Below are 975,400 nucleotides of genomic sequence, written 5' to 3'. Positions count from 1 at the left end.
ATCTCTAATGTTTGTCTGATAAATTCCAATACTCAATGAATTTACTCGGATCTTAAATTCCGATTCTTTAATCAATCCGTTTCCTACTTTATCGACACATAAGTTACGACAAAATTATATACGGTACAATAGTTTTCAAATAATGTAACCAAAATGTTATGACTAGACTGACCCGATCGTTTACACAAATTTATATTTCTGTGAATACAAGTAAAGAAATGGAACCTAAATAGAAATTTGGTTTACACTTTAAATGTTATAATTAGACTGCAGATTTTTATGTATTTATGCATTTATATATCCCTAATTTGTTTATGATAAGAGTACTCTTCCAGATATTTTTACATCTTTGAATATGATGCACACATACATTTTGATACTTTTAAATGTCCTATAATTATGCATAATTTATACATATAAACATCAAAAGTCTAGTTATGGTTTTCAAAGAATCAAGTTATACTTAATTTTCTCATTTGTTGATAAAAGAAAAAATATCTCAAAAAAATAATTAGGAAAATATATTCCCTAATCGAACTACCAAAGTTTACTATGTATCTAATAAAAATATCCAGAACTTGAAAACATTGATTTTCTTTTCATTCTTTTACCCCATGATTAAGAAAAGTAACGTTCAAAAGGAGCAATTAGGTAGAGAAGGTTTGCGCGACACATGCTAAGGGCAGTTTTTCACAAGACGCCTAAGTGGTCGACCGTACTTGGACATTCTCGCGAGTAAGTATATATGTACGTGGACCTTCGATACTTGTCAAAGCAAACAAACGTCCGCTTCATACTTTTTTCCTTTGGTCTCGTATACACATTTGATACGCGTGTTCACGTTGACATACACTTATACAAACATATACCCACGCGTGATTGTTCGGTCGCGATGCTGTTTCGAAAATATTCCCACGTAAGAAAGGCTTTTTCTTTTCTTCTTAGTTCTTTTCGTTACATCTTCATTTGTCAAATCACCAAACAGTGGTAGTAAGAAGTAGAAGGGGAAATGCAAGTAGAGGGGCGAAGATAATGGAAGTGAGGAGAAGGTTAGGTTTTCGTGTTCGGTCGAGTATCAATGGAATTAGCTTGAGAGGAATCGATAACGGAAGTGTTATACATATATAAAATTATTAAAATTCCAATCTTTCATATAATAAATTTCGGTTGCATCTAGTTAATTCGTTTAATGATTACCTCATTATTTCATTTATAGATAAAATCTTTTTATGAGAAACCTATTGTAGATATTCAAATGAATTGATAGAGTGGTTGTAGAATTTACTTATTATTGATTTCCTAATTTCTATATACATCCGGAAATGAAATGCAGTATGAAAAATATAATATATACATAAATCTTCGTCCGACAAAATAACAAAAATAATATTGAAAGAACAATGTAATGTTCCCGGTTGATCTTAATCTCTTTTTATTTCTGACTGATGCGAGAATTGGAAACCTTCCTCTTTCCCCATTTCTCCTATAATTTCTCCATCTCGTGTGCTTTTTCCCTGAGTCATTCGTTTCCTCACTATACATATACATATGTGCACATGTATGTATTAAATTTTTGTATAATATGCAAAAATATACAAAATAACCAAAATCATAGTACCAGTTTAACATTTAGTAGATGAATTAAATTCCTACGTAGGTAACACTCTTTTAATTGTAAATATCCGCAATCTAATAATAATATATACGGATCCGTGCATATGTATACAAGGTCCCTTTCGTACTATACGAATCGTACATGGTCTCAGTAGCACAGCAGGGGCTTCATGGTAAGGTTTTGACAAGGAAGCAACGATCTCTTTGCTGCTACCGAGAATAACCGAGTTCCTTAGGTACTGCGGAGTGTTTATATCGTCGATTCGGGCCGCGGAGGTGTTCTGCGCTTCATCAACCGAAGAGTTTACAAAGCGGTACCGATTCACCTCCTCGTGTTTAACACCTTCTACCGGGAAAGCATGTGCCTCTTTGTTCTCCAAAAAAAGTATCTACTTCTGCCTTTACTTTTTTCATTTTGTTGTTTTTTATTTACACATTGAGTTTCTAGAATATTTTCATTTCATTGCGCTCTGCGATGACCTAGTATGTAGATGTTACAGAACGACAATAAACTCGAAGCTCAATACTGACAGACTGATCGATGATTATTTATTGGAATGAACGTCGAGTGGTGCTATATTATCATAGAGATATGAAGATAGAAGCACACAAGTCGTATGTATGTAAATGAATACAATATGGGGATAGAAAGAGAATGCTCCATAGAAGCCCCTTCTACCCTTGTCTGATTAGGCATGCACACTGCCGCCGCTTGTTGATCAGTGCTACACTTACATATTTATGATATGAATGTGCATGCGTTACTAGACAAGGACACAAAAGATCTCTAACAGCGTAACAGAATAACATAATCCATTGCATGCTATGATTGGTATACGGATGATATCACTCACATATTCGTATCATCGCTCACAGAATGAGGATAATTAGCCATAAAAAAATAAGTCCAGTACCTAGAATAAATTTCATCATTCAACCTAACCTTCACAGTTCTACAAATTGGTTTGGATTTTTAAAAATATTTGATACTGGTTATTCAATTTCTTAATATCATTCAATTTAGGAAACATCCAATATTTTTAGTATAATTTAGTGTTTTCATTTAGATATCAATGTGGAATTCATCCATTAATTGACTTCCTCTTATGCGTGGTTCGATTGATCGAGGACAACAGATTTACAATATACAAAGTCGACAATGTTATCGATGAAGCTAAATACCGTATCGTTGTCAGATAAAAGTGCTGTAAATATTTAGTCTTGATTAATCGCTGCGCATCTACTTGTTTATTTGATACTCAGAAAAATAATCTGCTGTGGAATGGTACTGAATGACAAACATGTCAAGGATGATTAAAGATCATTTATTATAAACCAATGAAAATTAATATACTGTACGCAATTCTCTCAAACTATACTTGCATGATTTTCTCCTAGAAAGGAAGGACAGATGTTGTATGGATGTAGGGGAATCTTCTTTCCTTTCAATAGATGTATCAGCTAGACGCTCAAATTAAGAAGCTGAACGTGGATCAAGTACCGGCGCCAGAAAATCCAAGAAATTTGAAACCGTCGCCGAGGAACAATGCTTTCTCAGCATGTAACTAAGGAAAACATATCTTTCAGACAAGTCAAGACCTCAACACAAGAGCCAGGAGAAGATCTATTTGACTGAGATTGAGAGCTCTTCCTCTATTTACAAGCTAGACTTGGGATTGTTTCCGTTTAATTCTTACTACTTAATATTTACATATTTACTATTATATAATTTTAAAACATATAAAATGTAAAAGTGGGGTGGGGAGAGAGAGAAAGAATACCCGAGAGCTTAAGTTACTAGATACCCTATTTATTACTAGTGACTTTTTACTTTTTATACATTGTTAACGATAATCTATACAAAAGTTTACAAGCATCTTAAATCAATCGACTTGCTTAGATCTAACGAAAGAATGATATCACTTAAATTCTTTAACTGATAAAAACTGTATGTAATTTTGATTTTCGATGAAATATCTGATATCCAAACTTGATATTATGTATGTAAGGTCACCGATTGATTTCGTGAATTGATTTTTCCTTCAATGAAGAATAAGATGTTAAAGGTTAACGTAGAATAAAATGTGAAAGGATAATGAGGTTGACGTAAATTATTATCGACTAAGAAATAAGATACTCCTATTTACAGGCAGACCTATACTCGCAGACGCGTATTTACAAACAATCGCTTGTATTTTACAACAGACTTATCGACGCTTTCTGCGTTCAAATAAAAGTAATGCCCTATTTTTTATTGAGATTTAGCAAGTTCTACTCGTAACAGAAATTTCAGAAATCATCAAAAGTGTGAATCTGTTAAAAAAGTCTTTTAGAAAGAGAAAAGGAAAAGTAAAGAGACTAAAAGAACGATTTCAATTTTTCACCCGCTTATATACACTCATACACATACACAATACTTAGCGTAATTTTTACACTAACCTTATCTCGCAGCTATGTGAATAAATTAATCTTATTTTATACCGCAACATTTCGTCGATGATGTAAAATGAAAGAGTAACAAATATTTTTCTTCTTATTATTTATGTTCCACGAAATACTTGATAGCTGTCTAGGAAAAGTTGAGAATAATCGAAGGTTCCTGGCTAGCCACCAACATTGATCTAACTTTCAATTTGTTCGGTTTCTCGATAATGACGGAAGAACAGAAGCCATAAAGTGTCAGAAATAGATAGATCGGGAATCGATGATTTTATTGCATCTGGTTGGTAGGCGATTCCTGTTTCAATTCGAGGGCCCACATATGCTGCGGCCAACCAGTTCGGCCTTTGCTTTTCGATGATTCCTCAGACCCGAGGCCTGATGCCTGGTGTAAATACGACTCGTTCTGCAATGAAAAATTGAATACATACAAAATACGTCTATTATAAAATATTTATATTCTCTAGATTTAAATATTATTTATATTTTTTATCGTCGCATATACATATTTATGTTTTTATACCTCATATTTTTTATTTAAACTTTAATATATACAGAATATAAATATTTTATAACTATGTTTTATATCGTTGTCTATTATTACATTTAATATTTATTACTTTACAATTGTAATCTTTGCTTACATTTATATTTTTATGTAAATTCTAGTTACCTAAAGTTTGAAATTTATATGGTAGATATGACAGATCAATTGAAGGTTGAAACAAAGAAAGTTCTCTTTGGGTGGCGAGGAATTACAGAAAACAGGAGAAACCACGAAACTACAGGGTGGTCCAATAGTCATTTTCGAAATTTAAGTTACGGAACAATCTAAACTATAATATATAGTCGAAGAACCTTTGATACCTGGTGATCTAACCGCAATCCAGCTTATTCACCACTTCACAAAAATTCTTTTCTTCTCGTTCGTTAAATTTTTAGTCGATTCTGTTGAATTTTAAACGTACCAATCACTTGTTTGTCTAACTGAACATTTTACGTGTGACATATTACAATTCTGTATTGCCAATTCCATTTATCATTAATTAATTAAAAGAATCACTATTAGAATGATATTTGAAATATACAGGAATATAAAATTCGTATGGAATCATACTGGAAGCATTCTGAGCGGAATAAATTTTAATCTCCAACATCCCTGACTAGGATGTTTGACATCTCTAACAGGAATGGTTACTAAACATCCATTTAATCAAAAGAATACTCAGTTCTGTGTACAGCTAAAATTTGTCAAGATTATACTAAATTTCTCATTTTCAAATAAACAGAACAAGTTACATGCATGAAAATTTATTTGTTGTCTGGCATCGATAAACTTATTTTGTCACAATACGGAAGACAAGTATGTTATATGCTGAATCGAGAACATTCGTTTCGATGGCACGTGAACACGATGAGATTTTTCTCCTCTGTCTTTCTTCATCTAAAAGTTTTAGTATGACAAGTTTAAGGTCGAGTTCTCAGGCGTCGACGAATGACGTCCAATTAAAGAGAACGATGTTTATTCGAAGGCAACGCTTACGAAAGTGTTCCAGGAGATTTAAAGGAAAGTAGACGAAGGGCATAAATTCGTAGTTGAAGTGCATACCGCCGATTTTCGCTGTAGAAGTACGCTCGAGGACTCTTTCAGAGTATTTTCAAGTTTAGACATCAGGATATAATTATTTCCTTGATTTTGAAGTTTTCCAAAAGAGATTTAAATTATTGATGATGTGTATTTATTTATCGCTTTCTACAATCTGAGATGTTTAGGTCATAGAACGAGACCTATTTATTATTACAGGATGAAAAAATATTTATATTTCCATACTTCAAATGTAGAAACGGATATTAACAGAAATATCTATGAGCATTTACAGAGCAACATTTTCAACAAAATGGTTACGCTTTCTTATTAACAAATATGTAAATAAGTATGTCGCAGAGATAAACAAATGGATAGTAGACGAAATAGTCTATTGATTATAACATAATAAACCAATATTTTCTCACGTTATTATATCTCACGTTATTATATCGAATATGAAACACGTGAATATAAGCTGTCTCGACTTGTCTGAATCTGCCTATATGGGATATCAAATTCGCTGCTACTTGATAGTACAGTAACTTGCTAAAAAAATAGTCTATCATGCAATATGATACATTCTACGTATGATAATATTTATATTGGAAATTTGTCTTCCGCTATATTGCGTTAAGACAAGTTTCAGCATGTCTAGAGCACATTACTATGTCTAAACAATACTCCTTTACGACAATCAATCAAAATACAAAAACTTCGCAATAAAAATAAAACTGACCTTCATTTTCATGATCGAAGCTTCCAAGTGTGAGTTTTCTAGAGACTCTGACGTTTTGCTAGTAGTACAGTTAATTTTATCAGAATTTGGTTGACACGATTGAACGTATTTTCACCCGGAAGTTTCGATTCTATTAAAGAGGCAGCTACGATATTTATATAAATTATATTTGTTGGGAGAGGAAAAAAGATATAACCTTCACATTCAAAAGTGCAGAAGTTCATTATTACAAATAATAGCTGACAGTGAATTTATAGCATGAATGTATATAATTTGATTTTTGTTGGTTTACTCAAACTGCTAGAAAGTAGAGCTGCTTCCTTATTGTAGCCTTTTAAATTCTAATTGCACCGTGAAAGCTGGAAATTTCTAAAAACTAACCTGATTTGCCTGAGCCGTCTTGTTCCTTCTGCCATTAGACAAAATTTCAGCGCGAAAGGTCTGCGGCTCTTCTCCTTCGTCGCTTTCCAATACCGCCATCAGGTATCCAATATACGAAGCTGCCAACCTCAATGTCTTAATCTTCGACAGTTTCGTATCCGCCGGCACATTGGGTATACAGTCACGAAGATCGGCAAACGCATTGTTAATACTTTGCGTGCGTCTTCTTTCTTTCTTATTCGCTGTATTTCTTCTTTTAGGCCTAACGACAACTCCGCCGTCTCTAGTTCCTTGCCTGAGATGTTGTTGAAGCGATCCATCAACTTGATTCATCGAGGAAACTGTCGAATAATCGCCGTCTCTTCTGTGATTTTGTTGTTGATGATGATGGTGATGATGTAGGTGATGATGAGAAATATCTTGTTGAGGTGGGTAAGGCAAATTGGGATAGTGTTGGCTGATAGAAGGGTGTGGATATTGTTGCAGGGATGAGTAGCTTGGTTCTTGGACGCCGATCTCTTCGATCAGGGGAGGCGTCGAGGCGGTGGGACTTCCGGCGCCAGAACTACCCCCAGAGATCCCGGAATCCGCGCCCCAGTACGTCGATTGGCTATCCGCGTCGGGCACGTTCAGCGGTCCTACAAAAGAGAAATGGAGAATTTTATATATCGAATGGCGAAGTGTGCAACAGTTTTTACGTGTTTAAAAATTACTTTGTTTTTACTATATTTTGTTTTAGATTTTAATTATTATCTCGTTTAAGGAATATCGTTTTATTATTATGCTATAATTGCGAATGCGTCTAGTGGATTTATACAATTTTTTTGTGGCGCTTTTTGTTTCTGCGATTTCTTTTTCTTATTCATTTATTTATCGTGTTATTTTGCTATTATATCAATTATCTTTTGCAACGCCTGTGTTATTCATTAATCTATTCTTTGAAAGTTTCGTAAGATGATATAATATAAATGTGAATAATGAAATAGTTATTGAATGTTAATATGAAAATACTTTCTTAGACTTTAAAGATCTTCCTTGTTATACTATTTTCTTTCTAATAATTAAAACTTCTGAGTTATCAATCCTCTCATAATCTGAAGATTACTTAATATTCTACAAGCAAAATTCTCCATGTTCCACTAAAAAAAATTGAACGATTCGAAATTTTGGAAATTTCCTCTATCTATATTTAGAAGTCATCTCTATTTTCGAAGCAAACACATGCATGCAAGTGGTATTCGAAACTATTTCATTTTGCGTAATGAAATTTGTTTTCTACATTCTTTCAGTTTTAAAAGTACTCTTTAGTCTTTTTGTAGGCAAATCGCATAGCGATGCTATAATATTCTGATAAGATTCTCTTTATGATTCCCAGATAATAAACCATATCAACTAACATATTAATAAAAGCTACAAGTAGATAAAAAAAATGAATATCTATAGAATAGAACTTACCATATGGTAATTGCGTGACATAATTGTAGGGTTGATGCCATTGCGGATAATAATCCGGCTGCGCCTCGTAACCCCCGAGCATCATTGTAACTTCTTTTCCTTCACTTGCTTTCCTCGCACTGTCACAATAACTTCACCAATAAAAATCTCACTTGCGATAAGCGAATCAATCGCGTACAAAGTGAAGTCTGATTTTTTTAAATCTTTTTAACCCTGATTTAATTCTTCCATCAATCGCAATTCTTCTGCAACGGATCGTTCTTGAAATCGACTCCGAACGATTTTCTGAAAACCTCGAAATATTCGTTCGTTGAGAACTTCAATTACACAAAATTTCCAACCCCAATTATCTAAACCAAAATGTCCAAAAGCCAAAAAAGATTATCTCTTGTAATTTCTCTTCCTTAACAACCCGAAACGATTGAGAAATCGGTTAGAATATTTCTTATCCGAAGGAAGGCATGAGGGATGCGACGAATGATGCCGCGTTTCACTGGTCACGAGGTCACTGCGTTTCCGGATGCGGTCCAAGTGCCACTGAGAAAAGAACGCCGAATTCGGAGGTCGCCTCGAGTGGCTGGGTTATTCCGTTTGGTACTCGAGCACGTCGCTGGTGGGTGTACACGCAGACTCCAGAGGGAGAGAGTTGAAGCTTGTGGAGAGGAATCAAAGGGCGGAGCTCGAGCTGGTTTACGCCCATGCAACGCATATCGTTCGATTCAATTAAGAAATTGAACTGAACGGGGAATCAGCCAACACCGGAGTGCATGATTTATATAAATAGTGAACGCAGAGGATCCGATATATACCATGGATCTGAGATATATTGGACACGCTATAGTAATTTTCCTTTTCTTTGTTTTTCCCTGAGTGGATGGTGGTGGTGGTGGAATTTAAAATATAATAAAATATAATTAAATATAATAATAAAATATTTTTGAATTGGTGATTTTTGTTAGAACTTGCTAGAAGATACTTAATAATTGTTAATGATTTTTTCTTCAAATGAATTTAACATTCAGTTCTATTTGTTTATCCCCCTTTCTCTGGTCATGCCATTTCATTTTCTTCTTTCCCATGCAATAAGTAAGTTTCATCTATTCGCAATGCATTGTGGTTTTCTATTATATGTATTATACAGGTTTTATAATATTTATATAAATGTGGATACTGCTTATGTGATAACTTAACTTTCGTTACGATTAGAGTTTCGATCAATTATGACTGCTTCTGTGTCACATTGCTAAATTCAAGAACAAGAGGATCGTGGAACTATTCGTGAACATGCCTTAAATCTATAATTAAACGTCAAAGAAAATTGGGTGCATCCGTCTTCAATAAATACACTTCCACGAATTTCATCCAAGAGCGTCCTATTTTAAAATTCGTTGGCGCACTTTTAATCCGCAGTGTCGGAGCAATACCAGGGTGGGGGATGCTCAAGTGGCTTTCGATAAAGGGTTGTCGTAATTAGCGGCAAAAAGGACTGAAAATAGTAGTGGTCAGCGCACGATCCTCCTCCACAGCTTGGAGCTACTTTAAGTGGCTTTATCTGTCTTTTTCCCAGGGCCGATGCTTCTCCGGATGGCAAAAAGCCCCCTCTGTCAGTGTGCGTTACCGTCAACGCGTCGTCGCTCCACTTTTTTACCGATTCTTGCTCGCGCGACTCAATGTCGAATAAATTAACATACTTATCTATAGTTTGAAGCTACGCCCAATGTTATCTGAGGGATTAAAAGTGGATTTAACTTTATTTCCAGGGCAATGTCTCGATTGATTCGATGGAAGAAAATAAGAGAAGGGTCTTTGACATTTATCTATCTTATTTGTTATTGAGATTCTGATTTATCTTTTTATTCACAATATTATCCTTCATACTTACTTTCTGTGCAGTGAACTAATCATTCTTCTATATTATACATCATCAAACTTCCTTTTTTTCCTTTTCGATTTCTGGCGAAGGCTATATTACATGTTCTGATGATAGATTTCACACGTCTGACAGTTGACTAGTTCAAAGTGAAGTTTACGACGATAAAGATGATTTAAAGGCAATTTTCTGAGAACCAGGTCTTTTTCGGTCACCCTTCATTCCCTGGTCAAAAGGAGAATCTTCGGTCGGTGTTTCTTGAAATGCGACACCGTTCGAATTTTTATTAACCCAGATCAGGGATTGCGTCCCCTTGACAACGAGCTACTGTGAATGTCGGCTTGGAACGAACAAAAAGGGTTTGTTTATTATTTCAACAGCCAAGAGTAACCTTCCCTTCGGCTACCACTCGTTCATTACCAATCAAAGTCTCCGTTGTCTTCATCCTTTCCCTTTGTTGTATAGGATACGTATATTAATATTTAGTCTCCCATTAATTAAATCGAAACAATTTGTAATTAATGAAATAAAAATGTCTATTTCTTCTACGCCTCGTAGAACCATTACTTTCTTCTAAATCCGTTTCAAAATTCATGTTTCCCTAAAAATACAACTCATTAGTATTTTTTATAACACATTACTATCTTAGATATTTATAATTTGAGATATTTTCATTTATCTTTCAATTTTAAGAAATTTGAATAAAAATTGTACGTTTCACAAATTTATTTTTGTTCATTACGATATACAGCATATTTTGATTTTAATATGAACACGGTATGAATGAACTGTGTATTAGAAGGGTCGCTTGTAATATTCGGTACTTTCCTTAAAAAAAAAAGACCATAAAGAAAAAGGAAGGGATATCTTTGGTATGCTTACCGATGGCCCGTTCACGGTTTAAAGGGCTACCGGATTTTCATGAATGAACCCAGCGAGCGGACGTAGCAAGAGGAAAAGGCAACCGGTTTTAAGGATCGTCTACCAGTTTATGATATACAGAGGACACGTGTACGCGATCCCAGTGTTTATGTTTTCAATTTGTGACACCGGAACGGATCCGAAATCTGGCATGATTGTGGATCTCTTTAAACAAGTCATCCTGGCCTAACGATCGTAACTAATTTGTATTCTTTCTTGACCCTCCACCCTTCAGTAGAAGATTTCTCATTTTCTTGGAATTTCTTTCTGTAAAGTTGGTGAAAGTATGTTAAAGATATAATTTCGTCATAATTGTGCAAGATAATTTTGTATATTATTTTTTGTTGTAATATTGCGTTTTTGCAGGTTTTGTGTCAATTATTTTGTGAAATTTTTAAGGAAAAATTTGCAAGATGTAAACTGAACTATCTAATGTTTGAAAGTATGCAAATTCAAAAGCGGAAAATCGAAAATTTAAAAATATGAAAGCAGTAATTATGAAGTTTAAAATTTTGAAAGCGGAAATTTGGAAGTTTAATTTTGAAAATTTTTGAAATGTGATAATTCGAAAACTGAATAAATCTATTTTAAAACTATAGCCACTCCATAAACTGAAATCCAGACTATACAGGAAGCTAAAATGCTGATTGATTTCAATATTCCAACCTTTAGCCTCTTTCTTTATTTCTGTATTTATCACATATTTTGCGAGTTTTTCCTAGAATACTAATTTAAAACATGTATATAGATTAATGGAATACATTCGGCAGTACACAATAGGAGATACAGCAGATACATTAAAAAGTCTGCATAAATCAGACTGAATTAATAAACACGTTGCAGTCTACAAGAATTAACCAAAACGAAGTTACTGAATAATTTTTTCCTATACATTTCACAGAACAATAAAATTCCTCTGCTCTTTTAAAAATGATTTTACCTATATAACTTCTCGATTGAATACAATAATTTCGTGATATAATGATAAGGTAATTAGAATAAGACGCTACATTGTCTGCTATTTCTCATATTAACATCAATTAATCAACGCTTCAATTATCTTGCAATATTCATAAAAAACCGAAATTTTCATACGTATCCGCATAAGTAATACTTAATTACTCAATTACTCAATCAATCAGGATCTATTACCAAGTTTTATTTTCGGTTTTCCGTGGCTGATCCGTAACGCTCGATAGTTTGTCTGTCTTCGTCCTTCCTATAGGAGCTCCATTAATACTCGGTAACGCAATAAACTATATTTAGGGGGCGGCATGGCGTACACGTAGTATGATTTGATATCTCCTGAAACGCCACATGGCCCCTCTGAATTTCTCTCTTCCTCTCCGCAACTGCTGTCTTAACCTTATTCTTTCTCGCTTCCTTTTTTCATCTTCCCTTTCATTCTACCTCTTTCTGTTCGATCTTTCATTTCTTTCCTTTTCTTTCCGTTGGTAGAAGCTCACCATTTATATAGCCGTGTAAGTCGTGCTCCTCTCTGAAAGATTAACTTTTAATGACCATCGATCTCTTTATAAATCTCTCTAAAATTTCTTGCCACTTTTTTGCGGATTGGTCGAAGTTCCTTTTGAGGCGATGATTAGGTTAGGTGAATAAAGATTGGCAAAGTGACATAAGTATATAAATTAAGTGGATGGAACTAGTTTCATTTGTTTACAATTGAGGTTAGGACACTCTCCCTTTTTTTCTTTTTTTTAAATAAAAGCTTGTCATATTGAATATGTCATAGTGAATTTTGTGAATTAATCAAAGATTATTCTTAAGAAGCAATGACGAATCGAGAATTGATGATTGTTTTGGAAAGTTGCACGGGAAGTGCGATCGTCAGGGGAAAAATGAAGAAAGATGGGAAGAGGAACCACGTGTCATCGCGAGAAAAATAAATAAATTTCTGTTGCTGCGTTACCGACAGAGCGCAGAACACCGTGGTTCAACTCTTTGTTTACGTCTGCTGGCGTTTTCCGAAAAAATAGCCTACTTAACGACGGAAATAATAATTAGTAGACCGGGCCGTTCCAGAAACTCGAAGCCACGAGACTGGCACGCGTTTCGCGCGGAAAAAATTGTCCCCTAAATGGGTCACTTCATTATGTCAACATCAGAGTGACGAAATTTTAATGAAATTAGGAAATTATCGTTACTGTTATTGAACAATTACAAGATTAAGCATGTATACTTTGGTTGTTATTGTATTATGTATATTTATCAGACTCTGTTTAAAAATGAATCGATTAGATATTCGTTCATCATTGTCCTGAAATATTAACGTTCGCAGAATGCAATAAAATGCAACAAAACCATACATGGTTTTTCTCATATGTTTACCTCACTCTCAATTTCAAAGATCCAAAACCAGCCACCGTTATCCTAAGCTAACTAACCATGATACTTCTAATCAACATTCTACCTCTCAATTCTCGTTATCGCCGGAAGTCACTTAAACCTTGATACATATATCTATTTAAGTAATAATCGCGACAGCTCCACTCGTGAAGGGTAAAAGAAAAAAAAATTGAAGGAGCGTGCGTCGCATGGTTGAGAAGAAGAAGTGGGGACCAGCAGCTTCCAACCACGGAGTGGAAGGGTCTCGTATCAGTCCCGTGGGTGCGTGGTCGTCCAATTCGGTGTCTGCTACTCGACACAGGGGTGTAAAAGTGGCGAGGGGACACACGCACCGCACCGAAACGACGCGCCGTCGGCTTTTGCGTTGCTGGAACGCAATCCAGAACACCTTCTTCTAATCACCCTCTAATCGCTCCTACCTATATTTGTGGGAAACCGCACCACACACCATTTACATAGGCGCCACCTTGTGATTTGTGAATATACTTGAGTTGTCCCTTCCGATAAGTCATTCCTTTTTTATTGTATTTTTTCTTGGTTTTCGATTCTATGGTCTTGAAAAGAGGTGGGATGGTTTTATTTGAAGATTATAGGGAAAGATATTGTCTTGAGTGTTGTTCCCTTCCAAATCTGAGGAGAACATACATTAGGATGATTAACACACTTTATATGTAAATTTTATAACTAGACTGCGAATGTTTATGTAAATTTACATGCCAGAATATGCCAGAGGAAATTAAACTCGAATGAAAGTTTCACCCCATAAATTGTTTTATGTATTTTTGTACATTATGTGCATCCTTTGTGTTTTTCAGTTTTAAATATTTCATAAATGCATGAACATTCGTAGTTTATGGTTGATCCGCAGATCTGGTTGATTAATGACTTAGTACGTGTGTATCTAGTATAGATTGTCTTATCTTCTATTCCTTGATTAAATTAATATATACTCGTATTTTGCGGTTCCATTACCATACTTGTATTACTTGTATTACTTCCAAGAATAGAAAAGAGTTGATTTGAAGAAATTGTCCCGGAAAAGTGTGGGTCTAAGGAAAGGCGTGGTAATCGGCCGCCTAGCATCAAAGAGAAGAAATTAGTCGTGTTCAGAAGTGGTCGGTCGATCGCGCGGCATTTCCCTTTGACAACATCTCGGGGTCTGTCAAGAAGTTTCTGCGACCAGACTGGCAGCCAGCCACTCGACCAATCACTTTCTCCCCTATCCCCTAGAAGAAGAACCAAAAATAAAAAAATAATATAAGGAAAAAACGAACATAGTAAGCGTTTGGGAAGAATTCCGGAAAAGAACAGAGCTGCGAATAGATATATTTTAATAGTCAATTTGGAAATTAAAAAATTTAAAGTTTTATAAAATTAAAAAATTTGGACACTTGGATGGAGCTTAGAGAATATTTTTTAAGAATTCAAAAATTGATTTGGAAATTTACAAATTTAGAATTTAGATACATTTTTAACTATGTATCACATGGAATTGATAATTAATGTTGGTATTTGAGGCAATAATACTCATAACAATATATGTACCTAATTAGAAATTATGTGCTGTTGATAACTGTAACTAATTATTTAAGCATGGATACCATGTCTGGCAACAATCGAGTATAAAACCAGATGCCTTCTGTTATCACTAATAATTTATTTCAGTTTTTCTCTCCAACTTTTCCGAACTTTGTCGTACATGTATGTATAGGTTTACGAGCCTGACTCATTCGATTAACATTCTTCGATAATGTAGCTTTTGATCCGTGCAGCCACTTAATGACTCATACTTGTGTAATACATCGTTTCATTTAAAAGCATTATACATACTTTTGAAGTTTTTCGAAAAAACAATCACGGAATTGTTGGACGATTGATATATTAAAGATTGATGATTGTTTCTAAAAATATTTTTAGTTATGATTAAATGGGGCCATTAAAGCGATAAAGCAATACATCATCTATAATTTCTTTCTTTCTATCAGTTACTTTATTATGTATTATTTTACTTATCTAATGGTTCTTAATAAATTAAAGTGCTTCGTTTTTGCCATTTGATGTTTTATTTTGTTTTGTTAATTTGTTTTAATTAGGTATTAATTGATGCGACATGTTGGAACAGCACGTGTGACTGTAGAGCAAGGAAACAGGTGCCAACTTATATATTTATGCCACAGGTTATCCCTAGGGATAGCTACCGTTTAGGGTGAATCTCTTTGACGTTAGAGGATATTCTAACCCCTATGGTTGAAACATCGAAAATACTGCAATTAATTCTGTCATGCCGGAAATCGTGGGCATTAAAGTTGAAAAATCTTGGTTTTCACATGTTCCCCGGGTTATTGATTACATGTATACTCCTCCGTAAAAAATTAAAAGTTAAATGATATTTCGCTTATTTCTGCATTTCTTACTGAAAGTAAAATATTACTGATGACAATTGACTTTAATTATTACTAGGGATAAATATTAATGATAGTTACAAAATATATAATGAAATATTATAAATATTAAATAAATAAATATAAATAATAAAATATGTAATGTAATAATGAAATATTTGAAAATTAAAAAGTTATCAAATTAACCCTAACCTACATTCATCTATTCTTCATTTGTATTAAACTGGATAATTCCATTAACAGAAATTCATTTGATTACATTACTCGATTCTTATTACTTGATTTTGTTGATTACATATTTCCGATTAATATTTCACTATTTGTTATCTACAAAACAGAAAAAATAAAGATTAGTAAATGACAAGTCTAAACAACAATATTTCAATTATCTTGTACTCAACAATAAAAAACGGGATTGATCAATGTCGAGCACGCCATTTTGGTACTAATGGGTGAAGAAGAGTCGAAAAGAGCCGCTGAAAAAGACGAAGAAGAAGCTTGTCAAGAAGGGAAAGAAGTCGCTGGTTACGCCCTCGTTTCAAATTACTTAACGATGAGATCGGCAGCGGCAATGGGCGTCGATCGGTAGGATCTTTTACATGAAACTCGATACAGATCTTTTTTCCAACGACTAAATGCTTGGCGAACTTTTTATTCAAAACCTTTTACTGCTTATTCATTTTTCTATTGTTGAGTTGTCGAATTTGAAATATAGCAACGACATGTGTATTGGAGCCAGCTATCTCTTTCACCTATGATTTGACTAATTTGTCAGTTTACTTATATATTCTATTTGATGAAAATTGGGATTATGCAAGAGAATTCAGATCTTGCTTTTATTAATCACTTCCCAAGGAAATTATGGAACAGAAGAAGAAGGGAAATGTTTAGAAAGCTATTAAGGAAATTGGAGCAAAGAATAAGGTTCTCACGTGGTCCTCAAAATGGTATCTACATATATTGGGACATAATAGCTGAAGTTGACCTTGGAATTTCTCTGGCGCCAGTCTCTTACTATGGATTTCGTAGAAAATTTACGAGTTTTCCTCGAGTTTCGTACACCGTAAGAAAAGAAGAGAAAATAATCGTTGACGTAGGTAAAAGTCTCGTCCCTCATGTGCAACCACTTGAGCTTTTTTACGTGCCTCTTCATATTTCACACTCGAACCTCCGATTCGTCTTCCTTCTTACTTTATCTTCTTTCTTCTTCCGCGAACCTTTAAGAACCTGAAGGTCCCTTTGCGAAACTTATTTTTGTTTCATTGAAATATCTCCTTTTCTTTTTTAAGTAGAATATAATAATAATAATTTTTAAAAAATTATTGCATTGCTATAAATAAAACGATAATGAAAGAGGTATGTTATCGGATATAGTTTTTAAGAAAAGTTGTAATTTATTTTTAGTCTGATGAAGGAAGACCATAATTTGGATGATTGCTTTTTAAATGAAACCGGGATATAAAATTTGTGACAGAATGAATATAAATAAGATATAGTTAAATTAATAAGATGAAAAAAACATTTCTTAATACTGAACATTTTTAATCGTTATGCGGTCTTGACTGTTAGAAATAGTCAAATTTTCCTAATTTCTCTAATTTTTAAGAAAATTATTTTTTTCTTTTTTTAAGTCTACCTTCAAATTTATTTCATCAATTAATACATCTAAAAATGTTTACAATAATGCAGATGAATTGTTGCATTCTTACCACGCATCGACATTACTCTTTCTATCCTTCATTTCTTTATTAGTTTTATCATGCATTCATTACTCATTGTTCGCAGATTTTTCCAAAAGAAGGATGTACATAGATGCCAGATATTAAGCCGTTTTTTTTTTTTTTTTTATTTAATTCTTTACATTCACAATTTGTCCAGTTTGGACATTTGGTAGAATTTTGTTAAACCAAGTTATGTTTCCTTTTTGCCCAGGAAGCTCGGTGGTCGATTACAAAGGCAGAACAGATTTATTGTATTCTAACCTAACCTTTAGGGTCACAGATGCGGTCTCAGTGAGCTCAGCATTATGCGCCCTCGAGCTTCGGGTTACCATTTGTTGCGCAGATTGTCTTTCCTTGGTGGCGCGTGACACAGGTTAAGTTGTCTTGAAGAAGACAGTTTTCTTTCATTTCTTTGGTTTCCTTAACTCAACGAAGGAGGTCGGCGCCAGTCTCATCATGGTATCCCGTCGATATCGCAGAAAGAGACACAGTTTCTTTAAATATAGGGATCGGTGTCCAGGAAATTGGAGACTGTCTAACTCACAATGTGAAAAACGTTGGTCTGGAATTCGACTTTATGCCTTTGAAACTTGAAACACCAAACGGAAGTTAGATATACAAAATTTACTTTATACTACGACTTTTTAAACTGAAAAATTTTTTTCTTTTTATTTGGTAGACTATTTACAATCAATTCTCGTTGAGAATTATAGGTAAATTCTTTTGACGTGGTACTGTAACTTGGATTATAAGAGTTTATAGTATGTTTGATTCTAGGAAACTGAAAAATTGAGAAAGAAATTTGCATCTTCTTTTTTCTTTTATTTAGATAACTCGGAAAGAATTTAGGAGATATTTTTTCTTCTTTTCGTTCAATCACTTAATTCACTTCATTCTATCCCCTACACCATAAGGTTGGTAACATAATCTATCATTACGCATTAATAAGGTAATATATAGTTTATCTTGTTGTACATCTTATTCTAGTTACCTTATCATTGTATCATTAATCATCGTATTACTGTAATTCTAGAGACTCTAGACTTTTATTAGCATCTAAACAAAATTCTAATCTGAATTTAATATAGAAGGAAGATAAAAAAATATTTGTAGTAATTTTATTATAAAATCTTGTTAATTTAAAAACTGAAAAACGAATTACATCAAATATCATACATGCAGACAATAAGAATAAAGAAATAGAATACTGTATACATAACAATTCCTAAAACTGTTTCTATATCATCCAAAAATCACAAGTCACTTTCCGTTCCCCAAAAATTCTCGATACTCGTAATTACCGTGTTTCAAAGCTTCTTTCTTATTTTACCAGCTCATTGTGTATGCTAACAAAGCGTGGAAAGAACGGTTGAATGCTGTGTATGGAAACTAGTATGGAAACCAGACTATATTGGCAGGGACATAAATGACGTTTACGAGAAGAATAGAGGGGACAAATGTTTCGCCGTTGCGTTAGTTCATTGCGGAAAAACGATGGGCTCTCGCAGATGTCGACCACACGTGGATGACGGTCCAGCACTGAAATCCGCTCCCTGTATTTCTCACAACGGGGCGTCTACCGTTTCCACCGACTACGAGAACCTAACCCCAATTTACGCAATCACGAATCACGCCTGCCATCCACTCCTCCGCACTCCGTAATAACTAAATGCATTCCATCCTACATAGGGGTTGTGCTGGCGGTTGGATATGATACTATCAATGTAGATGGCTCTATTGTTGATGGACTGTATTAATTAGATTATTGGCGAAGGACTTTAACACATTAACAGCTGGCATGACGAAATTATAATTTCTATAGATTAATGGATTCTTTTATCTCATCTTAAGATAATTGAACTAATATTAATGTATATTTAGTAACGTAAATTTAACCTAGCCTAGTAAATGCATGCGTAAATACTTATGTATAACCTAAAAAGAAAGAAGAACATTTCTTAAGAGCTTTCCTCTCTTCCTTATGGAAGTTGTGAGGCTTCTTCAATTGCCTACCCAAGTTGTTAATCATCTGCAAAGCACGCAGATGCCTTTTTAAATACTTAACCGAAAATATGGGGTTGATTTTCCCACGGAAGGACGAACATCCCAAGGGCGCTTTAAGCACGTGTTGCAAGTGCACTTGCAACCCTTGGAACGTTTTCTGTTAATGATGTCATCAAATTCCCACATATTCATTGTCGCTTAACCAATATATACATATATTTCATAACAATTCCAATAACCTTCTTTTAACTCAATTTTCATTGTATTACTCGATGATGAAAATCGTCTTATCTTTTATTATACAAATCTCTGAAATATACATTCTAAATGCACATTCTATAATAAATTTTATTTTTCTTCGTGAAAATTTAATGTATTTAAGTACAAAGAAGAATAAAAAAAATTGATTTCTTAAAAGGACGGATTTTCTACATTGCAAGTCGTAAGGTATCAATTTCTTCCACGGATAAAACAAACAGTTCATTCTCTTCTCGGCTTACTTGTTACTTCTCGTGGATCGCGTTAGAAGAATGAAAAGAATGTGTTCGTATAGAAAACGTTAAGCGAGGTAAAAGCATCAGTTGAAGACTTAGACCTAAGTAAACAGTGACACGAACTGAGGCTAATGTTGCAGTAACTAGAAATTATTCTGACCTATTTTCCTGTTATTTTATCGCCCTAATATCATAGATTATATTTACGTATTTGTATATCAGAAAATAATTCAAACAATTTAAGAAATATTGAAAAGGAAAAATGAAGAATAATTGTATTATGCATTAAATAATTCATCTTTTTTCTTCATAAACAATATATACCAAGGTATTCAAGATAAGAAGAGTACCTTTGCGATTAGCCTAAATATATATATTATAAAATATCAATATAACAAACATCATTAAAAAATATCATTGGTATTAAAGAATATCGGTAATTAGTTCCTAGTTATTGTATACTTCATGTGTAGGAAAGTTGAGCATAGCAGAAGAAATATTTCGACAAAACGAAAGCGATCTAACAAGTTTATTTCGTTCCTTAATTCCTGGTCATAACATAATCTATAATTAGAGTATTTAATATTAGTTGTAATACTGTACTTTGTACTGTATTGTCTAATTTTACTGATTAAAAGTTAAAAGTTAATAGTATGTATAATATCTGACTTAAGTAGTATTTGTTTTATAAATATTGGATAACAGGTTAACTGAATTTGTTAAAATTGATCTTAATATTCTGAATTAACAACAACCACATAAAAGACCATTGTTCATTATTAAGCAGTATTATTAGTATACTTAACAAAATATTGAGTTAGATAACATTAACGAAATTGGAATACATAATTACGGTATTCACTGATTTTGTTAGATTTCCGAATTTTGAATGTAATACGTACACTTTCGATTTGAACTATAAAGCAGAATGAAAAATAACCTTACTGACTTTTTATTTTTGTAAAAGTTCTATTTCTTTTTATAAACTGACCATCGAGAAAACACCTCTTAACTACACTTAATGATAGTCGATGATTTCTCACAGCTAATTTGTACCTTTATTTCTTAACTAACCTTTACCCGTTCATATTAAATTATTATTTTCACACCGATGGATCAACATCGGATTGTGAAAAGCACTTCGAACTGAATCTATAAGTACACAATGGAGTCAAATAATATATAATTATAAAAAAGATGATCCTCCGTACGATAACAAATTATTTTCTATAATGAATCCACTTATATGAAATTTGGTGCATATATATATGTCGGAGATGTAGGGATGGCGGGCCTTTCTTTTGGAATTTTGGGAAGATTCCCAATACTTTCGGTTAAACTGTTTGTTTAAGCTGTTCAATATAGTATTATAACAGTGGACTTGCGGTTGAGGTGACACTGTCGGTCACCGAACGTAGCCACGGTCTCGGGATGAACGTAGAAGTACAAATGTTGAGGGACACACGTTGTATTAACAAACAAGTCCCGAGGCGGGAGCAATAACGGCTCTACGCGAGCCTAGTAACGGTGCCTGGAATTTTGTTGATAACCCTGATCAATATGCAATTGACAAGTGTGATCGTGTCAGTCTTTTATTTGTATGATCACCTTGGAGAGTTGATACACAACGTCAAACGATTAGTCTAAAAGATACCGAACGTCATAGCAAACGTCATTTCAAGAATAGCTTATAACTAAATGTTCAAAAAGTTGTCCCGTTGACCGTGGATTCGTTAAACCCGAGAACATTGTTTATTTAAGAGTGACTTTACGTTATACAGTTAAACCTTGTTTAATCAACTCCTGTACATATTACTGTAAATATAAACCTTTGAACAACTATAATGGCTAGTCCTAATGAAGAAACACAAGGCGCCCCAAGAACCAGCATCAACCCAATAATCCCGATTAACCCGACATATATATATATACACTGAAATGTTGGAATGAAATAGACAAACTATGTCAAATATGGTCCCAAGTTGTCCATCTAATCCCAACATTCCAGAACAACGTAATATTAAAATGTAATATTATAATGTAATATTAAAATGTGGTGTTAAAATAATGCACTAAATAGTTCTCAAAGATTCACTTGATAGAAACCACTAAACTTATCATTAAACCATACGTACTCTTAATTTATCATCGTACAAAGAATCTTTACTTCTTAAATCACACCACATACCTGGCGATATTCCACAATAACGATTAAGAAATACACAAAATACTTCGCAACAGACAAATATTCAGAGAAAAACTACGATATGGCTATCACTCACTACCTATAAGAGTACCTGAATCAACAAATAGATATCACTACATCAATTATATAATTCCTTAAAGACGTTTCCCAATCTCGCTCTATATCTCTCCCAATCTCTCTATAAACGCTTGACCAGCAAGCTGATTCGATATTACATTGGTAAATTGTCGATCAACTACTGGTGGCCTGATCCGATTCCCTGGATCCTTCTTTCCTTATGAACTCCTCGTTTACGATCGATTCGTAACAACAATCCATTCTTTCCTTTGTTCTAGATTTCGACGGTTGATCCGAGTCTTCGTCAAAACCATTATTTTGATGAACATTTCTCAACTGTGCCCATGAATCGTTGTCTTCAGCTTTAATTACAAAAATGAATGGACACTTGTCATCTTTGTCGTCAGATTTTAAATCCTGATCATACATGCTGTCTTTATTGGACTTTTGGTTAAAGGTGCCTTCACAATCCCGCGTAATTGTAGCAGAAGACTCTTCCGTGGAACGATAGATCTCTTTACTAGAATCGATAGAACCGAATATTTTTCCTTGATTTAGGTTCAAGGATTTTGATTGACTTTGATGGTGAGAAAGAAAGGTATGATCTAACGTCATAAAAGGCATCTCGAAGCACAGTGTCCAAAGCGCAGAAAGCAGTACCGTGAGACAGAGGTTGCTGAAGAAACTGCGAAGCTGCAAGTTTCGACAAATAATTAATTGCTTGCGTATAAAGTGAGCTTAGGAAGATAGTTGCAATAATTTAAAATTTTATTTGGGCTTGAGTTTAATTTTTTTACGATCTTTGAAAATCTTAGTAATCTAGTTCAAACTTAAATTCCACTAAAGTTAAGAACTTGGTAAATAAAAAATTAAGAACAGATCTATTTTAATGCATTTAAAGTTCAGATTACTTACAATTGCCATAGTTGAAATTATGCCCGGAGTTCGAACTGATCCAGCTTCTACTAAGAGAAATACATAATGGCACAGGTAAGCGCTGTAAGTTAACTTACTGAAGGGAACCCAACCTTTCCACGATAGAAATTGACCCACAAAACCTTGCACAAAAGAAAAGTACAATTGATATCTCTATTATCACATGAATATATTTATCCCGTATTTTGTTTTTATAATTACTAATAATTAACAATTAATATTTCAAAATATGTGTAAGAAGTAGGAGCAAATGAAGTTTCATGCATATGTTTTTTCGCATAAATTTTCGCTATCGCACTTGCCATGCATTTATATTATTACTAAATGAGTCATGTTTTGTTTAAATAAAAGATTAATACAAAATTAAATCTTACCACCATAGCCATGAACGCAGCAAAAGATGAGCCAAGAAATAGAAAGAGCAAAAATTTGTCTGTGGAAACCTGCATAAAAACTTGCTTCTAATTCGTTATAAGGGTAGTCGTCGAAGTACATCCACCGAGGACACATGAATATGAATGAACCGCAAACTGCCGCTACCAGCCAACCGAAAATCACGTATATCTGCAGAAAATCATTTAGATTTAATTAAAAAATGTCGATTATGAAAAAAACGTTCAAATATATTTTGCTACTATCTTTGATGAACACACATTTCATATGTCACGATCACTTTCTCTTCATTTCAGCGTAATATTCTTCTTCTTTCATTTCTAAGTGAAGAAAACGAAATTTAAGTTGAGCCAAGTAAATTTATGAAAAGTTTTAACAAAATGCAAAGAATACAAAATAAACTAAGAATAATACGTAAAAAATTTATTAAAGAGTAATAAATTAAATAGATATTTAAATAAATAAAAACACAAGATATTATTTAACTGTACATTCCAAACAACACCCATTCAAGTTTGATAAAGTTTCATGATAAAATTATGCAATTATACTTAATTGCATAATTTTAATTAATTTAATTGCATAATTAAGTAGAAGAACTTGACATACTTACATAACGAATCTTTACAACTCTTGATCGATTCTGATACAACAAGTAACCAAGAGCCAGACCAATAATATAAGATCCGTATCTGTTGTAAACTTTTGTGTAAATTTGTATGAAAACATTGGCCACATCCGTGTTACTAGCAAAAACAAAAAAATATGAAGATTAAATTAATGGTTTACTCGTTTAATTTTAATTTTGGTTTCAGTAAGATGATCTTGAATGGCGTATTATAAATACTTAATATTCCCTGAATCGTTTTATCGATGTTTACAGATCTATCAAAATATATTTTATATAACAAATAATATTTTGTAAATTTAAAAGTATCAATAATATTAAAGTACTGAGAATGAATATCAAACATTCGAAATATGAATATGACAAAGAAAGGACGGAGTGGAATATTTATTTCAAAGTAAAAAGTAGTCGTGTGTGGAATAAATCAGACGGTACAATACGGCGCGGCGTAGTAGCAAGATGAAAAGAAAAGAGAGATACAGGACGTTCCGAAAAGATTCTGTCAAACTTTAAAGGCATGTAATATTCGTTAAAATAAAAGTAAATGATTTTTATACACAAATATTTACTGATTATTTTCTTTATTTTAATAGATAAGATCTATTTTAAAAATTCGGTGCAACTTTTCGTGAACGCCATGTAGAAAACAGAAAGACAGTGAAAAAGGCAAATATCCACACTCACTCCTTGTAATAGAGCATAGTTCCACTAAGCCTGAGACTGAATGTTATTAGGAATGGTATTAGAATGGAGATAATTAGGCCTAACGCGAAAACGAGCCAGAAGAAGATTTTTCGCGTGAACTTGAGCATAGGATACAAGAAGATCGGTGACAGCCAGACGAGTTGCATATCGGTCGCCAGATACCAAGACTGAGACATGCACTAAAAACAGAAGTAAGAAATAAGCAATTATTGGACAAGCTATTTCTAAATTCCTAGCGTGTAACGTTTTTTTTTTTTTTTGTTATAAACAACTCGAAATAAGAATATTTATTAAATGGTAGTACAATAATTGATTAAATAAAATGTAATAATACATTTTGTAACAAAATGCACGAGTGCTTAGTTCAAAGTAATTATCTGTCATGCAACATACTTAGGAAGCTATGCCAGATAACAAGCAAATACATTTCTTCGTAATTGAGATTAAGAACATTGGAGGTTCAAGAAACGAATAAAAGGATTAAAAATTGAATTTAGTAAAAAACGTGAACCGCGTATCTAAATGCGATAGAATTTTCTTTGAAGTTTGTAGGTCAATGGCAACATGTAATAAAAAATTTTAAGTTTTAATCTTCCATTATTAAACAACATACCTCGATAAAAAAAATTGATCAGTTAAATAATTCAAATCAATCTAAAGTACATGGTAGTATGCGCTTCATGCAGAATACAAAAAATTGTTCTATAAATAACTATTCATTATTCCATTAGAAAGTGTACACACAGTAATTGCATCATTACTAAACTTCACTTACAATTCTAGATAGATTGATATAATTATTCAAGTAGAGCAGGTTGATCCACCAGTTTTCTTGACAATAATCTCTATTAGCTCCGACCCATTGATCCCAATAAGGGCCTGAGCCAACTTTGTAAAACAAGGTGGCATAAAATCCGATCATCATAGCGTATGCCGGGGTTAATCTTAAATAACGGTGGAGATAGAGGCCAATTACGTCGAAATAGCCTTGTGAATTTTTCTCGTTTTTTCTTAGGACCGTGTATGCCATTAGAACTCCACTTATAAGGAAAAACGTGTCGGTGATGATATTTGCATTAAGTACTAACATGTTGGCCCAATTTGTATGCATCTTGAAAGATAAGACATTAATTTGTTGAAAATTATAAAATTAGTTCGTGTATTTTAAATTTATTATATATTTGTATATGATTACGTCATATAATTTTTGTTTTTCAATTTAGACATCAATAGAACATTTATAATTTTTTTACCTGTGGAATTTCGCTCAAGTTCATTTTAACACCAACCACCTCTATATAATGAGTGTGACCATAAATAATCCAACAAATACTGATATAGCGCAGTCCATCGAGGCATTTGATCGAATCACGGTGTCTGTCCGTTTTCAACAAATTTTTTCCATTCGTGTAGATGGAGAATGAAGTTAGAAGAACATGTCTTTTATCTAAACATACATAGTGTGCAACATTATTTGTATATAATAAATAAATAAATTTATAATAAATAAATACATACATAAATTTAAAGCTTAATTCAATTATTTCACTGTATCTAGTTCTATTTTTTTCATTTTTCTACAAAGTATGAAGAGATTAAAAGAATATCGGAAATCGACACTTATCAATCAACAAGAGCATCGATAAAGCTCTTATGCAAGACAAATAAAGTGTCCTTAACACTGATCTTTATCGCGCGATCAAGAATCTTTATCGGTCATATGCGATGCAATCTCGCAACCGATCTTTTCCTGAGTTCCTTCTTCTGGAATCGTAATAGCAACGAGATAAAGCGATCAAACGATGAATTTGCAGTGAATTTTCATTTACGTAACAGAACGAACACAACTCACCTTTTCGGTTCAATGTACTCAGATGGCCTTGTTTAGCGATGTCGTAACTCGTGCTAGCAATTATGATTACCACGAATATCGTCAGGATCGATCTGAAATTTGATATGACTTATATTAACATGCAAGTTACGGAACAGGTGGATAGGTATATGTATGTATAAAAACATTATTTGTACAATTTTTAATCTTAATTATGTTAACTTAATAATAATAAAAGAAATTAAAGTTGTTTTTGCAAAATTATGCAAAAAATATAGAATTATGAATTTGTACAATTTGTAAACTATTACGAAACTAAATTTATATTTTAGCAAAGATTATTGAATTTTAATTTAGCACATAATTTTATTTTCTAATTATCTTCACTTTGAACCAAATATTTTTTTTAAATAATTTTATATTAATCACTAAAATTAGATCTTTTATCGTCATTTAGTTATTAATAATCCAAATTTCTAAATATATTATCTTTTTTTTTTTAAGAAACCATGTCCTGGAACAAACAACTTTTTTCTTTGCATGTTACCGCTGGACGCTTTTGGTTTTTCAGATATTCAGAAAGTGAGTCGATACCACTACAGTGAATTCTGCCCACATGTGTGTATCTGTGACACAGCTACATAGTTATAAGTATAGCCGACATATTCGCCTCTTCGTTCGCCGCTTGTCGATCCGTTTACATTATTTTACATTCATCAGCCATTGATCTCTTTATCTTTGTACCATATTTTACGAATCTAAATAATCATTCACAACTGCACATACAAGACTGGAAGAAATGTCTTCAAAAATTTGATCCAACGAAAACACGATTTTGAGAATCGAATAATTAATCCCTTTGATATCATGGCTAAGATGGTTTCCCATTTCAGATAATAACAATAAAATATAAAACTTAGTATGTATTGTAATTATGTTATTATCTATCACCTAACCCAGACCGTTAAAAGTAATTATTTTTAGTAAGCAATTGTGCATGAAGCTGTAATCCGAAGAATCCGTGGGATAGCCAAGCTCATCCAGGCTTCGTTTATATATACTACAAATAAATAAAAGATAAGAATTAGGTTTGGCTTTTGAACTCGGCCGTTACGAGGCAGCCGACGACCAATACTAACGCGTACGTTATTACCGATGCACAATTGTAAGCAGAATTCATCGAGTGTGGTAGTACCAACAGTTTTTTGCGAATATCTCGGAAACTAAGACCGAACGGCGGTTACACGTATAGGAAAAAATTGTTTAGAATCATTCCCGGGACAACACAGTAAAAAATCATCGAAATCCAAGATAGCTGCAGTTTCCTAAATATATTGCAAAAATATTTATGGTTTATAAAAATCATATATTATTTCTCGATTATCCTAATTCAATATTATTCTGAGAAAGATCCGATAAGCATACCTTGAGTCAATACCGTAAACAATAAAAGTTACGGTACTTTTACGTAACAGAGATAAAATTCTAATTGAGAAGTTTGCCGTGCAATGCACGCATTCAGCCTTGCCCTCGAAGCAGCGAGCAAACAACGATGCCACCACGGTCTTACGTTACTGCGAAAACTGCCGCGCCGCGTGTTGGAACACGATAATATGCGCAGATCTACCTACATGTAAACCCAGTCAGTTACGTCGAAGATCGGCCGATCCATTTCTGCGGTGCGACACGATACCTTTATCACCATATCCACGCGTTCCTCCACCTTCAGAGGGTCGAGGCCAAGCTCGAGCGCCTCCTGGATTTCTGTGTGGTTGCAACTCGATGGAACGCACCACATCCACTTGTAGTTCACTGAACGCCCCGATTTCCATTTCGTATATTCCTGAATCAAATAGAACGAATATTTTATTGCAATCGAGTAGGTGAAGGAGAATAAAAATAAGTTCTCATTTATGTTTGACTGCCACTCTTAACTCTTTGAGATATGAGACACGAAACAAAAGTGGTTAGGAGATCTCATGATTAAACGAAAATTTGGATCTGTTTGATAAACTTGAGAAACCCATTAAATATTACTGATAGCAGTACTTCCAACTTGAAGATCGGTAATCTCGATGTGATAGACGCTGAATGGTACGATAACGATAATGAATAATAGGATCGAATAGTGATAATGCTTTTGAGCAATGACCGATAAACTGTTAAATGAATCAGAGTTTGTGTTATCGTGGTGAAGAATAGAGTCTGGTATTATTGTCTTGGTATTATTTTTTAAAGTTCAGTCTAGATTTTGCAAAATTTGTTTGCGACCTGTTAATCATTTAGATTCTACATCATAGATTCCCAAAGTGTGTATAACCTTAAATATTAAAATTACACATTTATTTCTTAAGGAATTCTTCAGTTTTACTCATTGAAAATTATCAGATAAGCAATTCAAAGTCAACTATCTTGTCTAACCAACTAAGTCTAGTTTCTCTCAACTCGCAGATTTATATCAAATCAGTTTTGAATTGCTTATCAATCAATTTTTTTTGACAGCAGTTACACTTCGTTTAATCTTGGAGAAAAATTACCGTTTTCGCAAATGGATCTCGACCCATAAAAATTTGGGAAGCCTTCGTCTAAATAATTATAACATATTCATATACATATGTGACATAAAAACATTAATTTCATTTTAGTTTCAAATTAATCACTCATTATCGCTTCATGTCGTGTCAATGCAAACTACACTCATTATTAATTATACATTAGTAACTCAACTACGAAAAAACTTTTAGACAATGTATAATATCATAATAATTGTACTTGCATGAATAATGTAAATTAATATATTCTGCTAAAAAAGTTTACTGAAGAGGTATTCTATTGTTAAAGATGCTTTTTGATCAATAAATAAATAAATAACCATTTATTTTTCACCAATAAATAAGTACATATATCTTTTTCCACGGGCGAATTTCTTCAAAAGCAGCCTCAATATGGTATGTTTCATGCTATCGAGAATTGCATAACATTTTTTGGAGTAATTTCAGGAACGCGACGTAATTGCGAAATCTTGGTCATAACTTGATTGAGCGTTTGCAATATATCCAGTAATAAATTCCGATTAGTTAATTTTTGATAGAAAAAACATTCCTACTCTTATAACTTTTGTTTAATAATATTTAATTATTATGAAAAAGTCCGTGGTATAATTTTTATAAATTATATGTAATTTTTCATGTTAAAATTTTCCTAACTTCAACTTAAAAAGGAAACTGAAATTAATTATTTTACATATATTTTCTAGACGATCAAAAATTAATTTTTCTCTACAAGAATTAATAGACTAGAACTAGTATTTTACTCACCGAGGCAACGGCTATATTCAGAAGCAGATCACCCATATCAGGCTGGCGTGGTTTACCGTTGTCCTTGGCGATTTCGAAATTCACCGTGGCACTGCACGCCTTTCCGGTGAATCCGTATTTGCTTTTCACTTGTAGACACTCGTCGTAATTGCCTAACTGCTGGTAATTGCCCGTGATTATACCCGGTGGAATTTTCACGGAGGCGTCGTACACTAGAATCCACAGAAAGCTCCTTGTACTTTTCTCTGTAATCTTTTCTTTTTTCAGATTTTCTTTTTCTACATTTTCTTGTATTTTTTATGTGCCATCAGTGAAATAGTTATACCCGTTCATATTTCTATAAATAAGTTTAAAAAAATGGAACTTAGGGAGAAGATTATTTCATCTGCTAAATATAGCACAAAATAAATTTTTGTATTTCACGCTATCTAATTACCATTAATGTTATAATTGTGCATTTCTATATATGTATGAATGCTAATGGTGTATATTTACATCGTCCTCTTCATAACCTCTTTCGTTTCGTTTAATCCTTTAGATAATATCTTCATCACTTATATTTTCATGCTATTTCATAATTTTTAGGAATTTCTACAACCTGATATATTATTTAAGGTTATTAGAATTTTTCGTTTTGAAAGGTTTCGTTGACGTGAGGAATTAGTTAAATGTTTTTCTTTACTGCATAACATTATACGGATAAACAAATCTTAAGTTTTAAATGAATAAAAGTAAATTATCAACTATCTTATTAATATATGTCGTGAAACATGATTCTGTTAGAGGATATACATGCCTGCAACAGGTTTCTTTCTCTAGCAACACTCTTCACTTATTAATCGTTTGTTTGTCTTTCGCATGTACTAATTTAATTATGCTTTTTTTTCATCTGACAATGGCGCTTTATCCAATGTCTATTCATTTTCAAGCGCGTTTCGAAATCAAGGTGTACATCCCACATTTTGCATCGTTTCAATTTTCATGCGTTCATCTACTTAAATGGTTAGTAGATACGTTGTGATTCTCTCGATAAATTACTGTCATACGAGTGCATACTCATCTTCACCGCCAATATTTGTTTTAAAATTGGTAAACAGAATGAAATCTCGTATTCACTACAGATCTTTGAAAAGTAAACATAATTTAACTACCACAAATTAAATGTTCCAATTTGCATTCATTTTATTTTTATCTACGTTCACTGATGTATAAATGGAGAGTCGGTTGATTAATATGTCGAATTATACATTTTAATTGTTGTACCACGTGGTAGACTGTGGAAGAAATAAATGTATATGTAAATTCGGAAGAAAAAAACATACATATGCGTTGGAAATTATGAAACAAAGTACATAAAGTGAATAACCTCAATTATAAAGAAGCACATCGTATTACCGCAGAGATACACCTGGAAGTCTGGAGGTATTTACTATAACCTATCACATGTGTATGTATGATAAAATCGAGACACGTGTGAGATCAAATGCAGTCATGCTTCTTTTGAACTACTCTTGTCCACAATTTGAAACAAGAGCGTTAACGTCTGTTAATTTGTTTTTATTATTAGACAGAATATTCTGTTACAACTTTTATGCGCTTTACCGTTTAATTACACGTTTTGAAATTAGTGATTGATCAGTTGAAAATCAATTTTTTAAGTTAAAAATACATTTTAACATAAAGATTTGCAATTTTTTATATAATTTATATCTACAACAATCATGCTAATCTTAACCTTCAAATTACAATTATTAAAAAAAATCGTGAAAATAGCAATTCCTACACTATTTTCCAAAACGTACCTTTTTATTCTTAACTTTACCTTTCAATTCTATGTAAGAAATTTTTCTTCATTAGCACACGTATCTATCTGTGAGAAAATTAAAACTATTATAATAAACTCAATGCTGACACCTCTCTTACACGGAAGTAAGATAGCCGAGAAACACACGGGAACTGTAATCAATGCGGGTAACGCGTGAATTGCGAAACAGGTCGGCCGATAGGGATAAAAGAAAGAAAAAGTGACCGCGCGATAGAGCGGATTTTTCATTGATGCTCGATAGCGAGGACATGCCGGCTACTCGCAAACAACCGTTATGCGAGTTATACGATTATACAGTGTCATTTATCTAAACGAAGTGCATCGATATACACAACACATGTTCGTAGCATGTAAACATATGTCATGTTACATAAAGTGATCAGCTCAGAGACGTTGCGCAAAGCTGAAGTCGCAAAATTCTCGTTGTTTTTTCTCACGAGAAAAACACACTATTCACAGAAGACTTTTACCTCTACTCATATTCCATATATGCCATTGCAATATATCAATGTAAAAGGATCTATTGTTATACGAGTTGTTCAACTCCAATTTAATTACAGTTAAAGGGCTGATAAAAGCGACCCTTGTCAATGATGAATATTTCGTTACAAAAAATTGAACATAACCATAACCTAACAAACACGAAGATGGTACCCCGCTGGGGATAACCACCCACATGTTATATTATTACAACACCAAGATATAACATTTTACCAAATGTCCTACTGGACAAATTGTAAAATTTAAATAAATAAATAGAAAAAAAAATTGAAATGTACGGAACAGAAATTAAAGATACTAAAGTATTCTTTCGTTTTTCCGAAAAATGCCACATATAAACAAGGGTCGTTTTTATTATGAATGCCTCAATTGTAATATTCTAAGACTCAAGCACCTCCGCTTATTATCTAGTTATATTTCTTTAATCTAAATTATGATGCAAATTAACAGTGACTACATACATATTTTAAAGGATCTTTTGATGAAAATTTTCCGTATCGGCACTACAGTGCCGTCAGAAAACGCGTCAGCTTCAAAGAAATTCACACAGCTATGTCTTTTACCTTTCGCAGAACCTTGAGGATAGTTCATTCAACGAATTTTATGAGTAAACTTTTGTTTCTCTTATTATGAAGAATGTCTTTTGACAAAAAATTCGTGATGTAAGAGAGCAACGTTATGAAAAACAAAAAGATCAAGCAAAGTATAATGGACAAAAAAAGAACGATTATGTTATAGAAATAAGAAACTTTGATTTGAAGTAAAAGAATTTTAAGATATTTCAAAAAAATTATAAGACATTTAAAATTAATATAAAACATTTGAAATATTTAAAATTATTAAACATATAAAACTAGTGAAATATATTTACATGTGACTCTGAAAAGATTTTAACCCAGATTTAAAAAATAGAATATATTAAAAAATTACACTGCAATAAGTACTGAATAACTTAAAAAAATTTTTTTAATTTTTTAAAAAATTTCTAGTTCATTGAACTATACAATAATAAGAAGAACGTTCTTATTTGCAGCTTTAGCAAGAAACTGCAGAAAGAAATTAGAAAAACAATTACATTTTTCTTAGAAGCGACAAGGGTTAATAGCATCTCCGGAATAGGCTGATTGTTTAAGCACGCATTTGCAATGAATTAGCATTCTAAGGTCACGAGTTCATTTGCTTCCCCATCGATACTTCATCGATGACAGCTGAGCCACGTTCTCAGTATCGCTGCGAGAAGTATTCTTTTTCGAGCGATTCTCGAGGAAAATTTCCCAGATAATCGTGAACGCGAGCTACGACTGACATTTGACATGGCAGATCCTTGCAATTTTACGTATTCAATGCGCCACTGTATGCCATATGTATGCGTCGTTATGCGTGCCGGATCTATTGCGTTTCAAACGTACGCACATTTTCCTCTTCTTCGTTGGAAAATAGAAGTTTCTTCGGACAATGGCGTTGTAAAAGCTTAAGAAAAGCTCTAAGGGATATTTTATGATCTCAAACGATAATAACTTTAAAAAGCATGTATACCTAAGTAGTATTGAAGCTATGATTTAAAATTGCAAAGAATTCACTTTGTTCCTTTTGTATCTTTTAGTTAACATACATATCACTAAATTGAAACTTTAGATAAAAAACTCTTTTCCAAGAATCGCTACTTACCTTCGTATCATGATAATTTAACATCTCTGCCATTTTGTCGTACTTAATAGTTCTTTATTTTAGCCAGTGACCATGATGGAGATCCCGTATGATGAAAGATTTTTAATATTGATTTTGATGAAAGATTTTTTTTCGTTTCCTCATTTTTTAACAGGTCAGTCTTTCTTTCTTTGATTCTACGAAATGAATATTACCAGATGCCGATTCAGGAGCCAATCGAAAATGTTTTTCCGAAAGAACTCGCATAAAAAATCGAGAATCAAGTTATATACGTCATCATGGAGTTCACAGCTTGGTCAAATGCAGTATATATATTTTTTATTCCGAAATTCTGAACATTGAGCGATGAATATTTATCAAGGTAACAAAATGATAAATGTCGATGCTGTCAATCTCGAGGTTACAATTCAGAAATCTTCATACTCAAATAATAGATGATATTATTGAAAAAAATTCTCTTTTGAATATTAGGCAAATATTCTCCGTAAAGAGAACACAAGAAATGGTTCATCGGCTATGGCGATGTAATAACATTAGAACGTGCCAGTAGTCGTATCAGAGCTATCGAGACAGTGCTTCGAACCGTTAGCCGTTTGGTGGTAGCGCCACAAACGAATAAGAGTAAAGAAGGTACGCAAGAGATTCATTAAAATTTCACAGACTCTGCATTTGGATAACAATAATCAGTGAAACATGTGTCAAAATGATATGGTATTTTAAACAGATAACCTTAAACTCAATGGAATATGCGCCTTATGTGTTTTTGTTTATGATTATATACAAAATTAGAATGAGAATTTTTTACAACAAATTTTTTCTAAATAAAAAACTATTACATTTAATCTTGAACAATAGTGCGTGTTATTAATGAACATCATAATCAAGAAACAACGTGTCAAAATAAAGATTCTTTTTTACAGTATCATTATCAATGGATAATGATATCGGAATCTTTAAATGGTGCAGCAAAATGACGTTTTCTAGTTGTGATATCACAGATAATGGTATCAGAGTTGGCAAACAATGCAGCTATAATATCACTAATGAACATTAAATTTAAAAAAAGCATGATCAATTATGCTTAGAACGAAGCTTCATATAAAAACAATTTTCAATTTGTTAAGATAAAAATCAGTCTTAGGAAACCGGTCGGTAAGAATAAAATAACAATAACAATAATAAATAAAGCTCAATATTCTCAACAATTCCTATTTATAAGTACATGTGTACTAAGCACTATCGTGTAAGAAAAGTCTAAGAATGGATCGGAAAGAGAAAAGATTGATCGATCATCGGTCAGTGAGCAAAAAGACCAGCTTTGATACACAAGGACGGTCATCGCCACAGACGTTATTCCTTCGTGACCCAGTTTGTGTTCGCCTCATGACGCACATTCCAATTCACCGACGCTCAGAAATACTTCTTTTTCCTCATTCAATTCCCTTTCTTCATCCTCTACATTTCCTTCTATGAGTCCTCGATAGTTCACTAACATTTCGCCAGATGACGTCACTAGTAACTACCATTTCTGCACAAACTTAATCACAGGTTAACACCATTTAACGTCTTAACAGATTCGCCGATAATTATGTGAAATCTTGAAATACAAAATCATAGGATTCTGTGATTAAGACAAAGGTAAGAATTAACAAGAAATTAATACCTTTTATTACCATTATTAATCGAAATAAACATGAGAATTTTATTCACTAGCTTATTTAAAAAAAAACGTAGCAATATAGCAACAGTCGTTGTAGTATGTTGATGACGAAACTTTTAATTTGATTTTTATCAAGACATATGTTTTGAAAAGCATTCAAAGTAGTTTATTGCAGAGATAAATACAAGGTTGTAAGATAGAAAAATGTACAACGTGGCTTAAGCCTATAAACACCACGTGCATTTTCTTTGTTTAGGTCGAAGTCCTGGCTGGGAAAACAGAAATGTACTGTCATCTGTTACGTGAACTAATAATAACTATTATTGTCGATATTGCACAATCGGATCTGATTATTCTTTGTTGCGGTCGTTACTGATAGTTTAATTACATCAATAATTTGAGGGACGATTAATTTGAAGGAGGTAAGCGATTTAGACTGTGTTGGTTTGTAGAAATCTTTTATTTCGAGATTAGTAATAAGAGATTATGAGGATTAGAGGGGGATTAGTGAAGGACTAATTTATCAAAAAATTGCTTCAGGTAAATTGATTAAAATATAACTATCTTTCTCACACGCCTAACAAATCCTTCATTAAAACATGTGTTACGGACATACGAGGTTATCTTAAAGTTCTTCTAGTCGACTTCGACATCGCGAAAATAAAGTGACTTACGAAGATCTGCAAATAAACGTGCAATGTTATGACGTAATTGTAATCGCGATGGATTCATCATCTTTTCTTTGCTCCCACTTCACGTCAATATCAACATTGTATCATCGAATTCAGATTCTGAGCATCCATCATAAATGTTCACATATTGCTCAAGGACAATTTTGTTAATCTCCAAGACGTTGCAGCAACACGATTTTCATGGTCATTTATTTTTGCACCCCATTAGATCTTAACTTTCTTGCACAATTTAACTAATATTACTAATGAAATTTTACAAGCCTTAGGTTAAAAGTTACCAATATCAATAAGTTAGTTTGCGTCATAGCAATTTATTTACAAATTGTTTACAAAATCTACAACCTACAATTCGTGACTTGTCAATTCACTAATATTATTAATTGGTAAATTATCGTACAAGAGTCATATACAAAATGTTGACATAACGGAATAAAATGGAGACGTCCAGAAATCTAGAAAAGTAGGAATGTATTAAGTGGGTTGAAAATTTTTTCGTCATTTAAAAATATTTTACTAAATTTAATTCTATGAATGGAATTTTGTAAACATGGAAATAGAAAGAGAAACTAACAAAAAATAACTTATATAAAGAAATAGTTGTATGGAAATACATTTGTATATGTTATACAACATGAGATATTATACAACATGTAACCAATATCAACACAACGCATTATGTCTGATTATGTAATTAATGCGATCTTTTGAGAACATTATCATCTGCGAAAATTTTTAGCTTATCTTTGTATTAATGGATTTACGGGTCAGCGAAGCGCAGCATAATTAAGTCGACATGAAAATAAGACTAATAAACATTGTTTTTCATTATACAATGTATTGTTTTAATTTCTCGACATAATTTCCTTATGTTATATCGATTTCATTAATTGAATTACAATCAAGGATGTAAACACTGCTACATTAATTTTTCATTTTTCATTTTTCATTTTTCATTACCAGTTGAATTAATAACTGATATATTCTGTACATAAATAGTTTATAGAGACAAATTTTGTGACATTTTCATGAAAGGTACGAAAACCAGAAGTGCAGAAAATGTGGTAACTATCGACGTTGATCGTGACGAACCGGGAGAAATGATTAATTGCTATCTAAAATTAATTGAGTTTCTTTCTTTATGAAAATTATGTGATTCAACAATGATCACATTATGTAACGCCATTTGTTATAATGATGTTGTAGCAATTATGTGCCTGTCCCATGTCTACTCGCAGCAACTTAAGGTCAAGTTCAAATATTGACTAACAATTATCATGAGAACTATTGTCAGATTATTTAGTATTTTAGTGATTCTTTTGGTTCATGGCATACCTGGACTCTTGCACAATAAGTTATTAATTAATAATATTAATAATTTTACAAGTTATAAGTATATATTATATTTCACAATTTCACAATTTTAAATCAAATATAAATATTATTATAGTTCAATTGTACAAAAAAACTTGATTAAATTTTGTTTTAAACAGACTATCGAATGCGCGCTAAATTTGAAAAATTTATTCTTTATCACAAACAAACGTAATTAGCAATATACTCAATTTGAACAAAAGACACATCTGAAATCGTTTGGCTAAATGATTAATATCTGGGTTTCGAAATAACATTTCTAATTCGAGGGAGTTCCCTTAATTCTTCTATCGAAACAACATTGGTCGTCGGCCCAGGCTCCTTTCACTCGGTCTAGACACTCGGTTCCTTTCTTTTCGAATTGTCAGAAAGAATCGTTCATCCTTTGTAGATTAGAGAAAAAGTGACATATGGACAAAATATGTCTAATTCTTAAATTGAAACATATTCGTTGCAGGTGAACGACCTGTTGTACCTCGATTGAAAGGAGAAAGAAAGAGAGTCGTCTCGATCCAGTTTCTCGATCTCCTTTCGAATTCATTCGATACTTTAAGGAGATCAAAAATTAATCATGATACTTGTAAATATATAAATACATACTATGTACCAATCAAAGCTTCGTCCCTATAAGGTCATGTAATTTGAAAATCTCACTACACTTTTTAAATTTTGTTTTATTCGCTTTGCATATTGTATATTGTATATTGCATTGCTGTATCAAACTATATTTAATCCATTTTAACTTATTTCTCATTCCATGTTGTACAAAATTTACGTGTTTTAATCTTTCACATTACATTTGAACTACTACGAAAACTACATGATTTTCTTGCCTGATTATGTAAATTAATGTTCACTCACTCAAATTCATAAACTTGCTACTAGCTTCCGTAATTCTAAAACTTCTAAAACTTCATTTCCGTAATTTAGCTTCTTCCAGAATTAGAAATCGCTCACGTAACCTTAAATTACATGTAATCAGTGATATTTATTTGCGTTTATCGAACAGTGTTATCTACTATCAATTACTGTTGTGATTTTCACGTCGTTTTCACTCAATTTTCACGGAATTAATAAATGAGAAGACACTAGTTATAATCAGTGAAGATTAGTGATATTTAATAATTAGTAAAGTTACCTTTATATTACGTTATAATTAATTCTTCTACAGAATTTTATGTTACTTAACAGTGTCATCTACTACAAGCTATTATTGTTATTGTAATTCAATTAAAAGTAAAATAATTGTTATCCTTTTACCTAAATAAATAATTACTAAACTAATTAAATAAATACTAATGATGAATGGCGATTTCTATCAATTCTTGTCCATTTTGGAGATCTTTATTCATTGAAAAGAAAACTATAGTACGCGCATCCTAAAAACGTTCCCAACATAGTCGCCACCATGCGCGCTTCAGTACCGATTCGGAAGTGATTGAGTCTGTCATTATTTGAAATAAAAAAATGTTAAATTCTATAGGGTTACTGCAAGACGGTGCATCGCTCATCTATGGCAGGTCTTGTGAAATGTGCGGACGTTATACATATTTAGTAGAAAGCATCAAATACATGCGCGCGCAGCACATCCTGCGCACGCATTTTACCCTTACAAAAATCCCGCCTTAATCTCTTACGTAGTCCCTCCCCGAATTTATGGGAACTTTGGAGCTTCGAGATTTACATTAATCGTCATTGATGAACGAAACCGATAATATGCAGTGAATGTAACGATAATGATGTGTACATTTAGCATACGCTTATCAATCTATTATTGATAAATGTCGATAGATACATGAATCGATTCCATTTCCAGTATTATTTTAGGCAATCATTAATTCGTTAATGTCCTGAAGTGTTGATAGAACAGTTAGTAAAACTTCTTCTTACGGCAAAGATCTCTGAATGATGTGTTTGAACGTTCTCTTAAAAGATTGGAATCAAATCTAATACCTTCCCTATATGAGTCACTATTGTTTTTCTATTACTTTCAACGATTAGTCGTCTATTTTTAACTCATAAAAACTAAGCGTACAAAATACATTTTTTTTTAGAGTTATGTTGGAATCAAGCCTGTTATACATATATAAAACTGGAACATTAGAATTAACCCTAACAATGTCAATTAAATCATTAGATTGTTAGACAAAATCATTAGATAAAATGAAACACAAGAAATTGAGAAAAGTAAAAAGCTAACAAATTGGACTTACTCTGAAGAGCCCATGGCATGTATTGACTGAGCTCCTTCAAGTAAACGGCGCTGTCCCGAAGACACTCTTCTGATGCACCATCGGAGGGTGCGAAGGGTTTTGAGAGAAAATCCAGCAACACCGTTTCTGGTTTATCAGCCGCTCCCGTTAACTCACCAAACCCGACCAACAATAACAATAGAAGCCAAAAACCAACGAACGAGGTAGAGGAGCCCGATTTACAACTGAGAATATCGAATTTACAAAGTAGAAAATTACCGATGAACTCCATAATGACGGGTAGTTAGGCGTAAGTTAGCACACGTGTCTTTTCGGCCGAAGCACGTGGCGTACGCGGTCACGTGTCCACTAGTGGCCTAGGTATATACGCGTAAAAGGAGCGTAAGAGACGCTGAAACGTGAACTGTACGTTCTGTCAATCGCTGGTGCATTTATATATTGCTCGAGGCGCTGGCACGATGATGGGGGTAAAAGCATTCGACTCGACGATGGGCACCTCTTATCGATGCGACCGGAGGATTACGCGCACAGTAATCTGTCTCTCTTCCAAGGAATACAACAAGGAAGGAAGAAAGATTGAACGAAGAGTCGTGAAAAGAGATGACTTTGTTTACTCCCGACGAACGAGACTTTTCCTTCCTTTCCCGAACAAGATTTTTTGTTTACTTGTTTATTTACTGGGTTAAATTTAATGGCATAAATACAGTAAGAGTTAAATATAGAATTTCATCAATATAGCTTACTAATCAAATTTAGAAAATTTCATAACAATTATATAGGAACTTGTGATTTAAAAAAACTTTCTGAGGAACTATCATCCAAATCATAATATTTTTATAATATACATTTTCTTTAAGATATAGCATCCCAAAAGTATTTTTAATTTTATAACGTATCTGTACATTAATCATTGTAATTGAATATCTCTAAATTTTATGTAGATCATTGCGATTCCCTGTTGCATTTTCATCTGTGATATAGAAGATAATGTACTTGAAAATAACGTTTATTTTTATTATTTCTAATTGACCTTTAAGAGTATACAGTGCTAATATCGGGATAATAACAACAACTTAGAAACTTGTACACACACATATTCTTCCTAACCTAATATGATCTTGAACATACTCGTGAATATTACACAGATTATTAATTCTTACATCTCTCTCTTTATAGTTTAAGAATTAATTGCATACGGTTCAGTAAGCTCAGTTATTCAGGCTCAGTTACTCAAGGAGGACCAACGGAACCACAAAGTAGCTATAACCCAATGACAAGGATAAGTAGGTCGTACGTTTATGTGAACCTTTTTTATTGTCTCTTTTTAGTATCGAATGCTTTCTTAGAGTGGACCCGAAGTAATAAAAGAATATCCCGTTTATTATATTTTACATACACAAACACGTAGAATTTGATGGTGACGTTTGGTCAACTTTACTGCTACTTTCTGACCATTAGCGAACTAACCTGTATCGAGTCTTTCGAATTCCTTTCGACAACTATACTATAGATATCTTATAACTAAATTGCCAATTTTTATGTATTTGTGGGAAATCCAAAAACTTATGAAATTTGTCTGCACCTTTTTGCAGAATAATTTAACTAATATTATTAATGAATTTCCAAGTTACAGATTATAGATAGGGTAATAATATTAATTCAATTGGCTCTGGTATACTTAATAAAAAAAAGACGACACACCAAACATAAAATCAGAGGATAGACACTATTATAGAAAATTTCGATTGTAGAGAAAAATATCACGACTCGACAAACTCTATCAGCCCAGTCTATTTATGCAGGAAAACTCAACGTTCGAAGATAATTGTGAAGAGAAAAATATAAGAAAATTGTACCATTACATAAACCTGTGGAATTGGCACATGTTTAGAATGTAATTGCCGTATACAACTAGAGGAAAATATCGGAAAAGTTCGCGACAAGTTCACTGACCGAAATCACGTGTACCAGGGAATGTTTCTGGTGGGAAAAAAAGGAAGTCAACGTGCTGACGTTCTAATTGGAAAATGGCGAGTGACGTAGGTATAGCGCCGAAGCGGAAACGTGGTGGAATGGACGCGCGCATATCTAGGGAACTAGAATAGAGAGGGGTGAGATGAATCCCCTTCTTTTCTCAAGTGAATCACTGGGGACAGTATCCTGAAACTTAACTTGACCATAGAGAAAATATGGTTGAATGGGAATCTAGCATGATCGATGTGGTTTTTTGGTACCAGTGACAGGCATAATCTTATTCGAATGACGAATAAGTTTTCATTCGAACAAGAATTTACTACGGAACCTCTGGTACATCTGATATAGAATTTAGGACGACTTTGGCGACTTACGTATGGAAATCGTCTTTTCATAAAGAGTTGGTTATTTTTAGAAATTTAAGAAAGTTAGACGAAGAAACTTCTATTAGTCACTTCAGAAAAATCATAGTAAATGTGAGAAGAAGACAAATATTAGCAATAAATCTGAGGGAACTGGACGGACTTTGTTCATAAATTCGTCGATAGCTTACTCGATTTGTCATCATGTCAATGTATAGTTACCGAATCTCCATCGAATATCTTGAGATATTCGGTTGTAGATCCAATCAGATATTTTTGTAGGAGTCACGTTGTTGATTACGTATATAATTATGATAAAACAACCAAGGCACTTTTGTTACAATTCATAATAGATAACCACATCTATCACACGATTTAAAATTTCACAAAAGTTGTCGCGTTAGACGCGTATGGTATCCCGCAGCAGTAAAAAGAAATGAATTGTGGAAATGAGTTTTGAAACTTAAACATAACTATTAAATCTAAAAAAATCCTATGTGATCTAAAAAAAACTATGTGATTCTTTATAGAATAAAGAATAAAAAATATTTCAGATAGAATATTTCAAAAATATTTCATATTTCTCTTCAAAAAAAAAAAACATTTTTTAAACAATCAACTTTTTGATTTCATTTATTTTTTATTATGCTCTTTCGTGGTTTCAGAAATTGTTCAATACTTAATGAAAAAAGGTATATGAAGGAAATTACAGAGATCATAGAGAGCATGACCGATAAAGATTACCGTGTGGAATAGAAATGCGGTTTATTCCAAGATAATCGATACAGGGAAATTGAGTCGCGGTTATTAAACGCAAAACTGATAACCGAGTGATTTGATACTGAATAAAGATATGAATTGTGGAAAATTTCATGAAATGACTGTCAACGTGCAGGCATTGGCAGCTTTGTTGAGGATTATTTTCACACATCAGGGATTCTGGTTCGTGGTGGCTCATTTACGATATATATTTCGGCTACCTCGATGAGAAAGTTGAAAACGGGTCAATCTTTCGTTGGTGAAGGCCCGTTAAAACAGGAGCGGGGATCAGTTTATAATCGAACAAGGAAAGAAATCAATGCTCTTTCAATGCCGAATTTCAACTTCTACTTTGCCTTTTGTCTCCCATTTTATAAATGATCTTTTCCACATAGAAAACGTTTCTTTGTTTTCAACTTTTAATATATATATATATATTTAATAATATATTTAATATTTAATTTAATAATATATATATATATATATATATATATATATATATAATAAAATATGTATTTAACTATGAAAAATTTTAACAATATATCTAAAACTTAATCAGTCTTTAGATTAAAAGCATAAGAGATTACGTAATGTGAACTTCATAGCTTTAACGGGAGATTATTCTTCATCCAGAAAAAAAATTGAAGACGTCGAATGAAGTTCTTTTGTATGGAAAGTGTTTCGAAATCGAACACACGTGCAGCCGATTCGGGTTCCTGTCCTTAGATTTTAAATTTCATCTGCTCAGTTTCTCTTTCCTTATTCAGAATTCACGATCAAAGATTAACGTAACAAAAATCATTTATCATAAAGAAAAAATTACATAAATAGAAATTCTACTTATTTAAGTAAAACACATGTTATACATTCAGTAAAATTATATAACTTCGATAAGAATTTTTATTGAATTATTATTGAATAACATTTTTATCCTGCTCTATGAAAGCTATAGTTAAAGTGGTGATGAAATGTATTTGATAGAATGTTATTTATGAAAGTTTTATGTTCGAGAATAACTTTTTTTAGAAATATTCCAATAAAGATATTTTTATTCGAATAGATTTTCAATCTATTTTAGGACAAGAAATCATCCTCTTTTCAACAAGAACTGAATTACGAGATGATCTGTGTACACTGTGCTACACAATATCCAATATCTTGAGAGTTCAATGATTCATAGGCTAATACGTGACCTCGGAACGGATACGTCATTGTCAATTAATATTGTTTACATTTTCATTAGTAATATGCTTCATTCTATGAATATTTATTATATATTATGTATGTTTATTATATATTCTAAAAATATTTTGAAAATGGTTGTCGATAAATGCAGGGTTTACAAATAAATTTTTCTCTTCCTACAAAATCTTTTATATCTATATTACAATAATTCAAATAATTGCATTGTGAATTTATTCTTTCTTACTCTTTTTCAATAAAATGCATTCTTTTTAGAGAATTCTAATAATCAGTTAAGTTTTTGTACCTAAATTTTCTAAATATTTGATATTTTATCTAAATAATTATATTTATTTAAGTAAATAATAGTTGTTTTAGATATTTAAAAAATAAAAATACGAAACCATTATCGCCTGTAGTATGGGAAAATTATACTCAAACGTACATTTGGTTGCCTCTCTAAAGGAGCTCAATATTTAAGCTAAATTGTTAAAATTTTAAAAGAATCTTTCGATATGTACGATCACATATCTATCTTATTTTAAAAATGGAATATATAACCATGAAAAGACTGATCATTGATCTTAATGATAACCATCTATGTAATGATATACATATACATATATAAATATCCTCCAAGAGATTACAAATTATAACAAGAATGATTACTGAAAAGTGATGAAAAAGATATCGTACTTTCAAAAAACAATCAATTCAATATCAATTAATTAAACTCTTGATAATATCTTTTTATGAATGCTATATAATATAAAATCAATATTTTCGATTATAATGTTCAATTATGAAAGTGTAATTGAAGCATCAGATTTATAAATAAAGATCTAGTAAAAAACAAGTTACTATTACAGTAAAAATATATTTTATATAGTATAATACATTTCATTCAAATGAGAACAGTACAAGCATTTTAAACAAATGTCAAATTTATTACAAATGCTCTCCCATATAGATAATAACAAAAATCGCAATAAAATATTTATAGATTCTTGTAGAAAATTATTGTAATGTTAAAAAAGTGTGCATATGGATCATTATGCTACCTGTACTAAGAAACTAAAAAATACTAAGGGTATGTATTGAAACCAAAGCAAATTAATATTCCCGACATGTAATTAAAAACAGTATAAATATAATATATTGCACTAGTATTAATTAAATTTTCTTACAATACATATATATATATATATGTACATTTTTTTTTCTTTTATGAAATAACATTAAATGCAAATGTATTATAACTTGATCTCACTGAGATCAATTAACATTCCCTACTAATTCATAACCATCCAATTTTAGATAGAACCTCTTTAGCATCTTCGAATACTTTATCTGGTGATTGCATACTATTAACTTTGTATACAAAGTTTTGCTTCTCAAAATACTCAATTATAGGTAATGTATTTGTGATGTAAGTTTCGTGTCTTTTGACTAAAACTTCCTCATTGTCATCAGTCCTTCCACTTCCTGCTGCACCACGTTTTAAACATCTCTGGGTACATACTTCTTTACTACATTCGCAAAACAATACTCCTTTTATTACACATTTTTCTGACATTGCCTAAATTAAATAAAAGGTATTATAAAAAGAAGGTAAGCATTACACAACTTCGTCCTCGTATAGAATCTTTCATTATTTAAACAAGATATTTATTGTTATCTTTGTACCTCATTCCAACCATCAACATTGTCCTGGTTTCTTGGAAAACCATCAATCAGGAACCTTTTATGCGGACTATTGCTGGTCTGCATAGCATTATCTAGAAGACTGCAAGTAATTGCGACTGGCACAATTTTTCCATCTTTGATATAATTTTCGATAAGTTCTCCGTACTTTGAATTCGGCTTCATACGTTCCTCTCTTAACAGATCTCCAGCTGACAAATGGACATAACCATATTTTTTAGTGATGTACTTGCACAATGTTCCCTTACCCGCACCAGGACCACCCAAAATAAATAAAACTTCGAATTTCTGTTTTGCAGACATTTTAAAAAGTTGCAGTCCTCCTGAAAGTACCTTGAACATAAAATAACACCAGTAATCGTAATCAGTTACACGTTACACGTAGTAAGTACCTATACTCATCTATCGTCCTATGAATATTAACATGTAGATATTATGGGGGTTTTTCAAGAACAATCTTTTTGGTATACAGTTTAACGACTTTTCCCAATTTTGACTATTTCACTACAGTTCTTTTTTTTTCAGGAAGCTTTATTTTACTATTACAAGAAGAACTCAATCGGTGAAGATCGAAAAAATAGTACAGTTATTGTTATTTTTTTTTAAATGCATGAGATTAAAAATCTTTTTTATTTCGTTAAAATAAATAAAAATATAATATTTCTTCAATTTATACCACGGTCCTGTAAGCAGGTCTCAACACCTGCTAGGGAAAACCATCCGAAAATTGAGTCGAGAAAAATCATTGATATGTATACTATATATTAGAATATATGTATATCAATTTAATTATTCTATCATCCTACTAACATAGGATGTAGATGATATAAGATAAATAGATTTGAATCACGATTATATAAACAGGTCTCGACACCCATATACTGAAGCCTAGGGGAAATTGTTCGAGAATTGAGCCGTGACTGGTTGTAAGAAATCAACATAGGAGAAGGTTTTCGTTCTGCGCATGCGTGACATGTTATAAATGTCTCAGATAGAAACAGAGATACTCCACCCATCTCTGTCTATCTCACAAAAACAGACTTTATTCTAGGTTTTCCCTGGTGAGTGTCGAAACCTGTTTATACAATCGTTATTTTGATGAATTAATTGTGACATAGAAATACAGGGTCCTAGTACAAATTTGATTGGCTGGTGTGGGGTGTGATGTCACTTCCGGAGAGCGGGATATTGTAAGTACTTAGATATATGAGCCATAGTGGCTCTATCTGGTAGTACCACTGAAGTGCTGACGTTGTCCTGATCAATTTTTGGATTCACTTCTACTCATGAACATATCCATGCTTGCGGTCACAAATGTCACAAATGTCACAAATGTCACAAATGTTACGCCTCTCTCCCGCTGAAGTCGCTTCACCCCCCTCAGTTATTACTCGGTCACTATATTTCTACGTCTATGAGATTAACGTGTTTATGAAATTAACGTTTACGGGGTAGATATGTTAGGATTTTAAGATAGTTAGATTAGACTAGGTTATATTTTACGAAAGAAAGAGAAATGCAGGGGGAGAGGCAGGATCTCTCCTCCACCCACATATTCGCTAAAGATTTATCTATCTATCATAATCCTATCATTTACAACCAACATCAGAAGCATTTGTGAAATATTAATTGATTAATGTATATATATATATATAATTGATAATATATAATTGATAATATTATTATCGTATATATTAAAAAAATACTATTTTTTTTAATTTATTCATGATCATATGTTATGATATACATGTATGGTGACGTATGCGTATATAAATCTCAATATTTTTATGAAATACATTTTAAAGAAATAGAATTATAGGTATCTTTATCTCTTTGTTATTTCTATATAACACAATATTTAAGTATATTTTTATTTAGTGTATTTCTATATTATCTAATTATTATTTACTTAATTTATACTTACTTAAATTAAGAAAATATTATGTACAATTAAACAGGATCTTCTTGAATATGTCAGCAGATTCGAATCAGAATAATTGAAATGTTACTTTGACATGTATTTATTATATTTGCAGTACAATATCATCTTAAGTATCGACGTATCGAAATATACTACGCGATTGCGTATTGTGCGCATGCGAAGTATGTGTTACGCAAGATTACATCCATGTAGTACAGCTGTAAAGTATGACGATTCAATTTTATAGCACGTTTTATTGCATTTCTTATGTAATGTAAAAAGTACCACAAGGTTTGTTATCAAGATGACTTAAAAGATATACTTAGTAACATTACTAAGCAAAATGTACGATTAGTATTTGCAGTAATTTATATTTAACCACAACATGACGTGAATTAAAGGAAATTGAGGTTATGTCAGATTCCTAAATATTATTTACAACTAATAAAACACGAAACTATGATAATGATGCAATTGTATCAACAATTATTTGGACGCGGGAAATGTTTAAAATTTTACCTGCAATTTAATCAAAGAAAATGTGTTGTAAACTACTTGTACTCTTGCAATACGGTTCATACCATATCTTGCATGTATGATAAACATAATTATGAAAATGATAAAACACTAACACAAGAGAAATTAAAGTCAATTAAGATCTTATCGAATATGGGTGATGAAACAACAGGATTAGCTAAAGCAGTAAATGTTCAGTCAAAACAAAAACTCACATTTGCAAAATTAGTAAATAATTCTCCACCTAAAATAAAACCATACTTGAAACTCATAAGATTGGATAGACCAATAGGTAAGAAAGAAGTTAGTTAAAAATTATTATTATTATTACAATCATAATATAAAATGAATAACTTATACAAATAATTATCAGTAACGTATAAATGTAGGATCTTGGTTATTATTTTGGCCATGTGGTTGGAGTATAGCCATGGCAGCAGCACCAGGTGCCTTACCAGACCTTCAACTCTTATCTCTTTTTGGGATGGGTGCATTCATCATGCGTGGAGCAGGGTGCATCATAAATGATATGTGGGATCAAGATATTGATGGGATGGTAATATTGTCTTGACAAATATTTTAAGATAAGATATTATGAGGACATTTTAATGCTAGGTAGCCAGAACAAAAGATAGACCCTTGGTTACTAGAGAAATTTCACCCCTACAATCATTGATTTTCCTTGGAAGCCAATTAACTTTGGGATTGCTTATATTGTTGCAACTAAATCTTTATAGTATTATATTGGGTGCAAGCTCACTAGGTACTACTTTTGAACAGTTTATATAAAACAGTATTTCTTAATTTTATCAATTAATTAATGCCATATCATTTTCAATTTTCAAAGCATTATCTTTATTATAACTTATTACATATATATAAAAATAAAGAAGCAACTGGAGATCATCTTATTAGTAATAGAGGATATAAAAAAAATTGTGTTTCATGATTACAGTTTACTAGTCTTTCTCAGAAAATTATTAATTAAAATTTAGAAATACTGTTAAAGTAAATATCTTTAAATCACTAAACTTTTTGTTACAGTCTTAGTAATAGTATATCCAGTTATGAAAAGAGTAACATATTGGCCACAATTGATCCTTGGTATGACTTTTAACTGGGGTGCTCTTTTGGGTTGGTCTGCAGTGCATGGTTCGTGTAATTGGTCTGTATGCTTGCCACTTTATACTGCTGGAATTTGTTGGACACTTTTGTATGATACTATATATGCACATCAGGTAAATTTCAACTTTCTAATATATTTGATTTAATATGTTACATAATTTACTGACATAATTTACTTTAATGTGCTTTCATATATTCTCTACTTTTTAATTATAGGATAAAGTGGATGATGTTATAGTAGGCATAAAATCAACAGCTTTAAAGTTCGGAAATAAGACTAAACTTTATTTATCTGGATTCAGCACAATCATGATAACAGGGTTACTTGCATCAGGTATATTAACTGCACAGACTTGGCCATATTACACAGCAGTAGGATTAGTTGGTACACATCTTGTTAATCAGGTATGCATTATATAATTTTGAAACAAGTGTATAAGGAAAAGTTATAATCTAAAGAAATATTCAATGTACATATCTTTTCAGATTTATAGTTTGAATATCAACAATCCTGCAGACTGTGCCAAAAAATTCATCTCTAATCACAGGATAGGAATGATTCTCTTTGCAGGAATTATTTTAGGGAATCTCATAAAAGATACTAAATGTAAAAAAGATGACAATATCGTACAAAAATCAGAAAACGAATTTACTTTTATCAAAGAAAAGCAACAGTAGTTGCATCGCTATTATAAATGATTATTAAATATACGAACTGAGATACTACAGAGACAAATTATGCGTAATAGACAGAAAGCACGAGGTAAATAACTGGCTGGTTCCAGTAAATTAAGGAATTACATAGTTTTAATTATATGTTAGGTGCCATAAAACAATTATTGATTACAATCGTTTCCAAGGTGTCTTTAGTATCATTGATAATTCAACTCGTTGGAGTAATTTAAATAATAATTTTTATTTAATACTATTCCAAATTTATGAACTGAATGGTACACCAAAGATTACAGCAGTGTAGATAGAAAACAGTTACTGGAACTACTGTTCTGAAATATTGATTATAATAGACAAAAATATAAGTAAATATTTTTATGTATATACATATTGAAGGTTTAAATGAAATGATATAATATTATTTAACCAAATGAAATCAATTAGAAATAAGATTACATAATGTAATTTGGTTTTCACTATAGTAAGTAATTAAATTTCCTTATTTATTATTTCTAGGTCATTTTTTAATAAAGTATTTGATGTGCATATTTCTGATATTTCCAAGTGATTTGTAGTGCTTCGTCGCTCTAGCATCTTCAAGTCATATTGTTCTTGAGTTAATAAGGATTCTTTCATTTTGTCTAAAAGTTTTATATTTGGCAGTACTATAGCTAAGTAGCCTGCTCTATGTGGAGGTTCCAACAAGAGCTTAGGATTTTGTATTAGTGCTTCATTTACTTCTATCAATTTGCCAATTATACAACATTTTATAACATACGTTTTTTTGTTTGAACAAGTAATTATGCAAATATTAGAATTCATTTGTAAAGGTTGAGCACCATGTTTACTTTTACCAGAAACTTTATTCTGAACTCTATCTAATTTATTGCTAACTTTGAAGTCTACTTTTATTATATGTTTATCATTTTGAAGAATTGCATGACTCGGAGCAAGAGTAAGCATGCAAATTCGGTTACTATGCATTAAAATACAAATATCATCTGCGGGACTTTGTACATCTAACTTATAATAAGCAGTAAAATATCGATCTGTAATTGTAGGAAATGATCCATGATATTTTACTCCTTCCAACATGTCTGTAACATCATTGTCAGGAGGAAATGGAAATAAACTATCATCATCATCATCATCTTTATTTGATAGCAAAATACTTTCATCTTCATTATCTATTAAATCCGCCATTTTTTGACATTCAGAATGTTTATCTGTGTCACTTTCATCCTCTAAAACACTGAATGAATCATTTTCTATATCATTAGATTTAATTCTTTTTTCTACTGGTTCATTGTTATCTGAGTTAATATTCATCATTAAAATAATAAATTTTGTTATGGATAAATTTTTAATAGTGTGAAGATTTATTTAAAGCTCGTTTAACAAAGTTAAGGTAGATATTGTACATTAAATGTACATTTCAGATTATATAGTTAATCTAATTTGTTGTTTTTAAAAAATATTGCTGCTTAACTTCTTCCAATTTTGTCGCTAGAAACGAAATATTATATTACAAGATTAACGAAACTTAAGGAATTTTGATCATTCAGAAGTAACATTTAAAACTTACGCCTTTATGTTATGCACAAAATCAGTTGTTTCTTAATATAATTACACTTATTACCACAGATAAACACCCCAATAAACAATCATGAAAAAAGTTAGGTTACATCCACATTAAGCTAAAACATATGTAATGCATGTCAATCATTTCTCACTTTGCTAGTTTTATTTGGAACTATTTATCACAAACGATAATTATTAAATGAATTGGCAGTACTGTCTAATATAACGTGTATGATATCTAAGTTCAATTATTAATGAGCATAAGAAGTTGCAAAATAATTAAATAATTTATTGTAGTAACTAAATTTTATTAGTTACGTTAATTACATTCAATCATTTAATATTAATTTATAAAATGAAATGCATAAAATATGCAAAAACATGCAAAAATATTTAAGATGTTATATAGACATATCTAATATCTTTTCTGTATTTATATTTACAAGATGTTCTAATAAATTTTGATCCTAACTAACTCTGATGTCGAATTGACTTTGATCGGAGAAATTTGAACACCTTATACTCTATATTTTATATAACCAGGGAGGAAATTCATATATAACGAACTTGGTTTAAAATGATATCGGTTTAAAAGATAAGATACTACACATGAAAGAAAGAAATTGAACGTTAAAAAATATTTTCTACTAGATTATTAACATTTTTATTGTTTTTTTGTTATTATCTAATCTTCTTTTTGCTAATATCACAAACGAACGAATACTAATATATAATTAAACTTCTTAAAGCACCATCTTCTATATAGACTAGGATAACATTTTTAAAACCATGTATCAAAGAATTCTGAGAGAAAAATAAAAAACTACTTAACTATATGTATAATTAGTGCAAGAAAATTGTTACCCTCTATCGGTAATTAAATTTACAATCTGTTTTTTAAAGGCATGTTCTGAAGTGAAAACTAAAGGCTATTACTCATTATTCCCTAGATTTGCTAAGACTCTATTGGGCAAATGAAACTTGGAAAAAACAGATTGTGAAAGAGATATTAAACCACAGTAAAGTGATATCTATAAAAGGAAAGTCAAAGGAAGTTGAAAGAAAATGCAATAAAACGAACCTTCTATGAATTTATTTTGTACCGTGGTCTGCGTTGATTCTTCTTGAAAACAAATTGAAAATCCCGAATAAAAGTTCCTATTGTCCTATCTGTGGTTATGTTTGTCAAGGGTTCAATTCATTTTAATATATATACTTTTGAACTGTAAACGGTGCCGAATACCGAGGAATTTTGTAAATGACTTGGCAAAACGTGACACTATTTTTATATATCTACCACGTCATCGAGCTGAACGGGAAAAGGCACTTTAACGGTAAAATATGTGTTCATCGAAACTTTTAATATCGTAATCTGAGCAAAACATGTCAGAAAGGAAAGTGGATACAGAAATTGTGCGGCAGCAGTATACAAACGATACGAGCCTTATTGATGAAGCTGAAATCATTGATGTGTCTGTTTTTGATTTTGATGATAGTGATGGCTGGTAAGTAGTTTTAAGATAATTTGTAATTATGTCGAATGTTTACAATAGTTGAATTGTTTTAGCTACTGTTTAAGTTTCAAATGAATTGTCATTTTCTTATAAGATTATCATACTTTGTTATTATCATATATTAAAAATCCTAATTTTTTGAAAATTAATTAAAAAATTTAAGAATTTAAAAAGCATATATTTCATAATGTATGCAAGAATATGTATTTTAGTTTAATGAATCATTTGGTAGATTCTATATTTGTCTATGTAAGCTTCTGTTGAAGCAATAGCTAATGATTATGAATTATATCTCTTGTTAGGTTGTACATACCATCAGAATATAAAATGGAATCCACTGTCCATGATTTGTACACCTGGTTAAAAACTGAACCAGAGTTCACTTTTTCAGGTATTGAAAATGTCAGTCATTATTTTTTTACAATATATTTATTTTATATGTTTAATTTATATATATTTTATTCAGCTAATAAAAAATCTATTGATACAAGAACATTTACGAGATCGAAAAAGCGGTCTAGTAGAACTACTTTTGAATCTATTTTGGAATCTTTATCTTCACCTGTGTCAAATACATGGAAAACTTCAAATTTTTCAAATATAGAGGAAGATGTAAGTTCATTTATATTTATATAATATACATATAGTATATATGCTCAAAGTGTAAATTTAAATTTAAGTATATTTCTTTTTCGTATGTAGTTAAGCAAATATTCAGACATATCTATTACAAACAAAGAAGAAGCTGTGCCTCCTATGTTAAAAATGGCACCTAATACAAATATTAATTTTCTCCCTGATGAGCCTGTAACATCAGGCCAAGAAAGCATGGAAGTATTCTTAAATATGTCTCAATCAAAGGGAATTGACTCATTTATTAATTTAATGGAACCTGGCCTTAGTGATCCACTGATGAATGTTTCACAACCTTCTATTTTTTATTCATCTATCACTTCATTACCTAGAGATGATTCATTACATAATACAGAATGTAACAGAGATGAGGAATCTTTAAATATAACTCAGTTGTGCAGTCAAGAAATTTACAAGTGTGAAGATATTAAAGATTCAAATGTCAATGAAACTTTCTTAAAAAGTAATGAAGCAGACAATAACAAAAGCTACTGCCTGAGCACAACGAATAAGTCGTTTACAAATAAATCTGATGACATTGGAAGAGAATTAAATGAAACTTATAATGCTGATGAAGCTTCTGCAATGGTTGTGTTATCAAGTTCAGATAAAGATAGATTTAGTATAACTAAGTTGTCTTCCACATATGTAAATAAAGATGATACTAATACACAAATATTACAATCAGAAAATAATGAGAGAAAAGAATTATGCAATTTAAACACTACATATCCTTCGGTTTTTCAAAAAGCAGAAAATTCGCATATTTTAGATACTACATATTGTACAGCAGATACTGAAAAAGCAATCAATGGTATAATTTCAACTGGTAAAAATGATATGCAATGTGATAAAGATCAAGTATACGATTTGCAAAAAGGTATAGTTCATGATGTATTGAAAGATAATGAACCTTCCATACCTTCTACAGATTCTTCTTTTACACTTCACGATGATGCTTTCAACCCTATATTCAAGTTGCCTATTCCTCTTTGCAACCAGTCAACTCCCAAAAGTATAGACATGTTAAATTTCACGTATAGAACGATTACGAAGCCTAAGCCTTTAGAATCATCTCGAGTATACAACACAGCTTTAAATTCAAATTTTAAAGCGCCGACATTGAGGAAAGAATTATTATCGGAAATACACAAAAGTGGAGATCATAGACTGGATTGTACCTTCGATCAAGTAATTAAAGAACACCAAATTGGGAAAACTAAGAAGGAAATCAATGAGGCTTTGAGCCAGAATGTCAAGAATGATATTCCTATAGAAAATAGATACAATACATATAAAAAGGAATCACCGATTAACAAAATTAAACCTCATGCCGAAATAGCAGACGAGGCAGGAGCTTGTATTAAAAATTCGCCAGAAAAGAAATATTATACATTCACAAAAAAGAGTAGTAATCATGGTGGCAAAACTGACATGGAAAATGCAGAATCATTTGATAATGCGGACGCTACATTCGTAAAACCAATTTCAAAATTACAGAAGCGGAAGCAATATGTACCGCGGGTGTTTTCAAAATTGCCACAGTTTCTTCAAAAGTCTAATCCGAATCTTGTATCCAATTCGTTGAAAACTGTTAACATAACAGGTACAAATGTGTCTAATTATGGATACATGAAAGGTTCGCAACCAAACATTGTAAGAGATGTTGAAAAAACTCTAACAAACAAATTGTATTCTCTCGGAAAAATGAGAAGTGGTTCTGAACAACGCCTTTTAGAATTGAACACAGGCGTTGGGGAACTTCAAGTATTAGGTGCTGCAGGATCTACAGAAAGTATTGAAAGTACACATAGTGCTCATAGTGCACCTGATTTAGATGATAGACTTAGTACATGTTCGGATAGTAGCCACAATTCATATACAACACAGCCAATGAATATTGAACAACTGCATCAGATAGTACGGATGCAAGAAGAAAGTTAGTAATATTTATATTATGATATTAAAAATATATTATGTTATATAAAAAATATGTTTATATTCCTTACATCTTAGGTTTGAAACAAGATGCAACATCTGGATTAAATAGGCGAGTTTCAGAAAGTGCTTGGGTTGGTGTAAAAAAAGATTTGCCTTCTCCTATACTAAAGAATGGCATTGATAATTGTGACAGTGATTCACCATTAAGTATTGACTTCAATGTTAAAACAAGCTCTCCAATATTAAGTCCTACAAGATCTAGTCAGTCAATAAATACTGATGGTAAGTTGCAATAGTGTATTTAACAATCTTCATATAATTTTGATTGTTTCGACTATATAAAAAGTGCTTACTAATGTGTCTTTTTAAGATCTATCTACAGTAACTGTATTGAAACAACAGAATGAAGTAGACATGGTAAAAAAAGTTGAAGTGAGTTTTTTGTTTGTTTTATGTATATAAACTTTGTTTACGAATAATTTTTAAGATTACTTGTTAAATGTTACACTATCATACAGGCTTTTAATAAACCAGTTATGAAAGTCGAAAATAAAACGAGACTGCGACAACCAACAAATTGGAACACAGGCAATAGACCTTCAAATCTTATGAGCGCTATTCCTAGACCACCATCACGCATACCAGCACCTAGATTTGTCAGGCCAACCACAAAGAATATTCAAGGAGATATAAAACGAGGATATATGTAAAATTATAAGGGGTATCCATGATCAAAGTATGCGTTTTTAAATAATATTCGTAATTTAATCTGTATTCATACTGCAACTTGTATAAAAGATGTTTTAAGTTATGACCTTGGAGGGAAGATGATAAAATTCAGTATTATTAGATTTTCAAGAATAATAAAAAATAGAAGAAATTGAATTTATATCATACTCCTAACCTTTTTGAGACTGTTTATGTTTATAAAGAAAACAACAAATTTAAAAATGAAATATCTTTATGACAATTTGGTGTACAAATATTTTTATCAAATGATCTGTTGAAAGACTATTTAGAATATAATGTTTCATGTTAACCTTCTTTTATCTAAATTGCTTTTTTTAAAATATTGAGATATTTAAAACCAAAAATTACCCCTCCAAATTTTTAGCTTTCCAGTAATTATTTATAGAGTCCTTATATTTTAATTTGAATGATTTTCATATATTGCGAAAATGCAAAAATGTAATGAATATGAACTGCTATATTTGCAGCATGAGATAATCCCTGTTACATGTGTAGATATATAAAAATCATTTTTTATAAAAATGTTGTTAAATATAAAATGGAATTGTATGTCAACAAGAGAGTATATGCACGATGTGTGTATTCCACTTACAGGGTTAATAATATACCAGTAACATGCTGTGTGTAGTTATAAGAGAAATTTTTGGATTTGACATTTTTATAAACTTTATTGTCAGGAAAATCACATGAAACAGTGAGAATGGACTGATATGAAAAGTATTTAAACCTAAGAAAGTATTTAGAAATAAGTTTATTTTATACTATTACAAAAAAAATTACATTCCACGTAAAAAAAACTGAAGAGAATAAAAATTTACAACAAAAATATTCAAGTGATAAAAATAATAATTTCCATAAAGGGGTATATACAGAATATGAATTTTGTATTACATGTAGTTATAGATAGGCCTGAAAAAACATCAAATCGAAATTTTTTAATGCAATTTTTTTCTACAGAACAGTATTAAAAGTTTAGGGTTTAATCATTATTACATAAATTTTTATAACGACATGTAAAGTGTATAAAATCATCTAAAAAGAACTAATGTAGTATCATTTTCAATATATATGGCCTATGATGTGTACTAAAGTAAATAATTAGATTGAATACACAGCAATTTATGGTATATTATCGATTCTATGCGATATATTTGTATATTTTTAATACCCTTGAGCATAATTTCTTGCTGATCTGCAATACTTATATTTTTAACTCTGATTTTTATAATAACTTCTATATTCTGGAAATGAATGCTTTTAAATACATGAGAATTAGTGGAATGCTCTTCTGATTTTATGAACTTTTACATCTTAAATTATAGTTACCAAAAGTTAATTAAAAAATTGTTCGTATATCATAGAAGAGGTTAATGTCAATTTAATTACTAGAAATCTTTAATAATTCTATTTATATATTAAAGTAAAACCAAAAAATATGCTTAGTACGCTGAAAATTGAAAATTTTAATCATTCGTATTAAAAATGTGTATAAAATATTTAAAACTCTTGAAATGTTTTGTAGTACATTCTACAATAGCCTTCCATAAAGTTATGAAAAATATAATTCATTTGAAATTAGAAAATGTAATTAAAAATGGAAAACTAAAATATCTGTGAAATACCGCATTTATCTTTTAGGACAAATAGAGTAAGCTCCTCCTAGAATAAATTAATTACTGTTTCTAATCAAAAAGTATTATTTGTTAAAAAATAATATTCTGTTACTTTAATAAATATTTCTGAATGACATCACTTCTTTCCTATGCTATGGAGCTTACTAAACAATGTGTACAATAAATCATCATTTATTGTATACCTTGTGCATTTCATTTCCGTCCTGAAACGTCATTTTTTATATTAAACCAAGAAATTAAAGATTATAACATATCACAGCGTACAGATGCTTAGGAAAAATGCATTGTCAGTTAATATACAATTATACTATATATTATATTATATATATATATTAAATTCAAGTTCCATTACTATTTTAATTGCTGACAAAATAATATGCTATGGTAAATACATCAAATATCAAAACTCTATATAAATAAATCAGTAAACAAGTAATAATTATAATTAGGATATCCGTGAAAAGTTTTTTAATGATATAAATTTTAAAGCTTTCACAATGGACTTTATAGAATAGTCTTTGGTATTTTCAAAAGACTCATTTGTAAAGAAGGCTTTGCAATATTATAGATTCTTCAAATATGTTTTATGTACATGGAAAAACATTTATATGAAATAATATATTTTACTTCTTTAAATCAAGTTTGCAAACGATTTGTCTTAGTTAGTATTCTGATACTTGACACTCTGTTTAACATTCCTCTTCTGTAATTCTTTGCTTGAAGCAATAACAGCAAGAGGAGCAATAAAGTGCTCATTCATTAATGTGGTTTTTAAGGTTATTATCAGTTTTATACGCATGGTTACAACTTCGATATTGAATTCATTTGACATTGAATTTTAATGCTACATATTTTATGATAAATCGTTGCGCTTGTTGCGTTATGTTTGAATTTGTAATGATATAAGCTTGGATTTATGATTATTTTATAACATATACAATATAGAGTATATTTGATCATATTTTAAAATGTTCTTCGAATACCAATAATTCTATGCAATTAATTTGGCACCCCTCTATAGCAGTAAATTAAGGTATAAGAAGTAAAAAGTAAAATTGGAAGGTCTAGTTTTACAAGATTCTAGTTTGGATATATTTTTAAATAGAAAAGAAAAAAATATTGATGAAAATAAAACAATATTGAAAATAGTAATATATTTAATATGAGAGTGGAAAACACAAGAATAAGATTCTTGAATAGTATTTCTGTATATCATTTCCTCTTTTGATTAAACAAATATTCAATTAAAATTTGAGAACTTGTATTCATGTAAATAATAAACGTAAAAGTGATAGTCACATTATATCCTTTATTTATATCTCTGAATGTTAGACCTTAAGTGCCTTCATTGTATTTCAATACAAAAAATTTTTTTTATACATTTAAACTAAGGGAATTAATTATCTGTTCACTAATCTTATCGTTCAGTATTGGTGTAAAACTTTCATGTGATCTTTTTCTATTAAAGTCTCTATTAATAAATGTTATGGTCATAAATATTCAACCTTTCAACCATTTTCTACTCCTTTTGTACCAAGAATTATAATTCCTTCATATCTTTTAAAGAAAGATTTATTATATACAAAATTAATGTTCATATAAATCTATTTAAGTTATGGATCTGGGAACAAACCATAAAAAGTTGCAATTTGTATTTATTTTCAGATTGACGAAAATATAATACCCATTGAACACTTCAATTCACAACATTAAACATGATAAGCTAATTACAGATTTTACTTTTTAATGTGTACACGCACACTCACACGCAATTAAAGTATTATCAATACATCTTAAATGCTATTCGGTATTAACATTACTGAAGTAGAAAATAAGTCCAATATGAAATATTACACTTATAAAATGTCTAATTGACATTCTAAATAATATTAATACTGTTTACTTGTATAGTATTTAAATTGGTTTTGCTTTATCTTGATAAAAATGATTTTCCTTTAAGTAGCACCTTTCTTTGATAAAATATACATTCATTTTTTATAAATAGCAGTACTTTATCACAAACAAAACTTAAGATGTATAAAATTTATAAAGTTACAAATTTTCTCCAATACTTCTATAATGTCGTTTTTCGCGTTGCAATTTGTTGGAATTTTACATTTGTTTACATCTCACTTTACTTTTTGTTATTTTATCTTATTTTATTATATATATATAAACATTTAATACCATATATATCTAATTCCCAGCTGCATAAAACACACTAATAAATGATCTTACAAAACTTTAAAATAATAATGAACTTTACCTTTTGTAAATTTGATGAAAATAGTACATGATTATTAATATGCTCATAAATGTCGAATTCAATGGATGAAGATTTACATAATGAAATAAAAATTGTCAAGTTTTTCTTTGCAATTCCCTAATGTGCAATTAATGTTATGTAAAGGCACAGCATAAAAATATTTTTATCAATGCTTTAATGAATTCATTCTACATTATACATAAGTATCAACATATCTTTGGTATTTTTATAAATATAAGGGATTTTATGTCAATGATAACATGTTTTTTGAACAATAAGTTGTATATCAAATAAAAATACTTGATATGTATTTTGAATGATACGTTTAGACAATGATTAACAGATCCATTATAATACGTACACTGAAATCGTGATTACACTGCTATAGCAATATCTCTGACCAGTGCACTTAGATATTAAAAAATTTTTCACACAGTGAGATACAATATTATGCACTGGGAGCTATACACAACATATTTTCATGTAAATAAAAACATATTTGTCATTTGTAAGATTATTCCCAATTCTAAGAAAAAGTAATAAATTACATACAAATCCGTTTGCAAATAACTGATCATTTATCTCCTTAATGTCAGTTTTAAAAAACATTGCAGATAAATATTACCTTTAATCTTACTTCTCATATAATTTTTTGTGTTATTTTATTATCATGAGTGTAAAATGTGCTTGATATCTTCAAGCAAAGATATATAGCATAAAAACAACTCGACATATATGTATTCCATATACTTTTGATACAAAGATTCATTATCATCTGTTTAGGCAGTAAATTGTGCAGTGTATCAATATCAATATCATTGTTATAAAATATCATTTGTGTAAAAACCTGATCATGATAATACCAAAATGTGAACCTTGTAAACACCAGACATTTGATTGCACAAACATAGTTTAAAATATTTCAAATATTGAATAAAAGAGCAAACAATTAATAAAATATAAATTAAAAATTGTACAGTTTGTTTTTAAATTATAATTCTTTACCATGTATATTATTCATCACTGAACGTCTATAGGCAATATTATTATTACAAGTATTAACAATAAAACATTGCATGTGCAATACGAGTCGAAATGCACATTATAGCACAATATATTAGGATCAACAACGTTACAATTATAACTGTTGTCTTAATCCTTGGGCACAATGCATCAAATGTGAAATGTATGTTTAGCATTTAAAAACAGTATTCATATATAAGAAAAGTGAACACACGATTTATACCGATTATCCTTACATCAGATATCAATAGAATAGTTATTGTTACGGATATGCTTGTAGAAAAACATCATTACAATCTGTTGATTGTCCATTGCGGATTCTTCTAACCAATGTAGTTTATCGCCCATAGATGAATAATCATTTTTACGTTCAATTATGAATTATATTATTCACAAGCTAACTTACTATCGAAGCTACTTAAAGCGATGGCAAATGCTTGAAGCGTGCACAATGGAAACCTGTAGTCCATTGTAAAAACATCTTCTGCCACACGGCCAAATTGCATAACAACGTAATCAACTAAAACACAAAATCATAAAGTGATTTTCTTTAATCTACAGAAGTGTGACTATTATAAACTTTCCAAGTATCCTTTCATCTAAAATATTTCCTTATGTCAAAGGCATAAAATACAAACCATCACTATCGTGTACCACTTGAAAATTTTTCACAGACGCTTGAGTTACGCGTCCGTGGAAATTAAGTACATATGACTGTGTGTCATCGTTCCATACAGGAGTCTTATTATGTAATTCTATTAAGTTGTCCATATTTTTTGTTTTCCATCGTTCTGAGGAAATAAAAAGTAAAGAGTAAAAATACTGATTCAATAATATCTGCATTAAAATGATAGTTTATATATACCAAGAAGTGTTTCGGATTCATCCCGTGGACAAATCTCAACTCTTTTTTGATCCGATGTCATTCCCGGGATAATGACAGTCATTTTACGTGGCCCTTTAAATCCTAAAACGTTAGTATCGTATATTACCGCCGCTAATTCTTGTCTGGGATTAAAACGATCATCTCTTTTATCATCTTTCATTAATGAATATCCATTATCATATACGGTAAATTGTGTTCCCAGAAGATTTGATCTTAATTTTCCAATATAAGATTCGCCTGCTCTTGAAAGGTCCGTAGGATCGGTAGAAATTAAATAGTTACTTGTTGTACTTTTTTTTCTTTTACGTCCAGCTAGTAAGAAAATCTATAAATAAAAATATATTGTTTGCGTTTTGTAGATGTACTTGTTCTATAGAGATTTTCTAAAGAATCACATACCTTCTTCCCATAATCACGTTCTAAGTGTAAAAAATAAGTTGGGTAGAGGCCACGGTCCATACCCTTTCTATCACGTGTTATCCTACATTTGTAATGCATTTTTTTATTTGCTGGTTGTAATACAAAATGCTCTATATTCCCTTCCACGTTTCCCTCTAATTCTGGACTCTGAATGATAAATCAATGATACATGTTTTAGATGACATATAATTTTTTTTAGTTAAAAGCAAACTTACTGAAGAATTATTCTCCCTACTGATAAATGTGCTAGCACCATCTGATGGAGCTACTCTAAGAGGTGAAGGACATGGTAAAGATTCCGAAGGAGAGTGTATATCTATAGGTGACGATTCTTCATCTGCACAATCTGCAGCTTCCATAGTTTGATAAAAACCTCCTTCTGTGCTTATTTCTATGACAAAAATGTGACATTCATGTATCTGTTATAGTTACAATTAAATTAAATTAAACATCTAATTAATATACCATGAATTCTTGATTCCACATCCTTATTTTCTGCAAAGGTGTTTAAATCTGGGTTTGTTTGTGATATATTAAACTGTAATGGCCCATCATATCCTAAAAAAAACAAAAATTATATATTTCATTATAATTAACTTTCTTACCTCATTAAACTTACCTCGAAGCTCTTTGTTTGGATTCATCCATTTTGTAGAGTGACTTGTAAGCTGAGTGCTTGATATGTTAGATGCCTGTACCATTCCACCAGCACCACTTTGTCGTTTTTGTTTCATTTTTTGTGCAATTAATTGCCTCTGTAATTGATAAAATCATTATAACACCAAATGTTTTAGAAAACTGAAATAATAATTTTTAATTGGAATTTATCAATAAGAAATATATATCAAAAACATGAAAAACATAAAATATATATAATATTTTTTCACAAATTCAATGCAAAATAGAATATTTTTTGTCTTGTCAAATCGAATTTCAATAAAAGGACCATTATATTATAATTGCTCTATATACAAATTTATAAATATTTAAATGACCTACTTTCTGTGCATTTATACGTATGCGTGTACATATATATATATATATATATATAATAGTATAATATAATTTGAGATTCCAGCTAAAGAAATAATTTTATTATTTCTATCTTCCTACAACATGATATGTACTCTAATAACATTCTTTCATCTTTTAAAGTATTACAAATACAAAATACATGATTGTGATTTAAATGAAAATTCAACATTTCAAAATTATCATCAGAAGTATTTAAATCTATTACTCGCGTACCTGCTGTTCGAGTTTCTGTTGTCTTAAATCTAGAGATGTCATATTGCCGACATGTACTAACGAGAACTGTCATATGCGATTGATTTTCACAAAATAATTCAGCTTCTCACGAGAACCAATTTGTTTACGCCAAACATATTTCGTCGTCCGTGGCTACCTAGGCAACCGTACAATGGAAAACCCTAACATATTTTTAGGGAGAAATCTTAGCTCTGTTGGTACTTATGCCGGAGAAAAGTTACAAAAAACTACATGGAAAGGCATCTACAACTATTATAAGTAGTGATAAATCGCGCATTTCCATTCAGCAGAATTAATTCCCGCGCATTTCTTTTTAAAAGCAGTTTAAGAACATTTAAGAAATGAATCTTAAGGAAGCATTTTCGAATTATTTCCTTTATTAACTTTCGAGAATTATTAGATATATTCTTCATTACGAATTCAAATATTAACATTGCGTAGAATGGTGAAACTTAAATTATGCGATACAATTAGGATAGTTGGGTTAATTTAAAGTCGTAACGTAATCAAAATGAATAAAGTCGAGATGATTAATAAGTAGACCGCGGATTTTTATGCATTTATGAGAAATTTAAAAAGGCAAAGATATATAAAATATCTAAATTAGACTGCTCGCACTATTTAGTAGGTGAAATAAATTTCTATTTAGCTTTCTTTTTGCGTTTATAAAAATATGAATTTGCATAAATATCTGTAGTCTATCCAATAATTATACAATTCTCAAGTTAGTCAAGCTATATATAACATTTATTAACACTTACATGCGTTATTGTGTTGTAAACTTCATAGTGTATATTTTACATATTTTTTATATTACTACTCAGTCGAGTGATTAAAGATATATTTTATGTTATGCATAAATTATTTGAAAATAATATTTCTTACTTTTCTTGTAGCAGTTTATAAAATACATTAAATGCTCATACTTCATAAAATAAAGAATTAATTATGATTCCCAATAATTATTAATTTCATAAACTTTTGAAAATTATTTTGTACAAAATCAAAAAGTACATGAAAACAGGCACTATAGTTATTAAAAAGTTGTAGCTATATTGTAAATTAATATTGTGTATACATTTATGAATAATAACTAAAAATGAACTTTCAATCACATTCTTAAAGTTTTCTGAAAATGTATTGGCATATTTATGGAAGAAATTCATAATTATTAATGATTGGGAATCATTGGTCTACTGAGATCACATTTTTACAATTCTGAGATCATATTTGAGAACAATAACAGTTAGATAGTTTGTAGAAAAATATAGAACAGCAATAAAACCTATTCTTTAAGGAAATATTGATTTGTATTTTAAAAAAGATGTCAATTATCCACACATTGTTTCATTCTCTTTTTGCCTGAACTATCCAAAACAAAATATAATTATATGAGTAAAATATAAAAAGGTATTCAAGAAGTTTATAATTAAAGAATTAGGGCTATTTACTTCAGGAAAAATACCTTTCATAAATTGAAAATAGTAAAGTTATCGATTTTACTTATATTATCTTCAGTTTTTTAAATTAATTTCGCTTCTTATTACATGGATAAAGTTTGGCTGGGCAATATTAACACACAGAAATATATGATGAATTAAATTTTAAAACAAAAATACTTATAAGTTATTGTTTAAGTTATTATTAAAAATTTATCTCTAAAATAAAGCCAGACAGTTTCTTCTATTATATTATATATAAAATATCATGTTATTACGTTTTAATATCATATGTTATTGCAATTTCTTTTTCTTATTTCTATAGATAAACTTTTAATTTAATTTTTAAATAAAATATAATATGTAGCGTAAAATAAATAATTAAATTTTCTTCTTGTTTTGGATTAAATCCCTTACATAACATATTTTATGCAAATACTTCTGTAAAACAACATGGAAGCACGTTAATAATTGTTATAAACGGAAATTATTTTAAAATTAATTGAAAGGCTTCAAAGAAAGAGATAGTTAGGGAGTATTTAAATTAGTCATTCAGAACATATGTTCTTAAATTACTGTTTTGAAAACATTCGAGCACATGCAAATTATTAAAATCAATTTACGGATATTAAATGTGTAAAAAATAACAGTCTTTGCTATAACTCCACCAGTTGATAAATTCTTTGGCATTCTCTAAAGGAACTTATTGATTGTAATGTACGATTATAAATAACAATTACAGTTATTTCAATTTTTTTTGATAACGTAAGCAATAAAATTTTTATTTTTTTATACTAATCTAGATTTGTGAAATGTATCATAGCTAATTCTGATATACGCTATATGATAATGACTTTAAGTTTACATTTACTGGACAAGAAATAAAATTTATAATGGCCTATTTCAATTTGATATATAAGAAGTAAGTAAATAAAAATAGACATACATACATATATACGTAGGCGTTGGAAAAAATGAGGAGGGCTTCCTACTATGTGCAACTCTATACATTTCGTCAAGGCGCCTCCTTAATATACATATATATGTAAATGTATATTTTTATAAATTGACTACATAATATGTACGTGAGGACGTGAAAATATTCCAGCTATATAAAATTAATACTGGTAATTTGCTACACTTTCATGGTAAGTTATATTTTCTATAAACTAACCAAGGGGAGACCATACTTTTGCAGCAGACCTTTATCATAAACAAAAAATCATAATTAATATAAGTAGAAAATATAATAAAAGAAATTTAGCAATAAACTATTATTAAATCCAATAATTCATGGATTAGTAATTTAAATTTCTTAGGATATCTAAATTTTGATATAATACATACCTTAGACATGAATATGGCATTGTATCTACTTGATGCCACAACATGATTGCTAAAAAAATACTCCAAGTGCGTAAAGGACACAATATGGTAGCCAATGTCCCATATGCTAGCCAGAAGAAATAAGCCATACACGTTTGCATCATAATTAATAATATTATTGGTAAATATTGTAGGACAAAACAAATCTTAGATAATGGTTTCTCATTTGGTTTAATATTTTGTAACCTGTAAAATCATTAAATTAAATTTTGTTTCATTATGTGTATATTTATTTAGCGATATGCGTAAATATGATGCAGGCTGTGACAAAAAGTGATACATTTTGTCTTACCGTTTATCCACTCTATTAGCTAAGATTAGCATCAATGGTAGATGAAAAGAAAATAATTGGAAAAATCCGTAAGCATAAGTAAAAGCACCAGGTAAGAAAGATTTTCCAATAAATGTTCCCCATGCAAAAATTACACCCGTCTGATTTTCTATTACTTCACCAACAGCCCATGGACCTTAAAAATAAATATTTCGTTTTTGTAAAATTGCATGTTCAACAAATATGATAAATTAATAAATGCTAGTTAATTAAATGCTTACCAACTGTTAAATATAATGTATACAATACTAATGGAAAAAACAGACGATCAACTGTAGATAATATCCATAATTTTCTAACCCATGAGTAAAAAAATTGTATTCTGAATCTTGGTCGATGCATCTGTTTCCCTAATTAGGGAAAAGTTCCAATTTTAATTTTCTACTTAACATTAAGAACTTTCTAGCAATATTTAATGAAAGTTTACTCACTCTCACACAATATATGAAGGAAACGAAGTACACACAATGGGATTACTAATAAAACTAATACTGTTCCAAAGAGGAATTGGAACTAGATAAGAAAAAGATTATATCAATACCTAGATTTGTGCAAACAGGAAATTATTTTGTAATATACCTATTAAGCTACTTACGATATTACTGACGTTAGACATAAGTATAAGTCTAGGTAAAACGCGAAATGATAAACGTGATCCATCAAGAGCAAATGGTTGAACTACTGTTGCTTCTCTTTCATCCATGTCGGAAACCCTTACCTGTGATTACTTTTTTTGTTATTAATTTTCAATACACAAAGTGTTATGTAATATCACTAATATTTAGCGTTATAAAGCAAAAAAATAACAAAAAGTAAATGAATATATTTTACTAAACTCGAATAGTATGTATTCCCTTTCTATAATCTGTGGTGTTCCATCTCAAAACATAGAGTGGTCCTTTAACATGTTCACATTCAGACCAAGGTTCATCATCTAACTGAACCTCGACAGTCTTTATTAACGCTATCGAGAATGCCAATATCCTACAAAAACAAGAACGTGTAACGATAAAAATCAAGAATAATATACAATATTTAAATATAAGAAAAAACATATACTTCATTGTAGAAAAATATTTACCTAATATGAGTAGATTTAATAACAGATATTATATTCTCTTTCCTGGGCATTGTATACAAAGCATGTTTAGGATTAGTTATTAGTACTACAGGCCATTCTTTGTGTTTTACATCAATGAACGAAAATTGACCATGGTCAATCGCTCCTAAACGATACCTGAAAATAAACATAAACAAATATTACAATAATTTATAACTTAATATAACAAATAAGTGAATGTGCTTCTTATTATAATGGATATAAAGTACAAATAGTTTACATTCTGTTATCTTTCCAATCTGCTAACTCTAATTCAAGGAATCCTCCTCGTTGTAGAGTGTACATATTAGGCACTGCTCCGCCAAGCGTATGATAATGTCCACAAAGATATACCATACTTTCTTTATGTTTGCCTGAAAGTATATTTTAGAATTTCTCTAAAAATTATACTTTTAAAATAATATGTATTATCATTGAAAATTTTAGGATCATACATCATTCTGCACAAACAAATTAAAGTAAAATTAGAATTTCAAGATTTTACTTATTGAAACAATAATAAAATAAGTTAATAATCCAATATGTTTAGATGTAAGAGTATATATTTTGTTAATTATTACCTATGATATTTCTAATGCTGGTATTAGTTTGTGATAGTATGCAGGATGTGGGATAATGACCAAACCATATTATAAAATCTGCATTATTATCCTTGGACTTATCTACTAAATTGTATATACTTTTAATTTCATGCTCATCTAACATGCCAACAAAATTGAATGGTCTTCTCGGGCCAGGTTTTAAGCAAGCATCTATTGCAATAAATGTATAATATTTTGAACCAACATTTATGGTATACATATAAGATCTTGGGTGCTTCTGTCCTTGAATGGAATAGTTTGAATAATAATTATTTTTTGATTCAAGACTTAATACATTGAAATTATCTGAAATAAATTTAAATAATATAATGTAAATAATATTATATACTTTAGCATACAATTTTTTTTAACAAAAATTGGTCTTAAAAATGTATACTATGTTATTATCCCTACCATGATTGCCTCTCACATCTAACCACAAAGTCTTTCTGGTAACTTCAGTATCATCTAAAACACGCTTATAATATTTCCATTCTTCCAATATTTGCTTTGATCCCATTTTATCCTTAGCTTTTGCATCTGTGAGATCACCTGTTGAATCATTCATTATTTTATCAATAGTATAAAATTTATTTTATAAAAGAATATTATTATTATCAAATGAAATTTACCTGAAGCAAGAACAACAGTAGGTTTAATACTGCTCACAGTAACGTTACAAAATTCCTTTAGCTCTGTTATTCTAAATGGATCTTGAAATATGCTTATATGTATATCTGATATCTAAAAAGATTTAAGGTATAAATAACATTGATTCAGAAATCAACTAAAGGCAGACACAATTTTCTTATGTATAATTCCTAAGTACACAAATATTTTTATGAAAAATACAAACCTGTAAAAACCACATTAGCTGGTCAAAAGATCCCCCAATATCATAAAATTTTGGCTCTGACCATCCTTTTTTCACATCCTTGTTATGCAAAGTATCATCTAGTATATGATTATCAACATTGATCAGATCAGCAACATTTGCTACAAATATCGATAACATTAGTACAAAGACTAGGAGGATTACGGTGGATTTCGTTATTTTCATTTCTAAAGGGATTCCTTAAATGCTTTACACGACAATTTTCTTATCAAAGCAGACCACGTTCTATGTACTTTCAATGTTTACAAATTCTATATGTTAGGTTATAGTTTGAGATACATATGACATCTGGAATGACACGGTTTACAGAGACCGGAAAATAATTTGGAATTTGAATTTTTCATAGTTTCACAATTTGCCGTGATCGATTGACAATTATATATCACAATATAATCACAATCAAGTATCTGATCATTGTAAAGCATCAAAGAAAAGAATTGACATGTTCTGCGCATGATAGATTTTAGCAGTGATGCTCATGTAACATTTATCATGGCTAGCTTTGTGTTTTTTTTTATTGCGTATCTACCTTGATACGTCACGATTATGATTGCGAATGTTCTAACATTTTAGCGCGAATTTTAAATCTTATAAGATTCTGATGGCTCATGTTATCATAATTTATATTTAATAACACATGTTACATACAAATTGCATTAATATATATGTATATAACTTTTATAGCTACATATATATTGAGGTCTTTTGAAGATTCAACATGTTTATAATAAAGCATGTAATAAAAACATGCTTTATGGATAAAATGTAAAATTAAAGGTGGCGATGAAAACCACTGCAACCATCACCACTAATAATTTTCTTATTCGAGCGAGAACAAATCCGTGAGCGCTGTTCGTGAGTGTATGTGCGGTGTCAATGTGTCCCTGTAGGAAAAATAAGGGTAGTGCTCAACAGTGACATATGTGGCTGATTTTTAATTGAAGCAACGCAACGCTCTCCTTCGTGATGTTCTAATTTTTATTCTCTTGACACTATTTGCAGCTACTTGCAACCGTACGTCTTGTTTTAATTCTTTTTAACGTATATTATTATTACATATTATATGTTCGATTCATTCCATTTTTACGTTTCAGAGAAACGGATTGTACATTTGTATAACCTAATTTTACATAAATGATAGCTTTATTAATATGCCGACTTTATGCAGAAATCTTTGTGGTCGTGCTGATTTCCTTAATTTATATAAATTGACAAGGATATATGTGAATGTCTATATATAGATACGCTCACCTTTAAAAAGATTAGATTTTTTTAATGGCTTGAAAAGGTTGAAATCGATTTTAAATTTAAGCATTCGAGTAGGAAGTAGTTTGGTTAATACGATGTATAATAGTTGTTAATTAACTTATGGTTAATCTTTTATTGATAATAAAATTTATATTTTCTTATAAATTGGTTCCACGCATACAGAGCGGAAGAATATGATAAATGTAAAATATAAATCTTTTTCATATAATAAATTGCGTATGATCAATCGTAATATTTAATTGAAGGATGAGAAATTCGGAAGTGAAGTTCCTTTTGAAGTAGAGCAACGAAACGTGACACGAATATCTACTTTAGTACTTAAAATGCTTGACTTATTACGGTTAATCTATCGAACTTATAGCGTTTGTTATTCGCTTAATTTCTACTTTATACGACCTTAAATTAGTTATATTAATTCCTATGTAAATTTATATGAATGCATATAAATAATTAATTTCTATTTAAAATAAAATATTCAATATTACTTTTCTTATTTTTACTAATTTTATTTGTAAAAAAGGGGAAGTGAGAAATAGTATAGATATTTGAAATATGAAACATGTCAATGTAAATAATTATATCACTTTTAAAAAGCAGATGATTATCAAATGAAAAATGTTTCTATCTATTTTGATTTTTTGAAAAATAATATTTCAGATGGCATCTAGTGCACTCGAAGAAAAGATCAATAAAATTCGGCAACAAAATGAAGAAATTAGGAGGAGATACGAGGTATGTATTATGATATAATAAAAGTTTATATTAAGTTTTATACATGTACAGTTTATGCTTCACTACTGCATTATATATGTAAAGCAAGTCTATTCCTTGACTGTGAGGTCAAAATTAAATAAATATACACTTTATGCTTCACAAATCATTCTTATTGCATTAGGAAGTTGAAGAAGATAAAAAAAATGCAGCCAAACTGAATGCTTTGGTGCAAATGGTACCATCAACAGATTGGCCAGAAAGAAAAGAACCGCCAGAGTTTTCAAATCCTCCTAAAACCAAACCGAAATCAACCAAAGAAAAACATGAATATACATTGCAATCTCATGGTGGGGAAGGGAAAAAAATTCACTCTTTTGCTCAGGTATTAATAGAATTTATTTTCTACTGTGTTCATATGTGTGTATGAATATATTTGTTTATTAATTATGAGAATGAAATATCATTTAGGGAGAAGGACCACCACCGGATCCTAAATATAATTTTTTGGCAGATTCTGAAAGGGAAGAACCTACTATAGAATACACAAAAGAAAATAGTGGGAATAGGTCTCATCATAAAGCAACAAGAGGGAGTTTCAGAAAAAAAATTAGTGGAAGAGAGGGTAATCAGAAAGTATGTAATAATATTTTATTTATAAATTTAATTAATTATATCAAATGTAAGAGACTTCATTTTTATACATAGGATATTAAACCAAACAAAGGAAATTACAGAGATGAATCTCAACCAGGATATGATGCCTGGAGAGCAGAAAGGAATCGTATCGACGAGGATCGTATTAGTAGACAAAGAACTGCAGAGGGAAATTGGCGTCGAGAATGGGATAATGATAAAGTAATAAATAATTATTTTCTTATGGATGAAGCAATATCAGATTGCTAAATTGTTAAAATTACAGGTTCATATCATAGATGATGGAATAAAGAAATCATCAAGGCCTACATTAGGAGACTTTACGAAAAAAGATCATAAAGATTCCGACCGGAAATATCATGCTAATAGTATGTTCAAATGTTATTATTAAAGTTTCATATTTTATGAAGATATTGTTAAAATATTGTTTTTAGATAATGAATATGTCAATTACACTCGCGGTGGTGGTCATCGTGCTCATCGTGGTTCAACAAAGAATTTTTATAGTAACTATGAAAATCGGTCTCATAATACCTATGATCAACATAGGAATAATACAGCAGCATCGGCAAAAACTTCTGTTTCTCCAACTTCTGAAGAAAGAACTGTTATTGCAACTGATAAGAGTATCAAGGTTACAGTAAATCAAAGTAATTTGATAAAAGGACCAGTGATGAGCGTAAAAGGTATCGTAAAAAAAGTTATGTAAATCTAGTTTTTGAACAAGTGTGATAAATATAAATTTCCTAAGATATAAATGTAAATTTTAGTGAATTCACCAAGCATAGCTGGAACGGGAAGAGTCGGGCCACGACAAAGAACTCGTGTAACGTACAGTCATTCAGATGTTGACGTTCCTCCGTCCGAAGGTGAACCTTTCTTTCGCCAAAAGTCATTTGAAGATAAGTCGAAAGGAACTTATTTTAATAATCAAAAGTTCTCTAATTTGAAGAGGTCTCATTCGCAAAAGAAGAAAGAGAACGAGACAAAATATCAGTACCATCAAAGGAAAGATATAAAGAAGGAAGATAGCGATGGAAATTCATACAAGCATTATGATAATGAATTTAAATCTTACACACAGAAGGATCAACAAAGATCTTATTCTAGTAAATCACCAAAGCTTTCGAGAGGAAATATGAAGATAACAAAACACGATTCTTTAAGTGTAAATGCTTCACAGAAACGCGATGCTGAAGAGTGTTCAACTTCTGATCAAGTAAAACTTGAACATAATTTTGAACCGAATATTGAACATAATAGAGAACAAAATCCAGAACAGAATACTGAACATGATATAGCAGAGGATAGTAACACATTACAGGAAACTAAATCTGAAGCAAATGAAAGTTTCAATATGGAAAATGTGCAATCGAATATCGAGAATGACATTACGAAAAAAGTGTCGTCAACGAAAGATGGAGAAACTGAAAAAATTTTTTTTACTTCGATATCAGGTACAGATAATCCTGAATACATCGCTGAAGATGCTATGAATAAAAATAATGTTGAAGATAAAGAAGCGTGCTCAGATTCTCTTGCAAATAACGCAACAGAAGATTTGCAAAAAAATAGTAATACGTCTTCCGAGGTATCGGTTCCAGATAATGTTCAGTCTAATGAGGAACTTATGCCAAACGCAAGTAATGAGGTATTAAACAATATTGTTGCGAAAAATACTACATTTTTACATGAAGATGATCAGCAATCATCGGAACAAATTACAAAGCAGCTTGTAAACGACGACTGTGATAATATTGAAAGCGAAGTTACGGTGCAACGAAGTATAGAGGAAGTAACAGATAATTCTGTTTCTTTGTTCGAAGATAAAACATGTTCTGTGATAGAAAGTAATAATCAGTTGGTATGCAATAATGAGTTAGTACAGGAAGAACAGTTAGTGCAGAAAGAAACATTGAATATCGAAAAACAAACGGATCTTGTTTTAGAAAACAAGACTGAATCACCTAATAAAAATTTAGAGGATGCTCTAAATTTTTGCGAAATAAAATCTGAGAACTCTCTTAGTCCTGCAAATGTGGAAGAAGATTTAGTAGAAGATACTAAAGAGAAAATTGAGAAAATGAAGGACGAGAAAGAGGAAAAAGTGAATGAAGAAAATGAAAAAACATATTGCAATAAAAACAGTACCAGTTCTTAATAACACGTGTACAATAACGTAGTTATACTGGTACTTTTTGATGTTAGAAACATTTCTAATGCTCATTACGACTAAAAATATTATGTTAACATATGATTAGGAACAAATTTTATGAAAATGCTACTACTGAACTACTGAAAATTTCTTTTAGTCATTAGAAATTAGATTATTAATTTTCAGTTTATGATTTTAAAGTATTTTACAGCAATAAAAGTAAGTGCATTTTAATTGGTCGGTTCATCAGCGTTAAAAAATTTGAAACATTTATTTTTAAATTTTTTAATCTTTTTGGCAAAGTATCCGAAAGACATTTTTTAAAATAAAGCATTTTCGAATCATTATAACTAAGTGATAATACTTGCGCACAATCGTTAATGTTATTTAATTAATCCTTTGCGGATTTACATTTGAATACTTTTTGCGGTAACATTACTTCTTTTAACGATCCTCCTGTAATTGTCATAAGGCCTGCCGGATGGGTTATTAATTAGTGAGTTTATTAGTAGGCTCTAGATAAGAAAACACTCTCCTTTGCCTTTTTCTTTATTTCTCTTTTTTTTCTTCGTAATATTACAGCATCACAAGTCACATAAATAATGTTATTTTTGTTAAAGATCCAATTTTAATCTTTGTTTTTTTATTTTTTTTAGAAAAGTAAAAAACCGCAAAGGATTAGCGCACTAAAAGTTAATCACTACAGTTCTTTTACAATACATAGAAATTGACAAGGTCGTGACTCGTATTTCTTGATATTTTATATCAAATTTTACGACAATAGAATACTGACATCGGTTCAGATATTCCGCTCGAATGATATTTTTATAATTGGCTATAGCAATTAATTATATATTGGAGATTGATATATATGTATACAGAGGAAAAGTCGTATACTTCAATATTTCGAGAGCTGTTGATTTAGAAAGGAAGAAAAAAAAAAAAAAAGAAAAAGCAATCATTTATAACATTCTAAATATTATAACATTAAAAGATAGGCTATATTTATTTATCTTTAGTCAAAAGCAATGTTATGTTACTTTATAGTTTATATAATTTATTTGCATCTTTTTACTAAAAGATTATTTATTGCACGTTTCCTTTTTTTTATTATTATATAATATTTTGTTACATGCTTGCTTCATGTTTTATTTTTCATTTATGAGATGAGATATTAACAAATTGGCTGAAAGATGCACCGCTAAATATTAAATAAGAAGAAAAACAAACAATAGAATTGGATTTCTAGTAGTTCAAAGAGGGAAATAATTCATAAAACACACAATTGTTTATTTTTTATATCGTTGATTAAACAAGAAATGTGGTTATATGTTTATTTGTAATTCTTCATTCGATAAAAAGGTAATGAAGTCTAAGATTTATGAAGTATATGTGATAAACTGTAATGACCAAACTTATAAACGATGATAGAATGATTTTAGTTACTTTTTGTTAATTATATTCGTTTTCTTTTTTTGTTATTTTAATTATTTCCACCGATTAAAAATAAGTGCCATTGTAATCCTTCATTTTACGAGTTCGTGTCTTTTTTTAATTTTGTTTAGGTGCCATTAGTTTTCAAATTGTTCCTCAAACCCCTCTGTGCTATGATCCTCCATCATTGGCTTGTTTCAAATTTGGTGGTGCGTAATCCAAAGCTTTCATCAGGTTCGTTATTCTCAGCCACAGTTTTCTATCTTTAAGATTATTCTGATACTTAAAAAAAAAAAGAAAAAAAAACAATAAAAATTGTTAGTAAAATTTTGTTGTTTCTTTTCCCTTAGTCATATAAAAAGTTACCTGTTGACAAATTTGTAAAAATAAAAATGCGTTTGAATTATGAGGTTTTTTTAATAAAAAGTAGAAAATTTAAATTTAGTACTGATTTAGATTATTTAGAGCTTCATTTTTTAATTTCGTTATAAAGAAATTAATTCGACTTTATCGCTGCTAGGCTATAATGTTTTATGGTCTATGGATTGCACAATTTTAAAACTTGTTTATAACTAAAAAACTGGAGAGAACATCTAGACAAAACTAATTTTAATTAATTCTGTGGATTTTAAACATTCATTTGAGCTATCAGAAGTTAAAAAATTGTTTAGTATTGGCTGTGCTATGACAATTCTTAAGGTTCAATGGAATTATCATTGTAAGTATTTACAAATAATTAGGAGATTTCCACTTTATATGATAATATATTGCAACACTTTAGTAAGTTTAAAAAAATATACCAAAATATAAATTTACTTTGATCATTTCCGTATAGCATTGCGCAAACTCGTCGTATCTTTCAAGCGTCATATTTAAAAGGCATAAATAGCCCCACACATCCACATTGTGATTATTAATCCTATTTGCTTCAGACAGAGACATTTCTGCCTCGTGAAACTGGTTCAACTGAAACAAAATATGCCTGTTACAAAAAAGATTTATAAATTTTGGCATATAACGACATTATTCACAATTGATTGATTATAATATAAGATAATATTAAAACAATTATTTCTTACCTCATAACAACTGATACCAACTCCTAGCCAAGTTAAACAAGTTGGTGAGGATTTGCATGCGCTCAAAAAAATCTTTCTTGCGCGATCGAAATTTCCAGTATCGTAATAATAATATCCCAATCTGATATTATTTGAAAAAGATTATATGTATTACTTAAAATGTATTACATTAAAAATACATTGACTTATTTATTATTACTTGAAATTTATAGGATGATTGCTATTATTACCTAACTTCTACTAAATGTAGATCATCAGGTCTATCAAATAACATACGTGCAAATTCGTAGCATTCTATTGCTTTTTCTGTGTTTCCTATTTTGAAGTAACAATGGCCCGTTAAACTACTGACCGAATAATCCTGGATAGACAAATTGAGAGGTATTGAAAAATCTGTCATAAACATTATTGGAATTATATTCCGTTTATAAAATATATCGTTTGTATTTTGCGTTTTGCATTTGATAATTGAAAGATATAGACCATTCCATAATCGCATCGAATTTCTTCTAGATGCGATAATGCATTCTCGTATTTGCCAGACATATAATGTTCTACTGCCATGTAATATAGAACGTGCATTGATCGACCGGAATTTTCCATTTCCTGTGCTAACGCGAGTGCTGCTAGCTGGAACCGTTTAATTTATGTTTTCAAAGATACATTAGTATGTAAAGTACTTTCTATTGCACTTTTTTATTTATTTTATTCAATTATTTTTACCATAGTAAAACAATACGTAGTAAGATTACGAATTTTGTATTAAAAATCGTTTACCTCACAAAAATTCAGTTTTAGTAAAAATGTTGTAACCATCATATACACATTATCATTGGGACAGTGAATCGTGGTCCAAGAAAGTGGTTCTTGATCTAGTATTATTGTACGAGATTTGTCTTGCATACATTTCTTTGCAATACGAAGCGTAAGATCTACTCCTAAATAATATTAGATGTATTTTCAGTTACTTGTATTGTTTTGATTTTTTCATTTCAGTTTCTTCTTTATATTTTTCTTTACCAACAAGAAATAATCGCAGGAAGATAAAGAATTTTCGTACCTGGATAGTATTCTGTTCTTATAAAAAAAAGATGTAAAATAGTCCAGCCTTCAAAAAATCGTGGATATAAATAAGTGATAGCTCTGAGGAAAATCTCAGTTTCTTTGTATTCCTTATTCTCAAAAAGAATCATCGCATACACTAATAATCTGAAACCGTTATAATTCACGATCACGTATCTTTATTTTATGTTTATATTAATAACGAGTTGTAATGGATAATGGTGTTTTACATACGCCATTGCATGTTGATGATTTAAAGTGATTGCTTCTAAGCAACATTCTTTTGCACGTTCGATGTCACCTATTTTCTTAAGAAATATGGCATATTGTGTCCAAGGATGCGGGTCAGTTTTATTCGATGCTATTACCTGATAACAACAATTATATATTTTAGATATTAAAAGCATTTAGAAAGATTTGCCTGTTTCATTGAAATTACTTAATTTTTTATATTACAATTGAAAAAGATGGTTTACTTTTGTATAATAGTCTCTAGCCCCTTCGAAATTTCCAATCTCATAAGCTTCTTCAGCATAGAAATATACCAGCTTCAGGTTTAGGTCGTTTTCCAAATCTTGCGTAAATCGGCATTCGAGCATTTGATTTATGGCAAGATGCATTTGTTCCACTAAATATGTGTATACAGAGCAGATAAAATTCTGTGAAAGTTTTAGATAACGTAATTAATTAAATTCAACAACCCAAAAATTTTTTATATTAAGAAGACAGAAAAATATAGGAGCTGTACATGAGATTCCTTAGAATCGATTAAATTTTTAGGCATTTTGAATTTTTGATCTATCAGGAGGGGAACTTTCATTCTCAATGTATTGCGTACAGATAAGTATACTCCAGTTTTGTAAAGGTATTGAGTGAAACACGTTAACTCGTCCTGAAATTTATCAACTTCCTTTTGATTACTGAAGTATATTTAAAAAATATTTGTATAATACATTACCGATTCTGGATCGAAGCAATATTTTTCTTGTGGTTTCTCCCCTTTACTATTCAATTTTTTATTCTCGTCACAAAAATCCTAGCTTAAAAAACATAAAGAATTCATTAATTATAGAATATATTATATTTTAACAATAAAAATTCATAAATTATATATAGATTATATTGATCATTTTCATACTCGATAACATTCTGTGAGGACCTGCGCCAATTTTTGAATACAATGCATGTACTGTGCTTCCGCTACGTCAGCAGAATATACATAATGTTGTTTCTTTTCCGATTTAGGTATCATTTCATTTATTCTAAAGTAATATTAAACAAGGATAGCTTATTAAATTTCTCTTTTGAAGTGATGGAACTTGTAATCGAATAGGATGAGAATAGGATAACATTACAAATCTTACAAGTTTGTGAAGTCTTCTTCGATTCTACAAGCGACCAGAGGTTCGTAAAGTTCTATTTCAATTACTATGATTGTCGGCTCTCCATTCTCTATAGTAATTGGTTCACTTGCTTTTTGTGCTGTTTCAGTTTCCGATTGAATCGATTGCGTGTTCTAAAATCAAATATTTTTCTATTAATATTATTTTTACTAACATCGAAATATTGAAATATTGAAATATTGTATGTTTTACCTTTGATGTTTTATTTCTTTTATCTTTCTCTTTCACTTCTTTGTGTCGTGTTCCTGTATCAAAAATATTTTGCTCGAGCCCTACTTTTTCAGATATGTCTGACGGATTGAACTTATACAATTGTCCTATGACTCGACAATTTTTTCCTGTGTAACCATCATTTTTAACATATCAAAAATTTAGCAATAAAGTGTTTGCATATTGTAGAATGATAGAATTTACTGCCTGGAAAAAGAAGTTCGGAGACATCGACGTAGCATTGATACAACTGTGTTGTAAATGATGAAGCGTTTTTCGATTTCGTCGGAGAAGTTTTCCCCGTTATTTCAAATTGAAAGGGCCAATATTTGTACCTTCAGAGAAATCATTCGTAATTAATATTTTTATGATAAAATAATTATATAATAATAATTAAACTATTATTGTGTATTTTCATAAAAGATATTTAAATATTTATTACTTTCTAATATGATCCCGCATCGCTTCGATTCCACTCCCCCATAAGATACACCGATTCAAAGAATTCCATTCTATTCGTGGCATATCTTCGCATATTTTTTTCTACAAAATGGATAATGATAATAGTTAATAAACAACACAACTAACATCATGCAAAAGTAAGCCGGTACCGCTAAGTCAATCTGCTTATTAAATTTATTTTTCACTCCCATAAAGTCGCAGTCCAGTTTGTATTTAGATAACTGAGCTCGATTTTCTATATGACGTAAACTGTTCCATCGTTTTGTTCTCTCGATGTCTCGATACTTCATCCAAAGACCATGATCGAAAATTATGTTTTCCGGAACCTGAAACGAAACACAAATGTCACAAAATATTTACATACAATCTTCTTTATTGATTAATTTCTTTAGCGCTCACCGGATATTACAAAATAAGCGAGTATGATAGAGGAATGTCTACAGTTTTTACCATCTTGTTCATTATAAGTACCTCATTATTAATATACGCTATCGTGCCAGCTTTGTATTGAAGACTTTCTGTGAAAATTTCTGGTACATTATACATGCTCTCGATGGTAACGTGAAGAAGGTTCATTGCTTCGTTTGGTTGAAAAATTGGTACATGATCTTGCAAAGCTGTTACCGTAAGACGCGGAAGATTCTGCCACGAAATTAATTCACCATCAAAGGAAAAGGTAGGTGTTTCTAAAATTAGCTTCTCGGTGAAATTGTTTTCCCCTAAAATTTTTAAATTTTCTTACTTTAATTTAGTTCTAATTTTGCAGAGGAAATAATTTTTAATTTGTTGAATTAGTCGATGCTTGAATTTTTTAATTTGAGAAATTTTTAATTTAAGAGCCTCGGAGAAAATTTGAACTTTATAGATTTTTAATTTCTATAATTTTGAAATTATGTTGCTCACCTAATATTATTGGCATCAAATCGAAATTACATATCCCTAATAACTGTGATGTGGGAAGTGCTGCAGATTTTGTACTGAATATTGATTTTTTCTTAACTTCATTTTTTTTAACTTCATCTGATGGAGTTTGTGCTTCCATCGCGTCTTTTATGATTTGGACAGTTTTTACTATGTATAAACGTGCAGTTATTAATATTAAAATGAAGACAGGATTATTATATAATAAATAATTAATTGAGCGATATAAATTAATATTTACTTAGAACAGGAATTGATACAACTGAATTAACCATTTGTTTATCTTTTAAAGTAACTGGCAAATTAACGGAGAAATCGATAACATGAATTGTATTGTCTTTACAATCCGATTTGATTAATGTTGGATTGCTCTCGCCCAAGATAACATCATTATGTTCTACTATGATTGATATGTTCGTGTCTTCCTTTCTTACCTAAATTTTTAAATAATAAATTATTGAGTTATTAATAATATTTACTTACGATCAACGATATAGATACTTAAAAACTATAAAAAAGTTTTTTATATTATAAAAAAATCTTCTCCTTTTGCCACGAAACTTACGATATTTTCGATGGTATGTATAGTTAACTTGATATTTTTTTCGCTCATTGAAATCCACTCCTCCATTCTAGGGAAAAATATTTTTATAAACCTTTAGTATTAATAATCAACGTGAAGATATCACTTCAATTCAGTGTTTCAGTTGTTTTATAAAAAAAGGAATGAAGACTTATGAAAAATTGTAATTAAAAAGATGAATCATAGTATAACGTTTTCAAAATGGTTAATATAAATTTTTATTGATACTTCGAAATTTTTATTATAATCTTTAATATAATGTAATATTTTATATTATAATATAAAATAATATATTCCAATTATTTGACGTAAATAATATTTGTTATCTAAATAAATATCGTTATCTAAATAAACAATAGTGAATTTTGGTCTGTTTGAAATGGAATCATTGCCATCAGCAATGTATTCCTTTCTTCTCTCAATAAAATTTACTTATAATTTTCTTCCTGCAACTTCTTGTAGAAGAGTTGGTGAAGTAAAAAAAAGCGAAACATTATTAAATTCCCATACAATCTTTCCTTCTGTAGATTTATGTGGTTTTAAAAACTTAGTTTTTGGTAGAACTCGATACATAATACTATTTCTCGTATATCACATTTTATTGTATTAACAGTTGTGTATAGAGACGAGTGTTTGTTCGAATGAAAATACATACATAAATATCTGAGAAATTTAAATAAATTGTTTCCTTCATTTTTTATAATCTAATTAGTTTCACGTTATTTCACGTTAAAATTTGCAATACCTACTAAACAATTAAATTTTAAGTTTCGAAACTTCCGATAAATATTTTTACTAAACAATAATGATTATTATAAATCATAATTCGTCTAATTGATAGATTGAGCATTATGATTTTAGTAAATCATTATTACATTACATTAGTGCAAATGTAATTCTCATTAACATAACTTTGTATAAATCTTTTATAATTGTAATAAAAGTTTTTGATTTTTTAAGGCACAATGTTTTAAGTACAAGCGTTACTGAAAATAATTTTCACCTAATTGAAACGAATTGTTGATTACAAAGTGAAATATTATTTGCTAAATAACATGTTATATAACATTAAATTTCTTCATTTTTTAGGTTTAAAAGTAAAAATTATTTTACATATCCTAGTTTTAATATCTTCTTTTCTTTCTTCAGAATGATGCTTATATTTTATAATTGAGCACAGATTATTTACATAATGTGAATTCTATATATTTGAAATTTATCCAGCTATCTATTCACTTAACAAAAGATGCAATAAACATTTTATTAAAAACTGAAGTCTTGAAGATTCTCTTAGGTTTTATCAAAAAGAAAGAGACACACACAAACGTATCATAAAATGACAATGGCTCAGGAAAACAAAATCCTAAAAATCCACATTATGTAAATAAGTTTCTCTCTTGTTTCTAAGTACACTGCTTATACAATGGTATAAAAAAGAAATGTACGGATGTACATCAGAGTATCAAAATGTTTGGAAAGTTAAAGTCAGTCGACTAGAGCAATCATGCTTCCACTTTTCGTCCATAGCTATCGTGCGATTAAACGTCAGGGAAGAAATACGTATTCGTGCATGGAGGAAAAAATACCAACAAGGTGAAAATTTTTTCCATAATCTACGTGAAATCCTATCATTTTTCCCCGTGCACGAAGATCGTATTGAATATATTACTGAAACTCAAATTAATAGTTTCAGTTTCACTTTTCGCAAAAAGCAGTTTTGTTGGATGAATTAAATCTAGATGGCAAAGCGACGTGCGAGATTACACGACCAATTGGTTGACTAAAGGGTTTTCAAGGTCTTGTCGATATGTCTTAAAGTTGTTTCCGGCACGGCATCTGTTAGAGCTTTTCGAAATCCTTCGCAGTGCGAAAGACGTCGGAACATCCTTTTTGCGTGGTTTCTATAAAATCGTTTATAAAAATATTAATAATATGATAGGTACAAAGTTATGAAAATTACGAGTAAACTTATACATGTTATTACCTAGTATCGAGATTTCCATCGATTAATAACTTTGCACCCGTAGAAAGTAGCTTATCCTTCACGTCCCTCGGTAAAATTAGAGTATGTTCTGGTCCTATCCGATCGACTATAGAAGCCAACAATCTAGCCGTGGCTGCTCTTACTATGGCATTTTGATGACTAAGTAAATAATACATAAATGAGAATAAATTATGAATTCTATATATTACTAATTGATAAATAGTTTACCTTGCACCACGTAGTACGATGACAGTAATTGTTTTATGAGGTGGAAGATGTTCTATCATTCGGTCCAAGGCTGCGTTACTGTCTGCCCGAAGAAATCGATTGGTATCTGCTGTCCTGTGCAGCAATGACCCGGCTATATCATCGAAATCCTACCAAAAATAAAAATTCTCATTAGAAGAATGAAGAGATTAATGTATGTAAAAAATGCTATGATAATTTACTTGATCTATGCCACGAATCTGCGAGCTAAAAATATCGCCAGCGGTCAAGCATGCGGTTCTCGCCACTTGCGATCGGAGACTTTTTATTTGGCGACCTAAAAGCCGGCTTATCGTTGGGGCAGCGCATACGTCCAGGTATTCTGGTTGTTGTTTTGCAATCTGGGACAAAGTTTTTAACCCTTTCATAGTAATTTCCCTGAAAGTAGAATAAAAATCTAATTATAGCAGTTGATCCCATCTATTCAGATTTTTGTAGCTGTTCCATTAAAGGTTAGAAGTTGAATATGCTGTTAAATATTGTAGAAGGATATTAACAATACTAATCATTAATCAATTAAATTAAGATTATAGTAATTTTATATAATGTAAAATTTTTTTTCTAATTTAACTTCATTTAATTATCTTGGTGATATTTACCAGTCTTTATTCTCAAGTTGAGCAAAACACTGTTGTACTGTCGGCTTTATCTTTTCCGTTTTCTCCGAGTTTCCTTTGCTTCGACCTCTTACTGCAACCCGAGGAACCCTGGAGGGCTTTCGTTTAGTCGTAACAATTGGTTCCACAGATTGACTCTAAATACAAAAATTATTTAATATATATAGATCTATTTTTCGTAATAAAAGTTCTTAAGATTTAAAGAAATGTTTTTGGAAAATTATATTACTTCGATCTTTAAAATTCCTGGTTCCGTATTCGTTTCACTGGAACTATCTCTACTTTGTCCATCTTCCAAATTATTATTCTCATTAGATTCATTAACAAACTGAAAGGAAGTATTTTTATTATCAATGAAAATACAAAAATCCTTAAATCAAAATATTTATTTGTATTCTAGTGGCTTACCCTGAGGGCATTATCATTTTCTTCTATTTGGATAGCACTATTTAAATGACTTTCAACATAATTGGAAACCTCAGTGGATGAATGAGGTCTGGAGGCAATGATGATGGCTGGGGAGTCTTCTGATTGCGATCCCCTGCGTGACTGGGTTGGTTCTTCCGACTGAATAGAATCGCACTGCACCGTAGAAGAAACTGTTTTGTCTTCACCCGAGTCTGCCGAATCTTTATCTTCCAATTCAAAACTCTGCGAAAAAAACATAATACAAACACTCTTAGAATTTTTAAGATCCTAATTGCTTTTTAGTAGGTTTAATCAAAATATATTGTTTAGTTCAAAAAAGACAATTCTCTCATTTATAGATTACAATTGATGCTATGAAATTTAAACAAATTTTTCTGTATGATCTCTAAATGAAAACCACGACAAATATCATTACATAATATATATTTCTATAACATTTTATATAATGCATGCATTCTGTATATTTTTGTACATTTAAGTTTCTCGTAGTTGCATAAATGTCTGCAATCTAATTATGGTTTTATATTTATTAACCAACCAATTTACGCGGACTGCCTCGAGAATTACGCCTTGGTGACTTCGATGTCTCAAAATCGACGGAATTTCTACTTGGTGATCGACTGGATTTTTTAGGACTGGTGGACATTCTCGAAAGCGATGGCTCTTCGTTTTGGAAGTCCGAATGCAGAATATCACTGGATGTTTGTAAGCTTTCATTTGTTAACGCTCGTTCAGCCGTCAAAATGGATACAATAGATCTTTCTTGGAGGCTCGACACTTCATCTGTTCTTGCATTTTCATCTGACGTGCTGAATTCGCTCTCGTTTTGATTATCTTCAAGATATTTAACGCGCTCCGAGTTTCTGGATATCACACGGCTTTGACTTCCAAATTTTAGCTCTTCTTCGCTGCTCCAGTCTTTGGATCCATCGTCGTCGATCGACGTAATCGTTGCTTCGGTTCCAGTTCCAATTTTTTGGTCCAATGTAATCTAAAATAGGATTTTTATAATTATGTTATAATTCATTCGAAATACATTTAAATAAATAAATATATTTTAAAAAAGATAATGGTTATTATGAAATACTTTTAGGGTTAATATTTACAATAAAATCGACAGTGTCTCGACCCGAAGGACTCGATTGACCGGTGATAATATCAAATGCAGCGTCCACATTTTGTCTATCGGGAGTAGACGATCTGGAATCACTGTCATCTTGAGTATCTTGTACGTCCTGTTCAGTATCTTGGTGGTAGTTATTTTCTAAGGCGTCTGATGATGAAAGTTCTTGGTCATCCACTGAAAAGTAGACCAAGCTATTCAATAATAGATAGTAATAACATATTTCAGAATTTAAGTGTTAATATAATTCAATATTTTGAATAAAATAAAGAAAACGAATTTATAAATTCATTAAGTTTATAATATAGAATTATAATAATGAGCTAATGCGCAAATGTTTAGACCGCAGACTCATTTATCTGACTTCCGATCTAAATACCAAAATCGATATGCTGAATATTCATATTTATGCGAATTAAACCACGATATAGACTGAAAGAAAGAAAACAACATACAAATATTGTGCCACGCAATGAAATGAAAAATGCTGAAATTTATTATGCACGCAAGAATCAGTCTGGATATTTCCATACATGATGGCGTATCTTATGCTAATCTCGATCTAAATTACGTCTCAAACCATTTTGTACATATGTTTATCTTCGATTCATTTATATCTCGAAACGAAGTAGTTCATTACTTAAAAATAAAAATGAGAAAGAAAGAGACCAGATATTATTCCATGGTTAATAATGGTATTTTAAGTGGCATTGTAAGTTTAAAACTGTAGAGAAACTTAGTCTCCCTTTTTTTCTTTTTTTTATTTTAGCCTATTTACGATTATTTCAAACTTTACGTCAGAAAAATATTGATTGCTCTTTATAAGGAGAGAAGATTTTTCCTACTTCTTTTTTTTTTTAGTAAAAAATTGCTCGTTTAGGCAATTTAAACGTTACGAGCAAAATATTGATTACATCCTAGCTAAGCTTTACACATTCGTCCGAGGTTAAGAACCTCGCGTTCCAGTTCGTGGACTTTCGATCGTTCCAGCAGGTCCCACAGGTTATTATGTATCGCTTTTAATGCTTAAAAGTTTACTTGAACGCTTCAATGATTTTTATAATCCATTTTTCAAGCTCTAATCTATTTGTTTGGCTATAGATGATGTAAGAAAATGATAAATTCAACTTTTTCACGAATAAGAAATTTCTTGATCAATAATTTTATAATATAGTTTAAACTTAAGAATTTATTCATATAATTTATTTTATAATTTCGATTGAAAAATTGTTATTTAATTATCTAATCAAAATTTATTATAAACTATTTAATTATTTAATTATTTAGTATCTAATATTATTACACCTTATAAATACCTTCATATTGTGTTTCAATTTCATCTACTGTTTTCACACCGAAATGGTCGTCTGGTAGAAAATGATGTTTATTTTTTTCATTATATTCTTCTTCGTTCACTGCTTTATCTCTGAAACAAAATTTTCGACGACGAAAGTTGATTATTTTTTCTTTATTCATAAAAAGAACAATATACAAAAATTTGTACCGATTCATCGTATACTATTATAATCTACGTTATACACTATAGATTTTTCTATACGTATCAACACGGCTATCTTTTCTGCATAAAACATTATTTTGATGAATATCGAAGAGTCACAAACTATACAGCTATAATGTACTACATAGTTATAATATTTTATTTATTTGTTTTGAAAACATACACCGTGTCATTACTCGAATTTAACCTCAAAGGAATTACAGGAGTGGTATTAACAGTGGTAACAATTGTCGAAATAGAATCTTCCTCTTCCTTTCCAATATCCACTGGTTGCCTACATCTAAAGGCGCACGGGCAATAACGAAGAATAGTGTTCGCGATTTTATATTCCTTTCTCCTTGGATTACCAGGTTCTTCATTGAAATTCTCATCTTTCTCGATCGAATTCGACTCTCTGCATTTCAACACTGTCGCCTTGTCGGCTTCTTCAGGCCAAGCACAGTACTTAAAGATCATTTTGATTGATAATAGTTCATCGATCACGATCGAAAGTCCTTGTCATGACACTAGCGCTGTTTACGTAGTTTATCGAAGTTATTTTTGCACTATTAACTTGTCTCATTCTTTACCTTTCACGATTCACTCGTATTTCTTCTACACTTGGCGCGATTAATCAAATATATCTGATGTCTTTAGTTTATTTGTGTTTAATAGTTGTAATGATTCAAGTTATCCTTATAATTTTAGAAAATTGCGTATTATTTAATGTATAGAAAATTTTTTATAGGATATTTAGTATTATATTAATTGTTTACTATTTGATGATGGTAAAAAGGGCTGTATTACATTAACTAATTACTATGCTATCACATTATCATGTAATGTAATAATTATAGTACTTTATATATTCCTTCATTTATTAATTAAAAAATACATCAAATCCTGAAAAGATATCATTTTTAAGCAATCCTTTCGAACGTAATTTATTTACCAACGCAGAGATATTTACAAACTGATTATTGATCTACCATGAAAATAGTATTACAAGTGAATTATAAATTATATCGAATCTATACAGTACAATCGATAAATAATCTTTGTTCGGCTATACATCTGATGAGAGACCTTAGGAATAATAGTCAGTAGTCTTTTGAAAATTATGATAATATAATACAATATTTTTTCAATATAAATTAAGTATACTCTGTTTATAGTAATATCTTTTGTAATTGCGGAAGTTAGGAGATATTTTGAAGCAGTAGATTTCACATGTCTAGACAATATGCAATTCAAATTTCATATGCTATTCTGGAGCTTCTGCTACATTTCATGTTTATCTTCCTAAGGTTAACGAATGATCGATTAACAACCTGTTATGGAACGCTCTTTATCTGACGGCATACGCAAATATGTATAATTATATAGCGGAAAATTTTGAGCTCATTAACAATTAACAAAATATACTAAATAGAAAAAATTAAATAATATTAAACAACATATTAAATAAAATAACGAATTAAATAGAAGTAAAGAATATTATTAAACTATAGTATCCTATTTCTCTAGCAATAGAAGCTTTATTTCCAAATAGAAACTTAAGTTTCAAATTATACGTACACTCTAAGGGGGCGAAAATTATAAAAAAAAAAATATACAGAAGAATTGAGATAATTAAAAAATCAACAGATTTCTATAACAAAACACTACTTTTCTAATACAAATTAATACCAGATAAGATAAATATCGAATTTAACTTTCTTTAACTTTTACCATCACCAAATTCCTTATGAAATTTAAAAAGCAAAGCTACGAAGAAAACTATCTGGATCTATGGCGCACGCACCGATCGATCGTTGTAGTTTCGCGGCAATTAAACTGAACTGTTAAACTGAAATTACACCACACTCGAGCACATAATCGCGAACTATTAATCTTCGGATCACTTTGAAATCACTTTAACAAATTTCACCAAAGTGAAAATTCTTCAATGGATTTTTCTTTTCTGGTTTTTAAGAATGAAAACGAACAAAATAGAGAGAGGGCAAAAAGGAAATTCTAACGACGCGACAAATAACGCCACACGCACGACTGTGCCCATGTTAAACGTCGGCTGTCTCGACGCTGACCGCTGCCACTTCCCTTCACTCCTACCTCCCCTTCTGGTTCTCGTTTCACTTGTAACCACGCGATACCATATTGAATGGCTATACACTGACCGCAAGAACCCCCCTTAGACATAGGGGTGGAAACGTATACGAGGGTATAGGCGTCAAAAGTGAAAATGAACAAGTGTTATATTATGACATTTCAGACTGTTCTTTTTGTGTTATAAGTTGTGTTATATTTCTTTTAATGCATTTCCAATTTTTATTTTTTTTTGTTTTTACTATTTTACTATTGTGACCGTACCAATGGTTGCATATGTTATGAGAGAAGTAGGGAAATATTACATGAATTTATGACCTAATAATTATGTAATTTAACCTTTTCCAATTGCGAACCTTTCCCGTATGAATATGTTATCAGCACCTATTGTAGAATATTTTTGGTTTAAGTGCTTTTCATATATAATTTTCTCCATTCAAATATTTTATTACGAATACAATTGTATTGATTATATTTGATCCCTGGAAGCCGTAAAAATTGATCTGTTTACAGACATTTTAAGGAAGCGTAACTAAGCCCAAGATCATGCCAAGGTTATCACATCATGAATTATTGAATTTGTTTTTTGCTTTAATTATTAACCTTTCCGGTAAATCAATTATTACTTTTTCATTTTATTTTTAATTTTTCCAATTAAATTTTCACTTCTTCCAATTTTTTAAATTAAAATATTGGTATTATTATTTTGATATTAAATATATTATATACATATAACATTGTATACAGGGCTTTTATTTTAATAAATAAATCCTTGATAATTATGCCGAAGTTAGTAAGTTAATAATAGTATTAAAAGGTTATCTGCGATAATACATATTTGCATAATGTTGAAACATAAAATTCTTTCGTAATTTAAATCATGAATGTTTTTGAATTCCAACACGGCACATTAATCTACCAATGTGATCTACCTTATGATCTAGCAATATATGTAACACTCTATGTGTACATATATTTCCAACTTCTCGGGTATCCATGTCCTAAATTGCAACACAATATTCGCAGAGATTTCTTCTTAACGAGTTGAAATTGTTATGTAAATAGCACTTAGTAGCGTGGTTATTCAAACCGAAATACAATCGCAATTTTCCTCTCACGCGACGTTCGTAAATCAGGGAAACAGAAACGAGAACGAGGATGCATTCCTCAATGCATTATTGCTCATTTTCTATAACATAAAACTGCTTTTCTTAAAATTAAACACTGTACCTGCTAAAATTTACCAAAATTATATCAAAGCAAGTATTATCATTTTATAAAATAATATCTTTTTAACTATATTTATAAAAATATGAATTTGCATAAATATCCGTAGTCTAATAATAAATAATTTGAGCTTACTACACTTTGAAATACTATAATCATTCATTTTCAGTGAAATTTAGCTGACCTAAAAATCTGGAAAGGCTAGATATACAACGTCACAAGAATGGAAGCGCCGCCATTTAAGGACGATTCAAAGGATAAAACTGTGAGTCACCTTCAATTCAACACCCTGCCATGAAATCGATCGTGTAAATAGAGTAGATTTGTGCTGATATCACCGATTCAATGATCCTTGTAAAGTCTGCTCTTAAAAAGTGAATTGTCGTGTTCTTAGAAATGCCATTAAGAAATTTTCCCGCAGCTACTATATGTATATATATACAATGCGGTTATGATAGTAAAACTACGGAAACTCTGCATTTGTCGCCTTCCCAGAAGCATAGTTAAGGAGTTATAAAAGTTTGCACGATACGCCTAGCATTATTATAGCCAGTAATTTGTCATGCATGTGAGTATGGAAATAATCATTTGCTAAGGTCTAAGGGGCCGAAGGCAACAGATAGTAACTAGAAAAAACGACAGCAATACGGGACTATCGATAGCACCACCATAAAATTGCACCGTTAATTGTAAACTAAAGATATTGTGCCACCCGCGGTGACATTTTAGTCACAATTATCGAATCGTAATCATATTCCAGGAATTTTCTACGTTATTGATCGCATTAATTTGAAAAAGAAAAGAATTAATAAAAATATTACTTACATATCAAACATGGACAATGCATGGACTTCATGAGAAGCTGTTCTAACAAAGTGTTGATGATGATACAATTGGGATGGAGACAGAGAACGTAATCTTCTTCTGTAAGGGGTTTCGGGACATATTGCAGGAAGATATTCACTAGTCTGGGCATCTGATGATGTTACTTCGACATCCGTAATTTTTTGAGCAGCTACATCTTTCGTTTTACGATAAAACCTCATCTGTAATGTAAACATATCATTTAATAGTACTTTATCGCCACTTCATATGTTAAATATATTGATAAAAATGAATAAGTACCCGTGATATATTTTTATCATTATTTTCTTCAATTTTATTATACCCATATGTTAATGCAGGAGCTGTTTGTAATGGTCGAAAGGAATTTTCATCCACAAACCGTCCCTCTCGATGTGAAGATGTGTTATAGCTGAAAAATAAAAAAAAGAGTTTAAATTTTTACTAAAATAAATTACATATATATTTATTATTGTTTATTATTCTCGTGAAATAAATTATACTTACATATTATGCATAACAAATGTTTGTTGATGAATATTTCTCGATAGTGAAGGCTGATTGCTTTCAATAGAACTCGACCGAGGATATTTAGACTTGACATCGGATTTTCTTGAATATCGATCTCTTCCCATAAACTTTTGATACATTCTAGAGTTACCGTCCGAAAATGTTTGATTCGTACGTTCATCCATATTCTGAAATATTCATCACGTTCCTAATTGTTGTACATATAATTTTAAATGGCATCACCAATACTAGTAATTGAGAAAAATACTTACATTACTATCTATATTCGCATTATTTAAATTTTTTACTGATCGATAATTGTCATGATGCATACTTGTACTTTTTTCTTGTTGATTTCTTCTTCTTTGATGATACATAGTCCCACAGCTCCTATTTATATTTCATTAATTGTGTTCAATCTTTTTCTTTATTCAAAGTTTCTCATTCAAGAGATGTTAAATTTTTATGCATTTTTCTATTTCTTCGAATAAATTAAAAAAACACAATAATTAAAATACACTACCTGACATTTTCTTCTTGAGAATTTGCGCAGTCGCTAGAATTTTCTGTGCTGTCCTTTAATCTCCTCTTTAAATTAACATTCATTAATTCTGAATTAGACGATTTATCCATTAGGAGGCCACTAGACTTTGGTACACATTCTCGAGTATAGAGTACAGGAATTCTAGATTCCGTTTTATTGTTGTTTTCCTGAAACATATATATTCAATTGATATAAATCATTATAATTACTATTACTACAGTGCATCGATATATTTTATGAAATTTACCTTTCTCTCAAAATTATTTTCGATGATATTACGATAATTCGCAGATTCTTTAGTAGTTCCTGAAATTTTCGTTTGATTTCGAGATTTTACGTCTGCATTGAAAGCTTCACCTAAAAATATCAAAACCATTAGCATGTATAATTAATATTAAAAGATTGGAGTTATAATACATGCCATTTCGTATACTTGTGCTTATATTTCGATTTGCTTGCAAAATCAGTTCATCTTCACACTGTATGTTCTGGAAAAAAGATACATACACTTATATGAAATTATAGCATTTAATAAATTATTACAATTGTTATAAGCTTATATATGTCATAACTATTATTATAATAGTCCACATATTTTTGATTAACAGCAACCTAAACTACTAACCTGAAATATCTCTAATAAATCAGTAAGATTCAAATGGGACATAATGCCAATCGATCATCACCGGAATTATTTTTCATCGATCTTCTACACGGAATTAAAAATAACCCAACACTACGAATAAATTTTCTCATATCTACTTACTCGATAAACGAATAAAAAAACAGAAAAATGTGTATTTTCAACACAATGTCTTGAATTCATTCACAAGTAACGTGAAGCGATTAATCGTTAATATAGATATTGCGAATCATGATCTATACACATATCGTGTAACATATGATAATTCCATTTCTTTATTTGTTAATAGGGCATTTAACATACTGGTAAAAAGTATTTTTAGCTATACATCATACATTTAGCTATACATCATAATTTAAATTCTTGCAAGTGCAGTTCCAGAATAAAGTGAGCGAACGTCAACAACGAGCTTAAAGTCTCTTATTTTAGTTTATGTTTTACTAATAAACCCATTGAAACTGTTAATAATCGCAATTTTTCTCATATATGTGATTAATGAATTATAATACTCGATTTCCTTTTCTCTACTGACCTAATTGCATATGATATATGAATAGATGCATTTAGATGAATTTAAGTATGAAAGAGCAGCAAAAGATTGAGAGAACTGGAATTCAGTTTCTCATTCCTTCTTATTCTATTCTTATGAATTAAATGAGTTAAATCTATATAATCCAAGAATTCTAATAATTACTTGTTAGGTATGGTATTTTATTTGTTATTGTTGAAATTTATATTGAAATTTTACCTGATTTTGTGTTGGAACTATTTGCCATACAACAGGTTGTTCTGGCTTAGAACGCATACCGACTCCAAGTGCAACGAAATTTTGTCTGTCGCTCCATAGGTTTTCACGGTAATTTGCACTTTCGTTTCTAAAGAAAATACAGTTACAATCTTCTATTATTTACTAAATTTTGTATTATTTACTATTTTCTATTAGTTACTAATTTGATTATCATATATATGATGACATTAAAGAGAATGATAAAAAACGTAAATGGAAAATATCGGATACTAGCTTTATATTCGTATCATTTAGGAAATTACCTTGCAAGTTTTTCCTTTTCTGACCTCGTTGCTATAACCTGGCCTTTAGTACGTCCGATACTGGGTGAGATTGAGCCACTTCCGGCCACGATCCAATCGACATCAGGACCTACACGAATGTAATCAAGTTTTGCATATAACTTTCAATATTAATGTATTAAATGTTATACCTATATCGAAAGAATATTCAAAGGAATTTTACATTCTGTTCTTTTAAAATATCAAAATGTCTATATAAATTTTATTTCTGCAGTAACTTTTAATAAAAAGTTATGTCATAAAAGTTTGAAAATTTTTCACTCGAAGGTAATGTTAAATAATTATAATTTACCTGTAGCTATTTGAACGTTGGGTGAAATTTGCAAACCATACATGACAAGACCGTCAGCAGAGACTAAAGGCAAAGATTTTCGTGCTAGACGAGCTCTAATGGCAGACATCATCGCCTCCCCATCATGATGACCCTCTGATGCACGTTTCCCCGCTGCTAATACCTCCTGAATGTAAGATTAATAATTCTGTATTAACGTTTCCTTAATTATATATACAAAGGATATTTTTATATTACACCACTTAAGATACATAAAAAAGGAACTAAATCGAATAACAATAGTTTTTGAATAATTCGTGCGTCCCATCAAAGACAAATTAGTGCGCTATTTGGCGAGAATATTGAATTCTTCAGATATTGTGCATTGTACACGCAGTATAAATAAAGTTTCTCTTATGAACAGTATAAAATACGTACCTCGGACTCATAGATTTGAGCCAATACAGCCAAAGTATCAAGCGCTGCCTGTCGTACCCTGCGTCGTCGATCTCTCACCATCTTAGCCACCTTATTAGCCACTGCATCCACTTTGAATTCTGTACTTGGAAACGTTACCAGCGAGAAAATTAACAACTGTAAGGTATTTTCCCTAGTCTGTAATGAATAAAAAAAAGTTTAATCTCTAATTAAATTTGGTAGAAATTAATTAAATTTGTAAAACTGTATATAATGTTGTTTAATTAGATAATCAATACAAAAAATTCTCACCTTGGCGTTTCTTGCATTCAAACACTGCGGCTGCAGAAACTGTTCTAGAAGAAGAGCAGGTCTGAGCCTAAGCATCGTGATCCTGGCCAATTGAGCCGCGCTTGGACCACCGTGTCTCGCTAAACCCCATGCCAATTGTGGCAAACGTTTTCTCAAAGCCTCATCACTTACTCCAGCTATGACTACCTAATAACAATAAATGATTAAAAATCTTTTCCAATAAAAAAAACTTAGATGGAAGCATCAAAAATTGGAAAAAAATAAACCTCGATTCAACGGTTTTATTTCGTGACACATGTCCATAAAGAGTAGAATTTAGTGGCATATTATTAAAATGTTTAAGCACTGACGTGAAGAAAGCTTGGAGATCCAGTTACTAGTATAGGTACAAGTTTGTAGTTTAATTTAAAGAAAACTTTATATTTCTTTGGAGTAGTTTCAAATTGATTAACGATATTTGTTCTCTGTTAGGTCATACTATATTATAGTAGAACAAATGTGAATTTTATAGTTAGCACAAGTATTGCGTTGTGCTTTACCAATATTAGATTTACAAATGAAATATTAAATGATATAAAGTAACAGGTCTTGTAATGTAACCTGGAAATTTTTTCTTTTTTTTTTCTTATTTCGTATGAATGTCATTTTGCACTCATAAAAAAACAGATTTCATGAAGCAAAAATGATGTATTTTTATCAAATGGCAATGTGCCATTCAATGTTTACGTGACCAGAAGTAGCAAGCAATCTGTAGAATATTTTTTCGTGACCTAGGTGATATTTTAAGTCCTGTAGACTGTAGACTTTAAAGAATGCTTGACAATACAGAATTACACTAAAGTTCATGAGAAAAGTTTCAAACTGTAATTTCGTTATTATTTACTTTTTAGAAACATTGCTATTTTTAAGATATTCTAAATAAGAATAACAATAATTGTAATAATAAATAGTATAATGAAAATAAAATAAGAATGAGTTCTCAAATTTTTCAATACAAACTAAATAGAAGCATAGCATAGTATGAGCGATGTTAAATGAATCTACTGTCATCGAATCGCCCGTATTAGAGCACATAAGTAGTAGATGACGTTCTATATCAGACACAAGCAATTCGTGGCGGTACATTGCTATAATAAATCTACTTAGCCCGTGTATCATCCACACAATTATACTAACCAACATTTTTCTTGAAAAAGATGGTACAAATTAACAATTATTTTTGTACGATATTAATAAGAAATTACAATATATGTATGTATGTATATAAGAATGCATGCTGGTAAATATGGCTTTTGTGCATCGCAAAGCATTTTATAATATGATATCTTTATCGCCATGAGTTTGTAAATCATGAAGTGCAAAATGACACTTATTGTTTATGTATATAATAGAAAAAAACATAATGCAAAAAGAATTTAGCCAGACATGAATATTATATGCGCAGAAGTAAGAATTTTAACTAATGTTCTCTGAATTAGAAATTTAGTTGGTAATAGTACTTCAAACACATGAGGGAAAATATTACTTTCAAAACTAAAACGTGGAATAAATATGTCAGTCACTTGTCTCACAGGAATGTACAAGTAACAGGACGAGGATGTATTGGTGAGCCACAGTACGTTAAATTAGAAAGTAATACATAGGAATGAGTAAAGCAGTTAGATTGATTTAAGGGGGCAAATTTGCGAGTTACCTTCGCCACGGCCAAGCCTGCAGCAGCTACACGACAGCTCCTTTCACAGCCCAGCACTGCATGCAAAAGAGATCCTAATCGCGGTTCTATCGCGATCAGAGCAGAAGACGTTCGCAAGGCGGACGCTACTCGTTCTAAACCTCTGACACGAGCACGCCAGTCGTCCTGTAATCGTTTTCTCATTTTATATAATTCCATTTAACCTTTTCTATTTCTTTAATTATTTCTTTATATTTAATGAATTCTCTGTTTACTATGGATTCTTACAGGATTACCTTAATACGAAGAATATCACTTTAACAATGAATACAAGAAGGAAATGTAAGAACAAAGAATAGGATTTTATATAAATATTCTACTTCAGAAATAATCTAGAAGGCACTACTTCTTCTTTAATATTTATATATTAAACATTTCATATTTTTACATCTACATTTCTATTTATGATGCTATATTTTAAATATAGTGGACATTTATATTTGACATTTACTAGTTGGAAATATTTTACCTATTGATTTTATTCATATATTTCTTAATTTATGACACTATGAGAATCTTTCTGTCATACATTATTTGATCGCCTTGTCTAACTTGATCTTCTAATAAGATAAAAAATTTGATATGTTTGATTATATGTGAAGAATGAATATACTATATATGGTCTATAGTCTGTTATTGACGATATAATTGACTTATTTTTTCCTGAAGAACCGCTCTCTTCTTTGTTATATCATCAATGACAAACTAACTTTTGTGTTGTCAGAATGCTCATATGGAAAATATCATCTATACGCAAATCCGTTGGTCAAGAATCAGCAGTCGTCGAGTGAACATTATCGATCGTTGCAGCAAGTCTGAATGCAATGCACTTGGAACATCTGCATTCACTTTTCGATTCGGCTCTATTTACACGGAAATGATCAATATTATCGACTTTACATAATTCCATTGAACCTGTGGAAAATTGCGGAACTACGTAAAGCTTGACTATTGCATAAATCTACCCATTTGATTTTTATATCTTAATCCCTCTTTCTAAATTATTAAATTAATGATTGAAATTCCTGAAGTTACCAATTTTTAATTTCATACTCTGCCTGAATTTTACTCTATATAATTATGTTCTTTAAATATATTCTCCTTTCTCACACTTTTAAACACATCTTGATTACGCGTACTTAGGTGTATCGAAACGAAGCATAACATCAATTGCATTTTACCGTAACGAATTTCAAGATTCCCCGTAAAATCCGATCCATCGTAGAACTCTGAAATTGCCACCTAGATTTGCATATACACAGAAATGAAACTTTCGACGCGAGGCGACGTGTTGCACGCAACAACGTTCCTGATTATTTTCTTGTTACTCACGAGTCTTGTTTCCCTTGGCGGCGCATAATATTGCGCGCAAGGAAATCTCTCTCGTTTTTCATCCGTAGAATATTCATATTAGCGCCGTCCAGACGCCTAAGGACTATTTCAATGGCGTCCAACCGGTAGAAAACGAAACAGCATGCATAATTCAGCCAGTGTTTCACTGCCACGAGGATGGGAACGTCGTCGATAGGGGAATACTTGGTGGAAGTGCGATTAATTCCAGCTAATCGTGTAGTATGCTACGATTCTTTATGGATGTTAGGGGTGCTGGAGAAATTTTACGAGGAAAAAGGCGATAACGAGCAATAAAATCAACGTATTAGTTGACGTATTTACATACTACTTACAAATCAGAATCGTGATTTGAAACGTAAAAAATACAACGTTTTGTTTTAGGTATTCACAGGATTAGGTTGATTATGGGGCTTTTGTAAATCAGTAGCCGACTGTTTTGAAATGACAATTTGTTGTGTTTATCCCCAAATACGTATCATTTTATATTAAATAAAAGTCGATCATATATACATATAGAAAATGATTTCCTTTATACGAACAAGTTATTATTTAGGATCGAATTATATGAACTTATAACTGAGCTCCTATTATTCTTTATTCGTTAATCCTTTGAATATGGAGACTGAGTCTTTGAAACGTACCATATGGCAGGAATTCAGTCGCAATATACACCGAGAAAAACGAAATTTTTTGTTAAGCGTGCATTTCTGAGAAAGTATATTGAAATAATTAAAACACTGAATTCCACTACGTTAAACCGATGTCATTTATTCATTCGTATTCTCATTTATTCGAAGTCACTTGTTTCCACACAATCAGAATATGAATCATTCGTTGTTTCATATTGCGTGTACTTTTCCTGACCTCTTTATTCTCCCAATTTTTCCTTTTTCAGAGTATAACAAAAAACAACTGTAAAATAAACATATTTAAATAATATACGATTAACGGAATATGTAATTGTTGAATTAACATTCACTTACATCTGGTTTAAATGAAATCTGCTGGAACTTATAGTTGATAAAATTTTCCGACCTTCTATAGGTGCCTACAGTATACCATAAAAGCAACTTTTTCAAGCGCCTTTAGACGCTAACAGTAATCAAAGGGTTAAAGTCGTACACGTGTGATACGCAACTGAAAGTCTGAGTCGAAATTATTGTTCAATCTCAGGACTTAAGTTATCAGAACTTCGGCTTCTATTATGTCGGAACTAATAAAAGCAGCTGGTTGTGATAGTTGGTAAACTCCATTATCGGAACTCGCCGGTTATCCGAATTGCCTTGTCCCCGACATGTTCGGATAAACGAAATTCCACTGTATCATTTTCCATTACATATTTCATTTTGTATTTACTATGCATTGTCCCGTTTCTTGACAGAGCGATTATTAAAAAGATGATGATTGAAAACCGAATAAAGAGTCAAAAGTTAGATAAATAATTAATTCGTGTGTGAAAAGGAATCTCGCTACTTTGCACCGAGTATTAGATATGTGACGTATGAAATCGATATTAAACGATTCTATCTGCTTTTTTACTTCTTATTACATGGTATGTAAGTGCGCGACATTCATGGAAAGGCATAGAGCGACCTTGAACTTCCACTGAATGAAAGAAAGGTACTTTCACGGTCACGAGGAGCGCAACATTTTTTCACGATATCGACAATCGCGTAAAGCTATATTACTTTCTCTTTTGAAAGTGTATCAGTTTTAAATCACTGACATTAATAGATTATTGCACAAAACATACATGTATTACTTAAGATATAAGTAATTAATAATATTGTATTATCGTAAAATTACAAAATTAAATATTCTTAGCTTTCGTATAACATTTTTGAATAAAACTTAGAAGACATCGACCCATAATAAAGAATAAATCAAAGATTATTTATACATATGTTACCTTTAGTTTGCAAATTATGTCCATTTTCAACGTGAAATGTTATTTAGATATTAAACTATTTCTATTTTCTTATCATCAAAAATACAAAAATCTTCAAATAGTGAAAATATAAGAATGTAAAAGACGATTTAAAAAGAAAATTCACAACTTTTGGTTCCTTTTAATCAAGTAATTTTCATAATTAACTCTGTTCTAGTAAAATTCCGTAAAAGATTTAAACGTTACACGATCTAATTTCAGTACGAGAATATATTTTTTTATCTACTCATCGATCTGACCATCGAAATACCTGAACCAAATTAGTATGCAACGGAGTCTCTTTCGTGCTGAAATGCCTTCAACTTAACTCCAGGTACGGCTTTACTTGATAGCACCAGATATCTTTAATCTAGATTATAGTGCAAATAAATGTTTATCAACGTAACCATACATTTTTCTTTATTTACAAACGCTTAAGCAACCTGTGTTGTGATAATAAGAATTTGTTCATAACTCTAGATCTTGAACATACTCATGTTACTGTTAAGACAATATTTTGCTGTACGTTTAAATAAAACACGTAGGAAAATATTTAATTAGCTTGGAGAATTCGAATGTAAAATTTTAAATTTCGACGTAAAGATACTTGGCACGGGTTTAGAGAGTTGCTAGATCCATCAGTGTCAGAACACAACACGAAACCGGTCAGTCAGCGTCTTGCGAGAAGGAAGAACGAATACTTACTTCATTCTTCTCTTAAATATTCTTTCCGTCTGTGAAATAACACGCAATTTTTGCATAATATTTTTAGAAATCTTTTAATCAATATTTAAAAATAATCTTTGATCGTCTTTGTGACAGTGTACAAAAAGCGTTTAGTGTTTAATAATTTTTTTTATCATATAACAATGGGTGAAATAATCTTTAAAGTTTAATAATAATTCTTAGAAGGAATAAACTTCACCATGTTTAGAAATCATAAAAGAATCACTATCCAAATTTTGAAATATGTTATTGGCTGTGGCTTGATCTTTTGTATTATAAAATCGTTACTCGTGGGAGATGAAAATAGAGAAATACCAAAGTTCAATGATCTGGAGAAATTACTGGTAGGTGAATAAATTTAATAATTATAGACAAATTTGCCAAAACGAAATAAAAATGGAAAGAAGAGAGTTTACTACGTTTCTATAATACGTATCAACTTCAAAATTGATCATTTTAGATTACAACAGATGTGGAGAATTCAAAGAGGTTGTTGACCGTAAGAAACACGTGTCAAAAATATAATCTAGGGATGTACAAGAATCCTGATAAGCCTTCTGCATTTAAACATCCACCAGCACCGCAATATAGTGTTTTTTACATTCTCAGGTTTGTAAATACAGTGAATTATTTCAAAAATATTAATTTTAATTTAACATATTACTTACTAAAATATTAAACAATACTTAGAAATACCATTTTCTAACTGCTACTTATTTACCTAAGACATTATATTGAATAATGCTTAAAAGTCTTAATCTTTCAATTACTTCATTTAATAGCAGTAATACATATTCCACGAAATTAAAAAATAAACATCACGATCAATTCAAATGAGTAATGAAGGGGAACGTTTCACGCATTGAAGATAGTAGTGTTTAAATAGAATCGGTCGTTGTGATTATTCTAACAATAACCGATTCAATTAGCAGCACTATCTACATTATTTGCCACGCAGATCACGCGATCTTTCATACTGTCCAATTTACAAAGCCGGCAGTACAACGTGGATTTACAATTTATGTCTCCTAATGAACGTGAGGGAGGAGGAGTTAAGCAGTGGAAAGGAGCAGATATCGACCATCGCCAGAAAGGCGATACCGGAACTCGAGTTTCCAGAAGCGGACGAGGTATACTTCCATCTGTCATCGAAACTCTATTCACGCAATTTTACTAATTGCACGTTTAATATGTGTACAGTATATCTATAATTCCCAATTATATAACTAACGAAATTAAACAGATACAAGATGTAATTATTAAGGTATAAATAGATACAAGACGTAACTATTTATTTATTACAATCGTGTCTCGCTAACTGACCACGGATAAGAACTTTGTCTTGTAAATTATCAAGAGAGATACACCTTAGTAAATTCTTTATATCTTGCTTTTTTATTAAATTCCAGTGAAATATACCAGATATACCTCTTCATATTTTGCTCAAACTTCGTATAATGAATAATTTTCTTAACGTTAAAAAATACAATTCATATCTATTAACGATTGAACGAACGAGGAACGAAGCAGAATTAAATATTCGAACTCCGCAACAGTATTAATTCCAGAAACTTAGTCTTAATCCTGCTCACTCTCTCAGAGCCCAGTGATTTAAATTGTGATCAACGGTGTAAAAGGAGACTAAACCCGTGAAACTTACGCAGGCGCTAAGAGCGACGAAGAAACTACTGGTAGTAAGGCACCCATTTGAAAGATTGCTGAGCGCGTATCGCGATAAGCTGGAAAACTCTGTGGCTGGAAGGGAACACGGGACACTTCACTTTTATCGGAAGTACGGCAGCAAGATTGTTGAAAAGTACCGTGGTAAGTCACGACAAGTTATCGACCGTGATGTACGTTATTCGTTGCTCGAGCACTGGGTTAATGGCGAGACTTGTCACTCTCGTTTTTTAAGAGACGAATTTCATGCCGCCTGGAGAAGATCTGGTAATCAGACGAAACGGTGAACCTCCACCAGCAGGAATCGAGCCAACTTTCCGCGAATTTGTGCAATACTTAATTCACACTGATTTAGCAAATTATGGAGATGATCATTGGATGCCGTATTATTTGTACTGCACACCTTGTGCAATTGATTACGACATTCTTGCGAAGGTAGATCAATTGCATGATGTTATTATTAGATTACAGAAATGTTCAAATATGTCAGAATGTTGTAAAGTATAACGTTTTATAGGTAGAAACATTATGGCAGGATCAGATTTATACGATCCATAAGTTGCATCTTGAAGATGTGATTAAACCAAGATGGCGACATAGTGGTGGTTATCAGAATGCATCGAAAATATATTTTGGTCAGTTGAACAGAGAACTGGTACAAAAGTTTTATGAAAAATTTAAGCTGGATTTCGAGCTTTTCGATTATTCGCCAGATGACTATTACCAATACGCAACAGCTTCTTAAAATTCTATAATAAATTTTTCTATAGAAACAAGATCTTTCGATTGATGGTTTCTACCCTTGATCCATCCATTTTCCATCCTGGTATCATTAATTAAAGCTGAGCTATTATTTCTCATAACCAACTGATTCCGAAAAATATTTCTTCGAGAAATTTGATTAACGTTATAAAATTTGTACAACTGCCTTTTCATACTTTTCAAACTTAAACAGTAAATAATAGTAGTAATGAATTTTAATGAAGGGAATAAATTTTTTAATGAAAAAGATTCGAAATAACTTTGACTCAACGCTGCTTCCAGTTAATAAATAATCTGATAAGTAGGTTATACCTAAAGCAAGCGTCATACAACAGGATTTTCCTGTTATAACAATGAGTCGTCACAGAGCGTGTCAGTTTTTCGTTCCTTAGCTGTTAATTCGTCGAAAAGGGGAACCATCGACTTTAGGACAGATCTTTCTGATACATTACACCGAACTAGGTCAATCGATTTCCACGGCAAAAGTTCGTCGCGTGGTGTAACGTGATTTAAACGCCATCAATTAGAATCGCTTATGCGTGTATCGACTCTTTGTTTCTTTATCCAATTTTTTCCTCGCCTCTTTTTTCCCGAATTTCCGAATAGCTTTCGCGTGCAACTGTGCATATACTCGATGCATCGATCGATAAAAAATTCAGAACGGGCCCATAGGCCATTAACGTAGGCCATTGATTAACTTAAAAGTCACGTAAATGAGCAACTAACGTCGAGTGCTTATATTACGAGTCCGTTCCTGTTGAGCATCGATTCTTCCAAGCTCTTGAAAGATATCCATTCTTATTATCCTTCTTACACGATAGATCGTGGAATAATTTTCATTATAAAAATTTTATTATTTTAATCATGAGCGAAATTTTATTCCTATAAACTATATTTTAGAAATCAGTGTCTTTCTTTACAGAAACAGAGGAAATTCGCACATTCATTGTTTTGATATGTACTTACGTACAAGAGAATTGACTAGATTCGAAGGAATTCAGCTATAATTTCGCGCGTGCATACGTATCTAGTATACAGAAAAATAGAAACCTGATTCGTGATGGAAATAATTAGTTCCATTACAGTTAAGTATCTAGGTAAGTGGAGGAAAGAGAATTCGTGATGTAAATAATTAAAATTATTAGGTTTAAGTAGTACGTCCGCAAATGCTTGATAAAAGTTAATAGTATAAATAAAAGTGAAATTATTTCTCTAAATTTCTACTAGATCTAATGCTCTAAATTAATTATAAAATTATATTTAATCACTACACCATACAGAATAAATAATTCAAGATATGTATACACATGCACGAATAAAATCCTTTATTGTAAAACTTACTTTATTATGCAGATCCTCTAACACTTCCTGGTCGACCAGTCCAAGTTCCTCCCAGCTTGGCTCTCCTGCTATAGATTCCATCTCGTCAACTCCATAAATAGTATTGCCACTTTTCTCGATCACACTCGCACCCCCTTTATCGCGATCACTCCTCGACGTTCGTTCACAATCAACATTTCTCAACGACTCACGATCACCATTATCGTTCCTCGAACTACTCGTTATGCAACCTCTTAACTTCGCAAAATCTTTCTGCACAGTTTCATTCTCGTTCACCTTAATTTGATCTTGATTTATTCTTGAATAATTCTGTTCCATTTCGTTATTCTTCACCACAGAACCAAAGAAAGAATCAACTTCCTGGCAATTTTTTAAAGATTTACTTTCCTCTTCTGTATTCTTCTTCTGAACATTTTCGGATACTTTATTTTCTAAATTACTTTTCCTATTAACATCTAATTTCTTATTTTGGGCTCCAAAATCGTCAGATTCTAATTTTGAGGTTTTAGAAATTACGGGCTCCATTGTCAACGAAACATCTTGCTTTTCATTCTTCCATAAAATCCCATCTTCAGAACTTTCAGAATTATTATTCTTTACATTTGAATCCAAAATGACATTTTGAGCATTCTGGACCAACCTAATCTCTTCCTTCTTAACTTCTTTCACCTTCCCACCCATTTCAATAATCTTCATGCACTTAACGTCTCCATTCTGGTCCATATTATGTTTACCATCTTTATCCTCCGATCTACTCACGGTTTTCTTCTTCTTCAACTGCTCAAGAGCCTTAGCTCCGCTAAGCAATGGACTGTCAGTCCTAGTAAGAATACTCTTCTTAGGACTCAGATCCGCATTATACGTATACATTTCTCTTTTGGGACTACTAGAAACGGACCTAGACGCTCTTCTAGGCTTGCAAGACTCTCTATGAGGACTACAGGGCTGAGAAGAAGGTCTAGGTCGAGTGATGGGCATTTTGGTAACTGGAGAAACCGGAAGTGGAATCTTAGTTTTAGGAGTAGATTCCAGAGACTCTGTATCATCACTATCTGGAGTTCTTAGTTTAACAATTTCGCCCCCAAAATGAACTCTTCTGGGCGTTTTTCTTTTATTAGGATCTTCCTTCCCTTCAGCTTCGTTTTTCACATCAATTCCACCTTCCTCTCCATCCTGCTCCTCTTCACTGTCATCTTTTTCTTCAAGAATAGTCATAGTGATGGCTGTTTCCTCATTAAACTTAATCTCTGTTTCTAATACGATCCTAGCAGCAGGCATAATCGTATTATTGACTTCGTCCTCCTCTTCAGCAATACCGGAAGTGTCACTATCGCTCTCCCATTTACCTTCCAAGTTTTTATTCTCCACTTTCTCCACGTTCTTAACACCTGTATCTTTCTTAGGACTCTTCTTAGCAGATTTTACATTGTAGATCTTGGACAGGATTTCAATATTTCTTTTCAGCTTGTTGTCGTAGTCCTCCAAGTAGCTCTCGAATTCTGCTATACCAACTGCGTCCCGGATCTTCATTAACGATTTTAATACAGCTTCCTGATGTGGTACCTGAGCTAAACGCGAGGCTAGAGCTATCGTCGCGTCCTTCACGAGTCGAGGATCGGGCAATGGGCTGTTGGTCGATGGAAATAGCAACGAAGGCACGCTTAAGATCACACCGGTCGTCACGTTAGTCTGGAAGGAGTCCCGTACCTCCGAACGGTTCAGCCCATCCTGAAGAATCTGCAAGAAAATGGTCGATGCAACTGCATTTAGACATCGATCCATGATAATACAAAGATAGTGGGGAGATTACAAGGTCAAGGATAGCTTGCGCATCACGGACTTGTCCGGCATGTTTGTCGAAAATTTTGAAAGGTGGGATCGGTAAAGATGATTGATGTAGAAGGGGAAAAGAGGATGGAATTAAATTTGATATTAGTATATAGCATCCACATACTGATTATGAACTAAATAAAGATCGTATCCGCATTGGAGCTTGTGGATAGCTTGCAAACAAAATACAATAAATGTTTTGCGAACATATTTTCTTTACTTCAACATAGTACATTAATGTGCTGCCTCTTGAGCGAGTATTGTACGCTGTTCTCTATTTGTGCTACTAATATACATGGTTCCCTTCTAATGAGCATGACAACACAATATGAACGCAGCTTAATGTTTTCGAGTTGTTTACGATAATAAAGAAAATGTAAAAGTTCGTAAAATTTCAAAATAGACAGAAATGAGTATTAGAATTGGAAATTGGAAAATATTCGTACGTTTTTAATAGTGTTATCCCTGTCGTGACTATGAATGAGAAAAACTCGGAAGGCGTCCAAGACGCCTTTACGAACGGCGGGCGCAGAGTGACCCAAATTATTGACCAGCTCGGGTACCACTGGTTGCATGACCTTGTCCACGATGTCAGCATTCAAAGTCGGTAACACGTCTATAAGCACACGAAGAGCGTGCTGGCGCACCTCCCATTCTGGATCACGCAGTCTCTCGGATATCTCCAGGAACGTCGAATGGGTATCCACTTCGCTTGGAAATTTTCGGGTGCGTACCTGTACAAGAATACATATAAGAGACATATAAAAACAAATCATTTCCATTTGAAAACTACATGGAAAAAAGATGACAAGTACAATTTTGTTGATTTTCTAAATCTCTTTAAATTGAAAGATGTGAGCCTTCTATATATAAATGAATCTATGAAATTTATAATGTAGAATATATATATATATATATATATATAATACTACTACAATTTTTGATAAAATTAAATTTTAAATTGCTTATCATGCTTTCCCCTATGGTCTTCATTTGTAAACTAATTCTTCTCTAATTTTCTCCGCAGAAAATATCCTTATTCATTCGTTAATTCTATTTCATCATCACCAATCTCTGTTGCTCATTAGTAATCCATCAAATACAGAAGTCATTAATCAGATAGCACGACTATACAAACCACGTGTTCCCAGAGAGGAGTCAGTTGTATTGGTTGGCCGTTCGGTGAGGTCAATGTCATCTTTCGAGAGTTTCGTTGACGGTGAGCTCGAAGAGTTGGACTCTCAGGTGTCGAATATAGATCGAGGGGAGAGGATCGTGCCGGAAGTGGCGAGGAATCCTTCTGGGGCTGCAGAGGCCCCGAATTCGTCGATCCTGTCATAGATAAAGTAAACTCCAGGCACTTGGACATACCACCGTTACGTCTCGTCTGAAGGAAACCATGGGTCCTTCATCGTCTTCCACGAGGATTGTTTTTCTGATTCTGGATCGTTCATTGAGTCACGCAAGCGGCAGGCCTGATTGACAGATTCGTTAGATATTTACTGTGGGCCAAGTAACGCTGTAACGCTAGTACACCTGTGATGTTCGATATATTCAATGACCTATATGCATAGTGAAATGTTACAACATAATATTCTAAAATTCATTTATCAATTTTAAATTATTTTTAAATAGCATTTTTAAATCAAGTGGAAATCATAATGATAGATGTGAATTAATATTTATCCAGTAATATTATTAATTTATATTAATGACCCATTCCGGTCCAAAATATATAATTCTTGTTTGTAATATAATTTTGTTGAATATTACAATTTTCTGTATACCACGACAATGGAAGCAGTGGAATTGCACATATGTAAGTGAATTATACAACTATAGTAGATGTGTACCACTGAAAACTATCATTTCCCTTCTCGAAATGCATATACAAATCCACTTACATCGTTGACAATAGCTAACAAAAATATTTTTACTGAGTATACTTGGACCTACAAGAACTTTGAATTAGTTAAAAGTATGTAGCACGGAATTGTATACTAATATGTATATGTAAGTACATGTGCGCACGTAGTGGCTAAGCACAAATTACCCACATCTAACATAGACTATGTTAACTCGTCCTTGCTTTCAATCTTTAGTATACTGTATAACATGTTCTTATAAATAATATTCTTCAGATTATAAAAAGTTTGAGAAAATAAATTGTAATTTGAGATTTTTTATCTATAATTTTATCTGTCATTTCTTCATTATTTTATTATTTATCATTGTCTCATTTTTTATAGTTTTCAAATAATTCATCCAGGCTTATTACGAATATTCATTTAATACAAATTAATATTTTAACGATTTTAACGGTAGATCTTGATTTCCATAATAGAAACTAAAAGATATTTCCTTCACTTCTTACATACGGATGTATAAAATGATTGACATTGGTAAAGCTTTAACCGGTTAACCGCTAATACATCCCATTTCCGATCTCAGTTGCAGAATCAATCACCGTAGTCACGAAATCAGTTTTATTATTAATCGATATTCCTTTAATGTGCATTAAAACGCTTGTCTTTTCTTTAATAAGAAAATCAATAATTCATTACGAGATATATCAAACTCTTCTTATTAAAAATTGATTAATTTAACAATGATAATAAAATACAATTAATTTTAAATATTATTTTAATGTTACATGGAATAAATCAGCAGGAATTACTTTCAAATTTAATTTTTTGTCAAATTTACAGTAATGATCTTCTTTAAACAATAAAGATATTATACAGAATTACAATAAAATTACAATTTTTTAATATAAATCTATAATAATCTTATAATTCCACGAATAATTCCGCTTTCTATATTTCGAATATTTCCGCAGTATTTATGAACCATAGAAACGTGACGTTCCTAGTTGTTAAAAATCAGCCGTGTGATTTTCGTTTCGTAACAGTATGCCAACGAGCCACGTTATCCCAGCCCCTGTGGCAAATATTTTTTAAAAAAGAAATAAAGGGACGAAGTCGCAAAGTTTATCATCGGATCTCGCGACACGAACACCGCATAAAACTAGTACACACGAAAGCGATTGCATAATCCAAAGAAAACGTGCGTGCGTCTCGAGGAGTCGCGAAAGAAGAAAGGGGCCGTCCACTTGCAGCAATAAAGGATACATACATACATACTTTTTCAGCGCACTTAACCTCGCGTCAACCGTGATTTTTTCCTTATATATTTATTTTTCTTCTTTCTCAAGTGCACGTTTGCTGAATTAACCTGCGTCATCAGATTACAGTTGAGATTTTTGACTCAAAAATTTTAACAAATGCACTGTTATGGTGGATTAAATCATGTTTAATATATTATAGTAGTATATTTACTAGTTGTTTATATTAGCTGCAATGAATAAATATACAAGTAGCATGAATAGGTATTGCTTATTATTGCATCATGTAATGAAAGAAATGGCATACTGGCAAATATTAATTGTTAAATAATCATTCAATAAATTAATTTAAAAATACACAACTTTTTGATGAAAGGACGAAAAGTTTGGAATCATAGATTAAATACGTTACTTAATCCATTTGCAAAACAATACGTCGTTGGTAAAGTCAATTTTATATATAAGTAATAATTTTTAGCACTGTTTTAAAGAAATATGAATGAACTTATTACACAACCTAATACATATATAAGAATCTTCGTGTAATGTCATTAACCTCTTGGATGTTAGAATGGTGATTTTTAGTATCAGATCAATTTATGTTAGGTATGCACTTCTTCCTGAATAGTTTAATTAATATAAGGTAATTTATGTTGTTGAAGTATTTATTTACAGAAAAAAGATAAAATATTTTATTGTTGACTTGGCGCGATTTTCCAATCGCACCAATCACGTATCACTAAATTGTCACGTGCCCGAAATCGTAATATGTAAGTTGATTTATATAAACAGTATCGCGCATGAAAATACAGTCTTTAACCCCTCATTTACTCATATTTTATTTAATAAAACATCATTCATAACGCTTTTAGAATATCATTTTAACAATTTTCGCCAATCCATAAATAATATCAGACTTTTTCTATATGAACCACCATAATTAAATAATTCAAAAATCCTTGAAAAACAATTATAGAAACTATTTTTTCTACACACAATCTCTATTTTAGACGGAGATAGATAATATATTTTTAAAACAGATACATACAATTTATAATCATTAAATTACAAATAACGATATTACAAAAATTATATTAATATGATCTTACTTACCTTTTACTTTTCTCTTCGTGTATAAGTGAGACAAGAACTTTTTTAACTATAGTAACATATTTCACACTTTTTTAACTGTAATGCTATAATTTATTATATTATGTTTGAAGTTTTCTGTACTGTTTCGAATGCACATTTCATTACAAACGGCGCGACAATCGAAAAAATCCAATACGGACTTCACGTGACGGCAGCCAACATGTGACTACCGCTACTCTATTCCGAAAGTAAGGTGATTTGCAGGTAATATCGACCATCCACTCCCCACTTCTCGAAAAATGGTCTTCTGTAGATGTATACAATAGGTGGAATTGCAAGAATAGCTAATCTTAGAAAAAGTAATTTACATTAGTCGATATTGACTCCGTTGTATCCTTTCGATTATTTTATTAATCTAATCCTGTTTTTATCTTTTTAATGGTTAATGAATTTCTCAAATTCGTGCTTCTGAAAAAATCGTTATTAATATGTATAATTTGCCATCTTCACTGCATGATAAAGATTTTCTTAAAAGCTCAATAATCTTCTGTTTCTTAAAATAAAATTAAGTTTGGGATACAAAACTTTGAGTATCACAGCAGGGTTAATAATGTACAATAAAATTTGTCGATGTTTGATTCCATTCAAATTTCCCGCCAAATAGAATTTCGATAAATCGAAGAATTCTTGGATTGAAATTGTACATAATGCGTACATAAAAATATGTATTGCTTAATAAATTTTATTACTCAAGCACTTTCTATTATAAACAGCTTTTAATAAATTACTTTATTATTATTATTATATATATGTATGAAATATGTAATGCTTTTGAAAAAAGAAACTATTACTGTATTCTTTTAAATACGGTATAAAATTCCAAATATAATTTTATCATTGTTCTTTTTTACAAATAATATATAATAATAATACTTTTATAATAATCTATATATTATTTCCTAATAATACAGTTACCCACTATGTATATAATAACACAATTTTTTAAGTTCCACAATTAAGATTCAACCACTTAATTGAACCACATAATTACACATGAAATATTAAGAATCGTAATATTTTATAAAATTAGAATTAACTATTCATAAATACATGTATAAGATATAAATATTTAACACAAAAGAAACAAATATAATTCATATCTCTATAACAAATCGTTTTCCTTTAATACCTATTAACATAAAAGTTCTTCAAATTAGTTAAATTTATAAATTTATGCATACATAAAACTATACAATGAAGCATAATGGGACAGACACGTAAGTAACAGGTTTGCATCAGGAAAAATCCATGTACAGAATATAATTAAGGAAGGTTTTTAATTGACTTCTACTAAACTATGTTATCAGCCTTTGTTCGTTCTTTGGTCCAGGTATTTTGTACTGGATTTTGCGAATACAATATAACTGCATAACTTACCATAGCGATCGAAAGTACGGTATTTAAATGGATTGGAATACTAAATATCAGCCAACACAAAACCGCTGTGAATATCAGTTCTAACGCACTAGCAAAAGTTTTTAAGATAGAGTTCAAGTTTTTCAAGAAAAAACTTGTGATAATTCCTATTGCTGTATTATTCAGCATTATTATTATTATTTTTGGTTGCATAAGTATACCAAGATCAGCATTGTTCAACATATTAGAGGCATTATTTGCTGACATAAAAAATAGTATAAAAACTATAAGGTTACAAAAGATACTATCAATATACATAAACACATTTTGTACAAAAATATTGATGTTTGCCCCTTGCTCTTTAAGTAAATATTCATTGTAAACTCCAGCTAGGCAGGAGCAAATTGTCTGGAAAAGTTTAAAGATTACGACTTATTAAAATTTTCTGGATCAGAGAATATTTTTTCTTAATGATTCTATACATACCTGTATAAATACTAAAATGATGTTACTACTCAAATTAATTTTAGCATTAAATATATTGACGCTAAAGTCCAATTCTATATGTTTCACCATACATCCAATAGTCAGTAATACTAGCGAAAACCATTGTTTCAATGATAATTTCTTGTTAAAAACGACCTAAAAAAGCTATATTTTAGAAAATACTTTTTTCCACTCCAATGTAAGTTATAACAAAAGTTTCTGATATGTACCTGGAAAATAATTCCAGTCATGACAACACGAAATTGCAACAACACATAGTAAGTTGTTGGATCAAATATGGCCAAATTAATAAATGCCAGATTATTGTATAAACAATACAAAAATGATGGTATCATGTACAGCAATAGCACTAGAATAAGAGCATTTAAATTTACTTTATTTTCTATTATATTAATTTCACAAATTAAATGAATACTTAAAGAATATTTAGATTTTAGTCTACTTATTTAAATCAATTATCATATCATGAAATATTTAGTTTTCAAAAAGTGTATAAAACTGGAATCAATAATTTATCTTATCTTATGTTCTATTTATATAATACCTCAACATGATAACTTTTAGTCCTTAATTACATCAACCAAAGTAAGTCAAAGATTTGCTACAAATAGTTTATCAATTTTAAGAAATAAATATAAATTTTATCTGCATAACTAAATTATTTTAATGTATTGAATTCTCCAAAATAATATACAATATATTTACCTTTCTTATTTTCCGTTACTTCTTGGCACAAACTTCCAAAGCTATTGCTGAAGATAAAATAATAAGTTTTGTACTTATATAGAAATTTCAAAGAATAGTATTTAATTTATTTACTTACTCTTTGCAGTAAAGTATTATAGAAGTGAATAACTTTAATATTTCTGTCATCAATACTACCATAATAATATTATATTCATAGTGACCATCTCTTTGAGACCAAGTTACAATAATACCTAAGATAATAATAATTTTACAAATATTTTATACATTAAAAAAATACAATGTATATTTTTACAAAACAGCAATGGGGAAAATTTACAAAATGTTACATAGAAATTGTTACGAAATTTCCTGAAATTTATGAAATAACCTGTACCATATGCTACTAAACATTATATGCTACAAAACATTTAAATCATATCTAAAACTGATAAAATAATGCAAACGATATTCATAAATAACTATATAGTTTAATGCTAATTTCTTTTTGTATTGTTATTACTAAGTAGTTTCTGGTTGACAAATATTAATAAGTAAAATCATGTGGCAAGAATATAAACAAACAGAGAAACATAACCACATTCATGTACCTTGGTTCACAAACAGGGCCATGTATGAAATAAAAATGACAGGACTCCATCTTCCTGGGAATAATTCACCCCAATTGATGGTTCCCATCATAAACTCTATTATAAGATATTATTACGTTAAAAACATTTGTAAAGTATATATATATATTGCTAACTGCTTCGTTGCCGGGGCGTCTGTTAACAACTGATAACAAGAATCACGATTTACAATACACTTTTATCGCGTCAAACATACATCAAATTGTACAAACATACATCAAATTGTACAAACATATATAAAATTGTTTATTTGAAGTTATATAAAGAGATAATATCTGTTATCTGATAAAAATGTCCTTTTTCTAAAATATGCTTCAGTATTGTTTCATTATTCTCCAACTTTTGCCTTATTTGTTAATTGAATATTAACGTGTACTCCTACGCAAAAGATTATCGTAGGAAGTAAGGAGAAAGTTATTATATTTTTTAACTTTATTAATTCTTATTTAATTAAATCTTATTTTTATAATAAAATTTATGACAGTAATATATTTTATATTTTATATTATTCGGAAAATTTTACAAGGTTAAATGAACGATTAAAGATGATAAAACAAATTGAGATATTTGAAATATAATGAAAATCATTTTTTATAATACATAAGGATAATCATAACTACATATTTTATTTTTACAATCTTTTGAAAACATCTATCGTTTAAACTCATTCTTGATGCGTTACATAAAATTTATTTACATACGTAGAATGGAAAATTTGCATTTAAGAAGTGCTTTACAATATACTATAATTTATTAAACTTCTATAATTTTTTACGTAACAACTATCCCGCCATTCATGCTTTTCATTCGTCGTGGAAGCACATAAATAGAAAAAGTTTTTTTTATACATAGAATTCATTATTATGTATCAAGAAATATGTTACAGATACTATTGTTAAAAATATTAACAATGCTGATATATTATCTACAAGATCAAAAGTTTCAATAGTTTTATTAAGTATACATTAAATTATGTTTTTATAATCTTTAAACATAGAATAGACGCTAATGTACATCATAAATAATCTCTGTAACCTACAATGGTGGAATTAGAACCATACTGAAACGTGTGTTCGTAATTTACACAAAAATGAACGTATGTTGCGAACAATGTTGTCCCGGATTACAGAAAGACAGCGCAACAGTGTGCACGAAAACTCATTATGACGATGATTTCTATTGATATATTATTACCAGTATAATCTTAGCAATAAATTCGGAAAAAATCGTATTAGATACTTAATATTTTAAATACAAATTCCAGAGAAAAAGACAGAAAAATCTCGCTATGAAAGATTTTTGTATGATATATGTTCGAAAGATCGTAAATCGTAAACTTTAAAAATTCTTCGAAATATAATCAGGCAGTGTAATAAGTATGCCTGTAAAAGTGATACAACTGTTTACTTTTCAATATATTTTGTACCTTCTGTAAATATTTTATAAAGACATTTAGTGCAAGACTATATGCTATAAAATGCAAATATTATAACCATTCTGTTAATGTTTCTCGAATCGTATTACATTAGGACCAATTATCAGTTCATTATAACATACAGATACTATGTAGTAATATATGTATGCATGAAATGCCATATTAGCTTGTGATTCGAAGTTTTTAGTGTTCTGTAAGGAAAAGAAATAAATTATTTCGCATTTCTATAAACATTGGTATCACATTACGAATCATATTTATGTAAAGGAATCAATGACATTTTAATTCATGGCACGTTACACTCCATCGTAGATAATCACATCAATGATTTGCAGAGTCCATTACCTCTCCTATTCATTTTTATAGTAAGGCCACTGTTTAGCTATATGTAAAGTAAATACTAAATCAAATATTATTAACATTGATATGATATTATTACAAAAAGCAATAGAAAAAATGCAGTTTTATGAAAGCAAATTATTTTTGAGAACATTAAGAAAAGGCGTGAAGAAAAATGGTAAGCGTAAGTATAACTGATAAAAGTAATGACTTAGTAGAAACCACCAAAATCTTAGAATCCAAGTACAAATCGTGTTAGCCATTTTATCGATAGTACATTATATTAGCTTCATGTACGAAACATTCGATTTATCGTTAAAATCTTTCACATACTATTTTCTTTAATTATACTAATATTACACGTTGTATTTGTAGTACCATTTAATTAAGAAAATTCTAGCCGATCGAACAAATAAAAAATTTCATTTCGGATATTCACTCGATAAAATTTGTTTAAAACGAATAAAATTTCATCACTCGCGTACCAGCGCATACTCAATATCAATCTGATGTTTTCAATTGTTTTAAAATCTGTTGCGTGATCAATTTAGTAGCCTCACTCGCATTAGGAATAAGAAATTTATCCATATCTGAAATAACCGTATCGTTATATTGCGTTGTACCGTATTTAAATGTAATCAAATCCGAGTGTCTCTTTCTAGATGTTATTTTTACGACACTCGTCAACGGACGTTTTACAATTACATGTGCTGCACCTTTCCTTTCTTGTATTTCCCGAAGTACTATAAGGTGAGTATCAGTAACCAAAAGTATACTAAAAAAAAAATGTTTTTTAATGTTAAGTAACAAAATAAATTAACACTTTGATTTAAATATTCACCTATCACAAAGATCTCCATTGACTTTCACTTCTTGACATTTAAAGGAATGTAACAATTTTGGATCCTTCAGCCACTGTTGGATAGATACAACTTCAATAGGTTCTTCACTTTCGTTATTTGTCATTGTCATATCTGCGACATATAATAATTATAGAATATTAATAAAATAAATAAATAAAGATGTATTTGCAATTTATTATAAAACTGCATTATTCCATCAACGCTACAACACTGATATAAAGCATAACTCTCGTATGATTCTCGATTAACACTGACTGCTTCTCAATAATCTCGATTATATCACAACTTTTATAAATCTCACATTGCATCTCTCCACGTGCATTCTACAAATCACTCTTCATTCACAATTGATACTTTAACATAAATATTCGCTCAAACCATGAGTTTCGTATAAAATAACTTGAGATAGTAATCAATCAAGCGTGCAATTTAAGGAATATCTGAATTCAAATAAGAACGTACCCAATTCTTGATCATCGTCTATACTAAATACAGGGCCTGTCTTTTTTTGTCGCTTAACAAAATCCAAGTCTTTGCCGTTCCTATTTTCTATGTTATTATGAACACTTGCTGACGGATTGACGATATAATCGAATAATTTTCCCTTCACTTTTTTAATTTTTCCAAAGAAATCGGAATTATTATTTTTAACTTTGACAGGACTTGTTTCATTCGAATTTGTCTCCGAAATATTAGCACTGCATACTAAACAGTGCTGTGAATTATGATCAACAAGACTAGAAACGACTTCATCACCAAAGTATTCATGTATGGCTGCAATGAAATGCTCTTGCAAAATAATTATTTTGAATGAAATATTTTAAATGAATATGATATAATAACTACCTTGATATCCTGATGTGACCATACTAACATATTGGGTGTGTTTCTGTAAAAAAGATGCAACTACCATATGCGTGTAACGATCTTCCTCTTGTCTACCACTCCCTAAAAAGCAAAGATGTTCACCACCAGCTTGCGATCCAACCGCTAATGCTTGGCGTTGTGCTTGCAACAATCCTTGTACTGCTGTGGCAAAAGCAGCAGGTTCTTGAAGCATCTAAAATGAAATTTATAAATTTAAAAAAAACTTCTATATATAAAAAAGACAAAAAAGAACATACCAAATTACAATCTAGATGAAATGCAGTTGATAAATGTCCTGCATTGTATTGTTCAGCAGGTCTACAGTCTACTAAAAAGAACTTGACCGATTCAACCGAGGTATTAGGTATGGACGGACTCTCGATAGAATTTTCAACTAATTCTTGGGCTGATACGGGTAAACAAAGCGCATGAGATATACATTTTTCATCGAAACCATCGCCAAATATAATAGGATATAAATCTTGTTTAAAAGATGATGGCGTCTTCATTGCATAATACTGTGCCAAAGAGCAAAAGTCTGTCACATCTTCTGCTTCCAATGCACAGGGCATAGCAGCAATCGCGTCTATTATACTTTGTTTATCATTATCTTTCATACTTAAGATTTGCTCCCTATAAAAAGTAATATAGTAAATTTCATAGTAATTTCATTTTGGGAGGAAGTGTTTTGTAATTCTCCTACCTAGCATTTATTACCATGATAAGTGAAAGGAATAACATAAAAAATGGATCAGCTTGCATGAAATATAGATCCCACATTGTACAAACAGCTGGCAATGAACATACACCAGCAAATAGTGTAGTTACCCATCCTTTTGTATATTGATCAGGAGATACTCTTTTCGTATCCAAGAAAGAACATAATTCTGGTTCATGATAGAGTAGTAATAGTCTTAATACAGAACTGTATGTTTCACCTCTGTAAGCATAAAATAATATTACTCATAAGAAAGATAAGGAAAGAGTAATGGTGAAAGAAAGGATAATTAATTGTGAAATATTATACCTAGGTATATAAAAGTCTATTATTGCTTCAAATAAATTATATGTTGCACTTCGTGGAAGTTTTAAAGCTATTAAGGGGCCCAACAGCTCTATCCAGCCATTTCCTCTCTTATATTGTTTCCCTTTACTCTTACAATAAAATGTTAAAATAGACTCTAAATCAGAAACAACAGAAACTTTGTCTTCATCATCGTTTCCTAGTTTTGCTACAACAAAAATATATAATCTATAAAATCTATAATAAGAAAGATGTATATAAATAAATCATATAATGTGTATACAAATAACTTACCAACCAATTGCTGACAATCATCACGTATAATATTTTGTTCTGGTAAATCAAAAACTTCATTAAATTGACTTAATTGATTACCCCGATCGATAACATCTAAACATGCTTGCCATACATCATGTCTTAAATTTGCAGGAACAGCTTGTCCCTTACAAATTGCGTATATGTCGGATGCTGATGGTGCTTCTGTATCAAGTAAAGCTGCTTCTAGCTCCAATACCCTAAATGTTTATCTCATATTTATATTCATTTATTATAATAAACAAAATTTGTTCAACTTCGTGTTATTATTCTTTAGTATCGATAAAGTGTAAGATACATAATACAAATATTACAATATATGACAAATGTTTACATACTTTTTCACAAGGTAGTTAATAAACATTTGCAAACATATGAACAAGCTTAAAGAAAGACATAAATACTTAAGTACCCACCATACTTCTTTTTTAACCAGGAAGGATTAAGAAAAAATTTATTAAACAGAATGATATGTAAAATTTGCATATAATCATACGTAGACTTATTTATTTTTGGTATGCTAGTATTGCTTTTCAATATACGAAGAAAGTAAGAAGATAAAAGTACCGCAAGACGTCAATCGATATTAAGTCGCAAAAAAATAAGTTGGAAAATTTCATTGATGGAACGAACGACTAAAATTCATGTTTATTGAAACAAAGAATTCCTTCTCGTTTGAAAAATATAAAGAAATTTGAAAATTAGCTCACCAGGTGTTTTCATCTTCTTGTAGTGCCATTTTGGTAAACGTCACACTTGTATCGTAGTGTGCAAAATCGTGAATTCGATATAAATTACAATTTTCTACAGGAGAATAAACTTTTTCTATCAGTTAGCATTCTTCGTCGAGTTTTACAATTTTCATCACATTTCTTGTGGTTTACGTCCTGTTTAAAATTCAACGATCTATAGATAGCACAGACGAAAGTTCGCTCTTGTTGACAAATCGTTGCCATCTTTCAGATAAAATTTTTATATGTGTAACAAAACGCGCGAATATTTAATCATCCTGTTTTATACTAGAATGAATTTAATGGTGTAATAAATTATACAATATGGATATATTTATCTATAACATAGGTTTATTTGTAACAAGTAAAATTCCATTTTTAATTAATAATCAATATTGTATAAAATAAACATTATTCCTTTTAATTTTTAATAAAAAATAAAAAAAAACGTTGTTTTAGAAGCTTATATCATTGATTTAATCTAATCTATTGCGGTCGTATTACGAAATGCTTGTATAGTAATAGTATACCAAGGAAAATGATAATCCATTCTTATACGATATATACATTGACTCGGGAAGTATTTAAACATTTACCGTAGAAATCATATATATATATATATACATAATGGATACGTTATATAAAAAATTTACCGTAGAAACCATATATATATATATATATATATATATATATATATATATATAATGGATGCGTTATATAAAACATTTTGAAATTTCATTATCGCTGTAATGAGATCCAACTATCATAATTATACTGTATATTCTATGTATACATTTTAAAATCGGTTTCAAATTTTATTAATATATTCATAATAATAGTCAGGTTTCATTATTACTGTTTATAATGTTAATGAAATTTTTTAATGTTTCGTATAATACATATATATATTATATAATATATAATATATATAATTTATAAAAGGTTTCTACAAGTGTTTGAATACCTTCATGAGCCACTGAAAACAGAACAATAATCGTTTTCAACTATAATTCAATGGTAAAATGAGAAATTGTTAAAATTCAACGTTGTATGTATATCGGCCTTAATACATACAATATTGTCACGGTCGTATACACGGGTACCTTGTGACTGCGACCGTTGATAACATATAACGCTAAATTCACACAGCGGCGAAAATGTGTACTAAACGATTCGTTTCTTCGAGGATTCGTCTGCAAATGCCTATAGTGATCTTTCCGCATGGTCGCTCGACTTTATATTAGTTCTCACTGTTCGTTTTTATATCGGTGAGATTAGAAGAGCAAGGCGAAATCGAAAGAAATCCTTGACACTTGAGGACAGCGAGAAATTCGCGACAAAATGACGGGAGCAAGTGGCGCGAGCGTGGCCGGTAGTCCGCTGCCAAAATGGCAACTCGCTTTGGTTGTTGCAGCGCCGGTAGCGTTGGGCCTTGGTTACATATATTTTAAAAACTCTAAACCGTCATCAAAGCCTAGTCGCGGTAAATCGAAAAACAACTTGAAGAAAAATGGCACGGCATGCGCCGATAAACAAATATCAATCGACACAGAGAATCCACCAAAAAGTACCAATGATGCAGAGGTTAGGAACATTTTGATTATTAAATATTCATTTTTGTTTTATCAATAGATGGTCAATGTTTATGCGTTTATAGGGAATCTAAATGTGCAGAAATGTACATAATACAATGAATCATAAAATATGTAAAGTGCTTGATATTTAATAGGTAATAGGAAACAAATCTCTTTTAACTTCTGTTTCTTTAATTATGAAAATGTTTAGTTTTATAAAAATATGATTTTGCATAAATAGACTATTTACTATAGATTATTCATATTAATTTCTGATTTATTAAATCGCCCATAGTGAGTTAAGATGTTGAATGACTTATAAAGATAAATTATTATTATACGTCTTGTATACTAAATAAAGGTATATCATTGTAGACTCCATTGGAAAAAGCTCAGAAATTAAAAAATCTAGGGAATGAGCAATTCAAAGTAGGAAAATACGACGAGGCAATAAGTTACTACAATAGCGCAATTGAAACTTGTCCACAAGAGAATTCAGAAGCTATAGCTACTTTTTATCAGAATAGAGCAGCTGCCTATGAACAATTGGTAATTTATTATTCACAGATGTTATAATATTGACATCAGTGTTAGTTTAAATTACATATTACTAATGACATGTTACAGAAAAAATATAGTAGCGTGAAAGCAGATTGTACAAAAGCCTTAGAATTAAATCCAAGGTATGCAAAGGCATTACTGCGTCGAGCAAGAGCAATGGAATATTCCAATGAATTAGAATCAGCTCTAGAGGATGTCACTGCTGCTTGTATTTTGGAAAACTTTTCAAATCAAACTGCAATGATGATGGCAGATAGAGTTTTAAAACAATTAGGTAAATTGTGCATGTAATATGAGGTTATGGCATTTAACAGACTTAGGTAAAATATAAATAAAGATATAAATCTGAAATTTCTTTTAGGTAGACAACATGCAACAGAATATTTGGCAAACAAGAAATTAATTATGCCTAGTAAATATTTCATCAAAACATATATTATTACTTTCCACAAGGATCCTGTTTTTTCAATGCTTCAAGATACTGATTATAGTGATATATCACCGTAAATATTCATATTATTTTCAATTTTATCTTGCTAAATTATTAATAATTTATATAATTAAAATTTTATATGTTTGTATTTGGCGATTGTGTGTTGTGCTTTAGGGGTTTTGCTAAAGCTTTACAATGTGTAAAAGAACAAAAATATGAAGATATAATACCAATCTGTACTGAAGAAATCAACAGTTCTGATCCAAATACATTGCCACATAAAATGAAAGTATTACTCTTACGAGCTACATTTTACATGTTATTAGGACAACATGATGCTTCAATTGAAGATTTTGGAACAATTATAAACAATGAAAGTGTTTCAAAAGACATAAAAGTGAATGCCTTAATAAAGAGAGCTACCTTATTTATGCAATTAGAAAATCCAGACAAGAGTTTTTGTGATTTTGAAACTGCTGCTGGACTTGATCCTGAGTGTGGCGATGTTTATCATCATAGAGGACATGTATCAATTTTTATAATTTTCTATGAAATATTTAAAAAATTTGTTAAATATACATAATTAAGTGCAACAAATAAACAAAATTGCAAATATGACAGTACAACTGTTGCATCGTAATATGATAATTAAAAAAGATGTATTATTCGATTGTAGGTAAATTTAATTATGGAAAAGATAGATGAAGCCAGAGAAGATTTCAGAAAGGCTGTTGAATTCAATCCTGACTTTGGAGTAGGATATGTACAAAAATGTTACGCGGATTATCGTTATGGGATAGTAGAGAGAAGTAAAGAAGTAATAGAAGAAGCCATGAAAAATTTTGAAGCTGCCTTTGAGAAATTCCCAAATTGCTCAGAATGTTACACTCTCTATGCACAGGTATAAATAAGTATTCTAAATATTCCAAAATCACTACTAAATAATATACAAATTCACTATATCTTGCTGGATGTCTTATGGTGTAGATGTTAACGGAATTACAAGAATACCAGAAAGCAGACACTTACTTTGCTAAAGCAATTGAAAAAGATCCAATTAATGCTACAGTATATGTACATAGAGGTTTATTACAACTACAATGGCATGGTAATGTTGAGAAAGCTATAGAATATATTAACAAAGCATTGGAGATGGATGATAAGTGTGAATATGGATATGAAACTTTGGGAACGATTGAAGTTCAAAGGTAAATTGAGATTTAGAAATATATATCTCTTCTTTTGATAGATAAATGTAGATAGATAAGTAGCATGTAATAGCAACTTTTATATACTAATCTGAAACATAATTTCAATTTCTTAATAGAGGAAACGTAGAGGAAGCGATAAAACTATTTGACAAGGCCTTAACATTAGGTCGCACGGCTATGGAACTTACACATATATTCAGTTTGAGAAACGCCGCAAAAACACGGCTCACGATAAAAGAAAGATTAGGTTCTGATGTAATGTTGAATTTCCAGAATATTTAATAAGTTTTTATAAAACTATTCTGATTAAATTCGAAATTTCAAATTAGAAATATATGTGGTTACCAAAATTAAAGAATCAAGTTTCATATACGCAATATGAACATAATTTTGTACAGGGTTTTAATAGAAGTTCTGCAATAATAGAATCATTGATTGATTTTGCAACCATACACATGTGTATTCGTTCATTATTCGATTCATAAACCTACCCATTCTATGAAAATTTCAAGTATATAATAAGAATCGATCATGGTTATTTTGTAATTACTTTATTATAATATTTTTTGCCGATAGTTTCTACAAATAAGACTTTTGAAAGTTGCATTTATGAAATATTTAATTTGTTTTCATTATATCTAAGATACTACAAAAGATAAGACGCCTATTATTACTATAATCGCTAATTAAAAATTTTTGTAACAAAAATTTATATACCATTTGCGTTATTCGTGTGTTTCACGAATTTGTCGTAATTAATTGTGTTTAGATTACTTAAGTGTCCTAAAAATTCTTTGCTATATTTAGAAAAGTATATTTTATATATGTAAATGCTACTGCGAGCGCGCGCGCGCGAGAGAGAGAAGATAAAAAGCAATTGAAAACTTGCATAATTTAATAATAATTTATAATAGTTTAACAAATCTCATAATCATGATAAAAAAAAAAACTGTATTTTGTATTATTTTGTGTATAAAGCTTATAAAACATTTTTAATCAAGTCATGTATAATTTATATATAAAAATATTAATATGTTATATTATTTTCCAAATGTTATAAAGGTTATTTTATTCTAACCCAATTCCCAGTGCATTCTGATGTTTATAATTAATGATCATTAAATGTTACAAGAAATAAAGAAACATATTTTATTTCCTGATAATAGTGTAACAAAATAATATTCGCACAATCCAAAGCTGTTAATAAATATACATTAAGTAATAATAATTACGAAGTATGACAGTACATTTATATTGGAAAATTCTTCTATAAAAGAAGTTTAATATAACAGATACACTATTTCAATATGAAAAAACAAAATAACTTTGTACTTTCTAAATATGTACTTTTTCAAACCTCATAGAAAATCGAAGCAAGAGGATATCTTATGAGAAATGCTAATGAACTGCTAACAACCTGAAACATTAATAAATTTTTAACATATTAGAACTCAATGTGTAAATGGTAAATATACAAAGCATTTGCACTTCTGTGCAAATGAATAGATTAAATATGATATTTTCATATTTCCTGTAGAAAACTAAAAATATTTAAGAAACTATCAGAAACTATTTTGTTAAGCTTCAGGCATAAAATATTAATGTCTTACCTGAATTAGCAACAAAATCAATGTAAGTGTAGGTTCATTCATTGGGCCAGTATTAATAAGCACGAAATTGATTAGTGTCAAATTATTACAAGTAACAATACCTTGATCATCTTCTTGCCATTTTATTATATTTAGTTTCCTAAATATCCATGCTATGAATTTACCTATGAAAAAAATTCATTTAAATTTGTTAAATTAAACTCATATTAACATATATATATATATATATATATATATAAAACATATATTTTCATACCCACAGAGCCAATATCCTTTTTATTGAATACTGTAGTACTAATATCTAACTTATCAGTTTTTTTATTGTATCTGCAAATAAATTGTATATGTAATACTTCGTAAAAAATAATACAAAAGAATAGTTGATTTTTTGAGACCTACTTTGGCAATCTATGTCTAGGACATGGTATCAAATGAAATAATTGTGGTACACTATAAAGAAAGTTAATTATTTGTGGAATAAAAAATAATAAAGTTGTTTTACTGAAATGTCCAATTATACCAACAACAGCAAATGTCATTCCAGATAAATAGCAAAAAGTATCGCCCACAAATACTTGTGCTGGGTACCTTGAACAAAAAGATAAAATCTTTAAAAAATTAATTTTATTGTATATTGTCATATTATGTATTACAATTTATTATTAAACTAAAATAAAGATAAAAGATGGTAATCTCTTCTAGCAGACTAAAAGAAAAGAGTAAGAATAGGATTTTAAATAACATATATCTCTTTAAAGAAAGCAAAAAGATTAAAAAATTAAATAAAAAATAAATTCCATAAATAAATTATAGAAATTCTAAAATTATATATTTCCAAAGTACACTGAAATTCCTAAATATAAATTGAATTCAATACAATATATTATTATCATATCAATACAATATTATCATTTATTGTACATAAAATATTTATTTTCAAAAGACACAAAGAAATTAAAGAACTAATATTAAGTATCTAAAAATTATACAAAAAATTCTGCTTAAATATATTTGATCCAATTAATTTCTATATCTGATTTTCGTTCGTTATTCGTATTTCCGCGAATAATAAATCTTTCTGATTAATTAATTGATACTTGGAGACGCGTGCGCCTTGAGTAGAGTTACGACCGCGCTTGATACGTAAGTAAGGTAAAAGAGGTTGAGTAGAAGGAAGCATTCGGGCGTGGTTTTCCAACTGGTTACGCTCCTTTCGGCAGGCGGTCCAGGAATACTTCTTGTGGATGCTAATGGAACGGCGGGATATCTTTCAATAACAAATTCGGTCAGTCGGGGGAGGTGAAAATATGTGGCATTATGATGCGAACGATTGTACGATCAGTAAAATACAAAAAGTTGGCTAGGAAACGTTGTTCTATTTGTTGAAGAAGTTGTCAATGAATGATTGAGGCCATTTAAAATTAAATGGCACGCCGGGGAGCGGTGACATCTCGATTTAAACGTCACGACGCGAAGGCATTCACATCATTTGCGTCAGACTATATTGTGAGTTTCGTATACGAATTATGTATACCTTGTATCAAAAACCTCATTGAACATTATTTAGCGTTGTAATTAATAGCCGAAATTTATTAACATATGACAAAAATTGTGCTTTATATGTAAAAGAAATTTTTAAATAAAATCTGGCATATAAATAAATTTTTTACTCTTTTTATATTTTAAACATGATTTCTAAGTGCTAAATATCACTTGTTAAATATAAAAAAAAAAAGTGAACTATCATTGGTATACAATGTATCATCAAGTTAAAACTTCATTTCATAGACTTATACATACATTGACTGTATACATGCTTATGGATGGGCCTCTTTAGCAACGAAAATGTTATGATTAAAGTAAAATTCCTAGAAGGTGTAAAATGAAAAATTAACAAAATTAAAGCAAAGAATAGTGCCATGCAGCCCCGCCTAGATGGGAAACTGGCTTTACTATATACATTATTAGTTCTCCAAGTACTGATTGTTATGATTTATGTGGCTACAACTCCATCTTCTGAATTAACTATGTCTACAACTCATACCTCTGTTACATTCGTAAAATTCGAAGAACAACAGGTAAGATACAAGTTATTTTATATGTTATTTTTAAGTCTAACAAAAATTTTAAGCATATATTAAATTTCAGGAACCAAAAATTCAACTAACTATTCATAAAAAGTTTCCCATCTACCAGACAATCAATGAAGAAATAGTACTAAATGAGATCAAGACTTTCACTCTGTTTGAAATATACAATCATACAATATGTTGGAAACATGGAGTGGATGATCAAAAAATGAGAAGTAGTGAAGACCTCCAGAAATGTATTTGTATTCATGGGTGGCATGGCTCAGACTGTGGTCAACCAGAAGTTGTCTGGAGAGCAATCATGGCATCAAAGCAAAATGTTAATCTAAAGCATCGTAAAATAGCTAGACGTATTATTCATACATTTTTTCTACATGAACATAACTCAGCAATTGCAGAAGTGATAGTAGAAGAACTATACAATGTAGTGGATCTTTTTGTAATCTGTGATTTCAGTAATGCAGAGGATAATTTTCATCATAAGCTATTTAAAGGTTTATTACAACAGAAACAAAAGAAAATTTTATATATTAATATAGCAACAAAGATGCACAAACCATCGAGAATAGTATCTAAATACATTTGGGACAAGCTGAAGACTGTAGTACGAAATTTAAGGGATGATGATATTTATATAACGACTGAACCAGAACAAATATTAAACTCCAGGGCATTAATGTTCCTCAAAGTATATAATGGATGGCCACAACCTATTGGTTTTAGATTAAGATGGTCTGTTTATGGATTCTTCTGGCAACATCCACTTAAGACAACGATAACAGTTGGTGCGTGTACAATTGGATTAATGCGTGAAGCTTATCAATCAAATTCTATTATGTTAGAACAACTGGAAGGAGATTTGAGTGAAAGAGATAGCCTAGGCCTAGTAATAGGAGATTTAAATCATTATGGAGGATGGTACTGTTACCTATGTCAGGCACCTGCAAATATTATAACTAATTTGCATAATAAAGTTAAATCCAAAGAAATTCAAATAGAAAAAACTATCGATGTACCGTTCATTGAGGACCTAATAGGAAGTGGATTATGGTTAGATGGAAAAACTAATCTCTTAAGAGTCTCTAAATCTCAGGACCTCTATTTTGCGCCTGAAACAATACTTAATAATACATGGAAATACGACTGGCTAGTAGAAAATTTCTATGCTAAATTAGACTATTATTGACATATTGGTCACACCTGACTGTGATATTAACTCATACTCAATACTCAATGTAAACTATATAATATTGTACTGAATTTATATACCAAAATAATATGTTGAATGAATTGTGAATGTTAAATGATTTATATACATATAACTTATAAAGAAAACAGTTGTAATTACTTTTTCTTATTTGAATATCATTTCATATATTACTGAAGAATTTAATTTACACATTATTATTTACCTATTTTATATACAACTTACCAATTAAATTTTAGTAAACCCAGTGATGTTGCTATATATGGAAGCATGAAATACAATGAAAATTGATGTGCTTTCCACAGATCTCCTGATAGCTCTATTATATTAAACAAAAGAATGCTTATTGAAATTACTAAGCTCTGTCCAACTTCTAAACCATTTATACCAGCTAATATGTTTATAGCATTTGTGCAAAACACTGCTAGCATCCCCATATATAAATAATAAAATACCCAAAGATCCACTGAAAGACCAAACCACGGTCTTAAGGGTTTTGGCACAATAATTAATGTAGAATTAAAATTAATATAATACACCATTAAAAGTGGTAAGGAAGCAATAGTAGGTAATAATAATTTGTGCCTCCAACGTAGGTCTAAAACATCATCAGCAAACCCCAAAAGTAACATACAACAAATTGAGAGTAAAGCTGCCAAAAACTCCATAAACTGTAATTGAAATTTGATATATTATCATTTATTTAATTAAAATTAGTACTAAATTTTCCATATAAGACATGGGCATCCAATGAAAATTGTTTGTTGCATACCTCATTATGAGGGAAGTTTATGTCATTAAATATATAGTTTGTAAATGGTACAGGAATAAAAAGAAAGAGCGTTATAAGAAAAAGACATCCAGTGACAACACCTAAAGCTTCGGGCCTGTAAAAAAATTGACATGTGCAAATTACCTGTAGCGAAATTAGTGCCCATTAGAAGAAATGAAGAGGCTACTAAAAATTATACGACTAAGAAAAATTCACTCACACTTTTTCACCACTCTTCTTATTCATATCAATACCGTATAGGTTAGCTTTGACAAACATATCTTTTATCTTCGGTATTAAACGTATAGTTAAAAAGTACACAGTGGTCGACATCGCGAAATTTATTAAAATTGGGAAAATAAATTTCCAACTGTTGTCATCGTATATCACATTCAACATTTTGAAGATCGTACGAAAACAACATAAAACGAATCATATGTTTAAGCGAGTGATTGACGTGGCCTATTACTGATATTACCAATTATGTATTGTTCTTTTGTGTAGATAGTGTAAATACAGTAATACTTCTTTTAAAATAGTACACTAAAACTCGATGTGTTAAGGTATACATTTTTTCTTTTCAAATGTGAACATATCGAACGCTTAATATTCTCAGGAAAATTACATAGGTAGGGGAAAAAATTCGTTACAAAATTTAACTTCGAATCGGGAAATTTTCAATAACAATATACTAACAAGATATTTTTATTTGTTTTACCTATAATTCTGTTACATAATATTATTATATTTTTTTCGATATTTTACAGTAAAAACAGTACTTTCATTTTTGTATGTGACCGAAAATTCTTGCGTATTACATCAAATTTTATTAATGGTTAAGATTTAGCTTAAAAATTACACTTTATTCTTACTGTTTGTTTTTGGTGAAAATTTCCTTTGAATAAATATATATTCATCGTTAGTGCGTGTATTTTTCGCGTAATACGATTGAGGTAATTTTGATGTTGCAATATTGAAGTATTTGTTATACAAATATGACTAATTAATTTACATTCTTCTTTTCTGTTTTTGATTTTGATACAAATTATCAATTTTGATGTTTAATTGTAATTAAAAAGTCAGAAATAACATTTTTTCTTTCTTAAATGACTTTTAATATTACTTAACCTAGAACTGTCAAATATAAAGTATATCTTTCTTTGCAATGAAAAATAACATGAAAATAGCACGTTACAAATTATATATATAGAAATTTATATTATTAGTTGCTTATAAAATTTGTATTTATACTGTACATACACATTTTATACATCTTTTGTTAAGTTTTGTGTTATTTCAGTGCAGATTTAATCTTATATTTTTCTACAATTGATCATCTAATTTATACAGATGGATAGTGAAAAGCAAAAAGATGAGATTGTCGCGTTGGAAAGTATTTACAATTCAGAAGAGTTTTCATATCACAAGGAGAATGATCAATACCAATGTACTTTTACAATATTCATAAATCTTCCTGTAGATTATCAAGCAATATACAAGGATTGTAGGCAAGTGGATGAACCGGAACAAAAGATTAAAATATCTCATTTACCGCCATTAAAGCTTCATGTACTTCTACCAAAAAATTATCCTTCGGAGTTGCCACCTAAATTTACTTTATGCTCATCTTGGTTGCATCTTTCATTGTTAACTAAACTATGTAAAAAATTAGACAAGTTGTGGGAAGAAAGTAAAGAGCAAGAAATATTATTTACGTGGGTAGCCTTTCTGCATGATGAAACTTTGGAATTCTTGAATATACAAGACAATCTTAATATGAGTCCTGCTTATACACGTTATAAAGAAACTTTGGAAATAGCACATATCATTCATAAGAATAAAATAGATAATATAGACAAAGAATGTACAATTGAAGATGCAAAGAATACCATAAAGAAAAAAGTTAATGACAAGCAGTTAAGTAAGTTAGTAAGGAAATATCATGATAAAAGGGCTATATTAGATTGTCCTATTGGAAGAAACCCAATACAAACACTGATCGATTACAATGAGAAACGTAACCAAATTGAATTCAAGAAAAACTTCTATACTTGTAAGATTTGTTTTGTGGACAAATTAGGAGAGCATTGTACACAATTTTTCCCTTGTGGTCATGTATTTTGTAAAGATTGCATAGCTGGTTACCTAGAAATAAGAATCAAAGATGGAAATGTGCAAAATATTTATTGTCCAGAAGAAAAATGTTCCTCTGAAGCAACTCCTGCACAGGTGAATTTTTCTGTTCATTTCAAAGTCTGTTTCTATTCCTTTGATTATATTAATGTTTTCAGATAAAAGACTTAGTAAGTTCAGAATTATTTGCAAAGTATGATTCTATATTATTGAATGCCACATTAGATACTATGGGAGACATAGTATATTGTCCAAGACGTAATTGTCAGTATCCAGTTAGTCGCGAACCAAATGAACAAGTGGCAAATTGCCCAATCTGTCAATATGCATTTTGCGTTTATTGCAAAATGGTGTATCACGGCATAGAACCATGCAAAGTTTATTCAGGTATATTTTTGCAAAAAGTTACTTAATGTTTAAAATCACTAAATGATTGCTCATGATATGTAGTATTAAAAACATTAATATTTCAAATATATTTACTTTATTATATAGCTGAAATACATAAAGTGATAGCTGAATATCAAGAAGCTCCTGATGATAAGAAACAGCAAATGGAGCAACGTTATGGTAAAAAACAACTCCAAACTTTGGTAGAAAATGCTATGTCTGAGAATTGGATTAAAAGTAATAGCCAAAAATGCCCTAAATGTCAAGCTGCTATTGAGGTATTATCTGATAATAAACAATAATGTTATTTAATATACACATATGTAATACAGAATGATCTGCTTGCTATAAAGATGGTATTGCCTTTGAGTTAACTCAATGGGATCACTCTGTATAAAATAAATACATTGTATATATAGTGCAATTATTTCACAGAAATCAGATGGTTGCAACAAAATGGTGTGTTGGCGATGCAATACATATTTTTGTTGGTTATGCAACACTGTTCTCAATCGTAATAAGCCATACGAACATTTTCAAGATATGGATTCTAAGTGCTATAACATGTTATATTATGGAATGCCAATTGAAGATAACGATGACGAAGGAGATGGTGACGACGAAATAGGAGATGACGTATATATGTGGCATAATTTCCAACTGTATCCAAATTATGAATCAGAAGATGAAGATTTTTATGAGGACATTGTAATATAAAATGAAAATAAAACATGAACATACACGTTCAGACAATTAGTAGCCATTATTGCTTCGTAAATTATTAATTCGCGAATGAATGTTTAATTATGAATGTTTAAGCTGTAGACAATACATAAAAAGTTGCAAAATTTTGTTTATATAAATATCACCTGTTTTCCGCATATTGATATATAAACGTGTTTGTACGAAAGAACGTAAATTATGTATATTTTTACCGATTTATTATTTAAATATCAATTAAACAGGGAATTATTATTTCAGAATTTTATAAAAATTTTTGTATAAAATATTAATATGTATATCTAAATTACGTGGGAAAGAAGTTACAAAGATTATAAACAATATTTACGAATGTATAAATAAAAAAAGACAATTATTCAACATAAAAAGGTCTAGGATTTTTTAATATAAGGACACACCGTTGCTGAAGACAATCTGTCTCTTTATTACCAAAAAAAAAAAGATATCAAAACAGTTGTAAATACTCGAGCTATTTAGTATTCTTCGGCACCTTCTCCTTCACCTTCGGCGGAATCCATGCCAACTTCCTCGTAGTCTTTCTCAAGAGCTGCAAGATCTTCACGAGCTTCGGAAAATTCACCTTCTTCCATACCTTCGCCGACATACCAATGAACGAATGCACGTTTAGCGTACATAAGGTCGAATTTATGGTCAAGACGGGCCCAGGCTTCTGCGATAGCAGTCGTGTTTGACAACATGCAAACGGCTCGCTGTACCTTGGCAAGATCACCACCAGGAACCACAGTTGGAGGCTGGTAGTTGATACCAACTTTGAATCCAGTTGGACACCAATCGACAAATTGAATAGTACGTTTTGTTTTAATGGTGGCAATCGCAGCATTTACATCTTTGGGTACGACATCGCCTCTGTATAACATACAGCAGGCCATATATTTTCCGTGGCGAGGATCGCATTTCACCATCTGATTGGCTGGCTCGAAACACGCGTTTGTAATCTCTGATACAGAGAGCTGTTCGTGATATGCCTTCTCTGCGGAGATGACAGGTGCGTACGTTACCAAAGGGAAATGAATCCTGGGATAAGGTACTAAATTTGTTTGAAATTCAGTCAAATCAACGTTCAGTGCACCGTCGAATCGCAGAGAAGCTGTGATGGAGGATACAATTTGGCCGATCAGTCGATTTAAATTAGTGTAAGTAGGTCTTTCAATGTCTAAGTTACGGCGACAAATATCGTAGATGGCTTCATTGTCAACCATAAATGCGCAGTCGGAATGTTCAAGAGTGGTATGCGTGGTCAGAATTGAATTGTATGGCTCAACGACTGCAGTGGAGACTTGTGGAGCGGGATAGATTGCGAATTCCAGCTTCGATTTTTTGCCATAGTCTACAGAAAGTCGTTCCATCAAGAGAGAGGTGAATCCAGAACCAGTGCCACCTCCAAAGGAGTGGAAAATAAGAAATCCTTGAAGACCAGTACATTGATCAGCCAATTTACGAATTCTGTCTAAGACAAGGTCTACAATTTCTTTCCCAATAGTATAGTGACCACGAGCGTAGTTATTGGCTGCATCTTCCTTGCCAGTGATCAGTTGTTCTGGATGAAACAGCTGACGGTAGGTACCAGTACGTACTTCATCTGAAATAAGAAAATCAATTTGGTTACAAATTTATATAAACAACTACATCTTATAATGTAACAGAACTAGGGGATATTAACCAACTACTGTGGGTTCCAAGTCAATGAAGACTGCTCTTGGTACATGTTTCCCTGCACCAGTTTCACTGAAGAAGGTGTTGAAACTGTCATCACCCCCACCAATGGTTTTGTCAGATGGCATTTGGCCATCAGGCTGGATGCCATGCTCCAGACAATACAATTCCCAGCAGGCATTACCAATCTGGACACCAGCTTGTCCAACATGAACTGAGATACATTCACGCTAAAATAAAGATACAAAATACATTTATAAATTACAGAAATAACTAAATATTCCATATTTAACAAGCCCCATACTTAAATTTTTAATAATAATGAATATCAATTTTCTTCAGAATGATAAATTAACATGTCAATGCTCAAAGTTCAATGAACTTAACTGTTAAAATAAAAAAAAAGGATCATTGTAATTCGAATCATTATAAAAATAAATTGTTTAAATAGATATATAAAACATGAAAAAACGAATATATACAATAAAAAGTTAAGATATTAAATAAAGAATAATCGAAATAAAAAGAGATTCCAAAAATACGTTAACTCAGCATAAAGCCGGAAGCCGGCCGGCATTTAACCGTTACAAGATGGCTACTTTCTTTCCAGTAGTGTATCATTATCTTTTCACCTTTCTTTAACATTCTTTAAAATATAAAAAGGAAATTAAAACTTACCATTTTGTAGTGTAAAGTCTTTCAAAATTCTTCAAAGAAAGAAATAGAAATAGACGTAAGACGTCGATAGTTGGCTCAAGCAAGTAATGGAGCTTTCGCTAACAACTACGGCACCTCCGCCCAAAAATCGGAATGCATCACCGGCTCCTAGCACGGGTATTTATACCTTCGGTAGGCAACTTCGTCACTGTATGCTGATTGGTCGTCGGTGGCCTCATTCCCTTTCGTGATTGGTCTTTTTTCGACCGCAGTACCCACGGCAACTGAACACACAGTCCTTATACGGAAAATATAGTCCCTCGTATTAACGATATAATTGCTTGTTTCTCTGATATTAGACAATATGTTTATTTATTACGTTAGATTAAATGAACAATAATAAAAATTAATTTTTAGCCAAAGCATCTGAACAAACTTTAGGAAAATGAGGATAATTTTTATAGAAAAATGTAGTTGCGATGCGCGACAGTTTCTTCCATATTTGGATTTTGCATTTTTATTGGTGACTCATGTAACTCGTGTAACCCTTGTAACAAAATGTAATGCATTTTTATTCCGAAATGTCGCAAATCTAAAAACATTATTTCAGAGATAATAGATTAAAGATTACTAAAAAATTATTGCTTCTCATGATACATAAATAATGTTAAGTAATGTTTCATGTTAAATAATATAACATAAATAAATAAATATACATATATATATACGTATGTGTTATGAATAATTTAAACATTTGTTGATTTTTTTATTATTTCCCATTACATTTAGCATCTGCTTGGGACGGTAATTTAATTTGCATATTAATATAAAATATAAGGATTTTAAAGTGTAAATTATAAAATGAATAATAATTTTTTATTAAACTGTACATTTGTTTATATTTTCTTATCTTTTTCTGTATGAAGTTTATAATTGTGTATATTATAGTAAATATGCAATATATGTACCTTCAAAAGTATATTTAAATATTTTAATTCACAGAAACAATTGATATTTAATATTTCGTTACAATATTATAATACATAATGTCATAAAATATATTGAAATGTAGCATGTGCATTAAAAAGGACATAGAACCTTTCGAGTTGGCGAGGTGTATGGGATCTTATAATATGTATTTGTATTATGTACACCCATATTAGGTATTGATCTTGTCTCCGTATACCGGGTGTTCTACAAATATGAACATAACTGAATTTTCCTAAAAATATATTAAAACTGCTACATTGCACATTCCAGGAAAACAGTTTGTTCTTATAATCGGGAAATAAAAAATAGCACCAAAATTAATATACTGAAATATTAATAACAATAAAAAATAATAAAACTGAGAATAATATAATGTAAAAATATTCAAACATCTGATTTAACGTTGAGTTTTAAACAAAATTTGCGAATGTATACTGTAATTTACTAGCAACTATTTAAATCATTAAGCAGACACGTTAATTTGTTATAAGAAAGATAACATAAGACTAAAGTAAGGAATGCATCCAAGATCGACATGTAAACTTCGGTAGATTGATTATACGATGAATTGTAGTTGATCTACTTCCTGCCCACAAGCATAGACCGTATCCGCTCTCTATTCTTGATTCTGCGATCTCACCTTACTGTGGTTTCTGACCTCTTTACAGTTTTGTATCTCTTTTGGTCTTGTGAAATCTTTCAATCGTAAAATCATACAAGAAACGCAACTCGAATGATAATAAAACAATTCACTCGAATATATTTTCTTTATTTCATTTGATATAGCGAGGTTATCTCTAAAATGGATAGAATCATGTCTATCACTATAATTTTTTGCATATGTATATTATCAATTCTCAATAGAAACAAATAGAATAAATTACAGATTCCGCCTTTATTAGCCAAACTCTTTATTACTAATTTTAGCTCTACTAATTCTTGGCCATATATATCGATGATTAGATTATTGAGAATGAAATCATGAATTTCCTTTCACAGCCTACACATATTTCAGTATTAAAGAATAAGAAGCGGTACAAGTATTTTCCATCTTATGATTGAATACTATGGTAGACAGCTGCTCCTAGGATGCACATTTTAATATAGTGCTTGTTAATTTTAACTTTGTAAAGCAGTACTTGCGTTTATGCCTTTATGTTTCTCTATCATAGATTTCTTTATGTATTTCATACGTAAAATTTTGCAGAGTTGTTATAGAGACTAAATATAATTTCTAAGTTCATCGTTCTAATTTGTAAAGGGTAGAGTAAATTTATTGATATTTTTCTGTCTAAGATCAATATCTTAATTTACGTGATACGAAATTCTATTTGTACTATATACTGTCTATGGTGTAATTTAACTTTAAATATAAAGTCATTAAATTGATAAAGGTCGAATCATTTAATAAGAGGATACTGGTAAAGTTTTGAATTTCTAGATGGCGCTTTCATCACTTACACGTTGCTAGGCAATGTTTTTAAAATAAACATTGAATTGTGATGAAAGGAATATAAATGAATGAAATAATAAAAATATATCAATTATATTGATAGTTTTGCAACAAATTTCTATATATATATATATATATATATATATTTACAGTAATTAATTAAGACATTATTGTTTTAAATATGTTCAAGAAGGATATCGATTTCATTAAGGAATATGCACAACATACAGAAGATAGAAAAGAACAAGATTTAAGTCTTTGTTATGCATATCCTATTATGAATAAAGTTTCAGAAATCAATGTTCTTACTAATGATACTAAAAATCTGCGAAAATTATGTCAAGAAACTACATTAGTTGAGGATGGATTATATTCTTCTAATCATCCATTCGTTTACAGTGATATTAAACTTTCTGAACTTAGTAACATGAAAGTTTTACAATACGAATCAAAACGAAAATTCTCTGGCAAATTGTTAGAAATTGTAATTCGTGAAGTAAACATTAATACCAATCAATCAAATTCTATAGAAATCACATCTGTTTATCTGTTATTCAAAAAGAAAATTATATGTAAGGTAAATAGTCCCTTTAATAGAAAGATGCATAAATTGTTAATAAAGAGTTCAGAATGTAATAATCTTTCTACACAAGTACACACTAAAAGCGGTCAATCTAGCATCTTACCATTGCCATTGCCAAAACGCAACATTGAGAATCATACAGCAGAAATAGATTTTGCAATAAGTGACAATTTTGGTAGAATACACGCTGGAACCGTCACTTGTACAATTACTTTAAGTAGTTATGGTGAAAATGAACAAGAGTCATATGCATCTCATTTTTATAAATTAAGTAATGATCCAAATGATCCACAAAATCATTTGTCTTTACTCAAGCCATCGAAAAGTATTCATAAAAAACAAGTGAAATACTTTTTACTGGAAGACCCAGCATTAACTTTTGGCAGAAATTCAGAATTTATCACACCTAAGAAAAGTCAAACAGAGGAAACAAAATCTCCAGACATAGTCATAACAGAACAACCTGCATTTTCTTTGCTCAATATATCATTCAGGAACTTATTCCAAGTTAAACACCCACTAGAATCATCATCTGGTACCCGTAGACATCATACAATAGGAAAAACAATTTTGTCTGTAACTATTTTGCGAGGAATAGAAATACCAATTAGAGAAGAGTCTGCATTAGTTCAACCATTTGTAGAAGTTGAATGGGGTAACACGGCACACACAACAGCCATAGCAGAAGGTTCAGCACCTATATGGCACCAAACAATGTACTTTGAGTTACCAAGACAAAATGAAGAGAATTGTATAAAGATTCGCCTGTTTGATCAGCATCCTGTTTGGGGTCAACAGTGGATAGGTGAAGCCAGAATTCCTCTTGAACATCACAGAAATTATCAAGAACTTGAGCGATGGATTACATTATCTCCATTATTTAGCCCAAATTTGTTATTTGGATACATACAAGCTAGTCCTGGTCAATCATGTACTCGTATTTACGTTCTGATGAAAATGGATCATTCAAGTACTCCTAAGTCGGTTGAAAGTACTACTATAAATACATTATTGAAAGGAATTCAACGATGTCTCGTTACATCATATAAAATTGACGGCGTCGAAAATCCGAAAGATGCTGCAAGATTAGTGATGCTTATACCATCGTTACCTAATCATTATGGGCCGATCACCCCACGTCAAACATTGAACATACGTAAAGTGGATCACTATGGAAGAGCAATTCTACTTGCAGTATTATTACAAGGTTTCAATCTGCAGACATACGTTTTATTAGGTGTGTAGTAATCGTACTTAGACTATTATGCTTTTAATTGTAAACAAAAAAAATGTATTAATGATTTTTATATTAATATAACAGGTTCTTCTCAAATAAGTAAATGGACGTCATTTGTTTTAAGCATCAATGAAAACGGAATATATACGCTATGGGATGCAGAAGTTGGAAAATGCTATAAATTAGATGATACCCATTGTCCTTTAATGAAGGTGTCTCGATTAATTAATCATTCTGGCGTTAGTATCAGTGTTGTTACACATCAATTTATTTAAAATAATATTAATTTTTTTTAATTATTACGAATAACATATTTTTTAGATATGGGAAAATTTGCAAAAATCTATTTTGGCCCATAATCTCAAGTACGACGTGAAATTAAGCAAAGAATGGCGATTCATTGATATTACGACGTCAACTAAAAATGATCATACTGTGCAAGTATTAGACTTAAGTATTACAGAGGAAGAACTAAGGCAAATTAAGAAGACCGCTATGGATTTAGAGCAGGCCTTAAAAGATAAGTTAGCTCATTGGCGTAGCACAATTGGTCTAACGACGATCTTTAATCGACATGCAATAACTATCTTACGAAATTTTATTTCTAAAATAGAACCTTCTTCAGAAGTACAATTAGATAAAAGGGATTTGAAACAATTATACAGAGCTTACCACGTTCATGGTTTTATTTTAAACAAACGTGAATGCAGCATCGATGATTTGAGCGAGTATTTACATGCGACGAAGATTTATAATATTAATGATCCAGTTGAATTTGCTGTGGTATGTCAGATACAGCCTTACATCGGTAAAATTTCTTCGATTTGGCTGGCTGTTATAATCCTTAAAAGTCGTGATTAGTTGTCTGCACCAATTAATATTAATTTCTATATTAAGTGACATATTAATTAGAATTTAGTATTTAGTATTGATTATATTCGTTTATTGCATATTTTTATATTGCATTAAAATTAATATTACAATGTTCATGAAGTAGGATAGTAATTCTTTTTATCATATTCCGAAATTTTGTATAAGGTTTTGATAAACAAACTAATAGAATATTAAACTTTCGTAAAATAACGTAGCATTTTTTTATTATCGAATTATTTACTTCAATAATATATAATAATTGTATATGAGATTAAAAGTTTATGATACAATAATTTTATAAAAGAATTAAAAATTACAACTATATTGTCTTTTTAATTATGTTAGCTTTTTTGTAAAAACGCAAGCTTTTATAATTCTAATTTTTGTAAATTCAATATACATTTTTATTAAATTTGTGTGTATAATACAGTAGTCCTTGGAAAATTTTTTTAGATTTTGAGAGATTATGAGAGAATCAGTGAATACCCATAATTTATTTACTTATTTTGTTCCAAACAATCATGTAAGGATAAACGGTTTTTTTCATTAATGTTATTCATACCTGTTGCAATAGTACAAAAAAGGTGGGTAGACCAATTTTTCGAAATTTTAATCAAACGAAACCCGGCATCTTTTATTCCGGAACTACAGCATTATATCATCCAGTGAAATTTAATACAAGAAACAAATATCCTTACAGTAACAGATATTTTAGTCTGATTTTAATACGTACATGTTTATGTTATAGTGACAATATACAACATAATACATTTTTATAACCTCTTTTATATCTAAGTTTATCTGTTGGTTTGTGTCATTTTTTTAATATTATTGGAAAGTTATAGTGAACAAATATTATTGGAAATAAACATAATGCATCTTTTAGTTTTTTGCATTGCACAGCAATGCCGTTTTTATAACAGTTGCAACGTTCTTTACATATTACGCCAATAATAAAATGTATTAACAGTGTTTTGTTGACTAATAATGTTTAGAAATAGTTTAAATAAACAAACATGCCTAAACAATTCGAATTCATTTTTACAAACGGTCATGATCATTTATTTTGTAAAAGTTTTGCGATAATCTATGTCTTCACGGACGAGTTATTCGTTTGTGCAATAAAACATCTAAATTTCCAGAAAGTCTTTATGTATAAAAAGTCTTATTGTTTTGATATTTTTGGTTGGAACGTATAAAATTTTTTGCACGCAATTAATTTATTATGTGTATTTATATCTGTATGTAGAATATTAATTGTAGAAAAACGTTTTGTATAAATATTTATCTAACTTATCAATATCTTACCAATTGACATAGTGAATCAGCTTTGTTTCGAACGAAACAAATTAAATTCGAACGAAAGGATGGATTATTACTAGTTTGTTATTAAACAAACAAATCTTCGAGTATAACTAATAAAAGAATATCTTTTGTTACTCCAAAAAGATCATATTCATTAAAAATATCATTAAATAATGTACTAAGATAATCTTAGATGTGTAACAACAAAATTTAAATTCAAATTCTTTACATTTTCATGAATACTAGTTCATGATCGTGTTAGAATATTGTTTTCCATTTATTCAAAGATAGACTGTAACATACTCGAATATCACGATACAGCATTAACTAGACGTCAAATGTGCAAATATTGGTACTTACAACTTTAACGTGACCGTCATATTTGAATTCTAACCTTAGATTTACTGAGAGAAAAATCTAAAGGCAGTTTCCGACACGACGATCTGTTTCATTTCGTTTTTTTTTGTTTTACAAGGCAGATTTGAATCGTCGAACACAAAAGATCGCTTAGTTTAAACTTATATAACGTTATCATAATTGATCACACTGGATCTTATGTACTTCGCCTACTGACGACTAAACTGCTAATACACTCGACTAATTTGTATTTACAATACCTTAGACCAGCGATCCGTCGAACTTTGTGCTGCTGATCCAAGAATTAAAAAATCGCAGGCCGGTAAGTTTATAGTCGCGTTTACCTTAATTCGTCAAAGAAATATCGGTTTCTTTTATTAAACTCGATCTTTCTGCAACGATATATATATAAGTATAGCGTACTGAACATCACTCATCACGAACAAAGTGGCAGTTGCAAGAACTAAAGATTCCGGTTCTAAGTTATCGTTACCGATCGAATTATATTTCAAGAATTTTCGTTCACTTTTATTTTGTAACTAAATATACCGTAGTTCAAGCGATCTTAATATCTTAACGAAGGACTTAGGAGTGTATTATTCATTGAATCTTCTTAGATACACCATTCGCATATCCATTGGCGTGTCCATTCGTAATGTTTCCGTTACACATAGCTACGCCGGTAATTTTTTTCTTCAATTGCGTATCCGCCTTCATTTTTTCTAACTGTCTTTCCGCGTATGCTTGTTTACCCTAAAAAATTATTATTAGAAATGTTAATATTACAGTTAGTATCAATATAGGAAGACTTCCAACAAATTTACCTTGGCAATGTAGGCTTTAGCGTAGAAATTTCCAAATAAAACGATGAAAGAGACCATGTAAATGACAAGAGCATACTGCATCCAGAGTGGGAAATCGCATCCCGACCGAATTCCATTGATGCCGAGGATCAAGGCAGTAGTAAATTGGATTAATTGAAGAATCGTCAGATATTTCTTCCACCAGAGATATTTAGCTACAGAGGGTCCCAATGCGGCTAAGCCATAGTATGAATACATGAGGACATGGATAAAACTGTTCACCATGGCTGGCAGGAAAGCTAAAAAAAAGGATTTTTAATTAAACATTTCATTCTAACAAGTTGAAAAGAAAAAAGGAATACATATTAAATTAAAAAATTTAATACACATGTGATTATATACTCCAAAAAGTATTTTTTATTTCAGTGAAAACGAGACCCTACGATTTTCCTCCTAATTTCGTAATTCATAAATGTCTAGAAATATTATGATATGTTTTGTACATAAACCAAGAGATATTATAATTTCCTATAATTGCGTGAACTTTCTAAATATAAAATCTTGGATTCATCGATTAGCATGACTGGAATTAATGTGTATAATTTAAACAAATTTAGAGAAAATATATTGTTTAATACGGTTCAAGCTTAAGCTTTACTACAATGTAATGAATTACATATTAGTCATAATACGATAACATAATATAATACTATTGCATTTAATGCTATTTAGAAAATGGATATGTTAGTAATTAACGTGGGATACGTTATTGCAGATGTTTATTAGCAGATTTTATACTTTTATCGTATTCTACCAATGATATTCATTTAAACAGTCATTGAACGGTCTAGAAGTAAGAAGGAGAAAGTGGACGAATAGTTGCGTTTCAAAATTTAATGAGAAATATAAACAAGTTTTCACTTCGAATATTAATTTTAAATAAAAAAAAGTTATTGACTGGAATAGCTCATTCTGTAAAGCAGTATAAATTGATATATTTAAGTATTCGAGTTTGAAATTAACAATGATTAAAAAATGAATTTTTTTTACTTTATATTTAATTTCGATGCTATTTTTAATTAAAATGAGTTTTCTTTTCGAATATTCCAATTAAAAAAATAAATATGTAAATAAAAGTGTCTAGAAACTATATCGATCGGTAGGATAGTTTAACTTGAAATAAATTATAATCGGTGACACAAGTGGTAAGTTTATGTATTTACGTAGTCAGTTATCTATATCTCTATAATTGTTTGGAAAGAATTGGACACAGATAAATACTTACTAGATCCGCTTGGAACCCATTTGATACCAATCCACCACAACGAAAACATAGTGGAATGATGGTAAACATGAAGAAAGCTTAATTGATTATCCTTCTTCCGCAAGATAAAGAAAAACGTATCACAGAACTCCAAAAGTTTGCTAAAGTAGTACCACCAGACTGCATGAGCAATCTAACAGAAACAATTGTTATTTTATTTTTCAATCAATTAAATTTAAATTAAAAAATTTATATTAGTATGTACCTGCAATTCGTCTGGACGAGTCACGTGCCTAATCGGCTGACACACATAACTATAACGTAACCTGGTGGAAGCTACGAATAACTGCAAATAATAAATATGACAAATTAAGATACCAGAATCATAAAATGCATAACCAACTCTTAATAGCGAAAACAATGTACCTGTATCGCGATGTACGCGTTAAGACAGGCCATTGCAAGATTATACGGAACGAGTGCCCACGTTAACTTGAAGGCTTTTCGATTTCTCATGATCTTTGGCCCGGCCCATACAATGAGTAAATACAACATAGTGTATATCAATGTAGGTTTTGGCGAATCGACCAGAAGCCATCCTCTCGTTCGTTCATCTGTAAATGCGTAGTTACTAAATTTAATTGTTAAACTATTATTAAATTATAATAATTAGGTACATTAGGGTTCGAAATAATGCATTTTTTATTTAGTATCGAAAGAAAATTGTATTTATAATTTTAATATGGCTGTTTACCAGCAAGGGATAGCGTCCAGAGGTAGTAATTGTAGGCATCATTTATTAAAGTTGCTGTGGAATTAATTAAGCTTGCCATTGCCTGAAACAAGATTAAATCGTATTGCACTTGTGAACGGATAATTCTAGATTCGAGATTGGAGTGTACTTTTAATAAAAAGTAAACTGAATGTAAATTACAATGTATTTCACGACAGTGACTGTAAGCTCATATATAAGCTTATCTCCAATTACAAACGATTATCATGCCTATTTTAATTTACATTTGTATTCTAGAAAACGAATATTTAATTACTGTAATAGTCAGCTATAATTTTATAACTTTTTTGTAATTACAGCAGAATTTTCATGAGACCGGTCAAACGGTACACATACTAAACGAATGATTATAATAAAAATGAATCAACGATTTCCTGTGCGGAACGTGCGCACGATTATGCACGTGCGATTTACCACCATTATCCTACGCTTAATGAGCAGCTTCTATGCGCGTTATCCGGCCGTTCACTTAAAGTTGGAAACGTCATATGTAACTTTCACGTTATACCTGTCAAACCGAACGCTATCTCCCTAATCGTCTGCGGGAAAACACGTTTCGTTGGATCTTTCGAACAGCTCGGGTTTCGAGTTGGGTCGATGCTCCGACAGCAACTTAGGAATGTCTACTTTCATTTGCGGTTTAACTTTGCCGTGAACTTGTAGCAAGTGCAAGTGCATATTCTCCCCCCGGTATGGCAAATTTAGCTTTCATCTTGCATTAATTAAACCACATTATGGAGCGTTGATTGGATCCGCGAAATCTGACGCTGTTTGCATGCTTCTTGTTAATGAAACTTGTTCGACTATTTCTTTAAAGTTTTGTTGATTTTTTGTTAAATATATATATAAGAAAATATGATAGAATTATTGTCACATAGATATTGATATTAAATTTTCTCTTTGTATAAGATTTATTTTCTTTCACGTTCATTATTTTATAGAATTATCAAGGGATGGAAAATTTTGCTTATATTTAAACCGTCCAATATCGGAAAATTAATTATTTATCGACATATAATTAACCCTCCATCTGCATGTTGGGTCATTTTCGATCAATAATTTTAAACACTTTTTCATTATTTCTATATTTTTGTTTAAATTTTTCTTTGCTTAAAAAAATTAAGGTAACATGTAGCAAATAAAAGCTATTGGATGATATTCTAGAGACTTGGGAATGTATTCAAGAATTTCGAGGGATTTTCAAAACAAAAACCTGAGAAAAACTGCGTGGATTTAAACGATCTAATATGTAAACGGTGTCAGTAAACGTAAGGTTGCAGACGGAGGACTAACAGTAATAGCGTCAGTAGAAATTTGTTTATGCGTAGTCATATTTGGAAAATTTTCAAATTCAATTTCTTTGAAAATGAAGCTTTACATTAGAAAGTTTTATTCTATATTTCTGATTCATTCTCATATACATAATCATTTCACTTTCGAATTTATCGTTTTATTGTAAGACACCGCGTATATGGTATGTGGCAATTGGAACTACCATACAGCGCTTCATCCAATTTATACATTCACTCACCGAAAGTATCATTTTTGAGTCTCACTTAAAGAAACAAATACGGCCAATCATCGAGGTAAAATTACCCGAAAAAAGAAGTTACAACTTCTTCTAAAACAGTTTCTCCCCTTATGATTAAACCATTGGAACGAACCGACGTTTTTATGTGATTTTGAAGAAAATAAATTGTGATTTTTATTAATCGTTGGCAGAATATGCAGCTACAATGTCACTGATCTTCAAATGGCTGGTACGAGCAACGAGCGAATGATTTCTCGGGAGAAAGTCTCTCTGATAAATCAATTTGTAATCTCTGGAAGCTGAGTGAAATTACCTACAAGACTAGTTTATTTGCTGTAAGCAATGGAATGTGCCGTGGATATCTCACAATCGACACATGATACAAGCTGTTCATTGTCAAACGATATGTTAATTTCTAGACATCCTCGTTTACGGTGTATCGTTTTTCATTCGTTTCTCTTTCTTTTTTTAAATATATTCTTTCACATAGTAGTTAATTGTGTTCTTATTTAATTGTGGTATTTACATCTTTCTGTTAGTGAAATTTAATTTTTTTTTTAAGTTTTTAAAAAAACTCGGTTTAACCGAAGTTCCGTATTATCTGAGGTCCTCTGAACTTTAGCATAACTTCATCTTTTTCGAAGTTTTAAATGATTTTAACACGAATTTTAACACGAAAAGTACAAAAGTATAAATAGACAGATATTGTGAAAGCATTTAATTAAACTTTCAGTCGATTAAATAATTAATTAAATATATGTATTTTATCAAAACATTATTTAGTTGTATTATCAAAATGTTTTCTATGATTTTATTATACGATTTATGAATACTAATAGCCTTTGCAATATTTATCATTTTTTCTAATATCCGAGTTTTCTATTATCCGAGATAGACTCATGTCACATTACCTCGGATAATCGAGGTTCTACTATATCATAACGTTAGCAGCTACTCTTCTGTTAATCTCTTTGATTTTCTTCCAATCTCTGACGAGGGATATGAAAATAATTACAAACTCTTCAAAGGAAAAGTACACCTCATTGAGAACCTCATCTAGAGTTCTATCCAAAACTCCATTAGGGACACCTGAATCAAAACTATATTTCTCCCAAAAAATTTTTAAATTATATGCTCTATGAGAGTGCAAAAAAAAGATAAGAAATACAATTTTTCTTAATTTTTTTTTTTCTATTTCAGAAAGTTTAGAATTTCAGGAACAGGATCTAAAACTTTCATAGAGACTTACTCTTGTTCAAAAATGCCCAAAAATCACTTATTTTCCAGATAAATTTCCACAGGACCTCCAGTTAAAGTCTTTCTTTAACACTTGCACATAAAGTTGAATTTTCAAAGAGCAGTTGAATAGATTTCAGCACAAGAAGGTCAGGGAGTTTCTTACCTCGTATACTACTGATCGTCAAGAAGCTAACGGCGATACCGTCGTGATCCTTGCCTTCCCCGCACACACCAACGACGAACGTCAAATAAATATTATACAAAAGCGGTCTAATATCGTATATATCGAGAACAAATAGTCACTAGCGCCTCTACGATTACTCTGCGATCTACTCTCCTGCACGCAGTCGCGGTTTTGTCAAAGTGACATGACACGTTTTAATAAATCTACTGTCGGACAGCTGACACCAGCGGAGGTGCCGCTAGGAATCGGTACTTGTACTTGTTCACACGAGGAGAGGACCGTCATACGACGAGGTCGATCGGCAAAGTGGCAGCGCCTTGTAGCCTCTTCTCTGGTCCACTTTATAACTTTGGTGTCGTCCGTCTGCCGATTCTCCTGCTGGTGGTAACCTCACGTTCTCGGAGGTGGTACGATTTCATCGGCACGTGAAACGTTAAATGAGGCCAAAACCCCTCCGCTACTTCGAAGATTATATCGAATCCGTGGGGATAGATCGTTTGGAATCGGTCAAAACGATGAAGGCGCGTGTCCCACCCCGCGCGTTCGTTTGCTTTCCTCTCCCCTCTGCTGTTACAGCGAATGAGGGGGCTATAATCGAGGGGAGTGTTAGTACTTCGAATGTACAGTGCTTTGAGAAGTGGCACTTCGTCGCCAAAATTGTAAATGTCTTTATATATATCTATCTTTTTCCAACACAAATCTGGGCTAAACTTCGTTTTGGAAAACACCGAATTTGTGATTTTTTTTTACAATATGTATGATTGCTTTGATGATTCAAATATCCAAAAATATTAATTTTAAGATGCGGAGATCATTATTTACGTTATACATAAAATTGTGCAGTTTATTTAGACACATACTTATGTATGTTTTATGACTTACATACATCGGCAGGTGATTGATTAGCGGAATGAATTGAATATCGGTTTGGGTTGGATTTGATTAATATTATTAAGAAACACGTTGAAATAAACAAATTTGTGCCCTATAAAAGATTGGATGAGCAAGAGAAATCGTTATTATGAAGACCGATCAAAGTCCAAGTTACGTTTCAAGAACTTGGATTTTGACTATGAAATTACCACTTTGTATACCACTGTGGAACGTTACCGACGATGCTGTGTGTGGCTGACAGATCGAATTACAACCGGATCGGTTTCGAGAGCACTGGTTACACGACTGTTTCGTTCGTGGCCTCGATTTCGAGGTGAAGGTTAGGATGTTCGGCCGGGGTTTTTTCTCTCGTTTTTGGTTGAATGATTTGACAGGCGGAGATGCTTGCTAGTCGAGAGAAAGGGAAAGGAAGAGGTACAAAATGGTACCATTATAGGAGGGTGAGTGCGCGATGGGAAATGGTTCAGTTTAAGGGAGACTGTTGAATAGCTTCAGATAAACATTAGCTTTCTTTGTTGTTAGAAATTAAGAATAAAATGGAGCTGAAATAATTAAGGAAGGTTATGTTTTATAGAAATTATAGCTTTTGGAAATGAAAAATTTTCATATTCATTGACCCATCTATTGATTCAAAATTGGATCAAAGTAGTATCGGATTATAAGCAAATTCGTATGTGGTATAAGCGTCGATAGAAGTATGCACAGAGCTATTTACGAGACTTTTAAGAGATGTCGCGCGGGCAGATGTGAGGATGTAAATATGGATCCAAGAGAAAGCGATACACAACATAAAACTCGTCTTTCGACTGATGAATTAAAACAGGTCAGTGGTCCTCTTTTAACCGTAAAACACGTTTCCGAATATTTAAATACACTAATTCTTAGGTCTTAATCATCTCTTACTTGAAAACATTTTTTAGGCATTTAAAATCAAATATAAATTTATTTATTCCTCAATATAAGCTTCAGACGAAAACTTACGTTTCCTAAACAAATCTATTAAATTTTCGTATCACAAACCTACGTGCCTTATTGCATTATAAATATATTTGAATAGCAAGTTAAGTTGCCTTTCCATTTATCACATAGCAAGCAATTTAAAAAAGATTTATTTTCGCTATTTGCATAAATGTCCAGCTACCAACTACAAAATTTGGGACATCATTTGAATAAACATTTTGCATCCGTCCCAAGATAAATTATAAAATGTAAAAGAGAGGGACAAAACTTAACCCATACCAACTAGCATTTAGATAAAAATTCTGCAGCTGTTCGAAGATAACCTAAAAAACCCAAAAAAAGAGAAATAATTCATGATATTCGCAATTGTCAAAATCTCTTTGACATAAAAATCGTTGAATACATAATCCTACCTTCTATATCCTAATTTGAAGGATATAACATTAATTAATTGTCTAACGTAAATTGGATAAAATATGGATGAATTTGAACAGGAAGCATATGCTTCTTTCGAGGAATCCGTAGACGGAGGTAAGGAAAAACCAATTTCGATTCATCTCATAGACATTTAATGGGGTCAACTAATTGGAATGTTTCTGTCAGTTATGCATTGCAATAATCGATGCATAGATCACATTAAAACTAAAAAGTACAATATAAATTAACACTCCTATGCTAGAAGCAAAGAAGTCTACTGGAACCAAAAGCCAATTTCTTTTTGTTATGATTAATGTCTAATTTTCTGTTTAGTATCTAACACCGTATGATGATGATGAAAGCGATTTATCTTCCTATAATGTAACGTAAGTGTTACAAGTTATATATGCATGTATATATGTATCTATTTTTTTTCAAATCTTATTTTATCTCCTGATTACTACTCTCATTATAACACAATTATTGTATAATGCTTTCATAACAATCATGACCTCTTAAAGAACACAGTATCACTTGTAAATGTTTTATAGTTTGAGTTAGATTTTTAAGCTTAATTGAAAAAGTTAAAAAGAAAGAAAGACGATTAAAGAAATTGGTGGTTATTCATTGTTGTGCTACATAACCTCTTAAGTCACTTGTAGGCATTTCAAAGCTTTACTCGTGAATGTCCATGATGTCCATATCATTGACCCATCCTTTTTTCTCGTGCTCTGACAAAAGTTAGAGGCGGAGGAGGAAATGGAGACAAAAAAGAAACAGTTGAAGGAATCTGACTGCAGAAGGAGAAAGCGCGGCCGGTTACTTTCGTCAGCGTACACGCGTATAGTATACAGCAGTCCGGCCTGTGCTTTTTTCTTCGCGCTTCGGCTTCATTCTTTTTCGCTCGGCCTGGTATTTATCTCGGTCAAGAAAATGCTCGTTCACGCAGAAGTTCCGTTGCATCGTCATTTAATCAATCAATCGACCTTTTGAATTTCGGAATACGGTTAATAAAATAACCCTAGACTTGTCGATCTAAAATTAATAATTTTAAGGATTTAAGAGATCTTGTGCTATACTTGAAATATTTTTAAAAAGATTTAGATAACCTATCAAAAACATACACGCGCAAGATGTTTTCTTATTTTATAGAATTTAAATATTTCAAAACAGAAATTTTTATTCTTATTACGTTATTTATATAATTTAAATGACTACTTTTACAAAGACTCACTTGAATAAGTACATACTTGAATCAAAACAGTTATTTATACAAAACTTTCTTCATTTATATTCATATGAAACTTCGATCGAAACTTTCATTTATAAAATATTCATTTTAAGATTAATAAAATACAAAATACAATTTTTGATGAATTTTGTGTTTTACCAAATTTCCTTAAAAATTAGATAATTTTCTTTATGTGTTATTACAATGGTTCATGACCTTAATTATAATAATTCGCGTGGTTAATGAGAATTGGTAAAAATAAAAAAAGTTGTTTTCACGGACAAAATGAGATCAATGGAACCCAATTGCGCCCGGAGCAAACTTTCATCCGGATTTACTTCTTTCCCTCTTCTGTACGCATAGCCCATGAGCAAATGCCACTACTATTGATAATGAAATACATAGCTATTATAAAGATGTAAGATGTGATAATATAAAACTCAATTACTATACGTGTAGTAGAAACGTCATTGATATCAATTAAAAAATAGTGTACAATCTGGATAAAAATATTTCACTAATCACACTGTTTACTTTTCGAAATAACACTCATTATTAGCAGTGAAAGTATAAGCAAAAGCGTTTGAAATAATTATAATAAACTGAGTAATCCATATAGAGGGATTAATATTTCATAAAAATTATAGTTATAAAAAAAATGATACTTATGGAACGATTAATATAACAAATGTGATGTTGTTTCCTCTTCGATTATTTTCTCTGTTTCTTTAAACTATGTGTTTGCTATATTGTAAATCTGATATCACATTAGAGAAAGTTGCAATTAACAAACTATCACGAGACTTCATTCTAAACATATTTTACAACCGTGAAAATATAATGCTTTGCTTAATTATACATTGTATTTCCTGCATAAAGTACTCTTGTTCATTTTCTACGCCATTTTAATCTTGTACATGATAACTTTTTTGTTGATAAGTTTTGAATTTAAGTTCTTACTTTCATTGCAAACGAATGACGTTAAAGATCTCGTAATTAGAACGCTACAGTACTTGTTTGTGAAATTAATCGATGACGATGCAATAGCACGCGAATTGTACGCGTCTGCATTTTTATAACCTATAAAATTTGCGAATCAAGCGGTATACTTGTCATCAAATCTGCAATTCTCGAAGAAATATTTTACGTGATTTCAAAATTATTACACATTTTACACATTCATCCTTATGCAATGTGTCGTGATCTTTACGCAAAAACGAATGAAAAATATGAAATACATTTCTTTGATATGAAATTTCATTTTAGAGAAAATTAACTTCTGTAAAATTTATCAATATTTATAACCAATATTTTTTTCATCACTTAACACTTTAATACAAAACTGGTAGACATCTTCTACGAGAAGTCTTAACTGTTTAGAATTTGGAGGATGCATAAGTTTAGGAGAGTTAGTATACTGCTCTAGGCATAATATGGCGTGACCAAATTTCCTAGTAAAATATCTTACCAGAAGTAAATATATCTTAGCCTTAACCACTTTTTAATTTAACCTCCAGTTTCCCTATACATATGTATACATATATCTGTATATATGTATATCTAACCTGCAATTTTCCTAATTTTCCTATACATATGTATATGTATGTAGATACATATATGTACGAATCGAGAACTCATGCTTTGAAAAGAACATTTACATAATATCAACGCTTATTCTGCACATCAGGATCCTGTATAAGTCCTAATTGAACATCAGAACATTTAAGAATATAACGTACGTTTATTAGTGCCAGAACACATAAACTACATGATCTCAGATTCCCGCATTTCTCATTAAATTACAAGAGAAAGTTGGACTTAGATTCCACAACACATTCTACGTCAACTACTTTGTATAGAACTCTGATTTATCCTAATTTTTTTATAATAAAAATTTCTCCAATTTATATATTTCTAGAATTCTTCAAGTCCAGGATTTTTTAGCTAGTCCCTCTTTTAAATTGAGGTTATCTTTGTCATATAGTACAACGTATGAATTCTTCCGACGTTCTGAAATTCCCTAAAATTCTTTTATTTGGAGATTTTGGAAAAAGGTTAATTAAACGCTTTATATGTTTCCATTAAAAATTCATATCTTTCTAATTAAAAATGACATGTTTAATTGCTCTAACGATACACTTTGGTTCGTTAAAATTATTTAGTAAACGAGAATTATATATCGAGTCATTCTCGCGATTCCTAATTCATGTAACCCGTAAAATTAACAGTGAACAGACAGCTGGTTAATTGCTGCGAAACGTATGACAAGATTATATCAGGGATAAGCAAGTAATATGCAGATACTACTGTCATATAAACAAGAAGCAGTAATTTTGTATTCTGTATCAGAATAATATATGCACTTGCTTAGGGGCATAAATTAATGTTCCAGAAAAGACAATGAAGTAGAGTAAATATGAACACTTAGTCACTAAACCACAGCAAAAGTATATTTTATCCTGACTACAGTTTTGTATCTTTCTTATGTTTTGTATGACTTAAACATATCATTTTTAACGTCTGATTAATTTCATGTTTATTATCTTTAACATCATAAAAATTTCATGATCTCGTTGTCTTTCTTTTAATAACTATTGAAAAAATTCGGTGATTAATTGGTTATCTTAACTCGAATAATGGAATTAAATCATATAAGCTGATTATTCCCACGATGGCGCGTGCATCGACAAATGGAATATCTATTTCTATAAGTTATACATATATGTCATACGTGCCGCGAGAATATGATTTACTGGCATACTTCGAATTCGTGGATACCTATATCACGGAAATGAATATTGCGAAATGTGTGTGGATTCAAAGAGTTAATATTTAACTATGTTCGTTAAATATTTGTTGACTGTTACTAACGTCCCGAGAACCGATCGTAAATATTTCATTGTTTAAAAATCGTCACCCTCCGTCGTTATCAGAATTACGAAATGCAATCTTTACACATAGCTTATTTAAATGAACGATAGTTTATTTAGATCTTTTTGCAATTTGTTTAAAGGAAAGAACTCGAAATTTTATATTTTAAATGTTATATGAAAATTATATTATATCGTTACGAAAAATGGCAGTGGTCTGACTTACATCATTATGATTCTTAGTCTTCTATATCATACAAATGAAATAACAATTTACGATAAAATAAGTAGAAAATATAAGCATACAGTCAATAAAATATGTATACATATGTGATGAAAAGAATTTTCACAATCTTGATATGTGTAGGATGTGTTATACTGTACTGTACTGTACTTGTATTGTAGAACATACGAACTCTAACCTCACTGCTAGTAGTAAGAAACTACATAACATCAGAAACGCAATCGGCGCAGCGGTGGCGGATAATCTTGATGTATACTACTTATAGAAATGTAAAATCGGTCTTAAAAAATAGTTCTAAATTTTTAAAGGATAGTTTAGTCTACATTTGAAAATCATCCCCGTTAGTACAAAATATGGTATTCAGATTTCAAAAAGCTCGCAATTAGTTGCCTATAGTAATTACATAATTATAATGCAACAAAGAGTACATATTAGTTTTTTTATATTTACATATACGTTACGTTTCTTTTAGATACACATTTTTTTGTTTGTAACTAAACATACGTACATGGTTACTCACCTAAAGTCGAACAAAAATATGTGTATCTAAAAGAAACGTAACGTATATGTAAATATAAAAAAACAAAATTCTAAACAATTTATCTTATTTTAAATATAAAAACACAAAATTTATCCCTGGTTCCTTTTAAAATCAATATTACAAAATGATCAAAGATTATTACGAACAATTAAATTCCGTCATATTTTTCGAGGAATTGTCTACGATTCTATTTATACATTTTTATTTCGAATTGCCTGCAATGGAAAAATGAAAACTTTTACACGAATCGTTATTTATTGGGGAATAATTTGAAATTATTATATCTGCCATATGATCTAAATAGTTGATTCAGTGAAACTGCTTTCCAGAGCCTTGCGATAGTCGATTGCCGGCGAAACGACCGGTCGAAACGAAGGAAAAAGTTGTCAGGTAGAGAGTGGTTACCACACTTCCTTTCTCCCGAGGCTAACCAACTACACGTATAATCAGTCGAAATCATCAGTATTCTTCAGATCGTTATAACCGTGAAATCGTTATTATCGTTCATCATTGAATTCAGAAAATTCAGACCAATGATAAAGAAGGAATCTACACATATCAACCGATAACTAGACCTCCAATGCAATCGAATTTACAAGTTATCGAACAACTATACATGATTAGAAGTACGAAAAAGAAAAGCATAAAAAAAAAACAGAAATATATTATGGAAGAAATAATGAGATAGTATACGTATTTTACATGAATCGAAGCCGATTTGATTCCTCAATTATGAGAGTATTATTTATTGAGTTTCTAAAAATTTCTTCTGTACAATTGCGTTAAGTAGGAATTTATTTTTTCTTTTAGCTATAAATTCTAATGAATAGTTATTACTAACTTCCATAGCATTTAATCCTTTCACTGTTCTGCTATTTCTTTTTGTCACTTCAATTAGTATGTATTAAATGAACCATGATAAATGTCTAGTAAAGGTTTCGTTTTGCAGTTAAGAAGTAAACTGAAAAATCTTCTTTCATTTTACCTCATTCCCACAATATTCGGAAGGTTTCATCTTCTGAGAACACTATGTCTGCTTTAATACGGATTTCTCTACTAACAGAGTTTAATACCCCTGCCCTACACCGAATAAACATTAGATAGTATCAACTGTCATCTTCTATCGATTTCTGCGAATGATACAATATTATAACGTACAAGCCATTGTCATTAATAAAAGCAGATTATAACGAAGGAAATCTGAGAGAATAGGCATGGTGAAAAGCAATCTCCGATAGCATCCAACTCGTGGGTATCTTAAAAGGTGAAAGGTGATTGATCTTGTATACTACGTATGTTTTACAAGTTTCATTTTGAAAGCAGTTCTTGCTTTGCAGTATCTTGTTATTTACATTTGTTATTTATATTTAAGGTTATTAATTAATTTATTTTTCAAGACGATTCAAAACTGATTTGATTGGAACTGTTTAGGAAAATATAGAAAATTTTACATAACGTAACAAATTGAAAATATGAATAGACAAATCAAAACTATATTTAAACAACTTTTCAAAATCTTTTTAAAGGTTTCTAAAGATGCTCTAACGATCATCCATGGATATAACCAAAAAAAAAAAAAAAAAAAAAGAAACATCTACTGTGTATGTCGGAGATATAAATTTTCAATTGATGTAACATGAAACAAATTAACAGATTCGTATAGACAGGAAATTTATAATGAACTACGTTTTCATTGCAACTAATGCCAATGTCAGCGCATGCATATGTCGATAAAGACAATTTGTCAACATTTTCCTGATGCATGATTTGATCGGAGGCTGGCTCGCACTTTCTTCTGTACCGGTTGCTTGAACTCGCTACGATCAACCTCACTTTCAGGTCAATGTTTAGACTCGAGAGAATAGCGAGAAATATACGATGATTAATAACAGCAAGAACTTTCATATCAATATTTATTTATATATGCTATTATATATAGTGCTTAAATTAATGGAACTAAATAACTAAGAAGAAACAATAATATTTGTGTTGATTTAGTTAATATTTATTTAATTCAAATGTTATAGAAAGGATAATTACATTTCTAAGATCTAACTAAAGACTCTAGATAAAATCGTCATTAACTGTCATTAACAATACCTAAATATTTAAATTATTTTTTATAGAAAAGCGATAAGATTTAATTGTTATGTATACACATGCACTTTCAATCACATTGATTAAAAAAAAATGTCTGACAATAGGCAACCTATTTTTCTTTTTACTGTACTTTGACTCTCTCTTGTTTTCTAATCGTACAAATTAATCACATATCACCTTATATCTCGCTGTATCGTGGCTGCATTATTTTGAAAACTTTTTAGTGAAAGTTACTCTAATCACAAGAAATGCTATAACAAATTCAAATCTATTGACAATTCTATTTAAAGATTCGAAATTATCCCGTCATCCAACGATTTGAATCGTCAAAACTGCGTCTCAAATTTTTTTTGTAGAATAAAAGATTTATGTTACAATAAAAAATAATTCAAAATTAATGATGTACTAGAATACATTTATGTATTTGATATAATGTATATATATATATATATATTTTTTTTAAATTCTTTATATAACTCGAAAGGGTATAAATAAAATTTCCATGTGTATTTCCTCGGCTACAATTGATATCGTATCTAACCAGAATGATGAACGCCACCGACATCGCCTAACTTATAATCGATCAGTTATTGCGCTTTATGCCTGTCTTTTCGATCGGGCACTCTTTCTCTATCAGTCGATTTCACCGTGGGCCGATTTGCATTTCCAACCGCGAATTTACCTGTTAAGATTGAAGAAGCAGCGAAAGTGAAATCTCCCCAATGCAACAAGCATGGCGAGATACCACACGCATCTAATCCTAAACGCGATTTGTTTAACTTGTAAATTACAGTGTTATCCGAGCGACCGGACAATGAAAGTTACTTAAAGAAAGAAAAGCAACTATTCGATAACGCAAATGTTTACGATTAATTACTTGTGTATATACTACAAACTGTTGATTTAAAAAACAATGATTTTGAGGTTAGAAAAATAAAAACATTGAGTAAGAATAAATATCATTAGAATAGAACATTTTATATAACGTTTCTGTTACTTAAATTTTATCACGTGAGAAGATACTATTTATTTAGCAAACTTCGAAATTACTCATCAAAACTATTCACGCAATGTCATTTACGTAAAGCAAAATTTTTTCCGAAGGTCACTACAAAAAAAAGGAACAAGCTGTAGTTGTATAAATGTTTAACTTTTACTCTACGTTTGAGCAAATTCACTGTTATTCGGCGAACAATGAATATTTAATTCGATGAATATTTAAATTATCGCGCGTAATTAATATTTGAATATAGTATAGTGAAGAAGATGAGAAATTGTACAAAACATTTTCTTATTAAACCTTGTTAATTTGTGAACAAAAAAAGAAATTTTTAAATATATCGAATATAATACAACATATAAGAATGAAGAGGTATTCTTCGTACAATACGGCACAAAATTTGAAATATTGTAAAGAAAAGTAAAAAAATAGCCACGTGCATTTTATCTAAAATATTTATAAAATAAAATAGTATTTGGTGCAACTCTCTAGAGTCTAGACGTTCGATCGCGACTCTTCGCTAAGTCTACACCAGACTTAAAAATGAATGGGGAATAAAAGTAAAACTAAATAGTTACACCAAAGTTAACCACAGTCAACTTGCCTCTGAGAAAAGTTTGAATTTCTACTTTATTATCTATTGGTTGTAATCTAGGGGAAGATCTAGTGAATAATAATAGGAACATAGACACTTGGACACTTTTATTCATAAAAAATCCTAACAAACACATATATATCATTGAACAAAATAGCTAAATTGGATTTATTTGTATAGTATGGCGATTTAAGCTATAATTCGGTTAATAGGTTAATAAATAAAATTATGTACCAAATGATCTGAAAGGTTATACATCTATGTTAATGAAAAAAATAATCAAAATAGATCTCTAACTGAGGATTAATAATCTTAGTGTGACAGTTACGTGATTCATTCTATATAATCAAATATATACACATAACTTATTATAACTATTTTGATCGCCACGCTGTTCCAGTCCGCACTAACGAACCTCCCAGAACATAACCAAAAACATCTTAAATCTTCTCTTTCGTATTTAACCACCATTTATCCCTTCGAAAAAATTACTCACCGTCTTTTTTTTAAATTATCACGAGACTCATGTCAGGAATTTGAACACCAGTGGTGGTTTCGCGTCAAGGAGCTCGCAGACATACGAACATCATCGTCGTTGTCGAATCTTCGCCGTTTCGTCGGTTGTTCCGCAGTTAATAAGTCCCAAATTTAACAAAGGAACTCACGTAATATGTATGCCATGCACATCTGATTAATCTTTAAATATACAATATAGATAGGAGACACTGTACACGATTCATTAATGTATTTCGAGGAAAACACGACAAAAGCTGTTTTAGGTTTCTCGAGTGTGGACGGTGCAGGCGCCGGTCGGCCGCCATCATAGAAATCAATACAACTGCTAACTAAGGGGAGCTCACGTCGTATTGTATGGGATATTAGGATGAACGTAGGATACCGTTTGGTTACAATGGATTCTGAAAAACCATATTCTGATGAATATGTTAGAACAATCAAACATGTACAATAGAACTTCGATTGTTGTACAAAACAGGATTGAAGAAACATCTAAATATCAAGGTTCATGCAATAAAGGAAGTGACCAATCGGATGGTTCACAGTTACAGTCCACTGTATACTTCTTATTAGTTCTTATGATGTATGCTCTTCATTTGTATATTCGTAATCAATTGTAACCAATATGGATATAATATATTAACCCTTACTATATATTACCACATGGATGCATAGAACGAAATTTACTGTAGATTCTTATGAAAGTAGTTTAGTGTTTTGGATACATTTGATATTTACAATATGCATAGCCGTTTTATTGTTCATGTGCATTTAATGCTATAGGATATTTAATGAAATATATGTGTATGTATGTACAGTTTCGTTTAAATCCAGAATCTGGCGCAGATGAGTTGCGCTCCTCATCGTTCCTCGATTGTGTCATTGGAGTTAAAATAAATTCGTTTAGGATTAGTTTTTGAATGAATTTACGAAGTGATGATGTCAACCGTTTTTGGGTATTCAACAGATAGTAACAATTATTCATTGTGTATCTATTTATTCTTTGGACTTCGGACTCTGGACTGGATTTTGGACCTGTATTTACCGGTACTGTTGTCCTCCTTTGTAAAATTATATTTATGTTATAATAGTAATTTTGAATATGTATTTTACACACTTTCTTAGTTTCTTTATTTATTTCGTATATTATAATGGGCTTTATAAATTTTTCAAACTAATATAATCTTTAATACGTTTCGTGCCACCTATAAGTATACACCACCGATAATATTTTTGTTTTAAATTATATAATACATATTATCATAATGTGTGCAACTAGTGGTACACGCTGAGTAGAAATTCGCGTGAAAGTATTGTACGGAACGTATTTGTAATTGTTTTTAAATTAATTGAATTATAAAAAATTATACGTTAGTAATTACTCTGAATCTATTCTTACATGTATATTATAAACAACTATTATATGTATTTTGTGGACTACGTATAAACAGCTAATCTAATATTAAAATGTCAGTGATAACAATTTACCGATTTGCTATAATAAAAAGATTAAGTAATCAATTAATAGAGAAAGATGGATAACAATATTTTAGACACAGTAATTTATTTATCCATATATCTCTTATGTTTTTTTATACATTGTTACATATTATCATTCATATTTGTAAAGTTTGATGTTAGCTAATTCCTAACCTTTAACCTTATCTAAACAAAAATTTTCTAATTTGAAACTTTAAAATTGATACATTTAAGAGGTAAAATTATGTAATTAGTGAATTCTAAGGAATTACTATTAAATTTAACCTCATTAATAATACTCTTCTTGAATTCGAATTCATATATAATTTATTTAAAGTTCGTGCTGCATAATAAAAATTGTGCCGATTCGATAAATCAGCTCACATGGAAACATAAAGTTATCTACGTTTTTCGTATCACGTAAGCTTGATGGATATAGAAAATACATATTATGACGTCAAAGAACGAAAGTAAAGAAATCACATTTGACAAATAATTGTTCGCAAATATGTATTCACTCGTAAAAATTAATTAACGCATATCCGCTTCCTGATTGGTCGTCCTTTAGACCTCGCTTTTTTCTATTTCGGCTCTGATTGGTTGTTCGAACTCGACACGATTTCTACGATAATTGGCACATTCCAGAGAACACCATGCTTTTTATTCCGCGGGAAACTATGTGGCAAGAAGTTTACTGTATGACAGTTTAAAAATCAGGAAACACAATGGCAGTCATAACATCAGGAAAAAAGCTGATAGGTACTTTTATTTCTTATAGACTTAAATAAAAATTACAGAATTAATTGTTTTTGAATGTAAAGGTTTAAACATTAAGGACATTTTAGATTGCAAGCTTTCGCGATAATAATTTGCACTTGCACTTGTAATTGCACTTTGCGTCGACATTTCATAGACATAACAGTCTACTTCTTCAGGACAGACCTCTTCAGGTGCAAGTGTAAAATAGACACGATTGTTCTCACGAAACCAATAACATGACATGAGGGACATGTTGTTAATTTTCAGTTAACCCATTAACGATCAAACAGTGAAATAATGTATAAAAGTTAGGTAAATACAATATTACTGAAAAATGTAAATGGTTCATGTGTTGTTAATATGTAGAATAATGAATACTCTACAGAAGCCCACTGCATGAATAAAAGACACAAAAAGAAATTCCCATGATTTAAAAAAGAATAGTGCATCATATTATCATAAATATTTAAATAGTATCTCGATGGAAGAAAAAATAGTTATGGAAAAGATACCAAGGAGAGAAAGGATTATAAATGAAATGAGTTAGACGATTACACAAAATAAAATAATTCAAGTATTGAAAGGTTAGAATGTTAAAAAGTGATTCAGATCGATAGAAGTCGGATTTACATGCAACAAGAGGAGCTAGCATCTCACACAAAGAAAAATTAGGGATTATATTACGCTTTCTCGAACTATAAGTACGTAAAAGCTTACCGTATACTGATAGCTATATTGTATACAGTTATATTAGATGTCCCTAATGAGATTCTGTTCTTGTCCGATTGAATTGTATTCCGTTGAGTTTCCGTTCCGATTGAATTGCAACATCTTGCTAACAAAAGGAGTTCCTTTGAAAAGATAGACATATAAATTTAAAAGTTCGAAAATTTACAACATTGAAAACTCAATGAATTATTTTAGCTGACTGCGCTGAATGATGTACCTCATATGTAATTCACCATTTTTCTTAAGTTATAACTAACGGTACTCGCGTAAAAAGAACATAATCTAACTAACTAAATTGTTGTCTTGAAAACCGACCCGTCATTAAAATAAAGTACACATATACAATATATGTACTTTAAATGTGTACAATAAAATGAAAATAAGTTTTATTAAAGATAGTTTTATTAAAGATAGAAAATTTATGTATTATTTTAATTAGTAGATTGTGAGCAATTTATGTTTATAATTAAGGAAGAATATAAATTTTTATTAGAGAGCAACGATAACATTGCATCTGTGGTAGAGAAAGTGCTCGCGAATCTACAGCATGTCCCGCTCCGTGATTTGTGCATATGTCAGAGAAATTACATAGCAACGATGTTGAAAGATATTTCACATTAATATTATTCCAGTAGCACACATTTAACTTTTCTTGATTATTTAAGTTTTCATAAGTTATTATTAGCTTTTTTTACAATATATCAAATAATATGTTAAATTGAACTAAGATTATTTAAAATAAAAGGTTTATAGACTTATGTATGCAAGGTTTCGAATTTTCAAATTTAAAAATTGCTTAACTTTCAAATTTTCAAAGTTCTAAGCCTTATTACTTCTAAATTTACATTGTTTAAGACTACAGAAAGAAAACACGCCTCTCCAACGAAAGTTTCTCAAATACACCTTCTTAACTTTTTCTAGCAATAATCGCGCAAACCTTACATGGCCCTGGAACAGACGCATTTCCTTATACCTGAAACAATATATTCTGTTACATCGACATCTTACAGAATGTTACAAAACGCCGAAGCATTCAAGCATAAAAGAAATGCTGCATTCTCCATAATTAATAGCGACAGCGAGGCGCACGAAAACATTCTTAAATTATCTTTAGAACGGATAGGAAACTATAGTAGCTGTCTTTTTGCGAGCAACGAGATTTCACCACAGGCGCGTTACCGATAAACCAATGCAACTTCTGGCTACGAGCACTAGATATGTATAAAAATATCGACGCCAGCTGACGGCGTTGATATTTCCATGAGAATGAAAAATATAGAAGCGTGTATAGGTGTTTAAACGTGTGACTTTTATGTTTGAGGAGAGAAGCGTAAATGGGACAAGCTCAACGGTCATACAACCGTGACTTTCTAGCTATGTTGCGTCGTTGAGGCTTTTTGTCGTGTACCCAGTCGCTGTTTGTGCTTCCGCCTACACCGTTGCTTGAAATGTGTTTTCTAGGGGAAATTGAGTAAATATATTGTCTGGTGCGAATTTGTTTTATGCAACTATTTAGATTAACGTGATATGTTTGAGGAAACTTGTATATATAATTTTGGAGCGGTTGTTGTCATTCAAATTGGTTGATACTTCTAAGAATTTTATATTCATAAATTTGATTTGAACATAGAAAATTTTTATTTTTACAAATGCTATATTTATATTTGTAGGTTTGTATGGAATTAAATTTTAGATATATAATGTGACGACTATGTAAATGTTCTAAATTGTATCTGAATTATTATATAGATATTTTAAATTGTGTAAATTTATGCAAAAGTGTTAACTCTAAATTTTTAAATTAGTAGATCTCAAAATAAAAGATTATTCTTGCAGTTAACGGAAGAATCGATTCAAGATGGTTCACGCTGACTGTCTCGTTCCACTAACTCACAATCAATTTGATTGGATTTCTTCAACTGAAGTCACTTAACGCTTAAGGTAATAAACTCTTGATTACCTATGTCGTTTGTATGTGGTGGACACGAGAAAGCGCAGTTCCGATGCAAGGTTTATAAATCTTATAGCTAATGTTTATAACTTAAAAAAAGACAAAGATCTCTATTCTTTTTAAATGAATTTCGATGTATTAAATGGTCAAGTTGTTTACAAATTTACTACAAACTTATTCGTTTAAAATTTACCTTCAATACCTTATTCTCAATAATTTGATATAAGTGAGAAAATAATTTATCAGATACTGCACGACAATGATCCGCATACATAGTAAGTAAGTATGAGATAGTTATTAAAAATTTGGATCCGAATCGATACGGATTTATATATATGCGATACAGCTTTATTATTAGATCAATGGCTATTCCAATTGGTTAAAAAACTGGAAAATAATAAAATTTAGTTACTCAAAATCGATAGGAAGGATAATAATTGTGGAGCGAATGACTTAATATTATGCTATCTGTGAAGATTCCAGAGAAAGAGAGCTTTTAACATCAATCAACGTATAGTGTTCTCTAGATGGTGTGCGGAAGTGACCGATGATTTTCGTTTGTCAACGATAGTTGTTCACGTCGCGAAACACGACTTTCAAATAGTTTCTAGGAAATTATATGTATATTATGTTCCTTTTATGTAGGTTATCGACTCCCTTGCTGTTAAGTATAATTTTCTATATAGGCGATGGTTTTTGCTTTGTAATTTTTTATGGCCACGGATTATTTTCTTGTGTGAAATTTAATATAAATCATTTCGCTATTCCAAAAATTTGATTATTCGATTGTCTCGAATCTGCGTTATTTCGAATATTCGAAATATGTAATGCTTCATTATCTAAATTTTTATTAATAACACTATGGGTATAATTTCGGAATTATTTAAGTACATTAAATATTATTAAATAATACTATTTATCTATACATCTTTATACAAAATCATTACAATTACTTCGTGGAATTGTTACTATACTTTTCACAAATTTTTACTATGTTCTTATCTCTACGGGATACTAATATTAAGTTAAATTACAGAGATCATGTAATTGACTGGGATACATCGTTTAAGCTTAGTTTACATCCAAACGGTAGATCAAGTTAAATCGAACCACGGAAAGAAATCAGGGAAAAGTGGACGAGAGGAAGACTCATCGAGGTCGCTGATCGAGGTCAAGTTTTAGACTACTGTAATGTCTAATCGTGGTGCATGTGGATGCTGGTGTCGTTGCCTTCTCGCAAATATCATATCCTGGAGAAGGGGAAATTCCATGGAGAAGTTAGAATATCGGAATCTCGGGCTCTTCTTTGACTCTTTGAATTTTTCAGTCTTTCAAATTTCCAAATTTCCGAATTTTTAAGTTTTTCAATTTCTCAATTTTCAACTTTTCGAATTTTTTAATTTCTGTATTTTATTAATTTTATTTTTTAATTTTCTATATTTTAAATAAAATATGCATTACCCGATTCGTTAACATTAAGTTCCTATAGTCTTCAAAACTTCTAAAACATTCATCTTCAACAAAAATTTCTAGAACTCAGTATTTTTAATTTGATCTAACATTAATATGTGATATCGGTGTGTATGATAATAACGATTATGCAAACTTTACATGTTCCTGCATTACGAAGTCATATTTTACACTACTGTGATGTCTAGTACCGTTGTCTTCTTATAGCAGTCAGTTTCTGGGGAAGTGGGAATTCCAGTGAGAAGTCGAGAGATTGGAATTTCAGGCTCTCTTTTGACGTCTGTTTAGCAGTACCACTCACTCTCTCTTCTTTTTTCTTTTCCTTCTCTTGGCTATGCTGGTATACATGTATTTTACGTCTTATCTGAGCTTAAAAGCAAGTTGTTCGATTTAGAAACCTGTCTGCAACAACATTCTAGATTACCACTGGGAACTCCCCTGATCTAATTTCGTTTAGGCTTATGAACAACTTATTGAGACTTACGGAAATATAGAAAGGTATTTTAATGGGATATGGGCATCTTGAATGATGGATTGAGTTTTTATATTGCCTGAACGGAATTGAAATTATGTGGAGGAGAGTTATTAATCCATATACTAATTAAACAATTTAAAAAAATGAATAAAATTGTTATAAAGAGAACAATATCTTTTTGACAAAATTGGTAAATTTTGATTTATATATCGAAGAGATTTGAATTTTATTTGATTAGGCTTAATGAATTTTGTGGATTAAAAGAATTCTTCTTTATTTGTATAATGTCGAATTTTATTACTTGTTAATATAATCAATTACTTACATTCTCTATCGTTGAAAAGAGAATTACTATAATCTAATCGCAATCAATAAACTAATACGTAAATTTTCATTGTTTGATTTATGCAAACAGTGAAATTATGTAATATTAGATATGGATTTTATCTTTATTTATCAATCAATTTATCGATTTAGAGGTTTATAGATAATAAATAAGAAGTAACTTATATATGTACTAGCATGAATATATTTGACAATAATAAATTAATCGTGATTTCTTCCTGGCTGTATTCTTAATAAATCTTAAATAAATGAAAAAATTTTTTAAATTTCACATTTTTTTGCAGACAATTCTTAATTGCGCCATCACTGCCCTCTATGATTGTGTACTCTAATCAGACACCATTGGCATAGAACCATATGCATATGCGTCGATAAATAGGAATAAAATTGAAAAATCCGTTAATTCAGTTTTCTTCATCTATGCATTTAATTAGAGACGAAGTATATACAATGACACACGAAATAATTTACACATATAGATGCTTTATATAAATATATGTATTATATGTGGCATATGAAATATTATGAAATTTCATTAGCGCTGTAATTGAGATCTTACTATGTTGCTATGTTAAAGACTTGTCATATTTATGATATTATTATATATGTACCATTCATTCTATTATTCTTTTCTAGTTTTAATAGAACTTGTATACAAATCTGTTGAAACACCCTGTGTGTATAAGAAGAAATAACGTGTGACAGCGTTTCTAGTACACGTCACTACAAGATTCACATCACATACATATGTAGAATTGTCACAATATCTCGCTTAAGCATGATCATACAAATCCGTCCTTTGATCTGACCTCCACTGTGTCTAGATCTAGGCACGAACTTATTCGAAAGCCATAGTGATAAATTCACGAAGGTAGATCTCGGATGATTGCAACCTTTCATCTTTCCTCCTTTATCTTTTTCCCTTTTTCTTTTTAACAGCGTTACAAAATAGTTTCGTAAAACAAATTTTCATACCAAAAAGCAGTGGCGCTCAAGTCACTTGATAAATTTGGAAATCCATAAGTATCAATAGCTAAATTAAAATGAGATAAAGGAAAAATGAAGAAAAGATAAGATAAAAGAAAGTTGATACTGTGGTCGCCTATTTTCTTATGGAATTTTTTACTCTTTTGTAAAAATCTTACTTTTATATCAGTACGATGTCTAATCTAATCGTCATTGTATCAATACCTAAAGTCACAAAGAAGCTTTATTCTAAGTTTTTAAGAAGCTCAACAAAAGGTGTTGTGACTATTACAAAATTTCTACTTAGAAAATAATTGACCTAAACTTAACTTAATCTAACAAAGTACATTCTTATACTGCATCTTAAGCATCCATACTTTGTAACCACCCGATCGCTCATCTGGACAAATAGACGTTCCAAAAATCGAGATTTGCGGTAGCCAAAACCTTTTTATTGGATTCCTCCACTCTTAAGCTTTTTACTAATATACCATAACCTTAATGAAAATTGTCCCAAATACATACTATAGTAGTGATCAATGAATTTATTCCCTTATTTCAGAAATTTTGTATAAAATAATGATATAAAAGAATGAAGTAATTATAATCATTAATAAAAATATAATATATAATTACAGTTCTATAATCACAATTCTTTTTAGAATGACTTTCCGAATGAAGAATCTCAAGAGAATTCATATCTTTTTTTTCATAAGAGAAAAGTTTCATTAAATAAAATAGATTATCCTGAAAAAATGGATCATGTTAATTCGATATTTTAGGAAGCAATTATTTAGGAACAATATCACTGCGTTTAACAATATGACGGTGACTGTATAACCTTTTTCGCAGGATCGTTGCGCAACTACAAAAAAAGGTAATAACTACTATATTGTACTGAAGATATTCGACAGCATTTGCAATTGAAATAGATTGCGTGTAACTGCCATTGTAATAGGTTAATTGGAACGCGTCGTAACTGGTAGGATGACTGATCAAAATGCATCGGCAGTTGTCGAAATCTTAGGATGAAGAACACGATCCTAACAATACTTTTTTATTCATGTCTGAAACTTTTCGCGGAAGTGCGTTCTAGTGCGAGGTATTATAGCTAAAAAAGCCCATTGTCTCTCACTAAAATATTAATCAAAAAGTAATAAGTTTGCAACTTTCGAAATGTATTTTGCTTCATCGTACTTGCAATTTAAAAATATTTTGAAAGAAACCTTTCGTCACATACAATATTTCTTTCACGTTTACTAGTTTTCACATTTTATATATTCTTTCGTATAGCTCCTTTTGTATATTTTCCAAAATATTGTAAATATTTGTATAAATTCTTTTATAATTTTACCTTCTATCTTTTATAATTTTTTCATAGCTTCTTGACCGATGACGCGAAAAACTCCACATTAAAGTCGAGGATAGTTCTACCGGAGTATTACGTGAAAGGTTAGTCAACAATTCAATGAAATATCTTTTCTTTGAATAATATATATACAAAAAATGCATTCCACATAAATATATATATATATATTTTTTTTCTTTTTTCGAACGAACTATTAGCTTATGTCACGATTATACGTATACATAGTATTAGAATTGTAAATTTTTTTGAAAGTACCATGTATACGTATAGTGAGTAGTGAAACTAATATTTGTATTCTGTTGCTACTTATTTTGATATTTCCGTACTTATGTAATTGTAACATACACTGATTAAGTAGGCCTAAATATATGTTTCCTACTAACCTAAACGTACTTTTATGCAATTACAAAAATCTGGTGTCGTGGAAATGAAATGCAGACCTGAATCAAAGTACGTTTCATTGAAAGACATGGGTATGTGTGAATACTTTTTAGATATAATAGCCACTATCCAAGGTGTCCCATTTTGATTATTAAAGATCATATTTTTTGAAAAGTTATTTTGGTCACGCTAAATAGGGCACCTTGTATATGCGCGGTTTGTATGATTGTACGTGTAATTGTACGCTAATCAACATGGGTTAAATGCGAAAAAACAACGCAGAGATCAGGCCTCCATCGAAGCAAGGTTTTCCAGTGGTAGTGGACTTCAATATCTTTGTAGCTGATATCAATTCAATAAATGTAGAGGATATGGATTTCCGGTGAGTGGAGATCATGCTACTGATTGATATGCACGTGTTTTGCACGCTAAAGTATATTAAAAAATGTGCAAATAATATTTCACTAGATAGATTCGACCTATTTTAATTGATTTCGTTTTACTAAATATAATTTACTATCACTATAGCACTAATAACTCTATACATATTACTTAGGTAGTAAGCTTTTTTGAGTTGCGGTCCTTTTTTATAATAGCCGAATTAAATAATAAATAGCCATCCTTTACTCCTACATAATAAATATTTTTATGTTGGGAATATAATATTGTATAATACATATATTGAATAACTTCCAGTCGATATATTATCTATTTGTGTTTTACTATTTCAAATAATTACATGTTACGTATTCAACAGTTGCCACAGAAATAACAGAATTACATCAAATAGGGTAGACATGTTCGTTCGTCAGAGTTGGATCGAATCTCGACTTGATATGCCGGACGAGATTTTCGAGGAGGGTGACGATTACGTGACACTGCCTCCTGAATTCTTCGACAGTTTATGGCAGCCAGATCTTTACTTCTTAAACGCGAAAGTTTCTGGTAATTTTTGTCATAAATGCTATATATATGGATCATATAAAGACATGTGCAAATAATGTTAGATTAAAATTTCTAAAACGTTACTAACTGCACGTATAGACAATAACATTGCACTTCCAGTTCTACTACAAATGAAAGTTCACAATATTATAAAATTGAAAGGAGTAACACTGATATTTGATACAATGTAGCACAAGGATGATAAATAAACAACTATTTCCTATCTATATTGACTAAACTTTCTAATACTCTGTTGAAGTCTTTTATTAATCATTTATTATATCTTTCACTACTTATCTAATAATAAATATTCATATTGTATCTGGCATTCGTCGAAAAACCGATGACGATCTACCTGATATGGATATTATACGAGTTAATGATCCGTAAAATTCTGAATAACGTTGAAGTAGCCTTGAAATGATCTTCAAGTAATCTAAATGTACTTTCATAATGACTTTAATATGTTTTTGTCTAAAACATGTTTGATCTTACAGTAGTCTTAAAGTGACCATGAAACTTTGAAGTATCTAATAATGAATTAAAATCATTTTCTTTTTCAGAAATTGCGGCGTTAAATCACAAATTCTCATCTGTTACGTTATATAGAAACAAAACGGTCAAGTATTCAGCACGGATGCATGCCATCATCGCCTGCCAAATGGAATTTCAACTCTACCCAATGGACATTCAAATATGTCCTATCTACATAGAAAGTTGTAAGTTCAATAACGGAACAAGACTTGCTAACAGGATATGTCACATTCCTGCATTTTTATTATTTTTTTCAATTAATCATTCCTCGCTTTAATCATACTTAGTTAGACTGTTCTTTTAATTGTAACGATAAAAATAAAAATTTACATGAATATCCGCGGTTTAATCATATTGGAGAAACATGTAGAAAATTGTTACTGGCAAGTTTCTTCATATCTCTAAAAATAACACAAATGATGTGAATGTAGATGAATAAATTTATTGGTACACCTTGTATGCAGCTCTAGACTGTAGAACGTCACAGAAGTCTTGCAGCAGTTAGCGATAGATCATTGTCGAAACAAATTATTGCAATTTATATTTAAAATTTCAATGGAGAATGGAACGGAATGGAATCATTTAAGATCTATTGCATAGTCATTTAAGATCTAGTGCGTATATACACTGTTGAACTGTTGATGTAGAAACACCTGCTTCTTAATTCAATCTTCTTATTAATATGCCACGCTTCTTTATATTTATATTCATTACCAATTAATCCCTTAAAACTTTGTTTAATTTTATTATTTAAACACGCATTGTTTAATTTCATTAATTTTATTTTATTATTTATTATTTGGTATCAACAAATAGTCAATTGTATAAGTTCATATTTAAATATTATATTATTAAAATGAGAATGTTCAAATATTCAAATCTTAAATATTGAAACGACCTTGTAATCTCATACTGTGGGCTCTTGTAATATTCTAATTCATTTCTATCCGACCACCATCCATTTCTATAATCCCAAAACTCAACATATTCACTACTTTAACTTGGAAAACTGCATTACTCGCGATAGTTTCCTATCACAAACAGAAGTTACGCTTAAGATGGGGATTGGGCGCAGTCACGGTGAATCCAGAACTGAAGCTTTTACAATATGATATCGGGAAGCCGGTGGTTGCTGAAGAAACTGTTGATTATATGCTCGAAAAAAGTGGTACGATTTTTGTTTCGATGTAGAACGGTGATATCCAGACATATATATATATATATTTCATATTATATATTTCATATATACTATAATTTACAGGAAATTTTTCACGACTGGTAGTATTTTTCCGATTCGAGAGGCAAATTGGTCATCATCTGATACAAACTTTCGCACCATCCACGTTGGTTGTGATGTTATCTTGGTTTAGCTTCTGGTTGGGCTTAGATGCGATCCCTGGTCGTGTGGCTCTTTTAGTAACCAGTATGCTGACCTTGGTTACTATGTTTACTGGTCTGAAAAGCGATATTCCGCCAGTTGCTTACGTGAAAGTAAGTTCCAATATAATTCAAAGAGTATTACTACTAATCGTTCAACCGTATAATTCTTCTTATTCCTTCTTTACACTTGTTCTCTTTTTTCTGGAGGGGGATACTTTATATTCATAGAAGCATACAAAAATTCTCATTGACCATCTCAGAAATAATGTTTTGTTTTACAAAGTACATTTCTGAGTTTGTCAGGATATGTTTAGGCGAACATGATAATAAGGACATTCTGTTCAGACGGTCTTACTTGTAACTTGGTTTCTAATGGAATTTTCATATCATTTGCGTCATTCATTAGTTCTTTGAACAATACCTAATACTTCTTCACTACATTTTTATTTGTAAATGGCACAGTGACGTTTTCTTTCCTTATCATCTTTGTTACGTAATAATGCTATACGGCAGAAATCTTTTGAAATTATCAAATGATAGCTACTGTATGAGATGGAGAAATATGTATTGTTTTTGTATCTGACATTATCGGATATGAACTGATAACATGAATTCTATATCTTCGTCTGAATGGAACCGTTCCATTACGACACATTCTGTGTCTGAACACATAATCTAAACCAATCTTGGTACATATGATACCGAATATATATTAAACTATTTCAATGTTTATGTAAATTATTCTGATGTTAATACCTCTAGTTTTCTAGATAGCAAAATAATTCGAAGATTTATTAATATATCAAAACATTGATCGATAAACATTGTGGTAACGTATCTTTATGCGTTTAGGCACTAGATGTTTGGATGGCAGGCTGCATGATGTTTGTATTTGCTGCTCTCGGTGAATTCGTTGTTGTAAAAGTACTCGACTTGCAGTACCAGTTGGAATATGATCTACAATCGTCAATGTCCCGACATTACTCAACAGTTCGTATAGCAATTTTGACATTATTGTCATAAGTACAAGTTAGAGTACCAAATCTTTTCAATACTAAATGTAAATTAATTTATTATCCCTGTACGTTACTATATCATTTAATTCTTGTTCTATCTGCTTATCTCTATACCATTGTATGTTATTAATACGCCATTATATTAACATTAAATAATATATCTCTAACTATTTCTCGAAACCTAAATATTTTTAATATTTACCCAATTTTATATTGCATTAAGTCTCGGCCTTGCTTAGATCCTTAGTTATTTAACACCTTATATAGATGCGTGTGTTGTGCAAGGTCAATACTATTAATCAATCAAAGAAGTCTGCGGATTAATGGTTAACAAGAGATTCAATAAATGCGTCAAGTAATACGTTAAATAAAATACAGCAAAAAAAAACGTAAAACATTAGAAAATTTGTATTGGATAACTAATAATAAAAGCATACAAAATTATATATCTAATAAGTTCCGCATTATTTTTAGCGTATAGTTGCCATGGAAAAGGGTCAAAGTATTTGGGATTATGACTCAACATATATACCAAAAGCAAGAAATAAAAGAGCTGGTAGCAAACATCTTCTACAAAATGCGTGGCTAGATACTGAATATCCAATAATACGTGTATGCAAAACACGGTCACAAAAAATTGACAATTACAGCAGAATAGGTTTTCCTATACTATTTATGCTGTTTGTCATTTTGTATTGGCCGATACTCTTACTTAAGAAGGCAACGTAATGCTATAGATACATAATATAATTAAATAAAAATCTATAAATTATTATTAGCGAAATTATCACGTATTGCATAGTTTTTCATAATTATAATACCTTAGGACTGGAAACGACTATATAGATATACTGTACTAGAAATGTATGAAAGTAAATAGGTCTGATATATTTTTTTAAATACATGTTATTTCTTAAATTGAAATATACATTTAATAAAAATAACAAATAAGATACTAGATGAATTTATTTAAGATTACTATAAAACTTATAAATAAGCTGTACACGTGTATGAAATAGTTCTATGATTGTATTCATGAAATATTTATGTGAATAGTGATCTATTTCTTTATTATTCTATCTTATCATTAAAACGTTTTAATCAACTTCAATTTCTTCCACCGAAGACTTTCCAGATTCCTCGTCAGTTTCCATTAAATTGTCATTGGAAACAACTTTTTTGGCTTTATAAGCACCAACTTTTTTCAAATAACTCATTGTATACTGATTGAAATCACATCTGTAATAGTAAAAAGAATATTAATATTTTTAAACAATAATACGCATAAAAATTATATACTAACAGTTTACTCAAATCATCGTATTTCTTTTGCATATTTTTCTGCAACATTAGCAATATCGGCATTTGAAGAGCTGTATCTATTCTTGGTCCGTGACTAGTCAATATAATTTCTATCCAAAGAAGATAAAAATGTATATGCCTAGTAAATTCCAATTCCGATGCTATGAATTTTAAAACTTTCTCGACATAGATATTGGATAAAACCATTACTGTTAAATCAACTGAAATCAGAGATATAATAAGTATATTGGATGGCTAATATCACATTAATAAACTATTATTAACTTACTATCTGAGCACGGAATATTTTCTATAACGCATTTTATTAATAATTTTTCATTCAGCTTCAGAGCCATCATTAATGCTGAAAATTTCGTTTATTAGTGCATTTTTATTTATTCTAAAGAAATTAAGTTATATATAAATTCCAAACCTTTTGCGTATTCCATTTGACTCAAAGCTTTTTTCACAGCTTCTGGTGTAATTCCTAATTCCAATTCAAATGGATCAAATGCCAATCCAGCATCTAACGAATATAATAATAATCCTTCCGTCGTTGCCGCAGCCCACGCCTGTCCTATATGTAAATACTGGTTTGTTATTAAAATTACGTCATAATAATATTCGGTATAAATTAAAAAATAAATTCAACCTGTTGGAGAAAACTGTAAACTATATACTCTAATTTCTGGTTTTATACTTCTGCTCGCCATATCTCCACTTCTAACGCCTGGTAATCGTAACTTTGCATTTCCTCCTCGTCTTTCCACTAATGCCATGTTTCCAAATTCTGTTAACTTTCGTTTATTTATAAAATCCTACGTAAAAATAAATTTTTATTAGAAAAATAATATTCCCTCCCAGAAAATAGTAAAAATATTATAATTTAAAGTTGACATAAAAAGTTACTTACATCAACTCCATCTAGTGATCTATTCTGCGTTACAACAAACTTTTTTATAAGTATAAATTCTTGTACATTATAAATGCATATATTTTTAGATTGCCCCCCAGCTAATATGTACGTACCATCAGGTGAATAACAAAGAACAGTAAACGCCCTAAAAATTTGATTTAATTCAGGTAATTTTAATTGTACCCAAATTACTTTTATTTCATTATGTATGGTATGTTCATACTTTTAAAAATACGTACTTGCCCTTAAGACTTTGCTTAGCTGTAATAAGATCAGTATTAGACCTTCCACTGCCTAGATCATTTCTTCCTTCAATACTACCAATTTGTACCGCCGTTTTACAATTGAAAAATGAAATTTGCCCATCCAAAGTGGCAACTGCTACTTCTTCACCGTTTGGTTTGTATGTAACATACAAACCATCAGCAGTTAACTGTATCGTTTCATGTAAAGAACCACTTTCAATTGCATTCCATATTTTCAGTGTTTTGTCCCAAGATACGGATACTAATTCCGTGCTTGTAACACTTGGATTAAATGCCAAACTGGCGATTGGACCTTCGTGTCCACTTAATATCTAGTATACAAAATACACAATAACACTTTAGCAAAAATTCTATAAATTTTCGAAACGTTAACACGTTAAAGATTGATCTTATTTAAATCCTTCTTAATTTTATTTAATTGAACTTAATTCGCTAATTCTCAATGTGTGCAATTTTAAGATATTTTCCAGAAATATACCTCCAAAAGTTTTCCTAGTTTGACGCTCCACAAATAAATTTCAAAGAAGTCTTGGCCTCCAGCTGCAAGAAACTCATCACTTGAATCTAAAGCAATGCAGGAAAACTGTACGGGTCGCGGAGAGGTAAGAGTTCGAAAATTTCTGTACCTCGCTAAATCATATGTTCTAACAGTTCCGTCAAGCGATGCAGAAACAATAAATTTTCTATTATGACTAAATATCACTCCTTTTATCGTAGATGTATGTTCTTGAAATGTAATAGAACAAAATCCATTCATAGTGTTCCATAATTTAACTTTCCCATCATCACCTCCGGTAATGATGTATTGGCCATCAGGACTGTATGCCAAACAGTTTATATTACTACTGTGGCTTTGTTGCTTCATGGCATAAGTTTCACTTTGCCATTCCCACACTAACAATTGACCAGCTGAAGAACATCCTAAGGCTATCCAGTCACCAGTTGAATTTATGGCAATCGTTGAAATATATTGGTCTGATATACTGAAAAATGGAGATTATTAAAAATAAGTTACGTTAATATTAAAAAGATATAAATACTATATTAAATAATATAACTAATTAAACAATACCTTAGAGAATGTATCATATTTACATCAGGCATTTCGTATAAATAAAATGCACCAATATTGAATCCTACTACTAGGATATTAGTCTGTTGATGATATGCAGCTGCAGTTAATGTTATTTTTACTTTCTTTTGGCTTTGAACTACATTAGCTAGATAATGACGACCCAATTTAGTATAACGTAATTGTTTGGTTTTTGTTTCATTTTCAGAACCTTTTACAATTGGTTCAGTTAAATCTCCTGTGAAATATAATCTGTATTACATATCTTATGTCCTTCTTTAATTTATTTATATATTAAATACAAAATTATAAAAGAAAAATTACCTGATTTCAATAAATTGTGTTCATGAGCTTTAACCTGTTTGTCTGTTTTCTCTATAGCTTTTTCAATATTAACATCATCTTCTTCATCGCTATCTGCTTTTTTGTTTCTTTTAATTGGAGGTACGTTGGATGGCATTAAATCTTCTGGATCAATTGTACACTCCCAAATACACAATTGTCCATTTCTTTATAATATATTTATATTATATTATATAATGAAATGTTTCCGTGAGAATTACATTCTAAATACATACCTGCTAATTGTAATTAAATCATAATTCCTTTTTTCAAAAAAGCATGCTACAATTCCATCAGTATGGCCACCAAGATTAATATATCTGAAGTTTTCATATTTTTCTAAGCTGTAAATTTTTATAGTCATATCTCTAGAACCAACAGCTAATAACTTTGAATCATAAGACCAATTAATAAAAGTTGTGTAATCCGTAGCTGTATGAAATACATGTTCCATAATAAATGGATTATATTCAGCTGTTTGCAAGCCAGGTGCATTAAAAACAAATACTGAAAAAATAATTGTCATTAATATCATTTTTTAATCAATTTTAGTGAATAAATAAAATTAATTATATGTACATGATATATATTACATATTATATGAAAGACATACCATTATTTTGTTTACACACTGCAAAATGTTTACCATCTGGAGAAAATTTTACACATCTTACTCGTTGATGAAATCTATATTTATGTATTACCATTTTACTAATCATGGTAATTATATGAGCATCACCCACTATTAGAAAAATTTTCAAATAAAATTATACTGAAATTTTAAGACTAACTTCAATCATATAATATGATATAATTGTACCTTCGTTAATTGCAATTAGTAATACTCCATTGGGTGATAAATCTATGCTAGTATAATTATATCGACTCTCCACAGGTAATGTTTGAGACTTATTACTGAAAATAATTTTCATAAAATTATTTCATTTATTATTAGATTAGGAATCATAATTGTTCGAGTGAAATACTTGAATAAATATTATACTTACTTTTTTAAGTCATATATCGTTATCCGATTTCCCACTGGGCTAATAACCGAAGATCCATCTCGAGAAAATATTAAATTCCCTTTAGTATAAACTGCGCCCAGCAGATTACTGAACTATAAAAAATATTTATGATAAGTATAAAACTACATACAATATTGAAATACAGTACGTAACAAGAATAGGTTAGAAACAGTACAGATTTCAGCATCCATTACAAAGTTATTATTTCATAAATCACAAATACATTCTTCTTACCTTATATGCAAACTTCATGGTGTTTTAAAGTACAAATATACAATTTTTATTACAAATATATTTCAAAATCATAGAACACGTTTAGCGTCATATTCGCTTGACATGATATTTGAATGGTGCTTCGTCCATATTATATTATAACTTCCGCTGTAGCACAATTTCCGCTCGGTGAACCGAATCACGTGTTAAAATTAAGGTGTTGGCTCAACATTTCAGAAACTTTCTATTAAATATTATAACTAATTATAAGTGTAATGATAAAAGCATTAAATTACTGTTTTTATGTATTTCACGTTCCAACGCATGCATATCCAGAAGGATGCTGCAAAATACATCATAAGAACTTCTTACAATTCATATGAATTTTACACGAACCGATTTCACGTCTATAATACAAATTTAAACTGAAAATTTCATTTAAAAAATCAAACATATATTTTCATGAAACGAATGAAACGAAAATAAGCGGCTACGAGAGCAAAATGCGTGCATCAAATTGCACGTGTAAATATAAATCTTGTATCGAAGCTTTAACTATTCCATCGATATATTAATCAAGAGAATATTTAAATTTTATACTATAACCACCTAACTTGAAAAATCATTGTAACTTTAACTAACATTTCCAAAATGAAATTACAAGTGTATACATCTCTGTTTAAACGTAGTCACGTGTCTGCGTACATTTTAGTAAAATAACCTCAAAATGCATGATAAATGTTGTAAGGGTAAGTCGGAGGGATAAATGAGATTTCGAAAGCAATATTCATTGTATTTCTAGATGAAAGTATATTATAGAAATTAGCATAAGAGGTAAATAAGTAAAGGAAACGTATGTCACGCGGTCCGAAAAGCAAAAGCTTGCGCAGTGGAGGTGCGCAGTGGTTCTGTACAGAGCGTATAGCATGGCTGACGTCAGATATAAAAGATGAAAGACGCGACTGGATTCGCTTGGAACGGTGTAGTCCGCAGTCGCGAACCAATAGGAAGGGAATAGACATTACTGAGTTTCGGCAGACTCTTCTTCTCTCACTCGTCACTCGTCACATGACCCGCACTCCTGTACGGTAGGCCATATTTGACAGTGGCACTAGTTTAGCGAAGTGAGTGCGTGAAGATCGCTCTTCATCCCACGTTCGCGTTTTCGACAACCTGTAAATACTCGTGATCGATTTGACCTACGAGTCCTAAACGCATCAAAATGAGCAGTGAATATTCAGAAGGATCTCCTGTTTATGCTCCCTTTTTCGGAGTAATGGGTGCCGCCTCAGCCATTATATTTTCTGGTGAGTTTCAGTTGTTTGAAATTGCTCTAGAGACACTTGATTTGAAGAGAGCGCGAACTTAATAATTTATGTTCTATATGACAAAGTATATGACACAATTATAGACGAGAGAGTAGCTCAATAAATGTACTCTTAACATTGGCAGTTCTTACCGTACGCACGCCATTTTCTTTGTTACAAACTGCATAAAGTATGGAAAAACAGAATATATCACGATGGATTAACAAATTTTTATTATGTAGTTGTAACAGCCCTCTAGGGAATATCTAATTTCGTTAATTGTTCACGATATGACTCATCTTATTCTTCAGTCATTACCGATAAAAAACTAGATTCGTAGAACAATCAATGAGAATGAACGTCTATTTCCACTATCTCGTGAATATATTTTGATACCGTGTCAAATCTGTCACCCGGTAATATATAATATTAGTCTGCGATACAGGTGCGTTCTAATCTGAATTACACGCCGAACATGTCAAGGATAGAGATTCAATTTTGAAGCGCCATTTTTCTAGGCACGTAGATCTAGGATTTCGTAATGTTCCGTAAATGCAGTCCAACAAGCTTAATTTTACATTACGAGAGAAACATTCGTGCGCCGCGTTTGGACGACCGGGGGATATTGGCTGTATTATTTCGTAATGGTGACCTCGTTGGATACTTTTTGAATAAAAGTCTGTATGAATTGAGTTGACGGGTATGGAAGGCAACTAATACAGAGGATTTACGGGGATCGATGGAAGATTCCACCAGATGCAACTATCGATATCATTATCTATCGATTTAGGTTTTAAATTTGGGTAAAACATTTTTTCGATAATCTCTTATAATGGAGAAAGGAGAGAGGAAGGCAAAGCATGTTCAAGCGCGCAAACTTAAACTTTGAAGCGTCGTCGGTGGGTCCCTATCAAGGAAATCAATACGAATCCCTTTTACCGTGTGCGCCAGTCTTGAATGGACGGCAACACATGAGAAAAGCTTGACCTACGAATCAGAACCACGAGGAGCTTTGAATGTATGAAAAATCCTGATCTTCGTTCAAATAGAATTATCCCACTTCTCCAGAATACTCTAACATCTCTATATTTTCATTCTTCCTTTATTATATCTATATACGAACCACTCATAGAAGCTAAACTGATCAACTCTATCGAGGTTAATTTTTTGGTTTTAAGCAAGTTAAACGACAATCATCTATGTCACCATAATAATTAATTATACTAATGTTAAGAAATTTTCAAAGACTGAAGATGATCGGTTTGAATTGTCAACGACTTATATAGTTGCATATGTGTGCGTGCGTGTGTGTAATAAATTTTCTCTGAACGCTGCTCTCTTCTATTGCTGAAATCAAAAATTGTTTTTGCTAATCAAATCATGAAAATTGAAAGGAAGAAAAGAGATTTTCTGGTTGTGCCACGCCCCCTATTCACGAGATGGGACTTACATGATTATCATGTGACTGCCAACGTGAGAATCATGTGACGATTTCCAGTCACAGCGGAATAATTTGACGACTATTACCTGAGATTTCTCTCTTTCTTTTTTTCTTTTTACCAATGTACAACCCCAAAATTTTGAGAGACATGTCGACAAAAATAGCTACGGTATCGAATAATGCCATAGAAATGGGTCCGTGACCTTCTCATTAGAGATCAATATTAAACGAAATCGATAGCTCTCGATGGCTAGGAAATATCGTCGACACATCACAGAGATCTGTCAAAGTTTCTATTATGTATTTTGTTGCACGATTATTAAAAGAAAGATATTCAAATAACCGCATGTTATAATATTAATTCCAATCGTTTTATATTCATTCGTTGTTTTTCGATAATTCTTATCTCATATCACATTCGATACATAGATATGTATAAATATCTATCAAAGTATAAAATGCTTCACTTATATTATGGATAAAACCTTCTATACTATGTCTGAGTAACCATGCTTTACTATTTTATTAAATATTATATTGAATCGTATGTATTATATAATCATAGAATTTTGTATTTAATTGTAATATAAATCTTTAATTGATAAATGCAATTAAAAGTTACTTATTTTTATATGATACCTATTTTACTTCCAGCTCTAGGAGCAGCATATGGCACAGCAAAGTCAGGTACAGGAATTGCAGCCATGTCTGTTATGAGGCCAGAACTTATCATGAAATCTATCATTCCTGTTGTTATGGCTGGTATCATTGCCATTTATGGCCTTGTAGTAGCTGTTCTCATTGCTGGTGGTCTAGAAGAACCTAGTAAATACAGTCTGTACAAGTATGTTATACAAGTTACTTAATTATTCAAACATCCTATAAAATAGTTTAGGTCAATAGTAATGTAACAATTCTATATAATAGGAAACAGATTTATATTTATTCTTTATGTATTTTAGTACTGTAAGTATTATATTTAAAGCATAGATTCATATTATATTGAGGTTTAATTTGATGTTTTGGTTCTTTTATATATTTGATAGAAAGTATTGTAGTTATCTAAATAATGTGTTGTAGCTATTAAAAGAAATAATTTTCAAACAAAATTAAATACAATTTGATTATGTTATAAGCAGTATTCTAGTTTATTTTCTATGTATTAAGAAATACTTAGGTAGATTGTTACAGACCATAATCTACATGAATTAATTGCTCTAGAAGTCTTAGCAATGCTTCTCTATACATATTCTTACTTAATCAGTTTGGGGCTTACCTAGTTTTAATTCTTTTTGCTTTACTAAATGTTAGTAGTTTCATTTGTAATCAACCACTTTTCTCTTCCATAGTTAACAAAAGATTTTTTTGGTCTTTTTACTAGGGGTTTTGTTCATCTGGGTGCTGGCTTAGCCGTAGGTTTTTCTGGTCTAGCTGCTGGATTTGCCATTGGTATTGTTGGTGATGCAGGTGTAAGAGGTACCGCACAACAACCTCGCCTGTTTGTTGGTATGATCTTGATTCTAATCTTCGCAGAAGTATTGGGTCTCTACGGTCTCATCGTTGCCATCTACTTGTATGCCAAGTAAAATGATTTTAGTAGCAGGAATGCAAGACTCGTCGCCTGCAACCAACAGCGCTCCCCGACTATTAAAATATTACGACTTGTTTCGACATTTTACTTAAACACATTTTTTCCATACATACTCACATCGACTCATCTAAGCATCCTTCTGTAATACTGTATTCAAGTTGATATATTAGAGTCCAAGCATTTAATAAGTACATATTCATTATATAAATAACATAATTGTTGAAAAATGCTGCAAGCAAGTAACAAGAGTGCTGAAAATCTAATTAATTGATTAAATATTTTGAATTGAAAAAACAAATAATTCAGTCTTGCAGGAAGAGGATGTATGTACAGAAGATACGAAAAGCAACAGGCGACAGGGAGTTACACTGAGGAAAGACCCCAAATATCCCATGTCGAACATTTCTCTTTCACTGTATAGTAATCATTTGTAGCGTAGTTTGACATTGAATTATCAATTAAGATAATCGGCTCTACTGAGTGTATAAAGGAAAAAACTGTTAATGATAAAAGAATATTTAGCACAATTACATATATTAAACGCGATTGAAGTGGCAGTATACAGATTGCAGATGAACGTCTTTTACGACAAACGTCTACATAAAATTATAATATTTAAATCAGAAAGTGGGAAAAAAAATGCAAGATTGCATGTAAGAAACAGCATAATATGCAATGGTTGTACAAACTATATCTTGAACAAAAAAAAGTAAAGAACGTAGATATTGTACAATCGAAATTACAAGACACAAAGTATAGTATGTGGGATGAAATTTTAGAGAGGAAAATGAAATGAATGTGAGTAGAAAATGGACAGATACATGATAGTATTAAGTCAATTCAGAGACTGCTGGACGTATTAGGAATTTGCACTTATTATGGTTTTAAATAATTCTGGGTGACTGCAGAGGCCAGCGGTAATTCCCCTCTTTTAGCTGTAAACATACTTATTTCACGTTTCATTAGAAATATATATACATATATATATATATATATATGTATATATATATATATATATATGTATATATATATATGTTAATGAAGTGAAAGGTATGTTAAGGCATCACAAAAAAGAAAGATTCCATATGTCCCAGCAGATGTATGACTACCTAAGAAAGGGGTTACGAGATAATAATGATGAAAAAAATCATTTGTACATTCCATACTAAGTTCGTTTTGTGCAGGCGAGCGGGCGCTTGTAATGGCGCGACAAATGTAGGTTTTTTGGGAAAGAAAAAAGGACAAATTATGCGTTCGATACTTCACATTTTCTTTCGTGACAATGTTTTTAAATAAATATATTTATGGGGTTGAAAAACGATGCAAACGAAACTTTTTTTCGGAGGTTCATTGTTATAGGAGCTGACGGTGAACTCTGATATATGTGTTATGGCCTTTTAATCGGCCACCATCTCTCCCCGTAATAAATATATCGTGTCACGGTCGAGGACAAGAATTCTTTGCGCCCGCTTGCCAAATTTTATTGACTGCGCAGTATTTTCTATCTAAAAAAACAACAAAGCTCAACATGTAGGCGCATTTCCGGGAGAGAAATAAATATATAAAACACTAAACATTTCAAAACCATTTCAGTTTACGATAATAGCGCATGAAACCAAAAAGATGCGAATCCCATTTCTTCGAATTTATCTGATCGGAAAAAGAAGAAAAAAAAGAAACAAATGCACGAGTAATAGGAGAAAAAAATTTTAGCTTTGAGATATCCTTTTATTATTGATTGATCCTCGCTTGAAAATATACTTATGTTAAATTGCATTGCTAATAACAGTTTTTTGAACAAATAGGCATTAGAAATTCTATTGCTTTCTTTTTTTTTCAAATTCTTAACAACGATAATAGAAAGAAACGGAGTAAAAATGGCGTAAAGGAAATGGAAGAAAAATTGAACATTTTTCGTGAATAATTCGTAACTAGCAGTATAACACAAGTGAAGCGCAAATGCGAGCCGGGGAGCGGTGGTGGTGGCTTTCTGCAACGAGATAGAATGAAGGAAAGATAGAGTGATAGAGAGCGCAAGAGCGATCTTCACTTTAAACAAAACACAACTTTATATTCGAACAAAATGCAAAAAAGCACACGAATATATTACGCCAATTACCTCTGTTCCCCCTTCTTCCTGCCATCCTAAATATGTTTCCTATCTATCTAATAATGATAATTAAAAGAAAAAGAAAGAAACATCTGTTATCTAATCATAAATTGTTCCCGTGCAATGTATATATCACCCGCCATGCTTTACACAATACGATTAAAAAGAGTTTTTTAGGCTAGATTAGGTTGGGTATTAATTGTATACCAAAAAATCTTGTGTAGTTGAGAGCGAAAGTAAAAATTGATGTGCAAATAGGCGTGTATGTGTGTGTTGTGTGTGCGTGGTAAAGAAAGGAAGTCTGGTGAATGCTAGTGTATGTGAGGAAGAGTGAATGAAAAAGCCCAAAAAGTAAAGAAAGGGAAATAAATGAGAAAAGAGCACTGGCAGATGGAGGAAAGACACCGCTGTCACCGCCGCCGCCGCCCCTCATGTACTATCTTCCAGTGTTATATTAAAAATAGACTCATTGTTGAGCGCAAAAAAGTGATACTGATCAATAATAATTATTTATGTTATAATTCGTCCTCGATGTTACAGAAAAGAAAACCGTGTTTAATAAAAATTTAATTTGGACAAACAGTATCAGTACTCACTTGTGTATCATCGAAAATTTACCTAGCTGTATACATACACTATATTACTAGCGATAAGAGTAATTAAACGCATGATGACGATCCATTTTTTATCACTGCCATTCAATTTAAAGAACCATGCTTTCTATATTACATCACTGGTACCTAAATCGCGTCTCACTGCAACATTGTTCGATGTTTTACGTGTTCGAAGAAAAAGAAACAAAACCTAGAGAATGAAATGAAGAAAAATTTGTGTAAAAAAGTAGCTGGAAAAAAGAAAGAAAAGTCAATACGATACAGAAAAAAGAAGAGTTTTATTGATTTGTCAAAACGTTTTAGTTTTAACCTTTTTTAAAGATCAAACGATATTTCATCGGATACTCAATCTTAACATACTTATTCCTCGCTTGTGAATATAAATGATTGTTTACGTAATGTATTCAGTAAACGTTGAAAATTGAATTAACATTGGACGAAAATTACTGTTAAAACTGCATGTGAAGGGAAATGCAAATTTGTTACGTAATCGAACTTGTTCTACAGATAGGAAATTTTATCTATGCGGTCACACACACATATTCACATATCCCTAAAAACATGTACACACAACCATACATGCATACGTACGTACGCATATATATATATATATATATATATATATATATATATATATATATATATATCATGTGCTGCGTAGCCGAAGTAAAATCAGGTCGTACTCTAAAATAAATCGATACCCATCTTACTTTCATTTAAAATGGTACAACTATCATTGTTAAGCAGTTTATCAGATAATATAATATAATTTGTTTGAGAAATGTTAGTTGACTTGTATCGAAAGTAAATATAAAGCAAGTATTGCTTTAATGATCGATCCTTGCTAATGTAAATACCTTAAAAAAAATATATCAAGATAGAGTCTGTGATTAGTTTATCTTATATTATATTTATATTTCTCCGCGACGATTGTTCAGTTTTATTAAAGTCGTTAAAGTTGGATCATTGATGAGAGAGACCGCTCGTACGCGCGCAACAACAAAAATAAAAGAACAAATTATTATCGCACGCGTCATTTTTAAAACATATCCTATATCTGCATTGTGTTTCATTTGACAAAGTGTTTTGCATCGTGCCGTGGAACGCATACACATAATTTGGAAACGCTGGCACGCCAAGTAGACTATGTATACATACATGACACACATACTTGCCGTATAACGTTTAGCGACAAGTTATGTTCTTTTACAAAATGTAAACTGGATTATCGAATGTCCTCGACACGATAACGGGATTCGCGTAAGAAGGTAACGTCTAGAAACGATACCTTTTTAGATAACATTAAAATCCGTTTTTGTTTCATCGATTTCGCGGCGGAAGTCTGTTGTAAAGGGATCAGTAAAAAACAAAGAATGAGCAAAATTTGTTAAAGGTAAGATTATAAAGTAACGTTGTACGAATGTACTCGATATAACTTTTTACAATATGATAAAAGCATTATATTTCGTTTATATATACTATATACTAATGGCAGTTGATAATATGTTACATCAGTTTAATGTAAATGTTATTAGCAATATAGATTTAAAAAATTGAAACGCTCGTAGAGAAAGAAAGAGAATTGCTGAAATACCGTCGCGTATTTAGAATTATAGTTAACTATAATTTGTTTATATGTATGCAGAGTTGTGTTTTCAAAAAAGGCTCTACACGTATACCAAATAAACACTGTTTATTAGAGCCAAACACGTGTAATGCTATATTGCATGCAGTAATAATATACACCGAACGCACTTTCTCTTGTATAATATCAAGTTTTTGTTATAGTTATTTATTTCAGTCGAAGTTTTTTTCTCGATATATCTCAAAATCCCAGAAAATCATCACGTATCTCCATATATTTGTATTATTTGTTTTCATTATCGAATATATATAATATATGTATATATACCTCTAAATGTGCAGTATATAAATAGGAATATTGGTACGAAAAATGTTCTTTTTGAATCATTTTTGAGCGATTTTGCTTTACAAGTCCAACAGTGCTATTTTGTATATTAAAATGTTGACAATTCGACGTTCAAAACTTTAATTTCGTTTACCCTTCTCGCCGTAAATATGTGACGAAAGGAAAGGAGGTAAGTAATAATGGAGGTAAAAAACAGAAATCTTGATTCTTGCGTTGATTAACATTAAACGATCCATTATCAATACGCCTTCTTATGAGTTACGTATGTCGTATAAGTTATGGACAAGTATGCGTATAAAAGTCGAGTTTAGTCATGTATTTGGTCAATTAGAATTTTTCCCTGTACGATTATTGTTTCCACGTGAAATATACATAAAAAAGACATCAGGTGACTCTATTCATGAAACATTATAAGTGCTGTGAAAGAGATATCGTCGAAATATCGGTAGCTCATCGTTCCTTCATTATGTTCTTTGACAAATTTCAACGTTCACATGTATAGTGCGAATTATATCGCGTTTACACTTAAAGAATTTTTTTTTATTATGTCCATTGTCAACAGGACATTCACTGAGTTGTAATCGTTGGTTGATAAACTCGATTAGATGATGCTTTCTATCTACTACTTATATCGTTTCAATAACATGATATTTTTTTTCAAATGTATTACTCGAAATACATATATTCAGTTGTCAACACGGAATTTAACATAGTATCGCTATTACATATATATATGAATAATTTTGAAGAACAAAGTATACGCAAAAAATCGGTATGTCAATTTTGAATTGATATTTGAATATACATATTGTTCGCTTTTATATTATATAGTATGCGATAGAGATAGAATATTCACGATGTCTCGTAAGTCCATGAGATGATGAAGATAAACGTGATTTATACAAAAGTAGATTGTAAAGCAATACACGTCATTGTAAATAGAGATTCTTATGCTAGTAAGAGGATGTATGTATGTATATACATATACACACTGTACGCATTTATTAAAATTATCACGTGAGTATAACAATGGTAATCGAGAGAACTAAATAATAAGAAAAGGGCGTAAGGTACCATTTTGATACTTTTATAAGATTATTTAGATAATAATTTAAAAGTACGACAAAACAATTTCATATACTGTGATAATGAAGTTAATGCAAGATGAGGAAAGAAATTTTTTTGAAAATGTGAAAAGCGGTTTTTTATCATGAAAAAATTTGATACTTTCGTAATTTTTTGTTAACCGTGAAAATGAACAGTGAATGGTGAAAGAGAGAACGACAGACACAAAGTCGTAAAGATGATAATCCTAGGAACAAATTTTATTGATAAAGATAAAAGAGATTTCTTATCAGTTTAATGTCTATGATCAATTAAAAACGATTATAATGTAGTCCATTATGTGAGAAATAATACTGACGATATTATACATGATTCGTACGTTGCATTATTTGTTTTTTTTTGTTCATTTTCAATTAATTTATAATTAATATACGTGGAGAAAAATAAATTAATAAAGTTGAAGTACAATATCGCATGTTACATAGCAGCTGAAAAATTGAATAGTACTTATTGATATTAATCATTTACTAATTATTTATGTAGATAATTATTTTTTTTTAGTTTTCATGTTCATAATAAGAAGGCAACAAACAAAACACAATTATACCACAAATATTCATTAAAATATTACACTAATATCACTATTAAATATATTCCACGTACAAAGAATATTTTCAAATTAGCATTAATTTATCGCAGCGAGGATTAAGTCATTATCTTTGAGAATTAAATAAAACAGTAAATGAATACACATCTGATACACACGATTTGAATTAAACGTATCGAGAATAATGAATTTATTTTTCTAGAGCGAGTTTTCAATTAATTTGTGAATAATGCGTACCTACGATAAATGTGTATTCAAAAAAGAAATAAATTTAACAATGATCGATTCAACATAAGTATTTGGACTGACGACACTCCGGGTGCGAACTACCTACTACATGGTGGGGAAAAGATGCAGTTTAATTCAAATTCTTCAGTACGGCAACAAGAATTAGGGGGCGACGTAGCAATTAACAATTTTTTTTTATACGTACATTATCCTGGAATATTATCGATAAATAATTAAAAAAAAAAAAAAGTATCCAAATTCTTATGTTTAATTAATTGGTGTATAATAATAATTACGTACAAGGAGGCTTAACAAAATTAATTCGATTCGAATGTGCTATTGGGAAAGCGAAAGTCGATGGATTAATTTCTAAATTAATAATATCTGCTTTCTTCTTTCACCGATCATGAGAAGCTGCGATATTGCACTAACTTTCTTTTAGGCGAACTTATGGCATCGTGTCTGAAAGTTACGCACTAATTAAAAAAAAATATTGTATGTCGATGCGTAGAATTCTAATTAGGAGAGACTATAGGCAGGAAAAGAAGGTAAGGTGACTGTTGGTTCATCGACAGAACAACCAGGGGGCCATCTGTAATAAATTACACCAAGGTATGTTTATTTTTAAATACGATTTAGTCGTGTCACTAAATTCTTTTTATGTTATGTTACGTTAAAGTGAATTGTGATGTTGGCTGCTGGTTGCTTTGATTAGTATTTTAGAGTAGAATTAATGGAGCAGCAAATATAGGTACATGGACAAAAATGGTGTTTGGTTGATTGGTGTGTGTATAAGTTTGACTCAGTGTTTTCCGGTTTTTTCAAGGTCTACAAATTCAATTCAATTTTTTTTCTTTTTTTGTTTTACCTTTTAAAGAGAATTAATTAGTCGCACTTTATATATTATACTACTGAGTCAGTCCTCTGTTTCTAATGGATATCTTTTTCTGTTTCTTTAGGAAAAGTAGATGTATTTCGACTGTTGTGATGAATTATATAATAGTAATAATAATATAATAGTTAATAATAGATAATAATTCCTCATAATAAATGTAAAAGCTGGTACACAGAAATAACAAGCGACTCGCTGGTGACGCGGACAAAAAGACTTACAAAAACGTGACACATGCACAATACTAGACAAAAACTTTGACAACACAAATCACCAGACTAATTTTTTTCTTGTTTCTTTCTGCACCGATGTTCATACAGCGGCGAATGTTGATACATCTGCTGGCCCAATATGATAACAAATCATATCAATATTCAATTATCTAAAACATTCTAAAACTTCTTCCTTAGAAAGTCTGCTGCAAACCACTCGATGGGTTGCAAACTATATGTTTTCCGTATTGTTTTTTTTTTGTGGACATGATTGTAAAGTCCTTTTCTTCTTTGTCTTCTTCATCTTCTTTGAACGAGGGCTTGACACAGACTAACAAGATGTTTGTGACAATAGATGGAGACAACTCAATTAGTAAACTGAAACCGCCTGGTCCAGTAATATAGATAGCAAAACCCTATTCCAAATTATAGGTAACCGGAAGAACGTATTGTTCTCACAGTTTTTGCATTCTGTAGTTTTTATTGTTGTCTTCATCGTCGTTATGATCATCACTTTCTTCTTCTGTGGATGCATTATCTAACCATGTTAACCAACTGTTGACCTACACCATTTAAACATTATTAATTAATACATGTTTCTTTAAGTTTAGTTTGTTATCATGATATAAATTACTAATCACATGTCAAAGAGAATAATTATAGTTATGAAGACAAAAAAGTGTATTGGTATTAAGAAGATTGGGCAAGAGTTTCATAGAAATTGTTATGCAATTATGTGTACTTTTTATAGCACAGAAGCATTTCACCAATAAAAAATTCTGATCATATTGTACTGTATAATACTATGCTAATTTGTAAACATACATAAAATTTGAAACATTAATGTAATATTATGAAATTTGAAGTCCTATTTACCTCAAATAATGCTTTACCCTTGCCCGGATAAGCATCAGTTACACATTCTTTCCATTTGAAATAGGCATCTTCTTCAATCACTTCTAATCGGTAAAGTCCATCAAACCATCGCAATAGCATCCCTTTTGGAAAATTGTGCGAGAACCAAAATGCTTGAAGTGCATGGAGAGCTGTCACTTGAGACTCTATATCGACGAAGAGTAAACGCATCAAACGTGCATATTTTTCCAGTAATGCTTTTTCCTTATCTATTACTGATTTTCCTACACTAGAAGGATCAACCCCAGGTGCCAGTATTGTTTCCTAATACAAACATGAAAAATAGAAATAATTATAAAGATATCAAAATCAAGTATGGAAAAGAGGACATGAGATTTTTAACTATTTATAATATCAACAAAATGACTTAAATAATGATACAATACTAATAAAAATATAAAAAGAAATTATACATAGTTAATAAATATAGTAACATAAAGTAACAACTTTAATTAATTTTTATACTAACCTGTGTAATGTATTTCAGAAGAACGTTCATCAATGCGTTAATAAACTCTGAATCAGAATGATGCGAAGGTTCTAGTTTTTCTTTGATCCATTTGTAAAGAGTATTAGGATTTGGGTCATATTCTAATTGACGCCATATATCTCCCTGGATCTTAAGAAGCGGATAAAGGAAAGTCAATTCTCTGTCCTCCAAGATCTCCGCAAGTCTCTCTTTTGTTTTGTCTGCTTCAGGTAGCTGGCTAATAAGATTCACCTTGCTCTCGTTAAAGATCTGTGTGAGTCTTGCTTTGCCTTGGCTTTTATGTAACTGCTGAAGTGTAAGTAAAAACAACGGATGATGCTGACCGTTTTCTGTCACAGCAACCAGATCGGTTAATTGAATTAAATTATCCACAATAGCCTTGGCTGTTAAGAAGGCAACGTGAGAAGCTACACAAGGCACAGTACTCTCTTTTTCTGGAATATTGGACACTAGTTCTTTCCATCCCTCATGTATCTGCTGTACGGTAATCATGTCTGCTTTCTCCAATTCAACTACAAGTTTAGCTGCGAGTTCACGCTCAGAATCTCCGCGATCTAATGTATTAGAATATAACGTATAAACTGCATGACGTAAAAATCGTTCAGGTATTTTAAGATCTTGAAAAGCTGTTATTGCGTCCTGTATATTCGTATGAGAAGCAAGATCGTCCATCAAAGAGTTCACTTTTTTCAGTATCTCTTCTCTAGAGGTTCCTTTGTCCTTTCTATCACGAGCTTTTTCTCGTTTATCTACAGGACCTTGTTTTATTACGATTGCTGGTGACAATTCCTTGTGCAATAATGGCGAGCTGGGTTTTAATGTGCTAGTACGTAGAAGAGGTAATTCCGATGCTCGTCCTGTGAACAGATCTATTAATTGAAATAATAATTAGAAATTGTCTGTGCGCGGCCATGCATATTAGCATTTATATGTTAAATTTGAACATCTAAATTAGATATGATTATTTAAGTAGAAGAATATGAATTTGGTTGAACCATATGTTAGTGTTATTATCTTTTTCAACCAAATTATGTGTATACATTATTTGTAACAGTTACCGCTAAGCATTTGAAAAATTAATATTTGCAAAACTAAATAATATTTTATTAACTAAAATACATACCACTGTTGAGAGGTAGGTTGGGATTGATGTTGGTTTGTTTAAACATCATAGAATTAGCTGATGGTCTTAGTGATACTTCTTCTGGATGTCCAATCAACATCTTATTTTTATTGAAGCGTAATTGTTCTTTATTGCTATCTGTAATTCAATGAAACAGATTCATTAGCAAGACGTACGTGTTTTAATAATAAATTACCATTTAATAAAGTAATACATACTGTTATTGAAGTTTTGTGGTGAATTATGTTGCTGTTGATTGTGTTTTCCTTGATAGTTGTTTTGGTTACGATTCTGATAGTAACCCGGCTGGTTACGTTGATTGTGACGGCCATAAGTAACCCCGGAAGATCCAGAGAATCCATTAGGGCTGAATGGGGATGGCATGCCGAACGATGGAGAAGTCAATGGTATACTTCCCATCATATCCATGTCTAATCCGCTACGTCCCACTTTTCTTAAAAATTCAGCTCCGAGGCGATCCTCACGTCTATGGAAGCCATTTCCCCTCGAAGACTCTTCATTATCACTGCGAATTTGATTAATTGGCATTGGACCTTCAGTGCTGGTAGCCTTACGCGGTACCCAGCCATCACGGCGTAGCTCAATGACATCACGCAGCATAAACTTGATGCGTAGAGGAAGATCTCTGCTCTCAGCTAAGGAGTTCATACGATTGAAATATTGATCCATAAGTCCGCGGCCTTTATCCGAGTCAAGGATACGGCCGCAGGTACGCATGATTTGACAAAGGCATTCGATGTCCTCGGCAGTATCCCCCCTGGATCTCCTTCGCCTTTTCTTCTCCAATAGTTGCTGGATGCAACGATGTAAAATCGTTTCCGATACGATTCCCAATTTTCCCAGTTCTCCGATGAATTTAATGTTACCAAGCATTTTGCGCTTAGCCACCTGTCGGCGTTCCTCTTCCTCTGGGCCAAGTTCATCCTGATTTTCGAATGCCTCGCTTGCCTTTGAACGATTTTCAAATTCGTCTTTGCACTTGTTAAGAAGGAGAACTGTGAATGTGCTTTGGCCTTTTTGACTTTCAATGAGTGCTTTTCGTGGTTCAAAGTTTGCAGCTTCGTCAGACAGCCGTTTGCACAGCTGTGCGTACATAGAACTGTACTTGGGTTCATCAAGTGCTTTTTCGAAGATCTAGAAGTGTAAAGGTAATAAATATTAAATTATACAGATTTTGATTTTATTTTACATATTATAGCACTTATCATCTACTTACCAAAAAAATGACACCTCTGAGAATCACATCAGAATTAAGCTCAACGTTGAGCAGGTCGCTGCTCAGCTTTGCGAACTTTTCCGGCGTAAGCTTATTAAGAATACCCCGCACCTTTCTAAAGATGAGATCATTTCTGCTTTCTGGGGTGAGTGCATCGCGTCTAACAGTTGAAGGAGGGATCCAGCGTTGCTCAGCGGATAGGGAGCGAATATCGTCCCTGGAAGGCATCGAATTTTTTTAATTTCAGTGTGTTACAAATAACAGTGAACACAGAAGATTGATTGGGTGTAAAAAGAAGCAGCTCGTGTATAACTGTTACAGTCAAGGTAACTTTCTAGACCCTGACCTTCCTCCCGAGACACGAGAAGCACCCCCCGGTCCTGTGGGGTTGTCCGTTGTTGCGCGTGTTTCGGCCCCCTGAGTGATAAATCACAGCACACAGATCTTCCTTTAGGAAGCTGAAACAAAAAGAAGATTACAATAAGAATACCTGTCATTTCATCAATAATTTATTGCTTACACGCATGCTACTCCATCCATGTTTGACTATTAATATCGCAGCCTTTTGTACCTAATGATGCAAAAATATGATGTATTAACACACATGCAATTGGGATGCTTAGAGTACAAGTTATCGTGTGCAGTCTGAAGAAGTATATTATAATTTTATCTCTTTACACAAAATGCATTCCTATTATTTCTCCATTAAATCTAATCAATCTTTGAACTATGTGTACTATAATATATTTAATGAATTTTATACTATTGTCATCAAATTATTATGTGATAATTATATCATTATGTAATATCTTATAAATTAAATGTTTCTATGAAAGACTTCTTAAACGGAGGGATAAATTTATGAAAAGAACAATTGAAAAGTATTTTCCAAATAAAAAATACCCTACTTTTTTAAGAATTTACTAATATCAATATATTAAATACATAATACTCATGTAAACTGTACAATACAAGTTTATTTCCAAAAATAAATTAAATTTTCAAACACATACAATTTTTGTAAAGAAAAAGGAACACAGATTTTTTCTTCTTTACATTTCAACATTGTAGTACTAAATATGATTATGCAAAACGAGTGAGAAACATTCACTCTTGTCCAACAATTAATAAATCATAAAAACATAACACAAACATCTATTTATTTCTCTTCCGATAATAAATATCATTTTGGAGTCAAGTAAATAGAAACCGAGCATAAAGTAACATGTAAAATACAAAACCACAACAAAACAAATTTAAAAAAGAATAAAATTAAATTTCTTTTCTTCCATCTATTGTATATAATAACAAAATATCAATTGCTTTATAAGTAGGCTGCTAGATGTTTATATAAATTTCTATTTTTTGGAATGCAATTAAAGAAATGGAATCTAAAGCAAAAATTTATTTCGTTTACTAAATATTACAGCAAATATTATTATACTTTGAATAAACTATAGTTTTGCATACTATGTGGATTTCTGGAGCTTTAAGGTTCCTATAGATGCATAAACATCCGCAGTCTACTTGTAAGAATAAGACTTCTAACTGCAGGAAGCACGGATTAACAGTGTGCAGCCTTATTGCGCTCACAAGTGAAGGTCTTCAACGGGCAGGACGAGGACCTTCTCCAGGGAAACGGCTTTGATCTTGAGGTATCGGTTACGAACAAAACAACCAAAAGCCCTGGACGATAAACGTGGAGAGGATCGTATGTGGGGCGCGGCTCATGGTCAGACGGTCAATGAACCTTTCGTCGTCTCACCTCGACCGATCTCGGCTTCTATCGCCAGCATGATCGGGCGAGGTCGGACAACTTCGTCCTGACTTCGACTAAGGTCGCCTTTGACCGCCTCTACTAAGCGATCCATGTATTTAGGGTGCATGACTGGAAAACCTTCGGTCTGTTTTCAATTATATGCTACCGGATGGAGGAAAACAGAGAACAGCTTTATCTCGAGAACAGAAAAGATTCCAATATCAATTCTATGTACGGTTCTTTGTGCAATGTTCTTTTTCTTTGAATCGCAGTATTATAGACTTCCTTTTTTTTTTACCATGAAAGACATTTCTCTCTATATACAAGATGAAAAAGTAAGGTGGAATCTATAATAATTAGAAGTATGTGCAGAAATTGTCAGACAAATATACATGTATAAATTTGAGTTTTAATGTGTAATTATTGTATGCATTTATGGTAATTTACGCGATAAATGAAACTTGAGTAATCTGCGCAGTGTTTTGCTTATCTTTATAAATGTACTTTATGATGAAAAATAAATGTATTGAAATAACAAGCTTTTTTCCGATTAAAATAATTCCAAGAGTAAACTAAAATTGTTAACAGTAATAGCATAGTATAAATGGGAGATATATACGATATTGCTGTAAATTATTTTGGATAATTTTTAGGAATGTAGAAAATTTGGATGAACAATGTAATTTTGGAATATCAATGTACGGTTACAAAAATTCTCGCTCGGTAAAAGCGGAAACTAAATACCATTGAATATGTATGTACTTACACATACATATATTGTGACTTAAAAAGTATTGCTTTGGGTTGCACGACGAAGGTCGCTATCTGCAACATGCTTCGACATTGAAAATTTCTTTGGTGCATTAAACCGGTATTTGGTTTCGTTTCCTTTTAAATTTATATTACTTTCGTTGTCAGACAAGTACACGAAGGTTTAGGGAAGGCAATCACTTTGACTTGTTCGATTACCAAAATAACAATTGAAATTTCTTAGTAGTTCTAAATTTATCTTGTTTAAATTTAAATATACGCATTTAAATATCTACCGAACATTTCAATTTGGACATGACAAACGAAGTACTATATCCAAATAATTTTACAAATATGTAATTAAACTATAATCAAATACTTTTTGTAATTTTCTTCTTTTTTGTGTAATAATTCAATAATAATTTTAAATATTGATAATTTCATCGTAAATTGTATAGAAAACTTGTATGGAAATGCATCATAAAAATAATGCACTCCATGATTTAAATGTCTATGGAATTCTGGGACTATGACACCGGAAGTTCAAGATTGCAAAGAAACAGTTATACCAATTTTATAGTTTTTGAACGCTACAGCGCATGCCAAGTTGAATATGTCATAAGTATATCTACGAATGTTATTATCGTAAAATAAAGCAAAAAATAATCCAAAATTTTAAATGTCTTTAAATATATTTACCAAAATAGCTATTACCTTGTAATAATTTATACTGCGTATTTTTCCCTAAATAAAATTAAAATTACTGATGAAAATATAATTAAATAAACAAAAGCGAGGACAGTAACATTTTTAACAATTTTGAACAATGCATAGTGCAAAACGACGTTAAACGAGGCCTTAAAAAATAATTAAATACAAGTGAAGCCACGTGCTAACAATAAACAAAGAGATAGCAACGAAACTCAGATCGAGCAGTTGCCATCCTTCTTTGAATACTTCAGACACTCCATTATTCTGTTTCCTCATGACACGTCATTGATGCGCCGTGACGGCTGCACTCCACGAGTTAGAACAAGGTTGCCAACTTTTGAAGGCCGATAACGCATAAGATCAGCGATCGTAAGAAAAAGAAAGTGAAGTACCTCTAATTTAAATGAAATTTTTCACTAAACACTTAAAGCAATTTCTATAGAGAATATTTTCTCATTAATAATATTCTAAAATGTTTCTAGAAAGAAAGAAATAGCAAATAGGTCTATGATAATACTACCAACATTATAAACAATAATCGCTAGAGAAATAGCATTACACAAAAAGAGACCAAAATTCCTTGCCTCTAAAATTTTTCATGACAATGCACATTATTTAACATCTCATTGTTTAATGAATTTCATGTAATTTAAAAATTTCTCGACATTCCAACTATAATCTAATTACCGGAGAGTTGTAATTTTGTTTTATATATTCACGATCGTTTTTATGATTCGCATAATTAGCACATGCACAGAAACACAGATGCCGAATTTACCAAAAATTTCTAGCAAGTGACATAGTTACGTGGCGAAGTGCAAATTAGCCGCACAAAGTGGACAGCTGAAAGAAAATCAGTACGTCTATTCATAGTACGATAAGCGTTTAAGTTTGGTGTAACAAAGAGGCCACATACGGTCGTCACACGTCCGACATAGGAACAGTCATATGGCCGAGCATTTAAAGGCGCACAGCAAACGCACTCGCCACGGGTGCGCATGTTGTAACACGCTCTGCCCCAAGTATTAAATGTTTCGAGGTTGTAATCGTTAGAATTCTGGATCGTTAGTATGGCATTATAGAAACTGAGATGGCAAATTTTTCACATCGAAACGAAAATTAATTTTAAACGAATTACATATATTCTTATTTAAAAACTGATTCCAACCGAATTATGCTTATAAATCTTCGAATTTTATATCCTAATTTAGTTTTCGTTTTAACAAAAAAGATACTTTGATCATAGAAAAGATTCTAACTTAAATTTGAAGAAAAAATCACATATATTAACAATATATTGATATATTAAAAAAAATCTTTAATGAGAAAAACACAATGAACCAAAAATGAAATTGAAGATCACTTGCTCAAGTATTATGACGAAATGCTTTTTTTTTAAGTAAGCAGAAATTCGAAATTTATAAAAACGATTATAAAATTTCGTTCTCTGTTAGAAAGATAACGCAATATATTATTAGTACGACATCATTCTGTAGTTTCTTTGTTGAACCATAGCATACAACAATGAACAACAATGAATAGAAAGATAAGTGAATTATAAATGTAAAATCTACCAAAGGAACGACATTATAATTTTAAATATATAAAATGAAGAACATGAAAAATCTTAATCGAAAATTTTAGGCCATATATGTACAAAAATTCCAGCGGAACGTCAGAAACATGACAGTGTACGGCTGGTTGATTTCGTGCACGCCTATGCGTGTACGTGCACATTGATCGATGAATACGTATGTGTGCTCCATGCATACATATGTTTACAAGAGTCTGTCTCCATATCCGTCACAAAACGAATGTATCAAAGTGTATCGAACAGCAAAAAATTTGTCGAAACGAACACTTTTTTCTCAAACTTATTCTAGAATATATCACTAGAAAAATTCCTAAGTTTATTTGTCTCAAGGAAATTCTTAAGAGACGACTAACCCTGTTAATTTTTACATTCCAACTTCACTCTTTTTCAACGAGTAAAAAAGCTTTTAATGTTTTAATCCTTTTACCGGAATTATTACTTCCACCAATAAAATTTAAGAGCTACGTGAAAATATATCTTCGTTTTTGAAGTATGATAAAGATAAAATATGTCCAATATGGGCGTAAGAACCAGAGCACTACCCCCATTTGTAAGGGGTTGTAGAATAGCAAAATAAAATTGAGTTCACTAAAATAAATTCTTGCATTTACATAAAATTATGCATATCAAGAATGGCTTTTTGATAGTATAAGTGAACTTAAGAAATTCCTATAACAATAAAGAAACAGCCGATTGATCCGAAGATGAGCAAAAGAACAGGGCAGAGTTAAAGAAACCTTTGACGTAAGCAGTGTGCATAGGACTCTCTAAATAAACTAATCGATTTTGCAACTGAACAGAAAGTAACCAACAATCGAAGAAAGGAAGGTACTAATTTCAAAATTCATCTAAAAGGAAGCTAGGCAACAGAACGTAATGGTGGAAGGAGATTTATCATAAACGTCGAAAATTTTGCTTCCACGTATAGCTTAAAAGAAAATATGCTTCTAATTAAAATGCGAGATGTGCATAGCTTGAAACGTGTATAAAACATGCTAGAAGATAAAGGAATGAACCTACACCAAAAGTCACACCGATTAAAATGTCAAAAGTGGGAGGGAGTTGCGTAGGTGCTTGCAAACAACACTCAATTACCACTCGTGCATTGTTTAATTTTGCTATTATTCAAACGAGAACTAGTCGATCGAATGAAAAAATTGGAATTAGAACGAGATATAAAACTGTAGAATATGATAGGGAGTCGACGGAACGGAAGATGCGTTCGGAACCGACATGACGCACGACCTATGTACGAGCTGTATTGACTCGAAAGCAACCCTCGAGAAAATTCTACCAAATTTCCCAACTTTTAACCAGATTTTTTGTGAAGAAAATACACGCAACATGGTAAACTAGTATTAAATTGGTTATAGTAGCAAGCAGACAAATGAAAATGTATGATTTTTGCGAGTAAAACGATGAGAAATCACAATAGCGTTTACTTACGGCCGACGGTTGTTGTTTCTGAAGGCTTTCGCAATCAGTCGGTCGTACTCGGGAACTTCCGTACCGTACGTCTTGTCAAGCCAATGTCCGCCATGCGACTAACATGTAGTCCCGCAGGAAAGTAGCTTATTAGTCGGTTTAACTGTTCAATAGAAAAATTTTATTACGGATTTTTCTTACCTTTTATTGCTTTAAACGTATAGAAATATATTAAAATAAATGTACCGTTAGTTTTATTTTTGATCCTAGCGGTAGTAATATATAAGACGGCATTTCAGACATTCGTTTCTATGAATGGATAAAAAATTATTTTATATCGGAGGTTAATATTTTTATTTATTTTTCATAACAAGAAATTTTCTAAAAAAATTAATTTCTTTATATGAAAGATTACAATTTATATTTGTTTATTATAATAAAATAAAACAGTGTTTACCAAGTGGTGTTTTGAATCTAGTAGTACTGACGGTGTTATAGACACAGTAGACTATATTAAATTCCTTTTATATTACAAACTAATTTGAAATTCGCAAGATGTACATTATATTATTAATAATTTATTATCAGAGAATAGATCTATTTTTATTAGTCGATAAATAAATGGATTATTTACAGATACCGAGTCCGGACTTAAAAAATATGAAACGCCGATAATGTGGAAATCTGTCTGAATCGCGGTTTCGTATACAAAGGGGCTATTGTCACATAGGCGGTGGATTAGATCATTTAGGCAACTGTCAGTTTCTAAGATTCAGTACATAAAGATAGTTCTCTTGATTTTTAAATGTGAATTAATAAAGCAATTTATATTTAGATATTAAGAACATTTGTGATAAAATAAGTCAGGTTTGTTTTACATATTTGTCACATATTCATTTATGCATTTTTATCTCGTATTAATTTTATTCTTTCGTGTACGTATTTGCCGTATATCATTAAAGATCCGAATGCTATTTAGCTGCATAATGACGAATAGAAATAGAACAGAATTTTAATACATGCTGATTAAAATTTTGATTTACTATATAATATGTGTATCATATAATATTATACTATATTATTCTAACTAATATATCATTTTTATGACAGCTTCAAAACATTCATCTGATACATATTTATATTGTATTTCCTAGGGTTCAATAAATTTTACATTTACTAACAATATTACCACTGACAGAAAATTTAAAAGTTTGAACATTACATGTTTTGTATAAGTATTGAAAGATACTTGAAATACGTGTAATAGGTACATACATTTAACAGTATTATGGAAAGTAAGATTAAATATATTTAATCTAGGAAAATAGAAATTATATACAATTATAAACAAATAAAAGATGATGTTAATTTAAATACATTGGAATACATAAAAATTCTGTTATAATGTTTACATGTCCTTAAAGTTTTAATAGTGATTCATATATGTGATAATTTATCAGTGTTATTCATGGATGTGTCATATAGGTTTCATGATTTCATTGTGTGTTTATATATATAAACATAAAGATACACGTAAAAGAATTATTCGCCAAAATTTTAAATGTATTTATTTTTTATTTTTAAATTTTTCAGGTCTCTGAATCTTTTAAAAGTAGAGAAATTTTAATGAAACTTACATTTATTTTTAGAATGGCTCACTGTTCTCAAACATATGGGTCCACGGATCAACGGACAGATGTACCTGATGTAGGATTTAGTCCTACTGAACTTTATAGTCTCAGTGAAAATATTACTACTAACATATATACAATAAATACAAGTTGGAAAACGCTTGAACGTGCATATAAAAATGTTGGAACCAATAAAGATAATCAGGGTCTAAGAGATAAGGTGTAAGTAATTATAATAAATTTGAAATAAAGACCAAATAATTTAGAGATATATGATACTTTTTAATGTCCTATTAACATTTTACATTTCAATTCATATTTATATTTACATTCTATGTATTTATTTTGTAACAAGGCATGTCACACAGTTAAGCACAAATCAAGTAGTAACCCAAACCAGCAAAGACATAGCAAGACTGACAGTGCTAATGAGGCGAGGTGATAAACAACAGAAGTTGCAAATTGAGAAACTTACCACTGATTTCAAAGATGCATTGCAAAGATACTCAGATATGCAGAAGGTAAAATATATTTTATTAATTGTGTCCTAGTTAATTATAATGTTATCATGTACTTATAATTTCTTTGTTATGGAATTTGTAGTCAATTGCTGAAAAAATGAAGAGACATATTTTGCTTACAACTAGTATAGAAAATCCTATGGATCCCGAGGAAGAAGAACAACAACGTTTACTTCAAGCTCAGGAAGATGAACACAAAGTGACACAAAGGTTTGAAATAAACTGTATGCTCATTTTGATAGATATACATAATTATACCTGCACATATTCGTAGTGAAAAGAACTTGATTATTTCTCACAGTCTGCATACAAGCAATTGGATGGGAAATGGCTCACATTATACTAATTTTATTAAAAAAATGAATATTCAAATAGGTCTTTTTCATGATTTTTGTAATATGAGCTTAATTCATAGATTTTATAGTATGAATATTGAAATAGTTTGAATTAAAAATTTCATCGAAAAGATTAAATAATTACAGTGTGTATTATTCATATAGAAAAGTTATAAAATGCATTTGAGTGTATGGTAAGTTTATTTTAATCGATATTCTAATTCATAATACAAGTCCTTTAAATTACGTTATTGATCATACATAAAATGATAAAAAAGTAATCCACAAGTACTTCTCTTTCCTGATGTGCTTAGGAATCTTGAGTTCCAACAGGACATACTGTTAGAGAGAGAAGACAGGATAAAACGAATTGAAGGTGATATTTTGGATGTAAACCAAATAATACGTGAACTGGTAGCATTGGTGCATCAGCAAGGAGATTCAATCAGTGAGCTATTCTGTCCAAATTTTATAAAAATATCTCGTTTTTGCATATTTTTATAAATGCTTATTATTGTAGACACGATAGAGAATCAAATAGAAGATGTCCACGTGAATGTTGAACTGGGAGCACAAGAATTAGTTAAGGGAAGTAATTACCTAAGTAAATATCGACGGAAAGTTTTTGTCCTACTGTTACTCGTGATCATAGTTGTCGTTATATTAATTATTATTCTAGTCACTAAATTAAGTTAGCGCTCCTAATCATCGTAGATACTGCGAACAAATGAAAAAGGTTGTCTCAATCTATCTTATTGATCGTAGTACTAATATCGTGGAAAAATATAAATTGCCAGTTTATATATTGGATATGTAATATGGGGAGAGGATAGACTTATTTTATATTCATTTGTAAATTAATTAATATAATTCAAACGTATTATCCTTGTTTACTTTCCAACTTGTAAAACATATTATAATGTTCTTACCGTGTAACTTGTTTTTTATTTTCCATTTTAAGGCAATTTCAATTTAATAACTCAGATTGAAGCAAAGCATAACAAAGATATTAAATATCCGCGTCATTTTTTATAAAAGGCTTTTAATAGTAGCAGAAACAAACTTTTGAATATTGCAAAGTAACTGATTTTTGTTGTATCTGCAAGCTATTGTCTAACAAAACCTTTGATAAGTCATTTTGTTATTAATTGTATTATATATTATTTTCTCAATAAATTATACAGCATTATAAATACAACCAACATCGAAGCAGAATGTTAATGTTATATTATAGCTTCAAATTTTATGGCAATAGATAGTGTTTGTTAAACATTCATATTAAAACTATGTACTCTACTGATTGACTATATATAACATTTTGATATACACTTATCATAATTAAACAATTAATGTAAGTAGTAAAATTATTCATTAATTTATTTATTATGATAAATCTTTAAAAAATGTGTTATTTAACGTTTTATTATATTGATATTAGAAGGTCACAAATGAAAGCATAAAGTGATTAAAAAAAAGATACGGATTTATCCTAGAATTACGTGAAATAAACAACGTGGCACTACATTGATCAATGTTGGAAGATTTGTATAGATAGCATTTGTTAAATGAACTATATCTTGTTTTAACATTTTTTATAATTGTGCGCTATAAATATGTAATTACTATTCTGTACCCTGGTTTTTATTTAAAAATGTAACTTTCTATTGCATATATTTTACCGTTCAGATAAATGATACATACTGATAGATTCTGCTCAACTTTATTAATCAATTGAATGTAATGAGAAGTGATAAGTGGAAATTATGTTTTGTAAAATAGATATTCTTTTACTAGCTTGTCATTTACATGTTATCATTTTGGAACAATAAATTCGTTTCGTATTATTGAATAATTAATTATGTGCCTGTTATAAAAGTAATATCATATAACATGTTGTCTCCATTCTTTATTTTAGAAATATAAATTTGCACAAACTGAAAATGAAATTTTGATTATATGATTATGTCATGAATATTGTTACTTATCGCTTTTCATCTTTTCATCTATGTTTAGTTATGTATAAATTAATACGAATACATGTATTTATATGTATGAGCACGCAGCTTTACTTTTACAGATCAGTCACTTTAAACAGCTTTACAATATAAAATATGTAATGTATTGAAAAAAAAACAATAATTTACATTTTTCATGTGTTTGAAACATTTTACTATTTTATATACAAACACAGGTACTAAGAAAATATTAAAAGATACTTATCGCAGTTTACGATTTATGTCACATAATATAGGGAATGCCTACTGATGACTTCTTCAAAACTGTTTTCAAGCTTACATTTTTACAAGAGACTATATATTACTATGTAGTTCTTATTAACTACATGATAATTTATGTAAGTGAGAACTTTTAAGGACATATAAAAGTGATAAAAACATCATGTTCTTAATCTAAGCATAATTCAATTGTATAAATTGTGAATATACTATAATTTTTTATAATCATTCTTTAATAGAATTATAATATTGTTTATTATGAATTATGCGTATTTTTGCTGAAGGTTACAATATTAAAAAAGGAATACAGTACAGATTATCGTAAGATTGAGACAGCCATTTTCTATAAATCAATTTGTCTCTTATATGATTATTAGGCATTCCAGAATTTAACAGTCCAGTGATTACATTATCATTAAGATTATAACTTGAATATTGTATATACAACTAACCACTAACATTCAAAATAAATTGCATTATATATGATACTAACATTGTTACGTTGTTGACGTATATACAGATGACAACAGTTTTGTTACAATAATGAACTCTATGATGTTTCACTGTATTAATTGTAAATTGTGTTTTGTTCTTCTTTTTCTTTGTAAAATGTACCGCATTCTTTGTAACATTTTATTAAAAAATACTAGCTTCAGTTGAAATACAGATAGCATGAAAAGAGGGCAACATTTTGCATTAATTTCTTGATGTTTTACGTTTTTTTATGAGTTGCTGCAAGTGTCATTGTGATACAAATTATAAAGTTTATGTAAACAAAATTGTGATGAAAAATATAAACAGTTTTGTTAGGCTTCAAGAAGTGAAACAATTATCATTTAATGTTTTCATTATCACAATATTTATAATTTATTGCAACCGAGATGTACAAATTATGTTGTATTATCAATACATGAGATAACATTTGAATATTCCGCACTATCATTTCTTTATCGCGTTTAAACTGTCCAGCCTGTTTTATATACAAAATATATATATTCATTTGTTATATATATTAATAGCTTGCTGTCACTAAAAGCTTACAGCATATACCACCGTCTATACTCTAAATTATTTTTATATTTACATGTTTTAAAAATTTGTGATAAACAAATTAATTTAAAAAAAAATTAATACTTTAATTATAGTATGTACGCATGGGATTCATTTATAGCAGTAATTTATATAATTCGTATAGTATCTAATGTACATTTATAGCACGTAGTTTACAAAAAATACTTAAACTAGAAATACTATACAAGAATAAAACAAATGCATAACAGAAACGTAAGTTTTATGGTTCATTAGTATCCTGAATGAAATGCTAACATATTAATATTAAATCAATAAGTATTGCTGATAATTTATATTTGAATAACCGATAGAAAAAAGTTAAAAATAAATCATGAAAAACTCAGTCTTAGTTCGCTTACGGGTCTTTTTTCATAAATGATGTCATTTAAACATACGTGGATATGTTTATCACTACAAGTGACGATAGCGAAAGTAAAATGATAATGACGATGCTAATATAAATATCGTGCATGATGTTTAACGTATCTCTAAGCTTTTATCTTATTTTGTTGCTGAGATCGTCTAGCTTTTATTCTTGCTTGTAAAGTGAGAAGAAGGCCTGCGAGAACATCGTGATTAGGCAGTTTCTTAGCGAACAATAAACGTTTAACTGAGTCATCGTAAGTTAATAAAGCGACCATATTTTGTAGTAAAAAACCTTGACAATATTCTAAAAGTTGCATGGCGTTGTAAACCTGGAAATTGTTAAACGACAAATCATTTATTTCATATTTCCTCTTTAATAAAAAGTTTGTGGTATATAATATTATATCTAATAAAATCTAAACAAGATACCTTTGCGTGAATATACATAGAAACGATATTGTCGAGATCAACCATAGAAGAACATTGTGCCTCGCAATACCTAAGTAATCCATCCAATTGGAAAAAGTTTGCGGCTGCCATTAACTCCAGAACATCACTTTGATTAACTTCTAACGTAGCACAACCACCATGGTATAGAAATTCCATAACCATCTGAATATTAAAATATGGTTTAAATCTTAAGTAAAAAGCTAAGGCTTTTTAGCTCTTTTGGAGTATTATATACCTGGAAAATGTGGTATCGAATATCGTTAATTTGTACAATAGGAGGATTTCCCTCGCACAGTTTTGAACTTAACATATTCCTAAATCTCGGTGACGATGTGACCAAAACGATTTTATGGCCATAGAATACTCTGCCCTCCACTCTGAATTGTACATCGCTTAATTCTGGATTATTTACAAACTTGGGATCTATTCTGGACCCACTAGAAAGTGTTGTATCTCGAATAGGTTTTATTGGTTCCCATCCAAAGCACGTACAGAAAATATCCGCGAGGAGAAGCGTGGTTCCTTCTTTCTATAGAAAAAATACAAGCCGAAAGATATAAGAAATATCCTTATTCAACTCAACTTTAATCAAGTTGAAATATGACTTACTTTACTATATCTAAAAATGTTAAACAACAACGGGAGACATTCTTGTACGAATTGTGTCGAATAGTCATCTGGGCAAACTTGAAGAAAATCTTGAAGTAATTGATCTATTACCGAATCTAATCTTATTTCGTGAGCTGTTGCAAGACTATGCATCCAGCAATGTAACGTCCAACCCACTTTTAATCCGCGAAGTTCCATCGTGATATCTGTGTAAAAATTCATATATTTATACAAAAAATATATAAGTATACTTTTTTAAGATGATTTCTTCCAAATTTGTTTTACCTAAGTGGTTGCTTTCAGCACTATGGTACATTGCTTCTTGTAAAGCTTTAGTTTGAACTTTATTAAAGACTGGCTCTTTGCCTTCTCTTCTATTTCCTCTTCCATCTACAGTTTGTTGTTGAGGACTAGTACCGGCACTACCTTCTGCCAAAATTTCTTCCAATGACAATACTTCTTTCTCTCCTCGTTTGGCAGAGAAGTTTAATGGGTGAGACAACAGTTGATGAAGACAACTCCTTTGACCATGAGCTGTTGCTACTGATATTGCACTGTAAGATAAGAATACAAAGCAATTATAATTTACTATTTCTTTGGACAATAATAAACTATATTAGATCTGTCATCAGGAAAATTAAAATAAATATTTTACTTGCCTATAACAGCCCCGCTGAGCAGAACCAGAGTATGAAAATGAATCTTTTATCAAAGTAGATAAAAACGGCTGAGCTCCATGAGCCAACAGAAGTGCAACCATTTCATAATTGCCAGATGCCGTAGCCGCTTGCAATGGTGTAACTGTAGATTTATCTTCGCTCAATTTAGCCCCACCTTCAACAGCTGCACCCCTCTCCAACAATATTCTAGCAATATTACAATGTCCTAACAACGCCGTGTAGGTTAAAGCAGTCCAATGTTGCGTTTCTGCATTGAATCCAGATTGATTACAGAATGTACTATTAGAAACGTTACTAGAGGCGCTAGGTGAACTGGAAGACGAATTTGAAGACTGCACATTCCTTCCTGGAGTCATTACAGCAGATGACGTCATTGGACTTCTAGCATTTGATATATTTAGAGCTGCTGGAGTCTTGGAAGGTGTGTTCGCTGATTGTCCAGTGGATGGAGGTGGACTTTCGATGTTTAAATCAGCGCCAGCGTCTAACAATGCTAGAACAGCGGTTTCATCACTGTTTATACACGCTATCATTAAAGCAGTGAAGCCATTATCATTCACAGTGTTGATCTTTGTTGACGGTAAAAGAGGCATGGCTTGAGCTATTAAATCTGCACGACCGCTTGTTAGCATCTTGAAGGCCATATCCATAGTTAGGAGCCGGACGTATTCAGAATCGTCAATGCGCTTCGAGCAGACTGAAACTTCCTCGAAGCTGTGAACGAAGTTTATTACAAAACCTTATTAAAGAGTTAACGTTACATTTTGGGATCTTGCCTTATAGGGTATCCAAGGTACTTTTATCACTCTGTAAATTCTAATATGTATTACCATATCGGTCTAACAGGACAATCTACTCCGGGCAATAGTAATCTGGCAGCTTGATTAATGTCATCTTGATCCACAACTAGACCGTGCCTGTGTTCTGCATGAGCGGTCGCAACTCTTAGCCATTCAACCAGTGGCGGAAGTACGACGTACGCTCGTTCGTATGCGAGTTCTTGTATCCCGGAACCTCGTTCACCGTGTTCCAACTGTATAAATATTGTTTCATTACATTACGTTCAGACAATAGAAAAGGGGAGCAAAGATTAGGATCAAATGGACAAACCTGCGAACACCTCATGTAATAAAAGAGAGCATTCAATGCCTTGGTTGTTAAAGGTATAGGTGAACGTCCTGCTTGAGCTACTTTTGATATTAAATCTACCAGTTCTGACATTGATCCTACGCAGGTGGTTAAAAGCGACGGTTCTAACGCTGATCCCGCTGCATCTCTTCCGCTGCGAGATGATGAGGAGGAATTTAGAGAACTGATACTGGCCCAACGTGGCATGGCAAGTGCACCTGCGAACATTATGAGATTCTCCTAAGATTATGGAATATGTGAGATTCTCCTAAGATAAGAAAATGGATTAAATGATCGATTTATTTCATTTATAATACATCTTAATACGTTAAAAAGCTAATAATTTATATAAGAAAATTCAAAGCTTACTAGGAATATTTATTGTCGGATGAATTTTTTAATAAGTTCTGGAATATATCGGTTAACAGTAAAAAAAGAAAAGAATTACATTAGTAATCGTAATTAACTATAGTAATTAAGTAGTAGATGGGGTCATAATATGGTTAAAGCGGGAAATAATAAATTTTAAAATAATATTAATTAGCACGTTGGGAAACAAGGGAATACTTTTCGCGTAAATAATTATTGCCTATCTAGCTTAGTTCCTAACAAAATAATTTTACCTGATGCCGTTCGACCAGCATTTAGATGCGCGTACGGTTGCAGAAGACCCCATAAATCTCCACTGTTTGCAATAGCATGTTCCAACATGGTTGCAGTCAATGTTGTATGGGGATCAGTCGGTATGCATTGTAGTAGTATTTCTTCCAACAGATTTTCGATTCCAGCGGTCAAATATATGGCTGCATACTCGTGTATCATTCTTCCTAGTCGTACATCAGACATCCAACGAAGAAATCTTCCCACTGGTAGTTGTAGCCCAGATCGAGATGCTTTCGATTGCTTTAACTGATCGCCAGATACGGCGAACATCGCTGCAGCACGCAAGCAGGCCTATAAAAAGAGAATAAGTAGATGAATGTCTGTACTAACGTAATAATAATTTGCCTGAAATTTGTCTGTTATTCAAGGTCGCTAAAATATAATACCCGTCTATTACTGGGACAAGAAGTTGTCTAGTTTTATGGTCGTACTTTATAGATTGATTATTCAAATATTATCCAAATATTGCTGTTTACATATAATACATTCAATATAAACAAACTTAGCTATTAATAAATATTTTGTGATATGAGCCTATTTTATGAGCCCATTATGTTACTATAACATTACTTATCTTTATTGTATTATTTGTTTTTACATTACTATATTATTACCTTGCAAGTGATTCCTAGTTAAAGCAAGCGTGTATAGAACAAACATATATAAAAATTAGTGCATGGTTATTACAGAGTTTGTACTTTGTCCGCTTAGGGTTATTTCCTATGCAAGCAGGGAGACACCCGCCATCTTTTAAATTCACGCGAATCAAACGCTTACGGTGTAAAGATGAATTTATACCTTTATGAATCCTGAGGGATACAATGACGAATTTATTTTAATCAGCTCAGTTTTAGCCTTTGCTAATATCAATGTAACATAATATGTTTTATTATTATTAATATTGATTAATGAATAAGATAGTAAAGGGTATTTAGATAAGCAATTTATGCCTAGAATATTAAATTAGCAATTTACTCATCTTTAATTATCACATCAACGAATCACGTGTTTTATTTCACGTACCTTGGTACAAGAATCTGCCAAGGCCGGACAAAGCACGATTTTGAATGCGCTGTATACCTCGTGTTTACTGCATAGACCAACAGGTTTAGCCAGTCTCTGAGTTTCTCGACCGATTCTAACCAGCGCCCGTTGCAGCAGGTAAGAGAGACGCGGTATCGTTTCCATAGAGACTTGCTCCATGTGTTCTCTAGTGCGACCATTTTGCAACACGCGAAGGACGTCGTGGTGCGTCCATGGTAATTGCTGTAACTCTACCAGCCGATTATGAGAGTCTACCCAGACGAACTCGTCAGCACTGGTTACGTTGGTATTTATGGTTTCTAGGCTGGAGTGCCTCATCAGTCTCCTTACAGCTGGTTCTGAACTCTCGGATCCGCTCAAGGAGGAGTAGGTGGAAGATGATTTATGGGAACGCATAGTAAGCTGCTGAATTGCTAGTTTGATATCTTCTAAGCCAGAACCTGACCATGGCACCTGTAACTACAATATAGTTATTGGAAAAAGAAATTTAAGGTAATGATTTTTATCAACAATGGATTTATATGTTATTGCAAAAAGCACACCTTAGCGGGTGTAGCTCTGTGTCTGTTACGATTCTGTCCAGATCTATTCCTGCCATTTCTCTGAGTAACCGAGGCCGATAAACGATCGTCTTCTGGGACAGAGTTCAGCTGCTGTGGACTGTGTGCCCTATGATGACGATGCGGTGGTGAACTGCTACTCGTGTGGCCACCTGTGTCCGACATGCTTGCATGTCCTGACGATCGATTTTCATCTGATGAACTATTACCGGTACATTCTGGTCGCCTCTACAAAAGATGTTCATATTTTATAGCGTTTGCTCTTCAACATCATGATAATATATCGTGAGGTGATGATGGATGGTGAAGAAGGAATATAAGGAATAAGGAGTAGATTGTTGGAGTATTAGTATCTTTAGAACTGTATAATAATTAAGTTCTTGAGAATGAGAATGGAAAGTCGAATACCACGTTCATATCACTATCACAAACACTAATGAATGGATGGATGAATTAAAAAATATTCAGATTGCAAAAAGGGCATTAAAATACCTGAAGCGCGCGAATTTCATGTAAACTAAGATGGTAGTGTTGAGAGTGATGGGGATGTTGAGGCGTTGGCGTTGGAGCAACGCTGTCTGTGTCCCTTTCCGCCACCATGTGAACCATATTATGAACACCGTTTTTTGGAGAACTTTCCGTGAAGTCTTTCGAGTATGGAGGACAGTACAATTCTCGTCCACTGCCACCGGCCGGTCTATAAAAAATTTTTAGATCATTTCAAATTTTTGAAATAAATTTAGCACATTTAAATTTTGAAAATTTTCCATAAATGCATAAACATCCGCAATTTATACGTAAATTAATTCATATACTATCTTTTCGAAGAAGTGGATATTCCTTCCCAAAAGAATTCATAATTAAATAATTTAACTAATTAAACAAAAAATTTTAAATTATGTGATTATCTACATTGATATAATCAAATAAACTACTGTTCTATAAAGTCTACTATTACTACACATTAGCCGCGCGTGTAGAGGATATACGGGGGGCCACGTTATTCGATATCCTGTTAGGCAAGTTTCTCGTTAATTGCCCGCCAAATAATTATAATCCAGCGAAGCCCGTGCCAGTTCGATCTTTCTTTTCCACTGCGCCTTGAAAAAGCAAGAACGTTGAAAAAATACTTGGTTACCGTGTATTCCGTTAGAACGATTTAGCTTTGAAAGAAATCACGTTCTCGAATGAACTCAGAATCTATGGAGCAACAAAAATATTCAATGTCTTCATCAGAGATTGGAGAGATAAATATAATAGAATATTATGAAAGATCACTGCATCGAAATATATGTAATAATTTATGTATTCTGATGTAATATCGTGATGAATGATATTTATCGCTTATCGTATGCTTTTGATTATTTGAGGTTTGTTGTTTTTGTTCTATATTAGGATTAACTGAATATTTATATATACAATATGTATATACAATGATATATAATACTTTCATTCGTAAATTGCATGATACATAATTGTTTACACAGCCTAATCGTTAACCCCATCTATTTCATTGATTCATTAAAAGCGCTCTCTATTCACGGAAATTGGTTCGTGTAGCGCTCGATCGATAAAAGCGGTCGATAAAAGTTATGAGTTGTTGTTTCTTGCATATTTGTTGATTTTTTATGCCCGATATTGCCCTAATATTATATAACCTAGGATTGCATGCGAACGAATCACGAATGAACACATGAACATGGTTCAAGCGTACAAATTAACAATATTTGTAGCCGTACGAAAATAGCACGAGATTCACGTGCTCGATAAGTTTCGGGAAAGGTAGATCATGGTCCACATGTGTTTCGTGTATCTCGATTGTGACCTCTTTGTTTCTCGCGATTGTTGGTCGCGTAGGGCGTCCACGCGCTTCAAATTCTTTCTCGATGAGCAAACGACCCGACTCGGAAATAAATTCGATTTGTTTCGAATTCAGAGAAAAGTATCGCGTTCCAAAAATCTACGGTCGTCTTCTTGGCGATCCTCCCGGGTCTGTAATTAATCGTACGAGCCGGTTTCTGCGTAAGCGATGGAGCTTGCGTGTTTCCCATTAGGTCGCGTTTCCATCGTACGTACAGGTGTGTATTTTGACGTTGAGTTTGAAGTCGTTGAAAAAGGGTAAATTCCAACCTTTAGTTCGAGAGCCAGATGGATAAAGATTTAATGGATTAACATTAAGTAAAAGTGACTTGATTAATGGAAATTTTCTAGGAAATTATATACATATGCCGGTTGAATAATGTTGATGTAGCTGTGATGCAGGGGAGAGGAGACAAATCGACATCGGCTGGTTTCTACTGGCAAATCAATGTATATAAAGGGTTAATGGTGCAAGGTACGAGGATTGATTGTTAAGTTTTATTGTGAAATTTGTGCAGATTTCAAAGTAACTTAGGTATGCAGTATTCTAACCTTTTTATACTATTTGTGTATACTATATTAAATACAAAAGTAAATGTTAGCTGCACAGTGTACTAATTTCACAGATACTAACTGACCTAGAAGAGTAATGTTCTGGTGAAACAAGTTTCACACTTTTATTTACCATTTCCTTTGAAATTAAAATTGTACTTAATACCGTTAACGAATGATATAAACGCACCCTCTGTTTCCCTAAATCGGTAACACAATCTTCAATAGAACTCGTGTACAACTAATGATAACAAAACCAAAGAAAAACAAAACTTGTATTATATAATGACAGTAAGCTTTCACGTTTGGATATAATATCCCTTTTCTTCCCGTCTAATGCTCATCATCAAGTAAACTAGTCTACTCTCCTAACAGGAAAAAGCCGATGGAAATTATACTTATTTAATCTTCAAATTACGCTACCATCCCACCATTGAAGTTACAAAACAAATATATCATCTCCGGAACGAATTTGCAAATAATATAGCAAGCGTAGTTCAATAAATAATATTTCAGCTATTTTTAGTCTTATAAAGTGATATTACAATGAAAGCGACTAATAAAGATATACTTATCGTGCCGTTTCCTGTGATCTTCGTATGTTTAAATCGCGTGACTCACTCGATATAAATTAATATTCGTGGTACGTGCAAGCCTCCGAATCATGCACCTGCTTTTTACTTGAACTGTTCCGCATGCGCGTGTTTCATGCGGACCAGTGGAAACGCGCCCTTAATGCAATTACAGATAGTCGCGAGGAGGAGCGCTGCAGCTGATAAACGTTTCATTCACAGGGGCTTACCCAATTATGCCCGGTGAGAATAATTTGTTCTTTTAGAGCCGGTTATTCGATCAAAATAGGTTAAAAAAACGTGATAACTGACAAAAACTATAACCATAATGATTTCTATTTAAAAGATCATTGCAGTTATTACGGACATTTTTTTATCTATAGCACATGCGTATTTCGATTAATTTATTTTATACAAATAATTTATTTGTACATAGCAGTGCAATTAAAATTGTTAATATTGCTAAATTGTGTCCTTTATACCTGTTGTTAAAATGTTTTATTATACCGATCTCTACGCTGTGTTATAACTAGTTTTACCTCAACAACCAATTTCTACATACAAAGCATCTGTTCCACCTATGGATGCCTCGATTATACGTTTTTAATTAACTACGATTAAAAAAAAAAAATTTTAAATAATCTACCAGGTTGTAGTCTGAAATATTTTCAATTTTCTGCGTTTCTTATTGTTAGTTAACTTCGTATCGTGTTAGTGAATCTTATTAGCTGTTTATAAATTTCCAAAGGCAAAAGACCATTGCAAATGGATGAGATGAAAGGAAGTTCGAGTAATAATTGCCTTTCTAAAATCTGAAAATTCAAATATCGATGGAAACTTATACAAACTTGGAATTTAGCTAAAACTAACATAAAAATTTGTCGAAGCTTCTCATAAAAATACTCAAACTGACCGGATAATTTAAACTTTTCCATCATAACTTCATTTCATCCAACGGACCATGAGCGAAACACCGACCATGCGTCGTCCATCAAACCTCACAATCCATTTCCCGCGACCACTTATAAGTTTCCGCAAAAACCGTTAAATACCACGAAGACCGAACCGCCAAGCGGTTACGCGAATTCCATATGCGGGCCTCACGGGTAACATGCTCATTTTTCATCGTCATGGTAAACGCAATGCTCGCTTGATTTACCCCCTCAGGCGCCACTGTTGAACGAAGCTCCAGTCTGCCTTGAACCCGGTGTTGTCCCCCGGCAAGGACCAATAATCCTCGACCTGGCTTTCATCCTCCTCGATCTTCAGCACGTCCTCCCTGCTAGGGCTGACGTTCACCACGATTTCGTGCGTGACCTTGACGTCCTCTTCCTCTACCAGACTCACCGTGGACCGTTGCCTCTCGTTTTGCCCCTTTCCACCACACCTTTCGTCCTCTAGACCATCAGCAACTTGCTCTTCCTTCTTCGACTCCATTATTTTTAACTCGCCTTTATTCGTTAATTGAGCTGCAGATTCTTTACCGTTGAATCTGTGATTTGGTCTCTGATTCGTATCACCGAAGTAGATCACAGTCTTATGAGCTATCTCCTTGTCACTCTTTTTAATGTTACAGCCGGTTACCGGTATCATCGTACCCTCCATTTCTTCTCTGTGATTAATTTCTTCTATCGCGGTACCATCTTTAGGGTCACCAGAATTGGGTATATTATTACCTATATTTAACCATTCTTTAGACGGTGATTTACTAGTAAAAGGCAAGGCGCGACGCAGGATAAAGTTGACGCCCTCGCGACGAGGTGGAGCCTCTAGGTTACCAGGCATCCTGTAGTTGGTCAGTTCACGACATATCACGCATTTGCAATCCTTCTTGTTACATGATCTTCGTTCCGTCAATGGCATGTCATCCGATGCTTTCACGTAAATGCATTTCGTCGTCGAGGTCCTTGGTTTGGTTGTGTGATGGGGGAAAAATTAAGTCGGACAGATGTATCAAGGGAATGGTTTGTAACCGGAAACGGGGTATTCTAAGTATACAGTGGTCAAGTGGTCGGTATCTGAGAGGATGTCCGCTGACTGCCTGCTTTTTGTTGGTTATTCGGCGAATGATTCTGGTTATCAGGATGATGAAATGCTTTCCTCGATGCGGAGGGAGCGAGAATTTGCTGAGTAATTTGTTGGTAACAGACGCTGATTCATGGGGGATTCATGGGTTTCTTGGGTTCTTTGAGTACAGCGAGTGGGAGGAGATAATTTTTTGCAGATGTGAACTGGGAGAGTCGCTTTTGTGATGTTGTATCATTCAAAAAGTTCACTGATCTTTTTAGATCCACGAATTTCGATCGATTTTATATTTTATTAATGAACGGTTTTGAATAAATGATTTTATATTAATGAACTTCATTGATTTTAACTTTATTATAGCGATGCACGTATGTACCTTGATTAAATAATTTGAATTGACTTATGATAATGCGATATTTCTTGGTACAAGTCAAAAGAGTACTCCAATAAATTTTACAATCAACTACAGATTATTTTATAATGCAATTTAAGTCACCTCTGCTCACAGATATCACGGGCAACTTCAAATTACAAAATGCTCCATAATCCATTCAGAAAATCACAAACAAAATTCACAATTGCCGTTTAGAAATTGAGAACGCAATTGGGAAATTGTCACTAAATTGCATAATTACCGGAATATAAATTTGTCTAATCATCCACAATCTATTAATGAAGTAAATCGCGTTTAAGTAATCACTAAGAACTATCAGCGTGGCTTTGCGTGGATTTTGACCTGTCCTCGTTCCGGCACGCGACTGAAAACACTACGGTCTGCGGCGACGGGATAAGCAGGTGAAACGCGTGCACTTCCTCCGCGGACCGCAATGTCGGCGAATAGAGCACAGCTCCCGTATCACTTTCCTTTCGTTGCTTCTTTACCCCCCGGGCACCACGTAACAGTATCACGAAAGCGGGAGCTTCGACGTTTATCGCGTGAGAACGTCTTCCTTTCTTTCTTTTTCCTTCTTTTTCTTTTTGCGTGTTCTTTACTTTTTTTCAGTAATGGGGGACAGGCATTGACAATAAATGTCACCTTTGCACGTTTCCGTGATATGATTTATGTTTCTGTATGAAGGGAGCGGTAATTCAAATTATGCGGAGAATTCTTGGTTGTCTTCCTTTTTAGGTTAGAAGATGTTTGATGGAACAGAACGGTGAAACGATGATTGTAAAAATTGTCTCAAATTTGAGTACTTTCTTTTTTAGGTTAAGATAGAATACAATGACAGAAAAGGGTTGTAAGGTACTCGACTGATATTAAATAATGTTCAAACAATTCTGAAAGATATTCAGAATGCTTACGATATCCATAATGTTAAAACTCGTATGATTCTTCAAAATATCAACCGAATAATAATCAGAACTTAAACTCAAACAATATTCAAATCCTCAACAGTTTACTAAAGTCTTCCCTACAGAAAGCGATTCGCAAGAGAGACTGGCGTTTACTTGAAGGTAAACCCATTTCTGACCGGCAGAAATTTCGTTATCCAAGAATTCGTGAGAAATTATACGAAATGCTCGCCAGAATGCCAAACATAGAATATAAGAGACCAATTACGCGCATTCGCGCTCCAGACTTTCACCGTTCTGCTCCGTGGAAAATTGATTCCAAATGAAATATCTCCAATTTCTAGCAACGTCCACCAACCTATTAGAGCTCATCCGCAGATTACTTTATAAAGATCATTTTATATTTTGTATGAATCTATTTCTCTACCTCGCTTGATTGTAAAGTTGTTGACTTATTATGCTATTTCATAAAATTGTTCAGTCATTTGGATTATGCATGTCTTGGAAGTATTGTTTGAAAAAGTTAAAGATAAATAAAATTTAATGACTTACACGCAGCTACAGATACTAACTGTAAGATGTTATGTTTTAGGAGAAAAACTCATGGTTGGTAAACTAGCTGATTCGATAAATTGATTGTTTTTAAGAAAATTCAATATTAACAGGATTTACTTTCAATTGCAGATTTAAATTTAAATCCAGTCTAGAATCAATCACGACTTGCAATCTAGAAGAATGTTGCGTATCACTCTAGTCATATTTATAGTAATTTGACAAATATATGTATATTAAAAATAAAATACTTTACTAAAAAAAATAACACGATACTTTATTTTAAATACGCAAAAATGTTATGAATAAGAAAGATCACTTTGCTTTTTAAACAGTCATATCTCGTCCCTGACCGTGCTTACTTGAAACATTTACGATATGACAATTAATCAAAACCCAAGAAGATTATGATTCAACAGAAACGATAAGGGACAATTCCACACTAAATCACTTTACACTTTCATCAATCGCATCTTTTCACTTCACACCTTCTCTTTCATTCACAAATCACAATAACCTTCACGACTGCACAATCAAACGACGATTACAACATCGAGCAGCAATTCCATGTCGAACTCTTTTACACTTTCGAATGTTCAATCCGTCCTCTTAAGGCACAATATTATATATCACAAGAAGCTATTAAAAGTGAGCAAAATGACAATTACGAAAGAATAAGAGCAACTGTAACTGTACAATTGAATAGATGTTACAATTGAAACTGTAACGGTGAGAATGACAACAGCGGACACGAATGCGTAGAGTTCTCTACAAAACGTCTGGCAATAGAACAAGATTAAACGCTGAGCGTTCCACTTTAATTCGCGATCGGCTATCACGCACGCGGCGCTAGTTTCTTGTCCCGCTCCGTGGCATGGTTAAGTGCTGGCTGCCACTTGTAAACTGTTATGCTCTTTTCACCGGACAGAGAGCGTAGGAAACGGGAGAGTGCAAACGAACAGTGTCTTTAGAAGCCCCACCATATAGTACGTGTTACATATGTATATACATGCATACTACTGTATACATATGCAGACGAAGCGTTTGAGTTTGCTACGTTTGTTTCGGGGGAGAATTTCCGCCGACCATCCTACTTCCTATGACCGTGTACTCGAATCGCCCTAACCACATCCCGTGACGATTCTTGTATACGTTACTTGTTTTCGATCCTTTCATCGCACTCGGCCGATCCCTTCTCTATGCAAAAACCGCGTTTATCGCGATTGAAGGGCGTAAACTGTTAACTGGTCATGTTAGGAAACATAGCAACGGAATGGTGCGTAAATGGAAGGAGATAGAAACGTTTCATGAACGGTTCTACTTTTGTAAATGTACCGTTGTATGAAAAATTATTCTTTTTTATCGAATTTATATATAAAGTTTGAAATTGTTTTCGCTCATACGTAAATAAATTATGAAGAATTGAGACATAAGGTTATGCTCGGAACCCCGGGATGACGGAGTTCAACGAATTCAAGTTAATTAAGACACGTTAGGGCAGAAAGCTTTGATGAAGCAGCTGCTCCAATTATAAGTTTTATGGCCCTTAAAACAATACGAGACAAACAATGCAACATCGCATAGAAGGAAACGTATAGATATAAATTACAAAAATAAATGATGGAAAAAAAAGATAACAATTCCAAAATGAATTTAAACGATGCACATAATATAATTTATGCTTTGGAGGTCACGAAATGAAGAAGAAAATACATAATGGAAGAAAGCAACCGGATAATGTTAACAGTTTCCGGTACCTTAAACAATGTCAAGGAAGATTCTCAGGTGTTTTCCAAGTATAATTAGCGTAGGCCAAAATTCTTTTAGATATACTTTTATCAGAGAATACTATAATTTTCAAATACCTTTCTTTTTTATTTATTCTGAAACCATTTTGTATTTGATTTTTATTCTCTAAAAATTGCCTATAAATTGCTTAAACAAAGTTACAAGAACTTTTCAGTGTTTTATATTTAAAAAAGAAATGATTGAGTAAGCACAGATCTATATATTTCTTAAACTAGGAAATTGCTCAAGAAATAATAAAGTGTAACTCAGTTGAAAAAAATAAATAAAATGGAGAGTATAAAAATATTAATTTGTCGTTATTAAAGAAACAATAACGCCCAGTATAGATAATAAAACGTTCTAATTGATCACGAATAGCGTTGTTCCCGTTGAAATACGCCCGTGATAAATTCGCGTGAAAGTCATAAGGTAATTTTACTCCCTAGACAAACCGGTCTTCGTTTTTTCCCCCCTTTATGAACTGCATTCTACGTGTACGCGAACATAGGCTGTGTACGCGGTATTATTATTAAACCTAAAGTTAATTCCGTGTTTGGAAAATGTACACGATATCACCTTTCAATTCGCGGTATATTAATTCAGACAATGATTTTTTTTATCTAATAATGCATCGCGATTTATTACAAATAGATCCATTTGTTTGTTATATTGTTGGAAAATATATGTTTTAATCTCTTCCTTTAAACTGCCAATTTGAACAAAATTTTCTAATGAATCAGAAATGCAAAAAGGAACTTAACATGTACTTAATTTAATAATCAACTCAAATCTTCATTAACTGATTAAATAAGAATTCCAAGATAGGCATAGAAGAAGCAGGAAAGAGAAAAAGATCTCACAAAACCATCATTTCAATTCATCTTCTCTCCTTCAACGTCACTGTTACATTCCAGAGGGAGAACTGTATGACTCTTCATTCATAAATTCACTTTCGTCGCAGTGAAACAACGCCATCTTTCTCCTCCATATCGCCTGAGCCGCTAATTAAAGGCCAATTAAATTTATCTGAATTATCGGTTCCCTGAATACCCCTTCAATGAACAAACGGCGCGTTTGGGTCCATCACTTTATTCGTGGCTGATACATCCTTTCCGAGAACGCACGCAACAACGGCGGAAGTCTTTAATCTATAACATAACGTGCCCTCCACGAGAAAGGTTTTGCAAAGGAAGAGTTCAAGGCGTATATTGTCCGTGCTCATCTGGCGAAACTCCGGTGTCAAGGGCGACAACCATTCCAACCGGAGGATATTAAATTAATTACCGAACCGTGCCTTCCTCTAGCGGCACCATACATTGTAGTTTATAATTGTAACAAAAATTGTTATTGCATCATGCTTACGCAACGTTTGTGTTAGAAATTATTCTAGTTACCTACTTTGTATAATAAATGGACCACTCTATAAAATGATAGTATACTATGTATTATAATGAGACAGGAATGAGTTTTACAGTTTTGAGTTTCCAGTGAAAATGAGAAAATCTCTACTGATCGAGAATAAATTGCCTTGAGTCAAATTGGAAAGATTTTTGTTTACAAATAATTTATTTCCCTCGACTACGAATTTTTATATAAATTTATATTTTCGTGGATGCAACAAAGGAACTAAAATCTAATACAAAGCCCACATTCTTCTGAAACTTGACTCACTCATTCAGTAATTGTGAATTAAGCCTGACTCATTCTTTCATTTAACCGAGGGCTAAGGTCATCTTCTTCCAATTAAACACTCTACAACGTATGGTGTTCTAAAAAAGAAGTCAGAAACTTGAAACGTATAGTGCTGTATCAAAGAAAATTTTAATAGACATACATCCTGTAATAAATGTTTCTTTAACTACAAATGATGATGAAAGTAAGATTCAGTACAGAATTAATATACTGTTACTACATATAAATGCACTAGATAGGTATCTTATGTGACCAACTCATGCAAGTAATTCATGAAACTAGTTATTTTGCTGAAGAGATTGATTGGTATAATTTATTACAACTTTTGATTAATAATACCAACAACTTTTAGGAAATTAGGTAGTTCATGTATTTTATCCATGATAGTGGTCCATCGTGTTTTTATTTTTCATTGTTACGTAACTTTTAGCCAAACTGTAGTGAAAATGAAAGTCAGTTCGCCGTTATTCATAATATATTGCGTTTGCTACTGTATTCATATTTCTTAATGATAACCAACCAAATATTATATCGATATTATTTTATTTCATAAAAATCATCACTTATTCGATCAACTGAAAATCTTATAAAACCTTCACAAACCACTCGAAGCACCGCTAAAATGAACTCTTAACACAGATCTCAGGGGCCAATGAACAAGTGTGTAAAATTACATTTCAATCATACCGGTTCTGGACAAATAAAAACCTTCCATCAACCTCATAGTTACCCACTGAATGTTTCATTTCGCGTTTATTGAGGACAAAGTTTAATAAACGAGCAGAAGCCACAGGAAATAGATTTTGTCATTTTCCAAATTAGTCGAAATAGTTTGACCGAAACACGATTTTAAATAAGGCACGTGAACATTAAATGTTTGATATTTTTTATTAAATGCCGAAGAATGTGGAAATGATTTTTCAATGATACGGTTATTATTGCGCATTATTTAGTCCATGCTATTTGTGAATATATGTGCTTAATTGTAACACGGTATGGACAATAAAATGGTATTCCTACAGTTCCGGAATGTATACTGGAATGGCGGGAATTTTGCTCGAGATTAACTAAAACTGATGTAGGTATGTATATATTTACGCATTTAACTTTTTAACGTTTGTACAGAAGTACTGTTAATTTTCTTTTTCGTATTACGGAATGGTATAAAAGGAAGAAAGAAATTACACCCTTGTGGAATGACCAGTTAAGTTATGTTTGTAATATTAAAAGGTATCATCTAAGAAAAGATTCTCCATTTAGATACAACTATAACTTTAACAAATTTTTCTCATGGTCAATTAAATAACAAGATGAACAATGAATATTATATTGTTTAGTAATAATAGTATGTTTTTAAAGATAACACTTACCAGTAAGATTATATGAAGAAAGTGAATCAAGCAGGAAGACCACAGAAGATACACGCTTGACCTACCGAACTGAGATGAGTAACTAAGATGTTACCGATCCCGAAAGAAAAGAAAAAGGTTCAAAAGAAAAGCAAGGTAACCTATACATACCTTGTATTTTGTCATTTATTTTTCATATTAGCGGAACACACGATCAGAATCGGTTGGCGTAAGTTTAAGTTGTTGCAAATAGAATGCTACAAGTCGAACTTGTTTGAAGCCGGAATCCTAGCTGTTCGAAGTGAAGTGACACAGATCCGAGCGGATCAACGCTGTTCAAAACGGAAGGACACGTGTTCGAGGGGATTGAAAAAAAGTGCTATACACTTCAGTCTCAAGTGGAGAATAGATATGCGGATACGACCGAATCAGAGCGGAAATTTCAATATACTATACAAACATTGAATTAGCCATAGCGCCTGATGCGATAAGCAAAATATGCTTGATTTCTAGATCATCTTTGCTCGACTTCTGTTTACTCAAATCACAGAAATGTGAAGTTGCCTCCTTATTGCAGCAGCCTCTTTAGATACACATTGTATTTTACTAACAGAAATATTAATCTAAAGCTTAAACTGACACGGTATGAGATTAATAAGCGATTAACATAGGGCGATAACAATTGACGATGGAACAAAATATAATAAATGATAATCAAATCTTGGTGAAACGACATGTCATACGCAAGAAACCTAACCTTCACGCGACCGAGTTTAACACACTTAATCGATTCTCTGACAAGTTCTTATTCTAATAAGAATAACAATACACTTTCCACTTTTATTCGATTCACCGACAAACAAGGATAGACGTTTCTCTCCTCCCCTTCCCCTCTCTTTCTCTCATTGGCTCTCACTTTTCATCTTTCACCTTCCTTTCGTTCATCATCTAATCAAGAAATCACCTCGCTCAATCGGCGGATAGCTTTTCGCCGCTTTCGTGAAAGAACTATTCCTGTACACCTAACCTAAACTATCCTCGCTCCCCCCCCCCCCCATTCTTCCGTTCTAATGTTGGACGACGAAATAGAAATTTTCTGAAGAATTTCGCGCGATCGTGTGAAAGGAGAGTTGCGGACTTGTTTAATTAGTTATCTGAAAGTAGAGGAAAACGTGCCGAGAGGGGAAACATTATCTGGGAACCGGGTGATCGCGATAATAACGCGCGTGAGAGGATGTGCACCGATGCTTAGTCAGATCTGGTCGAGATATTTAGGTTAACGGCCTCTCTCCTTTCCCTTCCTTCCTCTTCCCTTACAGCGTGGCTGATCGCAACCATCCGTCGACAAAACTGGGTTGATTTTGTCTTATTAAATTGGAACACATTAAATTTTCTTTTTCAAAGTTTTAAATTAGTATGTGGATATCGAACCTTAAATTTTGCTTGATATTCAATTGTTAGAAATCGTGATAAGGAAGAAACCTGTTATAACGCTATTAGATAACTATGTCTGTACATACATCTTTCGTCAGTCTTGTCTATGTTTCTACTACTGTTCGTCTCTGCTATTATTTATTTCTACTACTTTTATGTGCTACTTATATCTTTCATTATGGGTTTATGTTAACATTTTTCATCTATGTAATTTTGAATAGATGCTATATCCCAATTTAAACTATATTTTATATATATACATGTAAAAAATAGAACATGATTCTAATAATATCTTAAAATTATGATGTTCAACCAGACAGCTTAAAAACGTAATGTAATTCTCATATATTTCAGCAACCAGTATATCCCACATTCTCAATTTCCCACATTCAAACTAATTGAACTTTCACAAGTAACAAATAAAAACTAAAAAGTATAAGAAAACGGAAAAGAAGAAAGAAATTAAGAAAAGGTTAAACAATAGCAAAAACCATTCCAATTGAACAATTCTCCTATTGTTATCCTTTTTAATGGCTGCTTTACTGTAATATTAGGGAAAACATTCGGCGTATACATACAAGGTGTATCACGATCGTGATACAGTTCAACGCTACGATGTAATTGTGTTATGTAATATAATGTAACTTAAGAAACTCAGAAGTCAGATAAATACGTGCTTGTAAATACGTGCAATATTACTGGTTCTTACTTTTTAAGGTTAAAATCTTTTTCTTAATAATGTAATATTTCTATCAAACAAACTATTACAATATACTAATTTATTAAAACTCGAAAAGCAATTTATAACAAAATATAATGAATAAAGTATAATAGATCTCAAATTAAAATATACGAATTTACAACACCTTTTCTATTACTTATCTATCTTTCACGTGGGTCTTATATATTGTATTACATCCTGTACGTGGACAATAGTGTATTTTAATGGAACGGGACCCAGAGGAGACTCACGTCACCGTAAATCGGTCAGGCAACGAGCTACACGAACGGGCTTTCTCTTCGATAACCCTCGATAACCCTGACTCGACACGCGGGATATTTTGCGCTTGCGCATCTTCGTCGTCTGCTCGCGTGCGCGTGCACTTCATGTCTCGCGATTCATTGATACTCCACCAACGATTTGTCCCCACGACTATTTTATGGGAAATCGTTCTTAATTGCACGTCAATGCTTCCACGAGTTGATTTAAGGTATTCGATGTTTAAGAATAGTTTGCGGAGTTTACGGTACATGATAAAATATGGCAATTTAAGCAAACAGGATGTAATTTAATTGGTTAGAGTGGACAAAATGTGATGTTTTAGGTGAGTGGTTTTTTTATGAAACTGAACTTTTATAAAAGTTTAGATTTTGAAATCAGTCGAAGTGGACTCACAAAAAGATCTGCCCGATAAATATCGTTTAGCATTTACAAGTTAATACATTATTCATCTGTGTGGTCACTTTCCATTCGAAGATACAAATCTAAGTAAATCCTAACTTATTCATTTAGATACAGATATGATTATTTTCTCCCCATTGAGTTTCTAATATATGTATATAAATTTTAAAGAACTGCAAAAGATAATACGCCAAAGTGTATAGATTACCTCACTACTATACCTTTACTACCTTATATTTTTTATATTTTTTCATTATTTTAAAATAACTAAAACGACTTGCTTACTCAAGACGAATTCCTTCGAAGACTTATTCGATTGAAAATGACATCATAACCCCAACTGATATAGTATAGTTTCAACATATGATTTGACTATTACCCCATATATTTTAACGTTGACCGCAATAGTCATCGTCTGTGACCAACTCCAATCTTTCAGTGACGCTCTAATAGTCATTGGTAATCAGCACCATAGGTATTATTTAAAACAATTTTTAAAATACTTGAAATAAACATCTATCACCTTCTTTTGAGGTTGCACTCGATATACATACACAGACTCCATCGAAACAGAATGATATTCCTAACCTAAAAGATGTAAGTTTAAAGAACAGTTCCTTTTGCCGCGAGTACCAGGTACAATGCAAACTCGGCTTAACTCTCGAGACAGAGGCATCGAGCCATCGATCAACCACGTCAGAAATAAATTTCGATTTTTCACGGAGTTAGAAGGGTAAGGGTGCGGAAGGGGGGGGGGGAGCAGACGAGGGCTACTCGTTTACCGTGCGTTTCATGGGGCTTCCCGTTGATTTAATAAATAATACCGCGTGCTTTCGAAGAAGCTTAGAGGATATGCGTCACTTCGTCTCCTTATCCCCGACGATGATCATTCTCATACCATAGAGATTGCATTTGCGCATTCCACGATGCTCGTACGTATATACGATTACAGCGAAAGATGACTGGCGTATTTTTTGCGGTCGTTGACTCGTTCGAAATACAACGTGTCCGTCATTTAAGCTTCTTTTAAACTACCTTGCGCACTCACACGCGCAGACGCGTCCCTTTATACAATCTTACGCGTCTGCAAAGTACAATGTCTTTGTTGTATGCCTCATATATAGTTATAGCTATGGTAGTCTATGCTACTACGCGCTAAATTAATCTTTCATAATTGAATACATAGTATAAATTGTATAGTATGAATATTGTGTAGGGATATAAAATTGTCGCGAGATTGAGTGGTTAGAAGTTTTGTATGGTCGAGTAATTTAGGGATACATAATGTTTGTAAATCTCATAGTAATTGAAATCTTGGCTACAGTGATTAAAGTAGTTTCGAACACTGTCAAACATAACTACACGCTTCGAATTTATAGAAAATCGTGGCTAGGAACTGGGAGATCCTTTTTCAAATGTACTCTAATCTCAAAACAGGTCAGTGACCGTTTTCACATTGAAAGCTATTTTTAACCGGATATCGGGGCAAAATCGAGAGCAATACGATACGCAATCGATAATTTTAATGTTACGCATCGATGGGCAATTATTATCGATTATAATTCGGTGTCATACATATTGATAAGGCCGCAATGGGCCGTCTTTTACATACGAATCACCGAGCGTGCACACGACACGCTAACGCGCTGGAATACCAATGAACCATGCATACACAGAATCTCAAAGCAATACACCCGACCTAGAAATTTTAACCTTCATGTCACGAAACGATTCTGCCTTTTAAAAATCGCGCAAATTTTTTCATCTGTTTCGCTTTTCCCTTTCTTAATAACTGATTAAGTAACAAAGTAATTTATTAGGTAAAAATTATATTAACATTTTTATACGAGCAAAGTGATGAGATATTTGCATGTATAAAAAAATACAAATTTTCTAAATACAGTTTTAATTTTTATAATATTTACGGCAAATTGTAAATACTTTCTGATATACAAGATATAATGTACAAGAAATAAAGAATAATTCTGATAATTGTAACTCAAATTTGAGATATGAAAAATCCACAGAATACTTTTGACAATTAGTGCATAGAGAACACTATGTGAGTCTTAAATAAAATCCACATGGTTTATTTACATTTGACGTTAGTTACCGCGTACGAGCTCCGTTACGTGTATACACCGGGTGAACGAACTTCGAGAATTTGTGGGCCTATTACGTGAACCCTTAAATTTCAGTGCCTATTTGTATGCCGAACAGATTTTTCAAGGGCCGAAGCCGTGGTGCGCGGCGTGGTGTCGATGGAACTAAATGATGGGGAAAGGGGAGGTGTGTCTTACGAATATATGCTCGTTCGACATCGTTAATCGAATCGGTCGTAATTACGTACATCGTAAATTTTAATGATCCTTAATCGGATCGGCAAGTGGACTGGCTTCTTTTAACGGTGATGTTTTGAGATCCCGCTAAACATCGGTCCAAAAAAAAAAAAATAACATTCTGCAGTTTATGTCCGAGAACAAAGGCGCTTGAACTCGGTCCTTTCGTAAATATTGCAGAAGATCATTCGGTGGATTTCCGAGAATAAACCTCTTTAAATAGTGGAACTTAAAGAATCAAAATTATTATCGTACTCACACTTGGATATTGAACATTTTGTTTTGGTAAATTTTAATACTTTTTAAGCAAATTTTGACCGATGGTACAAATAGAGCACCCTATAGATATGTATATTGGCAACGAGGTGAATAGAAATTTCATAATCTACATTATATCAATTTACGATATTTTCATGTTTCAAGTTGTTTTATCATCACTCCCATCTGAAGTTTCCGGTATTAAATCTCGTCTTCTTTGACGAACGTTTTACGTTTCTCCAAGATCGTGAGGATCAAATGCCGTATCGATATTGGCTCACCACTATGTTCTTAAGAAGCCCGTGCTCATGTTACAGATCATCGATAGCCAGTTATACATTGTTAACTAAATGACCGATTAAAAGAAAGTTGTAAGTGATTCTTATAACTTTCAAACGATGGCCAATATCTCTATCAACGTTATGAACGTTATCATCATCAACAAAATCACCGACTATGCACAATAATAAATTGCTCGATTTACATAAAACCCACGATCTGTGAGAACAAGATACGACATTTTATCAAGCTAATAAAGTAACAAGTCAAATAATGAAAGTTTACGAGTGATTTAGTAGCTACTTTGATTCAAGAAAGAATGAAAATCACTGCATTTAGATAACAATTTTATTTAATAGCTTTTATCCAATACTGTTACATAAAAAATGGATGATACATGGATAATTTACCTTGTCAATGCTCAATTTTGAATATTAATTTGTATATGAGATATATTTATGAGAGCTGTATAAAAAAAGGAACGATAGTTATTGTAGTATAGAACAATATCTAGTTTGGTGCTGTAGGAAGAGGAGGTCAACGTTCCAAGATTCCCGGGCGGTTTTAATCGATCCTTATCGGGGCTAGCGGATCACCGTGAACGCGACCATTAATCAGATCTTCGTTAAGATCGATATCGATTACAGAGGATCGCTGGTGGATCGGCGACTGGGTTCATGGAAAATAAAAGAAGACTCACCGGCGTGGCTTGGGTCGCAGTATCTCGTGACCGGAATCGGATATGCAGATACTCAGGCTCAATGGTCCCCCATAGTGTTCTGGAGGCGCACCGGTTTGGACGGTCTGCTGCTGGGGACTGGATATACCGCCAGAACCGGAAGTACCGGTCAAAAACAGCGGTTGCTGCCCGCAACCATCCATCGTGGCTCGTTCGACGTTCATTGTGCCTCCCGTTGCGGATTGCACTGGAAGACCTACAAATTTTAAAATAAAAATATTTTACGTTCTTGTTAAAAAACATTTTAGTACATTTCACTTTTCTTGAAAAATTCTTCTAGAAGAATTTAGGTTGGTAAAAATATGGAAGCTACTGGATATTTTATTATTGTATAAGGTACTAATATTATTTAATTTTTTTAAATCATAATGCAGATAAAAAATGCAATTTTATCGTTATTAATATAAATTTAATTATTTGTTTTTCTTACGTGCCAACAGAATCATAAAATCGCAAAAATATTATAAATCTTTAATAAATTTTTTAAATTAATAGATTATTATACTGTACTTTCGCTGAGTATACTTTTCAATGCAATTGCATGAGGTAATGAAACATAATAACATAATAGTAACTCTTCTCTTATCAAAAACGCGAGCAAAGCTAGCTTGTGAACGCGTATAGAAATTCGCCGCGAGAAATCTGCTCCCGATCGGGAAAATCTTCGGTAGAAAGTAATTATGCGAAACTTTCTTCTCGGGCTCGAAGGTCATTAACGAGCGTCTGGATGATTCTGAGAATAATTAGCAGCGCGATAGCATCGCTGACGGGAGGAAACAATTATTTCTCTGTTCATACGCGCGGTGTCTGTTGTCGCGCTGCGAACGTGCCGCTAATTACCGTTGGAAACACGCCGAATATGTTAATAGGAAGAGCGTATCGTTCATTTCGCGCGAGGTTCCAATGCCTTTCGGGAAAATTTGCTGCAACTTTCTCCATTGAAAATATGTCCGCTTATAGAGTGATCTGGAAAAGGATTAAATGAATTAGAGGATATTCAGGATGTTTCTCAAATGAGGGGAAAACTTTTAGGAATGTAGTTATTACAACGGTGGAAGATTATGTAGTTTGCAGATCTTTTATTTTGAGATTATTTGGATATTTTGTATTAATGATTACTCTATCTACAATAAATTATGTTATTTATGAATAAAAAATCAGATTGCACGTAATAAAGAGGAATTAATGGAAAAATAATTTTTCTCAAAAAAATGTACATATTCCTTTACCAGCATGTAATATTGCAAAACTGGCAATCCTTGTACGGGCTAATAACCGTTCTATAAACTCCATTTGAGGTCAATCGCTTGCTAACCGTTCACTACGCAATACGCAACTCATTAACGATAACAAAAAAAGTGAAATAATGGATTCTTTTGGAATTGTAGCAACAATGGTGGACAGACCGGTCTGTCGCTTTTAACATACACAAATTAATAAACACGTTCTACATGTTCAAATACTGCGGTTTTAGCAAGTGTCTATGTTGTTTTTGTTAAAACTGGCCGCAATTAAGTTATGAACTCTGGAGCATATAGATGTAGTCTTTCTATTAATTTTTCAAGTAAAGATTGAAATCCACTATATGATTATATGTATAATTATATAATTATAGTTATAAATAAATAATTGTATTCTTTAATTTTTAAAGAATTAATATTTATAGAATATAAATAGAGAATTATTTTTTAGTATGAATTCTAGTATTATAAGCTTCATGAGGATTGAAACAACTTTGAAATTGGAGATTTAATTAGTATTTAAAGAGGAAGAAGATTCTATGAGTTAGGATAGTATAAGTTACAGACAAGAGGGGAAAAGAGATTTATGATTTACGAATTAGAAAGTTGAATACCCTGAAAACTACTTCCCCTAGACTCTAGACTACAACTTCTGAATGTACCTTTATAAAGAATCGTTCATTTTATACACATAGGTACATAATATGTTTTAAGTTAACATGAATTTTATACTGTTAAATATTCTTTAATATATCGCAATACATTTAAATAATTGGAATCTCATTTATACATTTTCCTTAGACGACTATAAATATATAATACGTCCTTCCATTTATATCATTTACTTTGCAATTGGTTTGTGATACCAGATATCCAACGTCAATAAAAAAAAGGACAGCGGATATCAGATATAATAAGAGAAAAGAAGAAATAAAGAACGTTTTGGAAAAATACAGACAGATTAAACAAAAAACAAAGAGAATGAGTATCATACGCAAAACAGGTTACATACTACTTACATACTAGATTTAACCTCGGTTATTGGTATCAGTACCACCAAAAACTTCATTGAAAAGAATCTCCGACCTTCAGCGTATGTTTTTCATATCAAATATTAATAACAGACATACCAATGCGGTTAAAATGATGAATGATATTTCGCATAGAGGTTAGAATCTATACCTATATAAAATACATACATATGGGAAAGCGAACGTCCAAGTTTTGTACACGCGAGAGTAACATTCCTATGGACGAGCGCTAATAGTTGCGAACGATCGCAGTCACGAATGAACGATCACGAAAAAAAAATGTTGTAACACGTGCGCCTTTAATTTTCCTATTTCGTGGCGAACCGTTGCCTCCCTTAACCCCGATGTTAGCGCAATCTGTTCCGGGAGGCGGTCCAGTTGATAACTGGTTTTCAATAAGTCACTCGTAAACGTGCTCGAACCCCGATATCACATAGATGACAGACTTTCTGCGGTAATTATTGAGTTGGACGTTCACGTACACATGTATCTACGTTCTATTGAAAGATGATAGTTATTATATCTAGCAACGGAATCTGAATAAGATGTGCTCACTTAGATGTTAAAGTTTATAATGTCCTAGTAACGATTTACCGTAGTTCTAAATTATCTTAAGAATTTGCTTGATATTTGAAGTTTTACAGATCTTAACGAACTATGATTTATGATTATATAAGATATAATATAGAAGGTATAAAATGGATTCTGTAAATCTTCTATAATGATGCAAATTGGTTTTCTTGTACGATAGAAAAGAATTTACAAATAATTTTGTTATTCGTTACAACAGAAAACCTTTTTATATCTAAAATGAATTACTTTGTGCAAGCACTAATGATCTAACCTAGATGATGAAAGAAAAAGCATTCTATTGCAGATGTATAAATAGAAGTTATAACCTGCATGAAACAGGTGGTTTTTGGAAGTTATACAAACTCAATGAAAAATGACCGATTAGAAACAAAAAGATTTAAAAAAAATTGATGTAACAATTTTCTAGAACACTTTCCTGAACATTCAAAACATTTTTTTTAATTTAAGAACTTCAAAATCTTTCCTGAAAAGCGAATTTTCTAGTGAAAATATCCCTTTAAGTCAAACACTTCCGCAGAAAGATAGTGAGGCATAAGAAGCTGATGGACATACAAAGTACATGAACGGATCGATGCACAAGAGTAAACAGCGATGGGTGCGGTTCGATGGTGTCCCGTTGCATAAGTGGATGGCTATAGGTTGGCAGTGTAGTTGGATTAACCCCTTGAAGAACTGCAATTTTCCCCGCATGACCGATCTCATAACTCAATGAATAGAGCCATATGGGGCAACTCACGGATCGATATCTTGTTTAACCAACCGCACGAATTACATTTCGTTTCATCGTGTAGGCGTAAGGTGGAGTGAAGAACGCAGTTTTCAGCTCGTTAAATCGGTCAATAGCATCGACGATAAATAATGCTTCACAGCTACGTGTTATTAATAGATTTATAATTGTATAGATGGAATTGTTAGAATTCCTGAAATAGTTGTAATTCATAGTCTAAAAAGCTTAGGATATTCTGAGATTAGTACAAGAAATATATATTAGTCAAGTGAAACTCAGCTGTTTAAATCGAACAATAAATAGTTTCTGTTTGATTGTACATTAGGTGGAATATTCACTAACTTCTCCCTCATATCTTCTAATTACATTAAAATATCTGTAAAAGCGAGGACTTTCATTACTATCCATTTATATTGCCTATATATATCGCCATTTTATTTCAATTAATTCTCTTATTTTGATAGAATAAAATTCTATCAACTAATGAAGTCGAGAAACTTCAAGCGGGATACCTAAGTAACAATTTAGTCCCTATTTAAAATCTTGTACATACTTTTATAGCTGCAGTATAGCTCAAACCATATCCCACTTTACTAGTTCTAATAAAACTAAAGGGATTTGACAACTGTAAACAAACTCTCATAAATCCGCTACAATATTGTAATATTCCAATTGCTATACAATACTCCAAATTTCCCGCCAAGCTTAATATAACCTACAAGTAACAAGAAAAAAGGAAACATAGAAGTTCTATACAATAAAATTAATAAAAAAAGGAAAGAAAAAGGGACAAAGAAGGAAAGAGATGTAAAAAGAAAAATAACGAAAAGAAGCATCATTTCATGTTGCAAATATGAAGCACAAATGGTACAGCGTAAACCTAAAACTTTTTGGAAGTTTCCGCAAACGAGACTCGACGAGAGCGTGGTCTCGTGTTGCTCGCTTTGACGGCCCCTTGTATGCAATTACTCTGGCTGGCTCCCAAAGTGCTTCCTTAAGCGTGCATATCAGGAACAGAGCGTCTCGCGTCCGCCCTCCCCCCGCCATTCCCTTCATACCCCTTTTCCACGCGAAGTGAAAGCACGCGCGCAATGTTGGCTGCCCTTTCGCGGAATTTTCATCCACGTGATGTTCGCGGAATGTCGACATTCTTTAAGATCCTTCCACCGTTTTTACCAGAGGAAGTAACTGTGTTCCGATCCTCGTTCTTCCACCAGATCTAAAAACGTCCTATCGTCGTGACGTCTGCTGGTTTTGTGTCACGCTACTTATCGTAAGTTCTTGGTGGTATAGTAATAATAAACGCGTTTTAATCTATTATTTTACACGCGAAAAAGGAGTAAAGTGCATTTTAATAGATTCAGTACAAATTTGCCAGTGATTATGAAATTGACCTGTCAATAATCAAATGATTGAACTTGAATTGAATTCCTTGTCATTTAATCTGAACAAACTAAATAAAGAAATTGTATTCTGAAATATTCCAGGTCTGCCTAATAATATTTTTTAATACCACTGATATATTTGCAGAAAGCTGTACAGTATGTAATTTTGTATGATGTGTAATGTTGTATTACAATAATTCTAAAATGTAGATCGCTTGGAACAGAGCTGTATAGTTCTTCGTGACCCACTTACTCGAAAGCTTTGGTCTTGTACTATTTTTCTTATTCTTTTATGATACATAACCGACGTTTTCCTTTCCTTTTTTATTTATACAATTCGTTATGACTCGGTTTCTCCTCGTATTCGGGTTCTGCTATATTTTTAGCATGTTTCTCATTACCAGTCTTCCCATAGTTGAAATTTATCCTCATTTTATTATCATGCGTAACGCACACCGAATGATGATTTGGAAGTAAAATTTCGAAATCTTTATAGTTTTTATATTATACATATAATGTAAAGAAGTAAATCCTACGTATTTATGTGATTTGATTATGTTTGAAACAATCTGAAACTAACACGTCATAAAAAGATAACGGTGTACCACATCCTTTTCATTCAACATAAATACCGTCTGTTAATATTAACAGATTCTTTTGGCTTTCATAATCGTCAACTAATTGTTGAGAAGTTCCTCATATCTGAACGACTCAGTTATCCAAACTATAATGTTAAGAAGAACATTTCTATATGTTGTATGAGCCAACTTTTTAATTGTTTTGTTATTATGAGACATACGTATACAATAGTTTACAAAAGTTCGTTCGCACATGGAGTGATTTGTTACGCTTGCGAGTGGTGACAGTGGAAATACTATGACAGTCATGGGGTGCTCGTGATTTACCTGGGGAGCAATCGAAAATTCGTGTTCCAGGGAGGAGCACGTGGGCGTAAACAAAAGTATGATTCTGCCTCGGGCACAGAATGTGCTGGACGCGGCGCTGGGTCCTGTACACCGGCTACGCCGTGCGGCATTGAGTGTATATGTATGTATGTATGTATATACGGCGTGGCATGGCGTACGGCCGTCCGCCCCGCGGCCACCGCATTCCAACGGCTGCCCAAACCAAAACCTATATCGTGTATACCCATCTCGCTCCTCTCTTCTCTTTTCACCCGTGTACTCGCTCTTTTTCCTTGCTGTCCTACTCTTTACCCACTCCACTCTGGTCACTCTGTCCACCCCCACCACCGTGCCTCTTATTCGAACCCTTACCGCGATCCTCTTCGCAGGAGAAACGCGGCTTTACATTGTCTCCCTCTCTGGCTCCCTCTCCCTTCCTTCCACCTCTCTCTATCTGTCTCCGTTCCTCCCTACAATATCACAACGACACTTGCCATGATCTCGCAACGAATTTCTCGATCAATTCGGTCCATCGTGTGCCGTCTAGCGATGGAGAAATATCGGCTGTCATAAGTAGACTGTTTATCTTTATCCATTTATGAAAAATTTTGAAATAAAAACATCTTCAGTACTTTATTTTTTATTTAAAATAACAAAGAGATTTTAAGTGGGTAAAATTGGTGTGACACCCTGTACATTAAAATATTCCCATATCACGAAATTGAAGAAAAAAACACTTTTCGATGACGAATTGATATATAGTTGTTTATGAAAGTATTCGGATGTTTACGGGTATTATTTATTACATATACACGTTTATGAATATTTGTACATATTATGTATGTTGAATTATACCTGATAGCAATTCTAACGAAATTTCAAAATGTTTTATGTGACATGTACAATATCTGTAAAAGGTTTCTATGGTAGGTGTCCAAATACTTTCATGAACCTGTGTTATCTCTATCTGTAGCGTCATCCTTTTTATTGTATATTTGGAAATCGAATGAACCACAGTCGGAGGACATCACGAAATTTTCCACAAAACATCGTGAAACCCGAATGACCTTTCATAGAAACGAACCTTCTCCCCATTTGTCATTATTGCTTTATACCTTCCACGATTGGATTCACAGTCTTATCGATTCTGAGACAGAGACACACACCGCTCCCCAGCATGCATTCCTTCGCCGCGTATCATCGAGGACAGCGGCGTACATTACCGGCTGCTTGTAACAGTTCTTTTCGTCATTTCTTTCGCGATGTTACAGTAGGATGCACGTAAACGCCCTCCCCCCTGCGGGACCGTAGATCAACACGATTTATGAGATCGTTACGAGCTGGCGGATCCATGGATACGGCGCAGTGTAACGTAAACGATCGACGATTTAATAAGTCCTGGGTAAATGTATACCACGCAAACCAAACTTTATGATGCCAAGCACTATGTTTACGATTCTCCATGAAGTTTCAAGCAAATAAGACTGGAAATTATGCGTAATATGTGGGCTTTGGTACATTAATTGTACTTGTCATATACGGTACGAGTTGTGTGAATTATATACCTTTATGGGCAAACATGTCATAAATGTATATATACAGTAGTGCTTTGTTTATTAACCAAGGATTAATCATATCGAAGAAGGTTTATTTCTAGAAAATCTCTAGCATTTCTTTTCTATGTTAATTATGAGCATGATATCTCAGACATGAAGCAAAATCTCAACAGGTTAATGCTGTGGTTACAGAAGATGCAATTTTTTATGAATACATCAAATCAATCAAATATATAGATTGTTATGAGTACAGTGGCTACAAAGTGTATTTCCACATACATAGTAATTAATTAGGTTCGAATATATTAAATTTAAATTACATCACTCAATAGTACAACTTACAAAAATTGATACTGCGAAAATGAAATATACAACTTAATAAAGAATATTTAATCGGAAAATGAAAAATGGAAATGAAAATATATGTATATTTCAATCTTCAGATGTTTCATTCGTCAGAATAAAAGTTCGTCAGAATAAAAGTTCGTCAGAATAAAAGTTCGTCAGAACACCGTAACCAAAGCCTTCAACACGACACGTAACGACGTAACGATATATGATTTTGACAGGACGATCGGTCTTCGACTATGCATTAGGTATTAGATAGGAAAGTTCGATGCTGAACCTGTATGAGCGTCTCCGTGTATACATATGTATATATAAGCACGTCATTGAACAGGCGAAAGTCTGAGGAGGATCATGACGATCTATCAGAAGGTTCTCGCGAGTGTGCAACCTACGTGACAACCGGTTAGCTGTAAATCCTTTCAGAGGTCCAAATTGTTCTTTCACGAGGATTTATGTGATATATACCTTACGATTCACAAAGAAATCGGAGCTGGTGGGTGCTTGAGTTTTGGGATAGAACTGAATCAGAAGACGACTCCCATAGGAACATCGCGTGCACTTGAGAAAAATTTCATTTTCGGGAAAACCGGTTTCCAGCGGCTATTAGACGTTAGAGTGCGCGAACTTTCTGATCTGACTCATTTACGAGATTTTTTCACTATCAAATAATATTTTATGATGATTGTTAAATATTTTTAATACTCAATTTAATTATGGAAATATAAAAATTGATAAAATATTATATCGTTTTGTCATGATATCATATAGTTTATGTTACCGAATAAATCTTGCACTGAGATATAATTTATAAAATTTTGTTTTAAATAGTACATTTAAAGAATTTTTACTATCATCGTTTAATAGTAGTAATGTCTAAAGATATGTATTGTAATAGGAAATGTTTTAAAAAGCTTACCAAACTTTTCTCAATGTATTGGTAGGGATGAACATATGTACGTATTCGACATGACGGACACTCGAGAAACACTCGATAAAATTATCAACAAAAAACTTCACTTTCGTTCAATGTTCACGTTGCGTGAGCATTTTTTTCTTTTCACTATTCTATCAGGAATATGATACATGTATATATCCTGAACACGTCGCGAGGGTATACATAACGTTTTTCACGGTTTTCGCGAAACTGTAAACACATACGAACTTTTTAAATTGTACCACGCAGACGATAATGTTGGTATAAATGCATAATGTGTCGAAATGAATCGGGGGCCACGGAGATGAGGCAGATTCACCTTGTTTCCTTCAAATCTTCGCGAGTAATATCTTCCATCTCATTAACGAGACAACATATCTGCACACGCATCCGACCGAGTCGCCGCTTTTCGGCAGCTGTCAATTACTAGCAACACAGGCGCCGCGTTTGTGCAGCATCCCAGCAGAACCACTTTCGGTCCAGGCTATGAACAAAAAAATCTCTCGTACTCTCATGTAAGAAACCAACGTAGAAGACGATATTTCTGCCATCTATCAATCGTTGTGAGAACTAGCGTCGTAACTCCCGTTATTAACAGAGCCAAAACGATGTTCTAAGAAACGTATATTTTAAATTTTGTATACATTTATGATTGTTTCAAGATTGAATTGAATATTGAATAAAAGTATTCATATGAAATATGGAGAAACTTAAAATTTAATCAACTGCTTCTCTAACATACTTCTTAATCTTGTTCTTATTTGTTAAAATATATTATTTAAATAAAAAAAGTAACTTAATTATGATTGCTCTTGTAAAGAAATTAGGTTTAATATCAATTTAGAATGAGTTATGGTTACGGTTGTCATAACTAACATTTAAGGACTGCTGATTACTTTATCTCGAATAGTTTGTTCTAAGTGAGCATATATCGCAACTATTTATATGTTAGATGTAACTAAGGAATCAAATATAACACATATACGTATGTCATTCTTTCAAAGGAAGGATTATGACAATATACGTTATCAGTTTATTGAAACAAGTTTTTAATCACGAGAAGTTAACAGAAAACAATATTTCTAGATAACGTAAAGCACGAGGAATGTTCATTGTAAATATCGACAAACATGAGACCGTTTGTATTGGGATCTAATATTTTCAACAACAAAAGATGTGTAAAAATATTGTTAAAAATATATCGGAAAATTTAATTGTGAACTTGAAGATTTTGAAAAAATTTCAGTTTTCGAAAAAGTTTATTTCACAAATTCTATATGTTAATTTATTTAACAAAAAAAAACAAAGTATATATTATTTAATAATCAAGCCACATAAAAATATAGTATGTCTTATGAATTGACCGTGAGTCAGGACCAAATTTGGCCAGTTAACAAAGGACAGTATTTCAGGGCTTTCTTACACAATATACACTAATTAATAATATTAGTGAATTAACAAGTATAATTTATAGATTTCTATCACACAGATATTTCTGTAAACAGATTTCTATAATTTTAGAATTTTATGTTAAACAGGATTGATTTCTATAGTTTATAAAATTCACTTATAAATCTTTATTTAATTACCAAACTTGTTACTATTAAGGAGAGAATTTATTAACTCCGGTAACTTATAATTTGTAACTTGCAAAATTTCGTTAATAATATTAATTCAATCATATGTGTGCAAAAGAATCCAGAGAACATAGCGAAATAAAAGAAATGGCGGGGATAGCGATGGTCAATTGGTAAAGCATGGTCAGTTCACAAAGCAGTACTGTACGCTGAATATAGCAATTTATGCATTATTTGATCTATCGAAGATGCACAGAGAACAGAAACAACTTCAAGCAAGTTCGGTAACGACACAAGTCAGCAAGTGATCTGAAGCGGACTGCATCCGTGGACAGTCAAAGGGGTGTGCGCCCCGGTTACTTGGATACAATTGTGATTATTACATTTGACAATAAATCTTAATTTATACTATATGAATTGGAAATAATACGTAATCGAGATATGGGTGAGTTGTGTGATAATTCATGAAGGTACATGTTTCTGAAATCGGGACCGAATCTTATCGTGTGAATACAAATTTGGTCGGTGTATAATTCGTTAAGATTTTCTCCATTAATATTTCGATGTAATTTTAGCACTTTTGTTTTTCCAGGTGGATTACTCAGTTATTTTCGTAATTTACTCGGCAGCCGGGAGATGCGGATTTTAATTCTAGGCTTAGATGGAGCCGGAAAAACTACGATCTTGTACAGGTGTGCTTCACATTGACAAGCTCTGCTATGTTTTACTTGACAGTTTATGTTTTAACATATACACATTCTCCATGTGCTATCACGTTGCAATTATTTCTTCACACACTACTTATTTGTACATACGAATAGTTTATCTATTTTGTGTTTCAACATTTGTATCCAATAATGCTTATAATCAAACATTAAGTGTATGTTTATGTGACATAAATTTAAAACTTGCATGTGATACACTATGTATGTAATATATTGTTTTCAATCTTATATCTATCAGATTGCAGGTTGGTGAAGTGGTTACAACAATACCTACTATAGGATTTAACGTAGAACAGGTTACATATAAAAATTTAAAATTTCAAGTATGGGATCTGGGAGGTCAAACTAGTATACGGTATGTTATATAATACATGTGAATTCAAATATAGTTTTAGTTTCACTTGGTTTAATATTTTGAAATGATGTAATATTTATGAGAACTACATGATACAATATTAATGAGAATTACACATTACATTTATTAAATGTAATTATATTTCAAATTTACAGACCATATTGGAGGTGTTATTACTCAAACACGGATGCAATAATTTATGTTGTGGATTCTGCAGACAAGGATAGGATAGGCATATCAAAAGATGAATTAATTTATATGTTGAGGGTAACTATTTTTTTTGTATTAGAAACATAGAAAATCAATTCATCATCATTCGTTCAATATAAAATACATCATACAATAAACTGATTTAATATAAAGTGTTCCTAACATACAGAATAATAACATAATAACATTTTACAATTTTATGTTTCTAAATTCGTAAGGTCTATTTGACTTCATACCATGTTAAAACCATAAAAAACATAAACATATATATTTCTATGTATGTTTAGGAAGAAGAATTGCAAAGTGCTATTTTAGTGGTCCTGGCAAATAAGCAAGATATGGCAGGATGTTTAAGTGTTGCAGAGGTGCATCAAGCACTTGGATTAGATGCTCTTAAAAACAGAACATTCCAAATCTTTAAAACGTCTGCAACAAAAGGTGAAGGACTTGATCAAGCAATGGACTGGTTGTCAAATGCACTGCAAAGTAGAAAATGATTAATATTATTAAAAAATTTTTCTACCCAAGCCTTATTAAGGAGACTAGTCATATGACTGTCAAATTAAACGACCCACGCAGATGGGCACTTCATTCTGTCTATTTATTAAAACTATATTTTAAATAGCCTTACGAATTCTATCGGAAGGCGATTCTATAATTTGTCACGATTTTCGTAATGTGAAGCAAGGAATAAAAGTACCAAAAATTTTATCTTTCTACACAACTTGAAATAAAGTAAACATAGAGATTTGTTCAATCTAAATATTTTTTTCCGCACCATTGTCGGATGATTTTATCACTGCTATACTACGCAGCTTTTATTACCTAATGATATCATAACATTCTTTGGATAAATAATTTTTGTTACTATACAAGGCAATACAAAGTTTATCGGCATTTAATAAACAATTTACAAAATTATAAATTTATTATTATATTGGCAATGGTATGTGTAATGTATATTGATATAGATAAATATATCTATTACTTATATTAGCCAAAAAGATCATTTATAAATATTGCAGTAAAATTGGTAATTGTTTGAAATGTCAACATTCTGACATACTGTGTGAATAGTTATGTAAATATGTGTAACTGATTTAATTTCATTCATATACCGTTAAGATACATATGTAAAACGTTCTCTTTTATAAAAAACACAATACAAAAAATTATATGAAGATTTGGCGTAAATTAAAGCACAATAATGTTTATAAATTTAATACAGAGAATTTGAACGATATAATACTACCGTAAAAAAACAAGATTAGTTAGTAAAAAAACAAGACATTTGAAATTAATATTTGAGAAAAATAAAATACATTTTGTTAGTTTTTATGTAATAGTGCATTATTTAATTTTATTGCCAAATAATATTAAATAATTAAGTACATTATTCAAATAAACTACTTGAGCAGTGTACTAAAATTTGATAATTAATTTATGTATTTAAAAATCTTTATAAATACTATTTCATAATAAATATTCCATAAATATTAACTGCATTTATATTTTATACAATATAATTTTTTAAGTGTAAGTAAAATGTGTGTTATATATATATACAGACAAAAATTTTTCGATTTACATATATATATACAATTATAGCGAATAATATCGCTATATTAATTATTATACAAATTTATAAATTTTTGATACATAATTTGTACAAAAACTTGGAAAAAGGATTAAATATTTTATGTTAATTATATAATATTTGTGAATAACTATATCTTAATTTTGCATTGAAACTATGAAATAGCGATTTTTTTTGCATGTGCAAGAAACAATTATAAACATACCTGTCACGTTTTGTAATCTATCTAATTTTACCATGTTGGAATTCCAAACCTTTCAATTCGTATCATTTGTGTATCTAATTCCATTTGAACTTTCTTTCTCATATAAAATATTGGACAATCACGGCTAAAAGAATATAATATTAGATTTACTATCACACATACACAATAGAAATGTACACTAGTTGATTACAGAACGAACCTTGTGCATAGCACTTCCTGATGAAGACTTCCCTGACATCTTTGACATTCCGTCCATAATCTACAGAATTTTTCTTCTAATTTTTTACCAAGATATAATTCGGTTTGATATAATTCTGCTTCTTTTGGTTCACAATATTTACATAATGCCATTTTTTCTCTTTCCGGTGTTAAGACTGCTTTGCAACCCAAGCATATTTCTTTTTTACGTGTAAATGCAGATAGAGCACCGACTTTCGACGTAACAACGGATTTTGTACGCGTATGATCTCCTTTCAACAAAAGTGATTCAGCCTTTTCGCCCAGAATTGGTTCAAAAATACGTACTAATGGTTTGGCTAATTGATTTTCCAAGTAATAATTTGTATCTATAGGAACATTATTTTCTAAGACATAGATAGGATCTTCAGCCTTTTGATAAGCTGGTGTGCCTTTAGCTGCTCGTATGAAAACATATGGAACTCTGTCACCAAGCTTTGGCGCATTTCCGGCATCTCGTTTTTTCATTTTGGCTGCTAATTCAACATGCGCTTGCTTAGCTGCGTAATCAGTCTTAGTTAATTCTTTTGTAACTACTAATTGAGAGATATCTATACGATTACATAAAAGATCGCTTATAATCTGTTTTGCATAATTCAGCGCATCATTGGGATTTCTATAAAAAAGGAACAAAAATAGAAAATTAGATTAGTTTTAATTGTAATAATTTAAATATAATATTTAATTACCTATCAATCAGTAATTTTTGTAAACAGGTATTCATCATGTTTGCTACTAATGGACAATTATCTCTTCGTACAGTTTCTAAACCTTTACAATCCATTTTATCGTATTTGTCTGGACGAGTAAAATATAGACCAGCGTATCGTTTCTTGTTAATTAACAGGTATGGAAAGTATACTTTTTCAAATTCCAGTTTTATCGGTTTCAGAAACTTTGAGGACACATATTCCGCTGCTTCACGGCCGAGTTCCATTGCCTCTTCGACTGTTTTCACACCAAACTTTATCATAACAGAGTCAGTATCTCCGTACACGACTACTGCGTCATTTTTATATCCTTTGGTAACGCAGTATTGTTCTTCTACTTCTTGCTTTGTTCGTTCTATCATAGTACGTCCATATGCGGTAACACTCTGAAAATTAACCATTTTTCTATGAAAGTAAGTAAAACGCAGATTACTAAAAAGTCGAAATATTAAAATCTTACAGCAGAAATGTCTAAACAGGGTAATTTCCCCATTTGCGCACCAGTGAAACCATACACAGAATTAGCAGATACTTTCAAAGCATATTGTCTACCATCCAAAACCTTTTGTTTCAATGGATCGGTTTCTTTCTTCAGTTCAGCTTTTGCTGCTTTTCTAGCCGACAAAAGACTTTCTAGGATTTCTGGAAGAATTCCTTTTCTAAGAGTAGCTTTAACAAATTTTGAGTCACTTGGAGTTACAGTAATGTCATCTGAATCAATTTTAAGTTTAATTTGCGTATCGTGTTTTAACAATGTAGTGTAACATAGATTGTGAGCCATGATAATACTGGGATACAGAGAACTGAAATCCAAAGTTGCAATAGGATCGCTATAATATCCGCGTTTTGGTTCTATAACTGTTGCGCCTTCGAACTGTTCGTCGCTAGCTTGACCCCGATGGACTGGGATTAAGTAGTCTTTTTCTCGAGTCTGAAATTACACATTTGTGGCATAACTTTCTAAAGAGATAAAAAAGAAGAATTACCTTTCGTAATAATTGCGACACAACTTTTATTTGTTGCCCCCGAGTTAGTAAACTACATATGGAAACTCCAGTGACTCTTGCCATTTCCATGTAGATGAAAATACACATTAATTTATCCAACAATCTAAGCGGTAAATATGCATCTTTCAAACAGTAAACGGCAAGTCTTCGACGTGTTTGCGCATTACCATTTTGCAAATCCGTGATAATACTATGATGGACATCTTCTTTTTGCTCTTGTAGAAAATGATATGAAACGGCATTTAGAGTATAAGATCTTAATTTATAATCTCTAACCAGTACCTAGACGTGAATGTAAACTTAATGTACAGTTAAATGTAGTAATTTATAATAATTTTTAGTATAATTAGTTTTACCAGTAATAGATCAAATGGAACTCTCCCTTCAAAATTAATGGATTTATTTTCACGTCGACCCATCTGTTTGCTTTGAAGTACTTGAGTTTTAATTACTGACTTTATATTTTTTATTCGACCAAGAAAGTAAAAGTCTCTCACGTTGAGATGTTTTGCACGATTAATCAGATAAGGAAAGTCAAAATTATTTATATTATATCCTGTAAAAATATCGGGATCTAACTGTCTCACGAAATCCGCCCATTTCTATGAAAAATAAAATGTCACCGACTGAAAATATACTATTTTATTTTTACTAATTGTTTTACGAGCTAAATTCAAAAATTAGATTTTGGATATATTCATACCTCTAACATTTTTTGTTCTTTCTCAAAACTTAAAACTTGGCAACCAACAATCGGTGCACATGTATCAAGGGTAAAAATATTTCGTAAAAAAGGTTCTGCTTCTCCTTGTCTTATCACCATATTTGCAATTTGTATAACGGGATCATGATTTGGCTCAGGAAAAATACCTATACATAAAAATAATAAAATACCTGTACATATAAAAGAATATTCAATTAAGAGCTAAATTTTACCTTTGCGACCCGCGCATTCAATATCAAAACTAAGAATTCTAAATGGTGCAATTTTCGACCATTCTCCTTGAGGAGCATGAGCAATGAAAGCATCCCATGCAATATCTACTTCCAACTGGCATCTTGAAGTAAAGGGTAAATTATGTCCATTATGCTGTCGAAGTTTCCAAGTTTTTGGTGGTAATTCAATCCATGAACATCCAACTACTGATGTGTCAACCATAAATCTTAAATATATAATTATTTAGTTAGACAGGAAACAGAAACAGATATTTAAAAAATAGAAAACATGATGCAATTATATACCTAATATCAAAATCAATGTTACTTTCGAAAGCTCTATAGCAATGATTAAATTCGGATAAAATGGTCTCTTCTTCTACCACTTTCTTACAACGTGCTACTAGTCTTGGAAGTGCTACTGTAATTTTTAAAAACAACGATTTTTCGTTTCCTGTGTAGCCATACATATTTTGTTTATACAATCGCTCAACAGCTAATACAGCCTCTTGAATATTCTCTGGATTTGACCTCATATCTTTTAACATAGCCTTGTTTAGAGCTTCCTAAATAATATATTGAGATCATACTACTAATTGTGACTACCACTTTAAAAAATCTTTTTAATTACTACTACTAATTTCTAGAATTATATACCTTAAATAATCTACAATGATGTTCATTAAAATTTTGTGGTGCTGTGACATATAAATAAGGATTAAATCCATGTACATGACAACAAACTGAGTTTCCTAATTCTGTAACACCAAACATCCTCATTATTGGTACAGGAGGTATGTTACTGCCAGGCATTCCAGGCAATGGTATACCTTAAAAAAAATACAATTTAACTAATTCGGAGTAGTTGGATAGAATTTGTTTATTTGTAGTATTAATTACCGTTATAATGATCTATTTCTATTTGCTGAAAGATTAATGCATCTTTTTGTGGATTTAACTCTGGAGGTGGAGGTCTATTCCATTTCGAATATGTATTTTCTTGTGCAGGACCCTGATAAGAATACAAATTCATTAAACAATGAATTTATGCTATATAATAAGTTCACATAACAAAATATGTAATACATAAAAATAATCAAATACATGTACAAGGAAAAGCACTTAGCAAGCACAAATTAAAATAAGCCTGCAAATAAAGCATAACTTTTCTAACATTGAGTGAATTATAATAAATCAAATTTAATATTATTTATGAACATAATATAAATTAAATGGTGGTAATAATTGAAAAAATGTGTTATTATATGAATGAAAAGATACATATCATAACAAAATTAGCAAATAACATAGTTTATAGCATTTCAACAGTTTGATGTGTCTAATATTCACAGTATGCTTAGCAAATATGTCTTTTATACAACTCACTCCTTTTCCTGCTTTACTTAGTTGTACCTCAGGTGGCTAGGATAATGGAAATACTACTTAATGATATATTGAAATTATTCTTAATATAATACTATATAATGTTATTCTTAATATATATGCAATACTGTAGTAATCAATGTTGATCAATAACATTTTGCAAAAATTTCATATTATAGTGTATTAGCAGTACAAAGAGGTAGTATATTATTTAATCCTTATATACCTCTTCCATAACCTGAGATATATCTCCAAATTCATCTTCCATTTCTTCCATAGTAGCCAGTTCGGCTTCAAATGAACCAGGATAATCATCTTCATCATCATCTCTATTAGTGAATATGAAAATTAATAAAATATGGAAAAGAAATATGGTAATAAAATAATAATGATTAAAAAATACAAAACAATGAAGACACAATAAAAAATTTATTTATATCACGTTTTTATTTTATTCATGGCACAGGTAACAATAAATTAATTAAACAATATTTAGACCAAATTTGTTTTAATACAGTTTGTTTTTGTTATTCAAGAGAAACAATGTGAGATTTGGGCAAAGTAAGAATAACGTTACTATGAATTTGTGAGGTTAAAATAAATATTACGAGTATTTACCGATATTTTGCTCTTTTTACAGCAGAAGGTGTCCGAAATTGCTTTTTATTCATTTTATTTTGTTATATTTTAACTAAATGGCGCATACATTAAACACAAAAATGTTTCAAATGTAACTGTTATTGGCAACTGTTTGTATAAAACTGGCGCGAGAAAGTTTCAATATCTAGTTACTTCAGTGACGTTACAATCAGGACATTATGTGCAATATTAGAAAATAAATAGCTAGCGTTATAAAAACTTCGAAACACATGGTTAACATAGAACTGTTATCATTTTTTAGTCATTTTATTCATTTATTATCTCAGCTACATTCTAGTCATTGGAATAAATTTTTATGAACTGGAACAAATTTTTTACCGGTACAGCAGACCACGGGGATTATGGGAATGAGGAGGAGACGGAAACGGAGGATGATGAGGATATCACTGATAGCACCGAAACTGTATCCACCGATAAAAAATCGCACTTTCTAGGAATGCACTTTCATAAACTTTCACATAATGATTTGCCACAACAATGTATTAAACTGGCTTTCTTAATAATCAATATTACAACTCTTGTGAGTTTTACAATATAATTAGTAACAGATTATTAATGGTTTATAAATAGAACTTTGTTCCTAAAAAAATAATTAAAGATTGCAGGCATTGTTGGCATTGTAACCTCTATATGGATTTTCACTGACAATAGAATAATGACAAGGCTGATAGATCAACGCTTTCATGTTACATCGCTATTATTTATTAGCTTCATTGGATCACTAGTATCGTCATTGGGGATTCTTGGTGTACTTCGAAAAAGAAGGAAATTTTTAAATATTGTACATTGCATTGTCTTTAAATACTAAAAATTACATAACCGGCGATAAAGAACCTTAAAAGATTATTTTATTACAGTATGCTTTGTGTTACTTGACATTTCTCTGCATCATATTTATCAGCGCTATAATGAGTTTCTGGATTTTCGAAGAAATCACGAAGAGGATTCAGTTTGACATGAATACCGCCATCGAAGGATATCATTCTTCGTCTTGGAGCAGAGAAGCTTGGGATAATACCCACAAATATGTAAAAGAGTATCTCGTACTTACCACAAGATGTCTCTGAAAGATCTTGTACAGATTTTTATCTTTCAAAAATCAACTGTTAAGAAAACCTGTTTTTTTAGTTGAAATGTTGTGGAATAAAGTCTGCAATGGATTGGGCTAAGTATCACGTTGAAATTCCGACAAGCTGTTGTTCCAGATCCATCGGAGAAGTACATTTTCTTGTTTTTTTGGAAAATTATACTAATATTAGTCCTTATTGTGAAATACATATACCGTTTTGTAATACGCAGTTGTATTCTAATGTGATGCTAATTATTTCATAAAAATCATCTTGTATATATCAACAAACGTGATATCATTATCTTTCATCCTCTTATTCATGTTGAATTTATAAAAACAATTTTTTACAGTGTTTACAAATGACAGAAGCGGTGGCATATAAATCAGGATGTCTAAAAAACGCGATACTATTATTGAAGTCTCATATACACACCATTAGTATATCTGTGCTGTTGATTTTTCTAACCATAGTGAGTAGAATAATTCTTTGTGTGAATATACGGGACTTATCAAAATATGTAGACATGATTTTAGGTGTAAATACGTTACATAAGAATGACAAAAAAGCTTTACGACAGTATACGATTAATATACTTCCCACATATTTTGAAACAGCCTGTACTCAAAGCAGATCAGTCACTCAATTGTTTTCCTGTTTCAGTTAATGAGTTTCGTTCTTGTGCTCTGTATACTTGCTAGAATGAAGAGACAAGATTGAAGTTGAGTAATCGAAATAAAAAATATCAGGACAAAACGCGAGAAACGGTAAAATTTTAGTCGGAATGAGGCGAAGGTGAACGAGGATCAATGACTATAGATGAAACAATGACAAACTCGCTGTGAAACGTTTTCTCGCTTTTATTATCATATATAGATCATATATTTTCTGAAAACACTTAATATATTGTACTTATGATAGTAATATTGTAATTGTTACTGGACATGCTGGTTTGGGTTTTTCGCGACACACGTGTATGACAGCGGAATTTGCTTCGAAAAAAATTTCTCTTCGCGTTTCTCTAACAAATGGAACCATCGATCGATGGATGGCAGTTTCGTCGACGGTGTTTCTTTTTTTCACCGCGTGACACGGCTGGATAATAAGATTATAAAAATTCTATCTGACCATCGTTCGCTTTCATCCTCGAAAATGGGCCTTTGTTGCGTAGCGAATTTACCGAGTTTTACGAAATTCGTCGTAATAGTTAATAATAATAATAATGGGCAAAATTCCGACGCGGATAATCTCGTCGTTATATTATGCGACGCGAAATATTGACATCGTAATATGTATGTAATTCGTCGAACTCGATACACAGAATCTTTCTGTCTTTATCTCTCCCATCGTCGATAGGTCACGCAAGCAGCGCCTGTGCGTTGCACCTTACGTGTTTGTCCCACGAATGTCTCGGCATCTATCTTCGTTATCATGTACAGTAATCCTCAGATAAGCGCCCACTTTTCTTCTTAATTAGGATAAATCACAAAATTTCCTTAGTTCCTCCGTATATTTCTCCGTAGATCATGAATAGCCCATGATAACCACCAAGCTTAAAAATTTCTTTAACTTTAAATATTTCTTCGAATCGTTAGAAATAAGCAATATAGAGATTGAGAAGATAAAAGTATCAGGAATTTATATATATATACCATCACTTCTTTCTAATAAAATCCAATGTGATTCTTAGATTCTTAATCTCTATTTGAAATTTCTTCTGAACTTTTTAATTTTCCTATACATATAGATAGACTCTGGTATAGACTCCATTTCTCATGGACCCTATTCATGGACGCTTAACCGGGTGTTACTGTATACATATGCATATAATATCTAGTACCTCTGTGTGAATCCGTATACGTGTGTGTGTATGCGTGAGACACGCGCCAGTCTGATGTATAGGTCTGTGTTTATGTGAATACGTGTACAGTGAATCATTGATCATAGAGGACAGGGCTGTGGGCGCAGTTTCCAGGCAAGTTCCATTCAATTACAGATATATTATATCATAGCAAACATCGTGACTATTTACAATAAATACAGTCGATTAGATTATATAAATAAAATATATCGTATCGTTAGTTTAGGTTTACAGCAACACGTGACAGTAAACAATTAGATCAGCGGCGAAGTAGCATAATCTACTTAGGGTAGTGGTCGTAGTAGCTGTAGCATGACTGATTGCGCATTCATTCATCTCTTTTATACGTTTATTTCACGCGCGCACACTCTCTAGTTTCTCTTTCATTTTTTCTTGCTCGCTCACTCTGAATAGATCACCCTCATGTTCTAACTTGTGCTCAAACTTCTGTGTTGTTCTTGATCTCGACTTCATTTTTGGTATCATTGAAGGACGAAGTTCGCTTCGCGAGAATCGAGTACACCACGTGTGGTCCGACGGATTCAGCTAGCTCGGCCATAACTATTTAATAACGACATCTCGCGTTCGTTTCCCGTACAATCCGTGTATCTTTGCGTCGTAGTGATAATTAATGCAATAATAATTAGTAATAATGACGATCATATTCTCGTTCGAGCTTTCTCTACCCCGTTAATTCCAGAAGTATTTATATTTATATATTTATACGTATATTTATATATTTATATTTATATTCGTATTTATAAGTATGCTTCGCGTGTAAACCCCGCGATCGAAAACTTCGGGGGAACGCGTTCGTTTATCTTTTTCTTTATTTCTCTTATAGAAAGTTTTTAGCGAGACGAGATGAAACTTCACGGAAGTTAAGAGAGCGAATCTGTTCACTTGTTTTTTTTTTCATTTCGTTCCTTTTTTCTTTTACTATTTTTTTCTTCTTTAGTGCTAATTAGTTACTCGAATAGTACAGTTGAGACAAAATGGTTCTCGCGACCCTGCACGTTGAATCCGCCTTTTAAAACGCCGATCAACTCGCGCCGACCTGATCCGCTTTTAATAATTTGACACTCACTTTGATACTTCATTTCATTTCTTAGCCGTTTTAAAAAATAGTCGATTCTTTGAACGCCATTGCCGATTCAACGGTTATACACGTTATATATGTATGTATAGATTATACGAATAAACTGGGGCTCGAGGATGGGGGAACCGGAGGAATGGGACAGGTTGGGATCAAGGTTAAGGAATGTGGAGTGTTTAGAAATCCATGAATCGATGCGTGGTTTGACCACCAATGTTCTCGTAGTCCTTTATCGCGTATAAGCGGCTCGCCCTTCCGCCACATGGTGTGATTATGATATTGGCAGCATAAGTTCGAGAGAAAATGGCGGAAGGACGAAAGAACACGTTAATTATCGAATATATACGATATCGAGTATGTAAACGACAAATTTTTAACGTATTTGAGTTATATAAAAAAATGTAAAAAAAAAATAAAGAAATCAATTTTCAATTTCGTTAGGTCACGACAACTTGCTTGGACCACAGAGTTTGGAGGATTTTTGATGTTCAATGCAGCTCTAAACACTCGCTCGAGTCAAAAATACGTTTATGAAGCTTTCCTATATAATCTCTTTTTTCTTTCTTCCCTTTCTTTGTTTTTCTCTCTCTCTATATATATATACTTTGTAATTTTTCTTCGTTTATACATTCAGCGTAAGGTAATTCCTTTTTTTTATATGTTTTTTTAATTTTTCTCATCTATCCAGACGATAATGTTGCTGTACCGCTATCTATCTGTTTTAAGAACGGCACTGTCTAAAGCCATATTCGCAAAATATTCAATGACAAGTATGAAATTTTTTAAAGAAATGCGGAAAAATAATAGGGCAGAATTGAGATTAAAAGAAAAGAGATGATAAAGAAAAATAGGTACGGTTTGAATTGAACGAAGAGCAGGACGGAGTAGGAGTATAAAGGGTGGGATTAAGAAAAGTTCAAAACGTATGCACGTGGAACGGGCAGTGATCTAGTAACTGGGGTTTTAGGGTGGAGGTTGGTGCTAAATAATATTCTTATGTACGTAGGTGTATATGGCGTTCAGTACACAGCAAAAACGATCGGTACTGACGAGCATTAAATTTAGATATACACACTTAGTATTCAGTGAAGAAACATAGTTAACGTTCCGTTATTCATATCCAGCAAGCACAAATATGCAATAATATCTCGTGTATACGTATTATTACCGATAATGGAGTTTATTCTTTCTTTCTCTTTTTCTCTCTCACACACGCATACATCTCCATTCATTTCAATACTAATTTAAAGATACAAACATCGGTTGGCTCGTCTGACATTTCTTTCTGCCTAGTCATTCTTGTCGCAGGAAGCAAAATGGTGATAGATCTTTGTTTATAGTATTCTTGTTCATCGTTCCCGCGACGATAGAATTTCTCTTTCTTCCTCTCGCTCTCTTTTGAACAACAATTCGTACGTGACGCGACATCAATTTCCGAGGAAGTGGACGCTAGCGCTAAATGAGGGGAGTTGGGTAGGACACATTCATCGTTAAAAATACGTTAGCGACGCTATGCAGTGTACGTGTGTGTGAGTGTGTGTGTACGTGTACATCGACGTCCTGTAATTAGTCACGCTCACCATTGTCGAACATTGCACCGATATTTTCTTCTTCGCACGAGAAAGCACCACTTTTATAATACACCATAAACATCGCCTCTTTCTCTCATCTTTTTCAATCACCTACTTTAACCTTTTAAATTCGGAATATCGATTCGAAACGTGCCATGTTGATCGGCCGCTTCTATCGAACGACACCAACATTCTTCCACCATCTTCTCACGTTTCATTGACACTTTGGACGTTGATCAATCGTCATTTCTAGTAAAGGATGTTGTTCTTGATCCTATTCGATACAGGGCCATTCATTGTTGAGATACACGCATGCGTTTTCTTTTTACGTTCACTTGCGATCCGTATAGGTTATGTTCGTACCTATTGTGTATCTATTTTCGACAGAATCGTTTCTTTGATCGATCTTTTATCCTCTTTTTCATCTAAGTACGATTAAGGTATCGCGCGGGTAAACAATGGGCGAATGGGTTACACAAAGTTTGTTTGTTCGCGTGGTACATCGACGATCGCGCCTCGTGTCCTTATTCTATTGGAAAAAGTTTATACGTCAATGTAAAGCTATATATTGACTAGTTTCTCTCACTCGATTCGCCTCAACGACGAATGGCCTGCTTCCTGCATTCCTCTTTTCGTCGTTCTTCCCTCACGTTTAATGACGACGCGATGTCTCGTCATGATCATTCGTTAATGATGAACACACACATAAACACGTTCCATGTTTTCCTCGACAATTCCTCCCTCAGTCGTTATCGCAAGGAACTCTTTCTTGTTTCGCGAGCAGGGGAACAACAAGTTGACGAACTCTTTGTCGTTTCCCGTAGTTGCTACAAGGACGTGAGCTTCCCGGAACGTATTCTATTCTCCTAAGATGGCCGACGACGATAATATGCTTCTGCTAATTCGCGAAGAAACCGCGAGTTGTGATAGCACGGTCGCGCGCGGAGACCAACTTTTCTCCGAGATGCTTACACACTACACCCTAAATCGCGGTACAATATAATCGATATAACGTTAAATGTTTTTGGCATCTTCGAAATACACAAATAGACTTTGGTATAAAACTTTTTTTTTGTTTCTTTTGATAGTGTTCAGTACGTTCATACGGAGGACAGCTGGCTCGCTGCAGCTTAATCCTCTTATTCCTTTCTTCTTTGATCCGTTTCTGACCCTCTTTTTCATACTCTTTCAAATACGTCACAACACGCTCTACCTACGCCAATTCGGAAATTCCTGTTACTTCGACGATTGGACAATTCTCCTGGCAACGGCATGTGTCAGGAGAGGAGGACTCCCTGATTTAACGGTACCTTGACCCGATTAGCAGATTTTATCTAGCCACCAGAGTTTGCACGTGGGCGCGCCTCTCCTCCTGCGGCGTTTCTTGCTCGACGGGTCAACTGCCTTCTTTACGAATCGGATGTTGTATGGATCCTCCGCGAGCTCAGGGTACAGTTGTGCGTCGTGGATGTACTCACCTTCGTAATTGGACGCGGACCCGGATTTTAGAATCTCGTCCTGTTCGGCTACCATCCACTCAATAGCCGTTGGTGTGTTTGCTTTCAGTGCTTCGCGTTCTCGATGCCAAGCCTTGCGAATGGCAGTCGCTTTGGCGTGATGTAGCAGTCTTTGTTTCTCTTTCTCAGCTGTGGTACCGTAACGCAGGTTCACTATATAGCTGGCGCCATGTATCTTCACGTCTATCAGCGAACTGCTACCACTTCCGTTCTCGCTTTCGTGGAAAGTCGTATTCACCTGACCACCTAACCGTTTTAACTGACCACGATCTTCACTAGCTCGCCAAGTTTCTTCCTTGACAAAATAGAAGGCGTCCTGCTGCGCACTGTGCACTACGAATGTGAACGGAAGGAAATACGACCGATTGAATACGGAGGTGAAAACATCGCCATAGATGGCGTTAGCTGTTGGTACGCTGGACACTACGGCTTGACCATCAGCAGTCCTTGAAACCAAGATTCCTTTTCCAAATGGAGGATCCGAGGCTGCACCCAGGCGACTGGGTATCAAGTCACTGGTGTCTTTCTTAAGGGCTGAACGAGGCGGTGCTGATAAACTGACAGCGTCTCCTGAGTGTCTTTGTGCGATGTAGGCTAGGAAGCCTGATTGCACACCAAGATTTCTAGATCTCTTCTTCTTGCCAAATATGGAGGTACCTGGACCCAAAGATGGCGGAACGAGGCTGTCTGGAAGCTCGTCAGGGAAAAGTTGAGGGGCAAGGCTTTTCAGGTCGTAGCCGAGATGCGACAGCCATGATATGTGGTCTGAGAAAGATAGATAGGTAGATAGATAAATAAATAGAAAGATAGATAAAGATAAGAGAATTGTGATGATGAGTAAATAGTAAAATATTGATATATGTACTTCGCGACTTAAGTATATTTTAATATAAAAATAGTTAACTCTGCATAGATACTATTGTATTATATAGAGTACTAGACATGTATGTAATTAGATTCTCAGAGATGACTAAGTAGACGCGGTCCACCTTAGAACGCGTCAATATTGACCAAACTAGCTATGCAACCACTATATCTTCAATAAGGTATCTCTCCTCGAGAGAGGAGTAAGCTTACCAGTTGGTTGGTTTGGTCGGTCTGTGTGTCTAACATCAATAGGATCGTTTCCATTGAACCTGTATAGATGTAGATGAGTCGGAGTGTCCACTCTGTCCAGAACATTCTCCCACAAAGGAGACATCCACTGACCTATCAGTGGATCATAAACTTTGCCGTTTGGCATGTGCACTAAGGACGTTACCTGAGTTGAACAAGATTTAAAAAGATGTACTTAAATATAGAATATAAAACCTTAGATCTTTATCATTATTATCATATTACATTAAAATATTATTATTAAAGCTAAAATCCTATATACATTATATCGTTTAATAATTTTACACTATCCATCTCTAACTTACCTGATCTAAGAGTCCACCACAGAAGTCAACAGGCAAATACAAATAAGGATTCGAGTCATAAACGATATGTCCATAGGGTGATCTCATAATTTCCCTAATGCCTTCGCCATATTGACTGAAAATCATGATTGGAGTTCCACACTGATCGGTGGCGATATAATATTTATGCCGATAGACTTGAGCGTAAATTAAGTGTCCCCTGTCATCATACACTAATGACATCAGTTTACCATCCCTTGGACTGTAAATCTGGCTGACTTCATGGGGACGTTTCTGATTGTTATAGAAGAATTGGGTGACGTTTCCGTAATTATCTTTCCTAGTAGCCAAACGATCTAGATGATCATAGTAATATCTGACATCGAATCGTCCACGTTTAGTGGCACGAACTAAAAGTCCTTTAGCGTTGTAGTTGAACCTCTCCTCTCTAGCATTCTGCACCACCAAACCTCTGTTATCATATTTATACAATCCTTCACCGAATTTAACAATCCTGTCCAAGCTATTATATTCCATAGGTATAGTGTTCCCTCGATATGTCAATGACAACATATTTCCGTTTGCGTCATACTTGAATCCCCATGGTTCTTGAGCTTCTACCCCAGTCAGCTGACCATCACAGTCCCAGGTGTAATTTTTCACATTGGTGTAAGTGTTAACAGCAACATTGCGCGTATAAGTCCTAGTCTGGTTGATACGATCGCGAGTATCATGTGTGAATTCCATCCTGAAGACCTCCAATTGATGAATCGTCAAAGTCACTTGGGTCTCCAAAAATCTATCATCCGTGATTCTTGAGAATAACGCAGTTCCATCGAACACGGTGGTTTCATTAGGCTGAGGTCTGGTTATTTTGAATTGTCCAATCTGCTCCAGCATACCTGTTCTAGGACTATATGCCATGGTATGAGTTGGAAGGGTCTGGCCACCAATTCTACCTTGTACGTTAATCAATCTGAAGTTTGAATCATAATCGAACGTAAACTTGGCGTTGCTGAGACCAGTCTTTGCACCAAAGTCTATACGTTCCTCAACTAATAGACCAGCGCTGTATTGATAGTCCCACTTGTACTCTACGTCTCGTTCAGAATGGATAACTTCTGAAGGCAAACCACTTTCTGTGTATCTAATTTCACTCTTTCCATCACCGTGGACAACTTCAGCAAGCTGTCCTGAAGTGTGATATCTGTAGACGATACGAGCTCCATCTCCAGGGAATACAGTTTGTAATAAGTTTCCATCGTGACTATAATGTTGAAGGTAAGCTCTGCTGCTGCCTGGTGGAGTATAGGTCACTCTAAGAAAACCTAGAGAAGCCTGACAGGAAAACGAATGTTTAGTTCCTGATGGGAGGATGATATGACGTAGTCCACCATCATCGTCATATTGTAAGGTGAAGTGCCTATCGCTGGCCAGGGTAATATTGGATAATACGTTGAAATCGTTGTAGGTATATCGTTTGGTTCCATCCTGATTGCTAGTGACTTCAGCCAATTGTCCGTGCCTATCGTACCCATAAGACTCATCAGACGGGCCCCATTTCCAGCTTTCTATACGATTGAACCTATCATATATGATACTGAGGTTGTAACCTTGCTCATGCGGTTGCCAGGTCAGAGGAAGGCCAGCAGGGTCAAAGGTAACAGTCAACAATGGATTTCTTGCTTTGTCATAGAATGTTTCTCGCCTGAAAGCTTGTTCGAATTCTACACCAATCACGCGAGTGTCATTTACCCAGATTTCTCTGTTCAAAGTCTGTTGAGTGTGGCTGACGTCGCCAACAAGGTTGTAGGTGGTAGTCATTGTGTTGGTTAGTTCACCTAAAGACATCAGTTGGTAGCTCCACATTGGCAACATTTCAGCCTCCACAGGTAGTGCAGCTTCCAGGAGAGGATGTTTTGTAGTGGCTGCACTTAGCACTCTGCCACCACCAGGAAGAAGGACCTCTAGGCTGCTGTTAGTGAATGCGATCGCTTTCTTGATCTTGGTACCATCAGTAATCGTTAACACCTTTGATCTTTCGTTCTTCATCTTGAATTCCACGATTCTCTGCTTATCGCCCTTTGACAAAGCCTGAAGCGGAGCTGATACTTTAACTGATAAACCTTCGTCGTCGGATAGATCTGAGAATAACTTCAATTTTTCACCAGTGGGTAGAATGACGTCAGTAACACGACCTAAATTGTCGTAATTGTAGATGTACGTTTCACCGCCTCCTGATCTACTTGTCAGTAATCCTGTTGAACCATCATACGCAAGTGCAATTTCGGCTCTTCCACGTTCAGACAGTTTTTCCAAAAATCCAACTGCAGAAATCTTCAATTCAGACTTGTGATCTTGCGTATTCTCTATAGAATTGACCACGCTACTATAATCCCTTAAGAACTGAATCTTATTTCCAGCACTGTCTCTCACCGTAGACAACTTTCCAAAGCTCGTGTTTTTACTATACAAGAACGAATATCGAGTTTTACCAGACGTCAAGTCCTTCGTGGAAATGTGTTGACCATATCGATTAAACACATACACCTCGTTCGATGGTGGGAAAGGAATATGGAACTCTCCACTTTCGTCGTGATTTGGAAGATAGGGTTGTAAGGCAAGGATGTGAAGACTACCTTGATCAGCCACGTGTAGGACGCCATCTGGTGACACGGCTAGAGCAGAAATGGCGGTAAACTTGGCGTTCGATGACAATAAGGTTTCTGTACTACTGGTGTCATCGGTGCATGAACAACTTTCCAAATCCTTAGTGCTTGGAGTAGTATTATTACATTCACATTGGCCACGCAACCGCTCTTGCTGTTGCCCAGCAAAATGAGACATTTTTCCTGAGCTGTCTACGATCTTGATAGAATTCACTTTGTGTGAATCACTTTCTGCTATGTAAAGTTCTCCAGTTGGACTGAAGCTGACAGCAAGTACAGAACCAAGAACTTCATCGGATTTCTTTAGACTGGTAGTAGTCGTCACATTCACCTTTTTCAGATCACTATCATTGTTGTTTCCGTTGCTGTTAGTGTTACTAGTGCAATGCAGGGGCGTTCCAGCTACTACACGAACTTTTAGATCACTGGTGAGTTTCAAAACGAGCCTGTCATCGATGAAGTGAAGAGATCCATCCAGAGGACTTAAGGTTAATCCAGTCGGCCATTGTAGTTGAGCTTGATGAGCAGGTATAGCACCGACGCATGGAGCTGGTGACCAGTGATTATGGTGTCCATGGTGTCCCACTAACGTGTGGATGATACCGTGGGGATCTACCGCGCGTATGTTCCGTCCATCAGCGATGTACATGGTCTTGTCGGCAGCAATAGCGATTCCTATTAATGTTAAATGCATAGAATTAGTTTATCTGTTTACTAGGTTAAGAAGATGATAATAGGCAAATGAATAACTAAAACTTGATCTGAAGTTTACCTTTTGGATGAGCCAATTTGGCACGGATAGCTGGGCCTTCGTCACCACAATGACTTTCGTCGCCAGGAATGCATCTTTCTCCGCTTCCGACGACGGGCTCGATATTGAGGTTAGGATGTTGGACGTTCTTCAGCGACAAAGCTTTTAATATTTGATGTTTTTCTGGGTCACTGATATATAAGTGTCCGTCCGCCGGAGAAACGCAGAGATAATATTCGTAAGCCACTTGAGTTGCACTGAAAATACATATTTCATAGCTCATTCAGAAATTCGTTAATCTTAAAGATAGATAACATTATTAGACCATTCAGAAAGATTTCAATAAATAACTCGATCTTTCCACTTTTCCTAAATATCTCTCTACTTTTCAAATTCCTATATTGCTCCAAACATACCTCAAAGTCAGAACAGTATATACATTTCCTTCAGGTGTAATCCTGCGGACTAAATTGAAGTCTCCTACATAAATGCTTCCATCTGGGCCGCTAGTAAGCGCTACGGGTGTCAATAACCTAGCATCCTTAGCCAAACCATCGCAATCCTGGCACACCAAGCTTCTCTGCAGTCCAGTACCCATTACCACCTTCACTGTGCGAGGATACTGCTTGAAATGCATCGTGGTACCATCTCCTTTTTGAAGTATGCCTTCGTGGAAGTTGTAGTGATGGTGAATGTCTAAACCCCAGCCTCCAATATCCGAGATATCTACGTCAAAGCCTTGCAACGTGGCTGTTTGTGTCTCCCAAATCACTGCTGGACAAGTGGAATGTTGATAGCCGATCGAAATTCTCGCCTGTGCCACACCATACACCTTCTGCTTGTAAACGTTTCGCTTGTTCCAGGCGAATGTGTGCGTCAAATTTGGATCTGCCTCGTAGGTCTTCGTGTGCAGTGACCCTTCGATCTCTACGTGCACGTGCACATGCGTCAGCGATTTTGGGATGAATGGCCCGGTCAGCTGCATTCTCACAGTCGATAAGTAACCAGCCGCCTGGCTGCTCTGGTACATCAAGTGTAGATTCGAGCCCGGAATGGCGATGCTCTCCTGGACGATCTGCAAGAAGAAAGGATTCAATAGAATGCTAAGCTGGAGAACGGAAACATTGTGTTTGTTAGAAATTTGGTTCTGGATTGGATATCTGAATTTTAGATCAGAAAGGGGCCCTGTGTATGAAGTGTGAATATGGGATTATATGATGTATAATAATTGTACGGTAAAGGTTAGGAATTTTGGACGTTTAGGAGCAGTAGCCATATTTGGTTTTAATTGCCCAAAATTTGTGAATTACATTGTAAAAAATAAAGTTGGTTTCCAACTTATAATAATTAACGAAGAATGTAAGAGAAAATAATTTACCTGACTTTCAGCGAAGACCAAACTTTTGCCTGGAAGGTCGCCCACTTTTTCTGGCATCCAAGTGCTAACGATGATGGGCCTTAACAGCTCGTGATCGTGCTCCAGGCACGGGCCATGTTCGCTAAATAGTCCCATCGATATCCCTGGGGAGCCTATTATATTGTATGCCATAAATGGTAAGGAACTTAAAAACATAAAACACTTAAGGACGGAACAAAGACGGCACACACGAGCAGCAACGGGTCCCTTATAAATTCCTCTTTGCACGTTGAAGAAGGATGACGATGAAGCAGTAAACAATTAAATAACATTCATATTTCTCAAATATGAAAAAGAGAAAAAAAATAAGAACTGATAAAAAAGAAAACAACAAATTGTAAATAAAGGAATAATTACAAACAACTGTTGTAAGTAGTTATTATAAATACTTATTATAAATAGTCATTCAATTTTTCAAACATTAGATACTCTGGACCACCGTTCATGTTTAACACCAATTGATTCCGTGACACGACAAAACGTGAAAAAAGGTAGAAAAACAAAAAGAAAAGTAAATAATAATTAGAGATTCATACTTACCGACAGCTGGACTCGGAGGTTGATTAGATTTATGAGATTCGCCTTCCTCGTTAAGGGTCATCACCACAGGAGGCAGAACCACTATTTGATTCCATGGCACGAATACCGTCCTCGTGAGGGGTTTGAAGGGGCTACGCTGGAACTGAAGCGTCACCGCACCGCCTCCGTTCACCAACACGTCGAACCTAATCGAAGTACGTAAATGCATTTCAAACTATACCTTAGCTTCCGGTATTACATCGGGTTTACGGGCTATGGATGATCGATAAAGGATACGCGTCACTAGAACCTCTTAACCGTCTCGAAATTCACCATTCTGAGGTTAATTTTAACGTTCAGTAGTAACACTCTCCCAATTTATTTTATGGACCAAAAACTCTCGCGAGTGAGTTTGATGTTCTTCGATGTACGCTGAGTGAATTTTTGTGAATAGAGGAAATTAAATGGAATTTGGATGCTATAGTAAAATACAGAGCTTAAAATCTCCTGTGGCTAAACCTTAGGAAGCTCAAATTAAAATAAACATTTTCAGTAATATTTATAACTATATATTCTTTCATCAACAGCAACAGCAGAGCTTGTGGATATAAAAATTTCTAACAATATGTGTTCAAATATCGTTACTGGCTTCTAAGAGAATGCCCAAGCAGTGCCCTCTATTCAAAGTCGTTCCTGTGACTTCCATTTAATCGCGCGTTCTCGTCACGAAGCGACATCGACAGGTGGCAAGCTGAACTATGCCATTGGGTTCAGTTCGCCGCAACTTTTACCTGGACATGTTTGAAATCCGATTTGAAAGTCCTCTGTCGCATTACAAGAACAGAAATCATAGGAACGTCTAGCGTACAAGAGATTCAATCATAAGCCGTACTCGTAATCAAGCAACGACAAACGCGTATTTATCAGACAGTCTGGCTGCAATAACTGCCAATCTATCACGGTCCTGTATTCATTAACCCGTGAATACAACGAGGGAATTCTACCACGAACTTCTCTTTGGGATTACATGAAACTGCAAGTTAAAGAGAGAGAGAGAGAGATGACGCTAATGAGTAAGATAGATAGATAGGTAGAAGCGGAACTGTTATCGTTTCGACGAGTTCCGTCAATGTATAATTTCTCTCACGTTCACAGTTCACTATATTATGGTAAAATTTTGCCAGCGATCCAACCGGAGGGGGTAGTAAGGGATAGACGCAGGTCAGACTAATCACACAGGTTTGCACGGAGTAATTAGGAAGCTTTCGACATCATTAGCTCGAGCTTTGATGTGGTTTACCAGGCCAACTCCTCCGGCTCCGTGTTTCAGGATTATCCTCGCCAGGATTACTATATACCTGTTTGATATAGGTGTTTCACCATCTACCCATACTCCATCCAGTTTCCCCATACCCTTCATTACAATGCACCCTTGATCCTATTAGGAAGGACGCCCAAGCTGCCATACACGCCCATCAGGCGCAAATACTACTATATTACCCCATATGTTTGTGTATCTATTGATATGCGATTCTGACTTTTCTGTTTCTCCCTTTTTTTTTTTTTAACAGGAGTGGGGATATTGAGTTGGGTTGTTCGATTGGACGGTGTGAACTGCTGAGGTACTGATTTGGATTTTGCATAGTGTGAGAATTTGATTTGAATGTGGGTTGGTAGACATGTGACTGCTGTTCCTTTCATTATCTCTTAGTAATTTTGATATACGAGAATATAGAAATCTGCTACAGAAATTATGTATATAGAATTCCTATATATATGTATATATATGTAGTAATTATATAAAAATCTATTATACGTATATATAATAGTTAAGCTGAACTAAAATTGATAATTATCTTGGTCCAGTCAATTGAGTGAATTTCATGTATAATTTCAATCGCTATTTTTTGTGATACAATGTGATACAAAGCAAAAATTAGTACTCACCATCCATCAGCTCTGGTTAACGTGAATCCAAAGCGAGGGTCCCTGTCCACGGACACCCTGATGCCTACTATTCCAATTCCTTGTTCGGTTACAACTTGGCCTCGCATCACCGCAACTCGACTGTTATAAATCAAAGATATATCGAGATCTTTCGAGATCGGATCGTATCGTTGATCCGTTGAACCGTGGCACGCTGATTCAAAACATTTTAAATCCTATCATGTATCAATCAACAGTAATGAAATTGCAATATAAAGAAAAAGAAACTAAAAACATCATCGAAAAAGGATAAGAGAGAGGAAATATACACATATTACAAATTCTATAATTTTTTGCATAAAAATAAAAATAGATTCAACAGGAAAAAGAAAAAAAAGGAAATTCTCTGGACTAAAATTTCGGTCGTGGAACGCATGTATTTTAAAACAAAGTTGTCGAGAGCGCGAACAATCGATTTTGTCTGTCAAATCAGCTTCCGCGGTCAACGGTTCAATGCGATCCAATATTCTCACTTCGCTGCCAATACAATCCGCAACTCCATTCGAGCCGGCCTTTACCGGCCGCGATAGTTCGCGCAAGAGGAGTTAATGCCACTGGTTGAATCCAAAAGCGATACAAATTGATTTTACAAACGGAACAATGCACGCGGCATCGCGTGTATGCAGCGAACCCAGATGTCGCCAGCGTCAGTTTCTCGATCATGCTTACAGGTTAGCTGTCGCATCGTATTGGCAACGACGCGGGAACATTTTCTTTCAGTCACATTCACTTTCTTGCAATTTGCATGGTATTTTGTTCATGGTTGCATTCTTTTAAGAGGTTTTGTTCATTTCTTCTTTTTTTGCTTGACTGTGGGTAGTTGTTCTTTTTTTTTAAAAGAGTATCGAGCAGATTGTCAATTCGGGAGCAAAAAAGAACACGATCGTCCTGAGGCAGGATAATAATAATAATAATAATAAATAAAGGGCGGGTAGTAAACTTTCGTGAGAGTAGAACTGCATGCATATATAATCATGTATAAATAGATATGTAATAAAGGCAATGAAAATATGTACGTAATAAGTTTCAGGGCTGGATTATCTGCGATATATAAAAGTTGGAGTATGTTGAAGCTGAATATTTTAAGCGATTTGTGTAATAGTGCTGAATATAATGAGATCGATATAGGTAGGTAAGATAATAATAATAATGATGATAATAATAATATATAGAGAATATGCTGTGAATCGGGTACATACGTACGCAGCTTGTTATGGGGCGCTGCGTAATGAGCAACGACATTTGTGAACGAAGATATTATACACGGTGATTCTTAATTACCCATCCCTATATGTTTGTGAGACACTGATTTAAGTTAAAAGCGGAACTGAAAGAAATTATAATATTAATAATCATTTATAATTACTTTATTATAAAAATTATGTAGATTATATTTAAAGTGCAAACTGTACAGTTGGAAGCTGCGACTAATTAAAACATTTTACGCCATGTTTGGGGTATCATATTCGTTGGAGAATTGTACAAAAAATTGTTTAATCGGAGAATGCTGTATGAAAATTCAACAATACCTATAAATCACAATCAGGTTGATATCAGTGATTAGATATTTTATATAAATGCCTCCCGCATTTATAGAATATGGAGAAAGTAATGTATATCCGCAAATAAAAAACATCTTAGAATACTGAGAAAGTCGATAACTTTTCATTCTTGAGACTTAATAATGTATAAAGAAATCAATTATAATAGAACGTATTTTTCTTTAAAAAGATAATTATATACTTATAGTTGAAAAAAATCACGATAGATTTGTTTTCACATAAAGAAACTCGAATTTAAAATATGTATTGTAAGTTATTTTGTTTAGTCCATTACAGTTCATGAAACGTGAAAACACCTTTAATTTAGATAGAATGAGTCTACAGGGGTGTCGAGATATTTACATCTACATTTGCCGATTTTATAAACAAGAAAATAGTTCTAATAAATAATATTAAAACAATAATTTAGTTTTACTTTTATAAACAGGTTAAACATCTTATATTTGAACATTCACCATGAAATACTGTTCTAATAAAAAATAATGAAGTTCTCTTAACATTCACAGTGCCCCTTCAAACTCATCTACTGGAATATATTTTCCAAATTATTCTCGCGTAATGAAGAATCATCTTTCCTTTGTCAATTTTAGCAAAATATGAAAATATGATAGAACACGTACAACAAGCTGCATAGATGCATTCGATATATGTATAAATATATATATATATATTCATTGGTCCCTAAGGGATTGCGTATGGGGGCATGATTCGTTCTTGGAGGATCCACACATTCCCCCGTGAATCGAAAGTCAGACGATATCTAATTCGTCCAAGGGACAAATGATCGCATCATCGTCCCGGAAAGTGAGCAATGCCGTGCACTTCCGGCTGCGCGCACTGTGCCACCATTCTCGTTCCATCGGCGACTTGGGGATCAAACATTACCGGGGTTCTGATCCTCCAAGTACGAGCATAGCAAGGTGGCAGGCACAGTTGTTACTACTGGTAAAAAAATAAGAATAGAAAATCCACAAACCAGAGTGAACGGTATATAAAAAGGAAACGCAAATCAGTTTAACTCAAATTGAAAAAAACGTAACGGAAAGAAGAGAGAAACGGATATATATATATATATATATGTACATGATATATCTTGTATATATATATATGTAGATCAATTTCAAGACACACCGACATCTGGCGGCGGATACTGAACCTAGATGTGTGCAAGACTGAATAATGGAAACGTAGAAAAAGAAAGAAAAATAGTAAAGAAAGAAAAATCAAAGAATGACGGTATCTCGATAGAGAGATCGCGCGATACACCGACGCAATGCCGAATTCTATCTCTCTTTGCTTGGAAATTTTCCCTCCATATCGGTCAGCGATACGACGGTTATCTAAGTTATCTTTCATCGCGCCATATTTCTTTTCCTCCCGCGCGCGCTCACTTTCAAACGTGTCAATGACTTTCCTCTTTTCTGCCTGCTCTTTTTTCTTCTTTCTCGTTTTGAAAACTTTTCTGTGGTTCAGATACTCGTCCGTTTCTCATTCTCGAATAAAATAATATGTTCTCAAACGATTTCAAATGATCTTTTGATTCTTGTTCTTTTCAAAACGTTCGTATAAAATTGAAACACTCGAACCGCGAGGTTATGCGATATTAATTGAAGGAAATTTTTTGCTGTCTTCTAATTTATAAAAAATTATTTCCGATTTTTGACGTGAACCACGGACGGATACGGACGAATCGATTTTCTCCAAAAGAGGGTTCCTGTCGTGTTCTGGTATGAGATATAACTTTCGGTGGGTAGATAGCACGGATCGGTTAAAGACAGACACAGGGCTTTTGGTGTAACGGGGTTATTGGCACATTGTAGACAGGTGATAACAGACGTAGACAAGGGACAAGAGAGGGAATGGTCGTTCGGGTCCTTCGTATCATATCCTGTATCATAAAGCTGTGTGTTGAACGGTTCCGATTTCGTAATTATTGCCGATCCGTCGATTCGGAACAATATAACGTGATGTGAACACGTTTTCTCATTCTCGTTTTCATCGTTTATATGTATATATATATATTTTATTTGATTTTGTACCACGATTTTGTATCTCCTCTACCGCATATGTATGTATATATATATATGTTGATAATGATGATGTATAATAGTTTATATCATCAATTTATCTCGACAAACGACGGAAAGGAACAATTGAACAAAAAATTGGAACGCAAGAATATATATGTCTTTGACGCAAGAGGCGCGCAATAAAGTCAGCGTTCGTGTATAAGATGCTAGGGGACAAAAAGTCACTAGAAACAAATTCGACAAGGGGTTATGAAATACACAACGTACATAAAAAAGTGCAAGCCTGGCAACACAAAAAACAACACAAGACCAGACAGGATATATATCGTTACGTAAAAAATTACACGATTGTCAAACATACTATTACTTGGTTTGTAGCCGGTTACGGTATATATCAGGGCGATCATAGTAATAGTAGCTAAGAACTCAGCGCTAAACAGGACAAGATGACAATACATAAACAGAACAACAGAGAAGGAACGAAACAGAATAAAGAGAGAAGTAGAGAGAAGGGCGGACAACGGCAGGATTATAGACAACGATCATCCGACGACATATCACAGATAACACAGAGACACTTCGATACGATTATACTTTCAATGTAGGTGTGAAGAGAGTGCTCGACCCTTTGGCTGTGGCGATACGTTCACGCGATTTCGATTGATTTAAAATTTTCCCCGTTTGAAGGCTATCGGTAAAGTAGATTCGTTTTGTTATCGACCCGTCAAAGTCCCTAGATTAAAGGCGAAACAAATGCGATTTAGGTTTCGAATTTTGGTATCGTTACAGGGCTACAACTCAACTGCTAAACGAATCAGCGTAAATTTTGTTCGATTATCAAATACTCGAATTCCCTGTGTCGTACAAAAGTGATATTAACGAAGCTGGACAATCGAACCTCGTCGAAATTTGTTTTTCACGCGAACAGTAAGCGGCAGCCGTCGAGTCGGAGATGACAGAAACAAATACGCAGGTAGACAGGTAAAAAGGTAGCGACGGAACTAAAAAATGACAGAGCGACAGAATGGAAAGAAGAGAGGAAAACGATAGACAGGCGATTAAAAACGGAGTATAGAGGGTTTGAAAGGGCGGAGAGACGAGTCAAATAAGCGAGGTATGATCAAACACTGGCAAACATAATTGGTAACGTAACTGAATCGATAACAGGCTGAACCAGGGTCGATAGAATAGAAGAAATATAAAGAGCTTTGAAAAAGACCAACAGGGAATATATATAGAGTAGTATAGAGACAAAAACAATAACTGAAACGGAGAAAGAGAGAAAAAGAGAGACGTGATACGCAGGCTAAGGGTATGAACATACGTATACATATATAGATAGATTACATATAATGGGACATACGAAAAAACATGTAAGATGAATGTTACGAGCGAAACGAGCAAATAGAAGGTAACTTTTTCTTGCTTTTTTCTTTCATTAAAAAAAATTCTGTTTTTTTTTTCTTTTGGATTAATGAACGATTAGCGAGAGAGCTTGAGCTGCAACTTACCGCGGTGTAAAGGAACTCCAGAACGTACTACGTGTGGGAAAAAACCAACGAGAAGAAAGGGCGTTACCACGGTCACAGAACCCGCGTTTGCGGGCAAAAAAACGGACGCGCGTACGCAGCATTGCGCGAGCAATCGTCTATTTCGCATAAACATACCTTATTGACTTTATTCCCTTTTTTTTTTTGCATCGTTTTTCATTTATGCATTTCAAATTTTCGCGCCATCGCGGCATAACCGTTTCGATATAGCGAACCTCGATTCCCTCTCTACGATTGTTTCGATCGGAGGTTAACTTCCGAAGGTTCATCCCCACTACACGACCCTAGACATCTCCCCCACCCCATTGCACGTTCGCGCCAAGTTTGATCGTGTACGCGCGAATCTCGCGGCGAAAATCGAATGCTCTATCGCAATGTTCCGCACGCCGTTACAGAAACAATAGACGTAGACACACACTAATCAAGCGTACCCATCACACACGCGATCTTCGCCAGTCACGCAACATGAACGCAGTCACTCACAGACTCATCCAACATAGAGTGGTAATACACGTGACAGACACAAGTTGGAAACTACGCACACACATCTGTATATATACGACGATTATACACGTGTATATAATATATATATATGTATGTATATATAATAATATCCATATATAAGTAAATATATATATGTATATGTAATATATAAAGGCAGAGTAAAGAGAGAAAGAGATGGAGAGCTCCAGCGCGTCTTCGCGTGATCGATGCATTTGGAACGGGTACTGCACACGCGTTAACGAGACATGGCCGTCGTCGTTTCGTTTGGAATCCAACATCGACGTCGATTCGAGATTCGTCCCGTATCGAGGGAGTCACGAGTAACGGGTGTCGCACGAAGGATCCTCTTATCGCGTCGCTCATCGAAGCCGAGCCTCGAACTGACAATGAGGAGAGATTCCATCGGAGCTTGGACTGCCATGTTGGCAGACGATCTTCGAATATTGATTACGCTCTGTCCGAGCAATCCCGATGCCAACCTGAATTTCTGATTCACCGGGATACTTGTATGCAGTCTGTACGCTCGAGATTCCATTGAAAGTGGTGGGAAGAATTAGCGTTCTCTGGGTCGTTTCATCAAAAACGACCCAGAGAACGTTTCTTTCTTTCGCTTCACGAATGATCCAAATTAATTTTATACTATGATACAAACTGCAAGTCCTACTCTACACCTTTTAATTTTATATTTTTTCCAGAAAGGAGAAAGTAGTTACCGTAGTATGATTGGAAAACGGTGATTCTATGTAGAGATAAATCAAAGTTAAGAAACGAGTATGCTTCGCCTTGGCGGGAATTTTGAATATTGATATTGATTGATTGATGATTGAATATTTGATAGAAGTTATCTGATTGATCGTGACTGTCCTGAATTTTGAACTAATTAATGTTGATATTAAAAGTACTTCGAAACGATATAATTGATTGTAACTCATTTATGAAAGCTTGAAAAAATGATAGAAGATGATTCTGTTAAGTTTAACGAAACTCGTGCATTTCATTTTATATATGTAATTATATATTGCCACCATTTTTAAGTAAATTTTATTGTCAATTCAACAAATTATTATATTTGTGTAAATGTATCAAATGTTAAAAAGCAAATAATTCACAAGGGGTTTCATGTTTTACATCAGCAATTAAATGATTGTCATAAAAAGAACAAATAAGGTCAAATAAAATTCCTTCATGTAATATGCATCAATAAATATATGAAATTTTGAAATAGAATTAATGTTTAAACTAAGCAAAAGATATAAAAAGATAGAAGCTGTAGGTTGCAATGTTGTGAATTTGAAGAAAAATAAAGTTCATGTTATTATACGAATATTTTCTCTACCACTTTCTTATGCTTTCACTAATTGTAAGTAGAAACGTTTACCTCAGTTCCTAGAATTATCTTGTAAACCACAATTTCTTTGTTCGTTACACAAAATATTTATATATTTAATTAGGATGTTTTTCATCTAATTATCATATCTTTCTAAGTACGTCCTTCTGTCAAAGTTAAAATTTTCTCTCCGAAGCAACTAAATAAAAATCTAAGTAAAAAATACGAAATAGAAACCATTTTAATCAAATGCAAAAACAGACAGTCTGGTTATAACAATTATTTTTCTCGTGCGTTGACATGTTTTATTTACAAAGAATCATTCTCGTCTCCAACCATAATTTACATATTAATTTCGTATCCTTTAGTCATTTAAAGTGCCCTCACCATAAAAAGAGATTCTAATCCTAACAGCGTTTTAAATGCAGACTGTACAAAGCTTACACCATTCTTTCAACCGGTGAAACACGTACGCGTAGCCTCCCAAGCAGAGTAGTTGCGTATGTAAAGCACATACAAAAAAAAAAAAGAAAAAAAATTTTATCCATGTGGATCGAAGTGGAAGAAGCGTTTCAAGGCGGCAGCAAGGGTGCTCGGAGAAAGTCGGTGATCAATACCGCGACGAAACAATGGGCGCTACAACAGGACCAAACAAACTTCCGTTCCGCTCTCCGTACGTCTCTTTCTCGGACACACACGGAACTATCGTGTATCATACGCAGAACGTTCGATTTCGTGGTGTTGAACTGCTAGTGGACGCGCGAGAAAAGCGACCGAACCGCGACAGATTTCAAACTTGTGTCTACCATTTCTAGAAATAATTTTACTCGTGGGCGATCGACTCTCGGAATTCATTGTTTCTTTCTATCGATGTTCCCTCTTACTAAAATAATTCAAGAAAAAGCAACAACAGATTGTAGTCTGATATTTGTATCAAAATATCTCCGGATAAAAACCGCGACTCGACCGCCCTCGTGCGCTTTATCTATGAATCTCCCATTGTCGGTGAACTGCTTAAACAAATGGCCGAAATAGCTGGTAAGTCACAAGAGAAATTTGGAAAACGACACGGTCTGCTTATCGCGTTACCGTTCAAAGGTTAAGTATTATTCTGTTCGTATGACGCGCTTGTTTTACGGAACAACGCGATGCCTAGAAGCTGTATATTGAAAAAAAAAAAAAAAAAAAAGAAGAAACTTCGCACGGATAACTTAATCCACTAACCGACCGAGAATACCGAAAATTCAGTCTCTCGAATATTTTCTCCGTGTGCAGACTTTTTTTTCAATTTCTTTGTCTCTTTTTCATCTTTTTTCTGTCTTTTTTTTTTCTTTCGACAGAATTTTGGTCTGTACTTCACAGTCTGTACGTAGAACGGAGCCTCTTTCGGTCTTCGGCTGTAGGGTGAATGGTGATCTGGTGGTGGCAAGGGTACACACAGAGGATAAACACTAGACAAAATACACGAATCCCCCGAAATACGCTCGCTGCCGCTCCGATGCGTCGGTCAGCACGCGTCCCGAGCAAATCTTCATCAGTGTCGAACAAAGGATGCTGACCGTGAACGCGCCCGATCAAATTTCTCGCTTTTATTCGCTTATCGAATTACCAAAGTGACGTATATTCGCGATATACTTCGATGAAGTTATTACTGCTTTATCTACATGTTACAGGGAACAGATGAATATACTGTTCGTAAACAGAATGGTTTCTTTATTACGGAGGCTATGTGACACAAAGGACAATTCTACCAATGCTTGGAAAATAAAACATTGGTTTGTTGAGTTAATAGATGGATTCGAAGCGTATTATACGTCTTGAAATTGAGTGAAGGGTTTCAGTAAAAGGAGTTCTATAATTATTCGGTTCATTCAAAATACACGCTGGAGCATCATCTCCGAGGCTGATTGTTCGCAAAGCTATATTTATAATATTGGCAAGTTTCAAAATTAGGTTAACTTGACAATAGGATAAAATTCGTTTGTTGCAACGGTAGGCGACGATTGGATAGCATTGAAACTGCACGTAAAGTAATTTTTACCCTATACGGTTACTTATAAAGTTACTAGATAGCTTTACTCTCTCATTTCACCCTATCTTCACTTTACGTCTATTTCAAATTCCCTAGCTATTCAGCAAAGCAAACAGTTTTGAAACTCATTTATCAAAACCCTTTCACTATTCTTAAGACACAGAGAAAACACATATTTTGTTATTTTATCAAACAATAAGTTACCAAAGCAAATATCAACGATTTAGTTTCATAAGGTGAAGAAGATTTGCAAAACGCGATTGCTTGGAAGAACCTTGGCGAATTCACCTCGCGAGACAAGATTCATAGCGTGGCATGAAACAGGACTAAACTGCTAGCAATTAATATCAGATGCACGCGAGGAAGCTCCTTTGATCGACAATGCTTCCGAGATGATCACTGACGCGTTCGGCATTCGGGGGAGGGAGAGGGTGAAACACGAGGAATAGGATGGTTAGAGGGTTGGCAGGGTTGTCACCCACCGGGGGCTCTCTTGATAATTCAGCTGTCACGGATATACCGGATTGTTTGGCATGGCGGTGCAAGTAAATCTGATTCAATCTTTTTTTCTTCTTTTCCACTCTTTTTTTTCGACACTGAAAAATTGCTCACGATGGGGAAAACGCTACTCGAGTGCAAGAAAACAGTTTAACGAAACAATTCCCTTAAATAATTCCTTTTTCATTGTGATCTTCTATGTTTCGATATATTTGGAGAAAAAAAGGAAAAAAAAGCAAAACGACTAAAGACAAATATTTGTAAACTGAAGTGTAATAATATTTGACAACTATTGTAATATATAAATCGCTATAAAAAATATTTCCTTTTTCTTTTTTAATAATCCATGTAATATTTGAAGAACAATTTAGAACTTTGATAATTTTATCGTAACAGATCGATACGAAAGGGCAGATTGCCGAAAGTTATGCAACGAACGATTTTCCTATGGTATTTTACTATTTTGCCCCATCGTGAAGCTTCGTCGGAAAAAATGGACCACGTAAACAAAACTCTTCGGCGGAACCATCGTCCGTGTGTGATCAGACACGTTACGCTTCTCGAATGATACGATGTGCTTCTCTCACGTTTTTTTTTTGCATGTATATATAACACATACTGCACATATGTGTATACATATATTCTTCGGGCTTTTTTTACGTGAAACACATCGTCAACGTACCGTACGGGTAAACAAAAACAATGTCCCTTCTGAATGAAATCAATGATCTGCGCAGTTCTCGTGGATGATAAAAACGAGGAAAGTAACAGCCGCGTAATATGTCAAACGCATTCGAAAAATGTAAAAGGCCAGAAACTATGACACGCAGCTATGCTATACGTTTCTTTTTTTCTGTTTGTTCTTTTCTTTTCTTTTTCATTAGTTAAACGGTACGTGTAAGTATCGACGACTATCGAACGAGCCAGACGTTGTTATGATTGAAAATTAATCTTTCCTAGATTTTTCCATTTTATCCCGTTGGATACTCGAATGGGAATAATTGAATGTTTCCTGCAGTATCTAGTTTTAAAGATCGGAGAAATTCGTTATTATTAAATAAAACATTCCGACTGATTATTTATATTTTTCAATTTCTAAAGATGTGGCAATGCTAATTTAAAAAATATATTTTTTTTTTGAATATTTAAAATACAGAGATTCTCCCATGGTATGCATACGTGACAATGACAAATACATTAATGCAATACAAGAATGGAATATTTTTAATATTTCAAGGATAAATTAATCCCTCTATTTAACATGCAATTAAATTTCACTAGTTTCTAGTAATTACAAAGACAAACATTCTATTCTCTGACAACTTCAAATATACACTTCAACTTTCAAATATTTCCACTAATTAACTCCGATTACAAAATTTCAAAAGTCTGTGACACATTCAAACCTTCCCTTTCATGTCCCTTCTTGCTTGTCACCGATGTAATTAATACAATTTTTCTATTGAATCAGTTAATGAAAGAGATCTTTCTTAGAAGCTGAAGAAAAATTCAATACACTTGATGTCATGTCAACGACTCGCTCGTTCTTCTAAACGCAATTATATCCTGTTAGACGTCGTAAAAATAAAGTATATATAACTAAGCGTTCCTCTATAAATATTAGAATGATTGACTGAATGTAGAACCGTGTGAGAAGAAGTGGTCGATCTTACCTTTCGGTGTACTCGTTCATATGAGCGTAGCTTTGTACGCTGTTCTCCTCAACGAGGAATTTCACGCGCTGGTAAAAGGACGCGGTCACGCTGGGCGGTTGTTTGCGGAGAAGGACGTCCACGGGATTATTACTAGTAAGGCACATGATATGCTCTGCGCAAGCTGCGTGCGAGCAACACTCGCTGTCAGAACAGTCCATCATGCCATCTAAGAAACATTACTTCTTATATCAAACGTTCACCTAATATAGATATTAGGAAATAATCGTTTAATTTTAATTTTGGATAAAACTCGATTTTTATTGAAATTCTTCAGGTATTTTTAGCTTTGTTAGAGCTGTTTAGGAAGTTCGTAATTTTATTGGAATTCTATAGGAATTGTGAAATCACCTTAGAAGTTTTTGGAACTTTAGGAATTTGTAACGTATCAAAAGAACGTGTATTTAATTTCACTACAGTCTTTGAATCTTCCGCCAAAATTTAAAAAATTTCTTAATCTTCAGGGCAATAGGAAAAAATTAGATATTACTGTAATAGAAAATATTTGAATAGCCTTTAAGGCTGTTCCACAATGAGACACCTATATTTTCTATAAATATTTGCCTTCGTTTTTTTAGATTAGATCAACATAGGTGAAATAGTAAAGCAATAGAAAAAGTATATATTATGGAAAATTACACGATTATAATTGCTTTGGTCTAATAATCTTCTGTTCCTCTTATTACCATTTCTTTCTACTTATAATATTTATACACTCACCCTGATCGTTGTCAATAAAGTCATTACATTCCATTTCGAGTCGTATGCTGCAATCCCTTCCCGCCCAGCCGGTTGAACATCCACAACTGTATTCGCCATCTTGCAGAGTGCACAGTCCGTGGCGACTGCATCCGTTCTCGCATCCAGCTGTCAAGGGAACGGCGTGAATGTTTTAATTGAAGATATTGGGCAACGATCGGAGCTAATTGAAAATCGATACTAGCCCCGTGTTGGGAGAATAAACGATACATGTGATTCCATTAAAGAATATATCTCGCGATAGAGGAAATAACTTTTCGATTGGAACAATTCTTGTATAGTTTTAATTAACATTTGGTTGATATAACGTTACAATATAAATTATTTGAGTCAAATATAGTTTTGATCGATCAAACTCCTAACAATATCCTACAGTATATACATACATACATACATAGTTGTATAACGTAGTAAGTGAAATTTTAGGTAATTAAAAAAATACATAAATAATTATATAAAAATAAGTGAAATAACAGTACTGGGATAGCATTTATTTGTTATTTGAAAATAATTTCTATTTGTAAGTATAAATTATTATTAAACGATAGTTTCTTACTGCTCTGTCTGACAAAGTATCGACCTCCTCTACTTAAGTCTCTTTATACCTATATCTACGTTATTTTACTCTTATACAATCTATCTTTAGAATGATATCATTTTTCGAATCTACTGCCCTAATTACGAGTAACATCGGAAACAATCAATAACGATAATATAACAGTAATAAAAATAACAAAGTAATGACATTGAATATCCGAAGTCCTTGATCCGCGATTACATCAACGTTTCACAATTACCATTTCATGGGAACAAATGGAGAGATCATGAATTTAAACAGCGTCACCGGCGATGCCATTAATATTTTACTTACGCAACGTGCAATGTCGCCCGTTCCATCCTTGACTGCAAACGCAAGTTCCATTCTTGCACTGGCCATGTTCCGCACAGCGTGCATCGCACGGTTTTTGATCACACTTGGTTCCAGTCCAATCGTCGTTGCACCTAAAAATCACATACCTTTCAGGTACTCAAACTCCAAACCTCTTTCTTTCCTGCAGTCTACCGTTACTTTAATTTACGTTACGTTAACGTTTGCCAATTTAATATTGACATCAATTTTTAGATGCCATCATATCCAACTATTTATCAAATTTTTCATCTTCTTCCTCAGAGACAAGTTAAAATCAGCTTTTGAAGGCTCAACATACAATTCAAGACCAATGTTCCGAAGGCGTCCTGCACAATTTCTGAAGAAAAATGCGCTCAGCTTTATCGTCCAAATGCAAAATTGATTTCCTCCGCGCGGAACCCTTCAGGAAAGCGGGAAAAAGACACGGATTCCGGCAAGTTCCGAACTCGTCCTGCCGCGGTAGGAACTTTTTGCGCTTACGGACGCTCTTTCACGGGACAAGAGAGGAGAGGGAGACGAGAAAGGCGTCAACTTTAGAATATGAGAAAGGAGATCTTCTTTCGTGTCCTTGATTCTGACAAAGGAACGTCGGGAAGGTAGGGCGGTCCTTCGAGTAGTGATAAGTTGGCGGCCACCCCTAAGATAGAGCCTTTTTCTCGCAATTTTTCACCTCCTTAGCCTCGACTTTCCTGCCTCCGATCTCGTCGGCAATTTACTCATTTTTAGCCTCTACGCTCTAACGCCACCTCCTCTCCTTGTCCCTGCTTAGGATTCCAACACTTTGCGATTTTTCTCCCCCCTTTTTTTTCTCTTTTAACCGTTGCTAACTTGTCGTGATAAACTCGGTCGAAGAATCTTTGAATGTCTTTCAGGTATATTTTAAGTGAAGAGTAGATGGATCTGAATTAATCAGACTGTTGTGAAAGTTGGCGTTTCGTGGAACAGGATTCCGAAGACGGGAATGTTGGAATAAAGAAAATAGCTTGATCGGAGGAAGAAAGAAATATTGTAATCTCGATTAAGGTTCTATGTAAAAAATAAAATAACGGAGCAATTTCCAAGTTGCTAAAATTTTGTTGTATAAATTAATGAACGAAGGATCAGCAACGTTTATAATATTAGTTTCCCATGCAAACAGAAATATTAACTCACGTAAACTCATTTAAAATTCTATTTCTAAGAATTGGAAATTACCTAGCAATGATTTCAATATGAGCTCTCTAACCCTCGCAAAATTCCTCTTGCCAAATACCCGAAAAGTTACACGATATGTAACCGAAATCGCGATAAAATAAATCTTGCTGACTTAACCCACACTGCGAGGAACGAGGTTAAAGAGCAAAGGCCAGAAGGATACGCATCACTTTTCCTACTGAATACGGAAACGCGTCCAGGTAACCCAATTCAAATTCGCGAAGGACCCATAAAGGACGACAAGGAAACATGTGGTAGTAGTGTAGCGCTATACAACGTGTACTGACTTGCAAAGACCCTGCTCGCAGGTTCCGTGTGGTCCGCAATCGAGGCCACAGCTTGGTTGTGAACAATCTACACCGGTCCAGTGTCCCTCGCAGACGCAACTTCCGGATTCGAGGTCGTACGTGCCGTGGTCAGAGCAACGAGGCAGACATTGGTACACCTGCTGGTCGACCTGGTTACACCTTTCACCCTGCCAACCTGCTTTGCAATAGCATTTGCCAGCAACGCAGGCGCCGTGACCACTGCAGTTTGGATCCGAACAATCAGCTGTAATTTATTGTTAATTACATTTATTTTACATTGTAAGTTATATTTGCTATATTAATTTATGTTTGCTAGTAAACCTTGCCGTTCTCATCGAGTCTATATGATCCGAAATAGATTTAAATTTCAGTAATATATTTCAATATATTATTAATATTAAAATAATTAAATTATAATAAAAATATATATTAATATATATTTTAAAAATGTAGGTCGTTTATATTAATCGTACAATATTTAACAAGTTTACTGTCATCACTTTTTGATAATTAAAGATAAGATCGCATACAACTTTCTGTTGTATATATTTAAAAAGCTCAGGTAAAATTTGCTCAACTTTAAACGTCCGACAGTGGTTGTGACTTTATCCAAACAACTACTTACACCTGAGCGGTGAAACTGAAATTCTTGAAGCTAACCCAACAATCTACCAACAAATATTTCCTTGCCGAATCAAGCGTATTATTAACAAATTTCACCGTACCGAACTGGCATATATGACAACTATCTCGAATTTTCTGCAATGACCTCTTGCTGGTATGAATACGCTTAACATTGTTTTTAAGAACACGAGGCATCTTCCTGTCTGTCGACGGTGATTGCGCCCTGGGCACCGACGAATGGACCAACTTTTTAAATTATGGCATCGGGACAATTGCATTATTCCCGCGGATCCCAGCTGCCCCGGGGAAATTATGAAACTTAATTCCGAAGCGTCCTTGGCGGCGGGATGCACGTTGCCATTTGCGTCGTATGTTATACGCGATCTCTCAGTATTTGCCGACTGATATATTGGTATGTTTACCGCTGCGATACATTGGTATTTTTATACAGAGTGAAGCAATAAGGAAACAGATTATTCTTAGAAAAATCACATTAACCTTTTTTTTCTTATTTTTTCTGATAAGATGTGTAACAATAGAGAGGCAGCTGCATTATTTAAATTGTGTAAGATGTTCTATAAATATGAAGACTGCAGGGGAAGAACGGATTTTTTCATTTTACTTATAAAATTTCGTTGAAACGAAGATATCAACAAGAATGCATTTTATCATGTTTTTGGTTGGTACTATAGGAAGCGAAGAGTAGAATGATGATAATAATCATGCAGTAAACGTTAATTATGCCTTTTTGTGGAGCTATAAAAGCTACATGGTACTCCGTGAAATGTAATTAACAACGCTGAAGTACACGATAAAAGCGACTTCTATGTGAAGTGATAATCGACATTATTGCAGAGGACCAATGTAATTGTGTGTAAAGAGACTCGCGTTAAAATTACGCGACACGTACTCTTTCTACCTATTGAGGCTCCGGTTTGGAGGGTAAAACTAATCTACGAAGTTCGACCAGTTTTGGAAACTGTTATTAATATGAACGCTTAAAATATTCAAACTTCGTTAATGACATATACCAGAAAAAGCCACGAGTGTGTCATATAGTTGCCATTGATAACATCGTGAAATAATTAAAAGCATTAATGAGCGATTCAAAATAAAAAGCAGTTTCATTTGTGAGGACAAAGTTATCGGGCAATCTCTATGTTATAAAATTACACTGGAAATGTTACGATTTCGAATGCTACAGATTCATTGGTCTGTGTCGGAGACACAAATTCTAGTAACCTAATCATCGAACAAATGCATTCTGCATCGCGGTGCCAACGCGAGATCTTAATATGAAACGAATATATCCCATCGTTTGTTGAAGAATTATAGAGAAAGAAGCGTTATGATGAAATCGTAAGGGTGTCAGAGACAAAGCGTCTCCTTTCCCGCGAATAATTTCCCCATTCGTTCCAACAACGTCATTTTTCCATTCCCGCTTCCGTGGAATGGGTCTAACAAAGAACACTTTCAAGACGTTTAACTCAAATTTTATTCCTTCCTGAAATATATCATTAAACGGAAAGATGCGAAAGATTTACAAGTAGCAAACTGTAATTGTAATTGTAAACTGTGATTCTAATTCCAACTGACGGATTGAAAATCATAGTGGTGTGAATGATAGTAGTTATAAAAAATAAGATATTGTATACGTATCTAGCTTTATTCACGTGCTTCGACTTTTAAAAGTATTTCATTATCGTTCATGAACTGAAAAAATATAATTAACGATAAATACAGAGTACTGCTGTTTTATAGAATAGTAGCAATAGACTGATTTGCAGCCCTCCAATTGTTTATTTGTTTAAAGTCTCTCTTAAAATACAGAAGATCTTTTTGTTCGTTAAAACGAGAGCAAGGTTAGGATATAAAAATTTGTAGACCGCAGTAAGATTAATGGGATCGTAACGTTAAACGTCTCTACAATGTTCCTTTTGGACACAGTTACACTAAATCAAAAACAATAGCAAGATGCTCGTCGAAAGGATTAAAACGACCATTAAATACGACGAAACTAATCGCTCGGTTGAATTGCCGCAATGGTTGACCCATATGTAAATTCAACGAGAGAACGTGCATTAATTATAGGTTATACACAGAGGCATACGGTATACGCTCGCCTGGTGGATGAGGGAACGTGCATTACTAATACCTTGAATCTGTCCGGATAGTGGTGTACGGTAGAGGGCAGGACGTACGGTTGAATTATGGGGAAATTAATGGCGGTGTGACAAATATGAAGAAACAACATCCGACGCAGAAATAGACGAGAGGTAAACGTTCGTCGGAGAGGCATTCGCGTTTCCGCTGCTCATTTTTAACGCTAAAATATGGCGCGATGTTGTGCGCATGCTCGTACACATTCTGCCCATAATGTCGCCGTTAATGAACTCAAAAGTTGGATCATCTGTCCCGTTTTAAGGCCACATTTACATTCCATGTTTCGCGGTATTTCTTTTCTTTTTTTTTTTTTTTTTTTTTTTTTTTTGTTTCACATCTATTACACAAAGATGCTTTTAAGCGAAACAAACTCAAGCTTTGCACATATTTAAATCCTGAGATAGGTGTAATACAGTGACAGTACCATTAAATTGAAAAATGCATTACTAACTATGCGCTAATAAAAAAAGAGCTAATCATCTAATAAACTAATTGCAATAAATCTTTTCGTTGATGAATATTTTGCTTCTCTTTTCTTTTCTTTTTTTTTTTTTTTTTGAGAATGTCAATCTTGTCTTATCAGTGTCGTTATCAATGTCAATCTTAATCCGGATCACATAGACGTGCACCCTGCGTTCCAGGGGACTCGCAGCTGGGTGAAAGTAAGTTCTGCACGGTTTTATCGCCAAGAACGTTGGTAATTCGAGGGTGAGCGAGAAGCCGATTAAACAATCGGTCTTAAGGGGTCGTTACTAGACGTCGAACGCAGACTTGGATCGTTCGCCTAACTGAACTCCACTGCTCTCCGTACTTCGCTTATATACTCCGTATTTCGCCTTACCCTCGTATACCTTTTCTCTTCTTTTTTTACGCAACTAAGATCATTAGCATTTTTATTAGGCCATTCCATTATGAAATTAGAGTATTTTTTATGATGCTTAAATTTGTATTTAAATTTTTGTACTTGGCTTCTCGTATCTTTTAGCGCTATCATTAAAATTGTTAGAAAATTTTCAAAATTATTTGCTTTCCTGCGATAATCATGTTGCTAACAACCTTCTCGTGAATTGTTGCAAACATTTTTCACGTTTCAATCGATAACAGAAGCAGCGAGTACTTTAAAATTGTTTGCTGATTCCAATCTGAGCTTTAATACGCTTTAAATTGTATTAAAGTAATTACTAAGTATCTATAATAGCCAAACACGTTTTTAACTTACGTTCGTCGCAGAAGGAGCCTTTCCAGCCAGGATTACAAACACACGATCCTCTAACGCACTGTCCGTGTTGATTGCAATCAGGAACTTGGCAGTCTCCTAATGGTATATCGCATTCGGCACCTTTCCAGCCGTCTTCGCAGTGGCACATACCACCACCATATTGTCCATGAGACGAGCACAGCACCGGGCACACGCTCTTACTGCAATCGGCCCCCTGAAATTTTCATCGATTCTTCTATTATCTTCCATTCTCTCTGCTCTCCCATAAATATGATCGACGAGCGAGTTTAGCGACACCATTTCGCGATCTAATCGCTTCGATCGCTGTGTAATTCTTTTTGAATCGCTACGTGAAGGAGGCTGATGGACAAATTGAATCGTTCGAGGTGATTTCCTACGACTATGTGCAAGATTTGTGACAGTGGGTCTAGGAAATTGTGGTATTGGATGGCAAAAGACTGTTATTCTTTAGAATTATTGTCGATATTATGTTGAGACTGAAATACGATGATTATGTACGATCGTGAATTCTCATTTTTACGATTTTCGAACTAGTGCTTTAGATTTTTTCTTTTTTGATTTTCTAAAAACTAGTAATTAACGATAATTGCGACTAAGAAATTTACGTTGAAATGTTTTTCATGTTACCTATAAAATAATTAATCCCTAGCCGGAACCATACGTGTTCTTTTGAAATGTTCTACTTATATGCACATGGGTAGATAAACAGCAATTTATTACATGTATTAATCTTACAGTTCGCAGTTCCGTAATCAATTAACGTAACATTAATGTAAGTGTGGTTATATATTTATCCAGCTGAAGCGTGTATTCTACCTGTCCACTTGATCTCGATTAAAGTGACCCCACCTTGCCTGTTATATAACAAGTATTCACCTCATCAGTTGAGGCTAACAGGGGAGCGGCACAACGTACAGGTCAATGATTCGACACAAATTTAGCACACAGTACACATAATATATTATACAAGCATCGAACGTACTGAAACATATCATTAAAAAGATAGAATGTGAGGTTAAAATTATTTAAAAAATAAAAAACTTTTGATTCTTTATCTTTTTTCCTTCTTTTCTTTCAATTAAAACTAGACTTTTTTCATGTATTTCATTAACTTTTCCACCCTAAAAGTTCCTAACCTTCTTAACCTCGCGGCAGTCTTCGAAGAAACCTAAGGATACACACCTGATAGCCATCGATGCAGTCACACTTTCCAAGATAACAGGATCCTCTTCCAGAACAGTCGTTGGGGCAGGTAGTCGATACCCCCTCGGCTTCTGTCACGACCAGGGTGACCTTGTATGGCTGCAACTCGTCGTTATACACCGAAAGGAACCAACGTCCGGTATCCAGATACTGTAGCAGGCTAACGTTCACCATCATCGGCTCTACGATCGTTCTTTTGATCAGCACATGTTGGTACGACCGATTGTCGTTAGATCGCGCTTCAGTCGCAGCTGTTTTCATGAAACTGACAGCCTCCGAGCTAGTGTCTCGTTTCAGCCTATGATCCACTCTGCCACCTTTCACGAATTCTACGAAATCGTATTGCGTGACACTCGGAGCGACGTTTCGTCTTCCGTAGACGGCGAAGTTCGCGCCCCAGGGTAGAGTAAGGTTCAGTCGAATGAAGGCAGGCTGCTTGTTCCGGAACTCGGTGTTCCAGAAATGGTAAGGCGAGATCACAGCCGAGTGAGCCACGTTGTACGCCTGCAGCTCGAGCACCGCCGGCCATTGCTGTGCTGATTGCTGAATCTGAGGGTCACTCTGTTGGTCCCCGGCACTGTCCGACGCACTCGAGTGCTCTGCCGTGCTCGTCGGCAGCGACTCTGCGTAGTAGCAGCAATTCGATTACGTTCTGAGCTCTTATTAAGCGTAATTTTACGTATTTTAGAGTAAAAGTATCTTAAAGTTTCCTCTTTATATGAACGTGAAAATATAAAGATATTATTTGGATAGCTAAGATACGAAAAATATTCGACGAATGAGAGTACAGAATATTCTTTCGAAAATGTATAATAATTGAATAACTGTGTGATTGAGTTCACATTCTCAAGTAGAAATTTTTTTATAAAGATTAAAAAATTCAAATCGAGGAAAATATGGGTATTCTGTTTTGATGGTGTCTTCAACGACTTTAACGGTCAAAGCGGAAACGTCTGTCGCGCTATTTAGTCTCCTAGTCTCGCGACAAATGTTCCAGTAGCATAACTCGACGAACGTAGCTACACATCAGAACCGATATTATTCTCAGTGTGGCCATTGTATGGTTATATACGAGACGGCCGATATCAGGCCGGGGAAGCCATTCGAACGTAGCAGACGCCTCCCAAAAGCAATTACCGCGAGACGTCGTATGCCGGAGTATTTACATCATGCATAGTGGATGCAAATTGATACCGCTCGATATTTACCTTCGGTGGGTATTTGCGTTGATATCGGGTCGTGAACGTGCGCGTTCTCATGAGTGACAGCCTTCACGTCTTGGACCACTACGCATTTCGTGCTGTCTATCGGCCGCATGGAGCTCACTGCTGAAAAGAAAACAGAGTTTCCCCTTTAACATCAAACACTGTACGTCTCACAGGAGATATATCGATAACACATATGGAGGATCAGTTCTGTTTTAGAGTAAACAGATTTTTTTTCTACTTGATCATGTTTTTACAGTGTTTGAATTTTCAAAATAGCTTTGAGATATATGTATTATAGAGCAACACACGGCAAAGTGGAATGGAACATGAAAACTTTGTTTCCACAGATCGCGTGATTTTAAAAAGCATATCGATTAATCGAACCATTTTTTGTTTTACGCGCAGACGTCAAAGTTATTTTACTCGTTTAAAGGTGGATTTGTATTTGTATTTTCACATATCGATAAAGCATGAATTTTCGTTTAATTTTGCTTACGCGTTATTTCTACGAAAACCTAAGAGAACCAAAGAATTCTAACCGGAAGATGTTCTACCGAATCGTTGCGTTCGAGAGGAATATAAAAATCCTATTATTCTAGAAAGGCAATTCCAGAATATATATACATATTCCTATTTTATATATAGACATAGAGTAAAATAAGAAAGCAACCATTTCATGTTTTACATTTATCCATTTAAACGCAAGCTGCTTCCGCGCCAATCGGAAGATACGAGCCATAGATTCGTCATTTCGTTGGAGAACACTCGATCTTGGAAAGAATGGCGCACTCGCGAGAATTTCCACGTTGCTGGACCACCGCGATATTACATCGTAAGAAAGTTTACGGTGCCATCGTCGGCCAGCTTTCTTTATAAACATACACAGAGGAGCTCACGTACACCGTACGCTTCGTTCATACAACAAAGGCGCACGCAATCAGCTTGTTATATTCTTAATGTAGGTGGCCGCCACTTCAGACAAAATACCACCGTAACGCGACTCTTTTATTGCGCCAGGAATCAGGAACAGGGCTTTGGTGGAATGTCCCGTGGCGTCCTAATGGCTTCATAAATTCGAATAATCGCTTTCGAATTACGATGGGACACTAGATTTCCACGGCCCGACTACCCTTGGTAACTTTTCAAGGCGGCGCGGCGAGCCGAACGACAAAGGCCGCGCCTCTGTTTCTGCGTTTAATACCCGCCATTGGTAATTGGTCCAGTTCCCTGTTTGCCAATAAAAATGTACGTTCTTTCTACTTCAAGATCAAACAGATTAGGAAGTTCTACTTTACGGTATTTTATGAAATTCTTTGTTATTTTTAACTGTAGCTTTTTTTACTTCTTAGGAATAGAATTCTCAATCGGTACACTTTACCTTCTGTCGGTGTATCGGTTATGATTAGGCTAAGGATCGTTTTAGTTTAATTGCGTTTATGTGAAAGTTGAAGGTGCATAGGATCTTTATAGATTTCGACCTTTTATGGCGGTAAAATCTAGACGTAACTATCAGAAACGATGATCGGAATAGTAAAACATCGACTCTGGTCGATCTACCCAATTTTTTGTTGTAGAAGGAATGTTACGTGTATACGTAATGCAAAACGTTTTTGTTTTTATATACAGGGTGGTTGGTAACTGGTAGTACAAGCGGAAAGGGGGTGATTCTACGCGAAAAAAGAAGTCGAAAATATAGAATAAAAAATTTTTTTTTTATTTTTCCATCGAGACAACGATCTACAGTGATCCGTTATAACGAGACGCGATAAAGTGCACGCGTACCGAGCGAAAATTCAAAGTCGATTTTCTCGAAAACAAAGCCTCAAACGAAAAATTGTTATTCTATATTTTCGACTTCTTTTTTCGCATAGAATCACCCCCTTTCCGCTTGTACCACCAGTTACCAATCACCCTGTATATACGTAGACACTATTTTTATTGCAAAAATTGTGTCATATATGTTTGATGTGCAATTTTCTTCACGAATCAGTAAATTTTCTTGCATATGGCTGATTTGTGTGGAATGAGTAATTATCACTGCAAACAACGGTGATTCTAGTTAGTTATAAACAGTTGTAGTAAGTTGTAGTTCGGTTGGCAACGCACGATCTTCATTACAACACCACTAACGTATTTCGTTCGCCATATTTGCGGTAACATTCTACAAATACAGTTTCAGAAACCGATATTGTTTATGTGAAACGCGACATTAATGGGGTTGTAAAAGAAGTAGGCCACCCGATACTCTTTCATGGCGGTCTGTATATACATACTCAACGTATTTATGAACGAAACATTAGCTGAAGACTGAATGGAGAACGTAAATTTTAACGAAAATGGATAAAACTACTAGCTAGAGTTTTGTTAGAGCTTCAATTAAAATACATAAATCGTAAAGATTATTAAAAAAAAAGAAAAATACAGAAACGTAATTATACGTGAAAAATATAACAGAAATCTAGTAATGTGTTTTTATGATTATCATTATTGTTATCATTGTTTCAAACATTTTTTAAGCCTACTAAAAAAACGTGAAAGGAATTATGAGCACAGAGAGAAATACGTTTAAAACAAGGGATTCTTCGGAGCTCGATTAATTTAATGCCACCGTTTAATTAACAGAATCTTGTTAAGCATAAAAATTTTACAGCTTGAAATGCGATTTCCCAGAAAATTCGAACGCCACTCCCTACACTTTTCGGATATTATTACACACGTATAATTCTGCACAAAATTCGAGCCAAATTGGTGACCTGAATTTCAGGTATTCTCTCTCGTAAATACCCTCCGTACGTAACTATAGCATCATAAACCTAATTCCAGAGGAATCCCCCTAATTTGTCAAAGTGATATTTCTTCAACGGATCTGCAGGCGCATTAATCTTTCCGCATTTTAAATATATGTGTATAACCAGTAATAATACCAAATTATATGCTACACCCCATATTTTTTTACATTAATATTATTAATTTATTTTTACATTAATTACTTTCGTTATTTTTCACTATCTTAAGCTAATTCCTAATACCGTACTTTGCTGATGCTTGCAAAACGATTAAACGTGGGTCACTATACTTACGTGAAATATTTATGTAATTCAACAAGATAAGCAATGACACGAGATTATGATGAATCTGTTAACTTAATTCTTCGATCTTTTCGTACGATGAACACAGATAAAGCTTGTACTTCTCACAAGTTTCGCTAAACATCCCTCTCTTCATTTTCCTATATTAATGTCTTCCAGACAATGAGAGGGCAGTTCGATCAAATTTAAAGCGGCACAGTGAATCTCACAATAAAATCCTTATCCGCGGCTGAGAATTGTCATGGCTGAATTAATTATCTGTCCCGGTGGCCGCGTTCGCGTCCGCCAGCAGCGAATTAATTACGCGGGTTAACGAGACTTTTTAAAAGCCAACACCCCACCCCTTTGCCGTTCTTCCTCATACCACTTACAATACAACGTGTCTAACGACCTCTTGGCTTATCAACGCGTTCGTTGCCTCCGTGCTCTTGGCTAATTGAATTAACGTATTACCATCGTTCGAACAATCTAACAAATAGAAAATCACGTTCTGTTCATCAGTATTTCTCACTAACTTGTCTATTTCTCTTCTTTCTTTTTTCTTTACTTTCTTTCTTTTCTTTTTCCATATTTTCGTTTGATTATTTTAATCAATTTCAGTCTCTTCAGCCTAGAAATGGATTTGACTTACAATTCCTTTCGTACGCGCTTCCACATAAACTATCGCTCCTTAATTGATCTATTGCTTATTTGCTTTTTTGCTGCTTTCTTTATCGATATCTACCTATCTGCTATTTTCCTTGCACAAATATACATTTCTATATTCTTATTGGTTGTTTCCCTATTCGATAAAACGAATCGCTTTTCAGCTTTTAAATTAACGGCATCAAATAAGAACATTATTCCAAACGTTTCTATGTTATCCAATTACGAATTAAATTTTAAATGTAAAGAAAGTGAAAAGATTCAATTAGAATAAGACGCTACGAACTCCTTCGATTTATCGCACCCGTAATAACATTCGCGTATAGAAGTCGCGTGATCTACGGAGACGAAAACCGATCAATCGTAGGTGAGATCCGTGTCATACCGATGGAAACGGTAATTTGTATGTCGGCTAATATTTTCTTTCCCGCGTCATCCGGCTAAATTCATGGGCTGACAAATAGAATTCTCACATGTACGACATTGCACGAGCGTGTTCCATTAGCGCGTCGACGATTGATATGTATATTTGTCGGGTCGACTTTTGATTGCGATCTGTTAACAAATCTGTCTGTATTGGGTTTTTGTTAGTTATCATCGGTTTTTGTTAGTTATGCCGATTATTTGATGTTCGTGTAGTCAATCATTCAGATCGTCTGTCTGTTGCGTATACAGAATCTACTCGGTGTCAGATTGCGCATTTAACGGTAAGATCAATTTTTTTCAATGTCTCTTATCTTCCTATTAATAGAAATTATTTTTTTCATTTGATCGCACATACACAATACAATAGAAGCAACAGATACCTCTTAGCAAAAGCGTGTACCAAAACTTGCTATCCTCCTTTTTTTTAATTGTCACGACTAGCAATTAAAAAAGAATACTAAAATACATATTCAACCTTTATTCTCCATCAGAATTCTCAATCAACTTCATCGCACACTCTGCCGTCAATGCACTTTCCACCTCTCCGTCGAAAAAAAAAAAAAAAAAAGGAAAAAGAAAATAAAAATAGAGGGAAAAAAAAGAAGATACAACGAACGAACCCCAAGAACCAAGCGTGCAACTCCAATTACGAGCATCGTCCCTTTGATTCCACGCGTCAGCGGTGACAGACAAATTACTGTCCGCGCGTGGAAAAGCACGCATGCGACCTCTATATACCTCCCTCGGCACTATGCACGCGAGAGCATGGGAATCGACTAACTCTAGCTGTGGATACCGTGCGCTGCGAAATAACTGGAAAAGAAGGAGCGTCCCCGTGAGATCGACGCTGCTCGTTATGTAACTATCGTTAGAAATTGAGTTGCAGTGAACTGTGAACTGACCTTATTTCGCGAGCATCAGGAGCAACCGTGGCGTCGTTTTCGTCCTCGTTTCGCGTCGATCGCCAATCGCCCCTTCTACGTGCATTACGTGTGTGTCACACGACCGCCTCTCTTCCGCATGCATGCGTATATACACGCGCACCCGTATACCGATCACGATGAAACCATGGCTAACCCTCGAATTGCGAATTCGTCTCTCTCTCTCTTCGTCTTTCGCTCTGTCCGTGTTTTCACGTTAAAACGAGTACGTGCGGAGGTACGTTTGGTGAATTTTATTGTACCGTAGCACAAGTGGATTGAAATTCACGATAGCGAAACTCGAAATAAGTTCGACTTTGAAGATGAGCTTGGTATTTCCCTGTGGGCGAGCTGCAGGTCAGGGGCGCACGAAATTTGTCAGGTAAATATGGAGAGGATCGGAGTTTAATAATTTATTAAAATTGGGTGAGTTGGTGAAATAGACGTTGGTCGGGTAGAATTTATTGTTATTATTTCTTTTAATAAATAAATTTGTTTTCCAGGTTAATGTAGAAAGTTGTAGTTTTCAGAACGACGGTTGAAAGCTGAAATATTGTACGACTATTAAACGCGTGCTTCCTTAAACTTAAAATATATCGCCTAAGATTTAATCTAACCTAATTCCTTACTCATTGCGTGAATATTTCGTGTAAATTCAAATCTGTTCGCCTTAAATATTCTCAAACTGATAAACTAGAAACTCCTCACCAAGACTAATCATCGATCTATTCAACATCGTGAAATTTCAAAAATAGAAACAACGAGAAATTTTTAATATAACGCATAATAATAGGTAATCACAAGGTAGTCGGCTTTCCAATATTTTTAAATGGCTATTACACGCTTTTAACTGTGAAAAGTATAATACCACGCTACAGGTAACAAACGTATTAAAAAGGAAACTGTATGAGATGGCGGAGACAGTGAACTTTCATCATCAAAATCGCCGGAAATTTGAAATCGGTTGAAGGATGAAACACGCCCCCCCCTCCTTCTATCCTAACAGGGCAGCCAGCCTAGCACCTGAATTCACCCTTTGATTCCAGACAGGGAAAAGGTGAAGTCGGCTGGGAACGACAGGCAACTCGACTGACGAGAGCAAAGGAACAACTTTTTCAATTATATTCCCTCGGATCGATAGAGCGATTCATTCCCGAGAATGATTCCCGGATTATCGAAGGATTATCCGTTCTTCCACGCCCACCTTATGCTTCCGCTTTCTTTCCGTGCGTTTTAATGAAATGTTTACCATCGATACGACTGTCGTTCCTTCTAATCCACTGATAGCAGTATAATTTCCAACAAATCAAGTCGCTATAATAGTCTCTCAATATTTTGAAAAGTTTTGGATTTTCTACAATTTACTCGTACGAATAAAATATTCTCTTTAAGTTACTTGTAAATCTCTTGGGTTTTTAATAGATCTTTATATAAATAGATTCTACGTGTATGGTATAATATAAACAAGAGACAATCTGTCAGATGGGAAAACAAAAGCGTTTTAAAACTAGATAATAAATTCATGGAGTTGTGCAAATAAGCCAGCAGCATAATTAAGGTAGTGGCCATCGATATTTTCAAAATATTCAAGAGAATGGGAACGTCTATTTAATAATTCCAGAATCAAATAAAGGAACAGTCTTGGCAATGTAGAATTAGTTGGCAGTGTACTGAATATAAAAATTGTCGCCTTATAAGAGATGAATAAGCCTTACACATTACGTTTTCCAGTTAAATATACACAGAATATCCTGTAAATTAATAAATGTTATATGTAAATAATTTTCACTGGTACTGAAAGAAGGTATTACGATCTACAATCTCAGTTTTCATTCAAATCATTGCAGATATTTATTTCAATACTTTTAAATCGATGCATTTGATGTATAAGAAATTTTTCTACGGTGGTCGCTAAGTGGGCAAAAAGAATCTCGTTATTTCTCTTAAATGAAATTTCGTACGCAATGAAGTATATAGTTTCCTCGGAAGAAACACCGAGAAAGCTTTAGGAAATATCTAAACGAAAATCGAAGAACTTTTTATTTGTAGAAAATGTTTTCTTCGAGATTACCAATTAATTTGATTCGAAGACACCAAAATTCCATACGAGAAATTCGTAAGGTCGTAACGTCGTCTGTGTCGAAATCGCAGTTTGCCAAGTAAACTTCGCCGATGAATCCAACTAATCGATGTCGAAAAAGCTTCCTATTCTTTCCTCCTCCTTTCGCGACCCATCGTTTCGAGTGCCAGCTACATAAATGTGATTTAATTTTCAGGCATCCTGTCGGGACAACGATAGACCGGTCCCCTTTCTAATTTATTAAATGGAAAGGTACACGTAGGTGTACGCGTACACAAAGGTATACGTTGTGACGCTTAACCGCGCGTTAATACCTCAGGGGGATAAATCTGGAGCACGAAACGGGGGAAAAAATATCGTATAAATATAAGTTGCCGGAGAGATAATACTTTTCTTTTTTTCTGCCCTTTTCTTTCTTTTTCCTAGTTATTTATGTATAGTAAATTAGTGGAAGTGCCTCGAGGATTTCTCTATATCACGTTGCAATGTCTAATATGTTAAAAATGCAAATATATGTTGCTACAATATTAAAATATTTCGTGAAATGAACTCGAAAAAGTCTAGATGGTCTATTTTCAAAACAGGTTCCGTTTATAAAGGTTTGAAATTGTTAGAGGTACATCCATTTCATTTGCAAGACAGTCGAGTAATTTTACACGTGGAGTCCTGGTCTTTTTGTGAATGTGCTTTGTGAGATAACTATAGTAAAAGGATTTTAATCCTGAAGAATACTTTTTATGATACGGTATTCTGTATAACTATTTTCCTTCGAAGTTCACGTGGTTAATCGCAGCGATAACTCTAGGAAATCGTGCAGAAATCAAAATATCGGCATTCGACGGGGGGAGGAAAAATGTCGGTGGCCAAGAGGTGATTCGTTTCCTCTTAGAGCACGGTGTCTTCAATGAAACGCTTCGATTCCTTGTTCACGGTTCGGTGAAAAGAAATGAGAGCAAAAATTCGTTCGCAATTATTAATAGCCAACGATTCGGTAACGGTCGTGGCAACAACAACAAATACGTCGAGCACGTTCACTGTAATGAGGGCGATATTTAAAGCCCCGGGTCGAAAAACCGAAGCTGTCCCGATCAATCTGCTTTTCTTTTTTTCTCCATTTCTGTTTTTTTATTCGTTGAATCATTCATAATTATATTTATACGAATAACCTTTTACTGTGGCATTTACAGATAATTTTTATTGTTTAAATCGTTTCTAGATCTAATAAATGTCAAGTTAGCCAATCTAAAACAAACAAACAAGCATAAAACAAATATACACGTGAAAAGAATACCAATCGAAAAATTGAATGGATCTACAAATACATAGAGTGTCAATAATGATTTACGTAAAAATATACAAAATTCATTTGAGAAATCACATTACGAAAATTTCAAAGAACGATGTCGGTCTAGCCAGGAAAATCCTGAACCGTCTCGGAGACCAGGGAGAAACACAGACTGAAAATGAGGGTAACGACGAAAGAGACAGAGATAAAGGGAAAAAAGAGAGGCGTGGGTGTGGAAGAGGGTAGTTTGGATGCAGTAGCAAACAGGCAGATTGGATTCCCGACTCGATTTACCGGAATGCAGAAATAACAGCTGGCGAAGTCTCCTCGAGGCCGATCCGGCTTTGCAATCTTCTCCTCTTTTCTTCCTTCCGCTTTTCAGACACGCGAGAGAAAGGGACACGGGGTGGACGGAAGAAGAGGAGGAAGAAGAATGCAGACGCCGGATTCAAGGGACAGTTCAGTAAGGGTAACTCGAGAATGTTTTATATACAGAGTATTCTACTAAAGTGTCGAAATTTTCAGGGCTTTCCATGAATTTTATAAAAGATCCTGTTTTACAAAAATTGAATTATATTCGGGAACATCCAATTCTTTTAAATTAGACTTTCTTTATTTCCATCTTTGTACAAAATGTGTCTTTCAAATGGAAATGCAGCACTTTTGTGAATATGCTTTTTTTATCGGTTACGATATTATAGGATAAATAACGACGTAATTCTTTTACAAATACAAATTGCATTCGTTTTCCTATACATGAATGATTAGTTTTATTTAACTCTCATATCCGATATATTTATAGAAAAGAAAAGACACAATATCGAAAGAAACTCTTGTTTCATTTATTTCAACAGATCTGCGAGGTACGTTGTAATACGAGTTAAGAAGAACTACAGATAGATAGAATGTGAACGTAATGCATAGAAAACTAGCGAGATCATTGGACAGTAGATAATCCAGACAATGGTCAAACCCTCTTGTAAGTAGACACGGCAAGAAATAGACAGACATTTACTACCACGACGCTCTGAAGTAGAAACAACGCCCTACGGTCGGACATTTACCGCAGCTCCCTTAAGTAGAAACAACGCGCAATGGTCAGGCATACGTCGCGACTCTCTTAAGTGGAAACGGCGAGCAATAATCAGGCAATTCATTACGCTTTACTACGTAGAAACAACTAGCAATGATCAGACGCGTCACTACCATCGTATTGAATAACCTGCAATCTTTCTGCCTAAGTTTCCACAATTAACTTCCTTAATTCCTCCAAAGTCTAAATAAATATTTACACTGATAACTAAAGAAAAACGCTATTTTTACATTAATGATATTAACATAATAGAGCAAACAATTTCCTGTATAATATTTTTACTTGTACACAATTCTCAATGTGTGCTGCTAACATCTAATATAACAAAACTGTACGATACACAGTTTTACCATGAACTATATATATCTAAGAAACAATACGATCAATCTCTAACTCTGCTTCCCTTCTTTCCTGCGAAATCCCCTTTATTCCACCTTCGAAAAGATAAACCGTAATTCCGGCACAACAAAGACCTTGACCGCGTGGGCTTCGGATTCAGGGATTTGTCGAGTCGGACCGAATGCAAAAACGCAATTTCGTCAGGCTACCGCATCACTACCGAAGGGAGCCAGTGTTTCGCGCAGATAACGAGCAGGCGTTAATTTCTCTAATCGGTTAGCCGGCTTTCGTCGTCCCTTTTTTCCACCGTTTCGTCGATGCAATTTTCGTGTAACAGCGCTGGCTAAGCTACTCTTTCCCTGGATTCTTACCACTACGGACCAGTGCTACTCTTTGATCTCACGTTTCTTACGCCCCTTCACAACTACCGCGCGGAATAGTTAATCAGCGGAGGAGCCAGGAGAAACGTGGGTTGGAACTCGTGAAAGTTTTATTGCAAAGTGCTTGCCAGCTAGCTTTTAAGTGTTTTCAGTGCGTGTTATAGGTCAGTTTTAAGTATGTGGCTTTTCGCGTAAGCGTCTAGGTTGGACTCTAGTGGAGGATAGTTTATGCCGTAGATTCTCTCCTAGATATTTAAAAATAGACAAGGTAAAAATACCTTCTGTTGGAAATTATTCCTTCGAGCAATTATTTTTATAACTGATTTTTTGATTTTGTAAAATCTGTACACAGACATTCGTTATTACGATCGAGCAATCAAATACTTGACCATATTTTCAAGAAAAATACTAAAAGTATGTAATAAAAAGCGTAGATGCGAAATTCAGAGAGGTCAACGTCGAAACCATCAACTAATAAGTTGGAAGATAAATCGATTTATCCTTCCAAGTAACTGAGCCACAAAATCTACAATAAACACGACTATCAGGAGACAGAAAGAGGCAAAAATACGGTCTTAACTGCGCACTCTACATTTCACCATGGTAAGAAAGAACCGCCGGAGCCGCTCCCATTTGAGGTTAATGCCTATCGTGGAATGGAAGGATTTTCTTTGAATCGACCTCATAAGCTCCCGAAGATCCTAAATTTATTGCCAGTAAAACCTGATACGTATCGTCTGTACGTCTCAAAGTCGCAACTATGGTGACGGGCATCTTATTAACGGATAAAGATAAACGTCACTATAATCCCCTAGTCACGGCCAAATATTTTACGGCGGGCATATAATATTTCGTTCCAATTCGTATCTACTTATTTTATAAATTACGTCCACAACTTTCGACTGCACTAACTATTATTATCCTTTACTTCATCAGAAATTATCTGTGAAATGCTGTAACATATCAGAAATGTTATTCCTAACCTACTTAACCTCTGCCAACTAAATTGATTAAATTTTTAAAAAGATCAGCAACAATATACCTACAACCTCTTAGCAACTAAGAATAATATTATCACCTCTTTAAATTATGATATAAACATGTCAACACTTAATAATACCAAAACAGAAATTCTCGTCTCTCAATTTCCCTAGGTGTCAAAATCGAGCCGATATCTCCGCCGTTTCTCGCACGATCGATTCTCGCGTGACCGTTCAAGCTCGCCCTTTACACTCCCCCCAATAAACAACGAGGCAGAGAGAGAGAGAGAGAGAGAGAGAGAGAACATAGTGTTTCTCGAGGCTGATCATTATTGGCCGGAAACACGGGCCACGCTGTCGAAGCGCTTCCTCGCCATCGGTCGGCAATATTTTCACCTCTCCCCCAACCGGATGAAGGCAACCGCCGCTCGCTACTAAACGAACCATTGCGCTAGTAACGTTTACTGCGCGGCTCCGCGCGCTTCCTATCGAAGATCCGGACTTCCGTCGTTAAACGGTATTTAATTCGCCGGTGTATAGACCAAGGGAGAATATCTACGTTCGCTGCTAGATCTAGCAGCTTCCCTTTCTGCTCGGTGGAAATTAAGGCAGCTTTGTACAGCTACAGACTACAGTATTTTACAACTATATGATTTTCACTGAAGATTGTCACTGGGAAGAAATTCTTTCACATTGGAAGTTTTTCTGAGAAAATAATGTCGTATACGTTGCTGCTAAATATTTTTACCTTTAAAAAGCCAATATCAGTGGACAAAGAATAAACCAAATGAGACACATCCTCGCTTGCAAATGGGAAAAAGAACTAGATTTTCACCGATTAATGGTTTGATCAACTTTGACTAAAACATCCTGTTAAAAATAGAGAGGTTTTATCGAATGATTCACAGGTATTTTATTGAAATATTATGTTAAAAAAGAGAGTCGTCGTTTGACGACAGAGGACCGGTGAATACATTTCACAGCGGGTAGGAAAATGAGATGGAATGGTACGGTTAGAAAAGCAGGAAAAATCGTGAAAAATTTTCGATCCCTACCTCGTTTCGCGTTAACAGTACCCATGCGAGTGATATAGAGCAGCAGGTGAAATGCTAGATGAATTTTAATTTCAGCTCTATAATCTGACAATTAATAATGATAATTTTAATAATAATACATACTTGGTAACAGGTCTGTCTGAACATGTGTCCATAATTTTTAGACACTCTGTATAAATCCTAACCTCCGAAAGTGGGGATGAAATATACTCATTAAATATTGAAACTAAAATACTAACATATCATATAAAATCTTTTTTCTATTAAATTTTCCATTCTCTCTGACATCCAGTAGTGCCAACAATACACCGCAGTCTCAAGGAATCATTTTCATTAAATCGAAATTCAACGGAGAGGAGAAACTCTCGTGTTTCCGTCCGCAGCCAGATTATATATTGCAAGTTAGGCAAATCGAAGTCCAGGTGAATTTCGACCGAGCATCTCGTCTCCCTAACCAAATCTGCAACTTGATAATGAGTTATTGTAGCGTAAACTGCGGATTAACGGGCAGAAGGATTTTCCGGGCGGAGTGGCGATAAATTCACGGAGGCCGGCGTAAATAAGAGCTAGCTACCGACCGATCGTCGAACCCACTCATACATAATAGATAAATTAACTGTATTTTGATTCCCGCGCAGACGACCCTTTGATCGCGGCCATTTTCGCGTTACCGCGAACCGCACTGGCGAATTTCTCAGCATGCCTGTGCATCGATTCACCACAAACCAAATTCGAGTCCTCTGAATTTCCAAAAATTCACGATATGGTTAACGGTGAATTTCAATGGAATCGAACGACAGAACCTGGTGGAAAGTGCTAAACTTTTGATGCTTTTTGGTTTGGTGATGTGAAGGTTAGGTAACCTGATCGATTCACAATAGTTATAAAATAAAATAAAATGGATAAAACATATCTCGGTTTTTATTGAATATTGGTAAGAATTGATTTTACTCATCTACTCAACATTGTGGCATTCACGACACCTAACCTCGAATTCGAAACCAATATCCTATATTGTGAATCATTATCAGTTTTCGTTTTAAATCCCATTCCCTGGCATCCAAATAACCCATTAACTTAATTTTCAAGGCAAACAAAAAATAAAATAAGAATGACGAGACATGGACGCTTTTTAAAATTCACGAGACTTCCCGTAAGCTTATTAGTTGATCGAATATTCCAGGTTATATTTTGTTTACTTACTGGCGAAGTAAGCCAGCATCGCTGTCAGCGCAACAGCGAGGAGGATCAGTGCGATCGAGAAACACTTCCAGGAGCATCTGTGCTGGCACCGTTTGTCGATGTGAAAACGTGACGGCGAATACGGTGAATAATGCGGCACCGCTGCAGCGCGAAGTGGAAATCCTGGCATTACCATGGCTTGACCTTGGGCGCCCACCGTGCCTGTACCACCATTTCCAGCGGCTGCACCCAAACCACCACCCAAAGAACCGACTGTCACCTGCTGCTGCGGCGGCGGAAGCCTGTAATAGAGACAGCGAAGAATCAGCATTATTACTTCGCAAATTGGCATTGTATTTCTAAGGTTATTTGTGTAGGTTATAATTTTTAGTTTATATCAAATTTTTGCTTCAGTTCCATTTCTTTAATTGTATTAGTAAAGATATGAATCTGTATAAACATCGGCAATCTAGTAATTAAATACTAGATTCAGTGTACATTATATAACCAACATTCACATATGATACACGGTTTAATCTTTTAATAGTCTTAACAACACATGGGAGAATATATACCGTGCCAACCCTTTTCACAATACTCTTTTCCATAATCACAATCTGAATAATTGTCTCCTCCTACCAACCTAACCTATTATCATAGCTACTGTTAGATCATTGTGAACACCGATATCTAACACTCATAACGTCAATTTCCAAGTTACGCAATTCATTTGGTTGGTCATCCAGATTGACAAACAACTTCCATTAACTCAACATCAAACACGCGACAGAGAAACAAGCGAAGAACATATTGTACCCATCGAATTCATCGCGTCATCGAAGAAAGAAGATGGACGTCCAGTGAAAGAAAAAGGGGGCGCAACCAAGCGCGCTTTAGTGGTCACGTGACAAGACAGCGCGTAAAAATCGCTCCTATTAACCTAGACGCGGTTGTATGGCACGTCGAGCACGCTTTTGGCGAGGCCACCTCTTCGGGGTGACATGTTAAAGCCGAGTCACGTCGAACCTACATCAAGGATTTTATTTTCATCACAGACGATATTTATCTTCATCCCCGTATCGAGAGCTAGCTCTCCATCGCTGGGTGAAAAGGGCAACGTCGAAACAGGGATTTAATACGGTTTCATGAACAAGTACAGGGTGATCCAAAGACGGTTTTCCGAATAAATATACATATATTCTATGATTTGAAACGATAGGTAAACTATAACGAAAGAAGACAGGTTAATAATCATTTTAATTTTGAGCTACATTAATGTATATTGTCAATTTTATAGGTTAGCTATAGCTTAAATTGGAAGGACTTCTAGAAGTCTTTTATTTATTGAATTATATTGATGTGGATCTTTTTTTCTCAATTTGATCATTCCGAAATGCTCTCTACTGAAACTTTATTTAACCCCCAAAACTCGCACCATGGACGACTCGCCCAATATTTAACTTTTTTAGCGCGGAAAATTCCGTAGAAGAATAATGCCACTACCGTAGTCAGATGAAATCGGTCTAAGCGGCTACACGAACTTAACAATACCATCCCGAAGCGCTAATATTGAATTTTCTGCTTAAGATTCAGCCGAGCTTCCGACGATGGGCAGGTGTTGTAGCAACGGGAGGGAATTACATGGCTTGAAAACGGCGCGAATTGGGACATAGCCTGCTGGCCGCATCCTCGACTGTGGAAAATGGCGAAGGAACATTTGGATCTAGGACAAACGGTTAATTTTCACGGCAGAAGAGATGAGATGAATTATATCGAAAATTTTGGATACTTGAGTTTAATTCCTATTCTTCCATCATCATCGGGGGAATTAGGGGAAGATTAAAGAAACTGCTATTTTCTTTAATTCCAGACTTGAGATTATTTTTCTATTCTTCCTTCCCTTTTCTTTGTTTTAATTTAAGTGCTGTACAATACAAAGAGCTTACATACTGAAATAAAAGATCCAAAGATGTTTCTAAAACATTTGCTCGTTATAAAACAAGCTCGAGGAACTTCTCACAAGCGCTGCAAAAGAATACTGGCAAAAAATTTATGAAACGAAATGTCAAAGGAATTTTCTGCGACAAAATCACCGGGTCACTCTCGGCCACTACATCATCACTTTTTTTTTATATCGACCTCGCCGGGACCGGGAAATTCTCGTGTTTGCCTGGCGAGGGATCATTAAGATGTCTCACCTTGCTCGCGTAACGTATCAGTTATTTAACAACGCTCGACAAACGCCATAAATAATCGCGCTCAGCTCTTGCCGCTTCGCGATCCTATAAACGTCTGCTCATATTTCCTCCGGCCAGGAAGCAATCAGGCACGACGCAAAGAGAGGACCAGAATAGAAAAAAAGAAGAACACAAGCAACGTAAATGTAAGAGAGTGAAACGTAGAAAGGAGAAGAGAGAGATAGAGAGAGGGAGAGGGAAAAGAAAAAAAGGAAAATATCGCTGGCAGAGGTCCCGATGTCGGTGCTTTACCGACCGGGCGACAGAAGAAACGAGGGAAGGAATAGTTGCGAGCAATAAATATTGCTTTTTCTTTTGGGGATCATTAAGTTGAGAACAGACGGCGGCAGAAAATTAATTTACTAAAAGTATCGGCGGACTCGTCGCGGCCGGCAAAAACCGGCCGGCGAAAGAACTTTAATGGCGAAATAATGGGGGTCTTAAAACTTGGACGATGGCCAGTGACATCTTATTCGATCTCTGAATCGTCGTCTCGCCAAGTAATTCACCCTACGCGTCTCTAGGATAGTTGTGTTTATGCTCGTCACCGCGAGTCGTCCGTAATTTATTGCAATAAGCATGTTGCTTAAAGAACTCGAATATGACATTCTATTCCCGAGATGTCTGATTCTTTTTCGATAAACGAATATTTTTTATCGTACAGGTTAGAGATCTCCCTATTATTCGAATCGGACTTATAAGTATATCATTTCGTGATAAAGATGCTTTACAGGCGAGTTTAGCCGCGTTACGCGGCATCGTATCTCTGGATTTAATTAAATCTATTATAATACTAATGGAAGATTCCTGTACGCAGTGTGCACATCCCCGTATGATAATGACAAGGAGAAGTTTGACGAAACAAGTGAATTTTGCTGTATAACTAAGTTTCAGTGTGGTTATAGTCCCAATAACGTAGATCATAAATCTTTCTCTTGCCTATACAGTACTACTGTACATACTGTGTATATAGAAGAGTATATAATTATACTGGGAATTATGGGAATATCCATATAACGAGACAATGGGTTAACAGGTTTTACAATATTTCACAAGATCCAACGCTTTCTCTTTCTCTCTCTCTACCGTTTTAGACGAAAGCGTCGCTAGAATCGACTAAAGCAAAGGACCACGTTCGCAGCTTGAACATTTAATTGTCATCGGAAACGCAATTCCGTAACGCGCAGCACTAATCAACTCCCGTGGCGCGGATAAAGCTTTAATGAGATTGCGAACGCAGCGAGAGGAGAGTGAAGAGTGAGTAGCAGACGAGCGCGGCGAATTTTCTTCGACGGTGACAAATAAATACAGCTTAGGTTAAGAAGCTTCAGACAGCTGTACAGTCGTTTCACTACGGACAACCGGATTCCTGATTGCACGTAACGGACAAATGAAGCGAGGGGAGAGTAGCTGAAAACAAGATGAACGACTGCACCGAGCAGAAGAAGGGAATGGGAGACAGAGAGGGAAAAGCATGGCGGAAGAACGGAGTAAGCAGCAATTCGGCGTGTTAACGCTGTGGCCCCCTCTTCAAGCTGAGTTAATCCATTTGCGCGAGTAAATCAGTTAACTGAAATTGGGTTATATTTCCTAATCGATACGATGGATTAGCTTAGTCGTTGGTACATTCGGTGGATCCTCGATCACAGTCTGTGCATCATTTTTCGATTCTATCTTCGATACTTCTATGGATACGATATGTGTTTTTGAAGGGATACAAAAAACATCGCAAAATAACTTAGCAACTAAATTCACGCACCAGAGGGCGCAATTTCGTGTAGGGAGAATCCCGAGTAAACGAAGCTGAGCTTGAACAAAATTCCCTAGCCATTGGAGACCCTCATGGCATCGCTAAAGTTTCTGCTTTTGCTGCAATCTTCCCCATCCCCCCTTTCTTCTATCCCCATCATTTCTTCAATATTCTAATTCCAGGCACGTTCAACGTTTCAGGTACATCGTTCCAAGCTGCCGCGTGGTACATCCCTGTTTCCTCTCTACCATCGCATGTCCCGACGTGCGCTACCAACCGTTGAACATCCAACGGTGGCGTGCTAGCGCGCGCGGCTACGACACCTACACCGATTAAGCGAATTGACCGGCTGTCTGATATATTGGAAGTTAAAAGGGTAATTGCGGGTGGCGTTGCTGTCACATATTGAGTCGAGTGTTGTCTGAGTGGAAGATTGGAGCAGGCCCGAGGATAGGGCCGAGCGTGTGATCCAATTATGATGTAACGAACGCGTCGTTACTCGGAACACGCTCGATAACGAGACACCGAGTATAGGCTTTGAACCGTGGTCAGACATCAAACGTTCTTTTCTTTCGAGACCCGACCACTTCGTTAAGACTTGTCCGTTCCTGCTGCCTTGACGATCGCGCGCGCCACGTTTTAAGAGTAAGAAGAGTGGGGCAAGAGAATCGCGGAATATCAAGAGGATAAGGAAACGTTTTTGGGAAATGCAGAATGTTTAAAGTCGATCTTTTAGAAATAGGAGAATAAGTTAACTTGGTCCAGTGGATGTCAGATTATTGCTGTTGCAAACAACAAATATTTTATTTTATACGATTAAAACGGAGAACCGATTGAAGAGTATTTTTGTTTCCATGTGATGATCAAATTCGCTTGAAAAACAAAATTGTGTCGTTTGATATAATAATATTTAAAAGTGGCTTAGAAAGTAACAAACGTGACTTATTTATTTATTTGCTTATCAATGCAACTCGACAGATTAAATACACTTATAATTCTCGTAACAATCGTTATTTTGATCCCTTTTCGCTAAGCTAGTAAAGAAACTGCATGCAAAGAAACGACAAGTCGGCTTTATTCACTGCGAACACGATCCGTGGAAACGCGACCGATCGTAAGGTTGGCGCGCATGTACAGACAGAAAGGGAAGACACGTCCAAAGAATTCTAATAAAAATCTGACACCTCAGGCGCGTTCTCGAAAGAAAGGTAAAGCGACACGAAGATCCGTAACCCGACGCAGGGGTCGTCGTCGCTTGAAATTGAATCGTACTTCCAGATGAAGAAGGAAAAAATAAGAAAGGGAAGAATTATGGTTACTGCTGCAACAAGAATAACGAGGTCCGCTCGTATGACGGAAGAAAAGCGAGATATTACCCTGCTTGAGATGAACAGCGTCTCTTACCTTATATTTGTAATTAAATAGTTAAATGAAACTTAAGCAGATCAATTTTTTTTTTAGAAATCTTATAACTTATATAAATAATTGTATAATGTTTGAGAATCAACAATCAAAAAAGCAGATTATGTTGATTCTATGAATTAATTGTACATAATTGAGAAGGAACACGAGATACTCTTGTCAGAGATAATTGAACAACAGCACTGGAATGGTAATGGATACTCGTTATGGAGCTCGTTATACGAATTCAATCAAGAAATCTGGAAGTTTCATGCCATAGCATTCGAATAATTCACCTTTTCAGTTTAATATCCATCGTTCCCCTATTTAAGTGGCTGACTTAGCAGCACAAACTTTTACCAGCTATTCATTAGTGAGAGAGTTACTAAAAAACTTGCAGAATTAAAGGATTTTAATTACTCATTCTTAAAACACGTAGGTATTTTCCTAAACTCATTATCAACTTCAAAGCGATCAAAAAGTTGCAAATAGCAGTTTTCTTAAGATTCTATTGAAACTCTAATAGTAATGTGGGAAGTAGATAATTACTATCCGAGCACATTAAAGAACATGTAAATCAACATTTGATAGCTGTATCACTAACAGCGACTCCAATCTAATTACATATTAATGTTGCTCTTGTTACATTAATTAGAAGCAACCTGTGGTACAACAGCATGACCACATTGAAATTATAATCTTAATTGGTCGATTATCGCGCTGGTAGCGCCCCACGTGACATAATTCGTAAACACAATCTCGCCTAACCTCCAAATCAACGAGCCTGATTTCTTTACTTTCTCTCTGTAATAAAGGCGGTAAACTTAAGCTTAATAGATACGACGATGCTGAATATTCAAGGCGATTCCACGAGCGAAAGATCGAGACGTTACCATGACTTTAAAGGAATCTCCGGAACTCGCACGTTCGATGACCTCGCATCGTTTACAGCCGTCATAGAGTCGGAAATCCCGCATGATGCAGTGCCCTTTGAATATTAATCTCACCGAGTAACAAGGAAACGCAACGACGGAAAGATCATTCGCTTGCGTATCACGGGAACGACCATTGTCGCTTGGCAAATAATTGGCCAACGATGACTCTCGGAATGGTTCTAAAGGTAAGGCGAAACTATGATTTGGTGTTTGGCAACTGTTGAGCACTTCATGACGCGGAAACGACGTTGAGAGTATTTGTGACTCGAATTCTTAAAGTCGATGTTCTTTACAGTTGGTACGAGTTAGGCGAACTTGCTGGATTGCTTGTATTATTTGGCTCGCGTATTTCAAATATTTGTCACTTCACTGGTTTGTATTTCGTGTGGAGTACAAAGGCAAAAGCTAGTGATAATGACAATTGGCTGACATAAAAAAAATGAGAATCTGTTAGGGGTTTTGAATTAGTATCTGTTTTTGCCAAATCACATATAAACTTCCTAATAAAACTGCCAAGTGAAAATTAAGTAACATAACCAATGTGTAATAAATTTGAAGAGTCTTGAAAGTGACACTTCAACGAAGTTTTAGCTTTTACAAGAAATCTACTACTACTGTGTTAACGATGCATAAAGACGAAAATGTCCATTCCGAAAATCACGTGTCATCGTTCCATGGTTCGAGGAACTGGTATAAAGGTTGGTTCGTAGGAGAGCTGTTCACGGTCAGTGGCTCTTATTAAGCTAGCGGATGAATCTTTAAACGGGTTCCATAGTCTCTCAGTGTCTCTCCGACAGTTGAACACGAGAAGCAACGGCGGCTAATGTCAGTCGCGACGTTATAAAATGTGACACCAGGCAGCTGCTGCGCGCTCGGTAATACAATCCCGCGTAAATCCTGTCTCTTCTTCCACGCCCTGTACCAGCTTACGTGGTTTATTGCTATCCGGCGTCGCGTTAAAAGGATACCGACTGTGAGCGACGAAGTTACTTGGAAATCGAATCCCTCGCGTTTATACACGTAGCCATTAAATCGACTTACGCTAACCGAAAATATGAAGCGTTCTGCGATGCGCAAAACGTTAAACGAGTGTCCTACGCATTCAACGTACAATGGCAAACAATTTAATAATAAACATAAAATAAAATAATAAACATAAAAGGATATAAACATAAAGAACTTTTATTTTAACCTTCTAATTAGGCAAGGCGAGTTAGATCGTCTTTGGAACTATCTCTTCGCGAAATGCGTTAGTCCAGTAATGATTTCTCGATCCAGGAGCACAGCGCCACGTAGAGAGATAAAATCGCGTGGCACGTGAAAGGAATCCCTCCCCTTTCACAGGCCGTGTTCCAAACGAAAATCTGATCTTTGTATGTCAAGCCGGGTTTACTGCGTGGACGAGTAATCTCCCTTCATCATCTATTGATATTTCATATTGTATTTCCCTGTCCCTCGAGTGCACGCCTATTTTCTTTTCAACGATGAACAGAGCTCGGATGTGAAAGAACTATGAAGTTGAGTTGATATTCTCTTTGGGGAATTTCTTCGTCTGCTTTTCTATTTCTAGTGAATTCCGGTTGATGCGGAAAAGGATGATAAGATCTTCTTTAACTAAAAATATTTTCTGTTCTTTAGTAATCGTATAACTGAATACTATTCATAGAATTCTTTTGCTTTGTTTTACAAATCACGATTTGAAATAGGCGCGAAAAGTAGAGCGTGTGCGCGCGCATCGCTCAAGCTGACCAACTCACGCGAGAACTTTTATCTCGTGGAGAAAAATGCTGCAACATCCGTCTGCCATTTGATAGCCTCCGTCTCTTATTCCGCTTCTTTATTGCGGCCGATCGGAATTGAATAATGCAATGGACGTTCTGCATTCAAAGGCGAACTCACCAAGAAGCGATACTATTGTGAATACGTCTGTGTCAGGTCGTCGCTGCTTTTGCGTGTAGTCAGTGTGTGGCGTGTCTGCTCAGGAATTTACGCACGACGGACTTCGAGATTCGCTTCGCCGATAGTTTTAACGCAGATTTATACCGTCAGACGGCGTTCGCGAGAAAAATGTAGAATGTGAGACATTAAAGGAGAAATTGGAATTTCTGCGTATCTGGTTATTTTTCGTTTTAGTGATCTTTTAGTGAAGCTTTTTATGTTAGAACTAAGAGATAATTTGTCGAAGAAACGATAGATTTCGCCACTGTAGTTTGCTAGATTTTTTTCACTATACCATGGATGGTACGTAAAATATTAAATTTATGGCGAATAGTATAACATAGTCGAGAGCTATGATCTTTTTTATCGCCACATTTTTCTTTATTGTAATCAAATTGTGACTATTCAAACGTTCGTAAAAGAAGAAAAACCTTAATCTCACCATGCAAACTCTGAAATCAGTGGAATCGTCTTGAACATCGAAAATCGCTTATCTTTCTCCTCTTCCTCCTCTTTTTTGAGCTGTCGAATAAAATTGGCATTTCAGGTACGGAACAGGCACGCTGACAATCACGAATTCCCGTTTCGAGGCGTCGAAACGAACGAGCCGGCACGGCGCGCTGCTTGCTCCTCGTTTTGTTGCTACGCTGCAATCTACCGACAAGCCTGCCAAATCGACTCGTCGATTCGTCCGCGAAATCTCATTCCTTCTGCCGGCTGCGTCGTGTGATCAGCAACAGCAGTTGGCTAGAGCCGCAGTGGGGATTAATAAAACGAGTTGCAACGCAACCGGTGACCATGATTCTCTATAAAATGTTTCAACCATAATATCGTTGTTATAAACGCTGCACATTTCCACGAAATTGTCATCCTTTCTCGTCTTATTGATCTTCTACAAATCTCCTATATTCGTCTCACCACCTAAATATTACATAACAAGTACCCTATTTTCTATATTTTATGTATTCTTACATACTATTCGCATTCTACGTATTTTACACTTTTAAATTCCAGGTAAACGTATAAAAATCCGAAGTCTACGCGTTACAAAAGGTCTAGTTGAGTTTTTTATCGTTAACTTTGTATTCACGCACGCTGTCACGCTACATAACGCCTTTGTCGTTCAAATGTTGCAACGAACTCGCCTATCTTACATTCTTTGGCCCGTGTCCCGTTTACTACGGGTAATATCCGTTTCAATTCGTTACGGGGCCATTGTATGTGTCGACTCGAAAATTGTCAGCGTTTCAAAGTCATCGATAGAGGAGACGAGTAATGCGAGAAAAACGTTTGGAACGAGCGCGTTGGAGGACGCGCTAACGAGAGGGTTTAGTGGACCGTTTTTCGTCCAGACGTCCCTGTGAGCGATTTTCTTTAAGCTTTTGCTATGGTTAGATTCGACTATGCGTCGCATGTTTTACGACATATAGTTGTACGTGCATGTGTGTATAGCCTTTCTGAAGTATCTATGAATGTTTCATCAGCAGAGAATTTTTATCGACTTTCCGGTGGTTGATTCGTACAAGAGGGCTTCCGATTTATTATTCCGGTTTTTGCGGGGGCTGATCGTTAACCTCGAGCAGATGTTTCAAAGGCCGGGGTGGATATAGGCCACGAAATGTGAAGCCTGTGTTATTTGTGGCTCTCTAGAGATCTATTTCTAGAATCTTAATGAATCAAGAAAAATGAGCCGGCTAGTTTTTTCTGTCGGTCTAAGTGCATGGCAATTATGTCTATATTTAAACCCCATTTATGATTTGTCGCTTCTGTCACTACTTTTATATCAAGTGGAGAACAAAAGAATCTCGATTTCGTTTAAAATTCTCAACGCATATTTCAGATCAGATAAACTTAACCCAAACAATATAAAATATTCAATGCGTCTGCACGTATTAGACGAAATTCTTTGTACAAATGACATTCTCTGATAGAATTTATGTAATGGATTACACGTTTGTCGTGCAACATCCTCGCTGTGGGGAGTAGTATCAAACGCAAAACCGACGCGAATATACGAAATTACTCAGGCATGTCGAGTTTCGCGTGGCGCAACCGTCGGGGTTCTTTCTTAGACGCAGCGCATACATCCTTTAAAAAGCTACACCGCCATTGTCGGAGTGCATGTGCGCGGCCTTCCGTAGCGAAAGGGTTGCTCTTTCGCGGGGACTGACTTGAAAGCTTTGCGTTCCCGCCGAGATACACGTGAAACCTTTTGAATCATATCGAACGCGCGATGAAAGCCGTAGATCATTTCGGATATTATTTGTTCGCTACAGCGAAGCGAACTAGGTATACCAGGTTGTTGGTTTGCAATATGCAGAAACGGTGAAAAATTTGTTGAATTTCCAAAGTTACTAGTAATCTAAGAGTTCAACGCTTGAAAGTAACTGACAAATTCGTGTTACATTTGTAATTGAACATTTAGCGATCATGAAAAACGGGATACGTATTCAGCAAGCGATCTTAACACCAACCATACCAGGCCCGGTTTCAAAATTTGATTTAAAATTGTACATTCGTTGTTATTTCTTTTGTTCATCTAACTTTATGTAAATTCTTATCTTAACAGAAATTGAGAAACTGATTGATCGGATAATATCAGAATTTACATAAAGTTAAACAAACGAAAGAAACAACAATGTACAATCTTAAATTAAATTTCGAAACCGATCATTTGACCGGCACTGGTAAGATTCGTGTTGACAAAGTAGTGTAGGTCAATATTTGATCAGACATTCGATTATTTTCTCAAACTTCTGAAACATAAGATGGTAATTTTTTAATGTGCGATATATATATTATATGTATACGATTCAATATGGTCATTTAATGTTTAAATTTGAATTACTTTGAACGACGAAGTTCCTCTAATAAACGCGCATAAATGAATGGCTTATAAATAAATTCCACCGATATGTAGGTACCCTAAACCTTCAGTCCTTGAAACCTCTCAACCCCACGGTAGCCCCATCTGACAGCTTGGTTCCTAACAAGCTTCAAAATTATGCACATCAGCGCCTAAAACTTCAAAACACCGTTCCGCAGCATCGGATCATGGGAGCCGATACATAATGGTGGCTGTATTGTCGAAACCGGTCACGTTCGTGGCTGCTGTTCGCGACACGCGCGCCGCACCGAACAAACGAGCGCGTACAATGAGAGAGACAGACAGTACTCCCGCCGAAAAAAAAAGGACGAAGAAGCGTCATCCGATGGGAGAAGAGACGTTATTACGAGACACGGACGAACGGAGCAGCTTGAACGGGGAAAGGTCGGTCGCCTACGTGTCGAGATGAGAGGCGATGAGTTAAGAAAAAGATGGCAAAGAACAAAGACGCTTGAGGTTAGGTACCGTGGCAGCCATCTTCCGTCTTTCTCGTTCGCATCGTCTCGCACACACCTTTTCTTCTTTCATTCTCCGTCTCTGCCATTCCACGACACAACGACGCGTGGCTTCGTCGAAGGATCGACAGAGGGATGTATCATCGCCGTCGTGGTGGCTGGTTGCAAACTTTGCCACTATTCGATCATCCACCCTTCTGCTGTTCCGTGGTGGATGAGCGCCGCCTGTCGCATTCTAACAATGCGAACAACGCGACGGAGAAGAAAGAGGAGGCCGCGAGAACGAGTCCAGAGAGAAAGAAGGCTGGCAGAGTAGGGTGATGCCAAAAAGGGGGAAGGGGAGAATATTACGCCACGTGTGCCGGTAATAAGACCGCGCGCGCGTGACGATAATGCAAAAATACCTGGCCACCGAGGACGTTTTTGTCCCCCTGTCTTCTCACGACTCGCGTTCCTTCGTTTTCTCGTTATCTCCAAGCCCTCCCCTCCCACCAACGCCACCACCACCATGCTTTCTTCCCTCCTTTTCTTCGACTACTGAATATCGCGTTATCCTTTTCTTCGGCGACGCTCGATTCGCCAGAGCCTGTCTCATTTTTGCTCGGTCGCGACGATTACCAGCTTTGGCGCGGACTTGCCGACAACAGAAAAAGGGGAGGGGGAAAGTTGAATTCAGTTCCGTGAGATGATTATACCCGTGAAGGGACGTCGCGATGTGTTCGGGGAATTTTGGAATGATTTGCTGAGGTCTGATTAAGTTCGGTACACCTGGGTTCTATCCTGAGGAGCCTTGGCTGTCGTTCGGCTGCATGGGGTTAGGCTTGAAAGGGTATACAGGAATTTATTAGTGTTCTGTGGCGTGGAACTGAGAAAAGAATGGTAATAAAGCGGGGATACAGTGGTAGACCTTTAGGATATGTATAGAGGGTGGGGTTAATAAAAGGGCTAGGGATAACCTGATAGGGAATTTATTAGGGGACTTTAATTTATATGCGGGATGGGTCATTAATTATATTGTTTGATATATTTTGAGCATTTGAACAATGCAGAAAAAAAATTGCAATGGAAATTGTAACATCTACATACTTATTTTTATGTAAATTAGTCTAAATCGTCTCTTCATCTTTTCATCGCTAGTTCAAAACTAGATGATAGGATTCTCCTGAACGGTGAATTATAGAAAATGTTCTTTGAACTATTTCCTTTGATATTTAAGCACAGCAAATTTGATTAAAATCCACGTCTACGAAATTATCAAAGCAATTTGCATATATATCTTCTTCATTATGAAATTTACTTTGAATTAATTTACCAATCGATCTACGGAAATTCTAAAAATTGTTCCTTTTATAATGCTATTGCCAGCAATATCGAATCACCTTCTATTTTATCTTAAAAATATTCCGACTGGTATATTCGCTATCACATCGCGTAGCTCATATCGTCGCTAATCACGTTTTCGTTGGAAAGCAGCCATAAGGGGGCCGGCCACGACATTATTCACGGTTTCCTCGAACACGAATCGTCGCTCGTGCTCCTTTTCCAAAACCTCCAAGTGTCCCATTAGCCTGGAAATCCGGGAAGTCAAGTACGGTCCACCGGAAACGGGGAAACAAAACGAGTCGAGCTTTGACGTTCCTGCTTCACCCTCTTTTCAACGTTCGCCGTTCTCGAACGATGATGGTAAAAAACGACGAACCAAAAATATTTTGAAGTCCGTTCGTATGACTAAAATTTTATACTCGTAAATCCTGACTAACAGAGAAACTCCGATTGAAAATGTTGAAATATTCCAAAATGTCTTCGTTTAATACTTCGATAACACGAAACTACAAAACATCAGTAAAACGTATTAAATTAAAATATCTTTGCCAAGAACATGCATTGCGTTTCGATTTTTTAATACACGGGAGAGCTAACTTAAATTTAACTGTACACCGCTTTTATCAAAGTACCACGATATATTTCAAGTAAAAATAACCTCCCATAGAAATTCTTTTTCGATCCGCTATAACAGCACGCTTCGGTGCTACCAACGCTGCAAGATATCCAGGGAACTGGCTCGAGTTCGAGCAACGTTCAAAGCGATTGCTCGCAACCAAATCGCTCGAAAACTCTCTGCGGGAAAGACAATCGAGAAGAAGAAGGTCCCCTTCCTTCTGCCGCTTCTCTAGCCACAGGAAACTCGATGTACCAAGGAAGGTCGGTCAGTGACGTAACGAAGAAAAATCGCGGAGGCTTCGAAATGGTTCGTGGAAAAGATGGAGCCAGGGAGAAAAGGCGGAGAAAAGGCGAAGAGAAGGGAGAGAAAGCGAGACGGTAGCCGCGACATCGAAGCGCGAGCCATCATTATTTTGAGTGCGACGCGGAGGACGAGCGGCGCCGAGCCGACGAGCCGAGAAACACTCGAAAGGCCGGTGTTTTCTCTAACGACGATGATAATGCTGTGTTTGCACGGCTCACTCGTCCGCTCGGCTCGTCCCATTTCCCAGGAATAACAAATGCGGCCGGATCGTTACGCGGCACGCGACATTAACGCGCGCGATCCGTCCGCAGCTGTCTTCAATGACCCGAGAACTCGCAGAGGAACTGGGGACCCGCCGGCAAACATGGCCAACGTGTCGAGTAATTGTTAGTCCGCCGTTTCTCGCCCTCTATTGCGTTGCTTTTTTTAGCTTACGTTTCTTACCCTATTTTCCATTCTTTTTTATGTCTTTCTCTTTTGTGTTAGCGGTGTAATTGTGGATCGTACGATGGAGGTTTCTATATTTAAAGTACACGCGCAGGTTGAATCGTGTACGTATATTCAATTATTGGCTACTTTGAATTTTGTCTCCTATTTAGTTTCATTTTTGATAGATACATATATTATTATTTTTCAGTTTCTCTTACGGTATGATTTAGAATATCGATAAAAAAACAAAATGTATTTACTTGGTATCGCATACGTATAAACAGAGTCTGTACAAGAGGCGGAAAAAAATACTGTGAATTAGGGCGGAAAACAAGCGTGGTCCAGTTCACGTGGAAACAGTCGTATCGACGCAATTACGACCAACGAGTTGTTACGAGATAAATAATATTTGCTCTTCATACGAGTGGACCCCGAGCACCGTACTCTTCAAGTAGCCACTTAGTCATACTGCCAGTCCATTGTCTGACACGAAGTATCTCTTGTCGATCAACCGCCTACTCGCCGTATAATTTATCTTAATTCATCTTTATCAACTTTGGGCAACGGTTAAGGACTTTGCATCTTATCACGCATCTGGTTCACATTATCGTTTCGCATCTTTAAAAGAATCGCTAAAACCAAACATCTGTCCGAACCTGTTATTTCATAATTCAAATTCGAAATGCGCCAACACTTTTGAAATATGTGTAATTTTGTGTGCTACATTATTAGATTGGCCGCGTAGTAGTGACACACATATACGTGTATGAGTGTGTGGAAGTATGTGCGTGCACAGCGTCTCGTAGAACAGAAGAATGCAACTGTTCCGTTGGTAGCGTGGTAATGAAGATGGTGAGGCAAAGAGAGTGCTGAGACGCGTGCAAATATGTATCGACGAATATCTTGTACATCACATATGAAATAAATCTGAAACTATTTTGATATCAATTCCAAATGTAATCTAAGTGTTCCTATACATTTATTTCGGCGATTAGGATCCACAATTCTCAACAAACACAAAGCAAAATTATCGCTCTATTAGCGCACAATTTTGAAATAGCGCGTCGCTCGTCGAGCTCCTGCGCGTCATTGGTCGTGAAAACATCGACTTTGTTCCGAGTGATTTTTGCTACGAGTAATCATCATACGTAATGATTAACGTCGTCCCGTGTCACGCTCTTTCGAAACGAGTTCGAATTTATTAGGCTCGCGAGAAATCGTTGTGAACAACATAATTAATGAACGTCACGTAGCCGGCCGACCAACGAAATTAATTGATTCAATGCGACGACCGGGTTGCTCGCTTTTTATCTCGGCTCGCAGCTATCATTAGCTTCTTTTCGACTAATTATTCAGCGGAGCCCCTGTTAATGATTGCAGTATAAACGGTGCGAAGCGAGCGTTAACGACGCTTGTGACGATATTCGCGGTTTGATTATGCTCCAGTATCTTCCATAGAGGGAACATTATTGACTCGGTTGAGTGCGCTCTCTTGGTGCAAGGTAGACGCAATGTTCGATTCGTGATTTCACTGTTTGAAGGAAATAATTGAATAAAATGTAGGAAAATTATTGATAAACTAATCTAACCACATCTTCGATACAATATCACCAATAAATGCAAATAGTCGCCTCTGTAAATATTTACTTGGTAATTCAATTGCTTTTCGAGTTAGTGTAAAAAGTTCTTGAGTTGGCAGCACTGTGTAAGAAAGAAGATTGATCGCGAAACTACTGTGAGCCATGTGTGTTTTAAAATCCTCCATCGAGATATAGAATATGTACATTTTTATTTTTTAATACACCTACGACGGTAATTATAGAATATTTGTATAGATGGTATCCTGACGGAATATAAAAGAAAATATAAATAAAAGAAAAAATAACAGGATATAAACGGAATAAAAATCTAACAGAATGTAACAAGACAGATTCGATTTAAATGGGACACTGTGGAAGATTTGCAATAGCGAATAACCGGTTATTATCTCTTCATAACGCTTGTCATATCTCGCCTGTCTCCACTTCAAATCGTCTCAATTCGATCCGACTTAGTGGCCTCTTCCACTTCGATCCGACCCCAGAAGAGCTGACCTCTGTTGTCCTGAGTCAACTGCGGGCCAGATAAATCTAATTTCAAGGGTCACGATTGTACGTTGCATTATATATGCTCTGTCTGCAGACCGGGTACTCGAGCTGGCCAACGTTTGGACGGCTGGTTTTAGGAACAAGTGGCACGTCCTTTCTCCGTCTAATTTTCTTAGCGTCTTTTCACTCGTGACTCATGGAAAAATTAGTAGCGGCCCTTGTAGGATCTGCGACGAGCCAATTTACCACGCTCCGCAATTTGTGCAGCCGCCATTTACAATTAAGACTTTTTCCCCGGCTTGTGCTTAATATTGTATATCACTTACAAAGCCATCCGTTTCTTAATCTTACCAATTGAAGGAAAAGAAACGTGCAAGATTTATACGAAAGAAGAGATTCGAGAATATATCAATAATCGTGCTCGTAAAATTACATTTTTTGGCATTTTTTGGTGAAGGTTCCTCTGCGATATTTTTTCGAACCTCTTTTGAAACAGAGCTGTAGCCTGACCTACTTGTTAGAATCGTTCCACACATCTGTTATCTGTCACATTTTATCTATTTTATTGTACACATCCTTCTACGAGATACAGTATAATATTGAATTGTTCGGAAGCTTCGTGATATTTCTAAAAATTTAGCAAAATATTATTTCCTATATTATACAGGGTGGTTGGTAACTGGTGGTACAAGCGGAAGGGGGGGTGATTCTACGCGAAAAAAGAAGTCGAAAATATAGAATAAAAATTTTTCGTTTGAGGCTTTGTTCTCGAGAAAATCGACTTTGAACTTTTGCTCGGTACGCGTGCGGTACGTTATAACGGACCTCACTGTAGATCGTTGTCTCGATGGAAAAAATTAAAAAAAAAATTTTTATTCTATATTTTCTTCTTTTTTCGCGTAGAATCGCCCCCTTTCCGCTTGTACCACCAGCTACTAACCACCCCGTATATTATAAAAATATCCTAAACAAAATTTCTACAGGTATTCTATATCGGCGTGTCTGAAAATGAACGTTTAGACCGTAATTAGTCAAAGTACGTATAAATTAATTTTATCACGGCCGATAAGTGTCGAAGTGATCACGGTTGCCCCTTTCCACCGCCCAATGAACTCGAAAATCACTTGATCGCGCCAGCTTTCGCCCGTCCACTTCCGACCACGGGATATACATAACCTCCGTTCCTCGTTTGACGCCCTATATACACACGTTAGTCGCGTATTTATCTATTTATAAGTGGAGAGTGGGTTTCTTCAGTGTCGCGCGCCGTTCATTCAAGCCGGTGCGTTCGCGTGCGCGCGCAGCAGGAGAAAAAGGAGAAGCTGGATGATAATTTAGAGGTTAGAGATTAAAAGACCGGCCGTTACTCGACTGGTGGACGACGTCGACCAACTAGTCCGCGATACCTTCTTTCAATGTGTCACGCCTACAGACGGAAGAGCTGGTCGAACAATAATCGCGGTTGCTTTTTAGCATAGTGATCGATGGTCGTTCTTTCTACTATGCGAGAAGCGTGGAACGTACTACTTGCTCGTTTTATGGAGAAGATGACGAAGGTGCGGAATTCCTTTTTAAATTTCGGTCTCGATAGAGGGAGCAGCTTCTTCCAGATGCTTGGTTTTTTAGGTTTAGTGGAAAGGCTTTGATAGAGTAGTATTTAATGGGTCGATTAGTTTGGTTAAAAATGGTCCAACACGGCGATTTACGTGCTTTTAAGCTTCTGTTGATTTTTATTGTTCTTGCATTATGTAGCGATAAATTTCTACTTCAAAGAGTGACGTGTTTAGGTTAGGTCGTGTTTTTATACTGAGAATATTTTACGATGGATAAACGCTCGTGTATAAGAGCAAATAAATTAAATATTAATATTTACAGTGTGGGAAAAATCAACAGATCAACTTGCGATAATTACAATTTTTTCTTGATGCAGTAAAAATCGACAGGGTGTTTTATTTATTTCTTAACAATTTCATGACACACATTTTGTATTCTATTTACTTTATGCAAATATTAAACAAGCCCTCTTTCGAACGTACGTATCGATACGAATAAAGGGAATTCTTTAACCTCTGGCTACCGCGTACCCGCGAACCGTTTCTATTTATTGCCCTTAAACTGTGCAGGTGGGCAAGATTTATGATAGCAGGAAACCCGGTTCGATCCGTTGCAAATCTATCCACGGGCAATATTTCATCGGGAGCATGTACTTTACAGTTTTTTTCCGGAACTTATCCCGGATATCGAAATAAGCTTGCTACCGATCGATGCCATTTCTTCCGGACAGCGTATTACCGACGACAAACGAGGAAATAATAAATAGTCGCCGCATTTACATAATCCAGTTATACGTTTGGTTATCGTGCCTTTGTTACGCAATGTTACATTGCCTATGTATATTGCTAATTTATACAGTGAACCGCGTTTCCTCTGTTTCTTATACCACTAAAGACGTTCCATTATACGAAGCTAGAGCGATAGATCTTGCTATAGATAGCCTAACAAGCTTCAACATTCATTTAAAGTAAAGCCTTACCCTATGCCGTACTACTAGTTCCATTCATCGAACATAAATCAATTCGAACCATTGACTAACGTATATAGCTCTTATTAGCGACACGAAGACGTGTTTCTGAATTTATAAAGATCGACGATACGTCACCGGTAAGGGTCGCATACCGGAGAACGATGGCCAGTGAACGCGAATGGCTCGCGAGGCAGAGAGTACCATTGGCGCGTCTCCTGGCGGAAGCACTATTTCAACGTAATTGTCGTTTCATCGTTCCCTCTCGTCCGTACCGTCTCCGTGCGGTGTACATACCGGCTGCCATCGGAGATTCCGTTTTCGTATGGGCCACGCACACGATATTGCTGCATAGTTACGTCTTCGGACTGGCAGACACCTAGCCAGACGAAATTAACCAAGGCTCGAATGCCCGCACGAGGAAACTACCAGAAAATGAGGAGTAAGGGCCTTGGGTATTTATCGACTTCCGCTGGCTAGGCGTTCGCCGTTGTTCGTTTTGCTTCGTATCGTTGCGGTGCAGGCGAATGGACGAATGAAGAGAGCCGGGCTTACGTTTACGGGGGAACTTGGCTCGCGGACGGTGTATGTATTTCGGGACACGTGCGTTTTGCGAGTTTCTTTAGCTACAGCGTTAGAAAGTCAGGTGTGCCGGCAGACAGGAAATGGGGAGTTAGTAATTCTTTTTTGGTTATATTGAGCGCGGGTCGAAGTTACGTATGGTCGAGGCGAGTACGGCTATGTTTCCTTTGAGAAGTAAGAATGAGAGTTTCTGAATATTTATGCGGTGCGTACGCAGGTTTATAAGCTGCGTGGAATGTCACTTTCTTTATACAACTGCTGTGTTCAGTGTAATCGAGTATAATACCTTAAACGTCTGACTTTGAGCAAAACGTGTATTCATATCGACGTATAGCATCAGATAAATTGTGAATGCTTCGGGAGAAAAGGATTCTGATCGCGATTTTCGATAAAACAGACCAATTTACCGAATTCAACATTTGGTTTTATGACCGAGATCTGAGATGATTCGAATAAAGCATAAGTCGATAAAACGATCATCAGGACAGATATCCCGGAAGGTACCGCGCGAGTGGAAGCAGCAGAGCAACAATACAAATCGATCGGTAGACGCGAACGATACAAGAACGATATCGACAAATTGGTGGGCTGGTCGCGGACGGATATATCCGACAGAGTTTGTTAGTCCCTCGCGCCCAATCTGTCACGCATCGCCGCAACGTTTCCGTGTGTACGCCATAACTCTTCCCCCTTATATACACCTATGTATGTACACCTTTGCTACAACTCCTCTACTTCCCCCATTTCTTTCCTTCTTTTCCTCCTACTTTCTCTCCGTGCCATTTCTTTTCACCCTTCTCTGTATCTCCCTTTCAACCCTCATCCAAAGAAGTCGAATAGTGTTTATTTCAAGGCGAGTTGCGAGGCTAACGGCGAGGAAGCGGCAAGAAGAAAAACACCAAGGGACGAGGGTGAGAAGACTAGGAGAAGGCAGAAAGGGTCGTTCCTTTCCGGATGAATAAGGGAGCTCTGGTACGGGGATAGGCACCGAGTCGCCGTAGGTGTTAAATCGAAGGGTGAGAATCGAGCCAGAGGCGGAGCTAGAAGAAGCAGAAAAGCCGGAAGATCGTGAAGATGGACGCGGTTTATCTCGCACCTGGGCCTCTTCTAATTAAGAGCGAGTTACTTGAGGGAGGTTCGCGACTGGCTCTTAACGGGGACGTTGCTCCAAATGGACGACGAAGCTTCGTTTGACTACTTCTTGGATCGAAAGATTGAGAATTTTTGATCCGGAGAATTCCTTTGAAAGAAATCGTGTGAAGTACGCCGACCTTGATCCCACTCGGAAGAGTATTTACAAGAATTTCCAGCCATTTCTTTGAAACTTCAACGACTCCTTTTAATTTTGTCATTTTTATCCTCCCTTTGTACACATACCCCATAGATATTTACGATTCGTAATTGGAAGAGGTACGTCCAATACAAGCAGAGACCTAAGATCTTTCACAGAATAATAAAGTTGATTGATCGTATAGAAATTTTGGTAACAAGATGAAATTTGTAAAGAGAATACCAGAAAGAATTGTATACACGTAATCAGCGAGTTAGAACCACATTAAAATGGAATTAAGGCTGCTGAATATATAACTAGCAACATATCAAACGTCTCGTTAAGCTGATCTCTATGTTCCAACCCATTTTTTATATCAATTAGAAGGTATTTAGCCTACTAACGACTAATAATCCAAGAATCGTTGATACCCATCAGCTTCCATATTTTGACCTCAGTTTTATTCAAATAGTCTAGGTCAGAGTTATCATTGCCTATGTATCAACGTTACAGATCCATGATAACCAGTATTAAGTTTAAAAGCTAGTAAATTCAAAGCGATAAATCACAGAATCGAATAGGTGGGAACCTAAGAAGCTTCGTCACTTGTTTCTTTCGTCGATGAGTTTCTTTTCTTCGGTGGCCACGGTAAGTCGCTTTGGTAAGCGTCGCGAAATTCCATTCTCGCGGTATTAATTATGAATAGCCGCGACACAGATTACAGGGAAGCTTAGCAAATTGCCAGACGTTCAAAAGGGGGACGCATTACCCGGTCGGTACAGGCTTTTAGATTTTTTACGTGGCAGAAATTACAATGTTGCGTAACAGCAGTCCGGCACGCCAGAAAACTTGTCGTTTCGCTCCGACGTAGATTTTAAGAGCGCGCCAGGTGCGATGGAAAGCTTTATAACTGCGAGTCACGCTAATTTTCCTTACGACCGCGATCGTTGCTCTACTCCCTTTAGGGAGAGATCACCGCGTCTATACTTTCATTGTAAACAGCTCTGTTCTCCCCACCCCTTTTTCGGGATGGCAAATAAAATACAGGACGCTGTATTATAGTACACAGTTCGTTTGATCAATCACCATTAGAGAGAATATTACGCGGCATTGGGGCGTGTAACGTAGTCATGGTTCTCTGTTTGTAAACGCAAAATGCAAATACAATAGCATAACAACCGGGAACACATTATCGTATCGCACGGGCAATCCACTTGTCCCCTACTCTGCCTTACCGACAGTACTGGAAATATAAACTCAATTAGCGATCAGTGTAATCGAATTGGATATTCGATAAAAATGAACTTTTCACATTTTCGAAAGTATGGGATGAGGTTTTTTTCTGTAGTGCGTATTTTCCGCATGAATTTTGTAAATTTACATAGAACCATTCTTTGTTTTTGTTTTTTTTTTTCTAAAATATGTTTATCTTCTTCAGTTTTGCGAAATATCTGTATTTTTTAATGTAAGTACAAACTGTTTTATCTTTTTATTTAGTAGAGATTTAACCTTCTATAATCAGAGAAATTAGTTAAATTATATATCGTAGCAACAGTCTGCGATTAAAAGAAATTGCAAGTAACCACAGTGAAATAATAACGCGTTTCTACCCTCAAACAATATTCAGTGATCTAGTGTAGCAGATTACTATGTTTCATTTAACATGGTTGAAGTTGATCCTGATACGATTATATGAAGAATAACCCGTACGTAGATTAACCTCTTTCGCGATATCAAACTATCTTTAAAAAAGACTTATAATACATTCGTGTATAACATATTTTCTAATCTGCAGATAGCTAGTAAACATTTGTTACATTGAAGATATAAATCGTACACCTGATACAACAAGCATTGAAAAATAGCGTGCAAGCCTGATGTGTAGAAGGAAGTGTGATGCAATGCATGGAAAGTGTAAATCCTAACTTATCCTACGAGGAAACATATAAATACTCTAACCTTTCTACGTTGTATTATCTGCATCGCTAATCCAAAATCCATGCGAAATCTTACCAATGATTGCCATTCGAACACAAATTTTTATTTCTAACTGTAATCCTCGCGAAATTACAAAACTTTATCCTCTTATCATCTACCTATTGTAACATCTATACAATCGTCCTTTAATACAATTCTTCGGATCGTGAAACAAAAACAAATACATAACCACGGTAAGCACCCAAGAGAATCGTGTTACCAATCTACTTTTAATCTCGATAAAGACAAAAGCGAAACGCGACAAACAAAGATAAAGCTGCTAAACCAATTGTAAACAGCATTCTTTTTCATATTTTTGTGAGTTTTGTATTTGCTCGAACCATATATAGGGTGGTTGGTAACTGGTGGTACAAGCGGAAAGGGTGTGATTCTACGCGAAAAAAGAAGTCGAAAATATAGAATAAAAATTTTTCGTTTGAGGCTTTGTTTTCGAGAAAATCGACTTTGAACTTTTGCTCGGTACGCGTGCGGTACGTTATAACGGACCTCACTGTAGATCGTTGTCTCGATGGAAAAATTAAAAAAATAAAAAATAAAAAAAAAATTTTTATTCTATATTTTCAACTTCTTTTTTCGCGTAGAATCACCCTCTTTCCGCTTGTACCACCAGTTACCAACCACCCTGTATAAAAAAAAAAAATCTGTATGATCCATGTGACCGATCGAAGACCTCCCACCTTGTTAATCTGATCTCTACAGCGGCGCATTCATTACACGCCCTTTTAGCGTTGTTTCCTCCTGTCGAACAATCATCCTCGATCAGAGCAAACGCATAAACCGGTGGAGGGTAACGATGCATGTCGAAAGCATGCGACAAAAGCGTGGTCTCGCGCGAACGGCATTAGTCGCATTGTGCGAATGGCCGAAGCTACATCCATCGCGCGATGCGTGAATCCCTCGGGAGATTATTAGACGCGGGGAGCCGCTGGTTAGAGCTTGTCGTACAAAGACCCACCGGATCCGTCATGAATGCCAATAGACATTTAGATAACGGTCTCAATAGGAATTACGAGCTGCTCAAGGGGTGGGGCAGATTAGTCGATGCTCGTGTCATCGTTTCCACGGAGATTAGTCGTTGCGATAAAACGCTAGATGTCGCGCTTGTCCGTCGCGATTGATGACTAAATATTTCATATCTATAGCAATTGATGAATCAGAGACTATTTGAAAAGAACGAGGTTTTTGGTCAGTTACTGAGGCAGAGAAACATGCAAGTGCTCTTCCTCTCTACTGAATGTAGTTTGTTAAAATGAAGATACCGGGTGTCTCCGGGTGGAAAGACGAAACGATACAGACGAAACATCAGGTTATGTCTGTGTAGGTTCGAAAAAACGGTTGAGAAACCGGCGAGAGAAAGCTAATTAAGTCCACGAGATGTCTCGTTAAGATCGCTGATGAAGACGTTTGTCCGTGCCGCTTCGGCGGAGAACTTTGGACCGTGGAAATGGCGGCGCGACGTTTTGTCGACGCGTTTCCGCGCGACTCCTCCCTCCGTTTTGCGTCGTCGACGATAATTTACCAGCGCCGCACGCTCGCAAACACCGCTGGAGAAGAGTTCGGGAAGTTCGAGTGGAAATATAATATTTCGAGCGTCCCGCGAGTCACCAAGCTAAGCGGAATAATTCCGCGAGAATTACGTGACCGTTCTGCATCGTCGGACAGTTGCCGTTCCTCTCTCGACTCGCTTTCTCAAAACCGGCCAGTTTATGAACAACGAAACTGTGTTGCGTTGAACCGAGAATGGTTTCCAAGCACATCGTTTTAGACAATTTTACTTCTACGGAACGTTAATAACTGGGAAGTTAAAAATTAAGCTAGAAGGAAAATAGATAGCGTTAACATTGATCTAGTAACTTTAGTCGTTTCGGAAAGGGCTATAGGGATATATTAATAATTGATAGGTTGGAAATAGCGCTAGGGCAAAGATAAACAGTTCCAATGTTAATCTAGTAACTTTAGAACGTTAAAGTCTTCGTACCACGTAGTTCGGAATTCTTTGACCGTTGCTTGAAATATTTAGAACTTCTACTAAGTACATTTTGCGATAAATTTACATTACGCTGTATAAAATATTTTCACAAACGTATCACCATAAGGTAACATATTCTCTATATCCTTTCATCGAATCTATACTCCGCGTATCTAACTTTGAAGTGAACGACGCTACAGATATCTAAAAACAACATTTTTCATCCTCTGCTATCTTTAACTTCAAATATAATAATAACATTCATCTTTCTGGGAACTTGACGGAACCCTCCGTTCGAAGTCCTGTTGCTCATCGAAAAGGGCGTATTTACTGTCACGCGATCCGACTCGCGCCTCGCACAAGGGACGAAGGAGAGTCTATCGGACCGGCACGACTGTATCTCGGAAGATAACAAGGCGACACTCGGATCATTCGTAAAGCTGTCGCTCGAGCGATATATCAGTATCCTTTTTGGTCGTTACGGTGACACACCCCTCCTAGTCGAGTGCCCCTCGAACGGGACAAGTGGCGACGCGCGCGCTAAACGACACACGCGTGTATTCGCGGGCGCACCAACCGAGTACAAAGCGGCAATACGGAGAGGCTTTTCGGCGTAACTGCATGGTCGTTAGTTAGTGAGCATTCATCATCGTATTGTTATCGTTAGCCACGGTCTTCACGGTTATTCGAGCCGCCCCATTGAAATCACAATGCGACCAGATGTAACCCAGGACGAGGAGCACCGCTCAGCACGGATAGCTTTTCTTCGTTCAATGCTTGTCCCGATTCTGGTGATTCGCTCGGTTTTTTGTGCCGTTTCTGTCTATCTGTCTGTCTGTCTGTCTATCCAAGTTTCGTTGTGTTTGCCCGTCTGCTCGAGCAAACCAATGTTCTATGGAGGTTTGACGGACTTAACTTTGGCGTCTGGCTATGTTCATTGGGTTAAATGGGAATTGAACTTTATTGTTAGAATGGTGTCGTGGCATGGGGACAGGGATGTTTTTGTCAAGCACGGTTGGAGGATTTATGGAGTGGTGAAGGAATCATGAAGCAGTGTGTAGAGCTGTACGACGGTAATGTATGTCAACGAGTAACATCACGTGCGATTCTTCGGTGGGAAGATTCGAGTTTTGAGAACAGAGTAGAAATAATATTTATAACAATATAGAAGCTTGAGCGTATGTAAATTTTAACGATTAACCAAATAAGATTAAAAGTATCGAAGATTAGTTTCCATATACCGTACAGCTTCATAAACTTTGTGCCAGGATTTAACCTCGCAATGAAGGTCACGGAATTGGTTGCTTTAAAATGTTAACTCTACAACAATTAACAAATTCCATATTTATGCATGAAGTATGATAATAAACTCTCTACTGGAGAAATATTCCAAAACTTTTAAACGTTACACGTACAGTTAACTAGTCCTGATCGCAATAATTGAGCTGATTGTAATCAACAAACATTCCAACCGTTTTATACAAAAGTATCTTCCTCATAAATAACCCTATTAACTGCTATGTATTACATGTAGCACAATCCTATGTCCTTAAAATCTCGAGCAAATTAAACAAAACTAAATTTACAATATTCTTCGAACTTATCAAACTGCAAGAGTCTCGGAAAACAGAACTCAAATTTAATCGAAATCGCTTCCATTAAAACAAACTAACGCATTCGAGAGACTACTACCATCCCTTAAATTACAACGCAACGGGTCGACAATTCCCTCGGTGGAAAAAACCTATTTTCTCAACTCGACACCCAACGGACAAGAATTCGAAACGAGGCCCGGGACAATGTCGAGTTACGTGTGCAACCTGTTCCTGGACTGATTCAACTTACCGAAAGTTAGCTTGCTTTTCCGCGCGGCCAGAGAGTTACGGAAAAGGTGGTAGGTGGCGGAGGAGGAAGGTTTGTAAGAAAAAGTGGGGGAAACATTCGCAGAGTCGATGGCGCGCGATGAGGTGCAGCTTTCAAAAGAAACTTCTTTATTTGCAGACAAAATAAATATTTGACCGGGCCAGGCAGTAGCCTGGTGCGGGGACCCGAATGGATTCTTTCATTCTTAACGAGCACGACTCCCCTCCCTCTCGGTTCAGTACTCTCCAGACAAGGCGTTGTTACGACCTCGCCTTTTTGCCAATTAGTTTGCTTTTCCGCCTCGATCGTGTACTTTCCAATCCTTGTTACGACAGGGATTTGTTGATTGATTGTGATTGATGTTTACAGAGTTGTGTATGTTTCCCAATGGTGTGGTCTTTAGAACGTTTTAATCTCTGACAATGGTAAGATGGTGATGATCAGATTTTGATGATTGATTTTTAGGATATCACTGAGGATAGTTTAACGCTGTGGTTGAGAATAGCGATAGTTATTTATACAATCACGCAAGTTGTAATGATTTTTTATTATTTAAAGATTACTTACTCCGTGATGAATATTTCAAATGGATGCACTAACTGCAATAACTTTTATAGTATTCCACAGTTTAATTTCATGCAAATGGGACAAACATTGTGTAGAGCAGAATTAAATTGGTTGTGAATATTATTTTTTTTATTACATTTTAGACAATCGCGTAAAGGATAAAAGAACATGGAAAATATTTGGGACACTACGATGCAACATTCCTTCTATATCATAGAAACTCAATAAATCCATATGATAAAAGTGCAATACCAACGAAATGGAATCAAAATTCATTCAGTTCCCTGTACATCCTCGAACCATCGATATACACGCATGGCAAGGTAATTTTTCGTAGTGTTATCGAGGCAACGACAGGCCAGGATAAGCTCGCGAGCCACAGGAAACCGTGGCTCTCGCTGTTCTTTCTAGGTCGCTTTTAAATTCGAATTTCCCAATGTACCCGTATCCCGGTCTGGCCTACTTCGCCCGCTGATGCCGTTCTGCATGTAACTGGATGGAATACTCGACGGAAATAGCGAAACAGGGAGACAGAGAGGAGCGAGGCAGATAAAGCGGGAAAACTGAATTGCTCCAGGACTTCAAAGCGTTCCAGTTGGAGAATAATGACATGTACACAATACGAAACCGCGCTACACGATAATATTTCAGCGTTTACCCCTTCCATGTTGCCTTTGTAAATTATCAAGAAACATCGGTGTCGATCTTGATTTCGATATTTCTCGAATTAGAAAGAATTTTTTAACTATGAACTATGAACTGAAGAACTGAGAACTAGAGAATCTTCACGTTTGAAGAGTATTCAATTAAATATTCAATTTTGGGACAGTTTACATTTTATGTTAAGAAACGTTTTATAAAAAGTTTGCCAATTTATCTAGCTGAAGTATCTTTCAAAGTATCGGTTACTTTATTTCAATGAGTGGACCATTCCAATTATTTCGAATAGCTTATTATTGAAGATGAATACATTAAATCCAAATTTGCATATCATTTGAATTGAAACTATATAGCCTAGAGGGAAGATTAAACATAGGTGCCTCTATAATTTCAGAAGTATATAATCTTATTTTAGCGGTATATTAAAACATGGTACCGTAGCGTGACATTTGAGAATAGCATTTATTTATACTATTAAAAAATCCTGTTCAAAATTCTCTGAAATATTCTACGATATACGATATATAATACATACGGTATTTTCTCAAAGCTTATCAAAAGAACGATGCATTTCAAATATTATTCTATCTTCCAATAGTGAAGAAGTAAGTATATCTGTGTAACCTAAATTCTTCTCTAATCTAATGCAGATTCTGAAAAACTCATTTTACATCACATTTCGACTCTATAGAATCGACGTTTACGATCGCTATATAAAAAGCAATTCCAAAACAGCATGAAAATATTATCTTAAAATGATAATATTTATCTGACAGCGCAGAAGCAAAAGCGTCTCCGGTATCAAGGGAAAGAAAACGGCGGAGAGGACTTTTATTTCAATCGTTAGAGTTTCCTGCAATCTCTCTGTTCGACCAGGATACCAGCGCTATTTTTCCAACTTGTTTTGGACTGTGTTCCAGGTATACGGTCGACGGTCGATGGCCGGCCTCGACGGCTGGGGAAACGTCGAACGGATTGACCCAGTTCGAGACCGCACCAGCTAATGCTCGCAGATAATGCGAGAGTTTTCTCATTTCTGCGACGTCGTCATCCCTTTTGGCTAGATAAGGCAAGAGGACAGCACCTTCGTAATTTCAGACGTCTTTAGCTCGGATACCGATGAGGGAAACTTTTTATTGCTAGTTATCATCGTTGTTGGTCTCGACATCCAATAGAAAGCACCCTCTCGGCGATCTGTTACCGAGAAAATGATAGATCCTTGCACGTGGTACTTGTACCGAAGCTGCCTTTAGTCTCTGGTTAAGTTTAACTTAGGAATTCCTTCGTATGAAGTTATCCGATAAGTAATGTACGGATGTGTATGCAATCGTATATTTTGTTGAGTGCAAAATTTGTTGTATCCAGTAAATGTTACAACGAGCGCATTACTTTCGATATTTTATATACAGGGTGGTTGGCAACTGGTGGTACAAGCGGAAAGGGGGTGATTCTACGTGAAAAAAGAAGTCGAAAATATAGAATAAAATTTTTTTTTTTAATTTCTTTTTTCTTTTTTCTAAAATTTTTCCATCGAGACAACGATCTACAATAAGATCCGTTATAACGTACCGCACGCGTACCGAGCGAAAATTCAAAGTCGATTTTCTCGAAAACAAAGCCTCAAACGAAAAATTTTTATTCTATATTTTCGACTTCTTTTTTCGCGTAGAATCACCCCCTTTCCGCTTGTACCACCAGTTACCAACCACCCTGTATTTCTGCATTTTGTATATATTTTGTACAATTTTTAGATTTCCCACAAATGTATAAACGTACGAGGTAAGGAATATATTTCGCATATATCTTCTTTAATATTCGAAAATTTGTTGACAACTGTATGTGATACGTCATAGAATTTGTATTTTCGTATTGAATGTGGCAGCGTGATTCCTGTTAAGTAATTGTTATTTACGTGACAACAGTTGTCGTCACTATCGCTTGCTTTTACTGCGATCGCAACTCAGACGATTCTAATTTGCGCAATCACCGCTCAGAGGATAGGAATTTGCGCAATTACAACCACGATGAAACCACTAGAGGGCTTTCCGCTGGATCCCATTCTCGCAACTTCTTGCCTCGCCATTGTTTTCCGTATATATAGGGTGAGAATGAAGCAGATTTGAAGAAACTTTGCAGTTCAATGGAAATCAGTCAAACAAAGAAATTTTTATCAATCGCTAATGTTTCAAATAAGAAATTTTACATCATCTATGTTTAAACTATGTCTTTCTTATATATAATAATTAAATTACGCTCTTTTAATAATTTTTCCCCTTATGGATTTATTTTTTGCAAAATCTCTCATTTTCCAGTTCTATCCAACCTAACCTAATTTAATGTCCATAATTTCAAACATTATGTAGATACGTATATGTTTTATGTTCAATCTATGAACATTTTCAATCGTACGACAAAATACATTTCCATCATATTTCCTTCCAATCTTTCGTCACAAGAACTGTTTAAAACGAAAAAGAAGGAATAATGCTTGTTCTTATTTCTCACTTTTTAAACGAGTAGCGAAATATTCGATTTCTCATCCATGCTTCAAAGAACATAACCTACATTTCTAGTACGACCATTTACAAAAAAAGAAAAAGAAGAAAAATATTATCAAGATTCTCATCAAAAACCGGTTTCATTAACCTCCTCCTCTTTTCACTACTACCATTCCTCCTTATAGTCTTCAGCATCAACCCTAACCTCAATATCAGTTCTGATTGCATCTTACGAGGTCACAATTCGCAGGACGTCAGCCATTTAGGTCGCGTGCATTCGGATAATCGCGACTATCGCGGCTATGGGTCGGATTATCGCGACTGCTCCGATCACAAGTTGCGAAAGCTCCAGCTGCTGGATTGCAATTCGCATGATTGTTACGAGCGCAGCTTGCAGGCTTGCAATTATCGTGACTGCAGTTCAGTCAGGATCGAAATTCACGCGATTGTGGCTATTCCCAAGGCAACTCGAAGAATCGCAACTATGTATGTATCGAGATCGCAAATCGCTCGAACATATTTTTAGGATTGTTCATTTCGAAATTTGGCATATTGAATGCTACGATGCAAACAGATAGGATAGACATAATTAATAGTGTAAGCATTGGAATTTTAATTTGCGTGCAGGGCTTAAGTGTAATCTATTTTACATTTTACATTTTATAATCTACTTGAAATTTCTAATTTTTAATTTTATTGTATAATTAATTTTTTTATTTTTTATTACCTACCTCGAAATAATAATTAAAAGTTAGTTTATTACCGCAACAAAGAGAATGATATTGTCAATTTGCGAACGTTTAAAATAACATCTCTTTGAGAACCTTCTACCTTAATAACTTCAACAACTCAACCCTTTATGATTCAAAGTTTGACAGAAGCGCAACTCGAACACAAAATACACACACGGTAGCCAATCCACTCAGACGACTGTAACCAATCAGATATGACACTCAGGAACATCGGTTGAAACCATAACACACCGGTAGGGAGTTGTTTTCAGAAACCCCTGGCCGAAGCTAACGTTAACAGCAAAACAAACACGGCAGCGAGTTTCTCTTGCAACAGTTTCAAACTCCCTCTCTAAACTTGCTAGACGCACGTTCCCCGCTTTCTCAACGAAAAACAAAAAAATACTCTGGTCCTAGTCTATCCACCGCAGAACCACTGACGCTGTATAAACGACGCGCGCCAATAACGTTAACATCGACAACAGTATAATAATGGTGAAGAAAACAACTTGGGTTAAAGCAACGCCGATATACTAGTTTCGCTATTGCAACAGTGACGCTATGTAATTTGACGATTTCTAATGTAATACACACGAGTATGCGATCGTATTATAACAAATATGAAATTATATCGTAAAATCAAATTTTGCTATATCTATAATCCAGAACATATATAACTACATTATCCCAATTATCCTGAGAGGAAAAAGTTTCCGGATCTATATTCGCATAACCTCTCATCATCCTTAGTGAGTATAGTACAGCAACCAACATACGATCACCTATTTCGATTACACGCAAGAATGTTCAGGAATATAACCTGGTCTTCTTCCCGGTCAGATTTCCAATTTCTCTGAAGTTGCCAAGTAGGCGGCGCTGGCAATCCGTCTGTTGGAATTTGGCGTCTGACTGTCGTCGAAGAACTTCCGTCCGTGTATCGTACCGACGCGCGCGCGTGCACACACACACACACATACCTACCTGCATGCGTCAGCTTCTATGGGATCTAATCGACGAACTTGTAATTACTTCGTCGACTCGAGTGGCCAAGAGACAGAGGCGAAACTAGAAACCGGACGGAATTGACGAAACAGGAAACGCGGTTCAAGAGAAACAAACGGGGAAGAAACGTGTAAGTAGAAATGAAAAGGACGAAGAAGTGGAAGAAGGAGATCAGAGGAAGATCGTAGTTTTATTTGATCGCGAACCGATGGAGATATCGACAGATGTAATGCCACTTCTCAGACTGTCGCAGCTCGCCAGGCATCCGCCACTTTTCTTCATCTTCCGCTTCTCCTTCCGTTCCAGCGTCAGGTTATAGAGGGAGCTGCGAAAGGGATGGGATTCTTTTCGCGAGTGTGATTACCGAACACCCTGGAAATCCATTACTTTATATCAGTTTTTCTTAAAGAGCTCCCAGTGATGGCGCCTTCTTAGAAAGTTCCTCGGTCAAGTGCCTGGTCGTCTTCGGCTTTATTCATCTCACCGCCGTTATCTTTACAATCCCCCTAACCTTTCTTTTTCTTTCTTCTTATCGTAGCCTTCCTCCATGCACTTCGTTTTGTTCTACTTTCTTCAATTTATTTATTTAATTATTTACTTCTCGTCGCTTGCGTGCTCTTTTCTCTCTAAATGAACATTTTACTCTCTTTTTGTAGTGTCTCTGTTTTGACACGTATAACCAGTTAAGATGACAGACGCCTCTTCTACAATTGCAACGATATGACGTGCGACAAAGACTGTAATTTTCTACCGAGCAAATAAAATCTAGTTTAACTTTCAATAACTTCAATCCTTATCTAGTTATTCACGATAGACTTCCCTAGTAATCATCATATTAGATTGTAGCAGCTTAAAGTGGTGTCTAGAGTCGCTATACTCTGGCTATAGTGTCACTTAGAAGAAGAATGAAATTGCACGTAATGTGTATATACACAAAAAGTGTTTCTCTATTTAAAGTCTCGATAGTCAAATTCCATCGTAATACGTCATCGAAATCATCAAAACTTCGCTCTTCTATCTTTTCCACTAAACGTACAAAAATTTGGAATTTTTCAATCTCATATTCACAATGAGGTATTCAAATTAATAATAAATTAAGGGTATAAGGAAAGCTAGCACCGGTTCGTTCATTTTTACCACGTTCGCCGGGTGTTCGGTCAGGAGTCCTGAGGACTTTTAATCGTCTAGGCGAATTGTTGGCGTCACAATGAAATTTCGAGGATCGACGCGGACCGGAACCCTGGCCTCCGCGTGTACCGGACACCGGCGTGAAATAACGTTGGCTGAAAAGCCGCCGCCATGGCTTAGTACGGCGGATTCAAGGCGGTTTCTCAAAAGCCCTTTGATAGAATGCAAATAAAGACGAACTTTTTTGCTCGCGGTTAATATGGAATCTTAAATCTTCCTGATACAGGAGAGAGGAAGAGGGACGAGGCTTTTGTGCGGGAAACCATGGTACAATCGAGTACAGGATGGCCCTTTTGGCAAGGATCTTGAAATTACTTTCTTTCCTATTTTACCCCTTCTTGGGGGCGTCGCGGAAAGTTTTGTTTTCAAAGAAAATCGTGGTTAAATTTAGGGCAAGGCAGAGTGGTTTCACGTGGAATATGCATTAATTATGGTTTACGTAAAAATCTCGTCAGTTTCATAAAAAATTAAAAAACAAAAAAGGAACATTTGCGACTTGATCGTTTATTAATTGAAAAATTTTGAATCATAAATTTGTAGGAATAAGAATAAAAGAACGTCGAAATTGGTAATGAATACAATCAATTAAAGTATATGAGTGTAACCAATTAATAATGATGGTATAAATTGTATCGGTAAATTGTCCATGAAACTATCGTTGATAATATTTATTATTAATTTATTAATATTCTTGTTACTTCCATGCTAATTTATCAATCACTTTCGAACCCCCGTGACAGGAATTATATTAATTTAGCAAATTATAATTTTCAAGGTTACTCCATGTCCCATATTTTCAACAAATATACGTACAATTTCATACCACACACATATCATCTACAAGTAACTCATCTATTACATAAAATGTTTTCTCATCGCCACAAAGATAGTTCACAAAATAAAATTGCTTCAATCATCTACTTTCGCTCTAGAACTCATTCTCGAAACTTCACCAAAACTTTCCAACTAGTACATCGCAGTCCCCATTTAGTATTAAATCCCTAACGACACAGCCAGAGCTTCGAAACGCGAATGTTCCAAGATTTTCGTTTAAATTATGAATCGATCCTTCTCCTTTCTTCCACGCTGCTAGCAGCGCCTTCCTGCCGAACCTAACCTCCTCTACGCCTTACGCCATCGGCAGACTCGAGTTCAGTTTGAAGAATTCTCTGGTGGGATAAGAAGAAGGAAGTCGAAGGAACGAGGAAGAAGAGCCCCCCGTGCAAGAGAAAAGAAAAATGGGGCGAAGCTTATGCGAAGCCAATTAATTATCGAGCTCTTCTTTTCTTATGCTTCTTCGCCCTACTACGCCCTCTACCTTCTCCGTTCTATAAGCGGCAGATATTATTCTCGCGAGCTGCACCAGTCACCTCTTCACCCTCTCTAGGTTGGTAAAATCGAGCGCCGAGCTGGGGATTTCACGTCTTTCCCCCTTTCAGACCTTATTTATACCAGACCAGAACGGTTCTGCCCCCGTGTTGAGTTTTGTATGCCGGAAGAATCCGACGACGCCCTCTAATGATGGTATTATGCTCGTTCCGTGAGCTCACGTGATTGCGCCGCCCTCTCTATTCTGTTTTATACTCTCTCTATCTTCCACGTTATGATAACCGATCATTTTAATTCATAGATATCGATATTTTCGGAAATCATTCGTACTTATCTTCCTCCGACTTTTCTCCAATGGATTTTCTCCAGATCACACTTCTCCCATTGCTTATACAAATCTCCATGATCCAGTTATGAAATTGAAGTTTTCCATCAAATTATCTAGAAGTGACCTCCTCGTGTAACCGCCAATGTTTTTGCGAGAAAATGGAATGTTCTATGAAATCTATCCGAGTGAGTATTTGGCAAGTTCCTTCCTTTCATGCGTTTTGCGAATCGCGAATGTATTACGTTACTACCGTACAACCTACACCCTTCTTCCTCTTCATTAAGTTCCTGTTTTTTCCGTCTCTATAGCATCCCTCCTCTTGCGGGAAGTACACGTTTCCCAGAACGCGTTTTCTGTAGTTGGTCGGCCGGTGGAATCTTCTAGCTGTTAGAGAATTACACGGCACGGCGGCTCGCACGCGATTAATTTATTTCCAGCCACGGGCGAGAGTCACGCGCGGTGACTCGTCGTTACCGGAGAGAAAGCACTACCGTAACTGTCCCTCGAGAAATCTGGACGAAAGGACGCGGTTCCTTCCACCTATGTTCCCGTTTATAATTTTATTTTCTTTTTTTCTCGGCTTCTGTAGGGCGCTTTAGCGCTTGGTCAAATTGAATTGGTGGCGTTGAAGCTCAAATGAGATATTTTACAGGCTGAATTAAATTCGTTATAATTATAATTATATTTAGTTGTAATTAATTATAGAAAAGGATTCATTAAATAGTGTATCTAGCAAGTCTATTTAATTTTATTCAAGAAGTTACAGTTCACTAGAGAAAAATGGGAGATGATATCCCCATCGATCGGAGATATTAAGTATGAAAATTTCACCATAGAAAGATATACGAAGAGAAATGTACCAGTAAATTTTAACTCAGCATTAAGTCCGATGTTTAAAGTACTAACGTTCCTTCTGAACAAGTCACATCTCCTTCAGAATTGAAGCTATTCAGTGTTATAAATGTATGCTTTATTGTTATTATTGCAATCAAAAGCAATGTATGCGAGCACTCGTTTAAGCAAGATCAAGTATCAGCATGTACTATACCATAAAAATCAACATACATGGTTATAGCTTGTTAGAGCGCAATTCCCATTCCGCGAAACGGCGGACGAGTATCTGGTCGCCATCATAGCGACAACATTCGCGAACAACGAGCGCAGTTTTAAGTGCCATTCAGAAATTTCATCGTACGCAACATCGCGGTAGCAGTTTCTAACAAGTTCACGACTGTCCCCGTTAACATAATCGCGTTTCCACCGCAACGAATCCGTACTTCTCCTTAACGATCAAATTGGTCGTCTTACAGTTTCACGATACGGATCTATCTAAAAAATTATCATAAACGTTTTTATATTCGATCAAAATGATACCTACAATAAGAGAACCATTCGTATTTAAGTTTGCATGAATTGAAATAATAAAGACAAATTATCATAACAATGCAGAATGTCACTCTTTTAGAACTTTGTACTAAACCTAACCTCACTTTATCCTGCGTAGCAGTTCATCGTTTTCTATTATCTGGTATCATGGACGTTATTTCTAATTCTTCTCCTTAATAATTTCATCAAATACTAAACTAACTCCTAACCTTACCTTATCGTACATAATAGTCTGTAATTCTCTTAGGGTTTACCATGCACTAATCATTGCAACACTTCTGACTTTCTGCTTCATTCCTTCAATTGTTTCATAGAATACACGCGTTTTCGTCGTACACACCATCGCCGATATTTGAAAACTAACGCGGTTAAATTGCTCTTAATTTCCTGGCACAAAGCAACGGCGCGCGGTCGTAGTGAAATGAGAAAACGCGACGGCTCGTAACAATGGACGATGGCGCGCTAGTGGCAGCTGCGATTTCAGCCAATGTGTGTTTGGTTAGAGACCACGTGACTTTTGGTGACAGCGGAGCAATATGTATCCGCGCGACTAGCCAACCGTTAATATCGTCAAACGAACGTGACGATACACAAGAGGGTCAACGAAACGTGCGCTGTTCCTAACGTAAATATGACGCGAATGTCGCGCTATCGAACACGCTTTATAATATCCAATCAACTGACCAACTGACAAATCCGCGGACCTACGCTGTATCACTAGACTTTCCTAATCAACGCCACGAATTCATCAATTTCTATTCACCAACGAATTTTGAACTGGTCTTAAATGAGCGAGCTTTAAAAAGAGCTATGCTTATTACTATCTTTCAGAGAATATTGTTTCAATGGTAGACTCAGAATCTAGGAATTTTATTGAATAGAATGATCAATTTCTTTATGATCAGGATTTTATTTTATATATATGAAAATTTATATCAAAAAGTGAATGTTCAAGAGATTTTATGGAGTCGAAATTATGGGGAACTCGGAAAGAATATTACTTAAGTGTAGAATGTTTAAAATGAGACGATTGTAGGACGTAATGATCTAGTAACTAAAATACTCTCCAAACTGTTTGCATTAATTTTTGCACTCCAGCTTCTAGCAATTTAAATCTAACACCGTTTAAAAAAACCTGATCTCGATCGCGATCTGTTCGGTGATATATTTACCGCGGTAATGTCGTTCAATCGGTTCAGTAGTTGCAGTCGAACGCGCATTCCGGATTAGAATAGCTCCAATTCGGGTTAAGTCGAACAGTTACGTTCGCGCGCTTAACGATGTACAAGCGCAATTGCCGGAGTTCGTGCCGCGTGAAATTAACCTCTGCTCGAAAACTGCAGAGATAAATGCACGCGCGTCGCGGAAAACGCCGACTTTTTGTTACACCACGGGATACGTGTAGCCCAGAGACGCCACCATGCCGCGTTTTAATTACGTCACCGGTAGTGGCTCTGGAGACGCGGTAGCAACAACAACCAAGCCCACTGGCGTTTGTTAATTGGGATATAATTAAAATCCTGTTGGCCGTGTTCCCAACGATGTTCCGTATCGAAGAGAAGATAATATGAGATATTTCATTGGAATAATGGCGGCTAGCATTATGGTGAAGACAGCGAAATAGGTTTATACTTCACGCTTAGTGCGTATAGTTAGCGGCCATCTATAAGACGCAGCATATTCAAGTTAAAGAGAATTTAAAATGTTTTTTGAATGAATTGTATGGCAGAGAAATATATATGCGAGAGAAAGAAATGATTTATTTGAATACTTACTGTATTTAAAGAAAAATTCTAGGCTCTATAACGAATTCAAAAATCGCTGGTAGTAAATGTATAAGAAGAGAGAAGAGTGGCAATGAGGCTAAGAATGAACGGTTTGGTAAAAAAAAAAAAAAGTGGTCGCATCTTTGAATAAATTAGAGCGGAACGCATGGTCGCTTTACATGACATGGTTAACGAACCTACTTCGCGGAAAAACAAGGGGTTGAAAGAATAATCTATCATACTTATGTGCAGGCTATACACGTCTGACCTACGACGATCGACGGTGGCGCCGCGATATATTTCTGTGCCCACCGTTACGAAAGAACAGTCGTGTCGCGAACACGTCGAGGCAACGTGCCGTAAATCGCTTTAATAAACAATGAATCCGTTGATTTGTCAACTAACAGTGATTTACGATGCAGCCGGTGTGTTTGCAGATATCGACAACCAACGATGACTATAGTCAACGGTAGAACGTGACTTCGCATAATTAAATGCATTTTTCGTAATGTAGTCAATGACGAGACAAATGATCGAATGTATAGCCGTAACGCTATCACTGCAGATGATTAAAACCGAACAGTAATTTAAATAAAATATTCTATTCCTTCGGGACAGAAGATAAAAATTTTACTGAATTAGTAGAAAGTAGCTTACAACTCATTTCTTCCTTAAACTATAAATATACCTAAGTATAAAAGAATAAGGATTTTAAATTAATTAAATTAAATTAAATTAATACTTGATTTTCTATTTAAAGTTTTACCGATGACCTTGATTTTATCGTTATATAAAACGGATTAACGAACCATGAGCCGCCATTAAACCTTTCGTTATTTCCTTTCGCATATGCCACGGAGACTGGGAAAGGGAAATTCGATGTCGTCTACTAGCGTCAGTGCAGATCCACATAAAAGATCACTCACATACCGTATATATACAACGAAAAAAGATGAGAAAAAAACTTTTCGAATGCATGCACATCGTTAAAAGTTAACAATCCAATGAGGAACGCAATTACACGGTTCTGTGACGTTTCCGCTTTGCATTTATTTTCGTCGCATATTTTCGATGTACAAATGTACAAATGTACAAACATCGAAACTCATCTCTACGCTTTCGAAAATGAGAGTCAAGCACCGAACCAGTCAAAGTTATGCCGCATGCGAGTTGAAAACTGGTAATTGGTTAATGTGCATACAGTAACAATACGGTGCTTTGTTCGAGTGTATAAGACGGGAGATGTTGTTATCTGCCATGTTTGTTATCTCTATATTTGAAATTCATAAAAATCAAACTAAGAAATTTCCATTACCCTAAATAACAGAGATATGTAGACACATACGATAAAATGATTGACATCCGTAGACTACCAAACTTTAGAGAAGATATTACACGAATTGTCCAAACTCGTAACGTATTCTCCACTGAATATGAGTTTCAAATTGCTTTCAAAACTTGATCGTAGGAAGTTACGAGGAGTTAATATCACGAATATCTTTCAAGATTTGTAAGATCTATAAGATATTATTCGTGAATTCACATTGAACGATCGCAACTTTAATAAATCGATATTCTGTTTCCAAACAAAAACTACTAAAACTTGATTTTTTTTCCTTTATATTTATCGCCTCTTCACCCTTCCATATTCATACCACATAACAAACGATGCAATAAAACTATCGACATAATAAATAACCTCTCGATTCTAGCACTTCTACCGGATGGAGAAATAACCAAGTTACTAGTGACCACAATGCACAGATAAACACAATAATACATCACGGACGCGAGAGTGCAGCCGCAACACCGCTCACATTTGTTTTATCCATGCCACAAGATGAACATCGAATCTCAAAATTTCCCACGAACCTCCAAATCAGGCGATCGATCGACGATCCTGAAATTTACGATCGGTGGACATCATTAACACGTTCGCGAGGTTAGTTCTAGCCAGTTGACCGCAGCGCCGCCTTTTCATTTCGAATTCTGGTTACCAACGTTTATCCGGTGCATTATCTATTTATACCGTCGCGCGAGTCTACTCTCTACTTTTATCTCTTAGTTCATGTTTCCTATCTCTGTCTGATCACCGCGTGCTTTCGGGCGAGGGTTACATTCCGAGAAATTTTCGTGTGGTGTCTACTGTCATTGGGAAACGTCTCATCGGCGAAAGGCCTGCATTAATCATGACGGTCGAATCCGCGAGACTCGAAGCTAGCAGTCGAGCGTGGCGACGAGCGACTCCCAGTCGTTTGTCACTGCACGCGCTGGCGGACCTCCTACGATTCTCCTCTGAACGGATCCTTGATGGAAACGCGACCACGCGAAGCAGTTCGTATAGCTTTCGCCCGAGGCCGACGCGCGCGCGCGCGCACGTCTACGTTACTGTCGCCTACGTCTCGATGAACGCGGTTTTATGGGAAACGATGCTTTTGATACGGAACAATAGATCCATTTTGTTCAAGGGAAGCCGTGAAATAATACTGCCTGAGAACTTTTTCTGTGAGGTATACTTTCTTTGTTTATTTGCCTTTGTAATATATGGGCTGAATTTTGCTGTGGCAACAGTATAAAATAAAGGAATTGGTCATTTTGACGGACATAGGCAAATTTATGTCCTAAGCTATGTGTAGAATATCTTGACATTAGCACTAGAACTACCACACCAGTGAAAATGACTGGTTCTACAATTTTATAAATGTACCAATCCTCGTTTAGGGATCATGGCCTCAGGTGGATTAATAATACCAAAAGTGTACTACATAACATGTAATTCTTCTTGTAAGAAAGTAGTAAATCAATAAATATAAAAATATTCTATTATTATGCAACTTTTAAAAGTTAACCAGTTATTTTGACTGGTTTTGATAGAAAATAGCTTCGTCTTAACTGTCGATAGTACTAGTGTTAAGAAAATTGGTATGTTGGATGGTATCGAATGTCGGTTGTGAAGGGGACAAATGATAGGCATGTCTGAAGTGACAATTAGAGCATTTCGATGGCTTCTTATCGTGACAACGTAAAACGATACATCTACAATACACAAACTTTTTTATACATACGACATATACCGGCAACGGTAGTACAATCGGCAACAGAGTGAAAAAGTGAATCGAAAGTATAAAATACAAATTTTCCATGCGACACTTCGTTTCTGGGAAAATCGAGTTTGAAAATTTGCTAAATAATTCCAAACAAGACTTAAGTAAACGATCAGCAGGAGGCTATTATACATGCGAAGGTAAATAAATAACGTAAGATAACATTTTCCCGCTTCAAGCTTTATTTTCAAGAAAATCGTGCTTGAACGTGATTAGTTAAGAACTGTTGTAGTACACAAATTTACTTTCTCGAAAACAAAGCATCTTCTGAACAAATTGTATTCTATATTTTTAGCTAATTTTCTCACGTAGAATCATCTCTTGTCGATTGTTTATTCTTCTTCAATTCGCATTAGTCAATTTCAAGTATACTTGACAAATTTTCAAACTCGATTTTCTCAGAAACGAGGCATCACGCGACAAAATTTTACTCCATATTTTCAATTTGCTCTTTTACATAAAATCATTCTATTATCGATTGTACCACAGTTACCAGGGCACCCTATATATGTATATTAATCATCCACTGTCGAAATAGATATATATTTTGGCCCTGGAAAATATTTATAGAACAAAGCACTTTAGCAGAAACATAATAATACATTTAAAAAAAGAAGAGAGAAAACGGTGAAACAAAGGGGAATTTAAAAATTCCATTTATCGGTTATCTAAATGCCTTCGTGGATATAATTGAAAGCAAGGCAAGTGCGTTGTGTTAGAAATAAAGAGAAAAAGAGGAGAAAAAGACAAGCGCAACTGTATACGCTGGTCTTGTATCGTATTTCGCCTAGGAAAAAAGTCATATTACGGGAGAAAAGTCTTTTCACTAAAGCATTGAACCTTTTTCGCTACCAATTTTCTCTATCTTCGCTCAGGGGAGGACGATATGAGCTCGTCCTAGTTTCTAGAATTACCGTGTATAAGCCGGTGCTGGTGAAGATGTTTGATCCCCGAAAGTTCATGGAAAAGCGCGGAGAGGAAAAGGAACGGTAGAACAAAAACGAACGAGACGTGTATTTAATGGACTCGTCGGAGAGGTTAGGTAATCCGCGTGGGGACGTTCGGCGTTAGAAAGCCAATCTATTTGAACAAGTCGTTAATTAGCTATAGTATAGATGTGTGCACGTAGAGAAGATGTGATGGAACGCTGCTGCAGGATAGTAAATGGGGGAAACTCAACAACGTGAAATTTTGTTGGAAACCTATCTTTCGACGAGTATACACTTTTCTTCAGCGAAGGTTATTTTACATTGGGCGTGTACGCTTTCTATGACCCTTTCGCGAAGAAACTTCTTCGAAATGTACGCATACGTCCTTTCCAAATAGGCAATAACACTCTTTGGATATATGCACTCTATACTTCGTAAGTAGAGATCACTTTTACAGATTATACACGGTTCCTTCGCGAATAAATGTTTCGTCATCGAATACGCTTCATCCTACATAAATATGACTTTTTGGGCCTGGCATTCTTCGTCCGTATAAGTTATTACTTATACTATCCCTCTTTCAGTGAGACATAAAATGCAATATCGGACCGCGCACGTGGATTTTCATTGTCAGATCTCGTCGTTTGCTTCATCCCACCACGCTTGCTTCATCATATTCACAAATATACGCGTGTTCACGCTCGCGAATATTCGAAAACGCGCGGACGTCCACTTCCTAGCGAAAACCACCCTAAAACAGCGAATTTCAATAAAACGACAGTTGCCTCGTTTTTCGCCGTTGCCTTTCCCCTTTTCTCGAAGCAGTTGTAACGCGCCAGCGAACTTCTCTACCTTTTCACCGAAGAATTCGATCTAACTCAAAGTCTCGGGCAACCGTGGTAACTTGCGAGAACGTCAGAATTGAAACGAAAATTTCGAATTCCCCAGATATTTCCGAGTATGCAGCGGCAGGCTTGCAAACTGTCGCGATGAAAGACTCCCGCCACTTCCACGTTACCTATTCGTTGCTTGGAAATTTCGATCGCGGCGAACGCTTGGCGATTTTTATGCAGAACCCGAGCGTCGGTAGGGAAAAACTGGATCGCATGCAAAATTGACCATTCGCGCGCGGTCAAGAGAGTTTGCAACGCTTCACCGAAACTCGACGAAGGCCAACGGGTCAACGTCGGCTTCGTTTGCGCTTCCTTGTCCGTCGGCGTCGACTCACTTTTCGCTCCGTCGTCGTCGCCCGCGTCTCTGTTTTCTATTCCGGGGCCGATATTGATCCGACCGCGACGACGTGACGCTACCGCCCAGTCATTACTTTGTGTGCCGTTTCCCTGCACGTGTCAGACGAAATATTATGCGCTCCTTGTTTGCATACGTCACACAACGTGAGATCCGCGCTCGAAAATCCACGCGCCCAGACTTGCAAACGCGAGAGCGCGCACCACACGTGACTGCAACACGGACCGCGAGTGGATCAAACTCGGTCACTGGACAAACTTTTTGGGCAGTGCAGTGGAGCGAGTAGCATTGTCATCGCCAGATGAAATGAAACGTGAATTCGATATCGATTTGTCAAAGTTTTGCACCGTCGAGTTATATATTTTAAGGTGTCTCTGACTTAAATAAAAATTTTCTGTTGCTCAAAAGCAAAAAACTATATCATCATGTTGAAAATTCTAAACGTGTCTTTTATTTAACGACTCTTTGTATGTCGATACTAATAATTCACTAGAAATTTCGTACAGTCATCGCAGAAATCAATGACGCGGGCCAACCGTATTTCCTATATGCATTCCTAAATCCATTCCCAGGCGAGCATCCCTAATTCTAGCGGGAAGCATCGTTAAGTTCGTGTCCAGGCAGTCGTCCTTAATTTTGTCCCTAGCGAATGCCACTAATTTTCCCCTAGCGGCGCGCACGGTAATCTTGCATAAGAATTACATACGAAATATGTCGCGGTGGCTCGCACGAAAACGAGAAAGAGTACGTGCGTTACGTGCATGCAACGGAATACTTTATTCGCTTACTTAATGCGCCACGTATTTGCAACTCACGCTGCTTAATATGTCCGCGCTACGGATGAAGAGGGAAGGAGTACTGGCTGCATAAGTGCACGCCAGCAATCGTGTTTTCAGAAGCGGATAGAAAGAAGACGTCGGTGTATGCGGAAATTCCAGAAATGTAGCTGGTCGAGGTTTAATTCCAGAAATTCTTCTCTATTAATAACGTTGCATTTTCTCATTCTCATGTTTATTTTTATGTCTCGTGTATAACGTTAAAAGAAAGGTCATTTATTTTAAGTTCAAGAATTACGAAATCCATCTATTTAAAACAGGGTCTGTACCAAGGACCATGAATTCTATTCGGAAGCAAATACGGTTTCTATCGTTGACTAAAATAAAATTCTTCCCAATTAAATATTCAAAGAATGGTACTCTTCCGAGTGGAATGGTACGATAACCGTTCCGAACGATCGGGTTGTTGTTTCCAGCCGCGATCGATCAAAAAAGCCGAAGAGCGAGAGAGCGACAGAAAGAAAAAATAACAGCTATCCTTATTAATATTCTGCGTTTCGTAACTTCCGTATTTCCATAATCAATTAATTTGCGTCAATTTCACAATTCCCGATACCATTCGCTCCAATCGATCTCTATACCTTCAACCACATAAATACACGTACACACGTATCTTCCTAAAATGCACAATTTCTACGCTGTATATTGTCTTGGTAGTGTCTGGTCGAAAATATCAATGGTTCCCGGCGAATCAAGGAGACTGCCTGACCGACAGATACCTTTAACCCCATCCCTCCATCCGTCGCTCGTTTAAAGCCGAACAGAAACGATACTTGGATGCCGTCTTCCCGTTCGAGGGACACGGGACGAAGAGCGTCGATTCAATTTCACCGTTCCAGACTATGGGCAGGGAAAGAGGAGGTCAGGAAAAAAAAAGAGACGGTGACAGAGCGACAGGAGATCGGACGGGGAGGCAGCGCCACGGGACGCAACGGTAGAAGAGGGATTTAGTGGAAGGGAACGAAATGTAAGAGGTTAATTGGAACAGATAACTACGTCTGCGTGTGTCGATGTGCTCTCACCACCCTTCGTGGCGGATCCACTACCTTCACCACTTTCTAGCCTACCTTTTTCTTATTCCGCGTTTTTCTATGCCTCTGTTTCGCACGTTAAGCACCGCACACACACACACACACACACACACACACACACACACACGATGAGACTTGCATCGCTAGTCTCGTGTGAGATGGTCTCAGGTATAATGTTGTTTATTCATCGTTAACGCTACATACATAATTTTTGATATTCTATTGTGAAAGTAATTACCAAAAATTTCGGACTTTCCAGAATTTTCAGTTGCGACGCGGCATGTAAATATAACAGAGACTTGTCTCGACATAAGTTCTCACTGCGACCATCTCAATGATGCATCATGCAACTTGATACATCCTTACATACGATCTATTTGATCCTTACAATCTACATTCGACTCCGTGCGCCGATCTTTACGATCTGCTTTTATAGAGGGAGTTGGTGTTGCTCGTTACATACGTGCCACCCAAAACCAACCGCGTAAATTTTGTAGGTTTGAGGTTATGTGCTTGCTTCCTTTTCGCCAGGCGTAGAGCGGCGTAAGCATTTTCCCTGCTCGTTGCCACACGAAGTCTCGTCATTAACGGTTAACGGCCGTCGACTCGACTGGCGCACGTTTATTTACATTGGGACACGGAATATGTCGAGATGCAGCACTCTGACTGAGAGAGCAGAGAGATGCATAAAGGGATGTGTTAAAAGTTAAAACGATGTAGGAAGGAAATAGGAGTGCAAGTAGACGGAGGGTGTGAGTAGAATAGGAAAAGGGGTGAGGAATATTTTGTGTTTGAAGTAAATTGGGATTCGTATTCAGTCAAAAAGTGCAATTCTCTGCTATAGTCCGAAAAATACATATATATCCTGATTATGTTTATGGGGAAAAGAATTCTCAGTTATTAGGTAGCAATAATATTTTTTTGTTTCTATCGTGACTATAAAAGGTATTAAAAATCAAAATGTATCAATAAGAAATTTCTACATTTTACCTTTTTATATCCTTTGAAATTCAACGTGAAACATTCTATGCCAAAATCAGCAAGAGATTTATGTATTTGAAATTCACCTAACTTAAATACATTAACATAATGACTATCGTTTATTGAAACCCGACCATTTATGAAAATCACAACCTATTTTCTAAAATATATAAACATACTCTATTCAGTATGTACGAAACACAATTTGAACCACAAATAACTCTTACTAAGTAAACAGCAACATTAACAAAAATTCGCGCTCCGTATAGCGGTAAGCGTATTAACTTTCACTAACATAAGTAAACTAGAAAGAGAGAAAGAGAGAGAGAGAGAGAGGAGTATGGTTTTCACAGAGACATACCGAATCAACGACGGATCTCAATGTTTCGTTGCAGCTACCAGGCGATGAATTACTTATAACCTCCTGAATTCCTCTCCCACACCATCCAACCTAGGATCGCGTTTCGGTATATCTCGTACCACTGCTGCCATCGAGCTGTTTCCTTTTGCCACCGTTTGTTTTTTTGTTTTTTTACGCATAGTTACACGTAACCGTTTCATCGTCTTCAAGTATTTATAAACTCGCCGATACGCGTATGTTATTCCCGCGCGGAGTCAATTGCGTTTATTTATTCAGCCGGTTGCACTTGACGGCAACGCAAGAGCAAGCAAATCATGCACGAATCGTACGTATGTTAATGGCGCTGCAAGTTTCACGATCACGTGACGTGAACGCCGCCATCTTGATCGATATACACTTCGTGTATTTTCGATAACACTTTTGTAATTGATTACAAATCACATTTTATTATTATTATAAATTTTGTTTCGAATTGATTATAAAATAGAAGTAAAATTGGCGGAACTGCCACATTTCGCCTTTAAAACATACACGCGGATAGAAACAGAAATATGCAAATGTGACTGGATTACTGGTAATTAATATCAAGTATACAGTACTGATAGTTCCGCAAGTGGCCCAAGTTCCAAGACCATCAATTTACGGTCCATCACAAACAGAGATGTTAGCAACACAATTTGCATTTCTGTTTAGATTCAATTTATGTTACTAGAACTACAACTTACAGGTACCTTAACTTGGGTAATTCGTCCCGTATATCCAGCCGCGTTACTATTTCGTTACGAAAAACGATTCGAATTGAAATTCCAACCTTCCAAAAAGATTAAAGACACAATCCATACTTTGCAATTATTCCTTTTCTTTCGAATCTCTGATATTTGCGTCAATGAACAGTATATTATTTTCTATCATCAACAGTCCCCTCTGCCCGACTATATCAATCTCCTGGAGTCTTTCATTCGACTAGACAACAGGCAAAACTCGCTCATAAATCCTCAAACGAGACTGCTTTCTTTCACTGCATTGTAAGGAGAACAAATCTTCGTAAAAAGAGACCAATCCACCCGTACTTCACCGAATATCTATACGATACTGATCTGGCTACGAAACCGCGCTCGAAAGAAGCAGTCCAGATGGCGCCACTGTCACTAAAAAACTATCGGTAATCAGAGATCAGATGTCGAATCGCTAGTTCATCAAACGGTCGTAGCGTTCTTACCGATTATCGAGATGCAATTTCACGGTGGCAGAATCCAAGTAGCCGGAAAAACGAGAAAGAACAAAGGAACAGGCTGGAAATAGGAGGAAGAAAGACAAGTTAACGCCCAAAGAACTTGATCTGGGAAAGAAAGTGCAACTCGAAAGAGGGAAACAGAAGACGATGGTTTTGATCAGTACAGAAGGGCCGCGGCCAGTTTCACGGAGACGAGCTACGAGGTATTAAGTAACTCGAAGCTTCGTGTCTCTTATCGAACGGAACTGAAGCGGAGACTTGTCCCGAAGACCGAAGAAGCGTAACGCGAAAGCCGGAGCCTACCTCCTCTTCGCTGTTTCCCCCTGTTTCCCTTTCCATCCTGTCGTTTCAGTATCCACAGGCCTCGTTCGTAGAATACTGTGGCGCTCGCGAGCGTCAAGCTCGGGCGAGATAGATTTTACGCAGGAATCTCGGGGACGGAGCGGCGCATTACGGATAATAAAGGAGATTGACTCTAAATTACAAAGTCCGTTGCAGACGGCCGCGTTGAATACCTCTCAGGCACAGAAGCGTCGCCAAATCGGTTTTACGGTCGGCAGGTGGTCCAACTGCTCTTCTGCACTTACGACTCGCCCGCTTGTCTCATTCGCCCCCACTTCTCGCGAAAGCTCCAGCTAACAGAGCTCGTTCGTTTCACCTACCCGGTCACTCTAGTTTCTTTGTATTAATCGTTACCGTTTCAGTGGCATCGCGTCTGTTCACATTGGCGACACTGGTGCCGCCATGTCTTCTTCTCTCGCGCTCTAATTACGCGATTAAAAGAAAGTTAATCCACAGACGACACGCGGACGCGTAAACAAACGACGAAAGAGACAATCATCGAGATAGGAAGAACAATGGCGACGACGAGTAATTTAACGCTCGACGAGATTTATTAAAATCTTCTTCGTTTTTTCTTTTTTCATTTTTCTTTTTTTTTTTTTTTTTGGAGATAGAATACGGAGTAGGGAGAACGGTATGCGGGCTCTCCGTGATATAAACGGTTTTTTGTAGCGAGCACGCCAGCGGAGCGCTTCTTTGTAGTAACGGCCACGAATTTCCCCTCCGGTGCTGCCACTAATTTTCGGAGTTATACTCTTTTGTGCGCACGTAATTATAAACACGTCCGCTCGCTCCGCGCAAATTTTCTCCCTGATGGAAGGTCCTCTGACGACAATCCCCGAATGCTTTGCTCGGTGAAACGATGAAAAGGGAATTAGAGACAGATTCCGTCGATGATACGATTTAGTATTTTAATCAAAGAATCGTAATCAATTATTTACACGTAAGCAGATAGAGAAGTTTGATTACAGAAAGTTACGTAAAACGATCCTAAAATTTGATGTAAGCAAGAAGAGTCGCGAAGAAGGTGCAGAATACAATCGTGTTCTTTCACAAGCTTTGCAAGCTTCCAGGCGATGGTACCCGTAATTTAACCTGTCAGTCCCCTGGCTTATAAGAGAACTGTGAAGAACAGCACGGCACTTACCCCAGAATTTCAAACACGAATGCATACCTAATCGATTCGTTCAATACCTACCATAAATTTTACAGTTTTCAACATATTCCTGCGAACAACTAAACCAATCGAGATTTACAAATATCTTTATTAAGAGAAGCTTGACAAAAATTCACACGAAATAGGTAGTCAAAAAATGAAATAGAAAATCAAATTGTTCAAAAAGGTAATTTTAAAATTCCACCAAAGGTAATTTTAACCTTCCAAAAAAGGTAATTTTAGAATTCAACGTTTTGGATGGTTTAGTTTCCCTTAAATTAATACTTGCCCACTGAAGCGGACCGAAAAATTTCATCCCTGTAAACCTCTGGCGGACTCGAAGGTTAAATCGAAAACGGCTCAAGGATCCGTTTACGTCGGCCGCACACAGGCGCTTCTAATGAAATAAATTTCATTCCTTGTGCCCCGAAACTGGGCCACTAGCAGCTCTCGCCTCCCAATCTTCCGTCTAGACGCTCGTACTCTCGCTACGTGCTGAGCGGACTACCAAGCCCTTCCAATGCTGCTACCTAAGTTATCTTACAAATTATGAGGATTACCGCGACCACCCCCAATCGAAAAGAATTCTAAAAAATAATTTTCTTATCAATTCTGTAGTATGGTTATCTTCATAATTCGATAATCTTTTCTCTGTTCTTTTTTGATAAAGTAAAATTCTTATTAGCTTTAAGTAAAAGCGGACTCCACCAAAAGCGAGAGAAGGCAATGTTCTTCAGAGAATCATAACCTCAAATGCCTGAAAACGCAGCGGCTTACAAAAAAACCGCACACGCTACAGCATCTAATGCAAAAAATCGTTCTTACCAAATGGTTCGCGTGAAAAAATAAAATCAAAAGACACCTAACCTTGTACTCGCGCAGATATTACTGTCAGGCTCCTCTGCTAGTCGTCGTAAAATGCACGAACGTCGTGCCCACTAGAAATTCTGCTGGAATAGAATCGTCAGATAGAACCGAAGAGGGAGAGAAAAAGTGAAAGAAAAGGCGAGCAAGATGTAAAATCTAAAATGCGTGGAAACGAGGTGGAAAGGTAGGCAAAACGCGGCATCGTGCTTGGTCCTGATAAAGGTAGGATACGTAGAGGTTTAACCGCGATGGTGAAAGTGCAGCGAGATATCCGCTCGGCGGAGCTTCGACGCGTCGAGATGTTGCAAGGAGGCCGAGCTTACACAAAGGATAAAGGCTGGTAGTTGAAGGTGATGAGGCAGAAAAGGGGTGTCTGGATGGCGCATAAGACGAAAACGCGAGGACAACGAAAAACCAGAGTTAGATATTATCTCGATAAATATTATTTGAATAAAATATTCGAAAAGTGCTTATCTAAGTTAGTAACGAATATTTAAGTTATTAGGTGTTTGAGGTAATGCTGAAAGAATGAACGAATTGAACTCAACTGACTCAAACAAGGACATGATTTTCTTCCGAATGATTTCGACATTTGGTTGTTAAGTGAAATAATTTTTTATATGTGTTTTTCCATTTTATGTGTGCGTGATTCATTACTTCAAATTGTCATGTTTTATTTTTATTTTGTAGAACGTTTTCTCGGATCTGACAAATTTGTGAGAAAAGCATGGAAAACGAAAGAGACGCGAGATCGTCACTGGGGAGGGCTGGCGACGGTGGCGCCCTCTGGAGAGGAACTAGTCCAAGTGAAGCAAGCAGGAGGGAAGAGAAAATGGGAAAGAGAGGTTAGAGGCGAAAGATACGAGGCAGAAGCTACGAGAAGGCTCGGCTTGGGAGTAGATTTTACGAAGGTGGATAGGTTCGAAGGGTTGAGAGGGGGGACCAGCATGCTATACGAACTGATGTCCCTTGAGGTCAGCCTAGCGTGACTACCTATCAATTGCCGAGACTGCGTCTAGTCCGCCTAAGTGACGCGATGCTGGATATACCCACTTGGATATTCTACAGACACTCCTCAACGTCGATTTTCCGTAAATACGCCGAGATAGCGTCATCCCATGTGTACGTGGATTCTTCGTGTTCCAGTAATGGGACTTACCGACTTTTTACCTCGTCGTTTCGAACCGTGACTCGCGCGTTACTTGTTTCTCAACTGTCATCGTAAAACTTGGAATAGTTAAAGGCAAGATAGCGTCAGTTACTATAGGAAAGGTGGGAATAGTTGGAAGTATGGAGACGGAATGTAAATGTTAGGTTATGTCTCGTTCGATCGGTTCTAAAATTGTCTGATCTTTTCTTTATTTGGGGTTTTAGAATTCGGATTGTAGGTTCTAGAAATACATAATAATCGTATCATTCAGACTGCAAATTTTCTGCAATCCTGACTTAGTAGCTAACATTTGTTTAGTAAACACTTCAAATATACCTAGAATATTTGGAACAATTTATTGTTTCAAAATTTGGCCGAGGAAATTGTACTGTTTGAAACATTGCTCGTGCTGCTTAAAGGTTCTCTTATAGAGGAGATTTTCTGGTCGAACTCCCGCCCCCTTTAATTGCTCCAACCGCTTTTCTCACATTCCCTGCGAAGTTTACCATAGCGCAACTGTAACACTATTAGTTGTACTTCCCAACAGTTCGAACCTTGTTCAACCACTTCAATAGCGTCTAAAGTTGTTACAACACCGATACTTCTTTATTTCGTTACAACGGACCGGTATTATCGACAGTTTATCGTCTCAATTTACTCATGGTACCCTATTGTTCCATACTATTTAGATTAACGAGTTATAAATTTGTCCGACATTGTAGCATACAGATAAGGCGTCTTCTATTACACAGGGGTGGGGGTAGAGGCGAAGCGGTAATCGTAGTACAACCGGGCAAGGATGATGGAATTTGAAGGTTAGGATATGCTTCTGTAGTTGGTTATAGATTATGTCTACTTCACTGTTGGTGAATAACAGACATCCAGTGAAAAGCAACGTAGACTCGAGGAATTGGAGAGTAATATATTAACTCTCTCTTATCTTGGCTGTCATACGGTTGAAGAGAATTTTATTAGCGATGAGTATGTGACGCGTATGTATTACAAACTTCTCCCTAATATTAGCGTGAGACGATGAGTTAATCCGTTATTGGAAAATGCTTTGATAGAGGTTAGGCTAAATTATTGGAAAACGCTTCTGTGTTGTATAGAATGTGTTAATTCGTCTTGAATATCGTCGTACTGATACAATAAGATGATACAGTTGAAACTGACAAAAAGAAAAAGAAAATGCGAATATTCCAAAGATTCGTGATTACAATTAATGAAAATTTTTATTCAAATTCGTAGTCGAATACACTTCGTAATATTTAAGAAATGTCCATCGTAGTCGGTTCGTTTTTAGTTAACGCGGTTTCTAGTAACCGAATATAGGCCAAAATTTAAAACAGATATGCTATCCACTGACTAATTTCAAAGTCTGGCAAATTGACATTTCATATGCAGCAACCTAATGCGTACAGGTCCGCAAATTGATCATTAGGTCGCAACATGAACGTAAAAGCATTAAAACGGAAATGTAAATGAATGTAAATAAACGTAAAGGAACATATAAATGGTTAAAACAGATGTTCAAATTGCATTCCACTTTCAGCAACACACCGAGTTTCTGCTCTCTTTAATAAATCAATTATTTTATGTCACCGGCAACCAACTGTAACTTCCAAAAAGATATAATGTTACATCAGTGGCTACGAACGTGTTAATATACTTTTGCAGATTGATATTTTTCAGTTTAAATTTTGCACGCATGGGAAAGTATTTCATAATGGAACACATACCGTGCTAATTTATTTAAATCTTCATTATTTATTTTCCAACAAATAGCTACGAACATTCGCGAATTTAAATATGTAGAATGTCACAAATCTCCGTATAAATGTTATTTGTTGTCACTAGGGTGTACATATTTGACATGTTAATGGCGCCATCGTTGACCTGTGGCGTTAGAATTAATCAAATTATAATTGCCCGCATCTATATATTTTTGCCTGTTCCTATAAATGTCTAAAAATCAGCAGCTTAATTGTTACATTCCACGTACTGCTGATTCGATAGGTTGTTAATATTTAAACGGATATTACAAGATGATAGTATTAAAACAAAAATGGCAGGATAAAGTTTCACCAATAAGTGTCAGCCATTAACTGTCTACTTGAATCTAACACTACCTATCTCTCTCCATCTTCAACAAAAAACCAGTTTATCCTTCAATTAAACATTTCCTGATCACCTTCGACCCTCCTTATCTCGTTCACACCCTATCAGTTTATTCTTTTCCTTCCAACGATTCCACGTCTCACGAACCTAAGAGCTTGTCGTTTTACGGTGGGTTGGCCGCGTGTAAACAAAGCGTCGAGCGGAAGTAAAACGGCTGGCGTTGTTTACACACTTCCGCCAGTCCAAAACATTCGCAAGCTGGCTGACGTTTCCTTTCCAGTTTCTCTCGCGATAACCTATCTGAAACTTTATTTTTGGCCACCGTCACGTTCCCATGTCGCCTGGCAGCACTATCGCTCGCTGACAACGCGATTTCGTCGTAAAATCACGTTAATTAATCGCGATACCGCGAGCTACAATTTAAACATGCCTTCTGAACGATTTTTAACGGAAACGGAAGTTCCAGCATAGAAGAGTATCGCGCATACTTTCTCGCGTTTTATGCTTCGATATTGATGGAGGTTAGGAAGGAACGCAATAGTATTGGTTAACGCTACCTATGCATTCGTTGCTCACCAAGAACAAAATCACCCGAAAATATCGTACACTTTCCAGCGATGTAGAAGGACAAAGAACGATTCCAACCGCGATTTGTCGAAATATATGTACGTTTCAAGCGTGATCGTCCCCATCTAGCGGAAAAATACCGCTGGTGTACCGATATTCCATTGCAAGTGGAATATTCCTGGCGGAAAGAAAAGTCGTACCATCGTTCATCCGCGCTGTCACGTAGAGCGGCAAGCTCTTATTCTACATGCATTTCTCTTCCTCTTTCTCTATACGCGTATGTCCTCTAACTCCTTTCATCCTCCACAAGGAATACATTCTCTACCGCCATGAAACGCCAACAAGCCACGTGAAGAACAAAGAGAAACGGTGTACTAACCATGGTGGTCGCGTTAGTATCGAACGACAAGGATATTCTCGCTCGAAATCACTGGGAGGGCTGGCAACACTTCCGCTTGGGTTCCAACGATGCAAACAATCCTTGGACAAGCGATATACCTTGGGGGAGCGGATCTTACCGGTATTCTCAATGTGGAGAAGAATGTTTCGGACGAAAGATATTATGGAATAGCAGTTGATCGAATAGTATTATTATATTTAGTATGGTTTGCTAGCATGCAATGGGGTGGCTGCTGGATGAAGTTTTTGTTATATAGGATGATAGGATCTGTAAGTTCCATAAGGTTCTATTTCACGGTATTTGGCGATTTTTAAATAAAATATAAACGAAGTTTGTTTTCGCAATTTGCAGAATAATTTATTAAATTATATTAACCATAAGATCATTATGTAATTTAAATGTCGTTGAACTATTTTTTTCCTAAAATTTCTCTCTAAAGCTGATCGTTCGCCAAAGTCAGTGACTAACTCAACCACTTTTCCAGCCCCCATAACCACCCAGATCGGTAAATAAACGATCGGTAAATACACGAAAACCGTATCTGTCCAGCTTTCCCGAGCCGGAAACGTCTCCGCGCGTCGACGGAAGCGACACCGAGAAACCCCGGAACGATTCGGACCTCGTTCCATCCCGGAGAAGAGTACAGTTGGTGCAAGGAATATAGCAGAATAAAGAAGAAAGGAATATGATATAATATAATATAATAAATTAAAGCTTCGAGTACCGACACCTACCGATATGTCCAGATGGCGAAGTCATTAACAGTAAAAATAAGTACATCCTATTTTGAAAATTGCATCAACGAAAGATAGTCTTCTATATTATGAACCGAGCAAACCTGCGCTTCTTTCACTGATCCATTATTTAACCACGAACAATATCGTTAAAATACAGTACTGATTTTAAGGTAGAGGTACTGGTATTTTCTTTTAGATTTCCTTCAAAATACCGGTGAAATATATCCACGAGTCGGTTCATAATTTATTCGAACACTAAAATCATGGAAGTGATAATAATATCGGTTCCACTAAGTACGCTCACGCCACGCATCCCTATGAATTCACATGGGAGGATCAAACACGTGAATGACAGGGTACAAACGAGGAGATACAGAGAAGCAGGCCGGGGTCTCGTTTGGGGGATCTGCTGACAAACGTGCAAATTGCTCGAAGAAACACACCGGTCTCTTTATGACGAGGCATTGTGTAAAAGCGCGGGAAAAAACCATGTAGAACAGACTGGAGTAGGAAACGTGGATGACCGGTGGTGCGTGTTCACGGCGGGTAGGAAAGACCCACGGAAAAAGAGGAGGGTGATGGGTAGACAGCACGGAAGGTAGAAAACACGTCGGTATGGAAAAGGTGAAAGGGGGGAAGAAGGGAAGGAAAAAGAGAAAGAAGACTATGGTGGCGCAATGGAACGAGTTGGAGAACGAAATGAATGGAGGGAGAAGAGAAGATAGAGGTGGCCGGAAACGGCGGAACGCAACGTGGTAAAGGAGAAGGGGTTGGAGGAAGAGAATGGAGGAGAAAAAGGGTGGATAGAGGTTCGGACAAAGTTGGAGAGATAGATTTCGCGTGGCAAAGGTACAGTGCTTCGTAAAAGTATTTGTACACTTATCACGGAACACCTGATGTACGTTTTACATTACAAATTTTGAAGTTTTATTAGCACCGTGATCAAATTTGTAACCAATCTTGTAATTTCTATACGTTGCACATATTTATTGCGCACATACATTCAACAACAATTTAGCACACAACAGGAATCTTACATATCTAATAAGCGAAATATCAGACTTGCTCTCAATGTTACCAATACAACTATGATCGTCGTGCCTCGTTCTAGTACTAATAAAATTTCAAAATGTTTTGTGCAACACATAATAATAATAATAAGATATCTATATACGGTTTAGATAAATGTTGAAATACTTTCGTGAACCACTGTATACTAGTATGGATATAGTATGGATATAGTAGGTAGTCGTCGGTGGGACAGAGTGATGCATGGCTATGGGGTCGGTCGCTTCACCGCGAAATGTCGGCGCCGAGCAGCCGCCCCGCGTTGCTTGCTTGCCTTTTACATACTCCACGCGGCTCCTCTTGGCCTTCCTGCAACCCTACCACCTATACTCTATTTCCTACTCCTTCCCGTTGCTTTCCTCTCGTGTCTCTCCTCTTGCACGCAGTTCTCCTATCACTTTGTTTGCCTTTCGTACGCCGCGTTACCTTTCAGTTCCAACCATCCCCGCGCAAGTGTATATCGATCGGACGCGGAAACGACGGATGCAACGGTACCCTGTTCTCTCTTTGCTTTCGTTCGGGGTACCAGTCCTTTCAGGATGATTTTACGTTCAGCGGGAATTTTCGAATTAAGCGAAGATCGATAGCGACAATTTTGTGGAAGATTAGCTACCATGCAATTTCTATTATCCGTACGTGGTTTACTTTCACAAATTCGCTCGCTGCAATCAGAAGTTTTCCAGTGTATTGGGTTGGCAACTAAGTGATTGCGGATTTTGTCGTTAGGTGATATTGACAAAATCCGCAATCACTTAGTTGCCAACCCAATAGAATTTCATTTTTGAAAATCGCATAAATATGTGCTACGTTAAATATAAGAAAATATATCGGTTCTTTGGTGAATAAGCGAAGAATTGAAATTTGATTAATCAGTTATAATTATATTAGAGTTTGCTATTTTATCAGATGGACTAGTTGATGGCGAAAGAGAAAAAGAAGACAAGTAATTTATTTGGAGAAGAAGTGGCTGAACGACACGGTTCGTGCGTCTTCAACCTTTCCTACCTTTCGTAAAGTCGTTAGATCGTGTGTACCATGCGAGTCAACCTCCCAAGATTTTTCTTCGTTACGTCAGCGACTGACCCTCCGCGCGAAATTGAGTTTCCTCAGGGCGCACGGCAGCCGGATGGGAGTGTCCCTCTCAATTGCTTCTCCACGAGAAGTTTTCGAACAATTTGGTTGCACAAAGAATAGGGAACGCTTTGAACCTTGCTCGAATTTAAGGCTTTCCTTCGTCCAAACGATTTAATCGAAAAAAACACCAACTACTTATGACATACAAAAGTTAAGTGTCGACGAAAAATCTAAGTGATCGTAAATTTAAAAAAAAAGAGAGAGAAAAGTAGTTTAAATAGATGGGTGGATATCAATTTGCATAGATATCGCGTAAGCTAAAATATCGATGTATTTAAACTGCTAAAGCTTCGTTAGGTATATCGATAACATACATTATAATCATTAATATCGTTAAAGTCGATATAGAGTTTGAAACAAGAAGAATAAATTAAAAAAAAAAAAACGTGCAATAAAACACTTTGTATTATATAAAATAGCAAGAATTTTGGAAATTAATCTGACGATAAATTGCAGAGTAACACCCGTGAAAACTTACGAAGCAAAACTCGCGACAACTTTCAAAGCGGCGCGCTATACTTGTTTTAACTAAAGCGAAACGATATCGTACGATAACCAGAAACGCATTCGCGACAAGGACCGACGTGAAACGAGAACGAGACAGCGTTTAACGGAGAGACTTCCATTACGTTCGGCGAACTTGCACTCGGGGCAAACAGGTTGCACTGGGATTTCCGTGTTTGCGTCGATGCAAATGCCCCAACCTCTCTCTTCCTTTCGTACTTCGAAACAACCTTCGAGGGTTGCCGTCACCGTATCACTTTGTTTGTCTTAGCTCGAAGCTTTGATACACTCACCGGTAGGTGAACCTGTGACCGCGCATGCGCACGCGTCGTTGCAGCCACAGCTTCTTATCTTGAACGGTGCGGATAAGCGTCTTATTGTTCTCGCTAGAGCTTCACAGTTTTGAACATGCAATAAAAAGACACGTATGTACAGAGGCAGCGTGTAACTTGTATTACAAATAGAAAGCAAATTTCACGTTCTTAATTACGTAGAAGGAAAGGTAGGAATTTTACAGATGAAATTAAATATATTTATGAATCTGTCGTTATCTTCTTCACGAAAATAATATGCTACGTCGCGATTCAAAATACATGGTCGTACGACTACAATGGAGGCGAGAAGATCACAGAGAGGAATCTTTTATCTTGAAATATCTGTGGAAAATATTATTAATAACGTAAGTAGGTTAGCAAATATACGTGGAACAGAGATTTCTATTTGCCAAACACTATCAGATACGATTAAGTTGGCAGATTGTAGTTGGCGCTGTATCGGAGGAAGAAAGCGGCAGATTTAAATTCTACGGCGCGGCAAACTTGAAAGTCGAAACTCTTTGCACGCCTTCGTCGATACCGAACTCGCCAACTTCGCGTAAGTTTAGCTGGAATTTTTTCTCCTCGGTAGTTTCACTTTATAGTTGCTTTTTTCACCAACGTCTCTTCGCTTTTTACGTCGAGATAGTAACTCGTGAAAATTAAACGACGTGTTTTTAAGATATTCGATCAAATAGTTCCAATTCTTACTTCGACTTGCTTGGAATTTCCTTTTCCTTTTTTTTTTTTTTTTTGCCAATTCTTAGAAATTTTACGTAAAAGCTTCCACGTACGCTTTCTTAGGATTTGTTTAGAATTGTATCGAATGTACACAGATAAACCTATACTACTGTAGTTTTCGTTGTTTTATGTCATGCAATTCACGCAGCAACAATTTGCTTGAACGTAACGCGTATGCGAGTAATTAGCAGTAACGATAATTCCAATGGGACTTAGAAGCAACGGTACATTAGCAACTAGTCACGGCACGTTAAACCTTATGGAAATGGTTCTGGGCGGGTTCCAAAAACTACACCCACGTTTTTGCCAAAAAAGGAATAAGAACTTTTGCGAGCAAACTCTATCCAGATTAGAGAGTTTTGTGTGTCTCCGCGGAGACATCATTCTATTCTATAGAATAGTAAATTATCGGAGGATGATTGAGCGTCGCTTTATAAACAAACACTGAATCAATTTTTAGAAAATTTTTAGAAGAAGAAAAGATACAAAACTAAGAATAAAAAAGTACAGCATGCGATTTAAAAATATATTGTTGCTAATACGTTGCAGCTTTCTCTCTTCGTGTCGTATTATCTTTCGGGGATAAGCTTCTGATGCTATTTCAAGATAACGGTGAAATTTATGTATCTAAAGCTAGAAGAGAGACCATAAAGAATAATTAGGAAAAGACGGAAAACTGATGTGCGTAATGCAGCAATTCAATTAATATAATTGGCCATTTCGATTACGATCGATACAGCTAATGGCCGTGGATGCTGCCCCTAATTAATATTCGCTTTTAATTACGTCCACGTTTCAGAAACGACCGCCCACGCGTCGCCGAATACTTCCGGTATCCGTTGCGCGTTTTCCGAGATGCATCCGCCACTCGAGAGCTGCGATCGTCAGGAGATTCGGCAATGATCGGTCCATGGTGTGTTAACTTAACGCCGAATGAGCAAATTATTTATCTATAAAATCATAGCACCCGTGTTTCCATTAAATTTGTCAATTTTACAAACACTTTGACAAACACAATCCCTCGATTTTCTCTTTTAACATATCCAAATGGAACGAAGAAAACGAATGGAAAATGAAGAAACGGAAGATCCAAGTAGCCGCTAATCGAACGATAACACTAAATCGAGCGAATATTGCACAGGTATCGGTGACCTTTTCCGTCGTTTCGGGTGGAAAAGGTATCGCGCAATAACGCCGCCTCCGAGCCCCCGTTCAAAGGGGGCATATATCCCTTTCAACCGTCAAACCCTCGGAAACCTCTGTGCAGACCGTTAGTTGCAAGTTTTCCGTTTCGAATCAGCGCATTCTCATCGAACACGAATCGATTTCGAAACGCTCTCGAGTGCCGGCTTGTCATTAACCCCGTTCTTCGGGCGTGAACCTCCGAAACGAGCCACAATTCCATCGTGTGAGCACCTACTATATTGGCCCGCAAGCAGACTCGCGAAGCCATCCCCCATTCCCTGTTCAACCCTCGCCTCGTATACCTACCAACCCCCTTTTTCAACCCTTTTCCACCCTTCTTCCATATATCGCGTTCTTCCACTTTCTCCCTGTTGCTATAAGCTGAGATATCTGGCCGCAGAATTTTTGGGATTTCCTCGATAACGGAATAACTAACGACGCATGAAAAATAGGTTTCAGGGGAACTTTTAATACGAAATGCGTATTTTATTTCTTTTTTTTTTCTTTGTTTTTGTTTTTTTATCTTATAGAGAATGATCGTTTACGTGTTATTATTAAAAGAGGTTCGATCTCTTTAATATCGAGTATCAAAAGCCAGAGTATCAAGCACGAGATACAACGGACGATTCAATTTCATGGCGAAAAATCGGAACGGTTTATTATCGAGACTGAACCCAGTTGGAAACGATAAAAGTCGCCGGAGAAATCAACTTTCCAATAAATAGAGAATTCACTCGTAACTGGTGTGGGTCACCTGGGTTTTCGTTTGCACTTGCTCAACAACCACGGTCATCGACTCCAAGAAACGACCGACTATTGAACACAATTATACTTATTGCCAAGCACGAGTCATTGAATTTCAACTACCCGTTATTCCAACAAAATTACTTCTGATCAATTTTAAATACTCTTGGAAACGAATATATAGAATATTGTAATTCAGAGTAAATTCGTTTAATATCGGAAGCACTCAAAAATAAAAAATAAAGTATATCTACGGTTAGCGGATTTCAAACAAAAGATCACATTTGTAAATTAAAGTTACGGTTGGTAATATTACGGTATTAGTAATCATATTGATGGCTACGATAAAGAAATCAAAATGTAAATGAAATTCTTTCTCCGTGTATCCATAATGGAATCTTAAGAGTGTGGAAAGTTAAATTTCTGCAACTAAGAGATTTTTATTTTGAATTTAATAAAGAAGCGAGAAAACACGAAAGCAATATCTGAAATTCTGTAAGTAGTAGATGTCAGTGAATAATACATCGCGTACTTCCGAGCAAACGTTCGCCAATACACAAAAGCTTATTCTCCGATAAAATATCTAATACTTTAAGAATTTCAATATTCTCTACACTTTAAGCGTTTTGGTAAAAATATTTCCCGCTCATCTTCACGGTATTCGAATCATCCGCTTGAATATTTCAGATATCTGAACCCGGTAACCGGATCGCGTGACACAATATCGAACTTGAATTTGCGCGCGGTATCATTATACGCGCGGATCCGCGTACTCACTTTCGTTTTTATTAAATAAATTCGCACGTGTATTACCAAAATCTCTTTCGACGTGCATACATTTTAAGCCTGTTTTTAATCCTCAAATAAACTACCTGTACCTCGAATAAACCATTCGATTAATTTGTTAACCAGTTGACGTAACCACGGGATTAAAAATTAATAAAGTCGTGTCAACTTTGATTCTTTCCGACCTCCCCCTTTTTGGCGATTTTTGTAGATAATTTAAGATATATTGGGTTGGCAACTAAGTGATTGCGGATTTTGTCATTAGGTGGTATTGGCAAAATCCGCAATCACTTAGTTGCCAACCCACTGGACACATTTAATAAGACATGCGGTGCAATTTTATAAAATCAGTCGTGAGATTAAAAAAAAAAAAAAAAAAAAATAGCACAGGCAGACATCCAAAAAATCTACTAAATGTACGATCCTAAATTAAATTCTTGGTGTCTATGTTCATAATTTTATTGTATAACTCGTTGCGTTCGTCAGCGCCGAATCTCGATAACCGCAACAATAATAGCACGCACATTATCGTCGATCGGTCGTGGCATTTTCGTGCTATAATTGCACCATCCCGAGCAACTGAGAACGCGTAAATACACCGGCAAGCGTAAATGAAGCTCTCCGGATCGGTACGATTGTTCCCCCGTCGTAAATCGAAAACGGTGATTAAACTCGATATTTGTCGACTCGCGATTCGCGCACCGACAACAGTCGGTTAAAAGCCTGCCTTTTATTCGACTTTGCCAACGATCAACCTATGTACTTTGTACAGCGACGTTAGAAATCTTGAAACCGATAGTTTCTTTCGTTCACGTTCAAACGTATGGTTCTTGGTACGTGTACCACCAGGAGAACGTAAACGACAGTATTCGAGACTATAATGGTCAGTTATACAGGGTGGTCGGTAACTGGTAGTACAAGCGGAAAAGGGGTGATTCTACGCGAAAAAAGAAGTCGAAAATATAGAATAAAAATTTTTCGTTTGAGACTTTGTTTTCGAGAAAATCGGCTTTGAATTTTCGCTCGGTACGCGTGCACTTTATCGCGTCTCGTTATAACGGATCTCACTGTAGATCGTTGTCTGGATGGAAAAATAAAAAAAAAAATTTTTGTTCTATATTTTCGACTTCTTTTATCGCGTAGAATCACCCCCTTTCCGCTTGTACCACCAGTTACCAACCACCCTGTATTTCGATAGAATAGATACAACGTTTTAAAACGATAGAAGCAACTTTCATTGGACTCGAACCACGAAGAAGAGTTGGACCAATTTGTTCCGATGAGTTACGGTATAGCGAATTATTGCGAGAACAGTGTATTTGTTATTATCAGCATAACCGGAAAATTTAATCTTTATTTCGTTCGAAACACGTTCCACCGGTTTGTTGCTATGAGACTTACCATGTAATAATCGCGGCGATACATATTGCGCATCGATAGTATCGGAATTTGATCTGTAAGTGGCTGTAACTTTATCCGGTATAAATATCGTATATATAGCAGCGAATTTCTATGTGTTTTGACCGACGAAAGGTAATCTCTTTGTGAAAACATTCGAAAATACCAAAGGAATTAGAGGGCAAATAGTCGATAACTTTCGTTCAAATCAACTTAAGAAGAGAATAATCTTATCGGCCATGAAATTCTAATTCTACTCAACAGGTAAGCTAAGCTATAGATAAACTGAAGAAATTATTTCGATAACCGACGCGTGAATTATTCGTTGATTCTTTGTAAAATTTGTATTTTTAAGAATTATTCGAACACGGTCGAGTTATGTCACTTTATCCTGGTGTTTTATCGCGTACTCTGTTGTTTGCCAAGTATAGGGAACGTGTATAGCGTTTCACGTTTCGTTAACCCGTACATATTTCGTTATTTTCACGAGAGGTTACTGAAAGTGATCACGGGATATTTTTATTTCATTTTCCGAATTTTTATTCGCTTAGGTACGTTGAAAATGTCGCTCGATTCCGATACTGTAAACGCATACTGCCTGTTCCATGCTATTTGCAAACGATCGAATGAAATTAGTTACACTGATTTCATCGGAATCGTTGCGGTGGAAAACCAGCTCTAACTCGGTAGCGACACACAACTTGCTGACATATATCTTATATTCTTCGCGATTGTCAACCGACGAATTCCTCCACCAAATGCGATTCATCGTATCATTAGATTTTCACATTTTTCTCCTAAAAAATCAGCGATATCCCATTTGCGATATTTTACGAAAGGAGTTACACGTATGGATCTACCAGTTTAACCAAATCCTACATTCACACACGAAAGCTCAGAGAATTCTTCCTGGGACACAAATTTTCCTACGTTACATACCAAAAGATTCTGAGGAAAGCAGAAAAGAGGACAAGAAATGAAATGAAATGAAAGAAAATAAACGAAAACCTGGAAAGAGCTATATGTCCTATTTCAGAAAATCATCTTATAATGCGTGAAATACATCAAAATCTCCCACTAACCAACCACCGACAAGGAAACAAAACAAAACAAAAAAAAAAAAAGAAGGAAATGAAAATCACTAAGAAACATGCTAGCACACATTTCCTATCGACCGAAATTGTTATCCACCTGTAACAAAAATTCCCACCAAACAAGCACCGAAAACTTCATTGAATCGTTCCGTCGCACGTACACGTACATATTATATCGCAGCACGGTAAAATGATAATAACTCGGATGATCTTACCGGACGTGGCGTCGCGGCAGCGGCGGCGGCACGGGGCTGTGAAAGTTCTCCATCATAGAGTAAGAGTCGCGCTCGGCCGCGGACTTATGCTCGAGCGCCTCCAGATGGTCGAGTCGCAGCAGCTCCGGCTCGCGAGGCGAGTGCAGCTCACAATGGGCGACGTGAAGCAACGGCCTCAGCGACGAACCGCCTTCGCATCGTTGCTGCCGCGAAGGCGGCCTCGCCACCTGTCTGTCTACACCATCCGACGCGTGTTGCTCGTCACCCCAGACCTCGAACTCCCCCGCCGCGGAGTAATCGCCGAATCCACCGTTACCCTTCACCGTTGCACCCTTTTTCGAACGATCGTCGACGAGTACGGGCCACGGGGAGCCCCGTTGCTCCTCCTTGCCCTCGGCTACTCGTCTATCCTCCTGTTTCCTCTTGTATTTCACCAGGTACTGTCGTTTCCGGTTCGAAAGCGACAACGACAGGCTGCCTCGGCGACCGGAGCAGCGACGGCCCGTCAGATTTCCGGCGGACGCGCCGCGGTCCGCATACAGGTCCTTCCACGAGCGGGTCAGCGTATCTTTTTCACCTTTCGGACCTCAGCATGTCACGTTTCTAAAGCCACGATCCAGTGGTAGCCTTGTTCGGTGATGATCGGCGGAGGCTGTTGCTTCGAGGGTCGTTCCGTTAAGACAGACACATTCTATGATTGTGGTCTCGTTTTCGTGACTGGCCGCCGGCTACAGACCGAGTTAACGTGTACGCAAACTTTCTTATCGATCTGTCAACGCCAACGAGAAAGTTGAACTCCCGCGCGAGGTTAGATGAGAGAGAGAAAGAGACTAACTGGGTAATGCCAATCTCTGGCCCGTCGTCGATCGTTGCTTCGTCGCAGATTGTATTTGTTCGATGTAAGGAGCGATACGTCGAACGGGAGACAAGATGGACGAGGATATCGTTAGATAATCTTTGGTGGATGGTTAAAGTTTCTTGACGTGGGTTGGTCACTTTTGGGAAGAACGATTGATAGATGCTTGCAAGGTTCGATGACTCGACGTGTATTCCTTTCACTGCACTCCGCGAGCGAAACACTTGACGAGCTCGATGCTCTAACACTGGACACTTTTTCTTCACCAATTCCAAGATCGTAGACAGTGTCGTATTATGTTTTCTTCGAGCAAGAAGTATAGCCAGCGGGGTCCCCTCAGCGACACATCACTAGACAAACGATCCCGATGACAGAAGCAGTTCCCTTCCAACGACGAGCAGCGAACGTACGTAACGGATACTCTCGTCACGGAAGAACTAATTGGGTCAGGGGGGTTGAGAACTGCACGCAAATCCGTACCGGTGGAGCGTGAGCAGCGTGCCCCGAAGGTCCCAGGGGTACGAGCGAAGAGACTGTGTCGTTGTGGACCAAAACTCGAGACGATTTCTCTGAACCAGTTCGGCAGCTCGACTTTCCGACCTTGCACGATAATTCTGATTCGTTCGCGAGACCAAACTCGTAGTTACAGAAACAAGTGGGAAAAAAAACTTGCAGGCACTTCGCGGAGAACGAAGCTTCGATAACGAGTCTAGTCGAAGCGTGTTTGAACACGTCGCGAGATATGTATTCTGATCGCGTGTGATCCAGTTGTCTAAACGATCTAAGGGATGATGCTCGTGTCACCGTTCAGCGTGTTCCCGTAGCGTAGACACGACAGAGAGAGTGTACAGTGAGAGGTTACTGCACCACCGATCTACCGTGGTCGCCGACTCCCCTCTTAATCGCGTACCGTCAGTGAAAAACGATCTCGTCGTTCGAGAAAGAGAGATCGCTCGAGGGTAACGTACACACTCGCGTGAGCTGCGGATCAAAGACTGAAGGGCCACGGCGCCGCAACGCCCGGCACCGAGTGACACTGAGTGTCCCCACCACGCTGCCGGTGACGCGCACGCGCGCCACGCGCTCCAGCGAACCCCTCTCCCTCCAGTTCGCGGAGAAATCCCTGGAAGAGAACGCCGCCATGCGGGTGGTGCGCTCACTATTTGTTCTCGTGGTGTCGCGGCCGCCGTATCGCTACGACTGGCCGTGTCTACGCTTGTTTTGCGACGCGGATCCACCGGGGTGTCGATATCCGCGCAACTTCGTCGCTGTTGAAAAGTTTCGAGAGAGATTGCTCGTGGGACGAAGGCTGGAAAGTTCTGGGTTTTCTGTTTTTGTCGGTGGCGGTTGATTGGATATTTTTGATGGAGGGAAGGGGACGAGGGCCGGGGTGATTCGGTGGAATTGAAGAGGTGCGTTGGTAGTTCGGTATGGGATTACGGTGCGGTCGGGTATCAACAAGTTATGTAGAAGCGACGACGTGAAGCGGTCAAACGTGATGACGGTGCGTGTGCTGATTTTTATCGTGAATTGCGACCGTTGTGAAGATTTCGAGAGTACTGCGATATAAAAAGGTGAAGCGAACCTCGTTTACGTCGAATGAAACAAACTTTGTCGTGCGTACTATCAACGTGGAACTTTCTAGTTAGCGGTAAAATTATTTTCAGATAGCGAATTTGGTGAATAAAAATTTGTTACAATTTATTCTATTGTCGTTATATTAGTGGATTGTAAAAGTTGAATAAAACGAGTTGGAAATTATTAAAATCCAAATGTCCTTTTTCCTCTGTGTGTAAAAATATACAGAATGATTCTTTAAACGTTACCAACGCTATGACAAAGATATAGCCACGATTTATTCTATCGTTGTTATTTTAATGGATTATAAAGGTTGAATAAAACGAGTTGGAAATTATTAAAATCCAAACGTCTTTCTTCCCTCTGTGTGTAAAAATGTACAGAATGATTCTTTAAATGTTACCAACGCTACGACGAAGATATAAATAGGAATTTTATCATATTCGAAATTAATAACGCGCGGTGTAACGCGGAAAAGGCTGCTTTCCCCATTGTGAATTTACTTGTTCCTTTGTTCCTTATATACGCGTTGTAGCACTGTAGACCGTTTTTCTTTCTTATTAGCTTCATTTTCAGTGTCGTATAATAGGTTATGTGCAACTTCCTTAGATGTCGCGATCTTCCTTTGATCCTCGCTGCTAAATGAAAGGAATTTTCGTCCGCAATTCATAGCGCTGGTAATATTGCCTTTTCTTTCTACAAGTATGGACGTATTTTCATAGCTTTTACCTTCATCGCGTTAGAATTATGGAATTATTACGTTTTCACAGAGGGATTACGGCAAAGTGTTGTATAGTCACGTAAGTAATAAACGAATCCATTGCAGAATACTTTACAGCACTCGCTGAAATTGAAACGTTTCAACTGAAATTTTTCAGCGCTCGTTTCGTAATCAGAAAATCCAAATTTTTATGTTTCGACAAATCGACTTGGAAATAAAAGGGAAGAGCAGAATTTGTCTAGAGGAATTTTTCTCTTGAGATACCTAACACCAGTTAATACTCTTGCTAGACTCTCGTTTTGAACTCTCCCTCTCTAAACGCGCCCTTGGAAAATTCTACCCCTCCTGCATACACGCTCGCATACTTTAGCATATTTCAAGGTTCAATATAAAATATGCTTCTATATTATATTTTTAAATTCTTCTACTCGCTACAAGTTATGTACGTATTGCGATGAATTTAATAACTAATAATTTAACTAATTTGGAAGCGAATTTCGAATCTACTAATTGTAATTTCTAATTCTACAACAACTAGAAATCTCCACCCTTATCCGTAGACTTGGCGTAACGCGCAGACTTTCAACTATTCGAAACATGGCAAGTGAAAACGAGGATGTGATGTAAACAAGCGAGCCGACATGTAAACAGCGCCATCAGCGATCGTCTGAGACAACAGAACGTATAGACGAGCGTGCCTATCATATCTTCGTAAGAAATGCATCGTGCTGCAACCACCTAACCTTGCGTAACGACGTCCTTCCTGAACATCAGAGGCACAGACCATTTAATTGTTTCATCGTGGAACACGGTGTCTTGTTGTGCGAGGTATTGTTCGAAGGGAGAGATAACGCAAACGACAATAGAGGATAATAATAATCACGGTGGCAAACGTTAACGCGATATCTGAAGCATATTAATTGCAAGTGCAATGTACAATTAATAATATCTTGTTACAATTATCGGTCGATAAATGGATGAAGGGTGAATCGATATCGTTACAACATCATTTACTCGTGCCGTCGCTGGAAACAAAAGGCGAAACGTCCCGTGCTGATTGACTTCCGTCGCAACAATCCCCGCCTGAAATCGTAAAAATAATTGCTCCTTTCGCGTTAAATGTCCCGAGCAATTACGTCGTTCCGGGCAACGGTATTGCACGATGGATGTATATAGTATATATACAACGATTAGATGTCCGCGACAGTGTACGTATATATCAGGAGATCTCTATTGATTCGAAAAATACGAGAATGTTATAGACGACGATGTTGTGCGATTCGAATCGGTCAAAGATAGCGCAAATGGATTTCACCTAAATATTCTTTTCCTACGTTTTATCGTTACGAAGGTTAATTTGAATACAGAATTTTGACTGGAATCCTTATTTATTTATCAAATTATATGTATTCTTTCAAATCATTCCCTTTTAATTGTATTTGCAACAATATATCTGTATGTTCAAAAACAATAGAAGTATCTTTTTATGATTATAATCCCGAATGAAAGTTTTTAAAATCTTATAAATCGTCTTCTGACTTTTACCTTTCAAAAGTAATAGAAACAATTAACTATTCACTAACGAGAATAGCCAGTTAAGTAGTTGGGACCAATTTCTTCAGCTCGACGATCAACAGCACGTATCACCAGGCCACTCTATCTACCGCTAATTAAAACCTGCCGCTCGTAAAATCGGCATTTCGACGATTCCCGTTCCGTCAAAGAACCCGGCTATGTACCGCCATCGTCAACTCGTCGTCGATTTAATCGCGTCGAAAGTCTGGCCCTCTCTGCATCGATTACACCACGCTCGAACGAGACCGCGAATTCCGTCGAGGAGAACTCGAATTTATAATTAAATACTCGATCGTTATTTCTCGTACGCTCGGTAACGTGCAGCCAGCCAGCGATCCTAGATCGCTGCTTTTTCCCCCACTCCACGTGCTACATTTGCCCCCACTCCTTCTGACTGTATCTAGACATCTTTGCAGATGCGACGAGGGTTATAGAGATACTATTAACTCTCGAAGCTATTCCGACGAGAGCACGGCTCTCACGAGTCGTGCTCTCGCTCGCTGGGAAGTTTAATTATCCCCTTCGGTACATCCTGCTGGTCGTTGATACTGACGAACAATCGTGCGCGCGCGCGGACGCACGCATATACACGATGAACGGAATGGAGACGCGTCGATGGGCGAGAGTTACGAAGAAGGGACGGGGGCTAGATGGATGGAGAAGTTGTTTTAGCCGAAATCTGCCACGGCAGCCTACAACGTTTACCCTTTTAGTGGTGGCGACCCCCGCTGCCACTCGGCTCGCTCGCCATTCTTCGCCCGCTGCTTCCAACCACCGTCTCTGCAACTACCCGGCTCCGCCGTTTTACCGTGTATATGGGGTGTTTCTTAACGCTTCATCGACCGATGCATTTTTGGTCAGTGCCTTTTTTTTTGTATTAAATACACTTGGTTTGAAATTGTCAGATATTTAACAATTTTCTAAAAATAATCTATATTAAAACCAAATCTATGACGATATTCGAACGAACTAATAAAGCACATTTGCGGCCACATTCAAGAAAAACATCTCGACTATCGATTAGTAGGCTAAACCGTAAAGAAAATACTATATCTCGATATCAAATTATAATGGCTGTAATAAAGAGAAGTCCTCATACCATTATCATTCTCAACTCATCAATCTTACATATGAATTCCCATATATTGCGGACACCCTGTAGAGAGGCACGCAAAGTACGCTATGACCCGAAACGGAAGGTGCAGGGGGTATAGGTACGGCGAAAGGAAAATTCGCGACAGGGCCTTTGATGTCGCTTAAACAGAAAACGTCGGCCCCTGCTGTTCCACAGCTTAGATTCTTCCTTCCTTCTTTCCTTCTTTTCTTCCTTCCTTCCTTCCTTCCTTCCTTCCTTCCTCCCTTCTTTCCTTCCTTCCTTCCTTCCTTCCTTCCTTCCTTCCTTTCTTCCTTCCTTCTTTCCTTCTTCCTTTCAACCAGCTAGCTTCTTACGGTCGTCTGCGCTCACGGCACGTTGGATGTCTTTGAATCTCCCTCTTCCTCTCTTTCCTCTCTCCTTATCGCCGCGCATCTCCTTAGTCCTTTAGTTCTGGCCGCTTTGAGAGGCCGCCGCGACTACCGGCAGCCCCGCGACGATGAAGATATCGTCCTTCTGCCATAAGCACTCATTTGTTCTCCTTATCTGCTCGGTAGGCACTTCTCCGCCTTTGGGACATCCGGACAAGCGCGCGAGCTTTCCTTGTTTACCATACCGGTGGAATTTCCGTCCGTATACGCTATGTGTACTTACATCGCTTACACTTACACGATCGCGACTGTGCGCCATCTTGAGCGCACGTGAGCGGCTGCGGAAGCGGAGTGGGGGAAGGGGTTCATTCGCGAATAGCCGAGTTTTATCGAGCACGAACGACGAACAGATCGAGGAACGATAGCACGCGTTTGAAGACGACAAGCGGTGGGCCGCTTTGACGGCGCGTTTCTTGCATTTCGAACCCGCCTAGGCTGTGCCCTCCCGCTGCGGGCATTATACGAAATTTCTGCTTGTTTTGCGAGAAACCAGCCGACTGCCCGTGGCGTTTGTGATTTTAACTCATACCCCACTTCCTTCGTTGAACTACCGTTAACTCGCCCTTTGTCAGAGAACGTTTGCACAGCGAAATTCGCAGAGCATAGGCGGGCCGCGTTTCCATGCACTTCATTTCGGATTTTCTAACCTCGTCGTCGTTGATGATTACACACTTTCTCGGCAGTCACGAAATGAAACATCGAAGGATACCGGAACAAAGAACACGACTTAGTGCGGACTAGATCTCTAAACGCGTACGTCCATCGAGAAATCGATACGTATACCTATGGTAGAGGAATGTGTGCGAGTGTGTGAGAGCGTTGATTCCCTGGATTTAGGTAAACTGATCCTCAAATGTATATGTCGGCGTCGCCCCTGTAATACAGCGAAGTTGGATGAATTGTAACCGTTCAATTACTCTATGATGAATTACAACACGTAAGATCGATACCTACTATCGGTTTACCCGGTCGTCGAACAAGTACAGTCGCCGGTATAACATGGTTCGAGTATGGTTCGCAAGTATTAGTTTCGTGTGTATGTGGAATTTATTGGAAGAAAATGAAAACATATGAAAAATGAAAGTTCGTATATTGGACCTTTTATTTTTACGACTCATAGTTGATGATAAATGGAGGAAAGTGTGAGAGATGTCTTGGCGCAATATAGCGGAAAAAAAGAATTAGACGCGTATGTGTATTATCTTAAGCTAATGTTTTATAACAGGGATTAATTGTCGATGACTTTTGAATTCGTAAAATTTACCTTTTTAATAATACAGCTATCTCCTTTTTGTAGCTTTTAGAAATTCCTTTACTTTTCCTACATTTTCCTATATTTTCATTCTGTAACGTCGCAGACGCTTTTAATCCTTAATACGAGAACACGATGGAATGAAAAGGCAGAAGAAGGCATCTGCATCCTTTATGACGCTTCCTGTAACCATTACAACACGAAAACGGCAGAATTAAAAGAGAAGGTAGCGCCGTTAACATGAAAAGGATTAACCTGTTCCAGCATTTAAGAGAAACGTTTTTTCCACGTGGTAGAGATATAAATATAGCTTATAATAATTAATTTTCATAACGAGAATAATGATAAAGGTACGTATAAATTTTACTATTCAAATTAGAAACGAGAAGAATTTGATTATATTTCTAACTGAAACGAACAAGAATCTTTAGTAAAAAAAAAAAAAAGAAATTTAAATGTAACCATAAGTAAAAGATTTTTCACTTAACTTGTACCATGGTCATAAACTTTGGCACGTATCTTTTTAGCAGCACGCGACGGTCACGCGAGAACAATCGAGATCCACGAGGCACGATTTCGCTCGTAAAGCTGGCTCGCGCCTTTTGAATTTCCCCCGGTGCTCTTAATTCAATTTTAAACTAATTTCCTTAAACCGTTCTATATGCATGGATATTGTCCGGCGTCCAATCTTCTTAAGTTTTTTAATTCAATTTCAAACTAATTTCCTTAAAGGCTTCGACCCTCTTTGGAGATCCAGGCCCGCGCGACCAGTTACTCGCGAGTCACCGACCGAACGCTTAGTGGCGTCATTAGCGTTGCATAAAAGGAAAGCGGACAAGTGGGAAGTAAGGTTATTTTTATCGTCACTTACAGCCTTATCGCCACTACCAGCAGACCGCGACAACGATGTGCATAGCAACTTCAAAGCGAAAGGAATACACATCACTGATTCATGGTATTTCATCGTGTAATGAGAAATATTATAAAATTGCTAATCGCAAGAGGAGAGAGGTTAGTTTCATTTATATCTGCTAACAATACTTTAGTAAATTGTTTATGAGATAAATTTAATTTTTTGAGGTTAGATTTGTTCTTTGTTTAGTTCGACAGTATTCGTTTAAATCTGATTCGACAACGTCGGTATATTTCGTAAATAAAAACTTGCCAAAGTTTCAGTCGAAGCCAAATAACTTTCAAAATAACAAACAAATAAATTTTCTTTTCTATTTGCAGAAACAGAAATGCAAAAATACATTACAACGTAACGTATTCACAATGAATAATGAACTGATATGTGTTGGCAAATAAATAAATATTTCGCCATGAACACACCATCGCTAGATGTGCCAACGTTCCTTTCGTTCGTCACATGACACGAAACCCGCGCGTCGCTCGCCAGTTTCGCCCGCTGGAACGTATTAAATCTCTCGTGACAATGACGTTTGCATTTCTGAAGTGCTGACGCGACCCATACAGGCCGTCGGGCGTGTACTCGAAACAAGGGTACATCGTTTTCACGACGACGCGCGACGCCGTGTTTTTTTTGCCCGCGCTACTCGCTGGCGTATACGAGCTTGCGATATGGGGAACAGAGACACTTGACACCGGCTGTTTGCTCGAACACGCGACAAACATGAAAAAATATATATATGACGAAAACCACCGATCGCCAGACACGTTATCAACGGAACAAATCCAACGGTAACGCGAACTGTCCCAACGAGCATGACTTTCGACGTTCAAATTGTCCCGCCAACAGCCTCGAGATGGTCCATCTACAGATACGCTTACTGTGTTTCGTTTATGATCAAGATTCTACGATATACTTGCCAAAAGTGATAATACAGAGAAGTAGAGTATTTCGTTGAATATATGGTGCGCTCAGGAAATGGATAAATTGAATCGGTATAAAGGAATGAAGGAGAATGAAAGATAAAGAAAACGACTGAAACGTTTGTGAACGATGATTGAATAAATGAACGTTTATGTAACTATCCATTGTTTGCTACTTAGAATGCTATAAACTACGAAATGTGAAATTGTATTGTGATTATGATTCTAGAGCCTGTGTAAAGGAGCTGGATAGTATCCGTGGCCAATCTTGATAATACAAGAAAACGAGTACTCCAACGTATTACGTATATGCGCCTACAGTTACAACATGAGATCGTATATATACATATACGTTATACAATACTATATTAAGTTATATTACATTATACAATACTAATTAACCTTTAAATTTTAAATAACCTTTAAAATTTTCGAGTCGCACAAATTTGTTCCTCGAAATTCATTCTTTGTTATATCGATCTTCTTCACAACAGAAAGACAGGGGAAAAATTCCAAATACTTTATGCATACAGAAAGCATACCGTTATTTCGACAGGGAAGCAAACGCGCTAACACGATTTTACTCGCGCGAGCACACGTTGCGTGCCCAACGATAAGGTTTTCCCAACTTTATCTCTGGAACGGTGGATTCGTTCGGGGCGACAGACTGGAGCAGAATGGATGAGCCTGCAAACGCATGGCCATGGTCAACCCCTGGTCGTAATATCGCGCCACAGGGAATACGAGGGTGGAGAGACTGCACGGACTGATTTCTCCAGCCATGCCAGTGAGCACGCCAGTCGATGTTTAGGATCTCGGAATTGTTCCAGCTAGCGGTGGACGTTCGATGCCCCCCGAGTTCTTGAACCATTCGGCGTTGCAAGCATTGGAATGCTTCTGAATGTTTTAAATTACATAGAGGAGGATGCACGATCATTCGGTTTCAGATATTCGTATTGATAAAGATTCGTAATTAATCGTTGGATAATCAGATTCTTTTGATGGATAAACTATATTCGAATAATTTGTTAAACATCGAAGACAACAATCAAGATACAAAGTAATATTTAATAGTCTGCATAAATTTCAAACAACCTTATTTTACCATAAACTTCGAGCACGATAAATGCGTTTTGTGGCGTCTCGAGTCTATCGCTATCTGTAGAAGGGCGAATGCGCGTTACAACACGAACCTATCTTGCCCTTTTTTCCCCACTTTTTCTCGTTATTTCTTGCCTCGCCGATCCTCTAGCAGCCATGAAATCTGACAGCCGTAGGCCGTAAACGTGCAACGACTGCTTATTAAAGGGAACTGGCTCGCTTTATTTCGCGAAGGGAAACAAGAGACAGAGTAAATATGTCGGCTGGATGTGTGTCCACGTTGTCGCGGAAACGCGGCGGGCGTCCTTTGAGTGCCTCTTACGGACGGTGCCTGTTGACGCCTCGTTTGCTCTGTGATTGAACGGCCCGCTTCGTTTGCTCAAACGGCGTTCGCGTGCCCGTAATTTATAGAAACGGATGTTTTTATTAATTTCCTGTTGCGTCTTGTAATTGGTAACGTTCGAACGGTATATAAGTAACCTGGTATCTGACGGCTAGATATTACAAATATAATTATTTACGAGACGCAAATATAATTACCTCCAAATTATATTATTATTAATCTAAAATACATTTTTAATTTAAAACAACTAACAAGATTTATCAATCTTTTAAAGATGTACGATCGAAGCCTATCTAGCAAAAGTATGCAGATATAATCCCTTCCAAATGACAAACCCAACCTAACGCGATCTATACCTGTTACATTTGCCTATCTGAAAGTCCGTCATTCGATGACGGTCGAATAGTTGACCGTTCATTCTCTGCCATCGTCCTCGGCAAAAGTTCATTCACCCCGTGTTCCTCGTCATTCACACTTTCACCCCCCCCCCCCGAGCGAAACGCACCGTGTGGCCCGTCACAGGGACGGAGGAGAATGGATACAGTGAATCTGACAATTGGCGCAGATCCAGGAACCGCGTTATCGCGACCGTCCACTGTATGAACCCGGACTCTCGCTGACTCGCTTCGAATTACGTTGGCGGCCAGGACAACGGGAGATGGCGCTGCCGGCGCAGACGTCATAATATCCGTCGGGATATGACGTTAAACGATGCACGTGAACTAGCAAAACGCTGTTAGACGAAAGGCGCACGACGATCGAGAGGTCGAACCGTTGTTCGTGGAACATTGGTTGAGCGGTTAATGGGCAATCGAGGAGCGGACAATGGCAGCCCGGCAACGAGTCCTCTCCACGGAACTCTCCTTAATACCGTTCGTTTTTTTAAATCACAGCCGGCCGTCGTTCCGTTCGTGCCAACCTCGGCGAAACTGCCCCTTCTTTCCCTCGCAAAGCTTCTCTGGATGGTTCGAAGAGTATTACCTCGATCGTTGTATAGTAGCGGATGGTGTTTCGGGATGAAAGGGTTTCGCGGTCGAGATCGTTGAATGGACGTTACTCGGATCGAAAGTAAATTGAGTTATTTTCTTATATATGATCTTTGGCACGATGTTGTTGCCTTGGTATAAAAGAAATTGTATCATTTTCCGAAATATTTTCGTTGATGAAACCTGATATTATTACGATTAGTATTATTGAAATAATCTTAAAATACTGTTGGACATTACCACGAAGATAACGTTATATTTATTTGTGGACAACAGGTGAAACAGATCGTTGACAAATCTGCGGTCAACTTTTTTAGTTCTCATTTTGGAATTTTGTTAAACGGTCTGAACAAGTATCGTACGTTTCAACCAATCGTAACCGGACCATTCGGAATTATAGTTCCATTTATGTCAATCACGGTCCTTTCTATAGACGACAAATATTTTAATTAGATCAACTAGTGGAGTGTATTATGCTTTCGAACGACGTTTCGACGGGGCATAAGTATCGACGTGTTTCTTTTTATATATTTTTTTCATTTTTTTCTTTTTTTGTTTTTCAGTCGGCTGTTTCGAAATGTTAAAACGTCACGATGCATTTAAATTCGCTGGATGTTTTGAAGCGCATTTGTCATCTGTCACATAACGAACGTCGCCGCTATTTTTCCCAGCGCCGGTGACAAGCGCAACGCGGCTCGAAAAAGTATCCTTAATGTAATTACGAACGTGCCTGTTTAACGGTGATATTTTAATAAACCGTTCCGTGCGTTAACGGGATGCGAAAACGAGTAATAACGTGGCCCAATGAGAACAACAAAACGAAAACCCTTTACATAGCACCCGTTCGGATGATTAAATCTGTTCAAAACACGCCACGCTTTGCGCGAAAATGACGATCTTCGGTATCTTTGCGCGTAGCGAATATTTTGGTTGTCATTTGGAAAATAACAAGAATCATAAAACGAACTCGAAATATAGGATAGAACGGTGACTGGAAATATCGGAACCTTTCCGAATAATATCATAGTCAGATGTTTCATTCAGACACATAAAATTCTTCTCAGCTTTCTAAATCGTACTTTCAGTTTGATTCGTAAAATACAACAGATACCTGTCCTCTATCTCGTAATTTTCGTCCCAAATTTTTCTCCTCTAACAAAATCTCAGATGCCAAAGATCTCGACTAATCGCTACTAACTAAAAAAAAGAGGCACAAACAAAGAATCCCTTGGTTCGATAAATCTGTGGATAAAATAAAAAAAAATTCAATTTCCAAAACCCTCGATCATCATAGCCCCAAAAATCTTCACTCTCGGACAGGTTCAATCGCAAAAGGCACAGGTTCCCTACAAACCCATCTATCCGTTACGAAATTCGTATATACGTCCCAATGCCTGTACACGTGACTCCGCCATCCCCGACACCGCATGCACGTGTACGCGCACATTCCTAGCGCGCGCGTGCATAATGCACGAAGGCCCTGCTGAAGAATATATATCCCGCGGTACGAAGGGCCGAAATGTATTCACCCAATTATCTCCGCATCGGCGTGCTGAATTCTTCCCCCACTCCAGTCGCTCGCCTTCCCCCACCCACTCGAGCCTGTGCTCGAGAGCGGTTCGGTTCAGCCGACTGTTTCATCCCCCTCCATTCCCCCAACTCAACGTTCACCATGGTCGACGGCGCATTTGCATGGAATGCATTCATATGAAATCGACCATTCTTCCAGCGACTTCTTGAGAAGACCCGTGTATCCTTGCTACCGGCGCGTATATACTCGTCTCAGAGGTACGCGTGCGCGCGCGAGATATATCCCGACGAGGGCACTCGAGAGATGTATGTAAGGTTGCTCGTAGAAAATTGGTTCCGGTAATGACGACCTATCTTCCGGCCGCTCGTCGTTCTCTTCTGCGCGACATGCCGCGGCTATTACCGGTTCGAAGACGATCCCGGATACGATTTTTCCCTTGTGCGGCGAAATTTTGGAATTTGCGAATCGTTGAGAGATTTGCATGGGTAGCATTCCTTTGGCGATGATACGTTTCCTGAATAAAATTCGACCTAGCACCCTGTGTTACGTACCTATTAACTTCGGTATAGGATATTGTATTCAATGATAGATAAAAAAGAAGCGACCGAGTTTTAATGGAACAGTGGAATGTGCTTCTGATGGCCTTAAACGGGAAATTGATTTCGAACAGCCTTAAGTGACGTATAAGGGGGGTTTTTGTATAAGCCGAGCAAGGTAATCTATTGCGAGTCAATATCTTGGCAACTAGAGAAGATACAGCAAAAATTCTTGATAGTAGTTTAATAGTATGAAGCGCGATGCATCATCTTGTGGTTACTTGTCTATTTAAAGGCCATTTTCAATTTTTTACTAAACGATATCAATTTTTCTCCATGACACTATAATACAGAACATTTATCTACATTCGGTGTTAAAAAATTTCATTCATCTTTTCTATTCTGCGGAAAGATTTATTATATTATATGCAATATCTGCCTTTAAAAATAACGTAACATAGAAAGAATCGAATTCCAAAAACGCTCACAAACAAAAACCACCCTTTGTGTTTCTCACGCACGCACGCACACGCACAAACACTCCATAAAAGTTGCACGTTGTGTTCAGACCATCCCCTTCCAATGGACCACCCAGTATATAAAACTTGATTGCATTAGCTGGGGAAAACGGTTCAGGGGTGATGTCCGTTCGCGTTGCAGGCTTTCCAGTCTATTTTTTCTATTAGCTCGCAAAGTCCTCTATTAATTTATTACCCCGGATTGCTCCAGTTATTGCGTTCCATCCCTTCGTCACAATTCGATCGTGATTCATGGGACAAAGCAGGGCGAAAGATCTATGGCATGAGAGGGATGACCATTAAATAATCGCAAAAATTATTTTTCTAACCTACAGCGTAAGATAATTCCTTCGCGTATGTTGCATCGCCTTATGGAGGGTGCACATTCTAATACACATAATCTAAAATTACTATACGTTTGCGTAATAGCTTCCACAAGATTTATTCGAATCGTTTATAGCCGTTTAAGTGGTAAAATTGAGAATTTATGCGCAATCGGAAGTAGGAAAAAGTAGGTATTGTTCCTTTCTCTTTTCATCATTTCTTACTTGGTAATCGAAGTTCCATATATTGGAATCGTAATCTAAAAAGTTCTCAAGATCAGAGTTTCGCACAACCTATTAATTTTCCTATTGATCCACGACGGTTCGCGAAATCGTGCACCATTTTTCTCGAAATTTTCAGTCGCCTGATTTTCGTGCAGCAAAACATTTCACTCTGCGAGAGATTAATTAACGGACAATTTCACACGAGAAATATTGCCTTGGAAATTCTCGATAAAAATATTATTACACTCGGCTGTAAGTGAGCTCCTTCTATAAATTACTCAATGAGACTTGTGTTACAAAATGTACAGCTGTATCCTGCACAGATTCCACTAAAACGAGACAAAGAGAGGGAAATGGAGATCGATAGCATCTCGTGGTGCGGCTATGAATTATAACGGAGGCGAGCAAGTAGCTGGAAGCGTAGCGCGGTAAATAACGAATAGCGTTTACGTTGTCGAAAATGACTGGTAGATTGTTTATGTCAAGATCGCTTAGCCGGTACCCGGCCTGTTTGCCGTTCGAGTCAAGTCAGCGTGTTTTCACGGTTTACTCCGCTGCTCGCCGTGGACGTGATAAACAGGTTTCGATGGCGTTTCGGTAAACTGTAACAGCGTGTGCATCGACCGTTTGCGTCATAGCGTGTACGTTGTGGAATATTGTGGACCGGAACATCGTGGCTTCTGTGGGTGATTAATTCAATCGGTTAATTCGAGGTTAATCGAAAGGGTGGACTGATAGGTTAAATTTGAAGCGTGTTACTTTTGCTTTTCGTTTTTTTCTTGTTTTCATGATTAATGGCTTGGTAATGCGTTTCCCATAACTAGAATTTTCCATCACTATGGTGATTTACTATATAATCCTACATTTTCTTTTTTCATATTTCACAATAATTTATTGGGATTTTTTAGTCATTGATTTATTGGAAGAGAATGATTAATAGTATGTAAAACAACGCTTTAATCTCGCCTTTAGATCAAATTACCATCGATAAATCCTGTAAATGCCACCTCTCTAATCCTTAAGATCAAAAGATGAAACGATGATTGGACATAAAATATTAAAACGGTAAATTCTATTAATCAAAACGTATAAAGGAATTATACTTAAAAAAAAAAAAGAAAAGAATAATATTTGACGGAATTCATATGAAGCACGTTTGATTGCAGGAAGTTTATGTTAATTTGGATACTATTGCGTGCAATTGCAATTTGCATGAGCGCATGACAGCAGTTTCTATGAACGTTAGATCGTTACTTGCAACATGGTAATTCGTTCACTCGACACTTACACGATTGCAACACAGTGAATAGTAAATTTTTGGTTGTAAACGCAAGTCATCTGATTATTATACTTGCGTTGGTAAGAGCCGATCGATTACTGTTCGTACGGTTACAAATTTTACCGTTGAAATTCGCTTCGGTGCAATTAATCCGATATCAACTCGGTCGACCAGAATTCCTGTGATTGCAAACCCTGGCGATTACAATTTCTACGATCGCAACTCTGTCGATTACGATTCTTGCGATTGCCGCTCGCTCGCTTGTAATTCCTGCGATTGCAAGCTTGCCTTGGTTACAGCTTCTCGCAATTACGAAGTTCTTCCATTCTAATCTTCACCGGTGCACATTTTTCCATTGACCTGATCCTTATCCACGAAATGTCTAAGAGGCACATGACATGAAAATACGTACTTAAACTAAAACCAAATAAAGAGACAGTTCGGGGATTAATTGACAGCGTAACAGAGTTTCAGATTATTTGTGAAAAATGGAAATGTGATTTATCATTATTTTCCATTGTAGTCTTCAAATATGGTAGTTCTTATATTATCTATGGGTTATACAGGGTGGTTGGTAACTGGTGGTACAAGCGGGGAGGGGGTGATTCTACGCGAAAAAAGAAGTCGAAAATATAGAATAAAAATTTGTCGTTTGAGGCTTTGTTTCCGAGAAAATCGACTTTGAATCTTCGCTCGGTACGCGTGCGGTACGTTATAACGGATCACACTGTAGATCGTTGCCTCGATGGAAAAATTAAAAGAAAAAATTAAAGAAAGATGTTTATTCTATATATTTTTTCGCGTAGAATCACCCCCTTTTCGCTTGTACCACCAGTTACCAACCACCCTGTATAGTAGGTACAAAAATAAAGACGTGTAGGATATTAAAAAACAAGGAATATCATCTCCAGCGTGGAAAAAACGCTACCACAAGTCCAAGTGGATGCAAGCACTCGCCTTCCAAATGGCTGTGTCTCTCGAATCGTCTGCCGACCGAGTAAATATGTCTATACACGTTAATGTCTGACCGATTTTACGACTTCGCTACTTCTATCAAGCATACTTCTCGATAACGCATTTATTTGTAATCTGTGCAGTTACAACTCACGTCGTTGAACTTTTTATAATAACAACCCTCTCCATGCCGTTTCTCCAGCTCTGAAGAACATGATCTATAAATTATTTCATCCTTCGAAAATAATTCTTTCCCTTCCGACTGTAAAATACATTCTGTCCAAAACTTTCTCGCAGCAAATTCAAGGAAAATCCTCGTGGAACTAATCAGCCATCCAGAAAAATCATCCGTAAAGTCCAGAATCAGCTCGTGGTGAGATGAAACCCACACGATTTCTTCGAGGTTCTTCTGAAAAACTACATGGAGACGGTTCTATGCCAGTGTTCGACCGCGTAGCAGCTTAACGGCCCGGAAAGCGAAAGACCATTACGAAGAATCACACGCTCGAAGACACTCTACTACTTACGAAGCCATATTAGGCTGGCTCGTCGCTTAACCTGTTAACCGAATGGGACGAGTTAACTCGTCACGCCAACTATCGTCGTGTATAAATAATTTATTATATTATACATATAAATAATTTATTTTCGTGCGATACAAATATTTGTCCGAGGCCCTTCATTCGGGAATTCTTCGTTTTTAGATTCTCGATCCCAGGATCCTTCGTTTCGAGATTTTTCATTTCTGGATCGTCTCCTCGAGATCATCCCTTCGTTCGATAACAAAGTCACGCCAGAATTATTTCCGCGTTCGTTTCGAAGAAAAGTGCGTTTCCTCGCGGTTCCTATTTCCTGTTCCGCTTCGTGTCGCTCGATCGTTCCTGTCACGTTCGTTAAGAATTCCACGCGTCGTGGATGGCGCGCGTAAGGGCGTGACTTGTTTTTCGCATTCGTCGTGCGATCATATAATATACGATTTAAAATGCCGCGCCGGTGTGTTCCGCGATTATGATAATGTAATCGCCGCCATGTATAATTTATAACGTTGTCCCATACTCTACCAGTTTTTTCTCGCCTCTCTGTCTGGCTCGATAAATAATATAACGCTACACCCACACCTTTTCTCGCCCTTTTGTTGCTCGTCGCTTGTACCGGTTATCTCATTCGCCTTTATCTTCGTTCGACACGCTGACTGTCACTACTGGCCGTAGACGTAACTACTAGTGGCGCCACCATCGACCGCGCTGCAATTATTCGATATGTTCGAACGAAATATCGCGCGTGAAAAACTGCGATATTTCTTTCTGGAATTCGACTATCGGCGACCACCAGGAATATTAATCGAAAATAAAAAAAATTATCTGTTGTGTCGAATCAAAATATTAGCTTCATGGATATTAATTTCCTCACTAGGATTTTTAACAACTCTAACAATTAGTTTCGTACTGTTTTTTTAAACATCGTCTCGCTATCTTGTAAGACGACATAATTTTACGTAACGGCGAATGTCTTAAGTTTCCTTGTTTACAAGATATGTTTTTCGGGATCTTGGTTGGAGAGAAAAAATTAGAAAATGTCCGGTAAATCGATTTCGGAACGTCGATAGTCGGCCATGTTGTTTCGAGACCGAAGTTAACGACCGTTAATTGGCGTAATTATTCAACGGGCCGATTAGAACGCTCCATGCTGGCGAATTTTTGCGATCGAACGGATCGATTAACGAGTGCCTCTTGGTACGAGCCAGGGGAAACTGGGACGATTAAGATATATCGACGTCCGATTCATAATTAAAGCAACGACTCGGCAACTTACTTCTGCGCGAGTTCACAGAGATCTGGAATCGAGTGTCGTTGAACGACCTGACTATCCCTTCGCAGAACGTGGAATTCGTTAGCATCCACTGTTTTCTTTGAGGGTCTTTGATTTCAAAAAATTAATCGCGATTTATTGAATATGTACTATTATATGTACTTTTAAATAAATACATTCGTAACTGTGATATACGAATTTATGACGAAATAACGAGCCAAATATAATACTAAAAAATTGCATAGTTAATTCTTGTATGAATTTTGTCGCAAGAAATTAGTTATAGGTTATATTACGTAAAAGTTGTTACACGTACATCTCCTATTTCGTTATCGAACATTATTAGGCACTAGATATGGATAAAAATGGGAATAAAGATAGGTTAGGTTGTTTTCGAAACGTTTGGATAAGTTTCATCCGTGTATTATCAGACGATAACCAGTTAGGTTATAAAGTTTGGAAGAAAGAATTTGTCAACTGTCTGGATATGTTATTGGTAGAGCAATCGCAAGGATGGCGGAAGATTCAGGTTCGAATCCTGATCCAATAATCCGATCAACTGGTTCTTTCTCTGCTCGCAATTCTGTCAGACATATTGATAGAAACGTTTTTGTACAAATGTAAGTCTATAAAATACAAAGTCTGTAAAACCCTCGAACGTTGTAAGAACTCCCTCAAGCAATCTGTCTCGCATAAATGTATGACATTCGTAAAAATATAATCGTCGTATTAAAATATAAAAGTATTCTCTTGCGATGGATTTAGATGGATACGTCGTACATGCTTCTCCTCTTTCTCTTTCTTCCTTATTCTTCTCATACATGTTCCATGCTTAATCCATAAACACACAGATCAACGAAATTACATATTGTACGATATTTGAAAATTCCAATTGTATGCGAGAGAAGAACTTCGACGATTCGTTCTCTAAAATAAACTCGCTAAATTGTTCGTATCAGAAAGGTCTTTGAGGAATGTCCTAGGAATTCAATTTTCCAAAACCTGTCGTCACCTTTGCTCTAAAATGCACCAAAGCAAAATGTGGCAAAGGTTTCGGTGTAAAGCGCAACGAGAAGCCCGCAAAGCGTCTCCACGGATCACTTAATTAATTCAAAGATAGCAGGGCACGCGACGAAGGGAACAGAAGAGGGAGGGGGCAATTCGGTTGAAGCCGCACATCTAACGAGCGACAATGTTTAAACCGCGGGTCGCGCGATTCATAACACACGAGGACACGCGAACGTTGTGGCGTCGAGAGATAAAGCGTGACGCGGAACATGGGGTTGCAGATAAAGTTAATGGGATCTTATCGGGCCGTATAGGACGATTTTAGTTGGCTGACCAGAATGAAGCTGAAGGGTAGAACACGGTTGAAACGAACTCGCTTCATGTTGTTGTCGTTCGTAACCTACCTCTTAGTAAAACACCTTTTTAATTCTCCCAGCGTCGCTATCTTTCTTCTTTCTCCGATACCAATTAGGTCCTGACTATGCACGCGCTTAAAATGGCCAACGTAATGAGTTCGATTTCCACTAAAAAATTATTGAAATTATAGGAATTATCTTTGTGACATTTAATCCTAATTCTATCGAAATTATCTGTGCTGAAACTATCTTACATAACCTCGTCTTTCCAACGATGGCACAATAAGAATTTCCACGGTACATGGAAATAGGTGTATCACCTATACTACTGTCGCACGTATATATTAGTCGAAAATCCTAGAACACCGCGCATAAACCACGACGAACATCGAGACCAGACGTTTCTCACTGCGCTATAACGTTCACGGGTGGTCAGGATCGACAACGACACCGACTCTGCTGGATCAGCCCTGGGTCGTTCCAACGATGAGGGTAAAAGCGTAGCCGAGGCGGAGTTGGGGTAATTGATAGAAGCGCAAGGAGACGCGCGATGTTTACCCGTGGAAGGATTGACCGGCGTGGCGCTAGGCGAAGGCACTCAACTACATACTCCCTTTACTCGTCGTCTGCTCGTTTTGTTCGACCCGTGGCCATGGCCAGTCGTTCGGTATCCTGCAGATTTTACTCAGCAACGATTGGCTAGCACTGGCTTCGCAGCCCATGTCCGGCCACCTACGGAGAGGGTCGTGTAATTAATGCCTGCTAATACAGCCTCGATCTACCCGGTCGTTTTCGACACTCGTCCTCGCACAGTGGGTGAGTGATAAGTGCGTGTGCGTGTAATTTCCACCCCAACGAGGAAGGACGTTAATTGCATTGGACGGCCGTTTCCGTGATTTTGATCGTGTACGGGGTGGAAGGGTTAAGTTAGATTTCGCCTCGGTATGATTTAAGAAGGGATGGTAAGAAGGTGGAGCGACTGAGAGTATGAACTTGTTGCTTCTGGTGTTTGGGGGCGGTTTCGAGGGTCGCGTGAAACAGGTTTTGTTCGTCATACTTTCGTTTTGATAATTCATTGCAGGAAGACTCTTTCCGCTCGGTTGACTTCTGCGGGGGTCACCAGTGACCTGCACTGCATAGACCTGTCTGTTACAGTATGAGAGTCGTTCGGTGACTGACAACGTTGAAATTAATTAACCTGTTAAGCGGAGAAGGCGAAGTAAAAATTTACTTGCAAGAGCAGCAAGGGAAAGAGTTGGACAAAGGTTGATCACCTTTTTCTTGATGAACTTCTTGGAAACAGAAAAGAAGTTTCGATTACGGGGAAAATGATGGTTCAAACTCGTTTAAAAATTTGTTCACCGACGACGAAGCAGCATAAAGCGTTTCGTAGAAACCAATTTATTATTTCTTTAATCGTTTCCCAACTTTTACTAGCGGGACGACTCGTTTTACCTGGAAGATGAGACGTTTATTTTTAATAAACGATACTCGCGGTGTTTAAACACGTAGAAAAATCTAGGCTCTTAATTCTAAAGTTATTACTATAGGCACTAGTCGTTAGACCGGATATTTATGTAAATATATATTTTCGTGAGGACGACCAAAGCAGTAGAATGTAAGCAGAGATTTGTTTCGCTTTCTAAATTGTAACGGATGTGGTACTTTGAATATTTTATACACTTTTACATCTTTAAATTTCCTATTTTCCTAAATACATAAAAATCTGCAGTTTACTAATAACACGTACACTCCATAATAGGTAATAAACGCTGGCAAGAAATTGAATCGAACCCTTTTTATTTTCTATGCAAGGAACCACTCAGCGTCCAATCAGAATCAACAATTCCATTTATAATGGATCTACAGGTTTCCCCGTAACGTTAACCGTGCTTTTGTAAAGTTTCCATCGCGATGCAATTACAAACACAACCTGATATCATGGAGTATCGCTTATTAACGAGTCGTCTGGCGGCGGCTACGCACACTATAGGGAACTAGCTAGCCTTCTCGATGGTTTCGTTTGCACGTGTTTCGCAAAAACATAAAGCGTCGATTCGATGCGATCGATTCCTTGCTTCGACTCGGAAACCGATCGATCCGCCTCTTCTATATACTGACCTCTGTTCGTCCAACCAACACAATTTTTCTACGTATGAAAACGATGCAATCGAACTGTATAAATGGGGAATAAGATGCGCAAAAACACAATAGTATTGTCGAATACTAATAGATTTTAAAGAATTTGTATCGGATAATATTGCTCGAACAGTACCTTTCAATCTTAGCGATAATGGGCAATGCTAATATTACTACTTATATCCGAGGCATAGTGTTCGGTAATTCCCTTCTTTAGGAAATTCCGAATTACATGTCCACCCCGAGCTGCAAGCCTAATGACTCCGAGGTCAGGTAAAAACCCTCGGGAAAGTACCAGCCGGAAGGGCACGATGGACAGACGAAACCCAACGGCTGGTAGGGAGAATCAGCAACGTGGAGGACAGTTCGTCATCAGACATCGTACCGTGCGGGTGAAATACTTCACTCCCAACAAGATCTTACCACCGTCGTGTTCATAACATCAACGTTACTATTATACAACAAGTGCAAATACAGTGCTAGATTACTCTAATACTCGATCTATTAAACCTCCTCCACGTTGAGCGTTAATTCATTCGAGGTACGCGATATCGATCGATCGGTTTGACCTGACCGGTTACTCTTTAGTCGAGAATTCGCAACACAGTATTTTATTATTCTTCGTATAAAAGATCTAATGCTTTATATCCATCAATGACTGACCGATCGATAATTTTTTAAGGCATCCAGTTTAAAACACAAATCATAAATTTAATAATAAATCACAAATTCTCCAAAGTTCATTTTTCTGAAGTTCGAGGTTGCCCCGTATAAACTGCGAAACCGTGTTGTTTTCATGGTTAACACCTATTACGCGGTAAAGTGAGCCGAGCCTTGAGACTCTGGCAAATTCGACCGTATCCTAAACATGTACCGTAATAGCGGAGGGTTAAGAAGAGGGTAATTCTCCCCGCGAGAATTGCGCCAGAGGGACGAGCGGGGACAAGCCAACCGCGTTCGATGGCTCGGTTGTCGTGAACCATAGTATGTACCAGCCCCGTACGCTAGTTTATTAATGTGTCGGTTGAAGTCGCGTTGACAACCGATCGCTACTTTCAACAACGCTGACAACGCATTTTTTTTCTTCTGCCGTGAATTATAGGGAGGACGATAGGGTATAGGGTTCTAAACTGAACGGTCAATCGTTCTTTATAACGCGACGTTGTAACGCGTGCTTTGTTGGGAAATGCGTTCAACTGTCGTTTCAATGCTGCCTCTTGTTAAGCTGTGGATTGTGCTTATTGGTGTAACTAATGATTTACGGTGAATCTTTTAAATCGATGATTAATTTAGAAAAGCGAAAGAGATGACAAACCTTTAATTTGAGAAGTAAGAATATTGAATAAAGTAATATTAATATACCGAGAACTTTGATTAAAATTAATTGAAGCTACCTAAACGTTTCTAACTAAATTACTTGAGCCTACGTTCGAGTAGAATAGCCTAAAATCTAGTTTAAGAAAAGCAAACGTAACCGGACTAACGATAAATTAAACGTATTTGACTGATATATTGTCTAACAGCAAGAAGAATCGATTCAGGCAAGAGACGTGCATGTAAAAGACCAGTAAAGGATATAAGAATTGCGATGCAGGTGAAATAGGAATGTTGGAATATAAACAGAGGAAATTGGACCAGAGTGACGATGAAATGTAGTGCTGGGTAGATTTATGCTCACGATACGACCAAGCTACACCGTTTCTAAGAATTCTCCTACAATAAACATATTCGTAATTTCCTACTATAGACACATCCACGTTCCAACTATTTCTAACTAAATTACACATAACGGTAAATTTATAATTCCCTCCATTTCTATCGTCGTTCAACTGTAACTCGAGGGCATATGTAAATAGAGAGTTAGAAAAGCAGCAGAGTTAGAAAAGCAGAGTCAGAAAGGAAAGTACATAGAAATCGCCGCAAGATCGAGTGGAAACACAGCGCTCCGCTGCTGCTGCTTGACGTGGGGTTAAAGTTCTGCCGTGAACATCAAACGGCCACGCGGGATTACTGCGTGTGTTCCTCGTCTCCCTTTGCGTGCACATGTCACCCGCCGTGCACGAGTCATGAATGCGGGCGTACGACGCGCGTTTGCCCTCTGTTTCGCGCGTATAGGCCGCTCGTTCACGTCTCGCGCAGTCGTCCCTCCGTGAATATTCTTCTGGCGAGGCCATCCCCGACGGGACCACGGAAAAAGGGGGGAAATCATGCGTTTTTTTCTTGACGTTTATGGCCTGAGTTGATGGTCTTATCGCGTTATATATGTACCATAATTGGTTTAAAAACATTGCCTGCAGAAAATATTGCTACACTATCTACTTATCTGAACATTTATACAGGGTGGTTGGTAACTGGCGGTACAAGCGGAAAGGGTTGATTCTACGCGAAAAAAGAAGTCGAAAATATAGAAAAAAAATTTTTTTTTTTTTTTAATTTTTCCATCGAGACAGTGAGATTCGTTATAACGAGACGTGATAAAGTGCACGCGTACCGAGCGTAAATTCAAAGTCGATTTTCTCGAAAACAAAGCCTCAAAGGAAAAATTTTTATTCTATATTTTCGACTTCTTTTTTCGCGTAGAATCACCCCCTTTCCGCTTGTACCACCAGTTACCAACCACCCTGTATATACGTATAGGCGTAGTTAATTTAGTAGACGTTTTACGCGACTGTAAAAACATAATACTACAAAAGTGAAACGTAGAAGCTGATTAAAAAAATGTTTTTTTGGAGGTAAGAGCACGCATGAATACTTCTGCAGCCACTGATCGATGACAATGTATTATACGCGTCTCGTAATTTAACGATTGAAATGTTAGCCTGGGATGAAGAGATTCTTAATACGATGTCAATGGCAGTGGGATCTACGGTCCACATAGATTAATGCATAATTGAAATCTCAGTCAGTTGGATAAATTAATAAAGTTTAAGAAATATGTACATTTTCTTTATTATTTAATTTGTACTTTACAATCTCTGCAGCATTTTTCTAACTTAAAATGTGTACATGCAAACCGTCCATAAAAATATCATTAAAGAGTATCCGACCTTGAACGGAAGAGCCATGCGGCGACGGAAAGAAATTATCCCTGCTGTGGTAAATCAACTCTCCGGTTGCTCGGAACTTTGGCCCAAAGGCGATAACTCGCGGCCCCTGAGGGTTCTGGGACGAATCTGCAACCGCCGGGATTAGGCACGTCTCGTCTAACATGCTGGAACGAGTCGAGTTTGCGGAACTTCCTTTCCTCCGGTCGTATCGTGTTTCAGGAGTTACACGTGCGCGCGTGGAGGCGCGCCCTAACCTCCGACTCGATGTGTTTATGCGAAACGTTGCGCCGGAATAATGCATACAGAAATTCGGTTTCGACGTTCACTCACTTGACTGGTTCAATGGTCACTTGAATTCTGTTAAACCGGCCCTACAGAACTTTAAAGTCGCGTATATTATGTTCTGGTGTTAATATACCGTTTATAAAATTTTGTTCGGTTCGTTGATAAGATCTTTAATATCGCGACGATGAAAAAGAATTCCAACGATTTGCCCGACATCTTCCTTCTTTCATTGTTCAATTATGGAAACCTTTTCCGATCTTTGATTTATATTATCATAGTCTATATTTTTCGATAATATTGTTTACTCGATTCTTGCGGGTTATTTCACTAATCCGAACTTATAAACGTATTTAGATCGCGTTATATTGTCTGTTACGACGGTTCGCGGAGAGACGCGATCGCGAGGAAAACGCGTCAGCGAGAGGCGTAAATTCTCGTTACGATTTTGATAATCGACGCCACGAATCAGTCGTCCCCCTGTTTCGATTAGGATAACAGAGGTAGTTCAAATGATTGTAACACTGAATTAACAGGGTTAATATAAACTTGTATATTTAACAATATTTAAAATTATAATGAACACGTCACAAATGATTTAACGATGATACAATTAGTTTGTTACTGTAATTCGACCCGATTTTATGATATTTCTCCATGTATTCGTTTGACTAAGCGACTTTGATTTATTCGTCTAAACCTCTCGATGCATACCGTTTGAATAGTCATTTGCCACTGCCTGCCCTTGGATTTTGTCTTTGTCTTCTATGGGAGACGACCCCCACCACGCTCGGGTCTCGCAACCGCTCGCGCCAATGATCACGTATGCCACCTTTTTTGTGCAGATAAAATAACGGACCGAAGGCGAATCGATGTTTCCAGAACTCGCTGCTTGACGACAACTATGCATTTATCGCTACTTTGTGTATATCTCGACGGTCATGTAAGACGATCCGTCCGCGACACTGTAGCACCAAGGGAGACGATTAGAAACACGGCCTATAGTGAGCCTAGGGGCGTAACATCGTCATCAGGACATTCGCTGTCGTTTTTAATATCCTTCAACTGTTCGACAAACGCTTTCATAGAACGATAGCATTACACTGAAACTTTTCTATTTTCCTGCTGACGATAGACAATGTCGCGACACTTTGTCGACGATCAGGCAGACCAACTCTCGTTGAAGCGCGCCTCGAAGACCATGAAAACGACCAAATTGTTTTTCGATCGATCACGGTGAATCGTTTACGGTAGAAGGCTTCGCGGACTGCTATTTTCGACGTATACATTACAGCGGGGTAACGCGCCTCCCAGAACAAAGAGGGTAATCGCGGCCCCTCTAGTATCGTACTTATTTCACGACAGACGAGAACTGTCAACGACACGCGACGCAGTTTGACGCGTGTCCGCGTAGAATTCTCCAGTGTGCCTTGTGTCGACGTGTGTATGAATACACTTGTGTATATAGAGTACTTTTTTTCTTTTCGAAACTGTTTTCAGAGACCTGTCATCGAGAATTGTAGGCTCGATCGAGGGAAACTGATCGAGTTCGTTGACCGTCGATAGTCGCCGGCGACGATTCTGTCATGAACTTGTCACGAAATGGAGGATACGGAGGTTATAGTAATCGCTGGGTATTTTTGGCGTTCGACGTGTGGGAATAACAGGGTATGTTGTTGAGGGATTATGGAAGGGAAAGGGCACGGATAAATTGGTTAGATTTCAATGGTCGTTCTGTAACGTTCTATAACGTTATTTGATATTTCCAGGTTACGCTGTAATATTTTATTGTATCGCGATGTAGAGAATTCCAGATATGTATCAATTGTTTATATCATTGAAGTTTTATAGGAAGAAGAATTATTTGCCAATTTCTGGGATATTTATATCACAATGATGAAAACTATTTCTAATACGCATCGGTAATCACAATACAATAATTGCGTAAACATCGTGCAATTGTAATTGCTAGTCTATTGATTAATTTAACAAACCAAAATCGGAGTTTCGCTAGTCAACACCTCTACAACAAAGCAACAGGTATATACACAATTTTAATCCTCATTACGTAAACATGGCCTCATATTCCGTTCTACAAAATCATAATCAATACCATTATCAAATACTGACGTCTACAATTTTTACCCGATAGATAGCCATTACAAAGAGTAGTAGGGAACAAGTACTAGTCACGGTAGTCATAGCGCACAATGCCAACTATCGAAAGAATCGAAGAAGATAGAACGAGATGAAAGAAAAATTGAAAATGAAGAATTCCAGTAAAAGACAACTTTTTTTCCAAAGAATTCTCTTTTTTTCGCGTCTTTCTTCGTATAAAGAAAGAGATGGGGATAGGGGAGGAAGAGAGCAAGTACATATAAAGCGAACAGATCGAATCATCTCAGCACCCTTAATGCATGACGTAGCACGCAGGGGTGGCTGCACCTTGCAACCTGCACCCTGCACACGTATTCGATTGGCCGTGCTGCGTCGCAACGCAATAATATCGCAACGATCCATCACACCTCCGCCGTCAATAAAACATCTGCCGGCTCTTGGCTCCCTCGCGTGACTGCTCTCTCTTTCTCACACGTGTATACTTTCACTCTTCGATCGATAGACTTTTTTTTGTCGCCTTCGACGAACCGAGGGATTCTCTTCCTGGCACGTATCCTGTTCTTCCACTATCCCATTTGCTTTATACGATGGGCGTGTATTCAATAGGATTGTATGTATTAGTATCACTTATACGTGTTAATTATACGATTTGTACAAATTTTTTTCGCGATAACACTTCGCTTCCATCACAACATTCAATGTATCGGAAAGACATTTCGAACAAATCGAGGTTCGAAGTAAGCTTACAACAAGTATATATGTGTACATGTACGCGTTCATGGAAACGTCAAACGCAGTCGACAGGTTTCTCTTGGAAATTCGATCGCGTGGCTCGGGAGTGGCCGACCACGTCACTACATTAGCCATCTTCGTTAATGAGAAATTATGGACCGCGTCTTAGTTGCGAGAACGGATTTACAGACGATGGCCTTCGAAACGTCAACGTGTCGTGATACAACTGATAAGAGAAGAATTATATTCGTTCGTGTTTCGCTTGAATGTTTCAGAAATACCGAGACACAACTAAGTGAAAATTTCTCAAATATTTCAAACACGTACATACGAAGAACGATATTCGAGCTGACAAATTCTGAACTATCAGAATATCACAATACAGTAGTAGTGGAATTTCGAAGAACGTACGGGATGGATATCGTACGAAAATTTTCGAGTACTTTAGGACTAGAACTACCGATAGTTAACACGAAGTTATTTCTACCATAATCAGCCAAAATGACTGGTTTTTAAAAAGTACGTAATAATAGAATATTTTTATACTTATTGATTTATTACTTTCTTACAGAAGCAATTCCATGTTATGTAGTACATTTTTGGTATTATTAATCCATCTGGAACCATGACCCCTAAATAAGGGTTGACAAATTTATAAAATTGTAGAACCAGTCATTTTCACTGCTGTGGTATTTCTAGTGTTAGCATCTAGCGATCTAGCGATCGACCCGGAAATTTCCTGATATCTGATATCATCATATCGAATGATACGCAGTAAAAATGGGAAGCTGTACAAAACAAGGAATCTGGTTAATTGGGGTTCGATAGACAGATTACAGGACCCTTTTACACTTTGACGAGTACCAGCCATTTTGACTGGTGTTGGTATAAGTAGCCTCGATACAAAATTATTTTGAGTTTGAATACATAAAGAATAAAATAAAATTCGTTATATTATTCTTTTAGTTATTGTTTGAATACATAAAGAATAAAATAAAATTCGTTATATTATTCTTTTAGTTATCGTTTGAATACATAAAGAATAAAATAAAATTCGTCATATCATTCTTTTAGTTATCGTTGTGAAAGTCATTACATCATTGTGAAAAAGAAATATAATATGAAGTAGGAATTTTAAAATAAAATTGTAAAACCAGTCAATTTGACTGGCGTGGTAGTACTAGTGTTAATTCATGCTTATCGCGCTGGTGTCCACTACAAACAAATTTTTAATCCAGTTTTAAAGTCAACAATATAGAAATAATCTATATTTATGTAGTTGCAACAAACAGATCGCTATCTCTAGCCACGGTAGCTTCTCACGTCGTTCACAGCATCGCGACTGTACCTTGCGAAATTCCGATTCGCCTCTCGCGTGCGCGGTCTCCCGTTTCGTCGAGGAATTCGTCCGTCCATCCGACGGATAGTGGCGTCGTTCAAGAGTGAAGTGGGAGGACACGAACGAGGGGAAACAAGAAGACGCGACAGCCGGCCTCTTCCTACGAATTCGATTCCCTTTCATTGAATTGCAAAGCAGCGTTCGCTGAATTTAACGCGGGAAATCGCGACGGCGTGTCCTTCGTTCCCGGAGGTCGTCGTCGACGTTGCGAAAGAATATTGTTCCTCGCCGGTGCCGTTTGATAGGAGGCAAGGGAAATTCAATCGCGAGTGCCAATTATCGCGTAGAATTGGATACCGCTTTCTACGAAAGAGGATCCTTCCATGACCCTCTGTGCGTGTTTACCTGTGTACATGTGTACGAGAGATAGCGACAGGAGCAAAAAGAGATGGGAGGAGACGGCAAAACACGACGATTTGAATGGCGGAATATTGGATACAACGGTGGAATAATGAGTGGCGGTATCGGGTTGCGGTAGCAGCGAATTATTCGCGTCGGAACATGGAGCCAACTCGCGATGTAAATATTACGAGAGCGGCGCTGGTTGGCGAAAAAACTCGTCGGGACTGTTTTAATGGGACGACGTGAATAGCGTGTTGGTAAAGTTAGATACGACGACGGCACTGTTTTTGCGCACGACTGCTGCATGTTGTTGCGGCCCGATGAAGACTACAGAGTAGGATTACTTGATTATCGTCGAGGGAAAATGCGACTTGACAATGGCAGATTTGCGGCTGTTAATTCTTTTTATTACGCGCGATAACACTGCTTGCTCTTCAAATTTATGGCTACGTTACACGATTTTCGAGTATTAATCAAGAGGTTAATTGAACATAACAGATCTTACATATCGCGTATATCGCAGAAAGTTTAAAAATAAGCACCGCTGTGCAATTCTAGGGCAATCTAAACGATTTACACACACGTACACAGGTTACAATTGAACATCGATTTTCCTTCTCAAACATAACATAAGAATACGTAAAACTTCAACGAGTAGGATTTTCCCGACAGATGGACTCGCCTGATTTCTACACTAAAGTCTTCGATTAATATCTGTAAATTCAAATTCCCAAATCGTTTTACGCAAAACCAATAGCAATTGAAAATTAGTAAGAAAATGCCACCAATTCTCTAGAAAAAAATCAAAACTTCGCGCTTTCCAGTTCCAGTTTACTATCCATCGAAATTTGGCGCTTATGCAGTCACAGGCAAAGTGTCTTGCCCAGTAAACGAACCTCGAAGCAAGCAACAGCAGGCTAGTCAAATCAGAAGGGTAGCCGAGGAAGAGGGCTAGTCAACGACGACCTTCGGTAACGATGCAATAACATTACCATTGAGGTTCAAAGCCAAATGAATGGATGTATTCCACGTGTGCCGGCAATTCTGCAAGGTAGCGAAGCACGAGTAGCAACGGGGGCGTAGAAAATAAAAGGGCGCCGCTAGAAAGAGCTGCGTAATAGTCTGTGTGTTACCTGCCCTTGCTGTCTGCGTCCACCGTTTCTACCCGCGTTTCATGTTTTCCCTTTCACGCTGTCTCCTCCTCCTACCATACCAACCTAACCTATCTTTCGTGACTCCATCGCTCACGTTCGTCGCTTCGATAGTCTTTGACCATTCACTCTCGCGTTTCTAACGGGTATCTGACGTTTCGTTACTCTTCCACCTTTGTTTCGTTCTTTCACCTCATTTGTTCTAGCGCCAGGTTGATTCCCTAATGAATAGAAACTGGTATTTCTCCTATTTTTGAAGCACTTTTAGCAGCGTTCAGAGTACTCTCTGATATTGATTTTTCAGACAACGTCTCCTTATTTAAGAAACGAGGAAAGTAACAGTAAGTATTGGGTTGGCAACTAAGTGATTGCGGATTTTGTCAATACCACCTAATGACAAAATGACTAAATGCCAACTCAATACTATGATTGCTCGTTATGCTATGGCTAACCGTTTTTATCGAGTTGTTCGTTGACTCTAATAAATCCTCAAATAATTTTAACAGCAATATTCGCAGTATATGTATATTTGCATGGAAATGAAAATGACTGAATTTTAGTAACGCGTTGAATATTTTAATGAAAGTTTATTAAACGTATAACTTTCATTCTGGCTGACTTCGAATGTGCTACAGTATTTTTTTCTATACAAATACCGTTCTTACATGCAAACTGAAACGTGACAGGCACTTAAGAAAGAAAGTCTGGCTTTGTCGCCTCATAATTTTTAGCCAAGTCGAAGAAAGCGTTTTCTCGCTTCGACCTTTCTTCTAGGTTTCAAGTCTACAATTACAACTGTTTCCAGGCAAAAACACGTGTCACCGTCAGTTACGAAACCCGAGATTTTAGACTCGAGTGACGTTTATCTGAAATTTCTATGTGGGATAGTGTGCCATAGAAGGTGGGACCGCTCGTCCTTGACCCAGACACGTTCTTCGTTTGAGTTTGAAAAGACTTCCGCCTGACCTTTCTCGAACAACGAAAACCCAGATATGACTTTTTTCCCCTTGAGAAATTTCAACGTAGAAAATGCACGGACACGTGTTGTCGACGAGCATTCGCAGATCTCGTCCACCTTCTTCCAGCTTGTTAAACGGCTGGCATTATACGCTTGTGGCACCTTTCAAATTTCATTTTTTAACATTTTACGCTGTCAAAATAAGTAACACATTTTTTTATTTCCGGATAATCATAAGCATTCGACGTTTAGATTCTTCACATTGAAACAACTTCTTCGATATTTTATCGATCTTTTACCTTTTCCTTGCGCCATGTTTATCGTATTCAGCCACAATTACATCTAGCGTAGTAAAATCCCATAAAAGTCGCAAAAAGCCCATTGATTTCCTCGTTACGTAGTTTCCGGTGATCAAAACTTTTGTCAGACTTCGTACGCGTTTAACAGTCGAATTTCAGTAATCGTAGTGACTCAAAATTTTAGCTAATCTTTCGTCGCGTAGAGGCTACGTTTAATAGGGAATTATTTAACGCGCGTACACAACGGACCGTCTCTGTTTCAGCGAGAAGAAGCTTTGTCAGTAGTCGTAACGCGACAGCGGCAGGAAGGACTGACGGAGTAATTTCGATTTCGAGCGGAAACAAGGATATTTCACGTGGCATGCTATATCGTATTCCGTTTCGTGGCAGCACTATCCATTTTTGATGCCACGGACAAACGGAATCGGTGAACGCTTTATGACGAGCACCGGCCTCTCTTTGATGTTTCTTGCAGAGACTTTGTTGCACGACCCCGCAATAACGCGCCGTGTCGTCATGATTCTCTCGCGAAATCCCATGCCGTAACGCGTCGTCTTGCCATGGAAAAGTAACGAACCTGCGGAAATTTCGTTCGTCTCCGTCTCGCGATTTCCCACAATCCGCGAGAAGCAAAAGGCGAACCTTAATACGTGCGGATCTCGCTCCGTAACGCGAGTAGGTAGACGTGCTTTTTACAGCGGAAAAGTGAAAGTAAGCTGATGCTTTTTTTGGTCCGGGGGTTCTGAAGTTGACGCCGCGTCTATTTGCTGTATGCTCGCCTCCCGAGGTTAGGTTACGATGGTACTCCTAGTGCGTGCAGCTTTTCTTTTTAAATGGCAGATTAGTGTGCAAAGCGAGCGTGCAATAGTGGAAAGAAATACCTGATACTTTTTTTATTTTCAGACACAGATTTCTAGCTCTACTACATCCTTAGATTTTTTTTTTTTTTTTTGGAAGTAGTTTACAATCAATTCTCATTGAGAATTATAAGTAAATTATTCTGGCGTGGTACTATAACGTGAATAATAATGAATGATTATCATATGTTTGATTCTAGCTGAATCTAATGTTTAAATCTATAGAGTAATGTCTTTTTAGCTTGCGGATCTGATTCGTCGTGTCAAGTAATTGAGTAACTAGTGAATTTTGGTGGTTGTTAATTCTTATGTTATATCTATTGCATAACACTTATAAATTATACTTATCTATAATGAGTATTAACTTATTATAAATAATTGGCCATGTCACTGCGCCACGCTAGAAAAAAATTACTGAAAATTCTCAATGCGAGAATTGATTGTAAATATTAATAAAAAAAAATATCTATTGCTGAATTTGGACATTTTTTCTTTAACTGTAGGTATCTTAAGGTCGCGATGTATCGTTTCGTTGGTAGCATTCCAAGGTGCATCTATCAAGGATCTTAGAGTTTTTGATTGGAATCGTTGGAGAATTTCTATGTTGGAATTACTCGCTGTTCCCCATAGTTGTATCCCATAGGTCCAAACAGGTTTTAATAAGGCTTTATATAGCATTATTTTACTCTGCACGCTTAAGTTGCAAATGAGCCAGTAGAATTTTTTTAATTTTAATTTAAATTGCTTGGATTAATCTACAATATGTCGTTTCCATGTCATTCTTCTGTCCAGAATCATGCCCAGATATCTGACTGAATCTTCCTTAGATTATTCTCCGAAAGATTTCAATACACACGATCTTTTTCGTTTTCAACTTAATGTACGTTCTCCAAGTTTCGTACATGTTGTGTATTTTGCTTATATCTTGGCTACTTCATTAACTTAATTGATAAAAAAATTGTAATGAATAATTCATACAATCATAAGTTAGAATTAATTATAGAAGATCAAGTTATTATCCGCAAAGAAAATCAAAATACATATACAGAGTGGTTGGTAACTAGTACAAGCGGAAAGGGAGTGATTTTACGCGAAAAAAGAAGTCGAAAATATAGAATAAAAATTTTTCGTTTGAGGCTTTGTTTTCGAGAAAATCGACTTTGAATTTTCGCTTGGTACGCGTGCACTTTATCACGTCTCGTTATAACGGATCTCACTGTCTCGATGGAAAAATTAAAAAATTTTTATTCTATATTTTCGCCTTCTTTTTTCGCGTAGAATCACCCCCTTTCCGCTTGTACCATCAGTTACCAACCACCCTGTATAAACAAATGTACACGCAATCTCCCATATCAATTCGCAAATCTGCATCGTCATAGCCACACTGAACATCATTCACGCGCATTAACAATCTTCATTAGCCGTGTCATTTACCTCAAGACGATCGGCGTATTTGAAAATTTCAAGCTCCCGGGAGTTTCAACAACAATGCGAAACGTATCAAAACGCGCGTGAATAATCCGCGGTAGCTCAAGACGATGTGTCGCCTTGTTTTCGTCACACGCGTAGACAAATGCGTGGTGGACAATGCGGCGCCATAGTGCGCGTATTATTCCGCGCTGTCGCGTTTGGTTCGTGTTAAGGGTGATACGTGACGCGTAACGAGCGGGTACCGGCGAAATTGTCTGTTTTCGCGGAGGTAACGTACCGCCCTTCGAGACGTATCATTAAAGATTGTTTGAAATTCGTTGCGTGCCGAGGGAATTTCGTACGTCGATGGAACAGCGCGCCCGGAAGACCAGGAATAATCGCTGTCTATCGCCGTTCGATAAATCAGTTCCGCGAACCGATTTCGAATTCGCGATTGCGATCGAGTCGACTGCGGCACGTGATTCTATCGTTTCATACGCAACTCGCACGTCCTCATTTAGAATACTATCGTATTCGTTGTGACAATACGAAAGGGTCGAGCCAGCAATTGTATCGTCAGTATGTACATTTCCTAAGTGCGTTGTTTTAATATTGAACAGATTGTAAGAATGGACGAGACACGTAGAACTATCGTCGAATTGCTTGTAACTTGTAATAACTCGGAATAAACGACTTTCCTGAAAATCATACTGTGTTTTTGAGAAGACAGAAAAACACGGTTCAGATCTTCTACACACAGTTCACAGTTCTTCTACGGTGAAAATTTGTAGAAAACGTGACGCAGTAAAGAAATTCTAGAAACGAGGAGGAGATACACTTGTGGTTGAAAGAACGGTATCAGCCTCTGATATCAACCTAACCCCGATTCATCAAAATTTCTTCAATACGACGGCGAGCAACTTGAAAAAACAGAAAGAGGCGACACTCGACTTGTCCAATAAATCAGCCGATCAATAACCTCGTCCATCGTCGCATCGAGTTCCTATAAATCCCCGTCTCTCCTCGTCCTCTTTTGATCGGATCTAAAATAAAAAATAAAAAAAAAAAAAAAGGAAAAACGCGCAGACACAAACGTGGAATATGAAAGACGGAGACAGAGAGTTTCTCATTTCGACAATGAGCCCTCGTCGAGGAGCAGAAGTTGCGGCGCTTATCGGCCCTTGAAATTTTTGCGGACGAATGCCGATACGGAATTAATTCCGTTCCTTTTAACCGGCAGATTTAATAAACACCCCTCCGTACGCTTGTATCGCGTTCCCTTTCAATATGGCCTCGCCCCTGTTTCGTTCTTTCAACGAGCTAGCGGCGTTCGACTCGTTCCCTTTCTTTTTTCGTTCTCTCTCTCTCTCCCCTCTTCTCTCTGTCTTTCTATTCGCGAGCGATCTTTATGGCGTACGACACGTCATAGGGAGATTCACCGTGCAAGATGGACCGTGAAAACGACGCGACTCGCCGGAGGCATGCTCGCTTGCCGAGCAATTACGTCGTTTAAAATGATCTCCGTGGACCGGCTGATGGACGAGCGACCGTAGTCACGATTTTTCCGCCGCTCTCCGTGAAATCGATGACGCACCAGTAGGATGCTTTCGCTTCGCGTTCGCCGCTACGTTGGACCGTTTAATGTCGTGTGTGTCGATTCGATCCTCGTGCAATCGAGGGTACAAGATACGCTCGGGGAGGTTTTTGAAGAAATACGAAACTCACGAAGGAAGCGTTGCACGAATTTTCCACGTTCTATCTTAATTTTGTACGATTGCAATTTCATCTTTAAAGTGATCGACGATATAATGGTTACAGTTTGGAGCAGCGTGAATAAAGTTATGGGTTGTGATTAGGCGTGCTTGGTGTATTTGCATGCAGAATGATTGACAGCAAACTAAACACGAAGAATTATTATGTATTTTTTTCTCATATCTAAAATGTAGCTTGAAGGAAACTCAATGATTAAAGTTCCTAGCTGTTCGATCTATTTTACGCGTATAACATGCATATACAAATATGTCATTGATATAGGTCGACAATTGGTGTGTTAAATGTCCCATGAACCATCGAGTGTCTACAATGTAAATTTTACGCGGACGGTTTAACGCGGTTAAATGATGTACAGCTATACAGCAGTACATATTACAACGTCAATTAAATATTTTTATTTGACATATCGTATTCTCTCTTCTCTAGCAATATTTTATTGTAATTTCTAAAAAATGACGCTCTAAGCAATCACAGTAAATTCCAGTTTCCATTAAACGTAGCCAAATTGCAATTGCTGTTGTACAATAATACCAAACCGCGAAGTACGTTTAAGGTACAAGAACGAACAAAGCATTCCAACCATTCTAAGAATTTACATCCGTTTCCCTCCGAGACCAACTTCAGTAGAAACCATTCGTTCCTCATTCCATTTTCATAACATTCCATTCATTTCAATTATACAAAATAACGGTAGCCCTGCCAGCATATGCAACGTTACGGTTGCATACGGTAATAGTCACTCGAGACACGATTCCACTGATATCAACGCATTTCTTGTTCCATACCTCGGGGAACGATATCCCAAAACATATTAATTTGAATGAACACGTTTCTTCTACTCAGGCTGCGATAACATCTACGAGAACTGGCCTGTTGCGTCTTCGTTGTATTAAGATAAAAACGCAAGATGCGGCCGTACATAACCTCTACCTATCTAACCTCGATTCAAAATGGCTGAAATAAAAGGAAGAAGTCGTTAGAGCTGACAGATGCTGCTATCGATAATGTTCTAGATAAACGTCGGTAAAACACGTATTTTGTGTTGTTACTTTTACAACCATTTGAAATATCTATAGATCTTCGTGCATAATTAAATTAATATTATTAATTGATCGCTGCAAGAGGGCTGTGATCAGAGATACAGAAGACGCTACACATCTAAAGATCTTCAATCATTCACATGCTTGTGCCAAATGAATGGAACAGTTGTACAGTGAAAATACACGAATAGATCCGAACGATAAAAGCTCTTGCATCGTATTCCGTGTCAATTGCTCCCATTAATTTTAACGATCCATAAATATCTTCATGAAATTATCGGGAAATCTTTAAGTACCATATTATCCATACGATCTTGCTATTAAAGGTAAAGGAATCGTTTATGGTCAATCAGGTGTCAGGTGGAATGAAATATACAAAACGACTTAAATCGACAACGCGGTGCAATCGAGTGTCGAATCGTAACGGACTGTCGTTTCTCGCGCACAATTCGCAGCTAATTCGATTTCGCGGCAATTAAGCGATCGTATTTGTCGGCGTGCGGTGAAAATTTTCATTACGAGCTCGTGGACTGCGCACCGGTCGTAATAATTCGGGGGCGCGCGCGCGCACTGACCGTGGCGTGGCCGGTTCTCACGTCGAAAAGCGATAAACCGTGACATGGCTATGCTGCGAGAGCCCCGGCGCGAAATTAATGCCGTCGTTAAGTTTGATTAAAGTTTTTACGAGGTGTCAAGCAACAGCGTCGTGTCTCGCGATTAAACGGTCCGCTCGACCTCCTCGCTGCTGCCTGCCGTTCAACCTGATCCACGCGATTACGCAGCCACGTAGCCGCTGTACTATATTTTTTTTTTTTTTTTTGGTTTTTTAAACTTTCTACACGGCACATGGTCGGTGTAGCCATCGGATGAAATCGTTTTGAAACCTTGTTTTTTCGGGTGGCTGTCTTGTAAATGATGGCAAATGAATTAGAATTGCTTGGGGTGATCTTAGTTAATTTTCTACAAATTGACCAAAGAATTGTTTATATACAATTGAAGCTTAGGTTACAGGAATGTTAACAAATTAGGCAGTATGAAACATTTAAAGATATTACTCATCTTTCAAATCTATTCAAATAAAAGATCCTCCACCAACACGAGAAATTAATCGTCTACGTTATATTCCATCGATTTATCGACGTTTGAAACGTGAAACAAATTTAGCAACTGCGCCTAACGTAATCCTAGCAGCTCTATCGCTATTACTCTATCCGATTATGCAATAACTGCGTACAGTCGGGACGATAGATCACGAACCTGGATGCGTTGTTCGCAAATTCGCTAGCCGATTTTATTGCACCGTCATTTTTGTCGAATTCGCAGTAGCGCGGTCACGCGAGTCGCAACCAGCCACCAGACGAACTTCGCGACACCAGATGGGTCGCAGCCGGTGGTTGAAATCTCCGGGGTGACAGCGGCGTCGACAGAAGCAGAAACGCGACTCCGCAAGTAGCGGTCTGCACCTCCAGAGCAGTCCACCCTTTATCACATCCCTTGCCTGCCATTCGCTTATCACGCGCTGGTTTCCCTCCGCGGCTTCTCTTACTAGTTTGCGCCGCAAAGGAAGTCGTGGCCACGAACTTACTCTGAAACCCCCTCGGAGAAGATGGCGGCGCGCACTGTAAACAGGGACCTGGATGGGGATCGGAACCAGCGACACACGCGCAAACAACGACTTGCTCGGCTCGCGCTGCCTCTTGCGTATAATGCGCTCGCTGGAGTAAGTCAAACAGCCTTGGAGTGCGTTACCCCCCACCACTAGGCTGTCCTTAGGTCGCGAATGTCACGGTTTTCATAGAATTGTAGCGTTGATTGCTGCTCTCCCTTACGCGAGAACATTCTCCCCCTAAACTGATAATCTTTTGATGCTGAATTTTTTCTTTTACTATATACTCGACGAGTGGGACACTTTACTCTTCTTATTTGAGTAAAAATGAAAGATTGACGTAGCATAGAGTAGAAAAATTGCGAACTTATCGTTAAATATCCATTAAATTATTTAAAATGCACGTTAATATTTAAACCTGGGTCAGATACTTCAGGAAACATTGCGATAAAGCTTATTAAAGTCGCAAACCACCTGGGTGTGGGAAGCTCAATGAAGTAGAGTAGCAGGAACCCAACGAGTCGGAGTGGGGGAAATTCATTTCGTCCGTGAGCAAGGCTCGATCTGCACTATTCTATGGACATTAAAAGTGTCACACCTGTCCAATCAGCATGTCGTGGCTTCCGGATACGGCTGTCATTCATTAAAAAAAAAAAAAAAAAGCTCGTAGTTCCTTGCATCGAGTGGATGTTAGCGATGGACGTTCGTAACAATACGAAAAGGAGAATGGCTGAGGGTGAAGCAGTGTTGGGGGACCGTTGACGGTTGCTTTGATTTTATTTTTTATCCGTGTCACCGGGGAGGTAATTAACGAATCGATTAGCTATGCGATCGAGGGTGGAGCGAGGTGCTTGAAAACATAAGAAGGGGAGTATAATGTATAGGGCTGTTTGAAGGGACCCTTGCGGCTTTCTCGTCATAAAGTGTTTGTTCTTCGAGAGGTTAGGTTTGCTTGGAAGGTTGAAATAATTCGACTTTATGCCGAAGTAGGGTCGGGTAGTCTTGCTTGATGACTGTTGTAGTATTGTCCGATTTAACGTGTCGCTGATACGTTATTGTTGCTGACATTTATGGCAAATACATTAACCCATTTGTGACAAAAAGCGAACGTACACGAAGAAATATAAATCAAGAGACGCGAGTATATCTGAAATTTTGTCAGAGCAAAATAAGACAGCTGTCCGAATGAAACATGGAAATTTGAAGGAATCGTGCGAAACGTGTCAATATTTTTCTGGAAACCGATGCAAGGAACCGACGGACGTCCCGAGAGCAAAACTAGGTGACGAACCGAGGATCTTCGTGTCATTTATTTCCGGAGAACAGGACGGAGCTTGAAATTCCGAAAAATTATTCCTCCCAGTGGGTGTGCGTCGCGAATTTTTAAATATTCCATGCGTCATCGCGCCATACGAGCTAACGTTTTCGAATGCGAAATGGAAATACGCGTTGCCCTGCATCGCTCGGTAAAATAATAAACGACTCATCCGTAAATGAAACATTCAGAAAGGTAACAACGAATGTGAGGGACGCACAGTGCGTCCCTGACCAAGATAATTCTTTTAACTTCTTACAACATCCTAACATATATATATATATATTTTGTTTCTTTCGTTCCATTTCCTCTGTTCACTTTTTTCAAGGACACCCTATACAATCCATAGGTCAAACTTACATCCGACTTTCACAAAACATCGCGTCGTATAAAATAAAAGATTACGAACAAGTTACGCGGACCTGTCGTGAATATGTAACGTACGTAGATCGCAGACTCGCATAATAACGTAGTCTCTTTTTCCTTATTCTCACCTTTCGCAGCTTTTTTTCTTCGTTCACGTTCCCCATCCTTCGCTATCTTTCACCCTACGCCTGGCCCGAGACGGTTTTTACAGTTGCTGTTTCGCATCTGCATGATGGCGCAGAGTATGCTCCAGTTGCGCGTGACAAAGCCATCCGAGTTGTCGCGGAAGTTCGATTTTTGATCGAGCACGGGTCGATGGGACGTGATTTGATGTTGCGCGGAAGACGAACGGATTTAATATTGCCGGATAGAGCCGAACTTTCCTCCTTGTATTAGTCCGTTGCCTATGAAATTTTCCATATGATATCGCAAACGTGCCCAACCGTCAAAAATTTAGTAGACACGTTTTTGCCAAAGAGCATTTACTACATATCGATTTATAATATTACACAGGACGTCTTCTTTATGCGGACATCGATGGGACATCTCGCGAGGAATCGAAGATTTGCGATACGATAGCGTTTGTCGTTGAACTTTAGAACAACCTTATATCATTTTCTATACAAAGTCGAATTTCTTGGAACTTCGTTTATTTGTATATTCGTTCTTCTTCAATTTCCTCCTTCCCCGCCGCACCCAAAAAGACGATAATGTACAAAGTGAAAGAGGAGCGTGTAAAATGCGGCACCGCACGAAATCACAGAGACTGGCCAGTGGAGAAGCAGACAGTTCTTGGAAGCGACTTTCGTGACGGAGACGGTCAAGATTGTTCGAGCAATAGACGCAAGGTTTTCCAGTGGTCGGGGTTACCTGTTAGCCGGCGTGCTCCGTGCTCGTTAGGAACGAAGCTTTGTCAAAGAGGCGAACGAAGACGCTAATTACAGAGAAGGCTACTTCCTGGCTACGTCTGCGCTTTCTTCGCGAAACACAGGACAACGCCGGGTCAGATGATCACATCGTAAGGAGGCGGCCAGCACCACCACTCGGACGCTGAGACAGCTGGCAGGTTTATCCTGTTGAGCACAACCTCGAAGACGACGCACATCAAAGACCGCCGTATATTTCGCGTAGAATTTTCTTTCCTTTTCGTTGGTTCCTTACGTAGTGGAGTTTTGCGAGGCAATTCATTCGCTGGCTAATTGGAAGACAGATGTGATGAAATTTTGCAGTTTTTGATGTTGATTATTCCTGACATTAACTTGCTACTAATAGTAAGAACTTGTTACCATTCAACATTATAACTACCCGTAGTCGGGGTCATATATGGCCCAAATCTAAGTTCGGACAGATAAGATAGTCGTAAAGACCATCTTACTATCCGCCATGCAACCGTCTGCCACTTAAATTACCTAAACCAACATTCCACGCGAACAGGAAGCGTCAAAAATGCTATGTGTCTGACATAGTACAGGGGTGCCAATTATCGCTAAGAGATATGCAGGTGTTCCTGTCTAAAATTTCCTTCAGACAGGGGTGCAGTTATCTTTGCGTTTATATGTATAAGAACGTGGAAAGCAATGAGACACGGGAAAACGTCGAGTGTAAATGGGAACGAGCATACCGCGCCTATTTCTCGCGAACCCCGTTGCATTTTATGTGGCTCGACGTCGTGCGTGTCTCTATGTGTGTAGGTGCGCGCGCGCGCACGGGACAGGCCTGTTTAAAAGGATGAAGCGCGCCGTGTGACAGCAAGGTGTGTCTGGGACGTGAAATCAATGTTACTTCCGCCTTCGTCGCGGCTGCCGTCGTTCGAACGGAAAAAGAATTGTCATTGGTTTTTCCGCGACAAGCCGATCACTAACGTCGCTACAAGAATCGGCGTTTCTAGCGAATTAAATGGGCCATGGTATCGGTCGTTGTAGCTTACCGATCACCGCATAATTGTATTCTTTCACGTTACAATTATCAAATTCGTGGAAACAATAAATTTCTGATTTTTCGTTATATACTATACGTGTGTAACGCTTCGATTTTAAGTATTCCAGTTTCGTATCAAATATTATTGAAGCATTCGTATCAAATCTTATTAATTTCTTCGCTCTTAGTAAAACTTTGTGCAAAGAATTATCTTTCGTAGAGTCGTATGACGTTCGCATTTCCATTTTAGAGACTAGGTACGTAAATAGTAAGTACGCAAGAAGTTGGAATCACCATTATCAGGCAACGGATCGCTGTGGCCACGATACTCTTCGATTCTCTCATTACGTCGTCGCGGAAGTTGGCGATAAAGTTGGCGCAGCGGAGAAAAACGAACGGAAAAATCTGGAATATCTCGGCGTAGTAAAAGAACGAGGCAGGGAGGAGGGTGGCTGGTTAGATGGGGGTGAGTGGTCGGGAAAATTTGCCCCGATAAAAGAGCATTCTTCGTTGGCGAAGTTTATAATTACAGAGTGGAATGAACGGATCGAGCGGAAACACGGGGATCCAGGATCGCGAAAACAATCTGTCTGTAATTATATACGGTTTCCGAGAGAATGGGGCTTCCCCGTCGCGATATCTGCCTCTGAACGCGGACGTCGACTGTGAGATTACTCGTAAGTGCGCCGAACAACTTCCGAGACGACTTTTATTTACAGTACAGTAGAACTCCATTTATCTGAATCCGCCGGAGAACAAACAGTTCGTGTAACGAGTTCGTACGGGGTGTCCCGCATGTGCGAAACGTGGAGGTGAATTTAAGATGCGAGAATAGTAAAAGAAACAGATACGAAAATAGGAAAAACAGTTCGTATGGTTAGGAAGAAAATTTTTGTTTGTGACAAATCAGTGTAAAGGTACATTGAAATTGCAGTCACCGGTTAATTTCAAAATTAAGCTATTACAAATTTACCTTCTTGCTATCGCGAGAGAATAAATTTCAAATTCACGTTGGAATACTTGGCTGCTCTTTCGTATTATAAAAACCACCGCTAGTAGTTTGTCACATTATCTCCGCTATTCTGGCGTACTTTTCTCGGTTTGTTTTAAAAAAGAGAGAGCGTGTATATTGGAGAAAAGTAGCGAGATCTCTGAAAGAGGAAGTTATTCACAGGGTCGTAGAGTAGGATCGGCTTTGAGCGTCGAGCCTAACGAAGTGAGACATTCAGATGGTCACTTGATGCTTTCACCGTACTCGTACTATTACGCAGTAACAACGAGCAACCTCCATAAAGGTAATGACACTGTAACTAGCGTCTTGTTAGCGCGGCAAACGGTTGTACGGCGGCACAGTTTTACGTCGATTCCGACCAGCGTGCATGATATCCCGTGGACTACGCCTCCAGCTGTTTATAAAAAGGCTCTGTGGAAACGTTTCCGCCATACAGGCTTTTCGTTAAATTCTCTGCCGTCCATTTCCAGACTTCGTCGTCGTGAGTCAATTTGTCGCGCTTATAGAAAAGAACACGCCGTGTTGTTTAGCTGGTGATTTTTTATTTTATCACTCTCGTGCTTTAGTTTAAAAATCCATGAAATTTTATACTCTATGTTCGCGTTAATACAAATCTATGTTACGTATAGTACGTGATATGCAAGGTTTTTTTTTTTTTTTACTTAATTGTTTACATTCACAATTTGTCCAGTTTGGACATTTGGTAGAATGATATGTAAAGTGTTGCGTAAAATGATTTTCATAGATGTAAAGAATAAAACGAAGACTTTATGGTAATATAGGGAGAAGCGATGGAATAATAATTGCATCGGTAGATGAGATAAGAGTCACATAAATAAATATTGAAGCATATAACTTTTGATTTGTAACCTAGTGTCTTTCGATAATTAACTTTCGTGTTTGTAGAACGTAATGTATTCTTTATAGTTGGAAATTGCTTGGAAATATTATCCTGTACCGACGCATTTCTTAAAGAAATCGGGACTCGGTCGTAGAAGAACAGCGTGAACCGACGAGATCGAGAGATGCTTGTACCATTCGCAGCAGGATGTTCCGAGAATTATGTCGCTCCATTCTTTATACATATTTTCTCCATGTTTCCTACGTATATTTCCTACGCTGTTATGGATAACATTACGAATGTACGAGCGAGAACAAAATCTGTCGAGGATTTATATTCTTAATGGCCATTCACAAAATTTTGACTTGCACGTGACTATTAATATAGTATACTGTCTCTGTCTTTATCTTCTTACCGCTTTCGAATAACGTGACACGGGTATAGGAAATTTTATTTGTAAAATAATGTATTTATTCAAGAAACTGAAGAAAAGTCAAAATGTAAAAGGAGTAACATACACGATACAATTAACGACAATCATCAAGAAGGAAGAACGAAAGACAAATGATTGGCTGAGTAATTAAATCGGTCGCATGACCTTTGGCACAACCTGCATAAAACTCTCAAAATTCTCGCAGAATCTTTCGCTCGTGCGATATTATTATTCAACAGAACTCTTTCTCAAAAATTTGAAATGATCCTAACCTACCACTAATCCATTCGCATTAGCATCGAAATACGATCCGAGGAAGAGACTGTTGCCGACAGCGGCGCAAAGAGGTTCTCTCGGCGCGACATCGAAATTAAAAACGTTCCGCAGAGGGCGACCGTCTACGTCGGTCTGTGGATATTTCCCGAAGCGAGAAAGGGCAAAAGGAATCAACGGTTGAAGATCGCGTCTCTCTGTGAGCGTAGGCTAAGAGTGGCGCGCGCCTCTCGCTTGTATTACACATTCTCTCTGCGTGGAGCAGATTTTAAAAAGCCTCTCTGATAGAGGTCGGCACCGGGGAATCTTTATTTATGAAGTCAAGCAGCATACGACACTTTACTGAATCCAGCGTGTCCTTTTACGCTGGTGTAGAGAGACCGACGTGTCTCTTCGCGCATGCTCGCGACAAACGTACATACGTGTACACATGTGAAGATGAACGAGAACGTCCTGGAGCAAGGACGAGTCTATCATCCCCTTTATGGCTAGATAGGTTAAGAAAAATGAATCGGTACTGGAAATAAAGAATAAATTGTCTTGGGATAAGAGAAATAGGGGACCTTCCGTATGAACCGGGAATTTTTAATGGCCAGGATGATTGCGACGTTGCAAGGGAAAATAACATATTGCATACCATTTAAGGAAGCGACACAGCTTGACAAATGTGTTTATAGCGTAATATCGTGGACGAAAGGCCTAAGAGATATCGGACGAGTTACAAACAAGCGGTTGCGGAGCATGTGCGTGGTGGGGCTAAGACAAAAGACGTAGGGCTAAGACGAAAGACAAAGGGTTGCTAAGGGACAAAAACGAATTAACAGTCGTTGCGAATTGAGACGTCTGAGAGTGCGAATTGCGTTGTGAGGAGAGTGTTGCTAGTGTCACACGCTCAAGAAGACCACCCGCTCAGAAACAGTAATAGGAGAGGCTATCAGGTATGTAAATATGAAACCAGAATTTTTGTATAGAAAATACACGTTTATTGTATGAAAATGATTAAAAATATTTTATTCGAAGTACTGCCCATCGCTAGCTATACATTTTTTCCACCTGTCTGGTAATTGGTGGATGCCACGCCAAAAAAACTGTCGCTCTTTTGAGGCAAACCAGTCATCGAGCCATTTTCGTACATTTTCGTAAGAAGTGAAGTGCTGGTCAGAAAGTGCGTGTCCCATCGATGCAAATAAATAGTAATCGGACGGAGCCAAGTCTGGTGAGTAAGCCGCGTGCGAAAGTATTTTCCAACTGAACGCTTCGATCGTTTCCTTGACCGGTTTTGCTGTATGCGATGGTGCATTATCATGAAGCAAAATTACTTTGTGTTGCCTTTTTTCATATTCTGGTCGTTTTTCACGCAAAGCTTGATTCAAATCGATCATTTGTTGTCTGTAGCGCTCAGTATTAACGGTTTCGCCAGGTTTTAACAGCTCATAATAGATCACACCCTTCTGATCCCACCAAACACAGAGCATTGTCTTCCGTCCATAGCGATTTGGTCTTGTAGTCGATGTCGGTGGTTCGCCTGGAGCTACCCATGATCTTTTACGCTTAGGATTCTCAAAATATATCCACTTTTCATCGCCAGTCACAATTCGGTGGAGAAATGACTTTCTTTTGTATCTGGCGAGCAGCATTTCGCAAGTGGTTTTTCGGTTTTCCTGCTGTCTTTCATTCAGTTCATGTGGAACCCATTTTCCCACCTTCTGGATCTTTCCCATGGCTTTCAAACGTATGAAGACGGCTTCTCGTGTCACGTTTAATTGATCAGCGAGTTGTTGTTGCGTTTGAGCGTCATCCTCATCCAACAATGCTTGCAATTCGCTGTCTTGAACCTTTTTCGGTGGTCTTCCACGTTCTTCGTTCCTCGCGTCAGAATTGCCACTTCTGAATTTTTTAAACCACTCAAAGCACTGTGATTTACCAAGAGCATGCTCACCGTAAGCATTCGATGCGATTCTGCAGCAGTTTTCTTCAAATGGTAACAGAAAATCAATGCTGTCCGCAAATCGTAGTTTCCAGGCACAAAATTTGACATGTTCAACGCTATTACAAACTATGCTGTTGTATGAAACTTGTATTGTTCCGAGTCGAAAATGTTTGTGAGATGTCAACAAAGACTTTTGGCATCAATGACGCAGTTTAGTGATAACTACATTATCAGCTAGGGCCATCTATAGGCAAATTCCGGTTTCATACTTACAGACCTGGTAGATATCCTAACCAAATAGTAACGGAATAGGCGCTTCTGAGATACACCAGACGACAACCCCTCCAGAGGGACTATAACCTCAGTATAAAAACCGTCGAAAATAAGCGCTCGCCCCAGTCTCTTGTAACACTTTGAATCATTCTGTTGTGACACTTTGAACCGTCACTCTGTTGGATTTGCATAATAAATTCTATTATCATATACAAAGTTCAATTTCTTCACCTCATTCGTGAAACGTTCGAACTGCGACGCGAGGAGATCACCGGCGATCTCCTACGTGTGTCTGCTACGTGACACTAGCGTCGTCGAGAGAGCGTTGGATCCGTGGTGACGAGAGTTGCAAATTAACTATCTAGTTGTCTTAATTATAATACGTTATTGTGATTAGTTCACGTTAAACGACCATAGTTTCCTGTTTAATCAACATCCGTTTAATCCATTTATTGTAAATAAACTAATTGTAGTAAAGATCCTACAATAGTCTTTTTTTTATTATTTAATTTGTACTTTACAATTTGTCCAGCTGGGAATTTGGTAAATTTTTCTAACTTCATTGCTAAATAACATGTGGATGGCTATCCCCAGCGGGATATCATCTTCGAGATGTTTATGGTTACGAAAATATGCTTAGGAATAGATCGTGTTGGCTATTGCTGATACAACGACGTTTCGTATGAAAATTGATTGATATATGTGAAATAAATTTCAATTGAAACGAAGCATTCGATTAAAAGAACAAACATAGTCGCATCGATTGGTTTGTGATAGCTCTGGCGTTCAATGGAATTACAACTATCGCGATACACTTTCCATTATACCACTTTCCATCTACTTGTAACGAAAAAAGTTGGGAACGACTATTCTAAAGGGCAACGAACAGAGAGAAGACTATAAATTACAAAATAACTTTCTAAAACTACGCCTACGCTAAACATACCGATATCGATTATCAAATTAAACGACTTTCTTCTTTCCCTTGTTTCTACGCTCCGAAGAAAACGAGTACTTTATTAATTCACCGCATTAAGCGTTTTAGATTATGATACACGGCTTATATACACTGGGATTCTAAGAATTATTCGACTATTATTCGATGCGATAGATCTGTTACAGTGTTAAGGAGAGACATAAATTTTCTGCCCTTGGTATCTTCTTGGAAATCGAGTTACCTTTGAACGTTGGAAGCACTAGCAGTTAAGTTCTGTTCCTGACGATGTTTGCTTTGTGAACGTGTAGGTGAATGCTTTCACAGAAATAATAGGACCCTATCATGCTGTCTACCTTATAAACTCGTGTTAGAAACGTATAAATGTATAATTCACTAGATCAATATGTTTTAAGATTATCCGAGTATTTTCACAGACTAATACAGTTGTTACAGTTAATATATTAATGTATCAAGCACGTACACTCGTTATTCGATGTATACATTCGCTGAAATCTTTAAAATAAATATGTTAGTATGTTAAATACAAAACGCTAAGGTCCATTATAAATGCATTCTGGTATGTCACCAACGAACTAATACATCGCGACCTCAAGATACCAACAGTCAAAGAGGAAATAGCAAAATATAGCGACAGATATAGCAAAAGAGTCAACAAACATCGAAACCGCCTAATTACTGGACTACTTGATACGTCGGACCAGATCCGCAGGCTGAAGAGACACTACCCGCTAGACCTAAACGCTAGATTCAATTAGTTATTTAAATTAAGTAATATTTACTTATTTATAATACTTACTTATAAATTATACTTATCTATAATAAGTATTAACTTATTACAAATAATCAACCATGTCACTGCGCCACGCCAGAAAAAAATTACTGAAAATTCTCAATACGAGAATTGATTGTAAATTTTAATAAATAAATAAAAAAAAAAGTATATTAAATACTAAATGTACTCATTGCATTAGTGATTGTATAGATACATTTATTAAATTCTTCTGCCTTCCTGTCGTTCCTTCTTATTTCTATCTTTTATTTTATCTTTTATTTAATTTAATAATTTTAAAACAGGGAAATATTTCTAGACGATGGTTGCGTGGGTATGTTGTTTAAATAACGAGATAACTCGAAGTTGAAAACATCAAGTATATTTTAAAATAATTAATAAATAAATACAGACAATATTCGCTAAAGGCAGTGTAAAAATCGCTAATGAGATCGTTCGAGACTAACTGATAACTGATATTGATCGCACGACTGACTCACTCACGACTTCTGGAGAACATGGTCGTCTAATTATACTGGTCGAGGGAGTACCGGAAGATTCAAATTTTTTTTTATTTGGTAAACTTTTTACAATCAATTCTCATTGAGAATTGTACTGTAACTTGGATTATAAGAGTTTATAGTATGTTTGATTCTACTTGAATCTAATGCTTAGATCTAAAGGGTAGTGTCTTTTTAGTCTGCGGATCTGAACTGTCGTGTCAAGTAATTGGGTAACTAATAGGTTTTGGTGGTTGTTAACTCTTATATTATATCTGTTACTGAATTTGGGTACTTCTTCTTTAACTGTAGGTATCTTAAGGTCGCGATGTATCGTTTCGTTGGTAACATACCAAGGAGCATCTATTAAGGATCTTAGAGTTTTTGATTGGAATCGTCGGAGAATTTCTATGTTGGAATTACTCGCTGTTCCGCATAGTTGGATCCCATGGGTCCAAACAGGTTTTAATATGGCTTTATATAACATTATTTTACTCTGCATGTTTAAGTCTGCCAATGAGCCAGTAGAATTTTTTCCAGAATCGTGCCCAGATATCTGACTGTATCTGGTTGCTAAGGATGTTGATACTCCGATGCAAAACAACCACACGATTGGAATTGTCCTCTAGCTCATGTGCCGCTACATATTAGTCATTTCTAACTTCAAAATTCGAATACGGTAGAAATGAAATTATGATTGAAGCTATAGATATGCGTATATTGCAACATAAAGAAATAACATTACGATATAAAGCGATCGAGTTAGAGCAGAAGTTGATCAAAATGCCGGTGAATGTCCGTTGGACGAAATTCACAACTATGTGTAGGATTCATTGGACGCGTGGAACAAAACTCGAAGAAGAGTCAAAGTTACGGCTTGGGAAACGTAATTTCGTAGTTTCGATAGCACTGGCACGAACATAAGAAGTTGAATGCGCTCGGCCAGCGTCTCGTCGAATGGCGCTCGCGTATCCAGAATCAATATCCATCCGTGAATCGCGTGATTTATCGTGTCACAGGGAATTTTCAGTTTTCATATTGTGACGGAACTGGGCTATGAGCCGCACGCTCTGCTGTCCAAATAGTTGATTCGTACGATGGTCAATATAAAAGTTTCGAGGAATAAGAAATGAATTTTTTCGGTAATCACAGGTATCGGTATCACTTTAGTAACAGTTAACGTGTTATCTAGTCATCGCGTTATCGAATTCTTTACTTTCTCTTTCGTAACTAGAATTGTTCTATTACTATTAGGTTGTCCGAAAAGTTTCTTTCGTCTCATAAGGTGATAATAAACGAACAACAATTTCTGTTTTATTTATTTTATTAAATTACGTATGATGAATTTCGTTCTATTTCTATTATTACGTTCGTGTATAATTAAATAAACTAATATAAAACAAAAAAAAAAAACATTGTGCGTCTATTATTTCCTTATAAAACGAAAGAAACATTTCGGACAATCTAATAAAAAGGTAAAAATCTAGAGGTCGTGAAGTTATAAATACAAAAACTAATTAACTTCATGCCACCGGTATATTAATAAATAAAGATAAAAAAACAAAGATACAATTGATTACAACGGAAATAAAACTGCAGAAATATTGTTGCGGGGGTGTGTAATCTCCAAGTGACGTGGCATTACAGAGAGAATAATTAAACAAATGAAAATTAATATCCGCGTTCCGAGAATATTCCACGTTACTTCCGCTCCCCTGTCCATCAATAAAACCCGGACCAATACTCCATCAACCGGAACAGAGACACAAAGGCGAGCAAACAACTCTTTCGCGCTTCTTTCTTATTAATCGAACTTACAATAAACCATGAAGAAACGGCATAGTATTCAACGACGATGATTACTCCCGCCAGTCGCCCGGCCAAAGAATAATACGCCGGACCCGGGGGAAAGGGTTTAATAAGTTTTCCAATTATTGTCGCTCGATATCATCATTCCCGTTGAATTGGGACGCGGGGAATGGCCAGGATGGCTGGCTCGAGGGATCGAACGGGCGAGACTGTCATAGCCACGTGTTAGGCGACCTCCAACGGTTGCTCACCCCACAGTGTTTCATCTCTCTCGCGCCCGCTGGCTGAAGCTAGACGCGTCAACGGACAGCCTTGCGAGAATGAAGAGTGCACGACGCTCTTTTGACATCGGCTGGAGGATCTGTTTGCCGGATAAACAATTCGCCGGGACGGACGTGGAATAACAACGTCCCAGCCGATGAGCGGTAGGGAAAATGGCTTTTGAGAAAATTTTTCGTGTGTTAAATGGGAAGATAGAGCGTGTTTTAAGTAGTTTGCTCGAGGTGGAGAACTGGCTCGCGGATGAGAAGAGACACGTTTCCAGTTGATGGAGGAAATAGCGCGTGCAACGTATCACTCGCGAATAAGACAGTTTCTTTATTTTTATTCCGAATGCGAGGAAAAGGGGAATTTTTAAATGGCGAGCCGCGTGCGTCATTAACGCTTTATATATTTGGTTTTCGTGCTGTCCGCAGTCGTTGCTTTTTATTTAAGTTTCGTTCAACTCGCGTCTCTCTTCTGTTTTTTTTTTTTTTTTTTTTTTTTAGTTTCTCTTGATCGAACAGTGTCGGAAATTACTATTATTGGAAATGTGAAATAGGATTGGTTCTTCGATATATAAAGTGTTAAAGATAAATATTAACCTTCCTATGTAAAAATCCCAAATTATTCTTTTCGAATGATATTCCTTTAAAAACATCGGTTCATCCAAACATCATTTTACGTGACTGGAAACTCTCGCTGCTTGCATCGGAAGGAAAGACTCTACAAAGAACCGAAATCTAAACAGTAATAAGACACGACCAGATTTGCCTACATTTCCTAGGAAAGTAACGTTTCGTCTTGACACACAGACGGTGTATTGCAAGTACCGTAGCCTTTTGATATTCCACTGACCCGATGCCTTTTCATGATCTCGAGGTAGTATGGCCTCGTAGCTTTTCGCATCTTCGATATACAGAGTCTGCCAAAAGGTTCCCACCGAATCTATTTACCATTGCAGTGTCCGTGATTCCACCTGAATTTCTGTTCCAACTAAAATCCTAGCCGATTTATCAAATTTTTCTTTCTACCTGTATATTAAAGTTAATACACGATACGAACGTGATTTTCTGTTCGAACGAATCAGGCGCGATCTACGCGACGAAAGAATTGCCGCGAAAACTGGCCAATAACAACGATCTAGTAATTTCCATCTCTTTCCTGGCATTTAATTTCCGCGGAATTATCCGGCGAACGAGTCGCGAACGGTTTCTCCTCTCCTCCATCCTCGTCTCTGACGCGAAAATACGAAACGCCGATTGAACGCGGTAGAACGAGGAGAAAAGAGGGAGGAGGGTTTCGAACTCGACTGACAGCGAGAATTATTTCATTTTATCCCGTCCGAGGATCGGTCGCGAGTCTCGCCGGTGGTTACCTTTTTTTTTCTACTCCCATTTCCTCACTCTGTCCGCATTGCGCTCGTTTTTCATCATTCGATCTTTCCAACTACCGCTTCGTATGATTATGGGTTTTACACGTGGCCTACTTAAAGAACGTTACGTGACAAAACGTAGAAAGATGAAAGAACGATGAAACGACGTGTACTGCTGCTAGAGAAGCGGCATAAAACAATTACGTACCAACTTTGCTAACCGATCGTCGTACACGTCTATACATCTCGTCCCATTTAGAAATAGAATTGTACGTGATTACTCGGTTTTCTTTTCCAGCCTCTGACAGTAGTTCGAGTAACGAAATATCAACGTCGTAATAAGTTTGTAAGAGCCAACGAATATAAAAAGATAAATTTGTAGGGGATGGTTGGTCGTGTGGTTCAAATGACGAGATAACTCGATGTTGAAACCGTCAAATATACAGGGTGGTTGGTAACTGGTGGTACAAGCGGAAAGGGGGTGATTCTACGCGAAAAAAGAAGTCGAAAATATAGAATAAAAATTTTTCATTTGAGGCTTTGTTTTCGAGAAAATCGACTTTGAATTTTCGTTCGGTACGCGTGCACTTTATCGCGTCTCGTTATAACGGATCTCACTCTAGATCGTTGTCTCAATGGAAAAATTAAAAAAAAAATTAAAAAAAAATTTTTATTCTATATTTTCGACTTCTTTTTTCGCGTAGAATCACCCCCTTTCCAATTGTACCACCAATTACCAACCAACCTGTATTTAAAAGTAATTAATAAATACAGAGAATGTTCGCTAAGACGCTCGGTACTAACTGATTCGCTAAAGACTGTGTATTGATCGCTCATAAAATCGCTCGAGGCTGAGACTGAAAAACTAGTCACCTTATGATCGCGTTTGTTTATTTATACTGGTCGGGCGAGAGCAGGAAAATTTTTTTTTTTTATTTGGTATAATCTTTACAATCAATTCTCACTGAGAATTATAAGTAAATTATTTTGTCGTGGTACTGTAACTTGGATTATAAGTGTTTATGATTATGAGATTTCTTGTTGTTTTAGGAAGAGTTCTAGTTCGTATTTACCATATGTTGAGCTAGATCGTTAGCATTCCAAAGAGCCATGCGCATTGGTTTTATTTTACCGTGTTAATTTGTCCACGATGATTGTAAGAAATGATAGCAAGTTATTAATTTGCTCTGTTTGTTTCGCGATTAATTTTTCAAGCCTATTGAAGTTATCCATGTTTTGTGAACTGAGAACAGTATTTTTCTATGCTTTACTATGCTTTTTTGTTTTTTTTGCTTTATTGTTTTGCCCGGAGCTTACTTATTTATTATTACATTATGTGTATCCTAACGAAATTGATACTTAGAGGCAAAACAACATTTTTTTTTATTTAATTCTTTACATTCACAATTTGTCCAGTTTGGACATTTGGTAGAATCAAAACAACAACATGATTCGATTTGTCCTCTAGCTTATGCGCCGCTACAAATTCTGCGTGATTTACGTTTAACAACAACAACAACCGGTCATCCGAAAAATGTTCATCCCATCGTCCGTAATCGCTTCGTGGTCCGTCTGAAGAACACGTCATTTCGTACACTCCGAGAGAAAGCGCATCGTGATTGACAGTCATCCTTCCTCTTTTAGCTGCTTCACTCTCGAGAGCTTTAAGAGCTCCGTGAAAAAAGGGGACCAGCCTCAGGGACATAGCGCAGAGGAGGACAGGGATAAATCTGTCTGGACCACCGGCTCGACCACAGAGATTATGGAAATTCCGAGAAACGGACACGAAGGACTCCTCAAAAGGATAGTGGACGAGCGAATGCGCGAGCGCACCCGCGTGCACGTTGCATTCAACTCGCTTTATCCTCATTGTGTTCGCCCACGCTGCGAAGGGTCCTGTCAACGGGGGTTGCTCTCCTGCCGTATCGTCCTACCACCTTGTCCCTGCAACCCCACTTTTCGTCGTTCATTCCCGGCCTGGGGCATTAATTTTTGACCGACTGTTATTTCCAACCGTTCTGACAAAGATGCACCGTTTATACAGGGTGACAGGAAAATGAGTGACCAAATTTTGGTACCGTATTCTGAACAACTATGGAGGAAGATGGTGTTTGTTAACCGGCAAAAGGCAGTTAGCTTGTTATTCGGATTGCCAATCTCTTGAATATTGGACTCTTTGTCTATAGATCCATATTTTTCCTTTGTGCGTTTCATTTTTGTTCGAATTAAACTATATCGTATTCATATGTGGAAGGAATAATTTATCCGGAATTGATCTGTCTTCGTCAACTTTTAATTTTATTGTTACAAAAGTTTCTAGCTGAAGAATTAGCTTTTATCACAACATTCGTCCATTCTCAATAAATATTTTATCTTAATTCGAAAATTGTATCTCATCGTTGCACCATTATATCGCTATCAGACAATCTTCTATTTATAGCGAGCGTTAACAAACAGTTGCTCGATTGCTTATGAAATTCTTCCTTTGCGAGCAAAGAAAAATCCACTTATGGAGGCTTGATCCTTGAAAGAGAATCACTTCATTGATCGACAGAGTATTTTTATCTATTTTATATCCGATCCTTTGCAACGCAGAATACATCTTCTTAACGAACAATTACGATAAACGGGATCTTCCTTAAGACCTCAATCGCTACGATTTAAACGCAGACGGTGTCCTGTCGTCAGAAGCATTCTTATTAAATAGATAATGAATTCAATTGGATTTCACTAGCTTCCCATAAATATTGCAAGCCTGTTACCTATACCCCGACAATTTCTCTATTTAAACTTGTAGCATTCGCCGATCCTGCAACTGGCTTCCTTGGACAACGTCCAAATAGCCCAGTTCCTCTTCCTTTAATTCGGGATTATCAATTGTCAAAGGAATTGAAAACTCTGGAAAAAACAGTAGGTCGATGGTCCACAGAGTGGATCAATTATATTGATAATTAATTGTTTCCTATCTGAATAAACTTGTTCCCTGGGTGATCGATAATCCTGATACCGCGAGTGAAAAGTATTAATGCGACGCGATGACGCGACTCAATCGCAGAAAGTTTTCTTTTCACGTAGCACGCACAGTTTCCTTTTTTTTTTTATTATTCAATTTGTATTTTACAATTTGTCCAGCTGGACATTCGGTAAATTTTTCTAGCTTTATTGCTAAATATAATAACATGTGGATGGTTACTCCCAGCGGGATACCATCTTCGAGTTTGTCTATTTTATTTCTTTCGTGAGATCACTGTGGTGTTTCCTCTTTAGTCCTTTTTTTTTTTTATTTGGAAGTAGTTTACAATCAATTCATTGAGAATTATGAGTGAATTATTCTGGCGTGGTACTATAACGTGAATAATAATAAATGATTATCGTATGTTTGATTCTAGCTGAATCTAATGTTTAAATCTTGAGGGTAATGTCTTTTTAGCCTGCGGATCTGATTCGTCGTGTCAAGTAATTGAGTAAATAGTGGGTTTTGGTGGTTGTTAATTCTTATGTTATATCTGTTACTGAATTTGGATATTTCTTCTTTAACTGTAGGTATCTTAAGGTCGCAATGTATCGTTTCGTAACATATTAAGGTGCATCTACCAAGGATCTTAGAGTTTTTGATTGGAATCGTTGGAGAATTTCTATGTTAGAATTACTTGCTGTTCCCCATAGTTGGATCCCATAGGTCCAAACAGGAGACGCGCACAGTGACACGAAAATCGATACGGTATGATTTAGCGGAATTCATTTTTCCTGGAATAATCTTGAGTTTACGAAATCATCCTACTTGGTTGCACGAATATAACAAGCAATTTCTTATACAGGGTGGTTGGTAACTGGTGGTGCAAGCAGAAAGGGGGTGATTCTACGCGAAAAAAGAAGTCGAAAATATAGAATACAAATTTTTCGTTTGAAGCTTTGTTTTCGAGAAAATCGACTTTGACTTTTCGCTCGGTACGCGTGCACTTTATCACGTCTCGTTATAACGGATTTCACTGCAGACCGTTGTCTGGATGGAAAAATTTAAAAAAAAAAAAAATTAAAAGAAAAATTTTTATTCTATATTTTCGACTTCTTTTTTCGCGCAGAATCACCCCCTTTCCGCTTGTACCACCAGTTACCAACCACCCTGTATATTACGTGTCATTATACAAAGTTAATATTTCTAGGGATAATATTTATAAAAATACAACATTGATAGTTCTCAAAATGTTTCAGTGGAAGAGAAGATAATTTAGTACACGTGTACCACGTGTACATGTGTACGTGTATCGGTACAGCATTGTTGCTTTTCTACGGATGCCTCTCGATTATATCGATGATTGAAAGCCCGTTAGGTATTACGTCGAGTACCTTGAAATCTCTGGCCAGATCGAGTTGCTTATCTTTTCCATGAGAGGCTGGGGTGGCAGCCGGTAACCCGATAGTTTCACTGAGATCCCCGAGGACCTGCAGCCTGCTCTACAATTATTCGATTTGTCATGGAAGATACCTTCCCTTCTTTTCCTTGTAAATACGTGCCCCAATGTGATTCGGTCGATCGCGGATTAAATAAGCTGACCCGAAGCAAGCTGAAACCTTTTCGTTCTACTAGCTGTAGGATTGTACGATTGAATTGCACACGTGTCGAATAGGCAGATTGTCATAAGATTTCCAATTTCCTAGAACGAAGTTCTCAACGAGTGTCTCAAACTGCACTGTCATCCCAAGTATTAGGACATCTGCTGATACGTATTAGAAATTGAACTTGTTTCATTGTAACCGTAATCCAGTGGCGGATCCAGAAGATAGGATACTCTTGCACAAGGGTTCAAGAGAAATAAAACATGAAAATATCGTATTATATTCCGAGAAACCTTTTAGACGTATGATCAACGTTGATTCAATTATTTCGACTATAGCATCAGATAGACGTATTAAAGTATAAATTACAAATAAATTTCAAATCCTTTAAAAGAGGTTCCAAGAATGAATACTTATCTATCTTTACACATTTCGCCTCCCCAAGGAAGATTTCTGGATTCGCCATTCCCATCATCTACCACTCAAGGCCGACGATGTATCTTTCGTGGCACGGTATTTTATACGCGGAAGAAATCATAGAAATCTTCCTGAACCTACGACCGATTGCCTCTCGTCAAACCGTATTCACGAAATCTCACGAAATCTATCTACGCGATAGCGCTGGGTATTCGGTTGATGGGAACAGAGAATTGAAGCATTTCCCCCGTTTAAACGGCAGAGCGAGCTGACATCGCGCTTATTACCAGGCCAGGGCCGTGTCACCGCTAGGAAAAAAAGAAGAATTAACGGAGGAAGGCATAGGGTGGGCTGGCGGTGAAGGGAATGAAAATTCGAGGGGTAAAGCAGATCAAAGGGCTGCCGCGACAGACAGGGAACCGGCGGATCTCACGGAGAATCTCTTTCGCGCGTTTTCAGCGAGCACGATTCGCGCTCTGCCGGATCGTATATTATCGTCCGTCTCCTGGATACACTCCGGCAATCGAATGGAGGGGAAACGGACGCGACCTCGACGCCCGAAATTTATTAGCTCTAATTCCTTTCATGTCACGGTCAAAGGTAAATCCCCGAGCCGCGCGGACGTGGTCCTTTGAAAAAATCACGAAGGGGGGCGGGTGGGAGAGGGAACGTCTGACCGGATCGTCGTTGCAAATTCCAATTGCTTTCGTGATATCAGCTATTGTTTTATTATACGTACAGCAGCTCGTCCGTAGATTATACCGAGGTTGAGTTAATAAGAACTGTCATGTGAAATGACTGGACTATGGATGTTTATGTAATTATAGGAAATTCGAAGGTAAAAAAATATCGAAGATAAAGAGCTTGTTATAACGTTTACCGAAACTGATCTCTATTCAAGTTATGCTCATAACGATATTGTTGGGGTTGAGGTTGCTTGATTGAAGAACGAGTGGATGAATTTGTAATAGAAAAGTATATTGAAATAATTTGTAGAGGACTTGTGTAGAGTGTGGTTGATCGTGAGATTTATTAGACGAGATTGTGCCGCTACAAATTAAAGGTATAAGTATAACGTATAAGTATATGCTGATTCAGATCCTTACTCTCTTTCTTACTAGACAATGGAACGATAGGGCACGTTCATATATTTCTAGCAAAAGAACTTCCAAAAAAGTTAACCTTATAGCTTGGGCTAGAGGTTACAGGAAACATAAATAGAAATCTGTTTATTAGTTCCTTTGTTCTTAGACCTTGCAACCGAAAACATAATGTATATTCAAGGGTACAATAATATGCACCGCTCCTTATTTGGAATATTTCTGCGTAATAGCAGTTTCCAGATCACGGATATACACAAATAAAGATGTACAGTTTTCCTTGAAGTAATTACTTCAACAGATATGAAATTGTATAAAGATACGCAGACCAGAGATAGCTCGTCGTCTAATGATTTGGTAAAATGCGCGACTAATATGAGATACATTGAGAAATCTACATTTCTTTTTATCGAAACTCTGTTCATTCTGAATAAAAAATCGTTGGTTGGTTGGAAGTATAAAAATGATTACCAAAGAAAAATTATGATTTGTCCGTCTCCTTGTCTAATTTTCATCTAATCCTTCCACTTTAACATTCACGCACGACGTCTGTCGTATCAGCAGCATAGGAGATTTAGATAACCCAGCCTCGAAAAGTATTTCCAACCTTTTTACCTTAGTCCTTTTCGTTCGTTATCCCGATTCGTGGTGCAGCCAACGGAAGGTAAAACTACGTACCTGTAACACACAAAAAAGAAGAGAGAGCGATGAGTCATTTAATACGGTCGTTTGGCGGGCAAAGGAAGAAAATCGAAAGGAACGGTCTTTTGGTCGAAAAGAGAAATCGTTCGACTACGCTCGCGGAGGCAAATAAATTATTTTTCCCTGGCTCACGTACAAACACCGGCGGCTTGACTGTGGGAAAAATGTCTCGGTCCCTTTTAATGAACAACCACTGAAAAAATCCTTTGACGCTTTCTTTCCGAACTGTGCTCGGGCAAATTGGCAGACGACATCGATAATCATCGGCGACGAAGAGCGTCATCTCCCTTCTCGTGCCTCGCGGCTTGTTTGGACAGAAATTAGTTCTATTCGACGAGCACGTGGCTCTCTGTGAGAAGAAGTTTGCATTGGTTCTACTGGCAGCTAATCTACCGTGTAAAATGAGTGTCGCGTTGCTTGCTCGATTAAAACGCTATGAAGACTATGGAATATACAGAATATTGAAAAAAGAGCGGACGGATATTTAGGAGGTGTGAGCCTGTACATCGAGATAATGAAAGAAGTTTATAGAAAAATGAAGCTTGTTCTAGAGTTATAAATAATAATATAGTGGTAGTAGTTCGAGTCAATGAATCGTACTCATAATTCATGTTTCTCACTATGAGTGAAACAACACTAATATTTCATCTTATCTTTAATTTCGTTCGTTCGCAAATTTTATTAATTTCAATTTTCTTTTTATCCTTTAATTAATTTTCTTCTATTTCGTTGAAATAGAGAGGAAGTTTTGTTCGTAGAAGTTGAAAGATATATTTTTAACAACATTTTTATGTATGAAAATCTTTCATTGCTTTGGTGTTTAAGTCCAAATCTTTTTTTTTTTTTTGTTGTTGCTCAGTGTACAAAACAATGTAATCAATTACTGAGCGAAACAGAGAAGAAACTTCGTAGAACTTGAGAAATAAATATCGTACAACATTTCTGTACGCGAACGTCCTCTATCGTCTTCATGTTCAGGATTACACTCGTCTTTTTTGACACCCTGTGTATAAAACATTGTAATCAATTATTAACAACGTATACAGTTTATGAATCACGGTATTTAGAAAATTACGTGTTCGTGGAAACGGATCTTAACTTGTGCTAAAGTCGAGACACAATAGGGTCCGATAAAAGCGAAATTCGTTTCTGGGACGATACTCGAGTCACACACGACACTGTTGCGTGATCCTCGAATTAATGTGGACTGGTCGTTTAAAGTTCGCGTTTAACGTTCGTTGTACACGCAAAAGCGTAACAGAGATTGTTCCTCGGATGACTGCGCCGATTTATTATTTGTATACGATATGAAAGTGTTTCATTTACGAAATATACAAAGTAACATACAGCAATGAATAAAACACGAGTGTGATGATCCGATGTTATACAAAGTGCACGAATCTTTAGAACAACTAGAAATGGAAGAATATTACAAGATAGAATTAAATGATTTTGCAATTTTCCGCTCTCTACGGCAAAAGCGTTAAACAACTAGTGTCTTGAAATTATTATTTTAAAACATGAAACACGAATATTAGTAATAGAAAATTGAAAGTATAATTGTATATTTCAATATTGTAGTTTTTCCATATTGAAATATACAATTACAAAAAATACACAATACGTATGTTGTCTATTACTTTGTTTTTCAAGAATTAATACCAGCACTTTTCTATGCCTTCAAATAAATTCTCCTAACTTTGCTTTATTACTTCTGCCTCAGGTAACTTGCTAAAATTTAAGGCAATTAAATCGTTTCTCAAGTTTCACACTTTCCTTCGAACGCACACCTAACTTACGTGGGAGGGGGCCAAGCTGGAGAAAGATTACTCTTCGAGTGACGTAACACACGAGCGTGACGGTCACGCGATCTCTGGTTGAACAACCTTCGGGACAATATACGATTATTCGATATTAGCATTTACAATTTCGCTGCACGCCAAACAAGTTGTCCGCCCCAAAGTGTAATTTACCTCGCTGAACACGATGGTGTCGTAGTTGTAAAACTTACGAATAACGAATATTTTATGAAGTAATTACGTAGAGAAATTATGATAGGCCACTAAAGGTCTATCAGAAATTTGTAACGACGCTTGTTCACAGGCTCTGTACGTGTAATACGAGGAACACACATTCTTATGTACGCACGAGTATCTTAACAATCACAGTCTCAAAGCTTATAATTTCAATAAATCATTTCATCCCCAATAACTTCAATTATTTGACATATAAAATATATTAGATTGTCCGAAAAGTTTCTTTCGTTTTATGAGGAAATAATAGGCGCACAACGTTTTTTGTTTTATATTATTTTGTCGAATTACGTACGATTCATTTTGTTCTGTAGAGATAAACACCGCGACATTTCCCAGACTTGGTTTCACGTTTGTACGAAGGTGCACTGTTGTAAAAAACACGTTTGCGAAAGAAAGACATTTTTTGGACAATGTAATAGATATATACAGGGTGGTTGGTAACTGGTGGTACAAGCGGAAAGGGGGTGATTCTACGCGAAAAAAGAAGTCGAAAATATAGAATAAAAATTTTTTTTTTTAATTTTCTTTTCTTTTTTAAATTTTTCCATCGAGACAACGATCTACAGTGAGATCCGTTATAACGAGACGCGATAAAGTGCACGCGTACCGAGCGAAAATTCAAAGCCGATTTTCTCGAAAACAAAGTCTCAAACGAAAAATTTTTATTCTATATTTTCGACTTCTTTTTTCGCGTAGAATCACCCCCTTTCCGCTTGTACCACCAGTTACCAACCACCCTGTATATATGCGTGTGTGTGTATATATATCCTCTTGGCGATAATTAATCCAAGCCATAACTTTAAACGCCGTAGCAAAAATAACTTTGGAAACCATAAAAGCTAGAATGAATATTGCAGATGACCTCGATCATGGTCAAAAATTTCATCGTTAATACCTTTCTACAGATCGCTCGACCATGCGCCGATTACTGTAGAACCGAAAATCGATCCTGCTATGAGCAATTCCCGCGGATACGTATCCCAACGAGGTCCTTTGTATTCGGAACCGCGGTTTCGTCCTACCCGTAAGGATCCTCGTGGACCCTCTAACGCGAGAGGAGCACGACGTAATCCGCGATCCTTTCACCACTCGTCGATCTCTGGCCAGAAATCGTCAATGTGCGGTAATTTTCGTCGGTGACTCCGCGATTCTTGAAACGTTAATCTAGCGTGGTTATAGGGGATTCAGCCACTCGAGGACCAGGTCGAAAAGGAAGGGTTGATGGATTGCGTTTACCGCGAACGCGAAGACAGAGGGTGCTGCACCCTTAATCCCCTTGATGAGCTGCCCTCCAACGAGAGCAGCGTGGCTTTGTGTTTGCCTCTCACTGTCTCTCGAATGTATTTAAACTGGGAGATTCCATCTCACGGATCGTGTCCTGCTTTTTCTTCCTGTGCCGGGATTAGGGGTACATGTTAGATTCGGTTTCGTCGGAGAAACAGGAATTTGAGATCACAGGTTTTCGGTCTGGAAGTTTCGAAGCTTCGAGACCAAGTTGAAGGCTCTTTTGGGGGATGTTTTCGGTTTTGCGTGGTATCACGGTAAAAGGGGATCGTGGACAAGAGCAACTTCACGACGAGAGGCAGGTTAGATGGCAAGGATTGTTTATTGATAACCTTTTTACGGTCGAATTTTTCATTAGGTTGGGTTAGGTTTAAAATTAGGGGTTCTCGGTTTGCAAGTTTCGAAGCTTCGAGACGAAGTCGAAGGTCCTTTTGGGGGCTGATTCCGGTAGTATCACGGTAAAAGGGGATTGTGGGCAGAAAGAAATCCACGATGAGAGGAAGGCTGAGAGGTAAGGATTGTTTATTGATAGCTTTTAGCAGGGTGAAATTTTTGATTACCTTGGCTTAGGTTCAGAATTCGAGATTACGGATTTTTAGTTTGAAAATTCAGAAGATTGAAGACACGGTCGAAGACTTATCTGTGGGATGTTTCCAGTTTTACGTGATGTTTCGGTGGATGAGGATTATGGAAAGGAAGAATTCCACGAGGGAGATGGTTAAAAGGTTTGATCGTTTGTTGTAACTTTTTTAAGGCTAAATTTGAGGTGAAAGGGAAATTGTGGCCAGTGGAAATTCTAGAAGGATACCTGGCGAGGCATCCATCGGTATTGTAGTAACGAGACCGAGTTTCCGCGCGTTAATACGCTTCTGTCGGCGAGCTGACGAGCAACACGGAAACCAAAGACTAGGCCGCTGCTTGCAGAGCAATAGATATTACGAGGATGTTTCCCAGGAATTAATCTGCGTCCGGGGATTGTGGCCTTTAAGAACTTCCTACAATTCGATGCCCCAGACCGTTCTACGTGCACCTTCTAATTACGTCCTGCTGGGAATACATGTTCTAGGTGCGAGCATTGTTGTTATGAAGTAGCGTGATTGAAGCAGGGCGGTTGGTTTATGAGTTGGTTCAGCAGGGTTGATTTTGGGTATTTTGTTAAACCAAATCGGTGAGCGAATTGGCCCCAGAGCGTGATGTTTCTAGTGGTTTGAGGTAGTACAGTAGCATGATTGCCGTAAGTCGGATGGATTTAAGTTGGCAAGGGATTTGAGAATATGTTGTGCATGAGGGAATTTGGGATTTTTTATCAGGTTTATGAAAACAGGTGAAGTGCTTACTGCAAATTTAATTTAAAATGATATGCAGCAGTTTGTGGCCGGATAAAAAGCTCTTCATCTACCTTCTAATTCTAACATAATCCAACATTCCAAATTGCATGACTGAATTAAATACAAAGTTAAATTTTTCAGTGACACAGAAAGAATAATATTTCAAATACAGTAAAATGTTACGGTCGTATCACTCTCCTATCTCTCCCAATCACTACCTTCCATTTCTATCCACCAATTATTCTCCACGCCCAACGAACTAAAACAATGGACTTTTACTCTAATCACGACAGAGACTGCCACCGTGCCAGTCGCCCTTTAGCATGGTATACGCAGAGAAATCACGCATCGCTCGCGTTACATCAGACTCATCAAATTACACCCCCGCCCTAACGCCGCAGTCGCGTCCCCCGCGGCGTCATATCAACCTTAATTACACCCAACCTCTCTTACGCATTTCTGCACAATTGTGGCTTATCTAGCCTTATAGCGAGCAACAGCTATCTCGTTGGACCGGTCCATCGCAATCTGCATTCGTCCAGCTTGAGAAAGACTCGACTGGTTTTATGGACGACGAGATCTTGCCCATGTTGCAAACGAACCTACCCGTTTAGTCGATTTAATACATCTATCCCGAGGGAGAACGACAGGATCGTGGTGCGACCCTACAGTCGCTCACGAAAGGGCTGTACTAACATTTTGGAGTACAGCAGATCTGTAATTTCTTTTTATTGTATTTTTCGTACAAATTTATTATATGTAGATGGTCTCAAATATCCAAAATTTTTTGTACAACACACGCGTTCATAAAACATTTCTACTATTTCTACGAGTGTTGGGATACTTTCGTGAACCAGTGACTGCACTTCAGCGCGATTGGGACTCCTTCATTACGCCTGGTTTGTTTATCCTTCCATCTGTCCGATTCGGCGATCCCTTAATAATCCTTGAGCAGCCGAACGGTTCATCCCTTGCCCCCTTTTAACGCGTGCACAGACCCTCGAACCGTGCTGGGCCCTGAATTCAACCTCGTTGAAAGCGACGCCAGCATAAACCGTGATCGCGACCGAAAATAGCGGAACGGAACCGACACGACCGGCCAGTCAGGTCACGCGGGTTGCTTCGTAATGCGTTTCGAGCACATTCGTTTATGCTCGACTGTCTAGACTCAAGAGTGGGGGAAGAGAATAATAGTGGGGGGAACGTTATAGAAGGAAGAGCAAGGGGTGCACGAGGAGCAGATTGGTGCGAGACGCGACAAAGTTGGCTCTGAAATCCAATTAATTCAGCCTCTGTCGTAGACAATACGGTCGCCATCTTGATTTGAAAATCTAATTTAGCCGCTCTTTATTTATGATAACGCCCGCCACTTATTGTGCGTCGTGCCGGTACAAGGGTTCGACAAAGGATTGAAGACGATGGAGGGTGCCGTTGTCACATCCAGCTTAGACGACGGGGATTCGCTTCGCCTGGTCCTGGTACACAGGATCCACGCGCTGCCTGTGGCGATGGAGAGAGGGTTGTTTCTTGGCTCGAGTTTCTTCAATACCTTTATTTTAACGTCGGTGACATATATGTGGAGTTTGGACGCGCTGTTTTGTCGGCAAACGATGAGACCACCAAAATCCCCTTTTCTCCGCAATTTCCTCGCCTAATTGGAGTAGACATAGGAAATTTCCAGGAGAACTCGTTTCGTTGGCCTGGCACGATTAACGCGGTAACCAGATTAATATTTACGCGATGGGGGTGTGTCTTTCGTTACTCGTGACACGGAAATGCTGATCAATTTCGCACGTACTAGTCCGCTTGTCTATTAACCAAGTACACGGTCCTGCCATTAAAGAGATTTGTCGCCGATAAAGCGTACTTAATGGTCAGCTGGTATCTTATTGCTAGCCGCCTTTCTGCTTCTGACTACCCCCTTCTGAAAGTTACGGCCAACGATCGGAGATTAGATTATATATTACGGATAACGGCACAAGCCGGTGCAGATACTGAAGGAAAGAGGATTCGCCAGATTGTAGGTTTACGAAATAGAGCGGGCCTGAAATGGCTACTTCGGTGATTGGTTGACCACTTCGTCTCGGTTGATCACGTGACCACGGGTATCGTAGCCAGACCAGTCAGTGTCTTCTACTATAGTATACAGCGGTTAGGGATTAATTGTTTTCTTTTATGAAAGCTAAGTGAATAGATGAATATCTTTTATATATATTGATATGCTTAACTCGAGTATCTCAAATATCTTGTTTTCAATGATGAGAGAAAATGAAATATAAAAATATTATTCGTTCAAGAGTTAGAGTTATTTGTATCATTGGAAGCAAGAAATTTTGTTCATATAGGGCCATATCATAGGATCAGGTCATTTAGAATGAAAGAAATGTTGATCTTGAAATTTAACACTCTATATAGTTATGTCTTCGGACGTCGAATATCAACACGAATTTCAACATAGATCACGTACGACAACGTTCGGAATAGAGGGATCGAGTGGAGGCCAAATTCTCATTCGCGTCGAAGATAACCCATACTTACGTTCGAAACTGTAACTGAGGAATCCTTCGAAGAATTTCCATAACATGTATCTGCCATTTAAACGGGACATACGAACAAAAACTCAATCGCACATAGTCGCCCATTCGACGATGTATCGAAAAGTAGAATTTGCCCCATTTCTTCGGGCGTTGAACGTCTTGGCTTTCGCATGCTTGAGGAATATTCTCGAATCGATTCAAAAAGAGCTACAGCAGACGAAGGTGATGTATATCGAAGAAAATAGCGAGATATTTGGTATTTTCGTACTTAGCTTGTGACATAACGAGATATTTGAAAGTCGTGTTAAATTTCCATTTACAAAGATAACAATTTAGTAAACGCCGGATAGTGTTCGCTGACATTCGTTGTGACAAGGCTGCAAATTTTCTTTGCGGCACTTATGTCACAACACATCTCTGTATCCTATTTGACGTTCTCTTGATCGTTCGAATAGACGTCCACTTCAAGCAGACCTTACAATTATATCAATTTATCTTAAGAGCAGCGGTTCGCTGCGAGAATGGGACAATCGTCATCTATTGACAACACGGTGCCTCGGTACAATTAGAGGTTACAGATAGAATCCACTTAAACTGAATGAAGAATGTAGTGTCAATAAGAGCTCTTTCCATTGTACTTTCGAAAAAATCGGTTCCATTAATGCCGAAGTGGATAAAGGGGAGCATCCTTGGGGATAGCGGTACTCTTCTAAATGGTATTTCAACAATTTTCAAGTACCGTTCTATCTTCTGTAACATATTCTACGGATACAAGTTGTAATCTAAAGCTTCTTCTGATAGTTCGTTTGAACGTAAAACGCGTTGCTGGAATTATGTAATAGAGAAATATTTTGTATCGAGTGGAAAAATTGAATGAAAAGGATATCTTGAGAATACGTAGATGAGTGGATATTTTGAAATAATTATTAACTAATTAACAAGGTATAAAGCATTGTAAAGTTTCTCACAATAACCGAACTGTGTACTTTCTACGCGAAGATATGCAAAAACGCTGATGTATACGGAGCCGCTACTTGTCCGATACTCATTTACATATCCTTAGATTCAATAACAACAACGCCGGTTCGTAGCTTTCAGAGGCAACAAACTCTGCTTCGCCGAGTCTTTATGAAACTGCTTGGCTGGATATTTTACGAGCAAACGAAGCAGCCATCAGTAACAGTTTCTCACGGAACTCGGCATCTAATTTCTTCGACCACAAATTTATCTGTCACGAGTTCTAATTTAAACTAAATTTTATCTTACTGGAATATACGTTAAATCCTTGAAAATTATTGCAAATTATTTTCACTACGAAATAAACAGAATAGAATAGAATCACCAAACAAACATCCATTATTCCATTTTAACAAAATTAAAAGCACAGCGATCATTTGATTATCTAATGCAACGTAACTTAACATCGTCGCGCGCGAGATGTTAGAGGCGACAAGACCAAATTTTTCTTTCTCCTCGCAAAAACTAAACGGGGAAGAGTACAAGAAGAGACGAAGAAAAAAAAAAAAGAAGGAAACGCAGACTCCCAGAGGTGGTGGTGGTGGTGGTGGTAGCCAAGATGCTTCCGGGAGCCAAGAAGTACTTTCAACCACTTGCGTTCAATTACTAGTGGCGAGGTTATGGCGGGCTTCTCGTGTCGAGGCCGTAGGAGTGGTCTGTTCGTTCTCTCGTTCCTCTGCCGCACCAGGCCCGCTTACGAATCTCTTCCAGTTAACGTCTTTCCGCTTCCCTCACCCCATTCGCCCTAGGGAACACGGTTCGCCCCTTTTGTTCGATGGTTCTGTCGGGCCATCGTGCTCAAGGTGTATCGTGGATAAGTTCCTTTCTAGCTTACCCGAGACTGGACGCCATTCGAAGCACATCTAATTGTCCGGGTCTTAATGAAAATGATCCCTGAGACCGGCCACCCTTATGGCGCGTTCTCTGTTACCGACTCTCTTGGCCAATGACGTCCGCTCTCCTGTTGTCCATTCGTCCATGATACCGTTCACCGCTTTGCACTTATCGTCCCGGGTACATGAGCGGTGATTGCCCGCGGATCGCATGACTAATTAAGCAAATAGACCGGCATTACTTACAAATGATCGAGTTTGGTAATTACTCGACTAACGCGCAGTGTTTGCGACATGTATTTGGTAAGAAATATTTAACGATCGTTGGTGTGGGTTAAGTTGGTTTTTTTTCGAGAATAAATAAGTTTGCCTTATTGTTAACTCTGATAGTCCGATTGATCCGCGTCTTCGTTGTTCAACGGTTAATGACAAATTTTGGATAATAATCTTTAGCCGTGACGTTTCAATATTTTATTCGTTCATTGACTCGCATGTTCCGCAAGTATGCCAATTAGCCGTGCAGGAAGTACGACAACGTGTACAGCGCTCGATCTGAATCGCGACAACACGTGGCCTCGTTAAACGGTCCATCCAACTTATTAACCCGAATTCATCCGGGCGTTTTGTTGTTCGCTGTGGCCACTATAAACCGGCGAGTTTTACGAGGCGCGCAATGCCCGTTGAAACATTCAGGAGATTAATTTGAATGAATGACAGACTGGACATCCACGGTCCCGTGGGAGGGACCGGTCTACGCCCCGGTGATTGCCGCTGAATGGCCTCTCGCTTTTGCACTGCTGCGCTTCTCTCTCTCTTTCTCTTTCTCCTTCCCTGCCTCTATCTTCGTCTTTCTTCTATTCACGCGGGCTACTCCGTTTTAGTAAGCCAACGCTGCTGATTCGAGCCGCGTGAAATTGCTTCTCGAACAGTCGTTTTCCATCGTCTAATTAGGGGGCGCACGGAGGATGACAGGCGGAGGACGCCTAGTTGCGAAACTCGATGACGCTCTCTTTTCACTCGGCGATTTTGAATTCGCCTGTTGGATAAAGGGGACAAGTGGAGATGGTCTGGAATTTGATAAGGGAGTTTGTGGAGTTCGCGTGATCTGTTTGGCGAGGGAAAGGGTTTGTTTGGCTAGCTTGGTGCTGGTTACCATCGAGAAGTTAGGGTAGGTCTTTTTTTGTACGTTATGAATTTTAGGGGATTGCGTCTATGGTGGATTTGGATAATACGTTCTGTGTTATTTCCAGCAGGTTTTTTGTTAGTTTCATATGAATTTAAAATTTCCTATATTACTCGTATCTTTGACAAATCGAATAAAATTATTTAAAATCGTAAAACATGTCGAATCAACAGAAGGAAGGACGGTTATTTATCAGGATTGAAAGGAACGTTGGTTTCGCTCAATTAACGCTGGATTCAGGTAATCGTCGTGAGCACAGCTGCGAGTACTGGACGGTTAGAAATTACAGGACAAAAAGACAGTGACCCGAATTCGGAACGTCGCTACGAAGTTTTCTTAGGACGGAGCATCTAATTTTGAGAAATCACAGGGAAGTAGTGCCGACTTTCGTAGGTCGGGCAGGTGCTCCTGTAATTTGTGTCAACCGCTTATTAGATTCTGAACAGGGATTACAGTAATCGCGTTGGAATTTCCGGCCCCGAGGCCAGAAACTTCGCCACCTTCGGATTTTTCCTTACTCGTTTTCGACGTTGTCGTTGAGCGCGTCATCTCGAAACTGTTACACTCCAATTTTCAACGGACAGGTATATTTCCGGTTTTGCCCTACTTGCCACGAAAAGCTGGATTTTAGAGGATGGTTGCTCGATGTAACTTTAATAACTGGAATTTTCATATTTTTTTTCTACCGATAGAATGTTCAGAAATAGGGGTTCAACATTTCAAAGATTTATGGCAGAACTTATTTCGAGAGGCAAGAAACCGAACAATTAACATACAATTTAAAAATCGTTCTACCTGCCAAAGTTAGTTGCCAAAATTTAATCTTAGGTTCGGTGTTTTTACGTAATGCGAAATATTTTTCGACGAGTAGGAGGATCAATTTTACCAAATGTCCAAATCGGACAAATTGTGAATGTAAACAACTAAATAAAAAAAAAAGTAGGAGGATTAAAACAATCAACAATTAATACATAATTTAAGATCAGTCTTTCTACTCGCCAAAGTCATTTGCTCCAATTCAATATCATGTTCGCTGCATTTATGCAGTGTAAAATATTTTTCGACAAGTTGTCTTCGTAATTGTTATTCCTACACATATAGAACGATATGTGAAATGTAATCTCTTCGAAGTTTCGTATTAACCTGAACTTTCACGAGCCATAGAACTTCCATTGTGAAAATAATCGTGTACATAATCATAAATTTCATTTGCTCTAACTTCAACTAATCCATATCGCTCTCCCGTCTTCTACAATTTCTCCCACGCTGTGTATATACATCCATATAGCTTTCAAGAAGCGAGTATCCCCTCGACTCTGCCGATCACGGGTCAAACAGGCAAGAAAAAAAAAAAAAGAAAAGAAAAAGTTCGACGACGAGAAGAAAGAACATAGGCCGAATAAGATCAGAGTCGTGTATCCGAATGTCGCGTCGGTCCAATCAAAAATTCATCGCCTCTCCGTTGGTACTCTCCACGCTACTTTTATATCCTCCGCTCTATTATGCATGTCATCGAGTATGACCGTATCGGCGCGTGCAGATGCACCGCTGGCAGAGGCGCAAATAGGACGCAGATTTCTCGAGAGCGTTCGTCCCAAGGCGCGTCTGTTTGTCATAAAGGAACCGTTTCTAGATCTGGATCGGCTTTTACGAACATAGTCACGAATTTCTTCCAGTGTTCTGCCAATTTCCATCTTCTGTGACCTTTCGTGATCGTCTGGCATCGGACGTCTTGAACATAGCGTCGTCATCTCGCTTGTAACATGTTTATTTTCCAATATCGTTGAATGCAAATGAGATGGATTGTTCTTTTTTCTTCTGCAGCGTGTCTGCGATATTTTCTTTTCTTTTTTAGGGAGGGGAGGTGGGGTCGTTGGTTCTCCTGCTTTATTGCGAATTTAATACTCTGTAGCAGAACTGGGTCGGTGACGACCCAAGACAATTTCTCTTTCCCGAATTTGTATCTTTTTGTGAAAATTGTTTGGCAGATTCGAAAATTTCTGAAATAATGATAAGCGTCGTGTATCGGCTGAATCGTCCATTATTCACATTGGTCGTAGATTCGTTCTTTTTCATCGGACCATTTACGTGTCGCGTACCAGACACATGACGATTTTTAAATGACCGCTATTGGTTGAGACAATTTCACGTCTGTTCCCCGACATTGGTCTCAGACGATTAATTCAAACGGAAGTGGACATTATGTGGGGTGGAATAGAGGAGTCTGACACTGATTTAGGTTGACAGTTGTCACGTCTGATTCCTACGAAGGCAATAAGCATAGACTTTGACAGTTTGTATGTGCCCATTAGAAAGAGTTCACTTTATCATCTAACGTTGAATCGATGTTATTAGATAATATGATTACAAAAGATTATGATTGACAGTAGTTTACGATAGTAGTTATTCGGACGATAAAATGTTAAATCGCTAAAGACACATCGTCATAAGCAAGCACTTTGACTGGTCATTAGTGCCCGGAGGGCTTGAACTTCTTACAATTGTAAAAATTGTATGAAAATTGACAGTTAGGGCATTTTGAATATAGTCGATAAATAGAAGATACTTTGAAATAAAAAGTGCCCCATTGAACAATTAAACATTTTTATTAGAACATCAATGAAAGAATGAGAAGAAATTTTGCATCTAACGGTGCACTGTGTTTGCATCCATATCTTTGAGGGGTAATCTACGAATATTATTATAAATACACTTTAGAAAATAATCGTAAATGCTGCTTTATGATCATCTAATTGAAGTTAAAAGTGTGCATATACCTTACTATTATACAGGGTGGTTGGTAACTGGTGGTACAAGCGGAAAGGCGGTGATTCTACGCGAAAAAATAAATCGAAAATATAGAATAAAAATTTTTCGTTTGAGGCTTTGTTTTCGAGAAAATCGACTTTGAATTTTCGCTCGGTACGCGTGCACTTTATCACGTCTCGTTATAACGGATCTCACTGTAGATCATTGTCTCGATGGAAAAATTAAAAAAAAAAAAGAAAAAATTTTTATTCTATATTTTCGACTTCTTTTTTCGCGTAGAATCACCCCCTTTCCGCTTGTACCACCAGTTACCAACCACCCTGTATATAAAATGAGCAAATGCTGTGTATTCATATCTTCTACACGTTTTGCTTACGACGAAATAACGAATGCGAATGGTTTGTTGAAATAAACGAATTCTTGTTATAATATGTCGTTATCAACTGTTATCCAGGTGCCACAGTTGTCACCCGTGACCACCAATAAGATAAACTGTCCATTGTGGAATAATGTTGTCTTACATCGTCAATTTATTATTATTCTGCCATTATATGCTTTGAATAATAAAAATACTCACGTGGCGTCCTGAGCGAAACACGTGATTTCGACGTGGCAATCAAAGTGTTAAGGGAAAAGAGACAGATAAAACGGATTTTTCCACTAGAGTAAGCGGGTGATCGCCGCAGAGCTAGTACAATATCGTATCACGCACGACGCACGACGTGCTTATCAGCAAATTGGAGCGACTAAATTCACGCGTGTTAAAATGAAACATAGCAATACAAATTGTTTCGTGCCGCTATCGTTTCGCGCTAGAAGACACAGAGGGAGGGTTAAAGTAGTCGAGTCAGTATAGTTGATTTACAACACACGCTGGCTGTTTCCTGGTGCGTTTTGCCGCAGTCAGCATGACGATGATTCCGAGTCACGTTGATCTCGAAGCGTGTGGCAGTGCAAACGCGGCAGGTCCACCGAGGGAATTAAGCGGATTAGATGGCGGATCATCCTCGTGCTTTTTCCAGATCATACGGGATTAAAATGACGGTGTATCTTGGGATTGCTCGGCATACGTTCTCGTCGATTCGCTGAGAGTCGAAATTATCGTAATTTCTTTAAATATTGTTTGTCTGATACACGGAAAATTAAATGGCGAAGACTATATATATATATAGAGAGAGAATTCGTTACATTCTTTAACGTTGTTCAAGTAATATATGGAAAATAAAATGGCAAAGAATATTTCATATAGTTACATATATGATATCGTTCCAAACAATATCATTGCCGAATTTGCTTTTATGTGAAATTTTATGTTGGAATTTTTTACGACCTATTTGGCTTTGTAAAAAAGGGTATAAGGTATGAGCAAGTGGTCGAGAAAATAAATGCCAGCATGCCAGCAGATAGTGGCATGAAGAAGCTATTGAAGTCCTCGTTTCTTGTCATTCGTTATTTATGACACTTTGGCCGTCCATTTTAGATTAGAATCCGACTTGTTGAGTGCTTTAATTGGTTACATAGTATCTCACGCTTAGGTCACTGCTTTTTCACACAAGTTTTCTAACTAGGGAACATTACCACGACACACCATATGTCGTACCAACGATATCATATAATAATAAATATCATAATTTAATCACCAACTTGAAATCTCGTACTTTTTCATTAGAAACCGAAAATTACATTCCAAATCCTGTCAAGATTTCTAGATATATAGGTCGCAGCGCAAAAATTCCCTAAAATACTAACCTAACAAGACGCCGTAACCTAAACATAAACCCGAAACACCCGAAACCTATCAAACAGAGTTACGCCATCAAATTTCCGTACACCTCGCTCGAAACCTCTCTGAAACACGCCGAGCGAAGGAGAAAAAAGAAACACAATCACTTGAATTCAAAGCGAAGTGAGGTTAAAAATTGCAAGTAGCACTAGGCGTTACCGGAAATAGGGGAAAGTGCTAGCCTCCGGGTACCGCACGAACCCCCTTCCCTGATTATTGTTCCCGCTTTACGAGTACTTACTTGATCCTTCTCGTGCGCGAAAAACGAAATCGCTCGTGGAGGAGAGAAAGAGAGAGTGTGTGTGAGAGAGAGAGGAGGACCGGTAGTCGGAGAGTGAATTTTCGTGAAAGATCGGGCAACAATGAGCTGGTTGAAAGGATCCGGCTCGACCTACTTTGCAGGACCGGAACCGAGCCGATTTTAGAGGCGAAGTTAAACCGCGGAGCTTTTCAATCAACTTTCCCCGGAAAGTTTCATAGCGGAAGCAAAAGAAGTGGTGGGGCAAGTTAAACCCGGCGGGGACTGTTTTTTTTTTTATAAAATTAGACAATCCTTTTCTATGGAAAATATAATCTATACATGAAAGTTCGTGGAATGGACACGATATAGGGTATAGCCGTAATTTTGTTCAAGCAACGATTTATTTTTATGGTACAATACAATTTAGATAGTTCAGTTTTGGAAGACAAAATATTATCGAGCTTATTATTTCACTTCAAGATCGTACTTTCTTTTTTTCTTTTTTCTGAAATAGAAATTTCGTTGTATTATTCATCATCTATGTTTTACTTGTAATTTATTTCGATTCCCATTTCTATTAGTGCGACGATACAGAATATGCAAATATACAGGGTGTCTGTTTTGTCTGAATACGAAATCTCATGAAAAGTGTGACGAAGAATGAACTCATTGAAGGTAGCAGAAGTCTAAATATCGTCTTCGTCAAAATAGAGCCTCGTTCGTAAAATATTTCGATGGAAACTCTCGAAAGTCCCAACTCTCGAGGTCCATCCGAGATCCACTTCTAAAGTTCGTAATTTTCGAGTTACCTGTTTCGAGTACCGAGTTAACGTCATTGAAAGGAAACGCTTCACCTTTGAAAGAAAGCAAGCTGAAAGATGAAGGGTGAAAAAAAAGGGGCGATCGACGCTGGTCGAAGGTTGCTATCTTTGTTGGGAACAAGTCGTCGGGAAAAACTCGCTTGACCCAGTTTCCGGGACTGATACGATGGCGATGGCCACCGAACACCGCTTCCAAACGATTTATGTACAGACTTTTTCTACCTCTATCGTATCCTTTTCTATTTTTCTCCATCTTTTTTCCCGGTTCGGCACGTTCTATCGATGGGTACAATCTTTCACAGGTGATTCAAGAGGGAAGAGAGACGAATAGCATGAAACTTAACGCTCGTTACATCTTCAGTTTGTTTTTTTTTTTATATAAAGAATAATAAAATACATCGGTTAATATATAAAAGAAAGAAGAAAAAAATAGTTCAATTTAAAAAAAATAGAAGGTTGTCATTTTTCATGTTTCCATCTAAAGATTTAAATGAGTTTATCGTAGTTTCATGTAGCTGAATAAAAACAGAAGTTTAGCGTGCTTTGGTATCAAGTGGCCATTTTCTCGTATGGCTCTGTGTTTTGGCTCCAAGAAAGTGGACATGTGTGTTTAGGAGAGCCCGGTGATGGTGCACATTTAAGAAAAGGGGCAATTGAGAACGAACCCAAGTGAGAGCTGGAAAAAGTTGACCTAAAAAGTATGCTGGTGAGAATCGTGAAAAACGAGAACGTAGCGTGATACTTGCGCGGTTGTTCACAGTTTCCTCTTCATTTTGTAATTTATCATTTTACTTTGGTATCTGTTCCTCGTTTATTTTAGTATTTGTCATAAATACGTCAACCGTGGTGATTGCTAAGAATAAAATTCACGTTTCTATTTGCCGGCGTAGAACAAGAACTGAATCTAAATTGGTCAACATCTGTGGTGTGTACAACTGAAAAATTCATATTCGTGCAAAGCTGGGAAACTTAAATTTTCTATCGACGTTTTCATGTCTGCACGGTATTGATAACGCTCGTCTGACTGGAACGTTTCGCTATTTGCATAAAAATTGCACGTCTGATGACCATTCTAAATTCCAGCCAACAGACGAACTATCGATCGTTGTGGCCGACGTATCGCGATTCCGTGGACGAAGATTGACGTTTCGACGAGTGGATGTGAAGAACCGTTACGAAATTATCGTTTCAAGGGAATCCTTGAAACACATTTGCAATCGAACATCTTTAAAAATACCTGATCTTCGTCGATGCAAATTTGAATAAACAAACCACCGAGAGTCTAATCGAATAATATTCTCTTGAGGATGTAAAATTATCAAGAAATCTTGACACGACTGACCAGTGAAATAAAACCATTCGAAGCCAAGCAATTCTTCCGAGAAAGACTATAAATTTTTGTAAATTCGCTTACGCGGTAGCCTCGACATTCTGTCGATGAAACCGGTACGAAATATAATTTTCCAATTATCAACGTCACCATAATGCAAAGGGTCAGTGGATTACAAGGGTTAACACAACCGCATCGCTTGCGCTTAGAATGTCGACATCCCTTGCCAAGAAATCCCAATAATTCAATCGCGATCCGAAGTGCATCTCGCTCTCTCGGACCGTCACTCGAAGAACATGTGCGCCATCTGAATACATACGTCGAATTACCAGGCACCTGTTAGACCACGAACAAAACGTTGTCCGGCTCCCTTCAACTCTGTTCCTGTCTGTCGAGCGCTATCTCGCATCTGCAAGGTATTAAGCGGTTGCACAAGAATGAGAGAAGAGAGCGGTGGAGAGGGGAGGAAGAGGTAGACGAAGAGGAGGTAGGAGAAGAACGACGACAACGACGACGACGGACACGCCGGCGAAAACATTATTTCCTAAGAACAGAGCTCGCTTTGTGAGCGGGACAGTTTGAAGTGCGTCCATCAGCGAGCAGATGCTGGGGGCGCACGAGTGTCGTTGAATCATAGATTCCTAGATTACAGGCTGACTGGAAGGAAAGCGGGGAAGGACCTCGCTGTGAAATGCAAGAGACGATGAGAGGGTGTCGGTGAAACGAGAGCCACGGACAGAGGAAGAGAGGACCGGTTGATTTAACGGAGCCTGCTTCTGACGAAGCGACTCTGTAATTTTGTTATTTCCTACCTTTTCTTTTTTTTTCCTTCTTCTTTTTCGCTCTTTCTCGTGGAAACAGGGGGACGAAAAAAAAAGAAGAAAAACGAACGTCGCGTCTAGGGATAGTCTGATTTGTCTCGATTCGCGACCGACGACTCGAGCACTGTGATTGAAATCAAGATAAGGATTTAGTCAACTTGTTATTGGATTAGGTTTCTTCAATGACGAACGATAACTAATGTCTGTACCGTGGATTTTCGCCGAATTTATTTGCTTCATATGTACGTGTCTCGTATATTTATCGCTTGGTTTCTACATAAGCGTCCTCCCAACACTTGCAAATACAGGTATAAATACTTTTGGATGTAAGTTGCAAGAAATGTGTGCGCAGGTATGACGCGTTTCTATTAGAAGTCCTAAGAAGAACGGCAGTGTGACATTATTGGACTTCTGTAAAATTTACAATCGTTTTATGGCTTGCAGCTTTCACGTAGAACACATGGCTGAAGCATTCGAGGAACGGACTTGAAGTCACTATCGAGTGCAGGGGAACCAGCTGCTGGGAAAAACAGTAAATACGAAGGAATAGCGAGCACACGATCTTCAAAAATGGAAATCCTGTTCGCGTTTCGTCCGTTTCTGTTTCTCCAAAAATCACGTTCGTTTCTACCTAACTGATATCCAGTACCTAGCAATTTGTCAGATGCTAATGAAAAATTCACGCTTGTGCTCATCCGAAATCCTTTTTAAATTTGTTGCACTGGTTGTTTTACACCGCTTCCTCTCCCTCTTCTTCTTTCTGTCTACAATTTTTTTTCTTCTGTCTTTTTTTCTATTTTATTATTTTATATCACGCCGATAGAATTCATTCCGGAAACCACGTCGCGAAATGACGCGCGGCCAGTTTTTATTTCATTAATTATTGGAATACCTGAATACCAGTCAGTTTTATTCGCGTCCCCCCGGGGAATTTTCATTAGTAGCAGTTTCAATAGCGGCGTATGGCACTTTACTGATTGCGTGCCGGCCACAATGGCGGCTGTACGCGGCGCAGCGCGCACGCCGCGCGTATCGCCCGTTACACGAGCGGACCGCGAGCCCCGTGAAATATCGATGGCAATAAAATTTCATGGACGCGGGGGTAATTCTATCGTTGCCACCGTCGTACGCGTCGAAGACACGCGGCTCTCGCGATATCATCCCGCGAATTTTTCGCCCGCCAGTCGGATTTACGACCGCTCTTCGTCATACCGACGCGAATTAAAATGTCCGTCGCGACGACTGGCTTTATCGTCGCGCGAATCTTACCTGTACATGGTGTTAGAACATGTTATGTAAGAATACATAGATTTCCAACGATGTTATTACAATTAATCTTCCGATCTATCTCTTTCGCTTTCTATTCTACTTTTTTTTTATTTAGTTGTTTACATTCATAATTTGTCCGATTTGGACATTTGATAGAATTCAGACGTTACTTGTGTTTCGATAAATTACGTTATGTACGGAATGAATTTCTTAACGAATTCACAACGTTTTCACTATATTCTACGATCTTACTGAAACGTAAGATTATAGTTGATAACGTCAACCGCACCCTGGTACAACACAGTTTCTTTTATTATTATTTAATTTGTACTTTACAATTTGTCCAGCTGGAAATTTGGTAAATTTTACTAACTTAATTGTTAAATAACATGTGGATGACTATCCCTAGCGGGATACCATCTTCGAGTTTGACTATTTTATTTCTTTAGTGAGGTCAGTAGGGTGTTTTCTTTTTTTTACGTCATGTACGGAATGAATTTTCCAAGGAATTCATAACGTTTTCACTATATTCTACGATCTTACTGAAACGTAAGATTATAGTTGATAACTTCAACCGCACCCTGGTACAATACAGTTTTTTTTATTATTATTTAATTTGTACTTTACAATTTGTCCAGCTGGACACTTGGTAAATTTTTCTAACTTAATTGCTAAATAACATGTGGAGTTTGACTATTTTATTTCTTTAGTGAGTGGGTGTTTTCTTTTTAGTCTTCTTTCTATGAGAGTTTTGCTCGCTTTAGCAGCCAGTTGGTTTGGATGTGTTGCTGTTCTTTCCTTGTGTTCTATTCTACGTTGACGATATCGGAAGATTTGTGATAAACATCATATCAACAGAAACGGAGTTAAAATTAACGCTACGTTACATGAAATGTATAAAAACGTCGATACAATGCTTTACTGTTGCAGAGTGGAGATCGTTGGTTGGCGAACGCGAGCGAAGACAGTCCTCGACGTTGAGAAAGGGCCTTGGCGAGGCTACAGTTCGGGAAACACTTCTTGAGACCTGGTGCAAATTTATGATACGCACGGCGCCGGAGCAAACGGGCCCGCTGCACATGGCCCCTTGTGGAAAGAAATAAAGTAAGGTGCTGTCAGGGATGGGCCAAATTTCTCTCAACGCTGTAACCTCGCATTCAGAAAAACGTATCTAATAAACCACTCTCAGCGTACTTGAATTACGATACGAGAGAAATTTTTGTCATAGAACTTTCTGCCTAAAATTCTTCTTCATGTCGACAAATTTGTGCCTTCGATTGTTTACAGTATTATGGTAAGAAACATATTTCATTTCATTTTCTTGTATTATTCCGCTTGAAAATACGTCAATGACGAAAGCACTTCGCATGTTTAAACCCTAAAATTCAAAGACGCTTCGACTTGTTTAACAAAAAAAAAAAAAGAAATTTAATTAATCGAGAAAATATGTATGTTGACTAAATCTGAAGTAGAAACATCAACAAACATCGCACGAAATTCCAAGCAAACCTTCTTTTAAAGACATTGCAGAGCTTATTCTTGTCCGCATCTTGTCTCGTGTGTATCCCGTGTATCCAGAAGCCACGGCTTGTTTCAATATTTTTGTTCACGTGGCGTGAAGAATTTGTCGCCAGTCCACGGTCGGGCCATTATTCCGGCTCTTCAATCTCTCCGTCGCCAGGACTCTTCGTCTTTCACCTCGAATTAGGTTTGACTAGTGGTGTGCGCGTTCGCGTTCGCTAAGCGCGGACGGTTCATAAATAGTGAACAGTGTCGAGTTTCTTTGACGGTGGCCGCCGCTCTCGGGGTTTTTCGACTCGCCTCTTATTTTCAGAAGCGACGATTAATTTCCAGCTACGAACGAGCTGACGAACGACGCTACGAGCACAGCATGAAAACGAGACGGACGTGGCCAGGCGAAAAAGATGGGAAGACATGACGAAGGAGAGAGAAAAGAGAGAGAGAGAGAGAACATGATGACAGCAGCACTTTGATGTCACGAAACTCGATTAAAAATCACTGCGCTCCTCGGAATGGATTGCAGTCGTACGTTGGCGTCGAATAGGGTTAGAAACCTAGTTTATTTGTTCGCGTATCCGCCAGCGTCTGTGTAGTTAAATTAACTAGCCTCGTTATTCAATGACGCTGATCGAATTTTCTGAAATAATTGCCATTGGTGTGACAAAATATGAAACTAAAGATTATCCTGCATTCCAGTCATTGGAAATACGTATAGAAACGGACCCGATATATTAAACAATTGACGCGTTGCCTGCGTTTCGTATTTCATGGGTTTCCCATGGTTTTATTCAAGACGTTACTTGTTTTTTTTTTTTATTTAGTTGTTTACATTCACAATTTGTCCGATTTGGACATTTGATAGAATTCAGACGTTACTTGTGTTTCGATAAATTACGTTATGTACGGAATGAATTTCTTAACGAATTCACAATGTTTCCACTATATTCTACGATCTTACTGAAACGTAAGATTATAGTTGATAACTTGAACCGCACCCTGGTACAACACATTTTTTTTTATTATTTAATTTGTACTTTACAGTTTGTCCAGCTGGACATTTGGTAAATTTTTCTAGTTTAATTGCTAAATAACACGTGGATGGCTACTCCCAATGGGATACCATCTTCGAGTTTGACTATTTTATTTCTTCAGTGAGTGGGTGTTTTCTTTCTAGTCTTCTTTCTATGAGAGTTTTGCTCGCTTCAGCAACCTGCTAGTTTGCATGTGTTGCCCTTCTTTCCTTGTATTTTTCTGCGCACCTGCCAATTTCCTCTTTGACCGTTGGTATTTTCGAGTCTTTGCGTATATCCTCGTTTCTGACATACCATGGGGCGTTCACTATTGCTCTCAGTATCTTCGATTGTAGCGACTCTAGTTTATTTACGTGGCTCATTGCTGCTGTCCTCTATAGTGGTATTCCATACGTTCAAATTGGTTTTATTATCGTTTTGTAGATTTTCAGTTTATTTTCTATGCTGAGTTTAGAGTTTCGACTAGTTAGCCAGTACATCTGTTTTCTTTTTATCCGTATTTTGTCTACAATTGATTTAGTATGGTACGACACATTTGCTACAATAAAAAAATCACTCGGTAGCTAAAGATCAAACTGTGTTTAACCTCGTAATCAATCGTAAATATTTCTAAAAACCATGTGTACGCACGAAATTCGTGACGTGCACATCATCACAAGATAGAAAAACATTGAAAAACACAGGAGCCCCGATTTTCACTGTTACGTTCGCTCTTTGCCAAACGATTCTTCCTCGAAACGCATTACCGCCACCGGAGTGTTTTGAAAAAGCTCACCTTTCGCTGATTCTATTTATGAGATTCTCTCTCTAGCGAGACACTCGTGCGTGGCCACCGGTACGTCGTAATGAAGGCGAGTTACTAGGACGCGGGATCGCCGCGGTTTGTAAGCGTCCACGCATGCGTGTATTTTTCCAAGAAACGCGACAGATACAGCGAGACCGTGCTCGACTGGTTCTCGTTTGAATAATGGAGAAGCAAAACCTCGTAACTTTGGTCAATGTTATCTCTCAAAGCTTTGTTCTCTCCGTGGCCGTGCCTCATCCAAACTCATTTTCATAATTGCGCACTATGTCATAGCTTTTTTGCGCCCCTATTTCTCCCATCTTTCGCAGTCAGCGCGCCGCTCTAATTCTCTTTTTCTCTCTAACCACTAGGGCCCCATCACCCCTCCTTTCCCGCCTCCTCTTCGTTTCCTTCTTTTCTCTCTTTCCTCTATTTTACGCGGACGACGTCGCGTTAAAAACATTTTTAATTACATTAAATTTCGTTTTTCTCAACGTTTATTGCGCGTCACGAGGAAGCCAGTGTAATCATAACGTTTGCACGTACGCATCCTTCCGCTCGCGAACGTCTTTGCCGTCGTTGCGCTGCTGCTCGGCTTTTTCCTCCCCAGCCGGAAAGCCCTCGGCAAAACAAACAATCGCGTTATTTACCGGCGCATCTTTGAATAATTAGAAAATCGTTTCATTTACTATTATTTCGTGCTTAAACGAGATCTGTGCAATAAAGGTGGAGGATTCGGGAAAATGAAATTCCTGCAGACTATCTTGGAAGAAATGTCGGCTTTTGGAATGCTTGAAGCAATTAGCAGAGCTGGGTAATTCGAGATAATGAACTAATCGTTATAAAAACCAGGTAAAAAGTAGCGAAACTTGGAAGGAGATATAGGTCAGTCGTTGAAGGAAAAACTTGATTTTATCTTCGTTTCGTCAAAGTATACTGCATCGAGCACGTATGAGGTTTTTTGCGGGGCTATCAGAGATATCAAAAAGCGGCGAAACAGCAGCGCGAAACATCGCTTTTACTTTCGCAACAAGAAGGAAACGTTTTATGGAATCCGTAAACGTGGAAGCGTGTTCGCGTAGTACGGTTCAAATTCGTTACATAATTCAGCCGTGCATTTGCATAAATTCAAATTACACAGCTGTGTGAGCTCGCCTATGAATAAAACTGGTCCGAGAAACAATATATGCAATATATTACCTCAACGAGCATCGAATAGAACGGCTGAAACGGTTTTGTCATTTAGGCTAACGAGCCGACCGAATTCCATCCACAGATTCTAACAAATTATTATAATTTATCGATACTTAAACCGATAATTTATCGATTCTATTTAAGAAATTCAACGTTGCTTTCACTTTGCTATAAGAGGAAAAGGTATTTTTAAAAAGCTATTGACGATCCATTTATTACACGTTGAGAAATCAAAAATACGTTGAACAGCCTATGTATGTGTATCCATAAGCAGTGCATAGACAGGAATATAAAAAGGGAGAGAAGATAGAGACTCGAACGAAATTACGGAACTTTAATTTGCAGTATACTTCCTTTACATCTCACAGCGGGAGTGCGAATATTTTTCACAGACGGGAAATTCATATCGGAAAAGACATTAGAGCGGAGTGTGGGGACGTTTTAAAATTCTGGGTCAACGAAAGTACTAATTAACATGCAAATTGTACATATTAATCTTATAAGGCTCCGTTTCTGCTGGCAAAGTGAAGCTCTGTAATCAAAGCGCGGCAACGCTTACGCGTCACCAGGCAAATGCAAATTCGATCGTAAAACGGCTTGCAACGATCTACCGACACCCCCCTCCCCTATTTTCCCACCCCTTTAGATATCACTTCAGAACGTTTTGAATCGAACGGGTAATTAACGAAAGAATAATCAATGATAAACTGTCGTTTCCGTATAGTCGTTGGTATCTTTTTCGTAGTAATTTTGGCCTGCGTGCTTCCGCAATTAATATCATTTGTTCGTATTCGAGTCGATTTCCCTTGAAATTAATTAAACCGAGAACAATCGTATACCGATGTTCTGTTGCTTGAATTTCCAATAAAAGTTCAGACAAATTTAAATGGAATAAACCGAGAGAAATATTGTCTATATTCTTCTCTATATAACTAGATCATTATTTCGAATCTTTTTTAAATCGACACATCCTCTTTTGTAATAGCTACAAATATAACCTGCCATCTTCCTTCGATTGAACGAATATTTTTAATGAAATGCAGTTGCGTCAAATTCTACCAATCTTCGATAAAAAAAAAATTATCTTGGCGATGCACTAAAAAATATACTTCGTCAGCCAGAGATTGAGAACTCAGGTCCTGGATAATCTTGAAATTAAAAAGATATCAAATGGTAACATTTTTTAATTACATTCCTCTGATCGTGATACATATTTGACACGGTACGAAAGGATCTCGGTAAATGGAACATCTCATTATTTACGCCTGGCCTTAATATCGCTGTCGCTAATTTGTCGGATTTTTAATACGTGTTTCTCTTTCGCCCGTTTCTTTTCGCAGGTGTTGGTCGGAAAAATTTTTACACGTTAATCGCTGGTACCGATCGAAGCGAGTAATTTGTACAAGTCGGCAGATGACACGCGAATCGTGCATTAGGGGTGAGTTTGTATGTAAAGAGGAAAGGTGGCCGATCAATGTGGTCGCCACACGAACAGAGACCAATCGGGCTCGAAGTCGTTGACTTTTCAAAGAAAGTGACTGCAGGCTATAATAAAATGTTATTTATAGAACTATTATTCCACGTTCTTGCCTATGCAAGTGAATAATAAGGGACTTTTTTTAGATTTATGTTCAAGGCTTGCATTACCACGGTTCTTCGATGATATCTGCATGTAAAGTGAGTTTCTTTGGTAAGAAAAAAAGGACTGTTCTGCTTCATTAGCAGTTCATTACTCGTTATAACCTAAAGCAGCCAGAGAACATGTTAATTGAATGGACTCGCTAATTTTCCCTGCATTATTCCTGTCGTTTCCTGGAATCGATTCTTAAATGCGAAGCTAAGGAAAAAAAGAGAGATCTCGTTGATGGAGATTCGTTAACTCGACGTCATAGCACCAGCCGCATCACGCTCAATTAACGCGCCACTGCTCTCACGAACAAATAATTAAGCTTCATGATAATGACGCGTCAGTAAAATTCCCGGATCTAGATTATTTTCCTATTTGGAAAATAGATTTATCGAGTTATACGGGAAATCGCGTGAAACGATTAGGTTCAAACAACATGGTTAACAAGAAATATATTTGCTTCGATTCTTAACTTGACCGCTCTTGAAGCGTTTCATTAGATCGTAACACAAGTCTGGTTAAGCATTCGACGAAGCAACTTTTACGTGCGTGTAAATTGTTAATCAATAACGGACTGAGATTTAACAATTAGGAAACATTGAATTTTTAATATAGTTAAAGTAATTTTCAAGTAGAAAAGAAACACGTAACAAACGGAAATAAACCTAATGAGTTTTCACCCAATACCAATAAACGATCAATAATTGCAGCTAAAACTAACGCTTCCCTTCCGAACACCACTTATCAATCAACAAAAAACAAACTTTTCAAAACAAATAAACAATCCATACGTCGTAAAACAAAACAGAAAAAAACAGCTCGACGAATCCATCGCACTATCCCGGCTCTGAAATCCAAAGATCCAAGCGAAACCCAATAAATCACGTCGCGGATGGTTTCAGAAAAAGCGGAACGCCGGCAGAGCAAACAACGGTAGCAACAAAAATAAACGTGGCGAACGCTCGCAAATCGAACGAGGGCCAACACTCTTCAAACTCCAGAAATAAAAGCTTCGCTCGACAGTCGATACACGCCCGGTGGCGAAGGTGAATGGACGTCGACTCGACTGCCGCAGAATCGCCAAGAAACCAAGACCTTCCACTGGCAATACTATTAGTTCTGTCGAAAAGTGTCCACGTTTCTCTTTTTTCCGATTCACACTTACTACGATGTTCAACACAGCTTGTAATCTTTATTCGTATTTATCAGATTTCAATAGTTGGAAAATACGGTTAATTATTGACGTATTTTGAAAAATTCGATAAGGAATATATAGATGGATTGTATGACAAATTATACGAAAGTTCTACGAAGCCAATTTTATCGAGATGGTATCCCGCTGGGGGTAGCCATCCGCGTGTTATTTTGCAATTAAGCTAGAAAAATTTACCGAATGTCCAGCAGGACAAATTGTAAAGTACCAATTAAATAATAATAAAAAAAAAAAATTCTATCGTATCGAGTGTTATTCAATCACACGAATTCTCATAGTCGATTTCTTTAAAAACAAAGCTTCAGCCGACAAAATTTCGTATCAAATTTCCAACTCATTTCTTCACGTAGAATCATCCCTCTATCAATACTCGTATTACCATAATCGTCTACGATTAGTTGGAAAACTATTTAAAATTTGCACTCCGGTTTACATTCACGAAAATTCCATATCCCAAAGAAATCAGAGAGTGACTTTTGGCCCACCTTGTATCCTCCACGGTCGACTTTAGCCGGCCCGACTCGCTTTATTTTTTTTATCCCTTCCCCTTTCACGCAGACGTTTCCCAATTGGAGCTCGGCTGCACGTGAAAATCTCTGCACGGTCAGTTTATTTTAGACGGAAGACGCGAGTCGGCCGAGGGGTCGCGTTCGAGGGTGTGTTTACGCGCGTGTGCACGCCAAGAGGACGAAGAGAGAAAGTGCAAGCAATTTCACGGGCAACACACGGCCAGGCACTCGGCGGTTGCAGCAGGTCGAAGAGGGTAAAAGGCTGCTGTTGCGCCACTCCCCCTAAACCCCTCGTCCCCCGTGCAACGCACTTACCCAATCCCAACGTCCGCTCAGCCGTGTGCATCGCGGGTGCACTCGCGTTAAACATGTTGCTCCGCGCGAGCTGCCAGCGACGATCAAAAGTGCCGTCGCGTACCACTTATTGTAGAGACACGGTTTTTTTTTTCTTTCTGCCCCTTTGCCAGTGCGAGAAGAGAGAGCTTTTGCGTGCTGCATACACGCAAGGACAGGATCGGAGAAGAATAACTAGGGAGAGGGTTGGTTTCTTCGAGTGGGCTGCTTCGAGCGCATTCTGTTTGTGGGTCGGATCTACGACCGGGGAATTTCGATTGATGATACTTTTAATTATTCGCTCGGCTCCTTCGTCGGTGTAATTGGCAGGATATGATGCGTTTCGCTGTTTGATTTCGATGGTCGTGGGGTAGAGGGTGGAGTCGAAGATACTGTACGTTGCAGCTTATAGGTCGATTTATACATTGTATAAACAGTTGGTATGACACTTGACACTAGAGCTACCACAAATTGACTGGTTTTACAATTTTATTTTAAAATTCCTACTTCATGTTATATTTCTTTCCGCAATGATGTAATGACTTTCGCAACGATAACTAAAAGAATAATATAATGGATTTTATTTTGTATTCAAACTCAAAATAATTTTATATCGAGGCTACTTATACCAATACCAGTCTAAATGACTGGTGCTTGTCGAAGTGTAAAAGGGGTATTGCTATCTGTTTATCGAACCCCAATTAACCAGTTTCCTCGTCTTGTACAACTTCCCACATGTTTTTACAATTTTTACTGCGTATCATTCGATATGATGATATCAGTTATCAGGAAAATTCCGGATCGCTGGATTGCTAGATGCTAATACTAGAAATAGCACACCAGTGAAAATGACTGGTTCTATAATTTTATAAATTTTTCAACCCTCGTTTAGGGATCATGGTCCCAGTTGGATTAATAATACCAAAAATGTACTACATAACATGGAATTGCTTCTGTAAGAAAGTAATAAATCAATACGTATAAAAATATTCTATTATTACACATTTTTTAAACCAGTCAAGACCAGTTATTTTGAATGGTTTTGGTAGAAATAGCTTCGTGTTAACTATCAGTAGTTCTGGTGTTAATTCTGAGAATTCGTCTAATTGTAAGCAGTGTTCAATAGAAAAGTTGTATTAGCGAGTCGTAGCTAAGCGTCTACGATTTCCTTCTCTGATAAGCGAACAAAATTCTGATCGTGAAACATTGAAGCAACCTGAAATTCTATCCCAACGAGGAATAATCGAAAGGCAGTATCGAAAAATAGTTTGGAATTTAAAGAGACGCAGTAACGGAAGATCCGAGTATAGGATTTCAAGCGACTGAGAGTCTTAGCGTTGGTTCCAGATATCTCCGTTTCTCCGCTACGCCGTTGTATCGCAATCGCAAACACGCCAAACGGAGGGGAGTGCCAGCCGGTCGTATATAACAAGCAAGTCGAGAAGAGCTTCCCTCCGTTTGCCTTTTGAAAGCAAAGAGTTATTTAAATAATAACCTTGCTTTACCATCGCACAAAAGTGTAACTGAGATTTCGCCCAGCCGTCTGGAATAGAATGCAAATGAGAAGACACTGCGAGTAATTATCCCCGTCTCTCTTTTCCTTCCTCGTTTCTCTTCTACTTGCACCCTCTCTCTGTCTCACTTTTTCAACGTTCCGACGTTTCCGTCTCTCTGATGGTAGTTTTACCGTGTCGGAATTTCCGCGCTTTCATTGCGTGACTCTTTGTGTTTACCCGTGGGGGTCAGTACACGTTTCCGTTGAATTCATCAACGTTGTTGACAAAGCTGCGAGCTCCTGGCCCGCTATCGATAATTTTTAATTGCGCCTCGCAGACAACGGTTAATAATTGACGCGGAATTCCTGCCAGAGGACCACCGGTTGAATCCGCTCGTCCGGGTAAACGAAACACCAATGGAGAGGGCTTTGCCCGTGTATAATTGGACGGGTCCGGTTCGACCCGCGAATAAAATTGTTCTACGTTGAGATCCACTGATTAGGATATCCAATTCTTTCGTTTTTTATCGCTGTTTCAACGCTTTTAGTATAGAGCTGGAAATTTGCTACAGGACGAGCTAAGATATAGCCAAATCGCGAATTAAATCATCGACTGACAGAAACATTTGGTGTCTTAGGGGCGTAGAAATACCGCTTAGGGTTGTATATTTCATTTCTGGCTAGGGGCATTCTCCATGGTAGAACAAAATTATGACTCATTCGATTACAGACAGAAAAATTGGAAATGTTAATGATTGTTTAAATAAATTTGCGCCACTTTTGCCGCGAGTTTCTACCGTGGGTTATAAAATCTTTCTTTTTTTATTTAATTTGTACTTTACAATTTGTTCAGCTGGACATTTGGTAAATTTTTCTAACCTAATTGCTAAATAACATGTGGATGGCTACCCCCAGTGGGATACCATCTTCAAGTTTGACTACTTTATTTCCTTAGCGGGGTTAGTGGGGTGTTTTCTTTTTAGTCTTCTTTCTATGAGAATTTTGCTCGCTTCGGCAGCCAGCTGGTAGGGTATAAAATAACGTAGTATTTGAATATTTTTTACAAATGTGGCTTCAGCGCGTATCGTTAGTTTGGCAAATGTTATAAAAGCGTAATGGCATAAATCCACTTTGTTCACTGACCCGAAGTGGGAAAAAATCGCCGTACAAAGAACTTTTATACAAGCCATGAAACGTAGAGAATTCGAAATCGTCGTAGAAAATATGAAACCGCCAACGTTTCTATCGGTCGGACGCGTTTGAAGCGAGCAAAATAGTTTTAAAACCAGTTGTCACAGCAAGAAAGAAGTAGCGAGTCTCAAGTACCGTCCGAGCAGCGTTTATTATTCGGCTTAACGCGTTAAAGAGCAATCGACACGGCGCACATGTTGCCATTGCTTCTGCGTAAATAATGCTCGCCACTTACCGGTAATAGCGTCATTCATCGCAGCTGTCAGACGCACAAAACGCGCTGACGCAGTGGCCTCGCGTGCACAATGCTCGAAACGATCGGATAAGTAATTGTAACGAAAACGATTGCCGGCCATTGTCCGCCACTAAGCTCCGTTTAATTTCGGCGTTAAGCTCTATTCAATTGATCCGACGTTGCTTCTGTCGTTGCTTGAAAACACGCCGCGTTCTTCTTATGTTTGAGCCGCGTTCACTCTTCAAAGATCACGCAACAATATTGTTCTTGTTCTTATAATTCGAATAATCGATCAGGAGTAGTAATAATTTCATTCTGTGGTTTGTTTCTAAGGCTTTTTGTTATTGGCGTTGGTTGATTTAGTTTATGCTGACATTACCCTCTACATTTAAACATTAGATTCAGCTAGAACCAAACATACGATAATCGTTTATTATTATTCACGTTATAGTACCACGTCAGAATAATTTACTTATAGTTCTCAATGAGAATTGATTGAAAAATTCTTCCAGATAAAAAAAAAGTTTATGCTAGGTTATTGGTGCAGTAGCTATCGTATCATAGCAATCATATTTGGAGTTTCATTTGTGATTGAGAATTTACCAGACATATTACGAATTAAATAACTTTTCGACAGGAAAAACAAATTTAAAGCAGAAAAATTCGCGCGGATGCAGGTACACAGACACACGATGAGAAGTTGGAGCAACTATTCGATTTAAAGCGTCGTCATTACCGGAAGCAGCCGTGTAATTAAACAATTATTTCAATCAATGCAACCGTACTCGATTTAAATCCGAAACTCGCGCGCTTCCACCGTTTAATCAGCCGTCCTCGTCTCGGGCGTAATTCATTTCGCGACGATAATTGGAAAACGAACGGCGGCAACGTCATCCGCAAGCGAACGTGCGAGTTTCGTTCACGACTTCCGCTCCCACCGAATCTTCCTTTTCCTTCGTTGTTCGCCCTTTTCCCGCGTTATACGCGTATTTTCGTTAAACGAAAGCGTTACTTTCGATAAAAACCTGTTGACGTTTCGCAAAGCGGTGGATCGTTCGGAAAATTCGCAGCGAAATTGAAGAAAAATTGGAAGGAAATAAAGAATCAGAGATTGCAAAAGGGAATTGGGAAAAAGTAGACGAATGATGCTGATCGCGTATCTAGAGACGGCGTTTCTACGAGTTGCGTTAATTTTTTTTACAGGGAACACCCAACAGATCTCACAAAGGATATGACCTAACAAACACGAGGATGGTATCCCGCTGGGGGTAGCCACCCACATGATAATCAAACAGCCAAAAAATTCTACCAAATGTCCAAATCGGACAAATTGTGAATGTAAACAACTAAATAAAAAAAAAAATTTTTTTTTAACAACGAAATAAATTCGGGAAGCGGTGCAACGTTGTAATCTTCATTTTTCCTATGATTCAATATCCTATACGATTATAATTAACGCTTTACTTAGACAAAATAACCCACTAGTGAATAAAATAAATCACTGGCTAGGTTCCACTACATTAATCGTATTCACAAAAATATGAATTTACATAAGCATTCGCAGTTCGAATGACAATATAAATACGACCGCTCCCTAACTCGAACATCTGTAAAAACTTCATCAATCCCTAGTCACCCCTCTCAAAAGGGCACACAGGATCCACTCCACATACCGATCCACACCACGTCTCTAATGAAACAATAAACCCGCATTCAGTCTGTCTCGTCGTTCCATAGATCACAAACAGCCGAGCTCGATGGCTTGGTCAAAATCACAGAACTCGGGAAGACTGGTGCATCAAAAACTGGCTCGTTACCGAGCGCATCAAATCGATACATTCTACCACACACACACATACGTGCACGTGCATACGTGCATGAACGCTGAAAGACACATACATAGACACAGATTGAGCGCATCTCTGTGTCCCTAAATAAAAGGAGGCCTTAGGAAGCGCTGACAGTAGCGTAACACAATACGTGATACACACGTGAAATATCGGCATCAGGGGGACCAATTTCCAGCCTCTTTGGTACATCCGTCGAAACAGGGGGTGCGCGTGCATCTGCGAGGCATGTGCGTTCGAGGCGCCCCGTGGCGCATCCGAGAATTTGTTGCGGCCTGAATTTGTTTTGGGCCGCTGTTTTCCATGGGTTTGCTCGAGTGGCCCACCTATTAGAGCATTTGGGAATCACGGTGCCTCTTTGTAACAACCTCGTTTCCTACGAGTGCTTTCTTTCCTTTCTTGTCTTTTTTCTTTTTCCTTTTTTTAATGGCGTATTCGTTCCTTTCTGTTTCCCTTCCGTTTCTCTCGTGTATTTCTTTTTATTCTTTCTTCCCTTCTGTTCTTCGCCCTTCGCCCGGCTCTGACAAGGAGTCTCTCTGTCCGTTGTTATTCGGCCGTGTTCACGAGTGCTTTTCTATACAGTTGCGAATCACGTGCGTCCTTAACACGCGTGGCGGCTGGGAATATTGTTGTGGGCAAGGAGGAAAAAAAAAAGTGGAATGAATACTTGGCGTTGCAGCGGCAGATACGGTGGGGATAGGCTTCTTTTGTCGCGTTTCAGCAACGTAATTTTTTTTTTTTTTTAAAGGATCGGTGCTCGATAGCGGGGTGCGGCATGGATTTCTTGTGCGGTCGGCTAGAACTTTCAGTTGCAAGTGAACGAATGTTAACGACAGTTACTATCAAATATTTGCAGTGTTGTTATTAACGTGCAGTCAAAGTGGCCACACGGATCGATTTACTACGTACATACATATTTCCCACCACATTCATTTCAATGTGTATTTCACAGCGCGCCTCGGGAATACTATATTTCTTGACGTATAAAAATCAACCTTTATATTAAAGAGAAGAAACGCCTCTCGTGACGCGTTCTCGTGCGCTAGTTTTCGTATATACGCGAAGACGCGCGACAGTCAGTCGAATCGCGTGACCATCAAAAATAACATTGCGGAGAAATCGTCGCGCGAAAATCGCTTTCTCTATATTTCGGCTGACGTTTCTTGAATTTGTGTCGAGCGTATCCACACGGTCGCATTATGGTGCACCGAATGGAAAATTCTAGATGGAAATAAATCACGTTGATCGACGCGAGACGAGGTTATCAAGAAAATTATTACTAATTATTAATCGAAGAATCATGAACGAACAAATCGAGCCAGCATATTTGTCATGAAACAAGTCTTTCTACTGTGGGTCGCATGTTACCCACGTCGACGTATATGGAACAAGAACGGGTGAAAATCTCGTTTACTCGCGCTTATTTACGTGCGTGGCTCGAATCGAACGCGAGAGGAACGTTAATTGCGCGAAATGCGTCGACGTGGCACGGTGTTCGCGATTTTTGTAATTATATTTTATTGGGCAACCGTTTCGAAGAAGATTTGATGGATGGATTTCACGGATATGTCGTTTTCAGTGACCGTTTCTCTGTGTTTTTAATTAATTAATTACTGTTCGTACTAATTTTATTATATTTACTGGCACATACAAAATGCTAAAATTCGACAGGACAATACTACTCATTAAATTTCATCGAACCACGTTAAAGGAGAACAAATTTATCTAATATTGTGTCGTTCGGAAAGTTCGTTCCGATTTATATTTCAACTCCACATACATCGCGAACTTAAGATACCTACAGTTAAAGAAGAAATATCCAAATTCAGTAATGGATATAACATAACAATTAACAACCACCAAAACCCATTAGTTACTCTATATTTAAACATTAGATTCAACTAGAATCAAACATACGATAAACACTTATTATACACGTTATAGTACCACACCAGAATAATTTACTTATAATTCTCAATGAGGATTGATTGTAAAATTCTTCCAAAATTACAAAAGATGTACATTTATTGTATTATATAGGTGGCATTTTCTTCTACAACCTTTCTCCATTTTCCACGTAACTTGAATATTCCATCCTTCCAGGACCTCTCACGTTTATACAGGGTGGTTGGTAACTGGTGGTACAAGCGGAAAGGAGGTGATTCTACGCGAAAAAAGAAGTCGAAAATATGAAATAAAAATTTTTCGTTTGAGGCTTTGTTTTCGAGAAAATCGACTTTGAATTTTCGTTCGGTACGCGTGCACTTTACCACGTCTCGTTATAACGGATCTCACTGTAGATCGTTGTCTCGATGGAAAAATTTAAAAAAAAAGAAAATAAAAAAAATTTTTTATCCTATATTTTCGACTTCTTTTTTCGCGTAGAATCACCCCCTTTCCGCTTGTACCACCAGTTACCAACCACCCTGTGTATCTGCAAAATTTGAATGTCGATCAGAGATTCCTAATGAAAGCATCAGCTCTACTGTTAACAAATAATTCTACCCTATTTGTCGATAATCAATAAATAATATATTTATGCTCAGATTCCATGATTTTTTACCATTTTTCTACCGAGCAACCTATTCCTCTTCCAAGTATCTTATCTATCCCATAAAAGTCAGACTCCGGAGCCACTCACCTAACCTAAAAACGTAACGGTAATACAGAGATTACTTACTTGAAACCACTGTCTTTCTACAGGAGGACACTATCGTGAACTACCCCTTCCAATGGACACAGGGTTCTTTAAATTACCCAGAGATATCCCATCCATCCTTGGTTCTCACAAAATAGCACACGGATTAGATAAGCGTTGTCTTTTTTCTTTTTTTTTTTTTTTTTTCAGACCGAGCAAGAAAACATTTCAGTGGCGCGGCGGTGGATGTACAGAGGAACCAGAAGAGTCTGGTCTTTCTTTTTATCTGTCCCTTCGTCTCGTACGAGTGGGTCGCTGGACTCGTTAGCCGAAATTCGTTGTTTTTGTCCGCTGTCATAGATGACACGTACCAAGAGGTCGCTATCTAGCGAGTTTGCATGAGCGGTAAGAGTTTAAAAAGTAAAAGCGAACCAGACACCGGCCTCTCGCAACCTTCTGCCACTGTGCTACGGCCACGTTCTATCGCTCTTCTGCCCGTCGTCTCGTCTCTTTTCGGCGTGCACGCTCTTAGAGCCTGTCGGTAGTTGGTGAAAATGACAGGACCACACACAGCGGCGTGTATAATGCACTGCAAAGCGTCGGCTAATCGAATCACCGGCTAAAAGCTTCGTCAAATTTTTGTTCACGGAGTGACCGGTGCCGGTGCCTGCGCCCACGCTGCCTTGTCCCCGCGCCGGCAAACGACATTGTTTGGAAATTAAGTTATTTTTCGTGATGGAGTTACGCGACCTCGACGATCGCTTCGTCCACGATGTTGACGTTCTTTTGTGTGTTGTTTCGTTGCAGGCTGCGTAAATGTGTTGGGTCAGCGAGTTGATTTCTCAGAGAGATTACCTGCACACTGACAAATTGTTTCGGTGTTTTGATGGATATGGGAAAAATTAAGAGAACATTATGACGAAGATGGAATTTGGTAAATGTAATCTGCGAAGAGATTTCACAGGGTTCAAGAGTTTACTTCTACTATTTTTCTTGGAACGAAACAGCCAAATATAAGCGTTTTGAATGAAATAAGAACTTTTACATAAATTTCTTCAGGTTATTATTGTTGGAATATTTGTTTAAAAATCGAGTGTGATTAACGGATGAATTTTTATACCAAGAGCTCCGTGTCACGCACGGTTGTACTATGTCATATTTAATTTACTTGTGCTGTGCAAGGAACGCCATTTTAAAAAGCATTATTCAGTTTATTATCGCGAGAACTAAAAGCTGAGAGAAACAAGTAATATAATCGTAGTAGTGCGTTGCATTGACGCATAAGCTTTTGAATTTATGCTCAAACGTAATACAGAACGATATACAGGCTCAGAGAAAGATCAAAGCGTGACACGAGTTATTATACGTGGAAAACTGTGATTTCGAAGCAGCAACGCTTCAAAAAATACGATCTGATATTTTTTACTTTATAATACGATTCGTTCACTTTCATCGTTATAACGCAAGTTGTTGAAACAAAGCGAATTTAAGAAAGTACATCTTCTCTAATAAATCAAAAGCAAAATATTTTAGCCGACATTCGAAAAACGAGGCACGTTGAAGTTATCGAAAGTACGATTTCCAATTCTAACAATTACCAACCATTCAGCAATTGTTACATCGGTCGAGTCATTTCCATCTTTTATTTTAAACAATAATTCCAATTAATTCATACAAAAATTCTATCAATGGTCAGACCGATTCCCCCTTCTATACATTACGCGAAAAAATCGTTTTCAGTAAAAGCCAACCCTATCCGAAATAATTCCACTATCGATGGACATTTCACAATTAGCGCATAAATTCACAGAACGAAAAAAAAAAAAAAAGAAAAAAAAAATCCCGCAGCGAGGATTGCTGGGATTTGTGTATCGGTGAAAATTTCGGCGGCATTGTGCGATAGTAGCGGTCGAATTTTAATTCGGCCTGCCGTTTACGAAGTCAATTTTCGCTAGAATTTTTCTTCCTAACCCCTGTATCCACCGGTAATGAAGCAGGGGTTATTTCTATGAAGCTTTTGTACCATTTTTACGCGGGGATATTTTTGCGCCATCTTGCGTTAAACGACGCGACGCGACGGTGTGAATACAGGGAAATGTTATTAACTTTAGACGAGTACAGCGGTGCGACTCGATTTTTCGGCTGGGGAATTTTCAAATGTTTTATCTCTCAGTGCCCGTTGCCATGTAATAAGAGATTCATTATCGTTTAAACTTTCCTCCTTTCTGTCCTCTCCGTGCGCATATAATTCTTTTTTTCTTTACGCTTTTTCAGCACAGGCAGACCAACGGTTTGTATTGAAAATTATAATTTGCACAAAACGAAATTAGATGGTATTTCGGTTAAATTCGTCTCGGCGGTATTCATATACGGAGAGGAAAATTAAGAGTTAATATTAGTAGTTGTGCAACGGATATAAAAATGGCCAGAGTTCGATACAAAAGCTCGTATTATTTTTTTGTAATTTCGATGTAAACGGTTGGCTGGTCGAATGACCAAGTTTTTTTTCGATAGAAATAACGGTAATTATATGTGTGCTATGAAAAGATTCATCGAATCGTAATTGAAACCCTGTGCGAATATGAAGCGCTTTTATGGTTACGTTTTACCAGCAGTTACCAATCGGAGAAAGATTGATTAAAAAACTTGATCATGCAATAGATACGCACAAATGTTTGGGAATTTCGGTATCTAAAATATTACTCTCGTGACTTAATTTCTTTGTTGAGTTCGTCATTTATTTGGCATGAAACATTTTTTTTTTTGACAGAATAATTTATACAGAGAAAGTTTACTTGTATATCAATTCTTGGTGAAATATATTGGTGAAATCTCGTTGCTTTGTAAAAACTATTCATCTATACAACATCTTCTTCAACACAGGCGATGCTACATAGTTCACCTCGCCGTACTATCCATTTCAGAAATATTCCAATGCATTCGAACTCGGAACAACCAGCAGACTATGCACGCGCGAGCCACTCGAGCTGCAGAAGACCCGCAACTGCGGCCCCACAAAAATGCAAGCGCTGCGTAACGTCGGTTTTCCCGCGGACGCATGCACTTCACCAACACCATGAAAGCAAAGGAAGAAGAAAAAAAGGCCAGTCTAAACAACAGAGGCTGCACGATGTAGAGGGGAAAAAAAGATCGCACGAGCAACGAGCCAGCAACGAGAGGGTTAACAACTTAACCTGAGCCGAGCAAGATCGACGATGCACGCGTGTGCATTTGCGTAAAAACGCGTGAATGAGTGACGAAGGAAAGAAAGAGACGCGTAGTTGCGACGACAGATCCCGGAGTAGACGATGTGTGATCGGTGTGTTGAAGCGTAACGAAAACAAAGGGTCCATTGGTTCCGCGTGCACGGTCCACACGCATAATGGTGGCGGCATAGCTGGCATATGGCAGCGAGCTACAGGCAAACAAATACACTCACTCGACGCTTGGCTCGCCAGACGAAACGGAGGAGGTCGGTTTTGCACCTTATGGCGCGGGATTTCGAAAATCGCATTGAATCGGCGCGAGGTACAGTGGCAACGAGGTAGTGGGAGGGGATGAAGCGCGCGTTGCGCTTATTGTTCAGCGATGCCTCGCGTGAATTAATTCCCCGGGCCAGGATCGCGAACAATCGACGATGCAGCGTATCTCGTCCGGTCACACCTCGCGTGCAACAACGAGATTGCAGCCGGCGAGCTCCCGTCTCGCGTATACGTTCACCTCCCTGTCGATGGCGCGCGACCAAATAATAATATCGAGAGTCAACGATATATGAGATATTTCCCGACTCGCGACCATTCAGCTCAACTTTTCGCTGTTGATACGCGTCTCTCAAAATAGTTGTTGGTTGTTGCCTAATGTTTTCGTTGGCACGCAGTAACAAAAGTTGTTGTTCGCTGACTGTTTCCTGTTGCATCGGCAAAGATGAAAGAGGTGTAAGAAACAGGCGGCGACACGATGCGACAGAAACAAACGTTTCCTCGGTATGTACAGTTTGTCGAGCGTTTGGGCAACTTGTTGCTAAAATTGGTATTTGTTGGATATTGTTAAAAATACGCGACAACGACAGGCAACGGAAAGCTTTTCGTCGGTGTTTCAGTGAGAACACAGCTTTCGACCGACAGGGAATCTTCTCGGACGTGGTTCGATCATGGCGTCACGTGATGTGATGGCGGATCGTATCGTTATGGGTGATACGCGATAAGGGGTTTAGCGAAATCGCGTCCACCGGATGTTTTCGCAATTTCGTGGAAAAAAATGTGATCGTCAGGCTGGGTGGATGGGTTTGTGGTAGTGAGGTGATTCGATTTGATGGGTGGAGATGTAGTTTGGTGGATTTGAGTGGTTTCGAATGAAGGTTTGTTCGGGCAGTTGGGTTAGGGAAAGTGTGGCTTGTGGATATATACGAGGTGTAACGGTTTAACACTAGAACCCTGGGAATTTGATCCTATCCCTGCTGCTGGTTATTTTGATCACGTATGAGTTTGTTGTCCGCGCAACTCTTCGAAAAACTAATTAAAACGTTACTCATGTATTTTACCATCTTATCCTCGAGAACATTAGAAACGTACAGATTTGTTGAATTGATCTTGTATTACAGATCGTTGAAATCCTCTGACGCTAAAAATATCGTTATAAAAAAGTACATCACGCCATAGAAAAAAAAAAAGAAAAAAAATAGAAGAAACGATGAAACCTTTAAGAACCCTCTATTTTTTAAAAAGAAGATGACTTCAAAAAGAAGATTATAATGGCAAATAAATTTTTCTCTTATTTTCAAAACTAACAGAGATACATAAGGCAACCAAGAAATATTATTTCACTCTGTATATCCCCTAATATGCATACATCCCCATATATTTTCCACTATAGCGCTCTGATCCGTCTAATAAACCTACCAGGTGTCTCGACTCGCGTGCGCCATGGAAACAATCCCGGTAGGGCGCGATATTTAAAACCGGTTGATTACGTCACACACGCGCGTGCACGATGGTTGCGGGTCAGGGGTGGCTTCGTTCCAGCGTAGTGAAACGCAGTTTTCACGGTTACTGCGAGGGTTGCGAATCAGCTGGCTGCGTGCCTACCTTTTTAAAATACGTGTCTATAGGGTGCTTCTACGTCGGTTTAACAAGCCTCGTGCAAGGATCCAAGCTTGCACATAGGCCTGTGGAACAGCCTGCCCCTCGACAGATATTGAATAAACGGTTAAGGGCTTGTGTAGCATGTTAGTGGTTTGGGGCGGTACGACGGTGAAAGGGAGAAGGGTTGTGTGGACGGGGTGAAGGTGCGTGGCGCGTTCGGAATTCATCTTGATTTTCATGCGTGAGATTCGTAATGGATGGAGCTGAGAATATGTTTCCGGCGATGGACTATTTCAGAGATTCGTTGGAAAGAGGAGAAGTACGAGAATTCACGTTTTACCCTAAAATCAAATACGTTGTCTCATATATACGAGACGCCAAGTGTTTTTTAGTTTAGTCTCGTGACGTTTACGATAGGTAGAAATTTAACAATTTCGACTCGTGAATTTCTTTTTTGTTTTTCAATAAGAAATTGAAAAATAAAAATATACAAACCGTCCGATCGATACAGTTGCAGTCCTACAAAGACGCAAAGGGCTTGAATAAGTAAAGGAGAGAAACAGAGGGATGGGATCAGGTAGGAATAAAATGCGCGCCACTAAATGCAAAGTCTTTAACTTCACTAACACCGACGAAGGAGCCGCTCGTCGTCGTGATATTACTCAATTTAAATGCGAACCAGGGAGAGAAAAAAGGGGGATGCGAAGGGCAGAGGGGCTGGAATAGAAGGAAAACACCCTCAAAACTTGGCTGTCGCGACGTCTCGTTACGTGCTGGTAAACACTGGCGTGCTCGATACCGCTTTCACAGACTTTGCATCAGTTCTTCGTTCATTTTCTTGCCATCGTGTCGATATTCATGGGTCTCTTTTGGTTTTGGTGCTACTGAAGCGATCCGCAATTCTCAAAAAGAAAAAGGAGAAAAAAAAGAAAGAAGATCCGTTTTTGAAAAAATTTATTTCATTAGAATAAACAATGAATTTTTATAATAAATTAAAGTTTATTTCATTAGAATAAACAATGAATTTTTATAATAAATTAAAGAGCTTGGACTGTTTTATGCAGCTATATCTAGAGCAGATGTTGATAACCGTAATAGGATAAAATATTTTAGATAATAACGATTTTTCAATATTTTATGAAGTTCGACAGTGTCATGCAACGTATCAGACGTTTCCTAACCTCTCACGACTTACACAAAAGTTCCATCTATCCAAGTCCCCGTTTTAATAAAATGAAAAACTACCAGATAGGGGATAGGAATCGCGATATCATTGGATCGTCCCTGAAAATGGCCACATTCCCGAAAAAGAGGCTCTCCACCGTCGAGATAAAATGGCCAAGTATCCGCCACGCGAAACGGCGGATACTTTTTTGCTGATAACTCGACGAGAACACGTGCATCTATTTTGCGAGGGTATTTTCGTGGTCATCCACGCGGGTTTCGATCAATGATAGACACGTTTCGACAAAATGTCGAACGAGTTTCACACAATTTCGAGGAATGAAAGAAACGTAGAATCATACGAACGATATACGTCGATTTAGAAGCCTTCAGAACTTTTTGTGAAACTGCGCAATTCCTCTGTTTCATTTATTTCTAAGTTAGAGTTCTACAGCCGTGAATTTTCGTACGAAAGAAATGAATAGACCTTTTTCTTTGCGCCATGTACTTATCCAAAAAATTCAGTCCCTGTCAAGAATCTCATACGTCTGTAGAGGAAAAAATTCTGCAGGTAGAGTACTTTAACCTAACGAAACTGCAGACAGTGTTTGCCAGTTTCGGTGACACATAATATCCATCCACGTTCTGTACTTTTTATTCATCCACCGAGCAGATATATATTTGTCAGAGGGATAATCTTTTTTTCGGTGTTCAATAACGTCCGCCCGGAGATTTCTCGTCGATTCGGCTGAAGGAGCATGAACCCCGTGGCAGGGCTGGAGTAACGAACAACAAAGAAGCTCTTGCGGCAACCGTACCATCTGCTACCCCGGGAAAATACAAACGTCGCTATATTGTGATCTTCGTCAAGGTACACGGATCAAGGAATCAAAGGTGCACCGTACGCGGATCGGATTAAGTCGATGCAGTCATGCACCCTGACATTTCTATTGGAGGCTAGAGTTTCTATAGGAAGCACGTATACCAGACAAGGTAATAGTATTTTGCTTTCAAGAATGAACAGTGGTGATTCGAAACGCGATTTGCAATTATTGTTTGGCTAGGTTGCATGATTTTAGTCCCATTGGAGGATTATTCGGATGCTGAGAGCTTGAATCGAGGCTGGTCTATTCGACGTTATGAGGCTGATTCGCTACACGGATTTGGATTACTAGAGAAGAGCAAATATGGTAATTGGCCTCTTTGTGCGATTTCGAAGAAAGACGCGGTTTAATTGTTGCAGAACGAGTGGTTCGATTTAAGTGCGTCAAACGAGCAATTACATTTTTGTTTATTTATTTTTTATTTTATTTGCTTCCACTAATTTGAGATTGGCGAAATAAGCGAGGATCGTGTAAAACCGACGTCGTAAAACCTCGAACGAAAGAGATACGAGCTCTTTATCCAAAAGTGCTGTCGCGACTATCGTAACACGTTCCAAATTCACTTTACCGGTCCACTGACTTTATGATCACGTAATTTTTCGTCTCTCGGCTATACGTTAAAGATCAATAGACTAATAATGCGCGGATTACCGATCAGATGATGTACCTAGCCACTTGAGCCGTATGATGGGATTCTCACGGACTCGTAGTCACGGTCATCTTACTTTAAAACATTGTTATGTTTTCAAATAGTTGATTCACGCTCTCGTGACTCCACAAGAAGATGGCAAGTGTCGCTTCTTGTTACTAATACTACCTTAATTTCACTTAGGCGAAACTTATATACCGTTGCTATAAACCAACCAAAGTGGATACTTATGAGGGGTGGTATTCGTAGATCGTTGCACGCAGCTACAATTCACGTCGCTTTTCGGTGCCATTGCGCATGAAAAGTGATTTGCACGGCAGCGAAAGCACCGAGCCCGGCTTGATGGAAGGTCTATGTTCGTACATAAGTACACGGTGTGTACGTACTGGCGTGGGTGCACACGTGGAGGCGCGTACATTGCGGGTTCGCCCATAGTAAATGCACTTCGCCGATAAAATGGAACAAATCGAGTTGTTGGCAGAAGAGAGCGCACCTCGCGCCACGCGTTACTCGCGCCTAGACGTTCGAAATCAGACTGTCTACGCGCGGAATCAGGCATTCGATCGACGACTTTTCACGGTTATGGATTTGATTAGCGGCGGACCAGCTTGTACGTCTGTACGTGTGACGGACCAATGGAGCACCGCTTCAGTGTGGGAAGGATGTATCGATGGAAAATGCAAAGCTGTTGAAGAATAAATGAAGGGAGCCCAGTCGGGGTGCATTAAAGCCTTCCAATAATCCAATAATAAATACTTTCGGATGAAATGGACGGAGCAATGCGCCGACCATTGTTAGCCTGGGGTCGTTTCGTGAATTGACTCTTGATTCACATCGAATTGGTCACCTTTACTCCTGAGTATGGCGATTTACGTATGGATTGTTCGATTGATCGTCGATATTGCACACGTAGATAACGTTTGTTGAGTGAACTGAAATTTATGTACTTGCGTTAATGGCGATTTTAGCAGATATTGCGATGTTATGGAGATGATATAACTTCAGAGGGAAAATTAAAAAAAAAGAAATTGCAGAAAATTTGCACGTAATTAAACAGATAATGATAGGCTTCCGCGTCTGTATCCTTGATTTCTAATTTGTAATTAAAAATGATTCCAGATTAGTAGTAGTTGCTTCGTTGATTGCTTGAACATATCAATAAAAGAGAAAAGACGTAAAGATCTATTCTATTGGCTGAGAAAAATCGACTGTCACTTATTGTGATTTACTTTAAGATCGCTTTTCAAGGTATTACCGCCGTGGATAAATGAAGTGTCATGTTCCCGATCGGTCGGGCGCGATGTTTCGAAACAGAAATAATTTAATTTCTATCCTTTTCACGAGTGATCAAGGGAAAATCCAATTTGGACAGGTTTCATTTTAGGGATAAAGGGGGCCCCTTGCCGTCCTAACCCATACACGTTCGGGTGGCGCTGTAAATCTCGTTCGAACTCGACGCGTTGTAACTCTACGCTTTTTCCTTCTCCATCTTCTCCTTCCCATTATGTACTCTGCTGTGTAAAAGCCTTAAACCATCTCTGGTCTTCGCCAAGAATCTTTAGATATCTCTTCCATTTTTTAGTATTTTATTTATAGTTCTCCTGGGTTCGCACATTTTGTGTAAAAAAGAATTGCGTGAAATATTAATTCTCGGATTAAATACTTGTTCGGGTACAATCAGAATTAAAATATTAATTCTAACATTGAAAAGAAATACTAACGTTAATATTAATTCCGTCTCAGATCGAAGTGAAATAAGAACAAATATTGATCGGTTACAACTATACCACGGATTTTTATGAATCCATAGAAACCTTGAAAGTGCAAAATCATAGAAAATCTACATAATACGTATATAAAAAGTATATAAAACATGGTATAAAAAAGTATATTAAAATATAAAGTATACGAGAAAGTATATAAAATATTCAAAATATAGCGCTTGTTATAGTATTTGGCAGGTAAAACAATTTTTTACCGAGATCTCATTTTCTAAATTATATCTTCAAAAACATGGATAAACCGAAAAATCCACTGTCTAACTACGATCATCGATGACAGAAACATATTCCCTTCTGATAGGCTGTTCGAAACTTTTACACGGTGTATGTACATACACGTTTATGTATCTATTATATATATATATATATATATTATATATGATTTCTGAAAGTAGCTCGCGAGATATGCTGACGTTCTTTGAATGCGTTAGATAGAAGGGTCTCGATTCAAATTGCGTTAATATCGCCGGGGCGAAATTTTTCGTATCTCGACGATTGTAATTGACGTCGTCGCATTCAGGGCTCGTTCGCCCGAGGATCCAGCTGTCACTTTGAATGGTACGTGATTGGGAGGGCAATGAAGCGAATTACGTAGCGAATGTGCGTGGAGAGGAAAAGGGGCGAAAGTGTATCGCGAAGTATCGCGCTCTCAGGTAGTGATATATCGCTTCTCGCACAGCCCCACTTCCACAGCTAGTGATAGTAATCTCGTTTGCGTTTGCCGGTCTAATGTATACACGTTCCGTGTCCTTTCGCTTAAAGCCGACGGGCAGCGCAATTCGTACCTACGCCCGGGCTTAGCGAGAAACCTTTTGCGAAATGTACTTTTCGAATTGGCTTTCGAACGGTGAATTCGTTTATTGTATGCACTACCGATCGCATTTTCTGGTAACTTTGTGACATAACTTCAAAGTACTAAGTATTCTTGAATTTCATGGCTTCTGATGTAAAGTTGCCAGCGTACTTTTAGAATTTCATGCTATTAATACTAAGAGTTCATTTTAAAAAGAGTAGACGAATTATTCAGATTATTTCTTACGTAATTAACGAAATAGAAAAGTCTAGCTGTTAAATAATCAAGAAACCAATCTATAAATATTATAATTCTTAAATAACCAAGCTAACGAAAACCTGACCTTCAGATGGAAATTTTAAATAATTAAGCAATCTGCAGCTAATTTTCTCACCTACTTTTAAACCATCCGAAAAAGAATCTGTTTCACAAATAATTCCAACACCCTGTGAATCAATTACTTACGGTCAATTAACGATACTTATCAGCTTAACGATTAATTGTCAGCTTTCGATGGACGTTAAAAACACCTTTCGTGTCCCAACTTTTTTACGGATAGTTCTTCAGTTAAATAATCGAACGTGACTTGAAAACAGATGGAAGCAGTAAAAGGTACAAAAAATTTAAGCGTTATCTAACCACCAGGTTTCATGTTAGTATTTACAGAGTGATCCAACTGTTTCTGCTCGGTCTGGCCACCCCATGTAATGCATATACACTTAGCATATACATATCTGCAGACCGCATGTACGTAAGTACGACCTTCAAACCTTGAAAGTTACAAAAGGTACAGAAAAAATTCGTGCAACGCGCTACCCGGATCCCTTCGAAACATCCAATTCTTGCCGATGTTAATATTTACAGAGTCATCTAAGTGACGCCGGTTGCGAAGACTCCACTCTATACGTGCTCGCGTTACATACATTATATATGCGCATGGCCCGCATGAGTACAGGCTGTTCCATTATAGCGAACCGATTTTTATCCACAGATTTGACAGAGAGTTGGGAAATACTTAAGTGGTTTACCAGATTTATTTTTTTTTTTAAGTTACATAAAAATGTTATATTAGAAGGTAATAAACATCTTACAAGATACGACGTGTTAAATTGTCAAATGTGGAATAAACTAGAACTGGGAGTAGTTCCTGGTAAAGGATGGATCTGAAAAAACGTAACCTGGAAGATATACAATAGTTAGCAAGCAGGATCACATAAATTACACATTTTTACGATACTTTGTGGCAGTGAACTTACAGTCTCCTTTGAATAAAACATTTTTGTAAGAAGTTCATGACTAACATCTACCACGCTACTGGTACAACAGAAATTCTTTCTCATCGAACTTAAAGATGAATTTCGCGTTTAGCATACTTTATAATATAAAATAGATACAAAGTTTCTTTGTATAACTTAGAATAAATTATTATGAAAATTCGAAACTATGATATTAGGAATTCACGTAACCTAATTCGCTACTTAATGTAGTGCTGCTAACTTTTAACGAGATAATAAACCCTTCTATAACCTCAAATAATTCCCGCGATAAAGACCACGAAAAATTACATACTTTTATCGATTAAATCGATTCGAATGTTGGTATCTAAAAACTAAGAAGAATTTTTACGAAGTTAGTCAGCATTGACTTTCAGTTACGATGTTTGTCTCGATTCACGATATTTCATCTGATACCTATTTTGTAGTTTATGTATAATCATGGGAAATGTAGAGATCAAGCATATACAGCAAATATCTCGTATAACCTAATCCACGACTCACCAATGAATTAATACAGATTCCAGTCATAATGAAACACCCTCTATACATCCGTAACCCATGCATACATACATAGAAAGACCCCGCACGTGCGTGTACATGGCTTTGAGGGTAGTTGCGAAAGCCCCACAGTGGCAGGGTTACCCAGGTAACGCATCATTCCCCGTGTACCCATGGAAACCGTCCCAGACTCCGATCTCTCCCATCAACAAGCCTTTTCGCATTCCAGGCTGATCCGCGCGGCCTACGATCGCCGTGAAACGACCATACAAAGTCGCGTGCAGGCCACGTGATCCACCATCGAAACAGAAACTAGCTTTCTCTCCACGTGACGAAACCTTAGGGCGCTACAGTGGTTGGCGTTCAGCAGGTGCGATCGATCATGCTTAGCGTAAATCGCCGATCGTTGGTTGCGTAACCCTATTAAGGAATTAAACTGTTTCGTTTCAATGGAAATATCATATCTGTCGGAGAAACGTTATTTAGCTTTAACAGATTTATATTGTTAATTCGATGATTTTACGAGTGGTATGTTTTTTGTCGGTTACGCGTATTAGCTACACTTGAAAATTAATAAATATTTTTTGATGGTTATTAGTTTCTGGAATTATTGAATTTTTATTGGATTGTTTGTTCGATGATTGGAATATACATATATATATTTCGCTCATAAAAAAAATATATTTTTTTTTGTAGCTTCATGGCTAGATTGTCTGTTTAATTGTACTTGAAAGTTAATAAATATTTGCTCCACGGTTATTGGTTTCTCGAATTGTACAATTTTTATTGGATTCAAGCCAGATGAGATTTAGATTAATAGCAACATTGATAGGTCTTTTACACAATTATAATGCAATTTCAATCAGAAATAATTTACATTTCGATCAGAAACTTTTAACAAGCACCGTGTCCCAATAATAAATGTTAAAAATTAAACGGAACGTTTATGCTAAAAGCCTATCAAGAGCCACGAAGCGTTATCCAATCCAAGCCACGGTAAAAGCAAGGTTCCGCGTTCTACGGTGGCTACCCGTTGCTCGCCTCTGATGTCGTTAACATCCGTCGAATCGCGAGATGCTTTAACGAAGCAAGGAGCATCTCCATAGAGGATACAATAGACGTCGGCTGGGTCCCTGGGCGGGGAGAGATTCCGGAGTAATTGCGACTAGACCTTGCGGCCCGGTGCTTGCCGAGCCGCCAAATAATTTCCTCTCATTAACGCAACCTAACGACGGTCAAACAAAGCATAAATCTTCCATCCGTCTCAGCCAAGAGAGACAACGTTAGGCTACCAAACTAAATGAGAAAGACAGAAAGAGATAGAAATAGAAAGCAGTTCTTGATGGAGCAATTATTTTGATATCGGGACCACTCGGCATTGGCTCTCTTTTCTTTTTACCTGGGTTCCTTCCTCGTTCTTCCTTCCTTCCTTCCTTCCTTTCTCCGTTCCATCCACTTCCGCCGCATCTCCACTCGTTCCCATCGTCGTTGATGATAGCTGGTTCCGACTATTTCACTCTTACTCCTGTCGCCGGCGTCTATTCTTCGTTAAATCGGACTTAATTACTTAAATCCCGTCGGGAAATGCTGATGGATCGGTTATAATTAAGCGGATTCTTACAGAGAGGACCAGAGTCCTTCCTTTCCCTCCATCGTCCCCATTTGCTATTTCTCTATCGTCCTCTGTCTGTTCCCGAATCCCCCGATAACAGCCACCACCTCCTCCTCCTCCTCCTCTTCTTCTTCTTCTTTCTCGTTCGTTCACGAGGATGGCCCTTTTTCATTCAACGCGATAAACGCGCCTTCGTCGACCATCCGGCTCGATGTATTTCCCGATGACGAGAAATTTAGACGATGAGTTTCCGGCTTTCGGTTAAGCTGCCCCGCTTCTTCTTACTCGTCTTCCTACCTCTTTTTGGTCGTTTGATCGTTCGTTTTTAGTCTTCGTTGTTCTATCAACCGCTTTCTGCCTCCCGTAATGGGTTATTGAAGTAGTTTTTCGTATGAAATCGTAAATTAAATAGAGATAAACGTTAATATTAATAGCGGACTGATCGATTTAGACGTGACAAATTGTAAGAGGTCTATTCTTAGGAGAACAAGCGGCGCTTCCTATTCTTCTTCTATTTTTTTTTTTTTTTTTTTTTAGATGGATTGGCATCTTAGGTTTTCATCTTTTGGACGGTCGCTGAATTTAGTAAAATTTATATGATACGTATATTTGATAGTTCTGTTCAAGCACTAATCAGTTAGTGACTTCTTTGAAAGCTTTGAAAAGTGTGTACCTAACATGTTTTTTTTTTATTTATTGATATTTACAATCAATTCTCGCATTGAGAATTTTCAGTAATTTTTTCTGGCGTGGCGCAGTGACATGGCTAAATATTTATAATAAGTTAATACTTATTATAGATAAGTATAATATCTACCTAACATGTGTCGCGAAAAGTAAGCGATGACGAGTATACTCGCCAAACACAGAGTATGTTTGTCTGTTATAATATAGAATTAACTTGTAACGAAAGGATTGTTTTATTTTTGAATTTTATTACTGATAGGACTCGTCAAAAACAGCTAACTGATTAATAAACGTATATTAATAAGTACATATATATAATAAAAAATTGCAGATATCCGCTTTACGATCAGCGCAGCAATAATATTCGGTACAATTTGAACTTTCTATTTTCGTTAATGCTCGCTGGAAAATTCGTTACATGATTTATCGCGTATCGAGAGCAAGTGATTTTTCAGCGTTCACAAACTCGTTCCATCAGCGAGAAGAGCTCGGCAGAGTACGATTAATCGGCCTCTGGTAATAATTCACGGGCATAATCCCATCGGTCTGTTTTTCGAAAGAACGTGGCCGGCCAGTGTAAACGAACCACGTCCACACGTAACATAGCACGATCGAGTAATTCGTACGAATGAGAAACAATTTGCACCGAGCCCGTTTTAATTTCAATTTTGATTCTGCCACTCTGTACACCGCGTGTGTTTCACCGCAGCAAATGTAAATCGTGAGCAAACAAAGAATCGACGTAGATCTGTCGCACACGGTCGCTGCGTGTGCTTTCTCTTGTTTATTCACGTTGAGCTTACGCAGCGTCGGATCGTCTTGGATTATCGTTGCGAATATTCTCAAACAATGAGGTTACGAAGAATGTGAGACAATATTTATAAAGAAAGAAAAATTATACAAATAAATAGGTAAATTTATATTTGAAGAAAATTCTCCAATGAATTTCGTCATCTAAATCGATGATCTTTTTTTAGAATAATTATTGACTGATCACTATATCTGTTATTTTAATTAAGCGTAAAAAGCCTGCACAAACGATTGTACAACACCGACAGAAAATATTTGCCACACATTCTCGGGGATACCAACTTTCGTGAGCGGAATTTTACACGTTTCGAAATTCTCAGTGAACTAAATAAGCTGCTAACGTTCCGTTTGCGTTGCGTAAGTTATCGAAACTGCGCACGACTCGTGGCGGTGAAGCGTTAACACCCGGTCATTTTATTCCACGAGCACCGCGAATTTCGCTATGCCGTAATGAAATCGTAATATCTCATTTGGTGCCACAACCCTCTGTCCTCTCCCTGCCTGTTACTTTGAAATTCCATCCTGTACTTCGTTTCGCTACTGGAATATCAAAGTATCATAGGTATTGTGATTCCTGCGAAGGAATTTCCACGCACCCGCTGAAATCAATTATTATCCGTTTCGTAATTATACTTTCACGAATATTTCTCGCCTGTTTGATACGTCGTTGCGAGTCTATCTAACACGTTTCGACAGATAATAGTTCATTCGAATCTAATGTCGTAATTGTACGCGTACAATTTTCTGTACATCCTTGTACTTTTAAATTTCTCAAAGACCCACTAAGAAATCCACTGAAATTCTAATATCATATCCGTGACAGTTAATATCTCGAGGATGTATCGCTTACATACAAAATACACGTAAATGGTGTTTTGAGAATGTTTAGCCATAAACAGAACAGCAACATAAATCCTGGTGTGGTAATACTCGAATTAGTAATTGCGTTTGTGACCGAGGCACGATGAGTTACGAGTGGTCTGTCTCGAAGACGATATGCTGGATCGCTCTACGTACAAAGTTGGCGTAAGCTGGACCGTGAGAGGGCATTGCGTTACACGTTAAGACGGACAGACGCAGAAACACATAGCCATAGCGATAGCCGTAGAGTATAGAGTACGAGACAGCTAGACCGACCGCTCGCTGTTCGTCAGGCTTAGCGCGCAATATTGGTTACCGTGGACGTAATATATAACATCTTGTAACGTCAAATGGATCATAACATTGTCCATGTAATGCCGGCTATCTATCTGGATTCAGCTTTCGCTGGGCACTGGTTAATTTAAAGCGTGGACGTCGCCTGCGACGATTTTCCTTCAACTGCGAGTTTATTCCCCCGGCATCAATTTTCTAATCTTACTATATCGCTGTCATTAAATGTACGATGTTGGCGCACGATACTGGCGACGATACAGCGTAGCCACGGACGGTCACGGACAGTTCGACACGTAGCAAGGAAAATAATTGGCTTGGTTGTTTTTCGCGAAAATTCAACGCACCGCGCTCGGCTTTCGCATTTTCGAGGCTGGCTTTAGCGAAAGCCGGTTGCGCGCGTGCCCACGCGTAATTGGCCGTTACGCGATCGCCAGATCCAACGTCGCGGCGCAATCAAGAATGGGATAATACCTTTGGAACCGACGGGACAGTTTTTGGAATTAATGCGGATATTTGGAGTTATGTAAAAATCGTTGCGTTCGTTTTTCAACTTTACAATCGGTTGGCGATAGCGTTTTCGATTTATTTTTGTTGCGCGTGTATCTCTGTTGCGAATGTAAACTCTGTCGTTAACGAGGAAATATTATCTTAGTTACATGAATGCTATATTTCTTCTTTATTCGACAGCCTCAATGGAAAAGTGTATTTTATAAACAAAAGTGTACACGCGTATGAACGCATTTTTTCCAGACTGCTTTTAATAAACTCCGCTCTATTATTTCATTCCGTCTCGGCAAAAGAACTCAATTCACATTAAAATTTCCAACTCGTCCCTTTCAAATCAAATTCTATTCACCCAACAGGAAAAAAGCTATCGCTGTATTAATATCCGCCAGCATATCAAAGTACAGTGGTACACGCGTAATTATATAAGTTACGGTATACATTGACGTTCAGTTGGTCTTTTTCCCCGAGCATCGAACCGGTTCGATACTCGTGCATAAATTACACGAGGTCGGTTTTCATTTTTGTGGAAACCCACCCTCTGGGCCGGTCTGTCGCGCATCGAACTGTCTATTTACACAGCAAGGTTCGCGTGTGACGCGGGATAACGCAAACGTGCCCTTATTATAATGTATTCTCTTCGGGCTGGGCCTCTGAATCCATTGCCAGTGGTAGCCGGAGGGGTGAATCCGACGTTGTAACGTTTAGCAGAAGGAAATCCCGTGGGTTTAACCGGTCTCTGCCGGTGCTATATATCGGGTCGTAAACAGAACTACACCGACAACGACGCTCGCGGAAAAAAGATCCGGATTTTCCGAGACAGAGTCCTAAATATTTTTTACGGCTAGCTCGTCGAGTCGAGGTGGAAGTTACGATTATACGTCTTATTACTGGCTACCCGTTGATGGCTGCATATTTTCTCCGCGCTTTCGATTTCACGTTAGATTTCATATCTGAACACAATGGCAGGCTCTTTTTTCGCCTGGATACCTGGATACAAATGTTCTACGTTATTCGCACTGCTATTCTACTATAACAGATAACCTATTTTTTTCAGTTAAAAATGAGAGATAGTTGAAAGTGTGGAGAATTTTGTAATTGGTTTACTTTTATCGATAAACGTATCGATATCCAATGTTGTTAACAAACGTCTATCCAATCTCGGTATCTTTTTTAATAATAAAATCTAGGAAATAACAGTTTTAATCGTCTAACTGAATGAAAGACTGCGGAAGACCTTCCATAGTCCTTTAAATTCTGACGGCACCTTAAAGTAGCATTTTCATTAAGACGCTATCTTGAAAGAAATATTCCTAGACCTCTGATCGTCCTTAAAAATACTGTTTCTATAGAATTCGTAAAAAGATAATCCTAAGAAATGTAGACGATTGTTATCAGTGTAGAGGATGGTTGGTTTGTTGTGTTTAAATAACGAGATAACTGGCTGTTGAAAAACATTAAGTATATTTTAAAATGATAAATAAATTAATACAGACAATAATCGCTCGTACTAACAGATTCGTTAAAGACAGTGTGTAAGTCGCTGATAAGATCGCTGATAACTCGTTGATAACTGATTTTGATTAGCACGACTGACTACAGAAATATCTATCATATTTCTATCATACGTGTACCAAGTATGTAAATATGAGACCGGAATTTGCCTATAGATGGCCCTAGCTGATAATGTAGTTATCACTAAACTGCGTCATTGATGCCAAAAGTCTTTGTTGACATCTCACAAACATTTTCGACTCAGAACAATACAAGTTTCATACAACAGCATAGTTTGTAATAGCGTTGAACATGTCAAATTTTGTGCCTGGAAACTACGATTTGCGGACAGCATTGATTTTCTGTTACCATTTGAAGAAAACTGCTGCAGAATCGCATCGAATGCTTGCCGAAGCTTACGGTGAGCATGCTCTTGGTAAATCACAGTGCTTTGAGTGGTTTAAAAAATTCAGAAGTGACAATTTTGACGCGAGGAACGAAGAACGTGGAAGACCACCGAAAAAGTTTCAAGACAGCGAATTGCAAGCATTGTTGCATGAGGATGACGCTCAAACGCAACAACAACTCGCTGATCAATTAAACGTGACACGAGAAGCCGTCTCCATACGTTTGAAAGCCATGGGAAAGATCCAGAAGGTGGGAAAATGGGTTCCACATGAACTGAATGAAAGACAGCAGGAAAACCGAAAAACCACTTGCGAAATGCTGCTCGCCAGATACAAAAGAAAGTCATTTCTCCACCGAATTGTGACTGGCGATGAAAAGTGGATATATTTTGAGAATCCTAAGCGTAAAAGATCATGGGTAGCTCCAGGCGAACCACCGACATCGACTACAACACCAAATCGCTATGGACGGAAGACAATGTTCTGTGTTTGGTGGGATCAAAAGGGTGTGATCTATTATGAGCTGTTAAAACCTGGCGAAACCGTTAATACTGAGCGTTACAGACAACAAATGATCGATTTGAATCAAGCTTTGCGTGAAAAACGACCAGAATATGAAAAAAGGCAACACAAAGTAATTTTGCTTCATGATAATGCACCATCGCATACAGCAAAACCGGTCAAGGAAACGATCGAAGCGTTCAGTTGGAAAATACTTTCGCACGCGGCTTACTCACCAGACTTGGCTCCGTCCGATTATTATTTATTTGCATCGATGGGACACGCACTTTCTGACCAGCACTTCACTTCTTACGAAAATGTACGAAAATGGCTCGATGACTGGTTTGCCTCAAAAGAGCGACAGTTTTTTTGGCGTGGCATCCACCAATTACCAGACAGGTGGGAAAAATGTATAGCTAGCGATGGGCAGTACTTCGAATAAAATATTTTTAATCATTTTCATACAATAAACGTGTATTTTCTATACAAAAATTCTGGTTTCATATTTACATACCTGGTAGACATATTCAATACAAAAGATAGGAATAATAATTAAGAATCACGTAATTCAGACCATAGAGCGTTCAAAAAAGGGTACAATAGAAGCGAACGAAGAGGAGCTACGAGGTAAATAGCTAAATGTTCCGCATTTCAACCATCCACAATTTCCTGCAACGATTCAAAACAGAGCAAGCTACGCATAGAACCTGAATGTATGGTAAACTTCATTTACCCATAACTCGTCGTACGCATCGGTGGCACGCGATCTCAGGCGTACGTATACGCCAAAGATACCGGCGCTTGTTACAAGCAGCCCTCGCAATATCGTCCAAGTGTAGAAACAATATCACCCACACCAACGGCATTGAAACCTCGTACTATGCAGCGATATGCATTCAACTAGCCCGAATGCCTGCTGCTTCGATCTGCTCCTCCTCCCACGACGCAATTGCATTCCGGTGAGTCTTGCCCTAAGGCGGTTCCTGATTTTATGACGATTCTCGCGCGCTCGATCTTAGGCTATCAAATTCAACAAGTTCGAAATTTCTACCATCCGTAAACTTTCCTTCGGATATTTGTTACGCGGATAAATAGAAAATTTAATAGCAGCTTCACGCTTAATTATATCGCGATTTCCATGCAACGTCACGATGTCTCGTTTCTCTGTTTTTGTTTCATTTTACCTGCCCTGTTATTCTTCCTTCTGAACGTCTTCTTTTCTACTCACGAGACTTAAGTTACGAACAAAATTATTTCATTTCACTCTGTATAAAACTTCAAACAAATCTCTGATATAATTCACCTGAATATTCTTACGTAATTGCCGTGATGAATCTTCGACGTTTCTCCTCACGGTTAGAAGAATCGAAAGAGGGTGGCGGCTTAATTAGCTGCGTTAATCACGATACGAAGGGGTCAAATCCAGGTTTGATTTACCATTCACCTGTTTTATCCGAATGCAATTATGCACCCCTTGATGTATATCAGGGAATACATATATATAGGAGGATTATGCGAGGGCTCAGCGTACGTCGACAGAGGAACGGTTCTCCTACGGTGGTGGGGAATTCGATGCTTTTCGCGTTTTGCTACCCTTCATTCGTATACAGCTGCATAATTCCATTGTTGTATCGATTGTTAGACAATACGAGCTTAACCGTTCAACCCCGTTTCCTATTATCAGAGAGGGTGGTGAAGGGGTGAAAAGATGCCAGCTCGGTATAACGAGCTTTTTCAAACTCAATTTTGAAGACGAAAGTAAGGGAAAGACGTGGACGAATAAACGGCTTGGCGCGTGCAACCCTTCTCTCGATGTTTTGCCCTTTTGTTTCTGTGTGACGAATGATTGTCGACGTGTTTTATCTTTCTCTCGTTTCGGATTTTTAGACTGGCAAGTTTTTAAGCGATTTTCAATTCCATTCTTATCGAATACTGTCAGGATGCAGAAACAAATAATTTTGTTTGCAATTATCCAGACTTTCTGTTGTTTATTCTTTTTCACCTGTAGCCCGCACGATACAAGTTCTCATTTAAAATTTAGATCGTGTTTCAAGTTGTACATATTTCACGAATTTCTCTAACAACGTATAATAATCGCGTTGCACTTTGATCGTTGCCCATGCAGAATTCATTGCCTAACTTATCTTGTAGCGCATAGATGGTCATTATAATCTCAATTAAAATGTCGACGGATGTCGAGCGTTTGCCAATCAACGGAATATTTTCTGACTGTCTCTAATTACATACCTTCGTTACAGTCGTGCTTCTACCACCGGTACAATGCACATCTTTGCATAATTTTATTTAACAAGCAATACCGTGCACAAAGCACCTATCGGACAAGATACAAAGTCTTCTCGTAATAATTATGTAATATTGTCATCGGTAGAACCCTCCCAATTACCATTTCTTACCCAATAAGGCGTTCTTTGAGAGATTCGTAACGAATGTATTTCTTGAAACGTTGTCTTTCGTCCTCTCAAAGACACAGATACGCGAATATTTTATTTCTTAATATTTGTTTATATGCGATCGTATTTTTTTACACACTACCTTCTATCTATTAGGTTGTCCGAAAAGTGTCTTTCTTTTACAGACACGTCTTTTACAACAACGCACCTTCATACAAACATGAAACCTAATCTGTCGAACGTTGTGATTTTTATTTTGATAAAACAAAATGGATCATACGTAATTCGACAAAATAATATAAAACGAAAAATGTTGTGCATCCATTATTTCCTTATAAAACGAAAGAAACTTTTCGGACGACCTGATACATATTTTTCCATATTTTTACCCAACTTGATTACTAATCGTTGACCTTATTATACAAACGACGAATGTTCAACAGTTCAATGTTACAATATCTCGCTCTGTTTTTATTTATATTAAAATTACTATAATCGCTTATTTAGCTGTAAAAAAATGTCAGTATGTAACCTGTATAACAGTGTATAACAAACGCCTGTCAAAACTGATGACACACTGTACGTTGCCGAACAAAAGGAAGCATATCAATAACTCGTCTTCGCACATAGTGTACACGTATACACGCGTCCAATTATTTCCCTGTAGAATTACTAACTAGAAAGAGTCCGGAGAATGACTACACCAGCGGAACAACAACGGCGAACGCTGCGCGTTATATTCAGGAAACGAGATCGCGCTTAACCCGGTTTTCCACCGAGGACATGGCGAATAATTAAAATAATAATTGTATTTAAACCGAGCTGAATCAGTCGTATTTGCAAAGTTATGAGATGCACGGTCCAACCGACAGGCACAAAAGACGCGAAAATCCACGTCAACCGGTCGTTGTAATCGCGGCGAAGGAACAGCGGGGTGAGAGGACTATTGGTGGGGTGGGACAAAACAGGCGGGACAGAGGGGGTGGGAAACGCGAGAGAGACGCGATTAACCGAAACGAGTTTAAAATCCAGGAGTCTAATGTACGTAATCCGGGATGCAATTTATTCAGCGATCCCCGCATAAACGGACGTTTACACGCGCAACACCGAACAATCCGCAACGGGCGTCGTTTCGGATTTCAAAATATTAACGATTCCATCCCTCCGGCTATTAGTTGCAATTATTCGGCAAGCGGGCTTGTATCGCGTTTCAAACACGAAAATCGCGCTCACGAAACACGAGCACACAGTCGGCAAGAGAGTGAGTTTCATTGGAAATTCGCGTGAATCGGGTTTTCTCTCTCTTCTCTCTCCCACCACTCCTTTTTCTCTTTTCTTTTTTTTTTTTTTTTATTTTGTTCCGCGGCAATTTTCCCTTGGTTTTTCGATTTCGTTGAACGAAATCCTTGCAAGAGAGAGGACTGAGCGGAGCTCATCGCGAATACCGACACGCCTCGTTTGCTTTAATTCCAGCCAGACATGTCGTTCGTATTAAATATAAATCGAATTCTCTTCCGAATTGCCAGGCTGCGCTCCTCTACGAATATTCGAATGCGTGCGCGCGGAACTCCGATAGGTTTAAGGCTGAAATTGCTGGTCGTTTATCGTTGTTTTCCGAGTTCCAGAATTTCCAATTATTCAGTTTGACGTTATTAGTGAATAGACGCGAAGTAAGTATACTTGTCATCGATGGATGAAATTATTTGAAATCGACAATAAAAGTAACATCCAGTGGAACGTTAACTGCGAACGAAATATTCTTCCCGTTAGTTTCTATGGCCTTCTGCTCCATCGAGTCTTTACTTCCGAAACAAGTTATATTCCAGATATGTTCGTCTATGAACGATAGGGTGGCTTTAAAATAATTCTCCGAATCCTTGGCCTGTTCCTAATAGCGTAGGAACAGGCTGTCTCGAGAGGCCTCTTTTACGTAAGCGAGACGTCTGCGATTTGGATCCGGGTGTTCGTACTCGACGGAGAAAAAAGAAGCCACGACCTAAGCAATAAGACTTAACGACGTGGCAAGAAGACAGCCCCCGCTGGAGGCGGCTCGTAAACCCTTCGACAGCGTCCGATTCGTGTCTCAGTGTAGGATGAGGCTAAGACACGATTCTAACGAGGGAACGTACAAGATAATCTTGGAAAGAGTTTCTTTGAAGAAGATTAGATCGAAACGCTGGGAAATAATGACGAGTGGAAATGGAATTTGGGGTGCCAGATGGAATTAGTCACCCTTTTTTATATAACGTGATTCTAATGATACGAAAATACGTTTCTTCGTATTTTTCGAAAACCATAGTCTTGCAATATTATAGAAAAATCGCTGCTTGAAGTTTGTTCGAGGGTTATTTAGAACAACCGTGAGAGCTGTTAATCGAGTTTTGTTTTTATTAAAAATTGAATGTTTATTTTTATGAAATCCATCGTAACGTTGTTGGTCCTCTTGTCGCAATAAGTCGTTAACGAATAACACGTATAAATTGTCGAGTTATAGACGTTTTCTGTATACGATTTTATATCTTTGCTTCAAACAGTATAAATATTTCGTTCTTCAAATAACGTAATAACATTAGTTCAATCGTGTGCAACGAGCACTTGATCGTAAGAAGATAGACGATATCTCGGCAACGAGCAGCGAAGACATTATATGAACTCCTTTCGGTTTCAAGATCTTTTCTATTTGCAGAGGGTTATGTAGATTAAATGTTCAGGGATGTTTTTTCTCTTCATTTACCATGACGCATTGTGCACTCTACCACCGACGCGACTGTCTACACACAACGTACGATCTCCCTCGAAAGTTTCGCGATGCCCTTAAAAGTCTCACTTTCTCTTTTTCCCGTTCGAGATCTTCCGACCGACCACGAACTCAGCGACAAAGCTCGCGTTCCCAGTTCATGGTATTCGGTGGTTACGCAATGTTATGCTCGTTGTTCCGCGGGAACGGTTTAAGCGATTTCAAGGGGCGAGGGAATTCGTTGTAGCGTGTTTCATCGCGTATAATCAATTGCGGAGGGTGTAGAAAAATGGAAGGAATATTATGTGACTGGTTGGCTTGATACGAATCCAAACTGTGGAAATAACGTCTCGGGGGTATCTAACGACCGAGTTCACCGAACATAAGTGTTTTCTGATCCGATTCAATGTTTCTAAATATTATACGTTTATTGTTTCGTATAATACGGAATTACGATAGTATTGTATATTTTGGAAGCATAAAATTTAGGTAAATGTAAATAGTAAAACTAAAGATATCCATATCTTCCTAATATTAGAACCTTCTCTTCGAAAATTAAAATCACATTGATCCGCGTTAGACCGCGTAATGACCAAAATTTAAGCTCTATCATCTTTATCGAAGTAATCAACTGAACCGGCAACAATCCTCTAAAATAACTGAAATTATCCTATCAACGACCTGTACGTAAAAATTGTCACATAATATCAATCGTTATATTTGGCTGGCAACTAAGTGATTGCAGATTTTGTCATTAAGTGGTATTGACAAAATCCGCAATCACTTAGTTGCCAACCCAATAGTTCAAGAATCATCTCTAACGTCTTATTCTTCTAAACTTTTAAACGTAACGACTATAAGATGCCTGCTAAAAAAATAAATGCCTAGACTTGCAAGATTACAGATATTTCTCTTTACTATGGAAGTTAGAAGATCCTATTGAAGAAATCCGTTCTTTCATATCGCGTTTCGTCATGTAACGAAAGGAGCGGTTAATGCGTGGCGAAAGTTACGAGCAGAAAACACACTTGTCCGGAAGAATAATGGCCGCCGGGAAGGGAAACAACGTATACCCGAAAGCACGGAATAACGTCGCTAATGTATCTTTATAACGGGGGCGAATCGAGTTTTATTACAACTCGAGATTCGCTTGAATATTCTCGCCGCTGTTTCCGTTTGACCCTGGCCTGTTGCTACGCAACTCACGCCGCGATATCTCGAACAGCCAGTGGGGTATAAGGGGGTTGTTTTCCTCACGCGCGATGCTTCTCACTTTCATTTAAATCACGCCGAAGTAATCATGAAGCGAGGAAAATAATTCGAGTTGGAAGTTCGGCCGCGGCGGTGTGAGATTCGAGGAAGAAAAAAAGGGATAAAAAGAGGAACGTGAATTAAAGTCGAGCCCTAAGTCGAGTGGGTGTGACCGGGAAAAAGTTTCGAGGGTGGTTTCATGGCTTATCTGATTTTGTATGGAATATTACGAACGACACCTTTTCTTATTACATTTCGCTGAATTGATAACTCTGACGGTGATTTGATCCTTTTAGTTCATTTATGATTGGCTGAGCGTACAGCTGAGTGTACGGAATTTGTACGAACAACGTAAATGAACGAGCTTTTCTTGTTTCCTTCTTTTTCCTTCGAATTTTCGTGATACGGAAACTTTGAAAACTTTCTGCGTGCCTCGTATCTTTGCGGAATGCCATTTTGATATTATTACCATACGAACGCTCTATTGTTATTTAGCGATTGTGAATGTGGATCGTATAAAAATATCGCGTTTCTTGTATCCAATTCTGTCTTCATATTCAAAAGCTGAGACTTATTTATAATTTAATTAATAATCTAAATCTACATTTACGTTAATTACTCCTAACTATCCCTTCCTTTGGATTATGTTTGGATTGTGAATGTGGATCGTATAAAAATATCGCGTTTCTTGTATCCAATTCTGTCTTCATATTCAAAAGCTGAGACTTATTTATAATTTAATTAATAATCTAAACCTACATTTACGTTAATTACTCCTAACTATCCCTTCCTTTGGATTATGTTTCAAATATACCATACACGATCGCACTAACTCTATTATATCAATCAGGATAACAAGGATTATCTGCCAAGCAAAATAAAATAACCACCTTCTTGGTAATATAAAATAGAAGGTCAGACACCCTCGTAAAGTCGCTTAAAATGAAATCAGCCGGTCAATTTTTAAATCGTCCACCATTTACGGTTCACTCAGCAAACCTTCGGTCGTGACTGTATCGTCGGCTGTAAATACAAAATTAAGAGGAACACGAACCGAGGAGAAAATTTCTTTACGACTGTCCATAACGTGGCGGGAAAAATGATTTGGCCGCCGGAAATTTGTCGGTCTCCGTCGATCGTCGGTGTCGGCAAGAGCCATCCAGTCGGTCGGATTGGATTAGAAAAATTTACGCGGATAGTCGACGATATCGCAAAATAACGCCGGGAATCCGAGGTTAGCTCCGTCCCGGTATATCGATTGCTTTCTTTCGCGTTCGCCCCACGTTCGACCGAACGATAATATTGACTGCGCCGAGTCTTCCGTACACCACGCACGCCGCAGACTCCCCGCTGCTATTTCATATCGGTTCTCGCGAATCTCTCAGCCCTGTTTTTTCCGTTTTATTTCGTTCCTCCGTTGTTTCTGCCGCGCCGTTTTGCCATTTTCATCTAACTTACTAAGACGCGCTGCGTCTAGTCTTGTTTATAATCTAACGACCATCAGATTGATTTTCCAAGCTTCCTGAACTCTTCTTCCGATTATTTACGTTGTTTGTATCAAATAAGTTGATGTTCGTACAAGTGAAATCACTTCGTTAGGTATCGTTCGAATTCAAGTAACCTAATTTAACTCAAGATCGACTTATTTAGGAAAATAATATTAGTAAGTAGGAGATTAGAAGTAACGTCGTATTATCCGAAGATTTGAAAGCTTGCAGGATTTAGGGAAGAGAAAGAAGACGGTCAAGAGATTTCAGATAAAAAAGAATTGTTATAAAATGAAAAGAAGAAATTGTTTAATTTCGATTGGCAAACGAGTTATTGATAATTGACAGCGTACGCGCAATAATCTGCGTACGTTCAGCTTACCGTAGTTGGTTAATTTTGTGGAATATATCCATATCCAAGAAGTATTATGCAACTAAACAGAGATTTAGAGGCGATTATGATGGTGGAATAATTAAAATAGCGAGTTAGTAGGATTACGGAGGAAGTTGTTTTACTCTCGAGGTACTCAAGCACACGGAAACAAATATGAATGCGCAAAGAAAGAAATAAAAATTTATACAAACGTATCAATAAATCGTACGAATCTTAATAAATTATTAACAAATAATTCAATAAATTGTCTAACTCGAAAACAAGAACTTCACGTATCGCGAAAGTCTATTTACATGCCTCGATCAACTATTTTCTATTATTTAACCAGCTGAAGTTCAGAAGCATTTTTCTCCTCAGTTTGTTGTCTGAGAAACGAGAGGTTGAGGAAGAAGAACAGAGAAATCCGTGAGCTTTGATCTCGGCTCTTGCGTACCCGCGACTCTTCACGATAAATAAATATCTCGGTAATTCGATGCTGGCCCATTAGAAGAAAAACAAGAGGACTCGTGTCGGATAGAGTTTTCCTCGAGAGCGGATAATTGAAATTGGAGCCTTGCTCGCTTCGCGTGCCCTTTTCTCAGCGGACTTCTTTTTTATGGAGTGTTTTCTTCCCGTTACAAGAAAGTCTTTGCAATTTTTTTAATTACGTCAATGGTTTCTCCAGAAGAGCGTCGTGCTGGGGTAAGATTCGAGCGATCATCGAATCATTTCGATAGGCAGGGAAATTGTGATAGTATGATTACAGCAAACAATGAACGTCGTTTCAGGATGACCAACAATCGACGGGCTCGTCAAAATTATTCTTATCAGTACTTGTCTTTTTTCTTAGTAAAAAAACGACAGAATATTTTGTCATCTTTAATTTCTGTTGAAAGCATTTGAATTTTCTCAGTGAAACGTTCATCGTATTATGCGATAAATTACAACTTATTCTGTATTTTCTGTTTTAATAAAATTTTCTATTATACAACTGCGGAATATTGAGGATATTCGATATTTGCGATATTTCTTCCCTGGCCTTCTCCATTTTCCTCTTTAATAAAGTCTCGATTTCATTATTTTAGAATATTCGCATCATTCATGGGAAAGGGTGAAATGTTTGATCAAGAGAAATTTCACCAAGTGAATCACCGTCGTCTAAAAGATTAGATCTATCATCGACGTTCGAGCCACGGTCACGGAAACAACCACGTAATATATCTTCCGGCGGTGAACAGGTTTTTGCATAAATTGCAATTAACATACCATCAATTATAATTACGACAGACGGGCGCGTGTTCAAGCAGATTAATGTTTATGGTCGGAGAGAGGGAGCTTTATAAACGCGAAACCGAGTCGGCTGGCAAAGCGGGAATCGGACAGCAGTTCAAAGTATTCACGGCCTCATTGACAATGTCAGGTAATGCCTGTGCTAACAGTGACGTAGTGGCTTCGAAAATTTGACGTTGTCAGAATGATTTGGTTGAAACATTGATTGTCAGATTCGTGGCAAATACAATACAAGACTGAGATTAATTTCTATCGCTGATATATGACGTTAGTGTATGTTCTGTACCATGATATTTAATAGCGGTGAATCAAAAACAAAACTTTCAAATTTTGGTAAAAGAAAAAAATTGAAGATATCCAAGGGATGTATTTGAATGAACCGCTCAAAAGGCAGAAAACAGAAACAAGCGACCATGTTACAAATAGTATTATTATATTTACATTAGAATTTATTATCATTTACGTCATATCGTTGTGATAAACAAATTTTTGGTTTGCAAGTAAGCGATTTGTTTCTCGATAAAAAAATTAGCGATAAGATAATTGGAATCATTCGAAAGGGTTAGGTTGAGGTTATAAAATTTTAAACAAAACGAAGCAATTAATTTGCGTTTCGTTCTTGTCGAATTTCCTACGATCATTGCCTTTAATTGAGAAAGAAAATATTTCAATTACGGTTCGAATGCAAATGTCCGTAGTTGAAATTAAACAAATCTGCGTCTTCACCACAAGCAAATGTGATTTGGTAATTCCGCGTCGTTCGTTTTCTCGATTTCAATTTGATGAATTTGTTTACGAAAAAGTGTGCGCGCTGTTGAACGCCACGTCACTTTGGATGCAAATTTCTGCATTCGGAAATTTTTGAGCGAAACGCGTCCCAGCTACCCTGTCGAAGAAGGATTTATGTCAGCGAACCACGTGACACCCGATCACGATGCATCTCACATGCAACGCCGTAATTACCGGTGCAATCGAGAAATCCTGGTGCTTCGATGGTCTGTACGCGAAAATAGAAGCTGAACGAGTGTATGCATTAACTATACGATGTGTGTATATGTAGAGTGGATTTTAATGTATTTATAATGTGACTCGTATAGAACATTTTTGATCAAATTAACGAATAACGAGCTATATATGATGCCAGTAATCATTAACTCAACATGTAGCGGAATAATTAGACTGCAGATTTTTATACATTTATGGAAAAATCAAAGATTAAAAAATGGATATAATGAAAAAATACATAAAATATTGAAGTGCTTGTTATGATAATGACGAAGAGAATATCTGTCTAGGTTTTATATTGTTTCAGATATGTCCATAAAAATGTGAAATTGTATAAATATTCACAGTCTAGTAGTAATAATACTACGATTGAATCATTAAAAATTCGTATAGTATGAGCGATTAATTACGTACGCATTAATTGTGTATCAATAAAATATTTCCTGAATATGTGATGTTCTGAAGCACGAATAAATAAATACCTCATTTCTACGAAGGTTTTGTAGCACGAAACGAGTCCTAGCGATAAAATAATCTTTTATGTCAGAAGTTTATGAAGAAAAAGATGTTTGGCAACGTCAAAATCGATTACCGTCGATTCGGTGCCACATTTGAATATCTTCTTAACATGGCGCATTAATTTTCCCATCAGGACGAAAAAAAGTGGTGGGTAGAAAAAGAACATTTTCACGCGACGTGCTCGTCTTGCGTTTCCGTTTCCGACGGCCACGACACCCGTCAACGCGGACGCGTTAATTTTTGTACGGTATCCTGATTAAGAAGTTTTATTGTGCCGCGCCACGTAATTAACGATTAGTTGCGGAAGTTGTTTAATTACGAATTTAAATTACCAATATGACAGAAAGTTTCGCAAAACGAAAATTAACCCGCACGATTCCACGCTGACGGCTGTCCCGAATTTGAAGAATAGAGGTCACTAACCTTTGCACCAAGAAAAGAATATAGATTAGCGCGTTTATAACAGCGAATGCCATTCTTTGATTTAAAAATGGGTTAATAGTGGCTTAAACAAATAAGCTTAAACAATTAAGCTGTTCAAATTTTAAACAGATATGTGCAAGAAGAATATAGACCTTTCTAATTAAAAGTGATTGCTATTGGCTTGCCAATTAAATGATTGCGGATTTTGTCATTACTACCTAATGACAATCAATTAGTTGCCAACCCAATATATAGTTCCAAAGTTTTTCAAAGTGTGGACCATATTAAGGCTGTGACAACCGGTGATATTTCACTTTATGATATTGCAATGTGCGAAATGATGTGACTACATATAAACAAAATTCCAATAGAAACTAAGCGATCACCATATTGTTAAGACAAAATTTAACTTGTATTCAATTAATAATTTTTCTTTCTTAATTTACCACAAACTCGATAAGGGCGTATCTCGCTGTTTTGATCAGCGACCCTTACATGATCATAGTAGAGTAAATAAACATTTCCAGGTCGAATTCTAAAATGAGCTGGACAGAACCCGGCGACTTTTAATCAGCGAGCACGCGAGAACTCGGCTTTGCGATTTTACGATCTGTTCAGGACTATTTCTCGCCGCGCGATATCGATCATGGTCGTGGCCGAAATTACGTTCCCTTGTCACGGATTTACGCGTGAAATTTTACACGGGCCCTGTGCCGTGTAAACCGGCCAAGAGGCTGCCCGCTGCTGAAAAAATATTATCGTCGCGGTATCACACGGTGTCACGCGAACGTGCACGCACGCGCACGCGGATTGTTATTAACACAGGTGCCAGTGTCGTGTTAGCTGTGGCCCCGGCATTCTTCTTTTTCACGGGCCCCATTCGTTCTCAGTTCTGCTAACCTCTGGAAAACGCGCTTGGTCTGTTTCACCCTTTCAACCTGGAAATGTCACAGTCCGGATGACAATACGCGAATGTAATAAAAATTAAATTGGTAAAAGTTTTGGTCCTGTTGAGAATTGTCGTATTACTTAGATTAGACTCGTGTTGTGTCGTTCTCGTTCAGCGACAATTTATTGTGTTTATGTTTCGCTGTTGAACGTCCTAACGTGGCTTTTTTGAAAGAATTATTTCGTAGGAATGGTTTGACAAAAATCCAGGGCAACGTATTCCTAATTTCGCTTAGAGTATTGCTATAATGATTCGAGGGAATATTCTAATCCTAATTTTAAATTAGATTAGATACGTGGCGGGTCAAGCAAGCCGACGGTGCCGCGTACGAAGCCGTAAAGCTGTCGAAGAATGGTGGAAATTTCAAAGTTTCAAAGAATCGCAATCAACCCGAGTCCTAGAAAAGTAACAAACCAGCCGTCTCCCAGCTCCCCTACCGCCATTTCCCACTCAGTAACGAAACAACTGACGAAAAAGAAGAAGGAAAAAAAATTTCCTGGCGCGTACATTAAAAACTCCTTGCTTCCATACAAGCCACAACGCCACATTCTGCTCAATTACCCTCGACGAATTTCAAGCGAGGCTTGAATTGTGAATTACACGTTACAATCCTGCGGAATAACAATAACAACAACCACGACAACGACAATGGGGATATTGTAACGCAATTACGGTCGTGTTTCTTCGAGCGTACTAACCAAAGAGACGTCCCCTTCCCCCCTGCGCCACCTTGCAGAAGCATAGGTGGGGATAAAGAAGCGAAGAGAGAAGAAAAATAAGGGCCCGGGCGCGTTTTGCGTCTCGTGAAAGGCGTAAGATCCTTTTTGTTACTGCATTCGACGCAAGCATAAAAGCTGGAAAACTGAGTAAGAAGAAGGGAAACAGATAGAGGAACTGAGGAGGGTTGGAGTCACGTGAATTGAGGCCGAGATTAAGACGTCTGGAGGGATTAACCCCTTGACTATAGGTGACGCGAGACTGGAACCTCGAGTAGATAACCGAGGGACATTTTTAGGAGGTTCAGACATCTGGTAGAATTCTTATGAATTTGATTTCTAGTAATTATTATTATTTATATAACGTTCTTTGTATGCATGACACAGACGTTAAGGTCTACCTGACCGATTCTATTTGAATCAATTTAAACGAAGCCTTCGAATGGAAACTATTTACGATTTAAAATCTCTACTCACGATTAAATATTTATTGCAATTATATAGGTGAATGTATAACTTTGAACATTTGTTTTTTGTTTATAAATCTAGTTTACCAGAACAAAACGATATTTCCTTGAATATTACATATTTCCAAAATATCATTTATTGCGAGAGTCGAAGAAATTCCTCGACAAAGCAAAAAGCTTCTGGAGGAATGTGCAGCGGATATCGATTAAAAAGGGAAGTCAGTAGAGAAAGGTAAACTGTCACGATGGTATCTAACGATAAATCTTTTGGAAGCCTTATCGTCGCACCTCATAATTTCACGATCTCGTGTAAAACATCGATGGTCGTCGTACGCCCTTCGATGCTATAGCGGCCATCGGTATCGTCATGACCTTTTGTATCCACGACGAGCAGGTTCAACATTATTTGTTCCAAAAATATTACACCGTGGCAAGTTCTGCTACATCGAAATTCTGAATTCCGCGAGTTTCATTGCGGCCGATGCTTGTGTTTCGTTTCCAGTTATTTACGTTTCAAATTTGAACGTTACGAATATCATTGCATATGTATTCTGTTATTACTGAAAATATTTTTCGAAAATTTTCCTCTCTATCATACAAGGAGCACGAGTACTGTGTATTTACATTAAACTGTAATTTATTTTAAAACGTATACAAATCGCGTAGAAGTGAGTCTCCAATTAAATGGTTTCACTAAATTTTATACTATAAAAATTCACTGACAACCTGAATATTCTGGTATTTAAAAAATCACAATGAAGAGGAAGAGAAAAAGTATGAGAAAAATATTTTTATTCCTTTGATATATGTCACATGATCGTAACACCTAATAAATAAAAATAACAGCGTACAATAATAATAACGAATAATAATAATGTTGCATTCGGATTAAAACTCAACCTACAAGAAGATTAAAAGCTCTGGAACAGTTTTATATGTATGAAACGTAACATTTAGATGGTTTATACGTGCAGTAGCGAAACACTGATAAATAAGCGAAGCATTTTCCTCGATACATTCCTTCTCTTCGAACAATAACGAGTGTATCTTTGCTTTTGTTTTGCGAAGACTCCACCAGTCAGGAGTCTCGAGAGGAACGATATCGAGGAGATAAAGATGGATAAGGTGCGGCAACGATCGGGAAAAGAGAAAAATCCAAAGGCTTTACTTTCGATCGAGTGCGGACGGAGGTTCTTTTAGCGAAATTGCTTCAGTTAATATGTGATAAGTGCTAACGACGATTGCCTTTGTTCGACCGTATTGAAACAGAAGATGGTTACATCGACGTCTATATTGGAAATTATTCTCTGAATTTTGCAAATCTAAAGTGTCTCATCTAGGTATCGTGTAAATGTGAATACCAATACAAACGCGATACACAATTTAAACACTGGCAATTTTCCGTAGACGAAAGTTTTCGAAAGCTAACAGGAAACTTCGTTCTTTAACTTAACTTCGATGATGTTTATTGTATGTGAATAAAGTTAAGAGGAGGTAAATTTCTAAGGTATTTTAGTTATTGCGTGCAGCTTATGCAGAGAAGTTAGAAGAAACCATTTGTAGTATAAAACCGACAGAGGTAAAGAAATACTTCTTGAAATAATATAACGAATTACGTAAGTACGTGCAGGCGGTTTGGCGGCAACCTGTTTATTCTCACGAAGGAATGTGTTTACCTTCCTGTAAAACGTGAATATACTCGTTCGCATTCAAAGTATGGTTGCGCTATTGTTTGGAAAGGATAATAACGCATCAAAACACTTTGCGTTATTTTACAAGGTTTTGCATATTCAATTAACGAATAATATTTTACTTCCAAGTTCTGTCATTCGATACATAATCCCTTTCTTAAACTATACAAAATATATTCAAAAATATATGAGACGATTCTAGACAGCGAAACAACGAAAAGGTTTATATACAAAAACGGAACACGAGACGTACGAGACAAATGTTATCTTACATCTTCGACTTTTACGTACAGAACCACGTTCTTCTCGGTTGTAGTAGGATTTCGGGAACACCCTATGTGAAATAGCCATGTAAAATCCGTTTCTCAGTCAGACTTCACCTAACCTATCCTCGCAGCGAGAGTTTGACTTGCGAATCGTATTAATATATCTTAGCAAACTTCTAGTCGTCAAGATCAAGCAAATTCTAAGGAAGAATTGTAAAGGAATTCGCAGCACGAGAGACACCATCAATGATCATTACCACTCTCTGGCTTGAACAGCGAGAGTCGTTAACGATCCACGTTCTACGAAAGCGGTGGAGAGAAAAAAAGAGACACGAAGTGAGGTTAGGATCGACGGATGCGGTGGAACAGCGGGAGGAAGGATGAAACCTTTGGCGAGGGACACGCGTGTGTCCTTTCGGCTGCCGGTTGCCTCAGCAACAGAGTACCTTCCGTCTCGCTGACCCGTCGTTTCCGGTGACACGGATGGCCTTTCCTCTCTTCGACGTTTCAACCCCGGCTGGAACGCGTCTCCGAAGAAGAGAGGAAAGGAAAAAAAATGTACGAGAGTCAGGGGAGGCCGGTAAAGGCCGCCATTGTTCGACGATGGCCCAACTATTTTTCGTGGTGGAACGAGGGGCAAGAAAAAAAAAAAAAAAAGAAAGTTTCGCGAGTTCGCCGTTGGAATTATTCGCCGCGCAGATGGAGCCACGAGACATCGAGATTCGGGACCGATGTTTTTACGGCATCACTCGATTTACGAATATCGCTGGAAGGAACGGAATTTAATTTGACCAGAGAATGCTTTTCGTAGATGGTTTTTGGTGAACCTAGTGGATCGAATAATGGAGCTGGATATTGTGGAGCAGAAATGGCCGATGTATAGGGGGTGAAATCGTGAATGGTTCATTGGAACTCTATACGGATTATATCACGTTATTGGTAACGGTTATCTAAGTTGAATTTGTTTTTTTTTTTTACTGCTACGTATATTTTCTTTTTTCATATTTATAACTTTTCGTTGTTATTTCTCTTCCGAGTATTCGTTACATTCGAACAAATATTTCGAAATTTACTCTGTTCCACACAAGTAGGTTATTTTTGGATTGTGGGAGACTGTCGAAAAGTGAGAATTAATATTTAATCGATTGAAACGACGTGTTCGATTACACTAGAAGGGATCATTTTTCGCGTCGTTTCTCCGGTTGAAAAAAAGTACATAAACCGCACGATTAAACAGGTTTGCTCAGAATCATTCAGCTGTGACCTCGTTTCACACTGCATCCGTTTAATCGCGAGTATAACTCCATTAAGTCGTACTTAAATATCACTTAAACGCCGCGCAAATTCATTCCTCTCGGACTATTACCCTTCTGTGAAATATCAGGGAAACAATAAGAATATGAAATTTGTACATCCAGTGGAAAATCATGCACGCCGCCCTGCACGAACTTTTGTTTTCCATTAAACAATTTTTTAAGAGACTAAATTAAGCTCGTTGTTTATCAAACAAAAAAGGAAATTAATTAATTTGTTCTCATGTTTGTCTATATATATATATATATATATAGTATATATAGACTATAGTATATATATATATAATTTTGTCTGCCATATAAATCATTACATACAATATATATATATATATATTGTATGTAATATGTTACATATATACAATAATATGTAATATTATTACAACAATATGTAATATATGTTATATATATACAATATATATATATATTGTATGTAATGATTTATATGGCAGACAAAATTATGAAATTTGTAAAAAATTATCATATTTATAAAATAATTTATGAAATAACATTCTCATACGTTGTTAAATATCATGTACACTTTATTTATGAAAGTTGATAATGAAGGCTATTACAAAACTCATTAAAATTCGATATATATGTGTCAGAATAAATTTCATATTTCTTAACTTGGCTGATAACGCGTGATGATATGACAAAATTTAATGAGCGGCATTGACCCATCAAATTCAAAGAAACGACATTTCATATACGCATCGATCTAATATTTATTCAATGATCCTCTGTTTTTAATGCATTGGAACGTTTCCATTATATGTATATAATATTATATGCTGCAGCTTCGACTATTGGAATATTCCAAATACGTATACGGAGTATCCCACAGGTTTCTATACAAACTTTCCTACCGCGTCCAGCGGCTAAAAATAACATAAAAGTAGTATATAAATGATAATTTTTAACCTTTTAACGTTTCAGAATCTTAAATTTTAATATCAATTGATCAACGTACTATATTCCGGATTCCAGAGCATAGAGTTCCGAGAATTTATTTCAGTGCACGAATATTTATTCTCATACGATAAAATGTAACTAATAAACATATAGGGTGGTTGGTAACTGATGGTACAAGCGGAAAGAGGGTGATTCTACGAGAAAAAAGAAGTCGAAAATATAGAATAAAATTTCTCTTTTTTAATTTTTTTCTTTTTTTTCAAATTTTTCCATCGAGACAACGATCTACAGTGAGATCCGTTATAACGAGACGTGATAAAGTGCACGCGTACCGAGCGAAAATTCAAAGTCGATTTTCTCGAAAACAAAGCCTCAAACGAAAAATTTTTATTCTATATTTTCGACTTCTTTTTTCGTGTAGAATCACCCCCTTTCCGCTTGTACCATCAGTTACCAACCACTTTGTATAATAATAAAAATATTAATAAAACCAAACTTCGAATTCTTCTACAAATTCGACATTACTTTTAAAGCTACAATATTACGCACTAAAATTCTTACTCGGCAGTTTTCCATCAATTTTCCTAAGGAAAAATACTCTAGAAATGTAACAAAACCAATAAATCTACTCGAAGCGCAATAAAAGTAACGACACAAAATAAATAGCGGCCTAATTCGATATGCATCGTCAACGACGAACAAATCTACGAAAGCAAAGAAAGAAGGACACCCTATAAAACGGAGGGGAGATCCACAGGACGACGTACTAAATATTTTAAAAGTTCGATTCATTTGAATCGAAATGTCTTCGAATCGTCGTCCCTGTCCGTTCGTCGATAATTTTATTCGCGGTTATTGCTCTTCCGATCACGTTCGAGCTCTATTCAACCGAATGATTTGAATATTCTCAACTTCTCGATTCTTTTAAAATTCCACGAGCCACCAGAGTTTGGAAGAATCGCCGTTGGCGAATTCGAAATTGTCGCGTTGGTTTCGTGCGTCGGTTTTATTGGCACGGCGAACGCGAGCTCAGGGAACCGTTAATGACTCGCTAATTGCCGAAAGTGGCCAGCCAAAGATTTGTAATCGTTAGAGAGACAGTAAACGACAGCCTCGCGGTGGATAATGGCACTTCTGCGGTTCGATACCGTTGTTTTCACGTCGCTAATATCGTAGCTCGTATTACAGACCAGCCAAGTGTTGAACGAGTTGGACGCGTCTAGCGTTAAATTAACATCAAATCCCTGAATGCTGTTATGTTGACTATTCGCTAGTTTTTCTTCTTCGTTACTGTAGTATCCTGTAGGATAGGATATACAGTGGCTCACAGAAATATCATTTGATATATACGATATATCCGAGTGACAGAATATTCAGACTTTAGGTAGAAAAGAAGAAATATAAGATAAAGTAACAAACGAATAATAGTTTATACAGCCATAGGACAAAACTTATTTTAGTTAAGTACAACTATTTGCGAGCGTTGTACCATTTGTATCTTGGAATATATTTCAAATATAGTATAAAACGTTGAGACACTTTAATAAATCAATGACAATGTTCTTCCATACGGTCACGGCAAGTGTTCTTTCCTCCTCTTCAGTCAATAGCGAACCTCTCCTGCCAAGTAGCGTTTTTCTTTTCACAATACATTTCGCTATTGCTTTAACAAGTTGACAACGGAAATTTAACACAAGTGAAGATTATTTACGAACAATCTGTTTCTTTCATGACCGCCTTCTGTATATTCTGTATATTCTTTCGTGATTCTTTCATCTTAATGAAGAAATGGCGTACTTTAATAGATCAAACGAAAACTGATCTCACCACGCCCTACCAAGAATTCTAACAAAAAAAAAAAAAAAAAAAAAAAAATGGAGGACGAAAAGAACCAGTTTGGAAGCAACTTAATTCTATAATCGACTGTCCGAAGTACACCTGCGTCTCCTACGCCAAATCAATTTCAAATTGCCGCTCGTATTTCGGGAAAAATCGTAAATGATTCGTATTGGATCGATCGTAACGGTGAAGCAGAGAAGAGTCGGTTGATTTCATGTTCCTCGGGACGGATCGAGGGACGCGTTTTCGAAGCAGAGTCAACAACACGGTCGATTTTTCGTGGCTTAATTCAACCATGCGAAATCCGGCAACTAGGTAAACCGATAAGTCTCGTGGATTTGTTGGCGGCCGCGCGAAAAATCCGCTTACGCGATCTGGCTTACGCGGAAATCTGTGTTATTGCCTTCTCGAATATGGATGCGCCGGGCGACGCTCTCGATCGAGATCTCGCGTGGGAAATTCGTCGCGTCTACCTCCTACTACCACTTACCTGGTTACGGTCGGAGTGGAAGCGACCCCTGGGGACCGAGCCGGGTAGCTCCGTGGATTCCCTGACATCAAGTACTCTGTAACAAACAAACGGAAACGTGTTTAATCCATCCTGTTGTAACTAATTCAGGTGAACAGTTTTGTGAATATTGGGACGATTTTAGGCGCACGGCAAAGTTACGAGAGCTGAATTTATAGAAATAAAATCGACGAAAGAGTAGAAATTTGTATTCTTGTGGTGATTCACAAAATACATATCGTGATTTGTTGTACAGTTAACCAATTTATAATTTAACCACTATCGGTGGGTGTATAGTCCACGATAGATCCACCTGTTGTATTGTAAATTTCTGAACCTTTCCTTCTAAATTCTCAAATACCAACTTCCCTAAATACAATCCATTGCAAATATATTTTACCATTCTAAACGTTAAATAATATAGAAGTTAATTTAGAAATCCGAGCAAGTTAGGAAAGCTCGTCTTTGATTTGCTGGCGAACTATATGACAATTTAACCAGTGCAGAGACGTACAATTTCTCGCGTTATGGCACGCAGAATTGGCTCGATTGAAATGTAACGAGGCCGGTAACGAGGCGAAGAAAATCAGCTGCTTAACTGAAACCCGACGCTGGTCTGCGTTTCCGCCGTTATAGATTAACAACGAGCAACTTCCGTAAAAGTAACGACCACGTAACTAGCGTCTTGTTAGCGGGGGCAAGCGTCAGAAGTTACGACATAGCGGCTGATCTCCGCTAGTAGCAGCAACTTGACCTACGTTGCCGCCACGAGATAATTGAATTTATTAGATGCGAGTCGCCAGACTTTTACCCCAGTGTTCACGAATTATAGTTCCGCGGTTACTTACGAGCTTACGCAGACGGTTCTAAGGGTGTACTTGCTTCTCCTTATAGATTAGGTTCAACATAGGTTTCCCATATCATCAATGTACAATAACACTCCCGAAATGTCCATTCTACAGTTGAGAGTTAAGATTATATTTATTTTATAGAAATATTTCCATTTTAGTATGATATAATATGGTAAAGAAGCACAGTGTAGAATGGAGGTTAGAATTGCATGAAGTTTCCTAACCTCACTCACCGTTCGTAGAAACCTATATCATCCTCTTCAACGAATAATATCAATATATTGCAATCTACGAAACATCAAACGAAAAGTATATCTTACAGCAGAGCTGTGAGAGTATCCCCAGATAATTTTTATCTACAAACATCTCTTCATACTTCTTTAATATTCTTTGATGTCAACGTACATAAACGAATACATATCGCTTATTTATTATACATACTACAATCCTTGGCATAGTGGTTTCTAGCATCCAATGTCATTCAAAATTCCCTTAGCCCTTACATTCGAAGCAAGAAGTACTATCTCCATTTGAGCATAAAGTATCGTATTATTAAACAGGAGGTACATCGATATAAACAAGAAAAGCAACAACAGCGCCACGAAATCTGCATCGATACGCGTATTAGCGCACCGAGAGTCGGATCTGCTGGTTAATTTTTAAGCCTTCTTTCCCGGTAGATGTCAGCCTGACGTTGCAATTCAATTCTGCCCTCCTTCATGCACAGTCCCAGGAAGCCAACAGCGGCTCGAAATGTCATGCATATTCTAGTTCGTGGAACATCGCGAACCGACGTTCCCTTTATCTGTATAGTTAATGACTTCATAACTAATGTAGCTGCTACTGACGTTCTTCCATCGATCGGACCAAATCAGCCGCTGCACTTTTTGTCTTCAGAACACCATAAACGCTTTCCATGGATTAAGTCGATCGTCTCACCTTTCGTTCCTCGGTCGGTAACACCCACTGAACTCTAAATTACATAGAGTTCAGTGGTAACACCAGTGCTTGCGTGGAACTGATTTTGGAGGTTAGGACGCGTGGCGTGGTGAGGTTAGGTAGATTGTTTCTTTGTTTATGCGGAGAAAGTAACGAGTAATGCGTCAAGCATTAGAAGATACATGCATAGATCATTATTGTAAAGTTCTAAATGATCTTAAGTACAGTAATGTATCAATTGTTATGAACTTTGCGAGTTAAAACAGATTTTCATGAAATCATTCCTGCAAACACCTAAACACATCACCCATCACCCATCACAAGAAGAATAGAATACCAGAGTTCAAGTCTGAAGTCTCTTCTTGAAATTACCAATTAAACCAAACGTTGAAACCAGGGGGTAGAAAAAAGGAAAGGAGAAGAAAAAAAAGGAAACAAAGAAGTTTGGTTGGAGAAAGAAAAAAATTACTGAAGCTGAACGGCCAGTCATTAGCGAACAGAAGAAAGGAGGTTAACGTTCCTTCTTGCGCTTCGACGCAGCAAAGTTTCGTCTTCATCGGACCGGAGGCAAGGTTGTTTCAAGACGTCTTTCGCCCCTTTATCTGCCCGGCAATTCGTCACTGTCCTCACGTTCCAGGATTTTTACGAAATTCTCTGGATCCTCAGGGCACGCTTCGGTACACAACAGCATGACGAATCGTCGTCGCGATATTGTTCTTTTCGAATCTCCAGGATTTACGAACTACCAAGAGCAGAATACTTGCGCGCGCGCGCGCCTTCTTGCTGGACAAGAAAGTTCTTAAATTTGACTAGTCCATAGAAGGATATATATGGAAATTATCGAACGTTTGAGAATTATTCGAATATTAAATATCGAGTTTTCCATAGACGATGGAGCGCATAATATTATGAATGACAAAAAATATTTGAGAAGGAAATAAAATACTGCTAGATAGAAGGTTATTTGGAAATAAAATGTGGAATTCTGTGCAGAGTATAGAGCACATAATATTATTCGAAAAATTTTATTCGTATTCTGGAATGAGAGAAAATATTTGACAAGAGAATCGCATAAAATGTTTTACTCCCGGATTTTAATGAAACTTTGTAAATAGAGAAGTAAAAAATTATTTGATCCATATCCGTAAATACGAGGTATCCAATAATAGATGTTTAACAATAAAAAATAGATATCCTTTGGAAGAATAAATATTACTACTAGCAAATAATATTTTGTTGATGTTCCTTTAGACTTCTAAATTAACAAGCTAATATTCGTATTATTTGTATATAACTTTGTTTACGATATTATCAACCAATGATATCAATTATTTTGATTACGATCAAAATAAGTCAGTGTGATCTCTACAGTGATGAATAAATGACCTTCATTTTAAAGACCTTTGGTACCACATTGACTGAAGTATGTGAGTCAGAATCGACCACCTAGATAACACCTGTCAAACATGTATTTCCAACGAAATATCTTGTTTGTTATTTGAGTAGATATTACAATGAACGTGCATATCGATTGTTTCCCCCCCGTGTTGACTTTCAAGTCACACGTGTGTACCGAACAGTCCCGTGATAAGAACTGCACAAGCTATCCGATGCAACTGGACCATTCGTGCAGCTGTACAGTGCAATTATACTACTCCCTTGTGTTCACAGCCTGTTCGTGTTTACTAACAACTCATCGCGTTCGTACGCATTGGTCGTTTTCTAATATCTTGGAGATGCAGTTGTTTCGCAGTTCGTTTTAATTTCTGTATAATTTATCTTATGACAATTTTACATATGGTAAATGTTCAAACAGTCTTTAGAGTAAACTATCAGATATAATAAATTTTATTTTCAATTCTGACTAGCATTATTAATTTTCACGATACAGTACCCTCTGCAAATTTGTTTAAAAATTTAACGCTGCTAAAGCCTAGTCGGTTGGTAATGGACCAAGACAAACTTGCTTCGTATCTCTAATCAGCATACTTATGTGAGATATCTCATACTGTATATCGTTATATACAGAATGTTCGCTATATTCAATGATATATGTAGATACCGCGTACGTACCAGCTACTACTGCACATTCACTAATCGCGAGATCATGTGCACGTACTGTTCCTGATATTGTTCTTTCATACGGCGAGAATTTACGAACTATGAAGAGCAAACCTGGGAAGCAGGTTGTGCGTACGCGCGAGCACGCTGATTTAACAAACATGATCTTAGCAAACACCTCGAGTCCGCGGAGGCAGCATCGCTACACTGGCTAAAAACTGTACGGCTAATTTCCACGGAGTCCGCTTAATCCAATTTACGACTCGCTGAAACATTTATGCCGCGTAAAATTTGCTTATGCAAATCACACGCAGTAGTTATCAACCTGGCATAGTTTCGCACGTTGCGCTGACTCTAACGATCGCGGTCATCTTTTTTTCTGATCAATTATGTGAGATATTCAGTCGCGATAATTTCGACCTTGAACAAATAACGAATCGAATAACTGACCTTAGCCTTGCTACTTTGTTCAACGATTCAATTTGTTCAGAAATCATGAAACATTTGATATGAGAAGGTCCTGCAAACCTGCACCTAAGGTTATGCCTGAATTTCTACTGAATTCTACTAGATATAGCTACAAATTAACCTTCGTTCATTCTATTTTCTATCTGAGAAATTGAAAAACGTATAATTGATAGTGAAACAAGCGAAAAGCTACGTATTACGAGTATTTGCACAAAAATAATATGGTCAATTATAATACATATTCCAGGTGAAACTGTCATTTCTAGCCGACACTGTCAGCCACAGCTGTCTCTCGATAATGTCACAAATCATGCTGGCCATTCTGCAGGGATCAAACAATCCAGTCAAACACATTTCACTCTCAAAGCAGCGCATAAGTGGACGCAAAGACGTAACACGGCGTGAGGAGTCCATTGTCAGAATCGCGAGATGTTTGTTACGCGAACCGATAGAGGGCCGATCAGAGGAATGTAGAACTACTGAACCTTACGTACCTTCGCAGCTGCGATCGAAATTACGGCGTCATTTGCAGACGGAGGGTCCAGGTCGAGATCAAAGGCTTTGATCGTTGCACGCGAGAGACACTGTGACAGATCGAGCTAGAACGCGCCGTCCTTTGTAACAACGAGCATAAATTGTTGCGCGTCAGACACGCGGTCACTGGCCATTTCACGCACGTAAACAGCCGTAACGCCGCGCAAAAACTACCGAAGACGAGTCGTTAAGTACATGCGTGAAACTTATAATGCGATTCAGTATTACCAGTTTCAAGTTGCTTTCTTTTTTTTAATTCTTCAGCTTCCTGCTCACTCGTCCAATCCTGTTTCACATAATACGACAAGAGAGTGCCCGGAGCTCTCATTCCCGGCAAATGGACACTAAAAACGTATTTAAATCGAAAATGAAAGACAGTCTGAATTACATCAAAGAATGTAAGCGCTTTAACAAATAAAACCTACATAGCCGCAAAAGACATCTTCTGATGAAGTACCAGCAACTCTTAGTCCGACGCTGGTTGTTCAATCGTATGACAGACATGCCATACTAACAAACCTCAATATTTGTGTGATTTGCAATTAATTTGTAAATGATAGCTGGAAGAAGAACCGCTCGTTAAACATATAATATATATAAATATATAAGCGTTCGAATTACACGAAGAGGAACAAAGTTAAGTGAAAGTGCTCAACGAATGAGCTTCCTTCTAGCCATCAGATTTATATACTTACGTATAAAAGTTTATCTGCAATTTCTGCAAAGATATAATTCTGTTTAGACTGAATATCGAAGTTTCTTCGTTGAAATACAATATTTCAGCAATTTACTTTTACGTTTCTGTTTGTTTAACAAGCCTTACATGTACATTATTGTACATAGAGTTCATACAGATCGCGCAATAATGGCAATAGAACGAAGAACATAGGCTAGAACCAATCAAAAAGTGCTTCGATATTTCGTATTTTCCTTTGACCAGTGGTAGAGAAGTGATTTTCGTCGTCATTGGTAGTTTGTTTCGTTGGGAAGCGTTCGGTTGCTCGCGAAGGAGAAGAGCTTTACGTGGCTGTTTTTTTCCTGGAATGTTATTGCCGACTGAAAAACGATTCTGAAAGGGGAGAAAGGCGCGCTCGAGCGTCCTCAAATGCGTCGGTATTTTCGGCTGGTCGTTTTACCGTTATTCGCCTTCGAATCCGTGCGAAAGGAATTCTGATCGTGCACGTGTGTAAATTTTCATGCTGTGCTGTGTTTGCGCTGGTTATGTCTTTGACATCCTTCATCGATCTTGCGGGTTGTCATCGTAGATGTCTTTGTTTGTTCCTGAACGTTTGCTACTTCTTTAGATGAATTGCGCTACGAGTATGATGTAGTGGATATTTTACATTCCTCCGAAGAGAGTACACATTGCAATTTCTAATATTGCAAATTTCTCTTGTTTCTTTGGTGATTATTTATAGCAGAATTATTAATAAACATATTTCTCTTGGCTGAATATTAAGGTAGAACGATATTTACTGGTATGAAAATTTTCAAAAGCTTGAAAAACTTTAACTAATACACGTCAATCCGTGTTCCAAACTACTGTTCGTGCGTAGAATTTTGCTCGTTATTCTACAAATTAAGCAACGATCAGAAATTCCCAGACCACTCGTATAATAATCCTGCCCCTCGCTAAACATCGTCCAAAATTCCCTTTAGTCGTCGCGGAATAAAATCTCATGCTCTTGAAGCTCAAACCAGTCTTCTCTATTTCACTCTACAAATCCAGGAAAAATTATGAAAGAGCTACCCGTTTTCGGCCAATATCACATTGATGCACGCTTGAAACGCCGAAATTCACTGCACCCGTTCGAGCACGCTCCTCGAATCGATCAAACTGTCCGCCGTTGGATGCAGAACATCGCAAACGATTGACACTATTTTTTCCCCCCTCTTTTTTCTTTTCCTCTTTTTCTTTCAGGAGAACGAACGTATCGGCAACGGGAGGGAAGATCAATCATCTCGCGTGACTGTTTAAGCTCGACTCGATGAAATTGCCAGTTCCGTCGGTGGTTTCGTGTTCCGGCCGATTTTCACCGTGAAAAATCGCGACGTCCGCTGTTAGAAACGCTGGCTCGTCATCTTAACGCTGCCTCGATCGATATTTTTTTCGTTTCCGTAAAATTGAAAATCGTTGCATGGGAAACGATTGTTAAATCGGTCGAGGAGAACATTGTTGCCTTTGGAAGTTTATATTTTTATATGGAAGCTTGGAGATCAAGAAATGTAAATATAAATATGCAATTTCGACTTGAATAATTGGATGTATTTACGTATGGCCATTAGAAATCTGTAAAGTTCCTGAACTCTACTTAGGAAGTATTATATATTAACTCCAAATATCCCAATTCATAGAATCTTGTGTAAAAATAAAATCGTTCAAAACAAAGGTTGGTGATCTCTGACTCGATGAAACCATCCTCAAGACACTTTATCCTTCGTTCAAATAGTAACAACGTTCGAAGACGTTCGCAACTAAACGGGCGGAACGATCGACGCCGATCTAGGTAGTCTACTTCCGCTCGAAAAAGTGTCATTATCCGCTAATGGCGCGGCAACAACTGGGTCGATGCACCAGTACGGTTAATGACACGGGCTGCTTCGTTCCATCGATCGTACGACCGATTATCTTACTGCGCTTATATTTGTTCATCGATGCATTTTGCAGAAATTCTTTAGTTCTAAAAAATAGAATTTTCACTGAAATTCACCGTACAATTTCATTGTATCAATTTTGTCGGTCGAAAAGTACGTTTCGTTAGTAAATTTATACCGCACACCCTGCAGCATCGTCTTCTACCAAAGTGACATGACGCGATCGTGTCGCGCACCGTCTTAACAAGAGCGATCGAATCCTGTTAGCTAAGGAAATGCAGGAATCTACCTCAACGAGAGAATGGAAGAGTAGAGAAGCAAGTGGAAACGAAACGAAACGAGGAGAGAATCAAAAGTGAAAGAAAGGATAGAGGCGGTGGATACGAGAGTGATAACCGACGCGATAGCGAGCAGTTGGAGTGACAGTCGAAAGGACGTGCAAGAAGAAGCGGAGGTGGAGAGAGCAGCGTTGCACGTTAGAAAATGGAATTTCGGTAGCGAGAGATGCGAGCAAAGAACTGGGAGGCCAGCAGGTGGAGAGATCGGTGGCTAGAGAGAGATAGCGGATACGGAAAGGGAAAAAGAGGAGAGCTGGATGGCTAGGTCCATGGATGGAGTGGATACAGTTGAGTCTAAGGGTTTCTTGGTTGTTGGGTGTTTGGCTGTCCGCCAGGGAATCTCTGGAGCGCGACGGTTACCTTTTTCTCCACCGGCAGATCTCCCAGCACGTTTACAGGATGTTTCAAAACACGTGAGCTTAAATTCTGGAATAAATTGGAATGCGGCAATTGCGCAGAAGTTTGTGTGAACGTTCGTACGTCATGAACGAAGTTTGTCTATCAGCGATAATGTCTATATACAAATTATGGTCCATTATATTTGTTCAATCTAACGGGGAAATTTCTTGGAGCTTGTTAAATAGTGGAAAATTTTCCTCCACAATTTTTCGTTATTCTCGTTTGAAATAAACATGGTGTAACTGAATTGCTAGAACCATCTTGTATAAGGAATAAAAAAAGTAACTTATTTTGAAGAGTTGAGAATCACCTGTAAGCCCCTTCACCTATAATTTTTCCACGCCCCGTGCCATTTCCTTCGATATTAAACGTTAAAGGTCACTTGAAGCGACCTGCAGCAACTCAATTCCGCCATCTTCCGCCATATCCCGCATCGACACGTAACCTCGTCGTTCTTCTTCATTCTATCCGCTCGTAAAACGCGCGTCTCGCTAGTGTGCGTGGCGGCAGGATGCGTTTCGCGGCGCAAACAGCGCCGCTTAAGACTCCGTAAACACCAGCTTGATTAACGATAATGGCGATCTAGGGCGATTCCCGATAGTCTGCCACTCGATTGCGGGATTTGAAAGGGTAGGGACGATGGAAGAGGACCAAACTATGGCGGCGACGACGGAGGGTAAACCATCGTGGTGCATCGTGCAACGAAAACCGGCCGGCCAATGGAAACAACGGGCCGTGGGGACGGCGAAGGTAATCCAAGAGGGTGCGTGCCCAGGCATCCTGATCGCCGCTTTACCCCTTATAGGTTTGCATGATGCGTTATGATCGTTAACAGAGAGTACTTGGTGAAGAGCCGCGGATATTGTCTGACGACCGCTGCCGCCTGTGGTTAATCGACGATCGTTGCTTCCATTGGAAGCTTCTTGTCCCACACCCTCTCTACGCTGTTCTCTCTCTTGCGTGAATAGCGTGTGGATGGATTAATATAGTTGGGAACGGGTCGTCCGAAGCCGCGGACTGGCGAGCTGCGGTGCAATTAGCGGCGGACGTAAATGCCGTCGGGACTGCGTTTCTCGCGCTTCGCGGGCTATTAACAGCGTTTCTTGCTACGGAAATTGTTGTTGCATTGGTTCTCGCTGCAAAGGGATTCAGATGCTGCCGGTACATCGATTCTTGCATGTTTGCCATGTTACCAGGGAAACTGTGCAAAGGGCTTAGGTTATTTTCTTGGATATTTAATTCTTATTATGAGATATGCGTAATTTTGTGTGCTATACTAGATTAACCGCGTAGTAGTGACACACATATATGAGTATGAGTGTGTGGGAGTAGGTGTGTGCACAGCGTCTCGTAAGACGGAAGAATGTAACTGTTGCGTTGGTAGTGTGGTAAGGAAGATGGCGAGACAAAGAGAGTGCTGAGACGCGTGCAAATATGTATCGACGAATATCTTGTACATCACATATTAAATAAATCTGAAACTATTTTGATATCAATTCCAAATGTAATCTAAGTGTTCCTATACATTTATTTCGGCGATTAGGATCCACAATTCTCAACACTCATTTATCGTTCATTTCTCTAACTGAATTTCTTCCATTGCGACAAGTTGAGAAAATGGGAAATAGCGAATATAATAGGAAGGCAGATAGGTAAAATAAATTCTCTCGTTGAAAACGTAGGGGCGAAATTGAAGGAAGTTTATAGGCTTTTGAAATAACTTTTAGAGAAATCCAGCACACTTTTCTTCTCTGATTATTGTCACAAAATCATCGATATTAAGTTTCACAAACATCGTTTCATTATTCAGCCGCTTCGCGGTGGCGCAAGCTCGGTAATAATCCACAGAGAGGCATTGCACCGATTCCTTTCCACTTCTGATCTCGTAGCCCAACAGCAACTGACAACCAGTAATCTCCGACTGTTCACAAAGGAACCGAGGCTTCCGCAAAGCCCGTTTGCAATAAGATCAACCGTATATCTCGATTTAGCCTGTCTGATCTTGTGGAGCGCTTGTGGCGCCCTTTCGCTACCGCAAATAGTTTTACTTTCTGATAAAATGCCGCTCAGAATCTATCTATGCGACCAATACAATCACAGTAATCGTCTATAGAAACCCAATTACCAAAAATTTAAGCTGTCAATTTTTGCAACATCTATTTGCTTGGACGTGTTAAAACACAGCTGTATTTGAATTTGGAAAATCGATCTAGCCAATACAATTATTGAAACTCTTTTAATTGGATAAATTGTCATCAAAGAAACAAACACCAAACAGGCTTTAAAAGTTTCACATTATTCAAATTATTCGGCTTTGTAGAATCGGACAGATTGGTCTCTGCCGGCAACAGTTAATTGAAACGATCCATCTCGCATCATATATCACAGAAGACGACCATTCAGAAAGAGAACGAACTTTCCCTTCTCTGTCAACAAACGTTTACCCGTTTCGCACCCCTCTGTCGTGCACCAGCAACCGTACTCGTTGCCAATATCCCCAGGATCCTATCGGTTTGGCGACTAATGAATGTTTATTAGTACAGGATCTGCCGACGTATCGTTCCAGGCTCGAGACGGATCGATACGGGTCTAGACGTTTGTGCCTCGAAATAATTGATTCTAACCTGATACGAGATCCACAAGCTAAGGGATGAGACAGCTTGAAACTGTTCGTCGAGATACGCTTCCGTGATATTCCCGGAGACTACTTAAAGGAGACCAACTTCTGTGTGTTTCTTGGTCGATGAGGAAAATAGCGATAGGACCTTCTGTTCTGAAATCACTTGCTCAAACCTTGTCAAACTTCCGAAAGGAGGAACCTAACGAAACCTTGACATCAGCTATTTAATCTCGCGACACAAATTTCTTATTTTTAATATGTATTTTAATATGTATTTCACATAGTTTTGCGAATTGTTAATAAATTGATTCGGCCGCAACCTTCTGAAGCCTCGTCATACCTTTGCAAACCCAAAACTTAATTATCATCGTCCAGTAGATTTACATCATCTACGGTCATTCAATTTACCAAAATTTCTTATCCAGCTCGCAGATCGAAATATCCAGCCGTGTAGTGAGGTTCACGTCGTGTTCATACGTACATACGTTGATACGTACGGTAGGTGTCCGCGTGCGTACACGTTCGCGCTTAGTGCCCGCTATTAGGAGTAAAACCGGAAATAGAAGTGGCTGAACTTTAACTAGCTTCGCAGCGGAATGGTCTCGTTCTCTTCATCAACTCAAACTACGGGAATTAGCTTCTGGCCCCCGTCCAGATTACTTCTGTACGCTCTCTTCCGCCGCTTGCCCCGTCCCCATTTATCTCGTTCCTTCTTGCTTCCTCCGTCAAGAAACTTCTTCCTAATATGTTAATTATGAAAACGATAAGCGAATGATAATCAGCCGTGGTTATTTCGAACCGCTCGTCCTCTCTTCGACACTGTACCAATTTTCCCGTTATCGCCGTGCTGCAACGAGTCGGAAGTAGCTGTCGTTCCTCCTTCGTTCGTTAGGGCTAACTGCCGCTTGAGGCGTGATAGTGTTCTTGTCTTTTCGAATATCCTTCTGATTGAATCCTTCCATAATATGCGCTCTCCTTGCTTCTTGTCTGATTTTCTTTTTTTTAAGCGTAAAATAGATCAAATAAGAGATAATATAGTAATCACAAAATTCGTAATAAAATTCAGCTCTCTATAGGTAAATTGTATTATTTATGTTCACGCCTAATTCTGTTACTTATTGAACTCTTTCGTATGTTATAGTTAATCAAATTTTAAGTTCAATATTTAACAGGTTTCTCAGGAAAAATGAATATCTATTTTGGAGAAATGTACGTGTGAAGTTTCACCAGGAATGCGAATGATCCAAAAGGGTCAGTGATGGAGTAGAACAAAGTGTACATCTTCCAATAGCTTTGAACGAGCAATTGATTAAAAATTTAATACAGCTTCATTGTCATCAACACACTACGTGTATCGAAAGTAACGCATATATCTACATCATTGTCATATTTGTCACCTACTCAAATTAGCAACGCCGACGTAATGGCTCGTTACAATTACCAGCTGCCGCTTTTCAATTACATAATCGAGTTAATTAACCTAGCGGCGTGCAATTAACGGTAAACCTGGCGCAACGTTCCTCGAAAGTAACGAAAGTTCCATGAATAGTAACGCTCATGGTGTGCCCCAAAAATCACGACGGTGGCGTCTGCATAAAGCACAAGCTATTCCAAAATTGAACAGGAACAAACGAGCCACACCGCGCCGGAATAAAATATCATTAATGTAATGAGTCGAGCGAGAAGTCGTTTAAACAACGTCCGTGCAAATGATGCGATTCGTTAATGCAGTCGCGAGCAACCGGTGAATTAGCGTCGGAGACAAACGATTATACGATTTAACGGGCCGGTTAACTCGTCGATAGCGTTTTAATACGTTCGCCATCCTCCGAATTATTTCCACCGATCGTCGATGTAACAGCGAAGAGCGCGATAAAAGAGAAACGTAGATATACCGAGTGTCTAGTTTAATTATATTCGTCTCTAAAGTTAGTAATAATTAATTAGCAATAATTCTATGTATATAAATAAATTTTGTGTAAAAGGAAAATAATCTAAGCTATGTAATCTGTAGCTTCTAAATGGGAGGTTGATCAAAACTCACCTCGTTGAATTTCTCTGCTCTTGAGCTTTCGAATGATACACCCTTAGTAACCATTTTCCAAAATGCTATAATACAGTTGCCACATTAATGGTAGTAAACTCTAAAAGCCCCATTTACATCACGCTCTATACCTATGTACAACCCTAGCTTTATAAGCTCTATCACGTATTTCGATATTTCTATGAAACATATTCCCGCGTTATTAAATATTATAACGATATATGTTATATATATAATTATGTTAAATTTAATATTTTAGATAAAGAGGAAAAAAAAAAAAACGGTGGAACGATACGGTAGAATTACAAGGAAAATTACTAGTGCAAGGATCGATATGCTGAATTTACTTTTAGGGCCGAACAGTGTGCATTACATATAGGAGGCAAATTCGCGTACGGCCGCGGATAAATTGCAACGAGCGTTCTCTGGTCGCGCCAGCTGCCGGCGAATCGCGCATTTGCGTCACGGTCGTCACGTAACTTGTTTTACATGGCCGCTTTTGTCCTGCATGAATCTTATTAGCGCCAACCCATTTTCCCAGGAATCGAGTTAAATGCAGTTTTACACATTAAACCGTTCCCGTTGCTTGTTCATCGTTCCCAACAAATAGGAAGGGCGAGTTCGTTACTTTCGCCGCCAGCTGTCGATCACATGGAAATCATCGATTAATAATTAGCTATCACTTGAAACGTTTACATACCACGCGACCCGTGTTTTGTGTCAGTCGAGTCAAAGGTAATGTATTTGTAGGTTATTTTTTAAGAAGTTGATAATATCCTTAATACGAGGAATTTGTTATTAGCGTTACCAAGCGAAGGATGGTCTGCCGTGTATAGTGCGCGTAGGTAATACCACTATGGAGAATGTTAGTTCGTAGTGGTAAGCATTTCGGAATTGTAATTCAGCGATACAGGGAATTCTGAAATAACGACGTGTACAATTATCTGTAGATCAGATATACACGCGAAGATTAAATTTCAATCTATGCTGTTTCATGGAAACGCCAGGATAGTGGCCAGTCTCTGATTCGTCGGACTAGTTAGCAAGTCATAATCTCACGGAAAATTATCGTTGCTGCTTTAGTGTGTATAGAGAGATTGCGATCTCGTTTAAAGCTAATCGAAATTAATTACTGCAGGTTGAAAACAAATTCTTAAGCTCCCTATCTAGCTAACGGTGTAACACATTACGAATCTTTAGCACCACGTCAAATTACATTCCCTCTGACGAGTATCGTAATTCCGCGCAAACGGAATTAACACATTTTAAATACTTGGTACATCGTAGGACGAAACGTGCGAACGTACGACGAAGACACGACGACGCGACGGTAAAAATACACGTCGTACTTTTTTTTTTCTCGCCCCGCGGCATTGTTTCCACGGGGAAAGTGGTTTATATTTACCCCCGGGGAAGGATGACTTTTATAGGAGAAGCGGAATCCCATCAAGCGCATAATATAGCCGCCTATCGAGTTGGTCGGGAGCGGCGCGCAATCGACGCGCGAACAATACGCTCCGTACGGAGCGATATAATCGTTAAATATTTCGTTTCGCCGTTGTATAAATCGTATCCGTCAAAGCGTTATTTTTTTCAGCGCTATATCTTTTTTTCCTTCGTTTTTCATCCGTTCCTCTCTTTTTCTTTTTCGCTCTTTTCTCCTTTTTTCATCTTTTTTTTTGTTCGATCGAGGTTGGTTGTTGTTTTAATCCGAACTGTTAATCTCATAGATCGATCTCCGGCCGCGGCGGGTAATTCAATACGGCCAGGGCGAACAATTTTCATTCATCAGCGCGAATTCCATCAGCAAAGATATTCCAACGTTTGAAACACCGTGCTGAAAACGGGGTGAAAAAAAAAAAAAAAAAAATTGTGCGAAGCGCGCTTTAGAGAAACGGCGCTTCGATATTTTCTAGCGATTTCCGCGTCCTCTTCGCTGGTGTCGCTCGGACGCTCTCGATACTGAATTATATAGGTTAGACGGAGAAAGTTTCCAGCGAGTTTCTATTATATTTACCACTTTATTCGATGGCTGAAGGATTCTCGATTGTCGCTTGGTAACCTATATGAACGTTCGTGACGAGGTTTCTTTGGAAACGTTAATTGGGCGTTGTCGTGGAAACGGTCTTTCTGGAATTCATTCGACTTCATGCTGTGTATAGTGAACTATTGTCGATTATGAATAATGTATTTTAGGTAGATCGTTTTTAATAGGCCAGATTATACATATACTTTCTCAACTGAATTTTAATTAAAAGTCCATGAAATACAGTGACGTGCAAAAGTGTAAACACACTCCGCTGATTTTATGTAAAAGGCGATAATACGGCAAAACTGTAAACATGGTTTGAGATGTCCATTTTTGTAAAATGTTCTGTACATTATTAATGTTAATGAAAATGAACTATTACATTTCGTTAATCAGACGTAGCTTGTAGTTACTGTTACCTAATCTTTACCGCTCACTTGAAAAATTAGTCGTAGTATCGCCTTTTACATAAAATCAGCGAAGTGTGTTTACACTTTTCCTCGTCACTGTATATACATCGCACCTCATAGTTATACAGGGTGGTTGGTAACTGGTGGTTACAAACTGGTGGTACAAGCGGAAAGGGGGTGATTCTACGCGAAAAAAGAAGTCGAAAATATAGAATAAAAATTTTTCGTTTGAGGCTTTGTTTTCGAGAAAATCGACTTTGAATTTTCGCTCGGTACGCGTGCATTTTATCACGTCTCGTTATAACGGATCTCACTGTAGATCGTTGTCTGGATGGAAAAATTAAAAAAAAAAAATAAAAAGATAAAAAAAAATTTTTATTCTATATTTTCGACTTCTTTTTTCGCGTGGAATCACCCCCTTTCCGCTTGTACCACCAGTTACCAACCACCCTGTATAAGTATTTTAATATAGGAGATTACGTATATCTACGCAACATTGTATTCATTGAAATAAATCTGAAGTGATTTTGGTGTAGGACGTGTAAGGTGCTAAAGAAATAGTCGGCAGTGTTTAACAGTATATTCATTAACACTGACTGCCACGCGGAAATCACATGTTTCGCTCAGGACGCCACGGGAGTATTTGTATTATTCAAAGCATATAATGGCAAAGTAATAAATTGATGATGTAAAACAACATTCTTCCCCAATGGACTGTTTATCTTATTGGTGGTCACGGGTGACCACCGTGGCGTTTTGGTAACAGTTGATAGCGACACATTATAACAAGGCTTCGTTTATTTCAACAAACCATTCGCATTCGTTATTTTGCCGTAAGCAAAACGTCCAGAATATATTATTGAAACGTGTAGAAGATATTAGTAAACAGTTTTTTTCTGTATGTATATGCACACTTCTAACTTCAATTATATGTATGATTATAAAACAGCATTTACGATTATTTTCTAAGGTGTGTTTATAATAATATTCGTAGATTATCCCTCAAAGATATGGATGAAAACACAGTGCACCGTTGGATGCAAAATTTATTCTCATTTTTTTTTTATCGATGTTCTAATAAAAATGTTTAATTGTTCAATGGGGCACTTTTTGTTTCAAAGTATCTTCTATTTATCGGTTATATTCAAAATGCCCTAACTGTCAATTTTCATTCAATTTTTGCAATTGTAAGAAGTTCAAGACCACCGTGGCGTCACAGGAGAAACCGTGGCCGGTCATATATGACCAACGTGGCAGTCAAAGTGTTAACAATTCTCGCTTTCGATTCTTCACCTACAACTCTCTTTTCCAGCTGACGATTTTCACTTCTCGGTTACAACTCAACTGTTTTCTCCATCCAATTCATTTCTTTTTGTCATCCCTCAATATCCATACCACGCACGCGTTCGTTAGGCATCCGCGACCTTTGCCACGTACGTCTTCTTCCAAAAATTCGGCGGAAGGATCGTAGGGATATCGATGGCTTATTAGGCCTGTCGGCGCTTACACTTCGGTGATACTTGTACCGACGAAACCGTTGGAAAGTTTTGTTGTCGAGTGCCGCTACAAATCCTTTTTATATCGATGTTTGTTTGTTGCTAACTGCGATAGTATTTATAATTTATAATAGTAATATTCCTGAGTATTCCAAGTACTCTCAACAGTTGCGACCTCGTGGGTAATCAGACGGTCGTCTCGCGCTTTAATGTGTGTGCGCCTTATAAAAACTTCCGAGTGGGAAAACAAGGGAAGCGTGGAAAGAAACGAACCTAGATTCTCGCAGGATCCATGTAAATTTTGCAGTAAGAGAGGAAAGATGGGGGATGGAGCCGTCTCGCAGGATCGATAGAAACTTTGCTCGATTCATCGTGGTCCGCTTGCGCTACTATCGAAGGATAAACGGTAGTTTGTTCTACTTTTATCATGGCGGTAAGGAGAAACGCTTTCTACGGTGAATATTTCTAAAATCTTTATTACTGCTCATTGATAGTTAAAATAAGATTATTTCCATCTAAGATATCTTACTACTAAAAATAAAAATACTAAGCCGATATACGTCATACTCAAGAATAACTGTTTGAAACTAATATCCTCTTCTAATCTAAATTAAATTAAACGAAATTTTAATCTAAGTAATCTCTGAACATAATTTTTCAAACTATTATCCACTATTATCTATCAATTTATAATTATTATCTCTAACAGGATGACTGATTATACGTATATATTATTATATTATTACATCACGTATTTATTAGTACTCGTATCAGTTAGTAATAACAGACACGGAAATTGAATAATATTCTATTACTACGTGACGATGTAGGTAATGCGATAGTGAACTTAAACGCGTTCATTACAAAATTAATTCACGCACACTTCGGTTATTCCCAGATGAGGAAAAACGACACTAGTGCCGCGACAGTCATCTCAATTCTCTCTGGTCCTCGATTAAACGCGAACGAACGAGATGGTTGCAATTTAAAGGGGACGATGATCACTTATGGAGACACTTGTTTGCGCCGAGGCGCGTTTCTGCACGACAAGAGCCCGCGGACTAAAGCCGAAACGAGGGATGACAGAGCACAATTGACGGCCACGGCGATAGCAATGCCCATTTTATCCCCAGGAGGATATAAATAAAACTCAAATTGAGCGAGGGTGCGCCACCGACGCGATGCGCTGCGTCTACAATGTATTTACGCAGCCAGCACTTCCACCCCGTAATTTCATTTTAGATAAAAATTCCGCAACCCTTCCCGACGTCGATATTTACATTTTTATCCGTCCGCTGATATTTTTGTTTACTCGCCTCGTCGTTTCCACTACAGTTCTGGTTTCCGTGGTAGATTTCACGGTTGCATCATGGCTTCATCACAGTCAAGTTTTTCATTCCCCTTTCCTTTCTTTTTTTTTTTTGCTTCCGATGAGATTCGCGTAAGATATTTACATATCGCGATTTACTGTGTTCCTGAACGTGTAGTTCATGATCAACGCATGATCCGTGATTGCTAAACTCTTCTGTCTTGTATTTGTGGATTTTCTCCTTATCCAGAATATTTGTACAATACAGAATTCGTTAAGAATTACCGTACAACCATTTAGAAAATTTCAAGCATTCTTTTTAATTCGTTGAAGCTAGATCACCAAACAATGGTTTACCATATTGTAAATTGATTGAAAATAAAAGCAAACGAAATGTTGCGTTAACATTGTTCCTTAATGGTAGCGATCCTATGCATTCCACTGAAACCCTACCACCACACACAACCAATCAGAGAAAAAAGGCAAAAATGTTTCCCTCGGTCGAGAATCGTCGCATTAAATATGTATTACCTAGGCGTTGGTAAGTGGCGCGCAATTAATACTTTCGAATTCAATTAGCCAGGCGCGCATGAAGAATCTTCGAATAAAACTCGCGACCATTGCCGCAGAGACGTGGAGAAAACGTCGGCCGTGGTGAAAACGCAGTAAAAAACGTGGGCGAGCGCCACCCTAGCCTGGGCGGATTGCATTAATTCCATGCACGACACGTAACCCTAGCAATAAAGTGGCGTAATTGCCGATGCGTCCGTGCCCTTTGGGCGAGAAGAACACGGGCAGAAAAGCCCATTGGCGTCACAGCTACGAGAGGCGGAATGGAGGAAGGTGGCCTTACAAATCCAGCTCGACGCGCCCCACACGGAGCACGCAGACACGAAGCCGACTTATGCGAGCCACGTGCGCCATTCTAATTTGCTTACGAGCAGCGTGGCCTTAAAGCAGAATGCGTTACGGGGAACCCGTACGTGCGACGACCACCATGGCGCGAACAATGCGACGCTGTCCTGCTCGTTCTCCTTTTCTTATTGTTTCGCTGCTTCTAACCTGGACATGATCCATTCGGCCGACATTCTTTACGCGACCGAATAAAGAAGTCAAGTGGCGTTCCGCGTGAATACGTCGTTTCACGGGGTCTGATCGTTTGGTGAATGTGTACGGTGCGGTGGAGACAATTGGCAGTGGACTGTTTGTATGGGTGGGATTTTTCGGAGGTTCGATTGATGTCACTGGGGGATCAATGGGGTACTGTGGATTTGGAGTAGGCTGATAAGGCCAGAGTTTGTAGATTACGTGGAGTGATCGAGGGGATGGTTACTTAAGTGGTTGTTGTTTGGTGAAGTAGGGTAAGATACAGGGGTTAGGTGAGGACTCGTTAACTTGACGAAAATATTTAATCGTGAGATATTTTTGTTACTTGTTGAACGAAATCTTATCGAGACTACAATAAGATATTTTCTCGCGAATATCGTTTTGAACAAACTGGAAGGAAGATTTGAGCGCGAATCTTTTATTCTTCGATTGGAAAGCGAAATCGATGTGCTTGTCGCGGAAAAAGACGTTGCAAATTTTATTCCATTCCTTCATTTCGTCGCTATCGTATCCAGACCAATTTATATTCCGTCGGAGACTCGCGCGGAAAGCCTGAAGGACCTAATATAATCCTGGGTACAAGGGGTGGCCGGTACGCTTGGGATCTAACCTGCATACATTTCCCAAATAGGCGCGTTAATGTTAAGAATACCGCGCGCGTGTTTTTCCGCCGCGGAGGGGCGCAAGAAAAAAAATATAACCGTGACGAAAATATTAGGGGAGGTTCGTGCCCCTAGATCTACTACACCTCCCTTCCTGTAGTTTCCTTCCTATTCGGAAGCAATGCTGAGTACGCATTTATTTCATAAGAGATACTATTTTTTGTCTTTAACTTAATAATAGTGGAGTATATAGGGTGGCGTATCATCGAGCGTCGATCGGTGTCGCTTGAGGGATTAGTTCACAACATGGCAATATTCGTAGCAGAAACAGCGGCAACAACTACCGCAACGTCTATTAGCCCTATAGTTCACCGTTGCAAGCAGCTAAAACTACGACAATCGCATCGCCGAATTCCATTTACCGCGATACGTCTGGCGTGGCGTAACTCGGCAAATTAGATGACGTCGTAAGGTAATTTGAGCGGTCTCGAAGGAGCGGCTTTAATTCCGTGTAAATACGCGAACGAACAATTTACAGCTGGAACCCCGGGCCTGGATGAAATTTGCGATTTGACCGATAATTCTACGAAGTTACCCGACGTCCGGCATTTGCATTGTAAATCGGCGATGTCGCCGCGCCGTGGATCGCTTAAGGAGCCCAGCCCGACAAACTTTGTAATCGTATACAATTCTCCAGCTGGCGCTTTTTCCACCGAATAATTAGCAACGCTACCTATTTCGGTACTGGTGTTTCGATACAGCGTCCGTTGCTCTCCAGTATCACCTTTAACAGGTGCAGTTTTGGGTCAAAGTTAAAAGTGGACCCATTGACCTAACCTCATCACGTACGATCGATCGTTCAACGACAATCATCGGGCAATTATGAATTCGCTAACGATAGTAAATTATTTGTATGATTGGTTAACCATTTAGTTTGTAGAATTTTGTTATTGACTTTCATATTTTGTAAATGAAAGATGTGGTTTATGTTAGATACCTCGTCGTTTTTCGTGAATTTTTAGGTTAAATTACAGTTGGATGGAAAAATATATTATTTTGGAAAAAACTTTCCATTTAGCTTAGAATGTTGTTAAATATTGTCTAAACATAATTACGTATATTGGATTTTCTACTTGGATTTAGGCTATTTGTAGGTTAACGTAGAGATAAAATAAAGTTCTTCACAGAAAGAAAGAAATAAACACACAATGCAAACTTACAATGTAAACATTCAACTCAAACATAAAAATTGAAAAAAAAAGAAAACACAAATAAATTATCCTCACCCAAAGTAAACAACCAATTTTGCTAAATACAACAATTCATTTTGTTTTTTATATTAAATTTAAAAGCATGGCTCGCAGGCAAACTGGTAAACATTAACCTAACCCAACTTCCACTTACCAACACGGTCTATGTCTTCTTGCGTATAGTAGTGATGCATCGTTGCTGCTGGGTCAGCTTGCGGTAGCAATTGAATCACTCGGGCGACAGTTTATGGCCGTACGATGATCATCACAACCAATACAGCGGTCACTTTACTCAGCTATTACTCACTTCCATCTCAAACAGTCGCGAGACCGCCCATTCGCCACTTCCTGCACCGTATATAGTTTCGTCCGTGTTTCCAAATCGTAACACTTTATCTAAATCCACGGAAGCCACGATTTTATCTCCCTCCCCCCAATACCAGACTCCAGGTTTGACAAACGAAGTCAAAACGAGTTGCAAGCTACGAAAGGCAAAAGCGCGTAAACAAGTCACACGATGATCGCTGAACGAAACGACGGTCGTTTACCTTTCACCCTTCGTCCCATAGTTCAACGAAACGTAAGTCGGTCGTATGTAGACCAACGTAAATAATATTCTCGATGATACTCTGGATAAATCGGCGCCAGCTTACCTCGACACACCTTGTCCGCGCACGACGCGGTTAATTTTCGACGTGGCTGTCAAACCAACTGATCTATCGACGCGCGGTTCTTCGGCTGCTTTGCCGACGGCACTGTTTACGTGTACGCGTGGTTACACACTCACACACAATGTATCAGAGCCGTGTTTGTGTTGCAAATCGCCAATACACTCGTGAGGTGCACTCGAACTTTCGCGCGAGGTTTTCGAGTCGAACTTTAAGGTTATGATAGAAGTGAAAGCCTTAACGGGATGCTGTATACGTACGCAACACTCGGCGACCAGGTGGCGGTTGCTCGCGTGGCCGAGCCGGCGGGCTGTGTAATCAGGACAAAGAGAGAAGGAGATAAACTGAGAAAACAAACGAAACGTCAACCGGCGAATCGATTGACGCTATGGAAATTTTCTTGGCGACACGACGATATCAACAACAATCGAAACACGGGCCAAAACGACAGGTCCAACAACATTGTGGTGGAAAACGCTGGTCCGCGACGCGAGTCTGCGCAGTAGGCTGTTCGCGCGGCAGCCACGCTACGCAGCCAGTGGCGACGGTGGCGCCATCACAGTCGTCGCGCCAGCGTCGACACGCAGTACACCCCCGCAACATCCTGCTGCTGCCTACTGCCACCTACAACCCCCCAAAATCTACGGTCCTCATCGTACGCGTTGCAAACGTTCACCAGCCTACAACCGCCGCCACCGTTGCCGCCGCTCGTTCTCCCATCCGCCCCCGACCCACCGTCGCTCGCTGCGGTATCGATTGGCCCAGTTGTCCCTCGTCAGAACGCCGCGGCCGCTCCAACATTCGTACCATCGTGTTTTCTTCATTTTCGTCTTTCTTATTTCGCATTGCCTTTTTCCTGTTCCGATTTGTTACTTTCATTTGGATGATTTTGAAGAAGAGATGTATGATTGAGGGAAGCGTGTTTTAGATTAGACTCAGATGCATGTTTTCGTGTTTCCTACGTCTTCGTCTCTCTTATGTTGCTTATTTTCCCTACGTCGATTCGTTAATTTGACTTAAACGATTTTAAAGAGAGGTAGGATGAACACGATTGAGTCAGGTGAATTTTTAGATTAGATTAGATATATATCAGGGTGAGGCGAGTGACAATTAGTCTGATATGTAGAAGGAATGGGATTGGAAGTTATAAAACGCGATCTCTTAAAAACTGAATAAATTTTTTTAACTTTCGTTATCGATCTCGATCTCCATACCAATGTCTTCCTGCTTGTTTTTTATTGAAAAATTACTACCTCTAACCACTTCAAACAAATGATTGAAAACTGACAATGAATTTAACTTTGCACCTCTAAACTAATTGGATCAATGAAAACGAAAAGTTTTCTTCAGAATTAAACCTTCGATAATAAACGAACTTCTTATAATAAACGAACGATCAATTCATAGCAACTAGTTCGTATAGTAGCGACTCTTTTAACAAAAGGCGTCGGAGCTTTGTGAGATCGGCAAAGACGAATCAATTGCACGATCTGCATGCTTCTCAGACTGCGATCCTCACTCGAGGACATCTCAAACAACTTGCTCACGGAAGGACAATTACCAAACTATAGGATCCGGACTGTAGACGGTTGTTACACAATTCGGAATACTGCAAGAACTTTCGATCATGCCCGGCAATCCACCGGGCGATATTGCATCCCACTAGAGGAAGCTACTTCGAACGTTCACGCTGATACGCAGCCTCTGAAAGCTCAACTTCCTCGGGAATACGACACTTCTTCGTCTTTATCGCCGATAAAACACTCTTCTACAATTTGGCCAAACGTATCCAAACCAGGCCTTTCTTTACTAACTTTCGTAATGTACAGACTGTTCACGAATTCATGGTATCGATACATCGAGTGTATAGTATTTATTGAGTACTTATTGAGATGGCTGGCAAAGTAATGTCAATCGTGATAAAATAATAAGTTCTTTTATTATTGTAAAAAAACATGATAAACGAAGATGAATTTTTCATATCTTCTTCCATTAAGAAGAGAAAAGACATCAGAATGTGTAGTATACTATCTATTACATTCAAGCCGTTAAAATAATTAAATCATAAAGTTGTGGACCTTGCAGCAAAGGCTATTCTTGCTCAATTTATTTCAACCAAGACTCGATTATATAAATTTCACTTATCGAAGTTCTATTTTGTACTGAAGTAAGCTTCCATCAAAAATACCTTTGTCGGTACATTTTATTTAAAACGCACACATACACACACACATTCTCTCTCTCTCTCTCTCTTTATTATCTCCTCGCAGAAAAGAAATCTTCATATATTAAGATTCTTCCAGTGTCAACGATAAAATAAAGGCGAAAGCACCATAGATTTTTGGAAGAAAATTCCGGAATTCCAAGGGAAACTAGTCCTTCGGCTTCTTCTGTTGATCTGAATGAGGGTGGATCGTTCGCCGGGAAACACGGGGTATACGGGGCAATGGTAGCCAGTGCGATCGTGACCGGGGAGAACCAGAAAACAGGAGGGCGCATAAACGACAAAGGAGGGCAGGCATTATTACGTGCCAGGGCTGAATGCATGACAATGCCAAGCGAGATTCTCGTTCCTCGTTCGTTTCCACCGATCCCAAGCATCGAGTTCTCTCTCTGTTCTTCGGCTTTGTCCCCTTGGTCGGTGGGAGTCTCGCGGGTGCGGCCCAAGCACCGTCATGGGACCGCCATCGCTTCCACAATGCTACGCTAACAAGGTCAGCAATTAATGAATCGCTGGAAACGCGTCGCCATAAAAATGCGACTATTCTAGGGGGACTCTACGCATATGTATGGCACGGGGTGACTAGAAATCGACTTCCAGGTTCACGTGGCCCTTTAAATTTCGAAAAGAGGAGAGAACGAGAGAACAGAATTGTGTATAGAACAGAGGAGTGTTCTCTAATATATAATAATATAGATCTAACATAAATTGTCTATGTGGTGAATAGTCCAATCAGTAGATACTGAAAATATATATATACAAAAAAAAAAAAATTGATGTACACTTCTGTAGATGGTATCAAGAATACTTCTATACTTTATGGAAAACGAAGTTCTCTCTAGATAACAATTACTGCTGCAAAGGTTCGCTATAGCTGGTGTCATAAATTAAAAAAAAAAAAAAAAGAAAAGAAAGAAAAGCAAAAAAGGAGAGGGAAAAAAGAAGTAAAAATAATACTACTATATCTATGCATATGGTAATATCCACGTTTTTTAGCTCGCTAACGGACTTTTCACGTGTCAATAATTCTATCGTCTCGCGAAAAGAAATCGTACACGCGTTTCAAAGTTTTTCTGTTTCGCGTAGCGCAGCCCTCTCTCTGGCGCGCGTCCTCTTTATGAAAACTCGCGGCCATTCTCGTCCGACTGCCGCGGTAACGGATGAACTATTTTCCCGTGAATATTTCGGAACTATCAAAAAATATCCTTTGAGGTAAGCATCGCTGGAGAGGCCCGCCGGTGGTTTGCATTCGCCTACTGTGAAAATGGAACTCTTCAAAAATTGAGCGCAACACGTTCCAGATTCAACCGGCTGATATTTCTATTCAGTTGCAATAAAAAATGCCCCTCTTCTTTCGCATTCCTCGTTACAAAACAAATAAAAAAAAAGCGAAAGAGGAAAAAAAGGGAAAGAAATGAACGTAGAGTAATAAAGAAACGTAGTTTCATTAAAAAATCTGTGGCTGTTATTACTCGTTGGTGTCTCAAAGTTTCCTCGGTTTTGCTTTATTCGTCTGTTATTAATATCAATATTAATCTAGAGACAAATATTACACGGGATTTCACACACGTTATCGAATCAAAATGTTTTCTATTTGTACGCTTGCCACTGTATAAAAATTGTCTGAATCGTGTGAGACAGCTTCGCAACCTTCCCAACTGCAATTCAAACCGCAACGAAATAGATGAAACACAAACTGCACAGCGAACAATGTTTTATACGTTACAGATCGTTATACGTTAGAGATAAAAAGACTAGGGCTGTAACAGCGTGGACGTTTGACGTCAGTACGGCGAAATGGTTGGAAAATAACGAAAGTAAAACGGCGGTCATTCATCGTCGCCTACCGCGATTTTTTAGCGCGCTGGAAATTCGCACTTTTATGATTTCGTTTAAATTACACGGAAACCGGGTCCCCGTTCGACTGGAAACATTACTTTGGAAAATTGACCGCGCACCGGCAAGGGATGAAAGAGGAAAGAACACGAGGGGTGCACGCGTGTTATTTCCATAAATGTCCCCAATGCATAGAATTCGAACGTGAAACGGTAAAACCTCCACCTCGAGGAAATCGATTCTTCGTTTCTGAATTTTTTAACGTGGTTTTAATTTTCGAGTTTTTACCTAGAAGCTACAATTGTTATATACTTCCTCGTTTGGATCTTTTTTCCTTTTTAAATGATTAATAGAACGAGTGAGTGAGAATTATTTGTGTTGGTCCTTTCGACAACTTGGATTAATAATTTATTCGTGGCGCGCAGAGAAAGTTGATTATATTCGTAAGAATTTAATGTTTGTCATTTTCAATTCATTTGACTGAATTATCTAAACGCGAAAGTGAAAAGTGAACAGGAAAAATGATAGAAATACGTAAGACAAGGACGTAGTCCTGTATCTTACGGTAACCCAACACCTTAATTAGCACACGATCACATTCATAATCTAAAGGGGTTGAAAAATCAAGCGACAGAATCGTAGAATGCCATCTACGCGGATGCAAGGTCATCAGCGCGTATAATTCGGTGTTTAACGTAAACGTTAGCGCATTCCTTTGGCGCCCTAATGCTTGCAACGATACTTAGCCCGTGAAAGTAAACCACTGCCGCGACGGATTCCTCGCCTTGCACCGGGAGCCACTAATTACAAGGGACCCGGTAAATTACGTAACTTTCAGAAGGCTCTACGTTCTAATTTGCCTCGATCGTTAAAAGTGTCTTCGCCCTCCAGTTTATGCATATTCATCGGCCAATTTCCTTCCTTTCTTTTCTTCCCTTATCTCTCTTTCTCTCTCTCTCTCTCTCTCTTCCCCTCTTTTTCTTTCCAATCGTTTCTCTCCTTTTAACGAGTCGGCGAATCCGAATGAACACCACTTGATTTATTCCATTCGGAACCATCGACCAGACCGTCCCCTAATCATCGTTTTGTAAATTAATGGTGGGCAACGTCGCGTCGCTTCGCGGTTGATCGTGGCGTCGCGGCGCGGATATAATGCACCTATGCGGCATCTCCAATTAACGCGGATGACATCGCTGCATTCCGATAGATACGAACAAACGTGAATGCATACGAGAGAAAAAGAGATAGAGATAGAGATAGATAGATAGATAAATAGATAAAGAGAAAGAGAGAGAGAGAGAGAGAGAGAACGACAGTATTTCTCGTTATTATACAACGTATAACGAGAGGCTATAATTACCTTCGTATATACGGTGCACTTCGTTATCTACGACTCACCGCTGCTAATTATCTCCGCGACTTTTGATACTTGTTCCTTTTTTGCTGTTTTTCCTTTTTTTTCAGGATATTTTTACGGGGGAGATCTAATGACGAGTATACAGGAAGGTGTGGAGGGTGCGAGAAATAGGGTTTTATGGTTTTTGTGGGGTGGGTGTCGCGGGTCTCTTGCAGAGTTTATGGACAGTTTATTCATCGTATAACGATCCGTACAGTAAATTCTAATCTTCGAAGTAGAGCGTATTGGATTTTGCGGGTTTATTGGGCAAGGGTGAATAAAAGAAATTAAAGAGGGAGAGGAAGAAGAATGAAAGGAAATGGGTGGAAAATGTAAGGGGAATGGAGTAAACATGGAACAGAAGAAGAAAAGAAACGGAAAGAAAGTTAAAGGAAAGTACGATGAAAGTTCCAAAATACATCGTTGCTTATGGCGTCGCATCAAGCGTGGGATTAACTGAAGTGAAAAAGCTATTACAGAAGAACGTTCTGGCGTTTTCAACTTGAAGCATCAAAAAAAAAAAAAAAAAAACAAAAAAAATTCATCCCCCATTTTTAAAACGCTCGACCAGCTTATGAAGGCTTTCTCAACGTTTTGAAGAATCTTCATGCTCGTGAAAGCATCTCGATCAATGGAATACCAGCTACGACACGGAAACTTCATTCGGAACCACAACTCCTCTGGAAGAAGAGTCCATCGAACAATCGTAATCTGGGAACCGGTTCGGTACCTAATTCGTGTTACACGGCTCGCAAAAACCGGTAACAGAATTCCACCTGGCAGTGACGCGTTGGAAATCAAATTGGCCCGGCCAGGGTCACGCGACCTCCGCCGACCGGCGAGAGCAAAAAGAAAGAGACAGAGAAAGCGAGCCATCCAGAGCGAGCTGATTAAATCAACGAATCGAAACTTCACGGCAAGTCGCGGTCATTCAATTTCCCCTGGACTCTCCAAGGCTTTCGTCGATGCAGCCGTAACCTGCCGGGAGCTACTGGCCCAGCGAAAAGTTCTCTTTGATCGTGGATTGCATCGGCCAAGATAAAACGGGACGCAGAATAGAACCTACTAAAACAGCGAAAGAGAAAGAAGCTGAAGCGGCAGAACTAGAGAACCGAACTAGAGGAACGAGGAAAACGGAACAGAGTTCGCGAACAGAGAAGGAACCAATGGAGGGTGCAGCACAGAGTGAACACGGTAGAGTAGAAAGAGGGAAGGGTAGACGAAAAGACAGCGGAGCTCGACGTGCCGCGACGACTCGCGGCGTGAACGAGAACGAGAACGAGAGGAAGAGTTGGTTGGTAGGAGGAGAAGAGTTACGGGAGCGCATCCACCGAATCACAAATGAGTTGCGAGACTCGATTAAGCATCTTCCGGATGCATTATTAAGGGTACCGGCTAAAGGGGAGAGGAGTGGCGAGAGAGTGGACTCGTCCAGAGGGTTGGATACGTCGACGTCAGCTAACTTGGGGGGTGGGCGAGCAACTAATGGGTTGTAGCCGGTATGTGCAGCGGATTATACGTCCTCGGTCAAGCCGGTACAAGCCATCGTACGCGGAGAAGCTCCAGAGAGCGACAGAGAGAGAAAGAGAGAGAGAGAGAGAGAACTCGATAGAGCGAGAGAACGTGAATGTGACGAAAGAGCAGGATATCGCTCGAACTATCTGTGCAGGCTTAACCTGCAGACTTTATGAACGGACCAGTGTCGAGTTCAAGGAAGATAAGAGCCAACCACCTCTGTGGTGTCTTCGTGCCTTCGTTCGTTGAACTAGGAGATGCGGCCTTGCGAGTCTGTTCTCGTTTCCGTTTCAGGAAAATGCGAAATCCGGTGGATGCTTCCGTAGACACGCGGTCGTCGCTGGGGGTACATTCCATGCACAGCTTTCCAACGATTAACGGTAGATTTCGTGATGGGGATTTTGAATTTAGGTGGGTAGGGTGGAGGCCTGTTAATATTCAAACGGTCATCCTCTCGAGGTGGAAGTGGAGGATGTAAAGAATTAACGGCTAGGTTATCGTAATTTTGTCGTCGTTTGGGAATGGCACGGCTGAATTAATACGAGTTACGAAGGAATTTAATGGGTTCTGTGAAATGGGAAGCAGTTGGTTGAGAGGATGGTCGGTAGAATAGCGCAATGTGCTGTCAACTAGAGGTTTAAACCCGCGTAGTTTCTTCAAAACTTCCACATCTTTTCATACAGAGTCTGCTGACTGATTTTAATCAGAGCTCGATACTACATGTAAGTTGTATTGAAAATGTTAAAAAATAAACGTTGATACAAAGGGATTCCCAAAAGTAAATTAGTACGTTCAAAACAACGGTGATTCACATTCACGGTGGTCCATCCTTCTCACGCAATAAATTAAATACGTTCCAATTTATACAACTCGATATAAAATGCTCAATTTAAGCGCTTGTTTGCGTAGATCAATCGACAATTGAACACCAATTTAGGTTACCTACCAATTTCATTTGAAAATCTCCGGGAATTAATTCGTACAATTAATCAACTTCTACAAATTTCCAATTACTATCAGCAAACTGAAAGTTAATCGAGGAATAAAGAATTCATTGCCGTTGTTAAACGTACTCCATAATCATCGGGAGAATGTATTCCTCCATAGAGAGTTGTTCAACAAACCCATAAAAATAAACTCACTAGACGACAAAATTGAAGATGACAAGAAGTAAAATCGATCTCCGTCGTTGTCACGTCCTCTACAAACTTGAAATAGCGAAAAATTTTTATGGTTTCGTAAGAACCATCATATATTCCCTTCGCCCCTTGTTATCGAGCCGTGTATCCTGTTGGATTTATAAATATTATATTTATAAGACTAAAAAGATGAGAACTTTTCCAATTTAATTCGGGATATCGGAGTTTATGACATACCATGCCCAATTGAAAGGCGTCCAGCTATGTAATATTAAAGGAAATTTCCCTTTGGAAACCTCGTACAATTATTCTAGCATTCCTTCCACTTCCTAAAACAATTTGCTGATTTCTTTTTTAAAAGCGCCATTATCTACCTGGTCGCGTTCTCTTGTATCTCTTAATTAAACGTCGCCTTCTATTTTTCTAATTAAATTCAATCTGTTTGCAGTTTCTTCCGTTGCAACGACAATTTTAGCTTTGTAAAAATTCCGAATTCGATGGGAACCAAATCTGGGTCATAGAAGAATTGGCAATCCTGTATGATACGCTATTTTGCAAAAAATTGCTAAAATTTAAAAGTCAAATTTCTATCGCTTGTTGATTATCAATGCAACTGTTACAGAGAGCATAAGCTGATACGTAAGCTCCATATATATGTACATATCGTCCATACATACGCAATAAAGTTTGTTTTCAACGTTTGCTAAGTTACATCAAGATCACGCGATACGTTTACGAGATATTCAAATGGCTGGATACATTCCGCACATCGTATTGCACGTTCAACACATATAAAAACACATATACTTTATACTTAGACCGTCCGATCTACGCTATCTTCGCGTAAGTATCCATAACCGAGGTGACAGGGTCAGCCTTGACGGGCAGGAGGTGACTGTGAGGGCTACTTCGCGCGGGATTTCAATTTCATAGCGCGCCAGAACGTCATTCGATCCTTATTCCCGCTTATAAACGCGAAAGGCTTTGCGATAAAAGTTACCAGCCTGTCCAACCTCGAGAAAATGGTAGAGTCATGGCCACTGATGAAACGAGTACGTAGAAAAGGCGATGAGAGAGTCGAACTCTGGCACGTGAATGGATACTTGGAGAGTTTTTCTATTCGAGATGTTACGTAACATTTTATATATATTTACGTAGAGTGTTATTAAATTAGAGAATTGAATAGAGAAACGAATTAGATTGCTACAGACGATAAAAAATAGGATAATAGACCTACACAGATTGCGAATGAATACTAAACTAAATGAATAAAAGAACTAAATAAATGTCACTTTACATTTTTTATCTGTCCATGTTTAAACATACCACGGACATAAAAAAAGATAGTCCTGACTATAAAATAGAATTTGGTTGATAAATCAGCATGGACAAGCGACAAATAACGAGGTTGCTTAAAAAAATCAGTTAACGGGAATATTATTTAAATCCGTGATGGCAATAACGGGAATATCGCGTGAATGATTACGTCGCGCCGGCTGAGTGGGGGATCACCGCGGAGCAATGGGCAGCGTTACTATCGCAGCCGACGCTACCACCAGTGGCATCAGCAACGCCATCAACGCCACCACCACCATAGCCAGCATCCCCATCGCGACGACCGCCGCCACCACTGGCAGCGTGGCCGGCGGATAACCTCCGTTTGTAATATTATTTCAGGTATGTGTACGCACGCACGCAGACCTATGCTGATACGATGAACAGCTACATATTATGCGCGTACGCATAGACACGTGGAGCAACGCTGGTGTTCGGTCTGTCGCCGCACATGTTGGTTGCCTGAATGCACGCGAGCCACCGGTAGCGCAATCGAACAGTATAAAAGGAGATAGCGGTCCGAATATCTGCGAAACGCTCTGAAACGGCGATGCTTTTATTCGCGTGCACCCGCCATCACCGGCAAATAGCTTTTGCATAGTTATCTCGGTTCTCTGATATCTGTCGCCGTTCAAATGTACCGCGTCATTAGTGGCGGCCCAAGCGCTGCGCGCGCACCTGCAACGCTCTGTGTCACGCTGATATGCTCTCGACGCTTGTTTACGTTTTCCCCAGCGTAGCTTGCGGCTACGTCGTTACGGTTCGCTCGATGCACAGCCCATTTCCGATGCAACCCTCGATTACTCTTCGGGAATGGACTTGACGGAGAATACTACGAAAGTTTATTTTGTAACTCGCGTGAATTTGTTGATGGGCGCCTCGCGAGGTTTGCATGCCGATAATTGGTGTCTAATGGGCCGTGGCTCGATTCAGGAGATAGCTTGTATCGTACAATGTTTGATTAGGTTAGAAGAGAATAAGAATCTTAGAGATGTAAGATACGACTCGATCTATTTCCTACTGGAAACTTTTTTGTAAACGATTTCTTGTAATAGCGTATATGCGCGCAAATAAAGTATACATCAGTTCATACGTACAGCGATAAGAAATAGAGCGGCTATAGTAACACTTTGTAGTAAGTAAATTGGGTCAAAGACACAGGAGTAATTTAGACAATTAGGATTATACTTCGTATGTACCTTGGAAATCAAATTGCAGGTTATACACATTTACCAATCTCGGTAGACGTTTAACCTTATTGCAACTAGTACTTCTAAATCGTAGTATCCAAAATCTACACACTAAAACGTGGAAAAACTTATCTGAATCTTCCCAGAAGTCAGCAATCCTCATCTTCTGACTAGGATCCAGTACGAAGGGAGACGAGGAAAACGGTAACGACGTTTCGGACACCGAACTGCCCTGATGTTATCGTCCGCGAGAATTGGTTTGCGCCCCGTCCTTTACACTGTTTAATATCGACGCATGTTATTCGGGTCCGATCGGCCGATAACGATATTCCATCGACGAGGGCGTACGCCTTGGGTGTTCGAAAAAACGTTGAAAGAATGGGTTCGAGGGGTAACGGGAAGCGTCACGTGCGCGAGATCTTGATCGTGTCGCCTCGTCGACGTGTCGGGACACGTGTTATTCGTGCTGACAGTTGCGCAGCGGAGATGGCCCTCGGATTACGCCGCCGTGAGGATAAATCCTCGAATGGGGCGCGCGACTTCTGGCTGCCCATGTCGATCCGAACACGGCTGAGCAGATATGCTCGTGAAACGCGAACTGACACGCAGATCGAGTCGATCTTCCTCCTCTAGTTATGTGGATGTGCGCAACACATTCGTCGGGGAAGATGAAAGTTAGCCGGGGAAGATGTGGGTGGATCATGATGTAACGTGTTTTTGGCTTTGAATGAAGTCGAGCTGGATTTCGTCGTCGTCGTTACACAGTTGGTCCTGATGCTTCTTACGATCGTCGGTGTAGATACAAATTGTTATTCATCAACGGTATTAATCGCGGATATTTTCGTATTATGGTAGAGCTTTAGTTGTTTGAAGCTATCAGGCTACAAATAATTCGCGTCACGAGAATGTTCAAATAAATAAGATAATTGCATTTTTTCAAAGTTAAGAAATCACGAACGAAGAATTATGAATTAGGTTGCAAGCAGACATCTTCAACAAATGCAGTAATATATACTCGACACATGTTCGACACTTGCCAGGGAAATTTGCCTAAACTTCCATACGTGACAGCAGGCGCGATAATCGAGCAGATCTACGAGGAAGAAGCGATCGCGTCAGCGCACCAACGTACAGAGCCATAGACCGAGATGGTGTCGGTGCAATTTGGAAGAACATAGACGCATTCGCCATAACCGTGCCGGATGCGTCCGGCCATATGGTATATGCACGGTTAAGCTGGGGTAGCTAACCGTTCTTTCACCTTTGAAAATACATTTTGAACAACGTTGTCGTTTCCCAAAATACATTTTTCAATGGCAAAGTCGTCACCTTATGTTACAAAAGTGTCATGAATTCCTCTGATCCTTATTCTTTCCGACAAAAGAGAAATAGGTTTTTCTAGCTATGTTCATAGAAATTTACAACTTATCATTATCACTATCATTATGGCCCAATTATATTTCATCTTAAAACTTGTCTATGCTCTAATTCAAGGACACCAACGTCTCTCGAATCGATGTTCCACGAATTCTAAAATATCCCTCGATTCATCCGCAGGGACACGAATAGAGGATGGTAATGTTCCATGGATGCGACGATCCATCCCCAAGGTCGTCCCTGAAACCATGCACAGCGTCATGCAAACGTACGGAGAGAAAAGTGACATGGACCGGCTGACTCTTCGTTGACCTCATCCTTTCCGGTTTCATCTGCCCCGCTCCCTCTGTCCCCTTTGACGGCGTGTATCCCCATAGCTGGCGGACCCCGAAGATCAATACACGCACTACGCTCTCCACCTCGCATGACTTCGTACGGATTCTTCATTCAACGTCGACTGTTTTGTATTCCGCCGGCCTTCGGAACGCTGTTTTCTTGGTCATTTATCGTGCGTTATACTCGTCGCCATGAATATCTAATAGATTCGCCCATTCCGTCCCGTTACGTTCCATTACTTTTTGCATTGTTATTCATAGATTATATCGGCAGGCTGTTGCTATGCGTTCCCATCGCAGTCGTTTCGTTAACGCGTATGTGCTTTTTGTCATCGACTTTGTTTTTAAACGAGGAAATCGTCATTTCTCTGTGAAACGTTTTTGCGATAACATCGACGTTGAATGTCAGCAGAAAACGAAAGATCACCGAGATTACGTAATTGACACTTAAGATCGTTACACGATCGCGTGATCGCACGATGTTATCAAGAAACTATCATTAGGATTCCACGTAAACAGGACATTGAAATTTGATCGTATACATACAAAATTATTTTTACAGTTAATGTTAGTGCAAAGATCGGAGTTTAGGAAATAAATCTAACGTATCGTTAACGACGTATCAAAAATTGCACACGGAACAACATTCCCTCAAATTGTATCGGAGACCCGGTTCAAACTAGAAAGGAAGCAACGTTTCGTCAAGTTCGAGTAAGATCCACGGAGCGTTCCCGGTTTTCCTTTTACATTCGATCCGTTAGCAAACGTATTTTCCGTGGGACAGTCGGGGAAACGGCGCGAGAAGGAAAGACAGAATTATGGAGATAGCATTAGAAAATTTATACGACAGCCGGCCCGAGTGGCTGCACGGAAGAAATATGTTCACCGGATAATCGGATTGAAGTTACTGCACATACGTAAATGCGCATCGGAAACACGTTATTCGGCTATTTTTAGAAGCTGTTTTCCACCTCATAACACTGAATTCGACGAGTGTTGGCTGGTCTGGGTCGGTATCGCGCTATCGAGCGCGCAACCTGCGAAGCGCAGCAAAATTTTACAGCCTCCCTTACCTCATTCCGCGAGTTGCATATTCCTGTCTTTTCCCGATATCTCGCGCGAAGATTTCCGCTTATCGCCCACCTATAATTTTATTCCATGTGTAATATGCTGTCCTATAGAACGGAATCGTTCGAGTCAGAATTGACCACTTGAGTATGGAAGGTGCGTTGAAAATCCTCGCGGTAGACGACAGCTTGGCGTCGATACTACGATTTGCAGTAATTAGTAGCTTTCTGAGTACGAAATAGGGCTCGATACAGCACTTCAAATGGCTGATGTTAGTTAGAATCGAATCTTATTTAAGAACTGGAATTATTAACATTAACCAATGATAGCTTTCATTGGATTTCAAGTACTCGTGGTACTCTAAAGTTTACGTAGAGAACTGTTGGATGACTGATCCTTTCTTGCAATTAGCCATGATTCACAAAGGGAACTTGAGACTCCTCTAAAACAAGTTACATTGTTGGCTTCAAAGCAACGTTACTGTTTCGTACTATATATATAGTAATTAAATCAATGATAAGGCTTCTACAAACAATAGCTTCAATTGCAACATTAACATTTCCAACATCTCCTGTGAAGGTAACCAAACATCAAGTAATAGAATACGATCACTATATGTATTTTGTAGACGCGATCAAATAGGACTCGTCATCTACCTATGTCACCCCTTTATCATTTCAAAAGTTGAATCGATCCGAGAAGTATATTTCACGTACTCGAGCAATGCGACGAATCCATTTTCGTTGAATCTAAATTATGTGAAGTATGTGGTCAAAGAGTCAGGCAGAACATAAGCAAGCAATGAATGCATTAAAACTTTATATGAGAAAAATATAACTCGTTATAGCAAACTACACTAATTAAAGCCCGAGCGTCTAACATATCCTCGCTTCTTTCTCATACATCGAATCAAAGATGAACAAATAGTTCGCTGGCATTTAAATTACACCGGTGTAGCGAAGTGTACAACGCGATGGTTTGTCGCGAGCGCAGTAACGATCCGTCGTGGTGATCGGAGCTAAAGAGAAGAGCCACAGAAGGGGAGGATGCAAGATAGAAAACGATGCGACGAACGTCGAACAACAACAGCGGAACCGAACGACGGGCAAGTTGACCAAAATGGAAACGAGTTTCTTCCTCGGCCCGTTTTACAATACCGTGCGAATGACACGCGCGGAAAACAGGTGGACACGAAAGTTGCACCACGTTGAACGCCCCTGGCACCACGATCATTCCCATGTTCATTAAAACGCAAACGAATTCCATGTGGAACGACGTCCACCACCGAAACGACCTGACTCGACCAGTTGTCCTGTCTTTTCGTCCTCGACCACAGGGATATCGTGTCGCCTGATATTCTCTGTTTCGCAGTAACTCGCTGGAATACGCGAGAACTCGAGAATATCGCGTTGGAGAGGAGAATGGTCAAACAGTGCAAAATTTGTACCTCTTCGGCCACTTAAAATTCTAATAAGGCGTCATTCTGTAAATCCTCAAGCATAAAAGTACAGGTACAAAGTTGTAAAGAACGTGGATGAAGCTGACGGTGTACCGAAATACGTTTCATCTTTTCTTAGAAGTAAATTCCAGTATAATTACATTTTATGAGATATTTGCATCGTAATACATTACCTTAATTCCTAGTGCTTTATCGTTGTTAATTAACAATTTCGGCCATGTTTTACATACTATATAAATATCGATTCTCCTTTACGCAATGTAAAGGTTCAAACCAGCGTTTGAATTTTTGCATTTCATCCACTCATTTCGAAGTTACCACTATGATCATTTGAAGTCGGAAAGTTGCAATTGGCTTTCCGGAACACCGACAACTTCATCTACATTTTTTACAATTTTCCCATCACATTTGTTACAAATGATTGTACTTTTATTATATCTCAGGACACTGAATCCCGATTACAATTTTAGATTTCCGAAGGTGCACGCATTTGACAATTTTCGACGATCCTTCTTTTCATTCAGATTGATTTTTGAATCTTGCAAATAAATTTTTGAATCTCCTTGGCGTAAGAATATAGAGGAGACTATGCAGGTTCCCTCGATATTTTAATTCACCGAAATATTCTCCGTTTTATAGTTAATCGGAGAAGAGAACTCTCTTCTGTAAGTACCAACGACATATTTCACTAAATACTTCACTAGATCGCAAATACGTATGCGCAATATCAATTGATATTTTATGCATCTTCAAAGAAACCGCCAATGAAGATACAGCTTACAGTGCAGTGAAGTTCACAACTCCATTTCCAATCTCAGAATGGAATTCATTCATGTTAAGTGGACGCTCGTTTGTACGAGAAGAAATAAACGAGGGTGTCGAGCGTACCAGCCCCTCTTCCTAACGGCTTTCGCCTTGATTCTTCTGCGTTCCCTGTCCAAGTTTCCCAAATTTCAACCCTAACGACCAGGCGCATACACGGGGCAATCAAATTCCGCGTTTCCGCTCGCGATATCTAAACATCACCCCTCCAGGAACTCAGAAGGAAGTCGCCGAAACGACTCTGCAGCTCGACGAGTTTCCGGCCGTCGAATCGGTTGCTGCGAATAAAACCTTCCTGGCAGGCGAACTTCGCATTAGCATTTGAAAAAATGTACGGACCCTCCTGTGTAAGCGTGCACGTGGCAAACAGGGAGAGAAATGATGAGATAAAAGGAGAGGGGAGTGAAAGGGTAACATGCGAGAATAACAGGTTTCGAGATACAATCGTGTTAATGTGATTGGTGTATCGAAATTTTGTTGCGATAAACGATTGTTCCAGTGCAAAGTCAGAGTCTAAAAATTAATTACAGTTTTGATTACGCTTAACGAGTTCATGATGGATTGCTGGTGTCGGCAATCGATTCTTAACGATATTTAACAAAATCGTAACTTACGGGTGAATTCTATCTTTTTTTTTTTCTTGCTTCTAATTTGTACAAGGAACGTAGGTAAAAATTTGTGGAAGTAATCAGATAGTAACAGCTATTTAATTGCCATTTAAACATCAATCGACCCCAACTTTCGAACATTACTCCATCGTTTATACTATTTTCTTCTTCTATTTTCCTATTTATTATCTCTCTCCCTATCACTCGGCGAGTATTTGCCCAACGAAATATTCATAGCCTTCTCGTGTTCGTACAATAACCATCACGCTAGACCGACGCGGCATAATGATCCACACCGATATTACTATCCTTGTAAGATGAAAAAAAGGATGGTTGGGCAGGAGTCGTTCCAGCAGACTCGCCAATTCGAAGAAGCCGCGATCCATCGATCCTATCGCTTCATTTTCGCGACGTTACGACCACGAAACGGCGTTACAACCTTTATCGGTGCTCGTCGATTACTTCCAGCGATCGATGGAACGAGTTACGTCGCCGTATCGCGTTGTGGAAGAAAGTACGGTGGAATCGATTTTCAAACACGAACAGAGAATAGAGATGGAAGCGAATGAAACAAACGATGATGTTACGTGCACGACAAAATTTTTGAATTTCCAGATTTATATGGTGAACACACTAGATGCAAAGCTAAAAGTTCAGAATCATTTTCTGCGTGTGATATTTTTATATCAGTTTATCTCTTAAATAAAGTAGATTCGAAAGGAATTCATTTTATTGAGAAATGTATAATTTTATGTGCTAGATTAGATTAGACGCGTAGTAGTGACACAATTATGTGAATATGAGTGTGTGCAAGTATGTGTGTACGCGGCGTCTCGAAAAGCAGATGAATGTAACTGTTCCGTTGGCAGTGTGGTATGGAAGATGGTGAGACAAAGAGAGTGCTGAGACGCGTGCAAATGTACATCGACGAAGATCCTGGTAATCGTTTATTAAATAAATCTATAACTATTTTAATTTGAATTCTAAGTGTAACCTTAGTGTTCCTTTACTTTTATTTCGGCAATTGAGATCCCCAATTTTCAACACATTTCAAATAAGGTTTATTATAAAATAAACTCACATACCATAGTAATGTGTACACAAACACACACACATATCTTCTCTATTCATTTGAAAAGTTGCAAAGTTTCGTGAAAGTTTCCAGAAGGAAAAAAAGACGATTGCGGATGAAAGACGGCCGTCAGCGAGTTTCCGGCGAATCCGAAAAGTCGGTCGTCGCGGGCCACGTAAAACCGGTGGAACACCACCGGCAGCAACCGGGCCATCCCTCTTGCCGCCGCGTGCACACACGTACACGACTCGACGCCAGGGGATGGAAATATAGGCGGTCATCCCCTAAACCAAAGTAACGACAGCCGACGCCGCCGGCGTCCATACGTCTTCTCCCTAAACCGTCCAATAAATCGAAGAAATCGATTGCTGATTGAATGGAAGCAAGTAGATTGCCATTTACTTTCTCTCTTCGTCTCGTGACGGTTCGAATTCTTCTCTTCGTACGTCTTTCTCGACGACCTCTCGGCGCGACCTCTTAGAAGCCAGTCGAGCTCGGTGCACGCGCGTGAATTTTTCCGCGAAATTTAAAAAATGATTTTGTAGTTTGAAAGGTGCATTTCTCTCGACTGTAATCTATAGGGGGATGTGATTTCGTTTATCGAACGCGTAACGGAAGGAAGTAACGATGATAGATGGTGGCTGCTTCGCGTCGATTAAAATTTCAGTGTCCCAGATTGACTGGTTCTCGAGGTCGGGGTTGCCTTTAGTTTTCGAAGCAAGTGGAAACACGTCCTTTGGGAGGCCGGTGATTTGTAGGTACTTTAAGGGTTGCTCGTCGGTTTGCGAGTTGGAAAGGTACAAAGACGAATCGCGGCGAGCTCTGGATATACCATCGTTGGCCACCATTCAACGCGGTATTTGCTTTTCGCTCCTGCGCTTCCGTTTTGCTCGTAGACGCTCGCCTGCATGTTTCATGCTCGAGTTTTCGAACATTGTAACTCTTCTAACGTAGAAAGAAATATCGATTCTGTCAGAAGCACCAGGCTTATCGATCCACAATCTTGACACGAACCTCGGACACTTCGACACATTGCAGATTAAATACTGTATTATCAAGTGTCATTATTTTAAAGTTACTTCCAACTATCGTCGTTTGTTATTCTGCCGATAATTCTTGATAATGTACGTATACGTATGTACGCCCCGTAAAATCGCAAAACCTTCTTCTCGTATTTCTCACACAAAGGGTATTTCATATTTCTTTCGAAAATAAAATATTACGTTGGCAATTAAGCGATTGCGGATCTTGTCATTAGATGGTAATGCCAAAATCCGCAATTACTTAGTTGCCAACCCAATAGACAAACTCGAAGACGGTATCCCGCTGGGGGTAGCCAACCACATGTTGTTTAGCAATAAAGCTAGAAAAATTTACCAAATGTCCAACTGGACAAATTGCAAAGTACAAATTAAATAATAAAAAAAAATTTCTTCCCTATATACATTTCACCTGCCAAAATCGTTTTCAGCCTTTCTATTAAACTAAGTCGGCTATAAAATCTACATTTACTCTGAGACGTTTATATTGTTCGATATCGTGCAAACACCTAGCAACCAAATAACCTAACCTCACCAGGAATTAATATCAACCGTCTCGTTCCGGTTGACGTTAATATGGATCGAAGAAGCCGAGTAACAAGTTGTAGAAATTTCGTCTTCGACGTTCCCTCCAGACGCCGTAGAGTCGACGCGTGTGACGTCGATCTCAGCTGTACACTCAATCGCGAACAACATATTGCGCCTGATACGCTATTCCGGCTTAAATAATACAGGACAAGGCTGTAATTCGCGGGGGACCGTCAACGTCAACGTTCCCCCTCGCGAATCGGAATTACGAAGGGAGCACAAGGAATTTCAAGGGGTTACACCGATCGTTGATCGGTCTATCGCGAGCGAAACGAGGATGGAACACGAATTATGTGGACGAGATGGAGAGGTGGGACGACAAGGGGTGATTTTAAATGATCCACGGACGAACGTTCGCATTTCTGACATGGATAATGCAATGGGAATGCTCGGGATGCGCAGCTGCAGAAAATTAAAAACGCAAGTGGAAATCGATGGCGCGAATTACTCGATCTTTCCCTCTGGTAGGGGGATTTTGTATTAATTTACTTGTAAATGGGACAAGGACTGAATTATTGTTGATAAATTGCGAGTAGTTTATAATGCCTGGTGTGTGCAAACTATGGGGTTATTAACGTAGAGAAAGGAATAAATTTTAGTATTTTTTTGGTTCGGTATTTCGTGGAGAAAAATTGGAAGGATAAAAATCTCGATATATTGTTTTAGTAGCTTAATCTACAATTAGATCGCAACATAAATTCATAGTGTTTTTATTATACCATCGAGCGAAGAAAAGGGGACGAATATATGTTACAACCTACTATATCAGAAGAGATACAGAGTCGTATAGAATACAAATCCACTCATCAGCGTAACACACCAGTTCTGTTAAAATTTTCTCTCTATATATATATCTGTACAAATATACGTACCTATATACATGTCTGTATAAAATTCCTAGTTGCAGCATCAACGAATCTTCCACGTGAAAACGAAGCTATCCTAACGATCACGAGCAGTGAACAAAAGCCTTGCCAAATATCTAATGCCGATATCTATACCGTTCCTCCGTTTATCAGCGTTTTTATCGCGTCAGCCTGTTGGAAGTTGGCGACTCGCGATTCCACCGCCACGCTCGATCGATCACATCCGCATCCCGGATGCATCAGCGACGCGCGTATCGAACTCCGCGTTCTCCGGGTTGAAAGTTGGCCGATGGCGAATACGAACCGACAGCCAGAGAGATTGATAAAGTCCGCTGAAGCAGAGAGGGTTACAGGGGGTACGAAGTTGGTAACGAATTTGTAGACAATATTTGAGGCGGGACGAGCCACGTGCAACCTGATATCCATCTTTTATGACACCGTTCAGATTCAATTTGCTTCTCAATATCAACGAAAGCTGAGCTGCTTCGACTCGAGCCCGGACACGATCGTGTCTCTGTCCTCTTCTATCGAACGCCATGTTACTAGACGCTCGTCTCTGCTCGAACTCGGCGACTCTGGTTTATAGGATACTCGAGTCGTTGTGCCGTTGTTGCAATATATTTCTGCAACTTAGAAATATTACATGACGACCGGTGAACGAGGGACTCGGCCAACGTAATCTTTATCTGCTATCGATAAAGAAGGAGGACGCTATCAGAAACCGATCGCGTGTTCGATGCTCCTTGCCCTACGTACTTGCTTTCTATCGATGGGACGTGTGTGTAATTGACGAGGCGATGTATTCGCTCGGACAGCAGCGTTTTAACAGATGAAGATAAAGTTGCGTGGATAGGAAGAATTAATGTCGCGTGACTAATCGTTCGATCGTATGTTCGAGGTTTGAACGTAGATTTGGTGAGGATTGCGGCACGCGAGTGAAATATTTGGCAGATTCATTTTCCAATGATACACGTGCCATACATTTTCGTCACTTCGACAAAATCTAATGAAATTTTACGCCAATGAACGTTGCATATCATTTCGTAAAAAATAGAATCGATCGATTCTACGATTCTCAACCAGCCATGATTCACCGTTGTGATTAACTTCTCGAGAAATGTAGCAATATAGTAGATATGAATACGGAGCATTAGAACGAACCGCGTGAGACGATTAAATTCGCGTAAAGAAAATCTAACCTAGTTAGCTTATTGAATGTAATTGTATATCAATTATAGAATGATTAATGATTATACTCGAATTTTGACTTTGACGTAGTCGAGGCGCAAATTATCATGGAGATTCGAATTGGTAACGAGACGTCTGACAGCAATACGTGTAAGCTTAATAACGATTTCATTCTTTTGTTGTCACTAGAGTTTTTCTAATGAGGCTTGAGCGACAGCTATGTTTCCCAATTGCATTTTGCTATTCATACGTCGAGCACGTGACGGTGAAAATGACAATTAGCGTTTCAGTTGAAATGTACAGTTCGCATGGAATTATATGCAGATTATTAACGTCCACTTGTCCCTTCTTTACCGTTGAATTCGCGTTCCTCGAAATACGTATCGTCGCACCATTTTCGGATCACTTTACGAAACTTTCGCAACTTCTGCCTATACAATACAAAATACGATATTCTTGCTTCTTTGAAGATAAGAGAAAATTTTTGCGTATAAAGGGAACAAACACTTCTACGAACTCTTTTCCTACGTATATTTTCCTTATTTTCTTCGTTATTATTAAATAATCTTGGATTAAAAATCCAAGTCGCTCATAATTCGTGCAAATTTCAGTATCCGTTCCAAATTAATTTCTCTCATTTTCCCAAGTCATTGCCTCATAAAATGAAATCATACTCGCAATGCAGGTGGCGAACGAAGCGCGGCAAATATGAATCTCATTTACAATGCAGATTATGTACGTATTTCGATATAATATGAAAATACTTTATTCGAATGCAATTATTTATATTTCAATATGTTTCACCTGTTGCCGTACACAAGTAATTAAGCAACTAACTTCAGCTGTACCAATTAATAAAAATACTATAAAACATTGACCGGTCTTAAACGGTTTTAAATTTACTGGGAAACCGTAACCTGACAACCTGCTGCGTTAAAAATCTTCTTTCGGCAATGAACCATCTGAACTTGAATCTGATATTTTAGAACGCGTATCTTAGTACAATTGTGTAATATTCGTCTTCAAACAACATACATTCTACGCGATATAATACGCAGAAAGTGGATCGAACAAACGCACGATGACTTGTGGTAAGAAGCGAATTAAAGTAAATCAGATGACGCTGCCTGTGGTGTGTTGCCTCCTTTTCTGATGCTCGACACGACGCGTTCCACGCTAAATTCTATAAGTTAAATTCAAAGCTAACTCGGAACCCTCTTCCTGTGTATGCCATCTTCTCAATTTTCGGTAACAATCGAATTGGCCCGGTTTCCGCTCCGAGGAACGAAACTTCGTAATTGTCCGTGTCGTTGAACGCCGGTTGTACATCGCGTGGCTGTTCCCAATCGAGCGAAGAACGCGGTGCGGCGCGGCGCGACGGCGACGGAACGACTGGCGAAATTGGAAAACGGTCGATCGCGGATAGAAGAGGCCTGTATTCACAAGTCGCGAGCGGATATCTAGCTGTATCGAGGCGCATTATCGAAGAGAGCAGCGCGGAATAATAAAACGGATCGGCGCGCTCGATAAGAAAGGATACGACGCGAATCGAACACCGGGGCTCCCGCTAATAATGCAGACATCGCGATCCTCCTCGAGCGTTTTCACCGTTAAAGCGCTTAAATAATCGTTTATTCCGAAGGGAATTCGTAGTCGCACCGATAGGAGCCGGCGATCTCGAGGATATTGCCTTGCGAACGTGTTATTGGAAACGGCACGAATAGCTACGCCGTGTGCGAGAGCGCGTTAGATAGCGAGCTTTCGTTCCTTTCGTTCGTCTTCGATGTGTGAATCATTTTAAAATTAAATATTATAATAGTTATCGAACTCTACAACGTGGAATTTCATTGATTTAACTACTTCACGATATAAAGTTTTTCACGCAATGTATCGAAGAGGTGGAAGGATCTTCGCTCAGCAGAAGGTTATTCCACTAGTTTAATAGAAAATTTTATTGCTAGATATTATTAAATAAGATTTATTTATGACATATTATAGAATATTTTGTATAAAATTGAGGGTGAAAGATGTCATAGATATCGAACGATAAAATCTTCAAAGTTTAATAGATCTTACAAATATATACTTTTCTTCGTTTTATATCGTCAAAAATTAATGGCACGTAGAAACCTTTTATTTCATTCGAATCATACGTTGCTCCGTAATATCATTTCGTATAATACCTCAAAAAATCCGAAAATTCCATGAAACCAAAGAGAAAACTGGATATCATTTCCAAAGGTAACGAAAAAAGGTAGGATCAGTCTGGAGAGCGAATCAGCCGATAATTAATGGCGAGGAACAATTTAGTTCTTTCGCGAAGTGAGACCGCGCGTTAGCTCGTCTTTTTTCCCAGTCGCGTACGACTCCATCTTTGCGACGGGGAAAAAATGGGTCTCGTTACCGGATATACGTGTAATTAATAGCGGCCGCGGATCGGACTAATCAAAAAACCGTGGACACGAGAGAGGAGCTCTTCAGCATGCGTAAAGCTGTCGAAAAAGAGGAGAAAATTAGACTGCTTTTATTAGTCCCGGCCTTCGCGTTCGACAAATACAGATGCAAATGTAAAAATGGCTCGAACTCAACCGGACCGGAAACCTGTTTCATTCATATTCATCCTGGCCGTTGGTCGCCGCTGTGATGCTGGTCGTAGAATTTCTTCCATCGCGACAGTCACATTCAATCAACATCGTACCTATTTCTACAGGCTGCTTCAGCGTATGAGTCACTAAATTATAGGGCTGATCTTTGGTCACGGTAACAAAGATAAAATAAATTTATATAATTCTATATCGTGGATCGTATTAGCAATATCGTTGCTGAACGTGTTAAATTATTAAACAGCTGTGTTTTTAATATTAGAAGGCTGTTTCGGAACAAGAGTTACTGAATGATACGAAAGAGGTTAGAATATTCGGCAACGTTGTTCGATGAACGATACCCGAGGCAAGATTTCCTTCCTTTTGATTCCCTTGAACCTGAGGTGGTTCTACAAACGTGTCTTCAACGCACAATAAATTTTGTAACGTTCGATTTAATAAACGCGATTTTATCGTATTTCGTATTTCGATTTCGATGCACCTTACCTTTCGGTATACCAATAAACGTATCATAAGCCATAACCTAAGCAAAAATTTTCGTAGAAAAGTATTCGCCGAAAAGGATAGAACTACGAATGTGTGTATTCGTGTCCGTACGATCTTCTAAAAGCACTGCGATATTTATTGCTGGATCAAGGTTGTTTGGTCACCTGTTTCTGAAACGCTCCATACACGAGCGCGTTTACGATCTACACGCTGGAGAGGTATATACAGTCGACTGGTATGGAAATAAACTGATGGCATGGAATTTTTTGCGTTCGCGTTGCGGAGGGTGGGAAGGAGGTGGAGAACGTGGAATCGGCGTCCCTCGTCGAATGTTTGGCGAAATATTTTATGCGTTCTATGGGATCATCGCGTATTTACGCGTCGAGTCGCGAGAGCGCACCACCGTCGTGGAAAAAGCCACGGGGATTTCCGAATCGCCGGCTGTTTGCGCTTCGATTTGTACCTACCTGGCAGCGGTTAAACGTTAGGTTACTTTTTGACGTAGTTAGGGGATTCGATGGGATTTTAACTTCAATTTTTTCCTGCAGGGTTCAATGGAGTTCGATATGTTGCGTTTAAACGGGACCAGGGTAAAAGCAATTAAGGAATATTCGAGAAAAAGCCAAGATAATTTGATGGATCTTTTTTCGTCGGATAATTTTGTTTCATTATTTGATAAAATTTTTTGTTCCACGAAATATGATTAACCCTTGGAACTCCTTTGTCCTGTATCACTCGATATCGATTCTATTCACAAGTCCTTCGTCCAGTTACATTACACATTTTTAGATTCACCATTCACGTTTATAAATCTTTCAACTTTTACAATTTCACAATTTTCATATAACTTGCGATTTTTGCACAAGATAGATTGAAAATTATTGCGGAAAAGTGGTGCGAGTAATAACAAAGCAAAATTTGCGTCGTAATATAATAGGTTCCATTGTAACCTGCAACTAGCGAGAAAAGCTATTTCCTCGTCACAGAATCTGGAACGGCTACCGAATTCTCGAATATTTCCTGTGAAACGAAAGGCGACGATCACACTGGCAACGTTATCGCACGAATAAGGATCGAATCAGACCGCGGAACGCAGCGATCCGTGTTTCAGTGGCGCGGCCCGCTACCTCGGGGCCGAGCTAAAGGCGAGTTTCCGTAATTCCTGCTGATCCAATTACGCTAACGTAGGGAATATGTTGGCACGCTGGGCGCGGCTATAAGCGCTCGATTTCTAAACAAAGCACGAACGCCGAAACGCTAACCACACTCCGCCATCCATATTCTTTAACCGCATCCAGCCGACTAATTCAAACTCAAATAAAAGAGTTTCAAACAAGAGGAAAGGAAACTTCCTGCTAGCTACCTAGACGAACCTTAGGTAAATATCACGCCTCGTTTCTAACAGAATTCATTTTCATATGTTGAGAATTCTTCGTTTCATCGGTATCAAGATATATAACGAGTAAAAAAATATGCAAGCAAAATTTTTAATAAGTAAGTTGGATGAATGATCGTGATGTTGCCCACTATGGAATAAACGTCGATATTAAGCGAGCAATAAAACAATTCTGTAGAAGAAAAAGGACGCTTCACTGTCTCGTATCAACAATAGCCGAAACCGAATGGTAAAACCGAGAGCAGAAAAAATGTTACAAAGGGATTTCCATGTAAAAGATATTAAAACACATGAAGAAGAACATATATAGAGCAGCAGTAGTGGTACCAATAACACCACTTTGTTCGTTCAATAGCAAACGCGATCAAATATTTCACCGATACATTCCATCGTCGTTGGTCGTATAAACGGACAATATTCAGTGAAAACTGTTTACATACGTGCGGAATCGATAGCCGCTTGTTGCGTCCTCGCGAGCCGCGTTTCTTCCATCCGGCGTAAACACGAGCCAAGGCACTCGAAATCCGGTTCTCGCTGGTTTCGTACAGAGCCGCGTGCAAAGGGCACGTAGCCAGTCGCCTTTGTGCAACGAAAGAGGCCAGGGCCTCTCGTCTCGCTTTTATTAGATCCTTGTAGTGACTACGTGTGCATGAATACGAAACTTCGGCCGACATAGGCGCGCGCGTGCCTTACCAAGCTACAACGATAAATCTTTATAAATTCCGCTCTTTCTTAATCCCCGCGAATTAAAGGGCATATGTCACCGCAAAACAAATTACAAAAAGAAATCCCCGAAGTCCCTGTTAATCCCCTGTGACTGCATCTTTTTGCTCACCCCCTATTCATATTGTTCGTTCTGTCCCTGTTCTCATCAATACGCTCGTAAACGATCTGGATATTCTCCGTCTTTATCTGTTGCACCCTTTTGAACACCACCAACGTTGAATATCTTCGTCCCCGTTCGTTTTCACGCCGGTTTACGTCCGTGAACGGGAAATCGACTACATACTCTGGCTGCAATCCAGCATGCACCGACGATGAAATCGTGGATGGCGCGTCGAGTTGAATGGAGCGGGCATTGCACGATGCACACGCCATGAAGATCACCCTATAGTGGCTTGCCAGGCTGTCGATTAACCTTGCTATAGTTTGATACGGAACGGTAACGAGGCTAATTTGTTCGATGACGAAATGTGCGACTGGAACAACACAGGTGGCTGCATGTGAAAGGGGTCGGCTTTGGGTATCGCTACACTCGCGCCACGTGTTCGGCGAACGCGTGTACTATCCGGGACTTGAGTATGTTGAATGATTCGATTGCATCGAGGTGATGATTATTTTTAAATTTCTTCTTTCTGCTTTAGGCCTTATAATAAGTACAAGGATAAAACAAAGTAATTAGAATGCACAGTGTACTAATTTTCTCACGAAAAACATGACATAACGTGGTTTGGCGTAAACAATGCAAGTTGCGCTGCTGTAATTTTATGATCAGAAATGTGGAGACGAATTAAACTAGTCGCTCAACTAGATCTCAATCACCGGTGTCGGAATATCAATTAATTGTTGAATTTACCGTTCTGATTAGCCCCGATTAGTAAGTATCGCTCGGTAACTTCCCATTTACTGGACGTACATGCTCTCAACCGAGACAGCCGAGCGATACGCCGTAATTAGAACACGAGTCCAGCCGACTGCAGCCGCCATATTTTACATTGTATTACGTCGAGTTGCCGTTACAACGCCACCGACGAATATAGTGGCGCTCTGACTATGCAATCTACGTCCCTGTATGGCGGAATGCCACCTAAATTTCCAACATATGATGCACTGCCACTGAGACAAGGAATAAAAAAATTTCTGTATTTAACTGTGACATTTTTCTCATATCTTTCATTCGTGCTGTAAAAATGGGGTCTTTTTTTATATTGAAAACTCTTTCTGGTTAGCGTTAATCCCTTGATCAAATTAATTCTTATTTCATTAATCAGTAAGATTATCGTCGTAGACGCAATTATCAAAAGGTTAAGTAAATATTCAAAGTTTGAAACATCAAATCAGATCTGTATTTACATTGTTTCACTTTTCTAATTGCAATTTCCATAAAATTCGACTGTCTGCATAAAAACACAAAATTCGTTGTATTATTATCAAAAGGTTAAGTAAATATTCAAAATTCGAAACATCAAATCAGATCTGTATTTACACTGTTTCACTTTTCTAATTGCAATTTCCATAAAATTCGACTGTCTGCATAAAAACACAAAATTCGTTGTATTATTATCAAAAGGTTAAGTAAATATTCAAAGCTTGAAACATCAAATCAGATCTGTATTTACACTGTTTCACTCTTCTAATTGCAATTTCCATAAAATTCAATTGTCTGCATAAGAACACAAAATTCGTTGTATTATACTTCCTAGAAATAAATTCTTCAAAGGCGAATGCACTGCAATAACTGGAGATGTGGCGATCTTAATCCATTTTCATAAACGATAAACGTACTAGCCATCCGCTCGAAATCGTTATTGTCACTCCATAGTTAGAAGAGTTATGGCTTTGTTGACGACGCCGATTGATCGACAGAACTCTTAACTTTAGGGTTAACGATGAAGCTCAAGTAACTTCGTTTATTATGCCATTTTACCTTAATTAGAAAGTAGCTCGTTGAATTTTATGCTTGTAAACGTAGATTGCATGTTCAGAGCATTGCGTTTGATGGTCGATAAGCAAATATGGGTGTGGATAAGAAATTAAACCATAAAAAAGACTGGCATATTTAGTGTCTTTTGATCCTTACTTTTAATTTGCATATTTTAATTGATAATTAAAAGTACACCAGGCTGAATTTTTATACCAGTACTAATTTTTAGTTTCCATAGGTCATACGTCATTTTTAATATTATACTGTAATTTATATTACTAATATGATTAATTGTAAGTCGTATATCACGTAGTATTTATTTTTATACTGTAATCCAATCACAAAAACAGCAGGTGTCGAATTCTGGAAAATATTCAGAAGTTCGTAAATTATTTTTAAAAATTGCCCGCTGACAAGTTTTACGAAACATTTATCAAATAAATACGAAATGTGTATTCAGTGTGTTAACATCGAACAAACATGATATAAATAGAGATATTACTGATTCTTTACAAAATTCAATTTGTCGGCAGCCTTTTTTTTTTAAAGTGCTATGTAGCGCAATCTCCTGTTTCCAAAAGCTCCTCCTGTTTCACGTTGAAAAGTGTCAGTTACTGCTGCAGGCCTACTGTTTCACGTGCAATTGCGTTTTTGAATATAAAATGTAATATACGATTTTTGTCCAACAGGTAAAAGTATAAAGATATAAACAAAGGTATGAAATGTAATTGTAGGCATCGTGACGTGCGATTAGCTTTGGCAGAGTTATTTCATATCCCCTTTCACAATCGACGTGCGGACTGGCAAAAAGTGAACAACATTGTCAACAACAATTAAATTGGACTGGTCAAATGTGTTTCACGACAACTGTGTTACGAAAGTAGTTAAAATACTAACTACAATAAAGCAGTGAGCAATACTTACAGTAGAATTTTTCCAGCAAAAAAAAAAAAGGAAAAAAAAAGGAAAGAAAAAGAAAAGAACTCAATCGTTCCAATAAGTACAAAAATGATCTGTTCGTATAGAGTTGCATAATAGCATTTGATATCGATTCATCGCAAAAACGTTATATAAGTATGCCTCCCCTTCGTAAGAAAATTCCAAGTTGTATGGAATTTCTTTGAAGGAAGAAATATTTTTCCGCGCTGAAAGGAATATTTCTTCTATAGAAGTGTTTTTCAAATACAATAGTCGTATGTGCCAATATGCAGAACTATACATTATATAATTCTTCTTACGTATCGAATCTTTCAATCCTAACATCTCTTATCTTACTCTTCGATGTTCTTAGCTGAACCTAATTACATACGTACTTAACGCAAATTTTATCCATTCTATACGTTCGTCGATTAAACTCTTATTAAAATTCCTTTCAACCATTGTCGTTTTGATCGTGATTCCACTTACAAGACTTATATACAATTCAATATTCCTACAATATGATTACAATATCAATATCAATATCAATACGAACTCTAGGTAGTACAAAGTCTATCTTCATATCCACACACACACAGATGTAACTATATATATACATATATCAACCATAAGTACTTACATATATGGTACATTTCATATGCAAATCTACATACATCATTAGCTTCACTCTGCATACAACCAGAATCGCTAAACAGCACAGATACTTACGTTAAAGTCAACATAAATCATCGGTAGGACGATATTTATCCGAGCAAACCCATAACTAACACGTCTCAATCCGCTGTACGCACGCATAAACCTAACCAACTGTCGAAACACCTAACCTAACCTAAACCTAACCTAACGTAACGTAACCTAACCTGACCTAACCCCACCTATGCATCCCCTAAACCGCAATAAAAGAGTTCCGGAGCCAAACATCGAGACAGCGGTCCCCCTATCCAATAATACTAGTCGAAGAGGCGCAAGTTTTTCAGCCGGAAGGTGCGCCGGGTAATCGGTCTCGCTCGGCCGAGTAATAAATTTCGTGTCCGCGACGCCACGTGACCCCGATATTCCGACCCTCGAACGTTGCCCCATCGTTCATCCTATATTTTATCGCGCCGCTGAAAATATATTCAGGAAAATCCAGCGTAATCGTTCGACCCTTCCCCCACCTATCTCTCCAGCCTCGTAATTCCCATCGTTTGGGACGAGACCACGGCGGAAAACCGTGCTCGAGGATTCGATCGGGTTTCACACCGTGGCCTCGCGGATCAGCTTCCGGATTCACCTAGGATTTAGATCATTATCCTCTGATACGAGCGGGGAACACGTCGCTGCGAATCGACGAGGGTCCGCGGCACGGGTCAGGGCTCTGTTCTTTGATGCCCCACAAATCCGTGCGCGCGAGACGATTAATGCCGAGCGCTGCCACTGGACGGTAGAACGTGCGTCAGAATTGGAGAGCCACAGAGAGGTGTGCGTGTATGTAGCCAGTGTTTCCTGTGGTTCGAGTGCGTCCGCGAACGGACGAGACCGAGGGGATCTTCGGATTTAGTAATTACCGTGGGACAATGATTTTTGATTAGATCGGAGATAGATGGGCGATGTTAGGGGTGCGGTGAGAGACAAAGGTTTTAACCCCTTGCCTTACGATCTTTTCGAGAATTATTTCAACGGATGTTAGCTATTCATTGCTGCGACATATTAGTCGCGAAGTACAGGAAAACAATGTTAAACTTAAAAACTTAAAAAACAATCATCGATGTTTTAAATGGAAGTTACTCAGAGACCAACATTTTACGTCCTAATTGTAGATTTTCTATCAGTTCGTTTTAGATTAGTCTTCCTGTACCAACATGTATTTCATGTAGCATGTGCTTTAAAGGGAAATTGTTAACAAACGATGTATTAAATTGAAGATCAAAATTCTCGTCTCGTTGAAAGTCTCTTCAATTTAGTCGTGTTTACTGTGACAAACCATATCATGAAATTCCACGAAATCGGGAACGGGAAATATATTTTCAATAGACCTTGTACTTTCCGTGTATTCAAACACAAACTAACAAAGGATTTACAAAAATAACCATCCTCAAACTAGAGAAGATCACTCATACACTTCACTGTCCACGAATACAAAGAACCGAAAGAGGAAAAAAAGCCTGGCAACTCCATCATCAAAGGCAAACTCCAGCTCAAACACCGCAATCTCTTCGCAAACACGTTCCACGGGAAACTTCATCGCTGCGCCGCGGTGGTCGCGGAAAAGGGCAGAAAATCTCGACGAAACAGCCGTATTCTGTTCGTTTTCTCGTGTCGACGAAACATGTTTGACGGACGGACGGACGCGCATAAGTCGTACTACGTTAAAATTACATCAATTGGTCAGCCGTGAATCGCTAGACACACCGCCCGCTCCTTAATTGTGGCTTTTAATAAATTCACGTGACATTAGCGTGAAAGTTACCGCTGTGAAATGCTAGCGGTTGGTAAAACGCTAGGAGGAACGCGTTATTGCCTCGTGATCGCGCCGCGGGATCCTTTTGCCGCGGATTGAGTCGTAACGGGCGGAGAGAACGAAATGAAGGCGACACGTGTCTCGCATTGCGCTGATGCGCGCTGAAAAATGATTTCGTGGTCACCGCAGGGTGTCACCGTCGACGAACGTGCGATTAGACGTGCAATAAAATAGTCGGGGTCCGAAAGAAGTGAATTCTCCCTTTTAGTGCGTCGTGGCTATGATTATCGTGGGGCCTAATGATTTTCGAAGATTACCGTGTACGACGAGCTGCACGTGTTGCGAGGTTATTTATAGACGTATTTACTATGCTTTCGCTACGAGTCATAAAATAGGGGTGCTTTTAGCTAAGGTTTCAGTTAGGTTACTTTCATCGAATTTGTTGCACAGGTAAAAATAGATTCAAAGTTTTCTATTGTTATCGTTGTTCTATATATCTCTGCAAATATTCTTTTCCTTTCACTTCATTCATTTTCCCCCACCATATTCCACCCTCTTCCATTCCAAATTTGACACCACATGCGACGATCACCCACCTAAACAAACATAAACAGCACTTTCCTTTTGCAAACGTTAAAGAATCGAAACGTTCAACGTGTCTTTTAGGCCACGGTTTACATACCAGGGAAAAAGTATGTCTCCCTTTCGACGGCTAATCGCGTTGCCATGAAAGTGCTGATCAGCACAGCGGGGTGATCAAAGAGCCGGTCGGATCAGCATGAACGATGACTCTCGCGAGCCCCCTCGCATTTGTCCTGTCTCCTCCGCCCTCTATTGTATATCGTCAAAAAATATCAAGCTCCTTTTCCACCCTGGCTCTCGCAGGATACTTCCTCAAGGGATGACATTCAGACCGTGTTGCCTTGACTCGTCCCGAGCCGTCTTTCCGACATTTTGATGAGGTGGGATTTGGCCGGGAGCCAGTGCAAATGCCATTCTGTCTCACTCACCCTTGTCTCCGACCCTCTAGCCCCTTTCCATCTCCTTTTTCTTCGTCCTCCCTTCTTTTCGTTCTCCCTTTCGTATCCACGACGAGAGCCCCCCTCCCCCGCTCTGCACACCCGCCACTCAGATTCTCGTTATCGCTAAGCTGCAGTTTGTTCTGATTCCTATGCTACAAAATAGAATCTAGCGAGTAAGATGGATCGTCTCTACAGCGATTTTACCGATAGACTAGAGGGCCACGTGGGTGGATTAGGTGTAAATTAGATTTTGGTAGACAGGATATGGTAATTTTGTGTATAAAATACACTTCTTTGTATAAATATTGATGCATCATATCGATGGATTAGCGTGATTTTGATTTGGATTTCGATAGGTGCTAATCCGATTCCCTATGAAATAGAGTTCAGCAGGAAGATGGATTTACTAGTGGATCACGTAGATATTAGGCATAGCTTAGGTTCGGGTAAATTGGATACATAAATTGTACTTCTTTGTCTAACTACGCCATTCTGGCTCTCTTCAAACGAATATAAATGCAAAAGCTATGTAAATACCATACGTATATCCACACTAAGATTGACTATGTAAGAAACAGTATTGCTAACGATCCAACAAAACAAAAACAGCTAAAAATTAATCATATATCATGCCAGAGCTTTCATCCATCTATCTTTATCCGCTTACACTGACTCTTGTTTGTGCCGGAAATTCGAGAGATCACGCGATACAAAACGAGAGAAGGAAGCGAAACGAAACGAAACGAAACGGGCATTATCATCGATAGAGGGAAACGTAACGTCGTCTCGTCGCTGTGTAGCTGTGAATTCGTTCAAGAAGATCCGCGTGTCTCCTCTTACGCTCCGCTTTATTCGCCAACTACACGACCTGCTAGGATTCTTTTGAGAAACGGACGATCATGTTTCGTACAATAAATGTTCTCCGTTTTCACAGGCTAGTCCTGCTCTGTGTGTTGAAGAAACCTCGCCGGAAGCTGTAGGCATCGTATTATAGACGCGCGATCATCCACCACCCTCTATCCCCACCCGTTAAAAGGAGGAGAATCTTCATGGGAGATATGAATGAATGGTAGCGACGTAATAAGAGATGAATTTTTCAGTACTTTCTCCGTCCCTGGCGTCTGTCTGCAATTCCTCGGGCGCGTTTCGCTGGAAACTAGAAGGATGTTCCAGTGTTCGTAAATCGATCCTGCGAATAGAGCCTTAACCGTCTACTTAGCGAATCATTTTAGTGACTAGTGAGATAGTTTTTCTTGACAGGTGATAGAATCGGTGGAATGGGATACAAAATACTTTGGAAACGTAAGGTAACTTACGGTGCTTAAATGGAATGTTTTTTTTAATGCAAGAGGATGATTGGTTCGTAGCAGAAGAATGTATTTTTGTGAAATTATTTCATACGATATATTCAAGGTATTTCTGGGTATTTCTGGGTTAAACTTTGTTTCAGGTATTCTAAATTTTCGATTCAATATTCTTGTTTCGGTAATAAAGAACAATAAGATTCGTAATTTTCCAAATAATAGGAACTTGTATTAAAAGCAAAATTCGGTTAAAATGAAGTTTGATTAAAGTGAAAAATAAAATTGTGTCATCTGTGTCATAATTTCTGCGACTATCCAATGTTACGAAACGCGAGTTAAAATAATATGGTAAAAGTGGAACAGCAAACAGCAAGACAAAGAATTAACGTCGCTCAATGCCTTCACAAGTTGCGAGTTACATTCATTTTTGTTTATGGCGACGCGCAGATTTCGATACTATTCCACGAACTCTGTTTTCCCAGAATTTGTTTCCTTTTGCTCGTGTGCAGCTATTTTATGTCGTAATATAGTGTTACAGTTCGACAGTGGTACAAACTCCGATGAAACACCGGCGGAAACCCTGGCCCGTCCGGAAACGAAAAGCAGGTATCGAGCTACCGAGAATTTTAGCGGGAAATCGGATTCCCGCTTTTGTTCGCCATACTTTTCGCCATTTCGCCGTTGCGTTTATTTAATTACGTGGTGGATAATGATCGTGAAAATGAATGAAAAACATGCAATTAACGCGAACTTGTGAATCAATTCAGACGAAGGCAAAAGAACACGGAATGAACGTACGGTAGTTCTATTTTACTTAATTTTTTTCTTCTTTATTTTTTCTAGTTTTTTAAGATAGTTATGAGAATTATTGTTGTATTAATTACGAGCTATTAATGAGAATTTTTAAGCAGTAGGATTTCAGATAGACACATACGTTCAAACCACGTGACATCATAAACGGATAATATTCGATCGTTGTATTAATGAAAGTTAATTAACGTTATTCTATTATATTATAATCTTTGCACAATGATAATTACGATAAATATTATATCGCATATATGTGGACAAATATCAATTGTTATTTCAACAATAATAAACGATAATAAACAATGATAAACATAACACGTCATCGTAAACAATATACGTTGCTCATGCTGTTAATAACTTCACTTGGCTGTGAAATTTATACAAACTGTTCAATGTATAATTTATTCTTTTCTTTATAAAAAGAGATCCTAGAAATAAAAGAAACAAATCAGACATTGGAAAATAATAGGAAAAATAAAATCATCCTAAAGTTCATTTCCAATATTAACGTGCCTTGTTACCTTAATCCTGACTAACTATAGCAAAGATCATGTTACTATTGCATGGCGACCCCTGCGGCGACTTGTCTCCTTCCCCCATCGATACTCGGTTACATTAGTTCCCCTAACTTTTTACACGCGAGAGAAGCTCCAATTCAGCAACAACGTACCGAATCTCCTGGAACGTATTCCACAGCACGTAGTCGTTACATTCGTCTTGGGGTTGGCCCCCGATTATACTTCGCGTTTGTCGATCAGGCTTCTCTATTCCGGCCATATGCCCACTGCCACCGTGACGAATTAGTATCACTGCGTCATTTCATGCATGAGCATTCGTTCAGATTGGTCAAGTTACGTGAATCCAACCGTCTCAATGTCGAGTAACTTGGTTATCATAAACCAACTTACAAGTTCGAAAGAATATTTCAAGTGAGTAACACAGTGGTAAAGCGGTATCAAGTTGTTCTAATTCAGGTGACGTGACTAATTGCGTAGTTAATCGTATGGTAAATTTTTACGATAGAGAGAGAGAGAGAGAGAGAGAGAGAGAGAGAGAGAGAGAGAGAGAGGAAGCGGATGAAGAGAAACAGTATGAATGTTGAAACTAGCGGGTTTGTTCGCGTTCCAGGAATTAAAATAAATGAACAGCGAATTAGCTACGTAAATTAATTAACACTAAATTAACTACGTAACGATTACGAAAGCAGCCGAGGAAGGAAGTAACAATGGGCTGTGGAAAGTTTGGAAACTCGTAACACCAAACGTAATATCAGAAATGTGAGTAGGTTCCTTTTTCTCGTGGAAGAACAAGACCTTGTTATTTTGTTAGCTCGCTTACAATGCACGCCGCCAGCATTTTCGGGAACAATGCGAGAGAGCGTGGCCGCGTGCGTTCGTTCGAACAAAAGAGGTCAAGGGAAGAGACTTCGTTGCGAGAACGATAATTAACGGCTTTGATTCGAACTTTCTCTTTGTTCGTTCTCTCTGACGTTCTAGTTTGTTGACCGTTCGCGATGAGTTTCTTGTAATCTGCTTTTTTTCCTCCTCTTTTTTCATTTTTGCTTTGCCGGCTCATCGAGCGAAAGCTATGCGTGTATTTGCGCGAAAATCCATAGTTTAAATTCGTCGGTTAAGAAACGTTGTCACCGTAACGTGAATGATATATTTGTAAGATGAATGGTGTTGTTATTTCTCGACACGTTGCACAAACGATAAAATTACATAAGAAAAAAGAAACACGTACTTCAAGCTTTATGCTGATATAGGGGCTGCCCTATAAGGAACTTGTTGTAATACGGGCGATCAAAGAGTACAGACGTTGAAAGACCAAGATATATCAGAAGATTCCTCGTCGAACAGTTCGTCGCGTGTGCTTTAATTCCCGCGCGGATCCCCTAAGAACCATCATCCCTAAACGATTCAGAACGATGCACACGGGCGGCGCATTAAGCGCGAACAGACGGATTCGCAGACGATCGGGATGGAACGACACGTGCGTCGACGTAACGTGGCATTACTCGTTGAATCGTTCGTGACGCTGATAGGGGGCGACTCGAGCCGCGCACCTGGCAATATCCACGAGATTACAGGTTGTCGCGCCGCGTTACGCTTTGATGCTCATCGGTCTGGAAATGAATAAGTATGCGTCCAAGGAGACGCTCTGTCCCTTGTTGCAGGTGGTCCCGTGCCATTGTTCCCCCACCCTTTCCGATACGCTCGATTCGCGCAGCGGTGGGGAGCATAAAGGCGCTAGAGTGGGGGAACGATTCTCGCGAAGATCACGCGAGTGAATACATACAGCATTGTTACATAGCACAGCATTAGCTGAAAAGGTGCTCGTTTTCAATTTTCTTCAAACACACGGAAGAAGTGAGATGAGATTGGGAAGAAGAACGTGAAGTGGCAGATGAAATTTGGGTCATTTTAACTCTTAGAAATTTCCAGAAGTTGTTCCCGTATAGTTTGGCATATGTGTAGCAAGTTTGTTTTCGCGATGGAGCATTTAAACACTAGTTCTAATTCTAACACTCGTAGCTACACTCGAGGAATCTTAATAAAACGTATCCGTTGTTTCAATGAACGAGGTTTTCGAGTTTCTAAGGATTTTAGCACAGAACTTTGTCATTCATTTAAGATAGTATTTTGAATAGACCAATTTTGTAACTTTATTCGTTAATAACTCGAAAATAACTTTCTCAAATTTTAGACACTCTGTGTGGATTCCTTTTGTTGATTTTAAGCAACGTCTCAATTTCTTCCTATTACATTACACAATAGATGATGGATGTACCGATATCTCTCCGATAATTTACTCGCTTCGATTATCGTCATATTCCCTGACAATCCACGATATAGTTGACTCACGAATTTTCGACTGACACCCTAAAACCTGTACTCATCACCCGACACACTCCATTATTTCTCACCGTTCAAACGATCACCAACATCGTTAATCATCCGCTTATCCCTTATTCATAGATCTCCCAACGATCCAGCAGGTTCTAAACAGGACACCAGACCATCATGAAATCGTCAACGAAGTGATGACCGATTAGTTCTAGCCACTACGCATATGGTGGCGTTACCATGCATACACGAAGCTGTTGAGAGTAGTGCGACCACAAAATTGCAAGCCATTAAGGACCAAGCAGTAAAGTAATGCGATGCAAAGGTATACGTGTAACAAATGGCTACACAATTTTAACACATTGCGAGCTAACGTTGCGTTAATGTAACATTTCATTTACAATTTTTGTCCTTATTTACACCGTTAAAGTCTGTATTACTGTATAGCAAGCTTTCTAACTCTGTTGGTATTGCGGTTGAAAAATTCGCATGACAATTTTTTCCACGATATTCTCATGGATCTCAACCTACAGGCTACAGTTTTATAAAACTTTCAGAAGTTTTACGAGTTCCTATTTATTTACGGAAAATTTGAAGATGCAAGAACACACAGAATACACGTCATACGCAAAAATATAGGAACTATCGAAAATAGACTATCCATTGGAATATTTGTAAGTTCGATTAGATCCGAGAAAAATATGGATCTGAATAAATAGACGTATATCGGCACTTAAAAAAAAAAATACGTAGATGATTTTCACTCTATATTTCTTCGCTAATGTTACATTTACGCGACTATCACGCGTTATTTTAACGCCTGGTCCCCGGATAGGTTAAGCGGGTTTGTACGTTCTCGAGAGGCGAACACATCAGCGACGAAGGCGTAACGAGGAAGGAAGGAAAAGCGATTTATATCGCGTTTAAAAGAGCCAAGTTGCGTATCTACCGTGTGGAATACTATAAATGGATATTCGGGTGGAGTTTTACAGCGCGAATAATTAGGGTATAGAGGACGCTTCATCGTAGCGTTCGAATGCGAACTTCCGCCTCAAAGATTTCGTTTCGCGAAGCTGATGGTGCTGGTTAAAGCGAAAAAGTGGGAAGGTGAAACGGTTGTCGCTTTTAATTTCCCCGGGATTTCGGCTGGGCTCGCGCATTTTGTCTCGAATGAACTTCTTTAACCGGCGTACAGAATGTCGAGCGCAGCCAGCTATTCTTTCCATTAAAAAATTTCGAAACCAGAACGACTTTCAATGCAATTCCCTGCCGTGAATGTCTTCGGCTTATGAAAGAGCTCTGGAACGCCGCTGCGAACGCCGACTCCGTTTAAACGACCCAGTTAAAGCGAGACGCTTGTCTCCCACGTTCGAGGATGTATCCTTCGCCCTTGTGGCGTTTATTCGAGAACTAATTGCGATTTTTCTTCCTCTTTTCGCTTTTTTTAAGGAATTCGCAGTTCAACGTGGTTTGAAGGTTGAATAGACGCGTGCAGGTTGATTTATCTTTGCTTGAAACGGATCTTTTGAGATTATGAATGCCACGGTGTTTTTCCACGCTTTCGAATCCGTTAAATGCATTTTCAACAACCCTAATTTGGCCAGTGCTGTTTGGTTATTGATTCGTAAAAGGTTTAATTTCTTTTGACCGTTAATATGTTAATTAGGATGATACGAAAAATACGTTGTGAATTTTACTAAATTAAATTGCCAAACGCGATGCGTTTTCCAGTATGAGTATAAAGGTGTAATAACCAAAACCGCGGATAATATATGGTTAATTAACAATAAAAAATTTTTGAATATTAAAACTGACATCGATTTGAAAATTATAGAAAAGCAGGTAAAGAGGGTATTTCATAGCAGAGCTTATGAAACTATCTGAATGTAGAATCATGGCTTAAACACGAGAATATTCAGTATTAGGATGAAGTGTCTATATCTGAAAATCGATGGCTATGTAGGCAAGAACTTGCGGAAGTAGAGATTGTTGGAAAGCTCTATAATAGCGGGTGTGGTAGATGTCATCGTATGTTCACGGGGACCCGTTAATGAAGGCCGAAGATGGAGAACCGTATGAATGAGAAGGAATATTCTATGTTATGGTTGACGCTTGATAGGAAACTTATCTAATTATGTAAAGTTATACAGCGACTTTTATTCATTTATACATATATGCAGGTTTAATATTCAAAATCGATAAATACGTATAACAATGACTTTGATTGATAAAGCAATAATTTCTACAAATTTCCTATTTTTCAATATTTATTGCTACTCTGTTGTCAATAATTTACGGTTTTACATAAATTCGATATCGCTCGTTTCAGTTATTCAAAAATTCCTGAATTTTGAATTTTACATGCAACGACCTATCCCGCCGAATTCCCAATGAAATTTTAAATAAGATTTTGTATTCCATGATAATCAGCCGAAATGAATAAAATTCATTCTTCGTATAATTTATCAAATACAGATATTTTGCTTCCTGAATTATTTGCAATCAAAAATTAGCAAAGATAACAAATCTTTCAGCTACTATTTAACTGCGAAATTGCCCTGCAACCGAAAGATCCATAAACACGCATTATACACTCGAAATCGCTTTATATACTTAATTTGCATATCGGATATCAAAATCAAATAGCCGAAATTCGGAAAAATCGAAGAAAAACGCGGGAATCATCCCTATATCAAAAACCAATTTAATCATCTAATTTGAATGTCAAATATCAGCAGCAGATGCATACATTTTTTACAGAAAAAAAAAAATATATATGTACGAATTTATTCTGGATTTGAAACAAATTCAAAAACACTATTTTCGATTAAAAGTTAACGATTAAAGTATAAAAAATTATTAAATAGTACGACATCTGTCTCGTTAGCACAATACTTTCTATTAAATAGAAAACGTGATGTCGCCCCGGAGCAAATGATTTTCGTTATCTCAACGGGAAACCGTACAGCGTTTGAAGTTTGCGGCACGGCGCGAACGATTCGCAATACAATCACGTTCGACTGGCTTTAAACTAAGCCATCCTTGAGACCCACCGACCTTTTGGAAAATTAAAAGTGGAACCTGTTCCCGGGGCAGAAGTCACGCGTGAAGAATCGACCGAAATACCACTGGTAATGGAAACGTTTAACTTTGTATCCCCTAACTGTTACGGATTGCTGAAAACGTTCGGTTTCTCGCGTGGTTTGCGTCAGGAACGCTCGGGGAATAGTTTCACGGATCAAATGTGAAACATCGTTCGATAATTCGAAATTGCGCTGGAAATTATACAGTGCTATTATACATTTTATTAATTCGATGATTTAACAAGATAAATAGAACTGTGTAATCTATCTAAATGCAAAGGATCGATATATAATATAAACGAAATTTGACGTTAATAACGAGATTGTAAACTTTTATGCAAATTAACATTTTTATTTCGCAGTGAAATAATAATCCTGAAATATTATATCGCATGAAAAGGAAAAGAAAATTATGTATTAACTGTTGGCATGAAATTATTCATTTTTGTGTATTAGTTTCTACGTAATGCGATTCAAATAATAATCTGCAAGCTTATCTTTTTGTTATTGTCACGCGTACGGGATTCAAAAAAGTTTCGCGTTATAGAAAAACGTGATTTTTCATTTATAACTTTCTGTGTTTGATCGGCTCATGGGTTCGTAGCAAATCGTAAACTTTTCTCAGAGAGTTTTGTTCGGAAGGCTTGTTGGGAAAGTATCGATTCGCTACCCTTCACTTTTATTTTATCCGGTCAAAAGTCGACCAACAGAAATTCGAGATGAAATTTTCTATATGTGGCAGAGTTATCTTGTACTGATTCTCGGAATCAACTCAAGCGAGAAAAATAAAAAGATCGACAAATTTTGTCCTCGGTACAATGTGGCGATGTCTTGTCTTCAAACATTGCGAGATTTACTTTTTCAATTCTTTATATACCTTAATATCGTAATTTTTCTCCTTAATTCTCAAAAAATCAATTAACACACTTAGATTATATTTCATTTCAGTGTTTAGTCGCAACAAACTTTCTTTTTTTTTTTTCTTTTAAAGAAAGAATACATAAGGAGGTCAAACACATGTAGATACAAGTAACACGTCAACAGACAACCCTAAGCTCATCAACTGAAATCTTATGTATATTTTATAAGACATGTTATACAAGATTCAGTAGTCATGTGACGTGTGGGTTATTGTTCTCCGTAGAACACTACGCTTTAATCGGAAATGTGTTCGCATTATCGAAAAATATTCCCTACAAAACGAATGTAAGAAAGAGGAAGCTTAATTCAAACATTTCTAGGAGACGCACATCCCACGGTCGTTAAAACAAAATTGAAGGAATTACATTTATACAAAAGTAGAAGAAATTAATTACGAATATCGTTATTGCTTTTTTAGAGTTACTTTCTTTTAAAAATATTCTCTTCATTCCTCTCCTTTCATCCTTTTCCATCGATTAAACTACAATAACCCTAGGAGATTACGTCCTTTGACTCGCAAGTATTTGTAAAACGTGTGTTATACTCGCTTCCTCGTTTGATAACGTAATTGGTTTCTCCAGTTTAACAGAGCCACTGTTTTTATACCGAAATCGAGAATCATCGTCGTAGCCGAGAGGGAAAAGAGAGAGAGAGAGGGAGAGAGAGAGTTCAAAGAGTTCCACATTCTATGTATATTTCCATCGTACCCGTTTCTAGCTATTCACCCTAATTATTCTCCACAAGCTCTTCAATTCGTTTACCGAAGCACGATCGTGTCTACTTCTTGGAGTACATAAGCAATTGTCTGCAATTTATCAACATAAAGCGTATAACTTTACGAGAAGCGTACAGATACGCCTTGTTTTCGTATAGTTTCAGTATTTCTCATCGAGAAGCGTTCCTTATCCGTAAGTAAATTAGGAAGCAACTTTAGAGCAAGAATACTTTAGAATATTGCAGTAGTTAATCGTTAGAATCGTAGCATAATCACGTCGTTACTTTAATATCGATCGATTGTTAAATACGGCCAGATCAATCTTTTTCGAATTTTCCCTCGAAGAAATATCTCAGCATCGTCCATTCTTACGCAGAGCAGTAAAACACGCTCGCAAATTCTCTTATCGACACGAGATCTTTTAGACTTGCGAGCAACTTTTGAAGAATCGAGATATTTTCCTAAAAAAAAAAAATTCGCCCAACCAAGTTTGCCCGTTTAAAAATTCCCGCACCGCGTAATTGCAGGAAAGAAAGAAAGAAAAGAAAGAAAGAAATTTCAAAGAACGTTTCCCGCTAAAGTACCAAGATACCCTATCTCGAAATTCTGCTCGTACTCCACTATACTCGACAACGAGTACACGCCCCAATAAGCGACGCGTGTCGAGGAACGGGGGAAAAAAAAGAAGAGGAGCGGGCACGAGTCGCAGGAAAGGATGCTCGGTGGCGTAACGTAAGCCATTACGCGGCGGTTACGCCGGATAATCGATCGGTGGATGAGCGACATCAGCGACGGCCAGGCGGCCAGCACGGATAAATTAGATGGGCTGCCAATAACGCTCATTAGCGTGCCAAGCACAGAAAACGCCGCAGGCCAATTATGAAACGCGAGCAGAGAATGGTAGCGGGGATCGAACCGCGAAATGGGACGCGTGAAAAACAGGCTGGGTGAAACGCGAAAAACGTCGGGCCAGGGTTGCGGAGTGGAAACGACGACGCGCAGTCGAAAATGAATTTGCGGTTCTTGGCCAATGGCTGAGGCCGATGTCGGGCTGCCTCGTTATCAGATGGACGTCAAAACGCGCGTACGATAAAGCTTGTCGTCCGCGAGGATGGCGGCGAATCCCCTCCCGAAAACCGCTGTCCCTTTCACGCCTAATTCATCCGACCGCCACGTAAATCGAATTAATTGTTATTCAGCTTTCGATCGTATGATTTCGCGTTCCGTGAACGCGACCGCCGCGCCACCTGGATGGGCGCATTAGCCGCGGCAATGTAATTGGCCGGCTGCGCGCGGTGGTCGTCGACGTTTTTGCCCGATGACAGCTCTGTGCCACGCGCTCGTTACGCTCTCTTCTGCGTGGAAATTCCTGTTTCCCTGTCGAGCCGGTGGGTGGGCAAGGTCCGCGGGATTTGGATTTTCGTCGGTTGCGAGCGCATGTCATTTCGATACTGTCACAGGGTGTTGTTTCGCGTGTTGTTATTTTGCCAGCTGTATTCGGCTCTTGCGTTTCGCTGTTTTCAAGAGAAATCGATGTTATAAGTATTGGTATGTAATCAACAGTTTATTAAATCGATGTATCAGGTCTGTAAGTATGAAACCGGAGTTTGCCTGTAGATGGCCCTAGCTGATAATTGTTATCACTAAACTGCGTCATTGATGTCAAAAGTCTTTGTTGACATCTCACAAACATTTTCGACTCGGAACAATACAAGTTTCATACAACAGCATAGTTTGTAATAGCGTTGAACATGTCAAATTTTGTGCCTGGGAACTACGATTTGCGGACAGCATTGATTTTCTGTTACCATTTGAAGAAAACTGCTGCAGAATCGCATCGAATGCTTGCCGAAGCTTACGGTGAGCATGCTCTTGGTAAATCACAGTACTTTGAGTGGTTTAAAAAATTCAGAAGTGACAATTTTGACGTAAGGAACGAAGAACGTGGAAGACCACCGAAAAAGTTTCAAGACAGCGAATTGCAAGCACTGTTGGATGAGGATGACGCTCAAACGCAACAACAACTCGATTTGAATCAAGCTTTGCGTGAAAAACGACCAGAATATCAAAAAAGGCAACACAAAGTAATTTTGCTTCGTGATAATGCACCATCGCATACAGCAAAACCGGTCAAGGAAACGATCGAAGCGTTCAGTTGGGAAATACTTTCGCACGCGGCTTACTCACCAGACTTGGCTCCGTCCGATTACTATTTATTTGCATCGATGGGACACGCACTTTCTGACCAGCACTTCACTTCTTACGAAAATGTACGAAAATGGCTCGATGACTGGTTTGCCTCAAAAGAGCGACAGTTTTTTTGGCGTGGCATCCACCAATTGCCAGACAGGTGGGAAAAATGTATAGCTAGCGATGGGCAATACTTGGAATAAAATATTTTTAATCATTTTCATACAATAAACATGTATTTTCTATACAAAAATTCCGGTTTCATATTTACATAGCTGGTATGAGTTCTTCAGGAGCAACACTGATTAACTCCATAAATCGAGAAGCATAGAATTTAGCCCAAATTTTCTTACGAATGAATTCATGGGAATAGTCGTTTGTTTCTTAAGAATCGAACGTTAATCGCGTACTTAGAATGAAATTACGAAATTAATCAAAATTTGAGTCGATCTGTTTAGCTTTAGGGAGGCTCAATTGATGCTACACATTTCGAACCCAATCGTAGCTTCGATTACAACGCTAATTCGCTTGCTCCGACATCAGCATTGTCAATTCTCTCCAGCAAGCGTCCCACATTCCACCGTAATCATAAAAGACGCATCAACCTTACCGATCCTTTGAAAAGCCGGCGTCAACCTGACACGCGACATCAATCGAACCTAATCAGAGAACGAACACCTTCGCGTAATTTTAATCATAGTCTCGATTGCGATTTCAATAACAATTTAACCGTAGCCGGTTAACGTGCGTTCTGCCGTGGCATGGACGGGCTCGCGCGCGAAATTCGTCGGAGAATCCCGCGTGAAATTCGCAACGGCCTGGCAATCAGTCGCCATTCTCCTGTTGTTGCGTCGCAGTTACGTGCCGCGCTTACGCGCGATAGTACGCGAGTATGTGGTCGCCATCCATTCGCCGGACTTTTCCTCGCCGTTGCACGCGACACGTACGCCCAAGGGAAACCGACTTAATTAAGAGAGCACCGCCCTTGCTCGATGGCGACTTATTTCAATCCACCGTCCATTCAACCACGCTATTAAAACATACTTTTCATCGACGTGGCGCTTGTTTTTATTTTGCTGATCATTTGAAAAACAATTCAGGGATATTCGATAATAGGAAGGTTAAGTTGCCGTTGTACCAAAATTTTGATTTGATTCTTTGTTAATTGGTATGGCTAGTTAAGACGAAGAGGACGCCTCTTTTCACCGTGATAGAATGTTGTTTAAGTGGAGCGTCCATATTATTTTTGTTACTGTTGTAAATAAAAACGGACGATTACGTACGAGAAGCTATGTTTTAAGAAGCAGATACGTAGCTTGTGTGGTTTTAAGATATTATACATATCTGACAGAATGCTCGTAATGTGATGTAAAATAAAATGGTATAATTTTAAAGAAGAGAGTAAGCGTATCTAAACTTCCAAACAGTGGTTAGGTTTCGCAATCGAGAAAAGATATTCTTTTCATTCAAAGTTATGAAATTTTCACGAAACTAGAGATATAAAATGATCTCCGGCTGATTAAACTTGGCAGCAAAGTTGCATTAAATTCGTACCTGTTTAACCTACTTGCCCGATGTTTGCGATCCCTGCCGGTGATGTATTTTTTTGGCTACAACCTTTTCGCATTTCTATCCTTAATTACATTGCCCGCGGTGAAGTTCTCTTATTTCCGGTCTTCCGCTCTTCAAGGACCAACGAAACGTTCCATAATTACGCTGTGTTATCTTTAGAACGTGAATAAAAAATTAAAAAAGAAAAAACAAGAAATAGAAGGAAAAGAGATATAGAACAAAAAAAAAAAAAAAATCACGTTTACCCTTGCATTATAATTGAAGCTACATTTTTGTACGTATGTTTCCATGAATTTCCCCATGCGATTGTAATAATTAAAAAAAGAAGAACAGAGTAATAAAATAACTCAGAGTTGAAAATACGTAGATACAGAACGGTCGATAAAATTTCACGAAATAAATTTTAAATGATATTTGATATATGTATTATATAGAAAGAACGACGAAATATTTTTTAAATTAATTCTTCTCAAACATCCTGCACTGCAGCTTTATAGAGAATAAAAAAAAAAATATATATATATATATATGGGTCAATTTAAAAACATAGAAGCGATCTTGAAATCTTTGAAATGCCACCATGTTGGAGATAAATGCATTTTATAAATGCAGCTGTGGAAATCATTCGATTTTTTCTGATGAAACTTTCATCTACCTTTTTCAGTGTTAAAGTTACGTTTCGGTCCAGTTGCGAGAACAATCTGTATACGTGTATGTATACCTTTTCTATTTGTCGTGGTATAAATAAACGTGAAACTCTCCATAGAACGCGAGAAAACGCTCAATTTCATCGCGTCGATTTATAACCGTCATGGAAACGGCGAACGTTTAACGCGAACGATATAAGCTTCGTTGTTTTCTTTCAATCTACTCCATGTTTTTTTAATATTTTTTTCTGTTTTTTTAATTCTTTTTGCAGAGAAAGTTATTATGTTTCTATAGCCGAATACGCATACCGCGGACGATAACAAATCGTCTTTATATAGATTCGTTACTATGATTGCACGAGTGCAGGGGTTTCCGTCCTTTCGACGATAACAGCCATTCGATGGCGTTATGAATTCGATGTTTACCCGTGTTCAATTTGATCGACGAAATTCCGTTCTCTGCCCCGTTGTTGTACATGGAAGAGTTACATTAGAAAGTTCCCTACGATACACCACCAAAACGTGTTTGTGAATCCGTGAAAGGAAACGCGTATAGCGAATCAATGTGCTTACACAAGTAGATTGCGTTTTAAGTTTGTAAATGAATTGAGAAAACAGAGCAAAGATCGGAGAAAATATTATTTAATGTGTTTCGATATTTTTTACGTATCTATGGAATTCTCAGTGATACTCTAAATGGTATTAAAACAATCCTGACGTCACGGAAATAAAGATAACTGATATTACATTGTGATTTCATTATTCGTTTCACGATTTATTTTCGTTTCGACTTATTAATTGGATAACTGACTTTTAAGTAACAAATGCAAATTACAATGCTCGTACAATGCTCGTTGTGTATTTTATTTTACAATCAGTCAATATTATTTAATTTTCTACGAATAACGAAAGTCAAATATAAAGCCGACTGAAACAAGCACGTAATTCAACGTACCTTTGCAAAATACTAGACAATTCTGTGATAATCTAATATTATATACAGGGTGGTTGGTATCTGGTGGTACAAGCGGAAGGGGGATGATTCTACGCGAAAAAAGAAGTCGAAAATATAGAATAAAATTTTTTTTTATTTTTTTTTTTAATTTTTCCATCCAGACAACGATCTACAGTGAGATCCGTTATAACGAGACGTGATAAAGTGCACGCGTACCGAGCGAAAATTCAAAGTCGATTTTCTCGAAAACAAAGCCTCAAACGAAAAATTTTTATTCTATATTTTCGACTTCTTTTTTCGCGTAAAATCACTCCCTTTCCGCTTGTACCACCAGTTACCAACCACCCTGTATATTAGGATGTCCGAAAAGTTCCTTTCGTTTTATGAGGAAATAATAAACTCACAACGTTTTTTTGTTTTATATTATTTTGTCGAATTACGTACGATCCATTTTATTCTGTTGAGATAAGCACCGCAACATTTCACAGACTTGATTTCACGTTTGTATGAAGGTGCACTGTTGTAAAAAACGCGTTTGCGAAAGAAAGACACTTTCCGGACAACCTAATAGAAAATCGTTTAGAAAAAGATCCTATCTAACTGACTAATTACATATATCCGTAATATATGTGCAAGATTAAATTCAATTGAACAATTTCCACATCACATACGCATACCTCTCTCGTAATAATCGTCGAAAAAAATATATTCCCGTGGAATATTGTCATTGTATTGGAAACGAGCATCTAATTCGAGTCTGCTATAACCGCCATCAATCAATTTTCGTTACTTTATCCTGGTTCGCAAGCGTTATCTGGCGAGTCGGCCACAGCACCAGTACCCCTCCTCCTATCTACGATATATTTCACGGCCACTGCATTACATTAATGGGATTTTTGCATTACTGACCCGTTTAGATTCTATCAAAACGACATTATACCGGCGCGTTCGTTATCGAGCTACAAATTATTCTACGGGGGAATCTGTGAACGAGTTCGTCGATCCTTCTCGAACGTTTCTCTTCTTATTTTTTAGGTCCGGTTTCCGCCTAACCGAACCGGCCCGATACTCTTCCCGCGACCACGTTTATTTATGGACTGATAAAAAGCGGATAATTTTGCGTGGTCGGGCAGCCGCCTATTACGTTATAAATTATCGTTCGGCCATCGAGGCTGGAAATTAATTACCGTTTGCCCCCGCTATCACTTTTATGCGCCGCGATAACCGCCAACTGGCGGAAACAATGACGCTGGATGCTGTATCTTTTGGAGCGTTATCAACGCGCCCGGACCTCTGCATACACGCTATTTTGCTCGGGTCTACTGCAATTTTCGACCGAACAGCATGGTGAAGAGTTTGAACCTGCATTGGAAATCAATGTGCAAGCGATTGTGGTGTTTCGTTTGTGCAACGTATGCTGCCACCAATGGTGTAAACGAGGTACAAGGCTGTGATAGACGGTAGTTTTTTAATTCTCGAAACTTGCGCCAACAATTTGCTTTCGTTTAATGATTGAAATTTCTGGTCGAAATTGTGGTATAGATTTTGTGTTGCAGCTGTGTTTGTCATCTATTGTAAAGAAAGCTTAGAGTGTTACATATTACTGTTACATGATGTGATCACAAGCTTCAAATGTATCATACAGTAAGAATCCAAATTCACTTTCAGATTCAGCACGTGCCTCTAATAAAATATAATAATCGTTCGGTAATCAATGAATGTAATCCACGAGAAATAAAAAAAGCAACATCCATCGTTCGAACTCGAACCACACTCGAGAAACGCATTCGCCCTAACAAACAGTTGATGCTAAACAATTCGATCATCCTCGATAGAATCTAGCCGAAGGTACGCGCTCTGGTTTATCCAAGCTATTCCACAGGAAAGCCGAGACGTCTCCAATAACCCAGCGCAACGTAGCGAAGTAACGACGATGGGCGAGGGGTTGCACGGTGGGTGGAGTGACTCTCGTATATACGAGCAGGTTAAAGACGCGCACGAGACTCTTCTTTCTTGGAGACGGGCCGCGTGCTTCTTCCTCTCCCATCCGTCCCTCGTCGCCGTCTTCTACGCGTCTTGGCAATCGCATTTTCCGAGTGGCGCGCTTGGAAAAGCCGCCCTCTTATTTGCAAGATCCGTGCGGCGCCGGTGGGCCCCGGTGCTACTCGACCGGCGGCTATAATTGAAGAATATTGCCCCGCAAGGCTCACAAATGGAACACGACTCTAATTTCATTATCCTGGAGCGTGGCGTGCGCCGACGACGCTGCCACAGAGGGAATACGTCGCGAAGGTGACTCGAGCCACCGGCGCGCTCTTCCTATTGCTATTAGAGTGCAGCGAGTGGCAGGGGAAACGAGTGGCTGACGGCAGGAGTGGGGGGAAAGGCAACCATGAGCGTCCTTGATGCGAACGTATACGAGCTTAGTTCGAAGAGAGCTGCTCTTCCTATTGGAATCTCGCCAAATTGTAACTGTATCGTGTGTGGCTCGTCTTAGATGCGTTTTTCGTTGACTGATATTGCTTGTGTCTGTTAGGAGATGCGGGTTAGCTTGAAAGAATGGATTGGTTGGGACTTTCGAGTGATAGGTTCAAATCTTGTGTGCTTGGAAAATTTGAAATGAGTACAACGTTTTGAGAAATTAAAAATTCGCTAGGAGTATTGAACTTTGATCTTCTTAAACGTATCATCTGTATATCTTAACACGTTCAATGTGAGAGATTTCTTATGATTCTCGTCCTTCGTGATGAACAAGATTGAGAATGGTTTCTTGTACTTAGTTTCACTTAAAAAATGCAAGAACATACGTTGTATTGTTGAGAAATACTTAAAAAGATGTCGTTGAATTCGATACGTAGAGCAAGTACTTAAGATTTATCTGCTGTTTCATTAACTAACAACCATTAATCTCGTAAGATTTAGCGTGTAGAACATAAACAATAGCATGCGAAAGAAACGCAACTTACTACTTTGTCTGTCTTAGTCAATACCGTACTACTGGTGCTGATCAGTAAGTAGTATATATCAATACCACATGATACTGTACGCATATTTCCAGCATCCTTTCGAATAGTATCAACATAATCGCGATAATCGTTTCTAATGACGTTTTTAACGAAATTTCAAAATGTCGCAAGACGCATTCGTCAGCCACTGTCTGACTTGCCTATCCTATACTACCGAGCGCTGGTGCAGCAAGTAGTACGTGTCAATGCCGCGTCAGCCACGATATAAGAAATATCGAATCGACAAAATCTTAAGTTTCTTTCTCGACTCACCGTAAAATAGTCGATTGTTAATTTGCTTCGTAATCACGTGGATTAATATAATTTTCTGTTTCTCGCAGAGGAAGCAATTCGTATCGTCGGTTATCGAGGCCAAGAGTGTCTACCATCGGAGCAATCGAGCACAGAGTAGCCACGATTGGTGCAAAAAGGAGTTAATACCGCAGGAGTCGTTCGAAGGCGATCGCTATATAGGTTCAGTAATACGGCAAATAGTCTCTTTGTCGAGCAAAGAAAGGTATCGATTTCTTCGGGTGTACGTCGAGGGAACGTCGAGTCTCGTTTCTGAAAGGGCTTAAAAGATAACGAGTAAATCCAGCAACGATAGGTACGCGTTCCTCGAAAGAACACGAACGCGACCGTCGCTTATGGTTCGTGATTTATAAACATGGACGGAGGCTCGGATATACCTTCGACGAACTTCGCCCTCGAAATACGTGATAAAAACGATCCGCTTTGGATAAAGAAGACAGGGAAACTGATATTATTGGATTCCCTTTGTCGAGGTTTCGTAGGAACGCCGTTTGTTTCCTTAGATAAAATGAAAATACTTGGAATTGTTCAAATTTGTGTCGAGAAATTTAATGGACAGAATTGATATTAAGAAGAAGAATGAGAACAAAACGATTTATTAAAATCTTAATTGCTCGTGTTTCTTAATCGTTGGATCTTCTAACCAGGTTTTTTATTTGTTAAATTAAGTAGATACTTTTGTTTATTTCTGTATTTGTTGGTTACCGATATTTCTAAAACATAAGAAACACACAGGATTTCGTAGAAACTAAATATAGCCAAATGTTGAAGCTTGCAAGCAGCCGCCATCAAAGCGATACCTAAAGTTATGAAGATCACCATCGCCGCGGTGTTTGCCAACTATTCGCAGGAAATTTTCATCAGGAAATTCTCCACGTTCTCCAACGAACTACGTGTGTCCTATAAAAGTATTTCCTCGAATCTCCTCTCAGAAAAGAATTAACCGTTTAACGCACATGACCGACTTACAGATTTTGTGCACGTTCCACAATCACGTTTATATCTCTTCGGATATCTCCTCTTTTGTAGTACATTATTCATACAAAAGACTGGAATACACAAAATAAAACGAAATATTTCAAAACCATCTATTTCATCTTAATGTTAATAGCATTCATTAAAATATAAGGCCCATTCCAACGAGTCCTATAGAATTCTGATAAAGATAACACTCGTACGTTAGTTGAGCATTTAATTTGGAAAAAGCAACGTTCTAACAGCATCCGATAACGAACGAATAGACCATCTTCGGATGATCTATCCTACGAAATCAACCGAACGCCAAAACCCATTGATCCATCCGGTACGACCAACAGTTTCATCCATTTGCTAACCGTTATCATCACGAGCCACGCGTATTCAATCTCTAACGAGTAATCATCGATAGGGGGTTGTGCGTTGATCAGAAAGCATCGGGAACGCAGAGAAGCGTCTGTTGGAAGGAGAGAAAGTGGCGTTTCTCCGTGGCACAGAGCGATGATGCGATCACACGAGCCACGAGGCCGGACATTTACACGCATTTAACCCTTTGACAGGCGGAAACACGCGCGGCGAGTTGCCCACGCATTCGACGCACATGCCTCGGCATCCAATTATCACACAGCTCGCCAACGCTAATTTCACCCATTCAGATATCATCCCGTCCGTCAATGGGTGCCTGATTACCGATTGTATACCGCTTTCTATTCTCGTCATTCTCTTTTCGCGTATTCGCGTAGTATTGCACGTAGTTTTATGTTTCTATTTTCCTTCCTCTCGCCTCTCATCGCTTTTCTTTCATACGCCTATCTATTTGCAATTTGTCCACTACGTTCCTTTTCCAATGCTGTTCAATTCGTATAACCGGACAGCTCTGGAGTAATTGAAGTAATATAGGATATTTCTCTTTTATTTTGCGGTTTGACTTTTAAACACTAGTTATTGACATACAATTAACAATTATTACTGTTTTATATAACGTCATGTAAATTACTTTGTATCGATGGATCAAACTTCGATTTTCTCATAGCTATGCTTGACGATAGAATCATCGGTTTGTCAAAACGACAGGCTTCAGAATTTCTCTTTCTCTTCAAGCGATAGAAAACGTGTAGGCGATTTAGGGAAAATTAATATTGACATCCTAACATAACAATATTTTATGTAACTTTCTGGACACGAGTGTGATTGCACTAATAGTGACTACATTGTAGTTGGTAGATGGTTGTGCAAGAATAGAATGGAATGGCAGTAGAATAGAGTAAAATAGTAGAATGGCGAGCGTGGAGAGAGCGTTCATGTGGTCGCTCGTCACTCCATCACCATAATATGGCTCGGCGGTCGGCTGTCAATTTTGCAGCTCGCGGTCGTAAACACGGGTGTTCCATTGCAGATAAAACTTGCTCGTTTGACGGCTAATGACGCGGCTCATATTCGACGCGTCGCTACCACCAAATGAAATCTCGCGCGAATTAGCCGCTCGCGGATCGCTGTTTTCGATCCTATCGATTTATTGTCAGTCGTAAAATTGTTCGCCAGCGTTAAATCGCGCACCTCTTTTGTCCCGTTGGTTCGTTCGTTTCGTACGCTCGCGTTTAGCTATGTGTCCGAAGTTCCAAATCCAGCTGGAATTCTATGCGCTATAGAGCTGATGGTTCGATAATTGGTAGAATAGTAAGATACTATATGTATAGTAGCGCATTACGGTTACGTTCTGATTAAAACGAGCTTCGTTTATAAGTAATAGAATTAATTATAATGTTGGCTCAGTTTGTGTACTTTTAATTAATCAAGGTAAAAAAGTAATAAATAAATAACGCTTTACTGAAATACAAAATTAACAGGCCTTTGAAGAGAAACGCATAAGTAACAGATATATAGATCGAGTTCTTACAGCACAATAGACTTATCTCGATATACATAATAAATAATCAGAATTCAACTAACACAAGTTGCTAATGAAGGAAGTTTCCCAATGAACTTCGAGTAGACATTTTAAAATGCCCATTGCAGAAAGTTTATAAGCGACTCTGTATAACCGATCCTGAAGACCAACTCCCACGACGACGATAAAACAATTGAATATCGTGTTGAAGTAATCGAAAGTCTCAAGAAACGGTGCTTAACGTAAAATAAAACAACGAAGAAGCGATCAAGAGTTTTCATTCTGATCATCGAACACAATATTAATTTGACTATCGTTCTCAGCTTTGTCTTTATACTTCATCGATCAATAAATTTATGATATCAACGATATAGCAAGTAGGTAATATTGTAACGACAAAAATTCTACCGCTTTTTTCTGTACCTTCTGTCATATAATTTGTATGTAATCTAAATTATTCAGTATAATTTCCCTCTAATTAATTTTATTAACGCAAAACCAGTCGATTGCTAGATACATAATACACAATGCACTGATCCGTACCAAGAAACATTCATACTATAGTACGTATAATACTGTAGTATCGTGGACAGATTGCCTAAGAAATATCGGGTGAACCATAAACAATGTTACGAGAAAGCGTATGTGCCGACAGACCAAAAGGATCTGGAAACTTCAATGGGCTCATCAATTTGTCGTCGGTTCTTCAGTTGAATAGTTACGCGGAAAAAAGACCTGGAGTGACCATGGCCGCGAATGGTTGTGAAACACGTACGTGGTGGGGCTATGAGAAAAGACAAAGGGATGTTTAAGGGAGAAAGACGAATTAACAGACAGTCGTGAGTTGAGAAGTTAGTGTTGTCAGCGTTGTCGAGGAGGGTGGTCAGCGTGAAAAAAGAGCGTTGGAACTGTTGTAACAGGAGGAGTGAGTGACGAATGGTGACTGGCATATAGACTGACAGAGCATCATATTTGATTTTGTGTTGGCGTAAACAATATTGAAACAAATCATACCGTTACCAAATCTACTAGCACTATACTTTCCTGCAATACGTACAATACTAAAGATCAAATTATAACGTATAGTGTACTACGATAGGAAACGCTATAATACAGATGGCGACGTCATGTTGAATCAGCCAGGAGAAATTTGAAATGTTTATGACCGTGGGAAATTCCAAAGTTTCGTCGATTTGAATTTTGGCCAAATTGCGGCATAATTGGTCGTTGACAAGCGATATTGAAGTAAGTTGAAACAAGAACGACAATTGTGTCCCGCTGCCCGTGTGCTACCACGTGCGAAGGTATGCGTGCGCGTATGCGTATATAGTCGCAGTCACGTTCGTTAGAAGTGTCAAGCTCAAAAGCAAGTCAAACTTTTGGCTCGATAGTTGCCGACTAAGTGTCCTGCCCCTTGTGCTGTATTTTCCATTTCATGACCTGGCCACTTAGTTAACCCTTATTTAGAAGCTCTGCCGACAAAATGTCAGTAAAGTTCAACTGTGTCGATGCCCCTTTTCTTCGTAAGGAACACACGCATGTGGGTTACTGGGGAAGAGTACATTGTAATTGCAGAAAATATTTACATACATTAATGTTCTCTGGTAAAACATTTTTTTATCAGATCTTGTAGTTCGCTCATTAAACATTAATTGTAAGGTATTTAGTATATAAAAACATGTACACAAGATTATCAGTATGAAGTAGACTATTGATGAAAAGAACAAATGTAAATATGTAGATATCTACTTATTAGATGATAATCAGCAACAACGTGAATCTTCTTCCTTCTTTTTTGAGTTTATTTATTTATTTAATCCTCGACACAATAACAAACACTGGTCTATAAGAATTTTAACTCTAATTTTGTTAGAATCGCTTGTAGCGACATTTGCTTATATCGTGAGTGAATTAATAGAGCAAGGAGAATAACCTCCTACATAGGCAGACATGATTCAATGCTCATGTAAACGAAACATTATGTTAATATATTCTGTAATGTTGTATGTGCATATATATTTATTTCCATTTTTACTTAAAACGTTAATAATTTATGTGATTTATTTAGCATGATTACTTCGTTAACACTTTCACGTCGTTCAAAAGCAATTTCCTTTGAGATTTTCTAGTTATTTAACAAAGTTGTTGCCAATATATATCGTGCATTGATTGTTATAACTGAATTTTCACTTTGCTTCTTCATTGGTTTTGTGCACGCTCTCAACGAGGTAAAAATTTTATAATAACATTTTCAAAGCAATTTGATTTCGTATAAATATTTGGCACAACTTGTTTCCAGTTGAATTTGAAATTCCTATTTTTATAGTAATTCGCGTGGTTATTTTAAACCAGTGTTTTACGCCAAGATATATTTAAAGAAGTTTCATTAGACAAAAAGAGAAAAAAAGAAATAATGCTAACGATGATCAATGAAAATTTTTCATTTTTTATTCTCACGATATTTGTTCGTGAAAACAAGTATTAAGAATTTTAGTAACAACATTTTTCGATGTTTCTAATATGAAGATCGCACATTAGATACGAAGATATTAATATGAAAATACTATTTTAGATTTTCTCCTGTATGTTATTTCTTTTAATAAATCCTACGTTTCAACTACGATTCATATGCTACAAATTAAAGTCGAATTTAGTTTGATGCACATTTTTCATGATATCTATCATAAGCTTTGCGAGAGCCAGCGACGTTTATTACGAACGCGTGCTTTCTAAATCGAATTTTTTTGCAGGCCGTTTTCCGGTCATCGCGTAACACGCCTCGGGGCATAATTAATAAAGCAACCGGAAAATTAGGTTCTCCCTCGTAATTTTAGAATCGCCGCCGCGAGTACCCTCGGTTATTATCTCATCGGCGATCATTAAAGTGATGGTTCCGAAGCTGTGTTCAGAAGCTTTTAGTGTACAATGCCTTTTTTTAAATCATAATTTTATTCATTAGATTTTGGAACAAATAAAAGGATTAGAGTTATCCTAAGACTATTTTTCTAGAAAGTAGATCAACAATTTAATCGATTAATTACCAAAAACGACTGAAAATCTTCATTGTCTTAAAGATTACCAAATGATGTTCAGGTTAAAAAAACATACTTTAAAACCTCAGTTTATCTTTAAAGAATTCATTAATATGTGAAAAACCATTCCATATGTAATCAATTTAAGAGGAAAGAAATTATATTTCAAATTTTTACGTTTACTAAAATATAATCTAATGATTCATGATTCACAGAACCATGAATTTTCGCGGAAATTGAACAAAGGCTAAATAAGAAGCTAACCCCGTCATACACGTCGAAACGATCCAATAACTCATCAAAATTCCATCAATCTTCTCAGAAAGTAGCGATAAACCAATCCATCGAAATTCCAACTCGGTGAAAAGTCAAAAGTGTGAGAGACAATGCGGTAACCTCTCGGTTATTAAGCTTGCGAAACTTACTCCTGCGTCGACGATTATTCCTCTCATCATAGAATCCCAACCATGCCAGTGCGTTTGGTCCGGGCTAGCGGCCAAGGATTATTATTTGTTTTCGCGTTAATTCGTTTTTATTTTATTCGCGGTACGGGAATTCCGGTGCAGCGTCGCGACGCGGCGTGGGTAAACAGGATACGGCAACGAAGGGCAATTCTATCACGTATGCGCGTGCCTACGTGCACGCGTTGCTAGTAAGCGCTCGAGCTCGCGCGAGTAAGCGCCAGCAAATATGGTAATGTGCTCGCGGGGGAATGTGTTTTGCTGGAGTTTCCACGAAACATCGTCATCCTTTGCTTCGTAAACAATCTCGCAGTGTGTTTCAAGTCTGACCGTTCTCTCGAACTTTTCCCTATAAGAATGTTGTACGTTTATTTTCTACGTGATTATCAGAATATAACGAAAACTATGAGTAAGGAATTTATTGTATCGCGATGCAATGAAGAAATATAGAAGAAAAATATATTAGGTCGTCCGAAAAGTTTCTTTCGTTTTATAAGAGAATAATGGATGCACAACATTTTCCGTTTTATATTATTTTATCGAATTACGTATGATCCATTTTGTTCCATCAAACTAAAGATCACAACGTTTGACAGATTAGGTTTCATGTTTGTATAAAGATGCGTTGTTGTAAAAGACGTGTCTGTAAAAGAAAGACACTTTCCGGACAACCTAACAGAAAGAAGAGACTGAATGAATCCTGCGACGCAATTTTATTAACCTTCGTTTTTATTTTATTTCGAGCCACAGAATCATCCTAACATCGCTTGTATCGCAAATTTAGCCTCGCGTATATATTATACTCGCTTATGTATACGTATACCGATATTACGATTGAAATACAAATAATAATACTATTGCGTATTTTCCTCCAAACACCACTAAGTCAAACGCGTGCCATTCGACAATATAAACGCATAATTCCTCAATCACGCATTCGTTACGGAGATTCGCCACAGAGGTAGCCCATAAAGTAATACCAATATTACTACCTCCATTACCCTAATCGATGCCCGGTAATACCAACGCTGGGGTTGAACAAACGTAATCGAGAAGACTACCAAGCCCGCTTTGGCTAGCAAAGTCGATTGCGTTTCACGACCCTCGCGATTATGGCCGATGATCCGTGGCGAAATAGGTCCCGTTTCCAATCGTTTCTGCGCGTTGCCAGATGGTCAAGCGTTCCCGCGAAATCCACCGGCTTAATCCTAAACCGCGACGCGTTTAAAGTATCTTGGAACGATCCTTCTCTCTGTGGCTGATCGGCAATTCATGGGCCATCTGTTGTTACTGTCTGCCACAGTTGCCTGTCGCGTCTTAAATTACGACTGCAATGAATTCGTGAGCGAGCGCGATCGCGCAGAACGTCTCTGGATTACGTTGCTACTCGCCTCTTGGGATCTGATCTGTGTTTGTGTGCGTAAGTGCGTCTGTGTAGAATGCTGGTATATAATGTCGAAATATCAGGAATTATATGTTTGGTCGAGATGCGAGTGTATAGAAATTGGAATGTGTGCAGATTTTAACGAAGAATTAAATTTGAGAATATATTTGTTGCTGAACATTGTATCGTGTATATGCGTAAAGATAAATATTGGGAACTGTGCAGATTACACGCAATGGAAAATTAACCAGTTAACTGCGTTTGACGAATATACACGTTAAATAAAAACTTTATTTCGGTGCGCTTGACGTGTATACTTGTCGTTGCTTGTATTTATTTCCATACTCCACGATCTAGCTCCATAAGAGATTTCTAAAACTAAACTTTAGCGCAGTTAACCGGTTAAAGTGGAGATTAGGCAAATTTGTTTAAAATTATGATTAGATATTGCAATCGACGTCGATTGCAATGGAAACAATAGAGAGATTTTTTTTTCATTTGCAACAGATTAAAGAGTACGGGCTAGGTTTGCAAATGTACGATCTTTGCTTTGATGACAATCATGAATAAACAAATATTGAATGTATATTGGCATGTGTTCGATATTGCATACGGAATGGAATTCTGTTCTGTAAATACTGTTCTACGTTTGATAACTTGCGAAATAGCAGAATGCGTCATAAATCATTTTCGGTAACAGCGTGATCGATTCTTTAAATCGAGCAAATTAACTTTCCAGAATGTTTTACTTCTACGATATAAAAGATAATAGAGATATAATAGAGGTTAGCAGTTTAAATTATTTACAAAGATAGATATATCCCTCCGTTATTACACAGATTAATTAATTAATCGATGACATCGTATTGCTTCCATTACTGTCATTAAGTTCCAATTAAAACTGCATCTATAACAGTGTTTAACTATACATTCCCCCTTTGGTTAACCTAAACTGTTAGTACGAACAAATTACGCGCTAAGAGTACTGCAATTTCGCGAATTAAATCAATACACCTATATACTTGGTAGATATTTTACTCATCATTTTAAAAAATAGAGAAATTTTATTTTACAATTTCCGTAGAATATATATTTCCGCAAGACACTATCCTCTTCCCAATTGTAACACGATTTCCACACCACCATCACCTTGTATAATCCTCGGATCCAAGTTCATCTTGGAGATTATCAATCCAATCATTCCATCAAAAGATACTTGCCTAATCCTAATACTCACTGCCCACTAAATTCGATTCTCCTTTCATCCCAACTTCTCCCACCATGACATCCATTTCTCTCTCTCTCTCTCTCTCTCATAACACAATGTCCAGTTAAACAATATCAATTAAACTCTCGTCCTGTCTCGAATTTACGACACAATCTCGCTATACGCCGGTGGGAAATGATTTGGAATGGCGCGACGCGACAAGCGTCATGGGATGGCGTATGGTGGCCAAGCGAAAAAAGCTTTCCGTTTATCCCTTGAACTTTGATCCCCCGGTGGCATGCCACTGACAGCTTGTTCAATGTTTACTCGGTCGTTTGTCCTGCAGACCGGTATTTGGTTAATCAGCGAGTTAGTTGTCCATGCTCGAATTCCTGTCACCATCCCCTTCCGGTTGCCGCTCTATTTGCCTCTCTTCCTTCCTTCCTTCCCGTTCCATTCTCTCGTTTTCTCTCTCTCCCTATTTCTCTCTTTCTCTCTCTCTCTATATATATATATCCATCTCTGTTCTCGGCCACGTGTTTTTCCATTCGCACATTTATTGGCCCTTTGTCGCGTCAGAACGCGATTTGTCGAACGGAATTTATCGAACGTGTCCGCGCGTTCACGCACGCTAACGCTTTCTACGTAAGACCAGATAACATCGCCGCGTGCCTCGAATCATTCAGCGCACCCTATGCTGCCGTTTGATTCCAGATTGCGGAACAATGCGGCCCAGACGACGCTTTCGTTTCCGCGAACCTTCGAAATCGCATGCTTAGATTTTTAATTGATTAAGTTTTCACGAAAGGTGCATTAGGTTCGTGTGGGGTGTTGGACGAGTATCCTTGGAGGGTAAAGTGTCTTTGTGGATGGTAGAGAAGTTAAGTAGTCTAGATAAGCGGATAGGAGTACAGCGTGAGGCGAAGAAACTGTTATTGGCTACTGTTTCTGTTTCTGTCCGTGATTAATAGTACTTTTGGTTTGTAGATATTGCCTGCTATTTGTTTACTTATTGAGAGGATATCCGTGTTAAGTTCTAAGTGTGTCGTTTGGCGTGCGATTTTTTAATGGACCATTTAGCTAAGGAAGAATCGGTATAAAATCATTTTTGCTTCAACAATTACTTTTATACGTGTTCGCATATTTTTTCACTCGGTTGCCCCGCTGTATTAGGCAACAAATGTGATATATGATAACAGGGTACGCATGAACTTTAAAAAGTAATTTTCCCTTATTTTTATGTTACATCGTGAGGCAATATATCTACATTAAATGTCGCTATAAAAAGAAACCGTCCTTATACGACAAAAATAAAGGAACTAAAACAATGTTGATAGAAGAGCACAAGGAAAATCAGGAAAATTGCTTGCTCTTTCTAAATCGCACGTATATTTCAACGACGCTATTCTTGAATGAGTAAACACAAAGCCGATCGAAACTGGGTTACCAATAAATCGGCGAATTCGCTAATAAACATCGAACTTCTGTAACAATGCGTATATCAACACATAAAATTCGATTGTCCAACAAATGAATTGTGCGTTCTCGTTGATCGGATGTCGCTATTCATCCGGCGTTCTCGTTGCCGTTAAATTGTTTGTGCTCTAATTGTTAATTTCATTAGAAATTTTGATTGCACCCGGCGGCAAGCGGTACTCGATAATTAACGGCGGAGGAAAACGATAACCTTTGTTTCCGTACGACGAGTCGGCAATGCGACAAATCGATGCAGGCGAACTGAGTCGCGGAAACATTTTCCTCTGTTCCCATCTCCCACCCACTTTCGCCAAACCAGTTCATCGTGTATAACGGTGCCCCGCACTCGAACCGGCTGGAATTCGTCAACTTTTAACGATCATGATACCGTATCATTGTTTGCTCGTGTTACCGTCTCATTATTTTCCCGGGGAAAGGTAGCGCTTGTTAAAAGCAGGCGAGCGAGCGGAGAGACCAGATGGGACACGGCAATGTTTTAAATTGACTCGCAGTGCGCGCATAAAATCCCGACGAGATCCACCGGTAACGCTGAATCCTGCTGGATCCCTTCGACCCTCTGTAGTTCCATGTATTTTGTCTTTTTATCTTTGTCTTCTAAATTCAATATACAGCATTGTTCTTCGAATAGATACACGTATGTTTAGTTCGTTTCGGAAGAGTCGGATTTACTTGCAAGTACGACAAGGTTTATAGGCTAAGAGAAGCAGGTTGATAGACTGCGTTGAATTAACAGCACTTTCCGTGAGCTTCTTTTCTCTAGCTTTAAAGCAAAATGGCAAAGAAACGTAGCAAAGAGCAATTATACGTATCTATAATATAGGAGAAATTTTTTACCAAGATCATGCTTCTGTCGGAATATCATTAATTGAGATTCAATTAGGCTCTTCCAACAACTATAAGTGCTCTCGTCTTTCGCGAGGCATCGAAAATAAGAAATGTCGATCGAACGAAGACTAAATAATACAAGATCAAAGTATCCAAGAATTCCACTTTACGTCGATATAACTCAGTACAGTTAATTTGCACAACAACGATTCGAAACATTCGCGTCTATACCAAAGACAAAGAGGAGTATCAGTCTGTCGCGTAACTCAGCCGCTAGGTAGCAGCAATCTCGTAGAAACTTCGGTGTTCAAATACCATGAGACCGGTTCTTGCAACGCGGCTTACGTACATCGCAAAGTTTCGGATCATGTTGGTGCCATATTTTCTCATCCAACGTTTCCCTATCGGGCGACAGTTGAAGCTCCCTAAAAGCGTATCGAATTTCCATCTGCACAGATCCTCACCGTATTCTTGCCATCCGGTAAAACGAGACCTATCCAAATTCCAGGAATATCCTTTTTAATTTCAATATCCGTATAAACATACGACAAATATCCACGGTATCCCAGACAGCAGATAACGTAATATGATCCTTTCACGGTGTGCCGTTCGTCTTGACGACATCGTGAGTTGGAAACGCGGCCTTCTCCCGACTTCTCCAGTCTTCCCATCGCGATGTGTGCGTCAACTTGGCGAGTTTGCGTAGTTAGCGTTACTTGTGCATTAATTGAGGATTACAACGGCGACGAGATACGAGGAGAGCGAGCAACAGAAACGGAGATCGAGCCGAGTAAGAGCAGGAAGGTTATATAACGCGGAGAGAATACACAGAGGAGAATCGACGAAGCAGCGGAATAGAGAGAAGCAAAGATACAACCGGACGAGGAGCGACAGATCTCGAGATGGTCGACAAGTGCGAGTACAGAGACCCATAGCGTAGCCTTCGGTCTCTGAGTCTGATGCGCGCGGTAACTTTCCTAATCACCGTACGAAGCCCTGAGGTAGTCACCCGCGTAACCATCATACCGTCTAAGTGCAGTAGACACGGAAGCTCGATTAGGGACGTGGAATTCGCGTGCACAATAAGCATATATAGTTATTCAACGCGTAGATGGTGCTGCCAGCCAGCGTCACGTTAATTTTGTAGGTCAGCTTGCAGGTTAGTTTGCAGGTTGGAATCGACAGCTTGCACCTGGCCCGATGCTTCGATTGGAACTTTTGCCGCTCCTTCCAGTCTTTCCCACCGGTGAGGTCCCGACTCGGAGGACACGACGTTGATGTATGTTCTAGCTTCGACAAAGAAGCTCGTTTCAAACGGAAACTCGAAAGGAAACGTTGCCCTGGAGATTTTACGCGACCAAGACACACTTTGAATCGCTCTGATCCAACTGGTTAAATCTTTCAACCTTGTGTTTGAGTCTATTTAGATTTGTGTTCCTAAGGGAGTTTCGTCGGATAGTTTAGTTCGCGTTGTTTATACTGAAATGGAATTTTCTGTGAAAACGATTTGTACAGTTGGAAGCATTAATTATTGCGTTATAAAATGATAGGGGAAGGAGGAAGACGAGGATGGTTTTATACTGATACATCGAAGTTGAGCGTCGTTGCTTCGAGCATTGATCAATCGTAACACGGCGGACCGATCGAATATTAAACGGGCAAACTGGACGAGGGAAAGTTAAATACGAATGTGAAGTGCAAGGATGATGTTGACTCGAGTCTACAAACGGTTTCAAAGCGACGAATTTTGCTCGACCGCCACGACCACACAGTAAAACGCGACAACGAAGTCTCTTTAGCTGGCACGCTTTGACGTATTGTGCCACTTTTTCTTTTACTAGAAAGTTTCACTCTGAGCTTGCGTCTTTTGTCAGCCGGAAAGTGACAAATCTTTTCAGCAGAACGTGTGAAATATTACAACATTTGGAATGACTTTGTACGCTGTAATATAAAATATCGTCGTTCAAGAGTTAAGGTTAGGTTAACCTAGGATCCTTAAAATTGTGCAATTAATTTCTCTGACTGTTTTTACGTACTTCCAATCTTAAAAGAAAAATTCTTTCATTCTCAATTGTTCCGAGAATTCTTTTATTTTCATCAGCTTTTCATCTCTTACCAACAGAATAATTTTTCTTTCAACGGATAAATTATAATCCAATCTTCCAGAGAACTCCAGAGGACAATACTCGATAGAGATAAAACTATATGACAATCCTAGTTGAAACCTAGATATGTGCTTTGAAGGAACTATACGCAGTTAACAATTCCATCGCACAAAACGACATTTCGTACAGACCAGCGTAATGGAATGCGCGTTTCACATCGGTAGACAACAGGATGTTTACATTGGTCAGGCGGCAAAGTCCTATAGAATAACCGGAGGCAATGCACGTATATAAGTTTTCCGAATGCAGATAGAAGAGGCCTGGTAGCCATGTAGTACACGGTTTCTCTTCGTGGCCCACATGAATTCCGCGGGACATGCTCCGAGTAGTTTGGCCTGATGCGGAAGGACGTCTGAGCCTACAAAGCGGCCCTTTGTGCGTCCTGGAGAACTTGTCTTCCCCTTTTCAAAGAGGACTTGGGTCCACGTGCACGCCAGACACTTTGCTGAATCTCGTCCTTCCGTTTTGGCTAACTCGATGACGCTCCCGTGTGTACGTGAACTCTCGGAAGACCCTGTTGACAGCTCTGAATGGTTGCTATGTCTGGGAATGCTTCCCGCCATTCCTGCAACGTGTTTTGAGTCCCATGTAATACGGAACTAACGTTGCTCGCGGCTGTTTACGCATGGCTGATGATGATCGTGTAGATTTGATACTCTTAGGGAGTAAAAATGCTTGTAAAATGTTGATTGCACTGTAACACGTGCAACGTGTCGCAGTATAATTACAGCGTCTTCTTTCATATTGTTTAATGGTGTTTTCGAGTATGTAGATTTATCTCGAATTGAAATTGAAGATGATATTTAAAATTCTATTGTTGAATAATTTTAATATTGGAACACAGTTGCCGTTAATTTATTTTAAGTTGATTATTGAAAAGAGAAGCAGTTGGAAGAACTTATGTAATTCTTAGGTCGAAGAAGATAAATTATAATTTTCGTTGGTATTATAAACATAGATATAGAATACGTACGGTTGAGTAATCCAAGAAGGGATTTGTATAATTGAGAAATTGCATCATTACACGGAAGAAGCTTTGAGACTGTCTTGGAGGTTAACTTGTTGGAACAATTAATTTCTTGCTAATGAGTTGCACACTCTCTTGTACACTCAGCGAAATTTGCAGATTTGTCCAGCTTAATTCAATTGTGATTCGTTTAAACGAGATAAGTTGGCGAATTTCTCATATATCGTTTAAACTACTTTCGAATTTTCCTTCTCAAATCTACATTCTTCACTCTAACCGTGCTGCCCTCGTATTTCCATATTTCGGTCTTGTTCTTATTTTAGCAAACAACAAGGATTTGCGATGTTCTAAAAAGATGCTTAGCATAAAACTGAAACGAGAAATCATGCATACTAATAAGAATTTTTTCATATTCCGTTCAAGCTCGAGGTGCCTTTTAACGTTAGAAAAATACAATTGGGTCGAAAATAGTGGAAATAACGTAGCGGGCTTGAAGTCAACGTTGTTTAAAGCAATTTAACAAAACAAATGAGACCACTAAATACAACTCCAAACACGAATAAGGAGCAAACAGAAGGTCTATCCATCCGTCTGTCCTCAGCATCCTCTTTTGTGCAGGGAATTCGGTCCCATTTCGATCGAAGACGATAAGAGCGGAAGTTGTTTGGTCTTCCAACGCGCTTTGTTTATTCGCTCGGGCCGAGTGGGTTTGCCGGGGTAGTTTCCAGAGGGTTAACGATAACAAGTCCAAGTCCAAGGCATGGGAAATTAAAGTCGTACTTCTACGAGAACGAGATGGCCGGAGCCGAGTTACTCGACTTTAAAGCCGTCAGAGAGACGCAAAGCTGAATAATTGCGTTAAGCCGTGGCGAAGTAAGAAATACCACGATATTTCATGCAATAAACCGCGGCTATATCGCGGTAAGCTCGGCTTTAAACTTCTAGACGCGTCCATGAGAACTTCCAGCGACATATTACAGGGCAAACGTGAGAACCGGAAGTATTCTTAGCTACTTCTTCACACCGCCTCGCTCGGGTACTTTCTCATCTATAATCGATGTATTAGAAAATCCTGTACCAATACTTTTGATAGTTGACACGTGGACGTTCTTCTTGGTGAGTTTGACAGAAATTATATTTTACAAATAATTAAGAATAAAATAATAAATGACAAATAATCGTAAGATATAGTATAAGTACATATTGAAATTGATTCCATCATTACTTAAGAGTATTACTTTATTATAGAAATACTCTGTTAAGGATGTGTAAAAAGGAGAGAAATGAGTATCGTTTAAAGTTCCTCGGGGACGGTTCCATCAAGGAAGTCGCTTTATAGGGGGAAGGTTATCTTTTCGTGTCATCAAATTTATCTCTCCAATCTGTGATTGTACAGCCGCTCTTTCGTTTGTTTCGACTGTATAAACAAAACGTGGAAAGGAAAATGTATGGTCCGCGTGGTACCAGAAATACAAATTTGATATTTTCGTGTACAAATTTATGAATTATCTACAACGGACAAAATTGACATTAGATTTTGATTAAACAATACTCATCGTTATATCTCTGTTTGGTAAACGTCTTTTTAACAGAATGCATTCTCTGTTCATTAAAAAACATAAATCTTCTGAACCTCTCATTTCAAATTACCAATTTTCCTATGTTTATTATTACATTTTTTGTACTTTCATCGATCTGTTTCATAACAAAAATGATTCTTATTGTTCGAAATCCGACTAGAATAAAAATGTCGAAGGGCTATTTGTAACACTCGATATGACAAATTCCATCGTAATATTGTGGCAATTTAGAAAGCAATATGTACCCGTTAACTCTGTAACAGCCAACTGGTCATTTTCCATTCAATCGAGTCTTCGTTTCTTTAAGAAATTTTCTAGGTTTTCGTAGAAATACGTGGAAGTCTCTAGCAATATGTGGTTTTCTTTGGAAATTGGAAAATTTGTTTTCAAGCTACGACAACTTGATCGAATAGAAACATATCACAGAAACATGACAAATTTCATATGCCACAATATTTCTTTTAGACTTTAAAATTAGCAGATATTTTTACAAAAAGAAGAACAAACGAGCGGATAATTCACGCGTGAATCTTCATTTTAAAATTTCATTACGCTACATCGTCTTTGGAAATTACTCAAAATTCTACAATGTTCTATCATTCTGTATACATTTAACACTAGAACTACCGCTAGTTAACACGAAGCTATTTCTACCAAAACCAGCTAAAATGACTGGTCTTTAAAAAATACTATATACTATATATATACTATATTCTATATACTGCAATAATAGAATATTTTTATATTTATTGATTTATTACTTTCTTACAGAAGCAATTCCATGTTATGTAGTACATTTTTGGTATTATTAATCCGTCTGGGAGCATGATCCCTAAACGAGGGTTGACAAATTTATAAAATTGTAGAACCAGTTAGTTTGACTATTGTGCTATTTCTAGTGTTAGCATCTAGCGATCCAGCGATCGATCCGGAATTTTCCTGATAACTGATATCATCATATTGAACGATACGCAGTAAAAATTGTAAAAACGTGTGGGAAGTTGTACAAAACGACTGCAGGTCCCTTTTACACTTTGACCCTCGTACAAAATTATTTTGAGTTTGAACACATAAAAAACAAAATAAGATTCATTATATTATTCTTTTAGTTTAGAAAGTCATTACATCATTGCTGAAAAAAATATAACATGAAATAGGAATTTTAAGATAAAATTATAAAATCAGTCAATTTGACTGGTGTGGTAGTTCTAATGTTAATAAAAATTCGCCAAGAAGACGCACGCACTCGTCAAGCTCGGTTTCGTGCATTAGAGGAAAGTCGAATACAAGAATAAGATCGCGAAGCCTCGCGGACGTCGCGAGAGTGCTGGGAAAGATTTACTACGCGAAAAAGGAAATGTAGTTTGATCTCCGAAGATGAATACGCTGCCGCGACGCCGCCATTCCGAATCGCTCAGCGCCGCGGCGCGTAAGGAACCGCCGGTGAATTTAGAAAAGGGGAAGCAACTCGCGAGACACCCCTGTCTCGTGAAAACGCAATTCTTCATTCTTTCATGAGATTTCCCGGCGAGAATGTGTCGGGCTTAACGAATTGAAACGAGCATACATTCTCAACCGCGTGACAGTGCGTGTCTTCCGGAATACCGATGTGTAACGCGAAATAACGCCGTTTTCAACTTATTCTGGCGACACTTTCCGAAAAATTACCCTGTCGACTTCCTTTGACGCGAACCCCTTGTAGTTTCCATCCTTTGCTATTGAAATTTCAATTTTCGAACGTATTCGACCAGTAGTAGAATTTACTTGGAACGTTCTACTTCCAAGTAGATTTCCTTTCTCTTTCTATTTTCCTTGTTCTCCGTTCTCTTTTCTCCCTTCAAGTGCCTACTTGTAGAGTTCAAGTTTGTTCTATCTATTTGAAGAGTCTATTTGAAAGTACTGCTCCCTTTATTCGATATATTTACAGGCAGCTCTATTGTGGATTTTTTAATTGTTGGGCAGATCAATTAAACAGACCCGCGATGTACAACTAACGATCTCTGACAAGAGTATTGTCAAGTATCAGATTGTCTATCGCAATGAAGTTTTTGGCGCACGATTATCTTTCAATCGTTTCATTATTCTATCCTATATTCGTAAATCAAACTTGCACAAAGTACAATCCAACGCCTGTTTGATATCTATTTTTCCAACCATTTTTAACCATAGCTATTCATTTTTTCTTTATAAACGTTCGAATGAAAGCAAAAGATAAAAGTACATTTACTAACGATACCACCTACGCAATCAAATACAAAACCACCAAAAATTCCTCTCAAATTCCACTCACCACTTATTATCGCTGTTATCTCTAACCACTTGCATTAGCCCCATCCCTATCCATTCGTCTGTATAGCATTTACTTCTATAAACGTACGATTGCACAAAGAAAAAAAAAAAAATCCCCCCGAACCTAACTCGAATCCAGTAACGGTACTTTTATGCAACTTTTATGTAACCAAAAATAGAAGCAGCAAAAATTCTTCTCGAACTGCTCTACTCCACTCACGACTTATTATCACCGAGCCACGTTATCTTTAGCCATTCGTATTATCCCCTATCCTCTCACACGCCCCTTTATTACATCTAGTCCGACGAAGCTACGACCGAGCCAGAAACGAAGGTACACCCGGTGACGTTATCGTTTGAAAATCGTTCTATATAAACACGGAACTTAGCCGGCTCACCCCTTTCTCGATACAACGCAACCCAGGCCGAGATTGACCAGGGTTCGAGAGACAGAGGAAAGGGGGTTGGCTTGAACCATCGTGCTCCGGCATATTCATGAGAGCTGAGTGCGCAGGGTTTGAACCAATATACCAGCTTCTGTTCGCCGTTAGTTTGTGTGTGTACGGCCGTGGCCACGCACGAACGTGTGCGTCCAAATACACGTACACGCGAGCGCTGCAGAACTACCGGCTACTGTATAGGAGCACGGGGAACGGTTAACTGGCCACCGTAAGTAAGGATGTTCCGTTTATTCAGCAGCTTTCGCGCGGTTATGCGACAAGCACGAAGAGAGGACAACGCGGGTCCGCGCGGACCCTGCAACTTCCGTGATCCGATCTTCGCGCGGACGTCTGCTTGCCGAAGGAAACTTGCGGCCAGACGGGGATGGGAATGGTGTTTAGGTGCTGTGCGGCTGTTTTTCACATCCGCTAAAACCTGACAAACAACTAGCAGATGAATATTTAGAGACTTTTCTTGCAGGGGAGCGAGAGATTCTGAGACATTTCAGCTTGCGCTGATTCAGGTTATGATCACAGCTGTGAGTTTGGAGGCTTTGTTACGGTGAGGATCAGCGAGTTGGTCAAAGTGTTTCGTACGCAATGTGTCAGTTACGATGATGTTTATCATCTTATCCTTGGTAATCAAAGAATTAAAAATTCCCAAAAATCTGTCCAACAGATCAAACAAACTACAAATTTTCATCTGTACAAGAAACACGCGGAAGATAATTCTAACGGTCTCAAAGAGCAAATACCGCCCAAGAGAATCTCCCTTTTTGATCCCTTTATTACGCATTTTCCCAATAAACCACCCGCGCTTCCATTACACTGTTGATGCCACAAAGCGTGAGCACGCTTTCGAGGCCACGCTAACGCGAATCATCGGCCATTAGCGCAACGATCTGCCACCGATGGTTGTTGGACGGATCGTCGATCGGCCTGCGGATCGTTCCGAAACGAAAGCCCCCTTGCAACGGCACGCAAACGCCCCGTGGAACGTGACTCGCGGCCCGATTCCCTTTTTCCCCTTCCCGTACGGCCCTTCACCCCTGACCCAGCCGAAAACAGAGGCAGAGGGCCGGGGAGGGTTGACGTAGGAAAACTGCAGAACGCGGTTCTCCTACCCATCGGGCTCGTATTTCAAATCCGACGGTTTCGCATTTTGCATGCAACGACCGAGTCCGGACGACCCGGACGCGTATAGCGTGTGGCATCGACCGGCTCCACGAGTATGTGGGTCATTTCCATCGCGGCCGAAATCGGTCCAATTACACCACTATCGAACGCTGCAATTACTCAGCGATGAATAAAAAAAAAAAAGGAAAGAGGAAGAGAAAAAAGGAAAAGAGAGAGAGAGAGAGAGAGAGAAGAGAAGAGGGGAAGAGAAAGGGAAAAGAGAACAAAAAGATAACTGATCGGAAGAAAAACGAGAAAAATAGAAAGAAATAGATAGATAGACAGATAGGTGGAGAAAGAGAGAGGATATTTATAGATAGGTTCTGGGCAGGTTCGAGCAGAATTCAAATCGTATTTCAGCGGCCATTTCCACGGCCTCCAGGTAATCCACCTCTCTCTTTCTCTTTTTCTACTTCTCTCCTTTTCATTACTGTGAGCCGAGGGAACGAAAGAACGTGGCGAATTGTCGGCAATATTAAACTTCCATCGTCAAGCCACCCACCCCCACCCCCGCCTGTTCTCCTTGATATGTATAGATTCGATACGGGAAACTCGGTTGCGGAGCTGGTTGTTTGCTGTGTCCGCTAAGAGGGAGGGGAATGGTAGATAAAAGTCGACCGGGGGCAGTCCGATGCAGGCGTGCCCATTGAAATACTTTAATTAACCCTTACGGCGCCTCCTTCCTCCCCTCCGTAGCCGCTGCTCTCGGGGTGGCGAGCAGTTTGCTTAAAATGCTTTGTTGCGCCGCTCAAAGGAACAGATACAACCGTGAACCCCGCGGAGATTGCTCGCGAGCTCAAACGATGTGTAAATCACTCGTTTGCAAGTACCGAAGATGCATGTTGAAAAAAAGGGGTGAAAAAATGCCGATGTTCGATTTCTTTCACGTTTTCGGAAAGGTCGGACGGGTTCACGTTTTCTGACGTGCTTCAACCAAGTTTGTACGTTTACTAACAAGTATTTTTATTACACGATTTAATGAATATATCGAATGTTCACAGTGGTTGAGTCAGGAGAAATAAAAGAAATAATGCATAATGCGAAATTTTCAAGAGTTCTAAGAATTCATAAAACACAATCTTCTTTACTCTATTCCCGATCGACCGACGCGACGACAAAATCCATTCAAACACACGAATAAAATTCATCATCGAACAAGTTACGAACACGAACACGAACACGTCGAAATTATTTAAATGATGCCGTGATATAATAGAATCAATTAATTTCCATCGCTCTGAAAGACTGTGCGGCGGCATTCTTCCAACTTTCGTTGTATACCATCACGTCGCGTTGGTATAAATTGCGCGTAGCTCGCCCACGCATTCCCGTCATCGGATTTCACCCTGGTTCCGGTCAAATTTTATCGTTTGCATATCGGAACGATATCCCCGTCAATATTAAACGTCATCGCTGCACGGCACCGGCATTAACTAATGTACAACGACGTTAATCTATTTTAGCTAACCGTAGACCCGTAGCAATCATAAACTATTTTGCATATAAACCATTCGTAGCGCGGCGCTTCCCTGTTGGAAAATCATTTTGCAATTCATTCCACATGACGCAGGCCCCGTTAACGCAATGAAAGTTAAGCTCATGCCCGACGCGTTCAATTTCCGTGAAATCGACGACATTCATGAAATGAACTACCACGATTTTTCCTGCGCCGATATTATCAAATTTTACATCTTATAAAAAGTTTTAATCTTCTCAGTTAAACAGTGGGAAATTTACCTTTCCGATTATCTTTTTTGTGTTTGTTACTATTTCGCTCGGAACACAGATATATAGCGTGACCCAATTGGAAAAATCATTCTGTATAGGTACATATTGTATTTTTAAAATACAATCGTTATACGCGAGTTTCGTCGGGTTCTAACTATATTTACTAAATAAAAAGGTTTACATAGCTTGACCCAGTTGTGAAAATCATCTTGTATATTGCGTTTCTAAAACACAATCGGTGTAGTCATAGCGGTGTAGTTCACTAGGTTTTATATTTTTTAAATAGAAAGCATTTTTTGTTTTTTAAATGAAAGGGCTAGAACAGTTCGAGGTTTGAAATAAAATTCGAATAAAAATTTCGGTCCGTTGTTGCGGTCAAAATTCACCAACACACCATTCAATGCTTTTAGTACAAGCAACTCTATCAAATCTCTTTACCCATCTTCCAAGAAATCGTCACTGCTTCACTGTTGTCTTAGAAAACAACTACATGCGAGCAGTAAACAAAAAAAAAAGAAAAAAAAAAGGAGAAAAAGGGGGACACAAAACTACAAACTAAAAGAAAAACAACACTAAAGCATCGTAAGGTTACAAGAAACTAGACGAAAAGACGGAATCGAGGAAACATTTCTTTAGAAAGTTCCTACATATATAGGGTGATCTTCCTTGTAGCTAACTTAAATGCAATATCGCAGCAGCGATGCTCACAATGTTCTCTCCTACACCAAACAGTACATTTTTCTTTTTTTTCAATAACTTCAATCCATTGCAAGATACTCCATTGTTTTCACTTAAATGTAACATCCCGCGTATAAAATAAAAACTAAAAGCCTGCCATACACTGGTACTTCTTTTGACTTAGCTAGCCAGAGGTTCACCCTGTATATAGATGTGTAAGCAACAGCTACCCAGTTGTCCAGGAGATTACATCGGTACTCACGGAGCGGCGCAAAAAGACAAATAAAGGTTGGGCAACCATAAACAGGAGGCGAACTACATATATAGTTCCACTATGTCGGGAAATACGTTACGGACGTAGCATCAAGAAGAGACCGGATGGGAAACATGGAAGACGGATAGTTTTCTTTCCCTTTCGTAGAACGTTCGCCATCGATTGCTAGCCATCGTCAAAGAACCTATCGATCTAAGTCGAACAAAGGAGCTACTTTAATTATCGACTGTGTCTCCCGCGCTCGTTGGCACACCCACTCGACTATTTGGTGTCCTTTGTTGCGAACTCGGGCTGCGGGCGAAGTTGCGTGCCGGGAGAGCGTGGTGGAAGGGTGAGAAAAGGGTGAGACGAGAGGGTGGACGTAGCAGAGGGCTGCTGGTCCAGCCTGTCGACGCTTTCAGCCAGCCGGTAAAACAATATGGGCCAGTCCCGTTCACTGACGGCGTTAATAAGTAAATACGAATTAGCATGCCGAGTCCTTTGCCGGTATAAATCAAACGAATTAATTACGACGCCGACACACGCAGCTCGCGTCGCGTTGCAACCTCCTCCAGAAGAAAGAGTCTCGAGAACCGTCGTCGACTGCTTTGCATATTCCCCAGCGTAAATACTAATAAATCCCTGTCCGCGGACGCGCACGTATACCAAAAGACAATTTAAAAGCTGCGAGAGAACCAGCCGGTTCGCTTCATTTAACGCGCCATCATGACGTTGCTTCGACACCTCGAACGCATTGTAATGGGAGTTAGAGAGTTGAGGCAAGGTTGTTGCTGTTGGAAGCTGCTTATTAGAAGCCACACCGATCAATTGCGTATATTGAACAGTAGAAAAAGTGGCGACATTGCAAACATTACTCTTTCAACTCCACAGTGAAATTTACTGCTATATGCACGATCTTCTTTCGATAAATAAACTCACGAAAGTGATCGTTACGATTTTCGAGAAGTTGAACAATGATTATGTTTCTGGGCAGTAAAATTGAAAAATTTACAAAAGTTGAATTAATCAGTATGAGTTCTGAGAGATTCACTTAGTACCTGAATTTCCAATTCTAAATGAAACTATTTAAGATCTTATCAAGAGATTTATATTAAAGGTGACTGGTCAGTAACATAAGCAATGTAAATCCACCTGAAGTTTTGCCAATGTATACAATGTGTAATATGATGAATATCGGATAACAGTAATGTGATCAGACATGTAATTCGATTAGCCTTTAAGTGAACGATGACCGCTCGTCACTGACGATGAGTTATATTGTGTTGTCCTCCATCTAAAGAGATGGAACTTAAGAAATTTCAGTCCCCTTCGCATTTGACACTGCTCGTCATCGATCATGCCGTCCAACCACTTCTATCGCAACGACGGAAGTTTACAACGCGAGAGCATAACCACGATTAGGCGTCTACTCTCCAACACTGTATCGTCAAGAAGGGAGGATATTGCTTATACATAACTTTAAATGTGTGTACACGTAATAAATGTATGAAGTTCATAATACAAATCATTGCAAAGGCAGTATTAGAGGCGGAAATGTAGGATACTATTTCGATTCTTAAGAAACAAATTACCAGTTAACACTAGAACTACCGATAGTTAACACGAAGCTATTTTTACCAAAACCAGCTAAAATGACTGGTCTTTAAAAAATACGTAATAATAGAATATTTTTATATTTGTTGATTTATTACTGTCTTACAGAAGCAATTCCATGTTATGTAGTACATTTTTGGTATTATTAATCCAACTGGCAGCATGATCTCTAAACGAGGGTTGACAAATTTATAAAATTGTACAACCAGTTAGTTTGACTGTTGTGGTAGTTCTAGCGTTAACGTTCCATTTACATTCTAAACGGAAAAATGTGAAAAAGCTCGCGAAGCTATCTTTCTTCGATGTAATTCTATAGAAACGAAAGGAATCGTAATTGCAAAAACCTACTTCTTCATCCACACTCATCTATGACTCAACCTCCGGTAATAAAATTTCGTACATTGGTATTTATTACAACACCACTTACTCTACTCAGCATTTTTATTAGCAATTACCACGTTTAGCATTTTTACGATACCGTGACTAGTTATCGCGTCGATCAAGGGGGTAACGTTTAATAACCAAGGCAATTCGAAAGAGACCTTTCGTTATTACATTCCAGGTCGAAGTTACAAGTTGCTGGAAACTTGGTTCACGAGACGAACGAGAAAACAGTCAGTAAAGCAGTGTACGCGGCGAAAGGATCAAAGAGATTTATTTCATCCCTTCCACGAAGGATAAAATGAACTTCCTAAGTTATATACCCGCGGAACATCCTGCGCGATTAAAAACCGGAAAATAAGTTTCGTCGCTGCTATTCGAATCGAACTGTTCGGAAACGTTCGAAGAGAGGTCGTTTACGATTTTTATCCGAAGACTCGATATTTCAACGCGGAGGTATACGAATGGCCAAAGTTCGGTTTTGTTATCGAGCTTTCGTCGCAGAGGGACCCATCTTCTGATTTCAGATTTCTCCTCGTTTTATACGAAAAATTATCGAGTTTTCGAAGAAGCAAATTCTAGGAAATGAGTCGATCAGTCTGATCGAAAACAGTATGTTCTTTGTGTAGGTGGCGACAGTTTTCAGCACAAGAATTTGTCACTGTCTTCGACATTTAGATTAAAGAAAACCAATGCCAAATACAAGAGAAAAATTGTGTCACGAATTCATATTTAGACAATACACAATTGGGAATTAGAATATGTTATAATATTCAGAATTCAGGTTTCTGTGTATTCGTAAATTTCATATTGTTATAACGCTACCAAATATAAACGTTTTCAAGACGTTCATTTCATACCTGAGATACTAAGCTATATTTATCCTTGCTAAAAAAGTCAATCTTTTCAGGAGACATAACGTTTGAAACAGAATACTAAGACTAGAATTAATAATTCACATTGATCAATTTAAAGCTAAATTAAAAATGTTCCATCGTAAAGAACCTAAAGGGAAGAGATCTATGTTGCTACAACGTTTGAAACAGAATAATACTAGAACGAAAGTTGATATTTTACATTTATCAATCCTGACCTATGTTAGAAACTTTCAAATCAATCAATTGAATCCTTTAATGAATATTCCTGTCAGTGACGTTAATCTTTTAACGTTTAAACCGCATCGCGGTATATCTCTAGCAGCCTGAATCCCACGAAATCGTAAAGCTTTCACGTGACAAAATTTTAGCTACATATGCAGATTCCGCAAGTACGTCGGTATCGATGATTGACGGCAGGCACGTTATTATTCCACTCTATACGCCGGTAATACAATACGAATGGCACTGGTAAACATATCGATTTCCGGGAATGACGTAGTGCAGCATCCACGGTAAACAACATATGGTTCTCGCGTGACGTAGCACTACGTCACCGGTCAACAAAGTGACAATAGAACAATGAGCATTCTACGGAAGAGTCACTACATCAAAGTTCGAGTAGGGTCCAGGAGTAGGCATAAGTAGCTGCAGCTCGATGCGGATGACATTTCATTAAATATGCAGACCGATGCTTAAAAGGGAGGCAAATAGTAATCGAGAACCCACTGCCATCGGATATGTGCGAATTCTGAATAGTGGATTATATAGTTTGTTTACGTTGGCGATCGTAGTTATCGCACAGAAAACATAAATTATCTGAGCTGTCTTACGCAATTGTACCGATATTATTATTGCAATTTTACTAGCCATAAGTGACAAGTTGCCAATATTAACAAATATCTTCACGTAACAGTAGCAAACTTTACAAGAAAATTTTCACGTTACAACTCACCCGAATATCTTATTCAACAAAAAATTATGATAAAAAGGAAATCAATGGCATCAACCACAGCTTACAATTAATTCATTGCTAGCATTCACTGGTAACGTTAAAGTATCGAATCTACCAGAAGCAAACCAATCGACGATTCGCATAACGTAGCCAATTATCACAGCTCGATGCAACAAACCATCCGAACATGATCTATCCAAATTCGATCATCAACAATCCCTTTACGCCTACTTCCATTAAACAACATTCAATGCAAACCTTCATAAGCTTGGCAACCGAATACTCTTCCCTCTCCCCTCCCCTGCGATTCATCATACGACACCATACGTTCTTCCAATTTGATAACAAACTCAGATTACCCAACCGGGCTACAATCTACAATCCCTCGACTGACGCGAAACATTACACATGCGCACACCCTCGTGAACTAACACATTCACATCGAATTCACGTTTCGATATTTAATTTGCCCCGTAGCTCTCATTCGTCCCTTATTCAGCTAGTTGTCGTCGCAACGCACAAAGACGTTTCAGGCTGGGTCGACAGGCGACGATTAAGCCTATAATCGAATAAACAACGAGCCGACGTTGCTCATTTAGGAAAGGTCGCTTTATCTGTCATACACAGCCGCCGATAATTCGGCCCAGCTAACGACAGTACGCGTGTGAGTGCATTATGCATAGGATCGGTGCAAGCATAAACAGCTCTAGGAGAAACCGAGTGGAGGATAGGCTTTTCATTACTGTTTGGTATCGTGTTTCCAGCCGCCCTAACGAGTCGAATGAAGGGTTGTCGTGGTGTTCTGCGCGAACTGGTTGCCGCCAGGGGAGGGAAAACCGTGGTAGAGGTTAGGGTGGGAAGAAACGAGGCAATGTACGAGTGTGAGGTTAAACGGGGACGGACGGGCGAGAGAACCGAGACGAGGTTGTTTGCAGTTTCCCTCTAATTTTGTTGGAAACATCGTTACACCTAGATAGTATCATCTTGTTTATGGGCTTATACGTAGATGTTCGATACTTGCTATAGATGACGATATTTGCCTGTCTCGTTGCTTGTCGCGTCGTCTGACATTTTATTAGCACGATCTTGTGGATATCGTTGCAAGACAATGGATCTGTCGAACATTTTAATTTTGTGGAAATATCCTATTAATTCTTGGATTTTATAGCGCCGAAGGAGAATTTATGGAACCTCTTGGATCTCAATCCCTTCTATGGCGTAGCTCATAGTTAGTAATAAATTGTGAAGTAGATCTCTTTCGGATGGATAGAATGGAGTAAATGAATTTAATTGGGCAACTCTATTTATTAGTTTCTGCATTATCGCATGATGTCCTACGTCCCTTTTTAGGACACGAAAAAGGTCTGGGGAAACGAATGGATCGCTCATTACGAAGCAAATAACACTAAGTGATAAGGAGCTTACTAAACTAAAAATTTTATTGCCGATCGATATTGTGGTAATGAAAGGAACATTTGACTGTTCTGTCTTTTGCAAAGAGATGAAGTATTCGAACATGATGTATTTAATAAGTTTCACGAAGTTTTATTGAAGTAGATTTTAGATTAGTTTCTATTAAAGTTTCCTAAGATATAAAAATGCTAACCTGTAACTATACTAACTTAGGAACAGACTTAATTTCAAATTCGACGATAAAGTAACGATCACCGTCACCAAACTTCACAGGGAAAATCATATCACCGGAAGTCCATTTACGTTCCCGACAAGACGATGTACCCTTATTGAAAAGAAAAATATGTATTGGATAAGTTGGACGAAGGAGTTCGAACGACCCCGGGGAAAGGTGAAGACTTTTCCCGACCGTTTGGGAGTTCCGCAGACGACGTAGACAGCCAAGGATGATGTGTGGCGATATTTTGCAGCCCGACAATGCGCACCCTTTTCAGTTTCTGTTTATCATCGTATTACCAAACTTGGCCAATTCGCTGCTAGCAGCGACGAGATAACGTCGGCCACGAAAGTGCCCACCATTTTTCACGTTTTTCAGAAATGGCTATGAACAAGGGACAGTCGTTCAAAACTGTTCATCAGTCACCAAGCATTTCTTTTAATTTTAGGTACAAAATGCGATTAAGGTAAATTTAGTGACAAAAGTTTGGGAACTTAGTCTCCATATTTTCTAAGAGAAATTTATTTTTATAAAAGGAAAATATTAATTCCCTATAACGCAAATCACCGACAATTGTTAATTTCATTTTACATCTTTTTTTCAAAGCAGGTCAAGTATATAGTCCTTTTTAAAAGATATAATTTTCATTGTATCTGTTCTGTAACTTGTGTATTTTAATACTTGCTACATACACGTACTACTATTTAAATGCATTTAAAGCAATTTAACTTTGATCACAGATGCAGCAATGATTCTGGATGAGCAGTATAATAATAGTAGTACGTGTGAAAGCTAATAATAAAGAAGAACCGATGAACAGATTCAATGTAATTAATTACTTTTTCAATTGCAAACGTTTACAGCGTTCGTTGTTTGGCTTGCTTGACTTACTACGCTTACTGGAAAATTGGGAGTAATGGGAGGAGGTAAGCTCAAACAAAATTTCATCTAATTAAACAAGTAATCGATCGTAGGTGATACGATAAATATTTTACCATACACAAATTAATTAACTTCGATGCGAAACACAATATACGAGAATGCGTGAAATTAGCAACGTTATTCTCAATCAATGGTAATTTAGACCACTCTTATCATTGAATTTTCATATTTTCATTCTTTGTACTTTATATACAATACTTGTTATATCAGTATTAATGCTACCATATGTAGACACAATAACTAGGTAATATTTACGCCAATGTAAGACCTCATTGTACAATATAGTTATATCCCGTCTGTAAAAATTTAGGATACTATTATAGTTAAAAACCTGTAAAAGCCTCAAACGAGGTACATGTTTATGATTAACAGTCTTGATTGAGTTATAGTAAATCAAATTTAAAATTGAGTTTACTATAATTAATACATAGCAAGAATATAGGTTAGGGTACAAAAATCCTATTTTCATTTGGCGAGGTATTTTTTCCTAAAACTTTAAAATCAGTTAGAGATGAGAAGGTAGATAGTTTTGTTTCTCTTCCAATAATATCCTTCGCAAAATTAATGTTGTACAAATTGAAGCTGGAAGAATATCTGTTCGTTTCATCTGGTTTACGAAAAACACACGATCCATCGTGTACACGCGATAAAGTATTTAAAGTCATAAAGTTCAAAAAAACGAAATTTTAAACGCGATTTTATCGTCAGTCTCTATCTTCGCGCATCTGCAGTACCATGCACGTTTAGGTACGAACAATAAACACGACGATTCCAATACGTTTATCGTAACCTAAAGAACACATCCGCTAGCACCGCTTGCTTGGAACCGCTTGGTACACGTTCACACACGAGATGGACACCGACCACAAATAAGCGACAAAGACTACACATAGATACATCGGGGTTCGCATTGTACGTTCCACACGCGCGGAAAAATAAATCTTATTGTTTCTGAAATCGAGTTTACTCGTGCGGTCCGGCTGTCACGCTCGTCAAGCGGCACGACAAAAAGTTTAACGATGTTATCGCGCTGTCCAAACAGAGGTGGCGACACACGCGTGCTCGGCCACCGACACACCGTGCAAGCAAATGTACACAACGCGCGACGCTTTCGTCCTCGTGATTTGCGCGCGAGTCGCCCAAACGTTTCGACCAAGCGTGCAGGGAAAATTGCCCCAGACACATACAGCCTTCCTTCAGCATAGAGACGTTTCCCGGAAAAACATCTCTTTTTCGACCTGTGGACATTAACGTCGACTCGGATGCAAAAATAATAGCAAGTTTCTATCATACTTTTCGTTTCAAGCTTTTTGACGTGTTTACAAGTATAGATGTACGTAAAGTATGGTTATATTCGCAATATTCCTAACCTCAAAAGAGGTTACATTCTTCTCGCATCTTGATCCTAACTAATTAATTGTTTATTGTTCGGAGAATCTTCGTCTAGCGACGATTTTCGAAAGAGAACGACGATTGCAGTGAAAAGTTAAGCGAATGTTGCGATTCATCACGAGAAACGGGGGCCGGTGTTTGCTTTTGCGTGGCAAGTAGCATGCGAACACTCGTAAACTCCCAAACCTCGGAAAATTTCGTCGAAAAATTGTTTCCGCTGTTGTAGCAATGATTCCCGGCCACGAGTACTACCTGCACCGTTTTCATATACATTTAAAAACACACTGTCATCGATTCGAGTGGAATTTCGCGTAGCTCGATTCGCTATTTTCATCGTGGTTGCCATTTTTTGCGAAAGTACGATCCAACGTATTTTTTCTTACTTAGTCTATTATACATATATCGGTACATAGAACTAATATAATTTATACTTTTAAAAACTGCTTCCCAAGGATTCTTTAACGCTTGATTGGTAAATCTAAAAGTGACCCACGCAAAATATCGCAATTTTCTTTGAGAACGAATTGACTATCCTCGTTGTCCAAGAAGCAGGGGATAAAAAAGAAAAGATGAACGAAACACTCGATGAAGAATTTTGCTCTTCCTCGATAATTAATAACGAGAGGTCCGCTTAACGAGTGATCGAAGACTTCCTTGACTCGAAACGGTCGAGCGAAATCAGGGAAACGGGTAACGAGCGTCGCCCTTAAATTCAGTCTGCGCGTCTCTGTTCGCAACATAGCCACGCGGATCCCTGAAAGGAGCTCCCTTCTCCCTTCCACAGACTCGATCGTTCAAAAACGATACAATTAACGTCAGCCTGGGTGCTTTTCGTAGCCCGTTAAAAACGAGCGCGAGCAACCACCGCACCGCCGTGAACCCTCATCGATCTGCCAGAAGTTTCTCGAATAATCGTCGCGACCAGTTTGCCTCCTCTCTTTGCCAACCCGCGCCTTCTGTTTCGCTCGACGATCATCGCTGTACAACACGTTATTGTTGGAAGAAACGAGAAGACGATGGACGATCTTCTCGACGTTGTCGTTCACGGGTGCCATTCAAGCGTAATGTTCGATTCAACGTGATACGATCGAGGCAAAAGCGATAAACCCGTCTCTGAAAGTGCACCGATATTAATAATCGCTCGCAACGAGCACATTCAATCGAGTTCGTAATATACCTTTCGGTATCGGCCTCCTTTCGTATTAGTCGAGCCGTGCTATGGCCGTTCATTGTCATATTGTCGCACAAGTGGCATTGATAGGCGCTGCTTTAGACGGGCCCTCGCGTATACACGAGCCAGGCGAACATGCACGTTGTCCTGTACGTTGTCTGTCTCGTATCAGTGTCCTTGTCTTGCTACTAAGAGAACGGTTGCTCTACGACGCTCACTCTGATTCTCCACCCGAGTTCACTTTGCACTTCTGTCGCAAGATCGCGACTGTGCACGTAGCTGCAAATGGTCTATACAGAATGGTCCAGTTAATATACGTGTGTTACATAAGGTTGGTGCATTAAAGTTTTAAAAGTAAAGGTGGCGTGAAAATAGAAGCATAGAGTGAAGTATAGGGTGACCTAGGAACAAGCGATGCTTCGTTTGAATCTCCCAAATTATATCTTGAATTAAACCTCCATAGACTACCGACAAAGAAATAGAAAAGTCATCAAATAAATTTTCTAGCACCTAAACATTTCCTACGCGCCTCTAATAACAAATACGATCCTCCTTTTAAAAAAACATTGTCAAACGCTTCTAACACTATATTCAGCTACCAATTAATTACCGAATCAGCCAATACACCACTCCAAATGCAGACACCGTGGACGGAGATCAAACAGCGCGTGCACACATTGTCCCAAACGCAGACGCGTAACACACTATACACCATTACATCAAAATATAACCATAGTAACATACGACTGCGTGACAATGGACTCTATCCGATCCAAGAGCGCCGGGGATTCCGGATAATGCGCGACGACAGCGCCGGTCGTTTTGACGGCATTGCGATTAAGCCTTTTGACGCGATCGCCGCGCCGTGATCCTTGAAACAGGCCCAACGTGCGGACCCGCTCACGACTAATTCCTGGATTCCTGGGTACAATGGCCATTGTTCGATGCCGGCTGTTTCGATCGCTCGCCGATCGTCCACGCGCACAAGCTCTCATCCCTTCTGGCTGCCCCTTGTCCGGATTCTAAATTGGTATGCACTGGCGGCGATTTTGTTCATTACGTCTCCCTCTGTCTTTACGCGTTCTCTCGTATCGGTGTTAATGATTGTGCTGTATTACATGCGGTTAGCCCACGCAGAATCGGCGTACAATTTTTTGTCGCCTAGATTAGTGTGTCAGAAGTATGAGCCAGGTGATACAAAGTTCGAAAAGATTTAAACGTTCAGAGGAATTCCAAATGGACTTTTTATCGGTTATTTTGGAATTGTATTTACGCCTTGTTTAGTGGTTTCAGTGAACTCTTGTTGGGAAATTAAAGATAAGTAATGCGTTCTGATACTGTTCGTTTTCGAGAATTTATTATTATTGAGAATTGGATTGACGAGTTTAGGCAAGCTTCTCTTATTCGAAGAGTATGACTTAATTTGAAAAATTATAAAATTTGTTTAATGTACAATTAGTTAAAAATATTATTGTACCGATTGAATAAATTAATCTCAGCAATGCCATGAAAGTAATATCTAATAATATCAGCACTATCGTACAAAAGTTACATAATTACAAACTTTGGAAAAACACATCCACGGAATTAATATCATAATTGTGAGCCTCGAACATATGACAAAAATAAAGTTGTCAACTCTCGTTCACATTCTTATACGTAACTACAAGAAAGTTTCGACATGAACACGGTCAACATTTCCTCGTCGTCAATACGCTCCACTTCTGCCATTGAAGGCAAACAGGACGCGTATCGGCAGACGTTGGGGTAGCTGACAGAAAGACGCGGGCAAACTCTCTCGAGCATCTTATATCCCTGTAATATCAAACTTTCGTAATATGTTGCACGCAAGAAACAAGATTTAGGTGCTTAAAGTCGCGGCAACTTGCATATTCCGCCGCGAAGTAAAACGTCGACGCAAAAAGACGCGGAGAGAATGGAAAAAAAGGAAGAAGAAGAAAACCGTATATCGCGAGTCTCTATCCCAGAGATAAGAGGGGAAAAAAGGAAAAGAACGATACCGCGCTCGTAAACCGCGAACAGTTATTATCTACTATGAAAATACTAGCTGCTTAACGAACCTATACAATTTATCATCTCGCTCGGTTTCATTATGAGATCCAATTAGTAAGCTTCCGAAAGCAGAGGACACATAATTCTTGTTAACTCCCTTACACCAAGTCGTTCGTTACAGGAACTAATTAATTACTAGAACTTTTTCGTCAACCTTCGCGGGAGCAAGCTGGATAATGGTACTAACGTTCATTGGATTCGTATCGTTGTAACTTTCCACGTTTTTCCAACGTTGTTCGTGACATGTACTTTGGGTATGTGATCTATGACAAAATAATATTAGACAATCGTATGAAATGTCGTGTAGAGATTGAATTTATACGGATATCAATATAGAATATTAAATGTCGATGGTAAATGCAAACAAAGCTTTTCCATATGTATCGACTTGGCTGTCTAGTTCTCCACAATTTTACAATTTTCCATATTTCACACAAAACGGAACAATACAACGAGACGCTTCGTTAAATTTATTTCCACAAATATTAACGTGTTTTAAATAAATGAATATAGCGTCTCTCTGTAATTTAAAGAGATATACGCGTAAGCGACCAAAATTATAATATTCACTAATATCTTTAACATTTAAGAAGTCGCAACTCCGTAGAAAGTCAAGAGGCCTCCGGTTGAAGCTTCGCGCGTATACAATCAAAACGGAAGATGCATGTAAAGTGTAGGATATATCGTGCAGTAATAGAAGGTAGAAGTTCCGGGTACTTCGTGACAGGTCGTCGTATTTCTCGAAGCTCAGCTCGAAAGAGAGAACTCTGGGAGGCCGTGTGGACGATTAAGCCTCTCGCGTCCCTTACTTCGAAGCCTCTCTCACCCTATAGTACAGAGCGTATCAATTTCCTTTAATGTCACTTTGACGATGCCATTAACAGATAGACATACAGTGGCTCTATCTACCGTGCCGTTTACCTACGTCTACCTCCGAGACAGTCAATTGAAGATGCACGTCCGCGAAGTGTTTCAGAGCCGCCGTTGCATCGTATGGGCGCGTATTAAATCGCTCTTGATAGATTTCTGGCACTGAATAGGTTTCCAATTTCAATCTCGAACGCGCTCGGTTAACGTCGTGTTTCGCTTTGTTTTAATTCGTTAACCTGGGAAGACGACTTAACTTGTCAATATCTTGGATCGAACAACGATTCTTTATTTTCTATGCGTCAAATTTTAAATTATTTAATACATGCCAAAACGTCTAAATGAAGTTATTGTATTAAAAAACGTAGGCTGCTAAGCCAATAGTGAAGTCATATTTTGTAAGTTCTTTTGCTCTTTGAATATTTCCAAAGACGATTCCTTTTCGTTATCGAACATTTTCAGAGAGATTCGAATACTCGCCTTTTTTAAAACTTTCTAAACACAGTATTCGAAGGTATCTATTGATTTCCTCCAACAGAATTTTTCTTCAAGTTTTATTATTAAAGTACTCATTTAAAAAATAGTTCGAGTATCTTTATGTGTATGATAATAACGTTCTATCTAGAACTTAAACAAATGGATGTTATTGTTAAGAGGAAAATTCACACTTACAGCTAGCAATCCTCAAACTTAAATTTCACGACATCCATTACTCACCACGAGTAAACACAAAAGAAATTCACGTTTCATCGACTGGAACTCGGCGCTATGACCGCAGGATTCCATTTTCACGGAGCAACGACTCGATGAAAAAGCAGGGAGTGGAGAACGAGCAACGAAAAGAATCGGCACGCGCGAATAGTGCCTTTGACAAGTGGCGTGGGACTCGGTTCTAGGAAGGTTCTGACCCAGACGACGTCGGGCCACGGTAATTTGTGCCGCGACAATTGCACCCGCGGGAGCTGTTCGCCGTCCATCCACTCGAGATCGCGAAAGGAGACGTGCGCGCGTAAACAAACCGGATTGGAGGAAGGGGGTAGCGTGCGGAATGGAAATTGCGCGCGAGGATAGATAAGAATAAAAGTGGCGAGGTAAACAAAGATACGTCGGGGGACTATATGGGATCAGAGGAGAAAATGTACGATAGAAAGAAAAAGAAATTGATTAAGCGGTGAAGCCGAAAAGGAAGAAGGGAATATCGTTTTAGAGCAGAAGTTGACAACCTGGAACCTCGCGAAGCACTTTTTTGCTCCATATGAATAAACCAAATCGAATTCTTTATAATAGAAAACGACTTACGATGCAACAAGGTATACGAAATATTTGCTATATAAATATCTTAGTATCTAAGACAAATATTGTTGAGATATGTATAATTTTCTGTGCTGGACTGGGTTAAATGCGTAGTAGAGATACTTGTATGTGAATATCAGTGTGTGGTGGTATGTGTGTGCGCGGCGTCTCGAAAACAGATGAACGTAAACTGTTCAGTCGGTTAACAGTCGGGTATAGAAGAAAGTGCTGAGACGCGTGCAAGTGTGTATCGATGAATATATAAGAAATCGTCCATGAAATAAATATATTACTATTTTAATATTAATCCTCGGTATAAATTTAGTGTTCCTATAACATTATTTCGGCTTCAAAGATCCACAATTCTCAACAAATATAACTAACAGGTATCGCAAGTCTTTTATACGTACGATATAATTCTTTTCATAATTGTCTATTTCCAAAGAACTGGGAAGTGAAGAGATCCGAATGTTGGCCTTTAAAGAATTATTCAAACTTGAAATCGAAAAGGATGCATCGATTTGCATCGAGCGAAGAAAATGTGCAATCAGCAGGTAATTCGTGTACTCTCTTTGCCTCGTCGTGAAGCGTTTATCAATCGGTTGCAATGAAAGGAAAATTCCGGCGGTGTCGATATTTACGATGAAACAACAACGAAGGAGATCGCTCGGCAGGCACGTTCGCCCGCTATCAATAACGCTGTTCAACAAACAGTGGAACTCGCATCCGTCAACAATTCGAAAAAAAATACGAACACCGTAGAAATTAATGTTTCATCGTTGACGAGCAGAGATCAAAACCCCGTCTCTCTATTGAACTCCATCGTTTCACTCGGCTATTCTCTCTCTTTCTCTCTCTCTCTTTTTTGCTTCCATTTTTCTCTGGCTCGAATTCGAAAATCGCCGCGTGTTTTTCGCCGTAACTCGACGCAACTCGATGCAGCTCGTGACCAACGAGTATTCGAGCTTGAAACTTGAACCCGATTCATTGCGATCGTTCAAACGCACGTATCGGCACGTGAAAGGGCTCGGCTCACGTCGTTGCGCACATTGCGTGCGCGCCGTTAGTCTCGGCGGCCATGTTTGCCTGGCGTGCGCATTCAGAAACCGTTGCACGCGGCCGGACTGTTTTATCCTGAACGGGTTTGCTTCGGCGTGTTTCACCCTTCGTCGTCCACGGCCTTCGCTGAAAAAGCTACAGAGAGAAGCTGGTGTTCACGGTTTGTCGAGCACGATTTCATCGCGTCCACCTGAAAGACGAACGAACTTCCTGCTTCGACGGATACGCACATTCATTGTTTCCCTTTCTATCTATTCGTTGATTTTCTCTTTAGTTCTTCTTTCTTCCTTCCTTTCTCTTTTAGGATTTGTATAGTATGGTGATGTTTTAGCGTGTTTGGGTTAACGCGGTAATTTTGTTGCAGATACAATGGACGTGTTTGGCCGAGTAATTTCTTGGTCAGACACTCCTTTAGTCGTAGAATTAAGAATTAAGTACGGGCAATTACGTTTGGGTTTCGACCAGTGAAAAAGGCATCCGTAATGCACTTCATACATTATTTGACTAGTCTACTCGACAACTATAAAGTTCTACTACAAATCTACTGCATTTAAAAATACTTCATATAGATACTACAAACAAACTGTTCTTTAAATAAAATATATGCAGTAACTAAGTAAGCTTCACGATATCTCGTTTCATTTAGCAAATATTCATTTGTTATAGTTTGCATGACGCGACTCGTTTAGCGATAACTTATTAACATTAGCGAGTAGAACGAGGTTCGTGAAGCTTCTACGAGAGTCTCTCAGTATCTACGAAAATCTATATATTTTGTTCTTTTTTTTTTCATTTTTGCTCGCGTCTTGCGCCATTTAGCCAGTTTGAATATCGAAGTCAGAGTCGCTTTGCCCAGTTGCACGCAAACGGTTTAAATAGAATTTAAATTATGATACTTATTACGATACTCAACCAGGTCGGATTAATTCGCTGGTACATATCGAGCGTGATTTCGTTTTTCTGCCCGCTCATTATACGCCACGTTATTTTATACGTGTTCTATTTAAATTTGTCATTAATATAAAGTGACCTGGGTAATAAAATCCTTTTCATCTCGAACGTTTTAGCACGGAAATGAACGCGTTACCTGTTGTGACTGCAAAATTTTTCATCGTCGACGCGATGAGATCTTATGACAAAGATTCGCGGGGAAATGAAAGAAATATAGAAGGAAGAGAAGAAAGAAAATATTCAACGCTACTTTTTATGGCGCCATTCTTTTACTCTGTATTGAGAATTAATTGCTCGTGTCGACTCCTCAACAACTCGCGTACTGATAACTTTTATGTTTAAATGGTACTTTGACGTATTTTCAACGTCTACCAATCTGTTTCTCCCGTGTTTTTATCGTTGCACGTTAGGCTATGGCTACAGTAGATGCGTGTTTTGATATATTATTCGATATACAACCATCGGTCATTGAGAGGTTGCATATGTCCATAGAGAACAAAATAAGGAAAAAGAAAAGTAGTGGAAATGAAAAGTCGACGAAATGACCATGGTCGTAACACGAAAAATTAAAGCGACGAAAAGTAAAACCCGCGGAAACGAAGTGAAAATGGGTCGACGGCTTCACTTACGCGCACAGGAAACTGTTATTACGAGAGTTTATGGCGGCAACGTCATAATAAAGATTGCAATCTTTAATGTAAGCACGAATATGGACATCATTGCGCTATACGCGCACTTTCAAAGGACGTGCTACGGCGTTTCCCTAGATAAAGCGAAACGACTGGCTCGTCTATAACGTATTAACGCTTGAATTGAATAACATTATGCCGAATGAACGTTTTTATCAACGTTGTAGAAAATTTGTGAATTAATAATAACTCGTCGCAATCTTCTAATACTCACTCGTTCTTTTAACTACAACGTACAATTTCAAAATCGTCAATCACGTAATAATACTGTCGGTATCTATCGGTTGAGTGTGTCCTAGTATCTATGAACAGGCGTGTACTACATACATAATTGTATCGATCCACGTCACGTTGCCATACAGCCGAAAAATGTATTCTTCTTTTCCAGCTCATTTCCCCCTTTCCAGTGTCCATCGCAAAAAAGAACGCTTCATCCTGCCGTTTCGCTTGAGAAAATCCACGCATGAGAAACGCGCGGCGAACATGGAAGCAACTGGCACGCTTGGCGAGAATAAAATTGCCGGCGCGGAGAGGCAAAAATTTGAGGCTATTCTCGGAATGCAATCTCAAAACGCGGAGCTAAAAATGCACCCTCGCAATTTCACACATATTACCGCAAGAATGCCGGAGCGGCGGCGAGGGGTTGGAAGAGGGTTGCAAGGGGTTTGGCCGAGTCTGTAGGGTGGTCAGGGGAAGGCACGTGCGTTTTTGCATTCCCCTTCTCGCCCGCGAGTAATGCGCACTGTAAAAAACCCCGATATCTTCCTCTTAATATCACGGTTTAACGAATTTTTTCATTCCCGGTTTATCGCTCGTCCGCGATTTCGGATTGGCAAACACGGAAAGGGTCGCGCATTTCGAACCTAGCTTTACGCTTTTTATCCACGGTGCCTCGTCCATTTGATGGTACTTCGACTTTATGTCCCCGATATTTTGTGTAATTTTTTTTATATTTTTAATTTACGTCACTATTTTTGTTTGCTTCTAAGCTGCAGAGAATAAAAAGGTTTATAGGTTATAAAGGTGGAAGTAGTATTTTTAGAAGAAACGAACGTTTTTGATTATTTCAGTAAGAACGATTTGCGTTTAATGTCCTTGATACGATTTGTTTGCTTGTACTCTTAACAGAGTAAAATGCATTATAGATCAGAAGGGTGATGGTGAGAATTTTTTCATAATTTTTCAGAAAAGACTATGTGCTTTTAATACCTTTGACGTGCTCTTGTGAATGGACTTTATATAGAGGAAACTAGGTTAATTGTGTGATAATCTAGATGAAATATCATAAGTTTATAATGTGGGTGATTCATGAGAATGTTGTTTCGGGAATAAAGTATTCAAATATAATGCAAGTTTAAGGCATTGTAATTTTGTGAAAAAGCAGTATTGCTTTGATGAATAAATTTTCTATCGAAATTTCTTAGTACTAGGAAAATATTTCTTAAATTATATTTTTACGAAAAGTGGAATTCTCTTAAATCGTCGATAAATATGCTTTTGACATTTAATCTGATTTTTTTACGCTCGTTTTCTTTTCTTCTACGTTAACAAGCTTTAGTTCCAGGAAAACTGAGTAGATTAATTAAATTCCATAGCAGGATTGGCACTTCATTGTACATTTTCCATCACGATATAATACTTTCTTTCTTCGATATATTTTCCTTTGCGAGGTTAATTAGATGTTAACTATTGCATCCCTTTAGCACAACGCCAAAGTGACGTAGAACAAAGAAGAGATTGTTCTACGAAAGTGTTAATTCTTAGAGTACAAGGTTATTAGATAATATTGATAAGTTGCTACACACTTTTAGTATGCATATCTTTCTAGTATTTGATTCATAATTACAAATTACAATGGCATTGTTCTAAAATTTCTATATTGTATTTAGTGATCTGATTAAAAATAAAAATTACAAACTTTATTTAAAAAAAAAAAGAGGGAGAGGAAGAAAATCAAGAAAGTGGGAATAGAAGTTCGAAAATATTTGAAACTTCAATTTACTTACAAAGTCAGAAAATTCTTTTACCTTCGAAGGTATTTGATATATCAGCTACGTTTATTAGCAATATAGGAGAATACCTTATGCCTCATAGAATAACATGTCCACTTTCAAGCTTGTTCACCGCATCTCTAATGATGTACAGATTTTCCCCCGAAACACAACAAAACGAAAACGTTGTTATCCATAATGAGATGTTCCCGTCGATATAATTGTTTAAAGATCCGCTTGTACATCTTCCTCGTAGCGAAGCATCGAAATTCCAGGAATATCAAGGTATCGCATGTACATACAGATTGCGTTCAGAATTTCATTCCCGAAAAATTTGATATCGAAAATCCGCAGATTATGCATGATCAATAAGTAGAAATATATCAATCAAATAAAAAGAAATGTATCAATCGTAAGGATTCACAAAAGCTGTGGTAATAATTTGCCGTGTTGTAGGTATTTATAAGTCAATGTCAAAGATGTCAATATCTTCCATCCACAGATCCACAAACATTTTATACTGGCAATTTAGCGAAACAACAAAAATACTCTGTCTACAAAACCGTCTCGTGTTACTTTCCACAAAAGCTCTTCATCAATATATACGCATACTCGTGCAACGACACAGATTAGCTTTTAATATACATAGAAAACAAATTGGCAGCAGCGTAACAGGAGAAGGCCAATATTTATTCACGCGTAGAAGAGACACGTGAGCCAAAAGCGAGGCAAAGAACAGCCTGTGCACCGAACGCGAAACGTTTTTCCGCGTGGCGATAACTGATTAACGATAATTCGCGTTCGATCAACGAAACACGACCGCCGTTGTAAACCAGGCGGCGGATCCCCCGAAGCAGATTCCACCGATCAATATGCCACGGGTATTAAATTGCAGAAAGCCCAATTAATTTAGATTTCCTGGCAATATTACGCTCGCCTCTATCACCGTTTAACGTAAACAACGCGCAGATCTCATTCGGCTGATTTCACGGTAACGTTTCCTCCGCGTCCACGGAAATTGTGTTATTGTCGGTTACGATTCTAGCGTTTAACGTGCCCATACATGGAGAAAAAAGTCCTGTAGATATACGTAGAAATTTGTATGCGTTTATGTACATCGAATTCCTGACTCGTTCTAGCGGGATTTTCCATTGGCTTTGGTAATACGCTATTCTACTTTAAAAATCGAGGAATACCGTTCCACGTGGTTTAAAAAATTGCTTGCTGACGCGTGTCGGCCGGAAATTAATATTTTAATGGCCGACGATACGAACCTGACTTCTCGTGTCGAACGACGAGAAGTTTACTCGATCGAATTCGTCGACTTGTCGCGGGTTACGAGTTTCAAGAAAACGAGTATTGAGTCCCTGTTTTCCTCCTCGAAATGGAAATTCCTTCGAATAAGAGCGAGATTGTATGTGCTGATCTTGTATTTGTTATTGAAATGATTTCGAATATTCTTTCCGATATTCTTACACAGAAAAGAATCGACGAGAAATAAACATAAATTGAAACGAACTATAACCTAATATACCGAAACTATAACGAACTACAGGACTGTCACTTAAACCGAATGGAAGAGGTAAGACGATCGTTTTACGAAATTATCAACATGTTCCGAAACAAATAGCAGAGAACAATGAATCGAAAATCGATGAGTCGATTAGCGCGCTATCTGGTGGAAGTTGCTTATCGGCACCGATTACTGGAATTTCACGACGTAATGACGATTGCGAGTAAAAAGTGCGAATTACACGTCCGTGAATTCAATATACGCGGGGTTAATCGTCCGGGGCCGTTTGCCAGTTGCGAGCTGAACCGTTAATCGGTCCATCAATTGCCCTTATATTAACAAGAATTTTTCTGCCAGAGTGGCTTGGCTTGGCGCAATTAAAACTGGCTGAGCTGGAAAACGATAGCGGTGATCAACGCTTAATGCGGCCGGCTACGATGCAAGAACTTTCCCGACCGTGGAATATCGTTTGAGCTGCGTCAGCGTGGACACCGATGCCTCGAATATAATACGATGCAGTTGGAACCAGAGAATTACCATGCTAGATATTTTTGTTGTCTCTTCGTTAAATATAATCACAAGAAGATATTCTACTTTTGATATTTTATATATTTTTACACATTACATGCATCCTCTGGATTTTTGTAATTTCTCATAAACAGAGAAAAATCGTCAGTCTAGTAATAACATAATCATGGAAGATCCAGCGTCACGGATTCCAAACTATAACAAGTCTGGAATAGAATTAGAAACGAATAGAAGACTATGAATTTTAGTTAAGAAAAATACAAACTTGCTAATAAACGCACGCAACAATTCTCATACGTTTCATTATCAGAATATTTCATAAAAATACCATCTTCAATTTCAAACAATTCCCATATTCCACGCAAACCAAACATCCAACGCGACTAGCAACAAGTATATCTCACGTTTGAAAGCAGGTTAACTTATTTCGCTCGCCATTATCGAAAACTTGTTACAAGACACGAGAGTAAACTAAAGAATAGCGAGGATCGATTATCCCAGGAATAAAACGACGTGTACGCCGAGTGTTTTCCCGGAGCATAATTACGAACGGTAAAAGTACGTTGATTAAAGTTTCAGCTGAAAAATCAACGTCGACGGAAGCGCGGATAATGGAGTGTAGTCGAACGCCGCTACCGATCGGCAGAGAACGATGGAACTACGGTATATCCCCGTTCTAGGGAAAGTAGTTTCAATCTGGAAGTTGGTGAGGTTATAATTTCTGAACGTCAAAGGAGCAACCTGTGTGCGCCGCTTATCCTTCAAATTACATTCAACGTTAAACATATCATACAGCCGATTGGACGAGGGAAGGATACACGAGCGAAACCGATGAACTTAAGGAAACACAAGGGAGCGAAAATGAGCCTTTAAGAACATGCTTGCCAGACTTCGTGTGAAGAGAGACGAGGAGCTAAGAGAGCACAGAGTTTCGAGGTTGCAGGAGTGACTGCTCAATCTTTCACGCAGCCTTCCTTCGATGATTAATACGAGAACGTTGCGGAGAGCTTGACGATTTGCGTATCTGAAGTTGATCCAAACATGTGTCTACACGCTTCTAACACTGACGGTTCTGGAATAATTTTTGAGCTTTTCGTTTTGCAAAAGTTAAGATGAGATGAATGAATTTGTTAGATGGTAAATTTGGAGAAGAATCTGTATTTGGATAAGTACGAGAAATAAGTTTATAATTGTTAAGTCTTTGTACTTTTGAAACGATCCTGTATGGTCTTCCGCACCGATTTACGTGGTATTGATTGTCATGAAATATTATATAATCTAATATTTTTATGAATTTTATCGGCCATTCATATTTGTTATATTCGTTCTTTGAGTAACGCGCAAGACTACGTAATGGGGCGTTGTTATAAGATTCAAATATCAATTATCCAATCGTTTTATTCAGGGGGAGAAAAAGTCAATCGATTTGATTATTGGATAAGTACTCTGTCAATCGAGGTAACTAGACAGCTGACAGATTCTTCCTCGTCTGAATTTAATGCCGAGACATGACAGCAAATATGTTCGCTTTAATTCATCAAGAAACAGAATCGTTGGACGTCGATGTTCAATAATGCTTGAAAACGATTTATTGCTTTTGAGCGATATATAGCTATGACGAATTAGTGATAAATTATTGGGGCAGATTGATAAATCGATGAAAACTTAGTTATATGTATAACAAAACGTATGCGCTTATGAGCTTGAGGAACTTCGCACAAAAGAATCGCTTGTTGGCTGACGTCCAAAGTCTTTATCCCCTTTACTACAACAACGTAAAGCGAAATCAGATATATTTTCATTACACGAACAATGGTTCCCTTTACCCACTTGACTGACATGATGGTTATGAAATATTTTATACAACGTTGAAAAGCGGCCTAAATCACAAATCAACAATTATCCAGATACAACTTCAAAAGGACCGACATAAAAATAAACACGGCGTACAATATCACACGGTATGCAATCCCATCGAATACGCTATTCCACGCGATGTACACTTCTGTAGAAACATAAAGCCCATAAAAAATTCCAAAAGAGCCCTTTCAACGATGGAGATCGCAGATTCTCGACGCCATAAATTCTCGCCTGCCTAGCCGACTCGTATACAAAAAGCGGCGCCCATCTAGGCAATTTGCATCATTTAACGATGCCACGGAGCAGCCGTGGAACTTCCATCGTTGCGTTTCGACGCGATTACGAGCCGCGACTATAAGCCAACTCAAGATGTAATATCTGATAGAGCGGTACACGTAAATGGTTTTAAGTGTAGGCACCTTTCTCGCTGGTTCGGTTTAATCGCGCGAGTACGTGGCGTGCGCCGATTTCATTACACAGTCGATCGGCCATGGGTCTCCTTACCGATGCATATGCGCCGCCGTCGAGCTACTTTCTCCGACCATTCGAGTACGCAAACCTTTTCGTCTCTGCTCAATATGCGAGGCTCGATTCTATTCCTAACGCAAATAAATTCTCACCAATGAAATCCGACTCATGAATAAATCGAGCATTCCGATAATTTTGTTTTGTTCCCGAACCGACCGCTATTTTCCAAGTTCCAGTTAATGCGTCCCTCGAGCTGTGCGTTGCATCGCGATTTTCTAACGGTGGAGTGCTTGGAACTTGGCTGTGAAATGGCCCGGTTCGTGATCGTTAACGTGGTTTGATGAAAGGAAGCCCGAGGAAAATGTACAGAGCGAGTTTATGCCGAGATTGGGTGTCGGCTGGTTTAATTTCTGTTTGCTGCAAGTTATTGCGATAAGTATGTAAAGATAGCGGAATTTTAATGGTAAGAACAGAAATATATTTAGTGGGTATATAGTATATAGTTATGTAGCATTGCAAAGATGAAAGTTATTACATATTGTTTTCGATAAATGGGAATTTTAATTCGATAATTTAGATACTTCATCATAAATTAATTGTGATATTTCAATTTATGTTTACCTACAGCTATCGCAACGGAATTAATATAACTTGATAAACAGGGATATAAATTAGACGCGTACAATATTGCAACTTTTATCATGGAACGCTTTATGATGATAAGAACGGTACGTATTTGCGGGACTATTTGCATAAGAAACGTGTAGCGTGATATTTTACATTTGGAATATTTCATGCCCGAACTACTTATTTACCTACTTAAGCTTAAGGTGATTACGTTCTTAGGTTGGCTTAGATTCTCCTCGCAGCCATTAATTAAAAAATAAACTTCGGTTCTAAGAGAAAATGAGGCAGCGCTGTCATAATAAAATATTTAACCCTATAATACTCTTTGTTTCCGTTCTAAAGCTACTTGGACTATCTACTTATCATTTTATGTTATTATATATGTAAAAATATATTATATTATGTAACCTGTTGAAAATGTAAAACTTGACCGGTGAACAACCACTTTTTACTTAAACAGCGATAACGGAAGAGTTAAAAGGATTATATCGAACTAAGAATTATTTCATAAGTTACACGTACGTAATATTTAATACAGTTTGCCCTATTACAAAATTCATCACAGTTCTCAAGCTTCGTGATGAAGCTTAAACTACACACGTCGAACATCGGTCTCCATTTTCAAAATTAGCCTAAATCGTCACTTACGAGCAATTTACCACTCATCGACTATTGCTTGCTTCTAACTGCTTCCATCAAATGTATAAACACGAATCACATGTGGGCAATGGAATGGCCATTAAGAGTTGCCCTAACCCGCATATGGGACCGATCATCGACGTCACGTCTTCGCTTGCTTCGAATTTACACGACTATCCTTGCTCGACAACGCTTTAAACCGTGTCACGGTTTCTGTAAGTAACATATTCATACGTGCAATATACACATACGTCAAATAATTTATAAATCAACACGTGACTAAGGCAAGGAGAACAAACAAAATAATAAAACAATTTTTTAAATATCTTATTACGTATAGGAAATTAATATATATAGTTTAATTATCTGCGTAATATTGACTATATATATATGCGAAACTTTTTAAAATTTTCGACTTTTAGAGCTGGTATATCCGACGTTTGATACACGTTTACTTTCACGCTTGACCAGTTTTAAGAAGCTCTGGCCATATTTATCCGAGCCACGATTCATTGTGACAAATCTGTCAACCGTCGAAATTTCCTCAAAGAAGACGTCACGATGCGACAGCCGTATAATCCACGAGGTTGCGTTTATGTCGTACACGCCCGAGTGCGTTCGGACATTCGCGATCCTATCTGTCCCCTCGCTTTAGACTTTAGACGCTACGTCCACACGAACCCGTATCGCGTCTACGATAATCCGAACATCGAGTAGCCGAGAGAGGAGTCGCCGGTATACGAGCGAACCTGGACCTTACTCCTGTAAGATTTTCCTCGCGATAAGAAGTGCCGATCTACCTCACTGCCCTCTCACAGCGAACGAACATTGGACGTTGGAGCGCTTAACGCCATTATTGCAACGTGATCCACTATGTCGATGGGGATCCTGAGTTTGATGCGTTACTACCCTCTGAGCTGCATTCTCGAACGAGTTTCCTCGAGATGCTGGATTTAGTTACGCTGCTTTTGATGGGAATTCTTGATTTATGGTAGTTGTGCGTTTAACCTCCTGACGAGGACTTTATGTTACGCGTCAGAGGGTGAGTTCGTGAAAGTGGCGGTTACGCAGTATAAAATTACTTTGGATAAGTTCTGCAAGTTCTATGTGTGTGGCCTTAGGTGTTTTCTTTTTCTTTTCATTTAGTTCTGTAGAATTAATCTGTTAATCAGATACTTTTATGATTAAATCCGAATCTTAATGGAGATAAATTAATTTCAGTTAGGTCCATCTTAAGGCTTGTAGATGTACCGCAACGAAATATATATAAAAATACCATAGAAGAAAAATAGATTGATACACAAAAAACTTATGGTGTCTCGCAGTTTGTTTAGCTCATCTTCCTCGGTTAACCGGTTAACCATTAATATTTTATCAAACTCTCTTTGTTATCCTATTTGACCACATAATTATTTCTACATTTCGCAATAATTTTCCCGGTGTCTACCGCGTGCAAATCACGTGCCATTTCATAAGAAGGGTGAACATTTCTTTATCTCATCGGCTACGTTTCTTTATCTTAGTGAAAGGGTTACCAGAGAGTTAAGAAAGGGGGGAGAGAAAGAGAAAAAGAACAGAGGGCAGTGAAAAAGTTGTCGGCGAGATTGCGGACAACGCAATAATTCCGGAACCGAAATCAGTGGACGAGCGTCAGCTGGGAGAGTGACGAATCGCAGGCCAGTTTTTCCATTCGTGTCTCGAGGAAAGGGGATGGAGAGATAACCGGTGGTGTTTGCCCGCACGTTTTCGTGCAAGGGAACAATAAGAGGAAGGAACGAAGAGGAAAGGCGAGCGGAACAGGAAAAGCAGAGACTCCCAGTGACTCTTCCACCCTATAAATCTTTCGGATATTAAAAGTAATTGCTATGAGCTGCCGCGTTTTGCCCGCTTACGTCGTGCTTCATGTATCTTGCATAGCAACAGCGTCTTCTGGCGAGCCTGGGATACGCTTCCCGTCGCTCGTATATTCGCTAACTCGTCCTAAATTCGAACACGCGAAACTTCTACAAGCTAAAAAGTTAGCTGGTGCGCGTTCAGTTTGTTTTTCTTCACCCTGTCCCTCTGGCTCTTTTTTTCATTTCGCCAGAAAAAGGACGCATCGTCGGCAAGAGGATTTGGTTGAAAGTGGACGAAATTGGGACGCAAAAGGGACGTGGGATATTTTGCGTAATCGTCATAGGCAACTGTGGACTGATATACCGGGCGTATAAAAATTATACGTCACTAGGCAAATTCATAGAACTTGGTGTTACGATTACGATATCACGAAACAGAGTTGAACAACATAAATTAACCGAAAGAGAAATTACAAATGAAATGTTGGGTTAACGTTGGTCCTTAACGAGTTAAACAAGCTGTCTATAAAAACGAAACGTAAGGAATGTACGAACCGTCTCGTTCATCGAAAGCATCGTTTATAGTAGGGCTTTTATAGGGCGTAATTTCGAATGGGCTGTGTATCGGTAGCCAGTAGCCAGGCATAGCCCGTAGGAACATTAAATCCGAGACATCCCCTTATTACACGGCACGGTACGTTGTTTTATTAGACGCTCATCGCGCGGAGGGCACCGTTAATTTAACCATGGCGGTTTTAATTTGTCGGGGAGGCGTTTCTCTCTTCCCTTCCGCGCCGTGAGTCATAAGTCGAGCGCCGTGGATAATAGAATCCGAAGCGTAACCGTTAAAATGCCTAGAACGGTTCCCGTAGGCGCTTAATCGCCGCTGATGAAAAAATTTCATTTACAAACGTAGCTAACCCCTTTTTTCCTGGCGTCGTTCACGAGATCGCCGTGAAACACGGTGACACACCATATGCACGTCGTTCGATGGACGTGAACAAATTGGCCGAGGGATTTCCAGCGATTCATCATGCTCCAATTTGTAAGGTCCGAATGTTTCCGTATTGATTATTTAATTGCGATAATATTTCTCGCCTTGTGAATGATCGAAAACGATTTCATCTTTTGGCGTTGATCTGTGTTAATTTGGTGCGTAGAAAGTTGATTTATTTCTGTATTAAACGTGGCTTATAGAGTAAAGCTGTGACAAAGATGAAGAAAGAAACATGCATTTCTATTATAGTATTAATATTTTAATTCTAATCCTCACGAATGTGAATTTTTAGTTAATTCTTCTTACAAATAAAATTCTACTCTACTAAAAGATAAATCCTATATAGAATTTGTTATTCAAATGGCCGGAATTAAATCGGATAGTCAACAATTACAAATTAATCTCAAACTTCCAGTCCATCGCCTAAATTGAGAAAGAAATGCCAAGACTTCCAAAATCGAGGAAACTTTCCAGCAAGCAACGCAGCAAAAACAATAAACTCGAGCTGATACACCTTGGGCTCGTTAGCTGGCAATAACTTGCATTAACTTGTTATTTAATTAGAAGTTTCGCTAAAAGGCCGTCATGTCGCAAAAGCGTACACGCAGGCGTGGTATAGAACTCGCGGAAGCAAGATTTCGTCTCGTTAAAAACCATTGTACAGTTATCGTCTTTCTCTTGCTTACGACCAACGAGACGATCTTCTAATTAACAAATCTCGAAGATAGCTAGGAACAAGAATCAAAACACATCGAAGCGTTAATATCTAGACTCGAATATGTTTAACTCTTCTTTGCTTCATGAGAACGTCACTGGCTAGTATTAAGTTGTCTGAAAAGTTTCTTTCGTTTTATAAGGAAATAATAGACGCACAATATTTTTTGTTTCATATTAATTTATTGAATTATGCACGAATATAATAATAGAAATATAACGAAATGGGTCATACCTAATTCAATAAAATAATATAAAACAGAAATTGTTGTTCATCTATTATCACCTTATAAAACGAAAGAAACTTTTCGGACAACCTAATAGTTAGCTAGTGGTTATTAGCGTGGTTAGCTAGTTATAACGATATTTTTCCTTAGAAAATGAATTCTAAGTCGGTGGCTGATGCGACAGTTCTTGACGCCACTATATTTACTTATTTGCGACAGAACTTATTACCTAGCAGTAGAGTAACGATGGGCTAGGTTTTCAGCAAGATCGGGACAAAGCTTCGTCGTTAATTGCACAACGCAACGTCAGTCCTCTAGTTACTTCTGCCCGGATATTTGACAGTCGGTCGCAAAGGTTCTCTTACGTGCGCCCCTCCGTTGGAGCGTAATCGCCAAAGCTCCGTGAAAAACTCGAGAGGCCGCCTTTTGCTTTCCGCGCGCGAAGGATTAGCTCCGTTCGTCGGTTCTCGTTCGACTCGAGCCTTTTCCACTGCGTACATATCCTCTTCTCAAGGAACAAAAAGAAACCGAAAAGCGAGACAGAGACCATCATATATGTGAGAGATTCAGTAGAATAAGACAAAAAAGGAACAAGTCAAGCCAGGTAGCAAGGGACCATATCGAGTTCGGAGGCAGATAAAGACCGTGATAAAAGAGAACAAGAAGAAAGGAGAAGGCAATGCAGGAACTGAGGAGAAAAAGGGGGAGTTTAGGTGCGGCAGTCGTTTCAAAGGGGCTTCGAGAAATAGCGAATTCACTCAACTTTTCTCTCACTCTCTCTTTCTCTCTCTCTCCTTTTTCTCTTCTTCTTTTTTTTTCGAGACCCTCTCTCTTTCTGTACAGCGCGCTAGAGTCGCTGGCGGTGGTAAAGTATTCAGCCCCAATCCTCCCCACAACTGGCTGTCCGTGGCAACCCCCCTTTCCTTTTCCACTTACAGGCCGTATAATTTCCCCTCGCCCGTGCATCATACACTCACTTATTTTTGCGCTACAATGAACCGAGCGGACGTGGCGGTGGGTTAAGCTCGGGGGCGGTTAACGGGGCTCCCACGCCGCATAGAGGGAAAGAGAAGATAGATGCAAAGGGAAAAAGAGAAAGGTTGGCAACCCTACGACGAGCCCGTGGTCGGATAAATTATTACTTTCGTTCTTGGTGAAGCAATATCTGTGCTAATAGGAAATCACGAAGGGCTTCTAGTCTTCTTGCGCTGCTCACCCCCTCGACATCCTTTTCGCCTAACGACGCCTGTTCTCCGCGTGGAAATGCCACGCCACACGGACAAGTTGTCAGAAGAGCGCTCTGCTTTCCTTTTCATCGCGCCTGTTAAACGGGATATGAGAAATTACGCGATCCGTGCGAATTCGAGCTCCGCTTTTTCTCCGTATTTTCCCTCTGTATTTTCTTCTAGTTCTTTTTTCCCCCAGTTGGTTTTGTTTGAATGTTTAAGTCCTTTCAGATATTAAGAATTCTCTTGATACACGTAAAAATTATTTACGTAGGTTTTCTTGGGCAAACGTTTGTACAGTACTTTTACACAGAAAGCCTATATCATTCGAATAATTACATAGAATCTTCGATTAGCCAATAGACGATAAATTTATCGGCAATAATTCGCAATAAATGCGATTAATATAAAGTTACGACCCCTTCATGCGTAACTACGCTTTAATATTCATAAATGAACCGAATATGATCCTATTTTCCGGTTTATTAGTTACTCATCGTTTATGTAAAGAACCATTTCCAAATCATTTGTCGGTGCTGAAACCAAATTTATTGCCGCTAACTTTCAATAAACGTAACGGGAAATTCGATGTGTTACACACAGTTGTACGTAGTATTTGGAAACGAATCGAACGCGATCAAACTGTATGGTGCACCAGCCATTTGTTCCGACTGCGGAGACCCTCTCATCGATTGCTGAAAGTGAATTCGTTTCTGGTTGTTCCTATAATTTTTGAAACCTCTCACCCTGTCGTCCAACTTCTTTGTCATAAATTTATGAATCTTTTATCCCTTTGTATTATAATGCCTTCAAACATCTGATACTTTTACAACACCTTATACATTTGTTATCAGACTGCGAATGTTTTATGCATTAGTGGAAAATTTACTTTCAATCGTAGACATAAAAATATAAATTTTGGCAAACATGCACACTCTACTGATCGCCATAGACACCCCAATACCACTGATCGAGTATTAAGTATCGAGTCGCTGTATTAATTCGACGAGATCAGTAGCAATATCGACGAAACATCGCGGTATAATTTCTATTAAACACCTAAATTGTAACATCCCCAGTACCAAATCGTTCCGCCAACTAAACACACTCCTCGAACGCTTTAATAGAATAACGATTAACGTCTCGAGGACATGTAAGAAAGGAAACTGCGCAGGACGAATGAGTTTTGCCAAAGTAGGGTTAAGTTTCAGTCTGCAGTCTCGAGACGAAAGGAGAGGGAGCCAACAGATATTATACTTTCTTCGAGACAGACGAGTCTCTACCCTAGGCTCTCACCCCTTTTCCCATTTTCTGGAAAACAGGCCGCGAGACGGAGCAGGAGATGGAATTAATTAACGTCTTCTTCGACGTGAAATCGAAGGCACGCACACATCGAACGACGTCCTCAAGGATGGAGAAAGTTGGCCGACTTGGTAACACTGGTGCGTGACAAACAGCGATTTCAAGCATTTTCTGAAACAACGAGTCGTTCCTAGCTGAGCGTTGCCTTACCGCGCTTAATTATTGTTATTCGATCTGTCAAACGGCCGCTTGCCAGACGTAGTGGTTACTCTCCAGCGGACGCGACACGGATCCCTCGTTGGCTGACGAGGTGAACCAAGATGCAAATCCCATTAGCGAACTTGACACGACTTCTTGGCCTGGGTGGTTGCGCGTCACAGAGAAGGTCGAGGATGGAAAGAGGAAGAGGAGCTCAGATGATGATGGGAATGTTGGTATGGATGACGATGTTTCAAAGTTGAATTTTAACAGTAGGATTATGGATTAACGTGTAAAATTTGTATGAAAGAAATAATAATAATAATTGTTGAGAGTAGAATTCTAACGATAGTTTTACTTGTCCGAGATTAAAGTAGAAAAAGATACGTACAAAGAGAAGAATAATTTGTACGCGAATTTATAATTTTTAATACTCGAATGACATTTGAAAAACTTCTGTCCGACATATACAGTACGTTTATCGAAATTTCCCGTAACAAATGTTCCAATATTTTCATGAATGAAAACCGTTATGGATGTAGACCTATATAACTTTGTCTGCGTCTCAAGAGCATATTCTCGTTTGCCATTTCGCATTTCCGTCTGTTACATTTTCGAACGTAACCCAATGTCGACAGCCTAGATTTCGTTGGCGTCGAAACGACCGCAGAAGGTGACACAGACAGTGAAATTATCGTCGTCGTCGCAGTGTGTAACCTATGCGCGAGTTTCCTGAGAATTTGCACGTCGATAGTTGGACTTACTTGAGGAGAAGGAAATCCATATGGGATGAACCGGTCCTTAAATTGGTAATCGCTGAGTTGCGGAGAGTCACAGCCGCGTGTTTCGTGTAGATTCGCCGGTTTTCGCGTCTTTCCGCCACCACGGAGCGCAAACATCCGGCAAACCCGACATCGAATGTCTCGTGTTTGCGGAGACGCTCGGCTTCCGGTTTAATTCGCGAATTTAAATGCACGCGCACGCCCCGCTCGTCAGAGCTACAATTACCGGCGTGTAACTTGCCTAGCCTGCGTATTCCAGGAATTTTAGCTTTTGGACACGTTTGGCTCGCGAAACATTTCGAAACGGAGTCTGTTCGGAAAACGTGTATGATAGGAATTTAACCTTGGTAATATCGTTAAAGTCTTTACCGAAAGCTGTATGTATTATTCTTATCTGAAAGTGATTTTACTGTATTATAAATCAGCCAGCTGTTCAACCTATTAGTTAGCCAACATTCTACCCGGTACCATTAGTGCGTGAATAGCTATTGAAATTTCAAACTCTCAAAACATTATGCATGCACGTACCGGTAAAGTAAACCTCAGATGCTTCTATAAGCAGTCATGAGAAAGAGAAACATACCGTACTGGCCGATGTTCACGCGTGACAACACAGCTCCATCGACATTAGCTATGAAGACATAAGATGATCTATCCATTCTGTTTTCTTTCAACTTTGCAAATTATGATTTCCTTCGTTCAAACTGATCAAGAAGATTGAATGAACGATGAACGATTATATTCGTGCATTAAATATTGCCAAATTCGCTTTTGATAACTATTTACTTACTATTCCATCGAGCGAAACTCAACCTATATCTCACGAAATCAGGATTCCCATCTAGTATTCACCTGATCCATATAGTTAAGAAAATCTCCGCGTGGTGCGCTCGGATCGTCGGAGAACGTCCTGCGTGCGGATTCCTCGGCAAATATTTGCACGACGATCGAGCATCCGCGAGTCGGATGCGTTTAGTAAACGAAAAACGATCGACCAAGTAAACGACACCGTCTAAGCGAAGAATTTCAATATGCTGTTAGTAAAAATTGGACATTTTATCGAGTTTAGTTCGTCGTGAAGCGTGACCGCTTCGAGAAATTAAACGCCGGCGCCGAAATTTCGCAAGCAAATTTCTTACGCGTCGCTGCGTAAATATTCATTAGATGAGAAAACTAGCGTCGTCGAGGGCGCCACAGGCCTCCCTTAAAGGGAGAAGGAAGAATTCCTCTTTCGTCCGAGTTCCTACTCCTGCCTCGACAGCGAGCGTTTCAAAGGAGCCGCCGAAATAATCCGCTATGCATAGCTTCGACCCTCCTTCGCGCGGCTCGCTATTAAATTCGGATGCGCGGGACATTTACCGGAGGCTACACGGCAAATGGTTGGCAAGAGCGTTGTCGTGAACACCTTCTTGTGATCTTTTAAGGGACGTCAAGGTTTCCTTTGTTTTCGCCATTATTCGCCATTACACTGACATTCGTTTTCCAGCATAAATGTAATCTTAAATTAATTACGTGATAATGCTCGTTCCAATCCACCACATTCATACACTAAACGTTTAATTTCCTTATATTCACTTTTTAATAATAAAAATTATGTCCTCTTTGACCAGACGTTTTTTAAAGTTGAACTCAGACGTTTCGTATCATTCTATTATACACATTTCTGCGTCCTGCTTCACTGCCACGATCGTTCTACTACCAGAACAGCCTCTCTGATTAGCCTATGCATTCTTGAAATCGCCTCGGCGCGATTTCACGGGCGTGAAAGTTTAATCGTAGCCCGCGACGCCCTGGAAAGTAATCCAAGACGGCTCCTCTTTTTCAGTCCGCGGAATTTCGGCGAGATTATTCGCGATTCTAGTGAGTACAGTAATGCCTGCATCAATTCTTGCGAGTGCAGTAGAGCTTTCGCGAATTCGTACGCACTAGCGAAACAATTATCCTACTGTTAGTTTCATATTATTTCCTTATTCCTTATTCTCCAAGATTCTAAAGGAAAACGGTTAATGGAGTTGGGAGTATGGTAATATCCAGGTAATATACAATTTCTATCTATTTGAAATGTACTATATGGCAACTCTGGTAATTCCAACGAATAGGAAAATGGCAATCGTGAACGAAGAGGGCTGTTACGCGTCGTAAACCGGAAAGAATGCTAAGAACGACTTGTGCAAACTGGAGAAAGAAGGACGAGGATTATACCGTCTGAGCCGGTGGAGCGGTCGAGTTGCAAGATTCTTGCCATGCAAAAAAAACGAGATTCCTGTGACATGAAGATTATACATTGAAGCATGCATTATGGATATTTTTAAAAAGCATAAACTTTGAATCTTGTCGTGAGACGGCGAATGAGAAACTTTACATGCACGCGATTCCAGTGAAAGTTTCCTTGAGATTGTATCAAGTGGCTTTGTTGAATAAACAACGAGCGATGAAAGCAGATCCATTCACCGCAATATTCAGTTAAAGAATGCCCCGCGTTAGCTTCCGTGTCTTCGCTTCTCCATTACATATTTCACGAGTCATCGATGTCCGAAATATTTCTACTAATTATTGTCCTATCTAGCCAATAGTTCTGTCACAGCCGTCAATGTGGAAGTTGAAGGCAGAAAATGGATATCATCTTCGGTGGCGGAAATAATACGAGGAGACAGCACGAGAAGGGTCGTGACGAAGCGAAGGGACGGCGGCAACGAAGGCCATGAGAAAATGTCTATGCGTGAAGGGACAATTTGCCGGGAATTTGAAGAACGCAACACCTTGATCGGCGCGAAATGAAATAAGCCAACGAATATTAATTCGGCTACGCCCAGGAGGGGACGTGCAGACGCACGGCGGCCGTTCGATACAGATTATCTGACCCATCCCTTCGATGCGATGCGACGACGAGGGTCCTGCGAATGCCTGCGCCGTTGCCAAGGAAAACGCACCAGGCGTCATACGTCTGTGGACCGATGTATCGACGGATGAAATATCGTTTGTGTTTCACGTGATATCATTGATAGTTGCTTAAATTTCAAGTATAGTTCTTTTTATGAAATTCTGCTTTTACGTTTTATATTTCAGTACCGATTACTCGGATTAATTTTATCTTGCTAGCTTCAAAGACTAACGTGCGGACAAGTTTTAAAATATATATAATTAGCAAATTTATCACATTTGTACCTTTTAATTATTTCAGATATGTTCTCCAATCTCCATTCCCTCTCTATTTTCTAACTTTAAACCGCCAGAGAAAACATGAAAAGCATATTTATATAAACGAAACTTAAGATGGATTTTTTATAGCAACGTGTACATGTAAGTACTTCCGTTGTTGTAAGCGTATGCGTGTATAAAGACACGGACGAATTTGCATACATATGCGAAGTCGAACGAGCGCAATGCACATTTATAACGCTGCGAGGTCACGCCATCACCTCCGAGATTCCGCTGGCTTTTGCATGCAACTTATGATCGTTACTAGCAGAACATTATGTAAGCCGCGATAAGCGCATAATAGTTCATTCTAATCATTATTTAAAACGGTCCTTCCTATCGTGCCAGACTTGTTAACTGCTCTGTAATCTTCCTGGAACATTACTAATTGTATTAACCTGGCTTTGTCCATTCTCTGATATTATCAAGTTTATTAGATTCGCGCTGCATCCATCGATGAATGTTGTGCTTCGCGCGTATTTATCTAACGTCACTTTTATTCCACTCTCGTGTTCAAATATTTTCCACGACTAATTTGATAATACTGTTACGCGCATATCATGTATTTTTGTATCTTTATGTTCCTATAAATGCATAGGGAAACGCTCTCAGTTTAATGGTAATTTACAGAATGTCAGTTAAAAAAAATATAAAAGAGAAAAGTTCTCTACTCTTAAAAATTTGCATTATTTGTGAAAATTGTTGGATAAAGAAATCGTAGCCTGAGCCATTGTTGTTTGCAATATCCAAAGAGGAGAACTCGTAAAATAAATCGCTCGATTAATTATAACGAAAGTTCCGCGATCCGTGTTTAACAAGAAACTTATTAATGAGTTGTTAAGTCGAAAATGTCCGCTTCACTTTCGTCTCTCCATAAATATTCAAGTCGTAAATGATTCGGTCCTCTCCCACCACCACCTCCAGTTTGATCGTTGTTTCTGTAACCGGAGAGGAAGTTACTTTTCGATATAACTGTGTTTGCGAATCTCGAGAAGAGAATTTAATAAAATCGTTTATGCGAATTAAGTTTGCCGAGTCGGACAAGTTTCCTAAGAACAACGTCGAGAGACGCCCGAATCGCTTGCACAATGCTGTAAATACGCGCCACCAAAACGATAAATATCTGACTTGACGTAGAATTGAAGGTATTACAAATTGGTAAAACCGTGAAATCTTTTTCTTTTTTTTTCTTTTTTTTTATATGATATGATATCCTCTTGGCGGAACTGTTGAGATCGACAAATGAATTCCATTTCGTACTTCGTGGATTAGTCTTATTTCGAATGATTGTTGAAAAATTTCTTCCGACAAATTTATTTACAAATTCTGTCATAATTATTCCATAAAAACTATCAATATGGTTCTGAAGTGGCGTAACCTAATTTTGGCGCGTTACAGAAAGAACACAGTTCGAAACTACTGGTCGTAGAAGAACCAGAAGAAGTCGAGTTCCTTCGTCGATCTACCTTCTAATATCCGGCACAAGGGTCAGAGCAATATCAGAAAGTGTCGCACGATAGCAATACCATTACATAAGGTGTCCGCAGGTATACACGTGTTACGATCTTCTTCGAGCAAATGTAGGTACGGTAAGCTCCGAATTTACTTTCCCCGCGAAATCAGATCGCCTATCTCGATGGAAAATAGATATTGTATCTGAATCGGTTTTGCTGGAACGATTTGATTCGCTCTCGACGGTATCAACGATAATTGTAGTACGGTGAATTGCGTTTCAATCTTTTTGCTATGGCAGCCGAGCGAGCAACCATCGAGCTATTATAGCGTTGTCGATTCAGTTGCAACAAGAAGTTTATGATATTAAACTATTTTCGTCTGTATTGACGATCTTTGATTGCTATTGCACACTATATGTATGAATGATCGTTGATGCAATTGGACTTTGTAAATCATTTCACTCGTTCCATTTTGTTTCAATTATTTGACTTGTCTTGTTTTGTCGTAGCTTGCATATTAACGATGATGGATCATTTTCGGCGATATTTAATAATAAATGTAGGAAATGATAAAAATCACGAAGTGACATATTCTCGGTTAAGATCAACATAATTTCATGCGAAACGAATATCGTATTAACTCGTAAACGTAATTTTCGTGGAAGCATCGACGCCATGCGCGAAATGGGTCGAGCTTCAGACGCGAATGGAAGCCGTGAAACGGTGAACTTGTTGCGGCGCGCATTAAATCGTCCTATCTTATTAAACTTCTTTGAGCTGGAAGCTTATTTCCACGGAAGCCGGTGTTTCGTGTAACGAGGTTCCGTGTGCCACACTCTGCTTTGCTCTAGTCGCGACAACGCTAAGATTTAGTGGAACTAGCGTCGTTCGGAAGAAGGGAAACTGGATCGATCGAGCGTCGTTTCTGAATTCGCGAAAAAGTACTGTTTATTTGTCAGCCATCGAATGAAAAGTTACGCTATTATTATTTTATTACGAGCTGTTCAATTTATCATTGTTGCAGTTGAAATGGAATTAGAATTACAATATCGTCTTTTTTTCTTTTTGTATATCGATTCTCTATAAGCTTCGGATTATAGTGAATTTTATTGAAAATTAAATAGAGCTAGTCTTTAATTTCCAAAGTAAAATAATAACGACAATTCTCGTAAGAAACTTTGAATTATAGTAATAACTAAAGATAAGAACGTGCTGCTGCGTGTAAAAGCATTTCGAAGATAACCGCATTCCTCGATTCTGAAAAGCTTAGGCGCTCCCTCGGCGAGGATAAATATCTGGTCGACCCAACCGTTTTCCTGCTTTTGTCTGCTCTCCCTCAGTCCTAATCTCAAATTAATTACATGACAAACAATTTCTTGCCGCGTCCGCGCCGTTGTCTCCTATATTCTTCAGACCTACGTGAAAGCCTCGTTCCCCTTCAGGTTCCTTCGCCCATTAAAATACACCGGAACTTACGAAAATGCTGATAAGAATTACCACGATTTACAGACGCTCTTGGGAGCGTTACTCGCCAAGAGATTTTCGTAAATGCTAAGGTAACTTGATTTACGCGATGACGATCGTTCGTTCGTAATTCTATAGGTTTATTAATTCAGAAAATTGTTCTAATACAATATTTGATGAACTTCGTGTTATATGTTATACATAAGATTATGTTATAATCTTGTTATATAAATAAATATAGTAGTTACATCGTTTATAAATATTATTATAGAAAAGTAATCTTTTGAAGACAGAATTCCATCGTTACGGTATCTAGCGATATCTTTTTTATTTTTGGAAGAGGCACTGGTAGAACGAAGATTTCACATGTGAGGTAAAAGGTTGCATGCCCTGACGTTAGTATCTACATCGATGATGTATTAGATCGTGAACCATCGATTATCGGAACACGCTTATCCGGAATTCCGATTATACGAAAATCTGTTCTTTAGAATATCGATCAACGAGGACAACGCAGGAGCCTGGCGCGGATGCGGCGGTCTCTCGAGCTTCCGTTTATTAACAAGCTAATATCGCCGCAAAAACGTTAGATGGTATTTATTCGATACAATGAATATGCAAAGGGCCGGGAGATACGTAGCAAAATAGCCAGACAGGAAACCCAGATTTAATGGAAGTAGAAAGGGAAATGGAAAAAGTTGGGGGGACTTGGAATTTTGAACGGAGGTGATAATATAAATATTCGTTTATCTTGCCATATTGTTCGCGTTCTGTAATAAGCATTTAATACGTTATTCACTTGATATAGGTATCTAAGAAATACTTGGATCTTTTCCAACATATTCTAATGTTTTTTTAATTATCTAAAGAAATATTCTCTATAATTTTCAAATATTTCTTTATATTATTTATCATAAACATGACATTGTGAAAGTTACATATGCTTGTAAATTACCAACTATGTATCCATAGAATCAATCTAATTCCAATTGAAAAATTTTACGTTAAAGTCCCTAAACTGTTTTCTCTTGGTATGCTAAGGTTTAAACGACGATATATTTAAATCTCGCGCCACAAGATGTGCCGCGGTGATTTCCCTGGTCACAACTTTTCAAGGGCCGTTTAAATTTGGCAACAGTGCGACACTCGGAACTCAGTATTACCAGGGAAAAAACGTCCCTAGCTCACGGAAATTCAATCTCACTTTTGCCGGCGCAAGATGGGAGAGACTACTTAAGCGTCTGCTTCGCCGGCTGGATTTTGATTGTAAACTATCCTATCTCGTTTCTCCTCTCTTACCCTCGCTCGATATTTTCGCCATCCCTGCCTGATTCGAAGCCGTGGATCGTCCCAGAGACCGCGGATATTATTGGAAAAAATATATCGACGTCGTAAAAACCACGGAAGCCTTTAAGCTGAAAATTGCTTTTCGGTCGAAAAGCGGCTGTTTCCGGTGCCGCGATATTTTTCACCAGAGCCTAAGCCTCGATCCGTGAATTCGATAATCGTTGCCGTTAATCGTGTATCCGATATGAAGTTATTCTGTTGGTACGTTTTATAATTCGTAATATCGATTAATATATCAAAAAATTAGAAATTATATCGGAAATCTATAATTATTCGAATAATTTCCAAGGTACAGCTCTTTCCATTAGACAGAGTTGTTTATCGAAACTGAAAATATTGAATTTAATTATCTCTGTAGTAAATCATAAAGCCAGAAAACTAGCGCCAGCGAGACTTCATTTTAATTTCGCTTCTACTAACAGAAATTACTGTGACATTATATATTACATGGTTCTATTGGTCGAACTGAATTTACGTACAGAAAAGAATTTCAAATTAAAATGAGGATTCGCCCTGAATATATTCCCTATTTTATGGTACAACTGTGACTCGATATCACAAGATAAGAAATCCATGATGGAACGCACGTTATTCACGAAGCGTCTGGGATTGTAGTAAAGGTGGGAGTATTTCGTTAATTATAATCATCTAATTAGAGCATCTTCGCAGTCGGTCCGACGGAATTGGAGGATGGTAAAGCCAATTAAAAAATTTTAATTTTCACGTGCTGGAAAATGTAATGAAATTTTTCGCCGTTCGTTTCGTTTTTTCCCCTTCTTCCCACCCCCACCCCCTTTTTCTCCCTCTCTAACCCCTATCCGCTACTGCTTCTTCCGACGAGCTGTGCTCCATTTTCTTTTTTCCCCCCACCACCTTCTTTTTTTATTTCATCCGCTGTTTTTTCGTTTTACGTTCCTTTGCTCTGTTTTCGTCACTGAAATGCACTCCGCACATTCTACTCTAATTAAATTTAATCTTACCTCGGAAACGGTTCCGTTATTTCCAACTAACGAATTCGTATAACCACGGCCCACCGTTCTCGACTTTATCGTTTATTTGGCTGGTTATCGCGGTGAGTTCGTATCGCTACTTTCAAGCGTTTCCACCTCGATCATTATCTGTTGATAATTGTGATACAAATCTTCGTAAGTATCATGATACAAATTTTCGAGGAAGGATATTTCATATGGACGAATCTAGTACAGAACAGTAGTAGAAGGAGAATTCGAAGTAGAATACGCCAGTAACTAGTCAGGCGGACCTGACTGCGAGCGTCAAAGCATCGAGATCGCTACTTAAAAATGTATTATACTTATCTTTTCCTTCTATATTCTATTTGTTCTTTATAACTAAATATAGAGTTTTCTGATTCGTTCGAATAATATTTCCAACGTACAATAGACTCGACAGATATCAGTCGTCCAAATACTGATTACTTGGACTTCCAATTATACGGATGTTGATTCGCTGACTACCGATTATTCGGACATGTAATCAGAAATTCTCGTACTCGAGACAAGCGGAAACTGCTTTGCCTGTATAATCGAACGGATGCGCCATTAACGATGTAACCCGTTAACTGGGAAGTAGGAGTTAGCTCGTCATCCGGTTTGCCAATATCTTGAACTTAATAATTCATTGGGTAAGGGATCTTCTGGGAGATAAAGTGTAATATCGCACCGTAAAAATGCGAATCTGCAGAAGATCATAACATTTATAGAGAAACGTGAAATAACAAGTCCACGAAGTATTTCAGAATTAAATAGAACATAACGCGTGAATCATGTCGGTATAAAAGAAAAGTCTCAATTTTTAATGTTCTCCACATCTTAGTGCGTCCTTTTACGTTTTCCACTAAAAATTACTACGTATTTCTTTTACCGCGGAATAAAACAAGCACAGCTTAAAAAACGAAACAAAGAGAAATAAATCTTTTTTGGACAATTCCTCGAGCTCGATCGGTCACGCAAGAGGTTAATTCCCAATGGAGCGGACGTCGGGGAATTCCCATGGCGCGAGCATGGCGACGTCTGGTAGCCGAGAGGATGCTTTATGCCAGTGCGGTACGGCATGGCATCGAAGCTTCGTAACAGGCTGGCACGGCGTGTCGCGGACGTCTTATAAATTTCCCGACGACAAGTGTTTCAGCGTGCCGCGAGCCAACCGCCGGTGCTATTGTTGTCCCCGCGATAAGATCTCGCGTTAAATCCACACCGAGTCGGCCGCCACGGCGAGGACAGTTTGAGTTATGCCAGCCGCCGCGGAAACGTTTGCTACTACGAGGGTCGCCCGAAGGGAGTCCGTTGGAATCGTGGACAGAGGGGTGAAAAACCGACGTTACGGATACGGAACACACGTACATACAGACGATGAAAGAAGCAAGTGGCGAAGGAAAAGACAGAGATGGAAGGAGGTTGGTCAGGATTTATAGGAGGTTACGCATCACGCGAGTCGCAACGGCCTGTTAGACCCGCGGACAGGTATTCCTGAAACGCGCCACTGTTATCGGACCGCTTGTTTTCGACGTATCAATTCGCCACGTGAGTTATGAATATCGGGTGGACCATCAGACTGTGGCCGATTTCTGGGTGGACTTGCGTGGATAGATGTGGCGGAGGCAACTGTTGTTGGAATAGGCAGGAGCTTGCCAAGGTAGACAAATGTAAGGTTCAGTACGTTTAGATGTATATTGGATATCCTATGGAAGAAAGCCTGTATCGCCAGATAAACGATATTAGTCCCTATAACAGAACTGCATTTATTTAAATTTGTTGACACGCAAACAATTCATATAAGTGCATTTTTCATAATAGGAGTTCTTTGATTCTGCTCATTATTTGTGAGTTTTCATTAAATGAATTTATCAATGAAACAGAGTTTATTTAATCGGACAGTACGTTAAATTGAAGTTAAAGATTACTTGGGTAGTCTAACTTATTAAGCTCGTGGAAGTTTGTATTTATTGGCGATAGTCCAAGAGATCAAAGGAACTGGACGTTGACCGAGATTTGTCGTGTTTGAGTGTTTTGGTGGGTTTGATAGTAGAGCGTTTGGCGTATCGATTCGCGAAAACGCGGTGAAAAAAAATACAATTCTGTCGAACGCGAGCTCTTTCCCGGGGACACCATGCACGGACCATTTGAAAATCTGTTGACGAATTTCGCGCAGGCACGAATATTGGCTACGAATCGGGACACCGTGGTTCCTAATTCGATAGATGGACGTAACACTCTTTTTTCCCTTTTTCTCCCTCTCTTTTTTTTTTGCGACTCGTTTGGTTCGATGAATATTGTAAATAATGTTTTGATAAACCTGGGGAATTGGCGAAAAAGGAATTAAAAACACAAAAAAAAAGTGGCGAGAATTGGTAAAATAAACATGGAAATTGTGTTCTGTATATTTGATTGAGATTCGGTTCGCACGGGCGATTTTCAAACAATCGAGGTCGATCGACTTCAGTTGCCTAATGTAAACGTAGCTTAATCGGCATTAGTAAGGAATTCCGGGTTCTGTAACATACCTCGATAATCAAATTCAAAACATTATTCTATTGTCTTCATTTCTTTATGATTTATCTGCGTAATATCATATTTCATGCAACACGTTGTTTAATAAGCGTCACAAAACCAAAACAAATAAATACAACGAAAAATATGAGAGAAATATTTTTATGAAGTATACAATTTTCAAAAGATTGTATTTTTTTTTTTTTATGGCAAAATTATATTACCTTGAAAGAACGTTGAAAGATTAATAGGATTTCTACCTTCGTAAAATTATTTTAGAAGGTTCCATAGAACCAAAGAGAAATCGTAACACATCTCAAGAGGATGAACATGATCCTAAACTTGATGATATCCCAACCTCGTCGTGATACTTTCTATTTGAGTTAATCATAAAGCCTCTAATTAACGTTTATTAAGAAGGTGCGTGTACGATGCGCAACAGTACTCCAGCATCGTTAACAATACCAGATGAGATTAGATGTCGTTGGACGAGGTTTTCTCGGATCAAAATTTCTTTTCCATGGGCGAGAATTTTTAAGATCAACGCGGGACTGGTGTGGCTAACTACAATCTTTGTGGTATATCGTTCTAGTTGGATAATAAATGGCGGGTATTAAAATGCTTCCTTTGGTCTTTAATCGATAGTGCACGTTTTATACGCGAGACACTGTTTCTTATTACTTAAGGGAAGCCAGCGAGTATAATTACCAGATGGAGATTAAACGAAAGCATTGAATAATTTATGTTTTACGAGCTTGTAACGCAACGTTGTGAAATGTAAGATAGGCATGAAATTGGTTAGTGAATTCGTAAGAAAAAGCGAGGAAACTAAGTGACTTTATACTCTCATATTTATGTGCACAGAGTATATACTATATGGGAATCATTAATAAAACAACTAGTAAGTTGGTGGATGAGCAAACGAAAATAATAATAAAGAAAAACAAGCTTTAATAATATGTGTGTAACAATGTAATACATAGAAGTAATAACATAAGTGTAAAATGTAATAATAAAAAATAAAAACCTATTGGAAGAAACCAGAGAAAAATTGTGTATTTGAATAAAACCAAGATCTATTATTATTTTTATGTATTATTATTTTTATGGTAGCCGTAAATTCAAAGTATACATTTCTCTACATTTTTTTTTTTTTTTGAATGTCGTAAATGAAAGACCTTCTTTTAACAAACAGAAAATTCGATTTCTTGTAGCTTATTGTCAACAACATATTAAAAATCACAGCACATATTTGATCGCTATTATTATTAAAAAATTTGAATAATATTCTGTACGAGAAAGGGGAGGTGTTTAAAATTATTCTTATCTATCAATGCAGCTGGGCTAGGATATTACGGAGAAACGTAGGGGTTAGTTATTCACATACACGCGCACAAGGATATTAACATATTAGATGTCCTTTTTTCGCAGACGTCTAGAACAAAATGTATGACGGACGGGAAATCTAGCGCTACGTCATAGTCTAACTTGTGAAGCGGCTGGGTAGCACGTCAACAAGTTTCAACTTTTACAAACTAAAAGACGTAGCACTGTGTCATCAGTCACAGGAGGGATTAATTGCGAAAGTGAAGCTCGAAGTTCGTTTAAGACTTGGGAAACGCTATGATGAATCAGAATGTCATACTTTGGTTTTAATCTTATCTTCAAGTGAATTCTAATAAATAACGAATAATGAAAATCGAAAAAGATGAAAAAATCAATAGCCAACCTTCTAAGATAGAAATTAACGAGCAGGCGAATAATTCATTGCTTTGAATCTACTATTAACCGACGAATTTTGATAAAAATAACAATCCAAAAATTTTATCCGAAAACCATCCAACCTAATCTTCACTGATCCTTAATACTGCAGCACAGTTAATCAATCCTTTACCCGATGCGAAAACTAATTTTTCTGCAAGCTAGAAGAAATTGCAGCGTCACAAAACTTCCAGGATCTTGCGGAAGCTTTCAAAACTTCGAAGCACTTCCCATTAAATCCGCGAAATTGCATTAAACTCTTTAAGATTTTCAAAAATGCAAGCAACAACCACGTCCATCGCGAAGATTCGGTGAATTCCGCTCGCTAACCGAGTATTTCGAATTTAACGCGTGTTCCTGGATCGCATTAATCGAATTTCCGTGCACTTTGTTGTGGCAGCGGCCAGGCGCATTGGTACTTCCGTCCGGGGTAACCAGAAGAAGGCAAACATTCGTCAGTTTTCCGTGGGTAAACAGTTCTCTCTCTCTCTCTCTTTCTCTTTCTCTCTCTCTCTCTGGAGCTTGCGGATCGAATTCGCCCTTATCCGCGACGAGCATGCACAGAGGAACCACGGAACTCGAAGCGATTAAGGCAGCCCTTTGAAAAGCCGACTCAAGGGCTACGAGTTCGCGAAACGCCGCTCGAAATAATGTAGTGTGCTACTCGCAGAACCTAATAACCAATCTCGTTGGATCCGATGATATTTATGCTTTTGAAAAATAAATAGAAGGAAAAAGGAGGGTGCCAGCGACGCAACGATTCGCTGCTGTGTATGTATGTGTTGTATTCGGTGATTCTTGGCTTCTGTTGTATGTGTCAGTTGTATGTGTCTGTATCAGTTATTAATCAGTATCTACGAGTATCTATCGAGTATTTATCAGCGATCCTATTTTACGATACACTGTACGAACGTCTCAGCGAATATTGTGTGTATATTAATTTATTTAATTATATTTAAATATACTCGACGATTTCAACAACGAGCAATCTCGTCTAATAAATCTCACGGTCAACCATCCTCTACAAATTGGTGACCCCGACGTGATAAGTGAACGAAGAGATGGCAAACACTAACGAAGATAGCAAAACCACAGCTAATATCAGTATGCCTCCTCTGCAACCTCAAACATCACGGTGTGGTTTGCCTTATGGGAGACGCAACTCGACATTATTTATATCTATTCATTTATTTAATTATTTTAAATATATTTGACGGGTTGCAACAGTAAGTTCTCGTTATTCTATATTACAATCCTCTACTAGTCCTCTACATATGCACGATTCTCTCTTTCATTGCGGTGATGGCTGATGTTTTAAGTTGGGAACCTAATATATAGTATACGCATATACACTGAAAGGATATATAGTTTCAGTTTCGATCTTCGAATAACTTATTGTTGGAATCTGGTTATTAAAATACTACACTTGAAGATAACGTCAATTAAAAAATTATTTCTCCTATAGAATAAATCTGAGGCGCGATACGTAGCTTTGGATTATACGCAGGACTTGAATTACTCCCATGATTCGTCGTTCACGAAGGAAAGTAACGATGCATATTTTCCACGCATAGTCGGCCGTCGTTTCGACCGAAATGACCCAGTGGTGTAGGGTTAGCGGTCGCCTGGTTCCGCGGGACAAAATTCACCGTACCCACGAGAGTGTCTACACTGGAACGGATATTATTATCTGCGGTACTTAAGCTTTACGTATTTTTGCATAACTCGAAATTAGAAATAATTATTGTTGCACCTTCGGGAACGCCGCGATACCGTCTCGCGTGCAAACCGCTCGGTACCGGTCGCGTCTTTACGGGCTTTTATTCGGAAAATAGAGAAAACCGCATCCAGAATTATATACTGAGTTTTTACCGCGACCATTTCCATGTCACAGTAAATTATTCGCGCATTACTTTTTACTTTCGTTTCTTCCGCTCTACTCTGCGGACGAATATACGAGTTCGTCTTAAATTTGTGGTTTATTATTCGCGATATACTAGATTTACCGTGAATATGAACAATTTAAACAGCTTTCTATGAGCATTTAAATATATTTAAACACTCAAACAGTCTCATTTTGGGATAAAAAGCATATTGATAACTAATCATAAACCATACATGTAAATAATGTGCTCGCATTTCTACATGTTGAAACGTTCCCACAAATTAAATTCTAACCGGACAAATATTTGCAAATATATTGTTAAATGATCCAGAATCGAAATAGTGGACAAAGTGTAGCAATAATTCATTATAACCCGAAAACCGTTTATTGTCTTTATAAACAGCTTATGCAAAATCTATCCCCCACATATAATATTCCAATCTGATAAATCTACATAGATTGCCTGCCGCAAGCACCGAAATTCACACCAACCCACACGAATCTACACATAAAACGTACTAATCCCCAAAAACAAATCGGCCGAGTCGTCAAAGAAGCTTGATCATGGCCCATACCAATGCCATAGCATATACCAAATATCACTAACGCCATCGGTCGCGATCTACTATGCATCACAGAGAGGATATAGCAGCGGTGGTAGAGGGTTAAACACGGACCAGGCAGTTGGCACGGATTGTTGCGTTGATCGTGCAATAAACGCCGCTTAACTGGCGCGGCAAAAGTGCAATACATAGGCAGCGTCGGATAGAGCAGGGCCGTTAGAAAGCGCTCGTTGACATTCGATGCACGCGTACCGTGCGTGAAAAGGATTTCGACGTTATTGTCGCGTCGTTGGCCGGCTCGTAAAAAACAGTAAAAATTACCTAGCGCGTGTATAATTCGGCGTACGCTGGACGCTGAAGCTGATTATTGGTCGGAAAACGGTGAGAGTGCGACGAGGAGAGAACGACTGGCTGATTCGGGGGGAGTGTCGCTTTATTGTCCACGCAAGAATTGCCTCCGGGCATATACTGTATATATGTATATCGCGGTAGTAGCGTCAGTTAGTTACTGCCTCGTAATGCGCGGCATTAGCCGGAAAACACGGCGATTTTTCGGTCGCCATTGCGCGCCGTCAACGCCATCCATATTCGCGCTTTATCGATGCACTCAACGCGCCGTGATAACGATTACTTTTCAATTTCAGTCAGCCGACATTATGAGATTCTTTGATGCCACTCGTTTCATTTCGATTTTGCTCGAGCCTCGAGCTGGGTTATCGGGCATTTTCTTCTGAGTTACATGGACCTCGATGGAGTTGCAATTTTGCAGTTTATCGTGTCGACTGACTGCAATTCGTTGAAACGTAATCTTTTCATTACGATTTGCTCGGTAAGATCGTGGAACGGAATGATATTCATTTTCTGTCTTTTTTTTTTTAAGGTAGATTCTTTATATATTTTTACGAAATGATTAATATATATGTAACCGAACCAAGAACAAAAGAAACGATACACAATTAAATATTCCTGCAATACGAACGAAAAGAGACACTGACCCATAAATCTACGTGCTTCGCCTTGTATTCTAAATCCACATCACAGAGGCAAATTTAACGAAGGTTTGTCTAAAAGCAAAAGAAAAAAGCAAAATCGTTTGCGCTTTATGCTTCATCGAAGGCCAACGAAAGACTGCGATAATGACGCGTCGCTCGAACCACGAAGCCCGGTTGTTTTGTACTTTTCCGCCACTTAAGGGGCATAAAAATTGGAACAAGGTCGACAATAAACGTATCGATTTTTTGCCGCACGAGTGGGATGATCGCAGGTATTCAATGAAGCTTCGCGGTCCGTTAAAGCGATACGGCTTACCGAGAATGCATTACTATAAATTCGCGTGTAAACATAGCGAATCGCGAGCCAGGGCAAACGATACACAAACCAGTGAAACGTAGCCCGTAAAATTCGGGTGATCCTAGGAAAATACACATAGAACCCAGCCAATCGTTTTGTATTGCTTCGCACCGGCGGCGACCGGAAACAATCGCGTTCGGTTAAACGCCGCGCGGTTACCACTACAGCTCATAATCTCTTTTATGGCCTGTTTTTCCAACGGTGTTGGTTTTCCATTTTCGGTTGAAGGAAGTGGAAGATATTCATGGATTCATGGATATTTGAAGAGTATATATATATGGAGATTTACAGAATTTGCTGACCTTGAACTATTCTTTAAATGTTTATTACCCGTCTGAAAGAATGTATTATAGATAATTTGAATGAATCTTGTGATATCTTATCGTTTCGTAGGATAATATGTTCGAAGTGATTAAGACTCCGAAATAAAATTTTTATCTTCGATATAGTTTCCGAAATGTGACTCGTGATTTATAAATGATAGATTTATGAGCCATATAAATTGATCACCATATATAATTAAAATACCATTAATATTTGGTAGAGCTAAATTTATAAAGCAAAACAATGCAAAACGATATAAAAATTACCAAATGTTAATACACATGATTGTATCTTCCAATAAATTCATAATTAAGCACTCCGAAAATATAAGAAAAAAAAAATTCTCAAAAATTATTAATACATACCTGTAGGAAATAAGCCAATGAAAACGCGGCTGCGTTATTTACGGAAAATGAAAAATCACCTACACATCGGAACGATAAATATTGAAGGTAAACCGACACAGAAATCCCAGGTACACGAGTTAAATACTGGATGCAGTACGGTGAAATCGGCGAATGCCTGTACCGTAGAAAAAACACATTTTGAACATTATTAAACGAAACGGTTCGTATAAAATTGGCATTCCGTCGGTGCATAGTTTCAACTGTGAGATGCATTGGCCGATAGAAATTTTTAATTGAAATAACACCACGTTCAAAAAGACGGAAAACAATTTGCAAGCAATATGGCGGCTATAGCGCCAGAGAAGGTTTAATTCTCGAGCTACGAGTGGACGCATCGAACAATATTATTAAATTAAATATTATGATTTGCAAGTGGAGTGAGGATGCGTCCTGTAATATTATTAAATCAAACACCGAGCGACCTTAATAAATTGTTAATATCTTCGTGCATATTTTTAGGGACTTTTAATCAATTTTCAAAGCGGCAAAGCCGCGGGCAAAAATATATAAACATTTACCCGTCTGCGTGCATAGAAAATCGCGGATAATGAACGTGGAGTCGGTATCAGGCGAAACAAGGAACATGACGATAATAAATCCTTCGTCCATGGTGGTTGAAAATTATTAGAAGCCTCGTTAATGTTTGTTGGATCGTTTCCTAGTTAGTCAGTTAATTAATTAGCTACGCCTACTACTATTTTAAACAAAGGAAAATTTATATTTCCGTAGAATCAAAAAGTTGGAAAAAATTTTATTGTGTCTCTGCACGTTAGTGAAAACAACAGCTAGTACTAGTTCATGGATTCGTCGCTTTATCTCTGCCGTTTTTACATTATCTTCTCATAACCGAACCAATCTACATATCAAACACCGAACCACAAACCAAGAATCAAGACAACTTGTCAAGATAAACATGGAATCTCATCCAGCAGTAACATTCTAGCGAATACGAAAGCATTGAAGAGAACTACGATGCGGAATATCGGAACTCGATCGGCTGTATGGCGATGTTCGTCGTGTGTCCCGAAAACACGTTGTAACACGGTCGAACACTCGAAAATATCGTCTCCAGGCAACGTCGGATGATTAATGACCGGCGATAACCACGCTGGTTAATACCGCGTCCCTATTATCGTAGAAGTGTTTATAGCATCGGTAAACGTGAATCGAACGCGGTAGTATGTAAATCGCGCATATAACATAGCGTAGAGGCGGGGGTGTAGCTGCACTGGCGAGTGCTCGACGTGCACGTGTGTTACGTCGAATATTCGGTGAAAAGAAGGCTGTGGCGGGGAGTGCTGTTACGGGCGGTACAAACGATGTTTAGTCGCCGAGCAATATACTAATGGTGTATGTACATAGAAATATAGAGAAACGAATACACACCGAGTATATTTACAATGAATTAACGGGGGCGTTAATGCAAAATCCCCGGGACTACTCGCCATTAGTTTAAACAGATTTCCAGCGTACCCGCGACCTCGCATCTACATAACCGGGACAGAGAGGGCGCGCGCCGAAATTAAACACTCCTCGTTGAAAACTGAACCGCATTATCTGGAGCTGGCGGGACGCCTGAATCCTCCTCCGCGAATTTTCCGGCCAGCCGATGATACGCTTTGCCGGATAATAGGGTCAGTACGAACAATAACCGGCCTTTCTTCCATGAATATCGGCGCAGCTACTGTAGTAATATTGGTGAAGTACATATTTGATATCGAAGGAATTGGATAGGCCGGAGCTGCTATAATTTTGGAGTTACATTGTGGCCTTTGTTGATAAGTTCAAGCGGTTTAAGATAAGATTATATGTACATATAACTATGGTTAACGCTACGGTATATAGCTGCGATAGCTCTAGATTATTTTAACTAATACACGGGCAAGAAAGAAAGACTAAAAAGAATGTAGAAGTAAGTAGAAAGATAGTTGTAAGTTCTAATAGTTCTAAAATAGTTCTAAGATCAGATATTAGCGTGTATAATCGCATACGTTAATATTTTTTGACATGTTAACACGTCCACCTTTAACACAGGTTAAACAATGTTGATCGCGATGTTAAAATAATCTTAAACTATGAGGTATCAATGAAATTCGCGAACCTCAAAGCTTTTTTCGCAAAAAATCATTAAAGATTCATGTTCACGTTCATTCATAAAACAATCCTTAAGAAACTCCAGACACCATTCCATCTTACTGGAAGTTATTTTCACGACATTTTCCAGCGATCCGTTTTCTCGTTCGCGGATGACGAATTAAATAGTAATCAGTTTTAATAAATTCATTCAAGCCCCCCCGTTCGTTCGAACACGAACAGACGAACTACTCGGCTTCCTGCCGGCTCGTCCGGAGATTTTATCTTTCTCAAACTTTCATAACTAACGGGCTGCATTGGCAATGTATCTTCGAGGATTCAATAAAGCACGAAGGGCCGCGGAAATAACGAGGAACGCTGCCGACGCGTGCACTTTGTCAGCCGTTCCCTAATTAATTCCGAGTAATCGCGTAGAATGTTAATCTGATGCGTCAGCGATCGACATGCGTGAACACAGGCGAAAGGGTTGTTCACTATACGATATTGCCATACTGAATGTTCCTTTATGCTTGACGTACACTTCCACGTTTGTAAGTCAGCTAAATGTCTGGTTAGTATCGTATGAAAAATATATATTAGAAATTCCATCAGTTCCTACGAAACAGTATGAGTAGCAAAGTTGAAAAAGGTCCTATCTATAGACGCGGGTGACCTTTAACCTTTGTGAAGTTTGAACGTGATATTACAGGACGCGTGGACAATTCAATGGAAAATTGTCGATACGATTGAAATACGACATGCAATCGGACACTTACCCGAATATTTCTCCGACTGCATCTGTTCGGTTGGCACGAAGTTTCCCGTGGCATTCGGTGGACAACCATTTCGATTTTGTTGCGTACGTAGCGTGTGAGTCGCATGCAGAGATGGACCACGCGGTGGTACTTCCGGTGGTGCTGGTTCTGGAGGCGAATCTCTACCAGTGTCTGTAAAAGATCGCGTAGCAACTTAAATTCCTACGTTCCGTCGTGTTAAAAGATCGAATAAATATTTTATACGTGCATTTATATTTAAAACATGCAGGGAATCGTTTGCAAGCTGTTGAATTTTAATCTCGCCCGATCATTTTGTCATCACATTGTTACGATATAATTAGCGACGAACGTACGTTTCGATATTAATCGTTTATAATATAATATAAGATATTATAGTAATTCGCTAATGAATTTTATCTTTTCCAAATGACGTGAAAGATTGTAACAACAAGGCCGTCAAAAAAGGAGACCACCCATGGGACGCGTACCATGACAAAATTACTCGTCAATGGGGGCACCGGTGCACGGGACACCGTAGGAAGGACGCATCTTCACCGACGCGTGATACACAACGTTTATTTCACGGTCGAATTATTGCATATATCGGCACAATTATATGAAAGTCCATTCTCTCTCATTTGCGTCCCCTTATCCGCGTTCCGTGATACCGCGATTATCGCCCAGTGGAAACGCGTGCAATTAAACAGCATCATTGACTGGTCGTTTCCTAATTGCGTTTTATGCATGCGGGTACGAAGGATGTATTTTACATCAGATTATCTATGTCGGCCCGGTATACGAAGAGAAAAAAAGAGAGCGAAAAAATTTGCGATGGCCGTTTCTCCCGACAGGTACAGATAAACCATGTTCTATTGTACACATAGGGAAAATCAATCACGCACGTATCTAGATAGTCGATACGAATGTTCAGCTCTGCTCTTAACTGTGAACGCTTATTACGGCGTTTAAAGCAGCGACGGTAATTCTAAAAATTTTTCATTTCCGGACAGGGTGCTCGGTTCCGGCCCTTAGGGGTTCACGTTGCGGGCATTCCGTAGTCGAGTTGCTTATAAAGTTATTCAAACTTGTAAGGAACTCTTGCCGGCGAATAATTAAAGTTACCTAAATGCAAAGGGCACAAAAGAAGGGCTGGCAGGCATGCTGCGAGCAACTAGACCGACCGTTCAGGCACGTATTCATGAAAACGCATGCCCGGATGGCGTCGCGTACGCATCCACTAAAAATAAACACTTCATTGTACATGACCGTTTTTCTTGGGTTTATGAATGGTGCATGGAATTAAATTTCAAAAAAAAAAAAAAAAAAAAAAGAGAGAAAACCCACTATCCTGCTAATGAATATGGAGACTTTTCTCGTGGATGCACACGCAGTTAGTAGAATTTATAAGTGATTCGCTCGAAGAACAAATTGAAAGAACAATTCTTATCAATAATAACAATTTTCCAACAGTTAAAAATGAAATCTCTTTACACTTTCTTCTACATTATTTTTATTTTTCGTACAACAAATCTATCTTTTTAAAAATAACCGTTACTCGTCGAAGGATATTTAAGAACTCCATATAATAAGAATCTTGCATCGTGTACAAAGAACGAACTATTCTTCTCCCTGGCTTCATCGACTGAACAAGTTAAACCGAAATTAATCGTACTTATCTCGTGCAAATTGCAATTTGCAAACGCGATCCGTGTATCTTGTAAGAACACGTGAGGATAATAGATACTGCCGGCAATAAGGGACGATGACGCGGCAAATCGATAACGCGTTAAGCATATATATAATTGAGGCAATGTATAACCATTAGGGGTTGTTAATGTTACAGCGCGCATTATTGTAAATCAAGGTTAACTGCAATACGGTGGTTTATTACGCTTTCGCGAAGCTGTGTAACTTGGTTTGCGGCAACTCCGACGCCGGATAATGGAATTTCGCTCTTCAGCCATCTGGATTAAAATCTATTAACTTAGCGATCGCAACTTGCTCCTGCTCCCTCTCTAATTTCATATTCATGTGCTTGCAGCTGACTTATTTCGTGATATATAAAACATTTTTTTTTCCACGAGGCTGGCTTTATACATGTGTTGACATTTTATTAATCATCGAGCTTGGCGAACAGATTACACTATGAGACACGATCAACTCTCGTTGATGAAATCTTAAAGAATATTAAGGTATTCTAATACAATGCGAATTAAAATTACTCGGTGTTAAAATAATGAGTTTTGCGTAAGATTTCTGAGATTTTCAAATTGTCGAGGAAAAATTTTAATGGCTCAAGATCTATCAAGACTCAGAATGCAGAACATATCAACTTTTAAATACTCAAAATACTCATGAGAAACTTCAGTTTCGTCCAAGAGTTAAAATTTATCAGATCACAAGTGAAGTTTTATTGAGAATTCAAAATTCATCAGAATTATTAAGCGTGGAATCGTGTCCCAAGTGATCGAAAGTATTTCAAAGCTTATCATAATCATAAGTATCTTTCAAAATTCACCGGTGTACTTAATCCAAGTACACTGTCTCAAAGCACAAAACGACGAACTACGTGCAACGAGTGCAACGCACATACAATGTTACGTACCTGTGAAGTAAATAGGCCTGGACAGTGCTGCGCGTGTGAAGGAATGTGCAGAAGAGAAAAGTGCGTTAGTGCGGCAAGGTTAGGCGTGTGCACGCGAGAATTGGAACGTGCTGTTACGTGATGCAAGCCGGCTTGGTGAGCGAACAAAAGTCGAGCGATGTGTGAACGACCGCTTGAATGAGAGAGAAGAAAACAAAAAAATAAAAGGCCAGAGAAGAAATAAACGAATAATGCCGAATGACACGACGTTGCGCCGTCACGCTGAACGATAACGACGATGTAACGAAATCGCGCGTGTACGTGCGACTTGAATTACGAAGAATCAGTCGCTGGTAATAATTAAACCGTTCAAGCTCTCTTTCCACGTTGACAGCGCTGAGAACTTTGCTCGTTAACGCGAACCTCGCCTTCTTTTTTTTTTTTGTCATTTCATATTTTTTGTTGCTTTTATTCGTAGGTCCAACTCCGAATCACAATGATTGAAATCGAATCGTAACATTTTTCACACAGCGTGATAGGCGATAACGAATCGTCATGCGAGTCGTTGATCTGCAATAAGCCAGATTGATACTATTGATACGAAGGAATAAAGATTAGGTCTTTTCTACCTGCTGGCGATCTTGAATTGTTATTTCTATTTACTTGGTTCGCTTGAGAGGTACATTTTGCCCTTTTATCGTGTTTACGCAAGCTTTTATTCAATTTTGTTTCATAGTTATTTATTTAGTAACTTATAACGATATTCTATCTGCTTGAGAATTCACGTGCACTCTGATATTTCCGACGAACCATGTCCGTATTGCTTCTATCGTTTCTCTAATAAATTCAGGATCGAATTGCGATTCAATTTATGTTTAATATCTCTTATAATTAATATCGATTTTCATCTACAATAATTATTCTAACAAACGTGCCACAACAATTGAATTCGATACTAGACACAGACAACAAATCTAACGTTCTAGTCAGCCTCGTATTTATAAGAAATTAAGAGAAATGCAACATTTTAATTTTTTTCAATGATCCATTAATATGTACTTGAATTATGAATTCTAGAAACTGACAAGAATAGATCCATCACATTTACAGGTAATACATAATGTAACACATGTATACACGAATATGGACACAAGGATTATCCTGTTGTGTATGATTACGTTAGAATTAACCAGGTGCGTCGATCAATAGCATGAATTACAAACGAAGACCGTTTCTCTTCGGTGCACCGGAGTGTTAGTCGATATTTTCCGTAATAAGCGGTGATAATTGCTTAATTAAAGCGAACCGTGAAACGCGCAATGCGTTCCTGTCAGTGGCAGCCGCGTCGCTCCCGTATCTTGGACGACTTTACCGTCGAAACGTACATTCGTTGCAGTTATTGAACAATCTGCCGGCATTGTTCGAGTGTTGGGAACACCTGTAACGCTCAATTACAAAGTCGATAGCCCGCGTTGACGAGAAAAATGTCCGCCACGGCATCTCGCGACTCGCCGATGAGTTATTCTCCTGCATTTATTGACGACGATGCAAACGAATAGCAGCGTATCATTTTCTTTCGTTTTTATCGTCATTCTTCTTGAAAAAGGTTCACGTTTTTTTTCTACTATATATGCGGTAGAAAAAAATATGACGAGGTTGTAAATTAATCGAGCGTAAAAGTACATACGTGTCGATAGCCGAAGCAGAAATTTGAGACGATCTAAGGGGAGATAAGACGCCTCGAGACCCGACAGAAGTGTTCAACTCCATACAAAAATGACGTTTGGCTCGTTTCACCGAAAGTAATTTAGTCAATATATTGTTTCCATATCGAGTTTCTAGTAAAAATAATTCGTGAATCGACAGAAATGACAAAAATCCTTCTTTCTTTTTTTAAAGCTAATAGCGTGTCACGTCGCTTTTATTTACGGATTCTCCATTAAATAATTAAATTGCAAACTCGACACGTTACACGCTACGGCCTTATTTTTCTACCATTTTTATAACAATTCGCAATTTACAAGATCTATTATTATACTTGCGGTTAACGATGCGTGCGCCGGAGGTTATTGTAGCGTGTTATCAACAATAACAGTATCGACGGATTGTCAGGGTTGTCAACGACGGTGTTTCTATCGTAGATTATAATCGTTTGTCAGTCGATCGTTTTTATTTCGTTCCTACGCGAAATCGTTCTACATGGATACGACGGCATAATGCTAGCTGCAGGCAACGCGTTGCCCGCATCGAGTTAAAATCGATTGTTGCCACGATGACGGTCCGTGCGACGTCATTGACTGCGGTTCAAATCGCATTGTGATCTGTGATGGATTACCGTTTATATCGAAGCGTACATCAAATCGAAATCAATTTTCTTTCGCGATCGCCAGAATTATCTTCGTTGAATGCGCGCACCGAACCATGCCCGCTACGTGAATACGGAAAATCGTGTAACTTCAGGAGCATTGTGGTTTCTGATGGACTTCAAATATCGTTTTGCCAACAGGAAAATTAATAACTTGATTTAACGTCGTTCAACATATAGCGAGTGTATACACGTAGAATATTCAACTAAATCACTTTTTATTGCGTCTCAAATATAAACGTTCAATCACGGTAGAATTTTGAGTGCTTCGCAGATTCTAACAAACATATCTCCTTTTCGGCATAGCTTTACAATTGACCGTTACACTTTGACTGCCACGTTGGTCTTATATGACCGGTCACGGACGCTACGGTGGTCATTGATGACTGGAGTGCTTGAACTTCTTACAATTGTAAAAATTGAATGAAAATTGACAGTTAGGGCATTTTGAATATAACCGATAAATAGAAGATACTTTGAAATAAAAAGTGCCCCATTGAACAATTAAACATTTTTAATAGAACATCAATAAAAAAAAAAAAAAAAAATGAGAACAAATCTTGCATCTAACGGTGCACTGTGTTAAAACACTAACGTCCTGAGCGAAACATGTGATTTCGGCGTAGCAATCAAAATGTTAACTCGGAACAATCTTCGGATAAACCTTTACGTCAGATGAATACAAGGATAAAATCCGATGATATACGCAATTGTATTACTACGGTAGAACGATTGATATAAAATTCTTTGAAAAGTAATGATATCCTACATTGCATATTTCCACGTACTCAACTGTTTCTCATTATCATTTTCAGTCACAAAACTTCGAACCAAATCTTCAGCCAATCGAATTTCCCTCGCTTTCTTTTTTCGATTAACAACTGTTGCAATTTATAAATTTATAAATTTTTATACTATCGATAGACGAACTTGGCTATCTACAGGACGCTTGTTTATTCACACGTTTAATTCTACGCGAGGACCGATAGGACATTGACGAAGTGGAAGTTTAGTCAATCGCAGCTAACCAATCGCGGATCGTGATGGCGACCGCGGACAAAGGGGCGAACCAGGTTATCCCTGGACCGTGGATAGAGTTAGTCAGACGCCGGCAAGGGTGTACAAGGTGGCCGACAGTGACTTGATGCGGTTAGCGATTCGCGCTGCTAACTCGATTTGATGCTCTAATGCCTTCGTCACGTCCGACGTAGCTGGCGTATTCATGTAAATACGAATTATTTCCCGGCAGTCGCTGCGGTCGCGACGTTCGTTGACCACTGCAACACTGCTCAAGGATTCATCTTGCTTGGTGGAAATTTATTTGTGACTCGATTCGAATTATGATAATATTATTCGGAATAAACTTTCATGAGAGAAGATTAGATTGACGTCGATAATGAATTTTTGAAGATTGTTGTTACATCTAAATTTTTAGTAAATTTTGTTTTCCGTTGAAGGAAATTGGGGATGGATAAAAGAATGTGTATCTAATCCGAATTCAGAGCAACGAATACCGATGTTTCAGATATTGATGTCTAAAAATTCGGAATTTTATTCGTAATACTTGTGATTTTGTACGGAACATAAAAAGTAGAGTAAACCCAGTTACTTTGAAAAAGCAAACTTTCAAATGTAGTTTAAATTAAAAGTAAATTCGTAAAAAAAACCGAGGTACGAAATTTGTTTGCTTTAACACGAAAAACTGGGTTATAAAGTTTATTTGCAGTAAAAAGTGTGTTGCTCGAATCAAAGAGAATCACGTCCCCAAATAATTCATAAGAATTCACACATGAGTAAAACATTTTCCTATGAAATTGTTTCATAAATATAACATTCATAATTTACGATATTATGACAAACATCTGGGATAATTTTGAGTTTGAATTATGCTAAATTACGCTAAATTATAATCTTTTTCTTCCACAAACAAATCAAATTCTCATCGTAGAAAGTTAAACAGCCAACGAATTACAGTCGAAATTGTAAAGTCTAAGTACACACATTCAACTCTATTTATCTTCAGCAGCGATAATCGCTTATCACTTTTATTCGAGCTACTGAAACAATGGCTCATTAAGAATCCCGTTCGCCGATGGTAACATCCGATAAGGTTCAGCCTGTTAAAGTTTCCATAAACGAGAACTACGGAGATTCTCTATTTGGTTTTGCCGAAACGTATCACGATTAAGCTCGATATTAGGTTACCGCATGCCCGTACATTTTCGGTCTGGAACGAAGCGGAAGAAGTACAACGGTAACGATAATGGTGAACACGGACTATTGGCATAGTTTTCAAGTGGTGCTTAAAATTATTCCTATTTCGAGAAACCTGGCCACAATCCAGCTTGTCTCATGCCTTCTAGACCAGGTCCTACCATTTAAATAAAAAGAAGAAAAAAGAAAAAAAAGGATAGAAGAAGATGGATGAAAGATTTGGAAAAAAAAAGATAAAACTGGAAATAAAAGACAAATGTTTTATTCCATTCACGATCGATAGCACTGCGTGTGGCACCTTTTCCTCTTGTGTTCGCTTTTTCGTTTCCCTGTAATTTATACGATTTCCCGGCCGATCGTATTTCACATTAAACTGCCGACCGAATGGATCAGATGTGCCTGGGTCCGTTCAAAGATGCGGCTTTGTTGGCCGCATTATTTGCAATTTAAATAATCCGACAGATCGGTAATTAATCGTCCGGTTCGACAACATTTTTTCCCCCGCTCGAATAAGCTAATATCGGCCGGGGCCGGGATTTACATTGGTACACGAACCGAATGGACACACGATCGGCGCAGTTAAATTTTCTAGGGCAATCGCACCAATCGATATCATATTTGTTGGCTCGCGGCTTCGTTTCAGGAAATTAAATTCTGCAATCCGGGCCCCACCGGCGCGACGCTGGGCACACGTGTTCTTTGATTCACCGCCTTAATTGCCTTCCGTCTTTTTATTTCGATGGTAATTGGAACGGTAATAGGGAATTTTTGTGCGGAACGCTCGGCAATGCCGCCAAACGAGATGCTTTTTGAAATGTATACACTGTGTGTAATAGACGGTTGTGATGGATTTGACATTCGAAGTATAAACTTTTATATTGGATGTTGAAAATAGTGATTGCGATTCGGAACTAGATTTTGAATTACATATATCCTTTTAGTCACAGATGGGATTGCTACGGAGGAAAAGATTTTTTTGATATTTTAAACGTTATAACGAATTTAATTAATTGCGGATAAAACTAATTTATTTAGAAAATTACGTAATTAGAAGTTACATGAAAATTATAATTTGTAACAAAATTCTTCTGCTTCTAATAAAAAACAATTAAAATACATTTGCTGTTACACGATGAATTTTATCGTATTTTTTTCCACAAAGAAAATTATATATATATAGCATGATGCTAGGGATTTTAATCTCTTCTCTCTTGTGCCTATTCTAACCTCAACAACTAACGTGGGAAACGGCAAACTCCGAACATGTTTTCATACGAAATTAAATTTCATTCGAAGTAACAGGATATTTTGGTATTAAAATAGTCTTAATTCTAGAATATTTTATACAAAGTAAACGTCATCTTGAGATCCGTAATTCGACAATCTTCGACGCTATATTGCCTGTCGGAATGTCCCTGCGGTCTAATGGAGGCATCTCGTGGCATCTATTAGCAAATGGTTCCCAACGGTCAGTGCTTGCCCGCGTTAACCCCGTGCTCGCCACCGTCAGAAAGACGATTGATATTACATTAGATCAGCGTAGTCTAATATAGGCCAGTCGAAAACCATGTTACGAAATTGCTGGTCACTAGGGACTCGGCACAATTACGATCCCACGTCCACATAAACCTACTCTAGACACGTATTAAATGCGAGTATATAGCCATGAAACTCTTGCTTCCTGACGATTTGCAAATTTCAAGGGACATATAAATATCTTAACGTTTATTATACCGAGTTTCTCGCTCGAATTGTGTATTAAAATTTTTTAACGAAATTCCTATTATATTCTGGCGATGATTATAAGCGTAAAATTGATCCAAGCATATGTATCTACATCGATTAACGAGAAATTTCTACGCTTTTATAAAATCCACTGATTCTAATCAAATTCTCCTCCTTACGTCGAACATCCTGGACATCCATCTTTTCTCCCTCAAACGTTAGATTGATTTTACAATTTCTCATTTCACGGTCCGAAAATAAATTTAACCAATCCTCAGGAGCAGGACATGGGATCGGCGGAGTAACCGGAGGCGACACACGCACCAACAGATACCCACATCTATGCCGTCGTCGTTCACGTGTCACTGATACGTCAACGTCGAGAAGTTTGATCTAGCGATCCGCTTTAACGGGCGCCTCCGTGCGCCCGGAGGGCAAAGACTCGGAGCCGAGTATCTGTCTTCGCAGCGTTGCGCCACCTATGTACCTACCTAACCTTATGTACGCGACCTAAGAAGCTCTACATAGGCGTCGAACGAAGGGAAGCAGGGTCTTAATCCGCGCCGCTAATTTCCACGGAATCTACGCGTAATGCGATCACACTTCGGCAAGCAGAGGCAATGGCTGGCGAAGCAGCAAATTCCCGGACGAAACGACCCGTAACCAGCGCGGCGTGCTCGATCTTTGCCCGGCTGTTCCTATCCTCCGCCTTGCCTCTCGGCTTTCCTAACACCCCAACACGGTTCGACATCGTCGTTGTTTCGCGATATCGGCAGACGACTAATTGGTAGCCGGGGCTCCGGCGTCAACGAAACACCCTGGCCAAACGAGATCCGACGAAATTTCGTTTAAAAGTTTGGCAGCCAGCCTCGCCACGACGACATCGAGAACTCGCCGACGGAGCCACGGCTACGATGCCTGAGAGGGCAGGGAACTCGAGAAGCCGCAAAGCTACTTTCTCATCTCCGTGGTAACGCTAAAACTGCGTTACGCGGCACACCGAGGAACCTGCTGAACGACGTACCCGCGACCAGCCCAGGCCTAAATACCCACGGCATTCCAAAACAATATAGCCGCTCAGCTAACTTCTAACGCTGACCTACGTTCTAACTAGTCCGGCCTCGCTACTCGCAACTGCTAACTCGGTTACTCTTCCAGGCTCCTCGCCTTCCCCTGCCCTCTTCGCCATCGTTTCGTGTTTCGCTTCTCGAAGAGCGAAAATCTTCCTTTTAGTACTGGGTGTTGTTCAAATTTTTTAAATAATTATATAGTAAACAGGCAACTATCCGAACCAATTGGAACCGAGGTGATTCGGAAAATCGAATTATTCGGGATAATGAAACATGCATGCAATTACCAAAAATTGCTTCCTTCTAATGCATTAAAAAATTCTTTCTTCCTTATTTCGCTACGCAACAATTCTGCCTTCTTTGGTTAGAATATCCAATCCGGCATTTTTTAAAATTCTGTGTGGCTCGTTCGTTCACGGAAACGAGTGCAAATCGAATCAGTATTGAGCAATAAAACAAAACTTCACTTAACGGACAAATGAAATTTAAATTTCCATGCAACCTTCTTTGAGACTGCTTGCTTGGACCGGTCGTTTTCTCGTTGACACTACGAAAGGAAAATGTGTAAGACGGACATCGTCGCCCTTATGGAAACTTCGTAACCGGTTACATTGACGAGCCACGACACCGCAGGATCCGACAACAATGAACTTATCTCTCAAAACCGAGAGTCCCTTGGTTATTTAATGAGCCGACCCATAAGGCAGTTTGTCGATTACGACACTGTTAGCCAGCGTAACGGTGGCGCATCGTCTGAAACATTTGCCTTTGCCTCAAGATCCTCCGCTCAGTCCCTTGCCTACGGCCGTTTCGCGAAGCATCGCAATTACCACGCCAGGAACCGTGCGCCGAGCAAACCAGAAATTCGAGTGTAATTGTCCCGCGCGGCCCGCGGTAAAGATCGAGACGGAATTGGATCCTCGCGGGAGATTCTTTGGCGCTGGTTTATCGCGATCTCTCGTTTCTAACCTTTCGAAAGGACAAAGACTTTTCTTATCTGCTTGAGATACCTGGGTTAAGTTTTTGGAAACTTTTGTTAGACTTTTGAAGCAAACATTTTGGAATCTTGCAATTATACATGAAACTTATGAATGAAATTACAGAAGGACGTAAAAGTTTAATAGTATAAGACACTGTTTTTTTTTCTTTTCTTTTAATGAACTCAACCTTGTTAAACATTATATTATTTCCCGTTTTCCCGATCTTTGCACCTACGGAGAATCTTAATATCGCGTATTGTGTTTCGAGTAGGTACAGAATATAATAATACGATGCAGAGAATAGAAAAAATAAGTATAAAAGGAGTACACTCGAGTCATGGCACGATTTACTAAAAATATCTATGATCGACTTAGCTTCGTTCTAAATTCTAAATTCTAAATTCGTTCTAAATTCTTCTGCCTTCTTTAAATGACTCACCAGAAATCTCAAAAATGAAGTCACTCACAACGGATCACAATTTACATGTCACTTGTGTCATTCTGTTCGGTATGGAAGAAAGACACGGGGTTTGTATCGAATTACAACAATGCACCGATAAAAATCTCAGATCCTTCCGGTTGAACAGGGTGACTATTAATATTAAGCTTTTAACGAGAAACACGTTTACACGAAACCCGATTTAACTCAGGCCAGGGGCTCGATACCAGCCGGTAATCCTGTTAGTCTGGTAATCGTATTTGAGGCACGGATCGTTAACTTATCGCTTCGCGGGAGATTTTACGTTGCGATTTCCGGGACCGGTTGCGCTCGCGGCAATCAATGAATTTATTCGCGCGCAACTACCCAATGTTTTGAAATGCGCGCGGATTTTCTAACCTTGTTACTTTTGATACTCGATTGTAAGCATTTCCTAACCTCTTTCCTTTCGATGCGTTTCGTTCCGATGTATTCGTCCGGATTTTTGAAATCGGCATTCCTTGTATAAAATTTCGAATTTCCATGTTGTTGACACCTGATCGTGTATATTTTCTAATCTCTTTCGTGTTTCATTGCATTAACTTCGTCGTAAGATACGTGACGAGCAATGTCTACTAACCTCATACGTAGAATGAAAATTTAAAATGAAAATTTCATCGAGATCGCTTAACGTTATTGTGAGTTACAAAGGGGTAAAAAAAGGTTGAAAATCGCAGTTCCTCACGACATTCGACCTATAACTGTAATAAATCTACATCTTTCAATGTCTGCCGTTTGTTTTTGCAACAACCGATTTTCATGAAATTTTCAGCATGTCATAAATCTTCAAAATCTGTTGTTTAAATTTTTATTACAGGCTCACATGAAAAAAGGTTATAAAAAATGACCTTTACTTTTTTCTCCGCAATTTCAACCAATTGCAATATTTTTGAAAAAATTTTTACGCTCCACCTAATAAATTAATTCTTTTAACTCCTAAAAAAAGCTAGTCGTCTGATCCAATTTTAAAAAGTTATTCTGTTCCAAAGAATGCCAGAATATATGTTAATGCATACCTATGTATTTTACTTTTACTTTTTCCACAAGAAAATTCCATCCTGTACATTTTTTTAATTTCTCAAATGATTACCCAGCTCCTATTATACCGATCGATTGTACCGATCAAAGACATTCAAACAAATATAAAAACACACGTTTTTCACAACGTGTGCATTTAAACATTGACGATCATATGGATAGCCTCAGTAGTTAATTTTCTGTCATCAGTTGACGTATCAAAATTCTCAGTATTGGATCATTCGGAAAGCTAGTTTCGATTTATATTTCGATTCGATGTACATCTATTGAGTTATATAAGTGCCATTTTGTTCCACGATCTTTCTCCATCTTTCACGCAGCTTGAATATCCCATCCTTCCAGAACCTCTCAGGTTTTTCGCCAAAAAACTTTTTAATATGCCTTTTTACATCGACCAAATCCCTTAAAAATCGGAACGAACTTTCCGAGCGATCCAATATATGTTATGAGCAATACCTGAGCGAGGTGAAGCCGTTTCCGAGGAGCGGGGAACGTGGTATTTTGAGACTGCATTGATGATTGGTTGTGATCGCGCAAGCGCTATCTTATTTTCATCGAGTAAGAGTGAGTCAGTGTAAATGCTTAGCTAATTTATTTTCTCCTTCTGACATACATCATTGAGTCAGTTACCAATGACCAATGCGGCCCCAAAGTGCCACGTGACCGTGTGTCCTGCTCTCCGGAAGTGGCTTTACATCTCTCGCCAGAAGTGGAGCTTTATACTCGGACCTGCATTCCTATGTTCGTGATATCTATCATGGTATCGATATTCCTATGTACACGATTCTTCATTCTCCAATATTCTTGCCATCGATGTACAATTTTTCTAATTTTCTAATTTCTTTTCAGTCCGTAATTACACGTATTTTCTAATCTCGTCATTTTCAATATACAGGGTGGTTGGTAACTGGTGGTACAAGCGGAAAGGGGGTGATTCTACGCGAAAAAAGAAGTCGAAAATATAGGATAAAAATTCTTTTTTTATTTTATTTTTTTTTTAAATTTTTCTATCGAGACAACGATCTACAGTGAGATCCGTTATAACGAGACGTGATAAAGTCCACGCGTACCGAGCGAAAATTCAAAGTCGATTTTCTCGAAAACAAAGCCTCAAACGAAAAATTTTTATTCTATACTTTCGACTTCTTTTTTCGCGTAGAATCACCCCCTTTCCGCTTGTACCACCAGTTACCAACCACCCTGTATAATTATATATATATCGAATGCTTATACGTTATTGCTATAGGATTCTCACTGTCAATATGCAATCGTGCAGACTTGATAATCTCGTGAATCTCAAAATACGAACCTGTACGTTTTCCGACGGCGTTACTTTCGTTCGCGCGCGAGGATGAGTACGAGAATTTGGCGGCAAATGGAATGACTACATGCAATGGGCAAATAATACAACGAATAATGCATGATGCAATGACAGGCAATGAGAATGGCGCGAGAAATGGTGGTGCTGAGATGATGTGAAAGTGAACTTACCATTGGTGAGATGCATGCGAGAATGCTCGTCTGGGAAGACAGTTTCGGAACGATCGCTGGCCGTGGAGCTGCTACTCAAAGCACTCGTGTGACCTCGTCGCGTTCGTCGCCCCAAGGTCCCGCCACCGGTGCTCGTCTTTTTCGATGGCGCCGCATAAACCGTTTCACCTACGGTGTATCAGAATCGTTGGAATATCTTTGGGTACATTAGAATATCTTTTCGTAGAGTCTGGCGACAGTTAAAGCGAATGGAATTTAAAGATGCTATATGCTATCGGAGAATAAGGATACATTTTTCAGCTACTACACATTTACTCTGGGAATTCGTCGTGGAATGAAATGGAAAAGGATAAATAGAAATGATATTTTTTAAACGTCTGGTTAATTTTTAGACGGATACTTGATATCGTACTTTTTCATTCTTCAAGTACTTTTATAACCAAGTACCTTTATAAAAGAAAAAAGAGTACAGGTTGACGAAGAAGATTCAAATTTAAAAACTAAGACGGAATAAAAACCATCGAGACAAATAATAAAATAAGAACTTTCACGTGAGTACTGTTTAAACGAATTTTCCTTATTTGAACACTCGGTTTCGTTTCTCTCAAAATTAAAAGTTTCTCAGACATTCAAGTACGCTTCTACCGACTCTCCATATTTTTCTGAAAGAATCCTGGTGTTCTACTCTAATTTTTCGACTACATTAACCGGCAATCGATGCAACAGCAAGTTAATATTTGCAAGAGCCAGAGACGAGATATCGTGAATGTTATTCCGAATCGCGTAGCGAGCGTTTCTGTTGCATTAATCAAGTCGACCGGGTTGACTCGCAACATAACGTTAGCGAGACTCGTCTCGTGGCATTTGTAAGTATCATCTTCGTTGCAAGTGTATACGAGCAAACGTAACTCGCTCGCGGCTCTAATTAACTCCGTACCGTTGCCATTGCGGGATCTCTCCGATGATATGCTCCCATTGTAATGATGCCGGCGAGAGTTGGTGCTCTCCAGGGGAAACGGAGATGCCTGTCGATGATTCGGCGTCAAGGTTGGAGGCGGCGTTGGGAATGGTGTTGTCGGATTATCGGTAGTAGCAGCGCCCTCTGTGTCGGATCCTGTACGATACGATCGGTCACCAACGCCTGCAATCATAAATTTTGCATGATTTTAGTGCTTGAGATTGCCAATGATAGTTAATTGGGATTGACGGAATTTTATGGTTTGATCGTTTTCCTTGAGAAACGACGTGCGTAAATTAAATATCGTTATCAATTCCAAGTTTCCAAAAAGATGTAGTATTTAAAATTTGTAGTAGATGTAGTATAAAAGATGTAATAAAGTCGTATTTCTTTTTTATAATAATTCCAACACTAAATATAATTTTCATAATATTTTCAAATTACCAAAATATAAGTATTCCTCATAGTCATTTTGCCTCGTTTTGTCATCTATATAAAATTACGTACAATGGGATGAGAATATTTTGCGGTCGTTTAAAGATCATTAATTTTCATCTCACGAAAACAAGGTTTCGGATCTCTCTCCAATTCCCTTTCTCATTGTAATCCATTAACTCATCGACAAAGGGTCGCCCGTATCCTCAGCGGACCACGTCAAGCCTATCCCAACGCGTCTGCTCTTAAACGTGGCCTCATTGTCATCGGCTTGTCCATCGAACCGAACGAGTGTCCGACGTGTCGCTCACTATGCAAATATGATTGTTCAAGATCGAAATGGGATGTAAACCTGGTTGTCGGACGACGGATCGGTGACTAGTGATTTCATCGCGTTTAAGAACGAATACACTACCGTTCATAATTCATCATATCATTTGTTAATTACAAACATAACGTTTATTAAAAGAGATTTATAATAATCCTCCATAGGCAAACGAAATTTCATTTCTTGAATTTCTTTCTACTAAGTTTTTATTTTTATTCGAAAAACTTTCATAACAGAGACAGAGAAATATAACTGATAAATTGATAATTATCCTAAGACTATGTCGAGTTAGTTGAAAGCTGGAATAATAGAAAAATTATACCTAAATTTATTCTATAATTCCAATGTTCCTTTATAATCTAACTTAAATATAACAACGTCCTACTGACTTATGAACGGTAGTGTACCTCTGTCAAGTCAATGACGGGTATAGTCATCAACGCGATTTGACGTATCCGGTTAAACACTGCATACGCTCCACAGCTATGTCGAGAACGGCGTGCTTTCGCGATATCACCGTCATTTCATTTTACTGTCACCTTTCTTGGCAAGCTTCAATTCGCTCCTGTCCTTGTTAAACTTTCTTTTGTAATTAATTTCCATAGACAACTTGCAACGGGCACTTCGACCCGTGTCGTTGCTTGGAGTCCGCGTTTACTTAAGTTGCACGTTGCGAGAACAATCCCACTTTTTAAACCGTAATAACGTAAAACTAAAAATAGTACTTTCTACTGACATCGTAGCGAGTTAATTTGTTGGAGGTAGAATATTTTGTCCATTCGCATTCGTCATCACCGTGCAAATTCATTTTAACTCGCTTTTGTTCCGTTCGTAAATGCAAAAAAATGTAGGAAAAATAAATCACGCATCACCTTCGATAGCAGTTACTACGTATCATTTCAATTTTCAGTGGAATCGCCACTCGTAGCTCGTACGACACCCGTCACATACCGTCGTATCCTGTTTACGCGCAGGCATCCTGTGCGCTACCGATTGGCTGTGACAATCGGCGCACATCACAGCGGCAACGGTTCATCACGTCGAAATATTCTTGTCGACGATGCTTGACGGTCCGTGACGCGAAAATGACAGTACGCGTGGCTCGATTCAACGCCGCGGCTGATTCAACGATGCTTCGCTGTAAGTGTACCTATCATTTATGTTACACGGCTCAACAGGCGTGACTTTGCTTTAATCCGGAACAAATTTTAATGCTATCTCCTCATTCGTCAGCAGCCTTACGTAGAAATTTTTGGAGATAGTGATTTAACCTTAGTTGTAGCATTTTTCAGCACTTGACTAATTTTCGCAACAAGTTATTTTGCAAAAGATTAAATACTTTTGAACATCGCGTAGATTTCATGGATTTTAGCATGTTTAAATTATCCAGAGAAATCCGCAGTTTAGCGATGAAATGCTAGAGCTTTGTACGATATCTGCACTCGAAAAAATCCAAAGATAAGAGCACAGTATCGGTTTTCTAAATGTTGCAATACCACCAAATTGCACTATAATCCGGATAGTAAAGAACTTATGTAAAATAACAGGATTTTGCAGGGAATCATGAACTGGGATTGCGACACTATAAAGTAGCCCAGATATTTCAGGTTAGCTAATCCTGGCTGTAAAGTGCGGAACCGTTCGAAAAACAGAATGGTTGTGGAAAAAGTTACGGTGGATCGAGGGAAGTGTAGAGGATAAGAACAGTAGCTCGTTGGCTGGATTAGGAAGGTGGTTAGAGCCCGTGTTTCGATAGCCTCGCTCCTATTTATCAGCGTGTAAAGAGGTACGAGACTACGTGTTGGAGTACTTAAAAAAATCACGCTGTTCCGCTATTCTTTTTACCTTTGCTCGCCATTTAACCTTCGCTATGGTATAATGAGAACAATTTGAAATTATGTTGGAGATCTGGCCTGTAATAGGCGGCATATTTCATGTAATTCTTTTCATAGAAATAAAGTTGAAAGAGCTTAATGTTCGTAAATTTTGATAATGAAAATATCACACGTTTCTTGCTTTTTAAAAAAAATTTCTTCGTTCGGTTGTTAACCATATTTAATCTGCTGGCTAATCTTTACGCTACGTAACTTCCGCCAATTAATCCATCCCTCTCGGCGTATGTCGAGTGGTCAGGGCGTATCAATCAATTGTCCAGTATTCCTGGAAAGTTCCAATTTAAAATAGAAAAATATTCTTTAATTTTCAATGTTCCTTGTTTCTCTTTTTAGATGTTATTCGTACAATATATGCATATCGTTGTGAATCTTTATAGCGAAGGAAAACGCATTTTAATAGCATCTGAAATAAAGTTGTATTTCGCATTCTACTCTAGTTAAACGCTGCAACAAAGTTTAACCGATGCTCGGTCACCGCTTGTTGACTCGACCGAAGTACGACACGGATACGATATTCGTCTCGTTAATTGGCGAATAATTGCTCGTTGAAGGTACGCGCGATCTAATATACTATTAAACTTCCTTCCGCGGCTAAGGACAAAAGGGTATCAAGACAGCGGGAAAAGATGGGCGTCTCAGGAAGCTATAGCGGGAAGAGTTTAGTATAGAAGAGATGAGGGGATTGAATCTTGTCGGTAATTAATGAGGAAAGTTTTACAAATAGCCGATGGCATAGTCACTAAACGCCTTAGTGAGACCGTGAATTCCATCCGCAAGCAAAATATATCCCGTGAAAGTTAGTTTTTAATTGATAATCTTTCCCGGTATAAACGGTAATCAGCATTCCATTCCGTTTCCCTGTCCACCTAATTGCTCTTTCTTCCCGCCGCTGGCTCGTCGATAAGCGTAAGGGAAACGAAGAGAACGAGACTTTCGAGGACTGTAAATAAATTGCGCGTATAGATTTTGCGGGATTTAAGTTTGTTTGAAGGGAAGAGAAAGGCTTTATAGATACTGGGGTATTATACAGTGTATTAAGGAAGAAAAGGGTCTCTTTAAGAGTTTATGGTAGCTATTCACCAAGAAGAATAAAGTGTTTGATACCCTTTTTAACAACATATGAGATGAAAAAAGGGGTTAACAACTCAATTCTATATTTCAGAACTGTGAGAACGTGCAAACATTCATAGGAAATTCATTTGAAAAAAGTGATGCAAAGTGACAGATCCTAAACGAAATGCCGTTTCTACCAACTCATCTATTCGCTATCCATTGATAACACTAAGCGTCGCTTAGAATTAAGAATGCTTACAACTATCAGAGAATTAAAAATTCGTTCATTCGTCGACGATTTTACAATACCTCAATGCCTACTCTCGCTCTCTCCCAAACGTTCATCTACCATTTCTTTATCACGACAACGAGACCAATCCTCGCGACATCAAAGATGGAAATCCGGTGAAGAAGGCATCGTGGCCGCGATATAAAGAGAGATACGGGCAAGATGGGCAGGCCCGATAGTCGAGACGTCTGATAGAACGAGTAGCCGAGGGCCGGGGCAGCGGCGCTGATATTGCTCGCATTAAACTTTCATATTCAATCTTGCCACCCACCGTTGGGCTCTTTCCTTCGTTCCCTTCCCTTAGCCGGAAGGTCGTGGCGCCGAGAGCAAGCTCGGCCCCGCATCAGCCCCACATGTAATTGTGTTATGCCCTCTTCTCTCCCTTCGAGCTCTCCCATTCTCCTTCTCGCGAGCTTTCCGCTCTTTTCCCCCACCGTTACGTTTCGTACTCTTCGTTCCCGCAATTTCGTGCCGCGTTTTCTATAGATTGGATTTTCTAATTCGCGTTTCGCCGTAGCTTCCGGCTTTACGCTGCGGAGATGGTTGGGTTTTCGGATGCGTAGCAGGATTACGCGAGTTATGACTCGGCGAGAGTTGAGAAGGTTAGTATTGGAAGCTGTTTGCAACGTGTATGTATGCGAATAGCGAGAATAGGTGCGGAATGTTGGCTGTTTGTAGATTAAATATTTCGTGGTTGGATGGTTTATGCTGTATTATGTAATGGACTGGTTGGAGATTTATTATACGCGAAGGTAGGAATGCGTTTAGGTGTAATTTGTATCGGTATTGTAGATTTCGTTAATAAACAAATTTTAGTTACGATTACCTCGGTAATATCAGTTTAAGCTGCTTCATTAACAGGTAACGTGCCAAAACCCACAAAACCTAATCCTATCGTACTTCGTTCAGAGCAACTGAACCGTATGATGGACTGAAAATTATACCGGTGACAGCCAGTTTCTAGTTACTTCGATAAAAATAAATTCAAAGTTGTTAAAAGTTGTTTAAAATCTTGCCTAACGCTACTGTCATTTTCAGCTCGCCATATACCCGCGAAAAAGCCTCGTATTTAAGAAAATTCATCTCCATATCGGTTCTTTATTCGGCGTGGCTAACGAGCGCTGGATGTGCAGGATAACAGGGACAAACGACAGTAGCACTCGACACCGTGCTCCCATTACACGTCCTCCCTCCATCAACCTCTCGGTGTCCATGGTTATTCTTTATTCGACGGTGTCACGTGTCGCATATTGTCGAACATGTAACGACGCGTCGTACGCGCGTCAGGTAATAAAATCGATAGTCCAGCCGGCCAGTTTTGTCGCTGTCGCTCACACTTCCGGTTAAAAAACTAAATCGGCCGGTGCTGCAGGTACCACGGCTAGAAAAATAATAGTGTTCGGGTCTGGTATTCACCGGTAGGCCGGGACCGGTTCCATAGAATCGCTTTGATTCGGTAGCGCTAGCGTACCTGTGCACGGTTTATTGTGCTGACCAGCGTTGATTGGAAATATTGGTTCGTTGTTTACCGTTATTCCCGGCGCGAGTATCTCAGAACAATGTCCACCGTGGCCCGGCACGTGCAACAAGAGCCGCTGTTTGCCTTTTATTCCGTTTCCTGACGATCTTTTGAGCGCCACCGCTCTCGAAACCTGTCAATTACGCTGTCGTATTTACGTACCAGCGTCCACCGTTGATCGAAACAAATAACAGACCGTCTGGCTTCCTATAGGTTATAGTATTATAGGGCTTCGATTTATTGTCATATTTCGAGAAACTCGCATCGCCTTGGTCCCCTCTTCAGTGCCCGGCTCACGAAGGGTAGCGCACCCGGATGAAAAATGACCCAACTATTTTTCTTCGATTCCTTACTCGATGGGACATAATACACTGCTGGAAACGATTAGGACCACTCCCCGTATATACCGGTCATTTTATTGGTCGATGAAGTATTCATTAGTTTCGATGCTGACGGTATTGGCTTTTGCTGGACTCTAGGTGTAATCTGATGATCTTAGAGGTAACGTGGATCCACGGGTTTAACGAACCCCCGAGATTCATAATAGTGGATATAACTGACTTCTGTGGCAACATTTGTTTCAAGAGGAATGCACGAATATTAGGAAATTGTGGCGGTACATTTTGATGCACAATATATTAGGTTGTCCGAAAAGTGTCTTTCTTTTACAGACACATCTTTTACAGCGATGCATCTTTATACAAACATGAAACCTAATCTGTCGAACGTTGTGATCTTTATTTTGATAGAACAAAAGGATCATATGTAATTCGATAAAATAATATAAAACGGAAAATGTTGTGCATCCATTATTTCCTTATAAAACGAAAGAAACTTTTCGGACGACCTAATGAAATCGATACACGATCGCATCATAATTCTGGTAATCATAAGATGTAGAGATACAGCTATTAAATTTTACGTATATGTTGAAGTGGTCACCACTTTTAAGAAAACTCTACATCTGGTCTTTTTTTTTTTTTCAAGCACTGAAGCCGTCGACAGCGTGTAGACAAAAGACTGCGACGAAGACAGACCATAAACAGTAGACAGGCGACGTTGGCTTCGGGGTTTTCAGTTATTGGGTAACACAGCTAGCGTGCGGATCTGGACCAGCTCAAATTGTATTCGTACTTATAATTACACTTCTATTTAAATATATTTTCTACCTTACAATTTATCCACGAGTTTTCTCCGTTTACACATCGAGTAACCTCGACAGTATACAATATTTCTACGAAGATATAAAAAATATTCGTTCGCAAAGATATACACCATTTATACATATTATAGGGAAGTTGGACGCATCGTGCGAATCCTTCGAAGGGTATTAGCGTGAAGACTGAAAAACGAGGAGTTGTAGGGCGGCGAACTTTTCCAAGTAAGCTCGATGGAACGCGAGAGCGCGTCCAAGGTGCATTCGATGACCGAGCGACCACCGCTGTCATGGCAACGGTCCACCGCAAACAAAATCCATCCCCCCGCGACGCGACGGTTCTCACCGCGGAAGGAATTCCCGTCGAGCTGAAGAAAGCCCGCGCTCGGTCAAAGACATGGGTCACCGCGAATTCCGCTTCCGGCCACTACCAGCCAGGATCAATCCTTGCGGAGGATTCCTTGTTCCAGGAAGCTCGAATCGCTTCACCGAAAACCTAACCCACTGAGAATTTACGAGATGCAATTTGTAGACCAGTAGGAAAGTGTGAAGATGTTTTACACGAGGGGATGTTTGGAGTATTAGGTTTAGGGAGCAGGGGTAAGGCTCTGGTAACTTCAAGGGAATGAAGTAGCGGTTGGGAAAGATTGGTACGTTTGGTAGTATTAAACTGAGATTTTGACCTAATAGGTTAATTAGGTAGTTGTTTGTAGGTTCAGGATTTAGGGACGTTGAGAGTAATTTTTCTTACTCTGAGTTTCCTGCAATATGTTTGGAATACAGAAAGTTAGTTAGGCTGTTTTGCTAAGAGTATGCTATAAAATATGTAACTTGGAGTTATATTTTTTATAATTAGAAAATTTTTGTCAATATGCTTTACTATTGGCGAGTTAGAATTCGAAATGGTCCGAACGTAGGTGGAATCGATATTGACGAGTAATCAAAATGGACAGCACAATCAAATTGCAATCTACGATATCTGACGCACTCGACGAACTCCCCTAATTAGTTGTGAATAGTGTTACGTCCGAGAAGAATCCCTTCGATCATGGAACCTGACGATTAATCTGGAACGTCGGTAATTTTATGCGTTTCGCCTAACGAACGTGGGGCATTTGACGAGGGTCGCGATGAAATATGACTGTCAGAAGATAAATTGGGGTTACAGCAAATTGCTGGCGCATTCAAAACTTGTTTATCCCGTGGCCAGTCCTCGGTGATAAATACAAATTAGAAATAAAGAGATGTCAATTGAAAGAACTGTAACAATGGACATTGTAGTTGACGTTACGAAATTTGGTTCAAAATTTAAATATCTTCTCATGACCCACTCGTTTATCTTTTCTTTTGTTCTTGTAATTAAATTCGACGCTGTTCTTGAAGACTTTTAGTTTATTAATGGAAAATTAAACGATTTTGCTAATTTTATAGAAGGATTTTAAAATGGACAAGAAGAAGAAAGAATAACGAACAATACGTGAAATATTTTTGTTTTTTCAATATCGAAACTCAGGAAAAATTCACATCCTATATCATCCAAACGTCATTAACTATTCAGAAGAGTTTCTCCGAAGTATGCTCATAATATCGTCATAAAAAATCGATTTACAAGGGATTCATAAATCCACTGTCAAAAGTTCTCGCCACTCCTCCCAAGTTAAACACGAATCCCCGAAATTTGAATAGCATCGACGCGTTCCAGGCTAGCCTTTCCCTCTCAACGCAGCCTAAATCAATATGAAGCTTTTACCCTGCGACGTAGGGGAGCCATCGAGAGCAGGACACGTCTGTGGGAGGGAGCTGCTCATCGGGTGCCCTTACGTATCGAAATTTAATATATAGAGAGATATAAGATCCATCAAATTACCTGATGAAATCGTTCGCGTACAAGAAAGTACGAGACCTCTTATCAAAGATTAATTACAGAGAGACAATACGTAGAAGAAGAAAAGGCAAGAGGAGCGTCTAGACAAAGACGGGATAAATAGAAATCGATAAAAAGAATATCTGATCTTAATCTGTAACTGGTGTAATAACAAAAGAACAGAGAAGAAGAAGAAGTAAAAAAGAAACAACTAACCCAATCATGGTGCGAGAGAAACTACGTTTCATTTTCCTACGAACGGTTGCTAAACAATTCGTTTTACAGCCACGGCCCATTGAGGCTGGAACAACGTTCCGACGTGCCGGCTACGCGAATAAATACCGGTAAAGTATACACCGGACTGGATGAACAGAGAGAACGTGAAAAGAGTAAACGGTGCATCGTTGGAACAAAAATCGATTCGAGTTCCACGCGTACCGTTGGCCATCGATTCACTCGATGCTTGGCCGTCTCACAGAAATGAATTCTCTTTTTCCTCCTCCTCTATTTTCTCCTTTCGTTCCTTCCTTTCTCCCTCTCTCTCTCTCTCTTTCCTTTTTTTTATCCTGTTCTTAATCGGTCGCTAGGAGAACGCGAACCACCCTCGCCGCTTTCGTCGACGGAAAGAAGAGGATAGGCAGCGGAACGCTTGGCGGGTTATCGCGGCGGCACGATAAAGGGCACGGGGGAAAATACGCGTAAGAGGTTGTAGCCGGCGCGCACAATGTGTCTTTTTACTAACTGTCATATGCATAGGGAACAACGGGGACCGTCTACAGAGGCTGCTATCGAAAAGCAATTTCCGAGACGTCAAATGGAATGGAATAGAGTCGGGGAAAAGAAACTTCGGTGACATTTTCGTTGGTAACCCCCGGTGCCCGTGGCTCGAGATCACTTTCAGTGTGAGAGTAAGATTTCCTAAAAAAAGAAGAAGAGAGAAAAAAAATGAATAGAAAAGAGGAAAAGGAGGAGGAGGAGGAGGAGGAGGAGGAGGAGGAGGAGGAAAAGAGAGTGGGATGGGACTCGGAGGGAAAAGAGGGTAAAAAAGAAAAGCGAGCAAGAAATAGCAGAGGAGAAGCCGTATCTTCAACAGGTGCAAAGTGTCGTCCGTTGAAAGGGCCACTCCTCGTTTCGCCTCCTGCTTCAATCCCGTTCCTCTTCCTTCCGCTTCTTAAACCGCAAGGCCTTTGATGAAAGGCCTAAAGCTAGCGCTCACCTTTGGGGAAAACGAGCCGCGGTCCACCGCCGTGTCATAATAAGCCGATGCTCTGTTTGGCAATCTAATACATTTTCTAATGAGTATGCGTAATAACTATCGTTTCTCTTCTTTTCGTACGAAATCGATGTAGTTTGTGTCGTATTCAGTTGTAGTGTAAGTTTCAGTTTGAACTAGTGCATCTATGCGTGTGCTTGTATAAATATTAAATATGGATAGCGTATATTTTATTGGGAAATAATACAGATTCTTTCGTTTCGTATTGCTTTATTTCAGTTGTGAATTCTGGTACCGTTTTCATTTGATATTTTGGGACTCGAAGAAGATTTTGTTAGGGACAAATTCATTACTGTTAGAAAAATCTTTCAGTACCGTAAGTAAATGATTAGTAAGACTTGTTTGGAAGAATGCGATATCTCGATAGCTTATCGCATAATTTTTTCTGATAAGTAAATTGATTCGTTTTACTTGCATGTTTAATATCTCGTGCTATTGATACTTCATTAGTAATAAAATCAAGATATCAAATTCAGAACATAATAATTCATAACTTTGAAATTGAAAATCTTTGTTCATAACTTTATGTAGCAATATGAAGATTAATGAATTTGTTGAATATATCAGAGATTAATAACCCATTTTCAAACATTTTAGACATAACTCATAATTATTCATTGGCAAAATTTCAATCATTAAGCGTACAAATCGGTCCAACTTCAATCTGTCAAAGCGATCAATAGCATTTCAATTTTCAAATACAGACATTTCTAAATCAAAAACTGCTCCTACTACTAACTGTCTACGTTACCTACATTCTCTCGAAATTAGCACACAAACTCATTAGTATTCCCGAATCCATCACATCACGTTAACCTATTAGAATACGAAAGCAGCTTACTGCAAGCCAAAGATATCTGATTTGTAGTAACAAAATTGAAGGGAAATTCATAGGAGAAATTTATCTTCGATCATTAAGCTTCCCAACTAAACTGTTATCAGTCTGTAGATTCTTACGTATTTATGAAAAATTGAAAGGTACAGAAATCCACGGAATGCACATAATATCCACAAATATATAAGATCCAAAGTAGAATATTACTCATGAATATTTAGTAGGTGGCAGAAATTCCTCTTGAAGTTCAATTCCTTTATCTGTATTCACAAAATTCCAATGTGGACAAACACCGGTAATCTAATTATTATAGAATGCCCCATAAATCATAAAATGTCCCCTTTTCGTGAAGATAAACGAGCCTGTTTCACCGATTTGCGAAATAAAGTCATCGTCGAACAAGAGTAAAACGGCTGCACGCACGATTGAGCGTAAAAAGTGGCGGTGGCGCATCGAATCGAGTGCCTACGATGAAACTTCCTTTTGCTGAGCATAAAAAACCAACTGCTCCGTAGAAACGCCGCTTCTGCAACGTTTAATCGCATTTCGCGCGAACAGAGTGCTTCTACCGACGCTGTTTTTGTCCCATTTAACGAATCCTCTGTTTCTCGAGTGCAGCTGCAGTCTGTTTATTTAACCTAAGAAAGATAACGAAAGGAAGCAGCCAGTTTTAGGACAATTCTGTGTGTGTTGAGGGTATGGTATACAAAGCAGTGGTGACGAGAATTATACGTCAAATAGGAAAGGTGGTCGTTGGTAGTGGCAACGTGTAATTTAAGAGAGGCTGGGAAAAGGAAGGGACTCGGAGAGTGCCACTTTGAACCCCTGGAGAGTCTTTCGTTTTCGTTGTGATTAGGTTATGTATGTTTCTGACGGAGGAACTAAGAAAAATTGCACTTAGCTTCTGAAAGAAGTCACTTGTTGGCTTGTTATAGTTCGGGAATATTGAATTTGGATTGTATAGCGTTCTCATACTGGCTGTTCTATTCATCTTCACTTTCATGTTGTAGTTAGAATATTCATAAATACGATACAGTGAAAATTATATATAGTCAGTGGATTTTTATAGGAATTTATATTTATATGTTCCAGTGAAGAATTGGAATTTCGATAGAAATTTGTTTCTCCTATTAAACATCATGATTCTCAAACCTTTGATTATCAGGTTCTCTGAATTTGAAAGCTTTCGATATTGTATGTGTTTTATGCATTTTTACACTTTCAAAATTTCGGATAAATTAATAGGAAGATACGCAGCGTATGCAGTATATTGTTGGAAATTTGTGCTCCGTTCAATTTGACTTTTTCTTGCGCGTCGTTCCGTTTCCTATTAACGTTTCGACGTATATTACAAGACAGGCGTTCTCGGAACGTTTTGTCGCACAGCTAGCAACGGCGACCGTGTTACTGTTAGATGTTAACGTTTTAAATTAGTTTTACGTCACCGGTGATTGCATAATCGTTCATAGAACTTACATGCTCCAACGAATGTGCAACAATCGCGCAGCACCGGGTGGTAACTCTCTAATTTGACTCGATTATATCAATCAAAAACAGTAAACTTGCAGTAGCAAAATTTGTTATTAAATAGTTTAACTTTAAATTAGTTTAAAAAGTTCAGTTTGAACAAATGATATAAGTGATTCGTATAACATCTTTTTTAAAAAAAGTTCACTGATGAAAAAATACGAATAAATTCGGTTAAATCGTGATTTTAACGACGTTGTTTTAACGAATCTACGGCAAGTTCTTTTTTAAGGATAGCCCAAGTTGATTTTATCGTTGAATATAAATATGCAGCGACAGAAAAAGATAGGAAGTGAAAAGGTAAGTAAATGTGCTGGCTAGTAGCGTAGTCAACCAATTCTCAGACAATGAATCACAGTTTCGTTGAAATAAAAAGTAGAATTATGATTTTTGCAACCAGTTATTTTCAAAAATTTATAAAAACTGTTGTCAAATTAATATTAACCTGGTAAGGAAGGAAAGTGAAAATCAGAATTAGCCACGATTAGACCAACGACTTAGAACAAATCGAACGACATTCCAAAAACGCCACCATTCAAATTTATTCACAGTATAACTTAAAAATGATATGCATATCCTCAGAACTGATCATCGTGCACCAAGATAATTCGGTTACTAGATCAGAGTAGAGTTTTACTCCTCGCCTCTCTGCTAATCGATGACGAGCTACTAGGAAATATTTTAATGTATTATTCCGCGGGAAGGAAAACAAATGTGGGAAAGAAGAAGATGTAGCAACAAAAAAAAAAAAAAAAAAAAAAAATGAAAAGGAAGGAATAGAAACACCGGTAAAGATAGAGAAATTGAAATTTCAGAGTTCTGTATTTTCCCTCGTTGGATTTACACTGTTTCAACGTTGAAGTCACGTTATTTTCGAGCGTAATGAATGGCCACTACACCTGTTACAGTCTATATTTCACAAACGCCGCCGCGCAACTTCTCTCGTCATCGTCATCGATACCATGAATTAGTTATCGAAGCGTTTCATTATTCGCGTACTGACAATAGCGCAGAGAACCGCAACATGCCGTCGCTTAGGAAAGTTCCCTCTACGCGAGTTCCCCTTCAACTTTCTTATTTTATATTCTTCGAGGTCGGTCGTTTCCTGGTGGGATGACCACGGCACGGCGTCACTACGTCTCCAGTCGATACGATTGGTTGCGATGGAAAATAAGAGAAGCAAAACGAAATTAAACCCGGGCAAATACAGGAGAAATTAAAATAGAACGCAAGAAATTGAGAAGATGGCTCAATGCAAGTCGATATGATGGTACAGCAATTTTTTTAGGAAGAATTATTTTCGAAGTTAATTGCCTAAACATTTAAGATCTTAGATTAACGTTGTAGAAACACCACATAGCGCCCCGTTTGCCTTCTATTTTCTGACCCAGTTGCCTCAAAACGTTCAACGATTCGCCTATTTCGTTGATCGCGATAAAACCGAAACTAAAGTCACTTACTTCCAAGTCGCTTGCTTAACCTGAACAAGGTTTTAAACATTTTGGCTCTTCATATCTCGGCCGCGAAACATCTAGTCTTAAACGCTTTAGCAGAATTCAACTTGCCCATAGTACGTATAACCTACACGCTAAAAGGTTTAACGTCTCGAAAGAATAAATTCCTGTCGGCAAGGTCCCGTGTCGAGATACGTCGACGACACATGGCACAATTAAAATAGTAATAACATCTTCGCGGGGATGACGACGGAAAGGAGATTTAACGCCGGTTTCCGGGCATGAAACAATCTCAGTCACGCGGCGAGCTATGTATCAAACAGATTAGAAGATCTAAACCCGCGGTATTACGGACCCGGAAACGGTCGGCTCGTAACGTATTTCAACGGGTTATCGTTCGCCGCGGAACACAGCCATGTCGGTGAGATGTGCATTGTTAAACAGCGAACTCGGTAAATTCATTATAACGAGGCGACTACTTCGGGTGAAACCGGGCTAAGTTGAAACTACTTCCAAGTACGGTGGATTGATTCTACCGCTTTACACTTCGAAATCAGCCAAGTTCGCCGAAGTTAAAAGCTTCCTTCCGGCTCGTACGGTACGTAAGAAATTTCCAGCCGCATAACGCGTTGTCCGTATGCTCGTTTAATCGTCTGTACTTTATCACTTACACCATAGCCTGGTTCTTTCTTGGATAGCTTTTTGATCTGACCTACGAGAATCCGGTAACGCGATTAGAAATTAGAATTGATGACTGTTGAGTGACGCAATTCCGAAAATGATAAATATTACTGTTCATATCCCCTGAATTTTTAATCGATCTGCTTTGCATCGCGTTAGCTGAAAAACTGATCTGACAACGTGACCGGGTAACAGTCAGTTTAATGTCACTCGTGAATATCCTTTAAGAATCTGCGGGAGAAAGAGAAGCGTTTGAGAGATTTCCTGGTCCAATAATTTGAGTGGACGATACCTTGCGAGTCGTTCCTTAGACGCATTCAATCAATCACAACTATATATAGGTAAAAAAAAGGCACTGAAAAGTCTTAGACAAAATTTACCTACGAGACTTAATTCTTTCGCGATACAACGTTAGAAACGCGGTTAAGATGCAGTGGACGAACAGTGAGACGCGTAGCGTGAATAATTCCGTCTGCTAACCATTCATTTCACGGCCGATATAAATTATTACCGGCAACGCATTAATTTCCTTTGCGAATAATTAACAACCTGCCGGACAACGAAACCTCGCTTGGGCCGGCGATGGTCAGTCTTAACCTCGGTCGCCGCCATCGCCGAAACGCCCAGTAACCCCCGTGCATGGCCGACATCTGAAATATTAATCATGACTTACACGAGCCGCGTCCCGGACCACCGGTATTCTCTACCTGCATTATTAAGTGGACTCGCGCACGAGCGTAGGCTCGACTGTTATGGCGGTGCAAAACGGATATGAATACTACCAACCTTCGATGGTGTTATCTTGGGGCAAAAGGGAAATGCGATCACATAAAATATCGAATTCATAAAATCTCTGTTATCAACGTTGATCAGTGTTGTAACCGATAGCGCATCGATGATTTACTTTTTGTGGACTAATTTCTACTTAAGGTTTCTTAATTATTAGGTCGTCCGAAAAGTTTCTTTCGTTTTATAAGGAAGTAATGGATGCACAACATTTTTCGTTTTATATTATTTTATGGAATTACCTATGATCCATTTTGATCTATCAAACTAAAGATCACAACGTTCGACAGATTAGGTTTCATGTTTGTATGAAGATGCGTTGTTATAAAAGACGTGTTTGTAAAAGAAAGACACTTTTCGGATAACGTAATATTAAAGAGATGATAATACCTACATTTGCTGTGCATTTATCAACGAAGGATCATAAAACGCAGTTAGTTGATGCAGCATCAACGCACTCGAGCGATAACGTCGCAAACTAGTCGATACTGTTCTATAGAAGAAGAAGGAAACGGCGTGGTTTTCTAGAACGAGAACACTCCAGGGACCGTGGAAATCCGGACGAAAAACCAATAAATCACGTTGTGTTTAACGAACCTTCATGTTTCTATGCACGCCCTTGGGAATAACAGGCAGCGGAAGTGTTGTTTTCACAGGCTGTTGAGCCAGCCGGTCTGTAATGTTCGAAAAGAACGAAGACGATGACGTTTGCTGGTCTCGTTACGCGAGATGCATCTCGCAAGTATACTCGAGCGAATTACGAAAACGTCGACGCGACCGTCGTCATTATCCCTTCGTTTTCACCACTGTAATGGACAAAACTGATCATATTTAATGTCTCTGTGACGAAGATCCAATGCGAATTGCCTTAATTATGTACCTCGGCCCACTTCTACGTTTGTTCCAACCTATTGATATGGTTTCCTCCTTTTCTTTTTTCTAATTTTTGTTTTACCTTCGTTTACCGCTTTTCTTTTTTACTTTCTCTCTTTCCTATCATTCTGTACACGTTGGCGAAACACAATTGTGGCAGATCCAAAAGCTATCTAAACGTCAAAGCCATAACTGGAGTAGTAATCTGCGCACGATCGTAAATGTAGATTCGGCTGTATAAGTGACAAACTGTCTCACGAATGATAAGGGATTGGGATCGGCTAATATCCAAAGTTGTACTATGATCGTTGTTCGATACGATACGATGTGGCTATCAAGCGATAGATGCGGAACTACGCATACCGGTCTAATATTTCTGAAGGACAAGAGTTATCATCCTCGTTCTACTCGACGTGTATTCGAAACGTTGAAACATGCGCGATATTGACAGAGTATTTTATCTTTAATTCATATTCCTTGTACCTAGCACCAGCGCAAACGCAATGGCACATCTATTACTGTTATCAGTAATAGCTAACCTCTGTAGTGCTTTTACTGATCTATCGAATATGTTCCAGCATCTCGATCACATATATATCTATATACATTTATCTTGATGCGTTGGTATACACCGGACATCCACTTACAATTATCGTAAGTTGCTTCTCAAAAGAGTCGTTAATTCGTAACTTATATGGTGAACACTTTATCACATAAATATTCAAAAATTTATACAGCTAGTGCTACGGATTATAGATACGGTGGTATTCGCTTATTTATTATTAATAAACGATGCAACATATCAACAAGGCGTATTTTTCAAATCGTTACCAAAACATAATTACCAGTTATTGATTAATTCGATTGTACAGCATTACAACAACAACTAAAGCTGTTAAAGCTCTGGTCATCAGCAGCACTCTGCTATTAATTCTCCCAATTTAATTAAAGCGAATTCTATTGAAAAATCATATGCTTCTCTCAGGATCCTATCTTACGTTTAAAGGTTGACTGCCTCAGCTCCGGCTTCCAATTCAATCACCGCCATCACGAAAGAAGAAAAATAACGCTGCGGAGGTGGTCCGAGGGACGCGCCATCCAGCTCCGGCTAAATATTTTACGCGCGCGACCCATTAGATCGGCTAGCGTAATGGCTGGCAAAGTATTAAATCCGTTCGACGTGGAAACAAAGTTAGTCTGGAGGGCTGTGGACGATCGCAGTGGTCGATGGCGGAACGACGTGGACGCCTCGTCCTCCTCGCCTTCGTCTCTTCTCTCGAATTTCTCGATCCTCGACGCGGCAGCCGCAGATGACGGCAAACTGCTAATAGGAGGCAAGTTTTAAATGCGTGTAACGTAATAACGCGTGCATTAGGCGACTACTATGGCGTCGGCGTCGTCTGCGGCGGCGACAACGATAGCGGAGCCATTCTCTGTAAGGGGTAGTTTGCCTGACAACTCGATTACACGATACCAGCCCGCCTGAGTGGCAAGTGGTGATATATGGCACGCATATACACAGCGCCCTCTGCTTCTCCAGTCACTTAAAATAATGAGAAAGCCCGGTGTATCGGCTCTCCGGCTACGCTCGTTTTCACTTATCCTTTTTTTTCATAGCGATCCCTTACTGTACCCGTTGTAACAGACTCGACGTGAAGCGCCCTCCGCGTCCTCGTTGTTGTGGTTCTTCGCCGATCACTCTTTACTCTCCACTCATCTAACTACTCCAAGTAATTACCATGGTGAGGCTACTTTTTACTCTTAATTGAGTAATCGAAGTATAAAGCACGGTTAGTAGAACGGTCATCGCATAATAAATTTGTGTTGTACCGTGCAGCGGATAGTAGAAGGTTGAGCGCGGCTTTATAAGAGGCCAATGTTATTAGGACTGAAGTACGGCGGTTACATACCCCACTTTCGGTCGCTGGAGGTGTGGAGTAGGGATGACGACGAACGTCATATATTTTCGCTTGGAATTTCTCCTGTATTAATAAATGTATACAAGTAAAAAGATACGTTGTATAAATATTTTTGAAGACCAAATTTGTAAAATCATTACGACAATTTTCCATTTGATTACGTTCCTGGCAAATGAATGACAAAGCAAAGCAAGGAGTATTGTTCCATTCTTAATTAATAACCTCGTTTCGTTTGATAATATTCGCTTACGAAATTTAAATAAATTCGTTTGAAAGTGTCGCTACATTAACCATGGAAAGTGTCTTTTTGGTGCTGGAAACACGCTCGCTTGGCAACGTAACAACCCGGTAAAGCGCCCCCATAATCGCGGCAAATTTAAAGGTAATTATTTCGAAATAAAATCAAGTGTCGTTTGTTCAACTGTTAAATTAGACATGTAACGTAAATTAACATAAATCGAACAATTCGATAAAGACTATTGTGCACTAGAGCATTTATAACGGTATGCCAATGTTATTATCCGTTTTACCAAAAGGGAAGTGTACACAGTTCTTCGCACAAAGGTTACACCTAATTACCGTCAACCCTATGGCTCGGTTTAATCAGTAAAACGCCAAAATTCAAACTCCGGATTCATTTTCACCTCATCCCCCCTGAAACGAGATAAAAGAGACCCATTCCTTTCCATGTTCAAAAATATCGCCTCACGTTCGTGCAAATATTAGTAATCATTACAAAGATCAATTCAACGCAATGTTCTTGTAATTCCACTTATGCTTTCACCCAGTGATATCTACGATTTACGTCTTTGTATAGAAACATCGTTTCTCTGTTCTATTGTCGATGAATTTCTCATGAAGAGCGGATAGAAGTGAATAGCGTAGAGCAGCTTATTTTCAACATCGTGGCTATTAAGTAACCCTTTACTCGATAAAATACTAAAAGTTTAAGTCTAGAAAGTCTAGTACTAGTCGAGCAGCATACACCAAATAATGGCAAATTAGAAATAATAGCAAAAACGCAACGTATCGATATTAAAAAAAAAATCAATTCACTAATCATCAAAACTCTGTTCGCTATGGATGTATTATAGTATCGATCAAATTACATATTTGAATGTCTACAAGTAGTCGTTGGAGTATAGATAACATCGTAGATAAAATTGTATGAAGATTCGGACGACGACTAGCAGAGGTTGCGTTTGATTTCAAGTCGCGGCGGTGGCATGGAAAACGGTTTAATTACTCGACAGCAATAATAAAGCCAGAGAAACATCGTCTATCCCCCTTTTGGATCAAGGGGCAAGGAGCGTTTCCTCGTTAGGGTAACCTTACCTCCGGCGTGTTTATTCTGCCGATGAGAAGCCGCATCTACGTAAAACGAGAATGATATTTACGACGAGGTCGGTATGTAGAAGCCGGAACGAGCTTTATGATCAAGCTGTGCCTCGGCGGAAGGAAGGGCGGGCTTGCCACGGGAAACGGGAGATGCGTATCCAGTTCGTAATTTGTGTGTAGCCAGTAATTTCGTTCTTGCGCCGATTGCGATGCCTGTTGCTTTATAACGCCGCGTCGGTTCTACGATTACCGCTCGATTTGTGATCTCCATGATGAATATTTAACCAAGGCACACATTCTTTGCGTTTGATTATCGATGTAAAATGTAAAATGTAAAATGACGATGAATAAATAACGAGATGGGTTTGTTCAATGTTACTGATAATTGTTGAACAATTATCGACATTCTTCTGACGTAAAGAACTTATACACGAATTTTTGCTCATCTTTTTGAAACACACCGTAATCGTGGCAATCTCTAAGCCTTCTACGCTTACGCCTCTCAAAATAAAATAAAAATTCTTTTATACTATCATCTATTAAGACACTCTAAAAAGCAGCAAAATTTCCCTGACGAACCGCGTTATCTCTTCGTATAAAACTATTCGACGTTCCAGAATCTCATGGCAAAAATCTTCCATTCAACTTCACAGAGAGCGGCCGCGTCGCAGGCCAATATTAACGGCCGGCATTATCCAGCGACGCAGACGTTTTATTTCCACTTGACCGCCAATATATTCCGCCAAACTGCCTGCAAATGCCAGCGCTTCGTAAGCTGAATTCAACGAAAATCGCGCGATCCTTCGTTCGCTACAAGCAATAACAATCGTACTTGTCTGTCCATTGCGATCGTTCAATCCCAAAAACCAACGGTTTCCCTTGAATGATGGACGAGTAGCTATCGTTTTAATGGTAGCTTGAATATCGTGTAAGGAAGCGTTGTGGCAAGGATTTGCAGGAGAATTTATTGACAATCAGGTACACATGTACGTATGCAACGTGCTGGACCGTGTTGCGGTGGCGCCTGGTGCTCGATATAGCCGCCAGCGGAAGCTGTATCCGCGCTTATGCTCGTTGCATAGGCCTAACCTGTACGCCGTTCATCTGCCATTTACGTCATGCGAATATTAGCCAGGTCCTTTGAAGCAGCTCCCGCATACCGCTAACTAGTCATGCGCTATGTTACATCGCAGATTGCCACACGTTGTTTGGCTCGCTGTCTCTTTGTGTTAGATTCCTTGAAAATATCATGGCTCCAAGTTTGCATGATTTGATGGTATTTGATACAGGTAAATGTGGTAGTTTGAATGGGATTGAAATCAAGATATAAAGATATATTTTAGCAAACTCATAATTATTTTTTCGAAATTGATCCGATCTTATAATTGGATTAATATTATACAAGTTTTATGCGTTATGAGATTGATATTACTATAGCCTCTCCTCGATGATGGTTATTAGCACAAAGATGGTTACACGCTTCCACGCAACACATAGCATTTCTATAATATCTCTTCTAAATTAGATCACAGCCACAGATCTCGATCAGATCCCAAAAATATACATACGTAGACCTTGTGCATTCTCCTAGAAAGGTCATGGCAGAGTTATTCTCGTGTTTGTCGACAGACGCGCAGTGAAGACGGATATACGCGCCGAGACGACAAGATTTGTCAGAGTTTTCTTGTTACGCGGCAGAGCAGTCGTTCCGATAGAAATTCGATCCGGTGCATTTTAATGAACCGGTTCGCTGGCAATAGAGTGATTTAAATGGATCGACCGTCTGTAACACAATTATTCAAGAGATCGGCTGAGGAGAGAGGATCCCTGTAATTTGACGTTCAAAGCGATTCCCAGACACGTGAATTTCGATCGCGCGATCAGACGTCCTTAAATTATTCATCCCTCCTGAGAGCTGTGGCTCTCGCGTCTTCTTTTTCTTATATTCTTTTCCTCTCTTTCTAGTTTCTCGAGCGTCGACGAAAGAATAAGTGGAAACGGCGAGCACCGCCTTTTCTTTTCCTGTGTGGCGAAACTTTCGTATTACCTTGTAACGAGCATTGCCCCGTCTCTCCTTCGAACTTTCTCCACCTAATCTCGTATATACGTTAGCGTCTTCCGCCTCTCTGACCACCGAATGTATGTTGTTAAGTTTAATCTTGAGTTAGAGGCCTGCTAGGTACCCTTTTTCTGGGAAAATAGAAATAGCAGCGGTGCTCCGTTGGGAGTGACTATACACTTACTAAGTGACTAGTCACTTACGAAGGTAAATTTTTCCTACGCCTTTGAAGAGCGTCATTTTTATTTAAATAAAACATATACATATATGTAACATCTATAATAGGACGATAAAAAATCATAGGAATTCTTTCAGAAGAAATAATCTTCAGTTAATTTTAATTGATATTTAAATATTCGAAATGATTCTAACTTCAAACTGTTATTTCTGCGTAATTATCAACGAACGATTAAAAATATTGGATATACCACTGACCGGATGGAATCGGTTTCAACCGCAGCTCTGTTTCCAGCCATGCTCCGTGATCGTTCGATGCGTATTTTTTTAATTATTCCCGAACGTCACTCGATTCTTTGAACGACGGAACGCGGGAACGAATCGATAGCGCGAAAAGCGTTTCGTTATCGCTTGGCGAAAAAACCATGTAGTTTAATTTCTCGTCCCGATCATTTGCATGTATCACGGCAGTATTTTATAAAGTCGGAATCTCTGGCGGCCCATTAAAAATTTATTCTCGGCTTAACATCGTTTCCGAAGATCCGCAAGAACGTGCTCGTGTCTGCGACTCCGTAATGCGTTGTAAGCCGAAAATATTCGCTACCGAGACGGAAAACTCGGGATCCACGACTATCTTGATTCACCGCCGCTGAAGTGTCTTCGACTCACATTTTCTATCCCTTTTCCAGACTTTCGCGTTCCATTATTTTACGCGATATTTCAAAGCCCATCACTGCTTTACGCGAACGTAACAGTGAAAATACTTGATAATTTTTTTTTATATTAATCGTGGAGTTTTCCTTTTAAATTAATACTTTATAATAGCCTACACAATATAATCTTGAATGAAAGGTAGAAACAAAAAAACGAGGAATTTCGAATATTTCAGTACATCTTGCTACATTCTGTGTATTTTTCGATTTTTATGAATAAAGCATTCTAAAAAAAGAAAAAAGGAAAACACATGAAGAAATACAAACACAAAGTGAGGAGAATGGTAGGATTAACATTTTTTTTCAGTTCTACCATTGTACGTTTCAATAATGTTCTCATGGACAAAAATCTTCCTTCGAATGTTACACACGAGAGCAGAGAAGAGTAGGGCGCGGTAATTAACGCAGTAAGTTCTACCCATGATTCGCCACTGTAGCTATATCTGACCGCATCAAATTAATAGTTCGCGGCGTCTATGTAAACGCGATGCGGAAAATCAACACTTACAATGCCGCGGGAAGCTATACATTATCCGGCGCGTTATCGGAATGGCGCGCGCGCGGAGGTCAATATTTTCCATGGAAAAGCGGCGAAGCGTGATGTGGCAAACCGTAGTCCGGTGTGTAATGAGTTGACAGTGTAATATACGGAGTGAATCGTAGATCTGGAGACACGGTGCGAGCGCTCTCGATATCGTGGACATCGATGTATTGATGACTCTACGGGGAGAGGCTAAGGGACGTTATCTACACTGAAACGCGACCATTACGAGAACTACTTTTTGAAGAAAATAAAAAATCCTTGAAATTTGTTATTAATATTTACAACGAATTAATATTATCGGTGAAAATTTCCAAGCGCCCGAGTTGCAAATTTCGCGTGCAAATAAATTTTATTCCATAACAGTATCAAATTTGACAGTATGTACACCGAATGAGAAAGTCTGTAATTGAGTTTTACAAGTTAAAAATTACTTGATTATTCTATTCGATGTATAATTTGAAGATTATAAAAAAAAGTTCTACAATGTAAACTTATTATTTGATTAATATTATTAGATGGTAAATTATAGTGAGAAATCACGATTTATAAAATTATATTTTTGTTCTAAAAATTGTGTCAAACACCTGAGTGTTATATGAGTGTTACCTGAGTGAGTATATATATATATATATATATATATATATATATATCAATAAATGATAAAGATAGCAATGGTTAGTTAATAAGAAATTTTTCATACATATAGATGATTTAGAATTAAATTGAGGATTAATATAAGTCAAGAAAGCGTTGAGAAGAAAGAAAACACATTAACTACTATTAATGGAACCCGCTATCTAGTGGCTGATCTCCGAGCGGTATTTTCTCACCGCTGGCTCTCCATACATATGGTGTCCGACAGGAGGATTATATTGCGTTAATGGTGATGTCGATTCAGAGGCTCTCTGCAGGAGGTCCTTCGGTGAAAAATAATCCGTGGACACTTTATTAGGTATCACCGTTACGTTCCGTGAAAGCGTAAGTAGCAGATCGCGTTACGGACGATTGACAGGCCTGTTACCGAGGAAGCCGCGTTCGTAAAACCCGCATTGTCGCACGTTCCTCGTCTTATATCACGGATCGAAACACTTTTTACGATCTCTCGCCTCGAATAGAGCGAGTAAAGCTTTAATAACAGGTCATGTCAGCCTTGTGTATGTTCACCGCGTTAAGGTTCGTTTATATTATCCATTTAGACCCGCTGCGATAGTGACACGGTTTCATTCAGACAGTTAATTTCCTATTCAATTAAATATGATTATTTATATAGCGTCCTGGACGAGTCTATCATTCTTCGTAAGAATGTTTTACTTTGTAAGATATTAGGTTGTCCGAAAAGTTTCTCTCGTTTCATAAGGTGATAATAGATGGACAACAATTTTCTGCTTTATATTATTTTATTGAATTAGGTATGATCCATTTCGTTCTACTTCTATTAGTACGTTCGTGCATAATTCAATAAACTAATATAAAACAAACAGCATTGTGCGTTTGTTATTTCCTTACAAAACGAAAGAAACTTTTCGGACAACCTAATACATGTTAAATTTGTCGCAACTCGTATCAATTTCTATGAAGTTGTATCAAGTTTGCATAAGGTACATTCTATTCAGACAATATACCATTAGAATTTGCAATTTAATTTAAGGGCTTATCATTAGAGGCATGCGATCTATTCGTTGGTAGTATCTGTTGATTAAAAGTGATTTAAACGAAAAATTTTAGGAATACGAGGAATAAATAGTTTTCCTTATTAAATTCAGGGTATCGATAATTAATATCAATTTCCTATTAATATCACGTTATATCTACTTTGTTCGAAAATTTGGCATAATGTCTACGTAATATAAATCTTGAGAGGGGTTTGTGTAGCTATACGAAGACGCTATTGATTAAGGATTTTACTTCGATCCAAACGCCACCTGGGTATCTCGCGACAGGAAACAGATCGCGTTTACGTGATCCATAGCGCTCATCAATTATCGTTCTCGGTACTCGAGTGCGACGCAGCCGGTCGTGAAGTTAATTAACCGCGTGATTCCAAGGCGACGCGGCGTCTGGAGTGTGGCAATCAAGCGTGTCTCGCAACAACCATTTCTATCTTCAGCGTCGTACGTGTTTCGTACGTTGTATCCGTCATATCGATCCAAATACGTCTACGTATACGTCCTGACGATAAGAAGCGAGAAAAGTATCGAGCGTCTATGACTTGGTCAGGCAAAGGAGTTTCATAACTCAAACAAATTTTCTTAAGAGAAACGAGAAGCTATTTGAAATCTTACAAAAAGTTATTACTAAGCAACTGAACGTTGGCAAAGGAATAGTCTGTAAGAAACCATGATCAAATATTACTGTTGAAATTGTTCATTCTCTTGAAATCCTTCTTTAACGACTCTTACTGTTCTTCTAACATAGGACTGCATTATTTAAAATTGCGATACTTTTGAAATACGTATGCGATATAGCAACACGTAACATTGAGCTTCGTCTTCTCATCTTTGTATAGTATGTACGAAGCATCGATAACGAAAGGAAAGAAGCTACTGGCACAAGTCGAATCCCTTTGCGACCGACAGGCGGTGGCTCTCTTTCGACACGCTTCGAGTGTGGTTACGTGACACTGTGCTGCGACGAATCGAGACTGGTCGAACCGAACGAGTCGAGTCAAACAGCAGCAGCGAGGGGGTTTGAAAGAGGGACAGGGCGGAAAGGGGATGGGAACGGAGAGGAAATGGGAGAATAGGGATGAAAATGGGGAACGGCGATGAGGGGTCGAGACTGAGCGGCGTATCCAGGCCGGGAGGGAGCGGTAATCGGCAGCAAGTGAATTGGAACAAATGCAGACAGACGCGAGGTGGGCTGCTGGCTCGCTTGATACCGCAACCAAGAAATATAGTATAAACCGAGCACTGGTATTAATTGAGTTCGCCCCTTTCGTCCCTTGTAACCTGGCCACCCCCTTCTCCATCTTGCTCGTCTATTTTGTCCGGTTTCAAGACGAATCGATGAAACGGTCCAAAGGGAGAAGTGAAACGGCAAGTCGTGTCGAGGATCGCACGGAGAGCGGTCGGAAGTGGACTCGGATCGGACGAAATCTTCTGACATTTCGCGTGTCTCGACATAAGTAGCTTCAATCTATTAACGCGTTGACTTGCACACCAGGTTTATATACTGATGTTTGTCGTTGATTCTTTCGATTTGTAATTCATTTTGATTCATTTAATACGACTTTGTTGTACAGATAAGATAATTCAGACCACAGAAAGTCATTCAATCCAAACATTTCATTCGAATAAATGGTATCTACAATTTCTCGTTCACATAGCTAACAGTTTACGTTCAAGTAAGCAAATTCAATCAACAGAAGTTCATTTGAGCAGACACTAGCTAAAATTTCGTTTCGACCAGAGTTATACAAAACGAATATTCGTTATATGTGTACGATATACAATTATCGTGATTAGAAAAGATAGTACAACAAGTGCGTTGCAATTTGATCGTTTAGGGCTACACGTTTCTTAATTTTACCATTACAGATTTATCTTTTACTTCTTAAATAAAGTAGGTTCATTTTTAACACAATAACTTACAGTTTCTACACTGCAGATTATTCTTCCATCAAAATACGCTGTTGTTTATTAAACCAGTAAGATTAAATATACGCAGAAAGCACACGGGAGAGTAGTTTATCCAAGATTTGTTGAAACGCGAGGATTACGACACGCTCACAGTGTATGGGACAAAGATTATACGACGATGAAGGTGGTAGGGTACGAATTTGTAGATTTAATCGGGATAACCGGCCGTATCCGAGGTCAAATAATGGTCATGCAACCGGAACGCGCGATATTAAACTATTATTTGCGTAAGTAGTAATCCAAATAAGCCGTCAATGATAATGCAGTTATGTGGCGTGTGATATTTATACGGCGTACCACAAACGAATCGCGTAATCGATACACGGAATACGCAAACGAATCGCAAACGAAAGCAATGGTATAATCATATACGGATAATTATCTGTGGATACAGAGTCGTTGAAAATATCCATCCAAATATCGATCGCATCGTTTGAAACCTCGTTTCTAAACGTACTACGTCAATCTATGCTCTAAAATCGATCTCATTGAGTAAAGATAGTTACTACCAATTTGATACAAATTTTGGGCGAAATTACACGGAACGAGATTAATTCGTTCGATGAAATGTCGTGCATGCGAAAATACGAAGGTGTCCTTTTAGCATCGACAATTGTTGAGCTGGAATCTCACTCTTTTTTATTATTACGATTCCAATACTACAAGATTATATCACGATGATCCATAGTATTTTATTATTAATCAGGAGGTCTAAATTCAATTTATTTTCCTTCCATATTATGGAAACCAAGTTTTTATAAAGTCTTGTTTAGTAGAGATACAACTGGTGGTCACGGAATACCTGTATTAACCAAGATGCAAATGCGGATGGTAAGCGGGCAGCGCTGCATTTTTAAGATATTGTTTACTGGAACACGGTCCACGACGCGGTGCTGCGAGCACCCCACGCTTGGCAATCTGGGATTTCGCCTCCGAACTTAATATCCGGCCGCGCTCGTAGACGACGCGAGGAAGTAAAACTAATTTCGTAAATCCTTTAATCTACGCGTTTGCCAGGGAGTCGAAGGAAGATTATGGAAGCGGGAAGCGGTGGAACAGGAGGTGGAGGAGGAGAGGAAGGCTGAACCGAATGGCCGAGAGCGTGGTCTGCGCCTGTTTGATGGAATATGATGAACGAGCCACCGTGAACTTTATTATTGGCAGCGGCAGATCGAGTCGAAAGAAATAAAAAAAAAGGGGAAAAAGTTGCCGTCAGTCAGCCAGTGTGTATCGTTAAGCCGCGTCCAGAACGAAGCTCTCTCTTCGCTTCGACAGGCCATTACTCGATGATCGCGCCTGTTCGCGCGGCTATTTCCCCGACCTGTTCGTTTCGCGCGGCCGATTTAATTGTTGCAATTGAAAGTTCATAGGTTGCTCATTAAGTCGCTCGTTAAAGTTCGTTTGAATCCAGCCGGAAGACTGGCCGAACGAAGGGTCATCCAATCAGAGCTACGCCTTAGAAGTCGAATCGTTACGTTAATTTCTTTTGTCTAGGAGGCGGACGGGCTCGATGAGTCGCGAACCGTGTTTCCGCTTAATGAAGATAACGGTTGTACTTCTCGTTGTGAGATCCTTTTTTACGCTGGTTGTAGATATTTGTATAGAATTATCGTAGTGTTTCACTTTGCTCCAAATCACCGGCTCTAATTTCATTTAAGTTTCTTTTTTTTCATTAAGCTAGAGATATTTGTAATCGTGTTTAAACCGCAGAAGCATCATTTTATTAAGAACAACTTGAATATATGTTTTCAAAATTACTATCAATTATCGATTCCTCCTTTAATAAGCGATCGATTAAAAAGTAACATTAAAAGACAACATATACTATCGCTGTTCCTTATTTATTCCAACGGGACAATCAATTAGAAAGACCATTAGAAATTCCAAAGGATCTCAGACGGACAAAGGAAACTGATATTCCGGGCAGAATAAAATCAATCACGGCGATGCAATACTTTTCCCTGCTGCTACCCTGGAAATCCGTAGTCCCTTCGATAAATTACCAATTCCCTCCCAATACGTTTCACGGCAACTCCCATCAAACACCGTTCCTTTGCCCAAACACAGGCACCTCGACGAATACCGGCCACCTACATCCGCCAAACTTTTTCCCGTATGGCTGGTGCGAGGCTTTCGATCAAGGTATTAAACATCAATTATATCATCACTCACTTCCATACTGCTGCGCCAAGAGGGAGGCGAAGACCTGGCCTGGGCTGCGAGCGCCTCTACCGGCGGATGAAACGGACGCGGCACCAACGGCGTGACGGGAATTTTCCTCGTCGTCGCTGCTCGACTGGGCACTGGGCCCGTAACCGCGCCTCTCTCTCCATTCCAGGGACCGTTGACGGCGCAGCCCACGGCCCCCATTTCCGTGACCGCGGCCCAGCGTACCCTCACCGTCCATCACTGCAGCATCTGCCAACATAAGGATACACATCAGCGATATTGCCTGTAACGAAGCGTGCAAATTTGTAGAATATTCAATTCATTGGAATTCGTAGCCAAGTTATACGTACGTAGCGTTCAGACACAGAAAGAGGTGGTAGTTGGGGAAAAATGGAAAACAGTTCTTTGTATCTTTGAACAGGAAGAAACTTTAGGAAAGATAGCGGGGTACGATATATAGTAGAATATAAATTGGGAGATAACACTGCGTAGTCAGCATGTATTTTATTAAATCGTCTTAAAAATAATTGAGAGGTACTTGTACAAATATATTTTCTTCAAAATTCGTCTCTTTCTTCCCAGAAATCAGTGTACTCACAAATATGACACACATAATATTTTCCCAACGGTGAAATGAAGAACTGAATTCCATCCATTCCATTCGCCAATAAATAAGAAATGATTTTTCGCAATCACGGAAGGGTTAAACAGAAGAGAAATATTATAGATGACGCGTAACTACTGTGGCATTCGCGGCGGCGAATCGAAACCGAAATTTCATAGTCCAAAGAACAGCGAATGATCTTAAGGTGGTCGATCGAGCTAGCTGGATCGTACCCCGAAGCATCAATCAGCTGTCTCTGTAATCAAGGGAGAGCTACTCGCTACGAGGACGTCTCCATGGGAATTTCGAGAGGTATCCACCACTCAATTATCCGATGCCGTACACATTCAAGCTGCTATCGATCTTGGAAGACCCTGTCCTACGTACAGATGAGATAACCCGAGTAATTAAATATTCTGAACAGGTATTCGTATCACTTCCTTTTTATTAAAGGAGCATCTCGAAAAATTCATCGATAAAAATGATTTGAATTACATTCAATCGTATCCTCAGCTTTCGTTTGATCATTATACACAGAATATCTGTAGGTAATTACCTGTCATGTCTACTTGTTATCTAATTTAACACTACTTGTCCAAACTTAGTAAATACCACACTGGTAACAATAGACAAGCCGACAACGAATGAAGGAGGTGCGGGAAAAAATGTTCATGCAACGTATATCCGTCGGTTACACCGGAGGTTTTTACACGGTCCAGAAACCATCGGCTGCCACGTTCGTTTCAATTTCAAACGCTCCGGGTCAACATCTCTGTGGAAGAGCAAATAAATATTCAGGTTCTGGGAGAACGTTGAAAACCACTTGAACCACGTCGATTTCAGCGGCGCTGAGCCGGGAGGATGGGCGAACGAGAGGCAGTGGTGCGAGAACGAGCCGGCCTCGAAATTAAGAGCAACTAAAAATTCCCGTTAGTCGAAAGTTTATCAAAAAACGCGAACGTGATACTCCGTCGCTGCTGTTCGTTTCGAATGCGTGGCCGTTCGGCAATGAAATATTATATATATATACGATAGTAAAATAACTTTAAATTACTTTCAACAGACCATCCATACTATTCTTAGAAATGTGAAAAAAATTCGTTGGAAAAAGTTAAGCGCTCAAGTTAGCAACGTTATGCACACTATAGCATACACGAATATATCGGTAGTATTAATCGTTAGTCAGACAATCTATGCACCATACGGGTAACTAGAATTAACCGTCAGACAATCCGTTAACCGTTGGTCAGACAATTGGCGCACCGTATGAATCAGTAATATTAACAGTTAGTCGGACAATCGGGACATCGTTTGCGTAAGTGGAATTAATCTTTAGTCAGACGATCGACACGATGTATGTGTCAGCAGTATTAATTGCAAATCAGACAATTAACGTACCATATGCGATAGTAGAATTAACCATTAGACAGACAATTAAAGCATCGTATACGTCAGTAGAGTTAACCATTAGTCAGACAGTCTCGGTGTCATGTACATAAGTAGAATCAATTGTTAGTCAGATCATCTGTGCGTCATAGGTACGTATGTATAGAATTAGCCGCTAGTCAGACATTCAACGTACTAACAAGCGTATATGCAATAATGGATGCAGCTTCGTCATTTCCACAATAAAAATGTTAAAATATGTATGAAAAAAAAGAAACAATTAGTTTAGGAGATATTTTCTACACGTTGACACATGTATTATGACATGGACGGTTACCTCGAATAAATCTCAATGGCACGGATAACTTGTCCTCTGGAAACGAGTCCTTATGCATCGCCGGCTACCTCTAACAGCCACTTTTCTCACTTGCCTGAATGCCGGGCTAACAGGTCGCATCCTCTACAGACGAGAGGGTGCTTTACGATGTTTTGTTTCACCGACCCTTCAGACTACTCCTTCTTCGCTCGCGTGTAGGCGCGCCCGGAACGTGGCGGACTTGTCAAACCGTAAGTGAATCGGAAAACTTGGCGTCGAATTAACGAACCCTACTCAACCCCCGCCAGAAACGTACACCTCCGTAGCGGGGAAGCTAAAATTTCGTGAGACTCGAAACTCACTTTAATCGAAGTTTGATCGCTGTTGTGGTATTAGTTTAGAATTCGATGTCTGTTGACTTCGGAGAATCGCAAGGCAGGTTTTTAGTTCCAATCACAGCGTGACACGGAATTGGTTAATTGATTAGATGTTACTAGACGTGGCTCCAGTGCCTTTGAGTAATTTTCAATTCCATGGAAATTAGTTTACTTTGAAACGATTGATTTGATCCATCGTAAATGAACCAGATATATCTTTAGTACGACGAACTGATTATTTACACTATGAATATTGGCAAACTGATTCCAAATGATTTACAAGTGCATTAAAATGAGTTAACCTCGAAACGACCTTTGACCGACCACGAATAATCCTCAATAATTTCGAAATATCGTAAAAATGGCATTGAAATTATTTTGAATAATTTCCCAGTGACGATAAAGGAACGCGAGTAGCGGCAAAAATCACGAAATGATTATAGTGCGTCAAAATCTCAAAACCTATTTAAATCGCACAAATTTTGTCCGTTCAATATTACAACGAAAAATGACGAGCTGAGAATTGTTACGTGAATAAATTGCGTTTATTTCGATTTTGGAGCAATCTTCGTTTATCGAAAAACACAATGACAATTCCGCATGATGTTACAAAATAAAGCACTTTATGGCACATCATTTACGACCATCGTTCTCTCACTGTTCGTTTCACATATTAAGAACAGCATCCGTCCTTTTAATAGAACACTTTCATAAGGAGCTATAAACGCGGACTACTCAACCGTGTAGGGCACTCTTATTGCTATAACTTATAACACGTGGCATTAACGGCCGATAATATGACAGTCTTGTACAATATAAAAACTTTAACGCGGGATCCTGTCGCGTAGTTGCTGACTATACATAGCGAGCGTATTCTTCCTGCGATGTAAAACGTTAGGCTTTGTATATAAAGAAAAAGAGGACCATCCGTTCTTTTATGAAACGGTCCGCGTAATGCCCCCTTTAACTACTTTCCCATTCTTAGAGAATATCTTCCAGGAAGAGGTTACCTCGTAAGAAGCACGTATTTGATAGATCTTTTACGTTCGTTGCTTTTCCTTGGATCCTAGCGAAACATTTCCGAACTGATAAAAGAAATCCGATGAAAAAATTATTTAACAAACACCAAGCGCTTTGAAAGTAGAAGCGAATAGAATTGAATTTACTACCCGATGGCATTTCAGGCCCTTCAGCATCCTTGCAATTCATGACTCTGCAGTTACGTCAAAAGACGATACGTATTATGTCATAAGGTTTGTTCTAGAAATAGAAAGCTAAATTCTCAGGAAAATTATCAGTATTTTAAATTTAAGGGTACACAAATTTTCGCTCAGTTTCCCTAGTTGAGTTTATGAAACTACGAATTTATTATGTACTAACCATATGTTATCACACTCGTATGACACTAATATGACGTCGCCGGTCTATATAGCGGTAAAAAGAGATCTATACTGGTGTCACGACAATCACCACAGATGACCGAATTTTAGACAATGCATGTCTACGGCAGGTTATGAAAGCGACGCGAGATCGTCGTTAAGAAAGTATCGAAAAAGTTGCACGTTCTGGCTGGTCCGTTGCCGCGGAGAACCGAGATAACTTCTTGGCAATAATATACACGTGTGACCCAGCCTGGTAATAAGAATAACTTTTTCCCTAATGCCTGTGCTCGTCTTGACGTCGGATGTGTCCAACGAATCTTTCCTCCTTCCCAGCACGAGGGAGTTTCCTCTCGCGTTCAATTACGATTCTCAAGTTTCGCTCGTGCGTGAAATATGACGCCGCTGCCTCTCGTCGGGCAAACAACGTCGCGATGACTCTAATTTCCTGGACAAAAGTAGGAGTCAGAACCGGAGGCTGGGATTGTTTCAGCCGAGCCGCGCGTTGTCAGGGATTTATTAACCGATGCTGAACTTACGATCGTTGTTCCAGGCTCCTCGTTTGACATTTTCGGAAATATATTGGAAGAAAAAGACTGGCACGATTTTATTACAATTAAAATCGTCGTCCTGGATGGAAAATGTCGTTAATTTTCTACACTTTCGCGATACTTGTAACGTGTATTATCAAATAGCAATTCTAGTGTATTTACTTCAGTAAAACTTTTTTGTATCATATCTTTGTAATTGTAAAGAAAATAGGAGATATATCAGTTATATAAAGTAATTAATATATCCATTGTAACAAGCAAATTCATTCCTAACATACATTGTCACGTATCTACCTTCTAACAATGCTTCGTTTCGTGACTTAAGCCACTTGTTAAATAACTACCGTTACTCAAGCCCGCCAGCTAGCTCAAGAATTCTTTAATCGAATTCAAAGAACATCAAGCGAAGTTCCTCTGCGACGATAACGCAAACAAGTTTCCAAGAACGGTGAAAGAACGAGAACAAGTTAAGCGGTCACCGAATTCCACCTCCCTCTCGGCCCTGGTAAACATAAATCAGTCTGCGGGAGCCTCTCGGAGAGAGGTTAAAAAGTCAGGGAGCCACACGAACACGCGCACTCTCGCTCACAGCGGACATACCGTGGAACGTGTGTGCAGGACGTAAAACCGCGAGAAACGTCGCGTCGTAATACCTAGGCTGGAGAATATAGTGGCACTCGGAGTTTCAGGCCACGAATTCAGTCTTAGAGGAGGCACACTATAAAAGGCTTTAAGAGTTTCCCCGTGTTCGCGCGAATTGAGCGGGATTTGCATGGCACTGCTCGTGGCGGGAATTTTGTGTGAAATGTCGACGAGCGACTTTTTAAACGGCACCTAATGAACGCGACAGCCGGCGACATTGTTCAACTGTTCCACGGCCAAGCTGGACGACACGATGGTAAGAAGGGCATCTGAATGCATGAAACATAGGCCGTGGCCCCGGTCGTACCGTCGGATATGGTTCGTGAGACCGACACCGAGAATTTTGCATATTCATCGTGCCTCGTAGACGTGGATCCTCCACGCTCGTCAACAGGAAGGCCACACTTTGGATCTTAAACGTTCAGACACCGTACCTGCCGCCTTCTATTCGCGTCATCTCGCCATACTGGATAATTATGTCTGTCTGTAATCTCGTCGATGAAGCCCTCGGCGTCCTTTTCTGTTCTCCTCCTTGAACGTTCTTCCTTCTCGCCGCCTTCGATGACTATGCTCTCCTCATGAAAATTTGAATAACCGCTAATCACGTCTCTCTGTGGCGAGACACTCTCGGCGTGTATTACGTGCGTCATTAAATTTGCTTTGTAAGCGACACGCGGAATCCACGATTGCCTTTTACATATACCGTGGCACGCGTGACGCCGCCGCCATTGCGCATCGAATGCACGTGAGCCGCTGCGACGTATTTAGGTTGAACTGTTTCGTCGAACGAAAAGCCGCGTAGCGACGTGACGCGGTTTGACGTCGGAAGAGTCGGAAGGAGAGGACGATTTTTTCTTCGTTAAATAATCTAGCCTATTCCTACTGTCGATCTAATCATGCCATCAAAATCTAAGACAACATCCATCAATTCGTTAAGGACAAAGTCAGGTTGCATGACGCGACTCGATCGATGATCATCCTTTGCCAAAAGGAGGAAGCGAACGGCGATTCGCGGCGGTTGAGAGACGAAGAAAATTACACGAGGCGTAGGACAGGCGGTATTTTGCGGCGCAGAATGTCAATTAAACGGCGTGGCCGATTAACCATAACCGAAACCTCGACAAAGGCCGGAGCGTGCACCGTTTCGCACTCCGGTGGGTTCATCACGCGATAATTTATATGGTAATTCCAGGGACGTAATAAGTCCCCCTTGGCAAACTCTGGCTGCCACTACACACGAGGCAACGTACCAGCGCGGCGTTCTACTACGCTGACCCCGGACGTTCCATCGGGAGAGAACCGCCTGCCATGTACACATCATTACTAAAAGCGGTCATCGATTCATCGAACCTCCGACCAGCTCGGTTCGCTCGTCTGCTCGTCGATCCTGCTCTCTGTGCCTCTCCTGTAAGCGCGTACACGCGCCTTTATGCGCGATCACAACCTCTCATGTATTCGTGTGTGACTGTATACATAGTCCTGTATGCGCGTCCATTGTCGAATTTTCCCACCAGTCCAGAGATTCTATGTGTTGGATTTAATTAACACCATCTCGTTAACTTTCGTTACGGATCGCCGTGTTCCGATCGGATCCACGGATAAAGATGAATTTAAATATCGGGACCTTTGCCATCGTGATTACATCCTGCCTCTGCAAACTCGTTAGACTATCGTACGCGGTCAGACGTGTTCCAGCTTTTGCTTTATTTTTTCGTTTCGAATTGCATTTTTCTTGATATACGTTTGTGATATTCTCTATAGTTATGTCTAGTAGTAAAAACGTAAAAAATGTCCTTTGTAAAAAGAAAAAGAAAAAAAGAAAAGAAAATTTGGAGAGTTTATTTTTAAATTCGTACATTAGCTTTCGCACAATTCCCGTGTGAATAATTTCAGCGGAAAGTGTTGGAGTTAAAGTATAGTTAAGTTGTCAAAGAGGAAAGAAATTGGTTCTAAGCTGTTTCCAACTTTTGACTTGATCTTCTGAGATGTACTCGAAAATAGAAATAGAAAAGTTAGTCGGGACACTTTGAGAAACTATGTGAATTTTATATGTTGTTGTATGAAGTTTATATAAAGCCATTGCACAGCTTCCATTCTTGGGATTTAACATCCACTTTGATTTATAACATACTGATCGTCGCAGACGAGGAAAGGAAAGATAAATCACAGAGATAGCCTAGGGAAGAGCTTGATATTTAGGTATGTTATTAATCTAGTCGATATCAAAAGTCCTTTAAAAATTTCAGAAAGATTTGGAATTATTAAGCAAAATTTTATGTGATTAAGCTTGGTGCACGTTTCGTACAGATAGGATGTCGAATAATTGAAGTTTTTGAACGAAACGATTATCGAACAACCATGACGTGAAATGTATTCCAAAAGTGACTGCACTCAGGGACGATGTTGATTCGCGCGGACGAGAGAGAGAATATTAAAAGCAACGATAATCGATGAGGATGGATGAGGTTATAACGTTACGGTGAAACGATTTACTCATAAATTTTGTTTGCTTCCGTGAGATCGAAAAACCGCGACGCATAGGGGTGAGTCGATGTTACATGAAAAATATATGTACGCCGTGTAATTCTCAAACAAATCGAATACATTGACAATCAACGATCGTACGGATAATGAAAAAATTTTTTTACTGATTGATTAAAATAAATGTAAACAATAATTCATATTTATCAGAATGAACGAAATTTCAGTTTAATGTATTATATTTTCATCAACACAGGCGTGAATCTCGTTTTTGGTCAAACAAACGAGCACGTTGTACGGTTTTTCAAATTTTAATCTTCCATGACTTTATTATTTTCTAGAAAGGTCATCGATATTTTATATTTCTAATTAAATTTACAAGCGTACATGGCGCGTTATTCGGCGTCCGGTATGTAACTGAACAGTAAACACTTGAAGAAATTGAAGAACATACTTCTGTTATCGTATTTTTTCATATAAAAATTTCAGTCGCTTTTAAAAAAATATTTACATGAAAAGCTTGTTTGCATAGTACTTCAGATATGGTATTCGCATCCATTTAGATTCCAATTCGATGTTTCATTTGTTTTTACTCAACTCAAAAAAGTATCTGCATGTAAAACAAACAATTTGCAACAATTGTACTGTTCATGAAAATTCAGATACTCTCCTAAGTCCTAATAGAGTTTTAAATAGTTGCAATTTTTTGTGTCGAGTCAACTACAAAGGATATGCATTTTTTAACGACTTTACTAAAGGGCAAAATTTCAAATTTTACTAAAATTCACTTTGATAAGTTCGTTCCCTGTGTTTGCAGAAATGTACGAATATTACATATGAATGTTTATACCGTTTCATTTAGTAACTTACATAATAAAAACACCAGATGTAAAATAATATCTACAAGTATCCTATGTTCGCTTGTTTATGAACAGTAATCGATTAACTATAATGACGAAAATGAATATTTCTTGTTCTAACAGTAAGAAATAAATAAGATTTGATTAACGATGATTTGAATTTCCCGCTGCTTCTTTGACGATATCACATCGAATGGAAACTTTAGGCCAATTGATGAAAGGAAAACAAAAGGAACGAAGAAATTACCGTTTAATTGATTACAGAGAAGAATTTCCACATTCACCCGTCTGCACAGGTTAGAGCACCAGTTGATTGAAGACAAACGGAACCATTGCTGGATCTTCCAAAAGCGACTCGTTTGAGATCAAGAAAGAGAGGACGTAGCTCTAACTGCAGTGATTGCGAACTCGATTGCAACGTCTATTTCTAGGTTCGAAAATGCTTCAGCCTATTTCGTGAGATTATCAATGTGGATTTTTTAGCTAACTTTATAAAATATTATAATTCATTACTACTCTCTTGTTTAATTCGAAATTTCTTGGATTAAATAGTCGTGCATTCAACTAATAAAGTTACTGTCATTCGTCATCGTTCGAAGTCATTATTAAATCTTCGTCTTTTAAATTTCTTGAAGTTTATTAGTTCAATAAATCGGAATAATTCGAAGGCTGCGTTGATATTGAGAAAGAAGGCTTTTAATTTCATGACGCGAATGGTGACACCGCTATTGAACTGTTTCTTCCCCTTTTATGGCTTTGAGCTTCATGAACAATTCCACCGATGTTTCCTCCAATAAAGGAAAATGATACTTCGACCTTTCCTTTTCTCCCAATTTCGGCAGTAATCCCGAAGAATGTGATAAATTTCTTAGACTCGTGTCAGATGGTAAACACTTGACCATAGCTTCTAATTAGTTCCGCTTTCGATTGAAAATGCAGTATAAAGGAAGATGTTCCTTTTGTAAAATATTTTTATAAAAAAAAAGATAAAGGGGGCGTTTAGTTAATAAAAAATTGTCACTTTATACGATCAAAAATTGTCACTTCGAAGTCGCGTCGTTTGAAATTCATATCGTATACATATATTTCATGTACGAAACATTCAAAATATTCCAAAGTAAAATATTCGATATGCTCTTTATAGAATGACAATTTTTGATCCCTGAAAAAAAGAAAAAAACAGAATAGTTATTTTCTCTCGTAAATTTGAAATCCGTCACGAATAATAAAGCGTGCACAGTGGATCGTTCTGTTACTCTAAACTTAATTATCTGAAAAACGAGTTGTGTGGAAAATAATACAAATATAAATTTAAAATGTTTCACAGTCTTCGAGTTTCAGCGTTCAAACTCTATTTTTTATATTTTGAATGTTAGGAGACAGAACAAATCTTTCTCCAAATTACTTATTGTTCAATAAGGAATTCAGTCACATTAAAAAGAAATACTGTGCGCTTCTGTGAAAAAAACGCAACCTTCCTTAAACAATTCATCGTCTTCCTCTTACATTTTTCCGATTATTCAAAAAAGATTCGCGATACGACCCAATCCCGAGGACAATGTTGTGTATGAAAGCAACCACAATTAACAACTAAATCATTCAAGCACTGTGTAATGAGACAGAGCACGAAACGCGCTATTAAGCAGAGACAAAGACACATTCGAAGGGGGTAGCTTCCGACAGACGATCGCTTCGATCACGTTGGAAGGAAGCCCGGTATACACGTTAGAGGTTCCAGCTGTCGGTGGTGTATCGCGGTCACAGTAATCTACGAGGCAGTTTCGTCTTCATTTGCCAAATGGTCGGTAAATCCGCGTGTCACACACTGCCACGTGATGGAGGGAGAGAAGGCAGTTCGGCATCGCGTTAAGGCGAAACTTAACTGCGATGTAAACTCACTTTGGCCGCCGCTAGACCGCCACTCCTAACCAATACCGAGCCGCTGCGGCCATTCAACGACTCTCCCGTCGAGATTACGTAGCGTAGCCCTTGATCTGTCCCTACCGAGTTCTAGGCAAAACGGATTTGTTTTACTGCTGTCTTTGTGTAAACGTTCGCTCATGGCGTTGCTGGACTTGTATTGTTATTACGGTACTTCGTGAAATTCACGAACTTGATCTGCCAGTAGTTTTGTGGAGAAGTAAACTTGAACGTGTTCTAACTTTGGTATATGTAGAACAAATAGTTAGAGAATTACCGATTGTTGCATTGATGAACGTCACGTTAAGGGTAGAGGAATGTAACAGATTTATGATACGATAAAAGCATTTACTATTTTTGGAAATTTGAATTTCGAGAAGCGTGGGAGACTTAATTCCATATAATTGGAAAACAAAATGAAATTTTAAAAGTAGAAATAACTTCCGTGTAACATGATGCTTATTATAGCAAATTAATTTGCCGAAATAGAATTTATTCTATGCACATTTTATGTGCAACACATTCTTCTTGCTAAAAACAAATAGCTTCTATAATCTTCGCGTTACGTTTGTTTTAACCTGTTAACGAAGCTTTTAAGAACCTTTGTCCATATAATACTCTTATACTATTTTTAACCATAAAACACGGTAACAAAGTTCAGGTGGAAACTCTATACGATATTCTCTATGAATGTATAGAAGAAAACGTAGATACACAAAATGTATATTCTAAAGTATAGAAGGAACATTTCTGAAAACATTTTCTTTTAAAAGAAAAACACTGTTACGAACAATGTTATTTTATGAGAATTTAAAATAAAAGAGAAGTTAAAATAAATAAAAGTACTCTTCAGCAGTGACCCTATTGACACGCGCAACGTCGTAAACTTTGACGAATACTGGAATACAGAGTACAGAAAAAAGGATTTTTAACCGTACTTCTGGTCCAAAGCACTCGTAATTGTATCCTCTTTTAGAGAAATCTATTTAATTTTATGACAGGGCACGTGCCCATACATTCGTTCGTATTCTCAGGAAAAACGAATGAAATCGTTCAGTTGCAAACGTCGTAAAAAAATGTACTTTCATCAAACTCATTTGCTGGCGTTCTTAATCATAAAACGAACCGAAAACGCATTCCACGGCACTTCTTTATTAATTCAACGTAATTACGTAACGTATACCACTATTAACTCCAAAGTTCAAAAAATTGTAACTTAAACCACGACACTTAAGGCCACGCGCACTTTTGATGAATTTTTTCAGCGGCGAAGAGCCATCGAGCTCGAGTAATTTAAACTTCAAGAAGCATCGTGCGCGGGTTACCGGAAATGCTCGTTACGCGACGGCTATCTTGACGACATTGGTGAGAAAACGACTCGACCAACTGAAGGCTGACCAAGCTAACGAAATACGAAAATAAATCGCTAAACTGGAATGAAGAATTCGACTCATAATCGAAAGAGGAATCGAACAGTCCTGGGTTACGAAAACATTTCTAGAGAAACGTTCTAAAATTTACATAATATTGAACTGCGAAAGGAGGAAATGTTTGATTAAAAAAGGTCGTACGTTCCTAAAAGAAAGAAAGAAAATGTTTGTAAAAAGTTAAAAAATCCTCGTGCTTTTGTTAAAAAGAAAAGGGTGGAAAAAATGAGCAAAACTTCCAATCTAAGGAGGGACATATTCGATAGATATAGTGAAAAACTTTGAAGTATGTAATAAACTGTATTATATATGGTTTTCGGCTGAACTTTTTCACTTGAAATATTTTTGCTCCATTTAGAATTTCATAAAAATGTTTCGTACAAAAATTGCGATTTTAAATACAACAGACATATTTCATGTGACAGAGTCCGGTGAAATAGTCTGTATATAAAAATTTGAGCACACGTTTCGTCCATTATTTTGTGACTGATTGCCTTCCGTTATAGATGGATTAAAACGCGCCATATTATTTAATAGGAAAAGATAGAAGCCGCTGGTAAAAGTATTTTCAACGTCGAACGAAATTTGACGGGAAAGGTGTGTCGAAAGATTTTTACGTTACTTTCACACATATTAGCTATTATTTTTCGTCTTTCCTTATGGACAAATTTAAATATAATATCTAATCGATTCGCCACAAACTTACCGAATAAATATTTAATTCATATTGATAGGCCGAGTAATATCTAAATATAAGATTAGTTTTAGTCATTGTCCCGAATATCATTTATTATGTGCATATTTAATTATACGATAAATTCAAATCGAATAAATTTTGGTTCGTAATATTTCATTATTAATAACGTGAAATGGGAATTCCACACATATTTGATATATCTCATCTACATTCAAAATAATTCAAAGACTTGAGCCGTAATAATCAAAGTACGTAAGATATACTGATGTTTTTCGTCAAAAGGGCTAGATATACTATATCCCAACTTCGTTCAGGCTTGAATTCAAGCAACTATTTTACTACTTTCAAGTTTCTATCCTTCACATTAGCCGAATAACATTACTCGAAATGGATTAAAGCGACTAATCTGAACGAGGCATAAATGAGCCAAAATTTTTAGAAATAACCTTCTCCGATCATATATCATCATACATATATTTACAGTATTAACCCCCCAAAATCCAGCTTTATTAATCACTTAACCAAGACAGTAAACCCACCCTATGCCCGAAATCAAACGTCACCGAATTGCCTGCAGACTATAACACGGCCAATCCGGAGGGGCTATTACCGCTTCGAAACGAGACCCGTAACGATGCTCGTTTCCCAAGACGTGCAAAAACGTCCCCTCTGCTTGGTGACCGCCTCTTCCGGATCGTATATAATTCCGGCTTTCGTTTCAGCGAGAAAAACCTCTCTTCCTCTTCTCTTTCTCCTTTAACGACGGTCCGAGCCGCGATCTAGTGAAAAGTCGGAGGCGTAGTCCGCGATATAAAGCCCCGTGCTATTCTCCCCCGACTGGTGTCAACTCCCTGGCGCGAGAATGCAAAGCGGAACGAACATTAAGTAAAATTCTGCCGGGGCGGCGCGACGTTTTACGCGCGGTGCGCCGCATAAAGCCTCTTACGCGCAAGTAAATTGTAAGTCCCTTATAGCCGACTGGTCAACGGCGTAAGCACTTTCGTTCGGGCCGTGGCAAAAACAGCGCCGGGTACGACGTAAGGAGATTAGGGTCGTTATTGCGCGCGCGGGTCCCTCGGCTGTACAGAAGAGAAACTTGCGATGCGGAAAAGTCGTCAGCTACCGTCGCGGTGTTTCCAAAGGTGCGGCGAAACCGCGAAAGTGACAGAAAGCCGGACACAAAAGAACCGTCCCGTATTAAACGGACGAAGTTACACAACCGGCTGAACGAGGTGGCGTAAAAAGCGTGCGATTCACCGTTGGGAGGAAAGCCGGCGATTGTCGAGTCTCGCGTCTCGTTTTCTTTCTCCCTAGGATCTCAACGATGTCCCGGACGATACTTAACGGAGTACTTGCACCGGGAGATGTAATTGATGGCAATTTGATTGAGCCAAGTCTGGGACGAAGCAGGTACTTTATACCTGATGCTTTGTACCATTGTGGATGATTATTGGACTTTAAACGGTTGAGAGGGAAGAAGGGTTTGTGTGGAGATTTGTTTCGAGCGACAGAGGATAGGGTTATAGATGCGTGCGCGTTGGACAACTGGAACTGAAATTGAATTAGTAGTGCTATCTATGATTACGTTTCTGTCTGTTCTGGAGCAGCATGAAATTTTATACCGAGTTTGTATACGTTGTATATTTGTCGGAATATTGGTAAGCGTACGTGATATTCGGTTTTGAAATTGTCTTCTTTAAGCTATAATATATTACATTCTACAATTTCGAAAATTCACTGCTATGTAAGATGGATAAAGTATATACTTACAGTGACACGTCAGACTGGTGGTCAGAATCTGCTTGTTGGAGTCCGCGTGCTCGGTAGAGCTGAAAATTAAGAAATCAGAATATGTAAAATATATCCATAGAGCAGATATAATCTTACGTAAGATATTCCTCTATCGCACTTTAAACGCGATATAAGCTATAATACTGTTTCATTGTGCCCTCACACCTGTTACGATCACCATTCACAAGAGAAGAACATCCTACTCGCGGTTGTATATTCGGTATTCATAATGTCCAAAGGATTAAGTTCAATCCTACCAACTACCGTTAACCCCGACGCAATTAGGTCGACCAATAAGATCTACCAAACCCAAGTTTGCGAATCTACAAATCTCTCTTTCGACCTAGGTAACAAACAGTCCTTGTTAAATTTATACTCGGACTTAATAAATTTACGAACGGTATCGCGCGGCGGATATCCAACCAGTTGGATATCTGGCCACGGTAGCGCGATGCTCTCTGTTGGCGCTCGGTTAATGAAGAATTAAAGTCGACCTCCGCGTTCCTATTACGGAACGGTATGTTGGAACGATACACGGGTCGAGAGAGAGCCAGGCCGGAGACCCCGTGGATTCCGAGGATCCACGAGCGGTGCATGTTTGATGCCGGAAGTGCTTCGAGGCCCGGGCCTACCATCCTCTGGCTGCGGTTTCCGCAACCTCCGTAGGGTCATTAGCCAACCATTCATTATGCAAGTGCGAGGCAGTATTGCGTCAATATAGGAGGGGGGCGGCAGATTGTTGGCCCAATCGATAACAATGCGCCTGTTTACCGGCCGGATAATCAACAAACGCAGCTTCTGCTACCTGCTACCTCCGAAGACCAAGCAAGTGGGAATTACAATCTGCCTCATTCCGAATGATATTGCGTCCCGGAAGTGTTGCGTCCTCTGCCACCCTCGTCCTCCTGCTACTCGCGTCTACGTGTACTCGTCAGCATCCCTCTTGATCCTGTCCTCTCCCTGTTGCTATTTACGCGACACAGTAGCTGGAGTAGGTGGAAATTCAGAATGGAAGCCAGAGGGTGTTTTTGGGGATTCACCGTTGATTTTGCTGGTGTCAGGGATAGTGGCGTTTTGCCCGTGGATTTGGAACTAAACATTTTTCGACGTTTTGCTAACCTATCAAGGGCTAAGCAGTGAAAGCCCGCTATGTATAAAAAGAAAAAGAATTTCTATAGATTAAAGAAAGATAGTTTAACATATCGTTATAAAATACTTCCTAAAATATTTCTTCAGATTTGATATTCCTTCCTGCCTTTAAAATACTAGGTAGCTCTATCATAAAGCTATGTGCCATATTCTATTACCTCTCGAGATTTAAAAAAATTGTAATCTTACTCCAACTATTGATCATACACTGTGTTTCTGCTGTTGTGTCATTCACAAAACAGTGGTTTTGTCCATTCCAATTTTCAGAAATCAATAATTCATAGACATGAACGCTTCCATTGGACCGAAGAAACACCGAAAACATTAATTCAACGTTAACTACAATACTATACCCAATTTCATTGAACCTTAATCCCTCTCTTACCACAATCTCCCTCCAAAAAACGCAACAAAAATATTCCGAGTTATCGTAACAATATCGGACACCGTACGTCAATCAGATTTCCCTCTAGTACCCGATACCGCCCCACAAACCTTAGTCACGCAACAAAAACATCCAGCAGATTCCTATCAGTTCCTTTCCAATAAAACAGGACTTGCGTAACCTGTTACTCAACCCGTTGCAGCAAACCCGATCTAACCTGTCAGACTATTCCGGATAGAGCACTGGCTCGAGCGTCGTAGACAGGGTTCCACAGGGGCCACCGGTCAAGCAGCCAGAATTCGATATTCGTCGGCGTGTCGGGCACGACAGACAAGCCGGAAGTATGAAACGCGGAGATGAAAGGGGGCCCGGGTGATATTCCGAAACAGGAGACGGAAAGAGCAGCATAGGCGAAAGGGAGCTGAGAGGGAAGGGGAGGCGAAAGGGTGGAGAAAATGGCCGGGGGTTGGAGATCGACGGCCCCTTTGATCTAAGTTTCTGGGAATGCAGGCCGAAGGGACAGCGTGCGTAGAGCTGCCGCCCAGGAAGTTGCTGGTAATTTGCTTAGTTGAATTAGATTGTGAATTTTGTACCGCAGTGTTTGAGACCATCGCGTGTTCGTCTGTCGCTTCGCCCCTCTCACTTGGCCACCCCTTGGTCTCTCACCCCCCGATCCTTTCGCGCTCCCGTCGTCGTCGTCGTCGACCTTATAATTACTGTTCTATCTTCAGAGAGAGAGAAGTTTGCCAATTCGTTGCCGTCGACGGAAATCCGCGCTTTGATCCGCCAAGAAGCGGGTGCCACCCCCGCCATTTCACCATCCTCTTTCGTTCCGTATCTGGGGACACTTGGGACGTTCCGCGGTGAAGAGCGGAATCGCGTGCGATTATGCCGGCGTGATTTCCGCCGCTTTGATCCGGATGCTAAACGGAAAAGATGATCGCGAACGGGAAACGCAGAGCTGCTGGGAATAAAATTAATCCGACATCAATGGGACGCGAGTGTACCGTGGCTCAGACGATGTTCTCGATTACTTCGGGTTTCATAGTTCGAAATAAATACAAAGTCCCTGTGGGGAACGGGTGAAACGTTCGATGTGTTGTAATTGCGTTTGATGTCGCGAGTTAATCGCACCAAGGCGACGGTTCCAGGGGTGGGTTAATGAGATCTGTTTTTCAGATCGATGCCCTTGGTAAATGGCTTAAGTAGCAAGATTGTTCAAAGGAATGGCATGAAATAGCAGATACGAGCAATCGTGTGCATCGGTTTGCTTTTTACAACAGACCAAATCCAAGGACGTTTCACATTACTTTCCACTTTATAAAACCCTCCGTACATCCCTCAAAAAAAAAAAAAGAAAAAAAAGAAGAATTCTCGCCATCCTATAAATTCCAAAAGGAGAATCTCCACCACCATATCCCACGAGACAACGACGATATCGAATTCGCATCGAAATCTGTTCTCTCGACTGGAGTTCGTTGCACCCCGTTCGTTGCTCGCGTTCAACTACCCCCATCCCCGAAGAGTAACGATCAAAAAGAAACGAAAGAAAGAAAAAGGGGAAGCAAAAACGAACAGAGAAGGAAGAAGATCGTCAGACCGTCGACCCAAATTCCATCATCGTCGAATTCCTGGCGGCGCGGTCTTCGTGATTCGCGTGCGGATCGCGATACCGATAGACGCGAGGTCCTGGCTACATACCGGCTAGAGGGTGGAAGACATAGAGAACAGGCGGACGAGGAGGAAGGGGTAAGTATGTATATATGTATGTACACGTATAGATGCAGGTACTATGCCACCGTGCAGGAGGTGTACGCACGCCGTGCAGTCGGATATAATCCCGTGGAAACGGTGTTCCCGTATGCACGAGCTGGCTGCGTGTGCACGTGTGCGCGGGCCACGCGGCAACCGTGCGAATCCTATACGGCGGGCTTCAGGCACGAATGGGGGATCAATGTTTTATCGATATTGCAGCAGACGCGGCACTGATACGTCTCGAGTCGGCCGTCGTGCATATATAGTGCGTGCTTTCTCCCGTTTGCCGGAGGATTTATGGATTAGCGTTTGTTTATCGCTGTCCTCGCCGCGTCCCGACGTTCTACTGTTCGTTGTTCGCCGAGGGATGCTTTTTCTACGAGGATGCTCGCTTCGAACCGTTAACGCTTTCCTTTTCGTGCTTCGTTCGTACAAATAGAACGAGGTTCGTATAATTAGAAGGACGCGCGATCTAGCTGCTTAGGGTTTGCGTTGTACAAGCTGCGCGGAGGATGTCACTTGAACCTCTCACAAGACGAACTGATCGACCTAATTTTCAATAAATTTTATAATTTTATTGCGTAGGTTATTTTAAGAAATTGCTATTCAACTTCCTCGGAAACAGATGATCTTCCATCAGAGAAACATGTAACGACAAAAATTCTGGAGAACACGAAGCTGCAGGTCGTACACGATGCTTCGAACGGGATTACCCGTGTGCGCTGAAGCGAAATCGTGGAAACGCTTGTCTGCCTGCATAAAGTATCGATCAACGCACGCGTTTGCCTCCGGTTTTCCTGCTAGACGATGCAAGCGCGCTGTCACAGAGACATCACCTCTCCCCGGAGGGAACTTAAAAGACGAGCGCAATTTTATCGCCTGGTCGGCGTATCGAACACCCGAGGTTCGTGTAAGGAGAAAAAATTCCAGCGATTAGGGATGGGTTGTAAACAAAATAGCGATGGAGCAATAGTCTAGAAGCACTTTGCGTGAACGCGAACCTAGAATCCACGATGTTGGCCGCACGAGGAACGAAAATGACGGAGAAATTCAGACGAGTAGAACGAGACAGGAGTAAAATGGACGACAGAGGGGTAAGATATGGTAAACGTGACGAAAGAGGGAGACGGAATTGTGCAAGGGCGGATGGAAGAGGGAAAGAAAGCAAAGAGGTTGCCGCCGTCAGGAAACTTTTGTTTAAAATTGGAATTCCTTTGCGGCTCGTTGGGACTAGGAATGCAGATAGGGTGGAGGCGACGAAAACCGTGAGAGTGGTTGAGCGAGGGTGCGGCAAAGGGGGTGTGGAGGGAACACGAGGCGAGGGTATCCGAAAAAATGGCAACGCACGATATTGTTTCGTCATAGAGGGAAACTTAGTAGCAATGGGTGCAAGTATACGATCTTTCAAAAATATACGAACACTTGCTTATATCTCTGACAAGATTTATTCACAAAATTACATTTATATTCGCTTATAAAAAATTAAAAAAATAAAAATGGGGAAAAAAGAGGAGACGAGGAATAAAAATCGAAATTCTGTGCAAAATATCCAAAATATCAAATTCGAAGAGAACAAGCACCGCAATTATTAACCATACGACGGTGTACGAGCTGTCGAGCAGCCAGGAACGCCGATAAATTCCGCGGGCCGCAATGTTCTTCGACTAAAGACAAGATCTACATGCCAGCGCTCGAGCTACCGATAAACACATACTATTCGGCAAACCATGGCAGCCGCTTAATTAATTTGCAGCTATCTTACGAGAAGCTGGAATCATGTTACCGGTACGTATGTAGCCGCAGCTAAACGCATTAACCCGTAATTATCGAAATTACAGGACCGCCAGCAAGCGAACCGAAGACTTCCTCTGGTATCTCTAAGACGTATCTTCCCACTTTCTCCCCTTCTTTGTCTTTCTCTTACGTTCTCACACACTCCTTCTCATCCTTCTGACGCACCATTCTGCGACCTACTGCGGATACTTAGATAAGTGTCCCATCTCGCTAATTATTCGAACGCCCTGATGGGCCGATTCTCCCGCTGCTCTGAGCTCCAGGATATATAGATCGTGACGCGCTGAGACGAGTTTTAAGAAATTGAAATTTGATCGGGTGGGGTGAACTAATTCGACGGATTAACCAAAGAAATTGTAATCGGAATTTTCGGAGACGTTGAAAACACACAGGAAAAACGTGTTTGGGGCACTGAAGTTTGGAGAAATGATGATAGCCGAGAGTGCAATTGGAGGAATGGTTGATTGTTCGGGCAATTTGATTGAACTTTGTTTGGATAAGTTTACGGATGTTTTCCTTCGAACATCTCATGTCCGACTAAGTTGGGACTTTTCTACTGTGTTGTATATTATCCGACTCTAAATTTACTTTGCTATTTTTCAAATGATTATAATTTATTTTATAATTCTAAATTCTATCTGCTTTACTATATTGGGAATGAGTCGAGCAGTACAGATGGAAATTATCTGGCTTTTTTCCTGAGATATTAGTACTTTTCTTTAGATGAACAAATTAATATAACAATTCCGTGTAACATATTTCGGAAACATATTGTTTATTCCATTGTTTTGATACGTTAAACGTTCACATTCCGAGTGTTAAAAGTTATTTTCTAGAGCTGATATTTTGTTTCGTACAGATTACAACATTTTTACTTTTGCAAATTGCCAATTCTTATTATTGAACTTCATAAAATTAATTTTAAATTTCGATTTTCACCGACTCCAGCCCAAGATATAACAATAAAACTTAGAATCGTTGGCACTGCACGACTCTTCCTTAAAATTTCTTTATAGACTTGCACGAAAAAGAATCGAACGATCATGGTAAGATTACGTGGAATAAAAAGAAAGAGTAGAAAGAGGAAACGAAGAGTAGACACGATCAACGATTGCCAGAGAAAATGGCACCACGCGGTAGAAGCTTCTTTAATTTGTAGTGGAAACGGTGAGCGAATAGCCCCGGAATCTCGCATCCGGATTGATCGTCCGGAACTATGAAATATCGTCGCGACCGATGACGTATTTCATTTTGCCCGTCACTCATTTTTCTCTTCCTCCAACCGTTTTTTTTTTTTTTTTTTTTTTTTTTTAAGACACCCATCACGAATATCGACCGGCTTTCAATCGGCCAACAGATGTCCGAAGAAAAATCTACGCGAGCCGTGTTTCAGCAACCCGTCATCGACGATGTCGTTTTCGATGCTGTCTGCGTGTAACGATAGCCTGAGTACGTCACATAAATAAGGCACATTTCGAAATTGTAAAATAGGAAATATGATAGAAGTGAGAGATATTTGCACACCGTTTCTTCCCATTTGTGCAGGGTGTTTTAGAATTCAATGGGATATTTCGGTGGCTGTCAAATTGTTTGGAAGGTCGTGCCGTGATAAATAAAACATATCATACAAACCCATAAACATAGACTTTTATATACGATATATAGCATCACGAGATTAAGGAGAATACATAAAAAAGAAAGAAGAATCTACAAAATAGATCGTCTAAATTTTTGTGTCTTACATTAGATATGGAACGAGTTTCTTTGAAAAGAAAGACGAAGGATCGTGAATGAAAAAATGCATTTTTCGCTAAAGCGTGTTAACAAAATGAAATGGGAAGAGGAAGTTAATTTTTACCATTACTCGTGCCAGCGGCACCCTTTTAACCGTTTCCGTCTTTCCGGACTTTTACCCTGATGAGCTCTAGACAGGGTGTGGCTGATTCTGTCAAGGAAATTTAGTGGCGATCCTGGCGACCAGCAATTAGAGAAAGTAGGTGCGCATAAAGTTTCTTCGACCGGTAATGGAGCGGGGACGGCTTTACGATCGCCGTTTATCCGGAGGTATAGTTAGAGAAACTGTCTTAATTTGAAACGTTCGAGCTTCATTTACGGTGAATTTCAATTCGAACGAGCGAAACGGGCTTCCCTTAATCGCGCGATAAACTGCGCTCGCGCCAATTACGTGCGCAAAAACCACGGGACAATCCCATCGTTACATTGCAACACGTGCAAAGCGCAAAATCGAAATCGATTTGGTTACATCTTCTAATTTGCTATTTAGACAAGTTCGTTTGTAAATTCCTATAAAAAAGTGTCAGGAAACACGTTCTGCGCATAGTCGAATACATAATAAAATAGATTTAGAGCAATCTAAAATGGTGGGGTTAGGTCTATAAATTTTTTGATAATAGTGTGCACGTAGTGAAAATGAATTATGGATAGTGGATTTATCTGAATAGGTTAATCACTGGTAGAAAGTAGGCAAGCTATAGATGTCAGATGGAACGATAAGCGAAAGTGCAGCAACATTGTACGATTTGTCTTTGAATTAATGAACTTTTTGCATAAGGCCGTGCTTTGCGATAAGACAAAGTCTATAAATGCAGCATTACAATTTCAGTAAGTAGAACAAACTTACTTTTACAGTCTACAAATAACCCTACAATATCTTCCAGGAATCCTAAACTCTATTACCTGATTTATGACATACATAAAATTCTCACTTCATCGTTCACAATTCTGACCAAAGTCCAGCGCCATTAATTTAACATTCCCCGACACCTGTGTCTCGATATCGTGGCAATTCTAAATATTTCACAAGACACAGAGTCGATTTCCTATTTGTAACTGCAGATCCGTGTAGCTCAAGCCTGCATACGCGAACGTAAAACAACGAGAGAGAGAGAGAGAGAGAGAGAGACTATACTTTAGCAGTGTAGGAGAGTCGATTACACGACCTCGTTCCCGATCATTCGGGCAATTAAAGCGAGGATCGAGCAGATAGTCGCGTGCATTATTTGTACGCTAATGCTTGGCTCGATAGGAACGATCAAGCTCCGAGCCGACAATAATAACCTCGGCTCGGGGTCTGCTCGAAGCAGATTACGCGGAGAGGCACGCGATCACGCGCGTGTGCGTGCACGTGTAGACACGCGGCATCTGCCACGACGACGCACACGTAGACCATCGTCGGCGACGACTACGGCCAGGGAGTTGTTCAGCCGACAACGAAGCTAAGGGTTTGGCTGCTGCCGGCGTCACAACTCATCCTAATTACATCTACCCTCGTTTCCGGATTCGGCGAGAGCCTTCCCTTCAACACAGAGGGTACACTAGGCACTTAATTAGTATTGCCAACCGGACTCGACGGCGCGGAGCTCGCTGCAATTGAGACGTTTAACTATATTTCCGCCTCCAAGGACTATTACCACCTTGATTTACGAGCCGAGAGTGGAGCAGAAAGAGGGAGGCGGGAGAAAGACGAAGGTTTCTTCTTAGCTGCGAGGCTAATCGCAGCGCGAGGACAATCGCCGACTCGCGACGTTTTAATCTGCTCGATTAAAGGGCTTGCCTCGATGTCCTCCCGTTGGGCTGGGTTAATGTGCTGCCGCCAAGTTGCTGCACCGACGTGAATTCGCGGTTCGGTAATCCAGTTAGAGAACCTCTCGTGATTTCGGAATGGAGAAAAAGGGAGGAAAGTTTGTTTCCACCCAAGATTGATATTGTTTGGTTAATGGAGAAGCGAGTCGCGAACTTCTGATGTGATATATCTGTAGTTAAGATTCTTCTGCAGCTTGGAATTCCTGGTGATGGAGATGGTTTTAGGAAATCGTATTTTGGATTGAATTATTGTTTGCAGGAAGTAGTTGTCGATCGTACGAGTACCTGAACTTCAAGATTAGATTTGAAGTACGGAAGACGATACACGTAAATAAAAAATAATGTGTACATATATGTATTGGTCTCCTTATAGGACTATTCAATGCAATATAAGAAAATAAAAAATAATATATTACGCCAAATCGTGTCTTATTAATTTAGTTGTAAAAAAACATTTTTGGGCATTGATATTCTAAAGTCCTTGAAAGTATACAAAATTCGTTATGTCAACAGATCCAAAAATGATCATCACAGACCAAAATTCCAAGAAGGAGGAAGCCTAACGACCCATCCAAGACGATCTCCGTAGAGAAAACGTTCTGTTCCCTGGGCAAAATTTTGCCAAACGATTCGGCGGAGCGCGCGGTTAATGAAGCATCGGGAGGGCGATTTAATTGAAACGAATTCAACGTGACTAATGAGGCGATGGCTGGCGGTAGTTCTGGGATGTGGATATACACGACAGGTTGAAGTGGGCCGCTCCGGTTTCACGAATCATTTATAACCGGCTCGGCTAAAAGATCTTAACGCTCGTGTGGCGTAAAAAATGAATCAGCCGACCGACTCGAGCCCACCGGCAATTTTATCCCGCTGTTACATTATTTCTAATTACCAGAGATTTATTAACATGGTCTCCGTGAGATCCGCTTCCGTTCTCACGCTGTGGTCAGGCTGGCCTATCGTGTTTTGTATCGCGAACAATTTCCCTTGAGCATACTTTGCGCATGTTGTGCGCATGTAATCCTATTTGCAGCAATTTGTCGATCTTTCGAACTACTTTTATAACAATAATAAGAGAAATGGCGTGTAGAATTTGCTATACTCTGACCTGTTGCTAGGCGAGTGAAGTATTGGCAGTGTTAATGGGCTAGAAACTTGCAAATTGTAAACTTAAGAAATTACTTTAACCCTTTAAAGGGATAGAGCAAAATGATAGAGAACTCAGAATCAATTATTTCTTTATCATACAAATTCCTTATGTTTCTGTGTACTTTCTATTTGTTACAAAAAATGATTATACTTAGTATACACGCGTCTATTCTAACACTGGATCAAACTTTCTTTCTTCCAAAATACGTAATTAGTTAAATGGCAAGTTGTTTATTTGTTATTTATTCTAACTTTCGGACGACCACATTTTTCCATTACATTCTTATTTGCCACGGGACTTCTACAGTCTCGTAAATTCAAATTACACGCGCATTTATTGCTTTCTCTGCGGAGGCTCGCGTCTGCAAAATTGTAGAACGTAGTAACGCCGCTTATAAGGAATACCAGGGTGCGTGGCAGTGGCGTATAAAGGAGGTCTCAGTGGCTTGTCACACGCATGAAAGGCGAACGAATTCCATGCCAATAAATTCTGCGCGTTATATCGTGTTTGCCATAGTCGTGTTCGCGGGCCCCTCTGCCCAGTAACGGGCCACAATACACGTTGATGATGAAATCTCTCTGTTAGCGTGACCGACGAAAATGAGACACATTCAAATGCTTACCTCGATTCGCGTGTCGAAAATTACTAGTGAAATTGCAAACAAGCGGCTTGTTATTCTACGTACAGCGCCCATGGTGACGCGAATTGTTCGCTTCAGCGACGCCGCTTACAAGTTAGAATAATATCAACGTACGGTATTGAAAAAACATTGTTGTAATCTACTGTTTATCTATATTTTTGGATAGCGATTTTTGCGAATGAAAATACGTTTTACGTTTTAGGTCAAATAGAAACGATGTGAAATTTTTAATTGTGAATTTTCATTATCCAGTCGAATTTTTAACTCTGGGTTTTCAGCGTTAAACTGAAACATTGAATATTGCACACTGAATTATACATTTTTATCTTTATGCTTTGTTTTGTAGAAATGTTTCAACGCATCCAATTAATTATCTCATTAACAATTTACAAATCACCATTCACAGAAAAAAGAGAAGGAAAAAGAGAAATACAATTCTGTACTCAAAATACCTGTGATATTCCATGCAAATTAAAACTTCAAAACCTACTAGAAAATTTACGTTCATTTACGTGCAGATAAATTTTCAACGCTTGTTTGTCTTCTGTCGTTCCGCGTACCCTAATTTGCTACGCATCGTCACCGGCTTCGTTCGCCCAAAATAAAAGAGAACTGCTCGCATCATCGAGTTCGAAGTTTATGCTCACGGCAGGCTGAAGGGTGGACTCAAATGACGGAGAAGAACGAGCGGTAATTCTCGGAGCAGCTGTCGGAGCGGGGATAAGTGGAAAGCAAGAAAGTCAAATTGTTGGGCGCGATCTTGAAATTAGGGATGAATCGGAGCCGAAGGGCGAGAACAAAGTAACGGATAATACGATGAAGTTGTTTCCACGATGGTTCGTTATGTTGCAAATCACGGCCATTCTAACAGATTTATCGAAATAATTCCATTTTCCAATCTCGAATGATGGTTATTAGTCGTAATGTTATATTGTTCTACTTTCGCGTACATAGTACGATATTTGTTATACGTTATTTTACACATATACAAATTCGCGATAGTATCAACAATTAAATTGTGAAATTACTCGACGAGTTTGTTTTTAAAAATATCGAAAATTACATTTCTCAATCTTGCTGAAGAAATTGCATAAAATTTCGAAACTTTCTACCAGCATGAGAAATAAAAAGATTTTAATTACATTATAAATATAACGTACAGGCCTGGGAGGAAAACTTCGTGGATTAAGTTCGTAGATAGAAGCCTTCAATGATTAAAAAATTACCTGTCAGTCTCACTTGCGCGATTCATTTCGCGTTTCAACTTATTTCTCGTTCGCCTCTCCCCACTGTGCCTAGTGTCCCCTTCACCCTTCGCGCCACCTTGATCTTGGAAGGTGACTGATTAAAGAAATCCACGTCAGGTGTTCTCATCTTGGACGGGACGGCTGTCAAAAGGTTGCGTTAATTGTACTGCGTCTGATTGATTAAGGTCTCAATCCTATTAACAGCTAAAGAAGATTAGGCCCACCTATATCTGAAGCGGAGACCAAGGATCTGGTAATGGCATTTCGTTAAACGAGTTTACTTCTGTCTACCCCTTTGTTTCTACAAACAAATTCCTCCCGTTCAGAAAGTTTCCTAATGTTTCCATCTGAACTGTATCTGTCCATGATAGTCATATAGCGTGCGTAGCAATTTTATTCGATTATATATATATATTACGTATATTATATTACGTCTTTTTTCTACTTCTTTTATCTTTAATTTATCAATTCCCTTCGTTTACAAACTCGAACGCATTTCTGCGATAAAATTGCTACCTGTTTCACGAATACTACAATGTGAATCTTCGATTAGTGAAAATTTAATCAAGTACTTTTGTATGCTTAAAAATTGTATTTTAATTTGGTGACTGTAAGAGACCGAGTACAATAGCAGCGACGCATCTGCAACATTACTCCACACGTAACAAATCAAATTTCTTCGTTTCTCGTGTATTCCTTTGTTCTACTCCCTTTTCTAAGTCCTTTACACGTGTGTACCACGATGAATAATCACAGACATTGGAAAGATACGAGAAGATGCAAAATGCGCGCGATAACAATTACACGAGGACGCCGTAATTGGAGATATAGAGGGAGCTACGGGTCCTGGGCATAATGGACGACATATTTTGCATGAGAATACAATCAGCGCGATTCAGTGGCCGCAAATACGGAGCGTATCAGTGTGAAATGTGTTCCCTGCATACGTAACGATAAGTCAAACCGGTGATCGAGAGTGGCGAGGCAACCAGCTGCGGAAGAGCACCGCGGTTGAATAGGGCTAATTTATCTTATTAATGCGCGTGGCTCTCGCATCTCGAATCACGGTTATTAGCGGCTTCGGACTTTTTCACGCGGACTCCAAGCCACCGACGAGTCACGCCTATGCTCGTCGACGCGTTCCGCCGCGTACTTTTTGCTAGAGTTGATGGACCGGAATGAATCCGCCATTTGTGACGGCTTGAAAAACGCGGGCCGGAGCCCTCTCAAGCTTCGTTTAAATCCACTTACGCCGTCTCCTTTTCAGTCGACTCGAACTACGTGTAAAACCGTGATACTTGGAATAATTGGGCGAAGATTTATCGTCTGCAGCATTCGCACGTGTGTCTGTATGTCTGACGGGTTTTCCAAGAATCAAGCCGTCTATTTCACCTTCTTAATGAAGATGGAACATCGTCGGTAGATCTGAAATTTTAGTTTGGTTTATCGCGTAACACAGTCGTTCTTTCATCTGACTATGTATATTTCGGTGGATATGTTTCACGAACGTGTCTAAAGAGATCGAAGCTAAGCAGAGTTATATTTCACTCTCTAAATAACAAGTATTTCAATTGGAATATATAAAACTATCAAAAAAATTCTATACAAATAATATCTTTTTCTTTTCATAGGAGTTCGTTCCTGAATATTGATTAGCTTTGGCCAGCGTTGACCAGCCGATAGTTGGTTTAAAAACGCTGGAATAAAATGAGTTAGCTAGACAAAATCCAAGCAATTCGTCAAAAAAAGGACAACAACGCGCTGAATAAAAACCGAGTAAAAGCAGAACGCAAAAAACATTGGAAAACATTTTACACTTTCATTTCCACTTGGTTATTTACTCTGTTGCCAAATATTCCCTAAACAATCGTTTATTTGTTTGCAATTCACCCTTGAATTTCATCTGAGCTACGCGGGAAAAATTGACTTTCCTATCACCGACCGTTCACGGGATTAATTTTCCACCGGAAAAGCCAACGCATCGAAAAACTAACACAAACGTTACACGCGCGCGACTAGTTTTAAACTCTGTTGTAAAATATCAAGGGCGCAGCGTCGAAACTCGAGCATCGTTGAAAAACGTTTTACATCGTCGATATTAATGGCGAATATTGTTGCCGTAATCCTCGTATTAATAGACATAGGCAATTAAAACTTGGCTGGGCACGTCCACTGACGTAGGGCAGAGACGCGAAGGAGAAGTTAGTTCCGCGTGTCTAACGGAGCCTCGAATTCGCCGCGTATCAAGGCAGTTATGCGAATTGATACCGGCAATTAAAACTTTCGCTCCGATCGTGCTATGATTTTGCCCTCGTAATTGCGTTTCGCGTTCTAAAGAGGCATCGGCCAGGTCGAAGAGACACCCTACGCGCTTGTTAACCTCCTCTCATGATTTCGTCGGTTTTAATCCGTTCGATTTGTCGCTGAAAGTATTCTGATATCATCGTAAATGATCACAGCAGAGGGATAATATGAATCGATAATTAAATATTTGATAAGAAGAGCGAGGAAAAGAAGGCTGCGAAGAACTTAATTAAAGGTTTTTGTTCTTATCGTGGTAAACATGGAACCTCGTTAATAATTTCCTTAAGTACAAGTCCAACTTTGTTTTTAATTGCTACTTTAAAGAAAATGTTAATTGAAAATGAAATTACCATTATATCGTATCCTTTTTATATTGTAGTCATTAAGTAATCGTATTATTTCTGTATCTTCTTATTCGTTAAGGTTGTTTTCTATGAAACACAGTTATATTTATAGAATATACAAGATCTACCATTACGATTTTTCTATATAATCGTTTTTCGAAATATTCGGGATTTAAAGATTGTTTGGAATAGAAGACACTTTATATTTCGATATACTATAGATTTTCGCGAATCACGCTAGATTACGCAACGTATCGCGTTCTTATCACTCCAGCTAATCTAAAATGATGTCAACAAGTAGTCGTAATCTTTTCACGTGCAGCCTCTCGCGATAACTGCGCGTCGACACTTCGACGCGTCGCTCTGCTTAAGTATCCACGACAAAAGAACACTTGTGAAAAGGGACCAAGGGAAGGCAGTGACTCGGTAAGTGTGAAACGAGGGAAATCGTTCTTCCAGAAGGGTGTTACTTGCTCGGTCCAAAGGGCGTGGAGGGTGAGAGATCACGAAAGGGGGAAGGGACATGGATTGATAGACTACGACATGGACGACGATAATTGGTATCCGATGGAGAGACGGAACCAGTTTGTTGCAGGTACAGTAGGTCTATTTTTCATCGAAATTTTAATCCTGACAAAAGTGTTATAAGAGATCAACGCTGATATTTAATGTTAAATATTTTGACTAATCATTGAAAAAATTCACGAACTAATAATCGAAAATAGTTCAAATATAAGTCCCAATCGTCCATTCAAAGACAAACATAAATTCGTAAACTTCGACAAATTCGTACAAGAAATAATTACATCTGTTTCACAATTTGCAGTACCAGATATTCTTTACCGAATCGTTAACATTCGAGTATTGCAGCCATTACGAAACACGTTGCGCCAAAACTGGCTTCCTACGAACGTATCTAGTGAACGCGGCAAAATCGGCAAGCGTATAAAGTATAATCGGTTCGGTTATTAAAGCGAGCGACGAATACTTCATTAAAGTGCTCATCGAAATTATCATATTAGAGTGGACTTAATTACGGGATCGCGGGGGAACGCAATTAACGCACCATCGGCGACGATCGCGATTCCACCACTACCCTCCTCCTGTTCGTCCCCAATGGCCAGCGGGATCTCGAAAATTATTTCGTCGATAGATCACGCGTTGATCCCGTCGCTCCCTCGCCGTGGACAAAAATGGAGGGGTGTTAGCCTGGCAGGAGGAAGAGAGAAAGGCAGCGAGAGAGAAGGAGAGGTATACAGCGGTCGATGCCACGAAATATCGCAAATTGGTATTAGCGGGCAATCGAGCACGAAATAAACAATCGCGTTTAAACGTAGATCTCCGCCATGAGTCGCCATCGTCCATTTGTCAGGGAATATCACATTTTTCTACTCGGCTGGCCCCGCTTCCGAGGCATCTTGCCCGCTCTTCTCTGTGCACACAGCGAAATAAATCGCGGCAAATAAAGAAAGCGCTAAGATATGGCTTTCCTCTGTCCCTTTTCTCCCGCGATCTTTTCCTTTCTTCCTCTTTCTCCATCGCTACCATCATCCTTCCCGAGTATTCCTTCCTTCTCCTCCATTTTCCTTTTCTTTCTTTTCTACTTCCGATCCCGTTCCTACGACGTTTCCTCTCGTCAGTTTCGCCTGGCGAGACTCTCGTTGTCTCTCTGGAAAGCCTACACTTTCGCGTCGCTGGAGGATGCCGCGCGATGGGTGAAACGACGGCGTCGGCAAGGGTTCGGCGAGGAATGAGGGTGAACCTACCTACCGTACCTTCGCGTCCTTACTCTTTTACTTCGAGCTAGCTGGTATTGTACTCTCTTTTGGTATTTCTAATAACTTCTTCTTCTTCGTTCCCTCCATCCGACGTTCCCCTGCGTCCCTAACCCCTCGGTCTTCAGATCTCTGGCAACCCCCGTTGCTTCATTCACCCCTTCCACTGAGAACGACCGCTGTACTCTCCGCCGTCGCCGTTTTCTTCTTTCTTTCCTTCTTCCCCGCGTCTGGACTTCACAATACCGGCAGTAATCCGACACTATCGGACCTTCTTTTTCCTTCTTTCTCTCTCGCAGTCACCGTTGCTCCTCAACCATCAGCCTGTTCTTCCGTCCCCACCGTCGTCTACCCTCGGTTCCCTCTGAACAACAATTACTCCGCCATATTGTCCGCTCTCCTATATCGTAAACGAAAGGAGCAGCGCAGAAGCCGGGGGTGGATGCGAGTCGAAAGACGAGGAGGACGGATGGACGGATAAAGATGGAGCGGCGCGGCGGGATCAAGTTTTTAATCACTCTCCAATGTCAGTGGAAAAAGAAATGCGAGAAATGCGCGCGAAAGCAGCCTGGCTCCTGTTCCTTTCTTTCTTTCTTTTTCCCCCTTTTCCTTCGTTTTCTTTCTTTTCTTTTTCGTGTGTCAGCGAAGGCGTAAGTATCGCCGCCTCCCTTCGTTTCACGTTTCTCGCGGTCTATCTTCGTTTGGCTTTCCGTTTTTCGCGCTCTGTGCGCGCCTTTCTAGAAAAAGGAGGTGTTTATGCAGATGAAGCAGCTTTGTGCCTGCAGGTCAATGACGCGCTAACGATCGTCACTGCGAGCCCTGCGTTCGAAATATTCGACGCGAGGATAATCGATGGGTGTATGTTCGCGAATTATTGCGAAAGCCATGAGAGTGTGTTCGCGAAGTTTATCTAGGTGACCTGTTTAAGTACGCGGGTCGCGTACGTTCGATGCATGTCGTTGATATAGACTACTTAAAGTAAGAAGAGAAAAAAAGTAGAAGAAAATAAAGTAAAATAATAAGGAATTAAAATACGACTCGTATTTTACATCAACAATTCGATACTATTACCATTTAATCTTTTATAACTATCAATATCCTAGCATACATAAAGTGAACAACGTGTACCACGGGTGGTACACGAAACGTGTTAACCGATTAACGCAGTTAGAGAGAGAGATATTTCGTTTAATCCGGGACTGATACGAGCCAATTTTTCTGTCAGCATTATACCAGAACGTTATAATCCTCGTTCCACAGTAACGCAATAATAACACAACGTTAACTTCATCGCGAATTCCATGCATTACGACAATAACGATCGTTTAATGCCGCGTTATGCGGTAACGAAGCCACCAAGTAATAACTTACGACCGACGTTATCGCTTTATTCGCCTGATTAACTTTATGTTCGCGCTCACTCCATCCCCCTCCATTCGGTTGCTCCATCTCCCATCGCGTTTACGTCGTCCTACTTGAAATAAAACCGCTCTGCTGCTTTTCAATCAGAAAACGTTCGGTGATCGTAAAACCAATGCCCCAATGTCTTATCGCCACTAGATTTTCGTGAACCAATGGCCCGAAATTTATTCAACAGTCAAATTCTTGTAACGTTTATCTCCTTCGAAATGTACTTGGGATTATAGAAACGGTTTCGTAGAATATTCGGTGATATTTTTAATATTCTCCAAGGGTTTCTTAATATTTCTTAATGGTTCTTTGTCGGTTATAGAATACGTGTAAAATCTCAGAAAGAAATTCAGATATTATCGAAGTTAGAAGAGATTTGAAAGAATTTCCACCAGATGTCGCTAGCGATCAGACAATTTTTTTTTTCTTTAATTCTTCATAAAATACTAAAGACAAATTTATACAAGTGTAATGTGTTATATGGAAGTTACTCGTTTCGTGAAATATTATCGCCGTAGCAGTTAAATAGAGGATTTCATATTTTATTCTATCGGCGATATGGCCGAACTGAATAGTTCGCTTAACGATAGAGAACGACAAATTTATCTGCCTGCAGGGGTTTCAAATGACGTAGGTTCGGTTTTGAAATATCTCGTTCCCGAACATTCTACTTTCCACGCTTGCGCGTAATAAAATATATCCTTTGCACGCTACCGGTCTTTAAGGCTATTTTGTAAAAAAAAAGAGTGCATGTTTTACTATTTTTTTTTAATTAATTGCGTATTCTATACTTTCAATGTGATTTCAATTATCGTAGGACCTTTTGATGGTATAAAGATACCAAAAGTCGATATTATTAATAATTACGAATATCAGATATTAATAAATTATGATAAACATATATATACCAAGTATCGATAAACAATATCAAATGTAGGAAGTAAATGAGAAATCCAATATTTTAGTAGAATTTCGATTGGAATGGCTCTCGCAATCAATGACACAATTATGCAAATGCCTTAAAATAGATTTACATTTGCATCCGCGAGTCCTTGGCTAATTTGATCTTCAGCGACTCAACTACGAGAACGACCAGCTTTTGTTCGATTCTCAGCTTGTCAGCTTAATCCGAAATGACTTCGTTAGTGCTTTCCTGTCTTTTTCGCACAAGTGCTTCGCAATATGATTTTTATCCAGATTCAACGAGTGGAGTCTCTCCATACGAGTGGCATGTAATTACAATTTCTTAAGTGCACGAGCTTTTTAATAACTACTTTACGTTTCGTAGCTTGTCGAAACGAACGAGCTACGAGTGGTACAAACGGAGAATATGAAGCAGTTCGCGATTAAACGAACGTAAGGAAATGGACAGTTACATGGAAGCTGGAAAAATTTGAAGGTTAAGAGCTTTTTATTCGAGCTTTGGTAACATTGATAACGCTTGGTCTCGTTAAGCGATGACATCAAAGGCTAATTAATCCTGCCCAGTTTCTTCAAATTCCAGAGATTTATTTTGATAATCCAACGCTTTGAACCTGCACGTTAACAGCAAAGGAAAATTCCAATCGTTTATATCTTTCCACAGTTGTAACTTCGTATTATATTAATATTCTGGTTCTCAACGTTAATTTACACGAGCGAATTGTTACATAATAGGACTTACCTATCCAAAGATGTATAAGGATATTTAAACTGAAGTGGCACTGTGCCATGAAAATAATCGAGAAGCTCGAAAGTAGTAAAAACGCTATAATATTGGCAAAAATATTAAAACACAAATAATAGTATCAGGAAATTTACGGCCATACGGAATTACGTTCAAAAATTTATCTAATTTACCAATCTATAACATATAGAGTCGTTCGATATAAACAAATAAAGAAATTGCCAATTTTTTTATTCCTATCTGAATAAATACAGTTTAATATGAAAAAATTGATTTTTATTATCTGAATAAAATTCCAATTCTCTTTATTTCTATCCATGCAAATAGCATTTAATAACGGATAATTGACTGTTCTATTAGTTGAATACTCATACGCATTATTATTCAAACACAATATTTTCTTTTAACGCGTTCTTTATCACGTGCACCATTTACAGTGCATATTCAACTTTTGCCTGTAACGTGTTAAAAAGTAATCGTTTTCACAGGGCATCGCCTCCGATAGTGCAGAGCAAAGCATAGGCGAACAGTTTTCCCGTGTGTTCTCAAGCACCGATGACAATCCCATCGATCACCTGACGAGAATCCCCTAGCATAGCACATCGAAGCACGACTTTTCATCCCGCGTCCAAGCTGTGCAACGTTCGCCCCTTCGATTGTCGCATGCATATTCTATCCTCCGTTTACGTCGCGACGCGGCAAAGATAGCCACGACTGTTTCTCGTCGCCGGCGTCGCCGTCCACTATAGATAATTCAGCACGTAGGTGAAGACAGAGCGATAATGATAACGCAAGGGCAAGGTACAACGGGCCTCGTCTATAGACCGCGATATTCTCTGTTTGTTGCGTGCACGCTTGTCAGCGCCATCGATTTCCATTCTGCCTTCCCTTCTACCTTCTATCTCAACCGCATATATTCGCATGCCTGATAGTATTGGATTGTTCCATAAGTAAAGTCGGTTTACAAGTGTAATTTCAATAGGCAAGTAATATTTGAACTTGGTTTTCATTAATAACACACAGTTATGTAGGGTCAAATTCGGTTTGATGGCAATAAAAAATGATGTCTGGTCGTTCGTCAGAACAATACCATCGGAAGACAATGAATTCGTAGATTGATTGTGTGAATATGTACGACATCGTTCTTGCTGTCGTAATAGTAATATCGATTTTATGATATCAAATATTATATCGTAATACCGAGTATTACCAAACTATAAAAGTGCTACTATCAACCCATATACCGGTCAAGTACTGCCAGAAAACATGGGGATTAATCAAAAACTTTTGACGCCCTGAAACGAAGTTTTATCCACTTTAGAAGTAAATACGTTTTGTTATAATTTAGAAGTAGTCGTATGGTAGTCAATTTACTCGCATGTTTGATTCTAAGAAATTTCTTAACTGTAGAGAAGATGTTATTAATCTTATTTGTCAAATAAATGCAAACTAATTTCTAATTCTAATCGTAAAACTAGTTTCCAATTTTAATTGCTAAGCAATCCACAGTTCTTCGATCGAGAAAAAGGAGGAAGTTGAAAAAATTGGAAGCAAGAAGTTGGAGATTTTCAGCGGAGGAAAGAAATGAGTAGAAAAGAAAGAGCATCGTCAGACGTAGGTCTGACTCGGCGCTGGCTGGTTCCACTAGGAGCAGCCGCGTTTACGACGCGAGACACGTGCAAGAATATCTGCAACCGCGAACGAGATCGATACCGCGAAAGAGATCGATACCGCGAATGGTGTTCGTATTCAAGCTCCTTTATGACCATCGCTACACTAAAAGGCGCCACGCGAAATCAGCCCACGTTGACTTTCACCGCGGTTCTATTGATCTGGTTACGTGGCATACCAGCGTAGGAACGCTTTATCGATACGGATGATAATCCGAGCCGCTTCGTACGCGATCCTGCTATCTGCCTAGCCGGCAAACGTGCTCATTTCATAGGGAAATGTATCGTATCTTATGCTGCCTTTCAAGCGAAATTTTGGGAAAAACCGAAGTACCTGGAGTTTATCTTTTTTTTTTTTATGAGGTGGATATATGGTATTTTATGTTATTGTTATCTCTGTTATTGTTAAATCTTTTAAATTTTGCAATTTGTTCCAGATTCTTTGTATATGTGTATTTTTATCTAAGTAAAGATCTCAAGTTTGGTTAGTAATTTTTTATTGGATAGTGAAAACTTGAGTAGTTGAATTTAGAGACGTAAATAAAAATTCTTTAGATGTCACAGTTGATGAATTAATCTTGGATAAATATTTTATAGCATTCTTTATTAAATAAAAATTAATTTGAACTTCTGTTTAAAATATTCTTTTGCTACTCTAGCAAAGATGGGCTAAATATCGTAGTAACGTGTTCAAAGACCTTATAAGTATGTATGAACGTTGACCATTCTACTTGCCAGATAAGCTCAAAGTACAAAAGATGTGATCTCACAAAGTTACCCCGTTCTTAGTACAGCCAGCTCCATCCTGTGTTCACTTCTACTCTCAACCCTGCGGACAGATGTCTCGCAACATACTCGATCGGTAATAACTACCCCTATGCAATCTCTACAGGTCTCCCTTCCTTACCGACTACACTCATCAAGACTACCCCCTGCAGTATCAACACTCACTCGGCAACTCGCCATCGTTTCACCCTCTTTTTTCTGTTTTACCCTCTCAGCTACCATACACCAGTAAAAAAATATACTCCCTACGTTGATAAAAGGAAAATTCATTTTCACTAAAATATTTCTCACGTTTCAAGGCAATCAGCAGTTCCTCTCGTTTCAATTAATCGAAATTCTAAATCCAAATACTAACAGTTATCCTTCGACAGTTCTATAACGATTCGAACTGAGAGAAGGTAAGTCGTCCAAATGGAACGCTCCTTCTTAGCAATTAATACAAGCAATTTCTACTGGATTTCTTCGAACATCATTTTACCAAGGCGTACCATCAAAAACGGATATGTGTATATCCGGTGATTGTCATGCTCGACATTAAAAGCGTAAACGCGCAGTGGCGTACGAGGCCGCAAGTAAATTACCCTCGTATGACATGTTCCGTAATCACACGTACCGGACGAAGTGCCGTTTTGAACTTTCCAGGTCAAGAAAACTCGATGCCAGGCCAGGAGTGGCCAATTCAACTGCTGATGAGCTGCTACGTGAGATGGGCCTCTAATACCGGGAATTCCACCTAGCTGTCGGCCAGACCCTCCCCTTTATCAGAAATCTACCCAGCGAGCCTTTGATTGTTGTCCATGTAACTCAGATTCGGACTGGTTGAGGGGAATTTACCGCATCTTTTGTTCCTCAGAATCGTCCATACTACTGGTCTGAATATTCTTTGACGACGGCAACCCATTATGATTCGAATTATAATTAGTCTTTTGTTCTGATTGTAGTTAGAGGAGGGAATATACGAAGGTTTGGAAATATTCCAAAATTTTTCCATTGTAGAATTACTTTGTAATTTTTGTAAAAGTAAAAATTGCGAAGATTTAAGCGTCATTAATGGTAGGGAAGTGCATTCATCATTAGTCGTTAAATCGTTATGTTAACTACTATATAGTTGTTATTAGCAAAGAAGTAAACGTATCAATGTATCCATCGATGTGTAAATAAAAATAGTAATTGTACTTTGTTTATTCCATGGTTAATAATTGATTAAAAACCGGCTGTACTTATTTTTTTAAATAACCTTCGGACGTGAAATACGACAAGTGTAGCAAAAATATTATTTTCGCTTCATTTATTCAGTGAAAATTGATGTTAAAATGGTCGCAATGCCTCTGCGAATAAAAATTCTGGCTGGATGTTACATTCCTCTGCAAATCAACCAATTTTAACAAGAATACATATTTGTACATGTAAACTAAATATGCCATAAAAGCAAAGTTATTACTCTCCATATTGAATCCTTGTTGTTTCCAACTGTTCTCTGCTTCTGTGCGCATCTCCCTGAATAGTACATATATAATATATATATAAAATATATGCACGACATTTTTAGACTAGAGCTAAAGTACTTTACATTTAAAAAGTGAATTATTACTTTCCTTATTTATTATTTCATAAATTTAATATTACGTGGGAATTTCATACACGTATAATCAAATAATTAAACAGTAATAATAATAAATAACAATTAGATATGCAAATATATTTAAACAGGAATTAAATGATACCTACATTAAATTCCTACAAATAATCGAACGTTTTATTATTAAAGCAAGGAGTGCGGTAGCAATTACAATCTTTAATTACGACATCCATATAAATGTGTCCTGGCTCTTTACCATTTCTGAGACAAACAACCAGAGATAAATCTCTCCTTATTTTGAAAAGCATTCGCGCAGAAACACGCTTAGACCGCAGCCTTGTTTCTCAGTGTAAACGAACCAGCAAAAACACCAAAGCAGCAAAACATAATAAAAAAGGAGAGAGAGAAAAAAGTCAGAAGAAGATGAAGAAGCGAAGAGGAAAAGAAATAAAGTAGATCAACAGGATGAAATATACGACGGCCAAGTCTCGACGAAATTTCCATTTCTCGCGGTCGTAGTCAACGCGAACAAAACGCGCGGAAGGATACTACCTTACCGTGAGACATTAATTTATAAATGGCACAATTTCATTAAGCACGTAAACAAGAATGGTGGGAGGAGTTGGACAAGCGGCGAAATCGGAGTTCCGCGTCGGTTCTTGTTCGTTAAACAAACGATCCGACGCGACGTTTCACGAGTTGTCCACCGAGTAATCCCCTGCGATACGTTCCCTAAATACGGCCGCGCCAGGCATTTCAGTGATAAATAACGTCACATTTGTAAGGTCGTTTTGCGAGAGAGAGAGAGAGAGAGAGAGAGAGAGAGAGAGAGAGAGGAATGCCACGCACGGCCGCCACAAAAGAGATAATAACTCTTTAATGCTCAGTCCTGGCCGTATACCGCGTAAATCCACGCCAGTATCCCCGCGAATATGCAAATAATTCGCTCATAATCGCAGGCTGCGCTGAAAAACCACGTTCGACTTCGCCTTCGCCCGATATATTTGCAGCAACCCATGACCTCTCCACTTGTATACGCTCCGACAAGGTTTTCTTTCGCCGTTATGCGTAAGCACCAACGGTCAAATTTTCGTTTCGAGAGCCTCGTCTATAGTCACTGGAATAGTCTATGGGTGATGCGAAATTAATACGACTCTTTGATGTCGTATGATAGTCGGTGTTCAGAGCAATGGTTTCAAAGGATGGTAACACTTGGAGAACAGATGTGAGTTAGTCTTTCGTAAATGATATCCATTCAGGATGCTGTAGCAGAACTCTGCACATAAATATGTAGATTGTTTTAGGGGCAAGTGAATACGTTGTTTACGACGGTTGTATAGTTACACGAAAAACATAACCTGGTATGTATATTTTCCTTAATGGGGTTTCCTTCAACATATATGAGAAATTCTAAGCGTACGTTCCAAGTTATATTCACCTTAAAAGATTATCTGAAAATTTCATTTTTTTCCAACATTATAACGAACGTCGTTTCCAATTGAAATAATCCGTCGCATTTTCCCAATTCTGCGACCATCTCGAAACCGAAAACAGCCAGTGCCCCCAATTAAAGCGCATTTCTCAAATCCCCCTACATTATTCCACCGCGGTTCGATCATTTTCCTAGTCCTCGTTATCCCAATCTCAAGACTCTTCTGACAGACACATTTTTCGCTTTAAAAGCATCGCTCAGCGTATTTCCACTCGGTTCCACCTAACCTGTAACCAACCTGGAATCATTCAGCAGCGTAAAGACGTTCGTAAACAGCGCGACGATTTTTCTCACGGTTCTCTCCGGTCGTAGATCTAGTTCTCCGGGTTCGGCGTCGTGGAATTGTTTTTGCCCCGTTCGTCGTCCATGATCCGATGGAAAAAGGCGTGCAGGCTCGACACACACGGTCGTGCACGCCATATTGAAATTTCCATAGATATCCGTGGCGTGTATCAAGCTTACGTACACATTTGGCCGCGTTCGTACACGTACACGCGTGTGTGCAGCGACGAGGTGGGACGGGAAAGGTCTTAGGGTCTCTATTGGATTACAGAACAAGCGGCTAGCACTCAAGCCTCCGTAACCCCTGCCACGCTCGGGGCAAAGTAGTTTAGCTTTCGAGTATAGCCTTACCTATCTAGCCTTAGCTTGCCTGTCCATCCGTTACGTTATGTATCCAGGATCCACCCTAACCTTACAGTTCCCTCGACCCCATGTCTCGCGTTACCTCCCCCCCTGCCGCTTCTATGCTACTACTTCTTCTACTTTCTTTCCTTTTCTTTCGTTTTGTCTGCGTTGCCGTCCCACGCGCAGGTAAGAGAAAATAAAGGAGCGGTTGGTACCTTCTTTGGTGCAATCTGCAACCTCGCAATTTATGCGTGTGTATTAGAATGCAGTGGGAGACACGACACCGCCCACTTTTTCATTTATCTTGCTCTGCGATGTGCAGTCTTCGCGGGATCGATTGGAACCGAGTGGATTCCAAGGGTAGAGTGGGAAATGTGCAAGAATCTGGAGCTGTGTAAAGAATTTATTGGCTCGTCAGGTGTGGTGGATGCGGTGTGCGCGGGTTTTATTAGCGGCCTTATTCGTTTCTTCGGCGTATGAGTTGATCCTCAGCGGATCGTGTACGATACGATGTGTTGCCATTATACGTGACGTCTTCTTATGACGTATAAACTGATGGAAGTTAGTTACTTGTTTTCTGAGAATTCGATATTCATCGCGTATACGTATTTACATATGTAACGAAGTTACGAGATTGATAAAAAGTTGACCATCTTGGTACGTATAATATGATCCTCAGAATCCCACAAATTCCTACTATCCGAAAAGTTGTCCCAGTGGACGAGACAAGACGGCAAAAAATATCGCAAACATGTAGAAGTCCTCTCTGTAGCGAGTTGAAAAGCAATCGTGTCGTTTCTTAGAAATATCATCAGTGCCGCTTGGAGCAGCGCGTATCATGTTACAGCGTTAAATTAGCGGTGCTACTTACTTTCTCGACAGTGTCAGCTGGATATACGTTTTGCAAGTCGTGATCTTTCTGCTTCGCGGGGACGCGCGGGCGTACACGGTCGTCGACAAGCAAACAACGGGCGTAACTTGACCCAAATACTCGAAATCGTTTCTGCCTGTCGGACAGTGGCTGCTGGCAAGTTGTAGAAGCGCACGTCACCCAACCACCTATGCATAAGAGCATAACGCGGATGTGGCCGCGTGTTGCACCCGGAAGCCCATGTTATTAAAGTAGTAAATTTCGTCGTTGCTAGGATATGGATTAGACTTTGCACGTCGAGTACACACCAACCAGCCGAAACTTCTGCAATCGAAGTGGCGTGACGTCACGGAGTGCTTTTCGTCTTGCTGAGTGAAATTGCTGGTGTGATTTCTGCGGACGAAGCTCGAGGATCTATGGATCATCCAGGCAGTTGTTGTGAATTTCGAATGAGGTTAGGAAGGTACTATGTTGTAACCTGGATAGGTGTAAGCTTAGGGCTGATAGTTTATTTTAATTAGAATGGAAGTTATAAGTATATTGCGAATTTTTATGTGTATTTATGAGAAATTTAAAAGTGGAAAATGCACAGAGTGTACATACGTAACACTTTCTAACATCATAGTACCATGGTACTTTGCACGTAACATTTTCTAAAGTGTTAAAAGTTTTAGCATGATTTATCTGAAAGCAAATTTTAAAAGTACATATATATATATACATTTATGTTATTTCTATTATGATGCACAATAAATTTTGTATGGTGTTACTATACGAGCAAGTGGAAACTCGCGGAACGAAAAGCATTATGTCTTTTTAAGGCTGGAATCGAGGATAAATTTATGTAATAAGACCATATAGAATTCTGCATAGTATGAAGGTAGTAAATTCTATTTGTCCTAGGTTACGATGTAGGTTACAAGCGACCTACTTATATATTCTCGCTAGCTTAAAAAGTGTAAAATTAAAATATCTTCTCGTATTACGCCGTGCAGCACAATTTTCATCTAAAGACCAGAAATTACCGACAAAATTTTATCGTAAAGTATTTCAGCGTGAAACCATGTTATTCATTTTTTAACTTTTTTATTTTTGTACGTGGAGAAATCCTCATGGACACTCCGCTGTTCTAATAATCGCGTAACAGCAGAATAGTGTCGGACTCCTACCGACTAAAACTCCACGATGACCATCCTATGCGTATGACAGGAGTGCTCCAGGAACCTCTTATGAATTAACTTCTGTTGCATCCCCTTCCCGCGTCCCCTTGTTCGAGCCAGTTCACACCGGTTTCCGGGCCCCTCTCGATCGCAGCCGGGACGGTCATCGTGGAGGTTTTAGTCGGTTGAAGTCCGGCACTACCACGCCGCTTTTCCCCAGAAGCGACTTGGTGTCCGTGCGGATTTCCTCCACGTTAATAAAAAAAAAAGTCCTAATAATTCCTAACTATTGAATTTGGCATTAGGAGGGGCTTCTTTTTTTTTTTTTTTTTTACGTGGAGGAAATCTTCATAGACACCTTACCACCCTTGTGCAGGCGGACAGAAGGTAGTGCCGGATTCTTACCGGCTAAAACCTCCACGGACGGGACGGTAGCCAGTGCGAGTTGATTCGTCGGGCCCCTGTGTGCTTAACCCAAGCACCTTAAAACCGAGCATTCCCAGAAAGTACATCCCCACAACACACGCAATGGAGGGGCTTGCCACTTGCCTGTAGTATAATAGTATATTACTTTCAAGAGAAATTTTTGTTTTTCCGTCCCCTTTTTTGAATAACTCCAATGCCGAGGATTCGAACTCGCGACGCATCGTCTTCAGTTCTGAGCTTTAACGAGCGTAGCTGGCTGTCCCGCCATTCATCTTTTAACTACAACGTCTCTTAATGTAAAACTCTTCTAGGATCAAAGAATTTGAAAAAGGAATTTTTATTATGTCCATCCTAATTTTAACAAAACAATATGTAAGTTAATAAATTTTACATAAACTAAGACATTTTTATTTACGTTCTTCGATAATGTTACGCTTACGTAACTTTCGCTCCCTATTTCGCTGTATAGTCTTTGATAGATTAAGAATTCCTGAAGAAACCATAATACATCAAACCAGACTCCATCAAACCAGCGTTGAACTCGAGGCAACTTTATTAACGCAGTAAAATCGGTGTTGCGGCATGCGGGTTAGACTGTACTTGTTGTGTGCTTGTTAGCCTAAAGCGACAGGATTAAAGTTAGTTTCCATTCCACTATACCGTGTCTTCCATGAGAATTGAAACTATGCCATGCGCGGCGGAGTTCGACGAATACTCGCGAAAAATACTTAATCTATTATCAAAGATGACTCGAATTTAATTTCAACTTTTCCACAATGTATGTGAATATGAATTTATGAATTACGGAGCTCCCAGTGTCCTAGAATTTTTATTGTACTTGTTAACCTAAAACTATTGGATTCGAGGCGGTATTTCGACTAAAAGGGTCATTACTAAGCTCGCTATAGTTACGTCAGTTGTGACAATGTTCCGAGCGAAACTATGAAATATCTCTACTCTGTCGCCAGAAATGGGTTAAGTTTAACACGAAGTTATCGTACTAGTAAATTTCGTTTCTGATAAAACGTAGATTTGACTTTTCTGTTGGCATACGAGTGCGAAACGATAGAAATCAATGTAAACTCGATTCTTATCGGGTTAACAACATAGTGGAAGTAATAGATTTTGTATTTCTTGGTACAAATAATGGTGATGGTATATTTAAATATAAAAATGGTATATTCAATCAGAAATTGCATGCATCAGGTATAGCAGAGTAGTAATATGGGGTACAATAAATATCGATAAATACCTGTTGTGTGGTTATTTATGTGATAACCATATTTTATGGATGCAAAGAAATGGGACCTAAATATAGATTTATTTCTTTAGATATTGTAACGAGTACTTCGTTTCGAATATTTTGTATATCTTTGCATGTTACGCACAGAAGAACTATTTTTCTGATATTTGGAAGAAAGTATAATTTTCCAAAATTTCAATAAGAGCCCTTTGCTATCTTTAAAATAATCATGCAACTATAAAATCAACAAACCCTTTAAAATGCTACAAACTTCTTTCATTTGTTATCTTTCCATAAGCCGTGATCTCATGACTCTTAAAACAGATGTTGCAAATAAAAATCAAGCAACCGAAGTCGTGATGCATCAAGAGACTTGTATTAAGTCTCATGGAGTGTTCTATGGGGAACGAAATTCTAATTTCTTTTAATCAATATGGATTAGACATCATCGGCCTGAAATTTTGGAAACCAAAGTTCTGTCTTTCTGTTTCACACTAAAAATAGTTGTCTTCTACCAACGCTATGACTTCTGTAACCTGTGATGTTCTCCAGTAGCGAACTGATATTGTCCAGACTATACAAATCTGCCATTTATCATTCAATTAGAGACACGAGAAAGAATGACGAAAGTATTGAATAGGAAAATAAATGTGTCGATCGATCGTGCCCCTATAGGGTGATGCATATGGCGTCCTACCTCCTTAAATTTGCACATTCTACATATTCTTAACATTTCCTTACGAAAAAGTTGGAAAATTTTCCAAATAGGAATATGTTGATTTATCCAGTTCGATTCTTTGTTTTTAAGTTTCTTTTCTTGGAAGAGGAGGAGTTAATTGATTGCAGACTTTTATTCTGAGATCTGAAATTATATTAGGATCTTTTAATTTAAAGTTCTTGAATTAATATCTGCTAGCAAAGGTTGTTTGGCCTCAGAAGAATTGTAAATTAATATAACGTAAGAGAAGAAAGATATAGAGAGGAGAGAATATTATAACAAATTTTCTCATAATATCTATGCAAACACATATTTTTATGAAAATAATTAAGAAGACACAGAAATATATCGTAACTATTAAATATTGCAACGAGAGCACTGTATCTCCTATATTTTATATATTTCCACGTGTTACATGCACTCTATGCATTTTCGCAAATCTTTAAATCTTCCTGTAAATGGATAAAAACTCGTAATCTCTTAATAATTACTAAATACGGCACTATCGCGTATCTCTTTATTTCTCAATTTATTAAACAGAAAGTAGATACTGGGAAAGGTGCGGAGCGTGTACCATGTTAACGAGACAGCCAGTCGATAACTTTTTCGGATAGGATAGCGCGATAGGAAGCGCGAAAAGCGGAATTTCCAAGAGGTCGTCGTAGCTGCAGCTCGATCGCGGTTAGAGACAATTTCGAGGTTGGAACTTGCTAGCGGAGGGCAGAGGGCCGCAGTCGTTACCCTGGAAATAAGCGGAAATCGAAATTGACGCAGAGAATTTGCCCGCGGACGAAGTTGCTGGCAAATGGAACGCGAGGCGGAACCATGTTGACGAAATAAAACGGGGAATAAAGTTACGCCATACCCCCTCTGCCTCTTTGCCTCATCCCGAAACCAGATTTATGGGTTCCGCCCTCGATTTGATTTACAATTGATTCTATCCGAGCCTTCTCGCTGAACCAAACCTTGTCCTCGTAATGGACGTTGCCTGTCGATCCGCGAATTATTAAGATGATTTATTGCGCCAAACATTGCGCGTTGCGTGCAATTCCTTTGTTAATATTTTCCTAATTTTTTTGTTTTATTCTACCAGCTATTGTGTCGCTAGCTATTCTGATCGTTTAAATTAAGTTGAATTTATGTGGTTTAAATTGGGCTGCTTCATAAATGAACATTTTTGAATAATCAGATAATGAATATTTTATATTATCTAGGATTTAATGATCGGTGATATTTCTGTAACTAGAAATACAAAATCAATTGTTAGGTATAATGCAGATTAGCAAATAGTTTATGATATATTTTACGTCAATGTAGATTAGCAAACTGATTTTGTGTGGTTAATATTACAAAATTGTATTGAAATTCACGAGATAGAATTCTCTGAATTATGGAAATGATTATATTCTATATTATATATTATAGAAGCTATATTATTACAATTCATTATCTATCTATCAAATTCAAAAAATTTAACTGGTCTTACTGAAAATCTTCCCAACCTCATGATTAATTACGAAATAATGTCCAAATGACTTTTGATACTAACTCTTAATGATCCCTTAATAACCCTTAATGATCAACGTCACAATAAATAGAGAAGAGAGCAATGGATAAGCAGATTGAAGAAGTAGAATGGTATCGCGAGTTGGAAAACTGTTAACGAGAAGCTGGCGGCCGGCCAGTTAATTAAAAGCAACATGTTCCTTAACTGGATTCTCCGAAGTAGCATTTTAATCCATTCCGGATATACGTATATTTGTAATCGCGCGACTATAACTGCATCAGTACGAAATTCGTTTTACATATCCTTCTGAGCGGATAAAAGATCAATTAGCTTAAACTCTGTGTTCAAAAATAAGAAATGATCTGTCTCACTCGATTTCATTAGTTCAATTTACAACAGAAGTTACTATAGATAGCAAAATTCATAGATTAGTCTAAATATTGTTTTTAGAATACATTAAGCTCTTCAGGGACAAAATCAATATGAAAGATAAACTTGCAATATATGTTACTGTAATTCAATTGCTCAAGAGAGTTCGCTATGGAACTAAATGAAATAGAATGTTGACGGAATAACAGGATATTTGTTCGATACTAGACCAACAAATATCTAATAAAATACGAAATTTATTTTCCAAATACAAATACTTTACTTTAATTGATTCTGATATTAATAGTAATCTTGGAAAGATTCAATTTAATATAATCGTGTTTCGATTTCACGTGGACACAATGTCATCTTTTTATCCTTCTAGTCCATGATCCGAACATTACAGAATGATCTATCACACAAGTGTGAAAGTTATCCCTCCGAATTTTTAGCAGACTGAGGCAGACCGAGGCAACAGACACAGCCTTCTCAGCGTGCCTCTTCCATTTTCACCAGTTATCACGCGATACTTGACCCAATATAGCAACGTGGACAGCCCAAAGGTACATTGTGCAAGAAACAAGAGGAACACCAGCAATAAAGCTCGCCTCGCGACTACGTCGTTCGGATTCCACGCGAATCCCGATGATTAAGGTGAATCTTTCAACGAACCAAGTTTATCGACGATCGATAACTCTTCCACTCCAGCATCTTTCGATGGAAACAAATTAAAAGAAAAAAGAAAAAGAGGAAACAGAGAAAAAATCGCCAAATTAAACATCACAATCAGCATTTTATTTGTGCTCGTCCCATTTTCCCTGCCATTGTTCAATAAATTGCAAAACGCGTCATTTAGGAAAGTTTGATCGATTTATACCGATGGATATTTGCGTGTACATATAATGTATATTTCACGACGACCAGAACTGTTTATTCGACCCTATTTTTATTTTTATAAAATCGACGGCAAAGGTTATTGCGCAAGTAAAGTTACTTCCGGTAGATTGACGATCGAGGAAGAACGTCTAGAACGAAAGCGTTTCGCCTGGGTACTGCACGTTAAAGGTGGCAGGAAGTTGTTCGTTCGATTTCATCGTTATCGCGAGTTGACTTCACTTTGCTTAATGAAGCAAAGAGACTCGGGATCGGTGTTAGTGACTCGCCGGAGGTGCAGCCGGTAGCGAGCCATTATACTGAACTTCTAACGCGTTTAAGGTATACCTACTATGTACTTTAACCGTGAATCGTTGCACCAGTCCCGAGTTATGATACAAATATTCGCTTTTGACTTATCGATTGCCTTAAAGAGGCGGTGAAAGTCCAATTGAAAACAATTGAAGACTCCCAACACTGCTGTGAGTAATTGGAACGTTTCCATTAGTGTTTAGCCTCTCAAGAACATATTTTTGAAGGGACCGTGAATTGGTACTCGAGATACCTAGAAATATTTCTATAAGACCAATCTCATTACTTCCCTCACACGTTCTGAGAAATTGAAATACTACACCGCGAATTTTCTATCGCAACGAAATTCCAAGAAACAAAACCCGCCAGAATTCACTCACGTTTAATTATCAAGTCTGCCCGATAATCGCTTTGAACCTATCCTTACTATCCTCATCTCCAACTTACAGAGAACAATCCACAGGAAAAACAATTAACATAAACGGCACACCGTCTCAAGAAAATAGCCGAAAACTCTATTAAAATCGATAATCCTCAGAGTCTTGGGTGCTCGGATTTTCTCAAGAGCCGGAAGACTTCCAACTATTACGCAGGAAGCATGGAAGAGAGCACGCTCTTCTGGAACAAGGACAGCGGGTTCCTGGCGCGGAGTTTCGGCGAGGACTTGGTTCGGGCGTTACACGTAATTGGAAACTGGCGCATAATTATCCTCGCAGCTGGCTGCCGCTCTTCTTGTCCGGCCGTGCACACACGCCTAACAGATTCTCGCGCGGCTGCCGGCAAAACACCGTCATTAACGTGCCTCGCTCGTCAGCCTGTGAACGATGCTTCAAATGTCTTCGCTCCACTTGTCGGGCGAAACTCTCCGCGGCTAGATGCATTCGGGCTAAAGCGCCTTTGCGGCCCGGACACGGCATAATCGTTGCCGCGAAATCCGATTGCGGTTGTTTCAGAGGATTAAACGACACCTGACTACCGCACACGATCGTCGAACGTCGCTAGGAGTCCAGCAATCACCGCGTCGCGTTCTTAAGCTCACCTCGGTCACCGATGCCGAATCGCAAAAATATTCGGCCGCGTGAACACAGACCTTGCGTTGCCGAAGAATTTGTTTGTTCGGCATTGTTAATGCGGTGAGACGAGAGACCGATTCTTACTGACCCGAACAGGGGTTTCGACTTGTGTGGTTGGCGCTCTATAGTTTGCTTTGATTTAGCTTAGGTTAGTCGTGCTTTGGGTGGATGGTTTTGGAGAGAAGAGTTGGAGGAACAGTCGGAGGTACGAAGGACTTGTGGTTGGAGTGTATGTGCTGTTGAGTTGTGTGGTATAGCGGTTGCGGTAGAGAAGGGTGAATGAAAGGAATGTTAGCCTATCGATAGTGGTAGGAGGGATATGATTTTGTGTCGTGAATTTTATGTGCAGAATTAATTGGTCATTCGAGGGTGCTTTTCTGATGATGACAGTATGAATTGTATATAAGTGTAATTTGAATGGAGAATGTGTGAATCAATTACGAAGGACAAAAGATCTTGAGCAGTCAGTTGATTTTGGACACGGGATAATGCAGTTCAGATTTTTAAATTTAAAATTGGTTATTCTGTGTCTCTATCAGATTGGATTGCGCGATACAATGTAGTGCATTCCAACATTGTTTCACGTATTTATGAAATTATTTTTACTTGGCAGTTCTGTACAACCTTCCCCATATTCCCTACGAAATATCAGCGAATATTGGTCTGTTAAATTTCCAACTTCCGTCAATGCTCCAGAAGAACTTTCGAAATATTATGTGACATTTATTTATATACTACAGTCGACCTACTTTAGAACTTCCATTACCTTCATCAATAAACTTCTCCTCGAGCCTCGTTCGAACTTTTCCTGAACAGGAAGAAAGGTCCGATTGGCGTTAAAGAATTTGGCTTCCTCCTTGCTAATCAAGTCTTACTTCGGCCTCACTCTAATTGGCCTAAAATTAATAATTCGCTGCACGATTGAGATTTAATCGATAATTTCCATAAATGAAACGAAACGTCGTTTCAATTTTATTTTATACGTTTCGCACACGTATACCGAAGGAAAGAAAGGAAATATATATTTACTTAATAATAAGGCTTCGGATTAAATGACGTCGTAATGAACATGAGAATCGCGGTTAACGTATACAATTTTTTGTGAATCGAAGAAGAGAGAAACTTTCCTGGTTTGTTTAATAATACTCCTTCATGAAGAACAGAATAAAATGCTGCGTCGTGTACTGCTGAGCGATTCATTCGAACGGATAAAATGATCTTCATCTTTCTTCCGTTGTTAATCGACCGATTTTCCTGTGGTACTGATATTTCAACTGTGTTCCATGTTCTCATCGAATCAACGTTATTTACTGCCACTCCCATCGTTAATGTTTTCATCAGCGCGACCGTGGACGTGAACAGAAATCAACCACGTTCAATTGATCATTGAAAAGCGTTCTCTGATAGTGAATAGAAAGCCATTGATAGGTCCTTGTACGTGTGAAATTTTTTTCTAGATGAATTCACAAGATAAAGAAAAAATTACGTATACGAATATGTGGCTAGATAAAATGGCCACAATCGTTATATTTCTAATTATAATGTAGATATTGAAAAGATTTTTTGTTATTTCTATGTTGAAAATTTTATCGAAATCGGTTTGATACGGAAACAAGCGACTGGCATCGAAATATGTAAGAACCTTTAGGTTTTAGACCAATGGAGAATTAATAATTAACTAAACGGTGAAAATCTGTGATTTTCACCATTTTTAACTGCTTGAAATTCACAGCAACTTTAATCGATTTCGATGAAACTTGTAGCATGTATATAACTCGCATTTATTTTCAAAATATGCCGTTTAAATTTCCATTCCAGGATCAGATAAAGAAATTATAAAAATAGACCTTTACCTTTTTCCTTGCGATTACGACTAATGGCAATTTTTTCAAAGTCGATTCTTTTTATGTATCGTATAGTATAACTAATCCTTTTAACTTTTCAAGGAAAGTCGACTCTGATTCAATTTTAGAAAAGTTATTCTGTCTTAAAGAGTGCCCGAATATTAACCCCTTCCCGTGCCATTTAGTTCGACGAAACAGACCAGACTGATGCTCGTAAACAGAAACTAACATTCAGTCACGATCGTAACGGGCAAAAAAACAGTTGTTTGTTATGTTTACGTTTGGCCCAAGTATCTGGTCGCGAGTCACACTCGTGATATTCATGTTTGGACCAAAATCTTCATCGCGAGTCTGACTCGCTAAAGTACGGGAAGGGGTTAATGGAAGTCACTGTGTATACAACAATGCAAATTGTATAATTTCACTTATCTATAGACTGAATGAAGCATGTGTGAAAGATTGATAGAATCTAAGCAACAAGTACCAACAAGTCTATTAATCCTTCTGTTATTTATTTGAAACAAATCTAATCAGCACAGGGATAACTATAGCACAGTGTATAATTGTTATTTGAAGCACAAGATGCATCTAATTCTATCGAATGGTATCTATTCGTGGGCGTCTATCTAATGATGTCTTGGAAACGAATCGATTTATTTGAACGAAAGAAATAAATTATATATTTAGAAGAAATTCCAATAAAGAATATATGTCGAAAAATAAAAATTATTTTCTGTAAGACACTCCACTTTCAACTCATTGAAGAAGATTTTAACAATGCAAACGATGGAAGCGTAAATTTCTAACAAACTTTTGCATCACGTATACCACGATTTCCACTTGTAATGTAAATGTTACCGCAACTATGCATCGTCTCTCTCTAGTTGAGAAGCTACAAACTATACGTATATAACCGGCTCACTTCTAAATGGATGGAACGGGAAGGCACCAATTGCTTGGGCTGCACAATCCCCGGATTTGAATCCATTCCATTATTAATTACGGAGGCATCTAAAATCCATCGTTTACGCAACATCTATTAATAGCTCTGAAATGCTTGGCGAAGGAGCAAGCCAGGCTTGCCAATAAATGCGAACAGTAGCTGCATACAAGGATCGTGTGTGAGAGAAGTTGTAAACCTGTCATTACTTGAAATATACCGTGTTCTTTGGAGGATTACACCTATGAAACACTATATAAGATTATATTTTAAAAAGTATTTCTATCGAAGTACAAGAAGTATTGTGAGAATGAACGTTTTGTATGGTTATTGTCGGGTAGGAGCATCGAATGAGATGTTCAAGAAAAAGTTTTCTTTTGTCCTAGTTTCTTAACTCTTCTTATTTCGATATAACGTGGTGTTTGCGGGTGCAAGAAACAAGATGCCGTAAAGAAGTACGAAGAAAATCAAAAGAATTGCAAGAAAAGATGGAAAGAATCAGGATGAGGAAAAAGGTGGAAGTCGTGTCAGAGCAGAAGACAGGCTTGGAAGTTGGGAAGTTTCTCCTGATCAATTTGTCAGGAATAAGATATAAGTACGTACGTACGACGTGGCCGAAAAATGGAAGTTAAATTTGTTCTTACAAAACATATATATTTTAACACAGCATACTTAAATAGCGAAATATCATTTTTACAAACTTTCGACTCATTTTACAATTAAGCTAATCTATAGTATTTATAATTTTTCATCGAAATGCTATGATCAACATAAAGATCCCTGAGATGCTCCTTGCAACTTACGTTTAATAATATTCAGTTCTATGAACTGGAATCAAACTTGAAATAATGATTTATCTTCTACATAATCCTCATTTATTATGGTTGAACCATAATCTGTCACAAGAGTGACTCGATATTATCCAAGGGGTTACATAAACGAACGAGCTCCATCTCTGTCTCATACGCAATCCAGACCACGCACCTGTTTCTAATAGTCCTGTCCACCCTTCTCCATTCGTAATCTTTTCACGTAAGAGACTCACCGTCCCCCAAGTTTTCGCTCGTTTGCACGATCTGCCCTACGATCAACTTCACATAACCCTACATCAAATCTGCCCTTCTTCACTGTCTCCGCTGCTCTCTCGAACCACTCTGTGATCTTCCATTCGACTTCGTCGAATACCCTATCCGGATCACTGACTATCCCGTGGAAGCTTTTTAATATTAAATCGCATCAATCTTTCGAACGTACGCCCTTCGTCACGACGTTTCATCCCTTCAACGCTGCACCGTAGCTCGAAGTGAGCGAAATGGGAAGCGTCGAAACGAGGCCACGTTCTGATCCGTCCGTATTCCAACGACGTACAACGATGACCACCTCCGCGATAACGGTGGAACACGCTCCACGACGGAGTTCGTAAAGTTTCATAGTTCGCGCCATTATTCCCCATTCCCTCTCCCTTTCTCCTTGCTTCTTTCCTTATCTTTAATATATTATATCGTTTGGAAAGTTTGGAGCGAAATTTAAGAAAAATTATGTGGCAGTACTTCTTATAGAATTGTTAGAATTTCATTAAATAATGTATGTTTATATTATACCAATTGATAGCTTTTTATAAATTGTTTTAATAAACCTTTGCAAATAGTCTTTATCAAATCCTTCGAGTAATTAATTCGTTAAAAACGTAAATAACCGTGCTTTGCTATATTTGATGGGCGGGAGATAAAGTTGAATATTTTATCTCCGATCTAATTGTTTGTTTCTTTCGTCATTGTCTTGGCATCGACGCCAAGATCATTAGTGTCTCAGGTATGGTACTGTGGAGCTATTACACGCGAAAACTATGGAAGAATGGTGAAGGTGGACTTAAATGTTTTAGGTGGATTTCGAACCACCGGAGTCACGCTGAGATACGAACGATACAACTTCGAATAAATCGAGTTGCAGAGGTGTCGGCTGCGAATCGACTGTAGTCATTGATATTCGAACCAGTGGATCTCTCGGATACGAACCCAAGCCGCAGTCGACTGAGCCAACGCGATCCTTTAAGAACTAATATTTACGATATTGAGAGTAAAAGAGGACTAGCTTAATTTACCGCAACGATGGAATTCATTTCTTCCAAATCAAATCCAGATAATATAACGAAATCAATTACTATATTGAATATTTTATACTCGCATGTATTTTAAACAATGAATTCCTTAGTTTCTCGAGTATTGGTTTTAATTGACTTTTTCTCCCAATATTTTATCGAATACCTAGCTTTCATCAGTATTTTACGATATTCTGCTGAAAACCGATACATTATTTACTAACCAAACCAGACGCATCCCCCTAATTTATACAATTAACGTGCAATTAAGAGCAATATTTTCTAAATACAACATTCCATTTTTCGACAGAATAATTCATCCCAATTTGAAATGAAAAAGCGGAACACGATATCGATTATCAAAAATACTACGAGCATTTCGAACAAACCAATATTATCCTTTTCTCGATCATCCATTCGTTATCCCCGTCTCTGTCTTTATTTCTTCTTTCTCTGTCCGATAAATAGGTGGCGCGGGGGCGTTATTTCATGGGACAAGACAGGACAACACGGGCGGAAAAATTCTCTCTCCAGCCATTAATTCCATTGTCCTTCCAATCACGGAATCTATAGTCGAGCTTTGTTCTCGGAAGGGCCTTGGGAAAAACTTGCGACCGAGCAATTCATTCGCGAGTGGACGGCTCTCTGGCGCGAGATAATAAATCTTGCACGCTCGCTCACTCGCGTGCACGTGCGCGGCCGCTTCTGTCATTTGAACGAGATCGCGGGAAAAAATTTTGCAGCTCCTGTTACGGTCTTCCCAAATAAGCGCCGCTGTTTTGTTTCGGCCAAGGGAGAAATAAACGCTGAGAGGATGTTTTTTGAACCACCCATGGCTCAGATTGTATAATTAAACGACAAATATTCAAAGTATTTGCTTTTGATTTCAAGAGTCGTAATTTCATTAGATATTGGACAGTGAATAAGGATTATGCATTTTAGATCATTGAAAAGAAAAATAACAGAGATTCTAAATGAATGTTATTTCATTGTCCATCAACTGCAAAAGATTCGATTTTAATATATGTATATTAAATCTCATTCATTTTTCCTGTGAGAGTAAGTAATGGTGCAGCTGAGAATGCTTAGTGATATGTAATGAAAGATGTAAAAAATGCAAAAGCAGGTTGAAAATTAAAAGCGCCTCTTTCCTTTCAATATTGAAACCTATCGAAAATAGTTGTAGAAATTAGGTACGCAATGTAAAACTCAAGACACTATAGTGATTTATTCAATAGCCAATGGTTGATAGAAACTTTTTATTTAGCGAACAATTAATTTATCGAATTATTTCTGTTGGCTGCAGATTGCTACTGTAACCGATATTCGAGAAAAAGATATTCATTAAAAAGGTAAAACTAGACTTCCGTTAAGACAAAATGAAATACGTCAAATCGTACTTTAACTCCCTGTTTTTGGTATATCGCAGAGTCAGTCAACCATCGCCTATGAATATCACGAGCAATTGCAAGGATCTCGTAAATATTACATTCTACTTCGCTAAATGTGGTTACCTCGTGGCACGTCGGTGTTGACCCTAATTTTGCGCCCAGACCTGTAAGCCACTCAGCTGGTCGACTCTGTTGCTGTGGTTAAATCGAATCAAATGGATCAATGTAAAATTTGTATGCTCATATTCATATGATTTATATTAATTATCATTTGATCAACATTTCACTAAATACTTAGACCAAAAGAGGAATCTATTTAAATGGCCTTTTTTCTCGATATGACATCTATCATCCAATACCCTAATATTCATATTATTTCTTTTTTATTCCCTTTTTTTTTGGTTAAATACTTCAAGATTCTTAATCCCCAATTCCAGGGTCACTAGGATTGTGTAACAAATGCAATCGCCCTTAATTTCCTCTTTCCGAAAGTTACACCAGTTCCCGTCTCATTTAAATAATAAGAACTTTACGAGAGAACGGTCATCTTCATTCATCTCAATTAAGCCGATCTACGGGTCGTTAGAAAGAATCGAAAGGACTCTCTCGTATTAATTCGAGGAATTCTTTCGACGAACCATACTCCCTTTAAACATTGACTCAGCCCATCGAGAGGATTCAGAGAGATCGCGAGTAGGTACGTATTCGTAGGATCGATGATTAATTCAGTGAGTGGAGAATGTCCTCCGCGTAATTTTTCTTCGTTCTTCTTGCGTTTTTCGACTCGCGGCCATTTTCAATTCCCATTACTCGTTCTCTAATTAATACGCTTTTTCCGATCGAAAGGTGACCAGAACGGCTGGAAGAGCGACCATCGGCAAACACTCCGCTCCTTATGCATTATTAAACCCACGACCAAAGATAAAATCGCGTCATCGATTCGTCGTGCTATCGCAGAGGAGCGGTCGACGATTCAGCGAACTGTTGTGTTAATATATGTACATAGAATTAAACGAGCTGCTTTTTTTATCGAGAAAGAGCTGTGCTAACACATTACAACATTGTGTTAGTTGGAAGTTACACAGAATGTCTCACGCAACTCGGTATATTTATATCTTCAATTCACAATTGGTACGGTGAACATTTTGTTAGATAGAAGTTTAGTTAGTTCAGAAATTTGCGAGCAATTAAAAGCATAAAATAAATGATACTGTAGTTACATTTATTATTTTATTTAAAAGTTTGTTGTTCCGTCAGGTAACTTGGACGTGATTATTCGTCAAACAGACCCTTTCGTTTCTCATTTGCTTCTCCTTTGCTCCTCGGCGACGTTACTCAACAGCGGACATAATGAACTTTTTTCGTTTCACCATTTATTCGCCCCTTTGTCTTTGACTGCGCTTGAATATTTATCGAAGTTAAACCAAGACGAATTTAATAAATACGTTATGATTTAATCGAGAGCACCGGCGCAGCGGGAAGTCGAGGTCGAGGGGCTCCAGATTACGTGCCTAAAGGATCGGCTGAGGAAGGGGAGAGGGTGAACAGCCGCGGGATATAAAAAGGAAGAAACGCGAATCTCGCTTAAAAAGTTGATGAAGGATCTCATGGACCCATGGGGATGGAAAGATGCGCCACGTGAAAGAGAAGGATGGGCCGGCTAAATATTAATCGCGTGGTGAATGAAATTAAAAGAGTAACTCGTCTGGCTTTCTACATTTTATTGTTGATCTGATTATATACGTTAAAACAAATTAACGCGTCTGTGATGGTGCTTCTGTTCAATATTATTTCGTTTTCTCATTTTCTTCGACCATTAACGCGTACAATTGACAGTACATATGATTTACGTGTATAATATAAAACTGTTAGATAAATCTATCAGTATGTTGTCTGTCTCTTCGCCGATTTGGATAATTTTTTGGTTATGTTGCAGAAATCAACATTTTGGATAACTTTATCCTATACATATAACTGGCGATCTCGCTTCATTTCTGAGCTATTTAGACAAAATTGACGGCATCATTACAGTAAATTCTGTCTATAATTGCGCGTCCGTGACAGCGTATGAGTTAGTATTGGTAGCCAACCGTTTCGTGGCACGGCGGCGGTCGGATAAAACGGAACCTAACCGCAAACCTATATAAATTATAAACAAAAGATAAGAATTAGGCTTGGGTTGGGCGTTGTTTTATCCGGCCGTATTACGATGCTGATACGGACGCACAATTATAGGTAAAATCCACTGTCCAGTTTTTTGTGAATACCTTGGAAACTAAGGTCGAACGGGGGTTATATCTATAGGAAAAAGTTGTACAAAATGTTGATTTCTACGATATATTCAAAAACCAATAAAATTGGTGAGGAAGTAACACATTGATAGATTCACCAATTGTTAATTTTTTTACTTTTATTTCTTATTCTAATTTTTTATATAATTGAGCAAACTGAATAAATAATAGACGTGCAAATATTTACGACCGATAGGATAGGATGAGGGCGGAAAGTATTAAATTAACGGGTTTCCGGTAAGTTCGGGCTTCATTAGTAGATTGCACTAACCTAGGACAAGCATACCCCTTGGCTCTTTAGTATTCTATGTTTTTTTAACTTCTAAAGGTATTTGCATTGTAAATTAAGCTCTATCGCTACGATTCATTCTGTCCCTAATCCATTTTTCTCTTTGATTCTTTTATACTCTTTATAACTCTTCTCATTACTACTGAGGAACTGCATTTGTTTAACACTGTTTGGAAACAGTGCCATAGAATTAACGAAATTCTCTTTTCTCTGCCACGAATTATTCTAATCTCCAATTACTTTACTATTTTACATTTTACAATTGGCTGACTGACAATCAAAGATATGTTACAAACATATATTAGAAATTCCTTCGAGTTCCTATGCTCATTCCATTTCAACTCGTGGAATACATCTTCAGCAGAGTTGCAAGCATAGCAACAGCGAGCTATATCGAAAAGACTGAAGGAAAAACAAGAAATTCTACCTTAGAAACTTTCGCCTTATAGACACAGAAACATACGTGCCTGAACTTCTATATTTCGTGACTCATTTAAAACTTGCCTTCACATCTCAACAAACAGCTATGCCAAACATGTTCATGCTAACCATCACTTGATTCCACAACAAAACTTCAGCAGTCTCACTCTGCAATTGCTTTGCCAGTTGAATATATATTACGAATTCATCTCTCTCTCTCTCTATTTCTCTCTCTCGTTTCCTTCACATTATTTTAACTTTTCCAAGAAACTTCGCTTCTACTTCTAATCAATAACTTACACCAACCAAAGTGCAGGTACCTAGCCAAATTTCTTAAAGAAAAATCAAATACAGTAAATGCAGCGAACTACAATACACGACTTTAGACAACCAAAGTCTACCTCAGAAACTTTCACATTCACTGAAACACGCGAAGCTCCGCCAGCAAGAACTTCCCAGGTTTCTGACTTATTTAAAACTCGCCTCCAAATTTCAAGAAGCAACTACCCGAAACGTGTTCATGCTAACACCACCGCCACCTGGTTTCACGATAGAAAATCCTCGTAATTACATCGTTTTAAACTGCCACCATTCGCCAACATTTCCTTGATATCCGTCCCAAGAGGCTGTGGCGAGCCTTAACGTGAAAGCATCGCGAGCCCGCCAAGAATCGCGGTGTCCTCGTTCGCTCGTTCGGCCACGGGGATCTCTCTAGCCGAAACGATAATTGCAAGAAGTGAAACGGCGGCGGTTCGGCTTTCTCTCCGGTCGTGGGACAGTATCCCTTATCTCGTGGTCGTTCCGCAGTTATCAGAAGAGAACGTGCGAGGTAACTGGCACGGTTCCCAGGGATTCTCATGGCGGCAAAAGAAAAGCGCGGCGATCGCCGAACAACGCGCTCCCAGAGAGATAATGTTAATATCCGTGGTTCGTTTTCTAATTGCCAATTATTTCGGCTTATTCCGATCTTTGCTTGGCCGCATTATCCTGGACACTACGCCTGGGATTCCAAGAAGAATTTACCAACGTTGGCTTTATGCAATAGTTAAAGACCTAAGTTGTGTCTATTATGGTTGGAAAGGCTTCTACGTCTGGTGGAGTTTGCTCTTAGATTCGGGATCTGATCGTCATTCGATGAGTTTTTCTTCAGCAAAGAAGAAGACGATATCATTTGTGAGCTTTAGAACGTCAGGAATTTCTCGTTTTCGCTGCTTGGACGTTATTGTATTATATATTTGGACGAAGACATAAAAGATTCTAAGGATACGAATCGTGCCGGCAAATACTGTACAGGCAATTTTGTCTAAAAACTTTTAACTACGTTTAGCTACGTTTCGAACACAATTCACTTAGCCATAGAGCTATCAAGCTCCTACAAGACTCGCATTCGTTCGAAGGCGGTCGTTAATCATTAACTAGCTCCGTGTAGCCAGCCAATCGATCAGACAACGGTACCACACAGTACCCCACCGAGCATCCTCGCGGAAGCAACTTCCGCCGCGTTTTCCCCAGGCCTTTTCTAAAATTCTCCTCTGACTTGCTTCTAACTAGTTTCCAACCTAGGTCCGCTACATTTTTGTCCGGTCACGCGATATCACGACCACCACTTTTTACCATGTTAAAGAATAATCGCTCATTCGAGGTCTGGCCTCGTGTATCAGCGCTGGAAAGGGAAGAAGTGGAAGAGTTAGCAGGTGGAATAGGGAGAGTAAAATCCCTATCCTGCTTGGGGTGGAGGCGAAGGGGCTAGATTAAACGCGATAATACGCCGTCCCGATATCTTTTTGGCCTCGAACGCAGCCAGCTGAGTTTCCCTCGTTATCCGGTTTCCCCGGTTACGTTCGCCGCGCCGTTCGCCACGCCACTCGCAAGCGGTGGCTCCACAAATTTTGCAAAACACCGATATAAATCGTTTGATAACGCGTCTGGCCCTGGGCGTCGATATATGCTGGCGCGAGGAAAAAGCCCGGCGCACCAGGCACAGTTAGGAGAAAAAAAGAGGGATGGTTAGGAAAGGGGTGGAAATTTGGCGAAACGCCAGACGCGGCCTTCCGAAGCCGTTTGGAAAGGCAAGTATAAACAACGATCACCGACGCGTCGGGTTATACCACGCTGATATCAAGCTAATTGCAAAAACTACATCCTCCAACCAACTGTCGTCCTGCCTCCTCTGTCGACCACTTTTTAACGCATTTGTGTATTGGTGTAGGTATAAAAAAGTGACTCATGGATTTAGGGGTAGGTGGAAGTTTTTAAATAGTTGTGATATCCCGAGCGAAGCGCGCATTGAGTAAGTTGATCTTAACTGTTGAAGGCTAGCGTGGGTTAAATTTCATTTTATACGAATTTCTTTTTAACGTTATTAACGGCATATTAATAACGTCATCGCGATGCTCTTATTTGTAACCAAGACAAGCGATAATTTTTCTACTCTTCATTTAGTATTGAATAACAATAGAACGTTTAATTCCATTTGTTTAACTTTATCAGACACTTTTTTAATTTAGAAAAGATGTACTGCGGTCAATTTTCACTCGTGATGTTCTTTAAGTATTATGTTTTCGTTTATAGATATCAGGTTGACTCAAAGTCATTTCGCTTCAAGTGATGGATAGGGCAACACTTTTCATTAGATTTACAAATCTGCCAGACGGTAGAAACTTTAATATTTTGGGGAATTTCACTAGTTTCATCTTCATTTACAATTATGAAACAATTCGAAATGCGAAGTATTTAATCTCAGGAGAAATTTCTTACATGTTATCTACTTAATACAATTGTTAATATCAAACTAAATCACAGAGAAGTTGAAGGAAAATGTTGACAAATATTTGAATACGAAAACAAAGGTATACCAGGCTAATTGGCGAGTTATCTATTTAAATGAATATTCAGTAGTCTGGAAGCTTCGACATGTTGCGTGAGTCAGATATTCTCTTTGTCCAAACATAGTCCAGAGCTAAATTTCGTCGTTATATTATTCAGTACCCTCAATTGTATTTGACCTTAATTACTTACGTATACCGTTTTACTGTTTTATGACTTGTCTTGTGCAACGTTGTACCCTTCTTGCACACTTCACTTTCAATTATACTATTTTTGATGATATCGTCAATATTTGATGTTCAGTTTCTGCTGTCAGACATATAATTTTGTTTCGTTCTAAAGATGAATACATTATACAATTCAATTATCAATTTACTAGTATACAATTTAAGTATCAATTTATGGTATTTATTTCCATATAAATAGGTGATAATTGTTGCATTAATGTTAATTAATTGTTGTATTAATTTTCCACAGAAGTTTATTACCCTTAAAATAAAAAACAAGAAATTCTCATAAAGAGGGAAGGAGAAGGGCAGAGATTCTTTAAGTAACTTTTCAACTGCCTCATCATGAGATTCACTCTCAACCAAGGATTCTCCCTGAAAGTCTTTCGTCAACCCTTCACTAACTAGTTTCGGTTAAGACCGGAAAGACGATACTTTAGGCCGAAGAACAACACGCTTAAGGTTCCCTTTCCTGAAGCTCATGAATTAAACACTCACGAAATTTCACGATACTGCATAATGAACAAGCAACCTAACTACCCCTTTGGGATTTACCAGGGGTGACATGAGTCATGTGGCGCGACCTTGCGGTGTTTTAATATCAGGTTCGTACACATGAAATGATGTTTCCCAGTAGTTTCTCCGAAATGTAATATTGGATGCTTCGTATTAAATAGAATTTACTCTGTTCCGAGGATTTCTTCTTCTCAGAATGTTGTTCTTCGAAATAATACCGACAAAAATTATAATGATGCAAGTAATCGATTCCCTATAAGAATCACAGCTTATCGATGCTCGCCGAAAATGGATTCCGTTAATTTTTTTTCACCTACTCCCAAATAGCTATCATCATTTTTCTCAACCTCTACAATTCATACACTTTTCTTTTACTTCGAACTCAACACCATTCGATCCTTCCATGCATCCCTAATTCTACTCACTACAAACTTAATTATTCTTAATAAACATTCCCCCTAAGTCACCATATACGTACACAAGTACATATACTTAATATCCAGGAAGATTAAATAGTATGTGTCCCATGAATAAAGTACCTGGTTTTCATAATACCAGACGACTAACAAACCTTAATATTCAAAACTTCATTCTCAATGTTCACACAAAATTTTCGCCTCGGGTATACAATAAATAGACATAGACAAAATACCCCCAAATCCACGAAGGAAGTAGCTCGTTCCCATAATACCAAAGCCCTGTGGAACCCGGGGCAAAAATCCTGACGCGGTCTCTCCTTGAGGAAATATTTTGAAAAGACGAGCAACGATGCGCGGGCTCACGGTAATTAAGCATCTTGCCGGTGCAGAGGCTCCGCAAACCGGCAGTAAAAACTAAATAAATAGAGAATGTCCGGCGTAGAGCCTGGCCGCGGCGAAACACGCCCGGTTGGATCAGGCCGAGGAAGAGGGAGAGAGAGTCTGCACGCGGCAGAGCTTGCGCAAACACAAAAGCTCACGTCTGAAGACAAACAGCAGTGACTGTAAGCTGCAACGTGGCCTGGGGCGCTGCGGCCCGTGTGCTATGAGAGAAAGGAAGGAAGGAAGGAAAAGACGAGCCGTGGGACGGCAAGGGGGCAAACACATCGGACAAAGACGATGAAACTCCGCTGGTACGAGGTGAAAAGGTAAGACAGAGCCAAGTGAGACGTTGGCGCCTATACCCGACGGCCGAACGTTCTTCTTTCGGAGACGACCTCGTGCTTCAGTGAACGCGATAGCGTCTTGGAGATCTTGATACTCCTAGAAATGAACGAGCAAAGGAACATGGACAGAGAATTTCGAAGATACTCGCTGTTTTTTCAGAAATAGGATTCGTTACTTAAAAATGCTCGTTGTTTCGCAACGTATATATTAGGTTGTCCGGATGCGTCTTTCTTTTACAGTCACGTCTTTTACAACGATGCATCTTTAAACAAACATGAAACCTAATGTGTCGAACGTTGTGATTTTTATTTTGAGAAAACAAAATGGATCGTACGTAATTCGATACAATAATATAAAATGGAAAACGTTGTGCATCCATTATTTCCTTATAAAACGAAAGAAACTTTTCGGACGACCTATTACTAGAGGAAATTGGTGAAAATTTAAATAAGTGCGTTTTAAGGCTCTAAGGTTACGTATCATTTTCTGTATATATGTATCATTTTTGGAAAAAGTTGCCCTGGACTGTACCTCTGGCGAGCCCCTCAATTTAGCCGAATAAATTTTCCTTTGCAAATTATGGTCCCATAATTATTCGTTAGATGCATAATTGACTTTATACACCACGCGAAATCGTAGATAATGTGACCATAACGCTACAGAAGAATCAGTCGAAAGCATAATTACGCGAGAGCAATGGGAAGGCGATATTCATACGCTACATTCCAAGTGTGCAACTCTCACGTTTGTATATACCAGGTGGAAAATAAACACTCGACGCGGAAACATATGCTTATTCGGGTGGCAACAGACGCAGATTGTACGAGCGATGAGCGTGGCAAGGTTCTCGAGTTGGTTCGCGAGCATTGTCCTATTAGAATCGACCCTCTTCAGGGAGGTTTCGAGTGCGTTCCGCAACAAAATGTCGCAGCCGTGTAAACGCGCTCTAACAGCCGAAAGCCTGTGTCGCTTTCGAAGATACTCCAGCCGTGTACACGCGGTGTATTAAAGCCGTGTACCATGCGTATATACGTACTGTATTTTCGGCTAGGATCCTCCATTTCAAGGCGTCTGTACGCGGAAACGCATTCCACGATGCAAGAAACCAAGCGGATCTTGGAATCCTTTCAGGCGTAGAGGATGCTAGTTCATGAATACCGTTGTGCACAGGCTTCACAGCAGGTATTCGAAACGTCTAACGTGATGCAATTGGAGATTTGATAAACCGACGATAAACGAAAATTAGAATTATTTTGTATTTCCGTAATATTTCATCCGAATTTGACTCTAGAGAATTAATTTATGAAACTGCGATAATATTACAAGGATTTATTATTAATCTAAGCAACGTGCAACAGATAGAATTTAGTGATTAATGGAATTAGAAAGTAGATATTTAGTTAGAAATTGTCGAAGAAATAATTTACAGATATTTTTGAATGATTTTTACGAATTTCGTGGATTCAACAATATGCGTATGTAGATGTAACAAGCTGAGGATCATAATGATGTAATTTATCTACGATATCTCCTAAAATAGCGTTTCACGTTTACCATTGTAAAAAGTTCGGTATAATTTCCGAAGTTATAAAAACATATCTGGGACAGTGAACAAAATAACAACTTGGTTAACTATGAAAGTAAACGGATGGTACTTTTAAAAGTTGAAAAGCATTGTTAAGACGCAGGCCATTATGAAAGCCGGAAGATCAGCATATTCGGGCGCCAGACGCGTTTTATGGCACCCAAGTGTCGAGCAGCCGTGTGTAACAAATTTTCTTCCCTGAACCCGGAAAAGGTCAGAATTACTCGAAAAATAAAACAATCTTAACTTCTTCAAATAGTTCTCAGTGATAGCAACATATGTATTATCATTATATTAAGTCATCATTAGCGCATCATTAATCCATTGCTATTAAAGCTAAAACAAAATTCCAGGAATATCTATTAACTGCGTGTTGATGTATAAGCCGACTTGCATCGAATCACGAGATTTTTCACGGTTAGCGTAACCTAAGCGCTTTGATCGTTCAACGTTGATAGCTGCGATGGCGACGATATCAGCGATATTCGATTTTCCGACGGAGCGGCCGCCAGGTTTCCGGCCGGTTCTAAAAAAACACATGCCACATGCCGGAGCGCGATTTTTGTTCAACGTGAAAAGCGAACAGGTGGCCCATGTCTAGAAAGCTAATCGAAACGCTCGTTTTCGAAATACGAGCAAAAAACATCATTTGCTATTTTCTTGTACATATGTGTATAGAGTGTCCCTTTATAATTGTCTCACAGCACTACTTTTTGAATTAAGTATACATGCGTTGGATAAAAAAATGTTTCGAGTAAAAGTTTGTGTTGGTTACGTCACTGGCAATATACTGTTACGTACTTGGACATGCACTACGTAGAAATATACGGAATTTTAACTATTTGCCAAATGGGAATAAAAAAATACCGATTTTTGTTGAATATATGTCAGTTCGGTCAACAATTTGGAAACGTAGGAGTATTTGATTAAGACATGACACACGTATCGAAAGTTCAAAACGAGAAGATTTCCTTACCGAGTGTGACTAACCCTCAAATTAATCGAGATTATCCTAATTATAATTATAATTTCAATTTGTTTCGACCGTTCGCGGAGAGACACGATCGCGAGATAGCACGTCAACGAGAGTCGTAAATTCCCGTTACGATTAAATAATCGACACCACGAACTGATCGATCCCCTGATTTCTGTTACGATAATAGGGGTGGTTCAATTGAGGTTATACTGAATTAACAGGCATAAATTAATGTTTATTCCAACAACTTTGTAAAGAAGGTAATTACACTGATGTGTATGTACAAGCTAAGTAAGTGATTGATTTAAGGATAGAAACCCGGTGATGACACGTTGACTATTCTAACGATGAAGAATAAGTGAAGTAAAGTGACAATGCTGTGTCGAAGGAAAGCTAGTCGTGGGTGGGTCTAATCTACAAGAAAGAGCTGATTTGTCAAGGGTAAGGTTTCATTGGGAGAGTGAGGGAAAGACTTCGCTGTCAATTGGTTAATTTTCTAGGTTGGTTGGTGAAGAAGGGTGCTAACCGCCCCCGAGAGAGAGTTGCTAGTGGGAAGCATCATACGTGAGAAAACTAACTTTCCCGTAGTAACAATAAGCTTTAGAAACGATTCAGTAAAGAGACGTTTGTTCGGTCTGAAGGACCTTAGCTAGCAAATTCCTGAGATTTATGATGGGTCCTTAAGACTATTAAGGGTACGCAGTAAGGATGAGCGGTCATCTGGTTCCCACCTTGCCCGCGGTGTGTGGCCTGGTCTAGGTAGAGTGTCGTCCGATGTAACACAATTCTTTGAAATTATTGATCTTTCTTCTTCTTCGACTCTTATATATTCCATATATATTTTCTGCTTAACAATTATGATAATTTGATTCATAATTTGATCCATGGTAGTACAGATAATTTAATACATCACGGATGTCACTCACCTACTATTCTTGACGTTGGAGAGGTCAGCGATCGTCCTGTAACAAAAATAGTTATATCCTGTTATATCATTTCAGAGTAAGATCTAGATATTATAAGAGATATAACATATTTTTACATCTTGTTCTTCTTTTATAAATAATAAGAAGTACCAACAGGATCAAATAACAAGGCTTTGCTTTCCAAACTTAAGAAAGATTGGTAAATATCGAAGTAGAAATTTTAAGATAATCGGAAACGAGTTTCACGTACTATTACTATTAATTACGCGTGATCTTCTGAATTCTATATTCTATAATTATCACTGGTCTATCATATTGATCTAACATATTGATCTATCATAAGAAATTTCCGCGCATTGATGCGATAGATTAGAGTAGCTGACCAAGTATAACTTATTGCATCTAATCTAGCTTCATCACTTAACTTGCAACTAGGTTAGTGGACGCGAGCTCATCATCCGCAGGAAGGCTTGTACTTTCCAACTACGTGGTGTAACTTAATTTACGATACTTCCAGCCCGAAAACCAGTGTGTCAGTAATGAACGGAATTAACAGATGAATGTTGCATGTTCTATGTCCGTTTTGCCAGCTTTCGAGCTTTGAAACGTGTAAATCAAGCGGTACTTTCGTCGTTAACCGAAATTGAATATATCCGTCGAATATATCGAAACAAAACATTGATATAAATGTAACAGATAAAAATTGTTTCCTTGGTTAATTTTGAATTACATTTTAGGATAATATTTTAGTCGATATCTTTAAAATAATTATTATATACGTTGAAATTACTAATTAATCGATGAAACGCTGTAAAAGATAATAACGTATTTAATTGTCCTCAATTTGGTAAATTGAATCCGAAGTTGGGATTAAAATTAAATTTCATGGTAGATGCAGCTCATGTTTGTTATAGCTGAACTATAATTTGCACCACGAGTGTAACTCGATATTGTAAGGCAGCAGAGTAATTGTTTCAAATTTTCGTGCAACATGACGCAAAGAATTATCCAATTAAGTGCGATTAAATTGATGTGTATGTGTTATTTTAGTTTCATAGTATATATTCACAAAGACTATTTGAAACGAAGCAAAAGATATTTTCTGGTTTCTAATCATTAACTTCTTTCTTTTTTAATGAATCAAAGAATTATCTAAATTATTATAAATTTTATTTTCCTTGAATAGAACATCTAGGAACGATATTAATGTGGCTAACCATTCAACTTTCGTTTAAAAGGTTGATTCTAAGCATAATAATCTGTTAATAATGTCCTCTTTACTTCTCTCCGTACTGGGTCCTAAAATAATTTTATAGATTACAATCTGGGATTTTATGTTGACCCGTCCCGAGGTTCGTTAACCGTAACGCGTGGTCTCGTTTTAAGGCGTTACTACTACGATGATCGAAGACCGCGTTATTACCGACTCGTACTACTTCACGTCGTCTTCCATCAAAGCAAAGTCGCTTCTACGTAACCTGCACGTAAGTAGGGGAAGATGGACGAGTGTTTCACTTGCATTTTATTAACGTCACAGTTTAGATCGTTTATGACTTCATTCTCCCGCTTCTTTGCTACTTTATATTTTAATATGGTAAAAAGGTCCACCTGTTTTTATTAGTTACAAGGTATAATCTTTGATTGGTCATCATTAAAATATAATATATGACATTAAACATCGTTCGCGTCGTAAATTATTAATTAAAGATCTTCATTAGCACGATTTATGACAAGATACCAAAAAGATCTATTTTTAAAATTAAACTATTTTAATTGCGAAACGACAAGGTATCCTTAACTATTTTTTCAAACTCTTTTCTATTATTTTCCGTTAATTTTCAACTGGGCATGTGTCAATTTCCTCGGAGATCGATGAAACCATGATCAAACGAAAGTACTGGATAATTCCTTCGAATATCCCCCAGGACGGCGCCATTCCGAACGATTATCCATCGAATTTATCGCGTGCATATCTCGCGCGGGTGACTGCACACGTCGCTGAGGCGGCTGTAATTTATCGTCACTTCGCGTTCGCGAAAAATGCCTTTACTGATTCATCCGCAGACGCATAAAAAGTATGCGGCCATACGTTACGTTGTTGTGTGTTCTGTTCTACGCACACGCAAACGTGCATTATAAAACCTAAAGCTGTCTCACCTATGATATTTTTTATTCGTTTCTCCTTTTAGTTTTCTTTCTTTTTCCCCGTTTCTCGCTCCTCGACTATGCCAGTTTTTCTTCAAACTGGTCAAAGTCAACGTGACTGCGTGCATGGAACATAACACAAGTTTCGAGAACTCGTAGTATGACGTGATGACGTGACGCGTGAAAGGTCGATGAAAAACCGTTTTAATAGGGCCATTCCTGACGACCAGTCGCTGCAGCGAGTTGTAAGTTCTTTTTTACCAGGGCTAATGATTACGTAATATTTTCCGCGTGGAGGGTGTGTAATTGTGTTTCGCGCGCTCCTGGAGCTGGCCAGTTGCGAAGAATGATGTTATTTGCGGAAATAGCGAGTTCTGTAGTGCGGTTTGAAGAAAGAATGGAGGAGGCTAGCGGCAGATTATAAAGGCGATGAAAAGCTTTCTGCAAAATTGTGCCAGTGTAGTCTATACGTGGAAATTAGACAAAAACATCGAACAAACATAGGCTCATAAATTTAACGAAATGGTCAAAATCAACCAGAAATCAATACGTTGATACTTCGTATTATTGTTACAACTTTTGATTTACGAAACGTTAATTATGAATTATTTATGAAGCTCTGTTTAGACCATATACTTTTCTTATTTTTTCACGTAGAATATTTTAGCATCGTTTTACCGAAGAAACGAGTGATCGACGTATTATAATATTCCAGCAGTCAGTTTTTTGTAAAGTCGAACCATCGTACCGTAGCATTATCCATTTTTCATTTATAAAACATATACGAAGCACAAAAATAAATACACGGCATAACGATAACAGAATCTCCTAGCGGACACATTGAGAAAATTTTGCGCAGGATTCGCGTGAACGAATATATCCTTTGACATGAAGGAATACAATAATAAAAAGAATCAATCGATAAATCAATATCTAGAACAGCAAAGAGCTGGCGTTTTATAAAATCAAACACTTGTTCGTTATAAAACGTAGTACAGGTCGATATTATTGCGCGACTGTCTGGCTCTTGTGGAGTAATCGTTTCTTCGAATCTTGTCAGCGTGATAACGTATTGCTCTTCGCGCAAGTATCCTTAGGCTCAAGAAAAGGTCGAGAGTGGTATGAGAGTTAGAAGGCCGGAAGTCATGGCAAGATAACGGTCTACCGTAAGTCTGGACAATGTGTTCTGTAGACGGACGCCTTTGTCGTAGATTAGCACGATTCCTTGACTTCGTCGACGGAGTCCTTGAAACTCGACGAGAGATACGGGACGGGATATTGTTTTCTCGCTATCTAAACGTAACTCTGGCTAACTCGTCGGAAGAATGAGAGGAACGGGATTCTGGAGATCGGTCGATCGTTTCCAGACGTCAACTCGACCAGATGGTTCACCTTCTGTACTCATGGGAAATTCGATTTGGAGGATAAAAAGAAAATTCAATTCTTGTAGACATTTTGTTCCCCGCTATCCATTTAATTCAATTTAAATCGAAATCAAGTAAAACATAAACTAAGCCGAGAAAATACACTTATTCCTCTGTAATCTAAAAGATTCGTTAACGAATAAATCGATCTCGCGATTCTTCTCTTCGAGTCTTTTGAAAAATCACTGACCGAAAATTTCGCAATATCAAGAGAAATTATATCAGTTCTACACGTAAAAATAACATTTCGAGGACATGGAATTGAAGTGAACCCCGGTTGAAAGGAGGATAGAAAAAATGAAAAGGCAAAAATAGCGGAGCAGAAAAAGCTCGACAAGCAACGATCGATTATTACGGTCGTCTAGCGGTAATCGTTTTTTTAAATCCCGACTCCGTCTGCGTATTTGCGAAATACGTAATCATCGTTGAAACGTGCTTTAAAATAAATAGCAATTCCCTCCTTTTCCCCGCATTACCTTACAGAGAGGGGGGAGGGGGCAGAGATACTTGACGGTATCGTTGAACGTAGTACGCAAAGTAAGACTTTTCCACGGCACTTCAGACTTCTCCGGTGCACCAAGTATAAAGCTATTTACGTATCCCATTTCCCGCAAAGGGTGATCTTTCTTTTTCGTTCATTTTTTCTTCTCCTCCCTCCGCGGCCTGATCTTTCTCCCTTTTTGTCGTAAATATATAACGGGGTGGTCGCTTTCAGGATAATACGAAAGACTCTTAAGAAATTCGCAATGCTCAGTCACAATGAAGTGGTTGGCTACAGGCACCGCCGAGTCTCGCGGTAATGAAATTAACGAGAACGTTGCGCATGCTAGATTATGTTCCATCATATGTCTTTGCAACTTGCGAAGTAGTATAAGATCGTTTATAGTCAGAGACACGTAAATTAACTACTTAACTGTACGCGATAGGCAAATATATTCTACATACCATTGTAATACAGTTAATCATTAGTTGTAAAACAGCGGTATGTTAGTATAACAAAGAAACACAATCGCTTGAAAGTATAATAACTTAATCTGACTGTGAAAAACCGATACCGAAGGAAGGCTAAATATAGTATCAGCTGAACAGACGTAAGAGAAAAAGAAAAATGCACGCAAACACTTTTTCTATATGAACTTTATGGAACAGAGAGTTTCGAGCTATTTAATCGGTTATATAAACCCTACAAAAATAGGTTTTACCAATGTTCCAGTTAAATGAAAAGTTCTTCTAGAGAATTTGCTGCAAAAATAAACGGAACTATATTCGAGTATTTACACGAATACGTTATGTTTGCGAACGTACACATTTAACGTGGAAGGTTTAAGCAATTGAAATGCGATTGGATTACATGGAATTACGATACCAGAGGGTGAAATATTTTATTATTATTAAATTATTTCTGATCAGAAATAGGTTGTTCTCAGAATTTAAAATCGAGAAATGTTCATAATTTATTAATAATTTAATCAAGTAATTTTATAATTTAGTCATAAATATGCCATCGGCCTCGATTCCAAATCTATTCTTATCCATCTATTTATGATATCTATAATAATATATATAGATATATAGATATCTATAATAATTGGAAACATTAAAAAACAACATCGGAATTAAATATGAAATGCCATATTACAATGTTAAATATTCAAAATTATTTTCTGTTCAAGCGTATCACACAGTAATGTAGTAGTTAGATATATGATTCGTCAGATAACTCAGAGAATCAGACAGCAGTGAAGGAGTATAAGACCGTGAATAATCAGACAAATGTTCCCCAGTTTGTTACCCAATGTTTAAATATGCATTCAAACTTTCTTTGTATCAGGAAAATTTCATTATATTTAAGATTACTTTAGATAAAATACATTTAAAATATAAATATGTAATTATTATAATATATTAATCCTTTGCCATTCAAGTTACATTCTATACTTAATTCAAACTGATTCATACTCAGCAAATAATCTTCGAAAATTATTAACAATCTATATTTTCGTATTTATATACAATTATATTATATATATTATATTTTTATATTATATAGGACATATTTTTGTGCCCAGTGAAAACAATAAATTACAAGAATAATTATCCTCGATATTCGTAACATTGATTTAATTTCATACGCGTACTGCAAAAGAGAAGAATCTCATGAATTTTCTTCAAAGATCAATAAATATATTGATAAGATTATGAACTAAAATATTTCATACTTCTTTTAAAAAAATCTTCAAGAGGATAATCTACCTTCAGGTTCATGTATATACAAGAATATTCCCTTAATAATATATTCTCTTTCAGTCTCTAAAATCACAACAAACTTCGTTTCTCACGCAACGTGAACGATCATGCACGCTCCGAAGGAACATTATTAAACATTATTAGCGGAGCACTTCGCGTAATCAAAACATTTTCACGAGAAACAGCATTTAAAAAGATTTCACAAACCGCTACCATACTTTGTTAGCCGTAAACAAGATTCCAGCAAATCCTGGAAGCAAATAAAAGACGAAAATCGAGGCAAAAGACGCAGGGATGACACGTTTTAAAATTTTTTCCAAAGCCGAATCCGGCTCGATGCAAATTGGATGTTCTAAGATGCGAATAATCGACAGCATTTCATCATTGCAACACGGCAGCAGGAGTTATGCACTAAAAAGGAATCGATGTCGATGCTTCAATGTGTATATACGTACATGTACATGCATGCATATAGGTAGGTGTATAGCCCAGTTGCGCCAGAATTTGAAACAATTTCCAGTCTTTTCTCGTAATTCATCAATAGGATTATAAGAACGTGATATATATCGTGCGCTTATAATAAATGTCGGTTTTAATTACTTAAAGTATCGCGTTAAATGCGACGAGTTTTCATAAACGTAGCAACAGTGAAATTTTCCTTAAACACGTCGATCAGATATTAAAACAGGTTTGTTTGCATAATGCTTCAAAGGATGGATACGTACATAGTAGATTACGCGAGTCAGGAAATGGAACGCGAACTTAGTTACACGAGATTAAAATAGATGCTTGGGTATATGACACATGTTTGAATTTATTATGAAAGCTTATGCTTGTGTGGATGGTTGAATTTTAACATTGTTTTCAGTTGGAACAACTTTTTATTCGTGTCATGATTTTCCTTTGCATGTCATGAACGTCATTAGGGAACACTTTACGCGTGTATCAATTTTCCATTGATATCGATTTTATATGAAAATTTGTATATCCTCATTGAAGATGTACAAATATATTGCGACACTTTTAAAGGCAATTATTTCGTTTAATGTATTACATAATCTCTGTATTCTTTAAGTGAATTAATATATGTAGCGCAATTTGAACAATTCAATCACATAATTAATCACCGTCTTCTCGCAAACATAAATTCCGTTTATCTCTGCTCGCATTTATATTTTTATAAACTGCACGGAGTTATTTAAGGTTACGCACGCAGCTAAGGAATCTCCTGACTAAACTTATTTCTGAGGAACGGCGCGTTTTAAAACCTTTTCTCCAGAGCCTATGCCCTAGACCGGCCAGCAATAAAGTCCACGATAGTACACGAGCGTTTTATAATTACTGGTTTTAATCTCGCGACATTATTTCTGAAGAAAAACACATAGAGAGAAATTTTGCCACCGAAACGAGGGGAGGAGGACTAACAAGAGTTATTCATTGCGAAGCATTCTTTTCGTTTATTCTATTTTACGGCTGGACTCGCGTTGGTATATCTACACAATAAAAAGGCAGCAAAATGTATTAAACGTACTTTAAGAAATTCCAACACTCCAAGAATATTTGTCGGATCTTCAACAGGTTTCAGGGACGAATCGTCGTTAAAGAATAAATTCAATTTCTTCAGTCTTTTATTTACCAATCGGATACTTGATCCTTAACATAATAGGCAGCAATTAACAAGTAGCAATCAAGTCAGCAAGTACAATAGGTTCCTGTTAATTGAAGCAGCTCAGGACTAGAGGCGTCTAATTAATGCGACATTGGCGAGTTTCTCTTGCAGGAATACCCAGTCTTGAAACCGGTATTAACGTCCAAACATGAAATCAACAAGACTCAATTTAGTTACAAAAAGTATTAACGACGATTCTCATTAAATTAATACTATGCTGCTCTGAACAATTAATTCGAAAAGTGCTGCGGTTGAAAAGTAGTAATTGTATTAGGGATATTAATAGCATGTTAATTGTCTCAGTGTCCTCGTTAGTCTGTTACATTTCTTCCATTATTGAATTACAAATTTTAAATTTAATATTTCTTAAAATCGTGCTTGGTTTCTCAAGGATCAGAATAAATGGCGTTATTTTCGTACGGCGACTAAACTTGAAACGCAAATATCTCCCTACTATCAAGAAAACAAATTTAATTTTAGTAATTAATCGTGTGTGTGTGTGTCACATCTATTAGTATTTAGAAAACTGCTAGAGAAGACTACAATCGTAGAAAGTAGCTTTCTCTTAGAATTAGCTAACAACGGAAGAGAGTGTTCGTTGCTTTCGTGTAACGCTCGAAGTCATTTCGAGTCATTGATACAACCTCGTTATTTTAACAATCGTTTCATCTTTTTTCAGCACAGTCGATCGTTCGACCACTAACAAGATGGATCGTGCAGGCGCAAACCGTGGCATAAGTCCTTTTTCCGTTGAGGTGGCAGTGCCGTGGTAAATGACGCCAACTCGAATTAATTGGGTCAAAATCATTATCAGCCCTTCTCGGTGGTTTAACGATCTCGACCCTGGCCGTTCAACTTGAATTACCGCCGCTACGCTGCATTCGTTGTGTCGCATCTCTCAGATATCGGTGCGCATGCACGAACACGCGAACGTGTATAGATGTGATTGTGAGTTTGTGTGAGCGTGTAGGAGATCGTGTTCGGAGCGAGGACGCGTCGTTGCAGATAATACGTCAACAAGATCGAGTCGAATTGATATAGGACGCGCTAAGACCGTTAATTCCGCGTGAAACGGCAGGAAGATACGGACGGAAGGAAGCGTGGCCGAATATCCGATTAAGGTGACTTGGGTGAATGCGACCGAATCACTCGTACATCTTCCAATAGCCACAACTCGCAAAACTGTCCTACCAGAATTGGGATAACGTTGTTATCGTCTTACCATTGGTGTTGTTTTCGTCATTTGTTATCGTTCCTAGGACGTAGTGCAAATTTATTCGTTCTATCCTTTCTCCATTCCTCTCCAAATTTCGATCCAATTAGAATTCTGAGAACGCGTTTCTAGTCTCTGAAAACATTTTTAGTGTTTTCGTCTGGAAATATATTTTAAATCGAATGTATTATTTGTTTCTGGTAAAACAATTAAATGCTTCAAGAATATAGGAACATTCATTTAAATCTTATATATGATTTTCTTTGATATCTAATCTTCAACAAAGTCCGTCGATCTAAATTTCATATTCAATGTCAACCATATTCAATATGCAATTCTCAACGCTGATCATTCCACGATTAGATTAACACTTCTATCTATATCAAATGATAACTCTCTATTTGCCATAGGAAGACCTACAACGCTTCTATTGAGGCACAGATTATCGTTGACATTTAATATCATAAAAAGAGCTTCACGCCGATTAAATGTGGCAATCTTCAAACCTTTCAATCATATCTTGTTGTTACGATTCGAACCTCGTCGCTACATACGGCGCAATGAATATTAAAATCGGTCCTGGCTCCGATGCACATCGACTTCAAAGCGCACTCATTAACGATTCAATTTTATGGACAATACATCGATGAATAATTTTTCCAGCCGTTGGCGACCACGCGCCACTAAATCGTCATTTGGCTCGTTTTTCATCTGGTTGTTTCCGGCCGGGTATACGCGCGTACCCTCTCACCAACCTGTATAGATGTATCCATTGCGTGGCGTTAATCTGGCGGAATTTTTTAGCGAGCCACCACGCGTAGATATCGTTCGTCACGACACGTTCGTTCGGCGACCCGTTCAATTTCTGTTGAGCGTAATAATGGCCATTCGCGCAGTATTGGTCGGTTCACGGGCATTCGCGTGGGCGCCGTACGTTTTCGCGACAAACGATCGCCGGACCCGGCATCGACAGAACAAAAGACACGCGTAAATAGCCGGATTCGCGCATGCACCCGACAGATTTACCAACGCTAATCGTCCGTGCGTATTAATGAAAGTGTTGGGTTATTGTTTCGAGCGGCGAGGCGCGACCGTATTCGGTGCAAGGACGAGCACGGGTGCAGCGGCGGTGCTGCTGTCGTTCGAATTAATTCGGTTTATCGGGAAACCGTAACACGCACCAGCGACACGGAACTTGGCAAAAACGGTTCGGTCGCGACAACATGGAAGTGATCACGCGTAGATTCGATAAGGGAGAATAATCTGCCAATGGTCTCGATGTCGATCTGGGACGTTCGTTTCGCAATGCGACAACAGTGAGCTGTGTGACGAAATTGTATCGAATAGAGCTGATGGATATACAAATTGTCCATTTTTCGTTTCAGTTCTAGAATTCAGCTTTACGTTTTGATAAATGAAAATGGGCGCTTATGTTGGTGGGATTCTATCACTTCGCTGAAAATCGAATAGAAACTCCATCTAATCAGAATCTTTTCTCCAAATTTCCCAAAAGCTCCCTTGACGTTACACGATCCGGGTACCAGAAATGTGTAGGAGATTAGAATGTAAAATTCGACTAGGTACGAGCGAGAAAAACAAATGATCCCGAACGAAGGTAACTGGTACTTGGAGGGCATACGAACAGGACACGAATTTGCTCCAGAATCGTGTCCCATAGCACGTATCCGTATAGGTCGGCTTTAAACCAGGCCACCGTTGCATTTCGCCGGGGCGACAGGGTGCGCGAATGTGCGGTTTGGGTGAGCAGGACGGCGCGGGAACAGGGGTTTGGGATACAGGGACAAGTCGGTGCCGGGTTCCAACAACTTGAACAACTTCACAATGCCCGTTGCCTTTTGCGTGGAATAAACTTCCGCCGCGTAACTTTAAAATTGATGATCTTGCCCAGTAATATACACACGTAAGTGTATCTTGGCAGCCGGCCTCAGCTGTCGAGGTTTATCGTGGCCCGGGGAGATGCTGTCTATCTCGACGAAGAATTTATTTCTGTGAGCCGTTTAACGGTACTGATAATTATGTCTCGCGGGGAGGCGAAGAGAGAAACGTTCGCGAATCACGCACCAACGCTATTGAAATATTGCTGAGAAACGTGCAGCTGGGATATTTCTTTCTAGGGTTAAACTTCTTTTTTTTGTTTAAGATGTTCATCCAATTGGAATTTTAACGCTCTGTTCTATACATTGATATATGCCATGCATATTCACATATCTTCTTCAAGATAAAAATTATTCGAACAAGGCTCCTCTTTAAGATTAGAATTCCTCTTTAACTCTTGAACAAATTGGGTCAATCCTGACGTAAAAATATTTCACATTTATTATCTTCTAATTTATGTTTTTGTCTTATTATTCTATCAAACCGTATAAACAACTCTACTTTATGAATAAATTTTATTATGACATAGATCTGCAAGTATTTCCGCTGGGTTGTTTGCTTTATTACTATGAAGTACAACATTCGGTTCATTTAAAATTCAAATTTAAAATATCTGGTGTACCTCTCCATGTAACGTCATTCTCTAAAAATAAATCTGAACATAAATACGTAAAATATCCGACACACGAACTTTCAACCAAAACTACATCAAAATATCATCTGGCAACGCTGACGAGATAAGAGCTCGACAAAATATCGTATTCGCAAGTCAGTAGCTATCAACAAGAGATAAGCCAGTGTACATGGCAGGTTGTCGGAGCGTCAAATCGGCGAGTAATCTCCATTATCATGGTCTCTCGCATATGAGAATCTCCAGCTGGTCGACATCTACAGTTTCTGCTTAAGGATAACGTTTAGAACTTGGCAGCGCGTGCAGGCTGCTTTTTACATTAGAAACGATGATCATCGAAAGCTTAAACTCTTCATCGTGAAAGGAACATTGCGTGATTTTACTATCGCGCAAATAACGACGATAGAAAAATTTCACATCCTATAGAAATCGTTGGGTATTGTAGCGGAACGTTCCAAAAGTCGATACGAGTTGCAGTTCGATTATTTTGATAATCCGTATTAAATTCTGCCGAGTTAATACATTTTTTAAAGTAATTTAGTATGCTACGAGTATGAAATTTCATAGTTGACAACTTCAAGATACATCCTGTTCCAATAGAAAGCTATCTATATAATTTTAATAAGAAGCAAATCCGTATTTCACTAAGTGAACGTTGTGATAAATATAAATTTGGAAAATCAAAGTAAAAAACTGATAGATGGGATTACTTCTCATCGAAATATTTGATCTATTGTATTCTCAGACCCTCTGCTTAGCGTGTTCCACCTGGTTGTTACGAATGTCGGACGTAAAAGGAGTTAGCAGCAGTGTGGTCGAGGGCGTCGCAATCACATCGCGATTTCAGCCAGCGAAGGGAGATCGTAGTGGAAGATAGTGCCGTTCAATTGAAATTACGCAGCGGGGTGTTTAAGCTTCGAGCATTTTAAAATGTAAGTGCCGATTGAAATTTATTGCGGACAATGTCCCGTTTCTTAGCCGTTTCCTACCTTCTCCCATCAACACACTACAGCAGCAAAATGTGTTTCACTATGGACATTTACGGAGCGTCGTGGGCTTAAACGATCGAGTCTTAACCTGGATGCGGTGGAAGAAGAAAGCAAACGCGCTGAGCTCACTGGAATTTCAACGTCGTTACGTGTAAATTGGTAATAGTAGCCGTGATATTTACTTTGTGGCATTGATATCCCGAGAAGAATGGAAAATTGTGGTTTACGGTTTGTTTGTCTCTCATTTAACGAATTAAGAGATTGATAGCGAAAAAGGAATTTTCAGCTAAATTAAATTTCCGTTACGATGATGGTGGTATTAGCACGCAAAGGAAAACACAATCTGAAAGTAGTATTTTGCAAAGTTCAAATAACATAGGCGAACGCGTAGCATGATTTAATGCAATAAGTATAGTACAATCTCTGTACATGCTCGCTAAGGTCACGTTTATTCGTCACGATTAAACGTTTAATTTTACCCCTAACAATTACTGAAACAACCAACGAACGCTAGCTTGTTACTTAAGTTTATTATTCAGCCGGTTGCTAATGATACAGATCGATTGAAATTACATTGTTATTTGTAATATTATTGATTGTAAAGAAAAACAAATACGTTCAGGCGTTATCGCTACATTTCTGACTGGCTGATATGATTAAATAATTAAGAAGGGATAAAAATATCGTATCAATTCGAAAATGAAGGGAAAGGGAATTAACGAAAATACGAAGCATCACTCTAATTTAATATTCTCAATGGAGTTCCCAAATTAACGAAATATGTACCATGGACTTCCGATCAAAGCGATGTACATTTTTTTGTTAATCTGAAATTATTTTGTATCTTTCGCGTTTAAATTTCGCTGAATCGGTTGCAATTCCAATTTCAAACAGAATTCTAACTGATGGTGCAAGTGTTTACGTTTTGCTTATCGCGTATACGCAATATAAAAATGGTGAAATAATTTCAATAATTTATATTAAAAAATACCGTCAAGATATTCTTACTTGGTGATAGCCATCCTTCGTGAAAATTAGAACAATTATCACACGTGTCTACATTTTCCATTCGCTGCACGATTCATGCGTATTTCGTCAAAATCCTACCACTCTGCAAACATCCATCCTCTCAAGGAGCAAATCATAAATTTCCCTTCGCCCCGTTGCCCCTCATCAAGCGCAAAGAAAACTCTTGTTGCGATTCAAATGAAATCCCAAGATTAAAACCGGTATCCCGTGGTCTCTCGCGTGGGCCAGCGCAACATCGCGTAAACAAAACGGTGCTCGCAGTTGCGCGCGGACGAGTGTCACTGCAAGAAAATCCGCTGGAACGCTACAGTCTCGTCGCAAGTTGGCCTCGTCTCGAGTTTGCCTCGAGCCCGAGATAATTGTCGGTGAGTAACGTCAGGCTCGCCTAAGTAAGATTTAACTCGGTGCAACGCGGTATGATTCGGTTATAACTCGATATTAACTGTAACGAAGCACGTCTTGCCTACTCCAACGAGCTTAAGCACCATCGGGTTAACGAAGAACCTATGTGCGCTTATACCGAGCCATGCTCGACCTGCTCGCTGACCTACACGTGTATCGCTCCATATGTATGTATATGCATATACAAAGACATACAGAGACCGATACAAACACTTACGCGCCGTTACACGAATACGTGTCAGAGGAAAGACGATATAGACAGCAAACTGGGGGTGTAAGAGAGAGAGAGGGAGGGGAGAGAGGGAGAGAGAGAGAGTATGTGTGTGTGTGTGCGTGAGAGAGAGAGAGAGAGAGAGAAAGAGAGAGAGAGAGAGAGAGAGAGAGTAACAGTTACGGCATACGGTAACGTGCCAGTATTGACAAACATCTTCATTAGCTGCCGCTGCTGCTTGTGCGCTATCTGCCTACGAACGCCCTATATACGCTTGCCAGAGTCGCTTTCCACCTGCGTCGTTGCCTGCATTCCGCCGATACTCTCAGACACGCCACCGATCCAGAATTACCATTTGATACGTGAATTAAAACGACACGTTCAGGTGATCCTATGTACGTATATGTTTCCCTCCGACGAAGTCAGTCGGACGACCGGCTCTCGCCGTTGTTGTTCTTGTTGTTGCTTTGTCGCGAAATTCCGACCGGGAAAAGTTGGGCCAGTGTTTGCGAACGAGAGATGAGTTACGATCGAAATTTCTATGCTCGCGGTTCCGGGGTACAATGGTACGCTGATTACTTGGCCATGCAGTTTCCTAAACACTTGTCATTCACACTTAACGTTTACTGGAGCGCTCGCATCGGACGTATATGTTGGAAAGTTCGTTTCTGAGGTACGCGTGCATTGTCGGCATTCGGTAAACTCAGTTATCAGATTAATGTCTTTAATTGTTCTTTTTGGTCGTTTAGAAGTTCCGTGTACCTGTAGTTAGTTTTGTAAATTGAAATAATTTGCTGCGTGATTCAGGTTATGACGTATAGAAACTTAGAATAACATTTGAAATTTTCCAAACAGTTATTAATCAAAAAAGAAAATACTTTAAGCAACTACGGAAGTATCCATAGTGACACTAACGAATCAAAATCCGTTCATATCATTAAATCCTTCATTACTGTTGGCTGATAACTTTATACGAGCAACATTTTCCACATATGTCGATAATTTCGTTCGAATGGAACATCTCGATAATGATGCGTCCGGGGAACTTTATTTCCGTAAAATTTGTCTGGGTACTCGGCGTTAAAGCGAAACAGCGATGCGCTCAGAGGTAAAAGCGGAGACTGTAAATTTCCCCTGGGCGAAAAGAAGATTCAGGGGTGTTCGAAATCGACTTGTAATGCAACGTAGTTTACGAACGCAAGTTAAGTCGGCGAATCGTCCACATCCGGAAAAGGAGATTAGCGTACGCGGCTAAGTAATGAGCGAGAAGCCGTGCTATTTAACAAGCCCTTAATTCGCGGACTTTGTGACTTTGCTGGCGAATTTCTCTCGAACCAAAGTGAAACAATCCCGCCGAATCAGGTAAGCTAATGAAGTTTCGATGTCGATACTTTCGTGTACAGCGAGAGTACCATTCCTTTCACTCCTTGAAAATAGAAGAGGTTTTTTAAAGAGCCGTTTTCAATGAAATAAAATCAAAAGCTATAAAAACTATGTTTTCGATGTTTTCTTGCTTCATTTTTTCTACTTTCTTTTTTCGTACTTTTATATTGACGAAAATTTTAAGTTTCCTCTCACGAAAACTTGAAATCTACTTGATAGAATATCGAAAATCTGTTGCTCGTTGAGTTTAGTTAAGCAGCACGTCTAAAAGTTGAATGATATATAGAGTGGAAAATATAATACGAAGCGCAGGAAAATTGAAAGGAAGGATGAGCTTGACATCAATTTCTCTTACGCGTACTCTTTGAAAATATGTTTTTTAGAATACGTCAAAAGATGTTCGATCAATTTTTTCAAGGTGGAAGAAAAGTTGGAATTTACATGGATTTGAAAGGAAAATTAAGGATGCTTGGACTAAACGCAATTCACTCGCAGCGATTACACGAACCGGTAAATCAATTTGTTCCGCGAGTATCGTGTCGAAACATGGTAAATGGATTCCTCTACCTATATTCTATACAGGCTACTTTCTCGCGTATCCTCGCGGTGATTTATGAGTGAAACTTTACTTCGTAAGCTAAACGACGTGTGAGCGATTATATCCGAGCTATAATAAGGAATTAAAATGAGCTACCGCGCATCATAATATTCATCGCGGTATAAAATATAATCGTTTATTATATTTTCTGCTTAACCGCTTTAAAGAGCTGTGGATGCTACATGGTAATATTTGTTGTTCTTTATAATTAGCAGGTCTGTAAGTATGAAACCGGAAATTGCCTATAGATGGCCCTAGCTGATAATGTAGTTATCACTAAACTGCGTCATTGATGCCAAGAGTCTTTGTTGACATCTCACAAACATTTTCGACTCAGAACAATACAAGTTTCATACAACAGCATAGTTCGTAATAGCGTTGAACATGTCAAATTTTGTGCCTGGAAACTACGATTTGCGGACAGCATTGATTTTCTGTTACCATTTGAAGAAAACTGCTGCAGAATCGCATCGAATGCTTGTCGAAGCTTACGGCGAGCATGCTCTTGGTAAATCACAGTGCTTTGAGTGGTTTAAAAAATTCAGAAGTGGCAATTTTGACGCGAGGAACGAAGAACGTGGAAGACCACCGAAAAAGTTTCAAGACAGCGAATTGAGCTGTTAAAACCTGGCGAAACCGTTAATAGTGAGCGCTACCGACATCAAATGATCGATTTGAATCAAGCTTTGCGTGAAAAACGATCAGAATATCAAAAAAGGCAACACAAAGTAATTTTGCTTCATGATAATGCATACAGCAAAACCGGTCAAGGAAACGATTGAAACGTTCAGTTGGGAAATACTTTCGCACGCGGCTTACTCACCAGATTTGGCTCCGTCCGATTACTATTTATTCGTATCGATGGGACACGCACTTTCTGACCAGCACTTCACTTCTTACGAAAATGTACGAAAATGACTCGATGACTGGTTTGCCTCAAAAGAGCGACAGTTTTTTTGGAGTGGCATCCACCAATTGCCAGACAGGTGGGAAAAATGTATAGCTAACGATGGGCAATACTTCGAATAAAATATTTTTAATCATTTTCATACAATAAACGTGTATTTTCTATACAAAAATTCCGGTTTCATATTTACATACCTGGTACACACGAGATATATTCATACTCTTGAAGATATTAGGAAATATGAATCTACTGTTTAAATAGTGAACATAATTTTTAATTAACCTATAGAACTTACTTATCCGCGTAAAGGGAAAGGATAATTTTTTTAATCGCGAAGAATTATAATAAATTCTTGGCTAAGTAAATTGTCACCGATCATCAAAGATCACTTTGATGCATACGTTACGTCGATCGTACAAAGGACAGTGGCGACAGATGCAATAACGGCTGTATTAGCAGAAGCAAGTGAAAGCAGACGCATGAGGCAACACTAGTTGCGATGCAAAGAGGTAATGGTCATAATCCTGTTACCAATTCCATTTGTCGAAACAAACGAACTCCGACCAGTACGTGCCGGCGTCGCGCATATCTACCCCATTGTCAGTAATACAGTTTCTATCCCCTTTCGAATTGGTCCCTACTCTATTGTCGGTAATTAGAATGCCGGTGTGCTCGGCTGTGCCACTGTCAGACTTCACCAACCTTTTGCGTCAAAGCAGACGCGTATCAGACGTGACCGTGCGACGATTGATTCGTATCGTTCGACCAGCTAACGCTTTTGTATATACTGAAATTGCACACCCAGTGTATGCACGTATGGAGATGCGAGTGATTTGTTTTAATCGCCTGGTATTAGCTTTGTTTGTGTTGGATTTTGGTGCGATTAGGGCTTACAGGTTAGGGGTTTGATTTGTGGCTGCGGAACTGCTTGATCGCGAATATATAGGGTAGAGATGATATTGAGTATTCGATGATATTACGTTAATTATGACAGACGCGGGCAAATAATACGGGGAGCCGAGTATGCTCGTGTAAAGCGAATGAAGTACGAGAATTATCAGTGTACTTTATACTGCAGTATCGGTTAGTACTTGTCCATCATCGAGTCCTTATATTACACATTCTAATCCTGTTTCTGTGTTGTGAACATGCCAAGACACAACCACCAGAATGATCGTATCAAGAAACAATGTCCCCTAATGCTGTCCATTCTTAGAAGGGAAGATGTACAGGAATCGCATTGACAAATAATCAACGTTAAAAGTGAACACATCGTAACAAAACCGGCGTACGACCCTGTGAAGTTGACGCCCTCTGATTGGATGTTATGAGGCGCGCGACCATGCCATTATTTCCGAGAATAGAATCATTTTCGATGCTATTATCCTGTGTATAGCCGCACTGCAATTCAACAGATAGATACAATGGCGATGTTTGCACCGTACAGACACGCATATAGCCAGGCAAGTAGATTAGGTTGATAGGTGGTACAGGCTAGGACTGCCCAGCCACGATATGCTTACTAGATTGATAATACTGGCACGCCGGGGATCGAATGGCCGATAGATAAGTAGAAGCTTCCCCGTATAGACGATGCTCCATTTGGCCATATACTACTCGAAGCATCTAATTGCTCGTAAATGACGGATCGCGGTGTCAGCTAGGGAGCTGAGGAATCGACTTGACGATCCTCCTACTGATTCCTCTCTGTCCGGGGGTCGTTGTGTTGAATTATGCGTATGGCAATGTTTGTAGAGGCTGAAATGTTTACCGACGCTTGTAGAAGTGAAATTATTTTATTAATGGACATCATTAATATAAGTTTCTGATCTTAAGGGAAGTTGAAGAATCTTTCCACGTTTATTTTATTAAGATTTTTTTAATCCTCGGATTACTAACAAAACATGAAGCAAAAAGTACATACTACTAACAAATATAATCGTAATGGAAATGATCGGTATTCCCTTTTAAGACAATTTAAACTTTACCTAGTAATAGTTTAAATTATAAAAAAGAAATAATTTAAACCAATGTACCTTCAAAATTTCAAAGTCTTTTTCTTTTAATAGAACCGTATCGCTTCGAAACGACTTCATTGACACAGGACATATGGGTCTTTGGAAGTCATTCAAGGTAATTTACGAGCATTCGATGTCTAGCTTCACTGAACTGCTGTAAGATTTTTCTCGCCATAGAAATTTGTCGGTATGGTCATAAATGTGACGTAAACTCACACGAACGATACGATTTATCGATACTCATGTTTACCAGGGTAACTTTCGAAGAGGTAGAACTACCATTCAGGGACAGAATAAATCAATGTATTGACACTCGGATTCTTCTTGCGAACGCAAAAGATAAGGTACATTTTTTGAATCTACAGAAAAGTTGGACATCAAACTATCATAAATGGTACTTTCGCCTAGATAAAAGTGTTCATCGTAAGATATCTCCTTCAAAATAAAGTAAGTTTCATTTAAAACATCTTTTCAGGTAACAAATAGTTTAGGAGATAATAATGAAACAAAAATAAAAATTGGGTACTTTGTAGAGTTACTGATACCTACGTGATTCTGATTTTATACTAAATATCCGAATATCCGAACGATGTAAACCACGTCACAGGAAATGTGTTAAATTAGGAACTATTTTTGGGCACAATGTCAAAATTTCATAAAGGTTAATTAATTCGCTTTAATTCGTGCAAAATGTGACATGTATGTTCGTAACAATCTAATTTTAACACTAACATAACGATATATTAAAGATACAGGAAGTTTCTGAATAGATGAACGATTACGTTCGAAATATTGGCAATCTGCACGACTAGTAGGAATAATTTTATTCCTGACTATTGTAATGCAATTATTACTGTTATTACTATAGTAATCTACATGTTGGAAGATATTTTAGAAATTTAATTCATAGCGTAATTTGACAATTTCTACGAATGATAATTATTCTTAATGGACAGACAAGAATAACTATAATAGTTTCTGGATTAACAGTTTGAAATTTCTCGAAGCAAGATCTGTCGGTATGCTGTCAAATTGTCCGCTACATTGTTCGCGTACAGAACTCATGGAGTGTAGACAGTGTAATATGAATGACGTCAAAGGTCTAGGAACCTCTAACTATTGGACGTTGTGCACCATAGAGAAACGTTCCTAGGAAGTGAAATATCGCGTTGTCAGAAATATTGGAAAACTTGCACAAAACCCGGAATATTATCTTGTCTACGTATACCTGTCTATCCTCCAAAAATGTACATTTTTCAGTACCACTTTAATATTCCAACATACCGATGTTGGAGGACCGTTCATTGTCAAACCTATCTTTCCTCAACATCCTAGCTCTCTTTCGAAACTGACCTTCTGTCAATGATTCTAGCCATACATCGTGTTCAGTTACGATCTATATGAAAAATCTGTCACAAACCTTCTTCAAAATTTCGGTGGGCTAATTACGCCTTTCAGGTGGCAAACTGATGAACTCCATAAATTGAATCGATTAAGTCTTTAACCATCATTGAGAATTTATTTGCCACAATGACAATTTTATCGTAAAGCGTACGAATGATTTTCTCTTCGAAAATTACACCCATTTTTATTATATCATTATTTAATATTATAATATCGAATAAAATTTTACTATCTTTTTCCAAGTACCTGTTTCATTTCGTATGTTGGTATACACAACAGAAACTACCAACGTAAGTTTCCTCTATCTGAAACAACTCTATCTATCCGGATAAAATGCAGAGTACTGTCTATTCCCTGATGTCTATTCCCTCTGCCCCATCGATTCCCTCTTTCTTCTCCTTCACCTTATTTCTTTCCCTACTTCTGCCCACGTCTCTATCAGTGGTCAACACTATCTCTTTATACGCCATCACATTCGATCCGGCTATCTGCATGCTCATCCATCTGGATTTCGAATCTTCGGATACTCTCGATGCTCTTTGACGATCCCAGATCTCTCTGTCACCGTTGTAACTGGGATTTAGAAATAGGTCAACCGGAGCACATCACCCGCGCATCGGAAGAAACCGATCCGCGGATCCTTTTAAAAAAAAGCAAAAAAAAAAAAAAAAGAAGGAGACGAAGAGAAATAAATAAAGAAAACTCGGGACCGAACACGATCCAGTGACGTTCGACTGGAAGACAGTCTTATTTTACGGATGCGCGTGCTAGTTTCGCGTTGCCGCTAATGGATTAGATCGAGCGCGTTTATCGCGCGTTCCAGATCGAAGTGTTTCACAGACAATCCGACGTTGTTAGCACTTCGTGTTGATTCAGGATTTTCGCATTCACCGTTTTACTTTTGGATTACAAATGTCTCAGCCTCGCTCAGCAGACTTAGAACAGTTACTATATTTGTTTCAAAACGGGGAAAGCGACCGTTAAAGGAAACATTATATAACTTGATACTTAGCAAAAATTTTACTGTACTAATTTTATTATAAAATGTGATACAAAGTTCATAATTTATATCAGACATTAAAACGTCATTAAAAATCCAAGTTGTCCTGAGAATTCATATATTTTTCTAAGTACTTATATTGTCTAAGTAAGATAAAATGAAAAGATATAAAATCAATTCCAGAAAATATTTCAAAAAGACCGAAGCCATTAAACGTTAAAAAGAAGAGAACAATTTTTCAACAAAATATTGACAACCAAGTCGATGATAAACGCGCAACAAAATCACTCTTCTAATAACCGTTCAGCACAGTGAATATGAACGGTTGGGTGATTCACGTAAACGCATAGATAATCGAGAGCGGAGCAAAACAAAACCATAGCGGTATAGACGCCATCGCGCGTTCACTGGCCAGTGTATAACGGCCGTGGAATTTTACGGATACTTTGAAAGGGAAGTTTTTCACTTTTATGGGGAACGGCTGCATAGAAATGCACTCCACGACAGGAATATTGCGCGTGCATTTCGGGCACGCCTGACCATGGATAACGCGATAAACTTTACGAGCCAAAGCACGCCGCTCGTAATGGATTTGCAATATGTTGCAAACGGAGCGCGCTAGCCGCGTGAAGAGTACGACAGCTTGCCATCCGCGGGATTAATACGGGATAAAATCGCGTCCCCGTGAAATTTAGGGGCCATGAACGTAGGATTGACCATCCTGTTGTTCTGCTAACTTTTGTTCCCGCGTATTTTTCCACCATGCTAGCGATTAATACCGAGCGTCGTGTTTTAGTGTAATATTTTAAAGATGGAGTTGAGATTGGATTTTAGTATATTTTTAAAAAAATAGTTATAGAATTGTAAAAGGGTGGGGGGAGAGAGAGAGGAGAATATATAAATTCAGCATAGAATATATTCTGAATATATGGTATTCAAAGAAAGTTTCTTTCTATTTTGTAAATATTAATTTAAGAAGAATTTAAGTTAATCGTTATAAGAAACGAACATCGTTAAAATTCATCAGTCTAATGAAAATAACGTGCAATCAGCGTATATTCTAGATATACTAGTTAGGAACGTAACAAGATATGAATTATTAGGACAGGCGATACTCGAGGTTAACGTAGCATAAGAGAGTATTCAGACCCTTATGTATGTTTATTACTCCGCCACTGTTAAATTAATGGCGTAGAAGAGCTGTGCCATCCTTTGTTTGTCATGCAAAGCGTCTATTTGGCAGATACTAACACTTTCCCTTACAGGTTGTGAATAATCTAACCGTTCATATTTTACAGAACCTGAAGACGATCCAGTTGGAAGATGATCAAATTCAGTTTGAAGCTTTGCTTCCTACAACATCTAATTTAATATTGTCGTAATGTAAAATTTCAAATACATACAGTAGTTAGTTTATTATTAATGCAAAATCATTGAATGTACGATGACACTTAACATAAGGTAGATAAATGATCTCGATGCTAAGACAAATGATTTTTCTGCTTAATGGATTAAAATATTGTACAGATACCAGACAGAAAAGTTTGTGAACAAGAAACAAACAATGAATGAGACAATACATGTGCATTGCATAAAAAATATTAAAGTATTTGTAGAACTTGCACCCCAAATTGTGTATTACGCAAAATTGTTCTATGATTATATCGCTAGATGTGTATGGGGTGCCAAGCCGATCGACGTGTTTGATTGATGTATCGGAAGATTATGAATGCTTTATGCGTTTGTCGTCGGCCAAATTTCTAGATCCTTCTGCCAGTATTCTCGCGCGTCCATGAATTGAAACCATCTATCAAGTTCAACCACCGCGATTGGTGCTTAAGGTGGGTTTGTATCCCAGCTTAGAACAAGATACGTTGATTGAATAGAAGTTGATATACGAGCGACGATATCGAAAAAGGAGACCGTATCAATCTGCTTGCGCGCGAGCTTGCGCCATCCAGTGCAAAAAAAAGAACTCCCAGATAAATAACCTTTAACGAGCCACCCGCTCGAACTCGATATAACATCTTTAATTCTGCGTGCTACGTTTCGTAAATTTCATCAGAAATTTGTTCGTCACTTTTATTCGTCTCAGTTTACAAGTAGATGCTGGAGAAACAGTTCAGAGAAGATGAAATTTTGTATTAATAGATAAAGCTAAATCTTGCTAGTGTAACAATGAATACTTTTGTTACAAAGATGATTACTATTTGAATTGATACAAGCAAAAGGTCTATGTGCTTGTTTCGTAAATAAAATTTCATTTACATTTGTGTAATTTCGAATATCGAGACTATAAGGCAACACATGAGAGATCGGTAGCTTCGCGTTCGTAAATTACTTATCGAGCTGACTATGATTCGATATTCATATCGATTCAGGATGAAATAGTCGAATTACGTCGCCGCGCCTAAGACTGATTAATTTCGTTACTTAATACCTGCCACTCTCTTCCGTGAATTAAACTCGATCCCAACGAAACTCTGCTTTTCCTCCGCCCCCTCCATCTCTTTCCTAGCTGCCGCGTCGTTCAAGCTCACCAGGCTGAATTATTGAAAACAAATTTTAAATGAATCGAAGAGCCACTCGGGCTCTCTGTTCCGTGGAAGATCTCCCTTCGGCTGAGTGATAGAAATCGTTCGTTCCTCAGAAAATTATATGCTCTACCGTAAATAAATGACTTTCTTACATCGAAATTTCGTAGGAAAATAATCTTGACATTTATCGTTTCTTGTATCTATACTTATATGTATTTTGTTTTCCAGGAAAAAATACAATTCTGTTATTGCTTCAAGTTCTTTTTTATTAAAGAGGCAACAATAAACTTTGTAAAAGTTATGGATAAACAGATCTCCAACTTTGGATACGGAAATTACCGATTCAACGACGCTTTCGTACCTATAGCTATGTAACTTCAGAACTGATCTCTATTTCCGAAAGCGGTGATCATTTTCCAAGAAACTGGAAAAGATCTCTCGCTGAACTCTTTGAGAATACGGACCTTTCTACCAACCGTTTGAAAAGAACCACCATCTTGCCAAAGGATATTCAATTGGTAACCTGGAATTCGTTGGAAGGGAACTTAATTTGATTCCCCCGCAATAAAAAATTATGGAACTGATTGTCCCAGAAAGAATCTATGTTTTAACTGTTTTACCGCTCTATTACTTCCTTTCGTAGAAAAGGCAGATCAACTGCTCCAAATTGACTACAAATTTAAAATATTTGTTCTAAATAATATTTAAGTATTATGTGAAATAATTCTAGATTTTTGTTCGAACAAAATGTCAATAATATAACTTTTCATCGATACTTTTTTAGGTGAAATATACCTTTTTTCATATTCTCATACAATATATTAACAACTTTGTCGTATCACATCGATTTAGTCTCGAAATATTTACGGCGATATTATTCGTGTTGGCAGTTGGTACATAGATAATTTAACATTTTTCTAAGTCGAATTGCACAAAATGTACTTTGTGATAGAAAACAACCCGGACGTTCGATTTTTCGCCATTTTACAATTTTTATCCAGCATTAGCTCGACTTTCAAAAAGTAACAAACGCAAATATGTTGAAGAAATCATGTGAAAATTTTTTACTGAATCGACAATTATAAAAGCACTTCGGATTCGCAACAGCTCCAAATACCGAACTATGTTCGATTTCGGCTATTTCAAAAACGGCACGCGGTAATTATTGAAAACCGCAGTCAAAGCTGCCATCCCAAAAGATGATCGTACATTTCGCTAAAAATTAACTTCGTGTTTCGGACGATTTGACAGCTACGAAGTTTCCAGTGAAACTCGAGCATAATCGAAATGTTTCAAAAATTCATTGTGAATGGTATTTTATTTAGACTATGAAGAAGTTTCATATATAAAATGTATAAAATGCAATACAGAAAAGAAAGAAAAATTTGATAGCTAGTAAAATTGCGACGTTTCAACCTAAAAATTACGTTTCAACTATGGTTCGATTCGCTGGATTATATCAATAATTCTACCAATTTATATTCTACGAAAATATGAACGAAGATACATTTCATTGAAAAAATCGATGATCTTAAAATCGTTTGAATAATCTATTTGCTGAATAGCCATTTCTTTTTCAAAATTAATCTCCTCATTAACTCTTGAATAAAAATGTGACACTAGTTTTAAATCTAATCAAAGAGCTCATTGATATTCGTCAAATTTTTAATGTTATCAACCGCAAGGTGAAAGTATGTTTCGTATTTTTCATGGTTAGCACTCGGTAATTTTCATTTGCGTTCTGTGAAAAACGTGTTTCCATGAAGCACCGCGTTACCGACGAAGAGTTACGTTGAAAAATTACAGATAGCAAGATACAGATACACACGACATAAATTTCGAGAGCTTTATAAATACTCTTCATTATTCAACGTCACTCAATTTCCTTAACTTCATCCACGCTCTGCCATTTCTGAAATCTCGGCAGGCCATCTATTACGAAAATCCTGTTTAAAACACTTTATCACATATGTTCCGGACTATTGTCGAAATTTTCATAGATCGCTAATCGAATGTCGCTAAAAAAAAATTCTTCATTAATCTACTCCGTATACAATGGTTACGAGGTTAATTGATTCAAGATTTTAACTCTGAAGTATTCTTGGTCAAAGCTTCAGGGTAAAGAATTGAAACGCCTTTTTATTCGCCCGTCTTGCTGCCGACCAATTATCACGTTTTTAAGACCATCTTTCTATAGGATCAAGTTTTATTTGCGAAATAAGAATGAAAAATCGTCGAGAATTATCTACAATCACAGAAGTTCTAAATAATGAATAGACACGCTATATTTATTTATACGATGAGCTATAATCTCGTATCGACTTTTATAAGTTATATTCATCGGAATTAAAAAATAACATATATTTAGAAAGCGTGTTGCATTGTTACTATCGGATAATGAACTGAATATTTTAACTGCCGATCAGATGAATTTTTGAAAAAGAACGTCTGCCTGAAATCAGAAAGCATTAGACTGTCAACCAATTATTAATTTATACCTCCCTATATAACATCCACATATATTTTTCAAGTGTCCAAAATCCCGGGAAATTTTTCCACTTCACTCGTAAGTTACCTCTAAATCTAATTTTAAAACTGATTTTCCAAACGAACAGCTTCGAAGACATGCATAGAAGGATCGATTTAGACGAAGCAGCATATATAAGTATAATCGGTTCCAAGAGGATCGGTGAGGGGAGACGCAAGGTGAAAGTCCGTGGAAATGAAGCTACGTCGTTTTCCAGGCACAGGCCGTTTCCGGCGTAGCCGTCGGCATCGTTTCGTCCTGTTAGCAGCGCGAAGAGCATGCATTATCCTTTGTTCTAGGTTAGAATACGGGGCTGACGCCGCTGGCGGGCCAAACATCGCACGGGAACGGCGCATACGTCATTGTCCAACCGGGCGTTCTGCGGTGGTAATTGTCATTTGATCCCGGTAACTCCCGGTATATATGTAACATCCGCGGTTCCTAGACCGCCTCGCAGACATTCATCATTTACAGACAATTGCCTCAACTTGCCTCGCGCGACGCGCAGCCCAGCGTAACCCTACGTCGAGACATCCTCCGCTGTTCATCGATGCAATATATATTCTGCACACGACCGCTAAGTACACGCGTCACGCGAGTAAGACGGCCGGATGGTTGCTCGATAGATGTGCGATTATACGTCCCGGTCTTTAACCCTATCCTGTGTTTCCTGATCCTGACGTGTACTGTCTAAGTCGCTTGATTTTAATTTTTCAATAATCTTTCTGAATCATGTACGTAATCCGGAGTAATATTATCGGACACTTGTTATTTTTAGAGATTAAATCAGGTATTGTTTAATTTTGTTTTTTTTTTTTCTCTTTTCCTAGGTCTAAGCTTTGGTCTAAGCTAAGTTGCTCTGAGTTTGTTAAGACTCAAAGAGCATTCTATATTTTGTAATAATAACTGCAATTTAAATTACAGTACGTATTTTGTTTTACATTGTCATTCAATTTTATTCATAATCGATTTAATAATGTATAAATTGACGAGTTCATAGAATTGAAATTATTCTATTTTTATAAATTACTTCGGAAATATTTTAGAGTATTCCAGTGATCCACTTTTTAGACATTTACATCTATAACACATGAATAATGACACGACATAGAAGGCTTGTTGGATTCGCGGACGAAACGCTATCGCGTTACATCGATTATTCATGGCGGGAATCTCGTAAGTCGTTTCGTTGCGTTCGCAATATTCGTTGATGTTGTGATATTCATGAGGTAGCCGGAGGAGTGGCTACGTCTAAAGATTTCTGAGTGCAGGTTGTGATAGTTTTAGAACATTAGGCTTACGGAGAAGCATTCGTCGATGGCCTGGATAGATCTAGCTTTGTAACCCGGTCAACCAATCTAATAGACGGATTCTTTTTCCTCGTATGAGACGCGAAATTCGTTTTACAGTTACCAGCTACTCAATTTTGGTCGATAAATCCGGGAGTTTCGTTCAAGTTATTTGTGATGTCGGATATTTCGAACGAAACCTCCAACTTTTGAAGAAAGTTCCAACAGACGACTATTCGCTGTTTGTTATATATTAACTATATATTTTTATCATAAATGTTATTATTTTGTTAATTACAAATGGAATGTTTAAAATTTTAAGAAAGCAGATTATTATGATGCATACAGGTATACTAATAAATGATTTAATATGTTAATAATAACGTCATTTTTTAAAGATCAAAAAAAATTATCTATATGCGTTTAAAATCATCTTTCCTTACACGAACTTTTTTATTGTTCACGACCTTTTCATTTATTTATTTATTTATAGGTATTTTTAAATGAAGATTTGCTTTGTACTGCAACTATCTCGATAAAAGCGAATTGCGTGGAACATAAATTCAACGATTACTGTAATTCCATAATCGCCGTTGTTTTGTTGAAATCGAGCGAAATTCAGCGCGTAGAATACTAGAAAAATGAAAGGAACGTTTCGGAGGCGATTGGTATCGAATGCTGAACTCGAAATATTTGACTTCCGATCGAAACGATACAAAGGGATATGAACGTTTCAATTCATATCTGGGTCAGCGTTCTGTTTAATTACAAACCTGAATTCTTTATCGGAGCTGCACGTGGAAATTACGAAATTACAAGTACTTGTTGTCAAATCGATATCGAATGCATGGCTCATTCCTGTCGATTAAAAATGAAACTGTCAGCTCTAACCGATTACGATTTCCATCGCGAAAAAATGATCGATTTATTTATTTACAACGCGAACAAAGCTAACTTTCGAGAAAATGCATACTGCCGATAACACAACAGGGAGCGAAATTAATTCCCTCATCATCTGTTATACGCGTTTTTCATTTTGCACGCGAAATTTGTCATTTTTGTAGCCAATAAAAACCCGAATTTTCTCCATAATTCAATTTCATACAGCGCAAATTTTTTTTAACTCTTTCGTTTATATGAACGATCCTAGTCGCTCGTTATTGAATTGTTACGAATATTTGGTACGCGTTTTGCAGAATATTTATTGCTAAAACGAACGTTTTCTTTCAATTTTCTTTAACTATCACGAATTCCATGATATATCGTACCGAATTTGAGGTAAAAGAATTCCTCAATAAGAAAAAAATGTCGAAATGTAGTATTGATAACTAATCTTTCAATGTTTGTTTTTAAATATTATTGACTAATAACCCAAGATCCATACACAGACATTAATTCCTAATCAATTATACTTAAGTTATAATTTTCTACAAATAAAAATCTCAAGATCATATCTATCACGTTGAAAATTAATTAATACCATTCCCAATCAATAGATGTCTGAACTTCAAATGTAACGATGCGAAGTATCATCAATCATTTATTCGGCATGAATCGATTCTGAAAGACAGCAAACATAGTTTCGTGATCGCAAATAGTGTGCAACGACGTTATCGGAAGCGTTTGTCCACTAATGACGATTATAACACTCGACGCCACTCGTTGCTACAGTCGCGATCCACGTTAGTCATAACAAGGTTGGCATACTGCGTTAATTAGTTCACCGTTACATAAATAAATAGGCGTCCATTGTTCATCGGATTCGAGCGAGCGCCGGGCGGCTTTATTATTCAAAATCGAAGGAACAAACTTTGTTTCCAGCGTTATCTTTGCCCCATTTTCTGCCCTAGGAATAATACAGCGTCGAGCACTTCCGGGATGTATGTCGATCAATCGTGGGTAAAAGTGCAAGGAGAGAAGAAGCCGGCGAAATTTTGCAGAACTCGTTAAAATTCAACGTCTTCTTGGTAATTTCGAACTTTTGTTGGTTGTTAACGTTCATACAGATTGTGGCGAGAAAATGTCGGATGCTGTGAGATATTGTTGGAACTTACTGTTACGAAATAATATTGCGTCGTTTGGTAAACTAACAGAGAAGCTCAAAATATATTTTCACAGTATTAGCATTCTGTTGTATGGTATATTCGGTCATTTATTTCAATGACAGCTTGTAATTTGTATCTTCCTTTTCAGACGAATCGTTGATATAGTTAAAGACAATATCGAAACGGTGCTCGAAGCTAAAAAGAGGGCCGAAATATGCGAATCATCGGAGTTCTAAAACTATACATAGAGACTTTCGAATTACGTTGATTGAAACGCCTGAACTTTGGAACTGGACGTTCGCGAAGCAAAGTTTTGGACTTTAAAAGTAGCAACGTGAGAAACATTTAATCCCCATGCACTCGCTAACTTTTGAATTCAACTATCCGAATTCTTGTCGTCGTGCCAATTTTTAGTCTCCCTGTCCATTCGGTTAAATTTATGGCAATTCTGTAAAATCTGAAGAATTCGAAACTCTTAAATCCCACGAACATACACTATTAACCAAAAATTTAGAATCGATTGTGGCTATATTGACGTTCTTTGTTTAAAGTAAAAATTTAAATATTTCTAAATATATGCTCGAAAGTTTTCCAACATAGGAGAATTAAACTGGCTATTTTTTAAAATTTCAGGATTCGTGGAACACGTAGTGCTTTCAAACTTTTGCTCGCTAATGTAAGTAGATTCGTAGGAAATTTAAGAGAAAATTAGGACGAATTCCTCGTTAGGTGCCTCCAATAAAAACACTATGTCTTCTTGTACTACTGTCCCAGAAGTTTTCTGCCAAAAAATTTGCACAAATTCTATATCTACGTTATTGTCCTACTTTTACTAAAAGACTTTTAAAATGTGGATTTATATAACGCAAGCTTGTGCTACATCAATGGCTGATGATCGATCAAACTACAGCTTTATACTATGTAAATTGTGAGCTTTTACTATGTAAATTACCATCGAAGGTGTTGAGAAAACTTTTGTTATACGCGAAAAATCGACAGGTTCGTAGGCGGCATAGATCAATCGCTCTAAAAGCATAGAATCTTTCCCTATGTCAAACATTAATGATGTTTTACTTCATCTTTTTTATATTTGTCTTTAATGATCTATCTCGCATTTTATTCTATCGACATATAATAATATTCTATGATTCGTATTATCACTCACTTCGCTTTGATTTCTGAAGTCCGATCTAACCTGAGCTTATTTTACTTGACCCGTACATTTAACGTTGTTACCTAATGCCATTAGTTTCTGTTTTCTAAAACTCGAAATATGTCTTGAACAATATGAATTTCGCATTCGCTCGTACTATTCCTGACTGTCATTGTTATTGATATTTCAACGAACGTTACTTTTTTGACGCTGTTGAAGTCACCAAGAACCAAACAACTTGAATTCCAGTGAACTGATGTCAATCACTATCCAAGTAAACTAACTTGACTTATATAAACCGAAATTTGGACTGAAGCAAGTTGATCCGAACAAGGCTTCAATCTAATTTTTTCCCAATCTGCCAGATCGCTGATGCAGCGTGATTTTTCGATTAATCGACATATCGTTAGAAGCGTGGGGTGCATATGAATCTTCGTCCCAAGGCACGAAACGCGAACAATTAGCATGGCAGCGATTCGGCGCGCCATCAAAGATAATTACGGCGTCGAGGGTCGTGGTTCCGAATGCCACGATAGCATACATTTCACTAGAGGATCCGGCTTATGAGATGTCGGACATCCGTGCCAATTTCGACTCAGAGATGCAAGCATTTCGCCGAGGAGTTCGATTCGATCGTTTGGCATTTCTAGTATTAACTCGGTATCGAGGTCTCCAGTCGATAGCTATGCGCTCGAAAACGATCCTTACCCAACCCTCTCATCTCTATCCTCTAGACGAAAGCTAACTAATTTTCCCGACTGAAGTCGCGGCCCATATTTCGCGGCTCACTCGTGTCAATTCCGAACCGTTCCTCGATATGGTACAATATCGTTCAATTGTACCCTTGTCGTCGAAACAGGTCGATGTATTGTGCGCCAGAAAGTTATTAACAAGTCAACGTCTCAAAGATATAACACCGCGTAGTTGCATAAAACACTATATTTTATCGACTTTAAATGCTCTATATTTATAGGAGTAAAAGCTGGTGGATCTGCAAGTCATTCTGTCTCGAAAATTAGAAACTGTTTTAAACATTTCAAAGTTCATTGCATTCCAAGTCGTTTCTACATTCAATGACCTTGTAATTTTACTGTTACTCTGTGTTCTATTATAAAGTTTTGAAGATTTTCCGAATAATGACTGCCATTTCCGTAAAAAGAAAGAAAAAAATAAGAAATTGTTGACTAAAAAATGTATATATTCAGCTATAGAATTTTAATACCAAAGATCTTCAGGCAAAACAGGAATCTTCCTTATTGCTCCGAACCTAACCCAAAATCTTTTTAAATTGTCTTTCACGAAGCCGACCATGAACCAAGGTATCCGTTTATTCACCAGTCGGAAGTAAGTACAATCCAGTGCTTTAAATCGGTTGCTTTATAACTAGAAAAAGACAGTGGAAACTACGAATCGGGGCGAGCATCCGCGTTGCATAAGCAGTTGGACTCGGAATCTATTGCGGCTCTGCCGTGAATCTTCGAGGTAACACACCGAGAAAGTCTGTTTACGGCCGAAGTGTCGAGAATCGCGGAATTCAGAATTCTCATTTCCTCTAGATCGAGCTTCTCGTGCGTAAAGGGCGATTTAATGAATTCCCTGGGTCTGGAGGAAACGGAGCTTGGTTTGATGGCTACGTCAATGTTCGATATGTAAAATACGTACAAATTCAAGGATATCTATAAAAAATATATTTACAGAGAATTGTTTGGAAATAGTTTGACAAAAATAGATTGTCCGCGATAAATTGGACAATTTATTTTCTTACATTCGAAATTAGATAAAAGGGCGAATTCTTTCTGGTCAGACATCCCTTAAATAAAAGCAGGTACTTTAAGACGACATTCTGAGACCTGGAACTAATATTACACGACATATCATTTCTTTCGCTCAATTAATTCCTTTTTAATGGATTCATATATTTTTATTATTGCCAATTTATTATATGTTTCCTGACGTGTTCAACAGTGCGTATAATACGTATGCTGCAATAGTAATTCATTAAATAATTTCCTATTTAATCTTTTTCTTCTCTAATTTGAATTTATCATGTTTAATTATAATTCATTTAATTTCTAACCTTCCGTCTTCAAAATAGGTAAGTATAAAGTAATAACTATTGAAATTCTCGTACTTATTCCCACGAATCTTTGAATTAATTTCGCGAGATTTGTAAATTAAAAATAAAGTAGCCGCTACAGCGACCGATGAAGCGGGTGATATATGTAAAATTAAATTAATTTCGTACTCAAATAATTATTCATTACATGCATAAACAATCAGGCCGCGGATGATACACCTTCATGCGATCGATAAACAAATTGACCTGCTGATATATTCCATTAGCAAAATCTCTTATTGGATGAACGATCAAATTTATGATCATGCTCGAAAAATAGGTTATGTCCTAAAAAACAATGGGCATCATTTAAGTTAATTAATTCGGAAATTCGTGAACATTCTATTGATCCGTTAATTAGCAAGCTATTGCAATTTTGTTTCGATGATAACATATTATGCAGGCTGTTATCAAAATATGTATGTAAATGCACAAGCTTTGGCGTTACTGTCCATTATGAGAGTTTTTCGAAGAAAGCTTGCACAATCCTAAAAATAATGCTGCTTTACATTTGCTCGCAGAATTTGGTAGAATTTTTTTATCAGAGTGGTGAAGAACAGAAATTGTAAAAAATTAACGATGATAATAGAAAATGGAAACCGGAGCATGTATGTTAGAAAAACAAGTATCATAATCGTGTTAATTGTTTGAGCATTATGTGATAATGTATAATAATTATTTATTCATTTCTTGTTTGCAATTAGTAGCTCGAGCATGAGCTATACAGATTAATGTTTCAGCATTCAATTTTTGCATTGTTAGAGGAGGAAGAGGAAACAAGAGAAACCTCGTTGAACTTTCTGAAAAATAATGGAGGAATTATCTACATTATAAAACAATTGTTTTATACAGAGATAACAGTATTTCGAATTTTTCAAGAATTCCAGAGCTTCAGACCGTAGTAATAACGAAGCGAAAAAACCGTTAAAATCTCACGGATTGCTGATATTAAAATTGCACTCGAGTTTTTTCATTTTTAGATTTAAAGGGGCTACAGTAGCGCTGTAAATAACCCAGATTGCTGATCTAGTATTCGAACACTGATATTCGGCTTACTGGAAGATTGCTACCCCGATTGAGCTATTCAGACCATCGACAAATTCTTTCTCTCTGATCCTAATATTCGAGAAATGGCTGCCTATAATTTAATAGACGTGGCTTCACGAATCTCGGTATTCTACTTTCATAGCTCAAAGAACCGCATTATTCGAATGAAACATTACTCGAAAAAGATACTTTTGTTGACGTGATCGAGTTCACGAAACGAAGGATACTTTTGAGAAAACATTAATCTGAAAGCCTTAATATTTATATAATAAAGAATGATATTGATGATAATCGTAATGGTTCTTAAAAGACATTGTTATTTTTCAATTTACAAACAATAAATAAGAATTTCAAAATAATAGGACTATTTGACTAGAGTGTATAATATATATTCTACCTACGTACTATACATAAGTGTGTACATATATCTTTTCAGAAAGCTTTTCATTTCAAATAACATTACTATAATACCTGCAAGATTTCAAATGCACACAGCGTTCGATATCCGTGGCCAAAGTCTGAGGCGGATAAGTTTAATGGAGCGCGATAAAGCGGGCCTGTTTGTCACGGGATCGTGCGTACCAGCGCGTAACCTGACAACATTACAATTAACGCGACCAGCGGCTGTTATTCGACTACTTAACGCGCGTTTACCGCGTAGCCCTATCGCGGCCCGGTCGCGCCAAATGAAGTTTCAACGCAATTACAGCGACGCGCCGGGTAACAAGGACGCTGGAGATCTCTTCTCATACATTTACGCTCGGTTTCATTTCGCGTTACCGCGACGTTATCGTTTCCACGACGATTCTCCCTCTATCCTTCTCTTTCTCTCGCTTTTTCACTCCGATTTTCTCTCGTTCTCGCGACCAGAATATACTCTCTGTCGACGTCGTTCTCTTTTTTTCGCTCGTCGCGCCATGAAATAAACATAAAATTAAATTGGACCCGGCCGACAGGGATTTCTTGGACCGAGAGCTGAAGAGAGAGAAAAAGAGAGAGAGAGAGAGCAACGATAACAATTTCACCACGACCCCGGACGGTCGCGAAAAATTATCGCGACGATCAAATTTCTGGGACGATTTAGTCGTTAATTGGCGGACGAGCGAGAGATCGCAGCTGCACGAGTGCAGCTACTTTCTTCGAATGTAGCTGCATGATAGGGAGAGATATCATGGGATTTTCTATAGGTGCGGATTTGTGGTAGATTTTAGAGCGGTTACGAGGTTTTGCCGAGTGCTCTTGACATATTCTATTATTTGGTTTTCATTGCGGTAGAATTTTATGTGTTAAAAATAATAAACACATACCATTGAAAATTCAATATCGATGCTATAAATATGATAGAGGGCTGCAAGATATTATTTAACGCGTTGACTGTCAACCACGTTCTTTCTCATATCTCGTAGAGGACATCTACTCTTGGAGTTTTAAAAACGCCAAAATGGCAGGGCTAAATATAACGTTATAACGTTGATATGAATAGATCGATGATATCTTTATGTAATCGTCCTAACAAGGTGATTGGCCATGGTTTCGAATCAGGATGATGAAAGGCTTCATTGATTTTGATGATATATTGGGCGCGCCATTGTGGATGAGACCCAATTCGTTGGTAAGTGAATTGAGAAGTAATCAGGAAAGTTGATATGAACGTAGAACGTAGTTTGCTTACCGTGCTTTTATCAAACTGAAATTATATTTTGTCAATGTAAAACAAGAACTTGTTAAAATTGACAGTCCATAATCTGAATTTCTATGACGTTCTATTATCGGGCTAATGATATTCATATATGAATTATAAAATTAGATTAACGATCGCTCCAATTTAGTTCCCAAAATTATCAAAAGTATTTTCAACTTGACCGTTTCGGTTTTATTAATTATTGGAAGCAGATGCCAACAGAAACAAATAATGTTCCAAATTCGAAAATGGTCTTCTGTTATCAATATAACATTCTGCTATTTGAATTTAATCCTCCACTTCATCAGATATCAAACGAAAGTGTCTTACTTACAAATGAATATGAAAATATTCCGTACGTTAATCACGTCGTGACACGATCAGTTGCACACTTTCTCGTTAAAATTAATCATATCGTGGCGCAACTACGATTATAAATTTGCAAACACAATAAGAATACGATAACGAGGAAATTACAAATTTAAAAAGCAAAACTCAATTTCCATCACATTCAATATTCAAAGAGACGAAAGCCATCAAAGGCGCAAACAATGCAGGTACACATACGAATCGAACAACTTGTTCTAGCAATCGTATTGTACCACAAAGCGATAGAAAACTCCAAGTTTCCAATACTCTTGTTCTTCTTGTTTTCAGGAGAAACAGGTGGAAAACTGGAAGATTGAAATTCTGCATGGCGCGTTGTTGTTTGGACGATATCGAAGCCACTGAAAGGGCTGACTTATGACTTCACGCTGCAACACTGACCGGTCCAAACATACGTCCAGATATTCCACGTCATGGTTCATCGTTGTTTACGCTTTGGCTCAAAATTTGAAACATTTCTCCGAGCTATGGAAAGCGAGAACGCGTCTCGTTGAGGCAGCGAAAGAGAACCGGTCGTGCAATACGTTTCCTTTTTTTGGTCAAAGCCCCTTTCGATCTTTTGAGGCCGTATTTTCACGTGGGCAGCGCCATTTTTTAGCGCGATAGTGAAACTTCGTTTGAACAAAGGATTCCGATGGTAGTTTGTTGATTTGTCGGTTTATTAGATTAACGGTGGATACGAAAGAGATAGACACCGGTATTTCATGATAGCCGAGAGTAGGAATCGATATATTTTATCGGTGATTTGTTTTTCCTATCATTCTTTTCAATAAATTACGCGTTCCATCGTACGCTTCCGAAGTCATAAAAGAAGTTTTCACAGTTTACTATAAGATGAGAAAGAGAAAAAGAGTATCAAGTGAAGAGTTTTCTTATCCGTATCGCTCGTGTTTATTGTAGTGTCTAAACGTATACTTCTTACGTGCACTATCCAAGAATACAAAAATAGCACAAATAATATTTCATACATAATTAATAAATCTACGATGCATTGTTGTAATACTTGAATGATTTGTTCTTGTGTTTTGTTTTTCATACACCTTTTATTTTGATTCCTTTGGTACAATTTTTATATTTTGATCATGATAATTCTACTAGTATCTTGTCTTACAAATCTAACCCGAACATATTCACGAATAATTTTATGCAACGAAATTAAAAGCACCAAGGAAACTAACGACTATGTCCAGTGAGAAGACACGAAACGAAAACAGGACTGCCATCAAAAGGAAGCAGAAACGGATGCCACGCGGAAGAAAAGAAAATAGATCGCTTTGTACCATTCCTGGACTTCGGACAAGCAATAACAGCGTTTTTAATTCGACTAACGAATTTTGCTTCAGTTATTTATTCAGGATTCCATGAAGATTAAAGAGCTTGTTAGATAGCGGAGATACCCTCTCCTAGTGGTGCTCTCTTCTCCCATTGTTTCTTTCCTTCGTCTATCTTGGACAACGGCAGTGAAATTGAAGAAACAATGCAGTCCCCTTTGAACTACCGCGACTCAAAGTGGTAATCAAAATGAACGCGAAAAAGTTTCTCGTTCTGGAAAGAAATTAATTTCGTCCCTTTGATACAATTTATTAGTTTCGTACGCGGAAGTAGGGGCTGGGGCGCAATAACGTTCCGCTTTCTTTCGTGCAGCCACCGAGTTTAATAAGAAACGAGGATAGGTAGGCTGCTGGCTTTTATTCGCCACTTTCCTTCTGCTATTTCCTTCCGATCGAAATAGCAAAATCCGACAAACATGAAGAGATTTTGTGATATATTCAATGATTTAAAGAACAAAAAGCTTCTGCAAATGAACTCGAAATTTACTGGTCACGTCAATTGTTGTATATAAACGTAGCGATACTTCAAAAGATATACAGGGTGGTTGGTGACTGGTGGTACAAGCGGAAAGGGGGTGATTCTATGTGAAAAAAGAAGTCGAAAATATAGAATAAAAATTTTTCGTTTGAGGCTTTGTTTTCGAGAAAATCGACTTTGAATTTTCGCTCGGTACGCGTGTGGTACGTTATAACGGATCTCACTGTAGATCGTTGTCTTGATGGAAAAATTAAAAAAAAAAAAATTAAAAAAAGAATAAAAAAAAGAAAATTTTTATTCTATATTTTCGACTTCCTTTTTCGCGTAGAATCACCCCCTTTCCGCTTGTACCACCAGTTACCAACCACCCTGTATAGAGAACTTCAGTGTTTTAATTTTAAATATCTCACGTACTGTGAACCTATCTAAAAAACTGAGCATCATTAGCTACAGTTTTTCAAGCTCTATACGCTAAAAGCTCATTAAGGAATCAGCGTTACACTTCAAAATTTCCCCTTGGTAGTCAAATACCGGTTACACGACAAACTATCCCATGACGTGATGATAAATTACTCACTGTTAATATTCAATGACAAGGACTAAGTCCACATAAGTTTTCATGACAAGTGTTAAAATATCTCCATGAGCCACTATATGCAAAATCAACTGTACGTTACAATAAACCATGAATAACACGTGCTTCCAACTGGCGACAATCGTTTACATTTAACCCTTCCAATTGCGTTCTACTAATATTTATCGTTGAAAAGTATTTCAATACCGAATCACCCTACAGGGCATGCATCCAGACACTGTTGTCGCGTGCTTAAAATATTTGAAGCGCACGCGGAACCAAAGCGCATTGTCGAGGGAGAGGAAGTGTAACGTTGAAGAATTTACGTGGCCGCGAAAGCGGCATTCATTTTGCCGCATTGTAAAGGAGATAGCGGCTTCCAGCGCGAAAATATGAATTCCAGCGTTAACAACTTGCCACCTCGCGTACTCCGTAAATCCTTGAAAAGCGTCAAAAAAAAAGATGAACCGTCTGTGTTACGTGTGTGTTTTCAAAGAACGCTGGAAATCCCGTTCATTTCGAATCGGTCTTTGCTAAATCGCTAGGTGCAGCATTAGCCAACTTTGATAAAAAAAAGAAAAAAGGAGAAAGAAGAAAGAGAAGGTTATTCAAGAGAATGCTAATTGATGCATTAGAGATTTAACGGCATTCGATTCACCGGTACGATCTTTTGTTTCGAGTGAAATACGACTGTACTACTCGGTGCAAAGGCATTTACCATTGAGTACCGTTGCAATTTAGTAATTATTTTCAGGGGAATTCGAGATACAATCAAGAGATAAGCCAGAGTCTGTTTTAAATGTGCGATGTTCAGGTGCAGTAGGAAAAGTTCAGAGAAAATGCTCGATTGGCCGTAAAGGTCGAAACGATCGAAATATTTGATAGATAATAAAGAGAATTTAAAAAATAATTCGTCTCATAAACTACGTTTCCAGAATTTATAGAGGTATCAGAAATGCGAAAACTAAAGTGACCAAAAATCTGAGTACTCCGTGCTCCATACTGCACCACGATTTTCAAAGCATCCTATGGATGTAGGAAACAAAGGAAAGGAAAGAGAAGGGGGAAAGCAAAAGGCCAGAAAACAACCCTAAAAAGAAAGGTAGAGGGAGAAAAAGCGTCAATGGAGAAGGAGGGAGAAGGCCGGTTGAAAAAGCATCGAATTTCAGCGAACGACGCAAAGGATCTTAGCAGCGGGTCCCGGCGGAGTGCAGGTATTCTCCGATGGGTCGCCAGCAAAATCGATTATGCCCGAAGCTTGGAGAGAACGGTCGGACACTCGTTTCCGGGAACAAACAAAAAAGTCGCTGAACCGTCGACGGGTCTTCTGTCTCTCTGATATGCAAACGTAAGCTTCGCTCAGGTGTACGTATGTATAATAAGAGGGTCCAGCCAGATGCAGTATTATTGCTGCACCATCGTGACCCGAGTATACCGGTGCTATAGCGCGTGGATGGAGGCGAAGGCGTTGGTGTGTGCTACTGGTAGTAGGGAACGGTGTTGGGGTGTAGTTCCGAAAACGGTTGGTTCGGCGCGGAACAGAGCCGCGGGTGGATAGTTCCGAGCCCCGAAAGAGCGAGAACGGAACGACGAACGAGGACGACGATGAAGAGAAAGAGGAAGTAGAAGAGGGAGAGAGAGTGTGCAAGTACGGTTTCGCCCGAATGCATCGATAGCACTGTGCCCCAGTTCCACGTTTCTCTCCCTCTTTTTCTGCCCTCTCTCGCACGTTTCTCACCCGCCAGCCCTTCAACCGTCACCCAACCACCACCTCTTCTTCTCTCTTTTCCATCGTTTCTCGCGTCCCGTTCTCGCGATGCTCCCACGCCCTTCAACCCAACCCCCAAAACCGCCCCCTCTCTCGTCCATCGCACACTTGTCCTCCTCCTCGTCTCATGCCCGCTTGCTACGGATTTATAGGCAGCCTTATCGCTACATCCGCACCCTCGATAGACTTACGACGATGCGGATGCAATTTCCAAAATCCTTGGAAATACGTGTCACGTGGTACTTGCAAGGAGTATTGCAAGTAAGGATAGCGAGCTCTGGCTGACGGATTTCAGATTAAGATTTATGGGCGTGTGCAGATACGGTATTATGCTAGCGACGATGCATTTTAAGGATTGTCACAGACAGTTAGTCCAACACTATTTTAGTTTCGAACTATTTATGGCGAGCACTAGATTAGGAGCATGGATATTGAAAGTGCGAGCTAGATTGTGCAGATTCCTAACGATTACTAGTGATTCGAAGTTTGGTGTTGTAACTTTGATGTCGAAGAATCGATTGATTGGAAAAGGATATGAAAAAGTTTAAAAATAGTGCGATCGCTTCTTTCCTTTTCGCTTCCTTCGGAACTTTATGACTGGATATATGTGTGATTCGGTCACGTAATATTCTAATTGCAAACTAAAAAGCTTTTAAGATTGTTATAATATCAGAATGGTACATGTAACTGAACCGGAAGAAAGAGCAAGACCATACACTATAGCATTAACATATTCAGTGCTGTTCGGGTCTCATATTGTCCACGTTGAACTTTCTATTCAAAGCGCTGTTCTGGTGGTTCCACCGCATATAAAGCATGTCACGGTGTGCACCACGTGTTTGAATGTCTTCTAGAAATCTCTGTATCGTGTGAAAAATACGGATACGAACGAACCAATTGAAATCAGAGTTTAAGCAGAATTGAGAATTTTCTAAAGAATTTACTCGAACTTAACGTTGCGTTACTGTTCAGCATAATATATAATATAGTATAAAATAACAATATTATTTACTTAATACTCGCGAAGAAGTTTGTACATATGTTGGTGTGAAGTAAGTTTGGTCTGAAGTAAGTTAGATGTGAAGTGAACTAAGTTAGTGAGGTAGGTTTAAAATGTTTGAAGTTAAAGTCTAAAACAGGAGAGGTCTCGAAACTTTTTGCTCCACCTCTGTATCTAGTAGCCTCGTACAAGCTTGCAAATTTTGTCAGGTCTCGAAGGTGTTGAAAGTTTCGAAATTTTTTGACCCAGAACTTCGAAGATTTTGAAACCCTTTTCAGCTTGTAGACAAGGTTAAATTGCCTTTGAACTTCGTTTATTTGCTACTTAATGAATTAAACTAAGCATAAACAAATATAAAATCATCCAGTATTGTACATACTTCAATTTCTTTTTCAGGGAGCAAAAAAATAAATAAAAATAAGTCGAATTGTCCTACCTCAAGAATCGATACAACCTCAACTTTCACGAGGAAACTGCAGGGACCAAGTACGGACTATGTTCAAGTCGAAGATTCTAGCCGCTCTGAAATTCAAATAACTTTTGTTAACCCCGAAATCATTTTATCCATATTGCGTTTCGTCGTCGACTTATAGCGCCATTTGCATTGTACCACTTGGCCCACGCTTATCAACGATCTGGCGAATACACTAAACCTGTCGCAGTGCCGGAAACAAGTTCTCGAATCCAAGCAGAAAAGTTCGCACCTTAACCTCAAGGAATAACCCGCGCTCCACGTGATTTCTCGTTTTGTCGCAATAGAGCTGGACTTTCTACTTACAAGCGTCAAACGTGTGCGTTTGATCGTATAGTTGGCGGATCCAATATAGTTAGGTTGTCAGGTGTTTTAAGTGTTTTCCAAGTTTACAAAAATATAAATTACATTAATCAGGCTTATAGGAAATTTCAGTTCTCCCATTTTTCTCCAATTATAGGAGTTCTATGATTTTCCAATTGTAGAAACTAAATCGATTCCTCAGATATTCTGTGAGCCACCTGACCAAATACAAGCTCACATATCCAACCGAACGTCGCGAGCCCGATTACAATGAACTAATAGCATTTGTGATTAAAGCGCGGATCACTCGGTGTTACGTAAACACAGGCCAGGTGATTACAGGATTGGTCAACAATTAATTTCTTGCTACACTTGCCCTGTGATCTCCCATCGCGTTATTGTGTGTTCTTATCGGCGAGAATGTTTGCTGGAGTTTGTAATCAATGGGATCCTGTGATATATATTTGTTAATTGGCTGTAATTGTTAGTTGGATGGGAGAGTTCTGTTATTAAACTTTGTCTAAACATTTAGAATCTAATTCGATGGTTTCTAGAAGTCGTACAATATAGTTCAAAGTTTGGAATCACTTATTTGACAGGAAGGTAATTTAAATTAATTAATATAGAAAGAAAATAGATGTTCAAGTTGAGGCTAAATTTTCCAGCAGAAATATTAATATCCTAATGAATTGCATTATAAGATTGTCTTATTCTAATTCTTTCTATTCTCTCTATTTTTAAAAATATGCACATTGAATTATGTAATTTGTTCCAAAAGCATCTACGATATTCGAAAATGATTTTGCGAGAATCGAATTAACAGGATATTTCGTGATAATTGATATAAAAATACTGTTCGAGTTCCAGTCCTACGCTTATGAACTGTTTTAACCAAGTTATCAAACTCTTCGTCCACAAGAGAGCTATTTACATTGGTTTTCTTTCGATGTCACATAAATGAGGAAATGGAAAGAGAATATTATTCGAGAATAATTATCCCGTTCCAGGCCCTCGTTCTATTTTAATAGTAATGTCAGCTGGAATTCGAATAATTCATGAAAGAAAAACAAGGTAAGATCTCGTTAATTCTACGTTATAATTCCTATGTTAAATTGAGTTAACGAAGCATTCCTGATATTATTTCCAATATACATACGAAGGAAGCAATTACGTCATAATAATTAAAAAAATTTATTTAAAGTACCTGTAAAAATATCTTCCAATTTTAACCTCGAATGTTATCTTTCGTAAGAGCGTAATTTATTCTTTAAAATGTCATCCAAATCCCATTATCGCAGGCATTAATCTTTCTTTGTAATGCATTCAGTAGCTCTCTAGACAATTCTATGCGACAAAACGTTTGTAGTCAAAGAGAGCCTAAGGGTTGTAATTAACTATCGCACGGACTAGGATATCCGCCATATTTTCCATCGAAAGGAACCGTCTCGAGAAACGACATTAAACCACTGAACGGGATAAAAAGGGTCTCTGTATGCAATGTAAAAACGAGTAATTCCTTTGATCTTACTTATAATCCTGTTTCTGCTAATACTTATTTCAACAAAGCAAGTACTCGTTGCATAAAAGTCTCGAGCGCCATCTGATGAGCGCGTTCTGTCATGAAAACCACCACTATACTTGCTATTTACCTATTGTGTGCATCTAAAGCTACCTATTGTAATAAGTAGACTACATATTTTCATGTATTTATGATAAATTTAAAGATGCAGAAATTCACAAAATGCATATGATATCTAAAAATATATAATATAAAATATCGCAAGTAAAATACTTGTTCAATTCAATCAAATATCTTTATTGTGAAACCAAGAATATCCTTTTCTGAGCTTTCGCACAGTACCGAAGGCAAGCGCTATAAATGATTGCTCCGCACGAAGGTTTTCAAGGTAATCAAATGAAAATTATACCAATTTGTCTCGGTTCTCAAATAAGAAATACGCCGATCAATCGCAATTTTTTAATGAAAATTACACCGATCAATCTCAGTCTTGAAGTGAAAATTATACCAATCGATATCACTTTCTAAGTACGAGTACAAATCATGCCAAACAAGCTCCTGTTAGACAGACCATACCAAAAGACATATAAAATTTTGTCGAGAAAAACACGCGACCTTAGGATCGACTTGAGGTTGGTAACTCTGCGGCATCGATCCACAGAAGCATTCGAGATTCGCAGCATGCAAATCACTCCCAATTACCGAGAGTGGTGCTCTCTTTAGCCACGGACCAGGACAGACTCTCATTTCGGTATCGTTTCCGAATCACCGTCCGCGACGATCGTCGACGTTCATTACGAAACTGATCGCGATATTGACGATGCGCTAATTAAAAATCTGCCAAGGATCTCTCAGACGGTAGTTGTTCTTGTTCTCTTTTTTAGTGCCAACTTTTATTTTTATTATTTACGACAAGCTTGCTAACGTTGAAACGAGAATTTGTCTTGTCGATTTTATTACGGGTCCTCGATAAACAGTGCGAAGTTTCTATTCGGTGAATTCTCGAGTGATCTGACGACTATGAGTAAGAAGTTCGATTGTTCCGAAAGTTGTGAAGTCCGGAAATTCCAAGCAAAATGTCACATAAATTTGGTTAAAAATCAACGTAAAGTGCCTGAATGAAGACATATTGGTAGTTCAGACAGCAAGTACTGATCACTCAGACGTTTGAAATGGCACAGCAGTGTGTACTCTTATATGACTTTATTTGTTAATATGAAACTTTCAACCGATACATGTGCCTATATTTATGATGATATTCAATCTATCAGAAATAATTCATCGACGAGACGAACAGTTAATCATTTGGTTCTATCAAGTTATTTTTTACATGCAAACAAGTTACAGAATTTATACAAACACAAATACAATAGAATCTATACTTCTTTTGCTAATACTAGGTTGTGTACTCAGAGAGCAACAGAGTGTCACCCGGTGATACAGCTTCAGTAATTTGCGTCCTGTAACAGCGCCAAACTCGGAATTCGTCAGAAACCCTAACAAGCGCAATTATCGCCTAATGTATTCGCGCGACACCGTTTCCATCGATCAACGACCGTATCCCGTTCGAAAATTGGAACGACTCAAAAATCGTATGCAATCGGTAGCCAAATGGATCTCTTCCCCTAGCGAGACGAGAACGAATCTCCATAATTCTCGCGGCGTCGTCTCTTTTATCCTGGGTTAACCAGACTTAAAGATCTTTGCTGATCAGCGATTCTCTGTTTGACTAGCGTAACCTATTTCCCAGGCGAGTTCCACGACGCTGAGTGTGATCGAGAGAGACGAATATAGAGATAGCAACGGAGAAAAGATCGGAGCGAGGGAAACGAAGCGTCGTATTTCCTAACGCGCGACATCGAGCGCCACGGAACGACGAGGTTGAGCTCGTGGCGCATTCCAAGGAAAGCAAGCTCTACCTGGTGCTGAGTTTAATGGTTGTACCGAGTGAAGTTGCTGGTCGACTCGAAGAAACGACCCGCTTTACTATAAATTCCAGATAAGCCGAGGTTTACGGGTGCAGTTAAGACATCCTGCGCCTGCATCTATCGCGGAAAACAAACAGTCCGCGAAATTACCGTCTTCGTTCCGTTTGTCGATGCGAGATTAGAATCGAGCATCTGTCGATTTGTGTGTTTATGCAGTTGACTGAAACAAGGATGGGTTTGCGTAGTCGCACGTGTATAAGGGAACAACATTGAACTTGACGTACGAGTATATCGAAGAGATGTAGTAAGTCGGGTGATTTTTATACACGATACAATTGTGTAATTCATTCTATAGATTCTAAATTTGTTCTGAAACATAACGTTACACCCAAATCTATACGTCACGAAGTATACTTAGCCGTAACTTAGAGTTACCTTGTTAATAAGTACAATCTAGTGACTTCACAATATTGCCATCTACTAAAAAGTCTCCACATCGTACAACAGTAATCTATTCGTACACCCTGTACATTTGTCAAATAAACCTCTCTCTAAATGTGCACAGTTTCGAAGATGTTAATGCAACCAGAGTAGCAGTACTAGTAGCCGGTGTAAAGGCAATTCGACGCGGCGGCAGGATCACAACTGAATAGCGGCATCGTAATCGCAGTGTACAATATCTTAGCAAACTCGAATAAACCTATACATCGAGCAATCCACGAATTTATTGGGCGTTCCGTTCGCCACGGCAAATAACCAGTGATGGACGTCAGGTTATTGATTTCGAGCGATAAGTGAAAATGAAAATCAATAAATGTGAGGATGAAGGTTTTGTTGGACGAAGAAATTATTGTGTTTGTTCCGGATGTAATGTACCCAAAAATAAAAGTAATATCTTTTCGACATAAAAAATTAAAGAAATCGTAGAAATGGATTGATTAGTCCTAGTTGTAGATTACCTAAAGAGGATCTGAGGAGCTGTATGGTAGCAGATACATAATTATCAAATGTACAATTACCAAACACATAGTTTCGTATTTTGATTGAGTCAATGTTCAGGTACAGGATTTTGAACTTTCAATGGATCGACATAAGCGTAGGGTCTAAGTTACAACATGTAAAAAGCTAAAATCTGTACACCTTATCTACTGAGAATATAAATATATCTACTATTCTTACAAATTCTTATCGAATGGATATATCGATATCATTAACCTTACCGACCCGGCACAACAATGACGACGATACAAAGATGTGAAAGTATGGAGAGAAGATAACAGAAAAAGGAATCCTTCACACACACACACACACACACACACACACAGACTGTCGTTATAGAATGGAAAAAGATTCAATGGCTTGGCCATCTCCAGAGTTTGATAAGAAAAGCTGTTTGATTTTTTGCATGTGATCGGTTGAGATTAATCGAATAGCGTTGAAGATAAGTACGCAAACGGTAGCGCCCTTCGGATCACGTGACAAAGATGAAAATAAGCGGGTCGCGTGCGATTATGTGAAATTTAACGCGGCGAAAATACGGAACGATTCGCGTGAATTCGCTTGTCACTAATCCGGCTTAAATGAGACAAGGATAACGATATACGAGCGGCGGAGTGTGTCATCAAGGTCGACGGCAACCGACCGTGAAATATCGCCGGGATGAAAATATTTTGTTGCTCCTCTTTGTGGATACTCTTTTTGGAAAGGGAACTACTAGTGTCTGTGTGTAAATGTGAAAATATAACAGTAGGCTCTTGTCGTGCATGGACGTGGTTGAAGACATTGAATGGATGAGAGTCTATAGGACGAGCAGGGCTGCTTCATTGTATTTCAGAATAGCAAGCTTTACGAGCCTAAAGAGAAAGACCATAGATCGGAAAGTTCGAGAAATATTTTTTAAATCTTCTCTTCTTTAATAAATATGTTTTTGTGTTTGGGATGATTGAAAAGAGTAGTGATTAACAAGGAGGAATAATGGATTGGCCTTGAACTACTTACGACGAAGCTATTCAGATGGATATCCCTGAACGTTCTACCTTATCCTATATTGTCTTTACCCTCATAAAGACCATGAAATATCAATGCTATATTTAATCAATATGAATGAGAGATCAGATTCGATGCTAGTAATCCATAATAATGACCCATAAATGGAAGGGGATTGAAGGGTAAAAAAGGTTAACCTTGCCTTAGAATATCATGCTTTTCATAACTAGGAATCTTATTGTTTTGACTTCAATTAAACAATTAATAAGACTACTTTCGAAAAATAAATACAGAAATTGATCCATAAAGAAAACGACAAAATTATAGTATGTCGTCGTTTAATTAAGCTTTAGCTCTGTGTAATTAATCTACAGATTGAAGGATGTCAATTAAAACTTTTGCTTTTCAGAATAATATTTTAGCATAATATCGTAAACGTCAGCTCGTATGGTGTAGATCTTTCGACGCAATTTCGTCGGGGAAGTTAAAGTAAACTTAAAGCTGCAAACGAAGAATCCTCGATCTGAGAAACCTCCGTTAAAACGACCAACAATTTCAGAGATAATCTCCTGGAATGGTATAAGTGCTCTTCCTTATATACATATATACTAATGTACAGAATTACTCTTAAGCAAGAATCCATGTTTTAGGTTACCTTACAAAACGTGACCTAAATCCTGGACAAGGAAACAGTTGTTCCTTGAATATATAGAATTTCTTTACCACAAAAGTGGTATTGTGATATATGTTGGTAAATGCACGCGAGAAAGTAACATATTAATTTTACTTTTTCCAGTTAAATTTAAAATAATACATACATAGAGGCCAGTTTACATTGAATAGCGAATAAAATTTAAAACTTATTATTAGACTGCGGATATTGATGCAAATTCTAAAGGAGCGGAACCTAAATAGAAATTCATATCGCTTACTAAAAATTATAACGAGTATTTCACTTTGAATATCTTACATATTTTTCCATATTACTTGCATTTCATATATTTTCGAGCCTTTAAATCTTATAGAAATGCTTAAAAATCGACAGTCTAGTTATTATTCAAACACCAGTTATATCAAAATCCAAGCGACGTTTTATAAGAAATAACCGAACACAAAAAATTTGAAAACGTTCTTGCGTCGATATTCCGTTTTCATCAATTCAGGCGTAACATCTTGGACAGATTTTCATCGTGGCACTTTGCAATTTCCAAGTTCAATTTTTCGCTGAATATCAAACGGGACGCGCGACTGCCAGGCAATTTCTGCGGAGATTAAGCATTAGGAAAGGAGCGAGCAGGCAAGTTAGTTGGGAGACGAATGATCGTAGAAAGCAGAGACACGATACTCAACGCGGAAAAGCGTTTAGAGAGTTAGGGTGGTTCTGCCAACGGAAGTGATGATTTACTAGCCGACATAAATAATCAAGAATTTCACGGAAAGGCGAAACTTTCGACGATTATCGAGCGGTTTTCCTGAACTTTGCCAAATGGATGATAAATATGTTGCAAATTATCGACTAAAAAGCAACCGGTCAGGTCAAACCGATCGGTCGATATCGCGTACCTCGAATGAATTAACGCTCAAGGTGGAGGAGGTTTAATAGATCGAGTGTTGTCGAGTAATCCAGCACTGTATTTGCACTTGTTGTATAAACGTAAGGTGTGATGTTAGGAACACGGTGATAAGATCTTGTTGGGAGTGAAGTATTTCACCCGTACGGTACGATGTCTGATGAACTGTCCTCCTACGTTGCTAATTCTTCCTACCAGCCGTTGGGTTTCGTCTGTCCCTCGTGCTCTTCCGGCTGATCCTTTCCCGGAGTTTTTTTACCTGACCTCGGAGTCATTATATTTACAGCTCGGGGAGGACATGTAATTCCGAATTTCCTAGAGAAGGGAATGGGTCTGTCCGTGCTATAAACGGACGATCACTCAAAATTCCGAACATACCAAACCTCTTGAACGATCCCGTTCAAAAAATTGCTGGTAGTGGTGTATATTTATTCTGTGGGTTCTTGTTCCTCGTCGTCGATAGGTAATGGGCTATTTTATTGATCCCGCGTTTATATTCCCCGCTAGAATCCACTGCTCAGGAAGTGTCGTTGAACAGCTTGGCCCAGGAAGTGTCGTTGAACAGCTTGGCCCAGGAAGTGTCGTTGAACAGCTCAGCCCAGGAAATGTCGTTGGACAGCTCAGCCCAGGAAATGTCGTTGAACAGCTTTGCCCAGGAAGTGTCGTTGAACACCTCGTCCCAAGAAGTGTCGTTGAACGTCTCGGTCCTGGAAAGATCATAGACCGTTACGGTCCTGGAAATGTTGTGGATCAGCTCGGCCCAGGAGGTATCGTTGAAAGGAACTCCGGTGGTGCTTGGTGCAGATTCATCAAACATGACGCGGAGTTGTGTAGTTTGGCGCTTATCCCTGATTAAGTCGTGATGAGGCAGGTAGTAACTGTTGTCTGAAGGATGGTCTGTTTTGGTCTTAGTCATATATTTCGTTGGTGGACCCTCGTCGATTTTCCAAGCGCGAGCGAGGTCCATTTGTAGATCCGTCGTGGAAGTGTGAAAGATGTTTGTAACTGATTGGGAGACTGGGCTCCCTCCGGTGACCCATCCGAATCGCGTTTTCTTGATGATGATCCGTGCTGGTTATACTGGCTTAATCTGTGGACTCTTTGTCGTATCGTTAGAGCAGTGTCTCTTGGCCCAATTATACGCGGAAGGCAAAATAAGAGATATCTTATTATCCTTCGTTTGTTCAGATTCCTTCCATTCGATTGGATGTAGTGGATTAGGATTTACTTTACTACTTTATTGCGTCGATCTTTATTTAATGCTGTATCGTTCCGAAGTTGTCCTTTTGATATTGTCGCCGCCTTGTGGGCGATAGAGTCCGCTGGTTCCGCGTAACCCGGACTGTTATGCCTAGACTCTGGTTTCAGGGGACAGTTGCGCTCTGAATTGCCCAGCATTAGGCCTTGTTTCTGTCCGAGAGGTGTCACCATGTTGGGTGTCACCTTGCCAGCCTGAGCGACGCACCGACTTATTTGCCAGCCGTAAAAATTCCAAATTGTTATGGACTTTATCAAATGGATGACGTCTTTACGTAAATTTATGTACATTTCAATAATTTCGCAACTAAGGAATACAGATTAGTCGGTATTGACAAAAACCATTCACTCATTTACTTGCCACCCAAAGCGGCGCACCGACTTATTTGCCATCCTGCGCGGCCGCACCGATTTAGTTGCCAACCCAAAAAAATTCGTATTTTCATTACCTTTACCAAGTGGATGATAAATTGGTTCCTAAACAGATATTCCTCTCGTCTAGCAAATGTTCAACGTGTATACTCGACGTCCAGCGGTGTGGACCAGCGATCGTTGAATGATGGCTTCCGGCTAAACTGGGTGACCAATCGAGATGCATCATGTGGTTTAACATTAATTTATTATGAATCATCCTCAAATGCCATCACGTTCACTAATGACACTGCCATGAACTTTAATAACCTTTAATGGTATTTGCATTATCTTCGGAAGGTCGTGATCTATTATAGAATGATGATTTCGACAATTTTTAACCTTTTCCAAATTACTTCAAATAAGGTTGAAGCAGTATTTAGTGTCTCAATGACTTCTATATGAAGTCCAAATTGAGACTATTGAACTACTTTCACTGTTTCACATTTCACAAGCCCATTTTTAAACGAATAACACAACAGATATACAATAGAAACTTTGTTAAAGTTTCGGTGAAATATTAAAAAATACGATCTGCAACTATAACAAAGATATCTAGCCAGTTCCCAGATAAAATATGTAACATAGCGGGAATTTTTAACGCGAACGAAGCGTCACCGAGGCAAAATTTTCTCGGTCTGGAATTCAATTTTTGAAGACATGCATGTATTAATGTATTTAGAACGCTGGCGATGGTCTTAATCTGTTTAAAGGTCAGCCGATTAAGCGAGACTTGGCGAAAATTTAAACTTTGACAATAAGTGAAATAATGAATGCGCAAGCTAATTCTAATTTTTAAAAATATTTTCTTTTAAGAAGGTTACAGTAGATTTAAGTAATTTTTGTATATGTCTGAGAAGTATCTACATGTGGACAAGGTATACGATAATTACAATCGCGTGTATTCACGATAGGGCGTGAGACATCAAGAATCGATCGCATAAAGACTGGGTCGTTAATTAAACCGCGTCAATTGCATATATTTCACGGGCACGTATTTCCTGTCAGTCGTGTCCATTAATTTACAAGCTGGCCTGCGTTATTTCCGCTGGCACGCGCTCGTTCATCAATTTTTATTGAAAATTTTTCACCCTCACGACGAGCCTCGCGTGGAACTTTTGACGAATGTCGTGTTTCAGATTACAAGATCGCGATTCGTGAACAATTTCCTGATAGAATGCTTTATTTTCACGAAGCAATTCTTACAGCAATCTAATATCATTTCTTAGAATTGGATTCCTATTAAATAAAATTTAGAAAGTAATTTTTGTTCCTATATGATCAGAAACTATTTTGCCCTTTGAATTTATAAAAAACTCAAGAAAAGCATGACACGTTATTAAAATCAGATGTTAGAAAATTTGAAATTTGGAAATTTTATGTTGATAAAATCGGGAGATAATAAAGTACTATTTACTTGAGTTCAACCAGTACCTCACTAAATAATAGATTGAAATGTACAAAATGCTTAGAATGGAACAAAATGAAGTTTTATATTCAAGATTTATGAGGCAGTTGTAGCAAGTTCATAAGTTCCCTGATGTATAAACTGATGTACCTCAGAAGTTGTTTCTACGAAGATACTGGTGAAAATTGACTGACCCATGGGAGTTGTTCGTTTTTGTTGCACGCTGTGTTATTCCTTAATATTCTTTACTTACATGGAACTACGACAGTTTGAGAGCTAAATTACTTCATTTTACGCTACTTCATACCATCGATCACTGCATAAATGTAAACTCAGAGTTTCATTTATCTAACTAACAATGGTAAACATTAAATTAATTAATTAAATAATTTAAAAAAATGCTTCTTGAGCGTAATTCATCTATGTCGTTTTTCAATGGTATTTTTATGGAGAATGATCAACGAGCCGAAGCAATGAGAAAAGTGACACCCGTTTAATTCATTACCTGGCCGCGAAATCGAATTGCAAAACGAAAACCATTATCCCGATGCACATGGGGTAATATAAACGATTTCGCTTATATATCGGGAGTTGATTCGATAAATCGCGGCTCCGCGACACTTTATGGTTCCTATCCCCGGCGAATTACGAGCGTCAAAACGCTCGATCGAATAATTCGGTATCTCGTAAAACACGCTGTTTAACGTATGGCTAATGAACATTATACACGTGTGTTAGAAATATTTCATGGGTAACTATAATATTTTATCGCATGGATACAATATATGAACCACGCAGTACAATATACTGCGACGTTAATTCACTTGAGCGTGTGTTGTATCATGAAGTTCCCGGGTAAGTGGTCTGACATTCCTCACAGTCATCCCAAAAAGGCACTGTCGCCCTTTTCACCCGTATAGTCAGATCTCCTAAAAGTGCTGCAGCCTGTATTTCATACCTCACCACTATTTGACTGCAAGTCTGTTTTGTCATAGTTAAGTCAAAACTTTTAACTTTAAGTATTCTATACCTTGTCTGTACTTTTAACTGAAATTACTGCCTAAGCAGTCTTCGCTGATATTCAGACTGTATTTTTGCCAAAGAAGGTAAGAAAAAGGCTTCAGATCTGAAAATACAATAACAAAATTAATCAAGTCGCTCTAAATTTTAGCTACCACTAAACTTTCTAATCATCCCAACTACGTTCAAATCATGTACATTTCTAATCATCATCTATAATCTAAACGAATTTCATCAAAACCTTCCATCTTCCACTTCGTTCAACCAAACCCTCAAGCGTTTCAATCCTATCCACTTCGATATTTCAGAGGCACTTTCCAAACCAAATCTGCAACGTTGCGGTGGAAACACGCGTCGCAACGAACCGTGTACGATGCGCCCCAGTCACGCAGCACGGTGGTGTTAACGTCGTAAAAAGGCAAGAAAAAAGGGAGCACACTCAACGACTCGACGTGTGCAATTCTGGCGAAGGATTGCATTTTACCGGAGCGTGCGGAACCGAGCGTCGATAAATCGGCGACGAATCGGTCCAGGGCCGAAGTTGACCGAGATTGGCCCTGGCAGAGCACAATAACTTGCTGCATCAGGCGGCAGGATTTTTGCCGGCAAATAACTCTTGTATGCGCAAATACCGTTCACGAGCGTTTTCACGTTCCGGCAAACTCTGTCCCATTGAGTCGAGAGCCGACCGTGTGCTGTTGGCCCGTTCCCGGCACGTAAATGCACGCGATCGTTCGATAACGCGAGTGCTTCGATATCCTCCACCATACGATGCTGAATCTTCTCTGTATTTCTCCTTGTAATTATAGCGGTTGTAGCGACACGCCTGGTTTGCTCCTCTTGAATGGCTTCTTGTATTCGCTCTCCGCGCGCTGCTTTCATTACCATGGAGAGAAGATTCAGCGATTCAAAGGATGTATGTATACGTATAGGTGCAAATTTCTACATAGTTGTTGATCTATTTTGTATTATGCGAAGGAGTTTGTAGCAGTTGGTAGAGCTTTAAGAGAGTTCTAAATTTTTCTGCAATTTCTTTTGTTGAATGTACAATGGGTCGCGAAAGTATTTGAACACCTGTAAACATTTTTTTATGAATGGTTTATGTGTTTCATACAAAACATTTAGAAATTTCAATAGCATTATGATTATGTCGATAAAATTTGAAACCAATCTGAAAATAATATATATTTGTATTCCGTGTTTCTTTTTTTGTAACGCTGAATCGTCTAGTGCGGTTAAAACGGTAAATATAATATTTCTGTCACATCTAGGCAATTTTTTTAAATGTTTTCTATGCATTAAGGGCTTTGCAGTAAAAAAAAAGTGCAAGCACGAACCGCGGCTGTTGTTTGTAGAGAGTGAAGATGGATCAATAAATTTTTCGAATAGAAAAACGAGAGATATTAAATTCCTGAAACGTCGTGTCCTCGTCCAGCATTGTGCAAAAACTGTTCGTATTATATGAGAAAAAATATCGTACAATTTTGTTACTGCGGTTATAGTGGAAATTTCTATCGGCTACTGATATTATTATGGCATAAAAGATATTGTTTAACTTCCTATAGTAATTTTTCGGAAACACCTCTCTGTCGACCTGATTTTTTGTTGCATTAATTCAAATATATAATAAAAGCAGCGATTCGATCATTGATTGCTTTTGATTTCAATTAAGTTTACTGACGGTAGATTGCTTATGAATAATATTTGTCTGCTCGATATAAATCCATGTTTTCAATATCGCTGCTTTTGCACAGAAGCAGTTTCATTAATTCTGTTAAAAGTATCCGACCGGAAGAGTATTAATGATATTGGCATGGTCTTTTCAATTTGTTAAATATCATGCTATGAAGAAATCTTCGATCCATATAGAAAAAAGACTCAATTTCTAACCAGTAAACACTGACAAATAATCTTCAATTTTCACTTTCGAAAGTTACCGCATCCTTTATATTTTACAATTAGTTAAAGCGTAGAAATAGTCTTTTATGAAATATTCAAACGAACAGGAACGCTTTGCGATTGTGGAATGCAACGTTTCAATTATTGGAAACTATCAAATATCGCGTAAATAATTCGAAACCGGATGCATTCTTTATTAGAAGCCCGCGAATGTCACCGATTTTTATGCAGACTTTTATCTGTGAAATGATAGAATTTACGTGTTACGAGAAACGAAAATTTCAAGGCTTTTAGGCCAACGTCAATACTCGGCGGATCCATTTCGACCCATCTCGTTCTACCTTTTCCAAAGACTTTATTTAAAAATGTTGAACCGTCAGATGGTATACTATGGGAATGAATTTTGATATTCAGAATTTCTAATAGCTCACGGAGATGGTCTACAAAAAATGAGAGCTGGAAGAGATTTCCACTTAGGGACGCGGACAAAACGTAGAGGGATAATACCCACGGAAGGATAATAAAAAATTATTATCCCCGCACCTAGCTTTTGATGAAGGGGTGCTCGGGTTGGGCTCGTAAAGTTTTATTAACAGAAGATCATTCGGAATTAATACCAACTCTTTCCTGGCAATTTCATCCAGAATGTGTACAATAAGTAATAAAGCAGATCCAAGCAATAAATCAAGTGAAAATTGTTATATAAACTTAGATTGTATGTATCACGTGATTTTTACACGTTCAAGTTAGTGATAATGTTTTAAATACAACAACGTTTTTTGTGTTCATATCGTTAACCCCTTGCTATACTAATATTTTTACAACAAATGTTTCTATGTATATGTATTTTCTCTCAACCAAAATTACTATTTTTTACTATTATATATGATATATAATTAATAAAATATATATGATTAAAACAAAATTTTCTTCGACCTAAAAAGTATTCAATACTGAAATCAATCCTTAAACATTCAGTTCTTGAATTGTTACATTATATTGTATTATACATTAATTGTTACATTATATTATATTATACATTATAACTGAGTATGTCATTGGGTTAACGTAATTATAAAGAATATAGTAGATTCAATGATAGACCTATGTGCAGCGTATACCATCAATAAATACATACAAAAAAACCAAGATTAATCACAATATTGTACTATTAATCACAATAGCATGAAAGTATAGTTATAAAACGAACTATTTCTCATTGAAGAATAAACCACTAGATTTATCTTAGTTTTTAGATCTTAGATCTCCTAGTCTTTAAATCAATATAGACATTTTTATGGCTAACCTAGTGAATTATCTAACCGGAATCGACTGCCACATGTGTAACATTCCGAATGTTCATCACTGGTAGTTCCACTTTGGACACTATGGTTGAAACAAACAAAAGAAAGTGAACAAAAATAGGAAAACACATCTCGGTAAATGTAAAAATATAAGTAATATGCAATTTTATAGTGTGTTGTCAAACGTCGTAAATGAATTAACCTCTTACCTTAAGGCGTTTATAGTAGCTGTTTCAATCGGCATTAGTTAACTATGTAATCACTGCAACATAATGTCACAAAATCAATTAAACGCTATTACACGAAATGAGTATTAATCACAATACATATTCATTAATCGACGCAAACTACAAATATCCGAACACAAAGTGAAATGTTAGATACGACACTGAACTTTAGACGCCACGCGAAGAAAATCATACTGATTACGTGACACATCGATTTTGTCTACAGCTTCACTCGTGTAAATTCAAGCGGCTCTTCGAATCTATTGCTTCTGGGAAACATTTCATTTGCAATTTCTTCGATAGATCTACATTTTTCAATTCTGCTTTTTCATAGTGCGACTATGAATCTGACAGACTCGTGCGATGTTATTGTCATTACTATTTCTTCCACCTCTTCTGAAATCCAAAATTGTATGAAATTTGTAGCGAATATATCGTATCACGCGATTTTTACACGTTCAAATGAATAGTAACGTTTTCAATCTAACAACGCTTTTTGTGTTTATATCGTTAACCCATTGCCATACTAATCTTTTTACACCAAACGTTTCTATGTATACTATTTTTTCTCAACCAAAATTACTATTCCTTACTATTACATATGATATATAATTAATAAAATATATATGATTAAAACAAAATTTTCTTTGACCTAAAAAGTATTCAATACTGAAGTTAATCCTTAAACATTGAGTTCTTGAATTGTTACATTATATTGTATTATACATTAATTGTTACATTATATTATATTATACATTATAACTGAGTATGTCAATGGGTTAACGTAATTATAAAGAATATAGTAGATTCAATGATAGTCCGATGTGTAGCGTATAACATCAATAAATACATACAAAAAACCAAGATTAATCACAATATTGTACTATTAATCACAATAGCATGAAAGTATGGTTATAAAACGAACTATTTCTCATTGAAGAATAAACCACCAGATTTATCTTAGTTTTTAGATCTTAGATCTCCTAGTCTTTAAATCAATATAGACATTTTTATGGCTAACCTGGTGAATTATCTGACCGGAATCGACTGCCACATGTGTAACATTCCGAATATTCATCACTGGTAATTCCACTTTGGATACTATGGTTGCAACAAACAAAAGAAAATGAACAAAAATAGGAAAATATGTCTCGGTAAATGAAAAAACATAAGTAATACGCATTTTCGTACTGTGTTGTCAAACGTTGTAAATGAATTAACCTCTTACCTTATGACGTTTATAGTAGTTAACCATATAATCACTGCGACGCCATGCCACAAAATCAATTAAACACTATTACACGAAATGAGTATTAATCACAATATATATTCATTAATCGACGCGAACTATAAATATCCGAACGCAAAGTGAAATGCTATATACGACACTGAACTTTAGACGCGACGCAAATAAGATCGTACTGATCACGTGACTAGACGATTTCGCCTACAGCGACACTCGTGTAAATTCAAACGACTTTCCGAATCTATTGCGTCAGGGAAACATTTCATTTCAATTCTGCTTTTCATATTGCAACTATGAATCTCAAAGACTCGTGCGATATTTTTGTCGTCAGTATTTCTTCTACCTCGTCTGAATTAAAAAATTGTATGAAATTTGTAGAAATTAAAGTAGTTATTTATTTTCTATTTATCATACAATATTGCGTGAATATTTTTCTACTTTGAGGAATATTTTTCCAATCATCGTGTAAAATTATAAATCTATATTTTCCAATTTAGATTCGCACTAAGATCACGTATTACGCAATAAAAAATACTATTATCTTGCTATAACGTGATTTGAAAGAATCGTAGAATTTGCGAAACATAGCGCAAATATTCAAATTTTTTTTTAATTAAAGAGCAAACTGAAAGATTTTTATAGTCGAACTCGGTGTCTTTATCGGTCTGTTCGATTATTTGTCGCATTTAATCACACTTTTTAATTTCCTTTCGCGTTTCGATGATGTCAATGGTCGAGATTTATCCCCCGATATTTTAATAGTTTGCACCGTGTCCTGGTTTCGATTTTACAGATTGTTTGCCCGGTTCCGATTGAAAAGGATGAGAGAACGCGTATCCGGTGATACGGTTGCATCATTTTATTTCATATAGGTACACGCTCGGCCGTGTATTCAACCATCTCTTTTTGGTTTTTCTATCTTTTCTCGTCCATTCGCTTTGAACACTCCACTGCCTAGGTAATAACACGGTGAACGAATGGATAATCGAGGGTAATAATCGACCATCGTTACTCTTTATGCCATTTCTATCGTCGTTTGCCGATCGATGCTCTTTGCATGCGAAACAGAAGTTCCCGTTTGCGGTATACATGAGCAATTCGAGTTTAGTGTTCGTAAAGCCGCGTTTGCGTAGCTCAACTTTTGCTCAACCAAGTCGATTGAGCTTTAGTCACTCAAAATCTCCTCAAGTGGATACGTCTTTTGATCGCTCAATTCGAAGTTATCTATTTCTCTATTTCTAGTCGAACAATCTGATGATGTTAACTATAATTGATAGTGTAAAGAATAATTTTTAAGTGACATATTAATTTGCTTACAAATTAGTGGATTAACTTTGTCAAAGAAGATACTCAATATCTGTTCTGGTACAATTTTTGGTTATAGTTATTTCTGTAGAAATTCAATATGAGCACACTGCAATATTTTACTATCTTTGTTCTTGAGAACAATAGAAAGAAGAGATCAGCAATATAAAAATCGGAAGAGACAATACATCCAACAAAATATACTTTTCTAAAACTATTAAAAAATACTTTGTTTTTACAGAATCCAGCCACCGGTTTTGCCAAAAAATATCCCGATCTCTGCTTCCAGAGCTAAACGCAAAAAAAAAAAACACAAAATTGAATATAGTGTTCCAGTGGCGCATACATACACGCCCAACATCAGGTAACAAGCTTTCGGTTGTGAGCTGAAACTGGCGTGGAAACGAGTGACGATCAGCTTCAGTGATAAATCACTGGATATCTGTATTAGCTATGAAGCTTCGCGTGGAAACGACAAATCCGTTTGGCACGGGGATCGCGCAGATGGCATCGGCGACGACCAGCTTCATCGGAGGCCAGTGTTCAAAGTACACGGGCATTCAACGATACTTGCACCCCGGTTTGCGAACGAACATCGTGTTGCACGATTTCATCGTCGTTTGTGAGGGGGAATGCGCTATAAATTCGCGATGGTCGTTGCCATCGTTGGAACCATGCAGCGACTGATGAAAGGCATGTTCTCGAGGAATATAGGTCGGTGAAAAAAGAGCACACTCGACTACGTATACAAATAGAAAGCAGAATTTTTCTATTTTTTGTTAATTTCTTTCTGCCATCCCTATGGCACGAAATACGTACTTTTATTGTAGTATATTTCGTGGTAATGATACGATGGATGAATATAGTGGAGTGAAAAGAGTAGTCTAAGAAGTAGTTTTATTGATCTACTTGCAAATCTTAGATTGGAATTTGATATTTATAAGAGAGGAATTCTTCCCTTTTTTTAGATGTGATTCAAAATTGCATGTTTTACTGTGTTTGATTTGTTTCTTTGATTGAATCATATTAGTAATTCTTGTTATAATAATTTGGAAGAAGACAAAAAGGATAGAAAAGAAACCGGAAATGCAAGTGATTTAGATTAGACTTGCCATTAAGGTTACCTGGAAGTTAAGTATTCTTTTTTTTTCATCCACTTATTAATGACACTAATTTCTTTCTATAAAATTTATAATATTAACCTAAACAACAGTTATTTATATCTTAGAGTATTTTATATCTTAAATATAAGATATATACATACCTATCTCTTTTTTTGATGGATAAAGAAATATTAGGAAAAGTATTAGAGATTAGAAATAGTAATGCAAAATTTTTCTCCGTATTTTATTTTATTTTACTTTATCTTTATATCTCTCTCTGAGAATATTCCCTACGTGAAAATCACAGAGATTTTTCTCTGAGGAACTGAACTCTTCGCCGTGCATTCTTTGCACTTAAAAGACGTGTATCCTTCTCACGAAAAGACACGTACGCTTTTCCTATATTCGATGTGCTTTAACGTCGTGCATTCTTTGAATTCATTCTCACATTCTAACTTCAGTATATCTCCCATTTTAAATAATCAGAATTCATGTTCGTAGAAGCGATCAATAAATTCTGTTCATTCGTTTTTACTACAGATATAATCTGGAATAAAAATCTGAAGCAAAATAAGCAACATTTGATAAGGAATATAGCAAATTACAATAATAACACTGCGCTACTTCTTCTTTCTTTTTAAATTTGATGTAACTGACAGATTATACAAGAAACATTGCGTAATCTGAAAAACATTTTAGTGACTTAAACGTTAAATTTAATAAATGATGAAGAGGGAAAGACAGCAGCCTGCCGACTGACCGGGCAGAGATAATTCCAGACGATTTTTCACGCAGGGTTAAAAAGCGACGCGACGTGTCAAAAGTGGCACAATAGCGGAAGGGGAGAAGTCGCATTCTTCACCAAGTGTCAAAACCACGAGGGCAACCCGAAGAAGAGGGTCACTTTGTTATCCAACTTACATCCGATTAATTAGCAACAAAGAACCCTTCCTCCTCCATCTTCATCCTTGGTTCATCGTGTCGTTTATAAAACGCTCTTAACGTTCGTTCTATAAAATATTTTATGGAATTCGAATGTTCCGAGGTTCCTATCCTTATAGGATCTTTACTTCCCTTATGTCTGAATGACAATGAGTTGCCCTAATTGAATGTAACTCGTGATTGTAATCTTTTCTTGCTTGCGTTCTCACTATATCTATTTTCTATTTCCCTTTCTACGTGTCTGTATTTTAGCGAAGTTTCATCTCAAAATTTATTTCATGAAACCAAATTTTCATATTTCTTCTTAAATAGCCAGAAGTCTATTTTAAGAAGCTTTTAAAACAACAAAGCTAACTTTTTTTCTTCGATTTGACAATAGGCTCAAGGATCTTTCTCGTTCAATGGCGTTCTCGTTTCGTTCAGAAAATCTGCGAATATTCTGTTTAGAACAAGGAAATCCCTATAACGAGATACAAAATATAATTGATGCATGTATTCAGCTGAACGAGAGGCATGTCCAAATTTTACAAACTATATTTTTACATTCAGTTACTTCAGATTGTTTGGAATACTAAAATACTATTTTAACGAGATTCGAAACACCGCAGGTTGGGAAAACGAGGGGAATAAGCGTGCATGTATCGAGGATGGAGCATCGACAATTTACTCGGTTCGAGAACGGAACGACCTATTCGCCAGAGGCAGCAACATTTTTTCGAACATCCACTCGACATCCGGGACCAAGCATTGCCGTTTCACATCCGCGTCGTAACCTCCGCTCGAACGGAGGCGGTACACACGTTCACGAAACGTTTTTCCAGGGAGTCATTTCTGACGGAACGAAGTTTCCCAGCAGTTGCGAAAGAAGGATAGCGGACATCAGCCGAAAGGGTGGGATCGATCAGCTGATTCCTCTGGAGTATAGTAAAGAGCCGCTTACCCATCCCCTTGACGACACCACGGGGCCATGGTGACGTGAATGTGCCGCAGCTCCGCGTATTCTGTTACGTGTTGGCCCATACCGCAACAGGCAATATAACTTTCTCGTCAATTAATTTCTCAGCAACAAAAGCATACGAACGGACCAGGTTAAACGACGCTGATGCGTATCCAAAAATAATAACGAGGTTAGGCGCGGTATTAAGGGTTTGGGAATGGTTTAACTGTTACTTTTAGGGAGCAGAGATGAAGGAACTTCTTTATGTATGAGAAGCGTATTTAAAAGGTGCTGGAGATTGGTAAAGGTTTACAATGCGGAGGACTTAACTTTGTACATGTAAAACAGTTGATGATCAAAAACGTATAATGGAAAAGGGACAAAATATGATGCACGTTGAAAATAGAATTTTGTAATATTTGATGTCATAAGGGAGTATTAAAGAGTTAGAAATATATCAAAATGTGAAACATAGAAGTTGATGAAACCTGCCGAAGGTAGTCGGAGTTTCGCAGATTGATATTGGGAGCGCGCTGTAGTTCGTTCGAAATCAATCATTTGCTTATACAGCGAATCCAATTTTAATCGACGCGCGCGAATATCTCATCTAGTTTTGCATTTGCTTTAGTCCACGTTTCCCCTCAAAAATCAAAAAGTGTAACGTACGTTCTGTTTTAACATTTCTCTCGCTCGAAGCGTACGATAAAAAGGTAAAGTAAATTCGTTCGTAAAATCAGTCCCAGTCAGAGAACAAGTCTTAAACGATTAATTAATTCGGAACAACCTCCGACGCTTTACAGATCCCTGGAAAAACCGTTTCAAAGCAACTTCTGAAGAAACGTGGAATCTTCAAAGCTTATAAAAGTTAAAACCTACATTGTATCGCGTTCCGTAGTAACCTTTATACAACTCTTAAACATAATTACTATTAATCAAAGAGCCTTCTTCTGCCACCAAATACTCTTACAATGCGTCGACTTCTTTACCTTAGGATATTCCCCACTCCTCCGCCACTTCTGCTCTTTTTTTTCAAATCACCTACCCTCTCCTTCTCCTCAGAATGCTCCCCCAACCGTTGAGCTTTTGTTCTGCCCCTTTTTCTCTTTCTGTTCGTCCGACTGTTACCGGAGCTTTTACCTCGCTACTCCGGCTGCTTCATACTTTCTGTCGTCCAGACCTACTTTCGGACTCATCGCCATTCCAGCCACCCTCGTCCTACCGCACCCCCGAGTACCCCACGGTTCGTACTCTGTTCCATTAATCAACTCGCAGATCCCTACTTATAAAGAAACGTTACGCGTTTAAGGGAGCAGAAGTTACCGCTTGGTGTTGCGAATTTCCATTCCTCGATCCGACTGAATCGTCTCTTTTTTCCACGCTAATCTTCTGGCCAAATTCGTGTTTCCGTCACGTCACTGCGTGGTCGATCTACTCCTTTTTTTTAACGCGCTAACTGCACTTTGATACGAACGTTGTACTTTTGTGGTAAACATAGGTGTTAAGAAACGTGGAAAATATAGTACAGCTTTTTGGAAAGAAATTATAATTGCAGGGAAAATGCTTGAATTACGGAGATGGACCTGGCTGGTCTAAAAGAGATTACCGAAATTCTGAAATAGACGTTACGTATATTTAAAAGCGGTCTGTTGCAGAAGTTGAAACGAATTACCGCTAAGAAGAGACGATGTAGTCTCTAATGTATATGTTGGTTTTAAAAGGTTTCAAAGCGAAAGAGAGAGAGAGAGAGAGAGAGAGAGCATGTTGGGTAGAACGTTTTATATAATTTGTATTTGACGCTGTAACACATTTTATATTAATTTATTAACATATTTAACTGTGTAACTTTTTATAGGCCGTGGCTGGTTGACACCAACAAGAAATTATGTTATTTTATATGTAATGTCGCGTTTCTGAATGTTTTTGATTTATGAAGTTGATTAATATAGCTTTTGAGTGACTTATACGTACGTACTACTGTCTGACTGCAAACTCTTCAGTCTATTAACCGTTGTGGATTAACACTGTAGTATCGGGAAATTATTAAAAGGGAATTTTACATATTGGCAAATGGAATTGTTATATATTGTGCAGGTTATTCGTGGTAATGATAAGCATGGTTCTAAAAGCATTGATCGTAACAGCTTTCAATTTAATGCTTTGATGGTATCGTGATTATTATTACCATAATTATAATTATTATTACACGGTGCTATTATCGCAGCTATTTTAATGTGCTTTTATCAAAATTACTGTTACTATTGTTATTATCATTACCGTAGTTATTATGTTGTAGTGCTTGTATTATTGATCGATTTATTTATTGCATTCTTATTACTCCATCCTATGTTCCAGAAACTATCATTATTTTCTTAAGAAATATTTCATGTAACTATGTTGCAATATTCGCATGTAATATTTTCCAAAGGAAAAAAGGAAAGAGGAAACGTATCTACGTAAAAAATCACCTCTTGTTCAACAACATTCAAAAACTCTCTCTCCTTCTTTCGCTTTCTATCCCAACAAAACTCAAACAGAGCTAACGCGTAGAGAGGATGAGAAAGAGAAAAGATCCAAGGCCTCGACAAACGTTCTAGATCGCGACAAAACCGTGTGTCAGCTCTATCCAGCGCACCTCACGTTCACGCTCATGTCTACCATCCCCTATCATGGGAACGTTCGGCCACGAATAGCGTTTCAACGCATTCGCGTTCCTCCGTCGGCAAAAAAATCCTTTTAAAACGGCGCGAAGCGGAAGCAGCTGGCGGAGGAAATTGGCCAAGCACACGAGGTCAGCGTGAAACGATCCAGAGAGCTGTTCGCGCAGAGGCGACGATCAAAGCTCGCGCTTGGTCAAAGTTATCTGTGGGAAATTATCTTCGCCCCCGGACCAGCAGGCCGACCGAGTTTCTCGGCGTTTCTCGCGCGCGTCGTGCACTTTCAAAATGCTCACGTTGCAATCACACGTTTTAACAGGCAAGCCAACGCTTATACGTCTTGATGTTGATTTTTATGTTAACCTAAACGTAAAAAATCTCTTTTGTAGAAAAAGAAGTCTTCTTCCATATTTTTAATATAATTTCGTGAAAAATCTACTAATAGAAAAGTTACGATGGTTATTGACATGCATGTCGAAATTGTGTAGAAAAATTGTGCAGAGAAAATGCGGTTGCTTTAAGAAATCGAACACGCTGATTCTACTAGCAATATTCAGTAGATAGAATTGATCAGCTTCTGATAACGATTGGCTTGTATCTCTGAAATACACCGTGATCCAATAAGAAAATTCTATGATCTGGCTCGATAATGAATTTTCAAAAGCACGACATCGTCAGGGTTGATCTAGGTCTGAAACGTAATCATTCCGCAACGTGTCAGGAAGGTTAACATTCGGCCGGCATGTCCCGGTTCCGGAAAGACATTTTCACGCGGTGCACGTGGTCGCGATGTCGCTCTAGCGTCGATCGTCGAGAAAGCGTTGGCCTGGATGAAAAGGAGAAGGAAAAGGGGACAAAGGGAAACGTCGGAGACGAGACATTTTTATGCATGTATTCGCACGACTCCCCGATGCATACTGCGCGGCACGAATACGTGCACGCGCCCTCTTCTGTCTCCTCGTCCAAGTGGATACAAGCATACGCGCTCGCGCTCGTGCTTGTAGAGGGTGATGCGAATGGTGCATCGCGACTATACACGTACCGTACGTAGCAGCTTGCACGGGTCCCGATACTCCCGATAAATATTTGCACATGGGGCTACGGGGAAATTTCCTGAAAATGCGCCACCCACCGACCCATCCTCTCTCTCTTCTTCCGTTTCTCGATCAGCCCACGGACCCGTTATCTCGTTCCCGTGTATTGGCGCTCTATGGCGTGTATAGCCGCTGGATGGAATACAGCCTGGTTGTATAATCAGAAGTGTTCGAGTATTTGTATTGCGATCGTTGGCAAGGAAAATTTGATATGGGAAATCGCGTCGAATATGTGTGCAGTCTTTGGTCGAAACTTTATTGAAGCCATGTGGGAGACGGGATAGGGAGGGGAGTAATTTGATTCTACGCAGGTTTTGAAAATTTGTTATTTAAAAGTGAAGCCATATCGAATACGTGATACGCAATAAATATTCTTTAATGTTAATAAGTATTCTGCAGATGAATATTTGGTGTAAATTGTTTGTACTAATCGATCTTTATGAGATCAGAGATCATTAAATGAACTACTGCTAATTGAATCCACTTTTTCTCACTATATATGTAAGATCCATGTTACATATAATGAGGAGAATTAATGAATTTTTATTATACGAACTCCAGATATATAAACTGCTTGTCTTCAAATAGTTACACATAAACGTAGTTGTGCTGTAAAACATGTCTGCTGAAGTTTCGGGGTTGCATTGCCAATAAAGTTGATTAAAGACTTAACTGATAAACGATTGACCGGTTAGTACAAAAATATATGTAAAATATTTTATCCCTAAATGGCGGTTCGATGTACAGTTTGAATTCGTCAACGGACCTTGACTCTCACGCATGAAAAATCTATACACGTCAAATAGAGGAAACAGATTGACTACTCGATGGTTACATGCCACTCAATAATTCGTCCATTAAATTCAGGATTAACCTTTTAGGTACCACAGAACCGTATAGAATCGGTGGTTACGGCTGCATCATATTAACATCACGATCAATACCGCCATTTAAAAACATTTCAACGTAGCGAGTTCACATAAAAACAATCGATGTGTAAAAAGCAGTGTTATGTGACAAAACAGTTTTATTGAAAATAAATTAAAATTAATTTTTCATACTTTGATCCATTAGAGAAGAAACAAGGTTTTTAACGTGATTTTTCATTGTTCGCGTTTTTATTAAATATGAACAAAATTATTCAGAAAAATGGATGAAAGATAATTTTCTATTCTTTTAACATATTTACAAATTGAACATAACAAGATACTTCTTTGAGTAGCCAGTAACAAACTACTTACAAAATAAGCAATTTTCATTTCCCTTATTATTAAAACTTTATTACTCCATTTATTCCTCAACAATAGTAGACACATTGTACAAATTAAAGTGTAATACAATATTCAACTTTTATTTCATAAAAGTACGTTTTGATTTTTTATTCATCCTGTATTCTTTTCAGCAACGTTGCTACCTTCTAGCGAGCGAAAGAAAAGACATTAAAAGTTTGTAATGTTTCAAAGATACTTTCATCGACAGTTGGACTGCAGAATGGTAACAATGGATGTCGCGAAGGGAATATTGGTAGATATTTAGGGAGGGTGGGCGACGTCTTCGGCGCACATAATACGAATGCATGTCGCCGTCGCAGTGACTAGGAAAATACGAGCGCGCGAACACAAGTTGCGACGATGGGATTTCAGGAAATTCAAAACGAACGCTCCTTCCAACGAGCAATAGCATCGACTTTCGATTTAATTTCGTGCTGGTGATGAAATCGAAAGGAATGAGTGTCGAGTGCTTCTCTTTCGAAGGGCTGTGTTCTAGATTTCGGACGAGGCTGCGTTATTGCTTATGCGTAATGTGTTCCTTAATGCTGGAACTTTGGAAATTTCATCTTACCCGAAGTTCCACTATCAGTTATTTCTAACGTATACGATTTTCCGAAGTCAATATGATAGTTAAATAATATTTTATGAAATCTTTTTACAGGTATCGATTTAAAAACGTACACAGTCTAATCACGTGAACCTCGTAAGAAATTTCGAAAATCCATTTGAACCGTCACATTACAATCATTTAATAACTAGCGAGAAGTTGTTCTCTTCTATTTTTCCTACAAATACGTCATTTATAATAAAAATAGTAGAAATTAATAGCATGAACATCCTGTGTAATGAAGCTGAAATAGAACCACGGCTTGTCCATAAACTTTACCCAATATAGTTAACGTTATACCTAGCGAGCCTATGTACATATGTACAAACCACTCTGAATTACTCTTCCTTGCTACCAAAATACATATTCTCCTTTTAATGCCAGTGAAACCGTTCTTGCTCGTCAAACCCTTCCATTTGAGCAAAAGCAAAAAGTGAATTAGAGCGTGCGTTAATGCGATCGACGGAACAGGATTTGTTTCGAGGTGTAAAATCAATTGGCCGGGGACCGTCGCGTCCGCGTTTCAGCGTTTCGTATCTCGATTTGTGTCGCGGTGATCGCCGCTTCCTGGGGCGTTTCGTTCCTCGATAAAGCGTCAACCACCGGTCGGGTATAAATAATTGTACAAAACGGTGGCGCGCGAATCACCATGGCGGCGTAGCGCGATAGTGAAAGTCACGCAATAAAATCATTCACCGTCGAGAAATAATTTTCGCGGAACTTGTTGATCGCGTAGATGCACGAACTGAAGATAAAGCCCGGGGGGCGCGTTAATTACCATAATGTTATTTATACATTTCTGTAATGCGCGGTAACAGTCGGCTTTCACGAGTGCAATGCGCCGTGAAGCCAACCATGCGCGCCCCTTAACGAGTAGACGAACTGTCATTTTCTTTCCGTGTCCCGCATTTGGAAAACGGCTGGTGTGAATATGATAATGAATTTGTAACAGTCGGGTTAATTTTTATGGATATAATATGGTGTATTTGGTGTAAATGTTTATAACGAGTAGACCGCCAAGAGCAAATGAAATTTTTGGTCAGATTAAAAATCTATGGTGTAAAGATGATTCCTTCATTTTGTAATTCTGCAGTTTGAGAATTTGAAGTTTCTCGACTATTTCTCTATCGGCAGAATTAGGTTTCCAATTGCAAGTCTTGTTCTAGATCAAAATACAAGAATACCACTGAATCGAACTGTATAAGAATTAACGTTATTAATTTTCTGGTTAAAAAGCTATATTAAAAATATAAATCAATCGTGCAACATTCAATATTTCTATTCGAATCTGGAACCTTTTTTCACGGCGGACGTTCCAAAACGATTACCACTTAAAACACCATCCGGAGAAGTACTAGAGGAAGATACGAAAAGACGGAGCGGAAAGTGCTGGCCTGAAAGTTTGCTGCTCTTTATGAATACATTGACGTCCACGGGGTGACACTTTGTGACAGTACTTTGGTCCACTGAATTGAATCGAACGCAACGAACCACCGTAATGCAATTTTCCAGCGGTTGGCCCGTCGTGATCTGTTAACCCACTTATAATGATTACGCAGCATTCTGTACCATCGCAGTTCATTGGCGCAGTCATCGCTAATGCATCTGCTACGCAGAATTAACAAATTTTTGATATGTCACGAAATTATTCTTGAAAGTTACCGTTCACGTAACTTCCCGTGACCGTTTAGCAGAATATTCAATTAATTTCTGTGTGAATTTATTTTAATATCGTGGTAGAATATTGAGTTAACCAGGTTAATATGGGATTCATGACGGATTTGGTTTGCAAAATTTACTTGAAATCTAGTATGATCTAACGGGTTGAAATTCATAGTGATATAACTCTGCTAGGTTCAATATTTTAATTTACAAAGACTACTAAAAACTAAAAATTGGAACTCGTCACTATGACAGGTTTGGTAGTTCTAGCGTTGTAACAAACTTATCATCTATACATATAAACCAACGAAGCAACGAAATAAAAATAAAAAAGAAAGGAACGAACAAATAAAAATTAAATGATGCTCAAATCACAGAACTGGACCAATTGTATCACAGGGTAGCTACAGCACGTACCGCCCTAGAGAACACTCTGCTCGCTCCTCCATTAAACGTTTTTCATTCGTCGTACGCTATCAATCGCTCGACCGCGCAGTAATTCGCGTCCGAAGTAATAACGGGCCGGGCCTTTTGCAAGGACGAACGCCGCACCTCTGTGTATCGAGGAAGCCGCAAAATCGAATGGAATCGTTGGACGGAAGCGGCGGCGGCGGCGGCGACGGTGGCGGCAGCGGCGAACTTTTAAAATGACACATGCACCCGTATTCGATGCACGTGACTCGCGTGCAGCGGCTCCAGCCAGGAGAAACCCATCGGGAAACGATTCACGCGCGCGTTACGTATTGACCTACTTCTCGATATGAATCTTGTTCTTCCTCAGCTTAACGTCACCGTCGCCCCGGCACGTCGCGTCACCCGCCAAGGAACAAACTCCACCGGTAAACTGATGAGTCGTTACTGAATACCATGCCCTCGTCGTTTTAACGTGTAACACGTTATGGCCATGTGTTTCGCGCTATGTGTGGCTCATATGGTTTCCGGTCCTTCGTGGAAGCAAGGCCGAATTCGAGTCTGAGTAACGGACGATGTTAAAACGGGCAAAATTTGGATTCAGTGGGATTAAAAAATTGATTTATAGCGTAATTCCATAGAATCGTTCGCCACAGACTGTTAAAAAAATGTAAACGATAACGTGTGATTTTTAGGCAACAAGACTATGAAGAAATTTCGTGTACAAGAATGTCTGTTTGATGCTTTTTCTCGATTTTCATTATCGTGAATAATAACTTCTTAAACTGTTTAGAAAGATTGTTATTCAAGATCGTTGATGGCGTTATATGAAAGGAAAAGCAGCATTCAAAGAACTATCTAACAAACAGTAGCGAATATTACGTCCGACAGGTACGTTAACAGTACCGTTCCATCAGCGTTAAATTACGAAGAAATAGAACTTTCTATTAAATAGAAGCTTTTGTTCGTGACAGAACGGCGAAATCATATCGTCGAAGGAATTACATTCTCCCGTAAATCCAACGTGCGACGCAATAACATCTAATTGCATCCGAATTAGGGCAGGGGCGAAATTAGCTAACATTACAAGGGAATCCTGAGGAACGTACGGGGAATCTAGGTTAAACACTTGATTACTCTTCAACTTTGTATTCTCTTATCAGCAAACCGTACGAAATATTGGATTTTCCGTTGTATCGAATTTTCACGATTGACTTGATGCACCCGTGGCAGACGAGCAACCGCGCGTTAGATAATGGCGGATCTTCTTCTCGAAATCTCTTAAAGAATTTTATACGATTCTCGTTATCATCGGAAAAATAATGGTCATTCCTCGGTTGTTACAATTATTCTTAGTTTCTTCCTCTATATAGATTTTTACCTTTTATTGTAATAATGAAGGTAACGCAGTCCTTTTAAAAATTGTTTCCCTCGATAAAGTTAAAGGAAATGGATGAATATGCGACTTATGATTAAAACTGTACATGTTTATCGAAATTGATATTTTTATAAACGCAACTCAAGAAACGGAAGCTAGTTTCGATTTTCGATATTTCATGGAATTCAATTTTGAACAAAAAATCGTCATATTAATCAATCACAACAATCAGTGAAAGAAGCCTGTGGCAAAAATAATCTCAAAAAGCCGATTGATTTTAATCCTATCAATTGGCCAGCATGCTCTGCCTACCGCCGATGCTTGCAAATTAGAATTACTATTGGGGTGGAGCGCGATGTAACAGAATGCATTCGGGTCAGTTCACTTTCACGATGTTGCTTACCACGAACGCGGGCTTCACTGGGATTAAAGCGTATCGGGGGATCATATCTATGAGCCAGGCGCATGTAGTTTCGTTATGCGCAGTTCCGGCGAGTATATGACATTACAACATGGTTAAGACCATTTGTTTTGGACCGCAAGTTGTTCAAGGCGTAGAGATAAGCCTGCACCTACATAAGTCAATTTCAAGTTTCCCCGCCTCGATCGACCCCAAACACCTCTCCAACCCTTCTTGCACCTCACTCGAACTAGGCGTCGCAATAAGGAACTGCAAATCACGTGCTTACGTTTACAAGAAACTTTGATATTGGTCTCGTGGTACGAAACAATGAAATTCGATGAGGTCGATGATGCATCGCCAGAAGCGGTCCACGCGTTTCCATAAAGGTGAGTCTAGAATTTTTTTCTCTTCCACGGAAACGGAAATTGTATATCATCGGTTAAAAGATTAACTGATGAAAGAAAGTTGCGCGTGGTTAATTGCAATTTTTCATCCATTTGTTATAATCATCTTATCGATTCGAAACAGCGATTAATCGTAAATTTAGAAAATCTGATGAAAATACTCGATTCAAATACATAAATAACATTCGTCGTGTTCCATAAGGATTCTATCTTTTTCAGGGCTCTTATCGCCAATAGAGATAGAGTTATTTTCTTACGTTTCGATATTGATATCCTGTTTGTCGGGCTCACGAATAACGATGCTAATTTAAGGCTGGCGCGCGGTCTGTAACGATAAATTGAATCGTAAGCTCCGCCGTATCCGTACCCGGCAGTCATAAATCATTCATCGTTCGTGTAACTCGAATCGATAATTCCCGGTGGCTCTGGAACCTAAACGTATCATGATTACTTACAACATTCTACTTACTAATTTGTAATTGCTCTGTTTTAATCTGTTGTGCGAGTATCCTCAACTAGTCAATTCAGACATTTTGCACAGTTTACATTTTTAAGTCTTATAAGAATGTGAATTAATCACATTTTCGTTCCCATAACCATCATTCTATTTGAATATTCTTGGTTCACACCAAATACCAGGTATGTAAATATGAAACCGGAATTTTTGTATAGAAAATACACGTTTATTGTATGAAAATGATTAAAAATATTTTATTCGAAGTATTGTCCATCGCTAACTATACATTTTTCCCACTTGTCTGGCAATTGGTGGATGCCACGCCAAAAAAACTGTCGCTCTTTTGAGGCAAACCAGTCATCGAGTCATTTTCGTACATTTTCGTAAGAAGTGAAGTGCTGTTCAGAAAGTGCGTGTCCCATCGATGCGAATAAATAGTAATTGGACGGAGCCAAATCTGGTGAGTAAGCCGCGTGCGAAAGTATTTCCCAACTGAACGCTTCAATCGTTTCCTTGACCGGTCTTGCTGTATGCGATGGTGCATTATCATGAAGCAAAATTACTTTGTGTTGCCTTTTTTGATATTCTGATCGTTTTTCACGCAAAGCTTGATTCAAATCGATCATTTGTTGTCGGTAGCGCTCAGTATTAACGGTTTCGCCAGGTTTTAACAGCTCAATTCGCTGTCTTGAAACTTTTTCGGTGGTCTTCCACGTTCTTCGTTCTTCGCGTCAAAATTGCCACTTCTGAATTTTTTAAACCACTCAAAGCACTGTGATTTACCAAGAGCATGCTCACCGTAAGCTTCGACAAGCATTCGATGCGATTCTGCAGCAGTTTTCTTCAAATGGTAACAGAAAATCAATGCTGTCCGCAAATCGTAGTTTCCAGGCACAAAATTTGACATGTTCAACGCTATTACGAACTATGCTGTTGTATGAAACTTGTATTTTTCTGAGTCGAAAATGTTTGTGAGATGTCAACAAAGACTTTTGGCATCAATGACGCAGTTTAGTGATAACTACATTATCAGCTAGGGCCATCTATAAGCAAATTCCGGTTTCATACATACAGATCTGATAAATTATCCTACACGCACAAACTTTTCTTACTAACCTGGTATTTCTTCTGTTACTTGCAGAAGGTACAATAGAATGTATAAAATTCGAATAGTTTAACAAAAGAACATGGCCATCTAACATTTCCACGCTAACCCTTCTCCCTCCATTAAAGTAGTAATGTTAACGTATCGTGTTAGTTTCGTAACATTATTTGTCGGGCGCGTATTGGAAATCGCTTTTAAGCATCGCGTCGGGCACCCTCGAGCTTTCACCTACACTTCAAGCAAGAAAGGTGAGCCTCGATGCGGCACGGTTCCGAGGCCTCTGGCTTCTTCCATCCCTTGTTTAGTTCTTCACACCGTCGTCGGCACGCTTCATCCCTGAACTCCTGACACGTCGAGATGCGATCGATAACCCTCGATGCCTTATACGCAAACATTTTGATTCATCGAGCGTCGTTGTTTGCAATACGCTCGTAATATGAATATAAATCTCACCAGATCGTAAAATTCTTCTGTCGATGACCGCGACAATTTCTGGATGGTGTTCTACGATTCCCAATTAATAAAAGCGGATCTGTTGTGACTAATTGCGCTGGAGTTTCGTTTAACGAGAAACGAGTATAGTGCATTTTAATAAAGCAGAACAAACTAAACCAACTGGAATATACAAAAGTATAAAAAATCTTTATATTTCAATTCACGTGATGTTAAGGCATGCATCTCATTATAGATCGTTGAAGTAATTACTTCAAGAAAAACTCTACATCTTTTCTTTTGTATATCCGTGACCTGGAGACCGCGATTACGAAGAGAATAGAATTTAGCGAAAAAAAATTCAAAATAAGGGGAGGTCCATATTATTGCGCCTTTGAATATAAATTTTGTTTTGAGTTACAAGGCCTAAAAACAAAAGAGCTATTGCTGTTTCTTGTAGCCTTCAGCTAGAGCTACACACGAAGGTTAGCTTTTTTGCTAATGTCTTTTGCTATAAATGTATGAACGTGCTTCCTATCATGTTACTATTGTATTGTAACACTGAAAGAGTAAGGATCTGGATCAGCATGCACTATACCTGTACTTATACTTATACCTATACTTATTTCAATATATTTTTCTATTACAAATTCATTCAACCTCAACATAGATCTCTTTTAATTCTTTGGAATCTCTGTCAACTTTGTATTTCTAAGTTTTCCCTTAAAAGTAAGCAAAGTTTTCATTTGTTGTAACGAACGTTTCTGGTTCAGGCGATCCGTGACTCGGCATTGCCAGGAAAAATCTGTTTGCGAAAGGTCGACGAGCACCGAGGCGCTTCCTCTTAATTAACTCGAGTCGTTAATGAAAGCCGAAAAGTTACTGCCTTGAGTGGCGAATACACATCTCGTAAACTCACAGTGGAAATCCTTTTAGATAAGGCCGACGCCTCAAAGTTCGTTCTTTGTTCGGAAAACGAGCTTAGCGAAATCTGTACGGCCACGCAGCCCCGGATAATTCTTTGGACATGTATTATGCGCAATTGATGCAATAATCCAGGTACCCACATCCTCCATTTTCGCAAGTTTAGAAAATGTTTGGCTAAATTACGTCTGTGCTTGTGCAACTCGATGCATTTAAATGGTTCGTTTCCACACCCTGTATATAACTTCTCGACTTCTGCCATCGAAAAATATACATGAAACTATATACACGAAATTTTTTAAATTATTTATATGCTACTTTACTTAATAAGTGATAATCATTCAACCTGTACAAAGGAAAGATCCGAGAAGAATTTTATTTATTATAAATTTCAAGCTGATTTTTTCACCCGTAGCTATGAAAAGTATGAAAAAACCTTTTATACGAGTAAGCTCAAATGAAAATTCAGTTATGAATATGATATTTCACAGTTCTTATATCGAACAAATCATTTAAATTGATTGAATAACTGTGCTAACATTTAGAAAAGGTTAAAGTATTATTTGCGAGTTAAAATTTTTTGTAGTAAGTGCTCTTAGAATTGTGGAGGATTTAAGGCATATTGAAAATCTCTGAATTTATCATGAAATTCAACGTGAAATTCCTTGTTTTCGAATATCTCTTAAATGCTTTTTAAATACTCGTTAAGATATAAATATTAGTCCGTTAACAGATAAATTGAAACACACATCGTTGTTTGCCAACACGGCTAATGTATCAATGTTGCGAGACTTCGTCGCGAAAATGTGTACCAAGAAGAAAGCGCTATAACGCGGAAGCGTATCTCAAAGAATAAAACGGAGAGCAGGCGTGAAGTTGAACAAGTTCAAATTGAAGTCAAATAACGTGATCTAAGTAAATATTCCGGCACCTTCTGCGTTCTCCATCGCAAGCTTTTCATCGTTCTATCTAAATCCTTGTTTCTCAATGCTAATGCTTTTAAACGTTCGTATATAATATTTATATAAATCGTTTTCTTTCCCGATCGAAGACATTTAGCATTTGAACGTTGTTTGAAAACAGCAATATACTAATTATATATTTTACGAACTCTGTAATCAGATATTTATTTATTTTTTATTTGTCTCTACGCACCGAGTTCTCCATCATCTAATATCGGAGCGAATTCAATATGCTAAACGTACGGTTATCATCGCCAATAAGCTAGAATTATAGCCTAGAAATTTAGATTTAAATTTCTTATTCAGAAATCCTAGAATCTTACCAGAAGGTTAACGTATTTTCATCATTCTGCAATATTAAACGGTTAAAATTGTATCAACCTATGCAGGGGAAATATTTTACTATTTTAACCTACTCCACTAAAAAAAATCTCTCGAAACTAACAAACGTCTTAGATTCACGATCCACCTGAGAACGCGCCAGCTCTTTCCAATTCCACGTACACATACACATACGTTTCCGTTACGATCTTCCGAGAGTGATACGACCGTAGCGAGTGTAATTCGGCTGAATTCGCCCCTTCCCTGGCCTGTCTAGCAAATGCGTGAAATCGACGCGACACGACAAAGAGAGCGATCTCTGGCGATTTTACGAGGCGTATAAATTTTTTTTGCGCCTCGACCCGCGTCGTACTTCGTCAGCGCTGTCGCGTCGAGGAATATTTCACGGCGACGGGGAAATCCACCCTTTCTCGTTCCTCTGCGAAAGGAACGCGTGTCAGCTGTCATCGTGCACAGTCAATCGCGCGACGAAACTTTCCGTACGATCGAACGCTTTCTCTCTGTCGCATGAAAGGATTTCGCCTTCGTGCTCGCCCATTTTTCTTCGAGCCCTCGTCAAATTCTACCCTCGCGAGGTTCACATGGTTCCATGTTGAACGCATGTTGGATGAGAGCTTGTGACCGACTTTTGCTCTAGATGGAGATGATCGTGGCTTTCCTTTGAAAAGGAACGTTTGTTACGGTTAGATTGCTTGGGAGATTATTGTGACTTGGGTTCTCGGAGAAAATGTGATTTTCTCTGAGCTGAAAGTCGCGAGTTCATGTGGAGAATAAGAAAAGAAGTGATTTATTGCTTCACATTTAATTGTCTGAGATATAGTAATGAGTACAAGAAAGTTTATAAAGAACACGTCTTACGGAATTTAGGTTTTAATATAACAAAAGTGATTTTCAAGAAGCTGTTCATATTACATTTTCAAACATTGCACAGCATTCCATTTTATCCATAACTTTCTAAAGTAAGGAAATCAATTTTCATTAAACGCTATAAGTAGCATCGAGATTAAAACATGTTTATGCTGCATAAGATACACACGAACAGTTTTAACTCATAAAGTGAGCTAGTAGAGCTGGAACGAATAAACCAGAACTTCGTAGCAAAAGACTTAGGAACTTATAGAACGTATTAGAACTTATATCCGCATGTACACATCACAGCCAGCAAAGTTACACGGAACTCATTTTTCGAAACCAACTATCGAAAACCTATACAGTGGAATATACTTATTTCGCCTATTATCCTTTTGCATGATTCAAAAGAAAGTATTAAAGAAGAACCCTTAACTGAAGAAGAAGATTAAGAATTCTCAGATTAAGATGCTAAAATTACTTCTTTAGATAAGAATTATTTGCTCGTCCCAGAACACGTCAGGATTCTTACCTCGAGCACGATTATGAAACGTATAAGTATAGAGAGTATAAAGGAATAAGCAAATAGAGAGACAGAAAGAGAGAGAGAGAGAGACAGAGAGAGAGAGAGAGAGGGATGAACAGAGGCCTCCAGAAACAAGCAAGTAATTGAAACTTCGACAGATAGCGTGGCACGCGTTCTCGGTTCATTAGACGAATAATAAATTCGCTCGATAGACTGTCAAGTTCTGCCTAAGAGAATCAGGTGTACGTGAAGCGTAAGAACGATATCCGCAGCAATAATAAGAAATGAAGGATTTTCCAATAACAACGGTCCCGCTAATACTCGCTGCCTTTAATGGGCAATGCTCTCTTTATTCCATTCCGCCGCGACGACACAAAGCGTTAACATCCGACGACATGGACGGCGAAAGGAGGACGGTTAAAGTTGATGCGTTTCGTTCTCCGTAATTGGTTCTATCCAGCGGATTCACTTTGTCCCGGTTGTAAAAAGACAGAAAAGAGAAGATGCAGGAAAGAAAAGAATAGAAAAAAGAGACTTGGAAAAAGGAAGATAGAAACGAAACACGCTGTTTATTCCCTGTTATAAGCTTTCCGTTCCGGAGAACGCGCGAGAAACGCCGCGGAAAACGCGGCTCGTGAAAACTGCAAGGTAAATACTTAAAGAAATGTAATATCTACGAGGACGGATACGAGGAGCGTGCCGATGTAAGAGTCGACGCTGAAATAACGAAAACGTAGCCGGCGAATACCAACGTTTTACGCCCCAGGCAATGCTTCGTGGTGTACACACGCATGCACGCACACGCGAATAACGGATAGCCGTGTGCGCGCACACGTACACATGGCTGACGCAAGCTCATGCGCGCGAACCCACGAGCTTTCCATGGTCTACTTTGATTCAAAGTAACCTCTCGGCAGTGCCGTCACGGCTAATAACCGTAACGCGGCGGTTAAAACCATAAAATTTATTAGAAACGGACGGTAGATTCTCCTTTGTGAGGTTTCGCGGTCACTCCATTCTCCCGGGCAGAAATAATCGTTTCAAACGAAATACGCTTTTCGCCTGGTGCTTCTCCAGAGACCTCGGCAAGATTATTTTCTTTCGCGAAACCCGACAAAACACGGATATTCCGGCGGACTACGATAATTCCACGGCGTACTCTCGATCATACGAAAATCCACGACAATTCGACGTAATCTACGCTTGTATCTCTTTCGAAAGCCGATACAGGGCTGGCTTAGCAGAGACGACAGAAAAATACCGGCCATTGCTCGTCCCTGGGAGACTGCGCTAATACCGGCTTTATCAATTCTTCCTCGGCCAATGGAAACAATTCTGCTCGCCTTCGATGGAACATGGACACCGAACTGATCCCATTGGGCGCATCCATGTCGATTTTTATGATCTTGTACGAGATTATGTGGAGAGGTATACGAGTTATTTCTAATTGAGTGGTTGAACGATCGTGCGATTATGGTTCATAGTTTGATGGCAAACGATGTACATACTGCGGTTGTAAATGCAAGTTAAAAATGATTGAAACGGTTTTTTTAAAAGAATTTCATTTACACAGGTTTCTGATGAACCTCGTTTACTTTTATGTTGAAAAGTAAGTAGTTGTTAGAGGGAGGTTTATAAAATGATTTAAACGAGGAATACTTTATGATTCGTCGGTGGTTGTAATTCAACAATGCCACTGCTTTATCAGTTTTAACGATCATTGTCTGTCGACTTAACCTTCCATATTCGGTATCAAAATTTAATTCGGAATAACATTTCAAATTGGTATGTAAGAGCGAATAATTGTAAGTTCATATACCTTTTCCGACGAATTCAAAACCTGACCAGCAGTGGACTACACTACACCGTAAATTATCCTCTAATTCAAAATTATTGTCTAGTACTGCAAAAACGGTAGACACGAAATACTTTCAAAACCGCGATATATAGCCACAAAACAGTTAACGAATGTATCTAACCACACAAGAATATAAATGTAATTTTATATCTCCCTTCGAAAGAAAGATACCTAACACCACATCACCCAATGCACTGAAGTACAAAAACCCGACACTATAATCTCATTATCAGTGGATTTGAAAACACCATACCCATTCGTAGCAGACAATTAACATCTCCGTAATCCTGCTAACTGATCGTCTCTCTCGAAATGATACGTAAATCGACTTTGTAAATTTACAATGCGAACAACTATACACACAGTGGCACCGAAACAGTCAGCCATGACGTTTAGCTTCGAAACGCGTCGCATTATAATGGAACTTTAATATCAATTTATGGTAAGCGTTCCATGATGGCTTAATCTCCAGTTATATCGGGCCACACGGTCTACCTAAGGGGCTTACAGTTGCTACGCTTTATTACTGATGTATGCATGTTCACGATCGCTGTTACAGAGAGGACGCTTATAGGTAGCCGAATGAAGGGTACCAACCATGTGCTAACCACGCTTCATTCATTTTACCAAATACATATTCCTATGGAAACGTGCCGCGATATTTATTCCAAGCGTCGTGTCGGTCACGGTTTTAAGCAGCGTTGTTTTTTTCTGGCTACCCCTTTTTATCAACTTTGTTTTACAATTGAGGGCCACTCGGTGCCATTTGCCACCCGGTACTATCTTCTCGAAGGCCCTACTTAACTGGATTCAATAACGCAGCTTCGCGCTGTTTGTTCGTTTCTTCCTTTCTTCGTTCCACTGGCGTAATTAAAATAACGACGAAAGCAACGTCTCGCATAAATTGTATCCCAACGACGGGGAACCGATAACAATTTCTCGCCTCAATTAATAGAGATTGCTCTGTACCGATGCGCTAGGAGATTTTATTGGATACTCAGGTTTGTCCCGGCTCTGTTTTATGCGTTTATCGATCCTGCATGTAATCACCAACTGCGAGAAACGGAAGTTTAGCGCACTTTGGGAGACAATGAGTCTCCTGGATCTTGTGGATATGTGGGACTTAGAATTCGTTAAAATGGCGAACTTTGATTTTGCTTTAAATATTCATCTTGCAATGAAAACAAGGAAATTTTAAAATTAATCTTTCCCTCACGAGAATGATTTTACTTCCACTGTAGCGAATTTCCGTCATTTGATCATATTGACTTCTTTTTAATATCTTCTGTAACACGGTAGACAAAAATTTATACGTTTAAATTCAATGTCTACGCTCTTATGTAGTGACCAGAGCGTTCGCAATTTCCTACTGTTTCATCCCTTTCAATGTATGACAGAATAATAACCGAACGATCGCTGTCATTCCCAATAATCACTACCCAAATCCGCGATTTTCCAATACTCGTTTCAACAACTCGCTGCAACATGATTACAACCTATCTTCCCTCTCTCTCTCTCTCTCTCTTCGCCATCTATTTTTTCCAGCAGCGGCCGATGGTTTCTAGCGGCATAAATAACGCGTATGCGTGGCTTGTATTCAAGTTTTAACAGAAGGCACAATTGCGAACAATGGAATTACATATCTCGACCGATTCGCCGGTTAACACTGTATCGCACGCGCGGGACACATGTATTTACATTGTTAATAGATACCAACGGTCGAGCGTATGGAGGTTACTGCCTGCTATATAATTCCAGGCAGTAACCGTCTACCCGCACTCGCGGCCCGGTTTCGACCGCTTTTTGTCAGCGAATTTATTCGTCGCCAACTACAAATTAGTCATCAGTCGGAACAATGTTATCGGGGACGCGGCTCGCGACATAGATGGCGTCGCGAAATTCGGTCGGTGGGAAGAAAAAGAGCGTAGCGCTGGGAAATTGAATCGGCGAGCAGACGGCTCGTTGAAGCGGCAGAACAGATTGTGCTCACGAATGTGGCAAGTAGTTTTCACTCGCTTTGTATTAGATATTTGATTTCTGAGGTTATTATCCGCTGGAAAAATTGGAACGCCACTTCCATCTCGTTATTCTATCTAACCGTTCTGTTGGATGTTCATTGTGGACTTTCGTTAACTCATTCTTTTGTGATACGAAACTAATTGCGCGTATATATTTTCAACAGTATTGCAAAGGAGAAAACTGATTTGACGAAATATGCACAACTCACGATGTAAATTTCATGGTCAGTAAAAAATTGTAAGGGAAGAATCAACGTACTTCTGTGACTGGCTAAAGATTAGAGTTGTGTAAATCAGTCCTTACTGCCTTTTATAAGACAATAGTTTGCGTTTATTGTCATATGCTCGTTATATTTATTCAAGCCGTGAAAGTGTATCGCAAAGAATAAAATTGTAATTTAATTAATTGTGATAATTTAATTAATTAACGGAATGATACTGACTAAATCCGAGTACTTGAAATCTCTACTGACAGCACTATGATTTTCAGCCAACCATATATGCGACTTAACATTATTCCGAATAATTACTGACTCATCCTGGTATCTTGAGTGGCTTGCCGTTCTGTTTTACGAAGAAGGACGCGGTAAAAATGTCTTAAGGGCGTGCCATCTCCTCGACGGATCCGACGACGCTCTTATCCACGCGAAGTTTTTTTATTCACCTTAATTCCTATAAGTTATATACGTTCCTTAGGGCCGGAGCCGGTGCTTTCTCATGTTTAGTTAAAGTAAATAGAGGGAAATACGCGGCGGAACTGTCTGAAATTGCTGGAGGGCCGGCGAGCGGATAAAAATGTCACGCTCGTGTCTCCGGGGAATAAGTGAGCCCAAGAGTAACTGAGTGAGGTGTAGATAGAAAGTAGAAATAGCAGAGAGCGGTGCTCGCGTGTTGCTCGAGAAAACTGTACACGTTCTTTGCGCCGGTGTTCGCATCGCTGTTAGCTTTATCCTTCATCTATCTCCGAGACCCGGTTGCTCTCCACGGGCTTCGGTCTGTCAACTGTTTTCAAATTAGCGGCCACCACCGGTAGACCCTAATGCGCACACAGCAATCTTGCTTATACTTTCGTTCAAGGCTTTCAACGAATTAGGATACCGAAGATTTCTGTCTGGTAATGTCTCTGTCTTTCAACACGAATGAAGACGAATGGAATTCTGTAATATTGTTCACGATAAAGTTTGTTGATGATATTTATTAATGCATAGTTCTTAATCTTCTGCTGTTGAAATTAATTTTCATCTCTCGAACTTTTTATATGTTATATGCCTATTTTTTATTGGCCTGTTTTCTATTAAAGAAAGGAAAAATGATTTCGGATGAATAAAAAGAGAACGAACGCTTTAAAAATGGACAAAAAGTAGATTACACGAATTGGGATTAGCAAGAAATGAGCTGTCTGAGAAATGGAGGTTTAAATTAATCGAATTCAATTTCAAATTGCCGCGCGGATGCTCCGCGCTAATCTGTTGTTTTTCATTAAGGATCGGAGGGGACGGTAATTATTCACGGCGCGGCAATTTTGAATGGATCCGGTGGATATGAGCCCGGCCACGTTGAATTTTTTTATTTAATAACGCCGGTTACCTATTCACCAGGGTGCGATAATTGGGTTGCAAAATTCAAGCGATCCGGCACTTAGATAACGCGGATTATTAAGCGGTGCGCATCTTATTATCGGCCATTATCCGCATTTTATTATCGGTTCAGCCAGAGCGTCAAAATATACAATTATCGAAATATCGATTATCGTCGATAATTGCAGCCGTATAACGACCATCTCGTTAGCGACCGTCGTCCGCGTCGTCGTTTTATATCTATCTTACGCTTCTGCCATTAAAATCGAGACGCCATAAAAAAAATATGAGGAAAGGAGGGAGAAGAAAGAAATGACGGAGAAAAACGAGGAAAGGAGAGGGACAGGGTAGAAAAAAGGAAAGAAAAGAGGAAAGGGAGAAGTGGTGATCACTGGTTGCGAGATAATCTGCGGATAACAAGATCAAATGGCGCACCATATTCATTTTCAAGTCTATTCAATCGGACAAACGAATAACCTGGCCCATTGTATTCCACTCGCTAAACTTAATTGCAGCATCGCCCACGAAGGAGAGAGAAAAACGTGGTTTTTCATTCGGTTTACAGTACTTTACAGCTGGTGGGAACTCTAGATTAAACTCGGCCCCTCTTTCGCGCATTACATCAAAGGTTAATTAGATTTGTTTGTTCCGGAACATTTCGTATCGTAGCGAAACGTGTCTGATAAGTCTAATGAGAAGAATCTTCTTTTTTTCGTATTCTTGAACGGTGTTGAATTCTCTTCTCTAAAAGTTACGAAATGTCTTATCTTTATCAGTGAAAAATGAATTCGATAAAATGGATAACGATGTTAATTTACTTTTCATTATATTGAATATAATAGACATTTTATAACAGCTCAGCTGTTAAGAAAAAAGCGAATGATTTATGTTTGAGAAACTCTAATTCAGTTACATTGTTTAATCAAGACACATCGTAAATTACGTATCACGTCGATCGTGATAATTTATCGCATTAATACATATTAATACAGCACACAAATTTGTATTTATACATCAATCATTATCGCGGAACTGGTTACAACGAATTCTAATTAGAATCTGTAGAATTCTAGCACGCTAAATAACAATTGAATTGTATCATATACTACACAGTATCGTAACATATTGCACTATACAATGTAACTATCCAAACAGCGAACACCTTTACATTTAAAGCGACTGCAGCATATTTTAAGTATATTATGATCTATTATATCAAATTAAATAAGATAATAAATAGCATCCATTGGTCGTAACATTTTCTTTCAAATAACATACCTCGATCCTCACTACCAAAGAAAAGTAATAAATCTCTTGAAAGACACCGGTTAAACCACGTTTACTTCAAGATCTTCAAGACGATCCAACCGATCTGGCTCCACAAAACACAGCAATCAAGACATTAAATCCCCGAAGACACGCAAGATGAACAATAAACGAAGAAAAGCAATTACAGTCTTCCTTAACGATTTCATTCTTTCATCGCCACGTTCGACGAACGTATTAAAATGTCCATTCCAGCAGACAAACGTAACCAATGACAGGGAAAGGTTAGACATCAAAGCATTATATCGGGTGAAGCAAGACGAAGAGGGTGTGAAAAGTAACTTAAGAGCTTTCATGAGGAACGTTTCCACGCTTGCTGGAGTTTCGAGGAAGGAGAATCGCGTGTCGAGAAAGCCCCGCTCGGTTGGTACCCGGCGTGCACTTCGGTAATCCCCTCTACGATCCCATGCCGGCCACGAATACGCTCCCTGTCGGGTGTATTACCGTTCATGAAGGCTGTAATTACCGATAATACCCGAAGAACTGGATGCCGTCCGACCACGTTGATCCTCGTGCGCCTTTTTTCTTCGGGATTTTTACGTGCGTGAAATATCAACCCATCGAAATACCACGCCAGCTCTATAATTCCGGCTGTGGCGGGGGAAACGAGGTTATTTTGTTGTTTATCGCGAGGTAATACGTTTGAGAGGAGAAATGTGATTGCCCCGAGAATGGTTTCAGATCTCACAGTTGGATTTCAAGTGTTTACCTGCTCTTTTTTTTATCGCGTAATCTTGTTTTATATAAAAATATTAGGAGGTAGTAGATGTTGTGGAATTATGAAAGAAAATATGTGAATGTGATGGAATTTTATAGTGAGAGATATGAATTGAATCCAATTTGAATAGAAAGTTATAAATGACTCTACACATTTTTATGGATAAAAAGCACAAGAAAATAACAATGTTATCGTAATAATAAAAAATGTTTAAATACCGCTAGAATAAAATTGACTAAAGGCACGAACTGTTTTATATTCAAAATGAGACGTATATCAATTAACCCTAACGTTTTCATACAAACGAGTAATTAATTACCAAAGCGATTATAACGAACAACGACATCCTATCAGGAAACTCGTCGCTCGAGACTTTCAGACACTTTCGAGCCATGTTGCAGTAAAATGGCTTACAAGTTGGTACTTGTTCAACAACCTCGGTCGTTAAAATATTTATTGCTTCTTTAAAGCTTCCAGTTGTTCAACAACCTTGGTCGTTAGAATATTTATTGCTTCTTTAAGCTGATTGCACCTTACATCGTATACTTCTTTGACCCGTGGATTTTTCCTCGTAAATAACATACAACCTTTCCCTTCTTTTGAAAGATTCAAGAAAAAATAGATGAGGGATGGAGGAAGATGCGAGAAAAGGAAACGATAAATTTTTTTATTTCTAAAACATTGTTTTTCCTATAATTAATAACGTATCTTTTTTATGTATATTTTTTTGAGCAAATAAGAAGAGAAAATTTAAAAGTTTACTAACCTGTCTGTTAACATTGAAATAATTTTATAATTTCGAAAAAATGAATCAATATGATAAAGTAAATTTTTATTTTTTAACTTACGTTGGTTGTTCGATAACAAAATAACGGTGACACGGAAACGAGTTCATTTGTAAGCAACAAATCGCGTTTGAAATTTCTCGGTGGCCTGAATTTCGGAATAAGCGGGACAGTAGAAACAACGGTACATGCAACGGCGCCGTTGTTTTGAACTTCGAAATCGCAACTGTCGCGGAAAAGCGACACGCGACAATTGTTTCCATAGTCGGTGGTACCACAGTACCACGTACTCGCGAGACCTTTAAATCTAACTAGATTAATTGTTGCTTGAATACCTCGTTCATTATAAATATCGTAACGTTGCGCTGAATTCGTATCGAGTTCTCAGCCTGTTACATTTGCAGCTGCAATTGCGCCGTCGCTGCTATCCGAGAATAACAGAACCTCGGATGTTTAATTACACGTGCCAGATCGTACGGGTTAAATATTACAAATGGCTTTTGGGATAGACCGAACGCAAAGAAGATGGCATAGGTTAGCAAGTTAATGTTTTCATGGAAAGTGTGTAATTTATGGCTGTTGTAACGGTGTCAAAGCTTATTCGAAGCGGTTCCTTTACAACTTTGGGGACATAAATTACAATGTCAGCTGGTAACTTTGGTTCTAGTTTCGTTATTATATAGCTGATTAAACACACGTCAAAAGAAACATTGTAATTTAGAATAGAAATATTGTTCCTCCGCTATAACTAGAAATTTCTAATATCTATTATCAATAGAAAAATTAAAATAGATTTAACGATTTAAAAATTCCCTACGTTCATTAATACATTCTCATTATATCAGCATTCCGAGTTTTCATAGACTCTTAATCACCGTACCGTTGCAACGCATTAATAGTAAACAGAAACGACAAAGTAATGGAGAAACAAGTCCATTAAAATCGATCGCGGGACCAGGAATTAATTAAGGAATATGAATTTCCCAGAAGCTAGCCAGGCTCTCGAATACGCCAATCTCTGCACTATTACCGGAGCACGTTTTCTCCTTCGATTAATTACCATAGATACCCGTACGGTCTGGCTGGCACACACGCATAGGCGCATAGAGATCAATCACCGGTGGAGCATAGCTGTGGTCGTTCGGCTTCCGTTATAGAGAATTTCGCGAAATGGGTCGACCGAAACGGTTTCGATCGCCTTGTCATTGTAAATCATACGGTCTGGCTTTGTATCTGGTATTCTTATCGCTACCGTTCCGCTTGCCGCAATGTAAAAATTCCCAGAGTCACCCGCCAATAAAGTGACTCAAAGCGCGTTGCTTGATTAGCTGAAAAATCGACGTGATGCACGCTTCTCTTTTGGTCAAGATAATATATATAAACGGCGAATTTTTATGGAAATTTATATTTTTATACAGACAATTAAAAGTGTGTAACCTAAGCAGAAATTTGATCTTCTGAAATAACTGTACTACTGCTACTACTATTATCATTATTTTTATTATTATTAGGGTAGTATACTTTAGATATTTCATACTTTATTCTGTGCATTGTTGCACTTTAAGTTAAATTAATTGTGATCAGTCAGCCCACTTATGGTATAATTAATGTCGATCTACTGCAGTTGAAGGAGAGACGTGGAGTTTTGGCCGATCAAAGCTATCGAGCGGTACCCTACTCTATCGTTCGACACTTCACTGCTTCTTCTTCACGGCTTCTTTGTTCCGCCTCAGTTACGACAGTCGATGCACGGATGTGTAATGTGTACACATCAGATACAATATACCATCGAGAGGAAGATCTACTTAATTGAAGGACGTAAAAGAAGACAAGAACTAACCTTGGTAAAAATTGAACAGAGATGGCTACCTAAATTTATGATTCCAAATTAATCGGTTAATTTAAAATTTTTATATATCTTGCACATTTCTTATTTCAATTTCTTTGATAAAAAATTTAGCTCTACGTTTGATAGTTCTAGCATCGAAAAAGGAAGGAGAGTATCAAACATAACGAGATGCCATTCGATATCCGTTTCTAATTCTCGTGATTACATTTCCGTCGACTTTAAAAATAAATACACCGTCTTCTAAAATAGCGTTCACCTCGGACTCGCGTTGTACCAACAACGGGGCGAACTCTCGTGATAGCGTGTTAACGGGTGGTTAACGCATTCCCCGTATCTGAACGACAGATCGGATGAAAGCACGGCGTGTGTTTCTATTCCTGGAAAGCACGCCGGCGCGGCGTTTGCACGTCGCGGCCAGCTTGGGGCGAACCCGAAGAAACCCGTTGATTCTATCAACGAATCGTAATTTTCCAAAGGTGTTATTCGCGTAAACGTGATGGTCGTCCGAATACTTTGCCTGTAAAAAGTTATGAAAAATAGCAGGTCGGTAATGGGGTTTTGCCATGCTTCGATGGAAACCGGCAACGGAGCGATAACTTACGAATTAAACGCTTTGGAACTGCGTTCGATCTGTTCACTCGTTTTTCCTTGTATTTTCCTATCTGTTTCTTTTTTTTTTTGCGTTAAAAAATCGAAGTGGAACGGTGGAAAAATTTGTCAGATTTTATGCCCTGACAAATTCGATTTGTATCGTTCACGGAAAAAAGATTCGTTCTGTAGTATATTTACACCACCGAGACAGTTAACGCTATAGATACTCGAAGGATAGGCTATAAAATGCTAAGACAAGCATCATTGATGCTAATGATAAATCGTACTTTATGATTCGTTTCTCACGCAACATTAAAATATAAGCGCGGTAAAGTATTGCACGGTATGCAAAATATAACTTCTGTTCATTCACAACGGAATACTTTTTCATTCATAACATGATATTATGATTGAAGTGACTATACGGAAAGTAAAATGACAAATCATACACATTCTTGTAGATTATGAAAACACGTTGTACAAAGTAGTAAAAATACGTATTTACTAATCCAAACCAAATAAATAAACAGTTTCGATTGGCATTGATTGATTAATAATTAGTAATAATTAAATTACACTGTATAAAAAACAAGCAAACATCCGGATACGAATTAACTGGCAGACTCACCCGCAACGTGGTCAATAGACGCATCGCCTGACTCACCTGCAACAAAATGTAAAGGTAGAAATTATTTTTAGGAGAAAACAATACATTCATAGAGTAATATTTTACTCCGCAAACGGTTTACACCCACTAATGGATATTTTTAAACCGAAATGCATATGTAGACGCGAATCCATGACGTTGCCGAAGGTTCTGATTTGCATGGCCCTGGTTAGGGTCAATTTTCTAAAGCACTTTCTTTCTCTTCACGTTTCACGGTTCACTTCCAACCTTTTTAGAAATGCATACCGTTACCCATCCCTCGTATGCACGCACGCACGCACGCGCGTATAGCAGCAAGTTTTAAAATTAAACAGGCCTCCTTGAAGCCAAGGCTGTAATACTTCAATCTGCAAAAATAATACGAGCCTCGCTCGATTTTTCTACATTTACTCAAGAATATTTACCACTTTGTTAAGTAATTTGTGATATATCGAATGTTTATTAAGTTCTAAGTACCCGAAATTCAAGAAGAGCAACAAGTTATTGATGTCGTTGAAGTATATGAGAAAAATGATTGCAAAACAGGTTTTGTTTCTAAAAGTCTTTCTTACATTTAATGTAATGTTGGAATAAGGTATCGCGTAATAAATAGAACGTGTCAAGCGCCGTGTTTATTTCATTCTTTGCCGCGTTTATCGTTTGCTCTATTACTGCCTGACATGATAGCGAGTTGTACTACTGGTTTTTATTTCGTTTTACATAACGGAAGCTATTACGATAAGATTATAGTGATACTTTATGTGGTAATATTTAGATTATTTGATGTTTTACTATTATAAGAATTTGGTAATGAAATATATACGGTGTCTTAAACAAACCGATAAACTGTTTCATGTGTGAACCATTAGAGATAAGGTCAACATTCGCTTCATAACTTTTACAGTTTTCTCTGAAGTGTTCATATTTAATCTACATCAAACGAATAGAATTATAAACTGTGATTGAATCCGCACGTCCCACAAATGGAAATAGAAATTAACCAATCACAGAAATATTTTAATCGTTTTGTTCGTTTCGACAAACTAACCTTCCTTCGGAACTTCTAATACTTTGGAAAACAACACGATATTTCAATCCATCTTTCATCATGTTCAATCCCAAACCTTTTCACCGTACTGTACAAAACGATCAACGCTTTACCACCGACGAACAATTCGATTCTCTCTCTCGACCGCGAGAGAACACGGCGAGGAGTGGGCTTCGAATATTTCCCGTCACATTCTGGAAAAATCCCTTTATCCAGTTTGCACGTCTGCAGCCGGTTCCGCGAATAGGATAACAATCGTCGATCGAGGCGGAGACGAAGTTTAATATTTTTCCTGGGCCGATAAATGAAAAGCTGCAGCCTCGCAACCGGTTGGCATTCGACGCAGGATTTTTCTGGTTGGCCCGCGCTGCGACGAACGAAAGCACGTCAAAATACATCGGGGCGCGGAGCGTTCACGAACGCGCGGCCTCCGAACATTTCATCAAATTCTAACGCGATACAAGGACGTGACAGAATTCCCGGGCTGTTCCCTGTTCCCCTGACGTTCCTGCGTTCCTGCGCCGACCTCTGCTATGCCGATGAATCGCGTCGGGCATAAAAATATTTTCCTAACCGCTTCGCGGCATCGATCGAGGAAACGCCGCGGGACATGCAGCAACCTATCAAGACAAAATACACTTGTCACTTGTGACCGATGTTCCACCATCGCTTTGGGATTGCAGAATATTCCTCGAATGGGCGTTCGGACTTCAGAGTTACCTGGTGACTATTCGATGCCAGATTCCTGTGGATTTAGTGCTGTGTATAGTAAAAAATTCGAGTGATCTCAGATTTTTGAAAATATATTGAATTGGAAATATTATTTCATACTCATAAGGATCGATATAAATATGTATATATATATAAAGAATGACAGAGAAATATATATGTACTCCGCCTCAATAAAAAATTTCTCTAAGAATGCAATTCCTACCTACAAACCCGTTTCACCGGCTGCAAAAACCATAATTTAATCTCTATATCCTCCTATAGCAAATACAAGAACGCCTATAATCAAACCAAATCCTTTTCCCATGCATCCAAAGAAGCTTACATTTTAATCCTTCGGCTCTTTAAAACAATATTACTTCATCAAGCACTCCAATTCCCTGCAGCGACTCAACGAAGGAAACCAATCAACCCGACCTACCCAAAATTCCTCAAACTCCTCGATCCACGACCTTTCTATCTCTATTTTCTCACTTAGCAACGTTATCGATCTCGCCCCTGAACCAACTCGAAAGATTGGAACCGCCCCATGCTGTTCGAACCATCATCAGCCACCTCCCCTTTCGCTCCGGATCTACCGATCAACGATCTCCCTATTTGCAACAAGCCTCCGATCACATTGTACACCGCGTTCTCCGCATGTCGACTCTCTCGTCACGATTCACCGGATATCGAAGGTTACATCCTCGGAACACGTTCAGCCACGTTGTCCAAGCAACGAAGTCACGTTCGACAGGATGTAACCGGGACACGAAGATTCAACGTGATCCAATGCGATTCAACTGGACAGCGAGGACTGATAGTCGGTCAGTCGTTTAGCGTTTCGATATCGATTCCCGGCGTGAAGCCTAGAATTCTGTCGGAGAGGTGAAGGACGATGGTTGAGCCATGGGAGGGTAGCGTGGAATAGTCAGGCAGTGGGGCATCAAATGTATAGTCGTAGGAGAAGGGAGAGGGATGGATGAAACACGTGGAATCTGAAAGCACGGAGATGCTTAGTTGCCCCAATTGCTGCCACTAATGTCTCCTCATACTAACTACCTTCTTATCCTTAACGGCGAGGCTAAAGCAAGGAGCCAGGTTGGGCTGAGTCAAGAGAATCCGCGACAGTTAAGATAAAATAGCTTCGAGTGGATGGTCGTCTCGTTCTTGGTCTCGATTTCTCTCCTCGAACCACTACCAATCCCCTGTCCTGACTAAACGATACTCGTACGTATTGTATCAATCTAGTATACCAGTATAATAACATAGTAGCATTGAACCAGTGCCCGACTATTTCCTATTTCTTCTTTCTGAGTTCTCCAAGTTAACGTTCATTCCCGATGTTTATGAACGGCAATTATTAAGGTCAGTTAATTTCAGGCTTGAGAAAAAAAGGAGCGATCTTGGCGCGCACGGTTCGCCGGCGAATTTCTTCCAGGTCGAAGGAGCGAGATAACGCTCCGGCGAAGTCGCTCGTAGAATGGGAAAAACAGCTGCATGATGAAGATTGGTCGAGTCCGGATAATCAAGCTGACTATCTGCGCCGCCTCCGTTTCCGTCTCCTCCTCTCTCGCTCTTGTCCCCCACCCCCTTCTCGTCGTCTTACTCTATCACGTTCCCCTGCTCCATGTTTTCTCACACCCTCGAGAACCTTCTCCTGCTCCTTCCTCTTGGCGCGCAACAATGATGCAGCTGCGGGGGGTTGAACGGGGCCGGCAAATTGCGCTACTTTATCGCACGGATACTTCCGTAATCTTTATCGTTGGCCCGGCTGCGTAATGAGAGTCCGGATAATAATCTTTACCTTAGAAATATCTTATTCCGACGGATATCGTCGCCAGGCCGCGGATCGGGTTGCCGAGAAAAATGATAATGGCTGGGAAAGTGGCGTGCCAAACTGATGCAGGCCATATACGACGACCAAAGACGCACCCTTTACAGCGAGTTACGAGATTCTTTGGGTGTTATCCCTGGCAAGTGCAGACGACTAGCGCCGTGCAGCTTCACTTCTGTATAACTTTATCTTCCTATTGCTTGGTTGGGTGCTCGACAGAGTTATGGTTAGAAGTAGTCTGGCCTGGTGTATTAGTTTTCTCACTGTGGAATTCGGCTTTAGAGTCGAAGGAAATGTGTTTAAACGCGTAGGTTTATTCTTGGGGTGGTTCTAGATGGGAATGTGTACTAGGGTTCTCACTGCGTTTAAGTGGAATTTGGTAGGGTTCGTGAATTTACAGGCGTTTGTTAATTCTTTGAAGGGTGCAAACAGAGGTGTATATTAGTTTCCTCGTTTAGATGGAATTTGATATTATGGTTCATGGATTTGAATGCGCATCAACGCTTTGTAAACGGGTTTATGGATACAATGGTGAGCGAAAGAATGTTTAATATAGGGGCGGTATAATAGGTGCGTCGTCATTTTATCGATGCAAGCATCCAGCACAGAGACAAAAGACACGAGATCAGCATATACAGAATATTTCACAATTTTTTCAACGTTTTATGCATTAGTATTGTACAGAGAATTATATTTTGATTGAAACACACACTGTGGCACTGTTAGCGAGAAAAGTTTAAAGGAAACAGGCAATAACAGATAAATAATCAATACGTTTGATACAAGTTACGAACGATTGTCGAATACCAGCTGTCCGCTATAAATATATAACAACCGCATACGAAGAGCTTGCACTTTTAATACGTTGCGAAACGTTAAATCGAACCGCTTTGCGCGATTCAGGGAGACAAATCAAATAGAACGCGACACCATTTTACGATCAGCGAAATGCATTAACCACCGGTTAGAATTTCATTCGTTAAACCACGTTACAATACCGCTTCTACCGTCTCTTGTTTTATTATATCGTTGCAATTAGATTAAAAGGATTCGATTACTTATTATTCAACGTGAAATCGGTCGGAGGGATCCTGGACCCGGGGTTAAAGCGCTTCCTAGCTTAGTTCCTTTTTCTCCACAGGATCTCGACGAAATTGATTTCAATAAGACCGACCGATGAAGCAGATTAATCACATTTCCAAGCTAGCTTGCTCGAGTCGAGTTCCTTGGCAAGGAGGGTTTTAAGGCCGGTAAGCAAAGATCGGATATTTCAACCGATTTTTTCCCTTCCATTCTTTCGCGAATCAAGAGGAAATTCTTGCACGAATTGGTTTCGAGAATGGGCTATAGTGATTGTGGGGATGTTTAACGTTGACGTCTTGGCGAACGAGACCGCGTATAGATTATTTGAGATATCGAACGATGAATCAAATGGATTAAATTTCGACCATCGGGTGGATTAAATGGTTTAAACGGATAGAAAAAGTCGTATAAGAATGGCACTTTAAACGGAGGAAATTGAATTAACGATGTTAATTATATTATAAGTATTTGTATAATACATAAATATTAACATTAAATATTAACATCGGCATTTACATTTCGCGACTTTTACTTTGTCTCACTGTTGAGTCAGAAGATGTATTTATCTTCGCAATGAAACGTTAAGTTATTAACAACAATGAAACATCATAGATAAATTGAAAAACATTTTTTGTTTTCTTTTTTGAACTATCTAAAAACTATGTAAAAGCAACAAATAGGAGAAGAGCACGAAAGATGAAAAATAGGAATATTCTTATTGTTTTTCAGAGATGTTCTACTTCTATGGCTCGCTTAAATAAACATTTACACAGTACTTTACAAATACAAGCTTCGTAACAAATTGTTCCTGCCAAAAAAAGGGAAGAAAAAAGAGAACCATATGGGAACGCTTTACTATAACAACAAATATCAACTCAATCAAGGTAATGGTATAAAATGAAGGAAGGGAAACAGAAAAACGAACAAAAACGCAAACAGAAAAATGCAGTGCGTCAGCAAAAAGCCTATCGATTCCCAATACAGTATTACGTATCAAACTTCGAGTAATCCAGTCGCATTTCCATTTATCAAAATTTAAATATCAAATATCTTCGCGCGCAAATAATTCATTTCCATATAGCTGGTCGAACATTACGCTTGTTATTAGAATTTTAGTATCAAATTGGCCATAAAAGTTTTGTATCCTGCCTGTTCCAACTTTAAAAAAGTATTTACACTGAAAACGTTATAGAAAAGAAGGTAATATTACGGAAATGTAAATGCACCTTCGAATTGCAAGAAAGTTTATAAATTATTCGGCTTATTATTCTACTGCATTTTCAAGAGTATAAGTTTACAATCAAAATACGAATCTTAAGAAATTAGATCTTGATCTACAGGAGAATCATTTATTTTATCATGGATATAGTTCGTGCGCTATCACGTAACATTCGAAGTTAGCGGTCATCGCATTATCTGAACAGTGGTATAAGGGCAGTAGAATCACAGCGGAAGCTCATTTACCGCTCTGCTCTCTTATCAGACAGACTGAGAATTTAGCTAGGATAGCTCTGAGATGCGAATTTGAATAGGATGGACGAAGACTATCAGACAGAATTCTCAACTAAATGCTAGCTATCGCCTGTTCTGTACACATTCTAGCATTCCATGTAATTCGAAATAAAATTTTTAATCCCTTATATTTATAATATAATTGCTCGTACCACAATGTAAATATTCTTCTTTGGATAAAATAAATTTCAACGATTATTATTATTTTGTAAAGATTACTCTTTGAGAATCGATGTCTTTCCATGGTTAATCTTTCTAACGATTATATTTTGGAAGACGATACGAAGATAGACAATTCCAGCCTAGATTTCCCTCTAGATCTTCGGGTCATCTAGACTACACGTCATTCGCCCTCATTGTGAGATCTTCGTTGCATGTCGAAGAATACGTGCCTTTTTGTTCTAAGTATTAATACCTTAGTATGTATATCTCGTATCTGAAATTCCTTCTACATTTTCTTAAAGCCCCTTTGGGATTTTAGAAGTCTAGAATGAATTTCAGATTCTAGAACATCCATCCGCGACCCTCCTGCTGTTTGAAGAATGTAAATTGTCCTTTTAGATTGAATGTCTATCATGAATCCTCGATTCAGCTATTGTTAAGCTTTAGTATATTGTAACGTAGCAGATTGCTGGCTACAAAAGGAAGGAAAATTATCCTAAAAATTGTAGCAGTAAACATGTGTATTTGGCTTAATATCTCGAAAATAATCACAAAAAAAAAAAACACAGAAAAATGTACCAAATGAACGAGTTTTAATATAAATTCCTACATCTCTATTCTTACTATCGCATACTTCCACGTCATGTCTTATTCACACACGTTGTTGTTATGACCTCTACAATCAAAACACACGCGCACACGGGCCAGTAGCTGTTAGCACGTCGGAGAACGCGGAGAGAACGATCGAGTAGTGGAGAATAATTTCGCGTTATAGTTCATTTATGAAATCATACATTTCACGCGTCTATTGCTAATTCGCCACGCATACCGGTCGAGTTACGCGCGTCGCGGCCTAAATGCCGCATTGTAAGCCCGGCGCCTACGCAATTCCGTTTAAGTGGCGAATAATTGATCTGTACAATGTGACCGTGGTGTGTTCTATTGTGCGGCCGAGCTGGCCTACTTTCGATTACAATGCTCGCTTGCTATTGGAAACAGAACAATTTCGCAGTGTTGATTATTGAGACTTACGCGCGTACGTACGTACATATGCAAGTGCCCTGTCCACCGCCGTCCGCTCAGCCATCTAATAATAGGTAACCCAGAATCCTTATAATACGGCGGCAATATGGCCCATGCGTTAATTAACAATACCAGCCGGCAGCGGTACCACCCAAACTCTGTAGACCAGCCGGAAATTTCCGCCGCGATATTTCGTTTCATCGAGTTCATACAAATTTGTGATAATTGTTGCACAATTCCGAAATTGGCGCGGGGGGTATTAAGTGGCCTACAGAGACGGCGATACTCAAGAGTCGTTGTGTTAACTCGTGTTTTTCGAGGATTATAAGCGGTGGTTCGTTACGTTTAATTACGCGATGGTTAAGCTGAAGGTGTTTATGCAAATCCCACCAATATTTTATACATATTTTGTACTGTTCTACTGTGTTCGCGGGGAGACGCGTCTGTGGTATGACTCGTCAACGAGAGTCGTAAAATTTCGTCTCCATTGGTATCGGCACCATGGATCGCCCTATTTTTCAGGATTCTCTACTTCGATTACGATGATAGGGATATTTAGATAGAATCTGACACAGAGGTTTATAGTTCAAATATGACTACATATTTCACAAAGAATACCTTCGAAGATTGGATGTGCGGATGAATGTTAAGCGTGAGTAGAATGATGTCGTTTTTCTGTATGCCTTGTGTGCAAAGCTGAGGGCAAGTGAAGTATCGGTGATGTATGTGGAAAAGATGGAAACTTGAGGTGGGCGTGCCTAGTACGAGGGACAAGCGGATTCGTCAATTACAATTTTCGGTAAAAAAGTAAGGGCAGCGGTCATTCCTACTAATTGGTTGGAAAACTAGTAGAAAAAATGAGTACTGACCATCCTCAAACTAGAGGTTACTCGCAGGTATGGGGCGTACCTTCGAGTGACACGCGCGGAACTCCCGGGTGCCGCAACGTTTAACGATTTAAACAATTCATCGCAAGAATAAGAGACTCGACGGCAAACACTAAACCTTATGGCAGGTAAATGAAGTCAGTGATAATAGAAACTAATTTTTAACATGACAGTAACGGCTTCTTGAGGATTATTGCTGGTCCGAGTCAACGTGTTAAGGAGAGCGTAGACAGAGAAATAAAACTGGAAAAAGGTATATGGCATATTTAGAAAATTAGAAACGACTATTCTCGAACGATTGTTGCGGATGAAGAAATGGTAAGTGTGTAATGAGTGAATCGTGGTACATTTGATCAGTAGATTGAATGAAGTACTCGTTGTGAAATTTCGTTTTAATCGAAGAACGTTTCTCCAAATATTTTGTAATTTGAAATTTAGTTTTTGGATCTATTCCCAAGTGAGGAAGGTCGAAGATCTCGCTACTTAATTCAAAAATTGTGTCGCTTTTTCTTACGATAGTATTAATCATATGAAGATGGAAAAATGAAAATTTTATGGGAAACTTTCAGACGGGAAGCTTTTAATCAAGACGCTGTTTTCGTTGAAATATACAGAAATCTTCCTCTTCGTTTCTTATTTTCCCATCCTGTATCCTGTGCTGTTTCTACACGAAGGATACAAATTAAAATCAGGTTTCCATCTGCAAGGACATTTCATTTCTTTCCGAGGAAATTCTCTGGTCGCGACCAGCCGATTTGTCGTCCCATGACTGTACACGACTCAAAAGGGGGGACACGTTCCATTCCGAATGGGAAGATTGAAAGTGGAAAACAGGGACAACTCGCGTTGGGAGAATAAATAGTCTGCTGCGCCGCCTTCGTTTCTCTCAATCGTTATCCTAGAGGCCGCCACAAAGCGGGGCAATGACGAACAATTACCGCCTGAAATTCCCTCGAAATAAGGTCAGCCTTGACAATATCCTCGGAGCGATGTCGCCGTGTTTTTCTGCGGCTGAATTTATTGAATATCATCGAGCAGATGTCTTTGTTTTCGAGCGCGTCGAAAGAACAGCAATATGTATTCGAGTTGCTTCGAAACGCGTATACACGTCCGTTGTCTTTTTTCTATTATCCTCATTCTCCTATTCTTCTCTTGTCTTCCTATTCTTTATCTTTTGAGTCGTGCTGTTGACTGATGGCTAAGTACAAGAGCTTAATAACATTTCTTGCTGTTAGAAATTAGAATCATTAACGTAAATGATTAGCGTCTGCTTTAAATGAAATTTTCAGTCCACTCGAGCTTGTAAAAAGGGAAGTTATCTTTGATTAATATGAGAGATTTTCTAACATCGTGCGAGGGAAGGCTCCAGTGAATATCGTCTGGTTGAAATAAAATTGCGGGGTTTGGTTTGCACTTGTAAAAAGCTACATTGTTTTTGATTAATATGAAAGATTTTCATTGAAAAATTGTTTTGTGTATGGTTGGAAGAAAAAACTACTCCCTTCCTTCTTAACACTTTTGTTGCTATTGATGCGTTTGATATTGGTTCGAGAATGCAACTTCCTACTTCAATATTTTAAAAATGGTTGGGTGACAAGGTGGGTCACGATCATTGCGCTTCGTCGCAGTCTCCACTTAAGAATTCCATAACCTAAAAGCCAGCATTGGTGTTTCATCGAGTATCGCGTCTGTCGCGACGTTTTATGATCGCTTGGGGCAGTTAGTGTAGCCCTCGAGTCGAATTCGAGTCTCTCAGAATTATACATATTCTCGGGTTTTCGCCTCTACCTCAAAATCAACAGTGTGCCAGCCAAGACCAAATCTGACGAAAGATAAATTACACCACTACTCATTAATACTCATACAATTGTAGCAAAGCTTAGGCATATGACTGAGTATTTTCAAATTCACGCTCGTGATCATAATATTTATGTGATTACGCTTATAATAATCCTATACAGCAATGTAATGTATGTTTTAGTAAAAACAGTTATCCTCGCCTTTGCTAAATATTCTCAATCTCGACAGTAACAGTAATGTACTTATAAACTCCTCCGTCTGATCATTGCACTTCTTATACTACTGCCATCATACTACTACTATTTTCAAAGAACATGTCATCTAATAAAATTTCTGAATTTCTGGTTCTGGGTCTTTACCTCTCCAAAATATCAATTATAATCATCGTGATATACAAACTTTCAATTTTAATCAATTTTGCTCTCCCTCTCTTATTCTCTCACTATATCTCATACACCAACTGTACGAATGACGTAGAGCCTGGTTTCTCCGGTCGCAGATAAGTTTATTGCCAAATTCTTTTACTGCCATATACACTTGCAGTGGCTAATCAGTTGGAAACGCGTCGCTAGACCTTCGGACGCTGAGCATAGACAAACGAAGCAATTTAATTAGCATTATCAATGCAATTTCCGCAGCGGCGTCGGAACTAATATTGGAGGCGACGAGGCTCGCCAATGTACGTACGTAATGTACACGATATTGGACAGAACGAGAGACGAACGGCCAGGGCATGTAGTAATTCTGTAATATTGCGGGTGATGGTGGTTAGCCTTAGGGAATGGGCAAACAATGACGTCCGACCGCTGCGGCTCGATTGCCGCGCCGTTTCCCAGCGTCGAACGATGACAACGTAAATACATTGTAGGGAATTATTTGACCGACGCGACGCTTTGGAAATTGTCGCCGCTTCTAATGCCGATGAGTGCGTCAATTCGACTATTTGTGGCAAAGAAAGGACTGTTCGAGAGGTTAAGTTTAATCGCGCGAGACAGGCCTATCATACTGATATGCTCACGAGGAAAATTGAGTTAGTATGTGGGAAAGTTGAGGCGGAAGTAATGGTATAATAAATAATTGAGTTGGGCAGATTGGTCGTCTACTGAGTATTAGGTATAGTTCTTGTGGTAAGATAGTGAATGTTACTACAGAAATTGGATTTTAATGTAGTCTTAGTATCATCGATATTTGGAAAGGGTAGACACAATTGTATCGTGTTTTTGTTAACATGTCGTTGAGAAAGAGAATTATATATATTATGATGCATGTAGAGCGTTGATCTTTAAATAATCTTAAACAGTATCGCAAACAAATTTGTCTTACAGAGGAAGACAGATTTTTAAAGTTGGAACATCGATATCCGCCTGAGGTCATAGGATTTATATGGTAATTCTTTGAAGTTTTAAGAACTCGGTTTAATTTCGTATAATCTCGCAGAAAGGATTTCTAAAAGGGGAATATCAATTTTCGTTCGGGTTTTGCCAGGATTCATAAATTTCACATCTGAAGAACAGGATATATTTAGATAACCTCGTTTGGACTAACATGCTGAACAAGGATGAAATATTAATTCAAGGCAAGTTGGATGTTATATTTTCCACCAGGAGAAATCCTGTCCTTGGCAGATAATATTTTTATTTTTCAGTGCATCGTCATATTGACGTTAATTTTGAGTAAACGCGTACGTATCCAATTTCATTTTCCGGGCGTAATGAAAACACTCCGTTGTCTATTCTCGTTGTCTCGAAAAATGAAGTCGCTTCCATTTTATGGCGGCAGTTGTAATAATACGAAGCCGCCGTATCGAAACGAGTACACAACTGCGTCTATATAACTGCGGAAATAGGAGCGGTATACGGCCCGTAATACATTACAAACATTTACTTTACTCCACGCTGTCGCTCATATTTGTCAACAGCTCGGCATCGCTAAGTAGCGATGCCTAATTCGTTCTACGTTCGATCAACTCTCTTTGTCTCCAATTTTCTATACTAATCTTGATTGCCTCGTACAAACTCGAACGTTCGAGTCTTTTCCCGAATGTTATAAAAGACAATAAATTTTAGTTTGCCAGCCATGCCTTATTTTGTCCCTTTTCTTATTTTGAACGCTCCCTCGTTTCATATAGGGTGGTTAAATCCTAAGTCAGGTATGAAAAGTGATAGAAAGTTGCTGACATTTTTCAGAAGACAAAAGAAGACAATGGCAATTTCGATTCGATGCCTTACAAAACAGGCAGGGAAATTGAAATGGGGATGTGCGCGTCTGATCTTTAATGAAAATGAAGGGCGGCGATCTTCGAAGCCCGTTAACGGTTGCCGCCGTCGTTGATTAATCTTTATGAAAGTCTCAAATATTAAATTTCATTCGGTGACCAGAATGGCCGCGGGAAAAGGGGGAGGACCGCGGGTAACATCGGCTACAATCAACGAAACCAATACCGACGTTTCTCGTCGAGCGAGCGAACAAACGGGAAAAGAGATGCGTATGACGTTACGCTCGAATAAACTAATTTTACTCGAGCATCCCGCCAATTTATCGAAAAAAAAAGGAGCCAGAAATCCGGACGATTGGGTGACTTTTGTGTGCGGAAGAGTGGCCGCAAAGGGGGAAAGGGTGAGAGAAGGGCGAGCTGGAAGTCCGCTGACTGCGGTTTTAATTTCCTTTCGATATCCAGAGTTCCCGAAGGTTTTGAAGGTTTTTCCCTCTCCTGCTCTATTAATTCTGGATACCCTTGCGGCCGCGTTATTTTATACCTACGCTATAGAAAAGCTCGCGATTCTCCTCGCGTACGTACGTATATACCCGTCTATATGTGGAGTGGTTGATCCCATGGACTTACGAAAAAAAGGAGAAAAAGAAGGGAATTCGGTGAAACAAACCGCTCCTGACGAATTTCGACGTGGCAGGGAATCGAAATCTTGTTTTTTTCACTTCTGCTTCTACGTTGATTTTGCGTTAAAATATTTTCATTCAAGGCATAACGAGTAAGTGCGCGCATATACAGTATTGTGTCCGTCGCTGTTGTCGACGAACGCTGTTATCGATTGTACGGCTAATGTTTACGCGTACGATTAATATTTACCTTTGTAATTCGCCAACGGTAGGAAATAAAATCAACGAATTCCGACGAATGCCTGGCCCGGAGTCAACACGCTGAAAATTTTTCTGCGATAAATTCGAGGGAAAAATAACGGAGACGTTTTTGTTGACGTTTGCGCTCAGGATGAAAGGTTTTTCTGTGAACCCCGGGTCAAGAATATTGAATTGAATCCAGTTTATGATACGGTTGGTGATACAGTTGGTTTTGTCTCCAGTTCGGTGTCTTCGTCTAAATGAGACTTCGGATTCGTGGAAGAACGTATTAAGTTACGATTACGGGAAGATTGAATTTCAGATTGACATATAAAATTCTTTTCCTGTAATGTAATGTAGCATACATCATTATCTTGGATTTCGAACTAGTTACATATGGTAGAATTAAAATTGTTAATTTAAAAGTTATTGATGTGTCTGAAAGTAGCATTTTTAGCACTATGACACTGTCACGTTTCTCCTAGGATTCCCATTTTCTTTTTCTCCCTCTCTTTTCACTCATTAGTTACTAGGGAAGTTCGCATCAACATAAAATTCTCACAAATTTCGTCCTAATCATGCCTCTCATACAAATATGTCCTCCGAGGCGCCAATTCCACTAGGTGTCAGATGAAGCGTATATTTTTCTCCTTCCTCTATTCTTCCGTCTTCCCTCTTTTCCTGCACTTCGTTACAACTTCACGACCAAGAAAAAAAAAAACTAAAGTAAATCACAAGAGACAAATTAAACGAAAAGAAAGATAACCTAAGATTAATTTACACCTGTTAGATATTCCAACCGACAAGACAAATTTTCTTTAAGCTACAATTCTTAATTTTATTTCCGGAATATAATATTTATAAAAGTCATTGCAATAATGACTCACTTTCATACAACATCCCCTCGAACAACAAAGTAAATGAGGAACCATGAGTCAACACAGGGGATGGTCAAATACTCGTGAAAGGGATCTGACACACTCTTGGAACATCAAAATGCATGTTGCGGTCAAAGATCGAGATTAAATCGATCGATCGGATGCATTACATAGGAGAAATCGCCACCTAGGTTAGGAATGCAAATGTTTACATAAGAGTCCGGCCATACGCGGAGGGTTGCACGCGCCTCAAGTCCTCGAGAGAGGGTGAATGTCTGAGTGTATGATAACTAATACATAACCTGGACGCCGACGCTTGATCAGATGAAAAGTACACGGGAAATATTTAACAATCGCATCAATTTGGAACATCGATCTTTGGTACCTAGTCTTCCCTCGAAATAGAACGGGTCGGTAACGTGTACCAGGTGTCATGATGGGGAATTGACGAATTTCTTATGCATATATATTTGATCGTTCTGGGTCACAGAGGTCGCGAATTCTTCTAATTTATCTCATTTCTCTGCAAAATTCTATTTTTTTTTTTTTCACCTTCAATAAATGAAAAATGTGCCTTTGACAAAAAATGAAACTCATTTTCTTATTTTTACATTTATGTATTTATTCTTCACCAACTAGAGATATTTCAATTGAACTAGGAGAATATACAAAAATTTAATTATATTAAAATATAAAATACAGAGACTGCAAAAATTTAGATTTAGATTTAGATTAATTAAAAAAAAATTGATTGTCGCCTTTACTCCATCCTTTTTTCCATTATAATTAGAGAATGTCATTAAATTCTAAAAATGTTTGAAAATTTTGTACATGACATAATGAAATTCCATTTTGAAAGGAAGTTTTTGAAAGATTCTCTATAGAATTTGAAATGAAATGAGTATAATAGTTAAGTTTCTATTTAATTATAATAGTTAACAGGTTCGGTTAAAGTGAGTTAAGTTCGATTAAAACTTAAATTACAACCTCATTTATCAAAACGATTTATAGATAGGTAGTTCGACAATTACACAATTAGAAGAAATAAACTAACGGTATGCATGAATTTAAAGTATGAGGATCTGTCAAATATGTCAGAGAAATGTGTCAGATTCCTCTAGGGACATCTTGTACATAACATATACGAGTGTGTCGATCATTGGGTTTTGCGCTGTTTGTATCAACTGTTTCTATCCAAGACACTTCATCACAGGCATTCCTTGTAGGTACGGAATTTACAACTCTCGTGCGAATGGAAGTGAACGTACTCATCCTCTCGGATACCATCGGTAACTGGATTGCTTCGGAAATCCTTCAGCTAATTTTAACAGTATCGAGCTCAAAACGGAAAGAACAACATTCACAACGGATACAGTTCGTCGTGGGGAACACAATAATTGAAACAATTCGGCTGATTTTTACAGCTAAGCGACGGAATTGGGGCAAAAGTGGATATCGCGAATGATAGCTCTCAATATTTGACATTTTGCAGGCCTTGCACAGACGTTTCATTTTTAGCACGGTTTCCAGAAAAATAGTTGACTTGTACAGATACGTCTTTCTTTTCAAAACTGTCATCTCAAATCGATTTTAATGCTGTTACGTTATTCGAGTTATTTCTAAAGCAACCGTGTACTTCTATTATTGAAACATTTCTTGTTAGTATCTACGATATCTTATTCCAATTTTACGTTAAAGTCTTCATAGCAATACCATGGAACTTTTCCAATTTCTAAACGAATCAACTGATCTCAGATACGATACAAAGCTCCCCATAAAATGTACAGAGAACACGAAAAATCTTCATTACATCGTCGCATAACACACCACCGAACGCCCTAAAAACCGTAGATACACGCGTGCCACGAGAGGAACTTCGCAATCGAACAAGATCAAGAAACGAGCACGTGGAAGAACGAGAAAGTGAATTAACAAAGTTCCTTCCGAAAAATCAACCTCATACGGAAGCGTATCCAGTTGCTTGGCGGCGCGTGTTTTCTCCGTGAAAGTTTCCCTTTATCCGTCCGCTGGAACAAGCGCATAATTTCGGCTCGAGGCGCAAGTCGCCGCAGCGTTATACGAAAAGTTTTTCCGGAAGAAGGGTCGGGGGTGTAAGGTGCTGTCGGCCCTCGGTGCACAGCATTGCCCGCAATAATTTCCATTTCGGCTGATTATTTGCGAGCTGTTTACGACTTAACGGAACCGCGCTTCTACGCACGATAACGACGGAAGTGTTTCTTCCCGCTATTCGTTACTGTTTAGCCCCCGTGCAACCGAGAAAGGGAACGGCTGTTGTAAATTCTCCTTTCACCGATAGGATACGGTTGGACCTTGCCTTCGTGTTTAGCCGACAGCGCCTGGCCCGTGAGGAAACGATCCAGGCGAAAATACGTTGGTCACGTGGACCCTCGAACCGTGCAACGAGGAAAACGACCGACTCGCCTCGCTTTACGAACCATAACAAATTGACAATCTTGAAACTGCCGCATTGATTCTAGGGCAATATGTTGCATCTGCGTTCCTTGGGCTGTTTCGCTTTTCTCCATTGAAATGACTCGTTTTTATGTTTGCTACTTGGGCGAGTTAGCAGGCTATCTGATACGTGTAAATGGGTGTTGAAGACTGTGTTTGTGGTATCGATGGGTATTCGATCGAGAGATCTCGTGGTAGGAACCTGAGTGTGATGAAAATCTTCTGTTTGATAAAAATAAGAATTTTTCTCACCTGGCAGTATGTTAAATGCAACGAATTTATAGTTTTGTAATATCGTCCTATGGTGTGACAATTTGGTAGAAGAATTTTGTAAAGTGAATTAATCCGTTAAATAAAAATAACCTGTCTTTGAAATAAAATAATCGTATCTTACATAATAATTTCTTTTTGCCGCACTGAGAACATTCGCTAATTTTATAACACATTCTTTTGAAAAACAGAAGGACGCATCATTGCAAACTAATATCACTCCTCTCTCATCGATAGAAGAACTATTCGTTGTTCATCTCATGGAGGAAAGAATGGAATCAGATCAGGAGCGGAACGTGGCGAGCAGAAAATCACAGAAGAGCAGGGTAAACGGTGGCACAAACCTGGGAAGAATTTAATCGAGAAGCTTGTAATGAATACGGCATGCTGTCGATGCAGAATTTAAGAGGTAATTAAGCCTGAGATATAGAGGAGGAATGTTGTCAATATCGATGACGTTCAGAAAACTATTTATTGCAGTATATCGAGGATCTATATTAGAAAATGAATTTAGCGAATTATTGTTCATCTTATTGTTAAACTCTGTAGTACGAGTGCGAATTAACATGTATTTAATGAGTTATACAGAACAAGCAAAATTAATTAAATTAATTATCGTAGTTAAAGTGTCTAGTGTCTTAGACACTAAACGGCCGGAACTACAGAATACAATGTTGAAGACAAGAAGTAATTATATAAGGTAAAATAAAATAATTTTAAGTTGCTAAAATAAATTAAGAACAGCTTTCGAAGTACGGGATTAAATAATGCGTTGAGAGAAACGCGTAGTTCTATTTAGAAAAAATTCAAATACTCTCCACGTCTAAATAAAAGGATTACAATTACATATAGCTACACAAAACACCCTGTGTACCATTTATTGCAAAATATTGAAAATCTCTAATAGAGGATATATACCAAAAAGTGTGTTACTTAATTATCGTGAAATGATTTCGAGCGTAGTGTATCTGAAATTTGTATAAAGATATTTTCTTTCCATAATATTTATTTCAACAACGAATTAAAACTCAAATGATCAACAAGCGTTTACGTTTACATTTGTTTCGATAACTTTTATGTCGACAGACTTGGAATGACAGAATTACATGGATGGGGCATATAAAAGTGGGAAACACGGGACCATGAAGCGGCGGGCGAATATTTTTTGGGCATGCAGTTTCCAAATATTACAAATAAAGTAGCAGTAATTGTGCCGCATGGAGGCTTGATGGAGCAGAATTTTCAACTGGCCGGCAATAAAACGCATTTTACCGTGCTCCATGCAGCAAATAGAATTTCACCGATTGCCGCGGCGGACGGGGACACAACGAGCCGAATGCAGAGGCTAATAATTCAAAAAATTTACGCGCAATATCGAGCAGCAAACGATACGAGGCTTTCGGTTTGTTTTTGGCAATGTAAGTGATCCGACCGTTTTATCCGATCTTTATTGCTTTTTTAGCTGTTGCATGAACTTTTATTGCGACAAGCATTATGCTTATCCTTATTTACAATAATTCCTCTGTTTGTTCAAATATAAATCTTTTGCCAGCAGTTACACGAATTGTTATTTACGACGCACAGTGAATCTCTACTTTTTAAGTATTATAAATTATAATAAGAGTTTCGTATACCTCCCAATTTAAATTTGCAACTTAAATCTTTTTTACAACGACCATTAGTTACACGATATTATACAACATTATTTGTTTTTGAAAATAAATAAAATAATGGAAGTTGGGCGGAATGGATCCTTCGTTTGAAAAATTTTCGATATTCTTCAAAATAATCATAAAGAAAGGTAATCCTTATTAATAACGAACTCTATAAATCTAAATAAAATTAATAGTCAAGCAACATGAATCTTTCCTTTCTAACTTGGTTTAATTAATTATAACTTTTATTACGTTCAAAGTATTATAAGTTCTAGCTTATAAAGCGCTGAAATCACCTGTCCATCCTACATCCGAGTCCTGTCACATTTACGCCAGCTATTATTTTTATCACTGGATATGTAAAACCGCTGGATAAAAAACGCTCATAAAATTCGAGGAACTTTATTAAAAGCTTCGAAACCGTTGAATTTCGAAACACCGATTTAAACTTTAAATATCGCGATCATTTTCGTCGCATCAAATTATCCTGCATCGTATAATTTCTAAATTGAATTACGCAACGAATAACATCATTCACCTCAACGAACCTAATTCGAAGGCAATAGAAGTCGATCGACGCTATCTCTTTAAAGCGATTTCAAAGTGTTTCGAGAACGACGAAGCAATTTTTCAAGCTAGCAGGCGATCGTGATTTTCTAGCTGGTCGCCCGTATGCCCGGTCATCGCTACTTTCCTTGAAAGCACTCCACTCTTTTCTAACGCGAGTGGACGGAGTTGTATTCAGATTGAAATGTATGTAAAAGGGCCGATAGGTACACACTCGAGGATCCCCGCGTCTTGGCGAGCCACGTTTTACTTTCCTCGGTGGTCCATCTTCTCCGCTAAGTAGAGTGTCCACTATCCGCCAGATGCTTTCAGCATGAAGAGAGTCGGAAGGAGGACAAGTGTAGACACACCGAGGCACGCGGACGCGCCGCGTTATATCCGTGTTGACTATCGATTACCACTACGTCCTATTTCCACCGCAGTCTCCCTTTCCCTTTGCAAGACGCGAAAATTGATGCGCGCTCGTGAAACAATCGCGGAAAAGGCTGTTTGCGATGGATCTCTGAAATGCTTCCAATATAATGTTCCACAGTGGAAGAAGATTGCCGTGGAAGCTGACTAGTAGAATATAAGGCAACCATGAGATCTAATTCAAGTATGTTACAGATGCGGTCTTTTGGGAAATATTGTACTAAAAAATTATTTATTTACTTTCTCAAGACAATATATATAATAATATATAATCAATGTATAATTGACTATATGAATTAAGAAAACAAAAATCTGATTCTTGTTGAGGTAGGAAGTAAATACTCCGTGAAATTCAATTTCAATTTGCATTAAAAGTTTAGTATAGAAATAAAATAAAAGTTACATGTAATTCATTTGAGAATATTAACGGTATCAAATAATATTAAGTTTCAAAGCCATTCAAAGCTTCAAGTTCATAGCATCATTACGCCCGGAACGAATTATCATTTCTACAAAAATTGTTCTACAGCTAATCAAGTTGGCTTCGTTAGAGTTGCGTGAATTAAAGGCACTATTAAATCGCCGCGGAGAAACAATAGCGAAGCAGAAGTTCGCAAAGAGCAGAGACGTTCAACCACGTTTAAACACGACTCACGGCCATCACACGAGAATCCACAAGTGCCGACACGCGAAAAAGGGTTGACGACAATCCGGTGGCGCCAACGTGTGGCCGGTTCGCGCACAATCAACGCTCACCAAGAAAATTCCGAACAATTCGCGAACAATGAAACGCGCCACGTTCAAACGGAACACCGTGACGCGTAATTTTATTTTCTCCTATCTCCGCGTTTCTGTGTTTCTCTTCCTATTTCTCTATTTCTGACGCGACTATGACTACTATTATCGCGATTTTCTCTCCTTTTTCAACCAGAAGCATGCTCACACGCACGAGCGCGAATTTGACACATTTTCGTCGCACGAAAAACGCGCCGACGGCATATTTCCACGTCCTCCCTTCCATACCTAGCTTCCTCTCTCGCGTAGTCACTCACACGCGCCGCTACTCTCTCTCTCTCTCTCTCTCTCTCTCTCTCGAGCTTTTCACTTCATTATAACAGTTTGTCCTTTGCCAGTTATTTCCCTCTCTACTGTCTCTCTCGTTATTCGTTCTAACTTCTATTCTTTTTCTCTATCTGTTCATCTCTTTTTTTTCACTATCATACATATCTATATATGTGTATATATATATACATCTACCTCTGCACTACCCTGCCCCTCTTTGTGTTTCTATATTCTTGTCCCTCAATTTCCTCTCTGTGACACCGCTGCCCACTCGGCGTGTTTGGTCCACTCGCAAACAATGCCGCGGCTATTCTCGCGCCTCCGCGCTCTTTTCGCTGAATAAATTTAATTTAAATTTTCCTGCCGTTCGGAACGTTTATTAAGTAAATATATCACGCGGGACAGCGGTTTATACACTTGGACATTTTCCACGGGACCCGCCATTCTCTATGGCTTTTCCTCTCTTTCTCACTGCTAGACCACGCTATTGTATCCTGTTGCAGCACGTGTGTGTGCACACGTGCGCGCGCGTTGCACCGTGTGACGTATGGCTGGGGCGAAACGTCGAAACAGACCGACCTCGATGTTTACGCTATTAATTTATTAAGTTTCGTTCTGTCGCTTCCGACTTTTCCCCGAACGAGCTTCCCACCGACGTGCACCGGCTACTCGTAAAAATCGTGGTTAAATTCATTGCCCCGTGTGACCATATCTCTCTCCTGACTCTGTGACTAATCGAGTATTTCGGCGTGACGTTTTGCTGGATAAATCTTCCTGATACTTCTTCTTTTTCTTTTTTTTTTTCGGTAATAGATTCGACGGAACAAACGTATTATATCATATCAGTCGGAAATTAATGGGTCCAGTAATGCTAGTGGTTTAATTAAATGGAAGTTATATTCATGGAACGACATAATTTTGTAGTTATATGCGTAACCGTTGAAAGGAGTAGACTTGTCGGAATCGTGTGTTTTATTTTTGCATCGGTTTCGTTCTCTCCTTTTGAATTGCTTGAAAACTTTATTATATGTCATTGCTAAATTCTCACGTTCAGGATTTTGGTTAGAAGCATTGAGAATTCCTGTCTCGAGGAATCTTATCTTTTTCACACGAAACACGAAAAAGAGTATCACATTACGATGCGAAACCATGACGCATTAGCGAGAAGTTGGTTTCGCGACGTTGCAAAAACACGCACGAACGTAACACGCGATTGTTGATCAGTTGGTTCGTCTAGTGTACAACAACATAATACCGCCATTAAGCTGTTAGCCGAGGCATCGAGCGTTGGTGAAATGGCGCAACGTAGAAGCCCGAGTGTTAGTCAGACAAACCGACAAAGGGATGGGAGAGCGAGAGGTAATATTTGCAGCCATTAGGAAGCAATTAGCCAAACGTGAGCGGCCCTTTCATCTTCAACGAGCTAAATCCGATACTTACGGCCGGAATGTTTAGTGTAATACGAGCCGCCGATTTTCACTGTGGCTAGAGAAAACGAAACGGCAAGCGGACACGAGACCGAGAACACTTTGCGAATTCGAATTCAACCGTTTGAAAATTTCAACTGAACGTTCGATCAAAATTAACCGTTTCGTATTAGTCAAATTTCCGCAGTGGAACTTCGGCGGTTGCAGTTTGGAGAAAAAGTGGGTAATTCCAGCGAATTTGGAAAAAATTTAAGGGTTAGTTTGCGAGTTTTGAATTTTACTATAATAGTTTGACAAATTTTTGAAGTAATAACCTATATAAATATGGTATAAATTGATAGCGCTAATATTTGGATGTGGTACGTTATTCTCTTTTATTTCTCAAAGGTAGTAAGAGGAATCTTCTAATTTATAATATGATCGAGTTCAGTTACACGTCCTGGAAGAAATATTCAAGAATAGCAAACGATTGGTAAGCTTTTACTTTGTTTAAAAATTGTCTAATTCTTATATAAGAAAGAATATCGAACACTTTACGTAGATTATTATTACATAATACGTAAGTGAATTGCAATTTCTAATAATTCCAATAATTCCACGGTATGGAAACAGAAATCCTTGGAAATAAAAAGATCTACAAAAAATTTCGCGTAACTATCCCTCAGACGTGGAAGAATAAAATTGTAAAATCGAGGATATTCGATCCCCGGAATAAATTCGATCGAAATTTATTCTCAACCGAGGAATTAAACGTTTGATCAAAATTAATCGTCTTCTCGAATGAAGGTCAAATTTCATCGTTGAAGAGGTTCGCCGTTTAAGATCCATAAAAAAGGTATATAATTCCGGAACAAAGTCCTCTCACTTGGAATTTCACGAGCCGATATCTTCTCTTTTCGCTTATCGAGCAGCGCGCTGGTTCTATTTGTCCATTAAAAGCTTCAAGATCCGTAAAGCCAGGAACGGGCACTTTTAAAATTCCGTTTGTAACGGGGCTAGCATCGAGCTGGCGTTAACTCGTCGTGCAAGCTGCTCGAAAACTCTAGGACACGTTCATCGACGTCACAGACACAATTTACGCGTCCCTTTTCGCCCGACTCGCCGCCCGATTCTTTTTCGTCGAAAAAAGGCTGGTACAACAAAAAAGAACGAACGGAAAAAGAAAAAGAACAAACAAACACACGAGGAGCGAAACGAGTGGGGCGAGAGGAAGAAAGGGACCAAAAGCAGAGGAAAGGAGAGAGGTCAGAGTTGAGAGGGGGCAGGGTCAGAGAAGCAAGATACGCGTCGATAAAGGTCGAAGAGGTCACAAAGAGCGAGCCGATAGAAATTGCCTCATCACCGGACGACCGGCGAAATAGTAGCAAGGCAGGAAGATTGCGCTCGGCCTCGGATTAAACTATTGCAGAATGAATCTTTAACCGCGGCATAGCGAATGGTAAGAGGTCCTAGGGGGACGGGGTGGAAGAGAGAGGGCCACTTCCACCGAGGCGGTCGAGCCTTTTGATTTGAATGTAAGAGCGACTTTCCGTGCAAGAAGCTTGAAAATGTAAAAGCCATCCGCTCGAGAGTTACCGAGCCGAGAGAGGAGGAAAGGATGAGAACGAAAGAGAGGAAAAAGAGACGGAGGGGAGTGGAGAGGGAAGAAGGATGGAAAGGGAGCAGGAGAAATAGAGAGACGGATAGGTGAGAGGGTAGGAGTAACATAATTGCTTTTGCAAAGGAGGTCGCAAATTTACCGTTCACAGTCGGTCAGCGCGACTGAAAGTGTCTTCTCGAGCGTAAGCTTTTTAATACGAATCCGAGAACTACTTCTGGTTTTGAAAGCGTCGAAGAAGATCGCTTCCAACCTTCCACCCCTTCACCCTTAACCTACCCCTTCTTTTGGTCCTACGTTTCTCTTCATTGCTCCCTTGCTCCTCGCGTATTCTTTTCTTCCATCGGCTTCGCTATACCAATCGCTTCTTCTGCCCGGTTATCGATTATCGATATTTATTGCCAGCCGGTCAGCCCTTTTCACCTATATATCCCCACCGTTCGCCGATCGAACCGTGGACCGGTGTACGATTTTCTAAACGGCTTACAAATCGCCGGAACCCCGTCTGCAGCTGCCCCGGGGAACGAGCTTTCGTCCAGCTGTGCGTGTGATGGAATCACCTGATAGTCGCCGCATAGAGCCGCTATACGTTATCGTCACGGTTGAAGAGCAGTCAGGGGTGTCGTCACCCGGGATCCTCGTCGACGAATTTTGCATACGTCACGCGCGTCCACGTGGACGTGTACAGCTGATGTTGGATAGACGCGCAGCCACTGAAGGGACCAGATATCAGAGACAGTCGGACTCTTCTTGATGGGATTATTAAGTTGGCTCTCGGTGAGCGACGTGATTTCGTGGGGGCAGGGAGGAGGTAAAATTTAATTATACGATTGCGCGTTTATCAGGACGGTTATTGTTTTCCATGGGCTGTACGCTTGTAATTAAATTTGTTGCTGCGCATGCAGATATTCGTTTGTTGTTTCGTTGATTATTTTCGAGCATTATTACGCGGTCACGCGTTTGTCATTAATCGCCAGGATTATTATTTCGTATCTGGGAATCGAGATTGGGTTATTTATAATGGATGAGTAAATTTTGGGTAATTGTTCAGGAGATTACGGGCGGTGATACAGCGCGCAAGCGGGACTGAAGTTTATCCAAGGTTCAAGACATAGTTTAGTAGGGTATCTTTCTATTTAAACAGCTACAGTTTAGAGTTTCTTTGGTCTCCGGTGTTGGGAAGTTTAGTTTCTGGAGAGCGGCGCGTGTATGTATCCTGAGAATACTTTAGTTTAAAAGCAGATGCGAGCTGGAGCATGTCTTGAAAACCGTGCATGCTTTATGTGATCGTGAGTGAAATATGAAAGGATGCGTTTTAAGAAAATTGAGCGACGCGACGTAGACGCGTAATTTGAAACAGGAAAATATCTTAAAATTCTACCTCCTTCTGATTTTATTTTTGATTTTAAAATCAGCCTTCATATTTAAACTTTCCAATTGTAAGATCACGATTAAATGACAAATATTTACGTACAAACTTCAACAAAATCTTAATCTAATTACATTAAAAATCCTATTCAAAGGAAAGAAAAAGAAAGACAAATCTTTTCGAACAACGAAATAATTGCGCAATCCTAGTTATACAGAAACCAGTCTCATTACTTCACCAACAGCCCATATATATCTTAACGTACACAAAAGACAGAATATTGCGAAACAAAGAATATACATGACGCAAACCAATTTCACGATCATGGAACGCGAACATCTCATGCCCCCGCTTTTCCCCGAAACTATAAACAACCCATTTCTCGGCCCACCAAAAAAAGCACGAGGAGAAAAAAGAAAGAGAAACTACAACAAACTACCGAAACTCGAGCGCATAAACCACCGTAGCAGAAACTCCGTCCTCCGAACAGGAAGTTACAAATCGATAGGCAAAGGGTCGCGAGCAGAACGACACAGATTTTTCATCGGTTCCGCCGCAGCCGTTTCCGTTCCGCTTGCATTCGACGTCAAACAACGGGATATGAATGTTTACGAGGGGGCACGTTATAAGAAGAGCGATTTACCGGTTGCATTCCGCGAAACGTCGCGTGTTTCGTGGCCTGGAACCGTTTCGAGTCACCGCCGTCGTTCCTTTCGCTCGTAAAAGTGCGGACGCTTTGGCGAAAAGCGACGCGTGTCGGCGGAACGTTCTCGTTTTCTAGAATCGAGAATGGCGCTTGCGATCACACGGGAACATAATATTCGCATTACAGAAAGGCGAAGAAGGGGTAAAAAGGATCAACGTCGTTAGAACTCTCGCGATAATCGTAAGCTTCGACAGGCCTAGCCATCGTGCGCTCCTTCTCTTAGGGTTGAAAAGTTGCAAGGGCGAGGGCGAGTTCTCTACGTATTATTCGCCAACTTTCTCAACCTCGTTTCGCAGGTTTCTTCTTTTTTTTCCTCCCTCTCTACCTGATATTTAATCAGAGAGTTTGAAACTCGATAATAATGATTGCGTTAGTCGCGACGATTTTATCTCAGTCGGAGAAGGGTGGATTTGCTTGGATCGAGGGTGATGCGATGGATGTTTATGATGCCTCTGTGAGAGTTTAGTGTTGGTAGAAATGTGATGTGTCATGGAATAATTATATTTCTAATTGAGTAATAAGTATGGTTAATTTCATTCGTTGGTGAAAGATTAACGTGTTACAATAGGATAAAAATTCTATGAATTTCTGATACACCATCATGTTTTTATCCCCAACAAGGGAGGAGGAAAATTTTCAATCGCTCAAACATAATAATACGTAAACAAATGCTACTTCTTTCGTGCGTAGGATCTACATATTGTTATGTATGCGAAACAGAAAAGTTTGAAAGCAAACCTTCAAGTTGATTTAATTCTTCATTGAATTCTTAGTGTTTTAGTTATTTTTATCAATTACGAGAATAATTTATTTTTTAATAAATTACAATTTCGCAATGTTTGCGTATCTGTATTGCGAATGTATACCTGTTGGAAGCATGGTAGAAGATAAAGAGAAACATTTTTAACGTCAGTGATGCAATGGTAGAATTACATCTCTAAAATCCTCTGCGTATCCCTGGTAATCTGAAGTATGCTTGTAACAACAAAATGGAAGGCTTTGAAGAACGAATTGAAAACGGGAAGAGGATTCCGTTTGTAACGAGGTGATATTTATCGTTTACGTAGGGTCTCGAAACAAATATCACGATAAATACGTATGCATTTAATATGCAAAAGCGTTTCAAACACGGCTACATGTTTGCTAATGAAATCCTTCAGCCGTTTCCCTCGCTTGCGTTCGCGTTTCCAACGAATGCAGAAGAAAGACGATAATGAAGAAGAATAACTACGTTTACCCGGCCAAGCTGGTGTATCCGTAAACACGGCATTCGAGTTTTATGAAAGCAGGAAATGAAAACAGGTTTAAAGAACCCGGACGCTCCGGTCAATGGACAAACAACTGCGCCCCGTGCACTGTGCTCGTTTGATTTAAATAAATTGCACGATGTCCCGTGAAAAATTTCATTCGTTCTTCGCGTGAGATATACGAAACGTTCTACGTTCATGTTCATGTTCTACGATTGCGAGATCGATCGCCCCGTTAAGTTGTTGTACAATTTTGGATGCCCTGAAGTTTGCTTCAGGAAGTAACGAATAAATTGGAAATCGATCGATGTTATCAATTCCGAAACAATGCAAGTCTGTGCAGTTTAATACGGTTCCATGAAAGTTTCTATTTTCATGCTAGTTAAAATAAGACGATGAAAGCGAAAATTGAGACATGTTCACTGTTCGAGATAGGTATGATAGACTATTAGATATCCCGAAAGAATGATCAGAGCCGCTGTTAGATGATTCGTTAAGAGGAAGCAGAGTGAAAAATATATATTGTCAGATATAGAATTTGTTGTAGAAAGCTATATTTAAAACTGGGATCGAGATGGCAAATAAAACCATGTAGATCCAATGGCAGAAAATGGACAACAAAATATCGAAGAGGACAAAACACGTTTCTTTAGAGAAATTTAAAACAGCAATTTAAAGTGTCGATTTAACCAGGCCATGGCACAGACTATCTTGAAACGTTTGTAAGAAACCACATAGCGATCCCCAGACGCTGCTCTATAGCATTGAAGCAACCAAACAGTATTCCGCAACACGAACGAACCGCAATTAAAAACGACGACCCAAAGGAGACTCACGGATAGACAGCGTGAATAAGGTGTGGTTAACCGAATTTCGTTTCAAGACCGCGTCTCGTTATTCGTTTATTCGAGAGGTTCCTGCGAGAGCAAAGACCGGCATATCGAGGCTCGAAGACGCATCCGGCAAGATCGTGGCCTCCGGAGACCGATGGGGTCCTCGATAATTGACTCTGTCTTCGGCTCCGGGCTTCGTTTCCAAGCCACCTAATTTATTTCCCCTACGTGGGTCTGGCGTATATTTTTCGTGCTTGCTTCTGCCAGCGTGCAACCAGAGGAGCGGAAGATATCGCCGGACACGGAGTTCGACTGTAAATTGGTCCGGCCGAGTCTGGCCCCGAACTCGTGAATGCCGTGCTTCTCGCGAAACGGAATTATCCTCGCTCGACCATTTTCAGTCCTCGTTTTGCTCCGTTTCTCTTCCTTCTCTCCTTCCTTTTTCAAGGGACGGAAATTTCCTGTTCCTTCGGTAACAATACTGTCGTAGACATAGCGTCTATACAAACAGGTAAACGATTATTCCATGGTTTTGGTTATGGTATAAAATTAGCTTGATTCGGAATACGTAGGGAAGTTAAAAGTACTGCAGTTTTTTCGTATAGAGGTTAGTTCTAGGAAATTTGAATTTAATTGGGTGTAGTAGGGACGTTCGTAAGCTGATTGGTGTTAGTTTTGGTGGAATTTTAAATGCGAATAAGTATCTTTTATTGTTTTTGTAAGATACACATAAATTTGTCTAAAAACAATTGTGTTGTTGGTACATAAGCTTTTCAAATAGATTAACCGTTTATAACCAGACGCGAGTAGTTGAGAGAAGGCACGTAAGTAGTTGAATCGTTTATAGTCAGACATTGCCATCTTACAGAAAGTACATGTCCTGATTTTCAGTAGGTCAGAAACGCAATAATAAATTAATTAACTTGGTATAGATCATTCGTTTTTTTTTTTTTTTGTTTTGAAATCTGTAAGTGACGAATACGCTAATCATAGGAACGTAACGAATTAGAAACGTAATTTTAGTAAACGAATTATACAGACAGATATGTATACATATAGCTTCGATATTTGAAATTAATTCCTATTGAATATCGATTCTGTTGAAGTGGTTACCATTTCTAAGAAAACTCTACATCTGGTCTTTTTAGTTTTCTTAAGCACTGAAGCCATCGACAGCGTGTAGACAAAAGACTGCGACTAAGACAGACCATAAACAGTAGACAGGCGACGTTGGCTTCGGAGTTTTCAGTTATTGGGTAACACAGCTAGAGTGCGGATCTGGACCAGCTCAAATTATATTTTTACTTATAATTACACTTCTATTTAAATATATTTTCTGCCTTACAATTTATCCACGAGTTTTCTCTGTTTACACATCGAATAACCTCAACAGATTCGTCTGGTCATGCTTCTTCCAACACATTTCATCATATTTTCATTAATTCGAGAGAACGCGAATAGAACAGAGTTTCACAGATTTTTATCATGGTATATCGATACTATCAAGCGACAAGGCGAACGAGATTCTCCTAAAACGACTCGTCTGAGGATGCCCCATTGACCGCAGACGCCTTTAGAATCGGTTTTCAGAGAAAACCGGAATCGCTGGCAAAACCGACGATTTAAAGGGTCGACCGCTCGACAAAATCCAAGTTATCTATCGAGTTTCATTGGCCGGTGATCGATCGTAGCCACTCGTTTGGGTGTAACCAGAGAAGCCAGATGTGATGTCAAAGTGGCGCAAGAGCAACAAACGCATTGTGATATTTTTCAGTTTTAATATATATTGCTAGTTAAATGCCGAAAAGGATAATGGTATCATCAAAATCTCGTCACAACATATGTGACGAAACAATGGTTGATCTGTACTACTGTTTTCTACTAGTAAATTAATTTTAGTAGCGCAACATACGAAAAAGAATATAAAACGAAACTGTTTACTTACTTGTTAGTCTAATCTGCTCACTAATACAATTTTTCCTATCATATCAATTCATCCAATGCAACCTACGACCCATCAATAAAAAAAAAAATAACTTCCTTTCACGCGAAAGATTCTAAAATATATTTTATTTCACCCATCACGTAGTAGTGACTATAAACGAAGCATTAAACATTGGAAAGGTGTACCGTTTGCGGTATACCATCAACTGTGCTTGCCACGAACTGGCAGCATTTCGAACCAACCATACATTCTTTCATTTCAACTATGAAGAACACCCTCGTTGAACAAGCATCTCTGCTCTGATTCGCGCCATCTATGTTTTCCATGAAAGTTTTATAGCAGCGAACACGTTTCGAGCTACAACATGTATTCGACCAATAACGATTGTCTCGTACAAGGCGTGTTGTAATGGAACGTGCAGCCAGTCGCAATAACTCGATACAAATTGCATGACCGATAGCTTATATACAAGATGCTTCGTTTGTTTTCAAATAAAAAGGCACGATAGGCGTTCGATTGTACTTCGATTGTATTATACTTCGAAAGTGAAAAACGTGCTACGTTATTCAAGAGGAAATTGTTGAATAGTCACTAAAGGAAAAGCTTTAAGCTTTGACGAGAATACGAATATGACTTGGTACAATACAATCAGATTATATTGTAGATTTATTGAAACCACTCATTTGTGTTATGGTTAGAAATTTATAAAAATGCATATCTAAAATGAAGTATAAAGTTTAGCGTGTCTTATTATTAGTGTCTTAACTAGTTACTTAATTACTATAATACGATAGACAAAATTCCACGAGGGAAAATAGGAAGAAAAATATAGATTGTGAAATCCATAGTAAGTAAATTCATATGGCAAAATACAAAAATGTTACACTTGATTAATAATTGGCAATTAGCCACGTCGTTTCATCAATGCGTTCAAATGAAAATGAATAAAAACAACAATAAAATGTTTCCATTTCTACCGAATGAATAAACACATCTCGCGTTACAGCCTGGTAGATTCATCTGCAAAGATTACATAAACATCTTGTTTGCTGAATCGATATTACGGTAAAACCACGGTGCAACTTCGCAATCAACACGGGGCGCACGACTGTAAAAGCAGTCGTTAACGATTAACGCGGTGGGTTATATCCACGGTCTCTGCGAGTTAAGGCGATATAAATTAAATTTATCAAGGAAAAAGCATTCTCGTGTCGAAGTCGAGTGCGATTGCGAAAGTAATCGCGACTAAAGGGTGCACTTTGATGGAATCCATCGGTGTACTTGGATCAATTTTCGGAAAATCTCTCGATTTCACCGCTATTTTTCGGATTTCATATTTTCCGACCATTACTGAAGTCTACGGATTTCATACGTGCATAACATTTCTACCTTTTCTACGATTTAGAATCTTAGTCTCGTTTGGCGTTTTGTGATTGATCTACGTGAGGTGTTTTAATACGGACAGCTTTTATTTTCAGATTTATTAGAGAGATTTAATAGTAATGTATTATATATACACGTATTTTATTGATTAAATTCAAAGACTAAATGAGGGCTAATAATTAAGTAATTAATTGCTAGAGGAACAATTTAATAAGACAAGGAAGTAGTAAATGAGAGAATCAACTAGTTCACATGTTAATCAGGCTATGACTTATGTATTTCATAATTTTAACAACTGACGATGAAGTTACGAATTAAGGCAATTACAAATTCAACGAATGGATTCATGGATTCTTTCACAACTCTTATTTTCACTGGACAAATCAGTAACGTGGTAATTCGTACTTTCTGCACATCGCGGTTCTCCAATGTCCCAGCTATATGTAATTCCATAGCAAAGCCTCGACGAAAGTCGCCTACGGGATTGCTCACGGCACGCAGTGAATCGACTCGTGTAACGAAGCGGTCGCCGCCGCTGAAATCAGATAAGAAGCGACTTGATCGGTGGCCCACTTCGCCGACCTGTTTGCATAGCTGTACGGATGCACTTTAAATATCTAATGCCGGAACCGGAGGCTAAACTGTCAGGCCCACGTGTTCTAACAAGCGTAGCGTGCTCGCGCGCGTTCTCTTCCACTGTCTAAACGGCCGAGATTTTTCTACGTGTCGTTTCAAAGGTGCACATTTTGCCTTAAGGAATATGGAAGGATGGCCGATGGGCGGACGTGATTATTTAAATCACGAGAATATGATTAACTGGGACGAATGAGAGAGGTTACAACAGGTTAAATAGCTGCTTTTATCATTGGATAATTTTATTGCGAAACAGGTTAAGTATAGGGTTAAGTGACAAAATAGGTGATAACAAGTAAACGTATTTTATCCGTGAGTTATTCGATTCACTTCAGATTTAGTTACACTTGTAGCACATACATTTTCGCATTCAATGAATCGGAATTTAATTCCTTGATAGAAAAATGTAGATAATAATTTGTAGTTGTGTTATGATATAGAATATAGAATGTAGAATAATATAGAGTAAAAACGGACGGAGAGATTCTTAGTATCTACTATTTCTTCAAATTTATTGTTACCTGTCATCATTAATCTTATGGAGAAAACACAATGAATTCACCTTCACTTCGGTAGATTTCTATCTATGGAGGCAATTAAAAAATATTATTCGTCATAATAAATCTATGACACTACAAAATATGAAGTACAGAATTGGTGCAGTGTATTTAACTAACCGGCAGATTGCATCAATGCAAATGTGACTTTGAAATACGTAAATTAACTTGTAAATCTTTTGAGCTTAAAACGGCAAATAAAAATGTGGCCTTGAGGAAAATGATAAAGTGAAATACAACCCCGCAATCAGTAATTAACACAGTCATTTAGATTTTTTAAGTGCTTTATCCCTCTAAACTTATCTTCGAACCGCAATATTCTAGCAATACTTTGCTGTATTTTAAACATTTTTAAAAATATCTGGAAAATTAACTAATCGATATATTGTTTTATAAAAAGATTTTCATATTGTCTGAATATTTTTGACCAGTTTTTTGACGAATCAAATTGTTCCAGCGACATCGATACAACAGTAAATTACGTTTAAATAAAATATTTAATGTAATACGTAATATATTATATTTGATAACATAAAATAATATTTAAATGTAAATATAATATTACATCCATATTTGACATGAAATATAATACAGACGTGTGTCACAAGCATCGTCGCATGAATAATACAACTATCAAGCAAATATTCGCAATCCATCAAGTTATTCTTGACACGGTATAGAGAGCTTTGAGAGTTATTCAAACGATCCAGATACATGGAGAACCCGGCGAAACGAGGATAGACAACGATGGAGGAACTTTATTGCTAACAATCTTTATTGCTACGTGAAAATGTTACAGATAATACAGAGAACGTTACGTCTTCCGACGTTTTACAGTTGCACAGTCAATACTTATCTGGTGAAACGAAACCGCGTTTATATTTCTACGGTTGTATCGTTGTAAAGACGATTTGCTGCAACATTCTTCACTCCGTTACATGTTCACCGTTCCACAATGTTTTATGTCCTGCTCTCTTAGAACTACGTACCTGTATTTTATTCTTCGTAAATTCACTTCGCACCATAGGTTCCTTTTTTCATCGTGTACCTCTTCTATATGTTTTATTATTGATTTTAGTACTTGATACTAGAGTGGATTTATCTGCAATTCTACAGTGCGTTGTTATAAAAGAGGATATAAAACAACAATCCCTTATGTTTACAACAACAAGAAAGAAAATTGCAATGTAACGTATATTCAATTATAATAAGGAATATAATAATATATGAATCGTGAAACAAAGCATATCGTTTTTTTCCCCTTGAATTCTGCAAAGCATAATGGAAAACGTTTCATAAAATAACAGATCTGAATGTTTTGTACCTACGCGTGAATATCGTGGTATTCCAACAGATCAGCCATTTATTGATTTCCAACGTAACCGTGTAAGAATTAATCAACTGAATAGTTAATTACTGTTTTACGTAAACAACTACAGTTCAATCTTCGTTGAACGTTCTTTGTGTGTGTTTGTCAACGTGTTCGATGAAATCACGCAGTGTAGGTGTACTGACATTCAATTGAGGTAATCAGATCGTCGCTATTAATCCACGGAATGAACATTTTCCCTATCTTAAGGTACAAATTGAATTAAAGAACAAGTAGAAATATCCTTTACATGGCAGACCAAACGTTAATGAGAATTTTTCACGAAACTCGGTATCTTGGACTCGAATCAAACACGAAATAACGAAACTTAAACTGTGCAAAACTTTTATGTCAACTATGCCATTGATCTTGTGATGGTAATTAAATACATTTGTATGTAAAATCCTTTATTTTTCTCTATTATACAGAAATTTTCAGATTTTTTGATTGACAATGACCAATTCTCGAATCAATTTAAGAAAAATGACGATAGAATCAAAATTGCATCAAGCATTTTTAAATTCAAACGAATAATACATTTTCTACAAGATAATCTAAAACTTTTATACTGTTCTGTACGCGTATATTCCTACTGTTCCATTTTCTAGTTTTTATAGGTACAATTTTCCAAGTATGGAGCGCTTGGAAACGAAGGTGCCAGAAAAGGACCACAGCGAATCCCGCAAAGTTCGGTCAACTATTAAATTAATAACGCAACGTAGCAGGGATTGGGTCAAGAATTTAAATCCTCGAATGGGGAGGACCATCTGCGAACCGTTTCTCCCCGAACGTACCATTCTCCGCGACCAAGTGATACATTTTTCTCTCGCGGGAGGCAAAACGAAGAAGGAAGTTAATTGGTTCCTTTGGAGCGTTGTATATTTCAGGTGGAGGCACGAATAAATGTGTATCGCAGGGAGTGTAACATGTGAGGGTAATAACCGTTTCGGCGCGACTGCCGGAGCGTTGCCCGTGGCGAATCGGGAATTGAAAATAATTTGCAGCGTAAGGCGGGGAAACACGATTTAATTAGCTGTGAAACGACATTTTTTTAGGTTCATTAAGCGGTAATTGGCAGGGGCCGCGTCCCAGGGGTTCGAACCCAGTAGATTTTTTTTCTTCTTTTTTTCTTTTTTCAATGGACGTATCTCTTCCGGTGTGAAAATGCTGTGAACGGGGTTGTTAAACGATGATAGTGGTTACGACTAGTGTACTGTGTCACGTAAATTAGCGTGTACCGTAGTACTGGAATAACAAATTGTAATTACGAAGAGTTTGGTGATGGTAGCTACAGTGATTCTTTCCTTCAGTAGGAAATCCTGGAATGGAAATGTAGAGATTGTTAATGGCCCATTTTGGAGCAAAGATTTTAAAACGTAAAGCTAATGGATGTATCGTTTCATACATCAGTCTATTTTCAATTTATACTATACCAAGTCCATTCAACAAAAATAGTTTTAACAAAATCACCCTGTCGATTTTGGCTACCATTAAATAAAAGAGATATAAAACTTGAAACCCATCAAAAATGCGACAATACACAATGAACAATTTTTACGTAAAATAAACGTGAAAAATTAAACGTAGACTACGCACGATCGACGAACCGAAATATGACTGATTATTTCGGTTAAAGCTTCACCATAATCCCGCGTATTAAATTATAAAACACGAGTCGCACGTTTCCAAGCCGTTCAGCCTAACCCCGATTTCTAACTGCAAGTTTATAACTCTCCTTCCTTGACACATCCCTCCGTGTTTACCGTAGTACGCGCGTTAATGCGCGATCGACGCGGCCTGTTTTCGTTCCGCGGAACTTTCATGATTCCACCCCTTGGCCCCGTGCACCGGCGAATCAGAAAATAACTACGATACGAGCGCAACTCGCAACACTCCGTTTAGCGAGTCGCTCTCATGCAATTACCCTTCGTAGCCCCTCCAGCCTCCTGCGTGTCGTCGACTGAACTCACGTCCGTCGTTTTATGCCTGCGTTCCGCGGCTTTTACGCAGGTTTTCAAAACAGGAAGCATAAAGTTTTCATAATAACGCATCCTCTTCGCTAGATAGGGAGACCCAATTGCCGCAGGATGCACACAAGAAGGGTCTGCCTACAAAGGTTCGATCTTTTTTTCCTGCCTCGGTCGCATCAGCACGGAACAACGAACACACCGCAGCGTGTACATATAAGTACGTGTACTATACGCTTCCGCATGCGCACATGAGAACCCTTTCCCCCGTTAAGAGAGGCTAATTTTAGAGATTTTCCTCATTCAAAGGACGCGGCTTTGGACAGTTTTCGATGGGGAGAAAGGGGTAACTATCGCCTGCCGTCGTAAATAATACGCGTAACTGGTTTTAGAGAGAGTTACGATCGCGGCGTCGCCGGCTCTTACAATTAAATCTGCTCTCTGCTCCAGTTTTTTTCTGTATTTTGTTTCGACTCTGCTGTCGAGGGACGCTTGAATTTTTCCCACGGAACAAGGGAAAACGTTTATCAAACGCGATAAACGACGCTGGAGTAAATAAATGTTGTGTAATGATACGACTCGGAGATACGAAACGAGGGTGCGTGAACGCGCGATCATGTGGAAAAGTGTAGTTCCTGATGAAGAAAATTGTGAAATAGTGCGCTGTTAGGTACAGTGGTTAGAGAAAAATTTTTATTATTTATTTCTTTAAATCTGGAAGTTAAATTCTTATCTACTACGTAATCCGTTAATTAACCAATGTCGTTAATTGCTAAATTACTGTGCATGAGAGTTGTATACACAGTAATATAAAGAAGCAGGAGTTCACCACATTTTTTCCATGATCCAAGGAAGTAATAACAATTTTATCCCATTTAACATTGTTATAAACGGAAACTTGTCTCGTTTGCCATTGTTGTCGGTACATCCCGTTCATTTAGTTGCACTTCATCTTTCCGCGTGGCGCGTGCGCGCTACTTTCTAAAATTAAACAACCTGAACTGAAATGCGAATTGTGTGTCAGCTTCAAATAAAACCTTTCGAATATTCGCGACCGATTTCCGACGATTCCGAACGAACACTTACGTTCGTGCTATGACGTTCGAGCGGGCAGTGCACGTTATTTGCTTCGCGTAAAAAAACGGGACGCTGCAAAAAATAAAAGGGACAAAAATTCCACGAACTTTTCGCCGATCGTTACGCGAAATCTCGCGAAATCTCGCTGGAAAACGTTGAAGCGTTGATTGTAAAACTCTTCTGCAGTCAGACAACCTGCCGTTTTTACAGCGTAAGCTTGAACCAAAGCGTACCCTGTTAGGGTTTGCCTCCGTTCACCGCAGAATACTCGATCTACACACGCAGAAACGATTAATGGCTTCGATCCACGACCCATCGGTTCCACGATCCCCGTGAAAAAAGCGCTACGCTTTTTATCCTACCACGCATGTACGAATTTTTAACCATGCGCTCATTCGTCGAGTTATGGCAGTAATTTGTCGGTGGAAATTATCCAATTTGCTGGGCGATTTGATGGCCAGAAAATGACGTTTAATCGTAGGTAGCAGTTGGGGAAGCTTGAAGGACCGGGTGTGAAAGCGTTGATATCATATTTTGTGATTTATTACTGCCTATTTTTCACGTGTACTGACGAATCGTCCGAAGTGTATTTTATTCTGCGCTTGAAATTTATCGGTGACCGATGATAGAAGGTACAGTGAAACAGTTTTAATGTTTTTGCTGGTAAGGGCCGAAATTTGCTGAGCTTTTACATTTTGGAGTAAAATTCATTTCGCAAAGAGGCACGAATTTTTGCAGTTTTCAAACATTTTATCTCGTTTCATCCCTAGTTTGAAACGTAGCACGATTTTAGCCGAGTCGAATTTTGGTTAAGTCTGATCAAATCTAAATCTGATGACAAACTAACTTACGTTAATTTATGTTTAGATTAAGTTTACATTAACAGGTAACACGTGTACGTTCAAAATATGCTTAAGTTAGATTTAGTTGCAGTGAACGTCAGATCGCATTGGATTGGACTCACATTTACATTAAGTTTGCATTAGGCCGAATTACCTCGAACGCGGTATTCGATTATGTACGGGTTAGAGTTAGGTTAGGTCTGAGCGCGGTTTGATTTAGGTCAAAACTACATTGAATTATGTTTGACTTATATCTGCATTATGTTTGTACTGTATCAAACCGGTTCGGGTTAAGTGTTCGATAATATGTAGATTAGATTTCCGTATGATTTGATTTGGAATTAACTACAGTTAAGATCGAAATATGCGCGAAGAATCTAAACAGGATGAAAAACAAGTTTTATGAACGTGTGTTTTACTTAACTTGATATAGATAAGTCACTCCGTTAGAATACTCAAAATAAAAAAAAAAAGAAACTGCTGAAACAAATCGGTTACACGTGACATACTTTTCCCTTGCGACTACCGTGCGAAATTGAAATTCACCTTCGTATCTCGGCGTATTTCTTTCGAATTCACATTACTTTGAGTTTTCAGCATCACGCCAGGGAACTGATCAGCTGTTTCCTTTTCCCCCTTTTGATTCTCACTCGGTTTCCAAAGAACAATACAAAACATTGTTTTTGACACGACAATTTCTCCAAGCGTGTCGCGTCCCCTGAGAACACCTCAGTTCTAAAAATTCATTTGCTCGAACTTGTTTCGAGCGGAATTTTACTTTATAATCCAATTCGTATTCTAGTCATAAATAACTCTACGTTACAGTCAGATCTATCACGATTTTACCAATCAAATTCATACAAAAATCTATTATCGCTATTTGATCACAAGCGCAGTACCAGTAATAGTACCTGTTCCAGTTTGTCGATTTCCAAAGTAACATTTACTTTCTCCTATAAAATAAGCGGCCATCGTTCGAAAGAGTGGTGAAACAACGACGGAAACGACCTGATCTTCCAAATCGAGCAGAGCCACGATATTTACCCTCGATGGCACGCTCCACTTGCATAATGCAGTGAAGAAAAGTAGTGAAAGAGTAGTAGAGAATCGTGGATACAGCGTGTACACTGAGACAGTATCGTAGAAAGACACACAGTTATAGTAGCAGAAGCGGGAATATCGTCGATGGAAAAAGGATTGAGTCGTTTCTTCTGCACGGCTATTCTCCCTTCCGTGCATCCGACAGATTATGCTAATATTCGGGGAGTTGTGCGGATTATCAGCTCGAAATACCCGCGTTCGATACGACGTCGAGATGCGAGTGAAACGTTCGATATAGACAGAGTCGTCGAAAGCGATACTTGGATGATCGAAGTAAAAGAAATTTTCCATTTAAATATCAAACAATTTTATTTAAATCTTCCTACACAATCATCAAGAAGAATTTTAACAAAGAGATGAAAATTTACATCGTCGTTAATTCCAGATGTTTCCACCATAAGGAAGTTTCCATAATTTCGAATTATTTGAATAAAGCATAATTAGTATAATAAGTAGAACAGGAAGTAGAATACAACGATTTAAGTTACTCAAATGTGAATTATCCAGATTTTTATAATACCATAACTCTTCTCAACACCGAGCGGATGAATATCGCCTCTCGTTGATCTATCGAAGACACAGCCCCTAATTCCATCGAACAGTGATTAGCATTGGTGCATAAAGAGTCTTACCTACGTCGCACGATTCATGGGGATATATCGGTAACGAGATTTAGCCGATCAAATGGCATAATATGCGAGAGGGATCTGTGTTATTGGATCTAATACGAGATCCTACGATTAAAGGCTCGGCGTTGATGCTGCTCGAGATTGAATTGCTCTTGGCATTAAGTGTATTGCTAGAAACTGCACTTGTGCTAAGAAGGGCTTGATTAACAATTGTTTCCTCATATTACGAAGTTGTTTCAGATTAGTATCCTGATTCCATAGAAGGATTTCTTGGAATGTTCAGTACTAAGTTTGGACTAAGTTGTGTTATAACGCAGTTGATGAACATTCGTACATTTGAATATTTTTTCCGAAGAAGAAAATAAGATTAGTTCGCACTAAATACAGATTCTACAAATATGCGAACTATTTGATGTCGTGCACATCAATGATATTAATGATTAATTAAATAACAGTATGCGAATATCCATTAAAGTTACAATCGAGAATTCATTGCCACAAAAATCAATTAATTATTAAAAAATAATCTGTTAACGAGATTTTACATTTTATACCACATTTAAAATAAACGAGATGTATGATGTTCGTTATTGCCTTGCGATATACAATGAGTACGAAGCGAGGTAAATTACCATTAAAATATTGCAACTGCATATTGAAGCTAACAAATAATTCATGAAAAATTGTATTTGTGCGAATCAGTTCATAAACATCGGGCAAAATTTGCAGGCAAAATTAATTTGTGTACGGCCAAGAATATTTTAAAACTCGTTTGTAATACAGTGATACTGCGCTCTCGCACAAACGTTCATGCTTATTTATAAATATACAAAAGTAGTCACAACTTCCGAGTTATAACGCCCTTTAGAATATCTGTTATTCATCATAGCGTGTTCTACGTAACTAGCTTGTACGATATTAAAATACACGATGGATGGTTACATAAAATTCTGATTGTATTGTTCTGAGAGTTACATAAACGGGGCCCATTAGCAGCTGTTCAATAGGAGCAAAGTATTGTATCATGCTATAGTAAGGCTATTATACTATCTGCTCAATTGAAAATGAGTGGATTGCTTGGAAAGGATCGTGACTTTTATTCGCTAGAACATCGCACGTAATACTCGTTTGTGGATATCATTATCATGAAATGAAATAAAAGTTTTACTAACTTTTGAATCTAGATTCTGTGGACAATATATATATTATTTTTATCACCTATCTTCTATATCCTATTTTGTCAAACTTAACTTCAACTTAATCACTCTTTAACTTAATCTCTCTCTATATATGAATAAAAGTCACGATTCTTTCCAAATTGAACAAACGACGGAACGAATGATGAATAACGGATAAGAAATAAACATGTATTCTTGGTTAATTAATCGAAGAAAATTTTACTTTGTCTAAAGGACGAAATTACTTGACGAATATTAGCCAACCACAAATATCTTCGACAGATTTTCCGCATTGTATCCCACCTTCTCAATTTTGGAGCAACATCCGGCAAAGTTCTAGATTTTCGATATGCAGAGAACGTTAACACTCCAGGGAGATTACAATCTTTATTCCATTGTATCCATTCAATTCTTTTTACGAGAGAAATACTTTGAAAGGGCGAAAAGTAGGTTAAAATAATGTTGAAACAGAAGAAATCGTAAATTGTGACACTAGAAACGGAAATTTTAAGCTCTTTGACACAGTTTCTGACACGATGTTGCTTTAAAAACCTTCTAACTTTCTTCTTCTGCAAATTTACATTTTCAAAGGTTGGTGTAAGTTCTGCAAAATTCGAGGAAAGAGGATAAAACTTTGCGTGTCTTTTTTTTAAAGTTGTAAGCCATAATGTGTCACTCAGAATCAGATGTTACAAAATAATAGAACAAAGTGGCAGAACACGATCGTTTTTAATCCTTTGTGTTCGAACGAAGTTTCGCGGCAGAGATACAGCCGACTTAAAATAATTTTCTGGAAAGAGCTCTTTTATGTAGTGAACATGGTGTGGTGCCAGAGCTTTTTGACTTTTACGAGAAACTTTTAACGACATCGTTATGGAGACATCCGTTATGCTTATAATCAGTTAAATATTCTCCTTGATGCTTTAAAAGAAAGATCACGGAAAAAGGTTGGAATTTTGTTGGCAAATATTTTTCTTTAAAGCATATAGTAATTTTCAAAGTTTATAGAATAAATGTGAAGAAGAGCGTAACTATTCTGTGATAAAACGTGTTCAAATTTTTTATATCCGTTTTAATAATATAATATTATTATTATTACCATAGTATTCTCAGTATTATATTTTTCAAAGAAATACATTTCAAGAAAGAAGAAGCTTCGACAAGCACAGCGACATTTTTCACCGAACATGAAATGCAGTAGACGAAATTTCCACTTGCAGACAACTACGACAAACGAGTCTAGTTATCATAAGTGCAGTCCTACATCGTGAGAAAAGATCGACCAACCTCCATTTGCGAAAGTCCCTGCAGCAACGCGCTGGCCAACGTTGCTGAAGCTGTTTCAATAGAGACAAAACTTCGCTGCCACGCGAGCCGCATCATTTCCTTTGTGTACAACTTCCGACACAGCCGAGCATTTCCTCTCGACGCACCATGTCGAGTCTTGCAAACAATGTAAATCACGCCTCAGTGGCGTCGTCGTTTCTTTCTTTTGTATTTGCGATTCGCGATATTAATATGCGACTGTCCACGTTCATCTCATTTAAAGAATGCCGGTTTTGTTACAAAGTGAATAGACAGGAGACGAGTAAAATTGAGAAAAATTGAAACATAGGAGATCAGAGTGATTAAGTTAAAGTTAAATTTGACAAAATAAGATATAGAAGATAGGTGATAGAAATAAGAGTAAAAAATAGAAGACGAAGTTAAGAAACATTGACCAAAGACGAAACGTGAAGGTAATGCGATATGAGGTTGATAAAGGTAGCATACAGGAAACGGAAATAACGAAATTGAGATCGAGGAAGATGCCTGCATCGAAGACGAATTTGAAGAAGTTAAAATTGATAAAAATGAAGTTGTGCAAGATGAAGACAAAGGTGAAGTATCTAGGACGAATTCTCCTTCGTTACAGATCGATGACAAAATAATGAATGAAAATAACTGTAGCTAGAAGATACAAGGAGGAAGACTACGAACATGATAAAAATATCACCGAGGAACGAAGTCGAAGGCAAGAACAAGAAGCCAGCAACAATAGCGATGCCGGCGACTACAATATCGAAGACATCGAAAACAAGGACGAGGACGACAACAATAAGGAAGACTACGGCAACAATGTCGGAAGACTGCAACGTAGGTAGGGCACAACGACGTTGAAAGACGGTTGGATGCTTTCATAAGAATACCTTGGCTGATCGATAGCTGTCAGGTTGTCGGGGTGTAACGTTCGAGTAGCTTCGCCGCGTAGCACCAACGTTTCACGAGAACGTTCATATTTCTCAGCCAGGAGGATAACGCGCGGCGTGGTTTCATTGAATTCTACGGTCCACGATAATTTCCGGCGAAAGAAGCGGGAGATCGAGCGTAACCGGTCGAGATAAGTACACGACGTGGCTCGGGGCCCTGGTCAGGCTGGAGCAACGCCGTGTCGATGACAGGGCGATATGTCAAACCATTGTCCCCGTTGGTTCTCTCGACGGCGCCGCTCCTTCTCTCTCACCACCTTGCTTTTTGTCTACGTCACGCAAAAACCGTCCGCCGCCGTGCTGGCTAGCAGCGGTCGATGCATAAAACAGCCGCCATCGCGCCAGTTCCCTTTCAAAGGATCTTTCACGCCACCCAGGAGAATCGAGCCCCTGCGTGTACGCACGCAGCCGATAGCGTCCTAGGATTTTCACAATGAGTATTTTATTCCGTAAGATATAGCGTACTTTCTGCTTTCCTTTTAGAAGCACGGCCGTTCCAAATGGAACAAAACATTTTTAAATTACTACTTCATAAGTAAAACGATTTTTCCCGTTTTATTTGGTAAAGCCTGTATTATCAAGTTCAATAAATTGCACTATCGATATTATTAAAGAAAGGTCTGAGGTTTTCTCCTTGCAATCGACGCTTCTAGAACACTCCAGTATCTTGATATGTGATATGTAAATTTTTGTGAAATTTCGTATCCTCCAAACAGTAAGCATTCTATTATTACGATTATAAGTAAACTTAAAAACCGAAGGTGTGATGATTCTATTGTTGGAAAACATTTCCGAAATTACTAGATATCGTGGCATAAATTTCATAGGGAGAGGAAGGAAAACATGCAACTCAACGTTACTTGTTTATGAACTTAGGAACGTTTTCCTTAGTTTAATGTTTCATGCAACTAAGTAAACTACTTCGAGCTGGAGAAGTTTTCGAGTCTCTAAAAAATATTGTAATTTTAATGAGAATGACCAGTACGGAGGACACTGGCGCTCGAAAACGTAGTATTTAATCGACTACACGCGAGACCGTAAAAGTTGGAGCCGATCCCCTACCGGCGGGAAACAAAAGTTAGATCGAACAAAGCAATTATAGTCTTGAAGTTGCTTCTGCGCTACCTGAAACTTCTAACCGCATCTGGTATTCATCCGAGAGACTGTAATAAAGGAGAGAACAAGACGGAAAGCGTGCTCCAAAGAGTCGCAGAACTTTCCATCGCCATCCTGCGCTCCGTCTCTTTGCTACAGATTCAAGAGGTCACCGATTGTCAATCGTCGCTCGACGTTCGAGAATCTCACTCTGTTTCACATAATATTTGATTATTGCGCGTTAACCTTTTAGTAGACGGTTGTAGCTGATACCTGCGAACCGAAGAAATGTGAAAAAGACACCAAAGCAGAGAAGACGATAGTAGAAAGAAGCCAAGTGCGGTCGATTTAGTAGGACTAAGTTAAACAATTTTATTCAAAATTACATCATCGTTTTATCGAGCGTGTAATTTTCCTCTGGTTTATGATTCTACAACAATTAGTTGTTCGACACAGCTATGTAGCCGAACACCAATTAAACCAGATCCTTTTCCCAACTAAATCTTCGCTTCCTCGCCGCAATATGTTTAAGTGCTTCTCTATAAGCACTCGCGTTTATTTCCCAAACCGCCTGGATATCTATATACGAGGTCCGCAGCTTCAATACCTTCTAATTATATTTTACCATTGGCAACCTCAAAGTAAACGAAACTCGAATCAAAGTCTTGTCTAGAGGAGGCGACGTTCCGCGTAGGAAACTGAGCGGAGAGTCGGGGATAAAGCAGGAAGACCCGCACCACGTTTGCGTATATCGTCGGTCCACGAAGTAATCTGAAAGAAGCCAACCCAGAGAGGCGAAGTTTTTCCCCGATAAAAGCAATTATTGCGCGCGCGTCTTCGTCGCTCGAACAACGGGACGAAGAACTTGTACGCGCGTAGAGATATTGGGTTTCCCTCTGTTCTCTCGTTGTTAAATTGCTTGTGTATATGCGACGAAACGTGGAGAGTAAGTTTCCAGAGGAAGAAGCAAACCTGGATAGGTATATTTTTGTTTCACGAGTAAGTTTCAAGTTCGTACCAGTTTTTGTCCTATCTTCTATTTCAAGTTTATAGGAAACGTGATACGATCTTCTATTTTGTTTGTTAATCTATTCGATTAAAAAGAAGTCCCACTAAAATGTATACATTAACTCCCGTGATAGAATCTATCGTCAAATAAATTCCTCAAAATACAAGCAATTAACCTTAATTAGAAGCTATATCTAGAACCAGCCTATACATCTTCGCGGAGAATTTACAAAAAACCCGAGAAACAGAATTTATTGCGCTACTCTAACTCGGTATTCCCACGCAACATCTCCATTCCAGTCATGTTCCACATACAACCCCGACGTACAAGCCCGGTAGTCGGTGATAAATTCGGCTGGCAACCGTCCTATGACATCGGAGGAGACATCGGTGCGACAAACTACGAGGACCTCCGGTATAAATACGAAACTGTGACCTTAAATGTTGCAAGAAATCTCGGCGTTTGTCTCGGGCACACCCTGCCCGTAAGAAGAAGACCACGACAAAGAAGGTGATTGTGGTGAAGGTGGCCTAGCATCGTGGGAGCCTTGAATAAAGAGAGTTGTTTGTTACAATTAGGGCCGCTCTTCCCAACAACTCCACGCTTCCGCTCTCTCAGTTCCGTTTCAACGTGGCTCGTAGCTACTTCTGGCAGGGAGAGAGCGCCCCCAGGATACGTTCAGTCATCAGCGTCACCTCGTGCGGCCAGAACGATATTATGCGTAATGGCGGTCGCGTTTTCGCAATATTCGAGGGATCCCTGGTGTCTCTGCTCTCTCCGTGTCGAGCTAGACGGCGCCTATTGTGCGTGATTAGCGACGCAATCGTCTAAGCGTCGCTACGAGTACGTGCGCGTAATTGTAAACTGCCGACACTCCGCCCATTGTACTACTCGATCCTAACGTTTCATTAATTCGATAAGCGTTAGACTCGCTGTAGCTGCGAACGCGATTAATCCGTTCAAGTTACGGGAACGATGATGACATATGTAGCAACGTGCGGTGATTTAGAATGTACGAAGAAGAAAATAGGGAGCGAAAAATAAGGAATGTCTATGTTTAGACATTGAAGGTAAGATATGTTGTTGGTGAAAATTGAGGTTCCAAAACTAGTGAATTACTATATCACTTACTGATTAACATTAATCTTCCCAATTTCCTTATTTTCGATTGAATTAGAATTAAGTTTATATAGGAAAACATTAACATCGACCGTTTACGGTTAACGATTAACGTGGTTTTTATATAGTTGACTCGTAAAAAAGGGTTGTTTTATTTAGACGTAGCGGAATTTGCTCTTGGAATCACCCTCGTTTCAAATACTTTGTCAGAGAGACATCCGTACCGTGGTAAATGTCTGCAAGAGCCTACGACGTTGCTATTGTATTATACTTAAGAAAAATTTCCTTTGCCTTTACGCGGAGATCGCGTGCCCGTGTGCACGATGTATTATGAGGAAATCTGTATTTCTCAGGTATTTGACATCGTAGAATCGGAAATTATTCCCGGAAACGTTTATTCAAATATAAAATAAAGAATTGTTCCATTCGAGAAAATATAATGAAAACATAATTAGAAAATGTAATTAGCTTAATAAAACAACTGAAGCAGAGAAACAAATACACACGACGAGTCAGACATTAAAATTGCTCGAAAATCCAGGAAAAATGGTGAAAGAGAAATCTTTCTTTCCGCTTGCACCATACTACGGCACGCCATTTTCAAAGACAACTCTTTAGTTAATTCCTTTCATTTCGTAACTTCGAAACCTCCTCAAGATCTTGAAAAAAATTATTCTTCCCGCCACGTACACAACCAGTCCAGCCTGAAGTTCAACTCTCTATTTCATCACTTGCACTTTCTAACTTTACTGGCTCTCTTTACTTTTATCAACTGTCTTGTTTTATCCATTCGAGAGACGAAAACGAAGCACGCATCGGAAATTCAATTCGCTTCGGCACACTAAATAACTAGGAAGCAGCGTTACGATCCTCATAAGCCTGTGTATAGACAACAACGCGACAAAGAAGCGGGTTTGAATATACCGAAACGATCTTGGTCGTATTCAGAGTAGCAATAACACGGCGGGATTCCTTGGAACAAAGGCGTTGGCGTCGCGTGTATCCGAAAGTCCTTTCATCGATGGGAACATGGGGTCATCGAGGTGAGTGGACACTTTCTGATGACGACAGCATATTGACTTGACGGCACAAAGGACCCGATCGGCTCCGTGCTAACGCCAAAGCATTCAGAGACAGGATCATATCTGTCTATATTCATGAGCAATACGTATACGGGACGAGGTGTGTGAAGGGGGTGGAAATGCAAATGTCGTGCCTTTCCGGCCGAAGATCCAGGCACAATTTTCACGGAACCCAAGGGAGGACATACGTTTCCCGCGCTACGTCCGAATATATATTATAATAGAACGTAAAGAACGATTCCCCAGTTCCAAGGATTGCTTTCCTTTACGACCGCGTTATTTTATCCGTTCCCTGTTTTTTTCCAGTCGCACCGATAGCTATGTATATATCCTCGCATCGTATTTCTCGCCGTAGGATAATATCAGTCAATTCTTGATGCGAATTCGTTTCAATTATAACGATAAGACGTGAAAGATCGACGTCCCTGCAAATATAAAGGTTTGAAAGTGTAAGGGTAATGGAATGAGACGGGACGATAGACCTAAAACTATTATTATTAACTGAGATTAGGTTTTATTTGATGAAGTTACGATCCAGATTGCTTTAAGTTTTTCTTTGGGGTCGATTGCGGCTCTTGAGAATACTCTTGAGGTACTCTTCGGAAATAATGTTTCTAACGGTGACATATTTAGTTGACAAAAGAGAGGAAATAGATTTTGTAGAGGATGATTCATGAGTGACATGAGATGATTAAAAATTGTGATAATCAAAATGCAAAGTCTTCCTTTTTATTAATATTCTTCTTAAAGATAGAGAAAGATAGGCGTGCATTTATTAGAATATGCACTTTTATCAAATATATCAATAACTTTCGACAATATGATAATAAATAAATCAAGGTAACCTGTTTTTCAACATTTTCATCGTTCCATAATTTCTTCTCATCATTTACTAATGTAACAAGCTTTTCACCTTTCCAATCTAATTCTTCTTTCACTTCCAGCTTCTCTGGATGTAATTAATTTCCGACTGGTACTCTGCATTATATCAATGAATGATTTAAATCTCCAATAAAAACTATGTCTCCATACACGAACAAAATACTTATTTCCCTGGAACCAGGTCATCCGATTGCCTCTTCTACCATCGATGACGTAAAAACACGTTCCGTAGAAATTTTCAAATGCGGAGGTAATACGAAATTTCTACGCGAGATTCCTACGAAAATGTGGAATAAAATTATTTTATCGGCGGCCGCATTTTTGAGAAAATCGATTTTGAAATATAGCGGCCTTTCCAAATTGCCCACTAAAGGAATTCTCATAAATTTTTGTTTCATTATTTTGCTCGTTACAACGCTTTTATCTCGTATTACAAAATGGAAAGCCAAGTATTTGCTGTCGGAGACACGATATTATAAATTTTCGAAACCCACGAACATACGTTTTGCCATTGGAATGGAAAGAAAATTTTAAAATACCAAACTTGATTCGACACAAAGTTGTTGTTGATACATTTTTACATCAACAGAACGTTTCAGAGAATCGATACGATCGCAGTAAGGCAGGCAAATAGAAGTTAGCCTGCGGTGTTTGTTGGCCGGTGTTTCTCATTCGATGGATTCAAACACACGACGAAATCGTTCGCGGACGAAATTCGACCTGCCGGCGAAGTTTTTCTCGAGTACGTTTGGCAATGACACCGAGAAGAAGACGTCGACGACATAAATACCCATTCCGCTGATACAGCGCTAGGCACAGTTTTCCCGTGAGGAACATCCAACGAGAATACCCGTCTGTAATTTCCGTGAGACTACAACAAGCTTCGGGACGGGTTATCTTCGCGTTTTAAGAGGATTCGTTCTATCGTTTTATTAAAAATTCATCCCATGATATTAACATTATAATATTTACATTAAATATTATATCGAATATTTAATACTGTTTATTTCCCTCAGAGTTAATACTGTAGTACCTAACATTATGTATATCTATAGTGTTAAATATCTGTAATATAATGGATTGAGAATTCAAAGACGATTTTACACATAAAAGCATAAACAAAAATGTAAATATTGAGCACAAGAAAATATATAATTATAAATAATTTGTATACGTGGAATTTTGTTTTATATCGTAACAAAAGATTTTACAAGATCTGTTTATCTACTTTAAAAGCCGATCGGTTCTTCCTTGTTTTCGTTCAACGATAAATAACTTACTTGTGCTACATTGTAAAAGATATATTATTAAAACGCTTGTGTCAACGTTAATTTCCGATATTTTTTAATACATTTTGCGCGATTGTTAGACTTCAATAGACTCTATCGATCGGCAGAAAGTTTACTTTCGTCAGAAAAAAGCTTGTGTATGTACTTATATACTATACATTTATAGATTTACGTAGCACATTAACTATATTCGTTATTTTATAATACAACAGTAAACCGTGGTAAAAACAGTCTGATACGGTTAATTAAACTTTGCAACTTGTAACTTTTTATAACTACGATTTACAAAACCTTAATTTAAAAAATTCTTAGAATTAAAAGTTGGATTTTCTTGTGTATTTTATAAACTTCTCCAACTATTAAAATTCTTTCTGAAGTATACTCGAATAAAAGAGCCATTTCCTTAACCACAACCTTTCCTGTTTACCCAAAAGTGTTTCCTCTTAGGTAGAAATAATTCTAAAAACTTTACGTTCGTTCCAGGAATCGCGTATACACGACGAGCATCAGGCAGACTACGCGTCAGCGTTCGAAAAGTCGAAAACGATAAGGATCACCGTCAGGAATCTACGACGTGGTAACGTCGGCCATAATAGTGGGAAAACTGGAAACTAGTATCGGTGTAATCTCCTGTTCGGGAAATTTATCCGCCATCCAGTCAGCTTCCGGCTACATCGCTCTTTCCAGCTCCTCGTTCGACCTTACCGTTCCTCTACGATTAATATCCACGAGCCGCGCCACCGTTCCCGAAGATTTACTACGAGATAAGGCTGTTCCGGGCGCTCTTTAAATCTCATTCGAGCGTCGAACCAATCCGCCACGCGTCACGATTTAAATTCTAATCAGATGGATGTGAACAATACTTGAAAGCAGTCTACTTTCGTATTGCGACGCTTCCCGCGACAGTAGTATTCACCAACAATAAGACGAAGAAACAATATTTGAATAAAATCAATCGTCTAACATTTTTAAAAATGAGTGGTAATCTCGAATTTGTACTTCCAAGTGACGAGTTAATTTTCTAATATTTCATTTTAATCGTTAATGATGTTTATCACATCATGAACTAACAATTTTTTCCACTTCGCCGCGTGTTTTTAACGAACACACAAAGACGCATACTATGAAGAGATGAACGGAACGGAGTAATATAGAATGTCGGTTCAAAACATCAAAGCTACAAAGCTGCCACAAGTACATTTTCAAAAGTTCGATGAATCTCCTCACAAACAATGAAAGAAATAGAACGATATAGAACGTCGCTTCAAAGAGTCAAAAACTATAAAATCCGCATAGAAGTATATTTTCAAAAAATCTCGCTGAACAGTGAAAAGGATGGAACGAAATAGAATATCGACCATTATATAAAACCTTCGCAAGTATATCTTGAAAATCTCGGCAAAATCTGACGAATCGCATACTTCTATCTTTCAGCTGAAATTGTTTACAGCACGAATCTTCGATTCACGATTTCAACTTGTAGGAAAATTCTTGTAACTCTTTTTAACGAGGAAAATTCGATTCGAGTCGATTCATCGAAACTGGCCGCGCTTAATAGAACCGAACAAGTGAAAACGGAGATCAGTCAATCCCTCGCTTGCGGGGTTTACCGTGAGCATGGGGAGCAAAGCCTTTTGAAAACGTTTCGGCCTCGAAAAGTCTGTTTCGAGGACGAAAAAGTGCAATTAGTCCGGAGGGTAATCGAATGGAGAATGGAAATAACACCTTCAGCTAAAAACAACCGTTCAACTTTTGCCCGGTTATTATTTTCAGCGAGCTTCAACCGATCGAAGGACTTTCGTCTCGCGAAGAGGAAATATGTTACCGATGAAGCAAAAAATAGCCATCCTTAAAATCGCCGGTCTTCCCCTTTTTCCTCATTGATCGGCAGCGATTCCAGAGCGATCCGCTACCGTGAAACTTTCAGGAAGCACTTCGATAAACTGCATAATTCAGTTAAAGAAACTATCGGTACCTCGCACGGCACCAATCTCTTCCCTGGAGTTTAATTAAACCTGATCCTGGCCATTTCCTGCACACACTTTCACAAAAGATGAGCAGACTTACGAATTTTCGTGATTTTATGAAAAAATGAGAAGGTACACGTATATAGCGTCGCAAGAAAGAAGACTAGCGTAAGAAATGCGGATCTGACTGGTTGTTTCGTATATACTAGCGCAATAATAAAGATAAGAACGCATATTGGATGAGAGTGTGACACATACAAATAAAACATTACAGTAACGCGTGACGGTGTGCGATAAAGAACAGTAATCTTACTCCTGTACCATCCTGTTAGTCATTTTCCAGCAACGCACAGTACAAGCTATTCGTTTTAACATTCCACGCGATTTTAACGAGATTTGTGATATTTTACATTATGAACAATTTTTTTTTACAGCAAACTCAAGATCTCACAATTTAAGCTTTCTAAATGGAACCAAATAATTCTTGATTCGTTATATTGTAGGTAATATTAAGATAAATTCATTTATGCTTTTCACTTATGCAAATATAAAGTCTTAACAATTTCATAGAAACGTGAGAAACCCTCAAGATCCTGGAGATTCGAAATAATTCGGAGAATTCGTTTTTTTCTGCTGCTTACCGTGGCCAATTTTATTCAGAACAAACCATCGAACCGCTAAAACAAATTCCACTGGCGGTTACGAAAACAAGCCCAAAAGCCACACACTATCGGCGGAAACAGTCGCGTGGAGCAATCAAAGCGTTGAAAAACACGAGAACGATCGGCTCTTAGCCGGCCATTTTTCCATCCGTAACGACAAAAGTTCGACCACGTTAACCGGTTTCCTGTGGTTCTAACGTGTCACTAATTTGGAAGTTTATGACAGAATCGTGTGTAGCGCGGATTATGTTAATGCGATATTTCGCTGGAACAACGAGCCCGAAGTAGGGAAGCTGCACGGAAACTAGAACACCTAAATATTCTCTTTATTTCTCTGTTTTTGGTGATAGAGACAAATGTTTGAGACCTACTTTTAGTTTCACGAGTTATGTATAGATGTATGGGGAATTCAAGTGCTTGAGATTAATTAAATTCAAGACGCTTAAATCCTTTTCTTTTCTTTCTAAATAAGCCGATCTCGAGCATGTGTTCGATGTAAATCAAATAGATACATATTTGCACGAATACTAATCAACCTTTCTCTTTGGTAACACACTAGAAATTTCTCTTCGTTTCTCACTGTTATAAATTACAGTTTAAATTGTGAAGTCAGGCGCAAATCTTCCTTGATCCTTCCTAACAGGAGAGGTTAGTCAGAACTTACGTTCTCTCAACGTAAATTTTTTCCTACCCCAGATATGTAATGCAGATTCATCAACTTTAAAACTCGTTTAAGGTATAATCTACTCCAAGAAAGAAAGTTTTTTATTATAAAATTATCTGCATCCTGTTTACATTTTTCACAAAATGTAATATCCAATAATTGTACGGAAACTTAACCGACGTTGTTGCTGGTCGTTTCCCCTGTAACAATACGAGCTACTTCCGAGCAAATTTACCTGAACACGAAACTTAACTCCTTACGGATTAAAGTGCAACCCAGTTTCACTAACCGTGGCCATTAACGGGCCACCCCTAACTAATGAATTTGTAAAGTAGCAAGAAACCAGGGAATTGAGTTAATGGTATTTTAATTCATTCGACCGTTTCTTCGTTTGGTTTCGTGGAATTTTATTCCAGCGTCGGTAGGGAATTTGCAACGAGCCTCGTCGGGCTCGATGTTGTAAAATTCTATACGTGATCCTTTGTCTTAACCTTGTTGGCTCTTGGAAAGTTCGTGGAACGAATTGCATAACGTACAAAGCAAAAAGGGAATGGAAAGAATACTTGTAAAATGTAGAATGCTTATTACACGTTAACAGGGTGCAACGAGTTAAATGGTAATGTTAAACAAGAGAATAAATATCCAGCGTGTAATGTTCAAAGATGTTGGAATAAATACGAAGACCGTGGTACCTTTATTCACTTTTAGTCGCTGTGTTATATTTAGAGAAAAATAAATTAAAAACACAACTGAATCTGCACGAATGCCTGCAATTTTATTATTAATCAAACGGAAGAAGAGCATAATGGAACTTCATATCTGAAGGGTTATAAACCCCGATGTCTTCCCTTCGTAGTGCAAACTGGAAAGTCTTACCGCTTAACACCCGCCTCGTTCCATCGCGCGTTCTTTGCGTCGATAACATTACCCTAACTCGGCTGCTGAAACGAGAACGAGTGACGCGATTAGCGCAAGCCTGAGAGAGCTAATCCCGGTCCGAAGCGTTTATCCATAAAGGAAGACACATCGGGCGACAACGCACGGACCAACGCCAACCGGACTGTGTCCCCCATCTCCCTATCTGGCTGCTTGAAAGCGATCCACCGAAACATCGCATTAACATAATCCTGGTGTATCCTGTAAAGTCGTTAACTTCCAAATTGTCGGTGAGACGGATCCAACGCTGGTCGTTTCTGTTATCTACTCGAGATGGCGCACTATGGTAAAGGAATAAAAAGACAAATAGTAGAAAAGAGAAGGATCGGTTAGGGGGTAATGGTAACGAGCAGAAGTGGCTAAATCTCGCCGCGTATCCACGTCTCTAAGCTACTCGCGCCATGCTTTTTGCAACCGCTTGTAGTACGATGGTGATATGTAACCGCGTTAATCCGCTTCCGGCGCGGTTAAGCCAGAATCGTAATTCCTCAGGTGGAACGTATTCCAAGATGGAGGAGATGAAGAACAAAGACTAGCCTGTGGATACACGGGATGTATGTACGTCCTTGGTCATAAGTAGCGAAAATTATTATGAAGCTTTATATCGTATTTATTTAGATATATAGAAAAATTTCGAAAACCAAGAGATAATTGTCAATCATTATTCGCCATATTTAAACTAATGTACGGTCCAACGGATTATAGAATTTATTTCATCTGTAGATGATATAATCTTATTTTCGATTGATTTATGGTTTTATAATATATATCTGTTCGGCTGGACTCTGTAACCAATTATTTTCCATATAATTATTACCCTAATATCAATCGCAAGAACGATCATCTTTGTCATGATCGTTTTATTCGCTGGAGGCAGATTAGTTCCTCGTTATCGAGTTATCGAGAGCGTAACGATGCGATTTGTTTGGCATCGTGTAGCGTTTGACGCGTTGCGCAACCTCGCATTATCATCGGTCAAAGGATACAAAAGGATTTCATGTATGTTTCGAACTCCGATTATTTTCACCGGTGAAAATCCGATTCATTGTTTTTCGCGGATCATCCGCGTGATTAATGGGGCGTGGGGCCTATTATCGATGGACGCAGTGTACTCGTTTCTGTACATCACCGGTCGACATAAGTACCGTTCTGACAGGATAACTCATTTCGACCGACTAACGTTAGGGGAGCCATGTTCGCTAACGAACATTCATCCCAATATCCACGTACCCAGCCAAACATTGGCAATTAATTCTAACCGTGCGCCACGAATGCGCAGTATCTGTCCACTATCAGTTTGCAGCTCCGGGGAGTACGTGTATGTGACAGCCGAACCCATTTCCCTGCCATCCTCTCTTCCGACCTCCCCTGATATTTCCCTCTGTCCCTCAGCGTTTCTGCCATCGATGTCGCTCTTTCTCTCCTCTACACTCCGTTATACGTATCCCTTCGTCTCTTTGTCCTTCCTTCATCCCCCGATTGCAGCCTGTGACTCTATCAAGTTTGATCCCAACGTGTTGGCTGGTCCGTTTGGCACAACGTCTCCTACCTCGAGATTTCCATGTCTGGAAGTTCTGCCAGTTTACCGCCAAGCTGCCTGTTAGATCAGCACCGTGTAGGTATTACTCGAGGGTGAAACGAGCTTCTCTTACTCCTTTGTATTATCGCTGGTTCAACGCTGAGGTAGAGAAACGGGATGCTGCATCGGATCTGATTTTATTCGACTTCTTTTCAAAATACGGATGTCCTTATTATCGCGGCAAAGCAGTTTCGTACACGATCTTCTTTCGTTCATTCGGTTTTGTGTACGCCGTTGATTCTTACGACGTTCATAGAAGTAAAAATAAATGTGTTTGAATAAATAGTCAAAGTTTTAACATGGAAAAATGCACCATGTCATATCTATGACGACGAATGAATTGTGGCTATCAAATTATCTTGTTCTTTGTATCTCCCACTTTCTTCGTCGCTTTTCTCTCCTTCCGTTCCAATATCGTGGCGAGTTCTTTTTATGGTGTCCCTAGCCAACGTAGAACTAAGGAAGAAGAAAGAAAAAGTCCCTCTTCGTATTATCCACAAATGTTAGGTCAAGCCAGGAGTTAATGATCTATCTTGTTACACGTAGCGCCGGAATGCAGGGGTGCCACACTAGTGGTGGCGTATCTTTAATATAACCCGTGTTCATTCGCGGCTATTCATGTGACTAAATTGCGATTTAGGGCTTGAATCGACGCCGCAGTTTCGTTGGTATTTTTACTCATTTTTTACGTTATACGTCCATGGGGTGAACCAATTCTTTCGTAATTGCCCTTTGGACTAAAATCAATCGTTTAATAATTATCTGACTCTTCTCACAAGATATTGTCAATCGGATCAAAGTCGACCTCAATGACAAAAGATATCGAGTAATTCTCTCGGGGAACCTTTTTGCGGCTGTTTCATGGTCACTCGCGGGATCGTTCGAAATATTTCCATAATAGGGTTGAAGCGTATGATAACCGGGAAATTGATACTACTGCAGGCATTGCGAGACAGGAAAGATGCATCGACGGTTCGCGTAAAGGATGCTATCGTGCATTGTGTGTTATCCAATGAGATTGTCGGTTATACAGACTTCATATCCTATGTATGGCTTTATGACGCCGCTCTATTGCCTATCGTACACAGACCGTCTGTGTATACGCGTATGCGGCATTCGGCTTCTTCGAAGGTGCCATTTCAGACAGCGAAGGAGGTAGTTTTATTCTTGGAGAATAACCCCAAGTACGCGTCAGGCTCCTATGCAAAAATGAATTCCCCGTGCGTTTATAGGCCACTTTAATGGAATACGAAAGTCGTACCACGTCCCATGAGCTTCGAGATGTTCTTAACGACCCTGGATATTTATTTATTGACAGAACGTGAAATGGGACCGATCGTCGAGTCCGATAGAACGTAGAGTTAACTCCTACTTCCGTAGGATTGAAGAATATTTTGTATTTTTTTGATTGTGGAATCATAGTATTAATTTGTATAAAAATGCCCAAAGAATATTCGAGACTAGAGAATAGAAAAATTATTAAAAGAAGTGTAAATTCTAAATAATTCTAAATAATCAAACTATAGAGACTCAGTTCAAATTAAACATTCACATCAAATTCTCCTTACCATAACTGCATCTTCGCTCCAAAGACGGACGACATAATTTACGCATATGGCATCGTCGATGTAACTGTGTAGATCTTGCAATAACGTAATGATCTTCGTACATGCGAATCGATAAAGTTCCTTTGATATACTTTGTGAGCGAGTATCAACCAACCACGTACTTTTTTTTAAATTTGTCAGAGATAACCTTGGAAGCGACATCGAGGGCTTTCATCGCGTTTTCCCGGGGGTGAAATAAAGGCGCGTGCGCTCGGTTTATTCGACGACACAAATAGGCAGGCAAAAGGGTATATTGTTTTGACAGCACTGCGGGATAACGGTGCAACTATCAATTGGATCGCGTAAGGATCAGAAGGTACTCGGGTCATTGTTCCCTCGGGCTTGAAAACGGCGGGCTTTCGAAGGAGAGCTATGATCGACAGCAATATTTCTGATTGAACATCGTCCTGCAATCGACACGAACAAAACAGCAACTACAGAAACGTAATTTCGACGCGATGCCAGTCGAGTGTTGCTCCTATATTTTCACTCGCAGAGCTCTCAGGCATGACTGATAAATAATCATTTTTGCACAAAAATTATATAGAGGAGTGAACGATATGGAATGAAAAATGTGTCAGTTTTTTCCGAGAAGGAACAAATAAATAATTGGGAACTAATATTAATAATAAATGAGAAAAGAGTAATAATTTATAAGAAGTTTTAGTTATTAAACATTTGTTAATCTTAAGTTTAATTTATATTAAAATATTGTAAGCTTATAATAAGATTTCTGAAACATAATATAATTTAGAATTTCCCACGATACACGCAGTAAATGTGCAATTTGTAACTAGAATGTTCGTTTAATAAATGAAGGCTCGAATAACATAATAATGTAATAATATATTTAAACACTCTCCTTTCAAATCTTCAACACTCTAGGTTAATTTCCATCATATCAATTATTCACACGTAATGCCTGTACAAAGTATTCATCACTCTCTCTGTGCCAAGTCTCCTTTATTCAAGAAACCTATCAGTCTCATATTATCTTCGTTATACTAAATATTCAATAACTTGTCAAGCGTATAATATAATATAAATCAAGAACTATTTTCATTTACAGCAAAACGATAAATGTCAAATGTTTCAATTGAAACGTTTCATCCGCGAAATTTAATAGAAGATACGCGTATCTCTCGCATAAACTGTGACGATTCTAAAACGTACCACGAACAACCATGCTGTATCAATTTGGCAGTGAGCTTTCGGTAGTGTGTAGAATATACCGGAGCGATACGCGTTCGCCCAACGAGCCTGAGACACATCGAGCGCCCCGTAGACCGTGGAAACGATTATTGCGTCGGTTATAAAACGTAACTACTTCCTTCCGTTGCGCGGTAAAGCGCGACAGTTTTGTAGTCACCCTCGTGTACCGGAGGGTGATAATGGTAAGAGAATGAAGTCCGCGGACAAGTGTCGGTGGTTGGGTGTTTTAAATAAAGGCGCCAGCCGCGTAATGTGATTTTTCGTTACGTGATACCCGTGAGGCTGATGACTCTGCCTCTCCATGCACCCTCCTCAACCCTCTTCATGGTAATTGTGGCGTAATCCGCGCGACGGCGCGCGTAATAATCGAGGCGAACCCTGCCAGCTCGAATTCTCAGCTGAGCCTCAAATTTCGCGAGAAGCGTGGTGATTCATTCGCAAGATAAAATCCTTTTATTATACTTTTTTTTGTAATTTATTTGCTTAATATTTAGCTAGACCTTTTATACGTCTCTGAATAAATAAATAATATCACACGTTTCCAACTACCAAAATATTTGTACAAATAAAAAGAAGTAAAGAAATATGCAAATGTCGATGACTACTAAACGAAAATGAAAGAACTTACGACAGCGTTTGCGCAAAGAAAACAGCTGCAGTTCGTTAATTTGACGCGTAAGATACCGAGGATATCGTACAATCGTTGTGGAGTATCGGTAGCATCGTTGTTGACGCAGAGATCCTAGCTGGGAAATTCTTGGGAAAATTCCGAGACGTGAACGAGCGTGCCCCTCGTTTTCTCCGATACGTCTGGCGACGATATCTGATCGACGTAAATATCCAATAACACGACTCTGATTTACGCGCACGACAGACGCGTCGTTACAGACCTTTCTAGGCTCAGAATGCGCTTTCGAAAGGTCGAGAAGTGGCTACTGCGAAATGTATTGCCTCCATTGAGAAAGTCACTTAAGAAGAGAAAGATTAAGGTGAAAAAGGTGGAAAGCGAAATTTAATGCATTTTGAATGTTCTGTTCATCTGTAATATTAGTTCAATAGTTACACGAAGAAAGTAGATGTGGCGTAATTAAGATGAAAAAAATCAAATAAATTTCACCAACTTACGTAAAGCTTCATCTAAAGTAATACGCGATGTTTGCAACTAATTTAACAATAAACAATGGTCGAGGAGCGAACGAATTACTTCCGTCTTCCAAGACAAACAATCAAAGAATGAGAATCGAAGCTTAAAGAACAAAGAGAAGTCCCGAGGGGATCGAAGTTTAAAGACTTTTAAAAAATTTGGATGTGAAGATAGAATAATATAAAATTCCGAACTGTTCAATTTTTACTGCAGATTAATTTTAAATACATCCACGAAAACACTTGCAAAATTCAACAATTGCTTCTTAATTAATTTGAACTTCTCAAGTTCGACCAAATATTCGTCGTCCGTAACAACTTACTGGCAAAAATTTACGACTCTCAAATTATTCTTCGTACAGTTCATACTCTGGACGATAACAGGAATATCCAGTCGTTCGGTTGTATTGCTTTGTCCATTGTTCCTTCTACCTCTTTAAGCGTGCTGCGACTAAATTTATTTCCGACCATTATTCGTGACATCTCTACGGTGCTCTTCCCGAGGTTCACACTTTGCTCGGTTTTATTATTATATTACCGTTCATCATTTTCTACGGCCTGTCTACTAACTTGTATTGTATTCAAGTTTTACAACGAAATCGCGCTTACTTTCTCATCCTATTTATTTATTTGCCGCTGTATCTTGAATTTATTTCGCATGCAAATACAAATCCCGAACGTTTCGGTCGAATGCAAATACAACAACGGTTATCGATTTTATTACGTATTTTACGATAGAATTTTTATCATATATTGCCTTGTTCCTCTGAGAAGCATAAGAGAAAAATAGCCGGTGTTATTTTTGACAATGCAAACAGTTTTGTACAGAATAGCTTTTATACCCAAGTAGATATTTAAATACCGTAATGTTACGTCATAAAAGAAATGGAGCATCGTTGCATAACAGTTTCCAGTAATAACGATTAAAAAAATATACGAAAATATTTAAAACATTCAAAGAGTTTCTATTACGGTATTTGCAGGACGTGACAAAGCTTTGTTTACATTCCATTCTTTTAATTACGATCCGTAATGTAACGATAACTGCTACAAATAAAACAAATAAAAAAAAAATCTTTTATCCGAGCACTGACTTTTCTGCCTAAATTCGACGCAAAGTGATCATTGGCAACCGATTATCGATATTACTGCACGAATTTTGATTTATCAACGTATACAAAGGTTCCTGATAAATTTAAATATGATAAAAATGCTACAGAATATACAGATATTCGAAATCAGTCCCTATATTCCCCTTTGAAATCTTTCGTAACAACGGCGCACATTAAAGCAGTGCATCAAGATGCTTCCTATCCTTGAGATGAATTTTCTGTCGTTCCTGGAAGCAAATGGGGAGATTTTCGAGTAATACCCGAAGGGAGACGAAGTTCCTAGGGCAAACTTGTCGGCACTTGAATTTTGATCGTGTTTACAGAAACGCTTTGTTCCCGTAGATTTGAGTCGAAACCCTGACAAACGATCGCGATTTAATGCGCCGTAAAAATGGAGTTCGAAAGAAGAGGGGTGGGCGTCAGATACTCGGCAAATAGCTTCCGATACATGGTAATCCGAAAGGAATTAAAAGTTTTACCAGCGTCTGACGAGATTCGCAATGGACAGGAAGCTTTGCGAATCGACCTGTTAAAACTTCCACTATTAAAATTATCAAGATCCCCTTGAACCGGGCTCAAGAAACGGGTTTGAAGAAACGGGTACGTGTAAATGTTCATCTAGGTCATTTGAAGAAGACGAGCTATGCGATGTTATGTAATGGAGTGCACATTTAGAAAAAGAATTGACCAAAATTATTTTGTTAGTCGCAGCAGTTGAAAATAGTGAAACCTAATTATGTAATATACCTAACTTTACTGGAAAATACAAGGAGGGATGGTACATTCGCACATGATAAGTCGTTTCACAGACGTAATATATTTTAGTATGGAGGTACAGTAGAACTCCATATATCGAAACGAAATTTTAGTTAGTGCCCGGTTAAATGAACTTCTGTCGATTAAATCAAATTATTTGAACGAGAAATCGTTAGTGGTGGGTAGAATTAGTGAACTTCTATTAGTACATGAACTTTAGTTATATACGAACTCCTGTCCCCTGATGGGTTCAGATAAATGGAGTTCTACCGTAGTTCACACATCGGTCGCCGCGCAGTCATATTTAATGCGTCCCCTGCCGTGCTGTTTTCACCCGACTTCTGTTTAAGATCCAATCCTGTCATGCGTTTATATTCTTAAAATTTTCTTTTATGGCGTTAGCATTGTTTCATTAATATAGTAACTATGGTACATTTTGTTAACTCGTTACTGGAATCCTCAACTTTTTCTAGAAAAAATTATGTCATATCTTCTTACATTTGAAATTATTTTACGTTATATGTGAAAATTTTTTGGCTAAGGGATGACGTGGTTAAGAGATTAATACGGCAACAACGAGATAGCAAATTGGCGTGTGATCGTCTCATGTGGACGCGCCTTGCGTTTGCATAAGACCGTAACTCGCTAACTTTGAACAAACCTATCTCAGTTGGCAAATTAGACGTGTCAACCTCTGTTTAAACGTTATTTCAATTAACACAGTTTAATCGTCGCTGTGCAAATGAAAGTGGAAAGTGAATTATATTACGACGAAGTTTTGAATTTCGGTCACGTTGATTTTATCGTAATATACAGATTAATGATTAATTTCAAGTACTTACACGGTGCTTGTACCGTGGAGAGAGCCAAGGGAGATGCATGGCTTACCTGAAACAGAAATTAATAACGTGAGTTGGCAAGTCTTTGGGGTACTATAGTTTGTTTGAAATCAATTGACCGTTCAAGGTCACTGTGGAGTTGCTCCCCGCCGCACCGCTTAGGTACCTACTCGGTTATTGTGACACTTCCAGTTCTGCCTGAGAGTTACTACCATAAGTTACACGGTTAGATACGATCATGAAATCTACTATAACGATCCTTAATATGAAACTAACGTAAAAATAATATTGAATCTATATATACACGAATTTTTACAATTATATCAGCTCATTACTTCACAATTGTATTTCTTCAACAATTATTAGTTTCTATATTTCAAATTAGAATAAAAAGCTGCACTCAACTATAGTCTTTTCCTTTCATAAATAAACGAATGCTAAAATTAAATGATAAAGAAAGTAGCATTCAGTAGCATTAACAGAGCTTTCTTAACTTCTATAATAAATTTCAAAGCGACCTAAATATCGCTTTGTCTAAAAAGTATCATCCAATTGTCTCTCAATTTTGCAAGAGCGCGTAATTAGCTCGTCACTTAAGACGACAGTGGCAAGCGACAAAAGGAAGGGGGTGAGTGCTGGGAAGATTACAGCAAAATGTATACGAACTTTTAAAGGAAGAACAGGATAACGCTCGTTAGCGTTCTGCTCCCGTTCCCCTTTGCTGCTTTTTGTTTACGTTGCGCGATACTATGAGTAGGAAATTGCGCGAAACTTGAAAATATGCACGCCAACCTCTTATTATTCCGGCGCGATTGCGCTGGCGGAACGACGGCAGAAGGAAAGGGGAGCGGAGAGACACGATGTATTCATTGAACCTTTGGCCCCATTGTCCGTACTTTGGCTCTTTTCAACAGTGATAAAACAAATGGCCTTCATAAGTCCATCAGGAGAACTCTCGTCCAAGTAATTTGAAATAGATTCCCGGGTATCTCAGTGCAGTTTGCACGAGCCCTTTCTTCCGCAGCCGGATGAAAACCGATGAGAGGAGCGTATTTCAACCGTGTAACCGTACATACCACCTTTCAATTCTCTCTCTTCGACGACGACGTCATAACCGCGGCGGAAGCGCCGCCGGCGGAAGCGGTGCTACTGAATACCGCGAATTTCGCTGGCATTAAGCGATTCAACCGTCGCCCCTCCTCCTCTCTTGTCGGTCTCTTTGTCTTTTAGCGAATCGTAACTTCCCTGTAACGTTTGACGTTCTTTTCCTGATTCCTCTTTGCTCGATTTTTCCTCCAGTGTTCTGTTCTGCCTGCTTGTTCCATGTTATTGTTATTCGGTGGTGCGACGTACAAGTTTCTTCGATATTTTGGTTTTACTTTGAATTTTAGGGGAAGTTTGATTCTGATTATCTCGAGGATTATCGATATTAACTGTAGAGGATTATGGAACCTAAGAGTTATCGACGAAAATAAAAAATTTGATAAATCGCGTTGTGGTTTTTTATGAATGGTTTGTTGGAGTGACTAGTTCGTTAAGTTAACAATTTTATGCTCGAATAAACGATTGAACGTTGGGGACGAATTCGGCGTTCAGTAGTGGCGAGAGTAATAAATATCAGGAAATGTGAGTTATTCATTTTTCTTCTGGCTTTGCAACGATCCTGCGCGGGTTCTTAAACACAAGGTCTCCAAGCTCGTTCAATGCGGTATAAATTGCTATTCTTCACGGAATGTTTTATGGTTGCGAAGTGGAAGTAATTGCATAAATTTTCCCTTCGCCTTCGCCGCATTGCATGGACATAAATAACCCATGAATAGTACACCACTAATATTACACGACTAAAGCAACTTCAAAGCAAGTATTTAAAAAACGATAATTCTTAAAAGGAGAAGAGCAAACTGTTCTGCTAACTACATCAAACAAACGCCAGCAACTAATCAAAGTAAATACTTGAAACATCGATCATGCCATTAGAGAGATGACAAATCACTCTGACAAAATCTAAACACGTTCGTCCAAATTTCCGCTTCCACAAAAACCAAAACTACACGCAAGCTTATCAAGCGAACGCAAGATACGAACCGGTTACACAATGCCAAACAAGCTCAAAGGCAAACACATGAAGAAGAAGAAAAGCAAACCGCAACAAGCACAACGTGTCCTATTCTTCCCCCTCGCTCTTTTATATCTGTTCTCGTTTCCAGATATCCAGCACGAGTAGCAAATTGACCAAAAGCGATTCTCAAAACGGCAAAAGAAAAAAGAAAATAAAGGGAGAAACGAGGCATCGAATAAAAGGTGGTTAGTAGAGAGATCAGAAGAAAGAGAGCCACAGTCCGCATCGATAATACACTCGTTAGATGGACGGTGACATTTATTCGAAGGACAAATTGCCGAGCACAGTTTCGGCTGGTGTTCAATCGGGAAAAAAAGCGATGAACGAAAATTGGCATCGATGAAGGAGAGGGTTGTGCTGACCTGATACCTCGTCCTTCGTCTCCTATTCTCGTGTTTCTGGCCGTGGCTGGGCATCCCTAATTAGTCAGACACACGCGACTTGCCGTTTCGTCGATTGCGGCCACCACAATGCAGCGTCTCTTACTACTTGTACGGGGCGACGTTTAACCCACATTTCCATGAGGATATGTGGCTGATCCTCGAGACGGCGATTAATTAGAAGGTCGAGCGTGATGAAGCATTCGCGTGCTCTTATTACTGTCAATCGTTTAGAAACTGTGTAATCGTCTATTAAAAGATGTTTCTAAAACCGTGGTTACAATAGACGCGAAATTACGCCAACTGTCCTTCTGACGAATGAAACGTTTAAAGACTATGTATTTGATTGTCCTGGTGTTCTTTTTCGAGAGAATGATAGTTCATCGGAACAGGTATCCACTGTAATCGTAGCCTAAATATAGCGATATATTAACGCCTTGCCATGCGCATAAATTTGTTAGTAACGTTAGCCAATAACCGGCGTTTTTTGGCAAAAGATTTCAAGCTCGTAAAGTTTACGTAAGAAATCGATTTGCACGTGGCATTAACGCGGTGTCACCGGGCACTAACATTTGGCCTGTACTTGATAACACGTTGATGCCATCGAATGTGAAGGTGTTAACATATCAATGGAAAACATAATCCTCGCTTACGTTAATGTTTAATGCAGCAAGGATAAATGGAGAAACGTGGAAGTATCGCGAAGGCAGGTGCGAATTTCATTGCACATAATTTCTTTAAATTGGGCGGAGTTGTAACGGCGATAAAAATGCTAATGCGGCCACGTGTCCGGCCAAGAGGGAATCTTGGTACGTGATCGTCGCTTGTAATATAAGGGACGCTTAGAGAATGCACAAGATTTGATAACACTGAGATATACATATAAAAATTGAAGAAATTAAATAAGGATTATTTGAAACTTCTTTCGTGCAATGTAAATAATTTATTCCGGAAGTAATTTGAATTTATCTAGAAAAGATGAGGAAATTATACAAGTATCTATTCTAATGATATAAACTCCATTTACGTTTCAAGCTTTAAAGTATTTTAACGATTCATTTAATTTATTAATTTATTTAAAAAATATGGGCATTAATTAGCGATATATACAAACAGAAAAAACCGTGCTCGTAATGGTAGAATGCTGTTGAAAGCTGCGGTCATTTACGAATATGGAAAACGCGAAATATTTGATGTAATTCCAAAGGAAAGTAGGTCTTTTTAAAAAATTCAATTGAAAATACAGAATGCAATTTTTCTATACGAGTCACCGCTTTCGGGAAAATCGATTTTGAAATACGGTTCGGTGCGCGCGCACTTGACTGAAACACGGTTCAATGGATCTCTCTACATATCTCTATCGTGTTTGTACACAAAATGTACACGGCCAGTAATTTATAACCGAAAACCTCTATTTTTACAGTAAAAGTACCGCGCACCTTTTGTAACCGAAACGAGAAATTATACGAGCTTTGGTAAAGCCACGCTAACAAGGGTCGATGGCAAATCAATGGAATAAAAAAAAAAAAAAAAAAGAAGAAAGGCAGGTCAGTTCGTTCGAATTTACTTGTTTTGTGTGTAAACAGAATGGATTTTATTTTTTAAAATACTGAAAATTTTGGAATCGATGAATTAAAGAAGCTGCGCGTTGTAACTATGTTTTATAAAGAAATTCTATACTGGCGTTTTAATCGATTGACATTCGTTCGATCGCTATTTGTTTTTTATTACTAACTCATTCGTTCAAAAAAATGCAAAAAATTCGATCCTAGATGGCGAACGTTCTAGCCAAACAAATCAGGAAGACCTTTTATTTTACGAACGATATTCTAGCGAAAGAACTACAAAGATTTTCCTATTTTAAGCGAAACATTCCATCGTAACTTATAATTTAGAGAACACAAAGACGTCAAATAAAGAGACATGTAGAAAGTAAACTTGAGAAGATTAGTTTGAAATTCAGTAGTATTGTCTGGTTATAGTCAGAAGAACAGAAGAGCTACAAATGTTTCCACTGGGCGTTTTAATTATTTTGACTACTGATCAATTTTAAAACTTGACTAGATCACATAATACCTTAGTATAATAATTTCAAATTTGCATTACAAAACCGCAGATTTTCTCTGATTCTCGTACCTACCACAAATAGCGCAATCATGCTCTAACTCTAACAAATAAACTAGGCGACAAACTAAGCGCAACCAGGGTTTTCTCCATGCTATTTATTTGAACAATGTTTTCCCAAAAGTTTTCCTCGTGCCGTGCCACGACTTTTCTTCTTTCCCTTGCCTTTTTTCTGTAACACCAGACGCCTCGTAACTCTCACACAGGCTCATCTGGAATTTAAAAAGAAGCCGAGGCAATACCGCGGCAAGGGCACGGCACCGCTGTAATCTTACTAATTAGCAGCGATGGCCTTTGTAGGCGGTTCCGAGCGTTGTTTCCTTCCGGCACTGCGTGGCCGTTTCATCGTGCGGATGCTTTGAATCTCGCCGTGGCTTAAACGTCTCGCTACCGAGGAAAAGCTGCGTGGGTGAAAGACGTTGGTCTGAAACATTTTCACAATACTCTCTTGCCTGGCCAATTCGTTTTGACTGCTTGGCGTTTTGGCTCGAGACAATAGAAGTTTGGTGTCGTTGGGCTTTCGGCGGTCGCCTTGAAGCGCGCGGTTTGTTAGCTATTTCTTCCTTTCGTTCCTTTCTCTTCTTTCTCACGGTCCTTCATACGGCGGTAAGAAGTAAATTACTGCTTAGCCGCGATGCGTCTCTATGGTGCGTACCAATTTTTGTAAGTATCTAACGAACCGTGAAATTAGTTTTCCACGCATGAGACAGCTAAGCTCGCTTGTAGTCCGATTCTGTGGCAGTACACGACAACAACTGCGTGGATCAACTGAACCAGATACCTGAGACTGGATGTCTTGAAACAAGGAAAGCTTCACAGAGAAAGAATTAAATTTCTAAGCGAAATTAAGATCAAATAATACAAGATAGGGATTCCTGAGAGTCAGAAGGAAATATTACGAAGGTCTATATATAACGTACCAGATATTTTTCTACTTATGCGGTCGGATATGTGTCCTAGCAACTTCATTCTTGCTGAGTCAAGTAATAGCATTCCTGCTTAGGTCAGTTAGGTCTATTTAGATGTTAACCTCGATCTTTTCTATCGCAGATGCAAACGAAGACTCGGAATGTTCTATCAACGTATTTTGACCGTGGTGTTCAACAAGTAGAATAAGTAAAGAGTTAGACAAGTATTTGAGCAACTGTAGGAAAGGTTTCGATAATTCAATTAATGTGAAAAGCTACTTCGAAGTTGACATGGCCTTGAAAGGTCTCTGAACTATCTTGGCCATGGCCACCACAGTGCTTTAGATGACTTTGACCTGATTTAAACAATCCCGGCCAGTTTCAGATAACTTTGAATGATATTCATACTATCCTGATCATGATCACAAAATACTTCAAGTAATCATGAACTCAGTCTCTCATTTCCAATATATTTAAACATATTTTACTATTAATCTGATGTACGTTATATTATTATCTAAAAATAACGTTCTTTACGATCATTATCTCCAGCTAAACAAAACACCAAGAAAAGCAGCAGGAGAAGAGAAAAAAAAAATAAAATGAATTAGAAACGCGACACGTAACAAGTACCGAACAACCGACTCGCCCGTTTCTCGTCGAGGGAATGTAACGATAAATTTCGCAGAGAGCGCAAGATGCCCGCGAAAAAATATTACACCGGACCCCGAAGGGCTTCGGGTTATGAAGTACGACTCGCTGCGCTGATTTCCACCGTGCAGATAACCGCTGGCAGGATAATTAGATAACGAAGGGTTGCACAAGACGGCCGGGAAGATTTTAATCTTCCGTCGCGGAGGAATTCATCGCACGTCGCGCCATAGGCACGCGACAAGTTCGGTTTATTCGCGGCAACTCGAAGGGGGCTCTCGGTGCCGCGTGGGTCGCTCCAGGGAGATTGATGGCGCGACTAGTCATGTGGTTCTAATTTACCCTCTATTACCACGCCATAAATTTCGCCGGCGAAAAACGCCCCGACCGAGATATCATTATGCCAAGCGAACGAACCTTCGGTGCGGACGATACCAACAGAGGGACCTTATGGCCGGGGAAATGGAAACGTCATTGCTTTCGGGTGCGAACAAGGGTTGTTGGGTCTCGTTACTTTCTCGTTTCGTTCGTTTTATTGGTTCTTCGTAGGTATAGTTTCGTATCTATAAATGTAGGTATTTTTTCTTTTTTTTTTTTTTTGGCACCGTGTTCCAGACGAAAGGGAATTGTATTGGATCCTATAATGTGCCATAGGAAGGATATTATCAGCAAAAGCATATTATTCTAACATAACTAACATAATATTTATTAGAATGTAATGGACAAGGTATTTGATGTTTCGTAGATGATAAAAATTCATAGGTGGGATAAAAATATTTACCTATATTCGCAAAGTAATTGAAACATAGGCAACTTTCATTTTCAAATGCCAAATTTGCAATCATAGGTCTATTGTCAGTGTATAAATTGCGCTTTATAAGTCCGTCGAGAGGATTTTATTTCTAGTTTATTTCAAATCGTTTTATTTTAAACTTTGCATATGGTGCAGTATTATCGTGTTTCCGATATTTCGATTCATATTTCGACTATCAAAATTACACGGGAAAATGTAAAAATAGAAAAATAGGAATTTATCTGCGATGTATATAACTAATAATTTAAATGTTAGTACATGAAACTCGAATTTCAGTTCAACGATTCTCGCGATCAGATTTTCCATTTTTATATTTCACAAGCTTTCTATAAAAATTCTTTAATGAACCAATCTTTTGAAATCTTTGATCACTATGATTTTCACAGCAATGTTTCAGCTTCGAGGAACTACGTGTATTACTAAAAAAAACTAATGATACATGACAGGCAACTTGAAATAGAGGCGATACAGCACAGATTCATATTTCAATTTCATTGCCTTAGGTATATGCAAAAATATTTTATACACGACGGCGAACATGATCGTAATATCGATAAAATTCCGACATAACTAGCAAATTTGTGTAATGCATAGTGATGTATGCATCAATGTTGCTACTCGCCAGTTTTTTTTTTTTATAGTCGAATCATGATTAGAATGTAAATGATCGGACAGCAAGTATTCGTTACGAAATGTTGGAGACTTATAAGTGCACGGGTTGCTGTCGCAGCAAGGTTGCAACATTCCCAACAAGGGGGAAACACGGGAAGGAAGCATGGAAACCAGGACGACGTCGACAGTTCGCGCTACAATCAAGCCCGGTTTTTATTTGCATTTGCTTTTAAATGGTTTCACGTGTGCTACGCGAAATGGTATGCAGAAGGTACGCGTGTAAAAAGTAATCGATGCACGACGCAAACGTGTATATTCATACAGCACAATGGCTGTTTTGTCTCGCGTATTTTTCTTTCTTTCCTACTTTCCTTTTCTTCCATTTTTTTTTCTATCTTTCTTTTTTTTTTTCGTTCCCCGTATTTCTCGCTACGAGCTCGCGAGCTAGTCGAGCACGATGTTTTATTTGAAAATTTACCATTGTGAAAAATCGTCGTCGTCGGCGGCGGCTGAGGGAACAGCGAGGAATAAATTAATGGCTCAATCGGACCGAGTAGACATTCCTTAAACGTATTTGTCAACGGGTATCAATTCAATCGAACGCTCGATCGAGGAAGTCTATCCGGTTAAAAGCGATCGCTACCATTCGCAGACGTATTACCGTAATGGCTAATCAGTCTTGCCGGGTAAAAGCTTCGCGGAATTGTATCCTTGAGTAGCTGTCAAAACCAAAATCCGCGTCCACCTCTGTAGTCACCTAGCCCGTTCGTCTTTCGACGATTGGAACTTGAAACGATTTCTTTCCATTCAAGGAATTTCTCGAAATAACAGTAACTTTCAAATGATGTTTGAGTTTACATTTAGTGCTCCAATCGAGATAAGTTTAACGTTCTAAAATCCATATTTTATTTATTTTTACGCACTGTCTTTTTCTGTTTTCACCTAATCCTTTAAATATGACTGCAATAATGGATCCACGAAATTACATTTTCACGTCCTTTCAATTCTATTTAAGCTGACAATAATAGACGTAATCGATATCAACACTAATCTTAGGAAGCAGAGACGCAAAAATGGGAGTGGTTTGACGAAGGCAAATGCGTTGCGTGTTCGGTTTGCTAATACCTAGTTACCAATACCAATGAAATTGCAATATGGTAGACATCGTAAAGCACGACGAACGGTACATTATGCCACGTTTCACCGAGGAGAAAGAAGTTGACGAAATTACGCGCGCGACGATAAATCATCGCGTAAGCTTAGTTGGACGCATAGAATCAAGAAAAATGTGTACGCCGACTATGCACGTGCTCTGCATCACTTTTTTGCAATGTTTTTCCATTGAACGTTTATCAAATGGCGTTTGGTTAATTTATCGAAGCAAGCACATTTTTCCTGCAAATAACGTGACTTTGGAATGAACTGTTTTAAGATAAACGTATAGGGAGACTATTAATCGAGTTATTATTAGTCGCAGGAACACGTATCATTTTTTTATTTTCACTCTAATAACGTTGATCTAATTCATTTTCCACAGATCATACGCACGAATAGCAACATTCCAATTCCTAAAATATTCCAAAAACCTGGAAATAGATAAAAATTACATAATGCGCTCAAATCACGTAAAAGCAAAATCGCTATCTCCGGTACGTATTCATTCTTCCAGTTCAATTTACGATGCTTAATACCCGTGACAACCCCGCCCTAGCCTGGTGAACGTGTTCCGGAACAAAGGAGACCGATGTTTATCCTCTTCGGAAGGGGTGCCACTGTCTCGACACGCTAAACCGGAAATCTGCATGATATTTGACGATTCATAAATTCCCCGGTAGAACGACTGTGTCGTACAAAGCACTTATTTCCACGTGACGGTATCAGGTTTAAGCGGTTCCTGTGAAATTTCGGCTCGCCGCGGGCGTTAGCTCGCGTGCATATACGCGTGCCCACGCCAACGTCGTAATGAAATATGCTTTCCCGATATTCCAATATTGCCGAGGAACAATTTATCTCCTTACGAGTGGCCAAAACCCCAGCTTGTAATACGATAATGAAAAAAATCCTACGCAAAGCTTCGAATAACTGCTGAATATTGTTTTCCGTCTGAACGGCTCCCGCGGAGCTTAGCGACTGGTAATTGAAAGTTTAAGGCTAACTTAACGGTACAATTGAAGCATTGCTACCGACGTAAATAACGTTTAGTTACCCGTTCTTCGCACTTATAAATGAATTTAAGGAACGATTTCTCGGTGTCATGGTTACTACGTTTCGTGTCTCTTTTCCTTTAATTTTCTCTTGTATAGTTCCGCGTCATAAGTTATAATTATTAAATCACTTCCGATTGAAAAGAGTTTTTAAAGACCATTATCATCAAAATAATAGTATATTAAAATTTGATTAAAATTGCCTCAGCGACTTAACAGATGATAGAAAATAGGTCACGAAGTTTAAAACTTTTATATAAGCATAAGGCTAGGATTTACGTTATCACCGTATTATTTTATTTCAACGTTACATTGTAATTACGCCACAGACAGACCTATTTACGGTAGCTATTAGTTCTTCCTTATTAATTTTCATTGCTACGGGAAATACTGGAATTAACTAGAATTTTTTCCTCTGACGAGTCGTAGAGAAATCCGGCTATAAGTCGTTAATCCTTTTAGAACGATTATGAGCAATAATTAAATGCTGCTTTTAATTTTTTAATTTTTTATTTTACGATTGTTCGGACAAGTTTAACCGAGGATTATGCGTTCAGTGTTGGAAGTGATCATTGAGAACGTATTCCAGATAAAACTGTCCGAAACAAATTTATTATTCCAACTGACCTCGTTTGAAGACAGTATAAACGTTTGAAGAATTCAATCACCGAGAGTTGTTCCAGAGAAGATTTTTCTTCCTAATAAAAAATCCGTAAATTCGATAGAAACTGGAAACCAAGTTCGAAATAATGGAAATTATTTCCATAGATACCTGTAAATGTTAGATTAAATTTAGTTTCAGTTATAAATGGCAACCATTTGACGTGCTTTCCAATGACACCGTCATAATTACAATCCTAGTTGAATCAATAATGCCTATTGGCAAAGAGATATCAATTATTCTATTACTGTCACTAAATTAATATAGATTAATATTACTGATGATTTGTAATTGCGTTATTAATTGTATTATTAAATACAATTTCACACTGTATGACTCAATAGAATATCTCTTATCTACTGTACATATTACAAAATATACTTTTCAAAATGTTTATGATTTTATCCCACTACTATCATCATTATCTGAAATTTATTGAGATAATTAAACAATTACCTGAAAATTTTACGATCACACTGTCTTGAAATATTTCAGATTGCACACGTAAAAATATCATTTTGCAAAAATATTAAATTCAAATATCTCTCGGAAATGTCTATCCGTTCTCGCGTGGGTATAACCTCGTTCTTCCGACACGAAGCCAAGAATAAATTTTCTAACTGAACGCCTTATCATATCCTTCAAAAACCATATATCCACGAAATTACTCCGGTTTAAATAAAAAGAAAGAAATCGATTCGAAACTACAAATAATTCGATCCGATTCTTTTCCACCGCTAATCCGATAAATAGAATATCGACTCAATTCTTTCTGCAAATAAACTCAAAGCAGCTAAAAGAAAAACTTTCTAAACCCCAGATTCCCAAGCTCCGGGACTTGCAGTTGTTTCCATAGAAAAATTTCAATGCTGAAAATTTCCACCATTTATTTGTTTCAATACGATTACGAATATTTTACCAATGTTTTCAATGGTTATGTTTAATTGCAATTATTTTCCTAGAATATTTCACGACCAAGACTCACAGCTCTTATTTATTTCCATGGCAACCTACATTGCTATTGCCGTTATTATTTTTAGTTGCAGTCATACATATATTGTAGAAACTTTCATCTCGAAAATATTCACCAATATGGCTAAATATCGATATTCTAGCAACTCCTTTCATTGTCATTGAAATTAATTCTATAGAAAATCTTATTACGAATATTTCCAACATTTAGTAATGCAAAAATCTTAAAACATCGTCGTATTAATTCATTCGCTAGAAATGAAATAAAAACAAAAATAGATCTCCTCTGGAAAATGTTTGAGAAACACTGTTCTAAGCGAAAGAACTCTGTCCAATCCATACCAAACGAAGGAGTTCATTCAAAAGCTCTCCGCAAACGATTTTCCCGATGGAGGAGGATCCACTTCATCCCCGACGTGAAGGATTTTTCGAGCGTCGATCCTGTGGAACAGAACCTGGCGGAGAGAGCGAGTGACTGGTTCCATTAGAAAGGGAAAACTCCCAGAAAATGTTTTGGATTTCAGATAGAGGCTTTCCTCGCAGATAGCAGTAGTGAATATCGGTATCGTTTCAGCCGGGTGGAAGGAGGGTGGGTTTGGCAGTGGAGTCGGTCGAAACGTGTCGGACGAGTTGCTTGTCGGGCCAAGGACGCGCGAAGGCCGAAGAACGCAGGGACGAGAGGACGTTGGGAGGAAGAAGCGACGGCGAAGGTATCCGAGGCGGAACAGACGAGCGCACTCAGCAAGGGATACCGAGCTGTCTCCGATCTGACACGCTAGGATTACCGTCGAAAGAGGAAAAACGCGTACCACCCTTCCACGCGCAGCAACCATTGGTAAAAATAGAGTCTTGTCTCTCGCCGCGTTGTCCACTTCAAGACAGAAACGGAAAACGGTGAACAAAGAGTTTATGTAAACGTCGCACGGTCATGATTGATACGTGAATTTATTACACCTTTACCTGATGGTGTCTAGAGATTGAAATTAGTTACTGCCTCTTATCCAGAGTAAAGTGCAATTATAGGCGTTTGTCATACGTCCATGAAAAGAGGATACACGAATTTTAATGAGAGAAGAGTGGAAGACATATACATATGTATGAATCTGTGTAAAGAGTTTTGTTCATTCGCTATTAGACATTCGATAAAAATCGTCAGTGATTAATATTAATGATGTCGATTACAAACGAAAATATACGCATGATGAACGTTCGAATCGATCGATTCGATTTGTGCAAATTCGCGAAGCTCGGATTTTTGTTATCCGAAGAAGCATGAAATTGCATTATCAATAATCATGATAATGTAAATGGACTCGTGTATGAATACTTTCCACTTCATTTCCACTAAACTTTGTCATGAACGACATAATTTTCCCAAAATCAAAGTAAAGAACAAAAAGAATCGCTTCGACACGACATTCGATGTATCGCGATATAACAAAACGTTGGAAGAAACATACGAGTGAAAAACCTTCTTCGGAATAATTCGACCCAGTTTGCCAAACTCCTGCGAAACTTGTATGGTGGTTGGAAGAAATGCGGTCGAAATTGAATTATCGCCGGCCATATTTCAAACTGGCGGCGGCAGCACGACCACCCCATTCCCGGATGTACGTATATATGCCACGGGGCGAGACGCTCGAACGCGCGAAATACGTTCCTGCCGGTACGATTAATACTCGAGATTAATTAACCGTGATATATAAAAGTTCCCTCTTGGTATGGAGGATGAGCGGGGGGAAGTCGAAAAAGCGCGAAAGGGAACTCCGATTTCGAGCTAAATTAACCTATTAAATCGTTTGCGAAACGGATTTCTCGTCGGATCCGATTGAATTTGGTTTCGCCGCGGTTTAATTACCCGACTATTATCTTCTTCTCATTATCTGGATTAATCGACTATCTGCAGATTACACGTGACAGATTCACCAACAAATGTACGCTGAAAAGTTTCCTCGTCCTCCGCCTCGTCGATCGTGATTCTTTTATAAGAAAGGGACGTTTCCTACGCAATGATAAAAGTGAGAGGATTAATAGAATCAATGAATGCTTTGGCGTCACATATCCCTTTCTTCCGTTCTCCGCCGTTCGTTGCTTTTGATCAAAGTTTCACGGTGGGGGAGAAAAATTTCAATTAAACGAACGCTCGTATCTTTGCTGCTCGCGCGTACTTAGGTCATTACGTACAAAGTACTCATCGTAAGTTATTCTCTTTGAAACTGTTCAGATCACAAGAATTTATTTTTAACCCGCGTGCTACTCGCGTCCCGTATCATTTCTTTATGAAAACCGACGAATTTCGAGGATGTTTTCGAAACGAAGCAGTGGTTAATTTGTGGAAAGGACGTGGGGCAAATTATGTTATATTTAGCGAAAAACCGTATTATACACAGTCACGGTAAATTTCGCTAATAATTAGTTGGGCAACCATTAGGGAAATAATAGGATTGTAGTTGTAAGCCCGAGTGTGGAGATTTAAATCATTAACGATATAAAGGATCAAAGAGCACGGTATTGAATTGTGGATATTTGGTTCACATTACTGATGAAAATTCGGATACTTAGAAAATTATGGAACACGAGAAAGAAACAAATTGGAAGGGATTTAGATCACAAAAATTCAATCTCCCCAGAAGTCGCCAAATTTACTGCATCCAAAATGATTAAATTGGAAAAATTAAGAGAAAAGTAATTAGATATCCACAACGTTCCAGTGAAACGGCTTGGAGCACTTTATGTAATTAATTAACTAATTTAATATATAAAAGGGTGAAAACGCTATCAGCACAATTAAGTACAATACACACCTCGCACAACCATATTACGAGGCTGCTTTTAAACGGAGACAGGGTTAAATATCACAGATCCAATTTACACGCGAAGAAAAAAGAAAAACGGATGCCTGTAACTAGCAAAAAATCCTATTAATACGCAGCAGCTGTTGCATCAGTCTCGCCTTTGATTTCATTATTCCGACCGTTTCGAGCTCGTAGCTGGATTCCAATAATAAGCTTCGAAGCTTCTGTACCTGTGACCACACACGTGTGGTCATAAGGGGGTAAACGTGCCCGATCGTAATAGGGAATATACGAAACGAACCAACTTTTTATTGAGATCGCGCGCTAAATCGGCCGCCATCTGCACTGGGCATAAAGTAAAATACTGTATTTAATATAAAATGTGCAAACAGTGCTGGTAAACCCTTTTAAACTCGCGTGTCCCCGCAACTCCCGTTTCATATTAATATTCGATATAATTTAACCAACGGCTGATTAATCTGTGACTTTTTCAATAATTCACGCTTAATAACCACCGCGGTACGACTAATTCCCGCTTACCCTCTGTTATCGATTATTAATTGCTAATTATTCGTTCATTATTACCACGTTACCCGAGGCGTTACGACCAAACACGCGTATAAACCACGTCCACCATCTCTGGCCTCGGGCTGTTTCTTTTTTTTTTTTTCAAGAAAATAATGTCAAAATCGTGGAAAATCTTTTGCAACAGAACGAATTGGATTAGTCGGCGACCTCACTCGAAATTCGCCCCAAGCCGGTAGAAACGAAAATCCGAAATCAGTGACTGCGGGCGCGAGTAAATCGCCTCTGTTACACGAATGAAAATTATAACAGATGAGAGGTTTCGTTTATTCGCTGGGTGGTCGCGAACGCGAGAATAAAGCGGGCCACTTTAATCTCCAACACCGATAACAACCACGTTGACACAGAGAGTAAAAGAGAGAAGAAATATAACGGTGCAAAATCTGAGCTAGATTGGTGCTAATTTTCGAACGACCGACATCCTCGGTTGAGTTTTACATTTGTATTTTTGCATATGCAACGCGTCTCAATTAGAGTTTTCGAGTAAGTAACTTGCTTTGTGACGATCGTTTCAAGCTGAAAATAATTCTAAGCTATTAAAATAGAACAGCATTTTTAATCTATACGCTAAGCAAAATACAATTGATTTCGAAGTATGACCTCATATATGGCGAATTGCTTTACAAACGTTCAAAATTTGCATTTTTAAGATATTAAATCAATGAAAAGAAAACCGAATATTCATTTATTATACGAACACGTTGTTGTTTTCATCAACCCTTTTCACCTTCTCAATTCCTGAATCTTTCTATATCATTCAATGCAAATTAAAAAATCAGAATTAAATCTAGATCCATCATCGTCCCGCGCTGTATTATATAGAATCGTTGCGTCGATGGAAAAGTAAGTATCGAGAAGCGGTGTTCTTCCCGCAGAAGAATTGACCGACTTTCAGATCAACGATCCGACCAGAAACGATGTGGAATCGTCGCGTCGCCTTCATCAAATTGTCGACCACCTTTTGTCACGAGAAACTATTCCCTCTTTCCACGGTCCCATTCGCCGCAACAAGGTTTAATCTGCTTAGTCGCATTTAGACTGCGTGGGAAACTGCACTCGTGTAACTAGATCGTGAAATCTAGTATGTCCGTAAAATCGAGGCCGTGTTCCTGTCCCCAATGAACTATGGTGGGCCACCCGCCCACGGTGTGTCTACAAGCCCGCGTTACAAATTTAAATAGTTCTATCGCGCGCCGCGTACAACGTCCGCGCGAGCACCCCTAACCTATCTTCTTCCATCCCCTTTCTGCAGCGGCCATGATCGGAAGCTTTTGTAATTTCATGGTCCCGCGCGCCGCCGCGTGTTTTTGTCCCGATAAAGATTATAGGGGGAAAACGCGTCGGGCACTCGACGTTAATCGAACGACGACGACTCTGGCTCAGGTCTAATGAAACGATTCGTTGGACTCCGGCTCGTCGGGGGATGGCGTCTCTCTCATTATTTCGTTGAGCGAGTGTAATTTATACTACATACGTGTGTGTGTGTAATAGGTTGAGAATATTCGAATTTCGATACTACGGTGTTTTTTACTAATATATTGATCATCGATGGCTAATGACGATAGATTGCTGATTCGAAAGTAGAAAATGGCCGATTTGAGTAAGATTAGATTGGAAATGGTCCATGGTTGGGTATCGTTAGATGATGTCGTCCTGATGCGTGGCAGTAAAAGTAAAGATGTACAAGTTCGATAATCGAGTGATCTGATATCTTGTCAAATCTTGTTCCGTTACTTATACAGCACACTCCAAATTGGGAAACATTAGTCTGCTGTCGAGCTTAGAATTCTGCTGTTTTAGCTACATTTGAAACATTTCCAATATTGAATTTTATTATTGAAGTAGTAAAAGTAATACAAGAAATGTTAACGTTCTCATCTTTAAAAAATTGAGCGCGATGTGGAAGCGCGCAGCTTCGATAACGTTGCGTTTGACATAACTGATCGTGATTTACTATATGCTGACGTTTACGCTGCGAAACAGCGCTAAAAATGTGACGGCATCGTGCTCAGGTATTCGTTGAGACACGTTTGTTAGGTAACGTTTCCTAAATCTGCAGCTTCATATACAAACTGCATATTTTATCGACAGAAGCAGGTCATGTTGATACGGCACAAGATGTTCCAATAGATATTCCGATAAATGCTGTTCGTTTCCTAGGAAATCTGTCGAGAAAACTCTTCTACTGAAGCGTCTTAAAAGCAGATACAGTCTCGAGTACAACGTACGTTATACACAAGAAAATATCCGCGGAATACGGGAAATAGAATAGACAGAATTTCTGGAAAATCGTTGCAACACGAAGGATATGTAAGATGATCCATGTGTAGATCGATACAATGTTTAATGAGATCTTCTGATAGCATAAGCTAACAATTGTCGATCCGAGTAGTAGCAATTAATTATAGGACAAATTCTAATGGATGATATTGGTCTGTTCAAATCGGACTCCTAAAAAATAATATTTTATAGTACATTTATTCTCGTGCAGATATACTATTAATTTAATAAATCATTTAATAAACCAATAAACAAATGAAATTGAGAAAACGAGGCATGGGTGATGGTTAAAATTCCAACGCACCCCTAGATCTGCAATAGCTCGAGGCCAGAGTACAGCTGATACATTCTCAGCGACTAATTCAATATCAATCGCGTATCGGTTGGTATCGTGGAAGTTTGTTAAAGTAACTCGATCCGCCGGGTAGATAGCTAGCAGCGTGCAACATGTTGTGTCACCCCTTTCTTCAACCCCTCTTGGCGTCTCGAGGTTGCCAGCCAGCGTTTGCCACTAGCTTCCTATCGGCCGTTTCGTTTCCCTCTCTTTCTACGCGCTCTCGTTCGCTCCCGGTTGCTCGATTGCAGTTTTTTTACGCGAGGCAAAACCACGATGTTGGCAACGTCGGAGGAACATAATACCGGATACAGCTTATCCGAATGCTGATAGAGCCCAGGAGAATCCGGCGTAAGCGCGGCCGTAGTAGGCTTACCACGGCTTAAGGGTTCTTCTTCTTTCTTGGTCGTTTGCGTTCCTTTTCCGTCTCGCTCTATTTTCGCTGCTAAGCTATCGTCTGAGCGGCCTCGTCTCGTGAAATACGCCGCATTCAGAAAGGTTATCCGAAGGCAGAAAAATGTTTTGCCAGATTATAAAATAATACCCGGCCCTCTCGCAGTTTCCCTCCGATTCTTCTTCCTCGCATCCCTTTTTCCGCAATACCTCTAGTATCTACTTTTGTATTCTTGCACTTCTGCCGGTTCTGTTTCGTAGTTTCGGAGGAGTGACACTTATCGGTGCGGAAATTGAATAGGTTTGCAAGGGATTTGCTGGTTTAAGGTCTTAATACAGAGAACGTGTTAATGTGTTTATTGGTGTCTTGTGGATTGTTGGTGGAGTTCTTTACGTCGTATGTTATTAGGTGTAGCGAAAATTTCTTCGTTCTCCTATTCTTCAGGTAATTTTCTTTGGCTATCATTGTCGTGAATTCGAAAATTTATTACGTGCTCTTTGATAAAATAGAAATAACATTTACTTCGTATAATAAATAATACTGAAAATAAAAATTCGTTTGACAGTCCGAATAGTTTCATTTGTAATATCTGTAGTTTGGAAGTATATTTTAGTGGTATTTTATGCTCGAACGCAAGCGTGATAAATTTTTGTAAGCGGGTCATGAATAATTTGTATTATTACTGATGGCTGTTCGCGCTTTCCATGGAAACTTAATAAGTTACCAAAATGTTTGAATTAAAAATTTCCAAGTGAAAATTTTTCATTACTTAAATGAGATTGTTTCCATTGTGTGTAATATACGCAAGCTAACATATTAATGATATAATTTAATATAGTAGCATAATACACATTTGCATTGTACGTTATGTTAATGCCGCAATGTTGACAATTTAACGTATTGTTACATTAATAATAGTGATAAAATACGTGACTTAATGCACTGATATAATTCAAGATAATCTACACTGTTTTGTCCTAATGTTCATAATACGTCTCTATTCTTCTATTGTTATTGAAATGTAAAATAGAAGGTAAATTGAATCGGAAAAATCAAAGGATCGCCGATCGGAGGGTCACATAAAGAAAAAGCAGTAGAAGGAGATGCTAGGAACGTCACTCTATTTTTAACCCTGTAAGATGAGTTCAAACACCTCAGGTAAGGTCATCCAAGTTCATAACCTCTTTTCAGAGATACTTGAACCGTGAGCAAAGCAAATATTACAAATAATTGGACTATACAATTGAACGATTGAATAATATCAAGAAATAAATCTTTAGTGCGATCTTAATAGTCTTTATTAATTCAGAAAGAAAGAAACTATAATGCTTCGCTTAAAATTGATCTTAAAACGTACTGAACGCATCCGCCCATTTGTCTACGGAATAAACCATTTGTTACTTTTATTGTATACTTTAATGATTCTGTTGATTTATTTCATGCTCCGTACTTTCTAAGACGTATCTGCTTATAGATTAGAATGAAGCGTTTCGTATACAGGTTAAATTAGCATACAAGGACATTTGAAATATGTTCTCTTTTGTCTTTCGGTGTAACGGGAACAGAGTTATAAATCTAGATTTTGGTCTTGTGGCTTTAGTTCGACGAGCATCGCTATTGATCAAAACGCAAATAAATTCTCTCTGACAAAAAAGAAATAGTTGTGGATTATAACTGAAGCTAAGAAACCATTAGTTTAAATGTATAGATTCGAATAAAAATTCATATTTCACCTTTAAATACTGAATATTCTGACATAAACGTTTCCTATAGACATTATGCGATTTGCTATAATCATCCTCTCACAAGAGTTAGCTCTCGCCATAACCGCTTAAATCAATCCAATCACACGCGACAAACGCCTAAACAAAACCTAAGAGAAATTCCCTTTCAATGCTCGAGCACCCCTTTCAGGATGCAGCATGGTAAAGACAAGGATTAATTACATTTTCTCTCGTTCCCTCGTGCTACCGTAGAATTTCAGCTTCCTTCTCGATGTAAAGTCTCGACGAACTCTGTCGTCGCATCGCGTCACGAATTCGACGCGGTTCGTTTATGGTCGAGTTACAACTCAGAAGGCTGAAACGCGGAAAGCGGTTAAAAATCAATTACGCGGTAACGCAGGCGACGCACGGTGGCGCGACGCGTTTCCATTAAGGCCGGTACACGCCACGCTGATTGCGTTATTTCTGTTTCGAATGGAAACGCGGCATAACGTGGCCGGTTAACGGTCCATTTGCGCAAAGTCGAAAGCAGCGTGAAAGAAGAAACATCGCTCACGGATGCGCCGCGCGTCGGTCTCGGAAATGCGAAAATTAGAGGAACAAAGACCATAGGAATTGATTGCAGCCTCTCTCCACCTCGAATATATAGGTTCGTGATGCACATAGAACATCGTGCAAACGTGTTCGGCTATGGTTTCGGTGTTTATGAAGTATTTAATTCAAGCGGCAATTATCTGAAAGTTTAATAGTAACAGTCCTATCAATTTGATATTTAATGGTTAATTTTTTAATGTACTTATTTTCTGCTTTCTGTCATTCCACTCTAACTACTCTAATGTTTCAAAATTTACACCTCTCGCTCATTTGTCTGAGTTGTTTATAATTATATTTATTATGATATAATTATATAACGTTTAATGCTAGTTACGTTAAGATTCTACTTATTGTAAAATCTTCATTTTCAATGATTCGTTTGCAAACTAGATTGTCACGGAACACGTGTCTTTAAATTTATACAGTGTTAATCCTCTCGGTTCCTTTCATTTACTACCACATTTGTTCCCCACTCGATGACGACGTTCTTTCAGGATCGAGCCGAGAAACGGAACGAACAGAAGACGAACGAGCACGAAACTGGCACACGTTGATCGTCGAATTCGTCGTAGACCAGCCAGAGGAAAAGATTAATGACCGGAAGACGCGCAGCGCCCTACCTGCTCGAATTTACACTCGATAAAATTTGCAAAGCTTCATCGATCCGTTCCTACGCGGCCCTGTGGAAATATAACGCGACACTCTACGGTAAATACGTATGCACATATCTTTCTCTGTGTATTGGAAATCGTCTTCAGGCGGTTTTCCATTTCGACCGAAGAATCAGCTCGGCCGGGACAAGTTCTTCGCGGAAATCGCAAATTCGAAAGCATTTTTCCACCGACGCGTGCACACATTCGCGCGTTTACGCTTTACCGACTATATCACGGCGCAACCGTTTCTCGAGATTTGCGGAGAACGAGCCTGAAAGCGGATGAAGCCCGACCTTATCTGTCGCGGCATCGATGAGTATCGGCGGAACCGCAGCCGCGATTGGAATTTCCAGCGCGCCACCCGTGTCTTTAATTCGATCCATAGCGAAAGAATTCTGGTTTTTATGCATGCAGCGAGTTATGCCGATTGTGCAATGTGGAATGTTTCGCGTCACCACACGCCCGCCAATCGTGAATCTCATTCTTGAACGCATCTGAATTCCAAGAATGTTCTATCAGATTTCGACGCAATGGATGGGCCCTATCGTTTTATCGTCCTTTATACGGATTCCATAAAAGGGCGAAAGATATTCTACGATGTAAATCGTTCTGTTAAAGGTTTTCATTCTATTACAAAGATTCGTGGGTACTCGTAAATGATAAAGGGCGAAGGATGCAGTCAGAAATTGTTGCATTCGGTGAATTTTGCGCGTTTTAATTCCTTTTCGCGATTTTCCGCTACGGCAATTGAGAAACTGTCGCATGGTCTTTTGGAATTTCAGTATTGGGAAACGTTCTGAGAGTATCGTAAAAATAAGACGATAATAAAATGGTGAAAAGTATAATATTTGATCGCCATATTGCTATATTTTAAAATGGGTCTATAATATTTTATGTCTCCTGAAAATAGAGAACTTCCTCATAAGCGAGATGCAGTCGTTCTTTTTAGGCGTCATCAAATTTTAATTAAAAAGATTTTATGCAGATTTGAAATTATTTCGATATTTTCAAGGACTAAGTTTTAAAATTATCAGACAGTAAGTGCACATCTTAGATAGCAGGTATAAATAATACCAGGGTGTATAAATTTTCTTTTTTACCGTAATACGTAATTCTCAAACTTATTTTCTCCAAATATCTCTCACAAACGACTTGTCTCATTGTGTCGGATGTCTGTCCCATAAACTGGACTTTCAAAAGTCCCAGCAACTTTCAAGCACAGGAATCGCAAACTAGCTTTCATATTGTCGCAAACAACTCTCATAGCAGGCTCCAACAAATTTACCGCTGAACATTTACATCGAACCAGTCTGACGTTGCATCAACGTAAAAATACGTCTACGGTTTCTACGAAGACCTAGCTAATTAGTGTCAATCTAAATATGAAACTCAAAAGAACCGTAACTTAAGACTTTTTTGAAAGTTGCAATCAAAATTTCTTTTACTGCTGGCCACGAGTATTATGAAACGCGTTTATTACATTTGTTGGAAAACTCTACTAAATTTTATTTTATTTAATATTTTACATCATAAGGTACGTATGACATAAACGAAATAACCAGCAAGTAAAAGCAATGGAAGATATTGAACTTGCATTAAACATCAAAAAAACATCCTACTACTATTGTCCGGCAGTATACGTTAGAAGAGAATTCCACATTTGTTCAATCATCACAAATTCAAACTACATATATCCAAATCATGTATCGATTACACCTTCCATATAACCGTCTCCTCTTCCGTGCCACCAACATTCCACAAAGTCACGACGTTGGAACGCCGTCGATCATGAAGAATGGAGGAAAGTTTGAAGTCAGGAGTCCATGAATGATCACCAACGAGCTCGCTTCATGGCTCCCTTTAAAATCTGCGTCACGTAGACCGTAACACGCGGCTGTTCGACGCGAGCTCGTTTAATGGCCGGATTATTAGTGACAATCGCATTAAGGATAATTGCGAGCGTCATCGCGCGCATAGAAATCTATACCGATTCGTCGAGAGCACCGGTTGCGCCACCAAAGTACACGAAACACATTTAGTATGCCGTCTTGAGCACAGAACTTATGGCAGTTTGCTCGTAGCTCGCCCGAGTATGCTCGTTCAAAGATTTACCAGCACCCTTTGCTCGGATACCGTGAACGGTTAAACGGCTCTGCCGGTAATATAGCTGCCAGCTTATTCGGGAATGGCTGTCGCGAGTTTTTACTCGACTCCTATCGTTCGCTCAACTTTCCAAACGACTCGTGGCGAATCGCTAGTTCGCCGAGCTTCCCCGAGAATGCGAGAGTGACGTGCTTCGAGCGTAAAAGACAATGTTCGCGTCGCCAATGTAGTGGAATGACTGCGACGGTTCCAGCGTTCATCGTTTCCTTTTTCGCCGGATCCTCAGGTACGCCATCGGCTGAATGGTTATTCCCCGGTGTATCGAGACGGCGAGGTTAAGTTTTATGTGACATTTTACTCGAGCCGTACAGTCGAAGTCTGGCGCGTGCAAGTTTTAGTCTGCTAGGTCGACGGGTTATACTACTTGGTTGATTAGGGAGTTATATCGAATTTTGGAAAGGTACAGTTTCAAGGATGCAACATTTTCAGTAAAAACAGTTCGGCAGGTGAGAACTCTGACATTTGCTACGATCTTTGCAGGTTCATTGAATAATTAATCATGAAGTTAACAGAGAGTCGAATTAAATGTACAATTTTTTTGGATAAGAGAGTTTATGATAAGGACAGAGATAACAAGATACGACAAAATTTAAGCCATCGAATCAGAGATAACACCATTTATAGGGTATGCCACAGAAATCGCAAATGACAGTGCTATGACATACGCATATTGAACATCATGTCATTGCTGTTATAATTTACGAGAAAAAGCTACATTAATTTATAATGGAAGATTGTTTTTCTTATTTACAACTGTTGCTCTTCACGAAACTCAACTTAAATCTAATTAGTATCCAAAGATAAAGTTTCCTAAAAACAAACAAAAAGATAGAAGAAATCGTTTGGATGATCGTTCTCGTGTTATTTGTTGCCAGAATCTCTCGGGAGACCAGCTAGCAATCGACACGGGGGACGATGAAAGGACATATATGTATATATATGTATGTCTTTCCGGCGGTTCAGCATCGATAATCGAATTGTCAGGATAATTGTAGCGGCAGCAATCCAATCACTCAATTAGAGAATAACAATACATGTGTATATATTGGCATAGACGGCGACGAGCAGCGACAGTTTTCTGTCAGCTTGTTTGTGAAAGCTTCCAGCATCGAACAAAGGACGCCGTTTTGCGAAAGCTACCGATAACAGACAAAGGATCCCACGAATAGGATACAGATGTCGGCCGAATGAATACCCTGCAAACAGTTGTTTGTCCTGCACGACGATTGAAGTGTAATTATACACGAAGGAAAGTAATTGACGAATGTTGTCCATCTTCGTTTGATGGTCGTTACGTAACGGCATTCTGCTGGCCGAAAAGAATGTTCTCTTTTTTGATTGTTAATCGAATTAACACTATCCTACATATATATTTATGTTACATTGTTACTATACATGATTATTAATCAACTTTAATGTGTTACCAATCTTTATAGCGTTATTTTATAATGAATCAAATATACCGTTGCTAAAATATCGGGCAAATAATCAAGTTAACTGCTAATATGGTATGAAAAATATATCCAAGATTATGTTGATATATACTTTAAATTTAAAGTAGCGCTCGCAATAAGACATTTTCATAAAAATTTCATGCAACAAAGACAATTAAGCTAGAGTCTTTACAGAAAAGATTCTGCCAACGTAACCCAATGCTCATTTTTCTTCTTCTAGTAATTCATCTTTTTGTGCTTCCTCCATTTTTATATTTAGTTTTCCATTCTTCCCTCAGAATTAGTATCCTTTACGTCACAGGTAAGGTAAAGGAAAAAGAGTACAAAGAAGAAAATATCGATCGGCATACCGCAGGTCTGGCGAAACCAAAACCCTTACTCTCTATTCTAATATCTTCTTATAATCATATTCACTATCTTATATTCCAAGCTTTCCAAATAAATCTTCGCTAATGAAGTTCGCTAATGAACCCAAGCCCTTCCACAGCCACACACTTCATGCTTCCAAATATCAGAGATGTAACGATAAGCTTACAGAGACTTAACCAGTCAAGCTTAACCTAGGATAATTCATAATATAAATTCGTAATATAACGAGTACCTATAGCTCAGAGTATGGTACAATACAAAATGTCAAAATCCACCAAACGAATGTTCTCGACACCCGAACGTATCGTAAATTGAAAATTTGAAAATTACACTGTTTAAAGTTAGAACAAATATGTACTACCATTGCTATTACATTGTAAGGTGTATGTTTCCGAGAACATGGGTGAACCGATCCGTGATGGCGGTCTAATTTCGCTATCGTGTCTAATATATCGAACGTGTTATTAAATTTAAAATTACCAGCGAATACACGACGCTAATCGATACACTCCTGGGCGTCTTATTTCATCCGTTACCCTGTGTTAGCTTCGAGAAGACTCACCCTCTTTCTACGTCCGTAACACCACCACGGAATTAAGCGTAAAAGAGAGAAGGCGCCCGGACGTATTTCTTATTTGAACAACGCCTGGCGATCGAATATTGGATATTCGAGATGCGAATAGCGAACACGGTTCCCTTTGATTCCTTTATCAGAGACGGCTCGTTGATCCGTTTGTTGCGCGCATTGCGATAATCCACGATGTCACAGGCTGGCTTAATATTCCGTGATTAATGTCTCCGTTATTGCATGTAACAATATCTGTGTATACTTTGAAATGATGGAAACAGGAGAAAATTATTTAGTATTTATTAAGTTGGTGAGGAATAAGTATTTGATTTATGGAGAATTAACAGTGTGTTTATTGGATCAGTGAAAAGATTAAAGATTGTAAAATACCGTGATATGCTTAGTAAAATAAACAAATAAATTTGTGGTTACTGTGGATGTTTTTATTCAAGCCACAGACATGAAATATATCTCAGCTTCAATTTAATTCCTGTCGGGAAATATAAAGTACTGGATGTCACCGAGTCAATCGATGCCACTATTACATGTTATAAAACATTGCTATATTTCCACTATCGACAATACATCATATAATTTAGAATAGAGGATCTCAACGTTTCTACAATGTTTTCAGTAATAGAAAAATTGCCCCTGTCGAATCTTTCATGTTTTATCTTAAATAATCTTTTCATGAATATTTTTCGAGACGTCTAAATTCATCTAAAATTTATATAACTTTCAACAAATATTAAATTTATGTATTACAATCTTTTTTCATTGTTTTCTAAATTTATATAAATGGTTATACGTATATTCTAATTATTCGCGATAGTTGATAACAAAAATCTTATCATTCAATACATGTATATTGCAGCCTTTCTTTGCTTCAAATGCTTTACTTCAATGCTTACTAAAATTTGACAGTACCAAATTTAATGGGTAATATTAATTTGTCAAATTCAAATTTCGGAAAAATTCAAATTTCATCTGTGTCTTCTGACACTAAAACTTTTTCGTCCGTGTAGCTCTTTCTTCACGAGATTTGAAGTGTGATGTTCGGAAACTCGTAGCCGGATTACTATAATTTATTAAAATGCGCTTACAGTCAGCTGGATAGTAATGAAAACCGCGAGAATGAGCGAGAGATTTGCATTGGTTAACGCGTGACGCTAATTAAAAGAGACTTACCTGCGCGTTGTATTAAAATGTAAATTAGTTCTGGAGGATCGCGCTCGTTGCGTTCGCGTTGACCGATTCCACTATTGGAAATTTGCGATTCGCAACGTTAGACACAGATTTTTGGCAATTTCATTAGGAAAGAAAAATTACATTTCAAGTATCTTAATGAAAATTGCCTTAACAGTGGAATAAGTTAATGGATTTATAAACATCGAGATTATTGGAAATTTTAATTTCTCTTAGTAGAGGCATCAATTCTGAAAATTATCTCGTAACTTGTATAAAAGATTACATATATCCTCAAAAAAATCAATCCAAACGAATCGAGTTAAACAAATTAATTTATGAGTCAAATTACAAAACAATGCTTCATTAAGATCTACATCGTTACTCGCAAACGTCAAACCACCGAACTGAAACACAAAGCTACATTCTCTACTTGGAACTGCATTCGTGGTCGCGAGCCATTGATATAACATACTAGTACCACGGAAATCCTCAACGTGTAGATCAAAGGACAAATTATAATACGATGCCGGTCATATACGATCTATTTAACAAAAGCAGGACTGGTACAATTTATAGCCCAAAAATAATTTTCAGGTAGAATCTATGAATATTCATATAGTGATGTAGTCATTAATTCATGCACGTTAGAAACAGTCGTGTAGCGTTACCAAAAATTAACAAAGACACTGTAAATAAGAAAGTCCGTGAAACCGAGCCAGAACGAACAAAAATCGTATGTTGAACAAAATAGAATCCCGTTTGTGATTCATGCAAATGTTTTGATAACCGCGTACGCTACCTTTCAAACAAACCGTACAATTATGGAAAATATTGTCCTTTGAACAAATGCGTACGAGTAGTAGATTCGAGACCACGATTAACCTGTTCCACTTCGCCACAGCATTATCATTATCGTACGTATGCTCGTGTAACGTACGTGAACACGGGAATGCCCCTGTTATTGTGCGGTTGCTTCGTTCCAATGCAAAGTTTTTCCAATATTGTAGAGAGAGAGGAAGAGAGAGAGAGAGAGAGAGAACGATACGTTTATATATTTGCAATGTAGCTCGGATATTTTACGTATTTTGATTTTGATAACATAAAAGTGGATTGCTAAGGGTGGATAGTCGGATCGTTCGTTGTTGATGAAATATTAGATATTTACATGTTAGCCTCTTTGCACCTTACAACGCAATTTTGATCATGCGACGTTGTGAAAAAAGTTCGTGTGTCTATTTTTCAATATTTATTATTGAATATTATTGAATATTATTTTTTGTGAAAGAACGATATAAAGGATTGACTTTGAAGATAACGTATATTATGATCGGTAAAGTTTTTTTACTTCATTTTTCTACTAAAATCTACCAAGAAATTTCGCTGGTTGCTTGTAACGAAGGGAATTCGTGTTATGTGGTTCTACTGTTGAACAAAGCAACGAAAGGAAGTGAATTTCTATAGCACATACTTCTCATGCTATAGATTGCCAGCAAGTCTGACTTATTACAGTGTAGTACTACTTGGATGTACAGAATATATAATAGATTGGAAGGTAGGATATACCAGGTATGTAAATATGAAACCGGAATTTTTGTATAGAAAATACACGTTTATTGTATGAAAATGATTAAAAATATTTTATTCGAAGTATTGTCCATCGCTAGCTATACATTTTTCCCACCTGTCTGGCAATTGGTGGATGCCATGTCAAAAAAACTGTCGCTCTTTTGAGGCAAACCAGTCATCGAGCCATTTTCGTACATTTTCGTAAGAAGTGAAGTGCTGGTCAGAAAGTGCGTGTCCCATCGATGCAAATAAATAGTAATCGGACGGAGCCAAGTCTGGTGAGTAAGCCGCGTGCGGAAGTATTTCCCAACTGAACGCTTCGATCGTTTCCTTGACCGGTTTTGCTGTATGCGATGGTGCATTATCATGAAGCACAATTACTTTGTGTTGCCTCTTTTGATATTCTGGTCGTTTTTCACGCAAAGCTTGATTCAAATCGATCATTTGTTGTCGGTAGCGATCAGTATTAACGGTTTCGCCAGGTTTTAACAGCTCGGTGGTCTTTTTCGGTGGTCTTCCACGTTCTTCGTTCCTCACGTCAAAATTGCCACTTCTGAATTTTTTAAACCACTCAAAGCACTGTGATTTACCAAGAGTATGCTCACCGTAAGCTTCGACAAGCATTCGATGCGATTCTGCAGCAGTTTTCTTCAAATGGTAACAGAAAATCAATGCTGTCCGCAAATCGTAGTTTCCAGGCACAAAATTTGACATGTTCAACGCTATTACGAACTATGCTGTTGTATGAAACTTGTATTGTTCTGAGTCGAAAATGTTTGTGAGATGTCAACAAAGACTTTTGGCATCAATGACGCAGTTTAGTGATAACTATATTATCAGTTAGGGCCATCTATAGGCAAATTCCGGTTTCATATTTACATACCTGGTATAGACATATTTATGAAAAATGCCTAAACGAATCCGATCAAATTGCATGTTGTATGAATGAAATACGTGTTGACAATCGAGAATATATGAGAATATTTATTAAAAATATAACACAGTCTGCATGTATTCCCAATATTGCCTGACACTGCCTGACTACAAAAATATAAGAGTAGTGATTAACAATTGAGTCCAAATACTTCGAAAGATAAGAATTAGCGAAATATTGGAAAAGTATAGAGAAGATATGGGAAAATTCATATTGTAGTCTTTGAAATTTTTGTATGACCAATGTCCATACACAAGCTCTTGCATTATCAAGCAACAGGATTGGTTTACGTTTATTGACCAACGTATGTTATTTCTTTATTAATTCCACACACAATTCATCTATTCGTTTATGATATGTCCCTGTTTGGTTTCTGCCACACGTTTTGCGAGTTCATCTTTACCGGTTCATTGTCCCAAATGTAATTTGATTATCATACAAAATCCATTTTTCGTTACAGGTTATAGTTATATTCAGTAATATCTTCTGAAATGTTACAGTCTATGGCACTTTCCTTTTTCAATGAAAAATTACCAACCCGGGAATTCGCGAGGCAACACCGATCCCTCGTAATATTTCCATAACTTCTCTAAATGCTAAATTTATATTTCTGCAATTTCTTCCGCACTTTTCACAAATTTAAATTCACATTAGAAAGTCATATGAATATTCAGGTTATTCGTGATGCCTGATATAACAAGAGCTTTGTGTTTTGATTATAAAACTTATTAGCATTGCAGGCACGTGTATTTCAGCAAATTTCTTTCTTCATAATATGTTAATTGGCGGTAGAACAAAAGTTAATGAATGATCAAATTTCGAAAGCAAAATTTCACATAAACCAACATTAGACTTAAAGATCGGAATTTTTACACTCTGCTCGATGCTCACTACTCTTATTTTAGAACAAATAAGTGATATGCATGCATGATTCAAAGAAAACACTTTTCATCGCTGGAAGCTATGTTTTCCTAGACCTGGAAGCTCGGATAATCGAACAACCAAGTAATCGAATTTCGTTTAAGCTAGCCTCTTTTTCTTCACGATCGCCTATTTCACGTATTTTACCAAGGACTAAAGCAACGAAGATGAAAAAAAGGAGAAAGTCTAGCGACTATCTGACGCGCGTTCGTATACAGACTCATTGGAAATTGACGAAGTGTTCTCTTAAAAAGCGAAATGGTTAGCAATAGGATTTCATGTGTGCGAGCGCAGATATTAAAAGTTTTCTCCCAGTGAGACTGGAGTCAATTGGAGAACGGTAGAAAATGGTCGATAAACAAACGAATCTGATTCTCTTTTATCGGAGAACAACGCGAAGAGAACAACGCGATCGAAATTACAGCTGACAAATATTAGCGATGCTAAATCGTGAAGAAATTTCAGTTCATTAAGTATCGGAATAAATTTTCATAAATTATCATCCGATAAATAAATTTCGGTACAGTCGCGAGCAGCTTTTAATTTATTCGCTCGCTTTAATTAATTTCTTCCCCGGTAGAACGAATTAATGCGCCCTCGACATGTTACGATTTCATTTTATCGGATGGACCGACTTGCGTTTACTTGCCGACGGTTTAAATGCTCGATTCCCGAAGTGGTCGTGTCTCTCCACAGTGGTTAATATTGCACGCGGTTGTCACATGGTAATTCCACGCCAGAAAGACAGAAATTTGTCAGATGAAATTGTAATGTGGTGTTTAATAATCATTTGGAACAGTATTTTTGTTCACATCAGCAAATGAAATTGATTAAATTATACAAATCGAAAGCAATTTAATTCCACGAAACCTACCGAGTTGCAGGACACGTATATTTCAGACTTGTTAAACGCTTTTTGTCTCCGTTTCAGACGAGATAGTATTTTTTCAGAGTTAAGGTTCTACTTTGTACGCGGCACGCAACCTCCATATTCTACAATTTACAACAAAATTGTCCCAATAAACTATGTCTGTTACTTTGAAAACGAGACATCTTCCACCAGAAAGGCTTAGCTATCATACGAGGCATCGTCCGGCGAAAAAGCGCCGACAAATTGCGAACTCTCTCTATTAACTCCGCTGAAAATCAACTTCCTTGGATATCCGAGAGTAAACCTTACACCGAAACTTCTATCTCGGCTGGATGAACAGCAAGCTGCTCTACTGTTAGAGCCGAATAGTCACCCGGGAAGGTATAATCCCTTTCTCGTGGAAAGTTAACTCGAGACAGATCAAGTCAAATCCGACGTCTAAACGAAGAGAGCCAGCTAGAGCAGTTTCGCATATTCAACGTCTTCTTGACCGTACTGCGATGTCTGATCTGAATGGCTGCGCCGACTGAATGGCTGTTCGAACTGAATGGCTCATATGAATCGCTGTTAGATCAATTAGGTGTATCACACTTCGTGGTGAGAATGACCAAATTTTGATCTTCTCAAGTAAGCTTGGAATGATCTTAAATTTGATGAGTCCCTTACACGCCTTGAATTAACTTCAATTTTTACTTCACATCTTAGATAACTCTCAATATTTTCGAAAAGCAGTAGAATCTTATAAACGACCTTAAGGAATTTTTGATTCAATAGAAACAGAGGTTACTTCTTCAATATGTTCACTTATATCTCCTATCTTCCTTTCCTGTGCAAACAATGACTATTTCTTCTCATTTTGTTCCTTCTTCAGACATGTCACACACAGGATAACTGTAAGGATAGCAAACTCCTGGAAATGTACTACCGTTTTCTTGTTTCAAAAGATACGCTCATAAAACAGCGCTACTATCGAAGAAGACAAAATTTATTCATATTTGAATAAAATACAATAAATATCATCATTATCGACTCATTAACATTCACAAAGTTACGCGTAATTTGCTCTTGTGAAAGGAAAATGCAGAAAGAAGAAAAGAGGAAAGGGAGAATGAAAAGCGATAGATAGAATTGTTTTTCATCCGTTTTGTAATTGATATTAAAAATTCCAACGATTCAGTCGTGAAACGACAAGAGAATAGCTGACCAGAGAAAGTTTTTGGAAAGCTTCTCGCGACTTTATTCGCCGTTGCGGTTTACTCTATAGTTGATGAGCACCGAGATAGAACGCTACGTGAATACAAGTGCTCATTGACCAACGCGATGTTGGAATTTCCAGAACAAAAAGCCAAGTTGACCGCTGTCCCGTTACATCTAAATCTACTCTCATTCGGTGATTTTCTTTCTTCACTTTTCCGTAAATGGTCGAGCAACAACGTTAACTCGTCGGTGTTATCACGTCCTATGTGTGCGTTTCTGTCGTGTTGAGTTCCTCGAATAACCAAATAGCGATGAGGACTGATGAAAATTTGAATCACTCTGGTTGAAACGTCGAATTGAATTAATTATCAGCTTGCGATGCAGACTCATTTTCTCCGCGAGAATATAAAACTTTGTACGTTCCGAGAATTATTAATATTGCTAATTAGGAGATGTATACTTGGTGGAAGAGATATAATGAGGTTGTAAATTGAAACATTAATTAGCGATACCGAATGATGTAAGCTGGTCTAAAACCGTACGCATTTTATAAAAACATCTGGAAATTTAGGTTGTGAAGGTCAGTAGTAACTGATACATGAAATTTCTGTCTAATTGAAATGCTTTTCAGAATGTGTACTACACGTATTAAAGTACAAAGCAAATTAATTACAGTACAAAATACAGAAATCCTGTGAATCTCGTAAAGAGAAACTTTTTTATCGAAATTGACATAAATTCGCTGGTACGCATTACAATAGGTTGCACTACCTGGGGAAGTGTTGCGTAAATACAATTCGATGACCAACTTTGAACGTACATGCAATGCAAGTAATTTTAACTTCAAATGCAAGTCCCTAAAATTCCCAATGAAAATCTTAACTTAACGAGCACGTTGCCTCATTTCTCATAACGAATCAACTTTTCGTCGAAGCATCCACGAAGCTGACGTGCGTGAACACCGCGAGCTTCCAGGGAAAAAACAGGTAACTCGATTCCAGTGAAAAGCGAATTTATCGCAAACTCGACGCTCCGTTCTCGGTACAGAACAACTGTGAAAAATAGCGACGGTGATTGATCCACCAGGCCGCCCCATCTACCGGTCGTTTCGTAATTATGCAAATCTGCTTTCCACGTTCCCGCCACGCGTACATTTTTCTTCGTTGTACGGAAACGCGAACGCAGCGCGATGCTGCGTTTCCCAACGCGTTAAATCTGTCCCTCGGTTATCCCGCGAGTCGTGCAAAACAAAAAAAGAAGAAAAAGAGAATTTAAAAAAAAAACAGCAAAACTGCGATGAATTAACGGAGTGGTCATCGATGTCGCTGGAAAAATTGTTCGATACGCGTTGACACGCGCAACGTTTTCAATGTTAACGTTCGACGAGAAACAAATCGAAACGGCAAAAGCGTTAAGGACTTTTCCGACTCGGTTTCATCAATTCATTCATATAATGGAACATCGTACCTGTTAACCTATTCAGTAACAGCTGGTTTTGTAAATTGAATTTGACAGTGTGTTATTCGATGTGCTGCGAAGTGAAAAGTGCAATGAAGCGATCTTGGTTTGTCGTCCATCACGATATATGATAGGACCCTTTTGTACGTACCACCTATCCTCTATCTGTGAGCAACAGTGTGTGTCAGTGACCTTTTTTTATTCTCAATGAATTCATACGATGAGTTTCATAATTAAATAAAAGATTATAATTTGTACGATTTGAAGAGTGACGAAATATTTGTTACAGAACGATGAAATTCCTTTATTTCTCCATGACTGCCTTGAATGACTCCTAATCTTGAAATTATTCGACTGGAATTATTTCTTCCACAAAAAGTTACGCAATGCATCGATGTTTTAGGAGAAAAAGCAATTATTTCGAGAAGAATTGCGAAATTTTACCAGGGGACAGAGATAAATTCAACCCAGTCATCGTACGTTTTTAATTAACACGTCCAACGTGGCGTGGCTAGGTGGTAGGTCACAACATCGCGTTTCCACGAACCGTGTAACCCGTCGATGATTGAAAACAGCTTCACGCTGATTGGTCCCAACTATTCAACCAACTACTGGTCTGCTCTTTTCTTTAATTTGCACGTCGATGACAAAATTTTGCATTCGACTAATTTTGTATTCTCTTCTTCTCGCGGGCTTAATGGCCGGAAATAAAGGTAATGACGCATGGCATTGTGAATATCACAAACTCCATTCGTATAGTTCATTGTCCAATAGAATATTCATATATTCATATGGTATCAAAAACATATGTCGAATTGAATATATCTGGTTATCACGCATGAAATATATACATGCGTGTATATTCAAATGAAATGTTTCGTCATTTCCAGATAGAAGAAAATGGCCGAATCTGGTGGTTAAAAATCGTGAAAAATTCGATTATTTCACTATGATAGGCATATACATATAAATAGAATCAAATATCATCCACGTAATTTCATAACTAACAAGTTACTTTAGAATGAGATTCGAAAATTCCAAAACGAATTATTCTTGAAGAAAGTGGCCAGAATTATATGGAAATTGGTTTGAAATAAAAGAAACAATGTTCTGTATTTAAAAAACCACGTCGAAATTTTCTGTGGAAGAAAGATCCTTCATACGTAGGAACTAGGAACCAGGAACCTACTAATTTCCCAGCGCTCTATCAGAAACTACTTCCAATTGCATCGAGCAATACACGCTCTGCATATTTCTTTCTGGCCACTTATCCTCAATAACGGGCCAACACGCACTTCCTCGCTAATTGCCTACAACCTGTAATCCTGTCTTTCGAGCGGTCATAATTTTCTTTACACAGCGGAAAATAGGTGGCGTTGGGCGCATGACGAAACGGTTAATAGTTGTTAATATATCTTTTAGACCTCGATTGCTTTGGATTGATTCAGTAAAAATATAAATTCTGGCCACGATGATCGAATGATTCGGTCGCGTTTCTACCAAGTATACCGACTCGTTCAAAAGGAACAGCGACGTAATTGAAGTTTTCGAGATCAAGGTCCAGTTCTGCTGATAGAATCACACGACACGATGACTTGACTTAAGAGCTGTGCGCCATAACTCGAAACTTCGTTTATCAAAAGATGTCCGCGGGGATCACGCGTTAGCGACGTGAACCTAACGTTTAACTAGGCGGGCTCGTAACTCAATTTACAAGCTTTGCTCTGGTTCAAGTATTTACAGATACCAGAAACGTCGTTCGATATCTACGTGGACCACCAAGCGGAATATGTATTACTATTTCGTTCACGCGTAATAAAAAATGAGTAGATTTACAGATTTCACATTCTTAGCTAAATTTATAGTAACATTAAACTTCAAGGATGATCAATTCGCCTTTATTAATTGTTAATTTCGCATTTAAAGAAATTTTCCATTAAAAAACGAGTATGTATAACAGAATAGAGAGACCGGAAATTATCATAAAGATATTCATAACACTATTCATTTTATAAAAATGTAGATATTTCTAATTTAACGACAAAAACTACAGAGTATCGACTACAATGTTATCACAGAGTGAAAAACGCAAGAGATTATTATTCTCTGAGAACACTGTTCGTGAGGTTCGAGCACCGGCAGTGCTTAGGGAAGGGTGATGGTCGACAGAAAAATGGCAACCACCACCGGTACGAGCCATTCGATAAACACCACAAATCTCGATGGCCATGGTCAAGCGTATAAGTGTCTTTTGCTGGAAAATTGCGTTATACCGGTTCAAACATATTTCCTGTTGTCGATTTGCCGATTGCTTCTACTCGAAGAGGATAAAATGAAATACCGTGATAAAGTAAGAGTAATGAGGAAATCGACGTTGATGCGAACGAAACATCTGTAACCGTAAACTGGTAAGAAAACTGCACGTTGGAATCGGGTCACTTCGACAGAAATTTCAGATATTTCTTCTGAAGAAAACCGTGGTGATTAAATAGCAATCTTTGTGATAAAAAGTAGTCAAAGATTGGAAAGAATGGATCTGTACGACTCGCGATATAATTTCAAGAGCGTAAGGATAAGTTTTGAGGATTTATAGTTGGAAGAATTATTTAAGTTTAATTATTTAAACTCACTTTTGCAGGATTCGCATAACTCATCTTAATATCAATCACCATATAATACAATATAGTATGAAGAAAATGAATTCACTGTGAAAAATATGATACAAACACGCTGTCCATGCAACACAGATAAATTTTACTAACTTTTTTTATTACATTGCTGCGAACGACTGAAAAATTGTGCAGACTATCAAACTGTAAAACAGAGTTTTAACTATAACGAGAGTCTAAAACTAGACCAGAGTGTGCCAACCTAACTAAGAGTACGCCAACCTAGGGCAACACGCGATTTAATAAACCAACAACCGCCCGAAGATCGAAATTATTCTGTATCCCCGTTTCATCTAAAATTCAAACTTGGCTCTGCAACGTTAATTTGTAACAGATATGGCGTATGGGGGTCATCCTATATCCGTACTCAGTGTTAAACGAATTCATAACTCGTTAATCTAAACAGCGCACATAACTATCCCTTAGCGACGCTATTCGTATCATTCTCTGTTAACTGTTCCATTCCTAAATTATTTAGCAGTGAAAAACACTTGTTTTTAATTCTTCTGTCCATCACATGACAAGTAAGCGATTTATACATTTTCACATTTGTATAAAATTCGCATCCTATAATTCTATGATCAACTGTCAACTACAGTAACATTGTACTTCATAATTCTAGATATACGAAGATTATGAGAAAGGAATATAACAAGTGAAATTTTGTTGACTTGCTGATTTTAATGTCAATATAACGTGAAAGTAAAATAACTTTTATTAGAAGTAATATAACTTAAGGTTATAATATTTAATCAACGCAGTCATATTCAATAAACGTTATCTATTTATATTCTCTTGCATAAATATCCGAAAGCCTCATGAATAACCAGCAGAGCCTTCGATCATAAGAATCGTCACTCGACACGTCCGCCACAGGTTGTCATGCATCTTCTTCTTCACGTTGCAAGGCGAATAACAACGAACTCGTAATTAATTGATCGGTGATGGTGGCGCGTTCTAATGTTAATGGTGCGAAACACGGTGCCGTGTATTTTCAGTTTGCCTAATGCATTTGCGGGACGGCTCATGCGTATCTTTTGATCGCACTAACGTACCCGGCTACTGCTATGTGTGTGCGTATAAGTGTGTGAAGGTGCGCGCGTTCACTCGCCCTCTGTGCAACGTTCGGTATAAAGGATTGTTATTTACGGCACGGTTTATATTTCATCGGAATATAATGGAAAATGGACCCAACGTTATGCGCAACGTATAGTTTCCCTCCCATGACCCTGCCAGCGGCACATATATCCTTGCCGTTCTCACTTTGGCGCTCGCCCAGCGGTGTATTTTGACATTTGTTCAACGTTGAAATATGCACCTATAAGCATCTCTGTAATTATTCGAACGGTTATATTCACGCCTGGTCGCTACGACTATTTGAAATTATTAATCCATCCGGAGAGAATTACGCTCGATTTACGTGGTTTAGTAGTTCAACCCATTAGAAACACGCCTCTTTGGACGATTATAAAGGAGCCTGCAAGAGAATCTCAAAAGGAAGTTAGCTCGAATGTTGTGTGTAAAACTGTTTCAAGGTGAGCAGTGAACTCGCAAATGTTCGAGGAATGTTTGATTTGCTGAATTTGAGGTCGTTGAAAGTGAAGTTTTGGTAAAAGGAATTCAAAGAAGGTGAATCATTCGCCTCGAGAACTTAATTAACTTCTTGGCAGCTTATTTGAAAATACGAAGTCGAAGCATTTAAATAATTTTATGTAGAATCTGTTTTTGCATTAACAAATTACCTTCTTTGATATATTTGCACGTAGCACTCAACACTGAGCGAATGTTATATGACTATTGTCTCGCTATAACTACAAGAAAATCCTAAATGCAGAACTACTTAGTAATTAAATCTACTTCCTTTCTATTCTTTCCACTCTTTGCCTAAAAAGTTACTCAACTTCACGTACATTTCCAACCAAACGAACTTCGATCCTTCTTTCCTGAAAACCGGGCTCTGCCTTCCATCCTACACAAAAATCCGCACCATGCAAACTCGGTCTTTCAGTATAGAACTTTGTAACTTCAAAAATTGACGCGATTCAAAGTAGCCGGTGCGCAATTTGACGCAAACTAACCTAGGCTAGTCCAAACAGTCTTTGAAATTTGGCTTCTGGTGCAGTTGTGAAAAAAGAAAAAATCTTACACGTGTATGCGAGAGAAGGGAAATTTCCACGAAAGTCAGTCAAAGATCAGGGGAAACGATGTAGCGGAAACGAAGCTCAGGCAGCGCGCGTATCCGGTCTCCGGAGTCACTTCAGCTTGCTCATTTTGCCAACTTTTTCTTGTAAGTCTCGCACGCGACCATCAAAGAACGTAATTTCCTAGTCGGTGAGACCAAGAAGGAGCCATGGAACCATTTCCGTCAGCTACCATGCACGCGCGTTCATAATGTAAATACAATGATTTAAGATTACTATAATTGACACAAATTAACGATGCACGAAAAATTATTCATACGAGTTCGACGAGACAAAAATTTGCCATTACCTACCCATCAAGAATACCTTTACGGCATTCAAGTGAGAGAAGACACTTTTGGAAAATAAAAATAGTAAACGATAAATTCAAATCCTAGCTTGCGAATCAACAGCTTTCATGCCTTATTCGCGAACATCACTTCATTCGTTTCCTTTTCTCCAAAAGCATGGGTCACGTGTCTAGTCGCAACAGTCACCGCTTTTCATCTTACGATGCTTTGGACAAAGTTGCATCTAGCTGGATGCTGAGGAGGCTGGTAGAAACGGCAAGCACAGACGAAAAGCCACGACAACCAAGAGAAGGTGCGACGGAGATGGAAAAGAGGACGGAGGAGAGCAGGAAAGTGGGCAGGTTACCGGATTGTTACGAGAGCGGGTTTACGAGGTCCCGGTGGACAGGAAGCCAAGGAAAGGGGGACACGTCGCTTCTCTGCGAAAGGGGAAAAGCGTTATCTTGCCGTGTGTGACTCGAATAACGAGAGCAGCCTTCGTGAAGTCCGCTCGCCAGACGTCTTATCGTGGCAACGTTAATGCGATTCCTGTTTCTACAATTCCGGGTCTTCGTGCTCGATTTTGTCACCAAGCGGCTTCTGTTCACCCTAGACTCACTCCCGCCCTGAAAGTAATTTTTTATTGGCTGGAATAATGGAGGAAAAACGTTGGGGTTGGGTCTGGGAATGGAGAACGTACTCGATAATGATGGCTAGCACCGAGAAACTTGAATGCACCGGTTATTTGGTCGATCGGATTGATCTCTTTTTAAACGGATAGATCGTTTTGCCGAGTATGGATCGTTACTTTTGGTTATCGTTATTCGTAGAGATTTTTGTAATATTTATAGTATACTGTGTTCTGACACTGGCCTTAGGGCGGAGAATTCGGGAAAATAGGTCAGTACGGGTCACACCATAAATCAACCTCAAGTATTCCGAACCTTCACCTGACTACAATAGAATTCTCTCGTCGTAAATCGATAATGTACCCTTTGAACAAAGTCTCCGATCTGTTATTTGCTTTTTCTCGCATATTTATGAAAGCTTTAGTAATCACATATCATTTTCTTATATTATCTGATTCGACACGGATCAGATTTCGTAATAACAGAATTTTTATTTCGTATCGAACGAAACATACCGTATCGTCGACTAATCACGTCTCGTAATTGTCGTAATTCAAATATTTAGCCTCACTTCAAGATCCATATACATCCACGATATACGTATGGCGCGATTACATTTTCTGCTCGGGTTAATTTCACCGTGCATCCACCAGGGCAGGCGTATCGCAAATAAAAATCTACACGTGGCAAAGGGTAGTCGCTTCACGTATGGCCGCTAATAAGGTTACACGAACAGAAGATGATCGAATCAATGAGCGGAACTTAATTGGAGAGTAATTGGATCGGGTCTGGCGATATCGACGTGGCGAGGCAAGGTGGATGACACAGTGAACCGGCCGGAAGAACGTCAGAAATGACAAAGTTTGCCCAGGGTAATCTTCCGTTCCGGCCCGGTTCGCGATCCCGATAGGCGTTATAGTCCTTCCCGGATGGTCGGCCATTAATTCAAAGTCTAATCTCCAACGTAGTTTCCATACTTTTACACTGATCCTCAATTTGCCGATTACTCCGTACGGTGTGGTACCGACGTTTATATACCGCGAGATTCGCCGCCGTAGAACGCGAATTTGTCACGACATCTATTTTATATCATGACTCGTCCCGGGCCACCGTTTAAAAATCATCTATAAATTATGCAGACCCCACCGACGAGCACGTGATATTAAACGCGACCTCCGTGGCATAATGTCTTCATACATATGCAACGAGCATGGAAAAATTCTGAAACAGAGGATCCTTAAGGGCCAACAAAGCATCGAGAAGTAGACGTTTGATGGCACTCTTTCGAGTGCCGAACATAGACGCGTTTCGAGAACATGGTAATGCTTCAGAAATATCTGCTCGTGCTTCGTGATCAACGAACAGTTTCGAAAGAAATATAGAGACATATTTTATATTCTTTCAAATTGTAGCATTTATAAGATAAATTTTTAAAAATTTAGTTCGTTATTTAAAATAAGTCGGCAGAACAAATTACAATTGCACAAAGTTATGTAAATAGAGAGACTACCGCAAAAGATTCGACTTCGAATATGATATACACGTTAGACGCAAATTTATAGCGGACTTAATGAGTGGAAATTAGATGGTGGCGTTCAAATGGAAGCTGTCATGTCCAAGCTTATTAGACAAACGGAGGTACGTAACGGAACCGGAAGTGAACGTGCTTGCTCTTAACTGTACCTCGAAACAGACTTACGAAACGAAACATTTACTTCCAACTAGATTGCTCTGTTATCTCGCGACAGTACCTTGTTATTCATACTGGAACATTATTTGCGAGGTTCTCGGAGAGTCTTGCTCGGTAATTTCTATAAAAATATAAATATAATATTTGCTTTCAACATGTTGCCATTTTCCAATTAATTATTATCACGCATATCTATCACATCTTTAACATTCGAAACTCAATCACTCGCTGTAAATATTCGTATGAAATTTCCATCTCCCATTTGTTACTTTAATAACGAGGCAAGCCTCGCAATATATTGTCCGTCAAAAGTGAAATGGTTGGAATATCCTCCAACAGACAGGAATTGTATGCCCATAATTAGTTCACGTTTTAATTTCGCCTAAACCCGATTCCGTCCACCAATAAACGTATTTGCCGCGCCTCCGTTCAATCAACGCAATTTATACAAGAAAATCGACAGCTAACCGATAATTAACAACCACGATTACACGCTGAGTATACTAATCAACGCAGTATATTCAACGCGCTGATTCCACTGAATAAACGGTAACAGTATTACGTGTGTACACAACGCGGCGAATGCAGTTAGATAACTAATGCCAAATCGAAATAAATTACTCATACCTTTAGTCCGCGAGTGATAAATTGTTATCGAAACTTCTGCGCGTCCCACCGACCGCACTCGAATTTGGAAAATGGCGGGATTAAAACACGCATGTTGAACGTCCATTAGCAAGATTCGAAAGGACACTGTCGCGCTTGTATTCCGTTTCCGTTCAACAGGAAGCACTTTCATCTATTAATATTTAGTCAGAACAGCATCCGTCGATACTTGATTCATTGATATGCAAGTGACAGCCGTAACTATTACGTAATCTACACGTAAATTTCGTATGCTCCTCGTGCACGCCACAAAATGGATCGAAATTATGGCCAACCGTGGCGCCTCGAGTACGATGACAATTCACTCACAGCAATTAATATAGCGTACCAGAGAAAAATTTATTCGATTTCGCCCGTGTATTAAACTGTTTCTGGTTGTGGATTCGATATCTCTTTGCGAGATACTTATTCGCTGAAATTATTCGTTGGAAAATATCCTGATGTGTACAAGCCAATATTATTTCGAATACCTCGTATGAATAGATACAAATATAATTATGGTAACCAGTATAGTTATTATGTAATTTACGTGTGCATTAACTTGGGGGTAAATGGGAATAAATGAACGAAGAACGTTTAGAGGTATATTCTAACAAAATTTTTCGACGTCTTACTTATCTTCTCTTGTTATTTTATTTTGTTATCTATCTTTTTATCTACCCCTATATAAACACTTTTTACACAAACATATTTATTCTCCATTATCATACCGTGATAGTAAACAATATTCGATGCACGAGCAAATACTTACAGACGCTCGAGCATATACACACACGATGTGTACCAATTACGTTACTTAATCACACTTATCGATCCATCAATCCCCAAAAGGGTTAAACTGCATTACCGACTCCCAAATTACAACGCCTATTAAACCCTAACCCGATCGAAAATTACGAAGCACACACAAATTTTCGCTGTCTGAAAGGAATCGCGTTATTCCTTCATCGTGAGTTCTCAATCAACGAATCGATCAGTTGTCGATAACTGATTAAACTGAGAAAAGTGGGTCGACTGAGGAGTCTAAAATGAGTCGAAAACTATTCAACTTTTACGACGAATGCAAAACAGTCAGAGCTTATCTCGCGCGTGCTCGCATGGTGATTTATCCTTCCGGAAGTCGGGAACCTCGGGCACCGTTGGCCTACATAGTGAAGAGTTATGCCCGCGCCGTGGTACCGTGTCATACGAGTCACCGCTGCGAGACGTACGAGGAAATAGGAGCATCACCTTGCTTGAGTATCGCCGGAAATGCCGGAGACAACATTGGACACGGAACAACGACCATGGTCTTCTCGCTTAAGCGTCTGGCATGGCGGGAACGTCGTCACGATAAGCGTAACTTCTCTCATCGATCCAGTGCACGATCAACGATAAAATTCGCCTCGTGATAAACTCTCTATCTTTCTTCTTTTTCCTTCATCCCTCTCTTCCGTTGTGTTCGTTCACAGTGAATCTATTCGGTAATATTCACGGAATCGATCGAGACACGAGCACGCGACCACTTTCTTTGCCTCGCCAAAAGAAACTCTCGGAGTTGTGTTCTTTGATGGATAGTTATTACGCAGAAGTTTCAGTAGCTTTATGGGATGACCTTTGGTCGATATGAGAAAATGAGTTGATAATTTGCTAATGCGATTGAAGTACAGGCATTAGGCACGAATAGCACGGAGTTCGAACCACAGGGAGAATTATTAAAGAACACGGCGAAGAATTACGTCAAACCCTCGAATTATATCGTAGGTTTTTAATTAGAATTTTAGTTTGGAGTTACACGTACGATCAAATAACGGTTATTTAATAATGTATAATATATGAGTCTTGTATAGAGGTAAAAAATTTGTGCAAGTTGTAAGTCTTGGATTATATGCTTTTGAATAATACAGAAGTAGTTCACTATATTATTCGAGACATGGTTGCATGTAGATAACTTTGATTAAAGTTAGCAGTGGTTGTAAAGAAAATTTGATGTATAGTATGGAAATTGGTAAGAAAATTTGATGTATGAACCGCATTTCTGTTGTCTGATATTATCAGGATATGTACTAGGTAAATTTAAAGTAAATTTAAAAATAGGTCCTTATATTCTAATATTATGGAAATAGGATAGGTATATAAGATATAATATTGCGGAAAATTTCAATAATAGTGTATGATTTTCTGAAGACTTTTGGCTTCTTATCTCTTCCCCCGAAAAAAACCTAATGCCGCGGAAACAGTGAACGACCGATCATAAATAGAGAAATTAATTCAGATTAAATAATATAAATAATATTCAATTTTCTATTCTTTAAAAGTCTTTCAATGTAACCGGTAAAAGTAAGAATCGCAAGAATATAACATAGAACACAATTAGGATTATTAATATATTGAAATAACTTGCACATAATTTACTATATTGGAACTGGAATGTTCAGTTGGTCTTTCACGAAGCAAATTTAAAACAAAACGTAAGAAGTGAATCGAAGTAGACTTTGATCGACAATCGAACTGGAAATATCGCTGCTTTCGCGAAGAAAATGCATCGAGCTTTTAAGGTCATCAAGCGGAAAAAGTAGAATAATAAGTCAGAACGAAAATGTACAAGATAATTCGGGTCACTGATTCAGTCGTACAAAAGATATATATAATCTTTCTCTCGAGCAATGTAAGGTAAGTGACGAGGACGACGGTCGATTGAGTCTCAAGACCGTCTGTTTATCTCTTCGCTATGTGAATCGAGTCGCATTTGTTTTCCTTGGCTAACTGAGTCGAGTCTGCGAAGTTTACTTTGGACAGGTGAGGTGAGTCGCATCTACATAGAAATTTACATTAGGTTTTAATTATAATTTACATTGTATTTAACCCTTGACTGTTATGATGAAATGGAAATGCGTTAATTCTATCGTTTAGTCTTCAAATATACCTCGATAAATAGTTCATTTAGGTAATGAAACTTGAATATTTTTGTATAGCTAAATACTCGCATTACAGATTGCGAAACGGTACAGGTACAGACACTTCTCGTTAATCGCGAATACATGCAGCGTGTACGCGCCATAGAGGGATGAACGTCCGGCATTTTTACGTAATTGGAGAGTTGTAATCTGGTTGTCTGTAGCAATTAGCGTAATTTCAGTGCTTAAGCAGAAAACATTTTTTCATGTACGCTTTATCGCGTGTTCGTCGGTTGGTTAGCGTGCGTAGCGCTGTACACCGGGCCATGACCGACCAAATCGATAAGCTAGGATATTAGCGATATTAACGCTTCTCTTGTTCATTGCTATTCTTTCTATCCTTTATTTTTTTTTTTTTTTTTCTGTTCTTCACGGAGACACGAACTTTTTTGTACCGCGCGATACAATCGATTTAAACGCCGTCTTTAAATTGGTTCCTGTGTGTTATCGGATTTTATTTGGTTTAGGAATTTTTATTTCTACAAGAAATTTAATTCCTGTAAAACAATTAATTTATTGCTTGTAATTTACTTTTAATTTTTCCATTGTATGCTTTTAATATAGCTTCATTAATCTTTGTATACACAAATTTAATAGTACAATTACATTATTTTAAAAATATTAAATATTACAAAGTATCTAAAATGATTTTAGTCGTCACATATTTTCCTCCATGTATTCTATTTTATATGCCTACAGCTGATAAATAAATGGTACTGAAACTCGTTCTGAAACTTCGTTTCTGACTTTTATTCAACTCGGGCACTGAGAAAACACGGTTCCATCCAAGTAGACCATGCATGAAAAATTCACTTGACAGTATCGTATTTATTCCATTAAACTAATGAATTTTCATTAATATTACTTGTTCATGTACCCGAATGTGTCGAAGGTATATGTATGTATAATGTATAGAGACGCACCATTACAACTCTCCTCATTTCTAATTTACTGTGCGAGAGATGTTGTTACAAAATAATGACCCAAGCCAACAAATTCTACCTATATCACAAATTAAACATTATTACGTATTTAGAATTCGATTTACTGTCAAACGTTACATTTAAACATCATAGTATAATTTTCTAATCGAGATACATTGGTCTGCTTAATATTATCAAAATCGTACATAAATACTTACCTACTTTAAATTACCTTATTATATCAATAATCAGTTTCTTGTCATTATGTTTTATTCACTCCGTCAACTAGGAAAAACGAGTTAACTTTCTATCCCCTTGAATGTAATTATTTCAGATTATTTAACACTTTTACAATCTCACTAAGATTGTAATAAAAACAAATTAATCTGTTTGTATTGATCTTTGACTTGCTGTTCAAAAGAAATTTCTCATCGAAAAATAATCCGCTTAAAATTAGTATTTGTCGTATAAGCTGTATAGAATAACAAAATTTTAAGTCTAGAATAGACTAAAATTTAGTTTTTGTTCATCAACGCAAAATCATACAAGAAATGGAATAATCCCATCATGACTGGCGGAAGATCAACGAATATCACGATACATAGTACGTAGACACGGGGAACGACCGCGATATTCCGGCAAACTTCCGCCATTTCCGCGGGATTAATACAATTCCATGGAACTTTAACAATCCGCGGCGCAACTAGCTAAACTAAACAGATTTCGTTGTGCGAGGAAACGTCAATTCTGACGTATGCGTTTGATTTTAACGACTTGTATACACACCAATACCAGAGGTACCGAGGCTTGTTCGTAACTGACGGCTTGACGTTTGCACGCTGATGTGTACTGATTTTGGATTTCCATCCGCGGCATGCGGGGAACAGAGACGAATCGTGTATTCGCCGCGTCACGGGTAATGAGGAAATCATGCCCTGTACAATTAATCCCGGCCAAGTTGAAATCGTTTCAACGAAGCACCCTCGATTATCAAGCGCAAAACCGCCAAGACGATCGACTATCGAGGGTACGCGTATAATACCCAGCAACGATCTCGTTTGTTCCAGAGAATTTAAACGATCTTGGAAGATATTTAGTTCGGTAACGCGGTTTACTGTTCAAAATTTATTATATGTATGGAATGTTGCGGAATTACTTTGGTAGAAATTTAATAGGTAGACTGAAGAATAAATATCTGTAGAATAAAATACAATTATGGAAAATCTTAAAATCTTTGATTATTGACTAGCCCAACTACCCTTCAGACATTAGCGAAAAATCATTGCGTTTATGCGAGTACTAGAGGAAAACCAAGGTGATATAGGTAGAATGGATAGAGAAGAATTAGAGAAAATACCTAGCTAGGGAAAAGAAAAAACAAAATCCGCTGGCGAAGAACACGTTCCGATGAAGAAAAGGTCGTTAAAAGTGGAAAGACAAAGCGATTGAAAACTGAAACGAATAACAAATCCTCTTGGAGTTCTATTAATAAAAAATTTCAGCATTAAACTGAGGACGAACAAACCAAGAAAGAACAGAAAACAGGATACAAAGGTAAGGTAAAGGAAAAAAGGAATTGGTTAACGGAGCTTTATCCCCCTTGGTAGGCTAGATAACCGGACAGGTATTCTGATCGCGTATCAGAACGATATCACGTTCCCTAACAGCAATGCATAACGTGCACATGTATACGTGATCATGGGTGTAACGCAACGCAAAGAAGGGAGGCGACTGGATAGGCAGCCGGGGTGTAACAAATAACGCCCGCACTTATCTGAGTCATGCACTTTTCAGTGACAAGGGCGTATGATTTATTGCCTACAAGCTTGCTACAATGAGTCCAGGACGTGTTAAACTGACCGCGTTCATCATTAAAATTAATGGGTATTGGATACCGGCCGCATGGACGTATACATACATATATATTGTATATATATATATATGAAAGGGAGGCAGGGATAAGCGAGACAGATAGAGAGGCAAACTCCCGGGGACAAAAGGATCTCGTAATCATTTGGCCCTTCTAATTATTCGTCCCGCGTTCCGTGTGTTCCACAGAAACATATTTAAAAAAATATTCGTATTCTGGTAACAACAGAATGCGTGAAATATTAAAAGAAATATAGTATAGGGACATGTAAACTTGTAATACACGATAGGTTATGGGGAAGGGTTAGGTCTCTTGTGAAGGGTGAGTTAGCAAATTAAGGGCGTAATTGAGGGGAATCTCTTGTATTGATAATGAAGGGTTTAAACGATATTTCGAGGAAGCTTCGATGATATACTCCGTAATTAGACATGAGGAGAGCATGTATTTCAAGGGACGCTTTAATAAAAAATTAATATTAAAAAGTCGAAGTCTTATGAATACAAAACGACAACCTAAATGAAAGTTATGGAATGAAAGTTAATTAAAGCTGTTGAAGCTAAATAATCTTACACGAACCACCTTCGAATACAACTACGGATACCAAAAACTCGAGTGCGAATGGTAACACCGTATAACGAACATAATCCACGCAATCCAGACAAAAATTCATTTACTATAAACCACTTAATTCACGAATCTCCATTACCCAATCTTGCCCATTCAGCTCGTCGAACCCGTAATACTACCATCCCAGCCATGCTTTCTCCGACAACTCAGCCAGGCAAGGTCTCCGTCTGCGAAAAATTGACTTGAAAGCCGCAGAATCGCGGTACCCCTTGTTGTAGAAATTTCGATCGAGGGGCAGAGGGAAATGGTTTATTTTAACGCGATATTCGCCCGAACGTTTGAATAAAATTCACCTTAGACGTACAAAAGAGAATTGATGCTGCCGCGTCCCTCGGTTGAATTTTAAAGCAAAGTGCCGACGGCGGCATTGGCGAATTGAAATTCGTAATACGCGGCGGATGTAAAAACTCCGAGGTTCGTGTAGACGGGACCGCGTAAAAAGCACTTCCGGAACCGGCCGTGAAGTTCTACAATGCGTTGCAGCGGCAATTTACGCGAGAAGCCCGTTGCGGCGAGTTCTAGCTGCTGTACCGTCAATCGTACATACGTACTACACGCACTCATCTCAGGTGTTTAACGTTCGCCGTCACGAAATTGTCCCGGAAGCGACGGCGTCCATTGTGCCCGGCGAATATGAAACGTGTTAAACTAACCGCCAACATCCATTAAAATTAATGGGTATTGAATAGCGGAGATGGGGCGCACTGCAAGCCGAATGAAGTGCTACATCGTCTCTGGCCAGACGCTTGCCTCGTACCCGGTGAATCGCTGAAACCTTTCAGTTGGCGATACAAACTACCCCTGATCGAGCAAAAAACCTTGCTCGAGGATCGAGCCAGTAGAAATGGGAAAGTTGAGAGTACGTGTACATACATTAAATGCCATGGTTTTACTGATTTTTTTTATTAGTGTACATTTATCTTCGAATGCGATTATTACTCTGTGATTTATATAGGAATAAATTGCTGCTTTGTGATTATTATTAATTTACTATGATAGTGACTCTACATTTACTTTACTCGATTTTTATTAATTTAATATATATATATATATATATATTTGTGTTATTTGCGGAGAAATATAACTGTAATTAATCACAATCATTACCATTGTAGAATTTTCCAAACGCCAAACTCACTATTAAAATTTGCGGAGACACGTTTCTCAATTATATTTTCGAAATTTTCGGAATTGCAGCTAGAGCATCACGTTTAATTGCATGATATACAGTACACCCGTGTACAGCATCAATTCGCATTAAAATTAACACGCGATTAAGAATCAGCGCAACTTATCTGCCGCGAATACAACAGCGACGCTTGTATCAAAGAGATTTTGCTCGTTAATAACGACGAATAAACGCGCACAAAAACATCCGTAAATTCCCCGGAACGATTCGAGAGGAGGAATTCCATTTGAATAATAAAAGAACGCTTCTGTGGGCGAGTGGGTGGAGAGGTGGAAAGAGTAGAATATGCGAATGGAGAGTTTCTCGGAAGAGAACGCTAATTCAGGGAGGAAAGAAATCCCGCCTTCGCCCGGTAACAACAGCTTTTACGTTTCGCTTCTAGTTATACTTGACCTAGTGCCACCGGGCGCGGTAATCACTTTTCTTTTCCGATGAATTTCCCCTCGATATTCCCGGAAGTTGCACCGCGACAGCGGGACAGTAGACCGTTTGCCTTGTACGAAACTTCTGAGAAACGAAGCTCGATAATATACAAAGCAGTCGGTCATGCGAACCAATCGTAGATCACGGGCTTCTGCATAATAAGAAAGGAGAGGAATTTATCAATTTTCTACTAGTCAATTGCTGCTCTGTACTTTGTAACAGAGATCTTGTTGCATTTGTTTCCTGCTTTAAAGCTAACGAATTGCTTCGTATTTACTACACAGATTATCTCGAGCAACTCGACTCAAACTTTGTAATAGTAGAAGGCATAACAATTAAATTTTGAATATGCAAAATTAATAATATAATATCTGTGTTTCGAAAGTAAACGTTGAGAGAAACTTTAAAGATTCAAAGATTATCTTCACTGTATAAATGTAACAATTTTAATACAGAAGATGATGAATCCAAGTATAATGAATTAAAAGATAATAAATCTAAATAAATCTTGCAAACGTTTATAAATACCGGCGGATGTAGTTTGTTAAACGATGATTAAACATTCTATTCACTTTTACACCTGTTTTCCTATTATGTGTATTGAAATTCGCTCGATAAGTTGCGTAAAATGTGTAAATGAGAAAGCAATATCGTTTAAAGTCAGAAGTTTCTATTTCCAATTCCACTTCCATAAATTTCGTTACAAAACCGAGTAACGAGCCCCGCGGAATACGCAGCGAATTTCCTGGATTAAAAGGGAGGCGGTATTTTGTTAAAAATTTCGTTGGTATGCAGAAACGATACGAGCATTGCTTTACCGAGTACAAAGATGCCAGTACTGATTATGTTACGGATCGCGATCATATAATGTTATTCAATGTGGAAATCTCTATCGGTTTTTTAACGAAGCTACTTGCAACAGTGCCGAAAATGCATTCGGAAATTATAAATAATACCGATAATATAAACATTATAATACGAAATTGCAATTATAAATGGGCAACAGAACACGCGGAGAAGAGTTTTTATATAAATGTATTGCAATGCTTTTGCAATGCAATTGCTTTTTACTTTCATCAAGAATCTACGGTTCTTCTTCTTACTTCATAAATATAAATTTAAGTCGGCTACTATTTGTTATATTCATCGATAATGTTAAATTAAAATTTCGAATAATGTTACGACGTGTTGAATTATATATTTGTAACAGAAATTTCTACTACGAACGATACTAAATATATGCAAATAATTAAACTGCGAATTCACATTTCATTCAAAACTACGACCGAGAGTCTATTTAAAATTTTTGCTGAATATAAAATGTGGCTGCTTTTCATTATTTTTTAATCCTAAAGTCGACCATCAAAGATAAATTCAGATAGTTTTCGTTGTTTATGCTATATAAATTTCAAAAAACGATCGATCGTTACGAGAAACATCCGCGAGGCACAAAGAACACTTCTACTGTACATCACTGCACGAATGATGATTTGCATACAACGGTGCAGCGAAACGAATTCAATCTGTTAAACAAGCCATGGCTCGATCGCTCAAACGATCCCAGTGAGCAAGAAAAAAAATGGACCAAATCAACATCGAAAAAAATAAACTACAATCAGCCAACGAGCTAGGTGAACTCTTCCGATGTAACACAAAAATCAGTATTCCACTTCATAATATCAATACGACGAAACATACCATAAGTTAAATTACTTCTGTCATCACGCACACCTCTGTCGTTCATCTGCACATCATACGCACTATTCTTCAACACTAAGATAAAAGACAATATTATAATTGGCTGACTGAAAAATCCCATTTCCTAAAATCAAGTTTTCGCTCGAAACACGCCTTTAAATGATTCTCACTGGCACTCACACGTACTTTATTTATCGTATAACCTCTCAAGCGAACAAGGGAAGAAGTCCTCAGAAATACTTCATCCAAATCTTCTTTAAAACCTTCACATTAGCGCGCATACTCCTCAAAATTCGCTGTTCCTTCATCACTAATGATCCACGTTGCAACAATGAAATTTCGCGAACAGGTCGGAGATCATGGAACACAAGTGGAAACGACAACGAAGTAGAGAAACGCAATGGTGGAAGAGGACAGAGATAATGGACACGAGAAAGGCAGTGCGACGAGGAGCAGCACAGGTAAATCGATCTGTCGGCGCACGTAACACGCGGTTAAGTAGCGCGTTAAAACTCCGCGAACGTTCCGGGTATGCTTTCAGCATATTTGCATAAGACTCTACTTTGTGGCGCGTACACGCACACACGGTTGCGTTACACTCACAGTTACGAGGATGTCACATGGACGTTCGTATGTCCGTACGAAATGATGAGAAAATCAAGCCACCCGCCGCCCGGACTGCGTTTCTACGAGATGTATAACGATTAGTTAAGAATCTGATTGCACTTATTGAATCACTCTTAGAAAGAAAGAAGGTTTCATGATCAATCATTCGTGCATCGACGACGATCGCGTGACTCCGTTTAGACATTCCTCGGGGCGAAATTGAAAACTCGCGTGGAAATGTTTTCCTTCCTCTTATTTACTCGTTACTGACGATCGATGCGCTGCTCGATTATAACAGGATTGAATGAAGATACCGCAACAGTATGAAAAGTGATAGAAATTTAAATATTGAGGAATACAGCTTTCTTTGATTTCAGCGTGAGACTTTATCTTTCATTGATCAAGGCAGTTAATTTTGGTTGGCAAAAAGTGACACGTGAGAATAGAGAACAGATAATGAATAGCAAGAGGCGATGCTATTTTGCAGTTTCCGGAATAAAAGCGAATTCGTTCTAACGCGAAAAAGGGGAATATTTTTAGTTATAAAATGCAACAGGATATCAAAATGAAGCCAAGATTTCTTCAATAATTGAGAAATATTACTTTAGATTTAATAATTGACTGTTTTAAATAAAATGGATAAATTTTTGTATGTAGTCATTGGAAACGAAGTTATAAAAATCGAATAATTAAGAGTGACGAATACCAAATATATTAAAGGTATCCAAGGAAAGATACTTTCTAGTTTAGATTAATGGTGAATATAGAAGAATTATAAATTTCTGTAATAAGATATATCCATATATATATTCCTTATAACTAGACAATATCCTGAATCATATAAGAAAATACTAAAAATTCTCGATAATGAATCTTCCAATTCTCAGGAAATATTACCTTCTTCTTAGAATCTACGTGTTATAGACCAGATATAGAAATCGGAGGAATAACCTTCAATATTAAAAGCTTTGGCTGCCAGAAAAATGTTACAAACATTTGAGAAGAAACGTTTAAGTTCTCCCTTCTGTCTCTTACTATCTCCCTCTCTCTTTCTGACACGCATTCACGATTCGCTGGCAATTTAAAATAGTGCCGTTTGCATTTCCCTCTCAATTACGGAAATATCAAGCAGAAACGCCGAGAACTTAAAGTATCCCGAGCATAGTTAATTTCTATTACATTTGTATATTTAATCTTCTCTCTCGGAGGAATAATCGCGTCGACGGGTCAGAGATTTCGGAACTTTTGATAAAACTGTAAATAACGGCGACGCGGCCAAAGCTTAACTTTTACCAAGAGTTCGCTGGCCTCTCCAATTAGCGACATTTGTTGAAAAAATTATCGGCAGAAAATGCATCTGTGGCCTACGCAATGTCGCTTCAGGTTGAGTATGTCTCGTTCGTCTTCCTGCCAAGTATTGGACGACCGAGAATCCTCTTTTTAATTTCAATCAAAAACTCTATTATTTATCATAGTAATATTTAATCTGCGTATACTTCGCTATCCATCGTGATTGTGTATTTCTAGCAGTTGGTTAAAGAATTACTTTTTTCGTAATAAAAGTATTCAAAGCAAGCTCAAACGATATGAATTCTCAATTTGAATATATTTTATCGCTTGAAAAGAGACTTTTGCATTGCACTCTCTTAGAAACAAACGTCGATTTCTTCCGTTTCCCAGCCGGAGTTTCAACAACATCAAGGGATTTTAGCGACATCGGGAGATAAATAAAACGCAGCGTTAAAGCGCAGTAAAACGTAGCATTAAAAACTCGTCCTCTCTCTAAACATTGCTCTCAACATTGCACGACCTCAACAAGAAAAAAAAAAAGAAGAGAAAAAAACGGAAGGAGAAGAAAAAAAGAGTTCACCTTTTTGTAGAGCACAGGTCAAGCAATAGAGCGACGTATCGTGCCACATTCTTCTTTTTTTTTTTTTCATCGGCGTAAGCCTGCAGATCACCGTTAACGTTATATATCGAGTTGCAATACCAAGAAGAATTACGTCCGCTTTTTTCCTTTCTTTCTCCCAGTTGCCATTTAAAAACGTCATCGAGCCGATATTAATAGCTATTAAAAGCGACGGTGGACTTGTAATCGCGTGAAATCGAGTTACGCCACGGAAATTAGCCGCATACTCTGTAATAAAAACGATTACTCGAATAACTTGCGGCTACTGGCGAGTTGTCACGTGACTGGATCATTTATGGCCGGATCATTGGCGATGCGCGGATAAAAGTTCGTGCACCATGTAACGAGCGGCCTCCGCGGTGGTTCGCCGCTTTGTAAAAGCGACCAACTTAATTTAATCGGTCTCGAAACGCGCGCGCACACACCTCGCCGATTTAATCGGCAATTACGTTTAACGAATATCGCGCCGAGGCCATTGGCGGGTTTTGCAAAACGCGATTCATGGTCGCGTGGAGCCCGCGCGTTGTTTGACAGATTGTTTACGGAGATTTGCGGTAAACTTTACTTTTAATGTATTAGCAGCTGCTGCCATAAAATTGATATCGTCAGATTTTTATTTATTTTAATTCAGAATAATACGATAATCGATTACCCTAAAACATTTGTTAAAGAGATAAAGGTATTCTTCGATATACCGATTAAGTAAAGCAGATGTAAGAGAGAGAGAGAGAGAGAGAGAGAGAGTCAAGCTTTGAACCATTGCAAAGTAAATACAGTATTATGGCCGCAAAGTTGAACGTTATTTGAATTAAGAATGACTGTAAAGAAATAGGAGAAAGATGTTAGAGCTTGGATATATTCTATACTTTCTGGAATACTTTAAATATTTGCTGTAGGTAAAGACCTTTTTTAGCGTTTCGATTATTAATATAAGATCCGCGGTACGAGTTTCTTTCGCCGGAATACTTTTCATAATATAGTACAGCTTTACATTATCTATTATCTTTCTAATATTTTAGGAGTTTCATCGCCAAAAGAGAGTACTGTTTACAAAGTAACGAGGTAATCAATAAATTTTTGAACGCCTTTAAAGGTTATAAACTACTTTTCTTTCAATGACTGCTTTACTGAGAAAGGATCTCGTAGTTTAAGTATGAATGTGTGACTGTTTAATGCTCTTAACTCTCAATCCTCTTTCAGATCTCTGGCTAACTGAAATCAATACTAATTCAACGTTAATACGCTCAAAATGTAAAAAATATAGTAAGGTACTGGAATATAATATCTATCACCTGGAACAACAAAATTTCAATTTGCATAAAATATCATTGCTCGTAATATTTTTAACATTACACGATTCTACAAAAATACTTGTCTATGTGTGTGGGAATATTTGCAAAAAATACTAGTTTTAATGATCATAAACTAATGACTAAGATAATCGTATAACTATTTTTATATCTTAGGTAGCTATGACTCTACTGAAGATAGTAAAATATTTAAAAATTCTGTGATTTATAAGTATCACAAATCCCTAAAATCCTATAAGAATATTTGTAAATTTCCTTCATGTCACGGCGCAGTGAAAAATGTCGCATAAAGCATACTAACAAAAGTACTACCGGAAGACGCGTGGAATTATCGTTGAAAAATGTTGTACCTGCGATTGAGGAACGTCGAAGCGCGAGAAACGAATAAATTCGGTCGCAAAATATCAAATTTATCCGTGAGAAAAGAGAGAGAAGCGGCGGAGGTGCGAGCTCGAAGCGGATCGGTACAGCCGCGTGGGAAAGTTTCGCGCGATTCTCGAAGAATTCGAAGGTTTGCGAGGGAAAGGAGCATCTCCTTTAGTTTCGAAGCTTTAAGAATACGGGGGCGATCTGAAAAATGGGTCGAACGTTTTAAAAGTGTATAACGCTCATAAAAATAGACAAGCCGCTAGCCGGTTAATGTAAATCCGCGAATCTGTTTTAATATATTTTGCAGACACTGAGAAATTGCTGTATTTGCGGTTAACGGCTTCAATATAACGTAAAGATATCATGTAACGTCTTGTATTGTGACAGGAACTATAAAATGTTTACAAAGAAATTCGACGTATATAATAACTTCCCGAAATAAACATGGTTCCGTGTTGAACGTGTTTCGGATTTATTTTAACATAGATCGCTACGTAGAATTTCTACGTTGATTTCTCTATCAACTGAATTCTTAAGTAGTATACCGTAAAATTGCTCAGACGCGTTCAATGGTACTGCACGTTTGAAATAAACTGAAATGATAAAAAGACGCACAAAGTGCATTTTTACACTTTTAGATCATCTCAATATTTTTATGGTAATATAATATTTGTAATTTGTTCAAATCCTCGTACGTAAACACAGGTATTTCATTGCAATGTTTCAACTTGAAACAAGAAAATATAAGAATTATATTTGCAGATCGCTACGTTGACGACTGTTCTGCTGTTTACCTTCACGAATGCTGCACACTCCCAAATTTTTTACACCGTTTTCCAACTAAACGTAATGATAAACAATACCTTATTGTAAGATTTTAAAATATAACAAAAGAGTACACGAAATCAATGCGCAAAGCCACATTAAGGAAATATTTTTTGCTTATTCTCGTGAATACGTCCTCTCAAATCCCCGCAACCCTCTTCGAAATTACTCGGTATACAATCGTTATTTCGTCGGGACGCTTCAACCAACCGTGTAAAAAAGCGTATACTCGTATCTAGGTCGTAGGGAATAGAACAAATACCGGAAATATAAAAATCATAACGAACCGTACCACTTTCTTCTCTCTTTAATACGTGACTCAAGCGATGCGACGCGCGGCTCAAAGCGCCCATCGTTTAATTAAACGGAACATTTACGGGCGACTCCTGTTTCTTTGCGCGGGAATAAACGCAAAAGGGATTAATCGACATCGAAAAAACATTTTCCAAGTGTGTGTACATGTGAATCACCGAGAAAAGGGAATAAAAAAAGGTAAAACGATCGACACGATGTTTTCACGGTATCCGTAGGTGTGCCCAATTCATAGTTCTACTCTAGCCAATTATAATTTCATTCCCCGAAATTCCCATCGATTAATTCGAAGCAGCCGTGCTCTCTAATTAAATCCCAGCCATGCAAACCCGAATAATTCACGTTTGCAAATCAATCGAATCGCGCGGTAAAGATATCTCCAGCCGCCCGATATTCATATAGGTACGTATAGTTTGTATTCGTAACCACGAGAGAACTCACCTTAATTCGATGCTCTGGTTCCGTTTATCATTGATGCTGACGATCACGTCTCGAGGCTGTATGGTTTTGTCGTCGTTGCACTTTGTGGAGGTCACTTTGCCGCACAACAGTTCACCAAGATCGACCAAACGGCTCCCTTACTCGCGCGTCGCCGTATCACATACGTTGACGCGAGCTAACAACGGCATATATTAACGACAGCACCACGATGAACGATAAGGTTCCGTGGATGGACGCGCGGTTTAATCCTACGGGAATGTGACCGCGCGTACGCTCTCTACCGTCGCGTCGCTTCGTTGTTAAGAAGATATTAACCGATTCAGAAAACCGGGCAAACAGTTCTCATTTCACTGCACTTTTTCTCGTCGAAACACGCTTAGCCGCCGATCAGTTTGCCCCGGGACTTTTCAATCCTTTTACCCCTCACATGCGACGAGAAAGTTTCGTTCTCGTTTCACTTTCTCGAACAGCGACAAGACCTGTCCCCTGCGTAAACACGACTAGGATGCACGATTACGCGCTAAAAAACGAGTCGATCGAAACGATTCACTGATTTACGAACATTCACGAGTATATGTAAGATTATGTAATAGATAGAAGCTCGTGTCACACGTGATGAGACGATACAGTCCAAAACAAAACAACGTCACCAGCTGATTCCGCTTAACCGGTTGTTTAACCGCTGACAGAACGCAAACAGAACGCGACAAGGAGAGAACGAAGAGAAGAAGACGAATCAGCGCAAAGTAGGTAAAAGGAAACGCGTAAGAGGAACACACGAAAGGATAACGCGAACAGCAGAAACAGACAGGCGGTAACAGGAGCGTGTGTTTCACCGCGCGACGACGTAAACACTTCGCACGAAAGCTCTCGACTGGCTCGGCAGGGATGACCGAGCGGCACAGTTCAGTGGTTCGCGCAAGTAGCTCGGTAACGCGGCGTAACAGTGCGCAAGCTGTGCTTTTGTGCGGCAGATGCAGCCCCAGTACAATCGGTAAGCTGACAGTTACTCTCGCTCCCTTTTCACCTGCCTCCCGCCTTCTTCTCTCGCGTGCCACTATCGTCCTTCTCTCCTGCCTCTCCCGTGTGTATTTCTTCCTCGTGTGTCAACCTCTGTTAACGCGTGTTAATCTCGTTAACGTATGTTAACGCATGCTAACATGCGCACCCGTTGCCCGATTTCCTTTACGTTCGCACGTTGCCTGCCGTCGAGCTTCTTCTATGCGGGGCATCCGAGTCGAGATGCGAAGCAAAATCTCGAGAGAGAAGCGTGGTGGTTAGATACGAGAGATCTCGCGCGAACACTACGTTCTACCCTTTCCCTATCCGTCGTCGGACTGACGAACTCCGTGGTGAGACTGACCGTCCGACCTGTGTGTACCTGCGCCGCGGCAGAGCGGCCACGGTGGATCGCGAAAAGTAACTGGCGAGCCGACCGACCCCGATTGCCTCGAGTCTGCGCCCTAGCGACATTTCTCGTGTACCGGATATAAAATATAGACGCCAGCTACCGTGTACGTGTACCTACGCGTCTCGCGCTCTCCATTCTGCTCCATTCTGCTTCACTCTAGCTCTTCCAGCCTCTATACTCTATACTCTCTAACCTCTTCTACACCGTTTTCTTGCTCTCTCTTACTTGTTCGTTTTACTTTGCCACGCGCGCCTTCTACTATCGTCGACTATGGCGAGACTTGAAAAGGAAGAAACCTTCCACCTCCTCTTCCCCTTCCTTCCTCTTTTCTTTCCCTTCCTTCCTCTCCTCTTTCTTGCCTCCTCTTTCTCTTTTCCGCGCACAGCTTTTATTCGTTCGGTTCTTGCTTTTTCTTGCCTAAGCTCTCCACTTTGTTTGCCTGTTTCCTGCTTTCTTCCTAACGCTTCTTCTTCTTCTTCTTCTTCTTCTTCTACGTTCCGTGCCGTCTGTTTGCTCTTCTGATCCCTCGCCCGTCTGTTCGCGTGTCCCTGCCCGTCACCGCTAGTATGCGCTGCTAGCTTTCTTAATCGTGTTGCCATTACAATCTTAACGCTAGTCGATTACATCGAAAGGTATCGAAGCGTCGCCAAAATCGAGACGGTTGAGTTCTCGCGTGTCGAATGAAGTTCTCAATTGGTTCGTGGTTTCGTTAGAGGTAGACCTGGTTAAGTAGAAACCCCGGTTTTGCTGGAAGTTCGAATCGAGTCGTTGTTTCTTGAAAATCAAAGTGGATCGAGTTTCGTACAAAGGTTCAGGTGAAATGTCCGTACCAAGCGGTCGTATTGCAGTGTGTCACTTGCGGTTCATTTTGAGCTTATATTTGCATTAATTTCAGATTAAAGATACGGCTTTAAGGAACTTTAGTAACTAAATTTTTACTCGAATTGAAACGTTTTGTGTATTCAAATGCATTGACATTTGTTTCCATAAATCGATTATACTTCTTAATTGGTTTTTGATCCCGAGATTATATTTATCAAACTTTGAATTAGACTGATTTAATTTGATTATATTCGATTATATTCTTGGAAATTATATCAAAAGATGCATTTTTACCGAATAATGTCTAAAATCAATTTATTTATATATTTTTCGTACATCTTTGTCTCATTCTTCTTCTTAATTGGTATCAACGCGATATTTATATTAGTTCTTGATTAGAACTAGCTAATTAGGTTAGATCCAAGTTCAACAGATTTCTTGTACATGTTGCTTTAAAATCGCTACCTAGTCAATCACAATCTAACCCCAATCTGTATCGTTATTTTGATCAATTTAAGAATTTCGAAGGTACTGATACCTAAATAAAATATATCTTTGGAACGTGTGTATCTTAATACGTCAATAACGAGATTTTCAGTCGCACAGTTGTCGCCGGTCGTTAGGCCTGAATTGGATCTGATTTAGGAGCTGGTTAGGTCGGGGTTAGACTACGGGGTTAGACGTAGACTACCTGTGGGTCTGGACTGGGTTACGTCCGGATGAAATACTGCTCTCGTACACGTTGCCAGGATTCCCCCCGAAATAGACTTGTCATTTCCTTGGGAGAGTTTGAGTTATGTCTAAATTAAGTCCAGGGCTAAGCAAACTTCTCCATGAAGTTAGCAGAAGGTTCTTTTGAAATCGAACTTGTCATCTTTCCCGAGATCAATAGAAGTCGATCGTCGAATGTCTTCTATCCAACATTGACAAGTTAGCTAATTAAGCTAGAAGAGATTTTCTACTTGTTTCAGGTAGATTAAAATTCAATATGCAACTGGTTGCTTCTGTTCGACATGTATCAAGTAGCACAAGGACTTCGATGGAATGGTGAGCCTGTTCTGGTTAAACCAACTCGTCTCATCTTCACGCAACACTGGTTGGAGTTTAGCTGATGCTACTTCTGGAATGCGAAAGAATGAGTAGTACCCCATTAATGTTGAATACTGTTTTACTGACTAAATGATACTAATATATATCAATAGCCTAGTAAAATTCTTTATGGTCAATGGAATTAATCATCATGTCCTAGTCAAATGAATTAATAAAAAGGCGATGATGTCATTTACTCTTTCCGTTAACCTCTGATAGTTGTTATAGAGGGTAGAAAACACTGGTTTTTGAAGATACGCGTCTTGATAGTCTGAAAACTTAAGTTCGAGTAATATAATACTAACTGCCCGACATCGACATTTCCCACGGTTCACATTCGGAACTCCAACTCTCCTTTATCTATCTCGTGTCTGAATTAATTTTGAAAACAGCTCTACGCGCTCCTTTTAGCGGAGCTTCCTTCGCGCCGGTATCGCCTCCTCTTTTTACACCGAGCACATAGTAATTTTTCAAATTTGCAACAGCGCTAGTTTCGCGGTAGGTCGCGGAATATTTTTTGCGAACGGTTATCCTGTTTATGCGGTGAACGCGAAATTTCAGCGCGTTACCCGCCTAACACGATGAAATATTTTAACATCGTTTACACACGAACTAATTTCGGAGTATTTTTTCTTTCGCTGTTTCGCGTGCATCAATTTCTTGCGAACATTATGAATTTCCTAGCCGCCCAAGCGGAAGGGCTTTACCACCACGAAAAAGGGGCGAGCCCGGTGTAATTATGTTTATCACCGACTTTAATATACATATTTATCAGCGCGTTTAAAGCGTGATTCAAGTCAGAAGCGGGTAAGTGGGCAACGCTATGGAAATGTTTACGAGGGACACGAAGCTGTATATCCTTGTCGAATATGAATCCATAAAGTACCTACATGACAATACACTTGTCTGCTTTTTTCCTTCTTTCTTCTTTCTCTTTTTCTCTTGTCAATGAAACGTCCAAGCGAGAGTAACCAAGGGATACAAAGAGCGTAACGAGCCACGTCTGTAGAATATATTAACGCATCGGACATTCGTTTCTCATCGAGCGGGTTGTTTCTCTTTCTGTTTATCGCTACGTGCTCTATATCAGAGCACATACAAAATGCGATGTCACGACGATTAATCTGAGATTCATATCGCCCGTTTAAGTAACTTTTCACTTCTTCAGGGTAATATAGTTCTGTAGTTGTTTGCGATAACGGGACGGGGTTCTTTTAACGACAAAGATTTTACTTTTTATTTCGTAATTAAAAAGAGAAACAATGAACGGATACATATCGTGCAATTATCGATTAATATGCATATTTCATGCATATTTCATGAAAACTATAAGTCGTTTTTTTTTTTTTTTAATAGAAATTCTTTAGAATTTCGATAAAATACCTACTACCTCTGTAAATTTTCGATATTCGGCATTACCCTCGCTTTAAAATTATTCATAAAGAAAGATTACTCGCCGTTATTAGATTACTCTACGTTAATACTCCAACGATAGAACTTTTTTCTGGCGTTGAAACGCCTGAAAAAGAACAAGCAAGGGATGGAACAGTGTAACAGGCCACGCCTATAGAATACATTAACGCATCGGACGTTTGTTTCTTTCGGGGCTGGAGCAAACAACAGCGTGTAGCACGCGGCGTGCACGCGCAATGCAAACAACGCGCGGCGGCGTCCAATTTGCGAACGTTACCTTGAACATCTCACGTATTAGCGAGACAGTGGGTCAAATAAAGTTACCCGGGAAATCCAAGCTCGCGCTTAATTTCGCGTCGTTAACAGGGATAATTTAAATCTCGCCTTGTTCGTAGTTTAACTTCGGAACAATGTGCATCGCGATGCTGATCCGCAGATCCTTCCGTGGAGCTTACATGTTTCGATGCTTTCGGAGGTTCAAACACAGAATGACTTAGGGACGTACTTGAATATATATATTTGCGACTTTTATCGTAGACTTTAACACTCGACTATTATTTATCGTCGGAGTACCTAATTTTGCAGTCCACTGATGATCTACTAAATTAATTTTTCATTATAACTGATATAATCTTCAGACTTTCCCGTTGATATACATGTCACATTATATAGAATAAATGTAAGCATACGAGTATTTTCGTGAACCACCGCAATTAGGTGAAACCCTATTTCATACCACTAAGTTAGAAAGATGGAGTGTTAAAATTTTCCACACGTCTCTTCATCCTTCTGCTCTAATTAATTGTTAGATGGGCTGCGAGAGATGATTTAAACGTCACACTATGGTTAATGGGTCAAAAGGAATTCACAGTAGATTTTTCGTGGGCACAAGATATTTCGTAGTGCTCACATGTAGAATATTATATAAGTATAATCTAGAATTCTCGTCATAGGGATATTCCCACTTCCGTTTTCATGAAAAATTCTGTTTAACTATAAAGAATATTTCAATCAAACGTCACTTTCCGCACTGATCCAAACGAAAATGGAATTTTATATCGTATGTATCTCATAACTAGATTTATTTGGTGAAATTCTCTGAACGAAATCCATAACAAACATCAATAAAAGAGAGAATTATAACATCCAATCTCTGAATGAAATACAGAAAATGTTATCAATTACTAAAATAGTAATTAATAGTACCAAAGACTATAATTCATTTAAATGGGGTTTAAAAAACGATCAAAATTTCCAGTAAGAGTATCTTTCTAACCGTTAATGTTCGACATTATATTTACACGGCACGTATTCGGTATAATCTCCTCTATCGACAAATAAATTTCCCTGTACGTGTTATGAAACACTCTAAGTATAATATATAAACGCTGCTTACGAGTTGATTTTCGTGGGCGCTCGAACCATACCCTTGGATCTCGGTGCTCTCTGATTTCGTCTAAATTATTCGCCATATTATATTGACCGAGTGTATCGCGTTGGTATTACACAGTTTGTTGGCGGACAAAGTGAATGCGAGAGGCCGTTTCTGTCGGGTCATTACATTTCGTTAATGCACGGGACTCCATACAGAATTCATAGCTCGATGAAACGCATGGACATAACCGCATCTCTTTCTCTCTGCCCCTCTTCTCTTCCCTTTCTGTTCCGTGAAAGCACGTAATCTGTAATTCGACGTTGAATTTCACACTGCTATTGGCTCTTTAAACATTAATCGTTCAGTCACTTATTTGGCATGGCACGACCACGATTTGTTGGATTAAGTAGAACGAAAAGATATCTTGCGATCAGAAGTGGGATCGAAGTGCGAGAATTTTAAACCGATATAATTTATTTCCAGCCATCATCTTGCAAAACTTGAATATATTTTCGTTGTTCGTGTTAAAATCTGTCAAACACCAATCGTCATTAGTTTGGCAATTACTTAATTAACAGAACAACGAAAAGTATCGTATGGTTTATAATACAGATCGTTGGTTACATTTCTCTCTGTGGATGTTACAATGGATGCTCGGCGTGTTGCGAGTTAATTGCGTCGTCGTGTGCCTGTAACGAACGCCTCGCGGCTTTACTCTTTCGCGAAATCCTGTTATTTCGTGTTATTTCGCGTTGCAACGGAGAAAACAAAAGTTCTAGACGAGAAATTCCACGTCTATGTATATATATAAATATATATATATATTTATTTATATAATATATATATATATATTTATCGCGGTATGTTTGACGGTGGAGTGACAAAAGTGGAATGAGGAGGAAAGGGAAAGGCAGGAGCAGAGTGTACTCGCTCCTGCTCGAAAGTTGACAATTTTAGATCTTAAAGTTCGAGAGTAAATCTTAACTTCGAGGGGCTGAAAGTGGAATCAAAGTTTTAAGTTTTGCCTACAAGTTTTATCTTCCTAGCGTCATTTACACGGCGGAGAAAAAAAAGGGGGACCGCGCAAACAGCGGGACAGATTTTACCGCTCGGAATTCATCTGATACCCAACGTGTGCTCGTTACTTTTTCAGGATGTAAAAAGTCCTGAGAAGGTGCAGTTTTCAGAGAATAGATACGCCAATAGTATGGAGATAATAGAATTCGGTTATACGTGTAGCGCTCTTTCTCGCGTTGCAAACGAGTCGTTGAAGTAGAATTAAAAATACGACCTCCGTTGGAAATATAAAATTAGACAGTTAAAATTACGTACGAGAGTTAGCCCCTGTTTCAAGTGAACATGAAATTAGTCGGATATAATATTCTTCCGCATTTGTAATATAGTATGTATATACTAGCGAAAAGTACAAGTATTTAATAAGCCCTGATAGAAAAGTGAAAATGAAATCGTCACGTACGGTGAAACGGTGGGAAATTAATTGACGATTAACGTTCCTACGCCCGTATCTGATGGCGCGTGCATGATGTAACGTGAAAACGTTAATTCCTGCAGGATGTACACGTCGAGAGCTGTGTGCACCTTTGCTGTTTCACCAAACCGTGGCACGCCTCGGAATAGAGACCAGCAAACGGGGAACCTCGACATCATTCTAATGCATCAAGCCACGTGCACGTGTATCGAACAGACTTCGTGCGTAACGAGACAGCCGTGTTCATCGTGATAATCTGGCATCGAGTTGCAAGGAATTACTCGGCAAAGTCACGTACCGGCGGAATCTCGGTAATTTTCTAAAGAGAAAGGGTTCAGTGCGTGGTTAATTGCAACGAATCACCGATAATCATCTCGGAGAGTAGAAAATCTTCGATTTTACGGATTTGTTGGATAAAAATTTTAAAGCGTTCGTATCATCATTTAAAATCAAGTAGAGTAATTATTGTATCGCGCTGCTGCGGATGTAAATGAGATTTTTAAATGTAGATGAACGATTCGGGAAATGAGAGTTCTGTTTAAAGGGTTGGAATAGCGAGAAGCGATTATCTGAGAAAATTGAGAGGTTCTTATTTTGTAAGAAAATTACAGATGCTGATGGATTCTGTAGTCAAAGGTTGTTGGAATGCTTAGTTACATTTTATCGTTACAGATATGAAAGCGAACTTTAAATGTTAACTGTAATTGAAGAGTTCTTGTTAAACGTGGATAAGATTTATGGGTAAAAGTTTATCCTCTGCAAAGACAGTACTCTTTAGGAATATACTCATTCTAAAATAAAACCAAATGGTTAATACCATTTAGAGTATATTATAAAAGTTTGTCAATAACTCTTGCAATAACATATTTACAAAAGTAGAAATATTTCAAAAATGCAGTCCCTGATTATTTTATATTTTGTTGCCTCTTTGACATATACCATAATCGCCGCAGTATTTAACACGTATGCTTTATGTTAGGAAATGAAGTACATCAAAGAAATGTAACAACTAATGAAATACAGCTGCACATTTTAAAAGCTGAAAAACATAATTTCCACCGCGGTTAATTGATTGAAAAATAACAGCACTGTACCTTAGTTGTATTATTACAAATTTTCAGGTTAATTCTGTGCAGCTCGTAACTTCTAATTATACTAAAAATGGAAGATCCTTCAACATTCGTCTCATAAACTAATCACTTGCATCCTCCGTATTTAATTGTAGCATCATCCATTTAACCATAACAAATAGGTCTTACCAGTCTCATCATCTTCTACTTTAACTCGGGGCCGTTTAACCCGTTTCGCCTTAATGCTCGACAAGCCTCCCTAAAGTCGCACCCTAAGTCACCAGGATTAACCACGATTGGCTGGTGGCCGATACGATTTCAACGAAGATGGTCGTCGCCGAATTCCAAACCAAGCCGAACTTCGATTCCCTGAGGAGTCGGCCAGACAACACAAATCGCCCGGAACAGTCTCTGATACCGGTCAGATAGGCGAAACTCGAGGTTGAAGCTAAAGCACCCTGAACGTCGACGTCCACATCGAAGCCCAGCCTAGGTCGACCATCTTTGGATTCGATCGATGCTTATCCCAACTCGGTTCGATCGAATACGATCCAATAGTTGGATGTTGTTGCCCGACAGTTTCAATGAGTCGATTCGAACGCCGTCCGAAATAGGTTTATACGATTCAGGTACGTTTAATCATGTATTCGATCAACGTCCAAGCGATTCGATGACTGATAGTAATTGATCAGACGCTGAAATAAGATCAATCGGTTTCGCTCGTTGCTTGTATGTACATAAATATTTGACAATATTGGTTATCTCAGTAATGAATCAAATTTTATTCTTCATTCGTCCGTTCCTTAGTCGTTCTTCACTTAATCATTTCTCCAATTTTTCTGGATCCTCAGGAAGGAAAATTCTTTAATCTTTTTTAACTTTTTATTATTCGAAATAATTTTTGCTCTATGGTAATCATAATCGGTTGGATCATAATCGTTGCGACACAATTTTGGAAAACTTCTCCGCTAAATTTCAAGGCACGTACCACAGACCGATCTGTTTATTATATTTTCTGAGACAACGGGCAAGTTACAGATTTTCTGTATGCATCTCAAATCCCTTGAACCGTTTAAGCAGTATAAAAGTTGTTGTTACGTCCATGATTCTGAATCCAACTCGAACAAGTTGCGTTAAACATACGGCCGAGTAATAATTCCGTCGTTTAGCGGTACAGCGTGTCGGATAAAATTGCCAGTCGTAAATTATGTCTATGGTTCTTTTTTTGCTTCCAGTTTCCCTCTGTCTCGGAGTCTTGAACGTTTATTGTGGTCATGTGATATTTTCAAGCGGCACAGGAGCGAAGCATTGATATAGAAAAATTGGTCGTCGGAACGGAAGGCGGCGACATGGGTAAAAATGAAAGGTAAGACAACCGAGTTTCTTGCGTATCATATAAGAAATATGATTCTGATTGTGTCTGACGCAATAACATCCCTTAGACAGCTCGTGCATGGCATGCAGTCAGGGTAGTCACTTGTTATGCATGATATATTGCGGCGTGCTTTCTACGTGTCTTCGTTATACCGCTGTTCATATCTCATCATCCCGTGATAGCTGGCTCTATTATGCGAATTTTCAAAATAACGTGCCAATTATCCGTGCGGAATCCACGGATCTGTAACGCCACCACGTATCAAATTGAACGTCGACGTTACGCAACTACACGAATTAGAGGGAATAATATATTGTAACAGGGAATGGAATGATGTAAGTAACTACGTATATTCCTTAAAATAATATGAAACTTTAATGAGAAATGATGCACCTTTGATATTTTTAATACTTTACTTTCAAATTTATTTCAATTTTTTTCTATTGTTCGCCTTAATCATCAGTACATCTTTATTTTTACGTGTCTTGTAAATTACTTACTTAACAACTCCATTATTGTATCGTATTCAAAAGACTCTCCTCGCAGAGGCGCATTGTGTAGGAACGCCATTCTTTCCGCGTTTAAAGCAGGAAAATTTATTTCGTTGTGTTCAAAGAGATAAGGGTTGAACGTCTCGAACGGGGTTGACTCTCTAATCTAAATCACCATCGAAAACGTTGACCTACATATTACGAGTGAACCTGTGTTAAGCTGGATTTTTACGTTGGTAATAAAGTCGTCGCGATAGCACGGGACACTTTGTGTAACCACTTATTGCTATTTAAGTAACACCATTATATTTAAATGCTAACACTTCATAAAGACGTTTCACTCCTACTATATTTCGTACTATAATCGTTTAGTGTTGCATCATTATCGAACTTCACTATTTTCTCTTCCTCTATCTCTCTTTTAGTTGGGGAACAGATAAGCTCGTTACTGATAACTCTATGAAAGTCAATGAATTGACAAAGGTCCGTGGTGATTTTTAGAATATGCATACCGTGTTGGTAACTCCATAAAAGCGTCATATAAAACTTCGAAATTGTGATTCATGGAAAATGTTTCATTTAAATCGGCTGCTATTTTCATGTTGAAGGACACAGAATCATGAAACATTCATGCAGCGCTATTAACCTGTGAGTGATCATTATATGAAGTGATTTTATGGTTGTAGAGCACAAGTTGTTTCGATCGATTAGTAGTTTTTACAAGGCAGGACGCAGATAGTATATTTATAATTAGCTCTAGTACGATGATAGTTTACAGTAATTCGTACCAAGAATATTAATATGATGAAAAATTTTAGATTTACTTCATGAAGTAATAGGATAATGGAAGGATTAAAAGAAAATGGAAGAGATGTGCTAGAACTTGTCTTTGAATTGTGTTCGTCATGAAAAAAGTACAGTTAAAATAAGTACTAAATATAAAAATGAAAAGTAAATGGTGAACATTTTATATAGTTAATGCCCAATATATTATTACGATAGTTAAAATTTATCTGACGTCATTTTGTTTGCGTGAATATAAATACACCACTTCTGCAACTGAGCATCTCCTCTCTTCAGGCAAATATAGCTACAATAATTGCAACAAAAGGAAATTTAATATGTTTACTCCTAATTAATTAGTACACAAATACCATGTAATTACACTTTGCATTCATTGTGGCTTAAAATTTCAATTTCTTTGGTTTTATATACGGTTACAAAGCAGTTGGATAATTTAATATAATCTGCTTCAAAACTATGCTATTAAGGTTGTATAATGGAAGTGCCTTTTTATACTGTAAGTTTATATATCTGACACACTTCATTCTCTTATCGTTACACGTGTTTCATTTCATCGTATTTTAATATAGAACCCAACGTGCATTGTGTACATTCTGCAACCATAGCTACATGAGAACAGATTGTTAAAACTAAGTAATTTCTTTAATTATATAGCATACATTTTATGTTCTGCTTCCGTACATTAAAGTATTACGATTATAATATACTAAAATATAAAACGCGCCGTGCGGTTTCCATAAAGCACTAATTATTATTCCAGCATACACGTATGAAGTACGACTAAGAGTAAAGTGAAAATGATGCATAAAAATAAATATTATATGAGCAATTTGAATATTCAAATAAATATTATTGATTAAATAAATAATTGAATGATCCGTCTCATAAGTTATTCGATATTATAAGTCAAATGGCCAATATTCCAGAAGATGGCGACTATTTATATCTTCGCGCAAATGACAGCTTTCGGATCGCGACATTTAAGATATCTGTGGCATATATTGATTTTCGTATAATTTCTTTGAAATGTTAACGATACTTTATTCAATATATTGTCTATACATGATTCAATTTTTGGAGAACCTACGGAAATAGAAATGTTCATCTTCAAAGTTGAAGGTTTTAACACGTACTTCCTATAGTACGCCGTTGCAAAAACTGACTTTTTGACTAATTATAGAAAAACTGTCGTTACAAAGTTATTAAAAAACTAATATGTAAAATGGCTAGAAAAATTTTCTTTTAAGGAAAAATTTAACTCATTATTTTTTTTTTTTTTTTTTTTTGAATGAAAGTAATGTAAAATATATAATATCGGTGTGCAAAATGTCGAATACATGTATGAAGTGTCCGTTATGTTCATTTCTGAATTGTTTGTTAATGTGCACGCATAGAAAATACATACAGCCAAGAAACTTCTTCCTAGAAGGAGAATCTCAGACATGCGTGAAGAATATGACTTTCGAGTCTCAACATGTTTTACTTTTGAGGGACATTGTTGCACTAGAAATACCTTAACAAAATCAACTTGGGCTACGCGGAATATTTTTGTTTATGCCGGCGTTTATATAAAATTAGGAGGGTGCAATGGAATGTACATTAGATTAGATATCGCCCGGTGGAGCCCTCGCTCTCTATTTCTCCGTGGAGTTTGAAGTTTATGTTTACCCTAACTTCGGCAAAGAATGTATCAAGTGTGTACTATCCGTCTCGAGAGTTTTACAGTTACTATGAGCCACCGGCGGCAGTGCCGCACGAAATATTCTGATTAAACGTCGGGAATGCAGCTCTCCAACTGCAAACAATAAACATTTCCGGCTTGATGAAAATTCTATTGTACGATGAATTTCTTCCGCCGCGTTCGTCCGGTCAGAATTATTACTATAATTAAAAAGGACAAGAATGCGATAACGGCTGGCTCTTATGACGAATCGAAAATAGATTTTAATAGATATATAGGACAGTTAACTGTTCTTGAACTCTTCGTGACTTTATTTAATAAAGATTTATTGACGGTGAGGTATGAAGTTATATATTTAAATAATTGTCAGAAAGAAATTAATGTTAATTTAGTTAGAAGAGTATTCTCATGTTCCTAAATTATTATTACGAATAAATTATTAAACAATTTGAAATATCTCTAAACTAATTTAGCATAGCAACTGCGCTTACTTTGTTCACGGACTGTCTGTCTCTAAAATGCAAGAAATGGAATTCACGTAATATTCATATGAAAAAGTTTATAAAAATATCACGTATTCGATTAGTCTATCATTATTGCTCCAGTATTCAGAATTTAATGAAAACTTGCTTTAGTGATTTGACAAAAAATAGGTCATGAAGTCAAACATTTTTTCATAAGGATAAACCTAGCTTGTGAATAGCCTTAAACAGATAGAACTTACCACTTTCTTCGTTTCTTGTATTTATTCAAAAGCTTAAACGTCGAAAAGGCACGTGGCATTTTTACACGTCGATAAGGGCTGAGCGACGCGTAACTCCTTTCATATTCAATAATAACGTCACGCCACAACGTAGCGACGCAACTTTGAATACGTATATATCAAAAGTTGGAAACTTATAAGATGTCAAGAACTTTCTAAGATAATACAACACGACGCGAACGCGTTCTGGCAGCGGAACCACCCCTTTCTTCCCCTTTCGTTCCTTTACCTTCGCCAACAACTTTCCCAATTTGCTATCTATGACTGCGACTACAGATTCTAACTCGATACACGGGGGCCTTTTAATATTCATTAAATCGCAGCCAGCTGTCTTGAACGTCATTTCACGAGCCGCTTCGTTGTCGGATTAACTCGTTTGTCGTCGAAAGCGCGGTGACGTCCGTCGTCGAATATCCAATTTTCGCAGAACAACGCGTGCTCGCTGAGAAAATATTATAATACTGCGATCAAAGGTTTCCCGTTTTTAAAGCAATACGCAATCAGCAGCAGCCAAGCATAACCGAGTATCTTTCCAATGGATTTATGAAACGTTTAACCACGAACGGAAAAGCCCGAAATAATTTTTCCTGATACTCGCTGGAAAATATTTCCTTTGCCTCGTTTCCTCTTTCGGCATCGAAATTATTTTTTGGTACTACCGTGATTTTTACTTTTTCTTTTTTTTTTTATTTTTCTGTTTTCGTCGAAATGTTGTTTCCGTAACTCTGTTAACGCGGAGAAATTAAAAATTGCTCGTGTGTATTTCATAGTATACGATTCCCGCATTTTTCTAAATTTTCTCGCGAATTGCTCTACTTCTATTCTTTTCCGCTAAATGAACAATTTTGCGAACGTTCTGCTAGCGAAATATTTCAGCCAATCATTGCATTGGCAAGTACATTTCCAATATTCAGAAAATAATGATTTGAAAAATACGTATTGAAACACCATTCGTACTTTCATGAAACAAATCATACAAAATATTATTCCTAGAAATTGTTACTAAAGGATTCAGTTCCATCAAGTTCACCTTAAAGCCAGGGTGACTATCTTGCAGTAGAGGATCCAGTCAGATCTTTGTAACATGACGCATCGATAAGTGAATTTTCAAGACTTCAAGCAGAAGGGTTTTACGTAGGAAGATGTTCGTTAAGACCATGGTTACAGGCGTGCCAGAAAGAAAGCATCGTTTTTAACACACTATTGCGGCGCGCACCATGAATGCATAAAGCGGCCCGGTTCTACCATGAAATTTTCATAACTCACGCCACTTACCGTGAATTTATGCTCGGTCTGGCCGCATTGCCAGTATTACCCCTCGCGTTGCGCGACATTTTATCCAACATTTATGATCACTATAAGCTAAGATCGTTACCCCTATGCTCGTATTTTTCACCATTATCGGCTAATAGGGCCATAAGTCTTCGTACGACACAAATGAAAAAACGCGCCGACCACGCATCCTTATAATGATCCTCACCGCTACGATACGTCGGACAATTTGGCTTTAAAGACAGTGTATCCGTTGCTGGGTAGAAATACAGCTCGACTAAATTATGTTACGGTACGGGAACTGACGTGAAAGAACCTTCGTAGAAAGGATCAGTTACTGAAAAATTGGAGGTGATTTTCATAATGGCACCTTTTGATTTAAGTTTTTTCAATATGATATGTGTGTGTTTCCTTAGACGAAATTGTAACGTTGTAACGTAGCTTTGTGAATTATCCTTTATAGCACGAGTACAGTAGTATCAGTGTTAAGTATAAATAATATGTTCGTGTATAGCGTTAATGTTAATTAGAATAGTATCAGTAGTGAAATCGGTACGTAGTATATTTAGTATTGGCAGTGTGCCTGTATCAGTATTAATCCAGGTGTAATAACGGGTATATATATATTACATCCTATGTTAATGCGATAAACTTTTCACCAATACAGCATCAAACTTAAATAAAGTAACTTCTGTATTTGACAAAAATTATACAACTATAATAAACTCATCGCGAATTCAAATGCAACTCTACGTTTGTCATCAGTGAAAATTCAAGCCATA

The 975,400-nt window shown here is 37.6% G+C and overlaps 31 protein-coding genes and 5 long non-coding RNA genes across 80 annotated transcripts; 17 read left to right on the top strand and 19 right to left on the bottom strand.

The window, feature by feature from the left end:
• Nucleotides 1-3,403: 3,403 nt before the first annotated feature.
• Nucleotides 3,404-10,422, bottom strand: Hand (heart- and neural crest derivatives-expressed protein). The gene is made up of 4 exons (XM_069131396.1): nt 10,096-10,422; nt 8,214-9,937; nt 6,759-7,396; nt 3,404-4,459 (listed from the first exon to the last, which is right to left on the bottom strand). The coding sequence occupies exons 2-4, from the start codon at nt 8,296-8,298 to the stop codon at nt 4,325-4,327; spliced, it is 858 nt and encodes a 285-aa protein (XP_068987497.1). The 5' UTR covers nt 8,299-9,937; nt 10,096-10,422; the 3' UTR covers nt 3,404-4,324.
• An 86-nt stretch (nt 10,423-10,508) lies between these two features.
• On the bottom strand, nt 10,509-12,478 carry LOC138189332 (uncharacterized). The gene is made up of 3 exons (XR_011176028.1): nt 12,157-12,478; nt 10,966-11,271; nt 10,509-10,684 (listed from the first exon to the last, which is right to left on the bottom strand). It is a non-coding gene; the product is annotated as an uncharacterized LOC138189332 (long non-coding RNA).
• A 9,435-nt stretch (nt 12,479-21,913) lies between these two features.
• Nucleotides 21,914-40,471, bottom strand: LOC138189238 (nose resistant to fluoxetine protein 6). Of its 2 annotated transcripts, none has more exons than XM_069131371.1 (11): nt 39,993-40,471; nt 30,063-30,274; nt 28,377-28,588; nt 26,767-26,858; nt 26,168-26,361; nt 25,690-26,025; nt 24,894-25,093; nt 24,195-24,327; nt 23,563-23,752; nt 23,168-23,310; nt 21,914-22,945 (listed from the first exon to the last, which is right to left on the bottom strand). In XM_069131371.1, exons 1-11 carry the CDS (start codon nt 40,261-40,263, stop codon nt 22,427-22,429), a joined length of 2,502 nt encoding a protein of 833 aa, XP_068987472.1. In that variant the 5' UTR covers nt 40,264-40,471; the 3' UTR covers nt 21,914-22,426. The 2 variants fall into 2 exon arrangements, with proteins under 2 accessions (XP_068987472.1, XP_068987476.1); XM_069131375.1 differs by lacking the exon at nt 39,993-40,471 and adding an exon at nt 31,865-32,018.
• Nucleotides 40,472-45,402: 4,931 nt separating this feature from the next.
• Dak1 (cytidine/uridine monophosphate kinase Dak1) lies at nt 45,403-48,034 on the bottom strand. Of its 4 annotated transcripts, none has more exons than XM_069129408.1 (3): nt 47,898-48,034; nt 45,956-46,306; nt 45,403-45,848 (listed from the first exon to the last, which is right to left on the bottom strand). In XM_069129408.1, the coding sequence occupies exons 2-3, from the start codon at nt 46,274-46,276 to the stop codon at nt 45,567-45,569; spliced, it is 603 nt and encodes a 200-aa protein (XP_068985509.1). In that variant the 5' UTR covers nt 46,277-46,306; nt 47,898-48,034; the 3' UTR covers nt 45,403-45,566. The 4 variants fall into 4 exon arrangements, with proteins under 4 accessions (XP_068985509.1, XP_068985529.1, XP_068985518.1 ...); XM_069129428.1 differs by lacking the exon at nt 47,898-48,034 and adding an exon at nt 46,784-46,896; XM_069129417.1 differs by lacking the exon at nt 47,898-48,034 and adding an exon at nt 46,366-46,676.
• A 32-nt stretch (nt 48,035-48,066) lies between these two features.
• On the top strand, nt 48,067-50,716 carry Coq2 (ubiquinone biosynthesis protein COQ2, mitochondrial). 3 transcript variants are annotated; one of them, XM_069129369.1, is made up of 7 exons: nt 48,067-48,185; nt 48,250-48,702; nt 48,800-48,966; nt 49,026-49,173; nt 49,455-49,648; nt 49,752-49,940; nt 50,022-50,716. In XM_069129369.1, exons 2-7 carry the CDS (start codon nt 48,354-48,356, stop codon nt 50,211-50,213), a joined length of 1,239 nt encoding a protein of 412 aa, XP_068985470.1. In that variant the 5' UTR covers nt 48,067-48,185; nt 48,250-48,353; the 3' UTR covers nt 50,214-50,716. The 3 variants fall into 3 exon arrangements, 2 of the variants coding, with proteins under 2 accessions (XP_068985470.1, XP_068985462.1); XR_011175325.1 differs by having other exon boundaries at nt 48,093-48,702; nt 50,022-50,298; nt 50,396-50,716; XM_069129361.1 differs by having other exon boundaries at nt 48,093-48,702.
• On the bottom strand, nt 49,800-52,503 carry LOC138188017 (protein Abitram). The gene is made up of 2 exons (XM_069129388.1): nt 51,793-52,503; nt 49,800-51,713 (listed from the first exon to the last, which is right to left on the bottom strand). The coding sequence occupies exon 2, from the start codon at nt 51,537-51,539 to the stop codon at nt 50,697-50,699; it is 843 nt and encodes a 280-aa protein (XP_068985489.1). The 5' UTR covers nt 51,540-51,713; nt 51,793-52,503; the 3' UTR covers nt 49,800-50,696.
• Nucleotides 52,504-52,806: 303 nt separating this feature from the next.
• On the top strand, nt 52,807-59,490 carry LOC138189906 (uncharacterized). Its single transcript, XM_069132206.1, has 7 exons — nt 52,807-53,293; nt 53,605-53,693; nt 53,769-53,914; nt 54,005-55,874; nt 55,952-56,158; nt 56,247-56,308; nt 56,395-59,490. Exons 1-7 carry the CDS (start codon nt 53,172-53,174, stop codon nt 56,584-56,586), a joined length of 2,688 nt encoding a protein of 895 aa, XP_068988307.1. The 5' UTR covers nt 52,807-53,171; the 3' UTR covers nt 56,587-59,490.
• Nucleotides 59,491-61,935: 2,445 nt separating this feature from the next.
• Nucleotides 61,936-64,145, bottom strand: ktub (Tub domain-containing protein ktub). The gene is made up of 8 exons (XM_069131855.1): nt 64,104-64,145; nt 63,475-63,610; nt 63,321-63,413; nt 63,071-63,246; nt 62,835-63,002; nt 62,415-62,760; nt 62,188-62,340; nt 61,936-62,069 (listed from the first exon to the last, which is right to left on the bottom strand). The coding sequence occupies exons 1-8, from the start codon at nt 64,143-64,145 to the stop codon at nt 61,936-61,938; spliced, it is 1,248 nt and encodes a 415-aa protein (XP_068987956.1).
• Nucleotides 64,146-64,462: 317 nt separating this feature from the next.
• LOC138189909 (transmembrane protein 62) lies at nt 64,463-70,337 on the bottom strand. 3 transcript variants are annotated; one of them, XR_011176151.1, is made up of 14 exons: nt 69,838-70,337; nt 69,614-69,725; nt 69,396-69,533; nt 68,961-69,287; nt 68,621-68,753; nt 68,362-68,517; nt 68,117-68,264; nt 67,876-67,998; nt 67,712-67,793; nt 67,502-67,630; nt 67,242-67,416; nt 66,911-67,135; nt 66,514-66,766; nt 64,463-65,686 (listed from the first exon to the last, which is right to left on the bottom strand). XR_011176151.1 is itself a non-coding variant. In XM_069132212.1 (13 exons), the coding sequence occupies exons 1-13, from the start codon at nt 70,039-70,041 to the stop codon at nt 66,733-66,735; spliced, it is 1,986 nt and encodes a 661-aa protein (XP_068988313.1). In that variant the 5' UTR covers nt 70,042-70,337; the 3' UTR covers nt 66,015-66,732. The 3 variants fall into 3 exon arrangements, 1 of the variants encoding a protein (XP_068988313.1); XR_011176150.1 differs by lacking the exon at nt 64,463-65,686 and adding an exon at nt 65,694-66,004; XM_069132212.1 differs by lacking the exon at nt 64,463-65,686 and having other exon boundaries at nt 66,015-66,766.
• A 379-nt stretch (nt 70,338-70,716) lies between these two features.
• Nucleotides 70,717-75,622, top strand: LOC138189907 (myb-like protein X). 3 transcript variants are annotated; one of them, XM_069132210.1, is made up of 8 exons: nt 70,717-70,890; nt 71,803-71,877; nt 72,041-72,241; nt 72,328-72,492; nt 72,565-72,714; nt 72,779-72,881; nt 72,948-73,199; nt 73,284-75,622. In XM_069132210.1, exons 2-8 carry the CDS (start codon nt 71,803-71,805, stop codon nt 74,672-74,674), a joined length of 2,337 nt encoding a protein of 778 aa, XP_068988311.1. In that variant the 5' UTR covers nt 70,717-70,890; the 3' UTR covers nt 74,675-75,622. The 3 variants fall into 3 exon arrangements, with proteins under 3 accessions (XP_068988311.1, XP_068988310.1, XP_068988308.1); XM_069132209.1 differs by lacking the exon at nt 70,717-70,890 and adding an exon at nt 70,997-71,327; XM_069132207.1 differs by lacking the exon at nt 70,717-70,890 and adding an exon at nt 71,683-71,712.
• Nucleotides 75,623-75,982: 360 nt separating this feature from the next.
• LOC138189908 (cilia- and flagella-associated protein 70) lies at nt 75,983-80,837 on the bottom strand. The gene is given in 19 exon segments (XM_069132211.1): nt 75,983-76,285; nt 76,287-76,384; nt 76,919-77,068; nt 77,182-77,302; nt 77,412-77,542; nt 77,665-77,811; nt 77,959-78,119; nt 78,242-78,390; nt 78,478-78,611; nt 78,720-78,902; nt 78,992-79,135; nt 79,202-79,279; nt 79,382-79,505; nt 79,608-79,759; nt 79,839-79,984; nt 80,061-80,191; nt 80,299-80,399; nt 80,468-80,644; nt 80,718-80,837. Coding segments are annotated over 18 exon segments (2,337 nt in total). The 5' UTR covers nt 80,609-80,644; nt 80,718-80,837; the 3' UTR covers nt 75,983-76,239.
• A 761-nt stretch (nt 80,838-81,598) lies between these two features.
• On the bottom strand, nt 81,599-111,476 carry LOC138189905 (TOG array regulator of axonemal microtubules protein 1). The gene is made up of 27 exons (XM_069132205.1): nt 111,291-111,476; nt 108,192-108,528; nt 107,500-107,787; nt 105,224-106,960; nt 97,396-97,560; nt 95,703-95,888; nt 95,412-95,588; nt 94,995-95,160; nt 94,664-94,772; nt 94,362-94,488; nt 93,392-93,458; nt 93,218-93,327; nt 92,950-93,137; nt 92,699-92,816; nt 92,424-92,614; nt 92,199-92,328; nt 91,899-92,119; nt 87,559-87,668; nt 86,226-86,419; nt 85,658-86,110; nt 85,099-85,341; nt 84,920-85,018; nt 84,673-84,827; nt 84,256-84,451; nt 84,035-84,183; nt 83,807-83,965; nt 81,599-83,723 (listed from the first exon to the last, which is right to left on the bottom strand). Exons 2-27 carry the CDS (start codon nt 108,420-108,422, stop codon nt 83,603-83,605), a joined length of 6,090 nt encoding a protein of 2,029 aa, XP_068988306.1. The 5' UTR covers nt 108,423-108,528; nt 111,291-111,476; the 3' UTR covers nt 81,599-83,602.
• Nucleotides 101,441-104,878, top strand: LOC138189910 (carbohydrate sulfotransferase 11). 2 transcript variants are annotated; one of them, XM_069132214.1, is made up of 7 exons: nt 101,441-101,784; nt 101,901-102,049; nt 102,399-102,570; nt 103,105-103,264; nt 103,356-103,555; nt 103,638-103,755; nt 104,805-104,878. In XM_069132214.1, exons 1-7 carry the CDS (start codon nt 101,641-101,643, stop codon nt 104,861-104,863), a joined length of 1,002 nt encoding a protein of 333 aa, XP_068988315.1. In that variant the 5' UTR covers nt 101,441-101,640; the 3' UTR covers nt 104,864-104,878. The 2 variants fall into 2 exon arrangements, with proteins under 2 accessions (XP_068988315.1, XP_068988314.1); XM_069132213.1 differs by lacking the exon at nt 104,805-104,878 and having other exon boundaries at nt 103,638-103,896.
• A 650-nt stretch (nt 111,477-112,126) lies between the features above and the next one.
• senju (UDP-galactose transporter senju) lies at nt 112,127-114,903 on the bottom strand. Of its 4 annotated transcripts, none has more exons than XM_069132201.1 (6): nt 114,488-114,903; nt 114,016-114,130; nt 113,898-113,944; nt 113,402-113,541; nt 113,172-113,327; nt 112,127-113,093 (listed from the first exon to the last, which is right to left on the bottom strand). In XM_069132201.1, the coding sequence occupies exons 1-6, from the start codon at nt 114,576-114,578 to the stop codon at nt 112,620-112,622; spliced, it is 1,023 nt and encodes a 340-aa protein (XP_068988302.1). In that variant the 5' UTR covers nt 114,579-114,903; the 3' UTR covers nt 112,127-112,619. The 4 variants fall into 4 exon arrangements, with proteins under 4 accessions (XP_068988302.1, XP_068988304.1, XP_068988305.1 ...); XM_069132203.1 differs by lacking the exon at nt 114,488-114,903 and adding an exon at nt 114,227-114,462 and having other exon boundaries at nt 112,128-113,093; XM_069132204.1 differs by lacking the exon at nt 114,488-114,903 and adding an exon at nt 114,274-114,462 and having other exon boundaries at nt 112,128-113,093.
• A 290-nt stretch (nt 114,904-115,193) lies between these two features.
• TBC1D23 (TBC1 domain family member 23) lies at nt 115,194-120,369 on the bottom strand. The gene is made up of 9 exons (XM_069132192.1): nt 120,080-120,369; nt 119,349-119,569; nt 119,058-119,262; nt 118,734-118,970; nt 118,288-118,663; nt 118,010-118,223; nt 117,626-117,937; nt 117,142-117,274; nt 115,194-117,075 (listed from the first exon to the last, which is right to left on the bottom strand). The coding sequence occupies exons 1-9, from the start codon at nt 120,106-120,108 to the stop codon at nt 116,802-116,804; spliced, it is 2,001 nt and encodes a 666-aa protein (XP_068988293.1). The 5' UTR covers nt 120,109-120,369; the 3' UTR covers nt 115,194-116,801.
• Nucleotides 120,370-121,247: 878 nt separating this feature from the next.
• On the top strand, nt 121,248-124,922 carry Tom70 (translocase of outer membrane 70). Its single transcript, XM_069132193.1, has 8 exons — nt 121,248-121,684; nt 122,050-122,223; nt 122,302-122,509; nt 122,597-122,738; nt 122,843-123,194; nt 123,345-123,569; nt 123,656-123,876; nt 123,996-124,922. Exons 1-8 carry the CDS (start codon nt 121,442-121,444, stop codon nt 124,159-124,161), a joined length of 1,731 nt encoding a protein of 576 aa, XP_068988294.1. The 5' UTR covers nt 121,248-121,441; the 3' UTR covers nt 124,162-124,922.
• A 109-nt stretch (nt 124,923-125,031) lies between these two features.
• Alg7 (Alg7 dolichyl-phosphate N-acetylglucosaminephosphotransferase) lies at nt 125,032-129,957 on the bottom strand. Of its 2 annotated transcripts, XM_069132199.1 has the most exons (7): nt 129,779-129,957; nt 129,559-129,673; nt 129,012-129,457; nt 125,889-126,077; nt 125,746-125,816; nt 125,490-125,653; nt 125,032-125,296 (listed from the first exon to the last, which is right to left on the bottom strand). In XM_069132199.1, the coding sequence occupies exons 1-7, from the start codon at nt 129,955-129,957 to the stop codon at nt 125,231-125,233; spliced, it is 1,230 nt and encodes a 409-aa protein (XP_068988300.1). In that variant the 3' UTR covers nt 125,032-125,230. The 2 variants fall into 2 exon arrangements, with proteins under 2 accessions (XP_068988300.1, XP_068988301.1); XM_069132200.1 differs by lacking the exon at nt 125,032-125,296 and having other exon boundaries at nt 125,510-125,653; nt 125,750-125,816.
• Nucleotides 126,642-128,938, top strand: Mgat3 (beta-1,4-mannosyl-glycoprotein 4-beta-N-acetylglucosaminyltransferase). The gene is made up of 3 exons (XM_069132198.1): nt 126,642-126,995; nt 127,278-127,567; nt 127,638-128,938. The coding sequence occupies exons 2-3, from the start codon at nt 127,409-127,411 to the stop codon at nt 128,763-128,765; spliced, it is 1,287 nt and encodes a 428-aa protein (XP_068988299.1). The 5' UTR covers nt 126,642-126,995; nt 127,278-127,408; the 3' UTR covers nt 128,766-128,938.
• A 90-nt stretch (nt 129,958-130,047) lies between the features above and the next one.
• On the top strand, nt 130,048-132,834 carry LOC138189899 (E3 ubiquitin-protein ligase RNF14). 2 transcript variants are annotated; one of them, XM_069132194.1, is made up of 5 exons: nt 130,048-130,187; nt 130,909-131,787; nt 131,850-132,078; nt 132,187-132,359; nt 132,517-132,834. In XM_069132194.1, exons 2-5 carry the CDS (start codon nt 130,909-130,911, stop codon nt 132,796-132,798), a joined length of 1,563 nt encoding a protein of 520 aa, XP_068988295.1. In that variant the 5' UTR covers nt 130,048-130,187; the 3' UTR covers nt 132,799-132,834. The 2 variants fall into 2 exon arrangements, with proteins under 2 accessions (XP_068988295.1, XP_068988296.1); XM_069132195.1 differs by lacking the exon at nt 130,048-130,187 and adding an exon at nt 130,354-130,511.
• Nucleotides 132,835-133,222: 388 nt separating this feature from the next.
• On the bottom strand, nt 133,223-135,331 carry LOC138189900 (tubulin alpha-1 chain). Its single transcript, XM_069132197.1, has 3 exons — nt 135,175-135,331; nt 134,504-134,726; nt 133,223-134,422 (listed from the first exon to the last, which is right to left on the bottom strand). Exons 1-3 carry the CDS (start codon nt 135,175-135,177, stop codon nt 133,296-133,298), a joined length of 1,353 nt encoding a protein of 450 aa, XP_068988298.1. The 5' UTR covers nt 135,178-135,331; the 3' UTR covers nt 133,223-133,295.
• A 2,235-nt stretch (nt 135,332-137,566) lies between these two features.
• Nucleotides 137,567-140,307, top strand: LOC138188682 (coiled-coil and C2 domain-containing protein 2A). Its single transcript, XM_069130677.1, has 3 exons — nt 137,567-139,416; nt 139,501-139,655; nt 139,738-140,307. Exons 1-3 carry the CDS (start codon nt 137,778-137,780, stop codon nt 140,275-140,277), a joined length of 2,334 nt encoding a protein of 777 aa, XP_068986778.1. The 5' UTR covers nt 137,567-137,777; the 3' UTR covers nt 140,278-140,307.
• A 189-nt stretch (nt 140,308-140,496) lies between these two features.
• LOC138188689 (very long chain fatty acid elongase 4) lies at nt 140,497-159,429 on the bottom strand. 2 transcript variants are annotated; one of them, XM_069130699.1, is made up of 7 exons: nt 159,114-159,429; nt 144,773-144,854; nt 144,445-144,632; nt 144,284-144,364; nt 144,040-144,211; nt 142,776-143,053; nt 140,497-142,704 (listed from the first exon to the last, which is right to left on the bottom strand). In XM_069130699.1, exons 2-7 carry the CDS (start codon nt 144,849-144,851, stop codon nt 142,552-142,554), a joined length of 951 nt encoding a protein of 316 aa, XP_068986800.1. In that variant the 5' UTR covers nt 144,852-144,854; nt 159,114-159,429; the 3' UTR covers nt 140,497-142,551. The 2 variants fall into 2 exon arrangements, with proteins under 2 accessions (XP_068986800.1, XP_068986791.1); XM_069130690.1 differs by lacking the exon at nt 159,114-159,429 and adding an exon at nt 147,745-148,172.
• A 3,996-nt stretch (nt 159,430-163,425) lies between these two features.
• LOC138189578 (uncharacterized) lies at nt 163,426-165,418 on the top strand. Of its 2 annotated transcripts, none has more exons than XR_011176071.1 (3): nt 163,426-163,587; nt 163,937-164,041; nt 165,088-165,418. It is a non-coding gene; the product is annotated as an uncharacterized LOC138189578 (long non-coding RNA). The 2 variants fall into 2 exon arrangements; XR_011176070.1 differs by having other exon boundaries at nt 164,298-165,418.
• A 2,802-nt stretch (nt 165,419-168,220) lies between these two features.
• alka (glycine receptor subunit alpha alkaliphile) lies at nt 168,221-173,935 on the top strand. 4 transcript variants are annotated; one of them, XM_069130012.1, is made up of 10 exons: nt 168,339-168,409; nt 168,689-168,759; nt 169,115-169,149; nt 169,340-169,439; nt 169,848-170,002; nt 170,566-170,721; nt 171,564-171,704; nt 171,798-172,027; nt 172,769-172,906; nt 173,407-173,932. In XM_069130012.1, exons 3-10 carry the CDS (start codon nt 169,146-169,148, stop codon nt 173,659-173,661), a joined length of 1,179 nt encoding a protein of 392 aa, XP_068986113.1. In that variant the 5' UTR covers nt 168,339-168,409; nt 168,689-168,759; nt 169,115-169,145; the 3' UTR covers nt 173,662-173,932. The 4 variants fall into 4 exon arrangements, with proteins under 4 accessions (XP_068986117.1, XP_068986106.1, XP_068986096.1 ...); XM_069129995.1 differs by lacking the exon at nt 169,115-169,149 and having other exon boundaries at nt 168,234-168,409; XM_069130005.1 differs by lacking the exons at nt 169,115-169,149; nt 172,769-172,906 and having other exon boundaries at nt 168,224-168,409; nt 173,407-173,935.
• LOC138188318 (periodic tryptophan protein 2 homolog) lies at nt 173,881-178,247 on the bottom strand. Its single transcript, XM_069129982.1, has 15 exons — nt 178,093-178,247; nt 177,838-177,950; nt 177,651-177,745; nt 177,444-177,572; nt 177,067-177,337; nt 176,813-176,997; nt 176,489-176,726; nt 175,895-176,399; nt 175,390-175,727; nt 175,148-175,295; nt 174,887-175,052; nt 174,668-174,811; nt 174,524-174,598; nt 174,236-174,455; nt 173,881-174,171 (listed from the first exon to the last, which is right to left on the bottom strand). Exons 1-15 carry the CDS (start codon nt 178,108-178,110, stop codon nt 174,030-174,032), a joined length of 2,787 nt encoding a protein of 928 aa, XP_068986083.1. The 5' UTR covers nt 178,111-178,247; the 3' UTR covers nt 173,881-174,029.
• Nucleotides 178,248-179,067: 820 nt separating this feature from the next.
• Nucleotides 179,068-185,102, top strand: Vha16 (vacuolar H+ ATP synthase 16 kDa proteolipid subunit). The gene is made up of 3 exons (XM_069130486.1): nt 179,068-179,378; nt 181,474-181,663; nt 182,201-185,102. The coding sequence occupies exons 1-3, from the start codon at nt 179,294-179,296 to the stop codon at nt 182,403-182,405; spliced, it is 480 nt and encodes a 159-aa protein (XP_068986587.1). The 5' UTR covers nt 179,068-179,293; the 3' UTR covers nt 182,406-185,102.
• A 4,455-nt stretch (nt 185,103-189,557) lies between these two features.
• NAT1 (N-acetyltransferase 1) lies at nt 189,558-200,247 on the bottom strand. 2 transcript variants are annotated; one of them, XM_069130400.1, is made up of 8 exons: nt 200,094-200,247; nt 194,180-194,291; nt 193,834-194,050; nt 192,815-193,751; nt 192,597-192,734; nt 191,453-192,342; nt 190,945-191,247; nt 189,558-190,631 (listed from the first exon to the last, which is right to left on the bottom strand). In XM_069130400.1, exons 4-8 carry the CDS (start codon nt 193,710-193,712, stop codon nt 190,524-190,526), a joined length of 2,337 nt encoding a protein of 778 aa, XP_068986501.1. In that variant the 5' UTR covers nt 193,713-193,751; nt 193,834-194,050; nt 194,180-194,291; nt 200,094-200,247; the 3' UTR covers nt 189,558-190,523. The 2 variants fall into 2 exon arrangements, with proteins under 2 accessions (XP_068986501.1, XP_068986491.1); XM_069130390.1 differs by lacking the exons at nt 194,180-194,291; nt 200,094-200,247 and having other exon boundaries at nt 193,834-194,173.
• Nucleotides 200,248-200,689: 442 nt separating this feature from the next.
• Nucleotides 200,690-204,943, top strand: Syx13 (syntaxin 13). 2 transcript variants are annotated; one of them, XM_069130442.1, is made up of 6 exons: nt 200,690-200,939; nt 201,722-201,925; nt 202,059-202,224; nt 202,307-202,434; nt 202,874-203,007; nt 203,080-204,943. In XM_069130442.1, exons 2-6 carry the CDS (start codon nt 201,723-201,725, stop codon nt 203,253-203,255), a joined length of 807 nt encoding a protein of 268 aa, XP_068986543.1. In that variant the 5' UTR covers nt 200,690-200,939; nt 201,722; the 3' UTR covers nt 203,256-204,943. The 2 variants fall into 2 exon arrangements, with proteins under 2 accessions (XP_068986543.1, XP_068986536.1); XM_069130435.1 differs by lacking the exon at nt 200,690-200,939 and having other exon boundaries at nt 201,684-201,925.
• A 150-nt stretch (nt 204,944-205,093) lies between these two features.
• LOC138188476 (ankyrin repeat and BTB/POZ domain-containing protein 2) lies at nt 205,094-238,709 on the bottom strand. Of its 7 annotated transcripts, none has more exons than XM_069130347.1 (14): nt 238,205-238,709; nt 229,463-229,697; nt 211,857-212,061; nt 211,347-211,592; nt 210,784-211,263; nt 209,721-210,051; nt 209,080-209,315; nt 208,800-209,002; nt 207,949-208,683; nt 207,575-207,843; nt 207,290-207,495; nt 206,916-207,209; nt 206,660-206,842; nt 205,094-206,559 (listed from the first exon to the last, which is right to left on the bottom strand). In XM_069130347.1, the coding sequence occupies exons 2-14, from the start codon at nt 229,663-229,665 to the stop codon at nt 206,353-206,355; spliced, it is 3,798 nt and encodes a 1,265-aa protein (XP_068986448.1). In that variant the 5' UTR covers nt 229,666-229,697; nt 238,205-238,709; the 3' UTR covers nt 205,094-206,352. The 7 variants fall into 7 exon arrangements, with proteins under 7 accessions (XP_068986448.1, XP_068986397.1, XP_068986406.1 ...); XM_069130296.1 differs by lacking the exons at nt 229,463-229,697; nt 238,205-238,709 and adding exons at nt 215,508-217,441; nt 218,028-219,125; XM_069130305.1 differs by lacking the exons at nt 229,463-229,697; nt 238,205-238,709 and adding exons at nt 215,508-217,441; nt 218,222-219,125.
• Nucleotides 238,710-240,057: 1,348 nt separating this feature from the next.
• On the top strand, nt 240,058-241,846 carry Arl1 (ADP ribosylation factor-like 1). Its single transcript, XM_069130455.1, has 5 exons — nt 240,058-240,244; nt 240,392-240,491; nt 240,763-240,879; nt 241,035-241,146; nt 241,377-241,846. The coding sequence occupies exons 1-5, from the start codon at nt 240,241-240,243 to the stop codon at nt 241,584-241,586; spliced, it is 543 nt and encodes a 180-aa protein (XP_068986556.1). The 5' UTR covers nt 240,058-240,240; the 3' UTR covers nt 241,587-241,846.
• On the bottom strand, nt 241,378-247,970 carry PolD1 (DNA polymerase delta 1, catalytic subunit). Of its 3 annotated transcripts, none has more exons than XM_069130373.1 (15): nt 247,783-247,970; nt 247,391-247,493; nt 247,168-247,203; nt 246,682-246,793; nt 246,439-246,611; nt 246,088-246,347; nt 245,782-246,008; nt 245,549-245,715; nt 245,202-245,447; nt 244,825-245,127; nt 244,299-244,769; nt 243,818-244,224; nt 243,091-243,744; nt 242,892-243,015; nt 241,378-241,515 (listed from the first exon to the last, which is right to left on the bottom strand). In XM_069130373.1, exons 1-14 carry the CDS (start codon nt 247,833-247,835, stop codon nt 242,919-242,921), a joined length of 3,309 nt encoding a protein of 1,102 aa, XP_068986474.1. In that variant the 5' UTR covers nt 247,836-247,970; the 3' UTR covers nt 241,378-241,515; nt 242,892-242,918. The 3 variants fall into 3 exon arrangements, with proteins under 3 accessions (XP_068986474.1, XP_068986464.1, XP_068986482.1); XM_069130363.1 differs by having other exon boundaries at nt 241,431-241,568; XM_069130381.1 differs by lacking the exon at nt 247,168-247,203 and having other exon boundaries at nt 241,431-241,568.
• An 86-nt stretch (nt 247,971-248,056) lies between these two features.
• Nucleotides 248,057-250,719, top strand: LOC138188521 (tetraspanin-11). Of its 2 annotated transcripts, XM_069130421.1 has the most exons (6): nt 248,057-248,344; nt 248,423-248,605; nt 248,682-248,852; nt 248,953-249,042; nt 249,244-249,363; nt 249,555-250,719. In XM_069130421.1, exons 1-6 carry the CDS (start codon nt 248,120-248,122, stop codon nt 249,609-249,611), a joined length of 846 nt encoding a protein of 281 aa, XP_068986522.1. In that variant the 5' UTR covers nt 248,057-248,119; the 3' UTR covers nt 249,612-250,719. The 2 variants fall into 2 exon arrangements, with proteins under 2 accessions (XP_068986522.1, XP_068986514.1); XM_069130413.1 differs by having other exon boundaries at nt 249,244-250,719.
• A 1,702-nt stretch (nt 250,720-252,421) lies between these two features.
• Ten-a (Teneurin-a transmembrane protein) lies at nt 252,422-960,943 on the bottom strand. 9 transcript variants are annotated; one of them, XM_069130218.1, is made up of 28 exons: nt 809,843-810,006; nt 809,636-809,715; nt 808,597-808,649; nt 808,390-808,469; nt 752,211-752,246; nt 700,788-700,846; nt 686,381-686,626; nt 657,832-658,035; nt 656,895-657,062; nt 642,950-643,120; nt 496,815-496,890; nt 297,998-298,278; nt 284,503-284,622; nt 283,274-283,917; nt 282,071-282,284; nt 278,044-278,308; nt 276,524-276,654; nt 275,614-275,760; nt 274,855-275,062; nt 268,782-268,808; nt 263,640-263,759; nt 261,714-261,898; nt 261,135-261,286; nt 260,173-260,831; nt 259,778-260,013; nt 256,358-259,680; nt 256,014-256,197; nt 252,422-255,701 (listed from the first exon to the last, which is right to left on the bottom strand). In XM_069130218.1, exons 7-28 carry the CDS (start codon nt 686,613-686,615, stop codon nt 254,740-254,742), a joined length of 8,712 nt encoding a protein of 2,903 aa, XP_068986319.1. In that variant the 5' UTR covers nt 686,616-686,626; nt 700,788-700,846; nt 752,211-752,246; nt 808,390-808,469; nt 808,597-808,649; nt 809,636-809,715; nt 809,843-810,006; the 3' UTR covers nt 252,422-254,739. The 9 variants fall into 9 exon arrangements, with proteins under 9 accessions (XP_068986319.1, XP_068986329.1, XP_068986338.1 ...); XM_069130228.1 differs by lacking the exons at nt 808,390-808,469; nt 808,597-808,649; XM_069130237.1 differs by lacking the exons at nt 808,597-808,649; nt 809,636-809,715.
• LOC138188547 (uncharacterized) lies at nt 267,618-270,620 on the top strand. Of its 4 annotated transcripts, none has more exons than XR_011175532.1 (4): nt 267,618-267,964; nt 268,060-268,681; nt 268,757-269,395; nt 269,478-270,620. It is a non-coding gene; the product is annotated as an uncharacterized LOC138188547 (long non-coding RNA). The 4 variants fall into 4 exon arrangements; XR_011175531.1 differs by having other exon boundaries at nt 268,757-269,414; XR_011175530.1 differs by having other exon boundaries at nt 267,618-267,871; nt 268,757-270,620.
• Nucleotides 370,986-373,168, top strand: LOC138189395 (uncharacterized). Its single transcript, XR_011176036.1, has 3 exons — nt 370,986-371,735; nt 371,811-371,917; nt 372,138-373,168. It is a non-coding gene; the product is annotated as an uncharacterized LOC138189395 (long non-coding RNA).
• On the top strand, nt 848,083-859,300 carry LOC138189875 (uncharacterized). 2 transcript variants are annotated; one of them, XR_011176143.1, is made up of 3 exons: nt 848,083-848,443; nt 857,989-858,160; nt 858,838-859,300. It is a non-coding gene; the product is annotated as an uncharacterized LOC138189875 (long non-coding RNA). The 2 variants fall into 2 exon arrangements; XR_011176142.1 differs by having other exon boundaries at nt 857,943-858,160.
• Nucleotides 960,944-975,400: the final 14,457 nt, after the last annotated feature.

This window comes from Bombus flavifrons, chromosome 2 (genome assembly GCF_040668555.2).
Source record: "Bombus flavifrons isolate JBK064 chromosome 2, iyBomFlav1_principal, whole genome shotgun sequence".
Lineage (NCBI taxonomy): Eukaryota > Metazoa > Arthropoda > Insecta > Hymenoptera > Apidae > Bombus > Bombus flavifrons.
The sequence above is the reverse complement of the archived record's forward strand: the minus strand, read 5'-3'. Positions and strand labels throughout refer to the sequence as shown.

What these genes read in the sequence shown, in the direction of transcription:
- LOC138189905 (XM_069132205.1), bottom strand. Translation starts at nt 108,422, where the DNA reads ATGTCCAAGTGCCTGGAGTTTACTTTATCTATGACAGGATCGACGAAT. An exon ending in GAGACACTGTCGATTTTATT is followed by an intron (nt 86,111 to 86,225) that starts GTAAATATTAAC and finishes ATCCTATTTTAG; the next exon opens with ATTACATTGGACCAAAAAAT. An exon ending in CAACTTGAGAATAAAGACTG is followed by an intron (nt 84,452 to 84,672) that starts GTAAATATCACC and finishes TTCTACTTTCAG; the next exon opens with GGAAATTACTATGAAAGGGT.
- LOC138188682 (XM_069130677.1), top strand. Translation starts at nt 137,778, where the DNA reads ATGTTCAAGAAGGATATCGATTTCATTAAGGAATATGCACAACATACA. An exon ending in GCAGACATACGTTTTATTAG is followed by an intron (nt 139,417 to 139,500) that starts GTGTGTAGTAAT and finishes TTAATATAACAG; the next exon opens with GTTCTTCTCAAATAAGTAAA. An exon ending in GATTAATTAATCATTCTGGC is followed by an intron (nt 139,656 to 139,737) that starts GTTAGTATCAGT and finishes CATATTTTTTAG; the next exon opens with ATATGGGAAAATTTGCAAAA.
- LOC138188017 (XM_069129388.1), bottom strand. Translation starts at nt 51,539, where the DNA reads ATGATGAATATTAACTCAGATAACAATGAACCAGTAGAAAAAAGAATT.
- LOC138189909 (XM_069132212.1), bottom strand. Translation starts at nt 70,041, where the DNA reads ATGAAAATAACGAAATCCACCGTAATCCTCCTAGTCTTTGTACTAATG. An exon ending in TACTGTTGTTCTTGCTTCAG is followed by an intron (nt 69,534 to 69,613) that starts GTAAATTTCATT and finishes ATGATTCAACAG; the next exon opens with GTGATCTCACAGATGCAAAA. An exon ending in TACATTATATTTAACAGTTG is followed by an intron (nt 67,417 to 67,501) that starts GTAAGCATTTAA and finishes TTTATTTTTAAG; the next exon opens with GTCCATGGGCTGTTGGTGAA.
- Mgat3 (XM_069132198.1), top strand. Translation starts at nt 127,409, where the DNA reads ATGCAGCCCCGCCTAGATGGGAAACTGGCTTTACTATATACATTATTA. An exon ending in TAAAATTCGAAGAACAACAG is followed by an intron (nt 127,568 to 127,637) that starts GTAAGATACAAG and finishes ATTAAATTTCAG; the next exon opens with GAACCAAAAATTCAACTAAC.
- LOC138188318 (XM_069129982.1), bottom strand. An exon ending in AACTAGGAAAACTTTTGGAG is followed by an intron (nt 175,728 to 175,894) that starts GTATATTTCTGG and finishes TTTGTATACTAG; the next exon opens with ATATTAAGTGGACACGAAGG. An exon ending in TCAAATGGAATACGCAAAAG is followed by an intron (nt 174,599 to 174,667) that starts GTTTGGAATTTA and finishes CGAAATTTTCAG; the next exon opens with CATTAATGATGGCTCTGAAG.
- ktub (XM_069131855.1), bottom strand. Translation starts at nt 64,145, where the DNA reads ATGACATCTCTAGATTTAAGACAACAGAAACTCGAACAGCAG. An exon ending in TCCAAACAAAGAGCTTCGAG is followed by an intron (nt 63,414 to 63,474) that starts GTAAGTTTAATG and finishes TGTTTTTTTTAG; the next exon opens with GATATGATGGGCCATTACAG. An exon ending in TGTGGAATCAAGAATTCATG is followed by an intron (nt 63,247 to 63,320) that starts GTATATTAATTA and finishes TTTTTGTCATAG; the next exon opens with AAATAAGCACAGAAGGAGGT.
- NAT1 (XM_069130390.1), bottom strand. Translation starts at nt 194,061, where the DNA reads ATGCCTTCCAGGGACGATATTCGCTCCCTATCCGCTGAGCAACGCTGG. An exon ending in CAACCTACCTCTCAACAGTG is followed by an intron (nt 192,343 to 192,596) that starts GTATGTATTTTA and finishes TTCAATTAATAG; the next exon opens with ATCTGTTCACAGGACGAGCA. An exon ending in TTCTGAAATACATTACACAG is followed by an intron (nt 191,248 to 191,452) that starts GTTAGTATAAAA and finishes TGTTTGTATTAG; the next exon opens with GAAACAATACTGGCACCTGG.
- LOC138188521 (XM_069130413.1), top strand. Translation starts at nt 248,120, where the DNA reads ATGAACTGGAACAAATTTTTTACCGGTACAGCAGACCACGGGGATTAT. An exon ending in TAATCAATATTACAACTCTT is followed by an intron (nt 248,345 to 248,422) that starts GTGAGTTTTACA and finishes AAATAATTAAAG; the next exon opens with ATTGCAGGCATTGTTGGCAT. An exon ending in GTTCCAGATCCATCGGAGAA is followed by an intron (nt 249,043 to 249,243) that starts GTACATTTTCTT and finishes AATTTTTTACAG; the next exon opens with TGTTTACAAATGACAGAAGC.
- senju (XM_069132201.1), bottom strand. Translation starts at nt 114,578, where the DNA reads ATGATGGGAACCATCAATTGGGGTGAATTATTCCCAGGAAGATGGAGT. An exon ending in TGACTGGAATTATTTTCCAG is followed by an intron (nt 113,328 to 113,401) that starts GTACATATCAGA and finishes TAGCTTTTTTAG; the next exon opens with GTCGTTTTTAACAAGAAATT. An exon ending in TCATTTTAGTATTTATACAG is followed by an intron (nt 113,094 to 113,171) that starts GTATGTATAGAA and finishes AAACTTTTCCAG; the next exon opens with ACAATTTGCTCCTGCCTAGC.
- LOC138189899 (XM_069132194.1), top strand. Translation starts at nt 130,909, where the DNA reads ATGGATAGTGAAAAGCAAAAAGATGAGATTGTCGCGTTGGAAAGTATT. An exon ending in CTGAAGCAACTCCTGCACAG is followed by an intron (nt 131,788 to 131,849) that starts GTGAATTTTTCT and finishes TAATGTTTTCAG; the next exon opens with ATAAAAGACTTAGTAAGTTC. An exon ending in AATGTCAAGCTGCTATTGAG is followed by an intron (nt 132,360 to 132,516) that starts GTATTATCTGAT and finishes ATTATTTCACAG; the next exon opens with AAATCAGATGGTTGCAACAA.
- Coq2 (XM_069129369.1), top strand. Translation starts at nt 48,354, where the DNA reads ATGATAATGATGCAATTGTATCAACAATTATTTGGACGCGGGAAATGT. An exon ending in ATTGGGTGCAAGCTCACTAG is followed by an intron (nt 49,174 to 49,454) that starts GTACTACTTTTG and finishes TTTTTGTTACAG; the next exon opens with TCTTAGTAATAGTATATCCA. An exon ending in GTACACATCTTGTTAATCAG is followed by an intron (nt 49,941 to 50,021) that starts GTATGCATTATA and finishes ATATCTTTTCAG; the next exon opens with ATTTATAGTTTGAATATCAA.
- LOC138188689 (XM_069130699.1), bottom strand. Translation starts at nt 144,851, where the DNA reads ATGGCAAGCTTAATTAATTCCACAGCAACTTTAATAAATGATGCCTAC. An exon ending in CTCGTCCAGACGAATTGCAG is followed by an intron (nt 144,212 to 144,283) that starts GTACATACTAAT and finishes TGTTTCTGTTAG; the next exon opens with ATTGCTCATGCAGTCTGGTG. An exon ending in ATGGGTTCCAAGCGGATCTA is followed by an intron (nt 143,054 to 144,039) that starts GTAAGTATTTAT and finishes CCTTTTTTTTAG; the next exon opens with CTTTCCTGCCAGCCATGGTG.
- PolD1 (XM_069130373.1), bottom strand. Translation starts at nt 247,835, where the DNA reads ATGAATAAAAAGCAATTTCGGACACCTTCTGCTGTAAAAAGAGCAAAA. An exon ending in TATCTCAGGTTATGGAAGAG is followed by an intron (nt 247,204 to 247,390) that starts GTATATAAGGAT and finishes CCATTATCCTAG; the next exon opens with CCACCTGAGGTACAACTAAG. An exon ending in ATCATTGTAGATTATTTAAG is followed by an intron (nt 246,348 to 246,438) that starts GTATATAATTCT and finishes TATATTATTTAG; the next exon opens with GAAGCTCTAAACAAGGCTAT.
- Hand (XM_069131396.1), bottom strand. Translation starts at nt 8,298, where the DNA reads ATGATGCTCGGGGGTTACGAGGCGCAGCCGGATTATTATCCGCAATGG. An exon ending in TGTCACGCAATTACCATATG is followed by an intron (nt 7,397 to 8,213) that starts GTAAGTTCTATT and finishes TCTCTTTTGTAG; the next exon opens with GACCGCTGAACGTGCCCGAC. An exon ending in AGACGGCTCAGGCAAATCAG is followed by an intron (nt 4,460 to 6,758) that starts GTTAGTTTTTAG and finishes TTTTCATTGCAG; the next exon opens with AACGAGTCGTATTTACACCA.
- Tom70 (XM_069132193.1), top strand. Translation starts at nt 121,442, where the DNA reads ATGACGGGAGCAAGTGGCGCGAGCGTGGCCGGTAGTCCGCTGCCAAAA. An exon ending in CAGCTGCCTATGAACAATTG is followed by an intron (nt 122,224 to 122,301) that starts GTAATTTATTAT and finishes GACATGTTACAG; the next exon opens with AAAAAATATAGTAGCGTGAA. An exon ending in TAGAGTTTTAAAACAATTAG is followed by an intron (nt 122,510 to 122,596) that starts GTAAATTGTGCA and finishes AATTTCTTTTAG; the next exon opens with GTAGACAACATGCAACAGAA.
- TBC1D23 (XM_069132192.1), bottom strand. Translation starts at nt 120,108, where the DNA reads ATGGCACTACAAGAAGATGAAAACACCTG. An exon ending in TGATTGTCAGCAATTGGTTG is followed by an intron (nt 119,263 to 119,348) that starts GTAAGTTATTTG and finishes TTTTTGTTGTAG; the next exon opens with CAAAACTAGGAAACGATGAT. An exon ending in TTCATCTAGATTGTAATTTG is followed by an intron (nt 118,224 to 118,287) that starts GTATGTTCTTTT and finishes ATTTCATTTTAG; the next exon opens with ATGCTTCAAGAACCTGCTGC.
- Dak1 (XM_069129401.1), bottom strand. Translation starts at nt 46,315, where the DNA reads ATGTTCAAGGTACTTTCAGGAGGACTGCAACTTTTTAAAATGTCTGCA. An exon ending in ATGTTGATGGTTGGAATGAG is followed by an intron (nt 45,849 to 45,955) that starts GTACAAAGATAA and finishes TATTTAATTTAG; the next exon opens with GCAATGTCAGAAAAATGTGT.
- Vha16 (XM_069130486.1), top strand. Translation starts at nt 179,294, where the DNA reads ATGAGCAGTGAATATTCAGAAGGATCTCCTGTTTATGCTCCCTTTTTC. An exon ending in CTCAGCCATTATATTTTCTG is followed by an intron (nt 179,379 to 181,473) that starts GTGAGTTTCAGT and finishes TTTTACTTCCAG; the next exon opens with CTCTAGGAGCAGCATATGGC. An exon ending in AGTAAATACAGTCTGTACAA is followed by an intron (nt 181,664 to 182,200) that starts GTATGTTATACA and finishes TCTTTTTACTAG; the next exon opens with GGGTTTTGTTCATCTGGGTG.
- Syx13 (XM_069130435.1), top strand. Translation starts at nt 201,699, where the DNA reads ATGAAACTTACATTTATTTTTAGAATGGCTCACTGTTCTCAAACATAT. An exon ending in GATACTCAGATATGCAGAAG is followed by an intron (nt 202,225 to 202,306) that starts GTAAAATATATT and finishes TGGAATTTGTAG; the next exon opens with TCAATTGCTGAAAAAATGAA. An exon ending in TCAGCAAGGAGATTCAATCA is followed by an intron (nt 203,008 to 203,079) that starts GTGAGCTATTCT and finishes TTATTATTGTAG; the next exon opens with ACACGATAGAGAATCAAATA.
- alka (XM_069129995.1), top strand. Translation starts at nt 168,336, where the DNA reads ATGAAGAACACGATCCTAACAATACTTTTTTATTCATGTCTGAAACTT. An exon ending in TTATATGCTCGAAAAAAGTG is followed by an intron (nt 171,705 to 171,797) that starts GTACGATTTTTG and finishes TATAATTTACAG; the next exon opens with GAAATTTTTCACGACTGGTA. An exon ending in CGCCAGTTGCTTACGTGAAA is followed by an intron (nt 172,028 to 172,768) that starts GTAAGTTCCAAT and finishes TTATGCGTTTAG; the next exon opens with GCACTAGATGTTTGGATGGC.
- LOC138188476 (XM_069130290.1), bottom strand. Translation starts at nt 216,211, where the DNA reads ATGCCATTGACGGAACGAAGATCATGTAACAAGAAGGATTGCAAATGC. An exon ending in TGCTGAAAGCAACCACTTAG is followed by an intron (nt 207,496 to 207,574) that starts GTAAAACAAATT and finishes ATTTTTACACAG; the next exon opens with ATATCACGATGGAACTTCGC. An exon ending in CTATGTATATTCACGCAAAG is followed by an intron (nt 206,560 to 206,659) that starts GTATCTTGTTTA and finishes AACAATTTCCAG; the next exon opens with GTTTACAACGCCATGCAACT.
- LOC138189910 (XM_069132213.1), top strand. Translation starts at nt 101,641, where the DNA reads ATGTTTAGAAATCATAAAAGAATCACTATCCAAATTTTGAAATATGTT. An exon ending in AGTGTTTTTTACATTCTCAG is followed by an intron (nt 102,050 to 102,398) that starts GTTTGTAAATAC and finishes TTTGCCACGCAG; the next exon opens with ATCACGCGATCTTTCATACT. An exon ending in ATTACGACATTCTTGCGAAG is followed by an intron (nt 103,556 to 103,637) that starts GTAGATCAATTG and finishes AACGTTTTATAG; the next exon opens with GTAGAAACATTATGGCAGGA.
- Alg7 (XM_069132199.1), bottom strand. Translation starts at nt 129,957, where the DNA reads ATGTTGAATGTGATATACGATGACAACAGTTGGAAATTTATTTTCCCA. An exon ending in AAGAAGAGTGGTGAAAAAGT is followed by an intron (nt 129,674 to 129,778) that starts GTGAGTGAATTT and finishes ATTTTTTTACAG; the next exon opens with GCCCGAAGCTTTAGGTGTTG. An exon ending in TAAACTTCCCTCATAATGAG is followed by an intron (nt 129,458 to 129,558) that starts GTATGCAACAAA and finishes TTTCAATTACAG; the next exon opens with TTTATGGAGTTTTTGGCAGC.
- LOC138189907 (XM_069132207.1), top strand. An exon ending in AAATTAGGAGGAGATACGAG is followed by an intron (nt 71,878 to 72,040) that starts GTATGTATTATG and finishes TTATTGCATTAG; the next exon opens with GAAGTTGAAGAAGATAAAAA. An exon ending in CCGGAAATATCATGCTAATA is followed by an intron (nt 72,882 to 72,947) that starts GTATGTTCAAAT and finishes TATTGTTTTTAG; the next exon opens with ATAATGAATATGTCAATTAC.
- Arl1 (XM_069130455.1), top strand. An exon ending in AAAACTACGATCTTGTACAG is followed by an intron (nt 240,492 to 240,762) that starts GTGTGCTTCACA and finishes TATATCTATCAG; the next exon opens with ATTGCAGGTTGGTGAAGTGG. An exon ending in AATTAATTTATATGTTGAGG is followed by an intron (nt 241,147 to 241,376) that starts GTAACTATTTTT and finishes ATGTATGTTTAG; the next exon opens with GAAGAAGAATTGCAAAGTGC.
- LOC138189238 (XM_069131371.1), bottom strand. Translation starts at nt 40,263, where the DNA reads ATGGAGTTCATCGGTAATTTTCTACTTTGTAAATTCGATATTCTCAGT. An exon ending in GTAACTGACTGGGTTTACAT is followed by an intron (nt 26,859 to 28,376) that starts GTAGGTAGATCT and finishes ATCAAATTTCAG; the next exon opens with ATCGATCCTGACGATATTCG. An exon ending in ATATCAATCTATCTAGAATT is followed by an intron (nt 25,094 to 25,689) that starts GTAAGTGAAGTT and finishes TTCTGTTTTTAG; the next exon opens with TGCATGTCTCAGTCTTGGTA.
- LOC138189900 (XM_069132197.1), bottom strand. An exon ending in CTTGGAACCCACAGTAGTTG is followed by an intron (nt 134,423 to 134,503) that starts GTTAATATCCCC and finishes TTCTTATTTCAG; the next exon opens with ATGAAGTACGTACTGGTACC.
- Ten-a (XM_069130210.1), bottom strand. Translation starts at nt 686,615, where the DNA reads ATGGACGGTGAGGGTACGCTGGGCCGCGGTCACGGAAATGGGGGCCGT. An exon ending in ATGAACGAGTACACCGAAAG is followed by an intron (nt 268,809 to 274,854) that starts GTAAGATCGACC and finishes TCCCACACGTAG; the next exon opens with TACGTTCTGGAGTTCCTTTA. An exon ending in TGGTCTTCGCTGAAAGTCAG is followed by an intron (nt 260,832 to 261,134) that starts GTAAATTATTTT and finishes TTCTTCTTGCAG; the next exon opens with ATCGTCCAGGAGAGCATCGC.
- LOC138189906 (XM_069132206.1), top strand. Translation starts at nt 53,172, where the DNA reads ATGTCAGAAAGGAAAGTGGATACAGAAATTGTGCGGCAGCAGTATACA. An exon ending in ACCAGAGTTCACTTTTTCAG is followed by an intron (nt 53,694 to 53,768) that starts GTATTGAAAATG and finishes TATTTTATTCAG; the next exon opens with CTAATAAAAAATCTATTGAT. An exon ending in AGTACGGATGCAAGAAGAAA is followed by an intron (nt 55,875 to 55,951) that starts GTTAGTAATATT and finishes CTTACATCTTAG; the next exon opens with GTTTGAAACAAGATGCAACA.